Source organism: Xylocopa sonorina, chromosome 10 (assembly GCF_050948175.1).
Source record: "Xylocopa sonorina isolate GNS202 chromosome 10, iyXylSono1_principal, whole genome shotgun sequence".
Classification (NCBI taxonomy): Eukaryota; Metazoa; Arthropoda; class Insecta; order Hymenoptera; family Apidae; genus Xylocopa; species Xylocopa sonorina.
The window spans coordinates 7438809-8522169 of NC_135202.1; the positions used below are offsets into that span (position 1 = coordinate 7438809).

Consider the following 1083361-nt stretch of genomic DNA (forward strand, 5'->3'; position numbering starts at 1 on the left):
ACGTGTGTGAGTAGTAACCTTGAGATTTCATTAGTTACGTTCACAGTAAAATCCGCAGCAAAATCGCGTTCAGTCGATACTCTATAAAAACGTGCGTCAGGATAAAAGCATCCATCATCGGGGAGGCACTCGAAACAACCATCCGCAAATATATCAATCGAACTGCATAGTAAACCAAATTGTGCTCGCCATATTTTTATACCATCTTGGAACCGTTTTACGTTCTCCATTTGCCCCTATTCTTTTATCAACCTCGAGGGCCTTTACATATTTGCTTTTTACGTGGCTTTAAAAAAAATGTTCGTTTAATGCCCGCGGGTGGATTGCGTAGGAAAGGTTCGGTTTAAAAAAGCCGGACGAAATTGAACAGTTTCATTTGTATCTGTACCAGCGCAACGGGACGAACACTTCAGCCAATCTAGAAAGGGGAAAACCACCAGCTCCCGACGCGAGATTAGCGAAATTTTTTTGTTGGACCCTACGGATACACAAAAAAAAAAGCGTAACAACAACTGAAAAATTTTTTAGTATTATTTGGGAAACCTACGCAAAACTGTATGTTAGGATAGAATTGTGCACCGTCTTTATTTCCGTAACTAATGAAAAAGGTGCCCCGTGGGCGTATGGAAATTACCTCTCGCTCTATTGAAATACTTTCTGACAGAGACTTGCCATAAACCATCCTAATAATTTATTGACTTTGCCATTTTAAGATATAATCTAATGAACTTTTTTTTAGTTTTTATTACGTTTAATACAACAAAGTGATAATTTTCTTCCGAGGAACTTCCGAGGATCGACTAATTAGAAAAATTTGCCTTTGTCGTCCATCATCGAATTCAGAGTGTGCGTCAACGTGTTAAATTAAATATTTTTCAAGACTCTAACTGTGTCTGACTCTCGTGCCAAATGCAAGGATACAGTACACTACGTTTGAGTGTTGTCAGCACCCTTTAACGCGCTTTACCTCGAGAACCGAGGGGTGGTAGCTGCAAGAACGTGGAGTCTTCGATGGCGTTTCAGAAATTCCCTCCAGGTCAACTCTCGATTGAAGAACGCGCATTTCGATTGATCCTTCGAAAATAAAGAATTCACGCCACGTCCACAGCTATCGAGGAAGCGAGAAACGAAAAATTCTAAAACCACTGTTCCGACAACAGAAGTTAATTGTTCGCCGTCGATGCGCGAAACATTTTAATCCAAAAAAAAAAAACAGTCTGCACGTGAGCGTGTCATAAACTTGTCACAGAGGACTTCACGCGTTCCGTTTCCACCTGAACTCTGCGAGAAAAAATTGATTCAACTGCCTACAATATCAAAAACACAAGTTTTCTAAGCGCCTTTCGGTACCAATAGTAGATAAAGAGTTAAGGGTGATGGCGAGCAGACGTAACCCAAAGTTCATCAATACCATGACCTCCCTTCACGTTATTAATCTTTCAAAAGAAGACTGGAGGCTTCAAAGTTAAATTAGAAAAAGCGCATTAGTAAAACGAACAGTGCAGGATAATCTAACGTAGAAAAAAGAGATGAAAGGCAGGCACGTTCGAAAAGTGGAGCACAGAATTGTGATAAAACACTCGTATACTCCCTTGCACCTTTAACCACCAATCCCAGAGCGGTGAATAAATAAATGTTGATGTATTAATAGTAATTACGATTGGCGCACAAAAGGTCAGACCTGGAATATTTTCCCTCGACCGGAGTGTACGTGCATGTGTACGTGGCCATCGCGTGTTTAACCTGAGGAAACGTAACGTCACGTAACGTGTCGTGCAGTCTGAGAAATTCATCGTGAAACGATGTGTTACGTAATTTCCCAGACAACTGAGTTATGGCTATCGCTGGGATTGCCCTTCCTCGTTTGAGGAAAGGGGAATCCCTCGGATAGCCATGACTCAGTTGTCACAGAGAAATTCCGGGATCGTTTGAAATATTGGGCTGCATCTAACTGGCTGAGCAGATCACGAGAATTTACCCTTGACAGTAGTATCGATGATTGGAGAAGACGTCGCTCGCGGATCTGCCCAGTAATTTATAACAGGACGAAAGGATTAATTGCGACCGTTTTTTATTTCACAGCAGCTTATTTACTTTCGCTCTTAGCGAGACAACGTGTTTGTTGGATGCTTAACAATTCGCGCGATTTTACCATTAAACAAAAATCTGAATATTACGTTTAATGGAAAAATATGTCCTTCTATTTCGTACGTGTGCGAGTATTCTTCTTTTATGTCCCTCTATATTTGCAATTCATTTCAATATCGAGGGGTGAGAACAATTGGAAAATTGAAAAATATTTCACCGTTTATTGCTACCTGTCCAAGAGGGTGAAACAATGCCAGTTGGACACTGTAAATTGAAACTGTTTTACGTGGAGTAAAACAATATTTTTTATTTTCTATATTCCGTTGGAAATTCATTAACTTGTTCACGCAACATTTAAACATTCCCATGATTCGCGATGCATGGTTCTCGACAATTTTCGCAATATTTATTCTAGAATACGTGTACCACTTCGTTTGTACTGTCGATAGCCAGTTAAATCGAACGAAAATATGTAGAAAACACGGAGAATTTATACAAATAGACCGACGAGATGAGTGCGAAGGGATCGACGAATGGAGATTTACGATCGTGGTGATCTTAATTCTCCATGAAATTACCTGGGACGAGCGTCGAATTAAAAGAAGATCGCCAGGACGAGCGGTTGGATAACGTATAGGGTGTCCGTCGTATGTGGAATCCGTAAGCTGTGTTTACGTTGACAAAATCGTCGGTGAAAAACGCCGTTTTCGTGGTGGAAACTGCGGAATCGGATTCAGTGTAGCAAGATAAATGGCGATGTTCCGCTTTCATCTATCGTGTCTGACCAACGAATCCCAGCGTTTACGTAAGCGTTCGATTTTTACGGTTACCTAAACAGCAACAGTAAAGCTCTTCCTGTTCGGCTATTTGAATACTTTTCCAGCTCCTTTATTGTGGACGTTTCCGCGAAACATCTATAAACGATTTTTACTTTAAAAGAGTAACAAGAATTTTATTGCGAAGCGGCAAATGTGGTATTGAAATACAGAAAACGGTTGTCTGACCACGTCTTCTCGCGTAGCTTAATCTACGTAAATGTACAATTATAAAAAGCATAGACAAAAAGCCAGCAATTATTTTCTTCACTTTCAAATCTTCGAATGAATTCTAAATATTATTTTATAAATATTCGAAAACAATTTTCAGTGGGCTATGAGTTAGTTCAAAGGCAATTGGATCTAAAGAGAGAGAGAGAGAAAGTCTAATTGGATCTAAAGTTTTTCAGAATTCAGATACTTAACGAAAAGGAGGGGCGATAAAGAGACTCGAGCGGAAACCGTACGATAATATCTGTCGTAACCGCGTATCCCTTATTTCGTCCGCGGGACGACGATCTTCTGGAACGTTAATTTCCACGAAAATAATTCCACGATCCGTTTCTCGTGGGCCTGCCATCCGACAGAGAGCCTCGCACAAATCCTCGGCTCGTTATGCCATTGCTTTTATCATATCCCTTTGATCTTGGCTCTTCCAGCCGTCGACGGCTACGAAACTTTCTACCAGGCTGGTCGAAATCTTCTCGCGACTCGGAACAGGCTCGAGCGTTCTTCTTCGACGAACCTCGCGCTATGGAAACGAGATACACGAGATGAAAGAACCGTTCGAGATGAATTAACGGTTCGACGATTCGTTCGCCTCGATATCGTTGCGAGTGTACGTTTTGGATTGCGATGCTTCAACCCTTCGCGCTCGACGACTTTTGCGGCCGGGCGTCGCTGCAACTCGAGACAATTTCGCGTGTAATTGAATTTATAGAAGCATTAACATATGAAATTGATATATTATCTGTGTTTACATTTTCAAAAAGATAATTATCGAAGTTCAAGTTCTGTAGTGGCGTTTCGTGTGATTTTTATACAAAACACTTACCAGAACATTCTGAGTTGCCAGGATCTTGTGGGTCATCGCTGCTACTTCCGGATTCACTGTCTATTACACTAATTTCTCTATTTCTCACACTCGATACGTAATTACTGTTTACACTTGCTCGAAATTAAAAACGAGTGGTGGAAAATTTCGCGATACGTGTGCTCGCCACGACCGTCGAAACTGTACTAACGCTAGACACATCGTATTCAGGACTACAGTCGTAGAGGAATTTGACGTCACAATGTCACTTTCCAACCGAAGACATAAACAGCCTAAGGAGCTTATTCGCGAACCAATACTTCGCATCTATCAACTGGAGATAACGAAATTCAACGTAAATACAGCCGCTCGAGTTGCCACGCGAAACATCGTGGCGAGTGAGAGTCGCCATTCGAGCGCAAAGCGTTAACGCGTGGCACGGTGGGTCCAGGAATTCTCGCGATCCATCGATGCTTTCGTTCGAGATGAAGAAAGAGCAGGTTCTATTGGAAATTACGTGAGTTTCTAATCGCATACTTGATTCTATAAATTTTATTCAATTTTTCTTTACACCATCCGGATTTTTCACTTACAACTTTGCTCGAGTTTCGTCGCCAAAGTGGAGTCGAAATTGTAACCATTCAGAAACCCCTGCACACCAACACATGCGAGTAACGACAGGGAACTGTGAAAGAACGTGTGTCTTTTGGTCAACATTTGTATTCGAAGGGAGTGTAGTCAAAGCACTGTGACGTATTTCGAAGACTGACTTTCCACAGAATTCGAAATGAGGTGCAGGAATAAGGAAATATTCCGTGCCATTTATTGGTCCCTTTTCCATGGAAGCGTTCAATGATTTTATTCGCGATATTCGTTTATTTATGATATTGAAACGTTAGCTAAATATTTTCTTTCGTTATTTGTACCAAGCGAATTTAAATTCCTGCGAGGGAGAGAAATTCTTGGGAGACAGTAGTGGTAACGTCGTTACGATCAAATACTCCATTAAACGAGGGCGATTAGGGATTGAAAGGTCCATGAATTCACAGTTCCCACGCAATCGATAGGTTCCCACGAGTCCCAAAATTCTTCTGAGAGCTATGGATCTTCGCTAAGCGGAACACTTTAAACCAACTCGAACTTTACTGGAGGAAAACCGTGAACCACAAAGTAGACCATATCTGTGTAGCAGGAACGAGTAGAACTATTCGCATCGCGATGAAGTTGTAACTTTACGCGCGCTGGTTTTGTACAGGAATCTTCTATAGCATCTACTGTCGAGTGAAAAAAGAATTCCAGTGCCAAAAGTAAGTTTCAAGTGTCTAGACAATTTTAATAAATTGCATTACTTATCTGACGAATGTGTAATTAAGAAGAGTGCCGTCATGAAAAAAACTCCCTTTTGAAAGATAGAATAACGAACGAGAAAAGTCAGAAGAGATAATGATTAAAATACCCATTAACCCCTTCTGCTATTGTAATATCAGCTGCTAATTATTCAACCAACGAAATGTAAAATGCCGCCGTTAGAAACTATTTTACTTGCAAAATTCTTCAGAACTTTACCAGATGAGGACCCGAGGCTGTTAATTTACAAACTAGTAATTAGCTCCCAAGTGCCGGTAGGTATGCCAAAACTTGGAAATTACGCGGTGCATGAAAGGAATACATAATTACTGCGATCGAAGGGACTTCTGCTCGGAACGGTGAGGTATTGCGCGACATCGCTCACTTTCAGCGAATTTTCTTTAATTCAACCTGAAATTGATAACGACGGGAGTTCCATTCTTACGGTGGAATTACACGGCTCACTTTGGCCAACGAATAACGACGATTCGACGAAATGGAGGGGGCTAAGTAAAGCGTGTGAATTACAATTTGATTGAACGTCCCGATGGAATGGTAATTTAGACTGTTCGCTTTGCTTTCAATTTTGTTGGATAAGCTGCAGTGTCTGTGCAAAGCGATCCACGTTATTTCATTTTTACTCCTGATGGAATGCAATTAAATCTAAAAAATTGGATATACTTCTCCTCTGTTTTGTGCATGCTGTTTTTTTGGAAGTTACAAATAACTTTCATTTTTATAAATTGGATTTTCTAATTGCTGATAGATTTAACTGTAAATAGAGAAAGTATTTATTACTTAAACTAATAAATTACTGAATAACTGATATGTCTGAAGACTCGTGATGCAGTTGTAGCGAAAATATAGAAAAGGGATGAACGAGAGGGTGGTTTGAATATGTAGTAGACGTGGTGAAAGATTTAGTTTTCTATTTCTACAGATTAAAATACTGTATCGACCAGTTCAGTGAAATGATATCAGATATTACTTAAAACAGAAATGCATCGTATTTTCCTGGTGCACCAATGCATACAAATGCATGAAATTATTTTCTACACAAGTATATATAAAGGCGTACCATTTAATTTAAACTCGTACCATTTTTATTTTTGCCTCAGTCTCATAGGCTGCCATGTATTATTAACGGATATATTCTTAATACATACTATTATATTATACAAAATGGAAAATTACAGCTCGCAGGTATTCACGAGGCAAACTCATGTGCACAGTAGAAATATTCAGCGTAAAGGGCACAGGTTTATTGCATTACATGCTGCGAGTCACGCAATTGAAACGATTCATATCTATCGGTCGATTAAAAATAGAATAACGTATTACGAGCGAGTAATATAATAATATTAATCACGAGTGCGTCCGTGCGACTTGTGTCGCGTAATTCTAGTTCGCCTTTCGTAATTAAAAAATCCCCTCGCTCTCGAACAGTGTATTCGAAGTATCTCGAGAAACGGTCTTCCAATGCAGTGTACACGCAAATTGAATTGTATACTTCCGCAAAACAGACTCTGCTGCCTCGTAAACCGTATTATCAGCCCTTTATTATCGTCACTTTGCCCTTCGTAAAAGACAATATGCCGCGCGAAACATAATCGAGCGCACCGCTCGCGCGTTTGTTCTATTTAGGCTACTTCGCGACATTAACGCGGGGTAATGCCAAATAGTTATTGATCCGTGGCTCGCGTATCGAGCATCGGCTAACATTATAACGAGGAAAATTAACGTGTAATGTAATCCCTTGATTCCTTATGGGAACGTGGCCGAGTGCTCCGCAAACGAGCAGCTGCCGCTTCCCGAGGACTTTCCTGTTTTCCCCGTGAAATTAATCATCGCGACGAACGTGTGCTGCAGCTGTAACGCGAAACGAAGCGACAGATGCGTCGCGTCGCCTGGATTTTGTCATCGAACTGTCCGCGTTTCGTTGGCCACCGGTTACGAAATTATATGGAACATCACGTCGACCGTGTTTGCTCTCGGTGTCACTCGTTACCCCTGCGAGTGAGCAAAAGTTCGAATGTGCCCTGAGGATTAATAAAAATGACCCTCGCTTCGATTTTATAAACTTTTATCGAGGAGAGAATTGGTCGATGAATTCGCGTTCGATGGCGATTTAATGAAAATCAGTAGAAGGGTGCAAGAGGGGTGTAATGGTTGTCATACAAGCATCTACCTTCTTCTATTTTTTTTTTAGTAACAACGATCGTGCAATGTTAACAGCTAAATAATTTGGATGATAAAAAACGACGTGTAGACGCGCGTAGCACCCTCGTATTCAAGGGGTGCTGTCAACCACCACCCCTCACTGTTTTAAAGAGAACAGAAATTTAATAATAAGGACACAGGCTTGTCTTGCTTGTCAAACTGATGAATTCTCGTAGCAATCCTAATAGCACGTCAGCTGATCAATGCAGACGCCAAATTGAAATCACGATGGGGGTGAAAGGAGGACAGAGAGCGTCGCAGCACGTGGCATCTGTGTATTTAAGCGGGCAACACGGTAATGCATACGCAATACGGGGATGACTAAAATCGTCCGCCAAGCGACAGAGATCGTGCCGCTTTGATCGAGGGATCGATCGGTTAACCGTAGGATTTTCATTACGTTCAACCGTCAATTAATCGAGCCGTGGCCCGAGAACTTCTTCTCCCCTGAGCACGCCACGCGTAATTAAATTACGTGTACGCCTCGATCGGAGTCACGGCACGCAGAACGAGTGTGTATCAGTTTAAAGAACAAATATATCACGTTTTGTTGGCCATCGATCGACAGTGTAGAGCAGCCTCGTAATGGATTGTTAATTTCGTTAATGCGCGTTGCGTACGTCGATAGTGTCCACTTACCTTTCCGTCGTTGCATTCGTTACTGTCGTCGACACAATGTTCCTTGGATTACTCTTGGCTGCGTTGCGCATCTATTTGCTTATATTTTGTTGCATATAATACGAAACGTTCGTTTATCTTTATGTAGCAGACGCAAGTTTACTAATTAAGTATTATCGCTGGTGCTTGATCGTTATTCAAAGTCCTGAGTGTAAACCTCTAGCGGAAGAAACACATAATGGCAACTCTCCAATGAGAAATGGCTTTGGCTAGAGCCATCTACATAAAATCACTTCCCATTGGATAGTAGCCATTGCTATAAATTCCTGTTAGTATCTCGAGATACCTTAGAGTGGTGGAGACAATTTATACTGTCTGCTGATCAGAAGTTTAATGGTGAATGTATGTCTGACTGGTTGTAGACCTTGCTGAACCATCTTTCACCATATAATTGTAAAAATGGGACCGTACATACTTTCACTGTTAGCAATAGTTACGTATCGAATCGTAATGGTGCCATCGATTTTGCAGGCTTCAAAAAATACCATAAATTCCTCAAACTTGGAGAAATGTCGCGTTTCGTAGCATTGTGGATGCAGTTACACATGCAGTTACACGAATGCACCATCTACCAGCTAATCTGTGACGTGTGCGCGAGATACGCGCAGGTTTCGCCGTTTTTCTACGATTCCTTTTACGTGCTCGTAGGAGAACCGTGGGCGTTGAAAAATGTTTAGCGAAACGTGCGCGTTCGACAGTTTTCAAGCAACCGTGAACCGGCAAACCGATGAAAGTACATTTCCCGCAGACTCCCGGATAAAAGTTTAGGATCGATCGGCTTAACATCTTCGGTCTGATGAACCGTTTTGTTCGGGGGAGGAAATTTTTCCGCCACGTTCCATTCAAGCCTCTTTTCATCCGCCCAACTATTCGCTGATAACAGCACGGGAAATCTGACGTATAACTAATACTGTAAACAGTAAGAAGATATCGAATTTTCTACTTATTTGCATTTTTTAAATGAAAAGTTACTAAATTGAAGGTTAAAGGAAAATGTGAGAAATCCTACAAATATATATTTTTTTCACCTGAATGGGCAATTACTACGGCGATAGCGGAAGATTGCTGAAAAATGGTCAGCGAAGAACTCTATTCACGGGTTCCTTCTGATTTCGTCGACTCAGCGGAAGCGTGAAAGCCAGTTTTCTCATAAACCAATTGATTCCAGTCTTCTACCATTCTTCAGAAGGATTCTCCCCTATTCTGCGCGAGATTGCTATCAATTTACAATCGTGGTGTTTTCATAGTATAAAAACCATCGGAAGTGATCCAAAGCAGAATCTTACAAACAATATTCTATAAGCTACACGATTTATAAATACATTTTATTTCTTTTTTTTGTAGCTTCATCGAAATTCGACAAAGCTATAATTAGACTCAGACTAGTGTCGTGAATAATGCTTTGGAAATCCAATTTTAAAATAAAACTGGAACGATAAACAGTGGTTTAGACTGTGTTTGTTTTAAAATTGAAACAGAAGATTAATCGCCTAACATCGAAAACACTGTAAACGCCGCTCGAAAGCTCGACGCTCGTAAGCTTGTTGATGCTTTAACAACACATTCATCTTCAACTTTGCAACCCATAAAAAATGTGAAATCAGTGCATATTTCAAACAGTCCAAGTGTAAACTGAAATTTTTCATTGCGTTATGTTCGTGTCGCGTGTAATGCAATTATCCAGCCAACTGGACGCGAACATTCTACTTGCACGCGCGTTCTCACGGAAAGGAACCTCGTCTTCGCTACGAAATATCGTCTGGGTCTGCACTTTGATTACTTCTGGAAGTATTGACAGTGTCTTGATAACACGATCAGGTCTTACCCTGGCAACAGGCGCCGGTCTTCGCGTACTCCATTACCGCGAGGTTAATCGTGTTACCCCGTTGCTTCCCGTTTCGCATTAACGTGCGTGTGAGTATACAAGCGTCAGTGTAACCGATACGTCCGTGTCGCGTCTCGTTGATCATTAATTGCGTCTAATGCTCTCGTGGTTTTTATCTTCCGCGAATCAGATCGATTTTGGAAGTTATCAGATCGATTTTGGGACTTTTCAGATCGATTTTGGAGCTTTCGAAGTCGCGAGGCTATCACTACAATATTATAAATTATGGTTTGCAATTGTATTCAAGCATTCTCTTCTTTGTTGCGTACTCAGCACTCATAGCATAGCCTCTGCAAAGGCTACACGCGTGTATTCGTTGTTTCTATTATCATGTGTGCATAATTTCCCTGGTGTAACGTGTGTTCCTTGAAACTGCTAAATGCGAGAAGAAAATGTGTTATTTAAAATAAAAGAAAGTAATTGATATCAATATATCATTTCAGCTGCACTGAGAAGATTAAATGTACTAAAACATTTTAAACTCGTGAAAGGTCCATGGAACTTTGACAGATTTTCTATACATTAAAATATCGAAAATTGCACGCGACGTTACGAAGGAGTTATACAGACATGTCTAATAATACAATCAGCAAGAATAATGGATGGAAATCGATCTCATTTCATATGCGTTTACTCTCGATTCCCCGTGTACAGCGTAATTTCAATTTACATGTTAAATCGTTAAATAATCTTATCCACGAGGATGGTATTGAAATCTGAATTGCACGATCAGACAATACAATCGAATATATCTTGGAAATCTAGATATACATCAATCTTGAATAGTTAACGAACGTGTGAGTGTCCTCTAAGATAATTTTCCACTATTTTGCATATCATCGTTTACGTACAAATTGTTTGAAGTATTAGAAACATTAACGAACTGAAAACAAACGTAACGATATTTTCTGTGTAGAATATCGAAGAATGAGGTGGCTTTCGTTCGCAGAAAGAGGCTCGCGAGGTAGCAGAAACGACGAGAACAGGAAAGAACAAAACTATCCAGTGGCACGAACAGAGAAAACGTTACGTCTTTGCATAAGGAAACGCTTTGTGCAGAGTACAGCTCATTCACCGAGATTACAAATGTCAGACATTTTTTCCATTCGCCAGCTCACTCCTGCCTCCGTTCGCCATCTTGTTCCGCATTGATTTAAACTATATACGCACCGTGGACAGAAAACATTGTTCGAAAAATATCTTCAGACAAACTGCTCCGTGGCAGACTTCGAACATCTTGCTCGAAAACTTTTAAGCGTGCTCTCTAAAAATGAGCTGTTCTTGAAAGCTTCAGAGGCATACGGATGCATGTCCCGTGCTTACTTCTCACTTTGCGCCGACGTTCTCCTCTTGATCTGATCCTTAAAACGAAATATCCTTCGCACACGTCTCTTTTGTAACGCATTTTATTCGTTTTTCTCCCGCGAGAAGACTAAATCCGAAATGCAAAGAGAAATAACCTTGACAAGAATAGTACATTTCGCTCATATTTTAGTCATTTCTACTGTTCTCCAAGGATATCCCTTTCTAACAATTTGACAATAATTTATCGAGATAGTGGATCTCTGTCTTCTTCAGCAATTTTTTATTCAAGATTTGAATTCTTGTGAATCATTGAAGTTACACTTGAAAGTCAATTTTCTTAATATTATACATTATATATTTCTTAATATTTTATGTTCGTTCAAGTGGAACACAATTCTGACTCTTCTGGATACTCTATCATCGTTAAATTGCATGGAGCAAAATTTCTTCGACACTGGTGAATCTGTTCTCGATATATAATTCATCGGACACCAGGGGCAGTTCTTCGTAAGGCGAAATTTATTAATCATAATCAACTCTTTGGAAACTCATGAATAGTCTTGAACACTGTTGAATAATTTAGCACCTCGAGAAGCTAGCAGCTGGTAATCAGAGGAAGAGTCTTACTTTGGGGAATGAAACGAATACACCTTCGTCCATCCTGACAATACCAGGCTACCGATCGATTTCGACGGTTATGTAAACCGAATGGAGATGGCTGGACCATTTTTTGGAATATTAAAAAATCGTAGATTTTCCTTCGTTTTCTATAATTGCTATATCTCACTTAAACTTCAATTACCTGATATTTATTCGATCTGCACATCTGATAGAACCAACATTGATCATGTTCTACGAACAGTATTCGATAACAGTACAGAATTACATTATAAATAAAGAAGCTAGCTAATATTTATCTTGCCACCACGAAAGTTCTTAAAACACTCGAGTCCTGGGACTTAAACTCGGTACGTAGATTCCTCGAGATAAAATTGGTCTTTCGAGTGGGATCGAATTTGAGTGTAATTCCTAATCTAACCTGACTAGGTCAGGAGACACAGTAGCTACGAAAAGTATCGATGAAAAGTAAGATTCTACGTTTCTTTCCTATTTCTCACGATTTTTAAATTTCAGATTAAATACTGTGCTTCAATTTTCTTCGAATTCTAAATTCCAAGACATACATACACACTCTATAGAATATTCTTGTCACTTAATTATTCCATTCCATCTGGTATTAATTATAACACGATAGCTTCCAAAGTTATTCGCCTGGTCTCTGCCGCATTGCACAGATGTAGCCCAATAATCCTGCATATTCGGAATCCGACATTGCTGAAGTCCCTAGCGTGCCGAATTAAAGGAATTTCCCTGAATAATTAACAATACTTTCTCCCTCGATGAAGCTACACCCTCCTTTAACGCAATAATTAATCAACAAGAGAATAAAAATTGCTTTACAGTGGGCGTATCCATGACGTATGGGGTAATATTTTCAGCTCAGAGTTACAGAAGGTACTGTAGGGTTTTGGTGTAAAATTCGATGAAAACGGAAGCGTAAAGGGCCCCCAGAGTGCACGCTGGTTCGAATGCAAAACTTGAGACATGGCACGGCGAGGTTAAACGTTTTTGGTATCGTCCGACAAAAGAGAAGGCGCACCAGTGTATTCCCACGGAATCGAGTAACTTCTGCGAGCCATTTACGCTCGAAATAAATTTTACCCGGTCCTGAACGGAAAAACAATGAGGGTTTGAGGGTGAGCAGTTCAGAAGCTGCTGGACGCTATCGTGGACAACGAGAAATAAAGAAGAAAGGAAACGAAATCCCGTTCGCTTAAGCCAAGATTATTCTCTCAGCTGAAACGTCTCGCTTTTTCGAAGGTCTGATTGCTACAGCTGATTAATTAATTACTCTAGACCGTTATCTATCGAGTAGGAAGCCTCTAATAATTACGTGACCCTATGTTAGTGTCGAGCTTTCTTTTATGAAACGAAATTTTGTAAAAGTCGTCGAGAATGTTAACTCGAAGGATCTCTGTACTTCTGAAATAGCTTCCAAGTCAACGACACGGTTATGCTAATGCAGTGGTATTTCGATTTGAACGAAATTCTAAATATCGAATACTAAAGTGGCTGGCACGTACGTTTGTGGATGTCGATTGCGAGGTACATATGCGTGAAAGAGAGCCGCGAGCCATTACGTTTCGTATTCGCATTCATTGCAGTATTTCGTTAGTAAATTCTATGTAAACGCGTTTATTGACATATTTAAATGTTTGCCAGCCACTCGCCGGTCCATTTGCATTTCGCGTGTATCAAAATATTTATTCACGTGCCGTCGTGCCCGCTAGCTTTCATTAACCTGCGCGAAACTCTCCGAGCGAACAGTGCAACAATCCGTGCTCTTTCAACTATGTAAACTGCTATGCGGCTTGACAGGCGTTCAGTTTATGTTCGAGTGCCCATCGTTAACGATCCGCGCCAGCATTTATTCCGATACAGCTGGTTGTAACTCGAGAAGATCGTTGGTGGACGTTCTGTCGTTCGAAAACGAGAGACGATCGAAACAACGTTGATCGCAGGACAATCCGTGCGTTTGGATCCTGACGAACGCGACTCGCGTTCGATAGATCCATCGAAGAAGTAACCATTTTGATTTTTTACTTCGCGCGACCTACATCGAGGAACATTTAGAACACTTCGCCTTTCTTCTGCGCTCGTTCCTTTTCCTCAGTCACATGCGACGACGCCTACCCCCTTTCTGCCTCCGCTATAGAGAGTTTTTGGTCGATAAAAGGCAGAAGTCCTTCATCAAAGCTCGAAGCCTCTTTAAAGGGAGCTTCCGAAGAGGAGAGGTAAGCTTTAATCGATGCATTGCTCGAGCCTTCCGGTACGTGGACGTAATAAAGATATTTGGGAAGGACGGAATGTGTAATTGCGAGCGGCGAAAGTCTGCGAAATAGTTTCCCAACGCGTGATGGATCCATATTAACTGACAATATGAACTACAATGCTATCGAAATCTGAATTGAATTAAGTTTTCTTGGTTGCTTTTACTCAGCTTCGACGACGATACTCGAGCGGTTTAATTCGAACAAAAATGCGAATTTTCCTTGAATCCTTTGACACGCAGGATGCACAGAGGAAATAAAAGCGACGCTCGCGTTCGCATATACCGAAATTATCCAATTCCTAGAGAGGCATGTATCCGAGTGCTTGAATAATTGATCCCGTCACACGAGTTATCTACCGTGTAACGCAAGGAACGGGGCCAAGTTTCCAGACCGAACACGTCATTCTGGAATGAACACTTCGCGAGCAAATAGCGTTGGTTACTGTTCGTTTCGTGTACTAAATCACACTCTCTCTCGTGCACCAATACTTACATTAAAAAATTGATATACACTTCGAAATACTCCAAGAGTCAGATATTAAAACAGCACCCACTTATATTTACGTATACTCGCATATTATCGCTGCTATCATTCGCGTCTTCGAAATAAAAGTCGTTGGAGGAAAATTAATTAACTGACTATATGTAATTTATGTTACAGTGTCGATTATTCTCACGGACCGCGGGGGCGAGTCCTGAAAGGAATTGCGAACGTGACGAAACGTTGTGAAGCGTGGTCGAACCGTTCGTGAGGGACAGATACCACGATTCTGGGACGTCGATTCCAATAAGGATCGCCAGAGGCATCAAGGAGACGGTCCTCGCTGCGAACAGAGACATTCCTGTCCCCGTTCCGCGCGGCGAATATCTGAAAATAATTTTCCGCTGGTTCCCCGGCATACCAACATCGACTGGAAGTGGTGCCCGTGGCCAGTACCTTCGACGATGCCCACGGATCAACGATTCCATCCTTAATACAAGTTTCTGCCCCATCCCCTCGACGCTCGCGTGTTCGCGCGAGAAACGATCGTTCGAATCCTATTATCAGAGGGATGTTCTTTCGTTCGCGCGGCACAGAACGGTCCTTCGATTCGGTTCTGAATCGATTACGAGGTGGTGAAATCGTCTCTGAAACGTTCGACTGGAGCACCGTTCGAAGATACGCTCGATTGCAAATTAAGATCGTTTGTCGCACGGTGATCGCGAGGAGCCACAGGAAGAGGAGCGTGTCTCTGAAATCTCTCGAATCGATGCGAATTTAAACATCCGTCTGTCTACCTTTAAAGGAAGCCTGTTCCACCGACTGCGGACGAGGAACGCAAAGGAGAGCTCTGATAACATTATCGTGTTCGAGAAAGGGAGAAGAAGCGGTGGAAGAATGCAAATTAAAATCCTGTATAGCTGCGGTGGTGCGAGGGGGAAATGAAAAGCGACACGGAGCACCAGGCTCCGTAAAATGGCGGCAGGGAGGAGGAACTGAACGAAAAAAGGAAAGGGAACGTCGGCACAAAGGCTTGAACGTGATTACGGCTCTCACCTGGACTGGCGTGTCGCTTTCGAGGACTCTCGAACGCGCTCGAGACGAACTTTAAAATAAATTGAAGTTCGCGCCGCGCGGAAATGCCTGTCGAACCGCCGCGGTGGAAAAAGTTGGCGGTGGACGATCCCCCGGCGGGTTTCTTTAACAATAACGGCCGAGAATTTCCAGCGTGAGGTAATTACCCGTGGAAATCGTGAATAGCGCGGTCACAATGGGAGAGACGCCGCTTTTATTACAGCGGGGCGTGACAGGAACGCGTAAGGTGGACGGCTAGAATCTGTCCCGCTGAAAGAAACCAGATTCGTTGACTTCACGATCGATCACGAAGCTAGCCTCGCTAATTTCGTATAATTAAACAGAAATTTCGAAGTGAAGCTATCGAGAATAAAATAAATCTACTTGAGACCAGAATGTCGATTGGTACGAGTAGAATTGAGATTCCTCCAGTTCTACGATGACAGAGCATTAAAGTACATGCGACGAAGAATAACCATCAGCGACGAGTACCGTTTTACAAACGAAAGCGTCGCGACAATACAGCCGGAAACGGATGGCAACGATCGAAGAATAAAATAAATTAACTTAAAATCGAAATGTTGATTGGTACGAGTAGAATTGAGCTTCCTCGAGTTCTACGATGACAGAGCATTAAAGTACATGCGACGAAGAATAACCATCAGTGACGAGTACCGTTTTACAAACGAAAGCGTCGCGACAATACAGCCGGAAACGGATGGCAACGATCGAACGGGGCTGACTCGTCGGTACTGCGTCGGTATCGAGGAAAAAATATCTCATTCATCCCTTGGAGGCAGCCCGCGAGAATAATACGAATCGATCGAGTGGGTCAACGGCTGAGCAGTCGTTGGAATGGAAACCTGTTAGAGGCGTCCGTGCGTGAAACGGAAGTGGAAGCGAGTACCGTCGGCGAGGCAGCCGTACTGGATGGTCCGCGTCTTCCTGCCACCCGGACAGAATCTGCATGGCGTCGCGGCAAGCGTCATCGACTTCATTATATCCGCGTCGATACGGAACTAATGAAACGTTTTCCTAGATATCGATTTCCTCGTTTCAAAGTTGAATCAAACCTGTCCGCGTGCACAGTGTCCACGTTTGTTCGCGGTCGATGGTAATTCTAGTGCTGTGAACGTCTTTCGAAGATCAATCGCGAGGGTGAACGATGTTACGTGTTGGAATACGTTGAAACAGAACGTGGAACATTTAATTACATTGTGACGCGATGCTTAATAGATCGTGACATGCTAGTTTTAAATTGTAAAAGCAGTGGTTATATACAAAAAAGTGGGTCAAACTTAAATATGATGTTAATATCTCCAAAGAATATTCCTGTCGCGCAGTTGTAATATTCTTAATCGAAAGAAATGATAGAATAAATTAAAATACATAGTATTGACGTGCGCGTAAAATAAGTAGCTAAATATTGCTTGATATTACAAATTGGAAGAGCTAAAGAGAGTTTGCGGTTGGGAAAATGCAGACCCTTGAACTTTTCACGAACTCCACGGTTAGTCCGTGGAACGGCACGCTGTTAATGGAGAATTACACTTACTATAATAACACGAACGCGACCGATCTGCAGCTGAGGAACCAGTTCATACTTCCATGGTGGAGGCAAATGATCTGGACGTTATTGTTCGCCGGGATGATCATCGTCGCCACTGGCGGCAACCTGATAGTGATTTGGATCGTGCTGGCGCACAAAAGGATGCGCACGGTCACTAATTACTTCTTGGTGAACCTGAGCATCGCTGATGCGATGGTGTCCACGTTGAACGTCACGTTCAATTACATTTACATGCTGAACAGCCATTGGCCCTTTGGCACCCTTTACTGCAAGATTTGCCAATTCGTCGCGGTCCTCACCATATGCGCCAGCGTCTTCACTCTAATGGCGATTTCCATTGACAGGTAAATGTATTTTTCATATCTTTATATTTCAAGAGTTTCACACTCTTATATTCCAACGTAAACGCGATAGAACAATATAAAAAGATTAGTTAAGGAGGACACAAATAATTATAAAATTCAAGGCTTGTATTTAAGGCTATATTTTGAACTTGAATGAAAAGAAAATTCTCTTGGCGTAAAATAATCGATAGAGAGAAACGGGATAACCGCGGTGCTCGACCGAAAGCGCATTGTAACAGGATTATTTCTTGGAATGCCATTGGAAATTCGCTGTTATCCGAAACTTGACTTATCGTCAAGGATTACTACTCACAAACTGGTAATGTTCCAAGCCGAACTAGTTGGTGGTGGAAAGCCGATTAAATTCAATTTAATACCCGGCTGCCTCCGCTTAAGTAGTTACCGCGTCGAGTCGTAGAAAGGGGTCAAAGATTTTAGGGGATGAAAGCCGCGAAACGGGAACCACCACGTGGAACGTAACGTGTCCATAAGCAGGGCGAGCGCACGGTCAACTGTGGCCACGGGTGGAAAATAAATAACGCTCGGGCCTGACGCGAGACAAGAAACGAAAATCACGATCTCGAACACGGAATTCTAGTTTCGTCTGCGGCTGGAAAGGCACATTCGTATGCGCGCCGGACAGTTCTCTCGATGCTGACCACGTGTGGGGAAGTACGTTCGTACAGGGGAGTGTAATTTGCGAGTGAAGGTTTTTCACGAGAACAAATGCGTTCAACAGATCGATATTATTTTCCTATAGTCTGAATTTTTTTTCTATGTCTAGTTGATCTTTACGATTAATTTATGTTAAAATACCATTTTAAAACGGTACTGCAAAAGTATGACGTACACCAGTTTACGGAGAATATTTTGCTTTTTTTAATTTTGAAATTTGAATTAAAAGCTATAAAATGATATAGACAAATTTTTGGAATATTTCTATGTAATGAAATTCGAAATATTTGAAGGCAAATCTCAGGAATGTTTTAAAATTAGTTTGCGTGAATTATATCCTTTAAATATAGATCTTTGTAGCTATAGGTCATAAATTTATCATTTCTCTAGTTAATAAATCTTGCGCTGTTTTTCGTTGGAAGATACACTTTTTTTCTTCCAAGAATACGTAGTCGAATAATAAATTTATCGAGCCAGTTATCCAGAAAGATTCATATAGCAGTTTATCCTCTCTCTCGTGGGCAGATTAGTCAGCGCCTCCGAAAAATATGGCTTAGAGTCGAACATAAACAAGCAGAACTGGAGTCCTGTCCACAAGTCAAGGCACAGAAAAAGATGAAATATGTGTACGGCGAAAAGTTGCTTCATCTATCGGCAAAACCTAACATATTTCTTCTCTTACTTACGAATTACGCGAATCATTAACCAACATACGCGTACAGCAAAAATTTAAAATACAAGAGAGCACTCGTTAATTATAATTTCATTTGAATAACTTCACAAACAAATGCTATACTCTGATAACTCAGCATCTCTTTTCCATTCTAGACTCGTCAAAAATTACCGTGCGAACGTAAAGATTTGTTGAGAGTACCTCTACTTATTCTTAGAGCTGCAGATAATTTCTATTGTCAGCTACAATGTAAATTATTGAACAGACACATCGCTGATATAAGCTGTCTCAACAATTCTGGCGCCTTCAGTCGCATTAACACAAATGTATCCCAAGCTACGTTGATTGTCGGGTTGGGTATTCCCCGTTCAGCCAGTTGTCGATTCACGTTTGCGTTAGTGTCACGGAAGACGCTAGAATCGCTGCGACAGTCGGCACACAAGAGGGAAATACGACAAATGAGGAAGAAAGGCAAGCGTTCAACTGGGAACGGGTGTAAATCTGTGCGCTATCTTCTTCAACGGCTCGAGAATAGCCAGTGAAATCTGGTTGCAGCGCGTGTGCGTACTTCCTCGAGCAGATTCGTCGCATCGAATCTATGCTCGATGATTGAAGAGCATTATAATCGACCGATAGTTTTCAATGGCTCGATAGTCCATTGACTGTATCGAAGAATTATGCTTCAACGACTCGAAAGGAAGAACGTGAATGGTACGTCGCGCACGTTTGCCTCGAACGCTCTCGATAAATGATAATGTGCGTTATCATGGCTACGAGGGAATCTCAGAGTCGAGCATTTCTGTCTGAATGGGCTGCGTTTCAATCGTGCAAAAAATCTGCTACAATTTGTGAGATAGACACACGTGAACGTACTCTGTGTGCTAAATATTTGTAAACTACTTATTTATAAATGATAATGTGCGTTATCATGGCTACGAGGGAATCTCAGAGTCGAGCATTTCTCTCTGAATGGGCTGCGTTTCAATCGTGCAAAAAATCTGCTACAATTTGTGAGATAGACACACGTGAACGTATTCTATGTGCTAAATATTTGTAAACCACTTATTTATTCATATTGTTGTATATGTTTAGAGTCTTCCTTTTTTTTAGGATAAGGAGTATGTCATGGATAATGCTGCAAGGTTAGTTGCAGTGTGGGAAGACGAAGAACGAACTTAATTAAGGTCTTGTCGTCTCCTGCTCCGCAGCAATTGGCGTGATATACGCTAACTCGTAAAACTAACGACCTCAACATGCAGGTCACTAGTTTAAGGTCTGAGACAGATCTAAGGCAGTTCTGGTTCGAATGGTGATAGTAGTCAAGATCGATAGTAATTATTTAATTAAATGATCTCTCATCGATGATTAGATTTCTAATAAATTTCTGTTTCATCGGGTTTTATTTCTGAAATAGATTTTTCACTTTCATTTTTAACAAATTTTTTATTCTTCCGCTTTTTGAACTTCTTAGTTTCCTTTCATTTGACTTTCACATCGTTTCAGTAGACAATCTTCCTGGTTCCAATTTCAAGCTCTTTGAACAGTCCACACAGCGAATTACATATGTTGGCTTCATTAAAACTTGCAACTGCACAAAGTGCAATCTTGCGCCACTGTGCATTCAAATGTCTACGTGCATTCTTAGAATATCGCTCGTTTCTCTCGTACGATGACTCCAGCGTGAGGGCTGGTCCTCCAAAAATCTGCACTACCTCCTCACAAAAGAGAATTCTGTAGAGTTTTCTCAATAGTATGATTTCTAATTCAATTGAACATTGCAAACTTAATTTCCAACTCGCTGTACGTTCGTAGAATTCATAGCCAAATTTTATTTCAAAAAGAGATAGTCAAGGTTCGTTGACAAGTTTGTATTAACAGCTGAGTGGTCAAGTGAATAGTTGCCTGTATTTTTTGCTTAAAGCAGATGGAAGTGATCTCGCTCTTCCTCTCTTTTTCTCTCTCTTTTGGCCAAACGTTTGCGACAGCCGCAATTGAGTGACGAACGGGTTGAACGAAAACTGAGTGCAATTGTTCCGTGGATGAATCGAATTTCAACGAGGTAACAGCGATATGGACGCCATTGAACAGCTCTTCTTGATGGGACCGCGGATCCATTCGGAAGAAACCGCTGTCATCTGTCTGAAACTTACGAACCGCGCTTTGCTAGAGTCTTTCGGTTCCATTTTCGGGTTTTTCGCGCTAGTCCAGGCAAAAGGAGAATGGAAATTTTATTGGCAGGCGGATATCGGGAATTCCAGAGAAGGAATTGGCAAGCCGACTATCTCGCGCGCAATTTTTCATTCCCTGATCAAATTCCTGCAAGAATCACAGGGGAACTCGTTTCTCTTCGTCCAGTCAATTTATATCCGATCATTTTTATGTTTCCTTCACTTTCCTCTTATTTCTTCAGTTTAAAGTACAAGCATCGCTGTTACTTGAACTTCGTCCATCACTGGTTTTAAGTAAAGATAAATTATCGATAGAAAGTTAAGAACATGGAGTTGATTCCTACAGAAACGAAGTTCATTAAAATCTTGCTGGAGGCTAATTGTTAAAAACGTTTTCAAGACATCGCGCTTTAATTACATAAAACAGAGAGCTACTCGAAAGATGGAAGAGCTTGATAATATTACACTACAATGTGCGTAAAGCTATATCTGTTACGCTTTTCTCTCCCACTTTTTAATCATCCCTTCGTTGTCTTGCTAACAATTAAAGGACATTAAAAGCTTCGCAACGGCATTTCGTGCAACAGTTAGATCAACGGATATCTGTTGTCCATGAAAACGTCGCTCGCGTCAATCACTCCATCCGGAAGCTGAATTTCCGGCGGCAACTAAATCATTGAAACAGATAGATCATAATATACTTCTCAGTGTCAAGTGTGTAGCCGCGGTATCAGCGACAGTATCCATCAGAGTAACATCAGCACCATCGACAAACGTGTCGATCACCGTTAAAAATCGATACAACGATGTACCACAATTTCGAAATACACTTTATATAATTCTAGTTGAATTATATAAAATGCAGCACGCGTGTACACATTTCAATGCTGTTTTTTTTTTTTTTTTTAATCAAGCTTCGCTCAGCCATTTCATCTTGTTGTTAAATATCGTTGCGCACTCGTGTGCGCTACATATATAATAAATAAACAGGGGGGATACGGAAGTCCGCGTGAATCGAAATTCAAACGCGAGCATAAAACCACAATGTGAATTTTAATCAAAATACCTGCGGTGCTGTTTCCCGGCAGTTGGAGAACCGATTAAAATTCCGATGCCACTGTCAGTGCTGACGACTCGATTGATTGGAAAAAATATATATATATATGTATGTTTTGATACCGTGCGAAGGGAATCAACGCGTAAGTCTTAATCTCGCGGACGATTAAAACGAGAATTACCAGGCGAATGTAACTCTTCCGTCAATTTCGATATTAGAATTTCGTATAATCGTTAAAAATGTTGAAGCATAAGTGGGATGGAATCTGAAAAACTATATCGAATATCGCAGAATATTAAATCGAAAATGTTATTTTTTGAAATTATTGTTAAAATTCCCTGAATATGATACATATCATATAAGATTGAGAAACGGTAGCTGAAAATGTTATCGTATGAGTCTTTTTAAGCTTTCTTCTCAGTCAAACCGAACTCCACTTGGAAACTATCGCCTCTGCTATACTGAATACGATACTAAAGAAGCGAAGCACCAAAAAGTAGAGGAAACGTGCGAAGCAACCGTGTCGATATAAAATGAAATTTAAATAGAAGGTGCAGAAGTGTTCGAGCAAGCGATGTGGAGTACAGGATTTACGTGGCTCTTGAATAAAGAATAGGTTAGGCGGTCGCGAATATTGGATCCATTCTCTCGAAGGAATGCTTAAATAAAAGTAGAATGAACGGTGCTACCGTGTCGCGTCTCATTCGTTTACGCTAATGGAATACTATAAACAGTATACCAAATGAAACGTTACAGAGACAGACGTTGGTCTTGCGTTAAACTTCAATCTCGAAACGTTTTCTCTGTATAACTCTTAACACTGGTTCCCCTCAAATCGTCTCTGCCACGTCGCTGGCAACGCTAACGCGAACCGTAAATTGCGTTACAATCAGCGTTACTCACATTACGTGGAATTCTCTGTCGCGAGAAGTATGACAAGGCAAAATGCCAGAAACATTGAAATCGCGATGGAAACTGAGGATCAAGATATTATTTTCGTGTTACGATGGAAATGGGAATAACAGAGGGATTAATGTTACATTCACGATCGTCGGGAGTATGAACAATTTATTTTAAACGCGTATTGCACTTACGTCGACTCGATCGAGATCAAGGTAAAACGCCTCGTAAACGTGTATTTGTACGATACAATAAGTATTGGAAATTACCATTGAACAAAAGACCCGAGGGGCTCGAGCAACTGCTGCTTCGCCCATTGATTGGTTTTCCACTGACGTAACAATCAACTTCTGGGTATGATCCGCTCCCAGAGGGCAGTTCGCAGTAACTCGCCGTTTCAAATCGCCATTATTGCTCGAAGCAATCTCGTACGGGAATACTTATTAATTTATTGCGCTATTATTTGTTCCGGTTTCCATTTCATTTTCGAGATACGTTTCGTAGCTTCGAAACTGGTCGCATCAGACGATATCGGATTAGAAATATTCGCGCGAGTAAGTAAATAAGAAATCCGCGTGTAAACGTCGAACGAAGAACGAAATAATTAGTTTTCTCGTCACGATTCACGCAAGTGGTACCATAACTACACATAACTCAAGTTAAGTGGCAAAGTTCGTTCGCACTTGTCGCTAAAGTAAAACCAAGAACGTGCTTCGTATACAGAACAGTCTTAGAGAAGAAGGAGCGAAAGCTTTCTGCTAAAGAATACTTTATACAGCAATCGCAATTCATTATATATTTTTAATTGACGAATTTCTCATTTCCATCGAGACCACTCGAAAGGTAACAAACGAAAAGGTGTAGAAACGAGCATCCACGAGAAATCCTCGAGCTACGATAAGTAAACTCGTAAAATGTTAATAGCTGAATTAACACGTGACCCAAACGGAAGTGTGGAGCGAAGGGCGCGAAGTGTCAGGGACGGTGAACGAAGAAACGTTCAGCTGGACACAGAATTGATCGAGCCTCTAGTTTCTGGGACGAGGAATGGCTCGACTTGGTAAGTGCCCGGCATGTATGCAGTTTCTCGCACGATTACGTTCAGAAGACATCGGGTAGTTCGGTGAAATTTCAGGTCAAGATATCGCCTGCGCGTACCATCCAGTTGCGAGGAGCTGTCGTTCTTGAAACTTTCGCGTGTTAAGAGAACGCGGTATCGCGCTGCCAACTGACGAACTTGCAGCCTAATAAATGGAAAAGAGAAACAATGAGGAAATCGGAGATAACAGCGGCTGTGTTTCGAAGGAAGCTGATTTTTCATTCGTTTATATCAGAAATTGCTGATGATTTTGGTTAATTTGTATCTTGTCAAGTTGTTGCTATGATTTTGCTTAATTTGTATCTTTTCAAGTTATTGCTATGATTTTGCTTAATTTGTATCTTGTCAAGTTGTTGACATGTCAACGTGTATTTTCTACCTTTTTATACGAACTAAGATGTTATAATTTTTGTTTAATTAAATGCATAACACATCGAAGTTGCCATTCACAAAGGTATTTATAGAAACTAGATTTGGCTAATTAAGGAAGCATCGCTCATTTTCGATGAATAATTTCAAGGAAACAGCGTCAGAGAGCTACTTTTCTCTTCCAATTTCTTTATAAACGTTTCATTTCTGGAAGAGGTTTTAGAATACATTCTTTGCAACTTTCATGATGATAATATCTTTCGCCATCTTAACTAGAAAGTTACAAAGTGGAAATGTATAAATATATACTGGCTCGATTGAATTCCACGATTATGTATATACAATGCGAGTAAAAGCTCTTGAAAAGATTGGCCTATCGATCGCCACGTACAGAAGTTGCGCTACAGAGATTCCTCTCTGTGATAAGAAATGTACTTGGTGCAAAAGAAGAATGTATTTAACGATCTTATCGAACACTTCCGTCGATCATCGTGTTCATTAAAAGATTTGTATCTTTCTACAAATTTTGCTTACTCGAAAGAAAGTATTGTAACAAAATTAACATTTTTTAAATAGAATAACTAGAAATGTCAAACTTGTACAAAATTGAAAAATGGAAGATAGCGCAATATGTCTCGCAAAGTACTTAATCGCCCAATATAAATTGGCAAATTCGCAAAAGAAAATAATTAAAGAGGTTTACAGGAGGAGCACGAATTTTCCAAGTCTTCTAACCCAGTTTAACTACAGACTCCATGCAGAGGCAAACATGTTTTAGCATTTGAAATTCAGAGGCAAGGATGTATTCAACTCGTATGCATCTCAAAGCGGAAGCGCTTCCTCTCACAATGGATTCGACATTCGAACGACACACAGCGATCTGGAAACCGTAAAAAAGTAGCCAAAAATGCAAACTCTCGTCGAATCTTTTTGAAACTTTCTAATTAAAGCTCCTCGATATATCGTGGTTAAAATTAAGAATATCCATAAGTTCTTTAACGAAGAATTCTGCGGACCAACTATCAGTCAAGGAGTGTAACAACAGAGTTGTACAATATGGCGTGCGAAGAAGAATTGTATCCAATTTCTATGTTAAAATCCAAGACAAAGTAAAAGTGTGAAATGGTTGACTGTTGGAAATTGTATTACCATGCTTTAAAGGATACAACCCTTCCTCTGCGGATATGTAATTTCCTATCCTTTATTGCCGTCTGGTCTTCATTCTTACCAGATTCGTCTCTCGTACCTTGAATACAAATTGCAAACTGGTTTCATTACATTAAACGTACGTTCATTCTTTTCTAATCAATATCTTCGGATACTGTGGCTTGTAACTGCTGCGCTACGTCCGTCCGACAACATCCAATTAAGCAAAAATGACCTGGCTTGTATCGCCAGGAGCAACTAAATCTGAAACGTGCAGGAGTAAATGAAAAAAGTTTCTGGGCCAAAAAGAAAACCAACCAGATATTGGCAAAAAATGATTTTCTCTAACCATGTTGTTTCTTGCTACTTCGATAGACTGCACGTGCGCAATTTTTTTTACATTTTGCATTGCGTTAAAACGAACAAAACCATACCACCAGATGTGTTGCAAATATAAATTCTCTCATTCAAGTATTGTAATCAAATAATTCTGTCGCATAATTTGTCATTCGCCAATAAAATACAGGTTAAATGAAATTCTACAGGACAAATCGTGTCTAATCGTGATGACGCGTGTCTCGTTTCAGATACATGGCCATCATGAACCCATTGAGGCCTCACATGGGCAGAAGAGCCACGCTCTGCATAGCGATCGTCATTTGGATCGTAGGCGCCATCCTCTCGCTACCAATGCTGCTGTTCTACACGACGTACACGCAAAACTTCGCCAATGGTGAGATACGAGTGATCTGTTACTGCGATTTTCCCAACACGGACGACGAGGGTCTCAGTTCCGGCGAATACCTGTGAGTTTATCTCTATTCATCGAATTACGAGCCTTGTCTCTCGTATCTTCCATTCTGATTCATGGCACGCCACTTCGAAAGACACGACGCGATCGTTTCTCGATGAAATTCGATTCATTTTTATTATTAGCGAAGCTCGATGAATATCGTGTGCAACGTTATGATTTATGTGCATAATTGATAACAAATGTTAGGACGAGATACTCGTTTACAGGCTGACGGAAGATCGAGTTTTAATTGCGCTTCTTTACCCGCTGGAAAACTAATAACGGTTCCATCTAGTTATGATTACGCTTTGTGCTTTATCGTTTCCAATAAAGGGGTTGCTGTTTGGTTAAACGGCATTAATTTTGATCAAACGCATTCTTTAATCGCTTTCTACATTTCGCGTGCCATTTAGTCGGCAAACGTTTCGCGAAACGAACGCTGCTTTCTTCCGATCTTTTCTTTTCCTCTCTCTTTTTTTTTTTTGTAACGTAAAACCGCATTCCCATCGCAGAGTGTTGGAATTACTTCCATACCGACAGCAATTATGTACAAAGGCACTCGCAACGTTGGAATATTCAACCCTCCGCTCTGTGTGATACATTCATAACGTTGACTAATGCACGATTGCACGGCCAAGCGGAATCTCGAAACAACGAAACGCAAAATAACTACGCTGCAAGGCGATTAATCATTTAATTTTCATTTCCGGATAAAAAATTGCTCCTTAATTAGCATTTCGGTGTGCAAACGTCCGCGAAGAGAGATACGCAAACTTTTATGAGAAACTGACGCGTGAAGAACTTTAAATCCATTGAACGCGACGCAGAAAGTCGGAAACATATTTCACGTCCAATATAAATATTATACGAAACAGTATTTTATTATTATTATACATTTTTATCTTTCATCGTGCAATTGTTGTATCACAGAATTCTTTCAATTAATTCCATCAAACGTGTATGAAACTTTCTGCAATTTTATTTCACTTTGAACACGTTTCTGCTTAAGTCTCATCAACTTTTTCAATCACAACACAGATATCTCTTCGTGAATATGTTAAGAAGGGATTTTGTAAATGAAATGAATTTCTTTGCGTCGTTTTAAAGATAACCCCTCATCCGTTCTGCTGTTTCAATTACAATTTTTAATAGAAATTCTATTCATCGTTTTTTCAATCGAAGCAGGCATAAATTTGGAATTCACTGTACGTCGATTTCATCCAGCGAACGTGCACGATGCTCGCGGATGAGAATATGAATCCGCTTGAGAAAAGTTTGCGTGCCGTTAAATAAGCAGAAAGTGCCACATCAATGGTTTCCTGTGTACAGTTACAAAAGCAGCGAAACAGTCTGCAATTTCCCACGTTTAATGGTCCCGAACAAACTCTGTATGAAGTCTCATCAGGGTACTTTTAATTACCGGCTGGGGCTGATAAAAGTGTGCTCAGGACTTCTATCGAGCAACCGTGCGGCCTATAACTATCCTATCGCCTCGATTCTGGAACTCATCGAGAACTGAGATCTCTTAATCGCATTTAAATGCCATCGTACAGGAAACCATCGTCCACTACGATGTAATTTCTCACGCATTTAAGCCGTGGTCGCACGTAAACCGTACACGCGACACGCTGACACGATCGTTTTCAATTTTCGCTTAATTTTCATACACATGAAATAATTGAAAAGATATTTTACGCATCCAGTTTAATTCTGGAACTTTATTTTATTTTTTATTATTTAATTATTATTTTTAATTGCAGCAATTATTGCATCGGTTGGTATTTCATTAGCTGCGTCGATAATAAATGAGAAATACTTCAGTTTTATAATATAAATGTAACTGTTTCTCATATCTCGCGAGGAACAAGCCGCGTGCTTTTATTTACATGCACGATTTATCGCTGGATTTTATTCTTAGGGCGAAAGCCACGTTTCGTGTCAATACGTCGTATTGATATTAATGAGCAGAATAATGAAATACATTATTATCGATGCGCTAAGTGGAGCAGCCGTGTTGCTCGTTTTTTCTACTTTGATTAAACCCCTGGCCATTTTTCATCTCCGCTTTTTTCCTCCGCGACATCGTTCTTTTAACGGGCTATCGTTTTAATGGTTCTTTTAACATTCATTAGCCATCGTTAGCTATTCAATCGGGATACAACCAGTCTACTTTTTATCCATCGTTCGAAGTTAATAATTCTTTTAATAGTAGGCGAAGAATAAACGTTTAAGGGTTCAGGATCTACGTATCGACAGTTTACACGTTATTATATTTCTCAATAGTAACAAAGATTGCAAAAAACTGCACACAGATCGCAACAGAAGAAAATACTATTATAATACTCTTAGATTGTTCATGTTAACCTCGAGAGCACTTCCAATGCCATAATTCATCCAAACATTTACATGGCTCTCTTCAATCACTTATATACAATGCAATCCGATATTTCTTACATGGTTAACAATGTAATATTAATTTTTATCGAAAAATATATCAAGAAGACACGCAAATTATTTTACGAATAATAGCTCAGAAGATAGCAGGAAGTGTCACGAGTATAACGCATTTTGTTTCGTCCCGATATCTCAAACGGTTCAGGAGATACAGGCGTTTAAAGATTGAGGGGTTCGGACGCGCGAAGTTATGAATGGCGGGCGGCCATCTTGGCGCCGCCGTGCCCCACTTTTTCTCGTAGACACGCGTAGTAAATAGTAAAATAGCCCTTTAACTACTGTTTATCTCTGATCAGCTGATCAGCTGATCCGCTTGGGGTAGGTCAGTGAAGGAATGTGCGAGCGAGACTTCTGTGCGTGCGAAAAGGACAGCGATAGAAAACTATTAAAAATTACCTTTGTCTTCACACGACGATATCTCCGGAACCGGAAGAGATATCGACGTGAAACAAAAACCATTTTACAGGGGAGGGTTCTGCGCCACTAACGACTGCAGTTTTATTAAGAAATAGGTTGAGACATAGGAACAGTGGTTCGCGAAAGTTTCGTCAAATTCAATCCATATTATTGGTATGTTTCGAAATGTATTAATGTAAAATCGTGTAGTTTTAGGCATATATATTTTATAATAATTACGTTGGTTATTATTAACGGTGAATGAGAGAGTAATACGAGCTGGAAAACCGTTTCCGTGTCAGATATTGATTGGCAGAAGTTAATGAACGTTCTGAGAAAAGTTTTGCGCGGTTAAATTTATACTCTACCGTAGAATTTAAATTACGTTTTGGGGTTTGGAATGATTTGAAAAAAGGGGATGTATGCTTCGACCCAGTTATCGCGATATTCGGTCATGATTACTCCAATGAGAAAATACGAGTAGTAAGAGAAATCAGTGGGATCCTATTATAGCAACGATCCAATTATCCAAATTACTTTGTCTCCTAATATAGAATTTCATTGTACACATGTACGTGTTGCCATGATTGGGTTAAATAAATATTCATTCATTTTATAGATTACACAAACAGCACATGTAAAACTATGTATTCAGATATCTTACATACTTTGTGAAAAATTCTAAACATCAGTCAATCCTTTTATTCATCATACTTGATTAGCTTGCCACGATATTGGATACTCTTCGACATTTCCCTCGATTACAGAAATATACAGTCTTCCTATAATAAACGCATTTCCCGCGAATGATATCGAAAATATTGCGCGAGCTAAATATGAGATGTCACCTCAATTATTTCACTCGTTCGATTTATAACCTACCGTTTCGTTGCTTTCATTTCGATGCGTGGGAGGTATTTAGAAAAGAATTGATCTCCAAATCGAAAAGCAATGGAGAATGTATATTTTATTTTTATGAAACCCACCAGAGTTATAGTTTATCAATCCAGGTTATATAGAAATCTCGTACTTCATTGTTGAATTTTCGTTCACTCAAACAGTTTTTTTTTTTATTATCACGTGCAGTAACCTTGAATACTTTCTGTTCCCAGGTACAACGTGATCTTCACCATACTGACGTACTTCTTACCTATTGGATCGATGACGTTCACGTACGCCAGAATTGGACTGGAATTATGGGGCTCGCAGAGCATTGGCGAAAATACAGCAGGACAATTGGAGAGTATACGAAGTAAACGAAGGGTACGTAATCATTTCGAGATGACACGATACGCCTCGACGAAGGCAGCGATCGGTCATCGAAGAGGCTGTATCAATGTCCATAAGTTAATTAAGTGGAGCAAACTATTTTATACGACTTGCTCGCTGGTTTCCGCCTGTCGATACGATAACTCTGAAGTTACTTAAATTTTGGAACCAAAACTTGGCACAAAGACTCCTCGGATAGGGCGCTTGGTTCGCATTGAATTTAGGTCGAGCCGACTTACGAGGTAAGAAAATATGGAGGCTCTTATAATGGTAACCTATTTCCACTGCATTTTCTAATATATTGAAATGTTCGAGTTATGCATCGACGGAATAGCAATTTTTGTGGAGAGGGTACGAAGATGGTGGATTCTAACACCTTTCGATGCCACCAAATCTTTGAATTAACATTACTTTTCCAATTAGAAAGGGTATGAGAATAATAATTTGCAACTTATGAGATCTCATAAAGTTTCGAAATTTTCATTTACTCGTTTTATCATCGCGTCGTTAAGTGATACACTTTCCGAACGTCAAATATAATATTCGTTCATCCCTCAATTTATGCGCCACTTTTTATGGACGGTTTTTATCAAGGATTAACCGATCTCAGCCTGTGGTGCTTTTTCTACGCGGTCACAGTTTTACGTGAGCTCATTTTGTGCAGCCAGAAACTTATCTCTCCATGATATAAATTCGCACGCAGTACTGTTCACTCGAATACTTCCAATTGCAACAGTAACGTTTAATTCAATTAAAAAGATAAAACACATGCTACTTTTACAAATAAAAATACCGTTCAAACGTTTTGCTGTTATTCTTTCTGTAAAAATATTCGAAAAAAATATTTTTAGAATCCATCCCCAAACATTTACGTCACATATTTTTTTCATACTGACTGACACCATTTACGCGAGTTTTATCTAAACGAAACAAATAGCGCGAGTCGTAACAAATCCGTGTAAATTGAAAAATCGCGACGAAAAAGTTGCGCGAATGTTGTTAAAATTGATCGAATAAGTCGATAGAAAATAGTATCGTAGTTATCGAATCTTCTGAGATGCTGAGAGAAACACAGAAAATAATTGAAATCTCCTGAAACGATGTGTCACGAGATGCACTGCAGCTCGACAAAGCGAAGTTCGTTGGTTGTGCTTACGAAACTGTTTAATCGATTTCGTTTAATTGACTTACGCAATTTGCGCTCGCACCCTTCGACAGTGCGTCTGCTGATCAAACGGTTGCAGCATGTGAAACACCTATGGATAAATCTGTTTCCCTTTAAGTAACAGTTACGTCACTCCTTCATTCAAGAATCGCTGTCTCGTTAATGCTTTATTGTTTAGAACCAGTCATTTTTATTTCGATTCGAGCAATCCGTTTCGCGCGCGTTGCAATTAAAAGTTTCGCAAAATGCAGAGTGCCTCCCCCAGAAGCGTGATCTGTAGCGTCTTGCGAGCTGAAGATATTGGTCTTGTTCAAACTCGTAAAGCTAGCTCGAGACTGTTTTACTGTCTGCAAGGTATTTCTTCTTTTTTTCTTCTCCCTAGTCTTCTTTCTTCGCGAATAATTGCTAGGATTTTTAAACAGTACACCAACAGTCGAGCAACACGGGAACTTAACTCAAACGATGGAAACTTCTCTGTATAATTTTCAGTCTTTAAATTGTCATGGAATCTTTTCCTCATACACTTCCTGTTGAAATTACTGGTGCTATTAACAAGAACTACCATCCAGAGTTCTTCATCCCTGAGTAATCGTGAAACTTTATTCTTACATTTGTCTTAAGGGTACCTGAATTTTTTTTTAGTATCCTCACTCTCTCTATATTTTAGAAATAATTTTCTTCTCCACTCAGAAGCCATTTTATCACATTTGGAATAACATTTTGCGTGTCTTGTATTTAAACGAGAAGAATAATAGAATTGTTCTTCTTTTTTTTGGAAAATATATATTTTTCACTGAATTTTCTTTAATATCGTTCAAAGTAAAATACAGAATCTTTAAGGTGATATTGATTATAAAATATAGGTTGAAAAAGAAACGGCCATAGCTCCAATTACTTCTAAGCGCGAGACGCACAAATATCCAGGCTTAACCTCTGGATTTGAACCATAAACCCGGGGAAATTGTATGGTATAAATCCAGAGATATAGCATCTGTTGGCAGTTTAAACGTTAAACCTCGCCATAACTCCTAATTAGCAGGTCTACCTGCACGCCACTCCTTCTCGTAAACTGTGGATTCATTTTTAATACGTTAACAGCCACAAATGGCTTAATCACACGAAACAATTCTTACAGACATCGACATTTTCTATAGAATTTTGATAGAAATCACCTATTTATTGAAAAGTAAAATTGATATTCTTGAAAGAATACAATGAAAGAAATTATTACCATATTATGTGGGATATATCTTTAATTTGTAATAAATAATTACTCTATCTTAAGGAAATTCCTTTGTTTTTTTAAATATTGATTTTATTCGCTGCATAATTTCTGAAAGTTGCCTGTTCCTGCAGGATCTGTTCAATAGAGGACGTTTAAACGATACACAGTGCACAGTTTCTACTTTAGAACCTGTTTCCCGTCAACTGGGTATTATAACTAAAACGAGCAAAGTAATATATTTCAGAATTAAGCTTAAAGAAAAACCATCTAGCTAATCCAAAAATCCTTCGCGATCGTGGCTGTGCACGTTCGCAAAAATTAGATTACGAGAAGGTCGACTTCTCCGCGAACTCTGATCGCAATTTTTGCATTAATCGAAAGAATCGTGCAACTTAAAAAATTGAAACAATTCTACTATCGAAACCAAGCGAAATGGAGGACAAAACGAAGTGCTAGATATATTAAACAAGTGAAACACTCGATATGTGACGAAACATGGCTGACACATCGTGAGAAACCCTCGTGTTCTCCAAAAGATCTTCAAGTATCTTTAATTTTAATTAAATGCCCGCTACCAGTTCCTTCGTTGGCATTACAGCCTCACCACAGCGCTCTTGCGTGCATTTTCTTTTCGCATAGCTTTTTGCTAGAATGCAACTAAAATTTTCCGCCTAAAAGTTACCAGGGAAACACTCGATATGTGACGAAACATGGCTGACGCATCATTAGAAACCCTCGTGTTCTCCAGAAGATCTTTAAGTACTTTTAATTTTGATTAAATGCCTGCTACCGGTCCCTTCGTTGGCGTTACAGCCTCACCGCTAGCGCTCTTGCGTGCATTTTCTTTTCGCATAACTTTTTGCTAGAATGCGGCTAAAGTTTTCCGCCTAAAAGTTATCCGAGGAAGTAGCACTCGCTTCTGACGAAAGTTTGCTCTCTGCTCGATGTGGCATCCGATAGCCTGGAACAGCGTCGACGGAAGTTGCCTCCCTCGAGGCGAACGTCTCCGCCGTCGTCCGTCGTTAACGTGACACGAAATCGCGGCTGATGTCCACATGATGCGGAACTGATACTGTTCGTGTCCTCGCGAATAATGGATACAGAAAAATTGCATCTTTTACACAGGATAATGCGTGATCCCTACGTCCCTCTGGACCGCGTCATTTTTCATTCCACGTCATTTATGGACCAAGTCCATAAAATGGCCACGCGTCCATGGCTTCATAAGTGGCTCGTTTTCGCAAGAAATTCTCGCGTGACGCAAACACGATGCTCAAAGGAGATTCGAAATGGGTAGGGCTCGTGTTAATAGCCCTTGTACCAGGCTACGTTGACTCAAGACACACTCGAATTAGTATAATGCTATGCTGAACGCAACGTGCAATGCCACGTGAATACATTACACGCTCGTACGTGTGAATTGTATTGGGTTGCACGTTGCATCGCAGTCGTTTGGACCAGAGTCTCAAAATCTACGTAGAAATTCATCGAAGTGCTTCGTTTCGAGCAGAAGATATTCAAACATTGTTGTTACCGTTGGGAATGAGTGGATTGGGGTCTCTTCTGATTTTATGGTGACCAGGTTTGGTCGAGACTTTGTGCGATATTCCGCAAAAGAAGCATTTATTGAATTTTTGTTACATATTTTCTGCTTCCTTTTGTGCCCTTAAAGCATTCAAGAGTACGTCAAGGGGGAAATTTATCTTTTGCGAAGTTTTAGTAGGGTGCTGGGCTTTGAGTTACGCGGCCTTTGTACGTTTCTTGGACTATTATGTGTACACGTGCATTCACACATACACTCGAGAAAATTTATATGACTTTTATACCTCATATTTCAAACTTCGTGCACCCCTGAAATTGTCGCAGGATAGATGAGACTTTTTCTTTCGCAGTTGCATCTGAATTGCATTTATTAATTTATTGCTATTCGAACCAATTTCTAATTTTTAATCCTACGAAATTTCCCTCTAATCTTACTCTCAAGTAGATCAAATAATTCAGAATAGCATCTCGACCGTTCGTGATGATCTGAAACGAAATTTATCCAATCACTTTCAGCGAACTAGATACTCGCAAACGTGGCGCAACATTCTACATTTTCGTAGACGACTAGCAATTAGTAAGATGATAAAACAAATTCCCAGTGACAAGCAGCTAATGTCCGAGCGTCGTAAAGAAAAAGAAAGGAAGCGAGCGTTGGTTAAGCGGTCATTTAATTAAATGGAAGCGACGAGGGGTGGAGAAGGCAGCGAGGGTATTCCGTGCAGAAGCAGGAGGAAATCTTCCAGGATCTTGCACTGTGCTCGACTGATCCTATTGGATTTCGATTAAGCGACGAAAGAGTCCTCGTTTCCCCCCATATACGTAATCGCTAGTTCTTCTTACTACGTACGTAATAACGCAATGTTCGAACCGTCGATTAGCCGCCTCTCTCTCTCTCTCTCGAAAAAATGAACGAGTCCTCTTACGAACGTGGACAGATCGATACAACAATTCTTTTACGAGCGTTTCGTCTTTATCGAACATCTAAATTGCTTCCGCCATTATTAAAACTAAAGAAGTGGCTACATTAAGGAGAAATTTAATTAAATGAGTTCTGTTCAACGTTATATAAATATATTCAAACGAGTAACGATCTGACAGCGTAACTAATAAAGAATTGACAATTTCTAACAAGAACTCGCAGGGGTGGAAGCCAAGGTACTGAGGGCATCAACGCAGAAATGACTCGAGGGGCATCGACGACGTCGTTAAATGCAAATGTGCCCCGGATGTCCAGTTACACGAGTAAATACAATAAATAGCGGCTGAGATTCTCTCAGCAACCGTGCTAAGTGCTTCGAGAGTGCCAGAAAGCTCTGTTGAATTATAATGTAAAATGTAAACTCGAAAAAATACGTGTAATCTTGTATTACACGGTGAACTCGTTTCGCTTTCGAAAAGGGGATGAAACGTACGCAAACATAGATTCATATAGGGTGCGTAAAGGGTGCAACAAAGTGTATTTCTACACAGTCGCGAGAATGAAACGTGAATGCTAGAATTAAGGAGAATTTAATTTTTTTATAGCAGCTGTACACTGTACAGTTTCAAAGAAATTTATGATTCTGTTCACTTTCAATCTTTCATTTTTTATTTAACTAACACTTGGTTACATATATAGTTACAAAAGAGATAGATATATAGTTACAAAATACTAGAAATCCGGAATATGTAGAGTTTTGCCTTGAGAAGCTCAATTACTTCGACAATACTTGAAAATTTCATCGCACTCGTTTCAGGTTGTGAAAATGATGATTGTCGTGGTGGTGATATTCGCAGTCTGCTGGCTGCCATTTCACGTGTACTTCATCATAACGTCGTACTTCCCCGAGATTACGAACGAGCCATACATCCAAGAAGTTTTCCTAGGCATCTACTGGCTGGCCATGTCGAACAGCATGTACAACCCCATAATTTACTGTTGGATGAATTCCAGGTAAAATGTCACTTTGGCACAGCACGTAAGTAACGATTTGTCAATTCGAATTTTATCGCGTAATCAATTCAACAATCACAACAAACTGACTAAAAAACTACTCGAGCAATAACGCAGACATATTCGAAAAAAGAAGCATCACTTCTCTAAGAATATCGAGGTTACTCGATATCGAGTATTTTCGATCTTTTCAGCTAATCGTCAAATAAAATAATTCGTGCAACAGGACATTTCTAAATATTGTAAAAATTTCCATCGCAGTGAGCAATAACACAAATGAAAAAAGAAGCATAACTTCTCTAATATTATCGAGATTACCCGAATATTTTCCATCTCTTCAGCTAATCGTCGAACAAAATAATTCGCTTAACAGGACATTTCTAAATAGAAATTTCCATCGCGCGTATCAACGAGCGCATCAGAACGGACCGCGCGAGCCGTCGAAGACAAACGCGAACATTGTTTCGCCCCGCAAACTGAATGAAACGGGCGTCGGATGATTGATTTGAAAATAGCCATTTACCGGGATCCCCTTACACGTCACGCACAGGGATTGTTATCGGTGGGATTTCACCGCGCGTCATCGTTTCGAGCTGAACAACTGAAATATTACTACCGTCCGTAACGAACAATTTTCTCGCAATACGCCAATGCCACTCTCGTCACTCGCACCCTTACAGCGACATCGCACTCGCGTGCGCACCAAAAGAGGGAATAAAACGTAACTCGTGCTCTTTCATTCCCCAATGAAATTTCAAACCTATATCCTCTTACTCAAACTACACAGCCGCGCGATATCTTGTTTGATTCTGAATGGAACAGAGTCGAACGATTCGAACGCGACACTCTTTAAATGCCAAAGAAATATTCCACTCGCAAGGTACGCGATGTCTGGTCTAGCGTGAAGTGTTGAACTTTGAATCATAAATACGAAAGCTGCTTTGGCTTCTCGAGTCTGATATTTAAGGAACTTCGCAAGGAGCTTTGGGAGGGACTAAGAAGCACCAGTGTAGACTATTCAAAGCTTCTCATCCATTTGCAACGATATCAGGCTGGCAAGCAAAGGCACAAAGCCGCCGCAGAAGTCTGTGGCGAGTCTGGTCAGACACGCTATTACTTAAGACTGGTTACTTAATTTCTACCTACTGGTACCTTCGCGTATACACGTCGAAGGGTTAAAATAACGCATAACACGTCAATAAAACGAGTATACAAAAAATTGTTCGACTCTAAAAAAGAAATATCTGTTGCAGATTCAGACGAGGATTCGCTCAGTTCTTCTCCTGGTGCCCAGGTGTGCACATCTCCACTGAGCCCTCGTTGTCCAGGTCTGAGGCGCTGACGTCGCGTTACAGTTGCACCGGAAGTCCTCAGACGAACACCAGGCTATCACGGAACGGTACGTCCCCCTGCACCACGTCCTCGACGACGCCCACGAGCGAGTCACGCTTCGAGCACGACGACGCCCACACGGACGCGCGAAATTCTTGCATAGATCTGCATAGCCTTGGTGAAACCAGTGCTGACGCGAACCGCGAATCGTAGCGACGGAAATCGAATCGATGCATTTTTAATCCTCATCGGGATTCATCAAGTTCAACAGAATATGGGACCTTGAAGTTATGTAAAAGAAGCTTCAGAGATTACATTTCTGAACTTAGCAAAAGTTTCGATATTGTATACGTGTGGAAAAGAAATTGCTTTGGTTACATTTGGCTATATTTTCTGTATACTTGTATTATGTATTATGTTCGTTACTTTCACCTTTCTGTAAGTTTCAGACGTTCGTTTTATCTTTATTATTTTATTGTCATTCTGTTGACTTCAAGCTATAATTACAATTGTAAATTCAAGTAGCAAAACGTACTAATCCATGAAATTTTAATACCAGACACCATCGAAATTGAACGAGACACCAACTTCGAATTCCCGTATGTCGTTGACCGACGAGTCGCGAATTTGTTTTCATTAGTAAACGATCATTAAACGAGATCACACTGTAGTAGATGTCGATGCACAAGAAATGCATGTGTCGATGCAAACAAGGCCTGTTTCTAATTTCAATAGGCACAGCACGAATACCATTGTACCTGCAATCGTCGAGGGGCGGGAACGACCGACTGTTGACTCAACAGAGGGGGATGAAGTGGAAAACCACGCAAGCCATGGGACACGTGTCTTGACAGGGTGAAGAGAATTCTCAGCAGCAGCGAGTACACACCTGGATTTAAAGAAACGCTAGTCCTGAGCGGTTCGTCAGCTGTTCGGACGCTTCGTTTGACGCGATCGACTCGAGAGCAGGTTTAAGGGTGGGAGACATCCGTTCGCCAACCAGAACAAAAGCGACGCGTCGTTTACTCTACTCGAGATAAAAATTAATTATCTGCTAAACGTTGAATAATAAATTCCGTCTTGATGTGACCCACCACTGAATCGAGCTTTAAGACGACGATAAGAATTCTTGCGCAGCCATTGGCACTTTCTCTCGAACTCTCGTTTCGTTAATTTCATTTACATTAAATCGCAAAGACATGGTGTATAATATTTTTAAATCGCTTAACTTCTTTTGCTATAAAATCTTGTATCGCTCTTAAAGAAGACCATGCATTCCACAATTAAGTATTTTCGAAAAAAAGAAAAAAGAACTGAGCGATATGTTACGACTTAATGCGAGTTTTGAGTTATTACATGAATAATCAGAAAATGATTTTAGCGCATCGTTTAGTACGCACGTTTGTATAAACAATTACGGACCAATGATCTACGTATACATTCGTGAAACGTTTCTTTTCTCTAATAAAAAAATGATCCAGCAATGGAGGAAACTATTTGTAACGAAGGTATGAATTGTGGTGTAGTAACTTGACATGTAACGTTTGTTTGCGAGGCACAAAATGCTTGTTTCAACTAATCTTCGTGTTTCCATTAAGTGATAAGTGTAGCGAAGGGCACTGATTTTCATTGGACGAGAACGTTTCCTATCTCAGAAGGTAGTAGTTCCTTAAGAAATGAAACTTATATTCTTAATCAAATTTGGCTACTTATACGTATAGACTTGTCGAAATAATTTCGCTTAAATACCATTGCTTTGACGGTCATTAAGAAACTAATTGTAATCGATAAAATGACGAGTATGATAAATACGCTACTTCTTAAAGTGTAAACATTTTCGTTGTACAAAAAGGAAAGACGTACAAATGTACATGTCGATCAAAAATATCTATATAATTTAGCGTTAATATTTTTGTTCTACAAATTGATAAATGTAAAAATACGTTGGCTATTTATATTCTACTCGATCGGCTACATTTTCATCGTAATGTAAATTATTAACTAACGATACGTTAAGCGTGTCACGAAAATTAATTTTTTGTCTAAATAAATTGGGTTTACATATATGTACTATTTAATAGAAATATTCGTTGGCTATCTATTAAAATAATGGATGTACTGTTCATTCTGAACGATATTTTATAAACAGCACAGCTTCTTTGACAATGCTCAACAAATAAATGAATGAAAATGTGTTCCTTTCTATTTGAATCGCGCAGCTAGCAAAATTCTGTAATCAAATTTATAGACGTTTAATTAATACCGTTTAAGTTTTCAGCTGTAACATAATACGGAACAAAAACACTCTGGGGAAAACAAACGCTTTTTAATGAACTAGTTAAGTGTACATGTATACGTGACTATATTGAGTGTAACGTGAAATAAAAAAAAGAAAAACAAAAAAAAAAAAAGAGAAACAAAACTAAACTTATCGTTAAGGTAAGAGATGAACATACTGTTCGATACGTACAAACATATGTGAATATTAATGTAAGAGAGCTATTGCTTTTGTTCGTAGGGAAGTGCTTCCTAAATTTCATTGTACTGCCAACATACGCGCAAACACTATGAAAATGAGAAAGAGTCAAATATACGACGTGCAAACAGATACTTGATGTGATTTAAGTCCGTTCTACGCGATTACATCGATTCAGACGGCAGATTCTAAGATTTAATTTCGTTATTATGATTCGCGTTCCATAATTCATTTTATGAATTAGCTATTCTCAAATCATCCGCACATAATTTTAAACGTAGCGATACGTAAAAATTATCGATACGATTATACCATTTCTTAAATAGTTTAGCAAATTTGGTGGGTGGTGAAATGAGAAAATCAAATAATATGGATAGATATACTGTTAATGTATTCATACAAGTTAATACGATCACTCTAACAATTATTTCATGACAACCCTTCCATTATTTTCGTTGTAATTCTCCCAGAAAGAATATTCGAAACTAAGTGGAAGCATTCGATCAGTGTACAGTACCCCCTGAAAAAAATAAACAATTTTACGTAAACGATTTTCTATTGCATAAATATCGCTTAATCTAGCATTTATCGATCGACGTTGATACTTGGTGAACCGTGTAACACCTGAAAACAATCTTTGAAGAGAAGATATAATATCAAACAGAAGAAAAATTGTGATCCATCCGCTGTATAACAAACGAGGTGATTAATTCAGTGGATTATCTGCTGCACCACTTTCTCTTCCTTAGAGAATTCTTATCTACACCTAAAGAACTGTGCTCTATATTTCACTGTACCGATAAAAGCGTAATTTCCCATCAATCGTGAAATAATGTGAAAAATGTTTCGATGATTGAAATGACTGTAGGACAAGGAATTCAGAAAGTAAATGAGAAGGAAAACTCACGTATAAATGGTCATTTTCGTGCAACGCGATTCTGGCTAACCAGTTCTTCGCCCTCCATGTGAATGGCTTTCCAAATCGATCGAGTGCTTTGATCTCGATTTCCATGGGCCTTGGTACCTGCGCGTGGTAGCTCTGAATACTCGCACATACTTCTTGAAATACGAGCTCGTGATAATTGATTACCGTCAACTTTGGGTTGACAAAGTATATCAATGGTTGAGGTTCCATCCCACAAATTATTCGAACAGTTGATTCGATATCTTTCAACTCCTCCTCCGTTACTTCTATGGCGAATACTCGCCAAGGATAACCGATTTGAGGCGCTGCTAATCCCATTGTATGATATTTCCTCATCATCTTGTACAATTGATCGAGACCCTACGACAAATAAGAACGCACGTGTAGACACGTGTACGATGGGTGATTCGCTACTCGTGTGACAAATTTTTACAGCTGATACCACACCTCAGAAACGACAAGAAAGTTCATATAAAACTAGGTCTGATTTGCAAAAATGGCAGAGAAAATTGAGATTGCTGTTTTCTTCAGGGAAACAGCTGTTTCGCGCACATTATTGATTGCATCCCCCAAACCGTAAGTTCTACAAGAAAATGACCAGCGATATTGAAAAGAGCCATCAATTTTCTATCATATTAGCTCCACTATATTAGCTCCAGAGCAATTTTCTATTGTATTAGCTCTATTATAATATTTTACCCTGAAACTCGAAAATGTAAACTTATCTCGAGAAGCAAAATTGGTAGATTACGGAAACTCTGATCTCCTATTTAAGTAATTGTTTTTAAACGTGGACAAGGAAAATTCTCTGCTATTTTTGCAAATTGGACCTAAGTTTATGTGAACTTTTTTCTTATTTTTGAAATCTAGTATCAGCTGTAAAAATTTCTATCACGAGTAGTGAATTATCCTATATATCTATCACATCTATTAACTTCTCTTCTGCTTCTCTTTCCTTCTCTCTACTGCTCTCTCTCATCTTAATCACAGAATTTTGCTGATTAAATAAAGAAATTCCTTAATTTTCATTGAATAGAAAAAGCAAGATAAATTATCTCCCGCTTTAGAGGTAAGAGAGAGAAAGATATATATGAAAGCTATAAGAAAGAGTGAGACAGATGTTACCTACTCTCTTCTAGAACCCCTGGCGCCATCTCTGTAAAAAGTGCTCAAACTGGTCGCTCAGCATTATCGACAGCGAAGTGAACTTCTCAAGACTGTCGATAATTGTGTGCGACCAGTTTGAGCACTTTTTACAGAGATGGCGCCACCAGTCTTTCGATACACTACTTTATTGTCGATAACACAGTGTAAGTTTGATTAAATAACAATTTAGCAGTTTCGTAATGTTGACAATAAAAGGAAAAAGGAACGTACCTTTTGAAATTCCTCCGTTTCTATTGCCTTCAGATCTACAGGCTCTGTCATCTTTCGTAAAACAGGGTCTCCAATCTGACAAATGTGATTGTAAGGAGGTTTACCGCCTTTAGACATTTTCCCAAAGTATATGGACCAAAGTTGTTTGATGCTTTGGTAGCTTAGCGGGCGTCCACTATTATTCTGCACATTCTTTACACATCTACTAATCAAGCTACTATATCGAAACATCATAACGATCACTATTTCTTACTATTTATAACGTCTTTCAATATAGTGAACAGGTTAAGCTGCTGCTGCTGTAAAGATGGTAAATATGGTAGTGATATTTCCTAGATAGCTCCACTGCCTACGATCTTGGGAGCGCGAAAGTATGATATTAATTCGTAATACACAGAAATTTTTCAAATATATGCTATTAAAAATTAACTAAACATCTACTGAAATAAAAATACTGTATTACATTATTTATTCTATATGTAGAAAATGTTTGCGCGCGATGTCTTCGTTGAATCTGACGCTAAACCAACCATTCCATCGCTGTACCTATTGGGAATTATTATGTTATTGGTTTATGTATTTAAATGTTTTACTATTTTCAACATAAAAAAAAATCAAGCACAGAATGTTTACGCATTATTATTTATGTATTATGAACGCACGTTTAGGGCTTTTACGCAACGTCTCTTGCATAACTTAAAAATTACGATTATCACGCTTCTATAATATGTACGTGAATGAAAAATAAGAATATCAACTTGTTAATTGTATGATGTTCGATATAGCTTACATAACCGAACATCTTGCTATACTTGATATGTTTATACTGTAAACTTTTATACATCATTTATATTCATTTTTGTACTTAACTATTTTGTACTTTATTATTGACTGATAAACAGTATAGAGCAAAATACTCAACAACAAAGATGGTAATTATTATCTATGTATAATTATATAGGAAAAATCCACAACTAATATTGCTTTTTTTTTTATTTTTAGTTCAAGAATGGTACGTTGAAATTAAATTATGCGAGTGGTAATTCAATTGCTACACTCAGGTATTTATCAGCACAAGCTTCAGGTACAGGTAAGGAGTTGTGTCTAAAATGTGATAACCCAAATCCAAAACCAATTGTACTACCACCTGAAACAATGCCAACGACAACACCATGTCCAACCATACCCTATCCTTCGAAAGCTCCTGTAGTAGAAATACCAGGTTCTTACAAAATTTTCTTTATATAATTATATTAATGGTACATTAGTTAATGTGATTTATGTATTTCATTAAAACTAACAGGCCCTATTGTTGAACCCACTCTCCCTCAATCGCAACCTCAACCTCATTCTCAACCAGATTCTAAGCCACCCATTGAAGTTCCAGTACCTAATAAAACTGTATTTACAGCGAAGGTGGCACAAGCAAATATAGAAGATGATGTCTTATTTAAAGAAGTAAGTTTATTTATATTATATTTTATGAAATATTTTGTTAAAAACATGCTTTAATTAGGATATTCTTTTTCATCTGGTCCTGTTAGTGCAGTGACCACTTCCTGTTTTTTTATTTTTTTCCTACCTAATGAAAGAACAGTGGTTTATGCTTATTTGCATACTTGTGTTTAATATATTATTTGCATAATATATTAAATAAATATTTATAACAAATGTTTTTTTAAAACAAGGTTGGAAATAAGGGCTTGATCACATTGAATCGATTAAAGGCACTGAATGCCTTAAATTTATCAATGGTTGAAAAGATATATCCGACAATGAAACAATGGGAATTGTCGAAAAAATTAGTAATAGTAGAAGGTGCAGGGGACAAAGCGTTTTGTGCTGGTGGTGATATAAAATCCATTGCTACTGCATTGAAGGCAGATCAAACAAATAATGTTTTGGGTCAAATATTTTTTAGAAAGGAATATACGTAAGTGAAAAAAAGTATATAAGCATTGAGAAATTGTCGGTAAGATAATTAAATTTTATGTATATTAAACATAGCTTAAATTACTACATCGGTACATATAAAATACCATATGTGGCTACGATAGATGGAATAACTATGGGTGGTGGGGTTGGATTATCTGTTCATGGCAAATATCGTATTGCAACAGAGAAAACATTGTTTGCAATGCCAGAAACAGCAATTGGATTTTTCCCTGATGTCGGGGGAAGTTATTTCTTACCTAGATTGAAAGGCAAACTAGGACTTTATCTTGGATTAACTGGCGACCGATTAAAAGGTACAAAAAGCCTTTGAAATTTAATAAGTTTTACTTTAAATATTTTGTAACAACTTTATGCACTATCAAAGGTATTGATGTTTTGCTTGCTGGTATTGCAACACACTTTGTTCCATCTGAAAAGTTACCAGATTTAAAACAAGAGTTACTGAAGGCTGAACAACCTGATGTTGATGAGATCTTAAATAAATATCAGCCAGGAAAATTAAAACAAGAATTTTCTTTAGAACCATACATGAATAAAATTGATAAATATTTTTCTGCATCATGCATGGAAGAAATAATAGGCAGGTAAATTGATTGTAGTGATTGTCAAATGGGAATTATAATTTATTGTTACAAAATATTTATTTCATACAATATTTTGATGAAGACTGAGAGAAGATAACTCAGAATGGGCTAAAAAGACACTACAAATGTTGTCACAAGTATCTCCCACCTCTCTGAAAGTCACCATGAGTGCTATCCAAAGAGGAAGCACATTAAATTTGGCAGATTGTTTAAAAATGGAATATAGATTAGCATGTGCTGCTTTGTCTAAATCTAGCGATTTTTATGAAGGTACTCTATAGATATTTGTCTATAATTATGTGATATAGTTAAAATGTTAAAATTCTTATTGTCTATAACATAAACCCTCATTGTTTTCAAAAACAATTCTGTGCTAGCCTTTTCTTTTTATTATTGTAGGTGTTAGAGCTCTTTTAATTGATAAAGATCGAAACCCAAAATGGAATCCAGGTAGTTTGGAGGAAGTATCAGATAATTATGTGAATCAACGATTTGCAGAACTTCCAGCAGAAAAAGAATTACAACTTTGAATTTATGTACAAATGTTAAGGAACTAGTGCAAGTGGAAGTTATGTTAAATATAAAACAACGAGCTTTGTCTATGAAAAATAATAAACAAAATATAAACAAATATAATTACTACATTGATAGATAAGGAAGTTGAATTTCCAAAATTTTTATTTTTTGTTACGTTTTTTAAAACCAAGTATACACAAAACAGATCTATATAACAAATATGTATAATTTTTATATAATTAGTGACGATTTATGATATTTTACAAGATATTTATTGATATTTTTAAAACTAGCTACCAAACTATAACCATACATATAATGGTAATTTTGTAATAAAATGTATTTCCTTTCACCCATTTTGTAAGTTATAATGACATGCCATTAAAATATATAATTTAAAAAAAAAAAATAAAAAATAAAAATGCATTGACAAGAATCATGTTTTTCAATTCTTTATTTTATTTAGATTTTTACTTTTGAAGTAAAAAGAAATGCCAAATTAAATATATATAACAAAATTCGTTTAAACCTGCAGAAAGTATATAAAATATTTTCAATGTAATTGAAGCATTTGTGTTATAAAAAATAACTTTACGAAATACGTGTGAAGTTCTTAAATAGTTTATTATTTTATTTATCAAAACGGTTATATCGTCTTTGAGAGCATGTCAAGTATTTTTATAATATGATTTTCAAACTGACAAAAATTCACAGAACTTGTATTAATTTTAAAAAATTCATATAGAAGGTTATGTAAGTTTCACGTATTAAAATGAAAGAAAGTAGTCCTATCACGTTTGTCATTATTGTTTTTTTTTTCCGATGCTTCCTTTACTTATTTCCCATTTTTCTGAACCTGTTATTGCAGTTTATGTTTTGTAATCCTTTCCTACCACACAGTTCACATAAAGGATAATACACCTCTGTCCTGACATTCGATATGAATCAGAGGAAAGGGAAATATTAATAAACCGCCAAGAATCTGAGTATTTGAACTGGTTTACGCATTCAGTCAATGTACTGAGCAAGCCAGCGGAAGCCTTCACCATACCCTTGTCTTTTCAGTACTGAGCACATAAATAATTCCAATGGACGACCTGGTATTTCACTGCGAGAAATTTTTCCCTAAAATTTATATGTTGCAGTTATATTTTAAAAAGAATTATTAACTTGTAGCATATGAAATATGCATTTTAAGTGATTGAAATAATTACACCACTTTTGTTTCCAATTAATAATATAATATAATATATTGGAAATTAAAATTTTGTCTAAAAATATTTTTTATTAGTTTCTGTTTTCTCTCTCTTTAAACTATCATTTATCAAATGAATGATAATCATGAAAGAATAATAATCAGTAAAATACATATCACACTGATAAGATACATGAAAAGTGACATTCTAGTTTTAACAGTTTAGTTGCAAATGTATCTTAAGTTCAATCGAACATTTCATATATTATAATCTAAACTAATAATTTCGTATTACATACCTTTCCTGTTGTTTGACCATAAAGGTTAAAGTAATTTCTTAACTCATCCTCTGAAGCTGCACCTGGTTTATCGATTTTATTACCTAGCACTAAAACTGGGCATGCACTAAGTTGTTCATCGGTTAAAAGTGCATCAAACTCAGCTTTCGATTCCAATAATCGTGATCTGTCGCTTGCGTCGACAAGAAACACTATTGCGTCCACTGCAGGAAAATAGTCTTTCCAAACTCTTCGTGCTGTAATTATGCCACATATTTTAATACTTCTAATATCATATAGGATGATTTGTTGATCACATTTAGGTGGTTAAAACTTAACTTGTACCTTCTTACCTACTTATACCAGAAATCTTATATTACATCATGTTACTTTATTGTATAAGGAACAGTTTCCAAAGAATTTGATAAAATCAAAGGGATTAATAAATAACCAACACTGTAATAAATAAATGAACTGTACCTTGAGGATGCCCTCCAAGATCGAATGTTGTGAACCTCATATTCCCAATGGAAAGTTCTTCTGATGCTAAAGCATAAAAGCATATGCATTATTATAATAATATGTATTTAAAAAGTATTGATCCATTCACTTTAAATTATGTCTCTGTAACTTGCCCCTCTATAATATCTAATATGTAAAATATTACAGTTCTAACCAGGACAAAATTTAGTTGTTTATTAATTTGAATATTATAATTAAATAATATATTGAGACATTGATAACACCATTAATAAATTATACCTAAGGAAGAATATTGGAAAATAATTTTTCCAGCAAACTACTAAGTCATGAAATGCAAATTATATAAACGAACATGAAAATATTGTTACATACGAACATTATCTTTAGAAAATGTACAATAAAAATTATTTGAAATTACTTGGATGTAATGTAGGCACATGTTGAGCTAATCGGTCATCTTTAAGCATGTGGAGTAATGTGGTTTTGCCCGCATTATCTAAACCAAGAAATAAGAGTTTGCCACTCTTTTTCCAAAGACCTGGAAATTAAAAACAAAAATCACATCCGCGCAATGTACAAACAAGTAATCAAATTATGATTAATACATCATGTAACTTGTAAGAACAAAGGAACTATGTAACAAAAATATACCGAAGACAATTCACATTTGTATTCCTAACGCACGCTTTACATTCATAAAAAGTACGCAGCAAATGGAAAAATAATATATATTTCGCCGATACGTTATACCCACCAAGATAATTCAAAACTCCTGCAAACCAGTCCCAAATGAACATATTTGTAGATTTGTATGAGTGTCACGTCCACTATGAACTAACTACTGAATGACTCTGCAACAATGATAAGTTAACAAGATTATCATCCGTATTTATAATGCACGATTTTAAACGCCACTATTTTAAATCCATTGTGTGCACCCTTGATACAGCTTAATGTATATTTAAATCGTAACAAGGGATTAAATACACGGTTCAAGGTACAGTTCTCGTGTTGAGGATCTCGAACGCCAAAATAAACATTAGATTAGTACCATTTATCGTGCCGCAGGCAAGAACGGAAAATTTAGCATAGAATCGGCGGACGATTACGATTGAAATGCGACGGACTTACCAGATCTCACCTACTATAATCACAGTTTTTTTTTTGTAATGTTTAGTTCACCGCCACCAGAACGCAAAATTAGAGACGGGTCAGAGAAACGTTCGCATGGTACAATCGTGCGTAATATTTTGTTTCTCTGACGCTGGTTTAACGTACCCTACGCGGAAAAATATACGGGAGTATCGCAGGAGACAGAGAAAAAGTGCTTTTCTTCTTACAGAAAGCACAGCCTCAACGAGCCTAGCTGGCTGGCAGTTGGCACTGATGACGTTTACTTCCGCCTGCCATGTTGTGCGAACAGTGCTGTTTCACGAGCGCGGGTTTTAAGGTCAGCTATTTCTGGTTTACTATTTTACCATATTTTAATATTGCAAATCGTATTCTTTCATTTTCCTAGACACATTTAATATGCTCTGTGAATTCTAATCACAATATCGTTTAATATCACGTGAAAAAGTATAATTATAATACGATAGAAATTTACACGATAATCGTACAAGATGTGTAATATTAACGTGAATTTGTTACTATTAACGAAATACATTTATTTACATTAAAATTTCTCGCGCCTGATGACCAAACGTTTAATGTCCCTAGAACGAGTCGTGTGGTAACTAATTTTCTTAACCTATATCCATGTGAAACCTGTTCATGCAAAACAATGACACTGTTAACAAGTAAATTTCAATTTTTATTTACTTTGATTAGAAATGAATTTTCTGTTGTAGATAATTAGGATCGTACTGATAAATATGTAACGATAAATATTTTACAAAGGGTGTTACAAATTTGTGTATATATGTAGAGTTGCGTTAATAACCTATAAGGAAGTTTTTTAATAATGATATTATTGTAGATTGGCTGCCAAAAATTGTTCGCTCTACGTATAATCATAATGCTGGGTATAACATTTGCCCCTCCATATTTATACAAACTCGAGACTACGCGGCTAGAAAAGGTACAAGAGAGAGGAAGGCTAAACTTAGGAAGCGTAAGGTAGTCGTCGAAAAAGTTGGGTTTGTCCCGTTTAAGAAGTCTAAAGAGTGAGTATATCTTGGTATTAATTTCACATCTGGAAGTAACACACTTATATATTATTATTTTATATAAATACCTAGTTTAAAGTTAGCCGATACAAAGCAAACAATAGATAGCATTCAAATTGGAGAGAAGAAATTTAAATTGTACCATAACACAGTAATGTATTACTCTATACAATTACTAACCTTCTTTACGATTTAACAGTAAAGTGAAAAAAGAAGTTTGTCCACTTATTACCATCGATGATAGTCGCAAACCGAAAGCAACCGATGATGTATGGGCAATACAATATCATCAGGAACCAGTCTACTCTGTAAAGGAAGCAATAGAATGTCATCGTGAATTGCATCATCCAACAATGATGAATACACCTAATGCACCTCTTAATGTATTTATAGATTTAAATATGCAAGTAAGGAACCATAACTAGTATTGATATAACAATTTTGTAAATGTCATAAAGTAATCGTGTAGAATAAAAATGTTTCATATAATATTTATAATAGCGTGAAAAGAAGACTAAGTTTATGGATAAATTTTCAAAAGTAGTCAGTACACCGCATATATTTAAATCTGGCGAAGATCTAAATAAAACATTAGTATTTTGCAAGAATCTGGCGCAACAAGAGAAAGCTAGAGATGCTGGAGCTGACTTTGTTGGTGGCACTGAGTTAGTAAAACAAATACAAGTAAGTTATTAGATTGTTGATATAATTGTGAAAATTAATCTTTTTATAAACATAAATAAAGGAATGGAACATTAATAGAGGATTATGTCATCTTTTAAGCAGTATATTATATCTATTAATTTAATTATTACAGAATGGAGATTTTAGTTTCAAAGAATTTGACTATGTTATATCTCATGCAGATATGTTAACTGATTTACTATTAATTAGAGGTTTATTAAAAAGGAAATTTCCTAACGTAAGAACAGGTAAACACAAGTATACTCGTTAAGTACATATTACTCGTTAAATATGTATTGCAGCCTAAATATTTCAGGTAATATGGGTGTTGATATGGCTAAACTTGTTACAAAATTCAAGGCTGGAATTGAATATACTGCAATACCCCATGCAACTTTTAAAGAATATGGTTATATCGATACAACTTTTGGCTTGGTAAATTTCTAATTCATATTGTTCTAGAACATTACGAAATATATATTTTTACATTTATTATTTGATTGTTAGCTTCAAATGGAGACAAACCAGCTGGAAGAAAATTTAAGCTCGTTAATTAATGATGTAGAATCAATGAGACCAAAACGTGAAGGTCCATTTATAGTAAGGTATACGTGTTTGTATTAATAAATATCTATTAAATTAGTATATAAAATATAATAATGTACAATTTAAACATTTCTAGAGTTTGTATACAGAGTAAAATTTCAAATGAATCATTTAAAATTGATTTTAAACAATATCTGCCAGTACCAGAAGTTCAAGAAGAAACAAATGAACCAGAGGATAATCCAGCAGTTATTTCTACGCATTAACTCTTTAATGTAATGTAAATAAAATTATATTTAATCCTGATTTACAATTACTTTACATATCATCGATTTACCTATCTTACAAATATATATAGCATTTATTAATCCTTACTCACTAGAACCAGATCTTTCTGTATACCAATTACTGATTATTATTGTATATATTCTGAACATCTATATCTTCATCTTTTTCATTATCAAAAATAATTTTCATTATCAAAATTAATACTAGCGTGGTCAATTGTGTAATACAAATTAATGTTATAGGGTAAAGTAAGATGCAAAGAAAAATATATCAAAATTTTTTTCAAATGTATTCGTGAATAAGACACGGATTAGCGTGTGAAAAGCATTAATAATTTTCACTTTGTACATTACAGAGATACGATAGTAAGCTTGCCTTTATGAAACCGTGAGACTACAGAGTCGAAGAGCACGAAAACGAAAGAACGAGACGAAGCCAACCGAAGGAAAAGCGAAGAGAATGGAGAATGGTGAGCGGCCGTGGTGGTGAGTATGGTGGAGGGAGGGGTAGGGGAGGGGGGGCGATGGCTCACCTACCTGCCGGTCGAGAGCTCAGTCGGTGTCCGCCAGGTTGAAAATCCGTGACTTCTCCTGTTCGTATTGTACGCGGCTCTGCACAGTTTCGCGGTCAGATTAGGCGCGAAAAGAGAAAAAGGAGCGAACCGAGAAATTGAAAACGGAAACATGAAACGCGGCGGGGCCAGCATCGCCTACGATTAATACCGATCAGTGCTCGTCGAAGCGGTTCACCGTGCGAGTCGTCTCTGGTGAACACCGGTATCGCGTTTTCCACGATTGTCGGGTGGGGAAAGAGAAGAAAAGGTACGGCTGCGTTTTTCACGTGCGAACACCCGACAGCGGTACATGAGAGTGCGCGCACCGACACACGCGCGAGCCCACGCGTGTCGCAAAAGACGCGAGTGTGTGTTTACATATGGTGATTTGTGCCCGAGGCTCCGTGATTTCGGATTGCAGCGAATTCGTCGGGTACCGATTGTTGTTGCCCCGGCTACCCTTGTAGACATGCTTGGAATGGACAACAGTAGATAGTAGCATTAGGTGAAACACCGGCGCGCAGAACACACGCACGAGTAACATACGAGCGCACGACAGTCATGGTAAGTAAGAGAATGCGTCTATTTTAAACTGTGCCCGATGAAAATACTGCGTGGAAGCATCTGATATTGTTCATCGACGATTAATGATACGCACAATTGATACGTACATATGAAATATCCGTTCCCTGCGATTGAAATAAATATATTCGCATTTCTGACAAATGTACCATTATGAATCTGAATTTGCGCCATTTAAATCGATGTAAGGCGCACCAGTAGTGTGCATAGCGCACACTTTTCGTAAAGTCGGTTTTCATGACACATTATACTTTAATTTCAAATACAGTATTGTATTTGTTCGTATTGTTTGTGTTCATGCGTTGGTAGAAATGATAATCATCGAGCTATACATTGAATAAGCACGGTAATTCACATCTACTCTTTTGTTTCTAATATTTGAAATATCCAAACTGTACGTGTAAAAGCTTCTTTAACCGATCGTACGTCTATTATACATTGTATTCATACCGTGCATATTATTTGCCTAATTTTAAATACAAATTACACGGCGCAGAGAGCCGTTTGGTTACGATTTCATTTCGCATAACCGTATATGCAGGTATTTCAATATAATCGGCCGTTTTAATGAGCCAATTGAATTGAAGAACGATTCAGTAGCCCCGTCTTGTATACAATTCTATTGTATCGCGTCCCAAAACAAGACGGTAAGAAAGAAAAAGGAGCCACGGGAATAATACTGGTCGCGAATACATATTCGTCGCGTGTCGCGGTTTTAAAGTTCGCTTCGCGTCGTCGCGTGTCCCTTATCGTTCAAGGCTCGATCCAACTTTGGCTGGATCGAACAGCAAACAGTGGCTTTTAATTACGGTTTTTATAGAAGACCATAGCGCGCTTTATCTCGTTAACTGTGAAATAACAGCGACTTAGGCGGGTGAAAGCGGTCCGTTTATACGTTGGCGATCGATGCACGAAGAAGTAACCGCGCGTACGTCAGATTCTTGTACTTGCACGCGAACAACATTCTTATCGCTTGACGGATAAAGATATCTCAGCCAGCAGCAACAATCGTCGAGTCGCGTTCCTGCTAATAACAGAGTTGCGAGCACGTTGGCGCTTTGATTGACGTTTTCTAGCTGCTTCGCGTTTGCTAATAGATTGTTGCTCCGTGTGTATGCAAGAAATGGTAACTACCGATGTGGAATCGATCGTTTAAGGTTCGACTTTCGAATGTTTGAGAAAAGAAGTAGTTCGCTGAAGTTTCTTCAGAATACAGTCGACTGAAAGGGTTGGAGTTTCTTGTAACCGTAGAACAAAGTGGAGAATTTTCTTTTTCATCGTCATTAGGGACTCGAGTCGGTCGATCTTCCTGCGAAACTCGATTACATGTATAAATCATCTCGCGAAGTAAAGAAAGAGCGGCGAGACGACGCACGTAACTAAATTTTAAAGAAACAGATCTACCTTAGCCTCTCAGCCGCGAAGCAGTAACCCTGTTTCGTTCTTTCGCATTCACTTTATCAAGTTACTAATCTTTCTTACGACGATCGCAGTTTAAGAAGATTGGAAACGAAGTATCGTTACATTCACAACCGACATCATAAAGTTATCCGTTCTCGTATGCGCGTGCCCGTTCGAGTTCGGTTAGTCATGCGTGCAGATCGTTGCGGAGCCTGGCTCTCGAAGAAAATGCAAATGATACCCTTAGGTCTCCGTATCTTTCCTTCGCCGACGTTTCCTTTTCCTGTCTCCGCCAACACACGGTGTGTACTCTAATTGCATCGCAATAATTATGCAACGCGAAAGGATTCTGTGCACGTACCCCGTGGACGTTCGATTCCACTCATAAAACGCCCAGCATGACTCGCATAAAGTGTCCCTGTTCAATATTGTCACCGTGTGCACCGTGTAATTAGGCACGACTGTACAATCGTTTTTCTATTCCAAGCGACAATCGTTATCGCGACAGAAAACCAAGTCGAACGCGATACATTCCATTCGAATAATCGAATAAATTAGTTCTTCGTTAATCGAGATTCCACCGTATCGTTAGTTGGTTATTCTATATTCCCTGTATCATTCTATTCTTGCGTTGTCGTTGAATCACGAACAGTTCCACGAAACAGAGTCGAGTTTGTCGCTATTCTACTCCGCGCAAGGGACTCCTATTCTTCCCCTTTTGATCCGCGTTCGGTTCCGGTTCTCTCTTTTCCCCCGCCCCGGTTAAGTGGTACCGTGGATTCTCTCGAGACTCGAGATCCATTCAATTCCCAGAGTAATTTCTGAAGTATCGGAAATCTCTTATCTCCGAGAATCTGGCGAGAGGGTGGAGGGGTAGCCTTTGTTGAAAGGTATTTAAGTGGAGGCTCCGATCTAGTATTTACCCGCGGGTCAAGCAACGTTCTCCGCGTAGGCATTTGCGTGCAGGGCACTTGGAAAGTGTGTCATTAATGCATCGCCTATCGCGACGGTGCTCTCTGTCTGTCGTTTACGCAACCGCTGAAAATCCAGGAACGTTTTACAAACACGAGGAACGTGGACCAATTTAAAAAAAAAAATAGAGGAAAAAAGCACTCTCTTCCGCGGTGTAATCAATTAGAAAGTACGCGCGATAGTTTCCCGTGAGTCATTTCGCCCGATTGCATCTCAATCGACGTTTTTGCGATTTATCTTGTTGCACCAGTGGTTATGTACCTGCTCTGGCTTAACCATCCGCGCGATTGTCCGCCATTTCTCTTGGTTGCCGGAAGCGACGAGGAGCGAGACGATAATAATTCCCATTTAACTTACTGTCAATGCGGTCCTCATACGAACGGCCAGCTGTGACAGAGCCCGTATACCCGCGCGCGATTGGGTAATGGCCCTCCCCGTGATTTACTTTCGTTACCGTTACCTGGCACAGTTATGAGCCTTGGGATGTGTGTTACGTTCCGTGTCGCTCGCAAGAAGTCTCTTTCTCTAACGTAAAAACAATGGGAAGAAGATTGCGAGGCATCTCGTCATCCTGCGAGCCGGGGGAAAGGAGGCGGAACGGGAACGGCACCGCCAAGGGTAACGCGTTGGGGCGGCTGGATGGTAACCGGACGGAGGGGCAAAAGTGCAAAAGGTTAACGTTGATCGCGACAAGTTTTTCTCGGATCGACAGCCTCCGATAGAAAACCCGCCTATCCACTTTGCCGTACGTTTCAGAACTCTTTCGTAGCCGACTTCTAAGTGGCCTTACGTGTATCTTGCTTGTGATTCCTCTTGGTTAAAGGAGGATACCCTTCGCGCGGGCTAGACGACTTCTCGTAAGACGACAAGAGGGATGCGAGTCGCTTTTCTCTATTGTTCGAATTAATTCAGAAATAGCCAGTCTACTGATTAGAATTATACAGAGAGGAGAATACGAAGTATAACAGTAGCAGGAGTTTATTCAACTGGTCTTTTAGTGTCTTGTTAAATTAAATGTCGAAGTGCCGTTAAATCTCTAAGTGTTAGATGGTTTTAAAATTATGTAGAAATGATCGAACGTCTTCTGTGAATGTAATTTATTTATACAATAATAGAGATTGTGGATACATTTGATAATAGCACGATGAATTCTTCTATGTCCGTCAGTAGTTGGGCTAAGGATTGAGAACTAGGCGTAGCCTCGAAATCGACTGGCAGCGGATCGTTTTATTGTTGTTCCTTAAAAAAATTCCTGCTCCTTCGCCGAGGAAACTGGTGAAAGGTAGGTGGAAAAGAGGATAAAGGGAACAGAGGCGAGAAGCAGGTACTGGCCTGGGAAAAATGACAGATACGAAATGGTTACTGTACTAGTCGACCGGTTCTTCTTGTTACTAACTTCCTCTGCGCGACATATACTGGGTGACAATAATAAGCAAAGTTTTATTAGCGTTCTATCCTGTATACCGTGTGACGCTGAAGTTTCCATCCCACGTATTTTCTATACATTCATCGTTTTGAAAAGTGGAGGGTTCACCGGAATTTTTGGTGTTGAGTATTCGTTTCTTTAATTTTGATTGTATGCAGGGTGTGAATAAACGTATGAATTTACGTTAGAGCATTATCATTTGATTGATGAATGTTTGAGTGAAAATAAGAATTTGCAGCGAATTCAGCTTTTTATATTATCAATTGGTATTTTGTACAATCTTGTGTTATTGCACGAAAATGACACGTCAGTAAGTTGGTGTAATAAAACATGAAACTGGAACGAAGGTATCGTAATATCGCCATTACGTGTCGCGAATTATCTAGAATCGTTCTCCTTATATGAGTAACTCAAGAATATCAGGTTTGGAGTTGTGTCATTATTGCAGCAAATTAGCGTTATGTATATGTAATATCCTTGTTAAAAAAATTTAGTATCGTATCTACGGATACAATACTTGGAACAGTTGAAAGTATGTTGAAAATCGTTAATATCTTTAGTATTATAACGATTATGCGAGTGTGTGTGTGGTCCAAAGTGTTGCATGAAATTCGAGAAAAAGTAGTCTACAGGGGAAAGCGAAAGTCGCGTGTACTAGTTTCACCGGTGTGTTTTTATATTTCTTCTGGTCAATTATTACGCAAGACCGTTATCACTGATGAATATAAATACGATTGGTGAACGTAAGTTCGTCCTGATCAGCACCGCGTTGGTCGAATTAACAAATGTCACGGGTCGCGTACACCTGTCTCGTAATTAGGTAACGTGAAAGTTGGAGACATTTGAATACAGCTATATCTACCTCCACAAAATGGTCCTGTCCGTCGTAAAAAAAACTGCCATTAAGAAATAAACGACCCCTTAAAACGAAATTACTCCATCGAAAACGAAACAAGCACAGTTGATTGAACAAAATCGAGAGTAAAGTGAACATTGTAAATTAGAATTTGTTTAATCGCTTCGATCGAACGGTAATTAACGCTATTCGCTCTGTCTTCGATCGCATCGATTTATTGTTCGTCCAAATCGAATTCAATTTCACGTTCGCAAGGGATACGATAATTTATGGTAACGCGCGCGAAATTTCGCGGTAGTTCGCTTCGCTTTTAATTCCCGCTTCGCTTTTAATTCCCATTTAAATCAGCGCGATCGATGATAAACGGCGCGACGTTTGAATTAGAGTCGAACGAGGAATTTCGATCGCGGATACGTCGCGCGATGAATGCGCGGTCCCATCTGCTGAACGTAGATAAAGATCCGTGGCTGGCGAAATTCCTGCCACGGTGGCACGTATGTGTAGCCGTAACAAAAGAGCGAATTCTCATAGGGATTGAATTAACTCTGGTAGGAACACGGGGTTTTCTCACGTACGGGACGTGCTGTTTTCGCGTGTTCGAAAACGTGCGACACAGCGATCGCTAAACCTCAGATGCACCACCGAGATAGGCGCGTGCTTCCTGCTTCTTAACAAACTCCGCATTAACAACCGTCTGGGATCAGGATGTAAGGGAAGATATAAACGCTACTTATGTAAATTCCTCGTTGTACATAGGTTCCGTGAAACTTATTATTGTGTTATCCTTTGTACGCAGCCACTTGATTGCGACAGGCTTACGAAGCGGGTACAAAAGACTGTGTATCTGCACCTTCCAAATTTCACATGTTTAGAAGAATCTATTTAGAATTATCGTAGTTGTATTAAATTGTAGAATATTTAATTGTTGTAGATTTTTTTGTGCAAGTACTTTGGTCGACTTTTACATCCAGTGGCAACCATAGAATATTTAAAAGTTCTGTTCTCTTGTGAATGTAATTTCGCACTTGGGAAGTATACGTCTTCTTTATTCTGTTGGATCTGAATTTTTTTTGCTGTTCGTCGTAATTAATTACAATTTCAACGTCGATTAACAAAGCGATCGATGGCTCCGTGATTCATCGCTGCGTAACATTTCGCCGCAGTTGGAGTGATTTCTTTGCTTCGAGGAAGTGTAAATTACACACCTCTCAGTTAGATTTCCAAGAGGGACTTCTATGACACGCGATGAACAGACCGTGCCAGGTAAACGTGTATGAACGGTGTATCAGCGGTTCCAAGGAAATTTATCGGATCACTTGCGATTTCTCTCGAGTCTTAATTATTCGAAATCGCAAACGAATGATCTGGAAACCAGATCGTCACGGATGTAACGTTACGTGGAGGTTTGGGCGTCGTTTCGCTCGACGTGGTTTAGCGCGGGAGTTTGCTTCAGCTTCTCATCAACGTTTAATTAGCGACGGGATGATGACGACTCGAGATACCCGTTCGTGTTAAGTATCTTATCTTGAAAAGTGAACATTACTCCAGCGCACACGAATGCATCTTTGCCGCTCTTTTCATTCCAAATTAATCGTCATTTCTTTCTTTTGGTTCCAATTTAACAGACACGGGAATTATACAATTAGCAGAAAGAAGTAGCGTAACATTACATAATTGCTTCCTAGATTTGAACTAGTTTCGTTTGCACCGGTGCGTGTGTTAATAGCATCACAAATACATATATTACTATTTTTAAATCGAACCTAGATCTCTTTGCAACGCATCGAATCCATCTTCGAGATTTTACTTGAGAATCTCTCGACGTCCAATCAGACCACAGACGTTTCTTTCCCAAATTCATTCAAATTTTCATTCATTCCAAACTTTATATACACTTTAGTCCCTCGAGAAATGATTTTCACGTAGAACTGCATATTCCGTTTGCCTGGTTCTGGTCGCAAACGGAACGCGTGCGTCCGGGACAAGAATTTTTTTGTCACGCGTTGTACGCGGTCGTTGCAAGCCGAATAACCGACTACACGCGTTTCAACGCACGGAAAGAAGCGGGTTATACGAACGAATGTACAGTTACACGAATCGCCGAAGTCGAAGAAGAGGCATCGACGCCGTCCGCTGGCGCGAGAAAGAGGAAGAGGGTACTACGGTCACGCGGAAAGGAGGCCACAAACGACCTGACCGTCACCGTTATATTGGCGCCCACGGCGAAACACCTCTGTTCACCTCGATTTACGACTAGTTTCTCGTAACCGAGCACCACGTGCGCCGCAAGTTTCGACGTTACGTTTGACCCCTGCGCCCACCTGTTCTGGCGAACGCAGGTGGCCACGGTTCACGTAGAAACACGAAGCAACAGGTACACCTAAGGCCAGAACCGCAGAACGGATTAGGACAACGTTAATTCTACCCGCTGCGAAGACAAATTGCTGTTACGTGCCGTCCGAGGGGATACCCCGGAAACCATTTTACCGTCAAATTCTGATTCCGATCTGAGGCCGCTGGCCGCGTATTGCCTGCCAATACGAGCGAGCCATAGTGCCAGGATTGTTTCGAGTGAAATGCGAGACGAACGACCGGGGAATAAACCGTGAATTATTGCCCGGGTATTCCCCAGGATTTTTCCCTGGAAGAGGTGACGCGGTTGCCTATGACTTCTTAGATGAAAGCTTATTTGCGCGCTTGAGCGATGTGGTCGTTGGGTTAATATGGAATCGAGTTGGCATTGGTATCGTTTCTCTTCGTTTAAGTCTTTGAATGTGTTCTTTAACTTGTTTAGGGTTTTGTGTTTATTTCTATGGAAGTGTTTATCTGAAATTTCACTTTCATCCCCTTTTAGTCCCAAGCGTGCGCCGCCATCACGGTTTCGCGTGAGTACCAACAAGTACAAACTTCGCGCTTGCGAACAGGCCCTTGGAACTTATCGAAGACACGCTGAAAAGAGGCGAAAGCGAGTTTGAATTCTTTCGCGGTTGTTCGCAAGCGCAAACACCGAGCATACGTCCCTCGAATCGATTCCCTCGGTCCAAAGTTGTGCTAGATTGAGCGATCGAGAGTTGGGAACCACTTCATCATCGTGTTCCTCGAGCGTGGTTCTCGTTTGGTACATCAAGATATTCCTCGTGTATAAACGTCCTTGGCGGAGGTGCGAAGAGGGGTGGTGTTTTTCCGTCATTTCTTTTTTTCTTCTCTTTTTTTTTTTAACTCCACACGTCTCCCTCGTGTTCGACAACGAAATAAGCAAAAACGAGCATGGTCGCCATAATAAATTCACGGTGGCTAATATCGCTGCGGGACATCGCGAACGGCGGAGGTCGTGCATCTCTCGTTCGCCAGCGATGATTTGAAAGTCAATACACCGGGGACGATCCCCTTCGTGCGCTGCAGAAAATTACCTTGTACAGATCGATGATCCTTCGGAACGGCACGCGAGTCTATCGTCCTCTTGTCACGATCCACTTTAGTGCCAAAGTTTTCTCCGGGCACGATCGTTCAGAAGCAAAAAGTCCTTCTGCTCTCCACGCTCGTGCACGTTTCCTTGGGTTTACTTTCTAACACACGATCCGCTTTTTCGTGGCACTGTGCTGTTGTAGACGAATTCGCGCGGCTCTTATTTTCAACCACGCTTGAGGACACGTAGGTACCATTTGCTTGGTTCGTTGAATTTGTCCCTGTGCCAGCTGGATAATAGATTCGAGGCATTGTAGAATAGGTAGATGAAGAAGTTAAGGATGATCGCAAATTGTTAATCGTTCTGAATCGTCTGTAACGGAAAAAAACTGCGAAATAAATAAACGTACGGTCAGTAACGATAATTATTTCTGCGATCGTTTGCTTGTGGCTCTCGCTTTTTTTTTCTCGGGGGCTGTTTCTACGTTTTCATCGCGATCGAACGAAAAATGATGTATGGAGCTGTATTTGCAGGTAATAATAACGAGCAAACACCAAAGGGTGATATATGCAGTGGGATTTCGTTTATCTGCACTCAATTAATCAGAATGAATCTCTGTCTGACGTTTGATTTATCGAACTTACTGTTGAACTTTTCATACGCCGGAGCGTTCCGTTTAACTATGTCTGCGTATATCACGATACAGTACTGCGCGATTAATTTTTACGTGCAATTAAATTGAGTTGTTATTTGTGTTCATACAAGACGATACTGTGTGGATACAAGTTATGGTATAGAGAATAATTAATTCATAAATATGAAGCTAATTGTACATATATTTGTACAAGATTCTGCGTATAGATACTCCTTAGTGGAAAAGTATATGAATGTAAAAATTCGTAGAATAATATTAAAGAAACGAAGAGAAGCGTATTTAAAAATATCGTGTATATTTTTAAACGAAGCACGTATTCAATATCTTTGTTTGGTGTTGTTGCATGTATGCAGTTATCGAAGGTTATTGATATAAAATTTCCTTGCGGGAAGGCTGTACATCGAACGTGAAGTGCAAATTAAATTACATAAGGTCTCAAATAGGACGGAAAGTTATTGCCTGCTCGATGGTGAGCTCCTCTTACTTGAATAAAGGTATCATGTGTTTATCCCTCCAACAGCACGTGCTGGTGCTTTTATATGTTCGGAAATTATATACTTAAATGCAACTATAATCCATTGCAGCTCGTAGAATCAAACGGTTACTTGAATAACCATCGAAATTTTCCAATTATTATTAATTCATAGAATCGATTAAAAAAATGCATTCAATTTACTTGAAACTATTAGAGAATACACTATTTAGCTACAATTGCTTTCAAATTATTTGAGAAGTGTAGAAGAAAATTGGACTCGAAGTTTGGAGCTTTTTCATACGCAGCCACCCTTAATTAACATGACTGATCCGTTCAATATTCCTTCGTCAACGTGTCGCTCCCAAATTTGTCTAAATTAGGAGAAATTATAGGCTGTGAAAAAGAGCTATCGTGTACAAGACCTGCATACTAAGCAGCGAACGGTGAATAAGTAATGCACCAAGCAGGTGTTCAACTCTGGCCAATTCTGCCTATTGAGACTGAAAAGTGTGACGATATTCAGAGAACACGGTTAACACTGCCATTAGCCCGAATGTATATGCACAAGAAATTTCAATTATTCTGCTAGACGTGACATAGAATTTGTTAGAATTCCTGAAAAGAAACGTCCCATCGTTATTTTCATTTCCTTTGACCATGAATAATTCTATGTAACCTTCCATTAATTTGCCATTTTCTGTAGCGCCCATTTCTCAGTTAAATGCACTATAAACTTGTCAGAATAGATCTGGTACGTATTGTAATGGTTAACAATAATCGTTCTTGCTAGTGACAGTTCAAATGGCGTTACAAACGATGTCACTAGGCAGAGTTACTTTCTATTGGACACCATATTAGGCATTAGAAAGTTTGGATTAGGAAAATAATTACATATACAATATACTTGACTCTTTAAGATCTTCTTATTCTACTTGCACAGTATAGTTCTTATCTAATCCGTATTTTAGTGTCCAATTGACACATTGAAAATGTGCGTTTCGTCGGATATCGATGTTAACCCTTATTCTCGTTGATAGTCAACGTCCTCCGCTACGCGTGGCTACTGTGCCCTTAATCACGACCATAAATTTACCATTGAGAAATGACCGCACCCGATGCTCGCGAACCTCTGTCGCGCATACCTGTATAATGCTCGCGTTTTATCAACTTCATCGTATTTAACGATCGTTTTGCACGGTATGGCGAATTTACATAGTAGCCACGAGGCGACACGTACTTCCTTTGCTATCGACGATTTCGTGTGCCCTTCTGTTACACTGTCTCTCCATGCGCTATGGATTTATCGCTAGTTCTGCCTATAATTGAACGATGACTAACGAACTTGCACGGACGGTTTATCAGTTTCAACCTCCACGCTTTATCAGTCTCAACGGTGATTTCTTTCGTCCGGTGTTCGTTCGAAACGTCAGATAGTTGTTACGTTTTAACATATGTATTTACTAGTTTCTCAGAGGGAACTGAATGGCTGGATGAAAAAAATTCAATTGACCAAAGAACGCGTGTCACGATTAATCGATGTTCGACCGCCAAAGTGGACAGTTTGAAAATTATTCGCAGCGTGTTTCGACGGACGCCAAAAATGTCTAAGCTAAAAATTTCGTATGACCGTCACGAGTAACGTGTCTCGATCTATGCGTCCCGATTGCGAAAAACACCCATCGCGAATCCGAGTCTACACGCAGTCGATGCGTATGCGGAATGTTTTCCAAAGCGAGCCACCGATTTATTATCCTTTTAAAAGGCGCGGCACTTTTAAACGTTGCCTCTTTCTCTCTCTCTTTCTTTTTCTGATCACTGACCGTGCCTACTGCAGACTCGCGAAGCAGGTAGCCAGGTGCAGGACAGGGTGAAGGTGTAGGAAGGGGTTAGAGACGTAGCTGGGGCGTGGAAATAAAGGAAGACGAAGGAAGGGATGCAAGAGGTAGAGTCGAAATTCCTGTGTGAAAAAGTCGGCTAGAGTAACGTCTACGAAGGTCGAAAGGAAATTGCCTCCTCGAGATACTCGTCCTTTCCTCCTTCGAGAACTTCTCACGCGTGGCGCTCGTTTTTTATGGATTTTGTCGTTCTGCTGGTTTAGAAACAGTAAAGTTTATGGTCGGAACGTCGTAAAAGATTTTAGATTCGTTGTTGTTAACGTCTGCAGGCTTGAATTATACAGTTATCCGTAGGAAATATTTGGATAATTTATTAAACCTTTCCGCGTCGCAATGCTAATGGATTTTGCACTGCATTTTGAGGGCAATGGGTTGTAATTTAAATTGAACAAATTGATGTTGGAGTCTATATTTCTATGTGGCATTTTACCATCGACGATCTGATTTGCCTATGGAAAACGGGTTAAAATTCTAAAAGACATTTTTTCTACTAACATTTGCTCAAAACTTTTTTATATTTAGTAATAAGAACTTATTGAAATAATTTCTATGCAAGCATTAATTAATTTCCGTAAGAATATCTGCATAATGCTTCCCGTATAAGAGGGTTACACACTTATGGCTTCCTAAGGGTCACTATTCTCGCGACAGTTCCGTGTTCAGCGCCCACCGTTGGACTCATATTTCCAACCACGATCACCTAAATGTCCAGTCATTGGACGACCAAGAAAAAAGTTTCTTGTATCGTGTGTCTCATAGATGTATCGTGTTGCAATTATTGCGTGGCGTTTCAAAGAAGGAAGCAAGGTTGAGAATGAGTTCCCTTCGCGGTGTTTAAGGTGTCCCTGACTCTCGTCATCTCCATTTTCTGTCTATGGCTGGTAACTTTGGTCTTGTGGCAGTTATGGTACAAACCGCGGTGTACGTTTCGATTCAGACTTGACAGACCATAACGGTAGTAGTGTGGATTATTACTTAAATGAATTATAGAAAACACGTTGCTTTTTTTCTAATAATAAAGTTGTCGCTAGTGGATATAAGTGGTTAGAATTATTATTTTGTTCTCGAATAAGAGTAGTAATAGTGTATTTAAGAAAAATAGTTTCAAATTACTTGCGAAAGTAATTTATTGTGTAATAAAATAACTCAGAAAAGAAATTAGTTACTTGCTCTAAATCAATTTAGATTATTTCGCGCAAGTTAATCGTCTCGTCTGGCACCGCTAAGAATAGATCTCTCTTCGTTATCCAATTCAACGGTTAAGCTTTAAATACATATTAATACCGCGCCATCAATCATTACGCGTTTAATGAGCATCCGCCGATTTCTCATTGCAGCTAATTGATTTCGCCTTACGCAAAACTGACGCAATAAGCCCTGGTCCGCTCTTGACTGGATCGGAGCAATTAAAACGTCTCGTTAAGACCGATTGTGCAAATGACAGTCCGTTGTCATTAATTTCGCCTTCCTCTCGATCCACCTTGCTTGTTTCATCACCGTATGACCCGCTCGTTACCTTCTCAATACAATTCTTTTTACCAGCTATTTGTTTTAAGATCGCGACCGCAGTTAAAAATTCAATTAACCTTTTAATATCATAATTCACAGACTGTTGCAATGATTTCACGACCCAAAATATATTCAAAAAATTAAGTATAACGATATTGTATTTAACATCTGGAAAATCCATCAATATTTCCATCGCGTGTGCAGTATTATCTGAAATAAGAAGAAATGGTCGCATAGGGAAATATGAAGTCGACGATGAAGGAACTTGATAGTCGCAGTTCGCATTCTCGTAGATAGCTTCATACAAAGTTATGTATTCCTATTGGAAAAATATCGATTACAGGTTCCTCTAGATAATTTTCAGAACCTCTCTCTCTCTCTCAACGTCGCAATCCTCGATTTTCATTTTATTTTGGCCGCGAACCGCCGGTTGCTACCCCTTTAACTCGCGGCCATACGCGCGTACACGTTCCACGGTTAATTGCACGCGGCCACTATTCCTGGAATATCGCCACACCTACGGGCTCGTTCCCGTGGTGCAGGCCACGCAATTATAACAGATGCAACGACGTATCGGCTAGCCTTAGAAACATTGTTGCACTGCGACGCCTTTACGATCGAATGCCTGTGAGCAGGCACCTGTAATTAGCCGGCGGATTGTCCATGCCCGTGTGTACAACGCGATCGCTTTATGGTACGTTAAAAAGTAAACCGTGAACTGGCCTTTCCGAGCTGTCCACGGTGGTGAACGCGCGGGTCTTAACGATGGCCCTTGGTAACGAGCCCCAGCGGATATCCTGCGGAGCACCGAGGAAATATCTTTCTTACGGATCGGCGCATTCATCAACCGAATTACACGGGGTACGCGATTAGCTTTCGGGCATACTCTGACCATCTTTCACCCTGCAGACGGATGGGTTTATCGCTGCTGCGATGGTGTCAATACACCGCGAGCTGAGCGCGGATTCCATCCTGGTTAACCGTGATAAATGCCAAGTAGCCAGGCCGTTTGTAATAGTTACATGCGTTTTACGATTTCTAACGCATGCTGCGAAGCCTCGAGTTGATTATGAAGATTGCGTTTGGTTGAAATAATTTAGGTCGATTTCTTAATACGATGAGTTCCTTTTCTCCTGAAAAATGTTATCTCTGGTATCTGTCGGAGGGTGTTCTCATTGTTACCATTGAATGTATCGTGAAACTGTATGCTTGTGTTTTAGTTCGAAGAGAATGGGACAAAAAGCAGGTAGTTAGTGCCTGGAATAATGAAAGCAGATTACGCGAGCAGTACCCCGGTTTGTTTCGTTACCGGATGATTTCACAGAACTTCGTGATATTCGAAGCACGTGAGCAACGTCGTTCGGTAATTTTCTACGGTTTTCTGCTTATCGAACGAATTTTTCCGTTACGTGGATCAGCACAGTATACATCGGCACTATTACCAACGATTTTGTGCAAATGCATAAAGCGCATCGGGCATTAATGCTTAATTAGTCCAATTTAGAAAGGATCGTTCGAATTGAATTCGATTACGACATCGCCATTGTTGTAATTCGACCCACTAATGACGCTCGAACGAATTTTATTTTCGATCTAGATGCTCGTACGAGAGTCAGCTTTATCAGCAAAAATTATTGTATAATAATGGGACACGTAACTTCTTCACTTCTCTTTCGTCCCACGGCTCTCCATAATTGAAACTACGAGGGTAGTCGTTGAATTGCTTCTCGGTTTAAATGCACTCTGCTCTTTGCGGAATTAAATCGGAGGTTCTTGTCTTATCTGTGCCATCTGCGACATATTCGTTCGAGCATCGTATAGGACTTAGACTTCAGTCGACGAGAGTTGGCGTTTGGGTTGCAGTGTAAGAAGTTCGTAGGCATACACGCACCCCTTTAAATGGGGGTTATAAACGATTTCCTTTGTCCTTTGAAGGGGCTCTTCAAGCCGTTTGGTTCACCACCGTGCAGTGTTACTAAGACGCAGAAATAGCTTAGAGAAAGGTTCACTTAGCGCACTTATCACAGTCTCGTTATTTAGAAAACAAAGGGTTGAGTTTGGCGATATCTAAAGTATCTCTAACTACCTTTACCATGGCGCGAGGGTGCAATGGACGAAGCCTTTCAAGCTTCCACAGCTTAACTCGTGCAGCCTTGTTCCAGCGTCTGCAAACGTTCATTTGCATATTATCCGATGATTTCTGTAATTGGATAGAATGTAGGTTTGTCGTATTCGCAGCGGTTAAGAAGATTGCGATTCCCTCTGAGAGTAGTCTATACGTGCCACTTGTATGGAGGTAAATGTACTAGTTTCTGGATTTAATACGCGTTAATTTCTGACTAAAGGTTAAGACGCTTCACGACAAATATGAAGCAAGAAGAGAGAATTCAATGCTGCAATTTCTAAGTAAAATGAAAGCAGGTGAACACGACTCCAACGTCGTACCATGATAATCGATCGTCGTTCCATAAATTCTCATACTCCTACAGCAAGTACGCTCGATATCCAAAATTGCAGGAACCGCTGCAGCGCGATCCACTTTACACCACGTACATCGAGAACACCGAGCATCGATCGTGTTCGCGAGTCTGCATCGGCCATCCTGTCCCAATCGATGAACGTCCTAATTGCAAGAAACCACGTTTCACAGGAATTAGTCGGGCCGGACGGGACGCGGTCGCGTACCGTTCAATTTCGCGTCTTCGACGTTAACTCGGAATTAATACAATTAATCTGCGCTAGCCATCGCAGAGGGGAAATTTGCTACGTTATTAAAGCGAGGCAGCGTTAATTAAGAGGAGCAGGTCGAATTCGCAGGAAACCGGTGCGAGGCGCGTGTGTGGGCAACAAGGGACAGTGGAAGAGCGATCAAAGGGGGAAAATCGGTCGACTCGATCGCCTGATCAGGCTCGACAGACGCGTTTCCTACAGACGTACGTACGTACAACCGCTGCAGGTTTCCTGTGCGTGTTTATGATCCGCGTTTTAATTATCTCGATAGGAGGACCCGCTTGTAATCAAGTCGCGGAGCCGCCCGTACGGTCTCACGCGGCTGATTTATATAACGCATCCTCGATTCAAAAACTCGTCTGACATCGCGGGTTAATTGGCCACCTCCCTTGTCCCCCTCGTCGCCAATTGGACTCGGTTATGAGAACATTTTCGTGTTCGCACGGAGGTATGGTTTTGACACGTTGCGTCATTGCACGGGAACGACGTCGATGACACGAGAAGCGGTGGATAAAAGACAATCGTGAGGCAACTCTGACAAAGAACAATAGCTGCAAAACGAGATCAGCGATGTTGAAAACTGTGGAGATATTGTTAGTTAAAAATAAGGAAAAATGGTGGAAACAGCTCTCCATATTGAACACCTTAACAACTTCCCCTGTATCGACCTGTACTTTCTTGTAACGATCGACTTCGATCTCTTCCATCGCGAATTACCCGCGAGAGAAAAGCGGCTGATTCACGACGACGATTATTTTCGCGACAGCGAGCTGTAAATTCGAGCGCGCGTCCGTCGAAGCGGAGGAAGCCTCGCGGTGATCCTCCGCAACGCGGCGTTCTTCCGGTTCTCCGGCTCGGTTCACGTGGGTGTCGCGGGCCGATTATGCGGATTGGTGATTTGCATGCGCGCGAGCATGCACGCACCGCGAGATGGACACTATTACGTTTCTCGCGTGCACTGGCAACGCCATTATTTCTGCGTTCGAGGGCCACGCGGATGTGTACCATTGTGCGCGCGCGGGGCAAAACGGGACGGATGGCAGCGAGATTACACGATAGGCGCGAGGCTATCCGTGGATATCGTTGTTTATGCGCGGGCTACAATAAGCAGGTTCGACGATGACTTATTCTTTGACCAGAACGAGAGGCGACAGGCGATACTGCTCGCCTCTTCGATGAAAACGTTCCTTTGCTGTCAGCTTTTTGATCAATATTCGAACTATACGGAAGATTACACAGCTGCAATTACGCTGAACCTCTTTTGCTTTCTTTCTCGCTTACTTGAGAATTAGCAAGACGACGTTCAAATAAACGAGTTCTTTAAGCACACAAAGGAGACTTCGCGAGTTAACTGGAACGAGACAAAATACCCAATAGCAATCTAGAATGTACACACAAAGTTTTAAAGGTAGCAACTCTTGTCTCACATTTTTTCCTTCATCGTAGGAATTCGATCTGCTGTTACTCGACTTTCTCAAAACCAAGATCCTCAATTGAAGTTCTTTCTTCTTTCATCCCTTAACATTCGATGAACACCTTCGACACTGTCGTTCGCCAGGAGCGTGATAATTCTATTCGATGCCTTCCGGTGAAATATGAAAGTCGAGCGCGAGTAAATCTTCCGGCGAAAGTAAACGCGACAGGGGACATCTCGAGGCGCATGGCCGCGAGGTAGACGCGTTGAACGTACCAGCCGCATAAACGACGGACAGAGAGGATCCCCTGGATTTATTGTGAGGCGACAGCACGGCAGCGTCGTCGTCCCTCGAACGAGGAAGCGGCCTCGCGCCGCTGGAACCGACGCGATCTTCTGCCCGCGGCGCGTTGTTGCATCGTCACTGCTTACGTAGCAATTACAGCGTGGCTGCACTTTTATCGTCGCGCGTTTGCAATTTTGAATGGAAGGCTTTAAAGTAGCGGGGGACGATAAATCATTTCGCGAGGGGTGCCGCGGTGGTAATTCATTCCACGCCGACGCGTCGATGATAAGACAGCCGGACGGCGTCAGGCATTGGCTAGATTTCCGTAATCGTCGTCGTTTTATGTCCCAACGTGGAGCAACGTCTGCGAGGGAACGTCCACACGTCGCCATTGTCGGCGAGCCGCGGTTTGTTGATTAATAAAGCCGGAAACGCGAGTCATTTCGTGATTGGGGTTGAAGGTGGCCTGGTAACTAATGGTGTTTAGTGTGCTTACGCTTTTGTGTTGCGTAATTTGCAGCCATCCGGTGGACAATGGTCTAAAAATATCACGTTTTAAGGAGATTGGTAGTATATTATTAATAATGTTGATAAATCAGAATTTTTTTCGATTAGAACGAAGTATGTTTGACATAATATCTATAAGAGGGATTGCTGTACAGATATATAAATACTCTTAATCGTACACGTGTCAGTTGCTCCTCAGACTCCAAAGTGTCGTGGACGCGAAATTTCTTGCTTCTGCGAGACTCGTTGCGGTTAATAAATAAGAGTATTGCAGTAAAATGAAGAAGCCAGACAGATCTCTGCTATATAAGTCAGTGGTGCTATTAAGAGGAGTCGTATTTCTTGTTCGATTAAAGTGGAGGAAAAAATAGCGCAGGAAGACTTAACGAGCGGTGGCTATGCTGCTTCTATTTTTCTCCCGATAAAGTTGTCCGAAAGATAACTCGCATTCTTGTTCCGTCTCTCTCGTTTAACTGATTAACTCCCGGGACGCTCGACAAAAGAACAGACACATCCCCTGTAAATCGACTGCTGTAACCACCGGGTATTCGAATTTTTCATTTAACAGCGCGAGGATACGGTTCGAGGAGGGTGCGCTGCGTTTAACGACATACCTGTTCTCTCGTGGAATCTCGAGGATCTCATAAATTATTAATTTTTTCGATACCGTCGAACGCGTGCACACGTGGACGTCCGCGGGGAACCGATTCGTCCGCAGAAGAAAATGCGAGCCGCGTTCGGATGGAAACGGACAACGTGCCAATTACGCGAATCACATCGCTGATCTGACAGGAAATCGTAGAACGGACGTTGCTCGCGCGGCGATGAAAAATCGAAACGTTCTCGTTCGAGTCATTGATTGCTAATGGAAAAATTCCCGCGGAACGATTACGTCGGTGGAAAGGAAGCTGGCCGACGTCGCCGCGTTACCGCGCCGATCGTACGAGCAGCAGAACGATGATTAAGGATCTTTAAACGCGTACCCTCGGAAAGTAGATTGTAAAACAGAGGAAACAGCGGACGAGCCGGCCAGACTCGTCGAGCCGTGGCTGTATGAAGATTCAATTTTCCGTTCGCTTAACTTCCGGCATTATAAAACAATCTATCGTTGTACGCGATGGTTTGGACGTGCATGATTTTAATGCACGCCTTCGAAGCCTGTGGCCTGTCGCACTTTATCGCTGATACTTCAGTCTGTAAGCGAGGCGATTAAATCAACTGTATCATATAGGCTGTATTGTTATTGGATGGGGTATTTAAGATGATTAATTTTAATGTTTGCACAGGATTATGAAGCGCACTCTGGTGCAACGATATCGTCGCGTTTTTCTCAGTGTTCTTCTTTGGATATTTAAAGGATAACAGATCTGAGCAGAGATGCTTTAACTTTTGACGCTGAGTTAAATTGTAGCAATTACTTTATGAAAATATTTTACTGTGCAACGATAAGAAAGTGTATACATTGCTTGATTAATTTTCATTGTACTGACATTGTAATTTAGAGGATCTTCCTCGCAATGAAACACGACAAATCGAAGCCACGTCGCACTTATCGATACCTCCACAGCCGGCGCGGTCCTTAAGCGATGAAATATTGCAACAGAAGAAAAACCGTCGAAGTGTATCTTCGTTAGCGTCAATAAGACGAATGTAATCCTATAAACGACTTCTTCAAACAGAGGATTCGACCGCGCTGATTTATACGAGGCCAGTTAAAACGCTGTTGCAGAAACGTACGGGTCGCAAAACGGTTTACTTTTCCCCGACGGTGGTATTTGCATTCTTTATTTTCAATCCGGAGCGACGCCGGCGTACGCCCCGGGCGCTAATAAAACTTGTGCCTTTCCGACCTCATCGGACGTTAATACCGCAATTAACATACTTTTAAATTGCAAAGTATCGCGAGCCACGGTTAAAAATAGAATTTCACCGTCGCTTGCATAATTCCCACCGGCGGGAGACGGTCGACGAAAGAGACGAAAAAAGAGGGGAAGCCAGTCTTCAGGGCGATCATCAATTCTCGCGCGCCGGGGGTTGTTGCCGTTCGAAATAAAAATCCGAGGTTACCGTGGAATTTCGCGTAAAAAGGAGTCCCGCGAAAAAGGTAGCGCCGCATCCGTTCGCGCGCGACACGGTTACGCGCGAGCTTGGCGAAAGGAGCAGCTTTGGAGACACACTCGGAAGAATTTCTGCGGAGACTCGCGTCTCTGACATTAGAGCAGTTCCAGCCACGAGCCTCGTCGAGCTTGTGATCGTCGCACACGTTAAACCACCGCTCGCGAACGTGTTTCCCGTTTACCATGCAAACTGGCTCTTTTACGCTGGTCCCAAGGTTTTTCGTTCTTTTTCAACCAGCCAAAAAAGTTTGAAAATATTTGTGAATTCCTTTCGAGGTTTTTAAAATGTCCGACATAGCGTTTTTTTTACAGTTATGGGTTTAGTTTGTGGTATAACGGCTTAATACTTGTGTTCTTCTTGTTTAGAAGACTATGGTCCTTGATTCAGCAGTCGGACACAATGCTGGTTAAAAATATTCGGGGATCTAAAAAAGATGCCATTGGAATTTATTTGTGGATAGCTTTGATGGCTAATAAATGTCGCTAACAGTGCCTCTCTGGATAAAAGATACTTTATTAAACATCGTAAATATCTATTTTTTACTTTTTACGGTAAACTCTTGCATCTTTTGGAAATTCTATGTGCGTAAATAATTCATACTGGTTTAACTAACGTGACTCACATAACGGAGACTCGTATAATACTTGTGATTCGGGGACCTATTGTATTGTCATGCAAATTTGACGTCTATAGATAGCTGGTTTTATACAGAATTCCTTTGTCGTTCGAAAGGTTTCAAATTTATCTTCAATTTGCTATCCATTACTATTTTTAGTGGTCCCAATATTTCTGCACACTATTGAATTTTAATGCATATGGTTTCTGATCAATTATTTTAATTCGTAATCAATTAATTTCACAAGATGTCGACACTGGGTTATCATTAACTATTCGTTGACTATCTTCAAACTTTAAGTAACATTACTATCGTAACTGGTGCTTGTTCTAATTCTCAACGGACAGCAGGTTAAATTTAAGTTCTAAATTTAATTCCTGAGGATCTATATGAAGATGCTTCTTCGATGGTACTGCTTCCTCGTTAGATAATACTGGCTTCAATCAAATAACATTGATATTATAGTATATCATCCTTGCACGCTCATGTTTAGAATTCAGTTTCACCCATCGATACATCACCAATTATTATAAATCCGCACCTAATTAAAATATAGGAAAAGTATACAATTTTGAATGTTGAAATTAATAACAAGTCTGAAACCTCCAAACGAGATTGCATATTACGACTTACCGATCAATTACACGGGAGCATAAATCCTTTAAAATTATGCACTGTCGCTCGAATAATAGTTACCGGTACCAAGCGTAGCGCGACAGTTAGTAATTACTCTTACGGTAATAAATGAATTTCTGCGTGTGAATAGATCAACGAAATACGGTTATTTATCGAGCTCGTTCGTATTCCGCGGCATGTGACGATGAAAGGCAATGGTTTTCGTTTACAGATTGCTTCTCGCTGTAAAATGTCAAGGTGCTGCAATAACTTATTCCTCCTCGATCTACACCTAACCATTCGTACATAATAATACATTAGTTATCAGGCATAAAATTATAGCGTAACGGTGTAGAGCTCGATTGGATGAAAAAAGTAAAGCGAAAAATTCGAACCTTTGTAGTTTCGAAGGCTTCCAGACTTTTGAGTCAGTTTAAGAGAAAATTTCGAATAATTTGCTTCTCTCGTATCGCTGGGTGAAAGTGTTTTATACATTTATGGACGAGTACGTTTGCAATTAATACGGTAACGATTAGTCTTAACGACTTTTATACCAGTCTCTTCCAGATTCCTCAATTAGTCGTAATCTGTAGCTGCACGGAAATTTTCGATCGTTTTCAGCATCGTGGTTCCGAGAAAAACAGATTACAGAGAAAGTAAAATTCCTCGCCGTACCTCGTCATTTCCCCTAACAGTCGACAATTACACGAAATATGCTCTACTTCATTATCGCTACTTTCACCGCGAATCCCAAGGTGCAGAGTTCCTGTTTCACAGAGAGCGGAAGCGGAGAGGAACCATTGAACTGAATTGAAACCATTACACGTGTTTCTGTGCACGTGGAACAAACATTTAGCAAACCCAATGCGTACAAAAATTCAAGAGTAATTATCTCATTCGAACGTAAAAATCTCGCGATAAATGTTAGGTATATGTAAACGTCTCAGCCATCGTGGCGAGAGGGACGCTGCACCCTCTTCGCGCGTCCTCGACGCCATAGAGGAGCGATCTAACGTCTGAAGCGCGCGAATTTTTGCCCCGGGACGCCGGATCCGGTCATTGAAAGCCGCTGAAGCATTTAATATTGTAATAGGTTCGAGGGCCGGCTGGATAGCATCTCTAATTCAGCGTTACGGGCAATCGGACATGCAAATGTGGCGGTCGCGGATCTCGTGTGAAATTAATTGCGCGTGACGCGGCTCTGGGTGCTCTCCGTGGAGAACTGGTACCCCGTCCTCCACACCGCCTCGTCGTGTTTAACACGTGTACAGGAAGGAGACAGACCTCGCGTGGGTATACAAGGTGTACGATCGGTTCCTGTGATTGGTCAGTCGTTCGGTGGAGACCACGCGAACCCTTGATTTTAACCTTTTGACGATTTTGGATCTTCTTCTCGAAAATGGATCTTTAAAGTTGATTTGGTTCCTTGTGCTTCTGACTTTTTTCGGTTAACCCCTTCTCGATTCACTTGTAGCTAATTACTTTTATATATCTATTTTGTAGCACAACGATACAAAGGATATGGTTTTGCGTTATTTGCTAGCACGGTTATCTCTTGTTTTTCATTGTTTCTAACACTGTAACTAGACGATGAAAGTTTCAATAGAGAGGATTGGAATACGGCGCGTTGTTAACTGGCGTAAGCATCGAGGCATGTCCCGAGTTTATTTGTAATCCATTTCCAGCGGATTAAACGGAAACACGATCGCGACGTAATTACTAAAGTTAAGACAACGTGAGCTGCGACGAGAGAGTTATGTTCTGGTTTCGTTTAATCGTTACGCGAGACGCGCTGTACGTAAGCTTAGTTAAGATATTAATTAAAAGCTGTCGATGATAATCCCAATTAGTACGGATTCGCGTGTGCAAAGGGATGCGAGTTAAATTATAGCCGTGCGTAAAATTCCAATAGAATATACCAGCGATGTAAAACTTCCATGCTGCTTCCTGCTAGAAATCTAAGCCTGAAGAAGAACACGAACAATTTTCCTCTGAAAAAAAACCTCTCTCGCCAGTCAAGAAACAAACACGCGATTTTTATCCGCGAACGAATATCCTGCTGTTTTACGTGGCCTTTTGTAATCTCGTAGTTGGCGAACGGTCGATCGTTGAGCGGCAAGTACCATACGAATACGTTGCGCAGCGGATTCTATTATACGATTCGCCTATTATCTCTATCGTGGCAAAGAAAAGGAAGTCACGGTATTCTCTCGCCTTCGTAACGACGCTCGAAGGGATGGTTGCTCGAGATGCCGGCATTTCCGCCAGCGCTCGCCTAGCCCAGCATTCTGCGCTCGTTGTTACGAGCTAGACGCTCCACGGAGTCTTTAACTGGATAACGAACCTTATGACAATCCACGGTTTAATTCCGCTGAATGCGTACGTATAACCGTGGCGTATAATAGCGCAATAATGGTCAAGTTAAAAGTTCGTCGGAATGCGATTCGCTCTGCAACGTCGAGCTATGAACTCGAGCATGTGTGCTCGGTTACTACTGCTGAGGGACTTAATGGGCGATGCCGCGGACTAAAATAAGATGATAATCAGGAACGAGGAAATTATGGTCGATGCCTCGTTTTCGAGAGAAGTGACTTCAGCTATCCGTCAAGTAGACGGGCAGTAATGGCAAGAAACCGTAAGCTAGCGCAATGCATCCTTGCGTAATATCGTGGAATTGATTCTCGTTGTGTGTCACGTTTCATCTCGTTTTGTCTAGGAAACGATGATGAACCTGAGGTGCATACTTCTGCTATCTTTTCGTTTTATTTTGTAAGCGGTCATTTCTTATATTTGTCGAATCTTTATATATGTTTAACTGCATTCGAAGTGCTGATGAACTGCGATGTACGAAGTGAGACTCCTACGTCGAGATTAACTTGAATTTTCGAGCACGTGTCGAACCCATTGCTAGCCAGATAATTCAATGCCCTGCCTCTAGTTGCGTGATTGATTGCGTGGGATTGCTAACAACGTGTCAACTCGAAAATCTCCTCGTGCCTCTCTTCGTGTTCTGTACGCGAACCGTAGATACGATGTCATTAACGTGTACAGTTAATTGCGTATCCGCGGTATGTAAATTAAATGTAATCAACTGGTCGCGATATTTGTAACGAACCTCGTAAAATTTCTGCACGCCACCAGTCCTCTTCGTTCGCTTCTTCATCATCGCGCAGCGTCGTCGATTTTTCGTGGCATGGACAATCGTCCTGAGGGTGCAGCTCAGTCTGGGTCGAATAAACCTCGAAGTTTCTATCGTGGTAGTTAAGAACCGTTGGAATCTCGTTATTTCAAACGAACATTATTCGTAAAGGATATTCGCGTAATCTCCAGCGTGTCTTCGACGATTATTTTGATCCAGAAGGATAAGTGGTTCAACCCGGACTGACTGGTTGGGTAATGGCGGAGCGCTTTCTGAAAAGTGCCCGGTGATGAATACAAGAAGCGAGATTGATGCATCTGGTTCAGTTCGAGGAATGTTTGCACGATATTTCTTCGAGTATGTTAAAGCGTTGCTCCTGTTAAAATTCTTTCCATCGTTCGAAGGGGTCTGTTTCCTCTCCGCTGTTTTGTACGCCATTCCTATCACGTTTTATGCGAGTACCTTTACGTTTCCTCGTGAATTCGAGTTCTCTGGTTGTTTAGGTAATTTTTCATACTGTTAGATATCATCGTCTCGCGATAATTATATATTCGATGTGACGTGTTACGCAGCGATATCAGAAGGTCGAAGGTCACTAATGTCGCGCATGGAAAGTTCTTGAGGCGCAGGTTGGTGAAAGTCATTCAGCGTCCCAATGAATTGACACCGGTCGAGTGAAAGTCACCTGTTAATTAAAGCTTTGATTTACATCTTATCGGGGAGTCTACGCTTATTGCTGGACGATTGATGGCTATCACACACGTAGACAGACTTGTGCGAATCATGGGATCAACGCCAAGATAATCGTGAAAAGTGTTAACAGCATCTTCTTCGTGGAGTTATGTCTCTTCGTAGCCTCAGGAGAAATCATTAGAAATTTTCTATAGCACCAAGCTGTGAAAATTGTATCCTTTGCGATTCGAATTTTTTCACGATGGAGAGGATTGCAGATGTATCTTTTAATCTGAAATCTAAGGAAAGTTGATTGGTGTTGATAAATAGAAACAGTGATAAGCAATTATAGTAAAATTCTTCGAGGTAAATCACGGTTAAGAAAAGCTTGAAATGGCAAATATGAGTCGTACTAACACGAACAATGATAATATGAACCATCTATTATACTAAATCGTACGTATCGCACATGCGAAGAGATTTAGCGAGCAAAATGGTACCTCCGTTAAACCTAATACCCCTCGAAGAACATAATACGCTATTAAACATCAGCACTGAAAAATTTCCAGCGCACAAAACGTTTTCTATTTTTCTCAGACATCATTAGCTATTAATAAATACCAGATTCGAAAGTTAGATAGCAGAACCGTTCGCCATATCGCCGTTCGCCAAGTGACATTAGACGTGCGAGTGTCGATCGCGCGTGTCGTTAAACGGTCGCCCAAGAATCGAGAGATTTATTATTTATCGAATGAATTATTAATGCTACCAACCGTTGGTTGTCATGCTCGAGGCGTGCTGCCATTGTCACCCATTGTATCTCGCATTGCGCGATGTCAAAAAAGGTGCATTAGTCACCGTAAGGGCTAGAACGTGGTCGTCGCGGGTTTTAACCTCGAATCGTGCGTAAATCACGAGCTCTCTGCCTCGCTGTCTCGAAATCAATTACTGTACACGATCATTAGACGCGCAGGTATTATTTGTCGATACTTATTACCGGATAGCAATCGCGTCGCGCGATTATTCCGCGTTTGCTGGGACACCGTTACCTTCTGACAGCTGATTGTCAGCTGATTGTGCGTCAAAGAGTATGTCTGCGCGAGTGATACATCGATGTATCAAATATTCGAAGCTGAAGTATCCACGAAGATAACTAATCGACGCGCGTCACTGCTTAGCACTTCAGCTACTGGAAAACGGCGCACGAATTGACTTAACCGTAGCTCGACCGTCGAGTTTCGAGCATTCTCTCTTTTTGGTTTTATCGATCGTAAGAAATACTTGTCGAGTGGTTAGCATACAGATAGTGCGCACTGGTGTACTCGAGAATTTTGACCTCGTACCGCATAAAAGGAATCATCCATGGGTAAGAGTATCTACTCCTACGAGTTTCTTCCCTCCTCAGATCGTGAGTCATGTTTCAGTAGTCGTAACATAGCCTTAGACATCGCGCAGCGGTTCTATGGTAGCGAGGAAATTGTCCGCGAGCGATCTACGCAGTTCTGTACAGTATTATTATTTTCGTTTACTTTTATTTTTCATATTCCACTGTCTCTGTGGTTTATGACGCGATAGGCCTCGCTTATGGCCATTATTTCTCGCTGGGACCAAGAACAGGGGACCGTCTGTGGACAATCTTCGGAACATTTTTAACGATAACAAACCCGTTAGCCTTTCTACGCCTTGAAACGTTAATCTAATCGACGACTAAGACGTAACTGTACATTTACATAGATATCTCTAATCTCCGTTCGTAATCGTTAGTTAAAATAGAACGCCTAGCAGTGGTAAATGTTCGAATTGAACGTTGACCAGGAAAAATAAGGGATTTTATATTAAATAAGGGATGCAATCCTTATTGCTGTGTATGCATCATCGTCGAGGACACGAATAACCAATTAGAAAGTTTCGTAAACGATAAATTTGTACGTTCGCACCTCCGTCGACGTGAAAACCTCGAGGGACGATTAATACGATTTACATTAATGTCGCAAGAGGTTGTAACCGTGCGCTACATTTCTATACAACCACGTGTACAAGCAGCAATTATTACAGATCAACATTTCATTCACTTCGCTATTAACGATCGACATTATACTTTATAATTCGATGCATTAACATATTTGATGAATAAATTATAATTCTGTGCTTGTTGAATATCAATTAAGGCGTGTTAATTGATCTTACAGCGAGATACGTCTCCTCCTTCGACTTTGCTAATGATAGAAATTAGACGTGGCGTTCGCTAACTAGCTTAAATGTCATTAGGATCGCGTGATGTGTTAAACACGATGCGAATCGATTTTTAAAACGTCGTAATGGATGGATCAAAGAATGACTTCGTTGATTATAATTTCTGAACGTTCTATTTCGTGTACCTGTAAACGTACATTACTCTCGCACGGATAGACACATTAAACGCTACAGCTTCTTTGTTCCGTCTCCTCCACGTTAAAAGGCAGAGTCGAGGCGAAGGTATAAATTACCGTCGATACCGTCTAGGTGTATCAGTACACGGAGCCCTTGTCCTCGGGCAGCAAGAAGTAGATCGTCACGTCCCCTTTGGCTGTTTTCACGATCTCCCGGTGTCTGATCAATAAAGTTGCTGCCAGTCCGTACATTAACGTCGGTATACCTGATCGGGCGGATAACAGATATAAAATAACGAATGATCAATTATCGGGGCAGCGCGCCGCGCCAATGAAATTCCCCGCTCGCTGTTCGAGGATCGAAAAAGTGTCAACGAGGCGGGAGACATTGATCGTGGAAGGACGACGATGTATCGGCTTGGCGTGCGCGTTCCTTTTTTCTGTTTCTCGTTTTACGAAAATAGAAACGAGGAATGCGAGCGCGTGTACAGAGTGTACCGCAATGCGTGGGCATAATTGCAGCGCTGGATTCAGTGTAAAATTGTACAACAAATTATGCTCGATCTTGCTCTCGTGTCGTAGCTATTCTTAAAGCAAGTATCGAGCAGTTAATCGAGAGAGATGACCTTACTTTTAGAGCTACTAAATTCAGCGTATCACTACATCAGAATTGATTAGCTATTGCGAAGATTAAGCTCATTTCACCCTAACTTTTCCTTCAAAGTTAAAAATTATTATTGCATATCGAATTCTCCAACGTTATAGCTCTACAATTATGCCCACATGTTATGGTTTACTCTCTACATCTGTATACCAAGGTTCAGTAGCTTGATCGCCTTGAAGAATTTGTCCTCGCCGCTAAGGTCCTGCCGCGGCCTTTTCGTGCAGTGATATTTAATATATGGAAAACAGCCGGTTCTAAGTACGTGATAATTGCTGCTGCCTGCCGGCCAATTGAAGTGGGACATCCCTCGCTGGTCGTTCACCACGTCCGCGTACTTGACGAAGTACGACGTCCACGGTGGCTCGTTCGTCTGCAGCAGGTAGTTCGTCAAGACCTGTTTGTACCGTAACGACACCAGGTTACATTTGTGTACCCTTTCGTCCGTTCGTCTTACTCAATACCCCTTTCGTCGATCGTTTCCAGCCAATGACAGCATTATCGTTAACCGTTACGTACCGTTAACGCTTCGCTCGACGCGTCCACCGGTCGCGCGCGCGTTCAATCGAATCGTCATTCGATATGAAACCGTCGATTCGAAAGACGAGACCAACCAAGCAATTACGCGTCGCGTGCATCGCGCGTGAACCGATGGATTCTTAGGATCTCATCGAAGGCTCGCGAGAATTCCCACGCTGGGTCGATTCTAGTTCGAACGGGAGCGGAAGTTCCTGGAAACGGCCGCCATTTTTCCGCGACGCTGTTACGCGCGATCGCAGGTTAAGATCGATTAACTAGGAAAGGAGGCTCGACGAGAAGAAGAACCGCGAAACTTGCCTCGGATGACAGTGGCTTGGTCTTCCTGGAAACAATCCTCGTCCAGGTACCATATGGGCAAGCGACAAGTGTCCTTCGTAGGGACACCGCTCGCGGGATCATTCGGATGATTATTTCACGAACGATCGAATCTTTCTGAGAAGCTTCATCTGTCGCTCTGTTTGACGAGGCGCTCTGTTACCACGTCCAGGTACCTGCAATCGTACGGTTTGTTTGAGCTCGCGGCTATCTTCGATGAGCAGCACGATCCGGCGAGAAAGTGCGCCCGTGGATAAGAGATAGGCGCACCTGCGTTTTCTAGACAACTATGCCGTGTACGTACATGCATATCGGCTGTTCGGATACGTAGAATTGCCTACTGTATGGCGGACACGCGAGACTTGTGCGCGAGTTTCTCGTGCCGTGCACCCTGCCTTTCTAAAATAAACCCGTGGCGACTGTCGCACGAAATGTCAAGGTTACCGATGATCTATTCGATCCGCGGTCGCGAAATCGTTACGAAGTAGGCCTCGATGTGCTCTTTTCGCGCTCACCAACCGTGAAAAGACGATGAATTGTAATTGATTGTGCCGGCACGAGTGTGATCATTCGATGTGACTGGCTGCGATCGACGATTAGTCAGCCTTGGTATAGCGTTTTTCAGATACGGCTCTAAGTATTGCTTGGTATCGAATCGAAATATTATAATACTATGCAAAAGGTATTTTACTATCTTAAGAGATGTATATATGTATATATTTGAATAATTATTTGTTAATTTTAGCAGAAAGAAATAATGGTTTATACTCTTTTCGTGGTTGATACACGCTGTTCGAAAAGCGTGTACGCACCTAAATACCAGGAATGTATGTCAGATTACATGGTCTAACGTAACAGCGAGTGTGTTGAGTGAAAGAATTAATCAGTGCAGGCAATTCTTTACGCTTCTTCGAAATATCGCGGTCATTCGATTAGTTTCGTAATGGTAGCGCTGTTACTCACATTTCATCGCATGCGCGAGACACTTGAGTTGCAGAGGAATGCACACACGGCCCAAGGTGCGATCCTTCTCTATCTCTGGATTCGCGATTCAAATTGCTTTCAATGCAGATATCCGCGTCCAGCCGCATCCAATGTTCTCGTGGTTCGATACGTATAGGCGAGATACGCGGATGGTTCACGTTTAGAAGTTGGAAAACGGATACATATGCGGCGTGACTGGTGGTATTATTAGGTCAACTGGTTAGGCTGGTTCTGGCGCTAGTATCGGCTGTATTGATCCTCCGTGGCGCTCTTTTTGAATATTCCAAGACTGCACACTGTGAGAATTGAGTTCAGTTCCAAAAGAACAGATTGCAAGAAATCAGCAATATTTATAAAACTTATTTTAAGCTAAATATTAATGGTAAATTGAATTATTCTCTCTGTTTGGTATTTCTCGGTTCCCTGGGAACTCGGTCAGCTCTTCCGCTCGCCATATTTTTACCTTAATCTTCCGCGTGCATTTTTTTTTACGACACTGTTTCTTCCCATCTACGCCAAACATTTGTTTCTCTTATCGTTCGTTGTTTAGTGCACGCTATAACTTTGAAACTTCCTGGCTACTCGCGATTTCGGGTCCCACTGTATGTCAATATGCCAGTCCATTGCAACTGACAGAATAACGGTATCGACAGTGCATTTCCGGTGGCGATGGTACGATTTAATGCCGTTCTCCGTTACTCGTTTATGGCAGCAATGTTACCTTACGTTTACTCTCGACGCCATAAATGAAATAACAATATTACGTAAGACAGCTTTTTCTACAGGAATGTTGTACGAAATTAAATTTTATGACCCGTGTTACATAAAACTTTTGTTACATAAAAATAACTGATCAATTTCATCTTCTTTGTATCCTATCTTCTCAATTATTACTATATTAGCCTTCAATAATTTTCTAATCGAACTTGGTCTCCTTTTTGTTTCAGGTAAGTCACCAGAACCACACTGACAACAGACTCACAAGGTTCAGACGCAAATTCGCTGGAAGATACAAAACTCTCAGCGACCCAAATCCTCAAGTACAACTTGGTAACAACAATTAACCAATCCATTAATTTCTCCTTCAAAATTTCATCGAACTTTCCTTTCAATTCCATTGACCTTCCAATTCCCGATCACCAGTGTCCAAACTTCGATCGTGAAAGTTCCTCGATAATACCACCCATAAGATATCTCACATATACATATATAACGCATGACGTATCGCCTGGTTTGGTAAAGCTTGTCATAAATTGCCATCAATTTTTCTGAACGATGGCTCGAGTTTCGTTTATCTATATCACCGCGAACAAGTTGCTGCTCGTGCATTAACGAACGACGCTACTAACTCCGTTTGCTTGGCTGACCGCCATCGCATTATCAGAGATACAGCAGAGGGGACACGAGCCTTATGCTCGAGGATACGTAAAGAAGCATCGTTGTCATATTGGATTACATTGATGTGCTAATCCAGCTCGAGCAATAGGAAACGCTTGCCCTGCCACAGGTAGACTGGTCTACGATTACATCGGACGTTACGCGTATGCATATGATGGACGGTCGTTCGTAAAATTAGAATCGTTTCCCCTCAGCGTGGCTCGATTCTTGGATCCTGGCGTGGGTGGGATTTCGTGCCGCTCGAGACGATCGTGTTCGTCGCGTGTCTCAAAAAACGAAGCATGGTAATTGGTTTCGTGCTCATAATTGAGAACGGAGTTGGGCAATCCGTGGTCCACCTGTAACTTTCTTGTTATCCGTGAACCAGCTCGGAATAAAATGGCCGCAGGCGAGCGTAGCTTAAAGAGAAGTGTCACGTGGAATTGGAGCAATGTCGAAACGAGTTTCTCGTATGCGCGTTCTCGTAAACGTGCGTTCGCGTCGTCCACGGAGTTTTTTTCTTATAGTCACTTTTGATTTCGTTAATACGTTCTTTTAGGCAATTGCGATTGGTATTATTATTATAATTAGATGTCTCGATCTTAATCTGACCTCGAGATTAAGGGATGAAGTTTTATAGTGATTCGCAAAGAGGCAACTTTTTATCATACATGCGTTCAGAGCACAGAATACTCCTCGACGCACACCTGCATACACAGCGGGATGCACATCCACCGTATCCCGATAATTTCGCGTCTAAAACGTGCGATCGCCGTATTAAAATTTCTGGTATCTCCCATAATTACATCCGAGGATTAATTTCCGAGCACAGTCGTGCGTTCGTGAATTCCGCGGAAACGCGATCTCGCTTGGGCGTCTTGCGTTTCTGGAACACTCTATTTGCCCGTATTTACGCCCTACCTCGACTATACCTCGACCATATCCTTATGCAATATGCAAGCAACCCTTTCTCTGGCGCGTAGTCGCGCGCGTACGCTCGCGCAGGGTTCATCCGCGCGCGGCAAGTATAATACCAACGAGAGGGAGCAGACGGTGCAGCCAACGCGTTACTTATTTCGATGCGAGTCTACGGTTTCCACGAGATAAACGATACAACGGCCATCAGCCTCGTACTTGCTCCTTCATTATGCGCAACGCACGTCCGCGTAGACGTACATGGCTCCGAATATAATCGCGTGGAATTTGAAATCGCGATTGCTAGAACCTCAGATCTGACGTTGGTTAACGGGATCCTGGAGATGGGCGTCGCGCATTTGTCTGCTCGTCTGACATGACGAGATGTGGGCAAAGTTGGCAGACATGTTCACGGATTTCTTTTCATTCTTATGATAAAAGTATAGCAGTAATTAGCAGTGGTATAATAGAAATGAAAATTGCAACAACGGGGATTTAGAATGCTATGGAAGAGCATTCATCCGTTTTCAAAGCGTATCCCGTGTTTTTGCAACCTTTACAACTGGTTTGAAAAGAAGTTCCACGAGGTATGACGTAGCTAGCTAAAAATATATGTAAAAATGGTAAGAGAGAAAAAGTGAGAGCAAAGAATTTTTTATAAAAATGCACGGTATTATCTACCGTGTGCTGCAACCTTTAACCTTGTCCCTGCGAGTATAAGTATGGACCCAGACAAATATGCAGCATCGCGCTCGTAAATTCATTCGGTACTCTGCTATCTTTCGTTATAAATTCCACCCTTTCTGACCGTTTTTGGGACAATTGATGGGGGACCGTCGATAAGACGACTAATGTTGCAGAGGGTTTGACAGATTTTGCGTAAATTAAAGACGTGACAGTTTTATGACGTAGATAAACTGCACTACGAAGTACTAGCTACTTTTTTACAGAAATAAACGTCACATTTGAAACTTTCGATAGATCGTCAACCCTCGTTACTCTCGTTAGAACTCTCTCAAGTAATCAACCTAACATTATACAATAAAATTGTTAAAATTACAAATTCTACAAGTACAATTACATGTGCAACTGAATCATTGCAGAAAAGGAATCTTTAACGAAAATTCCGAATGTAATGCGAAACTTAACCCCGAAGAATGTCCACGTCACATTACACGCGCGCAATGCGTTCATTCGAAGTTAATTTAGCATAATTTAATCTACGTAGCGATTCGTTTGTTTCAATTATGGATGACCCACTGGGACCAAGATTGGCTGCAATTTATCCAGCGATGTTGCTTCCAGGTATACCATTAGAACCTAGTTACCCGGTGGTATTCGCCCGCTATCCTTTTCGAACTTTCACCGGGATTAAGAACGCAAATTCGTTTCCAGTCGCCCCGCTCGTTTATTATACCCGGACCGTGAATTATCATGTTGTGCTTTCCAACGATTAGATCGTAGAGCTTGGTTCATCGGTGGTCACCTTTCAGTGGAACTACGCACGCCCTCGAGGGTCGCACATCGATTACCATAATTTAGCGTCTAGGGTAGGCAAGAGCTCGAGGAGGCGATACTTCGCAAAATACTATACTCTGATAGTCCCAGAATTCTCTTGTTATGAAAGAAAATTTTATTAGATAAGAAAGAAGTTCTTCAAAAAATGGAGAACGTTTCAAACTTGATGATCGTTGATGCAGCTTCGACTTCTGTCATTAATGGCTACTAAAGAAGTAGATATTTTTCTCATTAGTTAACGAGAAGTATAACATTCGCATCTTATCAGGTAGATAATTTGCGTTAATATTGATTTACAATCAGTTTATATAGCAATACATGCATTAAACTTAACCATAACCAACACTGTTCCTCGTCATCCGCTATTCTCACCCCAACACTCCATCTCATCACACCCTTACACTGTAACTCACGAAACCACTGGCTCTGCTTTAACAGAACCCAGCTGCAAAAGCGAGGAAGTCCTTTCTCCAGAAATGTGCATAATAAAATTCGTTGGCGAGGATTGGACGATGGCTGTCGCGAGCGGATGCGAGGAAACTTTTTGTCGGTCACCGTGGTATCGCGAGCAGTGCGGTTCGCGGTTAGACGTCGTCGCAAGGAAAGAGTTACGCAGACAGATTTAGTTTCTGTCTTAAGACCCGTCTTCTCTGCCTTCGTCCTCCCTCCAACCGCCTCTGCGTCTGCATCCACGCTTCCCTTTCAGCTCTTTTGTCTCTGTTCGCGCGGGGTGAGACGAGATGCACGCTCGTTCCGTGTACCGTTTCCTAAGTATAACCTTCTCGAAACTCGCCCAGCCAACCTCTCTCACGATTCGCCCGTGATGAGTCGTTACCTTCCGGTTCGATGGACCGCGTCTGTTCCACGCTCGACATTCAAATAAGAGGCGCTCTCCGCGTCTTAGCAGGTATTTCTTTCCACCGTGAAGTCCGCGGTTCGTATTACACGTTGGATCACATTTTATTTAACCGTACGAACCCACTCTACGCCTTTGTACCTGGTGAACATTTTTTATCTTACAACTTCTTCTTGAGAACTATTTCGTGATTGTAACGAGGCTTCTCAAAATCGAATCGACATCGAAGCATCCTTAAAACAGTTGTAGGTTTTAATAAATATTAACATTCGTCCATTTCTCGATCCACAGATTACAGATTAGTAATTAGATCGAACGAAGAGGCTTGCTTCGAGTGTTTAGCAACAACGAAGGGAAAGGCCTCGACGCTCCTGCGTACAGCCATGTTAATAACCATTGTTCTCGTAGTCTTTCTCTCATTATCGATGTTAGTCCGTGGCGTGATTGCCAGATCGGAATGCCAGTTCCCCTAGAACACCTTTCGCGGTCGTTATCCTCGAGAGCGCGGTGCACCTTTTTAACCCCTTCCAGCCGGCGATACCGTAAACGCAACGCAACGCAACGCATCGCGCAGCCTAGACGGCAATAATTACCGCGCGGTGCATCTGCCTCGTGTTTCTGCACGTGCGAATGCCGCGGCGCGCGTACGCTCCTCGCGGGAAAAGCGGCTGGACGGCTGGAATTTCGCGTCATAAAATTCCATCTGCGCGCTGCCCTCGTGAGAAGAACGATAAACCTGCACGGGTTTCGAGCAACGGTTTCTTCTTTTCCCTGTCTGCGAGTCGCCACCCCGAGATTCCTCAAATATTGGTACTAGTCGAGCCCAAAAGGTCACTGTGCGATGAAATTCTTCCATTCGACGCCATTTTGGTGAACCGCTGTAACGCTGAGAAGGCACTGAGAGGCTCCCAGGCACAATCCATTGGATTACGAGGCAACGAAATGCTTAAATACTGATCTCAGTCGTATCTTTACCCTCTGCGATCAAATATTGGTATTACTCGGGCCCAAAGGGCACTGTGTAATGAAATTCTTCCATACGACGCCATTTTGGTGAACCACTGTAACGCTGAGGAGGTATCGGGAGGCTCTCAGGCACAATCTATTGGTTTACGCGACAACGAGATGCTTAAATACTGATCCCAGTCGTTTTTTTAGTCTCTGCAATCAAATATTGGTATTATTTGGACTCAAAGGTTGCTGTGTGATGAGATTCTTCCATTCGACGCCATTTTGGTGAACCACTGCAACACTGAGGAGGCACTGGGAGGCTCTCAGGCACAATTTATTGGGTTACGTGGCAACAAGATGCTTAAATACTGATCCCAGTCGACTCTTTAGCCTCAGCGATTCAGCTTCGACGTATGATACTAGCATACGCTCAGTCTGGCAGCTGTCCAATAGGAAGTGGACTCTAAGTAGTGACATCACTTTCCACCGGTCGGTTACGTTTGCATTAGTGTCACACGAGGTATCAGAATTCACGAGATCGTTTGTGCACTTATTAAATGATGCTCGCGACGTTCTTACGACACGATACTCCGAAAACGTGACGCAAAAGTGGCGACAGGTTTACTAGAACGTAATTCTCGCACAGCGCGATTTAATAAATACGAACTCCGCTCGTTAGCAGGTTTAAAGCAACACGAGTGGAACGAATTAATTGCGTTGTAGGATTGTTTGATTCCGCTGCTGATCGTGGTTTTCAAAAGCGCGCTTCTTTCTCGACTAATTATCAGTTTCGAGCGCACAGACGCTCCTCGTCGTCACGAGCGTTACAGTAAATACAAACTGCGGCTGACGCGACGGACCGATCGCGTTATGATACACTCGCAGCCACTAAAATATGCGCGGGATAAATCAAAAGTGGATAACGAAACCAGCGAGATTGTTAACCGGCGTGTCTGCTCGAAACGTCGCCATTTTTCAGCCGCGCGGACAACGCAGCAATAACTCCTGCTTAAAAATTCGCTCTACGCTACCCACTCATTTGAATGCGCGCTTAACCGCGCGTTCGCACTCGCCAGAGTGCTAATTACGCGTGGTGCGTGTTAAAGGTAAACGCGATTACAGAGGCGAGGATAATGACCATTCGCGTAGCCGGATGGCACCAGCGGACAATCGAAGCCAAGCTCGCGATTTCGTACTCCACGCGTGCACGAACAACCGCTGCGACATCGTGTCCTGGCGAATGCAAATGCGATCGTTTAGCGGGTCGTGGCAATTACGCGGCGAATCGTGGACACGTTGCTACGCGCGGAAATAAATCTTTCGCGGCTCGTCTTGTCAAATCTCCACGCGAAAATCTTTACTTAGGATACAGCTGATAGCTATTGGAAAAACATCGAAGGCAAATCCACGCCATCGACGGTTAGCTCGATTATTCAAGACGTGCCTTCGCATATTTATGACTGAAAAACAGCTTTCACCGATCCGTGCCACGAGAGCTTGTTTGAGAAGGCTTGACACTCTGATCTCCAACGCTTTCAGCAGAGCTAGCGCGTTACAGTCGAGGTATAGAATCGTCGAGAAATCGCGCGAGAACAATTCAGCGATTTTTTGGCGCAGATTGTACGTATCGATGAAAGACTGTTCATAGAAGGTTGGATATTACTCTGCGCCTAATAAAGACTTTCGAAACTACCACCAATAGCCTCCAGTTCTGGCTGTCTTCTCGTAACGACGCGTATTATCGTGCAGCACTTCGGGGTACTCGCTAGCGAAACCCATACATCACGATGCTACGAAGAAAGGGATGCATCTCGTATCTCGTCGAGAGATCAACGTCACGCGAGTATAATGCGTGGCTCTCATCTCGAAGAGAGTGCCCTCGTTCGGTGCATGTGTGCATGTGCAACGAGGATCGCACGCGCGTGGGCAAAGTCGAGCGGACCTCGCGTCGCCAGAGTCTGATGGACGAGTTCTAATGGAACTGGTTGATGAACCTTGTCGATTGAATCGAAATTTAATCGCTCGTTTTCGATTGTAACTAACAATTTGTGAATTTTGAGTTATTTGTACGATTTGGGTAATTTTGTGTCTGACAGAGTTTCGAAACGTCACGATTGCTACGAAAAGTTACTGTAATTGAACTCTTTCTGAATGAAATTTTCATGAACCTAGTTGAATGAATCGAAATTTAATCGCTCATTTCGATTATAACTAACAATTTGTGAATTTTGAGTTACTTGTACGATTTGGGTAATTTTGTGTCTGACAGAGTTTCGAAACGTCACGATCGCTACGAAAGTTACCATTGTTGAATGTTTCCTGAATAAAATTCAGACCAAGTGTTCCACGTTCCGCGTTTCCGTGTTAACGTCAAGGCGATATCACACGGAGGATTGTAGCATTGTCAGTATGAATGTGGCCACAGTAGTTCGATTATGCAAGGCACCGCGAGTTTTTGGCACCGCATCGAGCGTGAACGTTTTTTGACGCGGTCGTTGGAAGAGCGACCGCAATTGTTCGTGGCTCTTGTTGGCTTCGTCGAATCCCTGAAACCGTAACGCGAATCGATGGCCGTTTTTAGAACGAGGCACAAAGCTTTTACGATCATGAAAACCGACGGCAATTCAAAGGGGATGACAGCCGAGCCGCATTGAAGGCGCACCGACAATGCGCTCGCGTGATTCTGCTCGATGTCTAATTTGCGAAATATGCTCTCCTTTGTGCGGCAATATAGTAATTTTCGAAACCTTTTAATTCTTTAAAAGGTAATTTATTTGAATTCCCTTTCGGTACTCGAAATGTGCACTGTGACTGAAAGTAAAACGCTTGTTCGATTTTCGTTTATGTTTCTCTCGAGACGAGTGTTTCTCGCCACAGTTTCTTGACTGCGCGGAAAAAGCTTAGCCGGAAAGAAAACTAATACATATTCATTGTTCTCTTTCTATTTTCCTTCTTTTAGTTATTCAGTGCTACCGTGGAATAATACTGTTCCTTCCAACGCAGAGAAATGTCGAATGAGAGTGGTATGCGTACTATCTCCTTCTCTGATGCAATTAAAAATACTTTGCAGACCTGTGCCAAAGGGTCGAAAGAGAAATTCCCGTCGCTTTTCCAATTTGTGCCCGGAGAAAGTTTAGAAATCGTTCGATATATGCCGTGCATATGCAAAGTATCTCCTTTCGAATCAATTTCTCTTACATTTAAAGGGGTTGAGGGTAGCTTCCATAAAACAACCGCAAAATATCGCAGCCTTAATTACACGTACCGTGGCTAGAAATTCGAAAGTAATTCAGATTCATTATTCGCAATTACGATTAATTACAGCCGCAGGAAACGTAGATATGTAGTACACTTAATCGAGGACAAGTATGCGTTTCGCTATAAAACGCAATGGTTTCTCAACCTTTCCCCAACCGCGGTGGTCTCGACGCGAGTTACGATCCCACTAAAAACTGAAACAGTAAACAACACAGCGAATAATACGAATCGACGAAAAAATCTTGGCTCGATCCTTCCCTCAGCACGATACTTAAACTCCAACCACACCCTTCGCACAACCCCATCCTCCATCCCTGCATATTAACCAAACTATCTGAATATTTCACAAGCATCGCCAGCAACGTTTCTCTGACCCATTTTCCCCACCAATGACAAACTTCACCAACAAAAGGAGATTTCTAGCACTCCACCCTGTATACGCGAACCAGTCGCCTCTTCTTCTCAAGGGCGAAGAGTGCGCCTCGCGTCCCGACGCTCTGGTTGATCGTTTCGCCTCTGCAAAGGGGCAGAAAAAGGGGTAGAGATCCGCGTGCGGTTTTCTACGCGAGCAGAAGATGCCACTCGTCCAGCAGTATCGCGTGCATACGCTTAGAACTGGTTTGCTCAGGCGCAACCGGTGCCTTTAAAGAAAATGGAAAGGCGGCTCGTCAGGACGCGCGTCCCTTTCGTCCGCCACGGGGGCTGATCTTCGCCATAAACGGATTATCGTTCGCGATGTCCCGTAATTAATCGGTTGGCTGTCCAGCCTCGTGTCACAATGCTCCTTCGATCGCAATTATACGCGTCTTTGACTGACGTTACTTGTCCGTTTTACGCCGATTGAAACGTTCGTTACTGGGCGACGCAGGGATCGGACCATTTCCGCTTGTTCTCGAGATCGTGGCGCTTGGATCGAAGCGATTTCAAAGCGCTCGACAACTTGCGTGCTTGTCGGATGCCTTGGTTGAAACGGTGGATTGAGTTTGCGCGACTCGTTGTCGTTAATTGAGTCGCTTGCTCGATGCACGCTTGTTGTTTTTAATTTAATTTAATTTTATTTTTGTTGCGATGTAACGTATATTTATGATACTGGAATTTGTAGGACAGTTTCGAGTTTTAGTCACGAATCGAGAGGACATCTGTTCTGATATTTCGTCGATCGAGTGCGAGCGTTGGTACGCTTTTGGCACGCAGTCATTGACAGAGGTCATTAAAACGAATAGTTTTTAATAGTTTTTGTTATTTCATACGCATTCGTGTATTTCTAAACGCGAGATATCAGTTTTATTCTTCTTTCTATCTAATAACGTATCCATACCTCTGCCAGTGCTCATTTTACTTTGAAATCGTTCCGAAGTTGGTCATCGTGAATAGCTACGGTTTCTTTTTAGTATTTCTTGGATATACCTGGATATACCTTGGATAGAGAGAGAGAGAGCGAACACAGAAAGCACTTGGCAAAGGGTAGGTAGTTCTCATTAGCAGAGCGCGGCTGTGGATCGTTCGAATCCGGTTTTCATGATGCTACGCGGCTTGAATCGGTACTACCCATCAATGAGTCCGTACACGCATTTATGAACGCCCGTGTTGCTCGCCGCATACACGTACCAGCTGCACTTATTTGAACGATTGGATGCGCGGGGCCATTCATATGCGCAGTCGTTACCAACATGAAAGTACAGTCCACGTGGAAATCGGGAAATCCTCGCGAAACTTCCACGATTTTCAAAGAAATTTCTTATCCGCGTGCAATTTCACGTTCGACTGTCGTTGGAGAACAGATTGATCTTTTACGTATCTTCGTAATTTTTGCGATTAATATGCTTTCGCAGATGGCAGCAATGCATGTTTGTTTGCCTCGAAAGAAGTTTCGAACTTCTACTTCGCGAAAACGAAGCTCCAAACGCAATTTTCTTATTACAGACTCTTATTTATTCCACTCTGTCGAGTAGCTACTTTCATTTCGTTAAACATTGTGTTCGATGGTAGCATATATTATTACTAAAATCAGCTGTTTACTGTTATCGATCATTTATTGCACGCGCAGTCGTAGACGCAATGGTAAATATATTTCCAAAGGAATGGCTGTGCTATGAACATTTATTTTCGTACTCAAAAAAATCCTGTGTGCTTAGCGAGCTCTTTTGCAAGCCTGCAGCATGCCAGAATTATTTTCTCCTTCAGGTTACAGTTTCCTTCTGAACCCAGCGTGCATATTTTCCTTCGCACGCCTTTCGCATATATCGCATGCTTTTCATACGGATAAAAATGATCGATATGAGACATAAAAATACTCGAGATAATCGTAATACTTCCAATTTCTGTCGACACATCGTGTCACTGTCTACTCGTTCAGATATCCATCGCTTTCGCACAGCAGAAAAGTAATTTCGCTGCGCATCCTGTTTTCTCGAACCACGCAAACGATTCTCTGATGCGCGTCGTTTACACAGCGTCCTTATCGTGTAAATACATTCCCAGGATTTATCAGGACACAATGAGCCGACATTAGTTACTGGCAAATACCGCGCATAGCACATGCAGGTTTCCAACCGCGGAAAAATCTTTTCCAACGAGCAGAATACGTCGGTTGGTTACATACTGGTTGTCAATAAAGACTCAGTTTAGCGCAGGTGTACGCGTTAGTTGCGCATCTCGATGGACGTGCTACGTATTGAGCACACGATGCAGTAGAGATGGGACCAAGTGAAACGTGTACATATAAATACAGAACAACTTTGATAGAAAAGTTCCTCGTCGTGGAACGTCGAGTAGTATTATCTATCTATTACTAGTGCTATCATGCGAGCTGATTTAGATATCCATAAAGATTAGAATACAAATTGTAAAAAGAAAACAAGTCTAGCTAAATCGATAATAAATTCACATCACTTTCATTTGGCAAAGTATTTATTAAAAAACTCGAATTAGTCTCGCATAGATTGAAAATTGCTTAGAAAAATGTTAACATTCGTAAAAGGTTCGAATTCACTCGGTGTCCAGTTAAATCCATCGCTGTCTAGCCACCCGTTCAAAGAGCTACCCCTGTCTCGTAAGTATGGCGCGTTGGTACGTCATTAGCGCTCTGAGCCAACAGATATCCGGTGTGTAACGATTGGCAGGAGCCATAAATCGATCATTTAATTGCACTCCCGCCGGGAAGAACATTTCACTGGCCCACCGCATTCGTTGCTCCTCCGTCGTTTCTACGTTTCGCGAGAGGCCTGGTGACCGTTACGCGGCTCTATCCACCGGACGCTGGGAAGATCGATGCAGGCGAGATCGGTGACTCGAATGAATCGCGAGCGCAACTCGATCGGCGAACACGAATTGGCCTGCTGAAAACGCGGAAGTCGTGACGGCGGTAGCGACTAACGACTACCAGCCATAGATCGCAGACTGAAATCTTCGCCTGTCGTACAAATTGTAACGCGGGATTTGGAATCGCGAGTTATCGCGGCCCGATCTCCGCAGCCGAGATTACCACTTTTTCCTCTTATTTCCGTGTTTGCTTTCTTTTCTCGCATTTGCGCCTGGTAATTGATCGTTAGGCTGCGATCTGGGAGAAAGGCGCCTGAGGAACGCTCCGAGTCGAGCGAATCGTTTTACCCTGCGTTCCGTTTCGTTTCAGGTTTTGCTGTTTCCGATTCGAGAGCAATCTTCGAGGGCACCTCTGTCCATTATAGCTGATTCTATTTCTATTTTTCATCTGAGACCCTTTTTATGGGGTTAAAAGAAATTCGTAGGGGGATGAAAATTACTACTGTGCAGTGTCGAGTGTAAAGAAAAGAATTTTAAAAAAACAAACAAATATCTAATTTACCACACGAATGAAAATTAAAATATTTTAACGCTAATTTGTATCATACAAAACATTTCTAGCTATCCAAAGACTTTTCACACGTCTCTGAAACACACGCAGAAGCGTGTTATTCGTAAAAGAAACATCGATCGTACATGCACAACCGATCACAGATTCAATCGTCGTTCATCGTAACGATAAAACGATCCATCAAACCGGCGAGCGTTATCCAGGAAATTGATGCGTGCCTGCGTTCCGCGTACGAATTGTCCCGAATAATCCCACGTGGGATAAGTCGACGGTCGTCAGTCAGCTCGTCGACTGTATTTTCCTCGATCCAGCGGGAGATATACAAGCGAGATTAATCAATCGCAATCGAGCGATACGAGCGAATACGAGCGTTTCGACGACAAACGCGTTTCGCGCGGGAAGAGTAATAACGCGATTCAACGGTGAATGGAGAACGCGATCGAGAATATGGCGCGACGCGAAACCGTCCGCCATTTACGCGCCGGTTACACATCCACGAATATTTCTCGGGACGATTACCTTATTGCTTAGCTATAAAATAATCTGTCAATGATAGAACGACGCGCGATCCTCGGACAGATACGCGCCTACGCAACGCGTATCCTTGGCCGCCTACGGGATCTGATCCTCGGTGGCCATTCATCGAGCAGTGCCGCGGTCTTCCAGAGCTCCGATCTCTTCGAAATTGGACGAGCTCGCTGATCGTGTTACGTCTGATATATTTATTGAGATATTAGAGAGAGACGATTGGGTATCGTGCGTTTTGTTGCTATTTTCTTCAGTTTTGGAGGTCGATTTTAGGGGATGATAGCCTTGATAACCTTCGAGTTGTGGGTAATGGATAGTTTTTTTTTGTTCTTTTTTGGATCTTGTATTGATTCGTGGTATTGATTGTCTTTTGGGTATCGTGAGCTTTGTTGCAATTTTTTTCAGGTTTGGAAGTCGATTTTAAGGGTTGATGGCCTTCGAGTTGTGGGTAATGGGTAGTTTTTTTTGGATCTTGTATTGATTCGAGGTATTGATTGTCTTCATTAATAGTTCAAACGATGAAAACCGGTTTTGGTACGACAATAGCTACTATTTTCGAGTCCATTTGATTCCCTCTAAGAGGCAACCTGCGAATAGCCTTCCTTAACTTTTGCCCTCTTCAATTAACGCGTGTGGTATCGCGAGGCTAACAAGAACGTCAAACTTGGAACTAGAACTATAGGATTGCGGGTTTGTTTTCCAAGTTTAAGCTGACGGTATTAACGTTACAGGTGGTGTATGTACGAGATGTACGTGTATTAAATTTCTGGAGAACTTTAATATTTGGGCTGCAGACTTTACTTGTAAAGCGTTTCAGACTTCTCCAACGGACCGTTCAAACAACACTTTAGGTGTGCCTTCAAAACTCGTAAATATTTATGTTACAATAGTTGCAACTCTGTAAATTTCACGACGATCGAGATTGAATTTAGAAATATTTTCAAATTTATAAGAGATTGAAGTAGATATTACAGATCTTTCTGACTCAGTCGAAATAGATGATTGTTATCGTTGAATTTCGATCAATCGATGGCGAGGAACGCTCAACGACACCCACGTGCACCCCTCGTAGACAGAAGGCACGTTCGTACCCTGACGTTTTATACGTATCATCCCGTAACACGCACGCTAACGCTCATTCCAGCGGAGGCATGCAATCACAGCTGGTTCCGAGGGAAAAATCCAAAAACTAGTTCTCTCTGAGTCGGTGAGCGTACTATCCGATCGAAACACGTTCGCTGAATTTCGCTGCTGCGCCGTCGATATCCCCCAAGCCCGTGGAATTCCACGTCAGAGAACGAAGAGGGTTACACCTCGCAGAGGACGACGATTGCCTCGCGTTGTCTTCTCGTTTTTGTCGATTCTGAAATTGTTATGCGGCGAACACCGTGCGCGAGCTTCCCTATATATTCATTCCGCTCGTCGTAGTCCTCGGATCTTCCGGCGCGTTCGTTTATTTGAAAGCTGGAGCGGTGGAACGGGTCGCCGTTTATATCATATGGCGGGATAATGCGCGAACGTTCGCCCAAGGTTTATGGACCATAACGTCTCGCATTGGCGAAAGCCAGGATCGAAGCGTTCCGAATAAACCACGGAAGAATCTGTCCAGCCTTTTTATCGTCCCGTCCCCTCGTTCATTGCCATGCGTGCACGGGGTGAGTGCACCTCTAGCAACTGGGCTTGGGTGTAGCTGCGTTGCGGAACGCAGTTCGCAGAGACAAGATCGCGCAAGTAAAGTTACTGTTCAGAGTGTCTTAAACAATTTATCATTGAGAACTGAATATTACACGAAATGACTTTTGAAATAACAGAATTGTAGTTGAAACAGGTTTCAAAAAATCCAAAATAGAGTCTACTTTCAATATTTGTGCGTGTTACGATGAAATTCTACCATCTCTCTGTCTGAATTAATGTAGAAAAATAATTGAAATCGATGGCAGTTCTAAAGGAAATTTACCTGACTCATCCTGTTTATATGCACTCGTACTCGACACTGAATTGGCATCGTGTATTTCCATCGTGTCGCGATAAGTTCGCCAGCGTGCGCTCATTTTATTAGTTAGAACACATCGCGTGGATAATGTTATGTAAATAGACGCAGCATTACGCGAAGCATGTGTTCGTTAACGTTTCTTTCCCTCTATTTTTTTCCTGGCGAAACTTCCATGGGGATGGAGAATTGCCCATTAATAATCATCTCGCTTTCGTACTTCCTTCTTCACCCCCCTGCTAATCCCCGTATCCGAGTTAGCTCGCGTTCGCTTATTATTTATGATGGCTAATAGCACGAACCTTGTACTCATTATACGCCACTACGGCGAAACTTACACACAGTTAATTAATAATTATCTTACGCGGCGACCGCTCCGTTGGACGCTGCTCGAAACCTACGTCGACCATTCCCGTCGACAAGTCCCTTCGCGGAGAGAAGAGCACGGCTAATTAACCCACGACTACCCCCAGCTAATTTTGCAAGCAGTTTTGGCGATGGCTTTCGTCTGGTTCGAGCTTCGAGGCTCGTTTCGCATCGACACGTGAACAACCGCGACTCGTTCCACAATCTGCCCACGGTCGATCGTTACTGCCTGAACTTTTCACCGTGCAATATGCGCTGGTACTTTATTACCGCGGCCATTAAGTGGCCAGCATTAATTGCCAGTTTATTAAAACGCTCGCGAAAACGGAGTCGAACGTGAAAAGTGCGACGATTTACCTGTGGCGGGTTAGACGACTTATTATAAACGCCAGGGTTCACGCAAGCCCTCTTTTGTGCTCGTGTTCTTCGTTTAATGATCCATTTGATAAATCAAACGCATGTGGAATCATCGATCGATCCTATCTATCGAGTAGCTCCTCGCGATGGGGTTAAAATTAAGTTTCGCGAAATTCTTTGTACGTCTACAGCTAAGCGATAATCGCGTATCTTGATTACGATTGAATCGATTATTTATCTGGCATCGTAGTTGAATGGATTGAGCTTAAGCTTGTCTCAAAAATTAAGAATTTGGAGAATAAATATCGCGATCAATAGGGTTGACGCAGGATATTGTTAACTAAACTATTACTATACGTATAAAAAGAATTTCTGAAAGCTGATAATGAAGCATAGAAACTACAAAGATCATCTCTTGCTCTGCAAAATAATATTTCGCATCGTTATTTCTCAGATGTAAAAAACTCTCGTGTAAATCAGGCTTAAGGTTCGAGTGATTTCAACGCCCGCATGGGCCGTAACCTGAATCTCGCGGTGGAACGAGAAACGATAGCAACTCTCGAGTGATCGTCGGCGTTAGGGTACTCTGATGTTGTTTTCTACGAACGAGAACATTCGCGGAAATCTGGTTGGCTCTTCCAACATCGAAACGATCGTGGACACAGCGCACGGTCCAAAAAATATTTCTTCGTTGCTAGCAGCGAGGCTATGCCCGTTCCGCACGGGGCACCGCGATTTATCGCGTTCCCATCGCATGGGAATAGAGTATTCAGGCTGCTACGCGTAGCTTCCTAGTTATTAATCAAGATACATCGAACCGCTGCTAGTTGGCACGTTTTCAGGGTTTGATAAGTTATTGCATTCAATGCAAATTCCAGCCGTCGATCGAACCGTGCCGGGCCATCGGCCCGGAAAATCGTCAGAAAAAGTTCGACCAGCCGCCGATTGTTTCCGACGATCCATCTTCCCGTTTCGCTGGCGGACGTTAGAAAGGCGGAGCTACCTGCTCCGCGGTGAATATTGATAGAGACGGTTTACCTGTCGATCAGTGATAGCGGGATCTTCGACGGATCGCGATGCCAACTGCGAATCGTCATTTTTCACGGAGAGAAATGGGCGGTGGGCAGCCGATTAATCTGTTTTCAGATGGAAACCAAGCTTCTCTATGGGAATTACCGTGTACGTAGGTTGGTATCGTACAGTAATCGTTTGTTTCGATCGCAGTCCATTACGTTCGACTTTTTAAATACGATCGCGCGGTTAGATGATTTATCTAAGATGGAAGAAAACGGATATTTGAGGTGGATGATCGATTTCTTCGATTGACACTGATTATTTCAAATGTGAAATACATAATTAATATCAGAACAGAGAGAAAGTTATATAAAATAATAAATAAAATTGTTAAGTACCTTCGTCTTACATTACATTTTGTAATTACGAAATTGTTCTCACTCGTTTTGCCTGTATTTATATTTTACAAACATGGACATTTCGCAGCTATGTTTATGATGTATGCTATTTGCAGCGTTAAAGCATAGAGTACTAAACATTCTCAACTGTAATTATTTGCATGCTCGAAGCTACGTTAAAGGTTAAATATGAGTGTATATCATTCGTTTTGGTGTGCAGTTGCAACACACGCATCCGCGATACGATTCGCCCGTATTGGTTTGCTCGCACGTTTTCTTCGTTCATGGAATTGCCACGTTTAAGCGTTAACCGAGAAACTCTGGACTTTCCTGTCCAGAATATAACCATAGCTCTCGCGAAATGAGCAAGCTTTTCGCACTGCCAGGTATAACGTTAAACCCTCTTCAAACGTATTCTTCACCAACCTGCGTTAACACTTTGCTACGGTTATTTTCGTGTCTAATTCAGTCGAAGTAGTCAGCAAAATCTGTGCGAAGGATTTGTATTCCAAAGCAATATGTATTGCGTTTCGTAGCCTTTATCGAAGGTACGCAGGTTCCCAACTGGGCACCAACGCGTCTGTCTGAAGGGTTGACGAAGATGCTGTCCGCGTTCAAGGCTACCCAGCTCGTATTTGCATTGTATTTTAGAACGTGCACTCGTGTATTTACCCCCACGGTCGGCTCAGCTTCTTCGATGTCAGCTGGTAAACAGTTCCCTTGTGCAAACACTTTTTATCTCTCTCCATAAAGTTAAGCACGTTTCCATCGAGTTAACACGCTCGCGAGACTCTTTCTCTAATTTCGTTTCGTTTCGTTCCGTACTTAAGAATCTTGTCTATGAAATATATACAAACGTATACTTACACGCGTATAATTAATGAAGAATATTTAAATATTTAGAAGCGATAGAGGAGAATTTCTAAATTTTGTTCATCGATTCGTCGAAGATGTGCAAGCGTTGAATTAATTATTGAGAAACACGTTGGAGATATTTCAAGCGTCTTATGAAATACGGTAAAAATGGCGGCTGGAGGAGCTCTCGAGGCGCGTACGTGTACGGAAGTCTCAGGATGTATGTCGTGTTTGTAAGAAGCGCTGGTCGTTTCTATCGCCGTAACTCTCGCGAGCTGCGTGGAGGAAATAATAAAATTATAGATATCCCTATACGAGCAGCAGTAAAGCACACTTTTACGCCCATTAAGGCGAAACTCAAGAGAGCAGACGGCGCTTTGGGCTTCCTGCCAAAGATAAGTGAGACAGAATCCATGCGTCCAAATATATCTCAGGCTATTAAAAGCAAATATTTGCGGATATAAAAAGCCAACTGCCGTCTCGATTCACTGTTTCCTTCTCTCTCTTTGCTCTGCGTATTCCATCGAGAAACTGTAAACGATATTCAAAAAAGATTGTTGCGTCTGGTCGATTAGAAAATTCTACCAAGAAGAAAACATTGGAAGAGATTGTTTCAGTTTCTTATTTGCAAAGTATCTACAAAACTTTATAAAGAACTGACTTATACATTTCGATAAACAAGCTTGGATAGATCCAGCGTGGCAATAAAATAAGAAGGTGGATATATCGATAATAACAGCTGAGATCGAGCAAGCTATATGATAATAAGCGACCATTTCAAGGTATCGAAATAAATATCCCAAACTGCTTTCCACTGCTATACCAGTTCCAATATTTTCGAACTAACTTTCGTTCGATAATTACATCGCACTCCCTCAGTTCGAATGTAAAGCACGCGAGTAAATACCGCGGTAAATACCATGAAACGAGAACTCCTTAACTCATTTGATTACGACCACGCGACACGCGAGACAAGTGGTTCGAGACGCTGGTTCTTCGCTGTCCCGATCGATGCGGTCCGCTCGAACCATTAGAATTTATCATCCCCTGGTGCTCTCATCTCTGGAGCCGCTCGACGGCAAATCAGATGCTTACAAATTTCTGCCGGACCCGTCGACGCGTCGTCGTATAAATTACTCGTCGAACGTAGCGGCAGCGATCGAGCGATAAATTAACCTCGACGCGCGGTAACGCGCGTCCAGCGCGAGAGGTTGTTCCGCGTCGCGTCCCCCGCTGATGAGGCCGTACGAAGTCGAAGTCGCCAGCGGTCCCAGAGGGTGGGACGAGGGTAAGACAAGTGCTGTAATAGTCGCGCCAACTCGACGGCGGCGTCTGTTACGCTTTAGCGAATTGTGCCTGCGCCGCGTTACACTTATTTACGAGGCGAAGTACGCATAAATAATGCCCGATATAGGGTGTAACCGTTTCTCTGGGACGCGGTGCATAAATCGTGGCTGGTAACGCGGGGTATATATCCAGACGTGGATCTGCTGCGAGAGAGATAGAAATCAATTCTGCGAGCGCTGGCGAACTGGTAACGGAAGGGGGAGAAAAAAAGGAGAACGGCTCGCGAGGGAAGGCTCGAACGTTGAACACGGGTCCGAGGGTTTAATGTTCTCGCTGTCACCGTCGATGCATTATATTGTTCCATCCAGCTGCTGCGTAGAAACAATTCGATGTGCGTGTATTGGTTATTGGAAACGCGTGCGATTTATCAGCTTCGAGCGTCGAGATTGTTTTTCGAAAGAACATGGTTTATGTCGTTTGCACATCTGCCATTGAGGAGACTTTGTTAATCACTTCTGTCGCTTACACAATTCTCCTATTAATTTTATACCTCCAAAGTGTACACACACTTTCGTTTCTCATCAACATTCGCAAAAACCCGTTATATAGATACATCTTTAGCACGAATTACGCAACGACAAGTGCTGAGAGGCTTCGAACATCTTTCCTCGAACATTCCACGCGCACCACTTTCCTCTGTCACGCCGGAACCAAATTACCAACGACTCTCGTCCAACTACTTATCGACGAAACTAATCGCGACGATTCGCGTGGCGAAGATCTCGCGAATGCGAGCCGTTCATCGATCAATTCCGATTTATCGATCGCGACGCGAGTTCGTAAGACAGCTGGCACTTTCTTGCCACGGTGAAGAAAAATCACGGCTAATTTATTATCAGACACCGTTCACCAGGGAATCCACAGCGTGGATTCCCTTCCGCGTGGTCGGACGTCGATACTCGAGCGAGATACGCTGGCGATCGCAATGAACTTCGAATGCTAATGGTGAATGAATGCCGTGGGCGACTGGCGTTCGCTCAATTCGCCGTGGCGCGAACCACGGTCACTGGTGAACCACGCGCGACACTCGCACGGGGGTTGTTGTTCGACCGCGTGCCACGCAGCGGCTACCGGAACTTTTCTTCGTCTATCTTGATCGCGAGGTATGGACGGTATGGGAGCCTTAATTGCGACTTGGCGACCACTAACTGTGAACTCTGTTAACAAGCTAACGAAATTGGGAAATGCCTTATTACGAGCTCGAGTATTTTCCTCGTTTTCACATTTTTCCAAGCAGCGCGAGCAATTCGCGTTGCTTTCAAATGGAGCGTAGAAAAACGTGGAGAAAGTACGGAGGTATCTAGAGAAAGAAATGAACGTGCTGGGTAAATTCATCTTAAGTAACTCTTCTGTTCGCGTTTGGCAACAGGATCGCGGTAATTAGCATAGCTCGTGCACTTGCGTAACGTAACGAACTTAAACCGATCCATAAACGCTACTCGTCGGAAGAAAAGTTCGCTTTTCCCTCGCGAAACGCGCTCGTTATTCCGCAATCGGCGTCTTTAAACGGTTCCTTCCATTCTGCGTTGTCTTCCGTTCGCATAATGCCGCCATTCGAATCGAGTGCCGCGAGCATTAATATCGCTGGTTTTAAATTAGCTCGACAGACTGACGGGACGAGTTACGCAAATGAACGAGAGCAACGAGAGGGGAACGAGAGGTAACGATTGTGCGGACGGTAGCGGAAACTGTTCAGAACCAGTCCGTCAGAGTCCACGCGCGAATTGTAGGCGGTGGACGTTGCCCAACGCGTGGAACAGGTGTGTGGAGAACATGGAGAACGCTAGCGTGCGTGGTGGTAGTCGTTCTCCAAGGGAGCAGATATTGTTCGCCTCTGCCTACGCGCGATTCCATAGAATCGAGTCGGATGACTCGAGAGAAAATGTACGAGACGAATGAGAAATCGCGCTCTGTATTGGTTAATTAATGATGCTGGTTTGATTTATCCCGTCGAGCCGTGCATCCGTTCCATTTAACTCCATCTTGGACTGGTAGAAACAGTTGGAAAAGGGTTCTCTCGCGAGAAAATTAACGACTACGATTTCAAGCAGTCAACTGTCCCTGGATCGGGGGTAACTTGTTGAAAAGTTACTCACGATGTAGGGAATCGATGATAAATTTTGTTTGCGTCGATCGGTGGCTTGTTTGTTGAATAGGAGAAAAAGTTTCGAGGGCAGCCATATGTCGCAAACAAACAATTTTCGAGATAAAATTGGCTAACTTTTGGTATGATCGATTGTACAGAGTTGTACGCGCGTATAGAGTGACACGTATTACTCTTCTGCTGTTTGGTGAATTATAGAAATGGAGCCCAAGTAGAGATCATTCATCCTTAAAGAATATTCTATCTATTTACATACATTCTTGTCCAATTTCCAAATGTTCAATTTATCACTAAAGACTTAAGTTCGCGTATTATACCACTCAAAATGGCGACGAATCATCATCCTCTCGATCCATAACAGTACCAGATCAGTCATCTTCAAAGACTATTATATCTATTTACACAAATTTTTTTCTAATTTTCAAATATTCAACTTATCGCTAAAGACACAAGTTCACGTATTATACCACCCAAGATGGCAGCCTCACTCGTCATCCCCTCGATCCATAACAGTACCAAACCGCCCCTAGGGGACGATACATCAATCCTCCGTTCAAATGAACTTTTTTCTCATTTCCATCTATCGAACCCATCGTTGGAGTGATCAGCTCGCCGTTACGAAGCACTCTGTACATCACGCACGTCCACGCACACTCTCGCGAGACGAACGTTCCCATCCCTTGGAAACGTACGTCGTTTCCCTCGGCTGGTTCGATCCGATTCAGCTCGCTACGAAAGTTGATCTGGTTTTTCCCTCGATTGCGCCTTGTTTGGCCGTGCTCCGATTAAGGGCACGAGCAGAGGCAAACGCTCCCACGGTATTCGAAACGCGGCGAGGAATTAGCGTGACGCGTCGCGCTCGTCGACGAAAACGATCAGCGCCAGGACGCAGATGGAAACGGCGCGAACGTTCGCAGGAACGCTCGCGCCGCTGTTCGAAACGGTTCTGCGCGGTGTTCTGTGGCGGTGAATGGGCCGCTGGAAAATGGGCTAACGATAGCGATCGCCTCGTTAGGCCTTTACGTTAATTACGAAAATTGCCGTACGACAGAGGGTAACGCGAGCGTGCGCGAAAGGTCGCGAAAGCGAGGCCCTCGTTCCCCGGATTCTCGTTTTATCTTCAGCCAAGCTTCAAACCACCGTCCGCGGGACTTTTAATTACCGCATTGTCTTACTCTAACGCAGCGGGAGCTTAATTGCTGCGACTGGGGTCCAGCGGAGGGGGAGCTTAATTGGTAGAACCCGCGGAATGTGACTGTAATGAGAGAATTATGTAAGGCAGTCTCGAGGATAAACAAGCGAAATGTACGCACGCTGTCGTATGTACCAGCTCGAATTAAGGCGCGGTTACACGTGCGTACACGCTGTTAAACGAGAGCTACACGTTGGAGGGCATTAAAACGGGATCGTTTCCAATTTTTCGTCGCCTCTGTAGTCGACGATAATTACACGTAACGAAGTTCTTCCTCTGATATATCACAGAATGTTCCATCATCAGAATCCTCCTAAAAAATATCAAAAATATCGCGTTACAACATTGCAAACATTCGCGAAAGAGGTTAGAAACAATACGATAAATCAGATCGCAGAGCAGATTAGAAGCAAAGTAACAGCGCGCGAGGCGTGCAACGATCCAAGCGAGCCTCGAATTTGCAACGGAGAAATTCTGAACAGCCGCGCTCGCAATAAAATCTGCATAATACCACCAACCGCCGTAGATCACCGACTGAAACACCGTTCCTTCCCACTTCTGCTTCTTAGCAGCGAAAAAACTCGACAAGTTTATCGGTCAGCATCGGTTATCTGTGACCCCGATATTTTACTCCACGTCTCGACTCTGCCCCGATAGGCAGTAAATCGCCATCGATCGGACGTGTCTGTCCAGAGTACGGGGCGGAGGGCTGGTTTTCCGCGCGCTCCGCTCAGCTCGCGATACTCGCGCAGAAGAGCGCGCGAGCCGCTGATCCGTGTGAATCCCGCGTTCGAGAACCGGCGTAAAATCGCGATGCGTTTCAGGCAATCGATCCTGACGGGTACACATCGCTGGTCAGAGCGACGCTCAGAACGGAATCGACGTGTCCAGGGAAAGCTGTCGGTCGGGATCGAATAAAGAGAGCAACGGACGCGACGACAGCGGAGGCGCTCTTTCGCGGTGATCTATGGTAGCCATGGGACGTCGCTGTGACTAAGGTTGTCCGCGAGGATGAGCAATGGATCTTGGAATCTTGAGGCTATCGAGGTGACATCGATCTGGTGGATGACTTCTTCGATGCTTCATCTTTTCTCGAGTTCGGTCAATTTGTTGCAAATGTGCTGAAACGTCGATGATTTTGGTTTGCCATGTAGAAAATGGAAGAGGAAAGGAAAAGAAGGGGGAAGAACGTTTCGTCCTGGACCTGATAGTGGACTCTTCAGTAAGGCTACCTAGCAGGCCCTTTTTTTTTAAATACGTTTATTGTTTGTGCCAAGGATTACATGTTTATCAGTCATATCACGAAAGATGCGATTATTTAACGGATGACAGAGTTCGTATTGGGAATTTTCTCAGTTCGTTAACGTGACGTAGAGTCGAGTCGTGTCTTTGACTGTCGAGGTTGCGGTCCGTGGAAAGAAACGCGCTCGCAGAATGGCGCGAACATTACAACACGCTCGTTCCCCTTTGGCGCAGCCGGTGGCTCGCTCTCAATGTAAATTCCGAACGGATCGTGGTATTTCTGTGAGGCAAGCTGCGGGGCCTGGCTTTAGCCATTTTTATCGGCGTGAAACAGGTCGCGCGTAACCAGGCGTCTCCTTATTTTTCTTTCATTCATATAACTCGCGCCGCGCGAATAACCGCGCGCCGCCATTGTTGCGCGCGGTTCGCTCGCGTTGGGGATGTTGCGTACGTTTCTCTCAACGATCTCTCTGCTCTTTACGGTGATCACCGTTTTCTGATCGCGATCTTGCAGCGGTTAGAATGTCTTCTGATCCTTATCCTCGAGTTTAATTGTCATAATCACGCTCTGAGGGCTTTTGCATGGCGTGTTGGCTGGTTAAACTGCTCTGTCAGATAGCGTAGAAGTTCTCTTTACAGAGACAGAATTTTGTACCATTAGTTTGTATCTGATTACGTCGATACGTTTACATTTAAGTACAAATTGTGCTACTTAGTAATTATATTTTATTTTTTGGACAGATGGTAACAACATTATTTAGTTTCGCGATGGAGAAGCGGAAATTCTCCATTTTATTTCCTCGACTAGCTTCCTCGCGTAAACGGAAACTGAGATCTAATTCCAGCGCGCGAGCAGAAGGAATTTCAGGGCGGCAGAGGCGGACGGAAGTATTTATAAAAGTAATCGACCCCCTAAGGGCTTTAACGCGCGGTCATCAGAGATTCTCATCGTCGTAAATACCCGCCTAGAATAGCCCTAGTAGACGTCACCCTTAAAATATACCCGCGGGGATGCTCGTTTATTAAGGGCGAACGATCGCTCGAACGTTTCGCGGCAGTAACCTCCGTGGACGAGAAGGTAATGCGGCTTGGTGAACAACCGGCAGGAACATTCCGCGACTTGAGGGTGCACCGCGCGCTCAACATTAAAGCGGATTCACACGATTCACTTCAGCTGACTGTACCATCAAATCGATCTTGTAGATCATCATTCTCCATCTCTATCGTTACTTTCATTTTCTCTATCTCTAATTTCTTCACGAATACAATCAATCTCCTTTTCTAACGATTCAAAATCAAGTGCATCTTCACTCGAGCTAATTTTCCTTCTAAACTGCATTCTAGTATGGCGGCCCTTCGACTCTCGCCACTAGAGGAACAGCACGGCTTACAGTTTCCTGAAAGTACTCGATGACTTATCCTTTCGAATATATAGGAGTTCTGACCTGTCCCTAATATCCCAGCGTCTAAAGCAGGGCCTGATGAGTCCACTAGCAGGCCCAGGACGACACGTTCTTCCCCTCTCTTTTCCTCCCTTCTTTCCTCTTCTATTCTACAGCAAACCTAAGCATGCAGAATCGTTTCAATTTAAGTTCGAAGTTGGACCAAACACAGCAAATGTAAATTCGTCTTTAGTCCCAGTGGAAACGGAGCGCACGCTGCAACTGCATTCCAGTGGAGTTATTCGACTTAAAATCAGTCGATGAAAGAGGTTAAAGAGTAGAATCGTTTCAATTTAAGTTCGAAGTTGGACCAAACACAGCAAGTGTAAATTCGTCTTTAGTCCCAGTGGAAACGGAGCGCACGCTGTGCCCGTGCGCTCTTCGTCGCATTCGAGCAGAGGAGATCCCGGCTGGGCCGTAGATCATGCGCATCGTACGCGAGTGACCCGCGTGCACGTAGAAAACCCGTGTGGGCGTACAGTGGGTGCCCCACTGACTCTCTAACCCCGAGCACCGCGGTGCACCGTGACTAACGCGCTCCTCCGTCCGCGTTTATGCCTCTACGGGGCCCCGTGCACGTGATGCCCGCGTGGTGCGCACCGGCGCCTCGCGATGCGACACGTGCGCAGGCAAAACTCACTGTTAACGAGCCGTACTTGTTCTGCGTTTTGCGTACTTTGTCGCGCGCCGTATGAATCGGAATACGAAATCGCGCTGTCGTAACGGGTGACGTAAGAAACCGCTTACACTAACCGCCGTTCCAGTTTTCCGCGCCATTTCATAACTGAGAATAAATCGCGCGTTCTACGTATCCGCTGTGCTCGACAGCATTTTTCTTCCGTCGCTCTTGCTAAATACTTATCACAGCTGCGATTGGTGGCTTAGACGGGAGGATCTGGCGGATGATCGTTTCGAGGCAATGCTTTCCTGGCGACATCGATTTGAAGCTACAATTTTAGTTGTTTGTAGATATTAAGAGGTAAAGTAAGAAGTGTGCTTGATGCTTCGTTTTCTACAGGAAAGGGTTTTAATAGTTTGTCGTTAATTTGTATAATTTCTGAGTTATTCTGAGAATATACGAAGCAACATTCGTGTACTATTACTGTAAATCGATCAGAGTATTCCAAGACTGCATAGCCTCAGCGATTCGATCTTTCCACAAGTTCTATCTTCAATTGAAATTCAGTAGAAAGCAATACGATCAGAGCGACAAAGCTAGCGGTTTTCGTGTAACCGCAGCAAATTTCTTCACGGTACATCGCCCTCGAAAGTTACTCTCGATCGTGCTCATAATCGTCCATCGACTCCGGATATCGTTCGAACTCGTTCAGGATACTCTTAAACGTTTACGTGTAACGCGTGTTCGAGATTCGCGCGTGTTCATCGCGCGTTCGATGATCATTCGAACGATAACGAGCACCGCGTGCGAGTCGCGTGCGTCACTTCGAGACCTCCTCCAGTTGCGCAGAGGAAATCTGCCGATTTCAGCTGGCGAGTTTGTCAGCCACTCGTGGCGATGTTTGCTCGCGTACGAGAACAACGAGAAGACGATCGCGAAGCGAGGGAACGAGTTTACCGTACACCACGACGAGATGGTAACTGGGACAGGTTACGTGCCTCTTTTGCGGTCGCAGCCGCGGAAAAATCGCGAGTGCTGAAAAAGAGTTAAACGGAGGCTTAATTTTCCACGGCCTCGGTTTTATCCGCGGCTGGAACGATCGAGAAACAAATAATTTAAAAATTCTGTTTACTCGCCATTTCTGATCGAATTTAAATAAAAACAAATTCCATTATATAAAAGAGGAGTTTTGATGAAACACGAAGAATGCGAGTAAAAAAAACGGGGTATCATGTGAAATTAGATCTCTTTAAACTGTTCAACTTTTTTATGCAAGTCGAAAAAGAGCACGATATTTTCGCCTCTGCTATGCGGTGTTTTATTGCACACAACAGTATCTACAGTTTGTCGAATATAAACGGACAGTATTTTGAAAAATACGCGTATATCCAATTGCGGTGTCCAGTTTTTACCCAACGAGAAGGGGTACGCGAGTAAAACGTACGCGTTTAACAACGACGACTACGTCCGCGCGAAACGAATCGAGTTAAAAAATTCAAAGCAGTCCCAGGCGTGACTCAACGCTCTAAAAAAGGACGTTATGCTCGTTAAGTGAAAGCGACGCGAGGGATTCGTGAGAAAAGGAGCGCGAGGAAACCAGGGAGAAGAGATCGTGAGAAAAATGGTACCTAGCACTCGTTCCACTTCCGATGGCCGACGTGTTTGACCAACACAAGCAGACGGGACGGAAAACGTAACGCGAGGACGTTGGCCAAAACGAGAGCACCGCGCTCGCAGTCGATATTCGCGCGATGATGCACGCTCGCGTTGAATATATTCAACCGCTTTCACCCGTTATCTTTTTCATCCTGTCCGCCACTCTTCTTAACCTCCTTTCGCTCCTCTGGCGCGCCGCCATGTTGGTGAACCGCGCGCGGACGCTCGCGTCTCGCGGACGCAACGGTCATCGTGATTCTCGATTTTTCAAAGGCAAGCTCCACGACCCGTACGAAACGTAATAGTCTCGTTTGACGTTTCGTCTGGCTAGAAACAGGACTGGTGGATGTAACGCGTCCAGCGCACAGACACTACCCAGTCGAAGACCTGTTCCCAGGCGTTACACTTTTACTTTTATCGCGCTGCATGTATACGCGCGGTTACGTATGTAATCGCTGAAGAGTATTGCACCGTTATAGTTGCGCGACAAGTTTTTCTTCGTATTAAGATCGCGCTCTGGATGCGATTGTTATGAAACGCGTAACTTAATGGCGAGGAACGGACGAGTTGCTGCTGCTCGTGATTGTACGATTGCAATATCCGCTGTAAAAAAAAGTAGAATAATTTCTGTCTCAATATGACGTTGATAAGCTTTGCTGTCTATGTTGTTTCATTCGTTCGTTCGAGTATTTGTTACTATCTTACAGCAAAATTCTTTTCTCGAAGTATACATTAATATGAACAGCAAATAAGATGAGAACGCTAACAGATCGGGTAGCAATGGAGGCTACATTTTGTTAGACTTGTGCTATTCGATGATGCAAGGAACATTCGCAATAAAAACTGAATGATTCGCGCCATTTCTTTCGCGTGTCGCACCGCCCCTCAAATTGGAGGACGTGGACGAGCGCAGCGGAGCTTAAGGGCGGTAATTGCGCGTCTGTTGGACGTTTTCCTCGGACCAGCGAGCACGGGAGCGTGCAGAGTCAATCGGCTGATCTATTTCCACTGAGAGGCAACGCCTACTTAGGATAATCGCCGTCGCCCAGCACCGTTCCATTCCAGGAACGTGAAATCGACGCGAATACCGCCCACGGATTCGTTCGAAACGCCAAACACGTCGGCTCTTTTTGCGCCTCCGTTCGACGAGGGCTTCCTGACAGCGAGCTGGACAGGGCGACGAGACCAGAAGGGAAACCGGGAATTTGTCATCGCCCCGTGGTTTCAGCCGCGTAGCGATTTACGCGAAACTCTCTGAGCCCTTAGTTGGCTGCGAGGGCTTCCACGAAACCGATTACTCGTCCTCACTCGCAGGCTCGATTTCAACGGCGAACATTTCCGCAGGAAATGCCCACTCAACGTCCAGTTTCTTACCTACCCGCGGCTGTATCGCCTGTACACGGAACCCTGTCCTGTTTAAATTGTACCGTTTAGCTAGATTAAGGCTTGGCGCGTACGCTGGCCAGCAGGAGTTTCCGATCGCGTCGAAGGGAGTCGATGAATTCGAAGTACTTTCTATGCTCCTCGATTCACTCGAGATATAATTTGATTAATGGTAACATATTATGAACGTGAGCAATATAAAAGTTTGCAAGCACGAATTTGCAATTAGCTCAAACAGAGTTTCTTAAGTATTTTCTAAAAGAGATACGTGCAGTCGAAGTACTTTTTATGCTCTTCAATTTACTCGAGATATGATTTGATTAATGATAACATATTACGAACGTAAGTAATATAAAAATTTGCAAGCACGAATTTGCAATTAGCTCAAACAGAGTTTCTTAAGTATTTTCTAAAAGAGATAGGTGCAATTAGTAAGTTGTCAGAGGATATGCCGAAATAGGATTGAAGAAAATTAGGGCCTGCGACGCTTCCTCTCATTGTTCCCGCTTACGGGACCGCGAACAATAAAAAACTGAGTTCTCTCGGATCAGCTGCGAATCCAGGTGACTACTCGCATGCGTCCACGCGGACGCAACTATTACGCGATATCGTCGCGCACACGTGGAAAATTCGTTCGCGTTAGCTAGACGTAATCACGGACCAGCTATTGTTCCAAGGAACAAACAGCGATTCCCCCGCAGGACGGGGTTCTCAGTCGCACGGTATCGCGAGTTACGAGGATGCTTTGTGAACGGAACGAGCGGAACGGAAACGAGAAAGAAAGCGTGCTGTCTGTCGTCCCAGAGATCGGAGGATTTACGTTTAGGCTAATTTCTGGTAGCTATCGGCTAATTAACGTTGCGGATACGCGGCCTCTCGTCGATTTAACGAGTTCTTTCACCTTGCCAGACGGAAGTAACTTGAGCTATTCTTCGACTCTTCTTCTTGTAATTCGTATCAAACGAAGTAAAAAGACATTGAAATTTTCCAGCTGGTAATACCAGTCACTTGATCGACAAAATATCCAAATGTCATTCTAAAGTATGTATTCGTATTTAATATAACAATTTCTGTTGTAATCTTCTCTGGAGTTCAGTTATTTCAACCGCACGCCTCTCGAACGTGCAACATCCTTCTTCCCTGTCACAGAGCAGATTTACTGTTACACATTGTGATAAGCTGCCCGTAATTTCTGCAGCAAAAAATGTTATGCACCGCGCGGCTGTTTTGCCCGGCAGACAGCTATCAATTACTCGAGGAGGACACACATTTGTCGGTCGTCTCCTACACGGATGCTTAACGGAACATCGGCCAGGAGGTTTCCATCGTTGCACTCTCGCGACTGCAATCCGACTTAACCACCCTATTACACCTTACGGTGCTCGCTCATAGTCGGACATATGAGACGAGATGTCTAATTTCAAGAAATACGATGGTCAGAAGATAGAAATAATATTGTATTTTCAGCGATCCAACGATTCTGCTCGAATACCACTTCTAAATGTATGCACATACGTTAACCATCCGACGTAAAGTAAATCGCGAAAGGTCAGCCTTTGCGTTCAGGTTAAGAATGAAACGTTTACGCGAAATTAATTCCAGCATCGACCATTCACGCTCGACCCTGTCCATCGCGATTGCATAATTTCACTTTTACCGCGCGGTACCAATGCGCTCGCGCGCACGATGGCGCGTTGGTACCGCGAAACCCAGTCACGACTCTGTCACGTAAAATGTTAGAAGGTGAGTTAAAAAAAGTGCTCACTCGCAATTGCTTACCTCGACTCTTTATTTAATATTTGAAACATAAAGTATAATGTCGCGACGACTCTTCTGCAGAGTTTTAACAGTATAGACCGAAGGGTTAATCAAGACTAAAGACTGGACATTCCCAGGTCTTATACTATGTAGTTTTAGGGTGGTGGGGCAAGGACTTCAATCTTATTTCTTGGAAATCAGGGTGATAATACTAATCTTATTGATTGTAAATAAAGTCTTCAATCTTATTTCTTAGGGATAAAGTATCAACAAGATGCGTGTCAGTAAGGTGATGACTCTAATCCTATTGATTGGGAATATTTCTTGGGAATAAAGTATCAACAGGATGAGTGCCAATAAGGTGACGCTAGTCTACTTATTGATATCTGTAGTTGGGAATGTATTTGACATCGCAACCCAGTCCACGAATCGATGCGTCGAAAGTATTTGTCCAGCTCATTATTGCCAGCCACGGAACATTCCGCGAGAGCACCAATTCCGTTATCCATCGTGGTATTCCCCACCCGGATAAGTTCTCGCGGGCAGTGCTCCGCAGAGCATGAGATCACGTCCCGACGACACGGTTTCTTCCCGATAATCCACGGGGAATTCGAAATTAGCTTTTTCCACGGTGCCGTACGACTCGGCTGAAACGTCGCTGCTCGTCCTGAAACGTGTCCGCCGGCGATCGGACATGGTTTATTCAAGCGAATCGCCGCGGAACGCTCCGCGACGATATCCGAGCGATCTAGCCACGAAATTGCGGATCTACCCGCGTTTTTAGGTCCACGGAACTACGGTAAGAACGGGACGCGAGGCTTGGCGAAGTAAGCTGTCGCCTCGTCTGACGAGATCGCGTTTTCTGAGCAGCGTCTCGCTTCGATAAAGGGCGAGCGTTCGCCACGACTTCAGCCAAGGACGATGCTCCTTGATCGACGTATCGAGCTTCGTCATTAGACGATTGGTTTTTCCTCACGATCGTTTGAGTCGTTAACAGAGATCATATCGGGGCTGTAGACGTAATTGGGTTTAAATGACCTGTGGACGACACGTGTTTCGTTAGAGATCGAGAGAGCACCTTGATGGTGCTTTTTATGTTTGTTTGGAATTGTTTTTGAGAAAAAGTAACGTGTTTATCGTGGATAATGTACCAGTGGGTTTTATCGACGTCTCGTGTGATATTTGCGGAATGCAGCCAGCCAGTTGGGAAGTGATTTCAGTGGAATAACACTTCCTATTGGATGGCTGCCAGTTTGAGCTCGAGGCTCAGTGTCGCGTCGTGTGTCTGAATCGATGAGACGAGCATGTGTGCGGTTAGACGGTTTGGTGTTTGTTATTCAGCGTTCGCGAGGTACTTAAATGCATGGTAATCGTCTTTATCGTGCGTTGACCTGAAGGAAGTGTAGCCAGCTGTGCTGTGATATAGATTCTGTTGAATTTATTAAATAAATTCGTGGGCGTATCGCGCGATTTTGTGGAACAGTGATCGTTCGATGAAAAGTTGCTGGAAACGACGAAGAAAGTATTTAATGCATTATGGATAAGAGTATAATGGATGAAATTCGAGGCAGTACCGACCGTAATCGTGGCTACCGCTGTTACTCGCCGGTTCGTTTCGTTTGCGGTTGCGTAAACAATATCCATTGTTGTTGTGGCTACTGTTATTTCTAGATGAACATTTTACGTTCGCGCGATCTGAATTTATGCCTCACCTTTCGATCGCTTCATACATAGGGAATGGTATAAATTATATTCCTGCGCTCTGTTAAAATTCTTATTACACACTCGTGAAGCCATACTTTACATACACAAATAGTACGTTTTTATTTTTGCTTGTCTACCATCTCATTAAAATTCAATTCATATTTCTTCAAGTTCGTACAATCTTCTTTCGCTAACTTCCTCAAGCGAAATCGCAAAAAATGTAAATTCAAATTTATTCCATTTCACTGCCGTCCTCTCCGTCGTCAACTTTATCACCGGCTATCACGAAAAGTTGGCGAGCCAGTAAAACTTCTCGACACTGAACACACTCGCGAAGGCAGGCGGAAGTAACTAGCAACGCTGTGGCGGAATAAGCAGAAGCGTGCGCATTATATAGTTGGTATTAGTGGAAGCGAGCGCACGCCAAACATGCGAATGCACCGGCCAGGACCTTCCCCGTCCCTGATCGTTGCCCCTTGCCCGACCAGCTGGCCAGCGCGGTCAGCTTTGTCAGTAAATCATATTCAGATTCAGTCGTTGGTCCCATATACAACCTGAGAGAGAGAGAGAGAAAAAGAGAGATAGAGAGAGCAATGGCAAGTTCACGGGGTTGTATCGCGTTGTTGCTCCCGCCATTTCTACGCTGCGCTGAGCAATCCGACAGTCATCGCTGCGAAATGGACTTCCGTTTCTCGTCACACCGCTGGCTGAAGAATTTCCCGATCAGATGACCGTGAAATTAATCGCGACACGTATAATTTCCACACCGCGTGCAACGAATCGTCGACGTTCTCGAATAAATTCAACTCTGTGTCTAATGGCGGTGTGAATTTGTTATCGTTTCTTTGAGACTGTTTTTTCTTTGGAAATTCTCTTGCAGAGTCGATGAGAGATGGAAAGCGATGAACAGTATTAATAAATTCGCGTTAGAAATTTGACAGACTTAAGAATAAGATGACGATCGCGAGATAATAGCCGCGCGACAGCGTTCTCCAGCGTTCTCCATCTTGGAGGCTGGTTTTTCTTTGGAAATTCTCTTGCAGAGTCGATGAGAGATGGAAAGCGATGAACAGTATTAATAAATTTATGCTAGAAATCTGACAGACTTAAGAATAAGATGACGATCGCGAGATAATAGCCTCGCGAAGCGTTTCCCGCGCGCCAGCGTTCTCCAGCGTTCTCCAGCGTTCTCCAACGGTCCGCGCGACCTAAATAAGGGAACCGTGCGCTCGCGTTCGTACGCGAATCAACCGTTATTAGAATACAAAATTACTTTCCCCCGACGCGGGGTGATAAATAGGGACAGAAGACGTTAATTGAAGTTGACCTGGTATTTTTAACGCCGCTGATCCCGCCGCCATAAATCACTATTATTGATTTAATTACCTCTGGCCGTCGAGCAGAACGAGGCAACGCAGGTTGCAGCTGGGAATAATCAGAGAAAGATCGCTGGGCGACTGCAGATTGATGTATCGACCGCGCAGACCCGGCCCTTTCATTTCACCGGTCCTTTTGCCCTCTTTTTCCCTTATGATTTATTCCGCGGGAACAGTACGGGCGCGCGATTCGTACGCCACGGGACACGCTGGCCAATTACGAGCCCGTTTCTCTCCCCCTTCGAAGATTATTCCGTGTTCGCGCGAAGAACGATCGCGGTTTCGAGAGAGTTTCGAGCGTCGACCCGATTTCACCGGCTCCTGATGAATCGATTCGCGTAATTACCAGCCGAACTTGCCATTACCAGGCAGCTTTATTACGGACCACGATGGTACGAAATTCAGTGGTGGCGATAAAAATTCAAATTTCAGACGAGTCTTCTTGTCCATAAATTTCTCCGCGGTTTCAGAAGACGTTGGAAGAGTTATCTTTCAATGAGATCGAATTATACCACTCGTTAAACCTGAGGAATAAACGCGCAGCGAGCTTTTCGCGAACATTTCGCGTTCATTTCTAGAGCGATGGGAATTTCTGCGACGAGAGAAGTGGCTTTATGAGACTGTGATATTAAAAATTATGGTTAATGCACTGCTTCCTTGCGAGATTTATCTCGATGCGTTTTAAAAATCTTGTACAGAGAGGTGATTTTAAAAGCTTTTAATTTGAGGATATTATTTAGCGCTCTCGTCTCGTTTCAGCCAATCTTTTTCACCCCTTTCCCATCCCCTTTTCTTAAGTCGCAGGATGCGAAAGATTAAAGTCCTCTTCCCTGCAGTGATTGCAACGCAATCGAAATCAAGCGCGCAAACCAAAGTGCGCTGGTTTTTGCGGTGTCGCGCAATCGGCTAATTTAATCTGCGACGTCTGTGGCTGATGGAATCAATGTTCGCGGGTTGCCTCGGTCAAGCGATTACGGAGATATTAATTGCTTCCTTGGCTGCGCGCCCTGTCATTCCTCGCGGTTTTTGTCAGCCGTTACACGGAACATTATTTCATTCAATAATACGCAGTGGTTAGGATAATGAGGGCTGGCTGTCTGTTCGTACGAATACCTGACACTCGTTCCTTTCTTGTGTAGATTCTCAGTGGCAGGAAGTTAGTTGTACCTGATGTTTGAGTTGAAATTACTCGTGCGACGCACCACTGGTACATCCTAGTTTATTCATCTCTGAATGTTATCTCTAGAATAGAGCAGTGAATTCCATTTTAAGAGTACCAATATTAATTTACTTTATTAAATATTGATTATTGACAAAGCGATTATTATTTACAATTTCACAGAGAGAAGTAATCAGTACTAAGAAAAAAAAAAAAAAAAAATGTAGCAAACGACGACACTAATAGATTCACTTCTTACATCTGGTCACGATTAATGCTCGAGGATTGAAATTCTCTCAGGATAACGTTTATCTTGCAATCAGTTTCACGAGCATGAAGAGGAGATTACATCACCCTCTATACGTCATGCCAATTAAAATGGTCGGGAAGGTGCGAGGCGAGCGAGACGAGAGCCGCGCACGAAATCCGTTATCCGTGCTCTGAATCAAACCGATCCCGGTTCAGCTGTTTTAGAATTCGCGCGGACGGGCGTGCGCGCGATATCGGACCGGTAAGCTCGGTTCCGCGCTCGTGCGGACCTCGTACGCGAGGCACTCAGGAAGTTGTACGGAATGCTCGATGTTTAAGGGATGATTTCAAAAGCTAAAGTCCAAGACGACTAAATAAAATCGTAGAATCACGAAAATTCACTGAAATAAATCTCATAAAAAATTGTACATACAATAAATCTGTATTTTAGAGTAAATCTGTATTCCATGTACAATTTTTTATGAAATTTATTTCAGTGAATTTGCGTAATTCTACGATTTTATTTAGTCGTCTTACACTTTAGCTTTTCTACATACAGAAGCGTTTAGAATTCAATTCATTCGCAAAACTCGATTTTGGGATCGCAGAAAGAGAGAGAGAGAGACCACTGGTTCTCGATTTATCCAGCAGCTTCTCCACATACACCGACGCACGCATTCCCCGAAGCTTAAATGAGGCGTACCGATCGGCAAGGCGGTATACTTAATAAATCGTGGGCGGTGGCCACGATCTTATCCGTATCTCGATCGCGACTGCCGATTCCTCCGTTGGCGAGGCCACTCTTTAATCATTGATCTGCACCATAATGAGCAATAAATAATCACCCCTGATTTCCACCCTCCTCCTCTCTCTCTCTCTCTCTCTGTTCCATCGCATCTTCTACCGCAATGCATCCTGTACGAACAGTTTCCTGAGAGAATCAGCTGAGAAAGCTAGATAAAGCCAGCGTAATCGATGGAGCTTTGATCAACCTTGTAATTGGGATCGATCTATCATATAGCATACATCTAACGCGCTATACTCGTTAAGGTAAGTCAGCCATTTTACTGCTGACTATATTTTTCCACACTGACGATCACCATTTTCATCTCGCCAAACACGTACAATTTTATTTCTGTAGTTGATTAAAAAATGAATCGAAAAATTCCAGACCTTCGTTTGCGATCAATGCTTTAAGTAAACGTTCACAGGATCGAAAAATCCACAAGTAGTGTCGTCTGGATAAAGAAACAACGTCCAAGGATTGCGAACGCGAAAGAACGAGGGGACCCAGTCCCAGGACCCTCGATAAAACTGCGACAGGGGCCAACAGAGGAGGGCGCGAGAAACGCAGAGAATTATCCGCAGGCTCCTCGTAGTTTATTAACTCGGACGGGTTTTAACAGCGGCACAAAGCGACGTCGCCAAGTGGAAGAAGGGCTGGAAGGTACGCATGCAGCGTTAGATACGACTCGTTGGCAATCTACGTCAAGCGATAAGTAGCGGTTGGCTGGTACCAACGCACTCGTAGCCTTAATTCAGAACCACCGCGCCCTGCGCCAGCGAGCGAGCGCGTTCGAGTTGCTCGCTCGATCGTTTCTCACAATAAAATATATTCGAAACGGAAGGGAAGAAGGGCTCGTCCGCGAGGCCTTAACCGAGCTCAGTCGCCGGGCAGGTGCATCCTTCTCCCGTTCGTGTAACAGCCGACTCGCATATGCATATTACACGCCATTCGTCCGGCGATACGTTACGCGGAGTGCGATAGCTCGTAGGAACGTGGCTGGTTTCGTCCACGAACGCGTTGCGTACCATTCTGACCAGCCACGTTCGGCGTGAGACTGTTGCACTTGCACTTGCACTCCGCGCGACGCTTCGCCATTGTTCGCTACGCTGGCGGCCCTCTCGATGGCGTGTGACACTTTCTGATGAACTAGATTCGTTTATAGGAGATTGGTTGTGTTATTTCTTTTTGAATATGGTGTATAATCGACTGAGAAATAGTTCTTCTTCTTTATTTCTGCTTTTATTAGGGGTTTTGTTGGAATGCAAATGTAACTCTTGGTGGAATTTAAATCGAAATGTAGTTATGTTTAATTGTGTTCGAAGTAATAAAAGATAGGATTTATATCAGATCGAATGGTAAAAGAAAATATTGTTTTAGTCAAGAGTGGAAGATTGTATATCTTTTACTATTTTTGAAAATTTTCTATACAATTTGGAAGACCTATGGTAAAATTAAAAAATAATTACTGTATCTCCAAGTGCCAGTTTTTAATAAATTCTTGCATCATAATGAAATTACGTATACGATTAATCTTATGCCAAATCGTTTTATGACTCCTCCTGGTTCCGTCTGGCTCATCATTGACCTCTTCCACTGCGCTCACTTTTAATCACTCCTCTCCTATACTTCCTTATCAACAGAAATCGTACGATATTTTATAAATCGCGTAACTAATTGTTATCTGCTTTTGCCAAATTGTCGCAGCTCTCATTAAACATTGTTCCTTCCAACCTTTTGTCATGGTCTGCCGCGAGAGGAATGCCTGATTTGCTTCCGACTTAGATAACACCGTCCCGAGACACGAGCGCACTTTCGCGATTAATAAGCCAGATAGCGGAAAGCGAAGTAATTCAGCCGTTGTGGAAACGTGTCGTGAATGGAAGTCGCCGTGCGCTGCGTTTCAGACGCGTTCGCCTCCTGTAATCTGAGTTTCGTGACTTTTACCGTGGAAAAAATGCCGGCAGATAGGAGGGTGCACGCGTGAACGTTCTCTTTGCCATTCGCGATACGTTCAGTCGATCTTTGCCCGTCAAATTATCGGCCTCGCTTCGTTTTTCTGTCGAACCAGTAAAATTGTTCCAGTTTGCTGGCCGATAAATTGACACTCGCTAAGGAAAGCGGCTGTCGCGCCTTTATTCCTGCCCATACCAACGTTCAACGCGTTGAACAATTTATTGCCGTGTCGAACGATGAATTTGGCGAAACGGATTCCTAGCGGAAAGCTGTGCCATTTGTCTGTCGTAGGAAGAATTACTGATTAACTTTTTGCTGTCATCGCGCTGTGTAATACTGATGTCGATTAGATCGCGTGGAAGCGTGGAAATTTGAGGGAGGAATGGAAATGGATGTTCAGAGGATATGGCGATGGACGTAGTTATTAGAAAAATTAATTTTTTAGCATATCTGATTTCTATTCCAATTTTAATTATCATAATTTCATCACGCTTTATATTATTTCTATTATAAAATTCTAGTTTTATTTTAATGTAATTGAAATACAAGAGAGAAGCATCTCGAGGAGACATTAAAAAATGTAACGTGTATATGTTAATGTCTCAAGGTGTCTTTTTCCGATTCTTATTTCCAACGCCACGTGTACAAAATCTATTATCATTCTCAACAATGCATAGAATTCGATTCGTTAAGCACTTCGCCTCTTTCTTCACGAAAGTATTCAAGTTGACGAGCAGGATAGTCACATCTGTGTCACAACGATGCACTTTGTTGTTCTAATCAGTATGCGCGGTGCAAACCACGGCATTATTCACTTGACATGACGTTGGCGTACCAAACTGTTGTCAAGATTTGACATGGACAGAGCCACGTGGAATAATTAATTTCATTGCTATTGTAACGTACAACCGTCGCGTGTAAGATAATTAAAAACACGAACATTATATTGTTCCGCTATTAATTTGTACTCAGTGAGGGGGAACAGTTAAAATTGTTCGTAATTTATTTCGTACGATTTATATTAAATTTCTGGTGACGCGTGTGCTCTTCAAATTTGCAACGTATAATCGCGATGTTTGGCTAGCAAGAGTTCGAGGAATACGCAAATGTTGCAGAGCAGCCATGCGGCTGCAACGATGTATATTTGCATATGTGCGGCGATGAGTGCTCTTAGACATGATAAATATGTAGCAGCGGAATTTTAGAGGGCTCTGTAAATACGGCCAAGTTCATTTAATATAACAGGAAGCAGAAGCATTGAAATAATCTACGTTGCATCGTTGAAAAAATCTGACAACCTATCATTTCTAATTCCATCGTAATTATCAACTACCAAACTTCTTTGAAATTCCATTAACACAGTAAGATTAAGAATTAGATTAAGATTAAGATAAGAGAAAACCAATTGCAATTACCATTTTATTCATACAATTATCAGCTCGTCCAAATATATTCAATTAACTAAGAATCAATCGAGAGTATTATTCTTAACAGAATATTTGCAAAAATGCCACAATCTTAATCCGCGATGGTAATAATTCCTCGCTAATACGCGACGCGACTACTCGACCTGAAGCAAGATTTTCGTCGACTTTTTCCACGGCTATCAAACGATAGAGAGCGAATAGGACGCTTTCACGTCAGGCGTGCACCACTGTAATAACTCGCCGCCTACGCGCGGAAGTGGCCGCGAAACTCTCGCTTCGCACACTTATGTACCCTTTAATAGGGAGGATCCGATGGAACTGATAGCGTTAAAGTGGTTGAATGAACAGGGAGGAGGGGACAGGCTGCGAAGCCCTCGGGATGGGAACGTGGAACGCACGCGTATCTGAAATTTATCACGAGCCGTCTGATAATAGAATCTCGAGCCGTTGCGTAATCTCGCAGATAACGCCATTGCCCCAACAGACGAATGAATAATCCCATCCTCCACCCAGAGATTGCGAGCTCCTGATGTATTTTCTGGTCGGACGGTGATAACAGGAAACCACGGGAAATATTAATCTTCAATTTCGAGCCAGACAATACGACGTCAAGCTTCTCATTCGTTAAACTCTCGTCTCAGCATTTTACAAGCTCTCGACGAAGAGACCAAGCGAACTCTTACTCGAACAAGAGTCCCTCTTTCGCTCCAAATCCCAATGGTACACGTTCTTCGTGAATAATCGAGTCTTTTCTACGTAGAATGGCGAACAGTGAACTCGATAGGAATCTTAAGTGTTAATAGAGCGATAAATCGGAGGACGTGCGATTCGTTAATTGCAAAGTACAAGTGGAACACGGAAACGTCGCGATCTTTGTCTCAGACTAAGGAAAGCCAACCTCTCCATCGATAAAAGTGCCCTTTTTAAACTTTCTATCACGCTTCGCGAAATATTTGTATCCTCTTCGTTCAGATGTTCCCATGACGTTAATAACACGTTTGCGATAATGTTTATGAGCCACTAAATCATAGTTCTCGTTCGTCAATCCCGCTTTGGGATCCGCGGCGATTTTAATGATGTAATTCTCGAGGAATCACCGCGCTCGCAACTCGCGAGTATTGGATGCGCGCCAAGTGGAGAACAGGGACGTTCTCCAGTTAACTGGATGTATTCTTCGTCGGTGGACGATCGTGGAAACAAAGGAGAGGAGCACCGAATTATCGACGCAGACCCGCTATAAACGCGGCTGTAAAACGTGGACGAGTATAATGCTCGAGCGTATTCGTGCTTCTACTTATCTTCGCTCGTTCAATGGACCTACCGCCGCTCGTTACGTCAATTACCACGTCCTCCGACCGTGGGGGACCGGAACGAGCCTTTGTACGCGAGTAAATTCAATTACCAGCCGAAAAGCGCTGCCGATCTATTATTGCGCTGTCGTTATTTAAAGTCAGCTGTATTTTAGAGCTTCTTTTCGCGTGTAACAAATTTTGATCCAACGCGTCTTTAAAGGCGCAATATCGACGGAAAGACGCTAACAAATGCATCGTTATAATTAAGATTCGTCGGATAAGTTGAATTTCTAAATACTCTCCCACGTCTCGTTCAATGCTGAGAACGAGACACACGTTACGTAAATGAATATTCATGAGTAGTAATAATTAATACTGTAGAAATAGAATACTGTAACTTTGCTCTCTGCGAGATATTCGTCATTACTCTACATAATACAACTGGTCTCATATATATCCTCATTTTCTCTTTCGCCTGAAAGGGAGCTGGCGATGCCCAGCCACCCTCTCTCAATTAGCCAGCATAAATTTCCACAGATTCCACGTAAACGATGCAATATAATCACTCGTTCCTTTTCACGGAACCGCGCAAAATTGCCGCGTTTCAGCGTTCCGTCCACGCTCGACCCAATTGTGCCATTACTCGAGCCAATCGTCCAGCGAGCTTATTAATTACCATCGCCGCGATTACCACGACCGACTTAACACAGCTAGATTACACCGCGACGATGTTTCAATCGCACCTTGGATCGATTTTTGCCAACCGATTTAAGGAGATGCAACGAAAGAGAGAAGCGGACAGGCGAGGAAACGCGAGCCGTTATCAATAGCCAGGAAAAAGGGGGAGGCTACGCGCGTTGATGAGGACGCGTACACACGGGTCCAGGTGAGAAACGCGCCTCGGGGTGAAACACAAGCGGGCGAAGATCACACGGCGCCGATAACATTGTTTCCTCCTCGATCCAGCCACTTTTATTCGCGTTTCCAGCCCAGTCTTATTACACAAGGCGCCGCATTAGCATAGAGACCCCGTCTCCCTCTTTGCGCCCCTATTCATCGCGCGTCGTGAAACCCCTCGCGGTGGAAACGCGCGGCAGAGGACGCGCGTTACAGCTCGTTAAGTATTCCCTGGCTGTGTGCGAGCTATTGTACCTGTTAGAGGCGGGAATCTATATTGGATTCGCATGGAAACATTTACGGGTTTTCAAGCGGTCGTTACGGGACGCGGTGAGGAATAATTCGTGGGCGAGGCTGCAATTACAATGGCCACTGCTCTGTCTCTCGCTCTCTCTCTCTCTTGCTTCTTCGAGGTTCTAACGATTTTTTCACGCCACAGGATAATAATACGTGTTTTACGATAACGTCGACCCACGTAGTCCTGCACTATGGAATGGAATTTAATTAGCGGCCACTCGAGTTTAATATACACGTGGACGTTTATGTTTCAACTCCAGCCAGCTTTTGGTTGCTTTCGATTTGAGTGTTAGGGGTTGGTTTAGATACGAGAGTTTAGAGAATTATTGCGTGTAGTTGGAGATGCGATATGCATTAGTCTGTGTTCTCGTTAGCTGTTTCAGGGACGCTGACACACATGTCCACTTTGTCTTTTTATTCGAATTATTTTAAAGGGAAACTCCGCGCAAGTACTTGTTTGCAACACACCGAATAAGTACTTGTTTGCCGATCGACACGACCGCTCTTAAATATTGCAGTCACCTTGTGTTTCCAGCTCGCGGAGCCTTTCACTGGGCGCGATCGCTCGAACGTGTTTTTCAGTGCCTCCTCGTCTTCTTCTTCGTCTCTTTTGTCTCGAAGCCGACTTGCGCTGAGAAGCTTACGACGACAGTACGCCCAACGGCGTGACTAATCTTGTAACGATTATAACGCGGACCACCTTCGTCCTTCGCGACGATTCGTCGAGTCGACAGTAAGTAGCTTCTCGCGAGTTTCAGCGGCTCTGGATTAACCCAAACGACGATCGTTTTGGAGCACTCGTGTCTTGTGAATACGATGATTAGACGCGTTGCAAAGGTGACGTGTATCTCGAGCCAATCGCGGTTAATTACGTGTAATTTGAATCGAGGTTTCTTGGCTCTGTCTGCGATTACTATAGCGCGTTATCCTCGATGTACGAGGTATTTCATGTGTCAACTCGTATTAAAGATATTTTCGTTAGTTATCGTTGATTTAACGCGCAACGAAGCGTTTTAAGTGTATTAGTCTATCATTAACGAGGTAACTTTTGGGATTTGGGACAATTTTAATGCACTGTACAATCGTCAGGATGCCAAAGTTCGATGTGAAGGATTTATTGGGGTTTACTTTTTTCAGGCAAGGACAACGATTGCGTGGTTTTGCTGGTTGCTGTGCGTGTCCTTATGTCTTCGTGGCGTCGCCTCGAAAGCTGGTAAGTAACTCACACTATTCCTGTGTTACACTTTTTTCTAGACATCTACCACGTCACATCAATTTTATATTCTCTAATTTACATCCAATTCACGTTGCAATACTAGCTCAGCTTATTTCTAAATCTACGCTCATTCCCTGTCACTTTGATCGTGGCTTTGTAGAACTGCCTTTCAGCAGAAAAATAAACCCTGTGCAATTTAAATAAACGAAAGGGATATTGAAATTGGCAGACAGCGAGCGTTAACCCTCGCGAAAGGGGAATTATGTGTATCAGGCTAATCCACGTGAAGGTTGAGCAGAATGAAAAAGGAGGAACTATCCTCTCGAAGGCGAGCGATGGAAGGTCCAGCACGTTTCCCTCGCACATAAATCTACCTTAGCTGATTGCCAATTACGTCAGTCGGATGTTTACCCGCGGTTTATCATCCAGTGCATTCGTGGATGCTGGGATTGATGGCACGCGCAAAGATACCGGCTCTTACGGTCCGTTCGATCCGACCCGGTGACAGATTGCACGACAGGCTTGTCCCCCTCCTCCGCGTTATCTGGTGTGCTAACTTAACCCTTTAACCCTTAATTACCGAGTACGTGGCGACTTTTACGCGTGTCGCCGCGAGGATACAGTATGGCAACCAGTCTGTTGGAAATATACCCGTGTGAAGCGAGTACATGGGTGTATAGCAACTATTACTGTGTGCTTCGTATCCATGCTTCTTATAATTTAGTTTTTTCATAATTTCATTTATTATTTTTTTCTTACTGTCCATTATAATTTATACTACGTAATTTATTAACTATGTAGAGTCTAAGAAAAGTAGAGTAGTTGTATACTCATGTATCAAAAGAAATCGAGCCTGATGTGATCGTAAGCTTCGCAGCGCAATGGCGCTGGTGCTTTTAGGAAAGAGCAGGAGAAGTAATCCTGTATCCTTCAGTTTGTATTTTACATTCGCTGTACATGTACGAAGAGAACGAATTTTAAAACCTTATTCTTTAAACGAAGTTATTCGCTAACCTCAGTTCCATTACATTTCGTGGAACGCAGTTTAGAAAAAGAAAAATTGCTTTGGCGCGTGCTAATTTCAACACGAATTCATTAAATACACTTCTGTGTAGTGGAGAAAAAAGATAGCAGATAAGCATAGAGTTGAAAGCCACAGGGTGGCGATTATTTCGAACAAGAGGAGGCCGCGAATTCCGCGCGCGGTAATTGGGCGAAAGGGTGAGGGTGATCTGGCTGTGCGCCGACAACTGTTGCAGCCAGACGCGCCACAACTCTCTCTTTAAATGGTCAGGCTGGTGTATCGTGGGAATGGAGGTTGAAAATGCGGCGATAGAACCGAGGCTACGTTCAAGTCCCTTCCCGTGTCGAATTCGCCACTGTGGAAACGCTGTTTCCGGTCTCGCGCCACCCCAATGTGTCCCTTCGCCATCCAAACGTATCTGTATAACGTGGACTTGAACATTTGTTTCTTGGAGGATGTGTAAAAGGAGACAAGTTGCTGACGCGTGTTTTAGAACAACTTTCAAACGTTTCGACGTATATATTCCTCTTTTTATTAGATAAATCTTTGATTACACGCATCATCTCATTAAAAACAGAGTAGTAATGAACATCCAAACAGATACTTTACATGGTACGACGAATAAAATGTGTATGCAACGGCGAGAACGTAAACTTAACTTAACTTAAACTATAAAATAAGTAATTATGCGATTTACAATCCAATAGAAAGTTTCAAAGTCCTGAAAAGGACTTGGAAACTTTTTATTGAATTGCAAAGAGCTTAAATCTAGGCACGTAGTCCTTAGCTTGATACCGTTTTCGAGAGACTAGTGTCTCGAAAACGTTACCAAGGGCCCAGGTCCACCCCGTGGAGGTGACTACGCAGGGACCCATCCCTAATTTCCCTAATCCCATCCACCCTCCATTACATCTGTGCGTTCTTGGCACAGAAGGTACCAAGAACTGACTCTACTTCTGAATTTCAAACAACCGTAATCCATAATACATTCTCAAAAATCTAACATAGATTTTAGAGATTGCAGTATGGATTTTTACGAACGGGATGACGAGAAATGCCATTATCTTACTCAAAGTGAAATATCTAATCTGACTCTACAAACACTTTAGAAATATTAAAGTGTTTCGCAAAGGGGTCTACGGTACGACACACTAATCTATACTAAACTATTTACTGACTTGAAAAAATTATAATTGAAAGCTAATTTAATAAAAATTAAAGAAAATCAGTAGAAAGAAAAATGAAAATAAAATTCGCGACGCGATCAAAACGAACAAGTACCAATAAAACTGCGTTAGATTCTCGCGAGAGCATTCTAACCCGATGGTTCAACACTATCCACTAGGCGAACCATACCCGACGCGAATCGCGAGCAAATTAAGTTTATGCCACGTCTTACGACGAAACAGCTGATACCACGCTCTCCCCAATGGTGAATGCGGCTACCATCAAGAATTCAGCGAGACTTAGCAGTAGGACGCATTGCCCAACGACAAGAACGAACTTCGTAGACCGCCCCAAGTCGTCTTACAGCAGGTCCGAAGACCCCAGCGACACGGGGTAGGAGCTACTCGGAACGAACCTGCGTGAGCGCGTCCAATGTGCTAAGCCTATACCCAAGTCGAGTACCCAACGGGCGTACCAATCGACAAGGGCTGCGAAATCTCAATGGGCTCCGAAAACCACATCAGTTTGATTGAGTATCGACTATTTCGCTGCGTGACTATTGAAAATGGAATCTCGAACGAATAAGGAAAAAAGAAACTACGTGAAGCGATTTCACGTAGGGGAAACTTAGAATGCTCAAGGGAGAATGTAACGCATGTTTATCAGGACTGACTAAACGCGATTGTAGAAATGGCCATTTCTCACTTTGGATAAGAGAATGGATTTCTTTACAATTTTAATACAATTGAGTTACAATTAAATTACTTAAATCTAAGTGCTTATAAGTAAGGGCGCACGCATCCCACGGCGATCCAACGGTGATCCAGCGGTGACCCAGCGGTGATCCAGCGTTGAACGTAGAAATTGAAATGAAAAAAAGAATGAAATGGATTTCCAACCATCATTGAAAAGAATTTTTGGAAAGAAACTTGAAAAAGGTGGAATTCTAACGCTGTATTCACAGTAAACACCATATACTCGTTTCCAAATATAAAGGGAATAATGAATGCTTTACGATTATAGAATATAAAATCGTTGATCAACCCCACAATGATTTCAAGCGAGTTCTTGTCCATCTAGAAACTTAAATGAAGAAATTAAAATAAAGTAGCAATGAAGTGAAATTCCAGAAATGACTACAGATTACGCAGAATTGTTTTAAACCTCCCTAATTCAGAACCAACCGTGTTTATGAAAAAATAATGAGAATAACACCCCAGAAAATGATTAGGGTTGACCACAATTATACTCGATTGAGATAAATTAGGGAAGTCAGGATAGAAGGGATTCAGGTTACACAGTTATAAAATTATATTATATAAATGTACAGATATGTTCACTAAAATTAACTTAAACTATTTGCAATCCAACTTAAACTTTCAAAGTCCTGAAAAGGACTTGAGAGATTTAAATTGTACTGCAAAAGACTCGATACTAAAAGTACCAGTGATTAAATTATTCTAATCTACTACAAAGTTAATGAAACAATAGTTGGATAATGAAATAAATAAATGAAATAATGATATTAAGTCTATGAAATTTTTATACAAGACAGAAGTTGTAAATCGTAATCTTTTAACTGATTCTGGTACTTTTAGTATCGAGTTTACAACTATACTTATATCTACGTGCGTAGTCCTTAGCTTGATATCGTTTTCGAGAGGGCAGTCTCTCGAAAACGTTACCAAGGGCCCAGGTCCACCCCGTGGAGGTGACTACGCAGGGACCCATCCCTAATTTCCCTAATCCCATCCACCCTCCATTACATTTGTGTGTTCTCAGTACAGAAGGTACCGAGAACTGTCTCTACTTGTCAATTTCAAATAACCGGCATCCACAATACATCCTCCACAATCTAACATAGATTTTAGAGATTGCAGTATGGATTTTTGCGAAAGGGATGATGAAAAATGCCATCATCTTATCAGAAGTGAAATATTTAGAGTGACTCTAGTAACACTTTAGAAGAATTAGTGTTTTGTAAAACGGTCTACGATACGATACACTAAATTCTATAATTCTACTGCAAGAAAGATCGATAAGAATCTTAGTAAAAATGGAAATAAAATGAAGTTAAACTACAGTGAAGTTAATAAATGAACTGAATAAAATTCGCGACGCGATCAAAACGAACAAGTACCAATAAAACTGCGTTGGATTCTCGCGAGAGCATTCTAATCCGATGGTTCAACATTAATCACTAGGCGAACCATACCCGACGCGAATCGCGAGCAAATTAAGTTTATGCCACGTCTTACAACGAAACAGCTGATACCACGCTCTCCCCAATGGTGAATGCGGGTACCATCAAGAATTCAGCGAGACTTAGCAGTAGGACGCATTGCCCAACGACAAGAACGAACTTCGCAGACCGCCCCAAGTCGTCTTACAGCAGGTCCGAAGACCCCAGCGACACGGGGTAGGAGCTACTCGGAACGAACCCGCGTGAGCGCGTCCAATGTGCTAAGCCTATACCCAAGTCGAGTACCCAACGGGCGTACCAATCGACAAGGGCTGCGAAATCTCAATGGGCTCCGAAAACCACATCAGTTTGATTGAGTATCGACTATTTCGCTGCGTGGAAATGAAAAACTAAATCTCGAACGACTAAAAAAGAAAGGAAAAGAAAAATACGTGAAGCGATTCCACGTAACAGAAACTTAGAATGCTCAAGGGAGAATGTAACGCATGTTTATCAGGACTGACTAAACGCGATTGTAGAAATGGCTATTTCTCACTTCGGATAAGAGAATGGATTTCTTTACAATTTTTTTACAATTGAGTTACAATTAAATTACTTAAATCTATGTGCTTATAACTAAGGGCGCACGCATCCCACGGCAATCCAGCTGTGATCCAGCGTCGAACGTAGAAATTGAAATGAAGAAGGAACGAAATGGATATCAAACCATCAAATGACGAGAAAAATATAACATTCACGTGAAACAGTTGAAAAGAATCTTGGAAAAAGTGAAACTCTAACGCTGTATTCATCAGAAATTCCATTTTCTCGTTTGCAAATGAAAAGAGAATAGTGAAACTGCTTTACAGAACAACCCTCCATCGAGAACAAACACCACAGAGAGAAAAATAATGAAAATGATACCCAATGAACTGATTAATGACGACCATAATTATACTTGATTGAGATAAATTAGAGAAGACAGGATAGAAGGGATTCAGGTTACACAGTTATAAAATTATATTATATAAATGTACAGATTTGTTCACTAAAATTAACTTAAACTATTTGCAATCCAACTTAAACTTTCAAAGTCCTGAAAAGGACTTGAGAGATTTAAATTGTACTGCAAAAGACTCGATACTAAGAGTACCAGTGATTAAATTATTCTAATCTATTGCAAAATTAATGAAATAATAGTTGGATAATGAAATAAATGATTGAAATAATGATATTAAGTCTATGAAATCTTTATACAAGACAGAAGAGATTGATTGATAGAATAGTTGGATAATGAAATGAATAAATGAAATAATGAAAGTAAATCTATTGTATAAATTGTAATCTTTTAACTGATTCGGGTACTTTTAGTATCGAGTTTACAATTATACTTATATCTACGTGCGTAGTCCTTAGCTTGATATCGTTTTCGAGAGCGCAATCTCTCGAAAACGTTACCAAGGGCCCAGGCCCACCCCGTGGAGGTGACTACGCAGGGACCCATTTCTGAATAGTTAAATCATTGATTTGTTCACTTACCAATCAGCAGGCAAAAGTCGTTGTTATCACTGTCCACCATTGTCCACAATCGTTCACAATCATCCACCAGTGTTCACTATCCATGGCTTCATCGCTACCGTCCACCACTGTCCACAATCATCCACCAGTGTTCACTATCCATGGCTTGATCGCTACCGTCCACCACTGTCCACAATCATCCACCAGTGTTCACTATCCATGGCTTCATCACTACTGTCCACCACTGTCCACAATCATCCACTAGTGTCAACAACTCTTGGCTCCTTCACCACCGTCCATCACTGTCCACTACTGTCCACAAGCATCCATCAGTGTCCACAGTCATCCACCAGTGTCCACAATCATCCACCAGTGTCCACAATCATCCACCAGTGTCCACAAGCATCCACCAGTGTCCACAATCATCCACTAGTGTCCACAGTCATCCACCAGTGTCCACAATCATCCACAAGTGTCCGCAACTCTTGGCTCCTCCACCACTGTCCACCACTGTCCACCACTGTCCACCACTGTCCACAATCGTCCACCAGTGTCCACTACCCTTGGCTCGTCCACAGCTAGCCACCATCAGCAACCATTCTCATCCACACCTTGATGTTATCACCTCGGCGTCCAAATGATCAAAAGGCCCTTGACAGTCTCGCACTGCTTATATACACCCATCCCTTCTGTCGTCATCCTCCCACTCTCCTAAAGATCGCGATTTGTCAAAATCAATTTTCATAGTATAACAGCTCGTAATTCTTTAATTTTTATGTTTTTATTGCAAATTTATGCTCTTTGCATCTTACCAGAGTAGTGTGCATAATTTTTTATACATTTTTTTACAAATTTAACGTACATTGAACAATTTTTACACAGTGATTATAACAATTTCATTAGAATAATGACAGTAATTTGGTGATGCGAAGGAAGTGGCAAGGATTAGGGGAATTATTCTTGATGAAATTGGTGAATTCAGCCCAGAACCATTGAATTTTTTACAAGAACAGAGAAAATACGTAATAATCAACAGCCAAACAGACTCGCACAAACATCCCTCAGATGTTCCTCATTTTTCGCCAAACCGTGGTCCGGATCGGTTCGACTGGATTTAAGTATGGATGTCCATGGGCTCGTCTCAGTTGGCGCAGCCCTTCGCGAAGAAATTATTACTGCGAACCTCGTATTTTCCATCTTAAGAAGCCATCTGTACGCCAGTCTCTCGCCGTGTACTTTGTACCCGACTGCGCGTGGTCGTCCATCGCGTTCTCCAGCGACGGATGGTACCGCGGTACCAGCAGCCCCCAGCGTTCGTAAACATCGATGGCGAGGCGACGCTGTGCGCGCGGCATATAAAATCGATACGCAGCCGTAAAAGTAAAGCCGCGTAGTCGAGGAAATCCTTTCGATAAATCACCAGAGATTATGAACCGCCAGCGAGGATATATTCTTTCCTTTTTTTCCGCCTCGTTCGGTTTCTCTGGTCGCGAACAAAGGTCCTGCCACGGCTGCCAGCGTCGAGCCTTCCTTTCGCATGGACCTGTTCGTAAATTTCCCTTCGTTCCTTCGTTGTGTCGCGCACTGTACGCTAATCTGGTCGAAGACAGTTTAAATTGACTAGTAAACTGTTCCTTTGCTGCGACTTCTGATGACTATTCTATTGGTTAGAAGATTGATTCGCGTTAGGGGATGCAGACTGTGGATAAGGCTGTCTCAAGCTTTTGCGGTTCGTAATTATTTTCGAACTCTGGTCAGTAGTTTTTTAAAATATCAGTAAGGAAAGAACACAATTATCTGCGAATTGTAGACTCATGGATTCCACGAACTTATATCTGAACAATATTCGCGCGTTGATAAATCCGCGAACTCGTACGAGCAATCATCTTAATTCCAGTGTCTCGTGTGACGCTGGCAAAAAGAGAATAGACTATTTGAGAAGTGACGCCATTACATAGAACCTAGGCTCGCGTTAGCGTTACATGTGCGTCGCGTTAGTGTTCAGGTCCTTAACCCAACACTAATGGCTACCCACACTGCGCGGAGCACCGCGCGCGTCTATAACTCTCACTCTAAACACGCAATTGGCGTCAGAGGAGAGGTCTACAGTGTACAGGTACTCTAACAGCATCTACTGGACCAAGAAGTTTTAACGACGCGCTTATCTACGGTTCCATTTGCTGTTCATAAGCCGCGCGATGCATTGTACCGAGAGATATGGGTCGCGATCAGCACCGGCACTTCTGCTCCACCAGCGTGCACTTTCTAATGCACCAGCTTTCCAAGAAATGGTCAGGCATAGGCGATAGTTCACCTTTCTCCGCTGGAAAGAATTCCTCGAGGATGTATTACACTGGAGTATCTGTTGCTTGAAGGAACACTTGGCTTTTAGGGTACCATGGTCAGTCGGTGATTTCAGTTCATTTGTTGGATAGTTGGTATTGTAATAAATTCGTCACCTTTGAAATTAATTAGCGTTGAAATAGCAGATGGTAAATAATCTTTAGATACTTTCTTCTGGTATTAAAGAAGTTATCGCTCTCATTTAGATAACTCGAAATCATATTGGATTTGTTGAAACGTATATTGCTTATTTTAACTTCCTACTTAGATCTGTAACGATTGATATTTACCTTTATAGAGATACTGAACTTCACGAAGAACCAGACTAATAAATTCATCTTGCCAGTCCTAGCAAGTCCTTCTGTAAGTCTCTCTCAAAGCACAATCGCCAATATCAGATACGAATACAATCGATCGTGTAATCGATAAATCATGCAAATATCAAATCGAGGAGGCTCTCTATGATTTAACCAACAAGTGTACATCGATAGATCGCAGTGAAACGGCAGAGTTTTTCCGAAAATACCGTGTCACGTGAGAAGAAAGATAGGCGAAAGTCGCTTGGGGTTAAGTATTCCACGGATACGCCATTACCTACGTGCACCTCGACGACCGTCGTTCGCCAGCAGCCATTTCCAATTCTCGTGATACTCGCTGGTCCACTATCTCTCGCGTGCAACGTCATTTCTCAATCGTCGTCCACGTTTTCGTTATCCGTCTCCACCGATAAACGTTCGAGCGCCGATTCAGTATCAATTTCGCAGCCGCTCGAAGTTTTTCAATATCACCAAGATTCGAATTACTCTGAGAGGCCAGTTTGATACCCCGCGCGAACTCTCGAAAGTCTCGATAACCACTCGATCACGAGTTTCTATCGAGTCTCTTGAATTTTTCAAGTTTCGACGAAAGTCTCGTTCCTCAGCCTCATCGACCTTTATTCACCTTCGATGGTACCCGGTTGATGGCGCTTGTTCAGCGTCCCCTGTGTTTGCATCCAGTCTAACTCGTCGAACTTGGAAACTCATTCTATCGCTAGCTATCAGTGCTCAAGATACGAGACATCCGGGGACTTTGGAAAGTTTCGAGCGTGGCCTCGCGTTCGAAATGAATCAAACTTTTCAGAGACTGCTAGCTGGTCGTATCCATTGAAGAGGCGCTTCTTCGTACGACGTCGACGTACTCGAAGTGGGTGAAGCGTGAACGGAAGAGAAGGCAAATGTCATCCAGCGTCTTGCGGGGAACAAGTTTTATCGCGGAGGAGCGGCGCATCTTCACCGTGGCCATTAGCGTTCGACGTTAACCTTTCGGAGAAGGATCGTAGCCAGAAGGCACGCGCTCGTTCCTCCGCGACGTGCCTTTTGTGCGGCCCGCGTTTCGAGACCTCGCGCGACCTTTCTATGTCAGCTGGGAACACTCGTATAACGCGCAAGGTTGCTTAGCTCTGCTCTACGCGCGCTCCTGTGAATTATTAAAGGACCTTTGTAGCCGTTCATCCGTCCGTTTGAACGTCACTGGGCGTCTGTTTACCCTCAGAGGGTGGTATTTAATCGTCTCTCTGGATTTCATAGTCGTTCACAGCAAATACACTGGGAGATACGAGAATTCTTTATCTGCAATTTGAACACTTCTCTAGCTTAATATAATTTTCTGATTTTTTCAATTATTTGAGTTTTGAAAGAAGTTAAGGAAAGTAGCTTTCGAAAGGATCCATCATTTTTAAGTTTTGTACTCGTGTGACTCTACAGTGACTGTTAAATACGAGAATGGAGATTTGTCAGTTTTTTAATGAAGCTAACGAAGCTAAAGAGAAGTCGGAAGCCTCTTCAGCGAGGGTTAGCTTGCGTTAGCTCAGTTTGCTCGCACCTGGTAGCCTCGGACGGTATTATCCGCGAATCATGCGGGGCTAAAATAGGACTCCGCTGCGAAACGGCAGAAAAACTTGAGCTGTATGTCAAGGCTTTCCAATGTGACAGCGCTGTTTCTCGGTTTAATCATTCATGTACATAGAAAATCAAAGAAGCTTGTAACTTCGTGAAAAATTATCATATTCATGCGCGAACTTATCATTTCTGAATATCGACTTGAAAAGTTTCTATCGTTGTAACATGGAGGTATGTATAATTAATCGGATTACAAGTTTCATCCTCGACTGTACGTTTTAACCTTTCCTGGCTTTGGTTCGACCAGTCGACGATTTATCGCGATCAGCAGTGATAGGGGTTGATTTACTCTCGACAGTAAAAACTTTTAATTCTTCGATAGAGCATTTCAATATCGCGATTCGCAGTCGAAGAGACACACTGGAAGCGCATTGTCATTTTTCTATTAGTCGAATATAAAATTTAACCGAGATTATCGCGATTCGATCGCCATTACGCGAGCGTCACGATTAATTCGCCTGATCGTTAGGCCAGGGGTAGAATAAAATAACGACGAAGATGGCGAAGCGTTTCAACAGCTGGCGCTTGTTGGAGGCTGGCGTTCGTGCGACCATGACAGCGGTAATCCCATAATCTTTTCCTCTAAAGTGGACGATTTGCGTCGCTGAGTCACGTTTCCGGTCAGATTTCCTGCACCTGCTCCGACTACGGCAGACGGTTCTTGGCGAATTTTAAATCGAGGACACTCGATCTCTGAATAAGACCAAATGCTGCATTCATTTTACCCATAAAATCGTATAAATTATATTTATATAAACTCATCGATTATACATTTTCCACATATTATAAAATAATTCCCAAAGTAACCAGTAATCGTGCCAAAAATGAATAAAATACGTATTCATATCAATTTGCAGATACTTCGTTGCATATGCACGATAAGAATCATTTCGCTGAAAGTTTGCAAGCTTTTCACAAAGTTTACGTCAGACGAAAACCTTCGATATTCATTTCTATCTCGTCCACGGTCGATAGCGAAACGGTTTTACGGTCGCGAGTAAAAAAATCGCGTCCACTGAGAGAAACTGGGTTTCCGTACGTGTACCAATCTCGTAATGCAGCTCGAACTCCGCTGGAAGAAAAGCGTATGCCCTCCCACAACCGTACCCTGTAATATCGATGTTATTTTATGGTCGAGTTACCAAATGTCAGGAGAGCCACGAAATACAGATGATCAAAGGTTCGTTGGAACGAAAGGCATCGCCTGGCAAAGGTAACTGACCCAGTATACACTGGACAGCTCGATGGGATCTATTTACATGTACAATGCACACAAGATGAGGTAACAGCGCCTCCGTAAAGAGCTTTGCACGCGTTGTACACGACTGAGCTATTATAAAACCTGAGTCGTGGTGTATTTAAAGTGCGCCAAGAGGATACCAACAGTAATGCAGTGATACTTTTCTTAACCTGTTTCAGGGCTGTGCGAAGTGGAGTCGGGTCAATCCAATATCATTCTGGACATAGAGGAGAGCAGAGGGGATGGTGAGCTTGTATATTCTAATTTCATTCACCCCTTACGTTGGAGACGTGGGCAAGAGTAATCCCTCCAATTAATGCCCAATTACTCCAGCATTACGAATAGCCTCGCTTACTTTGCGCTCCTCCTTTTAAGCGAGCTATTAATTGTGCTTTATTGCAGCCAATGAAGTAGAAATTCCACGAATACCATTTTGTAATTGTTAATATCTTTTTTAACAAAGAGCTTTCCTATGCAATTCGATCGTGAATTGTGGTTACTCGTGTTTGATTGAACATACGGAAACGTTGAAAAAATTGTTGTAGAGTTAATGCTTCGAAATGTTTCGAGTTCTTGTAGTAGTTTAAATCTTCAAGGTTCGAAGCATTGTCTGTTGAAAGGATTTCCCGAAGTTTCGCCAGCGTTTCAACCGCGAGCAAGCAAAGGAATTGGCAATGAGAACGATGCACTGGGAATCCTCCAGATGCAGCGCTGACGAAACGTTATGCCCCTTCGAAAGCGATGGCTTATGCTGCGAGAAAGAGTATCGCAGCCGCGCGCAAATAAATTTCTATGAAAGAAATGGATTCTGAATAGATATAACGGTGGAATATAAAGCTCTTCTCGCTGTACTTTCCGCGAGGTTGCATTACGGCTAGAAGGAAGGGAGATATTAAATCAGAGAAAATGTACACGCGTCTCGTAAATGCAAATTTGATATAGATATAGAAAAAAGTGTGCTGCGTGTGCGCACATAGTTGGATAAAAGTGAGAGCAGAGCAATTGATGTTGTTCGAGAGGAAAGAAGTTGTCGCGACGCGAATCGTCGAGGCGAGGTGCAGCGCGAGCTTGTCGGTAATCGCGACTAGCCGCCTTTTACGAGGATGATTAACGAGCAGTTTCTTATTTTCCGTTCCCCCCCTCGTTCTCTGTTTCTACGTTTCACACACACACACACACACACGCCACGCGTCTTCGTCTTAGCGTCGTTTTTAACGCGATTCGATCCTTCTATTACGTCTTCGAGCCATTGGCTCGGGCCCTTATCCGATGGAAACTGGTTCGTGACGAACGATCGTGTTCAGGAAATGGTTCAATCGGACAAACGGCTGATTGAATCGCGTTCGAATTTTTATTACGTAAAAATACTGATATCGCACCGTGTCCGTCGATAAACGTGTCCGAGTAAACATTTCAATTGCATCCCGTAAGCTGAGCGTTTCTTACTCTCGCGAATGGTACCTTGCGCGTGGCTGAGAAAAAATTTGCAGGCGTGTGCTCCAAGTGAAACATAAACGCATCGCGTTGATAGGAATTCGAATTTGTAGAAAAAAGCGACAGAAAAGAATTGGCAAGAGCGTAATGTACGAAATGAGAAGTAATTATGAGTAATCATATAAGGAGAGAATAATTTTGTAATTTTATGCAGAGAATTGGGATGTTCTCCAATATGGCGTTGCTCGAGCGACACGTCGGATAATTAGCAAATCGTGCAGAAGGTGAACGCCCCATTCGTTTAGCCGGATAGAACGCGTAACGAGAAATTACGCGGAAATAAAGGAAACGGATGAACGCGTCTCGATTAGGGAACACTGGATGTCACTAATGATATATCGCTCGAGATCGCGCCTACTTCGCGCGGATAACATTAATTATCCGCGGCGTGGACAGCAAGTCGAGCATCAGGAAGTCGTTTCATAGCCTCTTACTGAATCTATATAACGTAATAGCCTTGGCTTTCTTCGCTCGATCGGTCGCGTTCGCCTCTAACGATTCGCGCTCGTACGACCATCTAATCTGCTGAATTATTTAGAAAGTTCTTGCCTGATATCATTTCAGAACAATTCGAAAGGCGACGCTGGCTTGTGAAATTAGTATCGCATCGGATATTTGTTTCTCGAGTATGCATTCCTCCTCCTATGAACCACTTCGTCTTCTCTCGCGCTTCCAGAATCCCCTTTTTGCACGCTAAACTCTTCTTCTACGTCGCTAATTACCGTTTCCGTGTAACTGCTGCGCAAACCTCTAATCTGGTCAATGTTTTTTGCTAGTAAAAATAGTTTTGTCGAGACAGAAATAAATGACCGTCGTGCAACGTCCTACGAGGAATGAGATGAGACGTCTTACAGTGAGACAGGAAGCAATACTTATCGATTGTTGATCGATAAGCAACATTATTGCTTCCTCCTAATTATTGCTGTTAATCGAGACAGTAGCACCAGTGTTTTATTACTTGATGAGACTCCAAAGAAAATAACTTCGTTTCGATCAATGTTCGAATAATTTTATTATTCGACAGAAGAGTAATTCTTGTTTCTGTTAAGCTAAATGCAGAATAACAGGTTGTCTATCGATCGATTAATAATTACTGCAGTTTTTATTAGTGCATTGAGTTATAATATATCATTATTAAAAGCAATATATAGACAGTTTCGAATTTTATTGCAATTTTGTTGTAGTAAACGGTATAAACAGGAAATGCAATTCTCGAATAAATTTGTCGTCGTGCATTTTAGCAAGACACGTATCCATCTTCATATTACGAACGCCTCAGTCTGATGAACGACGTTATGCTCGATTAGCCTGCGTAATTATGCATTTTAGGGCAGTGGATCCTGTTCGTTGGATAACGGTGCTCGTATTTTCGCCTGACCCCTTGCTTTGCATACTCGAATATTAATTATCGTATAAACGGTACCGCGAAGAGACTTTTTCTCTTCCTTTTATTTCATTTATCGCGCAGCTTACGCATCGTGCGCATTAGCGTCCATATATTAATGTGCAGTTTAAGCGGTATCTGATGTGTAATTTTACTAACGCTAAGTGAGACACTGTGGCTATCATCTTCACAGTTAATCCTTGACTTCCTCTCTCTCTAATTAATAGAATCTTCTTCCACGAAGAAATAGAACATGCCAAATTCAAATCTTGAAATTCATATTTTTAACTTTTTGGGCTCGAATGCAAACGCAATTACAGAACAAAATATAACACTTTCGTATGTTAATTTTTATATAAATTCATTTACGCCCGAAATCGTCTCGAGTTACAGCACTGAGTGACTGAAAATGTCTTCGAAAGCAAAGGATTGAAGCATTCGCGTGCACAGGCTATTTTTCATAACCCTTCATATTAGTTGTTCCCTTTATTTCTCTACCTCCTCGCATTTATTTCGAAATAGAAATGGGACTTAAAATATTCAAAAACATCAAATTCCATTTCGAAAACGAACTTTCTGAGATCAGAGGATCCCAGCGTCCACAGCCTCGTTTCTAGGTGGTAAACGCGAGCAGGTCGAAATAGAAATAGGATTTAAAATATTCGAAAACATCAAATTCCATTTCGAAAACGAACTTTCTGAGATCAGAGGATCGTAGCGCCCACAGCCTCGTTTCTGGGCGGTATAAGCGCTCGCAGGTCCGCGCAAGGGGGCGTACAGGACGCTCAGAAAAAAAAGTTCCGTCGGAGAAACCGAAGAATTGCCAGATCTATCGCGTGAATATGTTACACCCACCGGGTGTACCCGCGATAGATAAATCTCGTTGCTCCTTTATGGCCGATGGAATCGTTTCACGGGTTTTCATTTTTCAGCGATCGATCAGAAGACCGTGCCGGAGGAACTTCCGGTATCTGGCGATCCGTATAACGAGACCACGTTGGAGCTGATATTTCCTGGAAGACAGCCCCGTTTCAAACTGAACGGCAAGAAATTGCAGCTGCTCGAGCCCCTCGACAGGGACGATGAAAATCTCTCGCACGTTGTGTTTCAGGTAAGGACAATTTCAGTTTCAAGCGCGAACACCGGGGTACACCGTCGTACGTTACATGTACCGATGTTCTCGCAGCCATCTTGCTCGTGTATCGAGGCATCGAGCCATTCCAGTTTCCGTTTTCATCCGTGTTAAGGTTTTGCAAACTTTGACAAAGTTCAGATGGCGCGAGTCATTTCTATTTTTCGTCTCTTTATTTAAATATTATAATACAGACAATCGATATCACAATCGTTTTATTCAAATGGCGTTGTCTAATCTATCATCTGTACTTTACCGTGTTACGTCACCCTTTCACCGTGTGTCGCCATGTTTAGCTTGAGAAAGTCACAAGTCGGTACATTTCTCCCCCGTTCGTTCTGAGCGTGTCACTTGACGCGTTGCTCAGCGTACATAGAAAATAGGAGTGACTAATCAACCACGTACATATCCATTTTCAGTAGATCTGTCGATGTATTCAACGATACCTCTACCAAAAAAAAAAACGATTCCTCCACTTGCAACATTTCAACCCTATCAATCAGAAAAAAACTCGACTAATCACATCGACGTTGGTTTCCCATCAAATTAACAAGCGATCCCGTGCCGTTTTAAAAACCGACCGTCACCGTTAGAACGGACGCTTCTCCGCTCGTTTCGCAACGATCCGCTCGACGCCGTGGAATCTGGTTCCCGCATTCCCGCTGTTATTCCCAGAGTGTCGCGTCCCAGGCGAGGTGGGGTGGACGACGGGAAGAAAAAATGCCGGACAAACTGTTCCAGCCTGACAATCTCTAATGGCCCGTGATTGAACGCGCGATCCTGGTCGATCGCGACCGTTTTTACCCGGCGTAGCCCCCCCCCTCGTTATCGTAAATAACGAGCCTCGCGACTGAGTGAAAAATTACAACTTCCCTCGGCGACGATCGGTGGCGGTTTCCAAACGCGCGCTGTTATTTGACGTGGTTCTTGCGTCCGGCAACGCGGATCGATTTCTACACTTGGCACCGTCCCCTCGTTGCCGCTTTTCCCGCGCGATCCTTAGAGAGGCATCTCGTTACTCGTCCCCGTTCGATTTTTTGCCGCGTCGCCCGCGGCGGATGAGCTTAGCGAGCCGCTGCGAAGCCGGAAGCGGCGTCGCTGCTGGCGTGGACGCGGACTTTTCAGCTCTCCTCCGCGTCTTTATCGGCGCGGCGCGGTGACGTTTTGAACGCTTACTTAACGGTGACCACCTGCTTTTATGGATCGCCACTCGGATCGGGATCGAACTGCGTTGGCTTTTAATTCGCGACGGACGCCTCGGATGGAAGAGGTTTTGCCCGTCGATGCGTGCACACGCGGGAATGGCGGTTTCCTCCGGAGAGGGATGCGTGCGAGCGGGACGCTCGATCAAACGAGCCACGATTTAGTTTCTTCAACGATATCGCCGCGTTACTGGAAATATTTATTGCATCGTTCGCCGTTACATAAATCGCAATCAGTTTGTCAATTAAGCTAATGAGCCGCTTTTTGCGGCTACCTCCCTGCCATTGTCGCGTAAATACGTGAACCACAGTGAACGTGTAGGTTCGAGCCAGTATAGTAAATCTATGAACGTATTTTCGTAAGTATGTACTTAGCGGATAACACAATACCAGTCGTGTCTTTCGACATCTGCTGGCAAAAGAACTGGTCCCGAACTAATGGTTCCAGACGAGTACCAAGGGAAAACCAAAGTGGAACTGAATTTGTAATCGAACTGTTTGCTGCCTGTAATTACGATGGTACATGCAGTGGTGTACGGCGGCCATATTGGTACTCGAGAATGCGCGGTGTCTCTTATGACACCGCAGTGCGAGGAATGTGAAAGGTCTAGAGCAGTACGCTTGGTACAATGAAAGATCGCCCGTGGTTTGCTGCTTTTCGCGAATCGATGGAACAGCGATCAAGTCGTTGGAGAATCCTGTGCGTCCGCGGGTCTACGTTTGGAGAAACGCGGCAGAGGAGAAGATCGATTCGAGCCTTAACAATCTTGTACAGCAATTATCGCAATCGCGTAAATGATGGACGCGGAAAATCGCGATACGGTTAGATCAGAATCTAGGAACGCAGCTCACGTGTGGTCACGTACATTTCCCTTGGGATTACTCTGTTACGTGTTACCCCGTGGCATCGCGTGTTCTTGTTAGAAAAGTTTTTTACTCCAGTCGTGTTGGGACATTGTTATTTGCCACAATTACGATTAGTAATTATGATCGAGCAACAATCGCGTAGATAGAATCACTGTAAATTTTGAACGAACGCGCATTAATGTTAAACGTAGATTGAAGTTCTGACAAACTAATCTTCTCAATACATCAATAATAGACGATACAAAATAAACTCGCGGTTTGATTATTCTGTTATTAATGAATTAATATAACCAGCCACGTGCTCTATCGTAGCCGTATAGTTACACGCGCAAACTGCTGTATCAGGACTATGCAATTTGCATATATTATCGATAACGCATACAGATCTGCGTCGATAGCGCAACTCCTTTCGGCAAGAAATATCGAACTATGCCTAAGTAAACGTTACAAGTGAAAAGATTAACGCAACTTGCGCAATCTTTGCTTCGAGCGCGATTTTTCCACGGGAAAGCTAGCGGAAGCGTTAATGGAAAAAGTTAAGTGATCGCGGATATTTAATTTTTTTTTCGTCCAACTTAATTCTTCAGCCAGTATGAAATGATTTTACCAGCTGCCATTACATTTCTTTAACCGCGAAATTGCATATACACTTATTCGAGCACACGTCAACTTTTTACGCTGTACCCCGCGTAGCGGCCTAACTGTTGATCGTTAGGTGCAGTTATTCGTACGCAAGATTTCTCTTCTTACGTAATTTTCTATCTGACATCCTTGGCTTAATTGTTCTAATTAACGTCCCGAGCGTACGTGAAAAATGCCGCTGCACGTTAATCATTCCATTTGTTAAATCGTTGGGGTAAATAAAAAATTACGATTTAAAATATTCCCAAGTAACCATAAAGGAAGGAAGAACTATTAAATAAAGCAAGTTAATTAAAAAGATTTGGTAGATACTGTAATAACACTTAATTGATCAATTGTAGACTTGAAAACTTCCCAATTCCATATATGTATTTTATGAACTAAAAGTTCCAAATAACATTTAATATTATGCAGACTGGTTGGAGCAAATATTTCACTCTAACTTTTAAACTTGTTCAGTCGGTCAGAAATTAATTCCACATTACCCTTTCCACGCCAGATGTATTGTTTATAATCATTTGCATATCACGTTTGTGTGTGCACCCACATGCTGTGCTTGAGAAATGAACAAATATTTCGAGTTAACCCGCGTTTTACGTGTCACGCATCGTCAATTTATCTATGCAATTCGTTTCGAATATTTGTTTGCGTATCCCGTTAAAATTGCGCACGGATATGATTTACAACCCAGTGAAATTCGCATAATTTACGATGCACGTGTGTGCACTTGTGCATTGCGTACCGGCAATATCGAGGTAAAATATTCGTACAGCGATCTTTTCTGCCCTTTTTTTGCGGTTCCTGCCACAGGATACGTTTGGCATTTCATTGTCACGAAGTAACTACTCCTCAGTCGGTTTCACTGCCTTTCTATTACGAACGTAATTACATTATCGTAAAAATGCAGTGGTAAATTAGATGCAAAACGCGTATCATGCGGTTGCACAGTAGGAAGTAATTTGAATATTTTCACATCCACAACTGAAAAATGTAGTTTCATTCAGAGAATTCGAATACACCAGTAGAATAATTAATTTCATTGATAACTATATGTTGATAATCTTTCCACATTGTTTCCTCTGTTTGATAACTTCCTCTACGAGATTATTAGAAAATGTGTGTATCGTAGAAAAGCAGGAAACAGTTCGAATATTTCATAGATAGAATATATAAATAACTGTACGAGATACATAATAACGAGTGGTACTTGGCGAACATTTATCTCTGCGTCTTTTTAGACTTTATCAATTTCAAACGCACGTTGTCTAACAAATTTTTCTTCTATTTCCAGCTGAGCTGCACCGAGGTGAAACAGCCGAACAAGAAACGAACGATACCAGTAATCGTGCGAGTGTCTGACATAAACGACAACGCGCCAAAATTCATTAACACGCCATACGAGACCACAGTGCCTGAGGTGAGTATCGCAGAAGCTACCCCCATTTTTCGAACAGGAAGAGGCGGCAATCGAATGTGCTATAAATCCATGGCGAAAATAGAATATCGCGACAAGCTATCGATCGTTAAACTGGCATTGAGCTAATCGAAACCGTGGTCTAGAATTTCAATTAAACATTTCTGCTGACTGGACGAAATTCCGATGAGGCTGCATATCGCGTGGTGCATCACGAGCGAGATCGAACAGGTCCGTGAACCGTACGCTGTAAATATCGGATGCTGGACGAAAACTATTGGCGAATAATACGAATTAAGTTCAGAATTTATTATACCCGCCAGACAGGTTTAGTATGGCGATAGTACAGTACTTCTGAAGCGGCAGTGACTGCAAATGGGATTCGTGTTATCTTTTAGAAGGAGTTTATGTATTTCTGAACAGTCATTATCGAACAGTTAGAAGACTTTTTCTTTTAGAACTTTGACATGTTTATGATTTTTCATGGTCGCTGAATAATTTTAGTAATACAAATTGTATAACGCTATAAAAAGATTTATGACACTAATGTCGGTCGTATCCATTTCTAATTGCTATCCTCGTGGTGGCTACGTGATATTGAATTTCAGATTAGGTTAGAATAATTTGCATTAAGTTGAGTAAGAAACTGTGGCAATAATTATTCCGATTACGACGCCGATTTGTCGATCGAGAACGAGCCATAAACCGGTAAACCGGTCGTGCTTGAATAATTTCGTCGATTGTTATCCGGAAGAACGCAGCTGAATAGAAGTATCCTTTCATTAAAACGGCGTTCAACGCCTCCGTAGAGACCATTGAACAGCGTGAAACGTGAAATTGCGGATTGTCCGCGATGTTAAAATTCGAAGTTTTTCAGGGTCGACGATCCTGTTACGCGATACAATTCTCTGCGTTACAAATACCGCTGACGATCAAGTTGAGCAGATAAATGTATCTAACTGTAAACTGATTGCTAGAATTTTATAATAGCTATTTTATAAAAACTATCGTCGAAACTTGATTACAATCGATTTCACTTCAAAGAGTATTACGTACATTGAACTACAAGTATTCGTAAACTACATATACAGACATTTTCAAAACCAATACCTGACTGCAAACTAAAAAAAAACAGACCACGATACCTATAGAAAACATACATCAAAAATCAAAACGAACTGCAACAATATTAATATTTCATCCAAGGTATACCAAGCCAAAGCGCCATCAACAACCCCTCCGACATAGCACCGCCAGAACTCCAAGCGAAGAATTCGATTTTACCTCAGAGTATACTACGCACATTGAGCTACAAGTATTCATAAATCATATATAAAGATTTTCAAAATCAATACCTGACTGCAAACTAAAAAATAAGACCACGATATCCATAAAAGGCGTACACCAAAAATCAAAACGAACTGCAACAATATTAATATCTCATCCGAAGTATACCAAGCCGAAGCGCCATCAACAACCCTCCGACATAGCATCACCAGAGAGCCCCAAGCGAAGAATCCGCGAATACCCAGGAAATTAAGACGCAAGCCAATTAAGCCGTGGAACTTATCGCATCCCTGTCGAGCGGCGCGCGGGTTATTGGAAGGATCGATCGCGCAGCAGGGGTTATCACGTAACAGCGCGGAAGGCGGATCGATCAGGTTGTTCAGGACGCGCACACGCGTGCCAACTATTCCAGGCGTACATCGCTCGGAAGCGTTGTCACGGCTCTGTCCGATCGGTTGTCCCGCGGATTCCTCCTCCTCGCCGTGCTCGAGGACCGTTATAATAGGGACGTCGTGCAGCTCGTAGGTACGAGTCGAACAGGTACACACGTCTGGCGATGCCGCTGCACTCTCTTCGATCCTCGTGCGTTTCGTGCACGCGCTGCGCTCCCTTCGATCCTCCTGCGTTCGATGCACGCGCGCGTTTCCAATGGCCACGCGTTTCACGGTGGCGAGCAACCGCGTTATCAGGGTGCATCTTACGATCTTTGCCATCTGACGCGTAACGGTACGCAGAAGTTGTCCGCGGTTGTTGGGGTCGTTAAGCAGCACGAACGCGGAACACGACGGCGGGGATGTTCTTGCTGAGAGCGGTATTTACGAGCGTTAACGAACGGAGATTCGACGAGGCTGCTTTCGGCTCGGTAGCAGGCTCGATGTAATTTCTGTTCGCTTAAGCGGACGGTTTTATTGGCTGGATGGCTACTTCCTAGGACGCGATGGATTCCTGCTTACTTCTTTTTCAGTGACTCCAAAGGGTTGTTTTGCGACGGTGGAATTTTTTGGACCATGGTTTATGGGTATTTAATTGTACTTCATTAACGGACTTACGTTATGAAAATTCTCTGGAGGTAATTAAGATTTACTGTTACACCGCTTATTTGTTTTATTGATACACAAATGAAGCAATCTTAGATTAGGAAACCAGGTAGCCACCGTTGCAAAGTACAGTTAATATGCTACTTATCAAACCTGTTGCTATTAACATGTAGATATGTAATTAAACCTAACCGAGGTATGTGTATAACTGTATTTCTAACGCAAGAAACTAATTAGTATACTGTTACTTAATCGAAAATATCCGTCAGATAAGAATACAAATTGATACGGTGCTGGACAAAGGAAACTTTAATTACTATCCATTTACTTTCTTCGCGTGTAAATGGGATGCAAACATTTCTCTAGAGTGGCCATCGATTATCATCGAATCGACGAGACCCTCGTACGAGCAGCGACCGTGGAAACGAAGGGTGCACTTTCAATTTCGCCTGACCTATCGATGAAAATTGCGGAATCGCAGGAGTTCTGCGATCGAGATCACGAAACGCCTTGTTCATGATACTGTTCATACTAATTAATCCACCGTGAACCTCTTGGCGGATAGCAGACCGGTTTCGCGATGGAGGAACGAAGAAAGATCCGACTCCTTCCTCGCAATAATCGACCGCGGGCAGTTGAAAATCGGCTGCACTGCAGATATTTGCTCGCAAGATCGTGCCACGGTGTACGTACATTCTATTCGCAGCCTCGAAACCGATCGGGTAATCACTACGAGAGCGTAGCCCAGCGATTTGCGCCATAGTAGCCTGATTTATCGCGGAGTTCCTTCGACGAGTCACGATTCCATCGCAGCGAAAAAATTTTATCAATCATCCCGCTGTATCGTTGATCGAAAGCTTTATCTCGCGTTTAGACGTTTAAACGCGACGTTCAATTATTTTTCAGATTCGACGATAATATCAAAGGGATGAGAAACAGAATGGAAAATTGTTATTTTTCATTATTTTAGGAATTGTAGTTTGATTGTATCACATTTGAGACACTCTGTGTGTATTGTATGGTGAAATGAACACGATTCCAGTATTCAGATTAACTATTTCAATTTATCAAACAGGAATCGAATTATTTGCGCGTGATATATGCAATGTTTCTATGTGTTACATTCGATCATATAAATCTTACCAATCGAACGATCCTACAAATCGGCTCGCTATCGTTTCTGTGTGATGAATAATTGTTGGAGTAATTAAATAGCACGGAAACAGAGCGTCAGTTGAAGACGAGCATGAAATAGCGCGATAGCTATGCGCAGATGTAATTATGACCGCGATACCGTTATAATTGTAATGATACTCTCACGTTTACACGTGATCGTTACGACTTTCCTGTACACGTTCGGTAAACAGCCATTAGGAATGCTTCGCCGGAATTCCCTGTCGATTATCAATCATTCGACGACAGCTTGATGCATATTTCTTATCGAGATTTTTCGAAACTAAACTACGAGCGTCGAAACAGCTAATTTCCCAGAATTTTTTCGTAATTAAGGTATTTTAATTTCCCGCAGAACGCGATTATCTACGCGCCTCGGCTTTCGATTCGGAGAAATTGAATAAGCAATGGAATCTGAAATTTTAAGGAGATTTAACTAAAGTTATTGCTTTAGAAGTAGTTTATCGAGCACAGCAGTTACGAAATTATTCTGTGATTTAATTTTGTTCCGAGAAGGAAGTTTAATCTTTTTGAGTTGAGGCAAGAATCGAATCGATCGAGCAGTGGAAGGCGCTGTCCAAGCCTCAGCATTTTCTCCAATTATTAATCCCGACGTACAGGTGCCTTCGACCTCGCGGTCTTTAATTAGCTTTTGACTCTCCTGCGCGCGAGAGAGTTCAGATATTATTAACTCGAACGTCCATGTCCGAGTGGCAACGTTATGGGATGCAATATGCAACGCGCATCGCTGCCGTTGCACTCGTCGCGGTAACATGGCGGACATTTGCACGGTTCATTTGCAGCGCTCTGTGGACATCGAACCAAAAAGATTGCCAGAAGTCTGTAAATAATTGCGACATCGTTAGCGTGCAACGTTGCCCGTGTGATCGTAGTGTCAGCAACGAAGTTTCAAACCTGCAGTCTCGTTCGTCCAACCTATCTCATTTTAACGATATACAGTGTAAAAAATTGCTTATCTCTATTATTTATCATTTGCGCATTCGAAGCCATGAATTTTATAACACAAAACCAGGTTAATCAAACAATGATAGTGTTACCTTTTGTTCAATGATTTTTTATAATTCTTATTTTTGTCATCGTTCGCGGACAACTAAATTTGCGAAAGGATCTCAGAATAGAAACGAAAATAACGAGCCACCGTATCTCTTATATCAGGCTGGAAAATTCTATCTGCTGCCATCCAGTTAACAAGTTTCGATCTGTTTATATTTAGTCGTGAAAAATAAATCGAGTACCGAGCGAAGTTCGACCTCGGATCAGCTTGGATGATGGAATATTCAACGCTTCTGTTGCAGCTAACGCCAGTTGGCTCGACCATCTTCAAAAACGTAGTGGCTGTGGACGCGGACGCCGGTGTCAACGGCATAGTTGAATATTCGATTGCCCCCGGAGATGGGACAGGGATCGGCAACAATGACGGAGTCGGTCGAAACAGAATCACCACGGCTGATGGGTACGGCTATTTCAGCATCAACTTGCCTCATCAAGGCCAGGTTACTGTCAACCGTACCCTCGACTTCGAAAGGACGCAGCGATACCTGGTCACCATTTTGGCCTCGGTGAGTAGTCTTCGTTTACTTATAAATGATGAATCAGAGCAAAAATTCATGTTTGATCGCAATCGATTCGTGAACATGGTCTTAGAACAAACATATTTTCATTGTAAAAATGCACCAACGCGAGATAGAATTGTACCATTGTAGAATTGGCGCAATTTATCACGTTTGTGACATCGATTACGCATAACAGTACGCAGGAGTATCGATCTGGGACGGTTCATAATTTCCTGTCGTCCTCCGAATGGCGATCTCACTTATTATACCTTTCCGTTATACTTCAACCATTCCTGACGCGATACCGTTATCCAATATTCCATTAAGCATTGCAAAACTGCATCGCGATTCCGAGTACCTGCATTATATGCAAATCTGTCATCCGATTTGGGTACGAGCGGTTGCCAGCGGCGTTGCGTGCTCTTATTTTCTGTCTTTCCATCAGACACCATTTGTCTGTGGAGATCTGGACGACGATGTGCAACCTGTTCGCGATCCATCGTGCAACTCTTCTCGAATTCCAGGTTGCGACTGGGGTGTTCAACCCTTTTGCTGGTAGAAATTTTTTATTTTTGATTTCACCTGTTTTGTAACTCACGTGTGAATTAATTTTTATGATATTTTTGAAACACTATTGAAGAATCGTATTATTCTGTTGATATGAAACGGATGTACCTGTTCAATTCGACAGAGAGATGACTGTAACGAATTATTGGTTGATACGCGTTTCGTACGACCTTACTAAATTCTGAAATAGCTCGGTCCCAATTTATTTCGTTTGATGAGCGAAATTCCCGCACGAAATTCGCGTTTCCCCTGAAAATTCAAACGTCAGAGAAGAAAATAAAGTTCAATAGGTCACACTGACGCTGCCTGCTCGCTAATGGAATGAAATCGGAATAATCCACGCGAGTTCCACTCGCAAAATTCTCGTTCGATCGATTAATGTAACGTCCCGTCTGAAACCGTACGTGCCTTGTGTTTCAAGTCGAGTGATTTCGTTACAAATAATAATTCTGCATTAAAATAATAACTTCTTATTTTTACTTCAAATAAATTTAACAATACCTACTGCAGTTCCAAAGTTTCCATTTGCATGGACCGTCAAGGAAGAGAAAGTTCACTAAACATAAATTCATAATGATTTATTTTACGCCCACCTCTGCGCGTACAATTTTATTATACGCGTGTACTTTCCCAAATTTCTGTACAATATTTATGCTCCCATAAAAAGAAGCATTCTTACCCAATCTCGAGCTTCCGTAGCACGAAACGATTTTGCAAAAGTTCCAGCAGAAATCGTCGAAATAACATTACGCGCGCGGAACACCCCCACTCGTCTCTCCCTACTTCCAAGTGAATTTAATAGAAAGCGAATCTACCCGAACAAAGCGGTCGTTTATCATTCCCGAGCAACACAATAGAACGAAATACCACCGCCCTGGCCAATTATGTCCAACTATTTCAGCTGAGTCGATTAGCAGAGAGAAAGTGACCGTTTTGCTGGCATATTCTTTGAAAATTGCATTCGTAGAATCGCTTGGCTGATCGAGGACTCCTCATCGCAGGGCGCGGTGAAGGGGCGGCCACGAAAGGCTGGCCGCGTTGCAGCTTCGCGTGCGGTTACTTTTTAATTAAACCGCCGCTGCAGCTTCGATTCGGATGGCCGTTTCGAAATTGATACGTACGCCCGATTTATTGGCGGATCGAGGGATGTCGAGGGTGAGGCGCGTTGCGAATCTGGCTTTGGTTCGCGCCGTGCGGGACGAGGAGGAAAATCGGTGAGTCACCGGGACGAGTCACGGATCCTCGTACTATATTCGCATTAGCATATCGGCGCTCTTTACCGCGATTCGTGCGTGGTCTCCCATCGTTACGAGCGTTACACGTTGGCTCTCTGCGCGAACGAAAACCTTGCCTCTTTTTCCTCGTCGATTTCTTTACTTTCCCACGAATCCAAGAATAAAGATTTCGAAATTCAAAAAAACTTTAGGGTACCAAAGAATCGATTAAATTGATAAATTAATGTTGGATATTAATGTCACACTCATTGCTCAATTCCAAACATTTTAAAATCCAAATACCACTTAAATGAGTAACGCAGCAGGAAAAGTATTATACGAGAAGTGCTCGAGCGTCTTGATTCAACCCCTTTGCGAGTCACGTTTGCATAATATACGATTCGATACCTACGTCACAAGTAAGGTCCGTCAAATTTTCTCTGATCGCTTCGCAACTGTCGACAAGTTCAAGCTCGATCCTCTGATTGACACGCCGAAGAGGAAGGGGTTGGTATTGGCGAACACGGCGCGCAGCACGTGTCCTTTATGGTATCTCGTGAGAGGGACGCGAGGGTTGTGCGCTCGCAGATCAGAAGGCAGCGATTAGACAGAGCTCTTGTAGATATTTGCATATCGCTTCCTCTGGGCTTGACATTGTTAATTCCTCGAGCGAACAGGCTGCCAGTGGACGCGGGGCCCGCGAATTCGTTGGCTACCCCGTTCGCCACTAATCTCGCGCTGCTTACACGTTCCCAACGCTAATACGTATGCTAACGCGATTCAATATGCAATTGGTGTCGCGGAGGTTAAATTGCCAGGGCATCGTAAACTGGGAGCCTGACTCTGGCTCGCGCTACCGCAGAAGCGAAGTCGAAGGACTATTTTCTAACAGCTGACGTACACCCACGGAAAGGCCTTGAGGTGAGTCATCGAATAATACGAGGGAATCGTGAGATTGATTTGCACCGTTAACATTCTTGTCGGCATACATTCCTTTTATGAGATGGGAGTATTTTTAGAAGAAATTCGTTAGTCAGCTTCTTTAATGACGAACGACATAGTTTGTGAAGGAAAATGTGAAGTGGAGAGACGGAACTTTTTTTGGAGGAATAGGTTCAGAGTAGCCTACGTCTTTTAATTCGAAGGAGTCTAACGCATACTTCATTATATATAGCAACGAAAAGAGTTCGTTTCTACTTACTCTGAATAACGCACACCGAATACACGCACGAAGAATGCAACTGACGCCCATAACTCATTCGAAAGTCCACTGTCACGCGCTATCGAGCAACGAACGAAAAGACACCGGGGCAAAAATGTATAAAAAACGATCCGCGATTCAAACGTCAAAGCTAATTCATTCGTGTAATTAAAAATTCTCGAGACCCTTCTCGAGAAACTATCTACGTAATAATTCACGTTCCTCGAGTTAAATCACCAAGCTGTGCCCAGCTGGACGAAGATCGTTAAAATTCAAGATTCAACACCACATTGCCACGTGAAGCTAGCTCGCATATGAAAACGTCTCGTTACTCTCAGTACCTTAATTCATTCGACGAAACCTTCGCTTCCGTGAACCATTACGAAACACAGCGTCCCGCAACGGCACGAGACGCATCGATATCGCAGAACAATTTCGTACAGATGCGCGCAACCGGATATTCAAACTAACTGATTAACATATACCACACACCAATTACAAGACAAATAACCATGTCTTATGCAAAGTACCCGATGTAACTCCGCTGGCGAACGATCGCGTATCCGCGTCGCGCTATTGCCTCATACGTCGCTCGAACAGCGGCACAATTAAACCGAAAACATCCAACGGGACAATACTGAAACTCCGCTCTAACATCGGTTAGTTAATTAGCCGCGGTTATTTTTACCGCGACGCAATTAACGGACGGCCTCGCTCGTCTTAATTGAACCACCTCCCGCGTGCGTCCAGCTCCTAACTCGCGAGCAGGCAACAGGTCGATCAGCCGTGACCAACGTCGACGATGTTGATCGCGATCGACGACGCAGTGCGTGACGAATGTCGATCGACGAGCGTCTCGTAAATGTCACCGGCTGTGGGACCGTGGGCCAGGCGAACAAAGGGTCCGGTTACGTGCAGGATAACGCGCGGTGGGCAGCAACTATGCCCCACGACTTCTATGCATCGCGATCTATGCACACGCAACTGGCAAGGTACGACTTGTAGTCGCCTCGCGGCATTAGTCACCGTTCGGCTCGCGGCAATGGAACGACAGCCCTGAAAATTCGTTTTCGCCTCGATGCTGTTGTATACCAGAGAACAACGTGGTTTCGTTCGCGCGATAACGTGGAAATATCTCTGCCGCGCGTGTTCCATGATCGCTGCGAACGTTTCGATCGTGTGTGGACCAAAGTGGTACCGCGTCGCCATTGTTCGCCAGATATCGTTTCGTGAATGCATTTGGGGATGCAGGGAACATGTGGACACTAAATTAATTGGTTAGCAAAGTTTGAAGAGAGAAGATGTTTTATTTGTATTATTGAAGGATGGTTAATGATTTGTCGAATTGGTACTTTCCTCGAAATTTACATATAAGTTTGTCGCGTATGTTGAAATGGTAGAATCGAAAGTCAGAACGAACGACGCAACGTTCGATTCATACGTGGAACGAGTCGTTTCAATCGTATGTGGACCAAAATGGTACCGCGTCGCCATTGTTCGCCAGTTCTCATTTCGTTAATATATTTGGGGGTGTAGAGAAGATCTGGGCACTAAATTAATTGGTTAGCAAAGTTTGAGGAGAGCAGATGTTTTATTTGTACTATCGAAAGATGGTTGATGATTTGTCGAATTGTTACTTTCCTCGAAATTTACATACAAGTTTGTCGCGTATGTTGAAATGGTAGAATCGAAAGTCAGAACGAACGACGTAACGTAAGACTCATACATGGAACGAGTCATTCTTCGTCGATATCGAATCTCGTCTCTCGGACCTTCTTCGATTATGGAGATTAATGATGAACATTAAAAGAGTACGTGGGTGTGCGTGAAACGAATGGTTTCTGCATCGTGGCCCACGGGAAGCTTCCTCGTATGTGGCAAGTGTCCGCGCATCGAGCATAGGTGCGCCGATCGGCGCGCGTTTCACGCATAACGAGCATCAAACTTGCAGAACGTTGATTTCACCGGCGATTAGAAGTTTATGCAGATCAGTGAAACACGGTCAATTATGTTCATTACAATAATCGACGTTTACGATCCCGTTCGACTAAGAGAATTTCTAATCTGAGATCCATTTCGCGTTTACGCTTCCAACGGAAACTAAATTAAACTCTAGCAAATTCTGGTACTGTAGATGAAGAATCCACAATTTTTGCGATTTGAATTGTAGCTCACGAAATGAAGATTACGTATCGTTCTTAAATCAATTCTAACGTACAATAATCTGCATTGCTCGATGAACAACGACGCGATTAGCTTCGAGACCTTCGATAAACCAACGCGAGAGCGTGTGCACGCTCTGTACGCGTCGCTTTTCTTCGCGAGGCTGACGTGGGCCGCGTAAAATTGCACGATGATCGCGATTCGGGGCAATGATCGAGGCGTGGAAAAACGGGCGTGTACGCAGGATTACGCGAGCCGCGTCGTGACGTTTCCGGGAACGCGGCGTGTATCCTGAAGGCGCTCTGGAGAGGGTGCACGCGAGTCGCTCGCTCTACGGATGATCGATTTCTGTAAAGACCAAGCGAGCGGCTAGACTCGCGCAGAGGAAATCATAGTGTTCGACGAGTGGAATCGTCGAACCGTGCGAACCTTTGAATACGGCGCGGCTCGTTTCTTTCCTCGCCCTCCTCGTTCGAGCCTGCATCAGGATGCGCCACGGTGGTTGCATTGTCCGGTTTATCCTGGAATTACGATATCGTAACCGTATCGATGCGTCGCGTTCCGCGTAACTACCTCGAGCATTCCTCTCGCAACGTGTGTTATATTGCATCACGCGTGAAATAGAGACAATTGCGAGAGATATCGTAGGTAAATTGCTGACAAATCAACGGAGCTATTAATTAATAAGAATTCTGAGAACTGCCCACATTAGCCTTCCGATTTAAATTTGTAATGCCACAGAGCTAATAAACAATATTCAAATGCGAGTGTTAAAGACCGCCAACCAGTTCGACGAGTGTTACACTTATCAATTACGCATACGCGATACAAGGAAAGCACGCGAGCGATTTCGTTTTCACGGTTCGCTTGTAAGTCGCTCGTAGCACTCTCCAAGCCTCCATTCGTGCGCTCAGCAGAATTGTCCAGCGACGATATGCAAATTCGCGCGATTTTTATGAGGATCTCGAAGGGTACCGTTGAAACGATGTGCTTGGCCGAGAGGAAAAAGCGGAAGGCGATCAGAACCGGATGATGCGCGACGTCCCACGAAAATCAACGATGGAGCCGTTCAATCCTGTGAAAGTGTTGCTGTTCGTGTTGGTCGTGCGCAGAGACGTCCACGACGCGGTCTTAGCTGTTTCAACGGTGAGTGACCACCGGTTCCACGCTGGTTCCACGCTGGTTCCACGCTGGATGGCGTCTAATGGAATCCTTTAACTCCTCGACACCGCGCGACGTATGCGTGTAATCACCCAAGCCACGTCGCGTATTCATTAACTCGGTATCAAACAAGCTTCTGCTCGCGTCCCTCTCAATCAGCTCCCAATGAATCGAGCGGTTCTCCTGATAGAACCCTATTTAAAGTTTCGCGAGAGACGTGCGACGTCGTCCGCGTAGATAGCTGCGAAAACTCATACGGATTATTCCGCGTGGAATCGATTACTCTTCACTGTCGATGCTGAGGAGTTTATTTGAAATACACTGCGATGTACACGAGAATTTTTGGAGGGTTTTTTGTCATTTTTAATACTGTCAATTTTTAGAGAAATTGTCGATTATCTGTTTTGTATTTATTAGACAATTAAGAAATCGTAATCACGAGGACACGATGGTACTTTAGTAGAGGCTGAGTACAGACATAAGGACGCAATTTACGAAACCTTCATATTGCGGTTATAAAATCTGTCTTACGAGATGGGTCCGACGCGTCTGGAAAAATTGAACTGTGCGAGGTAACGATGTCATTAAACGATGCTCGTACCGAGAGCACATTTCAGAAACCAATCACTGTTTCTGCGCCAAGGTCGATTCTTACTCTCGTCGAGTAATTAAGCGTTTTAAACCAGCCAATTGATCGTTAAAGATCTAAGAGTTACTCGTCTGTCTCTGAAGTTGCAATGATAAAAAGTTTGATGACTTTTGCGCGAAGATTCAGGCGCGAGGAGGAATGTCGTATTTGTGATGTGAATCTTCGAGATGTTCGAAACCCTCGATCGATCTTTTCGTTGACAATGCGGTCTCGCTGACAACAGTTGTTCCCACAGGTGCGGCTCATCCGAATATTATGTGGAGCACCTGGTCCGTTTCCTCTCGAACGCGTTGTCCTTCGTTCCGTGAAGCACTTGAACAAACCATCTCGAATGTGAATGCTGCGCTTCGCGTATTCGTTCTATGGAATCCGCGTGCTCCACATTTATCGAAACATGAAACGTCTTGCATTGCATGCTGCATATCGATGCATTTCTAGCGTTACTTATTCAGTTTATTTCGCGCGCATCCTCCACGTCCCTGTTTCTTGAACTATACTAAAAACGAACGTATAAAAGAGTCCAATTTTCATAAAAATTCTCGCAGAAGTATTTCTGCAGTCATCGTAAGGCACACGATCGCAAGTCCTCGCAAAGTACGCGCGTCCATCATCCTATCTGCTTTAAAAACGGAAACTCTAAGCAGGAAATCGCCGGCGATGAACCAATTTCCGACGAATCTGGGACTCCATAATTGCAAAACGAGCAAGTTGCACCGGAGACACGCGTGCTCGATAAAATCGCGGGCGATGTTTTCCCCGTACCCGGACGTGACGGATGAAAAATCGCGGCGTGGTTACGATAAACGAGCCACGCCCGTCGTTACGACACGGGAGAAAGAAGAAAGGATGGAGGGCGCAGCGAAAGGAGAGAGGCGAAGCCTGTGTTGGGTCACGACAGTTGTTCGGGTCCCATTCGCGACCGTGTCAAAAATTCTCCTCTATCTCGCCACCTCGTCCCGCCGAAAAAAGAACGCTTCTCCACTTCGCGCGCGTCCCTCCGACGATTTCAACCCCTTCCGCTGCCCCATCGATCTGCGAGGGCCACTGGAACCGCTCGTCCCCGTTTCATACCCGCAATTTGCACGGTTCCAGCGCATAGCTGGCATGGTTTCCTAATATTTACCGCGTCTGTGCAATAGGGGAAAGTAAGGCTCTCGAGGCGGCTCTGGGGTCCATTGCCATTCGCTTCGAGTTGGACGAGATTTGTTTCAGAGTTTGTTTAAGAGTAATTCTTTTATTCTAGTGGGTGAGGAAACGTTAATTAGTTACAAATAAATATTCTTCTTTGCGTGGTATTTTTTGGTAGTCGAAATAATGTCTAAAGACAGATATATATGATTATTTTCGTGCAATAATGTGGTTGAATGATGAATGGTTGTGACTAGTTTATTTATATAAAATAAACGTATAAATTGTATGTTTCTAGGATCGAGCAAGGAATGTATCCGAGAGGTTCACATCCACTACTACTCTGACTGTGAATATCAGAGACGACGATGATCAAGATCCTTCCTTCATCTACCAGGGTTGTATGCTCTTGGATGGCGCCTGTATTAATCCAGAATATTCAGCGTCGGTACGTACATTTCAATTTGCAGAACGGCATTCATTATAAGACGATCAGTCGTTTTTAAATAATTATTCGGAAAAGTACATTTCATTTCAATTCGCTGATCGATTGATCTCGATTAGGATTCGATTGATCGATTGGTAGAACCAGTTCTCCATTGCTAATTACACATACATTTGTATCGCGTTTAATGGAATTCAAATTCTTATGCAATATCGTCCTTATAATTCGAGGTGCGTCCATTATTTGCGTGAATGTAAGCTGGAGTTAGAAGCATTTCCGTTCGAGTCGTTTCATTACGTCACGTACGAAAAGGAAACGAGCGTGCCTCGGTTCAACTGGTAAACGAACAAGTAGAGCAACTCAATCATATCTGCCGTGGAAAACTGCGAAACGACCGATCGGAACTTTCGCTCGCGATAAATCGCAGAAGTAAACTTCGCGCGGAAATGTTAAACAGACCGTCCTCCTCCGTCGCGACCAACGAAACGAAATTTACAGGCGAAACGACAATTTTCCAACTGCGAACCGGTTCAGCAGTTTGGAGACCAGGAAGCTCTCGTTCGCGATGTTATGAATAATCGATACAAATCTCCGATTGTCGCTCGCGTGCAAACGTAACTTCAAAATCCTACGCGCGAGCGAGACGCAGGACGCGAGTGCTTGTTATCCGGTTATTGTAAGGCGAGAGACGCTGGTCCACAACCCTTCGTTCCTTAATAAACGCGACCGATTTCTTAGCCCAAGCGACACCGCTCTAAGCGATCGACGAACCGGTTCTAATCATTGCGCGACTTCTAACCCCCGTCAGGTATCGAGCGGAGTGTTATCCGGGATACTCAATATATCGCCGGAGAAAATACAAGCCGTCGATATGGACAGCATAAACGCGCCCATTCATTACTCGTTCCTCAGTGGTAATCCGTCGAATTATCGGGAATTCTTCGAGATAAACCCGAACACGGGCGCCGTGAAGCAGATCAAAGCGGTCGACACGACGGTCACGAAGAAGTTCGATATTATCATCAAGGTAAGCGTTATTTCAGCGATCGTTATTAATATAACTTAGTTTTTAATGAGACACCGTATAGGATTGTGTGTAATTTGTTTAATACTACTGTTCGCGTCTTCTTGGAGCAACATGTTTAAAGCTCCTTCAGCAATCTTAATTATTTTCAACAAGAGTTCAAATCTTCTTCATCCCTGAACACGATACGAACGTAATCAACTCGACAGGGGTGCGCAATACTTTATTTAATTATTAAACAACAGGCAGTCGAAGTATCGGAAGCGAAACGATCGGCAACAGCGAAATTAGCCATCACGGTGAAGCCAGTGGACAGCAATCCGCCAATTATAGCGGCGTCGAACGTCGAGGGTTTCGTTGATGAAAACGCCCCGATCGGGACGAAGGTTATCGACAAAAACGGGGATCCCATAGTGCTCACCGTTTCGGACGCTGATTTGGTAAGTTCGATCCTCGAATCCGGTCCTGTTTAACGAGCCATGAATCAGAGGCGAATCTACCGTTTAATCCCACCCATCGTCGTCCCTCTCCATTGTTAACGAACGGAGTTCCTACCTTATCCGTTCCATCGATCGCTGAGTAGAAAATGGAGAAAGGGAGACGGGGGGAATACAAGAAGCTAGAAGAAATTGAGCAACTTTGACGGAAATGAATATTCATATCATTCCTTTCAAAACTTTTTACTACCTCTGTTATCGATTCAGTGAATCGATTACGTGATAGTGATAAAACTGATCTATATATTATTAATTTACTTATGAAGAAAGCTTCTATATATGCTTTACTGAAAATTTGGAATACTGGTTTATGGCTTTGCCTGTTCTTCTTGAACGAGTGACGTACATTAGACACCCTCGTTATCTATTAGTTACCCAAGATTCTTTAAATAAAGATACAATTCACGCGTCTAATTGAAGAACGAAGTTCAAAGTACTTAACAAATAAAAGTAAGTAAATTTGTTTATGAGAAGATATATTGTAATATTTTATTTAGGGTCCTGAAGATCCGAAACCAGCGTACACCTTCGAACTGACCACGAACTTCTTCGCGATCGATCCTTCCGGTGTGCTGGTCGTGAACGAGGAGAATTTGGACCGCGATCCACCGAACCCTGGACGCTTCCGGTTCCAAGTGGTCGCAAGAGAAAAGACAGGAGTCGCGGCTTCCGCGCCTTCCTCCTTCGTCGTCACATTGAACGACGTTAACGACAACGCGCCTATGCTACCGATGATAGCTCCTATCACTGTTCAAGCTGGAGAAACAAAAAGAATTGTGACGAAGGTAGGCAACCATTCGTGAGAAATGTATTGAATTTTCTTTCTTTCTGCGAGAATAAAATGAGTGGTCGTCGTATTTGATGGTGGAATTACAATCGCGATGTGAATGCATTTTACATTTACGCTGCAAGAGTTAGTTTAGCAGCTTTCATTACTTCGAAATTCCTGGATGTAAGCTACGCTCAGAAGGATAGTTACCTCGATGTTTCGCTAGCACTGCAGCTGGTTGTTTCATTAAGAACCGGAGGACAGGCGAATACTGTATATATCTCCTTTAATTATTCGAGGCTGCCTCAAGTTTCTACTTAATGCTGTTCAAATTGAAACGATCTCGTTCGTTTGCTAAACTTTGCTGCTCCATCGAGAACTTTGTTATTAAAAAGAAACGGGGAACAGTACAGGCACAATAATTCTATCGTTGAAGTTGTACGAATTGTACGTGCTCGCGCGATAAGAATTTAATCAATTTTGCGTTCAGGTCGAGGCGACGGACAACGACGACGGCGAGAATGCCGAAATAACGTACAGCATCTACCACGTGTCGAATAACGGGCTGCATAAATTCAAGATCGACCCGAAAACAGGCGTGATCGAGTCGGTGAGGAAATTGAACGCTGGCGAGCAATTCAGCATTACGGTGCAGGCCACTGACAAAGGTGGGAAATACTCGCAAACGATCGTCGAGGTGAACGTTATCCCCGGGCCCAACACCAGGAGTCCAGTTTTCCAACAACCGGTATACGAAGTGCAAGTCAGCGAGGGGGCATCCATTAACTCCACGGTCGCGACAATTACTGTAAGTGGTTATAATTGCAGCTGGAAAATCATGCATTTTGCAAACAGACGAATGCGACGAAAATTGTAAAAATTCCGATAATGATTACATTTACTATGCTTCCGTGGAAATTTTCTTCTTTAATAACCAGAGACTTATTTTGTACATCCACAGTGCTTATTTCATACTACAAAAGTTCTATTCTCTAATTTTTTATTATCCCAAAAACAATAGTAGCTGCACCAACTGTTTATCGAATTTCATTTCCAACTGAAACGATTCCTCGCAGAACGTAGCCTCATTTTCTACGATGTATGCAATGCTCTCGTAAACTGATTAAAACCAGTAGAATACAAAACCAACACGCGTCACCTATCGCATATTGTCTACTAACGAAACTACTAATTTGCCAGTGTAACTGCTCAACACGCATCTAAACTCCCACATAATTTCTATCTGAAAAACCGCGCTTTTACTCGACTCAACAGGCGGTGGATCCAGAGAACGATCCTGTCTCGTACTCGATCGTCTCAGGGAACGACCTGCGTCAGTTCGCGATCGGCGACAAGTCGGGCGTGATCACCGTTATAAGGAAGTTGGACAGGGAGGACCTGACTCGTTATCAGCTGGTGAGTTTACGTCCTCGAATCGTTTAAGCACCGGCAACGAACACGGCTGTTCCTTGCTGGAACAAGGGAACGCAATCTTCGTTAACCGCGAGTCTCGCGTGCAGTTTCGCATCCCTATCTGACGTGCCTTTTCCCCCTTTTCTCTTGTCCCCTCGACAGCTGATAAAGGCGGAGGACTCTGGCGGTTTGTCCAGCACGGCGACCGTAAACATCAAGGTGACTGACATCAACGACAAGAACCCAGAATTCGTCGACCTGCCCTACGAGTTCTCCGTGAAGGAGGGCGAGGCGAGGAAATTGATCGGGCGCGTCCACGCGGAGGACGCTGACGAGGGCGTGAACGCTGAGATCACTTATTTCGCCCCTGACGATATTCCGTTCACCGTGGATCCCGAAACTGGGGACGTGTTGACCAAGATCGTTTTGGACTACGAGCAGAACGACGTGAGTGTTCGATTCTCTTTCGTTTCCTTTATTGATTCTATGAATTGATAGGTTTGGTAGGGAAGGGAAACTATTTGGGGTGTTTTTAGATCATGCTTTGCATGTTTTATATTGGAGGTATGATGGAACGATATATGATATTGAGTTTGATAATAAATATGAAGGAAGAGGTAATATCAACCCTTGCAATCAGCACGGAAAATAGTTATTTGTTTATATAGTAATATGTGTAGTTTTGTATTAATACTTGTGGGAAATATTATTGCGTCAATCTCGACGCGGTAGCTACGATGAAAAAGGAAATCTCGCGGGAATTGCCAGGAGAAAACTAAACTGATTTCGTTCCGCAGGAATATAAATTCGTGGTTACCGCGAGAGACGGTGCTCCGGATTATCGTTTAGCCACTGCTACTGTAACTGTGAAAGTTATAGACGTCGAGGACGAGGTCCCCGTTTTCCATCAAAGTAGCTACGAGGCTCGTGTTAAAGAGAATGTGCCAGACTACACGGTGCTTCAAGTAACGGTAAGTTAGAGCTTAATGAGCTGATAAAAAAGCTCGACGCTTTGAGCGGTGGCTCTCGTATAAAAGTGAGACGCGTAGGTATTCATAAATAGGTGTCAAGTGCCTTTACTTGGCTAGAAATTATATATTTGTTCAGATATTTATAGTTTAAACATTTATTTTACGATACACGGAGTACACGATAAAAATAAAATTAACAGAATTAATTTATTGCTGAACTTAATTGGAATTCAAAATAATGAGTGATAAAAGAGAAATGCAATTTGAAAGCGAGAAAGAAAGGAATCGCATAAACAAATGACGTTTCGCGTCGATGATCTCCATCGTATCATTGCACTGGAAGGGACGTCGTAAATTCTGGACGAATGGCCATCCTCCTCAAGCCTAAAGCAAACTCGATTAATTCCAGGCCGACGATCCGGATACAAAGGAGCAAATCACGTACATGATCAAACAAGGGGATACCGAACTGTTTGGTATAGACCCAAAGACTGGAGTGATAAAAACCATCCGCGGTTTAGACTACGAACGAGAGAGCCAGCATATACTTATAATTGGGACCGTCGAAAACACCAGCGACCTACCTGGTTCTACCACTAGGGTCGTGGTCAACGTCCAGGTACTAATCCCTATAATTAGGCTACTAATTCGTTTAGCCCAGTAGTTCTCAATCTTTTTAAAACTGACGAACATTAAATTCTGATTTTGTTTTTTGCGTGGAACACTTACGATGCTACTCTTAATTGCGCTAAGAGCAACGATATTTAGAATATTGTTCTTAATCGCTGTTTATCAGGATGTGAACGACATTCCGCCGGTGTTCACGTCGGTACCACGCCCGATCACGCTGGACGACGACGTGCCCATCGGAACGACGGTCATCAATCTCATTGCGACGGACTCCGATGGCACAGCTCCCGGAAACCAAGTACGTTTTCACGATCCATCGAGACAGAACTCGATGGTTCGAACGACGATTCTTACTCGTTACGTATTTGTAGGTGAGATACGAAATTATCGGTCGTGGGATAGCGAATAAATATTTTGTGATCGACCCAGATACCGGAGTGCTCAGAATACGTGACGATCTGCGTAAGGAAACGGACACTGAATATCAGGTGGATATAAAAACGTTGCTTCGTTCACCTCTGCTATTTCAGATGAACTTTTACATTCTTGAAAAACGGTCACGCAACGTTTCATCGATCGACGTTCCAGGTGGATGTGCGCGCGTACGACATGGGAGAGCCTCAATTATCATCCGTCACGACGGTGCCGGTCTACGTCCGGCACGTGGCCACTGTGCCGCCAGAAATCGGCCTGGGTTTCGCGGAGAACTCGTACAACGTGGATGTACCCGAGGATGCGGGCGACAACACGCTGATCAAGATAATCACGGTCATCAATAGCCACGCGCACGACACCACCCCGTTGAAGTGCGAGATTTACAGCGGTAACGAGGACGACTTGTTTGAAGCGAACGTCACGGAAGAACGTAATTGCGCCCTGAAACTGAAGAGGGGGGCTCTGGACTACGAGACCACGGAGTCGTACCAGGTGAAGATCAAGCTCGAGTCTTTGTCGGGCTTTTTGAACTCTGGCAGAAACACGACAATGGTACGTATTAATATATCAAATATTAACGGATTTAATTAATAATTTAAGTTCGAAACCTAATATCTGAATGACTAAAATGGATTGTAGCTGATATAATCCTTACTGGCAATATTTTCATATTATCGTATCGTGATCCACAAATGTCACATTTTTCAACCCCTAAAAAATCTGCGTCCGTCCTCAAGAGCCGAGAATTCAAACGCGACGTTCGAATTGCAGGTGAAAATTCAGGTGCTCGACGTGAACGACAACAAACCCGAGTTCGTTTTCCCAGAGCACAGCAAAGAGTTGTCGAGGGGTCGTTACTTCGCTGCGATCCCGCGAGCAGCGCAATTCGCGTCCACGGTGATACAAGTCAAGGCCCACGATAAGGATAACGGAAAATACGGGAAGCTCGAGTACAAGATACTTGGTGGACGAGGGTCGGACTACTTCGCCATGGACAGCTCTTCTGGTATAATCAGAACCACCGCGACCTTCGACAACGTGAATCCAGCGGAGCTACCCTTCAAGTTCGACGTTCGGGTGCGAGACAACCCTAACTCGACCGACAACTTCAACTCGATCGTCGCTCCAGTCATAGTGAACCTAATTGGGGAGGAAAATCTCATGATACTGGTGGTTCAGGACGCGGCGCCTGACACGTTGCAGAAGGAGGCGCCCAAAGTCGCTGGCATAATCGAAGAGAAGAGCGGTCTTCTGATTGGCGTCGACAGAGTAGCTGTGAGGAAGAATCTGACGAAGAATGGAACCGTCGAGATGTATCCGCAGGATTCTGATGTCTGGTTCTACGCGATTGATCCGGATACGGAGGCCATTTTGGATAGGAACAGCTCGCGGGTACAGAGGTAAGAGAGTTTATATTCCATTAGAATTTTTATATTCGGCGAAAAAGATTTTAGAGAGAGTTATTGCACGATATTCCATATTTTCATTGCTTCGTTACATTTTTCAATTACGTTTGCTGCACGAGTATTTTCAAGGTTTACAAAATCACTCGATATATTTGATTTAAAAGAAAGTAGCTACATTTTGCTTCGAATTTTGCTAAGAAATTTCCAAGCAGTGGATACCTGCGTGGAACTTGGGACTTTAGAAATGAACGGGAAACGCGGAAACCTCGTAGTCACCCGAGGTAACGTAACCACGTTACGCAGCTACGTAATTCTGAATCAGCGATTCGCGCTCGACGTCGCGCCTCCAGTTTTTCCGAGTCCGCGAGCAGCTCGACACCGGAAGTAGCCGTGATCGATGGAGTGAACGCGAGGTTCTTTTCCAGGTCGATCATCGAGAAGCCAGCTATGTCGAACATCACTTTCGACGTGTCCACTCTGGTCCGTGCGAACGCGATAGACATCCACGCGCCAGTGATGCCACCCGAGCCAGTGCGCACGCAGACAGCCATCGCCTTCAGCGGCGAAGTATTCCCGTATGCGTTGATAATCATCGCCTGCGTCATACTGATACTGGGGATAGCTGGCATCATCTACATTTGCGTCTCCTGGTCCAGGTAAATTCCTCGTTCTCTTTGCATTCCAACCGCGTGACACAATTGCTGCTATTGGCTCGTTACAAGTGTCACGAAACTCGCGACGACCACGACTTCGTTAAAAATAATATATAGTTATCGATCGAATTATAATTCGCTATAATTCAGGTTATTCGTTTCTCCTTCGAATAAGGGTTTGTTCTTTAATTTTAATTAGCACATCCAGTTGGTACCCAGTGGAGAACGCTCGAAACTCTAGACGCGCGATTAAAAATGCCGATTAATTTCAGGCTGTACCAGCGTCACGCAGAATTCTCGAGCGCGATCGTCGGGACAACAACGTTGTTGCCCTTAATATCGTGTGAATGAAGCGTTTTCGAGTGTCGCGATGAATATTCATCCGACGTGTCCGCGTGCCATGCAAATTGATCGTTCCCTTTATTACATCCATTAGAATTAATTACAGTTTCCGGTGTAGTTGCCTCTCGAAACGTTTACCGGTGCCGCGATCACGTCAGACGCGGAGGCTCGCGCGCGCTTCGAGCGTCGTGGCCGTGCGAACGCCTACCATTTTCTCGTACGCGTAGATACAAGGCCTACAAGGAGAGGATGCAGAGGATGTACGTGGTGCCGCGTTACGATCCTGTCTACGTCGAGCCGAACCTGAAAGAGTACGAGACCCAGGTGCTGCAGATGAGCGTGCCGGTGGACGACAGCGACAGCTACAACGACCTGCAGCTCGACTTCAGCAATAAGAATCACGCGTTCAGCTTGGACAACGTCAGCTACATTACCAAAGACCACGGAGAGAGCACTGGTAAACTTGATTTCACGTAGATTTCTCTGTTACTGGTGGCGAGGTGTACTTTGAAGCTTTTTAGTAGGAACAAATGTTTGGGGTTAGAGATTTAATTATTTGCAGGGTAAAAGGTTGAATGTTCGAACGAGGAAAGTAGTTAAAATGGCTGAGTCGTAATTTTTTTGTAGTTTATTTCGTTGAGAATTCTTTATAATTTGTTGATTTTACTTAATAATTATTGTTTCGTTCTCTTTGTCGGACAATATGGAATATTTTAGAAATATGTATAATACGCAAAAACACGTTAATGTTGTTACAAGGTCTGTCTTTGGTGATAAAAAATTCTAAGCATTCCCTCGAGAGACAAGGATTATTACGTGGCTGAAGAAAAGAGGTTAAAGATAAAAACGCAGTAAATTGCAATAACGCGCGAAGTTATTACAAGCTTTGAGAACTTCCATGTTCTACATAAGTTTAATACATTTATTCATATGGTTCGTCATGTTAATTATATTTTATCAAATCAAATAACTCATTATATGATTGCATTATACGACTCGAATTCTGTACAAATTATTTTAGAGCATGCAGTACATTATTATCTCTCGCGGAAGAAACCATAAGTCCTTTGGCGACATCGCCGAGGTATTTTTCAAAGCAAAGTCAATTACGGCAATTTACGGTTGCTGGTTTAAAACCTCTTGCAATCTCATTTCATCGAGAAATGGTTTCCGTTCAGAGGTCGCGACAGACGTACAAAGAGAATACTTCAACGACAGGTCCACGTTTGATCCACGACTTCCATCCTTAATTTACAAAGACTGATATTGCAACTCTCTGCACTTCGTGCGATGAATACATAATTTCCACAGAATTCCACGAAAATTTTACAAAAACGTCCTAATTTCAACATTATACTATTTCAACGCCTTCGATACAAACGATAAATTGAATAAAAATTGAACGACACTTCAACCGATTCCATATTCAAGCAAAGAATCCACGAAACACGAAACAGAGTAACAAACCATAAAAATGAGAACAAGAAAATAACACGAACGATCGCATACATTTCTGACAAAGAATTCCAGCCATCACACGTAGTCATCTCTCCTTCCATCCTCGATATCAAGACTCGTCTGTACTTACAGAGTTTCCCTGTGTCCTGCCATCGCAGTCCCGCGAAATAACTTTCCCCGTCGACTCCTCTTTCCTTCCCTTTGTGCTCGCGAAACCCGTTCAGCGAAAAAGAGGGCGAGTGAATTCACGCGCGACGTTTATCGTACATCCAGGTCAACAGAGTCCCGTGAGCTCCGAGGCGGCGACCACGGCGCGCGCCTCCAGCATCGCTGGGACCCACGGCGACGCGAACATCCACTCGCTCCGACGATCGACCCTCGGCAGAAAGAACCACAACAACAGCAACGTGAACACGTTGAACAACCACGAGGCGACGCCTGTCCTGAACCCGCTCTACAACCACGGCAACGACCTCCTCAGCGCCAGCCCCTCGAACGACAACGTCACGTTCAGGGAGAGGAAGGATTACTCTCATCTGGGATTCACGTACCTGGGCGAGCAGAGCCCCGTGGAGACCACCACGGAGCTGTAAACCAGGTCAGATCGGAACCCAAGTGTTCGAACACGCTCAACACGAAGCTGGATTCCGTGCTACGCGACGACGAGGACCATTTTCGTCCTTGATCGCGTCACTTTCCTCGGATATCGAGTTCTTCCGTCGATCGAATTGCGAAAGAGATCCCTAGGGACGTTCGAGGTATGCTCGATATCGATCGATAAAGTCGACGACGGTTGTTTTCTAAGAGTGGAAGCGTTCTCGCTTCCTGAAGATCGCATCCTGAGAGCGTCCTCGAGAGTCGATGGCTCGAGTCGTAGGGACGAACGACTGAGATAGAAGAGGATCCCATTTTCAAGCTAGTACAAGGAAGGACTTCTACTCGTTCGAAGAAGCGCGCGTGCATCGAGCGAGCGGAAACGGGACCAAGAGGTACCATTTCGAGGCGCGATTCCGGGACTTTCGGATCGATATTCGTCACGCGTCGAGGACTATCGTTTTTTTTACGAGCCTGTTCAGACGATGGGCGCGCACGCGTGCCCGTCAGGAGCGTGCAACGAAATAGCCATCGATTTTCCAACGCAACGACTTTAATGTGATTTATACCTTTTGTTCCGACGGACACGGCTGACAATATCGCGCGGTTTATCAGCTAGCCGAGTGGAACGCGGTTGAACAGTGACATCGAGTGTTCGAGGCGGAGATCGTACGATTTTTTTTCTATTTTACACCAGATCTTCTCACTGTGCAACGATATCGCCGCGTACGCTTCTCGTTTATCTTTTCTCGCTCAGAAAATCTGCGAAATCGGACAGAAGTTTGTGAGTCAACGTACCGTCCAACGTATAATTAAGAGTAAAGACGATCGATTCGTAAAAGGTATGACTGAATGAGTGAACGAATGATTCTGTGTGAATGTGATCGGCCCGTGAACTTAATAAATCTGTACATGTACGAGAGACCCACGATAAATACTATTGTATGATAAAAATCTTTCTATTTATAACCGCGCGTTTGCTCATATTATTTTATGATCTTTTTTTTTTTAACGATATTTCAACTAATAATAAGCCCACGTCGTTGTTATATATTTTTACAAAAGTGCGATCGACGGTTTTTAATTCATCTTCGTCCATGCACGCATTATTTCTCCACGGTAGTTTCCGTATCCCCTTCTCGTTTCTCCTTTTCTCCGTTTTCCAAATCGATTATACATACGTAGCCTGCTTCTCGTATCGTGAAACGCGATTCCACGGATTGTACTTTCAAACGAATTCTCGCGTGTGTTGTTCCAAAACGCGAAACCTCGCGCAGGTGGCAGATGGACGGAGGGTAGTTCGCGTGAGATGCGTTCAAGTGCGATCGTACTGGCAATAATTATCTAGTTAAAGAAAAAAATTTACGTTGTACTTAACGCGTGTATTTTGAATGATACAGTTACTTCGTCCTTTACATGTTAAGCATCGTTAAATTGTTTGTACTCGCGCGCGACACGTTACGCGGAGAACGGTGTTCGACGGTGGAATTGATACGAATAAACAATGAGACTTAATCGATTAAATCTCTAGTCGTCTGGCGAGCGTCCTGAATGCATCGAGATGAAACAGTCTTTCGGTAGTTCGTGGCTTGTTCGGGGACAAGCGTGGGAAATGAAATGCGTCGCCAATTCGTTGACTAGAGCGTTAACATCCTTTACTTATAGTTGCGTGTTGTTTACATGAAACGAGACATGAATACTGTAAAAATTGTTAATACCTAATAAAATCTATTATATAATATTTACATAATACAACGGATCCGTTAGCTTCACAGACTTAAACCTTCTCGTTTAAAAACCATTAACAATAATACTAAAATATACCACGAAATAAACCCAACCAAAATCCTCCAAACTAACTAACACAAATCCTCAAAAAACACGTGCTAACATAAACTAAAAACAATTAACAACGATCGCGTGCTTGACAAATTCCCAACTAAACACTCTCACCTCAACATCCACCATCCCCGTCACAATCTACTCCAAAGTAAACGAACCGCACAAAATACCCCAAATACCTTCCACCTCCATTCAAGCGTGTAACTAACCAGCAACAATTATCCAGAAAGAAACAACCGTCTGTCCACGTGACACACAATCCTCAGCTACGAGCATGTCGCAGCCACGAACCCACGAGATCGCTATCCAAATAACCAGTAGGGAACCAGCAGTGGGTACGGTCGACCAGCACCGTCGTAACCGCCGCTGGGACTCGTGAACCGATGTAATAGCTGGTCAACAGGCCACTGCTCGGAAGGTGGACGACGGTGATCGACATGGGCGATGGTGGTCGAGTGGTGCGTCGTCTGGACTAAACGGTAGGGATCGACTAGGTGGACGTGAGAGCGTCGGCGCCGTTAGGACGCGACGCAGCCGCACCTAGACCAACCTCTGGACGATATTAAAGCGGAAGGCTAAGCGGGTGGCGGAAAGGGGAGCAGTGGTACCGCTCCCGAGGCAGATGACGCGGAGGCTGCCAGCATTTACCCTCGACAGTATCGTCGCGATCGTACGCGGCTGGCTCCTCAGCTCTGGTGCGTCAGTCGCGAGTATTCGTCGAGGAGGAGCCGTGGAAACGGACGGTGCACGGCACGTGAGGACGCATCGATTTCCGTCAGCGCGTCCATCGCACAGGAAGCTGCCTCGCGGTTGCTCTCCCCGTGTGTCTGTTCTTGATCATCGTCTCGCGTCGAAGATCGCTGCGTGTCCGTGGATTTAATCGCAACAGGACCCTCGAGGGGGGAGAGGGTTACGAGTGGGGTCGAGAAGGAAGGATCGAACGGGTCGAACAACCGTGAACCACCTGTGAACGAGTCTATCGAGAGGGACGATCGGTGATGGAGGATAAATAGTTGATCGTCGTGGTCTTTATTGGATTTTTGTTTTCGTCGCTGTTGGAACCATTGGCTGCACTTCCTTTCCCGCTCTCGAGGAACGCAACGGCGATCAACAGGACCAGCCAGCACAGCCTGTCGCTCCGAGTCTGCCAGTTCACGCGAATGATACTGGCGATACGGCAAGTAATACGATAATGCGCGTCGAGCGTTTACGAGGACTCGACTATTCCGAGCACGCGTTCGTGGTATTTAGATTAACGCGAGATACGGTGCGTGGGATCATCCAATATCGCGGAGATGCGTCGCGATTACGGGAAACGCGTGCAAAATTTCGATATCGCGAACTTTGGTATGCGCGAATTTCTTCGTCTCTTCGACGGTGAACCCTCGATGGAGAATTTCATTTTTCGTCGAATCGTGAGGCGATTCGAAAGGAACGCGAGCGGACGGTTGTAGCCTTTGCACTTGGCTGTGTTATACGCGACACGATGTTATTAATTTCCGTGCGTGCTCTTGTTAAAATTAATCAACGGATCGCGACACTACGATTGCTGAAAAATAAACTTCTCTTCGCGTTGCTCTACGATATTAATGCAGGCGTGTATAAACCTTGCAACCCGTTGCCTCGGAAATTTCATTAAGGCCTCTTTGATCGCGACTAGATTTAATGGTGTTTTAAAGTCGTTAATTTATTAATCGATAGTTTAGCCCGCGTAGCACCAGCGAGCACCAGGTTTCGTCCAGATATTAACGCGTCACGGAGTATCTGGCTCGCAGTAATTCCCGTGGCCCCTTCAAAGCGTACATTGTCCGCCTTCGGGTTATAATTGCATCCCCAGAGTGAAGCGGGGATTCTAAAGGCTCCTCCTTTATCCGGCTCACTTTTAACGATAATCTGACCTAAATCAGTCAATCTGTCCTTTGTCCACTCGAAGTGGGTAGCTCGCCGCTGCTGCTGCATGATTAGCAACCCTTAATTCGTTCGATCACCCTGCAACATCGCTGAGAACGCTCCATCGATCGTTCGATTCGACTTTCGGTTCTGTCGTTTCGTCTTTCGCCCTTGTTTGGTTCTGACGCGCGTTTACTTGAACTCTCACAGTTCACATATGTATAGTGTTGCTATAGAATGCTCGTAATTTACATGAGTGACCATTATGTTCGCAGATTGATGACTCTTTGATGCCTTGAAAACGATCGGCATGAAATACTTGAAAGTCGTTCTGTTCACGTTCAATTTATTAATATGGGTAAAGTATTGAACATTTCATTTACAATCTGAATCTATTCGTTTACGAGAGTGTCGATCGTTTGCTAAATATCGATCGCAGTCAAGTTAATGAAACGCTTTCAGACAGCGTTGTTCAGACAGTAGGAAAGCACGTTATACTAAAATAAAAATGAAAATTCAAAAATATTATCCGATGTAAAAAATATACGATCTCGATGCCTTATTATGTGCCCTGGTATCTTCTTATAAAGCATAAACAAAAGAGTAAAGGCACCTAATAATACACGCGGCGTTAATGTGTGAACAAAGTTACGAAGTTCAATAAAACGTTCAATGAACAGATAATTAATTAGTTTCAACGCGATTGTTCGATGTATTATGAAAAAAATATATATTTTTAATATCTATGAAGAAATACAGCAGAAAATGGTTCCAAATTTCACGTTCACCAGCTATTCAGAAAATGACTGTCAGAGTAGTTAAAATAATTAAATACACCAACTGTTTTTCTAAGGATGATGTGCACAAAGTTTTTACACAGAAAATCTGAAAATCCTTCAAAAGGAAGAAGCTTTATGTAGCTTATAAAATACAGGAAATTTCTGTGAATAACATTCAGAAACTGGCTGGTTTAAATTAGTACTTTCTTGCTAACGATCGAGACTTAAAATTCTTCAACAATGAAACATCGTTAATCCTTTGAGTGTTCAGTCGTTGCGTCGTACAAAGCGACGAACGCGAACGGTATTTAAAACGTTTAGACTCGATCGAAACGAAATGGGCGTAAAAGGATTAAAACATAAAAAAAAGGATAGAAAAATTCAACCCTCGATTGAGTTTATGTCGTAACATGTTTAACACAATGTTACGAAACTTCTCGACAATTTTTTATCTATGACTTTATAGCTTCACATTCTCACTAACGAAAATCAGTAATCTTCATTCTCAATATTGAAATATCACCAATTCCAAACGGAATTATCGAGAGAATAGTAGTATTTGACGAAATTAGACGAAACCAAAATCAAATTTGGTTTCGAATGAATTTAATATCGCCAATACCTCTTGCTATGTAGTTGCAAATCAGACGTCGATATGTAGAGCTAATGAGAACGTGTCGAAATGATTCGCTTCCATCGCACGACATAAAGCTTATAATATACACGGTGTTGGCGATGAAAATTACGTAAGAAAAATGAATTGCTCCATAGTTGGCCGGGTGTACGGTACTGGTGATAGGAGTATGGTTGCTGCTGGAGTCGAGCAAAGGTCACCTGTTAAACCTTTTCGTGCACGACGCAACTCCGCACGAGACCATTAACGTGATAGCTTACAGCTTGCTGGGTCTTGGCTTCGCAGTGCTGACAGTTGGTTCCTTAGGATGCCGTGCTGCTGTTCACGGGAACCAGTGCAACCTTGCCACTGTAAGTCACTTTTTCTGTACTAGAGCTTCAGAGCTATTGGGTCACCCCATAAACCAGGGAGATTTCTTTTTTCCAGCAGACCATAACTTTTTAGTTCATTTTTTCGTTAGTATACGCACTATCTTCCTTTATTTTTAAAATCGTGTACAGAATTTAAAATCGAGAAACCCATCCAGAGCGAAAATTAACGAAAATTAAACAACTGAACTCGCTGGGCGTGACCCCTTTTTTTTTTAGCCCACGCATTCGATCCACGCGACTTACTCAACGGTAATCCGCGTTCAACCATCGATAGATATTTACTGAAATGCTGCAACAATTTTTAAGTCCAAATACACCGTGGAAGAGCTTCACTACTCGCTCATGACAGATGCGAGTGCCATGAGCGAAGCTAGTTTTGCGATACCAGCGAAAGTGACGTCTTGTGTTTGATAAACTCGCGATATATATCGTGTATTACCTTCGAATTGTTAAATTCTAATGAAACGATATTTAAAGTAGCCCGTTTACAACAATTGAGACAGTTGCAATTGGCGTCGCAGTAAAAGAGGCCATTTTGAGTACCAATTTATATGGATCGCGTGCGTAGTCAAACCTCCTGTCGCATATTGTCATTGCACCACATTTATGCGCGCGTATATCGTTTAATGCATATGAAACGGATATGTATTCTGTAGAATGCTATAGTTTAAAGTATCAAAGCAAACAGCAACTGGTTGTAACTCAGCTCGCGTGTATCACTTGAACGCCATTGCGAAGACTTCAGAGAGGAATTCAGGAAATTATCCTTCGTCCTTGTTATTATTTATTTCAAATTCTATATGAAATTATTTAAGCGAAAATAATGAGAACCTTATTATTTGAAAATATTTTTGCAAAAACTTCTCCAATACTCACACAATTTACTTTAATACATTCATGAATTAAAATTCCAGAGGATGAAAGATTAGTAATATCGAAGGAAGATATAAAAAGATAAATAATAATCGCATTATTTGAAAACATTTTTGCAAAAACATCTATAATACGCACATACGTTACTTTAATACGCTCATGAATTAAAATTCCAGGGGGTGAAAGATTAGTAATACCCAAGGAAGATATAAAAAGATAAATATCTCCAAGAATGATCCTTTCTCGCGTCTTCCTGTATACGACGGTACATATTTATGGGGTGATCGAATATAACAGACGCACGGTCAAGGTACAGGCGATATATTTTTATCTGCACACAGTACATGAGCATGCTCGTGGCGCTGATCGTCACAGAGCTGGTCACCGCTGCTGTCGGCGGACTAATGACATTTCGGATACTCTCCGGATTAGAAGAGCGATTAATTAGCAAATTGGCGGACGACTACGGCCACGAACCGACCAGCGATATCCCTTTCAGCCACAGCCTCGATTTCGCGCAGTACAAGGTAGGTACCACCGCCATGGCCCCTCTAATAATACCGTTCGATCGTCTATTCTCAGAGCCTGTTTATCGCGTACGTGTATAGTTCGATTTTCCTTGAGCACGGTTGACAGCTCGTTCGCGCGGCTATGTTTGCAGACTTGTCCATTAAAGAGGTTATTCGCTTGAAAGTGCACGAAAACGGCTGGTTTTTATGAAACTCCGCTTCTCCTCTCTCGTACACTGGCACACCTTCGTGTATCTTGTTTCGCACGTCGTGAATATGATTAAATCAACAGCGACACGAATACTTTGCAGCTGAATTTCCCTAAAATGACACTGCGTACAATTGAAAATCGTATGATTTCAAGAGGACGATGTTTCGAAATTGCCAAAGAGTCCTTTCAGTGGGATATTCGGGAACAGTCGCGATGAGAACTGCGGGGTGGAAATGTGAATCGCGTCGAAGGGCGCAATTCGTGCGGATAGCCTCTGAAATTCGAATGGCACGATTGCCACGGACGAGAGTACCGGTAGCCGCGGAATGCAAATTTTATTTCGCGGCCGAGCGATGTCTAATAGAGGGACGCGGCTGCGTCCTTCATCCAACCGTATCCCTATGGTCCGAATAGCAGACGAGTGATCCCATTGCAGTTTAATTGCTGCGGAATACACGGATACGGAGACTACAATGGCACGGCCTGGTGGAGGGACGCGCAGATTTCAGGGACCAAAAAGCAGGTCCCTCTCACGTGCTGCGTTCTGAAAAACACCGAGGTACGCTTTTCAACCGGGTCTTATGAAACACCGCTCACTCTCGAACCGTCACAAAGAACCACGGAAGAGATCGATCGATCCAGTTTCTCGGTTTAATTGCTCGCCAGCTTTCGCTTTTCACTTCTCGCTATTTTCAATGGCCACTGGTGATCCTCGTTTATGAATGTTTTAATTGTACTTTGCGTTTTCGAAGCCAGAAGTTTATTTTGTAGAATTCGATATTTTTAAATTCGAGAGGAAATAGTTGAACTGTAGACTGGATATGATCGCAACTCTTTCATTTTTCAATTCAAAGGATCGTTAAACGCCAATTGCATAAAAATTCGTGTCTCGTTGCAGGTGAAGAATACGGCTAGCCCAATGAGCGTGGTGTCGAGAGTGTTTCACAAAACTGTAAGTAATTCGATTACCATTGAGATGTATTCGTGTTTTATTCATCACACCTTTTTGTTCCCGGTGGAAGACCGAGAAACCATGGCTACATCCGGAACCAAAGGACAAGGAAGCGTGTCAAGTGGACGACAAAGTCGGTCATGAGGGTTATCGACATAAAGAGGTAGAATAGTATTCTATGATTGAATGTTCCCTTCTTTATTGCACTCGAAAACAAAGTTTATCGATCCCGCAAGAAACGCGAGGAGGTCGTTGACAACCAGAGGATGCTTAATCCTGCCGCTTTACATATTTATGAGGTTCTTATGTAGAGCGAAAGAATCAATTCATTAGAGTACTAAATTGAAGTTTCAACCGTCCGTTTGCCAACTGACTCACCTTTCTGTAATTAAGTTAGCGAAAGGGTCGACGAATTTTCTGTTCCAGCGAGAAATAGCTGTCGACTCTAATTGCATGATATCTCACAATTAACTGGATCGATAAAAAGAGTTACTAAAATTAGTAAAAAAAACTTTCTTGCTAATATATACTTTTAAATATCGCAATCTTTTCTACGCGTAAATCTCTCTGTAAGACTTTCATAATTTCAAAATGTTCGCAGTTCACGATATCTCATAATTAGCTGGATCGATAAAAAGAGTTACTAAAATTACTAAAAGAAGACTTTCATGTTAATATATACTTTTACATACGAGCCGCAATCTTTCCTACGCTTAAACCTCTTTGCAAGACTTTCATAATTTCTTTCATGTCGCAAAATGTTCGCAGTTCACGATATCTCACAATTAGCTGGATCGATAAAAAGAGTTACTAAAATTACTAAAAGAAGACTTTCATGTTAATATATACTTTTACATACGAGCCGCAATCTTTCCTACGCTTAAACCTCTTTGCAAGACTTTCATGATTTTTTTAATGTCGCAAAATGTTCGCAGGGTTGCCTCGGAAAAGTAACAAACTGGCTGCAATGCGAGAGTTTCACGTTGGTATTCCTGGGCATGGCGATGGCTGGCATACAAGTACGTCTCTCCCGCCCTCGAACCTCCTCGAATCCTTCGAATCTGATCACGATGTATGTTTCAGACGTTTGGCATAATAACATCGGCTTTCCTCTGTCGAACGATAAGGGACATGCAGGCGGATTGAGAGTACGACCGTGCCAAAGGCACGAAGCGGAAGGGAGACCAATTCCACGTCCCCGTTCGGTTCCCGAGGAAATCAGACGCGCTATTTTGATCTTACATCCGTTCACTTCCGGCGACTTTCCCGTGCGAACGTTCGACCCGTGGGAACAACGACACACCGTGATAAATAACCGAGCGTCTCGAACGATACTAATCGAGAGACATCGAACGTTCTCGCAATCGCAACGGATCAATTTTGTTCCCGAGAACACTCGACTGGTTGCGAAATTTATTGTAAGATAAAAGAAGCTGTGCTTGCTCGATACCTTCCAAGTCATTCCCGTCCCTCGCGCGCGTCTCATCGTGGAAGAGCTTCTCGAACTCGAACGCGAGAAGGATATCTACTATTTACTGTACATAAAACGTTATTATCCTCGCGTGCACATCGACACTGACCGCGAACCATCGAGATCTCATCGTTCGCGGTGACCATTCGATCGCGTTCGAGTGGAATTATTAGCGATGGATGATGGAACTTCAAACGAGGAGCCATTGTGAGTCAGACACGCGCAAATTCTACTGAACAGACGCGCGGTTCGATTGTTCTGCTCGAAGGGACTTATTCTACTGCCATCGCTTGTTGGGCAGCCACTGTGCGCTCGCAGGATCAGTAGATACGGAATCGTTGCTCACGAATTGATCGAATCACTTGAAATATCATTTAATACGTGTTTATGAACACTGGAAGCCCTCGTGAAGCCCTCTTGAACTTCTGGTAAACAACGATAGTTTTGGTAGATTTTGGGTGTTGGAAATCTTAACTAGTTTCGAAAGGTTCAGCTGTCTTAAGGATTAGAGTAACTCTTCAGAGGTTTGGATATTTGGATAGGTTTCTAAGACTCTGAATATCTCGAGAGTCTTAAAAGTGTAGGAAATTATATTAGAGCCTCAGAGAGTTGGCGAACTTGATGTATAGAAAAGCTGGAAATCCTGAAGATCTTGATAGGTTTCGAAGCTCCTAGAATTCTCCAAAGCTTTGGTAGGGTAACAGTTGTAATAGATTTCGAATATCATCGTGGATTTTGAAACTCTTGGGTGTCTCGAAAGTTTTAACAAGCCTTAGCAGTCTTTGTGGACATTGAAAGTCAGGACACGCGAGTTTCCAAATCTCGACATATCGAAATCAAAGTGAACGACCATAAACGAACTCTACACGATGACGAATTTCCCTTCACAATAATCACTATCTTTGTCGCATTGGAAACTTTGAATCGTTTCGAAATTACGATCCCAACGTCCATCGCTAGTTCACGACTCGAGGGTCGTAGCGATGTAACCGCTGCCCATCGAGAGCGTCAGTTTTTAATAATCGATCTCTGAATAAAAAGTGCACCCACGAGGGAGTAATCAAGAAATGAGATTTGCGATCGTGGAATAAACCAGAACCAACAGAGCCGCCGTTCTTACTTTCCTCGCGAGGCAACGCTTGACACGCCGTCATTTTTCCACGCGCGATTTACATTTCATTGGCCAACGCATTTATCCGAGACGACCTTTACGATTCTTTTTAACGTCGACGAGCGGATGCATCTACGTAATATCGATGTAATACATGTATGGTAGGTACACGTAGCTTGTGGCAGGAGTCGTTCGAGAGAAATGGATGCACGTCCAAAGTAAACGGCACGAGAAATCGTTTATTCTTTCGCCATAGTGTCTACAACGTCAGTAACGAAGCGTTTCTTATGTTCGCGAGCAGCCTTCGTGTGAAACGAAAAAGGAAAAAAAAAAATATACAACACATACATTGTGTTACAATAATTCGTGCCAAATAGGTAATATGTATGTACATATATATGATATATATATATATATATCATGCGACCAGCGAATTTAACTTTATTACACCTTTATTTTCGGATGCGATTTGTTGATACGTATTTGGCGCGTTCGTAAGATACAGTACGAATAACAATAAAATCATTGCTCTCTGTATATGATGCATTTAATTCAAACTCATGTATATTTTTAATAACGACTCGAGGCGAGTCGTGCGTCAGGCACGAGGAAATACACGAAATAAGTTTCCTGTCACGATTAGTACTTGTCTTCTTTCAATCTACAATTTTCTTTTTTCATTAATACAGTACAAATGTTACTTTAATCGATACACTTTTTTAATTTCAATTTAACGACGAGATTATCTATCGTTTGCATTCTATACAGATTGTCCTCAAAATCGGTTCCAGATTTTAATTGTCCGTCATTTTGATAGAAGTATAAAACTGTCGGTTGTAAAGTAGTTATATATATGGTAAAATTGTGGAATATTATAAAATACAATTTAAGCGTGTCTACTGTAGAAACTTATATTGCAGATCTCTGTTTGCTAAAGTAATGTGTAATAAAGTGACATGGAAAGTTCAATTAAAGTAATGTGCGCGCTGATGCAACACGCTTTTAATTATTCCTCGCGATATCAGTGTACTATAGTAGAGGGTTATCAAACTTGGTGCCACAGCCTAATTGGTCGCACGTTTATATAATTATACAAAGAAAAAAAGCATAAAATGTAACAACGTACAAAATTACGTATAAAAATATACGCTACGATCGTTCACTCGTTGAACTGGTCTGCAATTCGAAAGGATGGGTCCGTCTGACGAGCAGATTTTTCGAAATTGTGCAACCTGCAGTGAAAATCGAATATTAAGATGTTAAATGAGTGTTTGATAAATAATCGTGACGGATTATTTAATTACTTGAGACGAAGATATAGCGATGGGTTCCGGTTGCAAGATCCACGTGACGACTTCACTGCAAGGTGGTCGAGTGAGGGAGCCATTGTACGTGTAATAATCCTTCTCGAAGGACGGGAAAATCCAGAGCAAAGGAAAAGGTGGAAGATGCACCTTTGCACCAGGTTGAACGATTCTCCATAAATTGGTCACAATGTGATCCAAATAAGGATTATCCGCATTTGTGATCTGTAAATGACATATATCGACACTTCATGAAATTTAAGATGGCAGTTATACCATTTAAGTCGTTTAGAAATTACAATTGGGCCTCGTATTATTTTTACACACCACTGTTAGCAAAAATTGCGAAGCTAAAATATATTAAAAAAAGCGTGAACCTGCAGTGAAAAGATCGATAGATTGCAACTGAAAGGGAGGAGCGACCTTCATAGTTAATATAGATAATTTGTAGCAGGGATGTGCAGATATTTTAAAAATAGTTGTAGCGAAAATCTCGCGTTTTTCGAGTGTTATTATATTGCAAAGGATTTTCATAATTGTTTATCGATTGTATAAATACTAAAGGAGCAACAAAAATGAAAAGAAAGAAGAGTTCGACGACAACAGCTTAGTTTATAGGATGGTTATTAGGTTTCGATAAAATGTGACCTGAAAAAGGAACGAAACGATCAATATGCCATCGTTTTCCTTAGCAGCAATTGCCTCCATCAGCGAATTAAAGCCCCGTTTTATGTGCCACACTTGTAGCTCCATGGAATATCGAATGTAATCTAAAGTGTGCTCGCTTCCTTCGTCGTTCGACTGACCCCAATGAAACACCAATGAACAGAGGTCGTAAACACCTGACAAGCATCCGTCTTGAATATGTGGTCGATTAGTGCTGCTCCAAATTGTATTTAAAACCACTAAAAATTAAGCAATCTGTATTAAAGGAAGATCTGTGACAATTCTTTAGAAATATCTGAAAAAAATTCTACGTAAAGCACAAATGGCATAATTATTGGATAACATTCGAAAGAGAATTGCACCAGTGTTTTCGTTATTAGAAATGGTCATCGATAATGGCCCTTTATTGTAGCCGTTCCATCGAAGAGGTTCTGACGGTTGCACCACGATGGCGAGTCGCGTTGCGATGTTGATTGGCGACTGATTGCTACCACTGCTGTCAGGATACAGCATCTTCCACGTGTACGGTCCATTGCGGTCTGTGTAACCGAATTTGAACGAGGAGATGTTGCACTCGTTCTCCATCCATGGGAATAATTGGGTCCAACTTAGTACCTCGGTCAATAGTAAAACTGTAACGATAGTTTAATAACATTTCGAGCTTTTATCGCGGAGAAGATTCTTAAAGTTCGTTGAATTAAAGGCGAAAAAAGTTTTATAACATTGCGAGGGTCTATCGCGAAGGAAGATCCGTATAAAGAATCGTATAACTTATTTTCAACTTACAAACCAAGAGGACACTGCTACATAGAATCATAAATTCGGACACTGAGACGTTAATCATTTTTCATTCGAAGTTACACGTAATTTTAAGAAGAAAGGCCTGCCGTGAGATCCGCTTAATTTGCGATTAAATGCTACTTGATACAAGCATCTGTACGAAAATTTCACTTGCGCATTTTAAAAGCGTGTCGAACTAACCTTCTGACAGGTCAGAATGAACTACTATACTGAAACCTGTTCAATAGGCAACTTCAAAGTGGAACCGATGCTGCCTTATTTCTGTTTGACGTTTAACAATAATTAAATTTCAATATGCATCAGAAGAACGTACGAGACATTTCTTAAATTAATTAAATCCAGCTAGAACTTGCATAGAACCAAACATATTATTTCCATGAAAAACGAGTAATGTAAAATAAGATGCTGTGCGCAGGAGGTAAATCGAGTCTCTCATATTTGTTACAATTATACATCACCTTCATTATTTCGTGATATTCTCTAAGGTGATGGTCGAAAATGGGGCCAATCCCCCATCGACATCAACGAGAGCAACGCAATTGGAATAAAGTTCCCTGCGCTTATAATGAGTGGACATTGGAATCAGGATGGCAAAGCTAGAATGCGAAATACTGGCAGTACAGGTGACTCAATACTTTTGAAACCATATTACACTTGTATTATAATACTATCCATAATCTATTTACAGTCAGCTCGTCCATAAACTGGTACTCTTATAACAGAATTTCTATATAACGCGGTTTCTACATAATTTAATAAAAAAAAATAAAAAACTAAGCTTCGTTTTCTTTAAAATGGACAATGCCTGCCAGTTGAAATAACATTGGAGGGAAACAGAAGTCCAGCAACGATCCGTGGCGGTCCACTGGCCAACGACGTGTACGAACTGTCGGAAGTGGTGTTTCGATGGGGTTCATCGAACTGTAAGGGCGCGGAGCACACGTTGAACGGCACGTGGTTCACGATGGAAGCGCAAGCAGTTCACTTTAACAAAAGATACGAAGCCATTCAGAATTGCTGGGACAAACACGATGGACTGGCGGTTTGCTCGTACTTTCTGCAGGCCTATCAGGTGCCAGCTTGGGACGAACATCCGCTGTTCTCCAAAATTACCGACGATTTGCACAGAGTCACGCAATACAACTCGTGGACCAAGTTGCCAGCAAGTTTGTTGAAAATCTTCTTCTGTTTTTACGCTTACGATTTTACTGGCGCTTTTGAAAATCTTTCTTGGGTCAATGTCATGAATTTATTTTAGATTGCTTGTGCTGGATGAGACAAGCATGCCAAACACCAGGTTATTACACTTACTTAGGATCGACCACCACGTTTCCGTTCCACGAATGCGTCACTTGGATCGTTTTTCCAGAACCAGTTAGAATTTCAGAGAATCAAGCACAGATGTTTCGAATGTTACGCGACAAACACGGTGTATGCATAAAAGACAATTATCGAGAAGTGCAGAACTTGAATGGTCGACTAGTTTATTATGTCAATTAAATGGTGTCTACGATTTAGAAAGTTCTATAGAATGTACTTCTGTCGAGTGATTAATACATTGTACTTAAATATTTAATGACAATCATATAGAGAATGATTCACTACTTGTGTGACAAATTTTTACAGTTGATACTACAGCTAAAAAGCAACAAAAAAGTTCATATAAACCTAGGTTCGATTTGCAAAAATAGTAGAGAAAATTGGGATTTTTGGTTTCTTCAGAGAAACAGCTGTTTCAATGTTTGTAAATTACGAAGACTTTGATCTCTTATTTAAGTAATTATTTGTAGACCTGGAGGTCAGCAAATATCACAAAATCTTCTTCAGTCATTAAGTTTTCTAATGATGTAATCAGTTTTTTATTGCGCCGCACAGAAGCAAAGAAATTTTGCGTGAAATGATGAAAACTGCAGTTTACCAGCTTTATTTTAACTTGTATATTTGCCGCTTTGGATGTAAGAGAGAGAAAGATATATAAGAATGCTATAAGAAAGAGTGAGACAGATGTAACCATCCTACTGAAGGACCCCTGGCGCCATCTCTGTAAAAAGTGCTCAAACTGGTCGCCCACAATTATCGACAGTCTTGAGAAGTTCACTTCGCTGTCGATAATGCTGAGCGACCAGTTTGAGCACTTTTTACAGAGATGGCGCCAGGGGTTCTTGAAGAGAGTAGGTATCATCTGTCTCACTCTTTCTTATAGCTTTTTTATGTCTTTCTCTCTCTTACCTCTAAGCGGGAGATATGCAAGAAATTAAAGTAAAACTAGCAAGTTTAAACTGCAGTTTTCACCATTTAACACAAAATTTCTTGGCTTCCGCGCGACGGAATAAAAAACTGATTATATCATCTGAAAGCTTAATGAATAAAGATGTTTTTGTGAAATTTGCTGTCCTCCAGATCTACAAATAATTACTTAAATAAAAGATCAAAGTTTTGGTAATCTACAAATTTTGCCTCTTGAAATGAGCTTACGTTTTCGAGTTTCAGGATATAATAGAGATTATTATACTGTGTGCATAATTCTTTTAATTAAAAATAAAATTTCCTTGCTAGAGTGTCATGTCGTGTGTTCTACTCCTTTTTCTACGCGAATCTCTGTCCATTTTCGATAAATTCGATCATCAAAGGGCAACCAATTAACTGTCGCACGATTCGTCAGCCATGACTAATTCATAACCATGTAATTTTCATTTCTGGCTTTTCGTAGATCCAAATTTTTGTAACAAATCATAGAAAAGTTAGATTCGATAACATCTAACGAAAATGATAATTAAACGTGAAAGAAAAGCGCGTAAGTACGACAAAAGGGTAATCCCTTAACTCGACCTGTGATTATTAAATAACTGTGAAAGTAATTGAATTTTTAAGCTGTCAAAAGTACCACCGTATCAACGTCATCATCAGGGTTACCCAAATGGCGTCAATCGCCCATCGATTTGGTCAAGACAGCTACGTGGAGTAAAAGATTCCCACCTTTGTATTTGACCAACTACTGGTCGAACGAGGGTGCAGCTACTATGACGAACACAGGCAGAACAGGTGATTTTTAAATGTGTTCTGTCAGAGATCCATCAATTTTCAATAATATAAAAACAGAATGATCGATTTTGCTACATTTATTATAATTGAGAAAATAAATAATTAAGAAATTAAAGAAATTAAAGAAGATCTGTAATTAAAGAAATTGAAATAATTCTAAAAACTATGCTTCTTCTACTTAAGAAGGTACAATATAACGCATTCGTTCAGTTACCATAGAATTTTCGGACAGAGCACAGCCTTGGATGCGAGGTGGTCCCTTGGGCAACGACGAGTTCCAATTTACAAACGTGGCGTTTCGCTGGGGTGCTGAGAATTCATTAGGTGCTGAACACTCCATAGATGGTGTCTGGTTAGAGATCATGCCTCTATAATTTCGCAATTGTATTCAATTACATTTTTCATTTTTTCATTTTCCATCCAGGTACTCTATGGAGGCTCAATTAATGCACTGGAACACCCGTTACGGATCCACGGACAAGTGCTTCGATAAACCAGATGGAATCGCGATGCTCTCATACTTCATGCAAGTACGAACACGCGTTATATTTAATTACGATCGATTGGTGTGTAACAAGAACTTTGAACAGGTCGTTGGTTGCCCTGGTATCCCTGATAATCCCTCCCTCTCGTCAATTACTAATAATTTAGCCAGCATAAAAAGAATGGGGAGTAGCGCCAACATTTCGCCAGGTAACAGAAATTATTAAAAGATATTATTAGTTAATTAATCTTCTTCTGCATGGGAAAGGTTATTCTGGTTTTAATATTGGACGCGAGCAAACATTTTGATGGATCCTTTTCTGTAGCGTCACTCTATTAAAAATGATTTATGGATTATCGATAAATTGCTTGACGAATGGCAGGCCTTTAAATCATAATTTTCATCGAATTTTACTAAAAATATATTTATGGAAGCGTCTGACTTCGACTTATCTATACTAATTGCTGTCGATCATCGTTTTAACACGATAAACGTAGACATTGTAGAAAATGTACATTACTGTACATATTCAATGACAAATAGAATTAAAATGGAACAAAAATTTGTATTATTTAATAGATTGTCTACTTTGGATGCTGGAGGCTTGCAAAGGTCATGGTTATTATACTTATCCAGGTTCTCTTACTGTTCCTCCATACAACGAGTGCGTTACTTGGATTATTTCACCTGTTATAACGAAAATATCTGTCCGCCAGGTATCTCTAATTAACACTGACGCTTATGGAATGCAGATTGTTCTATAACTCTCAATTTTTACAGATCGACGCGTTCAGAAGCCTGTACGATGGCAAGTGGAAAAATATATTCGAAAATAATAGGCGACAGCAGCGTCTTCAAAGAAGAAGAATTTTCTTCGTCACGGATGACGCTTTAGAATGAAGAAGCAAGAATTCTATCATTATGATTAACCAATTAAATAAAAATATTTAAGATACGAATTGTCTATCTGTTTCAGAAAAATTGATGATAAAGTTGTATTAGATTTCTGAAGATTTTCCTGAAAGATACAGAAGTGTCTGTCGCTTCTTGCTCTAATTTAGAAAACGTTGAAATAATATTTTAGATATTCTAATTATAATTATATATTACTATTTTAAAAGGTTCGAAAATATTTATTTACTTGTTTATCAATATGTCGCACGGAAACATAGCCTTTAAACACGCAGCAACCACAATATTTTAATACACCATGTCTCCTATAAAAAAAAAGTAAATTTTAATCATGTTTGTAATCACAATACCATAAGTCCAGAATATTCGAGCACACTTCACAAAAATGACCGAGTATAGCAATTTAATAGGTACTAAAACAAACTAATTTGTAATGTATTATTAGGTTACGCGTCGTGCACGTATTTAAAGTAAAGAACAGTGCATTCTTTGTAATTTGATTAAGGTTTGAATGGAACGGGGCAATCTCCAATTAATTTGGACGATCGGTTGGTTCGAAAGCGCAAGTATCCTCCTCTCGTTATGAATGGCCATTGGTTAAACGATGGAGAAGCGCATTTAGTAAATACTGGTGCGACAGGTGAGTGAAGCTTCAGAATTTCCTGCTATTCTTCTTTCGATGAACTTCGAGAAGATTTTGAGAAGATACCTCGATTTATTATTTACAACTTTAATTCTTAAGCTTTTTTACTAATAACCTTGTGGTACCATTGCATTATGGAACTGAGACGTTCATTCATTTATCGATACTCATTAGTAATTTCTATACATATTAAACGAAAGTTGTTCGATATAATTACAGATTTAATTCATGTTTTATTGGTTCTAAAGATGGATAGAATATTTATGCAGTTATTATGGTAAATTAATTATAATCGTGAAGAAATAGTGCCATTGTAGTTGACCAATTTTCTAACGTTTTGAAGAAACTTTATAATTTAGAAGAAATTTCAATGAAATCAAGTGTTGATAATATTCTAGGTTTTAATGTATTTTTTAATGTTCAGCCAAGATATTTTTAAGCGGAGACAGAATTCCATCGACGGTTTGCGGTGGTCCGCTTGCGAACGACGTCTACGAGTTTTCATCAGCTCACTTTCATTGGGGCGAGGACGATTGCAAAGGAGCAGAGCACACGATTAACAATACCTGGTAATATTAGAAAGAAACTAAGGTGATCTGTCGATTAATTTCAATTTTATTTCGTCGTAGGTACTCGATGGAAGGACACGTGGTGCATTGGAACAGGAAATATCCAACTATGGAGGAATGTTTCAGGCATAAGGATGGCTTCTGTGTATTGGCGTATTTATTTTTAGTACGAATGTTTAATTTTACATCTGCCATTGCAATTTAATTCTCTCTTGCATGTCTTTTAAATTAAGAGTACAAATTTTGTCTTATTGCGACAGGTGCAACCAGGTTGTTGCGATTGCATTAATCCACAATTGGAGAGGATAACGGAGCACTTGAAGGATATCGTAGAGACGGACATGGAGACTGCGATACCTGCCAGTAAGAATTTACCATAATTTGAAATCGTAAAGAAATATCGTAGAAATTAGACCAGCAGAGGAATTGTATTTTAGTTTTGAGCTTTTTAATTATCTTTCCTTAGAAAGAATCTAAATATAACACATATTGTGGCAAAATATTTTTAATAATTAAGAAGGAACAAGAAATTAATTTTATCGATCTATATTTATATCTATTTTAGATTCCTTGTCTTGGATGCGCTGGGCAATGTATTGCAATAGATACTACACTTATGCAGGATCATATAATACCAACGATTTCTCAGAATGCGCCACTTGGATCGTTTTTCCTGTAGTTATACCCATACGACCAAGTGAAGTGAGTTTCATTAATAACGTAATCGATCTACAAACTATTTATCTAATCAATCGATATCTGTAGATCAATGAATTTCGAAAATTAAAGGACAGAGATGGAAAGTGCATAAAATCAAACAACCGAGAGATACAATTATTAAACTCAAGACAGATATTTCTAGCAGTGCCAAATTAATAATCTACAAGCAACAAGTCACGTTACTGTTTAATAAGTTTGTACCACGTTCAATGAAAAATAAACGAAATGAAATATCGTTCTGACTTTTCATTAACCCAATTATAATTTACATCCTATATTTACATCTCCATAATTACAACAGATCATTTTTAATTATTTTATTTTACATTTTCGTATTAAATCACTATTCTATATTAACATACGCACTAATTGGGTGATCAGAAATTTCATAAACGCAATAAATATCAACTGATACTTTCATTTCTTCTGGATATTCTACTTATCGCGTTCATTTAAGTTATTAAACGACTCGATCGACGCGAACACTTGCACCATCGTATCACCCAGAAGCTGATAAATACGAATGAAAAATATTTCTCTATACGGAGACAAAAAATCGTAGGAGACGAAGGCAGCATTGTCAGTAGTACTCTGAACTGGACATTTTCCTGAACAACTTCCTGAAGTCTTGCTATTAACAGACACTTCAGACTCGCTCATCGACGTTGCACAACTCATCTCTGAGTTCGTATCAGAAACGTCTCTAAGCTTCTTCACGAAGCAAGCGTCCTTTGCAGATTCGCTTTCGATCTCAAATAAGTTAAAAAACGAGCAAAGCAAATTATACACCGCTTCGTACTTTCTATACTGAACAACCCTGTACAACGTCGGTTTCAAACACTCTCTATAAACTGAACCAAATCGCGACAGCAGATTGTTTCTACGTTCAGGTTGCTTGATCCTCAACAAAACCTCTCGCAGATCATCCAATGACATGCTCCAGCGTAGCTCGTTCTGATTCGTCGCGTTGTAGTAGATCTTATGAAACTCTGTCAGCAAGCTTGGACTATAAAAGCACAGTGGATTCTTTATAATAAATATTTCTGACTCCAAGAATAAGTTGCCATACGCAACTTGTGGTCGTTTAAACGAGCAGATATTCTCCACGATGTCGTCCATTACCTCCCACGCGACACTGTTACTGACACAACGATCCAAATACCTATCGATCATTCGAATAGACTCAAGCTTCGACGTCTCGTCCCTGTCTGACGTTCGAGAGCAACCCCAAAGTCGAAACATCAGCTGAGAGGAGCACAATATTGGACTGGTGACGAGCCTCCAGAATTCTGTGACGATGCATGGCTTTCGTGGTCGATACCAGACCTGCAGTTTCACTATTTGCCCAGGAAGTATCACTCCTTTCGTCTTGTTGAAGAAGAAAGGGCTCGTGCGAATCGGTAGAGGAAGAGCGTCAGAGTGGAGCTCAGCGTTACGCCATTGGTAGACGATTACACGGTTCCCCTTGTTCTCGAAAACGATCTCTTTCTCTATTCTTTTATTCACTGTACCAGAGAAGGTTAAACTCCACATAATGGGTTCGGATTTAGTGTCGTCTTCAGTCGAATCAGAGATTTGCCAAACGATTTCACGATCTTGGATCTTCAACACGACTACTTGCTCTGGGTAATGTCCGCAGTGGGATTTCTCAGTCTCTTCGTCTTCTGGAGGAGAAATTGTGATTGGAGGAATCCTTGGTAGTACCTCTGGCTTAGGTGGAACGTAATTTTTAATTACCAAGTCCTTTGTTTCTGGTTCCTTCGGTACCAATAGCGCTATCTCTTTAGACAGCTCCTTTTTTCGTTTCATTAAGTACTGACTACGCTTCCATAATGGTTCCCTCGGTCTGGGATCAACCAAACCTTTTTCCATCTTTAGTAATTCAGGTAAACGAACGTATAATAATTCTGGAGTTATATTTAGCTCTCTTTTGCTCAGTGTGAACGCGACATCCGGTAAATGACACGGAGCACCACGTTTGGGTAGCGTTCGAGGCGTTCTCCAGAACTCTGGTCCCCCTCTGTACTTGTCAGGGATGACTGGTACCGGCGCACTCGCGTAGTCTATCAGATTCCTCGTTTCGATCAATGGCCGCACTCTATCGCAGGAATTCAGGACTTGTTCGCTTGGTGGACGACCAGTTATGGATTCAGTGTGCTCTTGTTGCTTCTTTCGTCTTTTTAACCACTTCCTCCAGTTCGCCAAGCGACGGTCCTCGTTGAGAACCACATCCGGACTGATCATACTGTCGTGCGCGGTTACGAATGTTGGGTACTGTCTGGTCCACTTCTTGGGCTCGTCTGATTTGCCAATTTTTCGAGCGTAATCCATAAAGACAGGGTAAGTTGTACGCTTACTTTTGGTATGTTGAATTCAGAGAGAAATTCAGCGTAGAATTGCTAAGTCTTAACTTTAGAAATCTAGCTGTTCAGAAATGATGCGTGTGTAAATTAATATATGAGATAAATTTCTGTTTCGATTGTGGACGAATCGAGAGTGCGTTTATCGATATACTTCACGGGTACAATTTAAATCAGAAATGGAAACAACAGGTTAGAAAAATTGTATTAGTGATAGCAATATATATTTTGTGATCCATGGAACTATTTTTTTTATGGTTTCTACATGTGGTTTATTAGAAGAGGATGAAAGTAAGCTGCAGAATGCCAAGTTCATTCAAAATTTAGCTGATACAGATGGTACGCTGGAGGGACCAATTGATTTAGACATTAGTCACATGAAAGTTATCGAATTAAATCCTCTGGAATGGCCTGGTATCGATATTGCTCCGAGAAAATTGAAGATTACTAACACAGGTTACACGGGTACCATTTTCTGAGTTTTATACTCTTTTTCTGCATATGCATAACCATCTGCAATTTATTTAACACGTTGTTTGTTACTTCCTTTTTATAGTAATTCTCAGTGCAAACTGGCAAGAGGAACGTCCTTATCTCATTGGTGGACCATTCACGGAAAATTATGTATTCTCACAAGTCCATTTTCATTGGGGAGAGAATGAAATGTGTGGCAGTGAACACACCATCGATGGCGCAAGGTTCATTTCATTTTGCGTTATAATTCCTATTCGCGTTGGAACAAAACAATTTTTATAAATTGTAATTCATATCGACATCTTATTTAAAGCATGCCAATGGAAGTCCATGTCGTGCATTACAAAAACGAATACGAAACATTAGAATCAGCGCTTCGACGACCTGATGGCGTTACCGTTTTAGTATATTTCTGTAAGGTGACGAATTCGAATATGCACTTTAAATTTGAACATCTACCCTTTGATAGCAGTTAAAGATAAAGTAGTATGGTTATTAGTTACAGGATGAGCCAAATCATTTTATCCAAGAGATCATACAAAACTTGCCTCTGATTCGTACAGCATATTCCTCAGTTCGCATTCTTCCTGCAAATTTAACAGACATTCTAAGACCTTTCAAGCAAGACTACTTCCTCTATTGGGGTTCGATAATAACAGTAACTAATACACACAGTATTCTCTGGATAATCTGCAGAGAACCGATCGGAGTTTCCACGAAACAAGTAAATTAATAAAAAAATTTCATGATTCTCAATCTTTTTCTCTTCATTAATTAAAATAGTACATAATAATTTCGAACAACTTTCTAAATATATTCGATATATAAGCTCCAACTCTAGAAATAATTTGTATTCACAAAGATCGCAGAGTTTCGAACGCTGCACGATGAAAATGGCGCGCCTATGCTGTCGAACATACGTCCATTAAAAGGAAGGCGAGAAAGGAACGTCTTTCGCGTTTGTCCATCGGGATGGATGTACGCTTCTCTTTTACCATTACCACGAAATCCACCTGCGAGTCAAACAGACGGAACCAGCAGCACTGAAAACGTCACTGCCACATAAAGGGTGCCATTGTATCTTTAAGACTATCTGCGTGTAGGCAATATCAAAGCTGAATAAATATTTCACGTGTCCAAAAATGGATGCACAATTTTTATATTCGATGCTGATGAGAACAATAATAAGAAGAGAAGGAAAAATAGTAATTGAGTAACATGGGAATTATTTTCTTCGTCTTCTACGTCTTTTGATCCTCTCCTTATTAAGATTGCAATCAGGATACAAAATTGCACAGTCGGCTCCACCTAGACCGAGGATGGAAGCTTTTACAGAATCCAGCATTGCCGACCATGGGGATGCTTTCAACACCCTTCCGGATATCCAGCTCATCCCTAAACTGAAAAGGTCGATTCCATGCTTATCCAACGTACGTTTCTCTCAACAGAGTGGAAGTAATCGTATTTTATAATTACTAATTCCGTCAATTTTTAACTGCTCTACAAAAATAGTTCGTAACCATGCGATGGTCGAGACGAAAATCAGGATTTACCTCCAAACAGGCATCCAAATTTTACGCGCATCGGCAGCTTGCGTGGAGCGTCGGTTATTCTCGCAGAGAACTCTGCGTATGCAATTTCCAAAATCTATATCAGCGACCAGAGCAGCTTCGATGCTTCTCAGGACATTGTAAGAGAGCTCGTTCAATTCTTCGTTACTCGCGTACGAGAAAGGTAATCCGTGGTTGCTTCTTTTCAAACGTTTCGCAGTGGTCATCGTAGCCATAGTTGGGTTCAAGTTACCCTGATTGAAAAATGTATAAAATAAACGGAAATGAATAGAACCATCGCTGCTTTTGGAGGATGACACAAGTGTAAAATTGAGAAGTTGCATTTTACGAATATTTATATATTACCGTAGCGTTCATCAACAATTGTATAATGAAACATCCGAAAGCAAGGAACGCGAGGGCTGTAAGGGCGATCTCGAAGAAATCCTTTATCGAGAGATCGGTTCCTTTCGCTTTGTAATAGGATTTTTGGTCCTCCTCGTGGTCCTGGTAAACAGGAACATAATGGTGTTCCTCGTGCACAGCAGGGTAAGCAGGGTGCATAGCAGGGTAAGCAGGGTAAACAGGGTAAGCCTCCGCGTGGTGCAAGTAATGATCGTGGCCAAGACCGCCGCCATGGCCGTAGACGTGGCCGTAATGGAAGTTGTGGCCGGATGAGGACGAGAGCATGTGATCTGTCGCTATTTGGCAGAGGGAAATAGTATATTTTCAGGCATGTAACATTCGTTATAGTAGTTTTAGAGTTGTAGAAGGATTAGAGATATGTTTTACCATCTTCTTCGTTGTGGCCTTCGTAGAAACTGATTTTACCGGATGGCAGAGGAGCTTTCATCGCGTATCCGGTCACTTCTCCATCGAAGTCTTCGAAATTCTCGTTATGAACTCCGTGTTTTTTACTTATCTTCTTTTGGGGCGCGTAATGTCGATATACGTCGTCCAGAGTTGTCCTTCTGCGCTTAAAAAACATTTTTCAATTGTATGTACTGATCCTTGTATGTTTTTTTTTTTGTACAGAAATAGAAATTACTTTTATTCTTTGAGGTTTCTAAAATGGGTAACTTAATTTGAATATCTATATTTTTGTAAATTACTTGACACTTTCCATTTTCTCCACATTTGGGTTTTCAATAAATTAATGTTCATGTTTTAGTGATTAGAGCAAAGAACAAATAGAGAAGCATAAGTACCTGTTTCCGCTATAAAAGAATCAATTCATCTTCTGTACACTACGTTCCGCGGTAAGAACTTTAAATACCTACCGCTGCAACCAGTTTTTGTACTTTGAACTTCCTTCGTCCGCTAACAGTTTGTCGTGAATGGTAACATTATCACTGTCCATTATGTCATATAAATCACTTTTATCTGCCACGTTCAGCCGCCGTTTAGTTCTTGGCGTGCTCATTATTTTCACTATTTCTTTGGCGATGTAGCCGTGACACAAATACTCGTTCATCTTTTTCCTAACGCACGATAAATCACAAATTATAAATTCAATGCATTTCATAAATATCGCTGTTCTTTCAGTGTGTTTTGTAATATTTAAATTGACACTCACCTGTGATATTCCATTTCGTTCAGAGCATTGTAAATGGACCCATCGACGGCGTAATTAGCAGAACCTTGCGTCGCATTGTCAATCGCGTCCTGATCCGCGAACAGAAAGGATCCAGGCAGAAGATCCACCGAAAGGATGTCGTCCTCGTCGACGCAAAACTCGTTACCGTCGTCGAAACATTTTTGCGCGAAACTCGTACAAATTCCGCACAAGATCCCGATAAACAGCCCGACGAATTGAATCTCGTTGAGAAAATTCATTTAGGAGAACGACCGCGATAGTGTCCGCGCGAGCAGGATCTTGTTACGAGTAACTGTCTCGCAAGAAGAGGACTGACGAAACGGAGACACGCTCCTGAGGACAAGCTGTTCCACACTGCTAGAAATAATTGCTTTAACCGTACGTCTGCTTAAGTGGCGTTGACAAACTTCTCTATCCAATATAACAGTACACCTGTGCATGCGTTTTACTTGAAATCTAATATAATATCAGATTAAAAAAATAATTCGATCTTGTTAGAAAATATTAGAAAATTATAGTGATCGATTCTTCTACGTAGAATTGTATTAGTAAAATAAATTTTTTAAAAGCATTAAATGATAAGATCGAGGTCTCAAAATGTACTTGACAGAAGAGTTTAATCATTTAGATTCAAACTGCAGGATTAAAACAAATATCCCACATAGAAACAGAGACTGGATTCGGCATGTACGTACATGTTTGAACACATGGCTAATCCCACGTCAGACAGCGACACTACCAGCCGATTTCCACGTAATCGGACACCTATGATTAAATACGTTTATTAAAAACCACTTACGTCGCTCTTATGAATGTTTTAGAACCGGAGGGTTGGTCGGGGTGGCTTGGATAGGTCGGCGAGATGAGGTAATGGGGGCTTTGTTCCCCTGGGAACTCGCTCACCTGTCTAATATCTCGCGAGAGTGGCTATATCTGCGCCCATACCAATAGCGGCCAGTTATACGTGGAGGTTACTCAAAATTAATTACCCGCTTCTCAATGAATTCCACTGATGTTCTTCAATCACCTCTTCCACCACTTTCGACGGGACCAGAATTGTTCTCCATCTTACAGAAACCAAAACCACTGTCCACTGTACAAAAGTAACTTTGTGTGTGAATATGCAATTGTATTCGATGAAGAAACTAATTGATAATTGATTAGTAGAATGAAAGGAAGGTGTTTGGACGAAGGATAAGATCCTTACGGATGCTGGTTGCAACCGGGGTGTGGCGTCGATAAACTCCCCGTGTGTGAAAACGTTCCACGGCAATTTGTGCGCGCGTTAGTACACCCTCCTTTTCTCAGGTGTTTGATTGATCGTTTCAATTACGGGGCGCAGCGTGCATCAAACGCGAAAGTAAAGTCCGTATCGTGGAACGATCGTTCGAGTGTTTCACCGTGGTTTGCTACCAATGATACAACAGTTTCGCCTTGGGAAATCCGTCGACCTTGCGATTCGCCCGCTCTTCGCGCAGTCTGTGTATCGTTAACCCTCTAAGTCTGGAATTTTCATTACTGCGCTCAGCTCTTTTTAGAGATTTCAATGTTAAAATGGTGATACATAAAATCGCAATCGATTGCAATTTTTTGCTTCAACTGAAACTCGGAAACTGACGATTGAAAAATTACAAAATTGCGGCTACATGGATTCTTTCAAATCACACAGTTTCGTAGATGAAGTGATTAATATATTTTCTATTTTATCATTATAATTTGAGAAATTTGCGAACGCAATGAATTTAGCCACACGTATACGAAGCTCGACTAAAATAAACGGCAATCGTTCGTTTTTTTCAATATTTTCAAAGACATTTTAAGGGCCCGTAATGGTTTCTTGGAAGAAGTGTGGATACTTGCCCGTGAAATTCCGTGTGCGCCGACCATGTCGTTACTTCCTCCTTTCACACCTAACGAAAAGACGGTGCACGGCATTTCGTTTCATGTAACCGGGACCCAATATTTGTTCTTGTCACTTGCACACTTAAATTTCTTAAGAATGCTCGTAAACGACACACAAAGAATGCGATATTTTTCACAAAACCATAACCGTACGCACTTCCCTTGATCGTCCACGTAATCGAATTTAGGATCCAATTTCATCGCGACCGCATCAAGTTGAACGTCTCGCAAAGTATACTCTTCTCATACGTAACAATTTTGCCATCATATACACAAGATCGCTAAAAGAAATTTAACGATTATGCTAAAAAGAAATATCTCATTACTCGTTTCATTCTTCAAATGCAAGTTTAACGTGTAAATTTCGATCCTCGCGGTTTGCAACGGAGTAAAAGCGAGCAGACATTGATCGTGGAAAGAATTGATGATGCGAGTCCGCGGTGAAAACTACTCACAATCGCCATTGGTCCTTTACCGGTCCCAGTGTTGAGCTCAATAGATTTACGGGGCGCAGGGATGAACATTGAGATTGCCACGGTCTAACCGGAAACTAATGGCACCGCATCCCCTGGAAATGTTCACCGTTTCAGGGCCCGTAAACAGGAATAGCTCGATATGCTTCGATAAAGCGTATCGTCGCGATGGAGATCCGCGAATCTCAAACTTGATGCGTTCGAACAAATTATCCTTCTTTCTCATTGCACACTTGTGGCTTCGAACTACACAAACTCTGATCGCTTTAATCCTTTTCTCTAAAAAAAATAACGTATTCAGTTAAATCTTGCAAATTATGCACGCCTGTTTCTAAAATTTTCTCTCTAATTTCTGTAACTACAACGAACAGAGCTAGCCAGAAATTTCAAGTACAATTCAATTACACGAGAAAATTATTAGAGAAATAGAAGTTGCTTGGAATTTTGCAATTTCAAAATCGTCGCTTTCCCGCCTCGATTTTCACCAGAGTTCGTTCGCGGATGGAGACGAGTCCTCTCGAAGATCCTCGCGGAATCCTCGAACGCACGTGAGAACCACTGTCGGGGAGTTTAGTAAACGCGTGAAGAAGTGTTTTGTGGTACTTTTTCACGGCGTTCTCCGTATGGCAGAAGCGTTTATCCAACGCGAGAGTGTGTACACGGGATAGAGAAGGAACCATTAGTTTGCTGACATAAAGCCCTGAAATAGAGGGGTCGAAGAAGGCGGACGCTGCGTAAGAGCATGCGCCTCCTCGGCCAATCGCAGCGCCGCTTTCTGATCTCTGATGAACTCTTTTTTCGACGGATGAAGTTTGCTACTGCGCATATCGCGCTATTAAACCAACACGCTACCTGGGACATCGATAATACACGGAAGAACGCCAACGACAATGCGACAACATTGATATTACGTAATAATGGCGAGACGAGCGATGGAGTCTCGACTATATTCCACATCTGAAGGTATCGAGCAATATCAGCGAGCCGATATCTATACGTTTAATTGATACTTAATAAGAAAAGAGTGGAATGAAAACCACTCGCTACTCACTTGTTATCTTCAGACGAAACTTTAATCGCATGCGATCCTCGACGAATTAAAAAGATTTCCATTTCGTTTTATCGCCTCTCGCGTTCGAAAATTGAAAACGAAAAGCGGTAATCGTACACTCGCAGCGTGGATCATTAGGCATCCTCGACTTCGGTTAAAGGACGCGCGGGAGTCGTAAGTTACGGGAGATCATATTGCGGATTCCAGTCGTCGAGGCATAAATCGCGGCGGAATAAGTGTCTGAAAGCGTTTAGCAACGGCGGAATAGGTATCCTATCGATTTATCGCGGTGTACGATAGTAAAGCAACGTTAAACCAGTGTGAATAAGCTTTTGACCCCTACTCCCGATCGGATAACAGAGAAACGGCGATGGTGGGGGGGCAGAAGATGTTCCAGGCGCGCGAGATGTTAGTCCGGCATCACGGGATGACCTTCCCTCGGGAGCGGTTGGTGGGGCGGCTGGGAGGTTCCTCTGCTCCACGGACACGTGCCACCTGTCATACATTTCGTGGTTCTTGCTTTCGTAAGGTTCCAGAGGGGGATTAGTCGCAGATTAGATCTTAAATGAGACGCGAACAGATTATAGGCGGAGATAAGCCGAGCGGACATCGCGTCTCGAAGTATCGCGTGGAACACGAGACATCCGAGCGGAGTATGTAATGGAGTTGTAAGCTGTTTACCATCGACGGTGATAAAAGATGGACGGATCAGTGAACGCGATCATCGAGGAAGACGTCGCTGGTTTCTGCAATATGGCACCTCGTGCCAGCGGGGTGTGCGCGATCTAGAATGACAGGAAGGGACCGTGGATCGCGATTTGCGAAACGAACCTCAGCTCCGTTTAGCTAAAATAATTCTCTTGAAACGCGTGTACATATGAATCGTGTCGAGAACTTTTCGAGAGCTTCGATGACATTGCCGACGATGGAGCTCTACCAGAGTCACGACAAGGTGAACGACGAGATCTACGACCTGCGACGGGTACCTGTGCAGCAGGACCTCAAGAAGATCCGCGTCGTCGAGGATACCTGCGAGCGCGCGCGAGAGGATCGCGAGCGATTCGTGAAATCGCCCGGCGGTCAGGACGCGATGGGATACACGTCCGACTCGAGCAACGAGAGTTACAACGAGATACGCAGGAAGCAAATGGAGATGAAGAACTTGTCGCCAGCGGTTGTGTCCAGCGCTTTCACGATCGACAACATCCTTGGCAGACGCGACAAGAAAGACACCGAGGTGTCGTCCAGCGTGAAGGATTACGGGGAGGAAGAACAGGAGGAAAGGGACGATAAAATGGAGGAGAATCAGTTTATCAGACCAACCGCCGTATCAGCGACGCATTCAGGTGAGATAACGAGACGTTTATTGTTCTTTCCTTAATTATCAGCTTGCAACTATCAGCTTGCAACTATCTGTATCGCGGATTTTTAAAATGTACCACCGCGTTCATTGTATCCGCTGATTGATCGTACTCGACGGTATCTTTGTATTGATTTCAGCGTTTCATTTCGATTCGTTTTATTAGACCTCTTTGAAACCTTAGTCACGTTCACTTGGAATTTTTTGATTGATTTCAAATTAACAGCACTTCGTTTCGTGTTTATAGATTCTTTTTCTAACCGGAGAATCGTTCAAGTTAAGACGATTCTAAACGAGCACCTTGTTGCTGATACTTCTCCACCTATGAGTTGCTCGTGCGATTTCTAATCGCTCAGCTGACACCGCAATAAAATCTCAATTAGTAATTTTTGCTCGGACGACGAGATTCTTCAGATAAACCGATCGATTTCGTTGTTTCGCAGAGATGAGCCCTGGATTGTACGTACCAACAGGCTTATCGTATTCAGAAGTCACGCTGGCAGATCCATCCGGGTACTCAGCGACGTCCCTCGCCTCTGCATCCATTTTGTACAACAGTTGGATCGCTCAAACGAAGCCTGTCCAGCTGTTTGGTCTACAAGGTGAGACGATTTTATCTGCTAAACACCTCGACGATCGCTTCGTGCAACCATTCTCACGCGGAACCTCTCATCGTCGCGCCCCGCGCCACCGGAAATCCAAAGTTCCCGCAGCTTCCTTTCAGATCACGGCACGCGGGGGTGTTCCGTTCCGTTACGACAAAAGACTCTAATTATCTCCGCTCGTAATAACTTATCGGCGTAATTCGATTTTCGCGAACAATGCCGCGGAGAGCGAAATCGGTGTGCCCTTTCTTGGCTGCTAAGGGAATATTGGACATTACACGAGGCGTCTACGGTAACAGCTTTTCGACACGCGAACGTCGCATTAACAGCTGGGGTGTTGTATCCGGTAGATTTCGGTGCGGCGATCAAGCGCGAGGCATTTCGTTGGTCAAACCTCCAACTTTTGTAATTTCACGCGAAAAACTTTGCTTCGACACTTTGTTTCCCGATCAGTACACTGTTGAACGATACGGTTCATTACGAGTGCAGTAATTACAGCAGGTATTTGAATACAGCAGGGGATGAGAATGATTTTACTCGAATTTTGGAAATGTAGCTACGAAACGATTGTTGTTAAAGTGTCGTAAGTTCAGTTCTAATTATAGTAGTTTGATAAAAGACTATCGTAATGTTGAAACATCCAGGTAGTGTAGTTTAACAAATAAGGAAGAGAAACATATACATTTGCATAGAATGTTTTCGTTTCGCGTATGCTTTCACTCTCTATGAATCAACATCCGACGATGTCTTTGGAGACGTTGCTAGACCGATGTCTCGCTTTTTTAATGACACTTATATCGTTTACAATAAGGAAATTACACGGGTACTGACTCTAGAAGATTTTTCTTTCACGGACTCTTTTATTTGAGACAAATGGCAAAGAATTTCCACATTGAATATAATACGTTGATATTTTCAACATGAAAAAATTACTAGACTGCGTGAAAATATATTGACATCATATTAAAGCAAATGAAATGATGAGATGCAAGGTTCTGTGAATCAGAGCTTGAACTGGTTACATGGAAGGTCTAAAATGAAGTTCAAACGTAATAAGGATCGCTATACATGTTGTTTCTTCTATTTTTTCTTGTTGTAGCTCAACAATCGATCAATAAATGATAAAAAACATTGCACATGGAAATTCTAGACTTACGAGAGAAACACTTGATGGAATTAGTTTCTACAAAGTCTCCACATTAATTGATATCAATAGTACCAAAATTATCTCTTGTTGGTGTTTGTAGATCAAGTTTTGTATCGTTTGTATCGAAATACGAAACAGTAAGAATAGAAGAGAAGAATAAAAATTAAATAAACGATACACAGTGAAACTTTAAAAAGTAAAAATGTTTCGCAAGCGCTTCAAACCGATAAAATTTCTATCTGCACGTTTGCGACGGAGCACCGTAAAATCTGAATAATATTCGCCGGAGATTTTAATCCGCCATCGTTGTTTCTCCTCTTTCGCTACTATCCGCCATGCTGTTAGGAGCCCATTTATCAACGACGTTGCTCTAACCACCTTCCGGAGAAGTGCTAAATGTCTCTGTACACTCGTAAATCTTTGCTCTGTCAGTTTTCTTTCATCGTCACTATATACGTTCCCTTTTTGGCCAATAATCTCTGGACTTCTAGGAAGCATGATCGATCACCACGACGAATTCGTATCGATTGATCGAATCAACCAAAGGCAGGCACCATTGTCTCGCCTGTACAAAATGGAGACCGATTAACGCCTCTGAGATTGTGGAGATTTGAATGAGACGCCATTTTTAAGAATCACAACGGTCGCGATACATTTTAAACAAATTGTACTAATTAAATGAGTCTTTCATTAACTTATTCCTTGTTTTATGTTCAAACCTTGCGTTCGCGATTTCGTGTTCCTTTTTCGCACCGTGTACGCGAAAAAAAAAGTAGTTTCGTACGTCGAAACGATTAGAATAATGAGAACGTTTTACTCGGAAACGTGTGTATAAAGTTGAAGCATAGTAACGAAGGGAATTGTATACCGAGGGGTGTTAAGAAGCAAAGCATCCTCATTTGTAGCAGTGTCGGGATGTACTCGAAAGGTTTATAAGAAAATACAAAAGGTCTTATACAAACAGGCGACATCTATTTGTTGGCTTAGCCTATAAGGGCCGGGTAGCTAACCGAACATTAAACAAGGGAAAAGAGAAAAAAACGTCTATTTCTACGTGAACTCATCGCGATTTTCAGAATTCGATGATAACCATTTTACCAGAAAAGATGGTAACCAGTTTACGACGGCAACGAAATAAAAATCGGAACCCATCGCGCCAACTTCGAACACTTTACCTTTCTCATTTCGATTTTCTAATATTTCTTTGTAATCCTCGTAAATAATGGAAGAATGGCTATGATTACCATCTTCTAAACTCGACTCCAAGGCGTACATAGAACACACACTGTCTACGACACATTCGCATAGATTTAATTACCTGTCAACATAGAAATGAACTCATACAAAAGTTACATCACCACGGTACAATTTAAAAATGGAGAATTTACAAGATCGCAGGTCCATTTCGTTCCAATAGTAGAACCGCGAGCGTGATAATCGAACGGTCGCGTTTTAATGCGTTCTCTTTGTGCGGTTCCCCTTTTCTTTTTTTAATGCCAGATATGTACCGCATGTGTCGTGTCATCTAAATGCGGCTAACAACAGTATAATACCTCATATAACCCCTTGAACGGAAATGTGTGGAACTTCTTTGCACTACAATGATAATCGCATCCAAACGTTCCTCGGTATAAACTGTTTGCCCAGCTCTTTCGCACATTCTGCCTCGTATTGACAGTAAGATGTCACACGTTCCTCAAACAATCCCACATGTTTTAGACACGCTCGGTAACTCTAGCCGCGTCCAATGAGCGGGCCGTACCGGTGAAAGTGGTAATTGAGTACGAGCTGACGAAGTTGGCCGAGCAATTAAGGGAGATGATTATAATGTTCAATTTTTATTATCGCCGCCATAAATCATCGGTGCCTGGCTAGTCGTGATCGGGTGTCGCCTCTTTATAGACGCCAGCTAATTAATATTGGGCGGTCCTAGGAGCTCGTTGGTGTTCGTTAGGAGAAATTCGGGCCTTTTCCAATTCTGTGAAGTAACAATTGTTTGCGCAGCACCTAAACCGAGTGGAAGACGGTCGAGGAAGCCTGGGATTGATCGGAAACCACGCCAAGCGTACAGCGCGAAACAACTGGAGAGGCTCGAGGCAGAATTCAAGGTACGTTTCCATTTTTTCGTCCGTGGAATGTATCCTTTTATTATTTGTTCTTTACTCTTCGTGTTATGACGAGGAAAGGAGAATGTTCTCTTTTACGAGCAAAGTATTTTGTTGCTTTCTTACGCTCTGGAGATATTAACAAATGTCTGGCAAAAGTGTTTGAGATGAATCTTGGGAATTTTTGAACAATTTTCTGTTAGGCATTGATCGTGGCGGTATACGCATACGAGAAGTTGACAATTAACTGCGCAAAGTAATTGCCAAGAATGTTTGACGGTGATGACGTTTAATTATTTACAGTAGTGCTAAAAGTAGCCAAAGTTGTGAGCTCCCAAAGAATGTTATGACTCTGAAATATTGTGAAAATAAGTATTGTCAATAGGTCGCTATCAATTTCGAAATTATGTGAAAAACTAGAAACACACGTACGTTCATTGTGAACGGCACCTTCCAAATTGGCGGCGCAAACATCACAAAATCTCTCTGTGTTAAACATTTTCTGTTTTAGGATTTACAAAATTTGAAATATTCATACGAGTTACGAGTTTGGTTACATATATTTTTTCAACTTATTTATTTTTCCACGGGAACGATAATTGCAATCGTAGGGATTATATAAAGGAAACTTCAAATTATTCACTTCGAACGAGGAAAAATGCTTCGAGAGACGAAAAGCGGAGGGCATACGGTTACGTCGCTGTCGTCGTTCCTAATTTTTCCACGTTTCCCATTTTCTTCAAATTAATTAAAATATCAACAAAAGATACGTACAATGTTGTAGATTTATTGACTCTCAGAGGAAGGTTCTAAAATTGCCTATTTAGACGAGAATACTCTCTGAAATAAATGATAATTAGAAAGGATAATATCCCAAGAATCCGCCGACTATGGACAAACATTTGAAACAAGTTCTATTATTTCTTGACTATTTCTGTGCCATAACACGACGGAAAAACGAGAAGATTAGTATTCCTCGGCATTATGTACGGTCGTTAAATGTAATTAAATTTCGTTGCAGATCGACAAGTACTTGAGCGTGAGCAAACGAATGGAGCTGTCGAAGTCCCTGAATTTGACGGAAGTGCAAATAAAAACGTGGTTCCAAAATCGTCGCACGAAATGGAAGAAACAGCTTACCTCGCGGTTGAAGATTGCCCAGAGGCAAGGATTGTTTCCACCCACGTATTTTCCACCTGCACAATACCCTCTGCTGCCATATTACACCGCGCCCATCATGTTTGGGACACCAGCGTCAGATGACGCCAACATTAACGCTGGCACGATACCGCCACGACCTGTGGTATCGTCGCCGGATACCGTTTGAGCGAGTATCGATTCGAACTACTTAGCCGACTCGCGCGGGAACGAAGTGCAATGGGAATCCGGTTCCACGCTTCAACGTAATGCCAAACAACGTTTTTCATACAAAGACATAACCGAAACATAGTGTAGATCTACATTAGCGATTCACGTTAGATGGACAATTGTAAAATAAGAGCTTAAGTTACCAGAAAGGCATCAAATAAAAGTATGTACATAAATCGCGACGATAATGGATAGGAATTTTGAAAAACACCTTCACTTTAGGTACACGCTGTATTTATCGAGTGTCTGATGGAAGAAGTTAAATGATAAATAGAAACCAAAGGGAATTTTGATTCTCTCTGGGAATTATGATTACTTGTACGTGTCACTGTGTAAAATCTTTTTATTACAAGAATAGAAATTCTTGGCTATTTTTGGTAAATGAGTGTGCGAAACTAAGAGACAGAAACATTGTTGGAACTGTATAAGAACGAAATGCTAAAGTGTAGGCAGATGGTAAAGAGAACGAGACTAACGAATATTTTATTCCTACAAACACAGGTATATGCGTAAAAATATAATTTACTCGCAAAATTCTGATCACTGTACTTACTATTACAGGTTTGGTCATTATTCAAGCGCTGCACAATTTTCTCAAGTAGAAATAATGATTGCTCGATACATGAAGGTATTAGAGTTGTAAATAGTGTTATGCCACGCATGCAGGTCTTCGTTAAATCGAGGGGAGACAAGGCTTCCTTGAACATGATTTAGGTTGACTTTCTGAGACGAGCTTAAACACTTTCTAAGAACTTCTGTCAACAATTAAAGCCAGTTTCAGACTCCTGCCTCCAAGGCATAAAATCAGATATCCACTTTTCGCAAAGGATAGAAGCTTCGAGCTTTAAGATAGTTATTTCATACGCATCGCTACAGATTAAAAGAAAAATAACTTCGTATCATTTTGCCTTGTTAGCTTCCGTTACACAATGAGTCCCTCGCCTCGCTCTGCACTGTGGTATATTATTACGTCTCATCGATTTATCGGTTTCGCAGGCAACGGTTCGTACTTTCGGATACGCGGGTAACTTCAGTCTAGTAAGAATATTGAACTTTTTAAGCCTCAACTTGGGTTTTCCTTTTTTACTCTTCTCCCGTTCGGGGTGCGAGGTGGCCATGTCACGTCTTTTCACCTTAACGGATGATTGAACAGTTCTGACTTCCATTGTTGGGCTGCAACTTTTGTCAGAAGTCAGTCTTTCTTTGAAGGATGCTTGTATGGACACGTGAAGCTTCTCCACCTTAGACATCGCTGCTGTGATAGCCATCGTGTTTTTTGCGCATAGATAACAACAGCTTTTGGTAAAATCTACACCCAAATCAGAAACAGGATCTCTGACTAGCTCTTCGATTCTTTCGTCTGTTTCTAATGTGTACGCGGATGAATCAGCTGGATCTTCTGCTTTCTTCCTCTTCCTTCCTTTGCTTCTTTTCGAATCCCTAATTTGATCAGCCTGCTGCACTGTTGAAACGCTGCTTTCTTCGCTGAAAGTGGTCTTTTTTTTACGTTTTCTAAATTTCTTCCTAAGACGCTTACAAAAATTCGATTTCTTCTTGCGTGCCTCGATCAACTTCGACTTTTTCTTTCTAAAACATTGACCACACCATAGACGAATTTTCTCTGGTACGGATTTCCGTTTGGTCCCAGAATTTGAAGTAGAGGCAGTGGTAGGTATTTGTCTTCGTTTTCTTCGATCGTTCTTCCTTTCCCTCCGAGGATTACTTTCATTTTTCGATCTTGGCTGTGCTGTTGTACGATGAAATTAGTATCGGCAAAAAAGAACAGAATTGTCTCTGATATAACAGATTTACTTGTGTCCAGCTCGGATGAATTTCGCGCGAGCGTTTGGGTGCGTTTAAGACTATCTCTACGCTCCGTGTTCTGTGGATTCCGTTTCGGATAATAATTTATATTTGCGAATTGATTCTCTGACATTGTCTCCCTTGAATTGCACGGTGTATACATTCCTTCAACTCGTAGTTAATTTCATTAGGTTAGATTTTGTCCGCACAGAACGATGTTGTTAACCAGAGATCGAGTTCCATAGATTTTAAGTATCATCTGATAATAATAAACGATATTATAGTTTTTATTTTATGTAGAATGATGGATACATGTTTCTCACTTTGCATGGTTATCCAAGTATTAGTTTCATCGTTAATAAAATGGTTAGGTTTTTGTTTACACTGCTATTAATTTCATGCTGCTTGTATACTTCGTTCACACTTGAAAGTATCATTAATCCTTAATTGTTTAACATAATGCGCGTAAATGGACAGCAGATCTTGCTACACGTTAAAATTTAATCCATATTTGAATTTTAAAACTCCCGGTCTTGAAGGGAGACTGTAACTGTGACCAACCATTCAACACAAAATCTCCTATTTGCTCTCAAGTCTGGCATTGGAGATTTCTTCTCTAGTATCTACTTTAATATATAATTCTCAGGTATATTCTTTTAAAATATACGCACCCACGCACGCAATATTAAATAACGCACTACCTTCATCAATTACTTACATTTACTATATAAAATACTGTTCATCGATCGCGACAGGTATTCAACATTAAATTGCTTGTTCCAAATATTTAAATTAAGAATATAAAAACAGACCATCACCTGTGCACACGAATCAACGCAAAGCATAAATAGCAAGTTCTTTAAAAATCCTAAAGTAACCAATACCAAAGTGTAACATAAGATATCCAATAATCTTCTAGAAACACATACGTTTCTAATAATGCATATCATATAAAATTATAGAGCAATCGTGTATAAAAATGTACGAACGACATCAATGAAATCGCAATAAATGAATCGAGGATGCACGCTGGCAATTTCGAACGCTCGCGCGTCTTCGCGGAAGAGCGTGACGTCAGTGGTCTACGTCCCGCGCAGCGTCGACTAACGCCCTCTGGCGCTGCGCGTCGAACCAGTTGCCCGCCATTTGCGTGCCAGGGAAGTCGCGTCCTCAGCGGTGGCAGGACTGTCAGTGGCGACGGTGGCGACTGGCCGACGTCGTGTGTATATTTTGTTGCTGCTGCGATGCGTCTGCTAAATCTCGAGTCATCTCGTTTTAGAGCGTGAGAAAAGGAACGGTCAGCTGTTACGCGACGCCTGGTGAGACAGCGCGGCGAAACGAGAGCGGGCGACGAGTGCGGGCAGCGGACGGTGTACAGGAAGTGCGGTGGGAGGCGAATACGACGTCGAGCAGGAGGAAAAGGTTACGAAGGGGCGGATCGTCGGTGGTAAGGACCGTCCGCGTGCAAGTGATAATATCGGTGGAAAAAACGATGGCGTAAGCTCGTCGAGGGCCGAGCGTAAAGTCGTGCAGTGTGTCTCTGTGCCGTGCCCGTCCGTCATTTCACGTTTGGCCAGCCCGTTGCGACGCGTATATGACTCGTCTCGGCCGGAACGTCGTCGTCGCGCGCGCGAACAACGGAACGCCGCTCCGTAAACGTAAATCCAGTGAAAAATACCGTCGAGTGTGTGTTGGTGCTGCATCTCTAGTTGCTACGCAGGCTGAGTGGTGAATTGTACACGCGACACCCTCGGGTTTTGCTCCGTCTCTTTAATCGGCGTGCATCACGAGGAGGCATACGCGCCAACCGAATCGTCCCGTCGCGCGTCCCTCTCCGTGGGCTCCTCGTTTTTCTCGGCTCCGTTCGGTGACTACCGCCTCGAAACCGCTACTTCCTCGCGTCACCCGCGTCGTTGTTTTGTTTATTGTTGTTCGCGCGTACTCGCGAGGTGGTGCCAATACCTAGTCAGCGGCTTCTTAACGTGGCAGAGAATATGGTTACGATGATCAGTGATACGTGCGGATATGTTCTTTTCCTGCTGTTGCTGTTGCTGGTTCCTTATATCGAGAGCGGTGAGTGATACTGTAATCCTTTATCTCACTTCTTTTCTCGTCCTATGGACTCGTTCTTATCGTTTGTCGTAACGATTATTAGCCGTGTAGACCTGTCGATGATATCGTTAATCACGTATCGATAGATTAATGTTTTGTACGCGATCGTGTGCGCAGTATACTTGTGTCCTCGGTCACGTTTGGTCCGTGAAATGTGCCGCTGGCTCGATGTCGCATTCATACGTGCCTATCCGTGCACGCATATGCGTTTACGTTTGTCTGCGTCTGGCTTTACGTTCCATGAATCATCCTTTCACGGAGAGCGTGTCTCGCGCGTTTCTCTGTGATGCTTTCGAAACGAAAGCCGAGGTGCTTACTTTTCGCGAATGTTTACGTGCATTATTTCACCGTGAAACGAACCTGTCGAGCCAGGCGAATGCGTGTTATTCTGTTTGTTTTCTGTCAGGACACGTTTACGCGATTTTATTATGTCGCTCACGGAGCGTAATTTACGTTCGGTTTTGCGTAGATCCGAGCTGTGCAGTGCGTATCGCGTGTTTTATTTTCCGATGATAAGTTTTCTCGATCGGAACACGGATTTCCGTTCCATTTCTAAGAAAGGAAGGGCACAGTCAGTCGGGCGAATTTCATGATTCATCCGAGCATACTGAATCCAGTGATAAAACGTTCCATTGAAACGTTCGCACCATAGAATGTGTGAAATACGTACCTAGACCTTTCCCTGGTAGTGTGTGCTCGAGTCGAGCGCGCGTGATTCAATTTATCGGGCATTCTGGGATTGTTAATTTGTCGCGAACTTTCATTCACGCGTTTTCGACCTAGATCGACGGGAGAGTTTCTGTGTTTGATCAAGTATGAGAGATCCTCCTCTCCGTAGTGTAAATCGTCAAATTGCCTCTGCCGGTAGTCCCAATTAAGGGCCAGTGGTTGATGTATATAGGCGATAGTCACAATACACTCTCGCCCGCGCCACTGCGTTATCTAACTGGAGCTAAAGGTGGACGAAATAACAAGTGGAATATGTTGACGTTATTCTTGTGGCTTTAAACTTTAACAATTTTCTTATTATCGTTTGTTTGATATTCAGACATTCAAAATGTACGCGTTTATCTAAAAATTTTCAAGTTCTGAGAATTTGTTAACCCTTTGCACTCCTTTGTCGAGTGTGACTCGCTATCATTAAATGGAAAACCGAAAGAAATACAAGTTTCATGATTAGAAATTGCAACAACATTTGAGAGTTACTAGAGTCAATGGTTTTACGGAAATCACTAATCAAATCTGGAGATAAAGGAAGCGAAGTGCGCGATGAATTGTGTATAAATTCCATGCATTTTTAATCGCATGATAAAATGTTAAAGAAACGTTCCTTCACTTTCATTGTAGCCATTCGAGGCCGAGTAACTCGTGATAGCGGTAGCGCCTCTGCTGAGCAAAGAGAAATGAGTTATCGTTATCGTGGTATATATTCTTCTGTAGATTCTTATTCGCGGAGAAAGCGCAAGCCTGAGCAAAAAAAGGGACGCCATGGTCCGTGCGATGCAGTCGGAATACGAAGATGCAGTTAACTGTGATAGGTAGATGGGTCGTTGGTTTCCTTCGCGGTCGTATCCTAAGGACAGTGGGTCGATATTTTTTCACGAAGCTTTCAATTCTTCAACGAAACCCTTATTAAAATGTAGGAACACTGTACTCTGGAAATTGATCAGAAAAACGTTACGTTCGATTACGATGTCGATAAATTAGGTAACGTACGTACCAAGCTTTCTGTCCAACGATTCGATTCGCTTAGGAAAGTTTCTGGTCCCAACGTGTTGATAACCAAGAGATTGAATCGATATTCGCACTACGGTTGTTCGTAGACCAAGTTCGCTACACAAATTTAGCGATGGATTCAGTTAGTTAATTGGCTGTAGATCCTGATTTCTAATGTAACCAACTCGATATGGAACCCTGTTTATCTTGCTCGCAGTGATCTTAAAATTGTTATTAGTCAACTTCACTAAAAATACAAATTGATATTGCAATTAACTAACGTTTCCAACCAAGCATAATTATAATTATTCTCTGTTCGTTGCTTCACGCAAACGCGATAGACACGTACATTCAAGCGTGGATTTGTCTCTGAACAGTTCCATCGCTGCGGGCGTAGTAGATAGAATTTTTGATCAGGTTTGCGGCCATGGACGGTCTCGTAATCGAAATAGAAATTCGGAAATAACGTTGAAAAATATCCTGTGGAAGCCGTGCTGACGAACGGTAAGGTCAATGCTTTCGCGCCGGTTCCTAGATCCGATAGACACAGCCGTGAACACTGCTCTCACAACAGCGGACGGATCCACGACGGAAACGTGACGAAACAGTTGTTATCCAGTTGTTGCATCACTTTTACCTCGTTGGACTTGTTCCTTTCGGATCGCGTGCTACTGCTTCATCATCCGGGACATATACGGAGAAATGAAAGTCTAATGCTCGTTCCACTGATCGTTAACGGGCCAGGCTTGTGTCGTTTCTACGCACAATTCCCATTCGACGCTGTTCAAACCTGACGAATAAATTTAAAATAGCCTATCTCTCTTACATCACAGACTGATTTCGTAGTTAAAAAACGATCCTTCGAACGATACTGTCATTGTATCTCGCCTTTCATTCTATCATATAAAACAAAGTGCGCGTTCACGAAACGCAGGTCAGAAGTTCCAGAGCCACCTTGCCCGCGAGGAACAAACGATAACGGTAACAATGAAAATGAAACTGGTACTCGCAGCCGCTTATATCACCGCCTGTACGTGTGACCGTAACTCGTAGATCAGTCCTCTCAGCCTTTCAAGCAGATGGTTCACAATTAATTCTCTCCGTAGCCTCTTTCTCCTAAGTGGGTACTGTCACTCACCCCTCGCACGTACACAACGGTACGTACACGCCGTTGGCGCGCACCGCCGCGTGTTCCCAGAACCAAACAGATGTTCTTCTAACCGAGGGGCGCGGACACTTTGGCCAGCGTAAATCTAGACCCGATACACCACGCGGGGAACGCCCGGATGCTGTGTCACCGCGGTCTCCCTAAATATCTCGAGGACCGTTTTATCCGCCCACGCACGATTAATGACGTTGTCGATGACATGGAACGGCGACAATGTCATTAATCGTGCTCAGCCGATATCGAAGGGGTTCAAGTTGAAATATTGACACCGCTCGACGATAACTCGACATCACCCAAAATTGAATCGATCGATATTTTTTATCGTTTACAAGGTGATTTAATTGGAGGAATTATGTATTCGCGAATATGCTCATTTTGTATTCCTAGTCGAACTGATCGAATTAATCTTCTTACTGACGATCGAAGGAACCGAAAAACGCAATTAATTACGGTCATAATCAACAGAGAGGGACGTTGGAATTCACGAGGCTTTCATTTCAGGCGCGCGTACCGTATTAAAGCAACGAAAGCAACTCGATTTTATTTATTAACGCAGCGACGTCCCACGCAGACGCTTTTGTCCCCGAGTCTCACAATTACAGGAGCGTCTCAAAGTGGCTGAAGAGAAGTCGTCTTTGTCCAGAATGTTTAGCAAGATGAACTTTGGCAGGAATTTGGACGGTAGGGGGCTCGAAGGATCCCGGGGAATTCCGAATTCCCGAATCAAGGGGATCTTATCTCCAAGGTATTCGGTGTTCAGGGGGTGTAGGTGGCCGCTACGAAACTTTCTGCCCGGCATTCCTGGCGCAACCGCGCTATTCGGCTTGGCTCGAGGAGGCAAGAGGGTTTACCCAAGGATATGCAAACGCGCGCGATAGTTCACCACCGTGGCGGGTCGTATGGTCTTTTCGAGATTTCCAACCCCTGGTCGCGGCCATCCCCCGCGCAAATCTCGTACGCGAACGGCGTAGATCCTGAATCCTGCCGCGGAGATACCAGCGACAGTGTTTCCAAGCAGTCGTTTAAACGTGGCTTACTGAATATTTGATGTCGAACGTAAACAGTTTATCGAGAGACGAGAGAAGTTTTTTTTTTATTAAATATCAAGACTCTTTTTTAGTTAGCATCAGTGTATGGAAATTTAAATTGCTTTCATTTGAAAGTAGTGGGGTTGGTATTCTTGCGCCCGATTAGTCGCGTGCTGGAAAATAATTATATGTAGTTAGCCCAGTTTCTCGACGTTTCTTTGTCTCTCTGGGTACTTGGCGCGAAACGCAGCGGAAAAAAGCTCGGCGGAAAAGTGGCGACTAACGGAGGCATCCACCCGCCCAGTCGTGTTTCCGGTTCCTAAAGCATCCGTTATCTTACGTCGATGGCTCGCGGTCCAGTTGCGAGTTGTTCGCGGGCGGAAAAGACGATTCGAGAGCTGCTGGAGGCTGGCCAGATTTTTGATTTCGAATTCGACGACGGGACACGCCAAGTTGTCCGTCGCTCGTTAATCAACGTCCGATTTACTCTAACTCCGGAGTTTTCCGAAGGAAATGTACAACGATCGAGCGAGCGGCGTCGAAATTTTTTTTCTCTTCAGTCGCCAACTTGCGAGTGAAAGGTCAGTCGATCCGGGCGTGGGAAGAAAGCTCCTGGAGCTTGCTTTTTATAATTGAGTTGTTTTCAAGGAAATTGCTTTTCTTTCGTTACGGACGTTACGTTCACTCGAAGTATCCGCTGGTTTTAAACATCGCCGTTTTGCAGTCCGCCTTTTGGGGCGAAACTTGTACAGCGTCGAGAAAAGTTTCCCTGTTCGAGGGTGGGAGTTGTATAATTTATACCACGGCTCGCATTAGTCGCAATATCATCTGCTGCGCGAAGTCTTTAAGACGGGGGATATGAGAAAGTTTTTTTTCGAAGGGGACACACCGTCCCCGCGAAACTTTTCGCGATTAAAAATCCCTCTGTTCCCATAAATAACGACGCGCCTGTTAAATTTCTTACGGCGGAATGGCGGACGATCGACTCGCGCGTACGTCGCTTAAAAATCAGACACGAGAATTCGAAGTACCAAAACGGTTGAAAATACAGGGGAATTGTACATAAACAATTTACTAAATTTATATCGTACTTGTTCCATGCACGATATCCCTGTATCCATTTGCATGTTTCAACATAGAGACCGTTCTCCACGGTGCAAAGGCAATACACGTCTGTTTTACATAAAAATATTTTCACATCGCGTACGCACACTCCATCCCCTTTATTTAAAAGCCGCGGAGAAGCACGAAAACGTTCGAGGTTGATTCCACTCAGGCAAAGTAAATTTTTGCCGAACGGAATTGTTCCTCGCGTATATATTTCATAATAACTCACCGCACACACATACACGCGAGCGAAGTTTTCTTAAAATCAGAACTTCCAGATTGCTCGATCCTCCTTCGAACTTATATATAGTTTTCTGTGTTTATAATTCCTCGAGGAGGAAAAGTTTGTCTGTTCTCGTGGCCATACATTTTTTATCAGTTTCCTCGATGGTTCACCTGACCGCGTTGCTCTCGAGCGTTCGCATTTTCACGCGCGCGATCATTTTATCCGCGATGGGAAATGTGGAACGAGTGGAAGGTCGATAGCGCCCGGTGAGAAATCTTTCTGTCCTTCGCGGTTGAATGCCCGATCTGTCCTGCGTGAGAGAGTACGTACATCCGCGCACGCAGATCGACGCCTCCTTCTGCGATTACTCTCGGTAGACGGCGATCTAATTGCATGCATGCTCGCAGAGTGTTGCAGAGGAGAGTGTACAGGGAGCTTCAGGCGAATGGGTGCAGCGATAAACGGACGAACGTGTATTTTTATGCGCTCATACGGTTGCAGAGTGTTCTCGCATGTTCCTTTTTTCTGCGCAAATCTATTTTGCAAACTACTTTGCGAACGATTGCATTAGAATTATCGTGAACCAAACAATTCACGAGATATTTCATAGTTTTTGTATTTTAAATATTCCTTCGTTGGAACCGTATTGCAATGTTTAATTTTTTTTCATTGCGTATACATATTAATTGTGTCTTCCACAAGAAATCTTTTTTATTCAGCTTTAACAGTCTGTACATGCGTGTGCCATCGTATGAAGTTGCGTCGGATGGCTCGAACACGCTCACGAGAAATTAAAAATCTCTCGATAGCTTTCCACGTTCCACTCGCTCGCGACTTACGTGTGTTCATATCGAGGATACCATTCCACGGTGGATTCGTTCGTCGATGCAAATAACGACGAACCGGTATTTTCATTCGCGATGATTATATCGCATCACAGCATCTCTGCCTCCCAGGAAATGGTTCTAGGTTTGCTAGCTCGTTCCTTCTCGGACAGAGAGACAATCCACTTGTCGCGTGTACAGTGTCGATCAAAGGTTGGGGTTTCTACCCTTACTCGATGAAAATATGCTTCTTCCATCCCACTAAAACACTCGTTAATATTATTTGTAACTGTTGTATTGTACGTTTGAAAAGAGGGGGAATTATAACGTGGAACGAAAATATTTAAATCGTAGAATTGAATGAAATTGATATCCGAGGATGACGAATACCGAAGAACACTTTATTCTGCGTTCACTTTTGTACGATTTTCGATTGGAGAGTCAACGAGTTTAACAGTTCGTTCGACGCGAGAACAAATTGCGGTGACTCATTCGGTAATAAATTTTAACGACCACCATTGAGCGTGTCGTATCGTAATTATCCGAGGGCACTTGGAGTTTCCTTCTATTTCAAGGCGATTACTCCAATCGCGGTTTTCTTACCGATACCACGATAGTGTTTTACACTTGTGTGTATACGTGTCTATTGACTCTAGATTTATAGATATCAATAGCGCAGCTTTTTTCCATTGAAGCTCAGTGAAATGTTGCTTGACTTTTTTATTAGAACCAATCAATCTTGATACGCTTTATATATTTCATTGTAATCGTTATATCGATTAGAGGAAACAAAAATTGCTAAAGAGTAATTATAATGCAAACGATTTCTACAATTTTACGACACGAGTAATCTCAGTCTATCTTTGAAGTTAGAAGTTCAAATATCTTTGAATGTGACCGTACTCAGTTAACTGCAAAGTTGGAAAGTGTCAGAGGAGCCATGAGTCACAGCGTAATCATATTCTGAGAAGGCTGTGTCGAAGTTCCATTAGTTCTTGGACTCGCTTTATTGGCACTGTCATCGTGGTATTTACAATAGCAATTTCCAGCGATCCAAAATTTAGATCAGCAGTTTAGAGATAAAGGAGGTACTTAAACTGGATATCAAACAGTAAATCAATCTCCTGTCTATTAGCGAAAAGAGCTTCTCGCTTATGCTTACTCATTAATGGACTCGCGTATATAGCTGGAAGTGCAGTGATCTCTCATTAGACATTGCAACGAGTAACTCATAAAGAACAGTTTGTCACTCTACTGATTTTAACACGTTCAAGCGAACGTTCACGTGAACAATTATCTAAAGAGTTTATTTAGCAGAATTTCATTCACGTCACGTTACAAGAAAGTGACGAGTCACGTCGCTGAAGAAGCGGTTAAATTGACATAGTCTATTCGATTTTTCATAGAATTTAGCGATAGCGTTTAGAGCGAAACAGTCCCCTCGTGTAACGTTACATAGTCAATCTTAAAGTTAAATCGTCCAAGTATAACTAACCAATTAGAACTGAGGAGTTCTGTGTCCATTCGTGGTCTATCTTGTCGATTTAAATCCTGTCTATCTCGTAATCGAAATCCACGCCAACGGCACAATCTTCCCCTGGACGAGACCCCTTGTTCTCGACTTAAATCTATGAGTGTAACCGAGGAACCCCCTGCAACCCAGATTCTCACGAGGACCAGACCCAACAGAGACGTTACTAACGGTTTACATGTGTATGTACATTTGTATACTCGATAGGGTGCAATGGGGATGTTCCACTTGGAGAAATAATAGTGATTACGGGATTAGAGAACTGAATTTTATCGATGCTGATTTTCTATCTTTTCGCATCCTTTGGCTCAAAAGTTTACCTCAAGATTTTTCGAAAATCTTGTCAATAAAAAAAATATGTCAATACTTTATAATACTTTAGATAATAGCGATGTTACTACGTTACTCAATTTTTTCTTTGAGTACATACTTTTACTTTCCAATATTTTTTTTTGTTAAATATAGTAGTGTCCTATCATCGAGCTGTTGACCCTCTAAAGTATCTAACAAACCTGAAAACCTGTGTAAATTGATAATTTTTGAAACTGTACTGCACACACGAACCAAGTCCACACCCTATCCTACGACAGTACACGCTCAAATATTCAGTTACCCCGAAAGAATAATAACAGTTTACATTTCACCGATCCACGTAATTATACCCAGCAAGTTTAGATGCTTCTCAACCAATGTTTCTTTAGTTCACGGCATGTCGGTCGAGAAGAATAATAACATTCTTCTCCTCCCTCCTATCTTACCCTTTCGCTTTTTTCCACCCTCCTTTCTTCGTCGTTCCCTCCATCGCGTCACCTCTCGCCTCCTTTCTTCGTGCCGTTATCCTTCGCTTTCTTGCCCCTATTATTCGCCCTCCTTATCCCGTTGCTGTTCGCGGTTCAGAGCGGCGATAAATTGGCCCCAGCCCTTTTCTTCTCCCTTCCTCGTCGCGAGACGAAATCTGACCGCCCTTATTACGGAGTCATTATAACTTGCATTTTCGTTAATACCCGTGACAAAGGAGACGGTTACGCGAGAGCTGACAAAAGTCGGCGGGGAAATTTTCAAGGAGCCGGAATTAATGCGGGAAGTTTCGCCCGCGAGATAAATGCAGTCCCTCGGGAGGGGTGGCCCGCGACGCGAGACGAGCATTGTCCCCAAAAGTGTTCGACTCGCCAATTTTCGACGGTACGCCACAGGATCGTGGCTGTTCGATCCTCGTTGTTGCCTGCGTTATTGGGATTTACACGGAATTTTCACTCTTCGACAATTTTTTAACTGGGTCATTCGATGAGCGTTGATTGAAGCAACGCAGGGGATACCTTAATTTAACTCCTTTCATAGTGACCTCGATATATTTATTGAGTGGAGAGAACAGGGAATGTGCTTAACATTTTGTTTTTTTTTTTATACTTCAGTTACCTTGTTTCTGTTAGAGTTTCTTGTAATTTTATTTGGGAGGAGGTTTCTTTCTTTCCTTGCTTAAAATACGAGTTAGGAGTTCAATGGGAGTTTTAAGTTTTTTTTTGTTTAATTAATTTTTTACCTTACACGCGCGCAAGCAGTCGCTCGAGGCAAACGATTGCAGAGTTCGTTCCATTTCGAGTTGAATATCCTCTTGGACAGGTCACAGGATGGAATAATTGAACGCGAGCGGTGCTTATCGGCAGCTAGCAAACCGCATGAGACAACCGCGAGACGCGTATCATTCGTTTGTAATAAACATTAATAGCGTGCTCGTTTATCGTATGCGGTTAATAATAGTGTGACGACCGTTCGTGTAATCTCTATCTCGGATTTTCACAACGGCTTCTTGATTCTTCTGTAACTCCCGTTCAGCTTTTACGAGCGAATTTGCATGCGTGTACGTATTTAACGGACGTTGAAATTTGCGGCTGAATGTTATCGAGAAATTTGCAGAATTTATGGCGAGGCGAATTGATTCGGTTCGAACGTGTCCAGTTATTCGTTGCAATAATTATTTTCGTTCGTTAAACGCACTTAGTTTCACTATGACGTAATTCATCAACGCTGGCTAATTAATTATAAACGGGCGGGTATAGCGATCGAAAATAAGTATCTCTGAATTTATATTAAACATTTGGCGCTACTTAACTATCGATTTCTATCATTTTCACGCGCTACGGTCACGCGCGATCGTCGAATCTGTCAGCGTTCGAAACATCTCGCAGCATATTGCATAAATTTGATAGCTTTCAATATTATAGAGTTAAACGCGATACATAGATAACGCGATTCGAGCGGATGCGTCGGCGCTAATGCATAATCAGGTTAAACTGCTCGCCGTGCTGGCGCCTGGAAAACCGTGGAAATCGAAATTGGAATTTCCCACAGACCGGATTTATTTTTATTTCAGTGTTTTCATGCACGCCGCTGCCCTCGTTTCCATTATAACATTGCGCTTGTTCATCAATGCGGGCATGGGGATAGAAGTCCTCCCATTCAGCCAAATGAAATATCCAACTTTCGTTCCTCTGTGCCGTCGCGAAAAAAAAAAGAACTCTGTGTTGCCGTTAATGCAACGAGTGGAGAGAGAGAGAGAGAAGAAAAAAAATATGTAGGAGAGGAATAGAAAAAAGGGGGGATCGGTGCAGGAATGTTTTTATCCGGATATCACTGATAAGTGAAAACGCGGAACGTTATTTTCCGTGGTATCATTACGCCTGGCCTATGGCGTGGGAAAAATTGCGATCCGTATCGCGGGCTGGGTACGCCAAGGACCATAAAATTTCGGCTTACCTACCCGTTCCGCGTTCGTTTCCTACCTGTCTACGCAGCCACCGCGCGAGATAAAGCCAGGAAATATGCTCGGATTTGGGGTTGCCTCTCGTGTACGCGCCATCGATGGAACGCGAAAATTCCAATGTTTTTTATCTAAATAAACAAGTATAGGATACTTGCGAATATTGATGCCACCGTGGATAAGCGTGGCGTAATTGTGTTTAGTGGTACAAATAAAATAGCTGTCGAGAGTGTGTTGAAAATGAAGGGTTGATTGTTGAACGGGACATGTATTACTAGGGTGGGCACCCTTGCTATGTGTATTGTAAAAGGAATGCGTCGTTTGAACGGGATATCGTAAGCAAGATACTATATTTTCATTTCAGAGTTGGTTGAATTAACTAAATTAATTTAATTGGAGCGATCATGGTGCATGGAACCTACCCCTTTATCAACATCGCGCGATGCTGCACAGGTTTTGTCTTACTTTCGTTTTTCCGTTCGATCAACGAGATATCATCGTAAATCGTTCACAATTGCAAGTTAATCGTCACTGTGTTCTAAAAGCGTTTAATTTTAGCGGTTCATTTTTTTATACAGTCGAGGACTTTTAAAGCAAGTTCAACTCTTTAATAGAAATTCTATTATGCTCGATTGGGATTTCCTAATTATCATTTCACGAGATAATAGTTCTCTCTCTCTCTCTCCTTCCCTCTCTTCGTCCCTGTTTTTCATTCTTCCACGAATAGCAGTGCCGTAAACGGCAAGCTCCGCGCCAAAGGCTTTCCCAGCGCAATCGCCGGATTTCCAATTATCCAATTTCAGATATTCTCACTGATCGGGTTTAAGTATCCCGCTTTGAATTGCAACCAGCGAGTACTCGAAGTCAGTCGAGGTTCGATAACACAATTCGCAGACAAAGGATACGTGTCGCCTTTGTCCGAGTAATTGGGACCAACCCCCATCTTTCCTCGCTATCTGCTCGCGGAAGACGCTTCGCGTCTGACGCACCCTCCGTTTGGATTCTTCCATTTTTTCTAGCCGCATAAACATGACAAGTTTTGCGAAAAATCACCGTTTTATCATCACTGTCTGGCTCAGTGATCCTCAACCATCGTGTCGTGAAGTTCCCTGGAGCTCTTGCAGTCAAAGTGGAGGAATCAGAGTGATTTATATTTTATTCGTTTCTTAGTTTATTATATAGCACTGTTTTCATATAAAGCAGTACAAATTAATCGCGTTATAGGAGGGTTCACAGTATTCGTTTACAGATTGGAGAAAATGATAGGGCTGATCCTATGGGAGGAAAAGGGACTATATACATAAGGGTGCGAGCTCATAAGCCAATATAATGTGAGCGCTCGCTTGCAGCTATATGAAATTTTGTCACGCGTTGCAATTTCATATGGATCCTTATCATCTACGTATGCATAGTCTACAGATTTTCCAAATTCCCCTTATCGAAAACGACGATGAAACGGTAGTGTTTAATCTTTTTATTGGTAATAAATTTCTGTCGTTATTGAGGATGGTCGAAGATTTGGTCATTCGATACATAAAACAATTCTCGATAACGCGGTTCTATGTTCTATGTAGGTTCTATGTTCTCGATACGATGTCGTATTCTAAGAATTGATACTGAGAATCTTTATGAACGCGGTACATCAGAATCGAGGAAAACTGACGCGTTGATTCCTTGAATAAGCGATTTTGAAAATAAACGACTTCGTATATCCAAAGAGAAATGTTAGGAGAAAAGTGACGAATGGTTCGATGCGGATTATGTGTTCTCCGCAAGTGTAACAATAGATATGTATCATTCTTCGAATGGGTATGCATATTTTCACGTAGATTCGATCAAGATAGGGGTGGAATTTGCGCCAGCAGTAAAACTCCCCTAATTTTTCTTTATCAGGGGGTTAAACACGACACGAAAGAGTACCAGCGTCAAGTTTTGGAGAAAGTGGAGCCGCAAGCACAACATTAAAAACGACTCAAGATTGCTGTAAGGCCCACCTTCTGGACTTCATCGCGCCTTCAGAATGGTTAATTTTCGAGTCCAAGGCCTGTGCAAAGCCCCAAAAAAGTTTGGTGACGCCAAAGGCATCCCTGTGCCGTGAGTGGGCTCGAATCTCGCCGGATGCTGTTAATTTGAATTTTTCTAATCGCAATTAGATAATTCTATACCGAATATAAGCGCGATTTCACGTAGTTGGGCGACGAAGTGGGCGATAACGATGTCTGTTCGCAGAATTGGACTGGCATCGTCTGGCAGATAGTCGACACATGTATAAAGTAAACATTGTAATCGCTCTATTGTTCGGCACTGAGCGCGCTCGGTCTCTTCAGAATCGCGATACAAAACCAGCACCCTCGCTCGCTGTTGTGTACAGGGCAGATCTAGCCGCGGGCCGGATAAAGCGATTTTTCGAATTTCTGAAAAACACTAGGGAACGATGCAGACAGCTAGCTGATCGAAATGGATGAGTGATTCGATTCCGGTGGCGCGAGGGATGGGGCTGCGTGCCGCGTACGCTGCGCATTTAATTAAATTTTTCTGTTCCCCTCGCCTCTCCGATTCGTCTTCTTTTTTTTTTTTTCTCCCCCACACCTCTCCTCCTCCTCTTCCGCCCCCCGTTTTTATTTTCGCCAGCCGAATGCGGCTACGATGTAGTCGGCGTACACATCCACGAAAGCGTTCGAGTGTACGTTTCATCGATCGATACGGCTGCACTTTGCCTTGTAACGGGCCAGCTTTATTTTCTCCTCGGACATTTCGCGCAAACATCTTCCTCTCCTGGCTGCTTTTTTCTTTTTCTCTCTTTTTTCCATTTTTTGTTTCGCTCGGTTTTCCGTCGTTTCGAATTCAGAATCACGCTCGGCGAACTTTTCGAGGGCCAAGGGTTGAAAGTAGCCCGATCAAAGGGCTCGCAGCCAGCTACGTCCGACGCGTTGCGATTCGCAATCCCAGCGGAACTTTCGTTCCATCGATGTCAATGGCTACGTAAACAGCTGGTCGTGTCAGTTTTCTGGTAGCGAACCATGCTCCTTCTTTAATTGAACCCGCACTTCTCGATCTCGATTCCACGTAATTTCAGTTTCTTCCTACAAACTGGTCGTTACACGGTTCTAACCTTTTACATGGCCGCATAATTCCGCGACGAGCAGTCTATTTACGCGTTCAACCTATTCGCTCTCGTTCCTTTTGTCCTGGGCGAGGAATCGCAATTAACCGTAATTACTTCCCGAGTGAAAGATGTGCGGTTATCGAGGGTTAACTGAGAAAGGTCGCGCGATTATCAAGTGTCTCAGTCGATGGGAAAAATAGCTGGGTTTAATCGTTTCCTTTAACTGTGGAGCATGAGCGATGAGTCATCGCGAACGAGGGTTGTTATCGGGGATGGACGGCACCGCTGTTATTGCTCAACTTTATTATAACCGGAAATCTCGACGCTCTCCGGCTCGCCGCAATTTTTCGCAGCCTGATCGATCCGCGAATCGTCGATCGTTCGCTCGCGAACACAATGCCGTGGTTCAGGTTAATGTCACTGCGATCGATACGCGTGACGAGGCATCGGAACAGTTTTGTGATTGCGTGCCCGTTTGAAAGCGAGTCAGACCCGCGTGGCTATGGAAAACCGCACGCGCCTACGGAAAATCAATAGCACAGCCTCCGCGTGCCTGGCTGGAAGAAAAGTTTTCCCTTCTCTTCGCGGAGGAACCTCCTCGTGGTGGTCTTGGTCTTGATCCTGATTGCCACGCACGCGAGCTGTAAATTTCGAATAGAAACACACTCGTCACGTCTAGGATCGTCGCGTCGCTTTATTTCTGGCTTCTAAACACATCTACTTTGCGTGCACTGTTATCAAGTATCGCAAGTTTCTATTGTATTTTTCACACAGAAAAACAGTGGAGTCTATGGAGAAGTGAGTCAGAGTTTTTTCTAACATGATTCATAGTTACCTGGGTCGCGTTAGAAGGAAAAAATTGAGCGTGAGTAATAGATAGCCTTGCTAACGATGCAATCTGATGAAAAGTAGGATTCAAATGATTGAGAAGTATAATTTGATGGGTGTTAAATTGTTACGAGATGAATACTGGAGTATTATGACGCCTTTGGTCCTGGTTAAGACCGACGTAAGTAAGTAACAAATGGTAGCACTCGAGTAGAGTGTTCGAGGCTTAAAGTATTCCGTGCAGCTATATTAGTTTGAAGGATTAAGGATTTGATAAACCAAGAAGCAAACGTTAACGAACCGACGAACGTTTCCACTTGTTCTGTAGTAAAGACCTTGCGACGCCATTCCAAACGACTCGCGGTCACGGAACAACCAATTGCGCTCCTGCTCGCAAATTATTGGCGCCAAGGTAAAGCCGTTAGGGTGACGGTGAAAATGACGAAAAAGTGGTTCAACTAATATCAATTTTGCACTGCACACAAGGCTGTGGATGATGCTTGTAACAGTCGCGAGTGAATATGACATTGCGAAATTAATTCACTGTCGCCTGGTCCTTCGTTTCGCGATGCTGCTTCAGTTTCTCGATATTGAAAGTTTGCGTAGAAAGCTTTATTACGATCAAATAAAAGTTACAGAATTTGGTATGGACGTGTCTTTATACTCTTATGTGCGCAGAATGTTTCGAACATCTGGTCTGATGAGAGAAAACATACAGTTTCATGAAAAGAAGGGTGGTCTTGTTTGCGTTGCTAGGATAAGAGCACGTGGGCACCAGAACCGAGAAGACTGTATCGCTGATGGTAGTTTCAAGATCAGTCAAATCGTTTCGAATTTATGTCAATCTTATCCGAAACGAAAGGTCGTTAAAATACTCGATGAAAAGCCTCTTCACTGCTAATACAAATTTTATGCACACGATACAGTCTATATGAGTCAGCATTCAATACCAAGCACGATTCTCACGATTCCGTTTGCATACGAGGAAAAGATACGCGATTATAATTTTTTATGATCTCTCTGAGGCAATTTGCTCAGCGAAAAAGATCGCCTAACACTGTAAATAATCGATTTATCTCGCACGCTGTAATCCAATCGTACGTCAGAAGCAATTCGATGAATAATTCGCAACACTTCGCCTCGGAGCCCGCCCTTGCATAGAACGCGAAACGATGGTACCACGATTCCTCCGTCACCCATAAAATTACGTTACCGCTCTCGAGCGGCCGTTTTTCACGGTTCGCGAAAAGGCGAACTGGTGTGGGTGCTCGCTGAAACAACGGGCAAGAAATTGATAAGCTGGGCGATATCGGAAAGTAAAAATGGAACGGACGACCCGGGTGGCAAGAAGGGGGAGGAAAAAGCACGGAGCTGGAAACGAGACCGAATAAATTTGCGATTGTACCTTGCAGCGATACGAGAACGCATCGTGGTGGATGCTTTTCAGACGAAGAATCGGATTTGGCGAAGCGCGAGGTATCGAGGAGGGCAAGAAAGTTGAGAGGCGAGGCCGTAGGAGGCATATTAGGCGTTAAATTAAGTCAAGTCGGATAAACGGGAACGTTCGTCTCTCTTAATTGACTTTTCCGCCCGCGGCGTTGCTCGTTGCAGCAATTAAGCGAGGATTTCTTATTAGCCCACGCGGCGATACTTTTCTCTGGCTGTTCGTCGAAACGTGCGTCCAGATCGTGGTTTTACTTCGTCGTTTGGTAAGCCTCGCGTAGATACTGCGAGATGGCCGCGTTTGTGAAGGATCGAGGATCGTGGAAAAGGAATTTCAGTCGACTCGAGCGTGCAAACGATTTCTTTTCGTGGTAGCAAAGAAATATTTGCTTGTACAGATCGAAGAGAGTTCCAGGATTGTTCGAAATGATAAGTACTTGCTTAAGTAAAGTTCGTTCCCCCGACGCGTGGGCAAGTATTTACTTAATTGGGGAGGATTAATAATTATCTTTGGGCAAACGTTGCTTTCAAATTGAGATACCTGACCCGCGGAAATATCTTCATTTAAATGAACGATTAATTATGCATACGAGAGCTGTTTGTTAGAAATTACTGCATAATGCATGAGTCAGACAACACAGTATTTATAATTTTCCTGCGCCACTGTTCTTTCTACGAATTGCAATAATACATTGTCTATATTTATTTCTACAAATCAGACGATATAAATTTACGTACTTCTCTGGCTATCATTTCCCTCTGTTGGTTACCAAATTATCAGACATTCAGGGCATTATTCGAAACAGGTACATCCTCGAAGCGCTGCTCCTCCAATCGTGCAACGCAACAATCGCCTTAACGACAACTCTTAATCAAGCAATTTCGCGGTTACTGATAAACGAACGGTTTCCAGCCAGGCGACACGAGTGCCCGGTTGTTCATCGATTACACCGGGTTACGATGGGACACGAACTCGAAAACTTGACAGCGTCAACCGTTGCCAGCATCTGTTGCCAGTTGTTAAAACAGAAGGGTGGCCAGCGGGTTTACGACGAAATTGAATCAATAAATCCGCTCTTCGAATGCCCCTATTTCATTCAGCTCTTCAATTGCCGCTCCAATCATGTACTAATCCAATCTTCCAATCTACCGGTCCAGGTTCGATAAAACTTTTTATCTGCCTGTGTTCTTGCATTCGTCCGCGCCGCGTTTGTGCGCGTAAACGTTACCGTGCGCGGTGAAAGCCACCCCCTCCTGCGCGCGAGGACTAAGGGCGAGTCTCGGAGATATCCTGTTTTTTAATGAATTATTTCGCAGCCACGTACAATTCCGTCGAAATTTTATCGATCACGGATTTGAATATTAAATATCGGGTAACATTTGGAAATTTTTATATCGTTGCACGCCGAGTTTTGGGTTATCGATGGACGCGTACAGGTTTTTATTGTTATTCCGTGCACGTAAACAAATTGGACTTGAATGGTATTTAAAATTTATTTACTTGTGCAGATTTTTTTGTTCCATTTGATTTAGTCGTTTTTTGTATTATTTGTATTTTCTGTATTTTATTCGGAATTAATCTTCGCGAGAATTTCCTGTGTCGCATGGTTGCTTTTCCAAAAAAATCTTTTGAGTATCGTATATCGCGATTATATTAAAATTCGGTTTTTTGCGATCGTGAGAATAGCGGGACGCAGAATTAAATGGGGAAGAATTTATTGGAACGTGTTTTCTGAACGATGCATAGACAATTGATCGTTATTCCTGAATAACAAAACAGCAGAACAAGACAGTACATACGTTCTCATGAATATTCATTCAGAAACTAAGGAAAAGAAACTCTAGAACAAAAATATTCTTGTTATCCATTAGTATCATTCAAATCCTGGGTTGCGATGATTTATTTCTGAGAATCCTCTATAATTTTATGCTATTTATGATACTTTCTATATACGCCTGTTATTTTGTTCGTTCCATCGAAATAAATTGGAACACTTGAAATCATCGACAGTTGAGCCATCGAATCCTTCATCGAGACATCGAAAATTATTCGAAAGTTGCCTCTGGCACACTCGACTCCTTATCAAATTGCATGGCGAAGCAGGTAAAATCCCTCACCTGATTGATCTTGGGAAGCCTCGTTCGCATGACCTAATTGCTCATGTTCCTTTAGGAAATTGCCGTAGTGACTAACAGGATTCCACGTTCACGTGCAATTTATATTCCACGGATATTGATTCGCGCGAAAGCTCGCCAGCTTTTTCCTCTTCCATTCAACGGGGAACGAGAACTTTCGAACCGTGCGTCGAAAAAACTTTTAATTCGGTATTAATAAAAACCGGAGGTACGATCCTCCGCTTCCTGCGCTTCGCTATCTTTCATTCACTTTATCTGTGTCAACACATTACGCGCGTGGGTCAACGATACAGTCTTTTATCATCCGTAAATGGAACGTCGCGAATCGGCTAACCCAAATAGCCGCGCGTGTTTTTCGGTGAAGACGCTCGCGCAGCGTCGCGTTTTAAAGGGCGCGCACCCCCCGCGCTTTGTGCTCCGCGTTTTACTCCGGAATACGCCTGGAAAGCGAGTACCTTTTACGAATCTCTTGCGATGTGGAGCACAAAACGTTTATAGCCGTGTAAAAATAATACCATCGGAAAGAACCGACGTCCGGTCGCGACGCTTCGCTGACGATCGGTTAATTCCCCGTGAGGGTAGCTGCGAGGAAATCGCGCGGCCCGTTGCTGGACCATAAAAGCGTCGATGAGAAATGAGGGAACGGGTCTAAGAAATTTCTGGCGATGATTAACTATTAACTTCTGACTTGCAACGCTCGCTGTTCGCTATCAAGAATATGTGGAGCTCTGTTCTATTTTGAAGTAACATTTTTTTTATTCAACGTATAGACATAGCTTTCGTTTCGATAGAAATTAATCATTAAAACGGTTTTACGACTTGCGAATATTGTAATTAATTTTGTAAATGCATGACGTGCAAATAATACCTTCAGTACAGGATCACGTCAGGTTACGTAAAAGCACTAACGTTCGATTAGCCTTAAGTACACGAGGAACACGCATCCAAATTGCTCCATCGACATCACATTTATTTTTAAACCAAGCAAAAGACTCTAATCAAGTATTATCAAGCCTCTAACAAAACCAAGATAAACCTCTAAGATCGTAATCGTGTTTTAACCGGACTACACGTGCTACAAGCTCGCTGATAAAAGTCTTTGCTCTTAAAAACCGAAGACGCGATACAGTCATCGTATCGATGAGTTTCGAAACGGCCGATAAGACCAATTTTCACGCTACCCGGTACAAAGGCAAAGGCGTTATAATTACAAGCCCGAGTAATCAGCGGTGCCGCAGGCTCGCACCGAGGTCAGCCTTTTCCTCCTTGACCAGCGGCTTTTTGTTCCCTCGCAAAGGTTCGCAAGGCCTACCAACGAAGGGTGTGAGCCCTTACTTTTCCTTTTTTCCCCCCTCCTCTCCGTTTTCTAATCCCACCAGCAGCAGCAGCGGCAGGGCTGGTGCCCTTCATTCGCACGGACAAAAGTGCCAGCCGTGGCGGGATCAATGAGAAACGCGAAGAAGGCCCAAGATCGGTCAAGGAGAAACGCGGGAGGAATTATCCAGGCCATTGAACTTGGCGCCTAGGGGCGGGCGTAGCGCTCGACGTGTCCCATAGGATCGACACTTCAGTACACCGCGAGTAAACGGGAGCGGAGAAGGTAAACAAGGGAGTCCATCAATATTGCAGGCAACCGTGAATATTCGATCACGCCGTGAAAACATGGAGGATGTCATTCTTCCGTGTTTCCGTCGCCCACGTCTCCGCGCCACTCGAGCCGCGCCAGCTTCGTCCTTCGTCCAATTCCCTCGTTACTCGCGGCTCCTTTATGGCGTTTCCCTTCCACCCCCCTCGTGGTCGCTCCCTGACACTTCGCCCTGCCCACGGACGTTCTCGTTGCGCGTCGCCAGCATTGGCATTCGATGATCCTTCGCGGAACAGCTGTAGCCGAGGCAATCTCGCGAAAGTGCCGGACCTCGTTCCTCCCGTCGACGCAATCCTGAATTACTAACGAGCCACCGACCCCTTCGCGGCGAGCCTGGACGCCGCTGACGTCATTTATCATCGCCAGCGAGTTTATCGTTGTCAATGAAGCGGAAAATAACCGAGGACGTCGCAGGGGTGGAGGATTACTGCTGCTGCGTGATTTTAAGGGTAGGAATCCAACTAGGAGAGTCACTGTGCTTCTTAAGGTTCTTAAGTTTTGAATGTTAATGAAAGAGGGGATTTGTATGATATGAAAGTATTAAACACGAGGACCTCGAATTTAGTTAATATGAAGGTATTAAAGGGGAGTTTCTGTAGGACGTTTTATAGAGCGAGCGTTCATTGCAGAGGCCACAAAATCGCCTTTGAAAGTACTGAGGATGTTACTTTATTCGTGCGAATGAAATGACACAAGCAAAAGTAGGTAAAGTGTTGATCGATATTTTTCTAAAGCTGCTCGAAGATAGTATTGTATTTTAAGTTTAGTAAGTCTTCGATATTTTCTCGTTCGTTAAACATTTTTTTTCTTATAAAATTCAAACCACTGACGTCTGCGCGGAAATCCTTCTTCGCGAAGATAGAGGTGATAATACGAGCAAGAGAACTTATTAATTACTGAATTTAGTCCGTAATATCGATGTCTTCCAGCAGGTCGCTCCGCAGAAACTATCCGAGCTACATCGTTAACAAACATTCTGCCATTAGTGGCAAGCACCCTCCGGTTACGCGAGCGATATTATTGTTAATAATTGCAACGGTGTTATACTTTGATAATTATCCAGCGGTCTCCACGATTTATTAACCATATAGTCACGTTTCGAGGATTAGTCACCGTACGTAAACTCCACGTATTAATTAAAGCCCCGCGAAGCGACCGATAAAACTTGGTCCGATGATAAACTTTTTCTTTATCGCGAAACTTGCTCGTAGAGATTATTTGCAATCTGTAAGGTATCAGGAAACAGGCAATCTCGTTTTTAATGGTTTATTATATGAATCACCGACAGGAGAATCACGAGAGAGAAAACGTTTGTTGGATTCGGTCCAGTAAAGTTGTCAAATATATTCCGTCCCGTCTCTCGTTTCACTTTTTACCAGCGCCAGCAGATTCGGTAAAATTTCAGAGATCTGTTCCTTGTTATCATTTCTTCATCAAGCACGATTTCTTCTTCGAATTAAAGCTTCGTTGAATCGTTCGGACACACGATGATAACTCAACGCCTGGATCTGCAGGAACGTTTCTTAAGTTTACGAGTTTTTTAAAGACATTTGAACGCAGATAACTGTCGTTTCGTAGAACACAATTTGAGAAACACTGATCTGGAGATTTTTAATGACAAATGTCTCAAACGAGACATTTCAATGACACGCTGTGCCATTGTTAAATGAGAAATTCAATCGAAGCTACGTAATCAATAATTCAGTTTGAAATTAAAACGACCAATTTATTTTCCGTTACTTAAAATCGAGAACAGCCTGTTTTTGCTGTATTAATAGCACTTGAAGGTAAAACAAAAAGTTCATGCATAATGGGAACCGCAACTCCGCAACTGCGAACCAGTTGCGGTCTTGTTCTCGCTGCCTCGAATAAGAAATTCATTTACATCTTCCCAGCAGAAATAAAGATTGTAAACAAGGAAGATTCCGACGGCGAATGAATTATGCAAAACAAAGTAGAGCGAAGTGAAGAAATAAGAGACTAACGAAGAAAATGTTATCATCCCCTTGGAAAAAATATGGGGTTGTAGATAATTAGATATCTGTACAGTTTAACATACTATAATTGGGAAAGGCTCGATACTATTTGCTAAATTTATACTTCAGCTTGGAAACGATCGTTCTTGGTCCGAATTTTCTAAGAAAATTAATGACAGAAAGGTTCACGCTACACCGAGTGAGTCGAAGGGCACTTTTTCCTCTCACCCTTTCGCTGTTATTTTTAACACCACGCAGAGGCGTTTAAAGATAGATCGAGCTTAGGCCAGGCTACGATTTTTCATAAAAATTACGAAACATTCTGAAACGAGCCCCGTCTCTCGTAGAAAGAATAACGCGCGGCAAGTTGTATCACTGCATTTCTGTGCGCGACATTAATAACTCGGAATTAATTAGAACCATTAAACCGTAAAGCCGTTTTTGTCAGCTTTGTTTCTGACGAGTTGATTCATTTCTGCGGAACGTGATCCGTATAAATCCAGAATATTATGCCAGAAGGAGCCAAATACCGTGTTTTAATAAATATCAAAATTAACGAACGTCGAGCGGGAAGTTATTCTTATAATAAATTCCTTTTTCGCGTTTGGAAACAGTTGCACCCCCGAACGCGGACGCCATCCTCTCGCGTTTCCGTACGTAACGTAATGGCACAGAAATAATTAGAAGCATTAAGCATCGAATTTATTTTTCCCCGCTTCCGTTCCTCAGCCGGTTCGTTCATTTCCGCATAACGTGGACCATTTGGCGTTTCGTTCGAATTGGACAACCTCCCGGAATAATCTACTCGCAATTGTGTTTCGCAGCGGCGGAATGAGCGGCAGGTTGAATTATCGAATGGAAGCTGCACAGGGAATTATGATACTGGCGTGCATTAGACGTAGCTAACGAAATTAACGTTTAATTCAGGGTGGAGTCGCCTGAATTGCGCCCCGCTACCCCTAAATTGCTGTCCACTAATTTCTTTCTTATTACTGTACACAAGTCGGATTCGTACGTGCCAGAAAACAGATGGGCTGAATAAATAGAGAACTCGATGAGAAACGTACGAAACTACCATTCCGCTTTATACGTCCCGTAAGCATTTTTTTTTTTTAATGTTTAGATTCGCCAAGCTTTTTACCAGTATTTAGAAAGCAGTGCAGCTCTCATAATTCGACCATGTGATTTTTCGCTTATTTTTCGTTATTATATATTAAATTAATTTTGATACAAAATAGTTTCTTACCAATCATTTGTTGTATCGTATCAAATGTTTATTGTTTCGTTGCGCACCTGTAACATTTTCGCGTTACTTTCCTTTTTATTAACCGCGCGCACGAAAAACCGTGTCTCTCTCTACGATATCGATTTATTTTCCGCGGCGGGTGTACACGTACACGCTTGTAGGAAGTAGCAATGCCTTCCGCTGACCGAGTTTCCGAAAGTTTCGGTTGACAACATGATTGATTATGCTCGCAAAAATCTTTCAGTTAATTTCCAGCGCAACATATCTATCGCATTATGAAAATGGATGTTACAGTTTCCGCAGTTTTATTCCATTTACACGCGAGAACCGTCGGATCCTACTTTTCCTAGCCTCCGCACGCTGCATCGAACGCGATCAAAGATTAATTACGCTTACGTAAAACTCTTCAAACGTGCGTTAACAAAAACAAACAAAAAAATTACGTAAACACTTTAAACGCGCAATCCTCTCACATCCAACAAACGTTTTTATTCCAATTACCCGGTGGATATCACGTTGCGCCACTATTATACCCACGCCAATCAAGCCATTTATAACAATCGTCGATTTCCAGATTTCAACCGAAAATAACAAACTAATCAATTACGTCATAAACAAACAACATTCAGATTCCACGGAGGTAATTAATCCGCATAGAAATCGGCTCGAACAACGACCAACCCCGTCCAGCGAATGTAATCGACGGAATTAAAGCAACGCGCGCCCTCTCAGGATGGCGTCGTCGCGGACGCGCGGCCATTTAACGGCGTTATTAAATCGTCGAACGGCCAGGGGGGGATCGATGGAAATTTAATCCGGCGCAGGGCTGTTAGGGACGTTCTCGAAGGAATGTATCGCCTTCCGATGTCCCCGGAGCGAAGTTGGCAATCCGGCGGCGGTATTAGACGAAAGTATGCAACCGTGCTTAGGCGGGGCAGCCTTTCCCACGGGACGATTCCGTCGGCGTCCAATCTCAGCGGAGAGAGAGACGCTTCCTTCGCTTCGTGGCCAACCCCTCGAGCCCCGTTCGGAAACTCAATTTGCCGGATAGCAGGCGGTCAGCTTCCGTCCGCCGACATACGATTGCACTCGATAGCAGACGAATCTAATCGTTCGTCATCGCGACTCCGTGCTGTGATAAAAAAGACGAAGAAACAACTGGGCCCACCCGTTGACCATCGTTCGTTGTACAGCAATTTTCATTGTCGCGCGATGCCACGTGCGATTTTGTGTCTTTGCTTGTTCTTGTTCGTTCTTTGAATCGTTTGAACCGTTTTCGAGGGGTTGATGATGCGTCGACTTGGTCCCTGACGCCACGTGCGATTTTGTCGGGGATGTTTGTGTATTGCTTGTTCTCATTTGTTCTTTGAATTACTTGAACCGTTTTGGAGGGTTTGATGATGCGTCGATTTAGTTTCTGACAGGGTGGTTTGTGGCTCGAGTGATACGACGCAAGACTATTTGACTTGCTTCTGTTCGAAATGGTAAAAGTAGTCTTGTAGCTAGTTTCTAGGATTCGAATACACATACTTGGTTCTGTAAATTTGAAACTCGCGTGCGATTTTTCAATGACCAGTTCTTAGTTTCAGTAATTAACCTTTGTAGGTTCGGAACAGGTCCGTGGATTTTCTACGCGAGGGCATTATTTATTCGATTTTAATTACAACCGTTAATATCCCGGTAGAATTCGCTCGTACGATGGGCGAAGTTTGCAATAATTAGTAGGAAACCGGGTGGAACAAAGTTAAATTAAAACCGTGGGGTAAACAGTTAAAAAGGTTAATAGAATACTTGATATCGCTCGTTTTATCGCCAGCCCCTCTGTCGTTCAATTCGTAACGCAGGGAAGAATGGTGGAGTTTGTTCGAAAAACTACTAACTCGAACGACTGTACTTGCAATAGTACAGCGAGAGGAGAAGAGTCGATCTCCCCGCGATTTTCCTCGGACCGCGCAGGGATTCTAATCCGACCCAACCTAACTGGAACACCGTATCCAGGGTTATCAAGGGAAGGCTACCGTGACCCCGTCGTAACCGCGAGAGAACGGCTCCCAAGTACTATCCGAGTGCGGGTTAAACCCGCTAAGAGCGGGTTACAAGTGACACGTAAGATAGCCTGCCGTCGCGCTGGATAAATGGACGGCATGAATCTACCCTAACCCCTTGCCACGTTCGAAATTGGACTGTAACATATGTCGTAATAATTCTGTTGAATTTCGGAATGCCATTTACCTGTTTTATGGGGGTGGTGGCGAACGCCTTCCAGCGCGGTTAATCCGGATATGGCGACTTTATTGATTTCGAAGAGCGTGATGGGTCATTTTTTAAGTGGAGTTATTCCGGTTAATGGGATCGTAAATATGTTGGAGTGGGTTTGTGAGAAGTAGAATGAAGTATAGCGAAAATATTGCAAAAATATAAGATAAAAAAGGCAAAATGATAGATGCAATTTATAGTATATAATAGAATACTGTTTTGTGAGGCGCTGGTAGAGACCACAATTGTATGTATAGTACTCTAACGAGTATTGGTATTTGTGAATGGCTATAGGTAACAAGTGGTCGAGTTTCTTCCGCGTAGACGGTTTTTGATTAGGTTTTGTCTGCAGGATAAATTGAAGTTTTATTGAGAGATAACAGGTTTCCTTCCTACCACGAGCAAAGGGGTAGAAATGTAGAAAAGTAGAAAAATAAAATTGCTGAAGTTATACGCGACGAGATTTTTTTTACACATTTTTTATTTAAATATAAATACGAGTAAATAACTGTTCCTCGACCTGAGAATTCAGTGCTCGTCCACTGCATCAGCTCGAAGGAAAGAAAAGACGTAGCTCTTCAAATTTACGCGAACCAGAATCCAATAACTTTCACACCTTATACAACTTCCGCGCTTTGAATTTAGAAACCCTTAAATCCTCCCCAGGAATTTAATACAGTTCTGGAAAATGATGCGAGCGTATAAAATCGTAAAAATGCCCCAAAACAGCGTCAAGCTCGATTCACACCGAGCAGAACTGTTCGCGAACGGAAACAGCACTGTCGCGCCGAAGTTAACGAACAACTTGCGAGTGGATTAAACGAGCAGTTGGAAACTTCGAGTTCCTCAGCTGATCCTTCGAAAGCGTCCACAAATTGTTCACGTAGCACGCAGTCAGCGGTTGAATGGCGGTTAGAAAAAGTTTACGAAATACTTTATACAGCTTAACGAAAGTGTTCACATTTGCTGTACGGAAATATAGTTTGCCAGCTATTTGCAGCGATCCGTAAAAGCGTGGACCTGACATAAATAATTACACTCGAGAATTTATTATTCGAAACTCTGCTGCATTAAATTAGCGTTTATTAGCGTGTCTTTTAAAACACACTGCTAAGTGGATCTGCAATTCAATTGGTACGTACCGTGAAAATGAATGCGGCTATTTTTGAGACGTATAAATATTGTAATTAATTGTAGGAAATTTGGTTAACATTGTCTTTTCGAAGCGACAAAGTGCTGCGTTATAAAAAAAGTCTTCAGATTCCACGGTGTTGTAAGAATGCTCGCGAAGTTTTTATTCCTCGTACTTTCTAATTTTTTGCGATTGCTCATTTCTTTGGTAAGACGAAGGAATTCGCGATAATCATATTAGAGCGAGAATAAACTTGCGATTTTTATAAAGCGAACAACATTCTCTGAAGTTAAACGAAGCCCGTGTTGAAATAATGCTCGCAGCAGCTGGTTTCTCGATACCATTGTTTTTCTACGATATTTATGATGGGACGCGGCGGGAAAAATTTGTACGGTGCGTGACGGCGAAATGGCAAGGTAAACTCATACAGCTGTTCGCGTGGAGGAAATTAAATTTTTCTTTTAAACTTCTCACGCTGCGAGCGCAGTTTATTAGTCAGCAACTTTCAGACCTCGCTCGCGTGTTGATTCGTCAAATTTTTGCTTTACGCGGCTACCACGTAGCGCGCTCAGCGCGTCATCAAGCGACTTTAAATGCCATTTTTACAAATTTCAACGGTTTACCTTCTCGCACGTGTCAAATCCACCGAGCATTGCTCGCGTGCCGCGTTTCATGGAATAATAATAATCCAATACAAACAATTCCCTTCTCTGTGTAATACGCGCTTCCAATTTTTTCGACTCGTTTCATAATTACAAATGATACGCGCGCGAAACGCGATCGAAAGGAAGCAGAGAGTCAGAATTCACTCGCGTGAACCGAACGAAAAGGATAGGTAATTATATTTAAACGCAACATTGCTCTTCACTGTGTTAACAATTAAGTATTCGCTCCGCTGGACCTACCTGTTATCAGGTTCCGATTACACGTATCGGGTATTTGCCTGAAAAATTCGATTGAAAAAGGGATATTCCATTATCGGGGCTGAATTTATTAAATCCATCGGAATCCGAACCGAGCGTTCATGGAAAAAATTGATAGCCAGCCGATCGAATTTCGGAGCGTGTATGTAATTACAGGAAACCAGCGGATGCAACAGAAAATGGGGCTGCTGCGCTGGAGACAGTTCTCGTTCCATCGCATCGGCACTTTTCTCCTTAAATTTCTTCTACGCCTATTGAATTGCTCGCGCAAGAATGCTCGCCTTTTTTCGGTGGACAGATGGCTCGCGTCGGTTCAGTCGCCAATGGAGTACCTGAAATTTTGAGCTCGCTGGCGATGATTCTGTATTCTTCGCGTAAAATGCTGGAGCAAGAAAATTACTTCAAAAAAAGATATAGAAAAATCTTGTACATCTCGACACCTATATTTCCTTATCGACTCAATTACGAGAGGCTCTAAAATAACAGAACACGGAAATTGAAATAATAGCAGCGATGAAAAAGAAGTACCTTAAAAACCACGATCTAACACGAGTGTTTGCATCCTATCCACGCGATCCTCAGCCTGGATAAAACTAGAAAAAAACCTGCTGCATCCTCGTCGCCACGTATAATCTGCTCTGCCACGCGGGAAAGCCTGCGCGCGATGAAACAAATACTTTAACAGCATGTTAATTCCCGCAACGCGTACACTAACAGCTCTTCTTCCAATAGAGGTTGCCATTAACCTACGACTGTTACGCGAGCACCAAGCACTTTCGTACGCGGAACGGTTTCTTGCAGCCACTGTTTTTCCGACCGTTCTCCAACGTCTCGCGTTCTCCAATGCGCGCTCGCGCTCCGCGCGCCGCTGCTGCTTACACGAATCCACTCGAAGCGGAGAAAAAGTGTCGACGCATATATTTACCGTGGTCTAATGGAATTCAAAAGGAATTCCAGCGACGCGTTACGTCGCGTAGCTGCAAAACGTTGGATCCTGCGAGCGTCCTCTCGCGGCCCCGTCCGCAACGGTCCCGCGGTTCTGTCTTGCACAAAAGCCGCGGCCAAGAGCGTCGACAAAAAGCGGCTCCAACATCGCGGAACTTCGTCCAAAGGCACTCTCCTCGCGGCGAGTCACAGCAGCCAGGAAGCTGTAAGTTACATCGCGCGCTGACGCTGCGCTGCAGAGGCGCGGATCGCGCGGCGAACATCGTCGTGGTACACGCCCACGCACGCAAGAAAACGGTACAAAACGCTCGACTGGATCTGGTTTGCACGATGCGTGTATACGTGTGTACGATACGAGCGGTATTCGAGTCGCGTTAGTGGCGATTCTTCGAGGTTAACCGTGCTTTGGGTTCATTTTCTTGGCTAGCGGTACGTTTTAGGTGGAAGGTGTGCGAACTGAATATTACGAACTGAAAATTATTTGCTTTATAGTCATTGAGGATCACGTTTGACATGGGAGTACTGATTCGTACGACACGTACACATGAAGGTACAATATACATATTTCATCCGCGAAATCAAGAGGAAACTCAGGGAATCCAACATTTTTACGACAGCGTATGGCACGTTTGGTCACAGCGCAGGTAGAAGGGACGTAAACAATGTAAGAACCTGCACTTGACAGTTGTAGGATCGTGGGAAAATGGAGTGCACGGTGGGCGAGCCGAATGCGAGCGTTGCAGTTTCGCGAAGGCGAATTGCTGTTGGTGCGTCAGCGTTTGCGCGAGAAATACAAACTTGTCGAACAGCGGTTATTTCTAACGATTCGTTATAAATACAAAACCTTCGAAGACACTGAGAGAAGATAACATCGATAAAAAAATAACAATTAAAAAAACTACCACATTCTCCTTTAAATACCTCCATCATCCCCTTCGCATTTCACCAACAAATTGTCGTACCCTAATCACCAGGCACTGATAAATCAGTGCAAACTGAAATCGTCCCCGTCGATCCCGATCCAGCAGAGAATAGCACTTTTTAATAAGAAACGCTCGTGACGAGAAGCAGAGGCGGAAGATTTCACTCCAGGTCTAATCTGGATTAAGGTATCCAGTTCACGGTAGAGAGAAAGAGAGAGAGAGAGCCTCAGCAACCCTATCCGTCGAACGTCACGGCTGATTACCTTGGTTTATTCCGTATCTGCGAGCGAGTTTCCCGTTTAAGGATCTGATTAACGCCGGCAGGATAAGATCGGCGGACGATTCGACGCGAGGAAGGATTCCATCGCGCCGCCTCGCGAGGGTAGCTCCGCAGGGGTGGCGAGAACGAGTCGAGGAATTCACCGGAAGGAAAGAATGACGTTGGGGCGGGGAACGGTTGCGAATGAACTAGGAGTCCGGTGGGTAATTTCTGAAGGAAGAAGAGGGAGGATACAGAAGGGTGAGGGGGTGGTGGAAGAATAGAAAAGGCAATTTGCAAGGTTCGCATCTCATTCTATCTCGCCCCGGCTAACGGGGGTTGGAGTACGGGATGTAACTGCGTATCGTAGTCTGCAATCTCTGGCCATGGTATCCGTACCCGCTCTCCACCCCGTTTCATCCCCCTACGCGACCACCCAACGCTCCAGTTTTCCGCGTTTACTTTCGTCCGCGCTTGGTACTCGTTCCAGCTGCAGCCAGGCCCGTAGCTTGCTCGAACGGGGTAAATATCGTTAGCCAGAGGAACAGAGACATAATTAAAAAAGGAAGTCGTTTTTTAAGGGATGAAAGGGCTGGTTTCGTTTGAGGGTATTTACGCGAGGGTTCAACTGTGGAATAAAATGGTCGAGCGCGCTGCGAATGCGGACATGGGGTATTATCAAGGGGTGCTTCGAGTAATTTTATGTTTTATTGTATAGTTCGCAGCCGAATTGCGTTTATTTTGTTGGATTTTGAGGAGGACGTTGTATTGTTCAACAGACAGAATATTCAAGTTAAGGGAGAATATTCAAGTAGAATGTTTGTTTCTGAAAAATAGAAAGGGATAACAGAGGAATTATTTTAAGATGATTTGTTATTGTAATATGGTTTTATATCAATGGTATATTGGATGTTTCATTACTTTCTCTTTCAAGCAATTAGAGTTCATTTCAACTAATTATTTATTTGTGCCATTAAAACGTTATATCATTACACGAGCATATATTACGTTACATTAATATAAAACTGCTCCACCTTTTCTCTCTCATCGCTTTCTTCCTCTAAACTTTTTCTTTTCCAAAAAAAATCTTAGCATACGATTTCACAGTTTCGTATTCATCGTACTCGTTCGTTCATAAAAATTAATTCCCCTCGTTTGCGGGAATGAACATCGTCGCTTGCGTCACACGGGTGTATCATTAAAATTGAACTTGGCGTATGAAACGCGAAAGAGAAAAGTCTCGTTCGAGTCTCTAAACACGGTAATCCGCGATTTTTACAGGGATATTATGTCGGATTTGCATAATTTTATACGGGACGCTTAACGCACCGATGTTACTCACTTAACAATCATGTAATAATGATACACTTTATAGAACATTTCCACGAACACGAATATACCTGACGTTCGTCCATAAAACGCGAACGGCAGCCAATCTCGGGGACATTCTGTTCGTATCTTTACAACAGTGTTCACTGGCGCTTGGGTGGCATTGGAGAGGAGCGTAAAACGCGGATATCGCTTTTGATAAGTGGCATAACTAATCGCGGCCGTGGGACGGCGTTACGTTTATCTTTTTTTTTTTTTAATGAAAAGAACGAATGGCAGGGACGAGGCGAGGGCATTGTTGGTTATCCTGACCTGGACTCGTTCACCGTTATTGTTTCCGCTTTCTCCTTTCCATATCCTTTGTTACCGAATTGCTTATTTCTTCGTTATCGCATTTTTACGCTCCATAACCGAACATGTTCCAGGCGCATGCAAATAAATTCCCTTCACAAAGGAATGTATTTCACGCTTCGTTATTGCGATTCGTTCACTTTTAGCGTCCCATCTTTTTTTCTTTTCTCTCCTTCTCTAGTGCTCCTCCTGCATTCTGTTTCGAAGCGTGTATTCTTTCCCATGGAACGATAAAGTAATTCGATTGTTTTCGGTAGCAACGATTATTATATTCGTTAAATAAAATTAAAAACATTCCTGCCTTTGGTACAAATTGGCCTAGAAAGTTTCAATAGGGACAATTAATAGAACTTGAAAATATGTTAATAAATGCTTCAATCTCTGCTAATCGTATATTTCAGTTTTTAATCGGAACAAATAAAGAACGATCGAGCAAATTCGTTCCTTTTTTTCCCTGTCCAGGTAAATGAATTTTGTACAATCGCGTGATTGTTCTTCCTGGCGGGCGTCAATGAAACATTAAACATTTTGATTGTATGCTTACGTAACGGCGAATATCATAAAGGATTTAATTGCCAGCGTGCCGTTCCATTAGTAATTTATTTCCATTTCCCGATAAAATTCATACGCGTTCCGTATGTTTTTCCATCGCGTTTCGCTCCGATACGACGCTTCCTGATAAATTTGATTTATTCGTTAATGTTTCCGCGCGGATTTATCGAAAGCGAAACAAAAAAAAAAAAAAGGAAAAAAGAAAGAAAAAACTAAAATCCATATCTGTTCGGGATTTTCCACGGCTAAGTCGAACGCTGCGCGAAATCATTCGTCAAACTGGAAACCATATTTCACGGTGGAGTTATGCGGGATGCGTTGAAGGTAAACGGAAGGATTTTGTTTATCGTTAACCCTTTCAATTCTAACATCGACCGAACGTAATCACCGTCTATGCCAGCCGTGGACATTAGTGTCGATTATAGGTCAGAGCTTGGGTAATGATTAATTGATGCTAATTATGCATTCACAGCGATATCGTCGCCATTCTGTGGTCGATTACGTATAAAAGATGACACGATATTTTTTATTGCATAGAAACTTCCTTTTCTTTTCAGATCTCTTTGTTTCTTATGAAAAAACATATTTTTCAAGCTATTTCGTGCGAAATCGAATGAGAGATCGATGTCGAAGATGGGTGTGGTGAAATTGTCGTGGTCAGGAAGTGCCATTCGTGGTATCGCGAGTATTCATCGAAGACAATGGGGAATCTACTTAAGCATTTAGCATCGCGACAACTCACGCGTCACGGAGGCCTTTCTCAACGCCCGTTGCAAGTGTAAACGGCAAAAGAACGTCGCTGCCAACGCGAAGAATCCGTCAGATCGGTCGAATGCAAATTTCGGGTGGCAATGGATGGCGGGTTCACCGCTGTGCGTGTTTATCACCGCGATGTGGCCGCCGCGACCATCGCGGGTGCAGTGAATATTCAACAGTTCACGTGGCTACGATGAATCCGCCATCAAAAGGGACTTTACCGAATTTGTTCGATGTTTACCGCGCCCCTTTGATCGGCGGCTGAAAATTCACCGCGATAAAGAAACAGCTCTGTTTGAATGCTCGATTAGTATACTTCGATCGACGGGGTTCCCCTTCGAGTTGACACGGTTGTAAAAATATTCGAAAATGTCCGTTCGTCGCGGTAATCGAGTTTGCAAATTAATCGACGGCCATCGAATTTGACGTTAAACTGTGCCACTGTAAATAACGTGTCTACATTTTCGCGTTAATACGCTCTGAATTAATTACAATTCTACGTGATTGCTCGGATGTTTCAATATATATTTATATTCTTTTCCCTCGCTAATTGAAAGTTGTAGTCGTGAACGAATTTTGAAGTACCATTTAACGTAAAGTTCCTTTACTTTTACAGAGTTAATTATAATCAATATTTCGTTCATCTACTTAGTTCGTTATTAGAATTCAGCTCATCGACGAAACATGTGACATTTGACAATGAAAATTATAATATGTGTATTCTGTGTGGACAGTTGAATTTATTTAAATCGATCAGTTTCTTTCTGTTCGACAGTAGGATTTAATTTCCCGCTGATTACATTGCTAATCGCGTCGTTTCATTAACATCGCGCGTTCCATCCGAGAACCGCTTCGCATGACACGAAGTCGCGTGCGCGAAGTCGTCGTCCGCTTGGATTGTCCGATCGTTTGATAAATTATTATCAGCGAACGGAACCGAACGTGTATTCACCGTGTCAACCTGAGTGTATCGGTCCATAATTCCGTTTATACAGCAAATTGGATCCGGTCCGTCTATTTCAGATCGCGCCATAACAGGATCGCTTCTTCCTTTAAACGCAGTCGATATCATGCAAAGTTTTCATTAGATTCTTTAACGAGTACTAGATAATGAACACGCGCCCTCCCAGCTGAACGAAAATGATTAAACTTCGATTCAGTTTGCAAGTGACTTTAGTCTACCTCTCTTCTTCTTTTTTTTTCTTAATTCAGTCGATGAAAAGTAAAATTTACTCCAACGATTTTTCTTCCGCATGGATAGCAAGTTTTTGAATTTTGCAAATGTGCGATAATGGAATCTGAACGTTATTTATTAACGATAAAAGGATTGTATAGTAAGGTTCACGTAGCGCACTTTTTGGAACTCGTTCCCGACTTTCCTCGACGCACACCGATCTTCGACTATTCGCTTTTCCTTTCGGCTCTCCGGTAAAAAGACTTGGTGTCCCCACCCCGTGTGCGCGCCACGCTGAACTTTCCAGCCATTTGGAATTCCCATTGTAAAAGGAAGATTGCAAGCGAACTTGTAATGTAACGGAAGAAGTTGCGAAAGGAGATTGCAACGAGATTACTGGCTGAGCAATTCGTACGCGTAGGCGTGCTTCTGAAAATGCTTTATTCGAGTTATTCTCACCACGAGGTTCCGTGGTATAATGCCTTCTTAGACTGCTCGTATTGGAGCCTCGAGAACACCTCCAACGCCATAGCTTATCCGAATGTTTAGGCAGAAGTCTAGAGAGGATGTGTTGCAGTAAGAAAGTGCATATGGTTCTTCTTTGACCACTCATGCACTTTGCTACCCGATATTTCTTACAGTAAACACTTCAAAAATGAAATTTATGAAATTATAAGATTGTGTCGAAGGTGGTGCAAAAATCATAGAAGTTTGTTAGAGAGGGTGCAGTGAGGAAGTGCATATGGTTCTTCTTCGACCACTCATGCACCCTGTTATTCGATATTTCTTACAGTAAATTTTTGAGAAATGAAATTTAAGATATTATAGAATTGTGTCGAAGGTGGTGCAAAAATTGTAGGTGTTTGTCTGCACGTATCGATTGCTGTTTCGTAATGATCGTTTTTAGTGAATCGATGCATCAAGAGACCAGCGAGGCGTTGTTTGTTGCAGTCTAGGAGCTTGCAAATGCAAATGCAACGTAGTGCCAGAGGGACCGCCGTTTTATTCGATATTTAAATGATTTCCAATTTCACGGGGCGTCGAATTCTGGTCACGTAACCGTTGAACGTCTCGTCGCACTTCTGGGAAAATATGCTCGCCACGATTCATTGCTAAATGTGTCCGTTGCGATAAAAATTGATAAAAAGCTACGCGGATAAAACTAGCTACCGGAATATTTTGCGCGGCTACTTGCGACATCGACTCTTGCAAACGACACTAGAAACAGTGGCTCTCCCTTTATGCATTCGAAAAATAATATTAAACAATTGTCACTTAAAAAAATAGTAATCTTCCTTTAACAAGAAACACCGTCCATCCTTCAAACAGATATAAAATATGAAAATAAATTCTCGTCAATTTTTACAAAATATTTCAATATCGCCCAGACACGAACTCTTTTAATTAATATTCTGTACACATACCCCGCGAGCGTGTACACCGTCGCGATCGCGAATAATCACGACGCGGGTCCTCGACAACATATTAAACTGCGAATAATTGTATCCATAATATACGACGCGTCTTTGGTTCGCCAATGTAACCATTCGTACGCATAAATGCATCCGAAATGCAGGTGGAGAGAGAGAGACTCCCCTCCGCGTATCGATATAATTCGCGCGGCGGCCCAGAGTCGTCCGAGGTTTAATTAAACGGTCCACGGAGAGAGGGGCATGCACGCGCGAAAGAGAGAACAATTAAACTAAGTTGATCAATTTTAATTGTCGCCAGGGTATCGCGCGAGCGGCATTAATTAAACCAAAAATCGGTTGCGCGTGTAAAAATACCGCTCGCGGGGGCGGAAACCACCCCCGTCCGAATTGAAACTCGATAATAATTCGATTGCATTTTTATGAGCCGATCGGTCGAAGCGCGGCTCGCGTAGGAGTGTTCGGATTACGGGAACGTCGGAATTGATAATTCCGCGAACGATGGCTGGAGCTGTGTCCGCGTATATTTTTCACAGTCCGCGTTAACTGCACACGCGATGGTAAACAAGAACCTCGCTGGCTGGTGCGTTCTCCTTTTTCTCTTAGCCGTGGCACGGTTTTATGTGGATTTCGATCAGCACAGCTCGCGTCGATGAGATGTACCGAAGTGGAGAATGGAATTGGACAGTCGCAGGGGGGTGCGTTCGAATGTGCAACGGTCGCAGAGACGCGCGCGGTGCACGATGCACGCTGCGGTGCGCGAGGGCCGATTACATATTTACGCGGGCCGAGCAAATTGACTTTGGACGCAAGCATCGTACTGTTTGCTTCCATGAATCGAGCCAATTGCGCGCAAAAAATCACTGCCCCCGTCCATTTGCATTTCCCGTTCACCTGTGCACCCGCGTTCGCAGTCACCCAACGCTCCGTAAACAATTATGAGTCAAATATATCCGGCTACCATCTGCGCTCTGGTAAATGTTATTCCTATTCCGCTTTTTACGATTATCTTCTCCGTTGGTTTCGAGTCGCCAGACTATCGCCAATGCTCGCAACGAGTATCCAAAGGGATGGAGTTCGATCTGTCTGGCTTCGAATTGCTGAGCATTCAATTTCAATTTCTATGCGTCAAATTAAACGCGATGCTGTTCGCCAATAGCGATTAATCGTATAAAAATGATCAGTTGTATAATTTTTCTGATATGGAACGTTTCGACAAATACTTCCGATGATGAGTCAACAAGTCGAGCCGCGATCAACCGTCGAAACACGCGGCAATATTTATCAGCCGCGTTCCTTTTCGCTTTTCCATCGAGCTCAGCCTGTCTTTTGGCCCGACGCTCGCGTATTTACATATGAATCAGCGGCGTCGCCGCTTCGAATGCGAGCGTACCGATCTGAATATGCGTCGGGTCGCTTATGCGCGTGAGCTTGCACGAGAACGCGGCCCGCCAATAACTCACCCCTACCAGCCACCCCACGCGCTTCCTCCATCGGCGGCTGTAACAACGTTTCGAGCTTGACAGTCGAAGTTCCTGAATGGCACATTCAAATCGAGCCGCAGTCGCGGACAAAGTCGCGTCGCATTTACAACACAATGCCACGGCAGTCGCCCCTTTCTCGATCTTCCATCCGTGGAGCAGGATGGCTCCTCGTGAGTCCGCGCTTCAGACATCGTCCGTCACATCTTTTCAACCCTCGCTTCGATTGGATAATTGATCCGTGCCTATTTTCGTGGCGCAGTGATTTCCTCTGACAATGCGTGGCTCGTCAAAGTGTGGTAAACGTAATGACCCGCGATGGAACGTGAAATGTAATCGATGTGTCGCGTGGCGTGAACCTTGAGGCGCGAGGACAGTCTGAGGAGGGCGCGTTTCGCGACCTGCGTGGCAGCTGTTCGACCGGATGTCCATCTGAGAAGCGCAGAATGAGACGATACGTGTGTGACTACTGCGACAAGACACACTTTTAACATCTGTTAAGATTGTAAATGATTATTAGAACTGTTTAACGATTTCATAAAATTTTTCTTGATTAGATTGTTTTTTTAATGGTCTTGTAGCGCGAGTATTTGTAAATGCCTCGAGTATGAATGTTCAGTCGTAACGAGAATTATCGAACAGCGAACTATCGACCCTTTTTCCATGGCTACATGGCCTCCCACGTATCCGGTTGGACCGTACGCGGGATTATAGCTGTTAATACCCGACACTTGTTGGTAAAGCATCGTTCCCTTTTAACCTTTAATCATGGGATCATTGCCCTCTCCTAATGTAAGTCCATTTTTAATCCTTACACGAGGATAAATCTGGCTGTACTGGAACAAGCTCTAAGCGGATCTAAGGACGATTCGGAATTGCAAGATTTCTGTGATGTATTGTCGCTTTCCTCGAGCTTTGTAGGTTACGTATGGTTTTTATATGTATTTTATGTTCTTTTTAATTCTCTTAACTCGCGCAAGAAAATTCTATTATGCAAATTACAATTAACTATGACTACAGTGAAGCAAAATTTACATTTGAAATTTGCTACGATCAGATTCTACTAGGATAGCTAATTTCTCTGGTGCGTCTACCTGGGAATGGAAATTTCATTGAATTTGTTGCAGGAAATTCATTTTGATTGTTTAATCCAACAACACGGGAAACGTGCATAATCGCGAAAATTAGATCGAAGAGATTACAAGCCCTAAACATCGCATGCATCGTGTGCAAGTTGTGTAATGCTTCCAACCGAGCTTCGTGAATACCAGGGTAGACAAAATATTAGGATTATCGATTGCGAACAATATCTATAGACACTTGCGTTCCGTCTAGTCGTTTGTCACGAGAATAGTTGTAATAAATTTTCGCGAAACGTTCGTAATTTTTTTATTATTCCGTGCGTCCAGAGAATTTTCTGGTGGGCAGTTTGAAAATCACGCTTTCGATTCTAGATACGAGTAATGTCAGTTTAAATCCCGCGCGGCCGACATTATGGGGTCGTTCGCCATCTCGTTAAACTTTTATCTCGTCGACAGAGGTATGAATAAACGTTAGAATATCGAACTTTTCTTTCTTCTGCTTTTTATTACAGTTTATGCTATTATTTATGAAATCTTTAACGCTTCCATTCAGTTTTCAACCCCTAAATTTGCCAGGCATTCCAGTCTGTTCTAATGGAATAAATCCAGTGACATTTTCAACAATGATTGCGTACTACTCTCAGGAATTATTTGACAATATAAAAATATTGCGATTTTATAACTTCGAGAGATGCAACGAAATTTTTAAAATGTAATTCTCACCAAATATCTAAGTATTTCTCGAGATGTTTGACGATGGATGGAGGTATCGAATATGTAACGACGTTAGTGTGAAGTCACGCGTGACAATTCATTCTTCGATTGCCAGGAAGTGTTTCGACAGATGAATTAGACCCGCACTGATTAACGAGATTGTATCGCGCGCAAGGCAAGAGCAACTCTAATTTGGATTAATTATCAGCTCCCAGATAATTGTTTGTATCGAATTATTGGCATCAAACGATGCGATCGGTAACTGTATTGTCAAATTGCAAGTTGACTAATTATAATTATAATTTCGACAAGGCGAATCATTTTACTTGTTTACGTAGTCGTGCAGTTTATAATCGTAGTGCACATTTTATAATCTGTGATTATTCGATAGTCTCTGCTATAACAGTTTAGCATGTCTTCTCGAGTTCCTCGAATATGAAATCGATTTTCCATTTAAAGGATTGAAAGAGAAGCAATCGGAATTCTGGCTCGCACTGTCTCCCGGAAAATCAGAGATAAGTTTCGTTGCCTCTATTTAATTGTTTTTAATTGAATCAAATATTTAGTCGAGATTAAACGTTCCATTAATTCAACGTACATTTGCTGAAACCAAATTTATATCATTTTAAATCAAATAACATTCCCTTAAATACAATGAATCACGCGTTTAAATTACGGAATCGTATTCTCGTAAACGTACCAGTTGAATTAAATAAATTCATTCCTTATTTTAGAATGTTAATTAATCTTCTCCACATTTTCTCTTTTACTTGTATTAAACTTATTAAATTTATTAAAAAATATTGAACTTTGAAAGCAATTTTATTTAAAATTGATTTTAAAGATCACAATGGACACCATCGACGAAGTCGCACCTTACACCTTTTCCCTCGCACCTTTGCCTCGAAATCTATAAATCGTGACGGATGATCGTTCGAAAGTTAGCGAGTTCCACGCAGAAAAGGAAAAGGGAACCGTGTACGGACAGTCGATGGTAATTAATCCAAAAAAGGGAGGAATAAAATTGGCGCAAAGTGGGTTTCGCAGGAGAAAGGCGGAACGAAAATCAGAGTGTCCGGTTTACCCTTAAATGATCCAGCTGTTACAGCTAACTTTCCCAGTCAATTTCATCTAATTACGATATTTCTGAACACGACTCGCGCAATTATTGTTGTATCCGTAACAATTTCGCAATCGTCTAACTCGTTACTATAGAATTATATTAAAAATAAAGGATCCTTAAGAGACCTGTGAATTGGGTTGCACTTACTTTTATTGTGCAAGTCGTACGATGTTATTCACTAATTGTTAGTTAAATGGAAATTACCGTGCACTTATAATGCAGCAGTAATTGAATACATAGATACACACGCATACGTGTTTTATGTAACACGTTATTTAACAATGACTTCGTGTTTAGTGTAACTTCGAGAAAGTTACGCGAAAGCGTGAAGAAACCGTAAGACCAGTATACCCTCCTATAACACGATTAATTTGTACCGCATTGTGAGAAACTCAGAAGTAAGTGAAATATAAATCACTTCGATTCGTTCTGCGTTGCATGGAGAATTGCATTCGCAGAGCAGCGAGCTATGATGCGTACGTTTACAAAATAAAATTTTGTAAATACAAAACGCAAGATATACAAAATCGTTATATGGAGATCGTGTTATGACAGTACCGCGTTAGAGGAGGATCAACCATACTAACGATTCGATTTTACAAAAAGTCCTGCGCATGGAAAGTTTACTAATTTGCTTTGCGCCTGAAAGTACGTATACGTACACGTATGCGTGGATTTTCCATTTCGAGTTATTTTCATTCTGCTCGCGCCCGTTCCACGCGCTGCTTTCTTCTGTTTCCGATGTTTAATTTGATTCTAACTTTTACCACTGACGTACACGCGTGCACGCGCATCCACGGGTGCTACGAGCGTTGAGCTTGTAAATGTTTTTTCGCATCGTGTGCACGGCTATCATTTCGCGATACCAGAAATATGAAAACGGGAGGCAGTCGAACGAAATTTCCAGCACGATTTTCCGTTTCCTTGGAACACGCACCCCCTCGAGGGGCTAATAACAGGCGTAGGCCGCGACGCGACGCGTTGAATTAACATTTCAACAAGGACGAGGCCCCGTTCGTACTCGACTGACACGGCGAAACGGCGATGCCGTTGCTTTTAATGAATAAACATCGACCCAGTCGAAATCCGGTGGGCGAGTACACGGGTGAAACGCCAGGGAAAAAGTGTCTATGCACGTTTCTTTCCCTTCTGTTTGCCGTACGACCGTATAATCTTGGCCATTATCATGATAATTATTCCCAGCGATGAATACCTTTTATCTCGCGGCAAATTGGGGCTGTTTCTGGTGTGCGACACTCTTTCGCTGGCGAATCGAGGATCAGCCTGGCGGATACGAGTGTCAGGGACATCCTGCTGTTGCTATTGTTTCCTCTCGTGCACGTTATCGGTTTTCGCGTGCGATCAATTTCTGATTAACGTCGACGGACGTCGTGGTTCCTCGATGAGTTTTGTTCTGCTATCTTTTTGTTTTATAGGAAAATTATTGTTTGTGTGCACACGATCGATTTTTTTTTTATACGATTGTAGTTTCACTGTGCGAGATATTGCGTACGTTTTTAGAGCTACATTTGCTAAATCGTCATTTGATAATTCGCACTCTTGGTAACATCATTCAATACGAATTAATTACCCCGCGACCCAATTAATCGATATCAAAGATTAATTCTAAATACATCAAATTATTGCTATGAATACAATTAAACGAATCCTCGTGCATAATCTAGCCAGCTATATCATCGCGAAATTAATCATTTCATTTAATCCGCGCTCTATAACAAACCTGTGTATCCCATAATCTGAATTTTTCAATATCTCATCGTGCTAATTTGACGTATCTCTTTTGTTTCAGGTAAGTGTCGAAACGCCACGCGGAAGTGTACGCTGTGAATTCGTCTCGAAACGTTTCGTACGTGATCAAAGGGGGATGATCGAGCGCCGCGACGCCATTGAACGAGGCTGAAAGCGAACGATCGCAGCGGGGCGTCCACCAGATCGTTAGCCATTAATATCGAACTGTGCTGGCGTAAACGGACGGATCGGATGTAACAACAGCAGGATTTCTTCTGGTTACGCGGGCTCGTAACGTTGACTTAACCGCCGTCTCGTAGTTGCTCGGTGCCGGGTAATGAATTTCGCATTACCGCTGCGCCCTTGCGATCCCAACCGCGTCCCAGACGGGGGTTTATTAACGGTCACGCGGATTTATGAGCAATAACGGGGAGGCATCGCGCGCCTCAAAACGATCGCTCGCTCGAGCGATCGACGAATCCCACGGGTCGAACGAAAATTTACATTCCACTGTTCTCCATCCATGGTACTCTCTCTCTCTCTCTTTCGTGGCTTTTGCTCACCGCCATGCGTTGGTCCAGCTCGCGTGAGCATACCTTCGATTGATAGTCTGGTGATTTTGACGTACGCGAGACTTCGATCAGATCGTATAGTAACTGTCAATTACGTGGAACTTGCTGCAGGTTTTTATACGAGCTTTTTGTGTAAAATGGTTACTCTTGGATGGATGAAAAGGAGGGTGAAGATCGTCGAGGGTTGCTATGTTCGTCCTCGTTTTTTCTTCTGTTTCATCGAATCGTATTTACGTGCAGTTTTATAAAAATACGAGGACTATCGTGTTCCCCTGCGAATGTATTTTCGGTATTACGATAAGGCGAATTGGCCCACATTGTTGATAACTTTGCACTCCACCGTCCGTTTTACGATGTATGGTCTTATTTATGTCACGGACTTTCTAATCGATACCCCACGTCTCACCGCGGGTAACTGCGGTCTTTACCTGCCGCTCGTTGTATTTTTAGTAAACTGTCTCGCGACACGAGAAACTTGAACCGCGTCGCGCGATCGCGTTCGTTCAACGTCGAGTGGAATTAGGAATTGTCCTGCGGGAAGCTTTGCGCGAACGAGTTCCCGATTTATCGCGATGAATCTCGTCGTTCGACGACAGCAGCCGTTTCTCTGCAGCCGCGCGCGATGGGTCGCAGCCTCGCGTGTTCCACGGGGATGGGATAAGTGAAAAAGTTGGATACAAGAAGTGTGGGATAATAAGGAAACTACCGTGGACAAGGAGAGAGAGAAATTGTTTCGTCCTGCTGGCGGTCTCATCAGTGAGCAGACGTTATAGCATCGCGCGTTGGACGCGGGGTTAATGAAGTTTGGTTAGAAAATTATTAGATAGAAACTTAACGGTTAAGAGGAGATTTGTGGGCAAAGTTTTTATGTAGTCTCTCTAGTGTGGAGTATAGCAGAGTCGCTAGAGGAAGAGTGAAGCAAATTAATGAGATCGTTAGAGTTATGTGCCCAGCGTTCGTTAGGGGATGAAACGAGTTCGCATTGTTTCTTTTGGTTTTTAATTTTGTGTCATTTGATTTAGAAATAGTAACGCGTTCGATTAGTGGCTTGGAACGTGCGTCGATAATTTTATCTAACCCATATGTACACTTTGCTCTTATGTACATCGAACTTTCAGTAATGATTTTTCTATAACACCTGATATAGCCTTGGCTACGGTGTCATCAGCCCCAATGCACGGTATATACACTTCAGACCTTCCGTTTACTCCACATTTCCCTCTTCTGTGCATGTCTGCCGCTATAACTGGCCAATAATTTCCGCCAGAGGTGTTTCAACTTTTAACCCTAGTTCGCAACCCTTACATTTGCACGTATTCGCGAATCGCTGGCTTTAAACAATAATAGATCGGTGGTAACTGAATTTATTACCTCGCGATATAGTTCACTGCGATACTTTTCGTCAATGTAAGAACGCGTTAACAATAGAAATAACATTTTAAAGAGTAACGATACTTCCAGCCGCGTTCTACGTGCTTTCACTTACTGTGGAACAATAAGTAACCCCGGCTGTACAATTAACGTCAGCGGTAACAACAGCCGTGGTTAAAACCAGGAAATTACAGGCAAATTTCATAATTCGCGGACGAAAGTTGAAATGTGTACCAACACGAACCCCGATAAGAATTGAAGTGACCGTTAAATCTACGGTGGAAAAGTTACCAGCCAGAACTCCCGCGAACCGTGATCGTGGCTCGAGTTGTTCCTCTTTATCGCCGCGTGCTCCACCAGGGTGGGGGTTGGGGATTGTTATTGGCCGTTCTTACTCTATTTATTAAGGTCTGCTTTTGAAATAACAACGGCGCAGCCAGTGACAAGGGAGAGGGCGGAAACGCCTGGCCAGGGGTAGCTGAGTAATCGTCCGAGCGGTTATCTCGTGACGCAACGTTAGGCTTAATGTCGCGAGTGTCCCTTGCGCAACCCTCGACCATCCACCCCCCCTGTGAGAATAGCCTCGCGTACGGAACGAACGCCTAATAACTTCTTCTCACGCATGTGCTTTTCCGTAATTGCACCAGCGACGTTCTCGTCGTCCCCTTGTTTCCAGTCCATTTCCGTGTCATTGGCAATGACCGTCCTCGTGCGCAACAACCACCCTTAAACGCGATCCGCGCCGCGTTCTTGCGGTAAATAAATATAACTGCTGGTTAATTAGCGGTAGTTTTCCGTGGCTGCGTGCCTTGGGTGACACCGTGAACACGCCACGTACACTTCGCTCGAGTTATCTCATATAAATGTTAATTTATGACGCGCGAATCGATAGGGAATTAATTGCTGGAGATAATATCGTCTTGTTGCGAGATCGATGTATCATTATAACGCGACAGTATCGATTGCGAATTTAAATAATTCGGCATAAACACTTATCAAATAATGTGTATAGGGTATTGAAATTAATCAGGGTCTGTCTTTCAATCAGTTTAACACACTCGAGCGATAATAATTTTGATAATAATTTAGTTTATAATTCATGCGCTCCACGCGTGATTTAGTCTCGCGTTCAAAGGGTGGACGATGCATTTTAGCATCGTGATATCGAAATACTCGACCATCGAACGTTTCATTTTTGTTCCGTTGCTCGCGAGCCGTGGCGCGATTATTTTTCACGCGCGTACGTATTTTTGTATTCCAGCAAAGAATCGTAAGTGGAGCAACTTTATTTCAACTATCCGTCACGTACAAATTTCGCATTAAAATTCGGCTCGGCTCAGGAGTATTACCTTGAACGCGTGGCAGCGGGGGATGATGTATCTTTTGTACAAAACTCACCCTGGGAAACGGTGGTTCGTATGCGGAGCGTGGCGGGAATTTTTTTCCCTCGCACGGGAATTTTACGATACGTTACGATGTAACGTGGATTGCGCGCCATAAATCGCATCCTTTTTATTGTTTTCTGCCTTTTATTACCGTCTAAAGAACTATCGTGCGTGCATCCGCGTGATACAATTTGCCAGGCGCGAAAATGCATTTTTTTAACAGAGACCAACAATTTAAACACAGTCGTCGCACCGTGCGACGAACGGAATGTAATAAAACGACCGTTATCGGTGATCGAAATACTCGTCGCCCAAACGTGTCGGCTCCATTCAGGCATACTTCAGATTTCGCAAGAATTTTTTTATTAAATACTTAGGATACTCCACTGGTCTCGATATAAACCTCGCCAACGTGTACCATGAAGTTAAAAATAATACAAAAATGTCCAAATTCCTTGTTAAAAATTTGTTAATTAATCGAAGAAGTGAGTTAAATAAGAAAAACGAGTTATCGTCACAGTGAGAGTTGCGTAAAAAATTCCAAAATCTTCGATGTTAGATAAAATAACATTCTCACTGTTTCCAATGATCAAATGGAACGTCCTAACGTTTTCTCTGCCATCGAGTTTCGCTCTCGTTGGACAGCTTTCCACCAAGTTCACCGAAGCAGTCCGTAATCGGACCAGCTCTCGCGACACGGATGTTTCGTAGCTACGGGACGTTAATCTTACGTGACGGAAGTGCGTTCGCTCGTTCTCGCCGTTTGGGTGAGCAAAACGGGGGTGTACTTTCGACGCAGCCATCGTTCTTCGCCATCGTGACAATCGCGTTTCGTTTCTTCACGCTCGACGAGTCTTAGTCTGGTCCCGCTCGTTATCCAGCTCGATCTACGTCGCGTTCGAGAGTAAACAAATAAAGAAGTTCGAGGTAGTAAATAATCCAGTTTCGATTTTTCGGTAAACTCGCGTCGAAAGTGACGACGACACTCTGGAAAGAACGCGAGCATCCGTTGGAGCGATTCGACGTATGCAATTTGAAATTTGCATTTCCGTTTAGCTGTTCCTCGGCTCTCATTGCGAACCGGATGCGCATTTTCTCCGCACAGATACGAGTTACTAGCATTCCTCCTTTGCACGAGCGGGCAGCCAACCGATCTGGTATGCGGCTACTTTTGCTTTGTTGACTATTGCGCCGTGCATGCCTGACTTTCACGTGATAAATCTGTGCGCATTCAGTTTCGTTATGCGCTAACAAGAATTTACTTTATCGTAGCAATTATTCTCTCCTGCCGCTGGTACCAACGAGGGGGTTGCTTTGGTGAACGCGCGACGCGGACGAAGACGCCATTTGCATTTTCATTTGGTCGTTGTTTATCGTTTGTTTAACCTGGGGAACGTTAACGCGTTTAGAGAAGCACTCAGCGATCGGACAGCGAGATTCAGTCGATCGTGTGGTTTTAAAAACCGTATTTACCCGGCCACTTACGTCCACCTACGTGCCACGGTCACCAACGGCAGTCTCTCGAACGTAAAATGGACGTGCCGTATACAACGGGCCCGCCATCGAGAGTAACGCGGACAGAGGAAGGGTGCACACGGACGTGTGTTTAGCTGGCCACCAGACGAGAATTCTTAGAAGGGAGTTGGCGCGAGAAGAAGAGGAGAGGGTTGGTAAACACGTCCAGTGAACATGCTTAACCCACTGAATGAAAACGAGACCGATGTTCCTCGGGAACTGGGAAACAGTTCTGCTTCGTCGACTGGCTGGACAATACTTCCGGCTAATTCCGCGTGGTCGAACGCGTTTTGCACGGTTTCATTTATTTTTTTTCACTGTTTTGTTTAGAAATGAAAATCGCATGACAGGTGCATTCTGTGTCTATTTTTGTGGGTAGAATGTTGTTGAATGCACCTTTTATGCAATTTTTATCTAGAAGTTTTATCTAGAGTTTTATCTAGGAATCTTTTAAATGTGAGCAGTGAAATGGATTTCTGTTTTTCGTCCTCAATCGCTGCTCCCTTTTCCTCTCTGGTTTAATCGATTCGCACCCCCGAAATACAATGCAATATCAGATTGATGGAGTTTGGAGGGATGCGGATATCGGGTAAAGGGTGTAGTTTCTGATTTAATAGCGGGGGATGAAGGATCTGCGCTCTGGGGTCGTTTAGCGACAATTGTGTAAGATGACACCTTGGTAATTTCCAATTTCTGTGGGCGTTGCGAGTAACTCGTTCTCCAATCAAATCGATAGCTACCTATATATCGTGCGATCCCCTTTTCTAGCTTGTGTAACATCGATTCTGTTTCAGTGTTTAACGTCAAATTTAATTCAATGGCGCGAGGACGTCGAAGTTGTTACTTTTTGAAACACAGATTCTGTACCGTTATACACACTTCGTTTTTATATGCTTTATGCAGCGAGCTTTTCTGTGCGTCGTGCGTGAAATTCAGAAATGAACGTAATAATCCCCATTAGCGACTTTAATACCACCACTAAATACTTGAGAATCGTTTCAAACGGATAAAAGACAAAGGTTAAAACAATGTGAAATGTCGCGCTGCGAATAACGTACGTTTCAAGCCCCCTCTAACTAGAGTGTTCGTTTATCAAATTTTATCCTTTGTGCCGCTGATTGAAACAGTCTTTTTTTTATCAATTACGGTATTTAAAAGAGTAATTGCATTTCTCTCGAATGCGGTTCTCGAAAGGAAATTTCTCCCTGGGACACTAAAAATTCATGCTCGCGCTCGTTGTCGTAACGCGAACTTCCTCCACGTGCAATTAGTGCAACGATGATTGTTTCGCAGCAATAGTAAGTTAGCAACTGGACGGAATTCATAATTTCACGAAGAAATGTAATTTAAAGCAATTGCACGTTCTTCGTAGCTCGTTGTGTGTAATGAAAGTGTCGCAAAAATTTAATATCCCGTAGAAACTCTTGAAACATTCGAGTAATTGGGTAACTGCTTCCCTCTGGAAAAAAAAACAATTTATTTTGAAATATTTGTCCTACGAATTTTACGTTGCAAAAGCACAGAGCTTCCCTTCAATGGTGATAATACATTTTCCTCACTTTTTACAATTTTAGATTAATTTCTAATATTTTGTGAACAGAAATTGGTGCCTCGAAAACGTCGAAATTAAGAAACAAAAAATGTTGGATCATTCTCGTTAAAAATTTAAGTTTACCCTGCACATTACTTCAAGTATAAGCATTATACGATGCAAGGAGTGTCTCGCATAGTAAAACATTTACGTTTCTCACGTGTGCGCGTGACTTATCGATGATAATTTGCTTAACGAGAGTACAGGTGCGTCTGACCGCGACATCTGATCTTCGGTTACATCTATTCGATTACACGAAACGCGTCCAACTTATCGAGGACACACGATCGCGAGGTGATCGATCCGCGGTCGTAATTGCTGGTAATGTTGTACACTTTGTTGGAACACGAGGGCATTGATACTAACTCGGGTATAACCGTGTCCGCGGACGTCCATCAGCGACTCGATGTACAGAGGGGGTAGTTCGGCTGTTACGCGGTAGCTACGCGAATTGTCGGGTTCGAATTCTCTCGAGAATGGTAATACACGGGGATCGATGGTGGACGCAACGCGTAGACTGTGGGTGAAACGTCAAGTTAACTAATGCCTTGTTACCAAATATGACGTATGAAGCCATAGTCGGGCCGCGACACTGCACTTCAAAGATTAAAGGGTCAACCAGTTATCAATGGTTTCACCGAAACGTATCTTCTGCTCGAACGTGTGCCGTTTCGTTGGCCAGTTATGGCAGGATCACTGTCAATAGTCTGGTAATGAGCTGGAAGGATCAATCCGTATGATTTTTGTTGGTTCTTCGCATGGTATGTGTCAGCAGTGAATTAACATATTCCGTGTTGCACGAAGGGACAGTTTTCCGATAGAACTTCGACGAGAAAAAAAATTGTGTTACCATTATGAAGTACGAGAGAGCAGCGATTACACTAAATTATTCTCACCTTCATTTTCTTCTCCACCCACCTTGTTGAAATAATTCAAGCGAAATTTGTTCTTGTTCGTGCATCGAGAAATTTCCTTACACCGACCATGATATACAGGATACACCGTCGTTACCGAACTTGTTAAGAAGTTATAACCGCGTTAATAAAATCCACCCTTTTCACCGCATGTTACATTTAAACTAGCTACGATCAAAAATACGCTTTCGATTAAAGTGTCCAAAACATTCATTGTCAATTACATCGACACCAGCTTTATCAAAAATTAAAACAGTCTAAGAATAAAGTCATAGACCAATGGATCGTCTAATTTACAGCTCGTACGAAGGAAAATGGAAATTAATTAAACAGAATTCACGACGCGCAATGCGAGGCCGGAAAAGGAGTATAAGCGAGCGAAATACGAAATTTCGACGAAAGCCAGGAAGGGTAGACATAAACAGTGGATGGCGCACGGGGGGTGAATGCAAGGTTCGCGCAAAGGCGGACCAACGCGAGGAGGATTTATTACGTTTTTATGAAACCAGAGTCCCCGTAGAATGGTATTCTTACGGTATACGACAAGGACGCCTTTCTGCACGCTTGAGTGGAGGCTACCCACCTTGCTCGTCCTGCACCCGCAGACTTCTACCCTCCTCCCTTTTGTGGATTCATCCCCCTTCTTCCCATTCGAGCTCTCTTCGATCTTGGCTCCGAAATTCCCCCGCGACCCTGATCCACCCTGGATGGAACGACGTCGTAGGTTTATTAAAGACCAAATGGCGGGACGGGATCTTGATAAAGTTCGCCAACTCGGATGGCGCTGAGGAAGAAGAGGAAGAAAGAAAAAAAAATAAAGGAAAACCAGTTGCGCGTCACGCTTCTTCGCGCAGTAAAAACGCGGTTGTACACGGGGTTAGCGTCTTCAGTGGTCTATTAAATCGCGCACCTACGATTTTATACAATTTTATCAGATTGTCGTAAGGAAGTTTGCATTTTTTTTTCTTTTTTGACCTATTCAAGTTTCATCCCCCGGGTGTAGCAGTTGGAATAAGATAATTTTATTTTGTGTGGCCTGATAATACGCGGCGTTCTACCCTTTTTCTAATCTCAAACCATTTTTTTTTATCTCCGATACGTTTTCGTTTATTAAATAAAATCTCATTTTGATTATTTTCACAATGCTTACGTTCGACAACCTTTTAGAAGGATCGATGTGCGCCTGTGCAAGTAACAAATTAGACGTATCCAAGTTGATGCAATTAAAACAACAACCGAGACGTTTTGTCTAAAGCGAAGAAAACGTGGCGTATTAACAACGGAATGAAAACTGATGCTTGTCGAACACAGCTATCGAGGCCCGGTAAGTCCTCGACGGCTTAACGTGGCTTACGATCTTCTACGTCCGTATTAATCCCAAACAAGCATCGCATGTAGCACGTGCCACGGGGGGCGACATGAATATGTATGTGTAGCATAACCACAGCTCGCAACCCTCTGTTCACCAGCAAATCGTGAGTAGCTGTCCTTCCAAACGTAGCGCCAGGATCAACCGGCTAAATTACAGACATTGGTCGGATTCATCAGCGGGGGAACACGGTTGAAGTGACGAACTCTGTGCCGCTGCAGATATTAATCACGTCGAGAGATGCGGAACGAGCGTCGCCGCCGCCGCCGCTGCCACCCTCTTTGGAAGCGGGGGTCGCGCAGACTTCGGACACTTCGTAATTGTCCCTAATGCCTCTGGTCATTCAAACTAACGCGGACGCGAGCTATAACGTCGTCGCAGTCGCCGTTTAACGCCTGGCTATGACATACTTGAGATCCTTACGGCAATTTCTCCGAGGAGCACAGTTTCTCGATCCCAACATCGCCGGTGTTTCGAAACCTGGCGTCGTTCGGGAAGTTTGCTGCCCCTTATGACGTTCGTGTCTACGCGTCAGTGTACACTTCACCCCCTTCTTTTTACTATTATCGCATAGCGTGTTTCTAATTGGATTCTACTTTTCTGAAAGAATTCTCTTAGTTTCTAGACGAACTTACCGTCTTTAAATGGCTGCTTCTTTATATTCGTAAATCATAAAACGTCTTGAATGGTAATTCGATGACAGTATTGAATATGTCTACTGATAGTAATCTCCAATGGATACGTAATAGCTTAGAGTCCCACGCGTCGTCCTGATAAGTCCATTTCGTCTAATCGAACCGACGAATTCTTGGCCTCTGCCCACCTTCCCTATGGTTGCACAATTTAGGGGCGATTTAGTGTCTTGAAATGGTGGGCATTAGCCGCGGGCATAATTCACAGACACTCCCCTTCTAGGATCACTTCCAGCCAGGTCTCCACGTTCGGATTCGAGTCCACGTTTAACGGCTGCCCGATATCCCTGTACCGTGGGTCCATTTAAGATCATTGTCTTGGCTTAGTTTAAGACGGTGTTACACTTATCGATAACAGTATATCGTAGTTTACGTCGCGTTTGATATCTTGCTCCAGAACGATAGCGTTCATTAAATTTCAGCTGAATATCGATTTACAATCGCGTTCGTAGCAAACGTGGGCGTACATCGGACGAGTTTCCTGTAACTCGATGGAAACAGGGTGCGTTTCTAAAGTAATGCCAATGAAATAATGATTTTTTTTCGCTATTTGTGGTTCATTTCGTGGATCAAATACTTGTGCACAACAGTTTTCGTACGTCGTAACACGTATTCTGTAACATATCGCACAATTTAATTGAACATTCCGTTAACCGCTTGGGTGAAACTAGCATAGCGAATGCGCTGCCAAGTTTTATGCAGATACAATGGTGTTTTAACAAGTCTAAACTCCAGTGGAAACAACCAACTTTTCGCGGTTAACGTCTGGCACAAGTTCAAAACAGGGACTCTTACTGTCATTAATACCTTAAATGTTCCAATATCTGTAACAGAGAATCCACTTTAAATGACTAATGTCAGAAGAATATTACATTTATTCTCTACAATTTCAGCATCTCTTTTATCGTAACTTAAACACGGTACATATAGTGATATCAAAATCGATACAATTTTTAACTACACCAAGTATGCATTTGTAAAACCGTGCGTTAATCATAGCCCCCAAAGTCTAACTTTTCTAGCCTCCCAATGAGAACGAGCCATCATCCATCGAAACGAAAGTTGACGACGCTGTTTCACGAAAATGCCTTAGAAAATAACGCTCGAATTGTCCCTGGTTCAATTCGCTGGAATTCCCGCGGAACAGCTCCCCGATACGCTCACCCTCGTTCGAGTCTGCGAAACGTTGTTTCCGTCCTATTCCCGGGCGAAGAAATAAGGCTGGGAACTGGTTTGCGGCGAGGGACTTAAGGGGGCCAATATAGCCGCGCCATACATCCAACGAATCTCGCGCCTCTAACGCACGCGGAAATTTCCGCTTTGCTGTTTCCTGTTGTGCAGATTGAAGGGGAGAATTCGCCCGTTCGTAGATCCCGATGGTAGCTCATTCTTCGCGCCCTTTCCACTCTCCTCGGCCTTTCCGGCACCCCGCGGCGCGCTGCACGGGGTTGCCTCGCTCAAAAGCATTCCCCGTTACTTCTGTCTTTCCTACCAGCGACGCTCCCCGCTTCTGGCTTCGTCCAACGCTCCCCTTGGGGGCTTTCAAAGCGGCCAGAATGCTTTAGCCGCTCCCGGAAAACCCAGCCACCCCCGCGCGCTCGCTCTCTCTCCCCTCTGGCTGTCCTCTTCTCTACGCGCGACCGTCTGCTCTGTTGGCCTGTTAAACGATTTTTCTTTTCCGCCCGTGACACGCCGCGCGGCGCTCGTAATATATTCGATCGACGGAAACCAGAGTGGCGGGACGGGGCTTCGAGTCGCCTTGATCTTACCCGATATTACGTGGCTTGGGTCACCTTGCTCTGTGGCTTTCGAGCCGTCGCATTGTTCGAGCGCCATTGCCGTCTCAGGTTCTTTGTATGCTTCGCTGCTTTCAGTGGACTGCGGGTGAAAATGTGGTCGCTTCTCTTTCTGCGTCGCTTAATCATCTGTTTCCCTCGAATTTTATTCGGATAACTCCTGCGATAAATGTTTGAACGTGTCTCAACGCTGACGCTGAGATCACTGTACGTCGAAGTAACGCGCATCGTCAACGTTACATTTGATGGTTCGAGGTTCTTTATTTTTGAGCTAGGTTAAGGTAAGATACAAATGTATAGGTTTTTTTATTTTTGGTCAACGGTCTTCCATTTTTTTCTTACATGAATGGCTGAATACAGAGGCGAGCTCTGTCGAGTGAATGACGCGCGAAAATTTCATCCCCCCGTGAAATGCTCGTCAAATTAGTTTCACGACCGTTTCAATCTGTTTGCTTTGCGTTAAATGCTTCGCGGACCGGAAAAATGCGCCGGACGAGAAGGAAAGGAGCGTCGCGGCATCCGGAAATGATTAAAGGTCCGCGTTACTTTGAGACAATGCTAATGGAACGATGAACCTCTGATGTTTTTCTTAATGAAAAGTTTACGAACGTCAGCGGTGAGAAACACTTTCGTTCTCAGCGCGATGCAATTCGAAGTTTCTCCGTTGGATGAAATTACGAATCGTTCTCTGCCTTTGCCACGGCTAAACCCGCTTCGTCGACGTCCGCCACAGTACGGAAGCGTCCGAGCACCAAAATGGACGCCTGGTAGCGGGGAGTTCCACTCGACGAATTCGCGATACTTTCACTGCCATGGTACAAGTTAGACTTTGATGAGATCCTGCAGAAACTGAATCACCACTCTCTCTCTCTCTCTTTCTCTCCCTTTCTCACCCTCGTTCGCCCGTTTGCCCTTGTTCCACCAGCGTCGCCCCAATTTCCCAGCGTGCGCGGAATTTCTTCGCCGCGCGACGGGACCGCGCAGCCGCCATGTCGACCCGAATTCGTTCTCGCCTTCGGGTCGAGCGACTCTCTGTGCGAAAGAGCTTTCTTTCTCGCGTTACACGTATTTCCGCGAGATGAAACGCGACCGCGGCTAACCGAAGGACGAGAGGCAGCAGAGGCGGACGGACAGCCGCGTGGAATTGACGCGATCAATGAGACCTGTCCTCCGACTACAAATTTATTAATGGACGGCTTGCGGCCGCATTGTGCGCAACCCGCGGTCTCCATAATTTATAGCACGGAACACGAGCTGACCGATTAGAGTCTCCAGTAGGAGACTTTCCTTTCCCTCTGTGTTGGATTCGTTAATCGCGTTAATAGTACACGCGATTGTGTTTTACATTGGTAATTCGCCAGTTTCTGTATCACATTTTCCTCGTTATCTATCCCAATGGGATCAACGTGACCCAGTTTCATTCGATCTCGTAAGTTTTTGTATATACGTGGAGCGTGGAGCGCGTGAAAAGGCTTCTCGACCGTTTTGGTGTGTCGAGCTGTAACGGAAATGGGGTAGTCGCGACCCTCAGAGTGTCCATCAGCGTCGACGTTGGATCAGGCTCTGGCGTCCATTCGAAACGAGCGAAATTCCCGTCGATTTACCCGAAGACATCGGACGGACGTCAGGTAGGATTTTCCCTGGCGATGAATCAGCTTTTCCTGTCCGAACGGTATTGGTTACAACGGCCCTTAACTCTTCCGGGACGCGGCGGTTTCCCCCGTGGCGGTCTCGAACGAACGCACGTCGCGTCATAACTCCTTCACCTTTTCGGGACGTGCATTCTCCGTTTCCCGATCAAACGCTTTTCAATTCAAGATAAATGGTGTTAGGAACTGCTTCCTTATTCAGGCTGCGTCTCGACTGCTCTCGCGCGCGGCGAACTCCGCGGCGAACTGTTGCAAATGCCGAAAGTGCATTTAGCAACAATCGTTGCAACGCCCCAGGAATTTGTCGCTTAAGGTATTCATCGCGTCTACGTTCGAGCAGCATCGCGGATGTTGAACGTATTTTTTTGTTTTTTTTGTTAAACTGATGAAAGGGAAATTTATTTTTACGAGTTTAAGGGTGTGTTACGGATATTGTAAATTTTGGCGACGTATTGTAAGGAGTAGGAAGAAAGTTGTGGGGAACAGGTATTTTTTATTGGATTTCGAGTAATTATTATGTTGAAGCGTTTTAACCAATTATTTTTTAATACCCAGTGAGCAGTTATTCGTGTCACGTAAACTCGGCGAAAATTCTTGGCATAATTTCAGGAGGACGCAAGCTTCCGTCTCATAATGTATTCGCGTCGGATAATTACGAATTATGCGAATTATTCAGTTATTCGTATTCGCGCTTTAATAGCTGAATGCTGAAGCTCTCGTACGACAGTTTGCATTCTTAATTAATGCTAAAAGTAAGCTGAGCTTGTTGATTATGACCCATTTAAGCTTCATCTATTTTTGTTTCCAATTACCAAACGGTTTCCTGATTAATTAGCCGAGTTCAAATAACTTTGCTCATCGGCTGTTTGCCTAGTTAAAAATAGCTTAAACTTGAAAAGTTCCGCGTCAACCGCACCGGAGACCGTCTGCTTAATTAATTGGAAATCGTCTATCTTTTTTTAATTCATAGAAAAACTATGAAAAATCCTCTGAAAATAATGAAAAATTCTTTTCGTTTTATCGAAGCTACATCAACTGATGAGTCTAATCAAACAATAACGAAATATAATCAAAACTACGTCTTTCCAATATTTAAGTGAAAGAACAATAAAAGAAAAAAATCGACGATGTTCACGCAATCCATAGATGCACAACGCACAAATTAATTTCCAATACAAAACCCCGATTAAAAAAGCGTTTCGCGGTCCCTCGATGTCTCCACGCCGTCCAACCAGATTTCCCGCGTCATCGCAATAGCGCCAGAAATTTCCTCTGTCCCATCGAATCAGTCAAAACTGGTATCGTTCCAGAGAAACGAGCCTGTCCCAGTCCCGTCACCGTTCATTATCACTCGTTCGCATCGACAGCGCGTGCATTACCACGCTCCCTGATCGGATTTAAATATCGTCGACTCGGGATCTCGCGCGAGTTTCCACCCCCTGCGAGGAACGCCTGACACCCTCTGCGAGCCGCGACGATGTTTCGCGATTTGTCGAGGAGGAACAACGCGCGCGATTTAACCGCGCGTCGTGAGTGCTCCTCGATCGTCGCACGATCTCGAGGAGCTCGTCGACGAAGCGGGTTCGACTGAAATTCCTGCTGGCAACCTCGTTTAATTTCCTGAGTTAATGCGCGACCGACTGAGTCGCGCGAGCCACCCCACCGTCGCGCCCACCCCCTCTGATCGTGATTGCATTTCGCGCTTCGTCCTAATACCGCGCGGAGATGTTGCCGCCGCTCCCGACAGGAAAATTCAATCGCCTGTTTTGAAAATTGCTCGTTAGTTTAATCCGCGCCGCTGCTGGATAAGCGGAAAGCCCCGGTAATGTGTAATTACGGCATTCAACTCGATAGCATTATACTCTGGGCCCCTCTGTCCCTTCTCTTGCTGTTATTAGGTCGATCGATGGCAGAGATCGACTCGTTTTTTTTTTTTTTTTATGGTTGTCAGAAGGCTTTCGAACGCGATATAGAAAGCTGTATGCGTCTTCTTTCGTTGCGATTCTATGAGTGATAATTGTGAGGTATTTTGGAGGGGTGACTCGAATTTTTTGAATAATTTTTGCGAGCTGTATGGTGTTTTCGTGATTCGTTTAAAATATTGGAAATATAAAGAATGGTTTTTATAGATATGAAAAATATCTTCGATATCGTTTGTACAGAAGAGATATAAAATACTGTAACAATGGGATATCGTGCTATTTGTTTTTGTACCAGCGAATATTGGTTTATCGAAAATCATTATTTACAAAAGCTGTGGTTTAAAGGGAAACAAAGAAAACAGCTTTTATCGGTTCAGTTCTAATTTTTTTCGAATCAATAGCTTCCCTGACATGTAAACGAAGAACAAAGAGTGATAGAAGATCGAGCATCTGTGTTGTACCCTTTCATCGCATGAATTTACGTGTTCTAAGCCGTCGATGTACTTTTAATCTTCAAACTCTGCGTTATGTAATACAATCTACGTACACTTCCAACTACTTACCATTTAATTAGTCGTATCAATTTTAAACGCCAAAGTGTTCGACACAAATTGAAAATAAAAAAAAAAGAGAAAGAAACCTACAGAAACTAGCTCGAACAAAGTTTTCGTGTAGCTAATATGCAGAATTAATTTAGAGCGCGAGGCGCGAGGAATCCAGTGGCATTGTCAAAGGGGTTGCGCGTTGTGAGAGTCGCGCGGGATGAAAAGTTCCTCGCAAAAGAGGTCCAGAAACTGTCCAATGAACGCTGAAATACCGCGGAATCAAATGGTGTGTACAGTAATCAGTAAAGTGGTCGTAGAAAAGTGCAATTCCGTGGATTCGGCCCAGCAGCGATCACGCGGTTTTGTTTATTCGTCGCGACAGAAACTCGTTAGACGAACGTATGCACCCCCTGCGTTGCGTGGGGGTTGCAAAATGCTCGCGCAAGTCGGACCTAGCGCGGAGCTGAATCATAAATTGTATCGGAGAGCAGGGAAACGTTCTGCTGGCTGAAATTTAACTAAAATTAACCAGACATCCAATTATACAGCCAACATCCCCACGGATGTTTCTTGTCTTGGAATAAAATGGCACCGCCCTCGCAAAAACTTGTTGCCCTTTGAATTATTCTTAAACTTTGCTAGAAAATTATCGAACGGACTCCATTCGTTCAGACATTTTTATCCGGCTCTGTTTTGTGTCACAGAAAATAATTAAAATGGTCGAAGAATTGTGATATATAGTGATTATTCAATTTCTCTCGTTTACGTCTACGAAGTGTTATCCGTATTTGCCAATTTGAGACGCGTCCCAGAAACCCAGCGAACTCGAGCCGTTCATCGCGCTCTTTTAAACGCGTTAAACTATATCCGTGCGTAATCAAGAACCTGTAACAACATCTACTACTCAACGAACAGGATCCTGCCGTGTAGCTGCATTAGTAGCCCCGGTTGGCCTGCAGCCAACTTTAACTAGGGTAGTAACTGGGTTTTGCGTCAGCCATGGCCTTAGCATTTTTCTCCCCGCGACATCTGCACGCTTCCCCCGTTCACCCCTATGCTAAATGCGCTTTGTTTTTCGCCTATTAAGACGATTAGCCGGGATGAAGTATGGATTGAAACGTTGCTTCGTTACTTCTCTCTGCTTTCGTTCGCTTCAGCGTTATCAGGATTGATTCAAAAATTGTCAAGGTTCTCGTAAATGATTTACATCGTCACAGTAAATATTTTAGAGAACTATTTAGTATCATAGCCTTTTTTTTCTACGACCTTGGTTCTCGAATGAGAAGAAATGGAGGGATACGCTATGATACGATTTTCTTGCTTCGAATTTCTCTGCTTTCGTTCGCTTCAACGTTGTCAGGATTGATTAAAAAATTGTCAAGGTTCTCGTAAATGATTTACATCGTCACAGTAAATATTTTAGAAAACTATTTGGTATCGTAGACTTTTTTTCTCTACGATCTCGATTCTCGAATGGGAAAAAATGAAGGGATACGCAATGATGCGAATTTCAGGAACGTTAGGGGTTGCTTCGACAGGTAGGATTAAGACGCGTTAACAATAATTTTTAAAAAATACTCGATTTCTGGAAGGCAATGTTCTTCTAATTATATTTCAATAAATTCTGCGTGCATTTAGCCAGACACTGTCCCGGACGATCGATACCAATTAATTTCCTTGAAAAGCCACCGTCGAACCCCAGCGATCTGAATACAGCTGAAAGAGGCGACGGAGCAAGCCGAACATCGATTTATCATTACTGAATAGAAAGTAGTCAACGAATGGCTCGCGTCTCTGTTGTCCCTGTTAAATGTTATTGCAAATGTATTTCACTTCGCCCCCCCCGGTTCGACGATTTAATTCCAGTCTTAGCGATCGTCGAATCCTTTAGGCATGAAATAGTATCGTGGGATCTGCTCGTTCTTAGCGCTGATTGGATTCCCAAGCCTTATCTCGCATCTATGCGACCTGAGTTTCGAATAAATGGAACATCCACCGATCGATCTCGCAATTAAACGATCGACAGGCATTTTTCGATAATTGCAATTATATCAATTTATAAATATATCGATTTGTCGAATCTCCAGGATGTATTTCGAGGACTCGAGTATCGTTTTTAATCTGAAACGAAGGGAGCTCGAAGATTCGCGATTGATAACCGAAGTATCGACCCGGAAGTTGCTCGGTTGATCGCAAAGTTGCTTCGTTAGGGTTCGCGCTCGAACGATCGCGAACAAAGATGGCGAAGACGATGGATCGATCGGTTGTGAATTAAAAATTGGGGGACCATCGATTCATGGCTACTTTCGTTTATCGTCGAGCTTAATTATTTCTCGTTGGTGACGTAGTCGTCAGTTAAAAGGAAAGCGTCGTTTCATCGCTGACGATGCTGTTTTATGGGATCGTGCGAGACTTTTACCTACTGAACGCGATATCGCTGGTAATTATTAGACGATTAAACGTGGCGTAAGAATGCTTGAAATCGCAGGCGAATGTCGGTTATAGCAGGTTTCGCGATCGATATTTATTCCCGTTCGACGTGCTCTTTTTTTCTCGACATACGCGACTCGAGTAGAAGTATAATGCATTACGTTATATTGCGAACGCAGCGTTACAGTGTTGCACGGGATTCAGGCGCACCTGCGCCCGCTTCGTCTGTGTGCTTTCCATTACCTGAATGCGAGAGGCAACATAAAAAATCGATATGTTAAATAATTGTTTCGCGTGCGGTTAGAGGCATCGATGAAAAAGATATTTGCTGGCGCGAACGTGTATTCTTGAAATAACAACAACTCTGCCTCGTTTCCTAACTCGGATATTAACGTGTCTATAAGAAACTACATAACAAAAAACATTTTATTTCTCTATATTTATTATGTAAAAAAAGAACTAAAAGAAAATCTCGAGGATTATTATTTTATTTCCAATTTCTTTTGCAACACTAACCACTAGCAAGAATCTATACTCTACAGAGAAAGTTGTCTTATTTTCTGCTCGTAATAGAATCCTTAGCAACCCTGTGATAACTATAGTTGCTCTACGCTCAGTCATAATAGAATAGCGCGTATCGCGGCCGTGGAATGGCCACTTATGTATCTTTTGGATCGTTTTTAGCTTAAAGCGGTCTCCTCCGCCGATTTCCTGCGCTGCTCGTATCTCAAAACGGGAGGCGGATCCTCTATTGAGCGTATAAGACGCAAAGGCTACGGGCGGAAATAGAATTTCTATCGCTGAAATACGAATAAAGGTGATCCTGTACGGCATACGGGATAAGGGTTACCCCGTATCTGTTTTTGGTAGATACGTTTTGGTTTCCTAAAGCGAACGACGGTTATTAAATTACGTCGGCTGTTGCATGCGATAAAAGCATAAACCGCGAGGCTGCTGGTTGATATGCGCCTCTGCTACTTTTCATTCGAATTAATTTTTGTCCTCTCTAATTCCGATTTATTTGCAAATGAAAGGGAAACATATAAATACGACACACCGCGGTCGTCTGACGTATAAGTGTTGATAAATTCCGCGCGCATTGGGAACTTCAAACTGCGACCGCGGGGGTATGTTTAATTTCAAAGCAATGGCTGTCTGCATAGTAATTAAAGCAAACGCGAACGGTCGAATGCTCTGTCAAATTAGATTAATTAGAACTCGTCTCCGGTATTATTCCGTCGGTTGAAGTTGAAAATTGTCAAAGCTGAGCGGAATCTTTCTCGACAAGACCCGCTTAAAGCGTAGTCGAAAGCGCATTACCCGTCGTCAGCGCTCGAATTCGCATTTACAGCAATGTCTCTGAGAAGATTTACCAAAGTATAATGCAATTAACTTGCACAGTGACGTAAACATAAAATATTACAATACCTACGAGCAGTTGTTACATCGTTTTTGCCAAACGTTGGCGAGTCTAGCGGCTCCTTTTCGAAATAAGTAACTCGGTCGCAGGAAGAAATAATCGATCGCGCGAAGATGGCGGGGACTTGGGGGTGCGAATGGGGTGCGCGCAGACAATGCCAGAGGTTGCCACGGTTTTAAACGTCGATGCAGCGCAGGAATGCGACCGTTTCGTGGATATGTTCGAGATGCACCCGTTATTAACCCGTTTCGCTCTCACCACGCGAACTTCGCACCACGATCGCACACTGAGGGGGTTGAGTTGGAGCAGCTGCCGGAAGAATCGAGCCTGGCTATCCGCGAGGCGAAACTCGGAAGCTCATATTGAGAGTCGCACCAGTGGAGTTAATATTCACGGCAATAGACGTTCACGGGTAATCAAAAGCGATAGAAGCTTGCAGATCTTGCCGCTTTCGTCGCGGTTCTTTGCACCTACTGTCAACGTTTCTGCTTTACGTTCGTTCTTGGTCGAACGAAGGTGTCGTTGGCTTTTAACTTTTTGCTCCACGAATTCGAAATATCGACGGGGAGGAAGTGTTTCGTTTCGAGAAAATCTGATCGCTTCGATGCGATCATTTGTCGATGTTTCAAATTGAAACAGTTAAAATTCGCGACATAACCAGTGCCACAAGGTATCCCGAATGAACGCGTGGAATCGCAAAATTTCCCTGAAATCAGTTTAATTCCTTCGATATTTCATCGACGATGACAATACATTAAACGAATTACCGGATTCGCGTTCATATTTCGTTGAAAAATTCGTTCCTCCGGTTCAATCAGTGTCCCATATACCATCGTCGATCTCAGATAAAGGGATTATCGCGGCGAGCATTGCTGGTGCTCGATAATCGATCGCCATATTGACACTCGATTATCGACCGTCGATGTTCCACTATTGATATTCCTGCGAGAGCAGCCCCCCGTAGCCCCAGTGGAATCGACTGAAATGGATATATCGTTAATACCGTTCGCCGCAAGCCGGACGTCGATTGCCGTTTCGAAAGTTCGCGACGAAGGTCGCGAACCTTCGCGCTCCTGTCTTAATGTGACTAAAGAACAAGACCCATTACCGCCAACCGTGACGTCGTCGAGCGTCTGGAAGTCGTAATGGAACGAAACCGGGTGTTAACGATGAGCAAAAAGGACAAAGAAGAGGGGGACGAGCGAGGATGGAGGAGGGATCAGCCGGGAGGATGGGAGCGTTGACGGAGGACCGCGGATGAAAGGCGCGCGAGGACCAAAACGGGCGACGGAGAAGGGTCGCTGAAGGAAAAACGAGGAAGAAAAAAAAATGGGAACTGCATGGTTATCGAACTAGAATATTCGTTAGCCGCGTGGAGGAACGGCTCGCCCTCGTTCGTCATTGTTATGGCTTAATTAAGGGATACCGCGATCCTTGGAAATCCCTAATTACCCGTAGATTGCGGGGGTATTTCCCAATTAACGAGGACGTAGAAAAAGTCGACGCGGTGCTCGAGGAAAATCACGGGCGAATCATTCGTTCCCTGTAGCCTCGCCCAGGTGCAATTAAAATAAGGGTGCGATTACAGTGGACGCGTGTTCAGGGAGGAATTCGTCGTTTCGTGGAAGAATAGAGATCGTGATATAATATATATATATAAGAAATTGTTGTTTCAATCGATAAGTAGCGAGCTAAGTCTATTCTCGATACGCTACGCGCACTGGAAATGTTTAATCCGTCTGGCAGAATCGCTGCCAGTCGAATTTGTTTTCCCAACGCTTTGAAACCTTCTTAACAACGTGGCTCGTCGGTATCGTGATTAATCTAACGGAAAGCGACTCCAGAAGAGCGCTAAAGTGAATAATATCTAACAGATCGGACGAGCAGGTGTTCCGGCTTCTGTTTGCTGAGTATATAGCTCGTGATACGTTTAAGTCGTGCCACTTCGTGTGCTGCTGCTCTCTCTCTTCTTCTCTCGTCTTCGCGATCAAATAGTATTTCGAGGAAATTTCAAGAAAACGAACTTTCGCTCGTGCAAATTTCCGCGGGCGATGAATTCAAGTCGACGTCGTGGACGCGGTGATTTCGTGCACTCCTCGCAGCCTCGTCCCGCCTGATGCGAGTTTCTAATTAGTCGAAGGAATGGAACTTTGCGATTTTGGTGATTATATCATCCTCTGCCTGTTTTTCGCTGCTCTGACACACGTTTATTTAGGCGGAAGACACGTTTTACGAGAGATTTCCATTCGCAAACTATCTTGCAACGTGTACAAAGGGAAATAGCCATCTATTTTCATATCCTCCGCGATTTAACATAGAATCGGTCGTAATCTAGCATCGAAATTCCACCGTGGCGTTCGCCAGTAGTTTGCAAACAATGGAGCGATCTGAAATCACCGCGGTAGAAGATTTTGGTGGAGCGTACGATTCGAAGAGGATCGGTATTACAATTCCCTCTGTGCGCGAAGATAACAATTTTATCGTACACGTGTAATTTCACGATTTCAAGCACACTTTGCATACACAAACGAAGCGCTTGTCCCAGTTTAAATACGTGGCAATTTTAGTCGAATAATAACACAACACTTTCAACACGAGTATTAAAAGAAACTTCTAGCCTCGTCTTAACGAAACACCTCGGTTTATCGTCCGTTCATCGCGCCTGATTTGAAGCGAAAAGTTGCTACGAGTTGTCCACGGGTAGTAAAATTTACGACGAGCATCAAATCTGAAGAAGTTTCGACACTTTCGCGCGGAATGGACACGAGCGAGAGGCTCGTACGCGTTTGTCCGCCAGCGTCCCTTGTCTCCTTTCTCGCGGCTCGCTCAAAGTGTCTCGCTAAGGAGCGTTGCTTATAAAACACGAAATTATGGTAATTCCGGTGCACACTGTCCGACATGCCGCGCGACAGCACGGACGCAGCCGTTCCCTCTTCCGTGAGTCATCACATCTTCAAAAACAGCCAGATTAGAGGCGTAATTACAGCGTGTCGTACAAGAGCGTGCCTACTTACTGCAGTGATCTCGTTATTTATTCGATTTATTCCCTACGTAGAAAATATAAATTTTATACGAACCGATACGACCCTCTCCAGTCTCTTCTACGTCCATCTCTCTTTTTACTCGAATACGATACACGCACAGAGGGTAATAGAAGGAGAATATAAAAATATAACTATCGAGAGACAGACAGCGGTTCCCACTCGTAATTCTACATTTGGTGGTCGCAGTGACGACCGAAAGTCCAACAAATTGGAAATTATTAACCCTTGCCAGTGATAGCTGGGCGGTTGCCCTAGCCACGTCCTGAAGTATCGCCATGCCTTGGTTGGAAATTTGGTTTATGGCAGAGTGGCTCGGCTTGTAACTGTTACCCAAGGCAGACATGACCAACTGCTACAAGCAGAGTTTTCAACGGGAATGGCGGCTGTTTCGCGTACCAACCCCGTACGTACAACTTCCGTCTGGCCTTCCTGCGGATAGTCGCGCTGTGGGGAAGCATTTCTGGTACGACAGTGTGAGTTGGCTTAAATAAACGCATCCACCTCGTTTTTCGTATCTATCAACGAAAATTTTCATCTGACCAGTAGAATACGAGCAATTAATTAAGGGCTGACTCGTAAGTTTCCACTTGCTGGTCTTCTGCCACGAATTTCGTGGCGGTCGCTGTCGCAGCTACCAACTATTGCCATCCAGGGCTCGTAAGTCGTGATCTTAATTTCTGTTCTCGTCGTTGGACGGCGTAATGGAGTCTCGATTATACGAGCTAAGCACGTCACGCAATATTCGAGTAATTGAATATTCGGGGCCCTGTTTCTGCGTGATGGAAGAGATATTTCCTAAACAATGTTAGAACAATTTTTCGTAGCTATTCGTGCTTTGATTATCGAGTCGTCGCGATACCAGAATTTTTTTAATACTGCCAGTACGAATATATAATAAATATTGTTTTATTAGTTCATAATAGTGTAACAGCAATTCGACTAATTTCTTACAATGTACGAGCAAAGAATTAAGAATTCAGACGCAACGTCAGGTAAATGACTTCACGCAGAATTCTCGCATTCAACTCCACCGTCGACGTGGCTCTTCTCTCGCGTATTTTGTTAGAAAGTTTCTTAAAAAACAATTTTACGTTTGTCTTGCGCAGCCAGAGCGTGGCCGAGTTTCGCAGCCGCGGCGCAACTCGGCCGCCCCTTTCTTGGACCCAACCGTTCCTTGAAATTTTAATAACGAAGTTGTAATTAGGACTCTTAATTCCTTTTGTTCGACGCACTCGCGAGTTTCCGTCCCGTAAAACGCTCGTTTGACGTTCACTCGGCCAAGCCAATGGTGGCTCGACTCCATAACGCTTCGAGCGCGTGCACGAAAACGCGAGGAACGAGCAACGACTCTTCTCTGAAGCTGATCGCGCCCTGTGAAAATGTAGCAGTAACTTCGCGACTGTTCGCCACTGGTGCTACCGGTTTATTTTCAAAGATGACGCTATTTCAAATTGGCACAGACACGCTTCCTGTGCTTATGAAGCTCTGCAACGAGGTATATTTAGAGATCACTGGCTAAATCTTGCAATGGTTGATGTCGAATACTTAAAAATATTTTTGTCCAGCTTCTCCTGCGATTAGAACTGTTATTTATTGGAATTTGAATACACAAAGAGTTAATTTCAACCCCTTAAAAATCACAGCAAAAATTCTATAATTTCTAAATTATAGAGATAAGTGTGGCGACCACCGTAGTCGCCTTTGCACCCCGTGGCGCAGGGTGGAAGAACATACTTGACCCTCGAGGCGAAGAGACTGCAGACATTAAACATATATGTTTGACTCCAAACTTTCTCTTCGTCTTTGAGGGTTAAGGACGTTTTCTCTAAACGTGTCCCTCGTTTTCGACACCAAAATGAGGGGGTGAAGACAGATATAATGTGAGGAAAAGACGCCCTCAGGAGTTGGTTAGTTCGTAGTTACGATCTGTGCAGCATAGCGTCGATGTCTTGAGCGAGTATAAAATTTACTATTTATTATTGTTTAAAATAAATTATTTTGTTCATCATTCTATCTCACCCACGTAGGTTTCGCAAATGAGTTATAAGAATTCTATTATAGGAGGGTTTATCAAATCGTGAATCGTGCTAAAGAATAGGAGTTCGTCCATCGATTGCAGCCATTCCAGGACACCATAGCGAAATTGTCGCGTGAGACGCCCAATATCTCGTTGTCGCGGTTTCAGAAACGGCCACGAACTTGCTCGGAAAACTTGACGATAAACTAGAAACGTGACCGGGTCGCGATTCGAGTCCACACGTACGCGCGCTGTTATTTACTTTCGCACGACGATGCGTGGCACGCGGAACTGTTAAACACGATCAGTTGGACGTGTACCAAGCTCCTCGCGGCTTAGACACGCGACGTGAAGCGGAGGCGTCGCGCGCTCCGGAGGAGGATTATTAAGCAAGGCGCCGTGTTTGCGAATTCGCCAACCGTGGGAAATTTATTACGCAGCAATTGGGATCGTTAAATCGTGTTTGCAGACAATCTGCGATCCGCGCCCGTTCCCGGGGCTGAAATTGCGACGGCGCTGGTTCTTGGTGAGCGTGCACCAAATTGTACCAGTCGATCTTCCTTCTCGCTAGCAGACGCAAGTACACGCGTCTTATGATTTATCACGCGGTGGGTTTAACGTTAATTATCGCGCCGCTAAGCGTTGCGTTACACGCTTTAAAATTCCAATTAGCTTCAGTCGATTTGGTCGTCTGTCGCTGATGAAATTGCTGTTTTCTTTGGAATTCTGGAATTTACGGAATTTCGATTATTCGTAAGTCGCGGAGAATGATTTGCATCTGCAGCGAATCTTAAATGCAACATTTCTTAATATGAAAATGAAATTATCCAGCTTACCGTGTACCATCCTAAGCTGTAACTTGCCATTCTTGTATCTCTATCTTCTTCAGCTGTATTTCTGTGGCCATTCTTAGAAATTAAATTGTTATTCTGTAAAACAAATCGGATACAAAGTGAATTGCTTGCTAATTTACCGATCGAACACGAGCAAACGTAACACGTGTACCGATTCGACGTAACGCAATTGAGATGCATGCACGGCCTGGAACCCTATGTACGAGCAAGTTGAATAAACTATTCCATCAGAATACCGTTGGTAGTCGCGAAAAAAAATACAAGTAGAATTTCAAAGCGGAACAAAGTACATAGTACGTAGGTAGTTTAATAAAACCCGGGAGAACTTCACGGATCGCTTTGCTCGAAAGTTCGCGCGCGCAAACTCGCCTGACATTCTCAAACAAGCTATACATTTATCGAATATTCGTTAATGTTGCCCACAAAACGCTCCTTTGTCCGTCGTTTAATTATTCAGCCATAAACCACGATGTCTTCAACTGCATTCTCTTCTGCACCCTTTGCAAATGCAGATTCTAACACTCGTCACACGTAACGCCTGATTTCTCTTCCATCACCCTCACCCTCTTCGAACGCTTACCACCAAACGTGTAAATACGAACAAACAAATAAATAATTTTCGCGTACACGAACGAACCGTATCGATTATTCGTAATACGCTTAGCAGGGTGGATACGTCGTTCATAAACCACGATGGCTTCAACTACATTCTCTTCTGCACCCTTTGCAAATACAGATTCTAACACTCGTCACACGTAACGCCTGATTTCTTTTCCATCACCCTCACCCTCTTCGAACGCTGACCACCAAACGTGTAAATACGAACAGACAAATAAATAATTTTCGCGTACACGAAGGAACCGTATCGATTATTTGTAATACGCTTAACAGGGTGGATACGTCGGTGTTTGAAGGTACCCGGGACGGTCGATGAAGTATCGATATTCTGATCCGGACGAAGGCACCGAAGGGAGTTTCTTCGCGATCGTAAGCCGATTGCCGGTGAATCGTCAAGGACCCACATCGTCTGCCAATCAGCTTACACGAAGGGGGGAGGGAGGGGCAATGTGTACCTCGTGGAATGGAGTTTCTATTCAGGAGGACGCCCCGCCGTCTTCTGCGTCTTACGCAAAGACGGCTTAGGGAATCGACGAGCGATATTTGTGGCGCCTGGTCGTGTACCCGTAGGTGTTGGTCCAAGTTCCCAGGGTCGACTTGATAAGCCAATAAATCGTGAACTCGACGGATAGAAGTTTAACCCCGGGAATAACTCGAGGCAAGAGTGGAGTTTAGACGAGGAGAGATAGCTGAGGGGATGTGACAGACTGGGCTCGAGCACGCAGAAATTGAAGAAAGTGAGAGAGAGAGAGAGGGGTGGAACAAGTTTCATCGAAACGATGGAAGTCATTGTCCATCAGGAAACGAACTGTGGTTCGCCAAGGAAGTGGGACGATGGTCCGCGTTATTCAACCCCCAAAGAATCTTTCTGACTCTCGCGAGTACTCGCGTCGCGTCGACTTTGCTAGAAATGTATATTTGTTTCGCACCCAATCGACGATCGCTCGAAAGTGACTCGCGATATTAAAAGAGGAGACAGAGATTGATCAGAGACAGAGAGAATCGGATCCATTAGCGGCGATGGATCTGCGGAATACCTTCTGAAATGCCTGCGGGATTGAGTGTCGGACACGATACACATAGTCGAGCGCACGAACGCGCGTAGATTTGCAGTGAGAGCAGTGCCGCGTGTGTGTATAGCCGCGCAGAGATTCGAGCGGCTCTTATCGTCCGAGTCCTCCGCGTGTTTGGAGCACCGAGGATGTAATTACGAAGTTGGAGAGACGCACAGGGTGGAGGGAAATGGACGGTCTGCCTCGACGAGAAACCCGCGTCGCTCGCCTCGCCGCCACGGTTGCGCGGCCGATCATCGTTGTTTTCAATGAACGAAAACGCTCCAGCCCCGCTCCAGCCTTCTGCGAGGAGGAAGAATGCCACGTGCGGAAATAAAGGAAACACAGGCTGCGCGGAAACCGGGTGGAAAATTATATTCCGCCACGCGGGACGCTGAAGTGCTCGCTGCTCTCTTTTCTTCCTGGGAGCTCGTCTTAGAATTCAGCCGCGATTTAAATGTAAGAGTTTTACGAGCGGAACTTGGGAGAGAAGGGACGTTTAATTAGAGGCGAGCAACACCCCCGCGATATTTGTTTCGCTGAAAGCGGCGGCGTTCGTGCCTCCGCCATTCAACCCTCGATTGCTCGCCTCTGGCGAACGCGAATCATATTTCTCTCGATGGTTTCTGGTGCTTTAAGCGACTCGTGTCTCGTGTTCGATGAAGGATTTACGCGATAGGATCGATTGGAGTCGTTCTCCCTTCTTTCAGAATCGTCAGGCTCGAAAAGGATCTGGACTTGTATCGATGGCGATGGCCGCGGTTCGAAAGGGTGGCTCGTTTCGAAGGGAGTCTGTAATTCACGCAACACCCATGGGGCGACTTTATATTCGTTAATTTGCTGGATACAACTGGTAACCAGCGTTCTTCTTTTTTTTTTTCTTTTTTCTTCGTCATCGACGATAAATCTGGCCGCGATATTCTCGCGTGGCAAATTAATCGAATGATTTAAACGCCGGTTTAGCTGTCGGGCGGAGCTTCGTTTCGCGGGTTAAACTAACATTTATCGACCCGATTGTGCAATTTTTAATCGATGATTTGTCGTCGCTTTAATCGTAGATCGAGTTACGACAGAATATTCGAATCGATCAGTGTAACGACTTCACGATAACGAACCAAAGAAATCCCTTTCGATATTTAATTATTCAAATGATATTTCACAAGAAGAAGAGTAAAAGATATATACTCGCGTGCAGAATATTGGAAAAAGGCTTGCAACCGTATAGTATTGTCGTGTATCGCGTTATCGCGGAAGACGAGGATGGTTCGCGGACATTTCGATGGTTCGAAATATTGTCGCGTAATCTGGGGGTGGGTCGCGCCCGGTTGTCAGGTCGTTTGCATAGCGGCTCGACGTCTAGGCCGGCATCGTGCAGCAGCTTAGGACACAATCGTTAGAGCCACTCTCGCCTCTTGTAAGAAGCAGTTGCTTCGGCTCTCCTGATAACATCTCTCATTTATCAGGTCGACGCTGCAGCGTCTCGTGCAACGACCGCGTCTTAACGCTCTCCGACCTCCTCGAGCTCCGAGCATCATTTCCGACTTAGCTAGGCTGCCGCAAGAACCGCCAGCCCCTCTCTCTCTCTCTCTCTCTCTCTCTCTCTCTCTCTCTCTATCTCTATCTTCTCTCACGGCCCTCCGCCATCGCAGAATGCAACGACGAGACAAATTTTCGCCGGCGACGAGCGTGTAAATTCTCCACGTGAACTCGAGCGAAATTTTCGCGACGCGGCTCACGCATCACCCCGTCTTGATTAACAGCGTTCAAAGGGATGCGAACTATTTACTTTTCCCAACCGCCGCGGTCGCTGCCGGAAATTCAAGATTTCTCGTACGATTTAACGCTTCGTTCCGTTTCTTTTCAGTTAACGCGACGTGGTTGCCTGTATTGAATTTTCAAGCGTTCTTAGAACTGAACTGTTCTGAAGTAATGCGAACAATACGCGATAGCTATTAATTTTCGCACGCGTAAATGTGTGTACCTTAATCTGTAATTAGAGAGATGTACGTGGAAACAAGCGATACCGCATCTCGTTGCGATTGACAGCTCTACCGGTCCCTGCCAACATAATTTGCTATCGCTGAATTATACGAATGGTAAATATCTCGCCGCATTAAGCTTAACGATGGAAACATGCTGTTCCATTTAATTGTGTAATTATTCACGAGTGACTGCGGACGTACGCGTACGTCGTTGAAACAAAAAAAAGTGTTGGAAAATAACGACAGTCGATAGAGGAATATCATTTTGCAAACGCCCGTTACATCGATTCCCGTCGATTCGTAATGCATTGTCGTATCACGGTTGAAATTATTGAAATCGCGGTACAATTCGGCCGGGAATTATGCGGTCTAACAATTTATGAACCTCAATTGCAACAGCGGGGGCCGCGATAACTTTTCGGATCGACTCGTTTTGTCTGCGTGATAAATTTTATTCGCTACTTCGTGGCTGTAAATAAGATTTCCCGTTCAAACCCGTCGCATGACGTACCGCGCTCCGCTTACAAACATTCGCGCGATTTGATCGATTCCCCGCGCCCATTTACATGCTGGCGTTACCAAAATGTGCGATTCGAAGTAACAAACTTCTCGACTAACGGCGATTCTTGCTCTCTCGTTCAATCTCGTCAATCGATACCAGGGAATTAAATTTATTTCATCGAATCTTTCCTTGAAATGAAAAAAAAACCACCCCCTTCGAACGTAGCGGTGAATCCACTTTTAAATGCCTGCGCCCGTTCGAACTGTCCGCGTCCGCGCGTTCACCAAAATGGCGCGCGCGACTGACAGCAATTAATCCGAGTTAATCCAGCAGCACTTAGAATTGTGGAAGCTGCTATATTTGATTCGAGCCGTGCACCGAGTTTAGCCGCGAGCACACGATATAGCCGAGCGGTTGCTAACCGAACGACACGGAAACGCTTGTGCGCCTCGCCCTGGCATGGATACGAGGCATCGATGAACATCGAGAATCGAGTTATCGAAAAACCCACCGTACCCACGTATATAGCGCTACAGGGAGTAGCCATGGCAGGGCCAATAAAAGTATATTGAACTTGTACGCGAGCGTGGGGAATGGGTTTGGGGGGAAGGAAATTTCTAAGAGAAACAACTCGCGGCTCGAATCTAAACGAACAATGGCGCACGGCTGGGCCGGAAGTTCGCTCGATAAAGACCGAATTCGTGAAGAATTGTTTCTAGTGCGTGCGCGTACAATTTGGACCCCCGTCGCTCGCGAGAAATTTAATAGCTCGCGGATTTCACGTCGAGCTTTTTCGAACTTGAAAAACCGAATCTTTCTCCCCGTTTTGTTAGCCTTCGATTAGTCCGGTTTTTCTTGCTCCTAGCGACTCTTATTTTTATCCCACCCTTCCGCTTCGATCGTCTTTCTTTTTTTTTCTTGAAAAATCGAACCTGTCTCTGCGCGTGACGTACATTCGAAGGTACGATAAATTCCTTTACGAGCCTCTCACCGTTGCCGCCATTAACTTTCTTGTTCATCTTCGATTATGTTCACATTTTATGCTTGTAAAAATTTTGTTGAATGTCAATGAGGCAGAGTACCTTTTTACTTTTTCTTATTTTTCTAAGAGGCTGTTAGAAGAGTACCGTGCAACTACAGTGAACCCTTCTATAACACGGTATTCTTCTAACACCCTCTTTAGCCCCTCATTCACTCTGCTATCCCATATTTCTCACATATTTCTCACACCTCGACAAGAGCGTATCGCTGACAATTTCGAAAGCACGTCTAATTAATTCGCGTCTAAGCACCAAACGACGTTCTTCTCGTTAAAGGGATTCTAATACGCGCGAAGAAGACCGCGCGTCATCCGTTGCACGCGTACCACGGCGTTCCACGAGCGTTCCCGATGGCCGCGCTATCGATCGGCACAGATGAATCTAATCAAACCTAGCCAGCTGCAGTAAGGTCAGTTATCGAGTTTCCTGACCAGTCGAAATTCGACGCTGCTGCCTTTCTGAGACGCGATCGCTGTTTATGCATCGAGAACGCTCGAACTCGCGAGGGATTCGATCGGCGGAAGCAGCCTCCGGAGCGTCTCTTCTTCGAGTATCGATCGTTAGCTGCATTCGAACGTGTTCATTCTTTGACTATCCGCTGACGTCAAATCGTGGCGACCCAATCAAATTTTTACGTTCGATGGTTATTGCGTATGTCTGGGAATATTTCTAGTTTGACGCGAGGTCGACCTCGATTTTTTTATCTTTTGAATTGAAGTAATTTCGATGTTGCGCTCCATTTGTTGCACAACAGGAGTACGCGCGATTGCACAGTGCGATCAATTAAGTGTTAAAGAAGAAATTGCTCTGTTAGGGTGCGAGGTGAGGCTTCGCGATTGCAATGGTTGACGGTTGGAGAATCGTGTGTAAGGTTGCTGGATAGAGTTTAGTGTGTGCGATTTAATACTTGAAAATACAATGAGACTGATTTGTTGTTCAAGTTTCAGTTACAAAGGTAACGATGGTATCGATGAGAAAATGACATGTTTTTGGATTCCTCTATGTGCGATCGATCTTCGTTCATTTTAGAGGATCGATATATTGCGCTTTAGTTTCGCATAAAATTTTCATATTTTCAAAGTTATTATGTACGTATGTTATCGTCAAACGCGTTTCACGGTGCACGCTTATGCGTTTAATTAAAAATCTGCGATGCAAAATGCGAGCGCGCTGTTCAGCTCGCGCATATAAATCTAAACAGCTGGCTTTGCTTCAGTGCGTAGAAACGAGGATTCCTTTAATATTCCTATTTTAAAGGGACTGCGATACAGTTTCCATCCGTTCCCATTCGGATCGTTGCCAATTATAGCTGTAATCGTGGAATTTCTCTATCATTTCGTTGGTCATTCGTAAAATTCATATGCACAAGTAAATACTTTGAACGCGTACCATATTTCTCTACTAAAATTATCATTCTACTGAAATAACTGTAAATTAACTGACATAATTAACTTTATTAAATTAATTAAATTGTATTATGTACAATTTACGTTTATCCTTTTTCTTTTTTATACAGCAGGGTTGTTTTATTGTAACAATTTTGGAATCGCAATTAGTAGCAAAAATTCATGCAATTAATTGACGAACATTAATTCTAATTAAATACTAGTAAAGGGTGGAATTTAATTTTGCCTACCACTGTTTTTTGTAAAATATATGCATACCATATATATTAAAAAGACGGAACTTAAATAGAATTCTGTTTCACCCTCTAAATATAATGTTACGACGTGTATTCTATTTTAAACATTTTGCGTTGGATTTTTGCGTGTTTTCCCACTTCGTTCATTTTTCGCACACACAGCTACATTTCCCACGAATTTCTGCGCGCTTGCTAGTCGCGAAACCGGTTTCGTGCGTATGAAAAACTTGTTTAACGGTAATTGTATAATCGCAATGAGAAAAATGTTTCGTATAAAAATATAGTTTTATTCAAAATCTTTCTTCCGATAACGAGTGGTTATCGATATTCCTTCTTCGCGAATGGTTAATGACATTTTTATCGATGGTTGACAAATTTCTTTCGCTGCGCCATTTTCTTTCTGAAGCCTCCAAGAACTACCCCCGATTAGACCATCTGTTGCCACGTAGACGAAAAGAAGAAAAAAAAAAAAAAAAATGGAAACTGCGCGGAGTCACGAGATTTTCCGGGATATTTAAAATCCCTTCCACCCGTAATTTCCAGCAATTAAACGTTATCGTCCAGCCTTCTCGCAGCAACTCTCTCGCGTAGCCCTCGTCGCGTTGGAGGGTCCTCGCGAGCGTGCGACCGCTGCAACGCCAGTTTTTATCGGGGCACGGCGTGCAGCAACGGGAACGCAGCTGCATAAATGAGGCTAAATGTAACGTGTACGCACCGAAAATCGTTTCACGGTGAACGTGCTTTAACGCAGCGACTCTGACACGTCCGCGAATTTACCCCGGCGTTATATCTCGCGTCATGGGATTTCTGTGCGCTTTTCATCCTCTCCGTTACATCGTAAACCCACCCCCGCCGCACTGTTCTCCGCCGGAGAACTTTTACCCCGGTTTCGCTCGGGTCGACTCGCGCGTGTCCGCTAGTAAATAAACGACCCACCACGCTTTCTTTTTTTTTCCCCCCTTTTTTTTTGTTTCGAACGAGAACTCTTCCTGTCGCGTTCCACGACTCTCTTTTACATACGTCCTCCTCAACTGGTACCACTCGTTATTGGGGTGATTTCGCCCTCCTCAAAGTAGTCGAGGAGACACGATCATCGAAAGGTAACGTTCAACCCTTTTGCGCTTGAAAGAAAGTAACAGTTTTTACTATACAGTTACACGAATAATTCTATACTAATTTGATTTTATTTGTAATTTTCCAACAGAATAAATAGGGGTAGGATGACTCTGCACGAGATCATATCGCGTCGTCAGCTGTTATCAGAGAGCTAGCCGTGCAGCGACAGAATTTTATATTAGTAATTAAACAAACGAGAAGAGGTTCATCGTAAATATCGTAATGCGTTCGCAGGGGTGCGGAGTGTTTCGCTAATCACTGGAATCCGAACGAATTTCGAGGGTACAATAAAGTTGAGTTATAACAGTGATTAAGCGGGTAACATCCACGCGGCGAGGTTTTTAACAAAATGTATATGCTCGCGAGTAATTACTCGATACCTACAGGTCCGAGTATCAATATTACGAAACGGCGAATGACGGCTGCCGAAGTGGCGGGCAAGTGCAATAATTAATGTCGCGGTATAACAAGTCGACGCTGCGCGCTGTGAAATACCAGCGAAATTAAAAGTAACCGCGCGCGCGTATTTATTTAACGCCGGCGTTGTGACGTGCTCTTGGTTAATTTCTCGTTTAAAATGGGACGCGCGCGCGATACGCGATGAAATGAATTCTAGCTTTATCAGACGCGAGCATCAGGTTTCCGCGGGTACGTCCAAGTGCTCACCGCCTATGATCACGCGTTATCTCGCAAAGCGATATCGAGCGGATCGACCGGAAATTCGGAATTCCGCTGACAGTTTCAAAGAACAGTCGACGTCGCGCGTATTCATCGGCGATGATACGCAGTCGCGCTCCCTGCGTTTTATGAATTAACGTGAACTGGGGTAATCAGTCACGGTTTCCGCGTACGACCACTTCTTTTATCGCGGTGAGTGACTCGATTCTGTCTGCTAACTACAACGAGAACGATAGGAATCGGTTGTACCTTGTTGCAGAAATTGACAGAGCACTTGAAATTTCCTTTCTGTTAACTATGGGGGAAGGAGGTTTTTGGGGGATTAGGAAATGCAGAACAGACGGAGTTACAGGAACTTTCTGTTGGGCTGGAACTTGAGGAACGTTGAATGGGGACAGAGTTCGAACGAGGTGATCCTTCAATGGGATATTAGAGAACTAGTCGATTGTAACGGATTTTAGCGATTTTAACGAACTTTCGACAACTGTTCGACGAAAATTGACGCTAACCTCGATAATTTATCCACGCTTCAAAACGAAGTTCATGGAAAACAGTGTCAACGAAATATCTGGCGAGTCGCGTGAAGCATCCGATTGATAGAAAATATTGTCAGACTGTTATTTATGCGAGCTGTTTTACAAATATTATTAATCGCAATGTCTGAAATTAATTTCACGTCCGATTGGAAGAACTACTCTGACCAAAGTAATCTGTGTTCACATTAATCCGCGTAATACCGTATGTAAGCAGTTAGTCGTGATCGGCGTTCAAATATTTGTCCGTGAAAATTATTCGATCGATAGGCAACGATTGATCAAGCCAAATTATTGAGGAAGTTTACGGTCCTAGTGGATATATCCTCTTTATCCGTCGCACACACAGAGCCACTGTAAACTAACCTACTTGATACATCGTATCAATACCAGAACTCTAGATGCAAACGCCAACATCGACAAGAACAATCGTTGAAGCGTTGTGTAATTTGACGTAGATCGTTCGAGATGCGACTACAATCGTTCGTGAGCTTTATATTTGCGTTAATACGCTTGTCTCTTTACACTCAGCAATATTAAACTATCCTTTACCAAACTTACAATTATTGCAAGTGCGTGTGCATCATAAACGTCATCAACTCTGTTTGGTTTCGTAGCAAGTATCGTCAGAAGTTTCAACTTGACAGCACGCACCTGTCACCCACCTCGAAGACGTTATTGGCACGCGTCAAGGAAGAATAACAAAGTGTAACGCGATTAATGCGAGCGGAAGGTGTACGAAGAGCTCGAGTCCGTCGAGGCTCGCAGCGCCGCATAATAATGCTCTGGTTAATAAGAATTCCGCTTTATAAAATCGCTCGCTGTAAGATGATTAAAAAGTAAAATTAAAGTTCTCGCGATTAATCGAACGATTTTTTATTTGGCCTGGGGATGCGATCGAGAAGTCGGTCATACTTGAGAGAGGAAAGTTTTATTAGCCAAGTTCTACTCGAAGCCAGCGTGGATCAGCGTCCTCGCGACTTTTCCACCCTCGAACCCTCTTGCGCGTCACCGAATAAATACGCTCCGGCATAATGCGCGGTTTATTCGTAAATAACCGAAAGGATTTCCAGCGTTCTTTCGATTCAGTGGACGGCCAACAGCTGAGCAAACATATTCATGTTAATGCGCATCCGATCTGACGGCGCAAATGAATATTTCACCGACGGCGGATTTTAATGTAAATTACGTGACGCGAAATTATGGCGGATCCGGCTGTCGGTATTCAATCCAATTCAATTAAAAAGCAATTATACCCATCGATAAATGAATTATTCAAAGCGCGAGTCTAACTAGTAGCGGCACAATGGCCCCCGCTATGTAACCGCGTATAAAACCGCGGGAAAGTGTGGAGTTGCCCGATCAAATAAGTACTCTGAATATTCAACGGCCTGAGGGCCGTGCAGGCACATCCAAGTTAAATAAACGTAATTTAACCAACGAGCCTTTCCGGCGTCTAATTAAAATTTACTCCCCCGACCACTTTGGAAACGCGGTCGCCAGCAATTTTTCCTACGGATCAACGAACGATACTCGAGAGTTTAACGGTCCCGCGTCACTGGTACACCCCCTCCTGCGTCAAGTCGCAATTGCACTTCAGACGCCAACCAACGTGTGTTGTCATCGATCAATTACCAAAATAACGGACGTTTCGACGCGAGCGTCGAGGGATGGCTGTTAGAAATTATCACAACACATTTTCTACACGCGAAAATATCAAACAACGATGCGAAGAGAGATACTAACTTTGTGTGCTGGGAATATATTGCGAGTTATACATTAATCGATAAGAATTCACGACAGTAATTAATTATTCTTTTCTGGTGACCCGAGGCATTGTAATTTCTGGACTTAAAAAACTCGAACGGTGATTACGGACGTGACTGCGGTTCTCTGTGACTGCAGGACAAGCTAGGAAGGAAAATGATCGTCCACAACCGTTTCATCCTACGTCGATCTCTCCACCCTTCGTTCGTGCCCTTTTACCTCTCCTCTCTGCCTGTGTCCGCCTTTATGATGTACTCTCGCGCGCCTTCTCTCTTTCCTCTCGTACTTTATATTTAACGCGACTGCATTACGGGCACACTTAAATTACGATCGCTCGCGCTTTCCACTGACGGATCGCGCGCCCCGTCCCCGTTTCATCCCCTTCGAACGCACCGTCGCGGTCGTCTTTGTCGAGCTCCGCCATTTGCAGGCCCTACGACCCGAGCTCTTCCTCTCTCAGCCTCGCGGTTAACCTCTCGCGACGTCGAGGATGAGATCCAGCGCGAATTCGATTCGAGACACGCTTAGCGACGATTACGAAGCGATGCCAGTCTCGCGACGAGCTTCCAGTTGTACGCATTCGACGACCGGATGTCGTTTGGCGCGCGGCAAGTTCCCGGGTCACTGCTGGCTGAGATTTCATCGAGCCACCCGACGGTACCCCTCGTACGCTATACTTTAATGCCCTACAAAATCTGGCGCGCAGCCTTAACAGCAATAACAATCTGCGAGGTGCAATAAAGCTCTTTACGGCCCACTCGCAGCCACGTATAAACGAACCGACGCGGACGTTGGACGTGGACGTCGTTTTGGGGCGCGGGCATTCCTTGCCCGCCGGACAATTCGAGAGGAAAGTCTTATTTAGACGGATGCGAGTAATAATGATAATTGGGACGTTTACCGTACGTGGATGGAAGGCGTGTTGCGTGAGCGACGCTATAAATAATTCGTCGCGATCTCAGAGCTATTTTGCGATCGTTGATAGCCATGGAGACTGAACGAAGTCCTTCTAAACAATTTTAGTCCTCGCTAGTTCTCGTCTAATCTTCTAATCAGAACGATCGCATTATTAACCCCTTGTTGCACCATTTAACTCGCAAGAATTCGGAAGATTTGTTACACGAGCAGTTTCCACGCGCCACTCTGACATCGACTCGAACGTTTTATCAAATTCCTTTCTGAGAACTGTTCCAAGAGATTTATTAATAGCCAGCACGGGCTATTTATCACTGCTACAAGGTAATTGATTACCTTACGAAAACTGGAGAATCGTTTGAACAGGATATTCGAAAGTTTTATGGCAAGAAAAATAAAAGGTCAGGACAATTAAACGGTAGAACGGAAGAAATCCGAACGCAGGACTAATTCCGTGCAGGCTGTCGCGAGATCCTCGTCTCATTAAGCTCGCGACGCTAATAGGAGTTCGTTAACTTCGATATTTTTGCGCTTCGATGCATCATCGTTTATCAAGCCGGTAGGAAAACGAGCGTCGATCCGAATTGAAATTAAAACTCGACTGAAAGCTCGCTACGGACGGATACTGGTATTCCTTTTTACCTTCTCGTATCCGTGCAACGGCTCGATTTCTGTCTCCGTTTCTTCTCCGCCTTCCGTCTCGACTTTTATTTATACCCGATGGCTGGTTTCCCGAAAATCGAACCGCGTTTCGTTCGTCCGCTCGCATCGATCTTCCTTATCAATCCGACAGCGTTTCGCGACCCTTTGTTCGCGAGTTCCACTCTCATTTTTCTTGTCCGTCCCGGTTTTTTCCGCGTCCTCCGTCGATTTCCGCCGCGGCCGCATGCTCGTTCTCCGCGTCGACCGCCCCCATCCAACCACCCCCCATCCACGCCTGCTTTCGCGGCCCTCTGCATTATAGATACTCTCGAACGCGAGCCACGGAAATGTAATAATAGCAGGCGCTGTCTGAAAGTGGCCATGGAGACCGGGCTTTAATTAGAAAAAGGTGATCGTTCATTCTTTTGCCATTATTCCCATTGTCTGGCCAACGCTCGCCCGACTCATCTGTCGGGGATAATTGAAGCCGATATAGAACACTGTCCTCCGGCATTTTTCAATTTGTCATTGGACGATACGGACAGAAATGAACCCGCTTCTCCGCTCGAAGATATAGCCTGGCGTAATACACTCCGCCTGTGCTTCCCTTCCAGCCGCCATTTTCAAATCCATGTGCTGGGTTCGTACACGTACACTGTTGTCGTCCATCGGACGTAACAAGACCGTGTCAAAATAAGGAACGCATCGAATATCTGTTTGAATCGCTGCACGTATAATTATTTAAGTATCAGAGATTGTTGATGTACTTGTGGACATTTCCGTCGCGTAGAATCGTGCTGAAAATCCGAGGAACTCGATCTATTTGTCCACCTCTTATCCTCGAGGAATTAGATCCAGCTTCGCCTTTATGCGATGGCCTGCCTTTGGACTCGACGAATTTCAATCTATTTACTATAAAGTACGTCTTGATCTCCACCGTCCGGGTATTTATTCTCCATGAAATTTCCTTTGTCGGCTTAATAAAATCCTCTTGGTTCTTCTGTCGAGAGAGGAGCAAAAATTAATTAAGAGATTTCTGATCGCGTTATACAAAGAACGCTCTAAACAGAAATGATTAAGTAGAACTAATAAATGGATATTTGTACGAATGTGTAGAAACCATTGTACGCGTTTAGTATAGAGGGAGTCGTTCGAAACTTGCCAGCCTGTAATTTCATTTCTTATACTCGCTGCGAGACGTGTTTGAACGGGGGTTGATCGCAGGCGTTCGCCAGGGCTTCGACGTTCGTAATTGTAGCTCCAATTGGACGGATTCGATTGCTCCGAGCGGAACGCTCGAGATTTCGTCTCTGTTTACTATCGCCGGCGCGAAACGGAAGCGGCGCGCTGGGCGAGCGGCCGCGATATTTATCGATGACGAAATGGAGCGGAAAAACGAAGAAACACGTAGGAAATTTATTGTTCGCCCGTTCTCTCGCGATTCCACGGCCTCGCATCGCCGGATGAAATGTTGCCGCCGTGCCTCCCCTCGCTGCCCGCGACCTTTTGCACTCTTTGTCTTCCTCTTCATCGTATTTCAACGGAGCTGTCAGCGGAGACCGCATCTTGTCGCGCGCACGCGAGACACGGATGGGGGTTGGGGCTGTTCAGCCTCGCACTTAGTCGTCGGACGTCACGACCCTTCGCATTCTTCCACGCATTTCGGGAGTAGGTCGATTTGTTGTCGCGACAGCGAGTGAAAGTAATTAAACGAGTCGTTTAACGAGACGTATTTCGTTTTGGTGCTTCTACGATTGCATTAAAATTGTTTTCGAAATCTCCACTAAGGTCGTCGTTTAACTGCTGCTTAATAAAAGAATTTTCGCTGAAGCTTCTCCCTTCATAACGTCTTCGATTCTATCGTATTTTATAAAAAAACAAATCACAGAACAGATGTTTAATTTTAATTGTGTTTATTCTTTAAAGATGATCGCGTTGCGAACGACGAATTATTATCTCGCGAACTGTTTACACGAGTAGAGGGTGGAGTAAGAAGAATATAATGCTTAAACGTGACCGGTTATTCCGCTAGGCTTTTCAATTACTGTCATAAGGAGGGGATGCCCGAACCGTGAAAGTTTTAAGTACTTTTTCTACGTGGTACGGTAAAGCTGCATTCATAAGGCGCAAGGAACTCTCGAGTGCAGGAAGGAAGCCGTTTTGTACGAGTGCCGGGGTGCTCTCGTGGATCGCGAACTGCTAGCGGAACGGTCCGCGAATTTTCTCGCAATCGAGAAACTTCCGCGGACGTCGGACTTTAATTAATTTAATTGACAGAACGGTCAGCGTGTTTACCAGTGAACACGGGTCACCGGAAACTGTTTCGTCTACAGTTTGCACCGCGCTCTGTTCCGTGTTTTTATCTATGATTAAAAGCTCGTAATATGTAGAACAAATAACACAGCTGAACGTTTCGAAACGTGCTCGAGTCAGCTTTAGCATGCTTCAACGGTCTCTGTATAATACGCCTGTCAAAAGGATCGCTGGTGTACGCGCATAATAAATATCATCTTGGTAAATCAGTCGTGAAACGTGTCTTATTCAGTCTCTTCGATATGAATCTTCAAATATCCGAATATAAAATGCCATAAAGAATACATAATCTTTTTCCAAGTGAAATGTACTTTTAGACATTCGAGGCGAATTGTGTTTCTCATCTTTGTATAATCGTATAGGAACGCAAAAAGACGTTATTAAAATAAATCACAGGACTCGTAGATTAAAAATCGTTACCTTCGACGCTAGCTACCAAACGTGAACGATGACTTTAAGGGTTAAGTCACGTGTCAGGATGTAGGTTATCGATCTATCTCGGAGCGTTCCGACCCATCCGCGTACTTACTGTCACGACCTGCTTAAATCCGTCGTGTCGCCGTGCGAGCCACTTCATCAGATTAAAGTCACCCCTCGGTTCGATTAGCAAAACTGCGCTCGTAAGCTGACGTTGAAAACGCGGTATTATGACAGTCGCGATCAGGCAGCTGCCATTTGGTCCCCAGTGAAACCCTTTCGAGATTCCCTAACCGTTTCCGTTCCTCGATTCAAGAGGCTCCACTCAGCGCGCATCAACCCTTCGACGCTCGCGTTACATCGCGAATCGAAGTCGTTGGTCCTTCTCGCGCGTTCCTTCGGATTACGCGCCAACGCGTCTTCCATCAGGCGCGCTCCTGAGGAACTGGAGAACGCCACTGGTAGCGACGTTCTCGCTGCTGGAGTTATTTCTGGCAAAGAACACATTCGAACGTATCAGTTATTCGCGAGCAACGAACGGTTTCAAATTGTCCGTCATTCGGAATAACTGCGAGATTGTTCCAGAGTTACGTTATGGCATAAATTTGTATTTCAAATGCTCTCGAACGCTACTAGCTATATTATTGGAACTACGTTGAACGGGGAAGAACCGCGGAGTGTTTTTGCCATAGAGATTGCTATTATCAATGGATATCTCTTTGTTGATTTATCAACCGAGATCGTGATCGCGATATAATGGCGTTCATTATATGGCTGACGGATCAGAATTAGATGCGTGATGTTTGAATAGAAATAATGCTATTGACGATGTTGCAGATGTTACAGAGTGGATGCTTCCATCGTTACTTTATTTGTAACAAACGTTTGTACCAAGTATTTCGCAACGAGTGGAATATTTATTCTATAAAAAAATTCTTCCTTTAGAAGGATATCAGGAGAAGGCATAAACAGCGTATCAACCTCGACAGTGTATCGACGCTGGCATTTATTTTCAATTACTACGACTTGCCGATCAATTGATCTCTCCGACCAGTCGCCGCGACAATTTATCACTCTATTTGAAGAAACCGGCTTCCATTTTTGCTGCCTCGAATCACGGGACGTGTCGCACCGAAGTAGCCGTAAAACAAGCAATCCAGATCGTGACACAGCCCGCAATTTATCAAATCAAACACACCGGGAATAGAAACGACGTATCTACGCGATTCCATATTCGCTCGTACGACGATCTATCATAATTAACCGATCTCCAACGGCTCCTTTGCCTCTCGAGCCGATGAGGCAAGGCTCGTGTAAATATGGAGATCGCTGGAATAACGGAAAAGGCGCGCAACTGTTGGTTATCGGCCAATTTCCTCCGATTAACATATCAAAAGAATGATAAACGAGGCCACGTCACATTTAAGGAGAACGAAATGGCTAAATAAAGAGGCGGAATTGCCGTTTCGCTTGGTAATCGGCCGCTGTACGGATCAAGTGAAATAATAAATATCGTTTGTCGGCTAATGTACATGCACATTGGCAGGATCGATATATCGACTGACGTATCCCACAGTGGGACCCAGTGTGCATCGCGATGAATGGTAACAACGCGAATGGTCGACTATTGCATGGTGCGCGTCGATTCGAGCACGTGGAATTAATCATTCGGTGTGGATTGGCTGCTTATCGCGGCACGATCCGCGAGATATTATATTTTTCCGCGACAATTGCTAAAGATCGCTGCCTTTCGTGGCAACGAATGACGTTCGTGCCTGGAAATGGTACCGTTCGTCCGAGTTAAATTTTAATCCACTTTCGCGCGGGTTCGCGGGATATAAACCAGCATTGCGGATTTCGTTGAAGATTGTAAAGCATCGCGGACATAAATTCTAGTAATATTAATGTCCATTTGAACCATTAGGAGGACGCAGGTGCTCGTAGAACAAAGTGGTCACTTCGAGGCACGAAACTTCGAGTTTCACACGTATTTAAATGAAAATAAGAAACTTCCATACCTCATGGTAACTAAATCAATATTTGCGTTAACCGTATTATACTACAAATTAATTCTTTCTCGTGAAACTGTAGAAAAGAGAAAATATCCGATGAACTACAGTACAATCGATAAGTATCACTTTCCGATGTTACACACTTCTTCCATTGATGTCATACTATTATCCCATCAGCAGAACGTCCAAAACATTAGTATCTCATTTCTTCTAAATCAGAATCCTGTAGATAAAATTCAGAAGTCCCTATGCGATGTCCACCTGTACTAACATTAACAGACATCGATGGACCTTTTCCCCCTTTCTCGCCCAAACTCGCGAGACGACATTATCATTCGGTTACCCTTTCCCCAAGATATCGCAATTTACCCCAGGACACCTTATCTCCCTGGCAAAGCCATCGCAGCGCCTCGCGTAATCGGTAAATTCGTGTTCGCCCGCGTTCCAACCCCTACGCGACAAGCTACTCTGAATCTCGTTAGTCCTCGGTGGTTCGAGAGCGAGGAGTCCTCCTCAGCGTCGGTTTCAACCCCCTCTCAGCGATATGACTACCGTCAAAGAGATCGAAGAGTCTTTAGCTAATACCCTGCGCCCCGACCGTTTAGATTAAGAGCTTAAATCCTGGTGAACCCTGTTTCCGACGGACTCGTAAATCTGCTCGCGGTTAACGTCAAGACGCTCGCGCGCGCGTTATTTACGCGGGTCCAGGCGTAAGCAGATTTCGCGGCGGCGCGCCGCGGATATCCGGCTCGTTAAAAATCTATCCCCGCCGGCGAAAAGCCATCAGCATGCAGATTTATCGCGTGTCCTATTGGTCCCCTCCCCCCTCGCGCTTTCGACTCGTACTCGCGGGATTAAAATATCGCCGCCGGGATTTAAATGCAAACGCTATTTTTCTGTCGATCAAACCGACCGATCCGAACGGTCGGGCCGTGAATGGCGGCGGCGCGGTGACGCGTTCGCGGGTGATATTAAAACCGCGTCAATCCAGCGCGATGATTTATGCGGGCCGCGAGGAATCGTGGGAAGCACCCGGGTCATTTGTAGGAACTGTCGGTAAAGAGCTATAAATCTTACCTGCTTTTGGATCGCATTGTCGCGTTCCGCGAGCTTCCACGATTTTTTTCAGAGGAAGTTGGAGACGATCGTTTCGATCGCGAAGTAATATCGTTCTTCTTACTCGAGTACAGAGAAAATTAACCATCGTTGTTCGCTTGTGTTCGTCAGAAACCAGTTTCTATTCATTCATTTTTCCAGAATTGGGACAGAGAGTGCCTCTGGAAATTTGTATTTTCACAAGTGTAACAAAGAATACAAAATATCGTCTCTATCTCTATCTCTTCGTGCGTTTTGTCAGTTGTACTATGATTTATCGATATGGGCCATCGTGTGTATCTCGTTAGTTACAAGGAGCCTCGCCTCAGGCAGCGTCCCGACGCATCCGTCCCCGCGTGTACCCGAAGGCTAGATTCTGCGACAATAAATCGTGCACGCAATTTGCATCGCTTTGATTGCAAGGTCAGCACGCAACTGCACGGGTTACATGCAGCGTGCGCGGTAAATCATCGAAGGATACTCGTGTATCGTACACCGTGTATTTACGACGAGGCGCAGAGCTGGGACCACCAGGTTCTTTTCGTCTATACGCGGGTGAATTGTGTCGAAAAGTGTACGTTTTCGTTGAAAATCGACGATTGAGACGTGTCAGTGGGTCCTCAGATACGTAATTAGCGAATAGAGCGCGGTATGAGTAGAAATGGAGATGAAATGTCATGCAATTACGCGAACGAGGAATGTTACAGTTTAATTATCGATATTCCATCATTCGAAACGATATTTCACATATAAAAGGTGTTATATTTGGTGATTTGATGATCGTTCGATGAGAAAGATAAAAAGAATTCGATCTTTCTCTAATTACTTACAGCTAGACAGAGTGAAAAGAAAATACGATAGTATAGTTATTTGATTCTCTCGCAAGAAAAATACGCGATATTTCTTCGCCCTATCGTTGCACATATTTCACAGCGACCTAAATCGAGGTCGCTCGAGAATAACAATGCCTACATATTTAGAAAAGCGAACGGTTCGCCAGTAAGACGTTACCACGAACCGGTTGATAAGCGTAACTTCTATCAGCGACTCGTACATTCGAGGTTGCTCCGTTTCCGTCCCTCGTCCTCCTCGATAGCCGTCGATTACGCAAAAAAGCCGCTTCCACCGAGTCAGCTGGCCGCAACATTAATTAACCAACTAATGTTAATCCGACCCTCCAGAACTAATTTAATTAAGGGGTGACCGCCGCATTCCATACTTCGCGCCTAACAACGCAACTTCATTTGCATCGAGCTTAACTTCCCTGCTCCGTGGCAGATCGACCCGAATACATTCCCCTGCGAACAGGACGAGGGGATAAAACCGCGATTCCTGTTGCGATCTCGTCCTCGCACCGTGATTTCCATACTTTTTCCCGTGCTTCACGTGTCACGTTGACGTAATAAATTATTGTAATTGGCTGGGTCTTTTTATAGCACTCAGGATTTAATGACGATTAATCATCAGCCAAGGCGCTGTTCTCGCGAGCCTAGGCAAAGGGTTTATGCGAGTGGTCGCCAAAAGTGGTTAAATTAGATAATAGTGATGGAAGGCAAGACTAGCACGCGGGATTAGGTCAATTGATTTCTCCTTCGTCGTTGGTATCGTCTTCTGCACACCTTCTTACCCCATTCATTAACTGAACGCCACAACTAGTTTCTATTACTCTTTTCTTATCGTACCTTCCTTATGATTTTGTCGTTTGATAGTAATTCTTGCTTGTGGATCAGTAATATGGCGAACATTTCCTGAGAATTGTCGAATTTATACTGTAATTTATGTACGCGTGTATAATTGTAAAATCCAATTTATCGTACGCTTCGAGTTTGAGGTGCATTTACATACTTAACACTTGTCTACTCGAGTATTAACGACGCTCATCACCCCCTAAATAGCGTCACACGGTACGCTGCGCGTGTTCGCGGAACAGATTGCAGTATTTCTCCTCGAGCATCTTCGCGACACGCGTAAAACGAACGTGCACCCCATGTTCGCGCGTTTAAGTGCATCGTACGAGTTGTTTACAAGCCTCTGGCTTTTATCCCAGGCCATTTTTTCCGACGATAGCCGAGCCAAGTGCTCGACGACGCCAATTCCGCGAGCGTTCTCCATTTTATTTAGCTAAAATCCTCGAACGGTACCAATCGCCGCGTAGATCAAGGAACCACCTCCCAGACGCTGCGTCTAGGGGAGAAATACGCTCGAATCCTTTCTCACTGGGTCTGATCGAACGTGCAGGAAGTCCAGCTTGTTCTCGCCTTTGAATCGCGGTGGTAGTTCCTCGATTTTGCAGCAATTGGAGTTAAACATTGGAGTTAAATTAGCGCGAAGGTAAAGGTGCAATTGGGGGTAGAAAACGAGGAGTTTTGTGCGCCATTTTTACTGAGCAGAGCATCCTTGCTGAGTACGATCTAAGGTAAATTAGTGGATCGAGAGATTCTATGAGAATTTTTGCCGATATAGAAGCTGTCTTAAAATGTTGTTATCGTTTTAATAGTTTTACAACGTTTTATTACCTTGCGGTATCCTGTTCGTGGTTGTAATTCATTTGCATTGCGATCATCCGTGTTTGTATAAATTTGTAAATGTAATTCTCGAAACTGTAAGCGAAATAGGACACGCGAGTTTCGATTCTTTAATAAAAGATGGCCTTTTTAGTCGTTATTAGCGGCGGGTGGTACTATTGGGAGCCACAGTCGTAAATGATTCAGAGTTAAATGAATATTATAATTGCTAGATGTATTCATAAAGCTATAAGCAGATTGAACGCGGTAATGGGAAATGATTGCAATTATGGTACTTTATTTGCATGGGAGATGTGTTAAGCGTGTGTCGAATATCACTTTAATGTGCGACGTGATTACAATAAAATTTTAAGTAATTTAATCGGTAAACAAGGTAATCCTTATAAATATAATTTAACTTTATTGTTTAAAATCTGCACGAGAAAATGAACGAACGTTCTCGTACACGTGGTGAAAACGTGTACACGTCATTTCGATCTCGAAAATTCGCGATCTCTCTACGCGTTACTCGCTAGAAAATGGCGGATAACCTTCGCTTTTACGAAGAAGAGGATTCCACTCTGGATGAGAGCAAACCGAAGAAAGTCAGATTCCGCAAACAATTTCCAAAGACAAACACTCATTATCTTATTTGATAAACCCCGAGTTCCGTTTACCTAATTCCGAACACCCTCTGCCGAACTTCATACATTATTGACACTGCATACCCGCGGAGCGTGGTACGCGCGCAAAGACGAGGCAATTTCAAGCGGAAGTTGTTCCCTAACTTACTTTCTGCTGTAAAGTAGATGCGGCATTATGCAAGTCGCGCCACGTATAATTCGGACGTTTTTAACTCTGACTTCGCAAGTGCATCGCCGATGCGGAATACTTGGAGGGAAATATGTCGCGGAATAGTACCATCGTATCCAGCAGCTGGTTACAAATGCGTAACACCTTTTTTAACGGAAACACAATTTTTACCGTATTGATTTTTCCGTTGACAGCCATTTTTCTGCGTCACTTAAATCGAAGCTTCGACAGTTCTCTCTATTGATACAGAGAACGCAACGCTGGCTCGTTCAACCCTTGCGCAGATGTTCCTCCCAATTTTAGGATCTGTAATTAATACCTGTAATTATCATAACAATTAGTGGTATCTCTAAACAATATACAATAGCAGAAATACAATTTCCACATCTCTGCTAAAAATATCGTATTATACCGGACAGCAATGAAATCATCGCGTATGCACACGTTCGATTAAATTTCGGTACATTAATACGATTACACGGTTGTAAATGCCGTCCGCTATTTACAAAGGGTATTACGTTATCATTTAACAAACCGTTCCCCCGTCTCGCTTAATATTCTAACAACGTTAAAATTTAACCAAGACGCGCTCGCCTGTAAATAACAAAACCGGGTGAACGGTGAACCGAGCGTGCTGGCGTCATCGCGGATGAAAAACAGGCGAAGTTTTCGGTCTGTTAAAAATAAACAGAACGAGAAATCAATGGAAACCAATTATGTCGTTCGCTCGTCCCGACGAGCACCCATGGCCACCCCATTTTTCCAGTAATCTCCTTTTCCTGTGTCCCCCCACCCCAGTTGTGCCGGTGTTTCGTTATTCCCGCATACGCCAACGCACACACACACACACACACACACACACGCTTCTACTCCTATAGAAAGCGCATGCGTGCAGATAAGATTGATCGCGAGCATACCATGTGTCCATCGTACGCGCTCATAAACCATACAACGAGGGATCCATCGGTCCATGACGAGTTACGCCCCTCACGACCGCGTTGTTTCCTGCGGATAGAGCCGGCTACCGGAAACCGGCCACTCTCCGGGACAGAAGGGAGACCAGGCGCGAGTCAATAGATCGATGGACGCCAGGCGCAATTTGACCGACTGCTGCACCCGACTATCGTCTCCGGACGGGGGACTCGTTCGATTTTACACTCGCTCCCAGGCGAATTCGATAATGGGGAAACCGAAAACATGGAACGATCCGTGTTTCAAGCGACAACCACGGATTCCTCTAAGAGTTTCCGCGAGATCGTCGCGTGTTTCGTCTTCTGAAACATTCTCGATTGCAGATCGCAAGATTGATGATGGATCTGAGCGATAGACAGCGTTCGTTTGCTTGTGATTTCTGGTCGCTTGGGTGTATGTTGGTCGATGTTGTGTGCGAGGTTTATTAATTGGTATGGAAACTGGCGAACGGGATGGATAATGGTAACGTGGATCAGAGATGGAGAAGATTCGAAGTGATTATCGCGTTAAAAGTGTAAAACGTTTGGCAACAGGAATTCGTACATATCCGACTTGGTTCCTGGCGAAGAGGAGCAAAATTTTCGCGTCTTTCAGTCCAGAACATTAAACCGGTACGAACGCGGTTTCTATTCGAAAGCGATCCACATAATCATCCTGGCATGTTTAATGATGCTTCTCTTATGCAGAAAGCTACAAAGCGAGGTTGTATCCGAGAAAGCTGATATACCTACGCGACAGCTTCCCTGGTCGCCGATCCGGGAAACGACGCCGCATCGAGATTTCTCAAAGCGTCGAGAGTCGTCTCTTGCCAAAGGTCGTTGCGTTTTTCTCGGGGGCAGAACCAGAGGGATCCCCTGAAGACTGGTTGCGAGATCGGATTAAGGCGACGTGGCCAACTTGGTCACGGTTTTTCTGGCGGCTCGCGCCAGAAATCCTGCGAGACGCGCGGGCACCTCGCCCTGAAAACTTGACACGGGACCACCCACGTATCTTAGACGCGACGCCATTTAAGTTATTGAAGCCGCGCGCTACCCTCGAGTCGAAAGGAGAGCGAGATTTCCACCGTTCGGGTTAGACGATTGCTCTAATTCGAAGGTAACGCCAGCGTCGACCCATTTACGCCCACGACGCCGCGTCGAGTACAATGCCACGCGTGCTATGACCCACTTACCTCTATTCTTTCGTCACCTTGAGCGTGAATCCCATTTCTCAACCTAGGCCGCCCGTTACTCTGAATTATTTCGCCTCGTTACGTTCCAACGAGAGTCTCGCTGGTTTTTTTTCAACGAGGCTGTCGAGGAACCGTTTCTGAGGATCACCGCCGCGTGTCCTCGGACGGTTGTTCTTTCGTTCAAGCATCGAAATTGTTTCAGGGGAATAGAGAGCTTAATAGAATTTAAATGGGTCCCAGGCGTGCATCTGCTGATGACAAGGCCTTGCGACGATTTAAATCTCGTTTAGTTATTTCTTCTTACAGTTTGCTGTTCCGAAGATAACTTAAATGCTCGATATAATTCAATGTATATTGTAATACCTACTAGTATTTACTATACAAATTTGTTATTAAAAATTGTAGATATCAACGGTAATTTATATTTAAAGCAATCGTTGAAGAAAGTATCGTAGATCGTTCGAACAATTTTTAATTAAAAACTTTTCGCGGACTGGGTAAGCGACCCTGTTGCAAAATACTTGGGTTAGTTCTATGTATATATCCCTGACTATCTTTATATTACTTTAAAACACAAAGAAGAGAAGTTTGGCGATCCGTAATCTCCAAACTATTTCCAGAGAGTTCCATTAACCCCTTCGTCCAGCGTACTCCGCGTCCACTTTGACCCGAGCCACTGTTTATGTCGTAGTCGCGGAGTTCTGGTTTGCACCACGAGAAACAACAGACTGTCATAGTCGTTGACCCACTGCCTCTTTTTTACTACCGAACGTGCCGTCGAAAAGGTCCACTCTAATCAGTATACAGAATAATAAAAGAAGAAACGGACAATTTAAAAAACGAGAAATAAAATTCCTAGCATAAACTATTATCCGTTTAAACGGAACGAAGGAGAAGTTTGCGCAGTGATCATCACGAAACTCTGACGAGTATACCTGTTAAAGCAGAGTTTCAATTACGGAACAAACTAAACATCTATTCAGAACTCTCAGCAATTTTACGTTTGAAAAGAGCGCGCGTGTGTTCGTACGTTTAACGAGCTTTTTTTTTTTTAATATCGCACTGGAATCCTTTTTTACTTTGTTTCTCTTCTACGACCACAGCTTCGTGTACCTTCGACTTTTGTACGATCCTTTCCCCCGCAGTGGCACCGTTCGAAGTAGAAAAGCGTTCGTCGGAAAATTGGAAGGCGCGACGGCCATTTCGTGTTTCTCAATCCCGGCGTTCTACGTTTCTCTGTACTTTCAGAATATTGCACCTGCCTCTTTTCCCCCTGTTGTAGCCATCCGTGGCACGCGTTGCCCGATGCATCTCCTGTCATTCAGATTAAAAGTTAAACTCGCCGTCTGCGACGGTACGTTCCGTGATTTACGCGATTTAATGCACGCGTCGCACGCACGCGAATCGCTCTTCCCATCGATTTACGTAAGGAATCTTGCGTAATTAAACGAGATAACCGACAGAGTTACTGCGCGTCTCGATTCGATCGCGAGAACAAATAAAAATTGCAATATACTCGAATCCTTCCCGTATTCTCCTCTCCAAAGTTGAGCGATCCTTTAATCCTTTGCACTTGGTGCAATGGAAACCATTGCTGACGTATCGACAGCAATAGAAAATTGTGATTTCAATAAAAAAAACTTCAGACAAACATGCGTTACTTAAAAAGTTGCGGAGGAATCGGTAACCTGCGCGATCACTGATTAATTCTGACGTCCCCTCGCAGAGGACATCCGAGTGATACACGCTAGACTAGCGATGACCCCACGAAAAGGGACATCCGAGCGCAAAGGGCCAACGTTCCGTTTAAAGAACGTGTCCACTGTTAAATTTCACGATTAGAAACGCTCTGATCGACCTCGATCCCCGTATCTTCCAGCGACTCGCGCATCTCGTTACTTCGTAGGTGGATTTGACCCACATTCGATAGCAAGTGAGTAGCAATTACTTAATTCGAGGAACTTCTGTGCCAAGTTGAAGCTGCTAAGCTTAAGTGCTCTAAGAGTTGCCAGTGCTGGCGGACGGACACCGGCGTTCTTATTAATCAGTTTGCATTGCTTAATGGAACACATCCGAATGGTGTTCAGTCGCCATCGAGCGCGCCTCTGCTCTCCCTCAAGTCAAAGGGAAACGCACACGCGCTCGGATCGCACGCTCTGAACAGCGGGTAGTAATTAGATACCCGCGGCACTGTCAAGATCAGATCACGTGTACGCGATCTAAACGGGCAAACGGAATCAGTTATTCGCCTTTCGACTAATTGTTTCGCTGGAATTCGAGTACCAGCTACGAAGAGGCGAGGCAACGCGCGGGTATCCTCGAATAAAATGGCCGACCGCTTGGAACTAGGGACAAGAGAGTTTCGCGATCATAATCACAAGGGCGGAGGAGATTCTCGTATTATCCGACTTCTTCGAGTTCCTCGCTTTAGAAACGATGATTCGAGCCACGACCAACTTCAGCTGTTTTCCTTCGACCCTGTTTCTATACGGTTCTCCAGGTGCACACTGCGCGATACAAGAGACTCGAAGGGACGGATAATAAAGAAAGTAACGGTCCACCTTTCTGGAGGTACTGCTGACTCTTCGACTTCTCAGGATTTATCCCAGGATCCTCCCGTCGTAGAGGTTTTACCTTGCTCGGATAGAAAACAACGATCTTTGTCTCCAATTCGAGTAGTGCTGGTAAAATCAAAGTAATTTTACGTATCTCGGTTGGATGCACTGTTTAGGGGTGCGTTATTATATTAACAAAATGTATTCGACTTATACACCCCAAAGGTGTGTTTTTCAGATTTGTTAATAAAGCGTGAGGGTGTAAATAACTTGTATCGAATGTTGAAGAGCGATTGTGGTTCCCGTGTACATCGAGAACAGCAATAACGACGTGGAATTAGCGAGGCTTCGCGTTGGTGAAGGGTTCAGTGCCAGAGAAATATGAGAATTATAATCATCGATACTAGTGGTCGATGAACATGTATCGCAGCGATATCAGGTTCATTTTATACGCGCACATCCCTCTCTTTCGCACAGAATTTTACTTTGCTCTAAAAATTCATTCTATCAATGAGTAAGCTTGTTCTCGTACTTTAAATATTTGATTAATTCCCAGGAACGAATTGTTCAATGGAATGATTCATTAATTAGCACGACTGATACCCACGTCATTAGAAAAAAGAAGGAAACTCGTTCACTTTTTTTTCCACCCCTGAAATTACGTTCGTTAATCGCAATTAAAATTAAACAGGCGGCAAACCGAAATTCAAACGGACCTCCAACGTCGCTGTGCCTCGAAACGAACCCGTTCGTTATTAATCGCGCTCGAAAAGTTCACATTCGTCGCCCCCCTTTTTTTTGCTGGGTGAATTTCATTCGCAGTTCGCCTCCCGGTAGAAAGGCCCGCGATGCCAGCGCGAAATAAGCGAATCGCTCAGCGGATTTCCGTTCCTCCCGTCGACGAACTTCGCCTCGTCCCGGCCGCTGATTTGAACGTCTGCAAATCCCCTTCGATTTTCACAAAGTTACCTCGAAGACGTGAGTTACGTTCCACGAGGGAAGGAGAATTCTACGAGGAGCAGAGTTCTACAATTTATGATGCGACCCAGACGAACGACGCGTTTCATGTAGCTCCGTAATGTCTTGCGATATCGTCGATTTTTCGAACATTTAAAAGTGTACGTGTATAGTAGAGTTTTATCTACTGCAGAGAAATTTTTCTCTCTGGTCTTGAAGTAACCTTTAATGCTTCGAATCGCTCATGAAACTAACAAAATTTTCATACTAATTCGTATTTGTTTCGTTAAGAATATCTTACGAGCGATATTGTCCAAAATTAGACTTCCACCAAAATTGTGTTCCTTCGAAACGAAATGAGAATTTCCGTGGAGCAATAATATCGTAGAGACGTCGCAGTGGGCAACGTCTAGCGTCGTGGCGATCAGAAATTTCCAAACACACACCCCTGGACAAGTTTACGTGGCTCTCGGTGGACGCATAAATCATGAGAACGACGGTATAGGCGGTATCGTACCACGGGGGTGGTCGCCCTCCGCTTCCTTTTGTCGCGCGGCGGAATCGCGAAGAAAAGCCAGCTGATATAAATTCATGTTGCGTCCCCGAAAATTACGGGCGATATCACGCTGCTGAAGGAACTCTGTTGCCAGGTCGCGCCACCGTGGGACACTTTGTCTCGTTAACGTGACCGTAGATCCACTGACAAATGCGAAATAATTTTAACAAGAAGCCCCAGGCGGTTTGTACTTGCAATTTTCTAGCTGCGAGCGAATTTATTTCTAGCCGCGCGCGGGAAACTGTCTTTCGACTACGTCGAGTTTTTACTTTAACCAGATACGCGAATAGAATTACGACGGCATCGATGTATCACGATTCAGCTACTCGTTACACTGTTCGCGCGTGCGAGAAAAAGTAGCAAGTGGGAGTAAAATGAGGATATCGTTGCGAAAGTACGACGAAAGTGCGATAGCAGTGGAAAATGAAAATAAACGGAAAGGAAAAATAAGGATATCGTGTGAATAGAGCTTAACAATTTTGGTAACCTCGAGATATGCTGTCAAGGTGAAGATCCTGAATAATTTTCAGCTATGCGTGTAATCATCGTTCGACTTTAGTTCTCGAGATACACAGGAAAGTATTTCTAGGGCGAGTATATCGTATTTCGAAAGCTCGCGCTGGTTTGAGCAAAGTTTGTGTCATTGTTTGAGTTAGATTTGGACTATATTTCCGCCTCGAGGCAGTTGGCTTACAATTGAATGGATTCTAGTTTTATTTGGATTGGCTGGGACCAACCCAGACCTAACTCAACCATTAGAAATACGAACGTATGGCCCTAAAAATAATCTCGCGTACAACTTGGTAACTACAGTGACAATCAGAAACGTGTTTAGGCAAATGTCGGTTAAAATGGTAACTCTGACAGTATATTTCGAGATCGCATGATATCGTTAACGATTAATCGTCGTTCGAAATGGATACCCGATTTAAATATACTTTGCTACCATTCTTCTTTCAATATTTAAACAATGTTTCATTCATTTCTGGAATTTATTTACCGTACGATAATAGTACCGTAAAAAAATTGTTGCAGCTGGTCATACATTTACTCAATCGAATATAACTGTATCTAACTTTCGCCCTCAACCCCCGGTTTTTATCGCTTCCTGCGAGGGAACCAACACATCCGTCTGGAACAAGCTTATCGCGAAGTCTACGGTTCTCGAAAGAACAGAACCGTACTTTCGCTATAACAAATGTGTAATCTTCGAGGGCTCGTCGAAAGTAACGGATAAGACGGTCAAGTTTAACTTCGATACCCCTACGAGTTACTAGCGCTTTAAAAAACCCTCGACAGATATTTTATTACGTAACGAGAAAAGTTCGATGGTAAATGAAAAAAGCGAACGAGAAGCGTGTCTCGAAAAGCATCGTTCGAGAACAGGTGACTTTAAACCGACGTCTGTCCATTTTTCTGTTGCAGCGCGCCGATTGAACGAATACATCCGCCATTACGAACCTCTCTCCTATCCCACCGAAGAGGTCCATCGGGGTCACCTGAGAGCGAAGAGGTCGGTTACCCGCGACAATTCGGTGACTCTGAAGTTTCGCTCGCACGGAAGGGACTTCCACATTCGACTGAAGCGGGACCTAGCTACCTTTAGCAATAACTTAATTATCGAGGGGCCGTCCGGCCAAACGGAAGACCTCGATACCTCGCATATTTACCAGGGTCACTTAGTCGGTAAGTCGAACCTTTCGATCAATCCTTTCTTCTTTTTGTCTTTTCTTTTTTGCTGTCTGAGACAGTGAAGTGTGAGATGGATATAATAAGGGTGGAACGAAAGAAGCGATTGAATGAACGTGACGGAACAGCGTTCCGTGGTCTTCGTTTTCACGAGGAACGACATTGAACGTCGTGTGCGTGCACGAACAAGCGCGAGAGATCGAGCGCGACGCGAGGCGCCTGCACGCCAGCACATTATTTTACGCCGCGACGCGTTGCGTGCCGCCATTGTTCCCTGGATTTTTACCATTAGCGCACGCATACTTTAGCCGTCTCGTTTTGCTTTGCAAAATGACTACTTTCGTACTGTCTCGCTTCTAGAACGGCACTCACGTGCTATTTTCAAACGTCACTATTACATTTCGCGAGATTATCTTTTTTAGTTACGTTTTATACGTTTCTGAGAGATATACAAGTGTTTTAATGACAATAATATTGAATTCAGTGACTTCCTTTTTATCGCTTCCGTTCAGCATAGTTGGTGTCACTGTTGCGAGGTTACATCTGCCTCGCAGATTGCAGTGTTTAGCGACTTAAATTCATCTTACGAGCTTTTAATTGAATCAATATCTCTGTAACAAGTAAAATGGTCCAACTTGCCGTGGCAATAAAAAATCTAGACAGTGGCAACCACCATTTCAACCTACTCAGACGTAATTCCCAGCGAAAGGGTTGTCGAACCGACTATGAAAATTGCTGGGAGGCGTGCGTAAGGTCAAGGCACGCCGTCGAAGACGTAGCACGCGAAAGAACAAGGAAAGGAACACAGCTATGCAGCAGCTCGTTATTAAATACGATACGACGCGGCAAATTATTTAAACAGCCATAAGCTTCTTCCTAGAGCGTAAAGCACGATCCCTTCGCTCCTTAAGTATGCACTGCCGCACTCCACGCCAGCGGTTCTTAACCTGCGATCCTCCTGTCCGTCGCTCTACACTTTTCCCGCCAGCATTTCGCAATCTTTCACAGCGATCAAACTGAGATCTGTACGATTAAATTTCCACAACCGATCCCTTACGCTTTCTGTCACTATGCGCGATGTCTACCTCGAATTCAGTTGACACTTTGGAGCGTCTGTTCACGAGCTGCGCTCGACTCGATTTCTGACGGAAGAACGCTTCGATAGCGATTGGTTTCACTGTCTGGTTTCAATCGTGGAACATCCATGCGAGTTTTTCCGCGGACTCTACGCAACGATGCTGCCAGTAATGGATATCGACGCACTTCGAGTACGTTCAAGGCGATCAAAATATGGAGACGTGTCGCAAAAACTCGCTATTCGAGGCTTCTTTGAAGCGTCGATCGATCTTGAAAGTCTTGACAAGTTTCGAAAGTAAACGAGTGGTATATCGGTCTGATAAGTGGTGTGTGTCGCGAGAATGAACATTGTTATCTTTGGCAGTGATCGATAACTACCGAACTTCTCATTCAAATTGCCAATAACTTTGAGAACTGTAAATGCAGAAGCTTCAGTGAGGCAATTTGAATTTTCAGTATCGAGATCGACGTTCGATCGGTTCGAAATCGAAGCTCGAACGCTCTTCTCTGATCGTAGCTTGTTTAAGAGGCACGGATCGCAGGTTTAAGAACCACTGCACTGAACTCTATCCTCGAACGAGCCGGTACCGTTCCGCGGTACAATCCACACGCGTTATATCTGCCTCTATGACTACGATGCGATAACCAGATGTGGCACGCAAAAGTGCGTGTCACGGTGGATGCCGGGTGAGAGCTTTATTTCCAGTCTAATAATTTACAGGGAGTTTCGCTGCGCAGGGGGACATTTTAAATTATGGATTGCTCCGCCCGGCTGTTCAAACGGTTTATCTTTCACTTTTGTGCTTGCGACCTGGTTACGTCCACGCGTTTACCGCGGAACGAAAAGAAAGCTCTCTCTTAATCTCTAATTCCGATTCTTAAGCCGGATTTACAGTTACAGGGGCGGGCATTAAATTGGCCGTATTTATGTTTCCTTTTTCTCGATGCATATCTAAAGTGGATACATTAAAATTATCCCACTTTTTTCACTACGCTCACTGTTATTGCTCGTATCGTTTCTTTAACCGAATAGTCGAAAAATCTACCAGAAGGAAAGAAATAGACACGTTGATATCGTTACGATACAGTAAATCTGTTTTTAGCGCGCGAGATCCTGTTTCGAGCGAGCTAATATAGTTATCTTTTAATCATTTTCGATCGTTCGTTCCATCTGCTTAAACGAGACGGAAAACTGGCTTTCGCCTCGCGGAGGTAGATAGACGAGAAAAGCTGACAGAGGTCTGTTAACTTCTTCTATTTGTGGAGATGTTTCTTCCGGTACCGGATTGGACGAGAGGCAAAGTAAATTACAAGAAGCGTACTTTAAACCGTCTTGTAGGCATCTATTTTTTGCGACAGTCTTGCTGGGAACGTCATCAAAATATTACTTAATCGTAGTGTTGTCCACCCTATACCCACGATCGTCCTTTCGATCCTTCCATTAGAACGTATTTTGAATCACAAACTACCTCCCACGAATATGAACGTCGTACGGACAGTTCTACAGTAAACATCCTCCCTTCGTTATTAAAACTGAAACCTTCTAATTCCAGCGCGCTTCAGCCACGAACAAAGCGAGGAATAGCGCAATAAAAAACTGTCGTTTCACATTTAATAACTATACCCGGTGTTTTTCCACGCGGTAATCCGAGTGAATAGGAACGCGCGCAAGATTACTTTCGCCTTCTTCGTTCCGCCCCCTCCGCATTAGCCACCCTGGAATGAAATACAACTGACACAGTGGTTACTTTAATTCTTCCCGCGGAAACCCTCCCTGCCAGCGCATGCATAGAAAATCAGCGCCATTTTGACTCGTGGAATTCCGCGCGACCATTTTGCTCGACACCAGCTCGGTACCATAGTTAATTTCTTCATTCGTAGACCGGAATGAACCGCTGGTCTTATATCATGCCTAACTGTGCTACATCTCGTCTACCTGTCTTCTACAGTTACCCCACGATTTATATTCCCTCCCTCGCGGAGATACAATTCTCGAGGAGCTCGAAGATAACATACTATTAAAACTGTGTGAATTACGCGATTTCTGCAGCCTTTCCTTTTAACCTTCCGTATCGCGATTCGTTCCCAGGCGATCGTGTTCGTACTCGCAACGAAACATTTTCCAGAACTTCGTCGCATTCCGCTATCCGTTTCTGGCATCGAAGTTTGGAACGCGAGACGGAATGTGTTTTCGTAAGAGGGCCATAAAAGGGAAAGTTTGACGAAGGCCAGGCCCAAGGGTCGGCGAGAGCTTTACCCGGGCGATTCGTTAGCGAGGGTGACGAGTGTATCGCGGTGGGAGTAACGTAGTGGAGAACATTTTCAAGAAGGACAGTTTTACTTCGCCTTGAGAGAAGGGTAGACCCACGTGAACTGGTACATCTCTGTTTTATTCTTTTTTTTTAATAAATCATAATTACTTTTCGCATGTACCACCGCGTTTAATGTACTCTCTGGGAACGAACGGGAATGGAAATTCAGAATTGAAAGTTTCGAGCGTTGAACTTTCGCTTTTTAATTAGCAGCGTGTAGAAGTTCGCCAAAATGTCTCTGCGCCCTGGCAACCCTCGCGAGTGAATGTAGGGCAGGTCAAGGCACGAGAATATAGCCATTCTTAAAACGAAGAATATACAGTGCTGGACAAAAGTATTGGCACAGCATGATTGTTATGATAAAAATGCTTATAACTATGAAACAAATTGTTAAAAAGGAAAAATTTGTTTACACGTTTATTTATTTATTATTCTAGATTATTATTTAACAGAAACAGTAATATAAATAAAGTGATATGCGAAATAATAACAAAAACATATTTATTGAGCGTTTTAAGCATGGACAAAAGTATTGGCACATTATACAAAATTTAGTGTAGTTGTATCTCTCCGAAAAAAATCCGATTGTCACTTGATGGTATAGGTAGGGGATTCCCTGATAGTCATTTTTTCTAACAGTCATCCTTAAGTTCAGTCGATTAGCAACATAGGAAATATAACAAGCAACAATGTCAAGAAGAGGGAAAGAAACTACAAGTGAAGAGAGAAAAATAATATTAAATTTGCACAAAATGCGAAAATCTTATAGTGAAATAGCAAAAAGTGTTAATAGAAGTCGATTCACTATTAGAAGTGTCGTAAAACGATTTGAGAATCAATCAGATTTCAAAAGTAGGAATCGAAGTGGACGTCCCTCAAAGTTAACAGTTAGAGAAAAACGGAAAATTGTAAAGGAAGTGAAAATAAATTGTAAATTAAACTCATCACAACTTAGAGCAAAGTTAAATGAAGAAAATAAAAAAGAAGTAAGTTCGAAAACTATACGGAGAGTGTTAAAAGATGCGGGATATTCTGCGTGTGTCGCAAGAAGGAAACCATACATATCCAAGAAGAATCGGAAGATGAGAAAAGAATTTGCAAAAGAATTTATAAAAAAGGATCCCACATTCTGGAATAACGTATTATTTTCAGATGAAACTAAATTTAATATATTTAAATCAGATGGCAGAGTATTAGTTTGGAGAAAGCCAAATACGGAAATGGATCCACAACATTTACAAGCCACTGTGAAACATGGAGGAGGTGGAGTCATGGTATGGGGTTCCATTGCAGCGTCTGGGGTTGGCGAATTAGTATTCATAGATGAGATTATGGACAAATATGTATATTTAAATATATTAAAGGAAAATTTATTTAAAAGTGCTAATAAATTAAATCTCCCGCGTGATTTTTATTTTCAACAAGACCATGATCCAAAACATACTGCCTATATTGTACGACAATGGATCGTTTACAATACCGCACATACATTAAATACCCCACCCCAGAGTCCAGACATGAATCCCATCGAACATGTTTGGAATGAATTAGAAAAAAAAATTAGAAAATATAATATAACAAACAAAAACCAATTAAAAGCTATTATTTTACAAGAATGGAACAATATAGAGCCGGATTTTACAAAAAAATTGGTAACTTCAATGCCAAAACGATTGAAGGAAGTTATCATGAGGAATGGAGGGCCAACCAAATATTAATTTTTAATTTCTAAGTACTTTCAATCATTTGTGCCAATACTTTTGTCCATGCTTAAAACGCTCAATAAATATGTTTTTGTTATTATTTCGCATATCACTTTATTTATATTACTGTTTCTGTTAAATAATAATCTAGAATAATAAATAAATAAACGTGTAAACAAATTTTTCCTTTTTAACAATTTGTTTCATAGTTATAAGCATTTTTATCATAACAATCATGCTGTGCCAATACTTTTGTCCAGCACTGTAAGTATTCTACCTGAATGGTAGAAGTTGTAGAAAGAGCTCTGCGTTTGATCAGCGATCGAGCAAATTTTCTATTGCACGGTAATAAACGAGTAACGCAGTGAATTACAAATTTACAATGGATTCTCTTCTCTTTATTGTTAGCCAATTATTCGCTACGAAATTTTAAGAGCGTTAACAATTAACGTAGCAATAGCAGGCGATCCTGGATCCTTCGTCATTTCTACGCATCGTTGCAACGCACGTGGCACGCACTCGCGACAATTTATCCGGATAACGAATGGCCATTACTGTTTAATAAATATGTTTTACGTTCCTGAGCTTTAATTAAAGATTATTTAAATACGATTGTATCCGTGAAATTTATTCGAACGATATTTCACTGGGATAGTGACCAATTCTCTGCCTTGCTCCCAGGCAGCACGCTGATAGCTATGCATCACGGTTTTCAAAATGGCTATTCTCTCTCGCTCTGCCCTACATTCCTTGATACGAACGATACAAAGCTCTCTCGTATTCCAAGGATATTTCGTATGATTATTCAATGCTCGCACTGTAAATAATTCTTCGAAAATCGAATATCTCAAAACTATCAAATGTTTCATTTATTAATTCACCCACAAAGTATACACTCTTACCTTATACCTTTAAAAATTGCTGAAGAAAATTCACTGCAACTAATCGCAAAAGTTTACATTGAATTAACTTCTTTAATTTGTTGGATCCCTTGTATGAAGGAAAAAAGAGCTGCTTCATTAAAGACCCTTCGAACTTTCTTTTATCCACCGTCTCTCGATCCTACCTCTAGGCTTGCAACTTTGAAGTCGAGCGAAGAGTTAGGGTCGCGTAACATAAAATAGTTGTTATTGTCGATCACTGCTAAATACGGTGCTTTTTATTTTTGCAGGAGAGCCTGGCAGCCACGTGTTCGGGAGCATCAGCGACGGTGTTTTCCACGGGAAAATCATTTCGCCTCGCGGCGGCGCGTGGTACGTGGAAAAGGCGCATTATTACTTCCCCCCGCACGAGATAAATGAGACGTTACATTCTGTGATATATCACGAAAATGACGTTGGTGACCCATATGTCAATCTTCGGAAAGGTACGTCCCCTACACGTATTTCTCTGTCTCTCTTTCCTGTCTCTGTCTCTGTCTCCTCTTTTCTATTATGCTTGTTCCTCTTTTTTACTGTAAACGATAATAAAAACCGTGGAAATCGCACGAAGAAACGTCTTCGCTCGACAGATGTACGCGACCACGAGGGAACAACACGCAACTCTTGGTAATACTTGAGCAATTCACTCGAAGTCGCGCGATTTATCATCCGCGATAATGAAACGGTATCGTTAATTTTAATTGTGCAGCTGCGTACTTCCACGCTCGGTCGAAAACGGTATTCCCGTGCATTAGAGGCGATAAAATGCGCCGTTTAAATAAGATTCATTAAAGTTGCGAGTACGCTCGATCCGTTTCGCATGGAGTTCTGTTCAACTACTGATCGTGGTTACCGATCTTCCGAAAATTCACAGCGTTTACTGGTGATCTAATAAACATCGAGTGCTTTACGACGCGTCTATGTTTTAAGTCTGCCTCAAAATCGTCTGCTTTATGATTCATTTCTCTTATGGATAATAACATAGAAAAATATTAGTCTCGTGAAAATGCATCTTTTTCTCGAACATGACCAGTTGGTTCTCGTTCGATTAATTTCCACAGATTTCGTAGAATTATAGTTGGTTGAAAATTACGATTGATTTTAGATTCCTTGTCGTTTAATGCGAGCTATTACCCTCATTAAAACGAGTGAACGTCAACGTCAAGTTGACAAAAGAATAATCGCGGCATCGATTGGCTGTTCGATCGATGGTAATGTTGATTATCTGCAGACCGCGTTACTGAATGTCGACGCAATTGCATCTGTAATGCGAAACAATGCAGGTGTGTAACGCAGGCGAGGTAATACCCTGTGCGTGGTTTCATAGCCGAGGCACTCGATGCTCTAATGTTCCATCGAAATTCCACTTCTGTTCTATAAACGCATCCTGGGAAGAAATAAAATGACCAGCGCCAGTCGAGCATAATCGATCCGTGAAACGGTATTATTCCATCAATCGGCTAATACGATACATTAAATCCCGATTTGATATTAATTATAACTGGATTTTGGCTCGAATGAATACGCGAAACGGAACGGAGGAGCGTGTGCTCGCGAGTTTTAAAACGGTTATCGAAATCGAAGCATTTTCTGAGAGAAACGCTTCAACGTTTATTACTGTCAGCCATGCAACTCATCCGTCGATCATCCCCAAAAGAAATGAAAAAAAGAAAATCAAATAAACCAATAACAATTCTACTAAAATCGAAAGCTTCTTTATAGAAAATTTGCCACGTCAATCTCTGTACAGTGACGTTTATTATCCACGCAAATACCACGGACGCACTTCGGTTTAGAGGAGTCGTAGATCCGGCAGGCAGGTCGCAGCGACGTAATATTCGCGATGGCGCCGCACGACCCTGCGTTTATACAGTTGGACGGACACCCCTTTGCCACGCGATCCTCCTGTGTCCCTCCGTTCCTCGAGCCGTCAGTCGAGGACGACAGTTTAGCCGACGTTACGAGGCATCCTTAAAGGTGCATCCAGCCGTGCACGGTTTTTAAACGAATCACCTTAACGACGGCACGCTGCGTGACCAAACTCCAACTAGGGTTGGTACCTGAATGGAGGCACAGTTTAGAGAGTCGAACTCGAACAGGTAGAATCGCTGGGACGAAAAACCTTGGAGGACTCGCGTGGCTCAAACTCGCAGTCCTTACAATAAAAATTTTAGAAATATACGTACTTTTTATATATTACAACCCCCGTTACTTCAATATTCCAATATTGTTTCTTCATAAAAAATTGCTAGCAAAAAAATAGATTGTTTAAACTATCTTCAGCTATTCCACGAGTGTACAAAACTCCATAAAGATGAGAATATCAGGCTTGCTTTATCCGCTGAACGAGGCTCGCCGTTTAAAACCAGTCCGCCATCATGCACGCGGCTTACGCCCTCCATCTAAAAGCGGTGTACACACGCATACGTAAATACGGTCCGCAGACGGTTGAAACGCGAATTTCACGCGGTGTTCGCGACACAATTACGGAAGAAAGCGGTCCATTCAGACGTGTGTACGAGCTGCGAGGGGAGGCAAGGAACAGCGGGGGTGTGGAAGCTGCGAATTAGACATCGAACGCGGACGTTGCGCAGTTCTATGGAAACGCGCGTGGATTTCTGCCAGCTCTGACAGCCTCCGTCGCGTTTACAGCGTTTTCTGCAAATAACCGTCGGTTAAATAAACAGTCGTCGTATCGCCGTATAATATTTATCGTTTCCCTCGCCCATATTGCTCCTCGCGGACGAGCCCCCTTTTGCCTGTTTGCACGCTGAATGCGGAGGCACACTTACGTACATCCTGCAGACGCGTAGCTATGAATCCGGGGCATTAATGTTCCGCGAAACTGGCGCAATTTCGATGAATTTTGCGGGATCCGTTTTATTCTGTTTGCGCCACAAGCAGAGATTTCTATGCGCCGTTAAAGCTTTACAGCCTTGAATCGTCCTCGCGCTTTGGTTCACGCGTGCATCAGCGTATTCGCGAAATTGCTCGTTTTCTGTTTTGCGTAATACCACATCACCGTGAATAGTGATTTTTAAGTAGTATATATTCTGTTGGGAATGGTTTGCTTTGAATATTTTTTTAGTTTTGAAATTCACTACATTCGATTTCTTCTGAGATTGGCTTCGACAATGGAAGCTTAGATGTGTTAGAACAATTTAAATATTCAATGATGTAAGTGTACGTTATTTGTGGTGCAGTTTTTCGAAACATAAATTTCGCATATAAAACGTGCTTATAACGCACCACCATTGTTGTTTCCTTTTATTCCTGTTCGATTTCTATCTCACGTTTGTGCAGGGCTACCGGTGCATGTTCTACGCGATCCTATCGCGCGGTTATTGAATTGAACAGATGTATCGTGGATAATTTCCGGCTTAACAATTAATGCTGGCTGAAGCCATCTGACATAAGCCGTATCAGTATGAAAGAATGTATTATCGTTCTATCAATATGATGTCTATATAACTTCATCGCATTCAAATGATATATAGCAGTGCAAACATTGTTGATCGCGATGCTACTGATATTAACAAAATTTCGAAGAAACCTATAAACCAGTTATCCAATTTGGTGCAATTCTTTTAACGAAGTCCATCACAGCCCAAAAAACAATTTTGCTAATTTTAGAAAATACGAAGGATACCATATACGAAGGATGAACATTACTTCAAATTTATAAGGTCACTATCCTCACTGCAAAGTTCGCAGGATCTAACCCTGCCACTCGCGAATGCACAAACAATTCGCACTCTAATTTCGCAGATCACTTTCAACTAATTGTCGATGCATTTCGACTGCAGTGTCGTAAATCCCGGTTTGTTTTTCACGGCGTCCTTAAATAAGATGCATCTTCGCCCTGTTCGATCATCGCTGGCCCATCGATCGCTCGCTATCGAGCGCAGATATAAATCAGTACCCAATTTGGCGAGTTTTGCTTCGATCGAAGGGACGATCTTGGGGTGGCGACGAACGTTTCCTCCTCTGTTCGGCTGCCTCGTGCAACGGTGATCGGCATTAACGCTATCGCGTGGATAGCATCAACGAAGGTAGCCAATATCGTCACGTCGAAACGCCGAGTCGTTAAAGCTCGTGGCTCACCGTTAGCCCGCCAATAAAACCAACGCCAACCACCTCAATTATCTCGGATACCCTTGACCAACTGGATTGTTGGTACCAGCGATATACGCCTGCTCTGTCGACTGAGGAAGGCTCGAGCGTGAACTATTCGAGAAGCTGCAACGATGATCGTTATCAATATATTGCAATGAAAAATTCTTGAAATGTGTTTTACTCGTAAACGAGTCGCTGATTGCAACTACATTTCGAGTGGAATAATTTCTTGGTAATTTATTGTTGAAATAAATTTTTTTAGTCGATTATTCATTCGCGAAAATAATACGTGCCACAGAAACGAAGCTTGGATTGTAATTTTATTATCGAATTACAACGATATCCCTTCGTTTCGATTACAAAGGAATTTATTTATTAATTTTCACAATTACAGTATGCAAAGTTCTCGTTTGTCAAAGAAAGCGTTCATTACGATATTATTAATATCGTAAAATTCGGAGCGAAGTATACCGTTCTGTAATGTATCCTTTCTGTCTTCCAATATATCCGTACTTTTAATATATTTTTAATACGAAACACGAGCGTGAACAGTATTAAAGACTGGCAAGCCTGCGAGGGCCTTTGTTTGTCACTTTGTAAGGGTGGAAAGCATAAGCTTCGTTTTTTGTCAATATTCACAAAGTCTTGTTCCTCTTTTAGTATACCTGTTCTATAAAAGAAAGTTCAGAAGATAGCACAGCTTTCTAGAAAGCCATTTTTTATAAAATCGCGCGCAAGACGTTATTTTTATACAACCTGTAATTAGTAACATACACGCGAAGTCCTTAATTTTATAATCCATAAGATTTTCCAATACATTGACAAGTTATATTCCAGATAAAATCCTTATTTATAATAATATTACAGAATCGCAATATTAGAAAATAAAATTCTCTTCCCAAATTATCTCACGCGATTACGGTAGAGCTAATAAAGATTGATTAAAATAATACTTAGCGTCAATTAATGTAAATAAAAGATAATAAGAGAAGTTCTACTAGAATTAACCTTGCGCAGCCACTTGGTTACAATGACTTAAACTGCCTCTAAGGCGTGCAAGATTTTTGTCTCGCAATCGTGACTACTCTGCATGTGGATAACATTATATAATTGGCATTAATTCGTTAATTTATACAATAGCCATCGAGATATCGAATTTAAGTAATGCTCGTGGACGAACAACTTTCAGAAATTACAATTTGATCGTTACGCTAGAACTGTAAACGAATGAAAATTTCAAATGACAAAATAAGAGATACTGCCAGTGTCTTTCGAATTTCTGAAATGTCGCATTGAGAGGCTGATGACACATGTAAAACAGAGAGCTCACGCGACGCGTGGAGGTCGATGACACGCGAAGAAATGGCAGCCTAAACGACGCGCGGTGGTCGCCGCTGGAGGACTTAATGAACATCCTTCGTTTAGAGCGCTGTTTCCCATGACCTATGACCCATCGATCCCGAAGCTGAATCGCTAAACGCCACGCGCTACTTCTCATCTGCACCGCGCCGTGTACAATGACAAAATTTATAGTATCGCTTTCATTGTTCCGAGTTTCAAAAGGCACCGACACCCGTCGCTTGTCGAGCTCAGACAACGAGCGGGATAAATGGCGGGGGCGCCGAGGATCGTCGAGGTGTGACGCTTTTAAAAGTAGAATTTTCAAAATAATAGATCGCGCTCGATGCCATAGAGAAAGAGGAAACATTAATAACGCTTCTGAAGTCTCGGTTCGTGGAAAAATTGATACGGTGTCGCGCGCTTACTATACAAACCGAGTCAATAAGAGTAGCTATCTGAAGTAACCCGTTTTATTTATCGCTCGAATGAAAAAATAACTCGGACGAGATTTATCGCGCTCGATCTGAGCTTGAAGAATGAACGCGCCACGCAGCTCTCTTAATTGTTCCCAAATGCGTTGAAATGAAAGATCGATCCCAAGATTTTTTTCTATAAAAGAAGCAATAATTTTATTCCGCGGATATGAAACGTTCATCGAACTCTCCAGGAGTGAATTGAATGAAAAAAAATTTGCTTCTGTCGTTGATCGTCGAGTTTAAAGCGAGCGTCGACGCGTTAACCGACTGACTCGGTGGAACTTCATTGACGATTCGCACTCTTGCCTGTTGGTCGGCCCTGTCGGCCGGGGCACGGTGAAAGAGGAAGTATGATTTCACACTCATACGTGTGCGGCTGACCACGTCCTCAAAATAATAGCATCGCCGTTACGGACGATACGATACCCAAGGGGAAGCAGTTAAGTTTGTCATTACGTGCCGCATTATGTCCGCGCATCCGCTTTACAGACGCGGCTCCCTGCATTTCGAAATTACGCGAATAATTAAACTGCCCATCACCACTTCCGCTCGGGCGCGTTATAAACGCCACCGGTTTACACGCTCGAGACATCGAGACACGTGTTTCGGCCGCGTTTTCGAATTGCCATTCGCGGTGCGTTACTTGCCACCCCCGTTCTCTTACTTCCGTTAATTGAACGGCTATAGACGAAGCTGGTGTGCAGCAGTTAATCGTAAAAGTCGCGTGGTAAATGTCGCAATTATTTCTGTATTTACATCTAATAATTAACGTAGGATGTTCGCGTTCTTTTTATTTTTTCGAAGGCGCATCCGGAGGGTGCGGAGTCACCGACGACATGGCCGAGTGGATGGAGCGAATCCAATATTCCGGCGAACCGGAGGCTCCTCCCGCGGTGACCGCGGACAAGAAGTTGAAACCGCAGCCGAAACCGTGGAACGGCAATCAGGAATCACCTGGTCACAAATATTCGCGAGAAGCTAACGAACCTAGTCATCGGAGGACGCGAAGAGCAACGAGGCCAAAGGAGGATAACAAGAACACTTGTTCCCTTTTCATACAAACCGATCCGCTCATATGGAGACACATATCGGAGCAGGTAAATCATTCAGATGTATGCTTGTATTTTACTAGCCATTTAAATTACCCCAAAAAAACACGATAAAATGAGCAATCGAAACGTTCGATCTGAAATTTATTGAAAAACTAATTATAAAATAAATAACCAAACACTTTGGTACCATATTTTTACCAATAATGCATGTAAATGTAGATTCAAAAATTCTGCTTTTAACTTTTTACACTTAACGGTAGAGAGACAATTTGATTTCGCACATATTTTCCAACTGAACGTCCCTGCGTTCCATTTCGCAAAGTCCCTTAACGCAGAGGCTCTTCTCGACCGCAGTCCCAACGAATAATCGAACTGGCCCATTTTTCGACCCCGCTTTTCAGTTGCACCACGACGCGGAGAAGACCAGGGAGGAGATCCTGTCTCTGATCGCGCACCACGTAACCGCCGTGAATTACATCTACAGGGACACGAGATTCGACGGCAGGATCAAGCACAGGAACATCAAATTCGAGGTGCAGCGGATAAAGGTGGCTAGCTCGTTTGTCGAATGTCTCTAATCGTGGCTGTTCTGTGCATCGTTCAATTCGATTATCCTGTGTCGACAGATCGACGACGATACGCCGTGCACGCCCCAGCAGACCTACGGCGATCCGAATCCCTTCTGCATGGAGAACATCGACGTTAGCAACTTTTTAAACTTGCACTCGCTGGGCAACCACGAGGACTTCTGCCTCGCTTACGTGTTCACCTACAGGTACGCGAATATTCGATGTATCGCAGGCCCAGCAATGGAAATAGGTGGCCACAATTTGGGGAACAGACTCGTAGAACAAATTCACAGACCTATATTATTAACAGAGACTTTACTGGCGGCACGCTTGGGCTCGCATGGGTGGCCTCCGCGTCCGGCGCTTCCGGTGGTATCTGCGAGAAGTACAAAACGTACACGGAGACCGTTGGCGGGATGTACCAGTCCACCAAGAGGTCTCTGAACACTGGAATCATCACTTTCGTTAATTACAACAGCCGAGTGCCGCCAAAGGTGTCGCAGCTGACGTTGGCTCACGAGATAGGACACAATTTTGGATCGCCTGTAAGAGTCGAATCGCGGACGAAGGGCGGTTTTTATCAGCCATGGCTACGATCGATCCTACTCGTGTTCGTAATCTCATTTTAATTGCGTTCTTTCGCAGCACGATTTCCCGCCAGAGTGCAGACCCGGTGGGCTCCACGGGAATTTCATTATGTTCGCGTCTGCGACCAGCGGGGACCGGCCCAACAATAGTAAATTCTCCAAGTGCAGCATCGGTAATATCAGTAACGTCTTGGACGCTATCGAGGATAACAAGAAGAGAAATTGTTTCACCGGTACGTATCATTTTAGAAGGGGCGATGTGTGCTTGCCATCGTTAACCCTTTTCAAGGTTCGAGAAATGGACTGCCTTTTATTATCAAAATAAATAGAAGAGTAAAAAAGCTCGTAATAACAACTGAAAAATAATTTGCTCACCTATGTATCTCACTCGATTAATAAGCATCTTTGATTCGATGATTATCAATTGATTCAGTTTTTGTTCTTATGAACTGAGAACTGTTTGCATTGTCTCCATCGAGGAGCCCTCGAGTTTGAAGACAAATTTTAAATGGTTCCCCTCTGAAGCCCTCTACTACAAAGGGTGAAACAGTAAATTTGAATTTATCCAATTACCACGCAGCCTCTGCTGGAGCGTTCTGCGGCAACAAGATCGTCGAGGCTGGAGAGGAATGCGATTGCGGGTACGACGACGACGAGTGTGTGGATAAATGTTGTTATCCGAGACAGGTATCAGAGCTGGATAAAATAAAGAACGAGACAGCGAAGGGTTGCACCAGGAAATATGGAACGCAATGCAGGTACGCGTTACTCGACGCTGCAACTTTGTTACTCGTGCTGTCTAACGACGAGTCTCACGAGCTGTTCTTATTGCAGTCCCAGCCAAGGGCCTTGCTGTTCCAGCGAGTCGTGTCAGTTCGTTCCGTTCTCTAGAAACGTTCAATGCAAGGCTGAGTCCGATTGCAGTTACAATTCAACTTGCAACGGGCGGTCCTCGGAGTGTCCTCCGCCGTTGCCACGAGCCAACAAGACCAGGTGTAACGAGGGGACTCAGGTAGAGAGAATTTCCATCTTTCTTACAGCTCGCGTCTTTATGTTTCGTTGAAATGTTGCATTTGGATATATCTGGGTTTGTAGCTGTGCATAAATGGCGAGTGCACGGGATCAATTTGCCTGGAGTGGAACCTGACCGAGTGCTTTTTAACCAGCAACGTGATCCCAAATATCGATAAACGGAAATTGTGCGAACTGGCCTGCCAAAATGGAACCGATCCATCGACCTGTCGTAGCACCAGCGAGTTCGCGGAAGTCGTTGGCCTGCCCGACGGCGGGATCAGCCTGCGACCTGGGTCACCTTGTGATAATTTTCAAGTGAGACTCGAATTCCTCTGCAGCCTGTTTTATAAATCTATTACACTGATTTTGTATTAACGATAATTAAATTCGTTCTCGCCAGGGATACTGTGACGTGTTCTTAAAGTGTAGAGCTGTGGACGCGGAAGGACCGTTGGCCAGACTGAAAAATCTTCTATTCAATAAGGAAACATTGCTCACAGTAGCACAATGGGTAACTGTAAGTGGATTACTTAATTTTATTTATTTCAATGAAACTTTGTTTTTTTACTTAAACGTTGATTGTTCGCGAAAGATGTTTTATCAGCGATAACAGTGTCGGATGACGATCCAACATTAACTGTTGATATTTTCAGGAATTCTGGTGGGCAGTATTATTAATGGGAATAGCCTTCATCATTTTCATGGGGTTGTTCATCAAGTGCTGCGCCGTTCACACTCCTTCCAGTAATCCTAAAAAACCACCAGCAAGACGTATCAGCGATACCCTAAGAAGACCCATGAACACTCTAAGAAGAATGGTACGTAAAATAAAATAAGGTCCAGCGTAGATTATAAGTAATTTCGAATAGTTCGATGCATTTAAATTTCGTTTGCATTTTCAACAGCGACATCCGCACGGCGGAGGTGGCGCTGGTCCGAGAAGTATACCACCCAGGCAAAATCAAGGCGGCCATGGTGGCACACGGGGGCCCTCTCACGGCTACGGAGAAGGTCGTGGTGCTCAGTATTATCCAAAAGGTAAGGCCACGCACCGAATCGCTTGCTTCTTAAACGCAGCTATCGGTGCTCGAATTTAATCCTCGTAAATGTTGCTCGTTAAAATACATACCGTACCGTCTGTATAAATTGGCTGGTAAGACACGGATTAAACTCGAGTTAAGAAGCTCGCTGTCGTGTATCTGTATCTGTGTGATCCGCAACTACATCAATGTTTTTTCCTGTTTGCATCTCCCTCGCATTGATTGACGCGCATCACTACCCGACACTATCGTTCTATGACCTACAGAGGTGAGCTGGGGCCTATATTCTATACCCTCGACGGGGGCAAATTCACGAACGGAGGTTCAACGTAGAGTAAAAACGTTCTCGATAGTTAACGAATCGTCTTGTGTTCACCTTCGCTGCACGTTCATGCATTTGCTCCTAACTCTCTTCTCATAACCATTCAACGAAAGCCATCGTTAAAACCTCCGTTTGATCATTGACAGCGTAATGGCGTGTACTAATTGTTCCGCTTTCGCATCGTTCGCATTCATCTCGATCGTATGTTTTGAAGTATGGCTTTTGAATGATTAGTGGTATTTCCGTAGACGTATCTTGGATCGTACTTGGAAAATATAAGTGCATGGTTGGTGCAATTGCTCAAGAGGATTTTTTAAAAAGTTCGTGACTTAAGTACGAAAATGTTTCTGGCCAGAATCCATCGTTCCTTTTTAGTATCGTAACTTCTCTCGAAATCTACATATATTCGAATAATCTGCGAAGAAGAATACTCCCTGAGACTTCGAAAAGTCTTCGAGCACCAATTTCGCAATTCGTATCGAAACACTTATATCCCCCCCGAAATTTTAGGTATCGAACAAAAAATAAACACGTAGACGCGCGAAATCAGAAACCAGAACAGTAAAAAATACAAGCACCCAGTGTAGCAGTCCATCCTATTTGGGCCACGAATTTCTCAAACGATCCTCGTAATTCGCTCCGACGATACCACTCTTTACTTACCGTTTGTCGTGCCAAGAACAGTGACTAACCCATCAAACAGTGACATAATTAGTCGTTCAGTTTGCTTCGATATTTCGTTTCACAATTGCATACTTTTTTCTAAACTTTAAGCAGGCTATCGCTCGGTTCCCACAGCTAGTGCGCCACCCAGCAGCAGCGCAGCACCCAACTACGGCCGGTCCAACCATCCCGAACTGTACGCCGGCGCCTATTCGGGTTCCGGTGGAGGCGGGAGGGCCTCAGCCTACGAGGTGAGGCATCACAACAAGGTGTGACGGCCTTAGAGGGCCACCACGGACGAGGAACGGCCTCGTCGTCGCACCATAAAATTGCCCCCCCCCCCCCCCCCCCCCCCCCCTCCTGTTTAAACGCTAAACTGTGAAACGAGCCGATTCACCCGACACGAATATAACGTCCACCCCTCCGCCCCGTAACTCGCGATCGACGGGGGGTTAACGGAATTACGCGCGTAGCCGTGAATCGAGTGCAGCACATTTTCGAAAGTATCCACGGCCGCTGATCCACGTTCTCATTTCGAGTCAGTTAACCGGCGTAGAAGAAGGGGATTGGTTCGGAATTTGTAAATTGGTGAAGTGTGTAATATACGACCGCGCAGTGGTGATGCGTCGACCGCTCGTTTGACGGCCGGGTTTTTTTTTGTCGAGCTAACATCCACGGGCGAAGGTACGAGGACACCCGACGTTGCGGAAACGAAACGGCACGAGGACGTGTTTGACGTGACCCACCTGTCGTGAGACTTACGAAACCGTTGAGAGTGACTTACCACACTTGTCGTACAATTTTATTGTAATTCGTCTTTTAAATGTTCCCCGCAGTTCCCTCCGTGTTGCCATTTTAAACGGTACCCGCGTCGTGATCAAAATTAGAAGGCTTTCGACGGGACTCCACACGCTCCACCGCCGTTTTAGAGTTTTTAATATCGAGCGTTTACGGGGATTTTCGTTTCTCTGAACGATGCCTGGATGTTCGCGCAGCGCGGGACGAACGTCGAACGTGTTCTCGTCGTTCGATGTACGAAGAGCGTTCGTGGCCAACGGTTGCAATGTAGCGTTTTCGTTTCGATTTCCTGCTCGAAGTCGAACCGCGTGTTATTTCGCTTCGGAAAGCTGACTTTTATACGGGAGACTGTTGGGCTAGAAGACGGGGGGACAGTCCAACGGGAGAACGGAGACGACAATATATATTTGGAATAAGTGTTAGGATGATAACCGTAATTTTTGAAAAGCTCCCGCTGGACGCGCCTTGCTCTCTTCTAACTCCTATACGAGATCGTAGTACACTTTAGTATCCATTACGGTGCGATTTTTAAAAAAGACAGATATCTTTTATTTCGAAGCTCCTCTGAATTGGTATCTTTTTATTTCTAGTTAGAATTTTTTTAAACATTTTCATTCTCCATTTTTTCTTTTTTTTTATTAGTTTACATTAATATAAGACTAAAGATAATTATGCCAAAATGTTTAATATGACTTCTTTTAACGCACGTATGCATAAGTTGTAGCCTTTAAGTACATACTATATAATTTTAAACAGAAGGTTCTTTTTTTCTTTCGTTTTAATTATGCCACCGCTTCCTGAAGCGAAAGAGCGCGTTTACCATTACCAAACTATTACAGGTCATTCACTTGATCTCTACCATTGTAGCATAATAATTAACGATACGCGTAATATTCTTATACTAATTTTTATTAGCCAATTGAGACGAGACAAGTTGCGAGAGAGAGACTATTGAGAGACGGTAGAGGGGAAGAGTAGCAACGGCAACAATTTTTTTATAGCGATATTAACATTAACGATTACTCCGATGAGAATGATATCGAACGCTATCAATTTTATTATACAATTATCCTCTCCTTATTATTATTATAATGTTATGATTATTATTATTATTATTATTACTATTATTATTAATTAGTTACCTATTGCAAATGATAATTTATATCCGCTACCGCGAATGTTATATTTAAATGTGGTTTTTAAATTGCAATTATATACCACGGGGGCTGTACCGTAAACGCGCTTTAAGCAAACGCGCATAGCGGACCAAAGACGAGCCCTCCTTCTCAAATTGTAGGCATGTTTTAATACGCACGGGGCTCAAACAGCACACTTGTAGAATGCTGTGCAACTCGTATAATACCACAAAGAAAGGTTCCACGCGTATCCGACCGCGAATCGACGCTGAATCAAACGTGATCCACACCCACTTCCTTTCTCGAACCGCCAAAACGTTACGCACGATCGACTGAATCGTTTTACTCGTCCCTTCGTCAAACCTTCTTACGTATCAGACTCATCACCCCCGATCCACCAACCGCGCGTAGCTCCATTTCGAGGTGACACAACTTGGAGGACGCCTACGATTGCGATCCTGAGCCGAGTAAACCGTTCCACTTCACCCAATATCCTCGACGCGGATCCTCGAGCATTAGCAAACGGTTTTTCGTTCGTTTCGAAATTAAACGTGTCTTCTATTCCTTCCCATCGCGCGTTTTAAGAAAACAAAAACCTATATCACCGCGCGTACTGTTCGACGTTAGGGCGACCGTTTTACCGATCGCGTAGATTTCGTTTAGACGACGTCCCGGAGGAATTCGACAGTTTTAAATACTATATACATTAGTCGTGAGTCGAGGCAGAAGGAACACTTACAGGGGCAAAAGAAAAAATGAGATGAGACGGGAAACGGTGTCTGCCAAAATGAACAAAATAAAAAAAGAAAGAAAAGAAATGAAAATCGCATGAGATACGAGAGCTCGCTGAACGCGTGAAAAATGTACAATAGTGATTATGAAAGTGAATTCGTGCGAGGGGCCTGATGCGCGAGAGACGAGAGAGACGGATTTCGATGGACGGCGGAGAGAGTGCGGCGGATGCGATGGCACGGCGAGAGAATTTTTTTGGGCGTGCAAGGGTTTGAACGAGAGTGTTGAAACTGTGTACATATATTGATATTATACATATAAATATAAATATACATAAACGATAATTATATAACTATAACAAAAAATGGTAAAGCGAATACAAACAAACAAACAAACAAACAAAGGAAAAAAAAAATACTTGTTTTTATATCAAATCTGTATTATAGCGAAATATTATTCTGTATTTTGTAATCGGGACGGAAGTTCTAAGGATGACAAAGCGAATGCCTGTACGTGCGTGTAATCGAGCCCTTAGCTTTATTAAGGTGGCGAACTTTTTAAACGACGATCCGACGCGGACCCTGGACGGATCGTTCGGTGTAGATTATTTAAGGGCGTTTCGAGGTTTCTTGCGTATAGATGCAAAACGGGATTCCGTTTGGTCCCATTCGTAACCGCTCGTCCGATTGTTGTGACCGTTTTAATTTTAATCGTTTCTAAGCGCGATCCGATCACGATCGATTCATGGCGAGAACTCCCCATGAGCAACGATTTACTGCCATTCGTCGCGTAGCGTGTAGCGGTGGAGAGGTGAACCGAGAAACCGGAAGGAAACCGGTTGCGCTGTTAGGAATTTATTCAGGATGGCATCGACGCGGACATTGTTTCGATTCTATCGCGTTGCACGATTTACGGACACGATTCTAGATTGTCAGAAATTTAATCCACGAGGAAGAGGAACCGTAATTTATCGTTTTTAGCATGATATTATTGAATTCTCCTGGGAATCGGGTGTGTCGACTGCCATTTGAACAACAATCGCGATTCTAGTACGTCAGATTTTAGTCCCGTAGACGAGTCGATCGATTTATTAGTATCTTTTATAATTATCCTTGCTTCCATTTCACTGCCATAAAAGAAACAGTTCAAACGACTGAATACACGATCGATGGAGGAGAGAAAGAAAGATTAGTGGTGTATCGTTTAGATGAGAGGAAGAGAAGCCTAAGACGAGCGTGGAATGGGACCAAGTTTCTAATATCTAGTTGACAAAGACGTCGCTTGCCCGTACGAGGAAAGAGCATAACGATTAAACGAAAAGAGAAAAGGAAAAAAAAGAAGAAGAAGATGAAGCAAAAGTACATTTTCATTTATCATTTGTCCCCGTGAAGTCTCTACTACATATGCTTAAGCTTATTCGTTTCTGCGCCGTCTGGATTAAGATCGAGTTCTGCGTATATAATTATTATTCGATAGCTGCGCGTTCCGCTGCACTTATTTGTGATAAACGTTAGTCGCGTCGTTCGACGCGAGTAAATTCTTCGGCTCGAGGAGGATTCGAATGTTCGCAGGATCAGCAATCGCGAGCGTACCTATCTTAATCCAGACCTGCGTCACCGTGACGCGATGCACACTACTTTTATCACTTGTACATAATGTTAGTAAGGAAGAAACAAAAAGAAATCGAAGATTATATTTTTTCTATCGATCCAAAAAAATGTGGTGACCTATCAACATCGTGCATCCGAAATTTATCGTTTCGTCTACCAATTATTAATGTTACTTCGTCTATCCGTTCCGATCTGATTTGGCTAAGACCTGTACTGTCATCTCGTTTCACCAACCAATCCGTAATATGTATCTACGTGTAAAGTGTTGCTTGGATATCACAAAATCACCAAGTTGCCTTTATGTTTTACGTGCCGTAGTGTTCCGTTTCCGTTTCTCTTCATTTCGTTCCCTTCCTTCTTCTTTTTATCTCCCCTCCTCGAATTTTTCTTCGAACTCATATCCCCCGTTCACAGTCACAATTTTTCCACGTCTACGTTTCTTTTTTTTTTTTTTTTTTTTTATTGAGATATTGACACGCGTTTTATCGAGCATGATACTGACCAATCGCCTGAACGTAGCTTCAGACCACCACTCTCTCTTTTTCCCAAATGTCTAGAACGCGCGGCGAGTGTTTTAAAAAGTATTATAAATAAAAAGGAATCTGATTGTAAATCTCTTGTGTTATGTTAATGTGATTAAAGAAGAAACAAGAACATTGTAAAGAACTAAATAAAGCATACATTTTACATTTAGACGATCGTGTTCATTCACGCGCCTGCTACGTGATCGATAATCACGCGTCCGCGTGCGTTACAGAATGAAAACGCAATTTATAGATACTTTTATTTATTTTATAAACTATTTGTAAAAGTTACAATTGTACATTAGAAAATGTAGCAGATTGAATGATACCTATTTTACGATACGTGTGTATTTCGATTCATAGACAGATAGCATTTTACAATTCACCTGTAATACAAAACATTCCTTACAGATAACGTATAATAGAATACTGAAAAAAAAATGCATTATTGTTGGCTCATCGGATATTCAATACCAGGTATCAAATACAAAGTGGAAGGTACACTGCTCTATACAAAATGCATTGCTTTAAATAAATTAGCGATATCTCGTCCCTTCAGGCGTCTTAAATACATCCCAAAACAAACTTGCACCCCGAATAGAATGTGTTCACAGAACTCGATTCGATTTAAAGCAGCGTGAGGAAAAGGAAAAGATAAAAAGAGGAAACAAAGATAGTACTAATTACACTCTTCGCGGACAAAAATGTGTTCGTGCCACTTTCATCGTGTTTTCTTCTTCCCTCTCAAACGGTTAATAAAAATGTTTTCGCCTCCACGTTCGATATAATGGACGTAAAAAAGAGTGGCACTGAGTGGCAAGCTAGAGGTACACATTTCCCCACCGGTGGTCTTACGGCTGCGAATGTTCAAGCTTGTACACGTCGTGATATGCATTACGTATCAGTGCATACGGGAAGCAGCTCTCTAGCAGATCCATTGTTAGAAACGGCGACTCTTGGACTATCTGGTCCAACAAAAGGTACACGGATTCTCTGTTCCTGATCGCGTCTTTGTCCGCTTCCTGACCTAGTCTGAGCAAGCTGGACGACGCCAGAGCGAGGAACTCTTTCATACGGTCCTCTATATCGTTCTGCCCGCAAATGGTGAACAGTGCACCGAATATATTATTTATCGCAGTCGCCATACAGTGTATGTTGTTAGAATGTCCCTCCAAGGACGCCCTGTAGAAAGAGTTCTCGTTGCGAGCCAATTTTGGGATGGAAACAGCCACGAAAACCATTAGCAAGCACACGAGTAAGTGCTCGTCTTCGTCTACTTCTGCCTTCTGGTTTCTCAGCGCTGTAGTCAACGTGGGGTCGACCTTGCAAGTCAAACCAGCCGCTGAAGTCATCTCAGAGACCACGCGCATAGGATCGCCGGATGGCAAATGATGTCGAAAGTCCAAGATCGAGCTGAGTAAAAACGGTATACGTTCCTCTAAAACGTCGACCAACGCGGACTGAGCCAATTGTCTGAAGCTTAATATCACACCTATTATCGTGACCCGTTGGAGCACGTTGTCCACCTGTTGCAACCTCTTGAACTGTTCCTTCATTATCTCAGGTTTATCGAAATTCGTTCTCAGCGCGATAAGAACGTCCTTGTTGCCAGCGACCAGCTTCTTCAGCTGCTGCACTTGACTGGCGATATGCCACATCAGGTTCTCGTTCAACATCTTCATACCGTACGGACCAATCAGTTCAGCCAGCGCTCTCAGTTCATTAATGTCTGAGAATTCCTCCGCGTTGAATGGTATCGCGCTCTCCACAGACAAACTAACGAACGCTCGTTGATTGCTGGAGTAACAGATGTTCCCAGTGCTAACTCGTCTGAGCAGAACGTCTGAATACCATTGCGTGTACAGAGCTGCGATGGTCTTCTCACCGTGGCTGTCGAACTCTTGCGTTTGTTGAAGGAGCGCGTTGTTGAACACGCGTGTGATATCTATGTGCACGTAATTCTCGACTGTCTGGAGGACGTTCATGTACGATCTAACGCTAACGAAAAGTTCTGATGGTTTCGCAATCTCACTGGTGTCCGAATTGTACATGACCATGCCAACAAGTGCTCTGGCGAATCGCGATTCTAGATGCTGATGCAAGTATTCCCTTGGCGCGAATGTGTACTCCCACACGTTGATGGTTGGACAGTAGTTGATGGCGTAGCATAATTCTGTTAACGCCATGTGAAGCTTGTCCATCGTTTTCAGCTCCTCCCTGGTCTTTCTGTAACTTTCCGCGCCCGGCTTGTGAATCTCGTACATGTTCTTCTTGTTCTTGTCCTTCTTCTTCCGGTTCACAACTTGAGAGATCAGTACCGCGCAGTGTTTCGGTAGTAATTTGTCGCTCATGTTGCACTGTTCATCACAGATAGTGGTAATAATATTTTTAGCTTCTTTGGCCATTTCGTCCAGAAACATGTTGACGACGGACAGACTTCTCTCTCGTATGTGGTGACGCTCCTCTGGGCACAGCTCGTGCGTGCAACTTTGAAAGTGGCTGCATATCAAGGGGAACGCGACGATGTATCTATTCTGAGCGGGGAACTCCAAGCACATGTGAAATTGATCCTCGAATACTTTGCTGTAGAAGCAGAAGATCGACAGGTCGGATGTTTCGACTAACATTTCGTCTAAATTGTCCACCATCTTGGTATGGAACACCACGGTATCCATGAATGATGCCAACTCTCTGTTGTCAGCCAGATTCATGTTGCATTTTGCGATAGACATGTACGCCTGCAGTCTGAACCAATCCAATCGAAACGCACGAAAATCGAACAGTTCGTTGTCCTCCACTTGTTTCACCGTCAGACTAGCTATCTTTGAACACATATCGCTAAGAATCGCGCCCTCGTCTTCTGGACAAACTGGAAGATTCTGTATCATTTGATCCAGTGCTGGTGCGTCAAATCCTGACAGAAATTGCACGTAGTACCTTTGAAGCACTTGCGAGTACTTCTTCACCAACGCTCTCAATTCTTCGCAGTGGAACAATAGTTCAGGCAATTGTCGATCTACTAAATCTTCGTTTTTACCTTTGCTCTTCCCTTGGGTTGGAAGATTCACACTGTGTCGTAAAAGCCATAGAACCTCGTCTCTCGCGTGAGAGAGCCCCATCAAAACTAAGAGCGCCTTTGGGCCCAAAAGACCGGGTTGATCGGTCAAAATTAAACCCAGCTCTTTCAACGCTGTTCTCAGAAATTTTCTTCTCTCTCTGTGTCTGAGAGCAGCTTTCTGTGTCGCTTGACTGTAACATTCCTTTACCTCGGATACCCTTTTACTGTATCCCTTTATACTTTCGAAGAACGTTTGTATGTACTGATGTATATAAATCACTTCGTCTCTGAACAAGGCGAGAACCCAGCCTGATTCCAAGGCTGTGATCCACAGTTTACTGGGCTGTTCGTGGCTTAAGAACGAGTGACACAGCGTGAAACCCAAGATGACCCATCTCTCTATTCTATCCAGACTCAACGTCTCGCAAGACATAGTGTCTGTTGCTGCTGCTTTGAGTATCTGTCCGGGACTACCGACAAGACTGAGCTTCTGATCGGCTCGCCACGTGTCCGCGGACAAATTTCTCTCGGGATATATAGGCCACAACGAAGTGAGAGCGGTTTTCAATAATTTCGAATGGGGAACAAATTCTTCCGAGAGTTTTTTTAACGGCGCGTCGTAATCCATGATCATTTGCCCCAAACGGGGGAAACTAGGATCAGATTGGTTGTGTACCATTTCGTGAGCAGCGTTAAACAAACCCAAAACCGCCTTGCGATCTTCCACTTGCGACAGAAGTATCATTAGACTAACATAAGTAATGACCAGATCCAAGTATCCTTTTGTTAAGTCAAAATTTATCGTTATGTCCATATGTACACCACAGGCATCCATTGTTGTAAGAAGCTCGCAAACATTATCTTTGAAGTCTAGTAGATCAACGAACGTGTAGTAATATAGGGATAGAGATTTAATGATCTCGTTGCGAAGATTCGTGATAGTTTGGAGGCTTTTGACGTCGATGTTGGGAAACTTTCTGACGATTGTCTTAATAGAGGACTCTAAACTTTTATCCGATAGAAAACCAGGCTTCGACTTGGCATCACCGCATGCCTTCTTTATGTTATAAATGCGAGTCAACATTCCAATACCTCTGTCATTTAAGATAGTTAGCTTCTCGGCTAATTTTTGTTGACTAGGTACAACTGGTCGTGCCATAATTGTATTGTACTGTTTTTTCACGAGGTCAACATAACTCGTCCACTTCTTTGGCTTTAAATGACAGGAGACCCCACCCCTGGCGGTAAATTGCTATTACCGGATGCGCCTAAAATAGAATGACCTCCTGTTCCTACGAAACAATATCATGTATCAGTCATGCCCATATTATCAAGTAATATACGACGTTTTAAAAGGCATACCTTACCTTCTTTACTGTTACATGTTTAATACGAATCAATGACATCATAGAACGAGACTTCTGTGTATACGTTGCGTATTACGCGAAGTGTGCACTGCTTAACGGGCAGTGTCACCAACAGTTACCATGTCACTAGCGTTTCAAGCGTGGAGAAGTTACTTTAGTCTAGGGAGGAAATGAAATTTCGTCCTTCTATAGAACAAGTGCTGCACCACGCGACCATTTCTAACAAGAACCACTTTAGTAGGAATCTACCTTATTGGCTCAACCATCGACGAGATATAGAAAGGATCGTTCACCCAATGCAATTTTAAGTTCACGGAGATCTGGGGCCTCTGTACCATTTTAATGTGATTCCCTACGTTACCGATTCGACATAGAATAGTTGGGATAGTGCTTTATCACTCGATGGGATATTGTATTCATCAAAACTTAGAATGATTCAATAATTAAAGTAATGTGTCGATCAGGTAATCGTTCTTTCTACTCTCTGAAGTTATGTATTTAGTTTTACTCAGTTTCGTGTCACACACGACATTACCGATTTCTATTGGAACAAAACTGCAGCGCAATCCATTGACTGCATTCTTGCTTTCCTTCGAAGATGCCGTGATAAATGATATTCTTATCTCTGACACAACATTCTATGCCGCAGATTGTAGCGACACGCGTAGACGTCTATTACTAATCGACTTGTTTGAATTTTTGATTTGCGAAGTGACTAAACTTCACTAAAATAACCGCTAATGATAATGTTATGCAGTATAGAATAATGTTAATGCAAATATAACATTATAATTTATTACTTTGCTTTAACATTTCCTCTTTTTAAACACATATAGCGTTTACGTAATTATAAGTGGATAGAAATGATAAATGTGATTCCATGGATTCCACAAAACCTCAAGACCTCGCTTCTAAAGAAAATAATTTAAAAAATACTTTACATAGAATTCTGTCATATGTTACGACTTTCAATGGGGTTTTAAGCTTTTTCAGAGACGAAGCTGCAAACGCATTGCATACAATAATCACAGTATATCCTTCAGTGACGTTATTCGCTAAAATAGTCTATAGAAGTAATAACCATAAAATACAGCGCTCTATATATCACAATTGAACTTTATACTTTCCACAGCTATCGATATATTAGTTTTCATTTTGTTTAATAATCTGACTGAAAACTACGTTTAAATTCGTATCTCTTCCTTTCTTTTTTTTTTTTTTTTTTTGGTAGTTTATTCCTCGCTGTGGAAATGTCCCGCTCGCACTTATTTATCGCAGAGGAGCTCTGTGTGCACGCGTGTGTACCACCGGGTAGACTTTACATTCCGCGCACGTACGCGCTAAAACCATTGACATCCGAAACATATTTACGGTCGATAATCCTCATAGCCAGAAAGAAATATGGATGCCAATGACGGGCCGCGAAAAAAGTACTCCCCCGCAGATATATGATAATGGGTATAATCCTTCGATATCTTATCCTTTATGGGTGTTATTCATTTATAAGCGCTTTTGGATCACGTTCAATTCCCACCTCACCCTGCTATTCTTCCGCGAAGCCAACATTGCCAGCATCCTTCGATGCGAAACCATTGGCCCGGCTTTACTTCTTTCCCATTTTTCATTAACACAATCAAGCTAGTCGTACGCGAAGAAACAATGGCTCCTTCGCCCCTCTGGCCCCCCAAAGCACGGCCGGTCTTCCACGGTGGAGAAAAAAACCTATAGATTATCCGAGGGGAGGCGATTGTGGTTTGTTGGCGTTTGTCCACCCCTTCGCGTACTTTTCGAAGACCGCAACGTGTAACTTCTATATCCCCGCTGCTCGCATAAACTTCGTTAGCTCGCGATACTTTCGATTAGATTCTAGACTTCTTTGAATTTGTCTCCTCTTTTTCAGACTGTCCTTACTGCTTTTAGTTCTACGCGAAATATTTTCTGTTGATCGATTCTCGATTGGGATCACTTAAAGCTTGCCGTACGAGGCTGGAGAGTTTGCAATTATTATTTTTCAGAATGTAATACTAACATTTTTACATCGATCTATTATAATTTAAGAACCAGGCAACCTTTTTTTCTTGCCAAGCAATTTATCTGATCGTATAAATTCGCGGTGCACATATTTTTTGCGGATGTCCAGAATATTCGTATGCTCTCGATAACAAAAGTACCATAAACCGATGGTTTCCAGAAGCTGAGTCACAGCTATCGGCGCACGGTACCCTGGATTCGGCGTGCAAGCCAAGGAACGCTTGCTTAGCGGAAATCCTGCACGACTGCCAAACTTCCGTCCGCCTAGGACACGAGTCACCGGAAGAACAAGGGCGCCTTCTTTCTCCCGACTGATCGCGCTAAGGCCACGATGCTGGGGCTAAGTAAGACAACCAATTAGAACCGTCGTAACGAGAAGATTGCGAGGAGTAAATAAACTAGTACTCTGAATACTTTATTAAAACTCCTTTTGAGATCATTTAAACGCCTTGGTTACCAAGAGCGGTACTTCGATAAATAATTGCACTCGTACTTAAAACTCTTATTATTAAACAACACTAAGAGTTACTTTATCTTTCTTTAACGTTTACATTAAAAATTAGTCTGCTGCAATATCTCAGGTGAGAGACTCTTAGTTAGTATTTCAATTTAATTCGTTAATTTTAAATCCATCTTATTTTATATGTATCTGTGTTTAAGGAAGACATCTTGAACAAACGAAACATAGATATCCACAAGATATTCTCTCGTTCTTCCGCGACTGGCATGCTTTATTATAATAGTCGATCCTCGAGAAGATGTTCCGGGGCAACGCATCGCGAGACGGTGGGCGAGGGTAATCGGGGTAGCTTTAATTATCCCGTGGCCTCGTAACGTGCAATTAATTCCGAATGCGGTTTAGTTTAACGAACGAAGAGCAAACAATGTATTACCCTCGAAGCCGTCTGGCTGCAGGCGGTTATGTTGAATCGAAGAAGAGAGGGATCGAATACGGGAAGAGGGGTCCTTTAGGCCACTTTGCCCGAATAGCACGAATCCGGAAGATAGTTGCGCACCCCTAGAAACGCTACTCTTCGTTACCCCTGTCGTCGCCCCATCGCGCTCTTTGCATCCCACCCGCGCCTATACTCTATCGCCTCTGAACGTTAAGGTTAATGCTCTGTGAATTTGTGATTGCCTCTAATGCAAATCCAAGGTTTTAGCGGGAGCACGGCCTGCGAGCCTGCCATTGCGAGCAAATTTCGAGAAATCAACGAATCCCTTTCCTCCTCCGCGGTTTCCCTTTTAAACGTGCCCGCGCATAATTTTATTGTACCCGCGCGCGGTTCCAGCCAGCGTTAATAAATGCTTGATTATGTTCCCGGGTAAACGCGTGTAAACGGTGTGAATTTAAGCGGGACTTTGCTCGTCCCCTTTTTATGATCACGATTTATTGAATATTCTCTTAATTATTTGTACGAGAGAGTTTCTCGTTACTTTCATGTCTTTAAATAGGTCTCAGGTCTAATAGAAATTTTGTTCGATACTAAAATTCCTTTATACTTATATTTACATATAACTGTCCTAAATTTTCCCTGAAATTTGCAAGTAATACATATCACTGTTACCAAGAAAACTGCCCTACATCGCAATCCTCCATGCCTCCTGAATAAACGACCCTGTTCTCTCTTGTTCGTTCGCAGTCTATGATCTTATGATTGCTTCCGACACAAATCCGGGGTTTTACCGCGAGCGAGTTTAAGCTTCTTAGAGCCAAGCTCTCAATAAGTGAACACGCCTTCGTACAGCGTGCACAAACGCGTACACGAAGCCGCACTTACGATACAGTTAAAAAGTATTCACCACCTAACATCCCCAATCCCCTTCGACGCTCTCATTTCAATCGACCAGAGTCAAACACTTCCGTCACGTTCGAGCGTGATCCCTCACCTCCTCCATCCCCTGTCCAGGCAATGAAATTAAGATATAGCGCTAATAATCGTAACGCGGCGCATGCACCAGCGAAACGCGAACCCCTCGTCGCACCCCTGACCCCATCCACGATCCTCGATCGCTCGAGACCCAATGAGCTCCTCTCCTCGATGCTCGTACGAGGTGAAATGTCCGCGAGAATCACCCTTTTGGAAACCGTGGACCAGGGGAATAGGATGATCAACGCGGACGTAAACGGAGGGTGCGCTGGAGGGGTGGGCGTTAGCCGGAAGGACGCTGAGAAAAATACTATTCGAGTGAAACACACCGTGGAAGGTGAAGAAGGAAGGAAACGGAGGACAGGACCGAGGCTCGCGAAGGTAAGGGGGTGGAAGAAAGAAAAATTGAGAGGAGGAAAGGGCGAGAGTGGGCGAGAGACAGAGGGACGGTTAGAGGGAGAGAAGAGAGCAGTTCGCGCGAAGCGAATGACTGCGATTCGTCCAATTATCGGTTGGCACCAAAAGTGCTGGGTCTGGCTCGCCTGCCAAATGGGAAATAGCCGGCGAACTGCAGAGGCAAGCTATAGCCCGGCTATGGTCCTACGGACTCTGTGTGCGCGCGGAAACCCTCGGCCCTGTACCTTCTCTGCCCTCTCGCGCCGCGCTACGATATGAACTGGCAGAGTATAGAGGACCACCCTCGTACGATGTAAACGGCAGTCGGCGAAAGATAATTTTACCTTCTACGATCCGCTAGTGTTCCCTTCTTCCGGTGTCTTCTCTCCTATGGACTCCGGGGCTTCGTTAAGGATCGGCGAACGAGCGGCCCGGCCAGATCGGGGCTCGTATCGTTTCACTGCGCTCCGTGTCGAGCGACGAACGACACGTGCAATTGGAAATTACTCAACCAGTGTATTTTTCAACTTGGAAATTTATTTGCTGGGATTGTTAAACATTTTTCAACTGTGCCACTCTGCGAGGCATCTGTGAATTTTTGTTAGGAAATTTTTGAGCGACGTAGGTGTGTGTCAATGATTTCTTTGGAGAAAGTTTTGACCCGTGTTGGGAACAATTTATTGTTGGTTTGTGTGTCATTTTAGATCGCTCGAAAATGAGTTTGGTATTGAAGTAAATCGGAACGAGAGAAGGAGGATAAAATTGATGTATTGTATGCGCGATAATTTGGCCTAAATGTTTCAAACGTGCGAAGCGAGGCGTAGCTCTCGTTTTGCGATAGTGTTTTTTCAAATTGTATTTTACAACAGCCAAACTTGTCGACAACCACGTCTACTGTTTACTGGGGGGTGTCACGTGCGCGCGCGAGTTGCATGAAAATTCCCGATGTAATTTCGGGAAAACGCATTGTTAGGGTGGTAATATTCGGTATAAAGGGACGAAAATGTACAGCGCAAATGATACGAGCGAAAATTAAACGTTCCCATTCGCGAACGCTCGCTGGCGGTAATCAGACTTTTAATTTTAAAGTTAATTATACGTAAATTAATTTACATATGCTTGCATCCGTGCTGCGTCTGCCTTCCCGAAATATTAATATCCGTGAAAATACTGCTTCAAAATTTAAATGCCTTTGAGCCAAATACGTTTACATTATTCACGTGTTGATTCCCATAGATTTTAATTTTCAATTTGTTGTTCCGCTTCTATCGCTGTACATAATTGCGCAGAGCACCGCGAACGTTCGCTCGTGTAATAATCATTGCTCGAAACAGGAAACTGCCTCCGCGACGAGAACGTTTTACACGCGCGACATCATTGTCGTTTTCTTCTGCACGAGGGGTCGAAGGGGGTGGACGACGATGTCGGACGGTGAATCGTAAAACTTTTCGCCGATCAATCGTTTTCCTCCTTGTTCTTTGTCCTTCCACCGTTCTTGTGTGACATAATGCGCGCTGAGAAAGGTAAATGACGTCATTAACGAGGCTAAAGCGCTGACGCGCCGAGTATAACCCCAACCGTTGACCCACAATTTACCCGTCCGGTTTCTCCACCCTTCAAGATCGATGCGTCGATTTCCGATACCCCGTACCACCACCATAAAGTTCGACGGGACTCTGCTGGGCATTCTACGCGACAAAGGAGCCAAAGGAACCTTCATTACACGCTATATTTCTATTTTTGCGAAAGCCAATTGTTGTGCCTTAGAAAACTATTCTCCATCTTTGATGAAACGCTAAAGAATTGTAATTAATTTCTATTCCATACGTTAAAAAATCCTTTCAATTATTACAAACTCAAGTGCGATGTTATATTTGAAAATCGAGCGTAGCGATGGAGAAAAGTGTCTTTAATTTGTTTTACTTTCTCTCTCGCTTTGGAAGTTAGCCCAGCATATAAAGAACAATCTGAGAACAAAACATCTGATCACCTTCTGTCTCGTTAAACAATCAGTTTTGTTCGAGCGGTGACTCGTGAGGAGCAAGGATTTCGCCTACGTGCGACGGCGAGCGAACGATAAGCCTCGACGTCCCCGTGGGCGATAACCAGCGGAAAATATTGTCCGCGCCATTCGTGAAATCCGATTATAATGTAGGGCCTGGTATCAATTTGTCGGCGCACGGGCAGGCAAGACGATCATCTTGTATAATTTAATGAGGTGAGCCGCAGTTATGTTCCTATATGATTCGGCGCTGCGTGAAATGGCCGGTGCTCCTGTATAGACTGGGAATGGTAATTGGTGAGGTAGGTATGCAGATACACACCACATGCATTCTGGATAGAGGGGCGCGACACTAATATACTCGCTCGTGTTAGCGATCGTGTCCCCAGGATTTGATTGTCCATGTTGCCTGGAGAATTATCGAGTTCACCGGATTCTGCTGTAGCATTTACGAGCGGAAGTGCGCGTCACGATTCAGAAACACCCGACTCATTGTCTGACATAGGAGATAGGCTGCGTATGATCGTTTCCTGCCGGTTCTGTGCCGCGTAGAATCCACCGATAAGCCCCTATGGTTTATGCATGACGAATCGTCGTTTTGTAATAGAAAATAATCGCGTTCGATTAAAGCAGAGTTCATGCGATTTTCTGACAGAGTATTTTGTTATATTGTAAATGATAAATATTCTGAAATAATAATCGGATTGGTGTTATTTGGGTAATGGTTGGATTAAGCCGTGCCATGAATTTTTAAGACACAAATCTATTGCGTGAAAGATCGTTGAACATGCTCCACAACCCGAACATTTGCTTCGCATGTCGGCAATTGCACGTTGGGGGTAAAAGACACTAATCAAAACTCGCTGATCGCTACAATGCTCCAAAAGATATCCAACAAAGTAACATTGTTCGAGCGATATTTTCTAAACAATACGTATCGCGAATCTGTCTCAAAGTACGTACAAATTAAATTGTTAACTACGAGCCTAGCTTGTTTCTCATGAAATTGAACGATTTCCCCATATTCTTAGAACGCACTTAATAGAGACGTGCAAAATTCGAACACGAGAATGTCGTTTCTGAAATATAAAATAAACAAAAGCCTAATATCATTTCTCTCCCCGTTGGCAGATAAATTTCCACGAGAGACTTTTTGTTCCCGATTGTCCAACGGTGGTTGATGGACAGGGCGCCAGCGCCAATATCAAAATCCATTCGCCCGGATGAACACCGTACACGGTTTTACGAATGACTCCGGTTACGAATGACTGCGGTTGTCGTCGCGGGCCGCCCCGCCAATAAAAATACTTTCAAGGAGATGAAATTGATATAAAGGGCAGAATGTGACAGTGATACCGTGAAACACGCATTACGTCCCATCCAGCAATCCCGTGCGCCGTTCCAGCGACATCGCTCGTCGCCATGTTGGACAGCTTTATTCTATCTCGCTGCTGTATGGAAAAGTTTCCACCGTGGCAAGCGAGGCCTCTGCCGCTATCTGCCATCCGGTCTGCCGGTGTTCCCCATTAATCTTAAATAATACCCGGCAAAAGAAGCTATTAATATCTATTTTTCGACGGGGGTTTTGTCGCTCGCGCGACAGTTTACGCTTCGGCGTGCGATACTGTGGCGGTCCTCTGACACTCGCCATTGGAGGAACAACGAGCTCGACCAGTTAACCCCTTATTTGTACATCGACGAGTCTGATTTGCAACGAGACTCTTGAGGACGAAAGAGAAATTTCGAAGCACAGCAAGTACAGAGCTCTGCGCAAAGCAACGCGTTTCGACACCAAACGCCACGACGACTGATAAGCTCGCGGATAATGTTGCGAGAAAAAAAGGTAGAGAAGTAACCAGCAACTTGGAGGAGAGATAGGGGATGGATTGAAAGTTACCCAAGAATTTTGGGGACGAAAGAGAAATTTCGAAGCACAGATGAATGTCACAAGTCACAAGCTCACTCTCGTGATCTTAATCTTGGGGTTAACTGTAATAATACGCGAAGCAAGTAGAGAGTTCTGCGCAAAGCAACGCGTTTCGATACCAAACGCCACGACGACTGATAAGCTCGCGGATAATGTTGCGAGAAAAAAAGGAGGAGAAGTAACCAGCAACTTGGAGGAGAGATAGGGGATGGATTGAAAGTTACCGGGTTGCAGTTACGTTGTTCGACCGCGTATGCACCACCCCCGCGCGAGTTACACACGCGAGGGGCCCCGGTACACAAACACGCGTGCGAGAGGGTGAAGTCTTGTGTTCGATCGGGCGCACGAATACGTGTGCACGCGTCGGTCACGTATTTATGAGCTTCTCCTACGCCGTCTGACTTTAAATCGGGGCTAGGCTGTTTCGAACCGCCGCGGATTAATTCTAAGGCTCGTGAATTCTTTACGGCGCGCAGCCTCGTCGCGGGAATTAACCGCGAGCCGATTTGCAGATCGATGCGTGGTTCTCGTGTTCTTTATTCTGGTCGATCCGATGAAAGCGGACATTTTTCGTTTCGAGTCAAAGCAAAAGCTTCGTGGAAAGTATTTGGAAATATCCTTTAAGGAATGGTACAGTTTTGCACGCGCGTGAATGTGGATACGAGAAGCGTACGTACAAAGTGACAGTCAATTTTGTGATTAATGTAATCACTGAAAATATTCCACGCTTCTAACGACGACATAAGAAATACAGCAGTCGTTACCCTTGTCACGAATGATAAAACGATCGCAATAGCCATCTCGTTATTAATTTTTCTTCACGCGCGGCCATTTCATTCGGTCTTCGTTAATTCCTTCGCGCTCAGACGTTCGAAACGGTAGGGAAAAATCGACGGCTACGCGTTCGCGCATATACGCAATAGTCGAATACTCCTTTTAATTAATTACACCGGGTAACGAAGGGATATTAATCTAACGCGCGTTGCTATGTATCGCCACTAATGCATATACGATCCACTAACTGCGGTATGCATCCAATTAGAACGATAGTTACGCCGATACCATAATTCCCGTATACCGAGCGATGGAACGGGAAGATGCGTTTTAGCTTCTAAAATCGTTTAATAATATCTTCGACGCGGCAATCATACCCGAAGCGAATAATCTATCGCCATCAGTCACGATATAGCTGCGGCGAACGAGCACTTGGAATAATTAATGCAATTTCCAGCGATACCGTGGTGCTGCCGTGGTGGTGGTGGTGGTGCTGATAGTGCGGAGGGGCGAGGGGTTAGCAGGCATGGGTGGTGTCGGCGGTGGCAGTCGGGGGTCGGTGGGCCTTCGGTTAATGTAGTTATAACCGTCGATTAATCATTCCTCCGGTAACTCTCTCGATCTACTTTTAAAATCGATCGACACTCGCGTCGCGCGCGCGCGGTTTTTCCTCACTTCAGGGAATTACATACGTCCTCGTATCAATTTTCATGAAAGGGGCAAAATTATCGCGGGCCTCGAGAATCTGGAATTGAATTCACCGGTGTGCAGGAAGCAATGGCCCGAGGAGGGCCACAGAGCCTCTCCGCTCCACGCCGTGGCTGCCGGCCTCCGAATGATGTATTAGAAGTAACTGCGGCCAATAAAAATCAAGCGCTTTCTTTGGCCCGCGTGATTTGTGGCCGATAAATCAAAAGACCGCATTTCTTACATGCACACCGTTCCACGCTCGGGAATACCACCCCCCTGACTGTGGTCGTGAGCGAGAGAACGCGCGCGCGTGCGACCGCGCGGGGGTGCAAACAGGCAGCCACGGTCTCTTGGCTGTTTCTTTGCGCGCGAACGGTCTACAGCGAGAGAAAGAGAGAGAAGAGGAGAGGAAATAAGGGGTCGACGAGTTTACGAGGTTTTCGAGGGACGAGCTCGTCGTGAGAGGCGTTAGGACACAACGGGATCGTTCTTTCCTGAGAACTGTTTCGAACGTTCTCGCGCGATCACGCTCGATAGTCGCTCGCAATGAATCATTTGATTACCGGGGAACTTATGATTTCTACTCTCAGCGGAAGGCAATTTACAAGATTGGTGGCCTGACGCTATAATGTGATAGCGTCGCTACCGCTCCGGGGGAAACAGCGACCGGTGTTACAATCGGTTAGCGGAGGAACGAGCTGGAAGGGTTGGAAAGAGTGGAAGAGAGAGAGAGAGAGAGAGAGAGAGAAAGGGGTGGAATCGGGAGTTGAACGGGGGTGGCTCGCTGTTTGTGTTTTTAATTTTGCAGGGCCGTTCTGTATGCAGATATCTAGCGTAATTTATCCGGGACGGGGGAGGGAGGGCGTGACGGAGGTGTGTACGTGTGGCGGGTAGCCAGCCCTGCTCGTACACTGTTCACCACTGTCGGCGAGCTTACCGTAGTTACAGCTGCAAACTTTACAGAATCTTCCGCTTTTCCTATCCCTGGCCCATGTTGTTCCTGTTATCCTCCATATTGTTCGACGAATCAATGCTGAATGAATTCAATTCATTTTTATGCACGATCTACATATAAAAGAAATTTTATCTAAATCTGGTTTACAGGGTGTTTATCTTGACGTTTAGAATACCTTCAATGATTTCACTGAAAGTAAGTAGGTTTCTAAGTAAAAAATTATCGCGAGATTGTCCGTTTAACGAAATATTGAAGAAAAGCGACTTGCCGTATGCGAGGCGACCTGCAAGGGGTGCGCAAGGGTTTGATTACAACCTGGTCGAAATAAAAATCGCAATTCTAATGAGATGAAGACCAACACTGATAAAATGGTGTTTGAAGTTTCATTTTTTTACAAAAACAACCTCCTAGTCTGTAGACGCTAGAGAAATCTTCGTATTCCACCCCATACGATTACCCCCTTCCACGTTTCCACAATTTCATTAAAAACAGGGTGCCAACAATGTATTCAACCAACCAAAGCGATCTCGAGTAAAAAGCTGATCGTTCGAGTTACGCCGCGGCGAAATTAGGTGGATAAACAATTAGTGCAAATATTAATCAGTAATGAAACGGAACGGGATCGACGCGGCGGGTAAATTTCGGGATTGTAATTTCGCGGGAACGGTATCGTGTTTGCAAGGAGTTCCTAATGCCTTCCTACTTGCAACGGCAGTTCCGTTCTATCCAAATAAGGACGGCAAATGGTTTTTCCCCGAATTGGCAAAGACGCCAGCGCGGCACAGAGGAACGCTGCCCGTTGCTCCGGCACACTTCGCACGCGGGGCAAGAACTTAATTATCTGTGAAACAATAGCCAGCGAATTATGATTATTACCCGGGTAACCTTGCGAGAGAACCCGTGCGGCGGGGCTGGAGCGGCACAGTCTATCCGTGGTGATAAAAGTTGCGAGCGTAAATAGAGGGATTCAGTTCCGTTCCCCCAAGGTCCCTTCGTGAGCAGAATTGTGAGGCCGCCGATGAACGGTCTCTCCTCGTCCAGCCTTTCCTTCCCTCTTTCTTTCCCGCTTATCTAGCTCCCAAGCGCAGGACAACTTGCAACAGTATCCCATTTTAAACCCAATCTATATTCTTCTCCCCCTGAATCCCATTGTCAAGCAGATTTCCATCTTGGGAGACTTCGAATTGCCTCTTACACCCGGGCCAACCCAGCCAGCCAGCCAGACCTGGCGTCCGTTTCCGTTGTAACGTCACCTACCTCGTCGCGCTTCGAGGGCCGCGATAATTTATTCATACGCGTCGAAGGTGTTGCAAATACCCACCGCCTCGGTTGCATCGAGCGTTGCATCCCCTGTCGCGTGTTCCCGCCGCGCGCGCCCACTCGCGTCGTCTAATCCGATCACTGGTCTTACTTGAAAAGTGAATAAACGCGAGTCGTACGTGCCGCGTCCGTACACCTCTATAATCTTCACGAAAATCCACTTGGGTAACTCTTAACGAGTTTACCGAGCGGCGAACCATCTAAGGAGTTAGAGGGCGGGGTTGGCAGGGGGTTGGGACCTAAGAGTTGTTTACGAAGCCACGAAATCAAATTCCGGCGATCTACCTTCGATGCAAATGAAACTTTGCGAAATTGGTTCGGAAGAGATTTATCCACTTAGACGGCGCTACTCGTGCGTAAAGGAGCGAAAGGGACCGGCGGCAAGCGGCGCGCACAGGGCTTCAGGGGGGTGACTTCTCCGCGGCCGTGACGCTTGCCTGGGAAATATGATAATGCCCGTAGCGACGACAAGACGAATGGCTTCCACTATCCCCTGCGTTGGTACCATCGCGGTTAACTTGCTGATTGGTCGTTGCCTCCGCGGTGAAACGAATTTTTCGACGTGCACGCGGTTTTTCGGGGCGTATCAGACACCACGCCGTATTTCATCGGCCCCCACCGTGTTTTCATCCCTGTTAACTGGGCCCCCCCATCCGCTCTTCTTCTCCGGCTGGTGATAATTCTTGAGTGTGTTTGGCCGCGTAAGGAAGTCGCAGGAACAACGGTTCGATTTCCTTTCGATTCTGCTCCGCGGGGTGTGAATAACCTTATTTCCAGACGGATCGAATTTATTTTTAACGGAGTTTAGTTTCTTGCGAAGAATAGATCTTTGTTTTTCTCTTCTATGAATCGAACTGCGACTGTGTTAAATGCACTCGTGGTTGAAGAATTGAGTTAGGCGGTCAACCAGGAACGAGTGACGATATTTCTCAGACGGAGGCTGCGATTGATTTATCTACTCGTAGTTTAAATATTGTTTGACGTGCGACGAGGGTGTTAAAAGTATTCTAACGTGATTGGTATCGATGTTCCGCTTCTTCTCCCATCATCCACTCGTCCAATATCACAAAAACGTTCGAGATGAGATCGCACAGAGTGGGTACTTTTCGAAAGTTTCATGCCGTTAAGAAAACGAGTTCGAAAAACTGAACTACTCGTGAAGTTAGCTTCTTTGTAGCGTTGCACTCGACCGTTATTCACTTCGATAGTGGGACGAGATAAATCGATTAACGAATAAATTACCATCGCTTTCTACGTGCAGCAACTCCTCTAAAGAATTGTATTTCCGGTCTATTTGGGTATGGAAAAAATGGCTGACGGTAAGCTCGCGTCGCAGTTAGACCGTTTCAGTTACAATTAAGCCATCAGTATCGACAACTCTAAATCGTAGTCATTTTACGGTGTTTGCACAGTCGAAGTTTTGATCCCTTAGCACACACGAAGCTGGTAGAGATCTATACGTAAACCATGATATAGCCTCCAAAGTTTCATGCACCACAGGAACCGAATTGCTGACCCGAAGGCGTCGTTGTGGGATTTCAATTAGTCCCCTGTCTCTTCTTCCACGAGCAATCGTGCTATCCCTTTGCCCTCATTGATCCATCCTTAACCTCTATTCATTCATTGCCCCTTTCCACCCTCTTACAAAGTTCCAGTTCTACCATTTAGATTACCTACGATCTTCATTTGAATAGTCATGGTAATGGCTGTTTTGTGAGAAATTGCGAATTCTCGCCCCTTGTTACACGTTCCCTTCATTTTTCCCTCCGTTTACAAAGGAGTTCGAGTCTAACTATCTCGGAGAAGTTTGTTAAAACGTTTCCGTATGTATCTTGACACGTCAGCTTAAAGACACGAAGCACGAATAATACTATATATCTGTTGCTTTAAAATATCTTATACATAGATTTATTACATTTTACAAGAGCTTAATCAATCCGTATTTTACTGCACATCGAATAAAACGGCAATAAAGTATTAACGACCAAGTGAAAATGATTATTTATATAAAAATCGGAATACAGAAATTTAATACCGTTTCGTAATTGAATTTTCGTTGTTAACCGCGTCGTTATTACCATGCGAAATTTTCGATACCAGTGTGCGCGTGAAAAATTGACTAAAAAATACACCCGTGTGCAAGCATAACGAGGTGCGATGTATAACACTCGGCGGGATACGGCTGTTATTGGAGGAAGAATCGCGAGAAATTTTAATGACGTTAAAATTCCGCGTCGCACCCTAAATTGGCGTCCGCCGAATCTTCGCGTTTACGTACGTTCGATCGAGATTTTTCATCAATTTCGCTAATTGGGATGTACAGACACGGTAGTCATTTCACCGGGCGATCGATATCCGTTAATATCCGCTGCAATTAGAAGAACCTATCGGTGCAAGGTACGCGTGCCGTTCGATTATCGGTTTTATCATATCGTGATAATGACGAGCCCCCGAATAAACGCAATAGCTTGTTCCAAATGATTCTAGCGCGCAACTGACGCCCGTTGATCCGATTGTAATGACCGCGTAATGCATAGATTTATCGTTCGTCACGCGATTTTCCACCCTCGTCCAAGTTGAATAACAGAAAATTACAAGCGAGCGCTCGTAAATTTCGAGGCCAGTTTTTGGCCATTTTTGCAAACAGCGTAATTAGATCGTGGATGCTTATAAGTGTAGGGAAATGAAATGCGTAAAAATATAGAAAATGTGCACAGTATGCAGAAGCGTGCAAGATATTCAAAATAAAGTACAGGTTATAACATTTAGGGGATGAAATATCCAGTTTTGTACGAAAAGCTATTCAGAGATTGCACATACTCTTCTTTATATAGTTGTGCCTTAAAAATATAAATTTGCGCAAACACTCCCAGTTTACATAATTATAATAGAGCTTATCGTGAAACTATTTTGTTAATAGAAATTTATCAAGGGAGAAGTATAATTTAAAGGCTAAAATCTACCACTTTGTTCGACCATGTCACTGTAATACAAATAATGAATGTAACTGAAATAGGAACGATGATTAAAATTCGCGGGACATTGGAGCTATCGAACGTAACACGCAATGTGAAATCATGAACAAGCTTATCACAACATACTTGAGGCATTTCTTTATGCATGCATTAATTATCTCGACAGTGCATCACTCGCTCGTAATATTTGAATCACGTCATGGTGGACTTATTTTTCAGTTTAAAAAGCATTCGAATGTTATTTGCGAATAGTTCAGTTTGAGATCTGAATTATGCTCGAAGATTTTCGTTTACTTTTGAAATTACAACTATCGCACTTATTTTTACACTTTGAAAGCGATACATTTCCATCCTATACGTACGTATTATACAATCGAGTTGTCTGTTCCATTAGTGAAACTGAATATTCCAGCAGAATATAATTCCACCCCCATTTTTGTTTTCAAATCTACCCTCGTGAAATTCGATTAAACGTACAGAGAACCCTCTGCGTTAAGTTCACCAAATTTCGCAAGAAAAGTCCTTCAGCCCTTTTCGCAATATCTCCCAGTATAATTATAATTTATTTTACAATTTTATCTCTTCGACGAGCGCTCGCTCAAATTTCTCGCGTTGCGCTCTTCAGTCACGGAGGGCCAAGAAATTATCCGGAGGGAAAAAATAATCGCACGAGGGGCTATTTTAATTAAAAAACACGTTTCAGACGGTAGATTAGATCCCCGTGCTCGTCGCTAGCTGGGAACGACAGAGAAATGTCTGGTACGCGAGCACCTCTCGGACGTCCATATAAATAAGTCGATCGGGATAGGAAAGAGCACGTCATTATATTCATTAGAGCTCGTCCAAGCAGATAAAACTTAGCGGAATAATGGTGCTCGGCGTTATTAATGATCCCTGGTAATCTCTTCGTCTCTCCTACCACGTATTCCACCGCCACCCCCGCCCCCAGAAAGCCCGCGCTGCCTCTGTGCACGAACGAACTTTCTCTCGTGCATTTGCAGCCCGAAATTTGTTTCAAACCCCTTGCACCGGAGTTAAGGCTCGTCCGATTCATTCGAGCTATTATCCTTAACTGCATCCTAGCAATCACACGAGCCATTGTCTCATAGAATGGTTTCAGGTTTTACGTTTTCGGGCTCGTTTTTTACCCACGCTCTGCATCCGTGACGCGTACCGCGGATAAAACGTCCCACTGATATCGCGACGCTGAATATACGAAATGTTTCAATCGAACCCGTCGCGTGCATTCTTTGCGCGGTAAAAAAAAAACGACGTACTACGACGTCACGTGAAACTTAATCGAAACGTTTGTCTCTCGATGGAGATTTCAAGTCGAAGTAATTTTTCCTAAAAGTTGTTATTCGATAGATTTTTAAAAGATTTTATAATAATTAATTGGTTCATTTTTATTTCTTTAGCATTTCGAAGGGACACGTTCGAAGAGAGAAAGGAGGAGGTTGATTATACATTTGTAGGTACTTATTATTGGAATAATTTTAGAATGTGTAATGTTTCGACGATGATAGGTTAAGAATAGTGCAGGGGTGGATCCAGGACGCAAAAATGGTACAAAAGTTCACATAAACATATGTATATCCGATACGACCTTGTTTCCGAGTTACACCCTGTTTTATGTCAGGCAAACAATGGTTCATAAACCTTTCTACGTAGAGAACTCTGGATCTGACAACATTATAAATTCTCCAAGTTCATACATAAAATGCATACCTGACAATTCGCTGTTTGGACGGCTCATTAACTTCAATAAAAATTTATGATTACTACTAGCCCACGAGATGCGCATCCTGCTTGGCTGGAAATAATCTGAGCTCTCTGCTTCATTTATAATACAGATTGCGTCTTATGGTGGTCGAGAATTAGTATGATTTCGTGGAATCTCTAAATCTTTCAGACAAACTAACGTTCGGTTATACATCCTTCAGCGAAATTTTCTAACAATGTCGAACGATCGTTTTAAATATTTATTACAATTAACCCAGTGACCCGGTACGTACGAACGGCCGTATAACGCGTCTATATATACAGGCTCGTATTAAAAGTTTATAACATCTCGTTCCGCGAGGCGTAAAACCGTATTAAAACCATCTTACCTTCAAATTGAACCCACTCCATATTTACACCCGGTTAAACCGTGAGATAGTATTTTTCCGCAGGTTTATTCAAGCCCAGCGCGGTGGACGCGTTCGAATTTGAAGGGATCATTAGCATAATCACGTATCCTCGCAAAGTTCGAGGAAATTCCCTTGAGTAATGGTCGACAGCTGTAGATAAATGGTCCTACCCGAGACCTCGGTACTGTTCGTTCATTCGAACGGCCTATATAGCGCCCAGCAGCGCCCATTGTAGCGACGAATGGGCGTCGTAAAGAGTTTAACAACGCCGCGTCGAGAACAGAAAGTTTCCCTTAAGACCCTTACGAAATCGTTAACTGCGCGTATTTTAGAGCAGTTCTAAAGGCGGCGCAGGGCGGAGGGTACGCGGGATTGGAATCAGTCCCTGTTGAAAACCGGAGGAAAAATATTTGAGCGGCCGCGGTGCGAGCCAGGATACCAAGGGGACGCCACCTCGCTCTGTTCGCGATGATCGCGTCGCTTTTGCAACGGGGATGGTGGTGGCCGCCGCGATCTTTCCTCAAACGCCGCAGAACTGTTGCAGTTTTGGGCGCAGCGCGGTTGGTAGAGAAAAGTGCAGCGGGTAAATGAATATTTATTCAAATGAACGGTCGCGAGGATCGTAGGTACTGCAAAGCTGTCCCCTATAGATAACTCTCTGGCCTAGGCACCCACCAACAGTCACAGCCACGGACACATTCGTATTACTTAACTCGGCGATAAACTCACCCGCGAGACCTGTAAACCTCTAACTCCCTCCCGATGGTCCAACCTGCATTTTCACCGGCATTAAACTACCTGATTAGTCGACTGTGATACAGACTTCTAAGCTGACCTCCATTATCCTTCGAGTCCGTAGAGGCTTGTTCCTACCTCTGTACGAATTATTATTTATTCATTATCGTTTCGCTTGTTCGTATCGCGAATCGCCTCCATCCCCTACCAACTGCATTCTATTCGATATGGAATTTTCCTAGAATTAAATAATTTCATTCAAATATATTTCCAAGGTGGGAGGCATTTATGTAACTTCGAATCTCTGGAATTGATATTTCAGCTTTTATGTAGAATCACTGCCTCAAGTTTCCCGCAGGAGTTTCTCGTGCCTTAAACACACGTAGAACTCGGTGCAACGAAACTTCGTAGACATTCGTACTTATTCGCATTCAGTTCATCAGCAACCTCTTCGTGAAACGTTGAACAGTCACCATCGAATGATTTGCTCGCATGTATTTTGCGGCTTAATTGGAGCAACGATGCACGCGGACCCTTTCCGGGTACTTCTGTCTGATCGTTATTTTCTCTGGTTCATCCCCATCTCTCTTTCTCTCTCTCTCTTTATCCCTCCCTTCGTGTACACACATATTTTTCTCCCTTTTTCTCTATAATACGATATACGCTGAGGCGTACAAAAAATAGAAAAAAAAAAGGGGGGAGTCGCGCGCACACAAGCGACCTTTACTCGCGGACGTGACAAACGACACTCGAACTGTCAAAATTCGTCGCGAATTTGCAAATGCCGTGGATTTCTGAGTACCGGCACGAGAATTCCGCGGATGTAACGGCTGGCGGGACGGCGACTCGTTTGCCGCCGGACAGTATTGCAGGATTCGAACTATCATTTTATCAATTTACGAGAAAAATCCGATTTGCGTTGCGCGTGATGCGGAGGTGAGAGCGTAGGTGGAACGGGACACGATAGAAGACCCAGCTAACGAGTGCTCCATTGTAAATAACTGCTGCAGCTTGCAGCCGTCGGAATGCTGGTTCGACGTTGATCGTTCGCGTCTCGTATTTTTTTTTTTTCTCTCTCTCTCTCTCCACGTAAAAGCTATACGCGCATCGAGGCGACGAAATATTCGTACGAGCGATACGCGCGTTAATTAGACACAAATGATTACTGGCGCATCGATTTGAACCCATGTCCAACGCTGTATACTGATCGCCAGACGTCAAATAATCGACTCTGTCCAACGGCATCCACATCCAAAACGAGACCACTTACGATCTCGACGAATTCTGCCAGCTGAAACGGATCCCAGGTGTCCATCGCGGCAGTTAGCTCAACGCGTAAGTCCAAAGAGGGACAAAACATCGCGTCTAGAGCATCGCGAAGGGGAAGAAGAAACGAAACACCTGAGCCTTCGATGGTCGCGAGTGGCGGAACTCCGCGCGAACACGGTACACGCGCCACCCCGCTTCGCGAGCACACCCTCGCGGTATAAGTTCAGCGTATACACAGAGGATTCCTAGCGATACACGTCGGTTCATTACGGCGATGCGCGCGGGCACGGTAATGCGACATCAATTATGCGCCAATAACATAACAATACATAACACGTCGCATTGCTTGCATGACAATGCACCGTGACCTGCGTACCCCCACCGTAGTGGCAATCGGTGCCCGCATATCCTTCTATTGTGCATCGTGTATGGCTCATTGGTACGCGTAATACTCCGTGTAACTTCGCCGGTACGATCGCGCGATCATTACCGATCCGATCGTTAATCATCTCTCGTCGTAGCACGAGTTCCACATTTTTCTCTAGTCCTCGTTCGGGAAACCAAAAAGGACGCGAGAGGATCAACGCTGTCAATTCCGACGCAGCTACATTAGAGAAAAAATGGCATTGTTTGAAAATTCTGGTCGAATGATCGCGTGCGTTTTTTCTATGTTTTTTGAAAAGTGAGCTGGGAAATGGAGGAGGCTTGCACGCGTGTGTAACGCGATTGATGACAACGAGTAGAATAATATTACAGACTAGAGGGTGAGATTGTGATTTCGTTTCGTCGCGATGTTCAGGATGGCCAGAAGAACGAGACATCGATGTCCCAGGCCCAGAAATACCGCTGTCAGTTCCAACGAAGCTACGTTAGACAAAAAATGGCATCGTTCGAAAATTCTGCTCGAATGATCGCGTGCGTTTTTTCTATGTTTTTTGAAAAGTGAGCTGGGAAATGGAGGAGGCTTGCACGCGTGTGTAACAACGAGTAGAATGATATTACAGGTCAGAGGGTGAGATTGTGATTCGTTTGAGTCGCAATGTTCAGGATGGCCAGAAGAGCGAGACATCGAAACGAGGCATCGAGACCAGGCCCAGAAGTACGATTTCCGATCGGGCACGCGACAAGTGCCCCCGAGATAGCGGTCACTGGGAAATTGTTTTTCCGTGTCCGCTATCGGGCCGGATCGGTACTCGGGTGATTAAATTAAAACGGTTAATCCGATAGCGACAATAAAGTGGCGGGTACCGGGAAATAACATGCGCGATTGCACAACTCTGCAAACCATTAATGCCCGTGCCCGTTATCGCCGTAACAGGGCCACGTTCGCAAAAGGCGGAGAGATACCGTCATTATTAGTTATAACCTGTGGAATGACATTCAGCTTCGAGTTCTACCGCGGAAGCTATCACGCGAAACGTTATATCGTCCGACACGATTTCTCTATTAGCATTTCTGCCCCGCTCGTAAAAGTTGTGACAGTCGCGGCATGAGAAATGTTCGAACCGTTGGGGCGGTTCGAATCGCCGCCGCCGCCGCCGCCGCTCTGTACACCGCCGGATAATCTGTTCGCGTTCTATTATTCGTAAATGGCTCGTTAAAAATATAACAGCGTATCGAAACGCGCGGGGAAGGAAAAAAGAAAAAGACAGAACGGAGGGACGAAAAGGCGGCGGCTGATTTTAAATAAAGACTCGACGTCCCGCGTGATTTGCATTTCGCCCGGGTCCGATATCAACCCCCTGCAAAAAGGGGTTCGACGCGCGTCTCGTTTATTTTCACCGAATATCGCGCATCCGTGGCCGTTCGATCGACAGCCTCCTCGTTATTCGAATGTACGGTGAACCATTCATTATGTACGGGCTGTCAAATGGCCCTGACCGCGGAGCTGCTAAAAGGACCCCCCCGTACCAGGTGCGGGAACACTCGTTCTCGTCGAGTTTGTGTTACGCTCGCGTTTGCGGTGGTTCGGAGCTGCGGTCGCGATTCGATGCCCATTCAGTCGCCCAGTTTTGGTTTGCTTTGGAAATGACCCAAGCACTCCGAACGAAATCCCCTGAACCGGAAAGGCAAACCGTCTCCCGCCACATCACCAGCTCAGCAATTCGTAGCTGTATCCGCGTTCCGCCCCGCGTGCCTCCTCTTTTTTTCTCTCTCTCTCTCCTTCTCTCTCTCTCTTTTCTCTCCACTTTTTTGTTTTTATTCCTCAGCTGATTGCGAAACGAGAATGCAACGCGGGTTCTTCGCGGTGTGTTTACCCTTTTGGAAATTTAGGAGAAAATGATTGATATTCGTTTCGACGGGCCTGTTTACGTTCCGCTCGGCGTTCACCTTTAACACATGTGAGATTGACGGCGCCACGTCAAACGTGTCTCGGGGCTAAAATTGATATGGATCAACGTGCATTCCGTGAGCCTGCCGGCTAAATAAAATCGCGGGGCAGATAAATAACGGTAGAAAAGGGCGTCGGAATTAGGATGGGCATTAATTTCACTTTACGACCAGCGGGCGCCTCGCGGATGCGTGGAAAACTCCTGCGTGGGATTTATCGCTCATTTACCGGTATAATCCTGAGCTTGCTCTCTTCTTCACCTATTCGCGCAACAACGACAATCCCGGATGATTCGTGACATTATTCTGATATTATTATATCGATTCACCATCCGAATATTACATTGATACATCTGACAGAACGATTTACGTCACTGCTGCAGCAAATAATCAACCAGTATCGTCCAGTATATAATCTAAGAGTAAAATACATTGATTAACGAGTCTCGATAAATCTCTGACACTTTTAAAAACGATAAAAATAAATAGTCCATCGGAGGAAGTTAAAGCCAGCGATCAGAGTCCACCAAAACTTGCTAATAAAATACAAATCATGATCCATCGAATCGTATGCAACGAAACTCCCAATCTTAACGAAAGACCGTAACGAGACAGCGTAAATTACAGACGAACGGATTCAGGAACCGTTTACAGGTGAAAAGCATGGTTAACCCTAACGAAGGTGGTTCTTGTCGCGTTATCAAACCGTTTCCTTTGATCCGCTGGCAGAGAAAGGCCCGGTACCGGAAGGGGGATTATTCAACCAGTGCGCATCCTCCGTGCTCTACGGTAAATCACGTGGCTGTTTTAGGGAACCTGGTGAAAAGTACATACATAGACACCGGGCCACGGACGATAGGTATTGGCCGCGTCGGTGGGGGGTGACGTAGTTGCAGGTAGTTGGAGGAGAATAGAAAGAGGGTGGGAAGTTGGTGCACCGAGGGGTTTGGCATAGCGTTTAGCACATACACACACGAGCGACCGAGTGAACAGTACCTTTATGGAAAGTGAAGGATTGGAGTGTGAGGGGGGAGGGCGGCGGGCGAGCGGCGGCGGCGGCGGCGGTAGGCAGCGAGGGCAGGCCGAAAGGGTGGAGGAGGCCGATGGAACGGGGGTGAGAGCGAGAGAGCCAGCGGAGCCAGTGTACAGAGCGAGGGTTGTTATTGCAGATTGCGTGGAGTGAGGGCCGGGTGCACTCAGCAATGGTACTGAACGAGAACTCCCGCTGCCCGACCAGGCCTGCAGTGCAACTGGGTGATGCAGGCCTCTCAATAACGAAAATCTATACGGTTTCATTTGTCGGCCAGGCACGACTTTATTTGCGAATCGTCGAGGAGTTCGCCAGCGAAGCACACCGGTTCCCGACGAATCGCCATGCAATACGGCGTAAAATCCAATAATTCCTTCGGCCAAGAAGAATACCGGAAGCCGGGGCTTGATTACGCGCGCGTTCTTCGTTCCGCGGGGAGGGCATCGGCGGGTTCGCCTCCCTCGCGGATAAACCGGGACTCGCGTCGACGCGTTCCTCTTTGGAACGCGTCTGCATAATGTAATTGTTTAGAGAGACGTACCATCGCGATGCGCGTCAGAGTTGTATGTGTGTATATATATATATATGTGTGCGTAGAAACAATTTCTGTTCCGAATCGGGAAGTTCGCGGAGTTATTAACGAACAGCGGGTGATATCGCTGGTATTTTATTTAATAGGCGAAATAGCGCTCGCAGCGGGCATCCGAATTGCGTTTCGTAACGAACAACAGCGGCTGGATCAGACTTGTAGCCACGGGGCCGCGTAGAAATGTAGGACCGGATTATTGGACGGTACACGCGTGTACAGCCCCACGGTTGCTCTTCCGAAATAAAACGGGGCCGTCTGTAATTAATTAACCAACAGCGCCTCCCACGCTCACGGTTGTTTAATGAGCGCCGACGTTAATAATTGGGAACCGTGCGCTTTTTCTGACCGCGTTGCCGTCGCGACGTTTATTAATGCCGGGCGAATTCTACTCGATTCGTAATTATAGACCGCGGCAACTCTCTAAATGAGAGCGCGCCGCGCGAGAACGATCGCGCGCGTTCTTAAATTCGTTCGCGATCGGTGTTTCTAACGCGATCCCTGCGACCGGTACGTGAAAACGTCGAAACGTAGACGCGTCGGAGGCCGGCGATAAAAAAGAAAATTCGACGCTGGTCCGCGAGGCACGTTCAAGGCACGTATAAATAACGCGATAAATCGTGGTTGACATTTAGCCTGAACCTTAACGACACGATTTTTGAGCACGAGAAACAGCTTCACGGCGTAACCGGTGTACGAGCATGATACATTCATGCCCGCGCGGTATTATACGATAACACAGTTTCGTGGAAGTAGTAATCGCGGTGTACACCCACACGCTGCCCGCCCTTACTGTATTCTATTCGGTTCTATTCGGTGTTTATGGCTGGGGGCATTAACGGAGAAAGAGGGCAGCTCGATGATAGGGAGATAGGGACGAGTGAGAGAGAGAGAGAGAGAGAGGGAGAGAGAATCGTATTATTGCAACTCGCCCAACCGAACCCTGGCGCTATGCAGCTGCTGCTATAGCAGGGTGTAACAGACCCCAGGCTTGGTTCTAGCCCGAACCAATAAGGTCATTTTTCTCCTGTATAATCCAGCCAACCAGCAAACCGGGTATCCCGTTTGCGCCGAGTTAACGCAGAGTTAATAGCTACCCCATAATGTATCGAACCCCGGAATATTAAGGGATTATAGCGCGGTCACCGCCGTTAAGTCAGCGAGGCGAGAGATACACTTCGTCCCACTTTCCAGATTTATGTTGCCGATCTCTCGAAGTTCCTCGAGAAACTGCCTGCCTGCGCGGATACCTCGAGAACGGGACCAGATACCCGATAGGGAACTCGCGTTCGTCGCGATCGAACAGCTGACGCATCGATGCTCTCGTCCACGCTGTCTGCAATTCGCGACGCGTTTAGGCAAGGACGAGACTCGAATCGTTTCGAACTGTACCGCCGCATTAGGCTCGCCACCGCTGCCGGTTGAACTTGAAGGGGGAGAAAGAGGCGAGTGAAATAAGACCGGTTAAGCCAGAGGAGGATAGGCGAGCCTGGCCAGTCTTGCGGTCCGGTAATGTTGTTTTAAGCGCAGCACTTACCACGGCGACAAATAATCATTAGGCAGAGTTCAGCGGCTTGCTGGCACCACAACCGAGGTGGCTGGTCGCGGGGCAGTAATACCTTTTCTACCCCTTGCCGCGCCGTGCCGTGGATCTACCGCCTCGCACGGGTGTACCCTACTCGCGCCCCTAAGCCAGATTATCCTCTGAGGGATTGCCAGAATATATTTTCATCCATATATGTATGCATTTCCGAGGGCGGCCTCGGGTCCTCAAATATATCGGTCAGGCAGACCTTCGCGTTGTATCGAACAGACTGGCGAGGGATACGCGCGGGACCGAGTCGTCGATATTCAACCGAATTAACCCTGTTATTGTCTGCGAGGGGGGGATGGACGCACGCGAACGCAATCGATGGGGCGCTCGGTTTATATCTTGGCTGGCGATAAAGGTAAAGGAAACAGGTACGTGCGCGTGTGTAATTGCGGGCGCGATCGTTGGGACACACGCGCCACCCTCATGCGCCCTTTCTCTGCTTTTTTTCTCTTTTCTCTCTCTCTCTCTTTCTCTCTCTCTTTTATTTCTAATGACCCGCGAACGAACGGCGGCGCAGCCGGTTCGAACGTTTCGTGTTAACGCAGAGTGTATGCAGTTAGCCCCAAGAATGATAGGAACTCGTGCAGGACTGCTGTTACTGAGAATCGACGCGGCCAGTGGTAAAGTTTTATAAACTGGAATGAACGCGCGAAGTCGAATGTAAACTGTGGATGGGCGGTTGGGATCGGCGGGGTCAAGGGTCGGCGGTTTATCTTGCCGCAGTTGCGAAGTGATACGCCCTGCCATTGAAGTTGGGCTGGAATGCGGGTAGATAGAGGGTGCAAAGGGTGACTTGTAGGGTGTTACAAGTCAGGAATCAGAGCAGATTACGTCACTCACACCCCGGGAGTACACCGTGCACGCTGTTCTGTAGATACCGGTGGCGTCATCCGTATCACCCAGCACGGTGGCGAACGCGCTCTCTGCGGTTACGTTCTACGTCTAAACGGGAACGTACGTGTACCCTCCGCGAGAGTCCTTTTTATCGGGAGACACCGCGAATTTTAATTAAAAGAACGGGATATTATAACGTGCACGGCGGGGAGAGGATCGCCGGATTAAAGCGGGTAGCGAGCGCGGAAATATTACGGTAAACAAGCCAGCGATCTTATTGTGCCTCGGTACACAACGGTTCCATTAATTAATACTCAAGCAGGCAGCCATTCTGGCACGGTTCAATGGACAAATCGCAATACGAAACTGGATAATACAAAATCGAACTGGAGATGAAAAACTCTTTGTAATTAACGTTCGAAGCACTTCTTTTGTGCCCGGGCACAAAAGCCACCGTGAAGTCGGAAACATTTATTCCCCATCCCCACCCCACACCCCCCCTTCGGTAATTGAACCGGTCCGAGTTAATATTCGATTTTGCCACGGGGCTTGATTTACAATTTGAATATCCTACTGAATATTGTAGCGAATATCGTACGGCCAGTAAATTTTTAAGGTGCGGTCGGCACGCGTGTTCGTAATAATGAAAATAATGAAGGCGCACCTGCGCACCGTACATACCTAAAATCGGAACAACCGCGCGCGCCATGGTCAAACGCTCAACAATTCAGTGATACATACACGCGTACTCGCGAAGGGTAGCGCGTTCGGTACCGTAGGCGGAACATTTACATTGCATTTAATTGAATTTGTGCGCCAGAGCGTTATTTACGCCAACATTTAATTGCAATGTATTCCGCGATATTAATTTTAAAGCGCGGGGCAGGAATTTTCAGCGGCCACCGCGCCCTGCGCAGCCCTCGACGCGGCCGCGGTCGCGACCAGCCGAAGAGGAGGACACCCTGGCCCCAGCCGTCCAGGCGTTTCCCTCCCGCTGTCTATTGTCGATTTACCTGGACTTTTAACGCCTCATGAATTATGCAGATATCGAGCCGCGCTGTAGATCGCACATCCGTTAAGAGACGCAATTGCCGCTGGTAAATTTCCCGAAGAATTTAAACCCGATAGCCTGGATGCGGCCACCGGGTTCATTTGCATCAATTACTGACCCCCGAAGTTTCTTCGCCGGCGAATTAGCCGCCGGGGAGCGCGTCGAATGCGAGATAAAAGGAAGAAGAGGCGGCGGGACCTATTAAAATAAAGGAGAAAAACAAGTTTCGAGATAGTTGCGTTACGAGCGACGGGGGACGCATAACGATCCGTGGTTGGCGGCCGGCTGAGTTACGCCGCCCGACGGGAAGTTATGCTGCTGCTTATCTTTCGAATTCTACGCTCGTCCTGCAGGATGTGTTCCGTGGTGCCTGTAACTCCACGGGTTCCCAGGGCTGGGGTAGAAAAAAGGTACGATCCGGGTGCAGGATCCGCAGATTGACGAGTGCCGCGCAATTCGTTCGCGTTACCCTCCAACTCTAAGCGATCTATCGTTCTCACCCCCGCGAGCCTTGATCGAGCCACCAGTTTGCCTGAGGAATGCCGTCGTTACGGTATCCCGCGTTGCTTTAAATAACGGTTTAATTGAACGAAACTAAACAGTGATAGCAGAATAATTCGTAAGAATCGTTATAATCTTATCTCAACTTATCGATCTCTGTTTCTCAGAACGCTTTAACTGAAAAACGAAGAAACCACGAGCAAACAAGAGGCGAACCATTTCCTCTAAAAATTCACTTATCAAAGCGATACGTAACAATCAAGCAAATCTATTTCCGCAAGTAAACAATGTTTACCATCCCCAAAAAACGATCTCTTTCGATCGCAAAGCCCACCACGAACGTAGCTCCAAACCGTGACTACCGAGGCGAAATCAATTTCCCCTCGTTTAAGAATTGGAAATTCGCATTTTCTGGCCTCCCGGTTCTCGTCTAAACAGTTTGATCGAGTTCATTGATACCGTTCGCGGCGCGGAGGACGAAGGGGGTGGTTGGGCTGGCGATTAATGAAAGCGGCGGGCGGGCGTTCGCATCCGCGAAAACGCTGGCCCCCCCGGTATATACACCGGAAACATACGATCGGTGACGCGCGAAAGGGCGGGTGTGGGCGTACGGGGGGCGCAATAACATGTTGCCGGATCCGGCGCATGACGGAGGGGTGGGAAAAAACGAAATGAGCGAGCGAATTCCGCGCTGCAGCTTCGTCGTCGGTGACCGTAGCCATGCGGATATTGTTGGACATTCCTCGGCTCGTGCGAATGCGGTCATCTGAATGCCGGACGCGTAAACCACGCCGAATGGCCTCGCGAGTCTGGGTCGTGGGGCTCGACGGGGCGTAGGGGGGCGGATGATAGAGGGTCGGGAACACCGGCCGGCTGTAAAGGGACGGTCTGGTACCCGGCGCGGGATACAGAGGCCGACGGGGAAGAGGGCCGTGTCGACGGAGAGGAACGAATTGGTAGGAGAGCCGTGGAAAATCTACCCACCGTTGCCGCAGCTATGCCGCTAAATCGCATTCACGCTATTTTAATTAATCGACGCCGTCGGGACCCGCAGCTGGCCGCGAGCGCGAGTACCTTTTTTTTTCGTCCAACGACGCCCAGCACCGCGTCTAACCCCGGTCAACTCGCGTACGCTCGTCGTTAGACGGATTTAAACGGTTTCCGTTCGGATAGATTGGTGCGCGGGGCGTTTTTAGGGTTGCTCGAGTGGTCTGCCGGTGTGAAAACTGATTCTTCTGGTTGGATGTAGTTGAAGGTAGTAATATGTGTCCGTGTTGTAACGACGGATGAAACAGTTGACGCGATCAATGATGAATTAAGTAGTATTTAATTGTATGACTCTGAGACTTCCTAAAAATATTACAAAATTTACCATGTCTCGTGGTACTTTCACAATTAGACTCTACAGGAAGATTGGCTAAAACTTGTACGACCGCAGAATCGTAGTGGCCATTTATATAAAGGATCGAATTATAGGGGGATGAAATAATACTCGCACGGTACGAATAGTCCGGGCAATCAAAAACTATCGTCGTTTTAATTACGACGCCGATAAGCTCTCCCATTTGCGTCGCGTGGATATTAGGAAACGATCAATTTTCCGCGTAATTGAAAACGATAGCGACGCGTTGACCGACGGAACAGGGTGGCGGAGGTGCGCGGCACCGACGAACCGGAGGGGTGGCCGTCTAATCAGACGCGTTGGACGTTTAGCGGGGCCAAGGTATCGAGCGGTTCAATCAGGGCCCAATGATAGAGGTTGAGTTAATTGAACGAAAGCTTTATACGCCATTGTACGTGTATATAGCAGTGTACCGTCGGCCGGCAGTCGAAAGGTTTAATCAAACACAAGTATAGCCGAGTCGGGGCTGGGGCCGGGGTGTGCGATACACCGGATGGGTATGCACGATGCGGGTTGTTGTGCGACGCTATTGAAACCGGCGCTATCGCCCGGGACTGTTTCGTTAGCAGGGCAATTGAAAAATACGAGGAGAGAAAGGAGCGTAAACCCGCGCGGTACGACCAGTTTGCAAAGGCGTAAAGAGGATTCGGGTTATGCGTGTATGTCGCTTAACTGTCTCTACCGCGACAAACATCCGTGTACACGCGCGCGTGTACACCAGTTACCCGCTGATGCGCCTCGTCTGAATTCAATTTTAATATCATTCGTTTCGTTCCGGGCCATTTGACAACTGCGATTCAATTTTTCCAACCGGGTAAAAATCACCCGTCTAACGTTCTAATCTCGTCCCCCTTGCGCGTGGAGGACCGAAAACACCCCACATCGAAGCTTTTTACTGTCGCGGCGTTATAAATATTTATATCGAATCGAAGGTGAATCGTTTTTCATCCGTGTATTTAAATGACGTTGGTCGTTGGCGAGTTTAAAACGGAGTAATGCACAGGATATTCGAGTGGCGGTGAATCAGAATGGATGGGGTGGCTCTTTGGCTGCCGGGGTAGGACGAAAATCGGGAAGAACAGAGTTGCGTTCGAAATCTCGTTTTCGTGAGAAATCGAATTTGGAAAATTGTTCGAGTGGGCACTCGTGTAGTAATGGTGAGAGCTTACAAGCTAGTACAACATGCAGCGATAGAGGATTTCAGCGTGTAGTGCCCTGCAGAGTTTCACCACCGGTGTAAATACGTGTGTAGATGAAGGATTTTCGAAATCGTTTCCCTCGGGGACGGAGTTTTAAACGTAATTTCGTCACTAATGATTTCCGTTCCACAGAAGCGTCACCTTCCATCACGTAATTCACTGCAGAATTACCATTTTTATTTCGGTTAATCCCCGGCAAAACATTTTGCATAATCAGATATTACATTATGCGCGTATACATACATTTTACCAGACACTTGAAAATTCTTTATTTCATTTTTACCAAATAACGTTTCGCAATTTCTATGGAATTTAGAATGTTACCGATTTTCTAATAATTCTCGATAGAGTCGACAGTCACCACCATTCTGTAGAAAATAGGCCAAATTGCCGTGAATTCTCGCATCGATCGCGTATCGTTCCGAGCGAGAACCGTTCGAGTCGAAGATAGGAAAGTGACTCGGTGGATATATCTGGGACCTTATCGTGTTCATATTATACACGTGTGTGATATCAAGGGGCCGTCTGACACCGCTTCTGATTACTGTCATAAAAATTTATAGGCCCCCTAACCGCCCCGTCTATCGGACATTGCCGGCGGCGCGCGGCGATACTCGCGTAATAAAGTGAAAACGACCGTCCGAGATTCGCGAAGGAAATAAATTGACGGTCGAGGACTTTCGAGATCGCTCTTCCGTACTTCTCCGTCACCCCGTTGAGCCTCGTCGAGGAGGGTTACGTATATACGCGAAAAGTCTTTTGGAAACGATCCCGCGAGTCGTAAACAACCCAGGAGCCCGTCTACCCTTAAATATATGACGTAATATTTTTGTGCGTGACAGATCCTGCGGGCATTCCTACCGATCGACCATACACGCATCGTATCCCACGCGACAGTTTCCTGTGTTTCTTTGATTCCACGCTCGACGAGGTAAGCTGCGATATCAGACGCCATCTCATACGCGCGATCTGATTTTTACAATTAAAGGGGGTGGATCTACGAAGGTCACATAGCAAAGTGGACCCGCATTCCTCGATCGTCCACTCTTCTCATCTCTGCGTGTGTACGAACCGAAATTCAAGCGACTCGAACACGAACCGCTCGACTAAAATTGAACCAGGTACCACACGGCCAGATTAGACACAATGCGAGTGTATTATGTATGCGATCGTAAATCAGCAAGCGGAAGAGCATTCCGTGGACGAGCGCGATCGTTTCACGATCGCGTACCTCGTGAAACTCGATCGTGGTTAAAATTCGTTGGGGAATTTTCCGCGCGTTTGGAATATCTCGTGGTCGTTACCAAGATGTTGATAATGGACGGAAACCATGGGAAGAGGGTCTGGCGTGGCGACGAGCGGAACGGGCCGGCCGCAGGAGGGTAAACAGGAGACGGCTGCCGTCGCGACGGTATATGCCGGTAACAAGATATTGACACTGGCCGATAATGGCTCTTGGGTTTGTTGACGGGCAATGGCGCGCTCGCCCGAAAAGAGAAGCAGCAACTTGAGAAAATGGAGCTGAAATTGCCGAGAGGTCTGCGGAATGGCGGACGAGCCAGCAGATATAATACTTTTCGCGGCGAGCAGATTTTTCCGCTCCAAAAATCGTCGAGATCGACCAGCTCGAAGGTGTTACGTTGCCGGACTAACCGAGGGCGCGTCTCGACGACAACTCGTCGTGGAAAGTTTTCGGTTCGCTCGATTTTTCTCTTCTCTCTTCCCTTTTTTCTTCTTCTTCTTCTTCCCTCTTCCACTCTTTCACCAGCCGTCCTGTTAATCGCGCGGGCTTCATCCGCGAACTTATTTCGCAGAGGCGAACGGACGGCGAGATTCCTTGTTTCAAAGTCGGACGGTGGAGCACGTCCGAAGTGTCTGTAGCTGCTGACACGAGGTAATAATAACTGGGAATTTTCGAGGACTGAAAATTTCTACGGAACTCGCGGAAATTCTGCCGCGTTTCATCGAATTTAAAGGGTGCCGCGCCGTTTATAATTTAGGACCACGTTTCAGGGTCTGTTATAAGGAGGAATACGAAGCGTATTTCGATAATTGTGAATTGAAATTTTCCTACGGTCCAAATACGTTTCGACTGAACTAAATTCATCGATTATTATGGTAAAAACGTTTTAATACGGACGATGTTTCGATTTGAGATTTTAATGCATCCCGTAAATAGATTAAAGTTTCGCGCCAATGGTTTGGTGAAATTTGAAAAAGCACGAGGTTCATATTTGAGCAATATCCTCAGTGTTTTATGGGGTACGAAGTTTCCCCGCGGATATCGAATAATTCAGGGACACATCTGCCGATCGAGCTGATATTCGTCTTTGTCTCCGCAATGGCTGACGCGTGATTTATACGCAAGGATATTGGCTCCAAGATGGCGTTACATCCGCGTGATGAATCGGTGCATCGGCTAATACAATCGATACGAAATTACATGTCCCAATAAATTCATTCTCTTATTACGTTCTGATTGCCTGGCCGGATAAAGTTCCCGGCAATCTCTGATGGTATTGATCTCTCTCACTCGGCCGCGGGTGGTTCTGGCGATGCGAAAAAACAGCTCGGACGATCCGCGAATGGGCGAAGAAATTCAAAGTGCGGGCGAAAGAATTCATTCGATCGGTTTTAAAACAAACGCGGAGCAGCCAGTTACAAATGTTTCCCCCACGAGCCTGTTATCGGACAAATGGATCGGTCGCCACTCGAACGAGACAATATTGATGTGCGATGAGTTCAAGAGGTCCGTAGGAGGCATCGTGGAGCAAAGTGCTCACCCGTAGGACAAGCGTTCATTCTTTTCTCAAGTGGAGATAAATGTGGTCGGGGTCACTTCCTTTCTCAAGTCGATTTTATCAAACACAATCGCGCATTCAGCGCCGCTGTCATAACGTGTTACATCGTTAAACAGCGCACACGTTAGAAGATCCTATCCGCGTAACTAAACCTCTCAAAAACCACGTTACAAAATTATATCCACTGACGAACGTGCGCGTAACCGGAATAAATTTCCATTCGCGTGTAACAACAGCAACCATACAGTATATTATCGTTTGGCAACGATAAATATTGCTATCCCCGTCGAATAAAAATCGCGGCAGTTAATTGGATTCGAATGTACATAAATCAGACGGTGTTTAAATAAATACGCGGGGCCAGCTATGGGAATAACAGGAATAATTAGCGGGATTTTGACAGCGGCGCAACGCGCGGCGGCGGATATTCGCGGATGCGCGGCCGGGTTCAAGCGTCTCTGTCCGCCCTCGAGGAACGTTCGTAAAAGGGTGAAATCTGCGTTTTTCCTGGGAGCAACACGTCCGCGGTTAGGGCACCACCCTAGCGCCGCGGGACGTGAAGCGAGTCCTCGTATTTTATGCAGTTTACCGCGAAAGCGACTGCCGCGCGGCTATAAACCGTAATGTATTAGCAGGGAAATGCAAATTGAGCACAAAACCACGGCTCGAAACAATGCTTTTAGTCGGCCGGTGGGCGGGGATTGGATGTTGGTCGGAGGGCCAGGCCCACGCGATCCTGGCTACTTCGTAAATTAACCCATTATAAATAAACGGTAACTCAAATTAATGCTAATGCCCTCCTCGCGTTAAAACCGATATCACTCCGCGCTGGATAATGCTCTCTGCTCAGAACCGCGTTTTGTCGCGGCATAATCGTTCGCACTTAATGCGCGTTGATTAAAACGGACAGCAGCACCCGCGATCTTCGCCCGGTTTCGGGGCGAACCGGATCAAAACGCGTACGCGTACGCGCGCTGCAACGGTGTCGTCGGATGCGAACCACCGAAATTATTATACGACGCAACGCGACATCCCAGCTGCTTCTCTAAATGTTAGATACGCGATACGAAAGACTTAAATTTGCCCGTGGTTAACACGTTTTAAAGCGCGAATACAAACCGCTCTCGCGTTCCCCAAATATTCTGCACTTTACGTCGCGACGGTTCTATATCATTGACCTACATCACTTGCGACGCGTTTGTTTCATTACCTGGCTTTTAGAGAAACTAGCGACTAAATAAATTCCCTGATAAATAGAATTTTAATCATCTAAATTAAATATGACATATTTACATTGATCCTCGTCACGTTCAAATATCTTGAATCGACTACAAATACGGATTACGTGGAACGAAAAAGACCAGCAGCAACGTATCCCACACAAAGCGTAGCGTTCGAAGAGGGGACGCGCGATATCGACTTTCAATATTAAGACGACTTAGACATCCTCGTCGCTGGGAACAGCCTCGTATCTGACGCGTTGTCTCGGTTCATTATACAATCGAACGTGCACGCGAGCCAGCGAAAGACAGAAGAAGAAGAGGAACGGGTGGAAACGCGCGAGCGAAAGAGGGAGAGGCGTAGCGGTGCGTGGGCGTGAAAAGCGGGCGATAGGGGTTGGAAGAGGCACAAAAGGTAGATACGCGGCGCGTTGGTAGATCGAGAACCAGACGAAGAACGAACGTTCGAGGGGCGCGCGAGGAAGATAACCGCGGCGACGTGATACGTTATCTGAATTCAAAGCTGAGACAGTGTAATAATGTTTCGCGTTCGCCAGCGTTCGATTCGACGCGCGCGCGGTATCAAATTCGCGGCATACGTGCATAGACGTCGCTACAGGCGGATCGGCAGCCCGTATCCGTTTGTCGATATTAAGGATGGCGCTTAAAAGAGAGCAACATGTGGCTGGTTGCCTTGGCGTAGAGCATCGTCGACGGTTTCCTCCGACTCTGTGCGCGCCTCGTGCCCGCTCTACCCGTTTCCATTTCACTCCGGGGTTCGTTTTCTTCGCGGTTTCTTTTCCACCTTTTGTACGCGGCAGCCTTCCATAAAACTACCGCCGCGCTGTTGCGCTGCTGCTGCTCGTAAATCAGTTACGACAGTCCGCGTATCGAAATTCCGTGTAGCTTCGCGAGCGTTTGACAATGGATATCGTCGAACTACACCCGTTGACGGTATCTGAAAATTGTTGTCCTTTTTGATTTTCATTTACATGTTAAAGGCTTCGCGTAGAGAGGTATCGCCATCTTGGAGAACATTTAGGGGCGCATTTCTTTATTCTATATTTGCTTCGATCATCTGTTCTCGTTTACTAAATGGCATCTCTTGTAAAACGTTTCATATGTATTTATTTTCTTAAAAGATGGTTAGAAAGACGTCCAAGTTCAGTGATATAAAGATAGAAACGATTGTTCTGTATATAATAGTTTGCTTCAAGTGAAAAATCCGTTGAAAACGGGGTTATTTAATGTCAGAACGTTCCCACTATTTCCTGCTTCCCTCCGCAATCATTCTCACCTCCTTTGTCTCCACTCTGTTACCCTTTCTATTTAAGTTTATCAGAATCGTCCAGGTTTCACATCTTCTGGCGTTAATCCAGTTTTCGCCAGTCACGAACGCAGCGTCGCGCTAACATTGTACGCGAGCGAGTTTGTCAGTAAAACGAGCGCTATTAAATCCTAACTGCGTTCACGAGAGCGTACAGGGCGGCAATGCGAAGTGAATGCACACATTGAATAAATTAGAGAGCTGGATAAACACGCGAGAATCAGCATCAACGACCCGCCTGGAGAACGTTGGTTCCTGCGCCGCGCCGCACATTGTGCAGGATGGCAAATCTGGGCGGATGAAAGTCGAAGTCGAGATTTTTACCAGAAAACTGTAACTTAACTAATTATGCAATTTGCAATCCAATTGAAAGTTTCGAAGTTCTGAAAAGGAATTGAAAATTTTCGACTGAATTGCAAATAACTTAAATCTAGGCACGTAGTCCTTAGCTTGATACCGTTTTCGAGAGCTCAATCTCTTGAAAACGTTACCAAGGGCCCAGGTCCACCCCGTGGAGGTGACTACGCAGGGAGCCATCTCTAGAATGGTTCATCAATTATTTATTCTTTTCATATTAATTATAATTAATTAATTTTCATAATATTCCAATAAATTGTTATTAATTTTACGCCAGTTTTCAAATCTTACAATGTTAATTATTGAGTTAGAATTTTTATTACGTTCCAATTTGCTTCAATTTCCTTGTTCCTTCATTATTATATTGGTTGTATCCCAAAAACGAGCTTTCCCCTATTGTTACAGGCTGAAAACGCTTCTAGTCTCTCTCGCTGAATTTCTATCGTAGCTGCGAACTATTTCATTCCCACCTCCATCGCGCAGTTCACACAAAAACTTAGCGCGTGCAGGACCGCTGGTCGAGTTAAAAGTCGCGGCGAAACAATTTCGTTAGCCGTTCTCGAAGCTCCGCGGACGTCGATTAAATGTAAATTAAATCCCGGCGATTAGATCGAGCAATTAGACCGCGGCGAACCAGCTAATGGGTAAAACTGGTCCCGATGAATTAGCCCAATTCCCTGCGCCAACAATCTACGAACGGTTTCGCGCATCCTGACGAGGCCCGTGGCCTTACGGTCCGCAGTATTTAGACCGTGGCCTAACTCGCTCGCCCAGGTCCCGGCGCGATGCTGGGATGGTAAAGCAATGTAATTAATAGGGAACACAATGGCTGTCTTGCGGAGCGCGGGACGAATGGCGGACGGTTCCGCGGCGAACGGTGCCACGGGGGTGGTAATCGTAATACGCTCTGACGGATGCCTGCTGAGAGAGGTCTCCGAGAGATAGTGACTTCTGGGTCACAATAGGGCCCTTTTCTGTATTGCAGACGGGAACGCTGGGGTGCAACCCCTCGCAGAGGTAGGTAGCAACGTCGCCAGGTACCGTCTCTCTCCACTGGCGAGACTTATTCCACGACGAGGCCGTCGGTCCACATTTTTCGTCCACCCTCTCCGGCCTTTTTATTCGCGACGCGGCTCTTTAGTCTCCACCCGTAACGCCAACTCTCATTCCAGCCTCTCCCTTGTTGCTCTTCTAATTCAGACCTTCAACAGGATACCTTAAAGTATCGCAATATCGATCCAACGGAGTGCTGTGGCTACCCTTATCGTGTTCCTTCGATAACACCGTACTACGCACTTCCATTAAAATACACGGGAATTAATAAACGTTAATAGGTAATGCTTGCGTGGCACTCGCGCGCTACGCGTTCAGCATTTCCATCGGATTATTTTCATAAATACCCGTACTTTTACCATCGAGTAACAATTGTTATGCAAACCGTTCGCCATTATGCCCTGGCGATATCCCGAAAGGATCGCTGCTTCCATCATTTTCATGGAAATTCGAGGTAAGACCTAAAGTATACCGTTTTACCTCGACCCGGCCTCCCGATGATGGCCACGAGGAGCCAGCTTTATTCTCGAGCGGCGTTAACGAGGAGGAACCGATACAACCGTCCGTGACGAGACAACAGAATGGCCGCGCGGAGGTGCCTAATGGTAATTCCGTACGTAACCCCGGCCTTTCCGTGCGGTCGTCGCTCAAAGTCTCGGCCCGCCGCGTCCTCCCACGGAAAGACGAATGTGTACGAGGGCAAACCCGGTTGTTGCGTCTGCTCGCGTCCCTGAGGGCCGCGCTACCAGACGGGAGCATAGCAGACCGTGGCGAGGCACGCACGGCTGAGCATGGATAAATGATTCAGAGTTTTGGAAATGCGAAAAGTGGAGTAAGTTACGTGCATGCATATGTAGGCGGGCGGATAGGCGGATAGGCAGAACGGGTTGCTGGTTAGGACGCTGGAGTAGGACAGGGCGAATCGGGCACGAAGATGGCTGCTGCGAGCAACGGTTGGCGTGCCATTTTCAAAGCTGCTCCTCTCCACGACACAATTCTCCATTATGCTCGCGTATTCTTTTTGCTCTCGCGCACGTATGGCCGCGGCTCGTACGTTATCCGCAACGTGTACTCCCTTATACGGGAGGATTATTTTTCGACTGTCCCTGGAGCGGAGGAAACGATCGACCCTCGCGATGATCGCGTACGCGCGACAAGTCGATATCGTTCCGATTCACGGTCGATCGAGTCGACTCTGGATTCGTGATATCGTTCGATGTCAGAGTCCACTCACTGTGCACGGTGCAAGTTTTGCCTCGTCGCCTCGTGTAACGAATTTTCGCGACGGGTCAATGGCTTTAATTAATGCGCGGGGGGACATTTTTTCGTAAATCAGACAGTCTGGGCTTCAATTACCGCTCAGATGGATACAGACGTTGATGTCCCATGAAAATTTCATCATTCCGCATAGGACGACAATTTACGAGTGTTCGCGACAGCAATATTCTGCCGTTGATAGTCGCACCGCGGGGCCGTATTTAGACCGAGCGCCGCGTCGAACATTTTAAAAACTGCCGTGCGCCTGATGTTTTAATGATATCAACGTTTCGAAACCCTACGAGTGAATTTTATTACTTCGTTTATGACCTTCCATATTTTCGTTCTTTTTTCTGCGAAAGAGAACACCGTCGCGCTTAATGTCGCTTTTATCCACCGGAATAAATTTCGAAATATACATGGAACTTCAAAGTACCAATTTGATTGTCACAAAATAAGGAATTCGAGAAATGCAATAGCGATTGTAATTTGCTAGTTCACTCTATTAATCTCTCATGTTGTGCAGAAAAATTGCACAATTAGAATTAAAGTACCTAAATCCTTGGTTCAAGGGTGAAATTTGAATCATGGATGCGTCTATTTTAGTCCTTCCAACGACGAAACTTTCTAATTAAAGGAATTATCGTTCCCATCGATTTTCCTTTATTTTCGAAACCAGATATCTCTCGTCGAGAGCCTTTAATATGCAGGTCTGAATACAGGATCCACCCTGTTTAAGCTTTATTAAAGTTGTTTTCACCCTGTTCGCCGCCTGGATCGCGCACTACGCTCGAGCGTGTATATAAAAAGCTTCTCGAAATGTTCCAAGTTCGGTGGAAGAGTTGGTAAGAAGCGATCGGAAATTAGACAGCCTGTGGTGAGAGTTCTGGGTGTCGGGATTTCGAGGCGCTCTGACAACTTGTCTGAAAGAATCTGAAACTCATTTCAAGTTCGTCTCTACATCTCCTCGAGGGTGGTGCACGTATTATGTGCACGTGTATACACGCGTGGCATACGCGTACATTCCACACCGCTGGAACAGTCGATGACAAGTGTATAAAACGACTCTCAAAACGTCACGCAATTGCCGTGGAGAAATGGAAAAGTGGATTAAGCTGGCTAAAGCCATTTTTCAGAGCAACTATAAAACGTTTTTCATCATAGAGCAAGATTAGGATCTCCGTTCTTCTTTTTTTTTTTATAATTCGTTCGTCTCTATTTTCAGTCCTTTATTATGCGAACTGAATATTTCTGCGTTTCCAAATTATGACACAGAGTCGTATTTAACGCAGTATTTCAGTTCTTTTCTGTTCGCAGCGTTTGAGATAAATTAATTACTAATTTGAAAGGCAAAGGTTTCGCGTCCGTTTGTCCTGCGATGTTCCACGATCGATTGATCCCAAAAACAGGACACGAATTTCTGTTTTTTTAAACAAATCGTCGTCGCGTTGTGTAAATTTCCCGACTCGAACTGTTTGCTGCGCGGGACAATTAATTATATATATGAGAACTTTTAATTAACGGTTTCGAATTTTCGCAACGATTCCGCGTATATTATACGATTGAAGCGTGATACTAATTTATTACCGATATGTTAATTATAGACTATATAAATGTATTTTCATTTGCAATTATCGATCCACCGTCATTCGATGCGCATTGTTATTAATAGGTAATTGTAATTTAATCCCTGATTGAATTATAAACTATTTCAATTAAATTCTATATTCGCGGATAGCTAACGATCTGCATACGCAAACTTTCGAAAGTATTGAAGAAGGAAAAAATAGTTTAAATTCGTTTCTGCAAAGTTACACAAGTCTGCTGTATATACACATCCTCTCAACGACCATCAATCGTTACAATCATAAAACAAATGTCTTTAAAATAATTGCACACTCGTTGCATCTAACACGTGCGAAATACAATTTAATTTTTTTTTCGATCGAGGCAAAGCTGATCGATTGCCAGAGCCGTTCACTCGCGATCGCTACGCCATCAAGAATACATAAATATTTGTTGTTTGTGCGTAGCGAACATGAGCCCTGTTAACGTAACCGCCATATTGCGGGCATACAGTTATCAAAGCAGGTGAATACCGCATGAATTTGCGGTGGTTTTGTTCAAACAATTTTCAAATGCTCAAGTACACCCACCTGCTGGGGCGGCCATTAGCAAATTTATAGTGCAACTCGAAACAGAAATGTCCATATCGAGAAATTGCCCGGCAATAATATCGATTCGTCTTTCACGTGCCACGTAACCGTTAGAACGAACAGAAAATCAACGCAAAACTTGAGATTTTCTTTTTCTAACGAAATAACGAGTAACTGGATGCGAATCGCGCAACGATACATCGAATTTCGTGGGGGTTTTTGTCCATCGCCTCTACCAGCTTGGATAAAGGGGTTGTAAATAATTAATTCGCGCGGCAGCTTTTTTCCTCGACTAGAACAGGGACTAATAGGATTAAAGCGTCGAACGGGTATCCGTCTATTCCTGTTACAATTCTGCAGAGAGCTTTTACGGTATTGTTTGCGCGGCCTTTTCGTTAAGACGAGTGGCACCTTCGCCTTCGTGGCAGCGGGAGCACGCGTTTCTTCTGTCGCCTCTCGGTTTTTTCTACCGCCGTTGATTTACCGCCGGTAATTCCGTTAAGAGGACGGAGTCACCGATTTACGACTCGTCGAATGTTCTAATTCACTTTTCCCCGGCGCGCTTCCCATTTCCGTTCGGGGCGCGATCTCCCGAGGATGCGTGTTTCGTCGATATATATCTTCGTTCCCCGTAGACGTCCAGCCGTTTGAAAATGTTCATTGCACCATGGCACACGACGATCCCCGTGCTCCCTTTAAGACGCGCCGTGCCTCGAGCACGTACGAAGCGAGAACGACACGGAAAAGACGAGAGAGTAATTGATTGATCCTAATTCCAGGCTCTCGTGAGCATCGCCGCTGCGAGCTGTTAACGCGGTCCCGCGACGCCGTCGTCGCGACGTCTAGCCGATTCCTCATCGCGTTAAAAGAGAACGAGCGCCGGGTGGAAGAACGAGCCGCGTTAACAGCGGCAACTGAATGCTTGAAGAAGTTATTGAATTTAGTACGACATCGTTACTGCAGCGTTGCGTATCGCGAATCGAAGGTGACGTTGAGAATTTCTGTGAAATACACTTTTAACGTATACCGTGACAAACGAGGAATTAATCTGGTTATTTAATCTCGTAGTTGAAGAATATTCGAAATACCAGAAGAAAGAGTAATTTGAATAAACGCAGCTTCTCGCCAGTGCGAAACCCCGAATTTATAGCCCTTCGTTATCAAGAGTCGTCCAAAGTTGTATCGCATTAGCATACGAGTAGAACGCCGTGGCGGTGGGTTTAAACTGTTTCTAATAACAGCGAGCATATGCGTGAGAGCAGGCGAAGCGACGAAGCGACAAATAATTTTCGGGATGTCGTAGGCGGGTAGCATCTTGCCGCATCTGCTTGCTAATTCGCGGTGCTAATCCGGCAAATCCCACGGCACCCTCGTGCATTAAAGTCGGCCTTAGATGAGAGAGTCAGGGGGCGAGGCGGGCGACGGCACGAAGGGCCAGGCAGAGGATACAGCTTCATCAGCGTGGGTTGGGCGAAGAAAGAGAACCGAGGGGTCAGAACGGAGGGGGCGAAGAAGGCGAGGGTCGCGAGCGGGAGGACACGCGAGAGGTGGCTGCGACGTTGGTACTTGGCGATGAGGCTAATATGCATGCGCTCGACCCAGCCAAAGTTCACTTAGATCGCATTGCATCGCATTACGCAGCATTACAATGGTGCTCCATCCCATGGAGGGACCATCTACGACGAGGAGGAGGAGGATCGAGCGGAAACCGCCGCGCGACGCGTCGCGTCGCGTCGCTTCGGTTACACTCGGGGCCACCCTTGCTCGCGGCCTCTTCCGCGCGATTCTCTCTGACCTTTCGTCCTCCCGGTTCCAGCCGACAGCGCTCGTTCGCTCCTTTTCCCGTAGTCGCAGGGGCGGAGGCAACACACGCTTAATAATTCACGCGGCACAAGTGGCCTGGAACTTTACCGTGAGTTATATCATACTTGCGCATACATTCTTGTATACGTGGACACGAGTCTGTTACGGGCCGCGCGCATGGCCCCTAACTCGCTGGAAGAAACTGGCCGATACCCCGCGATACATGCCCGCGTACGTGTAGAACCGGGCCACTGCCGAGGTAAGAGCACCCTCCGTGTGTGAATTATTGCTGGCAGAGTTTCTGGGGCATGCGCGTCAGGCACTAGCGGGTTATATTTTTTGGGTGTGTTTCCTGGGTAAATGGCAAGGGATGGCGTCGAGGGGATAGAGGATGGTTCCTGAAGATCGACCTGTTACGGTATATATGCTGTATGATAGCGACAACGAGGGAAGTCTATGCTCGTGCGCTGCAGTAATGCTTGTAAATTGTGCACGGTTCTGTCTCTCTGTTATTTTTCCTTTTTTCTTCTTTTTGTCTTCTACTCTTTTCTCTCTTTTCGAGGTCCGCCACAATTACGAAATTTCCATTCACCCCGCAATAGCGAGATAGATTTCTGATAGCGGAGGGGTCGTACGCGCGGTTAGCATTCTTCGCGAGTCGCTGAAATATTTCTTGTCGAGAAGTTAACGATACGAGAGCGCAGCAATATACAGGGAACTCGCGAGCGAGGAAAGAAAAACGTGATTAATTCTGTCGGGGGAGTAGTTTCCTCTGAAAAACGGCTCGATTGCCGTTCGGCCATCTCGAAACCCTACATTCAGAAACTATTTTCTTAGCCTCGATTTTTCTGCGATCTGCCCGCGGAGAACGCGCCCCGCGCATGTGTGCACGAATGGGAACCGGTTTTTATCCCGTATCCAGAAGCTCGTTTGTATTTCTTGCTATCCTTCTAATGTTATCCCTGGTCGATACCCTGCTTTTCATGGATCACGTTTTGTAGTTTCGTCCTTCGACGAGAAATTCGTATACTTTCGGGCAATTTCCTCCGGCCATAAATCACGTCGACGTCGTCGAGTTCATCTCCCGCGCGCCGACCTTCGCCGAACACCATTCTCGCATCCTTTTTCCTTTCCTTAGAAACGAAATATGAATTAGGAAATCACGGGTGCCCGTTCAGTTGAAAGCGAAAGACCAGCCACCGTGAACGAAATTCGTACCAAAAAATTTTAGAGTAAATCGTGGCAAAAAATTGATGTCGCTTCTTTCGATGCCTTTCATCTTTCGAACCTGTCATCGAACATCGAATTCTCCTAGCTGGTTCGGATTTCACCGGTTCGAAAACAATCTCCTTTTCAACTTTTATTTCTCTTTACCTAAAACAGCTGCGAAACGTTATTTCGATCGCATCGAAGAAATTGCATCCCCTTAAAAAATAGTTTAACTCTTGTTACGCGAGTTACGCGGCAAATATTTTTAGGGTGTCGCAAAAAAAAAAAAAAGAAAAAAACGAGTTCTCACGCGGGTGCGTTACCAAACTGCGGAGTGCTATTCTTTTGGTTAAAGGATGTAAACACGAGGAAATATTAGCCGGGGAAATTTCTGTATCGTTGTTTGCCGTGGAACGCACAAACAAGACGACGCTTTGCGTTTTGTAGAACTGGAAGCCGTGGTCTCTTTAGTTCCGAAACAAAGAGCAGTTTGTCAGTTTGGTAGGAACGTGCAAACGTAATACTTATGCGGCACTCTTGTACCGGCTGCGCTTTTCCAGAGCACACTAGGGTGTATTTCTTTCCATCCTTAACCTACATTAACATCCCGGACCGCGTCTTTCTATAGAGGATGGGTCGATAAGTGCCGAGCCCACCACATGTGTGTGTTCAAACTAAATTCGCTGATACGTACGCCTACGTGTTATTCTTTCTCTTGTTCGATCGTCAAAAATTAAACTGGTTTACTGTTCGTTAAAATACCATCGATACTGCTTCAATTATGTACAAACTATCGTATACGATATCGTGTGAGAAAAAGATAATTTTTGTAAGATATTACAGATTTTACGAGGCTACTTAGCGAGATGAAAAAGATAAGGTAAGCAGTTTAAAGCGCAACCTGCAAATTGGTAACGCGATTCGTAGCTCAAGTGCAGCGAAAAATCCTTCGAGCGTGGCATTCAATCACGACACCACGTACGTAGCGATTGTGTGAAAAGTTTCGGAGTTCAAAGATCGAGGGTTACCCACAGATGACGTGTGCGTGTACGCGCAGCTGCTTAATTGTGTGGACGCGTGTGCACGAGAACCAGCCAGAGTACGATGCGATCGAGTATCGCACGAGGCGATGACTCAGCTCGCCAACCCCGTAGAGTGGCTACCCACTGCAGCAGATACCCTTCCTGGCACTGGTCACAGAACTGGTGTTTCCAATGAAACATATTAGTCACTGCGCTACCGTTGCCCCTCTTTACTTGTCCCTATACAAAAATCGAAATTATTATCCTTCCACGCGCAACTGTCGAACAAATGTTCGAATTGAGAAAAAAAAAATTGTACAAATTTATATTTTCTTCCCCTATCCATATCTTACAAAATCTTTCACTCAGTTCTTGGATTGTCGTGTGCATTAAATTCCCAGCGTCGAAGCATCGAACTATATCGAGACAGTAATTTTTCCGAGAGACGCTGAGGGCGAAGAAAAATAACGGCGAATAAATAATCGAAAAATGTGGGAAGCGCTCGGAATAACCGGTTTAATTTAAAAGCACCGAGGCTTTTTACGTATCCGTTGGAGAAATGAATTCGAGACAGCTATCTCTGGCGCGACAAGCGCAGACAGTGTAACGTTGTTCCGCGGAATCCAATTTCCACGCGAATTCGGGTGAATGGAGCAGCAGAGGTTAAGGACGATCCGTGGAAACGGTTGGGCGCAGAGGCTGCTGCGAAGTCGGCTAGGCTAATAAGAGGGCGCAAAGACGCCCTCCTGCCGGGCAAAGACTCGATAGGGGTGGGTGCACCCCTCGTATATTGAGATGGGGTGACGTCGTAGGGGCAGACTCGTAGGAGGGGAAGGGTGCGTGTAATTTCCCGGTGGACGATGGCGTCAGGGCGCGTGGTGTGGATCAACCCGGGGGTCGTTCAACCACCAGTATTGTTTAGTGTCTCGTGCGCTGTGTCGTAGTTCTGTTCTCTCGTGATCGTGAACGTGCTGTGCTTGTGATCGTTTAGCTTAAGGTATTTCTATATTCGAGTAAAACGGAGTGATCTACTTGGTCGAGTATACTCCGAGACCTTTCCAAGGAGCAACGTACCTGGAAAACTTGCACAGTTCTCGTATTGGATAATTTCTATTCCTTCGAAAGAATCGTCAACCGCTTCAGCGCGTTTCAGCGTTTAACACAAGTTCAGGAAGTGTAACCTGGAACCTAGCGAAGAAATAAGTGTTAAGTATCCTCGGTTGGAGGTGCATTGCGCGCGAAATCGGTGCGATACACTTTGTAAATAGCGTTACCTCGGCTGCAAAGTGGTATTTGTCTGGTGAAAGTGCAGTATTGTGGTCGGCGTTTAAGTGTTGCCGTCGCCTGTCTTTGGTGGCGCCTCTGTACAGTTACATTCGTAAGTGTATGTTTGTCTGCTCGACGTATGTGTGTGTGTGAAAAACATTTCTACGTCTGAAATCATCTGTCGCGAAACGTGTACCGCGTCGCGGGGCGGAATCTGTGCGACTTTTCGATCGTGCCCGATTTTCTCCGTTCAGATTGCCAGCCGGACTGTTCGAGCAACTGGTGTTCGCGCACGCGACCGCAGACATTACTCAGCTCGCGTATCGATCGAGCCTGTGCAGATCGATAAGCATCGTATCGGCCGGGCACTTGTAAATGTATAATTGATAATAATCGAGGCGAGTGGCTGGCGGCCGCGCGGACATCGCGCGTATAACGATCACTCGTAACGGACATTAAATCCACGTGGATCAGCCTGCGCGCCGTTCTGATTACGCGCGGCGGCTCGCACTTAATTTACCCGGGCTGAGGATATTTTTTCAAAGGCCTCTCTCTCCCTCTCCCTCCCTCTCTCTTAATGTGTTTCGAAAGCCATTCATCGTTGCGTGCGAGCGGCATCGTCCACTCCCTCTTCTACTGGCTTCCTTTATTTCACCCCCTTTCTCGTTAAGTATTCGCTTTCCCGTGCACGAGCCGCATTAGCCGCTTCCCACCACCCACCCCTCCCCCTCTACGGTCTTCCTATCTTGCTCCTTCTTTCCCTCCGGTCCCGCTAACCCTTCCCACGTCACTCTGTTTTCCGTTCCAACGAAGATTACGCTATCGTGTATTTTTTATCGAGCTCCTGATTAAAACCGGACCTCCTGCACCTCCGCCTCCGCCACCATCGCAGGCAGCACCGCGCACCCCTCGTCACCCCCTCGCCTCGTCCTGCAACCCTCTTCTGCCGTCCGCTATTCGTCGGAACTCCGCTTTCGGCAAATAACACCTCCGTTTTACGCTCTCGCCACCGCAACCCCTCGCAACAACCCCTCCCTCCTACGACCGGTTGCTTACCCTCGGTGACGACAGTTAACGAGCACCTTCGTGCACGCTCTGCCCGTGTCCACCCATCCGTCCCCCGCCCCTCACGTGTCAACTGCCCACTGAGTTTGCTCGCGGTCGTGGTTTATGCGCGGCGCGATAAGTAATCGCGAAGCCCCGTTGCCCGAAAACACGTGCCCTCGACGATCGATCCTGACCGACGTGGCGCGCGAGACGGGTCCAAGGTCGTCGACACCTCGGACACGAGACGCAGAGAGGACGCGCGACTGGAAATGCTGATACCCGTCTCGTCCTCGCCGTCGTCCAGCAATGGGGACGGCGCCATCAAGCTCTTCGTCGGACAGATACCGCGGCACCTCGAGGAGGACGCGTTACGACCGATGTTCGAGGAGTTCGGCAAGATTTACGAGTTCACGGTGCTAAAGGACAAGTACACCGGCATGCACAAGGGTAAGAAATATGTATCTCGAATCGACGGACGTCGTTAGCCTTAACTGGCGAACTTTACTGACCAGCTCGAAAGTATTTGGTCACTCGTGGTGCAGGTTCCGTACGCGCGATTGGAGTTCCTCGACTTCACAGAAATACAGAAAGAATCCATATAATTTTGAGGATTTCTACGCGCGCGTATATAAAAGAATGATTATTTATCTGGTATTGTGTATTATTTTTTATTAATTTATTCGGGAGAAGAAGGTTGATAAATAATTCTGTTCTCGATCCGCGCTATACATTTCCACAGCCCGGTGTTTGGTACCCGTGCAATGGTACAATGGAATTAAGCGAGCGTGTAACAATGGCGCGATAAACCGTGCAAAAGTCATAAATACGAACGCATAATAACCGAGATACCCCTGACGTCGGCTCACGATCCATTTCATACGTTTAACTAAGATAAGCGACTGAACGTTGCGGCACCTTTCGTTTCGATATCGCGAACCAGCGGCCGTCGATGATGGAACGACGATGGCGGGTAGCATCGCTCCTCCGCGTTGTAGGACCGGGACACGACGCATTATACGTGGTATCGTCGCCGTGGTGGCTTTCGAAACGCGACTGAGAGATTAATCAGGATTTATTCTTTTGTCCCTCGCGAGGCGATGTATGGCGGGAACGTCGAGCGCGCGGGCGACGAAAGAGCGCGCGGCGGCGGCGGCGGCGGCGGCGGCGAGCTGAAAAAGGGGTAGGAAAAGGAGAAAAGAGAATCGTGGCAAGGGGGCATAGAAGAGCGGGCTAAGCCGGTGAAACAATAAATTTCGCGGGCATTCACGTCGATCGCCGAGAGGATGAGCCGACGTCGACGATCGACGGCCTTTGTTGGCCGGCCGTAAGCCTCCCTATCCACCCTTGGTAACCTCCCCTTCTCAGCCATGGGGCTGGGAGCGGGGGCAATCTCTTCCTCGCTCGAACATCGCGGTGCACCAGACGCCAGGCGAACCTGATACAATGGAACAACGTTCACGGCCGTTTCGTGCCGTTTCCGCAGCGGAAACTTGCCCGGAAACGGGGACTTTAACACTGACGTCACCGGTCACCGGCGGCAGCCTCTTTTCATAGGCGGCCGAGGCACGGCTGGTAGGACGCTTGGGGGCCCAGGCATCTAATGCCTCCACTCGATCCCTGGGCTACTCGAATTACGATGGGGTCGGTTATGCGATACCTTTCGTATAAACGAAACAGGAACGCGGAAGGGACGAGCGGTTCTCGAAGGGGGTTGAGAGCCGGAGAGGTCTCTCTCCCCGGTGACGCGTAGCTTCGCGCGCGCGGAGCTCGGGATATTATAAAGGCATTTGGAAAAATGAGACAATGTTCGGGTAGCCGGGCGCGGATTGTCTTCATGAATTGTGCATCAGCCGGAAAGTATCCGGCTTTTGAACGATTTTATTCGGAATTTTAGCTCCGATGATATCGCTTCGTTATTATAAAACTCGACCCTCTTCTTTTTGGGTGTGTGTTAGTGTGTGTGTGTGTGTGTGTGTAGTTTTTTTTTTGCGCTTTCCGCCGGTGGGCACGCGGCGCCGTTTGACTTTTGATCGATAACAGTAATGCCGGGGTACGATCGTGAAATATTCAGGCAATGGATCAACGTTGATTTTATCGTGTAAGGACGGTTGATTTTGATAAATAATTCTTGGAAGTCCCGTATCGCCGACGGTATCCTTCAGCGGCTTCCGTTTATTTAATTTGTAGGAAAAATGGCCGTAATCCGCTCGCCTGACCGTAGTCAGGAATGCTGGTATTTTACAATAAATATCCGGCCGATAAGCCGCACAGAAGTCCGGCGCGGCGTTGGGCGGCGCGCATTTTTATTTTCGTAGGCATGCGAAATTTATGGTTGACGAATGGCGGTTCGAGTTTTTGCCGGGAAATAGCTCGTTAATCTTTCGAATTATTCTCGCTTCCAACTTTGCCACGGTTCGCGCCTGCTACGCGAATCGACAATATTTCCCTGCCTCGATGACTGCGGCGAAGGCGTGCGCGTACGTGCGTACGCTCGCGATAAGATTAAACGGACCCGTTTAACGAGAGATACAGGGTGTGTCACTGTACGCGATCGGATAAAGTTCAGCGATAGAAGCTTTAAGGAACATTTGCGAAAATTTCTTTCTAAAATGTTCCAGGCGACCCTCAATTTTCTCGTACGATAAAACTCTGTAATTTGGAAAACGACTGTACAGGGAAATTTTCTTCGACACGATTTAATCCCACGTTTCGCAGCTCACGCTGTATGCTTCTACTACAATGCGGACATCTAAATAGCCGGTTAAGCGTTAAATATTCTCGTAGATAGTTTAACCTTCACTTGTTCTCCGACAACGCGTCGTTTTTTGTCTGGATTATCCTCGCGAAACTATCTATCTGGGTTATCGTAATTACCAGCATTTAAATCGGATTACGTGCTTCGCAATTAACGCTCACGCAAACATAAAGATATTTGCGCGTCGCCTACGCTCCTGGAAATATTTCCGTTCGCGCCTCTCGGTAGAATCTCGATGGAAGATGGTCTCGCAAGCCGTTGAAACGACGGCCAGGCTATTATGAAACGATTTCCAGCGTATCGTACCTGTTAACGATGCCCGTAATTCGAAGCGTTCCGATAAACAAGTCCTGGCGGTTTCGACGGCCCGTTCCGCTGGAACAATCGGTGGTCACTTCGCCAACAAACGAACGAAATCTGCTCGTTCGCGTTGACATTCGCCAAGTCAAATACAGGGCGCGAGGGCGGCCGCGCGCGTCGAGTTCGTTTCACGTGGGAGGGTTGAAACGATGGTATCGCGGCGGCCGTTGAGACGGGGCAAAAAGGCGATTGGCCCTAACTACTTACACAGAAGTTGTTGTCACTTGATAACGTCGCCGGTCCGACGATGTCGACGGGTTCATTAAAATGCACATCTGAAAGCCGCGAGGCTTCATTCAGCGGCCCGTGTTTCCCTTTATTTTCCATCCACCGCGGTTTTTTTCAATACGCAGCCCGTAACACCACCGTTGAAGTTTTTTTTCGTTCAAAACATATTCGCGGGGTGAGAGGCGGGAGATGACTGAAGGCTTGGTCACAGGATACATAGCCGAGGATAGGAGGGGAGGGCGGTGGTGGCAAGGGCTCGAGTTAGGGAAAGGTAGTGCTCAACAGCGACGAGGCTGCAACCGACACGGCAGTCTTGTAGTTTCGAAACAGCTCTCCAATTTTAATGAGACCCGTCTATTTCTCCGCGATTCTGTCTCCGTGTTACGGCCTGTCTTCGTGTAATTATATTTTGATTCCTCGAGCTGCGCAGCTTCCACCCTCGCCGCCCACCCCCTCGCGCGTTCTTCCATCTCCCGCTGCCCATCCCTTGTCACGATTTTCGAACGGAAACTTTTCCCCTCTTCCACACCGGCCCTTGTCCCCGTTGCAACCGTCGTCCCTCCTTGTCCACGGTATTATCCTCGTGCCGTTCTCTCGCTTCTTCCTCGTCTCCCAGTTTCATCCCCTCGCGCGACACCGACGGAAGGTTGTTGTGAATGCTAATATATCCACCTCTTCAACTCTCTCGGCCAGCATCGACTGGCTGGATCATGCCAGCGCCTATCTACACCCCTCTGTCCTCCAGCCTCGGTCACCAACCCCCTCCGCTTCCTCGACAATCGCCACGGTCCTCTCCTTCCGGTCCCCGGCACTCGACCAATTTGTTTTGCCCTACAGATTGAGTTACAATTCAACGTAAATAGAAAACTACCACCTCTGCTCTGTTCGTCGGGACGCTCCTTTGCATTCCCTTTATTTCACCCGTCCGCTCCATTGGCTGCCACTTCGGCATCCTTACTTTAATTACCGGGTAGTTACGATACTTTAGTAACTTTCCGTCCTCGGTATTCGAGGACACTTCCTCTCGACCCTCATTCCTTTCCCGTTCTCTTATCTCCCTTCTCGTGTCTCGTACCACCGCGACAACGTTGCAACATATTAACGAGGGTGTATAAAACCAGAACTTTTTCCGAATCGCTAGAAGAAGGTAATTGACGGTCTTAACGACGACGACGACGAGGGGTGGTAGGCACGCGCGTACGTAGACGCGCGAGGGCGCGACAGAATTTGCGCGAACCTGGTAACGCGCGGGTCTGGACGGTGTTCGAAACACGATACAATTGAACGGTACGGTTCACAATGAAACGGTATCGAGATGCAGCGAACGGTAGAATCGCGCGGCGGCCGTCGGCATAATTTAAGCGGCGGGCGTATATCATTTTGTCGTTCAATTAAATGTATTAAAATATAAATCTTGATATCGGCCGGTGGCCGCGGAATAGGACCAAATGAAATCATTTCCTTTCAATTGCCGAGCGTTTGTGCACCGGAGTGGATTTAAAGAGGACGCGTCCATCGATTCGCGGCGCGCACGTATATCGATGCCCAGCGATAACTACGAGTTTAACTCTCGCGAGCGGTTTGCTCGTTTCAGCGTATTTAACAGCAGTGTAGCAAAAGGCTCAGCTGTTGGGGTGGTTGGCACATGGGGACCATGGCACACGCCATTACAATGGGAACCAAGCCCCGCTACCAACCTTTCCCGCAATCTCTCCCTCTCTCTCTCTCTCTTTCTCTCTTCCTTCCTTTTTCTCTCACCCTCTCTCGACACGAGGTTCACGAGGGCTGTCTGTCCGTTCATTTCGTTCGTCCGTCCGTTCGTTCGCTCGCTCGTCTCTTCGTCTGCATGCACGGGCGTATGTTATCCCACTTTTTTTCGCCACAGGCCTCTCTACATTGGCCCTTCTCTGTCCCTCGTGCCTCCGCGGATCGATCCGCGGTGGAACGCGTCGCCCTCTGGCCCATTGAAGATCGCTGGGATTCAGAACAATTTTGGTGTTCGATTCGACAATAGAGGAATTGTTGTTTTTAATCCGAGCGTTAAATCCCCCGCGCAACGGCTGTGGGGGTTGCGCGCCTCGTACCACCGGAAATCACGCGGCTCCGCGTACTCCGCGTCTTCCGCGACGATTCAATCATCGTCGGATCCTCCCACTAAACATCGAACCCTAAACGTCCACCTCGAACGAAAGTAATTCTTCAGCGAAGAGCGTCTTCTTCGAAAGGGATCCATTAAAATAACGAGCGCGCGTATTGTCCCAGCATAAACAGGGCGAAGAACGCGGCAGGGCGAGGGCGAGAAAGAAGCTAGCAGGAATACCTTGGCAGATTGTACGTAACGAGTGTGCGAGCGTAAACACCCTCCTAAGAAGGATTTGTACGATAGAAGGGAGCAAGGCACTGGGGAAATAAGGTAATACCAATGGCTTTGTCTCGATCGGGGGCAAGGAGAGCCGTTGCTAAGGGTGGCAAAGGACACCCCAGGTCGCGCGACCACCTTATTCCCTTTCAACGGTGCACTTTCTCCTTCTTACCTCTCTGTTCCCCCTCTTTTATTATATCGAGAAGGGTGGGCGGCCATATGGCTATTGCTCTCCGGGTATCAAAACTGAAATTACGCTCGCGAGGGACGACGGCAGCCGCGAGGAAGGAACTTTCCGCGGCGACGCCGGGGTGGACTCTGCCGGAAAAATTCCGGGCCGTCGAGCACGAAGAATGGGAATTCCCATCGTGGCGGACTGCGGGGGGCAGGTCCTCCTCCTCCTAGATGGGAGCCGTAACCTGCCGATGCATTTCCTACCGTTGTTCCAGCGGACGCGAAATCCTCCGCAAGGCCGCACCGCGCCGCGCTCGAGGTTCATTCGCGGCGGAACAACAGCCGTGAAATTCTTTGCCCCGAAAGCTTTTACAGAGAGTACGCGTTTCCGGTGGAATAGAAAACCAGGCGTACCCAGGCCAGCCTCCATCCGCCGCAGTTATTCTATCGGAGAACAACTAACTAATTGCTACCACCCCTCCGTAGAACAGCATCCTAGTTCCGCGGTGGCGATAGAGAGCCTCGACTGGCGAGCGGAGGATTTAGGGGCGGATAATCGGATCTTGCTCCTCGGTGCGAGGATAACGCGGTTATTTTAGAACGTTGACATCTACATCTAGAAATGGCGAAAGGTGATGCGGAGAGAAAGTTACTCTGAGGTATGAAAAAGGTTCAAGGGAGAGTAGAATCTTATGGGACGTATCGTGTGAATTTTGTTACGAGAGCCTGCATTATTAAATTTTTTAATTTATTAACATCCTTTTAGGGAAGATTGCGCATGTGTCTGCTGCGTAACTAGAAGACGTACCTTGTCCTTCTACGAGCTGCAATGAATATATTACCGCTAAAGTGGAACTGTCAGGATTCTTTAGCTTCGTGGAATTGTAACATTTAATTCGAAACCGTGTTTCGCGACTAATGATAAAACTGTTGGTTAAATGATGTGCGTCTAACGATCTAGTAGTTTTCCAGCTCTGTCTGTTGGGGAGATATCGTACGTGAAACGTGATTCTAGGGAAAATTCGTCGCAAACTTTGATCTCTCAAAGTGGTGTTTGCGTCTTGGCATACAATTAAAGTCGTTTAATTGTTCCGCGGCGTGGATGCACACAACGGCACCGCGGAATTGAATGAGAACAGCGAGCGTTAAAGATTGTTGGGGTTATTAGAATGCAGAGTTATGTACGGTAACGAGGGAAATTTCGTGTAAAATTTAAGATCTTCATCGTTTTAGGTTTACATGCGAAGGCGATGCATAGTTGAAGGCACGAGGATAATTCAGACGGCGGAAGTATGTCGGTGTTCCGAACCTCATGGCGAAGGCTCTCCTCTTCTGCTTCCTCGTTCGTCTTCTCTTGCTCTATACTGGGTGTACCGCGTCGCGTATCCACGATTCTCGACCCGTTTCGAATAATCATACACGAAATCAATTCCCTTCATATCTTCTACAAAATTGCAATTTATATATCTAAAATAAACTGTACAAAATAGTATCAAATATTACCAAAACATTCGTCTTCCTCAAGTGATCTTCATTCTTCTTAAACAAACCTATATCACTTCATTTTCCAAACATTCAAAGCTGTCTTTTATAATAAAAAGCTATACCTGTCGACACTTGGAACAAATCATCTCAAACGACTCGAACGCCGTACTCTCACTTACCGAGTACACCCTGTATATCCGGTTCCCGGTTTAGACCACGCTCTCCTCCTCCACCTCCGGCTGGTCTAATGTCTTAATCTTTCGTGTGTGAAGAATTGGGCTGGGCCAAATGAAATTTGCATAGTCGTTACCCGCCCGCCTTTACGAGGAGTTGTTCCGTCGATTCGCTTTCGGCTCTTTCGTCGGAGGAAAGAGGAAGACAGTCGACACCGTGATCCGTTTGATTGCCAGGGAAAACGTTTCCCGGTCGGTGTACCGATTTATCGTCCCGAAACGCGGCGCGGGCTACAATCAATGCGACAACGGAAACAAAACCGCGCGACAGAAGGAGACGACGGATCCTGGCGGAGACGCTGGAAAGGGAGACGGTCGCAAGGTAAACGTCAGCTTATTCTTTTATTCATCGCACACGCATTCCGCGCGGCTGCTTGTCCGTGGATCCAATAATACGTCGCGAAACGGAATATCGAATACTTTTAATAACGAAATCATCCGGCGGGGGAATAAAGGGGAGTACCCAGGGCCGACACTCGAGCTGTATCTAAATTGTAAATGTCGTTAAACTGTAGCTCTTAGCCGTCGTTAGGGATGCACCGTTGAAGCTGCGAGGAGCTGCAGGAGCAGCATGGGCGACGGTAAATTGCGAGGGTCCGCATTCAGGCCAACGTTCTCGGCTATCCAGCCCCGCTTTCAATTGGTTAAAGTATCCAAGAATTGCTGCAGTGTCCCAGATCGATCTTTAATAAGCGTCCCCCTTCTGGATAAGGATCCGAGGTTGGTGTACAGGGGAGGAAGGGCCTTCGAGTTGCACAGAGGTGCAGAGGACGGAGGCTGCCGGCAGGAATAACATGGGACGCGTTGGCTAGGTCAGGAGGTTCAGGAGCCGATAAGGGCTTGCCAGCTATGCCCGTTAACGACTATGTAAATCGACGAGTCTATTTATTCTAGTTCGTCGTCGTATCGAGACGCCGTTGGATGAGAACGTCGCGAGTTTCTCGTGGTTGCTACTACCACCTTTGCTCGTGGCAATTATCGTCGATCGCGACGTTACCCTCTTAATTGTGCAGCGCGTGCCGCGTCCTCGCGTCGCTCGAAGGATCCCCGTTGTTGGCTGTGCGCGCGCGGCCGTCCGTTCGCCGTCGCGTCCTCCTCGCGACTGGGTAGATCGCGGCTGCGAGGCGCGCGTCTCGCGTTCAGACACCGGATAGGAAATAAATTCAGCGGTCACGGAATTGGTTCCCCGGCGGATACTGGATAAGAGAGTGGGCTATCATAACGCGCGGTGTCCGACCATTTTATTGCAATGCTAAAGTAGATATTGATCCGAATCCACGAGAATCACGAACCAAGGTGCTCGACGAGCATCGATCCGCCGGCGGAGAAAGAGGCGGAGGAGGCGAAGGAGAAAGAGGCGGAGGGTAATCATTTTCCGTGTCCTCCTGCTCCTCCTCCTCTTCCGTCGGTTATCCGAATTGGGTTCGAGGGGGTCTCGTAGCAAAGTTGGGGACTAGGAGAGGACACAAACACCTCCTTTCGGGTGTTGAGACGGAGAAGGGATCGGGTAGGCCCTCGGTTGGCGCAGAGAGGTGAAGGAGATCGAAGGAGGAAGAGGTGAGACGGGCAGAGAAAACGAAAGTACGGGACGGAGAGAGAATTGCTTCCTCTCTCTCAGTTTGGAATGAGAGGATGCATGAGAGACTGCTCCAGACCGTGGAGAGCGGAGCGAGGGTGCTGCCTTGGGGTTCATTATTCAGGGCTATTGATTTCCATCCACCTCCTACCATCAGCCCACCCAATACCACCAACGACCAAGAGCGAGAGAGGAAGGGAGCAAGAACGAGCGAGACGGGACCAGAAAGAGATTGACGGGCGGCCGTTCCCTTTCTTTCTTCCTTTCTTTCTGCCTTTCTTTCCACCGTCCTTTCCCTTCCATCCCTTTCTGCGCCCCCGCTGTGTTTGTCTCTTTCGCTTTCCGTCCGCTCTTCTCGTCCGCTCACCCCTTCGCTCTCTTCTGTTCCTACTGCATCAACCTACATACTAACTGACATGCACCTCTAAACCGGGTACTCCGCGTATAACGAGTAGAAAACTCGTGGTATCAGTCGCTAACCCCGTTCGCTCGCGCGTTACTCGCCCGTTTCGTCGAACGACGCGTCCTCGAACGTTCAAGGATACGCAGGCGTTCACAGAGAGAGAATCCGTCGGCGTTCCACGCAGCGAACCGATACGATTCCCCGTTCGTCGCGATATCTGAATCGAAAAATCCGCAAAAAAAAGTCTCGACGTTTGCGCCGATCCCTCGTCTTGGATTTGTCGATTTCTCCATCGTCTTCCGCGGGAGTTAACGGAGTTAGGCCGCAACTTCCATCGAAACTTTCTACCCGTAACGACGGTCCGAGGGGACTTGCGAGTTTTCTCTTTGAAATCCCTCGCTCGCGGTTTCCCGTCTGTGAGAAATCACCTTAAGGATCACCGGTATCACCGCGGGAGGGGCGCTCCCGTGCGATCTTTATCCAGCGTTCGATTTTTTCGCGGCTACGCGGAAAAAGTTGAAGAGGGTCGATATGGAGGAAGTCGCGAGGATAACATAATAGATAGTAATTGTAAGTCATTCGTCTCCACGGTTTCTCAATTGATTCTCGCGCTGTAATCTCGATTTTTTTCTATCCCTCACTTCGATCACAAGTAAGAAATAGCGAACAATTTGAAATTCGAAATCAGCGTCCTTAAAATCGCGACAGCCTCCAAGATACAGTTCAACCAATCAGAACCCGCTTCAATCTATCGCTTAACGCACGGAAAATCGAAATGAGACAAAAAATGAGACAGACACGACTACGTTAAACGCGCCATCGATTAACCACCCCCTCGTTCGACGCTCTCACCGTCGAACTCAAAATTTCGCGTGGCAAGCGCGACGAACGCGATCGCCCCTAAAGGACTCGATACACCCGCCTCCTCGACGATTTAACATACTCCACATCCGAAACGGGGGACGAAAAAGAATACAGTTCCGTACGATCGACGGACTAAAATAATACCAGCTGTTGCAGCCATCGGCGACGGTCGAATCAGCGAATTACTGCCGGCTATAATATTCACGTGGACCACCCCTCGGTTTCCCTCGATCCGCAAGGTTGGCCGCCTGTCTCGGTGCGCGCGCTTGCCCTCTTTGACCGTGTCCAACGTTGCGTAACGTAAAACTCCATTAGGTGTTAGCTCCTCCGTCGACGGTAAAACCGTTACTCGGTTTCTGGTCGTAGCTAGAAACGAGAGTCGAACCGTCGACGTAGGCGGCCTGTTATATATATAAGCGACCGGCGGTGTACCGGCACAGAGAGAGAGGTATACTGGTGGTTGTATCTATAGGGATTGCAGCGGCCGCAGGCGCCGGCGCGAAACCCTCGCTCGCGAGACCACCTCCGCGTGGTGGGTTCATGACGTCAGCTACCCTCAGTGTGCGGAGAGCGACCGCAGTGTACACCATCTCCACGTTTTGGCAAAGAAGGCAGCACAGTTGCTGAGTGAACGAGTTTTCTCACGTCATACCGATCAGCTGGACAGTCCGCGTTGTTTGTCACCGCGCGACACGCACACACTCGGACACGCGCCACAGAGACACGCACACACTCGCGCGCGCACTCGTCCCCTGCCTTCTTCTATCGTTTCGCCGGGTCCTCCAGTGATCGCCGGGACAGATATCGCGACGGGCACGTCGGGAACACGAGATTCGATCAACGCGTTTTGGCTCGAGCGCGCCGGAAGACGGACGCGGTTCGTTCCCGTCACAGGAGACAGTCGACGGTTGTTACGCGCGCGGGTTGGTGAACGGGGTCTCCGCTCTCTTCAGCCTCGATCGACAGGGTGACGAATTCCGTTCTTGATGAGTACGACTACGTCGAGGAGGAACACGGTCGGTAGCCACGCGGTCGACGCTCTCACCGGCGGTACCAGCATCTCCGTGGGGGCTGACACCTAGCACGAGGAGCGTCTGCTGCGGAGCTAGCGGAAGAACGATTCCGTCAGAGGGTTCACCGGTGCACCCCCTATCGTGATACAGTGCTGTTATTGTTATTGTTGTTGTTATTGATATTTTGGTGATACACGTGCAACACCCGCTACCAGTACTGACTGCGCGCCGCAGGAAAACGGGGAATCGAGACCTCCACCGGACCGCTCGCCAAGTGTCGCTCTCTCGATGTTCCGCGATCGAAGCCGGTAGACGCGCGTGTCAGCCGACGTTTTGCTCCGCGTCGCGAGGATCGTTCGGGTGGTAGCGATATATTTATGGATTTCGTCTCGTCAGGCTGACCGGCTGTACGCGATCGACGACACGTGGATTCGGATCCGATCGAATCCTGGCTCACGTGGTCCTCGTACCGGCGACGTTCCTCTAGCGGACGTGCTCGCGACAGACCCACGGATGTTCCTCGCGTTTCAATCGGTGGTTACGCGGCGATCAGAGTTACCGCGGTCGTCGTAGTGGTTGTTGAATTTTTATTGATGCTACGTAACGACATTGCCACGTCGAACGTGTACCAGTGTCCGGTCGAGTGAAGGGGTAGAGGAAGAGTGTGGAAGAAGGGAGATACGAGACAGTCCGTCGAACGATTCTTCCGTCCTGGTGTCGAGGATCGCTAGCGCGTGTCTACCATTTTCATGTCGCGACTAGGAGGAGAGGGATGACGGTGCATCGTCGTTGTGCTGCAGACGCTGTCGAAGAAGACGAGGAAGACTCGTGAACGAGCGACTGGGACGCTGCTGGGACGAGACGCCGCGAGAGAGTCATCCGGTTCCCGATACTTCGTAGGATTTCGCGGATCCGCAGGCACGCGGAATCAAGCAGGCAGCGTGGAGCGCTCGGCGATCGTGTGGCCGCGCGCCGCGGACCTCTACCTTTATCAACCAGGTACACGAATTTCCTTGCACGGACGCTGACGCTCCGGCGAACACGGGATCGAGGGCTTTGTGTCGGGGATCCTTTGTTCGATGGAAAGTTTCGAGGCGCAACGCTGATGTTCCGTGAGAATCATGCCAGCGAGTACGATAGACGCTCCTGTTTTCCCCCTTCAAAACGGTATACGATACGCGTCTAAGCGGCTGGAAAACTTTTCCACGTATCAGGTTCCCTGGCTAATCGTTCCAAGAGCTTGCTCGGTACGAAACGCTGTCCGTTATCGAGATTACGAATAATCGAACGACGAGACGAGGGCACTGAATGGGGGATGAAGGATCTCGACGCGAAACGGAAGGAATTGGAGTAGTGGGTTCTAATATGTCGGGTGTTCACCCGGTGGAATTTGATATTTTTACACTCGTAATAAGACGGGAATGCACGGTTCGCTAAAAGATCGCGGAAAGCTCGTTGTGGTATGTCGGGCCATTCTTCAGTGCCTAAGCAACGAGCTTTCGTCGCATCGGGGGTGCATTCTTGCGCCAGTACCGAATCCCCCAAGCATATTCCAAGTATGCTCAATAGGATTCATATCCGGTGACAAAAGGCGTGCTATTTTTCCGTGACGTCGCCGCGGCATCCATCCCTTTTCGCCATGGAGGACGTCTCGCTGTAGCCGAGGAAGGTAGCTCGCTTTATGCGCGTCGTTAGCGTGTGACGCTTCTGGTGATACATCTCGCGCAATTACCCAGTTTGTACGGCATTCTTCTTCGATCCTCCCGATATTTCTGTGAAACTTTCTCACGGTGTTTACTTCGAACGAGAGAAAGCAATTGTTCGATGCTTCGGTGAACTTTTCAAGAGAGATACAAAGGGGGACGAGTGTCGTTGACTCTTTCTACTTTGAGCTGGTTGGACGGTTGGAAACAATCTCGACGCTCGTAGTCTGGAAAAAATTCTGAAGTACTCGATTGGCAAGAAAGTATTTTCGGTTTTGCGAGATAAAACTTGTTTTTTATACGCGAAAAGTAAGCTTGAATCAACTATATATTCTAGCCACAACTTGCTTGTAACCAACCCTAAGTGTGGCTGATAACAAATGTTAGAAAGAAAAGATGATAACGCTCATGAAAGTCTTGCAAAGCAGTCGTAACGTTACGCGTGACCACCTACAAATACTCTCTTGCCAATCCAACATATCCATGTCACAAAAATCCCAAGAATTATACGAGAAATCGTCTCTTAAAGTATCCAACGAGTTGCGTCTGGTAGCCGCGGACTCGTCGCACCAGCGGAACAAGTATCTCGGTTAATCGAGAAAGAAGCTAGCCAGGGGGAACGTCCGCTTCCTCTTCGAATCATTGTCCGCCCCGCGTGTACCCTCGTCTGGCACGGTGGCAGCTTCTTTTACACGAATTGATATTAGCCGGAGCGCGAGGAGGCAGCAAATGAGTCGTGGACGAAGGCGATTAAATTTTTGCGTTCTCGCGGTGGTATACGGGTGCCGTAGCCAATGGCACTTGAGTTTTGGTTTTGGCAGCGCTTCCAAGAGTGTTTCCCCCTTGTATTTGCAATCGAGGTAGGTTACAGCCTGACCCGAATCCTTAAGCCAGACCACGGTCACGGGATGCCCCGACGAGCAAGCACGTAGTAACCTACACGCCAGGCTGTGCCAGGAGCGGTCCTTCTGCCTCCCTCTCCCTTCATTTCTATCTTTTCCTTGGCTCTTGCCTAAAACTTCTCCCCTAGCCGGGAGGAGCCTCCCTTTCGCTTTGGGGTTTACAGGGATACGCTCGACGGAGGACCGCGGGGATTCGATATTATACGAGCAGAAACAATATTTGTTATCTGCATCGGTGTACGATGTCAAGATTCGACCAGGCTGAAAGTTTCGCGACGGCGGTGACCGAAAATTTCCTCCTCGTTTCCTTTGTTGACAAAAAAAGAAAAAAAAAAAAAAATAGATATTCGACGAAACGACGACCGTGGAAAAGATGCACGCGCGCCTCTCCAACCGTCTCGCTGGTCAACATTTATCCGACATTATACGCGATTCCGTTTGTTTTTAAATAAATTCCGGTACAACGGCCAGGGGCGAGGGTTCCTTAGTATTCCGGTCGCATTCGCGGACCGCGATGTTGGTAAAGAGTCGCACTTGTTGGCGTCGAGGGACACGAGGACGTTGGACGTGGGACACGGAGGAGTCACCGGCGAATCGTTGCCGGTGGCAGGGTGAGGATCGCACTCGGAGGAACGGTGGAAAGCGAGGCGAGTGCGCAGTGGTCAGCTCGCACGGTCCCCCGGGAGATTTCTGGACCGCAGTCCTAAATCAGGTTTCGCTCCCTCGGCGGGGTCCACGTCGCCTCTGAGCCCAACCCTCCGCCTCGTCGAACCTGCTCGCGATATACCGAACAAAGCGAACGAGCAGCACAATTCCTTTTTTCCGCGCTGCCTCTCTCTACCCGCCCCCTTCCGCCCCTCGGCAATTTTCTGCTACGTGCCGGATAGCATCGAGCACCCGGGCCCGGGAAATAACTCGAAGCGAGAAAATACTCTAACGGCGCGAGGTACACGTACGGAGATAGGAGAAAGGCGTCGGTGGATTCGTGCCGTTCTAGTTCAATTTTTCGAAATCGACCAGGGGGGATGGAGGACTGTCGTTGGGACGGGGGGCACGCCGCGTCCGTCCAAGTATCATATCGCGTGTGAACGTGCTAAGTCGAAGGTAACGAGTCGACGATAGGGGGAAGCAGGCCGAAGGGGACGATCGTTCGACCGAGAGATCTGCGCTAGGCACATGCATTATCGTAAACGATATCGCCTTCGGCCAGACGCTGGTTATACACACTCGCGCGCCCTTTACACGGTCCCCAGCGTACGTGCAGCCCGTGACAACCGCGCGCGCGCTCGCGCACACACCCCCGTCGCGCGCTCGCCCGGGTTATACGAAAGCAGTTGCACGTTTTGTCACCTAGACCTGAGCAAACAACTTGCCGGAGGAGCCGCCACCGAGTCTTTTCCATGACCCCGAGAATGAGCACGGTTCATCTACATAATTCCCGCAACGACGACCAGTGTGACTTCCCCTAACATCGCCCGCCCCGGCTATTTTTTGCACGTGCGACTTCCCAACTTCTCTTCCACCGTTTCGTGCATATTTAAACGCGCGTACAACCGACCCCGTGCCCGCCTGATCAATGGCGATACTTGTGCCACTTTTCCTGTAAAATTGCCAACTGGCTACTATGGTAAATGAAACGCTGCCCTCGACGAGATACGGAGAACAGTCGCGCTAAGGGTTGCGTTGATAAATCTGAAGGGCGCCCATTTGGAAGTGTTTTAAATTTTCCTAGGATTCTGTAGATTTTTATAAGGCTCGCGAATTTCGATGAGGAGGGACGTGAATTCGCGCGAGGGTTCGTAATCAGAGGTTTCACGTTTGTACCCAGCTGCCTTATCGCGAGTTTCGCGAGGACCTGCGCGAGGACACGGTTCCTGTGCGCGCATCCAGCAAGAACCGTGGGTATATTTTAGCGCGGCAAGTTAGAACCCGGCTTGCCTCGCCTTTGTACCATTATGGCCGGGACATTACAGAAGGAGATACTCGCGCGCTTTCTCCGCGCCGTTGTACTCCGTGCAACGCGGCGGCGATCTATACCCGTAACGCCCATAAACATAGATCAAGCCCAACAATGGGCCGCCGGTAAACGTATTGACATTTTATACTTCCCACACCGCCGGCTGACTGGTTGCCTCCGCGATCGTCGAAGCGTTACTCAAACTGCAATACCAGGAACAAACTGCGGGCCACGCCGTTCTCTCCGCGATTCACCGCACGACGAAATGCTAATGGACGCGAACAGATGCCGGTGGAATGTTTATGAATCACCGTTCCGAAGGAATCGGCCGGGAAACGGCAATTTGACCGGCTTTCACCAAGGAAAAAACCTCTCCTCCATCTGCCTATCGATTGTTCTTGTTTCTCTTCAACAATTTCCATTTGGCGGTGATTTTCGTGCGATGCATTTCTCTATGCAAATTGTTCTTCTGTGCCATTTAAAGAAAGATTTTTTATTTGTTAGGCTGCGAGTAAATTGTTTGGTGGAACTGATAAATAAATAAGGGGATGATCGAACTCTTTAGGCTGGCGCAGGGAGAAGTCTGAAATTAGAGGGTTGTTAACCTGATTCTAAAGCGTATGGCTGATATTGGGTTAATACGGTGAAAGTCCTCGGAGAGAACTCCCTTCTGAATTGTGTTACCGGAACAGCGACGTCTGAACGTAACGCCTCGTTCCACTTAGCTGGGTGCGTAACTACGGCAAGTAGATACAGTCTGTGTATAGCCAGACGTGACGTGTCGTTCGAATATGTTTCGCGTCTATTATTTTCTTCCACCGTCGCGTTTCGCGTCCCTGCACTTGCGTACCGTAAATACGTTTTCATATTCTCGACGGTGAACCATCGAAATTAATTAATCGAAACCGATATAGAATCATTAAAACGCAATCACGAGCGTCTGATTATTTTTCATTGCGTAAATGTAACTACTGTTCGTCGTTATTCGCCTCACAGTGAAATTAATTCGAGAATTGTCTGTATATTTTAGAAATATCTTATAACAGAAAATATTCGAATCCCCATCGTGGAAATGTGTCGGGTAAGCGAATCGTAATTGGAGAATTCTATAAACGGAATGAAAAGCTTTTCCGTTCCAATCTTCGGTATATTTTAGCACCAATGAGAGAATGTTACATGTTTATCGCAGTCACGTGCACCGGTTAATTTATGTCAAGCTTCAGTCGTAGCTTTATTTCGCTGGTAACCTTAATTTTAAAGCGACCAGGTTAGTCAGCGTTATCAAAATAGTAAATTTAATCGCGTGACGTTCCCCTAAAAATTTCTACTCGAATACGTCACTTATCACGGCTGCAATTATTTCGTTGGGATTATTAACATCGCTTCGTACCGTTATATTTTAATCGCGCCTGGTAAAATTTTTATTCGAGGCGTGCATCGATTCATCGCGCACCCCCAACGATTTCTAATATTATATTTCTTTCGCCTCTTCCTCGAATACTGTTTCTTATCATATTTATTGCTTCGACGGCGGGAACACTCTGGCAGCTACTGTATTTTGTTTTTTCGCGTGACAATATTGCGCGTCGCGGAGATGTTCGAGGGAAGGCTCGAGGAGGCGACGGCGACGGAAAGTGCGGATGGGGTGGGCACGGAAAGAAGGGCGTGAAACTTTCAACCGCGCAGACGGAACTGCGAGAGCCTCGCGCTTTCTCGCATCAAAAGCAATTTATACGATTATGCGCGCGGCGCCTTCAATGCGCCTTAATCAAATAAGCCGCGCCGCTACGATGGCGACGGTGGAAAACAGCGAAAGACATCGGGAGACGCTTTGAATCGTCGCGCTTTGAAAACGCGCCACGCGGAAAATGTTCTCTCGCTTGATCCGTCAGCGTGCATATACAACGAGACAAACAGGGCCGCCGCCGTTCCCCGCCGCTACGGACAGAATAAAGATCCCCGATCTCCAATCTTTCACGGAACGCTGCGATTTTCTAGCGAAACGCTCCGCGAATACGCGAACGCGTAAACCCTCGTATCGAGGATCGAGCGACTTTCACGTCAGTTTAACTTTATTTAATCGCAGCCCTTTTTTGCGAACGAAACATTTCTCGAGGCGCACAGTATTTCTGACTGCAGACAGAAACGCTTCTCAGGGTAAATATATGTGTACCATTCAAACCAAGAAGCACTTCAGTGCCAGAAGTCTCGAGAAAAGTATCTTGAAATCTTTCTTGCTTAAGTGAAAATCGTTTTCAAATTATATACGTAATTTAACATTCTTTCTTAATAGATTTATTATCGTAATGGGAATTACGCTATTGATTATCGAATCAATTCGATATTTTCGCACAAGAACGATCGCGATAACTTTTTTCTCCACAAAAATGCTAGTAATACGAGACAAGCTTCCTTTCTAACACGGTAAAAGGCGTCGAGCGTGCAGATTCGCGACGATACTTATTACGAGCGATGTTTTTGTAAGAAAAAAATTGCTGCACGATAAGGGAAAGTTTCACACGAAGCGATCCTTCAACCGTTCACGTCGGATTCGTTTACGCCGGTCGGGAGATGTTTTCAAATACCGCAGCCTTGGAATAGGCGCTACCACCGTCGCTGGAAACAGTGCCAAAATCTCAAGAGAAACGCGCTCGCGTTTTGCGTCCGCTCTTGGCTGGATCGTATCCCGCCCTTCCGACCGTCCCTCGCCGGCCTCCCTTCCCTTTATTATGTTAATTGTTTCAAACTCCAGGCATCATAGCTACGTTTATTTTCCATTCTCGTCGCCTTTCTCGCCTCCGTGGCTCTGCGCGCACCCCCGCGCTCGTCGAACCACCGAGCTTGCTCAAACTTCCCCCGTTTCACCTTTTGCCCCTCGCTTGTTCGCGAACGCCAAGCGTGTTCTGTTTAATTAAAAGAATCGAAAACAATCGGACACGCTCGCCGTTCCGTTCGCGAGACGGATGGTTGGAAGATCGCCGTGGGACGTGCCAAATTACACCTCGCGGCTCGAGACATTTCTGCACGGTTTACCAATGTCTCGCGAGAGGTCTCGCGAGCAGTCGTCAGAGGACGCTTCGAGTGGTACACTTTTCCTCCACTTCCTGGAGAACGCGAGAAACCGACTGGCAGCCGTCCTAGTCAATGAAAGGAGCCCCGCGCGCCCCGTCACTGTAATTAAAATATCGCGCATAATATATAGAGCAACGACGGAGGGGAGGACAAAGGGTCGGAAGTATTAAGGCGGGTTTCGTGGCCCTTCCCTGGCGGCCCTTTTCGCCCACCTTTTCATCGACTGACTTTTTACCCTGCCTTACCCACTCGCAGCGTTCTCTCGGCGTTGGGGATGCCGGCAGCCTCGTATATTTTAATGCTCGCCTGGCGGAATGCAGTCGAAACTGTTATTACAGTTTTAATTAAACGAAAATTATATCATTTCGTGCATTTTTGACGCGAGCGCGCCGTAGCGTGCCGACGTGTTCAAGCTGGAACCCCGCGAACGAGCCTCCAAGCCTCGCGCGCAACCCCCGTCGTTGAACCCGACGTTTTTCTGTTTCGAATATTATACAACAACCGCTGTTGCCGCGGACTTCAGCCTGCTAAACTCCTCTTCCACGGCTCCCCTGCAACGTCCATGCTGGCAGCAATTTTTTCTCAAAGATCGTGGCGCGTTTAATCGCTGCGCGCTCTGTACACGTTTCATCGCCTCGCTCTCGACGTTCACGCACCCTCTGCGAATAACACCGGCGGGAGTCGCGGGGCCGTGAAATTTTTAAACGACGCGTCAGACTTCCTTACGATCGAGCGACGAGTATCGAGGCGAGATTAAATCGACACGTCCTCGTAGACTTGTTACACCTCGCGCCAAGTATCTTCTCGAATCTTAACCGTCGAGCTTGTTCCAACGGCGTCCCTTAATCTGGCGTATTTTACGAACTCGCGCCACGTGAACTTCGAGTAACCCGACGAACGTACACGATACACGCGGATAGCGAACACGAAAGTCGATGCAGCTGAATTTCGAGGAACTCGAGCGATCTAGACGAAGCTTCATGCCTCGCGTAATACACTCGCGTACGCGATAAGGGTGTATCCGTCCGTGAATAATTCCCGCGCGATGACGATTCGATGAATGGAAAATTTAGGGCAGCGCGTGGCCGGCGGGGTCGAAAATTTAATAACGCGAGGGCTGCCGTGCGCCGCGCAGTATATTACAGAGGTTACGTTACCGGAAGACCTTTCATCTTTAAATGGCTACGCCCCGATGTCTTCGCGCATATACGAACTTCTTACGCGCGGTATGTGAAGTACGGCCGGTATTTATGTTGCGGCGATAAATTCAACCGACGTCTCGAAACGGGGTTAGAAATACGCGAGACCGCTTTCCCGTGCATGCCGCTCTGTTCTTTTTTTTTCTGCTTTCTCTCTCTTTCCCTCTCTTTTTCGCGATGAGAAATATGCGCGACGATTTTCTTCGCGTTTGTCAACGCTGGTTTCTCGTGGCTGTTCGCGGTTCCGTGGCGATCGAATTCGAAAATTGTAGCTCTCCAGTATTTTTTTTTTTTTTCTCTCGTCCGTTGTACATTCCGCGCTCAATGAACCGCGCGAACTGTTTTCCGGGAGCGATTAAGGATTGCGACAGAACTCGGTTTTTAGTATTTTAAGGTCCCCCCGGGACCTTTATGTGACAAATGTGCTCCATTTCCAGGCTTTCTGGGGCAGGAGGATATCCTACTCATTCCTATTTTTAATGCAACGCGACATACGTTTTTATTACTACGAACACTTCTCCTATTATCTAGCTGAAATATTTGCTTCTATTTTGCTGCAGCTAAGTGAATGCAACGAGGAATATCCTGCAATTAAACGCAACGAACTTCCATTTAATCCTCTCTCTCTCTCTCTCTCTTATTCAACAACCCATACACGTGAATCATACAAAAAAACCAAACACACTTCCGATTAACTATCCAAAAGCCTCACTGAAACAACTCTTCCTCCACTACAGCTCTCGATCCAGTTCAGCTCCACGTCCATCATATCGATAATGGTACCTCGCGTTTCACGAGATACGTGAAAGCCACGCTAACACGTCTATCCTGTAAGCCGTTTTGGGACAAGCACCAGGTACAGGTGCGTTCATCCCGTCTGGTCTCGTTAATTCAGATCGCGGCTTCTTGGACGAAATTGTGCCTTAATTTGAAAGCCCCGTAAACGCGGCCGCGGGAGCTTGCTAAGGCGTGGTGTTCGGTCAGTCGGTTTCCCTAGTCTTCCATGGGAAGGTTAGGCTCGCTCTATCCCCTCTATCCCGTTCCTTTGCCCGCCTGTTACGGGTCTCCCGTTCTTTCCAACGAGGCAACCGACTCCTTTGGCTATTCCTGTAAAGGGTGACCGCAGGATCTCGGGGCTCTCCGCTATCGACGTTGCTCGAGCCTCGACCGTGTGGAGCGAAGGGCGCAGGAAGCCGTGGGGTGGGCTCCGCAGCCAGGCGTCGGGTTACGGACGGCCCTGACTAACACCAAAGATGTCAGCACGGCATAATATTATCCTAAATACCCTGCAGTTCGGAATTTACTCCGAGATACATAAGCTCGCGGTCTGCTAATACCTGCGAGGCTACTTCGAACCCTGGAAATTGCTCATCCAAATTACGCCTCCGATACTCAGCCGACACGATTACAATCGGTTGCGAATGAACAAGTTTTGGGGCGGCGTCTGTCTCGCTGGTTCGAAGCGGACGTCGAGATTTCGTCGAGCCTCTCGACGGATTAAAATTGAAGATCGAGTTAGGCGCGCTGTCTGGGATTTACTCGACAGAAGGTTACATAGAAAGGATACGGAGGTATCGACGCGTCGCTTTTCATTTCGCGCGAGTTTATCAATATTCGAAACGGAAATAAATGGGTCGAGGGATACTTCATTTATTATGCTTTGACAGTCGCTAGAGAAGCGTTTCAAGCTGAGTTCTCTTCCACCAACGGGATCGTAGATTCGCTACTTTATCGCAACTTTCTGCGTGATATGTAGCTCTTGAATTCTATCCAAATTTCAATTCTACAGTTACGTTCTTGAATTCTTTTACTTAAACTATCCGAGCACTGCAAGTTTCGTACCGCGCATGTAATACGATCCGCAAGAACGAGCTCGAATTTGAGGACAAATTTTAAATATCTTATCACACAGAGAGAGAAAGAGAGAGAGACACAAACATTTGCAAAGAACATCCAAGTACCACGAACTGTCCACCTGTCCGATCAAAAGCGAGCCAACCGATCGAACGGCAATCCGATTCCGATTTATTCGAGCTGCTCTGGGGAAAGGGATAAACCGTCCGTGGGCAAACAAACTTCGCCGCGATTATTTCATATCAAGCGTAAAGTACGTGCCGATTGAATTGAACGCGATCGCTCGAAGGAAACGGGCGGTTTCAGGCGGGCGCAGCCGGTTAGATGTTCGGATAAAACCGGGGATTATTGGGAGGTGAGAGCGGCGGGTTTGTTTCGAAGTAACGTGTCGTGCGCGAAAGGTCTGTAGGGCGTATTATCTCGGCCGCGGTTCAATAGGCTGGACCGAAACAAAGAGGGTGGGCCACCTAGCAAAATAACGCCGACGTTCCACGGGGCTAGGAGCTAACCGAGAAAAGGGATCTCGATGCTCGACGTACGTGTGTCGAGCATCGCCGTGGGGGTGTTCGTGCAGGCTCCGCTGTGCTCGTGTGAGTGGGAAACGAGGAGGACTACGTGAGGGTGATGCCCACGAGGAGTGGAAACAATGGAGGAAATAAAATAAAGCTTTGGACGGGGGATAGGGAGGGATCGCGCGCGAGAGAGACGCGCGTCGAGAAGAAAGAGGTAGGAGAACCTTCGTCCGTTCGTTTCAACCCTTCTGAGTCCCCTTCTCGCCGCTGCAAAATTGTATTTATGTTAATAGAGGCGGCCAGTGTGACAACGTCGTTCGTACGACCAGCTCCTCTCCGTGGCATCGGTTCGTAACTGGCGATCCTCTCGGGCTAGCGTTAATTCGCCGCGAATGAATCGTTCCGGAAACGAGAGGGACGAAAAAAGGGGTTTGCAGGAGGAGGAGGAGGAGGAACGCCACTCACGATTCCAACGGCAAACGGCTGGAAGTGGTGAACATAGTTTACGTGCCGCGCCGCTTTACTTTCAATTCCACTTTCGAACTTCTCCAGCCACCGGGGCGTTCTCAAATAAACGGTATCAGACCGCCTATTTGTTCCTCGCCGGGACACGACATCCGCGCGGCAGGCTTCAGCCGCGGTAAGAAGATATACCTAGACACGCATGCCTTCTGCAGCTCGTTACTGGAAAACGCGACGCAAAGTCCGCGCGAATTACCGCCACGGTATTTAGAATAGAATTCTGTTCGCCGTTCGCCATGATGGCGTCCCTCGGATACCACGCGGGGCCCGTGCACCCTCGCGCGAATAGATTTTACCAGAAAGGGCGACTTGGTCCAATTAGATGACTCTCGTTTCGACCCAGTTTCAGATTACGTGTTCGTTGTAAACGTTATTAAGATCTGACGATATTTCATGTTGAACAGAGGCGAGACTTCAGATTTCGCTGCGAACTTCAGATTTTATCCAGCGCTACTTTTTCCCACCAACCCCTATCGAAACGTAGCTACGAGTCGCGAGGTGCGCGGCGAAGATTTGCATTTTTAGACGGTCGTATCGAGGCGAGAGGACAGCGAGGGTGATCCAGGGACGAGGGACAGGAGGCGAGGTCAAACGCGAAGGACGCGCGGAGCTAAATCCGGGCAACGACCCCTGTTAGCCGTAAGCCCGTCTCCTCTTTCTCCCTTGCTCGCGTCACAGCCGTGATCGGCCATGGTTCCGATCAGTCTGATGTCCGTTTAGCTATCCCGGCTCCCTTGATTTCGCTGCGCGCAATCCTGTTCGAGAGCCAGGACCCGGCCTACTCGTATATCAACGTGTCTCGTCTTACCGGGTTGCTTGTCAAAATCGGTAATCCGCGGGCATCACTCGTGGCTGCTTAACGAGAAGTCGACATGAATCATCGGGATCAGCGGACCCCGCAGGATCAAAGCCGCTTTAAGGATCGTGCCGCTTTTGCGTTCGGCTACTCCGCTCTAATCACTTGTTCGTTAGTTGTCGTAAGTTTCCGGTGATAAGCCGGATGTGCTTAAAGATTTTACGAACTTCTGTCGTGGCGATGGTTACGCGGTGGTTGCTGGAGATATTTCGTTTAAATTCTTTAACTTTTGGTTATTCTATATCCAATTTTGATCGAAGTAAGAAGAATAATATTAGATTTATTTAAAAATACAATGGGTGAGTTTCTTTTGGGAGCGATGAAAGTAGTGAATGGATCGTTTTTCTTCCTTTTTCTCTTGAACTTCCAGGGGAAGAAATGTGATTTCCGAATCGATTTTCTAACCGTATTTATAGCTCGCGCACCCAATTTCAAGTAGAATATTTCAGAAACACGTAGACCGCTGTAGTGTCGCCATATTTCATTCCCAGCTTCCTTATGACGTCCTTTGATTCTCGAATTCACGATAGATAAAATGTAAAAATACGAAGCGACCATTCCATATGCATTTTCACTCGAACGATGCGAATAACCTTTCGTCAGATAAATAACTCATCGTCTGGCTCAGAAAACGGGAGGCAGTTCGAAAGTATTCAGCGGCTGCATATTGCAGTTTCAGTTGTTCCCATCCGAGATGCGCTTATTTATATTCGCAGTCGAATTCAGAATTCTTCGATCGAAACATGGCTCTGCACTTTCGCATTCACAATTCTATTCCACACAACACGTGACGCGTATTCACCTTCGAATTAGAAACTTATCAATCGAATGCATCGCGAAAGGGACCTCGCGCTGGATACATAAAATTATAAACCACAATTATCGAATCTCTCGCTAACATTTGCTCGGCTACAAACCACCCACCCAAGACTGCCATAATTGCCTCAAATTCAATTCGAAATACCAGCGGCGCTCAGCGTCGTTCGGTCACGCGATTCGTTCGCCGTCAAAATTCAATCAACGGTTTTATTCGCCGCCGTCCTATTGTCCTCGATTTAACAGTCTTGCGATGAAATAAGTCGCGGTACCGTCGAACGCTCGTACGAAAAGTTTAAAGCCGTATTTTCGATAAAATTGAATCGCGCGTCGCCCCCATTCATCCGAATGTATCCTCGCGGAGGAACGTAACGTCGGCCCAGTCTCGCCTCCTCTCTCTCTCTCTCTCTCGTTCTCTCCCTCGCTATGTAGCAACAGATTTTCGATCCTGATCGCTACCTGGAAAACCACAGATCCTGCACGGTCCCACGGCTATACGGCCACGCCCTACTCGCCGACACGATAGCGCGATTTCATACGCGTTTGAAGTTGGTTTGAGGCCAGACCGATGTCGGGAAAGGTTGGCTGGCCAGCCAGCCCTAGCTTGCCGCAGTCGGCCGGCCGTGCGCGGCGGTCCGCTTTTTGGAGAGCGACCGGACAGAAATGTTGTTTAGCTTGATTGAACTTTCAGCGCGGGGGTCCACTCTCAAAGCACGCTGCTTGCCACCCTCCGCCCTACCGCTGTACACCCCGCTGCCCATCTCCGTCGCTTCCACCCTTATCTATATCCGCGTTTCCCTCTCGCTCGTCCCTTCGTCCCTTCCTATCGCGTGCTCATCGTCTCTCTCTCTCTCTCTCTGTCCAGAGACAGAGGAGGAGGAGAGAGGCGTTCTCCTGTCTTTTTCACTCGCGCGTCGAATCTTCCGCAGGCCGCGTTCTCTGTCTCTTTGCCTCCGTTTTCCGACGAAACCTCGAGTATCCATATCAGCCCCGGCTCTCTCTCTTGGCTTTGCCGCCGAGCTGGCTTGTGTGCGGTTCGTTTGAGCCCGTTCCCCGATACCTGCACGATTTATTCTAATAACGCGAAGAATCTCGACCGCGTTCAACGGAGTGCACTCGCGGCGCTTTTCACCGAATCGTTTCAATCTCCCAACGGGCACGCCCGGGACGAGATGTCCGCGTGAATCGTTCTTCCTTGCACAATCGATAAATTGAACCGTGGCGATAACGATAATGAGACACAATTGGTTTTAATTCTGGCTCGAAGATCGAGGGATACGCTTGTTTCACGCGATCGTGAAGTGTCTCAGTCGCGCGTCACCGTCGTACGAGACGCGCGCCCTCGAGCGACGTCGAGGGTGCGACGCACCCCCGCCAAGTAATTCGAAGACGCGTCTTATCGCGAATGTTTCGTTAATTTCGCTCGTCTTTCGCTTTTTTTCTCTCGTCGATCTACCAGTATCCCATTACGAAATCTCAGTGAGCGACTTGGTTACTCTTCTCTCCTCTCCGTTCGTCACGTAGCACGCGTAGCGCGCGGTTCCCTCGAATCTGCTCCACGTGGATCGCATGCTTTATGCGTGGCGGTTGGAACGAACCCCAGCGGGAGATACATGGGAACAGGGACGGACGCTGAATAATCCAGTGTGATTTTTTTAAAATTCACGCGCACCCCTCGCGGATACGAGCGTGTTATACGGGGTTGGTCGAGGAGCGCGTGGCGAGCGCTCGACGATCGCAAGGAGAGCTCCTGCTGCACCGTGGCGGCGACGATGTCCTTCGTTCTGAATGCTATTTATCCGGGAGGGAACCACGCGACCCGTCCGCCTTTTCATCGGTGTGCGTTAACGCAAACGGAACGAGAAGCGGCTCGCCAAGATCAACGGCATTCATATTGAACGAGGCGCGGGTCCTGAATATTCATGCCACCGTGTAGGGGCGAACCTAGCCGCCGGCAGGACGCGAACAGGAGACAGAGGGGGACAGACGAACTTAGTTCCCCGTACGGAAGGGCAAAACGCGCCTTAATGCCTCGGTGATGCGAGCAAAACACGTAGCGCGGTTTCAACCCCTGCCTCGCGTCGGTGCAACCTCGTGTACTGGGTGTCCGATAACCTTTGGTCCCCGCCTCATCTTTGCGTCAGGTATACGCCTGCTCCAAAGCTCCTGGTTAATTGATATTTACCCCTCGCAATGGTATTTATCGTTCCCTTGCCTCCTCATATTCGAGCCGCGATCCTCGAGTCTAAGAGGCACGTCCTTTCCTGGCCTCGTTCCTGAAAAATGTTTGCGCAAATTGTCAGTTACATCGAATATCGCTCGACAAACTTAGCCTCGCCGATAATAACATCGTCGATAAAGTATAAATCGCGGAACAATTAATATCCCCGCAATTTGTCGGTTTTAGAACATTTCCAAGTCCGAATTCTCCGCAACTATATCCGCCATCCATTAACGTCAAAGCCGTCCGTCGCGTATGCATTAGATATCTCGTTTTACCAGTCAATCATCCGTCAGAGCGAGACTCGGTACTCCACCGATTTAATGCTCGATATTAATACCCAGATCGGTATTCCTCGGAGAGTTTTATCCGCGCTGGTTCGCATCGCGGACCGCGCGGAGCTCGAAGACTTTCGAGCGTTCGACCGAACGTCCCACGCGGCGGGGAGGGCAGAGATTTATCGGAGAGACCGGGTGCGCGAAGGCTGAGGATTATTGAGCCTCCCTTTACAACATACGTGTACGTCACCGTGCATACACGGTGCCGTGGTGGAGGGCTAAAATTATCTATTGATTTTGAATGGGTGGCCACCATGGCGGATTAGGCTGACCAGCAGGTTGCGGTGATTGAGGCTGTGTCTGGCCTTCTGCCCCAGCCGTCCGCCAGCTTTATCATGCCCTCCCACCATCGGCGTGGAACACGTGTAATCAGCCACCGATCAGCCAAACATGAGGGTCGACCCCGCCGCATATTATTTTGCGGTCAGCCGCGGCTTACAAGTAGACGCGAAAAATTTATGGCCACCCGCGCGAAGGGGGTGGAACGGGGGTTGGCTGGGCCGCCTGCTGAAAGAGAACAACGGGCCGCGATCAAATATCGTAGAAAAAGTTACCGCTTTCGGGGCTTCGAGTTAGATTAAGTTGGAAACATATGGATAGCCCAGCGGTATGGAACTTCCTTACACGCGAGGCACTTTAATCAAAAGCTTTATCGAGTGAAACTTGGGCTCTTTCGAAAGCGATCGCGCCCGAAGTTGCAGCCGTGCTGCCCCCCCCCCCCCTCTCCGGTAATTTATGAACATTAATCGAGATTAACCCGATCGGATAACACAGCGCGCGGTAAATACAACGGTCGCGCGTTTTACCAGCGTCGAATATATTTCACGCGTTTCACGCGCCCGTTAAATCGTCGCTGCTATAAATCGCAGCGTTTAAAAAACGCGCCAGCGAAGTTTCACTCGCAACGAAGGCGACTGCGACGCGAAGTTAGCCCTCAGGGCGAGGACGCTCGCTTCGACGCTGATTAATCGAACCTGACCTTGGTCGCGTGAAACGACCAAGTTATGGGGGTTCACCAGACGAAGGGAAGAACGCGGCCAAACCGCGAAAGACGAAATTATTCGTGGTAACCGTCGATCTGCAAGCTCGCGACGCACACCGGATGCAAGATAAACGTCTCCTTCCCCGCTGCACGCCCGTGAACCGTCCGCTGATTTATCGAGCAAATTAAAGAACTTTTCAAGCGGCATTCCTAACCTCTCCCATCCTCGTTCCGCAAAGTGGCTCTAATTAAAAGACCATAAAGAGTCAGCTAGCGGCGCATAACAGTGGCGAAAGCTCACGTGCGAGGAACGTAGTGTGAAGGGCGGTCGGGTACCGTCGAGGGGGTGGAAGCGGTGTTGGGGGGTGTGGAGTGTCTGGGAAAGCACGACCGCTCCTTTCATGTCCGCTCGTTGCTGTAACAGGCTCTGGATGGAGGGGTTGGTTAAGGATGGACGGGATGGCGTTGCTCGTGGAATCGTGGGAATGATGGAGGACCTCGCGGGGGGTGGCGAACGAGGGAACGAACGGTGGCAAGTTATGCCAGTTGTACATGGTAACTCGGTTCCCTAATTATTTCTATCTCAGTCCACGATTCTAGAACGGGATTCCATTGTTTAACTGTTAATTTTTGCGGCGTGCGACCATCGCGGCTGTCCAACAGCCGCGGCACGCGAGCCACGCGGAGGATTCTGCCATCGTAGCCGTCGCTCTTTCAGCGTTGCGCGCCTCGCTAGCAATTATTTGCCTTCTCCGCCTCCTTTCGAGAAAGAGAGAGAGAGAGAACTCTATCGTTCGCGACGAGCCGCTCTTGAATCTCTTATGAGCCCATCCACCGACGAATGCCTTCCGCGCCGAAGGTGCAGCTACCAGAAACATAGCTTACACGGATCAGCGGTGCGCGTCTTCTCGTATTCCGGCAGCTGCGTCGAAATGGAAAAGGAAGACGGGACGGGCGACTGGAGTCGCGTTTGGAGTCGTACTTCGGTTTTCGCGCTCGTTTCGTGCGGGTGTTAACTTCTTTCCAGGTTTCGACTGGTGGTTGAGATTTTTTACGCGTGCAAAATTGAGTCTTGGGATTTAATTTCGAAGAGACAGGAGGGGGTGCATTTTTCTCGTAAAAAAAACTCAGATTGGCGTTATCCAATGTTTCTGAGCGAGTAAAGAAATTAATGTAACATTAGGGAAGTCTCTTCTTCTTTTTAATCTTGTACGAGAGAATATCAGGATGTTGATTATAATTTTGCGTTATACGTAATTGCCCAACGTAATGTAATTGAATACAACTATACCGTGTATTCTGCAGTTAATTGGAGAAAATTATATTGCACTAAATTAACGAGCATCGTACAGAGTAGACCGCAATTAAAATATGATTCAAACTAAATATTAACGTTTACGGATAATCACCACGTTTTAATTAATTGCAACGTTGCGTGTAACGTTGTTCATGCAGTTCCGACGTCAATAATCGAAAGAAATGGGATTTTCGTTTCCCGTTCACGTGGAAAGGGAGAACCACATCTTACCCAGCAACGTAAGCCACGGTAGATTGTACACTTAATCACACACGGGTCTGACATATCAAGAACCTACGGCACATATGTCCACATACTGCTCCGCAATGCACGCGGCGACTTCCAGAGTAGGAAGGCCATCGTAAACGTTACTTGGCTATCTGGTTAACCGCAAGACATATGCCGGTTCCCGCCCATGGCGCGTGTTTCGTGCTTCCATCTTGAAAAAACCTCTCCACCTTTCTCCTTTTACCAACCGTAATTACAGTACTGGAAAATTCTCGCGTTCTGAGATCGTTAATTTTCAATACCTTCGCAGTCATATATGCACAAGTGCAATAATAGTTACCGCGTATATACACGTACGTGCACTTTGTGTTTCGCGTGCATTTTGATCGTTGAAAACTGCACAGTAACGCAGCGGGAACGCGTTCCAGTGGCTGAACGGAACGCGCGAGAACAGTTTCCCCGTAAAAGCGCAAACGCCGTCAGTTTTTAGGCTAAAATGTCTGATACTTTCTTCTTTAACGAGAAAACCAGGCTGCAACTCGACGCTCGAGAGAAAGAGAGAGAGAGAGAGAGAGCCGTTCTTTCGGTCGTCCACGTCCCGTGGGGTAGGTTGCTGCCGCGCGTATACCTACTCTCCGCTATTGGAGGGTTACGGAAGAGACGGAACGAGATGGAACAGTCACGGGATAGGACGAGGCGTGTTGGTTCGAATAAGAGACAGATCTATAGCAGCGAGTCACGAGGGGGTGGCGGTGGATCGGGGTGGAAAGCAAGTACAAGCAAGCAAGGCAGCAAGCAGGCAGGCAGCGAAACGTTACCTATAGTAGTAGGCCGTGGCTGTATTGATCAAGACGAGGCGGGACGGCGGAGCCTCCTACGCCTCTATTTCCGTTGTTGCCCCTGTTCTTGCCTCCTCGCGCTTTCGAGAAAACCCCTCGCTTCCCCTCAGCCCCATCTTTCGCGGCGGCCTTCCTTTTTTCGGTGCCTCTCTCCACTACCAACCCCTGCAACCTTCCAGCTTGCTGCTCCTACGGAGCAAATCACCACCATCTTCGGCGCACCAACACCAGAAACGCGGTGGGAACCCTCCGTCGCGGTATCGTCGGAAGGCCGCGTCGAGTTCCAGGGATGCGCTCATTTTCGGATCCATCCCCGCGGCGGTTGGCACGGAGTTGGATCACTGGGCTCCTACTTTTCTTCCTCCTCGTTACCCCTTTATTTCTCCTTTCGCGCCGCCCGCCCGCGACGCTGGCTCGTTCCACCTTTAATCGCGAGAAAATAAGGTTCGTTCGATCCTGTCTTCGTTTCTTACCTGCCCATCCACCCCACGATTGGGAACATTAGACGCGAGCCTTTTCTTCCCGCGCGACAAATGAATTCCTGGGACGAGGATACGGGCGGCGTGGCGACCCGACAAAGAGTCGAAGAATTCTTTTGCCGTGGAAAAGTGCAAAACCGTTTGCCTGGATACGAAAGAGGCTAATATGCGAAACCGCGGGGAGAGAAACCTGTATGGAGTGAATAACCGGTGTTCGGGCAGACGGAGGGAGCCGGGGACTATTTTACGCTCAGCTGCTCCATCGTATCTCATTTTTCCTTTGGGTTTTACGCCTCTCCGAGATCTCGTTGCCGCGAAGGATCCGTCTGTATCTAACCGTGCGCCGCGTCTCTTTAATACGGGGAAGGGAGCGTGGTTGCTGTTCCGCGTCAGCTTTGTCTCTTCTCAAAGTGTTTTTTTTTCTTTCTACCGTTCTAATTACCAGAGACAGCGATAAGGATCTTTTTAATTTAACGGTTAAATATCCTTTTTTTCTTTTGAACGGTACAGGAATCGGGAATGCGAAAAAAGTAGCGGTTAATTAACAAATCTTCCGTTCGTTGGTGGTCACGCGGAGAGCGAGCGAACGTTTCACGCGGTGTACACCACCGACGGAAGTTTATCTCCGAGTTCGGAATAGTTTCGTCCGCGGTCCGCGCAGGATTTAACAGTAATGACGTTATCGTTAATGCCATCCGTTGTGGGGGCAGGAACACTCGGTTGATTCGAGTTTTTCCGCGGCGGCCAGGAGAAACGTTGTTATCTCGGTCGATGTCGCGCGGACGAAAGAGCAGAGATGAGGAAAAAGTGCAACCCCCGCGTGTGCACGCGGAGGGTTGTAACGTGCGCACGCACGATAGGAGCCGCCGTTGGGACGAGGGGGTGGTGCGAACGAACGAGTTTACGTTTCACCCGTTGCGGATCGAGTAAATGTAGGGAAAGATGAGGAATTGCGGTTTCCAGGCTGGACAGAGGGTGACGAGGCCATCGGGGTGGGAAGATGGTCTGCGGGGGATGGAAAAATGGAACGAAAAAAGAAAAAAAAAAACGGGGAAAACTGGAAAAAAATTTCTGCGCCCTCCGCGTGTCCATCCATGCGTGACGGTGTGCGTGGCTGGTATATTTATGCGATACATTACGTATTCGGGTAAATGACACGTGACTTGATTTACTGGCACTGACGGGAACGGAATAAAACCCAGCCGGATGGATCCGCGCGATTTCTGAGCAACTCTCTTGATGTCTGCTGCTCCCCTCGCGCGCAGGCGTACGCTGCATCTGAATTTTAATCGTCTGCTTCCTGTGCTAATTAATCACCCCCCTGGGGCTTACCCCGCGTGCTTGATATATTCCTTTCGTCGCGATTAATTTTTTACCCTCCAAGTAGGCTCCGTTCACCTTTATAGTGATTTATAAACGAACGCCTGTGCACGTACACGCGCCAGCCTTCGACGTGCACGCGCGTTCGCGTATGATGGACGAACACTGTTCCCGTGGATTCATATTTCTTGTTGTGGAAAAAGAGGAGAAGTAAAAGCGAAGAGAACAGCACCGTCAGCGAGTATCAGATGCGAGAAGAAAAAATTCTCAGCGCGTCGTGGAATCACTCGTTGCCGGCTGTTGCGAGAACGTCGATGACCCTCGAATAGGGGTTGGTCATTATTATATGCTGTACGTATCTAGCTCGAACGAGGAATCGTCCGGGCGCACTGTATGAAAGGTGGCTGTATATTTTGGCGTGGGCCACGCATCAATTGTTTTCAGTTTTATTGGGTCGGGCGCAAAATGGAGAGGGAATGAATAGAATCGCGGCATCAGAATAATAAACAATTTGCACGTTGCGTTGCGCATGCAAAGTTGCGGGGTGCAACGTGCCGCGCACAATGCAGATAGCACAATGACAGTTTTGAAAATTCAATAACGATTTCACCCGTTACGATCCGACATTATACGCGCCCGTTAATATTACACAGGACGCGTTTTAACACTCGTGTTACATTAAAAATTATAATGGACGTTTGTTCGACGCGAACGTAAACTGATATCGATTACATTTAAATCGCGACGCTGCACACGAGCCGGCTGGAAATGAAACACGGGCGAAAAGGATAAATGATTTCTATTGGCTGTCGTCGAGCGGATATTTGGTAAAAAAAATTGTTTAATCGTCGCGCGACGATCGAAAATATCGTTGGCTCGTTTGAAACGTTGCAGGAGGCATTGTGCGCGGAATACAAGCGAGGTGTTAGAAGAGGGTGACTCTGCTTAAGCTTCCCAGCTACGGCCAAAACACGCACCGCCCCCTTTTAATTCCCTTTCGTCTTTCAACGGTGAAGCTTGCGCGCGAACCAACGGGCTTCTCTAATTGATGTAGTTTTTATCGACTTATGCGTGCCTCGACCCGTGGCGCGTTACTCATTCAGCCGCTTCTCCACCAGCCCGGGCACTGAAAGAAACCGCATCGTTTACCGCCACCAATGGCGTGCACTTTCGCACCCTCATCTCATTCTCGCCCTCTCTGAATGCTTTCTACTTAACAGAATCAATACCGCGTACCAAAGTAACCGAGCCGGTGTAAAGGGGCAGGTCGCTTTAGATTTCTGTCGATCTCTTTTCGAACTGCCAAGTACGTTCAAGCATCATCGAAGCCCTGCGTCGCGGTGAATACTGACGGTTTTTCGTGAATCATGGCGCGTCTCAGAACACGAGCTTGACTCGTTCCACCTCAAATCATTGTTCCATTTTTTAGCCACAATTAAACAACTTTGCAAGCTTTCCATCTATTTCTGGTATTCCGAATTTTTCAAACTATGCGCCATTATTTTACCTCAAAAGGAAAAAGTACATTTTATTAAATAACGTAAAAACGTACTTCAACAGAAACGTTCGTTATACTAATTACTCGTACTCCTCCGACTGTCCCGCGAGCAAACAACCGTACGAACAGCCGGACCACGATGAAAGCAATACGTACCAGGGCACGATTCCCCGGTTACGATGGGATTTTATCAAGATGCGATTTGAAAACGTAGCGAAGGAATCGAGCCGGTTGCAGGTAGGGACGGCTCTGGCGCGGGTCTGTTGCACGGCGAGACCGAGCTCACGGCAAAGATAGCAAGATAGAAGAAACTCCTTAAGAAGAGTAGTCCGCTCCTCCGCGATCTAGACAAATGCACTCCAGTTGTTTTCCCTGGTTCGTTCCGTCCGGCCTTTATCAAATCTCCTCTCTCGGAGCCAGTCCGAGGCTTTCCGCAGTTGGGAAGAACTACCCGATAAGGTTCCATCTCCTCTTTCTATACAGGGCGTTCTCCGCGGAAGAAAAAAAAGAGAGAAGAAGAAGAGGAAGGAGGAGGAGGAGGAGGAGGACGAAGAGTCGGCGAGGGCGGGAGAGAGTCACGATAAATACTTTCCACCACATCGCAAAACAGTGCGAGGGGTAGTGAGAGAGAGAGAGAGGGAAGGGCAGTGGCATGGCGAGGAAGAGGGTGGGTGGCTGAGGGTGGTTGGGGGATGAGTGTACGAGAAGAGCTTCGTTGCATCTTCGTTCGCCTCCCAACGGAGTCGAAAGTTTCCACGCTGAAGGAACCTCGAGTAGTTTCACCGATCGAGAGCCCTCCACCTTCCCCTTCACTCGTTCCTTGCGTCGAGAGAAATTTTCTCGTTGCCAGGTGAAGCTGATCTTTTTTGTTAGTACAATAAAGAATTTCATTACGTGTTCTCTGGCTGCGCCACCGCGGTGTAACGAGTGGGCCTCTGCGTGTTTGTCCACCGTTTATGCCGATCGTTCTTCACCCGTATCGTTTGGTTCCACGCGTTTTGGAGAACGCGCGTTATTAGCGATGACATTTTCGAACCTTGAACTCGGTAGGTTTCGTAGAGAAGAATTATTTAGAAGCTGTAGACTTGAAAATCTGTGTTGAAGTGTTCTTTGATCTTTGTTAAAAAGTACGCAACAAAATGGAATTCTTCGATTCTTTTCTATCGTGACAATCGCGTTTAAATTACCAGCATCGATTTGCCTCGCAAATGACGAACTCGCCACGATATATCGCATATAATAAAGTCACGTTGGAAGACGAACGAGGCGGTTGACGATCGGCAAGACTTCCCGCGAGGCGTCCGCTATATTTCATAACCGTGTCTCCGAATGGGGAACCGACTTAAAGCGTGCAAGGCAGCAGAGCCGGCGAGAGAGGAAAGTAAGAAGAGAAAAGAGCAGGAGTAGCTTTGCAGACTGCAAGGATGGAGCTGTCCCAGAGGAAAGGGCTGCGTGATATCACTCCAATTCAGCCCCTACCCCGGCGCCAACAGCGCAGCTGCCGTACTTTTAATATTGTTCTACCAGACTTAAAATATGAGACTGCGCCACAACTCGGGGGCCTCCGTGCAGGCACCGCGCCGTCCGTTGTGAACCAATCCTGCTTATGAAGAGGCGGGCGGGGTACCAGGCGGTAATCTACTTGCGCAATAATTTCGAAAAAAAACCAACCACCCCTCGCGCTGCCTCTCGTAACTTCCAGCCTTCCTATTATAACTAATTACAGGGAAGCTCCCCGTGGAAGTCCGTTTATTAGATCGCGAGTTCGTTTGTCATTCCGCGCGGACCGTACGAACGTTTGCTCTGGTGACTCGCGCTCGCGTAAAGAAGTAAAACAACCGTGTGACAACGAACCGCGGGAAAATCGCCGACGCCCGCGTACGTGCGCGCCAACCCCCGGTGGGCTTCCCTGGTCAATACATATATCAAAGATATTTTTGCGAGCCGTGAAACAGCAACGGGGAACAAGTTTTCGACGTGACGTGAAAAGATTAAAAGAGTGGACTAAAAAAAAAGAAAGAAAAAAAACGAAAGAGAGCTTGGCGAAAACAGAAGAAGGGACGAGGAACTAGACGCGACATATTTGCAGCCGGACGAAAGTGGGCGCAGCGCGAACCAGGGTGCCCTGTTTGTTTCGATATCCACCTTTACCCGCTGCCGTTTGTCTTAATTGTTTACCCAATTTGCCTTTTAACCCCACGCCCGCGGCCCCGTCGCTCGCTACTGTTATTTGGCGAGCCGGTTCGTGTATATCGGCCGTTCGTCGGATTTCCGGTGAGGATTTGTTTGCCCGCAAAGTTTCGCCGCACTACATCAGTGGCGACTGCCACAGTCGCGCGATTCAGCTGTTGCGAAACCCTTCGTCCGCAACTTCGTAGACGCGATTCCACGCGGCAGGCGTTACACATGCCGCATCTGCACTTTCGAATCCAGCCCCCCAGACAACCGCCACTTACGCCAAGATGTATTGTCTTTCGTTTTCTCGGCCCCGGGAACGACGGTTGACGGTTACGGGATACGCGTCGCAGATGCGATTTCGGCTAATAGTCCCGGATTGCCACGTCGACACGGAACACGTAGACGATGGCTTTCGTCGGTGCGATATCTTCGCGGTTCCACGTCTGACTGGGCTTAAACGTCCCGTCTAGCGAAATTTCGCTCGTCTCTGATTTAATAGGGATACCCGCGAAATCACTTAGCGCATATACTGTTTCTTAACCCATTTGAGGAGGCACTTTTCTGTATTAATTGCTTTTAAACGAAGAATTTTTTTTAATAACGATTTTCGACACTTTTAAAGCTGTGAAACAATATATTTTTCATACTTTAAGTAGTATCAACATATTCAGTCAGTTTTTACAATTCAAATAAATTCGAGCAGTTCGATTTTTTGATCACAGAATTCTGATAATATAGTTAAGCGAAAATCGGTTAGTCGCGAGGGTGAAAACCGTAGTTCCGCGCAGGGTGGAAATATTAACGCGAAGCGAGCGATGGCTGGGAAACGCGAGAGAGCTTACAGCGACGCTTTCCGTAACCGAACCGGGATCGTCTCTAAACACGGGGAGCAGGGGCCTCGGGGCTTCTCTCCCTCGCACATTCTTGATAAAACACGGTACGCAAAATATTTCGCGTTCGAGAACAAACGAAATGCAAATGGGGGTCGGGGCTGCGCGCCGCAGACGTTTGGCAACACTGTTTGGGTTTCGTCCGAGGGTAGCTCTGGCAGTTGGTAGCCGAACGGAGAGTCGTATACGCGAGACAGACAAGGGCGAGAGAGAGAGAGAGAGAGAGAGAGAGAGAGAGACAGAGATAGATAGAGAGAGAGAGAGAGAGACGACGAACGGGGTTGAACGAATGAGAGGGTGAGAGAAAAGGGAGACAGCCGAAAGAGGGAACGAGAGGTAAGCAACGTTGGGTCGTTGTACCACGTCCCGTCCGTCAACACCTCGCCGCCCCCGGCCAGGCGAAACTATAAAACACACGTGACACCCCTCACACTACCCGCCGCCACCCCTCTTTGGTGCACCACCGCGTTATACCGATCCAGTCTGGTTGCCTACGAACGACAGCTAAAGTCCTGCTATTCTCTTCGTCTCCTCCATCCATCTGAGCGCGTACCCTTTAAAACCAGTCGAAGGAAGGGGGACGAAAGAAAAAAAAGGAGAAAGACAGCGGCAGGATACAACGGATCCACCAGCGACGCGCAGACGATGTCAGATACTTGCACCTCGAGCGTTCCTCCGTTTATTCGCTGATTTATTAGCACAGGAAATCGAAGCATTCGTTGTTTCATCCCCCTATTCTGTTCTTTTAAACCAAACGACGCGACTCTTAGCGGACGCTTTCGCTTCGTTCGCGGTATCCCTGCAACAATCATCCCTAGGATAGCCTCACGGCTGCGTCCTGCTCGGGAACTATTCGTGCGAGTGCGCGTTATTCCGTGGCGAGGGAAAGGAGGACACGGCAATTCGAGTAAGTTTACCCGGGCGCCAATTTCACGGAGTAATTATAAGTTGGAAGAGTAGGCCGGCAGTCCCGGGGATGATGGTCAAGCCCGTCAGCGGCCGAACCACTTTAATATTTTAAGGTGTTACCGCGATATATGCAGCGACGGGCCGCGCACGCTCGCATAAATGATGGGCTTATGGTAATGCGGCACTCTAATTCGGTGTACAAGGACTACGACAGTGTGACGATCGGGGCACACGGTTAGGTACATAAGCCAGAGAAAATGGAGGGTGCGTGTTTTGCGCCCCGTGTAAATCCCCGTGTCTCGGCGTATTTGTCGTTTAATTTAGACATTTCCTACTCGTGCCGGTGCGCCACCACGTGGCCCATCGCGTTCCACTCATTGCACAAACAACTCGTTAAGTTCACCAGGCAATCCTAATTCGGCCGTAACGGGGACGCGCGCGCCTCTTTGTTCTCTTGCTGTTTCCACTCAATTTGTTTGCGCCAATACCCACCTGCGAGCTCTCCTCTGCCACCCCCTCTATCCGTTGCCACCCAACCCCCGTTTTTTTTTCTCTTTTCCTTTTTTTTTGTTTTCAATTACAAGCTACTGCGAGCGATATAATCTTGCCGATTGTTTTTCATCTTTCGCCAATTAGTTTTCTAATCGATTTCCTGTCGCACGCGATCGACCAGGGCGAAAACACGAGCGGAGGAAACGAATTTTTTTTTTTTGGTTCAAATTCGACGCGACACTGCGCGAAATTGAAATTTTGCCGCGTCGTCCGCGGAGTCGTCAATATCGACTAATCGCGCGTGTCAAGCTACGAGGCTCGAGGGAAGAAAAGGAAAAAAAAAGGAAAGAATTCAATAAGGCTCCGTCGATTACGCTCGAGCAGTAAACGCCATTGATATCGAGAGTTTATTGCGTAAAAAGCTGGTCACGAATTTTTTCCGTACCCAGCCAAGTGTAAAGTCAACAGTTCATTAGATTATACGGAAGATAACGCTATAATCCCACCGCGCGTTATAGCTATCGAGCGGGCCCGCACGCGGGCTTAGCGTTTATAGCGTTCCGGTGAAACCGTAATGCTCTTTCTAGAGGCGTACGATACATTTGGCGCACGCCATTATGCCGTGCCACGAGGGACGGCGAGTAATATTCAAGATTTCGTGGAAACATCCGAATGATGGATATCGATGATAAATCGAACGTAGGGGAAAAAACGGGGCAGAGGTATAGAGCGGAGGGTAAAAAGAGCTATAGCCGCCGCCGTCTACCAGTCCGCTGACCAATGGTACATTAGGTACTGGACATTCGTGATTTCCGTGGAGACCAATAGTCTCCGCTGTTGTTGACAAACGAACGAAGGCTAGCTCGAGACATCGAATAGGATTTAGACGATCTCAGAATGGGATGGTCGAGTGTGGAACGCGACGGGGGCAGGGTGAGCAGCCGAAGGGAGTCTGGAAGAGCGAGGAGGAAGAGGCCACCGAGGAAATAACGTCGGCAGCCCACCGAATGGCAAACGGTACATGGGAGAGCGCGGTAGCACAATCAGGCTTGATGCCAAACAGTTCTAGCCACTCCCAACCGGTTCCACCCGCGGGATTGGTTGGCAATTACAAGATGCGCGATAATCCGCAGACTTGGCAGCGGGCGCCACTTGCGTTAACCCACCAAGATTAACACTTACCTACACGTAACTCTTGGCTCCCCTCTGGCTGCTGCCTCCTTCTTCTTACTTCGTCGCCAGCCACCAAACGGCAGCCTCCGCTTCCTGGACGATATCAATAACACGACCAACCCCGCGCGCCAACCCCTACCACATCGACGACGTTATTTTCCCTTGACGGACGAACGAGGATCGTTCTCTACGTGTACGCGAACCACCCCCTGTTCGAGGGTGGATTCGAAGTACAGTTGATACTTCTCTGCGAGGAGAAATCCTATATAGCCTCGTGTCTCATTCAATTTTCTAAGGAGGGGTCGGAGGATAGATTGAAACGAACCGACGGCAGTCGACGATGTATTGCGTGAAATTGTGCAACCTTGATACGCGCGCCTCTGGAAATCAGGTTAGCTCGTGTCATCGTCGATGGAGCTTGATTAGTATCGGCTATAGATCGATTATATTTAATGGGGAATTTTATTAAGAAGTTAGCCTTTATCCTTTGGTCGTATTATCCTTGGTCGTAGTTAATAATTAATGATGGCATGTGATATCGAAAAAGGGAAATTCAAGTGCACAGAGGAGATTTCCGAAGCAAGTTACGAAAGAAATTGAATTTTTTTTGCCGTCGGATGCAAAGACAACGAGGGGCGTCCCTAGAGATTTATTTTCTAAGGAAATATGTTTCGCAAAGTTGAAGCGCGGCTCGAAGTAAAGAAGGGCGACTGCCTCCGAGCATTATCAGGTGCTATATTGGAGGAGACAGAGTCTCTCGCGGAAGAATTCTACGTAACTCAACGAGAGGGGGACTATCGGGGGGATTAGAGTTATTCTGGCAAAGGTCCCTGAATCTTATAGGCTATGTTGGTCGACCCTTAGCCGCAAAAGTTAGATTTATGCTACGAAATCCTTAGAATTACTGAATTGACGATTTATATCCCTTTTTTGGCTTCAGTCCGCGTCTACGCGTTTCGGTTAGGCTGCGCAAGTGTCTCTCGGACTGTACACCTAGCAGAAATAAGGTTTCTGCGTCCAGCAACGTGTCATAGAAACTCAACCTCCTTATTTCGCTTGAACAAATAACAAATAACAATTCAATTGAACAGTATTAAACAAATATCCACAATTATAAGAAATGTATGCTGAAGATGTTTCACTTGAGAAATTTTACCAAACAGGAGCAAATATTTCTGCAGCGTCCAAGCAAATAGCGAACAGCTCGTAACGAATATAATTAGCTAGGAATTGTAGTCTTCCGGATTCACTTAGCTACCGGTCTTCCGCATTAAACCTAATGGACGGTACTGTATCAGATGTAATCCGCGTTCAGTGACGTTACATTAGTCCTGTAACAGACAGGTCGTGGTTAAGTATCCATTCGACCGGAAACCAGATAGCAGATTGTCAGATATAGCGCTATAAACTATCCTGAACGTTTAAAGCGAATCAATGTCCCGAAATTACTTGCTGCGTTAACACGCGGCGGCGCCTTAACGGTTACGACTTAATATCCAATTAAGAATTCATTATTTCGCTCGCAATAAAACTGTATTACATCTTGAACGGCGATTATTAGAAATGTTTCATTTCACGATTAGTAACCGCGTGTTTTATTGATCATTCATCCGAATCGACAGTCAAATACGGTCGAACAAACAATTCAATGAATTGCTAATATTATTCTCATTACTTAAAGTACACCGACGATCGAATAAACTTCTTAAACGTGTACTGTGTGCCTATACGCGTTCAAATGATGAAAATTTCTTTTAAAAAAATTTGCAAACAACCATATCTCAAATTACTTGTAAGACCAGAAGCAATAAAAAATACTTCCAGCGCTTGACTTCACATTGGAACCGAGAACTGATCGTATTCCACGCTATCAAATGATCTTGTTACACCTAAACGGTATCGAACTCTTAAATCTGAAGAGGCTCGTTAAAAATCGCGCTCGCCCCTCGAGCCGCTCTTTAAAATGCACTTTTACGAGCAGTAAAATTAACGCGACGAATCGGCGTGTAACAATAGGAGGAACGACGGACGTCGAACCGGATATTTTTTCCACGGCGAACGCCAGGAAACGTTTAGACGGCCCACCCCGATATAGGATGGATCGTCGGAAATCTTAAAGTTCACCGGGCGTGATGTCGTTCACGACGTCGCAAACGTGACTAATGGGTTGCACCCGTAGCCGTGAGCGGCACGATTTCACCGCTCGTACCTCAGGCCTCGACGTTTTCAACTTCCATCGACCGGAACCGTGAAATATCCAAGTCTACCAGCTAATGGCTCGCGTCCTCATCATCAGGGCCGCGTATCGGCCCTGAGAGAAGAGGGGGTGAATTCGTCGAGCGGAAGCTACGTACGCGTCGCGAACCCTTGCCTCCTTGCTACTACCACCGCTTTCCCTCAATTTATTCGCGTGCACACCTAATTAAAACGAGGGCACGAATGGCACTCGCTTCCGCGCACCTGCGTTATCATAACGGCTCGCGACAGTTTTCCGCCGTTTTACTCGGTTCCCAGTTTGTTCACCGCTCCGTCGACACTGTTTCAACGTACACGTGTCTGTTCCCTTCTGTGAATCGTTATTGTCTCCTGGCGACAACTGGGAAACTTGTACTGAAATTGAGAACTGCTGGGTTATATTTTTCTTTTTTTTTTTTTTGCTTTTAAATTAACGCCACTCTTGAATGGGTCGTGTCTGAGAGAAGCAATTTTTGAGATGTTGAATTTGGAGATTCTTTGATGTCAAATTGGATTGAACATTTTTTCTATTTTATGTAATGCGTTTAAGAATTTCTATGCTTGAAATAACCTGCGATCTAATTTCGTAATTCGATGGAATGTCTTTCACTAGAAACTATTTTTTAGAGGGACAATTTCTATGCGAATCTAAACAATTTAGGCCACCCTCGCTTTCCTACGCGAATAACATTTTTCTTTAGTACATCGTAAAAGATAATTGCCTATAAAACAGAGAGGGAATATGAAGACGGTAAACGGGGTTCTCTCGCGTTTCATAAGGTGACAACGCTCATAAAACTCAAGATTAAAAAGGAATTAGTGGTACACCAGGAGTCGATATCTCGCAAAGTATCCATTCTACTAACCAAACCAACAATGATCATGCTTGAACAGAATTTAAACCCCTCCAATATTTTAATCCCAATTTGTACGTACTCACATTCCACGCGTGACATCAGTACGTCATCGATCTTCGATCCAACTGCAGCTAATCTGACTCTCGCAGCTGGGTATCAGCAAACGTAACGTGTCCAACCAAGAAATGGTTCCGTGGAACGAAACGAGGAATCGCTCGGAGCTTTCTAACCAGCGTTGGTGGTGGAGAGACACACGGTATTAACCGAAGATAGGGCACGCGCGATACACTAACGAGATACAGTCATTAAACGTATTTACTTTAGAAACGTGTGTGGTGGCTCTGCTGGAGGGGTTGTTCTAACCGGCAAAAATTCAATATATCTCCACGCGATAGAACACGGCTCGCCACCGCTATTAAACGGTCCTCCACCCACGTAACGTTTCGCCACTTATTACTCGAAGACGAACGGGAGGAAGAACGCGATCGGGCAGCCAGATATTATACAAGTTTTATAACCAGCCCGCGGCGCGCTCGTCACGCCTCGAATGTCCGTCGTCGCGCCTCAGGGGTGCGTTATTGTCTCGATACACCCCCGCTGGGCGGCAGTTACACGCTCGAAACCCTAGGCCTTCGTTAACGCCTCGCTGGATTAACGCGAGAGTGGCCCCCTTTCGCTTCGCGAACGAGCAAGAAGTTGCCACGGATAATACGAGCTTTTTGACTATTCCGGTAGTAACTGTAAAGCAGTGGAATCGATGGTGAACCGTTCGACCGTGAAGATCTTATTACTTCAATATTAGAGATATTCAGCGGAGAATTTCGTTCAAATGCACGACGCTCGATTACATTTCTCCCTCCCCCTACCACGGAGATTAATAGGACTATGATTTAATGGCTCGCTATCCCGTTAAATCCTCCTTGAAAATTCCTGCTGGAACGATCCCGTTCGCTCGCTAAGTTAAAGTTCCCGCAAAGATTCGCGTAATCGTAAAATAAAGGAAACACTCCGGCTACCGCGGTCGTTTTCATCATTAGTCCGCGGTGAAACGCGGGAGTACGAAAGAAATTTATTCCTCGTAAAAAGCGTAAAAGAACCAAGAAGTAGAGAGGGGAAGAGAAAAAGTGAGAAGGAGGAGGGAGTACGGAATCCCGCGGAGGAATTCAACCGCGGCGAGTACGAATGCGTCGAGGCGATCGTGTCGACGGTTACCGAGTTCGCGGCAACTTGCGCACCCCCCCCCCCCTCTTCTTGGTAATAAAATAATTTTATCGATTCCTTCGAAAACTTTCCCTATAACTCGAGACCCGGCTCGAAACCACCCCGTCCCGATTGTCCGTCCACGCGATAAACGCGGAACGGGGGTGGCGGCGGCGTAACTCCGCGTGTACACAATCCCCGCGGCCCGTTTCACTTTCTTTTCCCTGGTCGTAGCCGCGACGGTTCCGTTTGCTCCAGTTTCCGTGAGCGACGAGCGTGCACGTAACCCGCGGGCCAGTAATTTGCGAAAGTACGGAACGTCTGGCTCGACGGAAAGACGACCCGCGCGAATATAAGAGCGCGGGACTTGTTGCTGGGCTTCCGACCGGGTAGCGGAGTCCCGCAATATACCCGAGGAATTCGATGGTTTATTGGCTTTCCTTGGACGTGGTGGAACAACGAACGAAAGCGCGGCGGGGCTGGCGGGCGAGCGAGACGGGGTTCGAGAGGGTTGGGAAGACGGACGAAACGGTGGATGAACGGCGAGGGTAGGAGCGGGAAGAGGGTAAAAGAAGGTGGCCAAGTTGGTGCTATAGACTGGCGGCGTCGGCTTGTTTATGGGAGTGCCGATGCGCGCCATCTGTTCAAAAGGACTCGCTGTTCTAAATGTGTACACCCGCCGTGGCAGTCTCGCGTGTACGGACCGGTTGGCAGGACGAAATTGACGATTCTATCTCGCTTCGTTCTCGCGCTCTTGGTCGACGAAGGGTCTCGTTGACGGGTCCTCTGCTTTGCTCTCTGAGCGACGATGGAACTAGAGCTGCGGTCCTTGGGTTCTGTAAACACGTGTCGGATGTATTAAAATAGTGCTAACAAACATGGAGACGGTTGTTCGATTTTACTAATTTCTTTTAAAATTGAATGCTATACAGAAAATTGGTTTTCACGTTTACTCAGGAACGCTCACCAACGCGTACCCCTTTGACAACGATTTTCCAGCCACCCGACAGCGTTCGAGCAGATCAGAAACGTTTGGAATCCGTGAAAAGTCCTGGGGAGGCCTTAGGAATACCGATTTGAACAGTTCCTCGCCAGCCCCTCTTCGAAATCCCTTAAAATCCAACACGGTAGGTACGTGCGATCGCGTAATTAGCCACACGGGAGACAAGCAATTGTCGTTACTGAAGCCGTATAAATGATTAAGCGCGTTAGGATCGGGGGGGAGGGACGCGGAGGAAGCGAGCCAGGCGGCGGCGTTTCGGTGGAGAGAAGCGTTTCACGAGCGTCGACGGCGGTGTTGGCAGCGGGTGCGTCGCCGGCGAGGGCGATCAGCCGCCCCGGCGAACTCACGGCGCGAAGGTTGATGACAAGTGGTAACGTGGCACGCGCCTCCGGCGTTCGCCGAGGGAAACAAAGAAGCCTCGAAACAGCCGTGGCCCGGCCAGAAAGGAGTTTTCGCCAAGCGGCTCTCTCGCACAATGGCACAGTTAGGGTTACAAGCTTCTTGACGAGTTGCCAAGTCGCGTCGTTGACGGTGGCCTCGGTTCTCCTTTGTCGACGCCAGCTAGACGTCGCGCGGCGGCTCTTGATGATCGCCTCCTGCGAACGACGAGGCTGGCGACGACGGTGTTCGCCGTCGACGGGCACAAAGCCTCCGTCGTCTTTGCCGCGCGCCTCTGCCCGGCCTGCGAACCGTCGTTATAACCACTAGACGACCGCCGCGCGTCGCCGTTTGATCCGCTGCCTGGAATTGAAACGGTGCCAATGAATCCGCGGCGCGGGATACCACCCTCGTGGAAATCAAACCCGTGGAGAGATCGGCCCAGCGCAGGCTACTTACGCGTCTCTCCCCTCGAGCCATCGTCGAAAAACCTCCCTGCGAGCGATAAGACGCCGCGATACTAAAGACCCTCGACTTCAATCACGATCCGATACCACCCCCGCCCGCGATTCATCAGCCAACGTTTGTCTTGTGCGGCGGGCTCCGTACTACGGTCCTCTGATTACTCGAGACTATGTCTGTTTTTCGACTTTTACCAGGAAAATTCCGTTGTTTTCATCGTCTCGATGGTTTATTCTTGGTTTTTGATCAGATTTTTTAGCTCGCTTTTAACTATATGCATGATACTGATAGAATCGTTGGCTTTCTATTGCGTTTGCTTGTAATTGCAAAGAGGAAGGAACTAAAATTTTGTATATTAGAATTATTATAATTTCCATAGTTTTCGAATATCTTAGAAGGAAGAATTCATGAAACTCCTACCTCGTTTTATTTCCACTTATTCTTCCGCACTTAGGTCCCATAATCTCTTCGCCGCTTAAAACAAGGCGTCTCCGGGAGAGCATTTCGATAACAGAGTACGATTTAAACCCGGCGCGCGGCAGGACGTGGACAACTCCTGCGACTTATTCCAGAGAGGGATATTCAAAAGTCGTTAGCCAGGCTCGTCGAGATCCGCTCTGCTATCACGTCGAGAATAACGAGCGGTCCCGCGACGAATGGGATGCGCGGGTTATCGAAATTTCACTTTAAGTAGAATCGAATTCCCGCCGCGATGGAGTCAGCGCGCCTCTCTTACCCTCGGATCCGTGTCTGAAACGGGGAAGAAATTCGAAACGTTTGGCGCGCGGAACAGGCGCGCGCGATAGATGTACGATGTGGCAGCGCGTGGCGTAGACCGAACAACGTGTGTACACGTTCACGTGGATGTACCTGCGGACAGATGCCGTTGCTCCAAGTCGAGCTTTCCGAAAGCTGTGCACGTAGCCGCGAGCAGATAGAGGCGGCCCGTAGCTTGACTTGGCAATGATCGCCAGCCGGTGACTCTGCCAGCCATTTACGGACATGTGTCTCTATCTGGGCTTCAGCCTCTGGAATAGTGAGATTTGTCACTTGTAACGCTTTCTCCATTACCCCTTTCGACGTACACAGAATCCCACGGAATATCGCCGTGTACTATAAAGTGGACGCGACTAATTCTGTTTTATTAACGTATCCGTTTAACCCTTTGCGCTCGACGATTTTTTTGGCGGGGCGGTGCTGCAACTCGAGACGATCTCGCGCGTAAGCGAATTTTTATGCTAATTAACACACGAAAGTGTTATATTTTAATATATTATCCGTGTCTGTTCAAGTTCTGTTGTATTTGGTGTAATATTTTACAAAACACTTACCAAGGCATTCTGAATAGCTGGAATCTTGTGGGTCACGCTGCTACTTCCGGATTCACTGTCTGTTACACTAATTTTTCTATTCCTCACATCCGATATCACTATCGTCGTCACTGTTTACACTTGTTCTACCACTAATTTCACTATGGATCGATAAGTTTCTGATCAAAATCAAATTTGCCTTGAAACTTTAAACGAGTAGTGCAAATCTTCGCGATACGCGTGCCCGCTACGACCGTCGAAACCGTACTAATGCTAGACACATCGTATTCAAGACTACAGTCGTAGAAGACTTTTATCTTAATCCTCATTTGACGTCACAATGTCACTTTCCAACCGAAAACAGAAACAGCTTAAGGGATTCGCGAACCAATACTTCGTTTCTACGAACTAGAGATAGTGAAATTCAGCGTAAACGAAGACTGTCACCTCTCGAGTTGCTACACGAAACATCGTAGCGAGTGAGAGTCGCCATTCGAGCGCAAAAGGTTAATTAATTTTCCACGTATCTAGTGTGGATTAACGCTTCAATTGAAATTACGCGTACTCTCTGTTTTCTGTGTTTTGTACTACGAACTTTGAGCTTCGAAAGAGAACTCCAGCTTTAGTTTATCAAATATACGTTGTTTAGTCTAGTTGAGCTTTGCAAATGCAGGCGTAAATATTCTAGTTCCCAAGCGGGACAAAATTATAACGCATGCACCCGAATCCATGGTTCTCAGTTGTACGTTGACTACCAAATGACAGATGGGAAACGAGAAACGTAATTAATAGAAAAGATTTCTGAAAAACCGCGCGCAAAACAATGCTCGTCCCTCGTATTTTCCAATTGCAACACGCGAACTCGTATCAAATTATAAAATTACTCGCCGTATGAATGATTCAGGCTTCATTAGCGGCGAAATTGAAAGCAGAGCGGCAGAACTCGTTTACGGGAAATAATCAATAACACGGACAGTAAAACAGCAGGACCAACTGTGATTCCGTGCACGACAAATGACATTTGGTCATTAGAAGTCCGGTGACGTGGTTATTAACGTTAATTTTTGAATTACCGGTTCATAAATTATAAGACATATTTATCGACTAAAGTGGCTATTGTTCATTAAGTGCGTTGGAATATTTACGCGCGGATGGTTGCGCACCAAAATTTCTACTCCGCGCTGATTGCACGCTAACACTGCTTTACGATTCTAATTCCTGTTATCATTTTCGATAGTCCCCGCCGCCATTGGTTTTTCGAAACGACTCATCCGATCGCCACGTTGCCCGTTCTCAATTGAACCTAATTCATCCATAAATTCGCGATTCACGGAAACGCGATTAAAGATTTCGTTCAATTTAACTCCGCGTCTCTTTCACTCTTCGATCTCGCTTAACAGACTTCCAGGCGGCGAAGTAATTCTCGAATAAAAGAAAGGTCGCGGAACGATCTGAAGATACGAGACGCGTTTCATCGACTTGTACCACTGAAAGTAACCGAATCGATTTCTGGGCGGTTCGCCATTGTCCTCCCTTCGCCTGTTAAAATTGACCAAACGCAAAAACCCCAACAATACCAAGAAGAATACATCACAACGTTACAATAAAAGAGCCTGCGCCGAGCGTGTAATTGATTAATATCTTCAATTGTTATTCCGAGTTTTCCGCGGCGTACAAATAACGCGAAACGAATAAACAATCGCGGTGGCCATTGGCTCGCACTGTATTTTTTCCCATTTGCGTCCGTTACATCGTTCAGAGGCGCTCTGCACTTTATCGCGAAATCCGTTTACATCGTTGTCAGCGCGCGATCATCTCGCGTAATATTTCAAAGCGAGGGCGGCTCGCATAGATTTCCGCGTCGCGCGTTGACAATGCGGCAGAGAGGGTGGTCGGTCGCACTTTTCTGTTTAACCGCGTAACGCCAGCTCGTATTTTCTACCCGTAAACTTATTGTTATCATGGCAACAATATTGCGAGGGCGTATATCGGCGGTTTAATGTTATGCGTTCGCAAATAACAGCGTGATTCATTTTGCCCGTAGAAGCCCGCAGTGGTTTGTCAATGGCTCGATAGCGGCGTCGCCGCTCGGCTGTTCCGGTCATTAAAACTTGATCCATCGAACTATTTGTTCGTTCGTACACGCTGCAATCCCGAAAGTCTCATTTTTCACGGTATCGCCTACCCCGCGACGTGGCCTCTCGTTCACATTTTTTATGCGCCCGGCCCATGCATCATCGTAACGGCGAAAGCGAAACACGACAGATAATTCACGCGCTTCTGACCCGCCTGCAGGGACGTTAATAAAAATCATAGTCTTATTTTGATGGAAAACATTTATGCGCGTCTCGCCCATAAATTTTACGGTCCTTCGCGATTTCAATCGCGATCCGAGCGTATAAAACCGGAAGACACCGGGGATTCCGATTTACGTTGGACTGCGCCTGTAGGCTTCATCGTTGAAGAAATTACAATCGCAATTTCTTCAACTTCACCTTTTCTTTTTTAGAAAAAGTGAAGCGTTCTACTGTTTTATAAAAATGGTACAAGTTCGTATTTGCTCTTGGTGTTTACTTTGCATTAGAAGAAACGCTACAAATCGCGTATCGTTGATTTATACTACTGAAAGTAACGAAAATTGACTTCTAGATGAGAGATTCAACATTATTCTTGCTTCGAGTGTTATATTTATAAAGAGAGTAGCATTGTTTTGCAATAAATGGGCGTGCACAATGAAATTAATGAACCCAGATCACTTTTCTCATATTCACTTCTAATTCTGTTATTTCGTTATTCGTAACTGTTTTAAAATTCCCTCGAGAGAAGCTGAAAGCTATAACACAGCAGATATTTCATTTCTGTATTCTCGTCTCTATTAAAAAAGAGGTGGGCTATGAGGCTAAAACGAGTAAAGCGGCGGTAGCGAGAACGAACGGGTGAATCGAAACGTTTCGATGCGAGACACGTAATGTCCTCATTTGCGAAACGCATTTCTTACCGTCTCTTTTGCAAACTTTCGGCCGCGTTACGAGCCGAACATGCGCCGACACCGACGGTGTTTTCATTGTCATGCAAAAGTGCGAGCTTATGCTCGATGTGGAGCAATTCAGCAGTCGGTTGGACACAATAGGCCGGACAGTCGGCGCGGTACAAAATATGCAAATTCGACGGACGTTGGGTGCCGTCCGGCAAAAACAATAAACGCGAGCGATTGCATGTGTTCATACATCGATGGATCCATAAAAATATCCGCGCGAACACGCTCCGTGTCTGATGGGACGGGGAGGTGAAGAGGGAAGACAAAACGACGCGGCTGGTGTGAGCGGCTCCATTATTTCGTCGCTACGAAACTGCCCCGCTCGATGCGTTTCGCGTCGATTCATCGCTGTTCGAAATCATTTTCTTAACCTCCCCAAAATCGCGTGACAATCGAAACTCCACTAAAATCAGCGAGCCAAAGTGGTGCATTTAATTGTCGAAACTTTTAAACAATTGCATTTTTAGTATAGCGGGTATAGGTGGTAGAATTAAAGAACAAGGGTTGTTTAGTAACAATAATTCGTGTCGCGCGTGAAGGATACATTAAACAATGGTACACTTGTCGTGTACAGAGTAACCACCCGTTTGCTGGTTGCATATCATGTACTGTGTGTATGCTTTGTACAGTTCGACGACTCGTAACTGCAGTTACATCGCAATCCTCGTAACGCTGTGTTTTTCTCTGACCCGTGGCGTTTCGTTTGCACTGCCGTTCCCAAAAGTGTTTGCTTGGGGCATGGTTTCTCCAGTTTTCACACTCTGCTCTAACACGTTCTAACTACTTGCACCTCGACGCGAGTTCCGTCTGACCACTGTTCGCCAAACTTTTCTTTCAACGAACTGCCCACTCTGTAGCCTCTGAGTAGACTCTACCTACGTGGAATACCCGGCCGCATATAATGCGCGTACAGCCGAGTTTAAACCACCGAGAGTACATTCGCATTAAAGTGTTCTGTTCAATGGGGTAAAAAAAAAAAAAAAATACAAAAGGTACAAAAAGAGAAATACGAAATTTTCTGCCACAAATGAATCTGTGGGTACTTTAGAACAATTGCTGTTGGTCAAACTGTTGGTCAGTGAACGAAATTAAACCGAATGTCACTAAATAGTTGCAGTGACGTTATTGGTTAGAAATATTTCCTTCTCTACCCTTGCCAGTGGTACGCTAAAGAAAAATATCTTGACAAGCACTCATTTCGAGACTTTTATTCCCCATTTTTAAGGCTTCTCCTATACCCGTAAAGAACCACAGGACGTAAAATTTAAAATCTCAGGCGGACACCGAGCTCGTTCTAAAATAAAATATTTTCTAGGTTTGCCGGCGAAGCGCGTTGCTCGTGTAGAGCTGTGTACGTGTAAGAAAGGAAAGAAGGAAAATAGAGGGAAGAAAGTTTCGATCTGATCCTGCTAGTGAACTCATCAGCAAGGCTACCAAAATGGCTGCGCCTTAGAAGCGTAGATGTTAGGGTCAGGTTACAAATTCCATTACACGAAAACAGAGATGGAAATGAATAAAATTTATATGCTTTGTTGCGTGCATTAAAAGATTGCTCTTCTTCTATTATCTAGCGTGAAAAAACCACCACATCAATTTACGTGAAAATGACAAATTTTAATAGCGCTGCATAATCCAACGCGTACCTCGATCCAACCGTTCAATGTTCAACGAAAGAAATCAGAACGCTAGGAACAGTAACGCGAAACGTCCTCTCCGCAACAGCTCAGGGGAACGCAAACAATTTGCCAGGTCGATCTCGTTGTCCGCTTGGATCCCTACGTCTGTACCTCGTCGATCCCCGTGCCGTCGAACGTTTTCTTCGTAGCTGCAAATAGTATGACGAACGAGAAACGATCGAGGAGAAGACGCGAGTGAATTGCAGGGAAAAAGCACAGTCTCCCCGGGCGTGGTAGGGCGGGAATAAAAATGGCTCAGATCAAGGAACGGATAGAGAGAAGCGAATCGTAGCCTCGTCCCGTGGGGCGGTTTGACGGGTCTGTTCCTGCCGCCCTTCCAACCGCCTCCATTTTTATTTTTTTTTCTTCTCCCTCGCCTGCTCGCCTTCTCACCGGGCATCTGCTGGCGTCGCTTGTAAATATGAGCGGTCCTTCATTCGGACAGAGAGCAATAGCCCTAACAACGTCCTCCCGCCGTTATAGCGTGGCCCAAGGCCGTTTGACAACGGCAGTTCTCCTTCGTCTAGGGAGTACACCGCCGTTCCTTGTCCTTCTGGATGCGGAAAGTCTGGGGAAAGTGAGATCGCGTAGGACGCGGATGAGATCGAGGCTGGATGGAGGAGAGGCGCGGACGGACAGGTTCCGTCGCGAGGGATGGAAAGAGAGGGACGGGGAGAAAGTGGAAGGAAAGCGTCCCCTGACAATCAACGTCTATGGCGCCGCGCCATCGTTCCTCTCCTTTTACGCGGTGTCGTAAAAGATGCTTGTTACGAGCGGCGAACGGACAAAATGACGGATCGTAATAAGTTCTCGTTCAGCCGCCGGTGGATTGTAGGCCAATGGGCACCCGCTGGGTACCCGAACGCTGAGACGATGTCCTCTCATAAACAATTCGTGCACAGCCGCGCTGGAGCCGGTGTGCGTGATAGGTCGAACGCGGTTCCAGTCGAGAACTTCTCGACACGCTCGCTCGTCTTGCTTTTTTCTGGGCTGGTTCACTCGTTCTTCGTACTCGAGCTTCGTATATTCCTGAAACTGCTCCAACTCGATGGGGACTATTTCGATACTTGGTCCTTCTATTCATACAGTTGACTCGTTTACCGTTCAATCTCTGAACGAATCTCTCAACCATCAACGAATGCCAATCGAACGCAAGGTTCTCGCGTAGCGGATGAATTTTTGCACGAAGTACTCGAAGATATCCTCCCGCGGTGTTTCGATGGCCAGCAGCGTTTCAATACTTCACACTCGATACCCTTTATTTCTTTGGCAACTACGGTTATCAGAAATAAGCTGGAAGTGCCGATTTTGCGAATATAGCGGGATATATACTATATAGAGGATCGTCGTCCGTGAGCCGGTATAAATTGCAGGGCTCACTTAGCCGGCCAAATTTATTCCAATCCCGTAATCCGCGCCTATTCATACAGATGCAAATCGGAGAAACGTGTGCCAAATTCGTACGCATCCTTCTGGAAACGAGATAGGGTCGCGGGTCGAGAAGTATAGCGGGCACGGGGTTACCCCAGCGCGGACAATGTTGAGAATGAATTAACGTGACCCTAGTTAAGAATAGAAGGAAAACCAGAGGGGGTGGGGGTGGGGGGTTAACACGGGGACAAGGAGAAATTGAGACGCGGAAGCGAGAGGTCCACGCCGGAAGGACAAAGGCTGGGAATGAACGAGGATAGAGCGGGGGGCCGCGGTATGAAGCATTGTAATGGTCCCTTTGGAAGCGAACCTTTGGGCTTTCGAACCTACGGAGCGTCACGATACACACAGGGTACACAGGCCAGCTCCTGGCCATCGTGAATTATTAAATGTCACAATTAAATGCTGCGGTGGTCATTAAAGCCGGGCAGAATTGCCGCTGCCACCATAGTTTGCCACCGTGAAATATTAAGCCATCAACCGGTTCATTATAACGACGAATAAATGACAGCGAGCCTTATTGCGAGCGTTCCCTCGTTTGCCTCGCGTCCGCCATTATCGCCGCGCGATTCGCAGCCGGCTCTCGTTACGCAAAAATTCACTCGGCGAAGACGATCGTTAAATCGTAAATCCGCCGTCCACGCGTCATTAACAACGCGTTCGCGTTTTGGGAGTAACGAGGCAACGAATTGATTAAAAAGGACCGAGGGCTTTCCCGGCGTTCGTCGGAAAACCGCGCGGCGGATCATTTTTACTCGCGTCCCCGCGATAAGCTCGAAAGTTGACGTTGATTCCGTTCAGCGAAAAATCGCGCGTTCGCGTCTCGTCGTTGATTTCGAAAATGTACTGCTCGACGCTCGTAATTACTGATACAATTTACTCCCAGGATTCAATGACGCTCGCAGTATTTCCCTTCGCGCACGAAATCGAACGCTCCGCATTGCATGAATCATCGTAACGGTTTTAACCGTATGAATCACCGCGCAGTTTCGACCCGTGTATCCAGTGCGCGATGACAAATTGGATGGTTACACTTTTATATGGTCGTTGAGGGAAGAAAATGTGTTCGATTTGCACGCGAACGTAATTTCAAATATATGTACGTGACCAGACGCGGGACACGATCCCCTCTTTTCCATCTCGATGTTCGCAACGATACGCCGCCAACTCCTCGTCGAACGACCATTCGATAATCAAGGAAAGAAACACGCGAGAACGTGCGAATCGAGTTTAATTAGGCGAGGGTTACACGTCGCGCGCAGAATCCCGCGCGTTACCCGGTTAGAGTGTATCGACGTGCCAATTTAGATAAATTAAGTAGTTACCCCGTGGGAGAATTAACTTGGCAGCCAATCTCAACTGAACTCGGAGGAAAGGCGAATCGGGTGGGCGGTAGGACGCATTCCCATCGACACGCGGGTAGGCGCAACCAAGACGTCTAGGGAAATGAAGCTACGCGGGTCGGACCCGTTTCATCTTCCTGCAAATAATTTAATCCAGGCTAAGTACATATTTATGTCTGCACATAGACCGAGCGCGTACGTAGACAAGGGCTGAGAGGGTACATAAGCCCGAGTATCCGAAGGATACATGCCTTCTCGCGCGGCGCTACGCGGCAGGACGCCGTCCGCGACGGTAGCCGACGCCATTAAAATTAATAAACGCAATTTGAGAGCTTAATTGAAAAGTCTTAAAACCGCGGCAGAGGAAACGGGGATTCTCTTTCTGCCGCGTCGCTCGATACGCTGGCCAGCGATATAAATTGCAGGGTGTCTTCTGCTCTAAACCATAAAAAATTATGGTATTTCAGGGGATTTATCATTTAGTAATTTGTTGAAGACCAGCTTTTTAATTTACACGTTTGTTCTTGCATACGTGCTTGCACGTTAATATACGAGCTGTACGTAAAGTATGAGAAATTTTCTTGAGGCCCATTAGGGGCAGAAAATTGGGCCACATTAACCATTAATCGGGCAAACGTGGCCCACAAAAATGCAGCCAGCCATAAAGAATATCTACGTGGCTAACGTGGCCCGAGATATATTGAAGAGATAACCCAGGCAATAAAACTGGGAACACGCAACGTTTGGAACAACAAACACCATTTTTTATAACGTGCCGAACAAAAAGACCGATGATTATCGTTTTTATCACTTTTCCTTCGCAAGACTGCCCTGAAAATAATTGCCAAGCGTTCCTTTTCGAACGTGCTGCATAGCTACCGACGAACAATGTAAACCTAACTACAGTCGCCAGCTTTCTTTTTTTATATCCATCGAATAATGGTAAACCACGATTTAAGTTCCACGGTGTATCTGCCTAATTAATCTTACACGAATGATTGGCGATTGCGTTGCTAAAAGCAGGGTGGAAAAAAAAGAGGGAAAGAAGGGAAAATAAAAATAAATTGTATTTTCAAGATCTAGATTGGAACGCCTCCCTTAACGGAGCCGCGCGATCGAGCTTCTCTCCCCTTTAATGCTTCCATTGGCCGATCTCGTTTTCTCTGTCCTGCCTCTCCTCCTCCCTCCGTGATATGCTCCGGCACGGAAACGGTTGAAATTGAACGCGACCATGCGTCCAGGATGCCTCTGAATATCCGAGGAAGCCTCCTTCAGGATTTCCCAGCCGCGGTATTTAATTTGGTCGACGTAAGAAGAGGCGGTGAGGAACGACGCGGAGGCAGGAGAGCGTAAGACAGAGAGAGAGAGAGAGACAGACAGATAGAAAGGGTGGAGGGAACTGGAAGAGGAGCAAAAAGTTGAAAAGATTTGCATAAAGAAAAGGAATAGAGGAAGGCGGAGGAAGGAGAGGGAAGAGAGCGGGCGAGAGACGGGGGATGGCGGTGAAGGGTGCGCGAGGCGCGCGACGAAAAGGCCTCGCCAGTTTGGACCTTACGGAATCTTAATAACTTTGCGGCTCGGCTATTTTTATGTTTCTCCTTCTACGGTGGCATTAAAAATCCTGGACTAAACTTTTTAACACATATATTTAGCTTAAACCCCCTGAGCCCCCGGGTAGACCTAGCGTCGAGGGCTGAACGCTGTCTCTTGAATAAAAATCACCCTCAATAGCGCACTTTACTTTAGTGCCCGTGCTCTCCTCCGTGGGGTGAGCGTGCGGAAAAGGAGAGAGCGAAGGAAATGGCCGTAAGCGGGAGGAGGAAAATGACGAACGTGCGTAAATCGTGGCGCATTAATATCGCTTCAGCCACGGGGACAGTAACCGACTCGTTCTCGCGGAGAAATAGAAACGGAATCGAAATGATTCCCGAGCCTTTTGGTTAAATAAATGTAAAAACGAGTCAATCGTACTTAAAACTGTACCACATTTACCGGAAGACAGCAGACTTCGCTTGAGATAGAGTTTAAAGCATTTATATGATGAATTAAACCCGTAATTAACGAGGTAAAGTATGCATACACGTATCAGTATTAAAGTTCGCTGTACGCGTGGATGTAATTTTCCGCTTCTCTCTTAATTGGGGAGATATTGCTAAAAAGGTTAATTACACTGGATTTTGACCTAAATAACTTCAATTCGCTTGAATAACTCTCTTGATCTTGATTCCTACAGGGGAAGGCATTCACCACGTGCATAGAATTCATCCAAGAACTTCTTAAAAAGCAATTCTATTTTATCTCCACTTCTGATTTTATATTAATTATAGGTCGCTAATGCTACTAAATAGGCCACTTACATTTATTTCACCGTACACGAGCGCTGATACCGAAAAAAGTCGAACTCTCTCTCGGACAAAAAAGGTTTCCCCGATAAAGTTATTTTATTTCGAGGGGCGCGTGCAGCGATATCAACATTTTTTTCTTTTTTTTTAGGTATATATATTTTTTAATTTAGCTTTAGTTCCACGTACTTTTCCGAGTGGATTTTGGAATTTTTTTTCAATTACAAAAAGTACAGACACTCTATAGGGCCTATATAACCTAGTTAAGTAAAAATCTCATTAATTTGCAAATGTTCTATCGACAGGCTGTTCTTTAAACAAGACACGGTCTTCTTTTCACCCCTGTTCCTATCTAGACGAGCCCAGTATTTCTTGACGAAAGTGTCATCGATGCACGGAGTCACTTTAGACGTTCCAGTCAGTTTCATGAGCGCAGCGCGCGTCATTGGCCGCCTTCTAACTCTTAGCCATCGTCGCACGTTTTGTCGCTAGCTTTTCAAGCAGTTGGCCGCGTCGCAAAGGTCGATGGGGCAGAATACCACGAAGTGGGTTCATCGTTCCGTACCATGCGACCATTTCACTTATGCGCACTCGACGGCCTTATGGACCGAGGCTTCGTGACCGCGAAAGCGGCGAACCACTCTCTCTCTATCTCTCGTTCTCCTTCTACCCCGCGAGAGCCTTAATCCTTTTTGACACTATTCGAGGAACTTTTCCACTGTTCGAGTCGAGGATCGAATTAACTACCCCTCTCGCGAAGCTATTGCCGGTGGTAACGTCCTCCAACTCGTATTTACCGTGGAGACGTTTCGCCTGGTGCCCTAAATTAATTAGAATTTCAATTTAAGCGTAAGAGAACGATATAAAAAGTTGATTCTTCATAACTTTCAAGATTATTGATACATCTTTGTAGATGATATCTCATCTTGCGTTCGATAACATATGAAACTCTTGACAAAGTAAAACGCGACTACCTAGAGACTTCAAGGTCCATCGACAAACATTGGCAACGATATTTCGAATATTCAATTCGTCCATTTTAATCGACTATATAGTCTCAATAGAGCTGACTTCGTACCTCTTTTTTCAACTTATTTTTTTCAGCTCGAATCATCCTCTGTCCGAACGTCCAATCAAATCGACAATTCTCTCTGTCTACATATATATAGCATATATAAATCTATATCTAAATATATATATACATATACATATATGCTGATCCATATACGCGGACAGTCATTTATTCCATCCCCTAAAATTCCACCGGTACACCACACATTTCGATAGCGCGGCCGTGTCCGATACGATAAATTTATTTGTTGCCTCAGCGCACAGATTTAATAGCCCCGTCTGAAAATCGCGTTTCGGTAAACGGCGATTTATCCACGATACCGAGGCCGGGCTGTACACGGGCGAACACGTACGCGGGATATCTCTTAGGCATCGATATTCAAAAACCGGGAATCCCTCTGATACAAGGCGCGGCGATATTCCAACATTGACGCTAAATGCCGATACTCCGAGGATGAAACATCAACCTTCGCAGCGCGGCTACGCTGGCTGCCGCGCCGGGGCCGCGGTTATTTGCATATTTCAATTTCCTCTGCACAACACGAGGGTGCTGTCGACGCGCGGCAGGAACACGTCCACAGACGCGTCCACCCTTGCGCACACGGTTTCTCGTTCGCGCGCCTCACCCCTGCTCGCGCGAACGTACGCGCCAACGTGCGCGCGACGAAGGTCCGCGCGAGTCTGCGGCGGAGAAAATGTCAATGTCGGTGGCGAACATTGCTCGTTGGATGCTGCTTAGCCTGGGTATGGATATACGGGGCTGGCGCGGTAATTATCCGGCCAGAAAAACCCGCTCGGTTCTTTGGTATTGAATAATGAAATAGTTTGGGGTTGGGAATATTTCGACGTGATTATCCTCGATTCTGATGAAACCTTGATGTATGATCATTTTCAGGAACGCGTCGCATCATCTGAAGCGTATTCTAATGAAAAGTAACGCTAGACTTTCGAGCGTGAGATATGGATAAAGTAGAATTTTAATATATTTCATGCGAGAATTAAGATTTATGAAACGGCAGCATATTGTCTCAGAGCTCATCGTGTCGATTGTTTTTGCAAGAGTATCAAGCAGTACCGCATTGCACGCAGTCGCGTTCGAAATAATGGAGCGAGTTGCTCCAGAGGGTGCACCCTTGGTGCACACCCCAGCGTCTCTCGGACGCTAACCTCTGAAAAACGTTTCTCGTTCCAGCAATGCTATATTACCCGCGTCTCATTATAAAAGTCATTCCGCAGGACACTCGTCCCTGTCCATTGTACCGGGGCATTTCAATTTTCACCCAAGATGCAAATTCCTTGTCTGCGCGAGTCCCGTGAAACGAGCCGTCGAGACGGCGCGCGGCGGCGTCAAGACGCCCGGAGGGGCTAATGTGTAGGTGCGGCGAATAGGTCTATCGCAGCCTCATTTCGTTTCAATTCATTAGGGGAGGGGCCGTAAAATTCTAATTCCCCCGTTCGCCTGCCTCTCGCCCAACGTTTCGGTTGCCGGGAATCAACCCTGCTCGACTCCGTTGGCCTGGAAACTTTCCCTTCTTCTTCTTACGCCGTTCGACTTTCCCAGCGATCCGTTCGAATCTTGTTAAGATAATTGGGGCATCGAGTTAAACAAACAATATCAGATCCGACTGTTACGATTCGCGTTTTTTCAATTTGCTCATTTCACTTGTTACGTTGATTTACGTAGGCGCAGAGAATTTTTTTTAACAGTAGAGAGCGAAGACGCATCCTAATAATTGCGAGAGGAAAATGACTCACCTCTTCACCCGTATTTCCCCAAGTAGGAACAAAAGAAACGCGCGACACAGGCTCGGATCGTCTCGTATCCGCGTACTCTTGTTTCCAAAGGTCCACGTGAACGAGCGACGCGAGGGTGAGTCCATCCGCATCAAGATCCAGACGTCTAGGAATGCCAAAAGTACAAGTAGTTTGCAGAAGACGGATGAAGGGGCGCGCGCCGGGTAGCCAAGAAAGGAATCCAAAAACCTTTCCCTTAATGAATACACGCGACACACAAACGAATTATACCCCCGTCCGGCTCGGTTTATCCCGGCTGGTTACGCGGCGGGACGAAGTGGACTCGAGGAGTGGTCTCGCGAGGGGTATAGGCAGACATAGGCGTCGGCGGTTGTCCATTGAAAGGGAGAGAGGAACGGAGGTAGGACAACGACGTCGAAGCGAGGGAGAGAGAGATCTCGTTGTATCGATCGGCGTCATAAAATCCATTTTATGACTTGGACGCTGTCCAGTGACTGGTGTATTAGCCGTCGCATTGCCTCGCAAATAAAACGCTCTTCTACTCTTGAACCCCCTTTAACCACCTCGCCTCACCCATGTCGACGTCGGACGGTCGTCAGACGCCATCAACTTTCGTCTGTGTCCCGCGTCTCTTCCTATCCTGCCTCCTTCTTCCTCTTCCTGTCAGTACGCGCGGCTCTGCCCGCGTTTTGCCTCTCGTTCGTGCTCGATACACATCGATAACTTTACGAGCGAAAACTCGGGGAGCTGCCCTGGTCTTCTTCACGGTCTCGTACCTCCCGGCGATTTGTCTTTTTCGAAAACAGTCGGTTCGCGCGAGAGTATCGCTCGATTATCCCTCGTCGTTACCACTGTGCCACGCCATATCGATGTTACGTCAGTTTGAACGCTCCGCTTGGAGTCTCGAGTACCCTGGATGACGCAAGCATAGCGATCATTTTGTTTCTCGATAACAGATGTTAAGTGTCTAGTCGTAATTCTTCGATTAGCTTGAATTCTATAAATAAAAGGTTTTATAAATATTGCGTCATTTTCTAATAATTCCTTTATGGCATTCTACCATTTCGCACTTGTATCGCCAGTTCGCAAGAGTCTCAATTTGCCAATCCTTTGAATGGTAATCCAAGAGGAATGCAATTGTAAAAAGTCGAACGTAGACGCGGTCACGATATTAGTAAACTAAATTAATATTAATACGAGTGGAATTTGAATAAATCGGATCGGAAAATTTCCGTCTAATTTACGGGTCGCGATAGAGTCGGATGATAAAATGATTAGAAGAACGGTCCGCGTGTCTGGCCGCGGATGATCGATCGATGGAAATTTCATTTTCGCGCCAAATCGTTGTCCGATGCTCGCGGACCGTATGCGTGTGCAGGCCCGTTAATACACGATATTTGGACGGATTTCGACGGCACCGCGCGAAACAACAATAACTCGTTTCGCGGGAGGGGGGGTGCATGTCCCGCGCCGTTTTAATCGACTCGTCCGAGCGATCGCGAATCAGCGTAACGGGTAGATACGTAACTCGTCGTCAGGGCTGATCGTTCTACAAATTGGTCTCGCACGCGGAGGACCCAGGGCCAGCCGGGCGCGAGCCAGCCAGCCCGCGCCCGAGGATAATTAATCCCAATTGAATTAATTAGATTCGTATAGCGAAAATTAAGTACCGCTGGGATACGCGTGCTCGACCGGCCGCGGTGATATAGGACATTGCTTTTTGCCACTAGGACGCAATAACCTGGCATGCTTTACAGGGAATCAACGGAATAATTGAACCACTAAATTTGCAACGCAGCACCGTCGCCTGGCTATGTTCTCGATAACGATTCACAGGCCCGCCCGGAAATTGGATTATTTACCACCACGCCCCCCGATACTTTTAACGCTTTTCGCGTAACTTCGGACATAATCGCCTGCACAGAAGCTATTTACCAGCGATTCATGGCTTCAGCCGTTACGGAGGTGCTCGATGACAAGAACTGCCGTTACCTGGCCCCGATAAATTCCTCTGTTCCGGCAAAGACAAGGTTAACCACTTAATCCGCAATCTCCACGAACCGCCGCCACTCGTCGCGGGTCTGTCAAGCTAATCGTAAGCCTTATCGTAATTGCAGACGCGCGCGCCTGCACAATATCCGCTTCTCTCAGGGGGTGAGAAGAAGAAGATGGCGGGCGATTAGACGAAGATCGCCATTGTCTCGTCGTGGTCGCCTCTGCACTTGTTCCCAGCGACGTGCTACGAAACCAAGTCAATGACGTAATTGCTCTCGCGTACCGGAAGAACGATAAAAACGAGACATTATCCCGAGACGGTCCTAATAACGAATGTATCTTGTTCGTATATCGCGGCGCGCGACTCTCGCGACACCTTGGAAGATAACACGAGGACTTTCTTCCTTGTTCCAACCGCCGTCGTTCGTCGTTTTCTCCTCCTCTGGTCCTCAGGGTTTTAACGTCTCATTGTACCTGCGCCCAACATCCCTCTTGCTCGCCACGGCGTTAAATAACTCCGCGGGAATATTATAAATTTCCGAAACAGCGACAAGATAAGAGGATGTATTAAACGAGCTTACATTAGCGTGACGATACCTCCGCGTTTTTCCTCGCGTCCGCCTGGCAAAACGTAGGACCGCGATGATTGATAAGGTGACCCGGTTCAGCGATAAGCATTGTCGGGGGGATTGAAATTCAGAGCGCAACGGTGTGTGTGCCCCTCTCGCCCCCTCTGAACACACCGAGCTATTTCTTTGATGAAATTCCGCGGATCGCTCGGCGCTGCGTGAACAAAGAGCGATGTACGAATTGCAAGCGGCACGCAAACCTTTCTTCGTCCCGCTCTTTTTCATTTGGGATCGCCGCGCAGCATTCTCTGAAACTCGCGCGGGATGAAACCCGGGAGAGACATTAGCGCGCGCGTGTACACCGTTTTCAGGGAAAAAGGATCTTGATACGAGAAATTCTGCGCGTATCAAATTGACAGAGTATTTCTCTGATATTTTGTGTATTACATTGATTAAGAGAGCATCGCGGGGAATGCGGTACCGTCGATCGACGTATAGGGGTAGTTTCGCGGAGGAATTCGACAGAGGCGATTCACAGAGGTCTATAGAGGGCGGTTCGATGTTCACTAAACAGTAGCATTTGCTTAAATCGCAAGAAACGAACGTTTGATGGATTAGAATGCGAATAGCGTGACGAAATTGCATCATTGTTGTACAGCAACGATGAACAGTATCGCGTTATCAAAAGGAAATTGATTAATTCGCGCGGGGGCGTCTGTTTACAAATGATCGAAACTTCAACAACCGTTCTAGCCAGCAAGCGAGAATTCCTGATTAATACCTTTTCTCGGCATTCGAATACAGTTTACGCTTCAACCTGATTCCTCCGAGTGCTCGTTGAATCTGGCAACGGTGGAAGTTGGCAGTTGCATCCCGGGCTTTCGGATCCAAATGTATTTGAAGGACGCCAAAAAAGTAGTGCCAAATAGACGAATACACTGCGATATGAAAATTAAGCGAATATAAAGTGTGTCATCGAAACGGGGCCGATTTTTTCCCATTCGCCGCGGCTGAATTTAAAGTACCTCGAAAACATTGCCCAAAGAGTTGTTCCACAGCTAAACAGAATTGATTGGATTTTAATGCGATAAGTAAACTTTGTCGTTGAATTAATATTCATATATAGATTCCCCAAAAAGTGAATTCGAGTGATTCTCTTTCGATTCGCCATGATCGCGGCTCGTCGGACGTGAAATTAACCACTCAGGCCCCGCTGGGAGCTAAAATTATGAACCACCGCGCGATTACAACTAATTTATTCAAACGGCACAACTATCTCAAATAATCTACTAATAAAATCCATAAAGAATTTCGCTCCGTGTAATTTACCTTCCACAAAGTTGTTCGTCTCCTGAAGCGCTCGTGGACCTAGCCACCCTTAATATTCCAAGCGGCTCTAATTACCATCGAATGAAATTTACCAGAAAATGGCGTAGCCGACGTCACCGCGCGGGAGCAGCCGCTGCGTAAATGTAGATTTCGCAAAAATTAAACAGATTTAGCCTGCTGTCTCGTAGCCACGGGATTGGTGTGCACGCCTGGCGGCGTTATCTGTAGATTTAATTTCGCAGGGAATACGGGGCGCGGCGGCTCGATAGAGGGAGCGATGGAGGAAGAAAGGTCGCTCGAAGGTTCCTCTTGATACGCGGCGGAAGCTAATTCGGCTTGAAGCGCCGCGAATCCTGCGATTCGCCAACTTTTCTATTCCCCGTGGATATTAGCCGCGGAGAATAAGAGTGTCACGCGGCCTGTCCCGACGCAATTAAGATAAGCACTGGCGATGTTTATAAATATTTCGGTCCGTTCCCGTTTTCCATGGCGGCTGGAACAGGGGGTGGTAAAAGTCGAGTCGCGTAGATCCGACAGGGAATACTTGTCGTGACCGGCCGCAGGCGACGACCCCTTGAAAACTTTCGGATCCGCCAGCAGCATCCGACCAGCGTCGTTCCCTCCGCGGCTGCGTTTCCCCTTTTTCCGTTCCACCCTCCGCGGCAGCTTTTATGTGGGTTACTTTGGGTTAGGTTAGACGTCGTAACGCGCGAATGGGACGCTCCACGATGCTCGAGATAACTAAGGGGGTTCTGGACGCGTACGACGTGTCGCGTGAAAAATTACCAAGGCGAGCGTGCGCCTTCGTCTTTCTTATTTCGTGCCGCTCCCTCGCCGTCGAGTCCCAACCGTTCTCCGCCGCGTCCCCTGTTTTCCGCCGCCCGACTACGCGTCCCTCTTTCCGCTCGCGTTCCACCCCCGTCGCTACTACCGCGGCGTAATTCCCCGCTAAGAAACTGTTACCGCCGTGACTCCACCTGCTATCGCCGAGAAATTGCATCCAGGGAAGTCTTCGTGAGATTAAAATGTCTCGAGCTTCACGGCCGCTACCGGCGGAACGACAACGCCGACGACCGATTTGAATTTCGCATGCTCCTACCATGAGACCGCGAGGAACCACGCTCGATCCGGCTGCCAGGCTTGTTTCTTTATTGCGGAACAACGCTGATAAATCTGGGGGCCGTGGAAAGTTTTGGTGTCACGAAGGTGTCGGTTTAATGGCTGCCTCGATCATCGCTGTGGAACGGAAAGGGGTGGAGACGAGAGTTCTTTCGATAATCATACCGGTTGCGATTGCCATATCGTGTTAATTCGCGTCGAAGGGCTGAATTTGAGTTGACGAGAACGAGAACTGACGGTTTGTCGCGGTGAATGACGATTGCGATCATCGCGAGGTCAGAAAATAGGAGCGTGGGAACAAAGTCGTAAAGCCAACAGATGTAGCTGCTTAGCTATTCATGAGGGCACTTTATTTTTCGGCAATTTTCATGTTATACTCGTATGGATCCCGGATTTCTGCGAGTTTGTCCTTTACGACTCTGCAAGGCCCTCGCCACGTAACACACGAAATTTCCATGTATGACAAGATCCAGCTACGGTGACGAAGGATGGCTGAGATAAAAGTTGAACGGTGGACGCGAATTATGAAAGCCAGCAGTTTCACGTGAGTGGTTTTTTTTTCAAGATGGGCACGTGAATTGCAACAACTCCAAATGTAATTATATTTCTCTAGGAAAACCAGTTCTTCAGTAACGAGTTCTGAATAAAGAATGCAAAATATTATTTGAGAAACTCAATTTCTACCCTTAAAAATCCAGAGTACCGTCGATGTTACGTCGCTGAGGCGACTATCTAAATTCGCATCGAATTCGTCGACAAATGAACGCATATTTCCACGTGAACTGTCCCCGATTCTTCGTGGAAGTAACAGTTAATGGATTCCGCGTCGGTGGCAGCCGTGATTATAGACAGATCAAGGCTATCAGCCAGTCACGATAATGTCGTGTCGTAAATAGTAAGTGATCTTAGACCGAGTTCTGTCCACGAGTCTTGGAGCGCGCGTGCTTGCTTACATCCATCTCGGTGTGTTGAGATAGTCAAATGACGATCAGATAGGACGTACAGGCCCTTTGAATAAATCCTCAGGCCGATAGGGAGGCGGTCCCAGGAGGTTTGCTCGACAGTGCGATAGCCGATAATGGTCTGGTTCAGCCACCGTCCAATTCTAGGGTTAATTACCATCGTTTTAACCCGCTATAGCGGCCACGGTTCTTAGACTGGTCCAAGTCGTTTTCGAAAATTAATTTTACGCCGATGGGAGTGTCGATACTTCCATTACTCCGAGCCGATTTCGAGGGCGGGCCCGCTGGTGTATAAACGATTCCATTAACGAGTTACTCCCTCCTGTTTTTTAACGAGCTCCTCAACTTTTTAATCGATATATTAATTGCGATTGAGCGAGAAATTATACTTGTTGATACAATTTCGCGTGCCAACGTGGCTATGAAATTTTTATTAGCTCTCGGTTGGCGATAACGAAGTTGGAGGATTGAAACATTTTTTTGGGGGGGGGGGGGCGGGGGGTAGAATGTTTGATTCTCATGTTTCTATCACAACAGCTCGAGTGGTTTGCTCGCAAAAGCAAATTGAAGTGTGATTAAATAATAAGGCTACATTCATCAACCACGAGATAACGGTTAGATCGTTACCAGGGTTGAGTTTGCGTGAGTGCAACATTCGTGGCTACGAGTAGGTAGTTTCCGTCACTGCATCGATATTATTATCTGACAATGATGGTAGCGTAACGGGGAGTCACGCAGATTCTACTTTAAATCACGGTTTAGTGCACGCAAGTGTCTATAAATATTATACTTTACTTTTAACCTTTGCAATATTAAAAAAGGGAGAGTTGATGAACTCGTAGATTGATACACTATAAATTATTCATTATTCATCAACTTGAATATTCACATTTTTGTTAAATAATAGAATAAAATAGAATAGAATTAAATTATACACGTCGTATAAATTTCAATTCGAACCAAACGCGATTCTCAGGAACGCGACTCTACATCACGCTGAAGGGTTTTGGCTGTGTCAAGCGCCATTGATCGAATTTGGCAGAGGATGATCTCTTCGAAGGAACACCGAACAATACCAAGTTTTTCCATGGAAACGTCACGTTTATTCCAGCGAATCGAAAGCACGATGAATTCAGTCGACTGGGCAACTGCGTGATGTACGAACATTTCCAGCGAGTGTTCTCGTCGCTGCCCTAACCGCTCTTTTGCTCGTTGGCTGGCTGCGACGCGTTCTAATAGCTACGACGCGAAAGTCTCGGGGGTTGACGCCGCGCTAGCAATTATGCAGCGAAAACTTTCAATCGCATATATCTAATTACTCTGACGTATTGATACGTGTCACGTGAATGGAAGGGTGGTAAGGAAGGTGTACGAATGGCAAGGGTGCACTTAAACAGGACCCAGATACACTTGAAACACGTAAAAATCTCCTTTCCCACTGAACTCATAAATAAGACGTCATTTTTCTCGATAACAATCGCGATCAACTTAACAGCGCTCCTGCGTCAGCATTTTTTTCATTCCACTGCACACGAGCGTTTCGCGTACCCGAAAAAAATGTTCGAATTGAATATCGCGTAAGTAAAGAACAGAAGAATCTCGCAGCAAACAGTGATTAATCGTTCCTATTCTTCCGTTTCGTTTCAGGCTGTGCATTTCTCACCTACTATAGTCGTGACAGCGCAATTAGTGCCCAAAACGCTCTGCATGAGAAGCGGACTTTACCAGGGGTAAGTGTTTGCACCTTCGAGTACGCTATTTCCGGACTCTCCACTTACGGCGATTGTCCTGGCGAGACAGACAAAAATTCTCGAAGCCAGCTGAGTGCGTCGGTGAAGCGGCGATTTGTCTGTTTCAATTTCCCGCGGAGCTTCATCGAATAACCTATCGAAGGTAGAGAGGAGGAGGGGAGGGGGGCAAAATTAACTTCCGTAATTCTTATTCGGTGCAGCCTCGCGCGGACGGAGGGTGAAAAAAAAAGTCTGGGCAAAGCTGCAGTGACGTTAACAGATACTTATCGCTGGCGGAGCCGTATGGCGCTTTCCAGGCAAATTCCAGCGATTCACCCCGCGATCCGGAATATTAAAATGGTCCGGCGTGACAAGTTAATCTCTTAACGCCGAAAGGGTAGTTAGGAAGGGAATAGAGGGTCGATGGTAAGAGTTGAAAGGAGAGCGGGAACCAGAGGGCGCGACTCGCAGAGTCCGCGATGTATCATCAGACTTTCCGTGCTTCCTACAAATGCCAGGGGTGGACACGAGCATCCCCTATTCCCGAGTAACGCCAGAATTTCGTCTGTCCTTTCTTTTCGCACTTGCAATATGAGAGTGCGTCTTCTGGTTCGTTTGCGTCGGCCTTCCTTCGATCATTCCTTCTACCAATTTCTTTTTAGCACCTTCAATCTGTTGAGGGGTTGAAAGATTTCAAGATTATAGAAGAATCGTTCAAATATTTCTATAGTATATCGCGATATATGAAAAAAAAAAGATATAACAGTTATGTATTTGTGAAGTCAGTCTGAATAAGATTCACGCATCGTGATACACCGTGGAACGATTCGAACAATTCTTCGATAGTCGCGCAACACCGGTGTTTCCGCGCGACCGAGTGTTTAATCGGATGTTTCGATCCTGAATGTGCACGCGTTTTTAATTAGTCGCGCGATCAGCAGCCTACACGGTTAAACTGACTTCGGGTAGGGGGCGGTGAAAATACTTTCGAGGAGAATCGTTCGCTTTGTGGCAGTTGCACGTGTTTTCATATCAAACGGAGCATAGTTTCGCCGAAAATTTTCCATCGATCGTAGCCGTAGGGGCTGAAGAGCAGAAGCGCCGGCACTGAGCGCTGCTTAACTGCCAGAGCAGTGCCAACACGCCCCTTCCCATTATCCAAGCTACCCCTTGGAAGTCCGTAGCGAGTACTGGCGTTATGTTTCGTTAATCTATCCCCGAAACAACGCAGCTCCGGTCTTGGCACTGCTGCCAGCGGAAATCGTTTTAAATGTTATGCCGAGAGATGTGCCGGGGGCTTGGCTGAGTTATGACTTTATGAAGAGGCAGACGCGTATACGTTGATACGGACGCACTTTTGCGTTCCCGCACGCCTACGTTCGACCCACAACCGCGCTGCCAGCCGACCAAATACGAAAAAATATCCGCCACAATTGCTTCGAGTGACCATCGACGTGCGGCCGTTTCTAGATTTTTGACATTTTTATGTCCTCCTGCGAGGGACAGGGTATCTCGCGTTGCTCGCGTCCGTGGATTCTGAATCGTTTCGAGTTCCATTGCGCTCTGGCGAACGTTGCGAGATCTAAATTAATACGAGACCTTGCTCGATTAATCGTAATTTTTGTTTATATTTTTTAATAGAGCTTCACGCTTTCGTTCAGTTTCACGATACACTGTATCGTGCGTTCCAATTTTGCATTCACAGGCTCGAAAATCTTAGCGATCGCCCCTGTGCGGAGGCAGAGCCGGAAACAATATGCCAGAAATTCGCTGGGGGTTGTTGATAAATGTCGGTGGTCGTTCGATCCGTATTTAGGAAACCGGCCCCTTGCTGATCGACCGGACCGAGTTGTAATATCCGAGCGCACCTGAGACCATAACTTGGGCAAGCAGTGGACCCTTCACAAACAGGGATCGCAAGCTGAACGCGGCCGCTGTGCAAGCAATAACAATGCCCGTGGCCAACCGGCTATACTTAGCCCGCGCTTACCGCGGAAGCGATCGTTGCACGTGCGCACGCGCTTGTTCATGCCCGAAAGAAAGTATTTGGTTATCCCACTTCCGGCGGTTATCGCGATACTTCGCGCGGATCCAGTTTTGTGGCGCGCGCGTCAGACTCGCGGCGGCCATCGGCCCTCGACGAGCCGTACCCTCGCTGCCGTTTGATTACGTCCAGGGCGCCATTTTTCACCGACAGTGGTCCCGCGCGATCCTCTTGCACGGAACTTGCGCCGTCCTCGCATGACTTATACTCTTGGATCGTCGTTACGGAAGTTGCTCGCGCCTGGCCGCGAGAACCAGATTAAATCCTGTCGGAAATTAGAACCGAAAGTACCGAACTGCGCACGTCCAACGTGGGATCCACTCGGCTGAAATAAGAGGCAGACGCGATTTACACGCGACACGTTCCGTACAGTGACTTCTCTTTATTAAATCGGGGATTCTGTTAATTATTGCTGACGTTGTGCCAACTTACTTATCAAGGAAATCATGCGTCTCTTTCTCTTTCTGTATTTCGCGGCTGATGAATGTGGATCGAGTATAAATTTCATGGTTAATATAATTTATATTCTGTACTTTTTGTAATCCTAATCTTTTTATGTCGCTAATGCTTTCAGATGTATGGATGGATCTGCAGTTTCGTTCTATTCCTGTTTAATCTAGCAGTGACATTTTCGATGGACACGATTATTGAACCGTGCTGTAGATAAAAATTAAAGTCGAAAGAATCTCGTGTCATTAATAGAACTGTCGCTTCGATATATTTGCGCAAATCATTCTCTTCTCTTAATAAAATCGATTCTTCTCGAATCACATTTCAACTTACTTGTCTCTGCGCTGTCGGTCCTAAAATGTCTTATTCATCAAATATTATTAACGGCGATATAATATCGAGGTGACAGTTTCAAGTATGTTTCTATAAATGTCATTTTATAAATTCGATTGCATCGAATTCTTCTGGTCTCAGATATACTGATCTTTTCACTTCCACGCATTATTTCCAAATTTCATATATTTATTTATATTTTAATTGCCCAATTGATTGCAGAACAGTTCTCGATATTTAAGTAAAAACATATATTGTACGAGCTTAAATTTAACTCGCGCCTTTTTAACATTGCATAACTGATACTGAGTCATCGGTAGCTGCGTGGTTCCGGATTCTCGAATGTGAGTCACCACCTCCCAACCATCTGGATCACTGGTTTTTCGCTGATTTTTAACCAATCCAACGCAATATTTAAGATAAGGTCATAAGGTCTTCGGAGGATTCGGTCAAGAGGTCATTTATTGGGTCATAATGAAGAATTTAGCCTGATTCGACTTTTTTAAAACAAATTTCACTTTGATCACCGATCCCTCGAAATTAGATTTCATCAATAGGTCACACATGTTCCTCGAAACACATCATACCAACGCGAATCGCGTGATCAGGCTTGATCATCATGCTCGACGATTCTTATCGACAATTCAATGGACTCGCCACGAAGCTTGATCGAACTTTCGCGTGCTTGACAAGATCGTTGTAAATATCGTCTCTTCATCTGGCGATGGCCAGTAGCGGAGCACGGACTTCAGCTTGTAATATTCCTTTAAGTATTCGTACTCAGACGAAATTAAAGACGAAGACGCGAGGATACACACGGTTTCATTTTGTAGACGAGATGGCTAGTTTACTTCGCATCGAAATTGAAAGCATCGCACTTCGTATTGCTCTCTTTTACGCTGGCTATCTTTGGATATCCGTTCTTCGTGTTGCGTGTGATATTATATAATATAAATTACAGGTTACATAGAATTTGTTCGCGCAGAAATCTCGAAGCGTCTCCCCGCGATAAAGCCTTCCAGATTTAATTCCTGTTTATTTGCTTTGCTCACAAGCTCAGCCTTGGCTGCAATGTTGGTCTAGCCGACCCCAACATTAACAGATCGCCAGATGTTACCGCTGTTCGCTGGTATTTTGTCGGCGACAGAAAAATTCCCATGGCGGATTCGATTGAGAATATAACGGCATTTATTTCGTTTCCTTGCGTGGAGAATGGAGCTGTTTACACGTGTAATCGAACACGCACACGTAATTGCATATTTAATTAAATCCTATCTTAAATTTTCTATTTTAGAATTTATTCCAAATTTAAGCTGCAATTTTAATATTAATACACGTTATCTGATGCTTTATTAAAGCGTTCCTTCTTCGCGCTAATTTGCAACTAGCTTTAATAAAAATTCTCATTTCCACTGTACCACTTCTTCGTTTCGTTAAACGCGTTACACAAAGGGTCAAGAGTTTCTCTCTGTTCCCTTCTTATCACGAACAAGAAAGGATTAGTGTTGCGGAAGAAGGAAGAGAAGTTACTTTCTATTTCCAGTCGGCTATACCGAAACATAGACGTTAAAATGAAACGGGTTAATACCACATTGGAACCTGACGGTTTCACAGAAATCCATTAATCCTCGCTAGTCGTGCGGTCGAGGGCCCTTCTTTCCCAGTGTCGAAATTAGGAGCGGGGTTAAGTAGCGAGTAGGTTAGGACACGACACGATAAGGCACGATGAAATTCAGAAGGACGGATTGCGCGCGACTGACAAATTGGCGGTCCGATTTACGAGGGTGTAATTGGCGGCGGTGCGCCATGGGGCTGGGACGAAAGAAACGTTGAACTCCCGACAGGCATTCAAAACGGCGGCGGTGCCGCGGCGGGGACGCGCTTTCAGCTCGCGCGAATTTGCATAAGGAAAACGATACTTGCGTGCGTAAAGCCCGGGGCGTAGCGGGAAAAGAGTAAAAACGGGTGGAAGAAGGGATGAAGAAAAGAAAAAAATAGGGGAAGAAAAAGGGCAGGAGAGGGAAAAGAGCCGGGCAACTCGGACCGGGCATTGTTTGCATTCCGCCCTAACGAAGTTTTTGCGAGCACTGCGTGCACCTGCGCGCCGCCCCCGGGGCCAATGAAATTTCTGCGATTTCCACGCTTCTGACCGTTCGCTATTCGTAGGTAATTCATTAAGCACCCCGTAGCAGCCGTGGGACAAAACGTGGACCGTCGTCCCGCAATTTGAGCGTGACTGTAATTTTTCCTTCGATAACATTTGTCTTCCACCCTCTCTCTCTCTGTCCGCGGACAGTAATTGCTCGGTTGCGAGAGTGAGAGAGAGTCGTCCATGGCCACAGCTCCATTCCGTTCCTAGAACAAGGCGACGCTATTTTAATTTCGGTCTTATCCACTCGATTCTCTTCCGTCCTCCCCTCCACCGCGGATCGTTTAAAGTTAAATGGAGAGAGCTCGGTGCAAAAACGGAGGCGTTTAAAGATTTCAGTCACGAATCGCATTGGAAGGAACACCGCCGGTGCCGTTCGTTATATTAAGTAGGTATATAATTATTATGTAATGATTATGGACGGGCGTGGTAGAAGCGGTGGCTATCAAACAATTACGGTGGAACTTTCCGTGGCTACGGACTCGCGACGAGGGGTCGTTTCCCGCGAGGTAAAGACGCGAAGACGGCGGAAGACGTGGAAGAACAAGAAGAAGGTGGAGGAGGTTAAGGAGGGATGGAATGGAAATGGTAGGGGACTAGAAGTAAAGGAGGGAGTCACTCCGGAGGAAGCAAGCCGAGTGGCGACGCCTCAGTGCTTACTCTCCCTTGTGCTTTCGTTCGCAAGCGCGGGCTTGCTTGCGAGTCCTCGTTTCCTCTCTGTATACGTATGCACGTCTACTATCGTCCCTCTTTTATTCCTCGTCCGCGCATAAAGCCGCCCGTCCCTACCCTCGTGGCTCGCCTCGTGGACCTTCCTTCGTCCCTCTCGCCCCGCGATACGGCCCTGAGAATAAGCCAGTCCCAGTTACACGCGCCCTTCCGCGCCCTCCTTTATTCCCATTCTTTCTCTCGCTTCCGCCGGAGTCGCCGCGCATCAACCCCCCTGGCGAACATCGTCGCGCGGCTGTTCGTCGAAAATTAAGAGCGATCCTCGAGTACCTCGCGAGCGCTCGTAGGAGATCCGCGAAACGATCGGGCCTTCTGTCGGCGCGGAACATCGTGGAAGGACTCCGTTCCGTCGTCCCCCGTGACGCGCCAGTTTACACGTGACAAATCGAATCGCGACGGAGTGTTTGTGCGAGTATTAAAAGTGAATCGGTGCCGCGCCAGTGATACGCAAGGTCCTGCGCAGTGGCGGCTCGGCGTGACGCGCTGGCACATTCCGGGACGCCTTGTTTTCCGGTTTCGACGGATGCTTACATGAAACTTCGATTACGCGGGGCCACTTTTCGCAGTTCGACGAGCCCCCGCGAGCAGAGCTCGTTCACTGTCGATAACCCCGCGACCCTTCACCAACGAGGTCCGAAGTAGTGTCTGTTGTGCCTTGTTCCTCGTCGAGCGACGACAGTGATAATTATTTGTTACACACGCCGCATTATGGTCGATTTTATTACCTACCCGGAGATCTCCTACCTCTACGACGAATTCATGACGGTACGAAATATTGTTTTCTATTTTTTACACACACGCACACACACATATACACACGTATACTCTGTCTTCGTGGTGATGCATCAATTACGCTCTGGACGGAACGCTGTCGCTGCGCACAGCTTGCACCGTTGTCCTTAGTCACCGAGGCTTTTAGTTTTATCCTGCATGTAACGCGTCATTATTAACGATCAGGAAATTACTATCGGCCACTAATTATTCAGAACGCCACGGTGTAACAGCTGCAAGTCGTTGCCTTCTATGGCTCATTCGGAGGCCATTAATCGTGCGAGGGCGCGAAGGTATTCTCGTGCTAATGCGAAACTATTGAGCAAATATATTGCCCGCTGTACTTTGAGTACCATTCCAACGTATCTATTAATATATATGTTAATTTCCCACGCCATTCGTCGCTGTCATTGCGTTTGCTCTTTACCCGTGACTAATACCTGGAATCCTCAGAATCTGTCCGCTGTCAGGGTGTTGTTTGATATATTCGTAACGCTGGAACGTCTTCCGTTGAAGAATAGAGAAGCTTAACACGATCGCCGTGCAATCTCGCGGATTTTAACGTCCATTCGATGCTTGTTATAGCAATAAAATCGAATTGCGCCCGTGCAACGCCTATCTTGACGATCTGAAATGTATATTTATAATATCAGGACAACGCAAATATTACACAAACAGAAATACCTCTGACACTTAGCTAACAATATTTATAATACAAGTATCTCAAAGAATCCTTCTCTACTCGCACAGAATTATTCGAACGCAAGCATAACGCAAACACGCGATCCACGATTGTAATTAAAAGACGAACGAACCCACCGAACAATGATAGAACATCCCAGCGAATTACGCGTAACGCGCGCAAAGTCTAAAGTCGCAACGAGAATTAAAAATCGCATTTATCTCGGACGCTCTCATTAAATATAACTCCGAGCGGGGGCCATCTCGAAAACAATTACCCATTAAAGTAACGTCCGACACCTTCGGGCCGCGCTGCCAGGCGAAAGAGCTCGGAAGGGAGCTTTTTAGCAGCCGCGGGACCACGGCTGGCCATGGAGTAATTAATCATTCGTACGATAGAGGCGTAAAAGATTCACGCGGGAGTGAAGCTGGACGGACCTCTGTCGTTCGCCGTCTCCGCGCGAGATCGGCCCGGGCACGCGGCGAGGAGAGGGCCAAGGGACCCGTGGGGTATAGGCAGGGTGAACCCTCGCCACAAAGTGGAACTACTTTACGGGAATATCACTTTGATCCGACGCTTAATGAACGATGGACCGCGCTCGGTAAGAGTACCCAGACTGAATTTAATTAGGGCTCTCAACTTGCCGGGTCGAGAGCATGACGGGATGCCGTCACAGAATGTGTGCACGGTAGGGAAACTGGAAGGGAAATAGAGAGACAGAGCACCAGGGTACATGATAAAAGCACGGATGAGGCGCGCGCGCGGGTGCGTACGCCGGAAAGCGAAGGCCTTTCCCTTTGAGGATGCACCGGCGTATCCGTCCCAGAGACGATCGTCGATGACAATACCGGCCGCCTATCCGATTGTCCTGCGAATCGCGGAACGAGTCGCTGATTATTGACTAGTTCCTGGCCTGGTAGCTTGGCGAGAGTCGAAGATGAACGCGAGGGGACGCGCTCAGTGGATCTGCATTACGTTTCAGAGTCCATTTGTGAGGGAAAGGGTCTTGAGAGTTCGTTGAACATGGGATGTGTCAATGACGAGAACCTATGGGTACGATAGAAATTGTCAAAAAGTTATTTGCAAGAGAGTAATTAAGATTTGTCTTGTTTTAATCTGTTGAAATGTCTCGAATATTCTGTACTTCCGTTTTACAATACCACGGTTCGAAAGTAATCGCGTTACCCTGGCGTGTAATTGAAGGGAGCCTAGGTTAGAGGGCCAGCACGGCTGGTTGTGTGTCGTGAAAATTGAAAATTCCGCGCGTCGATAAAGGGTCAGAGTCGCCGCTGACCTGATCAGGCACGCCAATTTGCAGAGCTTTGATTCCGCGGGCGACCCGTCGTTCTGACGAAGGCGACCGTGGCGCGCTTTAACTCGGAATGGACCGTTTCCCCCCTGGGAACGAACCTCGATTCGAACACGATTCGTACTTGGGAGGTTTGATAATGGCGACACGTCGAAATGCTTTTATCATCGATGATAACGAAACTAGCTCGAAATGGACTCCATGTGCATCGTTTTAAAATTAGGAAAACCGAGGTAATATGTAGAACCAAATTGGTACCTTACGATCATAATAGCAGACATTTTGGTATCTAATACTTACAGTATTTTGTGTAATCCTCCAGGAACCACTTCGAAGACACTGTACACTTCACACACTTTAACAAACACGAAACTTAAACTCCTTGGACACGTTAGAGACAACAGAAAAGCATAAAAGAGATCTATTATCGCAAATAAAATTAACCAAGCGTGGTGTAATATCACAGACACGCGTGTTCGATTGAACTACGTTCAACAAAGATAAATAAACGATTGTCAAGTCGCAAAAATCGTACGAGGAAGATAAAACTTTCCATATTCGGCAGTATTTTAATCGCACGGTACAACGCAGTACTTCTGTTGTCTCGAACGTGTCGTCGCGATTTCTGTTGTCGCCCGGCACGCCATCCTTCCGGAGGACATGAACGGGCCGAGCGTCGAACGGAAATTGAATGCTCTCTCGCGGCGGACAAATAATGTCCCACTTTTCGAAGTTTGATCGGGCGGGCCTCGTTCCTTGGCGAAGAAACACGAGGACGACGGGCGTTCAGTCGCGATTCCGGGGATCGCGATTCCAGGGATCGACTTTCCCCCGTAGCGGTCGACGTGCTCGCTCGCGGACACACGCCAGTCGGCGCAGACGGTGGGAAATTGAGAAAACTTTATTTACCTCGGAGTAGTCATGGAAAACATCAAGATGCGGAAAATGGGAATCGCGCGAAACTCCTTATTGACGCCACGGCGAACAAGAATGGGGGCCCCCGCCCTCGTGGCCGCTCGCGAACTAAAACTTATTTTCCCCGGCAAGCGTTGGGAACTCGGTTTCACGCCGGTGCTAGATAATAAAATACATTGTTGCAGAGAAACGGAGGCTGACTCGAGAACCGCCGCGAACTGAGTGACGTAGGGAAGAAGAAGTAAAGACTTCGCTGACGGAGATACCGCGCGTGTACCACCCGCGGGGTTAAAAATACGAGGCAGCCATTTTAACGGTGGCGTCGATGAAAATGTTCGTAATTGGGATTTTAATTCCTCACGAAGGTCTGAGAAATGATCGACGCTTTAATTGTGACATATCATCAAACCCTTTTTTAATACGCACCCTCGTATCTGCGAGAATTGAAGAATAAGAAGAATTTGTCAGAGACACGAGGACGCGTTTAAATAAATCATACTTCAACTATTTATGAATAGAACAAGTTAGTACACTGCAGTTAATAAATAAACGACACTCGTACCACGATACGTCGATTTAGCGGAACAAACCACGTTGTCTGAATATAATGGCAATTATTCACTGGAGGGGTAGCCAAACAGTATGAACGAGCCGACCGCCATCGATCTTTTAATTTCGATCGCGCTTTAAATGGCGAAAGAGCATTATTAGAAGAAATATTAGCCTGGACGCGTTTCGTTCCCTATCCCATGGGCGCAACATATCCCAGCCTGTGTCGCGGTTCCGTTTCGCCGTTTCGCCTAAATCATCTCCCGATCGGTTCCTCCGGCACGTGTCTAAGCCAAATATTTAGACGAACGAGACAGGCCGGCTAACATCGCGTTTCGCCTTTAACTTTCCGTAGCTGCTCTGTCTTCGGCGTTCCCGATCCTCGTTCGGTCGGATAGTTAAAATTAACACGAATACATGTGACGTCATATCGATCGAATAGCAAGGCGAGCGAGCCACGTACAACCGCGGCCCTCGAACAAGCAAGATTTAGATTCTTCGCCCGTGTGTCTCGGCAACGTTGCACGTCCGACGAGCTCGTTCGCCTGTGCATCCGTTGCATCTTGCACCGGGTACCACCGCGGCGCGATCGTTTCCGATAGAACCAATATGGCGGCGCCGACCAGGAGGGGAACAGAAACGACGCCCGCTTCCTCCGTCCTAGCAGAATAATATCTTTCGAGACGGCATTAATGAATCAATAAAGAGACACGCGATTGACAAAGTTTTCTCATATGATGCGGATGGATCCGATTTGAATACCAGCCGTCTGAAACGGTTTTGCATAACGGGCATACGAGTGGCGGGGAAATATTCAACGGCGGGGCGTTTTACAATTTTATCAGCGATAGGTCACAACCCCCGCGTCCCTGTAAACGGGGGCTCGCCGGCAGGGGCGAAAAAGGCGCCCACCCTTGCGCGTTTAGGTATTGTTACTACGATCTCTCGCTCAGCCAGTCCACCGGCTTTGTGTTTCTGCCCTAGTTTCCGTGCAGGCCAGACGTACCGGTTTGGGAGTAAATTGCATGAGGGAAGCAAAGGGCTAACTCGCGATAAAACATTCACGCGTTTTCTATGTGTGTGCCGCACACTGCACGTGCATTTAACAAGTGTCTACACGCGCATGCCCGTGCCCGCCCGCGAGCGTATCCACCTTGGGTTAAAAATATCGGTATCGCACGAGGTACCTCGTTACGTACATATGTATGCACGTCCGAATTTTCCGCTCGCTCGATCCGAACCGTTTTATACACTGCGTTCGCGTTGTCCCGGTAATTTTACAAACTGTAGACCCGTACGGTCGAATCTGGCAGTTCGAATTTATGCTCGCGGGGATCGTTCGCGAAGAGACGCGGCCATTTTGTGTCCACGCGAGAGAAAGTGGTGCAAATCTTCCTTCGCTTCGAAATATCTAATTATTCTCGTATCAAGTTCGCGCGATAAATCAAAACGAACAGTGACTGGCATCAGATTCGTTTTCGTTTCAAGCTCGCGAAGATATTCGCGCAACCGCGAAGATCGAGTCGCGTACGAAAGTTACACCGGAAGGCTGGAACGCCGATCAAGTCCGGCAGTTACAATAGCCAATCGACGGCGTCCCCGTTTTGAGAAGTCGCTTAAGAACGAAGGAATTAAACATGAGACGGCTAAGGGACGTTCCAACTCGAAAAATTATTCCGATGATACATAAACGCGGCCTCGCGGTGCAACACTCCGCCGGCGGAACTGCTCCGCTCTAACGTCTTCCCCTCGGCAGCTTCTGAAAGTTCCCTCGTTTATATCTGGACGGCGCGGCGAGCGTACTCGGTCCAGTCGTTTTGGGTACCGCGCCGTAGGAAATTTCCCTCGGTTGCATTCTGCAGCCTGGCATTAGCGTGCCGCGGTAAAAGGGTGAGGCATTAGGGAGCGAAGGGACGGCGAAAAGAAAACTGAAGGAGAAGAAAACGCGAGAGAGCGCTGCGGGAAGCGGGGGTCGCGGCGACGTGACGCTTCTCCGTGTCTCCTCGTTTTTTCGAGGGGAAGGGAAAAGTTTGCAACTCCATTCGCGGGAAGGTCGCGAACGAGGTAAGAAGCGTCAGGGCGGAGGGGTGGGCGCATAATTCGAACGGAGAGGGTATGACGAGCCGTAGCAAGTTGGCCACCTCTACGAGCTGCCCTCAAAGACTCTTCCGCTAATTTGATGATCCTCCAAAGGCCTGGGCTGCAATCTGCCGCTCGCCGCGGATTCTCTAGACGTAGACCCTCGCCGATCTCCTCCTCGTCTTCCGGTCTAGGGTGAAACGTCCCCGAGGAGGTTATCGTTAAGGTTCTTCACTTTTCCTTTCGCTACTCTCCGTCCAGCTTCTACATATAGGTCAAATGACAGAGCGCGTTAAACCGCGGCCGCTCGTGGCTACGTTTAAAGAGGTTCGTGCGCTGCAAGCACTCGGGAAAGTAAACCCATCGCGATAAAATGACTCGCTGGATCCCCAGCACGCCCCGAGCGTTAGGTCTTGATAATCTCAGTCACTAATCGCTATTTTTCCGTGCCACTCGTCCGGAGAGAAGCTCGAATGGAACTTTCGTTGCGCGCCAGTAAGAATTAGTTCATCGATGATACGCGCGGAAACGGTCTATTCGACCTCTGACCGCATTAATTATGTAGAACGATTACACGAAAACGATCAAATCACCGTAGCAGCCATCGCAGTTTCTGAGCTTGTTAAAACAGCGACGTTCGACGTATCTTTGAGAAAGAAAAATTAAACGACGTTATTCTCGCAGCAGGGTCTTATTAACTCGAGCCCTCGCCCCAAGGGTGAAACAGAGGCGTCGTTAAATTATACCTGCCGCCTCGCGGATTCGGTTTCGCGTAACTGAAGATGAAGAAACGGACGAGAAGTCTCCCCTGTACCGATGTATCCGCCCTCGGGAGAAACGAGGCCCCCTGTATATCGAGTGTCTCGTACGAGCCGCTTAAATTCCGCGAGCAATTCGTTCGAGTCGCCCGCTATCGGGATTACAGGCGGTCTGATGAGTTTCTGGAGTAAGACCGCAGTACAGGGTCGCCGTTGGCGGGATCCGTGTAGGTTACAACGAAGAAAGGGCGGATAGGAGAGGGCGAAGAGACAGTGGACACGGAGACCCGGCGTAGGAGCTGGGTCAGCGTCACCGGAGTGTATAATTGGCTTGATTGTCGGGTTCTAATCTGGTTCTCCTTCTGCGTCCCGTCAGGGTGGTACGTGTCCAGCTTGCAGCCACCGGCAAGGGCCAGCGGGGTCGGGAAAATGCGAGAAATGCGACCTGCTTTTCCAGTTCCTTTCGTTATTTAAAATGCCCTTTAACCTGTCCCCGGTTAACCTCCGACATAACATTCCAGCCACCGCGGATTAAGCGAATTTCCCTCGCGACACCCCTCGCCGCCGCCCTCGAGTACAATTTGTCCGCGTGCGGTTATTTAAACGAATGACGGGAACGAGTCTCGCGATCTTAACGAGCGCGCGTTACCGGTGTCCTGTAACGTTTAATAATTGGCGATACGTAACTGTCCGCCGTTTTAACGATGAAATATCGTATCCGCGGAATTCCTCGGTTATCTGCACTCGTCCCGTCCGTCCCGTCCGGCGTGGATTAAAAATGTAAAAACATTAGGGCGGAAGAAAAGTGTGGACAAAGAGATATCCGGCGGTGCGCCGCGAGGATGAATTATAGTAATAAAGCAACCGTGCGGAAGCGTAACGTGCGGTTTTTATAAATATTCCGCTTGTATCGCTCGCGTCGTCGCTGTTGGCTTCGCACCAACTCGGTTACACTATATCCTCGCGGCAGCAATTTCATATCAGTACACTTGCTATCTGCGATCTTAACGCGGCCGAACATATATAAATGCAACTGGTCAATTCGTTGCGACGGTTCGAATTGCCTGGCATTAGCGTAATTCCCCTAGGTCGACGTCTAGGAACAGCTGCGAGCGAGTCGCGTCTCCTAACTCTGTTCTAACGAATCAAGGATTAATCAGTTCCGCTAAATCTTATTCACTTCGAACGATAACTCCATCGAACATCTATTCCACCGTCCGATCTATCGCTGGCTCGCACCACTTCCGTGTTCCCGTTGCACACCGCACAGGCTCGTCAATGCTTCATACGCGTCGCATTAATGGCGTTAATAATTTGAACGAATAAATGGCAGCGTCCATTAAGCGGCTCTTTATTGTTTGCGCGGGATGTAAAATTAAAAACAGCGAGATCGATGGGAACCGCGCGCGTACATCTGCTAAATTCATTGGAGCCGAATACGTTAATAATGAAACGGCGCGCGCGCGCGTCTGTGTCGCGGTTAAAAATCGATTTCAGTTAAAACCGTTTAATTATTATCGAACGAGAACGATCGTTTCGCGATTCGAGAATTGGAGGAAACGAGCGGTCCACCCGTCGCCCCGTTACCGAGGAAAGGTGGGGCGAATAGTTTTGGGACGAAGTCATCGAAAGAGCGCCGCGAAAGCACAGAACCACCGTGGAGGGTTGAATTCGAGATAACGAACCGATATCGATCGCGAAGATAAATAGCGAAGGTGCACGGTCCTGGGGTTGTTTTCATTGACCAAGTACGTACACTTCCCGCGAAGGGGGGAAATAGGGGATGGCTGGCGCTTACGCGGCAGCCGAGCGAAAGTGGCGAAGGGCGAAAAAGTTGAAGCGGCGGCGACGCCGAAGGAGAGAAGATATTTTCAAAGACGACTCGGAAATTGCCTGTCCAATTGAATCGCAAACAATATGAAAATTTGTTCGAGAGTTTTGATTATACAAAGGAGGTACTACGGGTAGACGGTGGCGAAGGGCGAAAGGGGCCAGCGAGACTGAGCGAGGGAGAGAGCAGAGCGGATACAGCCACGCGGTTGGACGAAGAGGGTTGCTCTTAGCGGCGCTCGAAAACAATGGGCCATCATCAGACTTGCAAAGCGGATCGCGTTTTTACTTTCAAATTAAATTATTTTCTCCGTTTCGTGTACGATTAATGCTCTTCAGTCGGTGGGCGCATTTAATCGACGATCTTCGTGCTCGATATTTGTTTACACGTTTCTACACCGTTCCACGTTTTCACGTTGCAAACTTTTTCAGATGGATTTTTCGAAATGATTCTCTTTCTACTGCTTGTGCTCAATTTTGAATGCACAATGTATAATGTTAGTGATACGAAATATGACACAGTCTGGTGATTTTAATTTAGAATGGAATCCTTAATTTTTCACGTATATTTTTCTAAAGAGTTAAAGACTCGCGTTGACAATTTGAAGAATTCTACTCTTGGAGACGGTACCAGACGTGAAATATGACTTGTGCGCAGTTCAAAATGGATTCCAAGAAACGAGTGTGTTGTATGAATTACAACCCGCAATGCTAAAACGAAAGGATTAATTTCCTGAAATGTCAAAAGGTTAAGTCGCGATCGATAGAGAAGTTATCGCGATGGTTTGCAGTACCAAATCGTATTCGTATCTGCGAGTACGTCTAACACGTTGAAATTTCACTTCTCGTTTATGATAAATTAAACGTACGCGAATAATAAATTTAAGTACACAGTCGCTACCAACTTCAGGAAAGAAACCATTATCGATCTCGTTTCTCGCGCGCGAAGAAAAATAATTCGAATCGATCGACAGGTACGCGGAAAATCGGGCGGGCAACGTTTACGGAAACATCGTTAAATTGCTGTGCGGTCTGTACTTAATAAATCGTAATAAATCCGCGCACCGTATTCAATTGCATCGGGAACAATGGCGCGGCGTATTATTTACATACAAATATGAACACGGCATAATTATACTATAAATGGTAATAAGCATCATTGTAAATTTAACAGCAACGAAAGCGTTAATCGAATCATCACGTATACACGTTGTACCGATTATCCTGCTTTACATCTCTATGGGAGTTACCTTCAGCTCATTTCGCTTAAACGCGCGGCGAATCGGCCCGTAAAATAACGTTCGTCCGCGAAAGTAGCGTGCGTTGCACCGGGCAAAATCGATGCCCTGCGCGCGGTTAAAAGACAAGATCGCCGCGTTTCGAAGGTCCTGGTCGCATTAGCGATGCGACTTGGCCGTCGTATCCGTAGCCGCGATACCGCGAGCGTCGCGACGCGCGACCAGGACATGGTCGCGGGCATTTAAAGGGCTCTGGGACTCCGGGTTTCGGCTACGGATGGAAACTGGGTCGCGTACATTTCGAGAATCATCCCTTATCTTTCACGGCGCGTAACCACGAATTCGTTTCCCCATGAATTTCAATCGACTGAATCGCGCGCCGCTCCCGACGCCCATTGACGGAACTGTTACGAGCATCGCCCGGAGTTGACTTTTAATTCCGACTGCTCGTCAACCGGGGACGCTGGTCCTTTGTGACGCAGATCAGCCCGGAAATGAGTAACGTCGGAGAGAAGCGGCGCAGCGTCGCTGATTTTCGTACCGCGAAATAGGATGGCGATCGCGACGGGGGTGCTTATAAATCACGAGGAACGGGGTATTGAATCAACGATTTCTGCGTTTAAAAATTAAAATGCTGCAGAAAAAATAAGTATCGAGTCACTGTAACTCTCTACAGGATAGTCGAACCGTTAAAAATCAGTTCTCCAAGGGTTGTAAAAGCAGTTGCAGACACCAAGTTTAAATTTAATACAACTCGTTCGCGAGAAGGGAATTGGAAAGAAAAAAGCCGAAGGGCGGCGCTCGGAAATTGTTCGAATTCCCCCGGGATTGACGGTGGTTAAATAGTTTGGTGGTGTTTCGTGTCGTCGGAATACGGTTGATCACGCATACGAGATGCCGTCGGCCTTGTAAACAGGCCAGGAAGAGCCTGCATGCAGAGGCGGCTACAGAGGCTCGCGACGAGAGAGGAGGACAGAGGCGGGGTGGAGGAAAGCGGCATAATGCGCGCGGTATACCACGCCACTTCCGAATTACTCTGGCAAAATCTCCCCGCGTATTTGCATTCCCCCGCGGCGAACGCAGACAGAAATTAATTGCGTACTTGCGCGGGCAACAATGAAGCGCCATTCTCCTGTTACGGGCAACTCGCCCTCGCCGGTCGCTCCGGAAATCAAAGACACTTTTGGCCGAGCGCGCACCCAGCGCCACCCCCGCGCACCCCCAGCGGCCAGGCCACGGCCCGCCGCCGTTCAAATTTCGTTTCGACCAGTTTATTTAACGTCCCTACGCCCGCGGGAAGACGCGGGGATTTATTGCCCTAATGGCGAATCAGGCGCAGCGACGCAACTTTCTACCTCGACGCTCTTTGTCTCCGCGAACAGGGGGTGGTCGAAGCGCACCCCCGCTGTACACCAGGGATTACTCGGAACGGCTAATAACGCGGGAAATTGTTTCACAGCGTCGCAACGTGCGTTCGTTTCGTGAAATACGGCCACCCATGAAACTCTATTATGCGAAACTTTAATCGCGTATGATGGGCCAGACCGCGTTCCGCCGATTGTAAAACTGCGCTCGCGTTCTACGCGGTTGTTGCGCGTAATCAGTTGCGCACAGCAAAGTGTCGTCGGATTTAAAGGATATTTTCCATTCTGTGTAGAGTTGGCCGACGACAATTATCGCGCGTTATACGCACGATTCAAAAATCGATATTCATCTAGTTAACGTAAGATAAAAATTCAGCCGATACCCGTGCCTTATCCCGACTGACGCAGTGCAATTTGATTAATTCTACGCGATACGGTTTATCACCGCGCAGGTGTATTATCGAGTTTTTCGTTCGTATCCACGTCACGCGTCGCGAGCAACTGGATTATCAGAATGTTTGGTTAGAGGGAAAACGGCTATAATTCTCCGTGGTAGAACGTGAGGAGCGGAGTATCGCGTTGTCGACGGGCACGGCTGGTATTTTAACAAACGGGAGTCGATTAAAATTACATCGAACGGTGGAAGAGGAATTTTCCAGCGATAATGGCGGGCGCGCGTGCGAAATCTCCTCCAAGTTACGCCCGTTAAACAGTTAGTTCGATTTGACAATGAGCTTCCGTGTTATTTAAATTCGTCGTGCACGGCCGATTGAAAATCACGGTCATTGTAATTACCATCGGGAGGGGCGCGTGCGCGGCCGCGGTGGTGATTTATGGAATCATGAAATTTAGCCCCATTGTCGTACAAATTCGCGGGCAGCGGCGAGGAAGTTCAGCCTGGTGGATTAATGATGCAACGTTTATTTAGCGAAGCGGTGATAGTGGCGGGGGCGGGGGCGTGTAACCAGCGCACAAAGGAAACGCGCGTTGGACCTTTTAGGCCGGGAGGAATTGCCGTGTGCGAAGTCGTGCCGGAAGTAGGCGATATCAACTACCGGTGACACCCTTCTCGGCGAGCCCCTGGAACGGGTGTCACACCACGCCGCCGTAGGTTTATGGCTAGCTTTTTGTTCAACGCCATTAGTGGCCCGCTGCCCGTTGCTTTTCCGTGCTACAACAACGACTACTGCATCATGTACGACATGGATTTTACCATTAGCGTAACCGCCGCGGCGGCCTGCAACGGGGGGCCGCGGAACGCAAGCTCCATTGAGCTGCTGCGGAAAAGTTTACGAAGCGCTAATGGGAAAAAAACGGAATTTCTTTCGCGTGGAATTCTACTTTAAAGTAGGACGATTAATCTTGTTCTTGTATCGCCAACCGGTGCCACAGTAAACGCCTGCGTTTTTCTTTTTTTTCTTTTTTTTTTTCTCCCCTTTCTTTCGTTCGTTTTTCTCACCACCCCCTCCAGCGAACCCCTCTCCCCTTTCCCGTACGTTCGTTTTACGCTACGGAGGCTTAGCGGAGTGCGATTATGAAATACGGTTCAATCACGCGAACGCCGTAAATAACCGTTATCTCCGACGACGTAAAGTGACAAATCGTGCTTGGTTTTGCCCGCGCCACGCGCGTCGAATTACAACGACACAGCGTGAAACTGTTCCGGCGTGCACGCGGAGATCGACCAACCACGGTGGCATCCTCTTCCGACTCTCGACCAAAGTTTTCGCTCCCGTATAATTACTTGCTTTGTGGAGAGAAGCTGCCACGAGGGGGGGAGTGTACCAGAGGGAGGATGTAATCAACGCTGGAATGATTGCTTAATTGACTTAATCACGGTGCGCCTCGTAATAATTATTTTCCCTCGATTGTACCACCGATAAGGGGAATCCGTTCTGCCGAACTTTTCAACCGCCGCCATCCACCGACTCGCCCTTCCGTCGCGTACCAGCCGGTAATTTATAGCAAGCTCGAGCCTTTTATCAGCGATATGTCCGTGCCCGTCTGCCTAACGATCGATTCGTCCTCGTACTTTCATTTCGTCCAGACTGCCTTTTCGACGGCAGTTCGCCGCAGGAGCCGGAGGAGTCGTCCCCTTCGGCGACTTGTTTCGGGTAATTAAATCCAGGCAACCCGACGAGATGTCGGAGTCTGATAAATGAAGTGTTCCAGCAGGACGAGAGAGCGAGAGACCCTCCTCGGGAGGGTCGACGTGGCGGCGAACGGAGAGCACGGGCTACCGTGGGGTCATGTGAATATTGCAGGACTTCGCACTTCTCATCGTTCGCCGTCAGCCTTGTCGACGCGTTATTCCGTGTTCAGGATATTTATTTCCTTGGTCTTGTTACAGTGTCGCTGGCTGTTCGAGCCCTGTTACGTTACTGTGCGGACGTTCTGAGGGCCATTTGCTTCCGCGCAGACAAATGTAATTTTATTCGAGGATCATAGGTAGATCTACGGTGATAATTTTGCTGCTATTCTAGCTGGTTGCCAAGTGGAGTGTTATACGAGAGATCTTACGAAATGGTTTCGTCGTTTCGGATATTCCTTTAATTTGGTGATTAACGAGTAATGTCCGCACGTGGCGGGTACATCGGTGGAACACGTATTTCATTTCGACACACTGTTCGGGTAGCTGTTTGATGTGTAATTTAAATTTACGACCCATGGAATTCGTACCAGGACGACAAGTATTGCTATTAGTCAGTAATTTGCCATTATACGTTTCAGTGACATTCATATGTTGTGCGGTTAATTTATGCTGCGGATCGATTAAAAAGAGATCAGTTCGATGCGATTTCGCATCGTACGCACCAATTTCGTTTAAATTTGTCTAAAGCTACTCTCTCAAACGCAAAATGTTAGCCAAACAAATTCCATTCCTCTCTTTGACAAGGTGAAATAGACAAAATAATTTCTTATCAGTTCAATCTGTCTCAATCATTGCCACGAAAGTCTCCACGCGTGGATCTAAATTACACGACCACGCAAAACAATTGGCGCACTGAACCAGTTAAGAAACGCAGTAAAAATCGTCCGAACGCGACAGAGAGGCGCGTGCATCGATACCTCGGTTATCCATGCCGATAGAGGATCAAGAACAATGCGTTTCCCACGGCAGCTTTCTCCTCGGGACATTAACGAGCGTGCAACTCTCGCATCGGCGAGCTAGAATGACGAAGGGTTCGATGTTCGAGCGGGGTACGACGACATTTAGCGAAACCATTCAACGCCCCCGTGTATGAGGCTCGGATCCGTGTGCGACGCGATAAATAAAATGCGTTTTTCATGTTACGCGACGTGCCCGTACACACAGGCCACAGCGTCTATTCTGTATTTACCCGTATTCACGGGGGCGGATTGCATTTACGCCGTGGAAGCCGCGAAGGCGGGCCTGTGACGGAGGCATATTTAATTCAGCCGAGCCACGGTTTTGGCATTGTACGCGTTACGTCGTATGCGGCCTGTGTACGCGTTTCTAGTCGGCTCACAAAGACAAATTTCAACAGTAAACACGACTGGATCTGTGCCAACTGTATTTTTTCCCGAAGCGTTATCGCGTCGGGCTTATTCGGCCGGCGTTACTTTTCAGGCCGCGATTAATGATTTTCAGCGTGCGCCAGCGTCACGAATCTTCCTCCACGATCGATCAACGCTGCTCCGCGTCATTAAATGTACCAGCAGACTTCCGTGGAACGGTGGTTAAATATTGATTCGCGTTGTACGAGATCGCGGTGTACAACAATTGTTCTCGCGCAACGCGTTACATTACGATTGGTGTTTTATCAATAATTTATCGGTCGATAAAAATGTCAATAATGCCCATGACAAGCGACCAGTTTCGTTACTCAACACGTGCATCAAACGAGAGTGGTTTACGCTGTTTTTAATCTCGTCGACTCAGCAATAAAGTCCCCGCAAAGTTTTTTGAGACAGAAAATGGAATAATTGAAAAATTCGCATTCATTATCCATTGGAGGTGCAGAATTGTTTGAGATATTGAAATCGATTTTTTTATAGCTCGTTTCGTATATTCCTCGATATGTCCTGTTCGCAGATATATAGCCCCGAAATGATTAATAATAATATTGAATTTTATAAAACGTATAATTAATTGCTCTGATCACAATGAAATTTAATCTATATCCAGTAGAAACGGCGCGAACGAAGCGCGAAAGAACGTACAATATATAATATATCATCGGTTGTTTTAATTTTTGCCAAATAAGTCTCGCGTTGGGTGGTATCGTCCAGCTAGTTAGGTATTACCAACAGTTAATGTCAGTAATAAAATAATTGAAATTGAAGAATGGAATACGTGCATAGCTGAGAACCATAAATACCTGTTAAAATTGTTTCGCGTATCATTCAATTCGCTAAAGAATGTAAATGCAAACTATACTTTTCTCTCTTAAAATCTGATATCACAAATGAAATTAAATCGAATTTATCATTTCGAGTTCATCTAATTGCAGACTATTTTACACTTGAAATCGTTAAAGCTCCGAATTTTGGAAAATGGGCTCGATCAGAACAATTTTTCACCGCAAACATTTCATCGCGCCAACAAAAGCAAGCGAGACGTGTTTCGATGATAAAGTTAAGTGCTTCGCTCTTGATATTACGGCCAGCGTAATATATCAGCGCTGATAGTTTCTTGCGGCACTTAACAATTTACATTTTACCGTTTGGCCGTCGGGACGCCGTGGCATTTACGCCCTGGAAAGTATATTTGTAGTTTACGATAGATGCGTCGTATTATATCAAGTCGCCCCCATTAACTGCGGACGGTTCGATTACGAATCCGTCGTAATTCAAAGGTTCACGATATCTGTTGCCCACGGACATATTTCAACATCGTCCTCAGCCATGCGGCCTATAATCCCGAAGGATTTGCTGTACACATGTTCGTCCCGTGCAAACTGTCCTCGAAATGTTCGATATCCTCCTATGTATCCACGGTGGGAAGATCAATGTCGCGCGTTTGGTTACGAATGTTGGATGATTTCTGGTCGCACCTGAGGCCATTTGTGACGTCCGTGCCTGGAGCCCGTCGGCCATCCTACCGACAGCTCCGGATCGATCTTCGAACGCGTTATCGATCCCCGCCTGGCCGCCGTCGGACTTCCGATATTTCATATTTTTGATTGTCGCCGTCGACCTGGAAAATTTGATGCGCTCTGATACCACGAACGATCCCCGGGTTTCCAGAGTCAACGTCGTTCCCACCATTTCTCTTGGAACCAGCCCTGATTTCTTCTCTCAACGGACGGTGGTCGTTCCTTTTTTTTTTTTTTTTCTCCTCTTCCTTTTTGCCAGCGCCACCGCGAAACGTAATATTTCCACGACGCGCGTCTCACGGGCAACCAATCTTCGCAGAAGCAATAATGGCACACCGTCCATCCAACTGTCCATTCCGGCCAGTCGTCCTTCGTCTTTCTTTCTCCGCGCCCGTGTCGTCCCTCGCGGCTCATTCTTCATCCGCTATTCTCGCGTGGATACGGAAAACTCGAGGAAGCGCAACCCTCGTGCGCGTTCTGTTCCCCGTTTTTGTTTCTTTTTTCATCCCCCGTCCCGTCTTTCGGTTTTCTCGCGAGCCCCCTCCTGTATCTCGCGTCGATATTTGCCTTGACAAAACGAGATCGCCTTTGCGTGCAAGTGACGGTGGCCGCGGCGTGTTTGAACTATAGTAATTTGAGGCTGGCTAATGAAAGTGCTACGCAAATACCGTCGTCGACGCCCCGACGTCAAAGCTGAAACCCCCTGGCCACTCTGCGAGCAAGATCTCCCGTTTTCCATCTCGTCCTTTCGCCATGCTTGTCATCGGTTCTGCTCTCGTTTTTGACGACGATGCCTTCTGTAGGTACTGTTCGAGTGTCTCTTGCGATTCGCGTGTTTGCACGCGTGTACCAAGCGGTCAAAGAAGTATTCCATTATTGCTGATGAGCGTATCGATGTACAATTTGTGGAGAAACCGACGGAATTATGTAGTTTAATGTAATTCATCAAGTGTTGCGTGTAATTTTAAAGTTAGCGTGGAGAAAGATTAAGTCGAAGAACGGTAAAAATGTGTCCAACAGATTGTGTTGTTTCTTTGCATCCTTGGCATTCGCGAGCGAGCGTAATCGGTCAGGTACGGTTTGAGATTGGTATGCCAGTATCGCGTATTTCTCAGTCTTGTTTCCGATCCGCGTTACGCCGCTGGCGCTAATAATTCGCGTGGCTGGTGGATCACGCAAATATTAAATCAAACTTCTTTCGCGTTCACGCGAGAAGAAACGGAAATTACTTTTAAGCGAACTATCTTGTTGCATTCGTTCGCCACTGACGTTGATACTAATAGAAACGAATGCGAATCTCGTGACTGGGACGCGCGCACGAATTTTCGTTACGCTCGACACGAGTTTGCGGTTAATCGCGTCGTCTATTTTTCCACACACTACCCGAAACAAGCTTCTATTACATCTGCTCGACGTCCTTAAATTATGAAAAATTTTGCATACTCTATAAAAACAAAAAAAGTCTGTACTTTGAAAATCTGAACTATTGTATTTGGTATTTTGTGTCTTGTCAAAACAGATGTAAGATTGCTCGAACAGTTTTAGAAACAAGGTAACTACAACTACCTGGCAGCAATGTAAGAGAGCGGATTGCAAAGCATGTAAGATTACCGCTTGCCTACCTGCAATTTTTACAGCACAGTACACGATCATTTATGTATCGACGTACTCCAGTTCCGTGACTCCGCGATGATCGTATATCATCAAGCTAGATAAGAAGATCACCGCCAGACAAGCTGCGGAAATGCGCACTTAGGTCACGAACTTTTCAATCCACCCTCGTATATCTAATTTGCATACTCGCGTATCTACATTAACATGCCATTCGAGAAAGTTGTTAATTTCGAGGAATATTTTACCAGTACTCGCGTTACCTCACGTCTCGCGATCCATTCTCGACTATCTGTAACCTAATAAGAGCGCATCCTCGTTTTATTTCTTCTTCAACTGCTTAAACCTCTGCGCGGTTACTTCGAGACTCTCGAATCGATAAATAGTAATTTCTATTAATATAGCCACCAATTTCAACGTATTACGTTCTTTTTCGGTTTGGCTTTTGGGACCAGCGAATTTCTGCTCCTCGAAACGACGAAAATTCGGTTGTTGTTGTGTTCCCGTGTAAATGAGGAACACGATTTCCAGCGTGAGACTTCGCTGGTAGCAGAGGCGATGTTTTATTCTCAGATCTCGAAAATCAGCCGACCTCGGATCCACTCGTGGCTCGTTGAAGAGGACCAAAAATATCTTCCAATCTAGATAACTCAATGGTAGGCGCGATTGAACGCGTGCACCGAAACCATATGGCGCTTAGCTCGTTTCTGGTTTACAGAGTGGGTATAAGGTTTGGATATGAGCCTGGACTCACCGGCGCTATATCTTCACGCACGGGTAGAACTGAAAGCCTGCTCCTTGTGTAGACACGTACGGCCTTGCGGCAATTTTTAGCGGTAGAATTTTTACATAATTCTCCGCGTCGGTTACACCGTTATTTCGACTGTTTTTGAGAATCAAGAACTTTTGTGGATAAATTTAAACGAGTTGCGTGAAAAACGCGCGCAAATATTTCGAGAAGAGTTAGAGGCTGTTAAATGGAAATATGGCGCGCATTGTTTATGGAAATTGAAAGATCGTTGATAACTGAGTGGATAAGTATTAAGGTACAATCGGTGTACAATTGGTATTTATCGAGATATTTACGATGGAAGTATCTTTTCAAGTGCAGCGTAATTATTGACCATTACTACTGCCGTAACCATTTAATCGCCTGATAAACGATACAAATCGAAGGATATTACTCCGATTTTAATCCTAATCGTAACGAACACATTTCCCTTTCTTTCTACAACCTTTAACATCGTTTTAAGCAAATTTCTATTGAAATTTTTTAAACAGTTCACTAGCATCCCTTTAAAATTTAATTATAAAATATTTTTACTATATATTGGTACCAAATCTTGTTGTATAAACAACAAAATGAATCGAGAGAGAGATTATTCATCACGAATTTCTACAGAAATACAAAATATTACATTCAGACTAATGACTCTCTCCTGGCCAAGTGCAACAATTAAAGAGAAATTCCCAAATTTGAACAGCAGACCCTCTCTGTTTGAACTTAACATTGCGCTTTATATTCCATTGAAGAGAACCTTGTTAGCTCGTAACACACTGCACCATACACCCTACATTATTTATATCATACACATTAGACCTAGTGTATCTAATTTACATAGACTTTATCTCATAGTAATATCTCATATCATGAGTTAAAACCTTATAAATTTTTATTCTACCCTCACTTAACTTAATCGACATTTCTTCGTATACAAATCGATGAAAAAAAATATTCCTTCGAACTGTAACAAATCGCTTCCTCCTTCAACCGTGCGACACAAACATATTAATAAGTCCCGATGAAGTTCACGGATACGCGCGGGGGGTGCACGCTTGTAACTCGGTCGGCGGTCGCGTCGCAACTGCGGCGCACGCCACGAGACACGGGAGGGGACGTGTTTCATTACACGGCAACGATGTAGTTACAACGGGTTAGTTGTTAAATGTCGTTAAACGTCGTTATGGCCGCGACGATAATTATCATACGTCGGGAACAAAAGGGCGCGCGGGGGTTGGCGCGAGCCCGCCGCGAGCGCGCGCCTACCCACGCTGTGTAAAAGATCCGGCCACCCTTGGCTCCTCCGAGCCCGCTCCTTCCGCCTTTCCCGGCGTAATTTCGAGACTTCCTACGGGGCGGCGGCCGCGGCAGATACCCCTCATATTAATTCGAGCCGAGCTTTCGAGGCCGCTTTAAGCTTTACGATCCGGTTATAAAGATTGTCTTCAATGATATTCGCGTGGAGGGAAATTGTAAACCGCCTCATGTTCGGTTCGTTGAACTGCCCTCGCTCTTTTACAATTTTCTTCCACACCAACATACGAAGGAACTAAATTTGTATTTATGAGTAGATTCTATCTGGTAATTGATTTGTTATAGATAGCAGGTTGATTATATTTTAGAAAGTTTCATGTTGCGAGAGATATTGGGAATAGTTTATTGGATGTTCGTACTTTTGGAATAGAAAGTACTTCTGTGGCTATGGATGGAGGTTCAGTAGTGAACATAAGGGGACTGGAGATTCCGTGGCGGTCGTATCGTTAAGGGGCGACGTTTCCTTCTCCAATTTGACTGTCCCACTTTCGAGATCGACGAATTTTGCAAATTAACCAAATCCGTGTATCCCGTCCAAGCCACATGCTCGGGTATGAGATTGTGGTGGCGGAGAAAACAACGGGACCAATCGAGACTTCGGTAACAACCAGAAAACATTCGTCGAGTGGAGTGGAGAGAGATTCGAGTAAGCTATACAACCAACCAGGAATAAGTGTGAAACTCATACTTGGCTGTGAGAACAGCGAGAGAAAGATCGTAGACGTAGACATGTTTTTCAAAGTGCAGAGAAAAATACAGCACAGGTTTTTGGTTTTATTATTCCATTATACGTGGATACCAGAGGGAAGTCGATTAATACGAACGCGTCGCGTATCGAGGCTTCCTTCCGGTTAATCCACTCCGATTCCAATTAATCCCAAAAATGAGGCACGGAATTATGTTTATCATTCGATGCATTCGAAACTATTCTGTCACGGCCGGATCGATCTGCAACGGAATTACGAATTAATACATTTGTGGCGGCGGCGGATGAAATTCGACCGATTATCAGGGATAACTGGTCGAACGATCGTGTTTCGAAGTCCCGAAACATCAGGAATGCTCCATCCTCTCCGCATTTCTATCTCATTCCCATCGACCATTTCCATTAGCTGGAAATGTAATACAACGATGCATAACGAACACACGGTTGCGTTTCCGTGCCAATATCTGTCTGAAATTTATTCATCGCGGTATCGACGAATATTTTATTCGCGGTTCTTAATGTAAAAAAAAAATAAATAAATAAAAAAGAACAGCGTCATCTTATCCCACTGCGTGACAAGAAACCTTAAATCGTGCGTTCACGCTTGACAACGATCTAGGCTAAAGTTTAACGCTCCACGTATATCTTTAAATGGCGGGTCTCTAACCGCGAACTTACCGCGTCTCTTACGTCTGTTTACGCGCGCGTATTGAATCTTCGGACAGAGTGGCCTGTTTAGATATATATCTCAGCTTCGCCCGGGCGTAAAGGCAAGCGAAAGTGGCAGATAAAACTGATTCTCATTCCACGATCGTAAAGTTAGTTTCGATTCTGAAAACAGCAATAAAATCCACAAGCGAGTGCTTTCGTGAAACGTTTGACTGACCATGAAATCTTCCGTGAAAGTTGCAGCGGAACTCGTAGCAAGTCGGAATACGGCGGTTCTCCCCGGCAGTTTTGCTAATTGTCCATCGCCGGTATCAACGGCCGTAATAAAACGATTGAAACAGTTCGAAAGCATCGTGAATAAATGTCTCCTCGCAGATAATTCTAGTTTCGAGCACGAATTGTAATTCAGCTGAAAATTCCTAATAATAGTAGGGAAGATTTTCTTCTTGCAATGTAGTTAGAAACGAAACAGCAACTTTTGTAATATTTTTCTAGAACACAGAATTCATTCTTACGCGAAATGTATAAATAATAATTATTATTCATACGAGGATAATTTAATCCTCGCAATCGAAGCTTGAGACTGGGAAGGGAAGAAGAATCGATCACGGACATCAACAACGAATGTAATGTAAATCACATTACGCGTCTAGAATCGATGCATCCTCATTTGAATAACAGTTTTACGCTTTACCGCGCCATTGCTGGGCTAAGCGGAGTTCCGAAGATCGTTCGAAGGGCAATGAAAGGTGAAGGACTGGCGATACTGACACGAGCTACATCTCTTTATCGTCTCTTTATCCGTTCTGACCCAGGGCAAGTGCCTCAAACGACGGAAGGTTAGACAGGTTCTCGAAAATGATGGATGTCTCCCTTTCCTTCGCTCGTTTACGAATCGCTCAAGTTACGATCGGAGAGATTCAACCCCCGCCACGTCGGCCCGAATTGATAGTTATTGATAGCTACTCGGGCTAACCTGACTCCGCAGGCAGCTTGATCGATGTCATGCACGATAGAGCATTCTAATTATGGTCAGAACGCCGGCAATTACCCCATAATCACCCAAGTCCTACGTTCCACCACGGTAATTACACCCTCAGTCTTGCCGCCTTCGCGAGATGGTATCTATCATTTAAAACGTTTTTTCTCTACTTTCAAATTACTTTATGAGCCCCGCTGATTAATTAATCGGGCGAATTCAATTTTATTTTCTCGATGCTCTTTTGGAAAACGTCTGAGACGAGCACATTCCTTACGACACGATTTTCCCTTAATTTTCCTTCGAATAATTCCAAGAACACGTGTTTAACGGCTGATAAAAATTAGTTAGAAGACTTATAACGTTCGAATAACGCTCGAACGCTTTTCTCTCTAACCGCGTACGTTCAGAATGCACTATAAAACAAATCGACGTCCAACGGAATCATCAGTTCTGATGCCACTGCAGCATCAGCAAAAAAAAAAAAAAAAAAAAATGATGCTTTGTCCGGCCGTTATGAGATTTTATGACAACAGAGATTAATTGTTTGCCGATCGATGAAGCAGCCGGATGAAAAGGGGGATGAAACGCGGCGGGCGTGAAAAAACAAAAAAATGATTTCGACACAAAAGACGCGCGCGGATACGAAAGGAAGACTAATAGCGTTTCCTGTCAATCGGATGGGAATCGGAACCGGTAGTGTGTTTGCCGGCCAAATTACATCGGCATAATAGCTAGGCGGTTGGCTATCGATCCATAAGTGGCGTCTCCTCGTCAGAGCGTGTGGTGTCGTGCATCTCTGGCGCGCGCGCGCGCACGCACCCCCGTGTGCACGCACCCCTTCACGCAGACCTCGCGTGGCCACGTGCAAGAATTAAATTTTGTCCCGCGGTAGAGCGCCAAAATAGTTTTCATCGATTAGAGGGAGTTCTCCGTCATTCGGTTACATTACGCAGAACCGACGGCGCAGTAGATTCACTAACTCGTTTACGTGATCGCTGCTATCCACTGGTTTCTACCTATCGAATGCAGCGTAGAATGCAACGATTATAGCCTTCACGTTGCAGATTGTTCGTTCATTTTAGAGTCGATCTCATTAATCTCGTTTTAAATATGATAATCTCACTTAAAATCAAGTTCGCTTGGATTTGAACTATTTCGAGTGAAGTAATTTGAGTCACGGACCAACCTGATCGCACACTCCACACGATAAGTCACAATTTCGTCGCTGTTGGTAATATAGCGACGCGTCTGTCCGTCCGCGTTCGAATCGCGAGCCTCGCCAGGCTAAATTAAATCCCACGTCGCATGACGGTGGCTCAAAATGATTTTCATCCACCGGAAGAACGTTGCATCGTCCGATAGCGACATCAAAGGGCGCAAACCGGCGGCGGCCGCCACGGTTTTGCGCCGCGCAAAATCACCATGGAAAATGATGGTCGCGCGGTGGGTGTGCTCTAATCTAATTACACGAGCCCCGACGTTAATAAAGGCCAGCTTGCTTGCTGATCGTTCATCACGCGGCGATTGTTGTATTCATCGGTGATTAGGCGTGACTCGCGAACGAAACAACCGTACGGCTAACGACCCGTGCTCGGCCGTCACGTTGCGAGCTGTCACGCGTACGTCTATATGCATATTACATGGGGATGTGCCACGGCGTCGGCCGTGCTAATTTCGCGAATATGCACAAGTCCCTGCTCGGATAATTTTTAATTCCGCCCCTCTAAAACGTCTGGGACCGTGTCGAGGCGGTTGATCTCACAACGGCGATAAGGAACGACCGACGTCCCACCGGTGTTACACTTTTCTCGACAACGCACCCCGCTCGCGAATGAATATTCACGTCCCCCTCGAATGCGTACCGCGTTTGTTCGGACTTTCATTCTGTATAAATTCCTCCGTGCTTTCGAAGTATTGCAAAGTGTTTTTCAATGGAGCACAGATAACAATACAGACAAATAGAAACTGTCCAGGTATTTTAATTCTAATATAATTTCTAATTTCTTCTGGGGTGTGCATTTCTTCGCGTAGCTAACAAAAAGATGAAAGACACGTGCAGATTTATGCAACACGCAGCTACACGTGCATCAATTTTCCTAAAAAAGTATCGCTCGCCTCCTTCTCGTTCTGTTCATCGGTCATCAATAACGCCGCCGATTTTTCTCCCGCCGCGCCCAATGACAACTCGTTACAAACACATCAACCGAGCACGGAACGGGGGTGGGCGTACAAACTGTTCGGCGAGCACGCAGTCGGCAAAAATTCGTTCGGTTCTTTGCATAACATGACGAACGGTAAACAAAGCGTAAAACACGCTCCTCGGAGCTGGCAAGGGTGTACTCTATTTGTCACTGTCCAGCCAGGGGAACCCCGCGATCATTCCTCAAGGACTGTCGATACCGCGGAGAGGAACGGCTCGATATCGAAAGGGTTGGCAAAGACGCAAACGCGGGACCCGTGGATTTGCGGTAATACGATTGTATCTGTAATTACGTGTACGATCTACAACCGACGGGCCCAACACGCACAGAAAGAACCGTTGAATAATACATGCTGCATTAAAGTCACATTACATACACGTACGCGCGTGATACGTAGCCACCTGCATAAGGCGGCGGTCACACCGAACCATCGCCGTTCACCCGCGACTATCAATTGAATTCTCAACGAAATAGTATATCGAGGAAAACTTCCGTTGCCATCTACCATTGGTCTTTGATTAACGCGTTAATCGTCCCACATTAAGTGAGAAACTGTCCAACTATTTCTACAAAATGTTTCACGTTGGACAATCCTTTTGTGTTTTCGATTAAACAATTTTATGTTTGTTGAGAAACGTTAAAGATTATATTGCAAATGAAGTGCAATTTTTCCGATACTTACGAGAAACTTTGCAAGCGATTGTAGTATCGTTGATCACTGAATAGTCAACTGGTTTGCAGTGTGACCGCAGCCTAAACCGTGAAGTCTTATTCGCCCGCGTTTCCGCCGCTAATTCATAATATCGGCCACGCCGCTTATGGCTACACGATTTCTCAGATTTATGAATCTTAATTCTATTATCCGCGCGAGCCACGGCGTTAATCTGTCATTACTTCACGGTTCAGCCCTTCTTAATCCGCGTGCGTCCCCTACACTCGATATTCGAGCTATTTCCTATGGTGAAGTTATTCCCCATCGACGCGAGCACCGATCTAAATCACTCTTTCGTTATCATTTCGCCGCGTGGAACGCGTGTACGCGGCTGAGAGTCGACGACGATGCGTAAAGCGCCCCGGCGAAGGGAACAGCCGCCGTTTTAGGACGAAGCTTAAGCTAGCTGGCAACGCGCCTTGATAAAATCTCCATAATGACCGCATTCGCTGGAGAATTACCGTCGCTTCTGTTCACCGCCGCCTAGCATCTTGAACGTTGGAGACCGTACGGACTTCCGCGGGGGTGAGTACGCGCAGCGGTGGTGGTATCCGCCGCCACGTAATTATGCCGGGTCCGGCTTGATACGAGACAAACAACCGTCGAGGATCTGGAAAACCGTGTTACGCGTTCGCCACTGTTGCATACGCTTCACCGTTTCGAATGCAAACTACGAAACAAAGGCTGGCGCTGAGAAAGGATGAAAGACGGGAGAGGGTGGAATACGAATTTCTAACGCAAGATTTAAAATTATACCGTGGCATACAGGAATGTATTATAATGAGACGTTATACTGAGATCTGAACTGCAAAAAATATCAAATTTTATTAACTAGTATACTTTAAATGTATTATGGAAAGACAGATCGTTCGCAGTTACAATTTTTACATTTACGTGACATAGATACATTGCAGTATTATTAAATGGTTTTACGATAGCACCCCAATGAATAGTTCCATTACATTCGTTAATTACTTTATTTAGCTTGGAGCACATATTAGATATTATCAGCGAAGAATGATGGCTAGGGAATACGTCGTAACGAAGCAATTTAACTATACAATGTACCGCGTGCACGTAGCACGCTCGTATCGTCCAATTTATTGAAAGAGAAAAAACAAAACGAGAGAGGAGAGAGAGCGAAGAAATAGAGCGTCCGCGTTCCCATCCAAAAAATCATTACTGATTTCAATTACTCCCGAGAAGAAATTGCTTTCGACTGAAATGGCCGGCCGCCGTCTGACTTATCGCTCGAAACCATTACCTTTTATCTCGAATATTTCTCATTCGACTCCAACGGGGGTGGAAAAAAAAGAGACAATTAAGAGCCCCGTTCCTGTTCGAGCATCCTGCATGATTTATCGTCCTCGTACATCGAGCAGCGATCGAAACGTATTGCCTTCAATGCGGACATTAAAATGTCCATACGTGCATGAAATCACCTGACCATTGTTACGTACCCCGTAACGGGGCTGGAAAATGGCAGCGGCGAGGGGGGTGGCCGATGAAGACGGGGCGGATTTTCCAGGACGTACCACCGGAAAAGCAATCGCGGAGTAATCCGCGATGGATGCGATTAATTTCTCCGAACAATAATAGGCGAGAGGCCGTGTTGCTATCTCGGCCGGCGCAGACGATGGCCATTCATGCTAATCCTTGGCCAGAGCCGACGCTCTGCTCCCTATGCGAAAGTCCTCCCCGTCCACCCCTAGCCGCATCGCCCATTCACCTTCTCCGCGTTGCATCCACCGTCTCTGGCTGCCTCTCCTCGTCCCCGTTTCAACCACCGCCTTCGACTTCCCCGCATCAGCCGTTGCAGCCGAATGATGCCAGACTATCGATCCTTACTTGAAGAGGAGGGTAAGAGGCTTGAACTCGGTATTAGGGGTGCCGAGCGCCAAGGGGAAGTGTCATTCGCCCAACGTTCTCGAAATCCGTAGGTATGCTGGGCAACTCTCTCTCTATGACGATTCTGTCGAAATTAGAAAGCGTATTTCACTCGCAAGTTCCACCTTGCTCGTGGCTCGCCCCGAATTTTCGCACGCCGCATCGCGCGGTTTGCGAACCCGCCACCGAGGGAAATTGCGCGCGGAGGAGACTCGACTTTTCGCGAGTTATTTTCATCGCGTATGGAAAAACTGATACTCGCTGGATGGTCGCCTTTAGTTTGTAATTGGTACACTCGTCGAGTGCGATTTTGTATTGTGAGTGTTCGACGTAGGGTAATGTTCAGCATTAATTACCAATCGTCCGTGAAGCGCTAATAGGAAAACAATACTCGAAGCGCAACTGGGGAACGTTTACGGTTTGAGAAGTTTTGTCTGCGAAATTGATATTCGTTTAAGCATGAAGTTACGATCTCGTTAAAAGTCGTAAAAGTTACACGATTCGTTTCTTTCGCGAGCCGGTCGGTCGTTACGGAGTCGCGGAAGAGCCACCGAATGGTAAACTTGGCTACTTACATTCGACCCCGCGCACTTCCGCTATTTCGGAATCACCTGAGCGCTCTCAAGCTTTCTTGGCTTCCGTTCTTTTCGCACGTTTTGGCATTCGACGCACGCTCGAACGCTCGTGGGCGTTCACACGTTATGAATATCCTCGTCGGACCAATCGCGCGTGCGTTTTCTTCCGCGTGCTTTCATGTTTGCTCGTTTCCGGTTCGGAAATCTTGCTGCGTTTTATAGACTCTCGCCGGATGATTTTTCGACCCGTTGAATCGCGCGTTTGTGTTTTTAAACGCCTTCCTTCTCTCCGCTTCGCGTTTCCATTTTTTTCCTATGCATCTGCAATTTTCTATACCGCTAACTAAAAATTGAATGTATAAAGCGCTGCTGCGTACAAAATTTATTCCTTGCATTTTTATGTGTGATTGATAAATAAATTTCTGATATGCTAAATGCAACAATTACACAAATTACCAATATAAACATCGAACAATCCGCAACGTACCCTTTAATAGAAAACGAATTTACGTAGCACCACGAGAAACCCAGCAAAGTCCCCTCACCGAAGCGGTCCATAAACCACGATCATCGTAGCTCACGTTAAGGGTGGCGCAAACAAAGTTCACGCGTTTCTCCTCGACGGATCCTCGCCTACGTTTTTACAAGGATAATATCTCCATTATCTCGAGATCAAGGATCGCGCGGTGTTCCCGTGTTCAGGTGGAAAAGTCCCTCTCGCGTATCTATCCATTTCCCCGTAAGCTCCGCTCGACGGAACTCCGTGACCACTTAGAAGGCTGCTGGAGTCGTGTATCGAATCGCGGCGCGGTTATCGCAACCGCGCCAGAACGGGGGTGGGTTTAGCTCGCGTTAGCATACGGGCGCGGACGAGCACGGCGGCGGAACGCGGAATAAAGACGGACAGGTTCGCGGTGGGACGAGGGAGCGTGTGGGGTAAGGAAAAGAGGCAGGAGCAAGGATCAGGATCGGAAACGGAGGCGGGCTTGGTGCGGGTAGGTTCTTGGCACAGCCTCTCCTTTCGGGGCAAGGGTAAGGGTACAGCCGCCATCCATTACGGGCGGCGCATGACACCTCGGGAGATATATCGACTCACCGCATCCTCGAATTGAATCGAATGCCGCCGACAAAAACACCAATGAGCAAAATAGAACATTGTGATCGATGCCTCGGCCGCCGAAATTTATCGGCGAATGAGTTACCGTGGCTGCTACGCTCGGCTCGCGCACGGTGCACAGCGGTGCACAGCTCCGTTTTTACCCTTCCGACAGCGCGGCCGTCGACGATCGCTACCGTTACGGTAAATAGTTGATTGAACGCGGACGAATCTCATTTCCACCCCCGTTACCCGCAATCCTTGACGGGCGCTGGCAACAATTTCAACGAATTTTCTATCGCCAATCGAGCGCGCAGCTTTGTTCAGCTCAACTCTGTCGGAGGAACAGGTGTGCATATTCGTGGACGATTCGAAACGTGAATTGCATCAGGTTGCAGGAAGAATGAATTCGACACTTAAGTGTAAAGGTGTTGGCAGAGATTTCGGTGTAACAGCAGTTCTAACGGATGTTTTATCATTAGCGGTGGCTCGAGGGGTTGTTCGTGTCTTTTCTTCGTACGAAAGTCCTTCGTTCCTCGGCAAAGCGGTTGGTACCACCAGCTACAACCTCCTCCAGCGCACACGCTTCCACTGACGGTGGGACTGCTCGCGTAATATACGGGATTAGCCGGAACTAACGTACAAACAGAAGTTTCACTTTCAAACAGCAGCGAGACGCAGCGGTGCGGTCGTGACGCGGCGCGGGGCTGTTGTCGGAAAGCCGTATTAGCAGCCTTGCGCGAGTGTAAACATCGCATAAATCCGCCATGCACCGCTGCCTCGCCGGCTCGTTGTACCGAAGTAACTGTAAATACCCTCGCGGACTTTGTAGATTATCCTGATACCATCGTCGACAGGGCTCGCAAGAATAACGATTCGAACCGTTCCTCCTCCAGCCCCGTGGAGCAACACGATTAGCCGCGATAAGTCTCGAACGGGTTCGTCGAATCGACCAAGCGCGCGGTAATTTTCGTTCGAATTAATCGATGACCCGCGATCATCGCAGGGGGGGCGATGGTAACTTTATTCGACCCCGCGAGAACCCACTCAGTCGCGAAATGGTTCGAGGAACACCGATCGACGGGGAGAGTCGAAACCGTAGGACAGAACGCGGCGTTTAAACAACCGGCACCGGCGGGCGTAATTGAAAATTAAACTGTCTTATCTCCCGTCGCAGCGCCGCCAGTGCCCTTTTCCTTCAGCTGGATACAGCGTAGTCGCTCGCTCGCTGCCTTTCCGGCCCTCTAAATAACCATTTCCAGGGAGTGAATGGTTAATTTCCTAAAGTTTCAGCTCGGCCGCCTGAATGCCGCATTGATTGGTACTCCAATCAGTTAGGGGTGAGCGTGGATGGCTGAGGGGGGTTGGGATGTGGAACGGGAGGTGGAGATCGTTCGGGATATAGCCTGGGTAGGAGGGTTCGGCTGGTGGGGGAGGATGAGGTAGCGGATGAGTCGATGGTGGCGGCGGAGGTGATGAAGGGAATGAAGGATGCACCCTTCTACGGCGTCGAACCTTTAAGGTACCGGTGCAAGGGCTGGGGGATGGCGGAGGTGGGCGAAATTGAGTCTCCTAGAGGTGATTATCATTCGAAGTGGATCGGGGGTAGGCGAGCTCGTCCCCTTTGGTTCTTTCTATCGAGTTTTTTTTTTACCCACCCCCTCCGCTCTTTTTACAACAATCGCCCGGCTAGATTGCTTTCATAAAATCCATTTTTGCTAGAACGGAGCCGCAATCAACATACGCCGCGGTGGTATCGCGCAGCATCGCCGTCCCCAACGGAGATTCCCGTGGCAATCTGAATAACCCTCGGCCAGCGAGATTACATTTGCGTTCGTAGAACGTTAGTAAGTGTTGATCGTTAAACAAGCGCCGTGTACGCCCTCCTCGCCGATGGTTTCCCCCGCTGAATACGCTATTACGGCGACAGAGAGCGTAATACGCGCGGAGCATCAATGTTTCACTGGCGCATTATCCGGGTACGCGAGTTAAGCACCGAAAGGGAATACCCGAGGCGAAAGAAAGCAGCGTTTAGCGTCCGTGCGGGGAGGTTCAAAGCGTTCTCGAGCCCAGTGTCGCTAAATCGTCTCCGAGAGTGGTCACCTTTGGCTTTGAATTTCGGTGGCGGTGAAGCGGTCGGTTCGAGCAGCGCAGCGTCGTTCCTTCGGAAATCTTGACCGACCATCTTTGCGACAAGTCCGTAGGAAGAGTCCCCGTTGGCGTGGGGCGCCGCGCGGGTTTGCCAGAGGAGAGAGCGAGCGGTGCCAGGCTAGGCTGGAGGCAGTGATTTGAGGAGGGAAATCCATCCAAAGCTTTCCAAGAATGTTGGAGCGATAAACTCCTGTCGGAGCTCGGGCGGTATCTCTTGCCGGCAGTAGCAGCTCCAGCAGGCGCAGGGCATCGCGCCAAACCAGTTTTAAATGCGCTCTTAAATTTCACCAACTTGCGACGAGCCGTAAACCATCTCGGCGGCTCTACCAGGTTAGGCTGCTGCTCTTGTCGTATTTGGCTGGCCGAAGTACCCGCAGAGTTCCTGCGATGGGATCTGCCAGCGGATCCTTCGTTTCTGCCCACCCATGGCCGCCCCCACGGATTACGTACCACCCTAATCCAGACACTAGATTCGACTTCTCCCTTGTTTTACTGTCTCCGGTGCTAGTCAATATTCCTTTCATTTTATCGTCCCTTCCCCTCGACTCCGCGAACCCCTTCGTCTTCCTTTTCTATACATTCTGCGGTTTCGTCTTTCACGACTTCTCGTATAACTGTCTTACGTTATCGTATCTTTATTGATATAGATTCGTTTTTAAAGAAACGCGTGTTTCGTTGGACGCGAAAGGGGTCTCGAGATGCTTGGATACTTTTAGATTCGATACTCTCGTCTCGATTCGATCGTCGTTGACAAATTTGAGTACAATTCTTTGTATTAAATATTATTTTCTATATTTTACGGACGCGAACAGTTTGCTCTAAGTCTGAGCTGTAAGTCCACGGTACTCCTCCGCGAATTACTTGCCACGATAATCCGCAGGCCTTGTTATCGGAGAGCGATTAAGGGATACCGATGCTTAACGCTCGTCTAGCGCGACGCGATTCAATCACGCGGATTAAGTTGTCCCGTCGTCTTCGAGACGGAAGAGCCGGGAAGAGCTGCCGGATTTAACAAGAAAGGGGGGGGGGGGGGGAGGGCCACAATCTCGATTTATCGCTACCATGAAATCTACCGGTTATGAAGCGGCGTAATGAAATTCTCCCACGTAGGTGTGTATAGTGTATATGGGATAGGTCTCGTATGAAAGTGCGGTCTACATCTTAATGCCGCAGGCCCATAACAATAACCACCGCGAAACGGCCAAGTAGCCTCAGCGGCAATAACACCGTCTGGATTCTCCGTGCAACACCAGGCACACACCCCCACCCGCACATATACCGGCCCTCCTGGATATCTCGAAGCAATTACCGACTAAGAGACTGGGGCCTCGTTAAGGTAATAGTGTCCATTATCTCAGGGCATAAGGGAAGAAGTAAACCAGAAAATGAACGCGCCGAACGAAAATAATCAGCGTTCCTTTTTACGAGTGATAACACGTTTCTATCTGGACACGTATCCGCTGTATGCGTTAGAAATATTTCCGTCGTTCAGGTTTTTGAGGAAATTGTGCAATTGGTTAATGGAAATCGACACTTGCGTTTTAATTGTCACGAATCTTTTTAAACATAGAATTTGCATCGTGAATACTTCCTTTCCAACTCTCGAGTCGCAACGCTTTTTACATCGACTCACCAGATCGCGCGCACAGGTAACGCAATTTTCTCAAAATGCCCAACCCTCTCTTACAGACGCGAAACACTCGCTCGCCTCTCGCGTATCGCAATCGTCCCTTAACCAGTAAAAATTTCTTATCGTCCTCTTTATCAAACGCAATATCCTGCGGATTGTCGTCGCGCGTTCCTCGAACGGCGCGTTGAATGGGGACAACAGCTATCGGTCCCGCGTTCGTGGCTGGAGCGATCGTTCACGCATTATCATAATCGCGATTGAGCGGAATTCAATGAGGCGGATCGGGCCCTAGATTCCGTTAATGGCACCAGCCCCGGTGCCGTTTAGCTCCGGGCGATAGTAATGGGTTTGCATCGAGCTGCGATTCGGTACAGGGGTGGGTTACGCGTCACCGTGCGCGAGCCAGGGTGCCTGTATCGCGCGTCCTTGCACGCGTCGTCCGTCTTGGTCTTCGTCGCGGTGCATTTTACGAGGCAATCGAGCGACTGAGAAGTCGAACGGATTAGTCGCGACGCTCTGGGAACGAGGGCAGGCCAGTGGCGATGGCGGGGGTGTCATAATTCGGGAGGATTCACCCTTACGATTCCTGCTCGCAACCTCGCTCGCCTTTTATACGGAGTGGATGTTCGCGTGGACGGCTGCGAGGGCGGCGGGGCCACGGGGCGGAATAACGGGGCTACCGCTCGAATTATAGGAGCTCGAGCCTTCCAAAGAACTCGGTAATTAAATAGAAGCCACGTTTTTGTAAGGGAGGGTAGGTGGGGCCGAGCAACGGAGCAGATGAGAGGAACAGATGTAGAGCGAGGCTGTAATTCATGAATTTCTTGATTAGCGCGCTCCACTTCGGGAACCGAGAACGTTTTTCCGGGAAGGGGGCACGTATCGTAAATTAAAATCTCGTGCCGGCGCGCACTCCCGCCCGGTCGCCCTCCTTGTTTATTCGATCTCGTTACCAGCCGTTACGTTACGCGTCGTTTTTAACGAACCCGTTAGCCGCGTAAAAGATCAAAGCCCACCCCCCATCACCCTCGCCCCTGTAACCGTCTTGCGGTCGCTAGCCCAGCGGTTTCTTTTTCCTAATCTCGGTAGGAATTCCTGTTTGCCTCTGACCGTGATCACGATGTAAAGATCGCCTTTACGGAATCAGTTAACCGAAAGAATTCGAGCGACACGGGGTCTTTAAAGCCGTTCCTCCTCGTTATCTTTCACCTCCTGGTTCGATCGTGACTGGGGTCAAAAAGATGGGAAACAGGCTGCTGGTGTGTGTATGTGTGTACATCATCTACGCGCAGAGTCGCTAGCGCGCACACAGAAGCGCGCGTGCATTTGTATATGCGGTGTATAAAATCTATACGCGAGAGTGTTCAGACACACGCGTACACCGTCACATTTGAGAGAGCCGATATGCTCGGGAAAGTCTCTTTCAGCGAAGGGTCCGCTCGTTATGAAAAAGCTGAGAGCAGATGTCGCCTAATGGACACACGGATACAGATATGAACGCGGTAAGGGACGGAGGAGGGTAAGGTGAACGAGTACAGTCGAAGTGGAGAGAACAAGTTCACCGCGGATAGGTTCCCCGATGCACTAGCCGGCGACTGTTCATGATAGGACCTGTAGAAGGGAACGAGGAACGGTTACACCTCCTACGCTAGCCGGCAGAGAGCGAGCCTTAAAGAAAGAGACACCGTGGAAGGGTGAGAAGCAAGGGTGGAGCAGAATCTAGGCGGCGAGGAGAGCAACGGCGACGCTCACCTTTTTCCCTTTCCTCGAGTCGAAAACGGCGCGGGAAAAAGGGCGGGGAGGCATATCGAGATAGAGAAGAAACGAGGGCGACAGGATTGAACAAAACAGCGAAACCAGCGGGAAGGGCGCGCGCGGCGAGAAGGAGAGCAAGACAGCCGGCAAAAAGGAGAAGATGAGAGGGCGGCTGTTGCCGTTGCGACCGCGGCATTACCTCCGCACCATTAACTCGCAAAACTTTCCGCTTGAATCTTGTTCTCGACTCGGCCGGGCAACCCCCCGCGCTGCCTCGCGCCCACCCCTCCGGCCACCCCCGGTGTTGCAAGACCAAAAAGATATCCCCTATACTTTGCAAGCGCTACGAAACCGCCGGACCAACGGCGAACCACCGCCAGCCGCCGCTCAGAATCCTGTGTATCCGACTCCATTTGGAAGTTATCAACATAAATAGTGGTTCCGTAAACGAGCATGGTCGAGCGTGCGAGGGCGGCCACCCTCTCCTCCCACCCCCTGGTATGCTTTATGCCCGCGCCCATTAACACCGCGGTTGGAACCGCAATCGTGCACGCGGCCCGTTCACGGGCACGTTCGCAAACCAGAACCCGGACCCGCTCGTCACACACAGCTGTTTGAAACTTCACCAACTTTTCGAACGCCGCTTTCCCGCCAGACCGCGCCACTTTTATGGTGACGCACCGTTTGACTAGGTTCACCGCCGATGCCCCCGCGTTTCCGTTCGCGATTTCTCTTGGACCGCGTCGAGTTCGGTTCAGTCCTCTAATTTTTGCTCGTACGGAACACGTTGCATCGATTTTTGTACGATAACTAGAAACAGATTTAGTCAGAGGAGATACTTTTGTCGTAAATGCAGAGATGCAAATGCGTTTCGAGAGCAAATGGAAGCGTTGCTCTTTTATATGGTTATTCTGTACGAAGGGGTTGCAGGGTAACGCAAGATGCAAAGCGATGATTCGAAAGCAAGACGTCTAATAATACTGCAATGTTAATTTAGTTACTCGTCGTTCGTGACAAATAGAATAATCTCCAATAATTAGTCGCGAAAAATAATCAGCGGCTCGCTCGAGATTCGACGAGGAAGACAATCGTCCCGAATCGAAGCGACGAGGTATAATCAAACGACGCGATCGATACAGGCTAGTTTCACGATACAGACAGTCGGCTGGCTTCAAGATCGTCGTCGTGCTTCGAATAATCCCAAGCCTACCTCTTTGCTCCCTTCGGATACGAGTTTCGAGCAGGTACTCCTTTTTTTCTTCTTCTTTCCCCCTTATTCCGCCCTATACCTGTCCCTGCGTCTTCGTCCCTTACTTTCCACCGAATTTCGATCCTCATCTCTCTCTCTCTCTCTCTCTCTCTCTCTCTCTCTCTCTCTCTCCTTCTCACGCAGCCAGGAAGACCCAGCCTCGTGTTTATACGTCGCTCTTCGCTCGGTCTCTAAACCCTCCTATCTTCTTTCACCTCGCCCGAGTAGAAGGCGATTCTCAGAGGGTTGCCAGCTACCCCGGGGTTAATCAACCATATGGTGTGTGATTATATTAGCGGGATTTTATCGAATTTCCTCATAACGGAGTTACCCGTGTTCGTGGATCCGAGGCTTTTCCTGGTTATTGGCATTTCCACGTTGAAACGGTCGCGTACACAGAGCGTCTCGCGATTACATCGTTCCTCCCGTAGGAGAGAGACGCGAATATACCTGTGTAAAGGAGCACTGGCTGTATCTAGGAGACGGACAATCCTTCGATATCAGCGAGAAAAATAAAGGGACACCAGAGTCTGCAGACTGTAATATTATATAGTCTGCGCGAACTTTGTCAGGAGGATGGTATTATTGAATATCTCGTTTTATTGCTCGTAGAGGACTCCTCGTAGCTCGTGCGCGAGCACGTCGTGCGTTCTCCAGGCTACCGTTCCGCGGGGATGATCGATCTACGCACCGAAAATGGCGCGCCGTCCTCTCGTATACCGCGAGAGAGCCGGATGACGGGAAGAAGGTGACAGCTACGAATCAAGTCCACGGGGAGAGGAGGGCGGCGAAATTGAAAAATAAGTTTACGCCGGTCACACGCGTATATCTTCACATTTAGGAGTCATCAAACTTTATTACGCTCGTTCCGGTCATAAAGCTGCTCCCTCGCGTACTTTTGTCATGGAGGATGAAACCTACCCGGGGCACTCGTATCGTTCAATTCCTACTTCGTTTTCCCAGCTTTTGAATACCCTTTCCGGTGATAAGAGGAGACGACGAATCTAATCTTGGAAGGTCGACGTTGAGTGCTGCCCCGCGATCCGATCGATCGCGAGTGTATTTTTACGTCGATGAATTTCCTCGCGGTACTGGCTGCGCGTTCAATTTTTCCCAACGATATTGGCCGGTTCGAAAATTCTTGTCTCGCAACAGAAACTCCCTCCGCGTTACATTGTACAATATATTGTATCTTAATTGCGATCGTGAAATATTCGCGTACGCGTGACATGCAATTTCCATATAACACTGTTTTATCTACCGATTTTACCCCAAACTTTCGCGATCGTCTAACATAAAATTTGGCACCTGGCAGCGTATGATTAAAAAACACTAGGAAACTCCGGATGATAGCGAACTGCCACGAAATACATTTTTATCCGCGCGACAATCGTGCGCTCAACAGTAATACCTACCCCCGTACTGACCATAATTATTAACCCCGTAAAGAAATTAAAAAGCCGGCTAACAACAGGCCCAGGTGATTCCTCGAGCATCGTAAACCATTTCTCGTACACCATTAACTCGCCGCAGCGACAGTTCTTATCTCCGTCGCTTGTCTCCCTTAGAATTTATTCGCAGCCCGATATCGGCTGTAATATCCTCGCGATACGCAATCGCATACGTGCGCCGCGAATCTGCCTCGCGCGTCTGCTAATACCTCGAGGGGGTGGTTGCGAACGGACAATCGCGGTAAACTCGTGCAACGATGGCGTAAAGTACACGGGGTGCACGGTATCCGTGGCGATCGCGCGAACTGCGAGAGGAGGATACCGTCCAACTCGCGGTGGACCACGAAAACCCAAGCGCGCACCCCGTCGATACGCACGCCTACCTGCGAACCACCTCCAGCTATTATACTATTTCTAATTAATTCACCAACCAGCGATGTTCCTCGTCTTCGTTTTTCCGCCCTCTTCACCCGTACCGCCACCCCTTCTCGATTTCCAGGCTGCGTAACAGACAACAGAGCCAGGTAGGGGTTGCCAGCAGGTATTTCCCGATGTCTCGTCTGCCTCGTCCGCGGTCGTTGCTCGTGCCTCCGCGCGAAACGAGAACGGGTGGCCAATTAACAATGCGAACATGACACTCGCGCTTCGGACGAGCCGTGCCCGCGCGCGCCACCCCCGACGTCGCCGCGTCCACCCACCGCCCGGAACCGAAGCCGCCCAGAGGCTTCGTTGCGTATATTTAAATTCCATTATTCATAATGCATGAGGAGCGAGAGTCTGGAACGATGGCCCGGGTGGCTGGGCTCTGCCTCTGCGCTTTTTTTCGCTGCGGAAAGTCCCGGTCGAATTAAACAGCCCCCGCGGATCTCTGCAGCCGCTGCTTTTTGTCTAGCCCTACCCCCGCGACCATCCGCTTACACCAGGCCCCCGACAACCCCCGCGCCTGCTATCCACGGTATGTCACCGAAACGTGGGGGATCAACGCGGTGTTTTGTCGCGCGGGCTTCGGCGCACCGGCTCTTCCCGAAAATACCGTGTTTTACCTGCGCGGCTGCATTTTTTTCTCCCTTTTTCTTTGGTGTTTTTCTCCTTTTTTTTTCTGTTTTTCCCTTCCTTCTTGCCCCGCTCGCGATCATTGTACGCTGGTAAAACGGAGCGTGGCATTTTCCGTGCAACGAAGGGACGACGTGCCTCCAAGGCGAATTCAAACGCGGATATTTATTCCTCCGGGGGGGCGGCGGAGGGAGCTGGGGTACAGGCCTACTTCCGCGCGGTCCGCTGGGAATCCGCGCGACGGAACGGAGAGCCACCGACGCGGAAACATTGCCTTCCGGAACGTGACATATTTTTAGGGAGAAATTGTTTATACGTTCTATTCACGAGTATTAATTTAATGAATTATGCTGTCGCGGATGCAAATCGAAATGGCGTGTATCGCGAAACCTTCCTGCGAACGAACGAATTCGTGTTAGTTTTATGCATACTCCGTGTGGTTTAATCTCGTGGTTTTCCTTCTCGTTCTTTTCAGCCACGTTCACTCGACGATTTATCCTCTAAATAATTATATTCGCCACAACGAGTTTACTACTTTAATGGCATCGTTGTCCGCTACTAATTGTTCGCAAAAAATATCCTTTTCGATCAAACGCCACGAGATGTTCATCGTCGATTAAAATTTTCCATATAAAGGAAATTAATGCCACTACTTGGCTACTCGTGATTTCGATTCTCATAAACTCCAGCGTATCCTTATTAGAGGTTCGTTAAGGCCTGAATAATACAGCAGTTTAAATATTTCCGTAGCGGAGCGTAACGTGCATTAACATCGGAGAATTTTCAATAAGGATTTATCCCGTCTGAAACGTAATCGTTCCTTCGGGTATTCCCGCTGTTCAAATACATTCTCGACCCCGTTCCGGGAAAAGTGCTCAGAATAAAGGGAGCGAATACATAGAAATAGAAGGCGGATCGTTTGTACGATGGGGTTTCCAATCGAAAGTAGACTGCGCCATTACGAGGTCGATTATCGGCCAGTTATAGCGAATTCCTCAGGAGAATCTCCGTATCGGGCTCCGTGTAGCGCGGAATCGCTCGCGAACGGCCGAAATAACGGTGTACCGATGGATGTAATGAGAAACCGATAGTATCGTAGCGCGGCAGGCGCGAAGGATCATCGTAAATTCAGGCCAGGTTAGCAGTCGAGTCCCGATATGCCTCTCTATCTGTGGCCCGTCATCTTTGCGCCTCGCTGCGACGAGTCGCCCATACGTATAACTGTTTGCCTCGATTTTTATCGGTTTCACTCCGTGGCGCATCCTACGAGCGACACGTGGCGCTTCCGCCAACCCCGTCGCGCGAGGAAGCTGGCCGTACGTACGTACGTAGATACGGCGGCAGCTGCCGCTTCTATTATTTTACATTCTCGAAAGCGAGGTCGACGTTATTTTATTTAAATCACTCCCAACGACCGCCAGCTCGCTCTGTACCGAATGCGCTTAATGCCCCGCGCGCTCTTCCCGGAGACATTTTTCTGTCTATTATTCGGTGTACGGCTCTCTTATCGATTTCGCGGCGGAAACCAATGTTGTCGCGCGAGAATACGCGACGGAAAGTTCGCTGGAGAAATTTCGTCGATCAGCGTTCAACTGCGTTAAATGGATCCGCGGAAACGGTACTTTTAAACAGTGTCCCGAGTTCAGCTGAAATGAATATTGTCTCGCTGCGAATCGATCGAGGACTCGCATATTCCGCGACGTTATAGACGACAGACTGTTCGCAAGGTTTGCGCAATTTTCCCATAGTTTCTTCGTAGTTTTAACATCGCGACTCTGGATTAACCGACGAGAGGCACGTGGCTCGCGAGGGTTTGCTTACAAACAACAAAACCGTGAGGGGTGTGCCCCCAGTTCGGGGATACTTTAGGCACTTGTTACAGGGGATTACATCACGGAACCGTGGAACTGGATTCCGGGAATATTGCAACGAATGAACTGACCTCTTTCAAGACGCTTGGGACTAGCTTGAATTCCAGTATGGGGAAGTCCGCCGGGAAATGAGCCTCGACGCCCCCACTACTTCCAATTAAAAGTTACGCCGCTGTTGAACCAGAGTTAATGAAGGAAATAGAGAAACTACAGCACCGTCAGCCCCGCCTCTTCCTCGAGCCCTTCGCCACCGTCTCACGTTTCCGCTCATTGATTTCTTTTTTCCCTCTTTTTTCCTTCGCCCTTCCCCTCGTTTACTCCCACCGTTTCCGAGTCCAGCTTTCTTCCTTCCGCTTATTTTGTCTTTCCGTCTGCCATCGTCGTCGAAAAACGTGGAACGCGTCGCGGTTACACTCTTCGAGGTAACCAGTGGAGGAATAAGAGAGGAACGCCGCGTAACGAATCTCGGATGATAAAAACGACGAGGTTAGAGCGTCGCAGTCTGAACGCGATGGCTTTCGCAGGAACGGAAAGGGAAATTGGGGTGGAGAGCGGAATTGAACAGTTGCGACAGAAGTCCTGCCGGTAATTCTCGCCGAAATTCAATCTTCTTTGTTTATCCCAAAAAACAGCGTGTCTGCCATGTGCAGATTCGAAAACAACAAGCCCCGCGTTCCGTGAAATTGAAATTGCCTGCCGGTTGCGCCGCGCAGAGGAGACTTCGATCGTAGACCAGTACACGACCGCGCCGCCATTGTCCGACCGCCTACCACCGCAATCTCCTTCGCGAGATTTAATAGTCCGGCGATAAAGCTATTAATCTTTATTAATTTCTAATTAGACCGTAAAAGTTTCAGCCGCCGGTGCCGCTTCGAAAGTTTCCATTAGTAAACACGCGGGGGTTGCCCTCGCGAACGGCGCGCACCCCCTCCTGCCCCTGTTTTCTTCTAATTTCCCTGGCAATTGCAGTTCCATCCTCAAAGGGGATGAATCTTTAACGATTCGAGGGACACCACGCGGGGATTCGTTTTTATGAGGGATTCCTCTGTAACTTTCCACGATGGTTAGAGGCCGTCGGAACCGTTCCTCCTTTGCCTGGCGAGATACATGTTAATATCGTATATTGCCTCGTCTCGAGGATATCGGGGACCTCTCTTTTATCGTCCCCCCCAGCTAAGTTTTCCAGCCTCTGTTTATCTAGTACCACGGCGCGACTGGAACGCTTGTTTTGCCGCGAACTCGCGAGATACGAAACAGCCCGAGGGTGCGGCTACCGTCTCTCCGAGGAGGGATCTTTTGTCGTTTCCCCCCGTCTTATTTACCTTTGTCCAATCGCGGTAGCAATTTCGCACCCGAATCGAGAACGCGCGATGTCGGACGAGATTTGTAACAATTGCTCGAAATCAAAGTGTTCATTTTTAAATAAAGCACCATTGAATAATCGAGTTTCTGTTGTACGATGTCAACGTGGATTTGCCTCCCTTTATTTGTAGATTACAATTGGACAGCGGATGTTTGCGTCGATGAAATACGTCAAAATGTGCGCGATGTAACGTACATCGAACGTGAATTAATAGTATGTCAATATATAAAGCATAAATATATGTAAAATTATGATAGCTATGGTAATCTGATTATTTGAACGAGATAGCGAACGATTGTAATTTAAAGTACAATAAGTCATTCATGTTTTCTCACGGTGTTTCATCGAGCGTTGATCGATGAGATGTTTATCGCTTAATTAACATAGATTTCACTTTCTCACGAAAGCCTTTCTTCATCTAGCTAGCTGGTTTTCATTTTTATCACATCGATTCGAAGGGGTTGGTTTTCGAGGGGTAGCTACGAAAATTCTTCCTTATTTTTCCAAGATATCGGCTAGCCAAGAATATCGTAGGATCGTTTAGTGGAGCTACCAGGCAAGAATTATACATCGGCGTATACTTTCGACCCTCCCCGCCGCCGCTGGGATCCCTCGAGTAATCCTGCGCGAAAATTATTGAGGTTGCGAATAAACTAGACGAATTTCACGTTAAAAGATGGAATTCCGGTGGAGAGCTCTCGATGCACGAGTAATCCAGATGGGAGAAAAGATTGAAGTTTCTCGAGCGGGACCGCTGAGAGGGAATTGAGAGAAAAGGAGACGCAAAGGGTGGCGGAGGAGCACGGGAAAGGAAAAGAGGCGAAGGATATTGGTAAATACCGTGCACTCCCACCATTCCCTCCGTTTCTGCCGTCTCCGCGAAGGATTATTCCATAATCCAAATACTATAAATACCAGACCGGCACCGCTGCGCCGAGGGCTCATCCCTTTGGATAAGAGTCTTAAATAAATAGAGCACGAATATTAAGGAGGACTTTATTTTACTTATTTTTTATGACTACGAAACCCCCTCTGAAATGCTTTCGCCTAGTCGTCTAATCAGAATTCGCTCTGAATACAGAAAAGAATAATGCAACAACATATACAAGTATATATACTATTTTTATACTACACTGGTGGCTTCCACCAATACTTTTATTCGAACATTTAGAAGCAAATGATGTGTCCTAAAGCTGATTTGACAGTTCCTACGATAATGTTCTCAGGAAGTAGGTAAATAAATTGAACGTTGAACAGCAAGCGTGTCGCGAGACGGATGTGTCGAGGCCTGGGCCGATTTCAATTCCTGCCATTTTGACTGGGCCGGTTGTGTTCATAGATTCGCGAGGATCGATCACCCTCGAAACTTTGAATGTCGTAATCCATTTTGATCCTGTCGAAGGACGAAATATCCCCCTTCGCGAAACTTGATACTGGTCATGGAATTCGTTTCCCGTTCCTTCCATTACTCAGCGTTGTTTCCCCGATACCTACGGCTGACTTTTGCGCACCATTTCTACTGTCACGTGCAGATGTAAATCGATAAAGTACAGGAACTAGGCCGGGCTTCGGGTTCCGCTATATAATTCCATTTTTTTTTCTTTTTTTTTTTTTTGTTCCACCCGCCTTCATTTTGGTCCGTTTCGTCTGGCGGTTTACGCGTGAAAAATGCGAGAGCCATCGTTTAGAATGCCTAGCCGCACTTTAAACGCTCTCGTTGATTTTTCGCCCGATTATTTCACCGGGACGGTGTATCAATATAATAAATTGCGGGAGGCTCGCTCTGAATATAAACTGCGATCTGATAATTCTCGAAATGAGAACTCTTTGAACGTCGATTTTTGCTTGAAATTTGTACGAGCTATAAAACACGCTTTTATCGTTGTAGCGTGGAATTAAGGACGTGATATTCGCAGGCTTTATCGCCGCGAAAAGTGGGAACGTACGTGTTCGTGGTCCCGGCTACAGAGGAACGCCATCGAAAATGTTATTAAGAATTCGCGAAACGAATTCGAAAAATAATGTTATCAATCTTTATTAATACGCGGAATACGGGTCTTTGAATTCGAGCGATGCTTCGTTAAGCTCGAGGTAAAACTCCTCTCGAGAATGCCACCGCGCGTCGAATGAATCACGTTAATTTCTCTTCGAATGGAATTTGCGAAATATTAAAGGAAAAGATTTATGAAATGACAGTTCCCGGGGAAATTACAACTAGCGGCTGCATCATCTATGCCCTTTAAATATATTTACCGCTTCGGATACGTAGATTCCGCGGAAATTTATGAATCTCTTGGCAATCCGTTATCTCTAAGGCAATAAATACATGGAGCAACTGCGTATCGATTAAGTACTAAGAAATATTATATAGGTCAACGTGTTATCTTGCGAAACGCGCACAACCGTGGTGCGGCGCGGTGCACAGGCGTTGCTCGGCCAAAAATTGTTACCCAAGCTGTAAATATCTGTAAAGTATGGTCTCATATTTTGAAAGGCGGAAGAAGCCTCCACTCCGACACGCCCTCTCCTCTCGCCCTTACGGCCCTTCCCACGGCCCAGCCCGGCCATCCGTTTTCGTATTCGCTACCCGTTTTCAACCCTCCACCTCGTCCTGGAAATAAAAAGTAAAGGAAAAAAACCCAGCAACACCCCGACGTGCACGCAGACTAACCGAGAAAGTAGCCTTTGGCTCTGAACTGGATAATGTAGGTCCCGGCTGTACCGGTATAATATACTCAGCCTTACTGGTCCACGGTTCCTATAAAGGCAACGCATTATTTAAAGCTCTTACCTCCATTCTTTGTCCACGACATCTCCTATTCTCTGGCTTCTCTCCTGGCTTATCGCTAATAATTTATGGCAGCAGCAAACAATGGCTATCAGCACGCCACTCTAGCCGGCCAATCGGTCATACGATACGATCTTCCTTCGCATTTAATAAGAAAGTTATATCCAACCGCAACTATGAAATATGATAGACATCTTCGTAAGCTGTTAATTGTACCTACAAAATACTACGAGATTTTTAAATAATAGATTCACTTGTTGCAGCAGTGAGTCTTAAATAATCGTCTTTTTCATTAGTTATTAAATTCTACCGGATTCTTTGTAAATCTTAGAAGATCGTGCTGCTATTACTTAATTTAGAATACATGTGTGTACATAATCTAGCTGAGGAGATAGCAGGAAGTGTCTCGATCATAACGCACTTTGTTTCATCCCGATATCTCAAACGGTTCCGGAGATACAGGCGTTTAAAGATCGCGCGGTCTGGACGCGCGAAGTAATGAATGACGGGCGGCCATCTTGGCGCCGCCGTGCCCCACTTTTTCTCGTAGACACGCGTAGTAAATAGTAAAATAGCCCTTTAACTACTGTTTATCTCTGATCAGCTGATCAGCTGATCCGCTTGGGGTAGGTCAGTGAAGGAATGTGCGAGCGAGACTTCCGTGCGTGCGAAAAGGACAGCGATAGAAAACTATTAAAAATTACCTTTGTCTTCACACGACGATATCTCCGGAACCGGAAGAGATATCGACGTGAAACAAAAACCATTTTACAGGGGAAGGATCGACGCTTCCTACAACCCCGGTTTCATAAAAAAATCTTTCGAAACCTATGAACAGCGATTCTCCAAAGTTTTGTTAAATTCAATCCATATTATCGGTATGTTTGAAAATGTATTAATTTAAATCTATCAGTCGTTTAATTGAACTTTCGAAGCCTGCTGGTTAGTATTGTAAGAAATATTAGATATCAAGGTGTATCAGCGATCAGAGAGGACTACGTGTATTTTACCCCTCTCTGGGGCCTTGGCTGAACATTCCAAAGGCAAAAAGACTCACAAAACCTTGCAAGAATCAAGACAAATCACTTCCGTTATTTCGCAACGTTCATTTTACCGTCAACCAGTGTCATTCGAAACGTATCCGCGTATCAGTAGAGTTGCTCGAGGTAGCCGCACGCTGGTAGAAATCACTACAAGTATCCACGCCCGGCTGTAATTCGCCCGAGCTGCTGAGTACCCTCGATAATTCTAGAACGTGCGATGCATCGAACTCGTGTGTGCGCACACGTGCCGGGGGCTGTATGCAACTGCGCAAACCTAGTTACAAGGGCGGCATGTACGGTATCCGCGATTGAGAGTTGGATTCAATGCAGAATTCAAATGGCTCGGAACCGCGTGGATATTTTTTCCTCCCTTTTTTTTCCGCTCGAAATCGGCATCCGTATGCTACAACTAGCAAACAGGAAAAAAGTTATTTCGACGTGCGGTCGACGGGCACAACCCCCTCCTTTTTTTTTCTCCGCCCCTTCCACCCCCTCAATACTGAAAGACAGGTTTGACGGCCAGAATTTTGACTCGCGGCTTGTGAAACGCAAGAGAGCGGGACGAACCGCGCGCACCCATAGCGATCCGTACAAACGGGCCCCGTTTATTCTCCAGTTTCCGCGTGGTTCTTGTGTTTTCGCGTTTGCCGCGTGGCTGTTGGGGGAAAAAAAAGAGAGAGAAGGCCGTACGCGTAAATGGCGGAAGTGAACTCGGACGGGAAGCGTCGAGTGAAATACTGGCATGCGTAAACGTAGCGAAACCTTGTACTTTAACCCTTTTACCGTCACCGTACCATACACTGGTTCTCGCGAATGATTTATTACGATCGGAAGGAACAAGAAGTAAATGCTAATTAATTGTTTTAATGATTCTACTATCTGATACGAAATATAGAAATATATATAGATAGACTATAATCAGAATACCTGCGAGCAACGAATATTTGCAATAAAATTAAAGATTGACATCGAGGAAGAATATGGCGCTCGCCTGGTAATGAAATTTTAGCGATACGATGAATCCAACAGAGCGATACACGCGCGCTTACCAAAATTAATTGCCACAGTGCTATTATAATTCATCTCTCGTATCGTGTAGCCTGCTTGGAGCGTAAATTTAATATTTGCCATAGACGAAATACCCCTTTACTTCTGGTAATGGGAACTTGAGACAGAGTGGCAGATCGGAGGAAGCCGGCGCAGACATGGAGCCCCGTTTAGTTTACCTCTTGCCTGGCTTTGTAAACCCGCTAGCACGTGTGTACACATATCATTGAATGTGACTCGAAATCGAACCAGCCCGCGAACGTGACGCAGCGGCGTAACGAACATTCGAAATATCTCGAGACACCTTTGCTCGTCCTCCGTTACCTCGATCTGAAGAAAGTCTCCTCTAATCGTGGTTCATCGATCCTTTCCAGACGAACCTGTGATACACGCGAAAGATCGCGCGATGCACACACTCATCCGCAACACGCACTATGCTGATACAAAAAGAGAAAAGAGAAAAATAAAAAAATAAAAAACTTTTGAAACTCGTTCACTTTTATTGAGACAGACTACGCCACGATGCGTTCGGAATTTTTCTGCCGTGGTAAATCCACGGGGAAAGCTTCCTCGGCCGTTCGTTGACACACAAATAAATTCGCGTGCGCGCCGGTATTTATGTTGCGGGCGAGTGTAACCAGTGAAAAAAATTATGAAAATATTTGCGCGCGTGCAATATCGCGGAATAATAAAATTTCGCGAACGCTGGGGCCGCGGCGTAGCCCGGGTGTTCATTGGCCGCGTCGCCGGTATTGTTTTACGATATTATTGTTAGACCGTGGCGGAAAAATAATGCATCGCGGAAATACAGACCGCCCGATGTTTCGTTGGTTATTTAATTATTCCCGCGGAAGTAGCGGTCCTGGGCCTGTTGCGAGCGCGCGTTCCAAATATTAATATATTTCAGCCCAGACGCGCGCGCGCGCGCGCGTACCGAGCCGATTCTCGCGGTCGTGGCTATTTTAATCCCGATTGATCGTTGTCCGACCTCGTGATAGCGGTATTACATCACTGTAATTGACAATCATTACGACACGCCGACACCAGTGACACGCCGCAAAGCAAACGCGAAGCGGTTTGCGTCTGATGTGCGTAATATATGGCGAGCAATAACTTCCAATTAACCCCCGACGACGCAACATCGATAAGACAGCCTTTATTTTACCCCCCTGTATCCACGAGCGTTCCATTAGCCTGCCATTTCCAGCAATGCCAGGCCTCGTGCGCGCACGGTACACCGCTAAACCGTTTCAACCCCGAGCGTTGATAGCGAGCGCTCGCATATGTCCGGCCACGCGTTGCCACGGGGTTGAAAAAGGAAGGGGCGAAGGAAATAAACCCCCCTCGGCGCCGGGTGGAGCTCTCGTGCTCGGCTGCGTCAACCAACGAGCAGAGGTTGCTCTCGCGATCCCATCAACGGGTTAAATGCTCGCCCCACTTCTTCCTCGCCTCCGGGTAATAACAGAAAAATTTCATCTTCGCGGTGTCCAATAAAAAGTTTGATCGGGAGGCACGTGCGTTCGCGCGATCGTTTTTTTTTCTTCTCTCCTACCCCGCAGACGACCGCCATCTCGTCTTTACGACACATAAAAGGTATCACGGTAATCACGCTCGTCTGGTTTCGCGTAACACGTTAGCTGGATGCGTTCTTGTAGGTATGCGTGTATCGATGCGGATGGCGAAGGGTTGCGGGCGTTGTAAATTATTGGGCTCGTTTCTATTATCGTGACTCAGCTCTTTTCCTTATATGGTTCGTATACAAATTGATATGAGAGATCGATTCGAGGATTCTACCGATTTCACGTTTCTCAATCGAACAGAATAGTTTACCGTTCACTAATTCACGATAATTGAAATCGATAACCGATCAGCGGGTCTTATCTGAAAAGTGTTCCCAGCGAATAGACGAAAGATGGTAATCAGCCGATTTGACCAAGTTACCCTTCTATCTCGTTTTCAATTTCGTCGAGGTGAACGCGCGTCGAGGCGCGCACGGGCGAGCAACCGCCCGATCGGACAGATATCGAGCCCTTTAAAACGAGGTTTCCGTAATTTCCGTGAAATTTTCCACGGATGGTCTCGCGAGCGCGGGAGATTCGAAGTCGCTGATGCCCGCGATGGGATTTCAGAGCCCTTCCATCGGCTGTACGTAAGCGGCGGAAGGTGCCTTTCGCACCATCTAACGTTACATCCTGCCCTCCAGGAGAGAGTAGCAGGCGAGCAGGGAAAATCCAATTGGTGAATTCCTGGGCGTCACTGGACCGCGAAATGGGGTGGCGGGTATGCCCGCAACGGCTTCCATCTCCCAGGGTAGCGATCGTGACGGTGGTGGCGTTCGTCGTGGTAGCGATGTTAGTGGTGGTGGTGATACGAGATGCGAGAAGGGCTTATAAATTGCATACGATAGCGTTGACCCCCTTCTCTGCGAGCCGGCGAACTCCGCCGCCCACTTGTCCGACGAAGATTGCGCTTCAACCTTTGGAATTGATTCATTTAATACCGAGGCTCGTTCTTCCGGAAACGAGGAGGCAGGGAGCCAGGAGACACAATTTTTTCCACCAACTAGAGAAGAAATTTCATAGAGAGTGTCGCCGTGCGCATTAATCTCCCCAACGACGAAACAAAAGAAGAGACGCAATCTTCCCAAAACTCGTTCGTTCCCGTTTAAACAGCGCTCGTCGCGTTATTTCGTCCCGCGTCGAACCGTTTCGCATCTGATCCTCGTCCCTGACAGCACTGGTGAGACTCAACGACGGCGTAGCCGTGGATGTTGGCAAGCCACCCTCAGGCTCGACCTTCATACGGTCCGGTGTCGATGGGGCTGTGTTAGCCTCGAGGAAAATATCAAGTGGCAGCAAGATGGCGAGGAAGAAACAACCACTCCGCGAATTGGGCTGGAGAGACCGTGTTAGGTCCATCTGGTGCGGGCTCGAGAGTAACCTGCTGGCCAGATTGGGATTTCTTGGCCCCTTACCAAAGAGGCGAAGCGAAGAGTGCCGGCGTCGGCGATGGTAGCGTAACAGTTGCCCGTGTCAGAGATGGTGTAGGATGTGCGAGGGTAGGGAGATGGCGAAGGAACCCACGTCGGAGATCCTCCTCGGCAGACGCAGGACGGAGACGGGGGTGGAGGAGGACCGGTAGCACATGGCCTCGTGTCTACATGCACACCGGTGTCGCCTGGCCCTTGCGGCGGTTGGATCGGCGTATTTACCTACATTGAATCTTTGCCAACCTACAATTACCGGTTACCCATTCTTCCTACCCCTCCTTTCCACCCTTACGAAACTCGTGGCCGCCTGCCTGTTTGCCTGGCTGCCTCTCCACGGCGTACCTCAATGCCAAATTCACGAGGCTCGCGTGATGCCGGCCAGATCTGCATAAAGTGCTCGCCCGGGATATGTATACGTGGCTGTCGAAACGATAAGCCAATCCTGTTATTTTCCTATCATCCGGTGAAAATCGAAGCGCCCGCGGAGATCGCGCGATCTTTTCTCGGCTGGCTGCGCCAACAACTCGTGCATTAGATTTGCAGATTATATGAGGGAATGGTTTTAAGTGCAGTCGCAGTACGAAAACGGAGGGGGGGAAAAAATGCAGCACATCGGCCCGCATATTTATGTACGAAAGTGCACCGCTGTTTTTTAAAGCGGCCGGTGGAGAAAGTCGCGGTTAAAAACAGTGTACACCGGGCGAAATAATCCTTGCCTCTAATGCATATCTGTCGAGCGATAACATTGCTGAAATTAGGCGAGGCTGATTTACTCTCGGGGGCGGTTCGCTTTTCACGTGAATGTAAATCTCAAGGCTCGCGCCGAACGATTTTCGTTCCACTTTGGAAGAGTAAGCATTCGCGTTTTACCTTGAACACTGACGACAAATATCGCTTATTAATTCCCTCAAAATTATTCGACTTCGCTTAAATAACCTCTCTTCCGTCTTAAAACACCAATTGCAATTACCAGAAGCAGAGGAACAACTTTCAATCTAATACCTCTTTACACAGCTGTGACACTACGCGTAACAACCGGTACGTACGCAGCGACGGGGACGGAAATTAGGGGAAGATGAAACGTGGAGGCTCGCAGGGTGGTAGCCAGAGGCACGGTGGACGCGGCCGATTTATCCGCGCGAGAACGAGACCGCGGAATTTCGACGGCCCGTTTCGGGTTTTATCGATGACCTGCTTATTCGTTTTGCGGACTGCGCCGCCTCGCTTAACAACTCATAAAGTCGTTCCCGTCGACGGCCGTCCCCGTGCAATCTGGCCGAAGCCGCGTAACGCCGCCGCGCGTCATACCTTGTTGACCTCGGTCAACCCAACGGGATGCCAGTGATGGCGTCCGCGGCCGCAGCGACGTCGCCCGCCTGGAAATTGAAACAAATATTTCACGAGGGCCCCGGAGTTCAGACGATAATAATTAAAAGGCGGTTCTTGCCGCACGTCCGCCGGACGCGCATAGGATATAAAGCCCAGCCGAGCAGACATTACCGGCCCCTTCACCGCGGAGATCTTCGGCGGCTTTTGATCCGCGGAACCGTTCCGTCTTCCGGCGATTTTAATTATGAGACCGAAACTTCGCGGAACTTTCAATTAAACACGTAAGAAGCGAGACCCAGCGGAACTTTTTGGGAACTTATTATAGAACAGCGTAGCATGGGTTACTCGGCTCGCGCCAGTTTCACATCGGTTATCGTCAGCGAGAGATTTCCACGGCAGAGGGAATTTAAAGGTACCCTTTGAGAACAGCAGAGGGAGTCCCAGTTTTAAATACGTTTCTCAAAGGATTCGCGAATGAATTTAACACCGTCGACGGTTCGAGCATGGTTTTCGAATACGGGGTGAAGTTGGAAATTATTTAAATCACCAATTTTCTCCAGCTTTTATTAACTGATCTAATATTACAAGCTGTGGCTGTTTCGTTCGAAAAAGTTACCAATTACCGTCGAAATTGAGATTTAAATTTTTTCCTGGAGACCTCGTCGTTTCGTAGCCCCCTCGACGGCTCTCGGAATATTTCCGTGCCGCGCGAATCTGTTAATACGCCGCGCGTATAACCGAACGAATCGTTATGTAGATTTCACTGTATCTTCGACATTACCGCGCGACTTTAAAGCCCGCCTCGAACGACCTCACGGACTTATCCACCACGTATCGGGCTGCTTCCAGTTATCGGGGATCATTTTCAGCCCCGAGGGGATCGAGCAAGCGGGGCTTAAAGCGAAACGAATCGCCGCCGATACACCCCATACGTGCACGAGAAGCGGAATCCTTTTTGCCTGGCGATACGGGGATACGATCATGCCGACAACTTTCGAAATTGCCGCTGGAACGAATTATTTCCCTTCGTTACGTACACGGCTCTCCCGATAGACGTTATATCGGCCAGGGGAATAATCAAGGAACCGCATTATCAGGTAATTCCGCCCGCGCCGATCGATGTCTTCTATTTATCGTACCGACAGCTCTCAAAGTAAATTTGTACTGAAAATTGCGCGTTCATTTTCCGCGGCTATTATGAAATTCAATGATTAATGCGCGGCACGGAACTGGTCGAATTTTCGTAAGCGAACGGACGGGGAGCTCGGACTTTGAAATATTAATATTCATAGTCGAATTAGTCTAGGATTCGATAATAGCTCGGACGATCGCGCAAACAAGTAATAGGTTAACCAGCATTAATTTTCCGAAAATACCGCGACGTTATTCCGTGATAGTTCATCTTAGACCTCGATCTACATATTTATCGATTTTTTTTTACGGATATTTAATCCATTCCTGACATGTCTGACGTAGAGACAGAGCTGCACAGCCGATGACACGTGACAATAAAGACGAGAGGGTGCTGCCAGTCAAAATTTAAGTTTCCAATTCCATTCGACTATCAATTTTCCACGTACTTTCTACACGCGCGACGCATATGCAGATGAAATTCGTTCGCTCAGCACGCTAATTCCAACCAATAATACCCTCCTCATCACAGCTACCCCAAAACACCCCTGTCGCCCACTGGTTATCTCTCTCGCGAAACGGGCAGCGGCCAGTAATTCGCGGTTAGAAACGAATGAAAAAATATCCCATCGTAACCAGGCTGCCCGACGACTTAACCAGAGTTTATTCCAAGCGTTTGGAGGAACGATACGTAACGTTTACCGCGTCCGAATAACTTTACCCGGCCATTACGAAAATTCTAATGCGACGCACGCGCAAACGTACGGCCGGAATCCCCGTTTCCGTACAATCTGCAATACGTTAAGCCGTGAAATAGATTGTCGTATTATCGTGCAGTTGGCCCGGCGACGTTCAGAATTGTTCGTATTTGTCAGGGGCCGACGACACGGCTGGGGTAGGGAAACCCCGGCGCGAATCGAACGTCGGGGCTCTCGTTTAAAAAAGGACAGCGAACGGAGGCTGCGGATCCGTGCGGAATCTTAAATCGTCTCGATAACGTACCTAATGGTGACGAGGAGTCGTCATGATAATAGCTGGACGTGGAACGAAACAAGAAAATCGAGCTACGAGAGGAGGGGAGGGTGGATATGGGGGGGGGGGGCAGTTTGGTAGCCGATAACTGTTCGCGAAGGAGGACGTGTGCGCACTCGGTAATTTCATCTCGCCAGCAACTTTTTACACCGACCATTTTCTTACCGCGAGCCGGCACCGTTGTTTTGTTCACGTCTGCGCGGTGGTGCGCGGTCGTAAAAAAATGCCGGCAGGAAGCGAGCGGAGAAGTCATTTCCCCGGGGGAATCCTGTTTATGATCACTTTCAAGTTATACATGCCGTATAAAACGAAGCACCCGCGGAACAGATATAACACGTAAGAGAGAACACGGTTACGCGCGCCTAACGTCTTCCGCGGCTAGCCGTCATCTTCGCAATTGTAACGGGACCGAGAAAAAAATTAACGCGAGACGTATTGTTCATTGAACGTCCTCTCATATTCATTTTACGCGTCTCCTATTGTTTAACTCGTCGTTGTTCCACTGTTCGATGCGTACTTGCTAGCATTTTATCGTTGTTCCGCTTGCATCGTTCAAAGTAACGTTTCATCTGTGCTCCACAGGTTCTGAGACTCGAATATATCTCACATTGTAGTATACCCCTTTATTCCAAACGATCCACTGTCTTCCGCGTGTAAACCTGTTTCCGTCTGCTGGTCGTTATCGCTCGACGATGAGAGGATAAATCGCGCTCGAGCACTGTGGAACGCAACGATCGAGAGTCCTCCGTTGCGACAACTACATTTACACGTTGGCCAGAGGCTCGTGATTATTTAAATGGTTACGGGTGGCGGGGGGCTTTCGGACGATATAATTTCTTCAATATTTTAGCCGGCATCGGAGCGGGGCGCCGGCCACTAAAAGACCACCCACCGAAGGTTGGCAGGCTTCCACGTCGTCACCGCAAAACTCCTTCATCCGGGAGTAGCGCGGCACCAGTGATTTGGAGGAAACCGCGCCATTTCGCATGCATAATACATTCTAATAGTCCTCCCCCGCCCCGGTAGCTGCGAGTCAGCCGCCGCGACCTAAAAGAACCAACGTAAACCACGATCGTTCCGTTTCCTTGTTCCCTTACGCGTGCTTGTTCGCGAACGCCCCTGGTCCCGTCCGTGCCAACCGCCGCCGCCACCGGAAATGGCCTTGGTCCACGGCTCTTTCCACCGTTCTTTCGCGCGTCACCCTCGCAACAGTCTTCGTCGAATCCATCTCGCGCGACACGTTCGCCAGCCGACGCCGATCTAAGGTAAACTCTGTTTAGTACGCGATATTGGTTATTCCATGCTAGTTTTCGTTTCGCCCCGCCCGATATTGGCTTGTCAGACCCGATTTAGCTAGCGGGAGAGGGGCGCAGGGTAGACGGCGTTAACGTTTCAATATTGTGCTCGAGCTAATACGATGGAGCGGGGCAACGTTCTCGTTTTAGGAAAGCTTTACCCATCTAACTGCCGTTCGAAGCTGATTTAATTCTGAATCGCTCTTCTTTTTCTAGGGATCCTCCTCTTTACTTTACAATTACGAAGCTCTGACTTGAAGACAATAAGAAAGTAAGAATTAAAGGTCACCGTTGCGTTTGGATATTGATTAATCGCAGTTGAATTTTTAGAGTTGATAACAATTTGGTCGATGCGTGCGTAAAGGGATACCGCGAAGAAGGTTACTTGGCCGATACCCCTCGGGCGTTCGTCGCTTCCATTACCCAAAAAAAGAGTAGAAAAAAAGACGGAGGGAAGAAAAATATAGCGAGAAGACTCACTCGAGCGGCCCTTTTGTGGTACTCGACATCCACCGAGAGAGCAACTCCCCCTCGCTACGATTGTTGCCTCTCGACTCGGCCAGAAGAGAATGCGAGTGTGAGAAAACGTGAGTGCAGGGCCGCGGGATAGGGTGGGACGGTGGACGCGGGGGGGCGGTACGGTTCAGGGGGTGGGAAACTTTTAATTGAATAGTAGGATGCCATGACTACCGCGATGTAAGAGCATACCAGCTGGAAAATCAATTGGATATCGGAGATTACGACGTGAGGGCTTTGCTGATTCGGCCTCCAGAGACGGGGAGACGATGGAACGGGGTAAGAGAAAGCGAGAGCGCCTCCTGAGACTCTTTCGAATACCCGAAGGCCTCGGTCATTGATCCGCACGTAAGGAACACGACCGATACCTACTTTATTGACACTACAAACCGTTTACTTTCGACTCGCCGAGTACGTGGCGTGTCCGTATTTTCGAAACGCGTTCCTTACGCACGAACGATGATCGATACTCCTCCACCCTGTCAGCTGTGAGTTACAACCGGCCATCCGGATGTCCGCGATCAACGCGCGGACCGTTGACGCGTCCCTCTCGACGCCTTCTCCTACTTCGAAACGAACTTTCGGTCATTTCAATCCCGATTACTCGCATTCTAGTTCGTATTCGCGCGAGTCAATTGGTTTGTCGATTGTAATTGTAATGTATCTCGCAAAACGGTTCGAAGCTATACGAATCTACCACGACTCTGCCTCCAACGTACTCGATCCCATTGCTGGTACCAACTGGTATCGCGTTAATTCACCGTTGAATAATTCGCAGGGAAATTACCGAAGAGGGTGCGCTAACTAATATCCCTGGACATTTATTCGTTAGGCGAGTAACGCAAGTTTAAGAGGTAACTCGCTCGAAACGCGATTCCACTCCGCTCGCTCCATACCCCTTTGGGACGGGCACACCATCTGGCAAGGTTAATAGCCGGTTCTCCTTAGGCGAACGACCTATCGTGACTCCGGAATGAGACGTCGTCGGTGTACGTTTCGGAAACGTGGCCCGTTCGTACGTACAAGTTGTACAGCGTGTAAAGTCGTGGGCGCGCGCGATCGCGCGGCCAGAACAGAAGCCACTCGACACGTGCGCATCCTCGATTAGTTCGAAAGGCCTGCGAGCACCCCCGGCGAAACGAGCGGATACGTACGTACGCCGCTCGCTGTACCCAGATGTCTACAGTGGAGGGTGGCGTCGGCTAAGACGCCCGGTTACTCCTGTTGGAATCCACGAAATTTAATATAAAGTCAATTGGGGGAAACCTAATAAAATTGCCGCCGCCCGAAGCTACGGGCACGGTCGAGTTTCCCGGCTACCGCCCCAACCACCGCTCGAACTTCCAGCCAAACGACTGAGAAATCACCCGAAATGCAACGTTAAACATCCTCGCTGCAAATCGAACGAAAAACATCCCGGGCAAAGAGGGTTTCTACCGGTTTGGGCACGTTTCTTGCCCGGAGAACCCTCTCACGCGCGCGATGCTCCTTCAAGCGAAATTTTCGTGGTCGATAAGAGGGCGAACCGAACGAGATTTGTCTCGGATTCCTCGTACGTGTATCCCGTGACCCCGATGATTTCCCGATTAAAGGGAGAGACGTGTCTTATACGGCCGTGGCGTACGTTACTTTCGCGTTCCTCTCTGCTATCAATCGTCGATTATCTTCGAGAAATGTCGATAGCAATGTTATTATATTTCCTTTCTTTTTTTCTTTGCGTTCTCTTTGGTGCGTCTAGAGATACCTTTGTGCTTTAAAAAATCGTCATCTTTAAAGGGTTTCTAAAGTAGAAAACCTTGCGATTTTAGCGTCCACGGTAATAGTTCTCTGAGCAGTATTAATTTTATCAAGCAAAAATTTCAATTACACGCACACTTTCAATTCCTATAAAGTCATGGAAATCATGGAAATTGAAACTAGACCAATAACGATAGTGCCCCATCGAGAATAGCGCGTCTAACCTGATTACAATTAATCTCGATAACTCTTCGACGATCAGTTAAGTAAATCACGCTAGTTTGCATAATGAACGGGGATCGTAAAAGGGGACGTGTCGTAGGTACTCGATGGAATGGCTAGTAATAGTAATTTGGCAAATTGCAGAAATACGAATCGCATCCTGATACGCGAGTGCTAATAACGTTATTAGTATACGGACTATGTTGCGTTCGTTGGATGCAATCCGCTCTAATGTCTGTCAGAGATTGTTCGGTGGTACGCGTGGCGAACAGAAATCGCGATCGCATCGTGCGAAAGGGAAGCGCGCGAGGACGGGAAAAGATTCAGGCGATTTTCAATGTATAAATTCCGTTTCGCGAGCGGAACCTCTGTGTTGGTCACCGCGATTCATTTGCATTCCGTCCGCGGCGTATAATGGGACCCAGCGAAAAACTGGCGGCGGTTTAAACGGGAATCAGCCGGCGAATAATGAAACTGCTTAGCATTCTTTATCTGGTTAGGGGGCGGAGACGAAATAATTAAAAGCAAAAGATCGAAAGCAACGCGGGTCAACGAACAGCCCTCTTTCTCTTTGATGGGGCTTTAACGTAAACCGGAACGGTCTGTTTCGAGGCTCTCGAACTTAATTGTGTTATCAAATGAAAAATTCACAAGTAGCGCCGTAGTTCGAAAACGTAATAGCCCGAAGAGACGAAAAATCGGTGTCTGAGAGCTCGATTGAAATTTAAATCGAGAATTAAACGCCACTCCGTCGCAGCGTATCGGAATTATTAGACGCGTTATTTTCATTCGATTACCCGCGATTCGATTGCCCGATACACGTCTACGCAAAATTCGGGACATCTATAAACGCGGTCAACTGGCGCAGCTTCCGCTTAATTCGACTAAGTACTCATTGTCAGTTCAATTAATCGCTCCTAAACTCTCGTTCGATACATAATAGTCGTACTTATCCAAGAGGGCTTATGTCACTTACACAGCTAAACGTACTCAAGCGCAAACTTACCCCATTTGTCAGTCACGTGGAACGTATCTTCTCACGGTCGATTCGAACCTTCGCATTTTAAACATTTCACTCAGAGTTTCATCGCATTATTCTCCGAACGTGGCCGATTACTTGTCCCCGTTTATTCTCAGTCTCGTGTCTAATTCGACTAATCGGACGAATGGATGCTACTTTATTCACACTTTGCCTAAGAAAACTCGTTTGAATTATTCCACCCCCCCTCGTCGTATATTTCGTACGCCCCGTCTGGAATATGCAAACAGTCAACTCTTTCGCGAGACGTGCTCCAACCGTGGGTTCAGCGATGGGTTTGTATTTCATTATATATCACAACGACGTTTCATGTTTCTTCCCCTAACCGCGGCTGTTCCTCAGGATTATTTATTCGGCAGGTTTCCGCGGAACCGGTGGTTCCGGCTGAACCGGATACCGCCTACGGTAATGTACCCGGTCCGACAGCACCGCGCGTACCAGTGGCCGGAACCAAATAGGGCAAAAAGTGCTGAATAAAACACGAAATAGCAGTTAGCGAAGAAAAATACGCTGCTCCGCAGTAACGGTGAATTATTCTCTCTGTCGCTGGGCCTCAAAGCGACCGGAACGCACCCCTCGCGTCTACGATTCGACGCGTCACTTTCTCGTCTTCTCGATCCACCTTTCATCCCACGCAACTTCTCGTTAATTCCAATTCGTGTCCGCTAGAAGAACGCGAAATCTCTTGTCTCTCGAATCCTCTTTCGCAACGAACAATCGCGACCTTTTACAGCCCCACCCGGTTATCGATGATTTGCATACGTCGTTAATAACACGCGAACCCGGTAGCTTCTCGCATTTCAACGAGCCCCGCGTCATGCGTTCCCGTGTCTTCGTTTCACGGGTTTTAAATAACCGTTTTGTTTACCGTCGTTACAGTTGGTTACCGCGGGCTGGATCGCGGGCAACCTGACGCGTTCTAATTTTTATTACACGTTCCGCTCATTAAGGGGCGCGCGTTCCACGGCGTAAGGGGTGGCGTGCCCGGGGAAACGCACGCGAGCTGAGAAATATCTCGTCGAATCGAACGGACGGGAGGCTCGAAAGAGAGCTCGTTACAAAATGGATCACGGACGGCGGTGGTGGTGGTAACGTGCCCTATCTGTCCGATGGTACACACTATATTATGACACGTCGGTCGATCGGGGTGCGTGCTGAATAGTATGCGTGTTTGTTAGTTCGTTCGTCCGCAGGGACGTTCGCATTCTCGACGCATTGCGTGCACGGCACTAATCCCCGCGATGCAAACGCCCGCAGGCTGTACGACGATAAGCAGGCTGACGCCTACGCTCTGTACGAGGCTTGTCTATAACTAGAACCACCTCGATACGTCTTATCGGCGCTGGACGTTATGGGCGACTCGATTCGTCGACGAGCGGGAACCGCAAGACTTCGTTTCTTTCATTTAGGCGGCTCTTCGAGTAGTCGTGAATGGGGAATGTTGGTGAATTTTGTTTGAAACGAGTTGCATCGTTCATGTTGGAAGAGGTTAGAGTTTGTACTGTTTGGATTGTATATAAGTTGTTTTATGTGTTTTTATTTTTTGGTATTTGTTCCAAACGTTCATTTTTGTTCGAATTGGACATTCAGAAAGGGTAATCGTATTATGAACATTGTGTGGAAAAAATGCAATGCGATTGGGATTATTGTAGGAACGACCAGGTTCATTTGAAAGTAAAGAAGTAGTACGTACCTATCATGCGTCAGACATATGGCGAGTCATGCGCTATGCTAACAAATCTGGCGCAAACGTGTAATGATACAGCGAAGAAATGAATATTAACGAACTGTGGTACGTGTGTGTGTACACGGTCGCTCACGAATGGATTCGAATATGCTTACATTTGCAATCACTTTTAGCTAATGAAATATCCATGTTAGAAATCGAACCGCGAAGACGTGAATTTTTTATAGGAATAAATGTGGGGGCAACGAACTTTTTAAAAAATTCAGAAATAAGTTGATGTAACTATAAGTCGATTAACTCTTAAATCTATTTTTTTTCTAGAGTAAATTTTATGAAAATAAACGTTTAACGAATGTCGGATAAGACGAAGTAGTTCCATTTCCTCTGCAATCTTTCCTTTCAAATTTTCCTGCTCAAATTCTTCCTCTATCGCGAACGGACATTACGTACACATGCACATAGGCTTTAGACCATTCGCTTGGCAGTGTAACATTCAATTCCTTCTGATTATTACCGCCGTGCCCCGATAAGAAGAACTACGCTCGTGTAATACCATAATTTCGAGAGATTACGTACTAGAAACGTAGGTTACGACTTTGCTCTGTCAGATTTCAAAGCTCGTACGCGATACACAGCGGAATGGCGAAACTACAGTCGCTTCGCAGTAATAGTACGATGATTATTTCGATGCGACAGATAAGATGAAGCCGTCCCTTATATTTGCAAGAACGGTTTTATTTCCCGTCGGCTAATGGAGGGAATTATCGATCTGACACGTTGATTCAGTAACGGTCCATTTCCCTTCTTCCTGTGCAAATTGCTTTTTTCCCTTTTCCCTCAAACGGCTACGGGAATATCGGCGAGCAGCTGGAATTATTGTCAGGCTCCTTTTTGCTCTCGAAGTCCCATTATTCATTTGTCGTTTGGAAAAGTACGCACGATGAATCGTGTCCCTTTTCTCTTCTCTCTTCTTTTTTCTTAAAAGACGTAAGGTCAACGATTCGATTCAGGGACATTTTCATTTCTGGTCCCATTTCTGGCGTTAGAGAAGATACATACGAGAGAGAGAGAGAAAGCGAGCGGGCGGAAAAGAATTTAAGCCATTTTGGACGGTGAAAGCGGCAGAGTATTAAAAGACTCATAAATTCACATTAGTGAGTGGTATTACTCAATTTTCAGGAAAACCTGTTACATAGCTTTTTGTTAACGGGCTTCTACCCTCGCTGTGTGAGCCTCGCTATTCACCGATGCGCCGCGGCGCTGGATAACGCTCCCCGTGGCTGGCACTCTTTTAATTGCACATTATAGGCGTCCGTTGTACCTCGATGCCAGAAAACAGCTAGATAAATATTCATAAATATTACCACCTCTGGTTGATACGAATTTAGCTGCGTTTCCAACCCGCCCCTCTACGTAACGATTTCTAAACAAATTTCTTTCAATGTATATAGAATTAAACATATCCGATAGAACTCGATCAATTGTAGAAGAATTAAAAAATCTTGCGAGTTGCATATGTCTAGTATAGAAAATTTTCCTCAGCTTTGTCTCGATTGTCGAGGGTCCCTTCGATACTCCCCACTTACACGAGCATTTTATTACTCTCCCCCTTCGATCTGTTATTACGTAGCACGGCCTGGAAAAGTTTTAACGAACGTTAAACGCAGGCGGGCATCCGGTAATCGCGGAATAATCAGTCACGGCCGACAGCGCGGCTCTCCCGTGGATATATTCGAAAATACCGGGGAAAAAAGATTTTTAGATAAATTACGTGCAGCTGTTATCTAACTACGCCAACCGGGGCGAAAAAGTGGAGCGTAACAGAGAGAGAGAGAGAGAGAGAGAGAGAGAGTGAGAGAGAGGAAAAAAGAAAAGCAGCGCACGGCATACAACGACAGAGGGGGATGCACGCTGCGGCGGCAGTTTTGCAAAAAAGCATAATTCCAGGCCGGATTTAGGGAGACGTCCAGTTTACAGTAGCAACGACCGCGATTAAAGATCTTACCGATTCGTATCACTGGCCGCATACGAGAGACCCGCGGTATTTCTAATTTATGGCGTCACCTTTGCAATGGTAATGGCCGTGTAAATCGCGGGACACACGCGCGGATGCCGCGTATACCCGGTTCATCCGGGTCACTCGCGTGGAAGGACGCGAGTCAAATTCAAGGTTTATAGTCTCGCCAGCGCGAAACGATCGGACTGTGTCTGCCACCACCGCGCCCTTCCGTCAGATCCACCCCCCCAAAGAGTGGCATGCATTTTTCAACGCACTTATCCGAGTGCTCTTAAGCACTGTGCATGGCCCTCGCGTTGCTTTCATGCCGCGTGAGATACGCTCGGCCTTGCGATGTTTCCAATATCCCCAGGGCAAACAGACCGAGCCGCGCCTTCGTATACCACGAAATTTACTACGATAATGGCCGCTTGTTCTTGTTCACCCACGAACTTTGCAGTTCAGCGTTCCAGTGATGCGTGAGAGGAACGGAGAACAAATTCGAGGAGGTTTTTAAGCACTATAAACAGCAGTTAAATACAATTTTATATACTTCTCACTGTAATCTTTTCATTCTTTCAAAGACATATTATTAATACGATTGATGCGTAGCGGTTGTTCGCCAGTTTGGTTACGCGACAAGTAACAGTTGGGACCGTGGATACAGGGACGACCGCGGTGGTGGCTCATCGGCACCCCCGTGCGTCACCCTTCGCGTGCTCGCGTGCGTTACGTGCGCCCAGTTGGTAATGCAACGCGAGGACAATAAGTATAATCATTATAAAGCCGACAGCGCAGCCACGAAATGCGCCTTGGTGAACTCGTACGCGGCGGTCTACCGCACGCTCGAGGATCCCGTACGCTGCAGCCCAGCGCGCGCGCCTTCTAATTATAACGCGCAATGCCAACGGGGATGTATTGATAGCTTGTCGGCCGTGTCGCGGCCAGGGAAAAAGATTTCGTAATTGCTCGCGTCAAGATAACGTCACGCGAATGCGAACGCTAATAACTGTACGGAAGAAATATACGCGGCTGTGAAATATTGCTCAATCCTTCGGAGCCGGGATATTCCCTCGCCTCTGATAGAAAATATTGTTATTAACCGCAATTCTTTATTTTTAATCTGAAACGCGGGGATTAATAATTGCACTGCGAGCGCGCGACGCGTCGAGATTTTTTTTATACACCGCGTTTCGCGCCCCGCGCCTTTTGTTTCCTCTGTTTCTGATAAAAGCCCTCGTTGCGTATTAATTGGCGCGCGCCGAATGAGCTATTTTAAGGTACGAGTTCATTTGTACGTGCTATGAATATAGATGGAAATGTGGAGAAAGTATAAACAAAGATAGATGAGAAGATTCTGGGATAGAAGGTTTGATTCGATTGAAGGGTCAATCTCTGTGACTTTTTGCTATTCGAATATTTGTGTAAAGTTGTTCTACGCTGCTCTGCATAAGTTTCATCATTTAAATGCCTCGAATTACGCAATTTGAATGCGCTTAACACGCGACAGCGTGTAGTATAATTCGCAGTGAAGTGTGTTTAAAAAGTAATATTTCATTGCAATTCTAAAAAAGAAAAAACTAGAAATTCTCATATAAACATCCGCGGTTACGGCTTTTTAATAACGCATTCGTATGGAATTTTTATTTGTTGCTGTCACGCGAGTCCATGGAACACGGCGTATAAACGTAAAAATTATACGAACCGTTCACCATCGTGTATTTCATTCGCTAAGAAACTACTAAACTGCAAACCGTCGCGTTACAATGTTATAAATGTGTACGGAATGAAAAATAAAGTCTTTAAGCTTGTCCTATAAATTTTTTGTCGTCAGCTGTAAACATAAATTAACCGGAGAAGTGAATCAACGGAGCATGGCGGTGGCCGCACGAATGGCTTACTCTTATTTCGCGTTTCGTACCAGTTAATCGGACCCCGGCGTTGTAAATTCTATGGAAGCGAGCCACACCTACCATGAAACATTCGCATGTACATAATTGACGCCGCTTTACCCCCTACGAATCGATTAGTTACGTCATATTTCAAGGTAATGCATACGATGCGCAAGTAGTTCCACGGAGAGAGTAGTTTTATGGGCTACTTTTTACGAAAGGAACGAAGGCAGCTGCAATTTACCAAAACCAAGTCTCCCGTTGATTAATCGTCCGTGGTAAAATTTCATCGAACCGTAATCGCTCGGTTTAATACAATTTCGCCGCGGACTTAATCTCCCGGAACTCGTTAGCTCGTCTTAGAAGTTTTATCAATTCTATAGCGGCGCGAGGATAAATGTGACACTTGGAAAAGTAGTTCGACGTTTCACGGAGATTCGTAGGCTAATACGTATAAAACGTAAGAAGAAGTTGGAGGGGAACGAAGTTATTGCTTCTAAAACTGAACAAAATCGCCCCCGTACTCGTTTAACCCCGGTCCCAGGCGCGATATTCCATTTTGTAGCGCGCTTGGCCACCTCCGTCCTCCATTTTGCCCCGCGGCCCGGCTTGATTTCCATTTTGTTTTGCCTGATCTTCGACATTACGCCCGGCGTCATTGAAGAAAATAAAGTTTCCTCATTGCCTTCGGGGGTTCTGATTAAAAGTTCGCCGATATTACAGGATGACGTAGCCCGGGACTAAATTCACCCATTCACTCGTGCACGAAAAACCGGATAGACGGCGCAGTTCATAGCGTCGTTGCGCCACGCTGGGCTTAAGTGGAGGGCCTGGCTTAAATTGCGCCTCTAATTTCGACTATCTTGAAAAGCGCATCGACTGCGTCCCTGAATGTTCCTCTTCCCTTCCTTTTTTTACCATCCCCAAAAATTCCCTTTCACCTTGCGCCGCTTTTCGAAGCGATTCCAACGCTTTTCACGACGATGGTACCTTAAATCCCTGCGCTTTAATTATGTACGTACATCATTCAGCATTCGTGTTATTTATTTCATCATCGCCGCGTAACAAATCAAATGAATCGAATACCAAAGAACTCAATCTACGAAGCTAGTCGATTCAGTGTCAACAGCTGCCTGTAATTAGAACTTGTCAGGCAGCTCGTCCATATTTACACTGAACGCGTCGAGTTTCGAGTTAACACGAAGCGCTTGCTAGCTCAACAAATTTTCAAACGCGACTTTCTCAAACACCAAGTTTCATGCAGCAAAATTTCATTTTCTATTTAAAAAGAGCATCCAACCAATAAATCAAAAGTATACGATTACGCAACCAACCAATGTTTCTTCACCTTTCTGTTTCAGGTAAGCACGGTTATTTTTCATTCCACCGGTTAGCTAGTTTGGGCCAGCACAGGTACAGTCCGATCAATCTCCTCTAACCCGTATCTTCTCACGATTACCTCGAGCCGTCCCGCGCATATCAAAAGAGAGCCATTTTACACGTATCCACCGCGGACGTGAAAACCGTCCAAGCCAATTAGGACGCGGTTCCAGCGCGCTCGAAAAGAAGGAACGGTAATTACGTTATTTCAATTCAGAGGGCGCGTCTTTACAAAGTCCGCGTCGTCTTGGTCGGCGTGGTATCCGGAAGATCTCACGTGACAGGCCAGCCCAGCAGGCTACGCACGGCTATGACAAAGTAAAGTATATTAAGCTCATCGGTATGCAGAGTCCGCTTGGCCCGGCTTAATACACAAACCGGAGTCCGGGTACATCCATCCCCCCCATCCCTATCTATCTCGACGAGGTGGCCACCCTCTTTGGTGCCACCGCCCTACGGTTTACCGAGGTATCTCTCGCAGTATCCGCCAGGACGGTGCGCCTCTTGCGCAACATCCTCTGGCTCGCCTTCCGCCAGCGTCCCCCACGACCTTCGAACCCATCGCCCAGTGACCAATCCTCTACTTGCCTCAACTTCTGCGACGGGGTTTCTCAAACTTTTCAACAATATGCGATTGTCTTCACAGCCGACGCTTGGTACACAGTAGTCGCGGTGAGTTATTAGCGACGGGGGTTAATGTTCGAACTTGGCGGAGTAACGCTGCGCGTGGACGCTGAGCGACTTTAAGGGTTGATTCATGAAAATTTCATTTCGATATGAATATGGAGTTTGCTCGTGTTTTACACGGTTTTAATTGGAGTTTATTTGGCTAAATATATTATCGTTGAGAAGATGTACTTTTTTTTTTGTTGTTTTACGCGATGAGACGATGTTGGTAAGAAGTAAAATAATAGCAAGTTGATGGAATATTTTTTAATTTGATAGCAGTTATAGTTGATGCAGATTTAACATCGTCGCGCTTTGAGAACCGTTTCTGCACGCTTTACCGCCTATCCCTCGCATTTTCCTTAACTCCTTTCTCTCGAGGAATTCTCGTGGGTTTCCTACTCACACCACGAGAGCTACAATAATTCCCGCGGGTGGTCATATCCCTTTCCTCGTAACAGCGCGCCGAAAAACCGGCCGCATCGCGCTGTGAATATTAATGAGCCTTCGGAGGGCGACGCTGTGTGGCCGTGTGAAACGGTTTCGTGGGTAAGGGTGGAGAGTTCCGGCGGATGACAGGGCTGAACGAAGGAGGAGCGCGTCTGACGCACGAACACTTTTCTTCGCAGCAGTCACTTCTGCGAAAGGGGCCGCACGCTCACGTATTTCGTGCACACGGAATTCTACACGCTTGTAAGATCATTTTCACTATTTTTTTATTTCTCTCCTTCTCTTTGAATCAAGCACATCGATGTTTGCGTTTGTCGTAAAGTAATAAACGATTGAATGTACTTGACGAGAATATAATTACATTATGAAATAGTTTTTTTATTCTTGAAAGGGTATTATTATAAATTTGATAGTTTGGTGTAATAATAGCGATCAAGTGGTAGCTTTAATAATAAAATCGTTCGCTTTATATCCCCACAAGAATAGCTGCTCTTCTCATGTATTTTTCAATGGTTCAAAGACATAGTTACGTTTTCGTAGACTAAAATAATCCTGATACGACCAACGTATCGTACCCGTTATAACATTCTAATCACACGCTATTTATGCTCCCTTAAATTTCACGATTCTTAAATGTGTCACGTTTCATTGAATAATTTATATGAAGGGGTAACTCGAAAATAGCAAGTAGTGTGGTATAATCAGAGCATAATACAGACGTCCACCATGTGTTTATCAAACGGGGGTCTGGTTACACGTGAAAAATTGTTAGCCACCAATAATTTGCCGACGCGTATGTAACCTGCATGCACGCACATTATGTTAATGCAAAACATCAGGTATTAAATATTATACATTACGGGCACGCAGACCCTCTTTCACGTTACTTCGATTCGCATTCGTTATTTTCTGCCCGGGCTCTGGACGTTTACAGAGGTTACACGCTACTTAGATAAAAAATGAGCGCATAATTTATCTATGGAAATGCCGAACGGAATTTTTTAACTAATAGAATCCTAAATCATAGTGCGGCTAACGGGAGCGGTATTGCCTACGTGATATAAACGGAACAAGCTATTACGAGGGAAAGAAGTAGCTAATTAAAAGGAATGTTTCGCGCGTAAATAATTTCAAGTCTGAACATAACTAATAGGTTTCGCTGTAATTAAGCGTAATCAGAGATTTATTACTCGGCCGTGCGCGTGATGAAAAATAATTCGAGGAAAAAATATATTTACGCGAGGGAAACGGGTTAAACCAAATCCTAGAGCGAACAATAAATACTAGAAACGTATTATGGACTTTGAATTTATCCAACATTCACACGAATCATAAGATCAGCATTACCATAGAGATTCTTTTCATTTTATAGTTGAAACGTATTTTCTATCGCAACGATTGGAAATATTCTTGGAACAATTATGAGCAGAAGAGGGGTGGCTAAACCAGCGGACAGCGCGGCCCTACAAGTAGATGGCCGTTGGACGAAGGGGTGAGAGGGTTAGATACGATAGCTTGCGGGTCAGGATAAGAGAATGCAGGATCTCTCTACGTGAATGCCGCGCTGCATCGTGGGTAACATGTAGACAATGGCGTCGAGCCTATTCCGCTAATGCGGGGGGTCCCCTGTTGTCGTTGGAAGCGGCCGCGATGCAACGGGGTGCGGAATCGCGGTATGCCGGCTCCGTATCTGTGTGATGTGTTGCCCGTCAATCGGTGAGGTATGGCGGCAGGAAAGTTTTGGCTCGTTCTCTTTCCCTGGCCTCCTCTATTGCGTCTCCCACGGTTGCAGCCGTAGAAGTTTTAAGAGAAATGCGAAAGTTGGATAGAGAATGGATAGGGTGAAGTTATCTATCGATGCCACCGGATACCTCTCTTGCCTGCGCGACTTCCACCCCCCTCGCTTCGATCTCTGTCATACGAACACGGCTCTGTCTATTCTTCAGACTTCCTGCGCGTCGCCAGCAACCACCGCGGTCCTCCTCTGCTCTTGCGCGCGCGGTTCTTCCGGCGTCTCTTTCGTTACCGTTCAAGTTGTTTGCTCGCCATTACGCCTGCACTCCAAACAGCGAGCGCGCAAACAGATTACGCGGACTCAACCGACGGATGACAACAGTGGCGTGTGCGTTCCTCCGAGCAGTTTTCGTGAAACACGCCGCGGCCTGGCGTGTCCGCGATGGCCTTTTTTCAACCAGCGACACATCATTCTTCGTGTCGCGCGAGCCCCACCGAGCTCTCCTTCATAAGGTCTCGAGCGTACTCGAGCTCGATGGTATCATCAGCCAGCGCGACGATTTTCCCTTCACTGCCGCTGTCCGAAATTAATTACCACTCCATTTTTATCACCGTCTATTTATCCCGCCAGTTGCCACGTTGCGCCTTGTCCCGCCACCCACCGCCTCTACCCCGTCGACAACTGTCTCATTAATCAAGCCCTCTCCGTCGTCGGAACGAAGGTCCCCTCCGCCTTGTTCCACGACGCCGAAAAGATTCGCTGACGCGCTGGACTGGGCGACCTTGATTGATCGTTGCAGACCGATCGATCCCTGTAACGAGCCTGATGAGCATAAGGAAGAATGCTATTAGGCTCGCTTCGGGGTTGCGCAGCGGCGTTCGATCTCCGCGCTGACGATTCGACGCCCACCCCCTCGATGATCATTCACTTTCGACTCGCTGCTATTCGTCTGACTTGGCTCGCTTGGGTCGATCGAGCTCGTGATAAACTGCTCGGTTCAGGAGAAAGTGTTATCCTTCGTGGATATTACGTTACGGTAATTGGATTTTTTTATGAATTGTTTGATTTTTATCAGATTTCTAATGGAATCATTTGGATGTATTCTTTTGCTTTAAGAAAATTGAAAGAGCACTGAAGATTGAACGAATAAATGTCGCTTAATTTGAGCAAACTTATGTTCGCTGTACTAACTCTTACAATAAGTAAAAGTGCTCGTTCTGCCAAATGTTTAGTTGGCATTCTCGTTGAGAAAATTACACAAACCTCGAGATTAACAAGGTATACAGGAACATTTAATACGCACACAAGGAGAGTAACGACGATACCCGCTGTCGCGGCCACAGAATTCCCGGCGCGTTTATTAAAATCGCATCAGCGCCGTGGTTAAACGTATCTTGGTACCGACAAACAGAATCGCCGGTTATTTAGAAACGAAACCGCCGAGTAAACTCGATCGAATATTAATAAGTGTAATCGCAGGGAGTTGTCATTTACCATTAACACGCACGCGGCCGCGCGTTGAAGTTTGGTAATCGGTTTAATATCGGGTGACGGTTTATCTCATAATTTCATTAATACTCGTTGGCGTGCAACGGTATAATTCACGTGAACGCGGGCGTCGTTCACCCTTGGTTTGGCGATCGTGTTCCAAGATCGTCAGACACCAAAACGGAGGAAAAAAAGCTGGGAGGGGGTTGGTGGTGGAGAAAAAAAAAGGCCAGCCAGGGGGTAAACTATGTACAAGCGAAGTTTGAAGTACGATACGACATCGCGGCGTGGTATTTCTGGTGCCGCGAAACAACACGCGTGGGCATATCGTTGCCATTTTCACGACACCATTAAAACTGTAACTTTGTCGCGTCCAGACCGACTGAGCTCTCGTAACGCGTTATGATTCCCGTCGTCAGGGTCCGATGTGTTTTCTGGGCTCGCGATATCTTTGTCCCCCGTGTTCGCGCCCTGTGTGTGCTTGCTGTAACGACATCATTCGGTGGTTCGCGTAATAGTCCCTCGTCCATTTCGTATAATTACGTGCGCAGTGCCGCCGGAAGAGTTTCTGGAAAGCTGCAGTTTTTTTTTAAATGGAATTTAGAATATTCACCGTTGGCAAACTCGCTGAATTATTTATTACACCCGGACACGTAATGCAACAGGGAAATAACGAGATAAATATAATAATAATTTACTTAAAAAAAAATTTACATTTTAGCTCCTTAGCCCAGGTTGTATGCGACACTGCATTCGTGATTTTTCGTAGTTGTAACGGTTAAGGCATATATTACAACGCGTATCGTGCAATCTCTATTAATAGAGGCCGCTGTTTTATAAAACATTTGACTTCAGAAAATACAGGCGGTACCAAAAGCTAGTGTTATATCATATACTAGCTACATAATCTTATATTTTTCTATTCTCACAAGAAACGATTAGAAGAAGGAAACAACCCTTAACCACCTTTCGATAAGCCATCGCGAATTCCTTCGATCTTCTCGACCCTGTCCCTCGAATCGAGCAATTCACCTGCTCGCCTTAATTCGTGAACAGTGAACAAACGTTTAACGTCGACGGGAATACGCCTCGCTTTTATGGTCAACCGCGGGCAGGCATTAAAAGTCGGCCGCGAGAATCTCGCCGTTTGCGGCGGCGGCGGCGGCGGCGGTGAACAAAAGCGTCGCGGCGCCCGTTTCTGTTGTTCCGCGTCTGCCCGCGGTGGGATGACCGCGTTTGCCAGGTAAAGGAAAAGTGGGCAGATCGCAAGATAGATCCGCGAGACAAAAGACGACAGATGGGGGGCGGGCGGTATGGACAAAAGGACGAAACGGAGAAGGAAAGCGGCGGGGCGATACGCGCAGGCCTCTCTCCGTCGGACTCGACTTTGTTGAATTTATGGATTATCAAGAGGAGCGGGACAGGAGGAACTTTGCTCGTGACAATACAACAATGAGAAGGACGAGAAAGAAGTAAACGATAAAGCTGTGCGGTGGAAATGCATAATTTATATACCCCGTCCACCCGGCGCCCCTCTGTTCGCCGCGTCTCGGCCGCCTAGCAACCCTTTGCCCCGCAATAAATAATGCGCCGCTTGAAAAGGGATAGACGAGACCCGCGGTAGGAAAGAATGGGTAACGGCCGCGCGTGTTCGCCGCTCGCTAGACCAACGACTCTACAGTTAATTACGATCTCGGAGAATTCTGTGAATCAGATTTGGCACGCTCGACCGCTGGACATCCGGCGACTTTAACCCCTTGCCAGCAATTATTCTTGATAACCTTGTCGGGTTTCGGTTATTTTAATCCACCGTTCCGCGAGACGCTCGAAAAGTCAATTACGGCAACGCTCTGCCTCTGAATACGGACGATATTTTTATGGAGTCGCACCCTCTGTGGACGAGACAAAGCTTTTTTTCAGATTCCGCGATGTTTGCGAGCAACCTTAGCGTGTGTATTAGTTACAGGAAAATAGTAAGTCTCACAATATGAAATTCATTGCGTTAGTTTGGAGTCTCGGAGAACAGTATCATCTATAAGAGGCTTCAACGTCTCTTAATATCTCAGTTCTTGATTGCGCTAATAAATGCAGATTTCAGTTTGATCTCCGGAGATCAAGTTTGCGCGAGACGGTCAGAATTTGTTTCATCTCCTGGCGCAGCCTTTCGGTGCCGCTCGTGGAAATTCTTTTATTAGAGCCACCATGATGCCGCAGTTCCCTTCGCTTCCCAATGGCATCGTAAAGAATTGTTACCAGTCGCAAAAGTTAGCGAAAGAAGGCGAGTTAGAAGGCGGAGTGGGAGGGCAGAGAGAGCAGCCTCCTCCTTTACGACGAATAGTGCCTCGAAGAAGTTCCAGCGGCTCCTTCTCCGAGGGGAACTGAAATTAGGTTTGCAAAGAGGTAAACATCAGCGGGACTGTACGTTTGCATAAACGGAAGGCGTTGCTCGCATGGGGGACACGGTGACAAATGCCTGTCGTCGTCGTCGTCGTCGTAGTCGTAGTCGTAGTCGTCTTCCTTCTTCTTCGTCCTTATCCTGCCTCGGTCGGTGGTAGCTGGCCTGGCCGCTTCGTCGACTGCGCGGCAACTTTTGCGAGATGGAGTTTGTTTTTGCGCCATTAGGACCACTTTGTTCGACTCACGGAGAAACCCACGACTCCGCAAATATTCCCCCGCGACTGTTGAACGCACTGGAACCCGGTGCATGGAAACAGCCGAGACGAGCACGAGAACTCCCCCGAACGAAATGGTCCACGATTACGGAGGACCGTCAGGATCGAGTCAATTTTTCGCCAACGATACCGGCTGGCAGCCATGGAATTACGTAGGCGAACACTGCCGCTGAATTAGCCGTGGATTCCTTCTTTCGCTTGAACAGGAGGCGACTCGAATCGTTGGAATCGCGCGAGCTCGCGTCGCGATCCGTCTCGTCGCGGCGAATTAAGAGCATTCGGTCGCGGAAAATGTTACGAGTTCCTCGCGCGGTTGGCGGATGTACTTTGAATCCAAAGTGGGACGCGAAGTTGCGCGATGCCAGGCGCTTGAAAAACTTCCCCCCCAGCCGGAACTTTTTTCAGCAGACGGGAAATCTTCGCGATTCGTCTACCACGGCGGTTGTAATTGAGAACGAGGAGGGTTGCGAGTAACGGAAGGGGGCTGGAACGAGCGGTTACCGCCGCGTTCCTATTCGTTTTTCGCGCGCGAAAGCCGCCGCGTAAACGCGGAACGGGGAACAGCGGTGTACGAAATCAGGGACGAGCGGGGGACGAGTGCACGAGATGCGGCACCGAAACGAGAAGAAACGCGTGGGAAGGGCGCGGCGAGGGTGCGCAGGACGGGCGAAGGGAACGCAAATGACGATGGGTGTGAGAGATCAGAAGGGGGATGAAAAGAGGCAGAAGGGGCCGTGCCGTGATGCTCAGTTGTTCAAGAGTTGTTTCATCGAACGCGCGTGCACGCTCCGCTAGCCAAGACGAGTGACTGCGGGCACGGTAAATGCGCGTGGTAAGCTGCTGTCATTAAAATGTTCCGCAAGATCGACTACGGTCGAGGTCTGCGGCCTGGGCGATGGTAATGCGATGCTCCTTCTCTCTTTCTCTATCTCTCTGCCCCCTCCTCCTCCTCCTCTCCCCCTGACGGCTCCTCCTTTCTCGCGTTCTACCCTCTCGGCGCGGTCGCGCAAAGGGGTGTAGGAGAATATTCTGACTGGTGGAACGGGCGGACTTGATGGACACTGCATTGTGCGCCATAATGATGCATTCTGCAGCTCGCGTAATTCGTATGCGTCGTCGACGACGTTTCGTCCCGCGCATTATTAAAACGCGCATTTGAAGGAAAAAACCTCGAGGTCCCTGCCGGTGTCCGCGCGCCATTGTTCGCGGGGCCGGATAGAGGCGTTCGCGCCGAGAAAATCCTGCCCAACCCTCGCGTCTTCCTTTCTTTATCCTTGACTTGGCCACGGGAAAAGATTCCCGGTGAATAAGGCGTTTTAGGGGAGCACACCCGCTAATGCCCCTTCGGCAGGGCAAGGACACGGCTTTTTGTCGTCGGTCGCTACGCGTGAACACCGTGCGCCTTTGGAATACGCGTATTTTCTTCAAAGTAAATCTATGTTTCCAGCTGTCTGTTTGATACCGTATCTATGCTACTACTTGCGCGAATTTTCAGCGTAATTCTTCATCAAGGAGAAAGTATTACAGGTAAGAATGAAGTTTTTAAATGAAAAAAATGTTCGTTTAGAAGTTATGATTACATAAATCCCGACTGTGAATGAGGATATAGTCGTAAAAGTGCCGCAAAATTTCTGTCCCCCCATAAATCTTAATTTTCGGTGAGCACAGTTTTATTTTTATAAAAATATTCTAGCTTCACATTATAATGACCCATATCCTTGTTATTTGTAATTAATCTGCGTTTTACTCAACTAACAGTGAATTTGTATAATAATCACTGCTGAAGAAGACAAAAATTTAGTTAATCAAAGTAAGAAGTAACTTTGTTGTATCAAGTACTCTTTCGAAATTAACCAAAGGATGATGATTGACGAGTAACGATCCACTGAGAAGCTAATTCCGATTAATTTCTTCGGTGCTTAAAGCAACGTTCACTCGAACCCCGACAACTGTCCGTCTATACGACAACAATCAGGTGACGGTGGCTGTCGACGATGAACGTAAACCGCGTTTAGTGAAATGGCCAAAGGCGCGGGCCGAAAGGAGAGAGGAGAGAATGCCGGTTCGCTAGACGAGTTCGCCAGCTACGAATGGCGAACGGCGAAGAAAGTGGGGAGGCGAATGAAAGAGAAGCGTCGGAGGCAAAAGGGAGGCTAGGTCGTCAAGTGGCCACCGCCGACGTAGTCGTCGCACGTCCATTTTATTAGAGCATCTTTCAGCGTGGAATCTTATATCGTTTGTCCACCGTCGGCTATTCACCTCCGTCGTATTCTTTCTCTACTCCACACCGAGTGAACCCTCTCTCTCTCTCTACCCTCCACGTCCACCACTTTTCTGCGGTAACATTCAATTTGTGATTTCGTTCTATTTCTATTAGTACTTCTATTTTCACCGGGAAAGTCAATTTGCTCTGCTATTCGATGTGTAAAAAGGATCGTGCGAGGGTTTGCTAGCTCTGAAATGTTTCCGTTATTTTTAACGTTCTGAAAATTACATTTTCTGGAACGAGTAACGTCAACCAGTAAATTGTGAAATATTTCTTTCTTTACGCGAACGAGTGGTTTCGAGTTACTTTTTGTATTATTTCAATAATCATAAGTTTCATTTAGAACAGTATTAAAGTCGTAGCACTTGCTCATTTGTTGGGACTCGTTAATCGCGAAGTAATCAGCTCACATGTTGCAACAATGATAATGGAAATATTCGAGGAGGGGTTGAAATAAACCCAAACGATCGCTATCAACGATAATGCAATTTGTCTGTGTTATCGTACGAAAGAACTTCCTCTTGCCAAACCGATGCGCCATCATGGCCGTCTAACCTCGTCTAAACGTAATCTAAAATTAGGATCAAGCGTCGTATTGGATTTAAATAGGGGCGATATGACAAGCAACTGATTTCCAACTGAATTATTGCCAGCGGCGTCATCTATCATTCGAAAACCGCTTTAATGATAGCAACACCGCTGGTATATATATATATATGTGTGAGAACTCGAAACATTTATTTCGCAGGATGATTAATGCCTCGAGTCAGGGTGGAGGGTGGTTGACGCAGTGCAGGGGCGCACTCGGAGACTGAGCTGTTTTACCGTAATTAGGAGCATACTCCTCAGCTTTTTCTGTGCTACGTAACACATCTTTACCTGCGACTTCCATTCTTCTCAGCGTATTCTTACGAAGTGTCGGTGACCTCTTCGCCGCGATCTTCGCGGTATTCCACACTCGAATGAGGGACACTCTCGCGGCGCTGTGAAATTGTTTGTTTTCAAGCGTTCGCGCATTTTGCGCTAGCAGTGGACGTAGAGCTTTTCGAAATATTAATTGCAAAACAGCTTCAGTGTCAACTAGAATCAATTCGCGTACATCTTTTACATCTGAAGGGATATTGTAATGTCTTTTAAATATGACAGATTGATCTATCTCTTTCGACATATTTGTGGTAATTTTATATTGTGGATTGCAGTTCACGAAATCGCCTCTGAAGTGTCAGAAAGTAATTGCAGGATATTTAGAAATAACACGTAAGGTGTACGAAAAAAAAATGCTGGAAAGGTCATTGCACGCCAACGAGAGGTGCCTTTTGTACTCGATGCCTGTGATTTCGTTGAAATTGAAATACATTTGCGGTCCACGTACACGTGCCAGCGTACAGGCTGGGGTTGAGTAATCATTTTGTTTGCATTGTTTTCGTTTCCAAATTGTTTCACGTACACAGGCTTTGAAAGTCGGCAATTTTTACCGGTTTTTACGCAAACTACCTTCGAAAAACAATTTTCATCTCTGTAATTGTTAGAGATACGAATTTGTTTTCCGTTTTTTTCTTTTTTTTTTTCCTCCCCGTTTTAATCGTAAAGCTCGCGGTGCCTTTTTGTGCGCCGCAAAATTTGCCCCGTCTGACTACAGTATTAGAGCTCGCGCGAATTTAAAAGCTGAATTTTAAACAGGAAATATCGCGCGGAATAATAAGTATATTTTTTGAAATTTTTATGAACTTGGAGAACACCGGCCAATTTCCGACGCAAAAATATTTTTAATATACGCTTGTATATCGTACGGAATTGATTTTACGCGTGCGCGAGCGAGACAAACGATTAATTAAAAAAATCCATCCTGCAGGATTAACCTTTTGCGCTCGTCAACTTTTTCGGTCGGGTTTCGCTGCAACAAATTAACGCACGAAAGTGTTACATTTTAACATATTATCTGTGTTCACATTTCGAAAAACATAATTATTGAAGTTCAAGAAGTTCTGTAATTGCGTTTGGTGCGATATTTTACAAAACACTTACCAAAACATTTTGAATTCCCAGATTCTTGTTAGTCATCGCTGCTATTTCACTGTCTATTACACTAATTCTTCAGTTTCTCACACTCGATACTACGTCACTATCGTCATCACTGTTTACACTTGCTCTACCACCAATTTCACCACGGATAGATAAGTTTCTGATCAATTCAAAATCAAACTCGCGTTAAAACTTTAAAACGAGTGGCTAAAATCTTCGCGATACGCGTGCTCGCTACGATCGTCGAAACTGTACTAACGCTGGACACATCGTATTCAGGACAACAGTCGTAGAGGACTTTTATCTTAATCTTCATTTACGTCACAATGTCACTTCCCAATCAAAAACGTAAACAGCCTAAGGGACATTCGCGAAGCAATACTTCGTTTCTAAGAACTGGAGATAACGAAATTCAGTGTAAACGAAAACTGTCGCTCGAGTTGACACGCGAAACATCGTGCTCAGTGAGACTCATCGTTCGAGTGCAAAAGGTTCAAACAAAGTGGAAACAAGGTTCGAATCTATAACACAGTGTGTGCGAAGAAATTGTTTCACGTGCCACATCCGAACATTTTCATACGTTAATCACATATCAATTAACGTTCATTCTAATTCCAAAGTGTACACGACGCTTTCGTTGTTTCGATCTATCGTTGAACAAAATGGCGGCCACGATGACGCTCGCCACGCAACGAAGCGATCCATCGAGAACGTATCGAGTGAACGCGATGGTTCTACCGATTGAGGCTGCAAAAGGGATGCGACTATATATGCGCATAGAAGATTTCAACGCGTACCGCAATATTACCATAAAGCCGCCACCGCGGTTATGCATAAGCATAATTTTTCCAGCGGCATAGCTTGCTCGTTGCACAGCTTACGAATCCCGCAGCGGTTGGCCCATCTCTAATTGGTCATGCGGCTAAACATTGCATAAATTCGCAATAAAGCTGCCGCGGGTCACGGTCCGTTTTGCCGACGTCCAAATTATCCAGGATTTTCTTGGGGCGCGCGCACGCTCGCTAATTTCCTCCGCTCGGATTTCCCGTAACCATCGCACGCACACCGAATCATAAGCACGACGAGCATTCTCTGCTTCCTTCTGAAGAACAATTTTATCGCGTCCCTTATTTATCGTCACTTGGTTTCGATACGATATAGAGTGTGAACTATAGAGAAGCTCTCAATGTGATTTGTGTGAGTTTTACCACACGTGTGCTTAACAAATGAATGATAGTGACAATAAGCTTCATTCGATCTTGCTCAAATTGCGAGTGTGTAATTTGGAAAATCTGAGATTTGTACGTTCTGTTATTAAATATAAAACGAATGCACCGATGCGCGTAGGCACGACAGAGGATACGGTGCACTCGACTGGATCCAGTCGACGTTTTCCAGCCCCGTATCGTTTGACCTTTGTTATACACTCGCGCAGCGATCGTCCCGATAATTGAAGGATGCTTGAATAATGAATCGTCCCGTTTTAACGTCTTTTAGGGGAATCGTTTATGTCGGGAAGAGGACAATTAATTGACCGGCAGGCGGCCGCCTTTGAGCCGTATTTGCTTTTCGATTCCCCGGATGAAAGGGAAAAATCGTGGAATAATGAAATATTCAGCACGTTCGAGGAGTCTGTTGCACGATAAGGAACACTTTGCGTCCTCGTTCAGATGCAAAGGGGCAATATTCCGAAGGAAGCTAACGATAATATCGATTTTCTTCTTTATTCAAGGCATTCATTAACGGTTTTCCATGTTGATGTTTAACTTTTTCCTCAAGTTCATTAGGTGCTCCATTTTAACCGTCCCTCCCCCTCCTACCCATTCTTCCCGCGGCCCTTCTCCCTTTCTTTCTGGCCGGCGGCCTTCTACACCCTTATACTTTCGCTTTCTTGGTCTTGTAACGCTAAAGAGCATCGGAGCGAAAGGACCGAGTGCCCAGGGCGCTACTTCCAACGACAGTCGAGTGTTCTCTCAAGATTTCTTTCAAGGTTCTTTGTCGCCTCGAATGTCCTATCAGGCTTGATAGATTTTTGCTAATGGTTACATTGCGGCGACGCTCCATCGAAGCCTTTTGTGCTCGCAGAACACGCGCTCCTTTACGAATCAATTACACTTTCGGACGCGACGCGTCCCTTTTCGTTCTCGCACGTATCTCAGCTTACCCATCGTTGCACTCAAGCTCGATTCAAATATTAATGGTTCGCGCATGTCTGTTGGTTTCCACTCTTACGCGCGTTTCAAAATCGTTTTAATAAACAATGTTCTAATCACGAACCCAGCTATCATGGAATATTAACTTCTGAATTATCGTACGAAAGATTAAACATGAAATATTACTTAAAATATGTATATGGAAAGAGATTCAAGGTATTGATTTTGCCTAAGCCACTATATTGTAACTTCATTCTGCGTTTTGTAATCGACCCCATGGATTACTCGAGCGTCCCATAGGGACCAGTGTCGCCCAGCTTGAGAACTCCCAGTTTCTCTAATTTCGCAACAAGCAAACCCTACTAGTGCAGAGTTTCGACGCAAGATGTCGTCAGAACGTAATGGAAACCTGTTAGCGAACAGGGCATCGTCAGAAACTAATCAGAATCCGGCAGCACTGTCGTATTAACAAACACGCGATAACGCGACGGTGGTTGCACGACACGTGCCAGCAAAGTAAAACTACACATTTTACCGTATCGATACTACGTTGATACCAGATCGAGATACATCTCGTCAGAAATAACGAAAGGATTGAAGCGAATAAAAGAAGAAAATCGAGAAAGAGAATCAACGCAACAATCGTTTACTTCCATCGAGCCCTCGTCTATTCATCGCTCGGCTAATTGTTAGTTCTGGCTGTCTCAAAGGTCGATGAATGGTACGAGCCTCGCTCCATCTCGATTAAACGGGCCAGGTACCGTCGGCAAAGCGTCTGCAGACAAAAGAAAATCGCGTCGCAGCCTCAGGAAACCGATGCCACCCACGATGTGGCGGCGGATACGGTTCCGCGAGGCGCGGATCGGCTGCAGCCGCGCAGACTGCGTCCAAAATCCATTCCCCGCGATTAAGTCAAGAGTTGGGTTATTAATATTCGCGGGTGTAGGTACAAAGCGGAATAATAATTCAACGGCAGGCGAGGAGGACGCCTATTTGCGACGTGGCCCGCCCCAAGTCGCCCCTATCAATAGGGGGTGGCGCGCGATCTCTCTCCTTCAAATTTTCCGCGGACAAACAAAGAATCCTATTGTACCGTTTATATCTATCACCAGTGGCGATACGTGTCTCGTCTACCGGCGAACCCATTAATCTTTCGACTCACGCCTCCGGAATCGGTCCTAGTTCTCCTTTCTCCGCGTTTCACTTTGCGTGCGCAAGGTGAACGTGCATACTCGCCTCGCGTATACGCGATACCATTGCTCGTAACATATACATGTATGGGAAAGTGTAGCACGCTGGTCCCAACGTCAGTTACGACTCGCATTGCGATGCTTTGTTACGCGTTACGCGATATCATTAGCTTATCTAACTGGTTTCCGTTCTGTATCGTCTATGTACATTGTGCACGTGGAGAAAGTTTCGAATTATTTTTTGCCAATTTGGAGATTTGCAAACGAACGAGAAGCATTGGTATTCGGTGCGTGAGGTAACTTGTTGACAGCGAAGGTTTGAAGGAGAAACAGCCGATGCGAAAACGAAGAAAAAAGTATGTACAGGTGTCGACATGGTGGATTGACGTATTATTACGAAGGCTACGCTACATAAAGATCTGCGAAACGCGAGCTACGAATATTCTTCGCCTCCAGTCGTCGGTTTTCATTAAATCGTCTCGTTTCCTGAAACCAGAGGGTTAACCGCACGAGCGAAAAGATTGTTTCACCCACAGAAAGCAATTTCAGAATAGTAAGAGTTGAATTACAAAATTTACACGAGCGCGCGAAAGTAATCGGGTTATAAAATATAAGTGAAACATAAGTGGATTAAAAGAGTAGAAGAAAATTAGGGGAAACGATGGTGAGAGAGAATTAAGAAAACGTTGAGAGGATCGTCAATTATGAATTATTAAGAGCGATTAATTATTCCTTCGAAATTATTACTTCAAATTGAAGATCGCGAAGAAGGCGTCACAGAAGTCACGCGCAGACAAACGTAAAACAGTATTACGGAAATATTCGAAAACGATTTCCAAGTAACGCTGAATATTTTCATCTGAGAGCAGTTCGAAAACAATTGGTCGTAATATAGCCATGACGAACTCGTTTCTAGTTCTATTAACGTATGCGCCAGATGGTCGCACGATCGATCGTCAAGTCCGACGTTGTTCGTCGAGCATACACGGACGCGGCTGTCGGAGACCACGATTCTTGTCAACGTAACATCGACAGGTCCGTTATTGCTAGATGAGCTTCGACGCGTTGCTCGACTCTCCGTTTTCCACGCCGCCATCGATCCAGCTGCTCCTTCTTTCTCCGCGGGATTTTAATTATTCCAGGCCGAGATTTAATATCGTACGATAACCACCGTCGCGCGACCGAATATTCTCACACGTGTACGACGCTGGGAGCACGTCTTCTGTGGGCACATACTTCGCAGGCTGGTTATTAAATTTTCACGGAGAGGCGAACAGTCTTAAATATCGATTTTAGTCGCTTTCTTTCTCCTCCTTCCCTGGCTTCCCTCTCTGTCAGCCCCGTTTTCCTCCGTTTCGCGCTCGTTCCCACCCTCGCGCGCCCTTTCGCGCGCCCTTCATACGATTCTATCCTGGCCTCGAACAACTCGCTCGAACCGAGGACGATTAAACGACGCTGTCTGCTGCTGTCCAACTATATTCGATCGAGATAAATACGCAAGATCGTCTGCTCTCTCTCTCTCTCTTTTTCTCAAATTTCGACGGTGTCTACGAAATTAGTTCCCAACGGGAGGAGGGCAAAGAATGAGAAAACGGCGGAGGCATTAATCTCCCCAGAAGTTCGACAGTTGCCCTCGCCTGGGAGGAGGAAGGTCTTCGATCTTCGTTGACGATGCTTCCAGACTACATTTATCGCGGCGCAATGATCTCTCTCCATCATTATCGTTTTAGGGGGTTATTGCTTCGGTCGCAGATCTTCCGATCCGCGAGTTATGGAGAATATTCTTGACGATCTTATAACTTTCCACACCAAAGTTATTTCATGCGATTCGAAACTGTTTTAACGCACGCTTTGATCGATAAACTCGATAGCGTTCAGCGACGAACGGTTTGCGCACTGCAGTTTTAAGATTAGGTGTATAGATGAAGAAAGTAAAGGCGGATTTCGTCCTATCGACGTGGGAACGTTCGGAAGAGACAGACTGGGCTAATTCGGCGCCACTGAAGTTAATCAGATTACGTTAATAAATCCCTGTTGCAGCAGACGTCCATTATTGCGAGATCTGGAGCTGCCATTACTCGAGCAACTACCGCATCTGTATAAGGATTCTTTAAATCGAACGTGACTCGAACTTTGCCTCGATACGCTCGACTTCATCCTTTGCGCAATACCCACATATTTCGTCTTCCTGTTTACCTTTTTGCACGATCTCCTTCCTATTCCTATCATTTTCATGCTTGTAGGTATGTGCAAGTTGGGATTCGTTGAAAGTTTCTGCGGGAGATGCGAGATTTTCTGTTCGTTTGTATATATGGACTTGGTAAATATTTATTTGAGAGAATAATTTTTGAAAAACCAGGTAATCCGAAGTGATTATTAATGAGTAATAAAATGTGGTTAGATGAAATTATCTCGTTGATCGTCATTCATAATTGCTTCAGTTATGAAATATTTTAATAAAGGTAACTAAAGTTTGTTCTTTCCTGTACTGTATTAAATTGCTTTTTGTAATAATAGAGTAATTATTATGCGTGGAACAACGAGTCAATTATCTTCGTTTAATGAATGGCGCTACAGCCACAAACGTGCATGATGTAAGTATAATTTTAGTATGCGTGGAAACTGGAGCGAGGTTCTCAATTAGTCTTTTTACACGTCTCATCCGCGAGAATCATACTTACTCGATGTTTTCCTTCTCGTAAATGTGTATGTTTTCGCCAAGAATCTTAGATTTGACATTAAACACGGAATTAAACGGTTATTGCTCAAATTTTCTCCAAGAGCTTTATACTTCATTTATGGCCGAACAATTTCTCTTGTCGAAACGGGGACAAGGTTATTGCTAAGGTTTCGAAAGGCTGAAACACGATCACTACGCCTAGTCACAGTTCTAATTAAATCTAACATCACATATAACTGTCGTCAACTTTTTTTTTTAAATCATTTCGAACGACGATTTTTTTACACTTACGTAATTTACTTGACATTGACAGATCACGAGGAGTTCTACGCAAACCATTCTTTTTAGTCACGGTTCTTTTTATTTTATTTGTACACAAGCTTTTAATTCGCTGTTTTTGTTACCATCGCACTAATAAAACAGATAATTGAAAAGTGTTTCGAAACGCGTGTGTTTTTCACGAAGATTTTAACCGAAAGCCTTGAACGTTAGTTACGATTACGAACAGTTTTACTGACACTCAAGCGTAATACCTTGACCCCTGACAAATCAAGAATCATTGATTATTCGTAATCTATTACTCCTCTACCTCGCATGCGTTTGCGTCGTATAAAAAACGGGAAATTGATCGTGTTTACTTCTTTTACATCTAAAAGTACCGTAAAGATTCTTTTTACATTCATTTTCTTAACACAAGGATAAACGGTACTTTAAGAATAATTATACTCTCTTACAAAAAGTAACACAAGATTCGATCTCCACTTATCACATCTCGCAAACGCGCCATGACCTCTCAACTGTTACAAACTCATTCTCCCCAGATTGAAACAATTTAAATACTCAGTTCATTTGATCCATAAACTAAAAACGACAAGCGCTAGTAACAATTAACGCTAAATTTCCTATTATCGTCGCGTCTAAAAGTCGACCAGAGTGTCCGTTTATGACAGACGCTTCTCATTCGAGGATCACCACTGAGTCAGTGAACGCTGTTCACCAGGGCGCAGGGGGTGCGTTTCGACTGTTACGCGTTCGGTAGGAGACTTGGCTGTCGGGCCTTTCGATGGTGACATTATCGTGGACTTCGGGGGCATCAAAATACACATTAATTTCACGTGTACCCGCGGAACGGACACGCGCAGCTCGCAGTCATCTGGCCAATGCCGCGCGATCGACTAACTGTCAATCGATCGGCCCGGATTAAGATAATTTCGTTATCGGCCAGCAGACCGGCCTCGGTATCCGTCAGCCAACGAGGCAGGGTTTCCGATGAACGTTCGATCTGGCTGACGTAACATTTTATTCGACCGGGCTAAAAGCAGATTGTTCAACGCGAGCCGGCTGTTCCCGTGTAAGCGAAAATATTTCCGTCCACTTTAAACGCGCGCGCGAGTCTGCCACCCTACCCGGTTCCGTCGACTCTCCGCCATTTTCGAGCGCCCAGACGGAATTTCGATCGCGAAATTGCATTTCTTCTGTCACGAGATTAAGCAGAGGGGAGCTGACGCGACGCGAGGTATCGATAGTTCTCGATTGTTTGCCACTGTTCCCCTCGCGACACACTTATTTTTTGTTCTGCAGTGATATAGCGAAAGGGTTATAGATTGAGATGTGTGTACTTACTCCACCTTGAACTTTAAATTAATTATCTGATGTTATCCCTGCTGTTTCTATTTGCGATAGATTTAAAAGGGTTTTTCAGTCGCAGTATTAAAATACTATGTGATGTGTGATGTAACGTTAGTTTCATTGTTTTCAATAGTATTTGCTACACTATCTTGTTTATAGTTGTCGTTGGGAATTTTCTGGCACGATCGCGAACGACTCTGAGCTTCCACCTCCGATAGAGCATCGCAGGGTGTTATCATAATCACGTCGGTACGATTGGAAATTACAGAGCACGGTGATATTAAATGTTATCGGTATCTGTATCAGCAAGAGATCGCGGACGGAATAGCGAGGGGCACGTCGCCGAGGGATGCTGAAGGTGGGCTGGGGAACGTTTGCTGCGTCAACGATGCGGAAACTCTGTGGTGAAATTTGGGTCAGCATCATGGAACGAAAACGATCGTCAATTTTTTTCGTCCCCTCTACATTGTCGTTCGAATCTCTCCCCCTGATCTATAGAATCCTGTTTTCGCCAACTCGACATCGTCTTCCTTATCGAACTCTTCGGGTGTCCTCGTTAACCGAGGAGAGTCATTGTCTACAGTGAATGATAGGACCCCTTTAAACGAAATTCCGGATCGACCGTGGAAGAATTCTGTATACCACTGTTATCTGATTCCGTGCATTTCTTGCATCGAGCCTGCGAGAAATTTCGCCAAAGTTATTGCACGATAATTAATAGTTACTGAAAAATTTTTCAATATATTTGATATAAAAATGAGAACGACATCGAAACAATTTGCAAAGTAAATAGCAAATATTATTGGAACAACATGCGTCGTTACACATTTAGCATGCATTTTAACCGCAGCGACTAAATCGAACCGTTCAGCTCGTCACTTGGAATCGTCACCGCAGCTCGCACTTTTATTCACTCCGCTTTCACGCATAAAAGACGCGCTCTGTGCTCTCTAATCGCGTGGTAATACATCGAGCTGCGGTTTAGCCTTTCGCGGAAATGTCAATATCGCGGGGCAAAGCGTTGAGGCGGATTTATTGGCATGCGAGCGGTTCACGTGCCCCAGCTTATCAATACGCTGTTTGGTCGCCCCCGTCTTTCTCGCTTGGCCCGCGCATCGACGCCGCTACTTTTACCCGCGAACGCAACGGAACGTTCACCGACCAGAACGGCATAAATGTGTATGAATAATTACGCTTTCGCGAAAGTTCCGATCGATCCTGTTCTATTAACGTTCCGCGAGGACACGCGGGAAAGTTAAGCAAATCGCATCGTATATTGCCTTCCTACTGTTTCGTACCTGTTAAAACTAGTTTCATTAAACAGACAAACTGTGGACCACGTTCGATAACACCCCTTAAAGGTATTATACCCGCGCCCTGTGTATCTCCTATTGAATTTGAATATCGATTCGTAACGAGTTCTTTGAGTAATGTAATTTAAACTAGGATCGTGTGGAGTGTACCAGCATTCTATACATCGTGCACCTGTTTGCAGCAATTTTGAGGAATACTTTGGTTTCGATACTGTTTCCTACGTTAAAAGTATTATCGTATGTTAGCAAATTTGTATAACGGTGAACCTTCATTTGGCAAATAAGTAAGTTCCTAATTTTGTTCGTTCGCGTAATTTATTTACCACTGTCGCAAGTGTCTATTCATTTCAGTAACGACTCTGTTCCGCAAGCTTGAAACGTTTAGTGCTTGCGCCGTGGACACGGAAAGTTTAGAAATATAACAAGCGAGAAAAATAGCTCTCGGATCGAGACGGTCCGAGTATATTTCCGGCAAACAAGAAATTCGGTTTTCCCCGGATTAAATATACATCGGACATCACTGTCAATCAGTTGAAGAGCGCGATAGTGCAACGAATTACGATAGCTGAAAATTTCCACGCCGCTCCGCGGACGCTGTCGACTTAACGCTCGAAAGTTTCGCATACTCGCCACATCCAGAAAAGTATTAATAGCTCCCCGCGGTCCGGCTTGATAAAGAGGGATGCATATTGGATGGGAATTCATTATTAAACGGCTCACGGTGTAGCCTGGATGTGTCACAGTGAATTTCGTCGTATTAAAGAGGAGTTTTTCGTCGGCACGTTCGGCAAGGCAGGACCCAGCCCACCCCGTAATAACAGTGGTCGCGGCCAAGTCCCACGGGGGCGGTGAATAAGGGCCGCACCGTGGACTGACTTCGTAGTAGTTAGATCGGGCAAACTTTCGGTATCCTACTCGCGTAATTTTCGAACTTATGTCGTCGCCCCGCTCGCGTAATTTCCACGGTGTATATTATAAGTCGTTCGTGACCCGACCCGCAATGTTTTTTAATTCCTTTTCCTCCTCCGCCTCTCAGCCGCGTCGCTCTGGCGGTACGTCGACCGAGATCGAATGGAATTCCCGCGTGGATATTACGCGATCGTCCACGGGACCGGGTAAAACCCGACGAAATCACTGTCTCCGTCCCCGTCCCCCCTCTCTAATTCCTGGTTATCGCGGAAACGTACGATGTAAATTAATCGGGTATCGCCGCGAGATATCTGTTGGCCGGAAAGAAATATGCGGCCCGACGCCGATATTTCAACGGACTGCTTCCAATACCAAACTTGTCCTTATCGCGGCAATAAATATTTCTCCTCGCCCAGCGAGTAATAAGTTATTTCCGGAAGACGATTAAAGCAAACGAAGTATAGATAAGGTCATCCACGGTGGAAGAGAGAGAACCCCCCCCCCCCCCCAAACCCCCTGTCGCGTCGTTCGTTTCGATCCGCGTTTCGTTCTTTTTACGTTCGCCACCGCCAACCCCTACGCAATCGTCGAGGGAACGCGGCCTCGCGTCGAGAACGTGGCCATTCTCCCTAACCCCCTCTCTCTATCTCTCTCTCTTTCTCTCACCCTTACCATCTCGCTCGACGGGAGGTTACATACGGGAGCGAGAAGTTGCAGAGTGGCCCTTTATTTTCATTTTCGTTGCTTCCCTCGTGGCGCTGTTTCTCCCTATATTTATCTAATAGCACCAGCCCCCGAACCGCGGGGCTCTTTTCCTACACCGACAACCGGTTCACCGCAGCTGCGTGTACCTCCGGTCGCGCGCACTTTGCGCCTCCATTATACGGCCAGTTTCCTTTCCCGCTCCGCCGTGTCCTCGAAATAATTAAGAGTTCATTAAGGGAAGATTGATCGCGCTGTTTAGGACTGGGTCTCCGGCACGCTCCGTATTCGCGGGTGCTGTCCACCCTCGCTCCACCGCCGCCACCTACTTTTTCTCACCCCCTCAGCTCTGTTCTACACCCGTGCACAATCAGACCGCGCGAGAATCTATGAATAGAGGACCGTTGTTTATTAGCAGCCAGAGATATTTATTCCCTCGGCCATTTCTTTTTTTTTTTTTTTCTCGCTCGACGTCTCGCTCTCGTCCGCCCGCCGCGAGCTTCCTCCCCTTTTTTGATCGCCCTAACGGTTAATGGCTCCGACACAATGACTTCGAGTTTAAACGACGAAGCTTCGCCCCGGGCGACCGGCCATTTGTCAGCCGGCAAACCTCTACCGACATCGCTTTTTCCGTGAGACTCTGTGCACCCCCACACGGCCCAGAGAATTCGTTCGCCAGGAATTTCGCCCGATCGCGCGAATTCCGCCCTCGCGCGGGAAAATGCCACGAAACACCTCCCCCCAACAGGCGATTCTGACGCGCGCGTTACAGCCGAAAGTTAACGGGGGCGCGCTATAAGTTTCCACGTCGAACGGGCTTAGCGTAACGTTGTTGGAAATATATATACGCCCGTGGAGAACGCGAAACAGCGGCCGCTGGCTTTACACAGACGTTTTCGTTTATACCATCGGAAAATATGTACGTTGATTCTAACCGAATAATGTATCGTTTGCTTTGAAAGCTAGCGAGGTGTTTTTTTCTCGTTTTTTTTTTTTTTGTTTTCTCCACATCTATTTTCCCTCTTCCACGGTTTTCCGTCCCCGATATTTCGCGTGTCCCCTCGTCAGCTGAGAATTTAACGAAAAGGAATTTTCCAACGGCGGTAGAGGCCTTGTCGGGAGACGACAAGGGGAACCCTCTCGTCCGTCTCCACTTTACGGGACTCGAAACGTCTGCGGGATCTTCTTAACAATGTGAACGAGTCGTCGTGTTTTTCGGACGGTCTTTGTGCGGACGACGTTATCCGACGTTATGAAAATAACGGGGCACTAAAACGCGGGTCCCGCTACTTTCGCAAACCGTGGACGGGGAATTATATCGGAAATAGTTTCGCGGCTGAGGTATGCTGGCGGCTGGGGCGGACCCTGCAGGGCCACGTCGAAACTTTCCCAGCGATACTGACATAGTTGACGGACTGCGGTATGTCGGCACAATAACAGCGTATTATTTATTCAGGTTCATTTGTCGCGCCGGCAGGAAAGTTTCGTTGGGAATACGAATAAATAATACGATGGCCGCGCGATGATTCCCGATAAAATGGAATTCCAAACCCCCCTCCCTTCGCCTGTCGTTCTTCTTTCGTTGATTTTTGTACCCGCGCGAGGGTGGGTCCAACAGGATCGTCGAGCCCGGCGGCTGATCGCGGCAACGGTGAAAAGCGTTTCACCAGGGATGCTGATAAATGTAAACACATCGGTGACGTGTACTAAATTTTAAGTAAATAAATATCCGCGCGGCGAATACACCATATTTCGCCGCGGACGGCTTCGAGTACGCATGAACGGCGTCCAATAAATTTTTCCGTATAAATTATTCATATGCTAATATTATAGAGTCCGATTTAAATTGTTTTCGTCCGTGGACAACGCGTATCCGTTGATTTATAAACTTTTGCCGATTCGAAATTCTTGCCCGGGGCGAGACGAATTCGACAGCTGCCGACGTCCCGTGATTTTCTCTCGCTGCGGCGCTCTTTGACCTGGTCCACGTCCAAACATGGTCACCGCCGTGTTAGGAGGGTACAACTTTCCGCTCTTTTTTTCAATAAATGTTTATATATACGTCTGTCAATTTGATGCGCACGTTTTTGGTGTTTAATATTGGCAGGAGACAGTAATTTATCTCTCGGTTTCTCTTTTTTCTCTTTTAGGAAGAGAGCAATAAATAACCGAATTATTGAAACGACGTATAAGTGAAATATTGCTCTAACGGTTATCATTATTAAAAAATCAAATATTTCACTGGAAATTTGATGAAAAATATTAATTTGTAATACAGAGGTCCATAGAACTTTCTTAAATTTATTATAGCTTTGGTTATTGCCTAAATAAAATGGCGTAAACTTTTTACAGAGCAACGAATCAAGAAGAGAGATAGAAACGAACGTATTTAATCGAAGCTCTACTACCGCTAATCGAGCCATTGATTCGACCCGATGTTTTCCTTTTATCCCGACGAGGCTATTACCGATAACAATCTCGAGGCAAATTTACGACTCATTTGCTAAAAACGGCCTGTCCCCGCAGAATCTTTCTACAAATCACTCGCATGGTAGGCTGATTTAAGTGGCAAGCCTCTCCGATGAATTTGACAACAAGATCGAAGGAGAGATTCGAAAGAAGGATAGTTACCTACGAAGACCGGCTCCCATTACGGTTATTACTCGTCGTCCAGAGTAACAAGAACCCGGTAGATTGCCCCAAATCACCGACTGCGATCCGCCTAGCAATCAAGATACCCCGTTTTTCTCCGTCGTGCCGATTCTAGCCTTCGCCTATAAGTTAAACCCCCTCCCGCCGCCCCGTACCCGAAATCCATTATCGATCGCCACCCGTATAACGAACTTTCGATCAATGATTACACTAACGAGATGTCCACGCGAGACTTCACGCCCGTCCAATCCGCTACAGTCTACAAATTGCCCCGCAGTTCCCATCGGAACCTGACTTCTCGAAGTCCGGCGGTAAATTCTCGAATCGAAGTTCGCGTCGAAACTGTCTTCTAAATTTTTATGGTTACGCATTTAAAAATGTGTAATATATTACGTTTATCCAAGTGGTTTAATGACGAGGCAGAGAATGATCGTGACGATCGTAAATTTTCATTAAGCTTCCGTTCCTCCCGCGTACGCGTCGTCTCTTCATCCATGCTGCGCCTCGTTCCCTCTTTATCTCCGTTTTTTCGACCTTTCCACGTTTTTAAACTGTGCTCGAGAGCACGAGAAGCGAGTGCCGTATCGTATTTACACAGGCACTGGCTGCTGACAGCCGACGCGACCAGGGGAAAGAGCAGCGGCCATTGTGCTCCACTGGGTCACACGTGGAATAGCCATGGCGACTGCCGGAGAACAAACAACTATATGCGAACTTACTCGATTAAGGACGATTGAAACGAATCCGTTTCACCGAGGCTACGGATCGCAGCGGGCATTGTGTCCGGTTTTACGTGCCGCACAGACGTTGTAAATCAACGTTCGAGTTACACCGAATGAAACGCGAGAAAAAACTTTCTCGCATTCGCTGAACAAACCGGACACCATCCGCCGTGCTCGAGAAAATAATTAACGATCGTCGCAGGATTGATTTCGCGAGCTGTTTCCACTGACACTTCAAAGGTTATCGTAAAGAGCTAATTTTCATCCTCAAAATAATTTCACGATTTCGTAAATTCTGCAGAGACTCGTTCAAATGACTCGCACGCGCGAAACCTACCCCTAAACAAGCTTAGAGACGCGTCAACGGCAGCGGCTCGCCACGAATCGCACGGAATCGAATCGGAATCGGTGCTCGATAGTGCGATCGAGACATCTTACCGGCAATCGTGTTTACGGGGTCCCAATACAGACACGATTGACCGCGCTGATCAAAGCGGTTCTGCGTTTGATAGATGCCCGCCGCGGTGCGGTAGCGTAATTCAATTCGACAGTGGTGGACGGGAGCTGTTCAATGGACATAAACTGCGCCCGCCGGTGATTAATGTCCCCTCCACTCTTATTGTTGTCACCTTGTCAGCGTATAAATAATGTCGTTTTCATATTCAAGGAATCCTTTTGAAACGGTCGCGCGTATCGAGCCGATCCGCGTAACAATGCTCGCGCCGTGGTGAGCCGATCGGTCGACGTACGCGCGCAGGCTCGGCCTCGACGCGCAAGGAGGAGATAGGAACGGAAAAGGCGAGATACGTGAATGGGATAGGAAAAATGTGCGGGGCCACCGCCACGGTGATAAATCACCGTCGATTTTACTCGGCGTATCCTTTCGGGTTCTTATTAGCGAGACGTCGCTCCGCTGGGATACCAGCCAGGGTTTTCGGCCTGGGGGTTCAACGGGATCCCGGAGGTTTAGCCAAGGCGAGGAGATTTCTATCTCGCGGGACGAGATGCAGTTCTTCGTACGCAACAAAACATTACAAGATTCAGGTAACGGTTGCGGTAATCCTACTTGACTAACATGAGCTAAGTGACGTCGCAGTGTTTCGCGGGGGCGGAAGAAAAATCGCGGGGCAAAACAGCGCGGCTACGCGGTCCCGGTTTTTCTTCGACGATGGACGAAGACCAGCCGGGCGTAGGGCGCGCGAGCACTTCCGATAATTAAACTGGCCGTGTTAGCGCGATCCACTGCGGCAGTCCCGAACCAGGGGCTGGGGGAAGGTTAAACAGAGCCTTAATGCCTCGGCCCGATTGTCCTAACAACTTCGCCTCTATTTATTCTCACGTGTTTGTCGATGCCACGATCGAACGGAAGCGCATCGATCTGGAAACCGCGGAATTCGTTCGGAAATTGAACGCCGCGCAACCGACGGAGATCCGACTCCGCGAGGCTGGTGTATGTATGTATATCTATACCGTGTATCCTCCAGCGAGTATATATAACACCGTTACCGCAATTTTCAAACCGGTGAATCGATAATAGAACGATTAAACGGTTCTTTTGTCGGGGCGATCGGACGATGGAAGCCAGTTTCTTTCACGGCTACTCTTTGATCCTACGTCCGGAGTGGCTTCTCTCTTCCCTACTTTCCGAGCTCTCGTCTAATTTAATTAGACTCCGTTCTTTCTTTCGGGAATATCGCTCCGTTATCCGTGCCGAGCCGATAAATCGATCCTTCAATTCCGTCAAGACCTTCGAAAATACTGTACGTTTCCTGTATGTAACTTTAACCATTTCGCAAGCATTCAATCGTTTACTTTTTAATAAAAAAGTATCGATATTATAACGAAACGAAGCTTGAAGTATAAAAAAGGCTGTGCGTAAACTCTCAGTACTGAAATCCGCTCGAAGCTTCCGCCATGTTGAGATCCCACTGATTGTGCGGACAGTAAAACGCAGGACGAGCGAGGAACCGGTAGCCAGTGCGACAAACGCGTTCGCGAACGGGTTGAAAACGTCCCCTATGGAAACTAAGCGAAAGTTATTAGCTGACAAAATTGCCAGGACCCGTTGCGGTGCCGCGCAATCGGCATGTTTTACCGATGAGCAACAACAACGGGGCACCAAGCGTCGCTGGCGGGCCACCAGCTGCTGGGTAGTTCGCAACTTAACTCGATGCGAGATCGCGTTATTCAAATTCCCTCCCCTTCCAGGCTGGCGCCGCTATTTTTCGGCGCGTTTCGCCTTGGTATCGCTCGAAACAGTTGAAACGGTGGCAAGGCGGCACCGTGAATCGTTTCCCTCTTTCGAATCGCGGAACCTGCTACGAAAACAAACGACTCTTTGCCTCGCATTATTCCGTCTGGCTATTAAAACCGCCGGTAATTGCTCGGGGTGAATGGAAAAAGGGGGGCGTACGAGAGGTGGGGCAAGGGGTGAATGGGCGAGATGGGCGATGGAAACGAGGGAGACGGAGGAGGGTGGACGGAGAGTAGGTGGGGGCAATTTAACGAAACGGTGGTTTTAAAGAGCGAGAGCAAGGACGGGGATGAAATACGGATAGAATCGAAAGAGAGAAAAAATTAATTCATTAATAGAATGCACCCCGTCCCATTGTGCCACTGATCGCGCGGCGCGCGCGGCCGAGCCTCGTTGCGGCGAGCGCCTGTTTACATGCACGCAGACTCCCCAACGCTTCATTTTCTCAGGATTAAGTAACCACCGCGGTCGTTACCTACATGCGCAGCCCGCTATTAACGGTTTAATTAGCGTAAGTTTTCATTTGTAGGATTACAACGCGGCGAAGTTCCACGATGCTGGCGGCGGCAGGCGGTTAGGGATGCGTCGGGGGTTGTTGGAGGCTGAAGGCTGGCTGGCGGGGGCGTAGAAAAAGTGAATCGCTGGTCGAAAGGCGGGATAGGGGGCGAGCGATCGTTTTTCACCGCGAACGCGGCTTATTATTGCATTTTCGCGGATTACGTCTAAGCTAGTAGCAATTTGCCCGTTTACGCTTGCCGGGGGATCGGATGGACGTCGTTACTTGTCGGTTCGAGACTTTTAATCATGTTTCTCGGGCGCTTGTACTTTACGCGCATTTAACGTGCCTTTAAATCAACAATAATCTACAACAAGCATCACTCGATCCATATACGAAACGTATAAAAAAAAAAGCCAAAGTTTCCACAAACATAATTAAATCGTCAAATAATGAAAAGCGAAATATGCGCCTTGCTACATATGATTTCGAGTCATTTAATACGAAACGATCCTCGAAATAAGATCGATGGGGAAGGGGACAAAAACAAAAAACGGGATAAACAATTTTTAATCGAACTGCTTGGCTATTTCGAGAGGCGGCTGGAGATACAGGTATCCAGCGATCTTCCGGAAGTAATGAGTCTGTTATCTGGTTACGTCGCCACTCGTTGCTTCGTCGTGGCTAGGTAAAACTTCTTCCGGTAAGGCTGTCACGTTCAGTAGGTCCAACAGACGTGCCCGTGACATCAAACTCGAGTGGATCGGTCCGCGGGTTAGAGACCGGAGAGAAACGAGGTGTAGCAAACGGAAAACGGTGGCGGGGTGGCCAACCCCCGCGCGCGCGTTCTCCACCGCCCCTCCCCCACACTCGAACTATTTATTCCGGCACAAATCGCATTACCAACTTCAACTGCAAAATTGACTTCGTCCAACTTTTACGACGCCGCCGCCCTTACGTCCCTTCGACGTCACCAACACGGTCAGAAGTTCGGGGGTTGTACGGGGGTTTACCAAACTCAGTTTAAGAAGAAGAAGAAGAACTGTTTCAACCGGAGAGAGACGCATCTTGCGGGACTTTCTCCCTTCCGTTCCCGATATAAAATCGTACGACGCGGGCTTCCCGTAGAATGGCAGTTCGAAACTTGGAGCCGTCGGGAATAACGAACGGCATCGCTGTGAATTGCTTTATTTCTCTCTCTCCCTATCGATTAAACCTTACTCGAGGACGTGCGAATAGTGTACGCCTTCGAGGGTTCGGGGATTCGACGTGGCTTATGATGAATTACCTAGGGTGAACCGCGAAGCACAGTTTTTTCTTCGAGGATATTCGAGATTAAGTGGTACGTCCCGTAATACGTTAGGTAACCTTCGTTCAGGTGTAGCTAATTGCATAATACTTCGAGAAAAAGCAGAAAAATTTCAATGATTTTATTTCCTACCCTGGACGAACTTTGTTATTTAAAAAAGTAGAGGTTTACCTTGAGGCTTCTTTTTATACGAGGACTGTAAAAACGTTAATCTATGCGTAAGTTATTTAAATCTGTAAACAACTTCCTGCGCTTACATGAATTTCATTCTCGTGCCACGTTGTGAGAGAATGAGTCAGTTGTATGTATTTTAAATTATAAAATAAATAAGATACTGGACCGGTCGTCCATTTCACAGGGATTTAATGATATCATATCTCAAGATAAATTTATCACGGTGCATCATTTACAGTGATTAACAACATTGAATTCGCTCTAATTGATGAATATGCATATGTTTTAATAAGCCCGTGCGATGACACTTTGTGTTCCTTTTAATTACAAAAGTACTGCTGACAAAAATTTATAATATCTTGTAAATTAATTAAATTCGTTATAATATAAAACATGTATTTTTACAGACATATTTCTCTTCCTTTAATCACTTCTCTTCTGATTATACGAGTATATTACACTGTAACTTTCATTCTCAAATATTAGTAATAAAATAAAAACATTCTGGAATTATCATAACAAGGATATCAGAACCAGTTTGAAATTACACGTTGTAGTAAATTACAACGAACACGATTTCTTTTCTGATTCATACGTTATTACGCATTTATTATTGCATCTTGCTCAATGTATTTCTTTTCGCGTCATTTCATAACAAACGTGCCGTGTTTTAATATTATAATCTCTTTGTGAGTCACACAAAAGAAGTCGCGAAAGAAATTTCTGCTGTCGTGGTACGAGGAAATAAGTCGAGCGAGATTTTTTAAATACCTTCCACGATAGTCTTTTACACCTTTCCTCGTGCATGTCTGTCTCACGCGTGAAGAGTCAATTACTGTTTTCTGCGATCCACGAGGCATAGAATTTTTTCGATGCGCTTACGCAACGTAAAGACGTATATTTCTTGCCTGTTCAAGCCAGGAGAAACGAATAAAAAGTTGTATTAACGTTAATATCATGCGGTTTTATTGATTTGTTTATATGTTCACGCATAATAATAAATCTCAAAGTTTCAAGCAGGTTATATAAATCATGTAAAGTTTTTTCTTTGTATTATTCTATCTTGTCAATTATTTCACCTGCTCCATTTTAATGAGCTTACTCACAGCGCGTGAAATACGCGAAACTTTGTGTTACAATAAGTGTTTCTTCGCTACTGTATTAGAAATTGTGAAAGTAGTGCCGTGTCGTTTAAGCGCGATCAAACATTGATTAAATTTAGAATTCTCAAACACATAACCAGTCACTTTCAAATGTTGCACGCGAATAGGAATGACTTCCTTTTACATATCTATCAGAGTTTATTTTACCTGTGATTTCTATCGTTACGCTCAGTAACACATGCGAATGGTGCCTTTGTTGAAGAAACAAATTTATCTGATTTTTGTGTTTTTTTCGTACGAATTGTAAAAACGATGTATTTTACCTTTCAAATTCAATATTTCTCTTGTTTTCACGACCGATTTTCTACAAAAATCCTACGCTCTCTTCGCAATAACTTGTTTGGTGGCTATTTTTTTATCGAATGCAACATGTTGCATGATTAAGAAAAGAAACATTTTGAAACTATTACTTGTAACTAAGTAACTAAGTAGCTTCCTCTATATGTACGTTCAAATGCGTTTAATTGGCTACTTACCGTTTCCTAACTTCCTAGAAAGAATGCCGTTTCACTTGCAATAAGGAAATGCGTGCATGGGATTGCAATGTGTACGCATGTCACGTTAATTGAATAATTGAGCGGCGCTTTCTACAAATTTCAATATGGTAAATACGCATTTTACTGCCAATATTCGCTTATACTACTTTAATCTTATTTCCCATCGTCACTTTTCCTTCTTTATTTTCGACAGGTTAGTATCCATTTTCTCAATTATTATAATCCTGCCTCATTTTTATGACCGTCGACGTGAGAAGCATTAATTGATGACAATTATTGAAATCAGAAGATCGAATGCTTGGAGAAAATAAACGATAATAATCGTCAATCTAGAAATTTAATACATGACGTTCTTGTACAATGAATCATTAAACTAATATTAGGTAATATTAAGTGTTAGTTTGTAATTATAAATTTTATATCTACTTTTTTCTGTTCAGAAACGTGAACTTTATAAAACGTTGCCTAATTAGAACCAGTTGTGTAGACTTTCCCCAATTAAATGAAGTTAAACTGCTCTGCTTGAACGAGCCTGAAATATTTTCGATGAGAGATAGTACGAAAAAACTCGTATCCAGTTCTTCTTTAAACGTCGTTCAGAACCTGACGTAAAATGAGAGAATGTCGCCGCTTAGGATCTCCACTCGCCTTAAACCGACTCCCGGACGGTTATACTTGAAACTCTGACGAGATTTATAGCGCTCGTCGGTGTTTTTGGTGCTGCTCGTTGTTGGGTTTGCATTAGGATCGAAATTAACCAGCCATTTGTCTTTTTGTCCCGCCTAATCGCGCCTAGCCGGGTGATTAATGGCCGCCCAGCGCTCCTTGCCTCGCAGGATTGCGCGCGCCCGGCGCGGGAAACCGCGCGCGAGGCGGGTTTCGCGCTCGAAATCGAGGAGGGTCCGGTGGGAAAAATTAGACGCTGTCCGCCGTGAAAAAGCGCGGAGGTTACGAGCGTATCGCGTGATCCGCGCGTACGTAACGGTCGGAAAACAGTTTTCGACGCGCGGGGCTTTTCGTTATCCCCGAGGCGTAAGCGTAGAAGCCTGCGCCTCCCCTCGCGACGTAGCGTCGATTCGACGCGGCGCGCTCAAAGAGGGATGTCCGCGCGCCCCAGGGTTTTCTTGAAAATAAGACGCAGAGCGTCGGTCGATATTCGCGATCTAGATACCAGCCGTGTAAAAACACGTTCGCACGGTATTCCGCAATTTAGCGGGAGTAACGAAGTGCAGACGCGAGCCGACGAAATTGATTAACGCCACGTAACGATGGCGGGTACATGGCATCGCGAAATTTTACAATCTACTCGTATTATTTCGTATTCCTCTATTCGTCGAGAAACTTATTACTTTTTAAAATAGTAGATGGATTAATTTGTTGTATTTTATTCTACACTTGGTGCATTTTTGTAATTCGACTTACATGTCAGATTCGATTAAATTACTTGATTTCCACGTGGGATGCGTCTAATTTCACTCCATTGTCTCGAGGCATACCCTGCATTTACGCTAACAAATACAATCGGTGTGGTAATTAAAAAGTTACAGACCGAAACGGTGTAAACTGGAAAAAGTAAACTAGCGAGCAACGGTTCCGCGGTTTGCCGCCTGGTAATCGGAAATGCTTAATTCCCGCGTTAGAGACGCCGAAATCGAATGCAAACGTAGTTAACGATCGCCTTCGTAACGATCCAGGATTATCGCGAAAATAGTAAACGGGGCTCTATTTCAAATAGGCGCGTATACAGCTTCCAAATAGTTGATCCACTTTCCGGTCACGCATTGGCTAATGCGTTCATGACCACATCCGGTGAGCATTCGTTATTGACGTCCCGACGCGCACACTGCCAACACTTCTGGCACCTCGTGCTCGTGTTCAATGGGTGGCACGAAAAAAAAGTAAAAAGAACCCGCTGTTTTATCATGGCAATTTAGTGGTGATCAAATAGCTCCCAGAATTGGACGCCATTTTAAGATCAGCTTATTATACGGTTCATTAATTCTGGATGTCCCTCCAAGGAAATTTATGGAAATTAAAACAATCCTTGACTCTTCGCGTTCTGCTGAATTAATGCAGTTTCTTGAGAACTATTCGGGTACATTTTATTTCTTTTTAAATATGTTGCTTGTTAAGAAAGAGCTTCGCAAAATTACCTATATGGAGCTGTACCGTCTCTATTCGTTTCTGTTATGTTATTTGCATTCTGTGGAGTGTATTATTATATAAGTACTTTCATGTAGATTTTATTTGAATTTTTAAGCAGACACCACGACGCGTTTCGTTAAATTCCAATGCGTTTACAAGCAGTGAAAACAAGATAATCACGATTCAATTACGTTACAATTAAAGATAACACGTATACATGTACTCAATAATGTCAAGGCGAAATCGCGTATACCGTCGAAGCTATATCATTCTAAAAACACTTGGGCCACTTCGATTGTTACCAAAGAACCGATTCTTCGAGAAACAGTCTCGCATACCATCGCCGTAGCGAGCGTTCTGTTTTTGCCAAGTTAAACCTTACTTTCAATATTTCGCAATCGAACCGAACCAATAGCTAACGCGTGCGTTTGAAACTCCGCAACGAGCACGTACTAAAATGGACATCGCAACGATATTCGATCGTTCGAAAAATTCTCTCGCCTCTCTCGTTTCGAGCCAGACTCCTTCTCCCGCTACCAGGAACAAATGAATTTCATCCGCGTCGAGAGGCAGCGTCTGAACGTCTGATCGTTCCGCTCGCACAATGCACGCACGACCCACTTCCAAGTTCAAATTCACACCCTAATCGCCCGTTAAACGTCGACTGGGGGAATCGTACGGATCGTAAAGCACACAGTGGGCAGTCCCAGCCGCATCCAGTTCAAGGTGAACCGCGCGATCGGTCCGCGCGAACAGGGAAAGTGGCCAGCCCCGGTGGCCAGAAACATTGTTTAAGATCGGGTCCGCGGTGCTTTACGATCCGCTTACGATGCCGCAGTATGGATCGCGAACTCGAACGAGAGCCACGATCCCACGGAGCACTCATTCGCGCGACTCGTGGAGAACGTTGCCGATCGTGAGTCAGAACGCGGACTGGTTAAGCGTATCGGCGGAATTCGCGATGCTGGTGCTGTTTTCGAGCCTTCTCCTCGCGACGGTCCTCCTGCGTGGAGCGAACGCAGAGGGGTTGGAGATCGCCTTTCAATGGAAGTACCTGGACTGGACCCAGCCGGACGTTAACCTGACCGGAAGGGAGTTCAAGCTGGGCAACGCGTTCACGCAGGACGTGGACATCGACAGATACGGACGCGTGTTCGTGACCAGTCCTCAGTGGTTGGAGGGTGTGCCTGTTAGCTTGTCGCTGGTGACGACTATCGTTGGCTACGGTGGCCCTTTGCTGTTGCCGTATCCAGATTGGACCTGGCACAGGCCGTGCGATTGCGACAGCATAATATCTGTCTATAGGTTGGCGGTAAATATCGTGACGAGTGGAAATTGTAGCGAGGGTTCTCGCGGTTCTCGCGCGAGACGCTGGGTCATTTGGATTCAGTTGAACGGTCTTTGGCACGTGGGCGTGTATAAGTTAGTTGCAGTCGGGTTATTTAATTCCTGGTTGGGTTGCTGGTTTAATTAGCACGTGTTCAGATCGTTGATAAGGGATTGGTTATTTTGTAGGGGTCTCTGGTAATTTGAAAGTTCCAGGTCTTTTTTAATCTCGCCAGGCTGGCGGAGGACCTAGATACAACTCGCAGAGCAACTTTTTTTGCCAACTCCTACTTGATACTTCGAAGTAAAAGTGCTTCTTAAAGGTTAACGAGCGATCAGTTGCTGTTCTATATATGTCACGAACGGTAGTAGATCTAATTTGGAATGATTTGGAGAATTTTAGAATTTTTAAGATAGATACGAAATTAAGAGAATAGGATTTTAATTTTTAGGGATGCTTTTGCAATGAGGAACCTACGAGGAAGGGTATAATGTTTTATAAAGTAGAGTATGATGTGAAAATTGGTTTGCGCAGCTGATTACCAATCTTTACTTACAAGAAAGATTTTGCAATATAAAATTGGGTTGCATAATAATATATTTCCACCATAATGGATACTTAGATTGCAAATGAATCGAGTACACATTAAAGTCACATTAAACGACCTAATATATCATTGTCGTATTTGCCGTTATAACAGTTTCTGATGATGAAAATAACAGATAATGAAATTATTGACCACTTAGACATATCGCAGACGTTGATCAATATTCATGTTCGAAGGTGCACGTTCTATTATTTCAGTACATAAAAGATTCGTCAGCAGTCGCGTTCTTTAAGTTGAAGTTGTTAGGTCAAAGTTTTACTTCGCCATGATAAAGAGTAAAGGTTAACTGCTCACACTTTAATGACTGATACGAAATCAATTTGCGTGGTCGTAGCACGGTTATTAATCCTATTCATTTTTAAGTGCTCTTTTAATACTTCAGAAAGATTGCCTTTCTTTCCTATCAATATTCAACGACGAATCGTTAAAAAGATATTAAACGTCTATTCCCGTAATCTGCATTTCCAACCAGAGGAAGTTCATCAGTGTTTACAGTGATAATTAAATTGATGATTCATAGGACTTGTATTCTCCTCGGGATTTTCATAGTATTATTAAATGAAATTCCAAGTTACACACAAGCATGTAAACACGAGCGTGATACGTAATACTGAAACATTATCATACATTTACGTAACGTCCAAGCTAACGATCTTGAAATACTTCACGATCGACAATTGCACACGATGATCAACGTCCTTAGCAATGTAACGAGTGCGCTGAAAACTTTATCCTCTTCTCGCATTTTTTTAAAACTTAATAACACACTTTAAGCTAAGATCATTTGGCCAAGAAGTCAGCCAATTTAAGCGTAAAAACGATATCGATTCTCCAGATAGACGAATGCAATCGATTGTGGGTAGTGGATAACGGCCGCGTCGGCGGGAACGCCATTTGCTCGACGAAAATATTGATCTTCGATCTTGCGACCGATCGCCTGATCCATAAATACGTGGTCCCGGATGTTCAAGTGCTGTACGGGAAGGCAGCATTAGTTACGCCGATTGTCGACGTCGGAAAAACGTGCCTCGATACTTATCTCTATGTGGCGGATGTGGACCAAAATGGCCTGCTGATTTATGACTTATATCACGATTATTCGTGGCGGGTAAACAACACGCGCGGGAACGCATTCGGCCCGGATGACGACGCCATGTACATCACGATCGCCGGTGAAACGTTCGATTTGACTGATGGCACACTCGGAATGTCATTGTCGCCACCTGGATTTTACGACGAAAGGTATCTATCGGTTTTATTCTGCGACTCGTTACGTACGGAATTGAACGGGCCGCCATTTTGATTTATAGAAACGCACCAAGTTCCGCCATTTCGCGTTAAGAGGCACGGAATATGACACGTCGTGCATTTCGATCCAAGCACTAAATACTCGGTGATAAAATTCATCTTTAACGTCGATCGTCCAATAAGTTGCCATGGGTATAAGATTATTGTCCTACTCTTGCTTCTCCGTTCAAGCAATATGGAATTTCGAAACGAGGCTGCCATAAATAGAGATACGAGAGAAAGAAATTACAAAATCGATGCTATTCCAGTGATTCTTACCGATGATATGTCAATATAAAATTTACTCAGGTTAGAGAAAGATTCCGTGGATTTATCTTCTTCCGCTACACTTACCTTACCACTTTTGGCTAGACCATCCGTTGGCACAAGATGTGTATCTATATGCTTCAGAATTCTGACGCCATAATGTATAGAAAATCGTCTACAAACCTAGATAGAGGCTTCATAAGCACCCAATTTTTCCAACCTACGCGCTATCTTTCAGTGGATTTTATAGCTCCTCGTTAAATTGATCTTTCCATTTAGAAGTTCCTCGGCTACCTGCCTCGTGACCAAAATCGCGAGAATTCTTACGAATTATACAATTTTTGAAAAGTTTCACATTGAATATCTCGAAAATCGTTTGAAAGGAGAAGTTGAAATAGGACACAATTTACTTTTTTTTCTCCACTAACAAATTTCACGATTACGTTCGCGAGTTCTATGAATTTCCACGCGGAGCGGCTAAATTGCGCATAGAAAAAAAACTGTACGCTCGACAGAAATTATTTAGCCAGGCGATGTATAATTTCCAGATACCTCTACTTCAACTCGTTGGCCAGTTTCCGGCAAAAGTTTACGGACACGTACTCTTTACAGCAAAGTCAATACACCGAGCCAATAGTGTTCGAATCGAATTATAAGCGGGCAAGCCAGGCGGGTGTGCAAGCCACCTCGCGAAGGGGCGTAATATTTTTCCAATTAGTCCAATTAACGGCCATCGCTTGTTGGAACATCGAGGATCCGTTTACACCGGAGAACGTCGTGATAATTGCTCAAGACGAGGAGACGCTGCAGTACGTGAGCGGCATCAAAGTAATTGTAAACAAGCTGGGAGAAGAAGAACTGTGGTTCAACACGAACAGGCTACAGAAGACGATAAATATGACCCTGAAACCCACCGAAACGAACTTCCGTATAATCAGAGGGAGAGTTGACGATATCATCAGAGGGACGAACTGCGAGCCGTCTGGCATAAGACACAGGGCGCCGGATACTAACTTCTGGCATCGGATATGAGTCGGATAAATTGGTGCTAGCCTAAATCAAATTCACCTCTACGTCCCGTGAAACGATCATTTATTTCCCGCTGGTGAAGATCGTCACGCAGCGGGACATGGTGCACTCCTTCACTTATAGTAAAATACGCGTACAACCTATCCTTTGTACAGTATAAAATAAGCTTCTCCAAATGGATGTATTTATTAATATTAAAATATTTCATCGCTCGACTCTTTGCGTTTGTCAAACACTCTCTGCAGCTGAATCGAGCAAGGTTATTAACGACGCCGATTACTTTTCCCGTCGAAGACCGTGGAGAGCGTTGGTTAAACGGGGCGCACCGGCCATCGCTGAGGGAGCAAGCCACGAGAGTTGGAGGGACATTCTGCGAGTGACAGTTAGTGTGTAGCGATTTAGTTAACCGTTTCATTGCTGCCTTTTGAGATGTAACGACGCGGTCTGCCTGTGACAGGGGTGTCACTAGGAACCCGAATGTTTCGACGAAGTAGTCCGTTGGATGCAGCACGGGCGCAACGGTGACAGAGAGAGGTGTGGCGGCTGATACAGCCGCAATTTGTATTTTTTCCCTCCTTTTTTCATCTTTTTTTCAGAACAAAATCGATACACGCGCTGCCTTTTTCCCGCCCAGGCGAGTTCAGGAAATTTTATCAGCCTCTCGGATAGCGCGAGCCCGAAGCAAGAGACAGGAGGGTGGTTTGGGTGGGTGGGGATTGGTTGAGATAAATGCGCATTCACGAGGAATTGTTCGCGTTACTGCCGCGGCACCCTTGGGATACCAATAGGGCGCGCAATGCCGGGAAATTCGTGTCACCTACTTCTCTTTCTACGGCGCAGTTCGGCGTGTGACTAATGGCAGCATATTCATGGCATAGCCTCGCCTCTCCAGCTCCCCTCGACACTACCCAATCCCCACACCCGTTGCGAAGCTCTGGCAGTTAACCTCAGACAACCCTTTCGTCGCGATAATATACGGCTGCCCTTAAATTTTCGTTCCCCTTCGATGCCACCCCTGGCATCGGCCTACTCCGACACGTATGGTGGAAAACATTCTCCTTCGTCGGGGCTCGCATCGATAGCCCTGGCGCAACCCATCCTAAACCTATGATTCGATCGGAACGCGCACCTCGCGAGGTTCGCGAGGGTGCGTTTTATCAGCGGTTTACTTCGTTAATAAGCGAGGCTGCGAGAGAGAGAGAGAGAGAGAGAGAGAGAGAGAGAGAGGCGCGCGATAATAACGCTCGTAAAAACAGGATATACGGTATTCAATATCGTTTTTACGCGTTTCCGCGGAGCAGCGGAAATCTACGGTGCCGTTCAACGCGCCATCGTCATATCGAGGTATTATAAAATATTGAGGCTCGACTATCGAGTACAGGAGCCGAAGAGCAAAGGTATAACGTAGCCGAGGAGAACGATCCATGCGAGAGCACGTTTCCACGATCGAACTCGTTACCTTAAGGGTAAGACGTGGAATTACTTAAGAGGTGATAGGCGTCGGCGGTAAAGTCTCGCCGCGGAACGAGTCTACGGGGCGCGTAGAAAAGGTCTCAAATCGTTTTACGAGGGTAGTTTTAAAACAAGTTTACGAGACCCGCCGCGGAATTTCGAAATAAATTTACATCAGTTTTACTGCCCCTAATATACATAACTACCGGTGTTTGGCACTGATACTCGCGCGTACGCTCCAATCACTGTTCCCGCGTGGACGCGGTCGAAGCAACGCTCGCCGACGGGCGCGTAAGAAAGGAACGAGAACGGTTTAAGAGTCTCCTTTACGACCACGACGGTCAGTAGTCCCCGCGTATCGTTTATTCCGCGATGAAACGCGATTACGCAAATTGCGCGAATTGTTTGCTCGCACGTGAGCCACGGCGGGGGAAAACGGGCTGGCCCGTGAACGATCGCATGCTGTTCCAGAAAAACGTTATCGCAAGGCCAATTAGAGGGTTCGCTTAGCTAACCCTCCACCATCTTGCGGAACAACGTTTTCCAATTAAGCGCGAAAGGAAACGGAACGGCGGGACACGGCCGAAGCGATGAACGTATCGCTCGGTGGGAATGAAATTTTAAAGTTTAATCGCGAGATTAACCGCGCGCACTTCATAGTCACGTCTGCTCTAGCGGCCGCGGTAAATTGCTTGTTTTTCGCCGACGGCTAACCGTTCTCCACCGCGTCTCGAATGGACGGGCCGCCGCCAGAGAGAAGGCGAAAGGGTGCTGCTGCTACGCTCGCGCGCTTGGATCCGCTCGAGGATCCGAAGGAACGCGGGCTTCCTGCGACGATGGAACGTCGAGAGAATTTCGTGCACCTCCCGGTGTCTTTATTAAGGCAGCTCATCTATAATTCACCGGGCGGCGCAGCCAGGCTGACAGTGCTGGACTCACCGGGCGCATAAACACACGGCATCCCGTGCAGAAGCCTGTGCACGGCAACGTGTGCCACGCATTGCGGTTGTCAGCTCTAGTCAACGTGTAATTTACTATCCTGTCTCGGTTCGATGCAGATGCGCCCGTTGCTCGGGAGCCTGGACCACCAAGTACCGTCTGCCAGACTGAACGTCGGCGCTAATGGCTGCGAGAACGCGGCCATCGGCCGCACCGTTGCTCTGCCCGTATTGCTGTTGTTGCCGTCGCTAGTTACGATCCAAGTGGACGATGCTGTGCCGGCCCCAGGTACCATTGACCACTCTGAACCGGGTCACCGCAAGGTGCCCATAAACTAAGTGCTACATCCTGCTAGCCGTTTCGCCATTAGTTCAAACAGAAGTTTACTGCGGCCACTCTGACAATTCTGCCAGGCCAGCCTGCCTGTCAATCGTGATCGCGATCACCGCGACGAAGCGATCGTTCCTTGTTCCCTATCCGGCTACGCGTAACGAGCAGTCGGGGATACTTTTATGTGGACGGAAAGGTTACGAAGTCGGCGCGGCCTGGTGACCGGATTGAAGGTTTCACGTAACGCCATGACGGAGAAAGTAGCGCTGTTGCACAACTTGCGGTTGTCAGAAACGCTTAGCTCGTTCGATCAGTGATAATAACACAGTGGGACGTGTGTGGGAACCAGTATGCGTTCTTACGTTAACAGGCTCTCATTTCGAGGATAATTACACACATCGTGTCCTGTATTATGCACGTAACGTGCATCAGTCATTCCACGAAAAATCTCGAACAAAAGATTGCGCAATTTAATTTCACAATTCGAACGGAAAAAAAAGATTAATTAAATTTTTCTTCGACAAAACATCGTTGCGCCAAGAGCGCAACTCCGTATAAACGAACGACATTTAGAAGCAAATATATCCTTGACAGTGGTAAAAGGCAGGCGTTGCACAAAAACTTGAATACCCGCGAAACAAGTTCATCGCGGTACCCTTTCAGTCTCGCAAGGTACGCTAGCAGCCTGCTGGCTACTTTGCTTTTTGCAGAAAAATAAACGAGACTGTAAATTGTCACGATAACCGTTCCTTTAGCGCTCACGGAAGCATCTCCACGCAGGGCGGTTCGGTTTGCCGTCTCCGGGGTGGTGCTATTTGTCTATCCATCTGCTCCATCCACGGCAGCTAGCCCCCTCGTCTCTCTCACCCTCTGTGCGCGGGCGGTGCGCGGCGCTCGGTTGAAATGTCGTTTGCTTTGCGAATCGGTCCCTTACATTCGTAACCGTTCGTTATCGTTAGTTCCGCTCGGCGAGTCGCGTTCACAGCGTAAACACGTACGTAGAGCCGTAGGTATATATACGCGGCCGTGGTGTATTCGAGGGAACGCGTCAGGGAGGAAAAGGGGGTTTGCGCGAGGAGGGTGGAGAGCGTGCGAGAGGGTGGGCAGAGGCTGACAGGGTGTACGGGCAAGGTTTGAGAGCGCATTTCGGAGGAAGGTGTGGCCGTTTCGACTTCTCCCATTCGTTACCTTTGCCGCGAGCGCACGACCGTGCAAGCGCGCCGAGTCATGTTTACGAGCGCAAATAACGGTGCAGCCGCAATTTTTTTCTTGCCGTTTCCTTTCCGCCCTTTTTCCCCGACGGCGTCCCCCACGGTAGACGCGCGCGTACCATCAATGATATCACGCTTTGCTAATCTCGCGCGTACCCATACTTCGAATATCGCTGCATTAACCCGCGTACGCGGAGCTTATTTGCATACTGACGATCGTTAGACGCGGTTTACCGATACTAGACGTTTCGGTGTACCATGGTATCGGCTTGGACTCATCCGAGGTTGTTTATCGCTGGGATATAACACAAGGGTCAAAGGCAGTAAGTAGTCTTTCGAATTATTTTTTCCAGCAAATTTCAAATAAAACACTTGATATACTAGAGAGTACATTGATGTCCCTTTAACGTCTTGAATATACACATTCGATATGGTATTCAAGCTTAAAAAAGAATGTTCGAAACGAAACAGAGGCTCTCGAATTCACCAAGTTACTCTTTCAACGTCGGTCAATTTTCGTGTTCCGATATGTCGTAAAAGGAACGATCGAGCGTTGGATAGACGCAGTGAATAGCCGGGGATGGAAATACAGCGGATCAGGTGCGGGTTCCAGTTGAAGATAGTCGTTGGACGCGACGCGGCGATGGCGACGAGGGAAGAGCACGGGTGCAATCAGCGCGATGATAACCAGTAGTTCCGCGCGAACCCGGCCCATCTCGCGGGTCTTCGTGGTGTAATTCCCCGGGGTTCTATTTGCGACGGGGCCAAGCGGCTGCTGTGACACGTATACCCGGGGATGACGTATCCCGGTGTTATTTATTTCGAGCGAGGCGAATCGCCGCGCCGGGGCGAAATAGAAATCAGGCCGTGGCCCTTGAATATTCACGCTTTTGGTTTTTGAGTTACCCGCCGGCCATCAATCGTGGAAACGATGCGGCGTGATTAATTTTGCTGAGCCCCTCTGGCCGACGAAATGCGACGCGTCCGCATAATTCCTGTCGATCACCGGGAGTATCGTCTCTTGTCACTCGCTACTTCATCGAATGTGTTCGACGCTCGACAGTCATTACCAATTGATTACGCGGCTCTGAATCGGTCCGCGTCATTTTTTTGCCCCGGGCGTTTAAAAACTCCATGAATATTAATGTCCTAGGTATAATCAATTCGAATTAATTGCGTATACATTTTGAATTATCCGTGTTAACTTCCGATACTATTATTCGGGGAATAATATATTGTTCATTTAAATCGTTAATATGTTAGACTCGATGAAGTGTTCGAAGGATTTACTTTAATTTGATTTATTTACTTTGAATGCCGTTCAAACAATCGACGGCGATAATAGTCCACGCTGAAAAGTTATCTCCCGCGGATGAGGTACTTTAGGTTTTCCATCAGAGGCGAATAAAACAATATTTCGTCCGCGCGGTTACGGCGCGGGAGCACTTTGAAAGAAGTGCCGCATTTTCCTCACCAAGTGTGCATAAAACTCTTATCGCGCCTTACGTTCCATTCGTTTGCACGAGAACCGCAGAAATTGTCATTTCATTTTAGAACGCGGAACTTTAGCTGACCATTTACTTCAACGTTCCGCCGTCAATAGGATCGCGTTGAATGTCAAGGGTGAGACTGGGAGTCGTAGAAAGAAAAAAAAAGAGTGACAGTTACCAAGTTTTACGCTGGCAACAGTTTCGTGGCGCATACGAACCTCGCGATAACGCTTGTCTTTCTCTCGCCCGTTCCGTTGTCCATCCTCGCCACCCTTTCACCGTCCGTTCTCACACTTCGACCGTAATATTTCCGCCTGCTCGTGTCCGTGCACACCAGCGGCGGCGTTTGCTGTACGCGCGACTCCATTTTCCCGGTTTCTCGAAAATAATACGCCAACCCCGCGCCCCCTTTTCTACGCGCACCCTATTTACGCCAGCGCGAATACCGAGGGACGGAAATAATGATTTTAATAATACCGGAAACCCGCCGCGGCGCGGGGATTTTCCTCGATTACATCGAGGCCCATTGTTTCAAAAAGAACACCGTTCAACATATGAGAACCATTAAACAAAATCTCGCCGCGTCTGCCAGCCAGGGCGGAAATAAAAAGCGCGCCCGTCCATCGAGACGATCCATTCCCATTTCAACCTTCCGATACCTAAATGCGTTTCACTCTCCGATGGAATCCCGCCGATTTGTTTCACCCGAAAGTATTTCCAGCTGCATATTTAATTATTCGCCCGAATTGCTTGTAACGTCATTTCCGTTGCGTTCGCCAACGATTCTTTCCCGCCACCCCCGTCTCCTCGCGCCGTATAATATCGATTTCCCGGATACGGTAAATTGTTACCTTGTTAGTAATTCAATCTTTATTAAAACACCAACAGCGGCTGCTGAAACGAAAAACTGTGCGCCAAACTACGGATTCGATTACACACCCGACGAATCGTACGATTTATTTTCGTCGGCTCCGCCGCGTAACTCAAACCCCCCTCTGGACGTTACTTGAAAATTTCATCCGATAGTTGCCACGGTCGTTTTTTCCTACGCGATATTTAACCGGGAACGCTCGCGTTACGTTATCAGAATTCTGGAACCGTGTGCGCCGGTATTTGTCGTGCCCGTGGCTCGGCGAAAGTTTAGCAAATAGTATAGCTTTTCGTAAACTAAAGGCTTTTAGGGTTAAGCAAACCTCACGTTTTCCATTTGCCGGGACGGAACATACGGCGGGATTCCCACGGGCCACACACATTTACGTCACACGGCCCGCTTCTTTCTTACCCGTTTTACCAGGGCCGCTTATTTAACGGAACAATACCTCCGCGTACCGCCTAACCGTGAAAACGTATCGCGCCTACAATGGCCGCTGAACCGTGACCGGGAAATTTCACCCGTTACGAATCCGCTCCCGCGTTATGTTTAATGCAAATCCGGCAATTACGTTAATTGCAACACGGTCGAGCGTTCGATGCCTGCAGTGGTTCCGCCCAGGCACCGGATGCGGTGCCCGCGCGGGCGACTCTTCGAAGTCTGGTTTTTAAACAACCACGCGGGACCGGAACCGGTTTTTATTTACCGTGAGAGCAGCGCGTCTATGAAAACTTGCATCGACGCTGCCCTGTTTCCGGATACGAAGATGATGCCTCGGTACGAAGGGTATAAGAGCAACGGAAGGGAGAACGAGAGAGAGAGAGAGAGAGATAGAGCGTTGGGAAAGGGGGTGGGTTCGAGGTGGGAGAGGAAGTTGCTGGACCATGTCGACTGCTTCCCAAGCCAGCCGAAGTGGACCTATCGACTCGAAACGAGTGTGCTCGACGTTAAAATCCCGGTCGGTGCTCCCGTTTCTCAGCCTCTACCCCTTCCTCCGCCGCCTCCTTCCACCATCATCGCTCTTTTGCTTTCCATCCCCTGACTCTGGCCAACCCCCTGCGCCCTATCCCTCTCCCTCTCCCTCTCTATCTTCCTCTCTTTATCCATCTGTCTTTTTGCTCTTTCGCTCTGGTCCGTTTATTCGTCCGTTCGTTTGTATTGAACGTAAACGATGCAAGGGGTGGACACGGTCCAGCAAATCCGAAATCCCCTTTTCCTCGATATAAAGCTTTACCCCTTTTTTCGGCCTCGTCCTTCTGTCGAGCGCGACTTCGCGCCAATACTTTCCACGAGCAAACCAGGCGGCACAAGTATCGGAGCCCAGCCACCCCAGTCGAGTTGACTCGTATCTCAGGAATTCGACGAGCACACGGAAATCGAATATTCGAGGGTAACAGAGAGCGCCGTGTCCCGCAGCGTCGGACGGCCGCGCTCGAGCGAGGCCGTTCTATTATCAATTATCTATTTCGCTTGATAATTACCTCGCGTTCCCGGTGATTAATGGAGCCGATCGACGAAGGGGCGGACGCGGGGAGGACAGAGAAAAAAAGGAGAAGTAATTGTTCGATCGACCGGTTCGTACGCGCGATCACAAAAGAGTAATGTTTCCACCGTTCCTGTCGGTGGGAACGTCATTTTCAATCCAGTCCGGTTGATCGAGCCGGGAATGGAATAAAGCGTCATTGTTGGAAAGCTATGTTTCATTTCATTCCGTTTCACGTGCCTTCCGTTCGAAAGTTTCGTAGACGAAACTCGAAAATCGTGCGCCCCGTGTCGCACGAGAGAAACGAGTAACATCGAGAGAGGGTCGATCGACGGCGATTAATTTGCGAATCGATTCGCCATAGTGCTCGCGTAATCGCACACGCGTGCCTGTATGTGTACTTTAAAATGCATTTAGATAATGATGTGACAAGATAGCCGATAGGGTTCGCGTAATGCCGCACGGAAGTGACAATGTTATTCTGTTTCAGGGTGTGACGGGCGACCGGCTGGCCGGGGGCGCCGCACACCTCCTCCATCTCTTCTTCTTCTTGCCACGACCACAACACACAATGTAACAACAACTACCACTACTAGAGTCGCCCGCGTGAACCACGTTCTCAATGTACTCGATGTGGTACGTCACCATACCCCTACTCGGTGTCTCTCAAGATATGTCATCCTTATTAAGTTTTTTTGGACGTGTATCACTTTTTACGTTGTCGTGCCTCACAGTTAGTGCTCCTCAGTGTTCCTTTTTAAATCAGAATCGCGCGGGCCCACGGCCCGCGTCGACGACACCCTTCGACGTTTGTACGGACGCATGTGCGGCGCGAAGAGGGCAACCCCGCCGCGAAATCGACGGGCGAACCGAACGGTCGAATCCGAGGTATCGACCACGGTGAAACGATGCGCGCGCTTTTTTCTATTTGTCCCGCGAAACTTTCATACCTCGGTTATAATTACCGTGTCCCCTCCATTATCGGCACCTGGGCCGCTCTATTTGTACGATGGCAAATTTTTCGCTTCCGCCCTATTTGTTCTCCTTTTAATTAAACGGCCACCCGTCGAGTTCCGCGTTACGCGATCGTCTAATCGCTTTCGATAACTTCGAATACGTGGCGTTTCGAGGGACTGTTTTTTTTTTTTTTTTTTTTCTCGTTTCGTTACCTCGCACGGGTTCTCGCGATAATTTTTCTGTGGAAGCAGTGGCATTCTTCGCGCACACGTACGTATTTACACATCAATCAACATTATGTATACATTCTATATTCTGTATATGTATATATATGTATGTATATTACGGTACACGCATATATACATATATATCCACTGAGTTCCGTTACAATGTGACTTGTGGTTGGTTTAGTTTCGTTGGTTTATCGGTGTTCGATGTTGGCTGCTATTGTTGGTTGTTAGGTGTTTAGTGGTCACTCTGTGTTGGTGCTCACCCTATCGGCTCCTTCCTTGTACCCGCAACCCCGAACAACCTGCACCCCCCCGTCGCTCCCACAGAACCGAGCCCTGAACTTGATGTTAGAAGTTACAACGTCAAGCTTGTCGACCCGCTACGAGCGATCGTATTCGGGGACGGAGGAATCCGTGATATCTTTGCGTACACCAAAATGGACGGTAAGATACTTTATTCGTTGGACAGTCTGTTCTATCAGACAGCATGCTGTTTTTACGTGTACAGATAAGAAGGATGTGAGCAAGTGTCGCATGATGAAATTCCCCGATTATTCAAGGAAAATGAAGAGATATGTTGTGTACTCATTTCTGTCCATGTTTATTAACAGCTATATTGTGGTATCGTCATCAGAGGACGTGCATATATATATGTATTTTTATTACTATTTGCAGATTAGTGTATCGGAGAAGATGTAAGATGGTATTTTTGCGGAAAGTTTGGATTGTGAATAAAAAGATTGGCTGCTCGCCTTAGAGAAATTAAGAGGGGTGGAAAAGGGGAGGATCCCTCTAGCGTATCAGTTGAAATTGTATGTTACTTGAAAAGAATTATTTTTGTTAATTTATTAAAGTATCAAGGGTGAGAGGAAAGTATTTTCTTCAATAATAATATGATTCTAGATTGATAAACATTTGGAAATACTACCAAGCAACGTATATATTTTACAATTTTCGTTCCAGCATTGTATCGTCGGAAGGAAAAATACCTTTCGATCAACGAGTTATCGTTTACTATATATATATATATGGTTAGGAATTCGTGGCAACCAGCTGCATACGAATTTACGGAAAACTGATAGAAACCGAAGAAAAGGCACGTTTTGCTTGGTTATGCAATTTAAATATTTCTGAAGAATGGGTAGGAAACTCAATGATCTTGATACAGCTCGCGCGAAGGTCTCCCTTGCCATCTCTGAGCCAGGAACGTGCTACTTGAAAATGGCCAGCATTTGATTAAAGAATAATTCAACTTTCGTCTCCTTTTCATCGTACATTTCATCTCGTTTTATTTGAAATTTTCAAACGCAATTCCCTCCAAGTTTTTTACCTTGGTCTTATTTCAACTCGAGAGACTACTACCGTAAATATTCGCGTTCGATAAGTTTCACTTTAGAAATTCCCAGAGCACGCGATGCGACAAAAATTGTCATCGATTAGAAAGCAAAAACGTTCCTCGAACCGAGTCTTCGCTCGCCACGGTCGTTAATTATCGAGCGAAATAAATACACCGATGTACGCGCGCCAAACAGGCACTATTTGCGTGGTAAATACCGATGCTGCGATCTCCTTTTTTAATCGATCCAGCTAATTAAGTTTCAGAGCCACCGATAGGTTATTACCACGCTTTTAGTGGGTTTGGAAAACGATCGGTGTTTACGATCCGGTAAGGGGGTAGTCTGTGGTCGAATTGCTTGAATTCTTAATAGGGAGCTGACCGAAAAAGCGAAAAATGCTGCCGCTCGCGATTCTACGAGCAAAACAATTACACCAGCGAATAACCTGCAGAAAAAACTACTTCAATTTCAGCAACCAATTTAACAATTGCAAACAATATTTAAAGAATATGATTTAAATAACCACGGATATCAATACGATAACAAATATTATTCCAAAGCCGCTTTCGCACAGACGATACGAAAGGGAAGGAATACAAATACATCAGGCAATTCTCGAACGAAACCAGACCCGGGTACAGTTTAATACGAACGATAGATCCGCGCGCAAGCCTGCTTCGTATCACTTACGCGCACTTAAGTCTAGTCGTGTAAAACCATGGTCCCGATCTGCGTTCCAATTCCGACGGAAACGTCGAACGACGTTTTCCCCTATTGAATTTGTCGGGATGGGAAGCTGGGAGAGCGGAGGGAAGAGGGCGTCGCTCCGCTGGAGAACGTTCCGTGCGCGAGGAAGAAGGGTACGGATAGACCGGAGGGATATTTATTCGCTGGCAGGAATCCTTCGCTCAGTTTTTTCCAGCCGGACCGTGGCCCGGAGTTTTGCAATGGCAATTCGATTTCAAGTCCATTCGGACAATATTAAAAGGTAATTGGATTTCGACCTGGCTAGTTGTTGCCAGTGTGCCTGTCCGAGCCTGGGGGGTGGACGGCGGCGCCGGCGGGGTATTGGAAGAGGGACGGAAATGATGTAAAAGGTGTCGAATCAGTAGAAAGAGAAAGATAACGAGCTGGGATCCTGTACGCGCGTTCCGCGGACCAGAATAATGGATAGTCGTTAAATTTAATTGGCACATAGTTATCGGGAGTTCCGGCACCAAGCAGATCGTTGCGCGCCACCAATCGTCGCAATCCGGTTGGGCCCTCTAGCTTTAATATCGAGGAGCCTCGAATGCGAAGGGATGATACGCGCTGTCCGCCCAACGTGTTCCATCCGAGGGTGTTCTAGCTTAGGGTTCTTGTCAATTAAATCCGGAAACGATCCATCCTGCGAGTCGCGTTTTTTTACTGAACTTGATTTTCCATTTTTTATTCCTTCACCCTCGATTCTTGTTTAGCGAGGGTGAGCAGAAAAACTGTTTCTTCAACGTTACGAGTCGAACTCTAACCTGAGACAGCAATCGCCATCACATTTACCACGCTACTTGTTTTTTTTTCATTTAAAATCTGTATCTTTTTCATTCTTATTAAATAGACGACAATCTATTACAGTTATTATTATTTTCTAGAAATTCGATAAACTTTTCTAATTACATTCACAGTCTTTTTTTATCGAGGTAAAATGCACCGTTCTAAAAGTACAACAGAACACAGTTGTCGCTCAATACGTAGCTCGCGTCACGTAAAATAAACTCGCAATCGGAACAACGGATCTAACTCACCCCCTCAGCGGCGTTCACCGACGAGACGCGAGGAGCTTCGTCGGTGTAGAGAGGATCTGAATAATACAACGATCACGCGAAGCTAGAGGAAAAACGTATCAAGGAAGACGAAGCGGGGTACGCGAGGGAGTGTTCTGAAAGGGCGGATAAAAATCTCTGATCGTCTTGGGGGATTACGCGCAGGTCTCCGAGAGGTGGCGAGGGTGGTGCGCGCACCCCCGAAGCGCGAGGGCATCGCGCGATTAAAACGCTTAAATATGCGAGCGGGTAGGTAAATTAATTTATGAATCAATTAAGGCGGCCCCGTTTAGATAGGGTTATCGATGCCACCGGGTGCCTCGCGCGTAGACACGAGCCGCAGAGAGAGCCTCGACGCGGTTCAACGTAGGGGGTTGAACGCGCGCGCGTTTCACGCGATATCGTACGTAAACCACCGCGTATCGGCGCGTAACCAATAAATAAGCCGGCACGATACCATCTTTCATTTCGATAATTATTATTCGGTACGGTGTTAATTAATTAAGCACGGTGAAGCGCGGCACGGACCTGGTTAGCGGCTACCAGGGACGGCACTCGGAATGGAGTGCTCGAATAGACGAGAGACACGCGTGCACCACGGCCACGATCGCGCCAGGTGATAACTCCTCGGGCTCTCCGGCTAATTACCGGATGAAAGAGCTATCTGGCGACTGTCGTCAAAGCCCCGGCGAAACCCGGTAAATGCACCTGCCGCGGCATTGTGATATTTTACCGCGGTTTCCACGGCGGTGCCCGCGGTTTTACGCCTATCTAATTCGCATTCGGAGTTTTCGGCGCCGCCTGCGAGGGTGCACGAGAACGGACACGCCTAACGCGCGAACGTCGGAACGTTTTAATGACACTGGCCTGTATCCTTCGCAAAAATGATCGCGCGATTCTGGTGGAAGAGATTCATAAATAATTCCTCTGTGTAAGAAAAGAGGAGAAAGGATTTTCATATTCGTCGATAAAAAAAAAAAAACACATAAAATGGATAACGCGTTTAGAAGAAGCGCGAGGAGTTCAAGTTACACTGTACAATGTTACAGAGAGCCATCGATGTTAACCCAGTTTCCGGTAGCGTTAGTAATCATCGTTGAAAACTTTATTTGCGGCAGAAAGAACGGGGATTACGGCAATATCGAGATATCGTATCTCACGGAGAATATGGATTCCGTTCGAACGAATGGACGCCGGAGAATTTACCGCCCCATAGCTCCTTCGGATAATAAAACGTTCAAATTATCTGTTCCAATCTGCAAGGAGCCCCCGTTCCAGCCGAAGCGTGCGTGACATCGGGCGAGAGGTAAATGTCAGGATCACGAAAGTCCGAGCAATTCGGACGAGAGCCAACGGCGGGTGGCTGGTATAATTTATTAATTTAATGCGTGCCTTTTTGGGTCAGAATCGTATCTGGGTGAGAGGACGTTGGCATTTTTCCCAGCCGCTGGGAAAAAATAATATCTCCGCTCTTTTTGTCGCGTCATGTTCCGGTGAATGTACAGCCCTTGGACAGCTTGTACAGAGGAACCGGTTGTTCCAAACAAAATAAACAGAACACAGCGATTACGGCCAGCGGCTGACCAACTTTCATGGGAAATGTGCAGTCATTACACCGGGGGCTGTTATTTCAATTAAGCGACTAATAACAATGTGTTACTTTTACGATCCCCTCAGCGTTGGTTTTTAAGAATTCCGTGGGAAGTCCAAAATGGTCCGCCTCCAACCAATCGAGACGCCAAGCTCCTCAACTTCGACTCCTTTGACATAAATAAGCTCGATAACGTGCATGTCGTAGCTGTGGGACAGAAATTCAATAACCAATAGATACCCCAGAGATATATCCAACTAACTACATATACAAGCAACGAGATTCGTGTGTAAGAGCCAGAGAGCAAGAGGCGGAGAATTAGAGAAGAATTACGTAGAGAAGAGGAAAAAAGTAGGAAAAAGAGAGAGAGAGAGAGAGAGAGAGTTGAACGGCGAAGCGCAAGGGCTGTGCTCGAGTGGCGCTTCTATTCAATTTAGCCGCGCCGTGCCACGGATCCTCGCTCCCTCCCGTATATTTGCCGGGATTTGATTTACGCATAAAATATTCACCTTGCCCAAGATTTCGTTAGAGTTTCGAAGTTCGGGAACGCGCAGCCGTTGCCAGCTGCTGCTACCACTACCACGTCACTGGTACCGCCACCGCCACTGCCGCTGCAATGCAAACATCCGAGGCGGTGGACGAAGTAGAAGTAACCGAAGGAACAAAAGTGTACGCGTACGTTCGAGAGTGCAGAGGGGATGACGAAGAGAGAGGATCTAGAGAGAGGAAGGAGGAAGTTCGCGAGAGACTGATAAGTGTAAAAGCAGGGTGACTTTTGCGAAAGATTCTACGCGGGAGTCTTCAAGTGTCTACAGCGGAGAAGTTTTTTGGAACAAAGAAATGGGGACGTACGGGAAACTAAAGTAATTTTCTGACTCTCTTGGTATCTTCTTTTTTCATCTCTTTTTTTCGTTTGCTCTCTTCTCTTTTCGTTAGCACTTTTTCATCTTACGTTCTCGATTCTTCTCGATCGTGCTAGTCCCTCGTATTGAATTGGACACACAGAGGAGAAAAGCGAGGAGTTCACTTTTCAGAATTGATATTTGAGATGAACAGAAACCCAAAGTGTCTACTTACTTAAAGTTTAATCTAGGCTCCGTAATATTCCTGAGTTCTGGTTTCTTTCTCTTGGAGTGGAATTGGTGTCCCTTGGTCCGCTGGTCTACTTAAATGTAGAACAATTTCTATATTCTTCATCTCTAACTTTCTTCAAAAAGTGAACGGTTAATATGAGAGAACATTATTGTACGCGATTCTGATACTGATTTATTCGAAAGAATGACGTGTATGGAACGCTGTTGCCACGCGAGGAGCAAAAGTTCGGCCATATCGAGGCGCTGGAGCGGAGCTGAAGAACTCCATACGAGGCGCCCAATAAAAACCGACACCAGAATGGATTCGAGACGTACGAGCAGCCACAAATCGGCGAGCCGCGTTAAGCATTGTACCGGGGGACTTCCTACTTCTCGGTGCTCATATCTGCACTTTCACTCTTTCGAGGAAGTTTCGCCGGACGCTCGAAGAATTTATCCGCATCGCTACTCCTTCCGTCCGAGAACTTATCCAGGATGGCAGGATATGGGGCAGAGGGGACGCGTACACGTGACCATGGCAATATGTTCGATGGCAGGACCGTTAGCTCGCCCTATTGGTTCCGAAGGACCCAAGCTCGAGCTGCTCTCTATTCCATTTATTCCGTATACATAATACATCGTTTTGCGAGCAACCAGGCCCCATTTCGATTCCTGTCGAGCATCGAGGCATTCTTATTCCTATGCTCGATTTAACGGTTCGCGACAGCAACGGCATTCCCGCTGACCTACCTAATCTCCGCCATCTGTTCTCGCTGTTAGACCAGCTAATTGATCCCTGTTCGCGGCGGAACGATCGTAATTGGTTTCGCAAAATGTGTCACGAGGATCTCCGCGGTTCCGATCTTATCGTTTGTTGTTGGGGAATTGATGCTTGAAGTTCGGTTTTTTAAAGTTTCAGGAAACTTATGTCGGCAGAAATTATTCGAGGTAAACGGAAATACGTATAAAAGAAAAATCGAGAAGTGGTTGTACATTATCGCTATCACAATAAGAGAACGCATAAACGGAGCGGAATGTCTTTACTTTTACTTCAGAATTCTTTCAAACTTTATGATTAGTTGGAAGACTTACGGTAAAGAAGGGGGATTACTTTTCCAGGTATTCAATTCTCCACGGGGAAACACAGCTGGCGCCTCTTATACAATAACCTACTTACCGAACGTTTCGCAGATAATTCTTAATAATTCGAAAAACGGTCCGATTCATTTCGCGTTTATCCTATTCCTCTTTATTCCCAAAACTTTACTCTTCACCGGTTACTCAATCGATACTCAGCCACGTTCGCAACTCGCGAAAACCCACCGACAATATTAAAATCCGATCGTACACGATTTACACGGGGCTCAAAGAAAGTAAAAAAAAAAAAAAACAATATCGATCTTTCTTCGCAAATTCGAACGCAATTCAGCGGCGGGCGGAAGTGAACCGCCGCCTCTCGAGCGGCGGAAAGGAAACGTGGTGGGTTGGCGTGCCGGGGGGGTGTCTTCTTTTATTTGAAAAGCTGCTTTTCCTCGAGCGATCGCGAGCCATCACTTCTGACAGACGTAATACGCATTTGAATCGGGCTCGCATGAATATGAATGGAACCGGCAGAGATGAAAAGAGGGGCGCGGGACGAAAGAGGGTTTAACTCGATGAAATCCATGGCGCGAGCCTGGCAGCCGCGCGGTGAGCCAGCCGTCTCTCATACAGGTGCTCCATCGAGTACGTGTCCCGATAATGCGCGCACCCGAAATATAATCCTCGCCGCGGTGGCGCGCGACGAAAGCTTCGGTTTCGATGCGGCCGAAAATCGCGCATAGCTTATACCTAGCCACCCTGCCGCTGCTATTTCATGCAACGAGAACCGGCTTTGGCCCCCGGCACATAGGCCAGGACATAGGCGGATCCCGGTGAATGGCCCCTGCGTCCCAGCTATATCGCGGATGCAACGCGTAATTACTTTATACGTTTATGGCGGCCGGGCCTTTCGTCGGGCCCCTTTTGTCGTGAACGCTAGCCCCGTTGATTTATCGAGGCAGCCCAGCCGCTCCCGTCCGCCGCCCTGGGAATTTCTAAAGCCCCGCGCGGTCCTCGACACCGCCGCCGCCGTTTACCACCGGCGAATTTGTAACCGATCCTTGTAATCGCGCGTTCAACGGGCTACCTCCATTCTTCGTAGGTGACGCGGCTCGAACGCGAGGGTGCGGGAAAGATTGGACACGGTTTTCCTGGTGGATTCGTTTCAAACTGAGCTACGCGTTTTGGGAATTCTTCGACGGTGGATGTTGCAGTGGATTTTTGTTTTTGCGTAGAATTAGTTTGGTCGAAAAGTATTTCACGCAAAAATATTTTTCACAAAATAGTTACAGTCAATTGACTGATAACGCTATTCTTGGTTCGTATAAATGTGATAAAACGAACGACGTTGATGCAATTGAAAACAGTAGCCTGGCGCTGCTCGAGATTCGGAACCGTTGAAAGCGTACCGAGTGCGGAGGCGCCGTTGAAAGACCTTCCATTAGCGTCGATAGAGGACAGCCTTCACTTTTTTGTATCCGTAGATCGAGGCAATCATGCCTCGGAGTTGGGTAACCATTAATGGATGCGTGAAACGGCTGACGGTGGGACACGAGAAGAGAGGAGAAGTATTCCTGGCGGATAGGTGTCATGTGACGTATGGAATAATCGATAAGCACCGTCTGATCGGAAATCTGCCGTGGCTCGCCACCGAGGGACCGTAGCCTCGCGATCCGAGCTGTTACTACGGTATTAATATTTGACACACATCATTCGGTTTTACTGCCGGCATAAACGCATCGTACGGGCTGGTGCGTGCATCGTGGATCACCGGAAATGCGATTCTGCCCGGGGAATCGATGGACGCCGAGGTACGTAAGCGGTCAAGAGGGCCAGAGCTCCACCGCGAGTGCATGTGCACCGTTTTCGTCACTCGAAAGCCAGTCTGAACGATCGTTATCCCAAGCGTTGCGTTCTGCTGTTCGTACGTGATAGTTCATCGACGCGTAATTACTGCAGTGCATAAGAGAGTTCGCGATGGCGTTGTACGATTCGCGTGGAAGCATAATGGTTCACAGTGTCGCTCCTTAATTCCTGTTTCCGATACTACGAAAGAAGTACCATAAGAAAACTAATATTTCTTCTCATACGTTCTTTACTCTGATATTCTCGAACGCACGCGGTGAATTGTACGGAGAAATATGTTGGATAAAACAGTAACTTGATTAATAACTCGTTCAAACTTCTAATTTTATACCACACGCGTATCAGTGTCTCGCGTTTAATTAAAAAGCGTGTGCTTAAATAAACGTTGCTTCGGGAATATTACGTGGCAGACATTGCCGCGGGCGATCTTGCTCAATCTGAGCAAATAATTAATTCCCTTTGTTAGCGGCGTGTCTGTCGGACATCAGGAAGCACGTGGTTATGACAGCTGGTTTTCATCGGGATTCGCTGCAGGTTTGCGCCCAGCAATTTCTTTCGACGAACTCAACGGACGTATAACAATTTCGCGTCTTCGCTTCGCGGCTACTTTTCCGTCCCGAATATCCGAGGAGATATTCGCGGCTGAATTGTACGTCCGTTGGTTTGTCACCGAGGCTGTCCGCTTTTAATAATTGCGCCGGGCTTCTCCGCGATTATTTTCGTCCGAGCAAACGATAAAAACCCCGCCGTTATTAATGGTCCGCGTTTCTTCCCCTGCTTACTTTCCGATATCACCGCCGGTGGGAAAGAACGGGAAACGTTTGCTCGATAATTGTGCCAGATGGGATAGCGTGTACTTTCGCCAACGGTAATCGACAGAATTTCTTGTCACTTGTAACGCGCCTCCGCTACGAGTAATTGCGGATGATTCAATGGGGCAATATTGTTTCACCGATTTAATTGAATGCTTCCTCGATGGCTCATTGTTACGGTTGAAAGCGGAATTTTAGGCTCGCGTGTCTGAAATCGAACACGTCCTTTAGTCGAGTATCGTTAGGATAATGGTACTTTTCGAGGTTACCTTTATTGTTAGTTAGATTTTTAAATAAGTTTGAAAACAAATTTTATAGTAGTCTAGTGAAAAATTGTGTTATATATGAAATACATTGTCGTTACTGGTGTTCGAAAATGTTAAAGCTAATGTTCCACGTTAATGGAGCTTGTTCTGAGATGCCAGCATCGAATTAAGAAATGTGGTATCTCGAGTTGCGCGGATGTTCGGTATTTTAAAGGAGGTAAAGAACACGGTCGAGAGGATTCAAACCGATGACCCTCTGTACACGCTGTTTCCACCGGGTCTTGAATAGCCTTGAGAGCAGATTACGCTATTACCAGATGGAAGTAGATTTCCAATTCTATCTCTGCGTCGAGCGAGTCGAGAGCCTGGCCCAGTCTTTCAACAACTAAGGATCAGAAGCGCACCATGGCTTTCGCCTTTGAAGTAATAAACTATCTCATGTAAATTCTAACAGGGCTGTATAATCCTTCGCGATCAAAGGTTAAGAGGTATATGCTGCTTTCTTAATGCAACGCTCTCGTTTCACTTTGTGCGGTCAAATTTACCGGCTTAACATTAAACTCCGCTGGAACTGGAAGTTCCGCGCGCTTCCTCCTATGAACATTGTTTACAGAGAAGGAGGATAAATTATCCGAACTTCAGGGACAGTCAAGTGGGAAATTGGCATGCTAAAGACTTTCTTCTTTGCTAACAATGCTACCGCGTTCGCTGTAAAATAAGACGAGGGATGCGTTCAGTTGGGTTTCCAACTGTTCTGTAAAAAGATTGCAAAAATACAGAGCAAACATCGTTACGTATCCAGAGCGTTGTATCAAAATTAGTTAAAAATTACGCGGTAGCAAAATTATAATCTCATCGCTCCGCTGTTCGGACAGAAAGGAAGAGGATGCGAGCTGGGGGTTGGGGCGGGTATTTCGGTGGTGGCGGAGAAGTGGACGGGCACGGACTGGCCATGTAAAGCGGAATGAATCTCGCAGCCGCACGTGGCTTGGCCACGATCCACGCTATCCCGACCACTCCTCGCGTTGTGCAAGCTTTTTATGTCGGGAATTTAAATTAGATACAACCACTCTCCATCCACAACCACTGAAACTCGCGCCGCGCCTACCGAATCACCCGGGAGATACTCTTTTATTTCACGGTATTTTATTCCGCCTCCCTGTTTCGCTCGTCTTAGCATCCAAACGAGAATCGACCGACCGTAAGGTGTTAGGTATCCCGCAGAATTTCAGAAAGAACAATCGAAAAAAAGGAAGCACTTGTCATTGCAAAAATAGATTAACTAAACGATGCTCGAATTCTTACGAGAACTGAACAATGTCTTAAATAACAAACGTGAATACCAAATATTTTAGTTCACCATCAAACCAAGTTTGGTACATCACAAATTAATCGTCCATATAATTAATTCAAATCAAACGTACGATAAAACTCTTCTCGCAGAATTCTTCGAGAACCCCCGCAAACCTCCAACATCCATAAAAACGAATCCAGCTGGAGCGCAAGAGAGCGAACCGAAAGAAATCGGTAGAGAGAGGTAAAAGCGAGTAGTCGCGATCGTGGCCGATCAGCCGCGTGGCTTCCTGCAAGTAGTAGGCGCCCAAGTCCGGTCAGCCGTGAGTTTAAGCAGCAATAAGCGGCGGACGCCCGCGCGGCCCGCCCGTTCGAGCGGAATCAGCCGTCGTTCCCTCCGATCCGGTCGATACCGGGTCGAATTCAATACGGCGCGAGATATCGAAGGTGCCTACTGCGAGAGAGGTGTAGGTTGGCTAGAGGCGTGCCAAAATGTGATTGCGGCAACATTGCGTCACCGCCACTGGTCCCGGGGTATCTTTGGAGGCTCGTCGTTGGAGAGGACCAAGTAGGATTCTCCTCCTTTCGAAAGCGTCGTTAGGGGCCTCTGGCACAAGGCCAATCACATCGACTAGCTACTGTGTATGTTTCACCCGGCACAGTGCTAGCTACTTCTCCCTGCGCGCGACCCTCTCCGCACCCTTGGTCCCAGCCAGAAGCTCTGGCACATAGGCTCCGTCGCCGTCACACGACCATGAGAGAGGAGGACTCGGCCAAGGGGATTTTCGTTTCTTGTTTGCACCTATCGCCTACCCGCCCACGTAACGTTTTACCACCCCAGCCACCCCTCTCTATACCTCCTTCCACCCCTCCTGCAAACATCGATACGACCAATATATCGGAATATGACCAGGATACCGTGTACGCTCGCGATCGTTCGAAACTCCGGCAGCCATCCACGGTGAAAATTACTTCGCGATCCTCGCCACTGTATTCCGGTTCGGTAAATTTCGAATCGAGCCGCCGACTAAATAATAGCTCTGGTAAGACCACGTTGCAGCCCAAGCCGTGCCGGGAGAGATCTATTAACTCCGTCCGGTGTATCGAGATTAACGTAATCGTGTTTGGAATGAATCGATAAGCATCTCCGCCGGTGCCGGAGGAATCGAACGGTGAACAGGTCGACCGTCCGTGGGACGTGGAATATAAATGTTGGTTTTGGTTATGGTTAATTTATTATTCGCGCGCAATCCATTTCCCGCCATCAGGTAAACATTGTCCGATCGATATGCACGTGTGATACAGTCCCCCTATCGTTAATTCAGCACTGGCTCTGTGCACCGTTCGACGGCCCCTATGTCGCTCGCGGAATTCGTTTAAATTTGTTTAAAGTGTAAGCGAGGATGAGAAAGGGGATGATCGAACAGAGACGCGCGCGATATAATTAATACGAGGCGATATCGCAGGTTCAAGAGTCTCCAACAGCGTCGCGGTGGATGTGAACGCGCCAACGGAACGCTGGCAGAAGTAAACGCGAACATTTACTTTACATCCGGCACGATTTACAGAGTTTGCCACCTGCTATTCAGTTTGGAGGCCAAGGAAGGGGAGAAAGAGAGATATAGAGCGGGGTGGAACTCGAATTAGAAGCGGAGTTTGAGGGAACGAGTCGAGTTAGTTAGTATGCTAATCCCAAAGTGGAAACACTTAAATTCATTACACAAACTGCTAATTACGGGGATAATGAGCCATCGCTAATCGCCGAAAGAATTACACTCGTACCGCTTAAGGGGGTTTCAACAGGAATCCGCGGCCGACAGGGGTCATAGAAGGGGGATACATCAGCGGAAACGAGCGGCAGCCAGAATCTTTTGCATTCAACCGGGAACGATGTTCAGCTCACGTTTTCGGGCCACGGCTGGGGAATTATATCAAAAAGCGATTTTCGTCATTGACATTCACCAGGCGACGGTTGTACGTGAGTTCCGGTATAGTTGCGCGAAAGTTTAACGTATTAATTACGGAAAGTTCCACCGGCCCGGTTTCTTTCCCGCCCCGTTTCCTTCCCTCTTTTCACCCCCGTTTTCTCTCCTCTCTTCTTTTTTTTTTCTCTCACTTTCTTCCCGCCTCCTTCGTCCTCGCCGCCAGCGGACCGTATCGCGTTACTTAATGCCAATGCCGGCACGAGCTGCTTAGCTTTTAACGAGGTGAAACGTTTGACGCCTCGTAAAAGCGCCGGGCAACCCTGGCTTTTCTTTCAATTTCCCCAAACAAGCCCCTCTCGACATCTATGACACTGAAACGTACCGACTGGCTGGAGATTTTAATCACCGCGACATCTGACTACCAACCCTCTCGAACGCGTCTTGTTCTCGTAAACCGTCGCCACGGTTGAATTGACAATTTTTTTTTAACTGTCGAGCGTTATCAATCATCTTCTTACGCAGAAACAAAGTAAGCTGCGCGTATATTAATCGTTATTACGCGTCGTTAGAAATTTTGCGTAATTAGCTCCACCGGTTCTTTCTCTGTCAGTAAGTAGCAAACAAGGGTTGGACTTGGCCGCGTCGCGTGACTGGTCGATAACAAAGCTGATGCAGATCGACGATCAGCTAATGAAAATTCAAATTTCTATATTTCTTATTGGACCGTTACGAGGCTGTTGTCGATGCATTGCTAACGTCCCTTCGACAAAAATGGAACCAATCACGACCGCGATGAGTATGAATAAAAGATGTACCTTTTAAAATTCCTAAATAGCCCCCCCCCCCGTACAAAAGTAACCAGTATTTTACATTTATCAACATTTACGAATCCGCTCGTACACTTAACCTCGATAGCTTAAACGCAGCGTGTCGGTTCGCCTGACGCGAAAGAGAAGCCTCTTCTACGTGTACGTACGCTCGATGGCGACGGTTACGTTCGCTTCCGAGGACTCGCAGGCATTACGTGCATGCAAATAAATAGTTGATTCGGCCTAAGAGGTCCCATAGTGGCGCGTTTCTGCATCGAGCAGGATCCGCGCTTGGACTGGCCGGTCGAGCTGAGCATAACTTTACCACGGCCCATAAGGGGCAGCGGGGATGAGGGTGTAGGGAATAGCAGTAGCGGAAGACGTGACTGGCCTGCCAGGGGTGGTATTACGCCTAGACGAGCCCGGATCAGCGATACGGCGCCAATCCCTAACCAGTCTCGATCTTCAAAGCACGTATATCGTTACGCTCATGACGCCATGCAACCGAGTCTATCTTCTCCAACCGTCTACACGAATTCGTATATCGAGGCACGCTGAAATTTTTGTCCCTTCCGACAGGGGTGCCCTGCGTGCTTTATTCAACGCGACGAAACGAAACAATCGGACGCGCGGAGGATCACGTTCTGTTCTTTAAGCTCGTTTGGCAGAGAATGTCCTTCGCAAAATATATAAATAGAATATTTCCAGTTAAAAACAAGGGAATTGTTAAAGGTACGAACAGATTTGAATCTCTCTCTGTGATACGAGGAATGAAGGACAGTTTATTACGTATATAATTCTTTCCATTTTGTAGGTCATCTTGATTTTTCAAACAAAACCGCGTGCATTTCTTTTCAGGATTGAATGGAACATTAAAAGCTGCGAATATAAGCGTCAAGATATATCAGAGTACTAACTGTGGTGTTTAATCACTTTGTCATAGGTGTATATACCGTTCGAGTATTTTTAAATCGTGTACTCAACGAATTCACATTTTACGCAGCCGATGAATATCCATTTTCAGAGATTTATATACGCGCGCATATAATACATCGCTGGTTCACGATAAATTTCATTGTTTAACGTCTAACTGGCCACGGCTTATAGTTGCGGTTTCTACGATATTAATAGGCCCGCCACACGTTATACACAGATTTCAGTAATTAAGATGTTTAACTGGCAGCTGCCATGAAAAGGTCTGCAACTAAATCCTCGGTGGCCGCAACCTAATTTTTTTTATCAACGATAAACCGTGCACCGCCTGACGTCGCAACCCTTTTACGCGTATGCACGTCCATAGCGAATGTCTTAACGAACACCCTCCGTTGAACCCGCGTAGCCCACACTTTTACTCGACATCTCACAACAGTTAGCCCAGCTAGATAACGAACGAAATTTCGAATAAAATTCACGATCGAACGCAGAGTTGCACACTGCAATCGGTTCACCGCTACCCTCGAGAAAAATGAGACACGACTCTCTCGATATAGGTTACGACGCTCTCGAAGAATAAAGAACTCGGCACTAATCCGTCGCGAGCGCGGTACGTACGCGAGTGTTGGTCTAACCTTCGATGCATACGTGTGTAAGGACGTCGTTTACATGCAAACAGCGTGCATCGGGTAACCGGGGCCCGTAAAGAAGCGGCGCAAGATACGCCGTCCAATGGTAATTTCGATCTCGTAGATAGGGAGTTACAGCGCGCGGGCTGTAATTACTACCGCGGCGCCCCTTATACTTCGGTATCATGTGCGCCTACATAGAAATGTGCCCGGGACTTGAAAGTTCGCTCGATCCCCCAGATAGCACGGTACGTAGACCCTATTTGCTTGATTCGTACGTAGCCAGTGTCGCCAGCCGGCGATATATTGTTTTCACACGCCACGGCTCGCCTGGAAACGTTCATCCCCCGCCGGGCAATTAACCCCCGCGATTAGAGAGTTCCTTCAGCAACCTTGGCTGAATTTATCCGGGCCTGGTTAAAGAGGAGAGGAATTTCCCGTCGTTCGATAGACGCCTGGCAGGGCCCGTGATATTTTTCGCTTTCGCTGCTAAACGCGCTATATTGGATTGCTATTAAAGTTCGGTCGGAAGTTCGAGAAAGAGCGATAACGCCGGGGATGGTTAAAATACTCGGGGCCGCCGACACGAACGTTGGAAAAGCGGAACTTAGCCGAGTCAACGTTGGAAAGTTGAACCAGGGGCCGCGCCGGTTCTTGCTGTTTGACGAGGCATTTCACGAAGAAAGTACTTTTGCTGACTTTGTTAATAACCCGTAACTCGGTTTCCACGTCCGGATTGTATACATTCATCGCCTGTGCGCGCGCCTTGATATCTAATTGATAGTACGGCTGAACTCGATGTCATCGTCGCGACTGGTTAAGAGGTTTTCTTTTTTTATTTAAATGGCCGCCACGAAATCGGAGTTTTTGGTATATGACGAGCGGGCGGGTTGAGATGGACGCAGAAGGGGTTAACGGAACACGATGTCGGGATGTTAAATATAATTTTCAACGAGAGGAACAAGACGCGTGGAGCTGCATTATTCATAGCTGGGTTAGTCCGCTTTTAGAATGGCGCACTAGCGAAATTGCAGGCTTACGACTCCATTTCAATAAGGTGATACCTACAATGGATGTAAAGAGGAACTGGCCGATGAATACGTAGATGAGAATTATTTTCAGTTGATGATACTCGTTTCCGTTTCATTGATAGTAACGAAATATGGTTCTGTTCGTTTCTTAACGCATATTTTTCAACTTCTCGAGATGAAACTAAAATTTTATTAATTTTGAAGTAGTTTGTTGCAGTTAGCTTTTTACTTTCTTAAACTGCCTGAAAAATAACAAGAAAGAAGGTCTCGTGTAATTAAGATCGGTGAAATTCGATAGCAGAAACGAGTGTCACTAATTGCAAGTTTATACATGTTCCGACACATGTCATCAGAGATGCGATAACAAGGAGCACGATCGCTGAAAGCTTTCAACGGAGAAGGAGGTCAGGGCACGCGCGAAAATGGAATAAAACATTAACTTTTACAACGATAGGAAGATAAGCGGTGGCTACAATTAACATTGAGGAGTCCCGCGAAGGAAATTCATCAATCACCCGGGGCTCGAGATAAACTGCAAATGCTGATTGCAAAATTGTAATTTAAGAGGTTAATTACAGTTAAGCAGCCAGGAATATGTTACGGAGATTGATTACCGGAACATCATTTTGCGTGCCACAAATCACAAACTGGGTAATCATGCGAGTTTCATAACACGCATACTGCAGCAGCTCGCGGTAACTTCTTAACGTCTCTGAATAATTTTCGTGTCACTGTCAAAGTTGAAAATTGTACGATCAAGTAAAAGAACAAGATTCATGGAACATCGATTCGTCCATCGAAAAACTCTGTCACTCTTGGTTCGACGAGTAGAAGCAACCACGCTGAACGCGCCAGTAGTTCAAGCGTTGAAACGAGTAGACGTCGAAAGGAGCGCGTCTCAGCGAGTGAAGTTCACAAACCGATGGACCCGAAGGCATCGGATTCTCCCATTGGCAACGCGGTTGAATCGCGAGCAGTTCAAACATTAATTCCCCGACGTGGCAACCGAGTGAACAGATATATTTGTGGATTCAATATTATACAAAAGCGTTGGCCCGTCCGCGCGAGCTGTGAAAACAGATATCGCGATTAATTGCCAGACACCGGGGCGTCTGATTAATTTCGATTCTAATTATACAAGGGAAGTAACAACGAAACACAGGCCACGGGGGCGTGTTTCGCGCACGAGGCGGAATGGCAACATCTTGCGTGTTGCGAGTCACAAGTCGGATAAGCCAATAGCCCGGGAGGATATAACGTTCCGCGGTGGGGGTGGTTCGTGTGTTTTAGAAGATTAGTTGCCGAAGGGGGAGGAATAAGAGGGTTCGAGTTGTTCTTGCCGCGAGAGATAATGGGGCCGCCCTGTCAGTCTGCTGGATAACATAATACTTCGACTTGTTTACATTACCCACCTATTCTAACCGAATGCCTAACCTGCGCCTCGTCTTCCGTTAATTAATACGGCAAACGTAGGAGAAAGAGAGCCTAGGGGCCTTCGTAGAGGGTAGATAGGAGGGCAAAAGAGGAGGTAAAACAGCAGACCGTGCGAGAGGGAGAGAGACGGTGTTGGAGATACAGAGTAGATATTGAACATCTCGAGCGTCTAATGGAGCCTACAGGATCGAGTTTAACCTATCGACGCCAAAATGCAAACCTTTGAACATTGCATACCGGAAATTAATTCTATTTATTTACGAAGATATCGAGACAGATGAAATATGGACTAAATGAGACGAGGGAATCGTTCATTTAATCTTCGACGCCTGAGTCACGATTTACTCACGTTTACGAGGGTATCGTTCGCGTTTTTAATTCGTCCATGCAAGACTTCCACGTAATTACGTTCCTGCGTAGAAGAGAGAAAGAAACGAGAGAGAACCTCCCTTGTTCGAAAGGCCAACCGAACGGCCATCCGACTCAAGAGCGGAAGATGACGCAGCTTTATCACGGCCCTCTGGTCCGACTGAATCCAGCGATGCGTTCGCCACCTCTTCAGCTATTATCCGATATCACCTAATCGTCTATTTCCATTGTTCCGTTAACCGTGGCCGAGCTCCGTTGTCAAGAGACACATCATACTTGCTAGTAGGCCGCGTTGTTCCCAGCACGGATAAGCTGTTAACCGCAGAACCGAGCTATTGTTCGGTAATGAAGACTGATGACAGGATGTTAGCGTCGAGCCGAATGAGCCCTGGCCCGCGACAAGAAACCGCCGTTGCTTTATTAGACGTCGTTCCCGATAAATCCCTACTCTTTGTTTCAATGTCGTGGCGAACGATCCACGACGCAACGGATTAATGAACCGGCGCCACCGCCGCCGCCAGTCGACGGGACGTTGCTGATGACACGCTCGCCCGAATCGGAACCCCCGTTTTTCGAACGCCGCGCGCGACCTGATCGCGATCAACCCCTCCAGCCATCGCGGAGGCGTTCGAACGCGAGAAACAACGCGACCCGTGACGTGCGATTAATTTCGATCTGCAAGCTTCTAACGGAATCACGATCTATTCGTAGCGTCGTGGATTGTGGAGATCATTTTTTATGTGAAACTGCGACTGTAGTTTCAAAGTGGGAACGCGAATTTGCGCGTTCTTTACTGAGGTTCGAGAGGAATTAGGATTGGCCTCGATAAACTTATGAACCACGATGTTTCATGGTCACTCGGCTCTGAATGGTTCCGTGATCACTAAAAGTAGCTAATTTGGAGCTCGATAAAAATACGAAGAGAAACGAATGGAAAAGTAAAGACGAATGTTCAGTTACGAAGGTTTAGTTGGAAAGGAGGCACGCACGAGACCGTGCATCGGTTGTTTGTAATGTAATAGCGTTGTTTTGTTTGAATATATTAGTTAAAACCCGCTCAGTCGCTTGTCGTTTCGTTTCTCTACGAAGTTTAAGTATTTGTTATCACGAAAGGCATCGTTCATGATTTGGTCGCAATCAGATTTACGTGTACGATACAAAACTGTCGTGGTTTTTTGTTATTTTCAAACGATAAATAAAGTGGAATTTCCAGTTTATTGTTAATGCGTGAAAAATATAATTTAAATATTTCTAAACTGTTTGTCTAAGGCGCTGAATAGAGTATCGATAGAAACTAAGGGTAAGAATATCTTTTTGTTCGTTCCTCTCTTGTTCAATCTGAATGGAGGGCGCAAGAAAGATGATTCTCGGATCATGGAACATTTATTACACCAACGGAGAAATTCATCATCGTCCTCGACGTCGAACGTGTTTCCTGGACAATAATCCCTATTATGGGTTCGACTTTCATCTATCCCTTTTCAAGCTGCAGCTGTCGTTTCCGAGTTCGTGAAAGTTGCGTCCGCGCGTGAAACACTACATCATTTATTCTTAACGGAAACCACTTCGCGATAATAAAAATTACAAGTGTTTTTTTTTTTTTAATTTAAATGGAAGAGAATCTCGCTAAAATGTCGAGGATACCGTAAAATTGTACGAAACGAAAGATAATAGCATTTCGTACACCGTTCTGTACAATTGCTAGGATAATTTCCAACTTACAAAATGTTGGTATTTTTCTTTTGTTATCGCCGCAGAGGGGCGGCTATTGTTCCTCCTTTTACTGCTACAGGTCATTCTACGGAACAAGTAGTTACGAAGATTTTGAGAGCAAAACTTTCAGTCCAGTAAAACCTTTTCAAACAGTAACGATAATGGCGCGCTACGATAAAATCTAAGAGTACAGTCAGTTGAACCCCATAGACCAATGTAATGGTATGATACTTTTAAGCATAGAGTGCTCCAGTGGCACTCAAAGAATAAGGATTAAAAATAGACGAACTTTCAGTTTAAATACGCTACTTGGGTTTGGACGATCTGTCGTAGAATTAAACCGTCCATGAATAATTTATGCATTAAATAAGGTACTCGAATACGTGGACGTTTTGGTCGAATAAATTCTTTACTTTCATATTTAACCCTCGCGAACATAAATCTCTATTATATATCTTTAATAGGCTACAGTGGCAGACTTTATTATGAACGCGCGTCAAACAATATTTATCAAATTACTGACATGCTGGGAAATTTTTAATGAGCCTGAAATTGATGCGAAATTAATTATTGCATAATGCACTGCACAATGAACGCTCGTGCGATTACAGGAGAGAAAAGCTCTCGGAACCACGGGCATGAATTATTTATTGTACGTTGACTGACGCGATCAAAAATCGTACTCGTTCGTTAACTTCGTTTGTGTAAAATAAAATCGAATTTATACGTATCGTGGCAATTAAAAAATCTGATGCCACCTTCCAGTACATCACACTTAGCACGTTATACTTCGTACGATGCTTGATAAAAGTTGGTTAACGGTAGAATTCTGACGATTCTCTGTTAACACATCCTCTTACACGTATTTGCACTCTTGTGTATTTACATATTCGTGCAGCATCGTAAAATGAGAATGGTCGAGGTAGCATAAAGGGAACGAAATGCGGGTAGAGGCGGGGGAGGGAAAGTTAAAAACTAAAATGCAAAGTAGAAGCAAGGCGGGCAGGGATTGCGGATGGTAAAGCGAAGTCGAAAATCAGAAAAGGCGACGGTATAATCTGTCGTGGCTGCGGCAAAGGGAAAATTTTCAAGGGGATGTACGTATCTACCTGTTCACCTGAAAAGGGTACCATTCGCCTCGCAGTAATGGCCCCGGATTTTGAATGCCGCCGGTACGATAAGGGACGGAAAGGAAGCCATTATCGTACTACGTGATCTTCAGCGTAAGGGGCGAACCGTGCTTCTTAACCGTCGCATACCAGGGTTCTTATATTTTCGAAATATGTCGCAAACGTGTCTTGATATCTTGGCCGCAAAAAATTTGAGAAATTGGTTTCAGATCTTTATCGTCGACCCTCCTCGTCTCTCTCGTGTGCTATAACACAGTTCCTTCGATCATTGAAGGTAGAGCTGTCTACGACTTTCCACTTTGTTGCACGAAGCGTCCAGACATTATTAGACGAATATCACGAAACAATTCCCCGCTAACCAAACGGTCAATTATATCTAATCAAATTAACTGCCACTAACGATTCATCGAGAGGTGTAATAAAAAAAAAAAAAAAAAAACAAAGGAAAATAAGAAAACAAACGAAACTTCATATCGCAGTCAGCCGGGCGGAATCGACGTTTGAAAACTTGGCTGGCGTGCTTAGCACTTTATTTGAAGTTGGCGAGACCTCGCGATAAACTTTCCATTTCCACGCGGTGAGTTCGTGTTGCACACAAAGAAAAAGCCACCGTGATAAAGCTATCCTCCCCGTATTCGAGTCGTCTATTATCGGGCCGGCACGTTATCGTGCCTTATATTTTCGAGATACACAGAGCGAGCGGGCGTGCAGCAACACAGTACAGGCCGCGCGAGACCCCAGGAGGAGGAATTATTGGTCTACGGCCGGCGTTATCGCAGTTATCGCGCCCCCGGAAACGGACCGCTCGTCTAATTATTCCAAAGCCTTTTCTATACCGCGTGCGCGCACACACCGTCCCCTGACCAGACCCGCGACAGCGGCTTCGGAGGAGAGAACGACGCTCGAGAAGAGGGTTGGAGAAGGAACGCGGAAAACGTCGACGGCTGGGGGGTGACGGGGCCCTCCTTTCATACCGAAACGGAGTTGCCCGTTCGCAGCCATTCAACGAACTTGGGCAGTTGACTCTTTATGCGCAAAGTTTCCCGGCATTTCGATTTTATGTTAATTTCAATTCACTACGTCGAACCGTTGTCCGCGCCGCGAAAGAGTGTGCTCCACGGGGTGCGCACGCGGAGGATCAGCCAAGTTTATCTACGACCACCGAATTCGAATCGACGAAATACGGCCCTCCATCGCCTCGACGTTTTTCATTCACTCGCGCGTCTTACGTGTCGCGATTTTAATTTGTTTTTAGCGATCTCCTGCGAACGTGACACGCGATTCGAATCCACCATGCGGTTAAGAGAAACGGAGCATCCCTTAACCTGTGCACGAGAAAGTTTGTCGATTTTCGTTGGGATTTGAGGAAAGCGTCATTTGTTTGTCTACGGTTGTTCATTTTGAGTGTACGTTTGATAAAGTGTGCAAGATGATTTTAATGGAGAAACGTGTAGTGGTTGTGGGTAACGCGAGAAATTTTGCGAACGGTTCGTGAGACGTTCGATACGACGTTTGATTCACCGTCGCTCTTAACTGATCGACCACGATTCACTTACCGAGGTCTCGTTGGTCGGGTCATTAGTGAATTTGTATCTGTCACTTGTCGTGGGTACGTAGCGATTAATGCTGTGCGATGGGTGCAGACCGATAAATCAGGAGTTTCTCCGTACTTCTCATTGTGATTAAGTTGCTGCTGTTATATGTATAGATACTATGATTCAATCGATTATGAATTTCTGTGGAAGACAGATTTTTTTCTTATTCGCTGTGAATCTCTCTGATTGCTTCGATTAAAATGGTAATTCGAAAGTGATTCTAATATATATAATCAATATTATTTTTAACTGAACAACTTAAATTTAAGCCAACATTTATCTTTAATTCATTCGATTGCGATGGGCTCGAATTAAAGTGGCGCAGCGAAATGTTATGCGCGGATTCGTAATATAATAAAACTGCTATCCAGTTTACGGGTTTTTTAATTCGCTCACGGTACGTTAAATGTAACATGCCAGCGCTTTAAAATGTAACACGGGCAAAAAAGTTCCGGGACGCGCACGGCCAAGTGAATTTAAAATGTACAAACGTGAACTTGTTTTGCCATTAAAGCGGGTATAAAAAACATTTCTGCCGCGCAATATGAATTCAACAAGCACAGTTCAACATTTACTATTCCAGTCTTTACTCTATCACACGTTCACTTTAAAAAAAAAACTGTTATTTCACGTTCGCGTAATTCGAACACAGTGCAAATTATTTCGAGCGCAAGTAACACGCCAGCTGAATAAGCCTTCCACTAAGATCGCCGCTTACAACATTTTCTTTTAACATACCCGATCTCTCAATTTCTCTACCAAAAGACACTTCGTTTCTCCTCGCGAATAAAGTAGAACGGACGAAAACGAAGGAAACGAGACAAAAGAAACGGAGCACATCCGATCAACAGCCCAGGAGTGGTCGCGAATTTATTGTTCGCCGGTTGTTACATTAGAGAGGGGTAGTTGGTCGTGAGAGGGCGGCTGGTCGAGTCGGAGGTGTACGCAAACAGCTGTGCGTGGCGGGCTCCTCGCGGCAGCGTGCATCCAACCCCCGTAAAAGCTCGCAACGGCGGTGGTGGTGGAGGATGGTTCGTTCGAAGGGTTGAACGGTGGTCCGAGATGAGGGGTTGGAGTTCGTCGGGACTGTGACGGTGGGCCGGAGAGAGGAGGCAGCCGGTTGCGACCCTGAACTTGCCGCGAGCCGATCGATACCAGGTTCACTGTCCTACCCTCCTACGTTAACCACCTCCATCTCCGGCACCTCCTTCCTCCTTCGCTCCTCTCTTCGACCTCTTCTGATCCCAGCTGAAGGGGCACCGTAAAACCCCAAGGCGCTTTCCGCGAGGATCCCGTTACACGAGCCCCAGCTCTTAGCTCGGCGTTAACGAAAAGCGCGACCGAGCGTGAAGGGACACGAGCGTTTCGAGAGACGCTCATCGTCGCGCGGAACGGTTCCACACCCCCGCCTCCGCCCCTCGGCCCCGTTGGATCGATACCTTGATATCCTGCTGCCACCCTGTCTCCCTGCTTGTCCTGCTAGTCTCTCACCCCCTCCCTCGTAGAATATTTTTCTTTCGCTTTCGCGCGCGCACCTCCGCCGTTTTTCACCCCAATTTCACCGAAATGGTATCCACGTCGTTCCATCGTGCCGCGCGCACCTCTCCGCGCTATTCTCGCCTTCCCTCCGCCTCGCCCTGACGCAGGCCTTCCAGGTTGTTTGGAGAGGACCGCGGAAGCGCTGCTTTTCGTCTTACCGGATTTGTTCAAATGTCAGGGAGACTTTGTTCTTCCAATTTCAGCGCACACGTGATGGAGAGGATCATCTTCGTTCCTTTCCTCGGATTATCCGACGGAAATGTAGATGTATATAGAGGCGTTAGGTGTAGCGATTGTGTTAATCCAATTACTTTTCGAAATGCTTGCGTAGATGTTTGAAATATATTTATATGTTCTGGTGATGCGATGATAGCGGAGGAAGGTTGTATTATTCGCGTAGCACACACATTTTTCGTTGTTTTTAAAAAGAGCGATGCGGAAGATGCTCTCCGCAGTATTATCTTTAAACGCATTGCGATCATACTTAGAAAACTTTCTGCGAGTACATAGGAAGTTGTTGAAAGAATCCCCGCTAGTTTCGTTGCAGTAATTATTCTGTTTCTGTTGTCGTCGCTTCGAGGAAGAGAATTTTTCGCCAACTATCGCGGAGGGATTGCAAAATTCTCAGAATGTTTCGAATTATCACGCGAGGTAGTAGTTTTATTTCGACAGACGTGAAACACGCACGTGTGTGACAATCTCGATCGTCCATGCGATTTAAGTAAAGAAGATTTCCCTTCGAATTAAGTAACTACAGTTTCACGATCTAGAAATAGGATATTGCGAAAGTCCGGAGAATTGAACGCGAAGAGAAGTCGAGTCACGAAATTCATTCGGTCAAATAATCCGGCCTACTTACCATTTCAATACGGCTGTTCAATATTCCAAGTGTTAAAAACTTGCGACCGCTGTATCGATGTTTCTTTCAAGGTTATACCCGGCTGGGTCGAGCGGCCCTCTGAACATTCAGAAGGTACCGCGCGGATACAAGCTTTAACCGACGGCGTGAAAACCATTGAAAGAGTCGTGGCCTCTCCTCTCCGGCCGTGACTCTCCAAGTCACGTTGCTGTCGTTACCGTCGTCGACGAGATCCGGCCGACGTCGTCGCGCTCGTCGCCCTTTCGAATGTGAAAAGACGAAGGGTTGGGATGGTGAATGGTTACGCCATGTGCCGCATCGAAAGCCCGTCGGCCCGCCTAATGCCCCATCCATTGCCTTCCGTAATAGCACCCCGAGGAATTAGCGATAACTACGATCACGTGTCGCTAAACTCCTCTGTAGCCGCCACCTTGTCACCTACGTGCTGGATGACTGCGGTTCCTCAACTTCGCCCCTCTCTTCTCGTTTATCCTGTTCCTTGCGCGAGCAAACAATTTCATTTCTTACCACTTTTTTTCTCGAAAGAAACTTTTCTTGTATGACTTAACGGCCAGTGGATGTTAAATGATGCGATAAACAGCGATCGTGTAATTGCTGTTCTTAGCTTAGATGGTGCAAGATCGCATATATTTTGAAAATTATCGTAATTGAGTTGTCACGTCGTAAAATATTGCCCCGTCAGTCTTTTCTTCGATTCTAGCCTAACTTTTTCTCGTTCCGCAGGGGGTGTCTAGTCGGCAAGTTGAAATCAGGCGCGTAAGTTTTGCACCGGCTCGACGCATACTTAAAAATTTGGTGAAGTATGCTTAAATCGGGATCGTTATGAGGTTCGCGAATGGTTTAGAAGTAGCCGGGGGAATTTTGAAGGTAACTAGGACAAAGTTTCGAAATTAGCGATACCTCGTGTTTACCGATCGCCAATTAAAAGCTGTTCCCATTTAATTAAAGGGTTTTAGCGAAGTCTGTGGTACCTTGCCATGTAACTAGCGCCATGCAAAGGGATCAATACTGTATATACGTGTGTATAACTGTACAAATAAGAGAGGACTCGAATCTGTTTACCTTCAGCCAAAATATAGTTAGTTAACCTCGTTTCTGATCGTCGTCTCTGTTGGTTCGTGTAACAAACTAATAAATTGGCTTTCATTGTTGACCAATGGGGCGCATATAATTAAAAGAAAATACGCGCAAATTACTGTCGCACTTGCACATTTTCTTCCGACGTCCTTTAATTACCAGAGAAGAAGAAGAAGGCGATTTTAAAGCGGAAACTTTTTAAAAGGACGTAAATTAAACAAGAGAAACAAGAATTTTTTTAACAGTACGACCGGAAAGAGAAAAACGTTGTTGATAAGGCGACTCGACGGTTACGACTGCAAAGGAGAGAACTTGCTTATTTCACGAAAATAGCGAAACCGTGCGGCGCAACGGCCCATCCAAAGTAAGTAGACGCTACTTAACAAACCAACGAACAAACAAGAAAGCGGGTCGTGGAATTCGCGTAAAAAAAAAAAAAAAACAAGAAAAGAGAAGAGAAGCAGAAGAGATGAGAAGAAAAAGTTAAATAGCTGGGGATATGAAATTTCTTCGTTTCAAAGTTTCACGCGAGAACTCTCCGCGACAATGCACCTCTGCCCTTTTCACGGCGCAACAACGAATTCCTTCGCGCTTTGTGCCGGAGCGACATTAAATCTACCGCGAAAGTAATGCGAAACTCGCGTTACGCTCGCCTACGTGCACGCGTCGAGACGTGCGGGCCGCCCTTACGGAGTTGCCACGGTGGTAATGGCACCCTCGAGTGTGTGTATCCCGCGTATTTCAGCCCCGCGCAGAACCGCTGTCTAGCTCGCTCGTATTTTGTTGCCCCGTCATTCGGATCCGTGCGAGAGTCCGACTCGCGTACCAGCGGACCCGATCTCTCTTTTCATCCCCGTGGACCCCGTAGAAAAAGTGTCGTCGGTTATTCATAAGCTCGCGGCACGTCTTTGTGCGCGCGAGGTGTTGACCGTAGCTGCCGGTTCACCAGGAGCGTCCTCGACGTACTTCTAGCTGCGGACGCTGGTGCAAGATGACACGTAACGATGACTAATGGCCGTTTCCCTCCATCACCGAAGGCTCATCAACCGTGACTGATGCCAAGTACGAGTACCAACCGTATAAATGGATGTGCACACCGTGTACCATCGTCTGGGGATACAAGATCGCGTCGGTCATCCGACGGCGATGAATGACTTATGACGACAGTGGACGAATTGGAAGGCGCGTTTCAACTGAATTAAACAGAAACCACTGAAAATTAAGAACAGCGTGCTTGGACGAACGAGTAACTCTAGTACAGTTGCGTAAAAATTTTCGATGGTGGATGTAAAATCAGGGGTTGCAAGTCTCGACGGGGGTCGTCGAGTTATCACAATTACAAGAACCGTGGGGGGGATATAAAATCCTCGCAGCAAGGAAATCCAGGGGATTAAGTGTATCTATACCCGAAGAAATGCTCCAAGTTAAACGAATTCAACGCCGATGGGCTTTAATGAAAAATGTCCCGAGCGCGGCGAACGTCCCTCAGCCCGATGGATATTAATCGCGGGACGGTGGTTCAATTATACTTCCAATCGTCCCTTTCCCGCGGACTACGATTTCTGCGACGATCAGCTCGTGAAATTATTGCACCCTCCCTCCTCGTCGCCCCTCCAGCTTTATATAGGGATCCGTTTCTCTGCTTCCTTTTTCCTTCGGCATTTTCCGGAACGCGGCCGCGCCAGAGAAAAGGCAGAATGTTGAGGGAGGCAGGAGGAAAAAGGAGAACGAAAAAAGAAAACTGGGAGAGATAGAGAGAGAGAGAGAGAGAGAGAGAGAGAGAGAGAGAGAGAGAGAAACTGGCGGAATACAGGGACGGAATATCGTCACTCGTTTCATTACTTTCTCTTTGTGCGCCGGCAGAGCATGATGAAAATTAACCCCGATTCCCGGCGAGCCGCCGGTCCGACTTACTTTGTTACGCGAACACGTGTAATGATATCGCATTTATTGCACAATCCTGCGCGCGGATCGCGCGTCCGCTGTTTGCCCGGCTATAGACAATCGAAATTACGGTGCCGCGTTTCATGCCCGTTTTCGTCCCCTGCCCGGCATTTATTATTTCAAAGCTCCGTTCGGTATTTTTAACGGATGAACCGTAAAGTAATTCGGGACACAGAGCGCGGCGGTGCGCTTAACGTCCCGTGAAATACGTAAAGAGCCGTTCGTTTTTCGTACGCGCCGTCCACCCTGTTTACAAATTCCGCCCCGCGTCTCGACGCGCGCGGTTCCCTCGATCCGCCACGCGATCGTCTAACCCAATAAACGGCGGATCGACGTGAAAAGTATTTCACGAGACCAGACGAGGGCCGCTTCGCCAGCGAATTTTCCGAAATTTCGTTCTTATTTTATTGTATTCACAGTGTCGGAACGATTGCGCCGCGAAGTGAAACTCGCAACATCGGTTACGCGCAGACATCGGCCCCGGAGTAATTACATGCAAATTATATGAATAAATATCGAGAGAATTTTCAACGAATTTTCCGTGGCCTCCGGCAACCTGGCCGTTGTTATACGGCCGGTGGGCTCGCGAACGAGGCGATCGAGGATAGTCCGCGCGGGGGACAACGCGCGATCGCGAAGCGTGGCCGCCCGTATCGTCGAGTACGCTCGCGTCTACCCGTCCGCCACCCTTCGCGCTCGGTATAATATCGCAAACTGGGTGCAACGTAAACAATTTATACCGGGCAGAGCGCGGGCAGAGCCACCCGAAGTCGCGTATACGCGTATATATTTCAGTGTCATTTTAATTTGCGCACTCGGAATATTTTACCATCGCATTTGCATCCGCATTACAGCCGGCGCGCAATGTAATCTCGTCGATATTTTGCGCCGCGTCGCGGAAACGCTCAGCCTACCTTCCATTTTAATTATTTTCGCCCCAAAAGTAGATGCCGCTCTCGAATCGCGGGGAGGGGGATGCGCGCGGAAAATACCGGGCGAACCGGTTTCGGGGGGCGGTTGAAACGAGGTGAGGGTGGCGATGGTAGGCGGTGGATGACGAGGGGCTGCGGAGGGACGCGGCAGAGCCGAGTACAGGGCGAACCCCGGGACGGGGGAAGATGTGCATTTTCCACGAATATTTGCGCTCTTTATTCGTCTTGTCTGCTTACACTGAGATACCTGGTGCATAATGGGGAGGCGCTGCATACTTAAACCTTCGGGAGGTACGCGAACGATACACGACGTTCCGAACAATACGAGGACTGGGCAGATATTTACGTGCTTTATATCAGTTTTGTTAGCAGGGTATTCAAGATAAATAACAAGTGCGCGTATACTATTTGAGAAGGTCCAGAAGCAATGGTGTACCAAGGAAGAATGCTGGAAGTCGCGCTGTTTGAGCTTCGAACAATCCGTCCTCGACGATGCATGATGATGCGCTTGGTGGACTTACCATCGCCGAAAATTTTTGTTCGATGCGTTGGAACAGCACTCGAACGTTCTATCGTTTGAGCAGAGTTTTCTAGCTATTCGCATCGTATTAAGTAAATTCAATTTTTTACGAACAAAAAGATCGTTTTAAATAAGCAGTTTCTACTCTGATGTATCTATAGTGCAACAATGCGATTATTTGGTTTAAAATCGTGAAACGTCCGGTACCGCCGTTACCACAATCGCCACGAAGTGCAACGAGAGCATCGCGAACAGCTGAGAACACAGTGATGTAACGAAGAACGAGAACAGGCGTCGAGAAAAAAAAGAATCACGTGGCAGCGGTCCAATTGTGTTCTCGGTTTCGCGGTGTTGCGCGCGTGCAGCCGAGCCGCGTGTGTGCATATTAATTACACGCGCGAGGATCGACGATAGCGAGGCGAATTAAGCTCGAGTCGAATAACAGAATTCGTTAATGCCCCTCGCGTGAGGAAGATCGATTGGATTTACTCGGTGCCTACGCTAACGCAGCTCAGCCGGCTCCCGTCCCTGCTCACCACCCCCTCGGTTGGCGGCGTTTTGGCCCCGTATACGGCTCGCCCTCGAAACTTCCTCGCACGAATTAACCCGCAGACCGTGTGCACGCGTGCAGCGAAAACCAGAAGCACATCTTGTCGTAACGAGACGGAGCGGTTAGGTATAATGCTTGTAACGAGGCTCGCACCCTCTGGTGTGTTTGTGGTGTAACGTCACAAAGTTACATTCTACGTGAGCCGGAGCTTACCGCCCCGTGCGCGCGCGAGGGACGAGGGCCCCAACTGCCGGCCCTCACCAGGTGGATGGTAATAAGTTCGTACAACTTGCCGCCGCTTCCGCACCTGCATCGCGCGACAGCCTTCCGTGCGATACCCCCTTTCCTGCGACTGTCCTCAGCGTTCGATCGACGTCCCACCCTGGACGTCATTTTAACCGCACTCGCGTACACCCCCGACGAGGCTCAACCGTTAATTGACACGCGTGTATATCGCGAGTCAGAAGCACCGTGGCGTGATCCCTTCTGGTAACACGAAAATCGAAGGCGTATACCGTGTCATACGTTTGTTCGCTATGAGAGCTGAGAGGGTGGGTTATCGTACGATTAACTACGATTCAAATATAAGTACGATTAAATATAAACGTGTAAATAAAAAATAGTTGAAAATCTTTCGACTGAAGCACGCAACGGGGCTACAGAGACGAGCACGATCGTCCCACGGTTCTCGTTATCGTACCAGAAACGGTTCATACCGATGACCTCGTATAATTCTAACAGACGCTCTAAAGCATCGCGTCGTGAAACGCGTCTGGAAGTATCTCGTTCGCATTATCGAACTATATAACCCGGCCATATTCTCGAGGGGTGGCGGAGAGCGCCTAGTTCTGTATCATGGACGGTTTACCGGGTCCGCCCGTGGAATTCGATATATCACGCGTACCGGGGACTATCATCGACATAAATTCTGTCCGCACCTCTGGCGGACGCCGCGCGATATTAAGAAAATCCAATTTCCTTGCCGTGCGACCGCGTCCTCGCGTAGTCTACGCGGAGATCGACGCGGGGGTGAGCGTTACGAGCGCGAAGTTAACTTCGCGCTCGGTTTACACGACGGAGTCTGTGCGCGAGCCGGCGCGGGACAGCCACGGTGACTTCTGATTTGTTGGGCAAACATTTCGGCTCATCCCACCGCGTCGAGCTATTCCTATCCTTTCGGAAGTTCACTGAGGAAATTGCTGTGAACCGGATGGCGTGCCACGGGGTAAGACGTTTGTACGCGCGAGCACGATGAGCACACGGTACGTCGTGGCGGGCTCTCGTCGAGCAGACAGGCGCGGGGGTAGGCGGAGAGAAAGAGGTTATTTGCTTCGAAGGTATTTTAACGTCTTTATGTACGCACGCCTATTAGGGGTTGCGTGCACGAGCCGCGCGTACGTGCGCGCGGGTGTAGAACGTTTGCACGTGGAAAGAAATGCACGATAAACTGCTAGAATGGGCCCGTCCACTGGGATATTCAAATGTTTCCTCTTGGTCGGTTGTTGTTAGCGCGTTTCGCTGAGTTGTCATTCTTTCGGTACGAGTGCACTGGCAGGGGGGCTGAAGAGAGATTTAACGAGCACGAACGTTCAGCCGCGTTGTTGGCCGGCCGATAAGATGTAAGAAATGTACATATGCATTAAGTTGAACGGATTATCAGCCGCGACTAAGTACAGCAGGGTTTGACAGAAGTGAGTGACGATTAATAACGCTTAAGGGATCGCGCTTGCGTTCCACGTCCACCTAAACGAGATTATACCAGCAAACCACCCTGTCTCGGATAAATATGAAAGAGTACACGGTTGGTAGATTTTAAATCCTGGCTATTTATTAATTTTGCAATCCAAGTTTGCACTTAGAGTAGACACGTGAGATATTTTATTTTTCAAGTCTACTACTTTACGAAGATATCTCACGTCTTCGTATTTAACAATTAAAAAGTTCCATCGTACACGGTTCGTGTAAAATTTCCGTGTAAACTCGCACGGCTCTTCTAATTTCCCCGGTAACGCGGAATTGGATCGAAATCCGGCCCTCTCGCGGACTGCATTTCGGAAATTTCATCGCTTGTATCTCGGTTCTGTACGAGACCGCGCGGAATGGATGTATAATGTGTGACGGCAAAAACTAAATTAGATCCGGCGAGCGTGCCCCGGTTCGACTAGAGCCGGGGAAAACTAAAAGAACGTCTTAACTCTCGAGACCCACTCGGCGTAATTTTCTTCCCTGGAGGAAACGTAGTGGCTGTTGGAATAAAAAAGCGGCGCTGAACATTTTTCGTAAATTGCTGAACACGAGCGGACGCGTACCACGGTGTTTATTTCGGTCGCCGTTTGCCGAACAACGATGTGTCCTTTCTCCCTTAACTTCTTTCCGCTGGCATTTTTACCCCCGCGAGGGTGGGTAAGGGCGGCGGAGGAAGGAAAAGGGCGTTCGCGTAACTCGTTCGACGAGTAACGAGCCCGTGGAACTCGTCGAGCAGGGGTAATACCAACTTGCTAATCTTCGTTCTGTCTACGGCGCTATTATTTTCGCCGGAACCTTCACTGATTTTCTCCGGGTACGAAACTCGGGGTACGTAAGTTTCAGCTCGCTTAACGACCGATAAAGGGATACTTATATCGGTGTCGAGTGCCAGCAAACTTTGCCAGAACGAGACATCTGCTTTTCGGCTGTAAACAAGCGTGAGCGTCTTGACAAGTGTAATGTAGCTTTAATCGCGATACAGAGCCGCGCGGGCTTATTTATTGTCCGGCCATTGCCAACAGTTTCGCGCCTTCCCCATAATGTCTACACGACTGTCACATAGAATTTTTATCCTGGGCCCGGTCTCCATTTTTCTTTCTTAATTCACCGCGGATGTGCCCGTATATCCGTCGGGGCCGATATTTCACTCCCGATTTATTTCTGTAATATACATCGACGTCGCAAATCATTCGCGGAGAGGCTCGATTTATTTCCACGCTCGTATTTATGTGACTGGCTCACGATTAACTAAGTTTTCGTTGATCAATATTCGTAAAACTCGTCGAACGTTTCAGCTCGCGAGATATAGTGTCGGTGGAGGGACGTGCGTGGTACGATTTTAAACAGTTCTCGTATTGAAAACGAAATATCGCTGTACGTCCTCCGATCGTATAAATATTTCAGTCTTGAACAAGAAATACGCTGGGAGAAGAATGCGTTTCGAGGTTCTGGCAATGATACGTGTTTAAAAAATATATATTTCCACGCGAGAGATAAATGTTTCGTACTGCGAAGTGTCGTGAATTTAAATACTAAATTAACAGCATCGGTTAACGAAACTCTTTCTGATACTCGTAAAAATGAATCGAAACCAACTTCCCCGCGAGTAATCTGGATACCTCATTGAACTCGATTCTAAAATCGCGCATTATGTCTCATATTTCTTGCAATGTGTTCGATCTCATAGATTTCGCATAGAAACTCCATTGGTCGTTTTATGGAAGAAAATAGTAAAGAAAGAGAGGAGCTCTGTAATCATTCGACCGGTATAGTTCGGTATGGCAGATGGCTCAGAGCCCAGTGGCGAGAGGCGCGGTGTATACGTATCTATATCGCGAATATATATATACATATAAAATATATATACGCACACATACGTACGTACACGTACGTATAAATATACAGGGTGGGGCAGTAACTATTAGCACCTCAAATATCTTCGAAACTATAAGTTTCACAGAAATTTTTCCGAAAATATGGAAAGACCTCTCCTTTGCATATTTTCGAAAAATAAAACCTAATGAAATTATTTTCTGAATACCGGTTTATTCAGTGACGAAGCAACATTCACAAATCACGGGCAAATTTACATACCATGCATTTATGGACAGCGGAAAATCTGTATTGGCTGCGACAGGTTGAACACCAAAAACAATGATCTATGAATGTATGGTGTGGCATCATAGTCAATAGGTCGTGACACTATACAACGTGCAAGTTAATTAACAGTAAAAAGAATGCAATGCGGAAGAAAAAATGAAGGTAACCTTTAAATATTAGACATACTACCACTTACGAAAAAACTATCTCCGCCAACGGATGGGCCCTTTTGCACTGTGCAATTTTGTATCAGCAAAAATTTCTGTGAGACTTATAGCTTCGAAAATATTTGAGGTGGTAATAGTTACTGCTCCACCCTGTATATATAGGGAACGACGATTCCGTTTCTGCCGTTTGTCATTACGACTGGCCACATTTTATTTATAATAATTGGTTAGAAACAGTTACGTGGTTCTGGCTTAAGGTGGGGGGAGCCGTGCGGAATTTATGAAGTCGAGGGGATCCGGACCGAGCCAGGAGATTCTGGGGTGTCTTGGTCTCTTGGAGGCAGTCCAGATGCGGCTACGCTCCGGCCAACCCCCTCGCGCAAGGGTTTGGCTATCTTACCGCGAAGAGACAGATCGCGTTGCCTGTCATGGAGCATAGCCGGAATGATAAACGAGCGCGATGTTGCTGTATAATCATGGCTCTAAGACACCAATCGGGAACGTTCCCACCCCCCTGTCCGGCCTTTGGTCATCTGACATCCAACAACCTCGATGAGATTGCACTCGGGTTTTGCGCCTATATATCAAACCTCCCCCCTACGGACACGTGCACCTTGGGTTTCAATAATGTACGTTGTACACGTTTACTCGATGATGATATTGGATTCAATTGATCCTTGGCAGGAGGCTGATTTTGTCTCCTGATAGAAGCTCTTATCTGAGTAGTACTAACTAATGAAACAGCAGGTAATTGGATGTAAAAGTAAATGACTTAGGTCAATAGAGAAATGAGAATCAATGGAAGGCCGTGGTAATTCTCGTTTATACCAATATGGTCGCTTCATGACAGCCACCAGTCTATCGTTTGAAGTGTACGCATTACCAATGTAAATCCAAGGTCCTCCAGTCGTGACTTTTTGTCAGACGAATCCTCGCAAATCGGTTTGAATACATACAGCGTGCAAACTGCCGAGCCCAGCCAAGTCTAGACACCTCGAGGTTGGCTATAGGTTCCTAGCTCCTGGCCCCGTCGCGGGGACAACCCTCGTTCCGCGTCTTGGTGCAGGGTGAGAACATTCACATAATTTCCCGCGACTTGATGCCAGACCGTTCCTCAACGGACCAGCCGACGAATTGTAGGCAGCCCAGCCCCCCCGAGCCACCTCCAGCGCCGCCGCCATCGCCATCACCATCACCATCATCCGCGCCACCGACGGGAACGGCCAAGTCTCCGACGTTATTGCTGATCCCAGAGATTTATGGCGGACCTCCTGCACACATGGCGCTTTAATTATGTGTGCTAGCCGAAATGAATTGGCGAATATTTTATACGACGGGGGGTGGACCGACCCTCCACCCCCTCTGACCTATCTTTACTTCTCAATTTATCGCGCGGCTTATTTATTAGAGGCCTAACGTCGTGGACCTCACGCGCTCCAGTTATCCGTGGAAGAAATTCTTCATCCCCGCGCATATGGCAGCTCGCTGGGAAATTTTCATACCGGCCACGGAATTCCTCAACTATCATACGTGTCCTACGCGCGTAGGGTACCGCATTGCAGAATTTTTGGCAACAACTTCCGCGATAATATTTCTCCAACGGAACCGTACCGAGGAAGGTCCTTCCGTTCCTTCTTCCATTTTTTTTTTCGACGAGCGTTACGCGTGGTACGTTTAACGTGCATCTACGTTCGCACATAATCGATATTACTAAACGATTGTACAGGAAATTGGGAAAGTACATAAAGAAAGAACGATTAACGGTTAGTTATGTAAAGCAATGAACTCGAGAAGGCAGAGGGAAGCCAATAACCTGGTCGTAAACTCGCAACTTGTTGAATCTCTAAAGTGTTCAAGTATTTACGAACATTAAATAAAAAGAAAATAGCAAAACGTCAGGTGAAAAGGTTGCCGACAAACGAGGGTGAAACGGGAAGTGCTGCTTCCATTTTATTTATTCGCTCGTTGCGTTTTCAATTGAACAAAGCAAAACGAAGAGAGGGAGAAAAGAAACAGCTTGTCAAGAGGAGGAGGAAAGCAGCGTATCGGGAAAATCGAATTTAAACAGTGAAAAATCCTCCCGCCGGTTCTTTCGTGCACATCCGTTCCGCGCGCATGGAAATTTCTGTCTTTGAAGACATATTGACAACCCCCGGTTCTCACGTAGGGACCATCTGGTGTCATCCGTGTATTTTTCGCTCCCGCGACGACACTAATTGGATGATTCAATACCGCGGAAACGTGATCGGAAACGCGATCATACAGGCGCCACGATTCGTTACATGCAATTTTTCTACGCGGATACCCCTCGCCCCGCCGCACCCCCAGATAAAAGGGGAGAGAGATGGGAAGATCGATCGGACACGTGCGGTGGCGCGTATCACTGCCGTTCTGCTAATGACGACAAAGTGCGTCCGCGAGTCATTCGATTTTTTTTTTTTTTTTTTCACCCGGTTATCGCTACCGCGACCCCTCGCCTCTGGAATGTGGAACGTGTAATTATACCACCGAGCGTACGGATACACCCTTAATTAACGGTTTAGAAAAAACAGCTGTCCCCGTGGAGAACGCGCGAGGGCCCTTTGTTACGGTCGGGGCGCGCGTCGAAGATCCGGGTAAAGAATTCAGTGATAAATGTGTGTCAGAGATGGGAACGCGACGGAAAATTGGAAAACCGCGACGGCTGAGAGAAAAGGAGCGAGGGAGGTTGAATGGACTCGATACAATTTCCTGGTGTCGCGTTCCCGTTGCTCATAACTATGTAAATGTGTGTTTCGCGGGAGAAGACGTTCCATAGAAACGACGGGATGTCATGAAATGACAGGTGATTGTCTGGGGACAATCCGTGCACGTATGCACCCTTGTTCTGAAATACTGGGGAACCGTTTAATTGTAATAAATGCTTGAAATGATCGGGAATTTTTGTGTTCTCTCCTTTGATTAGCTATTATTACATTTATTGAGCTATTATTACCTTTTTTTTTTAAGTAATTAATACGCGGTTAATTACACTTGATTTATAATTCAAGTTGACGTATGTATACATATTTAACGCGTTTAGCCTTTCAACGATCATCGGTAGTAGAACATTTTGAACTTTCAGTAAAACGACATCAATTTAATCGTGAATTAACAATTGTATGATACTTGTAAATTGAGAACAATAATTTTGCGCTTTCATTGCGTAATATTGACGACAAATAATTTTCTGTTTCAGGTAAGCTTTTTGCGAAATTTACTTTAACGCGACACCGGACAAAAACTAAAAGGTAGTTATTTTCAATATCCTTTAACCGAAGAAAGGCAAAGAACGAAGCAGATGTCGCGCGGTGGCTTCATGCCAATTTCGGGCGGTGCTTGCAATCAAATTACACGGAAACACTTTATCTTAATGACCACGTTTCTACACAGCACGGCTTACCACATTTCTAGTAATTTTGTCTCAGTGAAGACGTGTTTACATTAACATTCCTAATAAAAATATACACGTTTCGCTCGCCACGTCGCACTCCTCTAAATGGCGTTAACAATTCCACGCTGCCATCGAATAGAAAAGCAATATTCCTCTATCGTACAACGAAAATTCGTGAAAATATAAACTCAAAAATTGGAACTATTGGCTACGATATTCCTACATCATGAAAAACACCGAAATACGTATATAAAGGTAACCCATAGACGTTCCACTTTGCGAGTTCATCGCGTGAGCAATTTCGATGTTGTTCGCGGAATAAAAATTGTAGAAAACAACGTGTGCAACGTAAATTCGCAGAAATATCCATCGAGCCCGGCTGAATTTGAAACGCAAAACCGTTCTAGCTGCTTAAACTTTCATTCGCAAGCCAAAAGGGAGCTCATCGATGCGCGCGCGTAGATTCACTCGGTAGCGTCATCTAAAATGCATAGGCGTTTGCCCGGAAACAAGCGGGTTGCGCTGCTCGCGTATCGAAAGAAGGAGAGAGGCGAAAGAAAGGACACGTATTACCCAGGCGAGTGTGTACATGCGGCCCCGTAAACCCTTTTGCTTTATCCCAGCGTGGCCGAAAGGTGCGCAGAGCTGTTCCGCGATCGTTAATTTCACTCGGGGAGAAATACTGAGGTCGTTTCTGCAAAAACCGTAGGCGATCTGGCTTCCAGCGAGCGTACCCGGAGCTTTTGCGGCGGAGTCGCGCAGGTGGGGGCGGTTGGGTCGCGGTAGGGCGAAGGGCGCCTGGTGGAGAACGAGGGAGAGGTGCCTACGTGCCAACCCCGGAGAAAAGTAAGAGAAAGGGTAGGCGGTTTGGGATCCGGACGGCTCTGCTAACTTATTTTACGCTGATCTCGCCTCTCCATTCGATTCGCCGGGTTACCCTTGCCGCGACGAAAGCTTTTTTCTATCACCAGCCAGAGACGATGAAACTTTCTCGCGCGCTGACTTTGTCCTCGCGCGGAAATGTTACCTTGAAATCTGCGGCAGCGGCTCGTCTACGACACGGACAAGGGACGCGCGACGCAATTACGAAGCACTCGAACGGACGAGGCCTGTTTTTAATTCGAGAACTTACGAGCCGCGCGCTTGCGATTACACGGCGGTCCACACCCTGTTTAGCAACAGAACCGGCGTTCGTTAAATTACACGAGTCCCTTTGTCGGTAGACGAATTGTAATTACGGGAGTTTCCTTCTTTTTAATCTCAGCCGCCGCGCGTGTATATAGCCAGGCGAAATAATATTTAAAAAGTTCCGCTTCAATTCGTGTTTCCCTACCCCACAAGTCATTAAGCCGTTTCCCAGCCGCTTGCGTTCTTTCGCGGCGCTGCTACCCTGTTTGAATAACAACGCATTCTCACCGGTTTCGTGCTAACTTCGCTAATTGTATACGTAATTTTCTTGTTCCGCGGAACGGCACAATTACTGCGATTAATTGTTTTAATGTAACACCGCCGCCGCTTCCGGATGCTCTTTTTTTTTTCCACCCCCTCGCGGCGCATACCGTAGCCACCGGTATGTGTCCGCCAAGTATTCGAGAACTTCCTGGTTTATTCCCGGTTCAGAAACAGTATCGGGAAACGCTTTCCGACTAGAAAAATTCTCATAAAAATTCAATCAGCCAGCCGGAAATTTCTTTCCAACTTTTTCGTAAAATATTAATATATTACAGCCCCGGGGTTTTTCGCTCGGCCAGTTTCATTTTCGCAGGTTTATTTAGTCCCTTCGGCTCGTTTTTATTTTAACCCTGAGGGGAAAAAGGGAAATTTATCCGGAGTTACGAGAACATCTCTTGCGCGATTGCACGAGATGCACGCGCGCGGACTTTCGCGAATGTTCAAGCTCTTCTACACCCGTAACAGCGCATTGTGTTACAACAATCGTTCCAGCGAAACGCTCGTGTATAAACCACTAGCTGTTAAATAAGTATGTTAAACAACGCGAGTAGAGGGTCGATAGGGACAGTCTACATTCACGAGGCACCAGCGGGTGTACAGTTCGCCCGAGGACGATAACAGAAAAGGAGAAGTCTCCGATTCGGATAACCGCCCCGGCGCTGGAATGTTTCCATTTCGAATGGAGAAACAATTTTAATTTACCAACCGTTCTGCACCGTCTCCCAGTGTCTCTCTCCCGTTCCCGCTCGAACATTTCCTGCCTCTCTGTTCCATTGACCGAGGCGCACCTCTCCGCACCCCCGAGCCACCACCTTTTCACCCAATCGTACCGTGGGTGAATACCCATTCGTTGTAACGGCTTTGTTTCATTTAACAGACCGGCCGACGGCCGTTCTCCCCTCAAGTCCCGCCGTTCGTACCGTCGGGTTCGTTTAAAGCCAGGCTTTATTACTGATTACTGGAAAAATTGATGTCCACCAGCTAATGAACCCAATCTACGCCGGGCACCGTTTCAATCCAATATCGTTTCTATTCGAGTTGACCGGAATGCAAACGATAACTTCACCTGTCGCAGCGGGAATCGAATACGTCAAATGAGGCAAAGGGTTGCGGAGGAGAAGAACGTTTCGTGTGGACGACTGAAGAAGCGTCCAAGGATTGAGGATACTCAGAAAGAATTTTCATCAGCTGGCTTACAATCTACAGTATACAATTATTACAACCGTACGATATTCATGGTTTTGCTGTAAAAAGATAAAGGCGTCCTTCATCCGTGGTCTCCATTTTCGTTCGAGGTTCAACGCAGCAGTTTCACCGGGCGCTTAATTAACTCGTTACACCGCTCCATCCGTGGCCACGCGAACGTAAAAGGTCACGCGCAATTATTAGAAGAGGGCCGGATGTAAACGTCTCAACTGGACGTGGATTTTTGTTCCCCGCTACGTCTCTCCAGAAGAAACTACTTTAGCCGTTAGACAGTATCGTAAACAGGGCTCGTTACTGTCTGAAACGTAAAGCCCGGCGACGGGTCTGCCTCCAAACAACGGGAGTAATGAGAAACTTTTAATTAAAACCTCGCCGAGTCCGTGGCAATCGAGGAGCGGAACAATGAGAGAAGAAATACGTCGTTAATGGAATTCCCTCTCTTTTTTTCCCTTCCACCATTTTTTTTTCTTTGTACGAGAGACCGCCTTTGTCTTGCGACGAGGTGGCAGCTACGCTCGAAGTCGATGGCCGATCGAAAATTTCTTCGCGAGATTATCCGACGAACTTTCGAAAGATTAAGTCGAGCATACTATCCGCGGAGTTAAGCGGCCGTTACTTCGTGTTCTTCGGAAGGCTTCTTTCCCTCCTTTCCTTCTTGGTCGACGCGCGGAGGACCGTTCGCGCGCCATTTTGTCGGCGATTAGCCTGCTCGAGAGCCGCTCGCGCGCGCGGAGGGCCTCGTTTAAAACTCGACGAACTTGGAAGGCGGAGGAGCGATCGGGCAGCGCTGTCGAACTCCCGTCGGGTTTGTTGTTCAACACCCGAAACCACGGGCGCAGCTCGAAACCGCATTACACGCTGCCGCGTGCACATTTCGTTGAGTTGCGAGAGGAGAGGAGCGGAACGCGTTCGCGCGATTGATTAGAAGCGGAGGCCTGAAAACGTTAATGAAACGTCGAGCGTTGCACCGCGCGGCCTGTCACCCATAAGTTAACATCGCCCCGATAAACCTCAGCCCGCGTTTCCTGTAAAAAGCTGCGGGCGTTGCTGTCGCGTTCCCCGATGTTTCATTGATTCGATGCGCACCAGGCATTTAAACGTTGTTATTTCTACTAATTCATACACGTACCTATCGTGAATACATTCGTTTAATTAAATTATATTCGTACCACAAACTGGTTTCAGAAACGAGAATATTCTGTTGCTCAAAATCAGGCAACATTGTTGAATATTCGTTCGGTTAAACTTTGACTGGCCATCATATACTGACAGTTCCGCGATGAACTCGAGAATCGGATGGTTGGTTGGTAAGCGTCCAGTGATAGTTCCTGTTTCGCATAAACTGAAACCCATCGGGATAAAAGACGACGGCTACCAGATCGATCTCACCCCGTTCTTTCGCGAAGTCGCGGGTTATATTCAGCCGACCGTGCGGATACTAAAATTTGCGGCACCGCAGTGGAGATTGCAACGTGCGCGGCGCATTTGGCTGCATTGTGTAGCCGTCAACCGCAACTGCGACTGCCTCCACACAGCCAGAGGCCCGGGCAGGATGCGGCTGCGGAACGCGCGAACGATCGGACGGTATCAAAAAGCGTGGCAGCGGGGGGGACAGCTCGAATTTGCACGTGCAAACATTTCCCTAATGCACCCTCCTAACTTGCTCCGCCATTTCCCTGTTCCGGCCGCCCCGTCTCTCCCGCGGCGAGACACCAGCGCGAGCGTTCGCGCGCGTATCTGGACGCGGGGGTGGCAGCTTGGTCCGAGCGGAGGACACGCGCGTGGCCCGCGCGAAAGTAATGAAGTGCAGCTTGTCACCGAGCCGACCGATAATGTGAATATTTCATTCGACCAAAATGTGAAACGCGGTCGCACCCCTGCCTCGCGAGCAATTCTATCCTCGAAATTGTATAACGAATTTAGAATAATAACGGGTTCTCATCTGCTCGCGCGTACGCTCTCTACCTCTTTCGTTCGCTCAGTGTAATTTCGTAGTATAGCTCCCGTGAACTGGAAATTATTTCATTCGTACCTGTATTTTGTTAAGTTCGAATTGAGTTTTGCGAAAAGGATGCTTCCAACCAAGCTTCTGAATATTAACGACTGAACCGTGTCAAGCTTCTGTTGTAATTCCACATTCCTAAACCTCTATGTTAAACTGTATATCTATGTCTATGTCGTACGTACACGTTGGTTTCAATTTCGAATTTGCGAATAACAGAATTCGATGCACCGTGCCGGGTTCGGTTTCATCGAATCCTCGGTCGTTTCCTGATACGTATTCCGCGCGAGTAGCGGTTACATCCGATACAAGGGTGTGAAAAACCGGTAGCCGAGCTTGCCGTGCAACGCGACGGGTACGGCGTTCTGTTATTTCATATAATCTTCGAATTTGCATAACAGAGGCGGTAGAGAGGAGCGAGGGGGCCAGAGGGGGGGTGGAGTTTGGCATGCAAAACCTAATTTGAGACCCCGATCGCGAACACGTAAAACTCGCCGAGCCGCACGAATCCTGGCTGCTGATTTCTTTGGGACACTCTGTGTGTGGAAACGCCTCGTCGCTCGCCGGGCAAATTCCCGACCTACTAGGAAATGCCGAGCATTCGCCGGAGGGCACAAATCAGGGACGTCTAATAAGGTCGTTGCGAGGCGTAAGCCTGAGCGATGGAACCCTTTGCGAAAGGTCGGGACATCGCAGAATATAGAGGCTCTAGCTATCAACCAGCCTGTAGCCTGTGTAAGCGGGCTTGAGTAACGGCGCAATTGCGCGTACGATTTGCAGGCTACGATAATCAGTCGAACTGGTTTATTAATGTTGAAATAAGTCGTCGTGAAGATCGACTCGAGACGTAGAGATTCTGAGAGAATTATCGCTCGCAATGTAATCTATTTCCTTGTCGAATTATTTTTCAAATATAATTTCTTCCTTGACTTTAAGAGTGACGTTTTATTTAAGTAGCTAATAAATAGCAATCTTTCACTCCCTGTGTATCAGGGAATATTCTCTTCAGAAAAGATGAAAATATCCGTGCCGTATTTACAGATTCGCCGCTGCCGAGAACGAATTACAAAGAACGCAGCCGAAAAGATTTCGCTCGCATGTTTACGGCTATTCCCCCCAGGCGGTTTATTACTTTTCGGTTGCGCTTTATACAGTACGCCGTCGGTTATCGATAAAATCGAAGAGCCGCGCGCGGAGTCAAGGCGGGAACGGGAGGAACGTGACGATCAGCGAGGAAATAAGTGTATAAAGCCGAATGGCGCGCGATTTCTGTGCAGGAAATTCGAAGAAAGACGTCGCCTGAATTTTTTACGAAACGTTTCCAACCTGATAAACTGTAAATACGATTCGTGGAAGTGTAAAATCGTTGCAACTCCACCATTGGGATTTTACCTTCCCTTCTCTTCTTTCTCCTTTTTCCTTTTTTCTTTTCTTTACTTTTTCTTTTTTTTTTTCTCTCTTCACCCTCTTTTTCTCCGCCCATTGATCCCCCGCCGGACCCGCCATTGATTCCGAGGCGTTATCGGAAGAAAAGGGTGGCCGTGGAGCATGCCGGAGTCAATCCACTTATTGGAATGCCTCGTGTCTCGTTTTCGCTCCGGCATTCGAGCTTACTTTGCTTCGATTTGTACTATCGTCAGGCGCCTGCACCGGGACGCCAACCCCGAGACAGCCCCCGGGCTGGGTGACCGTACGTTAAGGTATCGTGGCACGTTAACGCCGTGCTACCTACCAGCCAATAACGGTTTACTTTACTGCGTTTCACGGCGACGTGAAATAAAGGTGGTTTACCGGATGGCTGACTATCCCATTCGCCTGTCAACGTGAAATGCGACAGTTTCGAACAGTCGAGGCCACGTTTCTTCCTCCGTTCTTGCTCGAGGGAGGAAGCTGAGGACGGAGGGGTGGTTTCTTTGTTGTCGTGCCTCGATCGAGGGTGAGACGATATACTCGAGCTTAATGATTTAAGAGAAACAGAGAAAGTGCGCGTTTCATTTTATTTGCAGACGTTGGAGTTGAAGAATTTGGAAAATAATTAAACGATTTATTGTACAGTCGGGATGATGAGTTATTAAAAATATGAAATAGCGATGTTGGTATTATTGCTAGCTTTTAAAGCGCTTCTCTTTAGATTTTAATAAATTTTCTCATATCGGTAAAAGGGAAGCATTAAGTCGACGCGTAAGCGTTAACACTGGCTGAGAAATAATTGACTCACACTACTTAGCCGGGTGGCAGGCGTCTAATCGTTTCAAGGTGCATACGTATTCACCCTAGCGAAAAAGGGGGAAAATTGAAGGCAGCTCACAAGGCACCGGCAGCGGTTCTCGTAGCTTTCACTTTGCAAGAATTACGAGCTTAATATAGTCCCTGTACATAGCCGACGCTGCGCTGCTCGATCCACGGCGAATTAAAAAATGGACGCGCGAGCTCTTCAGCCGGGCGGCGATAAAGAATGTAACGAGAGTAGTAAAAGCCTGTGTTTGGACGGCTGGGGATGAGTTTCAACTTGTAAGTAGTAACGCTGAATAGCAGTCAAAGCGGAGATTGGAATAGGTGCCGCGTAGAGGAGCTTTTTCGAGAAGCGTCTAACCCCGCAGCTTGGCCAAGGAGATCGAGGCCTTGCGTTTCAGATCCTCGCCGCCTCAACGACGTCGCCGCCATTTCTAGTTTGTCAGCCATTTCATCCTCGTGGACAAAGCGAGAATCACTTTTCTCGGTGACTGTGGAAGAAACTTCTTAAGAAGAGGAGTTTGGACGCTTAAAGGGTTAGTATCTCTAGCATATCGTATCAACCGGCACAACTAAATTATGGAACTTCAATCATGCGCCAATCGGAACGAGGATGGGCCAGGGAAACGAAGGGATATGACTCAGCGAATTAATCGATATCTAACCTAGACAGGACACGAATAGACGTCCTACTGCGTACCACCAGAGAAAATAGTAACGTTCGTTGCTATTTCTCCCTCCAGCTATTGTTCATGTATCTCTATTGCAAATTTTGGAACACGTATGACAATGTCAATTGTATATACGTTACGAAACGCATTATCTATTTAATAGCACAGCGCATCGCTAATAGCGCCCAGTTGTCCACTCGTCGGCATTGTTTGCCTAATACCCAAAGCCTCGTTCAGATTAATCAACTTAGTTGAATTCATACTCGGAGTGCTTGAACGAGGCTTAACGTAAGTACACGTCAGTACGAGAGCGACGTATCAGCACGTATATTAAAGCGAATATTCAGAGCAGTTTTATATTTATCTCCTACGACATTTTTACGAGATAGAACAAGCTTCGAATCACCATACTCACATTATTTCTCGTTCTTCTATTTGTTACCAACAAAAAATCTATTCAAAACCATCTCTTCCTAACCTCCGCTACTACGATACGTGTTCGCCAGCGTTAACAATGATCTCGAACAACGGGGTCGAGCCGCGAGTGAAATCGAAACGCGGAAATTACTTGTTTGACGTTACGCGTGTACCACGGGGATTGCCCTGAATTAATCGTGGCCGTGCTCGGAGCATATTATTCGCGGTCGAAGTCTATTCAGTGAAACCGCGATGTATTAACGGCCGTGCACGAATCATAGGAATAAGGTGCCGTGGGTTACGGCGCGCGCGAGGGCATTCATTGATAATTCGCCGGCGCTAATGCAATTTCCAGGCGAGCACTCGCGTCCTGGAATAGAACGGAGGGGTTGGCTTGCTCGTAGAAACGGCTCGAGGGGCTAGTTGCAGAGGCAGAAGGGTCGCACCGTGGAGAGCTGGACGAAAGGAAGGCGGGCAAAAAACCGGAGGAGTGTAACAAAGCGACGGTTGGTGCATATATTCCCTGGTAAAAACTACCGCGGCAGAAGGCGGATGTGGAGGAACCAGTGGGGGATCAGGGGACGATGGTAATCTTCCGGCTGATATTTTATGTGTCCTGCGAGCAAGACACTCTCTCGCAGTTACCTACACTTGCGGGTCTGCCCGCGTTCCTCCCCTTCCCTGCTCGTTCATCTTCCCGCCTGCCTTTGAATCGCCTTCTCACGGCCTCCCTCTCGCTCCCTACAGTCCAACCTTGCCCTAATTAAAAAGTTAACGGAGAAATAAGAAGCGTTCCACCTTTTTCACTCTTCATCGAACGTACGAGGGACGAGGAAGCCAGTGTATATATAACATCAGCATTAATAAGGTAGAGGTAATAGAGTTCGCGTCATAAATGGAACACCCATCTCGCCTCGCGATGCTTGGTTGGAGGAACGTTGAGGATGTAAGGGACAGGTCGAAATATATAGAGTAACCTCGCACAGAGGGAGGATGGTGAAGAGAAAATTGTCTCGATAAACGCGAGGGACAAAAGGCTATCGCTGTTAGGCTGTGTAATTAATAAATCTGGCGGGGACGCGGGATCGTAACGATAAATCGACGAGTTTAATGCGGCGGCAATCGGCGGACGTTTCTACAAACATTGCCGGTTGACCGGGCCCGGGTATACGTGCCGTTACTTGTAACGACGCTCATAGACCGTGGAGAACGGCCGTAGAGAAAGGATATATCGCGGAATTCGATAATTGTCGATGGGGGTGGTCGGGGCGCGCGTGGCTTGGGCGCCTCGCGGAGGGCGCGCGCGAGCGGCGGCAGCGAACTTCACGGCTAATGAATTTACGACGAGGAGCACTCTCGCGTGGACCACGGAGGGAATCAATAATGCGGTTAAATATTTCATGGATTTCGCGGAATGCGGCTGTGGTGTACGGTCACGTCGCACCCATCTGTCGCGATCGGGCCAACTTCAATCGTTAATGGGAACAAACGGGCACGCCGGCTGCGAGCACCGCGGATGACGTAACGTGTTTATGCGAGGCCACGCTGACGGCGCGACATACAGCCGGGGAAACTGGGGACACGGGGAATTTACAAATTCCCCTTGAAAATCTGCCACTTCGATTCGCGAGCCGTGTCAAATCGAGCCTGATGTATGCGCAGATGCTGCCGCTGTACCTGCACCAGAGCGCGCGCCTACGTGCCGAACGATTACCAATCGTTCCCCGAACGCCCGGATCGTATCCATCATACGGATTTAGGATTTTATAGATATTTCGCCTCACGCCCGTATTCAACCCTTTCCATCGCCTGCCCAACCCTTTCCCGGGCGACTCGCGATTCTACAGCCGACGCGGTGAACATGCCGCGCGTTCGCCAACTACTATACCCTGCCGCTATCGGGGAAAACCTCGGGTATGCCCGCCACGTTATATTCCGTATTCCATCGAAGAAAACCCCTCGCATTCTTGCACACGGCCATCGACGTCTACCTTTTTAATCGCTCGATCCCCGCTGGGGGGTTCGTTCGCTGGAAATCGTTGACCCGCGTCCAACGTTAAATTGCTCGAATTTGTTTACCCGTGGATGGAAGCCTCGTCATATTAAATATAGAGAGTTGGAGAGGAAAGTATTCCCGCTGAACTACCTGATAGCGGTGCCGTTTCGCAGCTCTCAGGATGCGCCGCCGGGTTAGCTTGAATGTAAAGTGCTCTTGATAATAATGGTCCCTCAACATTGAGCTCAGAGAATACGACGTACTAAAGAAAATACGTGAAAGCCCTTTCTTCGATATTTTTATATATTTTTAGTTCCACTTTGCGGGAACACTTGTGCTCCTCGAGAGAGAGCCTTCCGTTAGCTCTTGGAAACTTCGATGAACGTTGTACACCGTTGTCGACGTTTACGATGAAACTAGGGACCGTTAACGTAACGTGAAACTTTTTTTTAGAGAACGACGAAATCTTGTCTTTCATCGTCCCGTGAAGGATCGCCACTTTGCATCTCGTTCGCTGCGTTATCCGAGCAATTCGATGGAGATAATCACTGGTTTCCTTGGGGGCAAACTCTCCCTCGTTTCATCTCCGATTGCTGTAAGATCGTGGCAGGCGCAATATCGGTACCGTTCGATTCATCGAGAAGCGTCAAGTGTAACGGAAGTGCTTAACGGTTGCGGCTAGTTGCATATTCATGCTCCACCTTTCTACCCTCACGCTGCTCAACCTTCGCCGATAACATCGTGGCTTTTACGCCGTCGGCTGTCTTGCTTTTTTGTCGCTAAAAGCACTTAACATGTGCATCGACGGCAATCGCGCCTTTCCGTCTTCTTCCCCCGTCAAATGAACCGGCGGGCTTGACCTCAGCCCTGTTAAACTGTTAAATATGCACGTGTAACTTCCAAATGACTTCTCGTCGCTGCTAGCCGTTGGATTATCTTGGACGGCCTTTACTTTAGAGCTCGATGTGCACTTTTAATGGGGTGCTTTCTCGTGCCTCGTTCGCTGAACGCGACGTTCTTCGAATAAATTCGTAGAAAACTCTTTAAAGCACCGTTCTATTCGATTCCAATATTATTCGTTCAACCCTGTTCGCATCGTAAGTACAAGGCAAAACGCAAATGTTCTGAAATTTATATCATGCCTTCCCAGAATTTGTCTCGCTAACAGAAATACCATTAACGTAATCTTTTATCCTCGAATCAAGATTGAATTCTACGATCTCGGGTCATGATATTGCAATAGAGATTCTACGGTAACAATAACCATCCTCGAATTTCCGTATGCACCCACCGATGGAACGGGAGCTTTCTCGCGACTAAACTACAACCACGTTGAAATTTTCAACACGTGCTCCCGCAGCTGTTGTGCCCAAGAGCGAAACAAAATTCTCGTACCCCTTATCTCGGGGTTAACAACGAGGTGAAACGCGGGAGAAGAGAGCCGAGAACGGTTATTATTTATCGCTCAATCTGAGCATTCCAGGTCGCATGGACAGATCGCGTTACGCTGGAATACGGTAATAACGTTCGGTCAATCGTTGGGTAAACTTTTGGCTGTCACGATACACGAATTTTCCTCTCGATCGGCCGGTCGACGACCCGGTGGCCGGCAATTTGGCAGCCGCGAGGGGTGGCGCGCGAGGGGACTAAAATATTAGAGAAACGCGGCCGAGAGGTTAACCGCAATTATTTAGGGGGCTTTATCGTAAGCTTTCTTCTTTTTCCACTCGAGACGAGAAAAATAAAGGAGCCGAGTGACTGAAACATGGGCCAGATAGGCGGGCTCGTCGCGTGCCGACGTACACTGCAGGCTCGCCCCTGCTTGTCTGCCCGCTATCCTCACGAAACTCCAAAGATTAACGACGAGAGGTGGCGCAAGACATAACCTATCCGCGCGTAAAAAGCTAATAAAACCTTTTTGCATTCGCCGGCAATATAAATTTACCGGTTCCGCTGTTCTCCGCGCTTGTGATAATGCTCGCCCTTGTTGCGGCCAGGCACGCACGCCCGTATCACCTCGCGTACCCTCGCAAAGGGATTCTGATCATTCAAACGGGAATATTCTTCCCACCTTTATGGTTTCCAGTTCACGGTACCGCTGCCGCTTGTCCCGTTCTTTCGACGACAAAATTATCACGCGGGAATTCGGTTTCAACGTTCGAAGAGGCGCGAGTAGTCGTTTAAAGCGTCGACGGGGAACGATATCTTCCAAAGCTTGAATTAAACGTGCGTTTAAATTCATTTCTGATAATCACTGGACCAAATAAGGGTACGAGTGTCTAATTAAGATGAATCGTAGCTACAATTTAAGGTATTTCACGCGAGAGTCGATGTTGAAACGAGTCTACGAAGGTATCAGCGCGAAGTCACTCTCGTCGCAATTCGATTCGCATCGAGAACGGACGAATTCGCGTTGCGTACAAGTAGTATAACGTTAAGTATCAACGACCATCGTATGTAGGCGTCGTGACACCGGAGCAACGATAATTGCAAGGGCGTGACGGCGCCGTTTCGTTTTATTGCCAGGCTCAGTAACGGTTTATTGAGGATTTACGCGGGGCAATATATCTCTTCGTTGATCCCTTCGTTCGTGTTTCTTTGGGCCCCCCTTCCCAGCCCCCTCTGCCTCCCTCCTCTAGGTTTTTCGGCCGAGAGACATTTATTAAGGGTTATCGCGGCGTCACCGTAAAACGAGGACGAGTATTGACAATCGGACGAAGTTCAGAAGTAATCTCCAATAATCCCTTCTATCCTCCCGTCCTTAGTCATCCCCTGTCCCCCGAATTTGTGCACCATAATCGTTTCGTATTTACGCTCGAAGACATTTCGATTAAAAGTGGCTGACTACGTGGAGGATCGTGACCGATGAGCCCCTTCGATCGGTTGCGTTCCGTTTAATTCCCTCGTGTTGCCTCTCGCAACGCACCATCCATTCTCATCCCCCTGTGATGGTTAACTGCTTGATAGAGAAAAGGTTGTCTGGTTATGATAAGTTATAGTTCAATGCGAATGCTTTGCAGGTATAAAGTTGAAATCTGTTAATCTACGATTGAAAATCTACGGATACCGACAGTTCTAATGTAAATTTGATGGACGATCGTGTATGTGCGTGGCTATGATATCTAGAGACGTGAAAAATGATAGCCATTTCGCATTAGGGTAATTGACCGTGCATTACAAGCGTGCGTGAGAACTACGCGAAATTTAATTCAATTTCGTTACAACCAGCAGGACCAACGGCGTGCGCAAATTTCAGTGTACAACACGGTGTAATTACGCAGTCCAATAATTAACTTTGTAATATAATTCGACGCAAAGTAAATTAGCCTCTACGTACGCGAGGCGTAATTAAAGTTCGCGCGAATGGAGTAAAGTACGCGATAATGATATCCGATGTTTAACACCTAAACAGTCCCGCGGCGGTGCGAGCGTGCGTTACGCGAGAGCCGAGACGCGTGCAAAGAATGAGTTTGATCCGATTTTATTAGATACCCCCGCCGTTTCTGTTCGCCCCTTTGTAAAGTCGTTGTTAAGACTTTACCCCGCTAATTATTTCAAAGTAAACGGATCCGGTGGCCGCGCGCGAGATTGAGAGGCTCGTCAAGCCGTGAATTTACATTTCACGCTCGGGAACGTTACAAAGAACGCGAACTGTCAAAGAATTATAAAAGCGTATCCGCTTACAAAAGCAGTCGAAAGCCAAGTTCTACGAGTTGCCTCGCCTTTTTTTTCTTTTTTCTTTTTTTTTTTTTTTTTGTCGCGCGGCTAACAGTATCTGCCGCCGGCTAATATACGGGCAACGTCGTTGCTCCCGTTAATTATAGCGACCTAACGAGCTTCCCGGGCGTTTTGGTCGCGCGTGCGCGCGCGCTCCTTTAAAAAAATAACGCGGTGCCGGCACAATTTGATGACACGGGTATTAAAAGCATGAAATATAGAAAATTCACGGCCGCCGCTGGACTCGCGTTTCCCCTGTCGAATTTCACGCGAGACTGCTGGTACCACCCTCGCTCGTTCAAGGTTAGCGACGTGTCATCGCCCATTCCATGCTCCATATCAAAATTCCTACTTTTTTCATCAATTGTAACGCAAAAAATTGTTAATACCCTGCGATCGCTGCATGTTCAACTGTTTCCATAAAATAACGTCAAATTATCTATCACCTGTTTCAGGTACGCGTCTAATTCGACGGGATTATTATCGCTCGCGCGCGTACATTGTCTCGCGTCTGTATAGTAGGTGTACGGACGTAACCCCTGCGTACCAGCGGAGTCGGTTGAAATATTGCTCGTCCCTCCGTGGAAGATGTACGACGCGTTATTGTTGAAAGCATCGAAGCGAAAATTTCAGTGTCTGGATATATCCAGCGTTCCACGCTCGATTCGCCCCTGTAGATAGACCCTCGTCCCCAGCCCGAGTTCCACGACATCCTCAGACCCCCATCGAGGCCGGAAGGTGGGTATAAATGTAAATAGGATGTCTGCACGTCCGCGAAAGACGGCTTTGCGATGGTGTATCAAAGGGTCCCCTGTTTCACTCTGGCTCTCGCGCTCGCAATCTCTACTTCCAAGAATTCTTCTCTCCCGCGCAGCGAACGCATTTTCTTCGACTGTATTCCATTCTTCCGTCTCTTGTCAGCTGTCAGGCGCAGGCTAAACCTCATTGTTGCTCGATAAGACGCGTGCATTTGAAACCGCCGCCGCGAAATACCGCCACCAGGGTGGAACGCGGCGGAAGAAACAACGGTAACGGCATTACGGGAACGCGGTTTTTCTTCAGCGATTACCGCGCTTCGAGCGTTCCTTTCTTTCAAAATCGAAGCAGACGAAGGAGTTGCAAAATGCGTGCTACGCGGAAAGATTTTATCACCATCACTCGTACACGTGTTTCTGCGTAGATTAATATTATATTAGATACAAGGTGATTTTTGTCTGCAAATTTGAAAACAGCGCGATCGATATGTACAGTGAAAGTAAATGAGTAATCCTGAAGAGTTCAGTGGACTACTGAAGCTTGGCATACGTATGAATAACGATGTAGGTACGCGAAATGGTGCAGTGAATGGCATAAAAACGAACACCGGTCAGTCGCCAGAGGCGTGGAACGAAAAATCCTGCTAAATTCACAATTCCCACTCCGGCGTATATAATTACGTGCATTCGCCGACACTTCCGGTCCTGTTACGGTCCGTTCGTTATCGCCCACGTACCAGCGATGCGGCTGTGTTACATTTTAAACTGCATTTCGATGCACCGCGCCGGACGAGGCAACTGCAGCCGAGATGATGGATTCAGCCGGAACCCGCCTGTTCGCCATAGTTATTCCTCCAGTGGCCGTATCCTGGACCAACTGGATCCATTTTGGTATTAGATTTCTTCGCGTCTCCGCGCGCCTTTCATCGCGCCATTGATGGATTAAAGAAGGAGATTAAAGGGACCAGCGGACGAGGGAAGAAGGTTCGACTGGTGCGATCGAAGAAGAAGAAGACCGTTTGGATCACAGCCACCGTCACAGGAGGATCCATGGTTTTGATACCACGCGATATACTTTATCGCGTGGACGACTTTATTCGACTGTACGCGAGATATGTTGCGCTGTAGTCCTACGAGTTTAGCCACGATTTCGCGTTTTGATCGATGGTGTTTGTTGAACGCGATACAAAAATGTCGAGTGTTTACAAGATGCGTCAGTCGCATGGAGCGGAGTTTGTAGATTAGAATTCGCGTTTGTAAATTGTCGCAAGCTGGTGTAAAGGCTCGGGGAGACTCTGCTTTACAATGACCCCTGAAAAATTATTGTACACTTTCTTGTCGCCGTTTTATCATACTGTGAATGATAAATGTGCCGCAGTCGTTAAAATAACACGAGACAGATCGTGGAAATGTTGCATCTACTGACATCGTTATTGCATGTCCAGTACGCATTAAGGATACGCTAAGCACACGCTACATACGAGATTGTACCGTGGCAAGGCACATAACGTAAGAGTTTCTTAAATAAAAAGATTAGCGATGTAGAAATGGTTTATGTGAAAAAATTGCACAATGTAAAAGTTTCTGAAGTGAAAAGAGTGCACGAATCTCAAGATTTGACACGAACTTACCACAGCCTGAACCGTCACGTCGAAGTGAAAATTGCGATGAGTATAGCCCTAGATATTTACACGCAGCGGACAATCCATCATCACTGGCTTCACACTCGAAGCGTTCGCCACAGCCAACCGACGCCGCTTTCTCCTGCGAACCTTCCACTTCGTGCATCCCCAGCAAACCTTCACATCTCGCGAGACAGAGCAGAGCACTCTTCGTTTCTTGGCCCACCTCGTTCATCTCTTTTGCGGCACAACGACTGGCTAGCACCAACTAATCACCACGTCGACTGCGATAAACGACATCGATCAAAAGCCAACGACGCCGCTCGCTCCTTTCGTGACCGGCGTCAAAATTCGTGTCTACAAACTTCTGCCGTGCGCTCCTGCGTTTTCCTAGAACACTGTGCCGCTGTGCACGTAATTACATCACGTGTAATTACGATTGTACGTATAACAGTTTAATAGAATAATTCGAATTTATATGTAAATTGAATTTAATGGCCGGCATGTTGCAGATAACTCCGCGGCAGCGTCCAGCTATGATTAACGGCACTCCGTGGTAGTAATTTGACATTGGTATCCGTGATGAAGGATTGAATTCGCGTTTAGTTCCAGTCGATATTCCGTATCGACTGTTGTATCTGGCGATACGAGCATCACTCGTCGCGCCGCGTATTCCCGCATTAAACGATTGACTGACGCGACGAAAGGGTACTACGAAAAAATTAATCTCACAGCGTACCTACTCGCAAACCTACTCGCAGTTCGTTCGAAGCGTCGCACATCCGACTCGAGACAATTCCCTGATACACAAATTAAGACGCGAAGAGCGTTGGTTACCGTGAGAAATTTTACCTCCACTATTATTGGTAGCAGAGGAAATATACAGGAGGCACGTACGTGTTTAATCGGGCAGCTTGATAGGTTGTTCATGCAGCTAGGATTCAACCGTTACTCCGTGGTACATAAGGTTCCAGTGCAAACAGACAGACCAGTAGAAGCACAGAGTAGACAGGCCTGGTTAATTACTCACCCTCATCCAGTCAGGCAGGCGGGCTTCGGTGTGTTCCATTCCGTGTTATCCCCAAGCCTTCCCCATTCGAGCCCTGATGGATCACTCGGCCAGCCCACCACCCACAGAATGGCTAACAATAGGTTTTTGTTTCTTTTTATTGGGAGTAGGCGGATAGGAAGCCGGCCGGAACAAAGTATCTGTCGCTATATAGCGAGGGCCCTGCCGGCAGTGACCCTCGCGATCCGATTCGTCGTCCCCCCTTGTTCTCCGACTGTCAAGTTCTTTAACCTGCACGCTCGAAACAGCGGCCAGCGCGGAAAGGGGGCTCGACGAACGCGCGTGGAAGAAGCCAGCGAGCGATAATGGCTTTCGCGGGGCTGTACACGGCCATCGATCAAGGAACGCGGGACGACGACTCGCAACACTTTGACGCGGGGGAACTCTCGAGGATTCCACGAGAGCTCCGCGCGTTTCGTTGCCCGATTCGTTGCTAATGACCGCGGACACGTAACGGATAAATCGTAATTAATCGCGGGGTTAGAATTGGAACCGGGCGAATTCGAATTATGCGAAGAACGTGCCGCATTATCCCCTAATGAAGAAAGGGGGTGGCGGCGGTGGCGGGTGGGTGGGTTTGCCGGATTCGACGAACTTTCCGAAACTGTTCCCACGGGAAATCAATATGGTAATGCGCCGCCTTAAGTAATGAGAATCCTCATAAGGTCGGGTACTTAAGTGGGATAAAACTATAGGTTCAGAAGGGACAAATGAACGACACGGATGTAAGGCGGACGTCGGCTGGATACGATTAATCTTAGACACGAAGAGCTTAGTTAACGTCTGACGGTCGTAACGCGGCAGACACGAACTCCCTGCCGGTTGTGGTCACCGGCAGGCAATTTAACACGAATTTTTCACCATAAATCCACCGGTAATTGATGTATCGCGGGAAATTACCGGATGAACTTTCCCTATTAGCGGTTACGATGAAGGATCCCGGACGATCGAACCGCCCAGTTCCGAGATTGAATCCGCGCTCGAGCTGGAAATAAACGGCCGGCTTCTATGGATAATTCAGCGCGTTTAAGAAACTTAAAGTGGCAATAAGTACAAGGGTGCGGGAATTTCAACCGAGCCGTGGAGTCATTCTCATGCAACGCTCGTCTCTCCGGAACCCTCGTAAGTCAATCCGAAGTTACGATCGCCCGGTCGAAACGATTCAGCCGGTTGACTCAGCCGGGCGAACTTATCGTCCGAGTCCTAATTGAATTTGTTCACTTGGACCGTGTCGCCGTGTTGCGGTAATGTTGCCGGTTCTAGAAACGGCAGTCCCCAAGGTACGCCAAGGGCTTCGCTTATTATAATGGGCGCGAAATTTGCATAATGGATACATATGCACGCCCAGAGAGAACTCCTCGACCTTAGTCCCTCTTCTCTCTATCTTGGCTTTTCCTTCCACCCTCTCTTTCGCCGTATTGTGGTTTGCCAGTCGCGGGCGAGATAGAGAGGGGCCGTGGCAAACATCAAGAGAGGAGTTGCGCTCGACTCTACGGAGTGCTTTAGTTGTTAGTTGTTACGTGTACGTGTCCTATGCAAAGTTATGTCCCATTGTACGAGCCTGCTAAGATCCCAGGCTCCGACTGGTGGTAGAGCTGTAATTCTTGCAAAAGGGTACTGATTAACTTGCGAGAGTCACGAATGAAACTGCGCCCGCCCGTCCGCCACCCCCAACGCTGCGAAAGACGGTTCCCGTTTGTGTACGTTTCGTCGGGGAGTTCTTTTCAAACCGTTCGCCGTCGTAGCGGGGGATGCGCGAGTCGCCACCCCTCCCGCGTATTCTTCGCGGCGGCGGTGCTTTTTCCACCGCCTCGCATGTCCCGAGATGCAAACTTTCGGCTCTGCCTCGTATTTACGGCGGCACCGTATCTCGCGGGACGGTTATCCTATCAATCTGCGCACACGCCACTACTAGATATTGCTACTTTGTCAACGTCACCGTTTCTATCGTTGACGCTCGGCTTTTCTACCCCGCCGCGGTGCAAAACTTTGGTAACCGCGACCGACGCGAGCGACCGCTGCATTTTCATCTAAACCGTTTCGGGTATCAATATAACTTACGCGGTTACATCCGCGATCGAACCGACTGGGACCATAATTTCTGCCGCGTCGCAGTTTATCAAATCGCCCCCGGCGATTTTTATCCGAGCGGCTCGAGATGCGCGCGTCGGCTCGCCTCGTCAAACCTCTGTCAACGTTTCGACGGGATACACCAAGCCGAATCGTATCGAGTTGACCTATTTAAAGGCACGCCACCAGGCACGACAGTTTCATCTCGAGACGACGTTATCGACCCTCGACGACACCCTTTACGGCGGGAGGAAGGTGCCCTTGCATGTATCACCGCGACTCAGACAAAGCTTTGCAATTAACTCTCCGAGCCCCACGCGCCCGCGGCGGTTAAGACGAACTATCGGAGAAGGAGCTGCCAGAGGAGTGGCTCTTGTATCAAGTCGCACGTTCCCTGTGAGTAATCGCTGTTATTCCTAGACGATTCCCTCCCTTCTGCTGCTACGTGACACACCCGCGGGGGTCTCTCGCGGAATTAGCACTAATTCGTTTTTCCCGGTGTCAAGTGTATTGTGGCGCGAACGAAACGCGGATAACCGCGTGTATAAACAGTCCTCGTTGGAATTCTCTGTTTCAATGGGATTCTACTTTCCTGAGAAGGGTTTCCAAGACATGAATCATCCACCGTTTCCATAACATTCTTCGTGTTATTCGCAATTAAATTTAAGAATCCCTGTAAGTTCAGCTTAGACTTTGCGATCAACGTTCCTCTGATCCCTCGAGTTCGCGAGCGTGGAACAACGCGGTAGCGTCGATCGTAGACGCTCGACTCGCTGTTATCGGATGCGAAGGAACGCGAACGCGAAGAATTCTTCGCGGTTTCGCCATCTTGCGCGTTACTCGCCGACAATAGATCAGTGCGGAGCAACGTGTTCCACAACCGGGTCCCTCGAACGTAGAAACGCGCGGCGTAGGATCCAGGGCGTAGGCAGATAGCGAGCCGCGGCGCGGAAGAAGAAGAGGGAAGGACAGGAGGGGCGAGGGGGGCCGCGGAATTACAGAGACAGAACGGTGGAAAGAGAGGGCGGGGGCCGTTGCACCGGAGTTCGCTTCTCCGGCGTTGGTGCTTTCTGACGCAACATAATGTGACGACCATTGTGCTGAAGTTAGCGACGGTGGGTTATTCAGCGGCGGCATTTCCATGCAAAGCTTCCCGGATGAAGCCCAGACAGAGAAGAGTAGCCGCGGGTGCCGCAGACCTCTCTGTATCCTGATCGCCCCCTAACTGCACTTCGCCGTTGGCCCTTCCTACAGTCGTTTCTCCGCGCGCCTCGAACCCACCCTCTTCCTTCTTCCACTACCCCGTCCGTGTACGACCTCACCGCCGTCCGTTGCTCCTCTCTTTACCCTCGTATCCTACGCCGCGCAGCTTCGACGATCTACATTCTACCTCATTGTGCGCCCCGGCTTATCCATGCCCGCCCGCGCGATTCTCACATCCTGATAACGAACGGTCGTGAAGCGATCCCACCGCTACCGGCACGGCCTTATTCCTCCCTTTGAACCCTTCCTTCGTCTCTCTTTCTCTCTTCCTCTCCATCTCTCTCCTTCGCGGGATTGAAAAGAACTCAGGTTACCGGGGAACTGGGTATTGCCCCGTCGGCGTCACCGAGAAGAAAGCTTTCGTTCAACTCCTTTTGCATCGGATCCCGTGTACCGATACGCGCCGCGATTCTTCCCGTCGTTCGCGGTGAGTTACGTTACGAAACGCACGCGAGGAATGGATCGTTTCATCGCGTTCGTTCTGTTTTTTTTATTTTTACTCTCGTTCTCTTTCTCTCTGTCTCTCCATTCGTCTCCCCTTTTCTCCGTGTACGCGCGTGCCGTTGTTGTTTCGCGCAACCGTCTCGCTCGTTTCGCTCGGCTCGCCCGTTCCCGAGAACTCACCCCCCGGCCGTATCTCGCAAACAAATGCGCGCGGCTCGCTTTAATATTTAAATAGTTTTCAATCGAACGAGAAATTGCAAATTTTTACCGTGCATATTTTATTCATACGCGCGTCCGGTTGCACGTGCACGCATAAAAGCTTGAAGGTATTCCGGGAATTTATACGCGCCCGGTTTCCGCCCGGGAGATGCACGATTTATAGCGGCGGCGGAAGTGCAACAATCAGATATACGTTTCGCCAGCTTGGAAGGTGATTCAGTGGGACGCGTGGGAACGTTTAATAGCCGGACTATTAGCTCGTAATTGAACCCCGAAAGCACGCGAATGCGTGCGGCCCGTTTCCAGCAGTTTTATTTCTTACTCGCCGCTGGGACGCGGACAGGAATTCACGGTGAATTAACTGGGCCCCCGCTACCCCACCGTGGCCAAGACCGTTAATGCAAACCGCCGTGGCTTTCCTTTCGTACAGCTTAATCGCTTAAGTTCGCGTCTTTATCAGTGTTGTTCCGGCCAACTCCGGCGACTAACGAGCGAGCTTAATCTTCCGTTCGCCGCGGAACGCGGACCAGTCGAACGGTTCCGGACAAACGTCCCGTGTTTTCCTCGCGTCCAACGAAACCCAGCGATGTCCAATCATCGCCAGCGATACCAATTAGAAAGAGCACAGCATCTCCCTCTCTTTCGAGCTTTCCATCTTTAATGGAACGATATAGGCGAACGAGCCGTGGCGCGGTTTAACCGAGAAATACTACCCCCCTGGCAGCCCACGGTTCGACGGAAATGGCCGAGGAATTTTGTTTCCGGTCCCAACGCGAACAAACGGCGCGGCCGATAAATAATAAAAGCCCGGAGACTTCGGGAACGATTTTTCACATATCTTCGCCTTGTATCCCGAAGGCGGGGCCGGCCTTCGGAAAAAGTGGAATAGGATTTTCCTTGGGGATACTCCAATATCGTGGGTGGAGTACGTATATCCATAGCTGCGCCCCTTTCAACTCTCGAATTTTATTAACGTATCGGTCGACGTTGGCGGCACGGACGTTGCCGGTGCGCCCAGAGCCTGGGTAGCGGCGAAAGGGATGCGGCGAGGGGCCTCCTAGGTGGGACAGGGTGGGAAGGGAGTTGGAAGCCTCGCGCCGCATAATGTATAACATCATCTTTTACGATATCTCTTTCTGGGGCGCACTAGGGTATAGGTAATGCACGGTATTGTATTTTGCGATTGCATTTTCAGAGACGTCCGCCTGCGCTTTGAATATAAAGTGGATCGGGAGCCGTGGCTGTTTCGCCGCGCGGCGTGGCCCGCCGGCGGCCGTAACAAAACGATAGCGCGGCACACTCCTACCAGCTGTGCCAACCCCTGCCACCCCCCCTCCCGCGGTTACAGAACGTTATTATCGTACTCTCGAACTCTATAGACGCTTTTAGCGAGTGCCGCGATCAGAAAGCACTTTTGTTTTCCAACGTTCCGCGGGCAGCCGGCGTCGCCGTGCGATTTACGATTTCAATACGATCGGTTCCGCGCAACGACCGCTCTATTAGCCTCTAACGCGGGCACTCGTCGACGTCGCGATCCCACCATTGTTGCGATTCTGTCATCGAGTCGTCGAGCAGATAAGCAAGTCTTTCAATTAGACGAGCTCGCGTTCGGGGCTACGATTCGAACGAACCCTCCCTAATCGTATCTACCATCGACTAACGTGCGTCCCTTTCATCATATTTCGGCTAGCCCCGATCAGCTGTCACGCGAGACAAAGACCAGATACGGTCTACGGATCGGTGGTATTCATCTTCGTACAATCCGTATTCAGAGTGCATCGGTGAGACAGAGAGACAGCGACCGGGGGTGGCTAAGGAAAGATGGAAGGAGCGCGGACGTCGAAGGGGTGGCACGAGGATCCAGTGGAACCGTGGGCGGGGGCACTTCCGTGATAAATTAATCGTCGATTTCCGACGATTACAATTTGGTATGCTTCCAAATCGCTCGCACCCTTTTTGCGGCGGTGAATTTTAGCCGTGTGCATTTTTCATCCGGCGCGGTGCGGCCCTCAAAAAGAGAATATCTATCTTCCCTAGAGGCTGCAGGCCCTCCGTTCCTCCGGCATAACCCGTGCCCGTCCTTCCTCCGCTCGCCTTCCCGCGGTCGCTTCGTCTCTCTTTCGTTCCTTCGTAACCCTCCCCTCTAGCGCGCGCCTGGCCACCGTCGAGCCGAGACTGGCTCGCTTCCAAAAATATTATAAAATTCCCAATTACGCGGCATAGATTGGCGAGGTAAATTGCCCCTGGTGCGCGGTGGATGGCGAGACGGTGGTTGCCTCCGCTGCACACCCCCGGCTGCTTTGCTTCGCTCCGCTCCGCTCTGCGCGACGGCCGAATCGAACGTCGAGAGGGGGAGGAAGGGGACCAGATCCTCCGCTTCTCTCCAATCGGTAATCCATTACCGTGACGCTATTGGGTAATTGCAGGTGAGGGGCCTATCTAGAGACGTGCCCTCCAACCTCTAACCTTCTCCGACCCCCGCGTCAACCCCCGCCTATCCTCCCTCTGTCCTCGATCCACTCTCGTCCACCGACCAGAGCCCCGGCCCTTTCCATTCCGGTCGATATTCCCTCTAATTAAACACTGGGGGCACAATGACAAACCTACCGTGTACCAGGACCTCGCCACCGTTGTCGGGGCCTCCGAATACCGCCGCCGTTTCCTACCTTTGCCTGGCCTTTGCTCGTCCGCCCCCAAGATCCGGTAATTCGGTTAATCTAAGGTGGTTGTTGCGAAACGCAACTTCGGATAAATCACTCGAGCCCCGGCTGCCTCGGTTACCCTCGTGATTCTGTTTCTTCCTTCAGCAGGGAGGGCCAAGACGGCTCGAGGTTCCTTCGAAGGGAACGAGTCGTTCTCGCGTGACACAAAATGTTGCGCGAAATGTTTCATAGAGTTGTTAGATATATTGGTACGATTCGTGGTGATATTGTGGCGATGAAGTGTACCAGTGTGTTTGTATGGTATTATTTTTTTAATTTTATTAATATGTAATTGTATATCGCATGGATTTCGCGAAGCTGAAAAACGTTCGCAGGACAGAATCAGGTCAGATTTCCGTATAATTGACATCACGTTCGATGTAATTTTATCTACGTGTATGGCATTACGGTCGAATGATACAACGAGCCTATTTGCATACACCCACCTCCGACATTATCTATTCGTGGTTGCGCCATTTCGTGCGGTAAGGCACCGAAATTGGGCGAGATCGTTATGCAGAACCGGAGTTGACAGATATAAAGCGAGAAGCTGAGCAAACAACCAATTCGGTGGTCTAATTCTCGTGAATTTATTAATAGCGACACGTACGATATCTCTTCTGATATCAAACTATACTCGCTTGGCACTCGTTGTCATCGTCGTTATCGTGTTCAAATGTTATACCTTGTCAACTCAAATCGTTATCAATCCAACTAATGTATATCTCATTGTATGCCAATCGCGTCTAATCGCAAATAATTAACAGAAATAACTCGACATCGAATTAAATTAGCTTCACCGCCTGCAATTGCCAACCCCAACGTACTTGGAGTATTCGACGCGTTGCGTGAAAGGTCGATAACTTCGTTTAACGATCGAGGCATCGCCCTTCCTTCGATATTAACGCAGGGCGCGACTTCGATGGCTCGTAAGGAATGAAAGTTGTAAAAAGTATATTTACGAGACTTTCGCCAATCTCGACGTTGTCATTGTCCCCCAAGTTGAACGCAGGGGTGGCCCTCTGCGCGGAAAGCTTATCTGTCCCCTCTCCGTCCCACTTAAGGTGAAACATCTCGCGTCTCCCTTTTCGGGTTGACCTAACTCGATAACGGCGTCTCGCTTATAAAGAATTAAAGTGACTGCCCCACGCACGTGCCAAGGTGGCGGGCCGCCACGGCCGTTCCAATCCCCACGAGGACACTGTCCACCTTATCCCCTTATTCCGAACCGACCCCTTATCTTCGAAGATCCCTCCGTACACGTTTCGAGCTCGACTACGAGCGAGGCCAACCGAGGGTGGAGAAACAGAAGGAGAGCTCGACTTGCACGATTCGATCACCAACACCAACGACACTGTTGCTGGATCGTAGGAAGAATTCATAGAACAAATGGAAAGTGTTAACCCTTTGTTCCCTCTAATTCAGTAGACAACTTCGTTAGAGTATTTCAGTAGTCGTGCTGTAATTTTAACAGTGAAAGTCCATTCGTTACGTCGGCTGTGAACGCGAATGTTACCCGGTGGTGCCATATTTCATAATTATTACGGAGTTCGGTATCATTGAGTCAGCCTGGGACGAGGGAGAAAAAAGTTGCGAGCTGGTTTCGTTCGATAACGAACAACCTGAAAAATAATTCCAACGGAGAATCGCGAGAAGGGCGTTGCGCACCTGGTGCATTCGCTGTAACCGGCGAAACATAACCTTCGAAGTTGCCGGCTGCCGAAGTTACGCCGTTTAGAGACTCGTAAACACGTAGAACGCACCTGGGACTCGATGTCTTTATCGATAATGTGACACTTATATGCGCGGTAGCGTAACTCACGATTTTAAATATTTAACACGGTTACCCTCTTCAGTTTCATCCCCCTGTCGTCCTTCACCCCCTTCCATCAACGTCGCTGCCGTAGTTGCATTTACTCGCGCCTATCTCTACGCAAGCATACCGAATCACAAGCGAATCTCGTCGAATCGGAAAGTTTTCCGCTCGAAGAGCTATAGAATTGAATATAAACAGTATCGAATCTTTAAAAACTTATCTACGTGTACTTTAAATTACAATAACAATTTTATAGGATAATTGGAGGAAGGCTACTGACGTTAAACTTAAAGATTATATATTGTAAAGGAAAGAAGATTCATTGTATTAAATGTTATTGGTAATATCAAGTGGAAATAGAGGGTGTTGCAGTTCCACAATGCCTATGATGTCACTGATGAAAAGTACTATCCGTACTTGCTTCTCTATATCTCTGAGAACTGGTTTGGGGAAAATGTAAATTTCGCGACGATCGCGTGGGGAACTTTCGAAGAGCATATAGAAAATCGAAGGTTCATTCGAGTTTTACCGTAACGATAAGAAACTGGTAATGGTCGCGATCATTCAGTCGGCGTAATAAAATTTCCGCCGGGGTCGCACGTACGTTACGAAAGTAGCAGCTGGGGCGTCGATTTTTCTTCCGGTCGGACGATTCGAAGAATACGGGACGGCAGAAGCCGGGGCCGTGTCCGATGGAAGTTCGTTTCTCTCGAGCTAATCGTTATTTTGCGTGGACAGTACCGGTGATCGATGCGAGGAACGGCTCGAGAAGGGCGAGCGAGGCGCGGAGAGCGGAATAAGGGTGGCGCTCGAGGCACGAGGGGGGTAAAATCAATGATGGCCTCTTGAAAATTTCACCAGTCAAAACGGTAGAAATAGTCGATTCTCTGGCTTCCTCGCGGCCGTCACTTTAAGGGACCGGATGGCGGCCGCGTCTCGTGGGCGTTCTCGAGAACTTATAAATATCCATAATACATCGATGTGGGATTTCACCTGGCGCCGTACACTGGCGTACCTTTGCATACACGCCCGCTACCCCGTGTCGCGCACAGACGGATACCATCCCCCTTCGCCCCCGGATGTTCCCGCGCGCAACACACCGAGTCACGGATAGATTTCAAATATGCAGAGATTGTTCTTCGGAATAGAGTGCAGCTGCGACCCCGGGGGTGTCGCGAATCCGGGTAAAAAATGGATGAGCGAGCGAATAGAGGAGCGAACGGGCCATGGTATATCCGGTGACGCGTTTGGGAAACGCGGAGCGTTCGTGTGTTTCGCAAAGCGCCGGCAAGAGGGAAACCGTGCGCCAACGTCTGCTCCCGGGAGACTTTCTGGCTGTAAGGAAATTCGATTTCTCGCAGCCCAACTGCGAGAAACATTTCCGGCTTATCGTGCCCTATTTGGCCGCATCGACGACCGATCCCATTAATTTGCTGGCTATTTACGAACGGAAAAATGTTTTGGCAACGCGATCGATCGCGATCCTCCGCGCATCGCTAGATACGAGGATATTCTTCGGTGGAAGTTGAACGATTCGACCTTCCAAGTATTCTATAGCTTCTGTTTTATTAAGCAATGCAAGCTGCCTCGTAAGTCGGCGGCTACGTCTTTCGATTCTCTTGCGAGCGAGGTTCAAACTTAAACGTTAACATTTATTTATAAACCCAAGTTCTACGTAACTCGTCTGCCAAGAAGAATATTAATTTAACGAAATCCTCGTTTCGTTCGAGTTAATCACTGTTCCGCTAGAAACGAATCGCATATTTCAAAGTAATAAAGAGCTGTTCCAGTTCCACTGTAGCGATTTCTAAATCTCTGTACACGTTTCTTAACGAGACTGAAATTTGTCGCACGGTCTCTCGAAAGGAAATCTATGCAAAACAGTCGCGACACGCATTTCACCGCGTTGAACGCGCAGCGATCGTTAACGTCACCCGTAGATTTCGCGAAATCATGCTTCACGGTTAACGGAAGGCGCGTTTACTAAAACCAGTTCCCCGCACGCACCAGTCTGACCGGTTTTCCAACCGGAAACCGATGGAGCACGGTTCACACGCGTCCCTCCTCGCGTTCAATCTACCAGCGTTATCGACGACTCTTATAAAAATTGCGTCAGGACCTCGTCGAGATTACGAGGCGGAGTCACGTGATTACAAAAGCGTACGTTTCTATGGTTCATTTCCCGGGGAATCGGGTCGAAACCGAGCGCGGAGTGGCTCAGGGTTGCCGCACGGAAATAGCGGGGCGGCGACCGGGCACGGTTACGGCCGTTCGCTTTTCAACGAAAATTATCGGACCATAGCGAATGTAATCCGTGTAACTGTCCCCGAGAGGACGGGGATGGAATCAAGCACTTATCGGTGGTCCAGGCTGGTCGGTGTCACTGCAGCCCTGCGACAACCATTCTTCCGTGCATGCGCCCTGTGTAAGTGCGCCGGTGAAAGGGGTTGCGACGCCTGCACTGGCGAAGAAATAGAGAAAGAAAGAGAGGGAGAGAGAGAGAGAGAGAGAGAGAGAGAGAGAGAGAGAGAGAGAGAGAGAGAGAAGGCGGCGATCTCGAGGCTGGGGTGGAAATGGCGAGAGAAGGGTCAAGCAATGACGATCGCCAGGGGTACTCCCGTCGCACTTTTCCGACTCATTTTCTCCGTCGATATCTCAGTCTCCTTTCGCGCTCGTAAACGCGAACGGCCCTTAGGCGTCGGCGTGTCTGCCGTTACCGCGAGTATAACGGGGAGGAGCATTAACGAGGGGTGGAAAAAAAAAAAAAAAAAAGAAGAGGAACGCGGTGAGACGGAGAAGAAAATGTCGGGGGAGACGAAAGAGAAGCGTGAAGCGAACGACGTTACCCGGAGTGTGTGATCGATGTTTTATGACCGAATTTAATGGATGTCCCATACGACGGGTAACGCTCGGATGAGAGGGATTAAGGCCGCGTTGATGTGCCTCCGTGCGGGGGCTTGGCGAGTGGAAAAGATGGTTGTTAATTTGTGATGAGCTGGAAGATGTTGTTCGGTGACGACCACGAGGATGGAGCGTCGAAGAGAATTTGGCGACTGAGTCACTGCACGACTCTACGTGGAACGTTTCTTCGTTCTTGCGTAATAAATAGATTGTGATATCACGTTCAGACGTACATGGTAATTGTGTTCCTGGCTATATTTAGTTCACGAGAGTTTCGCTTCTGAGAAGTTGCACCGGCATTTTTGCGGAACTGCTTACAAACGACATACCTGGAATTAATCGACGTCGACCTACGGCGGCAATAGTCTGAAATATTAAAACATTTGGCAGTATAGACTTTACACTACCGTTTGTTTTTCACAGTCCTGGCATTGCTTCTATTCGTAGGGAGCAAAAGTAGAATTCTTCTGTTCGAAAACGAGGTCGATTTAATAACTCGTTACGATATTTCGGTCTTCGAAATTCCTTATTCCAATGGTGTACAATTTCATACAACCCTTAAAAACACGAGGAACAATCATAATCCAGATTATTTTCGAAAATCTCCTACTCAAACGCAATAACAGAACTGACGAAACTCGAGGACAATTATTCCTTCAGGCCATTGATTAACGCAACCGTATCGACGATTCCCGCAGGAGACAGGGACGAGCATGGAAATGACGCGTCGTAACGGCAAGGCAGGCCGCCATTTCAGTGGACCGCGTGGATATTCCAGGTTTAATAGCCCGTGTTTGTCCGTAAAGTTGTCCGCGCACGCACGTACGTGCATAGATCTTGCGCAACGCGCGTTACACGGCTCGTCTGTCTGGGATTAAGAACCGCCGGGTCGGTTTCGTATTATCCGCTGGTTTTCGTGCCAGGGCCCGCACGTAAAGTGCACACGCAGTTACGGTGACAGATTTTCGGACGGCAACCGGCCGACGGATTGTAAAACGTTTTAAATGATTCGGAACTCCACTATCGTGATGAAGGTCCGGCGGAACGGTAATCTCCGAGATCGATCGCCAAGGGGTGAAAAGTACCGTGCTGCCCTCTGCACGCGGCGTCTCGCAATGAGGCGAGGGTGCTCGGTTGGGTGTCCGGACGTGACCTTGAACCGACCATCGAGGGTTCTGCTTGTCATCGTACGTCGACAAAGATGTTGATCTCTTTTCGAAGCATCTTGCTCGTAAAACGACTCGAGGCTTGTCGCTGCTGACAATTAACATCTACATTCGCACGCTTCCGGCGGTTTTCTTTTCTTTTTTTTTTTTTTTTCTGATGGTCTCTAATCGAACGAGCCACGCGATGACCGTTCAAAGGCAACGGGACAGGCGATCAATAACTCGTAAATTAATTAGGAATTAACTGTATCGAAAGATATGAATTTTTGATACCGCTCTCTGTATGGTATGGTTCTAACTGTAGGGGATGAAATAAGGAAGGTCGCATAAAATTTTTTTTTTTGGATTGAAAATAAAATTGAAATAAGAGAGATAATTGTTAGTAGAAATGCGTGAAATAGTTGGAGTATTTAAAAGTTGTTTTTCCGATATGTTTTTTACGATCTGAAGGGGATGATAAGCATTGGCTGATAACAGTTTCCAAGCTTTTCTGTGGGGTGGCGCCACGAGCTGCAAGCTCGGAAGCTTCAAGGGTTAATATCAGCGATGCTGCCGCCTATCGGAGCTGAAACTGCAGCTTTCGTCAAACGTGCCCCGGTTAACAGTGACCACTATTTCCGGTCACGTGAAGGATGTTACCTACAGCCGAATGAATCATCTTCTCACGTTTTCAACAAGCCGTAAATGAACCCATTCAGTATGACTGGTCAGGCAGTCTGTTGATCTCGGATAAGATAGCGCGATGGTTGATTTATTGCGAGAACCGCTAATAACATTAACATAATAGAAAATGTTGAACGTCCTTTAATTCTCGATGAAATATCGCCCCTATAATTTCCTCAAATCACAGTGCGCATTGAAAGAGTCGTGGAAAAAATTTTTCTGATCTCTATTTCGCTCTGATTTTGAAAATTGATGGCGCGACATTGATTTTATAATTCATTTTTATGAACAGTGCTGTGCTACAATTTTTAAGGAATACTAAACGTTCAATTTTTTGTTTTCCTAGGTTGGTAATATAGAGGGGATGGTATGAAGATGACCGAAATACCTCGCTAAATTTATGCAACATAAAAATCTCTGATTCTCTCCCTCGTTTCATGCTTCAAAAACTCCTCGCTTTGCTCGATCAGCGAACGTTTTGCAATTATAAAACGACGCGTTCCTCTTAGAATTCCATCTTCTTCATCCTTTTATCTCATGCCTCTTCGCGTTCCTTCCCTCTGCTTCACGGTGGAGAATGCAAATCGAACAGCGGACGAGAGGGATGGGGTAGATCAACGCGGAACGGCGCAACCAGCGGGCTACGAGAATTAAAGAGAAGAAGGGTTGTTGAACTTCTGCCTCTACTTCTTCTTCGTTATCTGTTTTGGCTGGATGCGCTGTCTTTTTAATTACGTGGCCAACTAATGAGTGAAATTCCTTCCTCTGTGCAGCAAGTCGCGCGGCTGCGAAATGGTACCAGGGTGAATAATTCGCTGTACCAAAGATGTAACTGCCCCAAATGAAGTATATCAAGTAATTTATTTCCCTGGCCTTCTTAGCCAGCTCGCGAGACACAGGTAATTAGTTTCACGTGCAAGTTTCTTTTTGCAATAATTTCTATGACGGTTGCAAAAGGTGTCCTCAAAGAGGGTGCATTCTCAGTTATTATATTTGGAAAGCACATCGATCGTTAACTTCCTCTTAGATACGGGATACTTTAAAAATAGAGTCTAAGCAGAAATATGAAACCTTCCATGCGTTCGCAATTAACAGAACGCCGATGCATAAATTGAAACCGTCTCTGTCGACGATCGATCATCCCTTATCGCGTATAGATAAACGAATCAAGTGACGACGCGGGAGAATGCAGAAAAAGTATCAGTTTCGAAGAACGGAGGAGAGATTCTTGGTAGCAGGGACTTGAAAAGGACAAATAACCTACTCTTACAGCGTCGCTCCGGTCTTTCTCCCCTTGTACCGTGCACCACCTCCGACGGAACCGGTCCCGCATCTCTGAGTAATTGCGATTTGGCCGGACGCAAGTAGGGGGAGGACGACCGCAGACCGACGATGGCATTAAGTGCAGGAAAGAGTGAAATCGCAATTAATTACGTCCAGGTTCACCCCATCTCGCCGTCGCCAGTGTCCATCGTAGGGTTAGTCAGAAATGTTGAAAAAGGGCGGGCGGGGACAGCGGCGAGGGTAAAAGACGGAAAGTCCAATAGCTTAAACGCGCTTATACCTATGTTCGTGCGAGCGCGTTTCAAAGGATTCGAGGCACCTCGATTCTGTCGCGCTTTCGTTCTTTCTCTCGTCTCTCGCCTGTCGTACATTTTTTATTCTTTTCTTTCTCTTTTTCTGAGACGTCGAATTAGTTCTGTTAACGATCATACTCGCGTTCCGTCTATGGAACGGTAAGAATTAAGCTTCGGTCAAACATTGGCGAAATAATTTGGAAAATATTTGACTCTTAGAAATTTCACCCCACGCAGCTAATTAGAACGTGTACCGAAATTTCGCGGGGGCTCCCACACGTGTTCCATTAAAATTCAGCCGTCACGTTAAGACGCACACACCCACGCCTGGTTAACTACGATATAACGTTCAATCTAGTCGAGCGATTTCGAGGGTGTTAGATTAAGTTTCGCAATTATTATGGAGATTTTGCAATAATCGAAAGAAAATATTTCGAAACGTGGAACTGGACGCAATTACACTATGAAAATTTCATCAAGCCTTTGGCAAAATTGTACGTGAGCTTGCGATCGCACCCCGTTAGATTTGGACACCAATGGTTCGTGTGTTTTAGAAGCCTCTATCGAAACGTAAGATTTATTGAAAAATATTCGTTTGGCAAGTTTTTGCATAATGCGCGGGACGGAAAAAATCAACCCGTTCGAACGTTCTTAATTGAAAAACCATTTTCCCGTCGACGAGTCTGCTAACACTTCGCTTTTAACGGCACTTCTTTCATTCGAGGCCTCGATGATTAATCGACGCGTCCGAAATCGTTTCACCAGTGATGATTGGTTGGTTTACTTTGAAGAGGCGACGCATACATACCTGTTAACGATGAATTCGGTGGTAGCAATTAAAGGGTTGAAAGGTCCACGAGTGCGGTTACGTGATGTAATATAATTCGTAGGCACGGCTCCCTCTGCCGGTGCCTTCACTGCCTTCAAAGCATTCAACGGGACCAACTTCAATTCCATCTCAATCCGCTTACCTTCCACCGTGGAACCGGTCCATTCGTATTCCAAAAGTAAAAGGGGACAGAAGTATTGTCGGATGAAAAAGGCTATGAGGATCGTGTAATTGGTCGGCTTGCCAGATCGATCTTGCTCGATAAAGGTTCTGTTTTTTTTTCTGACAGCTGCGATATTAAAATGTACCCGCTCGTTCGAAAATAGTTAAACGCTCTCGTCTTTTGTTATCATCGTTACAGAGCGTTTGCGGTTAAATTCTGAAATTGTTACATAGCTCGATACGCCACCGCACCGTGTCTAGCAAACATCGATCCAAGTCATACGAATATGTTCGCCACGAATAGTAATTTATTTAAACTCGAGTGCTCGTTGTATGGCAGATCCTTAAGCAGAAGTTCGAAGGTCTTCGCGATACGATCACCAACATCCTGGAAATGTGAAATGGTACTTCCGAATCTTTCGGAAACTTATATTAATCGAGGCAACTTATTATTAAACAAATTTCAAAAGACAGCGCGCATTAAACGTCACGGGGAAATGTATGCGACTAGTATATCCAGAATATGCACGTTGAGAAAGTAAAATGTAGGACAAGAAATGGAGAGAGACGGAGAAAGTAAGGGAAGATACAACGCGCAGTAGAATAGATTATCTTCTGTCAGACATACGTATTCGAAAATTAATATTACGGTTGCCGTCGTGCCACTCAATTTTCTATGCATACGGTGGCTTAAGAATTACGTTTTCTACGTTTCTCGCTGTTTAAAAATTTTCAAACGAAAGTTCATACGAATATACGTATTCAAAAAATAAAGCTGGCATTTATCCATAAACAGACGCATTTCTTTTAGATCGCGCTCGACGTTAACAACAATCGCGATAAAGTCGTCCGGCAAAATCGTCCCCTCGATTATCCCAGCGTACTTAAAAAACTACCACCGCCAGATTCAACGGTAGCATCCATGAATGTCTGCTAGATGACGTCTGTCTGGTCGTTCGCAAACTATATCCAGCCGCATCGATGGCAACTTCGCGAAGAGTTTCGTAACAAGATTATACCGGAATCACTAATTAGATTAAGCGATCGGTAAACTCGAAGCTGTATTACACGGGCCACTGATGAAGTGCAGTTCAACGAATTCGTGAACAAATTGTTGCTACCCTCGAACCGTCCGCGCGGTTCTTGTTATTACACGCGGGGACTCCCGCAAGAAACCATCGCCGATTAATTACCAAGGTACACGGAACAAGGCGCGCGTAATTTTCGTTAACAAACCCGAAAAGCCTTACATAATTTTGCAACGATTAATGCGAAGTCACGTTGCTGGGGTAGAGGTTTGCTCTTCGCGACAGGGACGCCGTTGCCACGGCGTGACAGTCACGAGTTGCCGCTTAGGGGAGGCTTAAAATTAGCGACGGTTATACGCGCTCTACTGTTTAATTGATTTCCACTTTACCTTTGCCAAATGAAATCACGAATTAAGGCCTCGAACACGAAGGGGGACTCGTGATTAAAGTATTTACGTTCAGTTCCCCCTGTGTTCATCGTATCGTTGCAACGTTGCCCTTTTTCTGCTCCCTCGTTAACCGTGATATATTATAAACTGCATTTTCTACTATTTTTTATAATACGATGCACAGGTATTTCGACGGTTATGAAGCTTTTAATCGTTCTGGTAGAGTGCTGCGTTTAAAAAATATTAATTCGTATTGTATTCCTGCATTCAAAGGAGCACCATTGAACGAGCACATAAAACAGAGTTATTTGGAATGTTTAATAAAATCGGGTATTTTTATTATTCCCTTTTTAGTTTGATATTGCGATTGATTCAGAAGGAAGTAATGCGTTTAATAGATGTTAATTAATTAATAAAATGTCGTTCATCAACATTTTTTAAATGTTGCAGGTTTTGTATACTTTCCAGTAACTCCAATTAAGGTGTGCCATAGCTAATCAAACTTCAATTTTCCGTCCGTAATAATTTCAGTATAGCTGGCGAACACGTTCTCTCCGCGTATCATTGAATTATTATTATTGATCTGTATTATACACTTTGATTATTCTATTCGGTCGATTATTTGATTGATTTCGTTAGTTAAAACTGAACAAGATTATTAAACTAGCTACAATGAACAATTTAAAAACACAAAACTGGTGATTAAATAATTCCTGTCTGACAGGCGTTCGTGCGTGCTCGTTCGCTCGATCTTTAACGATTCACAGCGGAGAAACATTTCCCGATCGATCGATCGAGCCGTCGTCACGGTTGTTGCACAGAAACCTGAATAATATAATGACCGTTATTACTTATCAGGCAATGAATCCAAACGATCTCATGTCAGAAACAGTTGTAATTATGCAATGATACCGACACGTCCATTCGCACGGCTCAATCGAGTTCCATTTAAATACTTAAAAGGGCGGAGAGTCGCGGACACGTAATTACGAGCGATTTTTCGATTAATATTTAAACACGCGTTTCAGAGCCTGTGCGCGACACGCAAAAGGCGTGCACAATACTGGCCAGATGGATGATCGATATATCCGTAGGTGTGTTATCGTTTCTGACGACTACTTCTCTACCTTGATCGTCGGTGCACCCCCGATCTTCCTCCAACCACTGTTTCCTATCCACCCTCTTCCGCGACTCTCTTACTTTCTTCTCTAGGTTTCTCTTTTTCTCCGCTCATTTCTCTCTCCCTCTCTCCCTCTCTCTCTCTCTCTCTCTCTCGTCCTTCCTCCACCTTTCAGCCTGTATTCTGTCCCTGTTTTTTCTTCCCGCCCGTCGCTTCTCTTTTTCCCTATGCACCTCTCCTTCCCTCTTATTTCCTCTCCGTCGGTCCCTCTCCCTCTCGCTCACCCTCTCTCCCTCTATCCCTCTATGCGCAGCTTTGAGCGCCACCCTACGTTTCCATAGCGATAGGTAAATGGAATCCGTGGTGAAGCCGTTGCCATGGCGATTCACTCCATAGCCTCACCTCGGCTCACCTTACCTCACCTCGTCGCCGTGCTTTCATCTCTCATCCCGGTCGCTCCTTCAACCTGATCAAAACGGGGCTGAAGTCTCGTAGGCATCGTCTTCGCAGCCTCATATATGAACACAGCATACCTCCGGCTTCTTATTCTCCTTTTTTCCATTCCCTGTTGTCGTTTTCCACCCGCCCACGACCCCTGTTCCACGACCCTCAACCCACCCCCTCTTGTCCCTGTCCGATTTCTCTTTATCCCCCAATTCTCTTCCACGATTCCTTTCCCTCGCGATTCCTCGCCAACCCCCTATATTCCTCCTCCTCCTCCTCCTCCTCCGCCCTTGTTTCCCATTTTCTTTTCTACTTCCAGACAGTTGGACGCCTTTCTAACGACGCGGCGTACTCACCCGGAAGGAACAACGGGTAGAACTTTATTCCGCGCGCGGCCACCGTCGCTCTCCTACCAGCGAACACCAGAAGGGAGATAAACAACGCCGATGTAAACGCGCCCGCTCCTTTTCACTTCTGCCTCACGTCGAACCTATTACGGCGCCGCCTCATGAAAGAGACATGAACCGATCGCCCGTGGTGGCGGCGGCGGCCGGGTAGGGCGGCTCAGACCCGGTAGGGTCTTGTGTCACGTGTGTTGACACGAGTACGTTCAACGTGTCCCCGATGGATCGAGCTTTAACGATTCGTTAGATTAACCTAACGCTTGATAAACCACGCTCTCCGTCGATGCCTCTGAAATTCTCCGCGATTCTTTCGACTACGGGGGAGCGAAGTTTCCTTTGACGAGACCAAGAGTCTTCTCTCTGTTGGTAAAATTTTTAGTTCATTTTTAATAATACAAAATAATTGATTTGGATTGCACTGCTTACGAACGAAGTGAAATTTCATACGTGATATTTAATATTTAAACGTGATATCGCGTCAACCCTCGAAAAGATTGCAATGCGTTCGAGTACGTCTGTCAGGTTCGAACGGAATTCCAGGAGGCACCGTGAATTACAACTCCCGCGAAGTATTTCGTCTCGTTAACGATTCAACGAGAGTTCCGCGATGACTGCCGGGTGAAAATCGCTGGGAGGGTGGAACGGTTTATTATCATACTTGGGAAGACGCGGCGGTGCCGCGTGTTTTTCTCTTAAACAGTAATTAACTGCGCTTTTAATGAGGTAGCTCAGTGGTCCGGAACTAATAATACAGGAAGTTTGCAGTTGCAACAGCTGTTTATATGCCGAACGACGTCTGGGGGCGGCGGCGGCGGTGGCGAAGGTGGAGGAGGCTCGCGATCTCTCTGTGTGTACACCACGTGTTCGCGCGCAGGTCCCCGGTTTCGGTACGTAGCTGGTACATCGTGTCGAAGTTAGACTGGAGGAATTAGTTGTACGCAGCCCTCTAACGACATGACGTATACCGCAGCCAATTAGGAGTTTGAGTCGATAAATTACGCGTTTCTCGAGATACGATTATACGCCGGTGACAGCGTTAATTGCCAATTTCAGGTCGCGAATCCACCCCCCCCCCCCCCCTCCCTCTTCGTCCTGCACGTCGCGCTGGAAAGCAACGTAACGGAAATCTTCCGACGAAACAATATAACAACGATCCAGCGACTCGAAGGAGGCGACGGATTCGCGACAAGATTATCGTCTGGATTATGCCGCTGAAATGAGTCGCGTCGTCGGAATTTTCGTTCGTTGTACTCGAAGGAAAATAATAGAGTCCTGGGAAATAGTTCGTCCACCGTGGATCGAGGGTAAGGCCGTATAGATGATTTTACGCGATTAACTTTTAGGTAGTCGGTCGTTCACGGCGATCAGGCGTATCCCATTGCCGTCCGTAAGTATAATTTTCTTAACGAGATATCGGGAGACGCGCGAAAGCTCCTAGGATACTTGCGGCTAATTTTCCCAAAAGACACGTTGCAAGTGCTCCGCACTCTGTATAATTTATAGGCGGTATTCACTTCGGTGGCGTGCGCTCTCTATGTTGCTCTCGGCAACTTTACTCATTACCAATAATTTGATTTGGAACTCCATTAACCATTAAACGGTGCCTGAACGACAGAGTGGATACCCGTGCAATTTCATCGTCATTCGCTTGAATAGCTTAAACTTCTTTAATGGCCGTAGACCGGTGCTATCAGTACCGTCCAACGAATAAGATCGATTTCATCCTTTACAAAGTAACGCGGAAAATTCGCTAATGCACCCTCACTTACAATCTCTCGCCACTGCGTTGATTCTTTGTAATTATTGCTGTTCGAATGTTGGCAAAGACAAGGAATGTATCAGCTAGAGATTATTTATTGTATGAAATATTTTTAGCAAATAATTTTAAGTTATCAGAACTTAAAAATCAGATTGTTCAAAATGCAACAACTCACTCGATCCAAACAGGAATCGTCAGATTATTATCCTCACAATTCGTTTGCGCGTACTTTAATACGCTCCGCCGCTTTCATAGCCTACGAACATGCCGTCATCCACATTTCCGCCATTTTGCTACACTTCCCTTTAATTCCTACGCCGTCTAACCTTACGAAGGATAAAGGAGCTTAACGCTCGCGGACAGAATTCACGCGATGCACGATGTCGTTAATTAGAGGGTGGTAAAAACTGTGGCTTCAAAGATAATTTACCCTGGCTGACCTTAATGTAAAGGAAACAACGCATAGTAATGTCCACTACAATTAGAGGGCCCGCTTTCCAGCAAACATAAGAATTTAATGTAACGAGAATAAGCTTCGGGAAGGAAAAGAGTCGGGATGACCCGTTCTCGCGGAAATTTCGCGTAGTTTTAAATAGCAGACAAAAATTAAGTTTCCTCCGCGGTAAGTACTCACTGGTAGAATGCTTAGCAACCGCTACGTTTATTCAACCTCTTCAGGAACACCGACTCGCGCGTATGCATTTATAATTTCGTTCAAAAAGGAACTAATACTACGAATTGCATTCTCAAATTGATACGATCATTAAACTAGACCATACTTCACATGCAATTAATGGCAATTGGAATATTAATAGCGTTAATCGTGAAATTGCCGTTCGTGTCTCCTCAATTCGTAATTTGATAATCACGTAATTAATAAGAAATGGCGTGGTAGACGAGAAACTGGCGGATTACGCAATAAACCAAGTTCCATGCATTCCATGGATATTTATTATCATCGGTTATTCCTCTCGTCCTTGAGCATCCTAAGACGATTACAGGACCTTGCACGTGTGTTTGATCCTGCCAAACTCGGTATGTACCCGTAAGCTGCTTAGCCTCATTATCGACGTGGAATTATAATTAATCTGGCCTTCGTGTCTTAGGTTCGTCAATCCGGCAGGTGTTGCGCCGCCAAGGCTGCTCTAAGAAACTATGAATTTTCGATGGCCCCGGATGCAACGAAAATTATGCGCCGTCAGATGAAAACTTATTATCGATGATTTCCAAACGAGGCGACCGCGTCTGTGGCGCGCGTTACGATGTAAATTTGTTGCAGCCAATTTAGCAAAACCAGCCAGTCCGCCAGTGAACAGTTACTCCATTAAAACTGAACGTTGGCCCTCGTTAAGACAATTCCAAGTACCGACGAGTGACGTAGTAAAGCGTGAAACTTTGATCCTCTTCGAGCGGCGCTCGAAAGCCCGCGAGGACTTGAACGGGTACACGCGCTAATCAAAACGTTAATGAGCTGTCGAGCCGTGATTAACGTCTCACTTTTACGTCTACCATCTTCTTTCGCCACTTAAAGCGGCTGCTTGACTCCTTTCACGCGGCCAGGCTCTTTCTTCCTCTCGATTTCTCATCGACGCCTATATATCCGCCGTAAAAATAATTTCTGGATGATCTTGCAGGGACACGAGAATTCGATTTCACCCAACGAATATTCGATTTCGATTGATACGTGTTTCTCTTTTGTTTCAGGTGAGTATGTGTTGCACGGATTTATTTTGTAGTGGCTAGCGAGCATTTTTCCACTGCGGTAAGTGTTCTTGAAAATCTTTCGCGAGGTATCGCCGAATGGTCGAGGCATGTTAGCGTAGGATTTTGGGCTTTTTTATAAATAATGTCTATCCGAAGGAGTGTAGTTTTGTTATCGTAGTATTTGACTATTTTAATTAACATTTGTCTTTTGAAACGCGACAGAATTGTAGTAGATGCTTACTTGGTACCCATAATTTTCATTCCTAATGTAAATTCCTCATATTATTAAAGTTCCTTTCGCAAATGTAATATCTGACCGTCGTAATTCATTTCGAAACACATACCTGTTCGTTAATTTCCCTTATACTCAATTTCTAACAGAATGAATATTACGATCCAATTTGCTCGTGATTAGTACTTTATGAAATTTCGTCTGTCTTACCGTTTGGACGTAATAAACAAGGTATGGAAAGCATGAAATTAGTATCTATTTCATACAGTTATCACATGAATCTGCATTATTGCAGTTTGTGTGCAACAAAGCGTACATTATTGAATAATTTTCTATAATAAATTTTCTAAATATTACAAACATTCTTTTATATAATCAATTTCTTTAGCTTATTAGTGTGTTTGCTGTACACTTACGACATACAACAAATGAAATTATATGTAATTTTGTAACTTGTAATAATATTAAACGAAGGTTTTGATATTATCATAAGTTGATATCGGACGGAAGTTGATACGAGCTGTTCTTTTCTAAAGTATCTCGTTTCGCATTGTTCCACAATCGAGCGAAGAAATATCAACGCGACTGAAGAGAGCACGTTGCACATGTGCACCCACCTACTGTTAAACGCAGGTAAATTAACTTTGAATTTAATTTACTCTGGAAGTTCATACCGTAACGTAACCTCGCCTCGTTGTAAGCCTTTCAATTTCGCAAGTATAAAATTAAAATTCCACCCAACGAAACCTTCGGTTTGCTGATAGACTAATGAAATTTTTATCTCCCCGTTACAAGAACAACGAAATATACCTCGTCGCAATTCCAGACAGCGTGATCCTAGAATTACAGACTGCAGTTTCAAAATTGCATCCAATTCGTACAAAGTGAATCAAAATCGCGCGTTCAATTATTTATCACGCATTATAGTAATCCCGGACGTGTGAACTAAACCAGCCCCGTATCTCGCCAAACACAACATCATCCCATATTTCAATTTAATTATTCGTAGCCAAAGTAATTTTAATTTAACACTAGCTTAACAAAGCCCTGGTATCTTTTTACGCCGGTTAGTTAGTCGAGGGCGAGGGAGGGAGGGGGTTAGGAAAAAAGGGAAATAAGAAAATTACAAAGTTGGAGCTGAAGGTTGGAAGATTAAGGCAATTAATCCGAGACGTGGTGGGCTACGAAGGAATCCCCCATTCGAGAGCGGAGTCTTGAGGTACCGTGATCGTTAAATCGTGCTCCGTCTACCAAATTAATTAGTATAAATCAATGCGAACAGTGCTGGCTGGCCGAGGAGGGAATTTCTTTCTTCTCTCGTTCTTTTCCCTCCTCCTCTCCCTCTCTTTCTCTCTCTCTCACTCTCTCTTTCTTTTTTCGAGGCCTAGATTGATCTCTTTAGCGAAATATAGGCGGTGCATATCGATGAACCCCGCCTTACTGCCGCGGTTGATGCTCCTCGATGCAATCTCGATAACGAATTTATTTCATCGCCGATGACGGCACCGCGGGCTATCGCGCGCCGGTAAAAGGAGGGATTATATAATTATTGTGTACTTTGCATAATCTTGATGATGAACGTAATCTTCGCTGGCGAACGCAACAACGGAGGAAATTTGCATAAAAGGCATTAAAGCGTTTCAACAGATGGTTCTACAGTAATCACGGCGTAATCCCCGCGGTCCGACGCGTGCTCCACGCTCTCGCCCAGTAATTGATTGATTTCGTTGATCCGCTTATATACTGCCCTATGCAAATCATCGTAGAGAAACGTGGCGTAGGCCGTTGCTGGATTTCTTGTCGCATCGCGACACAATTGCCTCCGTAAGCCCCCGTTTCCACCGCCAGCGGTGGGATAACTGCAAAATTGTTCGCCACCCCACGCGTCTCTGACTTTCGCGTTCTCGGTTAACAAAACCACGGTGGCTGTCATCGATCTTTCTGCAGTCGCGTTCGATTTTTGCCGCAACGAGAGGGTTGGGACGATATTTTTATTTTATGAATCAATGAGACAGGAAATTTGAAATGATTTTACAGTTTCGCCTCGCGTGTTGGAAGTTCTGGGCTACGTGGTGTTTTTTTTTTTTTTTTTTGGATCTTGAAATTTACAATTTAAGCGAGCAAAGACAAGTTGGCGGTGGGCGAAGTTCGCTTGGCGAAACTATGCATGGAATAAGGGTCACCGGTTTAGCTCTGGTTTCCTAGTAAAACGACCTAAAATCTCAAACTTCGAGGTCCTGCCCGCCGCGGAACTTATAATGCCGTAATCTGAAACTGTCATTGTGTTGCTAACCGTCATTACGTTACAAACTCTAACGTGTTCCGGACTTTGTTATTACGCAACTATGGACCTAGATCGTAATATATAAATGCTGGCTTAAACCGTCAGGCATTGTTGCCCCGCGATCTGAGCCATCGGTGCTCGTGGAAACGTGATAATGGAACGATAACATTAAAATTTATTCGGATCGATGTACAGGATGGTTCATACGAGCGAGGCGGCTCGCAGTTCTTCTGTCGTTGTGGTTCGAAGGAGATGTTGAAGCGATGAGATGAACCAGACGAGGAGGATTGCATTTTTAGGAGCATATTGCGAGGAGTGTATTTTTTTTTGTTTTTTTGGTGATCACATAATTATGCGAAATTAAAATTATTTTGTTGTTGCATCGAAAACAGTTTTCGCAGAGAGAATGAAATATTTTAATAAAACGGTATATTTCGTTCAGTTTTCTAATTGCACGCGAATATAACCATTCTTTTTAGTAATAAAATTTCAAACTTCGGACGACATCGGATATTCATAAAATTTGATTTATTACCTCGATGTATCATACTCCAAGTATTTCAATCTCTTCCAGTGTATATATATTATACATAATTTAAGATTATATTGCGTCCAAAAAATGTGTGTTCACATATTCCTCCTCTGCATTACAATTTCAAATTATAGCACGCATGTGCGCAGCTATAGACCGATATATTACGTATCCCTCATCGTTTCGACTTTTTTTTTTCTTTTTAAACGCGAGGAAAAAAGGAGAGATAATGGCGTCCGCCTCGCAATGCCACAGAGATGACGCTATCAAGACAAGGCGTAGGAATCGTTCGTTTTGAAATTGTCTGTACGTCATCCTGGAGAACGTATCGATTACACGGTGTCCGAATTATCTTGAGGGACAGGGATCCGGGGGTTGCGCAGGATTTGGATTGGGGTAGACATACCCTACGGCTAGCGTGTCACCACTTTAATTACATCCATCCTGCGCAGTGCCCACCCCGTTTGCTCCACGTACCCCGTGGCTCTCATCAAACTGTTAGCGGGCTATTTTCCATGTAACGCGGCCTCTATGAAACGTTCAGCTTCAGGTACCTTGCGTCCAGGCATTTTCATGTTCAGACGCGGCAGCGACGAGGGTGGCGTCAGCGGTGGAGGGCGTTGCGGGGCTCTGGCTTGTGTGCCACGGCACCTTTTTTTTCTGTATTCCTTCGATACAAGCCTCGAGAGCAATTTTCGATACGCGAGTTTCTGTTGTTCCGACAAACGGGAAATTTAGGAATTCAATTCAAATATAGTGGAAAATATCCGCTAATATTTAACGTTCCGCTGAAATAAAACGCACGGGGCCAATAATACGATGCGCGTCATATTTCAACGGTATCGTATCCCACGTACGCGTATCGTACTTATTGAAGACGAGCCCCGATATCGTTGTTTCATAACGGGCATCGATTTTAAAATTACCACCGTAATGAGCCGGTTTAATCATGCCGGACCGACGCGGATGCGAAGGAACGCGCGATGCTTTTTCGAGCGACTGATACCGGGTCCTAATGAAACTAAGCAGCAATCCATACCTCGGATAACTAATGAACCCTTTAATTACGCGACATTCTCGGTTGCCAGCCGACAATACGATCGTGAATAAATAGCAGCGTTTCCCGTGGAAAAGGGAAGGAAAAAGAAAAGGGGAGGAAAAAAAAACAACGTTCATCCCCTTTGCCGTGTGCATTTCCCTCTTGCGCCGCCTCCCATCGGCTGGTCGTACTACCAAATAATTTTAGTATTTCGTTACATTCGCGTATGATTGGCCGATTTCGATATTAAATGCGAGCGAGCAAATAGTCGCTCGGCAGCCCACTCGTCCACCTCTCTTCGTCCCTGGTCACGATCCATCTCGTACTTCCCACGTTCCTCTCAACCCCTCGAATTTCCGCCTCTCTCTCTCTCTCTTTCTCTCTTTCTCCCTTTCTCTCGCTCACCCTCTACCCCCTCCTCTATTTTCATCTCTCCTACTCTACCCTCTCGCTTCGACCCTTCTCTGTCAGCTTTCACCGTTCCTCCCCAATCGTTTCGGACAGCGGCATATTCTTTCCCTCTCGAGCAACTTTCATTTCGCGTATTAATTGGACGCAACTCGAAAATTATATCCCGCTGCGTTGCTTTACGCGTATCAAATATGCCGGCTGGAATTTAATACCAACCGGCCGCGCGTTCCGTACGAGGTGTAAAAATCCGCACGCTTCTAGCGCTTTCACACTGGCGATGTCTCGCGATCGGCATTGCTGGAGGCGTCGCAGTTAGCAGACAGTTCGCTTTCCCCGGGTTGGGCTCTTGTTTTTTGATTTTTTTTATTCGCGCGCTATTTTCCGCGTATTTTTCGAGCCGACGTCCGAGCTGCCGCGCGTTATCGATCGCCCCGCGCCCTCCCGTAAATAGCGCGAATAACTCTGTCAATAATAAAGGCGGATTAAACGTGGACAGATCGCGCACCAACACTAATTCGCTGATTTTTTCTTTCTTTTTTTTTTTCAATCGAATTATTGCCTTTTTATGAATCCGACGCCCAACGACTCTCGAATGAATGGAATACCATTAACGGCGGAATAGCGATAGTCGATGACGTTGGATTTCGTTGGTATCTCATGACTGTGCACTCTTCTTAATTGCCGTTGGAATGTTCTATTAACCGGGCGGGACTTTTCAAAAAATAATCGTCACTACTATATTCAGGAATGTCTCCCGCGCCAACGTGAAATGGGATTTGTGCAGCGGAATAACTCGAACTTTAAAATTGCTACGTTCGATACCAGAAGGGTTTTACGAATAAAGTGCATTCATTGGTCTCTACAGTCTTGTCTGTGCAGAAATTACTCTCGAAATTAACGTTCGTCACTAAAATCTTCCATATATATAAAAAGAAACTTCATATAAATTATATCTACACACAGACATCAGTGCGTATATAAATATAGATGATAAATTTGACGTGATTTATTTCAAGTAATTGCTCCACCGTCGAATGCAAATGTGTAAATGCAATCTCGAAGACGCAAACGAGAGAATGAACAATCCAATTCATTCGCGCGAACTTACCCGGTAATGTATTCCGTAGCCGACCTCATTGAGGTACGTTGAACTATGGTCCCTCTTCGATGTATCTTTTCGCGCGGTGTTACAATACAAAGCGAGGAGAAGACCACGTTGTTAGGAAAGTTTCCGCGCTAGTTAGCCGGCGTCTTTCTTGCAACCCTTTTGCGCGACATAATTGAGTGTCACCTGGGCATAACAAATGGACCTGCGAGGAGGCGGCGGCGGCGGAAAGAAGGGTAGGGAAAGACGGAGGTAGGTGAGACGGCTCCAGCCTTCGTTGTTGGAAACCCACCCTATGCCATCGCACTGCGTGGGTCAAGTTACTTGTGACTCGGTCCTGATTAATGGACGTACTTGTTTAACATGCTGGAGCCAGGTCGTGCTTGTCCACTAAACACCGGTGTTAATGCCTGAACGAAAATGCCACTCAGTTCTGCTGAAATTCTCTTGCCAAACGTGCTTTCCGTCATGCTACCGTTCACCCCTGGAGAATAATCCGAAAACTGTTCGCCTTCCCAGCATTGTTCTTCGTTTTACTTACCATTTCGCGACAGTGTTTAAACGCATTCTCGTTTTGTAATATAAAATATATATATATACATATACGCATTTATGGATGTACCAAATTTGAATATTTTATATATAATAAACGTTATATGGAATATTTGTTGATAAATATTTTTATTCAAACCTGCAAGTAGGTAATGCGACTCCGTTCTGTGTAAAATTGGCCACGTATCCAAAGTTCAGCTTCCGTAGGAAGTTCCATATAATCGCTCTCTATCTACTCTGCTAAACTTCTTACGGATTTCGCGAGGCATACGAGCATGAAAAATGTTAATAAGACAAGTTTTAACGAGCCGAATGCTCACCGCCACTCTACCGAACGGAAGCAGAAATTTAGTCGTCGTAACGTACCCTTGCCAGATTCGAATCGGTAAGACGATTCTTTGTTAATCAACGCGATCGAATTCCTCTGTTCCAATCGAAAGGTGATTTCGTAGATACGACAAATATTTTCGTTCCCTCGATTTACTTAGAATTCAATGTGTACCTCGCGTCTTATTAAAGTGGAGCAAAGCCAATATCTGGCACGGTTACAACGTTGACCCAGAAGCTCATCGAGACGTAAGTATCGCAGAGTTTGCGGATCAAGCGAAAAATTAGCGAAACACCGTCGGCCAATGTCAACTGAGAGAGGGCCTGGCCTGCGTCGAGTCGCGCGGCGGTTAAAAAACCTTCAACTTCCGAACGGATGGACCACCAGTTTTATTGGCTCCTCTCGCTAAAGGATGGATATTGCATTATCCGCTCAAACAAACCCCGGGTGGCTTCAGTCGGCTAGCTTAAAGGTGAACCGACTCAGTGCTCAGTCAAAGTCGATAATAGTCGCCGTTGAGGTGTGAGCGGTGTGCTAGGTTAGGAAGGTGAAAAAGGTTGAGGATAAAGGGGGAGAATCGGAGGGTGTGATAAAGTCGTTATACGGGCGACACCTGCCCCCTGCCCTCGTCCTCTTCCCACCGTCGCCCACCCCCGCCCAACCGGTTCGCTCCTCACACCTCAACCTCCCCTTTAGTCCCTCTTCATCCTCCCTATTACAGGCACAATGTTAAAGGGACTCCCGACGAGATTGAATTTGCTAACGGAAAACGCGAGTGAGTGAAACGTATTTGCTTTTTATCCCTCACTCCATTGAGAAGTCTCGCACTACCCGCCCTCCGCCACCTTCCAGAAGTTGGACTCCGTCTACGCCACCCCCGCTTCTTGCCCCTGACGATCCGCCAACCGAGTTTTTCCACCCGATGTGACTACCCTTCCACCGCCACGCGAATCTCCAGATCAACCCCCCCCAACCCCCGTTCTTCTACCGCCTTCTACCCCCTTCGATTTTCTCTGTTGCCCCGTTTCTCTTTTTCCGTCTCTTTTTGTCCCTCCTCGCACGTCCCGACACATTTGTTCGACGTTAAGGAAGTGACTCACCATCGAAATCCCACGCAGCTGATGCGTCCTGGCACGTTCCGGGGGGGGGGGGGGGGGGGGGGGCTGATGGAAGATAAGGTTTTTCCGAGGCGTTCCGTCCTCCTTGGCCACGGGGAGGGCGGAGCTCTCAGGAATTTTTATCGGCCGACAGCTAGCGCGGCTTATTAAACCTTGTAAATTTAAATGCCACGAATCGATCAACCGAGTCAATTTGAAGCTTTGCAAATATTTCAATCTCCTCCGCTCGCGAGCGACCGCCGCGTTAGATCTGTACGCGCGCCCCCACTGATTTCGGTTCCGCGCTGAGATTCATCCTCGCGCGTATCTATTTATCACCGGAAGCCAACGGAATCGAACGGATTCGAATGAACGCGGAATCTTTCATTCGACGTAAATGAGGTACGACCTGTAAAAAGGATCGCGGGTCTCTTTTAACGTCGCATTCATCGTAAATCAAATTAAAAGATACCTCTGCGATACCTCGTTTCGACGTCCGATGAGCGAGCAACGTTTAACTAAAAAATTTAATCAACCCGCGCATCGAATCGCTGATCCTTCGCGAGACTGAGTTATCGCGACGGCCGCTTCGCCACGCGTTGACTACGATTTTAGGAAAGTTTTATTAAACGCGATATCGTCGCACTGTTTACCCGAGTAGTTTTACGGTATCGAGAATATCGCAACATCAAACGGGGTGAAAATAATTGCGTAATTATATCTCCTCTCGCGACAAAGGGGCGACAAGTTTGCTGAACAGGAAATTGTTGAAATGGAACGATGGGTATTCCTGCAAGAAGATAAATAATTGCTCGGATGTTTGGAATACTGCAACTAAGTAGCGCAGGATGATGGCGAACTGAAAATGTTTTCAACATTTTCAACTAAATTACTATCTTCCTATTAAACACAAAACATGTTCCCTGTCGCTTAAATAAAAATACCACGAAACATTATTCGAATTACTATAGCATACTTCTTCACGAAACTAATTAAATAATCGCTACGATTATCACTAGCCTGTTGATAACCACTTCCACTACCTCGACATTCACACTCGACTTCAAAACGAGTGTACCAAACCATTTGCGACTTGCTTGTCTCGTAAAGCTTGGACTAGCCTCGCGCAGGACCATCCGAAAGCATCGACGACAGAATTCGACGGCACTTTGGTCAGTTCTTGGGGGAGGACGGATCCCACGTGCCTCCAGGGAGAGGAACTCGAGAAAGTACGGTACACGGATAACCTTGCGCAGCTACGTGTACATAATACATACATGAAAGAAACACATATGTGCCAGCTTATATATACATATATATACGTGTACATAAGCGGTGAATGGTTAGGACGAGCAGTAGGCTGCGCGCGCTGGGACCGCATGCGGCACAAGCTCGCTCTCTCCGCGTTATGATGCGTCAAGTGCATCGAGTCCTGAGCCCCTCGCCCTGCCGCTCGACTCGGAGTCCTCCACCATTTCCTTCACCTGAACGGCCTTCTCCCTCTTATCCGGTCCCCTCCTTTCGACACCTCGCCCACCAGCATCACCAACAGGTCAATAGCGCAACTAGGTCACGTCTGTGCCCGCCGCCGTCGATGACGACACCCAGAACGAACGCACTTTCACGCTCGGTGGTAGTTACCCTGAACAACGGGACCAACACCGGAAAAGGAAGGCGACGAGGTCTCCTCTCGCGATCCAAGGAAATCGAGCGGAGGAGAGAGAAAGGGTGTCTTTACGCTGGGGGTGAGAATCGCGAGCTTATGGGACCAGAGAACGATGCATACACACGGATGACGTTAAATTCGAGAGCGACGAGGATCGAGTCGAGGCGGTTTATTAAATTCGTTTGAAACGAATTCGACGTCAGGCTGGGTTTCGCGTATCGAGACGAACGTCATCGGAGAAAGCAACTGGTACGCGCGGGGTGAAAAGAATCCGCGCGGTGGTGAAAGTGGTGGAGAAAGGCAGGTAAAAGTGAGAAGTAATAATCAATTTCCGAAAGGTATTTTTCAGACGGGGGCGAACAGCGGAATGTACAAAGCAGGTCGAAATCGCGTCTGCTCGGTGTCGACCATGCTCCGCCCCAGACATGCACTCATTGGCGATGGCTTGCGTCGGCCTAGTGCCGCGGCCTATGCGAGAACCTGGTTTGGAAAATGCGGGGGTCGTGGGTCGTGCCCAGAGCACCAGCTCCTGGCACGATGCCGCGTCGTCGCGCTTGTACGGGCTACAGTTATTCGCTGCTCTACGCTGCAATGCCCTACCGGGACTACGGCCAGGGGTGGAACCACCCCGCGCCCGTGGTTCTTACGTTTTCCCGCTACCGCGGAGGTTAAAGTAGCCAATTGCTTCAACCACCGACTCTCACCTACGCTATCGCGTAGCCAGGAACGTTTACTCTTATTACGTCGAGCATGCGTTCCACCCCGTATTTTTTACCCTCGAAGGGTATTAAATCAAATATCACGAGATACGCAACGTGCTAGTGTTCGCGATACAAACTGGCTGGGTACAGCGGTGATCTAGTATCTTCGTGTCGTATTATTACCATCTTGGTTTCCTGGAAATAACTATTTGGAATAATTGTCCGTGGCTACCACTTTGCGATTAGAAATAGCTTGACTCGAGGTTTGTATTTATGACAGTAGATGTGTGTATGGTTTTTTTTCGCGTGATTCTTTGCGAGCGATTAAGTTTCGTATAAAATAATGCTTGTTCGCGTTTAAAAATGGTGCTCAAAAATTGCTTTCATCGCTCTGAATCTTCTCCTCTGGGGAACTGAATGCGGTGGACCAAACCTGTTGCCACGCTCGTATTTAGTACGTGAATATCTGCAAAATGAACCAGAAATTTTCAGCCGCAAAGTTTCAGCTGCAGCGCGTCTTTTTTCGCGGACCTGAATTATGTTTGCAACGGGTTCCCTTTGCCGCGAAGTTTCGCGGTTCACTATTCCGCGCAAAACCGAGTTTATACTCGAAATAGATGCGGATACAAATCTGCTTAAAGATCACTCGAGGACTGATCCTCCTACGTTTATGAATTTTACGGTGCTCGCTTCTGTCATATCGCTGTGGATCTAGTCTCGATTTACAAACATATACAGGAATTTAACTGCTCGCGATATATTCCACTTGAAAAGCTGTACCTACAAAATTTCCATGGCCAATTCATCATCGATGCATCCATTTCGAACAAAATTTTACGTCTCACGTCAAGTATGAGAATTTAGTTCTGCTGACAATTTTATTCGCCAAAACTCGAAAGACGAGTTCGCGCTAACGCCAGGCGGAACAAACAAACGAATACATTTCTAAACGTTCGGTGTTACACGAGACACAAATCGACGATAAGAGGAATACAGGAGCATAGGAGGAGCGGCCCAGCGCTGTCGAACTTAGAAATTTAAACCTCTTACCGGGGGCGTTTGAAATTCAGAGAAACGCGAGCTTACCAAAGAGTATGGAGCTCCGGAACTCTGCAAACCGGAGACAATGAGCGTTAAATGTTCCCGCTGATCCTACGGGGGGCGCGCTCTATGAACGTAGCCGTGCTCCAGTAGTGTTGGCCGGGAATAGTCAGACACGGTGGCGCAAACGCGCACACGCGCGCACACACAACCGTCGCATCTGCGCGCTGCACATAATCATGGTAGCGCGAGTACATATCCCGGCATGCGCACATCACGTACGCGGTTCTGGTACATATGTACGTATGTAGCCACGTACCTACTAGATGCAGCGCTCTCTCGGTCGTTCTGCTACGCAGAATTCCGCTCGGCCCTATTACCTTCGATTTGTCAGCTGGCTGCAGACGATAACGCATTTCCCTGGTTTGTCCCATCTCTCACCCTTTCCCTCTCTCCGCCTTTATATCTCTTGCACGGTCCCACCCCCCCGTCTCTCTTTTTTCCTTTCTCTTCACCGGCTTCCCGCACCCTCCCGCCTCGCCCCGTGTTCCCACCCTTCCGTCCCCGCCGCCCTCATTTCCCCACACCCCCCATCCGCACCCGCTCGCCGCTCCTCTCCTCTCTTTTCCACGCTTGCTCTTCGCTTTCCGTTTATGACTGTGCATCGTGCGCAGTTGCGTAATGGTTTCCTTATTGAGTTACCATCAGCCATGAATTTAATTTTATTTCGACGAAATACAGGTACGCCTCCCTGAGCGCGACTACACTTCTTACGAGGGGAGCGAGAGAACCGTGGCCACCCCTATCTGCCAATATTTCTAGTTCTCCACGGATGGCTACCTTAATTTTTTTTTGTGGATATTGACGATTGTAAAAAATGATTTGTGTAAGTGGCATACGTAGTTTTTTATCCATTTTACCAGGATAATTTTGGGATAGCATACTCTTCGCGATGCGTGAATACGCTACGATCTAAATAAAATTGATAACGACCTGACACGTATTTAGGTGCAGAGAATACATTCACAAGATATCCCGTAAACAGACCTCACTTTGACCTAAAGCGTCGTCGTTCCATTCCCACGTTCCGTTCACCGCTTATTAAACCCAAGGCACTCGACGAGGCACCGAGGGGGCTTCAAAAGAAAGGATTGGCAATCGTCGACGGGCTCGCCGCGCGGCTGCGCTGGCGAGTAAGAAGCTTTCTCGAAACATTTGACTCGAGTGATAAACACTCATCGGTTAAGACGGGTGCCGCGCGATCCAATTACTCGCAAGACATCGAATACCTATTTCAGATGCGCTCCATCCTCGCGTTTTTTCCATCCCCCTCTGCTTTCAACGGCTGCCGCGGAATCGTTGTAACTCAGAAGAATCCGTTTCCCTCCTCGACGCATCCCCCTCTCTGCACCCGCGATCCCTGGATGATTTCGCCGCAAGCGGTATGTTTTATTTATGGCCGGATCCGTTGTCTACCGTGGTTACACCTGGAAGCAGGTCGCTTTGGTTAATAACCAAAGTGCAGACCGTGCGACGATGGTAAGTAACGGCCTCTGTATCGCTGCTGCTTACTCTCTTTTTTTTATGGAAACCAATTTTGTTTGAGAATGCCGGATGGATCGTTATCTTTGGTTCTACTGTTTGCTAGCGGTTGTCTACATAATTGAATAAATATTGGTCGATGTCTGCTTTAATAGGACTGTAGCATTAATCGTGTCTTGCAGGGTAACTGGTATCTGTGTGCTCTTTAATCATTGACAGTTTTCAAAATATCTTTAAATTCGCAATTTCCATGCGATACTAAAAATCATAATGAAACAGATGATTCGAGGAACCACATAGCGACTCGAATCATCGACCTCGTTTCAAGGACGACGATACCACCCCCTAGTTGCCATCGTGGTGCGTAAGAGTTCGTGTTTCCGCACGCATCGCGGCAATTTGTCTAGAAACGGGTTATGATTGCGATGCACCACTGTCAGCGGGGCACTTGAAGTTCGCCGTGAAACTTCTGGCGAAACTTCCCTCGCTACGTCTACGTACGTACGCGCTGGTATCGTCGGTGCTTCCAGCGAAGTGGAGGAGGAGCCGCGCCAAAGACGCGAGAGGGTAGCTTTCCAGGAGTTCGCCAGGGGAATGCGTTCGCGTTTCGAAGAGTCATAGAATGTAATGAATTACTGTTTATCGAACAATGTCGTTCGGTTCGCTACGGATCCCCGCGTAAGTAGGATGAACTAATTTCGCCGTTCGTGTCGCGTGCGCGCCGCGAGAAGGGATCGGCGGGGAGGCAACAAGGGTGGCGAGAAGGGAAACTGTCGTATCGCGTCTCGAGATACGCCCCACCTATGCTCGTAGTTTATTAAAGTTCGGTTATATCGGCTCTCTTTTTACCTATCCGCCAGATTTCGGAGCGCGCACACGAGTTATGCGAGTGTCGAAAGTCGAAACTAGTTCCGCGGAGGAGTTCGCGCTGGACGCCTCGCGCTCCGAAGAAATCGTAGACGCATCCTTGGAGATCTGCCCGCCTCGATTCTCGACCGAGTTTCCCGGGGCAAGAGCTGGGGATCCGTCCAAGTGCCCGCGCGTCGTATCGGACAGCGATGTGATCGCTTCGACTCCAACAATAACATTCTTTCGGAAGTTCTCGCGATCCAGAGACAGGGAAGCGGTGCCTTTAATAGATAAAGTAGTTCCTCTGTCGCTGGGAGATGTGCGGTGTCCAAAGTGTACGGATGCCACTCGATACGCGTATTATTACGCTTTGTGGTTGTTTTAATTCAACGAATTACGATGCGAAAATTCTGTAACAGCAGGTAAAAGTTGACGCAGCTATTAAAAAATGGCGACGCTCGGTTCGATGGCGAGGCGACCTTACGAATCTAAATTGGAGTGTTTGTATCAAAGACAAAATCAATATTAGGTTGGTTTGAAATACGAGCGCCACGTGATACGGCAAACAGGTTACACGTGATGCCTATCGTCAGGTTACGTAAGTATAGATTTCTACAGGGACGTACGTCGGACATTGGCCTTTTGATCAACCACGAGCACTCGCTGATCCATTTCCTCGTATTGTTACCCCGTTTAAATGGCGGATAAAAAATTTGGTGGATACAAATGGGATGTGTATATGCATTTGGTACTTGGCGGGGTTCGTAATGGTTGACTTGTACCACTCGACAGTATGGTTTAAGCTGAGCGTTAACGCGTAGACGTATACTGTCAGCGTTTATCGCAGATAGCATAATGGAACCTGACGATGCATCAGCGCGAACAACGGTTCCACAAACTTTCCGCTGGGTTGAACGGAAGCAAAAAAGTTCGCCCAGCTTTTCTGCTCTCCGCTTTTTTTTTTTGCAGTTTCACACCGAAAAAACATTCTGCGATTTTATAAAGTGCGAAATATTTTGATGCTAACGAGATCCGCATTGAAAATTGCCACGGCGAAGGTGCAGAGTGCGAAACGTTTCGACGTTGATGCCGTGAGCGTCACGGAAAAGTCTGCACGGCCGGTTGACCGAGCGCTCGCCCTTTCCTGTGGCCAGTCATAATATTATCTGACACAGCAGTGCTTCATTTCCATTTGCACGTTTCATTATCCGGCTCGATGACCCTCGGGCCATCTGCTTCGCGAAACTAAAAAGAATTCGTCTCCTCGGGTAATCAAAAGTGTCAGGATGCGAACCAGGGGGAGAAATGTTTTCTTCGTTAACGAGTTCGTTAAACCAATCAACGCTGTTTACCCCCTTTTTATCCGACTTCCCCAGAAATCTGTATAATACACATTCTGGTTCGCTAAGAAAGTCGATGCCAAAGCTGGGCGCGATTCCGTTCGACGTTAATTACACAAAATTTTGGGGGCTGCTTGTAATTAATGGACAGCCTTCGAAGATGTTACGCGGTTTCGCGCAACTGTTGCGCAACCACCAATTAATCGATCACTCAAATATTCTTATACACACGTTCTTGTACAGTACTACAAGTACAATTGAAATATCTCGAAAAATAGAGTGTCAACTTTAAGATTAACCATAGACCCACTCGACGATCCTCCACTTATCTTAAAAAAAGAATTCTCAGTGCATCGAATCAGTTTAATGCTCAGCCTGTACGCTTCACGTACATCGCACGCGATATTCGAACGTCCACCAATAATTTCCATCGGATTCCTGTTACACATCGTAAGACGCTGGTATCCGTCATAAGAACCAACAGGAAACAATAACACGGCAAATCCAATAATCGGAACTCCGTGTCGAAAGAAAAGCGCGGAGGTAGTAGGTGATGGGAGGGCGGGCGAAAAAGGGGGTGGAAACGTGGCTACTCTCGATCGCGAACTGTAGCCTGCGCTTTAGCCTACAGGGAGTTTGGTCGGTAATAGTTATCGGCTAATCTGGTTCTGACAGTGCAACAAGAACAGTCGGAAAGAGACACGGCGGAAGCGAGGGCGGGGAAAATGAAAAAGGGGTTGGGGGTGGAGCGCGCAGGCTCGTTGGCGAGCACGTCGGGGCCGCTCGCGGCCGGCCGGATAGCCTTATAACCCTCCGGCTATATCCTAAAAGTTATCTGAAAATTTCATTTACGACGAGAGAGTTAATAAATGTAAATATTAGCCGTGGAAGCAGTTTGGCGGGCGCCCACCGCTACCACCCCGGATGCGAGCTCTAAAACCATCACGGGGATGCCGCCCCACGGATAGCGCGGGAGAAAGTTGGATTTAGAGTTGGTTAAAGTGCGGATCGATCCGCGAACGGTGGCCCAAGGAGATGGCAAAAATAGCTAATCTCTTCAACGGCTATTCTATCATGTTCCCGGCGAAACTTTTCGATGCGCCCAGGACGCGAGAAAATGAGATACGTCGCGCCGCGGGGGTGTTAAGATCGAGAGGGAACCCGCGGGACGAGGTGCTGGCGAATTATCGCGGGGACGAGGTTGAAATACAGGAACGAGGCGAGTATCGGCTCGCTTACGAGCAAATATGGGATATAATAGTGGGCGTATTTCGTTGGTAACGACAGCGGTGGCGGTATACTGCCTCCACAGTCTCTGCAATTTTTCTAGCTCCAAGGGTGCGCTTTGACGCGCGGGTCCAGTAATTTCAACTTTTTGATCGCTGACTATTTTTTGCGCCTCGTATTTCATTGACGTTAGTATTTCCCTCCGAAGTCAGAAATTGAGTAACCGGGATAGGACCCGTACAAAGATAAATGTTCCCGTAACGATTTCTCTTTGATCATAAAAATGTTTTTTTCTGCATCGCGGCGCAATTTTTCTCTGGCAAAAACAGAAAGCCCCCGGTCTTAATGCTCTTTTATTTTCACGTAGATTCTGTTGTGTATGTAAAAAAATATAAAGAATACTTTTGCGTCAGGGGAATTTAATCTTCTTAGTCAATGCACCTCTGGAGCGCGCACGCCACTCTCTCCCCCTCTATTACATTTATTCTTAAAACGAGTACCATGCAGAAAACAATGTTTGCAGAGAAACAAATGATAATAATAACTAAAAATTGAATAATCTTAATAAACTACGGTGATTGTCACGTTACAGAACTGTGATCGTTTCAACGGATGCGAATTGAAAAACGATATTTGACATTGAACAACTGTGAACGGTATCTGGTAGAAAGGAGAACGATGTGTAAATGCGATACTGTTATTCTGAAAAAACAATTCGGTTCGTAGAATGGGACACACGCTGAAAAGAGGAGCAGATGCTAGTATAAGAGGTTAACAGAAGATAGGGGTTGAGTACCTGCCGAGAAATACCCAGCGGATAAAATCGATAACGGTGCCTTCCAACATACCTTCTAAAGCACGAAGGTATAAAAATTTTGCCTGATTGCATTTGATAGCAAGCGCTCGCAGTTTAGTCACGTCCAACATTGAAAACACTGAGAAAAAGCCGTTCCTGGTAAATTTACGTTTTAGTACCATAACCAATCTTATTCAGAATTTTGTTTTCACGTGCACGTGAACGTGCGTACGAAAGGGTTTGCTCGAAATCTCCGTGACCCAAATAACAGAAAAAAGAAGCGAACGGAAAATAAAATTGCGTCGCTGTTTCAAATTTTTTTCATTAAAATTCTAAATATTTTCAAGCTGTTACGCGCGCTTTGCATGCACTTTGCACTGGTTGTTGAAAATTATTAATTGGAGCATTTTGATGGACGTGAAGGAGAAGAGAAAAAAGAATCTCGTTGTAACGGTTAAAATTCGCGTCGTTTGGGAATTTAAAAACGATTAGTGGGGCAGAGTTCGTGAAATCACCCTTCGACGGGTTGCGGAGGGTTGAAGTTAGGTAGAAGGTGGTATTGCAGGTTGGCCTCAGATGAGAACCCGATGGTCTTGCAGGAAGCAGCTGACGTTCCAAGGTGGAAATGACCCGTCATTCACAGACTGCCAGACGATCCTTCAGCTCCTTCGAACTGCAGTGATAGCATATTATCAAAATTCTCTGTAGCGCGGAATCGCACGTGATTCGCATTTTATTTCAATTTCCAACAGCCAGGTACATTTTTAATAATTTTTCCTGCGACCTGCTGATTTTAGAAATGTATCCATCATATTAACTCGTATAATGGACATTGGGGTTCTCGGAAATGATGAATAATACGTCAATTGCAAGATCGGAAATTTTACTAATTGAATGATGGGTGATTGATCGAAATCTGTGCGTTAATGGAACGGTCATAGTTGCGCTGTATTTCAAATTATGTGTAATAAATATTCACTTAGTAGTCAGATGGAGCCACGATAGTTGAAGTGAATTTAATGAATTGATCAAAAAAAGTGAAAAAAAAAAAAGAAGCATCGTTCTCTACATTCCCAAATTTCCCAACGATCTTCGTTACAGCATGTGAATTAACCAACTCAGGGAGAAACGCGTGACGCGTTATCCTGATAGCGCAAGGGAGTATCGCAGCAACTTTCAATTGTTAGCGTGAAATGGACCAGAGACTAACGTTGACCATCCGTCGGTGAACGTGCGCGATAAACCCTTGCTCGTAATTTCCGTCGCCAGTCGTTACGTCGGCCATGCATCATGCAGAACGAGTTTACTTCGCCCCGTAACGTTCGCGTTCAAATGATTTTACGACGCTCCCATTTTCACAGGAGGGGCGCGCGTCGCCGCGAAAAAGTTCGAGTCGAGCTCGCGTCCGTCTTCGCTTGGCTAACTGTCCCGCGAGCAAATTGATCTATGCCACGGTGATCAATTCACGACGCGATCTTTTAACGATACCAAAATTTATGAACTACGAGAGAACTGTCGTTCACGCGTCCGCGCACGCCACCAGCCTCGCGTGGACGTAAAGTTAAATCTTCTATCTGTTGTATTTCGTTTAGCCGCGTGTATAGTTCCGCTCGTAAAGTTTCATGGCCTCCTACGGCCCCAGCCGACGGCGTCCTCGAGAGGGGTTGTAAGAAAGTGTTCGCGAGCGCGTTCGTCGCGCGGGGGTGGTTCTCCGTCGATCCACTCGAACGTCGAGATTTTTGAGGGTCGAACGAGTTCGGGATCGGTCGTTCGAGGATTCTTATCCCCGATACGGTGGAACGATCTCGACGGACGGGTCGTCGAGGGGGGATACGCGTGGAAGAGGACGCTGGAGGATTCGAATGACGCGGGCTCGCTTTTGGAATTGCACGTTACTGCCGTGGGTTACGGTAATGGCGGTAAACAGTTTCGTTCACGGACCATTAGTCAAAAATGCTCGGCTCTGGGGCTGTCGAGGCTGTCGTCGCCAGTACGCAAAAGCGGCCAGGATCGAGAGAGGGCACGGTCGCTAGATATATATCCGTACAATGGCACGTTAACCGTTCTGTTTTGCCGTTGAACGACTGCAATCACCGGTAATTTGCCTCTGGTCTTCCAAGCCGAGCACTTTGGTCCGGCTACCGCACGAGCGTCCCTCTGTTCGTGCACGAGAATCCTAATGACACCGTGCACGGGACGAGAGCCAAGGAAGATGGAAAAGAAATTGTGGTTCGTTGACCTTTCGATTTCCCTGGGAATGAAAATCTTGGTATCACGAACTTGGATGTACCTTTTGGAAATCTCAGCGTGGAGGAACGTCGCTGGAGGAACGAGCTCGCGACATTTTTATTCCGTCCGTCGAATCTCCGTCTCTACGTTCACGGTAAAATGGCGCGTGCCTCTTAAACGCCCTTACTCGCCCGCCCCGGCGTGTATCGAGAAACGTTCAGCGCAACGGCTGACAAAACGGTTTGTCAAACGTCGCATACGAAATCAGGGATCTTATCTCCCGTCCGTGGCTCCGCGTGGCCCTCGCAAACCCTCTTTGTTGATACACCGCGCACGGAACAAACATTTGCAACCATCCACCACCCCCGTACGTAGTCGTCCGCGAAAGTTTCCTCGTTTGCCCGCCACTTTCCCGGTGCACACGTACTAATCCGTTACTCGTAATTAGAGTCGGATTGGCAATGGTTTAATCCCTCAACGTCAGTGCTCGCGCCGGGTTCGAACGGGACAGGGACGGAAGGGTTCGCCGGGTTGGACGCGAGCGCGCGGAGAAAGGAAGGGCGCGGAGTCGGCCGCGGCGCGACGAGGAGGAACCTACCGAGATGGAACGATAGGGGCCAGAGGGTGGAAAGAGAGAGAGAGAGAGAGAGTGAGAGTCGAGAGACCTGGTACGGGGTTGAACCCAGTGTGCACGCAGTACGAAGGGAAACTGCTGTTGCAACCTCCTTCATTCCCTGGCCGACACTTTGAGTAATAAGATTAGGAGGCGTCTCTGCTCAGTCCGAGCGGGCGAGATAACGTCGTTGCGAACCAAATGGACCGAGATATAGATAAGGGATAATTAGAGGAAGCGAGATAGACGGCGCGGATGTCGGACGGAGAGGGTTGGCGTAGCGCGAGGAGCAGCCGCGCGAGGATAGAACGAGAGAGGGGTAGTGACGGTCGACCGAGGTGGCGCAAGAATGACATTAGACATTTATTACTACGGATTCTACAATGAGAACTTCCTTCCCGTTTGAATGGCTCTCGGTGGAGCAGGCTTCTCGCGCGTACCACGGATTCGCAGTAAATTCGTTTTCGCTGGCGAGCACCGCTCGGTGGAATCGATGCGCGCGCGGTATCGCCGCGTGTTTTCTCCTGTCTGTCAATAGGCACGTTAATGCGGCAGAATCTGACGTTTCTCGGCAAGTGAATTGAGGTGAACGCGTTACTCGTACATATGGAGCACGGGTATAATGGAATACGCGTCTTCTGATGGAAAATTTATAGGAATGATAGTAGAAAATATAGTAGAACCGCGATTATACAAATTCGAGGCTATCCTTCGTTTCCTAGGAAACAATTCAGAGATAGAAAAAAATGTGCAAGCGTAGATATATCGATGAGAAATGGTCTCGACGGAGAACATGTAGAACGTCATTCTTCTAAAATAGTGGCCTTAATGTATTCTGGCAGGAATCCAAATATGCACAGTAGCGTTTCGCGTTATTCTCATTTCGTAATTCATTCGCTATGTAACGTTATACCTGTCACTGCACGGTTTAATACAATTCATCAAAATAATTGCTGCACTTGTCTCCCTTTCATTCTGTTGGCAAACTTGTTAATCGCCGGATCATCGACACCGGCCCAAAACATAATTATTTCGAATTAACCGGACATCGAACACACGGTGAAGAATTTTTCAGCACGTCACAGAACATTGCTTACACGTAACGCATAAAAAGGAAAAATTAAATGCATTCTACCTCGCGTACGAAGAAAGAAGATACACGTGCGTGCATTGTACTTACACACGTGCACGACACGCGAACAAAGTTCCCAAAATCAACGATTTCCGTTGGTTAGCAAAGAACCGTATGAATTTAAACGGTGGCAAACAGCAACCGTTCCATTCGAGATCTCGGCGCGCTCGAAACGAGCCGCCAATATTTCCCACACGTTCGTTCATTTAGCTCGAAATGCCTCATGACGCTTGACTCTTTGCGTATATGTCGCGTTTAACATGCTCGTCGGTTTCGATACACATCCCGTTTGTAATTCCACATAATATTCCGTACGCGTATAAACTTTCTGCGTATTGAATCTATTATACAAGGGAGGCATCGATATCATTAAAATCAAGCCAGTCGATATCGCTACGTACAGGATATCGCGTCATTAAATTGCATTTGCATATCACTGATCCGATGAATAGGGCCTAGCACGGCTCGGTGAAGCCAATTAAAATTGACAGGGCTGCCCGATGGAACTTCTCGTTTCTTTTTTTTCTTTCTCCACCCCTCGCCCTTCCTCCCCCCCCCCTTTTTTTTGCTGCCGCGCACGCGGACACCCTGTTATCGGTGCGTTACAGCCATTGGGTTTAAACGGCTTCGCGGATGCGCACGTGGCGTACCACTTCGGTGTATCGAAGCTCGCGCAATATAGCTCATAAAAGAACACTTTTCTGGTACAAATGGAGCCACTAGATTCGCGATACCAGTTTAAATGATAAAACATGCCAGGACCGATCAATGATTAAGCGTGACGCTGCATATGCATATTTGTGTGTCGACGCGCGCGAGAGCGTTTTGTGTTTCTTTTTTTTTTTTTTTTGTTTTTTTTTCATCCGTCGCGGAACAGTTTTCTCGTGCTTATGGAAAGTCACGCGTGCCCATTCGCATCTGTCACCGCGGCGCGATTTTTTCCCTCTCCAGCGAACCGGAACACATCAATTCTCGTGTAAACACGATTCACTATGCTAAACTGGCTGGCACGCCGCTCTATCTGCTGGGATTGATGCGCCATCGAGGAAACTTTAGATCCTCCCTTTCGAACAATTATTCATCCTGCTGAATGGAAGTTACGCGAAAGTTGATACTCCTTCTGTTCGAATTCTTAAAAGCTGCTTCGTTCTGTCTAGCGTGCCATGTTCTGTGTGAACACTGTCCGTAGTGATTGACTCGTACTACTCAAAATACCTAATACTTTAATATTTCAGACAGGTTGTTAAAATATTTGAGCCTATATCTCGTGTCAGCAATTTTTTCATCCATCAGAAATAAATTTCCTTACTCTCTCTGTGCGTAAAACGTATGTAAACATTACGCACTGCGCATCGCAAACTCGAACAGTGTAAATTTCATAAAAATTCAATGCATTTATTACTGCGAACTATATACAATAGGCTTTTCTCTGACACGGTCAGCATAGTTCGCGTTATAGAAAATTGCTGCACAGCAATCTCTCTTGCATTTCCCGCGTTATATCAAGAGTGGTCGTGGAAACAGAAGCATTCTGTAATGGCGAACAAAAAAAAAAAAAGACGCGATGAAGAACCGTAGCTGCGAAAAGTTCCTTCGAACTTTTCCTCCACCTTGACCCTTTTAAACACAAAACTGCCGATCGCAATCAATATCATTATTACATGCCAGTAGCCATCGAGCAGAACGCGATACGGCGGGGCACGATCGGATATTGCGTGAAACGTAACCGCGGCGGTAGTCGTGGACGCGTTTCAGACGACGACGCCGGGTACACAGTCGTACGCGGCCGTCCAGATACGAGACGACGGGTTGATTCGAAAGGGAAGCAGTGAAGCGGTCGACTTGCTCGCCACCCCTCGACCCCGTTCCGATGCGAATATTCACGGATGAAATGCAGTGACCGGTATCGGTAGACTGTGCTACGGTATGCATACACCCCCGTGGCGCCGAGCTGCCTCGACGCGACGCACGAAAAAGGAGACTGACGCGCTTTGATTCCCCATAAAATTCCGTGTACGTCGGTATGCCTTCGCAGGAAGACGTACTACCGGGCGCGATAAAGGGACACGCGTTTCAATACATTAGAAATATACTGGCTGCTGTGCGCGAGACATCGAGTTATGCGGGGGTGGATTCCTGCTGTTCAGAGTGGCGCGCGCGTTTCGACGTACGGCCTATTGTTGATGGGACGCGTGCACGCTCGCGAAAATATCCGGGCCCATTCAGTCCTGTCGTTTTTACGCTTAGATTTTAGTTGGTAACTCTATTGTACGGGACGTATATGAGTGTCGCTGGAATTTTATTCGATTCAGATAAATTATTTGCTCGGCTGATGTGGATGAAAGTATTTTCGGCTCTCCAGGTGGGGAATAATTTAATTGGAATTTTTCCTTGTGTCTGACTATTTTCGTAATTGACTACCTAAAGAAATATCATACTGTATTTATTTGTAGATTATTTTTATATCGATTTAAAAGCGTACGACGCGCATCAGCCTCGAAGAAAGGCTCGCGCAACATTTTCATGGACAATCGAGTCTGCAGCACTTTCTCAATTAACACTTTAAACTCGATCCCAGCAAATCGATACAGCGATAAACCCAAATGATGCGTGCGAGCCTCAATAGGTTACAGTTTACTGCGCGGCGGTGAAGTTCTTTCTTTCGCCGAGTGAATTATTGAAAAGCTATTATCCGTGCCCTCGATTCCGCTATTCGCGGAGAGGAGAGAAGAGAATCGGGCGTAGGAGAGAAGGAGCCGAGGGCGAATGTTCTACACGATTACATAAAGCCACCAGCGATTCGTAGGCGGAGGTGGTGACTCCTCTTCTTTTTTTCCTACGCCGCCCTCGTCGCGCTGAATCGATTAAACGGCGGTGCCGCCGAAGCGGCGTATCCTTTCGGGGTAACGGATCATTAGCATCCCCTCATTTAATTTAGATTAGCAAACCTGGAGAGCGTAAGAGCCCGGCTACAACAATATCCGGGGCCGAACTTCCAACGGAACGTCCCGCCTTATTTCATCCCCCTCGCCCGCGCCTCGATGGCGCGGCGCAGAAGAAACTACTTCTGCGTACTACTTTGTTTCACCGTACGCATAATATTATGTAGATGCCCCGTGTGCCACGCTGTCGTGAATGGAAATTTGCCCATTTCGCAGCGAAAAGTGTTTCGATAGGAATGCACCGACGTGTGTTGTTGACGGCCGTGGCTTCTTTTAGAACGCCGGCTGAGTTTACAATCGTTTCCGCGCTGCGATGCCACGCGAAATTGAAAAGCCCAGATAAGCGACGCTGAATCCCTCCCTTTGTACGCGCCACGGAAGATTCAGAAATTTCGAAATAACCGTAACCGTACTTAAGGGTTCCGCCCCATATATCCTCGCGTTACGCGCGGAATATATGAGAAATATTCGTTTATACGTAAAAAAACGTTGTTTTCTATGGAAGCATTTATTAGCGCACGAAAAATCTTTGATCTTTGAATTCTCTGGCTCGTAATAAGATTTCTAAGCGGAGTACAACAACGACTAATTGAAGTGATCGTACGTAATAAATGTTTGCACGATGCGTTGTTTCAATTTTGTACGTTCATCAAAGACCATCCTTACCAGCGACGAGTTAATACTTTTTTTCGAAACGCAAGCGGGGATGCATTAACGGAGATTGTTCGTTGAAAGAAATGAAACGGCGCGAGTCCAGCAAATCGTATAAGCCGAATTTAAAAAGCGTGCTCGTTATGCAAAATCAGTCGCTAAAATGGTACCGTAAAACGGCGGCTATGATTAATGTGGAATGTGTTCCTGCGGCATCGCAGTACCGAATCAGATTATCATAATGCACCTTAATTCAATCAACGTCCGCTTGGAAACGGGTCGCGCGTAATTGCACAAACACGGAATATCAAAGCGAGTTTGCGCGACGCGTGAACGTCTGTATGTATTTACGTCAGGGTGTGCTCGCGCGCGAGCGTATCCGCGATTCGAGTACTTTCGTCTCCCTCGAAAAACGACCAACGCCCGACCACAAAACCATTCGACTAAGTGAAGCCGCTGATACGGGATCGTTTCGTCCGCCCGACTCGTCGATACGACCTCCACCGCGTCATATTCGTTCTCCTTCCACGTTACGCGTGTACGCGTTCCTTTTTTACCCTTTTTTCCTCTGTTCCCTGCACGCGGAACCGCGGGGCACTCGCCATCGCTTAATTGATAAAAGCTTCAGCCGCTGTACACGGGATCTCGACGACCAATGAAGAACCGCGGAATGCTCTATTAATCTCCCTGGCGTTTGACTCGCTGGTTCTTTCCCGCTTCCGGCGGAACCGCGGGTCCCTCTCGCGAGACTGATCGGATTAATCTCCGTTTTACCGTCGAATTATCTCTAACAAACCGCGTTCTAATGTCCCACGGAAAATTGGCTCCCGTTCGGTCGCGATTCGCGATTACGACGCGTGTGATTGACGCGGGGTGAAACGTCTTGGGAGGGTTGTCACGACACGAAGGGGTGTGTAAATTATTCGCGCCTCTGAACCGGAGCGTGTGCACAAGTGACTCGTTCGACGGGGTTGGTAAGAGAGAGAGAGAGAGAGTGAGAGAGGGAGGGTGAGAAAGAGAGGCGGAGGGAGAAAAAGGAAGAAAGGAGGCTTTGTGCGAGCGACGACAATCGGCGTTTATCGGCAATTCGTTTCTTCGTGTTCGACGGAACGCCATCATTTCCACTTCTCGCGTCCGCTTCGTCGAACAAATTTAATTGGTTGTCCGCGAGTACTGATAAGTACTTTTGTGCCGAATGGGTTCGTTCAAATAAATTGGAACGGCGCGACCTGACGTTAATTTTTATTTCGTGTTTTTCCATTAACGCGTTTATTTTATTTAAAAAATCGCCGACCAAGATACGACCGCCACGCGTCGTCGTCGTCGTCGCGACCGCTGCGTCGAGTTTAAAAGCGAATTAGCCAGGACTGTGGGAATCTATTTTAGAAACGGTCCGCGTTTCACGGTAATCCGTGCTCTGTTTCCGTGTTATCCCCATTTATCGGGGCTAGCGAAAACTATTCGTTTACAACCGGCTCGAAGTCTATTTTGGATCGCTAGAAAAGTGTTCCATTATACCGTCGATTTTTAATTTAACGGGCCGGGCCGCGCGTTTCAGCCGTGCCGGCCGATACCCTGGAATATAAATCCTATTTAATTAACACTGGTAGGCAGATCCGTGCAAACAAATAACACTCGCCGCCCCGGTTCATTCGTTTCTGATACTCTCTCCCTTTTTCATGTTTTACACCCCAACCGATGCATCTCCCGTTTCCGATATCGCCGAATGATAAAGAGTCGGTTAATTGCAATTAAATCAACAAACACATAAAATGCCCGTACACCGTTCCCGACCACCCTCGATCGACGTGCTCCGGATCGCGAGTGCGGTAATACGAGATACACGTACGCGCGTGTCGAAAGTGAAGAGGTTTCGAGTGCCCGCTGGAAAAACATCGGAAATACGAAATGCCTCTTTTGTAAAATAATAACTTGGACGTTATTCAAAGCACCCGTTACCAGGCGGCTGCTATTGTTACACTTGAACGGGAAACGGGAATTATGACTCTGCCCCTTCGAAACGAATTTATTAAAACATCTCGCCCCGTGCGACGAGACTCGAGCGCAACGATTTCGCGTCTATACTCGAGGCAACGTTTTATCTCCTAACGAACGTAATTATATAGATACGCACGCTTCGCACCCCCTCTGCTCCGTGTAATTCCCAAATAATTCCGCGATATCGCTGGCTCTCGAAACTTGGGGATTTTCAATCTCCTGATAAACGGTCGGTCTGTTGCCGCGGGCGTACGCGAGTGCACGTACGCGAGTACGCGCGAATGCACCGGTCACACGCTTCGGTTGGGCGGAACTTTTCAACAATAAGGCGGCGATGTCGCGCGCCACGGCAAGAGACATCAAAACTTATTTAGGATCATGTTCGCCGGCCGTAATTGTACACGGAAGAAGAAGAAATGGCCAGGGCGGAACGGAAGAAGTTGATGGTAACGGTGCTCGAGATAGGGCGCGGCCGTGGGGTCGACGGGGTGGCTAGAAATTCGAAATTCTAGCCGAAGGTGGGCGCCTGCAAGGAGAGAAGTTTACGAAGAAGTTGTTTACGCGAACTTCCCTTCGTCGCTAACCTCGCACGGTACAACGGGGGAGGGTTGGCGGCGAGGTCTTGCCTTGAAGCGTTGTAGAGCGCCAGTTAAATGTTGTTGCTATATTAAAACGCAAGAATCTAGGTACGCGCCCCCGCTCGACCGAGGGTGCGCAAAAATATCGCTGCTGTTAGCGCGCTGCGTAAGATCGTTTAATTACACTGCATATGGTGTGTCGCCGTCGTTGGAGCCGAGACTTTTACGTTTCGAAACTAATTTCATCTCAACGCCCGCCTCCGTCATCCGCTTGCTTCTCGACGAGACCGAGCCAGCCTTTAATTACGGCTACACCGCTTCGTAACCCCTCCCCGTGGTCAGCGAAATTAAGAATTCGACATAATAAATAACGTTTTAATCGGGAAATTCTTGGTTCGCTTCCAGGGTGGAAATTAGCGACGCCGCTGCGCCTATCTTTCCGCTGTTATCTTAACCCTTCCCCCATCGATTTATCGTCCCTAGCAATTAATTGCCGCGACTAATCGGCATCCGAAAAATGTAATTACGGCTCCTATCAATTGGCCCCCTTGCATTGGCAGCGCGCGCAAATAAGCGGGATAGCAATAAAAATGAATTTAATTAAACGGGCTCGCGGTTGACGGCTGCGACGAACGAATCCACGTTTGTAATGCGTTTGTATCAGCGAATATATTCGCATCTCATGGGATTTCGTTGTTCCCAAAACTTATTGTGCGAAAGGGGCGGCTTCCTAAACAATGAACGGAGGCCCCTCGAAATCGTATTCCACTTCAAGTCCTCGCACATTACGGTACGTCTCATGTCAATGCAGCGGAATTGTGTCAGCTCCAGCACTTTCTTAACCTTCTCTCTGCCTCCGCCTTTTGTTCTTCCGCCTATTCTGCCGGCGTATGGAGCGTCTGCGCCGCCACCCTCCTAATTTCATCCCCCGCGCGTCTTAATTCACATTTATTGCGCCATCCTGTGGATGCTGAATCCGAGGGTGGTGCTGCTACCTTCCGACTAACAAGACTGCACAGAAACGATGGAATCGATCCACGTATACGAATTGCTCGTATTTAATATATTATACGTATCGAACAAGTGGTTCACGTAGAAAATGTTTAAACGTCTTTCAATCGATATACCTTAGAGATTTATCAAAGTACTTAGAGGGTATTGGTTCGGTTAATTATTTCTAAACGTAATATTCCTTATGAAATTCCTTTCGAAGATACTCGAACGGTCTGTTTCGCGTAATAACGTGAACTCTCCGGGTAATTAAGTAAATTAACGTATGAGATATATAAAAATGATTTCGCGAGCGTAGCTAAAGACGCGGCGCTTTTTATCGTTAACGTAGATACATGCAAACCGGTAGATAGGAGAGCTTTGAGGAAGAAAACACATTTCTGTAATTACGAGTTCTTTCAGGTCCCTCCGGCTCGTTCCATCCATTTTTCGCTAGTCTTCTCACGGAGCATTTTCCATTACGATTCCAATAAATTAATTTTCAGCTGCACGTCGCCCCCACCACCCCCGCCCCGTTGCAGCATTAGGGCGTCCTCGAGGCCGATGAGGAGGACGCGCCGCCGTCTTATACGTGCCATTTATACTCTTTACGGGCAGCGTCAGTCTGCGGGGACCGTGAGGTGCATCCCTCGGTCTTCGTTCCACCCTTTACCACGGCCCCACTCTCCTTACTTACCTACGACTCCATTCGTCGTTCCGCGATGCAAGGGGAATCTTAAATCCAGCCCTTCAGCATTGATGAATCCGCTTTGCCCGGATATTGTTCTCATACGTCTCCGTGGGGTGGCCAAGGCTCGCCCTCCCGCCTCCTCGCGGAGCCCACGCGTCTAAGAAGCGCCAACTCCTTTGACGAATCATAAACGGGGACTTTCTTTCGAGTCAAACAAATTATATTCAAAATTTCCGAGAATTTCCCGCCCCCCCCCAGCGGGAAATCGTATTCCAAGGAAAAGCTCCGCACGGTCCTTTCAAATCGTCCCGTTGTACCTTCGAGGAGGACGTTTAATATTAACGTTTTTTGTCAAAGAAGGTAAATATTCTATTTTCCTTTGACGGCGCCGCGTTTCTCGGATCATTGAATTTGGAATCCTTTTTATTTTTACACTTCAATGCGACGGACGCGCCTCCAGTTGGTTTTCATTTCGATCTTTCTGCCTGATATCAACCGCAGCGGGGAACACTGGCTCAAAGGAGGCGAGAACCAACTCCGAATGGTTTCTTGCGCGGATCATTATTTTAGAGCGCGAACGCGTAACTTTTGCAGCTCGTTTGTGCATTACGTTCAATCGTGTACAGGTCTCTTTGCCGAGGACAGTAAATATATAACAAAGTAGTCAACGGGTAGGGTAGTTAGAAATTAACGTAACTTTTATTACTTTCAGCGGCCGTTCTCATTATAACTTTCGAAACGTTGAGGTATAACATTTATTTTAAGAAGCACGAAGACTAGTCGGAAGATTTTCAAACTGTGCGGGAAGCTTTCGCGAGGAAATTGTTTCCACTTCGCATCGTGCATATTTTATGACAGAGTTGTGTGCTGGTTCGAGATAATGAAGACTCTTTAAGTGAATCGTCTCATCCATCTAATACCAGAGTACCCTGTTTTAAACACTTTATACACGTAAATATATTACGAGCATCGAAAAGAACGAATTCGAGTACAGATAACGATATATCATCTCGACTACATTTTGCGATAAATTCAAGTGATTAGAAACGGGTTAATTTACACGATAATTCCCAGCCAGGTCAAACGTATCAAACGCGAATATTGTTAGAGGATAGGGCGTACGATTGGTGTGAAATGCACCGAGTTCGAGCACGAACTTTCACAATAGAGGATCATACCATTGAAGTATTATAATGACGTCACGTGGACGCATAATGCGTAACACAGGAAGAGGCATTACTTCGGGACGAATGAATAGGATAGAGTCAGTGTGTGATGGCGTAAGGTGGAGGTCAGTGGTATTATGTAAATCGTATTACGAAGACATCGCTGGCGCGTCACAATAGGGTGAGCCTAGAGTGGAAAGCCCTTTTACCTTCAAGAGTAAGTTGTAGTTCCCCTACAGGAGACAAAGTTCCACTCGTTTCAACAAACTATTCTCATTAAACAAATTCATCGCACGTTCATCACTACGTCGTTCTTTTTTTCCTTTTTCCAAAGATAGAAAACTTCAACAAACCTAAACACTCTTCTCGACCCTCACAAACGTTACTGAACGTCTCGAGATCGTCTTCCAGTGCTCCACTGGCAGTTATGTCGAGCACTTCCGGCGAGAGATCGTTTGGCGAACGGACGCGAAGAGGCAAGGACGCGGCGCTCGAGGACGGTGCGGCCGCGGGTCAGCTACGGCCTTGTACGGGGAAACGTAAAGTTGTCAGTTCTTCGTGAAGTTCGACGGGAAGTCCGCGAATAAGCCCTACGTGGTCCTAACCGGTGGGATCGGGGGCGCCACCCTCCTCGCCTTTCGTACACTGTCTGCTTGTGCTTCGCGCTTTCGCACTGGCCGCGACCACATCAAAGCGCCGTTCGGACGAGCTTTGAGCATGATACGCCGCGCCGTACCCCTGCCTAGCTTTGTGACATCGTAGCCAATATAGTCGGGCTGCCTGTTATTACCCAGCAACCATTCAATATCCTTAATTAAATTCGGAAGCTTATTCACTGCGGTTAATTACGGTTTCGTTCGACCGGCTCCGTTCATCGGGCGTCGTTAAACGAGACCTACGTACTACTAGGGACACAAAGCAAAAAGCCCTCGAGAGAGAGAGAGAGAGAGAGAGAGAGAGAGAGAGAGAGAGAGAGAATTTGGCGTTCGAAGACTATCTCCTATTTGTAGCTGGTCGCAACCGCGTCGCGCGGGAGTACCGATCCCGATCTCGTCCACGGGCGTCCCCGATGGGCACCGCGTAGCCCGCTAGTTTGCGGAGCACCGTAAAGAGATAGCAGGATAACATTCAGCCCTGGCTCCGATCAATAATACGGCGCATAATATCGGTAAAATGAAATGAACATCGATGCCGTTGGGTAGAACAACGGGTCTCCGCAGTCGATGCGATCCGTTTGACGCGACAGTTCGGCTCCTCTGTACGCCATGCATTAAAGGGTTGCCTTCGGAGTGGAATAACTACTAGTCATAATTGAAGTAATTTGCGCTGTGCAGGGTCGACGAGGATCGTTACGTTCAAAGGTAATGATTCTTTTTAATTCCGTCGCGCTTCGCTTTCGTAGTTTCGTTGGTTGGTAAAAAACGAATCGCAAGAATTTCGTAGCTGTATGAAATGTTTGTCGACCTCGATTTCGCGTTCGTCCGTCGATTGATACAAAGTACTCGCCAGCGCGTGAATTATAAATGTTCGCCAATTCGCGATACGGCACCAGATCTTTAAGACTTTATCGGGAGAAGGAGCGTCTCGCGCGTGAATTATGACATTTTCTACCGGAGAATTATAAGAGGGAAGCTCTCAATGCCGTGTTTACGTGCCAAGGATAACGCAATACGGGCTGAATGGAAGGGAAAGGCAGATAGCACATCCATAAGTCCGACTCAAGTTTTTGAGCCCTCAAAGGCGATTCGCGCTTCGCCCATTCCAGACGTCGTATCCTCGATAGAAAGGATTTCCAACGCGGCGAACACCTGAACTCGCTCCCGTGCATTCTGCTCGGTACACATTTTACAATGCACGATTTCAGCATTCAGGATGGATCGTTTTATACAAGGCGCTGCGGTTGATTTCAAATTTAATTTCCCCTTTTTCCCCGCCACCCTATATTTTACGAGTATCAAACGGGAACGTTAATCGCGCGAGCGGTTATTCGCTTCTAGATTCGGGGTAATCAAACATCTATGGCAAATAATAATTCGCGAAGCGTTCGAAATAGTTCTCATTTAATTGATCCCCCGTTTACGAACCGCTCCGCTTCGTCTCTGCGGATAGACAGATCGCATGCATCGAGGCTTGCGTACACACGCGAAATGGAAACCCTCGTTATGGCACACTTAAAACCTCCCAAAGATTCTTCTCTTCAAATCCTTAATAATAATCGTAGTAACTTCGATCAAATGTAAAAAATTTCCTCGATGACAGCACCTTGGGAACCACGATGAGAACGTAGGTTGATTCGAAACGCGCGAGACGCATTTCCATAGCAGAAGTTACTGGCTATGGGACGCGGCGTACATCCTTCTACTCCATTTCCTAGGCGGCCGTGTTTCTTTTGAAAATCCCAATTACTTTTACGAGCTGGAGGCGCGACAGGAAGGGACCTAACTACGTCACATTCTCCTGCAGGATTACCCCGGATGCTTGCTTCTCGCTTTGTCTCCGAGTCTCAGATCCAACTTCCGGTCTCAAGCCCTCGCCGGGAGCCGGGAAGGTGGGCGGATAGGATGGGGCGGGTGCCGGAGAGAGTGTTCGTTGGAGATTCGAAGGTGGAAATGAACTGCCGGCATCAACAACCTTAGTAATGACGCGGCTCCCGTGTCTGAGTCTATCTTCGCTTCGTCCCTCGCTCCCGAGCGCCGTTCCCAAACAATGGTCGCACTTGAAGCCTGAGCTTAGCGACGAAATGATAGTTTGGACAGCTTGCTAAATGAGATGCTCCATTTCCAGCTCTTCTGTAGTCTTCCGAAAATCGAAACCCCGTCAGTCGCAATTTTTCATTTCCCCAGAAGGGCTGGCTCGAGTATTTAGAACTGATGCGTCCCGTTTAATTGTCTGGCAACTGGTTTCTGCTATTACTCTCCCTGTCTGGTCGAGTGATACTTCTTCACCAACCGAAATTCACCGTTTGCTTCGACTCGACGACACGTCGCGATCCGTTTTGTTTCATCTTCGCGCGCTAACTGAGTCGTGAGTGTATCAAGTTTTGGGGGAATTTTCTTGTTTCACGTAGCATCCAGTTACTAATACGTATCAACGTTTCATTTCAACTGTATGAATTTGTTGAAGCTAGAAAAATATATCAACCTAGTGTGCTTCGCGAAATGCAACGAACCTTTGAAAAAATGGCACGGTTCACGTAAAGTTGAATCTCATGATCATCCTTTTAAATATAGCTACTGTAATCGCGATTGCGTGTTAATTATAAGCTCCTCCCATCGTCCACGCGTCAAATAATTCACGGCGAATATGATTTGCGACAAATCATGCGGACATATTCAGAACGCATCCACCTAATCGACCCTATTAATTATCCATCGCGACCATGTCCGCAGCTCGCTCTCGAGGACCTAATCTGAACATTCTTCTCCTCCATAATACATTAAGCTGCGCATTTTTCTACGATATTTACGCTCTCGTTGAACAGATGGAAGCTTGTTCCGAGAACAACTCTCGCGGGTAAATTCTCCTATGATTTCCATGGAAATTTCCTGCGCGTAAACAACTTGCGCGATCTCAGTCGCTATTAACGAATTAATTACAACGAAAGCCGGAGGAGATTATTGAAAAGCGAGGCATTTCAACGACTCCGTTCGTTTTAGAACAAAATAATGCGCGCAGGGCTTCTACCGCGAATAAACGCCGGATTATACTTAATGGCAATCCATGGCATTGTACGCGAATGTTGAAGAGCACACATAAGCGGCTTTCGAATCGTGCCCGATCTATAGTGCCATGCCGACTGACCCGTGTTATTCATTTGTGCGCCCTCTAATTTCGTGAAAGATCTTAAATATTGCGGAACCCGTTTCAATTGCTGGTAATGCGATGCACAAAGCGCGCCCCATAAATTATTTCACCGTATCTGCCGTCGGTTCGCGGAAGTCCCTGCCAACACGCGAGCCTGGAAATTCATTTTTATTAATGGAATTTGAAAATGCTAATGTAATACCTCACGCGAGCGCGGAAACATTTGATTAATTCGAAACGGAATAATATTCTGTGTACACATCGATCCGAGCGTTTATATAATTGGAAATTTAATAAATATCGTGATTGACAAATTTGTTAATTGATAGAAATTCCACATTTTTCGATTCCACGCGATGTATCCGTGTACGTTCGAACGATCCCCTCGTTTCTACGCAATCACGTTCCCCTGGTTTAAGATTTGATTGCTCCTATACCTGGGACCCTGCAAAAATTTGGCTCGAGCACCGGGGGCTGGCTCGAGGCCATTCGAAAGGTAAGAAAAGGAGAAAAAAAGAAAGGGACGAGATAGGAAAATCGGAAAGGCTGCGTGCAACGTTGGACGTAAAACGGGGCTGCTTTGAATGGGTGGTACTTACTTAAGCAAATGCCTGCTATTCGGATTAAGTATTTGTTCTAAAAGCTGAAGCAGGGACGGGAGAAAGATGGTGGCACGCGGGAAACGCGCACGGCCGAGGAGGAAACGCAGAGGTGGAAGCGAATGTAAGAGGGTTGTAAAATTCTTCCACCACCGTGAAACCGGAAAATTCAGCGAAATTTACTTCTTGCCCTGACATGAAACGGAAAACATTGGCTTGCTGGTAACATTAGGCTTGCCCATCGTTTTGTTCGACGTTGCTGGAAATGGTTTCGTTAAATCCGCCATTACTTAATGGGGGACCACTCTCTCTCTATGTGCGCGCACCGTTCAACTTTTCCAAAGTTCTTGTATTTCTAGAAAAACACGTGTCAAATAATTTGTACAGCAACTTTATCCAAGTGACAATGCTTCTCATTAAAATATACTACTAACTATTAAAACCGTATCGTTAAGAGATACTTATTGTATTCCTTATTATAATCCTTATTCGCTTAATAAAACGATGAAATAATAATAATTTTTAAAATAATTCCTTCCCTCCAATTATAATATAAGACAAATAGAAAAGCTGCGCGAAATAAAACGGCATCAAAGTGAAGCGGGCAATTTAAAGCACAAAGCGGATAGAGTTTACGCGTAAAAAAAAGTTATGCCAAGAAAGTATGAAGGTTATATCCCTCGAAGGTTATCAGGAAGTTAATGAAACATTTTTTCGCCGTTTCATTAGAAAATTTTCCACCGTCGGAGTCAAAGGGTTCGGAAACGACGGCTGCTCGACCGATCGATGGACAACGCGGGAATAATGCCCCGTTAACGACGTCGAAAATGATTTGTTTATTAACGAGACGGCGGTATAAATGCCTGGCGATCGTTTTTCCACGCGGCCCGCGTTATTTACGGGTTACAACCGCCGGTTTCAACGACTGTCAAGAATTCCACGATATTGCACCGTGAAACTACGACGACGTTGGCCATCCTGAATTCGAATTGAAACGTGCTCCCGTGTCGTTCTGTTCTTGTCAATTCATCGCCTGCGCCGTGGGGTTATATGATGGGTGTAAAAGGGGAAAAATGGATCGTAGGAATGCCAATAAACGTCTCGCGAAAGGGGGAAATTGGGGAAGGTAACAACAAACAGATGAGAACATGGCAACGACGCTGAGGAAAACGTAGCTGCTGATCTTACCTTCGCATGGGAGAGGATAGTAAACTGCGTGTAGCCTTTCCATCGCGACAATTAAATGAAATTAACAATTGAACGAAGAATTATCTCGAGTCAGAAGAACAATTGCGCTTGGAAAAATATAAAACAGTGTACGTTGACTAACGAATTCTGTTCGTCGATACAAAGCCGCGCACTCGTCGGAAGATATTAGTGTTCTCGTTTGATGCTGAGTGGCCAAGTGTACGGGGCGCCGAGGAACGTTCAAGAAAGCAAAAGGACGAACTCTGACAAGTTTGAAACTTCGTGGTTCGGCCAGGGCTGCCTGGGCAATCACATTGCCAATAAGGATTGCTGGCGAGATTGTTTGATTCCTAAGGAACTCGGCAGGTGGAAAACTCGAGGGCGGTGTTGCTTGATTTGAAAAGGTTTCGTGGCTGGCGTACCGTAAATGAGATATCGCTGTGAACGTGAAATTATTATTTACAGAGTAATTTAATATAATCTCGAGTGTTCTGATTATCATAAAACAGTTAAACGATCGTACGAAAGATACCATTCGTTCTTCATAATCGACTGACTGAAATACATAATACCAATTTATTTAGCCACGAAATTATTTCGATACGAAGTTCGCTATAACTCGTAAACAAAATCACACGGTACATATGTTCACGTGAACGTTTTTCATTGCCGTTTAAATGCCGTGTCATCCCGTGAAATATTGCTCACGCATCGCGAAACAGCTTGAATAAATCCATCTAGTTCTAAACTAAGCTAAACCAATGAATTCATGAATTATTCACGACTTTTTAACAGAGCAGATTCATCAGCAACATCATAAAACGTTCTTTTTCAACACACTGGACTCTCTTCGTGCAATGAAAATAAATATTATCTCGACTCAAGATCGATCTCTTTTCCAATACGTGAGTAAATATGGAAACAGAAGGCCTCGATCACGAATTTCGTATACAACGAAAATGACGAGGGGGTTGTAACGGTGTCCGTCAACGTCAGCTTCAGCCAGCCGAGCATTACTCGACCGAAGTGGCTTTTACTGTTTTAAGAAAACGGGACGCGAGCACGCCAAACGAAGACATTTGTAAGGACTTTATGAGGTTCCGATGCCTTCGTCCCTCCCAGTCTTCCGCCACTTTTCCACCCCCTTCGCGCGACTATCTTTACCCTTAATCTAAAACCGCTGACAAACCGCAAAACTTTTCCCACTGCGAGCAAACACGTGAATAAATCGACACGCGGCGCCCAACGATTCCTAGGTTTATATTCAAAGTTCACCCTGGGATACCTATCGTCCTCCGCCTTTTTTCACCCCCGCGTTCTTCGCCCGCGCTTTTTCTCCCCTCTCATTTCTAATGCCTCGTCCGCTGGTGCACATCTGCCGGTGCACGCTCGGTTAAAGTATCCACGGGTGCAACAATCTATGTCGCGTTCGGGGTCGTAGCACTCGAAAAAGTTTACGTGCACACGTACGCGAGAGCGGATGTGCACGTACACGCGCGCGGCCAGTTCCACGTCTCCGAGGGGGAAGCACGCTCTAGGGTTTGTAGACCGCACGAGGAACGTAAGTTTACACGACCATTCAAGTTTATGCATCTTCGATTATTGCGCTGGGAATTAGTGGTACTTCTGTGTCGGAGGATCGTATAGCTTCGAGGAAAAAGGATACGCTTCGCACGAATATTTAATACGTTTTATAATGAATGTTAAATATTTTTTACGGAATAATGTAGTCTGTTCCCAGGAATATTGAAATTAATATCGCAACATTTGCTACGACTTTCTAACCCACGATCGAGAGTAATATGATTAAACGTGGCAGCGGTTCAATTACAAATAATTAACGAAAAACGAAACGGCCTCCTTCCCGCGATCCGAAATTCACCTTTGAAAGCGTTAATAAACGATACTCCCGTAAAACTAGTTAATCAAAAGGCGAAATTATCCGGCGATAAACGCAGGGAGGGAGTCGCGGCGAGATCGGTGGGGGTGCTATTCGTTAATTCCAGAATAAAGTTTTGAAAATGGTAAATTAACTCGGAACGGAGTTACGCGCAGGATCAAAGGATTCCTGGAAATTCTGTCGATCGGCGCGGATACGAAACTACGCGGACGATTTACCCGGAACATTACACGGAAATATGTACGATTGCTTAGTACGTATGTACACGGATATACCGAAGAGCCGCGTCGCTCCGGGAATTGCCATGGTAATTAAATTATAAATGGTCGTGGCCTGCGGTCGGAAATAATTCGACGCGGCAGCTTTCTGCTACAATTCGCCATAGTTTCCGCAGAGGTCGGCCGACCGCGTTTCCCGAGACCTCTCCTCCTGCTCCGTCTCCAGCTCGTAACAAGAGCGACGGAGGCGGCGAAGGGTGGCGCGGCCGGGAAACGGGGGTGTAGCACGCGCTGCGGTCTAACCCTCCGCGCCTGGTCAGGACATATAATAATACGGTCAATTTTGAATCGAGTTTGGTCGGACGCCGCTTCCTTTCCCTCCTCTCTCTTTCCCGCCGTCACAATACCGCGCCGCATCGCCCTCGACCTTACCCTCCCCCCGCGCTTCAGTAACGCCCCTACCCCCGCAGCCTGGTATACCGTTGCCCGACGATTTTCCGAGGCTCGCTTAACCGCCAACAATTTGAGCCTCTGAATAATTCTTGGCGTTCCAATCTAACTGCGAACAAATTAGACCGAATTAGCCGAGATTTGGAACGTGCTTCCAAACCGCTTCCTACGTCTACCGACTACCCTCCGCGCACCACCCGCGACACTCCGCTCGAACCCCTCTATCGGTGCCGCGACCGACGCCGTCAACCGAATGCTCGCTGTGTAACAAGCCTTAATACACTCTCAGTCGCGAGATTCTGAATGAAGGTTTTTTTGATTGCTGGAATTTTGCTTGGTCGACAGTCTCTCGTATTGAGTACGCGTGTATTTTGGTGGGTGTACGTAATTTAAGGGTTGTAGCTTGGATGATGATGTACAAGTGGGGACGAAGGTTTGCAATGTATGTGGACATTTTTTTTCGGGAGTTTTGAAAGTATGTGTGAACTTCTGTGATTGATTTCAAGGGTGCACGGGCTATTACTACTTAGATTCCTGCAGACGCTGGTGGTGGATACTAATATCGATGTGATTTAGAATAGGGATTGGTCGCACGCAACATGTCCCTTACGATTTTCTGGTGACAGCTTTTTTCTTTTTTTGTTTCTATATTGATCGACGACATCGCTGTTGTAACGACCGTAATTTATGGCTTTTTGATGTCACACGCCCGTTCGCCATTTCTCAGCCCTCTTTCACCCGCCACGATAAAGGACAAACGCATAACGGCAAACCGAATAGGCTATCTGATTCGAAATAAGCAGATAATAAATATCGAAAGCTTTCAGCAAAAAAATTTACGAATGAACCGTGCCATATTGCGACAGAATCAGCTCTGTGTAAATTGTTAACCAAGTTTTTAAAAATAGAGGCATTTTTGAGTTCCTTAAAATGGTAGGATTTGGAATATGAATGTATATATATTTTTTTTTTTATTCCGTTTTTGCATACGGAAGATAAAGTGCGATCTTTTATATTGCAGTGGTACATCCATAACGGGCTTTCCAAAGAAAAATGAAATTCGCCACCCCTGTCAGTGAGCGCGTGAACGAAAAATTTCTGCTCAAATAAAAAGTCTATTATCCAGCCATGACATTCATCGCGAATACATTCGACTACCGTGGATGCATGGTTTAAAGGTATCCTATACGCGGAATCACTTTTTCGTAACTATTTACAAATTCAAATAGTGCGCTCTGAAATCTGTCGGAACTGAAACGTTTCGTTGGTAAAATATCGCGGAAGCGCAGTTAGAAGAATAGTAAAGATTATTTAAACGTGCAGGAAGGAAGTTCGAAGAGCCGAAACGGAATTTATCGCGAAAGTTTGTTGTTTTAGGGCAGTTTGTCAATTGAGGTGAAAACAGCGCGCCCCTAAAAGAGCATTAGAGGGAGAATTTTATCTATCGATCACGGGGAACGCCGTAAGGCCACGAGGTCAGTTTTCATTGTTTCAGCCCCATGTTTCTATCCCCGTGCCATTTTGACCTACGGTTGCTGGGTTGATGTCATGGTAGGATAAAGGGTTGCGCAGCGGAAAATGGGTGGAGCGTGGGGGTGTAGGTCGAGCCGTCGGTGATGAATGCCGGTAAACTTCGCACGAAAAGTCGTTTATAAAGCAGTGCTACGCCGCGCTACGGATGCTCGCACTTCATAACTTCCTTCCCACATCCGCCAGCAACGCTGAGCACAACGCCGCAACTAACTTTCTGAAGACTTTCCCGAGACGCGGTCTGATTCTGAGGGATACGTATGGGGATGTGATACGTTACACATTTTTTTTCACCACCCCTCTGCTTTCTCGTCGACTCTCATCTCGTCGTGCGCCAAATAATACGCGTTTCAATATTTACGAATTCATCTTAGAACTCTAATTTCTCTGTCTCCTTTCTTGGTCGATGAAGCTCCCATCCTAAATGTAACCCTCCTGGTCATCGAATCGTCGCGAACCACCCGCTCGTAAAGCAGTGTTGGTGTCTGTAGGATTGTTTCAGTAATACCTCGACGCAGGTTTCGATCCAACCTACGACAGCGTTGCCCTTGCATCGATGTTCCTCGCGAGAGCCACCCTCCGCTGCGTCTCGCCATTCTCCTTGCCTCAGCGTCCCGTTCTGCAACCATCGGCTATAAGTTTCAACGGAGGTCGAGGTCGACGATACATCATCCTCTCGCGGAGACATAGATTCACGGTGTATGCATAATATTTGCCGAGCCGGCGGGAAAATTAGAAGTACCGTAAGCCGCTTTTCTTATCAAGCCTGTACTTTACGAGTGAAAGCTCCGAGGGATGAAATGTTTGGGAGCGCGGATAGGAATGTAACTAGACTGGCTGGCTGTGTCAACTGCCACCCTTCTCTACCCCGTTCCGCGTCGTGCTCCCTATTTTCTTCGGGCATTACTGGAAAATCGCTGGATTAAGCCAGCAATTTCTTTTCACACTTTCTTCAGCTTCTTCCCGTCTTGCTGTTAATCACGAGATATTATGTGTAGCGTAGCACGGGTACTGTCTTCGCAAGTTTTTAAGTACGAACTTACACTGGCATTACGTCCAAGTTATATTTATGTCACCTTCGCTTCTTATTAACAAATGCGAGCGAACCAGTAGTGCAATTTAGATTAATTTATCCGTCAAACATCTGTCGCAAATTATTCTTTTCTAATTCACGATTCATTCTATGGAGAGAGACTTGAAAAGAGCCGTATTCGTTTCGAAGGTTTCTCATCCGATTGACTGTGTTCACTCGATAGCGGGCACCAATTAATAAACGTCCGCGGGCCGGTTTTAAGGACAAACGCTTGTTCCCAAAATATATATCACTGCCTCCTAAATTTGACTGCGGCTTAAGGACACGATCGCGCAGGAATTGAACCGCTCCCTCCCGATATCGTGCCCGTGGAAACCAGTGGCGACATTATATAGCATTAACGTCCGCGCGGAGGTACGTGGGCCCGAATTGAGTAATCGAATAACAATAAATTTGCATTTGCGTTGTTGCGGGTGCCGCTGACGCCGCAATGCAAGTAGGTATTCAGAGTCGTGAATACCGGGCGGCGTGCGAGCGGTAGGCACGGGTTGTTTCATAATCGCGAAGCAAATCGGTTCCATACGCGACCACCGCTTTCCGTTACAACCGGGTGATGGATGTAACACGCGGCCTCGTTCGTGTCCCGCAAATCGAATCGCGCGGACGAGCTGTTTATAATATATAGAGCGACCCATTTTTATCCGCGAGATCAATACAGGTATTCGTCGAAAAGTATTTTCGACAAACAGGAAGGAGGGAGCATCAGACTTAGAGCATCTTAATGGCGCCTTATGATGCATCTGAAACGTAGATATGTAAATGCACCGGCTACAATTTTCCGTGGTATTACAGAGACGAATGTTTCGTATCGCTGGAGCTGCAGGTTTCTCTCCCTGACATTCGAAACGTCAATCTTGTGAAATAAAAATATTTGTATCAGCGCTGCGTTGTAAAAATAGCTTCATTCCGTGGAGGAACAGTCAGCTTTGAAGTTAGTAGTGAAATATTGATTTAAGTCCCCCCTCTATTTTCACGTTTCTCAAATTATGGAGTACATGTTCTACCAAGAATGAATCGTTACGTATAGAAATTTAGTACTAAGTAACAGATCTGTATTATCTGTTACGAAAGATATGCCGTTTCAACTTTATAACGTTATACAAGAATCATCGAAATATCGATCTAACAAAACTTTTTCCTAAGCAATTTCCTAAGCAAACGATCGATCGCGGCGAAAAATGTGCTCGCACTTTCCTTGCGCCCGTACAATATATCATTAACGAAGCGCAACGACATTAACGGACGCCATTCGAATTTAATGCCCTTTGCGTTCGCATCATTCACGTCACGACATTATCTCGAAATTAGGTCCCATTACAAAGATTCGTAATTGCCCTCATTAAAATATCATCGGCCTTGCAATCGGTTCCATATAATTGGCCCAATAAAAGCAATTCGATTTGAATAATAAGAAAGTTGATTTTCGCTGAAATTAAGCGCCCCCGCCCCCTGCACGTTACCACGAGCGCGTGTAATGCCTTGAATAATGGACTGTTTAATAAATCGTGGCCGTTATCGCGACAGAATCGTCCGGCCGTGAATCTACTTTGACGGCGCCGTTGAACCGCGCGGTTAGGTATCCGGCCTTAAGTAAATCCATCGTAAAATTCGTTTCTTCTTCTCTATTATTTAACGTCCTCGTCATTTTACGAGCCAAGCCGCACCTGTATCCCCGCCGGCAGAACGAATGCCCCGACGGATTATAAATATCGAATGGCAGCCGCGTCTTGCGTGCTGTAAAAATTTGAGCTACAGCCAGGCCGTCGCCTCCGCGATACACCCCGTAACGTACAATATCATTTCCCCGGCAGAGTCGGAGACCCTCATTTCTCTCGCAGTCTAGCAGTCCAATTTCACACCGTTGTAAATACGCTTCTCTTATTTTTGACATCGTCTTCAATTCTTCTTACTTTGTCGCCCTGGCAGACGAGTTCCACTCCTTCCGCTACGCGGCGGTACCGAACCCCGCCTAGGCTACGCGGATGGCTTCATTTATAATCATTTCCTGGGGCTGTGTCCCCACCCCCTCTCGTCTTTACCCTAGCGGCTGGCTTCCACGGGTTCCTTCGAGGTCGAGCCACCCGGGCGTCCATCAGGATCTTATACGACCGCCTTCGCCGAGCTCATTAGACACCCGCGGCACCCCCTCGCTGACGATTACGCTATCGGGGCTAACCTTTAATCGCCGCGGTCGTACGTTCGCATCAACTTTGTTAGCTGCTGCGCCAGCCACTCACGCTCGAGAACTTGCCTGGTAAATAGAATTAAGTGCGCTAGTGTCGGGGCATTTTTGTCCTTTTTCTGATAATTCTGAGGCAATCAGTTCTGTGGGGTAGTTTTTGAATCGTGATCGGGCGAGTGTATTAGGGGCACAGTGAATGTTCTCGAGAAATAAGAGAGATAATCATCGTTCGATAACTAGCGAGACATCGAAAATAAGGCGTCAGATTTGTAACAGAAATAGGTCACCACCTGTCGCGGCTATTCTCGCATCCTCTTACCTCCTTTCCACTTCTTCCACGAACTTTTCTCCGCTACCCACCCTCCGTTTTGCTTCATTCTTCTCGCACAGATTTTCTATTATCGTAATCTCCCCGTCTCTCTCGCTTCATTCTCACTCCCCCCTCGATCCTCTTGCTTCGTTTCTGTCTGCTTTTACCGCCCCACGCGAGGAGGGGTTAGCAAGCTGCGCGCCTTTCTATGAACGCGGAATATAACGATTGCTCTTTGAAACCGTCACCGTGCCGCGCAAAGTATTAATGCCGGCTCGTATGGGGTGGGCTGGCGATGGAAAATTTTGTCGAGACGGTTTCCGTCTCTGACCCTTTTCACTTGGCACCGTTGTATCGCGTAACGAAGACCCCCGATGAAAATGGCGGCGAACACAGAGTGGCTCGAGCGGCGGCGTTTCGAGGGTGGCAACACGCCCGCCCCCTTCGTAGGTGAAGTTAAAATTGTGCTTCCGTGATATAACGACCCTATTCAATGCTTACTCTTGTTCTCCGGATCGCATTGAATCCTAAAAAGCTTTAAGATGTTTCCTTTTCATTGCACGGCCAGCCGTTGTCGGGCTTTTGTCGGGGATCGGCGTCGCGCTTCGCTAACCTTCGGCTACCGTAATAATCGTGCCGACAAAAATTACACGCGCGAACAAAATTAAACATTACGCCCGCAATATGCTTTCCATAAGACACTCCTGGGCGGGAAGGAGCAGGGGCTCTTAAATTTCAATTGTTCGAACGGGAGCGTTATTAAACCATTTACTCCTGGTCGTAGCTACATTTTTGCGATATACGAATACCACAGGTGTATTGGTAATATCGTGAAGCATTTCTAACGCTTGTAAGCTCTTCGAAGAACACACCTTTTTAGTTCCAGCCTCTCAGCGACTTTTACGTTTCGTACGAATACTGATGGTGATCGTAGCAATTTTTATTTAAGAATTTCACTTTCGTTAAACGATTCTTCTTAAGGAATAGCATTTTTATTCGTAGCTTAGTTACATTGTTTACGATTGAGTAATAAAATTATAATAATAACTGACCCACATGACCAGCCAGAAAATTAGCGCAGAAAAAGTATCCGCAGTATGTTCGCGGGGCTGTTTTAATTAATTATAAAAATAGCCGTAGGTCAATTATGAGAAAATAAAACAGTTGGTATTTCGATGAATCGATATTACGACAAACTGTACTCACTTGTCGTCTCAGAGCACGACACCGTAACTCCTATTATATTCCGTTGGACGAACACGAGCCGTTGGGGCTTTAGCCAAAGGCGTGATTGGTAATTGATTTTCAGGCTTCAGCACCGTGCTCGTCCTCCCTTCTCTTGCTTCAATGCTCCTTCTCTTCATCGCCTTCGGAAAATCCGCGGCTTAACGATAATGTGAAAATTGCGGGACTTGTTAAGAAATAATAAACGCAAGGTGCCTGGCCTTAACAGGTATAACAATTATTCCTTCTGTACCACAAATACGTTTCATTTCAGATGCAATTCTTTTGATCGACGATTCATCATTGTTCGTTCAATAAAATTCTGAAAGGCGATCGATTGGTATACGATTATTAAATCGATAAATAATTTAACAAATGACATTTTTTAAATAGATTATTTGTTACAAATTGAAAAATGTATGTTGGTCCTCGCTAAAGAATAGGATGCTGAATGCAAACATGTAAAACGATTATAAAAATATTATTTACTACTGTCCAGACAATTTTTCTTCTGAAAAAACTATCAACCCTCCTCAACCTCCCTTACACTTTAATATCCCCACAAAAAAGATGGGAATGTGGTGCAACGTGCACGTGGCACGGCAACGCTCGCATTCTCTATTCCTCTTTAAACAACGAAATTACAGAGATTTCCAATCCAAATACAACGCAGAGCAAATATCCGTATCATGTATCTTCATAATTATTTGCTCTCGTCAAATATCAATCTCTACTTGTTGAACGTAGCTATTGTCTCTCAAATTAATCAATGTACCAATCCCCATTATTTACCTCGGCCGACGTAGTGACTAATAATCGGCGGTCAGTAAATGGTAGCGAACGAATTCGCGGTTGGGCATTCTAGATTGGCCGACTCGTAGCAAGGGGTGTCGCGCTGTCGAGGATCGTTGCGGAGGATCGTGGAGGCGCCTTGCACGGGGTATTCATACGCTACCAGCGGCCATAACGCCACTGACGTTGGTAACATACCTTGAGTACCCTATCCATTATCAGGAGTCTGCTATTCCCTGCCCTCGAAAACGCAGAGAGAGCTATACAGCGCGGTACAGTTAATCCGCATGGACGTCCTCGAAGTACGTCGAAGATTCATCTCAAGATGTTCGATATTGACCAGCTACGCCGAATGCAGAACGCGGAAATTAAGATAGACCGGAGTAAAGCAGAAATTAAGTGGATTTCTCATGATCAAACATCGAAGAATTAAACAATCCTCTATGGAGAACTGATACCATGAAGAGATACAAGTTACCATTTATTTTGCGAAATTCTTTCAAACGAACCCTTGAATTTTCATGGTTTGGAATTTTTTATGGTTTCAAAGTCCTGAAAAGGACTTGGAAAATTTAAATTGTACTAAGAAAGACTCGATATTAAAAGTATTAGCGTAGTACAGCGATTAAAGTATTCTAATCATGCACTGTATTAACCGATACTTTTAGTATCGAGTCTAGAACTATACTTATGTCTACGTGCGTAGTCCTTAGCATGATATCATTTTCGAGAGACTGGTCTTTCGAAAATGTTACCAAGTACCCAGGTCCACCCCGTGGAGGTGACTACGCAGGGACCCATCCCTATTTTTCCCTAATCCCATCCACCCTCCATTACATCTGTGTGTTCTCGGTACAGAAGGTACCGAGGACTGACTCTACTTCTGAATTTTAAACAACCGAGATCCATAATACATTTTCTAAAATCTAACATAGATTTTAGAAATTGTAGTATGGACTTTTTGCGAAAGGGATAACGAGGAATGCCATTTTCTTACCCAAAGTGAAATTTCTAATCTGACTCTACAAACACTTTAGAAATATTAAAGTGTTTCGCAAACAGGTCTGCGGTGCGATATACTAATCTTTACTGAATTATTTACTGACTCGAAAAAATTATGATTGAAAGTTAATCTACTGAAAATTAAAGAAAATGAATAGAAAGAAAAATGAAAATAAAATTCGCGACGCGACCGAAACGAACAAGTACCAATAAACCTGCGTCACATTCTCGCGAGAGCATTCTAACCCGATGGTTCAACACTAGTCACTAGGTGAACCATACCCGACGCGAATCGCGAGCAAATAAAGTTTATGCCACGTCTTACGTCGAAACAATTGATACCACGCTCTCCCCAATGGTGAATGCGGGTACCATCAAGAATTCAGCGAGACTTAGCAGTAGGACGCATTGCCCAACGACAAGAACGAACTTCGCAGACCGCCCCAAATCGTCTTACAGCAGGTCCGAAGACCCCAGCGACACGGGGTAGGAGCTACTCGGAACGAACCTGCGTGAGCGCGTCCAATGTACTAAGCCTATACCCAAGTCGAGTACCCAACGGGCGTACCAATCGACAAGGGCTGCGAAATCTCAATGGGCTCCGAAAACCACATCAGTTTGATTGAGCATCGACTATTTCGTTGCGTGACGATGGAAGATGAGATTTCGAGCGATAGAAAAGAAAAGAAAAGAAAAGACAAGAAAAGCTACGTGAAGCGATTTCACGCAGTAGAAACTTAGAATGCTCAAGGGAGAATGTAACGCATGTTTATCGGTACTGACTACACGCGATTATAGAAATGGCTATTTCTCACTTCGGATAAGAAAATGGATTTCTTTACAATTTTAATACAATTGAGTTACAATTAAATTACTTAAATCTAAGTGCTTATATCTAAGGACGCGCGCATCCCACGGCGATCTAGCGGTGAACCAGGTATGATCCAGCGTCGAATGTAGAAATTGAAATGAAAAAGGAACGAAATGAATGGAAAGAATTTTGGAAAAGTGGAAACTCCAACATTGTATTCACCGAAAATACCATTTACTTATTTCCAAATATAAAGAGAATAATGATACTCCTTTACGATTACAGAATACAAAATCGTTGATCAACCCCACAATGATTTCAAGCGAGTTGCCCATATAGAAACTTAGAAATGAAGAAATTAAAATAAAGTAAAAATTAAGTGGAATTCCAGTCATCAAACAATCCTCCGCCGAGAACAAACACCACAAAGAGATAGAAATTATTACAGATTACGCAGAATCGTTTTAAACCCCCCTAAATCCGACCAACGGTGTTTATCAAAAAATAATGAGAATAGCACCCAAGAATATGATTAGGGTCGACCATAATTATACTCGATAGAAATAAATTAGGGAAGTCAGGATAGAAGGGATTCAGGTTACACATTCATAAAATTATATTATATAAATGTACAGATATGTTCACTAAAATTAACTTAAACTATTTGCAATCCAACTTAAACTTTCAAAGTCCTGAAAAGGACTTGAGAGATTTAAATTGTACTGCAAAAGACTCGATACTAAAAGTACCTCGATACTAAAAGTGATTAGATTATTCTAATCTACTACAAAGTTAATGAAATAATAGTCAGATAATAAAATAAATAAATGAAATAATGATAGTAAGTCTATGAAATCTCTATACAAGACAGAAGTTGGAAATCGTAATCTTTTAAATGATTCTGGTACTTTTACTATCAAGTTTACAAATATACTTATGTCTACGTGCGTAGTCCTTAGCTTGATACCGTTTTCGAGAGACCGGTCTCTCGAAAACGTTACCAAGGGCCCAGGCCCACCCCGTGGAGGTGACTACGCAGGGACCCAATAATACATTTCTGAATAATTAAATTATTAAATTGTTCACTTACCAATCAGCAGGCAAAAGTCGTTGTTATCATCGTCCACCGTTGTCCATAATCGTCCACAATCATCCACCAGTGTTTACTATCCATGGCTTCTCCACTTCCGTCCACCACTGTCCACCACTGTCCATAAGCGTCCACAAGTGTCCACCACCACCACCGTCCACCATTGTCCACCACTGTCCATAAGCGTCCACAAGTGTTCACAAGCGTCCACAAGTGTCCACAAGCGTCCACAAGTGTCCACAAGCGTCCACAAGCATCCACAAGCGTCCACAAGCGTCCACCAGTGTCCACCAGTGTCCACCAGTGTCCACCAGTGTCCACAATCATCCACTAGTGTCCACAATCATCCACCAGTGTCCGCAACTCGTGGCTCCTCCACCGCCGTCCACCACTGTCCACAATCAACCACCAGTGTCCACTAGCCTTGGCTCGTCCACAGCTAGCCACCAGCAGCAACCAGTCTCATCCACATCCTCACCTTATCACCTCGGCGTCGAAACGGCCAAAAGGCCCTTGACACTCTTGCACTGCTTTTATACACGTGCTTATCCATCCCCACTCTCAACTCCCCACTCTTTCGAAGATCGCGAATTGTCCAAATCAATTTTTATAATACAGCAGCCTGCAATTTTTTAATTTTTATGTTTTTATTGTTAATTTATGCTCCTTGCAACTTATTGCAATAGTGTACATAATTTTTTATACATTTTTTACGAATTGAACCTACATTCATACTGTTATAAGGGTATTTTCTATCCATCATCGCAGTAAAATGATAATGAAAGTTCAAAAACCTCCAAATTTGGGAGACAAAAGTGCATTATGATGAACTACACTCTGCACAACAAATGTCGCATCCTCTATTCCTCTTTAAACAACGAAATTACAGAGATTCCAAATCCAAACGCGCCGCAGAGCAAATATCTGTATCATGTATCTTCATAATTATTTGCCCTCGTCAAGTATCAATCTCTACTTGTTGAACGTAGCTATTGTCCCTGAAATTAATCGATGCACCAATCCCCAATTGTTTATCGGTCTACGTAGCGACTAATAATCGGCGGTCAGTAAACGGTGGCGAACGAATTCGCGGTGTTCAGCTGTCGAGGAACGTCACGGAGGGTCACGGAGTCGCACGGGGCACCTTACAGGGAGGCATTCATATGCTACCAGCGGCCATAGCGCCACTGACGCTGGTAACACTGCGGTATGCAGTTGATTATGGAAGCTATATGAAGAGGCTCGACGTGGCCTAGCATCTTGAGTACCCTATCCATGTTCAGGAGTCTGCTATTCCCTACCCTCGAAAGCGCGGAGAGAGCTATACAGCGCGGTATAGTTAATCCGCATGGACGTTCTCGAGGGACGTCGAAGATTCATCTCAAGATGCTCGATATTGCCCAGCTACTCCAACCACTGGAATCCGCCGTCTTCCGCCGGCATGTCCTTCTCCTTCGCACGATCCTTCAGAGTCTTGCCTCCGTGCATTAACTCTGATACGCACCAGGAATGTCTAATTGTTTCGTGCGAATACTTCGCGATCTGTTGCGTCCGAGTTTTTTTATTTATTAATACCACGTTGCCATTCGAGGGTTTTATGTCTTGCGTATAGAGTAAGTATATATGTAATCGGAGAGGTATATAGAAAATTTGAGAAGAAACTCTGAGGATCGTGGAAGTAATTTTATATCGACTGTGATTATTGCAGCGATACGTATCAGATTTGGATAAATTTTATCTGATATTCCAAATTGGTTGTCCGTTACATTCTTAATGCGTGGGCTCGCAATATTCCAACTGCGATACATCTGCTGGAATAAAAGAGAAACCACCGCCCACACCGGTATCGCGTAAAGGTTTCAGAACCTTTCATCTTTGTATTATACACAGTTTACACAGAGCCATCTAAACTGCTTCGGCTGATACCTTGGCGGATCGCGTAGCTAATTCGAAAGCACACAGGCGGATCACGGAGCCTTTAACCGTGAACTAGAAACGTTGAAACCCGTGATTGAAACGCGTTGCAAGATTTATCGGATAAACCAGATTTAAGCGGCTCTTGCATCCTTTCTACGGATGAATTGCTCGAGAACGATTGTGGACGACGATGAATATCGTCGACGCGAAAAGCAATCTCCATCCACGCCGGTTGCATGGACCCGAATAGTCGAGAGGCTTAAAATCAAATGCGAGTACCAGACTAATTACGCTAATTGGCATAATACTCCTGACGGGTTCCCAGTTAGTAAAGTGTCGACTCTCCGATACCGGTATGAACACAATGGAAGTTGGGGACCGGCCAGCCCACCGGATGGTGCAGGTACCGGCTATCGGATAATTAGAGGGGTTCCGAGAAGAAATCCTTTTATACCTACGTTCGCAACAACAAAAAAAAATGCTACAAACGCGAGCTGCGCGCGTGATACTTTGACTTAACATTGTGAGACTCGTGCGCAGCAATCATAATTCCGTAGTACGTCGCGTGGACGATGGAATTAGCAATATCAAAAATGTCGCGCAGCCTGTTTCAAAGAGAACGAGGCAAAAATTTATAAACGCGAGGCGAGCATTCTCTGTGTGCTTATATCGTTCGAAAAATTGTAGGGAATTCATTGATTTACATAGAAAGCATTCTAAATCCTTACAAATGCAGAGAAGTATGTTAAACAATATCGAGTAGACGAACCTAAGCATGAACAATTCCTAAAGTGAACGAATTAACCGAATCTGAGCGAAGGGAAACTACTGTGCCAGCTGTTTAAAAGAAGATCCGTTAACCATTACTCCAATCGACGGAACGATCCCTCGCGCGTTTCAGGGGTGCGCGATTTCGGTGTCACACACACCCACGTACGCGTGGCGACGAAAATAGAGACATACTGGACACAATTCGCGTCGCACGCCGCCGTTACCAACACGAGCGGAACGTGGGGTAGCCCGTGAAAGTTGGAAGTTTTAAAATGTGGACCAGATAAGAACTGCCGGCAGGGTCCACATCCTTTTTCAATTCAAACTCGCCGGAAAGTCGCGTATCTGCCGGGTGCATCGATCCTTCTTTCGCCCCCTGTTTCGAGCGACCTTTCGCCTTTCTTTCAGCCGCGCGTAAAGACGCAGTCGATGGTGTATGCCCCAGCGACAGCAGAAGTTCCTCCATTAGCGATAACAATGAAAGATGTACGCCGGATTTGGCCTCGATCATCCCTGACAAACGCGCACTCGCGCCACGCTCGACGGTGTGCACCCGAAATTATGGCTGACGTGGAACGTGCACCGCTGCGAGAAGGCACGCGTTCGGTTATTTTCCATCCAGTTGACATTCGATTCCCTCTGTGTGAATTAAGTAATCCGTTGTCAGTGACTGGGGTTTGCGAAAAAGGACATTGATTAAAAAAAAAAAACTATTTTATAATACACAAGCGCTATTGAAACGAATAATTCTTCCTCGTCTCTTAAAAATTCACTCGTTGCTCCTCGAAGTACCTCAATATTTCGTGCACTTCGTTAGCGATTAATCGAACGATCTGGCGGGAACGAGAGAGGAGGATAAAAAAGAGGGTGGAACAAAAGGAGACAGGATCGAAGGGGGTGGTAAGCAGGAAATCCGTAGCGGCTGACTTCCGCGGCTCGTTTTCACTAAATTGTTTGTCAATCCGGCTCGTCCTTTCTCCTTCTCTCTTCCTCTCTCTCTCTCTTTTTTTTCGCCTTTTCAACGGCCTGCCGAATTGCACGTCACAAAACGGGATTTCCCGTAAGGAAATCGGAGGATGCGGAGGGTGCAGATGGAACGGGATCGACGGAACGGGAGTAGGAACAGAGGAACTTCATACATGATTTCCCTCGAGTCCCTGAAGTGAAGCATTTCTGGCAATGCGCGTTCATAGAAGCGCACGGCCACCGGTCTGCCGCACGGTATCTCGCTGACAAAGTTGCCCAATCATGCGTGCATTATGAGATTCACGGACAAAAGGGAGACAGAAGCTTGCCGAAGGAGGAATATCGCGCAGCCGTTGAACGTGCTGTAACAGGCCTTGCAACTTGAAAATCATCGCTTCTTTTATCAGTGATACCAATTTCTGGAATGGTTATCGACATTATGGTCCCTGGAAACGGGAATCGTCACTTAATAACGCCATTATTCCCTACAACGAAGAAAGCAAAATAGAAAATTAAGAAAATGTGTGTATAAAAATGAATTCGAAGGACGTGGCAGGCTAATCGATAGAATTAACTCGAAAAAGCCCGTATCCTCTTCTCCAACGTTTAACCGAAACGAAAGGTACCTCCTGGATCGCCTCGTTTAACGTCAAACGCAATCCACTTCCGACTGTCCCGTCGACGTTGTTCCTACCCGGTGATCCGCGACGGTTCTGCGGTGCGCCGTCGAAAGTATCTCGAATTCATCGCTGCGTCTCGCAGGCGATCAACCGCGTGACGAACAAATTGTTGCGTTGGCGGACTACCTTCCGTTTTTCCCGGTACGTCAATCACCGCACCGCCCCGCCGCCTCGCGGCTATAAAAATACAACCGTGTTGCACGGATACGCGGGGCCACCCCCGCGGCCTTGCACGTAGACGGCGGGATCCACGTGTGGGTGGCGTGTCGGTAAACGGCCGGGCCAGAACGATTAGATGTTCGATCTGTATCAATATTTACTCCGCTTCGGTGCGGCGCGTCTTGCGAAATGGAAGCCAGACTTCCTTCATCCCGACGTGTTTGCCCGTGCCGCGAAGCAGATACGACGGATTCCCAGGGGAGGACGTGCCGCTAGTCCTACGGACAGGCTTACCGTTCGAGCTACAAACCATACCAACGCTGGCAACCACCGCCACCCTCCTCTACTTCCACCGTCTTTGCCCCATTGCTCGGCATCACTTCTCTTGCCCTTCTGCCAGCGTGGCCCACCTTGCCAGCAGCTCGAGCAGAGCCGGGGCCCGTCTTACCAGCCACCCTGAATATATTCCTCGATCGATCCGCCCGGCATAATAAGAAGAGCAAACGAGAGAGGATATTCCATGCAAGATCAACCGGCACGCCGCGGCGTTCCACCCCTTTCGCATCCCGCCGCGAGTACCGCCGACGAACCGGCAGTCAACCTGCGGTCGCTCGATCAATCCTCGCTAGTTTACTCGCTCGTAAGGATACACGGTTGCTGCCAGCGAGCCACGTTAAACAGGGAAACGGGTTAAGGGAGAGCTCCTGTTAGACGTTACAATTAGCGGCGGCGTCGATTATGACGGAATATTCGTCGCGCGGGTGGTAACCAAAGCTTCGATCTTGATGTTAGAGAGCGATCGAATTTTCTGGGGCATCGCTCGGTTCGTGGAAGTTGATAAGAGTTCAGATTGAGTTGGATTTCAGTGAAATTGATTGGCAATTAATTCTGTGGAGCGAGGTATAGTTAAAGAGCGAATTCGTAAGTAGAAATTCGTGTAGGGTAGTGTAGAAGCGAGGTAATGAGCATTAATTTCGCAGCCTGTACTCTTCTTCTTCACTGCATTAAATATAATTAATGGAAGACAGTGTTTTTTACCGTGTAGTTCCAGTTCGGGATAACAATATTCATCGATCATTCTAATGCAATTCTTTTCTCGCGTAATCTGCTCCAGTTCTATTCCATTATCTTATCCGACAGAATTCTTGCGAGGAAAATACGGTGCGCGGTGCGCCGTTTACACCAATGACGAATGATACACGCTTGTTTTTATCCTTGCCTTTCCCAGTGGAACATTCATTAATCAAGTCAAGGGAATGACCGAAATGCGTTCTCATTCTGTTCCCTCGCAGTCGGCGACCGTGTACATTCTATATTTCGAAGGACGTGTTCATTTAAACATTCCGCGACGAATAAAAATCCACGCTTTATTGCATATTTCGCTCTTTTAATATTTATATAGCAGGGGAGAGCAAATTTTCCGGATTCGAATGGATGAACGTTCGACTCGCGTTTCGCGGAAAGGGACCAGTCCATAAAGATTAAACGTTTCGAATATCATCATGGTTCACTTTTTTTGCGCACTCGCGCGCAATATAATTCAAAAGATTTATTACAATACGTACGCTCGACAAAGTTAATCCAACATTTCGATTGCGCGATATAAGGGTTGTGAGACATAATATCCGATACCTAGAAGGACCTGAAAGTATATAGCGTTTGCTGGTAAATACAAGGTGGAAACGTGAAATATTCATTGAGTCACAGAGAGAGAAAAAGAGAGTTCCAGAATAACTGAAAATAAAATATTTAGACGCAAACCATTCTACAATGTCCTACGAAAAATGTAGCGCACAGAGAAATAAATGTATGCATCTCATCTTTACACTAGCAGTGGAAATTTAACGCTCCAAAATTTCATACGAACATATAGTGTACGAAGAACAAAGTTCGATGTATACTACGATACCTTGTTCTCTGAACATTTCTATTTTACTACCATTTAAAAAAACACTTCGAAACCGTATTACAGTTTCTATCATTGTTCGCCAAAACACGTGGAGAACAATAAAACTCCAACAAACCTACCCTCCCGTTACTTAAAACATACATCACCGTCATAATCCGTATTTTCGAAACAATACCATAAACATAATCAGCGCACGAAAACCCAAAACCGAGGTACCTCGTATTATCACGATACCACCCCCATTTCCATATTCTCCTGCGCAAGAGAAGGTCGAAACGTTGGGATCGGAGGCGGACAAAGTACAACGCGTTCGTCGCGACGCAGAGAGAGCCGATCGAGGATGGCCACCGACGCCGGGGGGGTGCGCTTGCGACAAACGGCGGGACGAAAGCCTCCGAGCAGGAAGGACGGTGAAAACGGAACGAAGCGTGGACAGCGTCGGATGAAGGAATCCTGGAGGGAAGTACAGAGAAGCCTGTGGGGGTCGGAGGGCGAGGGAGGGAAAAAATACGGGTGCCGACAAGTCTCGAACCCGGACACGTACACTCTCGCGGGCAAACAGGCGGGCGCGCGCGCTCGCGCTCGCGTATAGGTGGCCGGGAATGCCGGGCAATTTTTCAATGGCTCCGGCCGAGCTTGAATTCTCGTTAATTTTTACTTTCTCTCACCATCCGCCACGGGGATCCGCCATTGTCCGCGCGGCTTCGCTCAGACCCCCTACAACGATAACAGAGAAAACGCAGCGAACCGCGGCAGAGTATACCTACCTACCTACCCTAACAACCCAACGGCGCGAGGCTGTCGATAGCAACACTCTCCAATAAAGCGGATCCCTCCGCCCTGGACCGCCGACCGTGCTCGGGGCTGTCCCTTACCGGCGTTCTGCCGCTGCTGCTGCTGCTGTTGCTGCTCGTTCTACTCGCTCCTCTGCGGCCTCTCTATAGACTATGAACCCCGTACGAGCCGTCGCTCGACGGTACAGCTAACGCAATTTTGCTACTCGCTGTAGAAACGGACGACAAGGAACGGACGGACGTGAGCGACCGTGGCGGAACGAAGCCTGCGGACTTTCGCGGAGGGTTCTATATATATATATATATGTATTCAGTTTGAAAAAGTCCGCGTTTTGTTGTCCGCGGGGAAATAAAAGGGGGATCCCCGTTTGATATCGCGCGATCATCCGCCTCCTATTCGATTAGCGGCGATACGCGGACGTGTTTCCAGATGTCTCCGAGATTTTCGGCTTGATTTATCTTCCGCCGGACGCTTCGCGCATTTTCACACCGTCCCCCGTTCGAGTCGACCCCTTCGTGCTTCCTTATCTCGGTTTGATTTATCGTCGAAATAACGTACGTCCAACCGGTTATCTTCATCGCGTCGAACCTTGCCGCGATAAAGATTTCGCGCGAAAAAATATTATTACCGCCGTTTCGTTTTCATTCCCGTCCCGGCCGTTGTTCCTGGCCCACCTTCGATTTTTATTGCTTCCGATACCAATCGATTTGATGAAACTGTATTATCGTTTACCTGTACGTACACTTTACTGGCGGGAGAGAAAAAGCGGTGGGATGTGTTGCACTCAAATTTCTGCTCGACCGTTACGTATGTTTGTGCGTGTCCAGGTACGCTCGATGGTTACAGCGCGCAGCAGTATTGTTTCATTTATCGCTGTTTGTGGCAGGGTGTTCCTCCGCGCTTGTGGAATGCGCTCGCAAGTCGGAGTAAATTTTCAAAGTACAGTACCACTGTGTTATACATGTTGAAGTAGAGCATCTTGGTGCGCAAGAACCGAAGAAAATCATGAGCGTTATGGGATTCCGTGCGTGCCGTACGCAGAGGCATTGATTGCTGGTGCTGACCGCACAATCATTTCATCCTTTCCAACCCTCTCTTCGCCGTGCCGTTCCACGGTTCCCGTACCGTGACAGCGATCGACAAATCCCCGTGTCGAAGCCAGACCTCGCTGCAGGTTTTGTTACTCCCCCTCTATTTTCGTCGGTACCGTTTTTTCTCCCCCTTTCCTGTTTTCTGTAACAGCGCCGCTCTTGAACTTTTTACCCGCGCGCGCGAGTTCCACGAAAATTGGAACGATTAACAAAATGTTTAATTTGTATAATTACCAATTAGCTACAATATCGCGACGTCAAACAATTAAACCATCTGATAATGTAAACGACCATCAGCCGTGCGAAACTCGACTGCAACATTTTTCCTGTTTTCGCTCGTTGGAAAATTGCAGGTAAAACGAATTCCTGAAACCAACCCCTGTAAATATTTCACGTTTCACCGTCCAAAATTGAATCCGAAACTTCTTGATATACGTAGCGCACGCGAAAATTCTACCCTGAACCGGTACAACTCACGCGGATCTCATTTGGGGTAAGGTCAGATCACGTTTAACCAGACACGCGAGTCCACGTATGCGAGGGGTGGAAGAAAAAAATTAAATATATGCGGAATGTTACGTAGTTAAACGCACCTGCTGTTGGTCGTCGAGAGTGGAGAAGCGAGGGGGGAAACGCGATAGTGAATGGGACGGAGAAAACGTCCTGTCATTCGGTTTCTTTAGCTCTCGCGAATTTCCAAACGAGACGATCGAATCGTGGGCCGCGGACGTGGTTGTTCGCGCGATTCAGCGTGCGAATATTAGGGCCAAATCGAAAACGCACACGCGTTTCGAAGCGTACGCGTGGACGCGTGCGGCCTGCGCTCGTAAATCAAGAAGAGAAAAAAGAGCGGTATCGTTCCTAATCCTGAAAAAGCACGACAGTCGCGTAATATTTGACTACGGATTTATGGAAAAATTTGTTGGCATTTGCCATTTCAACTGTCATTGACCGCGATGGCCACGGAAAACTCACGAGAGCCGAGTATAACGCAGGAATGTTAACCAATATTCCGGCTTTCGGCACCGGCAGGATTTAAACCCCGGCGGTTCGCGTATGGAAATTTATGAGACTATTTCGCATGTAAGCACTAACCAGGTGTGGCTACACATAAATTTAGCATCCTCGCGCGTATATTTCAGACCCTCCGCCCTCTGCTCCTCCATTTTACTTGGTAGGTGCGGGCCAACTTACCAGAAGTTACCTGCCTGGTATCTCACTTCTCTCATTCCCGCCTTCGAACGTTTCTCCCTCTCTACCCCTCTCTCCTTCTCACACTTTTGCTTTCTACCGGCTTCCATCCGCATCTCCGACCGCCTCCCGCCCCGCGTTTCCGCCCTGCTGGTCTTGTTCGTCTTATCCGTGTACACGCTATAGTTAGCCCCTCTCTCTTATTCTTCGCTCGAGATCGTATCCCTAAATCACCCCCGACTACTCCGGAACACCGAGGCGCCTTTCTAATTGCTCCACGCTACGTTTAAATTACTTAACCCCCTCCTCAAATTAGTTTCAGATAGGCGAAAAGAATGACGCGTTCGTCGGTGGGCTCGAAGAACGCGGAAGAATCTCGCCGGGAATGCTAATTTAAGCCGGATCCCATTTTAACGTTCAGGAATCGTATCTTATAACGATTGTCTAACCGACCCCGACGGATAGACATGAAATATCCGCTTGGCCTCCTTTATTACATTTTTTTTCTCTTTTGCTTCCACCCACCGATCGCTAATCGTCTTTTGCGGTATTAACTTCGTTCCGTGGTTTTGTCATTTCAATGATAATGAAAAATTGTTGGATACACTTTCTGATATTTCGATATTTTTCGAATGATAGAAATCAACGTTACTTTTTATTTAACAGCGCAGAAATGGAATTTATTCCACGTGTGTATTATATCTTCCACGCCTGTTTTATACATTTTTAATCGATATTTAATTCACGGAGCGCACGCACTCGCAGAAGTTTGCCGAGGAAGTTAACAGCGGCCTCAAAGTCCACGGTTACTCTTGACGCTCGCAGTGCACGTGTATCGGTGGTATTTTTCACCGGGTATCTACTTTGTACCCGGCGAGCGGTGGCACGATAAAGGAACAATTATCGAACGGCGAATTAACGTTAGGCATATCGAGCAATCTCACGTGAAATCAGCCGGAGGCGTCTCGAGACGTCCTCATCTCGGGCAGAACCGTAGCAGAGGGATGAAACGCACGGCTGCGACCAATCACGTTCGCAATTAAAGGCAAAGCTGTAGCCGCGAGGGAAACTCCGCAGGAGGAAGGGACGGAAACGTATCTCGTACACGCTTCTCCCCTTGGCGCAACAACGACACACTCTCTAGGCGTCCTTTTAAATACGTGACCTGTAAATAATTGCATGAAGGAACAAAGCACGTGCACAACTGGACCTCGGGTGTACCTCGAGACTCCACCGTGATACCACGTCGGCTGATCACGCGCGCGCGCGCGCGCGCGCGCACTTCTACGTAAATACGTATACCTCTCGCCTCTTTTCTTCCTCTGCTTTTCTTGCCCTCCTTTGCGTCCACCTATACTCCTTTCATCCCCCTGTTTTCCTCTCGACACACGCGTCGCACGCCGTTCTCGCTGGTTCCTCCTGGCGCCCGACCCTCCACTCGCCGTGATTGAACCCACTACTACCCGCTTCCGAGAAAATGCCAATCCGTGACGATCCACGAGGATACTCACGCGTGACCATGCGATCGGAGTGGAGCGTTGCGTAACCTAGACGTCGATTGATTATTTCACGAACCCAGGGAGCAGTGAAAGTTGCGCAACACTCTGGCCGTCTGAAGTAAACGGTTCTACAAATGTAGCTTCTCCAGAGAAACGGTTACTTCTTTGATCGTGTCTCTTGCGACGTTGATCCCAACGAGACGAGCGAACGAAACGATTCACCAGCTTCCCGTGACGAAGCCGAAAAACGCACTCGTTTGTCCCTGGAATAATAGCCAGCGCGGACCGTGGGCTCTGGCCACGCACGTGTGTGTCGGTATGCGCAATCGATATTTTGTAATGGAACGCCCCGCTCTGTCGGATTTACTGCTATTATTTTTTAATTACATTTCGTCGATCGCATTTGTAACTGCCCTCGCTGGGAATCTGGTTATACTTTTGTAAGGGAAATCTCGTTCGAGCGGCGTGCTGCGGAACACGGTTTTAATTTTCATAAAATTCAATACGCCCGTGTTTTCCACCAACACAACCCTTATGCGATGCCATGTGCGATACCGGTGGCCGGCGTGTACGCGCGCCTAGTTCGCCAGCGCGGAGCTGAAACGCGCGCGGCGCTGAGGGGTGGAGAACCGCAGCCCTGGTTGTACGACCGTTCTACATACAATCCCGGAAATCAAAACCGACCGTTTCTCGCGATCAATTGTGATGCGCGAACGTAGCTAATGTTAAATTAATCGATAATTTGTAGGATTTCACGGGAAATATCTGTTATACGTATTTATATTAATCATATCTGTTGCGCTGCGTCGCTCTACACCCTTGGAACGTGAACGCGTACATTGAAAATTTATCGCGATTGTGAACTAGCACGGGGTTATGCAAATCAGTTTTCAAAGTGTAGAATCAACATCAGCTTTTAATTCACGGAGGTAAGATTTATTTTTAAATATTTATTCGTCGCGCATCTAGCGCGAATATTTATGGAACTATGTCCGTGGAAAAAGCGAAAACTGCTGTGCATTTCGGTAAACTTGCGTGGAGCGCAATCGTGTTACCGCGTTCCCCTTTTCCCGTTCATTCATCGAACGAGAAACACGCGCGGTGAAAAACGAAGGAGAACCGAAATAGAGTGGAGAATAGAAAAGAGATACAGGCTTCGTTTCGACGCGGAGGTTTCGTTCCGCCAGTGAAACGTTTTTGCGAATTCGAATCGAAGTTCCTCCGAGCGACTGCGTCCCCGCCCGTCTCGCCCATAATCGCGCGCGTAGAGCACGCGTTACTCCATTCTTTCTGTTTCCGGTACCCGCCGCGCGAAAACCAATTCGCGACAGAGAGACCGTATCCCGCAGAGAGACGCCTCCTTGTGTATCCGCGGAGCCCGTCAAAACGCTCGTTCGCTCGCTCGTCCTCGGTTATGCAGGCAGAAGCGCGATGTAACGAGGCGATACGTGGCGCGGTTTCCACAACATTTCATCGCGAGCTGTGTATTTGGTTTGGGATTTATTTTATTTACCACGTCTTCCGCCCCCGCGACGCGCGCCATCCCCCATCCGACACGGGCATATGGTTGCCAGGAATAAAGAAAGGGAAAGGCGACCCGCGGCGAACGAAAGGGAGGCGAACGGTGTCCCTCCCGCGAGACCCGAGGCGTCTCATTAGGCGTGATTCAGTGTACCACACTCCGCCTTCCAGATTGTTCCATTTTCCTTCATACATATTTAAATTATTGAAATTGTAGCATTACCATATTCCATTGATTTATCGATGCCTCTTCTCGGCTCTTTCTTTCGCCCCCCTCCTGCTGGTCCTCCGTCGTTTTTCCGCCGTTTCCACCCTTCTCTATTCACCGTTGCCTTTTTCGTCAGCCACCTTCGTTTCTATACACCCTTTCGTCTATTTTCGTTCTTACCGTAGAACGAACCCCGTCCTCAATTACAATTAAGAATATTTACCAAATATTTTTCTTTACGACTACCTCGATCGTCGAACAGACGTCGCTATACTTCTCCCTCGAGGTTTAATTCTCCGAAGTTCATTTGCGTAGAAAATGCGTCTCCCACTGAACGTCTCGCGAGGTAGAATAAAAAATTTCACGTTCCCCCCGCGTACGATCCTCGAATTGCTCCGCTGCCGTTAAATAGCAACGATAGCGACGGTCCCGCAGATTATCAGAGCGATAAACAAAGAAACGTTATTAAAAGAGGGGGCGAGAATGTAGCCGCGGTCTCGTGCAACCAGAGATTCCAGAACTTTAACGACGCCAGACTGTTTGCCGTTGGTCTAATGACCAGCGCGACCAGAAATTCTCGTGAAACGCTCTTGGACAGAAGTTTACAACTTTACAACCTATAAAGCCGTGCCCGTGGAGGTGTTCGGGTCAATCCGCCCCCTGTCGACGGCTCGAAGGCCACCCTCGACGGCGCGGACGCCCCGGCCATTTCCCTTCGTTCGACTTGAGTCCGGTCGACGGTACACCGGTGATCGACGACAGATGGAACGGACGGGCGAAACTGCTTTATACCAATTTTATGAAGTCCGATATTGCATTTAGAACCGCGATAGCGCACGCTACCAGTCGGCTGGTAACGATCGACGATGCGAGGCGTTACAACCCCGTTGAGAAAATATTGAACGGCGACGAGCAGCGGGGGCAGGGCGCCGCATTCGTAAGACAAACCTTTGAAAGCGGTTAAGGGACCACGGAACAAATAAACCGTTTATAGGTCTTGAGCTTTTGAATTTATGGCCAAGGAGTGCCGCGTAACGTATCGGCGATATGTACAGAGCCGGGTATAGACTAAAAGCAATAGGCGTGTCGATGCTTACCGTTCGTACGGCTCGGAAGTTCCATCTAGTTGAAAGAACTATAAACAAATTTTTGACAGTTATCCCTGCTACATTTTTTTTTTGCGTTACGACGGCACAAATTTATTCGACCGTTAAAAGTCGACGGGCATCTACGCGTTCGGCATTATTTCATAGCTCTGTAGGTGGCTGAGTTTCAGTATTGACGCGTTCGACTTCGAGATTAACGAATTTTATAAATCAATTCGTTATTTGATGTTGCTTGGGTGAGTTAATAGTTTTATTATGATTAGTGACGTGTGCGAAAGTGCATCGCTGAATGAACAGAAGTCGATGGGACGGAAGGTAATTTTGTCGTTGTTAAAACTGCTAAATGCCTGTTTGCCCCGGCTGAAGGAAGCTCCCTTTTAGTCCGCCTCGCGAGCTTAACTGCTTTTCAGGACGTGTCCCAGGTGCCCTCTACTCGAAAGTCATTCGCCAATATAGACTTTACTGGCAATAAAGTCAATGACGGGACTCGTGTCCAATCGAATGCGTAAATCGTGAATTTCCCCGATTCAGCCAGTATCCAGCCCCACGCTATATCCTCCCCGGGAACCGATCGGTCCGTCACGATTTCGCCGCGCGAAATTAAGGGGCTCAAAGGCGACGAACGCCGGCAATTCACCTGAAATTGTCACCGTCTGCGTAACGATCTGTCTCACTCGCTTTAGTTAACAATTGCTCTCTGAATTATTATTACAGTTCAGCTATTGCGATTTCAAAGGTTAGCTTTTTGCATATTTTCTCGTTTAATTTTAACGTTGGATGAGTACCTTAGAACTTGCGGCGAGATTGCGGAGGTGATCGTTAAGTCCATGCCAGATCAGCAACGTATCTATCACGAGCAGTGTCTGTTTCTACCGGCATCACTAACGCAAACGTGTTGCGCGCGACCATCCAATTACAAGTGACTCAATCTACTGTCACTATTTCCCAATGGACGGCTATGGCACGCGTCTGCGTAGCCAGTAGAACCAGAATCATTGCTCAGGTTTCTACCTCGCAAAGCAATTGTTTCAACTTAATTTAAATAAGTAAGTATACAACTGAATACATTTCCAATTATAATTAGCGATTTATATATGTATATTTGTGGACACGTGGCGTTAACGAAAAATTTCGCGTAATTTTCGTTAGCTTTCAGCTTGTGCCATTGAAATCTTGCTCTACCTCTCGGAGCAGTAGTCGTTTACATGCGTATTACCTTCTTTTATACACGCGTTACCTCCTTGTACCAGACGCAGGTGCGGCTTACGAGGCTCACTTTCGTTCGTGTAACGTGGAAGTTTCGGTTGCAGGGGACCGTGATCTTGAATGGAACGCGCTGATTTCTTTCCTCGCAAACACGTGCGCGTTATTCGCGGAGACGAACTGGTGGAACGACGCCCACCGAGCTCGAAAATTCTCACCGTCCCTCGAATCGATGTCGTCGAGAAATTTACACGCTCTGCCCAAAGTGTGTACTGCCGGCTAACCGCGTTATCGGAAGAGAAACGAGCAGAAGCGAGAAAGAATACACGGTGGACACGTAACGAAACGAAATTTCGCGCGAGATATTCTCCGGAGTTAAAAACGGGGACGTCCGCCGGTCAGCCGGTTTTATACGAACCGGCGAGTTTTCTCGAAATTGATTTTTCCTGGCAGCCCCACGGTTGCCCCACGTATTCTCTCGCCCTCGACAAAGTTAGTTTTATGTCATGGCTCCGCGCTGAATTTCCAGAAAGGGTTGTAAATCGAATAATGAAAACGTCAGAACCTCCCCGTGTTGGCGCACCGCAATCATTTGTACCTACGTTTTAGCCGTGAAATCGCAGTTTGAGAGCCGAGGGTGCGAGTCGCGGCAAGAAAAATATACGAAAATAGCTACCCCTTGCTCGGAGGAACGCCGCAGCATTCACGCGCGCGTTCCACGCCGCCATGATCGCGTCTCGCCTGAAAACTATGCACATCGACGTGTTGTTTAACATTCAAAATCGTTCTTGGCTTCCGCAAATGGTAAAACACGCGTCACGAAAAGACTACCAAAGTATCTGAAATAAATGTGTCTAGTAATTACTACAAATAAATCTATAATCACTAGCCTCGTGCTTACATAGAAGAAGAGACTCTCATACCAACACAATGGATCACGCGTTTTGTCCCTGGCGTCATACGCAGGTAATTCAGCGGATCGGTAATTCAAAGCCAGGACAGATATACAACCGCTATCAGAAATCGCGAAGTCGACCAACGTTTTTCCATTCGGCCGTTCGAAAGCGGCGCGGGTTGACGAAGAAATGGGGTGGAAAAAAAAAAAAGGTGGGCGAAACGGACGGCGTTGGTGGCCGGTACGATATTTAGGATGCAGCGATAATTCATAGTGTCTACCGTTGGGTGTACACACGATTCACGTGACCTTTGTACGGGGCCTTGCTGGCGCAGATGCGCGAAAGGATACATGAGAGGCTGGGCGTGCAGGGCTGTGTGTGCACCGAAGGAACGAGAGCACGAGGGCTCCGCTGGAACGAGATAGAATTGTTCATCCATAAATTCGTGCTGCTTGGCGGAAACATTTTCCGTTGTTCTTTCTCACGCCGTCCCTCTGATTCCCTCTCTGTCCGCGAACTCTTTTCCCCTGCTCTTTTTTCCTTGTTCCCTTTTTCCCCCCTTTCTTTTTTTCTGCGTTCGCCAATGGAAAGCAGAGCTTCGGTGAAATACGAGCGCGATGTCGGTCCCGCAAGCAGCCTGTCTCGCGATCACTGTTTTGTTAATTGAATTCCCTGTCTCGAACGGTTTCACATTGATGCGTAACACGGCAGGGGATGGAAAAAGAAAGGGGAGGGAACGATGCCCGTGTGGCGCGCGACATCGCGATGTACTTATATATATCACGGCTATTGCGACGGCCATTTAAGATCAAAGCCACGTTCCCTTAATTCCCGTGGTATCGAACTTGCGCGAATTTAAATAAAAGCTCCTGTAAAATGCCCCTCATTTTACGTAAACATCGCGACAATATAATTATCAGACCGTGCGAGGCGGCGCAGGGACGCGCGAGATTTAACAATTCCGATATTGACTACTTACGTAATCATGTTTCAATACGACGCTACGTTAGGTAACTACTCGATCTAGCAACACACACATCCGAGACTGTTGTCTGCAGAAGATTACGCCCAGCTTAGGGCAATAATGACGTCCGCCTACGCACGGCCGAATCCGGATCAGAGCTAGGAATCCCAGAGGGAGATAGACGAAGCGGAAGTCGGTTCTCCTCCAGAAGGGTACGGCTGGTCCTTCCGTGGAAGGGGACGGGGCTTCTTCGTAGCGTCCGCCGCTATCCGGATCGTCGATCGTAAGGCACGGCGATAATAATCAATTGTGCATGCGAGACGCGCGGCGAAATAACCGAAATCAATTCGACGGACGCGTCCGCTAACCGAGGCGGTCTAGAAAATGTCGGACACGAGGCGGCGCGGAGAAAAATCCGGAAAGGGTTGGCGAGAGGGAAGAGGGTAGCGCGAGGTATACAGCCAGGCACGGGGGTGGGTACAGGGTGGGCAAAGGAAGGGTGAGAATGGACATCGGTGCACTGTGGCTCGTAAAATGCATCTGCCTTCCCGTCCACCGCCGGCAACGGCTTTTATTGTGTTGCGTTGCGACACTTCTGCCTCTGCGACCCGCCCCCGGTTTCCTCCGCCGCCATCCCTTGTCCTACGATCCACGGTCTACCATCACCCATCGGCTCGACGAAAAAACAACAACGCCAACTGATTTATAGCCCTCGTACACTCGTTAAACTGATTCGATAGATTTTACTGCGCTTACGTCGATTCCCACCGCCAACCCCCTCGCGTTACCCGTCATTCTCTCGCTCGAATTCTTCACCGCCAACCACGCCGTCTCTCCCCCTCTGTCTTCGCTGCCCTGTCGCTTTTAATCTCGTATCCTTTTCCCTTTTTCTCCTTTTTTCTTTTTTTTTTTCGCTTCGGTCCACCCGAAGGCTTACAGGCAGGCTTACATCGTTCAGCCGGGCTTACACGTGCCGTCGACATTCCGAGTAAAGGCATTATTGCACGTTGCGATCTGTGCTGCGGTCCCTGCCCATTTGGGCTTAAGCCTTCCCCGGCATTGCTCTCGCTGTCCTGCTCCCGCTTATTTTTTAACATTTCTCCTGCTATTTTTTTTTTCCTCTCCCTCTTTTTTTTTTTATCATCCCCTCAGAGCGAACTGACTATTCATCAAAGAATAGTGGGCGATGTCGATCGATCTTCTGATCGTATTAATGCATTTAGATAGGGGATGGAAGTCGCTTTGGCGAATTTCTTTTTAGTAATTTATGAGGAGACTCGGTACTAATGAACTGGTTTGCGTCATTTTTATTCCGCGTTTCGTGTTCTCAATAACGAAGAGAACGTTGAGTCGCTAAAGCCCTCGGAACTCACCCTCGAAGCATGGGGTATATCGAAAGGTATATCCGAAAAGTTTCGGGACAATCAGAATTAGTTGCGTCGTATCCGACCCAACGTATAGATCCCCGTGGCCAATACACGTAACCATAAAGCACTAGAGAAGAAGGGCGAAGGAGAGTTTTCGAGTGGACCGCGATGGCGGTAGGTAAATTCGGGTTATGGGAGCTTGCGGGCTAGCATCACCCCCGGCGATACACATTAGATACCAAGTTCTTACAACTACTCTTCGAACTGCAGGGTATGCCGATATAAATTACAGCCTCACGATAATGGCTGGTGACTACCAAACTAGAGTAGTACCTTCAACTAACGTCGTTCGCAGATTTTCTTTTTGCGCCCGCTTCCGGTTCGCGTTCACCCCCGACCTATCGCGTGGCTCACATTTCTTCGTTCACAAAACTGCTGTTGACAGTTTATTCGTTTCGCATCGCATTTCGTTAACCTCTCCGATATATTCGTCGCGAATACGTAATGGTTTAATATCCTCATCGCGTCAACCGGAAAATTTTGCATCGTTCAACTTGTAATACGTGCACCGTAATACACGCTATTCGTTCGTCAATCGAATCGAATGGAAATTTCAGATTATCATAGCGCGAATGAAAAAAAGTGTCGATTTTCCAGGCGTTGACTTTGAATGCGAACAAACATCGTATTTATCATCAGACAATAGCGTCTATCGCAAAGCTTATCGCGAAGCGTCTTAGACTTTCCTCAGTAATTCATGACTTCATTTGGAATACGATCTCCGTTACCCAACAAAGCGTGAATACTTGACACCAAGAATCCAACGGGACAATCTAAACCGAACGACATTAAAAAATAAGTGACATCGATAGAAACACGAACGCGACGAGCGTCGAGGACGCGTCGAACGATACGAGAAGCAGGATCGCTCTTGTTCCTCTGATCGAATTCGAAGGTACAAGACTGCTCGTATCACCGTTAGGGATTCATTGGGTCCCCGTCCATATTCGACGCTGTGACAGACATACGAGCCCAGAGCAGCCAACAACCCTTGTCGCGCGAATTCGTCGAGGCGTACAAGAATGTATTGATTCGCTCTGACATACCATCCGGGCCCTGTGGCCTCTAACCTACGGCACTGTCTGTGTTTCTGGGACCATCTTACGGGCTCGCGATCGTATCTGCGTTTCTCGAATTCCCGATATCGACCCGGAAAGCTCGCATCGAACAGAGGACGGATGCCCCGATTTTTCCAGTGGCTCGCGCGACGAAACTTGCGCGATTACGAGATAAAGTTCACGGTAACGTCATCGGCTAAAGATATTGTCTGTACGGTGCGCGGAGCGTGCCGCTTTGTTAGCGGTGATATATATGCGCGTTGGTACCAGCAGTTTGGTGACGAAAAGCCTCGCGAAAATGGAAGTTTAAACAAAGGATAGAACGTTTGTCCCAGAAGTTTCGCGCAGTCTAATGGCAAGAAAGAGAGGGAGTTCCGCGGCGCCTACATTTGCGAACGCTGGCGAAGGAAACGTTACTACGGTTGATCGTTGTTTTATTAAACGAGTACGCGACGGACGCGCAGTTTTACGAACTCCTCTCTCCATTGTTAGATACTATAAATTGGATAGAATATCGTGAACTACGTAGAAATTGATTGACAGTATGGAATAAAAATTAACAAAAATATATACGTTGCTTCAGCGGAAGAGGAATATTCATGGTTAACAAGTTATCCTGTACAGCTGGATTTCTTAGAAATACCTGTGCTTTAACGCCTTTGCCGTCTTTGATATTCACGATGGGACTTCGAAGGCGACTCCTTTCCTCGTTCATTTCGATTTGTCTCCAATTCCGTGACGTTAGGACGTCGATCGGCGACAGTGTTGAATAAAGAACAGCGTCTTCGATAGCAAGCAATTTAAATTTCCCCGGGACGAAAAACAGTTTATTATTCAGGGAGAAAGTTGACAGCTACATCATATTCCAATATCTGTAAGGGTCGAGGATCGTCAATCCTGCCAGGCGGAGCTTTCGTGCAGTCATTCCTTCTCTTAATGTAACCTTAAATCGATGGATCTAAGTAAAGTGCGTTGAAGCTTTCCAATTGCATTAGCTATCCTCGATAACGATTTCGTGATGGCTAACATCTGTAATAAAACATGTTCAATGTCACAATTTATTCATTTACTACGACTACAAGTATACTTTCAACCCTGAAAAGAAAAGTGAACGAGAAAACGAATTTCTAATCTATATTAGTAGTATCTATTCTATTTAGCATTATTCCATATTTTCTAAACACAATTAATCTCTCGTTCCTTTTCCTTTCATAACTAAACCGATTTTCACAGTACCTCTCCAAACATATTCGCATAATCTGCTCAACCTCTCAATTTATGCACACCGAAATTGAATGATATAAATCTCGACTCTCGTAGTTCCTTGAACGAGGAATTTGTACACGTATTTATCTCAACAAATGACAAGATTATTCCACGAAAATAGAACGATTTCGTTCCTTCGTTCTATCGCAACGAGGACATCCAAAAGTTCCTCCACGTTTCCATTATAAACATAAACGAGCGGAAAACGTGACGCGGGCTTCGCGTTCGAAAAAATAATTAAAAAGTTGCCGCTTTTACTGGCTGGCCTGTCGACGTTCGACTTTGTACTTTACGGGTTAAGCTAGAGCGTGTAATAACGGGCACGCACGTCGTGGGGTGAAGTTCGTAAACGGACGGTACATACGTAACGCCTTCCGCCAGTGCTCGCGCTCGCTTTTCATCCCTCTGCCCGTCATTTTTTTCTCGCACGATGCTCGCACCCGCCTTCCGACACTCCTTGTCGACGGTTTCTTCGGGTAAAGTTTCGTGGCGCGCGTTCAACTCGACGCAATACACCCGCGAACGCTCGCGACGAACGCGTCCGTGGAAGTTATAAAACGCGAATACGCGAACGATGAGCCGGTTCTACTTCTCGACAGGCGAAACGTGCGTTAAACGCGTAAATATCCTGCCACTCTCGTCGATCCTTGCCACCCGATAACGCGTCAGCTCTGTCTAACGAGAACGGTGTGAATTAACGAGGAATTCGCGTATTTCACTCAGCAGATTAGCGATACTCGTCGATGCTTCTTGCGGCTGTTACACTAGCTGCGAGTTTAAATTAGTTCGAAGTCTCGCGTGAAATATAACTCACGCGGTGGCGTTCGATTCGTAGATACTTCAAAGAGTTCGAAGGGTGATTTTATTGATGGAGTTGTATCGCGAGGCACAATGTAGCGATGGAATTTAATCATATTAATCCTTGCTTTCGAAATTATTGGGGGAGGCGTATCTCCCCGCGGAGAACGAAGAAATACCTCGGATATTTCCAAGGATGGTTCCAGGAATCGCTGGCTGGCTGCTCTACTTTCGAATCGTAGCCGTGAGATCAGTTCCTCGATTTTTGATATCGAGTACACTTGAAATTTACGGGAAATAAATACAATAGAAAGTTGCGCTCTATTTATCGTCGCGAGCGATTCAACGTTTAAACGTATTTACAAATGTATCGTTAATAAAGTTCCAATTTTCCTAAGATAAAACGTTCCGTCGATCGTCGATTAACAATGGCGCCGCGTATCGAAGTGGGCAGTCCCCGGAACTGGATTCTCCGATCCTTAAATTCCAATCGCGATGCAACGGATGAATGTCGTTTGATTCGCGGGTGACACGGGGATTTGAATAAAAAGGCGAAAGATAGAGAGGAGGAGGAGGAGACGGTAGTAGAAAAATGAAAAGGGTGGGTGAAAAAAGGACGGGAATAGAAGGCGAAGGAGAGCCGAGCGTTCCGCAGCGGAACATGAAGGGGTGAAGAAGGGACGTGTCGCGAGTGACAGGTCATTTTCCGGAGCAGAGCACCCTCTCGTCGCGTGTGACCTTTCCTCGATCGGCTCCAATCCCTTCGTGTTCGCTCTAAGGATCACGGGACTATCCTAACTCTTCCCCTTCGAACAACCAATTCTCGATATCTCGTTCGCCGAATTTGCGCCCGCAATAACGCGCCTATATCAACATCTAATTTCACCACCGCCTGGGAACTGCTTTTGCTCCCTTGGCGGTGCTCGTGCAACGTGTTCGTCGAGTCCTCGAGTTCCTCGTGTGAAATTAAATAAAAAATTGAACATTTTACCTTGCAGGGACAAATTTATTTCTTTCTCATCCTAATTGTATCGTGAACTGTCGATATATATCGCCAACTTTTAGATTATTTGAGAATTTTAGGAGCAACGTTAATTTACACAACACGATGCGTATGTACTGTGGAAATACTTACTAAGGCATTCTGTATTGCCAGAATCTTGTAGATCCATCGCTGCCACTTCCAGATTCACCGTCTAGTACACTAATATTTCTATTTCTCACACCGGATATCACAATCGTCATCACTGTTTACACTTGCTCTACCACCAATTTCATCACGGATAGATAAGTTTCTGACTAATTCACAATCAAACTCGCCTTATTAAAACGAGTGGCGCAAAACTTCGCGATACGTGTGCTCGCTACGACCGTCGAAACCGTACTAACGCTAGACACATCGTATTCAGGACTACAATCGTAGAGGACTTTTACAGAAGACGTCACAATGTCACTTTCCAACCGAAAACAGAAACAGCCTAAGGGACCTATTCGCGAATCAATGCTTCGCTTCTATGAACGGGAGATAACGAAATTCAGCATAAATTCAGCCGCTCGAGTTGCCAGGCGAAACATCGAGAGTCGTCGTTCGAGCACAAAAGGTTAATTAATTCCCGTTTCTCAGCGAGCGTGCTAGTTGACGCTGATAAGTAAGGCGGTCGTATTCATAGTTTTCCAAGTGCAAATGACGGAAACAAATTGTGATATATACCGGTAATGTTTTTCTTAACGGCTATTATGCGGAGAGTCCTCCGCGGGAGTAAAATGGATTCACGGCCCGTACTCACGGCTCGCTCCATGGGGCGGTGAATCTTCGTTTCGTTGGAAAAAGCCACAATGGGTGCGAGCAATCGCTTAAGTGCAGGCCGTGGTTTGTCCCCACCGTTCAAAGCGGAGGGACACTGTGTTCCGAGTCCCTTTGCAAACAGGAACAAACGCTGCTGTCCCGAACGTTATGCAATTAATAAATACGTCAGCGTACATCGATGGTTACGTGAACGCGTGCACAGAGTGAGCTACGCAAATGGTTACGCCTAAGTACATATTTTCCCTCTGTATAGATACATGAGAGCGTACCTCTGCGATCTTTTTTTTTTTTTCATTTTTATGTCATTGTTGCCTTCCTCAATATTATCTCTGTACATTCCGTATACACATGATATGTCTCATATAAGTACATCGTTTGTCTCGCACATTTTTATGTGCGCGCAAGAGATACGTATAAAAGAAAAACAGGCGAAAAAGGAAAGTGGACAGAGAGTATCGAGAATGGAAGCAAAGTCGGACAGACGATAAGGAGAAAATCGAAGATAGAGAGAGAGAGAGAGGAGATGTAGAGGAGGGGAAACAAAAACTACGGAAGATAAAAGGAAAGAAAAATAAGCTCTACGAATGCGCTGCATGAATAACATGCATTTATGCAGTGCCGACGCAATATGTAAGAAGTCCTCCTCTTCTTATCCATGAAGGACCAGGGAAACGCGGCGGTACCTCCATATTTTAGGGGACACGACAAAGTGCTCGACCCACGTCCCACTTCCTCTCCACCGTAACCTATGCATTTATGCAATGACGGGATAATTTCGCGCCTACGCCCATGCGACATCACGCTCGATTTCCACTTCTTTCGTCGATTTTCGGGAAAAGGAGAAATACGACGTCCATGGGATCCCTTTTCGCCCAAGCTTCCATGCTCGAATCATGCGATCCATTAATATCGACTGCTTGTTACGTCGATCGTATTTCGTAATCGAGACTGCAGAGACGAATCGTAAGAAAATATGACATTCCTTATGTGACGAGAAAAAAATGGAAACACTCGAATGTATCGACGCGATGCATTCGAACAGTTGAGAGAAGGGTAATTTGTTTCTAGTTAGGTAATCAGATATAAATTAGCTGACTTTCTGACTCTCAATTCAGCTCATCTCGTTTAAATGCTTTCACAGTATCAATGATAGTATAAGGAAATTTACGTGGAAACATACTTTTGGAGTAAAACAATGTCGCATCGAGATCACTGGCTCGCTACTGCTCCCGCTTCACTGTTCCAAACTATTTAAGTTATGCGTGGCCGTTTCTACGTTTTGCGATCGTCCACCGAAGTTCGCGAAGCAATTGAGAACATTTATCCAATAACATTAACACCCGACGGTGTACATAACCTGTTGTACACGACCTACTTAGCGCAATTTCGCGAAACGATTAATACAATCCTGAAGATAACGAAATACGTGCAGCATCCGTGGTATCGTTTAACGGGCCGCTAATCAACGCGCAAAACTGACGTTAATAAACGCGCATCGGCGGCGTTACCAGCGAAATTGGGGATAGATTATATCTAGATTGCATGGTAAATAAGTTGGCGAAGAGAAATAACGGAACAGTTTCTGGATGGGGACGTAACCGTAGCGGAAACTTTGTCATCTTAGCTACTCAGACGTTGGCCCGTGGGTTGGGAAAGAGCAGGACCGTGTCGACCGGGAATCACGGCGCAAATCAGAGTAATTCTACGTTTATCCGATTGGAAGGTGATTTTAAAACTTGCCACTTTCTGCTGGAAGAAGTCGCTTCCATCGTTACGAGTTGCAGAAAACACTTGGCCGACGAGGACAAAGGTACAGCGCGGTGAATTAACTTTAGTCTTCGCGGGACGAGAATCAAATTTTATAAAGCAACGCACAGTGGATGCGGCTGTACGGTAAAAAAAAAAAAAAATTTTCACAACGAGCTTAACGAACTATAAATTGTGTTTAATTCGTTCATTTGTTTCGGTCTATACCGGTAAATTGCAGTGTAAACCATTAAAATGCGTTACGCGAAATATTTTAGTCGTATTCAGATTGAATTACATTTGTTACATCGCGATAAAAACAAACTTCGATTTCGTACAACAACGAATATAAAATTCCTTTTGAACGTTACTGTAATATTCGATTACAGTTTGCTGTTTAATATACAGTAATTGGAAGTTCGATACTCGAATGGGAATTAAATGATGCGTTTTTAATTCGTATCAAGATAGAAAATTTCGTGGCTGATTTTTCTTGGAAATAATTGCAAAAAAATTCGACGAGAAGACGGAGAAACGAGCGTGCACGATCCGATGAAACAAATATAATTCGTTTCGTACTCCGTCTGTACTACCAATTATTGAATTAAATTGTAAATACACGCGCGAGCGTAGAAGAAAAAATAATAATACCGTGTTAGCCGTTTTTTTTATTAGTCGCGGTACAAAAACCATTTCAACCGTGTCGAAGTTGTGACGTCCCCGTCCACCATACTGTTTACCTTCGAACGTGCAAATGTTTTTAGTGCGCTGACGTTATTTATCGAGCCTTTGTCAGATTAATTACCTGTTCAACGAAAAAGAATATTTACCTTCGTTTCATGAAAAAAACCATTTACTCGCGTTTAATCACAACGTCACTCAACGAGGCAACCGTCAAGTAATATTTTCCTAAATGCTTGGCTTCGTGAAACGGCAACATTTCACGTATACGCGCACCCAGACATTGTCATATCGATCGCGAAAAACCCCCACCCCAATCAAATCGCCAATAAATATTCCAAATAATAAGACACCGTATTCGTTGTGTAGAAACGCGTTACAGATTCTTTTTTTGGCGGATAACATGCAAATTCTGATTGCTTCGAATCGCATCCCCTATCGCGGTGTTTTTCGAAACGCATTATTCGAACATTGTACATTGAAATCAGCTACACTCTGAACCATTAAGTATCAGATTAATCAGTATTAATATAGATAATATGGATAATATTTTAGGTGACTACGAGTTTGGTAAAATTAATAAAAAAAAAGGAGAAAGAAGAAATCTCGTGCTATCCTCCCATTATTATGTTTAATCGATGCCGCATCGGAAATATCTCTATTCCGTGTACATCGTTTATTCTGCTATGGGAGTCGAGATAATATTGGTGCATATTCATATCGGGCTGTTCTGTTTAAATACGATGTTTGTATAATACTAATCCTATGTACGCACGTGTCGGAACATACCAATTGTTTAATCCCCTCTTCGCGTTTCACATTTATTAACATCGATCAAGGCTAGAGCAATGTACAGCTTTCTAGAGCAGGGGTTCTCAGACCCGGGTTAACTTCAAATAAATTACGAATCTGTATTATTATCTAATTTTTGTAAAAATTTTCACCAGAATTGAAATAGTACCAAATCCCTTTAGCTGCTCTGAAACAAAGAACGCAATCAATATTGATAATATTGTCGACAGGATGCGATTGGTATTGAAAAACCAACGCAGAGCATAAAAGTTAGATATTTCATAAATCCAACGATTCAATGGTACATAGTAATATTACGAGGATGTCCTCGTGGAAGGGCGTCCAATTCGAATCCATGCCTCAATGGACCAGCGTGTATTGGACCGCAAATTTCAAAAGTTTTGGAATTCATTAATCTTCACCATCGAAGTATTAGTCCGATTGGTTGCGCGCGGTGTAATCCTTTTCATATCGGGCCTTCTTTCGCGCAATTTCAACAGCGGAGCACGCTGTACATAGTTTGATTACTGGCCGGCATGATAATATCCGCGAGTCAGAAGAATCCCCAATATACGACAAACTTCAAAGCAACGCCGCCACAGGTCCAAAAGGTGTCGCAGCCACAGACATGCGGATACAACCAATCAGGCTCTTGAATAGATTGATTTTATGGGCCCGCGCGTATTCGAATGCCCGACACTCTGGCAACCAGCCTGTGGGATATTCCGCCAGTGCCAGACAGCCGATTTCGCTCTTGGTGCCTGGGATTTCGCTGGAATTCAAACACGAGTCGTTCCTGCAAAAGTAGCCCGGATTTTAGCTATTATTTTGGTAATTCCAAAATTGTTCAGAAAAATATAGATTGCAAATGCTGGCGAATTTTGTCGATTTTTTCAGACAGAATTTTCTATCTCGTAATTACTGCAGAAAGAGATAGAGAGAGATTTTTGTATTGATTACAATATATTATAGTTTCAACAAATCCCAGACATTAAGTATAAAACTGACCCTTGCTTAAATACAAGACGCACCTTCAGGACATGTATCCACGCATACCTGAAAGACTATACTTTCATATTTGAACGTTTGACCTGCTCACATGCGAACAGACAGTTACAGCATAATCCACGCCTAGTAAGATGGCACGAATCAGTGTAACACACTCCATAATTCAATATATCGAACCCTCATCTCGACTGCCTAACCTTGGCCATCTGCTCGGGCTCTTTGGTCCCGCCCCGCCGCCCTTCGGAACGGCACACCAGCTCCTCCTCGCGAAGAAGCACCGGAGTGAGACCCTGGCAGGGTTTTGTCTTTCTATGATTCTGTCCTGATGGAAGCCAGCTTGGGCTTCAGTGGACACTGAAGAGAAAATGGCTCGTCCGAGTTACCCTCCATCGGCTCTGCACCTCTTAGTCCGTAATTGAATAACGTGTCTCGAGGCACGGACCTAGCTCTGGATACCGTAATATACTGGCCTAGAGGGTTTGGCTGCACCTCTGAGTCTTCGCTCTCTCTTCTTGCCCTTTCTGTCTACGCTCGCGCCTCCTGCACCCCTTTGCACCCCCTCGTTCATTCCATCATTCTCTATGACTACTCGTCAGTCAAATAAAAGATGGGAGGTTTTCATTCGATGCAATTAGAAGCAAAAAAAAAAAAAAAAATGCAAATTGTAATAAATTTCTTCGAGCATTTTCTAAATGATACCATAACATATTTATATCGCACGATGTATTATTATACTTGTAGATAATTCTGGTAATAAAAGAACAGCTTATTGATTCATAAAACGAAATTGCGTCCACTAGGGGGATGAAAGGTCAAGGTGACCGTATTCCTTCTCCATAAATAACCAACGATCGCGTGTTTTTCGATGCATTCCCTGGCTGCGCATCGCTTTCAGATATGCATGCACGTATAATCGTGCCAGCGAAAAGGACGCCGTTCCAGAATTCGTGGGACGTATCAGAAGCGCGAGAATAATACGCAATCGATAACCGAGCGCGGGGGGTGGTTCACGCCGCTCTCTTCTAGCCCCGACGTAAATAATAGTAAAGTGTCTTTGCGCGTCTTATAAGCTCGCGCGTAGCCTGCGCGCGGGTTGTTTGCGAACGATGGAGGAACAGACTTAATATATTGACCCTATTACGGCGTTATTACGCGCGAATACCAATGCTCGAGCTTAGTACGCAGCCTGTGTTTACGCCTGTATCTGTACATATAGACTTCCGCGATGTCCGCGCCATCCTAACAAGCGCGTAGGCTGTGCCGACTGAATTGCCATCGACGCAACGCGCAGGTGACGACAGGTGATGCGAGGATACTCGACGCGTATGGCACCACGAATGGCCGCCACTGCTGAGTTGCGTTGCCCCTAAAAATGAGATGCAAATAAGAAGAATGCAATGAGTCGTTCGCAACGACCGAATGCGCCACGGTTTGGACGTCTCTCAACTGTAACGGGTCTGTAATCGCGCGAGGGTAGTACGCGTCCCTACAATAAGAGAACAGTCGAGTCCGCGCGGCGAACGCTCGCGGAACAAGCTTTCATTGGCAGTCGTCGGCCGTCGACGCGTTTCAAGCGATCGTCGCCGTGGCTGCGAGCCTCGTGAATTTATAATAAACTCCAGAAATATTAATTGACGCGAGAGTTTCCACCGTGATAAATTAATTCGCCGATCCGCAAGGTGAGAAATCCTGGAACAGCGTCGGCGGTGTCGAAACCAGGGGGGCGCGGTGAAATTTTCATAACGAGAAAAACTATTCCCGCCTGTTTTTAATTAGAAGTACAATTTTGAGCGACGCGTCGCGTTGTTTATATTTCATTTCGCGTCGCGAATTTAATCATTCGTTTTTAGCCGATATGACGAACAATGAATACGAAAGTGCACGGCCGCGTGCGTTATTTACTTTGGATCGAAGAAATTTAAGCGGACGCGCGATTTCGTATCGCTGTTATTCTCTGTTTAATTCGTTAGCAGGCTTATTCGCAATTTTCATCCTGCTCAGAATTGAACTCGACAGATTGCGACGTGGTCTCGTCGATATTAGTCTGAGAATTTTCGCGCGGTACCAACATGGCGCCGCAGGATGCCACGGTGTTAAATAAGGGGTTGCACGCGTGATGTCTTATTTCAGCGCTGGCTTATTTATGCAATTCGACGATACGTATCTGCGTGTGTAGAACCTCACACGTCCTTCCTAATTATCGTTCTCACTGTCAAGATAAATTATAACGTTCAAGTTATCCGTCGTAATGGCTTCCTTTATTATACACGTTATCAGCAGTAATAATACGGCCAGTCCATTTGCTTCGTCCAGCTGCTAATGTGACAGGGCACGTACAACTGTTTGTCCTCGCGCGAGAATGCCATCGCGGTGCAACGTTACATCTGAACTTCAACTCGCATGCGTCTAGATGCATACGTTACCGTCACGATAACCGATATCGGGCCTCCAGACGCGCACATTACGCCGCGTTACACGCCAGGTCGGCGATAAAGTAATAATTACCAATGATAAAAGGTTTGTTTCCACAGATGATCACGTGAACATACGCGACACGTATATGCTTGTCTTCGTTTGTGTCGTTGGAGGCGGAATTATTATGTGCGCCGTCAACTTTGCTGAACTAACAATTGGGTTCGGTAACGAGACAATTACCGTGCAAATAACGAAACGTTGATATCGCTGGGCGTATGATTTAAGTTACGCGGATTTCGTCGGAATTAGATAATCGGTGAGGATAGTTTTAACGATCGTTTACTTTTGATATTGCCCCCTTTAAATAAAATATATAACGCGTATTCGCGATTAACCGACGCTTGTGTAATTGATATGAATTATTTTGCCCGTTCGATGAGAATTGTTTGATACCGATTTTGAATCGTTACAAGGTGCATAATATATCATCGAGAATTAACATATTAGTAAACAAAAAATTACTCGCTGCGCGGCTGTACATACCGGTTACACGTTCGATATTTTATCATAATTATAATCTGGAATTAATGATACGTTGATTTAACAAATATGGAATCGTATTTAATAAACATGGAGAATGAAATTAATCTCGCAATTTGCACGAGCCCGCCAATGAAGTGTCGCAGTTTTATTTCATGAGACTAATTTGTTAAAATGGCAGCAAAGCGATATCGCGTCCTACAATGTTACGCTGCTGATTACGTTGCCCTAATATAATTATTCTGATATTATCAAATTATAATCGTCCGTACTCTTATAAATTACCTTTATGCAGAAACAATACCAAAACGTTTCAGAGATCCTACATACCCATATTACACTGAGACATCGACAAAAGATATTCGCAATCAAACAACAATTACATTACTCTACAATAACTCTCTCTCATTCAGATAAATCCATACATCACACCCTACCCTCACACCCCTCAATTCATCGCTATCAAAGATCTAATTAAGAAAGAAGCCAGCAAAGTATCCGTAGCAAACGAGCAGTCCCCGTCTCGTATTTTCGAACGCTCCCCCGTTCTCCAGTTTCCCACGGGCTCTCCCATCGGGGCGTATCGCGCAAGCTCTCGGAAGTATATTCTCAAATTGAATCCAGAACACTTGCTATATAAATATTCGAGGGGATTGCAGTGGGGCGCAAAGAATTCCGTATCCCGCAGCCTGAAATCTAATCGGTCCCCCGGATGTATGGCAAATCGGTGGAGTGGCGCATCGATGTGTCGGGAGATCGTGGAACCGGTCTTATCCCCTGGAAGGGGTTGCTCGCGGATACCCGTCTAAGCGTCGGGGTTGCGGATCGAACGAAAAACGTGAGAGTAGTAGAGAACGCGCGAGGCGAAAGCAGCGACGGGACAGCGGGTAGAGGAGGACACGGATTCGAGGTGGCGAGAAACAATCTGGAATAGGAACGAACCGAAACGACGGGAACGAATAGGAACGGCGGCGGTGGTGGCGCGAGGCCAGGTACAGGGAATCGGAAGCGGGCAAAGAAAGGGCGAAGGAAAGTGTAGTCTAGAAACTTTATCCACTTTGCATGCTGATGGTCACAGATTCGGGAAGACAAAATGGCGTATGGGAGAGAGCGAGCGAGCCGGTCGTGCCGTGTGGATCGCGATTCACCGGGAATCGATTCCCTTTGTGCTTCGCCGACACCGCCGCCACCCCTCGAGCTGGTCTTCGCCGCTGGTACATACGGCGAACGACGCCACCGCCGCCTCTGCCTTCTCTCCAAACTTTGTAGCCAATTTACGAGCGACCAAGTCAGCGCCCTTCGATTTTACGCTAATCCGATGCCGATGTCGTGCCGTAGATGAGGCGAACCTTCCTCCAGTTCGAAAAGGGACCGGTTGACTAAAAGGGATTTCATTTTCCGCGCTGCCCCGTCGTTCCTCCTCGAGTCGGTCTCGAGCGTAACCCCTGTCTTCCGTTTCGCGCCAGAGTTCACCAGTTTCTTCTGTTTTCATCGGTCCCCGACTCGCGTCCACCTTGTCACGATTCTTTCCACTCGTTTCATGTCCGTTTCACCCTTCCGTCCGTTCGTCCCGCCCTTATTTACTTCCTGCTCCGCGTCTCGCGTAACCTTGCAGCCTTGACGAGGAACCGCAGTCGCTCGTAATGGGGTTTGCTGGGTGGAACCGCGAATACGTCTTATCCGACGCGGCCGATTGAGTTACAGAATTAAGCTCGGCTGTACGAGAATAACAGTCGCGTCGTTTCGTTTCCAACCCCGTCTCGCTTCCTTCTCGTCTCGAGTGCCACGAATTTTACGAAACGCGGAAGGGTGCGATTCGGAAGAATTGTAACGGTTCACGGGGAAACTTTCTGTTCTACTCGATCCGTTATTTGCATCCATCGCCCCCCAAGCTGGCGTTTCTCCGTGGTTCCAACTGTTGGCGAAGCGTTGGAAGAATCGAGCCCTGCGACTTAAGGGCAGATGTCGCACAGATTGCATGACCTCTTAAACCGTGCATCAGCCGACTGTAAAAGGGAGGAACTGCATCGTATTGTTGCAGGGACGGTGTCCCCGTGGACACTGAATGGTAATTATATAGTCAGCTGTAAAAAAAGAAAATCGGTCATAATATGGTGGAATGGCGGCAGCGAGAGGAACGGTTATAGTTTCGCGCCGGGTGTGATTCGAAACTTATGGATATTCTTTGATTCGCGGCCGGGTACGTGGTCGCGCGACCATCGATCGATTACGATCGATTACTTTTATGGCCATGGGCGAACCGTAATATTTTACAGCCCTCGCATCTGCGTGACCATCTTCGTCGTCTCGGAAGAATGATCGCGTACATCACTGCGCGTGTCTCGCGTAACAATGTTACTCGTCGAGCTGGTAGAAATGGAATATCGACGTGATTATTATTGGTTAATTGTACATTATATAATTACGGTACAATAAGAAGCATTACGTGACTGTTTAAGCTTCGAAACTTAACTCGAACAGCCTCCTTGATCCAAGGTTTGAAATTCAAGTCAACCATACTGTCGATAGAACGAAAACGATACGTTTTTCCCTGGCTTTCTCAGCAATGAATAAAGGAGAACGAAGGTATAGGAAGGCATTCGGAATCGACGGGAATACAGCGAAGGGAAAGGAAAGGGGGTCGACGCGAAATGGACAGTCGTTAAGGGTACTGAAAGGAGTAAGAAGTCGAACGCTCGTAAAGCAAGTCGAACCGATCGTAAACGCGGGCGGAGGAGGCGGCGTCGTGGATCGCTATAGATAAAGGGATAAAAATCTCAGGGATATCGGTATTCGCGTAGCCGAGGACCGGAAGAGGCTTGACGTCTATTCGATTTCGGGAACAGCCCCATACGATTGGGAAAAATTGAAATTCCTGCAAAGTAAAAATGCGGGAACAGCTAGTCGAGCGTGCAAGCGGGTTCCCTATGCGAGTCGACTGTCATACCAATGATTGGACAGCTGCCAGTCATCAATGGTGGAATGCGTCATTTTCAAAGCGTCCACTTTGACGGCCTTCCAGGATCGAAAGGTTCATTAACTCTCCGCGATCATTTCCCATCTTTTTCGGTATCGCGCCGCACGTTACACGCTCGAGCGTTCCGCGCGCGATTCGCGCACGATTCGACACTGCCACCTTTCCAAAAGTGCAGAATTCAGCTGGATCGGCTGGCTTTAAACCGGCAAGTAGTACACATCCGCGTATCCAAAAGTTCCAGCGGCAAAGAACTCGTGAACAATGCGCTCATATGAAACAGTGCTACGCCATTAAGGCCTTTTGTGCGCGAAACGCTCGGTCGGACGTGTGTACATCGCGGGACTAGAGAGTCAACTGAGTGAATTTACAGGACGACGCAGCGGCGAACGCGACACGCTATCTTTCCACGTGCATTCCGAGAAAACGATTCTGATATTCTAAAATAAACATTCCTCTCGACCTCTCTGTAATACGGTCCTCAATCACGCATCGTCTGGGCGTCATTTGTGCGCTATTGTACGCACCGCCTACGCGTTCCTCCAAATGTACCAATTCTGAGCCAATCTCGTTCCATGGTCGAATGTCAAAGATCAGCTCGCGTCTATTCTAACGTTGATTCTGATTTTTTCCCAAGCACATTCTGGGAAATGAAGATCGACACAACATTCATCTACACGTGGCTACCCTTTACGCACTTGTCATTAAAGGGGTTGCATCGTAAAGAGTTTCTTCTCTGTTACAGATATATTGTCCACCATATCGCAAGCTCACGACAGAATGTTCATTTTTCTTCATCGTTTTTATATGTAACTTAAGTGTGTCGATTAATCGTTCCAAAAAACGAATAGATCGCGATGTCCTCGCAGTTTCCCTCAGTTTCCCCTGGGAGAGGAATGCGAGCTGGGATCCGAAATGCACACCTTGCCAAAGACAAGTACACCGTCCGTCATCACGAATGCAGATCGCGACGAGAGCGTGACGCAGAAGCCTCCTGAACGGACACCGGAGCGCTTTAACATCGGGCGGCTCCATGGAAGCGTAGCAGCCAGCAACGTTTCGTCGCGCACGCACGTCTGACGCGGCAATTCGTGCACGAAGGGCCTAACACGAAGCTAACCGTGGTTCGTCACACGCTTCGTCTACATTTCCATCTTCCTCCTTTGTTCCCGCCATCCGAGAACCGCGCGCCGCGTTATTGGGCCAACGTCCTCGAAACCGCAGCGCTTCTGCCGGAAAAGGCAACGACTGTGCCCTCGCGAAATGATAGCTCTGAACAGCGAAAATTAACGCGCAGCGAAATCGCATCGAAAATGACGCGATTGGATTTATTCAACGGAAGAATAGCCTGTGCAACGTGGTTTCCATCGCTATTAAAATCACCGTGCTCGAATAGCTCGCGAGCGTAAACACGCAGCCCCTCTCGCGACGCGCACCGATCTCCACTTCAGAGAGAATCGGCATCGGGACGATTCGCCTCGATATAATGGCCGTTGGTTACCTCCAGCCACTTCCGCGTCTACTAGATCGTCGAAATCGTATCAACTTAATTCATATTCACGGTACGAACGAATTGGCTGGCAGAAAGTCGGGGATCGAGGGGGATGAAGACACGCAACGAGCAGCGGGAATCGGTCGGGGCGGGCGAGCGAAAGAGAAAGAATCGCGGCGGGATCGACGCGGCGAGGGTGTGCGCGGGTCGAGGGTGGCGGCCAGGGGGGTGGCGGAGGAGCGGTCGACGAGCATTTGCCCAAGCGAGCTGGGTTTTAGCCCCGCTTCCGTCTCATTACTCGCTACGCTCTGATTGAATTACCTACAATCAACATCAAACATTTTTAAACTCAATTTCATGTACGTAGAATCGTGTATTTTCCCGCTTTTTCTGCTTTATAGAACCACTTTGCGAAGCACGAACCCCGTACACGGCGAATCTATTTTTCTCTTATATTACGGATATACGAACCGACTATGTCGGCCGTCGTTACTCTATAATTACCTCATCCGAAGAGCGTCGAGGAGTGCCCGTTGAAAAAGAAACGACTTAACGGTCTCTCGTTCGAGCACATTTTCAAATCCGGTCTCCCCGGCTACAGCGATCCCCGGTTTCCTTATAAGTTGATCAAACATCTCGTTTTCTTAGCCTCACTCGCTTTTATTTACCTTCGGCTCGAATTACCTTCGCAAATCGAGTCCGACGAGATTCACAATCGGAATTTAGTTAAACCTATCCCTTTGGGGATACACCATTCTACCAAAGGTTCGTCGTTGTCACTGTTAACCTTCGCTGAAGAACTATTTCTCTGTTTCATAGATCGCCATTTTTATCGAATCACCGAGGTAAGAAGAATGTTGGAAAACGATCTGTGAAATTTGTGTTCGATAGTATTATATATAATAACAGCTGTTCTTTTGGAAATGGAATAAAAGTTAATTGAATTATTTTTATGACTTAACAATATTCGCACGCATAATCGAACAAATTGCTAATGGGTTAAAAGGGACGATAGTTGTAGGAAATTGTACGCGTGTGTCGAGGAGGGGTGGTTTTATGTGCGCGCAAATATTGTCAGAAAGGCCACACTTCAGAATGAAATTATTGCATGCGCGCGGTCTGTTCATCGGAATCCATAATGGTGGAATTGAATCGCTTTCCCGAGAGCGCGATTGATTTGCCGAAACGAAGCACTAATCAAAATTAATTCCCATTATTTCGTTAATGACACCGGGCTGCGTCGCGCCGCTCGTCACGCTCGCAGGTTCGATTTGGTGCGAATTAAGGATAATTAAGAATCCATTTGTACCCAAGCGGATGGAAATTCCGACCAAGCGAGTTCGCGAAGAAACCCAACTTGTAACAATTACTTTGTATTACCGATCCAGCCGTCGTCGATTAACGGCGCTCGACAAATAAAAAGTGCGTTCGTTTAAACTGAAAGCGTCTCGCGTCCGTTCGCGTAAAAAAAATTTCGTCGCGAAAGGTACGGGCAGGGCGGAAGAAACGTTATTTTTTACTAAAGTAATTTCTTCGTCGAAACCCCTTGTCGTAAACTGGGAACGCGCGCGGCGACGACATTTTTAACGATGCATTTTGCCGTTGCCACTGAAGTCAATTTTTTCACGTTACAATGCAAACTTCATCGCCGCGTGACGTATAACTTTTCCTGACGGTGGCGATCTTTAACGTCGACGATCCAACTAAAAATCGCGGCCCGCGCTCGCCTCGAAAACTTATCCCCCCCGGAGTTTATCAACTCCGCGGACTGACACGGTTGTAATTTTAAATTACTTGCTGCAACTTCGCTGCTGCCGCGCAGTTTATTAACTCCTCGCAAGTAATTCGAAAGTAATCACACTAATGAAGCACAAAGGCGGCCGCGGTAAGCGCGCGGAAACGATCCGTCGCTTATACGCGGCGCCCTCGAACAGAGGAGTGTGAAGCCCGTGTACGAATGCGTCCGCAGCAATTCACTTACACTACATGGAAATCTCATTAGGCCCAAATACATATAACAGTTACCATCGTGACTAATGGTTGAGTTTGAATCGAGCTATAGGACAGCCGCTTTAGGCGGAACTTGATCGTGTCGATGCTCACGGTGCATGAGCCATGACGTACGTTTCTAATGCATAATAATCGCTGGCAATACCAGTTCCGCTGTTGAAATTCAGGATCGCGGGGATTCAATCTTTTGGGTAAACCAATGACTCCGCCCACCTCTCGACGCTACAAATTAACTCCACGAACGAGCATCGCAAGGACAACCCTTTTTCCTTTTTTTTTCAACCCCAAAGCATTTGTCTCTGTCGTTCGTTAAGAACCGAGTTACAGGTAACGTTGTAGCGCGACTAAGGTAACATGAATAACGTAGACCGAAATTAACCGAGAGTTTAGAACTCTCGACTTCTATGTCGCAGGAAGGTAGACAGTGCACGCGTGATTTAGTAGACACGGCGTAGAACGCGTGCGTTTGTTACACCCACGAGCGAGTTACAGAAATTCCATGCATCAACCGAGAGATGTCCGCGAAGGAGTCCGCGCGAAGGTAAGGCACGAGGGGGTAGTTTTTGCGCTCTCGCCTCACCCCCAGCATCCCTGCGACGCGTAGAAGAGCCAGGCAACGCGCGTGGCGTTACGCAACAGGGAGGAAACGTGCGCAAGGCTGCGCCAGCGGATATGCAGGCTGTTGAGGTTAAGGAATTGGTGACGCAATGCAATTTGTATTGAACGGTCACACGATTTTCCTGCTCGAATGGTTGCAAGTGCTGCGAGCGTGTCTGTTACATGTTACTTGAACAAATAATTCTAACTTTTGGATGAACGACGATTGGTTGGATATGGTAAGTAACAGATGGAACTAGGATAGGAAAAAGGGTGCTGGACAGAGATCGTAGAAGGGGAAAGTGTGGCTACGCGACAATCGAGAGCTGGTGCTTCCGCAAGGTGAGCCCAGAGAAGAAGAGGAAGGGTAAATAGTTGGATAATTTATTATCGGATCGGATGACTGAGTGTTTCACGTCTTGCGCCCCAAGATTTCGTCAAGCTTCGCTGTCGATATCTCGGGTGTCGACTATCTGGACAATCGCCCCGGCTGATTTATGATTCCTCGCGTTCCGGTTTGTAGATGCGGCCGAACACAGGGACTTCATTATAACCTCATCGCTTCCCAGCGAGTGCATCCGAATTGAAAAACGCGCAGGCTTGTTTTGAGCTACGGTTACCGTGACAACGCGCGTACGTGTACCTGCGTGTACGCGCATACACGCGTTCCATTCCCTCCATCTCTCTCTCTCTCTCTCTCTCTCTCTCTCTCTCTCACTCCCTTTTTGGTCGAGACTCCGCTCCGTTTCGCCAACAGCAGCCACGCTGTTTCTCTTCTTTGCCCCCGTGGATTTCAAGCTGTCCGCGTCGCACCGTCGACGTTCATCGAAAGGTAGCGACGTGTTCCGCTCGGCGAGGAACAAAGACAAAGAGAGAAAGTGGAAAGGTAGGACGAGGCGCGAGGTGGGATGGAAAGCGAGCGAGAGAGAGAGAGAGAGAGAGCGAGCGTGAGAGTTAGAGAAGGGAGAAAGCGGATAGTAGAGAGGGTTGAACCGGTGTAGGGGGTTACTCGATGGTCGGAGAGGAGTGTGGGGCGACGCAGCAGGCCGAGGGATGGTGTGCCGGGGACGTACCGGCGGCGGCGGTACGAAACGCGGGCATCGGCGAAGCAGTCACTATGACAACGGTGACAGGCGAGGTGTTAGTGCGCATCCGTGACCACGCCTACGTCACGATGCTATGACGTCAGAGCGTCGACGGTAGCAGCGCCAGCCGTCGACGAGAAACGTGGCGCCGCGACGCTCTCCATGGGCCCTGCGATAGAACAGAGACAGAGGGAGAGAGAAACGCGGCCGCCTGTTGCTACTTCACTACACGGAGGGTAGGCAACCCCGTGCGCTTTCCCCTTCTCCAACCAGCGTTACCTTCTCCTTCTCACTTTCTCCGCGGGGATCTGGCCCCCAGATCCTCTTCGTTCCTCGTTTCATCCATCTCTCTATCTCTCTCTCTCTCTCTCACTCCGTGCGCCTTGCTCCCGACAACAAGGGGTGGCGGAAAGAGAGCGCCCTCTGTTACAACCACGCGCACACAGATTTACCCTCTCCTTTCATCTCGCCCTTATTCCCAGCGCTGTCCTCGTCCACCCCGTCGGCCGTTTCCGTTCCCGCTCGCTCTCGAGACGCGTCTCTCGGTCCAACTTTCCACCTTCGCCGCGGTGTCTTCGTTCACCCTGCAGCGGTATCACTGCGTCCCTTTCTTACGGTCGCGCGCGACGCGCCGCCATCTCGCTCGGCCTTCCGGCTCGCCGCTCTCCCTCCGACGCTTTCGCGGGTGAACCGACGGTTCGCCACCACCGTTCCCGCTACCCTACCACCGATTTCGAGCAACCAACTCCCTCGGCTTCCACTTCCTCGCCCCCTTTAGCCTTCCGGCGGGCACCCTCCCGCGCGTGTTACCAGCCAGCAGCGATCCCCACGGCCACGACCAAGAACCGAGACCGTACGAGAGTCGTCGGCTCTCCGCCAGTCAGCCATCCGACTCGCCGCTACGCTACGCCACGTCGCGCGCTGCGTGTGTTCCCGAATACGTGTTAAAAAGCCTGTGAAATAGAGAGCCTCTCTCTTTCTTGCCGTCCCTTGGCCGTGGTCGCCCACGCACGGACGAATTACCGTGCGCTCGGCTCTCTTCTCGCGTTACGTCCACGGTTTCCGGTTCGAATTTTCTGTTCGCCCCTGGTGACGGTGTGCTTCGACGAGAGGCCCGGGAGTGAATAAACTAATTTACCTGCGAAGAGATATAAAACATTCGTCGAATAATAATAATATCGAGAGTAATAATAATAAAGAGGGAAAGAGAGGGAAGAAGTAGAAAGGAAGAGATAGAGAGAGAGAGAGAGAGAGGAAGGAAGAAGAGCCGTGTTCTAGTATCGAGGGTGAAGAGGGGGGTGTCCATCCACGGCGAGTCCCATGTAGCTCGAGAGGAGAAGAAAACAGCATCCGCGTGACACGTGCGTGCACGCACAGTGCTTCAGAGAGGCACCACAGACGCACCTCGGTGCCGCGCAGCGGAGAGATTCGCAGAGCGACGCAGGTCGTCGAGCTCGTGCCGTTGTCTTCCTCGTGGTTCCCTTCGACGTCCTTGTACTTCCTGTGGCACGTGGTTGTGCAGCGTCGTAGGACACACACTGGCCAGCCACGCATATGGATCATAGGTTAGATCGCTCATACATCTCTCTAACGATCGTAACGGTTCTCTTTAGAGCGCGGTGGCCGCGCGCCACTGCTGGCTTTTAACGTTCCGGGTAGAGACGATAAGGGAGAAAGAGAGGGGTAGCGAAAGAGCCAGTGAGAATAGGAAACAGGGGGTGGAACACGCGAGAAACGAGAGCGCAGACACGCACACGCGATCGTACCCGTGGTCGACTCGACGAGTCGGCGAGCGGCGCGTGCTGGTAACCTGTTGCCGCCTCGGAGAACAAAACTCCAAAGCCGGTAATCGGGAGCTTAAGGATACTCTGGTATTCCTACGAAACTGTCTGCGGGGTGCAATTGCGCGGAATGAGTTTCAGATGTAACCAATTATTAGGACGACCGCGGCGGTATTGACGAATCTCGTCGAAACGACGACGAGGGGCGCGATGGCTTCGCGATCCTGCGTCTCGTTTCAATACGGTCGACTGGTTTCGCTGAAATTTTTCTTATCCACCTTCCCGTACGCTTATCGTTCTTATGTAACGTGGATGTTTTATAGGAGACAGGCTGAATCGGGTGTTCGAACGTCGGTTTCAGATATTAAAACAAAGCTACGCGCGGTATTGTTGGTGTAGTCAATCGAAAAATTTACTTTTGCATTACACGTCCAACTTTAATCTCGCGTTAAAAAATTTATTTTATCGTTGAGTATCAAAAATCTACTTTGTTAAGAGAAACTGAAAATTTGGTACGAATTAAAGCGAGAATATTTGTTAATCTAGCTTTAGGGTCGACTAAATCGTAGCTTTATGCGCATCTATGATATTGAAACACGATAACGGAAGAAAACAATTTTATCGTGTATACATGGAGCGCTAGGAATTGATGCAATGAAAACACGAATTTAGTAGATGCAGAATATGTAATTGCGAGTGAAACAACAATCTGGTCTACGATCCAAGAGTTCGCTGTTTTGAAACAATATAAACCCACTAAATATGTGCATATATGGTATTTGTTGTTCCTTGAGACTCGGCCATTTTCGAATAACGGCACGCACCTGTTCCGTTTTCAACTGCGCTCACCGTTTTCCCCTTTTACGCAAGCATAGTTCAGCTCATCTTAAGCCACGTATAATGTACAAAAAATATTGCGCAACGTTCATAAATTTTACGAGAAACGTAATGGAACTTCGCTACGCTCGCGTTATTAATTTATCAAAAATTTAATTCAAATTTTTATAAACTTTTTATTAGAAAAATTGTATTATTAGAGTTAACCAAACATACTTTGCGCTCAGAGTATGGATTTTATTTCGAAATACTCGTGAAATATTTCTCGAACTAAAATTCAACCAATTCTGTCGCTCAAGTTACTTACAAGCAGAATGAACCATCAGTGGTCAGACGCACAGTAGCGAGAGTCAATCTATGTGCCGCCTACTGCTCTGTAGAACGCATCGCTTGTTAATATCCTCTATATCGCGATTTCCATCAGAATTCCATCGACCTATGCAATAAATTCACCATCAGAGAAGACTTTTAATAATAATCTGAGTGTAACTTTGCATTCACTTGAATAAAATTATCAGTGCACTGTATTGCAAACATTATCATAGAATTTTTCTGTGTTCACCAAGATTTCTGTACGAAGTCGCATTCGAGCGTTAGAAAGAATTTCCGTCGATACGCGTGACTCGCGTCGGGACAGCGCAAGAATCGATGATTTCGTGGAAACTATTTGGCCTCCGTCCGCGAGGCCGTGCAAGTTTTCAGTACGCGTGTGACATTAGCTGGAAAGACGGTCCGAAGTGGCTGGAATGAGGTTGGAAATTGGGGTACGTGAAGAGGGGCCGACGCGGCAGGCGATATACGATATATATCTTCGGACGAGGGTACGTGACCGGAATCTGAAAGAGGTTAAAGTTGGATTTGTAACGTATTTTTCCGAGACGTGGAAATATCTATCGACTGGCGCGGCGTGTAGCGCCGCCGTTTCGCAATTTTCGTCTCATAGCCCCGATTGACGTGGATGAAAGCAAAGATTTACGTCGAAAAGGACAGGGATGTGACGGGACGCGATGAATATGTATTTATGTATGTAGGGGTGCATCGTAAGCATGTTCAGAAAGGTTTTCGTTAGCTTTCACGCAATGCGAAGCTGCTTTAAAATTCTCGTAAACCTTTGCTCGAATGTATACCTTCTACTCCGGCGTGCTTGTCTTTCACCGTACGCCGGTGCGGAAGAAATTGCCTTTTTCAACGTGCTCTCCTCCTCCCTGTTCCTTTTTATTAATAACCGGCATTCGTATTTATTTTGCAGAAAACCGTGACTGACGTACACCCGCGTTTCGCTCCCCGCGGTTTTTCCACCCCCCTGTTCTCCGCGCGTGACATTTCCGATCCCCGCATTTTCGCGGTTCACTGTCGCCAACAGCCTTTCATCGATAGCAGAAAAATCTGTTTTCAGCAAAACAACCCGCGGCTATTTATTCGCCGGACAAGCGTTCCTTCCAAAGTTTATTCAGCGGTGCGTTCCCCCGGTGATGTCGCGTTTGTCGCGATGCAACGCGATCCCAAAGATGAACGAGACCCGCTCCTCTGTTTTCTGGAGCCGACAGAACCGAGCGAACAGGACAGCGGTGGCCGCCAGAAATTTCGATATTCCCTTTTCCTTCCCTTCGAGCGTAATCTGAGATGTCATTTGGAGAGACGGTTGGACGGTTGTTCTGCGAATCACACAGGGAATATTAATCCTAAAATAGTGACAATTTGCCAGTTAATTGTTGGTGAATCGCGACGCGATACGCGAGCCTCGCCGTCGCCTCTGTCTTCCTTGTACGAGCGTTCGTTGAGCTGTACTACTTGCGTTTACACTTTTCACCGTGGAACTTCTATTTCCATGGTTTTTAACAAATTATTTTTTAACATATTAGACAACAGATGGGACACGATTCACAGTTGGGATGTGTTCGTTAGGTAATCGTATACTTTTCTAATGGATTTCGCGATGAAAATCTATGGCAAGGGTAGCGGTAAATGGGTTCTGGGTTCAATTGTTTTTCTTTAAACTGGAAACAATGGCGATGGTTTCCTTTAATGCGATTCGAGATCCTGTCATGCATACAACTTAGTTACGTGGCCAGACTGAGGTCAGGTACGTTATATACCTTTGTCCGTGTGGAGTATATAAATGGTGTCCTACTCAGGTATAATGCATTACGACAGGGCGTTGCAGTAGGATACGGGGAGCATGTACGTTGCATTGCTCGCGAATGGTGTAGACATTGTACATACCAGAACTGTACTGAATTATACTCCGTTATGGTTCCACCTTTGTGGATGCTGAGCACCAGGGAGACTCCGTGCCACACGGTCTCTGCTACTCAATATGTCCGTCTTCCGTCTAACTGAATCAAAACAATCTTATTTCCCGTTCGTGACTACGTTTTCGCAATTCACGTACTTCTCACGGCTGATTTTACTTCCAGATAATGTTTTCGAACATTTATTCGCGCAGTTAAAAATTCACTCGGTTACGGCTTCACGTCATTGCTAATTATATTCCTCATACTCGACTGTTCCTGTAATTGTACCAGTTTTCGAATGAAATTGATATATTTCTTCATTTCTTCGAAACGTTCAAAAAAAGAGAGACGAAAATTTCGCAATTTTCACGTGTCACGAATAACCGTTTAGATGACACGTTAGTTTCAAGCACGATTCATTACGTGTGTCTCCGTCACGCTTGTGCGCTCGTGCAAACAGTCTTTACGAGTTGTACAGGAAACTAATAGTTATTAACCCTTTAACTCGTTCGCAGCGGATGACACACCGGTACGTCAAAACCGTGCCGGTTATTTCCGCGAATGACGTATTGGTACGTCGAAGCTGCGTCGACCATTTTTACGGATGATGTACTGGTACGTCAACGCCATTCTCGCTATTTTCGTGACAATGGATGAAGCAGTGGTATCCGTAAAAATAGCAGCCATACAAATAGCGTGCATTTGTTTTTATTGATTGCCACTGGGGCTAATTATAGGGAGTAAACACGACCAGTCTTAAGCGATAGCTCGAGTCTAACTAAACTCGTCGCACTCTACTGCGGCGATTTTAGATCAATTAATTGTGTTGTACTTAAACTCTTGCATGATTATCGTACTTTTTTCTTCATTGAACTAACGAAATGATTTTCTTTCTGTTTCAGGTAAGTTGATTACGTGGAATCGATCACAGCCGTGGCGCGGCAGCACGTAAGTTAATAGACAGCAGAAAATATTAGTCGTAATCAGTGCGTTCGCGATGAGAGGTCATAGCATAACCCAAAGATAGATGAGCCGCGCGGGAAGCGTTGAACTTTGTAATAAAAATGGAAATTAACACAAACTAGGTGGGTGGAAAACAAGGCTAACCACTGACGGTAGCGTGAAGAGGGTAACGCGGAAGCTTGAATAAACAAACTCGCCCTAACTGCTTGGTTGGCACCCTCTTTGTCGTTTCCATCAGTCTCGAGGCACGGGCCAAAGGACGTTGTTATGATTGCTAATGGAAAACTATCCAATTCAAAGAACAAAGTGAAGTAACGAGTTACTTTGCCAGCCAATGAATACACCGTGGACGATGCGAGAATACGAGGAGAGAGAGAGAGAGAGATAGACGAATGACGAGAAAATGGCGCTGTTTGTTCATTTGTCACGAATAAATGTGGCGATGTGTTTACGATCAGACGGAATGACAGATTTCGCTTTTTTTGTTAGGGAATTAATTAACTGCTGGGAACACGATCGATATTTTTCTTCGTTAATTCAATCTACGTTCGTTGATTTCGATCGAATGTCTGAAAATTACTTCTGATTGCGTTCGAGCTTGACTAATGTCGTGTCAAATTTATCCACCGAGACGAGTTCCCTTTCGTGACTTGGTAATATGATAATAAGATACGATACAATTCGCTGACACGCGGCGGGAATATTCGAGGGGATGAAAAGCGAATTTGCCACGCTAAAAGACCGTTTGATCTCTCTGGCTCCGACAAAACTGTCCGATAATTAGCAGAGGCTTGTCCCTATTGAAATACATACATTTGTCTCTTCAGGGAGCAGTAGACTTTCTAAACTTAAGTCTCGAGGAGATTTAAATTTCAAAATTTCAATCTGGCTTGCAAATCTGTCCGGCTACCTTGCGCGCGCGCGCGCGCGGATCCGTACTTCCGCTTCTTGTTGGGTGCCAACAGATTGTGCCGAGTCGACATCAAAAGTCTGTTACATTTCTCTTTCTCTCCTCGCTCTTGTCCTATTTTCATCTACTATCTTCTTTTTATTAAACATATTTGCCCGAGAATTACGAAGATTATCTCCATGTTTGCATCGATCCACTTGCTATATTTATACAATGTCACATGAAAACTCTAAACAAAAAAGAAGGACTCTTGGCAATATTTTTAGACAATCTTGCGGTACGAACAGAATTACGAAGGACGGCATGATAATGGTCCCGCGGAAAAGTCACGAGCGATTAAAAGCCGACTATCCGAACGCATGGCGAACAAATCAACTTCCGGCTGGGGGAAGTTACTTGGTCCCGGTAACTTGCCGGCTTAATTACTTTACGGGACGAGACGTTACGGTGCGGTCTTGGTCGTGGAGGTACGTTTTCTGGCCTACGAGTGTAGCTCGTCAGAGCAAGCAGAAGGGAGACGCCTGGCAAAGAAACACAGGGCGACCAGCGAGGGGGACAGAGGGGAGGGGGAGGGGGCGGTGAACGTTCGCGAAACTTTTAATTTTTCCTCGAAAAACTTTAGCTGCTCGTTACGTTGTCCCAAGTGCATCGCGCTCGGCGACGAGGCGAAGTGAAATTAAAATTCATGCGACGCGTCTTTTCTCGGCCTTCTATCCCACGGGGACCAGAGGGCGTCCTGCGGAACGGCATCACGGGGCGTGCGTATATCCTGCCCGGTTACCACCGGGAAAGAAGGGATGACTAGGAATCGAGGAGGCGAAGGGGATTTAACTGAATTTGCAAATCAAATTTCGTCCCTGGTCTACGAAATTCTGTCGGAGGCGCGACGAAAAGGGACGGGACTGTTCGCCTTCGTGCCAATTATCGTTCCTAAACCGACCTTCTATCTCGAGCTCGCGTGTGCTCGCGATCGCCTTTAAATCGGCCGCTTCCTCGCCCGGAATCGTCACCGCTCAGCGTCGACGATGGACGAAAGAGTTTCACGAGGATCCTTTTAGATTCGTCCAGCGACTGATCGCGATTTTCGCAAACAGAATGCGTTCTTCTTGGCACGCAGTGTGACGCGAAAGAATTCCCAGAAGCAATAAATTGTAACCGCGTTTGTTCGTTTCCAATGAAACTTGTTTCAAATTTAAATAACTTTCTAATGAGCGAGAAAAATTGAGGTTAGAGGTAGCACGTGTAGCGAGTGCATGGGAAATGAACAAAATTTTCCAATCAAAGTCCTTCAATCTCTTTAAATTGACATAACGTAATAAACCGGAAATTGACTTTTTTCGTGCTCCACGTGTAACTACCAAAGTTGCTCCATTTCCATCGACCATTATATTCGAAGGTTTAAAGCATTTCATAAATATTTTTTTCATCATTCGAGGCAATCTCTACTTTTTTTCATTTTAATTTCGAACAGCAGCAAAGGGTATTACGCGTATTGTAACAAGAAATATTAACGCAATATAACTTGTTCGTAGCGCGGGAACGTATTCAACCGTATTATCAGGATTTTCAGAAATTCACTAGATTTTTCGGGAATCCGTAGCGATATCGCAGCGGCGCAGTTATATGTGGTTCGATAAACGTGCAGAAATTCGCGTTACTGCCGTCCGTAATCAGAGTTTCGATTTTACAGTTCGACAGCTGCTGTCAGACGTTAATACCACTCGACCGTTCGTTTTCGACAATTTTATATCGAACGTGCCTGCATGATTTTGAGGTTTAATTGTTTGCGCAACTTTCGAGTGTATCTCGAAAGAAAATGCCGCTTTGCAATCGCACGTATCATTTACTCGCATAGAACAATGCTGCTGCGATTATTATAAACTTCTGCTAGGATCGAATAGTTTGTTTAATCGCGAAATTTCTTACGATAGTAACATTTGATCGAAAGAATTCATATTTTGTGACGTCGATACACTCATGACTGACGTCTATGCCAATTTCCAGCCACATTGGTTACCTGCGTTAGATTTTACAGTCGATTCAATATACCAAATATACTTTTTTGCGTTTCGTGATATGCATTTTGATATAATTTACGTATTTCCGTGAATTTCCAGCCGAAAATAACACAGCACTGATACCATTACTATAGAATTCTCCTGACATCGTTGTCTATAACCGTCTCCTGTTTCTGAGAATGCCAAAACCCATAAAAGGGCAAACATTTCGAGATAACTGAAGATATAAAACGGAAATCGTTGCAAGTGAACTGAACGTCATAGAGGAGAGTGCATTCTGGAAATGTTTTCAGAATTCGAAGTATAACGCTGGCAGAAATGTACTGTCTCGAGGAGGGCGATTTTTAAATTCAGAAGAGAACACAATTCCCCCAGATAAGCAATTTTTTAGAAATAAACAAAAATTGCATCGTAAACTTGTTCGTCGCATCTGACACCGCGTCGCGTGTTAATTTCGAACTAGTCGAGGGGAGGGACAATCAAGCGGATTACGAAATCGAGCGGAAGAACACGTTAAAGGACGCAGAGTAATGGCTTTCGTTTCATTCAATTTCGTAAAACTCGTTCGACGGAAATCGCGCATACTTGAAATCGAATAATGAGATTGTTAGCCGTCGAGAAGTGTCCAACGGTGCCGGTGTCTTGCTCCCTCTGAACGGCCTCGGACTTTTCGAGGGCTTCGTGTTATCGAAACAAGTTGCCAGGCAAATGGCTAGATATTCCGCTTTTATGTGCTTGTACCGCTCGAACTGTCTCCTCCGTCTCATTCCGGCGTGTTCCCCTTTTTACTTTATCCACCCCCGTCATCCCCAACAAGTTCTCGAAATTGCCCTCTTTCCGCGGAGAAGTTACATCAGGCAGCGAAGTTGTCGCGGCGGCGCTGCTTTTGGATTCCCACCAGCGGGAGGAAATATTTTGAAAAAATATGCACGCTGCTCCTTTGGCAGCTCGGTTTTACGATATCTTCCTGTGTGTCCTGGCGAAATATCTTCGCAACTTTTCACGCCCGTTCGGCCACGCGAAAACATTCCAGTTTATCGATACAATTCCATGGTTTTATGTTCTCGACACACTCTGCGTGGCATTAATTTATGGCATGTGGATCATTTGTTAGAATTTTAAGGGATTCGAACATTTTATATGAAACGAACTGACATTTAAATAACGATGCTAAGTGGTATGAACGAAGAACTTAAAAAATTGCACGCGTTCGTAGGCGTGCTTACGATACTTCCCCTCCCGTTAGCTCGTGGGTAACATTTGCGCGAAATAGAAGTGAAAATTACATCGGTACCGGGATATTTTCGCGATCGCTTGTATAAGTAAAACTAAAAGCGTTTGATATTTCGAAATGAATGTTTCATATTCGGGAAATGCAAAACGAACTCAATAGATAGCCTCCCATTTGCGTTAAAAGTGTTTCGTAGTATCTGATCGCCGGCTGTTACGTACTTTGACACGATATACGAAAATTAAAAACATGTACGAGAGGCCGACACAACCGACCGGTCAGCCTCGTAAATACATCGTATATATTCAAAGCGCGTAGTCGATGAAAAATGAAAAATGAAGTATTAAATTCGGTTTAAAGCTAAACTGTGTCCGACACGTATTTCACAGGGGACGTAGATCCTTGCAGTTCTTTAATGCCGCGCGTTCGAATAATGCCTGCGTCTCGTTGATAAATTTCGATCCGCCGTTTTTGCGTCATCGACGAGAAATTAGTTCGAATCATTGGCAACGATTACGCGCGCGTATTTAGTTGCACAGATAACGCTATCGGAAATATTCAACATTTTACGCCACTTTTAACCGTGTCCCCCTCCTCTTCGACGCGCGATCGGTTAACGTTTGCTTTCAACCGAAGAATGCTTTGTCGAAACATCATCGCGCGCAAACACAGAACGAAGCACGACTCGTTGTCGCTGCATAAAATACCTATTTGTCCTACGATGGAAGTCCGCAAATAGTGTACCATCGATTAAACAGATCGCGTGGCAGAGAAATGCACACGCGTACGCGTGATCGTCTTCCATTTTACACTAACGCACACCATAGTCGCGCGTAGATCCAAAATTGCAGGTTTCACAAATATTACGAAACAACATACACAGTGAACTTCCGTATAAAGCGACGAAAACATAGCAAATAATACTTACAAGATTAATTCAACATTTTCACACAGTTTCCGATGTTCTAACGCGATCGAGGGTCTACTACAACGCGCAAAGAACAAAATGGCGTCACGCGAGTTCGATATAGCTATAGAAAGTATTTCGAAGTCGCGCACAGCTGAGGACGGGCACGGAATTCGCGAGAGAGAAAAAAAAAATATACAACATCGCAACCTGTTCCTTTCGAGAGGCGGATATTCGGGAATTTTTGCATTGATAGATGACCGTGTTGCCGATATCGACACGTGTCAACCCGTATCTTTTATTCCCGGGTAGCGGTAGAGGGGGAGCACCTCTTCCCCCGTGTCTTCCAGTTTACCGAAATCCCAATCGATCACCAGCCGCTGCTAGGCGACAATTAAATTGCTCCGGACGCGTACGTGACGACGCTTTCGGAAATTGATCTTTTCAACGACGCGCTGCCCCTCGGAGGAGGAGCCCAGGCTCGAGTCCGATCACGTCACCGTGGAAGGCCGTAAATGGGAACATCTGTTTGGGATTCAACGTATCCGTGGCGGGCAGCGAGATTTCGGGCGGCTGCGGTAATCCAGGTTGCGCGGAGTTTCTATAAAGCTGCGGAATAGGTTAATCTCGCGGAGCGAGCTCCCGTTCCGGGGACGGCCTAATCCGAGAACACCTTAATACCACCGACAGCGAAGGTCCAGGCAGCCGGCGAACGCACGCACGAGCCGGCAGCCATTGCGTGCCGGGAATATAAACGGCGCCGGTTAGTACCTCGGGGCCTCACGCATCGACGATCGTAAAGTTCGCGGGACGCTCGTAAGTCCACTTCGAGCAAACTTCGTGGAACGGTTCTTTCCAACGTTCGAACGTCCATCGCGTGGCTGAGGGACCGGAAACTCTGCGACGCGATGTATGTCCGATCTATTCGCACGATTTTGTTCCTGTCGGACCTTATCGAGCGATGGAATCTGTTCGAGCGTTGGTTGGAAGCCATGTTTCTTCTTCTGCGATCTGTTCTCAGGTATGGCGACTTGATGTTCGAATATTCGAGGAGGAACAAGTTTCTGTAGTAGTAATTGTATGTGACGCGATGTATTTCCGATCTATTCGCACGATCTTGTTCCTGTTGGACCTATCGAGCGATGGAATCTGTTCGCGCGATGGTTGGAAGCCATGTTTCTTCTTCTGCGATCTGTTCTCAGGTATGGCGACTTGATGTTTGAATATTCGAAGAGGAACAGGTTACTGTAGTAGCAATTGTACGTGTACGCATTATTATCGTAGCTTTTTCTTGTCACTGGTCGAACAATTACTCTCCTGGCGTTGAAATCTTGGCCCGATGGGTCCTTCGGTTATTTCCAGGGCGCGGAGTTTTTTGTCGCAATAAGTTCTCGTCACTTGCAGCGACAAAAGGCGGGTTTTGAAAAGCCCGTCAGTGGTATTAAAGGCCAGGTACGAAATTGAAAATGTACGCGGGCGAGCGGCCGCGGCGGAGCAACGGGTGCCGGCGAACGATTGAACCGATCTCACACCCCGCTCGGCGTCACTCACTGTTTCCAATCCCATTAGCGGCACGGTGATTCGTGAATAGGCGCGAAAATACGCAGCTTTTAATCAACCAGACTGACTATCATCGGCCATCGACTGCTTGGATCAAAATGTTCCTCGAGTTTAACGAATATGCGACACTTTTTTTCCTCTCCTTTAATTAACTACCTCGTTCCTCCGTGATATCCCTTCCTAATTGGATCTTTGTCGTTACTCTTTTCGCCTTCCACAACGCTTTTCTAATGCTTCTTCCATGAAATTATTAGGAAATTTGCAACGTCCATCGATTGGGTTACGCTACAAACATTTTTATTTAACTTGTGGGCAACCTTTATTCTTGAACGCAGAATATAAAGAGCTGTTTGGCAAAAATTAGAATTGTGAAGCCTCTGCGTGCGTGCTCGCGACGGAAACTTATTACCAGCGGACAAATTCAAGTGCGCCATCGCGAACTCTCGAAATCCACAAGCGATATCGCGCAAGAGACGGTGCTTGTAACGTCGATCCCGGCATATTAAGAACTATCAAGAACGAAGGGAGACGATTTAACAGAACGATTCCAAACGCGTGTCTATTAATTGAGGCGAGCAGTTACAGAGTTTTATGCAAGAACTTCCTAACTACCGTTTAATTTAATAGTACTTGAGGACTTCGCGCATAAAGCCTTTCGTTTATAACACCGCGCGCTAACTAGGAGACTTCGAGTGGAGACCTTTTCCACCCCCTCACGCTCTCGCCACGCAAAATCTCTGATAGCCCCATTTTCGGAATTAACCGTTTCGAGACGGAAATTTTTCATCGACCACGCGCACCACGAAGGGAATCGTTCTTCACCGCGGTACGAACGATAAATACATCTTGTTTATATTTCTCCCCAGCTAATAGAGAGAATTGCTTTACTTTCATCTAAACAAGATTCTCCGCGGTCGTGGCCACTCGTACGATTCGCATCGCTCCCCAGGGTGTCGTGCACGACGAAATACTCCGTTTTGCGGCCAACGCGCACCGCGCACGCTTCGAACGTTCCGATTCACATGCATCGCAAACGGAAAATTCATTGAGCTGGCGGAACTCTCCTTTTCGTACGGCGGTTTGTTTACAGGGGATGAGGGTGGAGACGCGGGACAGCCGTGGAAGAAGGCATCGCGCGTATACATCCTGGTAAAGTGACGTTATTGTGATATAAATTGAGATATAGCGCGGTGAGAGAACTGCGCGAGAGGAGAGCTGACGGAGAAGGTTGAAGGATCAGCCGAAGCTGTTAGTTTTGATTATGGTGGCCAGTCGTTCTGGACCCCTCGCGGGGTTCCAGGATCCCGCTGAAGACATATGGCGGCCCTTCTTATCATGAACCCCGCCATTGGTGTATATTAAGTCGTACAAATGTCGCCCTTTATTAAACGGGAGACCAACGGGTTCGTCGACGACGCGCATCGCTTTCGTACGTGCTTCATTCTTCACGGACGAATTAAATTCGAGCGAGAGATACCTGTTCTTACTTATCACATTTCAAACGTCGTCTGCGTTCGATATTTTAAAGAATATTGAGAAATCAAAAAATATAATTTGAAGCTTCCTATTATATATTCTCTCATGTGAAACAGAGTTATTAATAGCAAGAAGGTTAAACGAAATATCTCGTTCAAAACATTCGTATGATATTCCAACGGATAACGATCTCGTTTTATAAATATCGCAGAAACGTATGTCTTCAGTTCAACGTCGGAAAGTAAGATACAAACTGAACGAAATCCGAACAGAGGCGATCAAATTTTCCGTACTGGTTCGCTTTCGAAAATACTCGAGCGCCTCGATTCTATCCAAAGGAACACCGACGCAGTCGAAGCGAGAGGATTTAACTAATTACAGAACATTCAGAGGAGAAAGTTCCCTTTTACCGGGATCAAAGTTGTTACATTTTATCGAGGTGATTGAATCGAGTGTGTCATAAAGGATCAGGCCACGGACCAGTTTAACGGTACCAGCATATCCTGGCCTCATCACTCTCCGTAGCCATCTTCTCCGGTACTTCGGAAGAAGCTTTATTGAAGTCCAGTCAATCTCTGTCGCCCGTAGTTTCCGATTTGGGACGAGCGAAGCTGGCCTTTGAGTCGTAGCCCAAGTCGAGTCGTTCGAAGGGAAGGTCGGCCGATCGGCTCTCTATATAAACTTGAAAGACAAATGGCGTCAAGATCGTACTCGGGGCACCAGAGGGGCCGCGAGCGTTAGGAGCAGGTGTATCGTTGAATATACACACCACAGCAACGAGTGGACCTTTGGTAATTAAAAGGTCTCACTCTAGGAAACTTCGCCCCTGCACCCGCTTAGGATCTTCCCTGAACTTCTTTCGAACTTGTTACACGCGGAATTACGATAAATAGTTCCATAACAGCGGTTCGTTGATAACGAAGCGGTAAAGAAATTTATGGCTCCATATTTTAACGTCCAACAGTTTTTGCCGGGCTAACAGAGTCTTTAAAACCGGATATCTACTACATCGCGCCCTGGTAAAGTAAAACAACGATGTAATGAACGGTCTCGATGGTCTTTAATAGCTACGCTTAGAGTGTTTCTGAATGCTTGCTTTCGATACGCTATTATTTCTTCAAAATTTGTTCTTTAAAGATAGCGAAACATATGAAGTAGGAATAATTTGGAACTTTGAACGTTCATTTTGAAAGTAGAAAGACATACCAGTAAATTGGGCAGTTATTAACTAGAGTCATAAATAACCGCAAATAGTTGAATAGTTTCTAATTAGTCGAGAAGCAGCGTATCCGTAGGAAATACTCGAACGCGTTCTCAAAGGTGGGAAAGGCTCGATTTTCTCGACTCGAGATACGCGTACGAGTTCTACGGGAGCTCGCAAGAATTCCCGCGGAGTTATTCGCCCGACGGTGAAATATGATGCAGCAGGTAGAAAGAAGCATTAGAGGCGTGCGTTCAACAAGCGATCTTGTTAGCGGCGGTTTTTGCGCGGCTGAAGTAACGAGAACCGTGCAAGTCTTCGCGGAGAACCTTCGACGCGCAACATCGCGCGAGTTACCGAAAACTTCGATTCGTTCGGCCGCGCACCTCTTTTTTTTTTTCTCTCTCGCAAGAAGGAAACCCTTCCAGCTTCTTTCGTCCCACCTCGTCTCGTTAAGGTCCCATTTCTCACGGCAGAAATCGGCCGCGCGAGCGAGATTCCTCGCGGATCGACTGGCCCGCGTGGGTAGCGTGTACCAACAAAAAGTTCGCCAGTCAAAGTTTCCTCGAGAGTTACAAACCTCTCTCTCTCTCTTCGATTTTATACCGTGTCCAACTACCAACGCGAGCGAGCGAGCGAACGGACGGAAGGGATCTCGAGCAGGTTTCGAACGATCCGCCCGATATTCGACGCTTTCAGCACTTTTGACGGCTAGAAGGAGCCAGAGCCAGTGGTCCTTCTCGCCAACCCCGATGACGCGGCGGCGAAGGAATTTCGCTGTCCCGAGGTGGCAGCCCGGGAAACGGAAGGCGGGAGGACTCCAGTCTCCGAGGATTATGAATCCCCCGTCGACGTCATGCAAGCGAAGTAGCTCTCGCTGCCGGAGAGACGCCGGGAAATGCGCGATCCGAGGAAACGTTGGCAGAAAGAACTCGGGGGAAATCGATCACTGGACTTTCAGTAGTTAATTAAACTCCGAGTTATTAAATCCGTTAAACTTGTGCGTTCGTCTTGCCACTTTCCGTTCATCCCTTGATAAATACAATTGCGACGAGTTCGTGTCTAACGCGATGGTTTCTCCTTGTAGTTTCGTAAGCATTCGTGTGTTCTGAATTTTTCTTAGGAAATTTTGTCGAATTTGATGATACGTGTGAAATTTTCCTGTGTTAGTTTACGTCGATGAAGGTAGGAATAGTAGAGTCGCACCTCGTCGACGATGGCGAAGGAATCGAAAGAAGGGAGGAGAAATTAAGAAGAGACAAAAAGGGAAGATTTTATTCTCGCGCAGAGATTACTCCGTTTTGCACGAAAATCCTATCACGAAAGATTCATTGAGGCAATACTAGCACCTGTGTTCTGCCCAAGTTCGCCGCAATCGCGATTGGCGTCGGAGGATTTACGATCTTACGCCCCGAGTCAGATTAGGCCGGGCACGGTGCGCGCCGCGTTCTCAAGGAGCTGCTTCGCGTAGGAGTTTTCAAAGTGGGCGCCTTTAAAATGCCTTCATCCATTCGAGAGGGAAAAGGGTAGGCGAGCTCGATAAAGCGCTCCTAAAAGACGCCTTCCACGGTGCTGAATGCGCACAACAGAGGCTATAGTTTTATCCCAGCTGATTCTGCCAACCGAAAACGATCGCGCTTACTCTCTTCCCCTAAAGATGCCTGTCGTTGCTATATCGTGCGCCAAAATGGCGCAAACTTTCGTTCCATCAGTGCGAATAACGCTCGATTGATGGTCCTCTTCCCAAATAACGTTACAATAACTCCATTTCGATCCAATTCCTCTAGCATTAAGCATAAAACGACGCTGCAAATTAATCAAAAGATGAAAGGCGTTTGCAAATATTAATCCACAGAACTCGGATGAGATTTCTCTTTCACATTAGCTTCGAAACGCGCAAACGTCACGATACACACGTACGCGTTATCGTACTTTTCTGTAGAGCAGTGCAGCACGCGTGTTATCGCGGCAATTAGCCGGCTTTGAGATCCGATCGAGTATTTCGAATGTTTATCCAGCGACGGCCGCAAGAGGTTGTTGCCGTTAATGAATTGTGAGGGGGCAAGGGAGCAGCGAGCGGTAAAGTGAAACAGGCATGATCCATCGGCGGAACGTGCAGTCATAAACGCGCGCGCGGTACACTCGCGGGTGTACGCCGGCAGATAAACCGCTGAGTCAAGCTGTTTGACTTGCACATTTCTGCCGCCGGTTGCCGCGCCACCCTCGAACGCCGCTGGGGGTTGTAAACGGCCGTTTTAGAGCTCCCTTAAAATTGGACTGCGGGGAATGAACGCCGTCTTTCCCTTTCACTCTCCCTTTTTCTCCTCTTTAAACCACCCCCTCTCAGATGCAAGACCATTCTCCTTTCGCACCTATGTCTTTCCCGGCTCCGGACGGTGACGCGGCTGCGAAACGCCTTCGTTCGACGATTGAATGCTAACAAGTTGCAGAATCACATTCGCCAGGTTTTATCTACGCCCCCGTAACGTTCGATAGTTGTTTCTGTACTCTGAATCAGCGCTTTTTGCTTTTCTAAGCCAGCTAGTTAGGTTACAGTTATACACCTTGAGTGAATATTAATTACAGACATTAATAAACATTAAATTTCATAATGCAGCTACTATACTAACGAGAGGTTGATTTGTAACGATTAATCGCGCGAAATTCCGCGTGCACAACTGGAAACACACCCCAAACGTCTCCGTCTCATTAAACGCGCGTCGTAGAAGGATCTGCAGGTAGAATTTTCCGCGCATTCCAAAGCACCTTCCGACCCTTCCGTGCCCTCCGGGTAAATAGAAGTCGAGGGCAAAAACGGGCAAAAATAACAGAGAGAAAAGCCAGGGCACAGTGTACCCGTAAATATAATTGTTGGATCCAAAAAGAAAGGAAAGTCTCGCGCAAACGAGCGACAGGGATGGCGGGATAAGCCTCTTCTAGCGAGACCCACAGGCGGGACCACGACACCCCCAAAGAGGATTCGACTTGTGCACGAGATTCCACGGACGTTAGACCGTCGGAAAGAAACGAGCTGAGCCTTCGCTTCTTCCCTTGGCCACTTGAACCAAAGCCGATAAAAACACCTATTACACCCGGCTGTCACTGTTTTGTTAAGCCGCCGTCTCTTTTCACACCGCGGCACCTATTTGTTTTTCGTTGTCGCGTACACACGCGCGCGCGCGCGCGCGCGTCCTCCCCCGCGCCAGACTTTACTCTGGACGGACGGAAATCGTCAAATCAACGCGCGTACGGCCGCGCGCGTGCACGTCCGCGTATTTCGCGATTTTTAAGCCGCGCGCCCGGTGAACCGTGGGGACTGGACAGATACATATATCCCCGCGTAATAATGTTAATGGAAGCCAGTGTTTGATCGCTGCATATCAGCGCGCGAACAGAAAGTTATACGGTTCGATGAATGGGATAAGGGACGAGCGCAATAATTGTGTCTCATGGCGCGGCAATTACTGTCGTTCCGCTGGTGTCGAAAAATTCGATATCGCGCGTGTGTACCACCGCGGATCGTGTTCAATTAAAAGACAGCTTAAAGTATAATTGACACGTGAGATAATTATGCCGTTGCGCTCTGTCAAAAATTCACCCCAAGTACGACGGCTGTCGCCTTTCTAATCTCCCCTCGAATTTGTTGCCTCTAATTAATTCTCTCTATCGAGTTATTAAAATTATCCGATCTTAATCTCTGTCCAAGATGCGTCTTTTCTCCAAAATGCCTCTCGACTTAAGATTTGTGCATGCGTTAGAGGCGAGTTCGACGGTGCGATACGAGATTCCAAAGGGTATAGCTCTTGGTGGAAGACATTTTTATCGGCGAATAACTCCGCGGATTCTTACGTATTCATAGAAGTGAAACGAGTCGCGCAAGTTTATTAAAGAGAGAGGAAAGCAGCTCGCGATAAGAGAAATAAGAGAGCTCGGCTGATTTGCTCGGCTCGCAGAGAGGTCCTCCGACGTGATCGCGGGTAAAAGTTGGACGCAGCGCTGGCGGAGTCGGCGAAAAATCACGTTGACCCGCAGAAGTCCTCGAGAACCCAATGGTTCTTAAAACTGATCATATTTTGGCTATATTGTTCATGTACGAGAGAGATTGAATCTAACCTCGCCGCCATCAAGGCGGGCGCATTCTATCTTCCGGCGACTTCCCTCTATTCTCGAGTAAGCTAAAAATATCCTTCATTTTATACGTCCCCCGCCCCCTGTCCTCTCATCTCGGCGACCTGCACGGTTTCCATCGGTCTCTTTACGAACCGCAGCAACGACTCGTGGCCAAGAGCTTTTCCTCGAGAGGAGCAGCGCACCAAAATGCCCGTGGCCTCTCTCGCCACGCTCGAGTTTGCGTCCTCGCGGCCGGACGATCATTCCCGTTCCCTCGTTTCACGGTTTTCTATTTCTTATTTCAACGCTTGTTCCCCTCGACTGCTCTTTGCCTTCCAATAAGTTAATGTAACGCGCTCCACGGGTGGTCGACAAATCGACGAACACATCGAACCGATTCACCGTGCGCTGCGTAACGCGTTTCTCAAGAAGCATCGAACATCCCTTATGTTCCTCTCGACTTCAACGGTTCGTCTACTCGGTGTGTGATTAGAAAATCCCCGTAACGCGCCTGCAGCCCTTTCGAACGAGAACTCCCAGGAGATCAATGCCGTAGCTGCTTCGGATAATGGCGGCGTTATTCGTTATTTATGGGAAACCGTGAAGCTGCGAAAATAAAGCGCGAAAGATCGTGCCGCGGGGCGGGAAGCGAGCGGAGCGCGAATTGGACGCGGACGCGCGTTAGCAGAAACGCCTGCCCCATCCCAGATCGTCATTGTTGGACAGAACTGCAATTTTGGTACACAAAGAAGCATGCAGATGAATCTGACGAAAACGACTGCCGCATTAGCGGCGCTCGCGCTGCGCATTAATTCGGAATGAGATTACTTAGGTACGTAAGAGGGCCGTCTCCCAGGCACCGGCACTGTTAACTTAAATTGACTATCGTTCTCGAAATAATAGCGACGTCTTTGTCGCGTTCACGCGACGGCTCCCGTCTCCTCATCAGCTCCGCCATCGCCTTCTCCCTGGGACTTGTCTTTGGACCGCCGCCCTCCCCTTCCGTCCGCCACCCCTTTAAGCGAACGGGCAACTTTGCGCCCGGAATTGTATTCCGCTTTGAAATTAACAATTACATTGTTTTAAAAAGCTACGCGTCCGCTTAAGGGCTCTCTTTATCTCTCTCTCTCTCTCTCTCTCTCGCTTTACCCTCGTCCCATTTCGACCGACGCGGAACGAAAAAAGCTCGCAGAGAGCTGCGTGAACAAGCAAAGTCGCGAGGTAGGGCGGGTTAGAAAACTCTGTCGATTATTTGCTGCGCTATCGTACCCACGCAACTTTTACTTTTTCATCCGGCGGTTTAAAGTAATTGATTGAAAGCAAACCAGAAATCGTGATTATCGGAAATCCACAAAATATACAGACCGCTTAATGGAAACTCAGCTCCCTCTCTTTATTAAATTAACGAGAGAAACACAGTGACGTTACAGTCATCGAACTATGCGAGAATAGGTCGAATTAGACTCGTCATTCTTCATTGACTGAACTCTGTTGGAAGAATTTTTCGAGCACGATCTCGTTCGTACGAATCCGATCGTCGAAAATATAGCTAGATCGTTACGTTCAGGATCACCTTATTCCCGATCTCCATTCGATCCGTGAATCTCGGCTGTTGAAAACGCTCGCCTCACCTTAAGTCGATTTCAGGGAAAATTTGATCGGCCAGCGTTCTGGTTAACGGTTCCCGTTAGCCGGTATCAAGCGGATCCTCTAAACCAATTTAAGCAACCCCTCGCAAAACGGTCCGCCACGCAGCTGTTGGCAGACATTACCGTTTCGGTCGTGGCCCGCGAAACGCGGGCAAATCAAATGGCGGGCTACCAGCCAGAGAGAGCGTAGGCGTTCAGCTTTTTCTTTGATGTCCTTTCGAGTTCTCAGGCAGGGTTGGGAGCAGCCGGGCGAGAGCCAGCTCGAGCAGCATCCCCTCGCGCAGGGGCGCGGCGAGGGCCGCCCAGGAGAAAGCTATGCGATGCCTTGACGCCTTGGCCCACACAAAGGTCTCTCTCCTCGCGTTATTGGCAGACCGCTTTACCACGTCACCCTCCAACACTATTCCGAACGTGTTACGTCGAATATTCCGTGCCGTACCGCTGGCTCGCAAAATTTTCTTTCGCCTTTACTCGGATAGACGAGTACCACGGATCCGTCACGTTGCTCGTGAAAGCCGATATCTTCTGTGTAACCTCCGCAAAGTTGAAGCAACTCCACCGTTGCCAGAATTTTGATGGCATATGCCGGGGCCACAGGATCAATTCGGATCGTACGAACCTTCTATTCGCGTAGCAAGATTTTTAATGGAAATTATCGACCCCCTCGTTTTTACAGATACCGAATTTGCCTCGGTTAGATCTTTCGAACGATGCTTGGCTCGATTCGGTACTCGAGAGACATTAATTAAGGCACGTCAGTGAGTAACCTATACATAGAAATACCTTTGTTAGCATAATTTCACAGAGACGTGTTACAGGCGCACTTTGAGATTCTTCTTCGGAAGTTCTCCTCGCGTGGTGTCAAATGTGGCTCATGAATATCTTGATTTACGTAGAAATTCTGTTCTACTCGAGAACGAGATGTAACGTTACATTACAGATCGATGTAATTTAAATACAATTTCGGAATAAGACCTGAACCGAGCGAAAGCGTTTCTCGTCGATCAGCACAGAAGACCTAGCGCGTTACAACGGAGCGTCTGGGAGGACTTGTTACTCGGTATTTGACAGTTCGCAAAGGGAGTAACTGGAACTATATTTTATTCATATTCAGGTGAAAGAATAGGGTACTCTGCTAGTGATCAGACGTTCGAAGGAGTTCAAAGATTCCAGTCTTGTGATCTGCATCGTATTACAGATCTCTTTACATACGACTTACAAGTCAGAATTGTTCCCTGTCCTGAGTCTTCTCCCTCTTCAACCCTTGCCCTACCAGACGCGATACGAATAACAATGATATGTAATGCCTTGAACAGTGTCTTTCGAACTCTGTTTACCTCAAAGAGGATACAAACTAATTGTTCAGAGGCGTTGGAAGGAGAGGAAAAATTTAGTTTAAAGCAGATTCTACCTCGCGTATCTTGGATTATTCTAATCCCAACGGCACAGTTTTCATTCAGGGCGCAGGCAAAACGACGACAAAATATCGCGCGTCAACTTTTCAGAGGTCGTTGTAAAGCGGAGGCTTCCGTCTACAAAGACATTTTCAAGCGACTCGCGACAGCAATTTTTTTCAACTTCCCAGAGTCTTGTTAATTTGTACAATTTTTTAAGAGGACAACTTCAGTTCCCCGCTTCCTGTTCTATTATAAAAGGGACTTTGACTAACTGCGGAGATGGGAAATTAGAAGCTTCGTTCTTTAAAGTCTTCACGTGCTCGTCGGCGAAAATATTGTAAATTAAAGTCGAAAAGGCGTGCGCACATAAGTTACCAATATTACTTACGCGAATGGCCATTTCTATGAAATCTATCCTAACGAAAAAGAGCATTTTTCCTATTTTCGCTTCACTCGGTACACATTCATTCGAAATTTATGATCTCTCTGGCGTGCAATAGTGATTTAAAAATTGAAATATATGAAACCTGATATGTACAGGAAAATTGGATCGCGAAATAAATTATTATTCAAAATTACAAATGTTGCCGATATCGATAAATTATGCTGGATATCAGAACGATGGTTATGCTATAGTTTATTTTTAATAAATTCCAGAAGCTCGATAATAAAAAACAATATTTGCACAACAGATAGTTGATGCTGTCTTGACAAACACAAAAAATTGCCGCGATAAACTCACGTCGCGAAATTATATACCGTTTTAGAATAAATATTGCACGTGTCTGCTTTATATCTGTTAAATATCAACCGACAACATCGTGTCGTGTCATATCAGTATGGTAATCAATTAAAATATGAGACCGGTATCTGAAATACCTGTGTGTATTCAATAATGCACACGGGTCTTCCAAAATCGATATAAATATAATCTTCTATAGATACAGCACTCCTAAATAGGTACGGTTATAAGTATATGTCACGCTTAATATAACATTAATTTAATACCTACGCAAAATATTTAATTTGAATATTCTATTCCCTCCATTAATTATGAATAACTACAGATATTAATTATTAGAGCTTCCTGCTTAATGTTTAATTCAACAATTCTGAAATACAACTTAATATCGAGCATTTATTAAACGACCAATTCCATTAAAATGTGATCACTAATTACTATGTATTTCTGCGTTTGTTCACAGCAATCCGTGAGATTAAATTAGATTATATATATATATTTTTTTTAATTTATGCTTTTAATGGAGAAAGAACTGATATCCTCGACGTTTCGTCGATCGTTAAACATTCGATGGTAGAATCGACGTATAAACGTAGCTTCGTGCAGTTTCTATTGCAAAATGGAATTTATACATCATAAACTTCAACCCGTTATTTTATCCACGAGCGAGGCTCCCTGCCGGATTATTATTATCGTTATTAGATGCGATAATAGCAGTCGTTCTCCCAGGAATATCTTGTCGCATCAAAATTCGTCATAACTCCCACGTAACGAGACACTTATCGTTAAGGGTGCCTTCAAATTGCTGCTCATTGTCCTGCCCTTATCTCCTCTCAATCGCGACGTATGCCCGGGCCGCAAGAAATATCGCGAAACCAACCTCTGAATAATTCATCGATACGTCGTTATAATACACGGACACAAATTATTCAATAAGGCGTACATTAACTGTATCAATCATTGATTTAATGCTGTCTATCGAGCAACTACCACCAGCTAAATAGGAACGGATCGCAGGGTGGTAAAATGATAATATACATTATAAAAGACATCGATAATAAATTTCACCATCTCTAATCGTCAATAACTAATTCATTAACCATGTCTTTACTTTACTATTTCACTAGTTACCTCGTCACTTATCTACTAGTAATTATTACTTGTTCGACTGGATTTGGATTATCACTGAGACGTATCAGTACGTATAGAAGATAGTGACGATAACTGTGGCTCATAAAATAATGAGTCTCCATCCAACAACACGTCTGCTTTCTGCACAAACCATCCAATTAGCCATACTTCTACATATTCAGCACTCGTAACGCTGTCATAGCAAATACACAGCAATAAACGTACAAAAGTCAATAGAAAACCTTGCATAACATCAATAGAATACCATAGCGTCCAGGACGATCGTTTGGAGAAACTACTTCATCCCCTAAACCCTCGACGGAGCGAACGAACGCGGTAAATAATATCTCGGCTAGCGAAGGCTCATTGTAACCGCGGAAACATTCGGAGGGCGTTTGCTGGTGGCAACCTCGTTAGGCGATTTGACGTCGATTCAAAGGGCTCGATCAATCACAGTGCTCGATTATACAATCCGTCAATGATTACGCGCTTGTTGCCCGACATACTTTGCCGGGGTACGCGAGGAGGCGCACCCCCCGGCTGACAGCAGCTTCCTGGCGGCGGAGTTATGAAACGCGTCCGCGCAGATTTAATTACGCGTCTTACAGACGCGAGCGGGGTGCGTCTGCGGGGTGTAAGCGTTATCCTTGGGGCACGGTCACTCCGTAGGATACCGCAGTTGCCGGACGAGCGGCGCGGTTTGTGCAAGAGACACGCCTCTGAATGGCGTATAATTAAGTCACAACATCGATGCGCCACCCCAACCGGCCGACGGTCCCCGGGGAAGGACGAGCAAGAACAAACACTGCTAAATGAACGCAGTTTCTCTCGTTACCGCTCGGCCTACGGGCTCGCGCGGCGCCTTTCACAGTAACCGTACACTCTATTACCACCTGTCAACGACGGCCGCCCCAGGCTGCTGATTATGACTTCCCAGAAAGTAAACGAAAATAACAATTACACTTTCGCGGACCGCCCCCGCGAAACCTTTTACGTAACGACGCCACCCCGCGAGTCCCGACGAACGTCGGATGTAACGCTCGGACGGCTCGAGAGCCCGTTATTAACCCCTTGCGCTCAGCGAATTTTTCGAACTCGAGACGATTTAGCTCGTACATGAATTTTATCTAAAAATTAACACACGAAAGTGTTATATTTTGATATATTATCCGTGTACACTGTTTGAAAAACGTAATTATCGGAGTTCTAGTTCTGTAGGGGCGTTTGGTGTGATGTTTTATATGAACACTTATCAAGGTATTCTGAATTGCTGGAATCTTGTGGGTTCATCGCTGCTACTTCCGGATTCACTGTCTATTACACTAATTTTTCTATTCCTCACACTCGATAATACATCACTATCGTAGATAGATACGTTTCTGATCAATTTAAAATCGAACGCGCCTTAAAACTTTAAAACGAGTGGCGCAAAATTTCGCGATAGGTGTGCTTTCTACTATCGTCGAAACCGTACTAACGCTAAACACATCGTATTCAGGACTACAGAACTTTTATCTTAATCTTCATTTACGTCACAATGTCACTTTCCAACCGAAAACAGAAACAGCCTAAGGGACCTATTCACGAACCAATGCTTCGCTTCTATCAACTGGAGATAACGAAATTCAGGATAAACAGAGACTGTCACCTTTTGTCATTACATATATATAGCTGTTCCCTTATGTATAATATTATATAATGTATATTTTGTGTATAAGGAAACAGCTTCGTTTAAATGTATAAGAAAATTGACTAATATTGCGTAGGGGTTGAAAATTGAAGCACTGAATTTGGTAATTAAGTTCAGTTTGCAGTTGAAGTGTTCATTCGCGAGGCACCTTACTTCATTTCATGATACGACTGGATAAAAATACAAAACGGATGAAAGGAGCATGTGTCACAGCGCTGTTGAATGCAAGCAAACGAATGTCGAATCTAGTTTACTTGACATTTTATCGTTCAAGTCCTGTGACAACTGCTATATTGATAAATCTGTACCATATGCTATAAAATAGGAACTGATTATATTTTTAACATCCATATTCGACGGTTATCTTCGTGTTTCTCGGCGCGACGGTATTTTCTGCCATTATTCCTCTAGACAATACGCAATATACAATAGCGTTTTAATTGCAAATTTTAGAAATGCAGTTAAGCGGCACAACGACCATTTCAAGTTATTACTAACTTCAGAAAACTCGATCAAAGTACGGTAACTGTTTTAAAGAAACAATTCCTGAGTATGTAATGCAAACGATTTAATCGAATTCCAGTGGGGAAGATTCTGTATTCTAATCATCTTTTTTAGTTTAAACGAGGATTTCGAGTTTTGCGATTAAACGAACGCGAAGTTTCGAAGACTAACTAACACTGATAGAAATATGTGGACGGCGGAAAGTGTTCGTTGACAGAACATTGACATTTCATTGAATTGAATTTCCTGCGCTCTGCAGTCCCGTTAAAATGGAAATGACAGGGACTTATGGACAAAAAATATCTGCTAGGATGATTCGAGTGCACATCACAGCGGACGTATTGTTCGTACCCCCGTTCTAAACCATTCGATACAAATCTACCTAAGAAATGTTTTAGGAATCGGTCGAAAAACTTTTTCCCTTTTTACTCAAATAACATCGTACACAATTAACGATACTGCCACGCTGTATGAAAAACACGCTTCATAATTTTTCATCCAAAGCATTGTACAAATTCGTCGAACGTATGCGGGTGTAAAAAAATTTAATTATTCCGTGTATAACATTCCGATTTCAATTCAATTCCAGGAAATTTATCCTCGAATAAATCGAGAAGCGAACGAGACACTAATTAAATATCTTTCACACGGGCAAGCAAGGTTTGAAATTTCAGCTGCGTTTTTTTTTTTTTTTTAATTAAGATAAAATTTTGTCGCGCTCTTAAATCGCGGGGGGGAAGAAATTTTTGCGCGAGCCAGCCGTATCGGTTAACGAATTCGGACGAATATTGACGGACGCCACGGAAATACAGAATTTGCAAGTGCACAACGAAAACATCTCGCGTGGTTTGCTCGGGATTCCTGATTGCTTCTCTTCTCTGCTCGTCAGTTGATTTAGCGAGCATAAGTTAATGCAAGCAAAATGCGAACTGTTCGCATATATGTGCACAAAACGAAGTGTTCTGTGCGCTGTGTTCGAGGGATCGTAAGACCTATTTTTCAACGTGAACAAGCATCTCATCAATACGAAATATGTACAAAAATAGGATAAAGCTGAATAAACTGCCTTCGCATCGCTTCAAGATGGCGCAGCAGAGACTCGTTCCTCTAAATTTTGTCAGCCAATCAACCGCCTACGCTGAAACACGGAACGACTCTATGAATGGTTTTTCATCAAGGCCTGACTCATTCTTTATTTCTTCTGCCTCTTACTCTGACCGTTTCCGGATAAATTACTGAATCCCCGGCACTTATTCCCTACCCTTGAGCCCATCACGGACAATTTACCTCCGTGGCGTCTATCACTTCCGTTCGCGAAACCCTGCCGTTCCTCTTTGTCCCGATACAAACTTTTAAAGAAGATGCTCCTGGGCGAATTGGCTTCCTTCCTGCAAAAGCGTCCCTTCCTCCCCTCTCCTTTCCTTCGTCCCACGTTTCGTACTTTCCTATTATCGTCTACTGTCCTCTTCGTCGTTTTCCATCCTCGTCCGTCGCTTTCCCTTCGAACGACGAGCAGATGCGTGTCATCGATATCGTTATATTATAGCTGTATCAATTTCTTGCCACCGTATTCCGATCACCCCGATTCTCCGCGTGAAATTTACCCTTCAACCCGTCCCCGTGAAACTGCAAAAGCGAAGTTCAGGTGAAAGAGATTGCATTGAATGAGAGAAACGGTTCTTCGAGAGCGACGCTGAGGAGGGTAGGTTCTCGAAAGTTTAATCACGCTGTGTTTAGGCTCCTCTGTACATTGCGATTATATTGGATTACAAAAATTGCCCCTGCGAAGTGTGAATATATTCCCAAAGTTTCACAATTTTCACTTAATCCGAGCCCTGGTGACCCGCGCGATCGCCCATTTTTCTAAGTGACTGTCACTGAAACCACCCTGGAAAGTAGCTCAGTCGAACGCGAGGGGGAAGTTCGAGGCGAGTGGTTCCTCAAAGTGTTCACCTATTTCGTGGAGGCCGCGAAAAGTTCAATCATCCAGCCGCAACAATTCGGAATTATGAGCAGGTCCTTTCGAGAGATCGATTTCGTTACGTGGTTATCCAGTGGATTCAGGATTCGGGACGAGCCCGTGGGACAGCTGAAATGAGATCACAGTGGTTCGCCTTCGGGGGACTGGAGGGGAACAGGAAAGTTCGGGCGAATTTCATGAATCACAAATGAGGAACGAAATGACATTAAACTCACGGACTTTCGCACGCATAACCATGGAACGAACTCTGTAAGGCAGCGTGTTGATGGAGTAGAGATGAAGGGAGGAACAAAGGTCACCTGGCTGACGTTAGAGTCTCTCGCGTTGATCACGATCAGCGTAATTGGTAGACGCGAATCGTAACGAGCATTGCGAAATAAATGTACATATTTTAATTAACCCTATTAATCTCTCTGTCTTTTGTTCCAGGTAAGTTGAGTCCATGCATCTTGTCGGAAGTACTCCATCTTTGTTCGATTCCTTCTCGTGGGGGTAAGTTTGCGCTCTGTGAAATTCGACGCACCTATCGCTTTAAACTATTAAGAAGGAATCTAATAACGGTGCGATGATTTCTTAAAAAATTCTCCTCCAAACTCGACGTTACACAAAATACGTTCGCAAAACAGATTAACCACCGATAGAATCCCAATAAAAAAAAATCATAAATCACACTCCCACCTATCGCACACACTCTAAACCCCTTCAGGACCAAGGCGTAGTTTATTATCGCGGCGTAGAACAAGAAACCCTTGAGCTGTTTGTTACTTCAACCGAAAGGGGCGAGAAGGACTCCTCGGCAGGGGTGTCATAATACGAATGACTTCGCACAGGGCCGCCTCTTCGAGGAGGCAATTTATTCTCGATGATCCGTGAGCGGAGTGCGGAAAAGGACGGACGGCGGCAGGAGCGGCGGACGGTGAATCGATAATTTCGTTGCCATGGATGTATCGGTTCCATTCGCGCCCAGAACATTTCCCGGACTCCCTGAACAAACACCTATCAGGATCGGATATTTTCGTGTAAACAAACGGGGCCGGTCAATCCGCGTCGACCCCTGGCGGCGTTGTTCAAGGGCCGCGCGTTCAGCTCGTTTCTTTCCTTTTCCGGGGCAATCAGCCATCGGCAACCTTGCGCCGAAGCGAGCAGAAAGATCGTTTAACCGTCCGGTGTTCCTTCGAACGGGAGCACAATGGGTCCATCTGCCAGTCGAAACGGCTATCCACTCAGAACCGGCCCCGCCGCGCACTCGAGCCCGCAGAAATGTTTGCATTTACCGTGCCGAGGGAGCACCGCCGGAACACCCCCCTCGATGAAAGCTTTCGGGGGCTCGATCGAAGCGTCAAACCGAAGTGTGTCCATCCGCCGCGCCGATATACATATACGTAGACCTCCGCCCCCGCCGTCGTTCCATCGATCGTCTCAACCTCCCCATCTTTGCATCGCTCGAGGGCGAAGAGAAGATCGGATCAACGGATCGGTGCGATTGAAAGACCGTCCGGCAGACGGGATACAAATTTCTGACGCTGATTTTCAATGGAACTGTCCGTGTTCTGCATCCGCGTTCGGTTCGAAAGGGACGCGTAGTTTTTGTTTTTAATTAGGCGAGCGAAGTGTTCGTAGAAGTGCGTTACGCAGGATTTTGAGAGAGGTACGAAGCGTGGGGACGGTGAGATCGATTTGCAACGAACACGTCGTGATATTCTTAATTGATTTAAGGGGATTTAGGTTTCCTGATGTTGAATCTCCCATTTTCATTAATGAGCCCGCCCTTCGAAGTAAATTAGCTATGCAAGGCAAGTTGCACATCGGGGCTAAATGGTACTTAACTCTTGCCAACTCCGACGTACCGCAAGTAGATAGTTCTCACCGTAAATGCTGTCATTATGTTATCTCAATCCGGCAGAAGGGCGTACGTACGCATCCCGAGCGGCCCCTGATATCGGCGGTTCTCGTTCCTGCAGACGCCACGAGATATTATGTTTGCGTTATTTTTCCCGTTCCGCCCCCCTCTGATTACATTTTTAACAACCTTCGTTACGGAACGAAAATGAATTTAATCCGTTCACCGTTATAATTAACGTTTAATCCGCGAGAGCCCATTCACGCCGTTATTCCTCCGCGCTTTTTGTTTACCGCTTTCCGACTTTTCTTAATTTTCCACGCTCTCCCTGAGAGATGCCCCCCGGTGCGCAGTTCTCTCTTCCTCCTTGTCCTCGTTCGTTCTTCCATTAAATTACACCCACACGTTGTTAACTCGCATAACAAAATTCCTACAGCTCTCGAGGGGTTCGCGTTTCAACGTGCAATTAGATATCGAAACGCCCTAATTTCCCTTGTAATTAAAACGCGATTCACTTTCTTCTTTCTTCGACAATCATGCACGCGCGTGCATAATCTCAAAATTACAATTAACAAATTACTTTGAAAATTCCACGCAAACAGATGCTCCATATTTCTTACCTCCATCTCGTATCGACTTCTAGAATCGCCCGTTTCATTTCAGCCACCTGTAGCAGTACACTTTTCAAGCAGATACGCGCGCAAGATACGCGCGTTCAGTGGTCACGCAACGTGCCAACGCTGGGACGATATTTATCAGCGCGAACCCGACGATTTCTCATGCAAACGCATCCAGGCAATGCGTCGTGTATCAACTTACTATCCCTACAGGTTAGAGGAAGGCGTGTTCTCGATATGGGTTGAAAATCGTGGCGCGAAACCGGCGGTAATCGAGATAGCGGCGCAGGATCAAAATGGTCGCGGAGCTAAATACACGTTTGGCCGGCGGTCCAGGGTGCGACGAACAATATTTCGCTTGGGCGGTGGTGGTCGCCTACGCTCTTACCACTCCGGCTCGCTCCGGCTTCGGTCTCGGTTCGAAGTCCAGCACATTAACGGAGATAGTGACTCCGCTCAAACGTATAATTGCGGGACGAGGCAATTGAGAAGCTCCCTTGGGCGCACCGGGTTTCCAGTTCCCGCAAATCCACCCACTACTCCACCCACCAACTTCGAACCCCTTCAGTCCACACGTTCCACCCTCCCGTGCCCACCCTCTCGATAAGATGTCCCTCCGTCGAGTCGCCTCTGCGCGATCACCCTCTATTCCCTTTCGCACGGCAGATAACAGAGAATGACGGTATTACGTGTCTGATCCCCGGCGTCGAGCAACTTTCATCGTCCGCTCGCAATTATTTCATAGTCCCCGGCTCGTTTTTCAAATCTATCCCCCTTGCTGGCGATCGATCGAATCGCGAGCACTTCATTCCCGTGCCATTAGCGAGGTTCCTTACGAGTACCAATCTGTCGAATACGATTCGCGCGAACGCCACGCTTTTCTATCTTTTCGTTTTTATATCAGCGTTAATGCGATGTAGCAAAAGGGAGCGAGAGGTATTCCCACGAATTTTTAAAGCCAGCACGGCGAACAAAATGACCACGAACCGGTAAACGCCTCGGTTGTACATTGAAAAATTCCGCGTATTACACGGGGCCGCGTTATTTGCTTCTCATTTATCACTCGGCCGTGTTAACAGGACCTTAACGAGTAACGGGGCGCGAAGTGTGGCGGTTTGCTCCTCGAATGGCCACCGCGGTCGTTTAGCCGCGGAATCAATGGATTCGAAACAAAATACATCAGGACGTATTAGCGGTGACGGAGGGGGTGTACCTTCGAAATTCAATTGTATTAAACGATCACTCTGCATCAGGGAAGATAGATGACAGGGGTGCCCGTCGAACGGTACCGGGGGCATCGATCAATAGAATATCGCGGCGTCGATGCCGCCGCCGCCGCCGCCGCTAACCTTATCGTCCTAATTTTGCTTGGCGCGCGACTGATGAGCTATGGCTGTATTCACTTGCAGGCACCGCGCCGCTCTGTCACTTTGATCGTGCATAATGTACGGCTAAGTTACAGAGGGACTATATAACTAATTATACACTATTACGCGCCTGATTTCCCCACGGGCGAAAAATAGAGGAAATATATCAGAAGGCGGCCCCCCTCCGACGAGAGTAATAAGCGCTATTAAGATCTACCGCCCGCTTCTCCTTCAACCCCTATCCGTCTCCCTCCTTTCTTCCGCGGCGCTCTGCGACTCGGCAGAGGTGCCAGCCGAGAGATACAGAGAGGAGACGGGGGACGAAGCTCCGCGAACGATGAGAAATAAAGGGAAGAAAGGGACTTCCTTCGCTTGCAAACTGAAACCGGCTACGCCCGCCATTACGGATTACTTATTACCGAGTTCATTTCATTCGATTCGAATAAATCGTCCGGTATATGTATATGTTTCCGATTTGTCCTCGCAGCTGATTTTCGAGGATAGTGCAAAGTTGACTAACGCCTCCACTGTTTCGCTTCTTCTAATATCTGGTGATTATGGTAATAGTCCTTTGTTTACGTTTATAGTATATTTTCGTTAAATAAAGGAGGAGTTAAGTACGCGCACGTGTATAAAGTTCCGCGCTACGCGAGTGGATTTCCCAAATGGACGTTAGAGGTTTAAAAAAAAAAAAAGGCGAACGTGGAGGATCGAAATTTGCTGAAGGAAAGAAGTTGGCTCCGGGATATTAAAGGCTGTATTACACAATTTAAAAACCATTTCGCATTTCATCAGCGCAACGTTGCTAACGGTTCCGTTATTTAAAGCGGCGTACCCGGGGCACGAGTCTCTTTCCCAGGGGAAAATGATCCGCGAAGGGTCGGGGAGGGGCGAGAGTTCGTTTAGGTGGTAGTCGACTGATTGCAATTTTTAGCGTAGCATGCCTTGCAGTCGTCTTATCGGATTTAGCGAGGGTGGCAGCGCGCTGGCGGAGCGGATGTCTTGGTTAGGTGGAAAGTTAAGGCTAGGTTTTTACTTAACCGTAATCGGAAGATATTGCCGGGAGCACTGTACCAAGGGCACTTTACCGGCCGCCTTAAGAAAGCACTAGCTTCGCGAGGCCCGGTAACACCGGTCGAGACCGTTATTAAAAGAGCCCCCTTTATCTCAGACGCTCTTTTTCTGACCTTCCCTCTCCTCGTATCCCCCGTCTTTTTCTCTCCCTCCTTGCGTGCTTCTTTCCCTCCTTCGCCACCCTTTCTCACCGTTTCTCTCTCTCTCTCTCTCCCTCCCTATTCCTTCGTTCGCTTGCTCTTATTCTCTTTGAAACCCTCACGGCTAAGAGTGTTTCTATGTCAACCTTTGTACTTTTTAGCGAGGGATCTACGGCGTTCACGCGTCTGCTATATGCGTTCCCATAACGCCGCAAGACGGCGATAGATGCCTGTTCCCGACGAAGCCGCGCGGCCCGTAATGGCGCTTCTTAATTTCTCCGCGAAAATGGAACCGGGAAATGGAAACAGACGAGGAGGAAAATATAGTTGCAGTGTTTTTCAGCCGCTACAAAGGGGGAGCCAAGAAACGGCGGAAGGTCAGGATTAGAGGGCGGGACTCGCGTAACTGCTTCAGATTCTCTCTCTCCTCTGCACGAACGGGGGGGGGGGAAAGAGTTCTTTGAAGGAAACGTCATAGTTCTTGTATAAAAGAAAGCAACGGATCCTTCCCTTCGCACGCGCGCCGAAAGGCATTTAATATTACAATGTAACGCGTTTCGCGGGAGAAAGAATTTTATCGTACGCCTTTGTCCACGGTTTCTCGCTTCTTGATCCTTAATCCCCTGCTCTATGCCACGCGCCAGCTGTTTCATTTGAAACTGTTCATTATCCTCAGATATGCGCGCACGTTTAATTAGTCGAACGCTTTTTCATATGCAGGCCACGTCGAAAATCGTCGCTAATGCTTCGTTCGCGTTGGTCCAGTTTCTTCGAGCTATGGATACTTAGTACCAAGAGGATTTATTAACATTCTTGTCGCTTCGCACCTATCGCTAAGAATAGGCTCGTTAAGCTCTCATGGGCGATCAATTGATCAAATTGAGATCAAGGACTTTTCGTTTTATTGCCTGCACGCGTTACAGTATTTCCAGGCGAGAATTATACAATTTATTAGCTGATGGCTACAACCATCAAAAATACGAACTCCAGTTATCAACAAGCAAATAGTTTCATATACGAGGATGCAAACGCGAGATTAAAACTGGAATCCAAATGATTTCGCCAATGTGAGCAAGGTTCAACCGATTCGAATCGACGAACTTAGCTTGAAAGGGCGGAAGTTCGATTTCGAGTAAGAAAGAGGAGTCGAAAGAGGATCGCGCGCCATCAAGGAGACGTTTCGATGGGGCGAAAGATGCCGCGGTCGAAAAAGTTCTATTACTCGAAGAGAAGTATTCTGTGTACATTCGCAGCTCGGCACCTGGGCTGGTGGTACGCGATGGTGAGAAGTTGACACTTTCGGATCGGGCCGATGGCCATAAATTCCCGTAGCGACGACACTTTTCATCAGACTCTGATTACTTATTCACGGGCCGACGAGCGTACGATGGAAAAGCGGCCACCGTGCGCGCACCGCCCCTAACCTCTCCCACCCTGTCACCGTGATTGATAATAATGCAAGCTTGACGTCAACGGGCGCGCTGATATTACTGAAACATAATTTACGAGGCTGAAATAAAATTCAACGTCTCCGGCGCGGGAGTCCCAGGTACGAGGCGCGGACGAGATCGGTCGAATGCTGCGTGGGAACTGTGCCGTGGGATTTAAATGGTTCCCGCGGGCGAAATCGTGTCGCGAATTCGTCGACGAGTTCGATGAGTCGCGGCGAGCGATGCTTGGTTTCTGATTTTCTTCAAATCGCCGCAACCGAACTCGAGTACGCACCCCTTCAAATTAATTCGAATGGTTAAAGAGTGCGAGCTGTTTGATTTGACGGGTCGAGTCATCTTTCGCGATCTTTTCATCAGCAAATCAAAGTTTCGATTTTGTATTGAAATTTAGAATTTTTCGAATGGTAGCGATCGAATATTTTATCTTTCGATTTTACAAGTAGATTCAGCTTCATGGATTCTATTTCGACTTCTCTTTCACGGATGAAAATCGCAATTCTCATTAATGTCATTCGAACGCCATCTTCCTTGCTGGAAATATTATTAACCCCCTGAACGAACAATTTGAATGCACACGTAAAACCATTAGAGGGTAACAGGAGATTGAACGCGCCTTGCAGCGGGAACGCAATAAAACGGACCCGCTCCAAAGGACCGTCGAACGTCTATAACCGGTGCATCCGTACAAACAAATTTGAAAATTTCATTCGGCAACGAACGTTCGTTTCACCGGCGAAATTAAGTTTCCGCGGCGAAGTCAGTTCCCCTTTGTCGCGCTGAGACCAATACAGCCGGCGTGTGCCTGAAAATGGCCGCAGTTCGCGCAAAATTTCCCTCCGCGCGTTGCGAAGGAAGGTCGATTGACCGAGTCAAATAAATTGTTGCACGCTGGTGTTGTTATTTTCGCTGGTCCTGGTCCTCTTCTGACGGACGCGCGCGAACGTATGCGCGCTACACCGTCCTCGCACTTACGACACACCTCTACGCGAGCTGCTACACAGCTAAACGACCATATTTCGCGCAGGGTAGCAGCGGATACATCAAAAGCAGAAACTACATCCCCTTGTTGTCACTCGTTATTCCCTCGTCTTGCCTCCCCGTCCCTCTTGTCGCACCCTTGTCGCTCTCCACCCCCCCAAACGACGTACCACCGCGCGAGGCATCCCTCTTCTCCTCTTTCGGAAATAGCAGGCTACACAACTATCATATTTCCCCCTTATATTTCTTTTTTTTTTTTTGTCGCGCTGTCACGAGCTGCCATATATTTTGACGTCGCCATCCTCCAGCGTCCTGGCGGAACACTCCGGGCCAAGTATCCAAGTATCCGCCAGCGCGACGCATCGACAGGAAGGCAGGTGTTGGTCGCCTCTTCCGTACGAGCGACGATAAAATAACAGGTATCTCCTCTCGCAGCGTTTCCTTGGAACGCTATTCATCGTCAGGCTGTATCGTTCGTTAAAATGACCAGTTCTTCTGTATTACTGCCTTCGCGCGATGCTTATAACTGGAACGAGGAAGTTGTTACGCGGGAGTGCTCGTCCGTTAACATGATCGCTCTCGAAGCACTTAAATCGCGCGGCTCAGACTTGACACAGGAGTACCGCGGATGAGGTATTTGCTTGGGATTGAATTTTCGGTGAAATCGGAGCACGGGGCGAGGAAATATGGCCGGTGACGTCAACGGGGGCAATTTTTTATTTCTCGCTTTGATAGAGTGCACGAAGTTGTTTAACTTTATGAGGAAAACATTAGTCATTTCGAGAGACTCGCCGGGGAACAAACATTTCTTGCGCCCTCGTATCGTTTATCAAGTATCTCGCTTCTCGAATTCGAGATCAATATTTATGTATCTTCTTCGTGCATTTCTCTGCGCTTGTTTGCCGTCGATTCGTTTCGAAGTGTTATTCAATCGAACGTTACGTATTAACGAGACGGCACAGGTTGAAATATGCTTTGGCTGTCCAACTCGCGCGTGTCATTTATCGCTTTCGATAGAGCGTCGAAGACGCCTCCTCGCGTCGCTCGATTTTGTCCAGGATCGCGGGGCTGAGAAGCGAAGGAATTCGACGCGAGTAAGGAGGCACGAGCCGAAGTCGAGCCCATAAGCTGGCAACGAACAAAAAGGAAAGCCAGATCCGGGGATAGTTAGAGGGGTTGTTTATCTCTGTTTCCGTCTACACGGCTACGGCTACGCCATTGAATCAAGTCGAGCGTAGCCGCGGGCTGTTGTGTAAACTTCAGCCTTGATTGAAAAGCTTCGCACTCAAATATTGGATGATAAATCAGAGAGTTCAGTATCTTAGTATCCAAAAAACGTGCCCTCCCTGAACTTCCGCGAAAGTCGTATCAGTTTTGGACGGTTCCGAGCGGTGGATGAAGACAAACAGTTTGAAATTTATATATCGATCCGGGTACTTTACTTCCCTCCAATCTCGTGCTTTTATTAAACTTCCACCGAGTTATTTTATCCCGCGTTTAATGTGCCCAGTTAGCTTCGTTCGCGATCATGTTCTAAACAAGGTAACGATAATTCAACTTTTCCAGTCGCGTGGAAATATCGCTGAAGAGAATTCCTAAATTTCGTTTCAAGAATGTTTAGAGATAAACAAGCATCTTTCGAATCGCGATGGCTACGCTGGCATCGCGATAACGATAGATATCGAAACACGAGAGAATCGTATCCGAGATAGGTTTCACGTGAGACCTGTTTAGCATTCTTTTTTTTCTTTTTTTCTTTAAACGAATTCAGAACCGATCCCCTTGTATGTTTGAGACGACGTACTATATCAGAACATATCGCATGTAAATCGCGGGGCAATGGCACTGACGTGATACGTGCCTCTCTCACGTCTGACGCATTCCTCAATGCGGAACTTCCAAACCATCTCGATCCTCGATATTCCGCCCCCACGTTCCTATCCTTTTCACCTCCTGTTCACGCGTCTATCTAAATGCTTACCCCTCGCATCCCCTTCCGCTATTCTTCGACCATTTGTATATCGAACGGATACAAGCTGAGGGACACGGTGATCTTCCGGTTTCTGTGTACCAGCAATTTTTCTATCTACCAAAGGAAACTCCATTAAAGGAGAATTTGTTAGAAGAAAATGGACACGCTTTTTAACCCTTTGACGAGTGTCCTCTGTTCATTTTCTCATAGTCAAAGGGTTAACGATGACGAATTAGCCGGTAGAATTTCAACTTTCCTCGTAATTTCCACGCGCCAGACGTTACCAAAATGGCAGGCGTTGGCGACATTACCGGGGCATTTTACAGAAAAGTGACAGGTCCAAGTTGGGGATGCTTAAAACTATGTTCAGCGGTCGTACCAAATCCGAGTACAAAGATGGGGCTCAACTTTGCCCGTCGCTCGCTTCCACCGTGGCGCTAATAAATGCAAGAGATTTAGAGAGACCCTCCGGAAGTGTCGACGCGCAGACCCCGACGACACACCTTCGCCGATGATCTAAGTTGCACGACGTACATATTTGTACAGCGCCGGGCGAAATAGCCTGCGGCCGTAAAACAGATGGAGGAGTCAAATTAATCGTAAGCACGTTCGCAGCGTTTCGGCTAGGTGACTAAGAGGTACACGACAAGATAAGGGCTGGGACCGTCCGAGCAACCTCCATTTCGTCGTTCAAACGTGTGTTTTATGATACATCGCGCGCAGCGTGGAACAGGAAACTCTGTGAAGTGTTTCAAACAGTAATTAACATCCGTGGATTGCGCCACTTCTTAAACGCATCGTCCCTTAATGTTCAATAGCTATTGTCGGAACTTGGTCCGTAAAATTGCAGTTGAAAAAGAGTATCAGCGATAACAGCCTACTGAAACAATTTGAAGGGGAGGACGCGAGGGAGCGAGTAAGGGGTGAAAAGTGGAAGATTGAGGGATCCGTGAGATACCTCCAACTGGTGAGCGGCCAATTCTAATGCGAGGCTTCTGTGTTCCCAACCAATTTGGGTCAATGAAGGGAAACAAAGGGAAGTTCCTTAATCAAAAATACTTTGTGGGACTGTGGAACGATGGGAGTCGACGTGCCCGCCTTCTTTCCGCCCACTTGCTTGGACATGCGCGTTACAACCCCGTTTCCGCTCGATCAAGCAATACATGTTAATGTCGTCTTAACAAGAGAGGAAATTTTAAAATCGTATTTGACAAAGGTATTGTTACTTGTATATGCAACATTCGAAACATTCAGACACAACCAATGATGAATAGGACACAAATTCTTCATATAAATTGAGGTACTTTAGCGATCTAAAGACATTTTAACGCATACGCATTAAAATTGCAATAATTATTTTTGTAATTAATATATTTCATTGAATTTTTCGTGTGCACAGGTAAGGGAGAATTCTCGTTTCCCGACGACAACGTTTACATTGAAAAAAAAACCGGGAATTCTCGTTCCCCAACGCGAATGCGTTAGCAAAGAACTTTGGAGATTTCAAAAATTAGCAGAGAAATTCTGAATTATTCTCCAACAGATTTTTCTCATACGAGATCAACTGGCTTCATCTCTAAATGGCTACATTTTGTTCAACCCTGAAAAGAAGAGATAGAAAACCGGGGGTGGATTTTTAATAACGGAAATTGTTTGCAAGAGTGAACTTGAAAATGGCTCCGGGAATATAAAGAGCTTTGTTTTATACGGAATTCATTATATTACTAACAGGTGTACAGGTTCATTTCACTCGAGACACGGAATTTAAAAAGTCGTACCTGCAGAATGTACACTGCAGTTGACGTCAACTTATTACCAACGTACACACGAATGGCGAGGCTGAGGGGGTGAAACACGCCATGGTCATAAGAGCACACGCGTATTTTCTCTAACGCTTCCGATAGTAATGGAGTTTTAAGGCCTGGAACACGAGAATGTCTCGTTCGAACTGCAAGCGTGCTGAATATTCCATGCGTAAAAACAAACCAGGGAAATTTTTCTCCCCGTTTGCGTTCTACAAGATTTCTCGCTTATATTCAGTTAACAGCCCCTTGAAGAATGTCAGTCCGGCGGAAAGTACGATGAAATGAAATAGGCTAGAAATATTTAATAAGTTTCCGTGCCTCATGAGCGGCTTCTTCGTAGCATCCCCGGCCGTCGGCGAATTTTTCTTCAAAAAGGTTGTACATAAATTAGGGAGATTCCACGTCCCCCCTCCTCCGCGCTTTGTATCTTGTCCGCCCATTTTCTCTCTTTAAGTATGCACGCTCTTCCGCATTTGCACGCTGTCTTCGAGGTAATCCAAGAAAAAGCAGAACCTAACGCTCGTCCACGAATCCGATGTGCCTCGAGATTGTACGCGAATTTATGTTTAAAAAAAAATGTTCGATTAACATTTAGCAACGAAGGAAACGTAGCACGAATTTCGCAGTTAACCCTAACGACGCTCTTCCGAGATATTGTTCGATAGTTCGTGAATCCAAACGATACTTCTCACGTGACCCGGAAAATGTAGCATCATACATATGCAAAGCCGACCAAGATTTCCATGAGGCTTTGCAATGTTGAAAGCTCTTCCTCGCCTCTATCGAACAGAGTGCTGTATTGGATCGGTATAAACACAATATCAAAATGTTCGATCAAGATATTCATTGTTTCGCTAAACCAATGTGCAATTTGCTTCTGTGTTAACAATATACGAATAAATCTTTTAAATTAGAAGAAACACTCGCGTTCAAATGTTTCAGACTCCTCACCCTTGCTTTCTTTTTATCAAGATATCAGTAATTTCCAAACATGTTTTAATTCTCTTCAATTTCCCTAACCTGTAATAACATTATTCTTCGTTTACCGCGCGCAGCCTGAACTGCCCCCGTTAGTTACTTAGAAATAATACGAGCTCTCTTTAAATAGACCCCATCTCCGTTATCGAATACCGGTAACCGTTTATAGCAAGTATTACAATTTCAAGTGGAGAATGCGGGACGCGAGCTTAAAGCAACCCCGTCTGTCCCCGGGTTATTAACTGAAACGGTTTTTATTTAACAGCGCATTCGCGAGATACTATTTCACGCTTATTAAGTTCCAAAGATTCATCGTTCCTTTTAGCCGGGAGTTGCTCTCGCGGAAAATTTATTCGTACCCGAAGAAGTTATCGCGGCATTCCATCCTCGATGAAGAGAAGAGAGAGGGAGAGTGAGAGAAAAGGAAATAAAATTCCACCGCCAAGTTCGGCGGGAGAATTTCAATTTTCCCGGGGCCAAGCGCTGATTGCGCGAATGAATAAATAAATTTTTCGTCGAGGTGCGGGAGCGATTACAGAGCGTTATCCGTCGGAAAGTTTCCCTGGCCCGCATACGCGACAGGCCGATTATGAAAATATGAGGGCGAGACTAACTGCTGGGCGAGAGTGGAGCGCGCGCGGTGCCCGCGAAAAAGTTCGGGTCGCCGGTAGTTCTTCCCCGTTTCCTGGTTCCTCTGTATCTACACGCTCCACTCAATTCGAGCGTAACGTCGCGTAAGCGGTTTTACGATCGTGTTCGTGCTACGATAGCAACCGCCGCGCCACGTCGAGTTCCACGGTCTCAGACGACTCCCTCATTCGATTCCATCGTCGAATTTATCGACGGAAAACAACACTCCGCTGCCAGCCGCCCACCCCCTGGTCCACCCGCACCCTCGCCCCCTCCACCCCTTTTCGTCGTCCTCGCCGCCCTTTTTCCGTCCAGGAAATAGGTATTTCATCGGCGTTCAAATTGACTGCAAAGTCGTCAAAGTTACGATCGATTTTCCCTGCTTTTCTGTTTTGCCCGACGCTGCAAACCAGTAACCGACCCCGTTGTTTTCTTCCCCTCCTCCCCCTATTACCGCTGAGTGTTCGCCGCCATTAATTTGTTATGACAATTGCGGCTTATCGTTCGCGGAGAACCGACCGGGTCAACGCGAGCCGTGAGCAACTTTCCAGCACCGAATTCGAGACGGTGGCAAATATTTTCGCTCGTTTATTATCGGAAGTTGTTTTCGCGATACGCGTTCATTTGTATTCGCGTCGATAATTGATGTAATTTTTAAGCGAAGCTGTGACAAGGTTTTTAAAATACGTTTTGGTACCAAGTATGGAAGGATATATGTATTGAATATATTATATATAAAAAGGTTAGTTTTACTGAACTTTTCTCGAAATTGAAGAAGTTGGGGATGTATAACGGATAAGGTGATATTAAGATAAGAGACGGATCTGTACATGTACTGAAAATGTTGAAGAAGAAATAAGAGGGACGTGCGCGCGTGTGTATGCGAGGACCAAAATGGCCCGCGCGATCGTTATACAGAAACTTTGGCCCTTCTATAGCGTTACACCGCGCGCATTTCAATGACCGACTTCCATTTCATCCGCAGTTCTTAAGGTTAAATTAGATTTCAGTATGTCCTCCGTGAAACTCGTAACTTCGGCCGACACATGGTGGAAAATTCTTTCACGCTCGATCAGATGTGATACATCGTTCTATTTAAACTTTGGAACCTATTCCCTTCTCGATGTAACGAACACCAGTCTGGCATTCGAAAAAAATATCTCACGAAGAGTACTCGATTACTCGTGAAAACCGCACACGATAAAAATCCTAATAATTATCTTCAATAAATCAATACCCATACAAAATTAGACAGCCAGAGTGACACATGGAAAACCATAGAAATTTCCTGGAAATCAATGAAACAGAGAACCACAGTCGTCTGTATTTCGTGCACTGTACTCGATACCAAGCGTGTACTCGGCTATCGGAACTTTTCTAGCGCAGAATTCTTAAATTTCCTATATTTGCCCAATAACGACGGCGTCGATAAAGCGTCGCGGAGAAGAGAGACCACACAGGCGCGATGTTTGCACCGGTTAGCTCGTAGCAGCGTGTCTTCAGTGGCAGCTCGCCGCTCGTTGCGAACAGCTTCGCAGCGGTCTCGCATTTGCATATGAAAACCAGCAAGTCTCAGCGTTCGCCTCTTACGAACTCGAAGAACGGAGTTAGGTCGTTGCGCGAGGAGCAACTATAAGAATGAAGAGCGAGGGCTACATGTATTGCCAGCAGCAGCCAGCATTAGCAAACGAGACGGCCAGGCAGCCCTTGCCTCGTCTTAAATATTCAATGGAGTCACGTTCCCGACTCGACATGCAGATTAACAATGGCTAATCACATGTTCCATCGCGAGGCTTCATTTCATGCTCGCTCCTCCTGATCTGCTTGTCCTCCCCTCTCGACCAACGCTTGTTCCATCCTCCTCCTCTTCTTCTTCTTCTTCTTCTTCTACTCGTCTTTTTATTGCACCCCAGATGATAGCTTTCGTTTCCAGCTAAACGCTCGAGAATTTTCAGCTAATGGTGGCTTAACGTTTTCTACCATTAGGTCGGCTGCTTTAGACGCTTTCATGCATGAAAGAGCTTAAAGTTCAAAGTTGTTAGCTTACTAATGTCCTAGTTTTTAAGGATAGAAGAAAGCTTCGCAATCTAAAATTTCTCCTCCCCGGCTGTGCCGTGACTCCGCGCCATTGTAACGTACGAAATCGCCTCTTCTCGTTTCCAAACCTGAACGCGAATGAGAACCAGCCAATATCGATGGTAACGAATGTTTCGTGCTTGCGCTTGTTAGATACGATCGCGACTGACGAAGCTTCGTTTCTCATCGTTAAACAAGTCCACTCGTTACAATGCAATCCGGGCAGCTTTGCGCGAATGGCCGAGCGAAAGCAAAGTGCAAGACGCTGCCGTTAAAGGGGAGGGGCGGGAAGAAAAAGCACAGTAGTAGGAAAGGGACGATGGAAAGGTAAAGTTACTTTATGTTTCTTAAGTTTCCTTTTAACCAGAGCAAACCTAAGTCGACTGTTCAGACCCGTAAGGTAACTCCATATAAATGCAAAGGGATCCACGGGTCTTTCATGTTGTTAACGTGCCTTTTCCTCGTACACCCCCTTCCCGCCCCGCGCTGGCTGCCTCTTAGCATTTACCTCCGCTCGCGTCACTCCGCGTCGAGAAAGCGAACACGAGTTTGTCGAAACCAGAAACCCATTAAAATCTGCAAAGACGAGCGCGCGCGGGTCCAAGGAAATCCAACGGTCCCTTATTAGAGTACCATGCGGAGAAAAGAAAATGATTTTCCGTTTCGGCTACTTTGAAGTAACACGTCGCCACCGAAAGGGTCTCCGCGAGTTGTTAATCGTTCCTTCCAGCGGCAGTCAAGGTACCAATTAAATTTCACGTTGCGCAAAGCCGTTTTCAGGAACGCGTGACTTCAGCGTCTGGCTACGCGTTTCTAGCGTCGCCATTTTCGCGTCGATGTTTAAAACGAAAGTGCCGTTCCAACTAGATTTTACAGAACGATTCGATATTTCCTCGTTTATGGTAATCTCGAGGGGAAGCCTGGAGAATTATGATTTCGCGAAACGATACCGTCCATTTCAATTTTCCGAGCCGGTTTTCTAATTTCGCCTGGCAAGATTGCCGGTCAATTTCCTCCGAGCTCGGAATCGTCCACTCATCCCCGTCCGCGCGGGTTTCGTTATTCTTTCCGCAATGTTGCCTCGCCACTCCGGGCCAGCCGTTGTTTTTCCGGCGTGGATCTTTAGTTTTAATTACCATGGCGCCCTGACGTTTATTGCTGTTTCTTCTGGCGTTTGTTCAACCTGAGAGATGTGAATTCGACTCTCATGGAGCCGCCAGGGGACTTGGCGAGTCTTAGGGTGGCTCAAACTCGTCCTTAGATGAATTCTCGAAACCAGACAACTTCCAAAATGAACTCCCCACGGGAGGGAAAAGAAAGGTACGATCATTCGTGACCTACGTTATTTTTCATAAATACCATAGTGTAACGTTGAGTTGTTCTATGATAAATATGAAAAATATATTGTTTCTTTTTTTGTTTATCGTGGAGATAACGAAATTTCTTCAAGATATCTGTCGATGTATAAGTCGTATTCCCGTCCGTCTCCAGATAAATGGTTTAAGTGACTCGATACATTCTCGAGTCGAGTATATCGTCGAATCCACTTGCTGGAAAGTACTCGATACATTGTGCTGGCTGGCCACGAACCTATAATTGGCTCACCCTGCAATAAAGTTTCGTGCGAGAGTAGCTTAGGTATCTCACGAACGACCCATCGGTGATATAGTGACGATAACCCCCGATAGCTATCCCTTGTTCCAGGTCCTTCTCACCCACTTACACTGATTTACTTCTCGAACGAGCAAAACGTGAGTTCGCTAACGGCTGTTTTACCAAGTAAACCGACGGTGGACCAAAGACTCCATCCCGACCGTTACAGCGGCGCGTTGATTTATCAAAATCTGCGCTGTCGCAAGATTTCAACTCACGTAAATTTTAATAACAACGCGTTAAATATTCGTTAATTGGCAACGATGGTTTTTTCAATAGCCATCTAAATACGGCTCTCTGAATTCATTGATTCTCGATTCGTCAAACGTAATCAGCTTACATGTTTACAAAAATAACGAGTTCGAATAACGAGGCAGAAACTCGGCGTTCGTTTAAACCGCGCGAATAGACAGCGAATAAATTTAAAGAGTCTTACTGCTCCCCTTTGAACAGAATCAAGCTAAAGCCAGCCATTATTTCGCTGCATCAAACCAGACATATTTCTACCAGAAATTCCTCGTACGCGTCCATGTTGCGAACGTGTACAAATATTTCAAGCTGGCTAACATATCGCCGCGCAAAATCTCCCGGCGTTATTAGATATTGTTCGCGAGAACGTTACGCGGACGGATTCCTCGTTACGCGGGCCGCGCGATAACTCGACGTGAACTTTATGAATCGAAATTCGACGGTAAATTTACGAAGAATAACCGAAGGCGGTGGAGGAGCAACGATGGAGGTTTTAGGAGAAGGGTTGCTGGCCAGGCTCAGACGCGAATAATGAAAATAGCGCAGGGAACGGATTAGCATTTTGGGAGCCGCGGCAACTAATCACGGCTTAGCAGGCCCTCCCGTTTTTCCACGATCCTCCGCATAGGTGGCTCTGTTATTCGCCGACTCCCTCTCAGCCACGATTTTCGTTCGACGCCGCGCGCGCCTTACGCCTCTTGCATCCCGGATGATGAATGAGGGATTAATTCGAACACAGCCGCAACGCGGCAAGAACTTCGCGATAAATTTAAAGTTTCTTTAAAACAATAAGTTCGGGGAGCGCGCGCGGGACCAACCGAGTCGATACGGGGAAACCGTCATCTTTCATAATCGATTATTAACGAACGCAGCGCCCGTTGAAAGAGGGAAAGTTTTCTACTCGCAAGGCCGGCCCGTGTACGTATAGAAAAGTAACGCTGCGTACCCGGTGATGGACGAGCACCAGGTGCGGCCTGCACCGTACTTAAGTCTCGTTCGATTAATCGATCGCGCCTACAAATAGCCGGGCTATGAAGATGGTAAAGTATGATGACGGTGCCAGCTATCGTCGCTTCTCGTCGTACGCGCTCGCGCGTTTTCATATTTATTTAGGTACTCGACGCCGCCCCTCTAACTATTTTATCAAAACCTGTTTAACGCCGATCCCGGTTGTGTTTGCACGCGTTCCGGTTAATGGCTCGCGCTGTTTAATTTTCGGTTAACTTCGCCCGTTAAACATTCACTGCCGGACGTTTTCATTTTAAAACGCACACAGCACAGCGCTCGCCGCGCTGCCGCCGACTCCCTGCCCCTCCTCCTTTTTATTCTTTAATTAAAATCTTTACCAGCGCATCTGTATCCCTCTGCCATTGGCCTGGCACGAGACCGCTTGTAAATAGAAGACAGTCTCGCGTGCGGTGTTCCAGGCTCTTATTTCAGTCGTTTAGTTTTCGCGATACCAAGCAGGTATGTTTCCTCCTTCGATATTAATTCATACGTTTCTGGGAAATGCGTTCAACGTCAATATTTTCGGGGTTTAATTAGAACTTTTTGTAAGATCGCGGCAAAGAACTCTCGTGTCTGAGATTAATTTATAATCTACTAAAAATTCATTTTAATTCATTTTAATTAAAGGGAAAACAGTTCCCTGATTGAACATAGTCGAACATAGCAACGGCGATTTCTTCAGGCGAAAGAAACGTCGAGGTTAGTCGATCATCCCCCGCTCGTGAGAGCTCTACCACCGATTCCTCCATCGAACGCTTCCACCGATTCCAGCGTTGGTCCGCTAAAAACCGGTGAAAATAATCAGGGAACAACGTTTCGCCGGATGAGATTGGAAGTAAGCGTGTCGCGGCGCGCAAATCGAATCGCGTTAGCCGCATCCATTATTCCTTTTCTCTGGCCCGGGCGCCGTCGAATCGGATTCCAACGCGGCCAACGACAGCTCGATTCGTTTCTCATCGGTCGTAGGCGGCGGCGATACCGTGCAAGCGGGTGCCTGTCGGGGAATCCCAATTCCCTGAAAGATCGCATTGTAATCTTCGGCTAAAGCAACGGGGTGGAACAACAATTACGGATTGTATACGATCGGCGAGGAGGGTGATTCCCCGGGCGTGGTAGACGCGGGGGATAGGCTGCCACGGACCGGTCCCAGGGAAACCTGGAGGACCCCCGTTCGACACACGCGTGCTCGACCGTGTTCGAACCCACCGAGGACGTGTCTGCGTGTAAATCAATTGTCGTGGTAACCGCAAATCCTCGCGCCGCGGCGTGACGCGCGAAGGTGCCGCCAATGCCTCCGAGCATGACGGGGGTGAACGATGGCTGCGCCGGGACGTCTCCCACCGAAGGGTAGAACAGGCGAAACGTCTAATGGAATTTTCTGGGAAACGGCAGAAGGAGATTAAAGGGTTTACTTTCAACGCACTTCACTGCTGAGATACTCGAAATTAATCGTTCGATTGGCATCGCGCGATGCGAGGATGCGAGTGTACGTCAAACAGGATTACGTTGAAACACTACGATAGCTGGTATTTGGTAAACTCGCGATAAGTAGTCACGTATCACTTATTCACCTTCTAATCTTCTATTCTTCCACTATATTCTTGTATTTCTCGTAATCATTGGAAAAGTAGGGGACAAAGAGGAACGATCTCGCAAAGAAACAACCCCTATCGTATCATTAATTTCCAACGTGTTTAATTATCGAATCCCAGCCGTAACACGGGCAGTCTTTACCTTTCTTTTCCAGCCTCTCCTCGCGCTGGAAATTTCACGGACAGACGGCCACGGTAGCGTAATTCAAATTTCGAACATTTTCGAAACTCGACACATTTTAAACGTAACCCGGGGGGCCCCGCGCCGGGACGCCAGACGCCGAGCGCGCTGAGTGACACGCGGCATAACTTGCAATTTGGTAACTGCAGGTGCTCCGGTCACGCTAAACCGCAGTTTAATTACTATACCCGCGTGAATTGGCTCGCTGGCAGTACTGTCACGCGCAACGGTGTGCAAATTGATCTCGGCGGCTCTCTCTGCATCGACCGGCTCTCCGTTTCAGCCGCCGGGCCCGCCAGGCTCGCCTTGATCAAAATCCTCGGAAAACTCCTCGCCCGCCCGCTTCATTTACAGTTCCGAGGCGCGAGCCCGTGGTGCTCGTTCGAATCCACGCGAACGGTTATGAATAATTATCGGATTCTGTCGCGCGGACAGTTTCGCGTTGCCTTTTGTCGCGTGTTCGTCAGCTTCTTTCCGCCGTGTCGCGCGCGATTAACGCCGCGTCGACGCGCTTGTTTGTTTAACTGCGAAATTTCGCGCACGAACTTTGAATCCTGCGGAAGGTAGTTGTATGCGTACTTGTTTAGGGGAATTCTTCTGTGGCTTGTATCGATGAAATTCGAGTGAAAATTTTTCTTTTTTCCAATCTTCTTCTGTTTCTTCTATTTTTTGTTGACCATTTTAGTAGTCGTGATGATATTATTATTATATTTTATGATGTTTAGGGGAACAAAGAGTACTGTATTCTTCCTACGAAACTGTTTAAATTGTGCTATGGATATTTTATGTATTGTTGAAAATAAGAGGGATATTTAGATCGTTTCTCTCAGCTGGTGCACCCTGCGCGTAGGTTGCGCACGTCTTTTCAGCGAAATATAATTTAGGTGTAAATTTATAGAGAACTCTGTTATATACAGTAAATCAGTTATTAATTACGGTAATATAGGGTAATATAATGAAAGACGAGGTAATATGAAAATAAGCTTCAATCTGGAATGAGAGTAAATTTCTTGTAACAAAAGGCTTTTGACGACATTACAAGCTAAATATTGTCAGAAATACCAAGATGATATTGTATTATATGATATTATTAGACGTAAAAGTTACTGAAAAATTAGGGAACATAATTATTCAGACGAATTTTAAATTCTTTTGCTCCATTATTTAAGGTGAATTTTATAAAATGCATGAAGTGGTAGCATTACACGATTTATGTATAAATTATACGCAGCAACGTTTATTATAAAGTAAATTACCTTGCGCAGACTGTATTTAATCTACAATTTTATTTCATCAGATATATTAATGCAATTCTCTTGCATAAATTTTCTCTTTCGCGTAGCCGTTGCAAAAAACTTATGCGAAACACTGATACACAGATGTTATTTTATTGCCAGTGAGTTGAATCACCTGAATAATCAGACTAGTAAGGATGACGATTTAATTTGCATCTAAAAATCACCATTAAATTGTTATTAAATTACGAACGAAGAGTAGAGGGGTGAGAAGGGGTGAGAAAAGCACGAGAGAAACATGATCGAGTCGATTTTAACGATTACAGCCCATATTTTACGGTCGAAGAATTACTTGTTAATTTATCACACATACAGAGCAGTAATTTATATTCCCTCAAACCCTGCAATCACATATTATATGCTTAGTTTGCAAAATTACGTTTACAGAATTTATATACAAAAATAAATATTACTTGTCAGATGTATGAAATTTAATCCTGCTTTCTATTCATATTTATTACCTTCTCTACCGTTGCAAATTTTTACTCTTACACTTGCATTGAAATGAACTATGCTGTTGAATTATTTGACGTTCATAAAATAATAATTAAGATTAAAGAAAAACGTATAGAAAATGGCTAATGCATTTTTCTGTTTAAACAATTCTTGCGTCGTTAACGCAATGTTAGAAAACGGTCGAGATATTCGGTAAAGCTTTCGAGAAGGCTTCGAGCAGTTTTAATTATTTTCATTTCTCTCCGTTTATTTCGACTTGAAGGGGTGCTCCGATCGAACGAACCTTTTGCACCCTCTTTCTTCGCGAACAGAGGCGCCTTCTACTCCCTTCGTGGCACTTCTGACGAGGCTCGAGCGCCGAGGACGCGGAACGCTGCCCGTTTGAAAAGTAAAAACCAAAGGTTACCCTCCTGGCGCTGACGATAATTGACCGTCGGAATAGCTGCAATTGATAACTTAATTATAAAATTCCTATTTCATTTCATTGCGAATCCCTCGCCTCACGGTCCCGGGTATTATGCCCACGGACGTTCGCAGACAGTCGATCGAGTAGCATTACGTGAGAATCGGGCTTTCAGGAAGAGAAATCACTTTGCCCTATAACGCGGAACCGAGGCTCGAGGAGCTGCCCTTTCAGGGTGGGAGGCAAAGTGAAACCATTGAAATATGGAAAGGCACGGAGCTCTGTAACAATCGAGCGACCGGTTTTTCAACAATTAAGGGGAAAACGTTGGAAAATTATTATGGCGTTCACTTCGTTACGGTGTCCCAATTTACTTCGCCACCTCTAATTAACGAAATCGATGAAACGTGTTCAACAAAAATTCCTGTTACACTGATATTTCGTATTTTTTGTGTCTCATTAAATCTGATGCGAAAAATTTCTTTCCAACAAAATCGACGAGTCTAGCCCATCGTTAGTCAAATTTCCCGGTACAGAGTTCCCTCGTCTGAAACGGTCGATCCTTTCCCGCATCGATGAAAAGGCAATAAAAAGTTATTCCCGTTAAACGAGCGAGTCAAACGATTTGTTTTCGAATTATCCAGCCCCTCGGATCGGCTCGTTATTCGGCTAAGTTTCATGGGAGAAAGTACACGGGCGGCCGTCCTGAAAAGAATCGACATGAAAGGGAAGGAAGGCGATCGGTATGGGCGGTGGGAACAGTGCGCAGGCGACCGCCAAACTTAGTTAAAAACTTTGCAGTCAGCTTGGTATTCCAAGCTCGCTTACCAAGCGAACCGGCTGACGGTGGGATGAGATACAGGGGCCGGACGAGGACAGACCCTGATGACGCTCTTTCTTCTTTCTACGATTCGCCGGTTCCCGATGCCTTCATCCCGGCGTTAGCGAAACTATTTTCAAGTTTTCATGCAGTTTCCAAGTCGATGGGGCGTCAATGTGCATACCAAGACTGGGAAAAGGCCTGTGTCGCTCGCTTCCCCGCCGATCCAGCCTTTTAGGCGCGTGCCTCGCGTACTTGTTTATGCATGAACGGGGTTACTTATGATGCCAGACGAAATTGTCAGCCATTTTAGGCTACGTCGTTCACTCTTCCAAGTTTCTAGAGACGTCTCGAGCGTCCACTGTTCATTTCTAATTATTCGAATACCTCTGACAGAGATTTTACGTACGCAGTTTTTTAGAAACTTTGCAAAGTCTTGTACGCAACTTAGTTTCTTTGGGTCGACCACAAATTCCTCTTGAATAGTACCGCAAGTACGTTCCCTTAAAAGTCACGCTCCACCCTTTACGACTGTATTACCATTACGTAATGGAACACGAAAGTGTTGTTCGCGCCAAAACAAACGATTGAACGGACGAAGTAACCGGTGGGAACAATTCGATCGTTCCGTGCTTACAAAGTAGAATCGTCGCATTACAAAGTTCCAAAGGCACGATTTCTTCGGAGCGTTATCGCGGCGGCCATTAATTCCGATCATAAAAGGTCCGCGGTGCAACCGTACCGTAAACCTCTCTTCGTGCCGCTGGCCGCGCTCTGATCCTCGAGCATAAAACTCCTTCAAGGATGGCTATCGCGATTATACTTCAGTTGTTAGTAACTCATTTTACATCGCCGGGACGTTGTTTCCGTTCAACGTCTCTGGGAGCTACAAAACTGTTTTCCCACTCGCGCGTTTGGGGCTGCGAGCACCCCTCTCGAGTGGCGGAGCGGTAGACGCGAGAGGACGATTTCACGGATGGCAATCGGCGCTGGGAATCGGCAGGCATAAACTACGGGCGCAATAATGATCGCGACTAGACGGTTTATCGCCGTGTTTCGTTAGTGGAGGTTCAATCGGATACGTCGTTACGATGCGTCTCCGGTTGAACGTTACGTTGGCGCGATGCTGAGGAAGTGGAGGCGCGTTTTGCGAATGGCTGAATGATTCCTTGCCTCGATGTTACGTAACATATCAATGTTATTTCCCGCTTACGCGTGTGCGTTGATTGGTGGTCTTCTCAAATGCGAAGACGAGAGCGAAGAGTTCGATTTGACAACGAAATTTCATCGCGATGACAAGAAAATGATCTGAGATCGCGATCATCCGTGGCACCCACCCCCCTCGCAATCGACAGAGGGTGCCAAGAGATTCAAAGAGCAAAGTCGCGCGATAGATATCCTCCCAGTCTTACTGGCAGTACCCACGTAGACCCATTGTCTCACTTCCTTTCTGTGCCCCGTGCACCTTCGCTAGTATCGTATTATGCCCCCACGACTAATGGAGATGCTAATTCCGCACCGGCGCCATCGGCTTCCTTGGGAGTAGCGGGTTGCGGGTTGGTGTTAGTAGGAGGAAGTGGCGAAGAGATGGTGGCTCTTCCATCTCCGAGTCACTTCAATCTCCTGCAATCGTGCGGAATATCATGAATGCCGGAGTATATCTCGATGAATAGCCGGGGTGGGGAAAGTGGTATTACCAAAGATGGAACAAAGAGGACGGTCCATTCTCGTGCGATTGATTGATTTACTTACGTTTGTAGCGTGTTCAGGCTCTACAGGCAGCTGGGAACTGAGATATCTTGTTACGTTGGCCTACTTGCACGGTTCCTCGTGTAGCGATTATAGTCACATGGACGATAATATAAAATTTACGAATAACTATTAATATCCTAGTATGATTACCATTTCTACGAGCTTTCATAAACAGGTTACATCTCTTTTCATAAAATTCAGACCACTGCGCGACACCCAGACCTCATTATCATTATGACACCTTTCCAATACCTCAATAATACATCCAACCACCCAAGGACATCCTGAATCTGCCCCTTCCACCATGATTCTCGCGTCATAAAAGAGCTCAAGCTGAATAAAGAAGTTAATCAACAATATTCAATCAGATTCTCTATTTCATTAATTAGAAAAAAGCTTCTTCTTCTTGTGAATCGTATAGACTAGTGATAGCAGTCAAATAATGAACGATTAATTTTTTTATCACTTTCCTCGTGACATCAGAGATATCCCTCAATTGGCGAGGGGGTCGTGCGATCCGTTTTCTCGTCGTGACAGCCACCCTTGAGGGCCTGCGGCAGTACACAGCTCTCCGATCGAGGGAGGCAACTCGGGGTCGTAAGGCCCGTGGCTCGCACAGAGTGTATGCAACAACCCCTGAGGGAAACTTCAGCCGATCTAGAAATATAACTCCCCGACCGGTTCCTAGGGTATGTTGGGGTGGCAAAGCCCGTACCGTAGCCGATTACGGTTGACTATGGTCCCTGAGGAAACCTAACTGGAACCTAGTCCGATCTAACCGAAAATTCTCATTTTATTGATACAGATTCGGTTGAAGTGAAAGTATCGCGAAGCGTGTAACGTTCGTTTTGAGAATAATTGTTCATTATTTCGTCACTTCGTTGTTATAATTTTACTCCGTCTTGCTCGACTGTCCCAAAAGTCCAGTCGCACCCTCTCTACTACGCTCGTCTTCCTCGCAGAGGCGCACCATGCTCGATATTCGCTTTTTCTATTGCCCCTCTGAAATCCTCTTCGATCCATCATGCCGATTTCCTGTCCTTTGTAGTCTTTTTCTCATTTCCGTTCGGACTGGGTTAAATGATCCGATACGATTTACTTTTCTGCCGTTTGTATTATATCCCACGGCAGAAGCTTTTCTGGTTCGACCGAAAAATTTCACTGACCGTGATAAATTAAATACCCCTCGAACTTCGCGATGATTCCGCGCGGCGAAGGGAAATCTGTTTTTGTTGCGCGTTTAATAAAGAAGATTGAAACTTTAATTAATACGCGATCGAATAACGCGTATCAGTTGTTCCATTATTTGTCTCTCGCGGAAAGATTCGTGCACGATTTCCATTCGTGGCGTGCGGTTGATGCGCGATTGACGGATCGCTTATTAATGTTGAATCACCGTGGGGCGTATCTACTCGCGAGAACTTTCCTCTGTTGTCTCCTTTCGAGGAGACATTTTTTCCTTTCAAGTCATCGCCCCCGAAAGCATCGAGAATTCAGAAGCGTGCAATGCCAGCGGCAACCTTAAATTAATGATCTTGAAAGCCTAAAGCGTCGGTAGACACCGAGGAACAGGAGAATGCACTCAAGGGGTGACCGCTAGCTCCTAAGTCTCTTAGACCATGGTCTGCCCCCGCTAACCTACGTTCAGCCCCTAGACACCGTTGAAATGTTAGTAAACTAAATATCTTATTAACCCCTTAAGCTGCCACGAGTTAGGCCTTGCGTTATGGCCCCGCAACTTTTACGTGGCTTATACTTTAGTTAAGATTTTGCGAAGCTCCGTACTCGATCCAAAGTGTTACAGAATTAACCAATTGCCTTCGTTTCATTTCGAACAAATTTCTATGAATTCCTACAATAACGATAACAATCAGGTGCACTAAAATCTTTTGATAAACTGACAATTGTGGACAGACTATGCAATGCATCTATAGATGCTGCGATTTATATTTTATTCGTAGATTTATCAAATAGCGCAACAAGGAGTAGGAACAAATTTATATTAAACATCTCCCAGCGAGTGTAAATATATTCGCGTTGATGTGAATCGCAGATAGGTGAACAATTGTTGCCAAGCGGAACCGTCGTCGTCGTGTAGAGAGTTTCAAACGCGCTGGACAGACGATATTTATTTCTTTTCCGCGCGAATAAAACTAGCCGCCTAGTCGTGTCCTATCTGCAATTGTTGGCGAAACAAAGCGGAACAAAGAAACCTCCTTCTGGGCTTGTTTTTCTTTTTCCAGCCTGTCCCCTTTATCACTACCGAAAGCGGCCATTTGCAGATTACCGGGGGCCGGAGCTCAGTCGGCGAAAGTTAAACCAAAAGTTTCAGCCCGGTGCCGGGAAACGAGCAGAAATGTACATTAAGCGGCAGTACTTAAAACATAACCGACTATTTCATTAGCACCTTGTCTCTGTACCCGTGCCACCTCTCACTCCGGCCAGTACTTAAAACCGCGCTTCCCGTTTTCGCCCCGCTCTTTTGTGTAACTCTTCTTCTTCTTGGTCGTCCCTGCGTGTTCTTTCAACTTTCGCGAATTCCAGTTATCTTTCCTGCGATCGTTAAAATTAGCGACATTGAACGGACGCGCATTAAATTTTAGTTAGAATTTGTTTCGTCGCGCTTGGAAATCGACGCTGTTTCGCCCGTTGTGGAAAATATCGTACTCTATAGAATTATAGTACTGTGCGGATGCTTTGTAAACGCATTTGCATCGATGAGTTTCTAATCTGTTCTTTGGTTAATTCAGATTCGATATTGTTAAAATCTCTGTTCAAACTGAAAATCGTACGACGGTTTATAATGGTAATTAAAATTAACAGCGAGGAACGAATTAAAACAACACGAATCTCATTACACAGTAACGATAGAAACATGAAAGAAATTACTGTTGATTAAGAAATACCCGAAGGGGAAACACTTCTAAAGTTAGTGTCGCGCGGCACACGATCTCGTGTTCGGTTCGCTGCACGAGAACTCGCATTGCACGCCGCCTGTTTCTCTCTGCGTCGGGTGCTGCTGCTGATCACGGGACGATAACGTACAGCAAACAAATGAAAAACGTAATTATGCGTGTGAAACAATGCGATGATGTATACACTTTCGTATCACGCGACTCTCCTGGCCAGCGTATCGGCTTGCGTGACTGGTTTCTGCACAGAGGGACGAAAGTGTAGCGCCTGAAATTCGTGCGTATCCGGGGCGTCCACGTTTTAAAACATTCGAGTCTCTAACTTGCATGACAGCGTAACGCTTACATTTTTTATATGTCGTGCCTGGTTACAACTACATTATCCGAGAATACAATGCACCATTGATACCAAACTTAAAGCTACAACTAATCTTGAAAAATTAAAAAATTCAAAATATAATACTTTTTTCATGGTTCGTCTTTCTATGGTCTTATATTAATTCCTCTTCTGGCGAGTATATTTCATAAACAAACCACTCGTGGTAATCGCGAATCACGATTCGCAAACTTCGATGGTGGAAGCCTGATCAGTCGTAAATGCAGTTGGACTCGTAGATAGAGTTGCATCGAGAATAGAGGGGAACTTATTAAACCAGCGAAAGAAGGGGAGAGAAACGAAGGTGCAACAGAGGCACGAACAATCGATACTTTTTCATTATGACTACCCAAGGCAATTACTCCGCGTCATGGCAAAAGTGAGGTACCTAAATGTAATTAGTTGTCGTCGGCAGGGCGCTTACCTAGGCGGCACCGCGCCGTTATATACATGGCGCAATTACAATTTAATTTTGTTTCCCGGCCGTTATAAACGAGTGTACTTCATGGCCAGCTTCCTACGTCCGGGCGAAACGCGGCTGCAACTTTTACTGATCGTTTTAACCCTTTACGCTCGACGACTTTTTCGGTCGGCCTGTTCAAGTTTTGTAGCTGCGTTTGGTGTGACGTTTTACAAAACACTTACCAAGGCATTCTGCATTACCAGAATCTTGTGGGTCGTCGCTGCTACTTTCGAATTCACTGTCTATTACTCTAATTTTTCTATTTCTCATACTCGATACGCCATCACTGTTTATACTTGCTCTACCACCAATCTCATCTTCGAGTCAAACTCGCCTTAAAACCGATGCGCAGTCAACCTTGCTGATGAGTTCATTTTGTAGTAGACTTTGAACGAAACACTCTTATTCCACGACTTCGCTTCTTCTCTCTTTTTCACTCACTTTTCTTACTTACTCGCAATACAGAAGGTAGCTACGGAAGTTGAAACTGATATTAATGAGGCGCGAAAATGAAACCTTGTCCTTCGTAACCGCAGAACGTGTGTATATACGGAGGGATCAGAGACGCTGATTACTATGTCGCGATCGAGCAACAAGTAGTGCTTCCATCGCACTGCATCGCGATTAACAACGATCAAATACTTGGAAAATAGCTATAAACACTCCAAAGATAATTATACATCATCGAAACAATTAATATCGAACGTACGTCGTGAACGTGCCCTCAGATTCTTGCAACAAGTCCTCCGCGTCGCTCAACTTCCGCCAGATGCGCTCGAGCACGCGTACCGCGTCTCTAACCGAAAAAAAATATCCATTAAAACACCAATTATACAATTCAACACTAGATGAACCTCTTCGTGGAAAAGAAGACCGCACGAAACTCCGCGTATAATTCTCATTTACAATTCAATCCCCGAAACAAACCTCGCAGGCTTCCGTTTCGCGTGAACGCCAAATAAACGTTCAAATAAGTGAATCTCGCGTCGAAACGACGGGCGATGATAATACAGCGTCGGAATGCATCGACATGTTTGCGCATAATTTCCCCGGCACCGGACAGTTACGTATAATTAGCGTTGATAAAAATGTATCGCCTGCTGGTAGGCTGTTTGCGAAGAGGACGCGGCTGGGTGTCGTCTGTACGTGTCCCCACGTTAATGTTCGAGATTATACAAAAATGAATCCGGCAATTAATTCCGCGAGGGGTGGGGGAGGGCGTCGGCGATCAAAGCCGTGGCGATAAAGCGACGTTAAATTTTATCGTTATTACCGGCGAAGCCGTAAGTCACGGCGAAAGACCGTGGCCACTCTTTTACGAGGAGAAACGAGCGCGGTTTAAAGGTGGTATCGAGAAAATGGAACGGCACGCCGGAAACAGAAAAATAGGGGAGGGTTAGGGGCGGAGGGGTTGGGCGAAAGGGTGGGCGGCGGCGGTGGCCAACGTGCACGGCCGGAAGAAAGAGTGGCCCGGGGAGAAAGCCATTGGAAGGTCCGACGGCTTGAAAAGCCGCGCTAAAATTCTTCCGCGAGAGAAATTGTTTTCCGATATTGGATTCACATTGGTACCCGCGTTTTGCGGCAGTGCATCTCAAATGAAGCGTGGAGGCAGCCCGTCGGCCGCGTAAGAGTGACGAGATGAAATAACTATCCCCCCGTTGCAAGAACGTGAATCGTGTTTTACTCGTCCACCACGCCGCGCGGTTACCAACTGCTGTACAACTCCGTTCAAAAGCGCCTGGCGAGTTTCCTGTTTGGATAGAATCGTTGTCGTATTAGTTTAATTATCGTTATCGATATCGTGGATTATTTTAATGGACGACAATTGCACTTTCGAAAGCTCGATTATTGTATTTTGTTTTTTTTTGGATATATTGATTTGGTAGTTTAGAATCGTAGTGGGAATATAGAAGAATTGCAGTCGATTGCGATGATTTTGAAGTTCGCAATGCTTTATAACCGCGGGAAAAATACGAAGGCATCGACTTTCCAATCTTTTTTCGCGCTGGAGGCACGGGTTCAGACCGCCTGCGCTGTCACCTTTCCAAATTTTGTTTCTCCATTCGGTTTCAGCGCGGGCAAAAATTGCTCGAGATTGCGTCGCATCCTATAATTACTGGGGAGAACGGCATGTGTGTGGCTGCGTAATTACAACGCCTGCGCCCGGGCGCAGCTTGCAGTGCAATTTACTACCAGCGATTCGGCTGGGTGATTGTTTGTTTATCAGTTGTCACCACGTTTGTGCGCTACTGACGTTTAACGATATCCACTGGCTATCTCTGATGTTTGTAACGTTAGGCCACCAATAATTTCACACCGTTTTAATGAAATATATCGTTTTACTGCTATTTTTTTGTTTAATGTAACTCGTAGAGTGTCTCTCCTGCGTAAATTTTCAACTTCGCTGTTATTTATTGCCTTGTAATAGTATACCATGGAATTATTTGAAATAATATGGTGTCTGCGAAAGAAACAGATGATATGGACTTCGTTTATACTGTTTATACTGAGCTGCTTCAACATTTTTGTGTTATACTCTGGCTCCTTTCGCGAACATTTCTGCGCGTCTCTTGGGGCCCAAAAGGGTTTAAATATACAGCAAGTATGAAATTTACAATACTCCATACGTCATTGTCTACCATTAGATTGTATCTACTTAACGAAGCATAGGACAAATGATGTAATTAAAGAGAGCCTTTACACTCCTTCGGCACCGCTGCTAGAGTAAACTTTTAATTAACTACAATATTCTTGGGGACATTTCAACTGTCTTGCAATGGTAGCCACTGCCGAGTAGTGTGGAAACACTAATTACTCTTATAGTTGACACAAAAGCCCTGTTGAACTTTTCGAGTGATATTTACTCGGGGGACGGAGATGGGGCTCTGTATAGCTATGAATATTCAGGTTAAAGTGCTGTTAAACTAGACACTGAACGAGACCGTTAGTCCGTGTCGACTTTCTACTCGTTGGAGCAAAGAACAATTCGTGAAAAACGAGAGGGTCGCATTGTCGTGCGTGCTTGGAATTTTTTAGTTTATCGCAGTATCCCAGCGCTTGTTAACTATCAACGCCACATTACAGTCTTCTATTATTTTCAATCCAGTTCAAGGAGCACGAAACAGAAGACTGTTTCTTTGAATTTGATCCACGCACGAAGATGATCGTTCTCCACCGAAATGTTCATAAACTTTTCACGTCCCTCGTGTCACGAGCAACCAGCACCTCTAAAGTGTTTCAAAGATTGGCAATCGCGAGTTGTAAGTCCAGATAGTTTCTCATGAAAGTTGCCGAGCGAACAGGGCCATATCCTTCCTCTTAAAAGGGCAAACTGTTGCAGTTCCACGATGAGAATCTCAGTTACCATTTTCGATGATCTTATTGAATCCCACGCCGCTACATTGATGCCATGTCTGCTTCAGTTTCTCGAAATTGAAAGCAGATCTCAGCACGTAAATCGAAACGATCGAAGACACGACGAAAATTAGAGAAAGCTGATGACTAGCGAACGACGACTATAAAGCTGAGAGAAGAAAGTACTCGAGCGGATGACAGTGCGCAGACACAATGAAGGCCTGTTGCCGCGCGGTTTGGCCCGCTTTTAAACGGGTCAACTATGAGTAACGACGGCGAGTCGAGTAATTGCTTATGAAACGCGTTAAAGGGAGAACTCGTAGTGAAGCACGCGGCTCTTGTAGTGCCTTAAAGGGGCCAACTGTTGCAACAGTCGCGCAAAAAGTCGGCTTGCCGAGCGTGCCGCCGGCTTCGAGTCTCGACTCCGCCCAGGCACCTCCCTACTTGTACAGATGCTTACACTTCGCCGACGACCCACAATGCCTTCTCTTTCCACCTCCGTGAAGATATATCCTGCATAATTTACGCCCAGTCAACGGTATCCAGCCGCCTACAAGAGAGGGCTCGTTCCGCGTCGCGTGAACACCGAACTCCTCTCGAACCACCCCCTCGCGAAGTGTCACCGATCTCAATTACACTCGCAACGCTGAAACATCGTATTTCTATACATTCATCGACATTCTTCGACTGAGAATTCCACTTGGAAATTCTAGGACATCTACTCTTGCAATCTCTTGCTCGTTCACCCCGTTAGACTGTTCTTTGTTAACAACATGCCAGTACCTAATTTGGTCTCACAGCAAGTAGTACTTAATCTTTCAGTCATCCTCAGTAGGTCGTAGAATCGATCGTCCATCGATTTGGACACTTAAAACCTGAACGAGACGACCTCCACGCGAATCGAGTTCAACCGTTAACCGTCTCGTTTCGAAATAACGTCCGCAGACGGACGTAACGTTTATTTAGATTCGACTCGTATTTCAACTTTCGCCAGCCGAATTCCACTGGCAGTGGAGGGTAGGTTACGATCATCCGAGGCTGTGGTCACGTTCGCATATTTCGTGGTACGTGATGTTTGCGAGATATCCGCGATCATTAAACTCGGAAGCGACGTGCCTCCTGCAGCCACCGCCGTGGTATCTTCACGGCCGCAGAGGGCGCGGTGTCGGGCAATTTCCCCGCGTGTAGCGGTCATCGGGTACCTGCGAAGGGGACCAGTTCGCCCCGCGATCCACCTCGAAACGAATCGCGATGGCAACCGTGCTCGATAAGTGGACCGTGCTGTTGCGCGCCGCGCGACTCTAATCCCATCAGGATTTACGAGTTTTACGAGAACTCATTATGGCTGCAACTAATTGCCAAGTGGGACAAAGGCTTCTTTCATGGGTCATATAACTGATTCAGAGGGACGAGGGGGATGAACGGACGCGGTGGTCCTTCGCGGCTCGTCGACGTTTATTCCAGTCGAGGCTATACACGCGCTGCCTCCTCGTGTTTTTTTTCCCATTGAAGAGGAGAAGGAGGAGGGAAGGAGCCAGAGCATTAACGGGGTGAATGCCACGTGTAAACGCGCTATTACGCCTACGAACTTCTTCCGTTCTCTCGTCCGCCTCTCTTCAGCCTCTCCTCGCCCTTCGTGCAATTGTACGCCTCCAGCTCGCCCCGTTCGCGAGGGTAGAGAGAAAGAAGAACAGCCAGGGAAGTTGGAGATGGCGCGCGAGTAAGAAGTATTACCCTCGTCGAGGTGAAGCGGCTAAATCTGAGGAGGGAATTCAAAACGGCCTTTTTATTACGGTACGTGACTTTGCGCGCTGAACGCGTTCAATTCGGGGCTGCGATATCTTCGAGGCCAGTTTAAAGGGTGTTTCCAGGTTTCCATCGGAAATCGTGGAACGACATTGCAATGAACGCGTTCGTTTTTACAGTTCGTCAATTCGAAATTTGAATAACGGTTCTGTATCGTTTACGCGCGCTTGTGTAACGGGTGCAGTGAATTTTCGAATGGCTGCGTTAAGGGTGGAAAGCTTTCTCCTTTCGAACCAGTCGAGCGCGTAATGAAACATGCTCGATTCTTGTTCCTTTCACGGATCGATAACGATAAAGTGTCTTGCGTATCGACGAGGCAATGATAACGCAGCGGATAACGATAACACATTATTGCTTTCACTTTTTCGCCACTCACAGCCATACTTTTTACAGTCGCAATAAATTCTTGTAAAATTCGTGATGAAAGTTCTTTAAATTCTTCAATTTTACGACGAAGATTAAAGAAAAAAGAACGTTAACGGCATGCAATTTCTAAAAACTCGGAACACTTCGAGGAGAACGTTAAGTCTTCGATCCGTGCGCTTTGTAATTCACGGCTTAATGAATAATAAACATCCGTTGTACGGTGGCTGGGAAGGGTCCTCTGAACAGGGCATTTCGGACCGCCTACGATCTTCGCGTCCTTTGCTGGCTCTCGTTCACCGTGTCTCCCAGCACGGCTCCCAAGGAATACAGTAAATTTCTCACTTTGAGAATATGAAATTCCTCGTCGCTGCTGGCAGCAGCTGTGAACGCGAACGGAAAAGGGGGAGGGCGGCACCCGCGGCAAAGGATCAGAGATACAAGTCAGATAAGGCCGGCGGAACAATATTTTCCTGACGGGCACTTTGCCAGGGAGCTTGCGGCTAGGGTGAAGATTAGCGCAACCTGGGTAACGACCTTATAAAACACCGAACTCAGCCAGCGAGCGCCAAAAATATTGCCTCGCAAATTGAAAGGTACGCCGGAGGTGTGCCGGCGCCACCTTTTCCCACCGCCCTCCGTCTCTTTTTCCACCGCAGCGTTCCGCCAGTATCTCTCCCTTATTCGATCCGCTCCCTCTCTAGCCGAGCGAAAGGTAACCGACTTACCTCTGAATGGCCCGCGACAAAGTTCTTCCCGAAGATTCGCCGGGATTCCGTGTTCGCAAACAAATCGTTGACGAGTTCGACGGGAAATCGAGCGGTATAAACACGTTCGACTCTCGCTCCTCGAGTATTCTCGCGAGGCGTTACCTTGACGGCTGTCTCTCGAAGTACAATCGATAATTAGCGAAAACTAGATGGATCCAGGTTGAGCGTGAACGTCGCTTTAATAATTAAGATTCAGCTTGTACACTATCGTACGTATTTCCATAAAAATCTTGAACGTGTTACAAGCACTTCGCAAATCATCCTTCCCCGGCTACCGTGGTTAAGAACGATCCCACGCAACGTAATTACGGAAGAAAAATTTCTTGAGGGGATCCTCCGGAGAAGTACGGCTACGGGATTTCCTCCTCGATCGAATAACGCGTGACACGGGGCCCATTACACATTTTTTCTCTTCCTTTTTATTTTTTCTCTCTTCTTTTTGCGCGCGAAACGAAGTATTATCTGCCTCGAGGGGAAACGGGCCGATGTAGTACACTCGAAACCATGGGAGAACATCCTCTGCACCCCATCGCCGTTCCCCGTGCAGCCGACCCTTTCGAGTCGGAGCCGTACTGGAAAGCGTAATTATTTCGCAATTTACTACCCTTCGCAGAATGTAGATTTAAAATAACCGTATTTACGGTACTTGTTGGTGATACGAGACACCCTGGGGGACGGTAAATTAATCCACGCATGGACACGCACGCGGTACACATTCGTATTACAAGATCTTGCGGTCTAGTCCCAACGGCCTGCGAAATGAGCCTCGATTACGTTAAGTCTCTCAGCGACAACGCTGCGGAGGGTAGTCGCAGCGTGAAATAGCGGCTGTAGGCTGAGGGTTACGTATCTGCCATAGATCTTCCTCGTCAGGGCTAAGCAAAAACATTCAATTACAGAGCAAGGTAGTCGATGGTAAGATCAGTGGACAACTCTACGCGATGTTACATCAAGTGAGAGAGACGAACAGATTTTCTGCGACTGGAAATCATTTTTTTTATATTCGATTATTTCTTACGAATCCACTTAAACGTGGACTGAATTCGTATTATGCGAGAGAAGAGCGAAATTATAAAATTCCTCCGTTACTTCAGAAGGTATCACTGTTTTATAAGAATTAATTCCAGGCGGCTGGCACGTTTCGATGCAATAGCCAGCGAAATTCGTGGGAACGCGTACGCAGGTTCAAAATATTCGACAAAAGATGCTGCATTCGCAGGTATATCATACCGGCGAAAGTACATGCAAAATGTATGTTGGCTACGTTTCGTTCTGGAAGAAAAGGATCTGGCTCGGGAGCATTAACATACGAAAACCCAACACTTAGTTTTCCATTTCCCAGCCGGGTATACGCGAGATGTTTCTTTTATCCGGGGACATGGGAACGTTGAAGATATGAAAAATTGTTATTATAAGGCTTGTTTGGCGCGGGGAAGAATATTGCGCGACGTAAACGTTCCTTCGTATATGAAACCGCGGAGAAGATCTCGAGGTCGACGTCTATCCTCTCTAAATAACACTTTTACTCGAAATAACGAATCGCTAATTAAAAACGTAGAACAGAAAGTTGAATCAACGTCAGATTTACCAATCAATTTGCCAATCAATCGTACATCTCGAATGATCCACCAGATAATCCTTGCACTTCCGTACCAAAGAAGCATCCTGCGCACCCCTCGCTCCGTCATTCGCGTCTAATGGCCGACGCGTCCCAAAGAAGACCCGAGCAAACATCTGTGTCGCATCTCTGCTCGAAGGAACTCGTTGGAATGGACAGCGGCGCGGTAAGATTGACCGCGAGGAAGGATAATTGTTGGGGAAGAAGCAAGTTTCGCGTCTCCGCGTAATGCCGCGGCATTAGGGGCAGCTAGACGGGCAGGACTTGGCTCGACGGAGCAGTCACCAGAAACGATTCGGCGTGTGCAATGGGTTGTAACGCTCCGCGTTGTGCGTCCGTCCTCGCGAGCAGAGATCCGTGGCTGGCTGCCAGCCAACGCTCGCTTTACTTTATTTGACTTTGCGCGGAAAGAGAACGGGATAGGGCGGAGGGAAAATACACACCGGGACAAATATATATCGACGTCTCGGAAAAAAAGTCGTCGCGTCAACCGAATATCCCGCGTAGGTATAGCTCGCGCCAGCATCGGGGGGTAACTTCTCCCTTCGCTCGGTTATGCTTCGCCCCGCCATTTTCGAGATTCCTGCTCCGCTGTGGCTCCATCGTCTTTGCATCGTATCCTTCGAAAATTTCAATCAACATTTTCTACTCGAGAATAATTGCTGCTACAATGTAGTGGCGCGCAGTCCACGAAAACACAAACGAAAAGAGAAACACCGTCTGAGTTTCGATAGACACGTTAAACATTCACTTTCCCAAGTGTAAAGCGCGGTTCAGCTAACGCAACGGGACATAAATATTAAATTGGTTGTCGATAAGGCGGGGTGGTATACATAGAGAGAAGGGAAGAGAAGGTTGGATATGGAGAAGTGTAATCCTCCGGTTCGACGGTCTCAAAGGGCAGTAGCATTCTTTTCTTGGTGCGCGCGGGTCCTCTTATACCGTGGTCCATTTCGCCGGATAAAGGAATCAACTGGGGACCTGGAACAACGGGCCAGAGAAAGGTTAACGGCGATTTAATTGGCTGGTTGCATCGTAGCCGGGTTAGAAAACGGGAACTAATCCGGCGTGGCTCTGGACAAGCTTGACCAAGAAAGTGCCCCATGGTCACTAACGTCAGGCACAGACTCGCCCTCTTTTCTTTGTTGCCCATTCCTCTGCGAGCTCCCTGCGGCAGTTCCCAACGCGGAGTACAACGGGGTGGGCCATCACGCTCGGCCGGAGCCGTTTCTTCTGCTTTACGGTTTTAATAAATCTCCGCGGGGTAATTCGCGGCGGGTCGAACCGGGCATTAAACCCACTAACATCCCTTCAACGCGACCTCCCGCAATGTCGTGCCGCGATATGGAAAGCTAAATGATTCTGCTGGAATTAACGATAAAAAAGGAAGAGAGAAAAATGGACGCTCTTGACTCTGTAGCCTGCGGAGAACAGAAGATGAAACCGTTATCGACTGAAACAAAAGTAGCGTCTGAATTTTTTCAACTCTCTCTATCCAACTACGATGAAAGCTTTTAGGATGTATCCTGTGTATCGTAGAAGTTGATGGAGCAAGATTAAACCGCGATGGGCCACGGAAATAATACGTCTCGCAGGCGGGGCGGAGAATAGCGAAACGTTGATATAAAAAGATATAACGGCACCGTTAAGATTTTTAATCGAACGGATGTAAAGAACATCTGTTGTATAACGGTGGCCATAAAGAACGGGCGAGCCGTCGAACGCTGGCGGAGGGCTTTGCGTAAAACTCCGCGGATTAACAACCACCCTGAGGAACAGCCATCGAGTTCGTGCTGCTCTAACACGTTTTCGGCTTTCAGTTTTCGTAGCCGGTATACGGCACGCGCCGTAATCGTTGCCCGATAGGCGAGCAATTTTCGAGGATCTCCCCGGTTGTTTGTAAAGCGAAATTCTGAAACCGGCTCCAGGCGACCCTCCGCCGTTCTTAACTCAGTCACCAAAGAAAATCGCTGTGTTGCGGTAATGTTTATCGAACATGATTTCGGTAGGTTCACGGGGATTAAACGAGAGCCGGCCCGCTTTAATGAACCCAAGCGATGCAGCCGAGCGAGCGAATTTACGCCATTACCACACAAAGGCACAGGCGTTACGGTAAATGAAAATTTAATCTGCAGATCGATCCCGTCCGAACCGTTCTGCCTGGCAATACGTCCAGCGGGCATTAATTCGCCCCGACTTTTACTGGTTCCCCGTTATTAAACTGCCTGTAAACGTACAACTTTTTCGCGTCTACTCGTATACGCGTAACATCCACCGAAAGCACGGACAGTTCGCCTAATTTTCGAGCTAGTTGTCCTCGAGTTCGAAGACATTTCTCGCAGGTCCTGCGCACGAGTTCAAAGGCAACGCACAGCCACAATTCGCTACTTCATCGTCGATCCGCAGATCTCTGTAACGTTCGCACGCTGTTATTACGAAAGATCGATCTGGAGTTTGAATATTTATGAGCCACAGTATATGCACACCTATTTTACACGCATTCTAATGCGACTTTGATTACAAAAGTGGCTGGCCACTTGTCGTGCGCCTTTACATGTAAAGTTATGCATCGATGATAATAGGTTGCATCGTATAATAACAGTGTCTGGTTTTATTGTTTCAGGTGAGTTGACGTTATTCGAAATTACTTCCTGTAAAGCACGATGTCAGATTGGTAAGAGAAACGTTTCGATATTATCACTAACGAGTTACAATTTCCCTATCGTTGCGAAGAGAACAAACAATTCGCCTCGCTTTTCCAACGCAAACATCGAGAAAGAGCGACTCGAGCCTGAAACCTACTGCGATCGTACATCGATTACAAGATCGGCGACGCTCGTAGTCGCTTCTAAGCGTCCCTAAAAAAAACAGGCAATATCGCGATAATAAATAGCGGGTAATATCGTGACGATAAAAGTCTCGTGCCGTCTATAGAAAACCCCCGGTCTCGTCTTATTGCACGCGATGACATTTCATTATGCCGGCTCGATACACTCGTCGGAGGCGCGCAACAAATAAATGCGAATTATTCTGATACCGGATGAGGGGGGGTGTGCCACGGTTTAAAGAGGAACGGGGGATTGGGTGCGACGGAGGGCGGTTCACGAGCAAAGAGGATGGCGAGGGCGCGCGCGAGAGAGGACGGGGGTTGAAAGCGAACAGCCTAGTACAAGGGATGGTTTGTAGCCCGGGGATACGTTCGCGTTCCTAGATGAAGAAGGCACGGAGGAGGGTACCAGACGATAACTCGATCGGACATCCTGAGGCGGACGATGCGATGCAATAGTTTGTATCCGGTGGAGGGTGAGCCATCTCCAATCTCAGCCACGAAGCTGCGCCGCTTAAACAGCCACGACAGAAGCCATTACTTACTTCCCCGTAGCCCTTAGCGTTGCGAAGGAAGCACCCACTCGAATTATTTTCACCGATTTAGCGCTTCGAGTGAGAAGCTTGATTCTTTTATTTTTTTCCTTTCTGGATCATTAGAATCCGTTCCATCGGTTTTATTCGCTCGGGGTCCGCGGGAGGAACGCTTCGTATCGCGGCGATCGAACGGGAGGACTTTAATGGACTACGTTAAGCCGACGAATTGATCTCTCGCTTTATGGACGAATCGTCTCGAGTCGCCAGCGATACTTTAACGAACGATAATACCGCTCGTCGATTAATCGTGATCGAACGACATTCGTGGCGTTGTGTTAGCTGTCGCCGTTTGCGGTATCCGCGCGAAGGGGCTCGCGTTCTTTCGTTTCAAAAATTCTGATGTTAATGAAGTTTGCCCGCGCGCGAAGAGGGGACATAATGAAGTATGCAGGGAACAATTTTTTCAGCAGAGATTCAGTTCGAGGGGGCGAAGTCAACCCTCGCGGTTTTTGCATTTTTTCATTTTTCACGCGTAACTTCGTAACGCTGCGAGGCAGGGCGAAACGTTACACGTGCAAATTGCACGGTTTTTTTTTATGCTCCATCATTCTATGTATCGCGAACTAATTTTTAAAGAAATATACCTTTACGCTGCACCAGTTTTCGTGCAGAAATTTATTGTCTCGAGTGATCTGTTGAAATATAAAGAGAGATCATTCTTCCATTGTGGCAATTTTATACGCAAAGCAAAATTTTCGCATCGTCACAAATTCACTGTATTCGAGGACCGAAAAAACGCGAATAGATTTCAGGATTAATTCGCTCAACTCTTTCAAAGTGATTCTCCACCGCTTGGCTTCGCGCATAAAAATTCACATAAACTCCATTTCTGAATAGAAAAAAGAACTCTAAACAACACTCGACTAAAACATTTCCAAAACATAGACAAATCGTTTATTAAATCCACAACCGTTACGATCGTTTGCATTCGAAATTCCAGAAACGAGGACCGATTTATAGTAAAATCCCAGTATCGATTAGCCGAAGAAAATTGAAAAGCACGAATGATAACGAGACGCGAGTAAAATTCAAGGATCGTAGGACGGCGCGCGGCACAAAAGGCGCGGCGCGAAATAATACACGGCACGACTAAAAGCTCGGCTACGGCGCGGGGGGTTGAACGTGGACATTTAACATTCAACGCGTATGATTAGGCAGTCTGGCGGCGCATAGAAAATACGGCCGTTCCGCGAGGTATATAGAAACTGGAGAATGAATTATGTAAGGCAAAGTACTTCATTCGTCTTGCTCTTGTTATTTGGTGGGTGTAGTTAAACTCCGCGTATTACCGCGTCTGAAATATCGCCGGTAATTTTTAAGGCGAACGTGCCGTCGACCATGCACCGTCCCCCCCTTATATCTCCCTCTATTCCTTGGCTGGCTCTGTTTGAACGTAACCCAGGGTGGCACCGCCGCCGCCCATCGAATCAACGCGAAATTTCACGGACCGTGCTCGCAGTTTTTTTGAAACGCTTCCGCGGCGTGCGGGAGCGTAGCGCGAATATTTCCGACGTCGCGGCTGCAACGACGAGCGGCCACGTCGAGTTTATTTTACAAATTATTTTTCGTGCCGCGCGTAGACGCGTGGCAGCGCCGCCATCGCGGCTCAGCTGGTACCACCGGTGGTGTTTCTCTGCCGCTGGCGAACTTTCGACGTTTAAAGAGCGCGAAAGGAAACCGAAGGTAGAAGAAACCCGCGAGAATTCCCGTTCAACTTTCTATTAAGAATTTAAAAATGAAACGTTCGACAATGGGGAAGTTGAACGTAGTTTATGCTACGAAAAAGTTATTCCGCTCCGTGAAAGGGAACGGTCGGGAGTTTTATTCCCTTTTTTCTTTCCTCTTTTCCTTTCTTCTTTTTTTTCTCTCTCTCTCTATTCCTTTTTGAAACACGCCGCGGTAGCGTTTACCGCGCGCGAACAAAGCTGGGAGGAGCGAAGACGAGCGCGGCGAGGGCGAGCGGGTAAACGCGAGGGGGTAAAAAAGAACAACGGGAGGCAGGAAGAGAGAATTATCGGGAAGGAAAGAGCCGTTCGTCCGGTAAACAGATGCCGGTGAAAGCCGCTCATCTGGCAAACATTACACAGGCTCACCACCACGAAACCGTCTCAACGATTGGTACCGTACCCAAGATTTGGTACGGCGACGGAGGCGCCGCCTCTGTTCTCTCTCTCTCTCTCTCTCTCTCTCACCTACACGCGCACGGAGTTACCAAACGCTCGCGCGCGCGCGCTTGCTGGCCCCCTGCGCGCCGTTAGGTAACTCTATTCAGAAGCTTTGCCCGAGAGACCTTCGACCCATCTTAAACCATGACCAAAGCGAATATGTTTCCACCGGCAGACGACGCGACGTAAACCCGCCGCAAGACACTATGGGACCGAACCGGAACCGCTCGACCGTGAAGTCGGATGACTACGGGCTTTTGCGTCAGTTTCGCGCCAAATAAGGAAGCCGTCGTTGCACAATCCGCCGCCGGTGCACACACTCCGCTTGCCACGGTGGCTGCGGCTAAATAAAAAACAACGCGCGACCCGTCTCTCTCCCCTTGGGGAATTTTTATGGTGAACACGGGATTCACTCGTGATCCGTTCTTCCTCGTAGTTCGCGGACGAATCGAAACGATTCTTTGTCGATTCGCATCGAACGTGAATAGTAATGTTAGCGATTTTTAAGCGAAGGGTGCTTTTTTGGGGTTTTATTTTAGATTGGGATGGTACGTTTAGGGGGATTTAATGGACAATGTTTAAACGCGGTTTGCACGCGAAAAATGAACCATCTGCGCGACGCTTCCACGGCGAATTACACAGCCGAAAACGAAGATTCATGGCGGCGGACAATTAGTTTCGACGGTGGGAATAGTTTAAAACGCGCGGGGCGTCGCTTGGCCCGCTCGAGACACTGGGAACGTTGGCTAATCGTCTTGGTTATACAACTGGCATACCTGGACGGCAGAAAGCGCGGATTTAATTAAAACTAGTAGCCCGCGGCGAACATATTTTCCGGGAGAGGATACGCCCTCCTTGTACTCGTTACAGGGACGTCAGAGAACTCGGTGGGCGTTTCGGATCCGGCATTCCGCGCGATGCCCCTGGCCTTTTTCCACCGCCAGATGAGAAATTGTGCAAAGTGCAACCGAATTTCTCAATTTCGCTGTAATCCCCGGAATTCCCGGCTAAACAATTTTGACGCATCCCCATATTTAAAGGACTCTCGCTCGACTCGATTATTGTCCCGCGATCCCGTCCTCAGCTTCTGTTCCGCCTCGAAACGGCGGCTGCAGTTGCGTCGATTGTTCCGCGGAAACAAAGAGAAAATTGAACCGTCTTATCATCCGTGCCCGTTATTAGAGAACCATTGTGGATACCCGTGGAACGTAATTGGAAAATCCACGATCGTGAGTACTCTCGTTCATCGAATTTATCGCGGCACATCGTCGCGCTTGTAAATCGTTACGTGGTTCTCTGTGCTGTCGAACCCTTCTTCTGATGCGAGAGGAATGTTTCGAAAATGTATTGAAATTAGTACGAACGGCACTGTTCCAATTATACCAACCATCGTCATTAATTTACTAAATAAAGGAACTACAGTGGTAAGTTTGCAAAGACACAGAGGATACGCGTTAAAAACGTGAAATGGCGCGCGAGAACAGCCCAAGATGGGCAGCAGCGAAGGATATCGAAAGGAGGGCGGAAGGTTAGCGAAGGGTGGCGAGAACGGGAAAGATCGTGGCGCACGGGTGGAACGCCGTGGCTCTCCTGATACGTCGCATTGCCGTGAAGCGTGAGCGTATTGCACGACATAAAAGTAAGATCCACCTAGTGCCGGTAGGACACGTAACGCATGAAATCGCTCGAAAGGAACGACGTAAACGGCTCTTGCTTGCCGTTTATCGCTTCGTTCCGTTCGACGATGACTCTCGCGCCGTTGCGCCCTTCGATAAATGTAAGTACACCGGGGTCATCGCGGTGCCTGTAATAATAACGGGAACAGCAACGATCGATCATAAACCCGGGGCCAGCAGCGAATTCGAATCGCCTTCTAACGACGCGGCGTCACGGTACATCTGCCCGGTGAACAAAATGGACGGGCGTCCCTGTCGCGTAAGTAGACGTTAACGCTTCACTGTCAGCAGTTGCGCTCGGCTCGGTGGAAAATGGAGAATGAAAATTGCGCCTCGAGCTCCGTTTTCGAATGGAAAGCCTTTCAGAGTGCATTAAACGCGCGGTTTATAGCAGGGGATAAGACACTGCGGCGTATAACGTAATCCTATACGGCTGCGTCCAAGCTTTCGCGTTCCATCGACTCGCATTGATTTCCTTCTCTCCCTCGCCCTATTAAAATCAACTCTTCTTCGTCCAAATCCACTTTACGATCTGAGACCACCGCAAAAACGACGATACATCGTCTCGCCTACCACGAGTGTCCAATGACCGAGTCGTCGAGAAGCCACCCCTTTCGTTTCCACCGTCGTCACGCGGAAACGTCACGCGTTTCGCGTCGCGCGAGCAACCACCCTCTGAAACGCAACGCAAACAGTTAAGCACGTTAAGATGATATTTTCGTCGGGTCGTGGCTCGCGCGGTATCGTGCCTTCGGAAATGCATCCCGTATCAAACGAATCCGCTGCAAAGCCGTTCTGTGGCGCGCGTAAACCTCTCCTTTCACCGTGGAGAACGAGCACGCGATCGTTTCCAATTCGATACCGCTATGCGTATCAAGAGTAGACGCACGCACCGCCGGGTAGGGCGGTATCGAATGTATCGCGTCGGTCCGACGAGGAAAAGCCTGTCGTATTTTCATGACGAGAGAGCCCCGCGCGCTGCCTCCGATAGCTTTCGTCCGGGCAGATCGATTTCCATCGTGATACGAGCGAAGGCTGCGGACCGGACAATCGAAAACCTGACCGGAGGGTATACGGGGATTTCTCGTTTCACGGCGCCGCCTACGCCGACGCCGTCGTGTTTTCCCGTGTCCCCGTGGACATCGGCACGTCTGTTTGTCCACGTCGGTCTTCGACGGCCGAGATATTCGACCCCTCTTCGCCGTTCCTCCACCCTGCAGATGTGTATATAACCTACGTACACGCAGAGGAACACATCTACACCCGCGTATATAACCACGCGTTCTGCGTGAGTATGTACAGTGGTACGCGAAGGTGAACATGTACAACGTGTATATAGATACGCGCGCGTGTGTGTGTGTGTGTGTGTGTAGATACGGAGGTATATATTCCTTCACCGTGAGGCTGTCCCTCCAGTTTCAGTTCGCGCGTGTTTGTTATGCTCGCTCAGGCATGTTCCCAACTAAACTAACCTCGCCATGCCTCGACGCATTGGCGACGCTGCCGCAAAGCGCATCGCTCGGGATCGAGTCCTTTTCCAAGTGTTGCGGATGGCCACGCGGTAACGACATAAACGGGGCCACCCTCTTCGCTACCCCCGAAATGTCTTTACGCCGCGATATACCTAGAAATTTGCGAGCACGTCCGACTGGGGAATAAATTTCGTCCTGACGGCCACAGCTTCGCGGGTTCCACTTTCTACTGGTCCAGTTTTAAAAACTTAGCCACGCGATCGCCAGACGAACTTTCGGGAGAATTTGCTGGTCCAAGTGTTTGGGAGATTCGTAAAGATTCGCTGGGTGAATAGAGACGGGAGGTATCATTATTTTCCAGCACTGATAGCACTGAGATCCTCTCTCGACGCGTATCTGCAACCGATTTCAGAATAAAATTAGAAAAGTCATTAAACGGGGATATAGCAGAGAGGCGGGTAGGTTACGTTAAAACTCTAACGTCAGTCTTTTAGCCGGCAGAGTGAACCAGAGGGAGCCCCTCGAGTATCGGGGCACGTCCGAGCACGCTTTTGCATTCGTGTTCGACCGCTCGGCCGATCCTTTGCCGTACTTAATTCGAGCAGAAAGTAGTCGAGCGGACCCATAGTACACGGAGACTCATAATTTCTGCTCGACAGCACCTTCAAAGATGTGGAGAAACGTAATAACACGGTGAAAGAGGGGGCGCGGGCTGGGGGCGACGGACGGGGTCGGTGAAAGAGCCGGAAAAGAAGGAGGGAGGAAACGAAGAGCGGTTGAAACGGTGACCAAACCACTGCTTTGACATACTTATATATCCGTCACGTCGGTGGATGAGGTCGAGTCCACTTTGATTACCGGATGACGTACTCGGGGCCGGGTTCGCTTTTGCGGCAGTCGAATGCTGCCGATTCGTCGGAGCGTACCGCGGGTGCATCCGGGCATGAAGACGTCGTCCACCCCCTACGGACTGCCGCATGGAGATTTCTACGTTATTTCGACTTCAATTTCACGTCCCTCCTTCTGTCGGCATAACAATTTTCGCCGCCGCGGAATCAGATTCCGCCCCCGCGACCGTCTCGTTCTGCGTTCATTAACCGAATCGAGACGCCATTAGCCGCGGACCGTATTTAGAAAATTATTATTATCGCCATTCGGAGGCGCGACACCGTTTCTTTTCTCTGGCCACCGACCTGGGCTCGCCTCCCCGTTAATTTCGACACGCCCGTCTCTCGCGCGTGAAATAATGCCGCGCAGATGCTTTTAATGAGTTCCCTTTTGATTTTCACTTTTTCGAAATTAAATTTAAATTGTACCAAGCGCCAGGTCGGTCAAAAAGGTCCCCCTCGCCGATGCTTTTTAATGAGGTTTCGGGACAAGTTTCACGCAAGGTTGCTTTTAACAATCTTTTGCCAACCGTCAGACGGTATCGTTATTCTGTTATTCGAAAACCTCCCTCGATGCGTCCTACGGATTCCGAGAAAATATAAAAAGAATTATTTGCAATTTTTTTCGACGAGGAAGACGCGGCGATAATTTCCTTATTCGAATGTTGTATAATGTAGAACGACGATGCAAAGGTATAACGCGAAGTCCAATATTGACGACGAACAATATCCGGTGAAGCCAAGGGGTTGGGAAAGGTGAATACAGCCCCAAGTTCAATAACTGGGATGAATAACATCGAAGACGTCCTAACTCTACATTATATATCGCCATATTTTAAATAATTAAAGAGCTCCAGCGATTTTGTCATGAAATTTTGTTTACATTCGTTAAATATAAATTAATTTTTAGTCTCCTGTCTTAAATTAATTGAATTTTACAACCTTTATAGTCAGCACGGAAGCTTTACAATTTAACATAAACTTTATTAGAAATGGAGTATTCAATGCTTCATCAATAAATCGTTCACTTTCAACGCAACGATGTGCATAAAAATAAATGAGCATTTAACGTGATTAAGCGACTTCGCCATTCACTATTTGAAATACAAATCACTCGATTTAGCGGATCCTTTAGGTTTCAATTTGAGGTATTTAAACATTAATCGCCATAGAAGCGAGTACCACTTGCACACCTATTAGAACGTATAAAAACGCTTGCAAAAGAGCAGCAGCGTGCTCGAAGTACCTGCGTAATTTAAGAACCATCGGCCGTTTTTTCTTCTCGTTCCGCAATTGAAAGGAAAAACACGCGGGGCCTCCATTCGTGCGAGTCCACGAGTAGCCGAACGGCTCGACGGTTAATTTTTCAAATTACTCGGAATAAAGCTGCGACTATTCGAAATAGGAATCGTGGGGTGATGGCCATGGCTGCGCAGTGATTGCTGATGCAAATATACATTCTCCCTCTCTGACCCCCTCTTTCTCTCTGTCTCTCTTTTACTCTCGGTTAGTTTGATTCAAGGATGGGAGGAAGAGGAAGTAGAGCTTTCTGCGGCTTGCCCCAACTCTCCATGAATAATGCAGACTCGATGTAATTGATCGCCCAATCGGAATGGCCTTTTATTTACTTTCCTCTGCTCCGAATCGACCATTCGTTCCTCCGTTCGCTCGAAAGTTATTTGACATCATTTACGAGCAAGGAATGCGTTTCGCTTTACTCTTCTTCTCCTTTTTTTTCCTTCTTTTTTTCCGTCTTCCCCTTTCGATCCACCGCTTTTTACCCTCTGTCGCCCGTGTATATTTCCCGCGGTAATAATGCCAAATGAGTCTTTATCACGCGAACTCGCTCGTTATTCAATCGAGAAGCTAATGGCGTGTAAAACTTGCCATGAGTGAGCGATAATCGTGAAACAATTGCCCGGAACATCGACCGGTGTTATGTCGAGCAATTATCGTCGCGTCGAATGAAATTTTTACCCCCTCACTTTCGTCCCGACGAACTCGTTCCTTGATTTCTGCAATTTTCTCGCGTTCGCGATCGTTCAATCGACAAAAGTCTTGTTCAGAGTAACAAACGATTAAAACTTATAATAAAATACAGATAGCCACTAGAGGAGTGAATTTTCCTGAATTTTTCTACCGTTTCTATATGGAAGCACAGAGTTTCGTGACTCGTGACTATAAGTCGCAGCACGTATAAGTAGATCAGGCTGCACGGTTAGACAAGCCACGGGAACATGCACTTGGGTCACGAAATTTTCAATTTATCCTCGTACTAACTTTTATCCATGTTAACTGATTAAAAGGAACAGCTAGGAAAAATCAGATAAACTCATTTTCGTTTCATACACCACACAAACATCTGCTAATTATTTAACTCGCAAGAACTAACCAGAAACAACAGAAATTCGAAGACTCAGACTCACGAAAGTAACCCATCACTGCGACAATAGCCAGAGACAAGAACGAGTACATAGAACCAGAGCCACTTTCGAAACCGTACGAGCAGAAGCTACGCCGCGCAGCAAACATGCAAACCTTCGTCATTTTACGCGAACCGGAATGACCACGATTTAGGAAGACCGTCGCTGGCGAAGTAGAGGCAGTTCGTAGCGTAGTACGTTAGGAAATCCCCCTGGGTGGAATTCCTATTCGTTCAGAAGGTAGAGCTGGCTAACCAACAAAGAGATCGACAGGGCTGGCAGGGCAAATAGAGAAAGGGTGGTATAGAGAGCCAAACGGACGGAAGACAGTGGCGAGGGGGATTTTGGGGAGGACGCGTGCGAGTCGTCGGGCACCGCAGCAAACGTGGGTCCACCCCCCTGCTCGAGCCAACCGTTCTTCCGTCCGAAAACTTTCTTTCCGTCCTCGAGGAGGACTATAACTCGACAAATTCAATCTAATGCCGGCTCGAGCCGAATCCCGTTTTATCGAAATTTCAGGCAACATAATTTCAGCGGAGTTCGAACGGCGGGGCGAGGGAATCGAAGGAAACGCGGAGTTAGAAGCGGAATGGACGACGCGGCCGCGATGGAAGGCAGGGGTGCAGAGGTTGGTCTACTCTGGCGGCGTTGGCGGCTCGTCGAGGGCGGTGTAGCAGCCGTTTCCACAGAGATAATGCTGTTATTTCATGCCAGGGTACCGGTAATTGGCTGCACGTTCGCGGCGGAGGTACACCGACACACTTCGTGCGACCGTCGCTCGCTTCCTTTGCCTCGCGAGTCCACTGGCTCGCGTTTGCCCGCGCCAATTTCTTAGCCATAAAGCTCTAATGGCTACGTCCGAAGAAAATCGTCCGGTTTCGTTCCTGGCCTATGAGCGACGGGTGCGCTTCGGGGGCGTATCGTTTGTCGATCGCTGTTCCGCGTCTTCGTTGATCTTGCCGCTGCTAATGGCCGTGAACGTGATAAAACGCTGTGATAATGGGTTCTGCGAAAGGGTGGTGGTGTTCTGAGTAATCAGTGGTGTTCTTTGCGTCGATGGTCGTCATACTTTATGGTAATTATTGGCGTCGCCTCTTCTATCTTGGTATTATTAGAACGTTCGAAGTGTGCACGTAATTTGTATCTATTATATGTATATTATCGCTCATAAATACCTTAGCGTAGAACAAGAAATGATTATTTCAAAAGAGATTTTGCAGTTGTAGAATTGACAGAAATGTAATTTTTTATTCGAGTCTGAGAACGTCAAGTGTCACCCTAGAGGGGATGCACCCCAGTGTGCATCGAACAAGAATACTATTGCACGTTCACGGTATACGTTTAACGTCCCAAAGATGAAGGAACGTGTTTACAGAAGACGGAAATCGAGGCACGTATTGTGTAAAGTGAAATCGAAGTTTCTTGCCCCCCTTACGCAACCAAACCCCTCTAATAGTCCTACAAGTAAATATGACGTCAGCAGTCAAAAACAGATTACTGCAAATTGCAAGTTTAATTTAGCGTGCTCTGTTAAATAAGAAAATTGAACTCTACTTGTAAAGAAGATATAGCGTTTTATAATTTGACAGACTTCACTTTCACGTGGAGCAATTAATTTCGTTATGTATCGGGAGCAGCAGATTTCTTCCACCCTCTTTGAACACTCTACATACCCCCGCCCTTAACGTAACATGGAAACACCGTTTCATGGTTTCACTGTTCATTCGCCTTTCCGGTAATGGAGGTTGACAGATCCTTTGATGACGCTGTGGGAAAGGGGAGCGAGGGGGGGATGGTGCGTAAGAGCCCTGTGTGTCTGCAGCCCTCCACCTGTCGCTATATCTACGATGCTCCATAGACAAAGAAGAAAAAGACATCGACTATGATGAGACTGCCCGAGACACACTCCGTTCTATATATACTAAGCGAGTTTCAAGATGGCGGATATTAAGTTACTTCATTTTCGTTCCCTCCAACGGAAAAATCTCGTCACCTTGAGCAGCGAGGACTTGCGAAACTCCATCGACGAATGCAACTTGCGAGGACATTGAATTTTCATTAGATCCCTGTTTTCGAATAACTGGGGCGCCGGAACTTTTCGTGGCCAACCTTCGAGCTGACGGATATTCTCTGGATAACGGAGTACATGGAAAATTAATTAGCAGGTTGCAAATTCGAACGAATGAATTTCAAGCAAATTTCATCGTCGCTTACACACGCAAGTGATTTAAGAAATTGAAAGTACGCCTATCGAAAACCCTCTGATCCTCAGTTTCCATAAATAATCCAAAGAGTTATCCCTCTGTACGTTTAAACTAGCATCAAACGTTTCGTACTTGAGGCACGCGTCACAGGTAAATCCCTGGTGGCAGTTTGGCCGCGCTCCCAACGGAATTTTAATTTCCCTCGTCAAAATTTACCACGCTTACGTACGGGAATCAGCTCTCTCTGTCAGCTGTAACAAAAACCGCACACTTCCCGAATAAAAGTATCTCCCGTCGCAATTACGAAACGATAGAAAAAAACGAGAGATAGAGAGAGTAAGAATGAGAGAAAATTACAAGCGTTTTACGAAACGTAAAAACGAATTTCCGATGAGGCACGTAGGCGGAAGAAGGGATCGATGAGGAAGTAAGGGAGAACTCGACGATAAGTTGACTTGCGATGCCCGAATGAAACACTACGCAGCGGCGAGACGTCCTTTCGAAGCGTTCGTGGCGTGCGGTTCTATGTAGGAGCATCCAGGCCCATCCCCTACGTACACGTACACGTACGTGCGCTTAAGTAATTTAATTAGAACAACTCCGGCCTGGAGACGTGACTCCGTCTCTTTGGTCTGGGTCGTGGCACCGTGGGGCGGAGAAAAAGGAAGAGCGAGGGTGAGAAAGGACGACAGATATGAAGGATAGAGAGAACCTGCAGACGGTTGAAGATGAGAACAGGGCCGGGGTAAGAGTAAACACGAACGGAAACGGACCAAACTCCGTAGGAGACGTGTACACGCACGTGGTGTCTATGGGAAGCTGGCTTGCTGTGTTCGTGCAGCGCGTATGTGTGCCCACGAAGAAGAGGTCTATGGTAGGAACGTCGCGCGGTAGTCACGATAGTATTGCCGTTGCTCTGTGCTTTCGTAGCTAGCTGAAACCCTTGGTGACACGACTGCGCCACCCTCTCATGGACCACGCTCTAGCACGGCCTTGGAATACGTTAAAAGAATGATGAACACGCGGTTATTATGCCTGCTGTTTCGTGATCTCGCGATGATTTTTAATTTTCAACGTCCGAATATTTTAAGATGACAGCGTAGAGATAGATATATGTACTATGTTAAGGGGTGGTATATTAAATAATTGATTGTAGTGGATGTTAGTAATTATTAGTAAGGTCTGTCGATTTATACGTGTTTGTTTGTACGTTAAAATATGAACCGCAGCAGCTTCAGAATGTTACACGTAACAGAGAAGCAGTATGGAGGAGAGATGTTGAAACTGCATAGCCGCGTTTATATTTTCCTGCAGCTGCATCGAGAGTGCATCGACTATCGATGCAACAACATAACAAGCTGCTATTTGGAAACATAACGTTTACATGAAACACAACGTGCAGACCTTACGGAATTCGATTATCATTGACGTTTCAATTAATTAGTGATACACAAAGTGGCTGTTTCAATACCGATGTACTCGTCTCTGTTTAGTATGTCGCAGTCACGCATCGAACCTTCGCGAAACAGTGCGTCTTTTCTAAGAAACGCTGGTATGCAAAATTTTAATTACCCCAAAAGCGTCGCGCGCAATAAAATAAGATCTACCCCGAAACATCTCGTACAAGATACGCAGAGAGCTATTCACATTGTTCAAGCTTCTGGCACTCGCGTCGTATTCCTAATTGCGCGAGCCAATTACATTTATAAGTCGCGACAGCGCGAGAACATTAATTGAAAATCAACAGCGTCGCGATATATATATACGCGCACGTATGGAACAACATCGTTCGAGTGCATCGTTGCGCTCGTAACGGTGTTCGAATCTGGACGCGGGTGCAACGGGTGGGCAGCGCGTCGCGCACGTAACGCGTTGGCCATAAATGAAACGGGCGAATAATTCCCGTGGAAAAAAGGGTCCCGTCGTTGGGCAGCGGTGGTCGTCTTGGACAGGAATCGAGTTTTCGAGAATCACGATTTAATAGAGCTTGCAGATCTATTCCTCGTACGTGGAATGAAAGGTTCAGCCGGGGCTTGTGCTTAGCCAAGCATAGGATCCTTCTTAGGTCGCCGATGGAAGGTCGTGCCCGGCATTTTCCTCGGCACGTGACCACACCCTTCTCCACCCGGGCGGGTAGAAAATGGACCAACATTTACCGGGGCTCTCCCTTTAAATATTGCACTAAACTCCCACGTATTCTCTTTCACGGTCGGAACGTCCACGTAACAACCATTTGTTTCGGTTCAAAATGCTCCCTGATAAATTAAATCGCGGTGAATTATGTATCTCTTCGGGGCCGATTGCGACTGGGGACTTAACTCGATTAAACTATATATCGGGGAGGAACGCGGCGTCCGAGTCGTGGGAATCTTTTATTCAAGTTTACTTTCGAGAACCGCGGCGCGATTATCCGTTGGATATCATTTTCCTCCGGGAAATTTATTTACTATCAGAGAGGAGGGCGAGAAGATCCAACCCCTTTACCTCGCGCGCGGTCTCTAAAAAAAAACCATAATCCATTTCTCTTCGAAGATAGACAAACACATCTTAGATAACTGGATAGTAAGGTACATAACGTGCGCGTTGTTGGCTGGCATTGCCGGATGATAAATACAATCTCGTCCGCAGTAAACTCGGGCTGCTTTATCGGCAGCCATTTAGACAATGAAGACGGTATTTCTCTTGCGGTTTTATGCTGTATATCACCACGCTGGAGGAACGACGGTGTAGCCACCGCGGAGATACCGACACGCTATCAACAATCGAGGACCGATGTAGAAAAAGGCGACTACAGAGGGTGGTCGACGTGCTGGCGGAGCGAGAGGGCCAAGGGTGGAGGAGTTATAGATTTATTTTACCGCCAGAAACGGATCAGCGGGAATGGATTATAACGAAACGAGTTGTTTCTTACAGCGTCGACGTATCCTCTTCAGTTCCCTACTTCTGTCCAAGATAAATATCGATTTTTCTATTAGTCCCTTTTTCTATTGGAATCGAACCACCCATTACTCCTCTCTGCGGGCGTAGCGGTATCTCGGACGAAAAGATACGCGAGTGGAACCAATCGTAGTTTCGATACGACGCTGGTGACGTTGATCGTTTATTCGTGCTATTAAAACATTCGCTATTTGTTAGATATCCGTAGAAATCGAAGCTTTAATTATTGATTTAATCGCATGTGTGATGCCATCGATTATAAGCACAAAGCAGGAAGACTCAATTTCAATTTAAATTGCAAAAGCTTTCTCCATGTCAGCTTGAACGTAACAAAATCCTCGTGCGTCATCTGTTCCTCTCGTATCAATCGAGGAATTAAGCCGCGCCGATTTAGTGGGTCGTTAAGATGAGCCTACGATTCCCAATACCAGCGAGCACTTACCGCCGGACCTTCCGGCCGGTGTATCCCCTTTTTTACTGGTTAATCAAGCGGCCTGAGCATTTTCAATAAAATCGATGTCGTTAAACACCACGGTCGAACAACCGTCGAGATGGTAACCGGTAGCGCGTAGGTCCTCCGCCAGACGTCTCCTTTTACAAGCTCAATTTTTATCTCCCCGGGGGAATGGCCCCAATTATGGAAAGGAAAAAAAAAGAAAAGAAAATTGGACGAAAGAGGCTGGTATTGCGACGAGTCGTAAGTCGAGTTTTACGACTTTACGCTACGTGTTTGTCGAGTGATTTCCGATTCCTCGCGTTCTCCAGGCCGGCCCAGCGGACGCGCGATCGGTGCTTCGCGTCCTCGACAGGATCCACGGGAATCCGTGAAGGGACGTCGACTGGATTGGCTATAAATTTATTTCTCCTTTCGAACGTGATATCTATTGTTTTATTGCTGAATAAAGGGGGGGGGGGAGGGGAGCAATATCGTGGCCGGATTCTTTTTTCTTCTCCGCCTCGAGCCGGAGGAGGATGTGTCTCCAGCCGGCAGAAGGCCGCGGCACGACAGCGAGAGAGTACTTACGTATCGCTGTGTCACGAGGACGCGAAATACGACGTCGTAAAAAAGAACGGCGGTACGAACTACTTTGTAAGTAGTAAAAGAATGCCGTGCGCGTAACGGCGTCGTTTAAAAGTACTGAAAATTCTGAGGAAAGCCTAAATTCTCGCTTGATTATTTTCTTCCTATAGCTCGGGCGCGGCGGCTTCAAAGTGTTTCTCGCGAGAATTCGCGTTTTAATAAACGATGAAGGGGCCGTAAAATATTTGATCAACGACCGGACGATGCTTCCTTTTTTTTTATATACGAGCAGGCCAATATGCACGCGCGCGGCCGTTGGCGCCGCTAAATTGAACCCGGGCCCAAGCGTTTAGAGTCTAACTCGGAACTAATAATTGCTCGATTCTCGAGCGTGATCAGGTTAGACCGGAAGATAATCCATTAAATCCTGTCGTTCCCCAAAGCAGCGGCCGAGCTATAAGCGCGCGATAAACTTCATAATAACGTTACTTCTTCGGCTGGGGCCCAGGTTTTGTCAAACTTGTCAGAGTTCGACATCGTAGTTGATTATCGGCGCCGCAGGTAACCTTCCGCCATTATAACTTACGCCCAGCCGGGAAGCCCCTGGCTCCCTCATAAGCAGACTTTTCGTTAAACTTAATTATCCGCCGACTCGTTGGCAGATTGATCAACGCATTTTATGCGGAACGGGGCTAATAGGAATTCCGCGGAATTCAATTAAACTTCGTGTGTCGCCCGCGCCTGGTCAGATCTCGCGAAACATCAATTACGCGGGGGGACGTGCGCGGGTGGTTCCAGTTGGTAATGCGATACGTTATCGGTTAAATAACTCGGTTATCGTTGCGCTGTGGGACGAAAGATTACAAAGGTGGTATTTCGTTAAACAAATGCGCGTGACGCGCGTACAGCGTACGCGTCCTGAGAGGGTAACTTTCAATAAGGTCCTCGGGGCGTCTAGCTTTGACTATGCCGCGGCATACCGTGCTAGATTTAATTATACCTCGAACCGGGGGCCTTTATTAGAGGACATACTTTTATTAAAATTTGATTACCGCCGCTGTGTAACGCGGGAGAAGTGCAACTTCAATTTCGAACGGTTCGCGAATATTAAATATTCGTCGATACACGCGCAGCGCGGAAACCATGGAGGTTAATATGGCGGGCAATTGTAGTCGCTGGCAAAAATGTTCGACCATCGACGTTCGTTCCACTGTTCTTCCTTGTATCTACTATTTAAATAAAATAAAAAGAAAGGGATCGACGCAGGATCTTCGTGCAGCTAGAAATTAATCATATCTCGATGTAATTAATTACATCGAGCTGACTGAATGTCCTCGTTCCCAGAAGCTTAACCGTCCGCCGATCTTTTCATCTATTTCTCTCCTCTTCGCCGTTGATAAACGAAACTTTGTTAATTAGGAGGAAGCCGTTTGTAATGCCGGTAACTAATTGGCACCCGGCGTATAAACCGGACGTGAGAACAGTTGCCTGGACTAAACTCAGAGTAGATTGTTGCCGGTGCAAACTGCTCTGAGCGTATCGAGAATGGAAGAACTTATATATAGCTGATCATATTCGCTTTCGAGTTTTCCGAAGCCTCGCGAATATTCCGGAAACCCTATCGAACTTTCCACAAACAAGCGCTCTATTAATTGAAAATGATTCGATGGATAGTATAGGTATCAAGTATGGTTTCCCTTGTACTATATCAGAAAATATTTCATCCTAATCAATTGAGGATAGTAACTTGAGGAATCTTGATTAAGAGCGATACAGTGAGAGTCACTTCGTAGAGTATCTTGTTAAATAACTTATTTCAGCGACGAAGTTTCCACTAATTATTATTAAAATCGATGTGTCATTACGTTGAGATAGAAAATGGAATTGTGTGATGGTAAAATTTGAGAGGAAGATCGTATCTAATTGCACTTGGTGCGTTGAAGATCGTAAATTAATTTCGTTAAGTGAAGAGCACAGATATTTGAGGAATTTGCCAAATAGTTTCACATGGCGTGATAAAACAATCCATGTAGCGGTGAACGTGTTAACGCAGGAGTCATAAAAAAAAAGCGCGGTGGAGCACAAGCTTACGAGACCAAAGGGGATACTTTAACGGCCCCATAAATTCCAACGGTCATCTTCCGGCTCGAAGCTCCAAATACGCGTTCCTGTGAAACAGAAACGAGACGAGAGATCTTGCCCCGTACAATTAACTCTTTAAAGCCATTCGGTTTTTACATAATACGAAATATTTTTCAATCTCGGGACACGGATTCTAAGATCATTCTTATCCAACATAATTGTTTCTGCTAAAACAAAACTTCACATTTTATTCTTCGTTCAGCTTCAATATTAATACAATAATCTCGTTTCTAAAATTGTGTCAACACTTTCGTGCATGCAAAGTGAATACGGATACCTTCATTTTTACAAAGCTATAAAATGGGAATGGAAGAGTTCATTATCCACACCTTGTCGTGCAAGATTTTCGTCACGCGTCGCAAATACTTCAAATCGTTTCTCTGAAAAGCGAAGTCAGACTTTCGAAAACACTTAGCAAAATTCCTTTCATCATCGACTCACAATTACATATACTAGCACGTCGCGCAACATTTTTCCAGCCGCACGATCGAGCCGAGCAAAAAACGTCGCTTCTGATGGAAACGAGCCTGTAATTACAATCGTTTATTCGAACGACGCATCTGGCGCAAACGAGCAGCTTAATCGACTGCTCGATATCGCGCGGGCATCGTTCGAATGCAATTATCGGCTGGTGGCCATTTGTAATCCGTTCGGGCGTAGCGGCCGCGACGGGTAATCCGTCGAAAAGGCCGCGAGATACTCCTTCCCCCCGTTCTCCGTAGAATTGAAATTAAGCTGATACAAGGTCCGCGTTATCAAGATTTAAACAAATCCACGGCTCAAGTGACTGATCGCTCGCAACAGGTGGGACATGTTCTCTAGGCAGGTGGGGCACCGTCGAGCTGAGCCAGAAGCTTTAGCTCGGGTTAGCGTGCCAAGAACCACCCTTTCGGCCGCAACCTCAAACTCTCGTCGTGCAAGCCGATATTGTAATTGCCAGTGCTACCCAAGTGGCCTAAGATTGATGAGGTGGAAGCCAAGTTAGTCGAAGCGTGGTAAATGCGAGCTGCCGGTGATCCTGAAACCGGAAAGCGTGCCCCCCCCGTTTCCGCCTAAATCGTTTGTCATTCGACGTGGTATGCAACCGCGTTCCGTGCGACTCCCCTTCCTGCTTCTTCGCGCTTCTTATTTACCAGTTCTCGTAGAATCTCAGCTGGTAAGAGTGTCTTGGCGAACGAAAAATCGACCACTGGCGAATTTAATCGTTCTCGTGGAACGAAACGCGACTAGCCTCCTGGTGAACCGTGGAAATATGTACAGCGTGGCGTAAGGGTGGTCCAGCGCGAGCGAACTGACGCAAAGGTGGACAGCACGCGATGAACTTTCGATAAACTATTTAAAAGGGAATTCAAGCGGAGGTCGGAGGCAAAGAAAACGTTCCGCGAGCATTGATTTTCTCTTATTAAATACAATCCAATTAAGTACTTATACACGAAAGTACCGAAGTTCCCCCGTGAGTCTTGAAAATTTAATATTCCTTTGTTAAAAAGACGGCGGGGGAAAACAGGTCCCGGAAGTGCATTATTAAGATCTATTAGGGAATCTTTCGGCGCGGAAGCAAAGGCGCTGGGGAAACTTCGCTGGTTCTCGCAATTCAACGAGATCGCCCGGCAATCTAACAAACAACTCTTTCCAACCGTCTCTCTCTCTCTCTCTCTCTCCCTTTCTCGTCTCCCTTTTTCACAACCAGCAGTTCCTCTCGCTCGTTATCTTCCACGCTCGATTAGACGGAGCGTTTATTGTTTCAACCGAGAGGGCACCGCCCGGCCACCCCCGAAACGAAATGTTTTCCCGGCCGTCTCGCGCGTCGTTTCGTCTGCTTAAGTACAAACAGCTCTTACCAGTCCACGGTCCGAGCGTGGGTACGCGACTACCGGGGCCGGAAGTGATTTGGACAGTCGCCAGGAAGCATCTAGGCCGCACTGAATCATCCCCAATTCCCCCTTCCACCGTCGCCAACCCCCGTCTTCGGAAAATGTCACGAAACTGCGATAAAGAAGTTGCAAATCACTGGAGAAACACTCGCGCTGGGCTCTCTCGATTCTTGTGTATATTCTGAGTTTATTGTACGGGTATATGGTGGCATCTTACGCGTGGCTGCTGCGATTTTCTTTTGCGAACTACGCAGACGAGGTAAGAGCGCTTTTTTTTGTAAAATATTAGCAGATTTTTAGGGAATTATAAGTTCTACAGCACAATTTATTTTTGAACCTAGTCATTATTACAGTTTCGCATCTGAAATGTATGAAATTCACAAAGATATTCGTTCACCGTCGAAACTCACCCTTTTTCAATTTTCCTGTTCATATTTAAACACCAATACGCGATAGACCAACAGTTCGTTCTATCCTCGTCGCCTATATGCGGTAAGTATCGCTTGGAAATTTCTATTGGCGGCTGTATATTTATTCCAAACAGAAGTCGAAGTCGTACTTACGTCCGAATATGTTCGCGAGCGAGCGCGAACCGAAGTGCCGCCGCGAAAAGGAATCCAACGGAGGGGTAGCGACTTCGTAGGAGGCGACGATGGAATGACTGGCAACCGTAAACAAACTTTCGGGTTTATCGAGCGAGGCATTGTGGGTTAGAGACGCTGCAAATATTTGATAGCCGGGTGCACCTTCCGCGAAACAGAAACAGAGGAGCGAGCCACCACCGATGGTGACTCACCACCGCCACCGTCTTCCTCTCCAACCCCTTTTCGCCGCTCTTTTCAACTTCGCCACCGCCCCCGTTCGTTCCTCTCGGCTGCGACGTTTGCCATTCTATCAAATTCTACCGAAACTCATTCTTCGCTATACCATCCAGCATCGTACAATTTCTATCCTTGATAAAAGCAACGGCAATCGAGAAACCGTGTCCCCCGCCGTGGACGTGTTTTCGAGTTTGCTCGAACGCGTGGGCAAACTTGCGTTTAAATGATACGCGATATTGTGTAATATAAAATACTAAGTTATTTAGTATTAATTTCAATAAGTTACTACAGGAGCAAAGCAACATAGGATACAAAGAAAGTCGAATAGATCGCGATACGAATCTTCTATAAAATTCCACAAAATTACATAAAGTCATACCACGCGCGACGTGTCACAGGATATAACGTATTTATCCTATGCGAGAGCGTAAATATAGCCGAGCGCTATCATTATACTCCACCAATGTCGAATTCGATCAATTTTGCTGATCATAATTCCATCGGAAAATGGCGAATTAATTGTATACATTATTCCCTTAATAAAATCGATATATAATTCATTTGCGAGCGTTCTCCGCCGCAATCGGGAACAAACGGCCGCGCGGGGCGGCATGTGAATTTCGCGAAGCGTTAACGGATCCCCGGCTGCCTTTGCAGACGCCTCGATCGATGATGAAAACACCGAGGCCGGCGTGCAACGAGACGAACAACAAAATCCGCGCAAACAAAGGAAGAGACGCCTGCGCGGCTAACTGTTCTCGAATACTTAATTTTATGTCCGTACATTCGTCCGGGCCGGGATAGAAGGTAAAGGAAGAGCGAGCGAAAAAATAGAGTGGTGGTGGGAGGGGGGGCAAAAAGGAAAAAAGAAAAAAGAGAAGAGAGAAGAGAAGAAAAAAAGCAGCGCCCACGCGGATGGAGAAGTGCAGACGAGTTGGAATTTTCACCGAGCACGGGTCCCTTCGAAAATGCGCCCCGGTCCCTGCAGGCCGTTTTCAGAGGCGGGTTAATTATACCACCCGGCGTGAGAAGGGGAAGCGCATAAAAAAGAGAAGAAAATAAAAGGAAAAAGGAAAGAAGCCCGCTCGGGCAGCACACATTAAACGTGAATTAAACGTCGAGATTTCCGTTCCTCCGCAACGGAAAAGGGATGACGATGGCGGTCCAGCTCTGCGTTTTTCGGTCCCCGCTCTCGGCTCGAAGCTTCTATTTATTTGTACACCCTCGGCCGACTTCGAGAGCTGCGTTAAAGCTCCTCCTCTCTCGGCCAGCATCGATCTTGCGTAACGAGAGAGGACGGCGACGGAACGTTTCTCTTTTTCGCGTCGTGGCCTGTCGAGGAGGCGACGTTATAACTGTCAAAGTGCAAGGGACATCGATGTGTTCTCTAATAAAAAAACGAAAAAAAAACGTTGCTCGTCCATGCGACGGATCGCCCATGGAAATATTATCGATCAAACCGGTCGGAATGAAAATTAGAAACGAGAATGCAATTTCCCGGTGTATAACGCGTCCTATCGACATCCCCCGATGTTGGCTGGTCGCCAGGCCAATTATGCGCATGCAAGAACCGTGAGCTAATTGACGAAAGTGTTTGATCTCGCATCCAACGAGAAGCTCGTGAATTAATGCTCCTTTGAACGAGAATTCGCTTTTGCTCTAACCCTCCGACCAACCCCAACGGGGAACCAGGGAAACCTCTCGCTTATAGACTGTCGGTTCTGTCTGAAGAGAAACAGAAATAGCGAAAGGAAAAGAGACGGGGCAGGCGGAGGGGGTTGCCGGGCTGGCAGCGTTTAACTTTAATTGCGTTTCTCTCAGTGAATCCTTAGAAAAGTCCCTCCAGTCGGGTGTTGCGAGCTCAACCGTTCGTCACTTATGCAACAACATCGTTTCTACGTTCGCGCTCCCATTTTGAATCGGTTGTATAACCACGCGTTGTGTAACGTCCCTCGAGATGGTACTTTCAAGCGAGGCGCTTTCATATTTTCGGCTACTGTTCTTTGCAAAGAAGACGCTGGAAAGCGAAAGCAATCCCAAGTGGACCTCGAGACGAAGAGAGGTAGCTTCGCTCGTTCTCGTGTTTTGTCGTTATTACCATATCAGAAATAGATTCACGGTAACGTGGGTTTTATGAGATAGGCGCGCATAATTCCGCCATGCGAACGTCGGCCAGTTGTATAATTTTCTCGAACGACATTTTTGCCAATCTCTCAAGCGAATCGTGTATTCGATTTCAAATTTCGTCCGATGTATCGAGTAAATCTCGTCGATAGAAAAACCACGTACAAATCTCATTGCAACGCGTATTTTATCGTATCTATAATCGAGCAAAATCGATTACCATCGCTGTCGAAGGTGACACGAATTTCACTTGGAGTTGGCGAATAAATAAACGTCGAGATTTCGCAGCGAAGATGATTGAATTCGAATCACATCGAGGAAGAATCTAGCGTTTCTTCGACAGGGAGGGATGTAAGTGCTACCGGACGTCAACGAGACACCGGGGAGACCAACCTCCGGCGAGGAGGATGAGAAGGTGAAGAAAGGAAAACGCGGGGATAGAATAATTGAGGCAACCATGAAACAAGGGCTTCCTGTTGGAGGGAGTTGAAACAACGGCTTCGAAAACCCCTGGCTTGACGAAAGAAAAGGCAGGACTAAAACTGTCCGGCTTGTAATGAGGAAAGCTCTGTATCTCGTTCCAGGTTGTTCGATGCTTAAACGCGCCCAATCATGAGGCTGGAAAAGTGGCAAAATGAAGAACGAAAGACATGTATAATCGAAAGTTTATTTATATAAACCTGCGGAAGATTGAATTTCTTCAAATAAATATCCTCTCACCTTTTTCTGAAAATCGTCGTGTTAAATAAATCCATTGTACAACAATCTTAAACAACACTGACTTCCGCGTTGCCGTTTGTTCTTGGCCGAACGTACGAGAAAGAATTCCAGCACGTTTCTTCCATTAAATCTCGAAGCACCGCGCAACAGTCGCGTGACTTTCATTGTTCGAAGGGCCAGAGCGCAATGATTGTAAGTCAGAAATAAAGGCGAGACGAGCGAACAATAGAGCGACACTTTCTCGAGAGGAAAGCGTGTGAAAGATCGACTGTCTTCGTGGATCGCGAGACAGCGTCGTCGTTGGACCAGCAGTTTCCCTCAGACGGATTTCAAGTGCGTGAGCAGACGGGGTTAAAATTGAAAAATGTGTGCGTAGATTTGTTCGTACGTTTCGATTTTGCAGGTAACGTTTCGTAACGAGTCCAATCCCGAAGAGCAGTGAAAAGGGAGAAGTGGACGCGGTTTTTGCCTGCGAAGAAACGCGACTGCGTGTTCCTCGTGGATGGACGCAGCGAGGGTCTCTATGATTTCGTAGGTGAGCTGTCTGGAAGAAAGAGGACGAGTGGCGACTCCTTTTCCTACCGAAAACATTAAGCTGAAACGTTCTTTCGATCTCGAGTCGAAAGTAAAAAGAGAGCTTACGTCTCTAAATTTCACTTTAATGGCACCGCTTTCGCCGGGCTTTTTGCTGGCGAACGCGAAGAAGTTAATAGACCTCGATGAAGATGTCTCGATTTTTGTAGCCAAATCGGAAAGTGGATAATCCTTTCAGGTCTAATCGAAGAGAAAACGTACTTCCACGGAGAAGAGAAATTAGTTGGATGTACGATGATGACAATTTGAAAACTCGTACCATTCTTCTGCTACTCTGGAGTTTAATTATCATTTGAATAATCTTGAAGGTAACCAAGCAATCGATGACGCAACAGTCTACACCAAAATCACGAATGTGGACCATTTTACCAAATAAACGCACCTAGCGTCGCGGTTATTTTTTAAACAGTGAAAATTTTAATCGTTCGGTTCGTCGTCTCGCGTCAATTTCGAACGGCGACGAACGGACGTGGAACGAAGAAAGGAGGAATGAAACTGTAACGGAGATATACATTCAATTCGGCCGGCAGATTCGCATTCAAAGATATACAAATTGGTTCTGAAATTGAGAGGAAAGCCTAGAGAGAAAAAGAGCGGTCTGTGCGGCGCGAGAGAGAAAGACGCCGCGGAGGGTGGCGGCGCGAAGAGGGCGGGGGCGGAAGAACGGGGAAAAAAGTGGAGTGGTAGCAGAGGCATTCTCGAAATTTCAACGAAAGCGAATTTTCGCGCTTTCACCGTAATTTCCTCGACGCCGTTCCACGTGAAAATCGCATCAAACCAGTGGGCGGGCGCCGTATCGCTTCGCTTTCCGCCACTCCGCGAATCCGAACTAATATATTTTCGAAGCAACTCGATTGCGCCGAGTCGGACGAAGATAGAGATGGAACGGCGGTATCGGCGCCGAGGAGAGAGACCTGAAAAGGGTAAGGACGGAAAGAGGAAGGCTGGAAAGAAAGGAGAGGATAGAAAGGGTACATTGTGCCCAGGGCAATAGCGGCTCTGTATCGCGAAGGGATGCCGGGATACCTGCGTCTACCCCTCCGCGTCTCATCCTATTTGTTTCTGCTTCCCGGTACGACGCACCCTCGAGCGCTAACGGAAAAGAGACGGAAGGAGGAAGAGAGAGAGAGAGAGAGAGAGAGAAGAGTAAAGATGAGAGAAGGAACAAGGGGGGAGAGAGTGAAAGCAGGAGAACCGGTTTGTCAATATTCATTATGTTTGCACCGAAAAAGGAGAAGGCGATGCAGCAAAGAAGGGGAAGAAGAAATAGATGAAACGCGAAATGCCGAGCGTACGTGAAATACACCTCTGATGTGAGACGCGAAAGAATTTACAGTTTTATGAGTATATAAAGGGCCAGGGGAAAAAAGTTCCGCGGGAAAGGAATTTTTTTCCTTTTCTTCTTTTTGTTTCTTCTTCTTCTTTTTTTTTCTTTTTTTTGTTTCACCGAGCCAATGTAGCCATCCGACTGAATTGATACCCTCGGAAGCGTTCTTTGTTGCTGCAATATTCTCGGACGTGATTCTATCGGGGCTCCCATTTTTATGGAACGCGTCGCGTGAAACGAACCAAAAGGGCTGCCACCCCTCTGCCACCGCCGCCTGTAACCGGTGTAGTTTTTAATTTCGTAGCATTCTGATTCTCGTTCCGCCGCCATCGGCTGTTTGTTTTCGTTCCTGGACAGAGGACGATAGATCTTCAACGTACGTTCGTACACGGACGCGCGCGTGTTCCGTAAAAGCCGAACAATATTTTCTCACCCCCCCCCCCCCCCCCCCCCCAGAAGGTAGTTCGCGCGCCTCACGGAAAATTCGATACAGCGATAACGAGTCGGATTTTGCGTGCGATTCGCAGAGCAAAATCGCGCTTGATCTCGTCGGAATTTTCGATGAAACTGTAGGGCAGGGGTTGTAACCGGTTTCCGCGGAATATTTAACACCTTGACGGTGGTGGCACTTCAGATCTCCACGTAGCCAGCGTGTAACGCGTCGCTCTACACCACCGAGTCGTAATTTAATTTGATATTCCCCTTTGTTAATTTGATAGAGGCCCGTGACGGGGGACGGTGGCGGCGGCGGCGGCGGTAGCGGCGACGGGGGTGTAGGCCGCGCGGACGCGGAGGGCTCGAGAGAGAAAAATACTTCAGATTCCAGACTGTATCAGCGGCGAGCACACTCGTGTCACCTGAACCCCCTCGGCTGATGGTTTCACCGAAACGTATCATCGTTTCACGTGGCACGGCCAATGCGATTTAACCGCTCGCCACGCATCGTTCCGCTGATATGACGCCGACGTATCGCTGACGTTTCGTGGCACGTGATCCCGAAATTACCGCGACAATAATGCGGCCCCCGTCACGGTCCAATTTGCCTGGAATGATTCGTCAGGCGGAATACTCGTTCCGATTTCAAGGCGGATCGATCGGCAATTACGTTTTCTCGCCATGGCGCGTAGGCCCTACGCGTAGGCAAGCGTAACGTGAATCTATTATATCGCGAGGCGTACCAGCGATTCCGCTGCGAAAAGTATCGGATATCCGGGAAACGGCACGCTAGAGTGATAACCAATAAGGGAACAGGCCGTCCGGGGGATATCGTAGATTTAGTTGGCCGAAAGGGTCCAAGAGACGGTAGACAGAGGCGCAGTCAGTATGCGGTCATAACGAAGCTGTCGACATGATGGATGAGGAAGAGGGTAACGCGACGATGGCTCCTGGAGCGAGGACGAAGAGGAGAGCCCAGTCAGCCCGTCGTCCAGCACGATACAAGGGATGCTATCGCTATCGGACCCGCACACCCTGTCTGTCATCAGCACGCCTCACCACCTCAAACACACTCGGCCCACCCGCTGCATGCATGATGGAATATGCTGTATTATATAATTATCCCGTAGATGGTATCTCCGCTAGCGCGACGCGTAATTAGAAACTGTCGACCGACCAAGAGGGTATCGCCTCGAGGAGTTTATTGCGCAAAACTGGGATCCGGGTTTCGAACAGAAAAACCTGCCGCGAACCCTGTCGACGCTTCAGTTGGGCCTCGACGTCCGCTGGTTTCGCGATGGACGAACTATTTGCGAGAAACGATTTGGCTCGAGTTTCTCTTTTTTTATATCTGTCAAATACATCAAAGCGTAGCTTTCATAGAAACAATCGAATATGCAATGTTGTATGGGAGGTTGATAAATATTTGATTTCTAAGAAGTTTACGTGAATTTCCATCGATCGTGAGATACGATTCTTATCCGCGCCTGGTTGAAAATATTATTGCAAAGCATTTTTTCAAGAAAGTCCTCTCCATTGCCCTCCGCCATTCTCCGGTGCGCCCGCACACGGAGGTAAAGAAGCCAGGGACGTTGATCGCATACCAATGTCCGCGGGAATTTATTGTACGCCGGTAGAAAGAAAAAGGGCCTTGAAAGAAAGTACAAAGGGGAAGGAATCTGCACGTGAGCCATCGATGAAGGATGGGTGTGAATATGTATCGAGCATAGAAAATGCTGAAGGAACTTGCCTCCATATTGGATCTTATGAATTTCTACGTTTATTTTCTTTGTTATACCGCAGCCACGAATTCATTGTTACGTTCGCGAAAAAATAGTCTCCACGTATAAAATAGAAAAAAACAAAAGCCAGCAATCTAAGCAGCAAGTTGATAATATAATTGAGTACAGAAAATCGTCCTGACCTATTTCACGATAACCCAATTGCAAGTATACTCCTTTGTACAAAAGTCGCTCTAAATTTTTGTAATTCAAACGAGATGAACCAGATTAACAATTTCCAGAGATTGGCTAGGGTATTAAACGCTCTGGTTGGCGAACAGTCGCGTAGAGCTCGAGAGGAACACGTTCGAATAGTTGATAATATGAGAAGATACGACCATATCAGTGGCTCTCTTAATTGTTGATGAAGCCTGTGCGCATGCAGCACCGGAAAAACGTCAGAACACTGTGTAGAACACAGCTTTGGTCACCGCAATATTTTCCAAATTTAAATCCCCATTATCTTACAATATATCTATACAAAACTTCGATCGTGATACCGATTGTTTCGAAAATTAATAAAATCAGGCGTAACGGGGAATTTGGTTTCGAAACGTGTCGATACTGTCCCTTAGTCGGTCGACGTTTCGGTGCAGTTATGTCGTTTATTAGAATCCGATAGAAAGTCGAGGGTTCTCTCGCGAAATCGTCGCCCCGGAGACTGGCACGTTGAAGACCGTGCGCGGACTCGAACAGTTCCAAGGATGGGGGGCAATCGTCGGCAGGATTTTCGTATTCGACGGGTGTACGACGCTCACTTTTCGTCCTCGGGACGAACCTTTCCCGAATAACGCGGGCGGCAACGTTCCACGAGTGGGAATGACATGAAGAATCGTCTTATTCGAGCGAGAGAACAGGAAGACGAGGAAAGTTCTTCGCGTACGTTCCTGAGCGACAGTAAGGGTCTTTGCCGGCTCCGGCATCAGTTTCTATTTAGTTACCGTCTCTGCGAACCCGTGTCGGGGTAATAGTAACCGGGGCGGCCCCCCGTCAGAGGGACGAAGAGGAGGACCCGCCCGCGCGACGCTAGACGCCTCGCAAAAGTTTCGCGAGTAAAGCTGTTCGCCTCCAACAATTTCTAAGGGGGAACATCCTTCCTGAGAAATGATTGCGCTAAACTTCGACGCCTTAGGTGGAAATAATTACAGCTACCTAGACACGAATTCCTTTTGCTCCTATATTGATCGACGGTGATAAAGAGACTCCGTAAGGGTAACTGAACGAACCGATCCGATTACACGCGCTCCAAGATTCCGCTCGTATAAATTGCTTCCAATCTACCTGTGACCGTCCTGAATTCGCGCGTCACTTCAATTCTTCTCGACTCGCTGACTACGTTCCCATTACTTTCTCGCTGTACTGGTTTCGAATCAACGAATTTCTTAATCCCATAATAATCGAAATATTTGCATTATTAAATAACACATAGTCTATTGTTCTTCTCGTTTTACTACAATTATCGTGCATTGTCCCTCCTTGCACAATGCTCTACAGTTTTTTGTACCAAAAGCATCTCAACGCTCGCTTTTTATTCCCGTTTATATCTTTCTTCCTCGTGCTTTTGCTGCACGGCTCTTTCTTCGTGTACACCGTCGCGCTGCTTCATTATCGCAACGCTAACAACGCCTAATTAAATTACAATGGTTATTTTCTTTCACAAATATTCGTCTAGATCGTAAAAGATTAACAAAGTTTCATAACGTTAATTAAACAACGACAGCGCGTCCACGGCGCGGAAGGATCTCCCGTTCCGCGAGGGGATGCGTAAATTTAAAAAAAGAGAACCAGGGTGCATGCACGTACACGGACACGAACGACAACGTCTTGTTCGTGTCCGCTCGAATGCGCGTAAATTGCATGAAACACGACGTCGAATACGCGTTTCCTTTTTCCGGAATTCCGCCATGTTTTTTTCGCCCCCGTGCCCCCTTCGTCCAGCTTTTTCCCAGCATAACCGTATCTTGTCAGCGAATGCATTTTACGGCTGGTATTGCCTGCAACGCGCACACGGCTCGAACCGCATCAGAACCGCGGCCGGGCGCTTCTTTATTCTCTTAACACGAACAAGTATGCGGCGCGTGGTTTACGTTCGGCCATAAAAGTAACGCCACCCACCGAATCGCGGTGTGTACGCCATTTCCTCGTCACGTCGCCCTTAACCGGTTTCGAAACGCCGTGATAAAAATACGTTCCCGCATACGTCCTGTATCCGCGTCGCGCCTTCTTGTTTGCATGAAATTTTCATACAACCTAAAAACCCAACGGCGAACGACCGATCGTCACTTTGACGTGTACCGCAAGTCGAAGTCACCGGCCGTGCGAGCCAGCCACCCTCGACTCACCACCCCACCGTTTCCATCGAAGAGACTTTTCGCGCAAACGACGTGACGCGTTCGGAGAGTCAGCTTACCAAATTTCGTTGTCGAAAATGCGCGGATCGATCGAAAAAGAATTCGACACGATAACGATTAATTCTCGTACACATTTCGAACGACGATCTCGCATCCGTGACATCGATATATTAGCCGGTACATGCCGACCCGTGATTCCGTAGATTCGAAACTGCCACCAGGCTCGTTTTAACTGTAATAATTCGCACTTCAACTGATCTTCGTCAGTTGCAATTTTAATTAAAATTACTATCAAGTTGCAGCGATATCGCGTTTGATTGGCAAGTTTTAATTTGATACAGGACCCTGGAGTGTCGAGCGAACCTTTAAACCCAGCCTTTACTCCCCCCCGCTCGGTGTCTCCCTCGCGCTCATCCCCCTGCCAACCCCGTCATCCCCGTCGTCCCGCCTCGTCCCCCGTTTCATCCTGCCTACCTGCTTCTCCTCTTTCTACCACCGACCACCCTCGAACGCGGCCAACGCTACACCGCCACCACCCTCCCTGCCCACCCACCCCCTATTCGCGCCTCTTTTACAATCTCTCCCACCGCGTACGCCTCTTTCAATCCTCTAACCACGCGTTTCTCATTCCACTTGTCAATTTAATCAATGTACGTAAATTACAGCGGTTGTCGAAGTGTAGGTAACTAACGTGACGCGATTACAATGGCGCTGGCTCTGTCGCACGCGAGAGGCCAGGGCACACACGGAGGGCAGACGCGAAGGGTTCGTCGACGCGGAGCGCCAAGTGCCGCACCACCTCCGCTGGTGGCAACTGCGCCGCCAGCGATACCGACACCGATCATTCCGCTGGTTTCCTCCGCACCTGCGAGGCACCCTTCGCCACCACGGTTACCCGTGAGGACCAGGTCACTCGGGATCAGTCCCTGTTACACTCGTGTTTACAATGGCTCAGCTGCTCATGCGATTCATATCTCTAAACCATGCCATTACCCTTCCCTCTCTCTCTCACTCACTCTCTATCTTGCTTTGGCTCTGACGTATTCGGGTGTTCGGTCTCTTTGGAGTTGGCACTTCCTATGCAGAATGCCTACGAGGTGTTTGGATACGTGTTGTAGTTGGATTCGAGGTCTGAGAAGGATCGATGTATTATTGTAGAGGACTTTTGTTAATTGTTTGGTATTCTTTTGTTTTGTGTGTACAATGAATATTTTCGTTGGAGCATTGTGTAAATATAACTAGTGACTACGTTGATTCTACTATGAAAAACCTGAACGAAGCGATGAAGAAGTACTTGCGTGGCGACAGGACGATTAAACGCCTTCTTTCATTAAAACGCATTTCTTCTGAACAATTTAAACGTATCATAAAGCGTTCGCCATTCAGCATCGTTGGTCTTTATATTCTCACGCATAAAATCCCTCGAACATTGGATTTTCATGAGAAGAAACACGCAGAGGAATGCAAATATTAAGAAATCTTACATAACAAAAAAATAATCACACTCGTTCCAAAGTGAAAAGCGTTTGCAGCGGGAATTTTGTAAACAACGCGTTATTTGCAGACTGTATACGCAATCAGAATCCACGGTCTCTCTTTCTCGAGAGAATCTCTCTTTCCCCATTCATCTCCCTCGTTGCACCTCCCGATTCGAATACGGTTCAGCTCTGATCTGGCGAAAGTAATTAAACCTACCTCGCGAGCCTAAGCCTAATTAATGTGTACCTACGTACCGTCAGAGAACCGGCCGGAGAGAGCAGAAGGTTTACAGCAGACAATGCCTATACGGCAACCACGGGCCCAACGTCTATCAAAGGAAGTAAATTTCGTTCCTGGTGCTTCGTGGTGTGCCGGATATTGGCTGGATCGTGGCTGCTCCGTCGATATTTATTCCAATCACCGAGCAGTTAATTTCATCCATTCACCTACGTACTCGCGCACACTCACACACATGCAACCATCATCGAATGAACATTTTACACTGCGAAAAATTCAACAAGATACTCGCTTCAAGGCACTTCATTTTATTTCTCTTCGATATATCTATTCGTAGACACGTACCAACGCGCCACTTCGTTTTATCGTACTCGTAAGTATAATTAACGACCAGGAGATATCCCCTTATATTTATCATCAACGCGTCCGGTAGCAATCATTTATCTTTCTCCTAGTTAACAACCAGCTTCCAGTTCACGTAGTCGGATCGCAGACAGCCAACGCTTGGCCCATTCGCGACGTTGTACGTCGGCTACGAGGCTCTCGTAGCGTAAAGTAGAGCGAGAAGGGCGAGAGAGTAAGACGGAGGAACGCCAGGGGGTTGAAAAGTACCGAGCGGCTACGTGCACGCGCGTAGTCGAGGAGGACAGTCGAGGGAGAGACTCCGAGGAATCATGATCGAGGTTAATAACGAGGGTACCTTGAGCGTGTACACAATAAAAGACATTCTGTCTATTCGCATTCGATCCCGTAACGAGCGGACCGTCCGCCCGTGAGAAAATGCAGGGACGAGAGAAGACGGCGCAGAGGTCGATGGCGATGGCGGGTGTCTCCAAGGTGACGATTCCACCCACACACAGGCTCGTGTACCGTGACGATATTAATTATGATATTTAATCCCATGGATACCAGCGTAACACCCATTGTTCGACCAACGAAAAACTTAGGGGTGGTCTCTCGCAGCGCCATTCGAACGACTTTTCCCGGATAAATATCCCCTCCACTCTCGTCGTTGCCTATCTCTTTCGACTTCTCTGTCTGGCGATCGTTTATTTTTGCCAGGAAAAATTACGACTCGCCAATGAAACGCCACGATTCGAAGATATTGTCCCGATGATGCATTCGTTTCGTCGAAGTAGCAACTACGAGATTGCGAATGCCTTGGAGCCCGTGTATCAAAGGAGCTTCGACCAAGCGCGAATAATTTCCCTCCAGCTTGCCTAAAGATTCGGGGAACTCGTACAAGCGGCAAGGGTTCCGAAGAATTTCCACGGGCGGAAAAGAGCCGGGAATATTTCGCGGGAAACATATTGCTACCTGCCGTCGGTCTTTGAAGTCGTGTTCTTTAAAGGCATCGCCCAGGCACCGGGGGGATACGCTCGCGAAGCGACAACTACGAAAATCGAGTTACCATCCAGTTATCGGGCAACAAAAGCTTTATTCGCGTCGTTTTCTCGTCCCTTTTGTGAGCGAGTACCTTATCGACGAGTAATGCTTCCAGCTGAATACTTATTAGTACCTGGGTACATAGATATAACACGGTTAGACGAGCATAAAAGTCAAAGATTTTTGTAAACGTTTTAAACGTATTCTTCTAAAGTATTTCATAATAAAATTGATTCGTCAAAGTGTCGCGACTGTTCGATTTCCTCGTACGCTACAACCTTCTTATATTATCTTGGAGCAAATAAATTCGAGGACCACTCGAATTGAAATGCAAGGATATTCTCGCGAGTTCGATTGGATCGCCTCGGCTATGAAATCCTCGGTTGATCGAATCCTCGAATTCGCGCGTCGTTTCGAGCACAATTCCCGGCCGTGTCGGCGAAAAATCGAACGGTGTCCGTTTACGAAAAAGCATCAGCGAATATTGATTGAGACGTCGTCGACGGGCTGCAGGCCCGTAATGGATAATGGAGTCAAAGGCAGGAAGGCGCGTTCGTTCAGTTCGTCGGACCGGCGCGGCGAAACTGGCTGGCGAAATTGCCGTGCCGGAATTGCATCGAATCGCAGCTTGAATGCCCACTATCCCAGACACCATTAGACGGCTTATTATTTCGTTTCCTTGCTACGATATCATCGCGGTGGGCACTTCGAATGGGGAACCGTTACCCGAGAACACACCAGCCGAGATCCCAGGCATTATGTTTGCACCGACGAAGAAAACGCGCTCGAACGATACTGCGAGCCGTTCAAACAAGAAATACCGTTTTCGTAACGTCACGTTATCGCGTCTCGAGGAGCCGATGTATTTCTAATTTCACGCGAACGATCGTTCTTTAATAAGTCTCACTGCGAGTACTTTCAGGGCAGCGGTAGAAGAATGAAAAGAGAATTGCAAGGGTATAGATTCTAATTTTATGTGACTGAGGTGATATTCTATTTCAGAAGATTTTTCTTTACTCTTAAAGTCACCTTACCAATGGGAACCTGTTATGTATTTAAGCTTCGAAAGTTCCATCCCGATTTCTATTCTCGTCCCCTTGCGGAAGTTGCTGGAATTTAAATCGCTCGAATCGAAGTAATTTAAAATCATTTCACCAACTGGAACCGGTTATTTATTTAACTTCGAAGATCCCTTTGAATTTCTATTCTTGTACTTCTTAGTGAAGTTACATGATTCCGATTGGAGTTCAATCGAATTAAAGTAACTTGAAACTACTTTGCCGATGTGGACACGTTACTTTACTCGTCTCCGGGGGACTATCCTATCGCGTTTCAAACGACGCCAAAGTTTTCTCCATTTATTTTTCATTTACAGTACAATTTCGAATCGTCGAAGCCGCAACTGCGCGCGCGAGATGAGGTTACGATCACTACGGTTACAGGGGGACGCGAACGAGAACTCGACGCCATTTTATTCATCCGGCATTTAAAACCACATTACTCGAATTCGAGCCCTCGTAAAGCGTCGAATGATTCGACTTTTGGTCGAGTTTAAAAATAGAAACGAGAGGATGAACGGATCGTTTAGCCGGATCAAAAGCAGTTCGGTTGCGCGCTCCGCAACACGACGCTGTCGACACTCGCGCGTAGAAAGGACAATTACACGGTGAAATAAATCGCACGGAATAATTCCCGCTGGTAGAATTCGTTTCTTCCCTGGCCGTTCTAATTTACGCGCCGGTTTGTCCTCGCCTTCCATCCTCGCGGTTAACTTCGGCCCCCACGGCTAATAGGAAAGAATTCTCTCCTTCACGGCGACACCAGTCATCTCCGTCGCCGTGTTCTTATTACACCGTTACCATCGGGTACTCTGAGCGTAAAATATGCCTCGCCCCGGGGACGTGATGAACGGTGCCGCGAAGAAACGAAGTAGAAATGAGTAAGGCACCCGCGTCGAGAGGAACTGCGGGAGCACTTTGACGCCGGGAACGGAGAGGGCGCGACGAAACTTAGTGGCGGGTCCCCTGGCTGCGAGGTCGCGACCACAATCTCTATAATGGACTCGCTAAAGTGTATCCAGAATCTAGGTTTCCCGGCGAGACGAGAACAGAGAAAGGAGAGTGGCGGACCCTTTGCCTCCGTCGCTACGACCGCTGCATTATAATCGCCGCTGGCTGTCCCATTCCTGGCTGCATTTTATTCACAATGCGCCCGCATACGTGGCTATCGTGAATCAGGGTGCGGGGTGCACGCTCGCGGAACTCACAGCCACGTCCGTACCGGACGTCGGCCATGTCGTGCAATTTTTCAGATTGCTCTTGTTATCGCAAGACGATAGCTGGGAGAATTCGTTTTCTTCCATCTACGATCACGCAAACGAGAACGTTTAATTGTTGGAACAATATTGGTTCGACGATAGTAAAAGTTGTTACAGTATTGAATTTAACTCTGAAGTATTTCTAATATTTTCGTAGCAACATCTTTTATATCATTTTCAAAGATCCACAAATAATACATTCTGATTTCTGTCCTTTTATATACAAAGGGTTGATAGGGGTAGTAAATTATATATTCGAATGTATTGATCGATATGGTACAGTAACGTTTGTAAAAAGGGGACTGTTCAACAGTGCACGATCCTTGTAATACACCTTCAAAGTAGATGCATTCACCAAAAGATCTAAACGGATTAAACTAGAAGGTGGAGGAATTCTCTCGATCGATGCTCGCGAGGATCTTATTCTCGATCGATGCCCGGAAAAGTCCCCGCGTTTCTATGCACCGACGACGGTTGCATTTTCACAGTTGTTTCGCGTGTAACACTTTCGCGATAAGATAAATTGGATCGCCAATATAAATGCGGCGCAGCCAGTCGCTTCGGCTCGTCCTCCGAGGGGCGAGAAATATGGATTCTAAATGATTGATAAGTATACGGCCTGTCGTACCTGACCATACGTTATACTTTCACTGACGTTGCGCCCGTGTTTCGTGTTTCGTTGCCCTGTTGTTACGCTTTGAGGGTGGCATCTGGCATTTCTGGAGGAAGGATCTCTTCCGTTGGCCACATATATGTATATAGCACGCGGCACGCGGAACTAAGGGTGAGTCAGACAAGGGTTTGCTGTTGCACAAACCAGCGGCTGTGCATGATGGATGTTAAGGGACCATTATTTCGAGTCGATATTTCGAACGCCGCGCGTGATATATATTGTGAGAAAGTATCTTGTTATCAGCACGCTTTTCATACTCTTATGCTGTTAAATTATGGCAGATTTATGGGATAGAATTGGGTCGAAATGTACAGAAGAAGATTTATACTTAAGACTACACTGACATATGTACCACGAACGAGGGAGGAAATTCACTTTTGCAACTATTTTATTATTCCTTCACTCTGAAATAATTCGACGCTCCACGAATTCTTTTCTAATGTTTAATTCTAAATAAATTCAGAAATTATACGAAACACTAATCAATACCTGGGCTACCCAGATTTTACTCGTCTTCTACGATCCCCGTTTCGAAATTCCAACTATCCATCATGAAAATACAGGAACAACAGTTTTTATCTTGTTACCCAATCATTATCTCTGGCTGTACAGACAGCGATGCAATGCTCGGTGACAAACGAACCCCGACAAACGAGAGACGAAGCCGGGCAACGCGAAGCTTCGATTCCTAGTGTTTCAAATCGAACAATACCGGGAGCAGTTTAATTTCGTAGTTGCGGAGAAAATTCGGCGGAGGCACCCAGCAGAGCACCGTCAATGCGACGAGGGGGTGGAGGCAGTCTCTTTTTATTCGACACGAGAAGGGGGTGGCGGCCGCGTCTGAACCATTTGGCTTCTCCTCGCCGGCAGGAGGACTATTCGTCACTGGAAACCTAAATTCCCGAAACTTTTTTCCCATCGTACAATGAGCTCATCCGATCACCGGCTGACGTCTGGTAAAGTTTGAAATAAAGAAAACGAGTGACAGGGCGAAAGAACGAAGGAGAGAGGCGGCAGCCGGCCGAGGGACAAGAAACGGGAGCCGAGGGTGCGCGAGAGAGGAACGAAGGAAAAGGGAGGCGAGAAGGAGGAACGAAAGGCAAGAAGTAGATTGATTCCCGGCCCTGTCCCCTCAAGACAATTTGTACTCGACCTCGTACTCCACGATAGTCTCTTCCGTTCACTCGTGAGCGGGAAGTAAAGCGTGGCTTCCTTTTTTTTTTTCTTCTTCTTCTTCCTAGCCGACCGCCCTGCTCCTCCGCCACCCCTCTCGACCATCCCGCAAGCTTCCACCGACGTCGTTCAACTTCTGCGTCTTCTCTCGTTGCTTCGTCTCGTTCGAAAGTCAGACGCGTACGAACGGCATCATGGAATCAACGTAGAGATGTCTCCCCGTGAATCAACGAGACGGCACCGCGAGACTCAACCCTCCGCCGCCCACGGTCATTAATCACCCGACGCCCAACCGTTACGACGTCACCGCTGAAACAGTTACTTCTTCGGAACGTCGAATAATCAGAGTACCCAGGCGACACGTCGTTCGATGAGAACTGAGACGAAATTATGGAGGAGGGCGGTGGAGGGATTTTACGAGACGACCAGGATTCGTTTACCTCCAATTCGGTGGTTAATTTTTTATCGCTCGATAAGAATAGTGGGTTTTATATGTATTTTGTTATTTAAGAGAACAGTTGGTTTTATGTAGGTATTCGTTTTTTTACGCGAGCTATTGTTTGTTGTGGGTAAGAAGATTTTCTTTGTTCAAGAGTTGTGCGAATTTTATAATACTGGTTTAAATGGATCTTCTATGGAATCTTATTTGTAGCTCGAAGGTAAGACACTTTGGTTTCGCTTAACGTTAACCTTATTTTTGGCGTCGAATAAATTAAATTGCAGTTTCTCGATTGGCGAGCTCTTTCGGGGTCAGAAATTGTACGGCTGCCATTGCATTATATCTATAGTTTCGATCGAGCCAAATTCGTTTCCTATCTTTCTTCTCCGGGGAGAAGAAATATCGGAAATGTGCGGTATGAAATCAGGAGGACGTGAAACGGAGAGAAAGCGATTTTCATTCATCGAGGCCGACTATCACGCGAAACTCGTTTTGTTAGCGGGAATAAAATTGTAATCTGACAGATGTTATTTCTCGGAATCAAGCTGAATGAAATAAAGACATCGCGGAGGTAGAGACTGTAGCTCGAAGATAAAACAGTTTATATTCTCTGTATTAAGTTGGATTTCCTTTTCTTCGATTTATTAATACAAAACTCTTGAATTCTTTTCAGCAAAGCTTACGAGAGACTGCAAACAATTATTGACGATTATGCTTTTTAATCGTAAGCAGAGTTTCTGTTCTTCATTGAGGTTAATAAATTTAATAAATGATAAATTACAAACAATTACTTTGAATTGTTTATCTGGAATAGAAAGTGAACTAGAATTAGATGTTCGATCAGAAATCCGTCTCGTAAGAACGTAAAACAAAAGACGACCATTGACACTTCCAAACGTCAAATACCAGACACGCGATCTATTAATTAAAGACAATCGACTCGCGGAGAACTCACGAGATCCTAGGGTATGAAATCTTAAAGTATAATAGATAGCGCAACCTTTTTCTACAGGAGCAGAAACCATCCCCACGGACGAGGTTCGACGGATTAATTAAGTCCCTTCTAACAGTATAGACTTCACTGTCGACTTTTCTCATTTTCAACTTTCTTTCTTCCTCTGAATTCATCTCTCGTTTTGGCCCCGTACCGCCCGCGCCCCACCTGTCCGCCCCCCCGATCGGCCGTCGACGATTTCCTTTTTCTCGACCTTCCATTCCCGAGGATTCTCCATTTAGCCTTTCCACGGCTCAAGCCTTTCAATTTCGCACCACCGCTTTTCGAGCATTTAATATTTAACTCCGACCCCGTAAGGAACGGCCAGCTTTTTCAGAGAGCGTCTGCCCGGAACGAATCCAGAACTGGCGCCGAAGGGGGTAGAGAGCCTCGATGAGCTGATCTGCATGCCGCGCGCCACTTCCTAACCTTGTTCTTAACGAGCCGACGACTACCACCGCTCGCCACCTATCTTACCCTATCCCTTTTTCACGCTGATAGGCGTATTTTATATTCCGCGGAGCTATCGCGCGAGCTGCGAATATTTCGAGCGGTCGGACGACGTCGAGAAATTCTCAGAGCGATTCTCAATTCCGATTCCACGCGTTCGACTCTCTTGTCGAACTGGAAACTACCCCCTCTGCGAATAAGCGGGTCAAGTGTCGTGGAAGAAAGTATATAGTTTCTTAGTGTACATCGAAGTAGAGTCATTAAGTGTTTGTGCTATTCCAGTGAAACATTGAAATGGTCGATTCACACCTACGTGGCCCATCTATGCGATGGCTCGAACAGACGAGGGTTGATGAAAATAATCAGATACGCTTAAGGGAAGTGCGATGTCGTTGATCGAGAGATCGGAACCTCTGCTAGAGGATTCGAGCGTAACGATCCACGAAGGAGAAGCCCGTTTCATTGCTGTGCTGGCGCGTAAAGAAAGCTCGCCCTCTTCGTCCTCGAAGGCTCTACCTTTTTTTTTTTTTTTTACTCCCACGGTCTTTTCCCGCGCGGAGCTCTCTTCAACTTCTGACGTCTCGTGGGGTGCGCTTTACGGGCGAAGAAACCCCGGGGAGCCGAAGGCCCTTCAGGTTTAACAGTCGTACTTTCATTAACGCGTCGACGGCTGCGAGAGAATGCGACGAGCGCTCGAAGGGGCGTCGAAATGAAAACGTCTCCTTCCGAATTGGCACCCAGAAATTAGATACAAACGCGGCTCGTTTGTCTGCCGTGCCGATAATGGACTCGTAAACAATGAGAACGCGGAAACGCGATCGTGTCCCTAGCATCGGCTATGCGTTAGCCGTAAGACAGGAGTGACAAATGCGATTGGGCCGCTGACAACTTTAATGCACAGCACCGTTCGCGGATATCCGGCCACTTTGATCGATTCGCGGTACCGCCGCGTGGATGTTACCGGAACGTAAATTAATGACAAATTGCCAACTAACATCAATACTTGTCACCTTTCTAATGGATCCACCGAGAGCCATGAGTTTCAATTAATACTATTAAAAAACTTATCTCTGGTATTATGCGGTCGATTCGACGACGTGATTCGACGATGCTACGTACTCGACAGGATGTAAAATTTACAATTTACAAGTCTCTTAAATTTAGCCCTTTGCACTTGAAAGAAAAGAAAATTTAACTATACGTTGCTACCAAACTACAACAAATTCTCCGCTTGCAGCGAGTGACAAGAATTCTTGATTGACACGTCATGAATCAATGTCCTTTCGTTCTCGAAATTTTCCACTAACGTTATTTAGCGATTGCAACTTTTACTTTATGAATTCTTCGTGATTGATGAATCGGAGAACACTGGCGAAGTTCTACGTGCCCGCCTTATGTATGTACAACGATGATCGAAGGGAAACGAATATAGTTTCTTAGAGATGCGTTATCCCAGCTGGCAGAATGAACGCGTTAAAATTCCTGTATCCGAGCCAATGGAACCGGCCAGCCGTGGTCCACGGCTCGACGCCGGAAACTTGCGCGTTCTCCATGCTCCGGTGATTCCCGAATTCACCACGCATTATCGCGCTGATGGCGGCCACTTCCACTCCATCTTCATATGCATGCGCCGCGTTGCACCTCAACTTTTGTTTGCACGTTTTAAATATTCCAACGTAGCAAAAAATTTTCGATCAAAATTTCCATTCATCCCTTCGTTTGTTCAGGGCTTTCAGCGATCTCTCCGGCAAGTAATTATGACTTACAGCGAACTGCGATCATTATACACTCGCCAATATTTATCGCATGATTATTCTGACATTGAAATCAGAATTACTTCACTCAGTCGATGCTACAAAACTTTTAACAATAAAAATTCGTAAATGCAATCCTAATTCCCTTTGAAGAGAGATAGAAGAAGTAATCAACTATAAAATATTAGTGCGCGAAGGAAAAATAAATCCGTAACCGTAGCACCATCAGGCGTTGCAATCGCTGACCAAATCCCCAAACTTTTTAACGCTTAGCCATCGCCCCAAAGAAGGAGCGGAAGAATAATACAAAGAAAAAGGCTTCGTTTGTAATACGTGACATAAACGAACCGTTACACCATCGATCTTAATTCTCCGCAGCGGGAGAGGGACGGGGAGCCAGGAAAAACGTTCGTCCCGCGTAATAATAATAAAAACGTCCGCTCGTAAAAAACAAAAAAGGTGGAGGATAGGGGGAAGGGGTTCGTCGAACCGGGTACTTCTCCAACTTTTTCCCAGCGACGTCTCGCGTGGTGTATGGGAGCCCCGTAACGTCTGTATCCCGCGACAAAGTTCTCGTTGAAGTTTCGAGACCGGTCGTGGTGTCGTTTTCCCAGCGGAAGAGTGCTACACTCAATTAAACTTGGTCGAAATCAAGGCTGGGACCAACCGGCCGCATCGGCGTCGCTGCGCCGGCACATCTCATTCGTAAATTCGCTTTTTGCGCCTGGCGTGACGCGAATAATTTTCCTGCCACCCCACCCGGTGTAACCACCCACCAAGCGCGCCCTGTCCGCCAGCTCGAGCTCTCGTCCTTCGCCCTCCGCCACCCTCGCCACGGCCGCCACGGTCGTCCGTCTCCCTCGGACGCGTTTTATCCACCGTTGGTTCATTCAAACTCGGCGCTCGTCGGTTGTTTCATCCCCTTCTCTCGTAGGATCGATATTCGTAATTCATCATTTGTATGCAGCGCGATAGAGGGCGGCCAACACGGAGGTTCCTGTCGATGTATTTCGCTCGGAGAAATGATCCAACGATGTCCTATCCGCGGGTGGAGGGGACGGCCGAGAATGGAGGGTGGAAAATGAAAAGGGACGGGGCTTAAGTTTATGCTTCATCGTGCTCGGTAGAACGCGCGGCGCTGTTCCACTTTTTGATAGGAGCTGATGAAAAAAGAATTAATTTCATTATCCATTCGCGAGGGGACAATGCCGCAGCACGACGCCGTGCGAGCTGAGAACGGCGCAGCCACCCCTGTCGGGGGACGAATTATTTTTCCACGGAAAAAATACAATTCCGCGGGACACGAACTTCCGCTCTGGGTCCAATAGCCGGGGCTAAATGACTTTTCGCTGTTAGAAATAATCAATTATTAAGCGAGAGTCCTTAGAGGAGATAGGTGTGCACGGTTTCTGACGCTTCGACCTCTGCTACGGGGGTCTCTTTGGTATTGATTGTTCGCCTAGATGAGTTTAGTTATATATACAGCAGAAATGAATTATTAATACACGTCTTGAAAGTTCTAATGAACTTTCCTGATAGGGGAGTAACAAATTTTTTATCTTTGAATATTCAATATTTCTTAATTACAAAATTATCCACTTCTTTTACTGTCGAAGTTAGTACATGTCTGTTACGTGTACCTGTACATCTTATCAGCGAGAATAACTCTCTTCTGCGAGAAACAACGCATTATGTTCGAAAATATTCCCCGTATTTGTACGATATTAACATCCCGTAAATTACCGCGGCGTGCGCGTTGTCTAATATCCGTTACCTCGTCAGAAGTTTCCATGAAAGATACGCGTACAAAGGATACGCGCGCGGCGACGAAAACTATACGCGGGGCGTGTAATCGAGAGCGTGTCTCGTAACAAGAAATAACTTTTCTGCTCGTTGTACTTCGAAGTGGAACCCTCTGGTCTGCGGCCGCGCGTGGAACTTGTAATATCTAAATCGAAATATCCTAGCGGGCGCGCGGGCATGATGTTTCTCCTTTCGGCGTTTCGAAGCTGAACGCTCTCGCTGCTCAATTTGTATGTTAATTCGCGAGTGTTTGCCGGGCAGCGGTCCGCTTAATAATGTCATGTTTATTCAGCGATGATATCGCTGGGGGCACTAAGGCGCTCGACACACTCGCAATCGGTGTCACAGGTTACTCACACCCCATCCGCGCGTCACCGGATGAAAAAAGGGGGGTGGCCGCAATTATGTTTCTTTTGCGCCGGTGCGGTGCGACGTCGTCCGACGTTTCGTGTAAAAATTGCCTCGACGCCTGGCGTCGCGTCGCGTTTACATAAACGGGACGTCGCCTGGCCTGTGTCGGAGAGTTCGTTGAAATATTTCGAGACCTGCGAGAGAACCGACGAAACCAACGGACCCGACCGCGAAGATGTAAACGGCCGACCGAGTAACTGAAGGGTTAGTGTATATAGTTATATTTTATCAAATTGAACGACGAAAGTTTCTAACGTTTTCTTGCCACGTAATTACATTAGAAATTCGAAACAATTTCGTTTAATAATAAAGTTCCAGGATGTTTCAGCTGCAATAACCCAGATTCCGAGCCCTGAAGCTGTGGTCGATGGCGAATCAGGTCAGAGGAATCGATTTACCTTTTCGATTCTTCGCTATCGCGAGGATTGCGTGGATTAGTTCGAAACAAAATTCGCAAATATATTTGAAAGCTAGCAATTTTAATAACCGAGAAATCGCGAATCGAATCGAATCGAGATTGAAGCGCCGTCCGGAAGCGAGCGCGAATTCCCATCGACGCGCGGTACACGCGCGGCAAGACAGAAGGTTCTGCTGTCACTTTCGAATTAATAGTCCGATTTTCGCGGGGAAATCGGTGGCTTTAGCAGGATCCGCGTTCCAGCCTCGCAAACAGTCCCGCGCGTTCGACCAATCCCAAAGCATTCCTATCCCTTCTTTTTTCTTCTTCTCTTTTTTTTTATGCCTGAACGTAAACCCTCCTGATCTAGAGCAAAGCCAATGAACTCTATCTGGCGCACGAGCCTTACCAATCTACTTCCCTCGCGGCTATCAAAGCAGCATCCTTTCTCTCGCGCGGCGCGCATTGCCTACCCGGAGGTTCACGTGTATGTACGCGGGGAGCCTAGTAGGTACTCGAGCGAGTAGAATTATCCGACGGACGGACGCAGCGAGTAGAATTACCCCGACGGGTGCATTGGGCTTCTGGTTCCGCGGGCTTCATCCGTTCGTCGTTCGGCACCCTCGAGCCGCCAACCCAAATCGTTCTCTCCCAGCCCCTATTTCATTCCTCCCTCCCCGTCTTCCCCTTTCAAATTCTTTTTACCTTTATCGCTCTAATATTACCACCACCATTGCTTTATTGCTCCTGGTAACTGGCAATTGGGAATTTTTGTTTATACCGTTTATACCTTGTTACTTCGTATGCTGGCGTTTTGAGATACTCTGGCGAATTCTATGTCTTCCTCGAGAGGCTATTGGTTACGTGTACTTGTTACAGGTTTATTGAGGAGTTGCGATGATTTATTATTAAGGAAGCAGTTTGTTGGTAGAACGTGATAGATCGAAACGTCGAAACAGGGTGGACGAACCCTTGGCATTGTTGGCTGGTAATGGTACCGGGTCATTGATCAGTATTCGATATATGTAAGATTTGACACTAACGAGCGGAAGACCCTCCTTAGGACAACTTATAGCGATCAGCCGTGAACGTGGGTCGCTGACGTTCCACACGGTGTAACGAGACACCTTGATTTGTTCCAAGATGAATCAGCGATTCCTCTGTAGGTATTGCTATAGAAAATACTGTAATGGAGATTTAATGCAGGCGATGTGCTTTTGTGTTTTCACGTCGATGGAAAAGAATCAATGTTCAACAGTATTCGAGCGAAGATGTAGAAAGGACATTTGAGAAATTTTCGAAGAATATTAAATTCGTCAGCATCAAAAGTGCAGGAATCTTCGTAACAATTTGAACCAGTCTGGCTAGCAAACCTTTGATAAACACAGTATCACTCCACAATCGATTATCACAACACGTCGCATTAATTAACGAGACATCTCGTTACTCGTTGCCTACTCTAAAGGGATCTTTGAGCTGTCAAGCGGAAGATCGACAAGAAGATCGCAAAGGTAACATCAGACGATCGGATCTGTATTTGAACAGTAATGAACAAAATGTTGAAAGAAATCGGTTTTTAATTCTCGGTTTTTAATGAAATAGATGATAAAATCTTGAAATGTGTATAGTTTTCGGTTATCTCTGTGCCTACCTGTCATATTTTAATTTGAATACAGATGGACGGACGTAACTCATACCCGGCATATAGATACCCCAATTCAAGAAGAAGACCCCTATTGATTATCAGACCTACGTAGAAATACGTAGGGTCCAGAGTTATGGGGGTCAGAAGCTTACAAAGTATACGAAATTTTGTATGGAAAATGCGTATTCCGCATAAAACCACAAGCTATAAATATAATATGAAAAAATAGCTAATTCTTGCTCTCCTTTGTGAATCGAAATCGTACTTTGCTAAATTTAAACGAAGTAAGCACGTGATTTTATAATAATAGAAATAATTTAAATGATTCGCATTTTCAAGGTGTTTTGGGCAGGGTTAAGTTTTTAATATCTCGATTTTAACGTAAATGGACTTGAGCCACTGTCAAAATGAAGGATTCGATTATTGACTCGAAGCGATATATTCGGTTGGTAATATCAGGTCCCAGTTGCTCGTATTATAAAGCTCTTCATTAGACTAACTCGACCCGGATCTTCATAAGGGGTAGATAGAGTCTATAGCCGTCCTTTTTTATCCTCTTCTTTCATCCGTATTCTCATCGTCATCACCTAAAAGGAAACGAGCTCGAGCTCCGTGGTTCAAGGCGAGAAATCCTTGATTAGTTCACCAGACCTAACTCCCATCTCTCCCTTTCTTTCCTTCCTCCCTTACGGTGCCTTTCTCCTCGCAGGAGATACGATCTTCTCGCGAATTTCTCAAGTATCATGTTTCCTTTCGTTCCGTAACCGTGAGACTTGATCCTTTGATTCACTGGAGTCTTCCAGCACTCGACTCCTCCGCCTGTACTCGCAACCTACAATGCGCGAAACGAACACCGCGGCTTAATTACTTTTCTTTGGCCATCAAACAAGGCAAACGTCCGTCTGGGATTTCGCCAGCCATCTCGATCGAAATAATAAGAAATTATAATGTACAGCGGACTAAATTGCTCGCGGATGTCGATTTTTCATTCCTTTAATTAAATCCCATTCCATCCTGACGTTTTACAATTGTGAAACACTGTGAGAAGCTTGGTTGCAACCCTTTTACACTCGCCATTGAGGTGACTTCGCAAGGGTAGCTTTTTCTTTCCACTTGCTCGCAACTCAACAATTTTTTAAAAAGAAAAAAAGAACTTCAACAATTCGAATGCGTTCACTTTCAAATTGCGCGCGATTCTACGTGAATGATCGAACGCGAACACGAATCGAAATCGCTCGAACGCTATTACAGACAGCGATCCGAATATCGACGCGTAGACACTCGCCTTTTATCTTCGTGGAGCAAAATAAGTTCGACTATGTCGATTCAGCTCTCGGCTACGTTCAACCAGGCCGCCACGGTTGATTCCAATTCACCGTTTCGTCGCAGACTCACCCTCCTAGGCGCCATCCACCGCGAGCCGCTATTCCTACCCGTCGGAGATTTCAATAGAAAGTTGTAGGGAATTCAGGATGGCGGCGAGTGGCAAAACCCGTTACGTCGATGCCGGCGAAAGTCAAACTGGTAACGTCTGCGCGGCATTGTACGATATTCGTAGCTGGAAACGGTCGAATACCGACACTTAACACTCGACAGTCGGCGGCGGTGTATTGTACGGGTCCTGTAAAAGGATTGGGCGATGAGATGTAAGGGTCTGAAAGGAGCTGGCAGCCATATCCAAGATTAGAGTTACGTTCCCTCGGGTGGCGTGCGGGCGACATTATTGCGATTCGATGTTGTCAACGTTTTCCTCGACTTGCTTCCGAGGGATTCCAGTTATCTTATTATCGAAGAAACTATATGTATTTTGAGTTCGATAAAGTGCTTTAGCACCTCTCGGAAAGGACATTTCGAAGTGGAGAGCATTGACGATTCAAACGATCGGAACGAAGCAACTTTCACGCGGAACGAGGCGCGACGAATTGATTCGAGGCGAACGAAAAGACAGCGAGTAATCAGCGGTACCCGCGGGCGATTCGAACGAGAGAAAGAGAGACGAAGAGTCGATCGCGGATAGGGGACGTGGGTGCTGAGCCATAAGGATATGCAATCAAGTCCAAAGTAAGCGAGTTAATTTAGGTGGAGTGTGCACTCTCGCCGCGAAACTTGTTCCGTGCTCGACGCCGCGACGGGGAGATACTCCGTCGCGTTGGGGAAGTTGCGCCATCGAGATGTTACCACGCTCATGAGGGTAAGTGCGAGAGAAATCGGGAGAGCGAGAGCGTCGATGAGGTATGGCACCGTCCTCCTCTCTCCGCCGCTGTCATCTTTCCCTCATGCCGGGATACCTTCGCCCGCTGGTTCCTTCCACAAGGCGACAGGGAGTACTAAGATGCCTCGAAACTACGCTTCACCTTACCCTCGGCTACCCTACCCCCTTCATCACCCCCCGTGTCTCCTTCTCAGCCCGTTCTCAACCCTCTCCGACTACCGCCTCGTCCCAGGCTCCCTCCAACTATCGTAGTAACTAGCAGTGCCTGTAATAGCGTCGCACTTCCTCCGTAAAGTGACGTCTTTCGAAACCCAATTCAGGATCCGAGTCGCGTCTAATGGGGCTCCGATATTACGAGGGTAGTGCGGCGCGCTGATTTCTTGGATACCACTCGAGTAAGAAACCCCCGAGTCGCGGCTCAGTCACGTATATTGTAATAAGTTTCACAGAAGAAATTCCGTGTTTCCGGGCCTGGCGCGAATTTCACGGGATCCACGGAGGATATCTCCGAGTTTAAACAAGTTCGATCCTCGCGCGCGGTCGTCAACTGCCGAATATTGCGGGATGACGTCTCGTACTTCGTCGCGGATGCGTCGAGTTAAATAAAATTAAGAGGATCGTTATAATTAGTTACAGCGTTAGACGCTGTAATCAGTTAATTAAGCAAGTTCCTCTGTCTGTTTCAGGTAAGTGGACAACTTGATCACGACTTCTGCGAAAATCACGATGTATCAAGTAAGATGATTTTCAAATTGCAATTCGAATTTTATCGACGTTTAATCCGGGAACAATTCATATCAAATATTCATAAGATGTTTAAAGAAGCAGACAGACATAAATCCAATAGATATTAAATGTAGATATATGTGAAAATGTCGGTTAAAGATGAGCGAATGTCTGAATTGAAGTATAACGGCTAATCACCTGGCCGCCTCCTTTTTAGTAGCTGCATTTAATTACTGGATCTCCGTGTTGCGGGTGGAAAATGGCGAGCAGAGAGACACCGGTGTGTTTGCCCGCGGTGCAAGTTCATTAATTACGGGAGCCGTGCAAGAATTTCGTGCACGTCCCCGGCGCGAGTTCCGTGACTCGGCGATCGCTTCATCCATTATCCCCGGGACAAATTTGTTTTCCGATACAAATGTAGATAGCGGCGGCGGGCAAACGAATTGTGCGAATGGTTCGAAGCCGGCGCGATCGTAAAGCAGTCGCGAAATGACTTGCGAATTAATGAACGCCCCGTCGGAAGCGGCAACTTGTTCCAGATAATGGCCGCGCACGCGTTACGTTCCAGTTGGTCGATTATTGCTAAAGTATGCTCGAGAGTCACGCACACATGATCCGATGATACATCTCACGCGTGCTTCAACCGACTAGAAACGATTACCGTTGAATTGTTGCCGCGAATTTTTCGAATTACAACCCCCAACCCCTTTCCCTTCTCCCAGACGAGTTTCGTAAAAACAGACAGCTCACTTCGCAGGCGAAAAAAAATAAAAAAATGTCTAACGAATATCCTGAGAAATTTCCCAGCGAAATTCACCGCAGTCGAGAGAGCAATTCCGTCAATGGCTAATAACGAGGAAAGCATAAACGGTTGGCACTCGTACTGGAACGCGTAGGGCTATAATCGGGTCGTAAAGAGCTGTTCCGAGGAGTAGTCATTGTCGCGGAATTGAATACGCAAATACGGGCGTACGCGTCGGGATCGAATGCCGCGTGAACGGTACACGCACGGCGAAAACTCATTACCGGGACTTTAGAATATGGGGTACGATTATTAAGTGAGAACTACCATAGACGATTACGCGGTCTCCGCGATAATGGCCGGTTGAATGGGCTTCATTAAGACTCTCTACGAGTCCCGCAGTCTTTCCCGTCCTCCGCGTGCGCCACCGTGTTTCGCGTGCACACCCGGGTCCTGGGCTGCGTTCCACGGGGTCTTAGGGATGGCTGCGCGCAGGGCGCGCGCACGCGGCTTCCGGCGCTGGGGGGTGGCGATGGAAAGTTCGACGAGCGCGAACGCCAGGCTTCTTCGACGTCGCCGCGTAGGCTTCTATATAAATGTTTAAGTGTTCTATCCTCTTCTGGGGATCAGAGGTAACCTGCACCAGCTGCAGAGCTCGATGGTAACGAGATTACAACGTCAGCGTGAGCGTGCGACTAACCTTTCCGCCGTGTCAAAGCCGATAGCACGCGCGCTTGGATTAATGCTGCCGGTCGGCGCACCGACGGGACAGATTAAGGGAATCGCAACAGGCCAATGGGAAAAAAATCACTGTCCGACACGGTCAGTTGAGATGTACGCTTCCAGGGAACTCGACGCGTCGGCAAAATCGTTCGATTGTCCGGGAAATTCGTGGCGGTATTTTTTTTTATTGCTGCAGCGAGAGACGATGTTCGCGTGAAGTCAGAGCAAAGTCGAACGCATCGTTTTTCTGACTTTATAACCGTCTTTTTTGAGCGGCGAGAGCGACCTCGTACTTTATTGGCAGAGATCTGCAAATTGGAAACAAATAGAAAGCAAAATAAGTGGCAGGGAGATAAGAGAATATAAATGGTTTATATCGTCAACGTATTTTGATAAAATGTATTGTGGATACTTGAAAAGAGGCGGAAAACTACAACAGGAATAAAAATTTATCGGTTACCGGGCGCGATAAAAACTAATAAATTTATTTCCCAACAAAAAGTATACACGTTAACGTCGAGGGGCACATAATTTCGCGTAATACGTTTGCCTTTAAACTTTGTTCATTACTCCTCGCCCCGGCAGCGATGGCGGAACAAAAGAAGCGTCAAACGCAGAAGTGGTTCTGTTTTTTTCTTCTTTTTTTTTTTTTTTTTTTTTAACCCAGCAACAGTAGTTAAAGATTCAAATAAACATTTGCGGACGATAGCCGCGTAGGCTATAATTGCGAGCAGGCAAGAATAAAGGCCGCTTTGCTTGCAATATCGTCTCCAAAGCACGTCCATATTTCAATATACGGAGGAGGGAGAAAGAGGGACTTTTAAAAAGCAATTCACTTTAAGCACCCCACGTGAATATGAAAAAGGCAAGTGTGTTTCAACCGCGGAGCCGGATCGCGTTCTCGAGTGTACGCAGTTGTGGAATTATACGTGCGTATATAGACGTACACGTACATATATATATATACATACATACATACAGAGGGGTACATATATACACGTCGAAAGATCAAAACGTAGGAGAATAGGCAGGAACGGAGCAGTTGCATACAGAGCTAAACTCCGCCCCGCGGAGGCACTTTAGCGGCGCATCACTTATGCATCGTGCGGCCCTCAACTTTACAAAGCGATCCCCCGAGATTTCCAGCAACTGCCGCTTTTAGCATCGCCGACGGAAGAACAAGCTGCTCTGAATTATGTTATCTGTACGCGGGTACCTACCCCACGGTACACCTGTTGAACCGTGCTCTAATGACACGATGATGGAAACTGACGATGACGCGGAACACTCCGGAGCCGGATACAGTTTTCACCCGCTACCTTCGCCTCGAATTATGCACCCGGCGAAACGCAGAAACCGGATCGATACGTTTACGAGAGAGGAGGATTGAGAACCGTCCACCTTAATTGGATCCGTTTCGAATCTTTGCTCGTCGATCATCGTCATTCGTTGACTGTCAGAAGGCAAATAAATTCCACGCTCTTTTCGTTTCAGATTGATTTTCTAACGTAACATTTTGTAAGAAAATGGACCTTCGATGCGGTTAAAGTTCTTCGTGTCTCCTGACACAAAGTGGAATTATTAATATTTGGAACGAAATAGAATTTGATGATTCTGGAATTCGAAACTGGAGTTTTGAAATTAGAAGAGGGACGCGTAAAAGTGCAGAGATTAGCATTTACGAAGGAAAGAAGACGTAGAAGTGGAATCTGTTCGCAGACACGAGTGTTCCAAACAACCGAACAACCTAATTCTTCGCTCGTTCCGGCTAATTGCAACTGGACGGGGCAAAGTTTCCCGGCGGCATCCATCGTGCATTCCTAAACACGGTGAGATCTTCAGGCATAAATGGCGGACGTATTTTCGTAGATGACGAAACCGCCCCGACTATTTCGACGGGAGTAATTTCCAAATTGAACCGAAACTCGGCGAGCGAGGGGACAAGCAAGCCAGCCGACAGGCTCGCGGAGCAAGATGGCTAGCAGGCTTGGCAGACGAGTAAACTCTAACTCAATCCACGGCGGTTTAGGAAGTTTAACCAGGGGCCATCAACGGCACCGTGGAAACCGTCGCAGCGAGCCCGGCCTAGAAAAGCGACATCGCAAGCCGTGATCGTGAAAGCTCGCCTATCCGCACCCTTCCATTCGGTCGAATGATGAAACTCCACGTTTCGAACGGGTTTAGAGCAAAAGGAAACCCCTGTACACACGCATTCGCTCTCGATCATATCGCGAACTATGGATCTCCTTAAAAATTCGATTAATTAATTAATCAGAGCGGAGAGAGGAAAGTTTTGTGTTTCAGCCGGAGAATTTTCATTTTAATGAAACCAGAGAAACGCGTAATAAATATCGAGGTGTACTGGAAATAATTTTTCAACATTTTTTTCGAGTGTAACTTTATAGAACGCACGGAACAGAGGGAAAGTTGGAATCCATGAATTATTTCCGCGCTTTATCACTCGGTCGCAAAAAATCTTTCCTGCGATGAGTAATTTTTAAATAAACTCATCACTCGCTACTTGACGTATAAATATTCAACGGGCGGCTGAAATATTCAGGAGACCGCGATTGTTACATGGAAAAAGTTTAGCATATTGAACGATCGAGCGTGGCGGAACCAGGACGTGTTTATTACCAGAATTTGCTATAACCAATTAATTATCTTTATAGACACGCCATTATTTATCCGAACACTTAACACGTATTGCGCGACAAAAATGTACGGATTAGCAAAAATTTATGGTAATAGCGGAGATAATATCTCTCGTTGGAGCAGTTCCGTCGAAATTTCAGCGAACCGTTTGTTTAAACAACAAACTAGCTTTACAATATCGAAGAGATTTTTCATAAAAAAAAAAAAAGAACGCAGGATAGCCCAGGGATATGTAGCTCATATTGTATGCACATGTTCAGTATGTGGAACACCGGCCATTATTCGCTGTATATGTGCCAGAGTTACACGTTTTGCGCAGTTCTCGGAAAGATCTGGCTGTCGTTGTGCATAGAAAGTTCGAATAATTGCATTTTCTACAGAGATGCCTGCATGCATGCAACTGTAAGCTTGATTATACAGATTATTAATCAGATAAATATTAATTCAACTCTTGAACACGAGTCTAAATGCCTATTAAAATCGTACACTGCTACGAATTTTGAAGGCAGTGTCATCTCAATTCAAAATAAATCGCCATCTCAATTTTCGATCTCAGAGATTCAAACAGATCCCTCGTGCTTTGACGCAAATCCCTGCGTTTCTTGAAACAGCTGGAACTCGTAACTCGTTCCATTGAATCCTCTTCCACGGCGGCGACTAATTGATACCAGAAGACGGATGCGCGGGCCATGTAAATCGCGTGACGCGCGTAGAGATCGCGGCCACGTGAGACGCAGTCGGCGTGTTTAAGTCAAGATAAATGAAAACTGATGTCGAAACGAAGGAGATCCGCGCGCGGCAATTTATTCGCATTAAGCCCCGCGCCGCGGCCGGTGGTTTACGCGCGCGACGTCAAAAGAATTGCGGAGGGAGCCGGCTGTCGCATAATTCAAAGTTAGCCCAAGTAATTTTCTGCGTGGAGTTCCTTCGTGAAAAAGCTATAACCGCGATCGCATCGTTGTACGTAAGTCCAGCGTTGTTATCCGCCCAGTCTGTCCCGATGAAAGCTACCGTGAAAAGAGAAGACAGTCGACGGAACATGGCGCCCAAGAAACGTAAGGGTGGCGAGAGGGCGCTGCCGGATACTTTATTACCCGAAGGATGAACTGTTACATAATATGAAACAGGTTAGCGTCCCATAAAGTAGACGCAGCGAGATGCGGATGCAATTTTACAGTCCCGTTGTTGAATTCGTATATCCGTTCAGGGGTTGCGTAAAGGGGAGGGTGGAAGAACCGGGAACCGCTTCTCGAATGGCGCACGCGAGAGACGCGAGATGAGTGAACGGTAACGATGGCGCTTTCAGGAGGAACGGGGGATGAAAAAAAAAAGAGAGGGGCTTGGAATAAAATTCAAACGACTTGGCAAAGGTAACAAAAGGAACGAACAACAGGGAAGAGAAACAGAAGGAGGATAGTTTTCATAACCTTCGTCTCTGTCGCCGTCCTAACTACGTCATCAAGATTCCTTTGATGGTGCATTGCGTGGAAAAATACACCTGCGCGAACCACGCGGCTCGTATTTAATTAAATACTGTGCAAACCGTGAAATTAGCTGGGAGCATCTTGCGTTATTTTCGTTGGAACTTCGCAGTTCCCTGCGCATTAAACATCGAACTCTTTTGCGCCGTTTCAGGGCGCCGCGAATTATTTGCCAAAAACACGTTCGTCGGTGAATCGGGAAATTTTGCAGTTAATTTTCGTGTAATCGCGTTCCTTGCCATTTTCAAGGGAAAACTGTTCGACGGGAACGAACGGAAACGTACGCGCGCGCACAGAAATATCTAATTACCATTATACACCCTACTTACTTCGCGTTTCTCTGTTTTCCAGCCTCTTTGACAAGGGTTGCTCCTTTGTAAAATAAGGCTAGAATCTGTCCCCGTCGCGCGGAGTTCTTTGCACATAAAGGCCTGTGGTTATGTACACAGCGAATTCTGTTTCCTTTTTACAGCCTCTACTTACCAGCACTTAGAAAATGCTCACCGAGTACACTTTGTACCTATACGCTCCCCAAAGCTCTTTAGATACTCTTTTCAAAGGTGGCCCTGAGAGTGGTTTCGAGTGACGTTTTCATCCCTTCGAGCAAATTTGATTTCCCAGTCTGTCTCGGCATTGTCGTTGCCTAGCCCGCCGCCATTTCGTGCACCCCTCCCTCCCGCTCACGTTTTCTCTTTTTAAACAAACGCGCGCGCTCCCCGCCGCCTCTAAGCGTGTTTCATATCGCGCGAGTAAATAACCGCGCCAATTAGACCGGTTCCCGCAAAAAGCGAACGGGACGAACGCGAGGCGCGCGCGCCGCTGTACACGCTCACCTTTTTCAGCTCGCAGCGAAGTAGGAATGCTTAATTGGAGAATTTGTCCCGGTGTTTGCGTAAAACGGCTCGTAATCTGCCAGCTTTCCATAGCAACCTGTAGCTCTAGGGGTGAATGCTAGCGTGTCTGGTGTACTTCGGGGTAGTGAGTGCCCCTCGAGCCTCCTTCCAACACGCAACACTCAGCTTAATGAGAAGAGAGACCTAGCCCATACCCCGTCTAATCTCGAGCCACTTTGAAACGACCCGACCATCAGCGTTCGGTGTTAGCCAGGTACACGCGGACCTCCAAGACGTAGAGACCTCCACCGCCGTTACGTGCCGTCTTATTTCCTCCGCGTACGTGCATACCATTAAGAAATTGCGAGGGCCCTCGTCGAGCCACGATGCACGGCCTGCGCTTTTAAAACCACTCGAATCTCCCTGCGACTGTGCACCGCGGGGACACAATTTCTTTCTTTTTTTTTTTTTTTTTTTTTTTTCTTTGGGCAAGTCGTTCATCGCGAAGGGACCTGAGATTAATTCGTCGATACGAGAACGATCACGCGCGTTATGTAAATCGAAGAACGACGCGGTGGGCATTTTCAGCGGCACGAGTAATGGCCGTGTCGATTTTCGAAACGTAGACAACACTTTCGCGCGACGCTGCAGTCGCGAATGGTATTGCAATAACAATTTCATTTAATTCCGCTCGCGTTTTACTGCCGTTACCGCTCGACGGCGGAAGATACGGAAGGGGGTCGCGAGGGGGAGGTCGTCGCGTTATTGATTAGTAATTACCGAACGTAGAATCAGAATATACCGTAGACACGGATCGCCGGTTGGTATATGGACCACTTGTTGGCTCCGCCGCTGCCGTGCTCCGAATTCAAAGCCGAACCGTAACCGGGAACATCTTGCGATGCTGATCCTCGAGCAACTTTCAACTAAACTGTTTACGCTCCGCCCGTAAAAAGACTCTTCCGGAATTTCAATTAACTAACGCCACCGGGAAACTTCTTTTTATCGCCGTGCAGCTAATTTCCACAACGCGCCAGCGTTTTACGCGAGGCGTTCCCCTCTCTCGAACAATTTCGAACACCGTCGCGTTAACAATTTCGCGCGCAGACTGGTCTCGTTTACGCGCGATGTTCGAACGGAAGAAACATTAGAAATTCTCAGAAATTTGGTAAGAAACACTCGCGAATGGAATTTGTGTTCGCGCGTTCATTTACGTCTGCCGTCGCGTCACGCTACCCCCGGCGTATTAATAAATGAGGATGACTAAGGGGAAAAGTCCGCGTTCGTAGCGGCGCGATACACTTGGAGCAGCGTACGCGTTGCTCGTCGACGAACACGCGAAAAGATGAGTCATCCCGTCGCACGGAAGCAATTTATCAAAAGTTCCGCGCGAGGAGGCTCCCAGAAGGGACGACGAGGCGGTCCGAAGGAACGGCTCGCGAACGCAACAGGCGACGCGCAACTAAGTACTTACGTAGGCCTACGGGTGTATGTACGTAGACCTATCCAAACCTCTTTCTCACCCTACGCCAGGCTCGACGGCGTTAGCAACTGGTGGTTGCACCGGCGTGCCGGTGCCAGCGAGAGCACTTGCATCGTTTCGTTCCGTTTGTTCTCAAATAGAGAGAAAATCCGGGAGGATAAGGGGTGCTGGCCTTGGCTACGGTCCAAGCTGTTCACCTAAAAACCTCCGACCACCGCATCGTGACTCAGCCTCCCTCCTTAGGCTCCAATGGTCCCTCAAGGCTGCTCCTCTCTCGCTCTGATCGCTTTCGAATCTGAAAGTCGATTACAGAATAAGTTTCGTAAGTGTAGTGCTACCGAAATGGCGCAATTTTTAAACGAAAAGTCGATTCGAAAACGTGTAACGCGATCCTTGGATCCTTGGTAACGAGTGACGCGTGTCAAACAAGAGAGAACGGGGGATCACGGTTAGCAGGGAGGTTAAAGAAACACTGGCTTAGTTCGTTCCGAGTATCAAGATCCGGCGAGACGAGACGGTAATTCGGAACCAGGATCTGGCAGGACTCTCTCCTCTTGCGGGCGAAAAGGAGCAAAAATAAGCAGAGTCTCGTGGACCCTCGAAAATAGCCCTATTAAATTAAATCAACCGCTCCCTGCGATACCGCGACGGAACGCGCGGGGAATAAAATACGAGCTGTTTCTTCCCCGATAAAATCCAGGAGGGCAGCAGAGGGATACCCGTAGGTAGCCTCGGATGGAACGTTCGCGCGGCCGTTGCCGCGCAGTAATACCCCGGAACCATGGAAAGGAAGAAGCAGAGCCGGGGTCCGTGCTTTCGAGCGTCATAGACGGAGGGACTACGAGTCCCGGGCCGCCTCTTATCCTGGAAAAGGCTTCCGGTGCGCGTGCATAAATAATACGGATCCTTGTAAGGACCATTCGCGGTCGGACGGTTCGCTGGTGCGGGTCTCGGTTCAACGCGAGGGCCAAGTCAGCCTGGCATTAATAATACACCGGCTGTAAGAACACCCTAAATATCCTCGATCAGCTATTACCGTTCCCAGAGGGAACCAAATGGCGTATCACTGTTCCTATTGTCTCCGTCGTCTCGAATTCATCCGAGATTCGCGCGGAAGAATCCGTGAGCTGCGTCGTTAAAAAGGTTCTATCATTTCTATGTAACGTTTCTGTGCGCTGTGCAGATGTTGCTCAGTTTAAATCGCAACTGCGTGGGTTGAATGAATATAAGTTTCCTTTTGTGAGTTTTCGATGCATTGCTGTCCTTCGTGCTAGTGGAAACAAGGGAATGCAGTGCGCGATTATGTATTAGTGTCTATTTTCTGTCATCTAACTACTTAAATCTATAGTTATATTACGGATAGAAAATGTTTGCAGTGATTCTATGATCCCACGGCTCTAAATCTCGCGACAAAATTTACACAGAATCGTAACGTTTACAGAATTTTTCGTATTTAACACTCGTAAACGCAAAGTCGTTTCCCGGGGATTTTAGTTTGCCAACATTGGACGTCGTCTACGGTGAGCCAAGGAAATATGTTCGCGCGCGATACCATAAACAATATTATTCGAGTTTACACGACGCTAAAAGAGCAAGTTTAGTAGACGCTGTGTAAATAATACGAGTTACATTTTCGCGCCCAGACTGTCGTGCCCCTCCCTCGATCCTTTCGCGAGCCTGGTGCTTTTATGATCGCGAGAGAACTTGGGATTTCTGCTCGCTTATGCTCATCCGCGACAGATCGCATATCCGTTTGATAAATGGAAAAATGCGCGCGGATTCCTCGATACCGTTCAGAAGGCGCGAATCGAATCGCGACAAGGAGATCAACGAAGAACGCAGCCGATGCTGGTAAATGGCTCGTTCGATCGTGACGATCGCGATAGGATGACTCGCCTAAATTCATCTAGTCAAAGCAACGAGATCATTTATTCCCCTAGCCCTATGGTTAGTCTGTTATTGCGAGATGATCCAATCTCTTGGTCGTCTGTTTCCGTTTCGAGCCGCTCTGCGGGACTGTCGAGAAGTTCCCAGGGATAATGATGCCTCAAGTGTCACGGACTTGAAATTCAATCAAAACTTTTATGGAATAAGTATAAACCGGAGAGGATTCGTTCGCTGGATTATACTTTTACGAGTTGCCTCGCTTCATAATAGCCTGTCACTGTAATAAATTGAAAGGGAACCTAACGTTCTGTTACCCGTAATCGTGAATGCTGTCCACGTGTAAAAAAATGTCACAGGCAATCGAGCTTGGTTCGTTGAAAATTTTTTTGTCCACGGTTTCATGCGCGAACTCGTGAAACGAGAGTCTTATACGAGATGAGAACGAGCACTGAGAATGGACGCGGGTTAAAAGTCCGCGAGCAATTACTCATATTTGATTGAATTATTAACCGTTCGATATTACGAATACCACGACGGGCCGATGGCCGCAAAGAAAAGCTCTGTAGAAAGTTGCCGATGCTGGATTATTAAATTCCTTAAGACCCTATTGCGAATACCTACTCAAGAATCGATACATTCACTGAATATCTCAAACACAAGGTATACCCTTTAATCATCGACGGCGAGGAAAGGCAAAGTGGCGTATTTCCCTTTCATCCCCCTGTTTTTGTTTCGCCATCGACGAATTTTCCCATTAAAAACTGTAAGTGTAGGTTAGAGTGGAGTTTGAAATTTCGTATGCCAATATTTTCGAGCATCGCAGCACGATTTAACGATAATCACTTCTCGAAGAATCGAGAGAACCACGAAACGACGCCCCAGAAAGGACTCTCTGCGAAACGGTAATTTCTTTCGGTCCTCCCGTCGCTGTTTGATCCTAACTCGATCGCGTATCAAATATCGAATAAATATGCCTCGCGGTGTTCGACGTCTGAGTTAAGGGAAAAGGGATTACCAGGTCGAATCCGACGGGAAGGAATATAACAGAGACGCGAGGAGGATAAGGGTCCTTCTGGAACAGGTTGGCAAACCTTGGATATCGTACCGTCGCGTCAGTTTCCTTCGTAGCAGCACCAAGTGTTGCTACTCCAATTCTAACTGATCCCAACGTTATTACTTCTGCTGGAAGTGGAACAGGATTCTACAACCGGAGACGGTTAGAAGGGGTGGACGATAAATGTCCACGATACTTTATCGTTTATCCTTGCGCACTCGAAGAGGCGAGGGTTGCGAATGATTTGCGAGATATTCTAAAACGCCAACCAAATCGAACGGGATATGTTTCTACGGGAACTGTTTAACGTTAAATTGCCACCATTTTTATTTACATGGCAAGTTTGTCAGGATTCACAGCGCACGTCTGCAAAGATAATTAAGAATCCTGCAGGAACAGTGAAAAATTCGTAGGCAGAATTGAGATTGTGTTGATAAATATTCCCAGCTCCGTCGTTGATGTTTTCTTCGAAACTGACAAACTTCTGATTTATTAGGAACTTTTCGCGGACTTCGACTCGACGCCGTTAACTTCGTTGAAAATATATAACTTATTCGTTGTACGTAAAATTACTTCCGATAGAAATGAATTTGCACTTTAAGTAGAAATTTTTATACTCCAGTTAGAAGGGAGGATAATGAAAAAATTTTTTAAGAAAAAGTAATAAACCCGACTTAAGGGGGAAAGGAAAGTTTTGATGATTACGATAGGAAATCAAAAAGCTGGGAGGGAAAATACGTCTGAAGGGAGAGATCGATGTAACGAACTTCGGGTAAAGATATTAACAGCGTGAACCCTCCTCGACAGTTCTCTTGGAGCGACTATATAGGCAGCAGTAGGGTTAACGTTTAATTACACGACTTAATTTCCTCGAGCGATATAATATCCACGGTTGAATTAACGAAATTTTGTTTACTTCCCATGCTCTGCTTATAAGCGTACATTAGGTATGAGAGTTTAAACAAATTCGTTAAAAATCCATGAACTGGAGCCAAGTATCCTTACATTTATGAACTAAGTTTCTGACATGTACGCAGGTTGCTACGAGTTACCTACATATTTCATGGAAGCTTTGAAAACGAGAAAATCACATTTTCCGTTGAAATTGGCGTATTTTCCGTGCCATGTTTTTATATTAATAGGAATTAATTGGTACTTTTTGGTATCGTGACGTTTTCAAAATTGAAAACTGTATATTTTGTATATTATAATCTGTATTTTATAAAATTTCTGCGAATTTTGTTACGTACCGTAGTCGGGTCGTTGGCAGTATTTAATTAAACATAAAATAATGATTGTATTTTTGTTAATTCGATCCATTTCTCATGTTAGGCTCGTAAAACGGTCGAAATGATCTCTTCAGTGTTTAATGCATCGCGGCGAATTAATTTCGTCGAGTGTTTGCGGCAAGTGGGTGCAATTATATAAATTTCCTGCGTGCAATTACAGTAATCGATTAACAAACGTACCGTACAACATTGGTTTCCGGATACGTAAATATAATTCTACGGCATACCGGCGTGCCGGGGTATATTCAACGCTTTGTTACATTTGTTAATCTTTGATTACGTTAATGGAATGTTGCGCGTAACGCATGCGTGATAAATATTCGAGTTGTTAGCAATCGCGAGCGCTTTGTATTTCGGTGTATCAAATATTTTAATGACTCGAGGGATGAGAAATTAAAATCCACCTTAAACCAAACCGTCTGAACAACACATCTCTACATCAACAACCGTTAAACGAATTTCAAAGACGCGCCAATCCATCATCGATCCACGAGCCGTTAATATTTCGAATTCCAACGAAACGATCGAAACCAGACGACCATCGAACAGCGAAACTCCAGAACACCACCGAAGAGCAAAGTAAAACAGCGAAAACCCGTGAAACCGACAAGCCCCGACGAGCACGTCGACGCAGCGTGACCTCCTCGCTCTTGTAATTCGGCTGTGTACGCGGTAAAGCACCGAGCCGAGTGGTAATACACCGGCGACAAAGTGTCAAAGTAGTCATCAAACGGAACGGGTGGATGCATATCCCTTTAAACTCGACGGTGCGACGTTGATTGTGGTATTCACGCACGATTACCACGGTCGAAACTCGAATTAACCTCTTTGATGGGAGCCCGCCAACGGTTGGTGACGAGGTTGCCCATGGCCGTCGAAGATATTCGGGAAGTTTGCCCCGATAATGGAATCGTTGCTGCGGCCAGGCTGGCCGAGAGGCCGGTCACAGGGCGTTCTGGGCCTGGCCCAGAAGCAAGACTGCCCTCCCCAGACCTTCCCCCCCCCATAAAGGAGAGACCCCGCGATACATTCCATTAAAACTTAAAATTAATTCCACTCCGGCATTGGCTACGGATGAAGGTATAGGGAATGGTAGTGACGCGCGGCATTAACGAGCTCCAACTTCGTATCCAATCCAACTACACAAATTCACCCTAAAACCGAGCGTCGACGGGCAACGCTGAACAACCGGTATCGCCCTTGGTCCCCGCTGTTTCCGGTGTATCCGTTGGAACGCGGCGGCGCAGCCGCGGCCCTCCGCTGCCTATACGTACGTAAGAGGGATGTAACAATGCAATTACGCGTCGCATAAGCCGTCGACGAAATTACGCTTTAATCCGCGGAGCAGTGCGACCAAACTCTGCGCCGTGCCATTTTCCTCCGTCGAAGCGTTTCCCTCCTTCGCCCACCGTCTACGTCCGCCTGTCCCTTTTTATTGCACGCTCGACGAGCGCGGTTCCAACCTCTGCCAATTTCTCTATTCTTCCCTGCTTCCTCTGGCGTTTCGAAACCCTCGACGCAACCACCCGGTCGTTGCCTGTCTTCGTTGCCTCGTAGCGCCGCGCAAGGCTTTCTTTCAGGTTCCTCCGGCTCCTCGATGCGTCTCTGTGTGTTGTTCGCGAATTTTGCGAGAACCAGTCGCGGCGCACAATCGTACCCGGGACCACCGTAATGCCGTAACAAAGCTAATTCGTCGTTGTTACAGCGGCGGGTTCCGCGATTTCGCTGCGGGCGCTCCAACTACGGTAAAAGGGAGCCAGCGCGGATGAGAGAGGAGGTGTATCGCTCGTCGAAAGAGAAACGGGAACGAAGCCCACGGGGAAGAGAACAGCCGAGGTGAACGCGTATCCGGCTTTGAAATTGCGACGGGTTTAACTCGAAAACAAGCGCCGTGATTTGTTTCGTCGGTACGTTCGACGTAGTCGCGGCTTTTTCGCCCGGTAGCTAGCGAGACGTGTTGTTTCGAACGTCTCTGAGAGCCGCGGGCCATTGTTACCGTTTTCCCGTGGACGCCGTCGCGTATCGTTCGCTCGTTGTTTATTAAAATTTTATATCGATAAGTACCATCGTGCGCGATTTATTCGCGACATCGTACGCTCGTTGCTAGTATCGATCGCGTATGAACGCACTTGAAAACGGTCCGCTTTATTAATATTCGATTCGAGCGAAAAGCGCGGGAAATTACGGGGTATCAGCCTCGCACTATTTCATATTCTTAATTATAGGAGGGTTTCAATTACGCTCTGTAACACGCGTTTCAAGAATTATCCGCGGCTTCAATGATATCGACAGTGGAATGATCAAACGATTCCCTCGTAGTTAATCACAGCTATAATGGATTCGACTGGACGTGTATAGCCGAAGCGTTATGAATACGGACGGACTCGGACTAAAGGTATGTAACCGGAAAATTATATAGGGTGCATGCTAATACGGCTATTCAAATCCGCTTTTAATATCGGATTAGTGACGTAAACAAATCTGCATTCAACGGGACGACGAACGAAAATGAAATATGTATAACGTAAGATCAAAAGATATTTTTGGTATTACGTTGACAAAGGCCGGCTTCAAATTACTTTCAACGGCGTAACAAAAGGCACGCGTAATTACAATGTGGAATTTGACAAAGTTAATTAAAATGAAAATCAAAACCCCTCGCGGTCCTTTCTATTAAAATATCCCGGTTTCTATCATTCTCACGTTTATAATTAATTTTACCGTCTGCCTCGCGAGTTACACGCGTGTTTTACATACAAAAGTGTGCAACGATAATTACTACATTCTCATGCTCTCCAATTTTTCAATCGCTCTTTGTGAAATCCAATATTAATCGATTCGTTCCGTTGTAGGTACCATAAGATAAGAGTAGCAGAACGTTTTGCTCTTAAATTCATTTCTCACCTTCACCGTTTAAAGCTACCGATGAATCACGTGTAACAATTATCCTTTAATGCAATAATGAAAGAATTAATACGTACCAGATCGTTTCCACGGTTCCACCAGCTTCGAGCGACCAGTCACTACTGCCACGCGCGTAAACACGTACTGAGACGAGTCGCGAGTTCCCGTCGCTCCCGGTGTTTTCGATAACACCCACTTCCTGGTATTCACGTCACAGGTACCGAGCATCGTTTAGACGACAATGTCACAAATTATCTTCGAGCGTATCGTAGCGATGTTGCCACGCGTTCGTTACTTGCAGGAGGGACCATTCTATCAGCTGACCATAAATGTTACTCTCAGCTGGAAGTGCTCGATCGTCGACGAAATTATACGCCAGTACGTAGCAAACGCGCGATGCACAAGCTTGTTGCGTAAAACGCGAACAAGGATACGCGTGGTATTTTCGTGGCGCGTCTGTTTATCGCACGAGTTCGCACCCCGTCGTATTATACAGGCGCAACAGTGCCATTTGTCGCTGGCTCGTAATAAAACCATACCGACTAATTGCGTATACGGCTGCACGGAACTGCCAGCGGTATTGGAATGATAATCAAGCCCTCGTTTGATAAGTGTGCCTATGTTTATATATTTTTCTTCTCTGTTAACACTCTGGGGCCGCTGCGTCAGTTGGAGCGACTGGTTTCACCATTTCATTGGAGAATTTGTGCTACGTGTTACATTTTTCTTACGCGATTATGCGATTTGATATTGCAGGGATAACTGAAGGTGTTCTTCTTTTTTATTTATATAGAATCAACGTAATTTTATATGTGGTTTATAATTTTGTATATTGTATATTTATTTCGATAAAGGGATGCGTGGAATAGCGTTTGGTTTGGTTTATACTAAACGATTTATCCCTTCATTTCGTTAGACGGTAATGCACTAATAATTCTCCTAGTGAATCTCTAGTTTGATGCTAACGAATATACCGCGACTGATTCAAGAACGTAATAACGGTGAAGCGTGCTGAAGTGAATGTTTAATAGAAGACATGATCAGATGGAATGGCTTATTCTTGACACATACGCCTGTGTAAGAGGATTAAGGAATGTGCGTGTATAAGATTAGCCTTGGTGCGAGATTACATTGGTTAGCATCTAATATTCGTACAGGAACATGTTGCGATATTTTACATTCGGGTGTTTTATAGTAAGTTAATCGCATGTTTCATCTACGTGATGTGTAAATCGTATTAGAAAGATTGATGACTCGCGTCACTGAATACTTTTCCATTGTTTCCTTGTTTTTGAAAAATTGCAGGTGTAATGATCAATGTAATATTCGAACCACGATCAGCTGATATGCAACAGATTAACACGAAATGAAAGGGAACGAAGAGAAACGGATCTTCTTGAAAAAATCGCCGATATCTTCGCCACGATGCGCTCGATTGGAAAAGCAACGAGCGATATCCGTAATCTTGCGCGTCGTTCCCAGCGAGTACATTTATTAGCCAATCCCTCGGCGTTCTTTACGGGGCGAAATTATTTTTAAGAGTCGCGCTATAATATTCCGAATGAATGTTAACGCGAGCGTACTTTAGCGCGAGTTACTTTAATGGAAGCGGTTTTCTACGATGTACCGGATAACTTCGCCCCGCTCGTATACGTATGATTTAGTTAAGCTCGTAATCATAAAGTTCTGCATTTACGACGGTGTCCACCACCCTGCGAAACTCCGTGTTTTTTTGATACTCCCATAAAGCGAAGAAGTTAACAGGCAGTATTGCAAGATTATTACTACCCTCTAATGGGGACGGTCTTGGCTAGAGGCTTAACGAAGTGATTCCCGCTATTCGACGCGGTAAGATCGTTTTAGCTCGCGAGAGCAGAGACTTCACGTTGTTTCTTGCCAACGATCAGAACGTATTAATCGCTCAATAATTCGCGTGAGCAGTATTGAACATCGTTCTAACAGAAATTTATCAAATTCTCTTCGTTACTCGTATAGTCTGCCAATTATTTATTCCTTGCCTCGTTGGTTAATTACGATGAACCGTCTACGATCGATGGCCACGCGATTTAAAGCGGGTAGTAAGAAAAGGAAGAATAAAAATGCCCAAGTACGTGCAGTTTAAAGCGTACGTAAATTCTGCTACGTCCAATTTCCTCTGTTTCTTCTTTTACTTACCCCGTTGTTAAAGAGAAAAATGATTTCTTTGCAATCGTTAAGACACTGTCCAACTTGCCCTCCCTAATTGTCAGCAATCAGCATTAACAAAGTCCGCGCGAGGCAGGTACAATTAAGAGGCGGGCAGCGGCGTCTGTGCGCCGCCATTTTCTTCACCGTTCGACTTCCGACGTTTTCTCACCTGCGCGTCGGGAACAATGTTACACGGTTCATTTAGCCCCCAGCCCCGGCAGCACGCCCGGAAATTGATTAACGTTAATTCACGTTAATTAAAGTATCTCGAGTAATTATAATCCTGCGTCTGATTACGTATTACTTCCGGTTATTAAATTTCACGCACGCGTTCGAATTTATCGACGCGCATAACTTACGTCGGGCATAATCTGCGGTATTGGAAAATGCAACGTCCGATTATACTTGCAAAACCGCCCTCCGTTTCCTTATTTGCTGCGCGCACAATTTATCAGACCGGTTATTATTAAAACACGTTCTTTATCTTTGCGCGTTCGCTTGCTGGCAAAAAATTCGAATAAATATAACGTGCGCGCACACGAGTGCACGTGGGGTGTTCGAAATAAGGATTCGATAATTCATTCGACTATAATTCGTAGAACAAGTAAGGAAACGACTGTTCCCTTCTACAGTTACATTAATCCTTCCTTCTACTCTAATCAAAATTTGATAAAAAAAAAAAACCAATTTATTTCTAGATTCGATAATTCAAAAGTCAGCAAATTTGAAATGACATCGACGAATACAGTGAACACACGGCTCAAGTTTATCATTTTTGATCCAGACGAAGGGAAGCCCAATCCGTACGTCGTTAATTCGCCTATACATACGAAATTTTAGGACGCGTTCGCCAGTAGCTCGCGTGCACCTCGAGGGGGTGCTCTATCACGCGATCGAAAATAATCGATCCGCCTAGTACAAGCCCGACACTGTCAGTCGGCCATTCCGCGACGTCTCGTCACGTCTCTTGCTCCATCTTGCCCGACTGCCCGTCAAACGCTAACGTTCGACTACTTTTTCACGTTGTCGAACAAGATATAAACGTCCTCGAGCCCTCCAGCCACATCCCCAAATCCTCCACGGTTCGACGTTTCCGTTGAATCCCGTTGATACGCCGGTGCAATCTTCCCTTACCCTATCCAAAACTTAATAGCCTCGGAACCTGTAAGTCCTAATCTCTTCTCTATTACTCGCTCTTTTTCCCCCGTCATCTATTAAGATGTAAGGACGAAAGATACGAGAGAAAGAGAGAGAGAGAGAGAGAGGATAACGCTGGTGGAGCGGCATCGATGGCGCGAGCGGACGTTCAAGAAGGCTGATACCAAATCGATGGAACTAATATATCCGTGGAATCAGTCACAGCCTGTGCGAGCGTGTGTGTCTATGTGTGTGTGTGCGAGCACCTAAGCGAGTCGATGGTGGTAACAGCCGCGTTGAGATCCAGCAGGGAGAAGGTGGGATACCGGTATTAAGGAATTGAATTGGGAACGCGGGGCTGCTGGCCAATGGCGCGGGGGTGGTGGCTTCAAGTATCGCCTTTGCTCCGTTCGGCTATCGTTCATGGCACGTCTCGATGAACGAGATTGTTCGCTCTCTTCTTCCACCCTGGTCGCCTGCCTTTCGCCTGGTAACCGTTCGCTGGGCTTCGAATCGGCCAGCGACGTTACCGACATATTGGACGGATAACGGCCGCTGACCGAATCCAACCTGCCAAATGGCTCCTACGGACCGACCATCCATCATGTCGTCATTACGGTTGCTGGCTGCGTTCCGCCGGCCTGTTTCCGAGTTCAGGTCCCCGCAAACGCGAGGAAAGCATCGTTTCCGCGCGGCTGCAACTCCGCGAGAAGTTTTTCATCCGCCCACACTTTCGCGCCCGGGCTCGAACAATTACCGCTCCCTGGGAACGAGTGATAGATATGAATTGAGATGAACAGCTAAGAAAAAGAAGAGAAAATAGAATAGCTGTGGTGGTTTCCTTAAATATTACAGTGTTTTCGAGATTTCTTCGGCTAAAATTATTTCATATCTTCATTCGATATATTATTTACGATTCTCTTAAAGATGAAAAGGTAACGCTGTTCAACTTAACCTTCGAGCAAGCGAATTCAATATTCAAACAAACGCTGGCGCACGTATTACAATTTCTCTCGCGTTACATTTGAATCCTTCCATCGAGACGCGAGTCTTACGAGCCACCTCGACACCAGAGATCTCAACTTTCGCGAGATGCTCGAGCAGAAAATCCGCGCGCGGTCAATTTTCGAAAATTGGATTCGCAGCGGCGATGCTGGGGAGCAGGCGCGGCCGAGCGTGCACACGCGAGGATCCCCGCGCTGAAAAGCGTGTCGCGTACGTGACGAAGGTCCACGGAAGTTCGAGCTGCTGCTGGTCGTGCCAATCTCGGTATTCCCGTGGGCGTCGGCGTCGCGGCGCCTTTCATTTACGAGCGGGGAACGCGCGCGTATCGGACGCGACCGTTGGACCCGCGCGAACGCGGACGAGCATCGCCGTCGGATGCCGTGGGGCCGTTCCTCCTCTCGAACTGTTGGAACTGCTGTAAGAGAGAAGTATTATTATCCGGGGAAATCTGCCGGGCGTCCCCTCGAGAAGCCAGATCGGTCACGTTCGGATGGAGCTGCCCCATGGAAACGCGCAGGGAAACTTTCCCCGCCCTGGTGACTTCTGTTCGAGTTCAGCGCCGGTTCCGCTCGAACGCGCGGGGGGCGAAACTTCGCGGCAACCTTATACAAATCGCGAGGAAAGAAGGTGCTGGTGGCGCTCGAAGACCGCGATGGAGATCGACGCTGGCAACGGTGAACGAAACTCGGGCAAAGTGGACGCGAACTTTCGCTTTGTATCGCTATTGGACGGAGGATGGACGCGTGACAATGTTTTCGCGAGATGTACGAACTATTCTTGACACACATGAGAGCACTGCGAGGTTGGTTTCAAGCTTGAGAATTAGTTTATGTTATTGATATTATTTTTTGTTTTTTTATTTAAGTGGACAGAGGGACTTTGTTCATGAAGGTTTATAGCAAGAAAGATGATCGTGTGCGAAATGGAAAGTGTCGAGGTGAAAAATACTGAGCAGTATGGACTATCATGGTAGTAAAGAAAATCCATACTATGAGCCCAAGATTTTCTTTTCTAATCCCCAAGATAACGTATCGACGGGGTTGCATATACAAGCAAAATGGAGATAATAGCGTCGAGATAGAGTGCGTATTTTAAAGAACGCGTAGGGTAAGAAGAATCGAATGTGCTATAAAGTCTACTCTGAATTGAAAGTAGGTATATATATGCGAAAAGAAACTGCTCAATTTTCTAGCAGAAAGAGTTACTTGATTCGATATTTGATCGTGGTAGAATGTGTGGTAACTCTCTACACAGTCCTCTTACTATCATTATTATAAAACAATTAATTCACTGCAACAATAACTACACTAAACACTCAGCAACGTGTCTGCCGTTTTTATTTTCAATTTGGAAATAGAAATTATGGGATGCGCGTTTAAAACGACGAGACCCATGGGAATTTTGCGCAATTTATCAGCGGGAAGTTAACAGTCGGGGAACGTTCAAATGGCACCGGCAGAATAATCGTGACTATAACAAACCGAGCACAATCAATAACAAGCTTTATCATGCCGCGTTTGAGAATGACTGATCAAATTATGTACAGCGACGCGTGCGGCAGCCGCGCGCCTCGGATACGTGACTTATAATAATTAGTGCAAACAATCGTCGTTATTGTGAGGCATCGCGGCGTGTGTCTTCGCAGTGGAAATTCGCGTGACGCGTCGCGACGCGATCACCCGCCAATCGGGCCGGTATTTGTTCCGAAGTGAGCACGTGTGCCGACGCCTAATAAAGTTCCGAAATTCGTGCCCAGCCGCATGAATTCGAAACTAGTTTTGCCGCGTCGCGGCAGCGGCGAACGTGCCGCGGATCGAGCAGTCGAAGCGCGAAGATGCGGCTGGAAAAATCGGAAACGAGGACGAGTGTTGAGAAAAGAAACAGAGAAAAAAGGGGTGGAGGAGGACGAAAAAGAAATGCAAAAGGTACGAATTTTATTATCAGACCGATAACATCCGCCGGTGCTTTTCTAGGTCTGCCTCGCTTTTTTTTTTATACTGAGTTATGAAAGTTATTGGTTCCGCCGGAAGAGAGTCGAGGGAAGAGGATTGACAGGCCTTTACTTTACGTCGTAAATAAAGAAATCTGATTACGTTTGTATACGGATGCGTATATAAGGATATGTACGTAGATATGCGAGAGAAAATATTATTCAGATGATATAATGAGATTATTTTATTAAAGTAGAAATAAGGGAATTTATTTATTCTACAATTATTGGTAAAAATTGTTTTTTAAGAAGAGGGGTAGTTTTTGATGATCATATCGAATCTTTGAAGCGATACGTAACGATCGTGCAACAATTTCAACTTTCACTGTTTTAGTTGTGTGCTCCAGTTACGCAGCGTAAATTTTTCAGTCGCGGACCCCGCCGATCCATAAATCAAGAGGCGGAACAAATGCAAATGAGAGGCGGTAAAAGCTTATTTTCGCGCGTTTGTCAGCTACGTGTTTGCGGTTGATGGGGGAAGGTCTCGCGTAGAGACGTAACGGCATTCTAGATCTAGAGGGGGACGTCGACGGAGTGTGGTCAGCAGTCACGTTCGCCCTTAATATTACACCCTTAAATCCACGGGGCTGCACGCTCGCAATTAAAATGAGCTCACGTGTTAGGCTTTAGGAGAAAACAGAAGCCCGTGGGAAACGAGAAATATCGGGTCCCGTCTATAACTCGATCTCCCGCCTTGCGTAATCTCGGAATCATTCATAACACGATCCTCGTAAGACTGTTATATCGCACCCCCGCGAGGAATGTGTCTGTTATTACTCTACTTTATTTCAATAACATTAGATAACAGTATTATCATTATGCTCTACAGCAATGAATTTCTAACGAAATGAAAATTGGGAATTCTTTAATCGTGACACTTTTCTTGTCAAATTTTGTACACCTTTCTCTCTAACTATGAAATGAAAAACAAAATGATGAAGTTATCGATTAATGAAGTTCATTGAGCAATGAAGAAAGAATCTGGGTTCAAAGGAAGCTCTGAAATGATCGGAAATTCAGCAACCACCGTACGTTTGTAATTGAAAATGAGACGCGTGTAAAACAGCGATGGGAACGATGCAATTAACGGCCTTAAATTTCGCGGCGGCGTAAGTATTCGGTATTACAGAGGACGCGGATGAAAGCTGTTTAAGGCTCTCCGGCTACCATTTTATTAAGCTAGCTATCATTTAGTTCATTTGGCCGCTTAATTAATACGGAGCGTACCACGGTTAAATATGGGCGGTGCGTGCGTAAGCGTCTCTGTACACACGTCCCCGCGAATTCGTGGGGAAGGGTGGCAACGCCTGGTACAACGTTTACTAATAAAATCGGAATTTACGATCGCGCATCACCCACCGCGTTATCTAGTTTTCCGAACCACTACGGCACAAAATGATGTGTCCCTGGCATTGTGCACGCATTAAACGTAACGAGAAAGCGCGATAATTGTTTCCAAATGACAACAGCGGCTACACCCAAATGATGGTTTTGAATATCGATGGGCGCTGTCGCCGTTACCAAGTATATAAACATTCGCGTCTGCCTGCGGAAGATAGCCACCCGCGCAAATACACGACTTTCCGTGTTTATTAAACTCCACGCTTGCCACTCGATTAAACGTTGTTTGAATATTTATATAGAATACCGTCCATCTGCCAGCGATCATAAACGTGATCACTTAGGACCGCTCGTGGACCCCATTTTGCCAACCTCCACTGCACTAGCAATTGAAAAGCTTTCACCAATTCTCAGATGACTACAAAGTTTAAGAAAGAATTAATAAATTTTATTTTTCCTTCATAATCTCGCACCAACGTTACGCGTTTGTCCAACGAAAATTAATTCCTAGCAACATGGCGTCTACGTACAAACTTGATACGACCGCGAGAGGGATTAAACAATCTCAGCGAGTGATAAAGCTTCGACGATTTGTTCGATACGAGGAGGATAAATCGGCCAGGATCTGCGTTCGCACGGATGGCTGAAAAGAGATGGGAAAAAGAGATGGCAATCCCCGACAGTGTTATCATAACTAACGGCTTCATCTACATAATTATCCGAGGCGTGGACGTCGATGGTGCAGGTTCCAAGATTCCGTGGAACCGTCCCGAACCAGGGACGAGTCTGTCTCCATGGGAATGAAACCAATTACCCGGTGACCCTTCCGGGCTGTTATATTTCTACGAGCAACAGGAACGGATAGAGAGAGCCGGGGGTGGGTGCGACGAGGAGGCCAACAGGAAGGCGTAACTGCGTGAAATAGAGGAACGAATATATAGCGAAGGAGAAAAATACGATGGAAATAGAGATGTACGAAGGATGGTGTGGAAATGACGCACGTTCGTGACCTACGTCTTCAGATGAAATAAATGGTGATCAGAGAAAGAGAGAGAGAGAGAGAAAACGCATAGAAATGCAACCACCCTTAGCGAGCAGATAGATAAAAATGACGAGGATATTTTTGTAAATTTGTAATCAAACGAAACGGATCCTCATCGAGAAACGAGCTTAGAAGACGAGTCTGGGTTTAAGAACTCTGCAGATTGCCTCTGGCCTCGTATTTTGTCCCCTGTTATCTGCTGATTGTTCGCAGCCAGTCGTCTGTCAGTCTGGCTAAGGCTTAAGGCTACCTACGCCTTAGACGCGAGGATAGCAGCAAGTCAGGAAGTTATTATACAAGGAACTGGGAGGTGTTAAGCGAGGACTTGCGAGAAACTGTTGTGGCGTGATCTCTCCAGGGGTGAGTAGGGCTACCGCAACTTATATAGATACAACGACGTTTGCTGGTAATTATACTCGCCGCGCCACGTTTCTCGAATCGACGAGGACGCGACGAAGACGTACAATTTCTCTGATCTCAGTCTAAACGACGCGCAGAGCGGCGAGCAAACTCCGCTCGAATCTGAATACGAAAAGCTACCATCGAATTAAATAGCTCGCACAGCTCCACGATCGAGTTCTCGCGTTGTATACTCCCGGTTCCTCTTCAATTTGCGAAAAATCTTGGGTTGCAACGGCCCATAAAGGGGTCCTGCCTCCGATATCGGCCGCACCGCGGCCGTTACGATCGAACGTAAACGAGAGGAAGGAACGAAGAGACATTTGGGGTACTCAACCTCGATAATTGACCCTCTTCTCCTCGCTTCCGGGTCTTGCACGTTGATACAGTCAACCCACGCTCGAATGTTACGGATCGATGTTATCCGGCGGTTCCGGGTGAAGGTTGGTGGAAGGTCGAGGCTTCTCCCCCATGCGAATCGTGCTTGTTTCAATCCCTATTCGCGTGGCCCCGTGTTCCTCGCCTCCGGGGGTGGAAACGCGGGAGACCCTCGAAATATCTGGGCGCGAGTATCTCCCGCGGGCGTTAAGGAGGGAAAAGGACAGTCGAGGGAGAGAGAGAGAGAGGGTGGGCGAAGGAAAGGCGCGCACGCAGGGAGAGACTTTTCCCAAAAACAGTTTCACGGGAGGCGCGATTCCGAAAAACGACTGCTGCAGGGAAAAGGGGAGACGGTTGAACCGTGGGCGGAACGGAATCGATCTGCCTACCGAGATTATTAGAGTCGTTATTTTTCTGGGAAACGTCCTTCCTCCTGGCTTCCACACCCCAGCTGCCTCCCTTCTTTCTCCGGTAATAGCCGCTGCCTACAGTGCTCTCCCGGATAAAAGGAAAAGACTCGTGCAGCACAACGCCGGTACCAAATTATGTGACCCTTTTAACTTGCCTCCCCGTACCGAATGCTGCAGTCAAATTCTCCTTTGAACGGGTCCGAAGGTATGCAACGGCGCAACGGTGCTGTGGAATTTTTCCCATCGGCTCCAACTCTCTTTCTATGTTAATCGCATTAACGACGCTGCGTTTCTACGAGCGTTCATTCTCGTAGCGTTTCGTTCGACTCTGGTCAAAAATGAAGCGTAAGGGGTTATGTATATGTACATCGAAGGGTGACAAGCGAAATATTGTCGCACGGTTAGGTAGATAGCAGGAAAACGCGCGTAAAGACAGAGGGAAGTGACAGGGCGCGAGGCGAATAATGCAGAAGAGAATGGACGACATCGAAGGCGTAGGAACGGCCGCGACAAAGGGTGAGGGAGAAAATGCGAGAAAAGAGCCGGGAGGAAAAAGCGTGCCTGTTGGCAAGCGATAAGCCAACCCATAGAACGGCCCTCTCTACCTACCTTCTGTCGTTCTCAGCTGCCTTCGACTTTTCCCCGTGTAGGTTCGAAACCTTCGGGATCACCTCTCTCTCTCTCTCTCTCTCTCTCTCTCTCTCTCTCTTCGAATACTTTACGACTCTCAATGTGGCAACTGCCTGCCCCAGATTCACCGGACCAATCCCAACCGATCCCACGGGACTTTAATATGAATTGCCTTCTGATAGCGATGCGTCCTCGTGGGACGGCACGTCGATACTTTGGATTATCTGTCCGCCGCTTTAACGACACCTGTATGACGTCGCGACGTCCTCCACAGCGTCATTGAAAATCGTGGCGCCTTTCAAGATTAGATCGTTAAACCCTCCAAAAGCAATAGCCCTTCGACGCGATGGAACCGCGACCCGTTCTCCGTTTCTCGATCGAATCACTGTACGCTATACTTGGTCTATCACGTGTTATATCGCACAGGTTATATCGTAGTACAGTGGTATATGGTCTTCCATTATTATCGTAAATGAAACGCAGTGCTGCTTTAAACAGATTTTCAGACTTCGAGAAGTGACGCGTACTAAGTACCCTCCTTGTACCAAACTAATCGATCCGAAGTATCTCTCGCTACACGAACAGCGGCCCCCCAAATTCCATATTACCCGCAAACTGATTTAGTTCATTTCGGTGTTCGCCCGTTTCCACTCGTGTATTTCCATCAAGCGCGGTTCGATGTTACGATATAACAACTTCCACGATGACTTTCTAAGTTGTACACCGGTATTCCATTTCATAGTTACCAGTTCAAGTTATCCGAGAGTTGGACGTCGTCGTGGGAGGAAGACGCGCGCGTCCTCCGCGAACTTCGCTCGCGAAGAAAGCCGGTCGTCGCTTGGACACGGTCGAATTAGAAACGGTAACTAACCTGTTAAATTGCTAAACAAACGAGGGCCAAGAAACAGCTGACGTTTGGTCAAACTTAACGACGAACTCCGTGAATCGTTTCGAGTGAATCAGCCAACGCGAGAGATGGCGTGCGCGTGGTACTTCCGGTGCGAGGAGCCCTCGTGGCAGACATTTTTGCGAATCGACCTTTCGACGAGTATCTCGTGGAAATTTCTCACGCGCTGCTGGCGAAGTATTCCGCGAGATCCAAGAGCGGATCCTGGTTAAGTGAAAAACTGGTATATTCGGAAAGTTTCTTAGATTCTTGAAGTTTCTAACTGTTCCGCTCTGCACCGACGCGCTGCAATATCTCTTAAGCGGCATCGATATTTATGGAACTATCTACATATTGCCAAACATATTGAGTTCTGGCAAACGGCCGCAGGCACGCGCGAAGGTCCTGAATATTCAAAGAGGTAATGAAGCAAAGTTCATTTGTATCGGCTGAAGGCGCCGATACACCCTCGGCTCGTCAAGCGTTGCCTTATTAATTGACTGCATACTGAGAAATCGCTGAGTCGTGGTTTCTCATACTTGCATTATTCCGTGCGTTGTTTATTGCATTCCACGTATTCTGTTATTTAAACGCGCGTCTTTCGACAACGACTAAATATTAAACGGTTACAGAATTTTTTGCAGCAATTAATTCTTTTCATCGACCAAATTATTGTGAACGAAGAGAACAATATTTTTTGAACAAAACAGTGGACAATAGGAAACGTAGACGTTCATTGTCGTTAACATTTCAGAAAATGTATTTCGTAAGAAAATAGCCGTGCCTAATTTCACTGTTATTGTTGCCTCGAACGTGCGTATTTAATATCGCGTAACAAAGGCGCCTACGCGACATATTTTGCGCAAAAGGAAACTTTACCTTCCGTCGCTTTCCTATTTCTGTTCGTACGTAGCACGTAATTGTCGCCGAGTAGCGACAAGTAGAAAGTGCACAAGGGTGTAATTTGAAATTACAGTTAATGCGTACAGGGAGGTCGTAATGTACACTTAACACAATGGTGGGGAAAAAAAAAGAGAAGGGGAACAGAGGAGAAGAAAAATACAGACGACAAGGAAGACGTAGTTGGTAAGAGGGTAGAAAAAGGAAATAACAGGAGCGAAATAATGAGAGAAAAGGAGCAAGAGGAAAGCACGAAAAACTCCGCTTTGAGGGTTTCATTGTTTGATGTGACCAGATGGCGGACAAAATGACAGGACGTTTGAAAGTTCCCAAAAATCCACTGTCCCTGAAAATTGATAATTAAAGCGCGCGACGATCGAACGGATGAGAATTTGGACACTCGTCGTAAATGAGATATTCGACGAATTACACGAAGAAAACAGAAGATCATCAAACAAGGAGAACTAATCACACATCGTTTCTCAAAACTATAACGCAAATCGAACCAAACCTTTTTTAACGCTCTTCCACGGAGAAAGCAAAGCTGGCGAACGCCGCGATTGAATTATTTCTAACGTGGCAACGGAACTGCTCTACGTGACCATAACATAGTCAGACGAACGGAAGACGAGGAAGAAAGGGAGAAGTAAAGTTTCGACGGGGACGTAAACTGCGCGCAGATCGCGTTCCCGGAACAGCGAAGACGGGGTTCGACGAAGTTTCGAAAAACTCGCGAATTCTGCCGCGCGAAAAATATCGCCAGGCATCCATCTTGGACCCTCATCAAGAGAAGTCTCGGAGGGTCTCTTCCAGTCTTTATGGGCTGTCACGTTGGGTCACTCGTAGGTCAACGACACCCTGAGGAACTCTCGCAGCTCGTCGGTCATCTACCGACGAGTTATGGGACTGGCTGCTGGCCGTTGTTTTCGCAATTCACCTTTAATACGTCTCCGGGCGTTGCTATTATCTTCCGTCACCGCGTGCAAATTGTACTCGCCGGCTACTGTGCCGTATAAACGTCCCGTGGAACCAGCCTCTCCTGATACCGGAACAAACCTACCTACGACTACAAATTACGTACCACATATTCGCATTTAGCTGTTCATTAGGAAGACAAATTGCTGGTGATAATGCGACCGCAGCGTTCGAGACGATTACTCTTAAAACAGGCGGGAATGTTTCAAATTTTTCTTTTCACGCGAATCGAATAATTAGAATAATTGTAATTAGAGACTAGCAACGTTCGAGTGCGCGAATTGAAATGGTTTCTTCAGGAACAAAATGGATTAAGAATATTACAGGCTTTCCATGCGATGCAAGTTGGTCGAAAGAGCTTCTGTCAAAGAATAAAGTAATTAATTTTCTTCCATGAAACGTGGTTCCGTGTTCAGTCATTTTAAAGGGACGTGTCGGCCCAGTTGCGTGAAACGTCCTGTAAAATGGTCCAACAGATCCTAATAAATCAAGGGGAATGTAATAAATTACACGTCTGGTTATAAATATCAGAAAGACAACATTTCAAGCGAGAAGTTGGTAGATACAAGTTAAATTAGCAGAACGAAACTTCAGCTTTAAGATGATACGACCCGATCACAAAGTTCGCCACACCTCGAATTAACCTACGCACTCGAGCTAGCTTGACTTCTAAAGTGAGAGCGTCTATTTCTCTTGCAGAGGGGAGATATAGAAACGTCGGTTTATCGAATGAAATAACGTGCAAATCATGAATAATGGCGGGACAGTTGTACGCGAGCAACAGAGTGGTATTATTTCGAAGGCTTCCACTTTTAGAATGTCAAATACGGATGCGCCGTCTAGCAGACGCGCGGCGCGTTTATTTATTAACCGCAATTCCACGGTGCAGCATGTACGTACGTCAATCATTTTATAATTGTCGACAATTTGAAACCTCTCTTCGTTACGTGTTATTACCTATAAGAAAAACGTCGCTCAGAAATTCATCGCAATCTTCTCCGTTCGATCGAAGGTATATACGCTACCATTCGCAAACATCCGGTCCCTCCACTCGTCTCACATCGCGGTTACGTTTATCAGTTAGAAGGAACATCTTTTATGCAGCTCGTAGCATCGAAGTCAAACAACTCGAAAATAAAAAATCACTTCAACAGCAAAAACCGATGCAAATTTTATTATTTTCGAGTAAACATTCGCGAAATTCTTAAAGATCACACTAGAGGAAGCTACGCACACAATGAAACCATATCATCCACTATTTGCTCGTCATATTTTCACGCTACATCTCAAAAATAAATAAGCGACCGTCCGCGCCAGAGTACGCGAATAACACAAAAAAAAAAAAAAATTAGAAAAGCAGAGTGGTCGAACTCAGCGTCGAGTTAAATCATTTCAACCCCCGCGGACATTCCCGACGCGAAATCACTCGGTTCGATATTACGCTTTGACTGCACTTCTAAATCGAGTTCGTTGACAAGCATCCCTCTTTGACAGAAAGTTTAACCATTCAACCGATCTCCCACCGCCGTCAACGTCTCGGTCAAGCTTCCTTGGAGGAACTTTGCCAGAGCGGGCTCCGATGTAACCGCGTAACTCGAAGACAGCCCTGGTCCCCCGTCGATCTTTCCCATTGGACACGACCCTTCGTTCCCCGTGGCCAATGCGTTTTTCGGTCGGCGCCCGTCGCTCGTTCGACGCTCCCAAATCGATATATCACGGGCACCGCGCGCTGTTCGTGCACCGCGCCGTGGAAAAGTGGATTTCGATAACCTGGGGATGCTCTATCGCATTTTTATTTAGTTTCACGGGCATTAAGGGCCAACCTGATTACATACCGCGCGCGACGCGCTGTATGGAACGACGGGCCGACTCGGTGGGGTTGGTGGAGAGCAGAAAAAACAGAGAGGGGGCAGGAAAAGAGAAAGAAAAAAAGGAAAAGGAAAATACAGAGCACGATCAGAGGGTAGGGCTGCGAGGCGGCTATGAAAACAGGAGCAGAGGAAACCGAATTAAGTGTCTCGCTCTCTCGAGTATCGAACGGCAATTAGATTTGCCCGTTCATCCCTCCCGGTACTTTCGCCTCATCGTCTAAGCGCGGCTTACTTCTGTAATTAGTAGCCGGGTCGGGCGAACGCGATTAATAATCTGACATGTCAATCGATTTCTGTCTAAGTTAGACAAGAGAAGCGTTGCACGAATGAAGTTCGATTTTACCCTGAATCTTTTTATAATTACACTTGTACCTAATAGAATTAAATTGGTAACAATATTCTGATAAAATTTCTAGTATCTAGCAACTAAAACTCGTGCTACAAAGAAAAATGATAATGTCTCAATTAAAAATTTCCACGAATCTGTTACGTTCACTAGTATCGTCGTCTCGATTTAATGAGCTTCGTAACGATCGCAGACAGTTATCGTAGAGTAAACAAAAGGATGGACGAACGATTGTTAGATGCTGATACGGGGTCATAGACCGTGTAAACGTCGCAGGCGTCGAGGATGGAACAAGTATAGAAAGGGATGCGATTGAAGAAGAGAGCGTACGTAGTGGGAGGTACGTCGTGGCGAAATGGAAAAGGGGAAGGTAAATGTTACATAAGATAATGCTGCTCCGTTTCCTCATTGGACGTGTCCCTCTAGTCGATATCCGGTGCCCTGGTCTATGTCCGCAGTTCCCACACCCTTCGCGTTCCTTCCACAACCCTGTCCCCAGCCACCATTATCTCGCTTACGTCTTCTTCAGCTACTCGAGCTGGGCGAGCGTAAGATTTCGCCAATTTTACTTGAAATCGAGTGCACGATAACGCGATAGCACATTTCTCGAAACGAACGATTATCATTGAAAATACAGATCGCGTTATTATTACTTGTAAAATTGATTCGATTATTATTATCGATGAATGAAAATTTCGTACGAATTTCGCGATAATTTCTCAGCGACGTTAGAAAATCGAAGATGAAGCGAGACACGAAAGAAAAAGAGGAAGAAACGGATGTGTTTGAGATCGTGTTATCCGGCTCGCTACACTTGCTAACACACTATCGCCAAGGTAGAGTCGACGGTAAATTTGTTCAATGTTTATCGAGTTTTCAATAGGTAAAGTGCAAAACCTTGACAACTAAAGCACAAGAAAGCTTTACGTACTCTCGGAGTGGCGGTGGCTTTGATCCGTCCGTAATACCACTATCGATAGAAACGTGCCAGTTTCGTAACTTGAGGCATTACGGAATATCTTCCTTAATCTTTTCTTGTACGACACATCTGTACCGCCAGCCGCGGGGTATCTTCAATGAGTCCGACGTTGGACCGCGATTTACATCACCCTGCATGCTTAAATAACCACGATTCTTCCGCGTTATTTCTACCATCGTCCATTGCTGATCGTTTGTAGTGTACGTACGTACATGGAAACGCGAACACAGTGAACGTTGCCCTTTCTTCTTTTCCTTTCCATGCGATGGCTCCGTTATACCCCATCTACCTTCGAGCGGGCAATACGAGGAATAAAGCATTACGCCTGCTTCGGTGAACAGAGGTTTTGCATTTTCCAACCTAATGGATCTTACAATTCGGTTAAACACTCGACTGATCTTTCCCCAATGTACATCGACAGCAGAGGAGGTTTAATCGACGTTACACTAGTCTTCTGTGCTTTTCGAGTCACTCAAAGAAGTCTGTTTCGTTCAGGTAGATTGACAGGTTTCCAAGTGCCTCTTTTAAGGGATGACAAATGGAAGTTTAAAAAAAAGTGGTACGTCGACAGGATCGTAGATAGAATAAATATTTAGAAAAGAGAGGACAACGTAACGCGGAATATAGCGAAGCGATGATAGCGCGATATTATTTGTACGATAACCCGGTGCTCCCTTGTTCATTCACCCCATCCGGCAGGCGTATGGAGAAAGACAAAGGCCTTCATCGCACCTGACCTCGCCGCCATTTTTGCCTCTGTCTTGTCCCACCTGGTAGCAGGTAGAGTCCACCGTAATCACGAGAGGAAGCCAGAAGGGGAGAACGCCGTCCGTAGACGACAAGGGGGATGCGCGACGCTTTCTTTCTCCCCCTCTGTCTTTCTTTTTTTTCTTTCTTTCTTCTCTCCTTTTTTTTTCGTGTGTATCAACCCACAAATACACGTAGCTCACGGGACGTAGATGCGCGGCCGCGTGCATAATGTATGAGCGACGCGAAAGCCCGTCATTTCAAGCCGCACGGCCGCTTTCCGTTTGTGACATCGATCTGGTGGCGTCTCAATAATTCAGCGCGGGAACAGCGCAAGGCGCACCACCGCCATTGCCGCGGCCAACGGGTATCGGTGTAAGTACCATCATCCGCACCGCCACAGGTTACACGGGACACCCTCCTCGACGTTCTTTCGCTCCTCTACCCTTTCGATACGCCGGCCAACCCCGTCGACGTGCCCGCTGGAGAACCACCTCGAGAACTCTCGATATTCCTCGTCGTATTCTACTACTTAGAGCCACGGAGCGCGGCTCCTCGAGGCGTTCGCCGATAACGTCTCATCCGAGCTGCGCAATCGGACACGTCAAACCGCCCCTGTTCCAGCCTCCGACGTTGCACCACCCATGCGGCTCACCCCCGGCTACCAACGCTCTCCCACACCCCCTTTCTAGCCACGCTCGCGACCCTCGTGCCACGCGACCTCGACAATACTGCCCTTGCGTCCGGCTGTCGCTGACAGCCGACCACCTCTCGACTGACGACAAATTAACACTAGACTTGTACAAGCTGCGTACCCGCGGCGTCCCTGCTTTGATGTCAACGCGAGGTTTCCAAGAAGAGCGGGCTTTTTCGAAACGGAACAAATCGATCGCACGTCCAACAGGATTTTCTTTTTCCGTTTTTTATTTGTACCTTCGCAAGCGAGGGCGACTCTCCCGTTTGCGCTCTCTTCTTATTTCACGGTTCCATGGTGGAGGAAGTATTTATTCAGCGAGGGTTGGGAGTCGACGTGTTAAATAATTAATGCAAGCTTTTAATGCTATATGCGGAATCGAATAATCATTCGTTGTTGACAAATAGTTCTGTTTGTTAATTGAGGAATATTTGAGGAAAGACAGGAAGCATACGAGATCGCTGGTGCAACTTGATCGTAATATATTATAAAACCGAGCTGCTAGCTCGCGTTGCAACGGAGGGAAGGTAATAAATTATAAAAATGTTGTTCGATGCATGGTCGAGTGAAAAATAATCGTAATCTGTAAGCAATGCAAGCTAACCGGCTGCAAAATAGGATGCAGTTACCAAAGGAGAGGACAAGCAGAAATTTGAAAATTATCGATTCTTCTGCCGATTCGTTCGAGTATGCCGCGTAATAAACTTCACACGCGAGTACGCGTCATTAGTAGGGGAAACAACGCGGCGCATTTTTATATATGGATGTTCACGATCGATCGGCCTCGTTTGTCGGTTCGTCGGGAAAAAGTATGAAAATTTAATTAGAACGACAATGATGTAACGTTAACGTTGGCCAAGCTCCGGCGCTCACGGTTCTACCCTGGCCTGATAATTGAAGCCGCTAAGTAAAACGAAATTAACGTCCGAGGGAAATGTTTCGCCCCTCTGTTCTTTCTCATTAACAGAAACAAAAATCGTGCTCGATAACGGAACGCAAACAGCGACGCTCCGCGATACGGTCCTCCTCGATTCTCCGCTGCGAAACACTTTGCTTCGATGGAAAATATCCAGTTGTTTTGTTTCTTTCCTACGAAATTGCTAATCACGTAAATTATTTACGTTGGAGCATAAAAAATTAATTTTATCTCTCTTAGAGCTACGAATTTAATAAATATTATATATCAGTAAAGATCGAACGCTTCTCAATTTTATTTGCAATTTTATTCTATTCTCGAGACCGGATAATTGTTTCAGAGAAATTTGCTCGAACTGTTCTCGAGTGGAGCATATTTTCTGAATTAATAATTGATAAACAAGATACTAATTTACTGAAATTAAACCTAGTTACGCTACGTTCGTTCCAATTAAGGCTCGACGTCGGTTTCTTTTAATACGAAGCCATAAAATGCCATCAATTTTCGTCAATTACATCATCCAAGCCTAATGAAACCTAATTCGCCTTAGATCTTAATCGCTGTGTTTAAAAACCGCAGAGAGACACTTTGACGATACAAATGGCTAATAATATCTGACGTCACTATATCCTCCGGATCGATATCAGCACGACGTGTGCCTCATGAGGTGCGTAACGGGGAAAACAGGGACAACGTCTTTGAATTCCGTTCACTCCGCTGTTCGATTGACAATTCTGTCGAGATGAAAAATTAAAAATATATCTATTAACTTTTAGATTCGCGACTCGGTTCAATCCAAGTCCAATTTTCTCTTAAATTGAATTACGTACGTCATTTTATGTCTCTCTCTTTATTTAACAAGATGGCGTACACAACTGGTTTCACTGAAGAATAGACTTGACTCGGTTCTTATACTTTCATCAAGCAAAAGAAAGCTTTCTATCTTTTCTAATCGATTTTTATATAAAAAGTGCAATTGCTGTTAGCTGTTTATTGACTGAAAATGAATGAGAATTATTAATTTAATTGGAAGACATGCAATTTCGAAGCTGGTGCATGATCGATGACTTTTTCCACGACACAGATTCTTCTAGCGAAGAATCTTTCGTTAAAACACTTTCCATTAGAAGAAACAAAAAGCAGTCGGAAGTACGATTTTTTAAGCTGCCTCTGTCGTCTCGAAGAAATTCGAGACGCTAAGGTACTTTAACGTACTTTATTCGAGAAGCCGATTATATAGTTTGCTAAGTCTCATCTAAGAAGTAACACACTCATTTCAGTTGACAATACGCCGAGAACGACGATAGAAACGACAATCGGAATTATCGAAAAGCGAGAGCTATGGTAGCTGAAGTCTTCTCAAATGAAATGGCGCTTCTTATTTGCTTTATCTCCGATCTGCTCCTAACGCTTCTTTTTCAAACAGACAATGCGTCTCGTTTCGAAACGAAACGTTCCTTTTTTCAGATAAAAAATTATTTGTTAGCTTATCTGAACGTAAAAAGTCTTTTAGTTCGACAAAATTTCTAGTTAAGTTATTACGAAATGGCGACTGGAGTTCAGCAACGATCCAACAAGTATCAACCTTGAACTCGTTGCTCGACTGCGAATTGTCGGATTGCACAATCCTGTTCGACGATCGATGTGTCACCATGTTGAGAAATTACATGGTCGGTAAAGTATGCTCGCAATGAAGCCATTATTTCCTCTGGTACGTGCCGCGCAGCGCCGTCTAGCTGGAGGAACGTCTCTTCGAGATTCATATTTCCTCCGATTGGCGCCATAAAATGTCACGGACAACATCCGCCGAGTTATTTGCGAAATTAACCTACAACTGCTCGCAGATGCGATTAAAACGTTCGCCAAAAGAATGGACATTTAAAAAGAGACCAGAAAAAGGTTCGAAGCATTACACATCGGACGTAACTCCACAGAATTGTCGTTTTACAATTTTCTAAAAATGTTGAGGTTTACCTAAAAGTGAATGACGTTCGAGACGTTCGAAATATCGTTTCAAATTTTATATGCGTAACATTTTGCATTTTCAAATGATATTGGAATGGGTAACGGAGGGGCCACGACGGGTCACGTTGGGAAGCAGAGGAATCGAAGTAGGGCAGAAGGCTGAGGCGGAACGAAACGATTCTTTGTCGTCCCCTCATGGTGACGCAGTTACATAATTCCATTATTTATAGTCAATACCAAGTGGGCTGGGGGATGGAGCGAAAGGAACGAGACCACGGCTTAGTCTAATTAATTTAGGAACTCCCAATGTCCGACTGCTCTTCCGGGGAGAATAGAATTTCTGAAAACCCACGGCACTTGCCGCTAGCCTCGGCGTAAGTTCCGCATGCTAACAAGCGAACAATTATGCAATCTGGAAAATAATCTTGCCACGCTTTTTTTACTCGACCTAATTTAATTGCACGCGAGAAAGATAAGATGTAATGTGGCGTATGACCAATTTCGTTTAAAGGACGGTGCAAAAAGTTTCTTCTCAAAATACAAACCTGAACAGAACATGATACGATTATCTCGCGAATGAACCTCTTAAAGGATACTGCTGTACATAGCTAGAGCGCGTTTTTCGAATGTGTACGCAAACTGTTTGGAATTAAACTTACCAGAGAGATTACGAAGTGAATAAACAGTAAATACGTACGTGTATTACTTGAATTACGTTCTGTGTGCTAAATTCTGAGTTTAAACTCCATCTCTGTGCCCTTGCGTGTAAGTACACTTTCTGGAACTTACAAGACAACCCTTAACGCTTAACTTCTATGATATATAGAGGTATGCAAGTGTAAGTATATTCTCAAACAGTAATCACCTAAATATTCACGCTTCTACTTGTAAAATACCATCGCTCTTGCAAACCACTTCATTTCGTCTTTTCCTAAAACAATTTTAGTCACTCGAAACCATGGCTTCAATATTTTCATTATTCATTTCAATAATCGCGTAATCACTGCAGACTGGAATAGACAGATGAAATATAATATATTATTCGAATGAAATCGAGGAACGAATAAATTAGAAAATCCGTAGCAATCGATAAAGCAAGTATTTACGTGCACGTTTCATCCGATTCGTGCATACGAAAGTTGTTCCGCCTCGTACAACCGGTCTAACTTTTAACGCACCTGGAATAGTGGCTCCGATAGATTTCCCCTACCGTGCCCCTCCTCGTGGAACCCACCCTTGGAGCATGCGGTGTCTGTTAATTTTTTTCTCCCCTTTGAAACGCTCTACCCTGTCTTCTACTCTGCTGCGCTTTTTCGACGTTCAATCGGTCAGTCACCGATTGAAGCTCAATCGTAATCGATGCTTCCCACTTCTGCCTCCTGGCTTTTGATATAAAACGTGGCCTCCTTGGTGCAACGGCTCGGACCTCCAGCTAGTTAATTCGCGCTGGCCAAGGGGTATAAACGACTGGTCGCGACTCGTCCTCGAAATTTTATTCATTATCCGAGTGCGTCAAATCGCGCGCGTAATCGCGTTAAGAACATCACAAGTGGTACACAAAAACGAACACATTTCTTGTTTAATTGAACTGATTCATCGTCCTCCCTCAGAGTTTAAGTCACGACGTTCGCTTCAGACGCTGGCAACGCGTCCCAAATGGCCAGTTGATGATATCCGCTGATAATCTACGTTAGTCAACGGCTGCAGTGTGATCGTTGCCTTACGTAGGGTCGCGCTGATCGCGGACTCGAGCAGCGGGAAAACGCGATGAAAAGATCTCCCCGTGAATTAGCGGCGAGGGTTGGTTCGAGCCGTGGATCGCATCCACCGTGGCATCTTTACAGCGTATACGGCACGTGAATAATACGTAGCCGGGATATATACGTTCCGCGATAATATCGTTCGTGATCAGATTTTACAGTATCCTCGGGAGACCAATGCCACTGCCTATATGGAATCGATACCACCCCCTCGAGAACGTTAAAATCTACTTCTTTCGCATCGATATATTTGCATTAGCATCTTCCACCTTAGAGGGCAAACCTTGCGAATACGCGAACGATCCATTACGGCGGGTATCCGTTTTCGATACCAGGCTCGCCGGAAATTTCGAAATATTCAATAATTATCCCGGCGGTACGGCGCAATTTGACTACCGGCTGGGATTTATGACGGCCGTATCGGGCTGACAAATGGATGAAAAAGTCGTGATGCTCGGCCGCCTATACTTTCGAAACGTGACATCACGATTCGAGCTGCAATTTTTCTGAAATATTGCCAGCAGATGCGTGGACCAACGCGGCCCTGTAAATTTCTGTATCGGTTACAGAGGGCCGTGAGGGGTCGCGCGCGTCGAAAGTATATTTCAAACCGCGTACCTCCGTGGACAATGAAATGAAAAAGAAAGAGAAGCAAAAAAAGAGAAAAAAAAAAGAATGGAAGGATTGTTTTAAACCCTTGGATAAGTCCCCTCGGTTTCACGGGGTGGGTGGGTTTCCACACTTATCTTTTCAAGCTTCCTCCGAACAAATGGTTCAGACGCGGACACCAGTTATTAGGACAAATGTGTATGACATAGCCGAGTGGATCGGATGAAGATTCGTGAGACGAAAAGGGTCTGGAAGGGTCAGATAGAGGGCTTAGTCGTTGCACCCGCAACTCGACGGGCGAGCCGTGCTTGATAGAGGACGAGTGGACGTCTCGCAGTTAGTCGAGGATCATCCGTAATTTATGGGAGATCGATCGACTTCGCATTGAGCTGCCACCCGGTGACGTAATCGATCGCGTGCGATTACGTCACGGGGACGCTGTCGAATTAGTGCGAGCACGTAAGTACTCGAACGTTTGACCTCGCGTGTCACGAAAGAATATATCGCGGAACGTGTGCCCAGCGCGACGTAGACGGATGCTTGTCAACAGGATCAGCTTCAACGCGAATAATGTAAATATCTCTTGATTAATCGATTACGCGTACAGTTTTCCCTCTGTTTGCGCATATCCTTCTCCTGTGTACCCACTCATCGGGACTCGTTGTACCCAAGCGAGAAAGTCGGCCAATGGTTTCACGATGAACGATGACGCGCGTCAATTATTTCGTCCTCGTGGTTTCCTCCTCGGAGAGCTTTGCGTTCCACTTTCTTCGAGTCTGTCCTCTATCGAATTGGATGAAAGGATTAAAGGACATCACGGTCCAAGTTCGCACCCCTTCTCGACGTTAAATAAAGCTAGTTATCGTACGTGTTGCATCGATTTCAGGAGAAACTAGCGGGGATAGCCGAGTTTTCTATTATGTTTCGCAGCTGAAAATTGACAGCCACTTCCTAAGGGGATCGAACGCTTAATCTATGACGGCCCAGATCTCTTACTTTCCATATCGACATTTAAGTTTCCAAGTCCTTTTAGCCCTCATCTCTCCGAGATGAAATTCCCTGAAGTCATCAGGAGAGAGAAGGAGGCGAAGTAACGCGGGCTGGTTCGTTCAAGTTTTCCCTGCCAACTTTCACTTGCTCCCGTTCGACGCATATTCCCATCGTTCCTCTCATCGTTCGGTAAATACTTTGTCAGCTGTCTCAGAGGATATTCTGTCCCACTGATATCTCCGTTGGCGGAGATAATTCGTATTATTGTGGAAGAGGAGCAAAATTTTCGAGTAAACAAATTGTTCGTTGCATCGATGCGTCGATTCAGAATGACAAAATTCACATTATTAAGATATTACTGCAAACGTAATAATAATACAAATATCAAACTGTTGCAAGCGTTTCAGTTTGCCTGTATACCTCTCCTCGAGTAATCACGTATTACACGAAGTGCTTGAAACGCCCTCGAATTAAAAGCGCAAAGCGATCTCACCCTTGGCGCCCACTTTAGATATCGTAGCTCCGCGAACAACTGAAACGAGGCGTAGAGAAGTTCGCGGGAAGGTTGTTTAATGAACGCTCTCGCGATTAATTCGGAATGATATCTCATCGGGCCTCGCCGGTTGGCACAGATGGAACTCGTCGAGGGACAGATCTTTCGCGCGATATACCCGGACGAGAACGCGCTTCGTTAAAGTCAGCTTCGTCTTCGAGGATCATTTGTCGTCGTCGGGCCGCGCTTCATCTACGGCCGAATTGGTGCAGAAGCGGCACGGCCGCTATCCAAATCCGCCATTATCGGAACTCTTGCCGCCTCAGTAGGTACCTACTCGTGAAATCGTCGATGGCAAAGAGAGAGAGAGAGAGAAAAAGAGTGAGAGAGGCTGAGGCAGGGAAAAAAAAGGGTCGAAGGAAGGGCAGAAACAGAAGAGGTGGAAGACAGGCCGAACGGGGAGGCGAAGGAAAACGGCGAGGCAGCAGAAGAGAAAGACAGGTATAGAAGAACGTCCGTAACGTCGGAAGAGCCGGGAGCAATTTCCGGTGGCTTTTGTGCGCCCTTTAAAAACGCGAGCTACCGGGGGATACCGAGAGGGTGGAGAAAAGGGGTAGCGAGGAGAAGTCGGTTGAGAGTTTTGCGAATGTACGTACGAGTGGTCCTTCTGGACCAACAAATCCCTGGCCGAAGGAGGGAGGAAGTTGAGAGGTTAACTGCAGGTCCTTTCGCGTTCTTCCTCTCCATTCGCGTGCTTTATATTTCCCTTTTCCTACGCTGCGTTCTGATCCGAGTTTATCTTCTTATACGGCACCCGGGTCCACGGAAAAACGTACTCCGACTCGGAATCACTCTGATAATGAGGGAGATTCCAGTAACCTCGGAACACCGAATAGCCCCTCTTACAGGGTAACGCGTTCCTCATCGATCAGTTCTTAATATTCTTCCATTTCCTACGTATTAGCCTCTACTTAGGGGGTGTTCAGCGACCGTTACCGAGAAATTCGAGGGACGATTCTAGACGGCGAAGTAAATGGAGAATCGAGGATATCAAAATTACTTTTAGACGGAAGCTGGTTTGAAGATTCGCGAGTACGCTTGCACTAATATACGGACCCAGCGCGAGCGCGACGAGGGTGACTTAAGCCTGTGGCGTGAAGTCTGCTAAAGTAAAATTGGACTTCATACGTAACACCTTGTCCAGGAAACAATGGAACGCTAAATCAATACCAGAGCATCCTAATTATCTCAGGAATTATCGATACGAATCGTCCTTAAAGAACGCAGAAAATGTCACCTTAGCAGCAGACTATCCGCTGCCAACGCAGAGATTTTAACGACCGCCTCGCTGTGCACCCACGGGCTCTCGTCTCTCCCGATTAAACGACGAATAATCGAAGCTAAAGAAAACTCTCGAACGGTTAACAAAAATAATCGACGCGTTTAATTGGGCCAAGAAAGTTGTCCGTTTAAAGACCGTCCGTGCTAACAGGTATCGTTTCAGTCTCATCCCGCGAAGAGGAACGAACATTTTCCTATTACGGCTCCGCTTCGAGTTCTCCTCTTTCTCTCTCACGCAAACGTAAGACCCGCGCGTGTATCATTCTATATATACACACACGCGCGGTTCTACACACGGACAGCTCGTTTTCCCAGGGCCAGAATCCCGACCCTTAATACCTTCTAAAACCAACGTCGGTGCGTGTGTGCCTGGGCCGCGCGTGTCGTCCCGGTCCTCGTTCTTTTTCCCCGAGACACTAACGCGCGTTGGGGTCCTAGGTAGCGCTCGCGCGCCTCTTTGATTGGCCGAATGCTATGGGGTTTCATCGATATAGGACGAGATAGGCAGCGAGGGCATCTAGCGAGGACAGAGACGGCGCGAGCGAAGAGACTCTGTTAGGAAGGAAGACAGGGTGAATTACAAGAACGGCGGATAGAGGCAGGAAAAGGGAAAGGAGGCGGGGGTGGAATATCGGTGAGGTTGGCCGGCGAAGGGATGGCGAGGGGATAGAGTTCGGTATCAGGACGAGGGAGGGCGGTGGACGGGTGGAAAGTGAGAGGCGGAGACGACACGAGGAGAAAGCTGAGGGAGAGAGAGAGAGGAGCGTATAACTACTGCTAGGAGGGTGCGTGGGCTTTCTCTGAGAGGGTGCGTAGAGTCAAAGCGTGGGGTGGTGGTAGGGTGGCGGGGGTGAGGGGGACATCGAAAGGAGAAAGGGCCGACAGGGTCGCGGAGAGGTGAGGGTGAGAGGGTGGAAGGGAGTAGGGGGAGGGTGGTAGGGGTACAGGAGAAGGGGGTTGGCGGTCGCGAGGGTGGGTAGTGGGGGATGAAAGGGAGAAAACTAGAGGGTGCGTGTAGGCCTGGGGAATCAGTCGCGGACGAGCTGCGTTCGGGGTTTTATCTGTGGCTCTGTCCCTTCCGTCTCCTTCGCACGTTCTCGCCGCGCGTTCTACCCGTCTTTCTCTGACCCGTACGGGCGCGTACCAGAGAGTGGCCACACACAACGACGACGACGCGCGTACACGTCCCCGGTGCGTCCGCGCGAAAACCCGCGCACTCCGTCCAGAATACGCGTCCGCGGAATATCGTGGCAAAACCGTGCGCCGGTAGAACGAGGGAAAGAACGCGGATATATAGAACAGAGGGGCGGAGAGGCGTGCTCTTTTCACGCAGTGGAAAATCGCGGCCGGAAACACGTGCAATATAACCACACGGCTCGGAGATTCTCGGAGGCGCGCGGACGCGCGACGAATTAAACACGCCCGTGCCGTCCTGCGCCGTGATCGCGCCGCGTTCGCGTCTGGATACGCGACGGTGTTCTTCGTTTCGCCTCTCTCATCTCTACTGTACCACCCCCTCCCCTCTCCCTTCCTCGTTTCGTTTTCTTTCTGCTTTTTTTTTGTTCTGTGATCACGCGGAGTGGAAATTCATTCCGGAGCAACGTGTGGTTTATTTAGTTCGACGGGAACGATTTACACGCGGACCGTAACTGTCACCAATGGTTCACATAGCGGAAGTTGTATCGTCGCGTCGGAACGACTTGCAAATGGTGAGTGAATCCTCCTCTCGATCCCGATCGAGCATCGATACGATTATTCTTGTTCACCGTTGCGCTGAAACTGCAACCGCGTCGGGTCTCCGCTAGGAACGAGCGCGAGTACGCGATTCTAAAAATGGCGTAGCTTCGACTGGCGTTAATTCAACGGACAGAGCGGTCACGCGTGGTCGAATTGAAAATCACCGTCTCGCGTGGACGATGTTTCCCTCCCCCCGGGGTGAATATCGGGAATCGAGTCACGAAGTCGTTCGCCACGTATGACTGGCGCAGGAAATGCACAGCACGATCGTAAAAACAGCGGCTGCCGGTTTCCGCCTGCGTCCGTGTAGGCGACGCGAGGCGTTCGACGCGAGGGGCCGCGAGGAACGCGGGCTCGAGTTTACGAGCGGGCGCAGATTTTCATACGCGTCCCTCTTTATATCGGTCGCTCGCTCATGCATCGAACCCGTAAAAGATTTTCGTGCGTCTGTTTACGCCCGGTTATTTCTGGCGGCATGTGCGCAACCGTTACGTTACACGTATCCATATGTTGTACAGGCTGTACGCGGACCGTTTACAATGGTACCGGGGCCGCTCCCCCACTTTTGCATACGGACAGATAGAACGCACGTGTGCACGCATACACGCCGCCCAGTGCATTAGGCGCGTACGAAGAAACGCAGCTGCTCGATCGCGGGCGTGTCTCCGCCGGTTCCTCGGACGTGCTCCACGGGCCACCAGTCTTTATCAACCCCCTGGATAACGCGGTCGAAACCGAACTTCCGAGTTCTACGTGACACTCGTTACCACCCGTGCTCTGCAACTTTTGCTTCTTCTCTTTTTCTCTCTTCATCCCCTCTATCGACTGAGACGCGATAAACCGAGTTGCTACCCCCCTCCATCACCAGTTAACTTAAAACTTGTCCATTTCTTTTGGACATAACAAACGATTTCTCAATATTTCACTGGAGATATCGGTTTCTCAGTGGAATTGCGCTTCTCTTCTTCAAGTGTCCGAAACGATAAAAAGTACCGGATACGAATTACGTAGCAGGGCTATCGCGGTTATGAGATACTTGTACTCGCTTCGGTGCGATTTATCACTTTTTTTTTACTGTTACGCGGCTGAGATTACCATACGAGGAATTTATTAATTTTACGATGATGTTTTAGTGGTGGCTCGTTTGAAGTTTCAGTGTTTTATACTAGACGCGTGTCGTTCGAGAGGCGAGAGACTTCGTCGAGTGTTCAAGCCAAGAGTCGGAATTTAATGGCGCGATGACGTTCGTGGATTTTAAATAACTTGGAAAGTTTGCGAGAATGGGAAGCACGGATGGATAATCGCTCAAGGCTCTACATGCTTTTACGTAGATTTTCGACCTACTTGCTGGACAAAATAAATTATCTCGCGCGAGCGATACAGCCTCGATTTACCTGTCTTCCTGTCGATCGGTGCTTCCTTCGCGTTGACGTTGTCCATCGTGTACGCGCGGTACGCGTTTGTATCGGAAACGTTGAACAGAACACATGACGGGTTCTCACGAGAAGGCGGGTCGGTGTTGATGTAGAGACGTACATCAATTAATACAGCAGCACACGTGAATGTGCCAGCGCATAACGCCGTGGTAATGTAGCTCGCCACATGGCTCAACTGCTTTGCTTGGCTCATCAATCCTGAAACCAGACCACCCGTTCTCCGACTTGCCACACCGCGCTGGACCGGAACGGGAGAAACGTCGTTGCATAGATCGATATGAAAAAAATATTTTTCGAAGACCAAGTATCGTTGTCCCACTAATTCGAAATTTACAGTGCTGGCAATTATCAATACAGATCGAAGTAATTCTATAATACTTTTCAAGTATTACATGCGATCTCGATTCTGAGAAAATGAAATTTTCTTTATTGCAACGCGAGTACCATAGACACTTGCGTCTAATCTAAATACGTGAAACGATATCGAGCGAGTGTGGACGCTTTTCAAGCACAAACTCGCGCGTTCCGCCCGCGAAAACGAGCCGCGATTCGAACCGCGAACCGCGCGCAGGTGAAAACGAGGCCGCGTCAGGGACAGCGTTTAAACGTTGGGGTGGTTTTATCCAACGTCCGTCAGGCAGGAACGTTAGCAGCAACACCGAGGACGGCGTCGCCGTCCCGGACCGCCGCGAAATGGAGGGACGGGGGGCAACGTTTGACATTTAATGCGCACCGAGGCATTGGCTTAGATTACAATCGGTGAACGGTGATTGGCCTGGGGACGCGAAAGCTCACTCGACTCGAATGCTCTTTCGGTGGGGGCTATAGCCGGCGTTCAAATATTTGTAGAGTGTTAGGGAAAAAAAGTGATCGGCAGGGCGGCGGGAGGGAGGGTCGGTTGGGGGCGAGCGGATAAAAAAAAAAAAAAAAAAGAGCGAGAAATTGGATAGGCAGGGTGTTTCGTGCTGGAGGAGGCGTGGTTGCGGAAAAAATTCAATGTCAGAACACCGAGTTATATTCTCCCGTGAAAATGCATAGTTCAAACGATCGGTTTCCGGCCAAGGTTCGAACGCTGCGATTCGCGCGTGCGTGGATACTTAATTCGTATCGAGGGTGGAATTATTAATTAGAATTTCTGCTGCCATGGAGCTGGATTACTATACTTTAGATCAACAGAGATAGTGTTATGAGAGGGTTGTGTTACCATTAAAGTATATCGATCAAGAGCTCGAAGTATCAGAAATTATAATAGGTAATTTTGAATTTAGTATTGTTGGAACAAGTAGAATACATGGTATTTGGGCAGACGCATGCTTTACAAGCATATGTGCGCAGGACGTGGCTGAAGCTTGTTTCAGGGCGACGTTCGATCGCCTCGCGCTCAACAATAAAACGTGGATCCTATTTGTAATCACGATGGAAACGTGGAAGCAAGAGTAAAGTACAGGTAGAGAACGGGCACAATGTGGCAACGTGCCTGTGACACAGGTGCGTGTTTATTCATAGTACGCTGCGCCGTAACCCAGGTTTCAATATGAGTTATCACTGAGCCGAAGTCACATTGTTTCGCAGCATCGAAAAAAAAAAAAAAAGAAAAAAAGAAACAAAAAAGTGACGCTGATAACTCGCTAACCGTGCCGACGACGCGGTGGGGAAATTCATTTCGCAATTGTACGCAACGCTGTCACGGAGGAAACAATGGGGTGGTTCTCGCGCGATGATTTTCATGATCGCTCTCCTAGATACGTTTCATTATTGATCGTCCGCGAAAATGCCGATAATCGGTCCTTAAAAAATGAGGGAAAATCTACCGTGCGTTCGTCGAGCGTCAATCGCCTGAATTAGGTTCGCTGTATACCCATTTCGATATAAACTGGCAGGCTATTCTGTCGCTCCTGTGGCATTCAATGTGGACGCTCGGAGAACGTGGTTGCTTTTAGATTAGTTCACGAAATAGTGGTGTTACTAATTTTTAGGACACAGTTAATTAGAATTAATTGTATTGCAGCTGCAGGTAAAATGCATTTACTTAATTGTAGAGAAACATTTGCAAGAAATATCCTTTACATTAAGAATCTATATTAAGCAATAACTATATATTAGGAATCTATACCAAGAAACGTCTTTATATTAGAAATCTATATCAAGTAATCTCTCTATATCAACACAGTGAAGCTGCATTGTGCAATAGCAAATTCACTAACAGCAATTTCTTCTTATTTTTATTCCAAGCTAGTTAATAATAATCTTTCGCTAGAAAAGTATCCGAGCTATACGCAATACAGTTATTTCCACCCCTGAAGATCCTCGACACCCTCTCAGAACGGTCGCGCAGCATCGAAGCATCAATTAAGGTTGGCAAAAGTAGCCATAGAGGCGAAGACTGGCAGAACGGTCTAATTACTCATCCTGGGGAGAGGGGCGGCGAGCACAATGGATGAAAAGAATGGGCCAGTCGTAAATTAAGGGCGAACACGATATAAGGTATCCCGATATCTGGCTCGTTACACGGTCATGACGGTATTAACTTGCCGAAGGGTAATCAAGTAATGAATACATCGCCGGCGAAGACCGTATGTATATAAATCATGCCGGAGAGGATGCCAGGGGCTACAGGGTGAGCCCTTATCTCCAATCAGTACATTGATTGCACGCAGCCAGGTCAAATACCGGGCTTCGCTCGACGGCTCGGCTCAGACACGATAGCTTATTCAATTTCCGAAGCGGCATTCACCATTCAATTCGGCAGTTATCAGCCTCCACCTATCCCCTATCTGGATTTTGCGCGGCTTTCTAGAAATCGTACTTCCCGTCAGAGAAAAGAATTGGGTTATTCAGGAACGAACCTGTGACGACAGCGAGAAACAAACGAATAAATAGGGTAGAGATTTAATTGTGGAGCCAAGTAGAGTCCGTTCTGAGATGCTGGAATCGTGCCAATTATACCAACGCTTGAAATTGCCAGAGCGTCACGGTACCGTTCGCTTGGGTTAGGTTGGATTTCGATACTTTCGTCTGTCACATCGAACATCTCGATGCTTGAAACTGGTCTCAGCGTCGCTACGGCCATTTGTGTACTCAGCGTCTCTTGTTGGACTTTGATATGACCGCCATACGAACGCATTTGCAACACTGTAATCGAATCGATCCCTTTTCTTCGCATTTTTTTTTCGTGCGAGGTATTGTACGAAATGAGATTAAATAGATACGATTACGCGATATACTTCCCACAGGATACGGCTATTACTCAGCATCTAACCAGCAGAAGCAAGACGCGGTTCCCGCAGTGTACATAGATAATCGAGCTTAATTAATTGCTCGTGATGCGCGCTCTGGGCTGAGCAAACACATTTACTTATTACCATCCATCTTGAGTGGTGCCTCTCAAGGGAATCGATTTTCTAAGTGCACATGGCCGACGATGACACGAATTGTCGAAGAGTCGCCACGTGATCGCAATAAAATCGTTAAATAAAGGCGCGGCTCTTATAACCGTCTCTTTTCTTTTTTCTCTTCAACTGCGAACCTAAAAAGTGTTTTTCGATATAGGAAACAGAGAACGATGAAATTGCGTTCGAAGCTTCGCTCGCGAGGGAAACGACTGCGGTAGTTCATAAAATATGCGTGCACCGGTGGTAAGCGTCCATTGTGGATACGACGAGGGTGACGCAGAACATTCGAAGAGAGAAACTACTTTTAAAAAACTACTTCCACCTTCGATCCACCTTCAATTCTTAATCGACAAAATTCTACGCGCAACTCTCGCGTTCGTACCACCGAAAAGATCAACGTAGTAACGTGCCATTAATTATGCCGTCGCCCGCAGTGTGTTTCCGTCTGGAACTCGGCACGCTCAGCGAAATCACTGGCTGACGTTTATTCTGTACACCAATCGACCGAAAGTGGAACTATTTGGGCATAATGAAGCCACTGTTAACGAGCGGTAGTTAATACTTGTCTACATTAATCGCCACGTCCGCATCCGTGGAAGACTCGGTGGGTGATCGTTATTGACTGGTACAGATCCCAGGGGCCGTAATTGACATTTACACGATGCGTTCGGCGTTAAACTTCCCTGGAGAGCCCGGGGGAAGGGGTGGAACGTCGTATCTCAGTTCCAGTATCTACACGGACATGGGGTTTCCCTGACAACGAGGCAACAACAAACGCCTAATGGCCAGTGCTCAACTCGAAGTTTAATTTCCTGGCTGGAGGACAGTGCTTACAATGACCCGTCCGCGGTCCTCCTCGTCTCCTTACTCGCCACTCGCCCCTCATTATCCCTGGAACCACGCATCTTCCGGTCCTTCTTCCTTCTCGTCGCATCCTTTGTTTATTCGAGCCCCGCGGCCCCGTCCCGCTGGAAAGTTGGAAAATTCCGCCAACGATACCATCCGCAGAGGATATTAACCAATAAACGGCTACGATTACCCTCTCGTGAGACGTGCACCATAATGGCGACGCCTGGCACTTAATCAATCCCTCGACGTTGCGCAGAGTTATGGGCTCGTTCGAAAATCACATTGTTCAGCGTGTAATATATGTGTAATTGTATAATTGTATCGCGTGTTCAAGATTTGATGATGGACCAGTGACAGAGATGTACGTTGGATACATTGTTCATTAAATTAGTATATAATAGCTTTAGAATTATATTTCCATACAAGGAAATCTGAGGTATTTCTGTCACAATTTGCTAATTGTGCTTGGTAATACGATCACTAACGTAACTAGTAACTCCTCTCATAGGTTCATATATTACAATATTAATAATCTTGGTACTATCTAAATGTAAATAGTATTAATGTACTGTGCGAGACGCTTAAATAATTAATTCAAGGTAATTCAGTATTAATGCACAAAATTATTCTGTCCTCGCGCTTTGATCGTGCTTTAAAGAATTACTACGCGAACGTTCGTTATAATATAGAGGAATGAAATTAAAAGGCCGAGAGATAATGTGTATATACCGCCTGGCGTACTTTGAACCCGGAAATCTTGGCTGTGCTTGGCGGATATAGTTTCTGCACGAGATCCACATGGTCATGGCACTGACCCCTCAGAAGCAACCCCTCATGGTATCTGACGTGCATGCACGAGGAAAAAGTTTTGGGGTTGCCGCGTATGTTTCTACCCCAGCGGGTTTCTCTCCCTACAATTCTTATGGGAGATAGTGCATAATGAAAAAAAGAATACAACGAGTCAGAAGACAGATGGTCACGATGCCCGGCTACATTATGGCACGCGTTAAGAAACAGATTCTCCATTCTCGAATCAAATTCATTGTTAACAATCGAACAAGGCGTTGCTTTTCGCGTTGTTAATTTAATTCGAAAATATTTATACCTTCATCGAACATCGCCTCGAAAATAATATATTTTGCACAGTCGATCGAATTGTTTGATTAAAATACCGTGTTACATTTAACGAAGATAATCACCGCGCGAGACACTATCGCGCGATTTCGATATTTTATACTTCGTTTAGAAATAATTCGTCCGTCGAATAATACCTGCACGCGGGATCCGCGAGCGTGCACGTCTATTAATTTCGCACGCGTGCAATTCCATCGCGCGCAAATATGTTTCCCTGGTAATCGCAACGCGCAATTGTTAATAACAATCGGCAATAATACCGAGACCCGACGGACTATAATATCGCCCGTCGAATTGAAACGCGGGAGTTAATAAGCGTGAAAATTCGTTGAATACAATTCAAACGTCAGGCTTGGTGTTCGCTGAGGAGAAAGCAAGAAAGAAAAAAAAAAAAAAAAAAAAAAAAAATGGACGACGGTATAACAGGTAAACGAAATTCCTGCGAACGGTTGGGCCGCGGGAAGGTCTAGAAATGACAAAAAGAAGGATCGCCAGGACAAAACAGCCGACCGAAAATAGAAAGAGAGGAAGAGAGAGAGACAAGCAGGGGTGGTCGCGACGTGGGGGCGCAGGAATCGGAGTACAGTCCCGTGTCCCCCGCGTCATGAATCATGCATTCTCATCCCCTAGGAATGAACTAGAGCGCTCTGCGGTCGCGCGATCCGTCCGACAAATAAACAATGTTATTTGTTCTCTGGGATCCCGGACCCGTTCGCAGCGGTCCGAAAGATTTCGTGAGGACGCCACGGAAGGTCGGGAGTGTCGGAGTTCCGCACTCTCGCGAGCCAGAAACGCCGAGAGAAAGGGACCACCGATCCCTTTTCCCCAGCCTCTGTTTCTTTATCCCGTTCCAACCCCGTTATTCCCTTCCCTCACTCTCTCTCTCGCACCGCCGTTGTTCCACGCCATCGTTCTCCATCCGCTGCCTTTATTTTCTGACAATCGGAACTGTCAACGGCAGATAACACTCGCGCGAGCGACGACAGTTAACGAGGAAGCTGGGATGTACGACGAATGCTAGTCGTCACTACTTCGCTTGATTTTCGGACCGTTCGACGCGATATTTTTTTTTTTTTTCTTTCATTTCGCGGGTTATTCCTGTCGAACTGTACAAAAATCTATTATTTCTTATTATGAAAATTGATACACCTGACAAATGATCGTAGATCGTTTTTCTTCGAATTGCACGAAGTAATACCGATGGGCAATTAAAAATTTTCCGATGTTAAGCGACGATATTGCGATTTTAATGTATCGTTTTTCTTCTTGTTGCAGATGAACCGTCCTATTCAAGTGAAGCCGGCGGACAGTGAAAACCGCGGAGGTGAGAGCAATCGAATCAGTGTACTCCCTCGTCAGACTGTTACGATAAGATTAGTTCTCTGATAAGGAACAGAATAGTCGTTGAGATACCTTAGGATTCGAACCTGAACGGATCGTTGATTTGGATATAACTATTTCTAGCATAAAATTTACGTAGCGCTAACCATCATCGTCAAAGCTCTTTACTGTAGTAGAGTCGAATGGTAAGAGAGAAATTTCTTTCGACCACTAACCATCGCTTTCCATCGAAAGTTCGAAACATTTTGCTCGAAATATTTTTTTTGTGCAACGGTGTTTCCTGTTTTCTCTCGGTACTCGGAAAAATTGTATCGATAGGTACGGTCGTTGTGCAGGCTGGGTACCATTAATAACTACAATACGTTCGTTTATAATAAGCAATTGAAAATCTGCAACAAAAGCCGCGTCGCGGCCATCAAAAGCTTCGATAAAGAGTAACCGATTTAATAGCGAGGAATGAAATATTTTCATCGAGAGCTTTCGCTGTAACGTTGCGATACCCGTTGACAACCCATACGTAACTTTCAATCACGCAAGCGTGAAAAAGCATAGGCTGGTAAAAAAAAAAGTTGGTTTACATATTATATACGCGCACACTCGGACTATATATGTGTTATTCATTAACTTCGTGTTATTGAAAGTAGCACCGACATTTTTCTCACATTATTGCGATCAGTCGCTCCAGCTCTGCGCAAAGTTTCGTTCGACGCGCTGAAACGCTGAGGACTGCATAAAAAGTATACGTTGCAGATCGAATCGACTCGAGGAGTTTTGTCCCTCTTGTATTTAAGTATTTGCAGTGCTACTATGGAGTGCGAATCGATAAAGTGTTCGAGCAATATTTCTGCGATGGTTGCACCCCCTGCGATGTCACGTTACGCTATTACTTTCCATAGAGCTCGTGTCGTTCTCGATCGAATGCTTCGCAACGAGTCGAATCAAATACATTTCTCTTTTAATACGCGCATACGAACCACGTGTTTAGGAACTAGAAAACTGCCTGACCATGTCGCTCTCTACGTGGCGTCCTTGCTCTGTTTCTAACAAAAAACGAGGGAACAACGCGCGCTTAACTTTCAACCCCTTATTATCCTCGCATCGGCACTTGAACGATCGAGCTGTACGGGACGCGACGAAATCCACCGCGATATCTGCACGCACAATGGGAAATTCGACGAATAGCCCGTCCAAATATCGGTTCCGAGAATTCACGGAAACATGAGCCCACAGGACGTTGTACCGAGCAATTCGGTGAAGTTGATGCTGGTCCTCGATGTCGTACGCTCAAACGAGCCTGAATAGAAACGCGCGCGAGGTAAATCGCGCAAAAGGGTGGAAGGAGGACGCGGGACCAAGGAGAGGGTGGAGCGAGATATATGGGAGGAGGAAGAAAGAGGGAGAGAGGGATATGGTGAAGGGCGAAAGGATGTAGTATTCAAAGAGGGACTCCCAAGAAGAAGGAAAGCGGGTTAGTGAGTGGGACGCGAGAAAGGGGTTGGAAGACACAGAGGAGGGGCGTCAGAGGTAGAGTCGGAGGGAGACAGTAGATGAGGGGAGGGGGGGGCCTTAATTCATATGCTAATCTGGCGTAGATGCCATTGTAATCTCCGGTCGCCTGCCTCGGTGTGGCCCCACAAAGCCTCAGCTTGACGCGGATGCAGAAGGAGAGATCCAAAGCTCAACGCTGTCACTGCTTCTGCCGCTTCTGCTTTTGCCTCCGCCGCCTTGGTACACGGTATGCTTATGTACATTACGTATCCACGTAGTCGCAGACTTCAATCATGCTATTACTGAACTACGTCAACGACGTCGATCCGTCTTCGCTCCTCGCGAGCATCATCCACTGCCGGCACCGTGCCCTTTTGTCGTCGAGCGGCAACCCCTGACTTATCCTCCGCGGCCTGCCCCCTCCAAGCCATTATTTGTGGAGAATCTCAACGGTTCCGCGACCAGAATCGCGATACCTGTGCTTGGTAGACTCGTTGCAGTGGAATTCGTGGTCAGGTTACAGTTCTCCCGGATTTCTTGAGCTATTTTTCCGATAACTTTGGTCAACGATCGTTTCTCATCTGTTTTATCAAATTCTGTTTATCGAATCACAATTTTTCGAGTCATATTATTATATTCCACGAACTCGTGATTAAAAAACACGAATATCTCGCTGTCCAGGCTATCTTACGTATTGTTACGAACAACCCGTTCGCACTTTCCGCTTTAATCACTGCTCTCCATAACACAGGCTATTCCACCACGCTCGCCGCGTGGCTTAATTACATTCTTTTATAGATTTCCTTGTAATATAGTAGAACTTTAGCTTGGCAAAGTAATATCCCATTAACGGTATAAAAGATAAATCAGGTTTTAATTGTAAGACGTTGTTAAATTAAACCGTGAAATTGGAAAATGGTCCCGACATCTGGAACTTATCTCGCAGTTGCTTCTCCATTTGCGTTACTCGCAGGTTAGTCGGGGCATAACCTGCAGAAATTGTCGCGAGCTTTTTCCTTCGTGCTTAACGATCTCGACATTAAAGATTGAACAATACCGCGCGACCGTGCTCTCGCTTCGCTCGTACGCTTAACTCCATAAAGAAGTGAAAAAAAAAATCGTCGTATCCTTTAATCACTCTGATTGCTCGAACGATCGCAATGAAGGTGCGAATGACGCGTTGATTAAAATTGATAAAATCTAAACGAATTACCCGCTCGACAATCACCAAGAACTAGTTACACACTTTTTAAAGCTTGTATCAACATCCCAGTTCCAGCGATGTGGGTCAATTTTCCACTGTTTCGAGCGATGCAAATGGGTTAAACTTCCGCTCTCCTCCGCGTGGGGGATGAAACGCGGAGACACTCGGAGCAATTGCTCGACGAACGCGATGAAACTGGTCTCCGACGGATCTCACCCGCACCCTTCGTGCTGCACGCTCGATCGTCTCCCAAATGCGGCCGGAATTAAATGTACAACGACGGGAACAGATTTGAGAAATGCGTATCTCGCGCACTCGGAAGTTACCCTGGCTGAAGGGTGGCCGAAGTTCCAGCGAGCGGATAAGGGTAGCCGGTGTACTAGAGCAGCTAGTTGAGCAAGTAGATAAGTTTCGATCCCCCGGCGAACCACCTTGCTTCCACCGCCATCACTCGCTTCCACCATGTTCGAGCAGATAAACGTATCCCAGGATATCGGGGACTCTCAGCAGTAGTCTTCATTGCCAGCAACTTTCGGTTGTGCGACGGCCACTCGCCATCGCTGGTGACAAGAAATTTTATTAGAAAAGGATTAGAGGAGGACGGTTAGAAAGCCTCGAGAATCTAAAAACAGCCTTGCAAATGGTCGAGACAAAGTTACGTATGGGTGGCTGTGCAGGCGTGGAGTACTCGAGGAAGCCTCGTTAAGCGCGTGGAACACGACGCTGCGTAAAATGGCGGACAGACGTCGCTCGGTTCGAGGAAACGTTTTATTAGCTCCGTTTTCGCGGAATCCTTACTTCGACCATCCTCGAGGCGTATCCGCTGGACGATTTCGAGGAAGCGAAACGGTACAATGAGGAGGATAAATAAATCTAGATTTCTTGGGAAGCTATTATTTTTCTTTCTTCATTTTCTTAGCGATCTTCTATTTCTCGCTTAATAAAACCAACGATACTTGTACAACTTTCTGCTAACACAAACGGAGACTACGGATGCCTCGCGATTACGAACGTTACTCGCGTTGGGTTTAAAAAATCTCGATAAAGTTAATTAACCTCGTCCAAGAAATCCGAATGAAATTTCTAGGGAAACGATCAAAGTCGTGAGAGGGTCGGGGTTTACTTTCAATTTTCGCGCATTCCCCAACGCCCCGCGTGTAATCGAATCAGCGCCTGTAATGGCGGCGTAAGAACTGAAACCAATTTTCGAAGGGTGGGCACCGGAGGAAAGATCAGAGACGCGTTAGCGCAGCCGGCGCGAGGAAAGGAAGCACGGTGTCAAACAGTATGTTCGCTTTGTTCCCGAGGTCCGGCCAGGAGATAATTTCCCGAGGGTTAATTCCTTTCTCGATCTCCTCGAGGCTCCGCAGACGGGAGTGGGGGACGCGAAGGGCACGTTAACACTTAACTCGAGCGACAAAGGTCCAATCCAAAGGTCCCCACGGTGTCTTGCCGCGACAATGGGAACAAACGCCCGATGAAAAGTACTCCTAGGGGCTAAAGGAACGAGAATTCCCTGTCAAGGAATGGCGGAAGGAAGCGTGGGAAAGTGGCGGTGCCAGGGGTACGGGACGGGGATGGACGAAGGGGCAAGAATCCGTGGAGAATTGGGATGCAACGAGGCTGCAAGTCAGGCGAGAATCTAATTTCCCGGGACAAATCCTTAAATGTGCCCTGAAGCCTTGCTGGGAGGCGCGAGTCTGGCCAACGGCTGGGACCAGGCCTGCGCGGCGGCGATCTTTAACCCGGTTCGCCGATTTCGCGTCTCCGTGACCTCGCGAGGACGCGACGAATCGAAAGCGCGATCGTCCTATCCTGGAGAGTGTATCGCGATGGAAACGGTTCGCGTTCGATTTAAGTTCTTCGTGGCAATTGCATGGCGGACCTTCGAGATTCCTGTTAACACTGCTGACGCGAAGGGGCCATTTTTAAGCGCACCTTAAGGCTGTGGGCTATCGGATGATTTTACTTATGAAAGACTGTCGATGGATATTAATTCTTCGACATTTTGTGATTTCGCGTACTTTCTTGATCTGTTTTAAGTACATGTAATACATTCATTTGCGTTCTGTGCAAGTATAAGGTTCTGAGGACTTATAAAGCGTACGTGTGATTACAAAAATGTGTAAGTTAGTAGGATTTATCAGGAAATATATGTATCTGAGAGATGTTAAGCAATCAGGATAAGTTAATTGTCTTTTTCCCTTGCAACAGTAACGCGTCCGCTTTGGACGATGTTTAGAGCGCTAAATGTTCTCCGACTCGTTAGGGTGCGTAGCGAGTGTCCATCGAATGTGATCGGAGGGTAACGCAAAACGCATTCGATCGAGCATCTGCAGGGAGGGCATTGTCGAGTAGCGTTCGAAGGATACATATAGGCAACGACGACAACGATTGGTGTACTTTTGGGCCCAATGGCATTTCTTTGTTTCTGTTCTGTATTCCAGAGTGCATGATGGACGACGGGAGCACCAGTGCCATCTTCTGGAAGTAGGAGGCACCGGTGGCGGCCGCTGAAGGTAACTTCGACTTCCAGGAGATAGCTAGCTTCCTTCCAGTACCTCTATTCTTCTTCTCCGCGAATCGGCAGAAGGAGAACCTCTCTAAGCGAAAAAACGAAAAGAAAAGAAACGAATTTTCCTTCTCTCATCACGCCATCACCGCTGATTCAGCCAGCACAGCTCGCCGCAAAGTTCATTTTGCTGCTCGCTAGTCTGTGACCCACCAATCCCTCCAGCATTCCTTCACCGACTTCCGATCCCTTTCGCGCCGGCGTCCAATTTCTCCGCCGAATGCTTAGCCAGCATATATTTATCGCCGCGCGAGAAAGAAAGAGAGAGAGAGAGAGAACGAGAGAGCAAGAGAGAAAGTTAGAGAAAGAAAGAGAGAGAGAGAGAATGAGAGAACGGGACTAAGAATTTCGATCGTTCCTCGGGCTTGCCAAAATTTCGTCGAACCTCAAAATTGCCCCCTCGAATCGAGCCGGACCGATTTGCCTTTTTAACAATCGCCACGCTGGGAGCCGCGGTTCAGTATCGTTCTCGACAGCAACCGCGTTTTCGCTTTTGCAAATCGGATTCCTTTCAACCCCCGAACGAATCAGAGCCATCCACGGTCGCGTCGGTGTTCGCGCGCCACGGCGAAGGGAACGCGTCTCTCGTCGATCACCCATCTCCGTATCGACTACCAATCCGTTTCTCCCGATCCATCGCATCCGAAAAAAATACGGATACACAACGTGATACACTGATAAGGTATTATAAATAATGTTGTGCGTGGCCACATGCGTAAATCTTTATTTTAGTAGCCGTATATTTGTCGTTCGTGTTTTTTGCTCTAGTTATTGCGCACCGGTGTTATCACACTGTTAAGTACCTGGTTACGGCGGTGCTCGTGTGGACGCTCTTCGAGCCTGAAACAGGGGATACACCTTTCCCCGTGTGAGATGTCCCGTGTAAGAGAAAAAGAAAGACGGGAAGAAAACGAAACGTCTAAACTGTTAGCGCGAAAATTGCCCCGGAAATGAACGAGGGAGGCGTTAACGAGCCATCTTAGAGCGTCTACCGACCGTGTCTTGAAGAGAACCTCCTTTTTTTTACTCCGAAGGTCGAGTGTGTCGTACATCTGGTGAAATCCAGGCTCCTTGACAAGATCCAGTTCCAGTGTCACCTCTACCCGTCCGTATGGGCAACCACCTCAAGCGTATATATATGTATACGTATGTATATGTACGTATATACACGTACGTCTATGTATATACGCATATGCACGCGTATATATGTATGGATACGTATGTATGTACATATATATGTCTATATATATAGTTTATATCGCTCTTTACAGCTATGATCATAAAATAGTGGCTCGCTCGTTGGATGTGTTGTCTCGTTCGTTGTCGATGTGTTTTTTATCACCTTTGTAAATATTTTCTGATTATGATGTCAGCTACGTTTATCTTATTGTATTACTTAGATATGATTCTATATGAATACTTTTTTGCCCCCTTTTTAAATCCCATCCCCAACTCTCTCTGCCTCCCGCGACGTTATCATGACATTCCTGATCGCAAACGTTCTTTCTCACGTAGCCCCAGTCGAATTTGCACACCCACGATTTTTTACATATTACCATTTAATTGTATAGGGGTACACGTACACGCGTAACACACGTTCAGTGCAGATATTTCTAAAGAAAGAAAGAGAAAAAAAAAAGAATAGAAAAGAAAAAACGGCGATCCGCTCGATCGATCGTTCGTTAGACCGTCTGGCGGAACGATGACGGATGTGGCACGACGGAAATGAAAATTTCAACGACGCTCGAGAAATGATCTCGGCGAATTCGGTCGAATTTATAGCCGTAACTCGTATAGAATGCCTGTCGCAATTACCATTCGATTTCATCTGCTTTGCTCGCTGTTACGTACAAGTTAGAAATAACTGCAGACTATCGGAAGACCAATGATCAAGTGGCGTGTGACCCTTTATAAGCGACATGTCGAGCTCAGCACCACGCGGAACACTCGTTGGTGGCAACTCGTTCGCGACCCAAAATTCTGTACATTCTCTCGCAAGCCGTGAATTAGTCGTTTGAACGAGAATTACTAGAGAAGCGTGCGTGAAAGAACTCGACGATGTTTCCTACGCACAATCGCTCGAGTATGCGAGTCGAAAGGTCAGTATCAACGTAGACGCCATCGTCAGAAGTTCCGCTCGTAGTTGAGTCGCTTCCACCGCCCCCCCATCTGGTTTTCACGCGAACTCCCGTTTTTTCTCCATCTGTTTCTTCAGCTTGTGGTGTAGGACGTAGGATTGAAATTGACTGGATTATTTTCATTTCCTTTGTCGTTACTTTTACCACCCCTCGAATCCCAATTCGAATACACCACCGTCACTGTTCACACGTGTACGTCGTGCTACATACTTTACTACCAATGCCAGTATTACGAACGATATTTTATTATATTTGTCATCTTATATCCACTACATATAACCATATATAGTAACAGCATATATGTGTATACATATACAGAACGTGGTGTTTTCCAACCGTCGCGCGTGTAAAATGACGATCGAATGTTCGAGCCGAAATTGGCCGCGCGGGCGAAGTCGAAATTTTATCTATTTCACACGCGACAGAGATCGTATATGCATATATCTACATACATATATAAATACATAGGTGTACATACGCGTACGTGTATGTATGTCTATCCACCCTTACCTCCCTCCCCCCTTAGGATGGTGGATGCTGGTGTAACCGTGTATCTTTGTCGTTTTCGGTGTTAGCCGCAACATCTCTTCTAATGCCTTAAAAAACCGCTATAAGCGAAAACTGAGACCGAGCCTCACGCAGGAACTAACGTATTTCTTTGTTTTTTTTTCTCTGTTCTCTCTATTTCGACACGCGCGGCCGACCCGCAGACAGAAAGCTGTTCGTGGGAATGCTCAGCAAGCAACAAACAGAAGACGATGTCAGACAGTTGTTCACTGCCTTTGGCACAATAGAGGAGTGCACCATCCTCCGTGGACCCGACGGCAGTAGCAGAGGTGAGTAACGGAGTAGAAATTCTGTGTTGGAACTTTTTTCATTCTACCCCGAAATTCCGGGGATCACGTTTCGGAAAGTGTGTTACGGATGGTTGCACAGTACCTGTACTGTATTTTTTTTTTCTTTTTTTTCTTTCAACGTAACGTACCATTTTATATTACACGAAGCAACGTGATTTTTACTAATCTCGTCACGAAATTTCAACACGAATTTTTGTAAACTGGTAAGAAATCTCAAAAACCCTCTGCACGTGGATTCCACTTCGACTGTCAAGCAATCAAGAGCACGCTGATGAATTCGCGATATTTCCTTGGAAGCTACGCGCAAACCAGCCTCAGGAACGACTTTCGCGAGGAGCGCTTTAAGTACACGGAGTTCTGATCACAGAACGAAGGGTAGTAAAATATTCCCTTGTAATTTCATCGTCGTTCCATCATCTCTTTATTACGCACGGTTGAATGAATTTCATTACACAGTCATAATAAGTGACGAGGCTCGCAGGCGACTCCTTTGAGCGCAGGAAAGAATTAAATACCCCTAGCGGCGCTTTGCCCTTAAAAATCGTGCGATCGAGACTAAAGATGAACCGAGTTCATCGCGAGATGACGGGGCGAGCAGCTGTCCCAAAGGAAGAGATTGGCCCCGTGGAGATTCCTCTGACAGAGAGCGACGCACGATTAAACGGGACAAAGAAGGGCTGGTTCGAGCACGATGGCGCTCCAAGCTTCGTCGCTGCGCTTTGCGTCGCGTCGCAGTTGCATCCGCGAAGGAACGACGTTCGCGGATCGCGGTGAACGCTGCCTTCAAGAGAGAACGAGGACGGAAGGGTGGAAAAACCGGTAAAAGCTCGGATGGGCCACGAGAGGCAATAATTTCCGCTGGACGAGAAATTTAAATATTTTCGTAGATAAATGAATGCTGTACGAGTAACAGGATGCCGGTCGAGTTTCCAGGAGGGTCTCGACGACGCACGGGGGATGGAACGGTCGGGCAAAACGATTAAGAAGTATAAATGGCGGAAACAAGGTAGTAAGGAGGGAAAGAAAGAAAGCGTGGAGAAGGGAACGAAACGAACTGGGTCACCGAATGACGCGAGGGGAGGGTGAGAAGGGTCAGTAATAGACAAGCAGACAAACAGCGAGCGGATGTAATTAAATTCCTGCTTCAAGTAAAACTTGGCCTTAACAGTTGATATGATTTTGATTCGCCGCGCCGTGACGTAACGCGGCGTCGGTCCTCCTCCCTGGCAGCCACGGCGAAGTTTCTAATGCGAGCAGAGACGCTCGCAAAGAGGGACAAAGGCACTGCTCGTCGAAAGGCCCTTAGAATGTTTCACGACACGCTCCTTTGCTTTGCGAAGCCCGATTCTCCCGCTCATCTGTTCCCCCTTTGCCCCCCGCGAGCCAGTTTTCTTCTTCCACTCCCCTTTTCCCGTTCGACTGCTGTTCCCGTCGCTGCCTCCGAGTCTTTCGGGTTCTTTGTTGGAAAACGGGACAATGTTGCGCCCAAGCTTCCCCCCTTCAAGCTCTTTAATTAAAATCACGCGAACGCGAAACATCGTTGCCTTCTACGGATTGATCGGCAGTCCGGAACATTTCATCGGTCGCTGGTAATTTCAATGTCGACATTTATTTCGCGATAAAAGAACGCCCGGGAAAAGGGAGACCCGATCCGTGGACAAAAGGTCCGCGGAGAAATCCTGTTTCGAGGGTTAACGCAACGACGCGATGGATGGTCGATCGACGATGGTCTCTCGATCGAAATAATTAAGCGCCCCAATATTCCACGAAGTGCATCCTTCTCAGTTATCTCGCGATTTATTGCGCCAATTTTTTCGAGACACCAAAACCATAGAATATTAAATATAAACTTAGCTATGTGAAACGAATTCTCACTAACGAATATAATTACGATTGTTCTTAAACGTTCGTAATCGAATTTCAAAGCGACAGATGCGATTTCCGTGGAGAGGAATCGATGGCTAACTCGATGCGAGTCTACCAGTCGCACCCCTGCGCCCTGATCGCACCCTGACGTGAATTATTCGAACGTGCTTCGTCACTGGTCGTCTGGCCTCGCTCGAGTTTCATAACTAGCCAATCCGTGACGTAATAGAGAGATCAAGGAGATCTCTCCTTTACGACTTCATCTGTACAACGCTTCTGCCACCCGCAATCGGAGGAGTTCGACGGATGACGTACAACATTCTAATCGTACGTGAGCCTCGTCCTGGACGTCGTCCTTCGTGGGACGTGCCAATCGAAATATCGAAATCTTTTTACTTCCCGATGATACTTCGAGCAATAAGATCCTTTATCGCGTATACTATCGGAAAGGATTTAATTGGCAATCGAGAAGTTCGCGAGCTTCCTTTTTGCCATTAACCCTCGTATGGTCCTTGAAATTGGTTCGGTTCCGGTGCGCTCCTGTTTCCTCGAACATTTCCTTCGTTCCGAGGGAATATTGCGCCCGGGTGTAGAGGTTTGTCTCGAATAATTAATTGGGCTGAACGCTAGGAAGACGGTAACAGGGTTAATTGATAAAGAAATACTTAGGATCAATTATGAATTTCCTGGCGAACGTTGGAAGGTAAAAAGTGGACGGTTAAGTTGGTAATAAGGCCTAGGCGAGCACTTAAATGCGACAAATACTCCTTCCGCCCGATGGATTTTGTTAGACAACATCCCGTGGAATTACAATCTCCTTGAAAGTTATTGGCAGTCCCTCTCCATTGTTCTCGAATAACTTCCCTTATCGGATGATACTACCTAGATTGGTAGTTCGCAAGGTAGCAAAAGACTTCTCGGTAACGAGGAGTTTAAGAAGGGAACTCGGTTCGACGACTTTATGGAAAGACAGGAGGACGGTTGTCTTCGTCATCATTCAGACGGGGGCCGCATTCCTACGGTGCCGTAGTAACGACAGACTCTTCGTCCAATTATTTTTCCCTCGCTTCGAAACATTTCAACACCACTTCAGCGAACGAACTCGTTCTATTTCCTCGTTTCCGTGCCAACGTTTCCTCGCCTCGTCTTCCCGCCCGCCCGTCCTCCTCCTCCTCCACGCCCTTTTCATTCTCTCTTTCCGATTCCCTTCGGCTCCTTTTTTCGACGCGCACGACGCCACGACCGGACCACCACCCCCGTCGACGCGGGGGGGCCCTCCCGTGGGGGCCTCGCATTATTTCAATTGTGCGAGCAGCAATAATTCACCGCGATAAGAAGATTATAAAATGTTTATGAATAATGGAACGAAACACTGTTCGAGGCGGGACCAAGGGTTCTTCTCTATACACCCGGCCGTGGGAGGGTTGCGCGATGAGGTAGTACCCAACACCGAGGCCAATAATGCTGCGAGGAGCCGCCCTCGGCACGGGAGGTGAACTCCGTAACCGTTCTATCCATTTATCGTGCCGCGCTGCATTATGAACGTTAAACGAATATTCGTACGGCGGAACAATTCCGCGTATTAACTCGTAATAACATTTCGTTCCCTGTATTTCGAATCCTCTTTTCGTCGCGAAGCTCCTCCGTTCTGCTGGCTCGTGTACCTGGCCCCTCGACTGTCGGGCGGTGTCGCGCCGTCTTTAAAACAGCTGTCGTAGCTGCGAGACGAAGAGCGGGTTCTCTGTTGGCGGTTACGTTGTAGAAATTATTTCGTTTAACGAGAGTCGCAGAGTATTCGTGGAATAGAGTGGAAAGTGGTGATTGCGTTAGATGATAGAAATATAGTTTTACTGATTTTTGAAGAATTAGGGATTGCTTAATTTTCGCACTTACAGCATCTTCCACGAAAGCATTTCTTCTCCAGAGGGAATCTCCTGGAAATCGAGATCGACCGCAACGCGCGTTAATCGCCCGCGTCCTCCCGCGAATTAACGCTAGCGATTGATTGCGCTGACAATCGAGGGGAAAAAGACGAGTTCTTTTTTATTGCCCCCCCGCGGTGGTAAAGAATTTTCAACGACCCTCCTTCGAGTTCGATCACGTGACGTCGATAAGCAGAACGGTCCCGCTGACGATATCGCTGACAGGAAATATGATGAATCAATAATTTCCTCCGATCTAGTGTTTTATGAGGGAGTATTAAACGGCCGATAGTTATCGATGATTAATCGTCCCGCTGTCATCTGCACGTGTTCCTCCGTCAATCGAATGTATCGCGCCTTAACACGCGTAACGCAATTTAGAATTCCCCATTGATATAAACGTCGATGGGATTATTATTCCGCGATGCTTCGCACAAGATTCTTCAATTTCAAAATTTCACCTTATCCCCCTGACATTTTCGAATAAAATTCAATAACGTAGACACACGAGAGGAAGCGTATCTCCATAAAACGCGATAACTTTGAAAGACGCGATCCGAACGCAGACGGGAAAGAAACAAGAAGGAACCAGCAACGTTTCCGCTCGCGCGTGAGGGACAATCGACGCGGTCGGACGAAGAGGTTGGCCGCGGAGCGGGTTATTAACGAGAGAATCGGGCGGACGCGTCGCAACCTTAATACGGGAAATTGGCATAAGCGTAACGCGGCGCAGGGGCGAAAGACAGATACCTGGCGATATTTCAAACGCCACGGGGAGGACACTAAATCAAAACGATGCCGCGAAATCGCCGGAAATCCAGACGCGGTGGCTTGAATGCAGACACGCGGGGTCCGAACGGTAAATCACGGGTAGCCTCGTCGAGTGGCTGTCGGAGAGTCCTGGTGCTGCCGGGCTCTCGTCGTACGGAGCATTTATTAATCGCTCAGCTCCTAAATCCCGTGGCGCAGCTGGGCTCGAAATGTTTGTACGTATTGCAAAGTAAAGCGCGCGCGAGAGGGGACGACCGGGTCCTCCGGGAGAGGATTAGGTCGGACATATTGAGAGCTTCCACCCCGAGAGCAACCTCCTTCTCGAGTCCCAGCCACGGTTGGAAGGAGAACGCGACCCGAACGCACCGTCCGAATTGCTTATACAAGGAAAATTGTGGCTTTACCGGGGCCTCTGCTCGCTCCTGCGCCCCCAACACCTCGCATAATTACGTATCGTGTCTCTCGTGATAACGCTCCCGCTATCGGTGCACCTTATTCTCTTGCCGCCGCCACTCGTCGCTGATATTAGTTTCGTTTGCTTCGACGTTTGCGATTACGAGGATCTACCGTGTACGTGGTTGTTTTGCTTCGTTATTTGGATAGTTGAGGGAGTATCGAGCGTTGAGTAGTCGATAAGATTGAAAAATATATTTTTGAAATTGTTTGGAAATATTTTACTCCGATTCTTGAAGTCTGATTTAATTAAATCCCTAACGCGAATATTAAACGAACGTTTTTAGAACAGATTTTAAATCCCATTTCAATACGATAAACACACGTATACACAGATATAAGATTCACCCCTTCCGCAACCCCTCGTCGATGTTTCGACAGAATTTATCTCGCGCCTCGCTCGCGGGGGAAAGGAAAAAAGGACGATCCCGAAAGCTGACAGACGAATTCGCTAAAACAAATTGTGTCGCTCGCCTCCCATCGTTGATTAAATAAATTTCTGCTTATTACGTAATCAAATTCACGTGAAATTAAATCCCGCGTAAAGCAACGCGAAAGGAGGCGGACGGTAATTAAAATTGTTTTTGATTTAATCGCAAGTTTTTAATCACTTCGCCGATCCGTATAATTCCGTCGGTAATTCAGCATTAGCATTTCGAAAGTTACGGCAAGTTTTTAAATGGAAAAGATATTTGAAATCCGAGCTCGTTTGAACTGTTTGCCGGCACGACGAGATTTGTCGACGGTGCCTCAGAAATTACGCTTTTAATTCACCGTTCCCCGTGTCGGGTGTCGTATCCGCTCTCGCGATAAATCGATAAACGGTGCGCCGCGCACTTTTCCGCCTGTTTTCTTCGCAACGAGAACGCACCGCTCGACGACGTCAGAATAAAACGCTTCCACGCGGTTTTTACTAGAGCGGAGGACGCGCGCCGCCGCCATCTTAAAAAGAACCAACAGCGAAGCGTCGCGCAAGCAATTCGCGTGACCGACAGATTTAGCGAAGTCGTACGTTTCGTTTCGATATCGAGAACCCCTCGTTTAACGATTATCAAACAGCGTCGTGGGGCGGGTCACGCGAGACGTGCGAAATCTGATAAAAATCCAAGCCACGTCAACCGCTCCCGACGTTGGCAAACCTATTAAGATCGAATGAGGTTAAAACACCAAGGGACGACGCGATGGTCCAAATGATATCGAGTTTATTTGGCGCCTTGTCACGTTTCCGCGTCGACGGCCTGAAATCTGCCGCAAATACGTCGCCTTCTGTCCCTACCCTGGCATTAGCTTCGATACGAACAAATAATATCATGATACTTGTAAACATCACTAGTTAAAAGCGATATTTTGTACTTCGATGATCGATGGTGAAAATTTTCCTTTCAAACAAACGGAATTATCGAAGTCAGCAAGCAAAAATGAGTATCTTCGACGCTTGTACGAAATTGAAAAATCAAATTACTCGAATACGACTAACCAATCACTCTCGTGGATGGAGCATATCGTAGCATCAAAATCGAAGGGCCAGCCATAAAATCGTATTGCGCGTACACAGCCATAATCCCAAGGCGCTGTTGCTCGCAACAAGATTTAAACGATCTTACGTCAATGCAAAGAAGACGATCAATGAACGACGAGAGAACGAGCTGAATGGACACGTGGCTCCGTTCAACGAGCGAGCATACACCCAGAACTTATCCTGGCAGCAGTTCCGTCAATATTCGCGAGATTTTCGCTCGGTGTCGCCTGTAAGAGGGATTAACGGATGAAAAGGGAGACGGAGAAAAAGTTGTAGGTACTACCCTAGTTCCCTTCCGCGCGGCAGCTTTCGTCCGTCAACCGTAAATACACTATATTGCCCATAAACCTTTACAGTCGTGCATTACCCATCCCAATTCGGTGTGGCGGCCATCCCGCCTCGTTCACCTCTTCGTTCCGCATTATCGAATACCAGCGTCGGTCGGTTTAACCAAAATGCTTTAAAGCATCGCCTCTTTCGCTCTTCCACCGCGTTTTTTTTTTTATTCCTTCCTTCGTTACCCGCGATCCCCCGTTTTATTTCTACGCGTCGATGCCGAGTCGTTCGTTCGATCGATGCCACGTTACGAGTAAATAGATATCAACGAAGATCGTCGTATCTTTTAGTAATCGTTCATTGGGAATAATTAAGTATATATCCAGAGTGAAAAAAATCGATAGATCGAACAGAGTCGAACGCATAAAATTGTCCTCAGCAGGCGTTGAACTCTCCCGTTGTTACACGAGCGCCCTTCGAGACTTTCACGAGATGCCCGTAGAATCCCATAACGCGAGATTCGCTGGCGGCATTGGAAATTTAACAATCCACTTTACGTCTTTCATGGGACGCGATGGTTAGTGGATGACGTATATACAACACTAACCGTGTCATAATCATAATAGTGGGAAGTTTTACGGACAGTTTTACCACTCAAGATTTCCATCGTGCCTTTCCACCCGCGAGTACCTCGTTGAAACCCATTCGCGATCCCGCAGAGATGACTCCCTTAATCATTACTCGTCCTGTATCTATCGCGTTATAATGGAAAGATTGCTGATTCCTTGCGTGTTAAAAGTCGAAAAGGGTAAGCTGACAATATTACTATACAGAACGATACTCGCTTGACCAGAATTAAGCTTCACACGTTACACGAGCAATTCAATTCAAAAAGCAGCTAAACAGAGACATACAACAATCGTTGATACGTAATCTCCGCGCGATGATCGTCGATCTCGCGAAATCCGATCGATGACCACAGCAAGGTTGGTTCGACGAGGTATTTAGCGACGCAGGAAGGCGAGTCTCGCGAACGATTGGAATTGCCCGATTGTCCTCGCGGCTACGTAAACGGCGTGCGCTCGTAGCCGCGAGGTTGCACATCCGGGGAAGCAACCGGTAATCGTCACCGCGGCGCACCGTTGAAACAGCGGGGTGGGCGAGAGGGCTCTCGGATAAAAGCGACGGCGATGCGATCAAACAGACGGAATTACTAGGTACAAGTCGTAGGACGCAGATGATTGGATTGCCCCGCGAAAGAGGCGGCGGAGAGAGGTTTTGGATAGCGGGCGGATAAAGAGGGCCAGGATACGGGGGAATGGCAGGTAGAGCGACAACCGAGCAGCCGTCGTCGAGGTTTGCGGGGCTCTCGCACACGTACGCGCGCGATCGCGACGCGCGGCGCCTGCGTCGAACCCTCTGCCCGTGTGCCCGTGGACGACGCGATGCGCGCGCGCACCCCTTTAGTAAATGCACGTTAATCCGCCTACCGAGTACATTTGCGGCGTTGGTACCCGCCCATCGAACTGTCGAATTTTCGTTTCCTCTCTGTAAAGCTCCGCTGTTTGCCGCTCGAACGGGGAACCCAGTCGGCGGATGCACACGTACGCGCGGACCCGTCCCGCTCACAGGGACACAGCTGCGCCAGGAGAGCCGCCGCTGGCAAATCCTGCAAACGATTTTAGCTTTTGCCTCGAACCCTTTCCGCGTTTTTATCCTTTTCGCCAGCCTAGGAACGAGACACGCGCGCGAGAAAGAGGCGGGCGAGAAATGAATTCGCAGGGGTTGCTCTCGCGCGTGATTTCGCGTTTCTTGGACGCGCGCGATTTTGGTGGACGATATTCGAAACGCAGTGGCTATTCGATAGGTATTATCGAGGAAATGGTGGTCGATGGGGCGGTTATAGCGAAAGGGGCGACGAAGAGTCCGCGTCGTATACGATTTGATGCGTCATAAGCGTGGAGAACGCGTGACCTCGTGCACTGCTCGCGCGAGCCCGCCTGTGCAAGGGTGCGCTCGTACGTGTGCACGTGGGGTGACACGCGGAGGAGGATATAACGCGCGCGGACACGTACCGAGCGGAGCTCGATCCCATAAGCCTCGAGGGCGTCACAATAATTATAAAACTACGGCCGGCAATCGTTCGAACACGCTCGGATCGCAGGTCAGCCTCGAAACTGCTGCCCTCGAGGTTTGCAATTCACCCTCGATTTAAATCCACCCTCGACTTCTCTCTTGGTACACCTCTCCTCCCTCTACGTAGCCACCCTCTCCTGCCCCCTACCTTCCTCCTAGCAGCTATATTTTTCGCGTTTCCTCGTCCCTCCATCTGCACTCCTCCGCATCCACCCTCTTCCTCCCTGTCTCTCCTATCCTTCTCGCGTGTTCTCGCTCGCGCGCTTCACGCGTGGCAGTCATCGTTTCATCTCGACTCGATGCGATACCGCGGTCCACGCCCAGTCGAAAGTCGACCAGAATCGGACGAATCCGACTGGAAAATGTTGCGATCATTATTTTCAAACTTCACTTCTGCAAAAGTCTCGAACACAGAAACAATCATAGTCGATCGCAAAAGCTCAACTAGTGCACGTTCGTTTCTTTCTAACCAAACATCGTACACGACAATAAAAAAAGCGAACAAACCTATGACTTACGAGCAACATACAGGTATTTGTCTTCGTATACCCTTCGTACATCTATCCTAGCAGTAAAAAATCCAACGAATTGAAAATCGTAGAGCAGTCGAGCGATGATCGATGGTAATTGTCGGCTGTAATATCAAAGTCCGCGATTCGTAACGCTCGATCGCGAACAGATAGCGATGGTATCCGCGTGATCGCGACCTAACGCGAATATTTCATCGCCGTTCTCCGCGTTCACCCCTGGTCCTCTCTGGGAGGACACGCGCGAGGAATCGAACCGCGTTACAGCGTTCTGGTTCGGAAATGAATTTAACGGGTTATGCCCGCGATATTTCCCAAGCTGACCTTATCCAGGATCTTAGGTCGGGAAGAGAGGATATTAAAGGTCGCGGCGGCTCGTAAAGCTCGGGAAACGACGGCGGGGTTTTGCGGGCGGAATTGCCGCGGTACGGTTGGCATACACTGAAAATCCGACGGCCGTGATTGCACGGTAATTCTATTAGGCGGTCGTGCGCTTTACGTGTTCCGGGGCGCGCCGGAAATTGTGTTTTTAATTCTGCCTGCTAAATCAGCCGGGGCTAAACAAGTATTAACATTCCTGCGCGGCCAGTTACGGCCCGGGGTGCGCGCCGCTCGAAGAGGCGCGCGGGGTGGCCTCGCGTGGGGGCGGTTGGGATGGGCGACCGGAAGAGACGGGGGAAAAAAAAGGGGCGAAAAGTGATAACGTAAAAGTGGGGAACGTAAGAGAAATACGCGGGCGTAGACAAAGCCGGAACGAGGTAATCTGGTGTATCTGTGCGCAAGGTTTCAGCCAGCCGTGTATACAGACGGGGGGTGGTGCGCGTGTGCGCGCGGCGCGTGAGTGGCCCCGTATTCGCTGCTTGCGAAAGTCAAAACGTAATACGATTAACGGACATTAAATTGGAATACCCCTTCTGGGAATTCGCGGCTTCTCGTGTCGGCAATTTGCAGCGATGTTTTCTGCTGTCCCGCTTTTTCCCATTCAGCGTCTGTCACTTCGGTTCTCGCCACGGGGCCCCACTCTTTGCCCGCCCTGTCTCCGCGTGCCCTGCCTACCTGGATGTTACGAGGGAAAAATCGCATTTTCTCTGTGACATTGTCGAAAGGGCGGACTCCGCGTCGGGGGGGAGACAGCTCGGAACGTCGGTACGTTGGTGAATTTGATTTGTCTGTCGGCCGAGTAGACGCTCGCGCCGTAATATCGAGCGACATACGCGTTCAAGATATTTAAATAAAACAATGGGAACGCGGCGAGAGAGGCAGACGGAGATCGGGAGGACAGCGTCGAACCAGCGCGACGACGGAGGAGCTACATTTTCAGAGGGAAAAGGAACTGGTCTAGAGCGTCTAGAGATAGAAAGTTAACACGGAAAAATTTAACGACGCGATCGTGGAAACGACAAAATTGCAAACTCTCTTCTCAACTTCTTCAATAGCGCGCGTCCGTTTACTTTGAAAGACCATCGTCGGGACGAGAGATAATAGAGATCGAACGTTCGCGTTGCGTCTCGGTTAATATCGCGAAATGAAACACGGCAGTTTTCCTCCGCGTCGGCGGATATCATTGAAACATCGAAATATTTTATTCCATAGGTAGCCGTGCTCGCGTGTACGCGCTCCGCCGTCTATTAATCCCGCTAGAGGCCTCGACGATTTTATCCAAATATTGGACTTGAACCGGTAATCCGTTTAATGGATATTTGGCTGGTAAAACGTAGGTCGTATAGGATATTAACGTCGAAATGCAGAGCAATAAACGGGCCTCCTGAGTAAAGATTAAATCGGAATACCGGCCGAGAACGTGCTTGCCATTGATATACACGAGATTCACGATTCGCTTTCGAACCTGGATATTAAATCGACGCTGTACATGTACCATCCGCGATACTTCCTGTCGGCGCGAAATTATACCTCTCCCAGGCCGGATCGCCAATACCTCGATTCTCTCGTTTCTTCGCTGGAAATTATCAGGATGTAACCAGCCAGCGAATGGTAGACCCGTGTGAAAACGCGCGCGTTTCGTCCCTTCGTCGCGCCATCCGTTCACAGATTTATTTATTCGTTCGTCGAGCGTAACGTTGACGCTTCTCGACCGCGATCGAGGTTATTCTTTATTATAAACGAAGAGGCTCTGGTCCGAGAAGGGCGCGGAGAGTGGTAGTAGATGGGACGCGGACGTGACGCGGACGCGAATCGCGACATTAATACTAAGCGCTCCTTTATTTTCTTTTACGTTCCGAGCACAGGACGCGTCGACCGCCTCGACGAATTTTAACGAGGACTCCTCGTCTACGTTCTTGCGAAAATTTCTATCGTCCTTCTCCTCCAGCTAACCCACCCTGTACAGACCCTCTACGGCTCCACCCCTCTTTCTCTCTTTCTCTCTCAGTTCGTTCTCCTCTCCGCTCTTGTTACGCGACTTTACAGCTCGCGCGTCCCCGGTTTTCTCTGCACGATTTACACTCCGTCGATGCAGCTCATGCGATAGAGGATTTTATGACAGCCCCCGTGTCCTCTATATTCGGATCGCCCCGGTACGCGCCACCCCTCGAATTGATCACGTTTTTGTAGAGCGCACGGTATCGTAGGATGCGGAGGGACGTGGATAACCAGCCGTTAGTGACTGCCCGTTAAAGTCCGCTGTCGAATCGGGGCGGCAGTTGGCGTGTAATGCGAAACGGATTATGAAGAATTACGTCTTCCGTCGGTTCGAGATCAGCTGATTTTTGGGATTTCTAAGTCGAGAAGTTTTAACGATGAAACGATTTTGTTTCTGCGTTTAAACATTGTTAGATTGTTCTTTTAAGAAATTCTAGCAAATCTTTTTCCGTCAGAGGGGAAGAATTTTGTTAATAAAAATGTCCTTCGAGATCAGCCGATTTTTGGGATTTCTAAGTCGAGTAGTTTAAACGATGAAACGATTTTGTTTCTACGTTTAAATATTTTAATAAATTCTAACAAATCTTTTTCTGTCAGAGGGAAAGAATTTTGTTAATAAAAATGTTCATCGTCCGCTGCGTAACAACGAAGCTCGTGCTGCGGTGGGTTCGTGGCTCGAAGAAACTCGAGAGTCTGACCAATCCGGTCTCCACCCCGAAATGCGAAGGACCGCCATTTTTCGGGGGCAATGACATGTCCCCCGGTGATGAAACTGTAGGGCGAGGATAGTACGGGGACGAAAGGCTACCGAAAGAAAAATCAATGTGGTGAATGAGCTTCGGACGTAGCAGCCTGTCACACTATCGCCACGCTGGGGGTAACTCGTATTAGCGTGAATACTGTGCCACGTAAGCACGGACGGGATATCGAGGGAACGTGAATCATACCTAAGATGCGTGCCAGATACCGCTACTATTTTCCCTTAATGGATAGCGCGAGGCTAGCTGTGTACGATATTTCAGTAATAATTTAGAAAGTGTGTATATTCGCGTACAGATTTTTGCGCGATAATCACGTTTTGCAACTACGAGACAAGCTGCGAGAACTGAGCAAGTTCTAAATGGACGAGTAAAGTGCGCGTAACCAGACAAATATTCGATCCTCTCGAAACTGGAACTCTAAACGAAGAAACTTTCGTCTATACTTTCAAGTTATTTTCACGCGAGGAATCACTTTGTATTTCTTCGAAGAAATTTCAGCCAGCCATAGATCGTGGATATCAAATTTTGCTCCATGGAAAGCATAATACATATGTATCTAAAACCAAAGTACGAACGAAAAGAATATTCGACGTTCAATCAATATCCAGCCATATCTTTCAGCGTACTCTGCATAAACATAGAACGTTATTGAATGTCGATTCGCGTTTAGAGTGCGACTCGCCGCGCGATTTATTCCTGTTAAATTCTTCGAATCACGACGAATGGCGTTTGAAATGCAATCATCGTGCAACGAAAATTCATCGAATTTTTATAACGTACCTACGTAAACATAGATAAAACGTTCATAAATCCAAGATTACAAGTTACAAAGTAAACGAAACGCGGATGTTCGAATCGATCGATCAACGATTTCGTAGCAAAGTACAAGTCGAGGGTGCCCACAAGTAAAAACGTATTAACGAACGTAAACATTTAAGAGAATCGAGTGTAATGGGCGGACGGAACGGCGGTTCTCTTTTTTAAATGTATTTACAGAAGGAACGAGTCAGTCGGCGGGAAAGAAAGCCACGGTCTTTTCCGCATCCGTTTGTAAGGGCGCGACTGTGAAACGCGGGAGCGTTCGACCCTCCTTTCTTCGTAGCTAACCCTAAATGGCAGCTCGCCAAGTGTGCTAACACCCTCTTCTGCACATGCAGTACGCCCTCTCCCGTCCTTCTCGCTCTTCGCCCGCCGCCCACACCCTTTCGCGACACGCACGCCAGCTCCCATTCAATGCGCCGGCTACACGCACTGCACACGCGGCTCTGCACACAATGCTCGCAAACACTTTGCATTCGTAAACATGCGTAAACAACGACGACGGTTTCACACCTAAGGTACAAACCACCCCCGAAACTGCACGGTCGAGCGGAGCGCGTGGGACGCCATTATGGGTTACAGTGTTCGCCTTTAGGTTAACCGCGTCGTTCACTGTTCGTCGTGAGAAACGATCGAAATTTTTCATCGCGGTTCGTCTTGTCGCAATTAAGCACAGACAGTGATGTCGCATTCAAAGAGTTAAAGAAGGCAGCGAAATGAGTACATCGTTGCTCGATATTGCTCAACAGTAGCTAGAACTTGAAGCTCGTCGTGCCATCGAAGTTTAAGCGCGAATAGAAGTTCGCGGTGCACGTCGCTTATAGCTTTGTCGAGATGCCTGTGGCTGGTGCGGGTCAATAGAAGTATGTGACAAACAAGGGGTTGTAAATCAGTTGAATCAAATTGAAAAAAAAAAGTTCCTCCCGTACCGTTTGAGTTGGAAACTGGCAGAGGTACAGTAGTTTCGTTTCCTTCCGCTACGATTCTTCGATAAAGCGGAATATCTTTGACGAACGGCCATGATTGTTTCCACTGGCGCAGTTTCTGTCCCGCACAAAAGAAAACGGGAACGTTGGGATCCTTCTGTTTTTTTTTTTTTCTTTTCTCTCTTCCTTTCCCGTGGATCTCGCGGCATAATAAAAGGGCTGTTTGCACGAGTCGCCGTGGCAAAAAACTGCGATCGAAAGGAATATTGCGCCGCGTTGTAAACACAACGGTCCTCCGTTGTTTTTCGTGCTCTCGACGGATGTCTGACTAAGGTAGCAAAAACAAATTAAGGAGTTAATAACATCGGTATTTGTGTAACGATGAAACGGATACGAAAGGAAAAACAATCCCGGTAGATGATAAAAGTTCGAGGGAAAAATGTATTTCCGGTGTATCGCAAAATATTTTCAATCGTACGATCGCGAGTTACCCCCGTTGCCAATAAAGAATTTTCTCCCGGCTACCGTTCCGGGCAAGAGCAAAATACAATTTTTAATTGCTTCTGGAATTAAAGCCCCTCGCCTCTCGGCTGCGAAGTTTGGCGATCTCGAAGTTCTCGCGCTATCTGAAAGTCGAGCTTCTTCTTTTTAGTTCAGGTTATTCTTACCGGCGATCTCGCCCCGGTTGGATTAAGAAACTCCATCGAAGACCTGATTAGAGATTAGGTATCTCGTCGAGCTGTGACGTGAATCATGGTTTCTGCTCCGATCGGTTACACTCGAGCCTCATTAGAACCTTACCGAGTCGCAAGACGATTAATCCGCGAATAAAATATTCCATCCTGCCTTTACATTCGAAATTGTTTAGAAAATTAAATCAATGACAAGGTTCAGCGAACGAAGAGATATGAATGTAAGAAAAGACTCGAATTGTTTATATGAAAATGTCGAATGCTTTTTTTCTTTTTTGGTCGAGTCGTTTTCTGATCAAAAAATCCTGGTCGAAGGGCCTTCGGTTCGAGCTGAAGCAAAAATGCTTTCACGGTGTGTACGCGCAATGAACGGGAGTCCGTCGTCCTTACTGACCATTCAGCACTATAAAGGGAGCTCAAATATTGATTCGGTTGGCAATTATGAGTGGTTTTTCACTGGATCTCCACGGGCGTACCCTTTGGTCCTATTCTCCGGGCCGGCTTAATTACGGGATGTTTGCGTTTCTCAAAATTAAACTCCTACCGGTCAGGCTAGCACATCACGATAGCCCTCGGGCTACTCTAAACAAATTTACATCGGACCGGAGAACCTGCCACAATGGCCAATCATAATCCTTCGGTTTTCGCCTCTGTTTCTTCCTTCCGATTCCTCGTTAAACGCGTGTCGTCCTGCCATCTTTACTTCCCTCGACGCGCAGCAAGTCGAACGATTCGTTAAGAGTAATATTCTTTGCAAATGTCGATGCGTGGCATAATTAACAATATTTATCTGAAACATTTCATGCTGTGCGATAATTTCTAAGTAGTTCGCAATAGCAGATTGCGATTGGTCATCCAACAATGACATAAAAAGGCAACGAGTAATATAAAATGCGTTTTAGTGACGATAAATAATACAATATAAAGCCTGTATGTTTCTGCGATATACAGTGCGTTGAATTTGAAACAGGGACCAACTTAATAACTTGCTTTCCGTCGATCTGGATGCTTTCTTCCGTAAAAAGAAGAAGAACCGCCCTCGCGTTTGCGCTCGCGGTGAAAGAGTGCGTTCGTGATGGGAAGCAGATTGGTATAAAGGGGGACGAAGCGAATTTCTCCAAAGATCCCTCGCGGTTTACTTTTGTGGCAGTAAATTAACGGTTCACGGTGAGACTTCTCTCGGGACCCCTTTCTGACGTCTCGACCAGTTACAGCCCTTCCTCTCCTCCCGGCGAAATCAGCGAGAGTCGAAGGGAAACGGTAATTCTCAGACGAAGGGGTAACGGATCGTTGAAATCTCCCTGCGTCCCTCTTTTTTTCCACGCTGCAACTTCAGTTGTTAATCATCCACAAGAAAAGTCTCTGACGTGCGTTCATTTCTATCGCAATTTCGAGTGACACAGCAGAACCGATTCAATCGTCCCAAATCTGTAAAAGAGCTCCATGTAGAAACATGAACAGCGTACAAAAATGTCACACGTGCAAACTAAATGGACAAAACTCGAGAGTGGAAAATGTCGGAAGAAAAGTCGTGTCGCAAGGGGGACAAGGGTGCGCCGGGGTGAGCGTCGTCTTCGTAACTGTCGCGCTCGCGTTCCGACAATTATAGCCGGCTGTTCCGCGACGCCACGTTCCGCGAATGATTCGCGGGCAAAGAACGAAAATAAGAAACGGCAGTAGACGAGGGAAATAGGAGGTGACGAGCTACGTGCCTCGGTATCAAGCAGCCGCGAGCTGCTCCCGCGAACTTTAATTAAATAACGAGGTGACGCGGGCGGCGAGGGTGCATCCGCTGCGCGGGGGTGGCGGAGAACGCGCGAGCGAGACAGAGAGTGGCGTGGAAGACGGGCCGTAAGAAAGACCGCGGGGTGGTGCTTGGGAAAAGGGGGACGGGAGCCGAGGTGCCAAGTTGCTAGGTGACTTTGCTAGTTATTTAATTAGCCCGGGGACTCTCCTTTGCTCCGCCGCATCTCCCTTTTCCTTTCGACTCCTTTTGCCCCGCGAAACGTCCACTCAGCCTCCTCCTTCGGCTCGCCCACCCCCTCGCCACGGCCATCTCGCGATATCTCAGCACCCCCGGGTGCCTTTGCCACGGCTTCCTTTATGACCCTCGAAGGACAATACGCCGGTTTCTTCTCTTTCGCCAGGCTCGGCTAATTCTTCCCTTTGGTCATTCTTGTGTACGCCTATTTACGCGCGGGGACGCTGCTTTGTCGGCCAGGAAAATCAGCGCCGTCCTGCCGAGCCGGCGCGGAATTCCCGCTTTGAGCCACCCTCGAATTCGATTCGAGGCCGTTTCCGCGCGAGTGCCGTTGACGTCCACCGTGAATCAAAGAGGATCTATCGCCGTTTTATCCATTCGTTTCCGTGCACTCGTTATTTACGAGCTATGATTAACAGATTGATTATTGTTGGACGAAGTTTCGTACACCTTATGTGTTTCTAATGTTTGAAGCGACGAAAGTGCAGCTGTTAGGAGAATTAACTTCGAGAAATCGTTTCAGCAAAAAATCCACCCAATTCGACGACCAAGATTTCGATTCGATGTTAAATTTCAGAAAGAAAGAAAAGAAGAAAATGAAAAATATTCGCTGTAACGAAACAACAACGAAGATATCGAGGCACATCGGATAAGGAAAGGGAAACGTTCTGCGTGGCACGCTTTCGAACAAGGGAAACGAATAGATTCCCCATGGGAAGTCCACAATCTTTTCCTACGTTCTACCAAGCGCCATTCTCGATCTGAGCCAGGAACGAAAAGGCATCGGAAGCTTACCAAGGCTTAACTTGGTGACAGGATGATTACTGGTATTATCGGAATTACTCGAGAGCGAATTGCGCAACACGCCATAACGAACTCGCAATGCTATCTCGAGAACCGTCTGTTAACCCCGTCAGCGCGCGTCTAATGGAACGACTGCGGAGTCCCTGAAGACTGCTAGCCAGGAAATACCAACGACTAACAAAAAATACCTTCCTACTTTGTTAAACGTCCTTATATAACCTAAAGAAAGAGCAGACGAAAAAAGGGAATGAAACTTGAAACTTAATCATGAAAAATATGAAACTCCGCAACCCTCGAGTCGCCATCGATCGCCACTAATTTTTGAAGAATCGAATTCTAATTCGAAGCAAGCGTAACGCGCACAGTCGAACTGGCGTCGAGGCTGGAGGATGGCCGCGTTTGATGGCAACGACGAGGGAAAGGCGCGAGAAAATCCAAAGTAAACGCGACGGGGCTGATCACGGCGGTGACGCGGAATACGATTTCCGTAGCTCCCGCTATAACAATACGCCACGTTGCATAAATAAAGCGCGCGCGTTGGACGTGATCAATATTGGATGTGATGAAAGTAAACTGGTAAAGCGCCGAATGACGCTCGACCCTCATCGACGCGCGCGGCCGTCTGTGTAATTTAATGCCGGGTAAATACGCAGCCCGGAGAGTAGTTTTGCACTGTAATCTAGATGAATTTGCTGGAAGGGACACTCCCACGGGCATAGGCCATCGTCAATTATAAAACGACCGTAAAGGGACGCGAGAGCATACTTTCGTTGCCTTTCTTATCTGGCTCTCGCGACGCGCGCATCGCTGCTCCTCGGATCTTCAACCCTTCGCGAAGAGGCGGAGGACGCGAGCGAAACCCTTGCGTCCTTTGTATCGCAGCCTGAAATTTTTTACGTTAACGGAGGCGAGGGACGTCGTCGATTTTTATATCGAGTTATAGCGAGAATATTAGACGCGTATTTTTTTCATTTATCATCGCCAGTTTCGAAGGGATGGGGACAGCGTTCGATGCCAGGGGGTGCTAAAGCTATCCTGATCGATATCTCGAAAACTATTAGGAGGGAATGGTGCGTTCGCGTTTTCGAGCAACGAGTATGTATTATTAAATGGCACGCTTTTAGTCATTTTTGTTGCTCCTCGATGCAGTTACAGTGACGAATAACCAATGCGATCACAGATTCCACGGTCACGCGAGAAATGAAACGACGCGGGATTCCGCGTTCCAAGGAGGCTAGAAATTAATCGGGCAAATTGCCTGCAACATTCGACGCTGTTACTTTTAAAGAAGTTAGAAATCAATCGAGCTAAGTGCTGCGCCGCTACGCGTTCGACGGTGCAGCAAAACAATCAATAGACTTAAGTGCGAGCAGTTCGAGGGATTCGACCGTGCGATTCGACAAGTTCCAACCGGCCGCCATTTCGCATCCCCGTCGACAACACACGCGCAATATCGCAACGAGGCGCCGATATTTGGATCTCGTTCCGAGCAAACACGCTACGATTCTCGTGCAAACAACCTGTTTCGGGGACGTGAGACGGGATCGTTGCGTTTTCTACCCCGCAAATAATGCCAGTTTCCATGCGTCAGGAGGGTGGCAGCGGGGGGTTAGACACCGCGATACGAATGTCGAGGGGCCTCGTAAGTAGAATGTAATTCGGACGAGTGGCACCGGAAATGAGAGACGTAGCGATATTTTTGGAATGCGGAAAGAAAAGAGACGTTCCGGTCGGAAATTTATCTTCTCGTAATAACAGCGTGGCAACGCCGTTTTCCGGGTGTTGTCACGACCCGTTCCTCCTCGTACGTGTCCTACCCCTTTGTCTTCTTCCATCTTCTTTTCCTGCTCGCCTCCTGCGCCCCTTCGGGGGATTCGCTCGTACCCGCATTATAATGGCATTCTCTGTCTCCGCGTTACGTTTACCGTCTCGCCTTCTACTTCACGCTTGTTTCACTGTGCTCTACAATGGCATCTTATTTGCGTCCACCTCGACACGCGCAATGTATATTCTCGTATCGAAGAGGAGTTATCGATTTTTGTTGGCATATTCGCAATTTTCCGGAGTTTTCGTTAGATTTTGCCTCGATTTTTTTTTATTACAACGAACAAATTGCAGTCGCGTCGACAAACGCACGGAACGAACGTAGGAGAGGAAAACAGAGGGTACTGGCCTAACAGCCAGGCGCATAAATACTCGCCTCCATTTTTAATCGAGTACACGAGCTGATCAAAAAGGCATTATGCATTTCATTTCGTGTACGAACGCCCGTTTGTACGTAGCCCTGGCCTCAGAGCGGGGGGAATATTTTTTTCACGATGGAACCGTGCTTTCACAGGAGGCAAACAATATTTCAAGCTCCTTTCGAAAGTACTCTTTATCCCAGAAAGTGTTACGCTTCACGAGAACGGCATACAAAGGAGAGGATTTACTTCCATAAAAAAATTGAAGAGGCGACATCTCGAACCTTGTCCATCTTCGTCCACTCTGCATTGTAAAGGTCGCAATATTCATCTTTTTTTTCTTCCTTTTTTTTTAGTCTCTCGTCGGATTTACATGTCTTGTTTCTTCCCTCTCTTTCTCTTTCAACCCTTTCCTGCGGCGAACCTGCAAATCTCTTATACCGAATTCCTAGTTTGCCGCCATCCACTATACCTATGTTCTCCCCTTTCGCTCTCTCTTTTTCCCTCGACGTTTACATTTGCATTTATGCATCTCCGTCTCTCTCTCTCTTTCTCTCTGGCAGCTTTCGAGGCTCGCGGGAGAGCCTCGATGCCCGTCCTTTCTCCTTTTACCCTTTTTCTACTCATTCTCCCCGAGCGCACCCCCCTACCCCTACCCCCGCGCCCTGGTTTCATCTCGAAAATATAAAAAGGGCTGAGCACACGAGTGTTTAGTAACTTTGTCAGCGTTTTTAATCCCGCCCCTTATCCTGCCTCTACTTTCGCCTCTCCTGCACGCTCTCTTTGTCTCTCTATTTCTCTTGTACGTTGAATAAGCACACCAGCGCTTACACTTACGCGCTTTCTCGTCTTTTTCACCCGTTTTTCGTGTCTCCTTTTTTTCTTTTTTCACCGCGTTCGTTTCTAGTTTCGACGCAGTCGCGGCCTACGCGCTTTGCAAAACCAACCGTTGTACCAATTACGAGCAGCCGTGTTCAACGCGGCCGGATTTAGTGGCTTCATCAATGAAATTGATTCGTTTGGTCCGCTTCCAGTGTCAGCGCACGAGCTGCATATCATGCCAGCGACTCAAACGGCGGTTATCGAGCGTATGCTCGAACGATTCGCTTGTAACCCCGTCCAGCACTCTCAGGGCTAGCGCTACCACCGAAAAGTGACGCGAGCGGTTCGCTTGGCGAACGAACTCGAGGACACTTGCGCCCCTCGTGGTAACTTTCATCTCGTGAAACAGCGGAGAACCGAATATCGACTAATTGGAACGTTTAAGTGAACCTTTCCCTTCTGTAGCGGTAATGTAACATCGTCAGTGGTTTTTAAATACCTAATAAATAATTCTTCGCACGTAATCATCTACTCGCGATACTCAGCCTAAGATAAACAATTTCCACCTACATAGAATTCACCCAAGAACCAATTTAAAAAACCCAAAAACTATCTCTCTCTCTTTAACTAGCCGCCATGAAGCACACATTGTTCTAATAAGATCGAGCGAGTATCGAAGCGCGAGGCGCCACGGAAAAAGAGTTCGCTCGTCGTCGAGTTTCGAGCGTATCGGAAAGTCTCGCGCGAGCGACGCGCGTTAGCCCTCCGACGCGATGGCTCGGGGGTGGCTGACGGCGGCCGTCGGGGGTTGAACCAGGAGGGGGGCGCGCGCGCGGGGCCGTAGAATAAACTTAGACATGTTTGCCGAGCAATCAAATATATGAGTGGAAAGTCTCGCAGGCGTTATCGATTGGTTCGAGCCGTGGCTGTGGTGGCACGCAGGCGAACGAGGGAAGACAGAGGCGGCGGAACGGATGGCTCTGGGAAGGGCTCGTGAAGGGGTCGACGACGGAGGGCTCGGGAACGGGGAGATCCACAAAACTAGTCTACAACGTCGTCGACGGAGAGAGAGCCGAGCGGTTTGTCCAGTGTTTGTTGTTCGCCGTTGTTCGAGGGGGCAAACATAGTTTTCGAGCCGGCGAGAAGGAGCCGCTGGAACAGACGAACGGGCACACGTACACCCACGTGCACGTGCACCAGCGCACGCACTCGTGCCGCGGCTGTGTACACGCTATCGACGTAGATGGAAAATATAGAAGATGGTTCGCGAAGGAACGAGGGCTTCGGCTAACTGAATTATGTCTCAGACCTCATTTCTTGAGGGCAACAACTTTGCACGTTCATCGAGTATTCGTGTCTTAATAATGAGAACTATAGGAAGCGTTATAAAAAAAATTTAGAAGTAAGTGAAATATATAACGAGCTCGAATTAACCGGAGCAACTTCAAGAAGTGAATTTAATTTTTGATACCCATAAATAATGCCAAAAATATCGCGCGATATAGAGTTGAAGTTCCTTCCAGGGTCGAACGGACATTTTGTACACGCACGCGGATAGAACGATTCGGAGGATGTACACGCGTGAGAAGGGAAACAGGGAATATGGTACGCTCGCGTGCACGTGTGCGCTGGTGTTGGTACGTGAACTTTCGAGAAATTCGAGTCTTTTATTTCCGCGCGACCTTACCAACCATCTGGTTCGAGGCAGCGGAGGAAAATCTGAAGAGCGCATCGTCTTCGAGAGCTCCGTCGGAGATTTCGCTTGCACAAGAAGGTATGGCGGGATGGGCCAGAACAAGCTCGGGAGCTCGGACAAATTCTTGCGATGTCGGCGAACGACAGGGGTTGAATCGCGAGAAAATCTTATCCACCCACCTACACTTCGGATCGCTTTTATCTACGATTTCGGACATTCTTCCCCATTCTTGACGTGAATTCCTCCATAAAACACGTCGAGCTCTATAGGAACGGTTGGTTAAATAGCGGAGGATCTTGCGTTCGATAAAATTGAAATCTTATGCTCGATGGTACCCCAAGGCTGTGCAAATGATTTCATCAATTCGCGAGAAGGTCCTCCATGGATGGCTATGCACTGGTTTATCTTCTGCGAGCATACTTTTTATACAAAATAAGCCTTAACATCGATCAGAATATACGATCTAATTAAAATTCGTTACGTTTAAGATCTTTGATCTTCTTATTATGAATTGCTGTGGACGATGTTATGTTTCTGTGTATAATTGTTCGTCGAGCGTTTTCTCAATGATAAATAAGCATGTCATCGTTGTCATACCACTTGAGAATTGGATTCCAACGAGTACAATGCAACGTAACCGATTACTTAGCAAATGGCCCCGGATGCGAGCAACTTTTTAGGGCCGTTCTGTCGGCGTAGCACGCACGGTTATCGCTGGAAATCAGGAGTGGCGCCCCGGCATAATGGAGCGTTTCTTCGTTCGTGGTAAACATCTTTTATTAAGTGCACGTTGCGCTCCACTGGCGCGTCAATTTTTCAAAGCACCCTCGAGTTCTTTGTCTTCGCGTCTCCATCTAACTATAACGATAAGCACGCGTACCGGGTACCAGGGGCGATTAATCGTTCCATCACCGTTGGAGATGCTCTCGACTCTGTGACAATGGCGGAAACGGAACTCCTTCCCGCCCCTATCCTGTCGAATCCTCCTTCGCGATGAAACGATTCTCCTTTTCGCCAAGTATGGAATATTCCGCGCGAAACGCTTCGACCATGGAAACGATTACCGTGGAATCTGTACAATACAATTATCGAAACTTATACGCGAGTAACGGTTCGTTAAATTTTCCATCAACGTGGATGTGGGACGAAGGTTGACCTGACTCTCTGCTTTTTTTCATTTCAGGCTGTGCATTCGTGAAACTTTCATCACATCAAGAAGCGCTAGCAGCGATCAATACCTTACACGGTAGCCAAACTATGCCGGTAAGTACTTGTTGTTTATCTTACCTTCTTTTTTCGCGATCGCGTTAGCCATTCGCCCGGCAAAATGCCTTCGAAGTTTTGTGAAATCGATGACAACACTTGACGACGATTATTGCGTGGTCTCTTTGAGTGGAAGATGTATTGGCAGAGATCGCTTTCTTTAAATTAAAAAGACAAGCGTGGACTTCGCCACATCTCCAAACTAAAATAAATATCTTTGCATTAATACAATATTAAATAATTTTTTTTAAGAAGCTCTGATCGCAACATAGAAACATTGCATCCACGTTTATACCAAACGAATATCTCCAAAGTGTTATACGCGTAATCAGTTATACTGTACGGATGAGCACGCGGGCAGAAACAAACGCGTGAAAGGCTAAGACAGCGATGTGGCATCGAAAATGATATAAATGACAGTGGGAGCGCGTTACGGATTCATGGAGGGCCGTTCTACGGGACGAGTAAATCGTACGGGGGCGGACAGCCGTAGTAATGACTGTCGCGGCTGCAAACACCCCGTACCTGCAATCTAATGACTGGCCAAACAGAAATCTGCATAACACTTGGAGAACCGTGGGTCACCTCCTTCTCTATCGTCGTCGAATCTCCCGTGGCCTCCGTCAAACCGCTAAACTTTCTCAGCTTAGGGTTGGACCAGAAATTCCCAGTTGTAATTGAATTGTCAGTTGAGTTTCGCCCCGGAATTCCATCTGCTGATTGGCGAAAGTTCGCCAAGCCGCTTACCGAACTTGGCCACAGAGAATTCTTCCGCTGTCGTCGTTGTTGCCGTCCCGCAGTTGCTCTCTCGATTTCATCGATGTATCGCGTGTTCGATTACACGTTTACTCGCGATAAAAGGTTTAATAAATAATTAACTTAAAATGAAGTCTAAAAGAGAACCATGGAATAGTCCATCTACGCACGTATATTTTTTAAAACTAGAAGAAGGCAACGCTCGTTTTCAAATCTAATACGAGAGATTCGCGTCTCGCGTGTGTCTCGCTCGCACGAAAACCGGTGACAGAATCGAGCAGTGGATGTACGAGGCGGAGACAGATGCGTGGCTGTTACGTGAATATTACTCGTTACAACGCTCTAATCTAATAGGGAAATACGCGGAGGAACGGTGGTCGCAGAAGGGGAACTTTAGGATCGTGCCGGGGACTATTTACCCTTAAAAGAGAAGCTGACATGGCGCGGAACGTAATATGCAGATCGCTTAATTATCGCTGAGAATTATGCAAATCTTGACGCTAACGTTATGAGATTTCATCGCGTCCCATCGAGCGGGTTCGAGGGTACCAAAATGGAGGACGCCGCGGGGCCGCCGCGCAGTTTGCCGTTCCATTAGGGCGATTCCGGATTTATTAATCCCGTAGAAACATTCGTAATCAACGGAACGAGGTGCTTCGAAAAAGGTGCTCCGGAAGCTGATGTTACGTGGGCATTAAACTTCCGATCGTCCGATGCTCGGCGGTTGCGCGCACCTGATGGCCCGTCACGCGAGACGAGGCGTCCGCCCTTGGACTTTAAAGACGTCGTTCGACAATGTTAATCCATTAAAGAGGCTTTCGAATCGTGTTATCGCTTACACTAGTTCGATTTATTAAATTTTTCCCACCACCAATATCAAATTTATTACACACGCGTAACTTCACTAGCAAAGTATTCTAATACGAAGAACGAGCATAGGATACTTCTATCTGGAACCATCGATACGCTTCCATTGGGTCAGGTTGCACAGAGGATTAGTTCGGTTTATTAAATTTTTCTCAACGCCAACAACAAATTTATTAAACACACGTAACTTTAATAGCAAAGTATTCTAATATGAAGAGCGAACGTTGGATACTTCTATCTGGAACCATCGATACGCTTGCATTGGATCAGTGAAATATGTTCCTTATTTAGTATCCGAGTATAGAACGCGCTCGAGAGAGTCGGTTGCGCAGGGGATGAGCAATTAAGTGGTTAGACGGTACGGTGCGTAGCATGTCGTATATCGTCGCGCGTATAGTATATCGTGGGATGCTCGAGAGTACAGGGTATCTGATTCGGTCGTAGGACGAAAACGTTCAACTCGAGGAAGGTCCTTGTAATGATTAAGGCCTGTTAAATCGAGGGACGGGCGAATAGCGCCGGGGCCTCGCTGATATGAGGGATCCGCCGGAGCATTCCAAGGACTCTCTATAGAGCTGGAGAAGGAGCCGAGGGCAGATATATATATAGGGAACTGACGGCAGTGGAAAATCTCGAGCTTTGTCCTTGTTGCGCGAGAATGTTTTCGGTATACCTTATGCCCTCTCTCTCTCTCTCTCTCTCTCTCGAATCTCCTTGTGTACCGTTCGAAATACTTCCCTCGAAACATTTCGCCTCCTCTGCCCCCGCCGCGGGAAAATACAATAACAGCGATGCCGGGGAAACTTGTCGAATCGATGGTCTACCCTTGGAAATTTTCACGTCCGGCGACATTTCCAGCTTACGAGACTCGTTTCTCAGAGAATGGAATAAAATTTGATAACCCTCTGGTAACCAGAAAATTCTTCTCCCGAGGATAAATTAACCCGTCTCGCTCGTACGTCGCCACACAGTCGCCATCCTACGTTTCATCATCACACATGTGTAACATTATATTCCAAGGATCTCTATCGCAATGTAATTATTTACTTTCTGCTCAAACGTGTATCTTGATTAAGAGTTTTTTCATTTATAATCATTCGAACTTTCATCGGTATACACGTAAAGCGTATTTGTACCCATCTACGTTATGAAACAGCACTGAGAAGAAAACGAAAAATTTGGTCGCCAAAACCACCTGGAAAAATAGAGAAAATTCCGCCAATGAAATCGGTTTTTGTTTCGTCTCGATATCTCAATCCGTTGCTGAGATACGAGAGCTCAAAGTTTCGCGTTCTTACTAGGGCGCGGGACGTGGTGGGGGGCGTGTCTGTGAATGGACTTGACCCAGACTTTTTTCCAGGAAATGCGTACGCACTGATAATAATAGTAAAAAAACCGTCTAGACGGTGTCTGGCACTGACCAGACACGCGCCAGACGATTGCGGTAGGTCAGTGTGTCTGGGAGCGAGCGAGAGGTCCGAGTCCTCCAAAAAAGGACAGATATAGGAACCGATCGAAAATTACCCCTTTCTTCACACGACGATATCTCGGGAACCGGAAGTCCGATCGAGATGATTCAAAGACCATTTTCAAGGGGAGGTTCCGCAGCTTCTAACGAGCTCAAGTTTGTCGACTATAAGTTATTATCTTCGGAGATACAGCGCTTCAAAGTTTTTGTTATTTTAATACGAGTTAATTGGGATTTCGAGTGGTTTTTTTTTGAAAATGTTCAAGTTTTTTTTTTGGTAAACTCTACGAAACATTGAAAACCAACGTCTATTTACTAGATAAATGCACAAAACGAAAGAAAAATATATCTTGTTATACGAATTGTCTTTGTATGGAAAATTAGATAAAATTTCTGTGAAAGTGTAAACAGTATTTATGGTGGTTTCAAGTTTCGAGGGCTTAAAAAAAATATATTTCAGAAGTGAAATTAGCTCGAGCGAAAATGAATCTGATTTCGAAGGAAAAGTGTAAATTGGGTTCTCGCAAACCGCGATGGCGACCGAGAACGGCTCTCTCGAGGGCAAAGGGTTAATACTTTATCATCCGACGATTCTCGAAGTTCTATCAGAGGTTCATCTACAATTCAGCGTTATCAATTTGCGGCGAAGATTCGCTCGCTTTGAATCCCGCCCCTCCGCGTGAGAACCGAGGCATGGCTTGGTTACACAAGGACGATCAGACACGATTAAACGTACGAAAACATTTTATACGGGATCCAATGTTGTTCTTGAGTCTACACGATCCCTGCGTGCAGTTTGGTCCTCTTCCTGAGCTCCGTTTTCAGAGTTTAATATCGTTACCACGACGGAATCGCTACTCTCGAAGAAGAGAAACCTCGCAGAGGCGAACAGAAACGTTCGAATACCCTTCGAATGCTCATCGATGAAGGATCTACGGAAAACCGTGAAAAAACTTGCCTGACATCGCGTCGAAACGCGTGAATCTTAACAGAGATTTCGTGGGATAAATGTAAACGGAGGTAAATGAAACTAACTTTTATAGCGTCGTGACCATGGTTTTTATAGCAGCGATAATTTTCAGTTGAAATTATAGCGCGTGTAGCCAAAAGTACGCGACGTGTAAGTTAAACATAGCACTGAAACAGTTTTTATTTCTTCAGCTCCCCGTCTATAAACGCGAGATCGTTATTTATACTCGACGTTAAGATCGTATATCAGGAATTATCCTCGAGTCGATCGTAATGCATCGGCAGATATCGTTTCTCAAGTATCTCTGCGACTATTGTTAATATCTCTGATGGAGAAAAAAGTTTCGTGCTTCGTTTATACGACTCGAGTTCCATAAACGTTTCTCAGATTGGATTCACGTTGCTCGAACAAACACTGCGTTCACGGAACACCATTAACTAAGTATTATTAATTGACACAATTTTCACTGATTATATTAATCACCCAGTACATCGACAACGTTCGTCGAACAGCGCGACAGGCGTTCGGAAATTTAAATAATACCGCGGTAAAGAAGTAATTTGGAAGCAATGTTTCGGAAATCATTCGTATCCTTGTCAAAATTGGCGGTGGTGGGTGGCAGAGAGGGTCGCATTTACATCTATATTATAGTCAGAGGAACAATATTTCTCTGGGGGATTCTGGTCGTCGCGTCGGGGGGCCGGGTAAATTTCGAAATCATAGCGCGGCATCAACTGATCGATCATTAAACCAAGGGGTTATTAGCGTGAAAAATTGCCAGCCGCGGCGCAGAAATTCCCCGGGTCATTTTTATTTTTTTCTCCTTTTTTTTTCTGCAGGCTCATCGAGCCGTATAATGCGGTTTGCTCTACTCGAATTGACAGGGTGTTCGCGCGTCACGCAACGGGCAATATTTCTCCTGGGGGCTCAATATTTCTGCGAGGCTCGCGGCAACCCCTCGCTCGCGGTACGTGTCACCGGTTGGAATGCGGGGGCGAGCCGGCCCCGCGCGCAGTTATGCCTTCCGAAGCGTGTGACATTTCTTGTCACGCCTCGCGACACGCTCCGCGCCTTCGCCCCGTCGCTCTGCGAACTCCTGAAATGTCTCGTAATAAAAGCAAACCTACGGAAGAAGTGTTTTGCTACCGCGCCCGCTACCTTAAAACGTGCCAGAACGTAACGCCGCTCGTTTTCAGTGTACGAATTTTACGTAACGCTTCCGCCGCGTTTTTATTTGCCCCAGCCGCCGCCGCCGGCCTCGGAAATTAAGTGCTCCGAATAAAAAGACCCCCACTGCTATTTTTCCACTCTGGAACGCGCCCGGACGAATTTAAACGAACGTCTTGTTCCTCGCGAGCTTCGTTCCTCGAACTGCACCCCCTCTCGCGAGGAGGAAATTGATTGTCGTTGAAACAATACGTGGATGTTGGATAAAACGCCACGTGTCTTCTCGATTTAAACATTTATACATACCTCTTCGCCATCGTCAATTTTTATTAGCCATAAAATCGTAATTTATAAAACAAATATCGAAGAAATAGCGTGGAAAATCGGTTCCACGAAGGACAAGTTTCTAAACAATATCGAGAACAATCGGGTACGCGAAGTTTGACATGCTCGTTAAACCGACAATGAGAGAGGTAGGAAGCCCGGTCTGGTAGATGGACGCGATATCAATGGCGGCGAGGGGCAGCCTGCTCGAACCTCGACGGATGTGCCTTTCTCCTCGGAGGAAACGAGCGAAAAGTGGATGGAAGGAAATTGTCTCTGCATTAACGGAGGCTCGGAAACGGCTACCAACATTTAATTAAAGACATTCTCTGAGTAATTCCCTCGGCGGCCTCGTAATTGCATTGCTTTTATCTCCTGTACAACTGTTACTTGTTTGGCGAGTCTTTTCTATCCGGAGCAGGTAGGGGGTGGCGAGGGTGGCCGCGGTGGTCCCGTGGGCGAGGAAAGTAAGAAAGGAGAGAAAGAAACGCGATCAAGCGTGAGACATAGAGATCCCTCGATGCGATTCCGTCCTCCCCTAATGGACGGTTCTTCTTAAACACCGGTTCTTAATATCGCTATTACCGTGATTAAATTTAAATCGAACCGAATTAAGACCACGGTGCCAGCGAGGTTTCAGCTTAAAAATAGAGAATCGATACTCTGGTTCGAGTGTAACGTTGACCGTGACGTGACTCGAAGCGCAATTATTACGCCTACCTTCCAACCGGTAAAGATTAAATCGTTCCGGATAGGATTTACGTCTCCTTAAATTGATTGCCCTTCAAATTTATGGGACCACCCTCGTACTTACGACACCCCTCCTATCAAAATATCCTTGACGGGCTTTAAACGCAGAAAGTGATATCGACGTCTACTAATCTGGACATCTCTCCTCGGTCTTCTCCTATGCTTATTTTCTTTTATTCGTTTTTATTCGACAGCAGCCTTGTCTGGAAAACGACAGGAATTTTTCGAAGCTCTCGAAACACAATTTGCGAGCATAGAATTAGTTTAAAACGGGTTGCAATCGCGCCAGACGACGCTGGGTCAGAATCTCTTCGTCGCAGGCAGATTTTTTCGCGTCCGACCGAAGTATAATGCTCGCAATTTAGAATGCAGCCGTGAATTCGGTAGTTTGGATCTATTCCTCCATTTCTGGCCCCGACAGAGAATCATGCGGACAAGAGGCAATCGGCGTTCCGGCCGGTCTTGCGGTGTCAGTTGTATCTATTGAAATTACCAGCTGGCGAATTGGCAAGTGTGATGGTGCAGCTAACGGGAGAACCTCCAATCAGTAGGTAATTGCTTCATTCCGTTTCCAAGTCCGCTGCAATATCGTGGCTCTGCGAGTCGAACCCTCTACTTTCAGAGATTCGACCGCGCTCAAAGGGGGCCGTGGATTTTTTTCCACCGCGTGAAACTTGTCAATCGACCAGTGGATATTTCCAGAGAATATCCAATTAAATCAGTCGTGCGTTGCTTGCAAATTTTATCAAGCGATCATTTTTATAATTATCAATAACGTTCAGATTCTATCGTTACATTGCAAGGTGCATTTATTAATGGTCAAAGAATTCTTTTGCCAACGGTCTTCGATTCAATAACTTAGAATTTATTATTTCCAAGAATTTGTCCACGTAACATGGATCAAACAATTTTTCTCCACGATCGTTGTATTATTTAGTATCCGGAATATACCACGCATTATCTGTACCCTTTTATGGTTTTACAAAAATCTTCTTGTAAACAACGTTAATGTCTCTAACGAAAGGAAACATTTGTAAAGCTCGCGACGTCAATGAGAACGGACGAAGGAAGCCGCGTGCAAGCGTTCCCGGGCGGGATTATTGAAAGAGTCAGAAGCACCGTTCCATTCGTTTCCGGCGATTTAATGTTACAGAAGCCCGGGAGGACTGTTTCAACGCACAAAGGTGGAGAGAGCTACGCGAGCGCGACGTAACGAACACTTTATGCTCGCGACTATAATGAGACTGTGCTTTTGTGCCGCGGGATTTTAAAGGGGCCGACCTAAACGGTAAAGTGTACAAACATAACGAGCCGCGAAATGGAAGCACGAGCCGTTCACCTTCTCGCGATATCGCTCCAGGGTGGCTTTTTCTTTTCGCGTGTAGTTTCAGAACGTTGGATCGGAATTAATGAACCGTAATCCCCCAATAATGAGGCATCGGCTTTACCAGGCTCCGATGCGAGCACGGCACCCTTCTTACCCCCTCGTCGAACCGTCTCTCGTCTCCTGCACATCGATCTCCGTGCACGCGTAACGCGCGCGCCCCTGCGAATGTCGCGCGCCGACGAGACCTCGACTTTAGTCAGCCATCGCTGCGCGAAGAGCAGCCCTTCGACGCTTCGAGGTTACGTCGACGGGCGGAGAAGTTATTTTCCTCGCAAACGATCATTCCCTCGCCGCACATGACGAATCGTTCCACACGCTCGTAGAGGGAATGCTAAATATCGTCTGTTCGCCCCTTCGTCCTCAGCTTCGACAGCGTTCGCTCTTTTCACGGTCGTTCTCCAGCTTGGCGATATTTTTGCCAACCCTTGCGGAGGTACCACACCAAATATTTTCGCCCTACAAATTTTCTGGTCGACTTATTATAGTGTTTTTCGAACAGGTTTTTTGTTTTTACATTTTTGTAACGAGTACGAAGGAAATGGAGGATTATTATATATCTGTTTTAGAGTTTTACGGGTACGAAAAGGGAACCGATACGTACGAGTATCGCGGATATCCTCGATATTAGTTACAGTAATGTGGAAACTTGTATCCAGCCATGAACTCCGCGTAACTTTTATGCCTTGTAAACTATGGTCGGTTTCCTTGAAACATCGTGGTTACACGCGCGTTTTGGCTCTATTCAACTCGGTTGTAAACGAAACTTTTAATAATCGCGAGCCACATGTGTTCTCTTGCTCTTCGTTTAGCCCTTCTTGAACCGAATTCGCGGGTCATCGACTATATTCGAGTCTCACACACGTGACCAAGAGTCTTTAATCTCAAATTCTGTTATTTTTTAAAGGATCGTATATAAAAAAAAAAAACGACACTGTCGAATAATATAAAAGAAAACATTTAATATTTCTCATAAAAAAAAATCGTCCCATCGAATCGATAAATTTTTATGGGGCCTCGTTTTATCGCTGGTATCTGACGATTCTGTGTATGGGAGACTTAAAAAACGTACAGTTAAAAGGTTGTACGAAATTTCGAATCCCTGCGCGCTCGTGCCTTTGATAACGGCAGCCGAAAACGGTCGACAGAAATATAATGAAAGCAAAAGGGCGTTTTATATCTCGCACAATGTCCGCTATAGAATTGGTCAGTATCGGCGATACTCGGCGGAAAATCGTCTCTGGTTATAAATGCGCGGCCGATCGACGCAATCAATTCCTGGATCATCCTTTTCACGCTGCGCCGCCTGTCCGTGTGTGAATGCATCACACGCGTATTATCGCGTATCTCTTTAATGCAAGGCCAGGCATTGGCACGGCTTTAAACATACAAACGAGGCACGCCCGTTCGTCACGTACAATTTACACCATTTTAAAATCATCCCTTTGAACTTGCGATCAAAGCTTTATGATCAAGTGGCCGGACGGTATTAATATTACCATTCTGGCAGCCGAGTACAAGGATTTTCTCTTCCTTTTCCATGTACGCTCATTTTTTTCAATTAATTTAGAAAAAAAAGATCGAATATACTATTCGAAGTTGGGGAGATTTGATTTCTATGAATTAACTGGTAGATCTTTAAAAAAGAAGAAACGCATATTCTCTATGATTTGTGGAGGTGTATATATACTATGCAAAATCTTGCGACACGAAATGGGAGTCTGAACAACCGTGTCAACGGGTTACAGTATTACTGCCGTTCTATAAACTCAGACACGCCCAGCATTTGCATTGATGACGTGAATATAATATATCACTGGAAGCTCGAAAGCTGAGCTTTTCTCCGCAGCCACAATGGCCACTGACCACCTGTTGCCTTTCCATTTATATTTTAGACGTAGCGAGAACGTCATCACCTTCCGCATCCTCATAACTTTCTCGAAAGGAAGACGTTCCTCTCTATCGAGAAATCTGCGAAAGATCGATAAAGAGGAAATTCGAGTACAATTAACCACCACCCCTTTTAATGGTAACAAGCGAGCTGACAAAGTAGCAAATTCACAATGAGTTCGACGCAGAGAAAGAAGGTGACAAGTTTCGTCGATGATCGCGTCCACTGTCGAAGTGGCGTTAATACGAAATTTTCTACGCGTTATAAATTCATAGGGGATGAAGAGGAGCGCGTGCGCGCGCGCTCAGTCACGGAGAAAATGCGCGGTCCTAGAAAATTATGCGGCTTTGCGACGGCGAGGGTAATCCCCTTCGCTACAGCGCCGCCTTCGTCTCGTGGAAATTACGAACCGGCACGTCTGACAGGAGTATTTGATCCCGCGTTTCAGACTCGCTTGTCATACCACGGCAATTTACATCGCGAGCGACTTAATCGCGTAACAGCTACTTAACGCCAGCCTTCCATAATCGATCTGTTGCTTGCACTCTTCGATTCGCGATCGAGATTTGAGCTTGAACGAAAGATCGAGAGTATGCGACAGAGTGTTAACTCGTTCGAGACGAGAAACGCACTGTGTACGCTTCGATGCACGTACGTTGCGATCTTCCTCAGAGACCATATCCTAGTGCGAAGGGTTAAAGACAATAATGATCTCAAATGGATTAATGTGATGTTTAGCAGACAGTTGTTATGTGAAATAACTAAAATAGAAATGATTTGTTTCAGGGTGCGTCATCCAGCTTAGTGGTAAAGTTCGCAGATACTGAGAAAGAGAGACAACTAAGACGCATGCAGCAAATGGCCGGGAACATGAGCCTCCTTAACCCTTTCGTCTTTAATCAGTTCGGCGCTTACGGCGCTTATGCTCAGGTGGGTTGCATTACCGTTAATGATTCTCGCGTTACCACAATGCCGTCTGGTTATTCTCGTTACCGCGAATCACAACCTGTAATTGTTTCCACCTTGTTAGAAACGATCGGCGACGCTCGACGCCATCCTCTTACGTCACGTTGCGACGATCAAATTAATTTTCCACGGAATTGCTCTACCAAGAGAATTCGTTATCAACATTATCAATTGCATGCACATTTAATTCAATGTATCTCTCGTATTCATACGAATCAATCGTTCTCATATTATGTATGCATATCGCTCGAGTGAAAATTCACCGATCCATTCACGCGGAACGCAGCCTGTTGAATATATTTTCGATATAAATATTCTACTTACAGCAGCAAGCAGCTCTCATGGCTGCTGCGACAGCACAAGGAACGTATATCAATCCAATGGCGGCATTAGCACACGTGAGCGCAGGACAATTGCCGCACGCGTTAAACGGCATGCCAAACCCCGTCGTTCCACCGACTTCCGGTACGTTTTTTCCTTCCCACGGCATACCAACGACCGTGGTATCTCAAATACCGCGCCATTAACATCGCCTACGCGCGATCTAATTCAACGAAACGCGTCGCGAACACTCGTCTCTCATGCCACGCGACAAACGACAACTACAGCGTTTCGAATTAATTCCCATTTACAAAATACAATCTAAAAAACAACAAAGGTACACGCATCTACGTGCGCGTGCTTCGTTACAAAATTTCTCTCAGTTTTACCAAAAACGAGACATTTTCTTTATCCTCCACCCTCCTCATCCAACGTTCTCGTTTATACTCACCACGGATCCCGCAGTAGAGGGAACGTACAGTCCGTTGCCTTATAACCGGCTCGTAAATCAATACAACATTTTTACCGAGCGTGACTCGAGCGAAAGATATTGCCAGTGCCGCGAAACTTTATCGAATGCTCGGCGAACGGGAAGGTGGAGAAGCTAAAGTAGCGGCAGTCCCTTCTCCACGGAGGCAACCGTCTTCCGCCCTCACGGTCGCTACCGTTCGCCAACGAGCGCGCAGGAGTGGAGCGCGAAGCGTTATAGACAAGCGAAGTGAGCGCGGAAATCGGCTCTCGCAACCGCCACGGTTCGCGTATACGTCGAGTTTCGTCAAGCGAATGGTAATACCGTTTGATAGGGGAATAATATTTTATTTCCTCGCCGGTGCTCTCCCGCCTGTCCCGCGGATTACCCAGCGCGCTTCGCGTGCTTCGCCTCCTTCGAGGAACGATGTCACCGCGGCTGACGTTACGGGCTTTTCACGCGTGCCGGGTGATTCGCGTAAGTAGATTTACCTCTCGCGAAGAGGTTCAACGGGTCCGCGTGAAATTGTTTCGACAGCCGTCGCGGATGAACGCGTTCGTTACGCGACGATTACCGTTGCGCGCTGAAAACTTCGAATCGAATGCGTTTAAGTAATTACCGTTCCCGTTGGTTCGTATCAGCGCTCAAGTATTCAGAAACACGATTAACTGAGTTTATCGTTATCCTTGTACATTGATACGCGTGAGTACGAATTCGAATTATACTCGAAAAAGGAACTAAGCGACGATCTTATCAGCTTAAAACGCACGCGAACATCTAAATCCCTCCGTGGACCTCTGCAAACTATACCACCAACAAACGCGTACTAAACTCACGTTTACGTTGCATACTGATGAATGCATTAATCGAAGTAGACGTTGACCAGTACAACGAGTACCAACCAAACCTGCAGTTTCGAATCGATCTTCTAATCATCCTAAGAAAACAGTCAGCCGATCAACCGTATAGACACCTATATCATTAACTCGACCGTTTCCCAAGCAGTTTCGTTTATTAGCTCGAAAATCGAATCGATATCCGGGGTGATCCCAGGGTGCAGGTGAAACGCGATACGCGGTCCGCACGGATCATCTGCAAACCAGCTCTGACGTCCTTCCAATTATACCGTATATACCCGTAAATATAGACCGTAAATCGGTTGACAGGATGTACAGAGGGCAACTAGCTAAGCGCGAGACCACTCCCGGGTCCGAGTGTCGCGCGCGCGCTGCGATAGGGGGTGACTGTGAGCTCGGTGTTGTAAGAGCAAGAGGGTAACCGGTGTGTACTGATCAGGTTTGCTCGTAGGTACCGGTACAGGGCAGCCGGTTAACGGGGCGATACCGTCGTTACCGTCGCCAACGATGCCCAATTTCAACATGGCTGCACAAACACCGAACGGTCAACCAGCAGGTTCAGATCCTGGTGTCTACACCAACGGGATACCGCAGACCTATCCGGGACGTGAGTATCAACTCAGGCGCAGTGTGCCGCCCCTGCGCAATGCCCGGCCAATCGACGTCGGACTTTATTATTTTGCCTTGCCGTGCAACCTCGCCTAGGCCAACGATACAAACCGCGCGACTCTTTGCGCCGCGACGGAAGGGCGAGCCAGCGATTTTCTTCCACCGCGCTCGACCGCGGGATCAGCGAAGGGCGCTGGCCTCTTAATCGCGAATCTCGCGTTTCTATTTCCTGTACGAACGTTGTCGAATGGTTCGTGAAATTTTAGGGAACTGTGGGCTCGATGAACGTATCTGGTTTCGAAGAGACATGCGTTTGTTTGGAACTTTCGAATTTAATTCGTTTCTTTTTTTTCTTTGCACGATTTTATGTTTTTATGGTAGTTTGGTGATATGTAGCGACGTGAATTAAAAATATCGTCGAGTCGAGAGAGGATATATCAGCGCGTTGAAAATTCGATGAACCGTCGACTCGATGAAACGTTCATTTAGCCGGTGATACCCGCGTGCTTCCATTTTGCACGCTCCCGCGCACTTTCAATTTATACGGCCGCGTCAGCCCTAAGGGTGTCCGCGTGGCGCAAGATTTTCCAGCGCGTGTACGCCAGCCTCGCAGCTCTAGACGAGAGCAACGTGGAACGGAAATCTCGGCGGCTGTATCTGCCCGTCCCGTCGGACGCGTGGCTGGGAAATTAGATTAAACCGTGGACGGATCGAAGGACAGGCGATACCCGTGCAATATCGATTGGCCGGCGCGTATTGCGACAGGGGCCCTAGACATAGGTCCGTCCCCGATAAGAGCTGAGCTTACTGAAGTGTAGATGCCCTCCATCTGTCCATTCCAGCACAAGGGCTGCCCAATGGGGAGGCGGCACTCCAGCATGCCGCCGCGTATCCAGGAATGCAACCCTACCCCGGAGTCGGTAAGTTTTTTCTCCGCCATTTACTTTTTCCCCCACGCGCGTCTTATCGAGGATTCCGTCAGGCCTTCATATCTGCGACGACGAGCTTTTTCCACCGGAAGTTTAGCGAGCGCGTTTCACAGCGCGCCTCTCCCAACGACGACCACGCGAAACGAACGACTCGCGTTCTCCAGTACGCGTACGAACGAAAACACGCAGCGGATCTCGCGGTGAGAACCTCGCGAAATGGCTACTCTCTTCTCGTCGATAAGTCTCGTTCTTTTCTTTTTTTTTTTTTTTGCCACGTTGTAGAACAAGTGACGGACCGGTGACTGGAAACGCGCGTCCCTTCTCGCTGTTTTCATGGGACGATTTCAGGCGAAACGAATTTTCGAGCACGCGAAAGCAAATGAATCCGAACGTTCGATTTTAATACGCTTTTATCCGAGCACTCGAGCACTTAACTCGGAAAAATTCGATTCCGCTGTTCGCGTTTTTCTGGTTGTTGCATGCAACTATGGCCGCATGTGTACATTTATATATAAATATATATACATGTACATGTATAGACACGTACAAGAACACAGGTGTTTATTTTTGCTGTTGCCAGGATTCTATATATACATATACGTATGTATATACCTGTATATTCATGTCGCTACTATATATACATATATATATATATATATATATATATATATATATATATATATATATATATATATATATACACATATATATCTATAATGAATATAGTCGTGTCGCGTCAACGTGTTGTTATATGATGCTTCTGGTGTGCTGCTGCAGTGTAATCTCGATGTTCGTTTAAATATATACGTCGTGTACATTATATATTGTAACTCTTAAGCGTGTGAACCGTGCATGTTCTCCAACAAGCGGACAACACGCCGACGCGCGGTCGGCTAGGATGTCGAAGGCTCGTACGGTGTTACATCAAAGTGCGATGCACCGGCAGATATTAAAATCCAATAACCAGCATCAAAATGGACGATCCCGTTTCAGAGATAATCAACGTGCCAACGTAACTATACTTCAATTCGTTCCGCTCGCCGTTAGCAATTAACGCACCGGCCGCGATCAATTCTCTGTCCCGATGGTTAAATTAATAACGGGGCATTCGAATCACGTTACGTAACAACGTGTCTCATAACCGCGCCTCATTATCGTCCGTCGAAAAATACAAAAGGGATGTTTTTTTTCAAAAATCGCCAACCCGAAAGTTCGCCTCGTTCCCGTTGTTTTATCGCGAAAATAGGGATGTTTCAGGTCTGCCGTCGTCTCGTTGCAGCATCGCGTGTTTCGTTGTCAGCAGTATGATAATGGAAATTTTCGTTAAGCTTGCGTTACTTATTCTTCGTTAACATTAGTTCTCCCTCGAAGTGACATTGACGCATCGCACAAAAATAATTAATAATCGAATTTGAAAATCAGTAAAATCCCTTTTCTAGCGTTCGTCTGTCTTTCTACTTCTATCCTCGAACGCGAAATCGGTAGAGATTTAAAGCTGGAACGTTTACACGTCGTACAGATCGCTGGTTATCGCCAGCACCAAAGACTCGAGGACAGGATTTCTTTTTTCCTGCGCGTTCTCCAACGCACGCGGACCGGAAAGATCGGCAAGTGGAAAAAAAAATGCAATCGGATGTACCGCGGATCCGCCTGGTCCGGATGAACGGTAACCGAGCGATGTACGATGGCGTATTTATTTTATACGCCAAACGTTGGACCATCGAGCGGAACATCGAGTAACGTAACGTCAATCGGAATATATTAAAGCAATGTTTGCGCGAAAATAATTAATTTCCAAGCGAGAATTTATCTCTTCTGGGCTGAACGCGAAACGGGCCCCTAACCGTTCCGCTCCGCGTTTATCCGTCCCGGACAAATATCAATCGCGCGCATTTTAAATATTTGCCGGGATATAATTAATGCTGTTATAATTGCTTTCCCCTAATATCGTACGGTAAAGCGTTCGTTTATTTATCGCGGACCATAGATTTAACGTGGGCTCGAAACGTGTACTCGTCCCAGGTATTTGAAAAAATATTTAGCGAACGTGCACGTTGTTAGTCGAAGGTAGTCGAATATTTAAAAAATTGCAAATTTCTGAAGGAATTTTCTAAATAAAAAGTAAACTCGAAGGTTTTCGAATACCCAAGGTATGTCTTCGTTCGAGTAGTCTGTACCATAATAAAAAGAAGATTTCTTTAAACACTTACAATCTTGCGATAAAGTTACGTCTGCGACCTGAACGAACGATCGTGGGGTAGTTTTTAGGGGTGGCGCGCACACGCGGTTTCGAAAATGGCAGCCAGCGGACACCGCGCATAATGAGGCGAAACGGAGCACGCCGCGCGACTTTGAAACGATATCGCGTGTCAGCTAATGTCGGTAATACCCGACGGGGTGTTGTGCAAAGTACAAAAGTATCGTGTTAAAAGTGCCACGAGACGATGAGAACGTTGTGAGACGAATATCCTTGTCGAGGAGAACGCCGTCGACGAGTACAATGCGGAGCCTCGTGGAAAGCGACTTTTTCCTGCGCGCAGCGAGTTGGTTTTCATTTGCTTTCGAGCGAGAAAACTTGTATCATCGAGCAAATCGTCGTTTCGCACCCTCCCATCCCTCACGCGAGCCTCGATCCCGCGAGGAGGCCACGTTGACGCTTCCAACGTCCACCGCGTTCGTTACAAGCAATTATAATGTACGCCATGTCCCGCGATAATTATTTCTCGACCCGTCGCTGATGATGATACAATTTCGCATCGACTCGATTGACGTTGACTGCGTAGCTTCACCTTTTATTATATGTATTATTGTCGCCACTTGTTAGATTTACTGTCGCGTCCCGTGGAATAACAATTTGCCGTTGGAGAGCAGAGCGTTGATCGAATTCGATCGAGTCGGCTGAAAATTGATTAGAGCACGAAGAAAGCAAAAAAACATTTTACAAATTTTCCTTCTCTATTCTCTCTAACTTTCAAGCTGTCGCATGCAAAGTGTTAACGTCCGTTTCGTTGAGAAACAGATACTTGGAACGGAACGCGGTTCCAACCCACTGTTTTTCGGTACGCAAGAACAGCGACGACCACAGTGAAGCAGCGTTTTACGGAAACGCGATAGGGACGATAAGAACAGCATGCACTTCGTGTATAGATGTGGACACATTATGATGTATTTGTTATTTGTTACTGTCGCAGCTTATCCCGCCGTCTACGGCCAGTTTCCTCAAGCTATTCCTCAGCCGATTACCGCCGTGGCACCCACGCAGAGGGAAGGTAAGTACGAAACACTCATCAACGTCTGACTGTTGACTGTAAATACGAATGATTGTAGTCCTCAGATTGTAGATCCACGTCCCAAACGTTCAGACACGAGTTTATCCATCGCCATTGCGTCGCAAGGTACACGGTCGATCGATCGCAACGGGCTCTTCATTTGCGCTGGGACGCGTGGAAAACTCGTTACGCGTCCGTTCTAACGAGCTTCTCTGACGATACCAAAGAAACAGCTTTCCAATCGCGATCAATTAGTACACGAATATATTAGTAATAAAGATAAAAACGCACGATTAGAGGTACCAAGGGTCGTTTCATTTCGACAACACGCACGGTTACCAATTCTTTCACAGTTGAATCACCACGATGACCTAGAACCGTTGATGAATTTCCATGTAGCCGTCCCATTTCGCCTTTTCAATATCGCGAATTGTACCGAGTTTCTCTGGTACGAAAGCTGCACGAGACGGGTCTCCTCTCCGGCACGTCGAGCTCCGTGCCGTTAATTACTACCAGAGAATGAACTTTTAGCGTTCTCCGCGCGCCAGGAATCCGTGTTTTTCGCCCTCCCGCCCCGTGCAATCTTAGCTCGGTCTTCCGTGAGCCGGAGGACGGCGGGGTCGCGATTAATTAAGCCGATTGACTCGTATTGAATCAGCGAGATTAATCGAAATCGATGTCGCCTGTGAAACGGACGAGCGAAAGGGCAAATCATTCGTTAACGTTATCTCTCGCTGCGAGCGAGGAGTGGAAGGAGGAGGAGGAGGAGAAAAAAAAAAGAAAGAAGGAGCCAGGACGGTCGAAGATGGCGGATAAGCGGCCGGGAAAGAAAGGGGCGAGGGCGAGCGGAGCCCAGCGCCTAATTGCAATTAACAACTCGCCATTATTAGAATATACGACGCCTAACAATGAGATAATGCAAATAAAACGAAAGTTTTAATTACTTTGCCGCTACGCCTGCCGGCGATCCGTTGTTACATCGTCGGATAATGGGAAGTTTACCGCGACAGCGTTCCTTTCTGCTTCGTTCGGGCCTCGTCGATGTCCCTCTTTCTCGCTATCCATCCGACGACTTCGCTGCCGCGTTTCTTCGACACGGTTACAATTTTCACTGTGCGCGATTCGTTCTAATCAGCATCGTGGTTTGTAATTCGAGTGACGATAATTATCGCCTCGCGGATAGTGGTGAATTGTGTTCAAACGCAGATCGAAGTACGATAGAGTCGATAGGATGAAAAGAAATATAAAAAAAATTGAAATGCGCTCAGAGTCAAAGAGAATGGTATGGACGTCGAAGTTAGAAAAGAAGGAGAAGGTAATCGGATGGAAGGACAACGCGACGGCCACGCCAGACGAACGATATAGTTTACTGTGTCATCATTGCATGACATCGATATCAATTTCCTATTTACTGTCGCTTCATCGATCATCTCTGCCTCTTTAATCTGTTCTTAATGTTTTATACGTCTGACAAGGTGTTCTCGGTGTTCCTGTCTCCCTCCTTTCTTCATCGATCGTCGTGTCGGAACATTCGAAACGTTCCATGGGAACTCCACGTACATATACATGTATCTATATATCTTCTCGGTTACATCGGTGTCTTTTTTCATTATTGCACTTGATGTAGATATTTTTGGCTGTGCTCAGTGTCACGCTGTCAACCAACATTAATCGTCGCTCTTTCGTTACGATCAGTCGTATATTGTATTAATTGCATAGAATTATATATAACCAATGATATATATATATAGTTCTATATAATAGATGTACGTTCGTTTCTTTTAGTAAAGGTTAAATGTCATCACTATTATTTTAACGATTGGAATATATACCTCATTTTGTTTTAATATTGATTTAGATTATAAAAAAGATTAGAGAAACATTTTGCAGTATGAGTACATTTTGTTGAATAAGTTATTTTCTTTTGTAAATATAATCATTATATGAGCCGTTTAATAATTGCTATTACTTTACTTAAACAACGTGATACATCTCTGATCTCAATTTAAACAAAAACGGACTTAGATCGCTCTCAAAATAAACGTCTCATATATTTGGATAGACGACACATGTGTTCTTTCCATTGAACGTTTATCTGTGTGTGTATACAGGATGCAGCAGGTAAAATTTGTTTGTAAGAAGTTTATTTTCTCTTTGAAAAAATTGAATTCAATCTTCACTTATTAACATTATAAACCAATCTTTCCATTCTCGTTTCCTTTCTAAACCATCTTGCTGCATTCTGTACATTTGTATGTCCAAAGTGTTGGTTGGTCTATGATACGAGGTATATTAGTGGCCGCACAGCATTCGTCCAACAGCTTGAATCACTCGGATAAAAAAAGATGACACGGAACAATGCGGTAGGAGACTCGCGTACTGGTAGAAGGAATTTCGGGATTGTCAATTATCAGGCTCGGTGCAGGCTCGTCTTAACATTTGAGCCGGGGCGTTGGATTCGGCGGGAGGTGTTGCTTTCATTAAATTCGCGTGCACGCTCGCCGCGTGGGCCAATTAGAGAGTCGAAAACCAATTTCAGCATCAACGATCGCGTGGCACGGCGACGTGGTTAAATTTACGGCTCGTTCTTCGTGATTCCGGCGTCCACCGGCAGTTCCTCCTCCTTTCTACCCCTCCGTCGGAACCGGAAACCCGTCGACACCGGCTCTAATTTGGGTTTCACGTGACAACTACGATCGAGTTATTACACGGAGGCGAAATCGGGGCTCGCGAAAGAGAGAACATTCGTCACTTTCCGCGTAAACCGCAAGACACGTCTCGTTGCGCGTTGGAAAAACGCTGGAAAATAATCGCGTTCGCCACGACCATCTCGTATCTTGAATACTCGCGAGGCACTTCAACGTGAAGTAGCAAATTTTCGTATTCCAACGTTGAATTTTAAATCGTAGAGATTCTTCAATAAATTCGACGAATTTCTTCAGCATCGATATGACACTTTGCAGTAGAAAGCGTCTCCTTTAATTCGATTCACTTTCAATTCGTTTTGAAATTGCCAGATAGAGAGGCGCGATTCACTTTGAGCTAGAAATTGAACGAGACCCCTAATCGGCCTCGGAACTGGAAACGAACAATTACACCCTTCGCAGTAATTCGACACGGTGGCGTTCGTTCGCAAAGGCGTGGAAGCGACAAAAGGGGCAAATCTCGCCGTGGAACGGACGAGTCGCGACGAGTGGCGTCCTAAAAGTTGAGTGGCAGCCATCTCATTACTTAAATGCGTCTGTTAGCCGAGAGGAACGCAGCCGAAGAGAGTTGAATTTTCCACGGTCATAATCGCCGCTAATTGACGTCGGAATTATAAAGTTCAGTGAAATTAGCTAAATCCTTATTTGGACTCTCGTTATTTCGACCCCTCGCCTCGCTTCTTCCATTAGACTTTCTTCCACGGCCGTATTAATCGCCAACGTCTTTATATCTCACGCGACGGACACAAAGTACGGGTGGAACAATTTTTCGTTGTCCAATGGAAGCACTCGGATTAAATCGCAGAAGGAATCGCGCGTAACGCTCGAGACTCGAGTGAACTTTGACAAATGTACGCGACGAATCGTCCCTAATTATAATTGAAAATTACATTCGACGATATTCGAGCGATTCGTATTTTCCACCATCTTCAGAGAAGAATATCGTTTACATTTGGTTCCTTGAATTAAATGGACGCATTATTTAGCGAGTTTTCGCTCGCGACTGTTATTCAACTTTTCCACGACTCGCAGAACGAGTCGAAGTGATCGCAATATGGCGGCGGATCGACATGTCTGACGGTCTCGTGTAAAGTATCGCACCATCGTAATCAGCATCATCACTGTCCTTATATCCATTTGCATTCATTTGAACTACCCTTCACCTCGCTCGTCATTGTGTTGTGACTCCTAGTGTTGTGTGTTTGTATATTTGAAAGTATAAATACTCAACGTTACTTGAACCGCGGAAAATCATTGCCGTGACATTCTAATCATTACTCTCTTCGTCGACAGCATCGCACCATCCCCTCCGCCCTCCCCACATCAATTTCCTTATATCTAGGCCTTCATATTTCCCCCCATCTCCGCCCTCCACTCTCCTCATCCCCTTCATTCTCTCGCCATATTTGCATCCCACGTGGCCCGATCGTCCTCCCCGTGCCTCCTGCCACGCGATTCATTGAGTAACTGTTCACCATCTGTTATCATCCCCTGTATTTCCGTGCGACGAGAGAGAAATCAGATTGTCATCGAGTGCCGATCACGTATCTTCATCTTCATTCATCAAAGAAAAAAAAAAAAATGAAAGTAAAAGTAAACGAGAAAACGAAAGAAAAAAGAGAAAAAGAAAAAAACATACAGAAACGAAAGAAAAAGCGAATACGCGAATCCAGTCGGGAATCGGGAAGAACGAAGAGAGAGAGAGGGAGAGAGCAATGTGTGCTCTCCTGTCCGCGTCGAAATCATTATTCTTGCGAAGAACGAAACTCATCCAGAACTAACATTCTATAACTTGAGTATTATACTTCAAGTTTAGATGTTTAGATGTGCTCTGATTTATATGGTAGGATGCTCTCTCTCAGGACCCGAAGGCTGCAACCTGTTCATCTACCACCTGCCTCAGGAGTTCGGTGACAGTGAGCTAATGCAGATGTTCATCCCGTTTGGCAACGTCATATCCTCCAAGGTTTTCATCGACCGGGCCACCAACCAGAGTAAATGCTTCGGTAAGTATGCCACTGCCACGAAAAACACGTCAAGAGTGGCCCGGAAGAATGGGAGAAAGAACGGCCGCTAAACAGGTAGAGAGAAACCGACGCTGTGATCTTCGAAAGGTAGGATAGTTAGCTGAGGCCACTTTTTTTGGCTGAACAACGAAACCCACGCGATGGAAATGATTCTTCCACCTCGTTTCCGCTGTGATTTACAATGACGATCGATGCTGGTACATACGTTTCGACATTCGATTGTTCAAACGAGCTTCTTCAAGTATTCCTAGCAGTGTAATTACAGTCAGTGTACGGTGAACATTCTAGGTTACGGTTTAATATTCTCTACTGGATTTTTTAATGCCAGTAAATGGCGTTTGGAAGAGCGTAATGCTCTTATCTTGCTCAACGAAAAACTTTCTCTCGATATCTTTGCATATATTATTCTTTTTCTTAACTAAAATTCGTTACTCTTCTCTGCATCTTCTTTAACCCTTTCTTCCCCCTATTAGTCGCCTTTTACGACAAGCAGAGGATACTGTGGGTGTATTCTGATCCCCACCACACAGGGATGAAGGTTTTAGGATTCTCTCTCGATCGAAACTGCCCTTGTTAAACGCTTTTATAATTATAAAGATAACGTAGAATGGCAAAAATATAATTAAAAATCGCTTTCGATTTTGTTGCATAGGTTGGCTAAAATCGTCTACTCGTGATGTGGCATATTTTCATCGTTTCAAAGTTTCAGTTTCATTTTGCAGTTTTTATTTTATAAAATTTCCTCTTCGTTCATTCCACTTGCATCGTTACATGTAAACGTAACGAATCGTAATAGTCTTCTGAGGTTCTTAAAAATTTAGCAAAGGGCAGAATTGTTGGAAAAGAAAAGAGCAAAAGGGAGTCTTTTCTATCTGGGGAGGGTTAAAACCTCTTCAGTCACCTAGTAAGAGTAATTTACGAACTCCGAGTAAAAGCAGTGGTCGTCGAGCGATGAACAACCGCGATTGGTCAGGCAGTAGGCCGCCATGATGGCAAAACTAAAATTGGATCGGGGCTAATGGTCAAAATTGGCTTAAACTGGAAGGGCCCTGATGACCTTTCAGCGGCGCTTCTGTTGTTAAGAGCTTCGTTATCGTGCACCCTCTCTCTTCCTCTTTCTCTCTATCTCTGTCCCTATCCTCCTTTCTCTCATTCTCGATAAAACTTTGATAATACCGAGGCCCCCTTTCGCAGAAAACTTTTTATTCCTCGCGGCGAATCAGCTAATCTAAATCACTGGTTACCCCGTGAGTAGCCTTTTGCGATAATCCGATGCCCTCAGGTGACGATATTCAACTTCCAGTTTTCATCGTAAGTCGGGGAATACCATAACCGATTTTATAACCCGAGGTCGAGAATAATTTCAGGTCAACCGCTGGATAGATTCTCGTAGCACATGTAGATAGTGTTGTATCTCTTTTCTTGCTATCGAATTTTCACTTTTTTCTTATTTACTTTGTATTTATTCTGCTCTTTATTATTCCATTCTTCCTGCGATGCGAGAGTGGGATGCGTTCTCTAAAAATCGATCGAGCAGATGCTTGATGAACTGCTCTTAAAGATTTAAGCTTGCGAGAAAATCGAACTAGAACATTAAGCATTATACAATTTCGATGAAGGTTCTGGTTTTCTAACGGTGTTAGGACTAAACACCATGCTAATAGGTATTTATATTGTCTCGACGAGGCTACACGATGATATTATTATGCCAAGAAAATAAATATTTCGTTCTGTTAGTAAATGTTAAACGTTACTATTCGATGTTAGCGCGAAAGTAAAACGATCCACTTAATTTTGAGAGACGTACACAGCAAGAAGATCCAACCTAGAATAGCAACATAAATGTACAAGGATGAAAGCTTAGCTTGATTGTTCATTTTGCACGATTCTTCGAAACGTTAATGTTTAACTCTAAGTAGAAAAAATTACGGGACGAAACTGACACTCTTTATTGGAATTCTAGACAATATCGCGTGAACGTTGTCAATTTTGGAAACGAGCAATCACGATTGTAGAGTTCATTCGATTCGATGATGAAAATTAACTTTTTGCTAAGTCTATTTGAAAATTTCGAATTAATCTTCGTTTCGTACAAACACCCACGATCGATGGATGAAAAACTCCGTTCCATTATTGATTAGAGTATTTACCGTTCGATTTTTTCAGGTTTCGTGTCGTTCGACAATCCAGCGAGCGCGCAAACAGCAATTCAAGCGATGAACGGCTTTCAGATAGGGATGAAGCGTTTAAAAGTCCAGTTAAAGAGGCCCAAGGACGCAAGCCGGCCATACTAACCAAAGTCCTAGCTTAGAGAAACTGGACGATACGCACCCTACATCATAACCTACAGAGTAAGTTTTTCGCAAACTCTCGTACGTCTTCTTACTAGAAAATTGTTATCCACGTTTAACTTAAAAAAAAAAAAAAAAAAAAAAAGAAAGAGGATCAGTGCCTGCTTCCTCATACGTGTAACGAACAATTTACTTGTCAAATACCGATGAACTGAATAGCACCGACCATTTCTAATTGCAGATGTCGTACAAGAACACGGGCTTATTGAACGCTCGACGGTCAGAAGTGATGAGTTTGAATCACCGTTACAACGCTCTCCACTATATAATAACCTAGTATACTAGTTAGATAATTAATTAGAAGATAAAAATTAGAAGTCAGTAGAGTGACTTCGCCGGCGGCCACGCGGCGAGGACGAAGAGGCTGATTACTAATGAAACATTGGTTGTCCAGCGTTGAACCCAGTCCGAGAAACCAAAACGCGAGTAGGATTCACGCTTCAAAATATTTCACGGATGCTCGGATATTGCAAATCCCGAAACACCTTTAAGAACGGAACGCGTCGATCTATTTTCACCCCCTTCTTTGTACTCCCCGTTTCTTATTCTATTTTATACATTTTTCCGTTCTTCACTCTCGATCCCTACTGCCAAAAAAAAAGAAGAATCGTATCAAAAAGAAAACAGTGAAAAAAAGGAGAAAACAACGGATACCTTTAAAAGAAAAAAAAATAAAAACTAAAAAAAAAAAGCGAAGAAGACGAGGACGAAGAGAGAGAGAGAGAGAGAGAGAGAGAGAGAGAGAGAGAGAGAAAGAAAAAAACGGGAGCTTTTGATACGTGTCTTTCGACTAAGACATCCTAGCACGATTTGACGATCCCAGCATCCGGGAAGTAGACTCGGGAGCCTGTTTGTCTCTCGACGACAGATTATCGTTCCGACAACACGCTAACTCTTAAACATAGTTTGATAATCACAATGAACGTTCAAGACGGGTGACTTTACAGCAGTAACCAAAGAATACTCTTAGTTCCTGACGAAACGGCATGGCGTTTATAGCCGACCGACTGTTAAAAAAAGTTAACTATTACCGCGATTCGACCCATAGAATACGAAGGAAAGTACCTATTGAAATTCTTAGGAAACACGAGTTCGGGTATCGGTTCGATTTGATTATCGTTTCAGCCGCGGACAAGTTCACCAGACTCCGTTTAGTTCCGAACGTAACTGAACCGTCGATTCCGACAAAAAGGGGTGGTCCCAGGTTCGGCTTGTGAACGCGTGATTAAACGTTTTAAGTACCGATGCGACCGGCATCGTTAAGGGTCGTTTCTATATAATATGTTTATCGATCTACGGACAAGACCGACGCGGCACAGTGCTCGCGGTCTCTCCTAACGCAAATTTTGTCAATCACGTATACAGGGTGCTCGTCTCACGCAACGTCTAAAAAGAAAAGAAAACAAAAAAAAAAAAGTGAAACTCTTTCTAAAAAAAAAAAACGAAAAAAATACCGCAACTATGTACGAACCAACAACACGAACACACGCGAGACACACACGTTCACACGCGTTTCACGGTACAGGAACACAGAGGGTTGGGCCAGAGACAGAGTACACGCGTACACACGGGATAACACTTGTAATATACACGCACATAACACGCACCCGACACGCACATATACATCTCTCTCTCTGTACACAGTGATACAAACTACATCTTTTACATTGTATGTGTAAAACCGACACGAGCTACCGTAGAGTCGGTCTCGTTGACCCGCGCACGCTCGACGGGCGAGTCGGTTCTTCTTTACGTTAAGGTTGTTAAACGCATAAACACGTGACACACCGTAGGTTTTATATAGGGAGGACATTTAAAGGGATCGTTAGCGCCGTGTCAAAGTGGGAGTCATTTCGAGGTCCGTTCGCCAGCGCCACGGCGCTCGTCCGCGCGGCGAGCGCGCGACACAATTATCCTTATTAACCCCCTTATTATCATCATCATTATTGATTACGGTCACGATTATTGACTACGGTTAATCGTTAAGTGGTAAATGGTGCGCGCGAATTTCCGGCCGACAACTATCTATATATCCATCGGGGTTCCTTTTCGAACGGGGGGATCGGCACGGATGGTCCGATCGCCACGCTTCGCGCATCCGAATCAGGTCAAGGATCCTCGTGTGCTGTTCGTTCTCACGGCTCGACCGATTCGAACACGCCGTTCTCTCGTCTGACTGACCGGTCACGCATCGCCCGCGAAATGTCAACCAGGCTGTGATTATCCGAACAAAACAAAAGTAACAAAAGGGGCAAAGACGACAGAGGCAAAACGACGACGTTTGACAAGATCGATCGCACGTAATAACCCCCGCGCGTGGCGGAAGTTGTCTGTCCGGTTCCGACGATAGAATCGGAACGCGCCAGGGGGGTGGACGCGAAAGGGACACTGGATCGTCTGAACCAGCTGAACGCAAAGAGCTTTACGCATTTTCTTTCGTTTCGTTTACCTAGTCTACGTCTAGTCATTTTTATCCGAGATCATCTGTATACCGGATGGGGGTGTTGCGATTATTATATTCGACTATCGAACGTGTTTTTTTCTTTCTACATTCTTCTTTGTTGAGATATTTATTTTTACTATTTACGTTAGGCAATCTTTTCTTGATGGTTGAGGTGTTCTCTCTAGTCTTTTCCTTAGCGAACCGAACGAATGTGTATTTAAATAAATGTTTAGGGGTAAAGTACTCGAACCTCCCTCGAGGTTTCGACGCGAACCAAAGTGCAATTTGTTTCTTTCCCTTGGGATAGTTTTTTTTTAGCTGTGTAGCGACGGAATGATGAAAGTAGATTGTTCCTGGAATTTACGATCGACCATCATCATCGTTTCTTCCTAATTATTTAGAGCGTTACGTTACGTTAGAGGTTATCGTTGTACAGGCGAGACGTTACCATTAGGACGGTTGGCGTGTTTCGTTGTTCTCAGTATGCTTGAAAACGGTTCCTTCGTTTCTTCTTTTCGTTGGCGTTGCTTGCCTACCGCGGATTCATTTACTCACCCGCTCGACGAACGAACCGCAAAGACGTCTCTCGTCAGAAAAATTGTTTGCATCGAGCAGATCGTACACACACACGCAGTAGTTACGTTGGTATGAGTTCGCAGAATTTGTGCCTACTGATGTGCAAAAGGCAGACGCACGTTAACCCACGTGGACGTTGAATATTTTTTTAACGCGCGATAAATAAAACACTCGGACATTTAACGAGCGATGCCCGGTCGGGTCATGAGGAGTCGTCAGCGCGAGCTTCTCTCGTGTAAATCCACGGTGGTCTGGGCAGAGGATAATTGCCAGGCGAAGGAAGCAGCGACGGTGGGATCGACACGTAGCGACGATGGGTGGTGGGTCGATTAGAACGAAACCAAGAGTACATAATGTACGCTAGAGATAACTAGTGCAGGCGAGCGATGGAACGGAGAAGAAAACTCTGATCTAGCAGAAATAATCAACCAAAGTACCAACAACTATTCTATATAAATATATAAATATGAATTATTAAAACAAAAGTATATATATATATAAATATATAAATAGAAATACTATAAATATGAAATATAATATAAATAAAATGAATGAATAAATAAATAAATGAATGAATAAATAAATTATATATATATATAATTATATATATATATATATATATATAATGATTGATTGAAAGAAACTAGAGACTTAGTAAATTATTATAGTTTAGCTAAATCAACATGAAATAATATATTATTATTTCAATGGACAGGGAATGGGTGGACCGGCTCTATAGTCTGGCGCGATTTATGACACGACTAAAAGCTATCTGAAATTTATACCCTATTCGAAATGAATGCTACAAACGAGTACATGGATACATAGATAAATATACAGGCGCGCGTCTACGTGTATTCTATATGTACGTGTAACCGTCTGCCGATATATTTATTTATGTATATGCGTATGCAACATATAAATAATGTACTTATATAGTTTAGGGGCAGGCAACCCTTCCCGTTGCTTTACCACCGGTTCGTAAAAAGTTATCGCCTGTTCGTACACTCGCACAGAAACGAATCACGTGCGAGCACTATTGCAAAACTTCACTTATACATACGCGTACGCAAATTAATACACGATAGTTAATGCGAGAGAGAGCGAGAGAGAGAGAGAGAGAGAGAGAGAGAGAGAGAGAGAGAGAGAGAGAGAGAGAGAGAGAGAGAGAGAGAGAGCGTGGTGCATACGCGTATGCGAACGCGGTGCCGCGTACAAGTCAGTACTTACCGAACTAAATCGAAGGGAGAGAGGACGCGTTATAAAAAAAATCCCTCTCCTCTGACGAGCTCGAACGGCTTGCTAGTTATTGATGACATGAAATATTATTACACTATACATATATATATATACATAAAAGAAAAAAAATAACAATTAATACTAATAAATAAATAGTAATAGTAATAATAATAATAATAAAAAATAATAATAATACTAATAACATTAACACTAATAATAATAACAGTAACAATAACTATAATAACGATAAAGAAAACAGTACTACGTAAGACTATGCATAATTTATAGTACGCGATAAACGTATATACGTATATATTCTTGTCAGTTTTAGCAATGCTAAATTCGTCTAGGGACATATATACATAAATATATATATATATTTCTATATACACGTACTATATGTATGTATGTATATATGTATAGACCGATGTATCGAAAGCGTGGCGTGGATTCGTGATGGTGAAGAAGCGTGACGCCACCGTGAGAGCGAGGGAAACTTTTGCCACGTTGTACCGGTGCACGTTTAAAAGGGGGGGCTGCCGAAACGATGGAATATTTCGAGGGTTTCAGGAAAGCGACGTCTCGACGAGGACGCCCCGACTACCCCTTACGCGTCGCGTAAAAGAATCCCCGTGGAAATTGCTCGCGCGATCGTCTTTCGAGGAACGTACAACAGTAGAGAAAGAGAGAGAAACAGAGAGAAAGAGCGAGAGAGAGGATCGGGAATCGGATGAAATTCTGGGGACACGTAGAACAGATGTGACCGTTCGTTAATCAAATTTGCTAACCAAACTGATTCGAAATATGTGTTCACGAAGGTAATGGTAAACGTAAGAGATGGGACTACATATTAATGCAACCATATGTTTGCTAATCCGAGGTCCAATCACGGACCATAAGAGCAATCGTGATCGGAAAGCGTTTCGTACGCACGTGTTGATCGAATCGCAGCAGCCAGCGCGGCGCGGCGCAAGCGTAAACAGAATTAGGGGATGCGTGCATCGCGCGCGTGTCCGTCTTCACCCGCTTGATGCATTAGACGGCGCGCAGTCTACAGGAAGATCCAGCACACCGGTGCAACCTGTTTCATTTCTCATGGCATTGTGCACGTCCCTCGGTACACGCCCGGCAAAGACGATTAACGGCCAAACCTGAGCGGATTAGGGACTCCGCTGGACGCAGCTCCGCGAGAGTTTTCCGCGCCGCCGGACCGGTCCGTTCATCTTTCCGCTGAGATCGAATCGACGCGCTCCATTTTCGAGACAGCATTAAAACTATTCAAACTCGTCGCATCGCTATTAGTAAGCGTACAGTGAACAGACACACACACACACACACACACACACACACACACATACACACAACCCCTCCTATCGCGTTCGTTTTCTTTCGTCCGGCAAGTCTGACAAACGTAACGCGCCGACACAGCCAACTGGTATTGCTGATTCGCAAATCGCGACCCCTTATTTCCGAAATCGTTCAACAACGCGACACTCTGCTAACCGTTCGCATTTTACAGCACACCGTCTCACGTTACGAACAATCGCCAGGCTCTGTTCTCGGTACTTTACACACGAAACACACCCCCAATGTCGCGTTACCCATTCTTTTTCGTATCCGGTTCGTTTGACCGTAGCCCTTGCGTTCAACAAATTATACGCGCACGTGTAATCGTACGGTGCGATATAGGAAGAGAAGAAAGGGAGGCTAGGTCGCCAAAGTAATTACGTATAGGGACGCATGCACAGACACACACACACACGCGTAGTAGATCGATGCGCACGCGCGCGAACACAGATACAAAGGAAGGGAGAAGGGAAGAGAGAAAGACACGTATACTGGTAAAAGCTTGTATGCAAGTACCAACTGATAATATCACTACGATCTAAGCTTTTTAATGTTTAACAGTACTAATAGCAAATATCAAGGGCCACTCAAGTTGCCCTAATAAAAATACCCTAATAATAGCTATATATATATATATATAAATATAAAAATTCATATAAATATAAATGTATACATATACATAAATGTATAAATACGAAGGTAACGACAATTGTAAACAAAACAAAAAAAAATATAACTATTTTATCCAACAAAGTTTTTACTACAACCGAAGTAGTATGCATCTTGCTATGATATAAATGAGACTTAAGGGGAGAGGAGGAAGCAGAATAAAAAAGAAAAAAAAAAAATGAAGAATATTCTTAACTCTAAGGACAAGAAGAAAATAAATGATAATAGTAATCTGTGAGGATCAGCTTCGAATTTATTTTTACATGATGTGATGTAATGCTGAGACGAATTCGCTGCTCGCAAATTAAATGTTCCGTATTCCGCTCGGGAAGCGACGTGCTCGCGGGAAATCCAAGCGTCGTGGCGACGCACTCGAGTATCGAACTAATTCTCGCTCGTCGCAGTTTCACCGGACACTAAGACTATCCGTTTCGACGAGAATCCTCGAACCACGATTTCCGTTCCAACGCAGAACCGATGCTCGCGTGTGGTCGTCGTTGCCCGATGGTCTTTGTCAGCCAGAAAAATTGCATGGAAAACTTGTAAGACGAACGAGAGGGAAAAGGGATTAAAGCGGGGGACGCGGGGCTGCGCACTATTGGCCGTGTCCCCCACCGGTTTTATTCGTACGATACGACCACTATCGCAACAGCCAATCGTGACTTATCTTTGGAATACAAAATTTCCTGGAATTTTTATGGTAGCCACGGGGACACGCGTGGAGGTTCGATGGGGAAAAACGGGAATGAGATATCCTCTACTCTCAAAAAATATTATACTAACTTTAGCGATAATGAAACGATCGAACACACAGGACACACACATCTCATATGAACATACTAGCGTTTACCACCGTACTTGCACACAAACAACCAAAATTATCAACCCTCTCGACACTGCTATACCGCGTCATCGATCCAAAAATTTTACGTGGAATTACATTGGATTCAAGTCACGCGCGCCGCGACCTGATATCCGGTAGCCGTGGTGTCGGTGATACTAGGAAACAGGGTATGTTTTTGCAATTATTTGCATAACTTGTAAAGAACTAGCAACAAAATAAATACACGTTTACATTGTTTACACATCAGAAATATACCTACACTAGAAGGGAGGAGGCGAGGGGAAGTGAAAAAACAAAAAAGATAAAAAAAAAGAAGAAGAAGAAGAAGAAGAAGAAGTGGAGGAAAGGGAGTCTACAACTAATTGCTAACACGTAAAACACACGTAAAATACACACGTATACATGCATTCGCGCGTGGCCTCCGCGTACACTCACACGTACGTAACATTCACGTGAGCTGTAACACACGTTACGAATAACGGGAGGCGAGCGGGGCTAAGCATTCAAGGTGTAATCGTATTATCTTTATCTATAATATGAATATATTTAAACTAGACAAACTAGAAACTATTTAAACTAGGTCTCACCGTAGATTTTAAGCGCGATCGTTAAAGACTTACAAATTTCGAGACACGAATTCCGTGGACGTCATTGTCGTCAGGATCTCGACGAGGGTCCGCGTGTACCTCGCGCTCTTCGTGCCACGTGATTCCGATACGAAAGTTTGCCATATCAAACGATACAAATGTTCATTCGTTTAAACGAGCATAAAGAAAAAAAAACATATATGTATATACTTTATTTTACGTTACATATACATATATATGTACATATTTATTTATTTATTATAGTTTGTTACGTAAAGTAAACGTTGATTTCGAGGTGAGAAAACGGACGACGGGATCGGGGAACCTCTTCGTTTCGTGTCGTGTCGAACGCGAAAGGAACGGGGGGCGGTTTTGTACACGACTCGTCGAGATCACGTTAATCATCATCGAAGAAGCGTCAGGCGAGTCACAAACTCGTTCTTCCTTTTCCTTTCCTACTGCGCCCTTTCGGTTCTCTGATACCAACCACCACCCCCCCTTTTTCCATCCGACCTAAACGAACCATGTAATTGCTTTCCTCGATACTCTCATGAGCGCGCGTACGCCAGATAAGAAGTGGAGCAAAACTAGAGGATTAGTTGAGATTCTAAAATTAGACTCGCAGTTACTTAATTAATTACTACAGAGAGAAAGAGAGAGCGAGCGAGCGAGCGAGCGAGAGAGCGAGAGAGAGAGAGAGAGAGAGAGAGAGAGAGAGAGAACCTAAATAAATAAAAACTAAGAATCGGCGTTTATTCCAGACAAGTTCAAGCCGACCGATGTCAATTCCTTCAGGTACGCTTATGCGTTATCGCAGAGAACAATGCGAGAAAAACATTCGGTTTTTTCTAACGTACCAAATCGATGTCTTTTCATTGCGACTTGTATTAATGTTAGGATTGGACAACACGATTGTTGTAGTCGTTGGTCATCAAAGAAGAAAAAAAGAAAAGAAAACGAAAAAAAAATAACAATTACCGTTAGGACACATTCGTTCGTTGTCGTAGGTACGAGAATCAAAAGCAAAAAAAAAAAAAAAAAGAGAAAACGAACAAAACGAATCGCAGTATCTTGTATATTTACCCGGCCACATTTCGATCAACAATCCGGGACCAATCATACTTTCTGACTTGAAACAACGCGTTTCCTAGTTCTGCCGTTCGGTATGCGTGACATTTCTTAGGCGATTACAACGTTTAGACTAGCGTGGTACTAGACGGAAGCACTGTTTTTTACGTTCCCTTGGTTAGTTCGAGTCAAATTTCACGGTACCCGTCTTGGACCAACGACGTACGGAATCACGGAAGGGAAAGGCGCGCGGGAGAACGAACGCTCTTCGTCGCGTCCAACGACGCCAGCCGGCCGGAAATTGAGGAGTACCGATCGGAAATTGAACCAATCGATCGATCGGTTCCGTCTGTTTCTTCTTCTTCTTTTTTTTTTTTTTCCTTCTAAACAATCGACGCGCAACAATCACGACGAGCGCGCGAAGAGTTTTCATCTTCCGCGCGAGACGACGGAATAAAGGACGCAAACACTTAAAGATTTAATCGGCAATCGCCCTTTGTTTCGAGCGAAGCTCAACGTGCTCGCGTACTCTCGCGCATCTTTATTGTCGTTGAGAAAAAGCGGGACAGCCGCTTGGAACAATTTTCGAGAGACAGAGAGAGAGAGAGAGAGAGAGAGAGAGAGAGAGAGAGAGAGAGAAATGAGAAAAATAAAACAAAGTATTCCCCCTTGGCGATCCTAGGGTGATTGTGCGGGTTGCTATTGTTCCTTCTTCTGCGAATCCCGATCGGCGGTTGGTCGACAGTGCAACGGCCCGATCGGGAGACAAATTGCTGTGCGTCTCGGTTCTACGGGGAATAAACTAAAAGTTGACATTGAAATGTTGTCGCTTGCCGCACTTAGATCACTGTAGAACGTTTTTTGTACACGCGGACGAGATGCTTTCAAGACGATGACCGAGCGAGCCGCCCGTTCGAGCCATCCGTTCGTTTTCATTTCATCGACAGTCTCGATGGGATCGATGTGTGTTTGTCTGAGACGATTTCGAACTTCGCGTCCGATACATTGCGAACGCGAGAAACCCTGCGCGTAGACGAGATGAGAGTACGTAAAAAGCAGAGACGTGGGGCTGTACGAGTACGGAAAATCGACACCGTCGAAGAGCGTAGACGAATAATCGTTCGAACTTGAAATTGGCGCGTTACGAATCGTCGATTCGTGGCGTCGGGTCGGTCCAGTCGATGATCGCGTCCCTTTTTCTCGAGGGGAACCGCTCGAAGCTCAGTCTTTTCTTCCCGTTCCACGCACGGGCGAGTTGGCACCGGATTATTAGCATCAGAGGCGTAGGCGAACGCGCGGAGAGACTTGTCGACTCGCGATCGTTAGCGATCGGTTGTTGGTCGAGGAGAAAGGAAAGTGGGGAATGCGAGGAAAAAGCGTGAAGAGAGACAGAGAAACGGAAGAGGAATTTTCGTAGACCACGACGTCTTCCTTGGGACATTTAATTATCGTGGTCGAACCGACCGGAGGGGTCTTTCTTTTTCGTCGATGCCGGAAACGATCGAGGGGACGCTTAGAATCGTAGATGGAACAGTGGTCGAGGGAATTCGGGCGACAACATCTTCGTGCCACCCAATGGCTGCACGTCACGAATCGACTGTGGGGAGAGTCGTTTGGAGGGGATTTTGCATTTTAGAGAAATGAATTTAGAGACCACCTAGCGTGAAAGTGGTGAGGATTACGTGGATGGGGAGCGATCGATCGGAGCGAGGTACGCGTAACAGATTTTAAATCGCGCGGCTATGGGATCCGAGATGCGTATGTATATATAAACATAGCGTATGTGTATACGTATAGGCGAGCTATGAACGAATAGGTTACGTATATGCAGGTGTGTGTATGTATACATTTGAATTTCGTGAAGAACACGTAGATTAGTGGTTTGAGACGATGAAAAAATTTGCATATAGCATAGTTTTATATAGCGTGCCATCTATGCGTATAAGCGAATGATATGCATAAACAATTACTATGGTTATCGCTAACAAGTAAGGTTATAAACAAGAAAAAAAAAAGTAAGTATAATAAAGTATGCACACTATAATCACTTATACCAGGGGAGGAGGACAAGAAGGTACACGCAGAGGGACTACACTCTGGTGCGGTGTGTGTGTGTGGTGGTGGCGGTGGGGAGATATAAATATTCTATATCGCGCGCATATATGATTGAATTTGAAAAAAAAAAAAATTAAATAGACACGTTAAGGTGGGGCGAGTGAGACAGACCGTGAGAAAGAGTGGGAGAGAAAGGGGTAGAAAGAGAGCGAGAGAGAGAGAGAGAGAGAGAGCGAGAGCAAGAGCGAGAGGTAGAGCGAGAGAGAGAGCGAGAGAGATAGAGAGAAAGAGCGAAACACTAAAAGTTATTAACAGACAGAACATATTTTAAATAAGTAATCGCCAAACGATAAGTTTTTAACTCTAACTCCTAGCGCGTAAGGTCGAAATAATATATACGAAATAAATAAAATAAAAAAAATATATATATATACACATACGTATATAATGATTGAAAGTCGACTCTAAAATTAACTGTAAACCGAAAGCATACTTCTTATAAGAAGCCATCGGCGGATAGGTACCGAGACTTACTTAAAAATTATAATAGATCTCGACAGGCATGGACAGATTTGCATGGCAAACAGTGAAACCTCGAGTAACTTTGCTGCTCGAACCTTTGCCTCGATTTTGTAGCACACGATCTGGATATTGATCTCGTTATCGTTTCGAATGCTTCTCCTAGTTTTCCGCTTCGACCCTTTAATCGTGTGCATTGGACACCTATCGTGGTCATACTGGCTCTCATTATTTGTCACGCCGGTTTCAATTCTTCTATCGTTGAACGGGTATCACCATTTTTTAACGTCCAGCTAAATTCCTTCTCGGTGAAGTAGAGGCATTACGTGATTATCGCGAATCGGGAACTTGAACAGCAGAGTTTATCATTACACACCTTAACGCATTTTCTGCCACGCCATTTTCGCGTAACTTTTCGTACAACCCTCGTATCTCATCGAGTGAATTCGTAAACTATCGCAAGTAACAAACTGAAACGATACAAACATTGTATAAGGTGTTATAAAATATGTTTCGACTTATTGGTTATACTTCAAATTTATTTGTACGATGGTACGCGCGCACACGCTGATGGAACAAGTTCCAACTAGCGGTAACTCGAGTGGCACGAAATGTGTTAAAGGGATGAAAAAGTAATGCAATTCTTTAAATGTTTTTCGAAAGAGGATTACACACTGTACTTGTTCGAACTAGTATCTTGGAGGCAGCATTTATGAAGCAGAATAATGTGCCAATAATGAATCTTCCAAATTAATTTCCACTTCGAGCATGAATCAACTGTTACAGGAGAAATAATACTAGAGTAGAGAAAAAATTTTTGTCAGTAAGTAAACGCAGGGTGTGCGGAAAAGTGACGAGACTTAATTTTTTTCACATATTTTTCATTTTTATCAGACACACTACAGAAATCTTCGATCAAATTCAAATTTTATAATTCCACAATGGTTCCATAGCTTCAGTATTCAATTCTTTCACGTTATTGCAAACCAAAAGCTTAAATTTTCCTACATAAAAGATTAATAATCTAAAACTCTTATTGCTTGTTAAAACAAGATTGAAAAATCTTTAATATTTTTTATCTTGTCCCATCATTTTTAAACTCTTCACTATCCAAATTTGTTCCTCTCAAATTTATGCAAATTCTTTAATTATATTGGTGCGAAGCGTCATCGAAATATTAACTGTTCCAGCGAACAGGCTAAAAAGTTTCGAGGATGGAATTGAGAACGTTCGTACTCGCACTATTTCCCGAAAGAAAATTAAGTCTCACAATTTTTCTCACACACCTCACGTCTATCGCTATGTACGTTTTCTTTGCGACGTCTTCTTTCCGTTTCGATTAAGCGACGGCAACCGACTCCATTCAGGATGCCGGCCAGAATTTTTGTACGAATCGAAGTGAATCCTTTGGACAATGTAGCAATTTCTATACGGTTTGGAAATGAATAGACGAGAAAGGTTGATGGAGGAGTGGCTCGGTTCTGGCAAATTATAATGTACTCCTGCGGCGCCTGCTCAGAATGCAACAGTTGGCTAACAAGTGGCTCTTTCGCACGAAGCGGCAGCGAATTGCGTTCAAGTCTGTTCGACTATCATTTTTTTCTAAATGGTATTTAATCACTGGGACGGTCTCGCGACGATCGTCGTCGAACACGTCCGTCTCGAAGGCGTGTAAGATATTGTAATCTTCCGTGTAACATTTCGAGAAGGAGAAAGAAAGCAAATGTAATCGTTAAACTTGCGAGTTTCGCTCTTGATTTTCAAATGGCGGACACGAGTCTGTTACCACTTTTGTTATGCGCATCGTTAGAAAAAGTATACGTACACGTGTATCGACGATTCCGTTTCGCTGTTTGACTAAAGGGTCTTTGTTCGTTTGTTTGAAGAGAGAACAGGTTCGCGTAACCGTTCTCCAATTGGATAACGTTTCAACGCTTTGGTTAAGCGAATAAAATCGATTCGATTCAAGGTTCCCATTGCTTCGACGATAAAGCACCGAACAAATGGACGAGGACGGTTCGCGGTTTTATCGAGTTCACGACAGTTGCCAGAGATACGTGTAAAATAGTTAAGAGTTAGCAACTGCCTAAGGAAAGGAGAAGAATAGTCACGCCCAGAACGTACCGTCCAGAAAAAATATGGAATTTCGTTACACGTTTGCCCGATAGTTTTTTAACGGCTGCAAGAACACTCGAACGTGATCAGAGCGCGCAACAATCTTTGTATTTAATTATCATAGATCGATTTCGCCGGCTTCTTTCTCGGAGACTCGTGGCAGGTTTACGAACGACGTAAACGACACGCGTACACAAGCGTTCGCGTATATCGAGCAGCTGTCGTTCGTTGAAAAGGAAAGAAAAGAGAGAGAGAGAGAGAAAAAAAAAGAGAACACAAGAGGAAACCAGAAAAAAGGAAACGAAAGAACGAATGTACGTCGAAGTTTTATGTACCGCGAAGGTGTGCAACTAATTTTGAGACTGACTTACACACAACTCGCTCGCAGAGATCTCGATGAGCGTACAAGTCGCGGGGTCCGCGTCTATTTTAGTTAGAAACCGCGTTAGAGGGAAACGTTTCGTAGCTTACCGCGTGTACACTCAGATCGGAACCAAAGCGAGATATGAGCGTTTCTGTTTTCGAATCGAGGCGCGTAAGCGAGCGTAGAACGCGCGACAACAGTCAGAATGCGGGCAGCTAACATATTATATACGTACATACACGTTTATTTGATTGAACCGCGGCTTTTAATGATCAGTTCTCGTTACGAAGCTAGGTGAGAAAACCGACAAGCAACCACGGACGCGACGAGAGGTTACACGTACGACTTGCGAGGGGTGTTTCGGTGTATCCAGTAGGTATCCGATCGACGCGATGCCAGGCATAACGTTTCACTCGCGTTCTCGGGTTTAAAGGGCTCGCTTTTTCTCCGACCGCTGGATCATTTCGAAGGACACGACTCGACTGCATCCCGTGCTCGAAGCTAAACCAAAAAAAAAATGGAAAAAAAACGTAGAATTTTTTAACTGTATTTACGACTATAACCTAACCTGTATATTTTTACATATTTAAATATAGGGAACGAATCGGGGGTGTAACGCGAAAAAGGTGCGAGGTCGAATCGAGTACATGCCGAAGAGAGAAACAGGGGATGGGGTAGGGGGCTAAAGGAAGGAAAAAGACACAGAGCACACACGTGACACGCGAGGAAATAACATTAGAGACACGTATACACACACATCTGTACACATACACATTCACACGCGCGCACGCATGCAAGAAGAGAAAGAAGAAGAGGAAGAAGAAGAGAGAAAGAAATTGAAATATCCTCTTGCCTTCGGAGAAGGGATACATTGTACGGATCGTATGGTGAAATCAGTTTTATCGTTGATTTCCGGGGTGGCATACAATAATGAAAAATGATTAAAATGAACAATTTTGTAAACGGCGGCCCTTGACCGTTCTCACGCATCCGGGGCCCAACAAAAATGTGAACGTTGCGTAGTATAATCAACCATCGATATACAATGCGAGTTTTTCCTTGAACATTTCTTTCTGTTTTCTGTTCCCTACGGCCGGATCAGCAGACCTCGAGGTCTTCGGGATCGCCGTGAGTAGGATACGAAAATTCTCTTTACCACGGATACGAGTGGCGAATGCTTGTGGTCCACGACGATGCTTCGCGATTCCGAATACTCGTCGATGTCTCCGCGGGCCTGAGAGGGTTTGTACATAAGGAAGATGAGAGAAAAAAAAAGAAAGAAAGAACGAAGACGAGTGTGCGTATATGCCGGTGCACACGCGTAATGTCCTATACAGCGGAGCGCTAACTATGTAGCGCATGGAGACGATGAAAACGTTCGCTGCACGCGTGGGACGTTTCTTGGAACGCCCTTCTCTTTTTCCCCTTGACGACGAGTCTCGCCCTCGACAGCCCTTCTCGCTTGCGCCGGCTAATTAACCGTTGCGTCGATCGAGCTAACCATCGAATGGAATGGAGTCCACGTGCTCGTTACGAGATCGCTTCTTCAGTTGGTTACGCCGTTCTCCGCGTTCGTCGCGCCGCGTCGCACTTCCGGTGCACCGACTCGAGAAGATGGCGGGCGAAGAGTTGATCGAGCATTGCAATTCGATGATATAGCGAACATTATTTATTATTAGCGCGACAGTATTAATCTTTGCTAATTATATGTTATTTAAATTGAGTTTGTAGGTATAAATTGGTGGCTATTACTGCAAATAATATTGTTAAATGTCCTTAGTTTGATCTATTGATTGATGACTATTTTTATTATTATTATCTTTTTGCGTATTATGAAGATGATCGTTCACGTAATCACGTTTAATTATCAACAGTATCGTTATTCTTTTTACCTCTGTCCTACCACCGCTACTATTGGCGTCACTGATTATGTTACATCAATGGATAACGTTGTTACATTGAAAAGCGAGATAATCACCATAGGTAAACGGCGAAGAAGCTGATCGTCGTATACAAATGAGCGCACGTGTGATCAAATCAGAAGAGAGAGAGAGAGAGAGAGAGAGAGAGAGAGAGAGAGAGAGAGACAAAAAGCAGTAGAAAAGGAAGCAGAGGCAAAATGTGGTAACCGCGGATAGCCGTTTTGGAGGCGAACTGGCGAGAGAAAAGTGGCAAAACAAAAAAACGGTCGAGACGACGTATATAAGGAGTAATTCATAATGTTAGTACGATAAGAGAGGAGGCACGTTTTAGCATATCAACGCGATAAATTTTACGAGGGCATGCGCGGAACAATGATAGGACACGCGGCTGTAGAAATATTTCCATATTGTACATGTATTTAGAGAAATGAAAAGTTGAACGGGGATGGTTGACGCGACTCGCTTAGGCTCCGAGGGCAAACCTGGCGTTATATCGGCGGGGACGATCGTTTTCGCGATTCGGCGACTCGTCGCCGTTTCGCAGCGAAACGGACATCGAAACAATCTTCCGTGGCGATTCCTCTCTTCAGAGAAAGAGAGAGAGAAAGAAAATAATCGATCAAACGACACGTGGGGACGTACGTGTCGCGAGTAACGATGAACGATGGTCACATTGCACGGTCGTAGCAGAAATTGAACGCGAGAGGGCTGAAGGAAACACTCTGCGGTTAGAGTTGTAAATAGTAGTATGGCTTTCGAATTGTCTTCGTAGCCGTGGTGAGTCGTCGATGAAAATTTTTAAAACCTCCGCCAAGGACAGCGATGCCCGTGGTGGTACGTCTGTTGATGATTTCCCGGCAGAGCGTAGGGTCGGTGTAAAATAAAGTAATATCGAATCGCGATGCGATTGGTTAATCGTTTCACGTCCCGTCTTCAGGCTCGTTGCGGTTCTGCCGTTTCTACTTAACGCTAGAATTGTTATCGTCGCGATCTACGAATGAAAAAGAGAGAAAGAGAGAAAAAGAGAGAGAGAGAGAAAGAGAGAGAGTGAGAGAGAGTGAGAGAGAGAGAGAGAGGTAGGGGAAGAGAAAATAAAAAAAGGTAAGAGGGCGAGAATGGAGGTGCGAGGGGAAAGTAGAGGAGAGTGGTTGATAAACAGGGGGTGAGCCGTGAATATGAGGGGGAAAAACAGCGTGAACGGAAGATATGCCAGTTTGGATTATTATTTTCATAAGAAACGTGTAATATAAATATATAATATATATATATAAATATATATATAAATATATATATCGATATAATGACGAATTAACGGCATCATCGCGATTATGATCAGAACGGTGATGATGATTAATATTATTATTGCTATTATTATGGTTATCGATTATGATTATTATGGGATGACGATGATTATTATTATTATTATAACAAGAAAAAAAACCACTAATACATTATATAAAAATAAAAATAATTATACTTAACACTTATGTTAGGAAGCTAGATACATACATTCAAGCAAGCGAGAAATACAGAAATATGAAATTACACGAGACACCGACACGAAATCTGGATGACATGTATTAACGTCGTACATTTATATATCAAGACTAGAACACGGTGACGTGTGCAAGACAGTAGAAGAGAGAACGAGAGAGAGAGAGAGAGAGAGAGAGAGAGAGAGAGAGAGAGAGAGAAAACAAGAGATCGAGTGAAAGGTAGAGAGAGAGAATGGGAGTGAGAATTTTTTAGCGTACTTCGAGGGAACCTATATTTCGTCGAAGATCGTGAAAAAAAAAATCATTTTCCGCATCGTTGACATTTTTTTCCTCCCCTTCGCGTCTGAAACTTGAACGCTCTGACATTCGATTTTCCAAGATTATCCGAGTCGAAGAATTGCTGTTAATTTCTACTTTCGTTTCTACCAAGGAACGCATCCACGAGAAGAGAAGAGACGGATCGATCTGATCGCAATGAAAAAAAAAAAGGATCTCTCACGAATCGAACGAAGGAAGGTTCCTCGACGTTCGCATTTTCGCGCCACAAACGTGTTCCTGTATTCGTCGACTAGTTATTTTCCGTTCTGTTCTCCGTTTATTATCGTTGCTCGTTCCGTTGCGTTAACGAGAAAACTACGCCGAGCCGAAAAAAAGAAGTTTTGTGTACGACGTACCTTATTCCATTCGGAGCTCGCATACAAACTACATAATTAGCTATAACGGTGACATGGCCATTGACAGAGAAAATGTACCATTCAGATAGTTTATCATTAAAGAAACGGTAATCATTATAGCTATATTAACGACATTATTTATATTATTACGCATATTATAAAAATAACTGATAACACAGATACTAATCCTAGGGTGAAGTATTTCGAGAGCGAGAGCGAGAGAAAGAGAGAGAGAGAGAGAGAGCAAGCGAGAGAGAAAGAGAGAGAGAGAGAGAGAGAGAGAGAGAGAGAGAAGGAAATTTTGAAAATAAAGGAAACCACACAATGACGCGAAAGCGGCGCGGCGCTATTTCACACGAAACAGTGTAACCAGCGAATGTGAACAAAGGAAATGAATAATCCGCCAATTACTTTAACTTCGACAGTACTATTATTTGTATATGCCGAACGATTATGCCGTTTTCAGCGCAACATATTTTGGCGATACTCTTTGGTGGTATAAACTCACGGCGATTAATGTTTGGGGGGTTGGGGGGGATGAGCGAAGGGTTCGATGAAACAAGGATAAAAGAGGAAACGAATCGAAAACAAACAAACGAACAAAATAAAAAGCAGAAGTTTCTATACTTTTTACGGAGATTGTTATAGATTAAGCGCACACTGATCAAGGCATTCGTCGCTCGGCAAAGCATAATACAATTATTAATATAAAATTTATAACAGAAATAAAATAAATGAAGTTAATAAATATGTACACTGTATAATAAACATTATTTCCTATTAATAAACGAGGCCTATTTTAATCATCCCCTAAGCACTTCCTTAATAGACAGGGTAGTTAAAATCTTTCTTTCGTTCGCGTATTTGAATTTAAATTTTCGAACCACGTTTGAATAACACAAATGGCGGAAGTAAGCCTCTGATGGAAAGGATGTAATCCTTTCTTATCGATAAACGAGGCGCACCATACAAATTCCTAGAGCTTCTTATGATTTATATACTGTGCTTGCAATATTACCCATTGAACAGAATGTAAGATTTCGATTTTAGTAGCAATTGGTAATATATTTTATTTCAAATATAGTAACAAGTGAAATTTTTTAAAAACTATCTTAGCCCATTGACAAAAATTTTGCAAGCAATTTCATTCTCCATAGATTCTTCATTTTCCATAAAGTTCTCCTTACTTTGAATAATTGTACTTATAATATAAATTACAATCGCGCCAGAAATAAAAAATTCTGGAAATCCACAACGTCAAATCAGGGTTCAACAATGAGATGTCTCGTGTTCTAAATCGGAACACGCTTCAGCTCAATGAAGAAACTGTTTACTGAACTGAAGAAATTACTCACCCAGACAACTGGAGATTGGGAATTCCCAAAGTGTCTTTATCGTCTGCGTTGCGACTGCCTTGGCAACTGGCGTGTTTAGTAATGTAGCTTATAAAAGGCCTGCAAACGATTCAGATTTTTTTTAAGTATCTTTTGTGTGTTGAAATACCACTGATCGAGGAAATATCTTGATACTTATCTATTCGTATCTGCGTTTCCTTCATGACGTACTGTGGTATTTTCCTTCGAACGTCGGATGACACATGCAGTGGTGAACACATTCACCTGTCTCGAACCTATTTAATTTCCTTTCCTTTGAGATACATTAGTAAATTTACAGTTAATATAGAAATCATACTCAAAACCATACTAATCAGTGTTCAGCAAACACTGATTGAGGAAAATGGAGTTATGCTAAGTAGTGAACAGTTTTATGAATGACTGTACACTTGTGTATTCAAATACAATATCTTATTTGTACTGGACACAATGAGACTTCCAAAGATAACCATATTTTCCTTCTCCTCCTATAACTTTCTGATCCCCTCCATGGCAAGACGTATAAGTACACGCATTCTTTACTGTGCGTCTGCAGTCTGCAAAGACGACATTGGGTAGACTGTTCGAAGTGTTCCACTGTTACACATATGTAACTGTATCTTCTCTGACGTTAAATTACTGGTAAATTTTTTTTTTTTTTTTTAAGTTCACATTACTTTCTTTGAGAATTATCGTACAAACGATTACAGAGTTCATTACTGTTATTGCATCGACTTGAACGAGATAAGTCAGAAAACAAGAGCAAAACGTTCATGTTCTAAGCACAAAATAAGAAAAATGGCTATCGCTAGTCATATCTGAATGATCTTCTCATACTTCTCTTCTAATTTATCTTGTTCAGTGAAGTACATAATTATACACAATTTTTCACTACATAAAATTTTCTCCAAAACCTCTTACGTACCATTGTTTACATTCGTGGCCTATAATTTGAATATTTTACTCATAAAAAATGTATACAAATAGTTAAAAATGTTCTTATATACAATTGCATAATTATAGACATTATTGGTATTTATTTCCAGTTGAGATTACACAACTATTAGATTACAAGCAAATCTAATCTAATTTATGTCGTGTTTGGACTTATTTCGAGAGCAGCAAAAATTTATGAGATAATTCCTTACATCATACCAGATATTGTTTTTAAATATCACGGCGCAACTATCTCTGTTTATACTACTTGCGTCAGTATTGATTGCTTTCCTTGCATCTATTCCTGTCCCTCTTGAATTGTTCGAACATCGAAAAATGATAAGACACGTATTTTTTTAAACCGTGACGATTTCATATGCAAAATGTTTACAGTCGAAGATACAATCCATCAACATGTTGCTGCCCATAATATTTGTTACAATCACGGGACTTGTCAATATACAATCAACGACAGCAGGGTACAGCAACCGGAAAACGAGCAACGTCGGCACCTGTCCACTGCCGCCAGGCCTGAAACAGGAAATAGACGCGTACCAGCCGTTTGTTCAGGCTATAATAAACGAAGCTGTGTCTGGATCGTTCAAGTCGACCACTTGGACGGAATTAGCCAACTTTGTCGACTATTTCGGTCCGCGGCTAACCGGTTCCGATGTACTGGAGCAATCCATCGACTATGTACTTAATAAGTCAATCGAGTGTGGATTGGAAAATGTCCACGGTGAACCCGTTCCTGTACCACATTGGGTCAGGTAAAGCATGTTAATTGTCTGAAGCGTTTCTTTAAAATTGATAATCTACCCTTTCTCATCGCACGTATTATTTTTATTAGCCAAAAAAAATATTAAGATAGTTTCAAAATAGCTTTTCGAAGGCTTTCTCTCAATAATTTTATTACAAATTTATTCTTCAGAGGGAAAGAGTCAGCAACTCTGTTAAAACCAAGACGCAAGGATCTCGCGATCCTGGGAGCAGGTTACAGCATTGGTACTCCAAAAGAAGGAATAACTGCTGAGGCTATTGTCGTAAATACTTGGGAGGAACTCAGGAATAGATCGCACGAGGTACTTCCCTAAATTTTTAACATATAAAATCGCATTCGATTTTTATTCGAACGTTTATCATTATTTTCTAAATTGCTTCAGGTTCGTGGAAAAATCGTAGTATTCAATCAAAAATTCGTTTCGTACATCGAAACAGCGGATTACTTGAATCTGGGACCAACGGAGGCGTCCAAGTATGGCGCCGTCGCCGTTCTAATCAATTCGATCACGCCATTTTCAATGTACTCTCCGCACGCGGGTATACAAACCTATGGGAAAAATGTAACTCGTATTCCAGCTGCTTCTATCACGGCTGAGGACGCAAGTTTGCTAAGGAGAATGTCGAAGAGAGGTACTTGGACGTTCTACGAACTTTCTTCTTTCTTAGTAAAACTAACAGTGCTCGTGATTTATTTCCTCAGGGTACGTGATTGAAATAAATTTGAAAATGGAAGCGAAATCGTTGCCAGATACGGTGTCGCGGAACGTAATAGCTGAAATAAGGGGTAGCACGTCGCCAGAGAAGGTGGTCGTCGTTTCCGGCCATATCGATAGCTGGGACGTTGGTCAAGGAGCGATGGACGATGGGGGTGGTGCATTTATTTCGTGGCAAGCGTTGAAACTGTTGAAGCATCTTAAATATAAACCACGACGGACAATAAGGTGAGTTAATAACAATAGCTGTTGCAATTTCAGGCTTCGAATGCTAAGTCACTGTAACGAACCAACATTTCTTATAATAAATCACACAATTCTAGGATGATCATGTGGACAGCCGAGGAGCTTGGTATTATAGGTGCTCTACATTACATAAAGTCTCACAAAAGCGAGGAGAAAAATTTGCAGTTCGTCATGGAGTCTGATCTGGGCACGTTCATGCCTCTTGGTCTTGAGTTTACTGGTCACGACCAAGTGAAGTGCATCCTGGAACACATTATGAAGTCAGTTTAATTCTTATACTTAGAAGAATTATACTCAGAGAATTAAAAGATACTCGTATCTCGTTCTCTTTCTACATTCCTTTCTATTCGCAGACTTCTGTCTTCGATGGGGGAGATGAATGTTCGCACTCCACACGCAGGACCCGACATATATTCATGGATCGAGGCTGGTGTACCTGGCGCCACTCTGTGGACGAAAGATGACGAGTACTTTTATTATCACCACACGAACGCAGACACCATGCTGGTCGAGGATCCGGTTGCTCTCGATAAAGGAACAGCTATATTCGCAGCCGTAGCATACGTACTCGCTGATCTCAGTGTTGACTTACCACGTCATAAGTAACCGCGCCATCGTTAACGATAGTTGTAAATCACGTGTAAAGATTGTATTTTTATCAAGTAATTTTAATAACAACGAAACTGACCATAATGCTCGTCAAGTATTTCTATTTAAAATGTACCTAGTTTTACAGAGGCTCGTAACATACAAATCGTTGGGCTCGAACGTCCAAGTGGTCGTTGTTTCGCTATACTCGTCAAATTAACATACAAGTATTACAAAGTAACATATATATTATGCAACCACGAGACTAGGCTCTTAATATATATTATATATATTTTTTTTTAATTGGTCTTTCCGGTCAACGGAGAACATTATTGAATACTCTGAACACCGTATTAGAAGAATTTGCTACGTTATCATATTTTATTAAAACCTTTAACTGCTAACGTAATTCTCCGTAATTCGAAAATAGTAGCCTCTCTTTATTAATATACCAACGTTAAATATATTTCCAAAAAAAAAGAGTAAAGAATATCCTGAATTAAAACAAAGTCAATCGAGTGTGACATTAAACGGTAGCATTCGGATATGTGTACTGACAAGGAGACTCGACGTTAGCATTTAAAAGTTAGAAACACTTTATTAGTCCCGTCTTGATATATATGCCACGGTAAACCGCACTAATTTTACCCACGAACCGCCATTGGCTATGTCTACGTCATGATAGAAGCCAAACAGCCGCGAAAATTGGACAAATTTTGGTCAAGTTATGGACCTTTATCCCGTTCGCCATTACCAGTTAAGAATCGTATAAACTCGCTGGTTAATTAAATAAATACTCAACGATTTATCAAACTTACCAAGTTTAGCGGCGATTATACATAATCACCAGTTAATTACATTTACCGTAACATACACGCGTATCGACCGTGCTCGCCATTCGTCTATATCAACGTATCTTCGTCTTGATTCGGAAAAACCATCAACAACGAGTGTTGCGAGATCGTTCTTTGACTAGCAGTCAACAGGGCCGTTTTCTCACCCCCGCTGCCATTGATGGAGCAGTCTGGCGAGCTACCCTCGAAGACGTGAGTCGTGGTGCTGCTGGTCGAGGGTATGTCGTTCAGATCTGGCGACGCCAAGGGTGGCCCTTGGATCTGTCGTGTGTTGTTGTTGCTGCTCTCCAACGACACCAATTGCATGCTGTACGATTCGCGGTAGCCGGAAGTGCTGGACGTGTCGTCGTCCCAAGAGACGTCTGACGTCTGCAGATGAAGGTGGTGATGGTGATGGTGGTAATGGTGGTGGTAATGGTGATGGCCACTGTGGATCTGTTGGTCGTTTGGCAACGCGCCGCTTTTCTCACAGTCGGATTGGCGGATGGACGAGCTTCTTCGCGAACGAATCGAGGACGAATCCGAGGGGATGCTGAAGCTCGATGGTTCGACGACTGGCGTCGGAGGTGTTAAGACCGCTGGTTGAACCGGTTGAGACACGTTGTTACTTTGTTCTGATTTCACTTGCGCTATCTGGAAACCGCGTTTTGCGTATCGTTTTGTTAATGATTAATTAAACCGAAGAAATCGATTGCTTAAGTGTAAATTGTACTATTCTTTCGGTTATTATTATCATTACTTCGACGTGGGTTCTTCGACTTTTTCTCAGCCGAAACGTTTTCTTGCTTTGACCCATAGAGCGTTGTAACCGAGGTTTGTCTGGACGGGATTCGCCTGAACTGTCCTCGTTTGGACTGGTTGGACTTAGCTGGCTGGTCACGGTTTCCCCTGGTAGAATAACGATTAGCTAATACCCATTTCGTTAATTGTTACTCTCTATTCTACAATCTATCCATGCCGCTTTTCCAATACTACAAATTGCAATCCGACGAGTTCCTTCGAATGACAATTTTAACATCGCACTATGTCTACTGTGAATTAATATCTGTCGAACAGTTAATTCTTCTTATATTTATAATTTCAGCTGACAGATTCGAGGAATTATTTCATTCGTATTTGTAACGCGTTGTGTATAATATTACGATTTTATATTACATATTATATTAATTTTGTTATAGTTTATGGTCAAAAAATGCCTATAATTAAGTTCGATGGAGGAAGTTGACATTTGTTTCTAGATATTTCTTTAATTGAAAGCTTGATTCTTGTTCACTGTTCGTAATTTGAAGAAATTAAGCCTGGAGGGACTGTAGAAGAGCGAGTACTTGGTAATTGTATAACGAAGAGAATAAAACGAGAAAAATTGAAGATAAGCATGTCCTTTGTCATTATGTAGTTCATAGAAAATTGTGTAAATGAGAATGAAATGGAACGTGATTCACGATAATAGTGACAGTAGGAAATAATTACTCATGCTAATAGATTGTATCATACGTTTTCAATGGTGAATATAAGTGAACGCTTAAATTCCGCGTTATTGAAAAATATTTTCATATCGTTACATATATTGTACAAAAATGCATGAGATGAATGAAACAGACATGATTGGGTCCTTTATTACAACCCTTTTGTTATATCACAGAGTGATTCATACAATTAAAACGAATCATACTCCGTTCCTAGTTGCAATTAAAACATTTCTAAAAGTAGAGATTAATGATTTAAGAAGACTACATTCTCCTACAACCAACAAACAGAACATTTATATCGAGTTTGAAAATGTAGATCTTTCTTAACCATTCGTGCTCTTTCTTCTAAGATTTTCCTTTAATTGCAAACAGTGGAAAGATACGACTCGTTTGAATTGCATATATCACTCTGCATATGCACACTGCGTTTCAAGGAATCCAATATGAGTAATGATCAAGTTACATCTTAGTTTCAATAAATTATTCATAAAGTTACACGTTATAAATAATGATCGATAGAATGGGCAAAATTAAAGGGAGAATGCTATCATTAAGTTAACCAAAAAATGCGTCTCAAAATAAAAAAATAAAATCGACACAGTTATAATTATGCTTTCTCGTAACTGGAATTTCCTATACCTAGAAATTGTATAAAATCAGTTACTCGTTACTCGTCGATTAAAATACCCTCCTATATTCGCGTCTCTACGTATGGTTACAAAATACAAATCTACGTTGGTCTCAAAATACAAATCTTATCGATAATTTCTGCGCAAAAAATTTGCACCAAAAATTAGTTTCTCAAATTTATTAGTACGACATTTCTATTTCCTTCTTTTCTAATAAAACACTGTAAGACTATTAATTCTCGTAGCGTCTCGCTCTCGCGCAATTAAATACTATTTACAGGAATTTAATTTATGTAGAGCAATGGCTCGAAATTTACCTGATGAGTGCCTAAACTCTACGGAAGAGAGAAAGCGCAGTTTTGGCGCCTTTTGATGAGTTAATATAGGATGAGGCTTTACATGGTTACGTTCATCGCTAGTAGAAGATGGTTGGGATCTATCTGAAACATGCCACATTTAACGTCTAGAATGAAGGGAGAGACGACAAAAATGAATCAAACCGGATGACTGTGTTATTATTCGTTACGCCGTGTGCAACAATTCAATTTTCGCCAAATTAGAACGTAGCGTTCTGAGACGCGTGAATGGTTGGCAATTAACTTGGCTAAAACCAGATTGCGTCGATCGTGGATCGAAGACAATCGGAACCGGTCAAGTACGTACGAATCTGACGCCTGATACAATAAAATGGCGGGGGGTTTACTATGCAGCTGTGTTTCCGTTTCGATACCCTTTACGAGGTTGCTTCGATTATGGAAGACCTGTCTGAAAGTAACGTCTAAAAATCCCGGAAAGGCGAACCAGATCCCCCTTGATAAAGAAAGAAACGGTACATTAATGGATAATCGTATGTGAGAACAGTGTGTAGAGTATTTCTTTTTCTTTTTTTTTTGGCACACATACACGTAGACGCACGCACGAAATTAATGGCATTCGTTTGTCTAATGAACACTGACAAATTGTTCCAGTTCGTTAAGGAGGTACACCCGATTCCCGATCACGAGCGTGATCGTTCGATCGAGCAAGAAAAAGGGGAAGCAAAAGATAAGAGTCGAAGCAACTACGTTGTGATGAAGTACAACTACGCAACGATGAACAGGATACCAACTGTTGGAAATTACCATTGTCTAAATACTGCTATATATATGTATATATATATTGTTAAGAATGTACAGAATGCGAGAGGAGTATGATTATAATAACGGAATGATCTAGTGAAACGTACCGTGAATAGGAGATTTCTTAATTATTGGTATTTCGTTGTACAAATAAGTGATTGCAAGAACTTTTTCAATGTCAGCTTTCTTCACATTGGATGAACAACGCTACTAATTTTTAAAGCTTAAAAAAATAATCTATTCGAGGGTTTCTCTGCGTGAGTTTTCCCAAATTACTAAGTTCTGCGATCACTCATTCAAGATACAACATCGAGGGTTCAAAGGAGCAATTTACAGATAGGGGTTGCGACAGACTTTAAAATCGCTTTGTCCATCGACGAACATAAATATGTACACGAAACATTGCAAATTATTCTTTTCAACGAGTGTGCAAGGTACAAAGGCTCGATTAAATCTCTGTTCACGGGAGGAATGCGAAAACAGTAGCGAGAAACGTGGCCAAAAAGGAACATCGAGAGAGAGAGAGAGGAGAAAAAAAGTGAGCAAGATCAGATGAGATTACGAGATGGTGGATAAGCGTGATATTGGAAACACAACAGCAGGACGTTTATCATAGATCGTATCAGAATTTACTATTAGAATGTGCTTACCTCCGTCCCCTAGCTAGCAATGGAAGCAACGCAATGATCAATATAAGACCAAACAGGGAGGCCCGTACGATGACGTAAATGAAAAAAAAAATAACAATGCAAGCGGTGACGATTCTGTAAAAGTGGCTATCGAGTAGTAAAAAAAAAGAGGATAAAAACTTGCAACTCGAGAAACGAAAACGTTTTGCATCCAGAAATAAAAAGTGAACTGAAACGCTCCGTCGCAAGCCTCGCTACCAGGGAATGAAATGAAACAATGCGCCATCCTTTACGTGGAAGCAGGACGAGGTGTGTCGCAAGAGCTTCGCAAATCTCCTCGCAGTGCCCTATAGACAATGGCTCGATCCAACTGTGGTAGACGTCGCTTAATCGCTCGGGAAAAACAGCGAAACATGTATCAGAGGCTTGCAGTTGCACCGTTCGTATCTTAATTCCCGAACTGTTACGCAAGTAATAATCGTTTCAATTGAATCGAGTACCTGTTGGCTGCTGTTGCTCCGTCTGTTGCTCGTTGGTACCAACGTCGCTGCCCTCGCGAAGGGTGGACGAGCCTCCGCTTGTGCTGGATCCTAAAACAGCGGAAACAGCGATCGTTACAGAGAAAAATAGTTAATTATAAGCGTTTCGATAATAATAAGAATGTGTGAAACTAATTTAACATTAATACATTTAATGATGATAATTATATAAATTAACTGTAGAAATAAAACCGTACCGCGTGCCGTTTGTATACCATTTTGCGGTCCCGATACTTGGCTTGGTTGCGTTGTTTTAATAGTACTGCTCGAATTTGACTGATGATTTATGTGGCTTCTGGATCCAAGGTCCCCTGTCAAAAGGTCGATTAACGACAGCCTCTGAGTACGAGGTTGCCCCTCGGTCGCGCAGTGCATGTCTGCGACGCTCCTCTTCGGTTCTGACTGGACTTCGTCTGAAATTAACAAAAAATTATATTAATATTTAAAACACGATAGAACTTTCTCATGAATAAATTGAACCGTAGAATTTTAATGATAGAACATTTTCGATTATATATGGTTTGGTTCTCTAACCGCATTTTCGATCTTCTATTTCCTCCTTCAGTTCCTTCAACTCGTGTATAAGATCGGTTAAGAGAGTGCCACGCGATTTTGGTACCGTCGTAGGGTCGCCATTAATTTTCGCTCGTATGGTGCTCTGCATGGTCCTCTCGTGCTCCGAAATTGGCGCTTGCCCGATCTTGTGGACGATAAACGGAAGCATCTGGATGTACAACGCTGTGCGATGAGTCACCACGAATTCTATGAAGTTCCAAAGGTAAGTGGAAGCCTCGTTTCGTTTGTTCAGTAGACGCATCGTGCGCAAGATACGTGGCCATTCGGTCTTCAGTTCCGTTTCGAAGCAAATCGTCATTATTTTCAATGCTACGAAATCCAAGCAAAATAGCTGCGTGTAATATAAATATTCTATAACCTTAACATGGATGATTAATCAATTATGGTACCTAGAAAGGCCACTTGGTAGGATGTCAACGACGTTTTAGTCGACGTTTTCGAGTCTCTCGCTACGAACGTCAAACTACCAGCTCTCATGTCTGTCGTAGTCTTCAAGTTTTGCGTGGTTATTGGTATCGTTTTCGTAGTTGGCGGCCATAGAGTGTGCAATACTGCTGTCAAAGCGAAATTTATGTCGGACTGCCTCAGCTTTGGTACGTCTAGAAAAAAGTGTTTGGTTCAATGTAATATTTATTACTTCAAATATTGCTTCAACTAATATAATATTCCTTTATTTTACAAGCAACGATATTCTTTTTTAACGTTACCTTTCCTTCCAGTTCCCACGCGTAGAAATAATGGTATCATCAAGTTGAGAAGCATATTCTCGATTCGAGTTTGATTTCCAAACATTAAATACCCCTCTCCAAGAGATATCACGTAGAGTGCTATCAGTCGAAGAACCGTGGAGCAAAAGTGTTGCGGAGGTATTTTGCTCATTAAAGCGGCCGAGGAAGCTGACGTCACATCCTCCGGTGGGGTATCTCCAATAATTAATGACTGTAGATAAATTGAATCTCCCGATTAATAAAATGTTAAACGCCTAATTAAGACTGCATCGTTGTTATCATCTCTTTAATATCTGAACTTGTAGTACACAGATTGCTCCGTGTCGAAAAATGGTCAAATACAAACTAATCGCTTTACCTGGCAAGTAGTCAGCAGTGCTTTCAAATACGCGTAGTGTGCAATGTAAGGACATCTGTGCAACGTTTCGTAGACACCTTTCAAAAGATCGCTCGCGGCTGTCCAATCGGTGTTTCTTCTTATGGAAGCCTTTTTATGTATCTTGCTGAACGTTTTGTCGAGTCTCCTCAGGATATTGGTCAACGCTGGTTTCATATCGTCGCTGGACCAATCAGTCGAAGGCAAAATGTCGTTCATGTATCTTCTCAAGCCTCGACAGCCCATTGTGCTCGCATCGTACGGGGATATTTTCAAAAGACTGTGCGCGATGTCGGCTAATCGCTATTTTAACGAGCGATTGGTTTTCAATTTTTTTATTGCGAGATGCGAATTATAAAATTGTTTGATAAATAAATGTTAAATAAAGAAAGGGAAGATATATGAAATTTACTTACTATGTGGCACTTCGAGTCCAACAATTCAATGGTTTTGCCATCTTGAGACTTCTTATTCAGTTCCACCAAACGTATCGAGCATCGCGCCACAAAATCTCCCACCATGTTCAGCAACGTGTCGCGCGGTCGACGGAACTCATTTTTATGGCAACTTTCAGCATCGTCGTTGTCTCGATCGTAAAAGTTCCGAACCTTAGCGTGTTCGATGTATTTCGACGTGTGAGTCTCGTCCTCGAAATCGAAACCAGGCGAATAGGGGCCTTTGCCATAGTTTCTCTGACTGGAGCCTTTGTGCTCTGGACTCGACTTTTGCGGGCCATTATAATACCTGAATTACCATTTATCGATATGTGTACGTTTATAAAATTCTAAATCAAAATTGTTAACTGAAAACTAATAATAAGTATGGTAGCTCACTTTGTGAGGGCCTCAGAATTGTTCACCAAAGTTTTCACAGCTACAGCCAACTGATGGATTATCTCCTTCTCACTTTTTCCTTCTCTGTTGTAAGTTGGTGACTGTATTCGTTGGACGTAACAAGGCAATATTGCTTCCAATATAGTCTGTTTAATTAGAAGATTGTTATACGTATCCTTTGACGATGATTGTCAATTGTTAATTAATTTTTTTTTATGAAAAATACCTTACCAGCATTTGTTGTCCTCTAACGGAATCAGGCGCGTAAGCTATCACCATTACGCAAAGAGATATGCAGTCCAACACGGTGACCATTTCATTCTCATCGTGGTAACAAAAATCAATGGCTTTTAAAGGCTTTTCTTCCTTGACCAGTTCGTCTATGTTCAAAGGATCCGGTGATGGAGTTTCAAGGCTCAGTAGCAGATTAAATAAACACGCAGAGGGAACCTTTAAATGATTTTAGAGATGCAGTAAGTTGAATGCTAGATTTATGGTCTACTTCGCCTATTTCTATGCTTCTAATCACAGTGTATTATATGGCTACAAAAATACCTTGTGAGCTTCTCCATGTAAACTAGTCTCGTCAGTGTCCAATATGGTAGAAACGCTTCCAAACATTTGAAGGATAAATGGCTTTCGATTCATCAGATAAAACTGCTTCACAGCATACTCGACAGTAGTTGTCACCAATTTATTCGTTTGGTGAGTCGAATACAATTGCAACAACGTTGGCATGATCAGCAAGTAACCGTTTGTCGAGAAGATATTCTTGAAATTGTGAGCTGCATTTATGTATGTGGCTACGACATAACGCAGGATACACGAATCCTCGCTGTGGAGGATCACAGCGCCATTTAAAACGTTCAGAAAGAGATGAATGTCTCCTGAATAGGCGAAGTTGCCTGCCATCGCTTCGAACATTCTTGCGATCAGCTTGACCCACATAAATTTGTGCATCACGTCCAAACCCAGAAGTTCCTAAAGAACGATAGAACCGTGAACGAGAAATTGAAATTTTGATTTAAAACTATACATTCTTCTGAATTTTGCTTACTCTGCCAATTTCACCGCCTTTGTACAAATCTAGATCAGCTTCTAACGCTCTTCTGGGGAAAGAAGGTAACTTCATCAGCTCCTCGTGAAGAAAAACTACCCTTTGGACTACCATGTCGACATTTTTCAAGATCGCCCACGTTAACAGGACCTTTCCGATCTCGACGAATTTGTGGACCAATTCCTGCCGTTGCAGAGCGTTGAACGCGTCTTCAGGCTTCATGTGGACCAATTCAATTTCCGAGAATTGCGATCTGCCTTTGAAAAAGTAGTAATCTCGAACGTACGACGATGGATTGCGAATTTGATCTAAAATGTAAATCATTGCCACGTATAGAAGATTACTTGGTTAAAATTAATACCTGCTTGCTATTTTTGTTGTTATACTACCTAATTTAATTTGAAAATTATAAGTTAACGATAGAAATAATTAAATTTAAAATTAATCGATAAAACTATTTTTCCCTGGCTAACTATGCATAAAAATGATACTAGAAATTAGTGATTGATACTAACGTGTTTTGTAGTCGACAAGAAAGTACTCTCGCTGTTTCGATTCCTCGATACCAAAGAAGTCCAACGATTCTCGAAGTATCTGACAAAATTGCGTGTCTTCCTGCACCGGAAACTGCGATGGAATTCCTCCAGCGTCAGGATCCTGAGGACCGTGAACCACGATCCTCTTCGCGGATGGGACGTTCGCTGTCAACAAAATCGAAGCGTCGCACTGTTCCTTTCGCAATATTTGTTTCAAATCTTTGAACATTATCCCGTGAACGCTATGCACCACCTACGAATAAACGAGAGATAATCACACGTTCATTGAAAACACGTCGATTCGAATTTAATTACCATCCATAATATCGAAAGAGCAGTTCCAATCAATTTTTGACCTTCCTCGTGCGGAGATCGTACGTAGAACATGACATATCCGATTATGTAATTGTACAAAGCGAACGCTGCCTGCTGAGGCAATTTTGGCACGAATCGAATCAGGTGTCTCAAAATTTTGAACATCAGCTCCTGTTTGTCCCTCGTAAGGCGTTCCAGAACGTATCGAAGAAATAGTGCACTGTCTTCTACCAGGCAGTTCCATATCACCTAACAGTCATTCGAAATTCGTCACTTTGGTTTTATATATCTCTTTTTCTTTCAGAAACTTTCGCGATTATTTTACAAATTAAATGTTGAATCGATTACGCACTTGATAGGCAACCTCGTAAACAGCGCTTCCATCGTCCGACACAGCAGCATCGTCAAGTAAATGAATTATCTGCACGATCGCGGAGCACAGAGACGAAGGAAACAACGAAGGAGCTGATTGGCCATGGTGAGACGTGTTTCTTGGTATGGTTTCGGCACCATCTTCGTCTCCAACATTTCCTACAATAATTTCCTTCTATAAAATATTTCTTTATCATTAAAAAGTAACCATAAAATAACCGTAAACTGTTATTACTGCAAAGAAGAATCTCAATTACGAATCTTAATTAATTCCCTACCTTCGTCGTGATCGTCCCCGACAGGGCTAGGCTCGTATGCTGCCTGCACGGTAATCGGTATGGTAGTGATCAAAAAGTTTTCCCGTTCTTCGCGTTTCTTGTCATCTTGTGCCTGCAAAGCCTTTTTTATGAGTTCAGTTTGTTGCTTCTTACGAGTTTTCGTTGCCGTCACCAGGGACCTCTAAGTAATAGCAGTAGTAAATTCTACTTAATCTACCGAAACCTCTACAACAATTCTACGGTGCTCTAATAAAATAAGTGACCCGTGTCGCTGGCTTACATGGTGTTCCTGGTTGATGGTCACCTCCTCGACCTTCGTCTTCACCTGTGGCATCCAGGGCGGATCGACGACTGGCAGCGATTCGATGCCAATTTTTGGCGATGGCAAAGTGAACTCGATCCCAGGCGGCGGCACCTTGAAGGTCAGATGAGCGTTCTCCTCCATCCGTGGCCAAACTTGGTACCGCAGCTTCCACAGCACTTGGAACCGCAATATGGCGTTTATTCGCACGCTGGTGCTGCTATGCTGAAGTCCATGGTGCATCAGCTCGCTGGCTTGATTTGGGGCACGCACAGCCGCGACTATGAACAAGGACGCAGCTGAAGCAGCGACTTCTTGGTTCGACTCCAGCAGAAGCTCCCAAGAAACTGGTAGCACGTCTATGAATAATTCTTCGGTCATCACCACTGCCCCTTTCACCAGAGTAGCCAATGGCGCGTGAAATATATCCTTCACTTGGGTCCTCAGGTATTTTAGAATAGGTGAATTCTCTTTGTCTGTGGCGCTGGAGGATTTGGAAGAGTCCTTCCCTCTGTCAGCGTCCTGGTCTGCTAGGTCCTTCGACGAGTCTCGTTGGGTCACTCTGCCTGACTGGGATCCTTCCAAGTTCTTCTCAATTCTATTTAAGCAAGCAAGATACGTTTACTATTAGTTTATGTATTATTAGGAAATCTTAAGTGTGGAGGGAGGAATTTCTTTTATCACTGAGAGTCTCGACAGTGCGTTGGATCGTATGAAACTGTGAGGACGAGTGCACGAGTAATTGGCGACCTTACAGTGCGTGGCGTGCAAAAATTAACAGTGTAATTCTAGGTCATTGCATACTCGTGAGATTGTCAGCTTCCTTCCGTTACGAGCCCACCTCGTCTGCTCGCCCTCACACGATTCCGTATAACTGTGAAAAGATTCGTGTCGTGTTTGCTCTCAACTCGAGTGCCATTTATTAAAAGTAATTTTATTTAGTAAGTTTATTAACTGATAGAGTTTAGAGATACGTAAAAATATAAATACTTGTATTTCTTTCCTACGCTGTCCTTCCTTCGCACGGGTGACACTTGGGTGCTCGCTTGCTCTGAAACTTTCCTGCTGCGCTTCTCCTTCTTACCCGCCTCCTTCTTGTCTGTATCAAAGTCGAACATCCCCATGCCATTCAGAATTCCAAATTGTTCGCCATAGATTTTCCTCACAGACTTGATCAACCGACTGCACGCTCGCATTTGACGTCGATGGCAATACGGATGGCAGAAGTTCTGATGAGAGCAATAGAAGTTGAACGAATTCGCCAGCTGTACCAACACCTTCATCCATGGGAAATTTTTGTTCGTCTCGTCTGTCTCGTTGCTGTCGCTGGGACTCTCCGGTGGTTGATCGTCGATGAGGATGCCTGGCGATTCTTCTCCGCTGATCTCACCACCGAAACCAGGCTCAGAAGTGTCGCTTCTGTCAGACAACGAACTGACTTTCCTCTTCGATTGTATAGAATCCGCTCGTTTCACGGTATCTGATTATCGAGAGTTAAAATTAATTATCAGGGAGGATTGTTTGCCCCACATGTATCTTTTGATGCGACGATTTTCTTTTTAAGATGCTCACATGCTTCGCATTCGGTGTCTTTGCCCTCCTTGGTGCCACGTCGAAGCTTCAAGCTTCGTTTCTTGAAGGAACCAGTCGCGTTCTCCGCAGTCCCGCGGCGCAAGAGAAATGGCCGACTTTGTGGTGGTTGGACGCGTTTCATTTTCTCCCTGTCGCCACCTTGGAATTCCTCTCCTTGTATCGTGACTGTTGATTTACTGCTACCTTCTGATTCGTTGTCAGGCTCGTACAGGACAAAACTGATCTTTCGTTCGGCTAAAGGTTTGGTTAAGAATTGTTGCGTTTAAAGAGATGGATAGTGTTTCTTGATGGTTATTTAAAATTTTTTCCGCTTAAAATATCGTGAAACGATATGAAATTTTCGATACTCACGAGCCACTTCACGATCGCCTACAATGGACTGAAGGCTTTGAGCCGATGTCTGAGAATGGCCCATCGAAGAAAGCGCCATGCTCCATCGTCGGTTCGCTTCTCTGCTGTACATCCTTTCCCAAGGCGGTGGACGTTCCTTCGTCAGGAGTTTATTAAATTTTGGCAAAGTCTGATAGGTTTCTCTGAGAAATGCTGTTACTTCCAGCAGCAGTATACAAGCAGCAAGACGTAGTGCAGGTGGACACTGAGATCCATAGCCATTTATGCTAGCTAAAATGGTAATAAAATTACCTGCTTACTACTAATCCAATATTTTATTTATCGCAAACACCAAACTATCAATTCGACTGGAAATATGTCAGATATTCCGTAAAATCACCTTCGTCGAGGAAATCTTCTTCCTCGTCTTCGATAATTAAATCTCTCTGTTTACTTTCGTCAGACACCATCGCAATTACTTGCTCAGCATTTTGTTTATCCTCCAATAACAATTCCTCCAATCTCGTTCCAATTGCCTATTAAATATACATCGTTAAACGTGATTCTCGTTACGAAATTTTGTTCCACGTAAATAGTATCGACAATTATCCTGTACCTCTGCCCATTGATAAAACAATTTTCCAGCAGTGCGTTGCAACGCGTGGATTTTTGGCAATACCGCGGACGCGTTTCGATTATTGATGGGCACCGACGTGCGAAAGAAGGGGAAGTTCATTTTCATCCAGGTTGGCCACTGTCCTTTGTTGCACTGGTGAACAAAATGGGCGCACTCCAGCAACAAGCACGCTCGCGCGACCACTGGCGCGAATGGCTACGGAAGGAATGGGCTCTCTCAGTTTATAGAATTGTATCGATTGCTTCGAGAGGTGTACATTCAACCGATATAATTGATGGACATTTTTACAAGATCTAAAATTGCTGCCATTAGATAGTGATCAGGAACCGAACCCGGTTGGCATGTCTCCAACAGGAACGAGAATCTTAGCATCCCGTCGTAGACAGCGTTACAGGGCACCAGTCTTCTTTCTTTCAGCACCACGAACTCAGATTCTCGCGAGGCTTCGCCAAACTCCATTGAATTTCTTCTGCTGAAATCTGTTTGGAAATTTTTTTTTTTTAATCTAGAACTGAGTAGTCAAGGATTGTTTAATGGTTTAAGGGTAGCTTACAGCTTCCTGGAGCCTCTTCCAGGCTCTCCTTCTTTTTACTCTTCCCGAATCCAATTTTGTTCAATTGATCTTCCATTCGACGTTTCGCTTTTTGCAATGTTAGGCCCACACTATACAGGAAAATTGTTTAGGGTTACAATTGAGACGTATTTAATTAACTTTGTGATGTGTGTCTCGGTTTTGAAAATATTGTGGTTTATGTGATGCATGAAATTTCAGTAGTAAGATTGTTGGCGAACTCACCCACGCCCAGATCTGGAAGCACTGCGATGTTGACCATAATGGAAGCTTGGCTGTCTAACGAAACTGCCGTCCGTCGGTGATTCGCTGCTCTCGTGACTGTCAGTAGAGTCAGTTCTGCCATATTCCTTTCGAAACCAATTAACTGAAACAATAATCAGTACTATTTTTACAGGGAAATATAATTTCTCTTTTTTCCTGCATCCGTTACCATTTGTACGTATTCAAATATTCTCTCTATATATTATAATAAAATTTATAAATTTCTACCTATGCCACCAATTTGGAAACGAGTGGATTTCCTAGTCTTTCCAGAACTCAACATTTCTATCCCTAAATTGCGTTCACTTTGTCGAGGGGTGAGTATATGATGCTTTTTCCTCAAGTTGCCTAGAGGACTCTGACTGATCTTCGCGTTCTCTTCACTCAGCTCTGTCTCGATGAGACTCTACGCAAATGCAAATTACATCGTTACACGCGAAAAATGTAGAATAATAGGAGCAAGGGTCATTCAGTTTTTATACGAACAGCACACGTTGAAGATGTGCTTCTTTTCTTGAAGAAGAATTTCCGGTTCCCTCTGTCGTCCACGGTGTAGCATGTCTCGCCTCCGATGTCTGGGTGTTCGTCCAAATATGATTGATGCATGTGCCTGTAAATATTTGAAATTATTTGAAATTTTTTTTATCACAGATTTGTCATCTCAAAACATGTTGAATCCGTTTACCTGATGACACGCGTGGTCTGAACGTTACTGTTGCACCGTTTGTTCGGACGATCCGCAGAATCGAGGATTCCACTTAGAGCGACGCGACGAAAGACACCCCCGTGAGCTTCCTTCACGTACGTCATGAACTGTCGCAGATCGAAGTACTGTCGCGACGTCAGATCCTTCCACGATTTCATGAAACGCGTGACCAGCGCTTTGAAAACGTAATTGAAGATGTGACTTTCTATTCCACGAGCGCTGTGACTGCCAACGTCGTAATTGGTGGTCGCGGTTCCGACAGCTGTGGCAGTCATCGCTCCAGCAACTGCAGTCACAGAAGAACTAGTGCCACCCCCAACACTGGCAGCTCCCATTAAATTCGCGCCAAAATTCGTCGCGTATCCACCCTGCGAGCCGACATCCGGTGACTTGCTCGATCCTCGTTTCTGATCTGCACAGAAAAACGTTTCAGGCATTCGTAATCGCAGCCAAGAGCAGGAAGAACTGGAAAGCGATTACTCTGTCGACAATAAAGCTTAAGACGAACAAATTGAAGAAAGGCGGTGGAAAAATAAATTTTGCAATTTCGCAATCAGAACCAATTATAATCAGCGTCGAACGTTTGGCTATTTCGCAACGGAATCAGATATTGCAAGCGGATAAATCGTAGTACACCGTGCCTTTCTCGTCTCTCGATTTACTCACTAAGAGGAGATAGTAACGAACTTGGGTCCACGCAGTATCCAACGAATGCGTGAAAGAATTCCAGAACCTCCAGTATCGGTTGCTCGCGCGCCATTGATCTCAGGAACCGGGAGAATTGCTTCGAGCTGGCACGATGCAGTTTGCCGAGGATCAGTTGGCCCTGCGAGCGACAGAAATCGGCTTGCGATCCTCGTATGCCATCCGAGCAGCTGTGCGGACAGCCCAGATGCTTTATTACACGAATCACGGAATTCATTAGGAGATGGTGCGACGAGAACTTGCTGTCTTCCGAATGATCTTGTCGACAATCTTGCTCGTTCTCTGCGGTTTCCTTTTTCTTACCCGTCTCCGATTTTTCGATGGTCGTCGCTAGATCTGATTAAATAATCGAGAAGATTGCATATAAGACTAATACATACAGAATAATTAATTTGCTTAACTAGTTTTTTTCATTCCACGCGATTTCTTAATATATTACAACTACTTTTTGTTTACCTGTCATACTGCCAGCAGGTTCGTCTCGAAGACACTGCCTCATCACGCCCATATCCATCAAAAGTTCCACCAAATTTAATATATTCTCGCATACTCGTAAAGTGCAACAATTGCTGTCTCTCAAGGCGACTGAGTGTACAGCCTGATGAAGAACAGAAATGCAATTAATGGATTCGATTAGTTTTAATCTCTCAGAAAAGCACAATTTTCATTCGAAGATATGAAGAACTCTACAAAATTGAGCTGAACGTTTTTTTCTAGAAGACTCTGGTAACGAACGAGTTAAAATAAAAGATCGCATTGTTCAATGGAACGATACGCACTTTTAAGACGACTTGCAGGTCGATATCGCCTTCCTTGGTAATGTAACAAGCGGAACCAGGAGCTTCTGGTATCTCATCGCTGCCGTAAGTAATGTTAGAGTCAGTCTGCGAGCGTGTGAGACTCGGTTTTCTTTCAGAATCTAAACGGCTACCGTGCATACTGATGACGTCTAATTGGCTGTCAATTGAACCCTGCGGAGGAAATCGTAACAGGTCAGAGATAATTGTTCAATCGAACGCGCTAAAACGATATAACATAATATGCTGTCAAATGTATGAAAATGTTCCAGTCTCTTATTCGAATAGTATACTTTATTTAAAAAAAAAACCGTTCAATTACTTTTCTAGATACGTTCAATTTGGATAAATAGATTTCTTGTACAATATTTGACTGATCCTGGTAGCTCAGACTCTTTTTACCTGTCGTTTCATGAAATCAGGGGATGGCGCAGGCGTGTGCTCCGTAACGGTGATGATAGGGTTGGGCGCAGTGTACGATTGACTGTAAAATCGACTCTGCTTCCTCTCGATGCGAGCGTCACCGACGTATCTGCGAGACAAAATTGATCAGAAACCAGACACGTCGCCAAATTCTTTTTTCCATGCTATTTTACACGGTGACTCCTAGCCAAGCACTACGAGATTGTTAACTGATCTCTAAGGTTCTCATCTACATCGGTGCGTTTGCCATTCCACGTAGCATGCTCCATGTGCCTCTTAACTAGAATTTTTCACGTACACGCGTTACTTCAAACTCGATACTATAATATCGAGTATTTTTCACTAGCGGTTTCCACTTAAGCACGAGTGATTGCGATTAAATAAAGTTAGAATCAAATTGGAGAGGGTGTTTTCGTAGATATTCGTATCGTGCTCAATTATTTACAAAATTAATTAGAAGTGGGCGTAAATTTGTGAAAAATATATAAAATTCATATTTTGACATTTTGTGTTATTATTAACGTTGAGGATAATTTATCAGGTATTTGTGCATTGCAACTCTAAAGCTAGAGCAAATTGATCTCTTTGCTCTGTACGATACTACAAACTTATATTTTCCACATTAGTTTAGAATTTCTACGTAGAAAAGAGTGAAAGTAATTTAGAAATAAAAAACTTAGCTCCAGTCGTGTAATGGATTGTAAAAGTGAAATAATATTCGTGATGCCTGGCATTCCTATAAAACTGCAGTGAATCCTCGTTTAATGTTCAAAAAAGTTTCTCTGTTAACAATTATTTTCGATCATCGCCAGTAACGTTCCATATTTGGACTCAATTGAACAACCGAATTCTCCAGCAGCTTTTTGCGGTCCCCATTTCGTGATAAATGATCCATAGTGTACAATTATCGTTAAAAGATCACGCGATTGGGTGCAATAAAAAGCCATCGATCGGTTTTAGCGAAAGGATGTTCGCACCTCTGTTGGCTTATGTCAGCGAATACGGTCGCAGAAAATAAGCGAGAACGAAAGAGCAAGTAAAATAATAAGTAATAAAGTTAGAAAGTAAAATTTCTAACCCCTTTACCCATTGATGAGCATAAAACACTGTCATTTTTATTTCATTTCTGATTTCAAAGTTAAACCAGATATGAGATAATTTGTAATTTATCAGAAGTTTAAGATGAATATGATGTAAATTGCATCGTGTAAAGAAAAATGCAACCCCTTCAACCATTGTCCTTTTCTGCGACTGTAGCTGTCGCCAAATAAGACAAACGAGCTGAATTACTTCTCCCAACAGTCTACAATGAGAATTGCAAAAACCAGTTGCGACTTTCGAGCATTAAACGAAGATTAATCGTACATCGAACAGATACGAAAACGCTAATGGCTGCTCTCGTTATTTCTGCTTGGGTTCCTTCATATTATACAAAGAATCGTATTTAAATCAGAATTGTCACATCGAAAATCTCTTCTGATACGAGAAATACTCTTGATCGACCGTGTACAATCGTAGCATCGATATTTATGATTCTTACAGCGAAAATGGAAGTGTAAACGCGAGTGGATACCATACTACGTTGGAGCTAAAGAGTGGTGGAGCTATACAAGTGTTAGAAGTTTGCTTGAGATCGACGATTCTTGCGCGACAAATCATTCAACTGAAAAATTCTAATCCTCATGAATCTTTACCCTAAACAAAATTTTATAGAATTTGAGAAACAATTCTTTTTTCCAGAGAAAAATCAATCTCGTTTCTCTACACTTCTTTTATGAAATTTACAATGACGGAAGAGCCGTTCTGCGCGCACGGAAATCAGAATTTTCACGTTGAATGGGGTTGATCGTGAATGTCGCGATCGTTCGTCGTCCGCACGGGAGTTTTCGAGCATTAGCGCACGAAATGTAGTGTACTCGTTGTTTCTGGCTAACGTGCCGAGGCGGCTAGGGCGTGATTTGTGTTCAAAGGATAATTGTGCGTCCTACCGGAAGCAGGAAGCTCGTAAAAGAAGCGTGTAAACCGAGCTGCAACACGGAACTTCCTCCGAGTGACGTTGATGACTTACCCTCCCGCGGTCAGCTCGTTAATCAAGCAGCTGAGTACGAGTTCAGGGGGTGAAAAGGCGAACGAGAGAGAGAAAAAAGAGAGACACACAGAGAAAACACATTACGCATAAGTTTTTAAAGGAAGAGCTTATCAGATTATGCAGTGATACAAAACCGTGTTACGAATGAAAGTGAGCAAACTCTTCGCAACCAATACTTTAAAACTTTCAACGATTTCTGTGAAATTGAACGAATCTGACAAATATCAGACGATTCTTTCGTGGATTCTGTTCTGAAGAATTTGCGTATTCATTAAGATAACATAGTTTTTGGGACTCTATAAAAATCGAGATATAGTTTCAAAATAGCTATCAGTGTTGGGTAGAAAATAAACTTTTTCTTCAAGCCTAATACTTTAAATAGCAATATAAGAATAATTAAAGAACGATGCGTTTATGATATTCTAAAGAAACTTCTTAATTAAATATCTTGTCATAAAAATTGGAAAAAGAGATGCCTTAAAATTGAATTTCGAACGATGCTCGGACACAGAACTTCGTAATAATCGATCTAATATGACTACTCATTTATTCTAATTCTATTGTCATTAATATAATCGTGCTAATAATCAATTGCTCTAAGCAATAAAAATAAGCGTAATACACATTGCTTTACCTATACGAATATTATAAAAATCAAAATGGTATCTATCTAAAATTCCAAAGACAGAGATTCAGAAAGCAGCGCTATTGGATATTTCAACTTTCACCAAATATACTTGGACACTACACGACAGAGTATACTCTGCATTAATTATTTATTTCAATGATTTTCTGCTTTAAAACAGCTTTCAATAATTGTTTTTAAAATTGACCTTCCTTTAACACTGCTTAATTATCTTCATTAATATTTACTTACGTTCAAGCTTTTTCTTTTATAATACATGTTATAATAAATAAAACTACGAGATCTGTAAATATAAAGAAAGTAAGATTTCAAGTACAGCCAATCCTAATAATATCAGTAGATGCCATTTATTTATATTAAACTGCAATTATATATCCGTTATGTACCCAACACTGATTACAGTCTACATCCAAAGAGAAAAATTCCCCGTCTAACGAAATGTTTATTCGTCAGAGCATCAACAGTTCAAGCATCGCTATGTACCCTCGTTTACGCGATAGAATTAGTTTCGATTCGATCGGTTAAATCGTTCGGAGTTTCTAACCAAAAATCCATACGCACGCACATACACACAAATCCTCAACAAATTAATATCAACCCTTTGCGCTCGACGACTTTTTCAGTCACGCTGGAACTCGAGATAATTTCGCGTGTAAATGAATTTGTATAAGAATTAACATACGAAAATGTTATATTTTTATATATTATCTGTGTTTACATTTTGAAAAAGATAATTATCGAAGTTCAAGTTCTGTAGTTGCGTTTGGAGTGATATTTTACATAAACACTTACCAAGGCATTCTGAGTTGCCAGGATCTTGTGGGTCATCGCTGCTACTTCCGGATTCACTGTCTATTACTCTAATTTTCCTGTTCCTCACACTCGATAATACATCACCATCGTGGATAGATACGTTTCTGATCAATTTAAAATCGAACTCGTCTTAAAACTTTAAACGAGTGACGCAAAACTTCGCGATACGTGTGCTTCCTACGATCGTCGAAACTGTACTAACGCTAGACACATCGTATTCAGGACTACAGTCGTAGAGGACATTTGCAGAAGACGTCACAATGTCTCTTTCCAATCGAAGACATAAACAATTCCACGAAAAGATTCACGAACCAATACTTCGCAACTATCAACTGGAGATAACGAAATTCAGCGTAAATACAATAACTCGAATTGCCACGCGAGAAACATTGTGGCGAACGAGGGTCGCCGTTCAAGCGCAAAGGGTTCAACTGCACGTATGAGGAAGAAGACTCGTGGAGAATTTGTAGTTGCAGCAGAAAATAAAATTGCGTTTGAGAAACGCGACATCGAGGCGAAGTAAAAATATACAAAAAGACGCGTGTGTGTGAGTACGAATGAATATGAAGAAAGTTGATAATCGAAGAGAAACATTGTTATAGAAGGTGAAAATAATACGTGTTTGGGAGTGTTCGTTTTACGTGCGATGCGTCCTGCGTACCTTAAACTGGGCATGCTCTTCCCTTTTATCAAATTCGTTGGATGCTTCATGTGATCGACGTCCTTCGCCTCGAAGATTTTCGAAGCCGTTGAAATCGGTCTGATCAGATTCTCGTCCCCTGTGTCCAGACTTCTGTGGCTCTCCTAACGATTAAATTCATTTTTAACTTTCTATCTCTTTTAAAAACAGTTCAAACACTTATTGACCCCCTCTTGAAAACTTTCAAAAAAATTATTCTTCTAATATTAATATTATTACAGCAACTGCTCGTGAGTATAACATTTTCTATAATATTTACCTGCACAAACATCATCTTGGAATCATCCTGACCAATTTTCTCGAGTGCCTTCTCCGATTTCGATAGCAACTTTGTCTCGACGAATACCTTCAGATCAGCCATTTTCATTTTCTTCTTCGACTTCTCGCTGCCTCTTCTTGTATGACTCGACTCGACCTCCTGACCTATTGCACGCGACACATTAATGCAAAGGTAAGAGATCGTTAACGCATTGTTGGCTGACAATTTTGCACAGAAACTATCTCAATGAACGTACCAGTTGGCACGGAAACGTCACGAACTACTGGTACCTCCATAAAATCTTTTGGTACCTCTTTCTTCTTACTCTCAGGACTTTGGTAAATGGACACCTCTATCTTTGGTATGGGTAAGGAGTTGCTACGACGACGCGGCATTTGTTGCACCGATGTTTCCTCGTTGATCATGCGTAATCTGTGAAGAATATTTTTTTAAACTAATTTGAGTAATAATTTTTACGCATAGGAAGTAACATTGAAATTTTCAGTGAAAAAAGTAGCTATAATTTCGAGGGCGATTGAAGATTTAAAACGTCTATTATTAAACTGTGGTCCATAGATTGAGAAATGATGTAACCGATATTAACTACCGCTAAAAATTCGGTACGGAAATAAGACAACCCAGAGTCCTCGTTAAAAAATGTGCAATTATAGCAAGCTCTATAATTACTTATTTTTAAACGTTTAAACTATAGATAAGCTTATTCGCAATTTGTTTACATGCTATTATTTGCTGTTAGATAGTCGAAACACGACTTGCGACATAGAAACAGTAATGAAAAAATGAAATGGGATGGAAGATATATTTATAATTAGGCAACAGATATTCTTTTAACTATCTCTGCCAAATCCATCTACATGTAACTAAATAAGAAACGTTTTCACGCGAGGTAACGCGTCAGAAAGAAGAGAATGGTGAGATCACCTGTGGTACAAAAATTGCAGAGCCCAATGCACACCCTCCTCCTGCCATTGAGGGACGAAAAGGCACCTAAGAACAGCCACGTCGAGGAAGGTAGCGGCACGAACGTCTGAATCGATGTCAGGGCAACTACTTGTCAATCCTGCTCCGCTTAAATCGCCAGGACCCTGCTGCGTTACGGAACCTTTCGTTTTCGACGTATCCTGCGTTTCTTTCTCAGCTCTGTGCAGCTGTTCTTCCTTCTCCTTATCCAACCCTCTGATAAATTCGATATTTCCATTTATACCGTGGTGCGCATTGGAATTGCGTAGAGTAACGTTTAGAATATTCAACTGACCCTATGCTCATCGATTTTTCCTGGTACTGAGTGCAAGTGTTGAGTCCTGAAATCGCTGTAACCTGTTCTATCTTTAATTTCGAGAAATCGGTCGTTCTACCCATTGCTACGTGATAGATGCTGGCTTCGCTCTGAAACGTCGATGTATAGGAATTATATGGTTAGCCATCGTTGCTAGAAATTTACAGTATAGCGAAACACGCTAATTATTAGTAAAAGAAGAAGTGAAAGAGGAATTTACTCACCCCGTCGAGTGCTTTCTCCGACTCGCTGAGAGACGGCAACCTGAAGATCACCTGATACATGCATTCTGTTATTTCATCTGTCGAATCGAAATTAACTAATCATCGTTTAATCTAAATACTCACCACGTGTTCATCTTCAGCGCCTGAACTCTCCTCAGGGATCGTTTCCGGAAACACAGTGTCCTTAGGAGAGGACACCCAAATGTTCTGAACGCAATACGACATCGTAATTAAGTTAGACATTAAAACAGAATTAAAACAGAAATTAATTTTTGTATAATAAAGATCATCAGATCTCACACTCACGTCTTCGTTTGGTTGTTTCGTTGGCAATGGTTTGTCTGCACTTTGGTCAGAGAAAGCACTGGCAGACTGACTGGGTGGACTTTCGATGTCTAAAAATTAAATATAAGTATACTTGTATTGTTTCTTCTTTTTTAATCAAGAAGAAATTAATCAATTGAGTACTCACTTCCTCCAACGAACACGTCATCGGACATTTGATGTTGTTTGGAAGACTTGAACGATCGACTCCACAAAGCTTGCGGCTTGATCCGACAGTGCGTGGTAAAGCAAGGTGTGTCCGGATGGCGACATTCGTACATAGCCGACCATATTTTCAGTCCGTTCTCCAGTCGTAAGTTAGTTTTAAAATCGATGTCTTTTAAATAATTGCAGAGGGGTGCGAAAAGGTAAACGAACAGCTGTAAATGGCAAGAAAAAATATACGTTCGCTTTATTAATAATCCATACGAACATTGCAACGCATAGAAGTATGCAATATAAACTACTCACGCTCATAGTGGGTATGGAAAATAAATAATAAAATGGATTTCCTGGGTCAGTGTCCGTCTCGGCACATTCTTCAGCAGCGTCGAGGAGGATCCAGTGCAAAATGTAAAGGAGCGTTGTTTCCATGGTTCCAAGACTTTGGAAATCCTTCCTTGGGGAGGAGATGATTAAAGGATAAATGAGAACAATTCCTGTTTTCACAAAATCGAGGAGAAGGTGGGAAATGGTTGACAAAAGGAGACGCGGAGTAGGAGGACTCACCTATTGTGCAGGAGATTGGCTGTGGCGTGGAGAACGTAGGGGAGAGCCGCTTGGATCAACCGCCACCGTGGCACGTTGCCCAGTATCAGGCTCAAAGAGGGTGTTAAATCGTTGTGAAGATTTTGAACCAACACCTTCTCGAGAGACTATGAGCAGACGTCAACCATTATTATTATTATGTCGTTAATCGTAATCGTTACTATCGTTTCATAGATTTTATTTAGCTGTTCGAAATATATATATTTAGATAGAGAAAGAAATGAAGAGTTTTTTTAGTTATTTGTATTTTTGAAATACTAACCGTGCAAGCTTCCTTCGTCAGCTGTGTAAGCGTCGAGAAATGCATAATTAAAATTAATTGTTTCTTCTTTTAAATATATCAGTTGGAAGAAGTGAATAAAAGAGAGAAGTAGCTACCATAAACTACGATGCAAAACTAAAATCTTACGTTATTATTGAAGTGGCAATTAATGCTTACAGGTTTCCAAGGAATACTTCAATAACAATGTGCTTTAAACTACGTGCTAAATTATTGATACAATATAAAATAATTATTAAATACAAAAATACAAATAAATTCAATCCAAAGCAGTTTAAGGGATCAATTTATTACCATTATATATGTATATTTACATAATTTCCATAACATTTCATTCATATACGTATGTATAAAAAAGAAATACAATACGTTACTAGTAAGCTACACAATTCAAAATAAATAAAACTAAATATTCACATTTATACGAAAAGACATGCAACAAATTTATACATGTATATACAATAGATTATTTGGATAAATAACGAGAACTCTTAAGGGAAATTTAAGCAGAATAATTAGGGTGTGGATGTAGAAATGCAAAAGTGGTTGCAGAAGACCGGGAACAAGCAGGTATCAGGCTTAACGAACTTACATGATGAGCTGGCGTGTGTTGACAGAACTGCATGTGACACGTAGAGCGGCAGCGTGGAAGAGGATATTTTGTTAGTGCAGCTCGGATAGGGGTATTGGAGAACAGAGGGATGATAAAGTTATCGTTGTTAAGGATTTTGGAAAACATAAAACCCTGCGTTCATATATTCTATCTGTACTTAAATATTCGAAATTCTGTACTTATATCGTATTTCTAAAATGTTACCCCTCTTGTACAGAAGTACGAAAGGTGGTAAGGGTAGCTATTTGTACACAAGTGAGTTGTAACTGATATTAGCAAACTTTATATAAGAAGTAAACGGTGATAGATAAATAAGGCGCAAGTTGAACGAAAGGCACAACAAAGTTAAGGACAATCATCAAAGCTGTCGGACGGAACAAAGTTTCGTTCCGTCGTTCTGTAATGGAGCAGAAGCATATCTACAATTTCACTTTACCGCTTCGAATCTGTGAACTAAGGTGTCCAAGATTGATGAAATTTTATTAAAAACTTCGCTAATTGTTCATATGCTTTACAGTCGCACACATATCCTCGCGTACGTACACTCATTTACATCGTTTACTTCGTGTTTCACAGTTCAAAGACACTTAATAAGAGGGAAAAGTAAAAGAAGCTTTACCGTGCATGATGCCTCGTGAACTCTGCCAAGTTTCGCACGAATGAATGGGCTGTAATATGCAAATTTAAATTGTACTCCGTCGAACGTGAGAAAACGTCAACGTGACAGATTAGAATGCATGTATATCATTTTTCAATTATATTCAAAATTGAACACTGATATAATCGACATTTTCAAGCTTTATATATGCAACGTGAAATAAGAATATAAGTATCTGAGCATTTTTGTAATACGAAAATTACTCGTTTCATCCCTTCCTCGTTATAATACGTAAACACAACGACACGCGATAAATCAATCGATCTGTTCCATCTGTGTATACATTTCACTATTACACGATGTTGCACATTTTTGTTTCCCATTGCATACTCGAAGTACAAAGCATTAAAATAAAAATTACGTCAGTGTCCAAGGATTAAAACGAGTAACTATATTCTTATTAACATCTAGTATATTTTAACACAAAATATTCTAAACCAATCGACTGAAAACGACTAGTAACAATCAACTAGAATGAGAGTGTTCGATTCGATTGTTGCACATAAAGCAATATTGTACCTCAACTTTCGCCAAAGGAATATCTGAACCGGAATGGGCAAAGCCTGTTCCTGAAGATTTCCATCGACGGATCGGCGATTATGCATGTTCCCAGTAAAACCGTCTAGAACCATTTCAATCGTTACGTTACTCGAACGAACGAGAAAAAGCAAGAGCGAAAATCAAAACGAAACCGCACGTTCGACGAGAAATAATCACGTCCATCGTAAAAATCTAAACGCCACGTGTCTCACCTGACAGCAGCAGAAAATATTCTCTCGTCTACTTCCTAGCGACATGGGCCGGATCTTTTTCTCTCACGAGGAAACACACTTCGACACGCTCACCCTATCGTGAGAATCAATTCCTTCGTAGGGTCTGATAATCTACTTTCCACCCGCTGTACGTTTCGAACGTGAAGCGTAACTGCGCATCTACGCTCGAATCAAGATCCAATGAGGAGATAACGGCGAACAAGTGGGTGAAAGCGAGGGGGGGTAAGAAAAATTAGCCGAGGTACCGATCGCGCACGGGTTTCCGTTTCCGTTCGCGAGGACAGAAGGGGCGTGCATTCGCGATACGATTGCTCGACGGATGCAAACGACGGAGCAGCACCGTGCAAGGACAGTATCACGTGCCTTTGTACGGCCTAGTGACACGGATGCATCGTTCTAGTTAGCAGATATGCACTGGGTGAACGGTGGATGCACCACCGCGGCAGGATCGTCAGTAACTGAAAGACACGGTGGACGTAATGCTGTTGGAAAGGATGGGAATGCGCGCGCTACTCTTGGAAAATCCAATGCGCCGGTCGTTTCATCGATCAGCCCAGGAATCTGCTCGCTGGACCACCCCTACTTTACCAGGAACGACCCACCCTTTGCCCCTACCAACCCACTTACCCACCTAGCCCACCCAGCGTCGACCAAATCTTTCACTCGACGGATCAACCGATCTAGCATTTCGCAACGTTACAGAAAAACATTTACCAGTATCATCGTTTCATTTTTCCTTTTAAGTTACATAGCATCGACATTTCAGGTGCAATCTTCGTTTCTAAAAAAATCCACGAGGCATTTTAATGCTAGAGGCTATCCGCGAAAGGGTAAACGACTCCTCGAGGACTCTCGAGGCACTCGATTCAAACTGAAAATAAAATTTCACCACAGCACTCGCGAGTTCTAGTCGCTTAAATATTTGTAATTCCTTGTGGGTTGCTGAAATTGCGAGTTACAGAAATAACGCGAGGAGAGAGAAGCGAGTGGATAGAGAAATGTGGAGTGGAAAGAAATGTGGGGGTGGAAGGTAATCAAAGTAACGTACAGGCAAAATTGAAACCATCCGAGACTGCTTATTCAGCTTGATTGGAGGCCACTTCAGTATCACAAACGTCATCGTTTCAAACTTTAGTAAGCTCGCTGGCGCTCTCAAAACCGCCGAGCTGCTCTTTCTCAGAGAAAGCTCGTTGGCTACCTAGACACCTCTCGACATCGCCAAGTGTTATATCCATCTCGAACACGATCTCGTCGCCGCACGTTTCCGTTTCCCGCCTGAACCGCTCAGACGTAACGGAACTAATTTCTATGCATATTTCCGTGCCACCGCCATTTTCATCGGCCACTCGTTTCGCATTATCGTTGATAGATTTGCAAATGTCACGCCACGAGTCTTTATGGCTGGGATGTATGTGCTCGACGAACCGTTGAAAACTCTGCCAATCCATTCCCTCTGTGCCTTCCAGAATTTTGCGATAAAGCAACAAAATGTCGTTCACTTTATTGTAATTTTCGTCGTCGTTTATCGCGTCTTTGAAAGACGACTCTTTGTAAATAATTCGCCGCGAAATGTTCTTCACACCGTCGCCCAATAAACTATTACCGGAAGACGATGGAGGCTTCGCATTTGTATCGATCTCTTTGGATTTTATCGATTTTATGGATGCGATATTTTTAAAACATCCAAGTAAGTGTTTTGTAAAACTTTTTTTGCTTCCACGGATTTGAATGTCGTTCGAATCTTGGGCGTCCATTTTGTTCTTGATCGACTCCTGACTGTTCCAAAATTTAAAACTACCATTGACTACGTTGGATACAGTTCGTTCACTTGGATAATTTTTTGAGAATACATCACTGCGTTGTTTTTCGTCGATTGATAAAGTATCTGTATAAAATAAATGTATTCCTCGTTAGTCCAAAATTTGTTAGCTTACGCGAGTAATCAGCAATAGAATGCTGCTGATACCATTTTTCTTACTATTCCCCGGTACTTTTATCCATTTACGAATCATATTCTCCGCAGATGAAGAACTGCACACTGTAGTGTTACTTTCATTAGGTTGTTCTAAAGTGCGAGACACTTTCACGCAATTTTCCAATGAATCGTCTTCTATTAAATATGGAAAGCTGCTAAACTGTTGAATATTTTTAATAGGTTCCATGTACTTGCATTGTTCTAAATAATTCTGAGAATCGTTCGAGAGGATGTTAGAGCTTTTATCTCTATTTTTAATTGTTTTATTTGATGACATAAATTTGTGGCGTATCAAATACTCTGAATTTGGATAAGGATTGTAGTCTGAAATACGATGCAAAACGAAGTTCTTCTTGCTGTTAGGAGGTGTTATATCTTCGATAATGTTCATTACCTGATTTTGTTTGGTAATTGTTAATGGTTTTATCGCCTGTTTATCGCGTAAAGATACACAATCTTGTTCTACGATATCATCCAAGTGTAACTGTGAATTTTCATAAAGGATATCTTTCACGATCTTCTCGTCTGATTTGTGAACGCTTAATGGCGAATTGCTCAACGTTTCCTGCTTAATTGGTTTATTATTTGGAGCATAATGTATAAATTCGTTGGTATAATTTACTCGATTAAAATAGCTGTCGTATAACAAATTATTTTTAACGTTAGCAATAGTATCATTTTTAGCTCCATCGCGAGCCTCAGAGTTAGAAATAGTTTCCAATTGTTGAGACGTCTCGCCACCATTTTCACGCTCCGCCGCCATGATCTTAATTCTCTGGCAAGATTTATCGTCTCGATCAACGTTCGAACTTAACTCTCTCGAAGGATAAGAATTTGTATTTTCTTTCACGTAATTTCCAACACGTTTCGTCATTCGTCCTTTCTTGGAACTAATTCTTCTGACTCGTCTGTGAGTTACCAGTTTATCCTCGCCATTTTTAACAATGTCCGAAAGAATCTTGGTGCTTAAGAAGTAAGAAGTTTTAGGGGGTGATCTTCGTGACCCGATAGAGATATCCGACGATCTTTCGCAACTAATCACACCGCAATGTTTGCACATTCTCATCGAAGGATCGATCGAGAGGAATTCCTGCAACGTTTCCTTGCTGTATCCGCGTATCAAGGACTCCAACTTGGTTAACGCGTCGCGATATCGAAGCGTGGACAATAACGAGTGATTAGAAGATGACTGCTTGAGGAAAGTGAAAATTTTGCAGGCTGCACCCAGTTCGAGCAGCGGTCCTCGATTTGAGGCCTCGCTAATTGGATCGTCCGTTCTTCCAAGGACTTCTTTTATTGACTTCGCCATGTTGGAGTTGCACGCGTAACGCCTCAAAAGCAGATCAATGTCGAACGGTGCGTTTGAATCTTGAAGCGAGTCGATCCTTTCTTTAGGAGTTGGTAAATTTTCGACGTTCGATTTGGAATTTATGGAATGTGACACGTCTTCTTTTATAATGCGGGATACCTTTGAACTCTCGCATTCGGGAATTGTACTTAACGTTTTTACGAAGTACTTGCTTTCAGAAATGGGAATTTCTGCGACAGGTTTGACGGTTCTTACTTCTATGTGCTCGTTTTGATCCATCTTCGTCGATTACTTGTTCTTTAATTTATTCGTGTTATTTTACTTATTTTGATTTGTAGGAAATGAATGTTGCGCTTTTATAGTGTCCATTTTATAGTGTTCATTAAACCTTTAATTAGTATTTTACTATTTTTGCACAAATGATGTTTCGAAATTGTATATACCACATTCGTGGGTTACGTTCGACATCAATTTGTAGATACAATTAGCAAAAGATCATGAAAACCTGTATTTAATACGCTGAATGTGGTTAGTTTTTATCAAGTGAGCGAGTAACACCTTGAAAATGAAAGTGCAGCAAATTCTGACATCTTCGAGAACATAAACAGACATTTTATAAATTCACTTTAAGGTCTGTCTATAACCCCACGTAAATTTTGTACTAAATTCATATATAAACTTTTTATTAATTAATTTACTCACTGAAAGTTGATCGAGTGGAGACTGAAATTTGAAAAAAGTAAAAATCGTTCACGCAAATACCTAGCAAGATTCAAGTGCGCACGTGTTTGCCATGCATACGTAAAATATGACTGTCGTTAATGGCAGCTACGATTTCAGTTCATTGTCGATTTTGGTAATGCCTCAAATTATGGTCGAAGCTTTTGCAAGGAATTTGATTGGCAAGATAATGTTAGAAGCCTTCGATGTAATAGACACTAACGACCGTAAGTACCAATCATCGTTTCGCGTAAATACTGCTTGGTACAATTTTATTTCATTTGACAAATTCCTTTTACGATGCGCTTCCATAGTTTCTCGGTTTATTCTTGTGTGAGTAACTTTCTTTTTCACGCTGAATTCGATGCATTTACCCGCAAGCACGATTGACGTGTTTATCAGCAGAAACATTAATTTTGACAAATTGCAATCAACGAAAATAACGTTGTCAGAGAAATTACAAATGGTGGATGATCGGTCACAATCAGCTGGTGTCGAATCAGATGACACGCGAACAGCCCAAGAAATACAGGATCGTTTGTGCACAGATTGCAGCGAGCCGGATACCACGGAATTAATTGAAAAAATGGTGCACGGGTTAAACAATCTGCAAATTGGTGATTCAACGTCCGTCTCCTCTGAACTATCTAAATTAGAAAAACAGGTATGCGCAATAATTTAAAAAGTTCACTTTCCTATGACTATTTTTAACAAAATGAGTCTAGAAAATACATACTACCCAAGTGTTACATTTTTAATACGTAGTTCATTAAACAGGTAAAACATGTTATACATGTTATACACAGCATCGACAGCGTTTCCCTCGTTGATGCGAGCGAACATGCAGAAACGCGTGCAACTCAGGGCCAAGGTGATGTACAGCAAATAACACACAATGCAGTCATCGAGACAACGACGGATCCAACGTGTGCGCTCCTGGAGAAACAAACTGACAGTTCAAACGAAGCGACCAAGGTATCCGTCGGTCTGCTGTATCGAATGATCGAGGAACTTGAACCGAAAACAGAAGACACCGATCAAAAGGAAGCAAACGAGCCCGAACCCATCGTGAAAGAGAAGCTCGCGACTTGGGAAGAAACGGAGGAACAGTTTATACGAACTATCGAAAGTATCGACGACTCTGACCAAAGCAAAGTTGACTCCCCAGCCAAGACCAATTTAAGAAACGACGAGTGCGATTTTGCCAGCAACGAGGCGACATCGTCGTTCGTCGTTCATCCAACGTCTTTCGCGAGAAACATCTCTTTGGAGGAAGTGACGATCGAGGAGATCACATCTTCTCCTCATCCAGATCAGACGCACGATTCGTCATCAGCCGTTAGATCCGGTAAATTAAAGAAGAAACACTGCGACGAATCGCGATCGTCGCAGGAACGGAAGAAGAAGGGCATTCTAAGTAGAACGCGGAAGCTGCTTCGTACCATTTTTGGCCGTCGAAAGAAATGATTCCGACGACAGCTGGGATCACTCATTCCTTCCATCAACGGACTTACGAAACGATCGAACGCGCAACATCTTGATACCCAATTGTAAATCTATTCCTCGAAAAAGAAAAATAAAAGAAATACGCCGTTTGTCCGCGTCGAGCTGGTAAAAATAACTCCGTCAAGTAGTTTAGTCACCGTCTGGCCACTGGTACCAGCATAGTTTGCGTACGACGATCATCTACCGAGGTATATGAGGCGCGAAACAAATTCCCCGCGTTCCTTTGGATCACCGTGGACGAGAAAGATGTACTTCGTCGATTTTATGTAATACAATTGACCTTTTCGATAATCGCACACGCGTGTCCTTCATTTATCGAGTAACGACGCTGGCTGCGGCGAACGCGGGTGGATCGACCGCCATTAAGGGCCCGGTAGGTACACCAGCGACAATCGCCAGACCGATGTGTATTTTTATTTGACGAATGTACCCCCGCGTGGAGGAGCTGGCTGCCCTGACACACGAACGTTACCTTCGAAAACCATTTATCGTAGTAGGAAGCACAGCTTAAACCTCTCGCAATTGCCTCCCGTACTGTTTTTGGACCGCGGCGTTGCCGATACCCTCTTCGCCCGAATCGCGCCTCAACGAGCTGGACCTGCTCGCGATTCTCGTGTGTCCTGACCACTGCGCCATCTACAGAAATAAAATGAATAAATTTGGTAACACCCGGTACCACTTCTGGTTCGCGCTCCGTTCGGTTAACATCAAGCAGCAGTAAAATACTACAATGGTGAGCATCCGATTTTCCCTTACGAACATTCGAGACGCGAGACAAATTCTGCGAATATCGTTTATTCAATTTACGATCGCGCCTTTCGCTTCTCTCAGATCTGTCGCGTTCCCAGTCAAATTGCCATCACGCAAATCGTTCCTCCTTCGAGAAGTGTTACCATTGCACGTTTCAAATTGCACGATCTTTGAGAGATTCTTTTATTTTTGTTGTTCGTTACAGAATTTGCATCGCGATAGTATTTTATTATAAGCAATGGACGTTGGTTTAAGGTGTGTGCAATTTCTCGCGTACCAATTTCTGAGAACGTTTATTTCGTTTTACAGGCAGACCTTAGCGCCAAGGATGTTGAAAGTGAGTAAAACACATGGGAAACACCTAATTCGTGCGTAGATACTTTTGTCAAAATTGAAAACGATAAACCACGATAATTTTCGACTAACAGTGAAGTATGGAGTGGAATTTGCGAGTAGCCTCACGTGTGATGCAACACAGGTGAAAAGTGGGGGAAAATTTTTCAGGAAGACAATACTTACGTGTCCCGAGGGGAATGTCTCGAATAGCAAAGGGAAAAATGTTCGTTCGTGCCGGTCATTTTCGCAAGTATATTTGAGATCGTGACATTTTTTCGTGTAACGACCGATCGAGCCTTAGATCGATGTTAAGCGAGGTAAATGAAACGTTTGAAAGTCATTTAAGCGATTTCGCAAGCACGTTTCGCATTTATCGCTATGTATGGTGCTGTCCTGGCGATACAGTATTTCGATACACGCGCGACGAAAATTACGTAACCGCTGGTAACCGGTAAAACAGAGGTGTAACTGCCCCGAATGAGAAGCGCCATTTCAAAAATAGTTAACGCCGTGTTCTTATATGGCTCGGCGGGGGTAATCTGACCCACTACTTCCACCAGCAAGTTCTTCAATCGGTTGCTGGGTGGGAGCCGCTCTGCCTTAAAATAGAACAATATTTTTGAACCAGGTACGCACGAAGATCCGCGCCTCAGCTGATATTAACCCAGATTTCGGTATCGTGCACTCTTCGCTTCTCATTTCCATCGAAACTATACTTTTACGATATAAGAGAATCATTTTTTTCCAAAATAATTCGTGCCTTTTGAGATAACGCGGCAGCCATTTGTAAATACTCGAGAAGCGTGGCACGCGACCATCGATCGCGAAATTGAAATTAAACATCGAAGAGGATAACGATGAACACGTTTATCAGTTTCGAATGCATCGCGCGGTATGCGATTAGTTGATCAATTCTATTTCTTTCTGTTCCTTTCAACGCAGAGGCAGAATTTGCCTTCTCCATTTACGACGCGGACGGTACCAATGTCGTCGACGCCGTCGATCTCGGTAACGTTCTTCGGGCACTTAACCTGAATCCAACAAACGCCACTATAGAGAAGCTTGGAGGTACGAAAAAGAAAGGCGAGAAGCTGATGAAACTCGATGAATTCTTGCCGATCTACAGTCAGTGCAAAAAGGACAAGGAACAGGGATGCTACGAGGACTTCCTGGAGTGCTTGAAACTTTATGACAAACAGGAAAATGGGACCATGCTCGCTGCCGAACTCTCACACACGCTGCTTACTCTTGGTATTAATATCATTTCGTTTTTCTAGCCGACGATCCATTTTGCTTCCATTTATTGAAACGGAATGATCGAGATGCTCTATTTTCATTAAACACAGAGTGAGATTAACTTTCTTTGTAGTTATCGTGAGTAAATTTTCTATGTCCGTTTGATGTTAGGTGAGAAACTGTCCGACCCAGAAGTGGAACAAGTACTGAAGGATTGTATGGACCCAGAAGACGACGATGGCTTCATCCCCTACGCTCGTAAGTATCGATCCATTTCGAAAGAAAGGTACACATGCATCTCGCGAGATAGAGAAAGAAGCGTACAGTGCTGTACGAGCTGCATCAGTGAGTCACATTAATATAGAGCATTGCTAGATTAAAGAAAAGCAGCCAGTAAGCGAGAGAACATGCGTTTGTTTAGCAGCTCGTCCCCACCAGTAGGTGTTCACTTTACAGTAGAAAGTCTAAACAAGAGATTGCCCCCTTTCATCCCCCCCCCCCCTGATGTATGTACAGTGTTCAGTAGTTTAGTCCAGTAGAGTATTTCATACAGCTGCCCCCCAAAATGACCAGGAAGTCACAGGAATCAATCGTTTGGGCCCCCATTTCCTCTCTTCCTGCCGTTTAACATTTCCACGTATTTTGTGTTCCACAGCGTTCTTGAAGAAGATGATGGTGCTATTGTAAGCGAACCGGATATGACTGTCACAAAAGATCATCCTTCGTAAGTACACCCTGTAGTATTCGTCTCCACGTCTGCTCTTCTTCTTCTTCATCTTCTTCTTCTACTTCTTCTTCGTCTGGTTTTCACCTACGAACTAACCGATTTCCTTTCTTATCTTTAACTACGCACACGTCATATTTTATAGGACGCAACGAATCTACGCGGCAGGGATGCTGAAATCGATAACCTGCTTCTCTTACAGCAACACGTACAAATGCTTTAGGTGTATTAATGCACGAGGTCCGTGACTCAAGCCTATTGACGTGCATTTCGAAAAGAGCACCACCTCGAGCGAGAGCGTTTTTGGAAATTCGCGTCCCTTACTGAAGTGCATTCATGTCGTTTGATTTGTGTCACGGATTTCCATGAATTTAAACGAAATTCTATTTCAGTCACGAGTTTCATCGTGACGCGATTAACTAGCGATATTAATTAATTATGCATTCTACTTCCGTCGATGTAAGCGTTCACTTTTTATGCGGATTTCAGACGCTTTATGTTAACAACAATGAACGACCAAACACACATTTTCGTAATATATCCGAATTTCACGTGCCCATAGGACGCGTTTCAAGCTTATCATTTTTCGAAATTAAAATCACAAAATGCAGTACATACTATTTTCTATGATTTTGCATATCGTGCTTATTATTTCACGCTTGTTATCTTCGATATCTTTATTTGTGCATTGGAGATTCGACACTATGCTCGAGTAAGACGCTACGGTTCGTACGAACCGCGATTTACGACAACTGTATATATTTTTTCGCGACGTCCATTGTCATTCAGAGCTTGTGCCATTTTTTAAACGAAAAAAAAATGTTAATATCGATCGTTTCGTTTCTAGCGTTCCTCAAAAGACTGTGCGGTAGAGAGGACGAAGATTGAAGTAACAACCCGGCACAACAGTGTCGATATTCATTCGTCGGCAATCTCCACGTCAACAGGGGACACGTCCATTCGTCGTATTCATCATACTATTCATCCTGTATAAAAAATCGCCAGGCGCATATAAACCCGACACTTTTCACATTTACATTAAAAAAAAAGAAATTCATTTCCAATCAACATCGCCATCGCGCTATGCCGTTGGGCAAGAAATTAAGATACATCAAAATATATATGTAATGTATGTACACAAAGTGATATCCTTTTAATTCGAATTTAAATTCCGTGAAAGAAATGGATAGCATGAAACCATCGAAACTGAGACACGTGTATCTGTAATGAGAACGATGTATGTATAATATTTAATATACGTATGTTAACACCGTACGAAACCGGACGAAGAGAGTCGTGTCGTTTTATTTCTTATTGAATTCAATAAACTGTACCCCTCGACAGCGGGGAAAACCAACTTTCACGCCGCCAACAGTCTTCCGGAGGAATTCGAACATCTGCCGATTTGTACACCCACGTCGCATTCTGTTCTGACGTTTCAAAATGTTATAAAAGTACAATGTAAATAAAGGCATACAACCATATTTTCTATAAACTCAAGACGTCTATATCTTTACACGAACTATTATTCCGTCGCATCTTCAGATGGAGAATGGAAATTCAGAGAATGGAATCCATTTCAGAATGGAAATTAAGTATCTTCTTCTATCCAAATATTTCTTCCTCGACAGTAACATCGTAAAAACACGCGTCCCACGATTCAACTAATTTTTCCATCCTATGTCTTCAAATAAAAAATTATCTCAAAGCATCACCATCTCTAATTCCGTTAGAAAGCTTGAAAAATCTTTGGATCGATCGACTAACTCGCTTCGACAAACAGCGAAAGCATGTCCATCGACTGTACCACTTCTCGAGAGAACTGCCAACAAGTTATCGCTTCGAATCTCCAGAAGATATCGTGAGAAAGCGTCTCTCGTGCTTTCGTAATAAAGCGCGTGATCGCGAAGGGTAGCGTTTTCCCGCTGTCGAGAGGGTAGGCAAATACTGCGATGCGCAAACCACCCTCGCGATGGCTCCGCGACGCGACTCCGCTCGTAGTGTCCGAGAGGCGAGTCGCACGAACGGCAAGAGGTTCGTAACCGCTCGGCGATTTCCGATGGCGAGGCGTGGGGCTTTTGCGCGATCCCGGGAAGCCGGCGCGGCCGAGCCAGTCAGTTCAAACGCGTCGCAAGTGTCGCGTGTTTCGTCTTCCGGATTGATCGTCGTTTTTCACGACCGGTTGCACGCGATAGATCTCGTCTGCACGACCGATTCCCGCCGCGACGCGCGTATCACGGGGTGACGAGCAGTGCGCGGAAGTCGAGCCTCGCTCGAGGAAAACAGGAAGAGGCGGCACCGCAACCAGGCCAGCTACGCCCGCGTACTCAAACGATCGCCAAAAAGATGACGGATCTGCAGGTGAACCTGGCCAAGGAGGACACTGGCAGCGATCTGCAACAGCACGACGACATCGGCCAGCGAACAGGTTGGTGTCCCTCTCGCACGAGCGCGATCCTCGACGCTATTTTCGCGAACGGGCTCGAACCACCGACGCAGCTCATTCGCAGCGTACGGATTTCGCCATCTTGATGCGTGCTCGCTGTCGGAAAACTGGATCTCGTTCCCGTGATTTGCACGCTGAATTTCCGCGTGTCCCGCGAATTACTCGGCTGCTCCTCGTCGCCGCGTAACGATGCGCGAACATCATTGCGTCACGATCTACTTTGCCAGATTGATCAAGCGCGCTTAACGCGCGCAGTTAAGGATATTCACAGAGTTAATTATCTTTGAGCACCTATGCGCGATATGTACGCTTTACGCGATCTACCTGGGAAAGATAAAGACCTAGATCGAGATAAATTACATACCTATACACATACCAACGTGAATATCATTCGATCGGTAGATAGAGAGTAAACACTTGTTGATAAAAGTGTGCGATGTGAAACGATACGTACTACTGTGTCCATTTAATTGAACATCTTGTATATTTGCTATGTACATGCTATAAGCATTGACGATATCGTTTCCTTAAACAGAAAGGCATGTTCCCTTTTTTTTTAAGGAAAGCATATGATTATTGTTACCTGCGAGTGGCATTGTCAGTCTCGAGCGTATCATTAACATCAATCGTGTAATTAAGAGACACCCTTACGTACATATGTTTACGTTGGAGACCGTACAATGGCCCCGGTGTCCGGGGGCATTAGACTCAAAGCGATGAGAAAACCCAGTACATAATATTGAACCGTAAGACTGGGAAGTCTTTTAGATTCTGATTAACTTAATACTGCCTGCTGTCAGGCATAATTACTTCTACATCTTACTTCTCCATTTACATGAATCAAGATAATCGCGGCTTGCCATTGTTACGCGTTGTGTGAAATCCGCGCGGAATCGTTACGCACCGAAAGGAAGGGGGTAACAAAAGGGAAATTTATGGCACGTTCGTTCAGAACGCGTACGTTTTAATGGTAGTGGGGTTTACAAAATGTTAGCATACTGCGTCAAAATACGATCTTATGCACGGGAGTTTTAGGTATTCTTAATAATTGTTTACACGCGCAACGTTTTATGCGATTCAACACAAATGGAGTTAAATGAAATGTAGGTAGAAACGTTGTGATTTTGTTTGAATATCATCGTTACAATTCTAATCGAAGATTCTAATAGAGATTTAAAAATAATATTCTTCCAAAGGATGCAAAATTATCTCATAAATTCGTAATAAATCTCGCGTCAATAGAAATTCTTTTGGACATCCGACGTACAACGAAGATCCGTAGCAAACAATTAAAATGTTACCACGTTTCGATTGTTTTAACGAACGGAACAATAAATCAGTGTATCCATGCAAATGGTAGGCTCGTTAGTACGTCAACGTTGTAATTTAGCGAACCACTGTAATAGAGGCAAACTAGCAGTTTTACCTTGTCAGTTAAACAGGGTGGAAAAATCGGTCGCGGCAATGGTTATATCGTGTGTCAATTAGGAAACTGACGAACGGCAATGAATTAACGATGTTGTGTGGGCGTATAATTGCGAAATTGGCCGGGCTCACCTTCGATGACCAACTCGAAACCTTAATCGGATGACGCTCTCTTGGTCTACAAATGGAGCAACACTTTGGCCGAACTGGCATCCGCTATTTATTTCTCACTTCCGGAGAATCCCCATTAGGCAGGGGGTGCTGCAGTTATTGCAACTGTTCTTTCGAATATCTACACTCTCGTTCAAAAGTTCGAGACTGTTCATCCAACGGCAAATATGTTTGCTCCATAATTTATTTAGAAGCAATTACCTTTCTTATTTTTATGAGAAATATATAATTGTTTTATCGCGAGATTACTTAAAACGTACGATGAGATGTGACTGCGTCAAAGGAGGAGGGCTACTCGTCTCCGGTGAAATTAAACTAGAAATAATTAAAAATGTTGGTTGCGTTGATTGCAGGAAGGCCGTGCATGCAACATGGCCGCCTACCTGCATTCTCGCCGCTGAATCTCCGCAGGCTTTTGCGCCAAAATGAATGGTTTGTTAAATTTCATGCGCGTGACCGAGTAATACGCTAGTTATATGCCTATCGTTACGCGAATGCTTATCGTTACACGAGCAGGGGGCCAAGGTCCTTCTCGTTACCTATGTCCCGCTTTAAGCCCTGCCATGCGTCGCGATTATTAGAACGATTTGCATCGTATTCTCGAGTCCCCCGAATGTTTGTGGAACAATATTACGTGCAACAATTGTGCTCGACTATTTTCTCGATTAACTTACTCTGGCAGCCTCCTTTTAAAAGTGCACATGCACTTAATTAGAGAAATTGGATGATCAATTTAACAACAGCGACGAGTATTATTTTCAAATAAGTGTGCAAATACCTTCGTATGTCAGATTATGTAAATCAATTTTCCTTTCTATTTGATTTATTGCAATAATAGCATTTAAATCTGAGCGCTGCATTGGGAGACGTATCGGGTAATACCTATTCTATTCGCATGCAGTTGTCTGACAACAATATCTTTTTCCATGTGCCACTTTTAAGTCTTTAAGAGATAAATGTGTCAAGTATACTAGGAAGTTCACGCTTTATTAATCTCAACCAACAGGTTGTTAAATAACGACTGAAATTACATCTATTTCAACAAGTTTCCATCTCTCGTATAATATATAATAAGTACAATGTACGTGACATTATTTTCTATGGAGAAAATAAAGTTTAACCGCTACCTTTCGATCTCACTTCGAAACTATTTTTCTATTTAAAAAAGCACGGTTTCCTAAATGTTACGACCTTTAAAGCATTTTATGAACTCGCCCGAACTGATAAATACGGTCTAACGCGAATGAAAAGCTTCGCGAAGGCCAATGAAAAATCAATTTCCTACCTATTATTCGTTCCCCGTCTAGATGCACGTAGAGTTATGAAACTCCACGAGATGCCGATGAAAATATTGAATTAACTGGTTTGTCGTGCCTCGCGTGCAATATTGACCAAACTTCCATCGAAATGTAACCACCCGCGCGATCTCCCGAATTTTCGTCGCGTTTGCGCGCGATTATCCGCAAGACTTCGTCTTATCAACGAGAGAAAAACCGTGACCCGTCGTTCAGACTCATTGAATGTCAATGCACGATCTATTAAGAACAAGGTTCACCGACCTACGCAATCCTTTGGATCTGCCGACGATGAATACGCGGAAAAATGGGAGAAGCTCTCGAGCCATCTCGTTCAAGACGCACCTACACAGCATCCGTGATTATCTGCCCACTTGCGAACCTCCGGAGGAGGCTTCCTTCTTATCAAGGGTTGTGCTTGCTACGGGCACGTCTTCGAAGCGAACTCCAAAGAAACACCGACTGTTCGACGCGAGTTCGACGTTAAACAAATTTGGGAATTCGTGGGTCGTTTTTATTACATTCTCGTTGGACACTGACCGCGAGCAGCAGCACGGAGAACCGCCATTTTGGTTGCAATCGTACGTTTCGAGCGACATACAAATTTCATCGTTTAGTCAGACGTTCTGTATGTATATCAAAGCGTGTTAAAAGTACGCGTGTGCTATTATTAAAGGTATATTTATACTTCAATGTTACTCGTATTATAATAAAAAATGGAACTGTTTACAGGCAACTGTTGTTGGTACTCGCAAATAATGAATTCTTGACTTCTTGCATATCTATATGTAGCTTCTTAGAGTTAGAAGGACAGAGAGAAAGATAATCGTCATCATTATCGATGAGTTCAAGTATGTCACAAATAGTTTTAACCATTGATCGATTGGATACGAATCGGTTAGAAGATTTCGAAGAAAGAAAGCGATGCCTTGAAGTGACTCCAAACGCAAGCGGCGTGAAAATTGGGATTCTAATTCTATACGTTTTTACGAAATTTAAACGGAACTTTAGAATCATATCTATTCTTAGAAGTGTCTAGTCGTTACGACAATTCACGATTATGTAACAATTTGCAGTATATATACCCATGTCTCGCGGAGCGCTATACCGCGACCTTGATTGATTTTTTCATTCAGGAAATTCAGAAAATGATTCTTCCATCGAATTCACTTATCCTTAATTAAAAAAATTACTTAATTATTTATAAGCTCGACTAACAATTTCGTCAAATTGAATACAAAACTCTGTTACCTTAAGAAACTTCTAAACTATGCACATAAAACTAGAAATAATCCTATTTAAGTTACTCATACGTAAATACTGATATGACTTCATTGGAATTAACTAAAAAAAAAAAATGAAAATCGATATATCCTCAAAGTTTCCTGAAGAAAAAAAGTCTAGAACCTCATTTATATCTTGTTGCTAATGGTATCAAGCTGCCTTTATTGACACACGGGGCAAAAAACCGAAAGCAAAGCACCGGGTAAACACTTATCGGTGAAAGCATCATGCTAATCAGCGTCGTTTAAGGAAAACATGAATAAAGAACGACGCAGCGTTCGACTTGGTCGTGCGCTTTCGTCGGCGCATTAACATTTCGCGCGCGCGGTCCTTTACACGCTGAATGAACCGAGTCGCGACGTGCGCCACGATTTTTTGGTCAGAGGAGGTTGCGTTCGAGCAAGCATCTCGTAACGATCGGCATCGAAGTGAAACGGGTAATGGCTCTCGAGTCCAAATAGCGCTGTGAGCGCAACGCTCGCGATCTACATAGCCTACGCGCCGCGAGCGGGCACAGTTTCCCTTAAATGTAAGCGTCGAGCGTATCTTTGGTATCAATTTGTCGTGTACCAGCCCAGATTCGGACAGGCGCCCCTTCACCGATTTGTTCCGCTTTCCGTTTTAAAAGGCGCGCAACCGACCATAAATGATCAAAAACGCGCAACAACTCGAACGAAGCGCGGCTCGCGCGGACACGCGTCTACACCTGACATGTCGTTTCTACCTGTGCAACCGCTGCATACCGATAACGCCTCAATCTTGGCGTACCGGTCATTACGTCACCTTTAAAATTGTACGTGCCGCCAGCGTACACGGTTGTCGCGCAACGTTGATAAACCAGCCAGCGAATAAACAACCACTTGATGCTCGACGAATCAGCTGTGACTGAGAAATAGCGTTTTTTCTTCTCCTTCTGAATCGCAAATGAGGAGAAATGTCTGCGATGCTTCGGTTATTCTTTATACACTTCGATGTTATAGCTTCGTTAACTTGTACGTTTCGAAGGAGTGTTTGAAGGTTGGCATCAATTTCATACTGTCAACTTTTCCATTACACACGTTTCTTACTGAACGCTGCGTTCCTGTTCTTTTGGAATTCTCGCATTACGTGACAGACATGCTGCTTTCATTTCTCCACTTGTATCGTACGAAAAATTGTGCTGACGTTTAATCGGACTCGCTGATAACATTTTCAAGTCCGCCATCGCTTCGGTTGTAGAGTAATAAGGTAGATTCTGTAGTCGATGATCGTTTGTAGCGATTGGTTGTGGTAGGTTAGTGTTCTCAGGCTGTTTGGTAGTTCGCTACAAGCGCCATTGGTTACTTAAAACTTAGCGCAGTTATTACTTAATTAGTCCGAGCGATGTCGCGAAGTCGTTGAAATATAAATAGCAGTTTCGATCTATCTCGAATCAAAGTTTAAAACCACTTACTTATAAGTGGATCTTATCTGATTGAAATGTGCTAAGCTAATTAAATTGACCGTAATTAATGCTCGTAAGCAACGAACGATAAGTTTTGTAGGAATTAAAACGGCCTTTCGCTCGTCTGTACCAAATAACAGTAAATTCTCCTCAATGTTAAAGTTCTGAAATGACGCTGGTCGGACTACATTTACGCATGATAATTGATGATGTCATATCTTGAGAATGACCGAGAGAGTAGCTGGGAATGAGACTGATAGCTTGACCTTTTTAACATTAACTATTATGCGGTCACTCTGAAAGATGGCACACGGGCTGCGGGACCAATGAGTGGTGCAAACGAACCTACTAAGGGCTGACAACGATTTCGCTTATGCGCTGTGACATCAGAGCTCTCGATTATGCGTGCAGCACACCGAAAACTGAAATAGCAACCATTTTCTCATTATGGAACTTTAGACTCGAGCGTGACCAGATAAAAAGCTATTGGGCTACCCGTCGACGCATGAATGCTGCTAAACTTGTTAGAGCAATTTTGCAAACAACGAAAACGTGTGAAAAAGGTATCTTATACCATGGCAAGTGATTCGACTTGGATAATAACAATTATTCGCTAAAAATAATAATGAAAATTAACGATATTAGTATTAATTGTGTTACTATATATTCACGCTTGAGTAACTTGTAGACATTATATAATCTTTTTCTAATTTGTGTTATTGCCTCATAATCGGATGAATGAGCGTATACGTAACTGTAATAAAAGTTATGGCATCGCTCGTTACGTTGGGTAATTACTGTTTCCGCTGTAAATAGGGTGTACTTACTAACGAGAGAGAAAGAAAGAGATAGATGAATACAGAAAGAGAGAGAGAGAATATCGTTCAGTTGAGTATACATAAATTTGCTAAAAATTAAGTAACTAAATGGCCTATTTATTCGTTGCTTGTTGATTTGAAATTCAACGTCGACATTTGCAAGGAAATAAAAATACCATTGTTGAAGTAAAACGATATTCACTTTCCATCAGCACGCGTATAAGAAAGCATTCTAACCTGCAGCTTTATGACTCTTTCATTTTCCGAGCTCAAAGGACTATAAAGAAGAGAGAGTCTAGCCGTGTAAAGTCATTGAACAGCTGGCACATTCAAAACAAGATTCACTTCGCATAAAGCATATTTTCCGTCAATACATTTCGCATAAAGCATATTTTCTGTACAGTGCAAGCATAAAAACAATTTAAAAACACTTTCTACATACATGTACTTTAATATATCACGTTCTTTTTTGTACTTACAATAATATAAAACATATTTTTAACATAATTTAAAAGGTTTCGAAAAACGCCTCGAACAGAGAAACGTTTCTCTTTTCTAATAGAACCTTTATGCGAACGGAAAGATATACCGCATTGTTTTTGATGCCAGGAATACAGGAGTACGTACAAAAGCATACTGAACAAAAGTACATGCACTACTGCGTGAAATGTGCAGCAAATCATCTCGCAAATGAATGCATCGGAAGCTGGCACACATCTGCCGACTGTACAGCGACGAACATCATCCTACAAATTGCATTTATATATCCAGTGTATGAAAAGTAAAATAGGTAAACCAATCGACAAAGAAAGCACATTTCATAATAAAGTGGTTGGGAAAAAGTTTAACTTCGTTCAAGTTAAACGCACTGTGAAGCGAAGGGGTTGTTTCGAGCGCTTGGACATATCTTAAACCAAATATAAATCCGACTTAGACTTAAAAATTCAATTAAAAGCACAGAATAACATTTATGAATATATGGACGACTGTAAAAATTAAAACATGCGATAACAGCCCACATTTCATTCCAGAGAAATTGTGGCAAGCTTCGCAAAAGACGAATTGGTGAACGTAAATGGCAAATGTCCAGGAATCTAAACCGCAAAGAAAGTGCAATAAATTACACGAAGCATTAAAACAGATTCTGTATGTAAATTGAAACGAAAGTATGCGAGTATATCTACAGAAAAACTCTCTCCTCTACCACGAGAAAAAGACATGTCATTGTACTGTTCTAATTCTCAGGGAAAAGAATATTTAGATCGGGGGAAACTTCTGATCTTAGAAGCAAATGTCTTGCAAAGCAATCTATGCTCGATGATCGTACAAACGCAGCGCACACTTACGTAAAATGTCTCGTCGTCGTTGGTGTACAAGATTGGAAGAAAAGTCCACGATAAAGTAAACGAACGGTAGATTTTTAAAACCGGGAACACTCACACAGGGTTGCATGGTGTTCGAATTGACGGTCGCTTGCGTGTACCACGAGAACCAGGAAGGGGCTGCGCGTACTCGTACAAAGGTTGACTAAAGGGTGAGGGGTCGTGGTGAAAGGAGGGGAGAACCAGAAGAGAGGGTTAACATGAGCGCCAGACAGGAGAATCGATAATAAAACGCGACGTCGCACAGCATCCGTGCTCCACTAGCGTGCAAGTATTTTTCTTGACTATTTAAGAAATCCACGGTTCTGACAGAAGATATTCGCCCACAGACGCCTCTCTGAGAGACTCCAAAACTGATTCGTCTCAAATCTGTGCGTCGTTATAATATATGACACGCAGATTACTCGATTCGATGTATAGCCAACACGTTACGAGACAAATACGAATGAAAAAGATAGAAAGTACCACCGCGAGTGTAAAATAGAATGGCGACAAATGGAATGGTCTCAAGACGCGCACTGGGAACTGTAAACGTGTGTCAAAGAAAGCGGAAGGTATTAGCAAGTACCAACTAAAGAGGAGTTTAGCTTCTGGAGCGAACAATGAAGCAAAAGGGCGCGAATTTGCATGCGGCCCTCAAGTCTAAAAGAACTGTACGCGAAGAATAAAAAGAATGCGCCAGAAGAATGGCTGGGTCAATTGTGGAGGCTCGTTTCGTCTGAAACCGTGTGCCACGGTCGAGCGAGCTAAGCAAAACCATAATTATTTCACTTCGAACAAGACACAGCAATTATTTAATAATCTCTCATAACAAAAATGATATTTAAATACATTAAATAGATAGTTTTATATTTTAATAAATAGATGCATATCGCTTTATGCATACTTAACTCGATTAGTTTGCCAATAAAGTTAAACAGCTACGAAAAGCAATTAAGACAGCATGGAAGAAGTAAGACGGTAGTTCTTAATAAGATAACCGAACCTCTCGAGGCTCCATAGTTCATACCACCGACTGGCACACCCTTGTCAATTATCATTATAGGTCTCGATGTCGAGGCGTAACTGATTGTTAGAATAGGAACGTCACTGCGCCATATCGTCTTACCGGTAATTGTACGATGTACGGCTAATGGACCAAATCGTTGTCTCCGACGTACAATTATTTGTCGTTGAACGGCAAAAACCGGTTGCATCATTGGCCGTCGTTCGAACAGAAATTGTCATTGCTCGAAGGCTTTTTCTTACACCCGATCGAATTCGATCCTCGAGCGAATTGATGTCATTCCAGTTAACGACGCATTACTCTTCCTATCGTTCGATTCGAAGACACTCGAGCCTAGTTTCGAACTTGAAAATTGCATCGCTTTCGTTGATTATTTCGATCGCTCGATTCCTTGAAAAACATTCGAACATTTGAGACGCGCGAGGTGTAAACGTTCGAGAGTTTCGTTGGAGCCGCCATTTAAATCGAAGACACGACTCAGAGGACGTCGCATCGCTAGAATTTAGGTTACCTACGTAATTAGCAAAGATAACTTTTAAGTGTCGTGAATTGACCAGCGCCGGGTATCTAAATGTAGATAACTGAGAGAGAGCTGAGAGGGGATGAAAGATCGAAGGAGCAAGAGAGAGAGAGAGAGAGCGAGTGGCATCGCGTTCATCCCCTTATAGCGTAGGCGTGTTTGCGTAGCCGCTGAATCCGATGTAGCGCATAAGATCGTAAATTAAATCGTCAAGGGGCAACATGAATTGATGAAGCCGCCTTCGAGACTGCACGCGTCATTTGAGCCATCTTTAATTCCATTCGGATACGCGTACGCTGGTATGAAAGAGCCCGATTCATAATTGATATCGTACGCGCGCGATCTTAAATAAGACCTCGGCCATTTGCCTTTTCTTGTGTCCTTCAAATCACCGTTCGAACATTCAAGAATATTCACGGTTACGCTCAATTCGAACACGCTAATGCCTTCATTTCCCGTACCCCGTGATAACAACACGCTATTGATTTAATCGAACTATGGAGATTCGCTTACGACGCGAGTCCAGTTATTTACGCATCGCTCTATCGTCTTCGCCTTGTCTCCCGTTGTATGTCAATACAGCATTAACTCGAAATTAGATCGTGTCGTCGATCGTAGCCGTTCCTATCCGCTAGGTACATTCATCCTGTTTACTCTCGCTGAACGGGTTGTGAATCGAGTACGCGCGTACATCAAAATATGCGCAAGACGTATGGAATACGCAAAATATGCAAACTATCTTTTTTTTACACAAATATGCATATGCAGGAAATATGCAGATGCATATTTTGCACACGAACGATTCGAATCTCTCTCCATTCGCCGCGTTTAGCTGTCGTTTAAATATCGACGTGCCCAAAGGTGTACACTTAACTTTGGTATTTAATAAAAACCGATGTCTACCGATTTTGTAGGGTGTCGTGTCTTACCAAGTAATGAATATCAATCGTATAAGGGTGAGAGCGAAAGGATGGGTTAAACTATCGATTCTTAACGATAAGAGAGAACTCTGGTTCGTGGCTCGATTCCAAGGGGGACTTTGCAAGGTTTCCATCACTCTGGATTAGTAATCTTCGACTAGACGCACGACTACCACTAACGCGCAGTACACTTCGCAAAGAGAAATTACTTGCCAGCTTTTATTTGTTCGAATAATGAATTGAATTTACTGAATCTTTGTCGCGTTCTTCTTTTAAGGCTGAAAAATTCGAACCGCTTAACATGATAATGAACTATTCGCGAGTGTCTACCAAGAAAATAGTTGTTTTTTCATTTTTACACGAAATCCAATAATTTAATCGATCTAACAATCTCACGTTATGTTTAATAAATACTATTTAATAAAAATTGATTGAAAAATAAATATATTTATACCATTTTGAAGGCAATATCTCCTAAAAATGGAGATGTGCACGTAGAATATTAATAGAAGAATGCTACAGGTACATCGAAGCATGATACGCAATTTTTCGGAAGTTAAATATAGAACGCTCGTATTGAAAATTGAAAACCGAGGTCAAATGAATCTACGATCGGTATTTGATTGCTCCTTTATCCCCGTCGGTATACGTAGTTTTAACAAATCAAGAGAAGAGAAACTCGTGGCATAGGAGAAACCTGTCACGTTATCCGACTTTTTGATCCATACACTGAAATACCGATTGTGCGAAAAGCCGCAGGTTTTGCTATGCCCTCTGCAATTTAAAGTGGCTTGTGTTTTAGTGGGTACAGTGTTTTCATCCCTTTTGGTCGGTATTCAAATATGAAGGGTCAGTATCCTTTCGCATCGATGCCAAGCAACAATTCGTAGCGTACTTGCTTAAGAGAGAAAGAAAATATGATTGCATGTTACTTAGCGATTTAAACGCGGACAAATTAAAATGTATCTAACAACGAGATCAAATTCACAAACTATAACACTATAAGTTTCCTCGAGAATTAATGAAGAGTTATTGACTCTGAAATAGCTCGTAAATCATTACTTAAAAGAGAGATATAATTGTACAAACTAGCCTATAAAAGGACCATAGATTATAAGAAAAATTTATTTAATTCCTTAATTTAGAGAAATTAATCGTACTCTTTTTCTGTTTCAGGTAAGAGAGAGGAACAAATCTTTCGTTGTCGAAATAAGAATAGAGAAGCACCGTTGAAAACTGTGAAGCAAAATCTCCCACAACTATAAGAAACAATTTCTAGCCAGTAGAAACTGGTTATGGTTACTGGAAGATACGTATACGATATTCTTAAAAATAATAATGCGTTCGTTGGAAAATTTGTTCTCGATTCGATTTACGTACGTATCGAATTTACAGTTTTTGTGGCCAGACTAGGATGATATTGATCTGGAAAACGTAGGGTTTCAGGAGAACGGAGCTGCTGTTCACGTGTCGAAAGAAACAGGATGTCTTTTATCGTCGGATATTCAAAGTACTTTCCATGGCATTTCATTTACAAATGAGTTAGCTAATTAGTTAGCTATTCCAGGTATTTTTTGTCCGCACTTCTTATTTCGAGGTAAAAAGTGAACGTGAGCACTTGCTTCGCGTGACTGCTGGTGTCGCGACGCGTAATTGATATTGTTTTTCTTATGCACAGGATCTTTCACACGTACCAATGATAATTTACAATATCGAACTGAAATATATATGCGACGATCACTAATTTTTTGAGCATTTTTTGCAGATCGAATTTTTCCATCTGTGGATCTTTAAAAACCACCCCTCTCCTCCTCCTAGTTATAGAGCGACTTGAGAATTTTCGCACCACATCAACTATCGCTTGCAAGTTTGGAACGTACCAAAATAATTAAGATACCGACCGCATCGACTTAATAACGGTCAAATTAAAGTGGCTAGCTAGAAAAGGGTGCGCCACACTTTACTCGCACTGTCGGCCATTGGACTCCTTCGTGCTTACAAGATAAACGTATATTTCCCCATAATGAACGAGGAGAGTCGCCCTTTAAATGTCCTGTAAGGTGAAAGGAAAGGTAGAAAAGATCAGAATGCTCGTGGAAAAGTACAATCGAAATGCTTTAAAAAATGTGCTACTCAGTTGGAAACTTAATCAAACACAACTTTAGAATTTCATTGAAGCCCTGTTACAATCGAAATGAAACATACCAGATACAGATTATAATAAACCTTGAACACCCAGCGGAATCTTGCCTCGTAAAAAGTCGACTAAAAAAATGTCAACCCCTATCGTTCACCCTTCGTCCACCTGCGCAGCGTATCCGCGTTGACACAGCATAGCCGGCACGAAAATAAATATTTTATTATAGCTACGCTATCTCTTTGCTGTAAGATGTTATCAGTGACACTCGACTGCAGCTATCCAACGATTTTACATCGATGCGCATCGGACGAAGGGAGAACTCCCACGAGCATCGAACCTGCACACCTCTCCGAACAAATTCGTTCTCTCTCGTGCGAAAACTAAACGGTCCGGACGCAAGTTTGACGGCCGTTTCGTGCGGAAAAAAGAGTATACCGACGCTACATAATTTAACGATAGATTGTTTCGTAAAAGCTGAACGAAGTCGCATGTGTACGGGCGGTTTATCGAGTGAGTTGGGTTAGGTTGGTCTCGCGGGGTGGTTGGGCGTCGAGGCGCAGGAGCAGAGCGTGCTAAGACAAACGGACGGACGTGGGACGACGGACGGACGTACCTTACAGAGAAAGGACTTCCAGGTCTTTAGACGAGCTAGTTTCTCGCGAGACACTGATCGACGGACCGCCCAGAGATTGTGCTCGCGTGTCGTCGACAAAGGTCAGCCGAAATTTCCACGACCAGGTAAGAGGAATTTTTATCCGACCGCTAACACCCTCTCGCACGCTTCGCGCATCCTGAACCGCAAGGATCCCGGGCCACCTATTAGGTAATGTCGCAAAGGAAAAATCGAACTCACGTTGATGACACGGTGTTTTATCGCGAGCCAGCGATCCAAAATTATTTATCCACGAGTCAGACGAATCACCCTCGGTGCGACATGGGCTCGACGCTGTTCGGTTTCGATTCGAGAAAGAGTCCAAATTCTGTGACCTGTATTCGTACTGGGGACAGTCGACAAGGACCTCCGACTGGGTTTCACGTCGTCCGTTATTTACAACACAAAATGAATCTAATTCTTGTAAAACTCTTATTAACCGTGATATTTTCTAATTTTTGTTAGCGATAACAGTGATAAACGTAACGTCTATTTGCATAATCGTCTTTGAAACAGTGAAATATCTTTAAGGAATGTTATACGTGGTTAAATGTGAGTAAATGGATAGCTGACGTTATCGACGAGCAATTTCTGGAAAAATGAAACGCTTTTTACGACGAATACGTATCATAGGAATCGTAGGCTAAGTATTCGGCTATGTCATCAATGAATGGCACTGCTTATGCAACTCGTAGTACGGGCAATTCGATAATTTGTTCTTAAATGGTTTCAGTCCGCTGATTCCAATTGTTAGTACAATCACCAGCAATAGTAATTGAGATAAACATTCATAAGCGTATAGAATACTTGCACAATATGTAGTTACACATTTGAAACTCGCACTATCCATTCGAATCGGTTATCACAATCCTCTAAGACGAAGACTCTCTCAAAACAACTCGTTTTATTTTATTACACCAATTGAAGCCGCTTGTTCGAAATACATAAAATTGTTAATAGTTTGAAATATTATTTCGTTTCTGTTCCCTTGTTTAGCGATGTGTCGTGATGTCGTCAGAAAATAACGAAGTAACAGATGCTGCAATCGTGTATCGAATGTTTGAAGTGCAGCAGCAAAGTTTTTATAAACAACGAGACAACTTTGTTCCGAGATGTGCGAAAAATAGAAGTTTTTCGAGTGAAATTTATCGATTTTAGAGTAGATTAAAGGTGTAGTCCTGATTTATCTCCTTTGAGGACTCGCTCCATAATCGTGGGATGGTATCGTAACAGAACCTTTAAAGGGTTGTGTCTACATTCGAGCATAGAATTGAAAACGCCGATCGCCAATTGATTATCGATTGTACCACCCTATCTGCTTGTACTTACATCGCTCTTTATCTTGATTTTCTAACATGACTTTCGAAATCCAAACGAACCTCATCGTCGCGAGTAGATCCTCCGCGTCATCCACTAGAAAATTTTTTAAGTTCGATTATTTACTCCAAATCGAACACATTTTTGCACGAAGGGATTCAACAATTTTACAAAAATCTATAAAAATAATTGTATTGCAACAATGATGAGTTTACTCTTAGTGGAGATAAATACCCAGCGATTACGTCATTCTTTGTGCCCTGAAATGCAACAGAAATTAAATGCTAATTATATGTTAAATATTAACCAATTCTAGTAAACATCTAGGAAGTTTATAACAACGTTAGTTCAGGACTAATAATAATACAAGCTATTATGGGATAATAAATGAAGAAAGGAATGCTTTTTGTCCTATAAATAAATTTCCCGTTTAGATCTTATTATTGATCTTGCTTTGTACAATATTCTTAGTAATACAGCTTTAAAAATGAATGCTGTATGCGGCTGTCAACAAGCAATTCGTCATACACCGGCCATTTCCATTCCGCTAAAGCTTTGAGTAAGAAGTTACAAATAACCCAGCACGGACAATGTGTTGTTCTATTTCATCCTACAATACATCACACACACGAGGCGTATAAAAAGCATCAAACAGGAATTGGTATCTTTTGTTTAACATAAGAAGAAATAATTCTTTAATATATTATTTACGTGCTCCATAAATTTTTGACTAGTTTTTCTTCTTTTAGCTACCATGTGATTGCACTTAAAATTTGTCAAATTTTGTTAAAGAAGCTATAGATTCTGTTTTGAGCAATTCTTTCGTGTCACTCTCGAAGACTTTCGAAGATTAGTAAAGAACGATTGGCAAACATTATCGCTGACACGATTTTAACAAGTAATTTTATTCGCGCGGAACATTCGCGACGCTGGTAAATGGGTTAGCGTCCAGGAAGCGTAGATGCATCCTGATAACCGCACCCACGTGACAATTGCACATCAGCACTGCAGGTGACTCAAAAATATTACCATAAGATAAAACATCTACTAGACATGCGCTACCGGTGTGTCGTCATCAACTGTTGTCATCGTCAATCTGTATTTCCCTTTTAGCTTACACGAAAGTTGCACCTTAAGTTTGAAAACTTAACGAATAAAACATATTCTTTACGTCTTTCATTTTTTGTTAAATTTACTACAGAATCAATGCGTACACTTTTGTTTATACTATTGATATTGTTTCAATAATTCCATCGCTGTCATAAATTGAAGCAAGATTAAAAGTCTCATCATGTAATATTTATTCGTTGACCTGAATGCAGTTCGTTAGAGTTATGTTTGTGTTAGGCTCCGTATCGATCGCGTGCAATTGAAAAAATAATGAAAATTAGCTTGCGCGCCGGTTAACCATCACAACTATTAAACTGAACACGAGAGCCTCGCCACCAGCGATTTCCATGGTTTTTAACGCGTCTAAAGAAAGAAAACGTCCACGTTCATTCAAGATTCTAATTAGAATGGGAATGAGATTTAGAATTCATTACTGCCAGCACTTCCGTGCGAGCATTCTCGTTTAACGGTGACCAAACCGACTCAACAAATAGTTCGGGGTTAAGTTCCGGTTGCCGGGCGTGGAATGGCGTGGCGGAGCGTTTTTCGTGCCGTTTCTCACGGGGGTGGCTCAGGATCCGGTAATGGCCCGCGGTAAGGCTCGTCGCGGGGGTGTCGCTACCTTTTTACGACGCGTGACACTCGTTAGCAAGTTAACTTAACCATATTACACGATGTGCATCCGCGTGCATATAAACGGCGGAGTCGAACACGCTCGACGGGTCGGATCAATAACTTCAGGAATGGGCACTTGCCGAGTCGTACCGACACGCTGTGTGTATGACCTGTTTCTCGGCGTCGCGCTACAAAATGGGAACGGAAGACTTTCGCATACCACCAACTGTCTACCAAAAACTCTTCTCCCACGGTTCTCTTTCGAGTATTGTGTCCAGCAAACGCGTTTCAGTTTCGCGTGAACAACATGTTACGACAGAACGTGTGCATAGTTCGAATGATTAGAACTGCAGAGTTTATTTGCGTGTAATTAACCCTTTGCACTCGGATGTCCCCTCAGAGGGGACATTGCAAGTCTGACGTATTAATTGGTAATATATAACTTAACTTATTGGATATTAATACCTAAATCTGGATAAAGAATCGGATGAAAAAGAAGTATGTTAGTTATTTTCAACCAGAAAATAGCCAGATCTCGTGATCACACGATTTTCACCTTTCAAGATCGAACTGATTTCGAGCTACGAGTCGTGCGTAGCCAGGCTGTAAAGGAGGGGTTGTAAAAAAGCGTTGGCAGGATTGCTGGTCAGTTTCGTGAATACAATTACGAAGGAATAGTAGATGCCTTGATTGATAAACTGTCTGAAGGTTACTAGAAGGTTCCAGACCGTGCCAGCGAAAATGAACGATACGTTGCCCTCCTATTTTAATTAAGCCTAGACCTCTCCACCCTTGAACGTATCCCGCGTGCAGTCGAACTCGTGCGAACGTACATTTTCGTTTGGTTAAAGTAAAGCAAGATTACAATCGACTGCTGATGGAATTTATGATCACATAATTGAGTAAGGATAGATTTATTGTTAATTGTTACGAGTTTTCGAAATTGGTGCCAATATAGTAGATCATTCGAAAGAAAGCAGCCTAACGTTGTAAACGGTCGGATCAAGATCCACGTTACTTCAATTATGAGTATTTTACACGAAGCCGTCATGATTTCGTGATATTTACAGACACGTATTTACCAAGGTCAACCATTTCTACCATTATACGTGGAAATATGATCCTTTTCAGGTCTACAATTAGAATGGTTAAGCGCGTTCTACATTTGCAACCCCTGGAACTTTCGCATCCCTTTCTGTTCTTCGTTTGCCCGCTGTTCTCTAATTAATCGTTCTGTCTTGATATACTTGATTATCATTCAGGTTTTTTATTAATTAATGACCTTTTTTGTGGCCATTTTGTGGCCATTGGTATCTCTCTAAATAGAGCTATGAATTTTTTAAATTTAATTAATTTCACTATTCATTGAAATCCAATTATTTGTAATAAAATATGTAAATAATTAGTTTCGAAGATATTTTTGTTTCAATGTTGTTAAACGTTATTTGTATAATATCACTTTATACATGGCTATACAGAAGAAAATACGCTGCTATAAGTATTCAGTTCCTTCGTTATCAGAAGCCACGAACAGGAAGCGAGAAAAGTGGAAGCTATTTGTACTCCAGCACTGTAAAATTCACGACAATAAAGTAGTCGCACTAATAAAACACACCTAATGTGAGATGACGCTAACTCGAACACCGTAGTCACGATACTCGGCAAGAAATACATTTTTGGTCACGTAAAACTCGCGGTAATTTCTAATTGAAGAGTACAAACAGTCGCACGCACCCCCTTAGCATGTAGATACATATATGTATATCGAAACAAGTAGAAACAACAACTGCACATGCATGAATACGTACATTACGAATGCGTCCGAATTAAAGTGAACAATTTTTGCCAATACAAATACTTGTACGTACGTGTGCAATATTTAAATGAACATTTTCAAGTCAAAATTAATGAAATTCAGTAACGTTTTTGTAGAAGAGTTAAAATTTGAGTTATATCAGAATTAACAATCAGAAAAATGAGTTTAATTCCCGTAGATTTGGGGAAATTGTCGGACGAACTTAGCTTAATTACGAAAACTGCTGAAACATTGTAGCTCATTAATAATGGTTTCATTCAACAAGCTTCTCGCGACGTCACTCGCAATCTGGTACGATGATTCACGCATCAAGAGTAACGTCTTTCATTCTCAATGTGATTCATAAAACATAACGTACACCGCTCGAAAGTATGTATCAGCACTCACGATCTCTTTGATGCAATGGCTCCAGTTGACTCACGACAGGTTTATGGGGAGAGACGTCTCGTCAGAGGTGACGAGATCGGCCAATCAACGTAAACTCTAATTACGTGTAAACGAATTGAAAATGGATTCGCAACAGGCTCGAAGCGACGCGGCCGAATCTTCGTCTAACCGCGAGCCAATTGCGGTAAGCTACAATTTTATGAAACCGTTAAACACCGTCGCGGTACTCTCGTCGACGAATCTCATTGAAAATTTCAATTAAACAATTGTGCACAAATTTACAGTTAGATTAAACGAATTAGATCAGTAATTAGTCGCAGATTTAGAAGAATTAATTGTATGAAAATCTTCTAGATACTTATCCAGATGATCTATACATATATGTATTCACATGTGTGCGCGCAACGTCTATTTCTAACTTATTTAATTATCTAAAAAATAGTCATACATTTTAATCATCCCACTGGTACACAGAAACATGATAACCAATTAATAAATCTTACAAACAACCCTTCGCGCCAATACTTCTGGTAGAAAAATATATAATGACACGAAAAGATTTGTCAGGAGTATTTCTAAAAAAGCGAGGAACTTTCAAGTTGGCGTCGTTCAACGGATCCCTCGCCTTGTAGTAAGCCCGTACGAACAGTTTCAACAAGCTTGCCGAATGTTTTCGCTGATCAATTTCACGAAGAAACGAGTATAAACAGTGTGTTCTAAAGAGGAGCTACTGCTTCGGGTCACGCCAGCCTAAAACGACTGGCTGGATCGCGATAGATGTCGACGGTACACCTATAGTCATTCGTGGTTTAATCCCATAACAAGTAGAGAAAGTCGAACGGTGGCAGGCACGGAAAATACGAATCTTTCGAGCATCGCCGTTTTGTGCAGACTGATCGATGGATTCAGGGTCAATCGCAACCACATTAAACTTTCTGCCCGGCACTACTTTCCGAGCTGATTGAAATCTGATGCAAATGTACTTAGGGGAAATTATCAGGGATGAAAGAATAGGATTATAGAAGATTGAACGTTAAGAGTAATCGGTTTCAGTATAAAAAAAAAAATTAGAAAAACTACCGCTATTAAAAGACAAATGCCTTAAAGTCGTAGATTTAAAAGCAAGTATAACGAAAACACACTAAAACAAGGAAGAATCTTCCCAACAAACATCACAAAATCTTACAAAAATCGCCATTACCGAATTACTTCAGAGTCGTCGCATCCTTCGCGTCCCTCGCGAATTTCCTCGAGTAAAACTCTTATTTCACAGGTAAAACCAAACCCGCAGTTACAACCTGTCTTTCGGGCGAGACCGCAAGGTCCACCTGGATTACCGCGGTATCCTGTAAATAATGGTCCGATAGGACAGCCAAGGCCAAGAGGGCAACTACCGATCCGTTTCGAAAATCGTTCTCCAGTTGGAGTGGCCAATTCTGGGCAATTCGTGCAGCTCAGACCGTACGGACCTCCAAGACCGCCAGGTGGTCCCTATCCTCAGAAGCCATCGCCGCAGGGTCAACATCCGCCGATCGTTTTGAACCCTCGGTTCCCCCAATCAACAGTGCAACGACCTGGTCCGCAGCAAGGGCCCAGACCGCCGCAATCTGGGAATTTTCAACGATTTCAAGGGATTCTGCAACGACCTCAGCAACCTCAACAGCAGCAGCAGCAGGCTGCGCCTCAACAGGGACGCCATCCTGATATTCTTGCGCGTTCGCAAGAGGTCCTACAGAGACACTTTCAACGAAATGAGTCATTGTTGAACGTATCGCAGCAGAGTTCACCAGCGAAGAGGGACGACAGGAAGCCAGCAGCACCGCGTGTAATAAGCGAGAAAATGGCGCACGTCGAGGGCGCGAAGGGCGTGCAGCAGTTGGAGAACGCTGTCTCGAAGGAGAAGGTGCGGGAGATCGCGGAGAACGACGACGACGATGACGTCGTGATGGACGGGAAGTCGCCACGTTTGAACGGAGACGCCAGGAAACAAGAGGACCTGATCGACTCGAAATTGTCCAGAAGGGAGAGCGTCGAGTCGATGAAAAGACCGGACACAGCTACGAAGCGTGACGATCCGATCGAGTGCAAATTGGCGAAGAGCGAACCCGTCGAATCGATACGAAGGCCAGACACTGCTACCAAACGAGATGACTCGGTGGAATCTAAATCGTTGAGAAAAGATAGCGCTGAGTCGATAAAAAGGTCAGACTCTGGTACGAAGCAAGGCGACTCGATCGACCCGAAATTGTCCAAAAATGGCAACGCTGACTCCACGGAAAGGCCAGACACTGGTACAAAGCAAGACGACTCGATCGAATCAAAATCGTCGAAAAATGGCAGCGCTGACTCCACGAAAAGGCCAGACACTGCTACGAAGGACGATTCGATCGAATCAAAATCGTCGAAAAATGGCAGTGCTGATTCTACAAAAAGGCCAGACACTGCTACGAAGGACGATTCGATCGAACGAAAATCATCGACAAATGGCAGTGCTGAGTCCACAAAAAGGCCTGACACTGCTACAAAGAAACAAGATGAACTAGTCGAACCTAAATTATCAACAAAAGAAGACACTGAATCGAAAAGGCCAGGAACTGCAACGATAAATGGAAAGATCGAAAAGAAACCTGACATCGCTGTGGAAAAGACCGATAGCAAAGTTAGCGAAGTTACTTCAGATCTCGATTCGAAGAAATCCAACGACATCAACGTAATGGAAAGTGACAATAGATTAGCGTCAACGAAATCCGCTGAGGAGACACGTAAAGAACCATTAGACAAACAGGAAATGACCAAAGTCGGTGCTCAATTGGAAGAACCAGCAAAACCGTTAGCCAAAGACGAAATTGCGACTGAGAAGAAGGACTCGAGTAAGGAAACAATGATAAGCACCGTGGCTCCGACTGTCTCAGCCATTGCAGAGAAGAAAATCGAAACACTAGATCGTACAAGCGTGTCAGCCCTTCCTGAGGAACTTGCACGACCAGAAAGTGCGAAACGAAATGGTCACGAATTAGATATGTCGTCGATATCTCCAGTAAAAACAACTGTGACCATACCAACGACAACTCTGAGCGATGGTACCAGTCAACAGCTGCAAATTCCATCCAAATCTGCGGGTCAATCTCGCACTACCCCCTCAACTGAGAAACATCCAGAACAAAGTAAGGACGAGTCGAAAGCAGCTGAAACTCCAGCCAAGCCGAGTCCACCATTGGAAGTGAACTCGAATCAGAAACCAGAGCCAACGTCTGAACCTTCGAAACAATTAGACAACCTCGCACCAACGAAAGAAGAAAGCGAGCAAGAGTCGAAGAAACCGTCCACGCCTCCGAGTAAATCGCTCGAAGGTACACCAACGGAAGTGAAGCAGACAGAAGAAGAAACGAAGCGAGATGAAGAGAAGCGAGAGGTTAAATCCGTGCCAGTGTCGGATAGCAAATCGGACATAGACTCATCGATCGAGGCGATGGAGGGATCCGATAAGTCGTGCGTGAGCACACCGTTGGGGACGAATCAGAGTCAGAGTCAAACGGAAACGAATGAGTCGTCGAAAACTTCGGAGAAGTCGAGCAAGGAAGCATCGTTGGATCTCGATGGTTCTCGAGACGAGAAAGAATCAAAAGATCTGCCCGCGAAGTCTTCTGAAGCGACAGCTGACGAACCAAAGGTGCAGAAGATCTCGAAAGACTCCCACGTTGATGAACTTACGCGAGATTCTTTGGAAACGAACAAAGTGGATCTTCCTGGGAGCATGGTTGCTTCTGAGAAAGAAGCAAGCGAGACGAAGAAGTCTGCAGTGTCTGTGGAGAGCCAGGGGAAAGTTCCTGAGACGGTATTGTCTCCTCCAGAGCCTTCCGACGATGGCGTGGCTGGCTTCGACGATGGCCAACCGAGGTCGTTGAAGTCCACACCGTCTGAAAGTCCTCGTTTGGCTGTTTCACCGAAATCACCGAAGTCACCTGTGGAAGAAGAGAAATTAGAAGAAGAAGACAAGGTGACTGACGATGGCAAAAACTTGACTGACCAGCAGAAAAGCGATGAAAAGTCAGCGGCCATCTCGAAGGCTCTGAGATCGGCTACACCTAAAGGCCAACGCGCGCAAACACCTGTGAAACAGGATGAAAAGTTGGGAAAGAAGTCACCAGTGACACCAGGTTTTTATTCACGTTTAATACGAATTCTGGGGAGAGAATGATGGTAGCGAATGTTTGCGATGCATATAAAATAGATTCGACGTGACATTTTTATTTTTTGCTATGATTTTCATAGAAATTGTTTGAGTTGGAACATCTCTGAGATTTTGCTTCACAATTGTTACGATAATATGCTTCGAGTATTCGTTCGAAACTTTGTGGTATCACGTCTGTTTCTTTGCGTTCACAGAGATTCAAAATGGCGGCGTAACGAACGAAACGGTTCAATCCAACGCGGTAAGTATTCTCATTTACACGAAATGGCATCGAGCAATTGATACAGTTTGAAAATGAGTTGAATCTACGCGATAAAATTGGGTGAAAAATTGAAATATCGATTTCATTCATGCATTTGTATAGAAGCTCTTACACGTTGGAACTTATATCGCGAGACATTATACGTGAGACATGAAAAAGCAGTTTTACTTATTCTGTTTTTATTCACATTATGGTCGCACTTTCAATTCAATGATAACATATATACATGTACACGTGCGTTCTAATTTATAAATTATCGATCCACGAAGACCAGTGAAGCAACGTAACAATTTCCCCAGGAACCAACCACAAACGGAGTTGCGGATCTAGCAACAAAGAAATCACCCTCTAAAGCGATAGAAGCCGACAAAAGATCGACAGCTGGATCACCCGTAAAATCGCCAAGTAAGTCCGTCAAATCATTGCCACGAACTCCAGAAACCCCTTCGTCAACAGTCGGCCAAGAAAAGAAAAGTAAGTATCACCTTAGCCAGCCTTCACGGACAAATAACGTCTATCAAACGGTTTCATTTTATATAAAAAGATATAGAGAATACGTAAATATCCCCTCTGCTATAGTTAACAGACGCGATTACAGTCGATTGACGCACACGCACCTCAATCTTTCTTATTGGAATAATATTCTCTGGCCTAACCGCGCCAACTCTCGAGTCGTTATTGCACCGACTATTCCCTATTATTTAATTCTCCTCAACTACGTCCTATCGCAATTAGCAATCTGTTTCATTGTACTACGCTAGAAACGACTAGAGTTGATACGCGACTTTGACATCCCTGCACAGAGGTGGCTAACATTAAATTGCAATGAGACAGTAATTTTGCGATTGGAACGGTAGAGCAAAGAATTGGACACGTTTCATCGAGAATGCGTGTGTTTATGGTATTTATTGAACCGTGCAGAGTTGCCTATGAACAAAGTCCAAGTGGGATCAGCGCCATCACCGAATCTGAAAACTGTCCGATCGAAAATCGGCTCGCTGGAGAACGCGAGCTACAAACCAGGAGGCGGGAAGGTTAAAATAGAGAACAGGAAGCTCGACTTCAGCAAAGCGCAGCCGAAGATCGCAGCGAAAAACGAGAAATACACGCCAAGTGGTGGCGACAAAAAGGTTGAGTTTCGATCAAAACACGATTATTAATCACGTGGTGTCTTGAAACGTGTATTTCTTTTTTTTTTATCTCGTACCTTCAATCTTTGTCTACAGAAACTTGTATTGCGCAAACTCACTCGCTTCTCGTAAAATTTTTTATGTAAGCTGTGAGTTAGATTTAATTTTCGAAAATTTCTTGCAGATCGCTCAGGTGAAGCTTCAGTGGAATGCAAAACCGAAAGTCGGATCACTGGAAAACGCGACTTACAAGCCGGGTGGCGGCGATAAAAAGATAGAGACGGTGAAGCTGGACTTCAAGGACAAAGCGAAGCCAAAAGTTGGCTCTAAAGACAATGCTAAGCACATTCCCGGCGGTGGTAGTGTAAAAGTAAGAAATTAATCGTTAAATGTATTCGTTTTCATCGCAGGTTGAGAGAGTGCTTCGAAAAGCGTAGGCAAATTTCACACCCGCTATCTAATCTCTGTTTGACGATTATTTTACGAATATTCATTTTATAAGTAGACTAGTAGCTTTACATTTTTATTTTTGCAATTTATTTTACGCATAGCTAGACAGAATTTGCGAAGACTATTTAAAGTAGAGCAAAGGCTGAACCAATCACGCGCGATGTAAGGGTAAAATTTATTTTTCTCATCAAACGAGTGGCTCGTTCATTTCTCTGTGTACCCCTTGGAATGTATTGCCATAAATTCATTTCAAAAGAAGCTGCTAAATTATAAAAACATACCCATTTGCTAATTTAAACGTGCTTCCCAAACTTCGATATCAGCCATTCGTTACATTTTCGCTTGACGTCGCTCCACGTTCGCAGTGTTCGTTATCGTAGTAACAAATAATATTTCTAACTAAATGCTTGCTTCTCGTTCCAATATATACCTATCAGTATTATAATAGCGACAAAATGCAGATATTCGTAGTTCGCATACCAATGAAAACGACCAAACAGAAAAAAGTATACATAGGTATCCGATTTGAATTCTGTTCGAAACTCTGCATGTGTATTTTTAATATAGACTTCCTGATCCGTATGACTGTCCTTCGTTGACGCATGTACTGTCACCTGTCATTATTAATAAGCCATTATTGTCTGTTGGTATTCAGTCATTGGCGACACCACCCAAGACGCCACAGGATACCAATAACGAAGTAAGTATGCCAACGATTCCACTATACCTTGTATAGTTATTCTCTCCCTACATAGATTAAGTACCCACTTCGATATTATAGCGACCACCTCGATATTAGAACGAAAGCTACCGTATAATTTGGATTGCGAGTCAGAATAATCGTTAAGGGAGTAACTAATTGATTCGGTTAACAAATTTGTTTGTCGTTCACGTTCGAACTAATATCCTCGCCGCTTTTGCGTATTTATCTAATATTGTGAGTTAACCAATAATCGATTATTCGTTTCTTACAGTAAGTAAAGTCAAGTCTAGCGAGATCAACGCACGTTCTGCATGTTTTTCAAATATCTATATATAATTAGTACATGTAAATGTTCGTTGCCAGAGTCGAATCGTCTAGTATAGAAAGCACGATGCGAAACGGCTTGAATGAGATTACGGATTTTTCCAATTTAAGAAGAGATTACACGAATCAGTAAGGCTCTCTATCTTTCTCTCTTTCTCTCTGTTTCACAAGTATTTCTTATTTTACTAACGAATCATCGACAGAGTACTGAATCCAACAAATTACAATAATAATAATCACAATAAATATTAAGAAAAGATCTGTATTAATTATCCCAGAGGCTCTTAAAGCGAATGATAGCATCCTCGAGAGGGTGCTGAAACAATACAAGAAGTCATTTGCATTTTTCTATTTATTCACTTTAAAAAAAAGTAGATCTCTAAGGAACGTTGAATATCTTTCTTTAAAGAGTGATAAGCCAAATAAGTTTAAGAACCTCTGGTCAATCCTGTCATTTACAACTGTTTATTACACGGACAGAGTGTAATGCGAACGTGTTGGTGAATTTTCAGATCCAAACACAAAAGATTGATATCAAAGCTGAAAGTAAAATCGGTTCCTTGGATAACGTGAAGCATAAGCCAGGCGGTGGCGATAAAAAGATCTTCAACGACAAGGACTACCTTCGACAGACCGGTTCGAACGTGGAAAGTCTTAGCGGCAGTCTCAGCGGATCACTGGTATGTTTTCTATTAAAAATCTCGGAATATATTATCTAATTATCTCACGGTTAATCGAGAATATCGTAAAATTAGTTGAAAAAGTTTTTTTCAAAGAATTCTCGCTATTCGCCTTTTACAACAACTTGGTTTTTCAAGTACATACGCACCATTCTTCACGAGAAAAGCTTGAGAACACGCATTGCATGCTTTTGCAAATATATATTTATAATTCTCTTCTTTACGACAAAAAGTTATTGACATATCACCTATTTCTTCGTACGGGTTTTTACGTCCAACATTTTTTTATTTGCGAGATATAATTACATAATACATTGAGAAATGATTTTGAAGAAAAATGTTAATTCCAATCTCAACGAGTGCATAACACTTTATACGACAAAAATGGTGTCTCTTTACTCTTAAAAACTATAATATAAGATCGATAAAAAAGTATTTTAGCATTTATATTAAAATGTATAAAGTTAGTGGTTGCTTAATCCTTTGAAGCACACTTTCGATTGCTTTTATAATCATTTACACAATCATTTCTTACTGTAACGAATATAAAAGCTTTATTACATCGAAGAGAGTATTTAGCGTGTTAGATACATAAATTTACTTATAATAACTATTCAATTTATAGCACGATCACTTTAGCACGCTGTAATGAAATAAAAGGTGAACGATATAAAATCCAAAAAATTATAACCGTGCCATTTAACAACAATTATTTTACTCAGAATATCTGGCATTCCATAAAAGGAAGCATAACTTATTCGCAAAACAACTATATTATAAACTCATCGGTTTCTGCAAAGAGTAAAGCCTCTCATGCTTCAAAGGTTTAACGTGACCCAGACTATACAGGGTGAGTCGTTCAACTGTAACATCTGCTGGTAAGAACAAGTTCCAAAAGAACACCCTCGCAATTAATTCCACAATCTAACAAATAATTCGAAAGATTTCTCAGGCAAGAAATGTGTTTGCCAATAAACCCAGATGCTACAGTTAACACGTTCCGTGTCGCGTGGGGTGGATGCGCCCAACGCTGACTTCCTTTCGAGCAATTCGAAATTCTCCTGCAACATAAAGGCAATCTAAACATGAAATTGTTGAAAAATTGGGGCACGAAACCTAAATTCAAAATTCTCGTACAACATAAACGCAATCTAAACATGAAATTTTTGAAAAATTGGGGCACGAAACCTGTTAGACGACTCAACCCAAGAAGGTTCTAAAACGCGAGGGTTAATGGGCCACCTTAATCCCGTGTGTTGTGCCCGCAGAGCCCTGTGCCCCCAGGCACGGTCACCGCTGGCAAGAACGGTCTACCCACATCGGACGAGAACCTCAACCAGGAATGCTAGATCACGAAAAACTCGACCGCCATGCCCGATTTCCCTGTCATCTGCGTCTGATCGAATCATCCGTACCACTCCCTCCCCAAACAGATCACATATAATCGCGTTGGCGTTGTCGACCCGTTCACCAAACCGGGTGCTAGCAAACCGTTCTACGTTGATTTCAGCGCCAGCGCCTCGGTTCTTCGCTTTTCGAATCGATTAGAATCGCGCAGGCACAGCCACAGATCGGCTCGATCGCGACGCAGCGATCGTTTCTCGCCCTCGAGCGAACGAGAGATTTTCTACGTGCCATAAGGGAGAGAACGGGAGGAGAGCAGCGAGAGGGCGCGCTCTCTCATCGCGCGTCGTCGACCGATCGATCACCTGTTCGCGTCTAACCTCACCGATGAAACGACGAATCTTATTGGTCGCGTTTATCCACGGAGCACTTTGAATAGTTTCGCGCGGCACTTTCTTTTTCTTCGATTTAAAGGGACCGCGTTCGCGTCTGGTTCTTACTCCTCGCGCGATGGTGATTGTCCTCGTTCGTCGAGGCAGCTTCTTACTAACTGTGTGAACACCTGATCCCCTCGATTTTTATAAATGCTTGTCGCAAACGTTCAGAGTCGATGGGGAGACATTTTGAGGAAAGGTGCGAAGCTTTCTTTAACGTAACAGTGATTAGCGAATTACGATGCAGGGCGGTGAAGATGCGTTGCATTAGTGGAGGAATCGTTTGCGTATCGTTTGTATAAGTGTGTTAGGATGAAAAGTCTGGTTTAAGGCTTGAACATTTCCAAAGGCATTTTTGACCGATCTGAACACGGGATGCGGTTACGTGATACGCTTAAGTTGCGAACGAGCGAACCATCATTTCTCGCGGTCACCATAAACCTAGAACACGGTCTCACTCCAATATGGCGAATAGAGGATTACGCGCGGATGTGCATAAATGTCGGTTAAAAATCACTGTTCACATTCGATCGGCAATTTCGATTCATATGGGCCCGAGAGTAGGTGTACTTTTGTTAAACCTATGAGAGAGAGAGAGAACTAAAACGAGAAGTAACTGTCTGTCACTTTTCAAGTTATAGTGTAAATAACCAACGACTATACTAACCAACGCTTTGAATGTGCTACAGTAGCGAGACGAGAGTAATACGACGAGTTGATTATAATAAACACTTTTTAAATGTAACATTAATATTAACTTATATAGAACCACTCACTTAATCTAATTATTTCGATTCTGACGCTAGCATTTTTATGGTGCGTTCCCGTGCCCGACGTACACATAAATATATGTAAATGCGGTCACAATGTATTTCACTTGGAATGATGGAATAAAAAGTGCAGAAAACGGCAATAGAGGCGTTCATGAGTTATTGAAAGTTGATCGATGGAAATTAATATATATATATATATTATAAAAGCTCAAATTCTAGCGACACTTTGCGAGAATTAAAAATCTCTGTCCGCGTGAAACGACGCGACTTATAAAATTAGTTGTGATAATATAAAAAGAGAGAGAGAGAGCAAGAGAGAGAGAGAGAGAGTCGCTGTTACGCGAATAAGTAATACGTAAATTCATAGATGGATTACAGAAATTCTATAATTATTGTATTATCGTATAGAGGGTATATTCAAACGCTATAATGAACTCAATAAAATTTGTTATTATAGGTTTACCTGAACTCGCCTACTCCCGGATTAAAGGGGACAGACATGCACACACGCACACACATATACACACGCATCATATAAAAAATAGTTGAAGTACGAATGAGAAACGAAAAGAACACGGTGATGCACAAATTTAACGTTCGTATCACGTTCGAAGGAAATTCCAAACGATAACGTAGCGAGCGAAAAACGATAGGAGAGTTAATGAAGTAAACGATAAAAAACGAAGCTTGATTGTTGTTGTGCATCATCATCTATCAGATACATGCATGGAATGCACGCTCACCGGATAACTATTATTATGAAATTTAGTACACGTGTACGTTAAATAGTATTACCAGTATGATTGTACATCCGAGTACATTCGTGATCGAACTTCCGTTACATCCATCTCACCGTAAAAAAAGGAATAAAATTAATAAACTGTTGCACACGTATACTGCGTGCATGATATACAGACTATATATACAAAGTGTTATTATAGAAATTGATTCCTCTGAATTGTTAAAGGTAATAAGAGAAAATTGTCTCTGCGTTTCCAATCGTGTTTTTAGACCCTGCCAGATGACAAAGTGAACGCAATTGGTTCTTGTAACAGATTGCAGCACTTTGCTCTTTCATTCTCAAATAGAACTAATCTAAGTCGTGTAGACAAAGTTTTTGCATTTCGATCTCTACAGATTAGATTTCAATTTTTGCTATTTTAATATTCACATTACGAAACGCAATGATGCATTTTTTTTGTGGTTTATTTAGCCTCTTAATTAACGCGTAACTCTTCAGGGAACCACAGAGAGAATTTTCTTATCGTCATTATTACTTTTGGAAAAAACGTAACACTTCCTGTGATACACACCCCTTCTCTGACACATTTCTATATCCGCTAGCATACTTTACAACGCATCCCATCGACTAAATCAATTTGTTTTAACTCTTGAAGCAACCAGAAGATACAGCTCTACCCTGACACCATTACATTTCATTATTAATGTTAATAAAGTTTTTGATAAAACACGATTTACCCTGAAATGTTCTTTCTCTACTTGTCGATCCACGTGAAACATATCGTTTCGTTTTTCTAGTCTTAACAAAATATATTTAATATTTCGCACACGATACGCCACAGTATTAAATTACAATGCATCCCTTTAAATTTAATATTCAAGAGTTAATTCAAGTGAGCACGATTTCTGCCTTTTTTTTTTGCAAACTGACATATCATTCCACGGAAATTGATCCGCTGGAGGAGACTGTTCTACAACAAGTACATCACGTGCGTCTAAATCATAGTGTGCTTGGTCCCGATGACAGAACGAAGAAACATTTCTACGAAAGCTACATAACGATGCGTTTAAATTACGTTACGATCCGTCGTGATTCCTTTTTGAAGAAATTTTGAATTTTTTCTACGGATGTGATGTCTAGATAATAGTCGAGCATCGATGCATTCCAAAAGCAGCAAATTTCAGAAGAGCTTATTCCATAGGAAAAGAATTACTCTCATCCACGTAATACATACGTACATACATACTAATTAAATAAGTAGGATTCCCATTTAAGCATAAGGGAGAAATTATAGTAGAACCATACGACGCGTAGCGAAGAAAATTTCACGCCATTCCATCGAAGACATGCGTTTTCATACTCTATATTAAAAATAAGTTCGTAATATCGCTATTGTAGATACGTAAACTGTCTCTACCTGTTATATATGTTCATAGAGAGAAATGGGTATTGCACGATTCGTATGAGATACAGCCATGAAAATAAACATCGACGAAAGAGAGAAGGTACCCGAGGTTGCAAACAATTTCGAGGAGATCAACTCGTGAAGAATTTTATATAATTCGTGATAAGAGATACATGTATAACAAGTATTATTTATACAGTTTATTGCTTCTATATCGATTAGAGCGCGTCGATCCTTCGAGCCAGACGATATTTTGCGAAACGAAGTGCATAAAATCAAATGAATTGTCAGTGATCGTCTAGTGGTCAGTTCGAGTGTACCGACATACCTGTTAATATATCAAGAAGACTATCGTAATAATATTTTCCGTTTTCAAATTTAAATTTCGACTATGCTTTTATTGAAACCTTATCGTTTCCATTTTTAGACGTGACAACCCAATTTTTAACTTCGATTTCTTATCCGATACGAACATCGTTTTATTCGATTTCACTTCGTTTCATTTTTCTTTTATCAACCCTTTGCGCTCGACGATTTTTTCGGATTGCGCTGCAACTCGAGACGATTTCGCGCGTAAATGAATTTATATACAAATTAACATACGAAAGTGTTACATTTTGATATATTATCTGTGTTTTACAGCTTGAAAAACATAATTGTCGAAGTTCAAATTCTGTAGTTGCGTTTGGTGTGATGTTTTGCATAAACACCTACAAAGGTATTCTGAATTGCCAGAATCTTGTGGGTCATCGTTGCTACTTCCGGATTCACTCATGTCTATTACTCGATTTTTCTATTTTTCACACTCGATACTACATCACACGAACATACATACAATTGAAAATCAAACTCGCGTTAAGACTTTCGAAAGGAATAGTGGAAAATTTCGCGATACGTGTGCCTGCTACGATCGTCGAAACTGTACTGAAGCTAAACACATCGTAGAGGAATTTTACGTCGCAATGTCACTTTTCAACCAAAAACAAACCTATTCTCGAACCAATACTTCGCTTCTATCAACTGGAGATAACGAAATTCAATATAAACAGAGACTGTCGCCTCTCGAATTGCCACGCGAAACATTGCGAAGAATGAATCGCCATTCGAGCGCAAACGGTTCATATTTATAGAGTAATATGAAAAATGTCTCGAATACTTGTTAACAGCGTTTCAATGCACAAGTTTTTCGTTAACTAACTTTGTTATTTCGATATTATAACATAGCACGCGATAGATAATTTGCAAGCACAAGAGTTTAACGATACATTTACAATTACAAACGCTAAAACCTCTGAACAGAGACAAAATACCTTTCTTCTTCTCGAATATCAGCACAGCGTGTGCTTCACCCTCACGTATATGTATAATATTCAGCGGACACTGAAGCATCGCTACAATTCACCGCGTTTTTTACTTAAGGTCAGTCTGCACAAATAACACTTTTTTATTTTAATAATTACGAGTTCTAATTACGTGTACGACGATTATAGAATATATGTAATAAAATATCGATAATGGAAATTGTTCGTATCGCAATTAAATAATAAAATGTGTCTCTTCTTCAGTTGATGTTCCAACACAATCGAGATTTGATACTTTTTAAACAACAATTTCCATAGATCGCTAGCTATCATTTGTGAATACCTGTACCACTTCAATTTACGTATTAATCTGTACTTTTCAGATCGAAACAATCGAGGAAGACATTTCTTCCGCCAAGCAGAGTAAAGACGATTCGCCACAACCGCCGCCAAGCACTCCTACAAAAGCGCAAAACCGTCCATCACCATCTTCCATGGTAACTCCTAAAGCAGTAAGAAGTGGTCTAGCTAGATCTCCTGAAACAATGGGATCGAAAAAGAATTTGTCACCTTCTGACACCATAGAGATAGAAGATGAGAATAAGATAGGATCCAATGTGGAGGATAAAACGCTAACGAGAAGCAAACCAGCAAAGTCCCCTCTAACATTAAAATCCCCTAACGGTTCCCAGTTAAAGAGTCCAGAGAATAGGACACCAAAATCGCCTGTTTCTCCACGCATTTCCAATACTTCTGAGTTGAAAGATTCAGAAGAGAAACCGCACAAATTATCTAGTTCTTCGCGTTCTAGTAGTCCTCAGAAGGAGTTGAAGAACACTGAAGAGAAAATAACGAAATCGCCTACTTCGCGTTCCCCTAAGCATGCTCTAAAGAGTCCAGAGAAATCAAACGCTGGCATGGCGAGAAAAGAATCGCCAAAAGAACTGCGGCTCCCAAAACTGGCACCCTCCCCCACACCCCAAGAAACCACTGCACCGCCTGAAATCAATGCTAAAATTAATTTACCGAAATTAACCGAACGCATCGTACATTAAACTAGTTTTCTACGCTATCATACAAATTTCTTTTAATCTAGCTCCTAAGAATTTAAGTCTCCTCGAGTTAGTTGAACGGTAGTTGAACTAACACGCGCGCACTTTGTTAGTTAACGTGTTGCGTTGATCTATGTGAAACAAGAGTAATATTCTGAGAAAAAGTAAGGAACAACAATGATCAAAAGAGACTACTGCTTGAAGCGTTTGGAAATCTGAGTTTCTCGAATGAAAACAGTTTATCATAGAAACCCCGCATCTTCAGTACAAAAGATGGCATTTTGGAGGAGGGTGGAAAATTATAATTTATATACAATTAACACATGTACATACAACGTTTCGTAAATTGCCAGGAAAGAGAAGTACCCAGACAACACGCTAAATCGCATAGCACTTTAAAAAGCACCAGCGCATCAGGTCCTGTAAAACCAAAGAAGTATCATCAGAACTATCGCATTATAAACGAATATTAAAAATGACAAAACTAAACAGTTTATTCATTTTGATTCTAAAACAGATTAACATGAAGCAAAGATATAAGATTGTACTTGTTCCTCTTATTTTTTACAATCTAACTCGATACAGCGATTGTTGGTTGCAAGCGAGAATATTAAGTAACGTATGTACATAAATAATAAATACTACACACTGTGCAATTTTAATAGACATCACAGTGGACTTATTGCGACAAAGATGTGTTGTCAGGATGTATATTTCAATAGTTTTATTGTAATTGCTTGTATATATCAGTAATTTTTATTGCAATTTATTTTATATTCGCCGCTTAAGAAGTAAGAGAGAGAAAGATATATAAGAAATCTATAAGAAAGAGTGAGACAGATGATACTACCCTACTGAAGAACCCCTGGCGCCATCTCTGTGAAAAGTGCTCAAACTGGTCGCTCAGCGTTATCGATGGCGAAGTGAACTACTGAAAACTACTAGCGCCATCTCTGAGGAAAGTAACGAAACTAATTACCGACATAGCTTCAGCATCCTTCCAAGAGATGGCGCTAGTAGTCTTCAGTAGTTCACTTCGCTGTTGATAATGCTGAGCGACCAGTTTGAGCACTTTTCACAGAGATGGCGCCAGTGGTTCTTCAGTGGAGTAGGTAATTCTGTCTCACTCTTTCTTATAGCTTTCTTATATATCTTTCTCTCTCTAACATCTAAAGCGGGAGATATCAAATGAATTACAAAGGTGACAAAGTTTTGTTGTCGGGGTAATCATTGTACGATCGATAAAGGATATCAATGATCGATGAAAATATATGTTAGGATTTTTTAAGGTAATATAAGCATACGAAAAATGTGGAGAAGTGGTTTTTAATGTACACAGCAAAATGTATCGTTATTACATACACGCGTTCATGTACGCCGGCAGTGTTAAAAGTAAGTTCGAGGACGAGATTCCGGAGACGTTTAATCTTAATAATTATATTATCAGACAGTTTTGCGTTGTAACGATTATAAAATTGCGATGAGTGTGGTAAATTAGGTGATAAAATATCGGATTAAGTTTTCTTTGGCAGTGGTGGTGGAACTAATGTAACTCCGGTAAAATAAGGATGGCTTAATCCTTTTTTTGCTGTTATCCTCTGGTTGGGATCGTAGGTCAACAGTTTCTGTTAAAACGAGTAGTATTAAAACTGAATTGTATAAAGAAGAAAATATTGTTACTCTTTACTGAAGTGATTCTTACCAAAAGTAAATCTTTGGCATCAGAATCAAAGGAAGGTACAACTTCGTCTAAACATCGAGGTTCCCACCTAGGAAACATCGATGTGTAATCACGCAGCTGCGTTACCCCGGGCCATATGTTTTCATCGGGTGTACCTAATGTACGGAATATCCTAAAGAGTTGATCTATCTCCGAGTCACCTGGGAATAAAGCTCTCCTAGTTGCCTGAAAGAATATCATTACTATTTTGCAAAGTTATTAACGAATAATAATATAATATCGACGATTGGTATTTCATATAGAAATATTGGATTGGTATCAGAATTTTCATTACCATCTCTGCAAATATGCAACCTAGACTCCAAACATCCACCGCATTAGAATATAATTTAGTTCCTAAAAGTATTTCTGGTGCTCGGTACCAAAGAGTAACTATTTCATGAGTATATGTTCGAACGGGAACACCAAATGTTCTGGCTAATCCAAAATCTGCTAATTTTATGTGGCCCTCCCGATCTATCAACAGATTCTGTGGTTTTAGATCTCTGTGTAAAATGCAATGAAGATGGCAGAAGGAAATTGCTTTCAATAATTGATACAAATAACTCTGTAAACATAAGAGACTTGTCTTTGAACAATGCATGCACCTACTTTTAACTTTGATTCTTTTTTTGAGGGCAATACCTTGACGAGAGCTTGATCTAGTCCTCCTTTTACCGAGTCTAATAACTTTTTTAAATCTTGTTGTAAGAATTCGAAAACAAGGTAGAGATGATTGTCACCATCCACCACATCGAATAACTGAACGATATTCGGATGTGTAAGTTCCCTTAATAACGATATTTCCCGAATAGCAGTGGAAGGAACACCCTCAGTTTCTCTGATGCAAATCAACATTACTTTACTTAATCACATATATTGATAATCAGTGTCAGATCAAAAGTTTGCATTGTCCCTTTCCTTCAAATAACAATAATAAATATACATGTACAATTATTTATTTATGCATAAAGCAATTAGCGAAGACAATTAAATTAATTCCAATGAATTTAAATAATAAGCACACTTAGTAAAAATTTTGCAATTAGTATAAAAATCACAAATTTGATGGAAACATTGGAGGACAAAAACATACAAGAGAATTCCGTTCGTATGTAGAAGATATTAATTAAAAGACATGAAAATAAAAAACCAGCCGGGCATGACACAATGAGACGAGCTGAATAATGTGGTGCTACGAAAATTTAGTGTAACGTGGCCCCTGCAGATTCAGCTAACCCCAATGTGTAAATTAGCAAATATGTTAGTAATGCATATAAGCAGAAGCTGAATCAATATGGTGCTTTAATTTCTCTACCTTTAACACTTATATGATTAAACAAGGATGGTTACATAAAGCTAATCCACCAACCCTAGAAATGTGCAAATTATTCAAATGTTTGCAAAATGAACAAAATTATTTAACAATTTTTTAATTACTGTACATTATAGAACTTTTAATATATTAAGATTAATAAATATATTAAATTGCTCTCATGTAGTATAACATATATGTTTATTACATTGTATATACAAATATCATTCATTGTTCAACTAGTAAAATATACTTCAAATATAAGAAATTAAAAGTTATGCATAGAGATTGGAAATATTTATTGCTTGTATGCTACTTTTTGGATTTATGTACATGCTAACATAAAAAAAGAAATAATAATATCAATAGGAATGTACCTGCACATTAAAAATATTTAAAATACAGATTTTGTAAAATGTTTAACAAATTTCTAAATGCACTAAAACCATTTTGCTCAAATACCATTATATGCATAGAGTCGTTATTAACCCTTTGTTACGCGCGGACTTATGGTGTAACACCCTTGCGAATTTACACTTCGCGAAACTTCAACCGTTCGTTTATCTCTGTAAACATCAATATTTTTGTCCATTCTTTTAACAAGAAAATTATATTCCCATTTACTAATTTCTTGAACACGTGTTGTAAAAAAAAATGATTTTTTAAAAGCAGTTTGGAAAATCCCACGCGTGTGCGTCTGTTACCGCTTTTACTCGTCCGAGCATACGAATTTACTTACATACGACGATGTACGTAACAGAGAGTTAAAAACAATGATATATTCAATTTTAGGATTAGTGTAATGTGCTTGTAAACGATACAAATCCCGTATAGGTATATACGTTACGTGAAGGGTTCCAAATTTTAATAGAAATATTACAATCGACGTACGTCTCAAGACGAATTTTTTTAAGTGCCACCAGTTTTCCGGTTAACTTATCTTTGGCCTTATAAACCACCCCATAGGTCCCTTCCCCTATTTTTTCGATCTTGACGAAGTTGTCCATAACCTCAACGTCACGTTCGACGTTGTCACTCTCGTTTCGACACTCCGCCGTAGTTGCAATATTTTCAACACGTTTCCGAAATTTTTTGAAACTTTATATCGATGAGACATCGACAGTCTATTCTGACGATTAACAGATAACTTTTTACTGCCCGTTTTACTAGAATTCTTTGTTTATCAACACCGGTAATCCACTTGACATGCGTGCTTCACAGAAGCCATTTTTATTCTGACGCAAACAATCGATTCGAGAGATCGATAGGATCGAACGTCGAATCTAACGATTGATCGTTAGTTTGAATAGCTACGAGCGTAACAGGTGTGAGATACGAACGGACTTAATTAACGGATCGAATTAAGTTCGTCTATTCTGTATTAATTTAGAATTTATGTAATCGTTTGTATTACATTATAATAGAGCAGTCTTTACAGCATAAAAAATGTGATAGAAACAGCATTTGAACATTCTTTTGTTAGAAAGAGAAACATTCTATAAGTACTTAATATACGAAGCTATTCGTGATATTTGTATGTATTTATTTGAAGAAAGAATGCTACATAAGAGATATAATAATAACAATAATATTATTATAATTAGAACTATATTAATATATGAATAATTATAATAAATCTATACGAAAGGTACGAAGAATTAAAATATTCAAAATTAATGATAACAAAATAAGTTTAGGAATATTCGTAAAAAATTCGGCACAGAAGCATTTCACAAATACTTTTCAAATGATTATAGGATATTTCTATTGAATAAAATTATTCGAATTCAAATTAATCACTTTTATACTCGGTGTTACTATATCAAGCATTATTTATCACATAAAAGGTTTTTAATAATGCTTTTCACTTATTGTGATCGCATTGAATTGGTGCAAATTTAGCGGTGCATCGGAAAAAAGTGTTTTTTTTACTATATCGCCATAATTTTAGATATTAATTAATATATAGATATCGATTGATATATATATATATTCAGCAACATATTAGTTAATTACGTATCTAATAAAATACGTACGCGTGTTTATTATATTTTAATCAGTGTCTCTATTAATCTGCATTTCATTTCCATCATCATGAATTATTTTACCGATATACAAGTTTAAATCACTGATTAAATATGACAATTTATTACATTTCCATTTGAATTGTTTTTCTCATTTTTTTTTTTTAATAATCACGTGTACGAAAGTATCATTAAAATTTACCATTTATCTGGTTCAAGTTTGTATATGTACTTGATATTAATCAGCAATGTAATGTCCCTTGTGCATAAAAATTGTAATATGTATTCTGAGAAAACTAAACAGGTATATGTTCCTATTAATCCCTTATTGCATCATTTATTATAATGCTACGTGATATGTCTAAATATGAATATCTGCAAAATGCATAAACAACATTTTAACTAACTTAATTAAATATAATTAAATGGTATTTTATCGCGGGATTAGCATACGATTTTAATGTATTAATAATCAAATTTATTCGTTAATAATTACTATGGTCTTTCGTAACTTTTAAACTGATTTCTTTTATAATTTTTGGGAGTATATATGTCAAAGGGATTAATATACATACTGCATTATTTCGAAATGCTCTAAAATAAATATAAGCTAAAATCTTAGATCTTATATTATAAAGATAATTTTATATGTACTGTAACTTTTTTATGATTTAATTTTATTACAGTCTTGCTATTTATACTAAAAGAATTAATATTAAAACTAAATTATGTATATATGGTAGTATACCATAAGGAATGGAACTTGTATGTTCCAAACTGTAAATTAATTGTAAAATCAAATAAAGTTAAATGAACGTTAGGTGTATTAATAAATTTTGTAAGACTATTATTTAAGTGATTATACTGCTACAACTTACGACACGATATTGTACAATAATTCAAAAGCTTTGATTGCAATATTATTTTAAAGGCATGATGCATGAAAGTTAGGTGTACAGTCTAATAGATTTTTACGAAAGAAGTAAATACGCAATCAAGATTATGGGAAGCAAGTGATCAATTTAAACGTGATAATCCAATAATTATGACATTATTATTATATATACGGCAGTATTACGATAATATGTCAAGACAAAAGATTCCTATGCGTAGTATCTTAATTATCGCGGTATATTTTAATCTTCGCTATAAGATTAATGTGTATTTGATTTATTAGCGAAATCTAATCACTAATAAAATTTATAATTTAAATTAAGATTGATTTTTTCCAATAAAATATTTTGGTCTAAACTCGTTTGATTAATTTGATAAAGTGAAGTATATTTCGAAAGGTTGATGCATCATTATATCATTTATTAACCGAGTAATTTCAAGAAATTTTCAATGGATATTACGCACGTATTATTAGGAATAAAAATACAAAAGCTTTGTATTAAATTAGAATAATTCAAAGTATAAGGAATATTATATACCTTTCGGAAACTTTTCTAAAACTGTGCTTTATACATATTTAAAAATGATTATTTGTTAAATAAATATCGTTAATTTTTTCATTACTGTAAATCAACAAAATAAATTTCACAGAAACACGCTTGCATAAATGTATCTAAGTATTAAACTACAAGGCGCATTGAGGCTTAGTACAATTGTTCTAAATGGATGACTAGAGCACACATTTCAACTATAGTTTCTCTAACTCATTCTAGATCTATGACTGTTCACTTTCCAAACGTACTTTTTCTTTTTTCCGTTGAGCATTATAAACTGCAGTGAAAGACAAACAGTTCCTTGAGAATTATATTATATGCAAGATGATGTTTATACTGTGGAATAAAATTTTCAATTCTTTGGTTCTCAAACAAGAAAACATTTTTAACGATAAATGAAAGGGATTAGAGTTGGAAATTCATTTATGTAATTACTTACTGGAACCTAGATTTGTTAAAAAAAAAAAAAAGAAAAGGGAAAACAATAGTTTTTATATTTAACCCTCGCCATACCATGTTTGGTCTAAGCTGGTCCGTTCGGATCCAGATTTGAAAGGTTCGGCTTGAAGTACTCAATATTGGCTGACATCAAATATAATATACACATATAACATTCACGTATATAAAGAACATTCAGTTATAGAAAATGAGACTTTTTATATAAATTATATAGGTACAAAATAAATGTAATCCTTTATAATTTTTATATTATTCAATTATCATAACTTTTTTTTAGAAATGATCGATAAAATAATAGAATATCAGTTTAAAATGTTTGTATAAGCACAGTCAAGTTACGAGTCCGCGGGACCTCAAGCGTGGACGTCTGTGCGGTCGCCCGAATCGCCGGTTACTGCGAGGGTTAAATTACTAATACATACCAGCGGACAAAATAATTATGCTAAGTAAATACAAATTTCTGGTGCGGATTTAATTGGTTTCTATAACGTCTTGCCAAGAAAGCTGCGATCACCTGAAAATTAAGTGTATACAAGATTTACAGTAGATCGATAATATACGTATGTATCCGTTATATAATTTTGTGAATTTAATTAAAACTAGTACACATAAGTGTGGCACAATGTTATGTTGTGCATAAAATGTGTGACTGATGCAATATTGCAATATTCCTCTAAATGTCAACGAGAAACCACCCACCATCTATTAGGAGGATCATATGAGGTGACAGAGGACATAGCGATGGTGTTAGACTAGAGGAAAGCACTAGGATTAGCTCGTGGATCTTTCTGGTTCCTGTACCGCACGGTCAACCAAACACCAACGAACTGTAACGGGTGCACAAGTTAAAACATTTATAAAGTAAAACATTGTTCGTTCTAACAAAGTGAAACCATTCACAAATGTAATGTTTTTAAGCGACATATCAATTTATTATGATGAATTCTTAAATGAGTACATATCGAATGTATATATAACGTAAAGAAGGACAATTTATAAATTCTTACCTCTGTGAAACTGAAAAACAACCCTATGCTACCGCATAATTTGAAGGCATAATCAATTGTAGACTGTAATTTTTGCATACACGATGCGCATTCACAATCAGTATCTCCAGGATATTGGCAACATAATTTCTGGAAAATTAGAATAAAATAAGAAATTTTGGATGTTCTCTAACAGCTTCATAAAATAGTAAATAGTGAATAAGAAAGACTTACGGTTTTACAAGACAACGGATCTTGATCATCTCTGAATGTGCTTACAGTATCGTTAAATCCACAGCAATTAAAAGTCTCCTCAACTTTCAATCTCAAATCATTTGCAACTCGTCTCCAGCCCTAGAAATACCAATGTTGCATGCAATTAGGACATATTCTACTAAATAATCAGTGGTAATAATAAAAAATAATAATATTACCTGTTCTGCTAATTGTTCCTGTTGTTTGGTATTGACAGCGAGACAAGCACAAGCGATGCTAAATTGGATCAAGAATAACAGGAACAAAATAAGCATGTACTATACAGAAGTTAAGGTTATTGTATCTTTGAAAATATCTTTTGTTCAACAAGCAATTATTTTCAGCCTGTTGAACTAATTGCTTTTCTACCATTAAGCAGTTCTACAATATCTATTCATAAAAGGATACAAAGAACAGCAGAACTTGATGGTGTTTAACAGCACCGATCAGACCAAGTATGGAAATTAGAATCAATATAACACCACATGCTAAAATACCACCGATTATAGGAAGATTCGTGACTAATGCAGATGCTCTTCCATAAACCGCTACACCGATCAAAATAAATGCAACAACCTAAAACATTATCACACCATTTAAGGAGAACATTTGTACACCTTGAAAACATTTTAAGAAGTTTCTAATAGTATTAGTGCCTCTTATCTTTTATAAATATTCAAAAGGGAAACAATCATGTACATATACATTATTATTATTATAATTCCATGGCTTAAAAAGTTATATCAATTATTAAGTCACAGTTACGTAATAACGTTAAGAATATCAGAGAGATCGATAAACAAATTCCTCTAAAAATTCTGTTGTATTTATTTAATTACGAATGCAAAGTAAACTGTCCCTCAACAATGGCAGACAGTTTATGAGATCTCTAATCTGCAGTGGAGGGATCTTTAGAGAAACTAGACGTGATCGATTGTCGAAATACGAGTAGAGCACTGTGCATTCGAAAACTGTGCTGACAGCCCGGTTTCCAGGACTTCTGCTTACGATGTAAAGGATGTTTAGTGCTGTTAATGCGTTTTTGGAGCACGTAAAACCACCACACATCTTCGTATATCGAGCTCTGCCCTCTTTGCTGTATTCACCCGCAAGGGTATGACGAACCGTCGAGTCACCGTGTTCTAAGAATTCGAATGTTTTGCGGTTAATACTGCGAACTAATAAGACAAACGCATGTGCGTTAACAGGTGCAACGAATAAATACTTCGCCACCCCTTCGCTGATGGCAGACAATTTATAACTGCTTGCACTACAACAGCTCGAATGGATCGGAACGAGTTCGACCTCTCGAGAAAGTGGCGTTACGCGCGAAATTTCAGAAACAGGTTTCACGCGTACAAGAAACGCGTTCTATTCTCGTCTAGATAATTATTACGTACGATAATTTGCATTTACGCGGTTACTTTGCGTCGTATCCAGTATGCGGTATTTTAATCATTTTCTTATAAAATATAACATATACAGAAGTATGAATCTTACAATAATTAGTAACGAAGAAGAGAGAGATCACGATTTAACAGATTATCATGGGCAAATTTACGTTAATTGGAAATAAATGTAATTTTTTGTTCAAACAAATACAGATTACTGATCGTGCATAACTAATTTAGATTTTGTGTTAATGTAAGTTTAATAATTTAAGGTAGCGCGGAATGAAACATTCTCTGTGCTCCCGAAGATTTCATTTTCTTGACAAAAATTATGGGCGCTATAAATGTATCACGATAACGTATGCAAACATTAAATATCCTCCGCGCATAATTCGAATCAAACGTCAGAGATAATGCATGGGTATATGTGTTCATTAATTGGCGAGATGTTTCTAAATTATTTGAACGTCACTTGAGAAAGAGAAAGGGAAAGAGAATGAAAGTGAAACGTAAGCGAACATCTATATGTAATTGGCGTTAAAAAGAGAGAATTAACATTATAAGAAGGAATTTTCTTATAAGAAGGAATAATTCTCAAGGTAAAACTGGTATCAATGTATGGCTTTACAAGTAAGTATGTTGAATGAAGACATACTTGCCTATATCTATACGTACCTATATTGAGCCAGTCAGTTCTGTTTGAGCAGATTTCTCGAATATCTGCTACGTAGCTTGTCAACAAAATGAATATAAGATTCGTCGCATTCGTTCGCGATTAAATTCAATTAGTAAATTGTTAGTAAATACGGTTGTATTGACAGAAGCTGCTCGGTTACTGGCATCAATTTGTTCTCAAATCATGTCAGCAGACATTGAATACACAACGCGAACTTAATACGGTCGATTATGAGTCGAAAAATAATGAATACATTAAAAACTTGTACAGTAGTTACTAATTAAAATATCCCCTTTCGAAAACAGATTTATATTTTACTTTAATATTTGAATATTAATTTTTTTCAAGAAGTATTGCTTTCGATAACACATTTCTACGTGCGCAGACGTATTTTCGGTGATATACGATATCTTTCGAAGAATGACTGCAAGTACGACGCTATCTCGTAAAACTGTTCGACGAGATTTGGTATAATATTTGTCCAAAACGGCTAGAAATCATCTCCGTAAGTTCAAAGTCAGGATACCTGGATTCTTTCCTTATTTTCTTCATAGTAACTTTCCTCTCCCAATATAAGTCAACTTTTAAATCTGGCTAATATATTGACACTTCTCCATTTCAACGAAATATAAATTTCATTTTAGTAAGAGAAGTATAATTTATTTACAAAACTATTCTACTCTTTCAACTTAAATGATATTACAATATATTCATAGATCTTTGTATTTTCCATCTTGTCAATTAATAAGGGCACGTGTACTCTCACAATACGTTCAGTTATGTCATCAACGTACTAGACTTCCAGCATTTTCTGTATATGCGTAGAAATTGTAGATGTTTCATAACCACTATGATTGTTATCAAATCCTCCTAATCTCATGTTTACTACGTGTATTCTACAATCAGCATACTTTTATTTTAAGAATACCATTATTATGATTCCAAATACTTTTGTTTCTTGTTACCTATGACTATAAATGTTAAGCACGCTTTAAGGGCAATTTATTAAGTTTGTTTTAAGCTTGAACTTACTCTCTCTAAGTCTCAACTTATCGTTAGCCATCTATCTTTTCCGTTCTTATTCATTTCCATAGTACACCACGGAAATGTTACTAATTTTCGCTAGTGGCAAAGTGGGGTTCACGGGAGATTCGATTGAGATAACAGACGAACTGATAAACGGACATATAAAATGTAGTACACCGGTTTAAGCTTCCATTCCATCTATAATGCCTTAAAAGGAGGTACGAAGAACACTAGCACAAAACCGTTGTTCTTCCTGGTGGCATTGTCGCGTTTCATCGCTATCTCTGTACGTATCGCATCAATTCCACTTATCATTAGTCAGAACTAGACTCGAATTTTCCATTAATTATCATGTAAACTTATATCGTTTCGTCGATCATGATCGACACTCGAAACTGCTTTGATTAGACGCAAATAGACATTTTCTATATTTAACATATTTACAACGTTCTAACAATAGCAAACATGTTACAGTCCGTAAAAGAAGAAATAAGAAAGATGAACGAATCGCGCATTAAATGGTGGATGCAGTATTTAGCAGCGATTACAGGTAAGCCTGAATTGCAATTAGAGAACGATACTTTCAAATTTCTAAATTGCTTTCGTAGAAATTGGTAACAGTAGCTATACATTTGCAGTAGACACGCGATACGCGGATCAGAATTACCCGTGCGTCTCTCTCGCATTCAAGTGTGTAATTCTCGACACGTTTTGTTTCCTATATAGCCACCTTGTCTATGGCAACTTCGGGTTCTCATATAGGCTGGACATCACCGATATTACCAAAATTAAAGTCTCCAGACTCCCACGTGCCAATAACGTCGGACGATGCCTCGTGGATTGCTTCGTTCGTTCTTCTCGGCTCGATACCCGGCAATATTCTCGCCGCGTTCATCGTGGACTGGCTCGGTCGTAAAGTGTGCCTCCTGATAGCAGGAATACCGTTGGCCGTCAGTTGGGTTCTAATCATAATAGCCTGGAAGCCCTACGTCCTCTACGTTTCGAGGTTCATCGCTGGAATAGGGCTTGGCGTGTCGTACGTCGTTTGTCCCATGTACATCGGCGAGATCGCGGACAAAAAGGTCAGAGGGTCCCTGGGTTCGTTCATCAAGCTTATGGTGACTTTTGGCGAGTTGTACTCGCACGCGATCGGCCCGTTCGTGTCCTACGACTGTCTGGCCTACAGCTGTGCCGTGATCCCAGCGATCTTCTTCCTGACGTTCAGCTGGATGCCAGAATCCCCGTACTACTTGTTGATGGTGAACCGCGAGGATAAGGCGATGAACAGCTTGAAACGCCTGAACAGATACGCCACGGAGGACCAGCTCGAGGAGGACATGGAGCAGATGCAGAAGTCCGTGGTGCGTGATCTGAGGGATAAAGGGCACATTTGGAACCTGTTCGACACGCCTGGTAACAGGAAGGCTGTATTGATCAGCTTTGGCCTTCAGCTGGTGTTGCAATTCAGCGGCCTGGCCGCTATAGAGTCGTACACTCAAGAAATTCTCGAAGAGGGCGACGCCGGCTTATCCGCTGGAATAGCGGTGATTATTTTAAGTGTACTCCAGCTGGTAGCCGGTGTTGGGGCCGCAATCCTGGTTGACAAATTAGGGAGGAGACCGCTGCTTCTCGTTACCACTCTACTCGGCGGGCTCTCCTTAACCGTTGCTGGTACGTTTTATCTGCTAAAGTTCTACGTCTCGATAGACACAACTGGTTTTGGTTGGATTCTTCACGCCTCTGTAATATTTTACGAGCTGATCATCGCGCTGGGTTTGAATCCGTTGTCCTACATGATGTTAGGCGAGCTTTTTCCGACTAACGTGAAAGGGGCAGCTGTGTCCATCGCGAACCTATGGGCGTCCCTGTTAGCGTTTATCGTTTCGAAGATGTACCAAGTTATTTCCGATTCCTACGGGATTTATACTTCTTTCGCTTGGTTCGCGATCAGCTGTTTCCTTGGAATCGTCTTTATTCTGTTCATGGTTCCGGAAACCAAGGGGAAGTCGTTGTTAGAGATACAAGAGGAATTAAATTGCAAGAGGAAGAGGCAACGGAAGGGCGGTAAAATTAATCGGGAAATCCATATAAATACGCTTGCTTAAATCAGATAAACAGTGAAACGGTGGCTTTGATAGGTTGATTAAGTTATCTTTCGAAATTCTACCGCTTATGTTTAATCAAACAGATTTGTAATCTTTACAACGATTAATTGGCATTTGTCGTTTATGGTAATATCATCTTTTTACCGTTTCCACTATCATGATAGGATGTCGAAATAATTGGAGATCGTCGAGTATATAACAAATGTTTGCGAACAATAATGCTAATGTTTTATGCTTTCTTTTTGTTGCAAAGTAATTTATTCAGCTAATGTCGTTCGAAAAAGGTCGAATTATCGGCGCAAGGAAAGGAAAAATCATTAGAAGATTAGGTCGAAACAGCCCAAGCGTTTCGAGAGTGCTGCGAGGCTGCTCGAACGAGGGTTTGAAATCACGGACACATTGGCAGCGAATGACGTAAGTGGAGCACAGCAACAGATCGCAAGGACCGGTAGTTAAGACGAATGGGTTCGAAAGAGCCTTTCGGTTGGATCGCTTCGACCTAATCTTCTAATGAATTCTAGAAACGAGCGACTCGTTTCTCTCCTGTCAACCATTTGACCTCCTTCGAGCAGCATTGAGTGATTAAATCCAACAATTCTTCTTCCAAGCACAGCTTTAGCGATCACTTTGCAACGAGAAACGTAAAAATCAAATTTCTGTTATTTTTCTTAAACTCTTGCTATTTATCGAATTTAAGAAAAATAAACGTGAAACAGTTAGCCATCGTTTCAATGGAAATTCTGAGAATCTCCAAATAATTGTTACTACCAGAATATCATTAGAGTACCCCAGTGAAATCTTTACAGGTGTTTAGGGTTAAATTGATTTCGTTCCAAACTCAGAGTTGAAGGCGCTTATTAGATTTCGATCAGACAAACAATCCCTACTGCGTTTAACATGAAAGAGGCAAACTTTTCTGAGAGAACCATACACTTTATGCCGTTTTCTTATTCTAACTTAGGATATAAGATATTTTTATATAAGCGAGGGCCCTTATATTCCATTTAAAGGAGTTTTTTTGCTTCAGTTGAACCTGCAAGAGTTTTAAACAGGTTTTCGATTCAGATTTCATCGTTGATCAATGATAATAACATGTCGTTGAGCCCATTAAATAGGCTATTTGAATAATTGAAACTGGATGAAATTTTGCAGTTTACACTATTTACGGAGAAGGTAACGATGAAATCTGTAAGCTGAAGCAATTTCAATGGAAGTTATTACGCATGGTTTCTTGAAATTAATTCGACATTTCGAACAGCTTCTGGAAATCATGCTGTTTTACGCGTGTGTTAGGTTGGGCCCTAATTGTGTAAAGAGCACACTCGCATGACCATCTTCTGTCCCTTTTAGGCAGGGTTAAATGTTGAGACTGATAGATTTTTAATTAATCGTATTTATTTATCGCCAAACGCTATGATCAAACGTAGAACTGATCTAATGTAACGACGGATTTAGGAATATTGAGATTACTAAATGTTTATAAATTTATTATCTTCCGAAATCCAGAAACTATTGAAGTACTATAAATTCGTAAATTTCCAATTGAAGATTTGCAATATTCAAAAGAATATATAATTTATCTTCCATTTGAATGAAAGCTTGTCATCGATATTCGCGCGTGCGTTTAAAGCGCCTTGGGTAATCTACGAAAAAAAATTTGACGTTTGATAGTTAGTGGTTTGGCGATTAGGACCATCTTTTATCCCTTTCAGGCAGGGTGCAAATAAAGAATTAATAAAATGCTTACGATTAAACGTTATCAGAGCGCGGCGTGTATTTTATTCGCGAGTATTAAAAACACCCGCGCGCTATGTAATGGCCCTGATGCAAGATGGATTTAGGTGAGCACCGTAGCATGACTAACTTTATTTATCCCTTTTAGGCAGGGTGAGACATAATACTGTAAGAATAGCTTCGGCGCAGAATATAATCGGCCCGATTATAATTAAGCATCCCTTGTTAAATAGTAACACTCGCTATTGAACAATGGAAACACTTCGTACGTTACGTTACATACAGAAAATCGAATTTTCTTCAACTCATTCGCTATCAGGATAACGTTTTTCTATTGTATTACTTCTGTTTGAAGTTTTTTGCGTTCATATAAGCTCCGTTATCTCTATATTCGTTTGCTTTCCAATGGAAAAAAATAAATGAACATTAACACACATTTTGACCTCCTCAGGTAGCGAATGAGTTAGTAACAGTTATAGGGTGAATCGACGATATTACACATTATGTACATCGTACGTTTAGTCGGTTCACCAGCTGTATGTAGCGAAGTTCTATAATACTATGAAGCATAATGTACTTATTGTAAAACCTCTTCAGTTATGTTCACGCGATTGCATGACTCTCTACAGGTCCCTTTCAGGCAGGGTGCAAGACTTAAAATGTAGATCACACAGATTTCTACCATGTAGAAGTTTGCAATTTACGTTGGCAATAAAATAGTTACCGATTTTTAAATTGGTAACATACGAGCAGATATATGGTCTTTTTTTTTATTTATTATCGTTACTCAGGATTTTTATAAACTCGTTTTTGTACGCTTAAGAATTGTTACGTAATCGCTACAGATAATTGTACTTTCAGAATACCTTGGAACCTATAGAATAAGTGTTAGCTTTTCGAGTATGACGTAATAACAAAAGCTTTCAACTTCCGATGGCATTTATTTTTTATGATACGCACTTACGTACGGCACTTTCAGTGTAAAGGTCAAATCGATTGGTGAACCTACGACACGATTCTACACGTATTATTGACGTTAAGCTAACAATAGGTATTGCAATGAGGTACAACTGAGTGAACGAGTATGACTTCGGACTTTAAAATTGGCAAAACTTTTATATCTTTAAGTCGATACTTTTAAGTAAAGAATGTGTATAACATTAATTATAGAGAAAGAGCTTAACGACAGAAAATTTCGATGAAATAAGTTCTATTTACGATACGTGACGATACATGAGACACAATGCTAGAAAAGTAAAAAAAAAATGAAAATGAAATTACTTAAAAACTATATTAACTAATTTATTTTTAAGACATACACATGAATATATATTTTTTCTTAAATAATGACGGCAATATAGCGTCTAACCTTACCACGGAGAAGCAACACTGCAGTGCAGTCTACTGCAGTATGTTGCAGATGGGAATGTTTTTTGTTCAGTTAAGCTGCTTTATCATGACGTACTCAAAAATATGACAATAACGTTTTGTTGCAGAGGGAAAGAATTTGTGCAAGACAGAAAAAAAATCGTGAGGAAAATCGAATTACATCTACTTAAATACTCCACTTTTCCCAAATCCTAGCACAACTCGTGCTTCACTAAACTACATATTTTATAAATAATTGTAAATCATTTCACATCATATTCCTTATAGCGGAGAATCTGACCTTCGATAAGTGTATATCGAAAATATAGGCATATTTTGAATGCAGAAGATCCTCGATTAAGCGAGTTAATCGGGGACAAGGCTAAAAATTAAGTAGTATAGCTCAATGACGTAGCAGGTACCAGTAGTAGGGTAAACGGATGCCGCGCCGTGATGTGGCCTCGTTGACGTTGGGGATGTAATAACGACGTGGTCATTTTGTAAACGCTTGTGAATTTACAGAGAAGTTATTTTGGGAATGTATCGTGGTGTTCTAAACGTGATCTAACAATAAAAAATAATTTATTTAGCAGTTGGTTATGACGAAAGGAAAACAGACTATGATACTGTCACGGGGAGTTTTATGTTTCTGAGAAATCTGAAGCTGAAAAACGCACACCTTTACCAAAGACAGTTGATATAAATCATTAATATGTTATTACTTCTTGAATTTGTTAAGTGTGATGTACAATTTTGAAAATAGCACATTATGAATATGGATCGGTCTGAGAAATATCGGAGAATAATAAAAATGCGAGGGTTGGACAACTAGTATGTATACTTTTGCATTATAATAACCATTATACATAAATGTTATTACAATGTAGAAACATAAACCTTAATATCTCATCCATTAACATCTTACAACATCGTCAGTATGATACACACGTCTCATAATCGAGATTATTAATATGATTCCTTAAGATAAATCCCTCTGCTTATGCCTTGCGTTTAAACACTCGTTACAATTTCCTGTCGAGCCGTTGAATACGAAGAATTGTTCCTTTGAAAAATAACCGTCCATTATTAACAGAATAACGAGATATTCAATGTTAACTGTATTATATATATATGGTATGTCGTACAATTCGTTCTTTCTTCTATTGTTGTTAAAAGTTCGAAACCAGTTTTTCAGCCGATAATTTAAAAATTGGAAAATGCACGACGTGCTGCGCTAGCGTACAATAATCATGTGGAGTTCTACGTTTCCGGCACTCTAATCTCAAAAATAACGATCACCTGGCTGCTACAATTTTTTTTGTCTCGACATTAAGCACTTATTTCCTAACTAAATACTTTTGTCCTTTTATATACACATACTGAACTTTGGAATGCAAATTTCAAGGAAACGAACAATAAATAACGGTGAATAGAAGAATTCGTGATCAATCGGGGATATACCAAGCATATACACAGCATAAACCAAGGAATAACACAATCGTTCCGAATTTTCAAACGGATAATAAAGGAACATGGTCTCTTTTTTGTCTTCAGGTCATGTTTGACAACTTTTCTATTTCTAAAGGAAGACACAAGCTGCGGGAATGAAACGTGACAAATGAAATCGATTTCTAAATTATAGATAGATACTAGAAATAATTCTCGCGTCGTTTTCCTCGCGCGCGAACCTTTCTTCGTCATCCGTAAAGCATTCTGAGCGATAAATCGGCACATTTACGTTCTCGATATACGTTTGTATATATTATACACGGATACATGCACGCGATCCAACTCACACTGCGTTTTGATTGTCGAAGAGAAAAAGTGATGCCTCCTGCGCCATTATTTTAATACGATAATGAGACTATCCTCCATTTTGGCACGCGCATTATCTCTACGTAGGTAGCTTAAACTACTTGCATGAAAGTATCTCGCAATTCATTTTCATACATCGAACCATACACTTACGAATCTCTGGTGACGTAGGAACAGACATAAATGAACTTTTTCAAATATAATTACAATTATTAATAAATATTCCTTAAATTAATGTTAATCCAAAGTCGTTAGCACCACTTTAAAGAAATTGTACCACGATTTCGGTCATTCGTTTCATTTCATTTTTTATTTTCTACTTAATGAAATTTAAATGAGATATAACTCGGTTAGAATTTATTTCTATTTCGTATTCTATTTAACGCGACGCGAGCTCCTACGTCACCGTGCCGACTTTGCATTAATTTGGAGCATCGCGTTTGGAATATACACAGTTTAATTAAGATTATATCGCTCGTTTCAATTACATGCTCGTACTCCATGGAACGAAAAACTACCGGCGATAACTTCTCGCGTTAGGCCAAATGATTCTATCTGCGCATCCGCGGTTTTCTTCAGCTACGATCGTTAGGAAAGCGTTAACAGGACTTTATACACTCGACTCGTCGCCGGGTACAATACACGCACGCGTTACGTGTCGCATTATTGAACGTACAACTAACAATTTCTCCTTAATTAGAGAAACACGGATTCCACTATCTACGACAGAAACGTAATTACGAAACCAAGAGGAAACGATAAACAATTTGGTCAAAAGTGAATCGGTTACGCATATATTTCTTCTCTAAATTAAAGTTTGATCAAACACAAAGATAAGTAAACCGTTGCATTAATGAATTTACAAGAAATCGGAACAAAAAAATGAATTAACCATTGCTTATCACATTTCTCTGGCAAGGTTCGGCGAAGCGCGGTCCACCATTTTATTCTCCGACCAATTCGAGGTCTCTGCAATCAGTCGACGATGCATCAATGAAATATTCTTCATTAGATCTTTATAAAAGTAGTATCGATGAATTTCTGACGATCTCTTGATAGATTATTCGATTTATTTTTAATTAGTATATATGCGAATTCAAGTAACTTTTGAATTTTCGAATGCAACCAGTACTCATTCTCCATTTAACGATATATGGACAACTATTAGGTTATTTTACGAGTTAAATTTATTTGCGTATAATGAAAACTATAGACATCGTTCAAAGAAACGTAAACGCTCCCGTTTCGATCGTTTGACGTCTCAGCAAGTGTTCAAAATTATCGCTCTCGTATCTTCATCGATCGATTAGGAAGGCTGCGACGTCTGTTAATCTTTTGTTTTATACATTATCATTGATCGCTCTCGTACGAAAAAGGCTCGTAAAAACCATATACCTCGGTTAAGCGAGCTACACTGCACTTAAGCACGTTTTAGAATTGAGCGGAGCTTGTAAGCGGATGATTGGAAGGTTTTTCCGTAGCTACGCGATATCGTTTCTGCCTCGATTTCGACAACTAAGATTACAATCGTATCCATTAATATAAGTGTCAGCGATTAGTTTCACTCTCTAACGAAGTTTAGTCCTCGTTTTTACAAAGTATAACGGATCGTCGAGTTTTTACTCGTCGCGATAGGACTCCCGGATGCTACGCGAAGAAGAAAAGTGGTACGAAGGTCCCACTCAGGACGCATCTAATTCTACGAGATAGAAAAAAATCGACGAGCAAAGTCGACGGTGGATTGTGCGGCGCAAATACGTTTTCAAAACCTGCGATTATTCGGAAATCGGCCATTGTCCTGTCCGTTTTGTGAACAAATAAAAATTTCAACTGTTTTATAGACTTTGTTGATTCTTTAGGAAAATTATTGAACAAGTATCTCTCGCATAAATAAGCGATCAACAATATTCTCTAAATATGATTTTCAAGGACCACGCGACGTAACTCTGCTGGCTCGACCTTTCCGTCTCCTGAGGCTTGAGAAGAGGAGCAACGTTACTCGAGGACGGCTGCCTTTAGAATAATGAGAGAGAGATAGCGTATTAGGAAAATCGATAAGCCCCGCGTAAAAGACAAGAATTGACGAGATAGAAATTGGTCGAGTGTCGATGGATAAAACGATTCGTTCAACGAGTTATGCGTTAATCTTCGTTTTACAGCGTGACCGCTGACGCTTCGTAGTCGGCTAGATTTTTCACGCGAAGTACGTCTTCAACCTCCGACAAACGCGCGTTTAACGTCCTCCGTTGATATTAAAAATTTACGTAATCAATTGTAACCTATACTCTAACAGGCGTTATCTTTTACAACTCGTCCGTATTTCAACGCGATAACCTTAAGGTCTTCTCTCTTCGGCGCAGCAAATCACTCGCGCCGCGTATACCATCGGCATCGCTTCCGGTTTCTACCGATAAACAATCACGCGAAACATTTTGCCAGTATATACGCTGATGCAACTCGAACTAGTTATACACGTTTACACGTTGAGAAAGTAATTTTTACCTTAACTTGATCAAATTGAGCGGAAGTGCACGCATCGCGTGCTCGTTGAGCCCACGGGAGATCGATTTTCATCGATCGAGGAAACCGCTTGCCTCGATTATCAATTAATCACTCTTACACGAATTACAGTTCGACAGATCGTTTCGATCCATCGTTTCGACGATTAATCGATACTTTTCACCAATATTAAACATTCTTCTCGCCTCGCAATTATTTTGTTATCAATATCCAGAACTTTATTTTATTTATTCATTTGTCAATGTCTAAGAAGCAAGGTATATCGGGATCTACGGTTTACATAGTTAAACGATCGAATGCTAGTACCTGCCACTTGTTAAATCATCCTCGGATCGCAACGAAATTTGAAATGGAGATAGGGGATGTGGCACGGATAAGTATTCCGAGCACTGTTGTTGCATGGAAGCTATTATTCCGAGATATAGCCGACACTGATATGCATGTTACGGACAAAGTAGTTCGTTAAGCTGATTTAAGTGAACTGAAACAATTTCATATGCCATTGATAAAATTTATTATTCCAGACGTTATTCCCATCGTTTTGCTCGATTTCGATTGTATATGCTGAGCAAACGTACTTGTCGTAAAATAGCCAGTCAAGCGGGAGGTAGCATACTAAGAAGAAAATTGTCATAATCATTACGGAAAAATTCTTTCAGCAATCAAGGAGGAAAGAAGCTTCGTGTTCGAATAGTAATTCTTTGTAAAGTTCAAGTCACAGTAACAGTTCTGTTTGCACCTAAAATTTTCTGGTTGTTATTGTAAATGAGAGATTAAGGAAAGTAAATTTGGGGAGTATCGATATATTGTATAATAAAAATTGTAAACGATAAATATCACTACTTTTTAAATCGCGATCATGTTCTCCTTAATACACGAAATTCAGCGTTCGCTCGACTCCATTCTCTTAAGGCGATGCTAGAATATTGCAGTTCCTTTAATCAACGCCTCCGTTTCGTAATTTGTGATACTTTGTATTTTACTAACAATTGACAACAGCAATTATTTTGGCTACTCTTCTAACGATCAATACTTCGTAGTAAATACTTCAATTCAAGTGATTGTTGTATTTCCGTTGGAAAAAAGAAATCGGAATAGTTTAACCGCTACCATTTTAGTTTTTACTATAATGAAAATGATAACTGCGATATATTCGAATATTAAAACCATACGCGTTGCAACAGAACCGATTCATTGACGCTCGTACGAATTTACGGAGCAACGAAACAATTTCTCGTTCAAAACTACCGACCGATTTGATTTCTTTTTCCAACAAGGATTCGAATCGAGCCTCGCGAGTCTCGACTTTAAACGTTTCTTTTCGTTGTCGGTGTACGGTGTGCGATTGACCCTCTACAATATCTCGCGGAACGAATCGGACTTTTTATTTCGCATTCGGAGTAAAATTCTCGCGCATCGAATGAACGCGCAATGCAACGGTGGTGCATCGCAACAAGGCTCACACGGTCATCATCACTTGCCGCGCCAATAACAATAACGAGCTAACAAAAGCGACGTACAATCGTCGCGAGTAACTTCTGGCGAATGTTCATCGCCGTATTTACGTGGTTCCCCGTTTCGACGCGGTAATACAGCCCCTGCTCTCCTCCTGAAAATATACCGCTGCGCGACACAATGGAAAAGGGTTCAGCTGAACGTACCTTCGAGGCGACGAGGTTAAAGGTACACCATTTTGGTTCCATCTTGTTACAGCCTGTCGCGTTATCGACACGGTCGACGAGTTGGCCGCGATGGCATCGCGGCAAATTAAATTCGGTCTCTCCTCTCCGCTGTACCTAAGACGGTTCGAATAAAGTGCAGTCGTAACGAAACTTCGCCGCTCTTTGAAAGTGACAGACGACTCGTGGATAAGTTCCTGCCGCGATACTTTTCCACTTCCTTTCTTCTATTCTTTCCTCGGTAAACTTCTTCGAGAAACGCGCGTCAAAACAGGCCATCATATTGCCGCGGGACGTCTTCTTTAGGGAGGTATTGTTAAGTTTTCGGTGACGAAGACCCTGTTCAAGGAATTCAGCAGTTCCTCGTTTTCCCTGCGCACTGAAATCATCCGAAATATACGTATAATACGTAAAAATATCAGCAATATATTCACATAGATATATATACTAATAACATTTTTATTGCAAATTCCGACTTTTTACTGAATACTCCCATAAAATTCTTTAACACTGAAAGTAACAATATACATCTCTACCAGGAATCGATACTGTTGTGACTTATTGTACCATTTCAATTATTCATATTCCAAACAATGTACTCAGCATAATGTTCGAGCACGTATATTCAGGGGAAATGCATGAAGTCTAAACATGAAACGCGAGTACAACGAGAAAATATATTACAATTGATTGATAGAAAAACAATTCGATTCTTAGAGAACCGGTTCAGTGAAATGTACTTTGAGGTAACAATTTACTTCTGGCACGATGCTCGGCGAGTTCTCTGGAGCCCGTGGGCGGACTTAAAAATGTGCTGTGGGTTAAAGTAACCACCACTACGAGAACCGAGGCCGCCAAAAGGAACAGGAACGTTCCCAGGACGATCATAGCAATCCTTCGATGACGCCTCGCCTGCTCTAAGTTCGCCACGTTCTCCACTATTTTCTGCGCTTCCTTGGTCTCCACCTTCGACGGCCGAGCGGAGTCCTTTCTACGGGTCGAGCCCGCGTTCCGTGGTTTCGTTCTTCTACTTGTACTACCCCTTCTGCCATTGCCTGCAGATTGTTTTCGTCTCATTTACATATACATATCGTGTCGTTCCCTAACATTCTCAAAACGATCATCGCGTATTCTAACCGTACTTCAAGTCACGGAACCAATGCTTTAAGTCGTACTTGACACGCTCTCGTTTTAAAGAGTCTCGAAACTTTATGAACTCGAATATCTACCTCAAAACTATTAACAAAGTTAGCAAGATCCCAAACATACCATACGTCGTTCCAGTGTCGTTTATAGAGTCCGTTCGAACGCGAACAAAATCGAAACTACCACGCACGAGGTGCAACGGCGAGGAAGCAATCATTCCTTCGAAATTGTTCGCTTACGCGAAAGGCGGCACGGATTTAACCAGGGTGCGCGGCTAATCGGTGAACCCGAAATCGTGATTGCGTCGCTAGACACGAGCCGGCAACACAGACTGTGCGTTTCTCATCGATCGAAAAGTCCGATGACCCAATTGTCTCCTACCTAGCGGTGTCAGCCTGCTGCAGCTGTTTGTTCTGGAACGGCTGGATTGCACGCTGGAACGCCGGCTGGACCGTTGATCCGTTTCGGAATTCTGCCTGGCCTGCTTCGAGCCGCCGATTTTCCCGTGGACGATGGCGTTCAGTCGCGCCTCGTCGGGGCTAGGCAGGTAGAGAGCAGAACGATCGTCCGATTGGAACATAGTCGCGTCGTGATGCGGCTGGGAAAACGACGCGCGATCCTCCGACGGATGCGACCCGTAGCAATCGTTCGATCGATGGCAGTAATCCGGGGATGGTTCGTGAGAGATCTCGAAAGACGCGTCGTCCATGTAGAAGATTATTCGCTCGGACGACGAGCCTGACAGTCGACGATTTGTACCGTTTTCCTGAGCGGACTTCATCGCTTGGCTCGACATGTTACAGGGACCGTTTCACTGAGGACTTTCGTATACCTTGTATCTGTTGATATCAGTTTCGTACGATTTTATTGGCGATGTTTATGCTGTTTGCGAAAGTTATTCAAATCAATTTATTGTTAGTCTTCTAATGCGGTTGATTTAAGGAGATGAGTAATCTTCACTGAACAAAACCATTATCGGTTTAGCAGAGGAGAGTGACTCTTTGGAGTAGTATCATCGAAGTGAACTCTGACTTTACAGTGATTAAAATTTAACTTGCTGTTTCTCATTGTGTTGAGTGTTAATAAAGAGTCACGTATATACTTGAGAATTGAGTATTTAATAAACAATACGAGAGAGCGAAGCGAGAGAGCTCGGCACGCAACGCTGGTGTCAGAAGTGGGATGCTCACAAGACCTCTCTGTTCGTAGAAGATACTTTTGCTCTGTGAGATGTTTCTGAATCTGCAGCGTTCAATTGAGGAGTAATTCAAAGAGCGAGAAGAAAGAGAGCTTAGTCGGAGGAAGAACTCGGTGACAGGAAAAAGAGGTCGCTTGCGAGGGTAGAAAAGTCGTCGTCGACGGATGGATTTCTGACGTCCGAGGAGATTCAAATGCGTCTTCTGTCTTGGATTTCATCACCAAGACAAATTTCTGGCTTCGTGTGCTGGGACATCTTCCGCTCCGATGCAAATGTAATCCCCGCGTAATTAATTTAAGAGATCTCGGTACCATTTGCGTAAAACAGAGAAAGAATTTAATAAAAATATATGTCTAAGTTACACAGAAGTACATGAAAAGTATGGGAAGATATTTATTGAGGAGTGATATCATTTACCAAATGATACAACTCCATTTTTTTGTGAATAAAGAATAGAACAGCGGTGGCGAACCTATGGCACGCGTGCCACAGGTGGCACGTATGAAAATCTTTCTGGCACGTTATCGATTTTCAAATTGCATTATAAGAAATTGACGAAACAGTTTGAGAACCCCTGGCTTTAAAGGTCCTGTGGAACTGCAATCAAGAAGTAACAGCTAAAGATAGAAAAGTTAGAGAAACGAAGTTTTAACGAAATAAAATAGTTGAGTCCGAAGAATAGTTATTTGGATATCTCAGCAAAGTGGTCAAACGAAGATAGAAATGACGCAAAGTTCGCTGGAAGTTGCAGAAGACTAATCAGGAAGTTCCGACTTTAATCTTAATTATTCCCATTATCATTTGTCGGATATTTTAGAAGAAGAGAGGAGCTCACCGTAAAAATCTCACTCGGACAGCTGCATTAATATCCATGAATGTCATACGTACAGTGATAAATGAATTGTCCGGTCGTTTGTAAAGAATGTGCACAGGCGAAAAAGGAGGGTCGTTACTTCGAACAGTTTTTAACGATTTTCGTGCAGTAATAAATTTAAATATCAGAGAAAAGATAAGAGAATTAGTCTTTGCTTTAATTTCATTAGTATAGAAATTAGTATTATTAAGCACATTTTTATAGTACGCACTGCGATGTCATAGGGAAAAGTGTCATGCACAGTTTATGCACTATCCGCGGCGGGGGTTGCAGTCTAAGACAAGGGTGAGCAATTGTTTCAGCTCTTTCGCGGTACACCAGAAACCGTTTACATTTCCATTTATTAATTCCAAATGAATTTCATTAGGGTCGTCGACGAAAGTGCTTCGGTACCGTTCCCTTAGAAGTCTCTGCAGCACGACAGAGCCTTATTTATTTCACTACAGCGGTACAATTTATTTTTGTTACAGCCTATTTTTATCGTACTTGTCTTGTATAATAAAATAAAAAGGATATCTTTGTTATATTAAAATGTACGCGACAGTGCGAGTATAAAAAAAGAGAACTATTATATAGGAATTAGCGTGGTTAATTATAGACGAAAAATATAGTACAGTATCGTATTTTAAGTGCAAATTCACACCGTGCAAGTGTTCAGCTTAGGAAGCGATAACAGTGACTGTTATTAATTACTCACGGTCTACACTGACGCACTGCAGAGCCCAGACACGCTATACCAATAAACTGCCTAGGAAGTTAACCATTTGCATAGCGAAAATTTGTGTATCACGCGTGAAAATTAATCGGTGCTTATAATCCAGTCGTGGTTCACTTTAATTCGAGCAATTTATTTTCCAAATATCGGAATGATATACTCTCGAAAATAGTTGAACCATCCATCGAGATGTTCGCGAGTGCATTACGCGTTTTAACACATTTGTTCGACATCCACACCGTTTTTAGAAAGCAATCGCGAAAGCCATCAGGATCTGTACATTTAACAAAACTTCTCTTCCACACACACTGCTGTATCAGATTTTTTTCACGCTTTCCCCAAGCAACCCACAAACACTTTGCCTATGTTTTTGCTTCCATAACACTCCGTTTAAGAAATAATTCCGCTAAAATATAGCAGCTAGGACCAACTCCGCGACACGAGCATCTTAGCCCTCGCAGAGGACGCGAACTTTTGCGAACCGCCGCGGTCCACGGATAGAACGCTTCAGGTTGTCGCAAGGAGAGGAAGAAAGTCCGTTTTAAACGGCGACTTGAAAGAAGAGGAACAAAAGTATAACTAAGGACAGCTAAATACGTCGTATCTATACAGTGGACGTCACCCTTGAGTTTATTGCGACGTGTATTTTTAGCGGTGGTTCTAGTAAGCCACCTATCCGCCTTCCATGTCTCTTTCCTCCCCACGACCCTTCTGTTGCATACGCTTACGTCTCTGCCCGTGCCTGTTACTCGCTCGCACGCGTATAGGTAGCACCAGGCATGTCGATAAACATACTCGGACAAATATTTAGAAAATCCACGGCTATCGGAGCTAGTTTGAATTATTTGAATATTCCCGCGATAAACGGGGAAATCTCGAAGGACTACGGGCCTATTTTTCCGTATGACGACAATCTGGTCTGCTGCTCGAACAGAAATATCTATCGAGAAGTAAAATGATCGTGTATATTGGTATCTTAAGTCCTTCAGAGACATTGATCATACTTAAACTTCTTTCGATTATTCGAAAGATGTGGTTAATATTTGATAAGTTTCTCTTTAGGAGAAATTGTATATGTACAGATATGTGTCGCTGTGCGTGATCATATCAATCGATTTTATCGTTTATTGGGTCCGTAATGACTAATTCTTAGACGAAGCGATAAAAACAATAGAGATTTATAATTTTCACAGAGTCATGTCTGTTTGATTATTGAATTACGGTGAGCATGCTTACGGAACGTTAAGAATCACTCTCGCGTTAGAGTCGACTGGTAAATTTCTGCTCGTTCGTTCGGTAGAGAATGCGCAAGAGAACGTTTTTCCACGAACCAGCATTGTTTTTCTGTCAATCACAATGGATAATGGTTTAACCAAATTTATTTTTAAAAGCATTCGAAGTGAAACGAGATAATATTTTGCAGAACCGTTATTGCACCCCGTGATTTTGTAATTATGAATAATTTTCACATAAGATCTTAAATTTGATTCATTATTATAACGATCTGAAGTATATCTCCTTCTTATTTTTATGGAGGACCATTAAGTCTCTCGATGATATTTCATTCATCCGAGGAGAACCCAAGACACCCACTGAAAATTAGCTGACATTGGGAACGCGTGCCCAGAGAAAGACTCCGAAATTCCTCCCCAGTTAGTATATTGCTCTGTCATTCCTCTTATTGTGGAGCGTCAGATATTGATAATCGATAGTACTCGTGTACTCGTTACCAATATTAGCGTATACCAGCTCTCGCTGTTGTAAGGACATTCGCATAATAACGTCAACGGTGTTCCTGAAACGGGGACAACGGAGCGACAAGCGTAACAGGTGATATAACCGCATGAAATGCAACCGGAAATGCACTGTCTCTACCCTTCCTACCACCGCGTAGGGCTACCTATTTGCTTTATAATAACATAGAATCAAACGAGGCGATACTTTCCCCAAAATCTCTGAGGGTGGATCTGAAATAAAATTTCAATTATTTCGTACAGCCAATTTTTTAGGACAATTTTCTTTTTTACATTGTAGTCATTCTAATAAGACTGAATACGAAAGATATTTTATGTTATACTTCACTGAAAGAAATTTGAAACCAATGAACGAAAGAGTGAAAAGACGTGTAGAGCCATGAGATGTAACAAAGTACCTATGCGATGGTATATGAGAGAACGCGGTCCTGCTGCGAGTATCTGTGCGTCATGGAAGTCTCCATTGCGTGAAATGTATACAGTTGAAGCTTTAATGATCCTGTCGATAGAAATAAAAGGAACGATGAATTTAACGCAGGGATTAAATTTCCCAAAAATTCCCAATCATCGTTTCAGCAGTCTTAAGTTTACGTGGAAAGAAGTAGGGCTTGGAAATTTTTATAATTACTTTTAGCTACCATTTTTTTCAAAGATTTTTGGAGCAACGTGGTCTATTTGTATTTCTTTTGTAGAAAGCAATTTTAGTAACTTTTATAAAATAATATTAGATTTTAATTATAAAATTCTGAAAAAAGTTTTGTGATCGATTCTTTCCCTGTTTATTGCGTGCCTTTGCTTTCTACCGTACAAATCGAAACGTGTGTAAACAGTTTTTGCATGATCCTGAAGTTATTGCGACCTCGTTTCGAGGAACTTGTGTCGAGAAACTCATTTCGAACGATGTTCGAAAAAATTTACATGCCTCTCTTAATATTCTTCTGTTGTTTTGTACACAACATTTTTAACGAAAAATTCTTCGATGTAATTTGATGAGTCAATGTTACTTTAGTTGCATCCGAATTTCTATATTTATAAAAGTATAGTCCATGACGCCATGAGGTTTTAAAAATAGCCGAATAGAATTGGACCTGCTTTATTGGAAAAAATTACTCGAACGTATCGCAATGCACTTTATTGAGGAAAAAAAAAATGAAAATCCTATTTTTTCCCTGCCAAGCGGCTGACCATCGGTTTCTCTTCGTTTTCAAACGTCAAGTATCAAGCGGCGACACCATTGTTCCTCTCGATTACACTGATTCACCCGGGTTTATTTTACGAAACTGATCTGACCTCGAAAAGAAGCGACCATGACCGTTTGATACGTGCGATCTGTTCTTCACTTATTTCCTTAAATTTGTCGATGGATGATACATCTTTAAAGACTTTTATTTTTAAAGCTTAGCTTTGGCTGGTGGAACCGCTTCGATCATTCCAGTTCTCCGAACGAGTTGGGTCAAGCTGGGACGCGCATAGATTTCGTTGCGATCGTTACAGCGGTGGTTGAATGAAAATCCATTTTTTATACCAAAAAACAATCACTCTCGGGGCAACAAAATAAACGAAACAAGAAATGGAATATCAAAAAAAGTATTACAGTAACTTCAGCAATTAAAGACATCGAGAATATTCAGAGATTAGGAACATCCCCAAATCTGATCGCAATAAAAGCAAACGCCTCGTTAAGAGTGCGATATCCATGGGCGGTGATATTTCTAACACGAAAACTTGAAGAAGAAAGATGGCAGACACAATAAAAACGTCAGCCTCTGGATTGGGCTATTCTTAAGATTTCATTCAAGACATGATTGCGCTTTCTGCGAAGCTGTAAATCCCTGTCGGGTTTCACATCGCTGGTGCACGATGTGCGTCAACGGTTGGACCATTTGGGAAAACAAAGTAGCAGCTGGACGCGCTTGTTCTCTGCGATTCGATTCGGCGACCTGACCTAAACGTTCGCTTAGGCCGCGGGAATGGCGCGCGATCCGGGTTATACGCGTTCTTTTAACGTCAAAAATCGAACGACCAAGGGATCAGACGGACTTGACCCGATTCAAGGAGAGTGCATAATGATGTAAACGTGTCGCGAAAATATGTCGAACCGTGGCGCGAACGATTTTGCAGGTGGAACGCCCCAATCGATTTCGAAGGTAAGCAAATCGAGCTTCGCCGCTGTTTCCGTTTCGTACTTGACACGTTTATCGCGCGATACTTCTTTCTCTTTCAAATAACGAGATAAGAAACATTTGGACGAGAGAATAGATGTTGCTATTTGATAGATTTGTTTAAAAATCCGTCATTAATTTGGTGGAGATTCTAAAAAAAATAAAAGTATATTATCTTGAACATTTATTCCAGCAAAAACTAATTTTAATCAATAGCTCACGGTTAATGCGACGTTTAATTAGAGTAGAGCCATTGTATGCGAAAGATGATGCATGGGCTGTGGGAATAAAGAGCTAGTTTGGGGGTGCCCTCGTCGAGGGCTATGGACGCTTGAAATCACCCCAAGAATCAACCCCTTACTAAGCTATGACGTCAGAATTCCCGAATATACGTAGTGTCCCAAATACTTTAGCTGCAACGCTTAAACCAGGTAGCTGTGATCGACGAGTATACTCGTCATCGCTTGATTTTCGCGATACGTATATGTTGATCGATTTTTGATAACACATCGTCATTTAATTAAACACAGGGAAAACGGAATATTTCGTCTGTTCTCGCCTTGTAATATTTTTAAGCAATTTCATTGATTCCTTGAAGATCGAAGTGTCTGAAATATATCTCTGCTTCGCTGCAGCAATGATGCCTCCCACGATATTATTGAATTACTGCTATAGAACGAGCAGCCTTTAGAACTCCTGGTATTAAATAACTTTCGCTCCAATTGAATATCTCATTTAACAATCTCGACTCGATATTCTTCGAAAATTATTTAAATTAAATAACATTCGTTCGCTTCTACCATTATCGCGACGAACCATCGAGATCCTAAACGCATTCACACCGAAGCTTATTTGCGAGGCAAAGCAAACACAACGAAAGGAGAACACGAGTGTACGTGCAATTTTATACACGCCTCGAACTCTAATTAATTACCAGTTACCTCTCGATGACACCGATCGTTCATCGCGTAAAAGTCGTCGAGCGATCTAGTCCGAGTATCACTGAGACGCGTCTAGTAGCGCAACTTATCGTCGACAAACAATCTATTCTGGACATATCCGACGAGCCTGACGTACCAGTCAATTGTAAATAGAAAACCTTCGACAAACTACACGTGACTATAAGAAACTTTCGTCGATCAAAAATAGAACATCGGCGTAAACGAAGCCGTTCATCGGAGAGCGGGCACTCGGAGCACTTGGTAGCCACCACTGTTCCGAGCGGTGCTCCGACATCGACGCAGCTGGTCACGTCGTACGCGAAACTCCTACGATCGTTTCCGGTGGTGAGCGTGCCGGCTCGCGGAAAGTTCGAGCGGTAAACAGCGAAATGAAATCTTCGCGGTGGTTCCTCCGCGGAAATCCGACGACCGACTGGAGGATTCGCAGACGTGCGCCTTTAATTTAGAGGCGCGGAGCGCCCTCGAGCACTCACACCGCATATGCCCGTTTCTGTCTATCACGTACGTGTGCACGCCGCTCTCTGTGTACGTGTATATTCTTGGTACAGAAAACCGACGCGAAAGTGGTTTTTCGCGCTGGATACCATCCCAGAAGTGCTACCGACCGCTGCACAACCCCGCTGGTTAATTGGCGAACAGTTGTCACGCCGCGTTCTCCGAGGACAGTTGAAAAATACCCGAAGTGGCCTCTGCCGGGGGTGCAGCCCCCTTTTAGCCGGTGCGCGGCTCGATTTTATCTGTTTCCCGTCATTTTTCGAAACAACATCATTTCTCGTCATACGTGTGGTGTACTGTGCGCCATTTGTACGCGCAATGCGAGGGTTTAATGTGAAGAAAAGAATTGGGGGTGCACGAGATGTAAATGGGGATTCGCGAGACTGAATTTTATTTGTGTACGTTAATATATATTTTTAAATGAATCAGTACTCGATAATAATGAAGTAGGATCCGCAGTTTTAATGAATGTTAGATTGTAATTCTGTTCGAAAAGGTGTATCCGCGATCGTGTACAATTGCAGAAAAGGAATCGCTTAATTATTGAGAGAATAACGATGTACACGATGATACAGGAGAGGACGTTTCTTTTTTCTCTTTGGGGGCCTCTGTTCTAGCGATATTATTTTCTTAATTTTAACGAATAATTGCGTTCGTGCTTTGAATACAGCTAGATATAATTAGACGGCGAATAAATTGGGATTGTGTATGTTTCTCAGAAGGGGAACAAGGTATTGATACGGTGAAACATTAACACGCCATGATTGCAACCGGAGGTACCATCTCTCGGGGTCGCTTGCATATTTTATCGTTAATTCAAAGAATTTTCTCTGGAGGCCTGTCCTAAATATCCTAGATTCTAAACTATCCGAAGGTATAGGACTAAGACTCGAATATTCCTTACAGCAGGGATTCTCAACCCTTTTTCCGGCGCTGGCGCATTCGAGGTTGCAGAAAATAGTGGCGGGTGCAATCGGATTGCAACAACCGCACGCGGTTACAACTAATACCATATAATACTAATGCAACAAAGACACCCATTTCCATTATTTCAACACTTTGCCACGGGCACAAGATTGAAAACCTTTTACGGCATAAGTAAATGTTATACACGTGGATGATGCGTTGTATGTCAAGCATTTCACGCATCGACGTATAAAATTTTCGAAATTGTAAGCATAAACGTGTGCGTTTTGTCACTGAACAGTATCGATTCCTTTTGATAAATAACAAACGTTTCACTCACCCATATCGTCGATGATTGGCGCCATCCTAAGCGTGACTCCGACTAATAGCAAAGACATCGTGAGAAGGAGGCAAGCGGTCGCGACGATCGTCCAACGCGCGCGTGGTGGAAGTTCTTCAGGATCGACGAGTTCTTCTTGGGGGCCAGCGTTGTTTGCCTTGCGTTTCCGTTTTCTCTTTCTGCGTGGCCGATGATACTTCTCCCGAGGTGCCTCGATCTTCGGGGTACAGCTCAATATTTCCTCCTCTTCTAACTCGTCCGCCTTCAACGCCACGTAATCGTCGTCGTCGTAGTGGATCTGCCTGTAAGAGGAACATTATTTTCACGTTTTGCTATCTCGCGAAATCGCAATTTAAAGTGTCTAAGACTATTCAGTAAATTACTTCCTTAATTTATTACACCAAAACATTGTTTCTCAAGTCCAATTAATAACCAGTTCGCGCGCCTATCTTCCATAGAATGTTTAGTGGGTGTGCTCGCTGAAGAGTGAAACTAACGCGAGTTCTTCTCAAGGATTGCATTTACCAGTGTATACGTGTGCGTTTCTAAACACGATATATTCTCGAAAGCGTTTATTTCGCAGGCAGACACGCGAATCACTGTATAATCTAACGTAAATTACGTCCCTAAGGTGATCTGGTTCTCTTCCTTTCCTCTACTTTGTTACCCTCTTCACTGAAGTTAGATGAGACATAAGGAGGGCAGATTCTAAAGTCTCGTTCAGATCAGCCAGGTGACACGAATTCAAGTTACTTGACTAGTCTGAACGGGGCTTTAACCTCAAAGCATTCTAAGCACTCTTCTTCTGCATCGCTACCTCGAAACACAGTCTCTTGTTATATACAATGTACAAGGGTAATTCAGCTGAAGTAGGTTACCTAAATATCTCTATTGTTTTTGGTCAGATAAGAAATATTCGACTACTATATATCTGTGACTGGTTTAGAAGGAGAAACATTGTGGAACAATCTTTTCTTCCAACTTCTTATCAGATAACTAATATTATTTTCAAAAAACATCCTCTTTTCTACTTTAATTAGAATCATCAGATGATTACTTAGAAGACCATAAAGGTAATCAAATTTAAAAATAATATCAGAATAACTAGTGCACTCGCTGTTTACTACATCGTTTTTTCACATTAATTTCTATAATAAATTTTTGAAGAAACCTTCAATTCCGTGCCTCTAACCTTTTTCCAAGAAAGTCTAGATCAAATTAATTTCTATACAACCCTGCGTACCGGTTTCATGAATATTTTGAAAACGATTGTCGCGGAAGCGACGGCGAAGCAAATGCAATTATTTCCAGCTGACAGTTCGAATCGCTGTCAACCCGAGTTTCATTATACTCCCGAATACGCTGTATTCATCAGCCGGTTCTGGTATTGGATGAACGTGTAATGAAGGAACCAGGATCTACGCACCGAAATGACCCAGTTTCACCGTGTATTCCGTTTATAGGAAAATCGAATTTCTTTCTTCGCGAACACGCTTACAAATGTCTGATCGTCATGGCACGAGGCTGCAAGATGGGTTCGAAGTAGACGGAAATAAACAGCAAAGTAACGTAGAATGCAATAACGTTTAACGGAGCTTTTAACTCAATTTCTCAACACGTATCTTCGATTAAAAAATTGACAAATATTTACTGCTCGAGACGCGATTTTGTTTTCGTCCAGTCACGACCTTATTTTCGTCCCATCCAAGATTTCTAAGACTTGTTCGCAGACAGACACGTCTTTCCTCGTCGATTCGCTTGCCACACTCGGAAATCAAACTTTTTGCGGTCTATTCGGACGAAAACAATGGAGAACCATCGTCGTCGATGGATTCGGCCATTGCTTTAAACGAGCTTCTAGAAATCGTGGCATCTGGTCAATAAGTCTGTCTTGCAATAAGAGGGATTCGACCCCATTCGTTGTGTCACAGCGTCGACCGTTTAGCTGGCGAAGAAATGAAACGAAGCTACTACGATTCTTAGTGGACTGTGTTTTATTGATTGTACGTATGTATATATCTAAGTTCCTATCGAAGTTCCTATATAACCGACGATTGCTTGTGAAAATGTGCGTTTAATGCTAGAGATTGCGAAGAATCGCGTCGCGACGAGGTTGGATGCTGCAACGAAAGGTCGTTGGCCGATTTCAAATCGAACCATCGTAGTTCATAGTTAAAAGTCAACTGTACTCACAATTGAGCCGCACTTTGAGGAAAGTAGGAGGCACTTCGGTGCAACTGCGGATATTCGCAGGAATCGCTGAGCGTATCTCGAGTCCTCTCGAAGTTTATCAATGCGAGGTCTTGGTCACCGTCCATTCCAAATAGTTCTAAGCGCGAATCAAGACCAGTTTGAACGTCCTGAACTATACCGTGGAGGATGTTCGGGCTCTTCGAGTGTTTACGCTTCTTCCTTGGACGTCGCGGACTTTCTGACGCTCTTCGTCTCGCTTTACCTAGAACCAACAAATTCATCCTTCTGAAAATCGAATACTGCTACTTAAACAATTTATTAAGGAAGAAAAAACGCGAGAGATTAGATAAATGTGATTTTGTTACGTAATAAATAATAGAAAATCAAATATAGGGTAGAGGCGATAAGAATATCTTAAAGATGACGTCGATACATTTTCATACAGAAAAGTACGGAATACATAAATAACGGAATAAAGTGCATATATTCCAGATATGAAAGATATATTTCTCCCTGGGTAAAGTGTCACAGCGTAGTCAGTTCCAACACTTTTGCTGCCTCAGCACGAACGGAAATGAACAACCCTCGTGCATTGCGTGACCAGTCGCTGATAGATAAGCTCGCAACTTCGAGCCCCGATGAGAGATACCGTACAACCATAAACTTGAAATTTTCCGCCAACTTCCTCATTTTCAACTGTTCGCAAAGTATACTGATTAAACTTGGCGATTAATTAAAACCGCGGAAGGATATTATATTTAACGGTGCTGTCGTCGAAGAGAAAGATTGGCGAAGAAGTTCGTTAATCACGCGAGAACTTTTGTTCGCGTACATATCGACGAGTATCACGATATCGAATGTTTGTTCGTTCAACGCGAATCGATCAGAACGCTCGAACGAGCGACGCGACTTGCACGAATCAGCGTGCAAACTAATGAAGTCGTTCGAATTGAAATCGCTCGGACGAAAGTGATTTGAAATCGTTTTACCAATACAAACTTATTATTCGCTTGATTTTCTATCTCAAAGTCTAAATAACTAAATTTCCACTCTCGTTATGCTTAATCAAATTGTTCGAAATCAGCTGCTTTAAATCAAAGCAGTTTGAAATCGTTTCACCGATCCAAAACTTGTTATTTTATTCAATTTAAAGTATCCTTTGAGATTCCAAGCGGGCTGAAATTTCTTTCATCCGGACTTCTCGACTTGAAATATATATTTCTAACGATGTGAACTGTGCTGCACAAGTATGAATTTCAAGCAAACTGACACGAGTACGTGCTGCGAGCGAAGAGTGATTATACCCCGGAAGAAAGCCAGATTAATTAAAGATACTTGTGTTCAGGTCATCTCAGTAACTTGAACGATCTTTATCGTTTGTAAATTTTTAAAAATTCTAACTATCGAGAAGAAATATTCATACCAGAATAATTCATGTTTGATTCGTCAGGAAAATTGATTCCAAAGATCCGTTGGGTACGCGTGCACTAATAGTAGGAGCCTGCTAAGAGTGCGACGTGTAAAGAAAATCCTATATGCATATTTACCCACGTGTTTGCATACAGGCACATGGACAATGGGCTCTTGCCAGTACTGCACGCGTACTTGACAATTTACGAATGCTTTTTTTTCTGAGAAACAGAGTCTCGAGCGCAATTCAGGATCATTCTTCGCAAGCTTCCTCAGAAGTGGCTAAGCGTACTGCACATCAAGATTCTTCTCCTTGATCCTGGGAAATCTTACAAAGAAACGGGATCATACGCGAGTTGGCAATCCCCAGCAGACTTACTTCATCCCTTATCAGTTGTTCGCGTGGATGCCGTATCGAAAGAAAATAATAAACGTGTATCGAAGCATCAGCCAGCTGTCAAAGCATCGATTTCTGATATTCACGCCTTCGTTTAACAGTATCGAACCGGGTGATTGCGTATGATGTCACGACCGCAAACGCCAGACACGCGTGGCACCCTGCGACGTCACGCCCTTCCTTTGCGACGCGCAAACCCTTCGTTACATACGAACGATATCGTGTCAGCTATCGCACGCGTGACATTGAAGTCATATCGCGAAAATGACCGTTTCTATATTTGTATCGTATCAAATATTAAATACTATAAAAATTAATCACGCCTAAAGAAAAGAAAAAGAAAAAAAAAGCACACGCGTAACAGTTAAAATCGCTCACCATTATGAACATTGTGCTGATGGTGTTCGGTGGGATCCCCAATAAACTCGTCGCATGGAGTGGAATCGTGCCTCCTACGATGATGATGGTGGTGATGGTGGTGGTGGTGGCCGTGATGGTGATGACTCTTCCGTCGGTGCTGGTGATTCAGCGAAGAGGAGGCAGTTGAAGTGGAAGTTAGTCTAAGCCGGCGAGGGCTGGCCGGTGCGCTACCGGAACGCTTGTTCAGACCGGAGGACGCTTTAATTGCCTCCACCTTCGTTTCCACCAGAGCAGCGAGGACGGCTTCGAGACGTGCCACCTCCATTCCGCTGCCACCGTCGTCCGTCGAAACAGCTTTGTCAGCGACATCGGAAGTCGACGGAGTCACCGTCATCTCTTCACCACCGGCTGTTACATTACGTTCACCAGCCCCGATGGCGAGCACTTTGTGATAGGATGGGTCGCGGGACTTGTCCAGTGCCCGCTGCTCGAACGGTCACAAAACCGACACGCTCGAGTCCAACTCTCTCCTCTTCTTCTTCCCTCGTTCGTCCACGACGCTGTCCACTGAGAGCTCACGGATAAATCGGGACAACATCAAGCTGATTGGATCGTTCCCTCTTACTCTACGGCTTCGCTTGAAATTTCTTCCACACGGCTAACCGACATGCTGCGACGCGACGCTGTTCACCGTTCAAATTCGTTCTCGTTTACGGTCACTGCTCGATAACCCCCTAATAACGTTCGTTACGTCCCTTCCGTGAAAGCCGTTCGATAGACGTCGTAAGAAAGGGAACGCGGGTTCCGCATATTCGATGCTTCTGATTCCGATAATGATCCGCGGTCGACGAGATTCAACGGAGCGGATGCTAGACTATTAGCGATAACATGGCCTCTACTTGTGCTTCCTTCTTCTTTTTCTTCTCTACCGTATTTACTCGAGTATCTCCAATAAGACGAATAATGTCCGAGTGAACTTTTCCGCTTTAACCGAGCGAATTTTATTTATCTTGTTTAGCTTTATTCTCAGTGCTTTTTTTATCTCCGCAAAATGAAAATTATCTGTATTCCCTTCTACTTCCTTTTACGTATCAACGCCACGCATTTCGTATGTCGTTACACGAACTCGAAGCGCTCCAATTTTTCCACCCCCAACTTAATCTCAGTTTGAGGATCTCTCTTCAATTCTATCCTTAATATTTACCCTCGATTTATCCGATCCGACACGCGCGCATATTATCTGACGACATTTATCAAACAAGTTATACCATTCAAGAAGTTAATCAGTCCACTTTCAACTCGATAAGCGTGTCCCGATGAAATACACACGACTTCTGATTCCATCGTATGCAGCCTCGAGTTAGTCGATCGTTCGTATACTTTCAATTCCACGCGTTCCATCGGTGAACGCGCCTTTAAAACGCGTCTTTGAAGCGATACCATGCACAGTACCAAAGCGTCTTCGTGTCACTTGTTCAGATAACATCGAAGCTTTCTCCACGTGTTCATCTCCTCGCCCTCGAGCGACTGGACGCGAATTAGTACCGTTGCAATCGATTCACAGCCGAACGGATACCAATCCCTCTGCGGCTGTATCGAATCGCCGATTCTCCAACCCCTTCGATCGCCGCTGCATCCTATCCCAACGTCTAGGCACCGCAATCACCGCAAAAAAAAAGCGAGCAGCCACGAGGAGAGCCGCGGATCGAACAGTCCGTCGAACTACGAAGGGTTGACGGCGGTCGCGCGCGTGCCACCCTTTCGAAACGAGAGGAACGCGCCGGCGAAAGTTCCGCGGCGGCTTATTCTCGCGTGGCGAACCTCCCTCGACCCTTCCTGGTTTCTCGCGTATCTAATGACCTCGTTCCTTTGTGAAGCGCGAAACGAAGGCTGGTCGAAACACGTAGCCATGTTAGGCGGCGTTCACTATGGAATACCGGCGGTTATTCGTGTCAAGTGTGTTTTCGAAACTGAGAAGAAGGGGTGAGGACGGCAAGGTGCGGCGGTCGGGGGTGGCTACCACGGCTGTGAATTATCACTTGAAACGCGCCACCAAGATTACCCCGCGGAAACAAGATGATCCCCGTGCACACTCGTTACGCGTTACTCGTTCCACGGTGACATCGTTCAAACGAGTGTCTCGATTCCCTGGCCATTGCATAGATCCAACTAGGTCGACTACTCAGGCGTTTTGTAAATAGTCGCCAGTGCAATTAATGCATTCCTCTTCGCGCACTCGAGATGTATGTTCGAACGCGAGCTCGTGTGGTGTTCCTGTTGGCTGACGTGCGCGTTTAAGGTTCGATCAAGTTTAAAAATATCTTTTTCGTCGGCTGTGATTTAATATCGCACCGTGTCGACGCTGTTCGCTCTGTTTCTTTTTTTTACGCCGATATTAATTCCAATGAATCGTCTCCCGTTTCACCGCGTTCTTTTACTGGCCGCTAACCGTTTTCTGTAACGCGTCGAATTTTAGCAACGCGCTTGCAATCTGTTGATACAGAGTGGATGAAAGGAGCAACTCGTTGCCTGCGAAAGCAGAGCGCGAACAGCCTTTTTCGTTTGACCTATTAAAGTCAGTAAACATCGGTGCGTTTCTCTTTTTTTTTTTTTTTTTATAAAAACCGTTGCGAATGTCGCTTCTGTTCGATGATCGACGAGGTCGTCAGTTGTTCTCGAACGAAATCCTGGGATGAGGAACAAGATATCTTCGATCTTCGAGACGACGAACTTCGAGTAGCCTCACAATTTCCACGCGCTTCCGTCACCTGCGAAACGCTACGGTGAATCACTGAAAATCTCGTCCAGGGTATGTGACATCCCAGACGCAGGCGATCTAATTAAAGGGGAATCGTGACACGTCCCGTAAACAGAATCAGAGCAACGATCCCGTTGAAATCTACCCTTCTCGAGGACGTGCGTAATCTGGACCGGCGGCGTTCGTACGATTTCGTAACGGGTGACTCCTTCAGGGGCTACTCGTGGGGCACTGGCACGGTGACTCCCGGCGGATCCATAGCCGAGGCCAACGGTGGCGTTTCGAACGGACGGAGCACGGCTAGAGCGGGCTCCACGGAGACGAGGGTACGCTTGATATCGCCACGAATTTCCCTACCGTGCAGCAGGCGGCGGAAACGGGACACGGCACGAAACACAAGTCACGACACGTCACCTCGAGCACGTTGCTACTACGGCAGCTCGCACGTAGTTTCGTAGTACGATGTGGCTCGACGCGGTGGCGCGATCTACGCACATCCCCGGCCGAAGGATATGCGTGCGCGAGTGGTAGGCGATCGCTCGAATACTGGGAAGCGTCGTGGAGCGGACAGGGTTGGTAGGCAGGTGGCCGGTCTGGCAGGGATGCGTTCAGCCCTACCCCTTCCTACGCCAACGCCGCGCCGCCACTTCCTCCGGCAGCTGCTCCCTCTCGCTCTGCCACCCTCCGCACCCGAAACGCTACCGGGGACCTCCCTTCTCGCCCGTGGTGCGGTCACCCTTTGCGTATCGCAGCGATGTCGCGTCCCGCGATTTCTCTTCGCGTCTTTCACCCTTGGCTCGCCCCCTCGCAGACCACGGGGGTCGATACACATTGACACGCGGCCGTGAGAACGGCTAGGGGTTGCTCTTCTTCAGGGATTCGCGATGTTTTTAGTTGCAATTTGCTGTTTGAATTGTTGTTTGAATTGCAATTTTGTCGTCAGGTATATTTAGTAGTGGTTAAAGGGTTTTGTTTGAAAGTTGGTTACGAAGGGATGTTTTTGAGAGTGCTACTTGGCTCCTAGAATTTTGTTGTAATGTGTATTTATGGAAATTATGCCTGTTTTTTCTTTTATTTACCGATGTGATGTCATATGCGACGAGTGAGTGTTTAGAAATGATTTTTGATAGAAATGATGATAACACAGCACGCCATCGGTGCAGAGCTGCGGTCGTTTTTTAAAATCTACCACGCGCTGGTCGATTTCACTCAAGATATTTTTCAGCCTGCGAACGCGTCGCTTTCATAGAATTTCCATCGCGTTCGCTGTGGACGAAGATCGTATCTCGCTTTTCAGTATTACTGAAGTTGATCGTTACGATTACTTGCCGCGTTCGCTTCTGTGAGTTCCAGTTTACATAACAATAGCTCGTTCAAGTTTGTATCGTTTTTCTTCTCGAAGAGTACATAAAAAATTGATGAAAGAGAATTAATTTTCGTGCATTTTTATAGATAATTTGGAATCCAGCAAAGTGACAAATTTGTCTACAAACGGGAGCAAGTAACAAAACTGATCGATTTGGGGTACAATAACTGATGCCACATACATTAAGGACACTGAAAGATGGTGTCTAAATTGTTGGAGGAACGATTTCCTTTATGTGCCATGGCGCTAAAGTTCTCAAACATCTATGTAAATGAGGTATTGCTGTTGTACGATAGAACCAAGATGAAAATACGCCCAGACAGAAATGGCGACAGATAGTTCGAAAGTTGATAAGGAGGATAAACTCATACAACGTCTTTCAGTGACTGAGAAATAATCGCACTACTCATTGGTTAAAACAAAAGTGATTTGAAGTTTAGTCAACCATCAAAAGATAGTTGGCTCTCTGTTAATCAAAATTGTTTTATCATGTTGTTGGGAATTTTCTAATTAAAATCAGCTCGATTTGATCAGACTTAATAATTCAACGCATTGCGTGCTATGTCATTCATACATGCATGACTAATGGCTTCTGTGGCTCCGTGCCATTCATATATATCTATATACATATGACGAATAAATCAAGTTATGTTTTATATAAACTTATACTAGAGATTTCTACACGTTAGATTCTATATTGCAAGTTGAAGGAAGTCCTTCTCCCTCGATCGCAGTTGCGTTGCCCAGCCGTCGCCGGCTGCAAAATGGACAAAGACAAACTGGCGTGGTTTGGCCGCCAATTTATCAAGTCTACTGATCGCATATGTACGATGTAATTGCGCCAAGTCGGTCCCAAGGTTCGCGCTGTCGTCAGGAAATTTCTCCCCCACAGTTCTATTTTTTACCATTAACTTCTTCAGCTTTCTCATGCGACCAACTTGAATACAACGGCGTTGTGCGAACAAATTCCCTCCCTTCCACGATTTCCTACAACACCAAACCTTTAAACAGCCATATCTTCCCACTTTTCAATCAGACCTTCGCTTTATCGCGTCACGTTCTAAAATTTCTGCGATACGAATGAAACTACAGAAGAGACGTAAACTCATAGAACATAAACACGAGGATCGCAGAGGAGTTCCGCCCTGGCGTTTTAACGGGGAGCAAATATAGCACAGTTATAGGCCTGCCAGTAATAATTATTGCAATACGACCTTGCGAAACCTGTATTCTTTTCAGAGCTAAGGCAAACATACTTGACCGTGCACGCTCACGTGCTTCGCGAAAGAAGAAATGGCCTACGGCAACCTATCCACAGTTTATATAGGACGGGTCGAAGCTAAGGGTTTAATTTCGAAACATGACAGAGGCGTGCGATGGAACGCATGCGCCGCTGTCCTGATTTTCTGAATACCATTCGCCACTGCAGACAACCGGCAGGTTTATTTCTCGAAGACTATCTTCGAATATCCGACAATGTCAGATCGGAAAGTATCCTGACTTTGATTAGTTGCTTCGTCGAGGGTACTGGTTTTTTCCAGCGAGCTTCGAAACGAATCACCCAAGCTGCGAACGGGTGGGTTCGTACAGGGTGAGCTTTCGATCAGGAAAGAAACGAGGTACGTCGTGTAAGATTATTGGAAATTTTCTGTGTCATGCTGGACCATATCGAGAGAAAGAGGCAGAGTAGAATAATTTGCATGATAGCAATAAGCAGTCGTTTGTTCTTGGAATGTCATTCGTAGATGTTGAAGAACAGAGGCTCGAGGGTGTAGAAGTTAAGAGAGATCTATTGTAGCATGATTCATCGAATTCAAAAATAAATTGTTAACGGTACTTTTTGATTATTTTCGAGAAATCAGATCGCAGAACTGCGTGGCGCGAGCATTTTATACACGATATAGAGGCAACGCAGCGAAGCAATCGGTACGGCGCAATCGTTAAACAAGAGAGATGAAAATTCTCCGTCGAATTTACGATGCGATGCCTACGTCGCCGGCTAAAAAAAGCGGCCAAATAATTTTATTGATCGACTTGTAGCTTCTTGGATGCCGCCATTAAAAGTTCGTTTCAGTAACTCGTCATTTTTTATGAGAATGGCGACGCTGGTTGATTTGTGACACAATTTGTCGAATATTCTCACTATTTT

General features: G+C 45.1%; 29 protein-coding genes across 52 annotated transcripts; 17 read left to right on the forward strand and 12 right to left on the reverse strand.

The window, feature by feature from the left end:
• Positions 1 to 17296: 17296 nt before the first annotated feature.
• Positions 17297 to 38844, forward strand: LOC143427864 (tachykinin-like peptides receptor 99D). 2 transcript variants are annotated; one of them, XM_076902351.1, is made up of 6 exons: positions 17297 to 17733; positions 26408 to 26626; positions 30576 to 30726; positions 36404 to 36600; positions 37854 to 37999; positions 38668 to 38844. In XM_076902351.1, the coding sequence occupies exons 1-6, from the start codon at positions 17297 to 17299 to the stop codon at positions 38781 to 38783; spliced, it is 1266 nt and encodes a 421-aa protein (XP_076758466.1). In that variant the 3' UTR covers positions 38784 to 38844. The 2 variants fall into 2 exon arrangements, with proteins under 2 accessions (XP_076758466.1, XP_076758465.1); XM_076902350.1 differs by lacking the exon at positions 38668 to 38844 and having other exon boundaries at positions 37854 to 38145.
• Positions 38845 to 40786: 1942 nt separating this feature from the next.
• On the reverse strand, positions 40787 to 43004 carry LOC143428341 (peptide deformylase, mitochondrial). Its single transcript, XM_076903132.1, has 3 exons — positions 42711 to 43004; positions 41316 to 41693; positions 40787 to 40928 (listed from the first exon to the last, which is right to left on the reverse strand). The coding sequence occupies exons 1-3, from the start codon at positions 42942 to 42944 to the stop codon at positions 40833 to 40835; spliced, it is 708 nt and encodes a 235-aa protein (XP_076759247.1). The 5' UTR covers positions 42945 to 43004; the 3' UTR covers positions 40787 to 40832.
• Positions 43005 to 43624: 620 nt separating this feature from the next.
• Positions 43625 to 46118, forward strand: Hibch (3-hydroxyisobutyryl-CoA hydrolase). 2 transcript variants are annotated; one of them, XM_076903127.1, is made up of 8 exons: positions 43625 to 43642; positions 43713 to 43800; positions 44014 to 44168; positions 44399 to 44643; positions 44718 to 44959; positions 45031 to 45250; positions 45333 to 45520; positions 45650 to 46118. In XM_076903127.1, exons 1-8 carry the CDS (start codon positions 43640 to 43642, stop codon positions 45778 to 45780), a joined length of 1272 nt encoding a protein of 423 aa, XP_076759242.1. In that variant the 5' UTR covers positions 43625 to 43639; the 3' UTR covers positions 45781 to 46118. The 2 variants fall into 2 exon arrangements, with proteins under 2 accessions (XP_076759242.1, XP_076759243.1); XM_076903128.1 differs by having other exon boundaries at positions 44122 to 44168.
• A 253-nt stretch (positions 46119 to 46371) lies between these two features.
• On the reverse strand, positions 46372 to 49108 carry Sar1 (Secretion-associated Ras-related 1). 3 transcript variants are annotated; one of them, XM_076903136.1, is made up of 6 exons: positions 49001 to 49108; positions 48477 to 48571; positions 48141 to 48260; positions 47720 to 47785; positions 47261 to 47496; positions 46372 to 46891 (listed from the first exon to the last, which is right to left on the reverse strand). In XM_076903136.1, the coding sequence occupies exons 2-6, from the start codon at positions 48517 to 48519 to the stop codon at positions 46775 to 46777; spliced, it is 582 nt and encodes a 193-aa protein (XP_076759251.1). In that variant the 5' UTR covers positions 48520 to 48571; positions 49001 to 49108; the 3' UTR covers positions 46372 to 46774. The 3 variants fall into 3 exon arrangements, with proteins under 3 accessions (XP_076759251.1, XP_076759250.1, XP_076759249.1); XM_076903135.1 differs by having other exon boundaries at positions 48864 to 49091; XM_076903134.1 differs by having other exon boundaries at positions 48477 to 48573; positions 48854 to 49091.
• Positions 49109 to 49505: 397 nt separating this feature from the next.
• Mrpl1 (mitochondrial ribosomal protein L1) lies at positions 49506 to 51426 on the forward strand. The gene is made up of 8 exons (XM_076902498.1): positions 49506 to 49521; positions 49701 to 49887; positions 50090 to 50297; positions 50392 to 50574; positions 50708 to 50822; positions 50891 to 51009; positions 51082 to 51179; positions 51257 to 51426. The coding sequence occupies exons 1-8, from the start codon at positions 49506 to 49508 to the stop codon at positions 51384 to 51386; spliced, it is 1056 nt and encodes a 351-aa protein (XP_076758613.1). The 3' UTR covers positions 51387 to 51426.
• Positions 51427 to 52362: 936 nt separating this feature from the next.
• Positions 52363 to 168770, forward strand: Cad99c (cadherin 99C). 2 transcript variants are annotated; one of them, XM_076903122.1, is made up of 22 exons: positions 52363 to 52525; positions 125341 to 125416; positions 137013 to 137078; positions 140644 to 140822; positions 144846 to 144971; positions 149782 to 150045; positions 158421 to 158570; positions 159376 to 159594; positions 159837 to 160031; positions 160586 to 160873; positions 161348 to 161665; positions 162133 to 162273; positions 162433 to 162717; positions 163068 to 163241; positions 163651 to 163860; positions 164038 to 164169; positions 164243 to 164359; positions 164460 to 164858; positions 165078 to 165706; positions 166138 to 166368; positions 166935 to 167164; positions 168439 to 168770. In XM_076903122.1, the coding sequence occupies exons 1-22, from the start codon at positions 52523 to 52525 to the stop codon at positions 168756 to 168758; spliced, it is 4752 nt and encodes a 1583-aa protein (XP_076759237.1). In that variant the 5' UTR covers positions 52363 to 52522; the 3' UTR covers positions 168759 to 168770. The 2 variants fall into 2 exon arrangements, with proteins under 2 accessions (XP_076759237.1, XP_076759238.1); XM_076903123.1 differs by lacking the exons at positions 52363 to 52525; positions 125341 to 125416; positions 137013 to 137078; ... (1 more) ...; positions 144846 to 144971; positions 149782 to 150045 and adding an exon at positions 156192 to 156330.
• LOC143428170 (uncharacterized protein C15orf61 homolog) lies at positions 78663 to 82129 on the reverse strand. 2 transcript variants are annotated; one of them, XM_076902891.1, is made up of 4 exons: positions 82084 to 82129; positions 81103 to 81296; positions 80419 to 80662; positions 79635 to 79870 (listed from the first exon to the last, which is right to left on the reverse strand). In XM_076902891.1, the coding sequence occupies exons 2-4, from the start codon at positions 81202 to 81204 to the stop codon at positions 79743 to 79745; spliced, it is 474 nt and encodes a 157-aa protein (XP_076759006.1). In that variant the 5' UTR covers positions 81205 to 81296; positions 82084 to 82129; the 3' UTR covers positions 79635 to 79742. The 2 variants fall into 2 exon arrangements, with proteins under 2 accessions (XP_076759005.1, XP_076759006.1); XM_076902890.1 differs by lacking the exons at positions 81103 to 81296; positions 82084 to 82129 and adding an exon at positions 78663 to 78695 and having other exon boundaries at positions 79722 to 79870; positions 80419 to 80671.
• Positions 168771 to 171740: 2970 nt separating the features above from the next.
• Positions 171741 to 178117, forward strand: LOC143427989 (tetraspanin-11). The gene is made up of 9 exons (XM_076902536.1): positions 171741 to 171770; positions 172767 to 172849; positions 174042 to 174254; positions 175490 to 175675; positions 176305 to 176427; positions 176767 to 176820; positions 176891 to 176983; positions 177756 to 177839; positions 177904 to 178117. Exons 2-9 carry the CDS (start codon positions 172802 to 172804, stop codon positions 177964 to 177966), a joined length of 864 nt encoding a protein of 287 aa, XP_076758651.1. The 5' UTR covers positions 171741 to 171770; positions 172767 to 172801; the 3' UTR covers positions 177967 to 178117.
• A 2415-nt stretch (positions 178118 to 180532) lies between these two features.
• LOC143428205 (carbonic anhydrase 1) lies at positions 180533 to 182216 on the reverse strand. Its single transcript, XM_076902926.1, has 5 exons — positions 182159 to 182216; positions 181735 to 182004; positions 181355 to 181611; positions 180707 to 180931; positions 180533 to 180634 (listed from the first exon to the last, which is right to left on the reverse strand). Exons 1-5 carry the CDS (start codon positions 182214 to 182216, stop codon positions 180533 to 180535), a joined length of 912 nt encoding a protein of 303 aa, XP_076759041.1.
• A 359-nt stretch (positions 182217 to 182575) lies between these two features.
• Positions 182576 to 186599, forward strand: LOC143428206 (uncharacterized). Its single transcript, XM_076902927.1, is given in 8 exon segments — positions 182576 to 182591; positions 182659 to 182796; positions 182986 to 183339; positions 185045 to 185215; positions 185426 to 185745; positions 185806 to 185908; positions 186279 to 186415; positions 186480 to 186599. Coding segments are annotated over 8 exon segments (1359 nt in total).
• Positions 186600 to 186996: 397 nt separating this feature from the next.
• LOC143428207 (carbonic anhydrase-like) lies at positions 186997 to 188699 on the forward strand. Its single transcript, XM_076902928.1, has 7 exons — positions 186997 to 187021; positions 187117 to 187251; positions 187679 to 187823; positions 187884 to 187989; positions 188084 to 188186; positions 188389 to 188525; positions 188589 to 188699. Exons 1-7 carry the CDS (start codon positions 186997 to 186999, stop codon positions 188697 to 188699), a joined length of 762 nt encoding a protein of 253 aa, XP_076759043.1.
• A 279-nt stretch (positions 188700 to 188978) lies between these two features.
• LOC143428561 (MYCBP-associated protein) lies at positions 188979 to 190874 on the reverse strand. The gene has a single exon (XM_076903523.1). The coding sequence runs from the start codon at positions 190872 to 190874 to the stop codon at positions 188979 to 188981; it is 1896 nt and encodes a 631-aa protein (XP_076759638.1).
• Positions 190875 to 192602: 1728 nt separating this feature from the next.
• LOC143428208 (uncharacterized) lies at positions 192603 to 194763 on the reverse strand. Its single transcript, XM_076902929.1, has 6 exons — positions 194504 to 194763; positions 194208 to 194408; positions 193720 to 193898; positions 193294 to 193622; positions 192931 to 193181; positions 192603 to 192777 (listed from the first exon to the last, which is right to left on the reverse strand). Exons 1-6 carry the CDS (start codon positions 194761 to 194763, stop codon positions 192603 to 192605), a joined length of 1395 nt encoding a protein of 464 aa, XP_076759044.1.
• Positions 194764 to 198792: 4029 nt separating this feature from the next.
• LOC143428022 (uncharacterized) lies at positions 198793 to 204743 on the forward strand. Its single transcript, XM_076902593.1, has 4 exons — positions 198793 to 199296; positions 199754 to 199912; positions 203067 to 203170; positions 204189 to 204743. Exons 1-4 carry the CDS (start codon positions 198828 to 198830, stop codon positions 204492 to 204494), a joined length of 1038 nt encoding a protein of 345 aa, XP_076758708.1. The 5' UTR covers positions 198793 to 198827; the 3' UTR covers positions 204495 to 204743.
• Positions 204744 to 208070: 3327 nt separating this feature from the next.
• On the forward strand, positions 208071 to 321518 carry Kuz (zinc-dependent metalloprotease kuz). 3 transcript variants are annotated; one of them, XM_076902985.1, is made up of 15 exons: positions 208071 to 208411; positions 303731 to 303991; positions 310258 to 310452; positions 316744 to 317036; positions 317393 to 317539; positions 317618 to 317766; positions 317871 to 318105; positions 318206 to 318380; positions 318728 to 318905; positions 318982 to 319159; positions 319243 to 319476; positions 319562 to 319678; positions 319815 to 319979; positions 320067 to 320199; positions 321298 to 321518. In XM_076902985.1, exons 1-15 carry the CDS (start codon positions 208333 to 208335, stop codon positions 321459 to 321461), a joined length of 2703 nt encoding a protein of 900 aa, XP_076759100.1. In that variant the 5' UTR covers positions 208071 to 208332; the 3' UTR covers positions 321462 to 321518. The 3 variants fall into 3 exon arrangements, with proteins under 3 accessions (XP_076759100.1, XP_076759101.1, XP_076759102.1); XM_076902986.1 differs by having other exon boundaries at positions 321301 to 321518; XM_076902987.1 differs by having other exon boundaries at positions 321322 to 321518.
• A 5194-nt stretch (positions 321519 to 326712) lies between these two features.
• On the reverse strand, positions 326713 to 330499 carry Hem (Nck associated protein 1 Hem). The gene is made up of 2 exons (XM_076902346.1): positions 330412 to 330499; positions 326713 to 330336 (listed from the first exon to the last, which is right to left on the reverse strand). The coding sequence occupies exon 2, from the start codon at positions 330201 to 330203 to the stop codon at positions 326838 to 326840; it is 3366 nt and encodes a 1121-aa protein (XP_076758461.1). The 5' UTR covers positions 330204 to 330336; positions 330412 to 330499; the 3' UTR covers positions 326713 to 326837.
• A 46304-nt stretch (positions 330500 to 376803) lies between these two features.
• On the forward strand, positions 376804 to 947557 carry Bru3 (CUGBP Elav-like family member bruno 3). 13 transcript variants are annotated; one of them, XM_076903212.1, is made up of 13 exons: positions 376804 to 376981; positions 443946 to 444028; positions 890743 to 890791; positions 898921 to 899046; positions 922784 to 922863; positions 933227 to 933370; positions 933733 to 933871; positions 935493 to 935660; positions 936481 to 936582; positions 939783 to 939860; positions 944413 to 944571; positions 946759 to 946943; positions 947125 to 947557. In XM_076903212.1, the coding sequence occupies exons 1-12, from the start codon at positions 376804 to 376806 to the stop codon at positions 946884 to 946886; spliced, it is 1434 nt and encodes a 477-aa protein (XP_076759327.1). In that variant the 3' UTR covers positions 946887 to 946943; positions 947125 to 947557. The 13 variants fall into 13 exon arrangements, with proteins under 13 accessions (XP_076759327.1, XP_076759328.1, XP_076759330.1 ...); XM_076903213.1 differs by having other exon boundaries at positions 935505 to 935660; XM_076903215.1 differs by having other exon boundaries at positions 376850 to 376981; positions 944428 to 944571.
• On the forward strand, positions 548715 to 552343 carry LOC143428367 (major royal jelly protein 9). The gene is made up of 3 exons (XM_076903172.1): positions 548715 to 549067; positions 550525 to 550931; positions 551792 to 552343. Exons 1-3 carry the CDS (start codon positions 548717 to 548719, stop codon positions 552273 to 552275), a joined length of 1242 nt encoding a protein of 413 aa, XP_076759287.1. The 5' UTR covers positions 548715 to 548716; the 3' UTR covers positions 552276 to 552343.
• A 19261-nt stretch (positions 947558 to 966818) lies between the features above and the next one.
• LOC143428394 (carboxypeptidase Q-like) lies at positions 966819 to 969547 on the forward strand. Its single transcript, XM_076903211.1, has 7 exons — positions 966819 to 966876; positions 967564 to 967940; positions 968102 to 968252; positions 968334 to 968583; positions 968654 to 968894; positions 968990 to 969172; positions 969266 to 969547. The coding sequence occupies exons 2-7, from the start codon at positions 967585 to 967587 to the stop codon at positions 969516 to 969518; spliced, it is 1434 nt and encodes a 477-aa protein (XP_076759326.1). The 5' UTR covers positions 966819 to 966876; positions 967564 to 967584; the 3' UTR covers positions 969519 to 969547.
• Positions 969548 to 970344: 797 nt separating this feature from the next.
• Unc80 (unc80, NALCN channel complex subunit) lies at positions 970345 to 1001604 on the reverse strand. Its single transcript, XM_076903210.1, has 51 exons — positions 1001563 to 1001604; positions 995327 to 995429; positions 994769 to 994817; positions 994129 to 994155; positions 993519 to 993539; positions 993218 to 993363; positions 992960 to 993107; positions 992637 to 992868; positions 992471 to 992559; positions 992288 to 992371; positions 992165 to 992215; positions 991920 to 992050; positions 991586 to 991840; positions 990900 to 991075; positions 990644 to 990807; positions 990346 to 990488; positions 988205 to 988234; positions 986116 to 986245; positions 985696 to 985887; positions 985373 to 985514; positions 984878 to 985252; positions 984191 to 984623; positions 983992 to 984115; positions 983734 to 983911; positions 983467 to 983608; positions 983224 to 983333; positions 982959 to 983149; positions 982650 to 982865; positions 982434 to 982569; positions 982055 to 982324; positions 981683 to 981937; positions 981101 to 981590; positions 980090 to 980708; positions 979810 to 979990; positions 979512 to 979690; positions 979160 to 979408; positions 978824 to 979097; positions 978309 to 978616; positions 977807 to 978232; positions 977483 to 977701; positions 977252 to 977397; positions 976835 to 977162; positions 976401 to 976721; positions 976022 to 976253; positions 975704 to 975913; positions 975273 to 975623; positions 974936 to 975151; positions 974700 to 974789; positions 972770 to 972892; positions 971094 to 971242; positions 970345 to 970987 (listed from the first exon to the last, which is right to left on the reverse strand). Exons 1-51 carry the CDS (start codon positions 1001573 to 1001575, stop codon positions 970403 to 970405), a joined length of 10452 nt encoding a protein of 3483 aa, XP_076759325.1. The 5' UTR covers positions 1001576 to 1001604; the 3' UTR covers positions 970345 to 970402.
• LOC143428637 (uncharacterized) lies at positions 996676 to 999143 on the reverse strand. The gene is made up of 2 exons (XM_076903670.1): positions 997559 to 999143; positions 996676 to 997465 (listed from the first exon to the last, which is right to left on the reverse strand). The coding sequence occupies exons 1-2, from the start codon at positions 999141 to 999143 to the stop codon at positions 996705 to 996707; spliced, it is 2346 nt and encodes a 781-aa protein (XP_076759785.1). The 3' UTR covers positions 996676 to 996704.
• Positions 999724 to 1001139, forward strand: LOC143428397 (uncharacterized). Its single transcript, XM_076903226.1, has 3 exons — positions 999724 to 999811; positions 1000037 to 1000248; positions 1000362 to 1001139. Exons 1-3 carry the CDS (start codon positions 999724 to 999726, stop codon positions 1001049 to 1001051), a joined length of 990 nt encoding a protein of 329 aa, XP_076759341.1. The 3' UTR covers positions 1001052 to 1001139.
• A 92-nt stretch (positions 1001605 to 1001696) lies between the features above and the next one.
• Positions 1001697 to 1005636, forward strand: Mlc1 (Myosin light chain alkali). Of its 2 annotated transcripts, XM_076903228.1 has the most exons (6): positions 1001698 to 1001823; positions 1002150 to 1002177; positions 1003119 to 1003427; positions 1003584 to 1003670; positions 1004068 to 1004136; positions 1004984 to 1005636. In XM_076903228.1, the coding sequence occupies exons 1-5, from the start codon at positions 1001821 to 1001823 to the stop codon at positions 1004097 to 1004099; spliced, it is 459 nt and encodes a 152-aa protein (XP_076759343.1). In that variant the 5' UTR covers positions 1001698 to 1001820; the 3' UTR covers positions 1004100 to 1004136; positions 1004984 to 1005636. The 2 variants fall into 2 exon arrangements, with proteins under 2 accessions (XP_076759342.1, XP_076759343.1); XM_076903227.1 differs by lacking the exon at positions 1004068 to 1004136 and having other exon boundaries at positions 1001697 to 1001823.
• Positions 1005637 to 1024969: 19333 nt separating this feature from the next.
• On the forward strand, positions 1024970 to 1034037 carry Tau (microtubule-associated protein tau). The gene is made up of 9 exons (XM_076903671.1): positions 1024970 to 1025047; positions 1026137 to 1029020; positions 1029250 to 1029296; positions 1029617 to 1029791; positions 1030239 to 1030447; positions 1030632 to 1030817; positions 1031553 to 1031597; positions 1032437 to 1032604; positions 1033873 to 1034037. The coding sequence occupies exons 1-9, from the start codon at positions 1024985 to 1024987 to the stop codon at positions 1033951 to 1033953; spliced, it is 3858 nt and encodes a 1285-aa protein (XP_076759786.1). The 5' UTR covers positions 1024970 to 1024984; the 3' UTR covers positions 1033954 to 1034037.
• A 4624-nt stretch (positions 1034038 to 1038661) lies between these two features.
• On the forward strand, positions 1038662 to 1039669 carry LOC143428209 (uncharacterized). The gene is made up of 2 exons (XM_076902930.1): positions 1038662 to 1038721; positions 1038987 to 1039669. Exons 1-2 carry the CDS (start codon positions 1038662 to 1038664, stop codon positions 1039656 to 1039658), a joined length of 732 nt encoding a protein of 243 aa, XP_076759045.1. The 3' UTR covers positions 1039659 to 1039669.
• Positions 1039670 to 1040961: 1292 nt separating this feature from the next.
• Positions 1040962 to 1043948, reverse strand: LOC143428281 (cyclin-dependent kinase 2). Of its 2 annotated transcripts, none has more exons than XM_076903018.1 (5): positions 1043582 to 1043948; positions 1042021 to 1042216; positions 1041671 to 1041943; positions 1041358 to 1041561; positions 1040962 to 1041280 (listed from the first exon to the last, which is right to left on the reverse strand). In XM_076903018.1, exons 1-5 carry the CDS (start codon positions 1043695 to 1043697, stop codon positions 1041170 to 1041172), a joined length of 900 nt encoding a protein of 299 aa, XP_076759133.1. In that variant the 5' UTR covers positions 1043698 to 1043948; the 3' UTR covers positions 1040962 to 1041169. The 2 variants fall into 2 exon arrangements, with proteins under 2 accessions (XP_076759133.1, XP_076759134.1); XM_076903019.1 differs by having other exon boundaries at positions 1042021 to 1042296; positions 1043582 to 1043699.
• Positions 1043949 to 1046569: 2621 nt separating this feature from the next.
• Positions 1046570 to 1049225, reverse strand: Tsp97e (Tetraspanin 97E). Of its 2 annotated transcripts, XM_076903001.1 has the most exons (8): positions 1049088 to 1049225; positions 1048871 to 1049004; positions 1048271 to 1048438; positions 1048042 to 1048140; positions 1047842 to 1047961; positions 1047629 to 1047757; positions 1047321 to 1047448; positions 1046570 to 1047135 (listed from the first exon to the last, which is right to left on the reverse strand). In XM_076903001.1, exons 2-7 carry the CDS (start codon positions 1048928 to 1048930, stop codon positions 1047374 to 1047376), a joined length of 651 nt encoding a protein of 216 aa, XP_076759116.1. In that variant the 5' UTR covers positions 1048931 to 1049004; positions 1049088 to 1049225; the 3' UTR covers positions 1046570 to 1047135; positions 1047321 to 1047373. The 2 variants fall into 2 exon arrangements, with proteins under 2 accessions (XP_076759116.1, XP_076759117.1); XM_076903002.1 differs by lacking the exon at positions 1047321 to 1047448 and having other exon boundaries at positions 1048871 to 1049165.
• A 1913-nt stretch (positions 1049226 to 1051138) lies between these two features.
• Positions 1051139 to 1053197, forward strand: LOC143428375 (facilitated trehalose transporter Tret1). Its single transcript, XM_076903182.1, has 3 exons — positions 1051139 to 1051241; positions 1051430 to 1051505; positions 1051682 to 1053197. The coding sequence occupies exons 2-3, from the start codon at positions 1051454 to 1051456 to the stop codon at positions 1053058 to 1053060; spliced, it is 1431 nt and encodes a 476-aa protein (XP_076759297.1). The 5' UTR covers positions 1051139 to 1051241; positions 1051430 to 1051453; the 3' UTR covers positions 1053061 to 1053197.
• Positions 1053198 to 1061814: 8617 nt separating this feature from the next.
• Positions 1061815 to 1077731, reverse strand: LOC143428015 (uncharacterized). Its single transcript, XM_076902581.1, has 6 exons — positions 1077107 to 1077731; positions 1074922 to 1075183; positions 1072729 to 1073030; positions 1062935 to 1063231; positions 1062159 to 1062555; positions 1061815 to 1062106 (listed from the first exon to the last, which is right to left on the reverse strand). The coding sequence occupies exons 1-5, from the start codon at positions 1077480 to 1077482 to the stop codon at positions 1062479 to 1062481; spliced, it is 1314 nt and encodes a 437-aa protein (XP_076758696.1). The 5' UTR covers positions 1077483 to 1077731; the 3' UTR covers positions 1061815 to 1062106; positions 1062159 to 1062478.
• Between the last annotated feature and the right edge of the window lie 5630 nt (positions 1077732 to 1083361).

Excerpts from the sequence above, each read along its gene's own strand:
- LOC143427864 (XM_076902350.1), top strand. The coding sequence starts at position 17,297 with ATGCAGACCCTTGAACTTTTCACGAACTCCACGGTTAGTCCGTGGAAC. Across the intron at positions 30,727-36,403 it reads GTATACGAAGTAAACGAAGG|GTTGTGAAAATGATGATTGT; the intron begins GTACGTAATCAT and ends CACTCGTTTCAG. Across the intron at positions 36,601-37,853 it reads TACTGTTGGATGAATTCCAG|ATTCAGACGAGGATTCGCTC; the intron begins GTAAAATGTCAC and ends TATCTGTTGCAG.
- LOC143428341 (XM_076903132.1), bottom strand. The coding sequence starts at position 42,944 with ATGATGTTTCGATATAGTAGCTTGATTAGTAGATGTGTAAAGAATGTG. Across the intron at positions 41,694-42,710 it reads AAACGGAGGAATTTCAAAAG|GGTCTCGATCAATTGTACAA; the intron begins GTACGTTCCTTT and ends TATTTGTCGTAG. Across the intron at positions 40,929-41,315 it reads ACGAAAATGACCATTTATAC|GGGGTACTGTACACTGATCG; the intron begins GTGAGTTTTCCT and ends TATTTTTTTCAG.
- Hibch (XM_076903127.1), top strand. Across the intron at positions 44,960-45,030 it reads AACTGGCGACCGATTAAAAG|GTATTGATGTTTTGCTTGCT; the intron begins GTACAAAAAGCC and ends GCACTATCAAAG. Across the intron at positions 45,521-45,649 it reads ATCTAGCGATTTTTATGAAG|GTGTTAGAGCTCTTTTAATT; the intron begins GTACTCTATAGA and ends TTATTATTGTAG.
- Sar1 (XM_076903136.1), bottom strand. The coding sequence starts at position 48,519 with ATGTTCATTTGGGACTGGTTTGCAGGAGTTTTGAATTATCTTG. Across the intron at positions 48,261-48,476 it reads AGGAGTTTTGAATTATCTTG|GTCTTTGGAAAAAGAGTGGC; the intron begins GTGGGTATAACG and ends TTTAATTTCCAG. Across the intron at positions 47,497-47,719 it reads TCTTGGAGGGCATCCTCAAG|CACGAAGAGTTTGGAAAGAC; the intron begins GTACAGTTCATT and ends GCATAATTACAG.
- Mrpl1 (XM_076902498.1), top strand. Across the intron at positions 50,575-50,707 it reads AGTTAGTAAAACAAATACAA|AATGGAGATTTTAGTTTCAA; the intron begins GTAAGTTATTAG and ends TAATTATTACAG. Across the intron at positions 51,180-51,256 it reads GAAGGTCCATTTATAGTAAG|AGTTTGTATACAGAGTAAAA; the intron begins GTATACGTGTTT and ends AAACATTTCTAG.
- Cad99c (XM_076903122.1), top strand. Across the intron at positions 125,417-137,012 it reads TGGCGTCGCCTCGAAAGCTG|GGCTGTGCGAAGTGGAGTCG; the intron begins GTAAGTAACTCA and ends AACCTGTTTCAG. Across the intron at positions 162,718-163,067 it reads TGGACTACGAGCAGAACGAC|GAATATAAATTCGTGGTTAC; the intron begins GTGAGTGTTCGA and ends TTCGTTCCGCAG.
- LOC143428170 (XM_076902891.1), bottom strand. The coding sequence starts at position 81,204 with ATGATCCCGCGAGCGGTGTCCCTACGAAGGACACTTGTCGCTTGCCCA. Across the intron at positions 80,663-81,102 it reads CCAAGCCACTGTCATCCGAG|GTCTTGACGAACTACCTGCT; the intron begins GCAAGTTTCGCG and ends CGGTACAAACAG. Across the intron at positions 79,871-80,418 it reads GATCAAGCTACTGAACCTTG|GTATACCGACGTTAATGTAC; the intron begins GTATACAGATGT and ends CCGCCCGATCAG.
- LOC143427989 (XM_076902536.1), top strand. The coding sequence starts at position 172,802 with ATGAAATACTTGAAAGTCGTTCTGTTCACGTTCAATTTATTAATATGG. Across the intron at positions 175,676-176,304 it reads TCGATTTCGCGCAGTACAAG|TTTAATTGCTGCGGAATACA; the intron begins GTAGGTACCACC and ends ATCCCATTGCAG. Across the intron at positions 177,840-177,903 it reads TGGCGATGGCTGGCATACAA|ACGTTTGGCATAATAACATC; the intron begins GTACGTCTCTCC and ends TGTATGTTTCAG.
- LOC143428205 (XM_076902926.1), bottom strand. The coding sequence starts at position 182,216 with ATGATTAACGTCTCAGTGTCCGAATTTATGATTCTATGTAGCAGTGTC. Across the intron at positions 182,005-182,158 it reads TAGCAGTGTCCTCTTGGTTT|TTTTACTATTGACCGAGGTA; the intron begins GTAAGTTGAAAA and ends CTATCGTTACAG. Across the intron at positions 180,635-180,706 it reads TCGCTATATCTTCGTCTCAA|GTTGCACAATTTCGAAAAAT; the intron begins GTAATTAAATAA and ends TTTTCACTGCAG.
- LOC143428207 (XM_076902928.1), top strand. The coding sequence starts at position 186,997 with ATGACCGAGTATAGCAATTTAATAG. Across the intron at positions 187,252-187,678 it reads AGTAAATACTGGTGCGACAG|CCAAGATATTTTTAAGCGGA; the intron begins GTGAGTGAAGCT and ends TTTAATGTTCAG. Across the intron at positions 187,824-187,883 it reads CACACGATTAACAATACCTG|GTACTCGATGGAAGGACACG; the intron begins GTAATATTAGAA and ends ATTTCGTCGTAG.
- LOC143428561 (XM_076903523.1), bottom strand. The coding sequence starts at position 190,874 with ATGGATTACGCTCGAAAAATTGGCAAATCAGACGAGCCCAAGAAGTGG.
- LOC143428208 (XM_076902929.1), bottom strand. The coding sequence starts at position 194,763 with ATGAATTTTCTCAACGAGATTCAATTCGTCGGGCTGTTTATCGGGATC. Across the intron at positions 193,899-194,207 it reads TACAAAAACTGGTTGCAGCG|AAGGACAACTCTGGACGACG; the intron begins GTAGGTATTTAA and ends TTTTAAGCGCAG. Across the intron at positions 193,623-193,719 it reads AGGCCACAACGAAGAAGATG|ATCACATGCTCTCGTCCTCA; the intron begins GTAAAACATATC and ends AAATAGCGACAG.
- LOC143428022 (XM_076902593.1), top strand. The coding sequence starts at position 198,828 with ATGAATCGTGTCGAGAACTTTTCGAGAGCTTCGATGACATTGCCGACG. Across the intron at positions 199,913-203,066 it reads CCAGCTGTTTGGTCTACAAG|CACCTAAACCGAGTGGAAGA; the intron begins GTGAGACGATTT and ends TTGTTTGCGCAG. Across the intron at positions 203,171-204,188 it reads GGCTCGAGGCAGAATTCAAG|ATCGACAAGTACTTGAGCGT; the intron begins GTACGTTTCCAT and ends ATTTCGTTGCAG.
- Kuz (XM_076902985.1), top strand. The coding sequence starts at position 208,333 with ATGGTTACGATGATCAGTGATACGTGCGGATATGTTCTTTTCCTGCTG. Across the intron at positions 303,992-310,257 it reads TTACCAGGGTCACTTAGTCG|GAGAGCCTGGCAGCCACGTG; the intron begins GTAAGTCGAACC and ends TTATTTTTGCAG. Across the intron at positions 318,381-318,727 it reads GAAGAGAAATTGTTTCACCG|CCTCTGCTGGAGCGTTCTGC; the intron begins GTACGTATCATT and ends ATTACCACGCAG.
- Hem (XM_076902346.1), bottom strand. The coding sequence starts at position 330,203 with ATGGCACGACCAGTTGTACCTAGTCAACAAAAATTAGCCGAGAAGCTA.
- Bru3 (XM_076903212.1), top strand. The coding sequence starts at position 376,804 with ATGCTGATACCCGTCTCGTCCTCGCCGTCGTCCAGCAATGGGGACGGC. Across the intron at positions 933,371-933,732 it reads CTTACGGCGCTTATGCTCAG|CAGCAAGCAGCTCTCATGGC; the intron begins GTGGGTTGCATT and ends TTCTACTTACAG. Across the intron at positions 944,572-946,758 it reads CAACCAGAGTAAATGCTTCG|GTTTCGTGTCGTTCGACAAT; the intron begins GTAAGTATGCCA and ends CGATTTTTTCAG.
- LOC143428367 (XM_076903172.1), top strand. The coding sequence starts at position 548,717 with ATGCTGGTGCTGTTTTCGAGCCTTCTCCTCGCGACGGTCCTCCTGCGT. Across the intron at positions 549,068-550,524 it reads TATCTGTCTATAGGTTGGCG|ATAGACGAATGCAATCGATT; the intron begins GTAAATATCGTG and ends TCGATTCTCCAG. Across the intron at positions 550,932-551,791 it reads CCTGGATTTTACGACGAAAG|ATACCTCTACTTCAACTCGT; the intron begins GTATCTATCGGT and ends TATAATTTCCAG.
- LOC143428394 (XM_076903211.1), top strand. The coding sequence starts at position 967,585 with ATGTTGCTGCCCATAATATTTGTTACAATCACGGGACTTGTCAATATA. Across the intron at positions 968,584-968,653 it reads AAGGAGAATGTCGAAGAGAG|GGTACGTGATTGAAATAAAT; the intron begins GTACTTGGACGT and ends TTATTTCCTCAG. Across the intron at positions 969,173-969,265 it reads ATCCTGGAACACATTATGAA|ACTTCTGTCTTCGATGGGGG; the intron begins GTCAGTTTAATT and ends TTCTATTCGCAG.
- LOC143428637 (XM_076903670.1), bottom strand. The coding sequence starts at position 999,143 with ATGGATCAAAACGAGCACATAGAAGTAAGAACCGTCAAACCTGTCGCA. Across the intron at positions 997,466-997,558 it reads GATAAAAGTACCGGGGAATA|ATACTTTATCAATCGACGAA; the intron begins GTAAGAAAAATG and ends TATTTTATACAG.
- LOC143428397 (XM_076903226.1), top strand. The coding sequence starts at position 999,724 with ATGCCTCAAATTATGGTCGAAGCTTTTGCAAGGAATTTGATTGGCAAG. Across the intron at positions 999,812-1,000,036 it reads TGTAATAGACACTAACGACC|AGAAATTACAAATGGTGGAT; the intron begins GTAAGTACCAAT and ends TAACGTTGTCAG. Across the intron at positions 1,000,249-1,000,361 it reads TATCTAAATTAGAAAAACAG|GTAAAACATGTTATACATGT; the intron begins GTATGCGCAATA and ends TTCATTAAACAG.
- Unc80 (XM_076903210.1), bottom strand. Across the intron at positions 992,869-992,959 it reads TTTCCATACCCACTATGAGC|CTGTTCGTTTACCTTTTCGC; the intron begins GTGAGTAGTTTA and ends TGCCATTTACAG. Across the intron at positions 982,570-982,649 it reads TGTTTTATCAATGGGCAGAG|GCAATTGGAACGAGATTGGA; the intron begins GTACAGGATAAT and ends TATATTTAATAG.
- Mlc1 (XM_076903227.1), top strand. Across the intron at positions 1,002,178-1,003,118 it reads TAGCGCCAAGGATGTTGAAA|AGGCAGAATTTGCCTTCTCC; the intron begins GTGAGTAAAACA and ends CTTTCAACGCAG. Across the intron at positions 1,003,428-1,003,583 it reads ACACACGCTGCTTACTCTTG|GTGAGAAACTGTCCGACCCA; the intron begins GTATTAATATCA and ends GTTTGATGTTAG.
- Tau (XM_076903671.1), top strand. The coding sequence starts at position 1,024,985 with ATGGATTCGCAACAGGCTCGAAGCGACGCGGCCGAATCTTCGTCTAAC. Across the intron at positions 1,025,048-1,026,136 it reads CTAACCGCGAGCCAATTGCG|GTAAAACCAAACCCGCAGTT; the intron begins GTAAGCTACAAT and ends CTTATTTCACAG. Across the intron at positions 1,032,605-1,033,872 it reads GCAGTCTCAGCGGATCACTG|AGCCCTGTGCCCCCAGGCAC; the intron begins GTATGTTTTCTA and ends TTGTGCCCGCAG.
- LOC143428209 (XM_076902930.1), top strand. The coding sequence starts at position 1,038,662 with ATGTATAATATTCAGCGGACACTGAAGCATCGCTACAATTCACCGCGT. Across the intron at positions 1,038,722-1,038,986 it reads CACCGCGTTTTTTACTTAAG|ATCGAAACAATCGAGGAAGA; the intron begins GTCAGTCTGCAC and ends TGTACTTTTCAG.
- LOC143428281 (XM_076903018.1), bottom strand. The coding sequence starts at position 1,043,697 with ATGGACAACTTCGTCAAGATCGAAAAAATAGGGGAAGGGACCTATGGG. Across the intron at positions 1,041,944-1,042,020 it reads TAGATCAAGCTCTCGTCAAG|AGTTATTTGTATCAATTATT; the intron begins GTATTGCCCTCA and ends TTATGTTTACAG. Across the intron at positions 1,041,562-1,041,670 it reads GTTGCATATTTGCAGAGATG|GCAACTAGGAGAGCTTTATT; the intron begins GTAATGAAAATT and ends ATATTCTTTCAG.
- Tsp97e (XM_076903001.1), bottom strand. The coding sequence starts at position 1,048,930 with ATGTGTGGTGGTTTTACGTGCTCCAAAAACGCATTAACAGCACTAAAC. Across the intron at positions 1,048,439-1,048,870 it reads CACTAAACATCCTTTACATC|GTTGTTGCATTTATTTTGAT; the intron begins GTAAGCAGAAGT and ends ATAATGTTTTAG. Across the intron at positions 1,047,758-1,047,841 it reads ATCCGTTGTCTTGTAAAACC|AAATTATGTTGCCAATATCC; the intron begins GTAAGTCTTTCT and ends CTAATTTTCCAG.
- LOC143428375 (XM_076903182.1), top strand. The coding sequence starts at position 1,051,454 with ATGAACGAATCGCGCATTAAATGGTGGATGCAGTATTTAGCAGCGATT. Across the intron at positions 1,051,506-1,051,681 it reads GTATTTAGCAGCGATTACAG|CCACCTTGTCTATGGCAACT; the intron begins GTAAGCCTGAAT and ends TTTCCTATATAG.
- LOC143428015 (XM_076902581.1), bottom strand. The coding sequence starts at position 1,077,482 with ATGACGGTGACTCCGTCGACTTCCGATGTCGCTGACAAAGCTGTTTCG. Across the intron at positions 1,075,184-1,077,106 it reads TCAGCACAATGTTCATAATG|GTAAAGCGAGACGAAGAGCG; the intron begins GTGAGCGATTTT and ends TGTTGGTTCTAG. Across the intron at positions 1,062,556-1,062,934 it reads CGCCGAGCATCGTGCCAGAA|TGCGCAGGGAAAACGAGGAA; the intron begins GTAAATTGTTAC and ends GGATGATTTCAG.